Below are 1,153,433 nucleotides of genomic sequence, written 5' to 3'. Positions count from 1 at the left end.
GCGGCTCTACAACATCCACCTGAGGTGTTGTCGTGGGATCCCGGGATGTCAATCCCCCTGCTGCCAATCCCGCACTGGGCCAGGCCAGCATGCGCCGCCACATGCACTAGCCCCGGCACCAGCACCAGCCACGCACCAGCACCGGCACCGGCACCAGCCCCCGCACCAGCACCGGCACCAGCCCCCGCACCAGCACCAGCACTGGCACCGGCACCAGCACCAGCCCCCATGGACCCTGGAGTTGCACAGATAATGAGGATTCTCCAGGGCCACACTACCCTCCTACAGGACCTCCGCCATGAGTTCCTCTACTTGAACAGGCAGATCCCTGAGATCAGGGCTCACCTCAGACTGTCCTGAACACTGCCCCAGTTCTCACCTCCCCCCTCTTCTCCCTTCCCACACTGTCCCCCTTTTATTAGTATGTTGTGTGATGTCCTAGTTGTATGTGTTGTTTAGCATAGTTTTAGTGTAGGCTTAGTTAGGGTTAGTTTTAGACTGGTTTAACTCATTGAATGTTATAGGATTTGGGGATAGGTTTCATTTATCTTTGGGTGGGGGGGTGATGTATTTATTCTTTTTCTGTGTTTGTAAATAGTTAGTTAAGATAGTTTTAGGTAGAATTCATATTTGTACTTAGGTTAGGGCTAGAGTTAGGGACATAGATTAGTGTAGGTTATCATTTTATATATATATGTGTCTTTGTATAATAAATCTTGTTAACCATAGATTTTTGCTAGCACTTATATCATGGCTGATGCGGGGGAGTGGGTCTTGCACCATCGTGTGCAAATCATACCATCTTTGGAGTAATCATTGTATGTGTAACTATGGTCGTGACCTTTCACTCAGCAGGATGGATTGAACCCAGATACCTTAGATGTGAGCACAATGACCTTGTATGTCTGATAGATTAGCAATTATGGTTTACGGCCTACTCTGGTGACAGTTCATTGTGACCTCCAACATCTCACATGTTCCTGGCCATGGCCAATCGATCTCCATTCCATGCATGCTGTTGGTCATTTGTGGGTCCATTGTTAATGTCACATGGCACAACAGTGTCAGCGAGTCACATGAGTTATATGAGACTGAGTAATGAGTTTGGAATAGAGGTCACTCACAGGTGTATAGGAGTATTAACACTGTCCGGAATACAGACTTAACTTCGAGTTTCTTGCTTTTGTGACACACTTACTCATTACAGTAATGCCTTGGGACCTGATGATGTTGGCTTGCAGATACACAGTTGTGCTGCACACAAGTGGTGACATGCTGCATTGCTCCCTGTACCAACAGAGCCATAGCCACTCATCCCAGCTGTTACTATCGCATTGTCTCATAGTGATGACACCCTTGTAATCTTGCCACTGATCCAGAATATATGCTGAGTGCAGTTCAAATGACATCCGTGGGCACATTGCCAATATGTGTGCACTTCATGGCAGTGCTCAGAAGTAGCTTTTGCATAGGTTTTGCACAGGTAGGAGCTGAATGACGCAATGTACTTTGGAATCAGTAAGCATTGTGGACTCAACTTCAGTGTGGCTTAATTTGTAGTTCCATATATGTATGTTAGACCTGTGCCCTTGGGTCTCCTCAGCAATGTGAATCTGTTGTGAACACCTAGAGATGTGACATGCAATGTGCTACATCACAACAATCTTTGGCCAACACGTCCCGTGTTTGGCTATATGCCAGGAGATTATGCTTTGCTATCATTCTTTGCGGCACTACTTGTGTCCTGCAACAGACTTGTACATGTTGTCACAGATGCATATTGTTAGAAAGTGGCTAGGTATATACTGTTCCCAAATAGGTACGGTGTGCACAGAGTCCACAGTCACCAGAGTTTGTGCAGAGCTTAAAGTTAGATATAACCTTACTCTATGAAGTGTTAGCTTGGTCAAGCAGTAAGGCAGTATCAGAGGACAGTGTAAAGCCTTTGTTGTAAACACTCAGTCAGCAGGTGGTCTCACACACTCAATAACTGAACTCAAGGCCACAGTTTTTTTTATTTTGTAACCAACAATAGGTATCAGAAGATACTTACTCAGATTGTGAGGCTTTAGTTACATACTTTGGCAATGTGCCATTGACTTTGGTAGGTAATAGTTACAAGTTGTTGCAATAGGCAACACAATTTCAAACACAATAATACATTGAGCTCAATGTGAGTTTGAAGGGATTTGCTAATAATTACTTCTAGGATAACTGTTGTAAGGCATGGCCTGGATCCGATATTCAGTCCTGTGCAAGGTCTTGGAAACATGTGAGTATATCCGTTGTAGTTGCTGTTGTGATTTTCAGGAAATATGTTGCTATTACTAAACTTGACACTAAGAAGAAATTTTACAGAGTAACTGCCAATGATTTCCTATGGAAGAAAATAGTGTGATTGGTAAGTACGGTTGTGAGTGGTTTTCCGGGTCAGTGCTGGGCAACAAGATCCAGCACTGTGATCTCTCCTAAGAGCAGTTGAGTTGTTCCATTTCTGTTAGTTGGTTGTTTTTAAGCAAAACTTGTTACTTTTAGAATCTCAACACTTACAATGAATTTCTTATGAAACCAATCAATTTTACCCTGTGGAATACATTTGGGTTATCAGCTTTTTGGTAAGTACTCGACTGGCAGAGTTAAGGTTCTGGGCATAGACTCAAGGTTCCCCCAGGCTCAGGTTTGTACAGTTGTTACACCCTCTGTGGGACTGTGTCGGATAGGGGCAGAGTGAGTTTGGCACGATGTTATCCCATGGGAGGCACGGGGTCCTTGGTTGCTGGCTGCTGACTAGCAGGCCACACAGCCGTGGGAGCTGATCTCCTGGTCACTTGCTCAGGGCAAATGTGGGAAGTAGGTAGGAGTAGAAGTTACACTGCCAGGGCCACTCAGGCAGGTGGGTGCAGAGTGCCTTGGACCCTTTGTGCGCTCAATGGTTTGCAATGGGAAAGCTTCTGGGCAAACCAAGGCTGCAAGCTCGGGGTCACAGTTTCTTCATGTGCCCCCACCACTTTGTGAGTTAAATTGGGTATTTGGAGGGTGGGTATGTCCCCAGGAGTCGGGCATAGGGTGCCGCAGTGTGCCGGGTGCTGGGGTGACTTTTGTTCTTGGTAAATCTTACCCTCTGTTGATAGTGGCCGGGGGGGGTCCCTGGTTCAGAGGCTGCAGGCATTGTAATGAGTGTCGCGGTGAGACCTTGGTGGCCAGATTCGGGGTCACAGTTGCCGGGGGGGACGTCATCGGGGTCTTTGTCCACTCTGACACAGGCCAGGCTTGTCCAGTGCAGGGTGTGCAGGCCTTGCGGTTCCGTGATGATGTCAGGGGTTAGAAACTTGCTTTGAGGGGGCGTGGCTTGGACGCCGATCAAGATGGCCGCTTAGACCCGGAGCTCCGCCGCATCGGGATGGACCCGGAGTGATTATAACAGTCTTCTAGTGCTTTCGTCAACCCCACGGAGACGGTCCAGCTAGCGGAATGTGATGTGTATCTGGGGAGCCAAGGGTGATCCCTTTCGCGCCCGGAACACGCTATCTTCATCGCGCTGAATGCGCTCCTCAGAACGCCCGCCATTTTGTCGCCTCAGCGCTACTCGCCTGTAACCGGCGCGCGCACCTGGAACTGCAAGTCCTTCCCATGTTCTCAGACGCGCTCTGCTCTCCATGACAATGTGCAGTAATTCCTACTTGCCAACGGCCTATTCAAGGGACAGCTGCATGAAGGACTCATTACAACTTCCCTGGTAGGTGAATATCTCGGTGGTTTTGACCTGCACCCTGAGGATTACATATCTACTTTAACCCTCCAGAGAAATGATTTAATTTGTTTTCTACGCTATTGTGGCGCTTGGAGATGGATTTTACATCAGGGGCTCTTTCTCTGTGACTCATATACACTTTTAAGGATACCTCTGCCAAACCTTATGTGGTACTAAACCTGTTATTGGGCAACGTTATTTAACCGCTCACTATGTGTGGAAACGCCTCCTAATATCTCCTCACATCACTTTCAGACCCGGAGTTTTTCCATGACTTCTCCAAGTCTCTTCTACTATTTTTGATAACCACTGGGCTATTTGGATCTGGACCAGGCTTGCTGACATATTGACATTCCCTGCCTCTGAACCCAGACTGTTGTGTTGGCTTGCTTATTTGACCTTTGCTTACTATCACTGGCACGTTTCAAGCCTCTATGGGCAAGCTTCGCAATCCGAAGTTTGTCTTTGCGCCTTCGAAGGCTCCGCCTTCCTCTGCCTCCTCCTCACCATCAGGCCATTCTCCTCATTCTCCTTCCATAGAGCAAATGGCGACAGCAGGTCCCTCCCGCTCTTCTTCAGCACAATCTTCTTCCAGTAAGTCTTCTCCTCCTGCCTCCTTACCTAAGCGCATGAAGCCGGATGCCTCTCCTCCTCCTCCTGAATCATCTCCACCCCCTATCTCTATGGAGTTGATACTTGAGGAGATTCGCGCTTTGCGCCCATTCGTGGAGGAGACTAACGCTAAGATGCAGCTTTTTGAGGACAAATGGTCAACTATGGAGGCCCGAGTTTCTTCTGTTGAGCAGCAGATCCCAGAAATCCAGTCAAATTCCCATCGCATTTCCTCTTTGGAGAAGTCTCTTCTTACCCTTCAGCAGCATGCTGAGGACTTGGAAAACAGGAACAGGAGGAATAACCTGCGCGTTTATGGCCTGCCGGAATCCTTGGAGGGGGATGATCCTGTCACGTTCTTCTCTTCTTTCCTCCTGAAATTGTTGGACCTTCCTGCTACCACCTCTCTTAGTATCCAACGAGCCCATAGACTTGGTCCTCGTTCCTCCTCTTCCACCAAACCGCGGGGGGTCATTATCCTCTTTCTTAAATTTACGGACGTCCTCCTGATCCTCTCCACAGCTCGAGCGAAACGCCAAATATCTTGGATGGGTCAGAGAGTCTATATCTCTCAGGATGTCTCTGGTGCCACTGCTGCCAGAAGAAAAGAATTTCTGTCTCTTCGCGCTCCCCTACGTTCTATGCGAGCTAGATATGGCCTGTTTCACCCTTGTACCTTCAAGGTAACTCACCAGAACAATACTTGGACTTTTCAAGACCCGGCTGAGCTCAAGAAATTCATCCACACTCAGACTAACGCTGGCATGGACACATCCAATCCTCCTACTGGTTGATTATTTACTTGTTTGGTCTTTTCTCCTTACAGGTTTTTGCTGGACTTTTTTCCTCCTTAGTTGATTCTCCTTCTATCTGATGTGATTACATAGTGGTTGTCGTTTGGGCTTTCTGTTTCTTGCATACAATTGTTTGTTTGTGTACTGTTTACCTCCCCATGACCCCTGCATAACATGTTTCTTTTTCCTTCCCCTAGATCCTCTGTTTGACCAACCCTCTTGTAGTCCTCTTCATACCACTTGATCCGTCTTCCTCATAATCCGTCCTGTTGCGGTGGGTTGTTGCTCTCCGGCTCGGAGGGCTGTTCTTGTCGAATCCTCCCACACCCCATCGTCGTCATCTTGTCATCTCCCTTCCCCCTTCAGGTATGTTTTCTTCAGTCGTCCGTTTTGGATATGTACTGTCTCTTCTTCTTCTCCTCTTTTTCTCCCCTTTCTTTCCTTTCCTCTTTCCTTGCTCCTTTTTTTTTCACCATCTCCTTCGACTTTCTTTTGTCCTGCTCTTGTCTTTCCCCCGCTCGTTATTCCCCTTTGTGGCGTTTCTGGTCTCATCCCTTTTCTCTGTTCCTGGCACATTTTATTGTGATTTAATTTAAAGTTATTTCATGGAATGTGAAAGGCTTTGTCAGCCCTATTAAGCGGCAGAGAGTGCTTTCCCATCTAGCCTCTTACACCCCTGACTTAGTTCTTTTGCAAGAGACCCATCTCTCTGAGGCGGAGTCTCTTAAGTTAAAAAGAGGTTGGGTGGGAACGGTTTTATTTTCTCCTACCTCTAACAAAAAGAATGGTGTGGCCATTTTGTGTCACAAGAAGTTAAAATGTAAAGTTCTTTCTCAAGAAAATGACACTGAGGGTCGTTGGGTCTTAGCTAAGCTGTTAATCAATTCTGTTTCTTTGACTGTTTTTAATGTATATGGCCCCACTCACCCTGATTGTAACTTTTGGCCTCTAATAACTTCTAAGTGTTTCCAATACAGTGATTCTCTGTTCATTCTGGGAGGGGATTGTAATCAAATTGTTGACCCGTTTCTTGATCGCAAATCCTCTGCCCGTTTCACCCCCCACAAATCACATACACAATTCCTTGACACTATCTCCAAATCTCACCTTCTTGATTCATGGAGACTGTTCCATCCTGACTCTTTAGACTACTCGTTTTTCTCACCCCCTCATGCCTCCTTCTCCCGGATTGACTATATATTCCTCTCTCAGTCTCTCTCTCAAAATCTTCTTTCCTCATCTATAGAGCCGATAGTTATCTCAGACCATGCTCCTATTGTCACCATTTTTGATCTTCTTCCCCCTCACCCCAAATCCTCCCGTTGGCGCTTTAATAATTCTCTCCTTCTGGACCCACTCTTCTCTTCTTCCTTTCTTTCCTTTGCCACGGAATTTTTCCTACTCAATTCTGATCCTTCTCTACCCTCTCATGTTATTTGGGATTCTTTCAAGGCTACGGCTCGCGGCTTTGTGATTGACTTTGTCTCAAAGAAAAAGAAATCTTATCTTAAGAAACAAAGAGACCTTCTCTCTCATATCAAATCCCTAGAACATAAATTCTACACCTCTTCTACTCCAACTGTTGTACCAGACCTTATACGCGCCAAACTCGAGTTTAACAAAATTTCTACTGACAATGCATCCTCATTACTTCTCCGCAGCAGCGCCCGCTACTACGGAGGTCGTAACAAGTCAGGTAAGCTTTTGGCCAACTATCTTAAGTCCCGCAAGGAGCGTAACCTGATTGATTCAATATATTCCAACGATAACCGTCTCCTCCACAAGGAAGAGGATATACTCGCCCAATTCCAGCAGTTCTACCAATCTCTTTATACCCCTGAATCCCCCCCTTCGGCTACTCTCACTCAATCCTACTTGGACAAAATTCCCGCCCCCTCCACCTCTCATCTGAATTTCCTTGACCTTGAGCTTGACCTCTCTCTCACTGAGCTGAGTAGCGCCTTAACATCTCTAACCAAGGGTAAATCTCCGGGTCCAGATGGTTTTTCTGTGGAATTTTATCTACATTTTTCAGATCTTTTGCTTCCCAAACTTCTCTCCCTCTTTCAATCCTTCTTCACCTCCGGCACGGCTTCTGGTACCTTTCACGAGGCTACGATCTGTTTAATACCCAAAGAGGGTCGTGACCCACAATTCTGTAAGAACTATCGCCCAATATCCCTTGTTAATGTAGACTATAAATTGTTTGCCAAACTTCTTGCCCGACGCTTAGATTCTTTCCTCCCACACCTTATCGGTAAGGAACAATGCGGTTTCGTAAAGGGTAGACTTACCTCAGATAATTCCCGTCTTTTTCTTAATGTTCTCAATAAAGTACCCTCTCTTAACTCCTCTCTAGCTGCTATATCAGTGGATGCCGAGAAGGCTTTTGATAGAGTAGATTGGTCTTTTATGTTCGCCTCCCTTCGTTGGCACGGCTTTGGCCCTAATTTTATCTCTCTTGTTTCTTTACTTTATTCCTCTCCTAAAGCGTCTGTATTAGTTAATGGCCGAGCGTCCTCTTACTTTCCTTTGCAGCGTGGTGTCCGCCAGGGCTGTCCTCTCTCCCCTTTACTTTTTGTTCTGGCTTTAGAACCGTTTCTCTCGTCCATCAGAAACAACATTTCTATTTCTGGCTTTCCTTATGATAAAACTCACTTGAAACTCTCTGCGTATGCAGATGACATTCTTTTGTTTATTTCCGATCCTGACCAATCCATCCCGGCCTTATTACTTGAGTTCAACTCTTTTTCCCAAGTTTCTGGTTATAAGATCAACTCCGATAAAACTGAGATTCTCCCTCTTACTAAATTTTGTCTCCCTCACCAGTTCTCGGCCACCGGTTTTGCATGGAATCCCTCTAAAATTAAATACCTTGGAATCTGGTTCTCTAACTCCATTTCTTCATCTATTCGGCTAAACATGTCCACTGTACTATCCCGTATGGATAAGTTGCTCTCTTCTTGGAATCCCCTTTTTCTCTCCTGGTGGGGTCGGCTGGACTCGATCAAAATGATGATCTCTCCCATTCTCATATACATTCTTTCCATGCTCCCCGTTCATATCCCTGATGTCTATTTCAAGCGCATTGATTCCTGTCTTTCTAAATTCCTCTGGAATAATAAAAAATCGAGAATTGCGCTTGCCGCCCTTCGTAAGCCAAAGGCTAATGGCGGAGTCAACTTTCCGGATTTCCGTCTCTACCATAAATCTTTTTCTCTCCGTCAGGCTTCTAATTGGCTTGTCCTTACACCTTCTCCTCTAGCTCCTCTTTGGCTCTCTATTGAACGTTCACTCCTCTCTCCTTTTTCCCTTTCTGAAATTGTACATTTCACTGCTAAGAATTTAACCACTCCTCTACCCCTGTTTAAACATACTACCTCATTGCTACATGCTCTGGTCCGTTCGGACCCGATCTCCCGTGAATCTTTTTTGGCTTCCCCGATTTGGTACAATTCACTTATTCTCCTCCATAATCGCCCTATTTGCTGGACTGCGTGGAGATCTAAGGGGCTAATATGGGTTAACCAGCTTTTTGATGGTTTTCTCCCATGTTCTTTTCCTCGTTTCCGACTTTTGTTTCACTGTCCCCAGTCTTTCTTCCATAGATTCTCTGTCCTAATGGCCATTATACTTGAGGTCTACTACTCTCTCCCCTTGTCACCCTCTTCTGTTTCCCAATCCTCGCTTCTTCAGATCCTCTCTACTCTCCCCAAAGCCTCTCTTATTTATAAGTTTTTCTCCTCCCCCAATCCGACTCGCCCGAAATCCAAATTGGAACTTGCTTGGGAGCTTGATTTGAGCTGTGAATGGTCTATAGTTGTTTGGGACAAAGTCTGGGTCAGATCTTTAAAAATCTCCCGTTCTGCCTCACTAACTCAGTCTATGTTCTTTCTATATCATAGACTTTATCTCTCTCCCCTTTCTATTTCCCGCTTCTCTCCGGATAAGGACTCTACCTGTTGGACCTGCTCTGCCCCTAATGCTGATCTGTATCATTTACTTTTTCTGTGTCCTTCTGCTCTGGCACTTTGGGGTCAGGTGTGGTCTTATGTCTCTCGCCTATTCTCTATCTCTATTCCGTACTCTATCCCTCTTCTTTTCTTAGGTAGTGTCTCTGACGCTCTTGACATTCCTTCTAGCTCCTCAGGTCTATTAGATCTCATGTTGGCTCTAGCTTTCCAACACATTTCTTCCAACTGGAAGGATCTCTCTAAGCTCTCGATACAATGCTGGTGGAACTCCCTCTGTCACTATCACAGACTTGATGTTCGCTTCGCTGCTGCCTCCACTCCTACTCTCAACAGAGATCTATTCTGGTTGCCTCTCACAACTTATCTTGATTCCATGGCTCTGAAGTCGAAATCTGTTTCTCCTTTATCCTCTGAGAATTTCAAACCCCCATGAGAGACTTCGGCTCTACCTTTCCTCTTTCTTTCTTCCTCTCTATTCCTTTTATCTTATTCACATTTACATTCTCATTCCCTGCCTTTCAAATATTCCCTACTCTTGGCTTATTTGCTCTTTCTATTTTATCTATTTTCTGTCTGACCATAGCATTTACTCTTCTCTTAGACGCCTCATATCTCCCTTTCTCTTTCTCTTTCTTTTCCCTTCTTTCCTTTCTCCTCCCCTTTCTCTCTTCTCCCCCCTTTTTCCTTTCGGTTCCCTTTAAAATTCTATAAAATGCTTTTTGTATTTTTTCCTCAGGTTCCTAAGGTTTTTGAGCACATAATGACCCTGTACTATTTTTCTCTTCTTTTGATTTTGTATGACAATGCTCTTTATATGACCTGTATTTGTCGTTCGCTATGTTTCTCTTCAAATAAAGCATTTCAAACACAAAAAAAAGAAACTTGCTTTGAGCAGAGCTACTGCTCATGGGCCTCCCATATGATCAGAATCACAAGGTAGCCAGGTCCGCAGGGGTTTGTGAGGTTGCTGGCCGCAAGTGGGTCTGGGCTGTGGCAGGAACAGGTTCAAGGGTCGACAGGCCGGTAGGGTTGGGGCCAAAGCAGTTGGTGTCTTCCTCTTCTTAGCAGCTGCACGGTAGTTTCTTTCTTCTTGCTCTTCCTTGCTTTTTCGAAATCAGGCAAAGGAAGCTTCAGGGTGCCTCTAAATACAATGTTTATTTGCGTTACAGGTAGGTACAGGGCAGGGACCAATGGGTCCCTGCCCTGGGGTGGATACACACACTATCCTGCCACTCACCTGTGGGAGTGGGCCAGTAGCCTAGTCCTGATTTTGCAAGCCTTCACAGCTTCAAGATGGAGAGCGCACGGAGATGGGCTTCACCTCGCCTCCCACACCTGAGGGTTGGTGTGGGCAGGCTGGAACATACCCTGTCCTTATTGTGTGTTTTCGGCCAGTCTTCCCGCAAGAGTGGGTGTCAGAACAGGGTGTTGGGGGCAGTTTTCTGGGTACAGCCCGTGGCCTGTAGAAGCTCACAGAGTCTGCATGCCTTTGAAGGTTACCCCTGGCCATCCTGGGGGAGGAGACCTAGCACCCCGCCCAGCATGTGTATTATTGCAGGACCAGGGGAGGGGGGGCTGTACACCCTGGGGTCCAGCAACATGTCTGATGTGTGGCAACCTAGGCAGCCTCCCAACCAGACGTGGATTGTAGGTTAGTTGTCCATGGTTTGACAATTGTGAATGTTAGTGTTTAGGGAAGGAACATAGGCCCTGGGCACCTGATTGGCAGGAGTCCAGGGCACACTCAGTCAAAGTCCATTCAGCAGTTTCTCAACAAGTGGGTGAATACCATGCATGAAAGATTGTACTTTCTCACACATATGTCTTACATGTTGTGTGACCAGAATTGGGATATTGCTAGTTGTGCCATCGGATCAATGTTGTCAGTGCAATTTTGGACGTGTAATCTTGTGGGGCACCCTGTGGCCCTTCTTCACTATCTGACTCCGGTTGTCTCATCTTAGCCATCATTGCAAGTGTAATTTATTTTGCAACACTGTGCCCCCTTCTGATGGGTTTAGTTGTATTGCTCATTTACATTTCTTAGCCTGTATTTGGACACGTGTTTTTCAAAACGCCTCCGCTCTCCCTTCCCACCACAGTTGACCCTGCTGAGACGCACAGCAACATGCACTTTTGTAACACCCACATGCCAGGCTGATTCTCCCACCTCCCCTTCCACTTGCGTACATATACGCTGGGTCTGCGCAAGGTGCAGGAACATCCTGGGTCCGCGAACGCAACTACACACGTTGCCACTACGATGCTAGCACACTCAACGCCCTCAACATAGGACGATCACACACCTGCTTACTGCCCAGAACAGAACGCACACAAGGACACATCTCCAGCCGGAACTGCATTGTCACCAGCATTGAATCTGCAAATCCACCCACTGTGTTGTAAGCAAACTACCTCAGATGCATTGTCCCCAACACCTGCCACAGATGCCAACACACAAGTGAACTCTGCGACCTACTCAACTCAACCTCCCCAGACATGGTCTCCATGACAGTGACCTGATTGTACCCCTCCTCAGAACACTACCTCGCCATAGCCATCCTGTGCAGCTATGAGATCAACCACAGGGACCGCACCAACGGAGCAGGACTATGAATTGACATCATCAACAGGAACACTCGCAGAGTCTCAATCAACCACCACAACATCCTCATCAACGCCAGACACATGCACATCCAGATCCACAACAATCCAAGAACCACCCTCAGAGTAACCCGCGTCTACATAGCCTCCAGACACCGAACACAGTTCTGCATCTCCATCACCAACTTTGTTGGTACACACGCCCTCACATCCACAGACTACATCCTTCACGTAGAGCTGAACTTCCACCTCGTGTACATTGAGGGCACCGTATCCACCCCCCTGACCGCCACCCTGGCCACCCTCGGGCTCATACAATTTGTCACAACACCCACCCACCCACCACAAAATCCACACGCTTGACCACATATTATCCACAAGCTCCCACGTCTACTCCAACCACCCAGCCAACCTCCACTGGAACAACCATCAATGTAGCAAATTCGCATTCCATGAAGATACCACGCGCCACCACACCCAACAGATCCACTGGCACTGCTGAAGCACAGTCACAGAAGCACAGCTAACCAGCAACCTTGCCTGGAGCACAACCAACGACACTCACTCCAGCGCCCAGAACGTCAGACAAGGGATAGGCAACAACGCAAACCCACTCGCCCAGATTAAGACACACTCCAACAGACACACCAGCAAGTAAGCCAGCTGGTTCAATGCAGAACACCAGGCCTCAATGCCGCCCTGCCATGAGCTAGTGAAGAAAGACACCATCAACTCCACAGATACGCAATTGGGCCTCCTTTAAAGACCGCATTGCCAACAACGCACACACCAGCTAAGCGCTCTTCAACCTAGTGAAAGAACTCTCCAAAACCAGCTCCAACAACAACACCATCCCACCTTTGCAAGACCTGTGCAACTCCTTAGTTACTTTTGTCCATCGCAAGGGTGCAGCCATCCACGACAACTACGACGCCACGACTGCCATGACTAGCACTGAGACCTCCATCACCACGGATCCCATACACGCCAAGCCCTTGCTCTCCTGGACCAACGTAAACAACACAAACACAATGCACATCTGGTACTACATCCACTACGGATCAACGTCAGGCACATGCCCACACCACATCTGCTCCAAAGCCAGCCCCACCATTGCACCCCATTTCCAGATGAGCATCAACATCTCCCTCGTAAATTCAACATTGACGTAGAGCTGGAAGCATGCCGATATCAACCCCTTACTCCACAAACAAAAGACTGACCCCAAGGACTGCCTTTTGCTTATGTCCCATCTCCCTGCTACCATTCATGTGAGGTTTCATTGCGAAGACCATCAATAGACAACTGACCCACTAACTCTATGGGAACAGCATCCAGGATCCATCCCATTTGCGCTTCAGCGGCAACTCCTGCAGCAAACTGGACATATCTCCGCCACAGTCCATAGTAATCTTCTGCGGATTACCCCAGGGCTCATCCCTCACACAACATTGTTCTACATGTACATGTCACCACTTGCACACGTTACCCAACTGCCCAACCTCAACATCATCTCCTACGAGAACATCAGCCAGCTGATCTTCTCCCTCACCATGGCCAACCTCACTTACACAACCATACACCATGTAGGACTTTAAGACGTTGCTGAGTGGACGAAGGACTGCCAACAGGAGAGGAACATCAGACAAGATAGAAATGCTCATCCTCAAATCCACCCCCTACGCATGAGACACCTCCTGGTGTGCGGCTGGCCTGGGAACAAATCCAGCAACAACCACCCACGCATGCACCATGGGGTTCAACATCAACTTTACTCTCTCCATGCCAAAGCCGGAAAATGCCATCTCGTCCTCCTGCTTCATCACCCTCCAGATGCTTGTCAAGTTCAACAGGTGGATTACCACCAAGACATGGAGTGCAGTCACACAGGCACTCTGCATCAGCAAGTTGGAATATGGTAACATCCTCTATGCAGGAGCCTCGACCAAATTCTAATAACTATTTAGACGCATTAAACGCCTCTGCACACCTGGTCCTCAAAGTCCCTCGCTGACAGCACATCACACCCCACCTGTGAGACCTGCACTGGCTCACCGGCAACAAGTCTCTCACCTCCACGCACAAGACGCACGCACACAGGCCACTCCACAACACCAGACATGCATACCTCAACAGGCGACTCAGCTTCTGCACCCCAATCCAGCAGGTCCGCAACGCTGACATTGCAATTGCCACAGTCCCCCGCATCTGGGCAGCTAATTCCTGCATGAGATCATTATGCCACCTCAACGCCAAAAACTGGAACACTCTCCCCACCCTCCTGCAGCAGGCACAGCACATGCTGACATAAATGTGACTCCTCAAGAACGGGTTTTCCAAGCAGTGGCAGACTCCCACCCACCCCCGCTCCTTGAGACACTCAGGGGTTAGTGGTGCACTTTAAAGATGTTGTCATTGGAAAATTATCTAGATTGCTTTTGCACATACACGGCCATCTCACTGCCTATCCGTGTCAGGTGACACATGTACATTGATTGAATTAGCCTTGCTGGACCTTCTTGTGAATTCACAGCCCCTTACTTATTACCTAAGTTAAATACTTGATTGTTCATGGACGCACGCACCTATGTGATTAAAGTGCATTTATTTACAAAAAAAAGAGGTTGTGCATTGACCAGAACTTGACCATAGGACATGGGATTGGCAGTCCATTGCGAGCGACAGAGCCAGGGGAGGAGGCGGATTTAGCAGTGCCAGTGCCATTGTCAATGACCAAGAGGAGATTTGCTGTGTGTCAATGTGTGGGTCCACACTGGGTGTTGATGGACGTCGGCAGACAGTGGGAGAGGAAGGGCAGTGAAATGTTGTTGTGTACAAACCGTCAGGCCTTTGTACATCACTGCTAGCTGAAGTTGCGCATCACCATGGTGGCAGTTTCATCCTCAGATTCATCCGATGATGTGTCGTGTGTCTCACATGTGGGCGGTGGTATGGTGGGAGCAGCACTGTGAGGCACAGACACATCAGGGTGCGGAGCTGAGGATGTGGATGCGCAAGCAGCAGATGTCACAAGACCGTGAGGAGGTAAAGCTGTCATGTGGAGAAGCATGGCCTGCCATATCTGTTCCAGATTGTGCTGGTGTTGAGCCGTGGCAGCATCTGTTGGAGCTCCCTCCGCTCCATGGACTCCATTACCCCTGCCAGTCGGGATAATGCAGCAGAGACACTGCTGGAGCTATCCTGCCGGGACAGCGTGTCCACTCTCCAGATCAGGACCCCAGCAATGTCATCCAGGGAGCGTTGGATGTGATTGAGGGAGGTGTGGATGTCTGGCAGCCTCGCAAAGTTGTTTTCAAAGTGATTCAGACACCCCCTGAGCTCCTCAAAGTTGGCTGCCAGGCTCTCCAAGCCCGCCCGCACAAAGTCCTGTGTCTCCCGTTGGACCTCCAGCACCATGGTTTGAAAGGCTGCATAGGTGTTGGCTGGGTCCTGGGAGGCAGCTGTGGTTGGAGGTGCTTGCTGCTGGGTGGTTTGTGCAGGGGGTGGGCTGGGCACAATGCTGGTGGGTATCCCTGCTACTGGAGTAGGTGTTGCGAAGGAATCAAGGAGACGCTCAAACTCGTCCATATTGATAGTTGGTGTTTGGGACGAGTCATCGTGGTGGAGTGGGTCGTCCCGCTCTCCAGGAGGTGTTGTCGCTCCCTCTGAAATGTTCATGGGAGATACAGTTTAACAGTGGTATCCATGTATGGGCATGCATTATTTGACTTAACAATCAGACTGAGGGAGACTGTACATGATAGATATTTTGTACAATATGCATGCTAGTTGCTGGATGGTGATTATTCCAGAGACATCACCGATGTGTGTGTGTACTTGTACGTTGTAATATCACAAGTTCCCTAGCTCAGAAATGTGTCTAGACAGTGTCCACACACAAATGCTCCCTGTTGTGTCTTGGTTTGTGTTATGTGACTGATGCAGTCCGCAACACCTATTAGGCAATGTTGATGTACTCCGATTAGAATGTGTGTACACTGCATTGTGTGATGGTGACACCTGCTGCCTTTGTTTAGCTGCCCCTTGTCCCTTTCATGAAATGGGCCTTTGACTTCTGTGTATGGACAATGCAGACATGTGTAAATCTGTGTGGATGGTGTATCCTTGTCAGAGTAGTGACACTTGTGCATAGTAGGTCATCAAGGGGCATATTATCAAGCCAGCTTTAGCGCCAGAAAACTGCCGCTAAAACGGCAATAATGTGCTCGATAATATGTTCTATGGAATTCCAAATGAAGCACATGTTAGATGTCCTTCACATCTAACATGTGCTTCAATTGGAATTCCATAGAGCATATTATCAAGCCCATTATCGCAGTTTTAGCTGCAGTTTTCTGGCACTAAAGTGGCGATAAATTTATCGCCTGGCTTGATAATATGCCCCCAAGTGTCTTGGTCACATCAGGGGTTGTGTAACTTGTGTGTACATATGTTTGTGCCAGGGTGTGACATGCTCCCTTGAGGATGAGTTCTACACTCCCCAACATCAGTGAGGTCTCCTGCACCATGTGAATCTGTTTGTCCTGCAGGCATGCTATCCATCATGCCCTATCACATGCCTTATCAGTGTGGCTGAAGGAGTTGCAGCTTTGCAGGGGCTTGCACATGTGCATGTGTTTAGTGTGCTATTGGTGATGTGTGATGAGTGCCCACTTTTGGCACATTGGCAATGGGAGCCTACTTGGGGGCATGTTACCATGGATGTCCATGGTGTTATCTGTGCTTTAGCAGCAGGAGACTTCCGCTACGAGCGGCAAAGATGTCCTTGGAAATGTGCCACATAGAATTCCAGGAGGAGCACATGTTCTGGTGTGAACATGGGATTTGATTAGAATTCTCTGCTGCATTTTATCAGGCACATTATCACCCCTTTGGTGTCTGTTTCATGCCGCTGAAGTGGTGATATTTTTAAGAGCGTCCTTGATTATATATGCCGTGTTGTTCCTACAAAGCTGCACTGTGTAGGACACACGTGCCTCTAAGTTGCTTTGGCTCCTTGAAATTTGTGTTGTGTGCATTACATCTGTCATGTTTAATCTTGCTTCCTGCACTTCTTTTTGATTACCCTTTCAGAGTATGGTGCAGCATGTATGGCAAATGTTGTTGCTATCTGATCAGACAGTGTCCACACACATTACCCACAGATTTTGTCCCACATGTGGAGTGTGTGTGGCAGTGGTGGGCCGTATTGTGCATCATACCAGGCGCAAACATTCTAGACTCTGCATGAGCGGTTTGATTCTCAAAGGGGGGACTACATTCTCCAAGCAGCGATCACAGCGGATATTCGTGCGCATTGTAAAGGGGACCAAGCATGACCTGAGCTTTCTTTAGGGTGCCAATACATATTGACAGCAGATGTAAAGTTAAAGGCAGTCACATGCCTGTACATGCGCATGGGTCTCGTGGAGCTGCCCCCTTTCGACAAACTGAATTGAAATGGGAGGTAGATGTAGTTCGAGAGATCCATGAAAGGGCTTGTGCAGAGATTGTAGAGTAAGCATGGAGGTCCATCAGGCACACCCGCTTTCAAAGGCTTATTTTAAATGTTTTACATTGCCTTACCTCACACCGGCAGGAAGTCAATGCATGTTTCTACACTGACTCATAGGCATGCACAACGGTTCAGGGAGAGGGGGCAAACTTTCCTCACATGATTTGGGGGTGACCACTTTAGGCAACTTATTGGACCACAGTGATAACAGTATTGAAGGTTTTGACAGACAGGGAGGTTGCCTCCTTCCGCCGCTCTCAGGTACCGGCCTCCGCTCGCTGCCTGCTTGTTTTTCTTCTTTTTCGCCGTTTCCGCCGCCACTGCCCCGGTCACTCTTTCCCCTCCTCCCGCTTCCCTGTTCCGGTCCCCGCAGTCCCGCCTCCCCTCACTGCCCATTGGCTACCCAGCCTCCCGCCTCCCTGCTGACCCTCCCTCCGGGCTCCTACTTATGACGCCCCTTCCGCGACCGCGCAGCGGACGCGCGCAGCGGGAGCGCCGATTGAGCGCCGAAGGTGCGCCAAAGGTAAGCCCGTCTGCGCCCGTCCGCGCCTGGACCGCGCCCAGCGCCAGACTCCCTGGTCCCCGCGCCCGCCAGCCCCCCCGCAGGATCTACGACTTCGCTACGCTCATCGCACTCAAAACCGCCCGAGCCCCCGGATGCTACCGAGCGTCCCCGCGACGCACCCATGGACCCTTCACCTGCCGATCCTGCAACTTCTCTTGCCTCCAAACAAGCACCACGCCCACCAAGACGGACAACAGCAACCACCTCAAGTGCATCCTGCTCAACACCCGCTCCGTCCACAGACACGCCGTGGAACTCTGGAACCTCCTCGACACCGCATCTCCGGACGTCGCCTTCCTCACGGAAACCTGGATGAACGACTCTTCAGCCCCCGACATCGCCATAGCCATCCCGGACGGCTACAAGATCATCAGGAAGGATCGCGTCAACCAGACCGGAGGAGGCATCGCCATCGTACACAAGAGCACCATTCGCATCTCGACTGACTCCATCGACGTATTCAACGCCGCCGAATACCTGCACTTCCAGATCCACACCGACCCCAAGACTACCCTCAGAGGCACCCTCATCTACAGACCCCCGGGACCACGCGCACAGTTCTGCGAAGACATCGCCGACTTCATCAGCCCTCACGCCCTCCCCTCCGCCGACTACATCCTCCTCGGGGACCTCAACTTCCACCTGGAGAACAACAATGACCACAACACCACCGCCCTGCTGGATAACCTCGCCAACCTCGGACTTCAGCAACTGGTCAACACCCCCACCCACTTCGCCGGCCACACGCTCGACCCACTCTTCTCGTCCAGCAAGCACGTCACCTTTAGCCACTCCACCGGACTTCACTGGACCGACCACAGCTGCGTCCATTTCAGCTTCAGAAAGAACACGGTCCACAATCACCCGAAGCAGGCTCCCCACAGAAACTGGAGCAAGATCACCGCCGACCAGCTCGCCACCTCCCTCAGCCAGAGCCCACCTGCCAGGACCACGGACCCTAACACAGCTGCCCTCGACCTCACGCAGTGGCTGACCTCCTGTGCCGACGACCTCGCCCCACTGAAGAACCCCCCCTCCAGACCCAGAAGCAAGAAGGCCCCCTGGTTCACCGACGAACTCAAGGACTCCAAGAAGGCCTGCCGCACCCTCGAGAAGGCCTGGCTCCTCAACAAGACCGCCGACAACAGAACAGCACTCAAACTCGCCACTCGCAGACATCACCAGCTCATCCGCACCACCAAGAAGAAATCTCTGCGGGAACGACTGGACAAGAACGCCCATGACAGCAAGGAGCTCTTCAACATCGTCAAGGAGTTCTCCAACCCCAGCACCGGCAACAACGACATCACTCCCTCACAGGACCTCTGCGACTCCCTCGCCTCGTACTTCCACCGCAAGATCGCCGACATCCACAACAGCTTCGACATTTCACCCCCGCACCCATCGGTTGTACCTTCGCGCCCCGCCGCCACCCTCCAGACATGGACCGAGGTGACCCCCGAAGACACGTCACGCATGATGAACACCATCCACTCCGGATCTCCGACCGACCCGTGCCCCCATCATGTCTTCAACAAGGCAGCCTCTACCATCGCACCCCACCTCCGAGACATCATCAACACCTCCTTCAACACAGCAACCTTCCCGGAGAGCTGGAAGCACGCCGAACTCAGCGCTCTGCTGAAGAAACCAACAGCGGACCCGACCGACCTCAAGAACTACCGCCCCATCTCGCTCCTTCCTTTCCCGGCCAAAGTCATCGAGAAGGTCGTCAACAAGCAACTGGCAGCCTTCCTCGAGACGAACGGATCCCTCGACCCATCACAGTCCGGATTCAGAGCCAACCACAGCACCGAGACAGCCCTCATCGCAGCCACCGACGACATCCGAGCCCTGCTCGACAACGGCGAAACAGCGGCACTCATCCTCCTAGACCTCTCCGCAGCATTTGACACTGTCTGCCACCGCACACTAGTCCAACGCCTCAACGACACCGGCATCCAAGGGAAGGCTCTGGAATGGATCATCTCATACCTCTCCGGCAGAACACAGAGAGTACGCCTCCCTCCGTTCCGCTCCGAGGCCACCGAAGTCATCTGCGGCGTCCCGCAAGGATCGTCGCTCAGCCCTACTCTCTTCAACATCTACATGAAACCCCTCGCTGCCATCGCACGCCAACACAACCTCAACATCATTTCCTACGCCGATGACACCCAGCTGATTCTCTCCCTCTCCAGAGACCCCGACACCGCCAAAGCCAGCCTGCACGAAGGGATGACAGACGTCGCTGAATGGATGAACATCAGCCGCCTGAAACTGAACACGGACAAGACAGAAGTCCTCATTCTGGGACCATCACCCTCCGCATGGGACGACTCCTGGTGGCCCCCGGCACTAGGCACAGCACCTGAACCGACGGACCACGCACGCAACTTGGGCGTCATACTGGATTCCTCCCTATCGATGACCAGACAAGTCAACGCCGTCTCCTCAGCTTGCTTCCACAACCTCCGCTTGCTCCGAAAGATCTTCCGATGGATCCCGACCGAGACCAGGAAGACGGTCACCCACGCTCTCGTCACCAGCAGACTAGACTACGGAAACACCCTCTACGCCGGTACTACAGCCAAGCTTCAGAAAAGACTTCAGCGTATCCAGAACGCCTCCGCCCGACTCATCCTGGACGTCCCCCGACGCAGCCACATATCGTGCCACCTGAGAGACCTGCACTGGCTCCCTGTCAACAAGAGGATCACGTTCAGACTCCTCACCCACGCACACAAGTCCCTCCACGACCTAGGCCCAGGGTACCTCAACAGCCGCCTCACCTTCTACACGCCCACCCGCCGGCTACGTTCCGCTAACCTCGCCCTCGCCGTCGTCCCTCGCATCCAGAGAGCCACCGCTGGAGGAAGGTCATTCTCCTACCTGGCAGCTAAGACTTGGAACTCCCTACCCGTCCACCTGCGGATGACCCAGGACCACCTGGCCTTCAGGAAACAGCTCAAGACCTGGCTGTTCGAGCAGTAGCAGACCCCCTTCCCCAAGCGCCTTGAGACCCTTACGGGTGAGTAGTGCGCGATATAAGTTCCATGATTGATTGATTGATTGATCTGTCGTAGGGGGCTTGTATCCTACATTGCTTCCCACACACGGCTCAAAGTGAGCTTGCCGCAAGTTTATGGATAGGGTATTATTATTGGCCATGAGGGGATATTACGATGCACTGGAAGGCAAGTGGGGCCACGAGTTTAGATCAATGGGAGTGCAAGTTCACCAAATGGGCAGAGTGTGATGGAATAGTTCAGATACTACTGGTCAAGGGTACAGTGGGCAAGGGATCACTTGATGCAGCTAGGGCATGAGACCATTTCTTTGGACCATTTGTGGACAAAGACAGCGAGTGCAATGTCAACACTGAGCCAGGTGAGCTGGCACCAGGCTAGTGCCTTTATAGCACATAGATGTGACCATTCCACACCATTGTAGACATGCATGATGGGTGAATCTAAAGCGGCAGCCTGTATATTGTGTTTTTCGTGTTTAGCTTCTGGATAACACAGATTACCACAGATTACGTACTGGTAAGGCTATCAAGGAGTACAGAGCAACATGGGTAGTGACATGCCTTGAGGGATTGTGAAATAGACTTTCGTATGGATCAGTGCTGGTGATGTTGGTTTATATGGCCTGTGTTGTTAATTGTTTGGTATGCCCCTTTTTATATGGTTCTTAATATTCAAGGTAGTAGAGGAGACATGTCATAGTAACAAGCCAAGGATCCTATGCTCAGAAAAATGAACACCATAGTGAGTGGAGAGGGACTAGGGGCCATATTATCAGGATCCATGTTAAAATGATTGCGGCTTTAGCGGCAGGTAACTGCCACTATAGCGGCGGTGTTGGGCTTGATGATCGGCCCTTGTGAATTCCCATAGGAGTCCATGTTCTGGTGTGAACATGACCTTCTCTGGGAATTCCCTGGGGCATATTATCAAGCCCATTGCCCCCACTTTTGTGGCAGTTTCATGCCGCTAAGGCTGCAATGATTTTAACGCTGATCTTGGTAATATGTCCCTAGGTTTGCACAATTGTTAGATCTGAAGATCTAGGTTACGCAGACATGAGGATTTAAACATTTTGCTATTGAAAATAGTACATGCCATGCGTTGATGTGGGGCGGGAGAGGGTCGTGGGTATTATGGACAGGGATATGTGTGCATGCAGGTGAGTTGCCTTTGGATGACTGAATGGCTTTCATGGTGCGCCCCACATTGCATTTTGCAGTGGAGAGCACACAACTAAGGGCCAAATTATCAGGGACGGCATTACAGATAATCGGCACTTGAGCGGCAGAGAACTGCGGCTTAAGCGGCGATCATGGCCTTGATAATATGCCCTAGGGAATTCCAATAGAAGTCCATGGTCTGGTGTGACCATGGGCTTGTATTGGAATTCTCCAGGACATTTTTTAAGGGCCATTATCGCCGCTTTGGTGGCAGTTTTCTGCCACTCAAGCAGCTATTATTTTAACGCCGTCCTTGGTAATAAGCCCCATAATCCGTATTTTTGGTGTGACATTGCATGTGTTGTCGGTATGCAGAGTGACTCATTACTTTCTCATCTTGCTGTACACAGTGCTGCATAGCATGTAAAGGCAAGGGGGCATTTTTGTAGTACAGGCATGAGGTTGTCACAATGTCCCCCTTGCATCATCACCACACTTATCCAAATCTTCTTCAGAAGTCCGCAACACCCATGTGCCAAAATGAGTATGCATTGTGAATGTGACTGGTCACGTGCACGAGTAAGCATGCCAGCGACAGGCTCAGCACACCTGCAACATTGCACATGTGTCTGGCTCGTGTGCAAGGTTGTGTGTGGCCCTCCAAGTCCCACTTGTTGGCCACGCACATCCTTGCACTCAAGTCAGGCACATGTGCTATTTTGCAGGTGTGCTGTTCTTGCAGTTGGCATGCTTACACGTGCGCGTGATCAGTCACATTCACACTGCATACTCATTTTGGCACCTGTGAGTTGCGGCCTTGTGGAGATGATTTGGATATAGGTTGTGATGGTGCAAGGTGTGCATTTTGTGAGCATTGTGCGTCTCTACATGATGTGGTATTTTGGTATGTGATGTGGAACCTATTTTGTGGTCTGATGATGTAGCTAGACTGTGTTTTTCTGAGGTTTCAGTGCACATTTCGATGTCAGTGTGTCCATCAAAGTGTGTCTAGCAATGTTTATGTGTGTCCATGCCACCATGCACAGGGCTATCTGGGACCTGAACCACAGTAATTGTGGGCATGCAATGCTATTTATTATACATGTGTGCCATTGTGGCCATCCACCCCCGTCCACCCTCTCCATAGTTTGTACTCACCCTGTGGTTGTGTCTGTTGACCTGCAGCGGTGTCCCGACCCGGCACTCCAACCACCGTCTCCTCTGTGATGACTTGCGCCACCAGTTCCTCCTGCTCATCCAGCTCCAGCTGCGGCACGGGGCTACCACCTCCGGTGGCCATGGCTGCCCTCCGGTTGGTGGCCATCTTCTCCTTGGTGTTCTTCTTGCTGTCGTTCCAGCGTTTTTTCACCTCCTCCACGGTCCTCCTCTTCCTCTCTCCCACAGCGTTGACCTTAGCTGTGATCTCCTCCCAGATGTGTTTCTTTCTGGACAATGGCACTGTCTTCCTTATAAAAAGCTCCTGCTGGTGTTCAGCCACCAGGCTATACAGGACCTGATTCTCCTGGTGGCTGAACCTGGGGTTCCTCCTCCTCTTTTCCTTCCCCTGGCTCTCTCCCTGATCCTCCTGGCCGGCTGTGGGGTTCGCTGCGGTCTCTGCGCTTGGCCCTGCTTCCTCCATGTCTCTGGTATGGTCTGGTCTCTGATCGCTGGAATCAAATTTTTTTTTTTCCCCCTGCTTGGGGGCCTTTTATAGTGCATTTTCCCGCTTGCTGCATGCAAAATGCAGGCCTGTTGTCAATTGTCAGGCTGATTTTTTAGATAAATTGCTTATCTGTACTTTTCGCGGCTTAGCATGCGTTTTTTTATCGCCGCCGCGTAAATTTTATCACCATCCCTAAGCGCCGGAACTGATTGTTATCGCACTAACGGCGCTTAGCGATAATTATCGCTATTTCTTGTTGATATGCCTCTAAGTTAGACAATATCATTTGATTCCCTTTGTAGGCATATGAGGCTTTTGGGGCAGAGGTGGCTTTATAGCTCTAGGATACTGGTGATAATTTGATGCGGTTTCTTCCTCATTTTACACCCCCTGCATTTCTGCAAGACCAAGCCCCTTGTTACTGACGTTGTGCGGTAGTGTCTATCACTCTGCAACAGGTACAGGAACGGACACCACCTGCAGGACGCCCTCTCTGAAGAGAATCAAGCTACGTCAACCCTCACAGCGAATTTTACACCATAAACACGCCATCCGGACCTGCAAATCATATTTTTGGTTTTTAACAATTCACTGAAGATTGTTATTACTATTGGTTGCGAATATTTTCTAATTCATTAAACTGTGGGTTCATTGTATGCAACTTTTGCCAGCCAAATATGCGTAACTCACATACATTAATTCTCCATTGAGTTATGCTTCAATGACACCAAAGTAGTTTAAATGATCAGTTCTGCATCATTTTAGGTGATGAAGGGGCCTCGTCTGCAGCATTGCTTATCTAACCCTTGTAGAGTGGATATTGTTAAACACTGCATCGTTGTTGCCCACGTTCTGCTATTTAGTAGGTTACTATGCTAATTTTTAGGACATGCTCGCAAACAGAAACAGATATTAAGCATTGTTTAGACATGGACATACTGCAGTAATAACATGATAAATAAATCAAGCCAGTAAAACCGCGGTCTTGAACTATCCCGCAGAATAAACCAGTGTTAACAACACCACTATACCAGGTCTTGGAGAGAAATACATTTCTGTTATAAAAAATAATATCCCCACATTGCCTAATTTAAACTAATTGCCTGCATGGTTTATGCTCCAAAAGGGACACTAAAGCTTAAACAAGTGCTGACTTATTGAAAACATCTTTAATCATATTGTTTTACCCATAACAGCAAGTCTGTTTGTGCAGCACCATTCACTTAAAGGAGAGCTGTGCTGAAAAGCCAGCATGCCGGTGCTTTTCAAAGACCTTTTCAGCCTGGCTTGCTAATTAGCCTCATGGAAATAATTGGGCGGTGAAAAATATTACCCCCGACGTTTTTGTTTGAAGCTCATCCCAAAGCGCAAAATAATTACAAATGTTATTTTATAGCAAAAGGGTGGTTAGCAGGTCGGTGGCTTCTATATATTGCCAAGAGGATTAAAAAACGCTTTCAACCTTGGTCAGAAGGGATGATGCTTTGTAACATAACACGTTGGGTTGTGTTTCAGTAAAAAGCCATTAAGGCTACCATTGTAAACCTGTCTGACCATGGGTTAGAGGTTCTTTCCAAAACATAGTACTAAGTTTCAGTTAGAAAAAGTAGCCACTGAATGCTGTTTTAAAGTATCAAGACAGACCGAAAAGGTTCCTTATAAATGACAGATTACCACTTCATGAATAAACACATACGTGAATAAATTAAAGTATGCTTATTCAGTTGCCCATTTCCTGAATTTTTGCAGGTACTCAATTGTAGACCACGCCCCAAAAGGTGTCGGAGAACTTTACAGAGAGTGTCGGAGATTTGTGAGTGTAAACATAGCATTGTAAAAAAGATTTAGGAAAAACGTACAAGCACAGCACAAGACACTTAGCTACCGTTAGAAGGGAACGCTGAGAGTCGAGGGACATCATCACATATTGCCATCTAAATATCAGTCAAAATAATCTTAGGATATGAGTTACATAAGAATATCAGATCATAACAACACAATATAACATAAGAAAACATAACGTAGCATGGCAACATAACTTGGTATAACATAACTGTAAGAAATTGGAGTATTAGTTGAGGGGTATTGGCACCCTCTTCAAGTAATACTTACAATCTTTGTCAGGGTGAACCACTAAAGTCAGTAAATAAACCTAAGAACAGCCCGCTGTTTGCTAAGGCTTAGATGGGACAGGCTTAACTTAGAGGCAAGGTATAAAGTATTTGTGCAGTACTGAAAATGTAATGAAGTCAAATCACAACACAAGAAAAATCTCCAATCAATTTAGAAACATAGAGAATATTAATGACAGCAAAACACCACAAACCTAATAACTATAGATATGAAGTTTAAATTAATAATACCACCGAAAAGTGTTAAGCAGTCATCTGGTTGCGCTTGACTGGGACCTTGATGTGATTTAAGGCTAATCGTGATGGACCCAGGTCAGATATAGAAAGCAGCTTCAACCTGGTTGGTAGTTTTACCTTCGGATTTAGCCAACTAAATGAAAATCAAAAATACTCCTGGGGCATGGCAGCAGGCTGTGGCTGAGGTGGGCTCCATAGCTTTAGATAGCTGTTGGATGAGGGCCAGGTGAAGCTTTGACTTTTGGCAGGAATGATCCAAGCAGGAGAAATGTTTTATTTAGCACCCAGAAAAGGTCCTTTACCAGCCGAACTTTTGGCCCCTTCGTCCGGCAAAGATTTCTACATTGGACTTAGTCACTTTTTTGGAGCTTGGAATTCTCCAGCTGTGCAAGGCTGCAGGCTGTAGCTAAAGAGGGCTCCGCAGGGCCGAATACCTTTTCTGCATGGTGCTGCTGAACTGGATTTGTGGCTGAGAGAGGCTCCAGCTGGGGAAAACTTGAATCTTTAGCCCAGTGGCAACAAACCTTCCTTAGATTCACAAATCACGTTGTCCTGATCTTCCATCTGTTACAGGGATTACATTTAGTCTCCATTTTAGTTTCCCTTTTTAGCTTAGCATCTTTTCAAGATGGTGGTTTTAACATGCTTTTATCTAATACGAGAAAATGCTACGCAATACATTTATTTTGGCAGATGCTGTTCTGTGGTCAGCACTGTCAGATCCAGGCACAGTCACACTAGAACGCAATATCTTTGCCTTATCATGTGCTCGTAGGAGATGACTCTTTCTCCCCTGGCTAAGTAAAGATGTTATTCTGCATCTCTAGCAGAATGCAATAAGGCCAGTGTTTTATCATTTAAACAGTGTCTGTTTTGAATTCAGTGAGAGGCACTTTGTTACAATTAAATGAAAGATACGTAGTCCAGAGATGTATATTAGGATCACAGCTTTATTCTTCAGATAGGATCCAAGTTATGCCTCATTCTATGCTTCATACAATGCCCCACCAGGAGCAGCCTCCTTGCCGCTCAGCCCTTCCACACCAACTGATTCCTTCTTCCACTCAAACACTCTCAAAAGTCTGATGACATCACATAGACTGAGCAGCAAGGCAAAGGGCAACAACAGAGAGGATGCATTAATCACTTACTGGATTACAACACACTTCACACCAGAGTTATCATGCAAGCTGCTGAGAGCAGTGTCCGTGATGCAGCTCCGCAGTCCCCAACATTCATCCTAAAAAGGAAGATAGCTGCACAAGCAGAGATGTGTGCAGTCTTGTAAACTGAAACATTCGTTCCTACACTGAAGCTGGCTGCTGAGACATTACACAAAGGTATGGGGTCAGATCATTCCAACCGGGTCTGGCAGAAGGGTACTCCAATCATGCTCTTGTCAGATTAGAGGTATTAGTGATAGACAGGAGTAACATGAGGAACAATTAATGTGGTTTAATTGTTTGTGTTTTTTACAGTCTAATAATCACAGTTCATTCTGATGAGGATTAGATCTTTTCAGTAAACATTTGAAAATGTATTATTGTCTCTTCTTTTTGTAACACCTTGGGCATGCAAAAGTAACAGACAAAAGGGTTACATCTCATTCAATGAACTCCCTGGGAACAAAAGTGGGCATATTTGAGGTTGCTGCCAGCATCTGTAACTCTGGATATTTAGGTGCTTGGATGGGTTACTGTGAGTTAGCCAAACCCACATTTAGTGATGATATAAGAAGACTCAGTCTCTTAATTTACGAAGTTTTGTTGGTCTAATACACAGTTCTACTAAATTTGTAGGAATCGTATAACATGACGTTGCCAATGCTCTAGGTTTAGTACCTATTTAATGGGTCCCCTAAGTATCTCTTTACTGTGCCCAAGGCTCCTTTATTGCCTTTATACAGAGACGTCCATGGTGATAACGGTTTATCTTCCTCGCATTTAATAGGAAGCACCTATTTCTGTAGGTTGATCAAGCTTGATCAATTAAAAGAATAGTCCCCTATAATATTTATTTTCTTTGAATTCAATTTATCAATATGGCGCAAGCAGTGGTTCTTACCTGTTACTTGTAGCAGTAACTAATCATTCAACTAGGTACTATTTAAGCAATTTTCTGGCAGAATTTGACCACTGAATACAACACTCTTGGCTGAGATTGATTGGCCACCAAAGTTTATTAGAAAAGTTCCTTTTCCGTTCTTGTTCCGGTGGAGGTAAAAGCAGCATATGCTACAGAGTGGGATCTTAAGTTGGCCCCAGCATTATATCGTACTCAAGCTGGTCGGCATAAGGACTCACCTTATCATGTTATACCTATAAGATCCAGCCCACAGATTCAGGCACAATAACTTAAAAAAATAAGAGCCTAAATGCGCAGCGAGGGAGATTTTACCTCAATTACAAGATCAAGGTGTGCTTGAGTCTTGTGTCTCCCCTTTGAATAATTCAGTTTTTCCTGTGATTAAACCTGATCATTCTTATAGTATAGTCATAGACTATCACCCTTTAAACAGTCATACATAGACTTTTGCTGTATAAAATTATCATAGCTCAGGCTTAATACATAATATTGTTTGTTAAAAATATATAACCAAAGAGGATGATGGACGGAGTGTTGAACATTGCAAGCACTCACCCCCAGTCAACTGATCTGGGTTTAATCCATCATCATTCTTTAGCTCACTCCGCCACTCCAGTTCAGACATGGCCATATGCAAATCAGTCTGACCCTGTGCCTCATGGGAACAGTCCAGCCCGAACTGCCAAGCCATGTCTTCCCTGGACCGGAAACAAGCAACCTGGGACCGGTTTCTGGCTAATTAGCCGTCATCAGTAAGGCTAGCTTGACTCCAGTGGCAAAGTGAGCAAAGGACCCACGTCTGGGCATACCCTGCCAACTTAGGGCAAACAAAGCAAAACCAAAAGGGATGATGGACGGAGTGTTGAACATTGCAAGCACTCATCCCCAGTCAACTGATCTGGGTTTAATCCATCATCATTCTTTAGCTCACTCCGTCACCCCAGTTCAGACATGGCCATATGCAAATCAGTCTGACCCTGTGCCTCATGGGAACAGTCCAGCCCGAACTGCCAAGCCATGTCTTCCCTGGACTCACCCGCAGTCAACTGATCTGAATGAATTCTGTTGTTTTTGCATTTGTCACCCCGAGTGAGATGGGTATGCTCAGACGTGAGTTCCGTGCTCTCCATGCCACTGGAATCAAGCTATCCTGGCTGAAGAGGGGTGAAATCCCGAAACCGGTCCTAGGATGCATGTTTCCAGTCCAGGGAGGACCTGGCTTGGCAGTTTGGGCTGGACTGCTCCCATGATGCACAGGGTCAAGACTGATTTGCATTGCTGGGTCCAAACTGGAATGGCATGGTGAGCAAAAACATGATGGATTTAGGCCCATATCTCTGTACTGGGGTGAATGTATGACATTGTTCTGCATTCTGTCCATCAACTGTTGTTTTTGCATTTGTCACCCCGAGTGGGATGGGTATGCTCAGACGTGAGTGCTGTGCTCTCCATGCCACTGGAATCAAGCTATCCTGGCTGAAGAAGGGTGAAACCCGAAACAGGTCCTAGGATGCTTGTTTCCAGTCCAGGGAGGACCTGGCTTGGCAGTTTGGGCTGGACTGTTCCCATGAGGCACAGGGTCAAGACTGATTTGCATATGGCTGGGTCCAAACTGGAATGGCATGGTGAGCCAAAAAAGGATGGATTTAGGCCCAGATCTCTGTACTGGGGTGAATGTATGACATTGTTCTGCATTCTGTCCATCAACTGTTGTTTTTGTAAAAATATATCACTACAATAGACACTTCAGATGTTTTTATGTCAAAATATGGCACCTGAAAGCTGGAATTTGATTGCTTTCTCAGCATTAGGCACACAACAAAGTTTTCTGTATACTCCCACAGTGCTATAAGAACACTTCAGGTTGTTTTCCTGCCCGAGTGATGTCAGAGCGAATCATATTATTCTGGGATATGCTGACCATAACTATAAATGTAATTATTAACAATCTAAAAATTGCCTTTTTCAGTGTCCTCTTCTTAGGATATGAACTTCTGAATGAAAGCAAACATCTGGCACCACAGTTCTTAAAGAAATGTGCTTTATTACAACCACCAAATACCTTAAAAAAGCTTCAATCACTTTTAGGATTCATGAAATTTGGTAGAACATACATACCAGAGTATGCACAATGAGTTAGACTGTTGTAGTGTTTGGATATCTGTCTTTAATGAAGGAAAAAACATGTAGATTGTTTAAAAATTGCATTTATATTCCAATGCCAAAATGTGTTTTGCATCGACAGGAAAAATGTTAACTGCAGTTCAAATGGCTGTAATGAAAGAACTAACAGGCTATTACAAAGGCCAACATTCCTTACATGAGAGCCTTGCACCCTAGAAGGATCCAGTGGGCCACTTCTGTGACAGCTGCTGATGTTGATTATATTTTTTACCCTAATTTGAGAACACAGAATATCTCCAGTATTGATTTAACCGAGATCTAATAGTGACTGGGGGTGAGTGTCTCAAAAGTTTCAGCGCTCCGTCCATTATCTTGCTCGTCCTAAGTTGGAAGGGTATGCCCAGACGTGGGTCCCTTGTTCACTAGCTAGCCTGTCTGATGAGGGCTGTTACCCCAAAACCGGTCTAAGTAGGCTTGTTTCCAGTCCAGGGAGGTGCTGGCTTGGCAATTTGGGCTGGGATGTTCCCATGACGAACAGTATCAAAACTGATTTTAATATGGCTGGGTCTGAACTGGGGTGGAGGTGTGAGCAGAAGAAGGATGATGGGTTTAACCAAGATCTAATAGTGCCTGGGGTGTGGATCTGAAAAGTTTCAGCACCCCGTCCATCATCTGATTGTGTTTGCTTTGATCACCCTAAGTTGGCAGGGCATGCCCAGACGTGTGTCCCCTGCTCACTTTACCCCTGGATTCAAGCTAGCCTGGCTCATGAGGGGTGTTACCACAAAACCAGTCCCAGGATTCTTGTTTCTGGCCCAGGGAGGACCTGGCTTGGCAGTTCGGGCTGGACTGTTCCCATGAGGAACAGGGTCAAGACTGATTTTCATATGGCTACGTCTGAACTCGGGTGGCGAAGTGAGCAGAAGAACGATGATGCATTCAACCCAGATCTAATGGTGACTTGGGGTGAGTGTGTGAAAAGTTTCAGCACTCTGTCCATCATCTTATTGTGTTTGGGATATCTCCAGTATGAACAATACCTAATGTCTTGTGACATTTTTCCTTTAACTGAGTATGCTTTTATAATCTATACTGAAGGTTCAGCGGAGACGGTGATAGGCACAAATTACAAATACTCAGCCGTGTTCGCTGCAGTTAAAGGTGTCATGAAAGATGGTGTATTTCACATACACAATCTTTAGGTGGCAGTACCATTTAGCTGACTTAATTGAAGACTTTGGTTCTCGCTTTGTATAAAACGGATTCAGACATTGCTACTCTCATAATGTGGGATTCGTATTACTGCATCCAGGACTTTACTGATAATTTACCTGATTGGTGCTTGAATGGATTCAGAGATTTCAAAAGAATTGCAATTAAGCATATGCTTCTTTGGGGGAAGGCGGCACCTCTGAAAGATGCTTTGCCACAAGAACATGTGATTCACACATTGAGTCATCAGCAGATTGGTATTAGGCCTGGGCGAAAATTTTGTTCCGTTCGCGGAAATAGCGATAATTTGACATTTTCGCATTCCGCGGAGAGTGCGAAAATGTCAAAAATTCCGGTTTCTGCAGCTTGGCGATAATTTGTTTCTTGCTCGCACTGTAAAATAATACATTCTCGCGCGCGCGCGATCGCCTTACCTGAATCCCTGCGTTCGCCGACAAGTTTTCTTGATCCGGTCGCGTTCTCCATGAGATGTTGTATTGTTTTTAGCCATTTGCGCTGTCTCGCGACAGTTCGCGCCCGCAGTGACGTCATGCGTCGCGCGATCACGTCTTTCTTCTCGCGATCATGCACCGCGAGACAACTCAAAACAAGATGGCCGCGCCCGCAAGCAACCGCTTGGGTAAGTTGGCGACCCGCAACCATGCAGAAAATCTCGCGAACATGCCGGAAAAAAACATCCGCATCTTCGCGATATTTCCGCTTGTTTGCGATAATTTTAAACATTTTTGCGATAATTTGCGAAAGTTAAATTCGCAAATTCCGCCCACCCCTAGTAATATCCACAAGGGAAAAGTCTCTCCATTCCTGTGTGATGAAGAATGGGGAGTAAGCAACTCAGTTACCAGTTCTGGAGAAGTATCCTTGAGTGTACAGGGAGACAGTGTCTATTTAGCAGTAGAAAAATACAGCAACAAAACCAATCCAACGGAGGAGGAAAGATAATGAAAGAAAAATCCAGCAGTAGAAACAAGAAGGAATCCAAAACATCTACTTCAGCCAAAGGCATAGTCCACGCAAGGAGGTATGTGAAGAGTCTGAAGAAAAATATTTAATGGTGACAACATAACCAGCAGAAGTCTGAGACTTTGGCAGCTGTTGAATGGGCTGTTGATAACTGTTTTGGATTGCTTCATCACTTGGATCGTGCTTTTCAGGCCACTTTTGATGTGATGCCTGCCGATGCGGGTTTCCTCCTGGGCCATCACATTCTGGACTTGGATGTTGTGGATGATTTGGAGATGCCGTCCGCCTCTTCAGATGCCTCTTGGTCTCTTGGATTGGCGTTTTTGTAAATGTTTCCTTTTATATAGATTATGTGGTTTATAGTTGGCATTTCAGTTTAAATAACATTATTCGGTCAAATTAGACTATTAAAGAATAAAAAACAATCAAAACATATATAAAAAGCACATCAATATTCAGTATTCTATTAAATGTCCATATAAATTCATAAGACATCGCATAATAACATGGCCCTCTGCTTAATGGCGCGTTCAATGTATACAGCAGCAAAAATACAGATATTAATAGTATGAAAAGCTTGCAGTTTGCCATAACACCACCCTGGTGTACGCCCCTTGCGAGCCTAGAGGTTGGTGCCATCCCCCCCCAGCCATACCTTACACTGGCATTGACATCATTCTGTAATTCTGTAAGAAAATTAAGAATTTACAAGTCAACCTCAATATCAGTAATGATGCCCCACAATTTGGACCTATTGACAGAGTCGAAGGTAAAACTCAAATCTATAAAATCCAAATTGAACTTGCCACGCTTGGCAACAGTATATTTGGCAATTAGCAAATGCAGGTGCTCGACTGTGTCTAGGCCGGAGCAGACACAAAATTGGAGACCCAAAAGTATGTTATGCACCTCTGCTCATAGCTGCAAACCATCCAGCAACATTTGTCCCATGATCTTTACAGTAGAATTGAACAAATAGATAGGGCAATAGCAGTAGATATCATTTTCTGAGCCATTTTTAAAAATATAAACAATAATCACATGAGACTAGTTCTTGGGGGGTCAGTGGCTAGGGTAGCATTAAGGACGTTTGTCAGCAAGGGGTCCCACAATGGAGTGTTAGCTTTAAACATGTCAGAGGGAAGCCCATCTGTACCAGGGGCATGCCCAGCCAGACAGCTAGCCACTGCCTGCAAAACGTCACCTAATTCAATAGCTGGGCCAGCAGAAAATTTAGCAGAAGACTAGGACACAGTTGAAGGGTTGGTCTAGTGGCTGAGGTGAAACTAGGGGGGTATAATCAGGGGTATCTGAGTACCCTGAGCAAGGGGCAGCATAAAGCTTAGTAAAATGGGCGACCCAGATGTCATGAAGAATAACAGTATCAATTCCAGGATCATTTGTGGCCTCAAAATAACTACAATTCACTGTCACACAGAAAGCCTTGCAATACCATTGCCCCAGTGAGGAAAAGACTACCTCTCTAATAGTGTCCTTCCTGGTTCTAAGGGTGTCTCGATACAGAGTTCTACATCCCTGCACCACATACTGTGTTGTGGGGAATTTTTCAAAGCGCCAAGTAGCTGGTTATGTACAAAAGGAAGTTTCATCAACCTTAGAGCAGATCTTGATCGCAGGAGGATAGGCCACTACAGACATTCTGGAAAATAGTGAGCCAGGTAGAGTAAGAGAAGAAGTCTGTGGTCACTGAGGGAAGAATTAGCAAGAGTGTAATCCAGAAAACAATCTCATAGTGATTTGGAAAAATGAGTAAACTCAATGTGGGTATAGTATTTGGTTTTAGGCTTAGGGCGTCAAACGAAAAGATGAGATTTAATTAGCCAACAGTAAAATAGGTTTGCCACCAAGAGAACAATGTACAAAGTGGATAAGAGGAATCCCAGCCTCATCCTCCAGACATTTTCTTGAGAGAACTGACAGGGCTTTAGGTTAAAATCCTCCAGCAAAACCACTGCACAGCCACCTTGAATTTTCCTAATGCCTTTCTCAATATCGTTAAGCAGAGAGCACGCTAGATCAACCGTGGTATGGTTAAATAAATTTTTATATAGATTTATCAACAATAATCTTGTTGCAGAACACTGAAACAGGATCATCTGGTAGTATACTGAATCACAAATTGACCATAACACCTTCACCGGAAATGTAAGTGGAATGAATGTGGTAAGACCACCCTTGGCTCTACCCATGTTACTAGCCACCTCTGGAGTGTGGTAAATAGCATTTCCATCCACATAAATAGGGTCAATAAGCCAAGTCTCTTGGAAACATATAACAGCATGGCGTTCAATAAACCTAAGCCAATCATGTCTATCCCATTTTCTAGCTATACCAGCAATGTTCCAAGAGGCTATAGATAGTGATTGCTTTATATGGTTTTCTGTGTCCTCAGTGGGAATAGGCCTGTAGCTGGAAGGCACAGAGGGTGTAGATACAGTATCAATCCCCAATTATGGACACTCTGCTAGAACATCAATTAGACCCAATACAGTAACTGTGCCAGGGAGTCAGTCCCGTTTTTCCAGTTGTGAAAGAGGAGTAAACCTGTTAAAGGTTGTAAGAATTGTCCCGAATGGTAAAGGGGTGGGCAGACGACCCTGAGGTTTATGAAAAAAATCTGAGTGGGAGGGCCTCGATAGCAGTTGGAGCAAGACAAACAAAACTTTCCTTGGACAAGATGTCCCTAGCCGCTCCTCTGTCTTCAAAATGAATAACAGTACAGTCAGTGTTGTCTGGCTTTGTAGTATTACCCACCCAATGAACTCTGCTCACAAGATTAACCTGGTTATGACATAGCGCGAGTCGGGTGTTAGCCCAGTGGACAACCTTGTTGACCAATTGCTCGTGGTCCTCCCATGAACCCCTGCTTAATGAGGGTACATTTCTTAAAATCACAGCAAAGGGGTAGCCTGACGGGGCAAATAACTTGGCTCGGTCTTCCCCCGGGCCAAGAACAGGCTCAACCTGCGCACGTCCTACACTGCGGGACGCCTTCTGGTACTTTATGGCGCTCTGCCACCTAACAAGCGTTGCAGCCCCCCTCTTGTGGGTTGAGGCAGCTGGAGAATGGAGTCTCCTGAGGCAAAGCAGCAGGATACAACAGTGGAGTTGGCAGTTTTTATGTGCTTTGAGTTTGCTTATGCTATCAAAGTGTTCCTATGAATCGCAAGGATTTTTACACAAACTTAGCGAAACTGCTATTGTTTATATTGTAGTATTCTCCAACTACAGGAAGACTTTTACAGGGATTATATTTCATCTCCATTTTAGATTTCCTTTTTAACTTAACATCTTTTTAAAATGGTGGTTTTACTAATGCGAGAAAATGCCATGCATGCATTTATTTTTGATAGACGTTTTTCTGTAGTCTGCACTGTTAGTTCCAGGGACACACATCCTAGAATGCGATGGCCTTGCTTTATTATGCGCTCATAGGAGATTACTTGTTTTCCCCAGACTAAGTAAAGATGTTATTCTGTGTATCTAGCATAATGCAATAAGTATTGTACTATTTGAATAGCATCTGTTTTGAATTCAGTGAGAGGCAATTCACACTGGAGTTATCTTGGACGCTGCTGAAATCTGTCAATAAGATGCAGCTCAGCAGGATCCGACATTCATCTTCAGAAGGAAGATAGCTGCACAAGCAGAGATGTGTGCAGGCTTGCACACTGAGATGGAGTTAATTTGTTAATGCACTTAGGCCGGCTTGCTGAGACATTACACCAAGGCATGGGGTTATATCATTGGTCTGAAAGAAGTCTCCTATTTATTTATTTATTTATTTATTTCTTGTGACTTGTATAGCGCACTATAACCCAGGGGTCTCTAAGCGCTTTGTTAGGATCAGCTATACAATAAAAAGATGCATCAGATTAAAATTTAGCGGCCACCCCACGCTTGCTGGAAAAGCACAGTTTTTAATTGCTTGCGGAAGGGCATTAGTTTCTTTTCATTGCGGAGTTTCAGCGGTAGTTTATTCCACATAGCTGGCAAAGTATGTGAGAAAGCACGCCCACCCACAGTGGTCAGTCTACAGCGTGGCTGAACCAGACATATGGAATCAGCAGATCTAAGCACCCTCCCTGGTTTGTAAAGGGACAGGCGAGATTTCAGATAGGTGGGTGCTCTGCCATGAAGCGCTTTGTGTACAATGCAGAGCCCCTTGAACATTAGCCTCTGCCTAACTGGCAACCAATGGAGTTCCCACAGGAGGGGGGATGCCTGGGTACTCCTTGGTTTCTTGAAAATGAGCCTGGCAGCATCGTTCATGACCGTCTGCATTCTGTTTAAGAGGCCCTGTGGGAGTCCTATATACAATGAATTGCCATAGTCCAGCCTAGCCAAAATCATTGCAGAAACCGCGCTCCTTAGGGTGGAAAAAGAGAGCAGCGGGGAAACTTTCCTGAGTTGGCGAAGGAGGCCGACGCAGCAGCCCACCACAGCTGTGACTTGCTTTTTCATGGACAGCTTGCTGTCCACCTGGATGCCCAGGCTCTTAACCACCTCAGCCGGTTCTGGAGGCGTGCCCAACTCCCCAGGCCAGAAACGGTCACACCAAGGGTTTCCAGCGATGGTAATCGGCAACACCTCGGTTTTGTCCGGGTTGATTTTTAGGGAGTTGCCGGACATCCAGTTAGCTGTACTTCTCAAAATGTTTTGCAGTCTGGTAAAGGCATTCTGGCTATCCTCCAGCTGGATAATGATCTGGGTGTCGTCTGCGTAGTTATATACCTGACAGTCCATTTGATTAAGCATTCGAATCAAAGGCTGTAGGTATATGTTGAACAATAGGGGTGACAGAGCAGACCCTTGTGGGACTCCGCAAGTGATCGAGGTTGCGGTAGAGAGCATGTCACCTAATTGCACTTTCTGCGTCCTCCCTTGAAGGAAGGATGTGAACCATGCCAGTGCTATGCCCTGAATGCCGAAGTCCCTCATCCGCGACAGTAGTTGTTCATGACACACGGTATCAAATGCCGCGGAGAGGTCCAACAGCACCAGGGCCCCCGGGATTTTCTTGTCTGCTCTGTTCCTAAGTTCGTCTACGATTGACAACATAACCAGCTCCGTGCTGTGATTCGCACGGAAGCCTGCTTGATTCGGCTCTAGCAGCGTGTTGCTTTCCAGATGTTCTGAAAGGGTGATAAGGACATGCTGCTCCAGGACCTTCGCCAAGAATGGTAACTGGGAAATTGGTCTGAAGTTCTTCAGACATTTTGCGTCTGCCCCCGGTTTTTTTAGCAAGGGAATCAGACGGGCTTCCTTGAAGGCAGATGGCACTTGACCAGTTTGTAGAGAGAGGTTCAGGAGACTCAGCACGTCATCCTCAATGCCCGGGAGTGCGAGTTTGAAGACTTCAGGTGGGCATGGATCCGCCCTAGAGCCGGACTTGACCCGTCCCGTGAGGGAGACTAAACTCTCCTTTGTAATCAAGGGTAGATTAGAGAACGGGATTATAATTGGCAGTATGGCTGGGATATCCACCGGTGGACAGTCAATTTGCGAGGTTGCCGTAATTTCAGTGACCAAATCAATGACTTTGTTGGTGAAGAAATCCTGGAACTTCTGACAGTCCTCCTGACTAAAGTCCGGGGGCTGTTCCTTGTTCTTCCTGAGCTCCGTGAGGACTCGGAAGACTTCTTTCTGAGGGTTCGTGGCCGTAGAAATCCTCTCCTCGTAGAACTCGGACTTCCTGGCTATAATCACTTGCTTATAACCAGCGAGAGCCCGTAGATAGTTACTACGAGAGTCAGGACTGTAGTTTTTCCGCCAGGTTCTTTCCAGTTTGCGTAGCCCACGTTTCTGAGCTCTGAGTAAGTCATTATACCACGGGGCCCCTCGTTTCCTATCCGTACGGTTCACCCTACAGATTGGTGCAACTTTGTCTGTGGCATTCTGAAGTTTGTCCATGAGTGCCCCACAGAGGGCCTCTGGGTTGAGGGGGCAATTGTTGGCAGGGGGGTTGGTGCGAAGTAAATTTATCATTTTATCCCCATCAAACTTATTCCACTTCCTGACTGCCTTCCATCCTCCTTTGGTTGTTGTTTTCAGTCTGTCCGCCAAAACCTTGCCTCTCACCAAGTGGTGGTCAGACCATACGCATGGCAGAGCCGCAGCCATGTCCTGGACAGGAACTGTCGTCCACACCAAGTCTAGGGTGTGTCCCTTAGCATGTGTTGGGCCTCTAACTTGTTGAACCAGATCTAATGAGGTTAACGCCTCATCGATCTGTAACGCCTGACCATCTTTTGGGACCTTCTCCCAATGGTAGTTAAAATCCCCCATTATCATTACCTTGTCATATCTTGAGCGAATGTCCTGGGCCAGTCTTATGAACAAGTCAGGGAAATCAGGCGAGGTCCACGGAGGGCGATAGACTAACAAAATCAGCAGACAATCCGTCCCTGATTGCAACTTAACGCCCATCACTTCCGCGCCTGCCAAATTTTCCGTCAAGACCCTTTCAACCAATAGGCGTGAGTTGTACAGGAGGGCAACACCTCCCCCCCTCTTGGCTCCAGATCTATTGTAGAAAAGTGCCGAAAAGTCGGATGGTAGGGAGGCGACGAGATCCGGCATAGAGGAATCCTCTAACCATGTCTCGGTGAGTCCCAGGAGATCTAGTTCTCCTTCTTCAAGAAGGGTAAACACCTCTAAATTATGTCGTTGCAGGGAGCGTGTGTTAAGGAGGCCAAAGCGTAAGCCGCGGGCCTGACTCATAACCTTACGACCCGGCTGGGGAGTGGGGGCGGACAAGATTCTCTCACGCACAAGGATGTCAACACAGTCTGGGCTAATATCAAAATTGCAGGTGTTCAAAGACTCCAACTCACCTCTGGTGTATACCAAGCGAGAACCAGGGGTCGTGGCCCCGGGTCCCGTCTGGTCCCTGATGGGCACAGATGGGCTTGCCTCTGGCGAGCCTCCGGCGCGCCCACGCTGCGCGCATACGCTGCGCGCCTGCATGGTGGCAGGGTTAAGTAGCCTCGAGCGTGCAAGGTGGCCAGGCAGCAACTAGGCTGTCAACCACAATGGCGTCCCAAAGCGGCGCTTCCTCCCCCAAGATGGCTCCCGCCCCAAGAACCCAAGAAAGCAGCTAAAGACCCGCTCAACAGCGGTGCAATCTCCGATTAGAGTGTGGGTATATCCTAACTCAAACCCCACCAGAAAACGGGACCCTTCGAAAAAATTTAAAAGTGCAAATTAATTAATTATTTCCGCATTTAAAAAGCGCTATACTCGCGCTAGTAGCAGCATGTAAATTCTAACAGGAGCAGCCTCAGTATCGCGGCGCTTACCTAGCAAAACTCCTATCATGCTATCGATGGAGCAGGGGTATTAGTGATAGATAAGAATAACAATAGGAACAATTAACATTGTTGATTTGTTTGTGTTTTCTACCATTCTATTAATGCTTGTAACAATAATGTCTCATCTGTCAAATAATCACAGTTATTGTTTTATATACAAGGATTTTATTTTTTCAATAAACATTTGAAAATGTATTATTTTCTCTTCTTTTTGTAACACCTTGGACATGCAAAAGTGACAAACAAAAATGTTTGATATGTTTCCATGAATTTCTCGGAAACAAGAGTGGTCATGTTTGAGGTCACAAACAGCATCTGTAACTCAAGAGATTAAGGAGTTTAGATGCTGTACTATGAGCTAGCCAAACCAACATTTGGTGATGATATAAGAAGACTCAGTCTCTATACCATGAAGGTTTGTTGATCTAATACACCGTTCTTATAAATTTGTAAGAACCGTAGAACACAGCAGTCTTTGGGGCAAAATAATTTCAAAATCCCAGGATTTCGGGTGATGGATGTAGTACACTTTGACATGATGCAAGGGTCCAGGACCTTTGGGACAGTACTTTGGGGTCAATACTCAACCCAGCAGACACCAACAGCATGGTCCAGGCCAGGTCCAGTTGGAAAAGGCCTCTTGTAGCTCTCTGTTTCCCTGTAGCTTGAACAGCAGATCAGCCAACTGACCCTTTGAGTCACTTCTTGGTTCTGGGTACAAAAGAGAGTAGAGCCAGTCACTCGGGGCTCAGTCCTCTTCTGACTCTTTCATAGGTCCAGGTATTTTCTGAGGTAGCTAGTGGGGATGCCATATTTATGCCTTCTACCAGCTTGTGGGTGTGTGTGACTCCTAGCCCCTCCCTACCTAATAGGGTAAACATTCCCTGGGATAACCCTACCCAAATTTGTGGCACTTCCTGTGTGCCCTATAAAAAGCAATTACAGAGTGCCCCTCACTGTCTAAATCCATAATGGTGCGACCCTTCTCATCTTGTGCGGAGACTGTGTGCTCACACCAGAGGTGTGGCTAGGGATATGAGCAACCACCTCCCTGTTGTCACGTCACATTGAGGCTAGGGGAAGCTCCCTCCCTTCATTGTTTGTAGCCTGGTTGAGTGGGGAAAGAAATAAGTGGCTTGTGAAGATTAAATGAACATCTGCCTGTAAAGGCAAGGTCCCTTTAAAGCTAATTCAGTTCAGTGAAACTGCCCAAACGGGTATCCTGATAGAGGGACAGAAACACCTCTGCACACCCTGGCCTTTCTCTTTTGCTTTGGCATAAGTCTGCATACCTCATTCAGGGTTAGGCACTGAGAAGGAAATGTGAATTCACTAGTGAATTGGGCTTTTAGTAAATATTTCAGAGTCCACAAATGTTTCCTAGCTGCTGATAGCATTAATACATTTAATATGGAATCCCAGTGCTTTCCTATGGAATAACCAGCCTTGCTATATTAAAATTGCATTTGGGGCCTGTTCACTGTCAGAACATTTTTAACATTACATTTTGACATGTCCTACGTTTAGATATCATGCACCCTGTTTATGGGCAGTAAGGCTTTATTAATGGTGACTTATTCATATTCAAACAGAAGGCTTAGGCCCACCAAAAGGGTTTATTTTGAGAGGTTGATTTGCAATTTAAAAGCTGTTTTAGTTATGCTATACTGTCACTCTAGCAGACAGCACAATACATGCTGCAGTCCACCACTAGTGACTTTTAGCTTACAGGCCCTGGGTAACTTTGTACCATATACTAGGGACTTATAGATGAATTAAATATGCCTCTTAGGAGTGTATCAATGTCATCATCTTGAACGGAGGAGCACATGCACTTTATCCCTGTTTGTCAGGGGTAAAGTACACAGGTAGCAAAAACAGTTAAGGTAAAAATCTGATGACAGCATGCAAATGATGGACATTTCTGTCTGCCTCTCTGCTTGTGCCCATTTTTGTGCTGTCTGTGTCTGTTATTTCTGTGCCATGTTATTGTGCCATTTGATTTGTGTCTCTTTGCCTGTTATTGTACCATTTGATTTGTGCCTCTTTGCCTGTTATTGTGCCTTTTAAATTGTGCCTCTAAGCCTGTTTTTTACTTCCTGTCTTTCCTGTTGTGTCCTCTGTGCCTGACTTTTCCTACCATTGCTAGACAGTGACCCCTCCCCCCTACTGGTCTCCCGCCTCCCACCTGCGCTTCCCTCCCCCTTCCCTATTTAATGGTGGAAGCTGCAAAGGAAGAACGAGCAAGAACCCTGGCCAGGGACCTGCTCTATCCCCCAGCAGCTCGCTGTTGTGCTGCCGCCGCTGACCCAGCATCACCTCTGCCGGTAGGTTTGCGGCCTCAGTCTGCCCTTCTGCTTGTGCCTGTTTTTGTGCTGTCTGTGTCTGTTATTTAAAGTTTAAAGTAAAAACGAACACCTAAGAGATGAAGGTGCCGAACGTGGACATCTAGTCAGGTGAGCCCTGGTCAAGTTGTGAAATATGGCTGACCCCGATAGAGTGGATTGGGCCTGGTCATTGCCTACCTTCAGACTTAGAAGAAATTCTGAACAAAATATTCTGAGAAGGTAAAGTTCAGCGCCACAAGACTGCAGGTGGTGTTTGATGAGGAAGCGTCATCGTCAGAGAGCCACTGGATGAAGTTGCAGTGAATATTCTTACTTTTGGAAGCTGAAAATCTCAAGCAGGAAGAGGAAGGAGGGTGTATCCAACAAGGGTTCCATGAGGCCGGATACTCCTTTGGTGAGGGACCACTGAAATGTTTTTGCTGCTGCATAGAACAATGTAGCGGAGCTGCAGTGAAGTGAGGCCAACCAGCGATGCAACTTGGATGGATAGATGAGCATGTTGGTCCAAATTTTCCCTTGGTTCATAGAGCCGTTTTTAGCAAAAAACTTTCTATGTCCCAAGTTTGGGTTTTGGCTATTTGGGCACCTTTAGCACTATCACTAAGGGTTCAGGGCTGGAGGGGTATCACTTGGGTGGTTAGGACTTATTCAGGTCAGGTCTAGGTGCAAGTTAAAAAGGGTTGGCGCATATTGTGTCCCTGAGGCACTGATCAGGAGGCCAGCCAACTGGCCCTCAGAGTCACTCTGGCAGTCCTGGGTTCATCAAGTGATTAAACAGGCCTCAAATAGCAGGGGAGGCCTCTGAGGGTTCAAGGTAGTCTCCAAGCAGTAAAGCAATCCATTCATGTTCAGCAAAGCAGTCTTGTGGAGTGCACAGCAGGCAGCAGGCAGTCCTCTGAGAGTCCTTCTGTAGGTCCAAAAAGTGAACTGAACAGTGGGTCTGAGGGTTCAATTTTTATATCCAATGGTTTCTTTTAAGTCAGAGAAGTTTCTAGAAAATTCAATTTGAAATGCTTTAAATTTCGGGACTCCCTTGCCCTGGCTCCAACTTGACTGCATGAACAATGCAGGGCTTACAAGTCCTTTGTATGAAGGCAGAGCACAGCCTATTCAGTTGCAAGTGGGGCTGTACCGCGCTCTGCCCCCGCATACTGCTTGCTGATGGCCCAGCCAGGCACAACTAATCCCTCTATTGTGTGGCTGTCTGGGTGAAATACCCAAAGGCTAACTGCCAACTACACCTCGTCATGCGACACAGGAACAGACGACAGGCACCAAATAGTTATACAATTCATTGTTTCGAAAAGTGGCATTTTTGAGATTGTTGCTTAAAATCTGACCTTACCATTAAAGGCAATTTTTAATTGTGATTTCTTAGTCACCAAACATGAAATGCTTAACTGTTCTCAATCAAAAGTTAGCACTTATTACACTAAGGCACAACTACTCTGTGATACATTACCTCCTCCAAAAACTGCTTTTATGCTTTGTTTTTAATAGGTATTTGCACCAAGTAACACCATACTCCAGGATCCTGATCAAGTATGTGCTGGCTGGAGAGGTCCACTTTTGACTACATCATATAATTTTATCAACTTGTGTACAGCTTGGCTGTAGCTTTGAATAAAATGTACAATACATCTCATACACAATATAATATACTCTAATCCAGAAGAGTTGACGCTCTTTTGTTACTAATTGTAGCAGGAGAAACAGGAGGCACTAGAAATAATCCCTCCTTTATTGAGAGAAGAGAAGCTTAAGGCAGGTATGAAGCTATGAAAGGAGTTGGGCAGATGAGAGACATCTACGAAGAGAAAATGGAAATTTGCAGAAGTCAAAGCCCTCCTCAAGAAGCCCACATCCAACCAGAATCAACTGAGCAACTTTCGACTAATCTCCCTGCTCCCATATACAGCTGAAGTCATTAGGAAGGCCATCACCAAGCAACTTACAACTCACCTCGAACTTCACCATCTTCTAGACAACACTAAATCAGGATCCAGAAAGAACCACAGCATTTAAGAGGTTTTTTAATTATAATTTTTTAGTCACCAAACATGAAATGCTAACCTGTTCTCAATCAAACGTTAGCACTTATTAAATGTGGTAAGGTAACCTAATGTTATCAAATAGGAGAGGTAGGCTTACCGGTAGTGAAAATCAAATTTAGGACTTTTCCTTTAACAGGAAATGTAAAACCCTTTAATTACAAGGCAACATGCGCCATTGGCTACCTAGGGCCTACCGTAGGGGTGACTTACATGCAATAAAAGCAGAATTTAACGCTTATGAAAGGGAATATATTTCCAAGTCAATTTGCAGTTTAATACTACATTCAGGCAGCAAAGGCAGGACTAGGACATGAAGGGTCTATGTAAGTGGATGGCACAATACGTGCCGCAGGCCGCATAGTGGTATTTAATTTACAAGCCCTGGACTTATGGTATACCACACTACAAGGGACATATAAGTAATTTAAATATGCAAATAAGGTGTGAGACAATTTTTCCATGTTTAAGGGAGAGAACACAAGCACTTTATCACTGATTAGCAGTGATAAAGTACACAGAGTGCTAAAGCCAACAAAAATAATGTTTAGCTAAAAGTGTCGGGTAAAGATAAAAATGTTTGGGGGAAGACCACTATGAGGCTGACAGGCCTAACAATTTGCATTGTAAAACGTTCACTGGTTAACCAGTGATTTGGGTTCTAGATTCTAAATGGGATTCACCCAACTTGCTTGTGATTACATTATTTTACAGTTTGTGCATTGACTGTTCATTCATGGTTCTATTTTTGTGCGTTTCTGTCCCCCGGCTAATATTTTTAAACATGTGCTATAGATATTTAACTAATTACTACTTTGAAGACTTTCTTTCCCACCACAAACATTCTACATTATCTGAGTTTTTTAGATAGAATCCCTAACTACTTCACAGAGTAGCTCCTTCATGCAAAATTGTGTTAAATTTAAACACTAAGGCACAACTACACTTTGATACATTACCTCCTCCAAAAATAGCTTTCATACTATGTTTTTAAAAGGTATTTGCTTCAAGTAACAACATACTCCAGGATCCTGATAAAGGATGTGCTAGCTGGAGAGCTCTCCTTGTGTTTGCTTTGTTCACCCTAAGTTGACAGGGTATGCCCAGTCGTGGGTCCCTTGCTCACTTTGCCACTGGATTCAAGCTAGCCTGGCTGATGAAGGGTGTTACCCAGAAACCGGTCCCAGGATGCTTGTTTCTGGTTCAGGGAAGACCTGGCTTGGCAATTTGGGCTGGACTGTTCCCATGAGGCACAGGGTCAAAACTGATTTGCGTATAGCTGGGTCTGAACTGAGGTGGCGAAGTGAGCTAAGGAATGATGATGGATTCAACCCTGATCTGTGACTGGGGGTGAATTTCTGAAAAGTGTCAGTGCTCCGTCTATCGTCTCCTTTTGTTTTCTTTGTTCGCCCTAAGTTGGCAGGGTATGCCCAGACGTGGGTCCCTTGCTCACTTTGCGACTGAATTCAAGCTAGCCGGGCTGGTGAAGGGTGTTACCCAGAAACCAGTCCCAGGATGCTTGTATCTGGTTCAGGGAAGACCTGGCTTGGCAGTTCAGGCTGGACTGTTCCCATGAGGGACAGGTTCAAGGCTGATTTGCATATAGCTGGGTTTGAACTGAGGTGGCGAAGTGAGCTAAAGAATGATGATGGATTCAACCCAGATCTGTGACTGGGGGTGAGTGTCTGAAAAGTTTTAGCGCTCTGTCCATCATCTCCTTGTGTTGGCTTTGTTTGCCCTATGTTTGCAGGGTATGCCCAGACATGGGTCCCTTGCTCACTTTGCCACTGGATTCAAGCTAGCCTGGCTGATGAAGGGTGTTACCCAAAAACGGGTCCCAGGAAGCGTGTTTCCAGTTCAGGGAAGACCTGGCTTGGCAGTTTGGGCAGGACTGTTCCCATGAGGCACAGGGTCAGGACTGATTTGCATATAGCTGGGTTTGAACTGAGGTGGCCAAGTGAGTTAAAGAATGTTGATGGTTTCAACCCCCATCTGTGACTGGGGGTGTGTGTCTGAAAGGTTTCAGCGCTCTGTCCATCATCTCCTTGTGTTTGCCACTTTTGACTATGTCATATAATGTTATCAACTTTTGTACAGCTTGGCTGTAGCCTTGATTAAAATGTACAATACGTCTCATACATAATATAATATACTCTAATCCAGAAGAGTTGAAGCTCTATCATTACTAATTGTAGCGGGAGAAACAGGAGGCACTAGAAATGACCCCGGAGGCAGGTATGAAGCTACAAAAGGAGTTGAGCTGATGAGAGACAACTACAAAGAGTAAATGGAAACTTGCAGGAATCAAAACCCTCCTCAAGAAACCCACATCTGACCAGAATTAACTGAGCAACTTTCTACTGATCTCCCTGCTCCCATATACAGCTGAAGTCATTAAGAAGGCCATCATCAAGCAACTCACAACTCACCTCGAACTTCACCACCTTCTAGACAACACTAAATCGGGATTCAGAAAGAACCACAGCACTCAACGCGGCCATGAATGACATTTGAATCATCCTGGACTGAGGAGAAATAGCGGTTCTCATCCTGCTCAACCTCTCTGTGGCCTTCAACACTGTCTCCCATAACATCCTCATCAGAAGACTCCACATGATTGGCATACAAGCATCCGTTATCAAATGGATCTGCTCCATCTTCACAGGAAGATCCCAAAACATTGGGCAACCACCCTTAAAATCAGAGACCAAGAAACCAATATGGGGAGTCCCACAAGGATCATTCATTATCCCCACCCTTTTCAACATATATATGGCACCGTTCGCCAACATCATCTGATCGAAAGACATCACCGTAATTTCCTACAATGATGACACTCAATTCATCCATTCCTTGATGAACAACATAACCATTACCAGAACCAACTGCCTGACCCTGGTATTTGACTGGATAAGAACCAAATGCCTGAAGCTCAACCCAGACAAGACAGAAGTACTGGTCTTTGGCATAAAGACTTCCCCATGGGACTTCACCTGGTGGATGTCTGAGCTGCGACTAGCACACACATTCACAGACCACACAACAAATCTAGGGATCACCCTAGCTGACGAGCTCAATAAGTCAACACGGTGTGAACCTCTTGCTCAACCCTCTTAAGCATGCTGTTAAAGTTCTTCAAATGGTTGTCTTAGAACATCAGATGGACCATCACACAAGCATTCATCACCAGCAGGCACCAGCAGGCTGGAACACGGCAACATTCTCTACACTGGAATTTCCAAACAACTCCTACACAGACTCCAGACCATCTAGAACACCACTGCCAGGCTCAGACTCAACCTTTCATGCCACACCCACATCCTACCGCACCACAGGAAGCTTCACTGGCTCCCCATTCACAAACACAGTCAATTCAAACTTCTCTCACACACACACAACACCCTATACATCAAGGGATTGGAATACCTGAACATTCGCATACACATTTAACAACCCACCAAACACCTATGCTCTGCCTCACTCTCACACATACACTACATCTGCAAAAGCAAAACTGAAAGTATCTCATTCTACTACATTGCACCCAAGAAATGGAACACCCTCCCTCAATGCATCAAAGCCTCCTCCTCACTTCTTGAGTTCCGCAAGAAACTGAAGACCTAGCTATACATATAAGCGCCTTGGGGACCACACACCTACACATCTGCCCAAGTGCCTGGATGCCCTCTCAGGTGATTATTGCACTATGGAAATAAACATAACATAACAGTATTGGATGAATGATTAGATTTATGAATGAGTGACATGTGCCACTATGTGCAAATTTTTATATTTTTTATAGAAAACTTTTTATTGGTCTTTTAGCATTACAATATGCACAATACTCATTATAATCAATAACAACGGTACACTTGAGGTGCATATCTTGCAGACACTGTAAGTTGAGAAAGGCACATTTGTTATCTTTATCATAGAAAAGCTGGCTTATCATTCGCAGCACATCACAAAACAATAAAGTCGAATCTAGCATAGCTATATCTTATATCTATTCAGTCACTGACATCAGATAGTGAATCGTCCCGCGGGGGTTCACATATATTGCCTCGGAATTCATTCCGTTACCCCAGATCTTGGACCATTTCCTGGGGCAACCTCTGTGCATATAAACTGCTTGCTCCGCCACCATTGCACTGTCCATATCACCTCCCCATTGTCTATAAGTGAGAGTCCACCTTGTTCCCCAATCCTGGGCTATATTCCTCTTGGCAATCATCATTCCTAGGACCGCCCAGTCCTGCATCCTCAGGCTGAGGTCGGTGGGCTCCATTATATTGAGAAGACACATTTTTGGTTCTGGCGAGACAGTGGCTCCCCCCTCCCGCATGATCGTGCCCATGACTGATGCCCAATAAGATGAAATCCGTGGGCACTCCCAGATGGTATGATAAAATGTGCCCAGCAGACCACATTCCCATAAACAGAGAGGAGTGAGCAATCTACCCAGTTTGTGTAGTGTGGTACGCGTGTAGTAAATGCGGTGAAGAATTTTTAGCTACACCAATTTGAGTTTGGAAGAGATTGTAACTTCTCGTGGTGACACAAGTGCCTCCTGCCACTCCGAGTTATTGACCTCTCCAGACTTAGTTTGCCACCAGTCCCTCAATGTCAGTGTGGGGTCTGTTTGATTGTTAATTAACTTATGATACGTCTGAGAGATGGCCTTTTTACACATATGATCAGTAAGGAGCCTGTCCTGCAAAGGGGATGTGTCTGGTAGCTGTGTTCCTGGTGGGATAGCTCCCATGAGTGCGTGCCTGATTTGCAGGTATCGGAATGTTACGGTTGGTGCCATACCGTACGTGTCCCTTAGGTGAGCAAAAGCAACAGGACTCTTTTTTTAGATATACCTATGAGGTCCCACTGTTTGAATCCTTTAGTATGTCGCAGATTGCCTCGCCGTCGGGTGTCCCAGAGTGGTGTATTACACGTCAATATTCCCTCCCATCCCAACGCCAACTGCACACTGTGCCATAGTTGGACCGTGTGGGCCGTGGGACCCGTAAAACCGCATCCCAGAGGGGTGTTATAGAGTGCACTCATAACCTGATCAGTTGGGAGGACATATCTGTCCATACGGAAAGCTGGTTCGTCCTGCGAGGCGTGCAGCCACTGATTAATGACCATGAGCTGCGAGGCCCAATAATACAGTTTGATGTTGGGCAAGGCGATACCCCCGACGCACCAGCTCTTCATTAATTTGTGCATTTCTATGCGGTCAGGCTTTCCATCCCATAGAATGGTGGTGACCTCAGCGTCAATTGCTTTAAAATACATGGCGTGGACTGGGAGTGGGGTATTTTGTAGGGCGTAAAGAAATCTGGGCAAAGCCATCATTTTAAACAGGGCGGCCCTCCCGAGCAATGTCAATGGTAGCAATCTCCAATGTTTCACATCTCGAGGGAATCTCCTGAGTGGACCCATGAGATTCTCTGCAATAAAGTGTGTGGACTGAGGTGTTATGTATATGCCAAGATATCTAAAACCTTCGGTTGCTAATTGGAGGTCACAACCCAACGGTCGTGGTGGGGGGCCATGTATTAAGTACAGGAGTGATTTTGCCTAGTTTATAGTGTATCCCGAGACTTTCCCGTAAGATACACAGATATCTAAAAGGCTGATAATGGATCGCACCGGGGATGTCAAGTATAGCAGCACGTCGTCAGCGTAAAGTGAGATACGGACCTCCCATCCCACAGCCCACCTCATTCCTCGGATAACCAGGTCCTGCCTTATCCATGCCGCTAGCGGCTCCAATACAAATGCAAACAGGAGCGGCGATATAGGACAGCCCTGTCTGGTACCTCTCCCCAATGGAAATTCATCTGATGTACGGCCATTCACTACCACTTGTGCTAGGGGTTTATTATATAGTAGTTGGACCCATGCGCCAAATTTAGGGCCAAAACCCATACGCTGCAGGACTGCAAAAAGGAAGGGCCATACGACAAGTTCAAATGCCATACGGCCATCCAAAGAGAGAATGACAGCGTCCTCCTGAATAGTAGATATATGCGCCATGACTCCACATAAGCACCTCAAATTGAGCATCGTACTACAGACTGGCATGAACCCGGATAGGTCTGGGTGAATCAACGTCGTGAGATACGGCTGCATTCGCATCGCCAATGTTTTGGCCAGTATTTTTGCTTCCGCGTTGATCAGCGATACTGGCCTGTACGACGTACAGTCCTCCGGTGGTTTACCCGGTTTGTGAATTGTGACAATCGTCGCCAGTCGCTGCTCTTTAGGTAACTCCCCCCTATCTAAACTATCGCAGTACATATTTAGCAAGTGGGGCATGAGGAAGGTGCCCTCCTTTTTGTATAATTCTATTGGTATACCATTAGGCCCCATCGCCTTTCCTGTGTGCAATGCTCCCAGTGCTAGTGCCAACTCGTCTGGGGTCAGAGCGGCCTCCAGTTCTTGCGCAATCTCAGGCATCAACACTGGCAACTGAATGTCATGGAGGAAGGCTATATTATCCACAACCGTGGCTGTAGCCGCAGGGGTGTACACCTTTTCCTAGTATGCTGTGAGAGTGTTTGCAATCTTCTGTGGGTCCGTAATAACAGTACCGTTAGGTAGCTGCAGTTGTGAAACCCAGCAGCTCTCTCTCTCTCGTCTCTCCAACCATGCAAGGAGCCTACGCGTCTTCTCCCCCACCTCATAAATTGTATGTTGTGTTGCAGTGTGTTTTATCCTCGCCACCTCCCAAGCGTAAGCCCGAAATTCCTGCTGCGCCAGAGTCACGTCATGTCGCCAGTAGTGTTCGTAGCGTGCTCGTGCTCAGTGCGGGATACTTCCTGTTCTAGAGTGTCTAGGTGCTGTTGCTGTTCCAGTTTATGTCTGGTAATTAACGATATTGCTTGTCCCCTTATCACCATTTTGTATGCTTCCCAAAGAATAGTTGGGGAGGCAACCGAGTGTTCATTTTCCAGAAAGTATTGTCCCGTGGCCCTAGTCAGACCCCTGCGTGTCTTGGGGATATTAAGGTAGCCAGGGTAAAGTGGAAAGACTCGATGCCGTCCCTGAACTTGCAATATAAACTTGATCTGAACCGGTGAGTGGTCAGAAATACCCCGAGGCAAGTGCGCTATCCCCAGGACCCTCTCAAGCCCCGCAGCGAGTGTAAAAATGCAGTCTATCCTGGACAGGCTATTGTGGACTCCTGAGTGGAAGGTGTAGTGCCTATTTTGTGGGAATCTGGTGCGCCAGGCATCAACAAGTCCAAGCGCAACAGTGAATTCCTTCAAGTGGAGAGCGGTGCTACTGGAGTCCTTGGAGGGTTGCGGTCAAGTGCGGTATCTACCGTGGTATTGAAATCCCCACCTATAATCAATTCTCAATGTGGTAATGTCAACAGAAATCTACCTAAGGCCGGAAAGGGTGTCTGGTGAAGTGCGGGAGGGATGTAGACCGACACAAAATTATAGGATCTCCCCTCCCATTGACATAAGATTGCTGCAAAACGACCCTGGTCATACGTCCACGACCCAGTTATGATTAGGGGGAAACTTTTTTGGATCAGTATTCCTGTCCCGCGGGAGCCAGTGGTGAAGGCAGAATGTGTCACCATTTTAAAGCCCCACCTATCCAAAGCCCTGCAGGTCGAGCCCACCAAGTGCGTCTCTTGCAGCAAAACCACCGCTGGGGCCTTACGTTTAAGGTATTGTAGAATCAGACCCCTTTTGATCTTGTCGCCCAGTCCATTAACATTCCAAGATAGAACGGTAAGGGGGGGGCCCAGTGCAGGAGGTGTTGCGAGCTGTGTGTCAGTGTCGTCAATTTTAGGTGTCATTTGTTGCATAGGTATCATCGTCTGTAATCAAGTGCTGTGTGTTTCGTGCCAAAAGTGCCAGTCTAGAACAGTATACATCATGCCTCAACCTTTCGTGTACCTGAGAGAACCAACAAACTAATAACCTTAAACAGAAACCCACCCCCCACCCTGCCTCCCTGCCCGGCGTACCTAGAACTACCCGCCACCCCCATTGAGCAGAGTGCTTCTGTTCCATAACTTGTACTTGCGTGAGGGGGAGAGTCTCCTAGCCATCCCGGCCGGTCATTCCCTTGATAGACATGCTATTGCGGTCATAAACACATGTGGTGGCCCTTCATCCATGGCTGCAGGGGTGGTCTTCCCCGCCACTGCAATATGAACATCTTCAGTTATTTAGTGTGCATCCTAACAGCCTTCTGGACAGTCTCTCTTATAGGTTCCAGTGTTGCTACTAAAGTCGGTACTATCAGAGTCTGGAGTCTCGATCCCTCCTGTGTAGTCCCAGTCGTGCAGTGAGTGTGTCTTCAGTCTCCTGTTTCGCTGGGCTCTCTTGATGTGGCCTGCGATGTCAGCATTCCCTGGCGTTGCTGTTGATGTTCCGTACTCCTACGTCTTCCAGCTGGCAGCCAACCCTCCAGCCAGTCGTGGGCCTCTGGCGGCGTCGTGAAGAACCAGGTCTTTCCTTCCGCCTCAACCCGCAATTTTGCCGGAAAGATCATCGAATATTTGAGCTCTCTTTTCCTGAGCTCCTTCTTTTTTTTTTCTAGAAAGCTGCAGCATTGTTTAGTTACGGCGGCCGTGTAATCGGGGTAAAGGGTGATGGTGCTGTTTTTGAGACGGATGGAGAGTTATCCTTGCTGCCTGCAAGATCACATCTCGATCTTGGAAGTTAAATATACATGCCAGTGTGAGTCTGGGGGGGGGCCCGGCCGGGCCCTACCACCCGGGACTCGATGTGCCCGTTCCACAGAGAAGAAGTTAGAGAGTCCTCGCAGTTGTAGCCGGTTCTTGACTAAGTCCTCCACAAAAAGGGCTAAAGCTCGCTCCCCCCCGCGGATTCCGGCACACCAACGACGCATATATTGTTGTGTTGTGAATGATCTTCTTGTCATCCAGTTTAGCCAGGATTATCTTGTTGTCTGCTTCCAGTTTGTGTATCTGCTGTTGTAGGGCAGCTGTATCCATTGAAAGTGCTTCTGTGATGGTTTCGACTTCCGATATTCTCGCAGTCATTTTTGAGAAGTCCGCTCGGATCAGTGAGATATCTGTGGAAATCGACCCAATGGAGGTCTGAACATTTTGTAAGGCTGCATAGTATCTACCAGCGTGACCTCAGCATGTTGAGGGGATGCGGCGGCTTCTGTTGGTACAGTGGCCAAGGGCGGTTTATCTGGGGTGTCCTTAGTATAGGCATATTTCTCCAGCTTGCCAGTGTGTCGGCCACTCTGGCCCTGGCCTCCCATATTGTCGCTAATATGTGAGGGTCCACCAAGTACACAGGGGGCAGTAGTCACTGTTGCCTGCTGCGTGAGTTGCAGCCACGTGTGGCCTTTCGGTGTTCCTGCCCTCCTTCTCCCGCTTTTATTCAGGCAGTGTCTGGGCACAAAAAGCCGAGACGGTGTCTTTTGGACACCCCACGGGGCCACAGGTCTGGTGGTAGCAAGCCTCCACCGTGTCTGGACCTCAGGAGGCCCTGGATTGGGTCTCGGTGCAGTCGGTATGTGCAGGAAAGAGAGCACCAGGCTGTGCCTGCCTAGGTCTTTACAGATCCCTCCCGCTGGTCATAATAGGCCCTGTGTTGCCGTGCTGCCACCACAGTCATACAGTTATTGCTGATCGGGTCTCGCAGCGCCCCGGGGCTTTCCGCCGCTCACCTCCTCCGTGTTATTGAAGCCCCGTCTTCACTGCTGCTGCAGCGTCTTGATGCACCCGCAGGTGCGTCCCTCTTTCCGCCACCTTTGTTCTTGCCACAATTAATTCAGGCGCCTCTGCAGTACGTTCCGCTCAGTGTGCGAGAGACTCTACGGGTGCCATTCATCCCTCGATGGTCCCACCCGGCCACGCAGGTGATGGCGTTTCCGACCGCTGCTCATGCCGCCAGGACCTCAGCGGCGTCGGGTCCGGATAGTATGCCAGGCCCCGGCTTTTGCTCGCCCCACAGGCCTCCGCTTCGCACTGCCCGCCAATCGGCCGCCTTTGGTCTCTCAGGGCTCCGGAACGGTTCAGTAGACTCTGTGTGCGGTCCGCAGTCGACCGCAATCGGTTGTTGCTGCAGTGGGACAGGATAAATGTCCGGATTTATCAGGAATGCCTCCGTGATCACGCAGCTCTCTTAGGCTGCAGCCATCTTGTTCTGCTGCTAGCCACGCTCCCCCAAATTTTAATTTTAATGAATAAAATCAATATGATCTTTTGAATAGTATTAGAAATCCAATGGTTATGGAACTAGCTAGATTTCTTATAAAAATATTTTTGAAAAACATAGCCAGCTAACACAATCTAAGCAACAAGTCACCAACAGAGACACAGCAGATTCATTCATGCCCAAAACGTTCCTAGCTCGAAATACTTTATTGGCACTTACAATATACCTCAATATACTTTTCCCAGCATGTGTGATTGTCCAGAAGCCTTGGTACAATGCTTCATACTGGCAGGAAGCACCCCTTGATAGCCCTTCTACATTAGTGTACTAACATCTAAATTATTTTGCTTCTTGTAGTGTCTCACCATTGGGCCTTTCCACAAAGCTGCACTAGTCATTTATTTACATTAATCAAACAACATGATTCTTCACATGTATTGTATTTGGCTTCGTTTGATTTGTATTTTCTGTCACATGTGTATATAAAAAACACATTCAGCAGTCACATAAAGATCAGCCAACGTATGGGATGATCTGACATGGCAAGACCTAGAATAACTTTTTGGAAAGTAACACTCTAATAGCGATTTTAAAAGTTAGTATCTAAACTGCGTGGCATATTTCTTAGGGAATACTATGTACACACTTAGCCACAGCCATACTTTTTTCATGATTGCAAAAGAAGTATTATATTGCAAAAGCAGCACACATATTTGTGGGCCTATTTATGAGAGCTCTGTATCATTTTTGAACTACGTAAAGTGGTACATTCATGACACAAGGCTCTCATAAAGATTTATGAGGCCTCGCAAAGCCACTCTGGCGTATATGCCCCTATAGTGGCCTCCTTACATTAAGAGCTACTATAATTGAACTACTGTCCATAGGATAACATAGGCTGGCAACCAGGCACCCCCAAGGTTGGCAGCTCCAATATGGTAAAACTGAAATGTGTCATGTTTGGTATCAAACAACGAGCCTAGTCCCCCGGACATGATTCAAATGTCAGAGAGAATGTGGCATGCACCCAGGTGGCTCCCTTAGAGGTTGCCCACGTGGTTGCCCCAGCTTTTTCTTTGCCCTGGCTGACAGTCCACAGCTTCTGCCACCAAGACAGGAATCTAACCCCTTTCCAGGAGGTGTGACCTCTCTAAGGACCCTCTTATAACCCACTGCTCTTGGGAAGTGTCCAAGGCGGAGCCTCTAGCACACTCTGGTTACAAATCAGCCTTAGGCAAAAATGATCCTTCTGAGTTAAATTTGGCCTTGGCAGCCTCTAAGCCTAGACTGGTAGGAGAGCTTGAGGATCAGGTTGCGGGGTTTTCTAGCTGGGTCTTGATTGCAGTTGCTACGGTGGCCCCTCCACGATCCACCAGGCTGGCTAGAGAATCTCTGTCCAAACCCTGGTTCAACCCATCCCTTAAAGCCTTGAAGTACGACTGCAAAATCCTTGAGCGGCCTGGCGGAGGAGTGACAATGGCCCAGCCGAAAAGAGAAAGCTTAGAGATAAGCAGAAGACATATTATGCAGCGATCAAGTTGGCTAAAGGGCAATTCTACTCAGCCAGTATTGAATCCACCAACAATAACTCTAAGGAAATGTGTGCGATTGTCCAGAGTTCCATGTCTCCTGTGGCCCAAGCAAGTGTGTTGTCATCTTCACCTTCTTGGTGCAACATCCTCTCTCGCTTCTTTAGGGATAAGATCCTGGCTATTCAAGCAGCATTTACCCCCTGCAGCATCTATTCGGAGGCATCTCTGGAGTGTCAACTGCTTGATATAGGTCACTCACTGTCAGAATTTAGGCCAGTTGATCCTCTGGAATGTTTTAAAACCCTTAAAGGTCTAAAATCAGGCTTGCCTTTGGACCCATGTCCTGCTAGGATTCTGGCAGCGGTAGCTGAGGTCGCTAAGGCAGAAATCGGTGGTTCCTCTGGCTTGGAAGAAGGCCAAGATCTTGTCCTTCCTGAAAAAGCAGTCATTGGGCCCCCTTTGTCCGGGGAATTACTGGCCTATCTCCCTCCTCCCTGCATTGGCAAAGGTGTGTGAGAAGGTGGTAAACAATCAGCTCACCGACTTTGTGGAAAAGGAGGTGCTACTACACCCAGCTCAATCTGGGTTCGGGGCGTCACACATCACAGAAACGGTGCTGGTTGAGGTGGTGGAGGCTATTCTGGACTGTCTGGACGCAGGCGGGAGGGCTGCGCTGATCTTGCTCGACCTCACGGCTGCGTTTGACACGGTCCCGCAATCACTTCTTTTGTCACGTCTGGCCAAGATTGGTCTGTCAGGCACTGTGTGGGGCTGGTTTCGATCCTTCCTGGAAGGGCGATCCAAGCAGATCTGGATTCCACCATCCTCCTCTTCCCCTCAGCCGGTAACAATGGGTGTCCCGCAGGGATCCTCCCTTTGTCCCCTCCTATGTAATATCTATGTGACTCCTCTGATTTACCTGGCAGAGGAGCTGGGGGCCAAAGTGTTGGCATACGCGGATGACACCCAGCTGCTTTTTACCTGGGAAAAAGGTGCGGACTCTGTACTACTGGTCCAACATTGCCTTTCATCTATCTCCAAATGGCTGGCGGAGGCACAGCTCAAATGCAATGAAGGGAAATCAGAGATTCTGCTTTTTGGCACATTTCCCCTTAACTTCAGAGAGCAGCTCTGGCCTCCCGACTACACACTACCGACTCCAACTGGGAAGCCAGTAAAAAACCTGGGGGTTTGATTAGATGAAGGACTTTCCTTTGCAGTACACATCAAGAAGCTGGCCGGCGGTTGTTTAAGCCTGCTTAAATCTTTTAGAAGATTATTTCCCCTTCTGCCGCTTGCAGTGAGGGAAACAATCACTTGTGCATTGATCTTATCTCGACTGGATTATGCCAATGCCCTTTTTGCTGGTATCCCGAGCTACCTGTTGAAGAAGTTACAGGTGGTCCAAAATACTGCAGCCAGACTTTTATCGGGTTTGTCAGCTAGGTACAGTGTGTATCATCAGTTGCGCTTTCTTCACTGGCTGTCCATGGCAGCCAGAGTGAAATTTAAACTTTTAACCTTAGCCCACCGTGTGCTCTATGGGTGTGGCCCTCTTTACCTGCAGTGGCGTTTATCCTTCTATGTTCCTGCACGCTCCCTGCGCTCTTCGTCCCTATGCTTTGCCCAGGTCCCACGTTTTAAGCATCAGGGGATAGGGGCAGCTCTTTTTCAGTGAAAGCAGCGGTTGCATGGAATGCTCTTCCTCCAGTCCTGCGTACCACCAAGAATCCAGTTGAACTTAAGAAAAAACTGAAAACTCATTTATTTACCTGAAGCCCACTGCCGTACCTTACTGGTCTCGCACCGGGACACGAGTGGCCGTGCGTGTAATAAATTTATATAACATAACATATAACATAAGGAATCAGAAACAAAGGACTAGACTGGAAGGAGGTGACACCTCCCTCCCTGACAGGATGGCTAGTGAAGTATCACATGAAGGTGGTGATCTTCAAAGCATACACATCCTCTGATATGCAAACAGGCTGATTCCCAAAGGAGTAAACAGTCCCCCTTGCCCCAGGCACATTTTGACCCAGGAAGGAGGGACAATTATTTAGTCAGGAGCACCCCAGAAGGCTAGCCACACCTCTAGGGTGCATTACCTGGTCTGTACAGCCAAAGAGTAGCAAAATTAAAGGTTCTGGGTAGAAAGTTGATACATCCCCCCCCGGATGTGGTCACCTCAGGGAAGATTAGTCACTGGGTCTAGTAGCCCATTTGGCTACTTGCCACCACACCCCTAACATCCCTAAATCTATGTTTTAAGTGGCACCCGTGGGACCATAACCTCAGTTCTGATTTAAATTGCAACAGAGGACAAAAAAGTGACTTGAGTCTGTGGCTACATGATCTGCACAAAACAAAAGCACTATGCTCTGCAGTTGTGGCAACCACCCTGCACCAGCATGACTCGTCCCGGACCAAAGACCAGTTCCCCCAGTCAGAGGGAATTATTTGAGAGCCAAACGCAACTCCAGAATCCCTTGTGTCACTAGACCCTGCAGTCCACAGTTAAAAAACAAATATCTGACCTAAAGAATTACTGGCCATCGGTGTGTTGCAGGAAACATCGCCCTGACCTCCAGGAAGGTTAAAGTGACTACCATTTTCCCTGAACCTCCGGAAGTCGAAACAACTTCCATCTGCCAAGGCTTGCTGGTGGCCAGTCTTGCAACCGCTACCTTCACTCGATGCTCTAACCAGAGGGGACTGTGTAGCAACTTCAACCGACTACATCAATGGCCCCATTGTTGACCTTTTCCATCCTTTTCCGCACCAGCACCATGGATGCACTAAACAAGCTCCCCTACGGCTCCCGCTTTGGCATCAGGGACAGCCAGAGCAGCTCTGCAGCCTGGCCCTTCAAGCCAGGTAAAATTCAACTGACTGGCCTGACCTGGTCCTTGTACCCATATCACCTTATCCCCCAGTGGGTTCCTGTCGGAGGGATGGGCAGAAATAGAAACTAGGAGGCATTATGTGTTCCGCAATTTTGACTTTTATTCACTGATCAGAGGTAGTACAGGCTCTGTATTATGATTCCCTAGTAGGTAGCACAATAAAATAGAAGGTAGTACACACAAAAAAGCAGGCAGCACAATTAGCGGTAGGCAATTTCCCCCCCACACGGTGCCAGATATGGTCTTACAATGTCAAATATGAGAGGGCAAAGGAAAGAGAAAAAAAACACAACTCTGCTTATGCAATCCAGTCAGGCTCCCTAGGACTCTGCCCTCTGCTTCTGGGTTCTGCCTGAGTCCAACAGGAGAGACACCCTAAGTATATTTTACTGTGCTCAAATGTGCTCTTGTTTCAACTATGTGCATGTTTGTGTTCAGGTGGGTTATTTACCCTGGTTATTTTCAAGCATGTACAGCTGTGCTCAGTGCATAAGTCTGCCTGACTTCCTTTTCTCCCCCCAACTGTGTTTCCTCTCTCCCTTCCTTCCTGGTATTTAGTGTGAGGACTGTCCCGGTCACTCACCATCCATGCCGCAACTCTTGGGAGTTGCAGCGGCTGCTGCACTCCTCCTGGAGGGGAACCACCAGTACTCGCTCCAATTCTCGATCAGCTCCTCTCCGGTTTCAGGATCATCCTCCCGTTCAGCTTCTTCCTTCATTGGTGTCCCCTGAGGGCCTTCTCCTTAGGCATTCTCCGGTGCTCCCTGGTCCCACATCTCGACCTCGGGCTCCGACACAACCTGTCCTGGGGCGAGGTCTTCTTCTCCTCCTCGCAGGCTTGCGGATTGGTGCTCTCTCGACTCAGCCCCTCCTTGTTCCTGCATGGGAGAGGTTTAGAAGGTTTTAACTCTTTCATCCCCTCTCCAGGTTCAGGATGTTCTCTGGGCCATCGGCTGTGAATCTATTCCTCCAGGTATGCGGCGGACAGTATCGGTCTCTCCCTTACAGGTATACACAACTCAACTGAAAGTGTCCGATTGTCACTAGTGCTTTTTATAATTGACCACCATGGTAAACCTTTAGTTGTTGTTAAATGTTAAGTTTTTCAGTATTGATTTGTGTGATTTATTATTCATTCTAAAATCCATAACTCCAGTTATACTTATTTGATTGTCTTTGTTTTGGTGTTAATATAAATATCTACGTTATTTTTTAGAAATTGGTGTCGGTTTTCTATTGAGCTGTGTCAATTACTTATCATCCATGTTGGTACTCTGAATGCTTCACACATGTTCTTCTAGTAAAGCCTGACTGCTCTTTGCCACACTACCAGAACTGAGGTAAGGATTTATTATTGTGAATCCAAGGACTATCTTTGGGGGTATTATGAGAGTATTACACAGTAACCAGCATCACTCCATAACACTCCACTTTCCTACAAGTGGGTACTCTCATTCACTATCAGTCTAATTTTTGTAGGGTACGGTAGGGTATATGTGATGGGCAGTCTGTGTCATTAATTTGTGCATTTCTATGCGGTCAGGCTTTCCATCCCATAGAATGGTGGTGACCTCAGCGTCAATTGCTTTAAAATACATGGCGTGGACTGGGAGTAGGGTATTTTGTAGGGCGTAAAGAAATCTGGGCAAAGCCATCATTTTAAACAGGGCGGCCCTCCCGAGCAATGTCAATGGTAGCAATCTCCAATGTTTCACATCTCGAGGGAATCTCCTGAGTGGACCCATGAGATTCTCTGCAATAAAGTGTGTGGACTGAGGTGTTATGTATATGCCAAGATATCTAAAACCTTCGGTTGCTAATTGGAGGTCACAACCCAACGGTCGTGGTGGGGGGCCATGTATTAAGTACAGGAGTGATTTTGCCCAGTTTATAGTGTATCCCGAGACTTTCCCGTAAGATACACAGATATCTAAAAGGCTGATAATGGATCGCACCGGGGATGTCAAGTATAGCAGCACGTCGTCAGCGTAAAGTGAGATACGGACCTCCCATCCCACAGCCCACCTCATTCCTCGGATAACCAGGTCCTGCCTTATCCATGCCGCTAGCGGCTCCAATACAAATGCAAACAGGAGCGGCGATATAGGACAGCCCTGTCTGGTACCTCTCCCCAATGGAAATTCATCTGATGTACGGCCATTCACTACCACTTGTGCTAGGGGTTTATTATATAGTAGTTGGACCCATGCGCCAAATTTAGGGCCAAAACCCATACGCTGCAGGACTGCAAAAAGGAAGGGCCATACGACAAGTTCAAATGCCATACGGCCATCCAAAGAGAGAATGACAGCGTCCTCCTGAATAGTAGATATATGCGCCATGACTCCACATAAGCGCCTCAAATTGAGCATCGTACTACAGACTGGCATGAACCCGGATAGGTCTGGGTGAATCAACGTCGTGAGATACGGCTGCATTCGCATCGCCAATGTTTTGGCCAGTATTTTTGCTTCCGCGTTGATCAGCGATACTGGCCTGTACGACGTACAGTCCTCCGGTGGTTTACCCGGTTTGTGAATTGTGACAATCGTCGCCAGTCGCTGCTCTTTAGGTAACTCCCCCCTATCTAAACTATCGCAGTACATATTTAGCAAGTGGGGCATGAGGAAGGTGCTCTCCTTTTTGTATAATTCTATTGGTATACCATTAGGCCCCATCGCCTTTCCTGTGTGCAATGCTCCCAGTGCTAGTGCCAACTCGTCTGGGGTCAGAGCGGCCTCCAGTTCTTGCGCAATCTCAGGCATCAACACTGGCAACTGAATGTCATGGAGGAAGGCTATATTATCCACAACCGTGGCTGTAGCCGCAGGGGTGTACACCTTTTCCTAGTATGCTGTGAGGGTGTTTGCAATCTTCTGTGGGTCCGAAATAACAGTACCTTTAGGTAGCTGCAGTTGTGAAACCCAGCAGCTGTCTCTCTCTCGTCTCTCCAACCATGCAAGGAGCCTACGCGTCTTCTCCCCCACCTCATAAATTGTATGTTGTGTTGCAGTGTGTTTTATCCTCGCCACCTCCCAAGCGTAAGCCCGAAATTCCTGCTGCGCCAGAGTCACGTCATGTCGCCAGTAGTGTTCGTAGCGTGCTCGTGCTCAGTGCGGGATACTTCCTGTTCTAGAGTGTCTAGGTGCTGTTGCTGTTCCAGTTTATGTCTGGTAATTAACGATATTGCTTGTCCCCTTATCACCATTTTGTATGCTTCCCAAAGAATAGTTGGGGAGGCAACCGAGTGTTCATTTTCCAGAAAGTATTGTCCCGTGGCCCTAGTCAGACCCCTGCGTGTCTTGGGGATATTAAGGTAGCCAGGGTAAAGTGGAAAGACTCGATGCCGTCCCTGAACTTGCAATATAAACTTGATCTGAACCGGTGAGTGGTCAGAAATACCCCGAGGCAAGTGCGCTATCCCCAGGACCCTCTCAAGCCCCGCAGCGAGTGTAAAAATGCAGTCTATCCTGGACAGGCTATTGTGGACTCCTGAGTGGAAGGTGTAGTGCCTATTTTGTGGGAATCTGGTGCGCCAGGCATCAACAAGTCCAAGCGCAACAGTGAATTCCTTCAAGTGGAGAGCGGTGCTACTGGAGTCCTTGGAGGGTTGCGGTCAAGTGCGGTATCTACCGTGGTATTGAAATCCCCACCTATAATCAATTCTCAATGTGGTAATGTCAACAGAAATCTACCTAAGGCCGGAAAGGGTGTCTGGTGAAGTGCGGGAGGGATGTAGACCGACACAAAATTATAGGATCTCCCCTCCCATTGACATAAGATTGCTGCAAAACGACCCTGGTCATACGTCCACGACCCAGTTATGATTAGGGGGAAACTTTTTTGGATCAGTATTCCTGTCCCGCGGGAGCCAGTGGTGAAGGCAGAATGTGTCACCATTTTAAAGCCCCACCTATCCAAAGCCCTGCAGGTCGAGCCCACCAAGTGCGTCTCTTGCAGCAAAACCACCGCTGGGGCCTTACGTTTAAGGTATTGTAGAATCAGACCCCTTTTGATCTTGTCGCCCAGTCCATTAACATTCCAAGATAGAACGGTAAGGGGGGGGCCCAGTGCAGGAGGTGTTGCGAGCTGTGTGTCAGTGTCGTCAATTTTAGGTGTCATTTGTTGCATAGGTATCATCGTCTGTAATCAAGTGCTGTGTGTTTCGTGCCAAAAGTGCCAGTCTAGAACAGTATACATCATGCCTCAACCTTTCGTGTACCTGAGAGAACCAACAAACTAATAACCTTAAACAGAAACCCACCCCCCACCCTGCCTCCCTGCCCGGCGTACCTAGAACTACCCGCCACCCCCATTGAGCAGAGTGCTTCTGTTCCATAACTTGTACTTGCGTGAGGGGGAGAGTCTCCTAGCCATCCCGGCCGGTCATTCCCTTGATAGACATGCTATTGCGGTCATAAACACATGTGGTGGCCCTTCATCCATGGCTGCAGGGGTGGTCTTCCCCGCCACTGCAATATGAACATCTTCAGTTATTTAGTGTGCATCCTAACAGCCTTCTGGACAGTCTCTCTTATAGGTTCCAGTGTTGCTACTAAAGTCGGTACTATCAGAGTCTGGAGTCTCGATCCCTCCTGTGTAGTCCCAGTCGTGCAGTGAGTGTGTCTTCAGTCTCCTGTTTCGCTGGGCTCTCTTGATGTGGCCTGCGATGTCAGCATTCCCTGGCGTTGCTGTTGATGTTCCGTACTCCTACGTCTTCCAGCTGGCAGCCAACCCTCCAGCCAGTCGTGGGCCTCTGGCGGCGTCGTGAAGAACCAGGTCTTTCCTTCCGCCTCAACCCGCAATTTTGCCGGAAAGATCATCGAATATTTGAGCTCTCTTTTCCTGAGCTCCTTCTTTTTTTTTTCTAGAAAGCTGCAGCATTGTTTAGTTACGGCGGCCGTGTAATCGGGGTAAAGGGTGATGGTGCTGTTTTTGAGACGGATGGAGAGTTATCCTTGCTGCCTGCAAGATCACATCTCGATCTTGGAAGTTAAATATACATGCCAGTGTGAGTCTGGGGGGGGGCCCGGCCGGGCCCTACCACCCGGGACTCGATGTGCCCGTTCCACAGAGAAGAAGTTAGAGAGTCCTCGCAGTTGTAGCCGGTTCTTGACTAAGTCCTCCACAAAAAGGGCTAAAGCTCGCTCCCCCCCGCGGATTCCGGCACACCAACGACGCATATATTGTTGCGTTGTGAATGATCTTCTTGTCATCCAGTTTAGCCAGGATTATCTTGTTGTCTGCTTCCAGTTTGTGTATCTGCTGTTGTAGGGCAGCTGTATCCATTGAAAGTGCTTCTGTGATGGTTTCGACTTCCGATATTCTCGCAGTCATTTTTGAGAAGTCCGCTCGGATCAGTGAGATATCTGTGGAAATCGACCCAATGGAGGTCTGAACATTTTGTAAGGCTGCATAGTATCTACCAGCGTGACCTCAGCATGTTGAGGGGATGCGGCGGCTTCTGTTGGTACAGTGGCCAAGGGCGGTTTATCTGGGGTGTCCTTAGTATAGGCATATTTCTCCAGCTTGCCAGTGTGTCGGCCACTCTGGCCCTGGCCTCCCATATTGTCGCTAATATGTGAGGGTCCACCAAGTACACAGGGGGCAGTAGTCACTGTTGCCTGCTGCGTGAGTTGCAGCCACGTGTGGCCTTTCGGTGTTCCTGCCCTCCTTCTCCCGCTTTTATTCAGGCAGTGTCTGGGCACAAAAAGCCGAGACGGTGTCTTTTGGACACCCCACGGGGCCACAGGTCTGGTGGTAGCAAGCCTCCACCGTGTCTGGACCTCAGGAGGCCCTGGATTGGGTCTCGGTGCAGTCGGTATGTGCAGGAAAGAGAGCACCAGGCTGTGCCTGCCTAGGTCTTTACAGATCCCTCCCGCTGGTCATAATAGGCCCTGTGTTACCGTGCTGCCACCACAGTCATACAGTTATTGCTGATCGGGTCTCGCAGCGCCCCGGGGCTTTCCGCCGCTCACCTCCTCCGTGTTATTGAAGCCCCGTCTTCACTGCTGCTGCAGCGTCTTGATGCACCCGCAGGTGCGTCCCTCTTTCCGCCACCTTTGTTCTTGCCACAATTAATTCAGGCGCCTCTGCAGTACGTTCCGCTCAGTGTGCGAGAGACTCTACGGGTGCCATTCGTCCCTCGATGGTCCCACCCGGCCACGCAGGTGATGGCGTTTCCGACCGCTGCTCATGCCGCCAGGACCTCAGCGGCGTCGGGTCCGGATAGTATGCCAGGCCCCGGCTTTTGCTCGCCCCACAGGCCTCCGCTTCGCACTGCCCGCCAATCGGCCGCCTTTGGTCTCTCAGGGCTCCGGAACGGTTCAGTAGACTCTGTGTGCGGTCCGCAGTCGACCGCAATCGGTTGTTGCTGCAGTGGGACAGGATAAATGTCCGGATTTATCAGGAATGCCTCCGTGATCACGCAGCTCTCTTAGGCTGCAGCCATCTTGTTCTGCTGCTAGCCACGCTCCCCCAAATTTTAATTTTAATGAATAAAATCAATATGATCTTTTGAATAGTATTAGAAATCCAATGGTTATGGAACTAGCTAGATTTCTTATAAAAATATTTTTGAAAAACATAGCCAGCTAACACAATCTAAGCAACAAGTCACCAACAGAGACACAGCAGATTCATTCATGCCCAAAACGTTCCTAGCTCGAAATACTTTATTGGCACTTACAATATACCTCAATATACTTTTCCCAGCATGTGTGATTGTCCAGAAGCCTTGGTACAATGCTTCATACTGGCAGGAAGCACCCCTTGATAGCCCTTCTACATTAGTGTACTAACATCTAAATTATTTTGCTTCTTGTAGTGTCTCACCATTGGGCCTTTCCACAAAGCTGCACTAGTCATTTATTTACATTAATCAAACAACATGATTCTTCACATGTATGGTATTTGGCTTCGTTTGATTTGTATTTTCTGTCACATGTGTATATAAAAAACACATTCAGCAGTCACATAAAGATCAGCCAACGTATGGGATGATCTGACATGGCAAGACCTAGAATAACTTTTTGGAAAGTAACACTCTAATAGCGATTTTAAAAGTTAGTGTCTAAACTGCGTGGCATATTTCTTAGGGAATACTATGTACACACTTAGCCACAGCCATACTTTTTTCATGATTGCAAAAGAAGTATTATATTGCAAAAGCAGCACACATATTTGTGGGCCTATTTATGAGAGCTCTGTATCATTTTTGAACTACGTAAAGTGGTACATTCATGACACAAGGCTCTCATAAAGATTTATGAGGCCTCGCAAAGCCACTCTGGCGTATATGCCCCTATAGCGGCCTCCTTACATTAAGAGCTACTATAATTGAACTACTGTCCATAGGATAACATAGGCTGGCAACCAGGCACCCCCAAGGTTGGCAGCTCCAATATGGTAAAACTGAAATGTGTCATGTTTGGTATCAAACAACGAGCCTAGTCCCCCAGACATGATTCAAATGTCAGAGAGAATGTGGCATGCACCCAGGTGGCTCCCTTAGAGGTTGCCCATGTGGTTGCCCCAGCTTTTTCTTTGCCCTGGCTGACAGTCCACAGCTTCTGCCACCAAGACAGGAATCTAACCCCTTTCCAGGAGGTGTGACCTCTCTAAGGACCCTCTTATAACCCACTGCTCTTGGGAAGTGTCCAAGGCGGAGCCTCTAGCACACTCTGGTTACAAATCAGCCTTAGGCAAAAATGATCCTTCTGAGTTAAATTTGGCCTTGGCAGCCTCTAAGCCTAGACTGGTAGGAGAGCTTGAGGATCAGGTTGCGGGGTTTTCTAGCTGGGTCTTGATTGCAGTGGCTACGGTGGCCCCTCCACGATCCACCAGGCTGGCTAGAGAATCTCTGTCCAAACCCTGGTTCAACCCATCCCTTAAAGCCTTGAAGTACGACTGCAAAATCCTTGAGCGGCCTGGCGGAGGAGTGACAATGGCCCAGCCGAAAAGAGAAAGCTTAGAGATAAGCAGAAGACATATTATGCAGCGATCAAGTTGGCTAAAGGGCAATTCTACTCAGCCAGTATTGAATCCACCAACAATAACTCTAAGGAAATGTGTGCGATTGTCCAGAGTTCCATGTCTCCTGTGGCCCAAGCAAGTGTGTTGTCATCTTCACCTTCTTGGTGCAACATCCTCTCTCGCTTCTTTAGGGATAAGATCCTGGCTATTCAAGCAGCATTTACCCCCTGCAGCATCTATTCGGAGGCATCTCTGGAGTGTCAACTGCTTGATATAGGTCACTCACTGTCAGAATTTAGGCCAGTTGATCCTCTGGAATGTTTTAAAACCCTTAAAGGTCTAAAATCAGGCTTGCCTTTGGACCCATGTCCTGCTAGGATTCTGGCAGCGGTAGCTGAGGTCGCTAAGGCAGAAATCGGTGGTTCCTCTGGCTTGGAAGAAGGCCAAGATCTTGTCCTTCCTGAAAAAGCAGTCATTGGGCCCCCTTTGTCCGGGGAATTACTGGCCTATCTCCCTCCTCCCTGCATTGGCAAAGGTGTGTGAGAAGGTGGTAAACAATCAGCTCACCGACTTTGTGGAAAAGGAGGTGCTACTACACCCAGCTCAATCTGGGTTCGGGGCGTCACACATCACAGAAACGGTGCTGGTTGAGGTGGTGGAGGCTATTCTGGACTGTCTGGACGCAGGCGGGAGGGCTGCGCTGATCTTGCTCGACCTCACGGCTGCGTTTGACACGGTCCCGCAATCACTTCTTTTGTCACGTCTGGCCAAGATTGGTCTGTCAGGCACTGTGTGGGGCTGGTTTCGATCCTTCCTGGAAGGGCGATCCAAGCAGATCTGGATTCCACCATCCTCCTCTTCCCCTCAGCCGGTAACAATGGGTGTCCCGCAGGGATCCTCCCTTTGTCCCCTCCTATGTAATATCTATGTGACTCCTCTGATTTACCTGGCAGAGGAGCTGGGGGCCAAGGTGTTGGTATACGCGGATGACACCCAGCTGCTTTTTACCTGGGAAAAAGGTGCGGACTCTGTACTACTGGTCCAACATTGCCTTTCATCTATCTCCAAATGGCTGGCGGAGGCACAGCTCAAATGCAATGAAGGGAAATCAGAGATTCTGCTTTTTGGCACATTTCCCCTTAACTTCAGAAAGCAGCTCTGGCCTCCCGACTACACACTACCGACTCCAACTGGGAAGCCAGTAAAAAACCTGGGGGTTTGATTAGATGAAGGACTTTCCTTTTCAGTACACATCAAGAAGCTGGCCGGCGGTTGTTTAAGCCTGCTTAAATCTTTTAGAAGATTATTTCCCCTTCTGCCGCTTGCAGTGAGGGAAACAATCACTTGTGCATTGATCTTATCTCGACTGGATTATGCCAATGCCCTTTTTGCTGGTATCCCGAGCTACCTGTTGAAGAAGTTACAGGTGGTCCAAAATACTGCAGCCAGACTTTTATCGGGTTTGTCAGCTAGGGACAGTGTGTATCATCAGTTGCGCTTTCTTCACTGGCTGTCCATGGCAGCCAGAGTGAAATTTAAACTTTTAACCTTAGCCCACCGTGTGCTCTATGGGTGTGGCCCTCTTTACCTGCAGTGGCGTTTATCCTTCTATGTTCCTGCACGCTCCCTGCGCTCTTCGTCCCTATGCTTTGCCCAGGTCCCACGTTTTAAGCATCAGGGGATAGGGGCAGCTCTTTTTCAGTGAAAGCAGCGGTTGCATGGAATGCTCTTCCTCCAGTCCTGCGTACCACCAAGAATCCAGTTGAACTTAAGAAAAAACTGAAAACTCATTTATTTACCTGAAGCCCACTGCCGTACCTTACTGGTCTCGCACCGGGACACGAGTGGCCGTGCGTGTAATAAATTTATATAACATAACATATAACATAAGGAATCAGAAACAAAGGACTAGACTGGAAGGAGGTGACACCTCCCTCCCTGACAGGATGGCTAGTGAAGTATCACATGAAGGTGGTGATCTTCAAAGCATACACATCCTCTGATATGCAAACAGGCTGATTCCCAAAGGAGTAAACAGTCCCCCTTGCCCCAGGCACATTTTGACCCAGGCAGGAGGGACAATTATTTAGTCAGGAGCACCCCAGAAGGCTAGCCACACCTCTAGGGTGCATTACCTGGTCTGTACAGCCAAAGAGTAGCAAAATTAAAGGTTCTGGGTAGAAAGTTGATACATCCCCCCCCGGATGTGGTCACCTCAGGGAAGATTAGTCACTGGGTCTAGTAGCCCATTTGGCTACTTGCCACCACACCCCTAACATCCCTAAATCTATGTTTTAAGTGGCACCCGTGGGACCATAACCTCAGTTCTGATTTAAATTGCAACAGAGGACAAAAAAGTGACTTGAGTCTGTGGCTACATGATCTGCACAAAACAAAAGCACTATGCTCTGCAGTTGTGGCAACCACCCTGCACCAGCTTGACTCGTCCCGGACCAAAGACCAGTTCCCCCAGTCAGAGGGAATTATTTGAGAGCCAAACGCAACTCCAGAATCCCTTGTGTCACTAGACCCTGCAGTCCACAGTTAAAAAACAAATATCTGACCTAAAGAATTACTGGCCATCGGTGTGTTGCAGGAAACATCGCCCTGACCTCCAGGAAGGTTAAAGTGACTACCATTTTCCCTGAACCTCCGGAAGTCGAAACAACTTCCATCTGCCAAGGCTTGCTGGTGGCCAGTCTTGCAACCGCTACCTTCACTCGATGCTCTAACCAGAGGGGACTGTGTAGCAACTTCAACCGACTACATCAATGGCCCCATTGTTGACCTTTTCCATCCTTTTCCGCACCAGCACCATGGATGCACTAAACAAGCTCCCCTACGGCTCCCGCTTTGGCATCAGGGACAGCCAGAGCAGCTCTGCAGCCTGGCCCTTCAAGCCAGGTAAAATTCAACTGACTGGCCTGACCTGGTCCTTGTACCCATATCACCTTATCCCCCAGTGGGTTCCTGTCGGAGGGATGGGCAGAAATAGAAACTAGGAGGCATTATGTGTTCCGCAATTTTGACTTTTATTCACTGATCAGAGGTAGTACAGGCTCTGTATTATGATTCCCTAGTAGGTAGCACAATAAAATAGAAGGTAGTACACACAAAAAAGCAGGCAGCACAATTAGCGGTAGGCAATTTCCCCCCCACACGGTGCCAGATATGGTCTTACAATGTCAAATATGAGAGGGCAAAGGAAAGAGAAAAAAAACACAACTCTGCTTATGCAATCCAGTCAGGCTCCCTAGGACTCTGCCCTCTGCTTCTGGGTTCTGCCTGAGTCCAACAGGAGAGACACCCTAAGTATATTTTACTGTGCTCAAATGTGCTCTTGTTTCAACTATGTGCATGTTTGTGTTCAGGTGGGTTATTTACCCTGGTTATTTTCAAGCATGTACAGCTGTGCTCAGTGCATAAGTCTGCCTGACTTCCTTTTCTCCCCCCAACTGTGTTTCCTCTCTCCCTTCCTTCCTGGTATTTAGTGTGAGGACTGTCCCGGTCACTCACCATCCATGCCGCAACTCTTGGGAGTTGCAGCGGCTGCTGCACTCCTCCTGGAGGGGAACCACCAGTACTCGCTCCAATTCTCGATCAGCTCCTCTCCGGTTTCAGGATCATCCTCCCGTTCAGCTTCTTCCTTCATTGGTGTCCCCTGAGGGCCTTCTCCTTAGGCATTCTCCGGTGCTCCCTGGTCCCACATCTCGACCTCGGGCTCCGACACAACCTGTCCTGGGGCGAGGTCTTCTTCTCCTCCTCGCAGGCTTGCGGATTGGTGCTCTCTCGACTCAGCCCCTCCTTGTTCCTGCATGGGAGAGGTTTAGAAGGTTTTAACTCTTTCATCCCCTCTCCAGGTTCAGGATGTTCTCTGGGCCATCGGCTGTGAATCTATTCCTCCAGGTATGCGGCGGACAGTATCGGTCTCTCCCTTACAGATATACACAACTCAACTGAAAGTGTCCGATTGTCACTAGTGCTTTTTATAATTGACCACCATGGTAAACCTTTAGTTGTTGTTAAATGTTAAGTTTTTCAGTATTGATTTGTGTGATTTATTATTCATTCTAAAATCCATAACTCCAGTTATACTTATTTGATTGTCTTTGTTTTGGTGTTAATATAAATATCTACGTTATTTTTTAGAAATTGGTGTCGGTTTTCTATTGAGCTGTGTCAATTACTTATCATCCATGTTGGTACTCTGAATGCTTCACACATGTTCTTCTAGTAAAGCCTGACTGCTCTTTGCCACACTACCAGAACTGAGGTAAGGATTTATTATTGTGAATCCAAGGACTATCTTTGGGGGTATTATGAGAGTATTACACAGTAACCAGCATCACTCCATAACACTCCACTTTCCTACAAGTGGGTACTCTCATTCACTATCAGTCTAATTTTTGTAGGGTACGGTATGGTATATGTGATGGGCAGTCTGTGTAGGTGTTGTTTGACTCCACTGAAGGTTTTGCAGTACTTTTGGACCGTCGTGGTGTAGTCTGGGTAGATGTGTACCTCGCTCCCTTCTGCTCTCCAGGGGCCATATGTTCATGTCCTCTGCAGTACTCTGTACCTGTTTCGGAGTTTAGGAGCCTTGCCACCATCGTGGGTGTTGGTATCCCGGGTCATGGTGACCTACCTGGCACACTCTAAGACTGTGTGCACATGCCACCATGAGCCAACATGATGTTTTTCCCTCTTGGACCACAGACTCAAGCCATTCCTACAGAAAGAATGCTTTCCAACCTCTTTGGGTGCCTCACCAGCTGGACATTGTTCTGGAAGGAACATCCCTACCCGTTATCTATTATATTTCTAGGGTTAGTATGCACCAGTTTTGTCAAGTAGGGCTTGTTGTGTTTGTGCTATTCACTCTCCATTACCCTCTCTGCCAGTTTCTTTTGGTCCATCCGTAGTGATGCTACGTCCTGAACCACGTCTCAATTTTGAGTTCCAGGGCCATTTTGGTCTCTTCTATGGCTGCCATTAGGAGTGCTGTGTGTGTTCTGATGTCCTGTGTCTTGGATAGTCCAGTTAATAAAGTCTTGTATTCCTGCAGGTGGGGTGCCTCCAACCATTGAGGGTGTCTGGTCATTTTCGGTCTCTCCATAGTTGTCACTTGGTGACCCCCTACAATAACTGTATTACAATTACTGCATATTCGGCTGCGCCCCCAGATAGATCCAGTCCCACTTCAGTCTTTAGGGTCACTTCTGATGGGTGCAACAAGCCAAACCACAGGAAACCACCAGGGGGTATACAAGGCCAGGGTGACTTATCTCCCTTGACAAGTCAGCACTGCTACTGCAACTTAGGCAAGAGTACCCCTCACCTGCAGTTGCCGTTCACTGGCTTATCTCATTATCTCCAGGCTCCTGCTGTCACTTAGTGGGTGTGCGGTGCTCAATATTCATGGAGGGCACTCCTCCACCTCTGCCTAGCAACTAGGGGAGGGTGGGGTATTTGGCGGAGGTCACCCAAGGTTCTCTTCGTATTCCTATTCTGGGGCCCCTGTGCATCGGAGGTTGCACCTCCTCCTGCTTCGGGTTTTCCTTGTAGTTCTCCCTTTATTTAGGTCTGGGGGGGAGAAGGGCTGCCCCCTGCACTATAAGGATTTTTGCAGGCCCACTGGGGCTAGGTCTAGGTTCAGTTTTACACCCTCATTCCGCCACACACTCCACCTCTGGGCCCTACCTCCTCATGTGTGTTGCCTTCTCTGTTATCACCACCTCTCACAGGGGGTGGAACTGCGGGAGCTTCAGTTGTTCCTCTGGCGCTTTGCTCCTCGGATGGGAGACCCCAGAGTCTACCGTCTCTCCCCTCTCTGGTGTTAGTCAACAGTGCTGCACTGGGGGCGCCATCTTGTGTGTCACATGTGCCAGGCTCACTTACTCCCCTTGCCACCTAGAGTTGGGGCTCTGACTACATGATAGTCTCCTGCCTGGGCCCCTTGATCCTTAGGTAGTGCATAGCATCAGGGGCCCCTGTGTTCACAGGATGATTACAATTGAGGGCCTATGGCTCCAGAGCTCGACTCTCATGCTGTCAGCTCAGTGCACCTCAAGCCACCCCCTGAATATTTGAATTGTTCTTAGAAAGTAAATAACCCTTGGCGGTGAACGCAGCTCCTTTCACAGAGTTTTCCGCACCCCGCACTCCAGGGGGCAATTGGAGTTCCCCAAAACTCCTCACCGCTGAGTTTTTTTCCTTGCTCGTATTCGTCAACATCAAGTTGGCAAGTGCGAGCGGGGAAAATCCACCTCTCAGCAAGAATTTTCTTCACTTTCATTTCTCAACACAGGCGGTCAGGTTTCTCAATATGAGTGGTCGCTGCAGGTCGCGACCACTCACGTTGAGAAACCTTCCAATTGCGTTGAGAAAGCTGCCGCTCAAGTGGAAAATCTACTCAAGCAGCAGAAAGGAAGCGTTGCACATGGTGGCATTTGTGATGATTTTACAGTGCGGGACAAGCACTTGGCGATCAAAATCACTGCGAACGGCATGATGCTAATGCACTTCCCTGCTCACGAAACTCCATGTAACACGTCAGAGTTTTTCTGCTGTTTTGAAGAGTTCCACTAAGTGGAACTCCATGAACCACGCCCAGGCTTAAAAATTATAATGCATTATGGGCCAGATGTACGACCCTTTTTTGTGTCCGCATACAGGAAAACCTCCCGTTTGCGGCAGCAAAAAAGGGTAATAATATGTACAAATGCTATTTTGCGAGTCACTGACGCTCAAAATAGCATTTCCGACTCTTGCTGTTAGGAAGGTGCGTACCTTCCTAATAGCAAATCAACATGCTATGTGCGAGTGTTTTGCGACCGCATTTGCAGACGCAAAACACTCGCAGTTTACCACCTACTTCAAGTAGGTGGTAAACCACTCGCAAAGGGGAAGGAGTCCCCAGAGGATCCCTTTCCCTTTGTGAGTATGTTGGAAAATATTTTTTAAGAGCAGGCAGTGGTCCCAGAGACCACTGCCTGCACTTAAAAAAATGAAACTGAAAAGTTTCATTTTTTTTTTTTGAATGCATCCTGTTTTCCTTTGAGGAAAACGGGTGCATTTAAAAAAAAAAAAACTGCTTTAATAAAAAAGCAGTCCCAGGCATGGTCGTCTGCTGAGCCCAGCAGGCCACCATCCCTTGGAGGGCCTGTCATTCCCAATGGGCTCGCAAATTGCGAGAGGCTAATTAATATTCATGAGCCTCACAATTTGCGACCCCATTGGGAATCGCAAACAGTGTTAAACACACTGTTGTACATGCAAAATAGAGCCTCGCAAATTGCGATTCTCAAATGACTCGCAATTTGCAAAGCGCTATTTTGCAGGCCGTACATCTGGCCCTAAATGTACTACAGTTGACTAATCCCTACTGTTGGAAAGTGAGTTTCTGTTGCAGTAACGCCCTCTACATTTTACCAGGTTTCTGATGCACTTTAACTGAGTGTGCACTGCGTCCCTGCCAGTCAGGTTCCCAGTGCCTGTGTTCTTTTCCTGAACTGTACAATTTTTTCCACAATTGGTACATCTCTGGCCCACTTATAGGTCCCTTGTAAAAGGTACCAGTGGTACCAAGGGTCTTGTGACCAGATAGGGTCCCTTAGGGTTGCACCATGTACCCCACACCTAACACATACACACTGCCATAGCAAGCTATGTGGTGTGGTGTGGCTAAACTAAAACATCAACATGGCACAGATTCCTGAGTGCCATGCCTACACACCACTACCTGTGGCATAGGTAAGTCACCTCTCTGGCAGGCCTTGCAGCCCTAAGGCAGGGTGCACTATACCACAGATGAGGGCATAACTGCATGAGCAGTATGTACCTACAGTGTCTGTGTCCATTCTTGGACACTGTAAGTGCAGTGAAGCCATTTTTAGTACATGGGCTGAGAGTTTGTATCAAAATGCTTAGCATAGTAAACCCACACTGAAGCCAGTAATTAATTTATTTATATAATGCACTCAGAGGGCATCTTAGAGATGCCCCTTGAAAAACGACTAAATTCTAGTGTATTGATTGACTGGTCCCTGCCAGCCAGCCACCACCAGACAGGTTTCTGACCTCATGTGGGAAGAGCCTTTGTGCTCTCGGAGATCAGAAACAAAACTTTCTCTGGGTAGAGATGCATTTCCCCCTGCAGGAACATAAACACTTGGCAGTGAGCCTCAAAGGCTCTCACTTTGTGGTATTATGATTTGGGCAGCTCCAACTAGTGGAGTTGCCCGCTCCCTGTCTCAGCCCCACTTTTTGGTGGCAGGTCAGGTGGGAAAATTAGTAAGCAGAGTAGGAGTGACCTTGGCCTGGTACACTCCTAGGGTGGCCAGGAGATGAGGTGAACATCTCTCTCTTAGAAATTCTCCATCTTGAATTGCAGAATTAGGCACAAAAGGAACAGGGATGTTTCCCTCTCCCCAAAGGGAGGGGGCACCCAATGGATGTAGTCACTCTTGGGGACAGTAGCCTTTGGCTATTGCCCCCTAACCTCAGTAATGCCCCTCAATTCATCAATTCAGTATTTAAGGGGTCCCCAAACCTTGTTCCTCAGATTCAATGGCCTACGAAGAAGAAGGACCAAAGAGCTGTGCAGCAGTGGAAAAGAAGACAACCACTGACTTGGCCCCAGCCCTACCGGCCTGTCTCCTCCTCCAGTGACCTTGCTCCAAGCAACCTCAAGAACCCCAGAGGGCCTGTGCTGTCTTCAACAAAGACTCCTGTCTCCCATGGACACTGCATTTGTGGACACCAAGACTCTGGATACAGGTGGATCTGCGGTACCTGCACTACTCTGTACAAGATGCCCACGGTTCAAGTTGAGGTGGCCCACTGAACCAGTGCAGTCTCCTAGGCAATCCAGCATTGGACTACCTCTTCTGACCTCCCCTTCGACACCTTCTGCCTCAAACTGAGGGTCCTACTGACAGCTACCGGATCTGGTGAGAAAACCTGATGCCAAAAGACATCCCTGCACCCGCAGTCCTCTGACCTTAGTGTGCCTAACCAATCGTTTTCTAGCATCCCCCCACTATCCAACTTAAATCTCCAATCATGGGATTCCTTCAGCCAACCTCGGGACCGAGCCTGCTGCCATTTTCCTCAACCAAGGATCTCCATTGATTTCAACGGGCCACTGATGCCTCCTTTGCACTCTGCACCAGGCTGCCCCTGCGCCGCTGGTGGTGCAGCATCAGTACTCTTTGGTGACCCCTCCAGTGCTGTTCTTAACCCCCAGGGCCTGTGTCCCTGAACCACAGGTACTTACCTGTAACCAGTGCCTCTTTGAGGTTCCCCCAGCCTCAATAGGTTAAGATTGGACCCAGAGACCTCTGCATCTGCCCCCCCCAGTGTAGCTGGTGGTGCAGTACCTACCTTGGTCAGACCCTGGCCCAGTGTTGACCCAAGCCCCCAGAGACTGAACTTTAGAACTGCTTACTTACCTGTAAGTTATTCACCTGTCTTTTTCCCTTAGGATTGCATTGGTCTCTCACTGTATTGTATGAAGTGCGATCCTGCATACAAAGTATCTCTTTCTGTATTGAAAAGCATTTCATGCACATGCAAAGTACTATTGCATACTATGCATAACCTTTTTCCAGTAATTGAAAGTATTGCACAAAAGTCTACTTACCAGTAACTGTGTTTAAATTGGTTCCTAGAAATAAAAGTAACTAAAGTAATATTTTTCTTCAAACATTGGCCTGGAGTCAGTCATTGAGTGTGTGTTTCTGCCTTGTATGAGCATTCATACTACCCTCTGATACGCCTAACTGATCAGCCCAACTACCACCAAATTGGGAGTAACGTATTCTCTACTTTAACCTCTACAAGATCTTTGGGGACTCACTGTACTCTGTGCAAACTCTTTTTGATATAGTATATACAGAGCTAGCTTCCTACACTCACTGACACAGATGATGATTTCTGATGGAAAATACGTTTATAAAAAGTTGTGATATGCATTGGACCTTTCTTCATAACAAGAAATCTGAAGTAATATATTACACTTATACCAGGGGCTGAATAATGCGTGCCATAAAGGCAAATAAGCATGTTCTGGGCATATACAAATTGCAAGTTGGGGCACCCTTTCAGCAAATACATTTCTGCTGATTGCAGTGCATAGACTTTCTTACAAACTCCATTAGTAAGCACATGTGGTGTAGACAGGAGAGCATGAAAGCAATGAATGGTGCTGAAGTGCATACAATAACAGCGTTCGCGAGTGAATGAATGCGCTTCAGTCAGGGCAATATCAGTGTATAAAGAACCTAAAGTCCCTGTTTGCGACCATACACTGGTGCAGTAGGGGCTGTGTATCTTCATAATAGAGCCCCAGCACGTGTTCTTTAATTCATAACGCTAAAGTCAATATAGATTATTACGGAAATTAAATTGTCATTGCCCTAATGAAAAAAGCGTTGAAATTCTGCAGATTTTTAATATTATTTCAACGTAGTACTGTATTATATTTACTATACTCGCTAGATCCCCACAGACACATATGATGATTGCTAAAGGGGAATCATTACATTTTGTGAGACAAACTGGACCTCAATTTATAATATCAAAATGCTCAAATAAGTGGGAATAGTAATTGTAGCTACCATATGTGCAAATGTTCTCCATGATCACATTGCTTGCTGTATATTTAGCTATCACCTGTTATCCTTGTTTCCTAGATAGTTTACATGAAAATGTTTTGCAAAAATAGCTTCAAGGGACAAGACTCAAATTATGTGACTTGTTGAGGCGTAAATACACTCAACATTAAACAACTCCTACTGTAACACTAAATAAATGCATTATCTGCAGCCTGAGCATTTATTTATAGCGGACCCTCATCAATTACCTAATTTAAGTGTTAAACACATGCCAGTGGAGCATAATCTTTGCAATAAATGTCTTCTATATCCAGGTAGCAGTTCAGTTACTTTAAAATGATTGCTGTTTTAAATGCAAATTAAAAAGAAAGGGGTAATGTTTGGAATAACAATGATTTGCTTTAAGGACACATGCCGGGAAGGTATAAAGTATCTATTTATTTAATGTGCTGGTCTGCAAACAACTCAATCAGGGGCGACACACATTTCTAAACTGCCAAACACTGGACCACACAAGCGGCAGGCTACGGGAAGGAAGAGTAGATTATGTTTGGCATAAACATATTTAAATCAGACTATCAACATGACTATAACTAAAAACGAAACTTTTTCAAACGCATTGAAGTTTTAATAAAACACAAATGTAAATAGGGAGGTATGTCAGCCAAGGATCATTAATTTAAAGCCTTGTGCTCCATATTTTTACATTTTCGTTTAATTCGAGCACAGAAAATTCAGTAGCGCTCTCTGAAAGCGTCCACTGCGAGAAGCAATGATGTGGCACATTGTGCAGCAAATGCAATTGTATTGATCCAAAACTAAGCTGAAAAAGGGAAATATGAGATGGGACAAAGTCAGGGCAGAAGTGAAATGAATACACAGGCAAGAGTAGACAAATCTGTTCACCTATTGAAGGTAGGTCTGGGCGGTGGAGATCAGGTGCACCCTTCTCATGAAGCCAGGCACTACATCTTAGCCGGTGGCATAGTGAGATGAAGTTCACATTGTTTCAGCCCGCTATCTCATGATTCCTGTCCAATTAATGCAGGTGGTACTCACAAGAAATGTGGAGAAAACCCAGAATAAGATAAGTGCCAACTTGAAGGACTACTCTTCCAAGTCGTTAAACAACTTCTGGAGGACTTGTACTTCCTATACTGTAATTATAATCTCTGTGGTATGAACATCACAATATCAAGCCTTTATTATTTTCAGTTAGTTTAGTTCAATACACATTTTGAACTGTGTATATATATATTCACTGAAAAAACCATAGGTTTCAGGGGCGTTATAGTTAGCTGGACTTTTCACTCGTACAAAACCATTGACATTCCCCCGTTCTAGTTAGTTCAGCCAACAATAACTCGCGCGCCCGCAATGCACTGCTGATGACGTCACATATTATATCACTCATTACATGCTCAGTGACATCACTGATGACATCACTGATGACATCTCAAATGACATCACTGATGACATCACTGATGACATCATCCAGTGAATGTGTGTTTTTCTGAAAATTAAATATGTTTTATATATGTATATCTCAAGGTCGATGGAAGAATAAATGGGTATATAAGTGTCTAAATTGATGATTTGTTTTTGAAAAACTTGATTGTATAACTGACTGATTAAGTGTATCTTAGTGAATACATGGCTTAGTGAGTAATGTTTAAATATGTAAATATCTGTATCAGTTTCTCGCTTTGTGTATAAGTGGCTGCATGGGTTGGTGAGTAGCTACATGAGTGTCTATATAGGTTATTAGTTGGTTTTTGAGTATCAGTATGAGTGTCTGAGTGTCTGTTTGGTTCGGTGGGGGGAATTAAGTAGTGCATAGGTGCATGAATGAGTGACTCACTGTTTGTATGTGTTGAAGACAGCATGTGTGCAGGACTATATGGGTGGATGAGTGTGTGCATGGGTGTGTTAGTGAGTGAATGACTGTCTCAATAGTGTATTTATGAGTAACTACATATGTTTTAAACTAGTATATGTGACTATTGGTGTATATAAGTGAGTATATGTGAGAGTGAGAGATTGGAATAGTTCCTGTATGAATAAGTATGTGTTTCTATAAGTGATTGTTTAAAAGACTAAGTATGTGTAAGTTTCTGTAGAAGTAAGTGTGGTGGTGTGTGTATAACTGTATATGCAAGTAAATGGATGCTTGATTCTTTATTAGCATGAGTGACTATGTGTGTGAGTAACTCAATGGATGAGTGGTGTTGTGTAACAGGATGTATAGCTGTATGAGTACATATGATGAGTGAGTATATGTATGAGTGACTGTATAGGACTGTTGGTGAATGAGTGGATGTGTATGTGGATCTTAGAATTACTGAATAGGTTGTTGTAACTGGTATTGGTATGTCCATTGTTTTGAAAATGTTAGTTTCTATTTTTGAATGTGTGTATCAAAGGTTATATTAGGGTGAGAGGAGGTCTAACACTCTATCACAAGGATGATGTCATCAGTGCTGTCATCAGTGATGTCATTAGAGATGTCATCAGTGATGTTATGAGTGATGTCACTGACCATGTCATGAGTGATGTAATATGTGACGTCATCAGCAGTGCATTGCGGGCGCGCAAGTTATAGTTAGCTGAACTAACTATAACGGGGGAATGTCAATGGTTTTGTACGAGTTAAAAGTCCAGCTAATTATAAGGCCCCTGAAACCTATGGTTTTTTCAGTGAATTTCTAAGGTTTTTTAAATGCTAATTCCTAACTATAACATGCCTGAGACCTATACTTTTTTCAGTGAATTTCAAAGGTTTTTTAAAAGCTAATTTCTAACTATGCCTACAGAGATAGGACATGTGAAACAAGAAGAAAAAACGCACAGAACGAAAAAAAAGAAATGCAGAAAGAAGCAATAGAAGTCCTCAAAGACGAAGAAAAGTGCAGGAAGATGGATAACGTGCAGAAAGAACAAACAGAAGAGCAGAAAGAAGCCTTGTTGCAAAATCATCCTGTACCCTCAACTTTTTCAGATGGATACTGGTGGTAACTGAGTCTGACTAACCAGTCCTAGAACCAGTGCTATGTTAAAAGACACTCAGAATACAGTGAAAACACCTATATACACTAGGGAACACTATGCGTTGGGGTCCCCCTGTGAGCATGACCTACTCTGTAAGCCCCTAGTATATAATAGCGCAGGGGGATAAAAACTACCTCTTAAAACGCACCACAGGGCGTGTTTTCACACGTCACCTCAGGCCCCGCCCCCTCCCTTCCCCACTGTGTAAACACGCCCTGTGGCCGTTTTAAGTTGGGAGATTAAGTCCCCTTGAATCCTGAGGTTCCCGAGGGTCCAACTAGACCACTAGGTACCTCCAGTAAGCGCCACAGAGCTGCGTTGCAGAGAGATGTAAAAAGGGGCACGGCCTAGACCACCTCTCTGCAACGCAGCGCAGTGGCGCTTACTGGAAGCACCTGGTGTGCTATTTGGCCCCCAGGGTCCCTCAGGATTGAAGGTGAATTATTTCCCCAACTTAAAACGTGCCACAGGGCGTATTTGCACCTGTTAACTCAGGCCCCGTCCCCTCCCTTCACCACTGTGTAAACACGCCCTGTGGCCGTTTTTAGTTGGGAGATTAAGTTCATTTGACTCCTGAGGGTCCCTAGGGTCCAACTAGCCCACTAGGTACCTCTAGTAAGCGCCACAGAGCTACGTTGCAGAGAGGTGTAAAAAGTGTCACGGCCTGGACCACCTCTCTGCAACGCAGATCAGTGGCGCTTACTGAAAGCACCTGGTGGGCTACTTAGCCCCCAGGGGCCCTCAGGATTGAAGGGGAAATATTTCCCCAACTTAAAACGTGCCATAGGGTGTGTTTGCACACGTCACCTCAGGCCCCGTCCTCTCCCTTCCCCACTGTGTAAACACGCCCTGTGGCCGTTTTAAGTTGGGAGATTAAGTCCCCTCGAATCCTGAGGGTCTCTAGGGGCAAAATAGCCCACTAGGTACGTCCAGTAAGCGCCATTGCAGAGAGGTGTAAAAAGGGGCACGGCCTGCACCACCTCTCTGCAACGCAGAGCAGTGGCGCTTACTGGAAGCACCTGGTGGGCTAGTTGGCCCCCAGGGTACCGCAGGATTGAAAGGGAATTATTTCCCCAACTTAAAACGTGCCACAAGGCGTGTTTGCACACGTCACCTCAGGCCCCGTCCCCTCCCTTCACCACTGTGTAAACACGCCCTGTGGCCGTTCTAAGTTGAGAGATTAAGTCCCCTTGAATCCTAAGGGTCCATAGGGTCTAACTAGCCCATTAGGTACCTCCAGTAAGCGCCACAGAGCTGCGTTGCAGAGAGGTGTAAAAAGGGGCGTGGCCTCAGAACACCTGTCTGCAACGCAGCTCCCTGGCGCATACTGGAGATACCTGTTGGGCTAGTTGGCCCTCAGGGACCCTCAGCATTGAAGGGGAATTAATTCCCCAACTTACAACTGGCCAGGGGGCGCGTTTGCAGAGTGCTTCAAGGAGGGGGCGTGGCATCTGGCGCGATGCCGGTCTTTTATTTATTTTATTTTTTTAAGAAGGAGGGCTGTGTGGCCCCCTTCTTCTTCTAATTTATTGGCCCTGGGGACCGCATCCCCCAGGGCCTGCCCCCTAATTTCTTTTTGTGAAAAAATGTTTTTGGAAGGGGGCCGCGTGGCCCCCCTCCCAAGGCCTTAATAGGCCCCGGGGACCCCAACCCCACGGGCATGGCCTTTGTTTTAAAATTCTTTCGGAGGGGGGCTGCGTTGCCCCCTCCTCAGGCCACTTATGGCCCCGGGGACCCCATTTTTAATATATTTATAGAAACACCTAGGACATGCTGGACAAACCGTATGTACCTATCACCATGACAATTTGCATGATATTCATTAAAAGGCGACTATGCATACAATGAATCCACGTGGAATGTATTTACACCGCTAGTGAAGCTCTGACGTGTCTGACGCCCCACCGTGCCTAATCCCGGTGCCCCCGCCGGTGGGTACTCTCCAAGTAGACACCCTTGTCGTTTATTTATACAAACATGGGTAGCTATTGACGGGCACATTTAATACACAGGCACACCAAGCCATTCAAAGGGGATTCGACAAAAATTCGACCAAAACTATGCAAGAAACCCCCCTCACGGTTAATAAAACACACATCCACCGACGGATGTGTAATACTTTTTATTTTACTCTCTGGAAAGGAGACGAACCTCACTTGAGAGTCACAGCGTGCTCCTGGCTGAGCCCAATGCTGTAAAATTGATACTTGTAAATTGATACTTGTATAGCGCACTACTCACCCGCAAGGGTCTCAAGGCGCTTGTACGAATACCGCTGTGGAACCCATCCTGGCTTTCCCTGTGAGGCGTCCACTCCTGGGCACCCCCAAGGTGAAGCCAGGCATCCTTAGCGCTGTGGGGGCCGTTGTGGAGATTAAGCAAGCTATTGCCCAGAGCTGCAGAGTGGGACTCCATGATTGGAATAGGCACCGAGGCGAAAATTATCAGGTCCGTGGAATTTTTTGGGCCCAAGACCCGCCGAGGCGGGGAATTGAACCCTGGTCCCGGGCTAGACCTCTGCATCAGGGTCTGCCGCTCTAACCATTGAGCCACACCAGTGCCCACTGAGTGCCACACACCTCTGTGTTGTATTCTACCAGCTAGTGCGTATGCTATGACACTCTGTAGCCCATGTGCACCGTAACACCACCCCGTGAATATGTCATGCCACACTTGCCTTCGCACGGGTTATATTGTCCTATCTAACGTGCCTTCCTCGATGCCTATGTTATAACGCACAGCGCTATGCCATACATATTACAATCTGGAATCCATATCTTTGTCACAGTGCATATGCAACGTTACACTCCACAGCACATATTTTATATTACAACTTTAGAGACTAGTTAGGTTACACAACACTGCCCTGTACATATTACACTCCAAGGCGCATATCGCATAGCACGCGCTAGTGCCTGTGCTATCTCGCGCTCTCCAATGAATCTGTCATTGCGCACAATGGATTGCATATTATATTTCACGCCCGGTTCATCTTATATCACACTTTTTGGTGCATAGTTTATACCATACACTATATGTAGTTTTCATTTTCAATCGTGCTCTCAGGACTATATTCTATATAACACTGCGTTCACCTACCCTTTTCACGAGCATTACATTTTGCGATTGGGGGTGGAGGGCCAGGGGGTGTTTCTGCCAAGTGAGCCCGGAGTCACAGTCACAAACATCCCCTTCTTTCTGAATAAAAGTGAGATTATGCTGCATACTTGTTCATATTTTAAGTAGTTTGCACAGACACACATTTAAAAAACAATAAAGTTCCTAATACACACCTTCTCTGAACAGTTAGCTTGCTGCCCCATCCACCTCCTCCCTATCCTCTGTTGTCTGAATCCATGGACTAGCCTCCTCCCTCCTGCCATGCGTGGTCTGATGTGCTTCCACTGCCCTCCATTTAGCATGATGTACCAGTCCACTCCTGTCCATCCATTGCCCACTTCTATGCCCCATCATTGACCTCCTGCTTAGCCTCTGTGCTTAGCTTGCTGCCCCTATTCTCCTTCCCCCTGCCCTCTGATGTATTTGTGCATGCCCCTGCTCCATCCTTTTTGCCCACCATGTTCCATGGACCTGCCACTCCTATCTACTCTGAGTGTTCTGTTCATCTGCCACTCCCCACCCACCTGCATTGTCAGATGACTGTAACCTGTTCCTGCCACCTCCACCCTGCCTGTCCACATTCCATGCCCCTATCCCCTTCCTCCTGTCCTCCATGGTCCATTTTACTGCCACACCCTTCTGCCCTCCCTGGTCTGTTGTACTGCAACTGCTCCTCCTGCCTGCCCCGCGCGGTCTGTTGTGATGCCCCTTCCCCTGAACTCTCTTGTCTGTGCCCAGGTCCTGACCATCCCTTCTATCCTCCATGGTCCTTTGTGCATGCCCCTGCACCCTCCTTCTTGCCCATCAAAGCCATTGTGCTGCCACTAACCCTCCCGCTTGCCATGCATGGTCTTCTGTGCTGCCACGGCCCCTCCCACCTTCCCTGTGTGGTCAGCTAGCTGCCCCTGACCCCCTCCCACCTTCCCTCCGTGGTCTGTGTGTATGCCATCATAGTCTCACTGTTGCTCTCCATGGTGTGTCTTGTTTCTAGTGCCCATCCTGCCTGACCTCCATGGTCATCTTGCTGCTCCTGCCCTGCCCCCTTGCCCCCAGCCCTCTGTTTCCATGTGCAGACCCCTATTCCCTCCCTGCTGGCTTGTCTGTTCCATTGTAATGCCCCTGATCCATCCCTCCTGCCCTTTATGGTCTGTTATGCTGCAGCTTTCTCTCCGGTCTGTCCATTATGTTCAGCTAGCTACCATTGCCTCTTTCCCCTCTGTTCTCTGTTGTCCATGTGCATGGTCCTGTCCCCTCCCTATTGCTTTCTATAGATTGTTGGGCTGCACTCCCGTCCCGCATGCACTGTGTGGTGTATTGTGCTGCTGCAAACCCTGATGCCTGCCCTGTAGGGTCAGTTTGGTGCACGTCTCCATGTCTATGTTATCTGAGTCCATGTCCCTACCCCAATTCCTCCTACCTTCCATGATCCAATGTACCATACTTGCGAACATTTTGAACTTGGTAAGAGGGAGATTTTGAAAAAAATCTGGGGTATTGATTTTCCCCTTTGAGTTACATTGAAAAAGAGCAGATTGTAGACAGGAGACAGATCAAATAAAGCCCATTTTAACTTAAAAACATTGGACGTTTCTTGGCTGAATCGGGTCTGTTGGAATGTATGGTTGTACTACCACTGCCTCTTCCTTCTGCCCACAATGGTCTATTATATTGCTACAGCCTCTCTTGCCAGTCCTGTATTGTTGGTTTGTTGCCCCTGCCCCCTTTCCACTGCCCTCCATAGTCTGTTGTGCTGTCACTGCCCTTCCTGCCTGCCCAGTGTGGTTAAATTGTTGCCTCTGCACCTTCCTACCTACCTTCAATTTTCAGAGTCCGTGGCCCTGGCCTCTGCCTCTCAACAGTATCCTAATGAACAACTAGATTGCTAACATTCTATATTTATTACAAAAGTGTGGAACGCCTGATGTCATCTTGATGTAATCAAAACTGTAATACCTAGAGCATTTCCTTTAGAAATTACATATATGAGAGGGTCTTATTTGCATCAAAATTATGGTTTCTGAGTTTTCAAATAGCGACAAAGCACTTTTAAATTATTTGTTATCTTTATGTTTTTTTATTCAGTTGACCACTTGATTAAATGTTGCACATAGGGGAGAGGATGTGGTGTTACTTCCAGAGCTGCAGACTTTGCAACTGGGGAACCAGGTTGGAGTTTCTGCTTCAGCTCAACATTCTGTGATTCTGGTCAAATCACTTAATCTTCCCATGTCTACAACCAAAATGAATTTGATCTTGTGTGATGTAACCAATGCTCATGTAAAGCACTCCAATACCTGACAAGTCTGCACTATATAAAACTGCAAAAAACAAAAAATAAGTGTTTTGCACACTTCTGTCATTGGGCTACATCTGGGTGATATTTGTGCTGCATTTGGGCTCGTTTGTGTCTGCTGGCCATCTTGGGAGATTTATTTGTTATGAAGTTTCCTAATTTCCTCATTTACTGCAGTCTCCTCAGTAGGAAATGCTTTCAGTTTTTTAATTTGATTCCATCAAGAAGGTATTTAGATTAAGCCTGGGCAAAGCACTACGCTACGCTCGCATAGTTTGCGAAGTTTGCGCTACTTCGCACTATGCGAATTGCACGTAGCACAGTGCAAACACGCGTAGCGTAGTGTTGCGTAGTGCAGCGGTCAGTTTTTTGCTTGCTCGCGGTCCTCAAAGGTCAAGTTGGCGACCGCGAGCAAGCAAAATGACATCCCGGCGAGACTTTTTCCTTGTTCGCGATCAGCAACATTAAGTTGGCGATCTTGAGCGTGGAAAATAAACCTCCCGGCGAGATTCTCAACACGAGGAGGTCATGTTTCTCATTGCGAGTGGTCGCGTATGCTCGCGACCGCTCGCGATGAGAAACTACCAGTCTGCGTTGAGAAATCTGCTGCTCGAGTAAAAATCTACTCGAGCAGCAGAAAACTACACCTCGCACTGTGCAAGATGCTGTTTTCAATGATTGCACAGTGCCGGTTGCTTGTCCGCACTGTGCAATCATTGAAAACAACATCTTGCACAGTGTGAACAGGTTACTACGCAGTTCGCGAAGTGCTACGCGTAGCTCACGAAGTGCGAAGTGCACTTTGCGTCGTTTCGCGTAGTGATGCTTTGCGAACTTCGCCCAGGCTTAATTCAGATATGTCACACATTTGCCATAAATTCTGAATGTTAGCACTCTAGTTGCTCATTAGATCACTGTAGTAAAGCTACTGCTCACCACGGAAGTCTGCTGCTGGTATTAAAAGTGCATGTTTCAGTCTGCATGTCAGAATTTTTTAATGAAATAGAAGAGGATTTGAGAAGTCACTCAAAATGTGCCCTAATTTTTCTTTCTTCAGCACTAATCATACTTTCTATGGCAAAATGAACCCCCTCATTGTGTTCCTTGTTAAATTAAATGTTTTAAGTGTTACCAGTTTATTCCAATCAAGATGGCTTTAGGTGTGCCATACGTTTGTCATAAGTAAGACAGTAAGTGCTCTAGTTGTTCTTAAGAATACTCTGGGACAGTCTGTCATTGGGAAATACTTGGGCTACATCTGGGTGATATTTAGGCTACATTTGGGCTCTTTTGTCTCTGGTGGCCATCTTGGGAGACTTATTTGTTATGAAGTTTCCTAATTTCCTCATTTACTGCAGTCTCCTCAGTAGGAAATACTTTCAGTTTTTTACTTTGGTTCCATCAAGAAGGCATTCAGATGTGTCACACATTTGCCATAAATTCTGAATGTTAGCACTCTAGTTGCTCAGTAGATCACTGTAGTAAAGCTGCTGCTCACCAGGGAAGTCTGCTGCTGGTATTCAAAAGGCATGTTTCACTCTGCATGTCATAATTGTTTTATGAAATAGAAGAGGATTTGAGAAGTCAAAATGTGCCCTACTTTTTCTTTCTGCAGCACTAATCATAATTTCTATGGCAAAATGAACCCCCTCATTTTGTTCCTTTGCAAATTAAATATTTTAAGTGTTACCACTTTATTCCAATAAAGATGGCTTCAGGTGTGCCATACTTTTGTCATAAGTAAGACTGTTAGCGCTCTAGTTGTTCTTTAGAACACTCTGGGAAGCTGCAGTAGAACACAAAGGAATCAACTGACAGTTTTTGCCCTTGTTGCATGTACTTGTTTTACTGAGAATGTCAGACTTCATTCTCACATGACTGAGAAAGATAATATGAATTTACAGAAAATATGCTCTTAGTTTAGCTTATAGATCACCTTCCAAACCTCTGTGGGAAAAGCATGAGAAAATAGTTTTCTCTCAAACATGATTCATGATATCCCTGCAGAAGGCTTTTTCACATGGTAAAATCACCTTAGAACACACCACAATTCCTAAAATGAGTATGGTATCATCAACAAATGATTTATAATGTAACTAAAGTCTTAAAACCGTCTATTAACTTCAATGCTTTTTAATGAGGTGCTATCATGTATATTGGTCCCAAGATGGCTGCCAACACTTCTTGGATGAAGTGCTGACAGCCAATCAGATCTCACGATCAGATGTGTGGTTAGGCTCCGCCCAGATATATATGTGATTTTACTTTTGATTTTCTCAGGAACTACTGAACGGATTTACACCGTTTAAGCAAAAGGCACGACTCCGAACCAAGGTCTACCTTTCTGCCAAATTTGGTGTCATTCCATTCAGCAGTTCGGGCTTTAGCTGCGGCTAAAGGTCCTATGGGAAATTGCATGGGGAAAACACGTTTTGGGACCCCCCTTTTTTCTCAGCCCCCGCTACACGAATCATCCCGAGACTTTCAGGATAGGAGCGGACCAGAGCTGGCCAAAAGTTTTGAAAAGTTTGCGAAGATTCGTCAACGGGCGCCAAAGTTATTCCAAATAGAATGTTGTGGATTTCCTATGGAAAATAGGTCCTAACTATAACTACCTACTGGCGACCGCCAGTAGGTAATATATATGTATGTATGTATATATACATCTTTAAGACTAGATATTTGTGACTCAGAATCTACACATAGATAATCTAACTCCACAAGTTGTCTCCCCTCACTGCTCTCCACATGGTTTAAATATGAATATGAGAATCGATTGTCAAAATGTGTTGGAATGTAAACAAAAAAGAAACATATAAGAAATACTTTGGTATAATCATGGTTTTTTTCATTGTCTGTCGTGCTGCTTGGCATGTTGTGTAGCACTGGGTACATTTAGGAGCTTCTTAGGCACTCAGCCGTAATTCTGACACTTAATCAACATGGTGTGAACGTTTGCTCATTAGAGAACCCGTCATACACTTAGAGAAGCGATGACGCAACAAATTTCACTCGAAGTGTAAATCTTGAATCACTTCTAACCATTTACTAAGCACCACTCAGGTATAATTAGCCCTTTAAAAACCAGTGTTATGCGTGCACGTTTGGCAGCATCGCAGACATGAATTGAGAGCACATAATCGTGCTCGACTAACACCAAAGAAACTACCAGACCCAGAATACTTCATCTTGGGACAATTTGGAATCTAGGTATAAATTGGTGAAACAAACATAGGACTTATGTTACTTACCGTGATCAAGAACTTTGTAAGTTCGAAACGCGTAGGTGGGGAAGAGGAACAAGGTCATTAAACTTGAGCTGAGAAATCCAAGAAGAGTGCGGCATCCTTCTTTCATGCAATTTGATTAATTTGGGAGATTGTCCTTATCTCGCCGCCGGCACCAGCTTCGAAGAGCTCCTCCCGCAGGGACATCATTTTGCTGTATATATATATATATATATATATATATATATATATATATATATATATATATATATATATATATTACCTACTGGCGGTCGCCAGTAGGTAGTTATAGTTAGGACCCCTTTTCCATAGGAAAACCTCAACATTCTATTTTGAATAACTTTGGCACCGGTCGATGAATCCTCGCGAATTTCTCAAAATAGGTGGGGCGCTACGCTCCGCTCCTACCCTGAAAGTCTCGGGGGGATTCGTCAAGCGGGGGCTGAGATAAAAGGGGGGTCCCAAAACGCGTTTTTCCCATGCATTTTTCCATAGGACCTTTAGAACGAGCTACAGCCCGAACGGCTGAACAGAATTACTCGAAATTTGGCAGAGAGGTAGTCCCTAGGTCAAGGAAGTGCCTTTTGTAGGTTTGGTGTAAATCTGTTCAGTAGATTCTGAGAAAATAGCCTTTAAATCAATATATATATCTGAGCCCGCTTACGGTACGCTTACCGTACGCTTACCGTAAGCGTACGGTGGCGTGCGCGAGCGCGATTCTGATTGGCTCTTAGATCTTAGTAAACATTCGAATCGGCCGAAACCAGGAAGCGGCGGCCGCCATTTTGTGTATTTCACTCAGAAAAAAAAGAGTGAAAACAAGAAAAGGGGGCAATGAGGAGAGTTACAGACCCCCTTACATTTGTGAGGGGGTCAAAGAAGGACTGTAAAGTACAAAGAAAACATTTATTGATTTTAAAAAAAATCACGGGGTACGCGTACGGTAAGCTTACGGTAAGCGTACGGTAGAAAAAAAAAAAAAAAAAAATGAAAATCAGATTTAAGTGTTTAGATATTAGGGGGCTCTAAAAAGAGCCGTTGTGTTTATGAAATGATTTTTTAGTGGTACCTACAAGTAAGTACCGATGCAGAGTCTAAGGTTCAAGAGGAAGACTCTGTTCCCTTCATCATTGAAGTGCACACCATCTCCTCTATAAATGTCTTGCATGTCATAACGCAAGTTGTTGTGGTAAATGGCACCCATACCATAGTCACGGAGGAAAGCAGAAACAGATTTGTTGACGTGCTTTCTTGCTTTGTCATCGCACCGCGTGCCCACCGTGTGTGCACGGCACTAACTGCGTAAAGTGGGCGCGCGGTGCGCGAAGCGCACCGCGTGCTCACTGTGCGCGCACGGTGCGCGAAGCACACCGTGCGCGCACGGAACGAACTGCGTTAAGTGGGCGCGCACGCCACGAATGGCGTAAAGTAACTTAGCATTTAAAAAAACGTACAAATTCACTGAAAAAACCATAGGTTTCACACACGTTATAGTTAGGAATTAGCATTTAAAAAACCTTGCAAATTCACTGAAAAAACCATAGGTTTCACACATGTTATAGTTAGCGGAAATTTTACTGATAAAAAACCAATGAAATTCCCCCGTTATAGTTAGTGCAGGCAACTATAACTCACGCGACCGCAATCTTCTGAGATTGACATATGTGTCTTTATGAAAAAAAAAAATTTGTAATATATGTATAGCTAAAAATGTATGGAAGAAGACATGGGCAAATAAGTGTCTAAATACAGTATTAGCATCAGCAGAGGATTGCGGTCGCGTGAGTTATAGTTGCCTGCACTAACTATAACGGGGGAATTTCATTCGTTTTTTATCAGTAAAATTTCCGCTAACTATAACATGTGTGAAACCTATGGTTTTTTCAGTGAATATATATATATATATATATATATATATATATATATATATATATATATATATATATCGCAACTTCGCTATTTATCCCAAGAAGAAATTGGCACTCACAGGGATGATGAATTCATTGATTTTAATGAAAGGTTTGCAAGCAAGCACATTTCGGCTGTCGACTTCCTCAGTGTCAGCAGGCGTGGGTGTGTCAGCAAGCACAATTGGTTATGCCAAGCCTCTGGGGAAAGAGCGATGAGCTCTGAAACGCGTCAACACAGTATTTGGCACGCTGGCTTTGATCGATTGGAAAACTGTGCAGTTTTTACCTTATCAAATTCTTTGTAGCAAGTTTCCTTCAGAGTGCGTCTCTGCTTGAGGGCAACTTTGAAGCTTGGGATATTTTTGCGGGGTGCCCTGCCACGAGAGACGCACCACCTGATTATGATTGGGGGCCTCGTGCTTGGTATGCAAACAAGCGCACTTATTGGGAAGGCAACTCACCGGATTAATGACTGCGCTGCAAACCAAGGTCCATTGGAGGACTTTTAATTGGGTCCAAGCAAGATTACAGTGCATCCATTCAGGACTTAAAAACGGACACACACTACATTGTCCATCAGGCTGTGCGTTTCACTCATTTGAGCAGCCCACCAGAGGGCGTTTAAATATGTGGGTGTGTCAGCAAGCACAATTGGTTATGCCGAGCCTCTGAGGAAAGAGCGATGAGCTCTGAAACGCGTCAGGCTGTATTCGGCACCCTGGCTTTGATCGATTGGAATGCTATGCAGTTTTTACCTTATTAAATGCTTTGCAGAAAGTTTCCTTCAGAGTGCGTCTCTGCTTGAGGGCAACTTTGGAGCTTGGGATATATATATATATATGATTCATGTGATCAAGGCTGTGGGTTGGCCGAAATGCGTCACGGCGGACTAGCTTGGTGGCAATAAAGAATACTATTCACCGACTTGGGTCTACGCTCGTTTAATTCTTGGAAGGAAACAGCAAGCGAGAAAATGCAATATATATATGTGTATATATATATATATATATATTGCAGCTCCGTTATTTATCCCAAGAAGTAATCGGCACTCACCGGGATGAATTAATTGATTTTAATGAAAGGTGTGCAAGCAAACACGTTTCGGCTGTCGACTTCCTCAGTGTCAGCAGGCGACGTCGACATTTTAAGCGTCATACCTGCGCACATTTTGCTAGGTATCAACAACGGCATGGTTTACATGTTTGATTCTTCTCACCACCATATTGGGGTCTCTAGCATTTCATTATATGCAGCACATTTTATGTCAACAGAATATATATCTGTGTACAGACAGCATGAGCAAGGTCAAAAACGGTATTATGCCCTGTATGCGCCATTATACCTTAACTAAAAAAGAATCACAATATCTAGCACTGTATTGGCTCACATATATTCAATTACTTCATTGCTTTATATAGGTGGTTCCAAAACCAAGATTCTACTCAGATTACTAAGAACATTAAGACCAATATATTGTCCTATATAGATTTATACTTTCACTAAAACCATTGCATGAGTCATATCTCACTAGTAAAGTGAATTGCATGTTCGACATTAAAGTACAAAGTACAGTATCAGGCCCTGTATGGGCTGCATCCATTCACTTACTAGGGTTATGGTGATTCTAATTAGAAATAGTGATTTTGCCCTACATGGGTTAATGATTAAATCGCATCGCATCTCACCAGTGAAATAGGCAATATGTTCAGTATAATCCCTGTGATTCAAAAAATGCAAAGTGCATTATCTATCCCTGTATGGGCTCAAATATGTTCAATTAATTAGTCAAGATCCTATAGTAACAAAATGTCTGCCCTACATGGATTCCCAGACTGCTGCACAATTGAGCTATTCCATGCCCATAGACATTCACTTTTCAATAGTACGAAAATCAGTCTTAATGATGGTAACTTTTTCATTGATACTGGAGCACTTGCGGTAGTCATGTGTCCCTGTCACATCTGTAATTATCGATGTACCAATAGTTCCTCTCCACTATTCATTCCTTGCAGGGCCTTTGTTTGTAGATCTACAATATATCTCGATTCTAGCAGGGGTGGCTGGTGTTAATGGGCGTAGGGGGCATTGCCCTGCAACCCTGAGGGAGAGGCAAGATGAGCAAAAATGCCCAGCAGCTAAAAAAAATAAAAAAACGATGACTGGCTGCTCGGTAATAAACAAGTTGAATAGTCATTATGGACATGTCCTGCTGTGCATGTCATGTGCCAGAAGGGCGAGGTATTGCTCGACCTGCAGGCACAAGCTGCAGCAGTGAAATCATTTTAGAGGGAGTGGTGAATTACATTGCCATCTACAGGGATCCAGTTTGGGCGCACAACACAGTGGCCTTGAAGGAGTTAACAAACTCCATTCATTTCATTGGGAGATTAAGGGGGGAGGGGGGAGCACTAGACCACTTTATTGTGTGTGAAAAAGGCCGCTTTATTGAAACAGGTGCATATCACAATTTATTTCCTTGGCCACTGCCTTACAAAACTAAAACCTCACTATACAAGAATTTCCTGCCCCCTTATTCTTTCCCCCACCCCTACGATCCCCACATCAGTTCCCCCATCCCACAAAATACAACATAACATTACATAACCATCATATAACCCAATCCTACCCAATCTGGCCTTTCCAAATCCTAAACTCCCCTGACCGTACCCCCTACCTGCCTTTGTGCTACTGTAACTAACCAACCTCTACTCTGAACTTATCCAACCTAGTTACCCTTCCCCTGTTCCTGCTCACAAACTACCAAAACTATAACAACAAACTCCAGCCAATCCCGGCCAACTGTCAACCACCCCGCCTGCACCTGTTCCAAGCGACAATACAACAAACTGCCCCTATGTACCTGTTCCAACAAATGCTGCCTACTAAAACCCCAAATACAAAAACGTTCTGCCCGAAAAACAGCCCTACGACCACCAAACATTAGGGTGGGAGGGAGGGCCAAAAAACCTGCCCTACAATTGCGCTCCCAGCCACCAGGTCACCAAACCTAAAATGGTGGCTGGGTAGGCAGGAAATTACGATATATAGCCTTTGGGCTACCTTTTACCAAATTGGGCTACATTTGGGCTATCCCCAAATGTAGCCCAAATCCTTCAAAATGGCCGCTATGGCCACACCCCCCTCCCCCCTCCCAATCTGCCCAGGGGGCAGACCTCGCTGTGCTCGGCTGCCACCCAAGCTCCCATTGGGAGATTAAGGGGGGAGGGGGAGCAAGCCGACACTAGACCACTTTATTGTGTGTGAAAAAGGCCGCTTTATTGAAACAGGTGCATATCACAATTTATTTCCTTGGCCACTGCCTTACAAAACTAAAACCTCACTATACAAGAATTTGCTGCCCCCTTGTTCTTTCCCCCACCCCTACCATCCCCACATCAGTTCCCCCATCCCACAAAATAAAACATAACATTACATAACCATCATATAACCCAATACTACCCAATCTGGCCTTTCCAAATCCTAAACTCCCCTGACCGTACCCCCTACCTGCCTTTGTGCTACTGTAACTAACCAACCTCTACTCTGAACTTATCCAACCTAGTTACCCTTTCCCTGTTCCTGCTCACAAACTACCAAAACTATAACAACAAACTCCAGCCAATCCCGGCCAAATGTCAACCACCCCGCCACCCAGAAAAAGGGGGGGGTGTAGGCGGGTACGCCGCCTCCCCCCATTTTTCTGCCCCCCACTGAAAGAAACCCTTATTCCCTCTAACGCCGATACACCCCTAACAACCGCGCTAACACCTCCCTCAACTTCAACAGATACAGAGCCATCCCCATCCGGGACAAGTGTACTCCCTCGCCTCTGCACAGTTCCTGCGCGTCGTAACTAATGTCCCTATGCGCAATCCTACCAATCCCTAAATGACGACAGAACCTCACCATTTCAGTATTCAGCCTGCGTCTCGCCTTGTCCACTGCCCCAGGATTGACTGCCCCTCTCCACACCCTCCGTGGGACAAATTCCGTCCAGACCATGGAACACCCTGACCACCGCTCTTTGATCAACACCAGGTCCCCCTTCCTAGCCCGCATCAGCGCCAAACCCGTATCCCTGACCATATCATTTTCCCCCAAATACAAAACCAATACGTCCGGGCACCTACCAGCCCTTACAATCCCGTTCGACTCCGACACCAGCTCCTTCCAACGCATGCCGCCCCTACCCCTCCAGGCCCCAGAAAATAGATCTTTATGAAAACCCCGGCTGTCCCCAAAGTAACTCGAGCGAGCCTGGACCTCCTCCTACGTTACAAAAGAATGTCCCCCAATCCAAATGGATATCTCCCTGGCGAGGGGACCCATAACCGAACCTGAAAAGAGAAACGAGGATGAACACAAGGGAAAAAACACCGACCACCTGCTTTTTTTTTTTTTCACCTCCCCCTGCGTCGCCGCGCACCTAACGCTGCTAGCAGTCCGATGACCACCTACCCAACTTCCTAACGTCCCCTCGCCCCCAACCCCTAGCATGGGCCGCTGCCGCCGCCCCTGTCCGAAATTAATGCGTGCCAAACCCCTTCCCATCGATTCCCAGTCTACTCAGCGCTTCCCTCAGTACCGCTAACAGCCGAGAAGCCTTCACGCCCCGCCCTACTCTGACCACCCGACAGGCCAAATTGAGATATTTGAATATCCCTAACCGTCACTTTCTGTTTTGCCAAAACCTTTGCTAGCAGCCCCAACATTTGCTGCTTTATATATATGTATATATATATATATATATATATATATATATATTATTATTATTATTTTTTTTTTTATTTACCCGCCGGAAGACGTGCCTCCATCAAACCTGTCTCCAATTCCATGCCTAACAAAGCCAGTGCCGTGCTGGGCCCCTTTGTGTCCTTTGGGGCCAGCGGCATGCCCATTTCCCTCATGATCTCATTGAAACTGTCCAGAGCCTTCTGGCAGTCCGTGGAGTCTGAGGTGCCCATGAAAAAGAAGTCATCCAGGTAGTGCGTAACTCCTTGGCGACCCGTCCGTTCCGTAAACACCCATTGTAGGAACGTGCTGAAACATTCAAAAAGTGCGCAAGACATGGAGCAGCCCATCGGCAACGCTTTGTCCACGTACCATTGCCCGCCGCCTTGTATGCCCAACAGATCCCAGTCATCTGTATGAACTGGCAGCAGCCGGAAATCTGACTCCATGTCGCACTTTGCCATCTGTGCTGTTGCGCCCGCGGTCACCACCAGTGACATAGCCACGTCAACAGAAGAATAAGATACAGTGGCCGCACTTCCGTCAATAAAGTCATTGACCGACCCTCCTTCCAGCCATGACAAATGCTGTATGAGGCGAAACTGCCCCTGCTCCTTTTTGGGCACCACTCCAATGTGTGACACAATCAAATTAGGCCACGGCCCATCCTGAAAGGGACCCGCCATGCGGCCCTCCTGTACCTCGTTGTCCAGTTCAGCTTCCACTACCGGAGAGTGCTCCCGTGCTGATCTCAAATTGTCCGCCCATCGCCGCACCCGTGGGCCCTCCTACCCCAGTCTGAAAACCTCAAGAAACCCCAATCGTAACTGCTCTGCATCCTCCCTCACTGTATACCCGATGTGGGGGCCTCTGCCCCTCCCAAGCTTGCCCCCAGTCGCCTACAGAACGTCCGCCCTACTCTGACCAACCTACAGGCAGAATTGAGGTGTCCCAGCAATACCTGAATGTCCCTAACCATCCCTTTCCGTTTCACTAAAACATTTGCTAGCAGCCCCAACATTTGCTGCTTTTTCTCCACCAGAAGGCGTGCCTCCATCAAACCTGAATCCAATTCGATGCCTAAAAAGGCCTGTGCCGTGCTGGGCCCTTTTGTTTTCTCTGGGGCCAGCGGCACGCCCCTTTCCCTCATGATCTCATTGAAACTGTCCAGCGCCTTCTGGCAGTCCGTGGAGTCTGAGGTTCCAACAAAAGAAGTCATCCAGGTAGTGCGTAACCCCTTGGTGACCCGTCCGTTCCGTAAACAACCATTGTAGGAACGTGCTGAACATTCAAAAAGTGCGCAAGACATGGAGCAGCCCCTCGGCAACGCTTTGTCCACGTACCAGTGACCGCCGAATTGTATGCCCAACAGATCCCAGTCATCTGGATGACCCGGCAGCCGCCGGAAAGCTGACTTTATGTCGCACTTTGCCATCTGCGCTGTTGCGCCCGCGGCACCACCAGTGACATAGCCACGTCAACAGAGGAGTAAGATACAGTGGCCGCACTTTCCTCAATAAAGTCATTGACCGACCCTCCTTCCGGCCATGACAAATGCTGTATGAGGCTTAACTGTCCCTGCTCCTTTTTGGGCACCACTCCAATGGGTGACACAATCAAATTAGGCCACGGCCAATCCTGAAAGGGACCCGCCATGCGGCCCTCCTGTACCTCCTTGCCCAGTTTTGCTTGCACTACCTGCGAGTGCCCCTGCGCAGATCTCAAATTTTCCTCCCATCGCCGCACCCGTGGGCCCTCGTACCCCAGTCGAAAACTCCCAAGCAACCCCCACTGTAATCGCTCCGCCGCCGCCCTCTCCGGATACCCCTGCAAGGCCCCCCAATCAATTCTCCATGTTAACCAGAGTATGTGCCCTTTGGCCCAGGCCCCTTCGCCCCCCTCCCCCCTCCTGACTGCTGTTGCTGCTGCTGGCCCCCTGCTGTAAAAGCTCCCGACTGCCACTGCTGACCTCCCTGCGATTGACCCTGTGCCCCCCAACATCTGACCAGTGCATGTTTCTTTCCGCATCCGGAGCATTCATGCCGGAAACGGCAATACTCCCGTGTGCACATCCCCATATTGTAGTCCAAGCAGGTTCCCTTCTCACCAGCCTGCTCCCTGCCTGCCCCCCCACCCCTCCTCGGGTGGGGCCCCCTCGAAAAGGCCGATACAAGAGCGGTAGCCCGCTGGCCGTGAAGATGGTCTTCCCAGACCCCGCTAGCCCCATCTTATGCTGCCACAAATCTGTATCCAGCTCACCCCACTTCGCCTCTGTGTCCCAGGCCATGCGCGCCCGGAACTCCTCTTCATACTGAGCCCAGGCATATCCCCCCCCCGTATATTGCGCTTTCCGTATGACATCCATGTATTTAAACATGGCCACTGGCCTCTCTGGGAATTTCTCACAATACACACTGCGTAAATGAGGAAAGCCGCCGTCCAGTTTTCTATCGTCAATGGCACCTTAGGCCGCTTTGCCAGTTCAAATTCCTCCTCCTGAGAGCCCTCCTTCGCCCGCACTTCCCTGTGCAGCAGTTTAAGCATCTCTACATATTACCCTTTCCATAGCCGCTCTTTAGTTGCCAGCATCAAATGCGCTCCCAAGGGTTTTGTTACCCCCATATACGGTAAACGTTTTATCTTGGGCTCCTTACTTTCCAATTTTGTCTCCCTGTCCCCTGCTTTTGCGTCAACTGTCCCCTTCGTGTCCGTCAAAATCTCCCCGTCCTTGCTTTTACTCCCCTTATCTATGTCCTTTTTTTTTTTTTTTAAAGATGAGTTTGAAATTTTTGCCACCTTATGACACTTTGACAGCGTTTGCGGGACCCGAACCCTTCTGTGCCCACTGCCACATCCACAACCTACGCCCCCCCTGCGTAACCTCCCCTCAGCCCCCCGTCTCCCTCAGACCCCCCACCCCCACGGATACCAACACTGGGCGTCCGAGCAAATGCCTATTACCTGGCGCCAATGCCTCTGTCCGACGTTCCTCACTGTGTCCTGTCCGCGGGGCCGAGCTTGTCTCCCACCTCGATGTCCGACCCGTGGGCTTCGCCTGGCATCGTGACACCTGCAAAACACTAGCCACAACATTACTCGGCCCCCCTCCCTGTCTTCAACCACATCACGCAACTCTCCTTTCTCCATACTCTCCTCATCATAATCCAGCTCCTCCTGCCTCACACCCCCAGCGCTCCCCGCTGGTGGTGCCGTCTGACACCTGGGCAATAAACAAAAATCCTCCGCCATGTAGTTCCGCCGTCGGTGTCCCCCGGGGCGCTGCGACCCCGTGGGTGTTGGGGCCAGCGAGCCTGTACCGGGCCTACTTGTGCCAGCCGCGCCGGGATCCCTCACCGGTACAGGGCACGCCGCCTGAGGCTCCACCCTCCCTTCTCCTTGGTGCCGTTGAGCCGCTCCCAGCCCTACCAAGTCTGGCACCCCGCGACAGTCCGGTTGTCGGTCCCCTGCCTGCAACAAAAAGGAATGGTCTGGTGTGCTGGGCCCCCCCCTCTTCCGACTACCATCCCATCCCCGCTTATCCTCCCCTAGCGTACTTGCTACCCACGCCCGCCCCACTACACCCCGATCCACCACCCCCTCCTCTTCGTTCTCCCCCTCCCTCCACACCAACCCCCTTTCCCCAGCCCCCTCCCGAAAGCTTGACGCCACCGTCCCGGAGCCCCCCGCGAACCCACCCCTTGTCCCCCCAGCCAAACCGTATCCCCCTGCCCCCTCCCGCTCTACCCCCATCCCATTTGTTTGTTGTAACGCTTTTCGCCCTAAGTGGGATGGGTATGCCCAGACGTGGGTCCCGTGCTCACTACGCCACTGGAGTCAAGCTATCCTGGCTGATGACGGCTGATAGCCAGAAACCGGTCCTAGGATGCTTGATTCCGGTCCAGGGAAGACATGGCTTGGCAGTTCGGGCTGGACTGTTCCCATGAGGCACAGGGTCAAGACTGATTTGCATATGGCCATGTCGGAACTGGGGTGGCGTAGTGGGTAAAAGAACGATGGATTTAACCCAGATCTCTTGACTGGGGGAGAATGTCTGTATTGTCAGCATTCCGTCCATCATTTGTTTGTTGTAACGCTTTTCGCCCTAAGTGGGATGGGTATGCCCAGACGTGGGTCCCGTGCTCACTACGCCACTGGAGTCAAGCTATCCTGGCTGATGACGGCTGATAGCCAGAAACCGGTCCTAGGATGCTTGATTCCGGTCCAGGGAAGACATGGCTTGGCAGTTCGGGCTGGACTGTTCCCATGAGGCACAGGGTCAAGACTGATTTGCATATGGCCATGTCTGAACTGGGGTGGCGTAGTGGGCAAAAGAACAATGGATTTAACCCAGATCTCTTGACTGGGGGAGAATGTCTGCATTGTCAGCATTCCGTCCATCATTTGTTTGTTGTAACGCTTTTCGCCCTAAGTGGGATGGGTATGCCCAGACGTGGGTCCCGTGCTCACTACGCCACTGGTGTCAAGCTATCCTGGCTGATGACGGCTGATAGCCAGAAACCGGACCTAGGATGCTTGATTCCGGTCCAGGGAAGACATGGCTTGGCAGTTCGGGCTGGACTGTTCCCATGAGGCACAGGGTCAAGACTGATTTGCATATGGCCATGTCTGAACTGGGGTGGCGTAGTGGGCAAAAGAACGATGGATTTAACCCAGATCTCTTGACTGGGGGAGAATGTCTGCATTGTCAGCATTCCGTCCATCATTTGTTTGTTGTAAGGATTTTCGCCCTAAGTGGGATGGGTATGCCCAGACGTGGGTCCCGTGCTCACTACTCCACTGGAGTCAAGCTATCCTGGCTGATGACGGCTGATAGCCAGAAACCGGTCCTAGGATGCTTGATTCCGGTCCAGGGAAGACATGGCTTGGCAGTTCGGGCTGGACTGTTCCCATGAGGCACAGGGTCAAGACTGATTTGCATATGGCCATGTCTGAACTGGGGTGGCGTAGTGGGCAAAAGAACGATGGATTTAACCCAGATCTCTTGACTGGGGGAGAATGTCTGCATTGTCAGCATTCCGTCCATCATTTGTTTGTTGTAAGGATTTTCGCCCTAAGTGGGATGGGTATGCCCAGACGTGGGTCCCGTGCTCACTACTCCACTGGAGTCAAGCTATCCTGGCTGATGACGGCTGATAGCCAGAAACCGGTCCTAGGATGCTTGATTCCGGTCCAGGGAAGACATGGCTTGGCAGTTCGGGCTGGACTGTTCCCATGAGGCACAGTGTCAAGACTGATTTGCATATGGCCATGTCTGAACTGGGGTGGCGTAGTGGGCAAAAGAACGATGGATTTAACCCAGATCTCTTGACTGGGGGAGAATGTCTGCATTGTCAGCATTCCGTCCATCATTTGTTTGTTGTAACGCTTTTCGCCCTAAGTGGGATGGGTATGCCCAGACGTGGGTCCCGTGCTCACTACTCCACTGGAGTCAAGCTATCCTGGCTGATGACGGCTGATAGCCAGAAACCGGTCCTAGGATGCTTGATTCCGGTCCAGGGAAGACATGGCTTGGCAGTTTGGGCTGGACTGTTCCCATGAGGCACAGGGTCAAGACTGATTTGCATATGGCCATGTCTGAACTGGGGTGGCGTAGTGGGCAAAAGAATGATGGATTTAACCCAGATCTCTTGACTGGGGGAGAATGTCTGCATTGTCAGCATTCCGTCCATCATTTGTTTGTTGTAACGCTTTTCGCCCTAAGTGGGATGGGTATGCCCAGACGTGGGTCCCGTGCTCACTACGCCACTGGAGTCAAGCTATCCTGGCTGATGACGGCTGATAGCCAGAAACCGGTCCTAGGATGCTTGATTCCGGTCCAGGGAAGACATGGCTTGGCAGTTCGGGCTGGACTGTTCCCATGAGGCACAGGGTCAAGACTGATTTGCATATGGCCATGTCTGAACTGGGGTGGCGTAGTGGGCAAAAGAACGATGGATTTAACCCAGATCTCTTGACTGGGGGAGAATGTCTGCATTGTCAGCATTCCGTCCATCATTTGTTTGTTGTAACGCTTTTCGCCCTAAGTGGGATGGGTATGCCCAGACGTGGGTCCCGTGCTCACTACGCCACTGGAGTCAAGCTATCCTGGCTGATGACGGCTGATAGCCAGAAACCGGTCTTAGGATGCTTGATTCCGGTCCAGGGAAGACATGGCTTTGCAGTTCGGGCTGGACTGTTCCCATGAGGCACAGGGTCAAGACTGATTTGCATATGGCCATGTCTGAACTGGGGTGGCGTAGTGGGCAAAAGAACGATGGATTTAACCCAGATCTCTTGACTGGGGTAGAATGTCTGCATTGTCAGCATTCCGTCCATCATTTGTTTGTTGTAACGCTTTTCGCCCTAAGTGGGATGGGTATGCCCAGACGTGGGTCCTGTGCTCACTACGCCACTGGAGTCAAGCTATCCTGGCTGATGATGGCTGATAGCCAGAAACCGGTCCTAGGATGCTTGATTCCAGTCCAGGGAAGACATGGCTTGGCAGTTCGGGCTGGACTGTTCCCATGAGGCACAGGGTCAAGACTGATTTGCATATGGCCATGTCTGAACTGGGGTGGCGTAGTGGGCAAAAGAACGATGGATTTAACCCAGATCTCTTGACTGGGGGAGAATGTCTGCATTGTCAGCATTCCGTCCATCATTTGTTTGTTGTAACACTTTTCGCCCTAAGTGGGATGGGTATGCCCAGACGTGGGTCCCGTGCTCACTACGCCACTGGAGTCAAGCTATCCTGGCTGATGACGGCTGATAGCCAGAAACCGGTCCTAGGATGCTTGATTCCGGTCCAGGGAAGACATGGCTTGGCAGTTCGGGCTGGACTGTTCCCATGAGGCACAGGGTCAAGACTGATTTGCATATGGCCATGTCTGAACTGGGGTGGCGTAGTGGGCAAAAGAACGATGGATTTAACCCAGATCTCTTGACTGGGGGAGAATGTCTGCATTGTCAGCATTCCGTCCATCATTTGTTTGTTGTAACGCTTTTCGCCTTAAGTGGGATGGGTATGCCCAGACGTGGGTCCCATGCTCACTACGCCACTGGAGTCAAACTATCCTGGCTGATGACGGCTGATAGCCAGAAACCGGTCCTAGGATACTTGATTCCGGTCCAGGGAAGACATGGCTTGGCAGTTCGGGCTGGACTGTTCCCATGAGGCACAGGGTCAAGACTGATTTGCATATGGCCATGTCTGAACTGGGGTGGCGTAGTGGGCAAAAGAACGATGGATTTAACCCAGATCTCTTGACTGGGGGAGAATGTCTGCATTGTCAGCATTCCGTCCATCATTTGTTTGTTGTAACGCTTTTCGCCCTAAGTGGGATGGGTATGCCCAGACGTGGGTCCCGTGCTCACTACGCCACTGGAGTCAAGCTATCCTGGCTGATGACGGCTGATAGCCAGAAACCGGTCCTAGGATGCTTGATTCCGGTCCAGGGAAGACATGGCTTGGCAGTTTGGGCTGGACTGTTCCCATGAGGCACAGGGTCAAGACTGATTTGCATATGGCCATGTCTGAACTGGGGTGGCGTAGTGGGGAAAAGAACGATGGATTTAACCCAGATCTCTTGACTGGGGGAGAATGTCTGCATTGTCAGCATTCCGTCCATCATTTGTTTGTTGTAACGCTACCCCCATCCCAGGCACCCCAGACACCCCCTCTGACCAGGACTCACAGATGTCCAGGCCGGACCAATCCCGCTCGCTCCCTTCTGACTCAAGCAATAGAGGTGACATCCCCCCCACCCCCCCCTGCCCTGACGCAAACCCCCTATCCCCCCGGCCTATCCTGTCCCTTTCCTACTCTCTGCCTGCCTTTACCCCCTATTCTCCCCAAACTGTTGTGCCCTGTCCATACAGGCCTCAGGCATCATCCCCCCCACTACCCCCTCCACTTCCAACTCCACCTGCCCCCACTGCCGCCCAGACGCTTCCCGCCCTCCCCTGGGGGCCGCTCTCCTCGTATATGAGCGACCCCTCTCTGCCTGAGACCTCAGGGGGAGCCATGCACCGCGCTCCCCCTCCGGGCCCTCAGTCCCGCCGCCTTCTTCGCCTCCATATACTTTCTGCCTCCTCCCCACCTCTCCGCGGCACCTGAAGCGCCGCTCCGCCGCACTGCGCTACCGCTCTGCCCGCCTGCCCCCGAAGTAGCAGGGCCCGCTCCACAGTCCTCCCCAAGGCCCCCACCGGATAACAATTCCCTCACCACCGAGGCCGAAGCCGCTCCCGGAGCCTCCGAGCGGCCCCCAACGAATCGCCCGCTACGCGGGGAAACACCAGACTTGCCATGACGCTCACCGCTATCCCACCCCCCCACCCCTGCGCTCCCACGACCCACGCCCGCCCCCCCGCTACTACCAGGGGCCGCGCTACTGGCAGACGCGCGGCCCCCAGCACTCACCTTTTACATTCCGGCTTTCCGGGGGGGCGAGTAAGCCGCGACGGAGGCCGCCACCCCAGCTGACGCCCGCCTCACCGGGCGCGGGGCCCTCGCAGCCTCGGGGATCACCATATCCGAGCGCCCCGCCTCGCTGAACAGCCGCAGTGCTTCACGCACTCGATAATCCTCGCCAGCCCTCGTAAATATTCCCACAACACGCCTAGCTATATACCAAAAACTCCACTGCCTGCCCCAAAAAACCTGCCCTACAATTGCGCTCCCAGCCACCAGGTCACCAAACCTAAAATGGTGGCTGGGTAGGCACGAAATTACGATATATAGCCTTTGGGCTATCTTTTACCAAATTGGGCTACATTTGGGCTATCCCCAAATGTAGCCCAAATCCTTCAAAATGGCCGCTATGGCCACACCCCCCTCCCCCCTCCCAATCTGCCCGGGGGGCAGACCTCGCTGTGCTCGGCTGCCCCCCAAGCTCCCAATGGGAGGGGGAGGGCCAGGTAGCGGCCGAGGAGACAAAGAGGTAGTGGATTGGTCATCATGAGAGGGAGCAGGTTGTAAAAGGGGTGACTTTCTAAAGAATGATTTGCTGTAACACGTGCTTCAAATGGCATGGTTTCGCTTTTGTAAACGTTATGAAAGCAGCCTGAACCTGTCGCTTCTGAGGGGGTCTCATCTCGTTTCTTACAACAGAGGCCCAGAAGGAATCGATGTTTATTCTGCCTGCTACAGATACCAGCCTTCCAGCCCATAGCACGCATCAGGTCAGACACATCATCATACTTTTCTAACTTTTGTTTTATAGAGGGGGGAAATCATGCAACAAATATCAGGTTGGAATATGAAAAGGTCTCTTTGAAATTAAAAACTCCATATTTCTGAAGTGTTTCGACTTAATACATCAGATTTTGTGAACATTTAAAAGTGTACATTTACCACAGTGCTCTTATATCATCACAGTACCTTTGGCCTATCTTGAAAGTGTCCATGGGCAAGAGTGGGTTCGATCTGTAGGATCACACAGGGTAACTGAAAAGCTGCTGGGAATGACTGAGCACTTTACGCTGCCAGGAAAAGCACACCGAGTCTTGTCCTGACATGTTTTCTCCCCATGTAATGTGAGTCTGTATTCTCATGATGGTGTTTCCTTTAATTGTCCGGACTGAGTGACAGCTCGACTGCAGGACTTCTCTTGTTCAAGTTTAGAGATCAATCTACCCAGGCCCCAAAGTTATGCTTAGAAAACTCCAAAGAACGTACAGCGTGAGATCTTTCTTTACTCCGTGTACTTCTGATATTTATAATGTATAAGCAAAAATATACAACTGCTTAGCTCATAGATATTTGCCTGTTTTATCTATAAAACATATGCGTCTTTCCTCATAATTGTCCTATTCATTTGATCCACGTGTTCTAAGAATTCGTGGCCCAAGTTATAATTTGTTTGGTTCAAATCGAATGGTAATTTGCTCGAGGGGAAAGGACCATGGCACAACTGCTAAAGCAAGGAGATAAATTATACATTTCCTTTGAAAAGGTTATTGTGTGTGCTTGGAAGTTCCTACGTGTAGAGTAATGAAAAATATATTGCATCCCAGGAAATGCAAGGTCTATCGGTCAGGAGCCACCCTTCGATCTGTAGAGGATGAGAAGGGTGCATAGGATTAGCTTCTGTGTTGTGCCGGCGGACAGAACCACACAGCAGTACTACGGGGCATATTATCAAGGGCGGCGTTAAAATTATCGCCGCTTTAGCGGCAGGAAACTGCCGCTAAAAGCGGCGATAATGGGCTTGATAATATGTTGCAGAGAATTCCAATAGAAGCCCATGTTCTGGTGTGAACATGGGCTTCTATTGGAATTCTCTGTGGCATATTATCAAGCCCATTATCGCCGATTTAGCGGCAGTTTCCTGCCGCTAAAGCGGCGATAATTTAAACACCGTCCTTGATAATATGCCTCTACATTTTTAAACCTCAGCGCAGGGTGTATTGTCATACAGCACGGGCACTGACAATACTGTGCAGTGCAAGGAAAGTATTGTGCTTGCTGCCCTGGTAGTCTCTCTTTACAATGGTGTCTCCCAGAGACTCAGACTGTCCCTGGCTGGGCACAGGCAGCACAGCAGACAGTAAAGGGACTCTGGAGGGGTCTGAACCGCATGCTGTCACAGGACCCATTTATGGAAAGAGTGATCTTGCTAATGCATGCCTCCATTCATGCTCTGTTATGGCCCAAAAAAATCTGCCATAATGAAAAGGAAATGCTTTTGTCCAGCCTGGGCCTGACTCTGGGGTTGTTGTGTCGATGCAGTGTTTCTACCTCCAGGACCGATGGTACCTCCTTAAATCCATCAATCAAATAAAAGGGACACATGTTCTGATCAGGCATTACAGAAGACCGTATGTAACTGTACTCTGATCTGTGAAATCTGGAATAGTTTTATAAAACACATGTTGGAGCGTGTGAGTTCTTAAATACTTCTGGGCATTTTTAAATAAATATTTGCGATTTTGACACATTTTAAATTCTGCAGTTATTAAAAATGAAATGATGCATTCAAAATTCACTACACCTAAAATTAAAGTTTTTTTAAAGTCTTTACCTTTTCAAGAGAAAATCTTTAATGTCATGATTATGTGGATTTTCTAGAGTTGTAAATGTACTTGTAGTAAATACCAACGATTAAATTCTTGTTACTATTTTTTCCTCTGGGGGCTATCCGAGGATAATTCTTATTGGGTTTCTCACTTTCTGGTATGTTATTTCGTGCCTCCATTTCTTTGATTCCAACCTTGAGATCTAAAGCACCTAACAGTATAGGTTTATATGAACCACCCTAAAATAAATTAAATGTTGAAGGAAGAGATCAACATGTCTGTGGGCCTCTTCCTTTCTTAATGTATTCAATCCCTCAAAGTGTTAGCCTATTGAACCAGCTGAGAAAGGAGAGAGAGAGAACAGTGGTCAAAATGAGAGATGAAAGAAAGCAGGCCCAGAAGTGAAAGAGCTGAAAGGAATGTCAACAAGAGAAAAGAAATATGAAAGGGAACAGGGAATAAGTGAGAGAAGAGAGTTACCATAAAACAGCGGGGGAGAGAAGGCACACTAGGTGTGAAGGAGAGGGAAAGAGATAAGCTTGACAAACGGGAAATGAAAGCAGAAATAGAGAGGAGAGAAACAAAACAGCTGAGAAAGGGTAGAGAGATAAATGAGCAGAGTAGAGGTAAACTGGAGAGAGAGCTGATAACGGCTACCGTATAGACATTAAAGACCTGTGTTATAGGGTAGAGGAATCAGGACATCAAGAGAACGGTTTAACAGTGAATAGAATGAAGATGATGGACAAAACAAATGATGGGAGAAAGATGACAGACCATGGGAGCACAAAGGGAGGAGAGAAGGATTACATAAGAGTGAGGCTGGACAGTGGAGCATGGACAGGGTAGCGTTGTATGGGTGGCATCTGTGGCCATTAGGCCTCATCGCCTCCAGGAATAAATGAACACTGGTCACAACAGCAGGCAGTGCCCAGGTGGCTTCTGCAGACACTGAGAAGCTTGGCACCTGTATTGCCAAACTTCGATTGCATGGAGGATCTCTGGGGGAAATGGCTAGGATGAATGGTACAAAACATTGAGAGTGTAATACATAGGTATTGACAGCAGTAAGGGATCTCTCTTACTAGGGTGTGAGCTTAATATGAGGGGAGCTTGCTTGTATGAGTCTGGCCTCCAACCCTTTTGAGTAGCTAAAAGACTGAAACATACAATAGAACTGTAGAAAGTGACAGCTAGCAGAAAATATTCTACACTCATACAAGTTTTCTACTGAGATCTTAATTGTTCTTAAGTCAGTGCATAGTTGTGTTTGTGTGCAGTTATGGTTAGGTGAAAATAATGCGCACTGTGCTACTGCTATAGGAGTTACAATAAAATGCAAAGTTTTCCATGACTGGCTGTGTGCTGTATAATCCACAATTTGAATCTGTTTTGTTAAAAAAAAGAAATTGGGGGGAGAAGGGGCGAGAACTACCCCTGCATAACTCTTTTGCGTTTGGCTGGCTCGCAGCGCTCACACATTTTCATCCTGCCTACAGTTTTCCGCCTCACCATATATAAAATACACCAGCCACCACTGGATTCTAGCCTCCTACATTGCATTAGCCTGTCTCCCCCTCTCACATCAAGAACCACCATCAAATGCAAAGTCTCTCTCGTTTAGTCCAAAAGAATGCAAGAACTCTAGTGGTGTAGAAAGATTTATTCAGAATTTATTGAAGGTAGCTGCCCAAGTATTCTGACTCCATAAAGTCTTTCTAAAGGAAAGAGAGCAAACTTACCAACTTAAAACTGGAAACCTCTTTTATAAAATTCACATAGGCATAGCAACATACTGCAGTTGTGTGATGGAACTACGCATTCCATTACCATGTATGCCAGTTCAACGTGGTCTTAACCACGCAAGTCGTAACCACGCATATACCTTTACCACACATGCCTTTACAATGAAATATGCGTTTTGAAGGCATGTATGGCAAAGACATATGCATGGTTAAAACATGCCTTTATACCCCAACCCCTGCCTGAGCCCTAAAACACCCCCAGGGCAAACATCTACTCTGAACCCAAGCCCAAAAAAGTAACCTGATCCCTGGCCCCACCCTGAGCCCTAAAATGGCCCCCCACCAAAAAACTACCCATTCCTCCACGCCGTGAGACCTAAAACTACCCCCTCCTTCCTGAAACTTCCCCAACCCACCTAAATCCTAACAACTGCCCTGCCCCCAAGCCCTAAAAACTTCTCAGACCCCTGAGCTCTAAAACATTTCCCGACCCCTCTGAGCTCTCAAAACTTCCCCTGACACCCCAGCACTGATAATTACCCCCAACTCTTAAAACCTACTCCCCCAATACCTGGCCCAGCTCCACTTACCTCACTGCATCCTCTCCCAATCCTTCCTCTTCCTGGGCTCGCCCATTCCTGACAATTAGACAGCACATGTGTCTTAACCACACATATGCATGGTTAAGGCATATAAGTGGTTAAGGCAAGAGTGGTTGCTCATGCGTGGTCAGGGCACACGTGGCAGAGGCCACGCTGTTTTGACCTTTTCCCACATACTGCACATCATGTAGAGAAGAAAAGACTGCAGTCACATGATTTGTACATCATATTTGTGAGAAAGTGACCATTTTGGCATAATCACCACCATTTTGAAACAGATGCTGATGTTCAACTGTGTGACACTAACAGTCAAATGCAGATTAATGTGCCCTGGCCCGTACAATATGTATAAATCACCATATCTAGCTTTCCTATAAGGCCATACTATTGGTGCCGAAATACACCCATGACATTGAACTTTAAATGTCATCTTGAGACTGCTGCTACTATTGTACCATCCAGTATTATGGCGGAGAAAGCATGGCATCAGGCCTATCAGTGTAGCCTGACTGCTGCAGTTTAAACCTGCAGTCTGACTTGCCAAAATAACTCTGTTTGACATTGACCCCCACCCATTTAAATATTATTAAGTTACCCCTATGTAGGCCTGTTGTGTGTAGATTTAGATTCCGTTTATAGGTATCCAGATTTATGCCCTTATATAGGTACAATTCACATTCCCCTTATTTGGACATAGAAATCCTGCCCTTATTTAGACATTGTCCATACAAACCAAATACAGGCATGGCCACTGACATCCGTCCATCCACGTCACAACGATTTCTTGGAAAACCAGACCCTTAAACCTTAAGAAATTTCCCCCAGCTTGAATATTGATTTCTCCAAGAACTCATTAAGTATGCATGAACATCTATTACTTAGGGGTTCATTCATGACGTTCCTCTGCCTGACTTTTACATCAATACTGGCACTCCTAGACACCTTCAAGGTATAAATATACCAGCACTTGCCTTGGCAAATAGCGGTTCCCGGAGGATTCGATCCAACCTAGACTATGCGGTTCGCCACGGCAAGTTCGGAAGGAGATCGAGTTCCAGCCTGATGCACTGACCAGACGCTGTCATCCTCCTCACAGAGAATCCAGCTCCAGGGCTCCCTGACTTCCCTTGCGGGGGTTAGACTATCGAGTCCAGAAAAGAGATTCCAACCTCTCTCATTCTCAGGTATGGAGCTGACTAGAACTTAGAGAAACTTTTGGCAACTCTTGGCTAAACTAAAATATACCTTGCTATACTTTAGAAATAGCACGTACTTCAAACCTCGTACTACACTTATGTTAGGTACACTGTGGTAGAACAATTTAGAAGCATCAGATGAGTATCACATGTTAGCATATGTTATTTATGTATGTATTTTGATAAATATATGTCGTAGCTGCAAACCATGCTATTGCAGTATTATTTTATCTTACTGCTAACCTCGTACATATTGTACTTCGCAGTCTGTCTTACGATTGTAGCAATTTATATCTCTTGCACGAGAAATAAGACTGTTCAATAAACCCTTTTATTGAAAATGCCCGTCTTTCTATTTCTGTGCAACTCTGTAGAAACGAAGCATGCACGATTGACTGAGTGAAACTGTTATCTATTGTTTCCACGATTCTGAGACTGTTCCGATTCTAAAGGGAAACAAAGTTGTATGTTTATGCGGTTGTCAGAGACTAATCCCTTCTTGTAATTTCGAGAAGTTTCTAGGGACCTCTGAGTTAGCTGGCACACACAAGTAATTACGTTTAATATACTCGATAGAGACATACTGACCTTAGTCCTATGTCAAATCTATAGTGTATGTTATTCCAATGCGCAGAGCCTAACAGGGATATAGGAACTACACTACAGGCCTTGTAACCAAAATGTAGGATGCATGGTATTTAAAAATGGGACATGTAGACATTAAGGGCCTTATTATGATTACACCGGTCCTCAGGACTGCCGTGTTTCCGGTGGCGATCCGACCACCACCGCCTCTGTGGGTCCGCCCTCAGTATTCTGAGTGTAGTGGTCTGACAGCTAAAGGACAACTGAGTCTGCTCACGCTGGATTCACCTCAGAATCCAGAGGCATGGTGCAGGACGGGCTTTACAGTCCTTATTTCGGTGCAGTGGTTGCGGGACAAAAGGAGGACTGCCAAACTCGTAATTAGGCCCTAAATGTTACCATGTTCCGAAAGTGACAAGGTCCCCAAAGTAATTTTCAATGTGGAAGACTCTGACTGTCATTTAAGGAAAACTAGAGGCCAGATAAAAATATAAATTCTGCTATCTTGGGTTTAGGACTAGCTAAAAGATAGTTCAACCACTATTTAAATATTTATTAGTAGCCCAAATCAATGATTAAGTTAGGTTTTTATTAAATATTAGGAAACCTTAATGTTTTGTGAAAACTGCGCACAGAGCAGAAACACTGGAATGGGTATAGGGATGGTTCTTTCCTCCTTGGACAAAACCTAACATAACATTACATAACATAACATTACATAACATAACCATACAACATGCTGGTAGCCTCTGTTGGTGTGAGTTTTAACCCCCAAGTACTTCCCCAGAGGTCCTGGCACCCTTGGTTTTATCCAACTGGACTTCTGACGGTGGGCAGATGAGGGAGGATTTGGATGGACGATGACGAGGGTAAATTAAATAAATAAATAATTTTCCCTTGTCAACGTCTATCGAAAAAAAAGCCACCAGGCCCCACTGCTCTCACCTGCATGGGCCGAGGCTGCCTTCTAACCAAGCCAATCCACCCAAGGCACGACCTATTAGGGCTGAAGAAACATGTTTCTCCCACTTGGTGCTTCTCCTCAACAGCAATTCTATAATAATAATATTTATTTAAATAATGTTAACAAAACTATTGAACTCTAGGAAAAATAAATAAAATATCCCCACTCCAATCCATACAACAGTTGGGAAAGTTTTGGACTCAAGTGGTGAACAATTTATTATTCCCACTCTCGTCATTGCAACAGTAGGGAAAGCATTGGACTCAGGAGGGATACGATTTACTATTCCCACTTCAGTCTGTTCAACAGCATGGAAAGCATTGGACTGAGGTGGAGTACAATTTTAGTATTCCCACTGCAGTCAGTGCAACAGTAGGGATAGCGTTGGACTCAGGAGGTATAACATTTACAGCGTTGGACTCAGAAGGGATAACATTTACTATTGCCACTCCAGTCTGTGCAACGGTAGGGAAAGCGTTGAACTCAGGAGGAGTAATATTGACTATTCCCACTCCAGTATATGCAACAGTAGAGAAAGCAGTGGACACCGGATGGGTAAAATTTAATATTCCCAGTCCAGTCTATGCAACATTATGGCAAGCATTGGACTCCAGATGGGTACAATTTAGTATTCCCACTCCAGTCTGTGCAATAGTATAGAGAGTAGTTCACCCCAAACAAATAACATATTTTTTAGCAATGATATTCCTGCATCACAATATTTGTGTATCATGATATTAAAAACCCAATATTTCTGTGTCTCGATATTTTTAACTCCATATTTTGTCCGAATACCAGTTGGTGCTTAGTGCTTTATGGCACCGTTATTCCCTTAAATCTTCTAAAACTCATATCTCCAATTCACCTTATTGAATTATTCATTTGGGTGCCATTTTTGTTAATAACATTTAAACTGTTTTCATAAATTGGAGTGCAATTTTTAGCGTGTTGTGTTTTTGACTTTCTACTGTTATGGAACTTTTTTATACTTTTCAATGCTGTACACATTTAATATAAGTCTGGCTGCTCTGAGCTCAATTTTAAATTGCTGAAACTATTGAATGGACCTAATATTTCAGTGGCTATATTACTTGTGGTGGCTTCTATCCTCCCCAATGAATAATTCACCTTCTTACAATATTTGTTTCTTCTAAGGAACACCAATATTTTAAAACAGCTTTTGGATTGTTTTCCTGTGGGCTTTAAAGCTGCAGTGGCATCTTTCAGTACAGATAACTGAACTGCCCCAGTTATGATAATCAATTTTCTATGCTAAGCAATTTAAAGTGCACACAGCTATTCCCAGTAGTGTCCTAGCGCAAACGTAGAGAGGTCGGCTGGGTGTACATTAGACTTGCACAAAGAGCCAGGTTTTCAATTTCTTCTTGAACAGCAATGAGTTACTCACAGAGCGTAGCTCCAAAGGGAGCTTTTTCCGTGCTGAGGAACCCAGGAATGTTAGTGATCTACCTCCAGATCTTTGATGCTGGAACTTTGGGATCACAGATAGAGGTTTGTTGGTAGATCCTAAATGTCTAGACTGGTTATAGAAACTGAATTTAGCTCTAAGGTATTCTGGGCCCGTCTGATGCAATAGTCAGTCCTTCATCCAAAGAATATACTGGTCCTTCCTGATCTAGAAGGCAATCATGCCTGAACACTCTTCCCTTCTACTAGCAATTATGCTTATGTGTGTTTGTTTTTTATGCATATTTAAATATAAATACGTTTGTCATGGTGGATCATTGTCACTTAACAGTTGCAAACATGCTGTTGGAATGAATAACCCAAAGAGAGTTGTTCAGTCCTCAAAAAACTCTAGTCTCTCCTGCTCCTGCTCATCATTAACAACTTATGGAGAGGGTGCTCACACAACAGAGAAAGACTTTAGGTCTCCAACTGTGCAGCTGAGAAATGGCAGATGCCTAACATCTGTCTCCTCATACTTTGCATAATCAGAGATTATTAAAAAAACACAATTTTGAATTAAGCCTTTCTGTGTGCCACAAAATAGCAGAGATGCAAGTCTTAGAAATGAAAAGAAAGATTGCATGAAGTTAGGCTTCCCACACCACCAGTTCATAGTGACTGATTGCACGTGTAACCTCTGCCTGGTATACACTGGGCAGCTAATAGGAACACACGCTGGGACCACCACACGCACAAAGTCAACAATGATGATGAAAGAGACAACACACCTTCCACTGGAATAGCAGCGTTCGCTGCAGCCACACAACAGATTTTTAATCAGTTCATGAAAAATATAGTGCTGGTTCCATTTCAGGTTTAATAAACTGTCATTGAATTGTTCAGAGACATGCTCCCAGAGCTCACAGACTGGAATTGGTCATTGGAGGTTCAGCGGGCACATAGGGTGCCTTTTGTACAAAAGCAGCCAATAAGGACTGGGGCATGCCAAATGCCATTCTGGTATACCTTGGTAGCTTTCTGTTACGTTAAGCTATCTTGAAAAAGGCAAGACCTGAGGTAAAGAAAAGTAAAGCACAGCCCTTCAAGCATGACTCTTCAACTTGAATTTAGACTGCTTTGCCCACTACTGGTAGCTTAATACCCCTTGAAATACCTTGGATACATAGCTCACATTTGAAAGTTCACAAAGCAACAAAACACAGCAAGGTATTAGCTCTGTTTCCTAAAGAAAGGTGAAAAACCTTTTTTAAGACGTCTATCTCATGGCCTTTCAGACTCCACTGAAACAAATCCTGCACACTGCTGCATGTCTCAAGTATTTGAAAATGCACAATAACAGATCCAACAGAATAAGAACTATGCAGTCTCCCTATTCAGGCCTGTAACATCTTCAAGACCAGTTCTATGACCTTTAAGACCATCAGAAATGATCCTTCAACATACCTGCACAAGAAACTGACCACCTATAGCCAAAAATATTACTGAAGGTTATCTCCATACAGGACACAATGAAGTGCAAGACGTGAAAATGTTTGGAGGCTATGCTTTCCCTAGCTGAAAGATGCAAACAAATGATGGAAGGCTCCCAGGGCTACATATATAACATTAATGCGTGTGGGCCAGTGTCCTCCTTGCAGCCCTCAGACTATCACCTCCCCAGGGCATTTAAACATATGTGTTCACCCGTGCCATGGGGACTGGCACCTCCCTGGGGCTAAATATTTAACATTAATGCGGGGGTGAATGCCCCCTATAGCACTGTTGGCTGACACCTTCCCAGGATAGGAATAAATTAATGTAGGGGGTCCATCACAAACCCTGTGGACCACCATCTCCCTGGGGCTAACTTCTATGATGGAGGGGGCTACACAGCTCCCCTCATGCAGCCATTTATGGCCCTGGGGACCATCCCCCCAGAGCCGGCTCCTCCTACTTCCTGAGGTGCCCACCTTCGGAGGTAGTAATTTACTTTGGTGGGAGCCAACAGCTCTCCACCAAGCAAAAGCAAACATAACTCCGCTTTCTGCAAGCTGGAGCTGTGAAACAACTCCAGCTTGCGGAAAGTAGAGTTGTCATCTGTTTCCCTGCATGCAAATATGCATGCAGGGAAACAGATGAAATCAATGCTCTGGCAGACAATGAGCAGCCTTTCAACAGCCCACTGTCATTCAGAGTAATGTAGGCTCCCTCAAGGTCCCCACGGTCCCATGGCACACTGGTTGATGATATGGCCAGGGCCCTGGGGATGGGGTCACCGGGGCTGAAATCGACCCCAGTAGGTTGCCTTACATCGCTATAGTATAATGGACAGGCCCCGGTGCTTCTAACAAAAATTACAAAATAAAGTTCAGAAGGGAACAGAAAGAGGTACAAAAAAGGTCAGAAGTGAGCAGAAAGAAGAACAATAAAGGTCAGAATGGAGCAGAAATAGGCAGAATAGGGGTCAGCAATGAGCAGAAAGAGGCCACAGAAAGGTAAGAAACAAGCAGAAAGAGGAAAAATAGAGGTCAGAAACCAGCAGTAAGAGGCAAAAGAACAGTGAGAAACAAACAGAATGATACAAAATAGAGATCACGAACAAGCAGAAAGAGGCAAAATAAAGGCCAGAAAGGAGCAGAAAGAGGAAAAATAAAGGCCAGCAATGAGCTGAGGGAGGCAAATTTGAGAGCAGAAATTAGCATAGGAGGCAAAATAAAGGTCAAGAACAAGCAGAAAGAGGCAAAATAGAGGTCAAAATGAACAGAAAGAGGCAAAATAAAGATCAGAAATTAGCAAACAATGAGCAGAGAACATGCAGAACCCACTCAGGCAGTCATTCATCCACTCACAGAAGCAATAGGACACTGCCAGAGCCACTCATAGACCCATTCAGACACTCATGTACCCACTCACAGATAAAATGAGACATGTACACTCACTCACAGACCCAGTAAAACACTCATGCACCCACCTACAGAGTCACTCATACTCTCTATCATCTACTCACAGACCTACTCAGGGACTGATGCACCGAGTCACAGACCCACTCAGAGGCTCATGCACCCACTCACGTACCCACTCTGAGATTCATGTAACCACTCACAGACCCACTCATGCACTCACTTACAGACCCACTTAGACACACACGCATCCAATAATGGACACACTCAGATACTCACTCAATCACTCATGCACCCACTGAGACACTCATATACTCACTCACAGACCCAGTCAGACACACTCACACACCTACTAACACACACACAGTGAGACACATATGCAGATACACCCAGACCCATTGAGATACTCAAACACTCAGTCACACACCCACTAATACACTTGCACTCACTCACACACTCATTTTCAAAAGTTACAGGTAACAGTTAGAAAGTAGAATTTGAGAAACTTTAGAAATTCATTGAAAAAAACCAAAGGTTACACAGACGTTATAGTTAGAAAAGATGATTTATGAACCTTAGAAATTCACTGAGATAGCTAAACTTTACAGAAATGTTATAGTTAGGACAGAAAAAAAATCTTAGAAATCCACTGAAAAAAACAAAGGTTACAGAGATGGTATAGTTAGACTCACAAGTATAGTTGAATAAATGAGTGTGTGAGTAGATGTTTGGGTGAGTGTTTGGCTTTGCAAGTGGCTGTATGGCTAAGTAACTGGTTGTATGAGCAGCTTTATAGGTGAATGCATGGTTGTGTGGGTGCCTGTATGAGTGAGGGAGTAGGTATCTGAGTGGCTCTATGGATGTTAGCAGTTGTGTGAGTACCTGTATGTGTCTGTGAATGGGTATGTGAGTGGTTGTGTAGGTGTGTGAGTGGATGTATTAGAGGTTGTATGGGGTGTGAGTGATTTAGTGGCTGATGTCATCAGTGATGTCATTTGAGATGTCATAAGAAAATGGCCGACTGGTAGGAGCTCTCCGAAGGAGCTCCAAGCGCTTGGGATCCCTAACTTTTGTAATATCCCTGTTAGCGGCAGTCACCTTAACGGAACAGAACAGCCAAGAGTAACAGGATTTTTTCTTGCTTCATGAGGAGCTAATCGCACATGGCTCTGAGCACTATTACATCGTCTACCTTGATACGGACTCCGGAGTGGACGAACGTCTGGATGCCATTTGCAAGGCTGACTGTTTGTAGGCAAGCTGGAGAGATGACCGGGTCATAGCAAGCCTCGTTGACCCCAGGATGAGCCTGAAGCGGGACCAGCACGTTCTGTGATTCCTACAGAGCGAGGTTTCAGGGGTCAGATCAGGCTGATTGTTTATGCGGCAGTAGCAAGCCCCTGCGACCTCTGGACGAGGCTGCAGTGGGGCCATCACACGCTGGACTCCTACGGAGCGAGGTTTCAGGGGCCAGGCTGGGCCGATCCTCGATGCAGTTGTAGCAAGCTTCTGCGACCCCCAGACGAGGCTGCAGAGGGGCCAGCATGATTTGGGACTTCTACAGCACGAGCTTTCGGGGGCCAGGTCGGTCCGATCTTCGATGCGGCAACAGCAAGCCCCTGCGACCCCCAGATGCAGCTGCAGCGGGGCCATCACGCTCTGCGATTCCTACGGAGTGAGGTTTTCATGGGCCAGGTTGGGCTGATCAACTCTGTGCGAAACTATGCGAAAGAATCCGCTTCTCAGCCCTGCCCCCCTCCGGAGCAGCGCACCACAACGCCGATAGCGCGTTTGTTTGGGTTCCTATGTCGGAAGTTTTAGATTAAAGGAATATGCACACAGTGACCACGGCACCATCGCAACATAACCCTCAGTCACCAAAGGGTGGCCGTGAGGTAGCCTGTAATTCGAGCAGACAGTGACAAAAATGACTGCAGTGACGACATAGGGGCTGCTTTAACAGTACATGTGTTTACTTTTATTTTTATTTTTATTGTTGTCTTTTCCTTTATTTTTCTTGTAAGACTTCGCGCCTATTAGGAGGGCATTGGCTCTGGATAATATATCCTCAAAATGGCCAACAGCATAAATAACAAGAACAAGGGGGCCACCTCCAGTCATTGGTCACGCCTCAGAGTGATAAACAGCAACCTTCTTTGATCCAATGCATAACAACTGAAATAGGACTATAATCCTCAACAGTTTGATGGACAGTGAAACAGGACTACACAGGTTCTCCCACAGTCAATGGAAATACACAGAGGTCTGCATAGATTTCCAGGAGGAATCTTTCCTAAGGAGTCAGCCATTTTAGACTGACACCTCCACAGGGGTACAGCCCACAGTTCTACAGCTACCGACCTCTCCTCACACTAATTTCAGATCAGAATTTCATTGTATTCTTCCCTCATCTTAATTTTATCTATCCCCTTGTCTTCTCTTTTACCTATCCCACTCCTCCTCCTATCCGCACCTGGCACCCATGGCACATCCACTAGGATACTAGATCCAGCCCCGCCTCCCCTTCAGCCCAAATTCTAGCCACTGCCTCAGTTGCTACTTCCCCCTCCCTTACCCACCCACCCCCTTAGTCCATCACGCCACATAGCACGGACCCCTCACAAGCCCCTTACACACTTTGCGCCCCTTAACGTCTCACCAATTGTGCTGCTCATATCATGGCGCTCTCAGGCACACACACCTACCACATCATTTACCCTCCTAACCTTTCTAGGAAATCAGCCAAATGATTCAAGCACAATTTTATAAAACCTCACCCTGAAACACTCATCGCTGATCCATATTTCTCAATACACAATGGGAAGACAACCAATGATATCATTTTCCACACGAAACGTAGAGCGCAAAGGAGGAAAGCATTCCTAGCCTTATTTACGATCTTCTCCTCTAGGAAAACCGTGCATGGTCTAGTTATTTATATTTCCCCCTCCCAGCTCTTCCAAGTGACAGCAACAATCTCCTGGATAAGATCTTCCCCATTATTAAAGAACACGTGTCTAAACCCCAAACTGCCACCCAAGCTACTCCCACCACCAGTACACAAGATATCACATCGCCAATCCCCTCTGACAGCCACACCCCACTTCTACTCTGTCCATTACCTGCATCGGCATCATACGCTACTCCCACCCAGACTACCCCACCCAATAATACACATCACATCACCTCTCCAAACCCCACCTCCATCTACGCTCCACTTCTACACCGACCACTTTTCACATATGAGACACATGCCACTTCCACGCTGACTGATTCACACATTTTACTTCCACCCAGCACGACTGAGACAGCATACGCACCCCCAATAAATATTGAATCCCCTCCCTGCACGATCATAGTTCCCCCACCCATTAACATCATCCCTGCCTTAACCATATATCCCGTTGCCTCATCCTCGCTGCACAATGATACTCCTAGCACATTCACCCCCCCATTCCAGCACACCCACCCAGGTCAATCGTTGGTACATAATAGGACACCCCATTACCTATTAGAAAACACGCCGTCCTCAGATCACACTTCGCATCCTAGTACACTTCCCACACTCACACCCCAGCCAGCCTCACCCACTACTCAGCCATCTACATACACAATTCACCGTTCCACATCCATAACACTGCCTCCAACTCTACGCATACTTGCACTTGACCACAGACTTGACCATACCACAAAGCAGCCTTTCTCATTCATAATACAGCCACCAACCCCATCCACAACCTCTCCAGACCCCAGACTGGATGAAATCATGACCACACTTCACCAAATCAAAGAAGAACTCTGAGCTTTTAAAGAGATGATTTCGAGACAACCATGTTACACTAGATCTACAAGATCATCTAAATCAAGCGAACTCCAAAACCACCTAACATTCACCTCAAATCTTACTCTACCCAGCTGGAAATCAGTTCCCTCCCATAATACGAAGTACCAATCCGTTTTCGGAGAGCGATCTACTTTCTCTACTTCACTCTTATGAACCCTCTCATGCGAACCCCCTCACTCCCATTGCCATGTCGATCCAAACTATCCCCCCACACCCTCACAGGACCACCAAACACAACACTAGAGGAATCATAGACAACAACCTTAGAAGAGTCCCACTAATTCAGGAGCCTACTTCATCCCTCCTCACACCCCGTCTTAAATGCATACTCCTAAATTGTAGATCGGCTTCTAGACACGCAGCGGACATAGCTGACCTCATTATCACACAAGAACTAGACCTTATAATGTTAACCGAAACCTGGCTAATGGAATCCTCCACACCAATCATTGACATTCTAGTACCCCCAAACTTCGACATCATAAGACTGGACAGAATTGATAATACAGGGGGAGGTATCGCTTGTATACATCGTAGCAACATCTCTGTAAACAGAGCCATATCCCCGGTATTTCCTTCCTGCGAATACATGTGTCTCGACATTACCAGCAATGGCAAACCATTATGCTCTTCACACACCATCTATCATCCACCAGGTGACAACCTCATCTTTACCGAACATTTCATGGATATGGTCTCAACGAACTCTGGGCATCAAAATACCCAAATATTCCTTGGTGACTTCAATCTCCATTGGAACGACCACAACGATGCAGTGGTCAATAGCCTCAAAAATGTCCTCGATGATCTAAACCTCACACAAATCTGCAACAGCCCTACACACAATAAAGGTTCAATCCTGGATATAATAATCTCCAAAAGTGACTCCATTCAGCTCGAGTTGATCCAAACCTGTGACTGGTCAGACCATCATATTATCACCTTCCTTATCAAGGAAACAGTGAAACTGAACTCGGTTCAATCCACAAGACCAAAAAAATGGAAAAGAGATTTGAAAAAACTCAACCCCAACATATTACCATCTTCCAGCCACAACCTACTTTTGCCCCCTGCAGGTTCTACTGAAGTCCAGGATCTCAACAACCACTACCTCAATTCCATGACCTCCATAATAAAAGAGGTATCCCCCCTTCAACTAAAAGAGTCTCCTCAAAAGACTCTAAGCCCTGGTACAATGGTTTACTCAACGAGGATAGACGCTCTCTCAGAACTTCTGAACGTAATTGGAGATCAGTCCCATCCGCCAATCACCTCAAGATACTAAGGAAAAAGAGAAATGCTTATTACAGAAAGATCAAGCGCACTAAAGCAGACTTCTTCAGCCACCAACTAGACCAAGCAAGAAATCGTCCTAAAAAACTTTTTGAAATAATCAAAACACAATCTAAGGATGCACCTCAACGTCTACAAGACATAGCTTGCCTGCAACCCAACTGTGAAGAATTGTCTGCCTCTTCACTCAGAAGACTGACAACATCAAGAAGGACCTCCTCAATGATCTAATCTTACACTCGGGACCTCATACGAAAACCACCCCAGCACCTCCATTGGGGCCACACCAAATCCCATCAAATTTTGGCCTAAAAAATTACGCAACTTGGTCTTGCTTTGCTACTTACACTGAAGAAGCTATATGCAAGATTCTTAGTGCCCTAAAGTCAGCCAATCACTTCAACGATCCTCTCCCCGCAAACGCTGTTAAAGACTTAACTCCACTGCTTCTGCCTCTCTGGACCAAGATTATTAACAGTTCACTTCAACAAGGTTGCATCCCGGACTCCCTCAAAGTTGGACAGGTATCACTCATTCTAAAGAAACCCACGGCTGACCCTACGGACCTAAACAACTATTGCCCTATTTCCAATATTCCTACCTTGGCCAAACTATTGGAATAAATGTGTACACCTTCAACTGACAAGACATATTGATCACTTTGACCTTCTTAACAAACACCAATCAGGCTTCAGAGCAGGTCACAGCACCGAATCAGCCATGACACACATAATTGATGACGCGCTACAAATCCTTGATCAGAACGGATCATGTCTACTCATCCTGCTAGACCTCTCATCAGCCTTTGATACGGTCAAACATAAGAACTTGATGGATCTTCTGAAACATAGAATGGGTATATCAGGGTCAGTGCTAAATTGGTTTACCTCATTTCTCCAGAACCGGACACAAAAATTCAAGGTCAACAACTTTCTGTCCAAACCCGTCCCAGTAACGTTGGGAGTCCCTCAAGGGTCCTCACTATCCCCGACATTGTTTAATCTTTTCATGGAACCAATGCTACACGCATCTAACGTGCAATATCACATGTACGCTGACGATATACAACTATACCTTAAGATCCACACCCTAGAAGACATCAAACTGCTTAACAGAGCGCTTGGGAACACCCAGACATGGCTGGCAGAAAACCATCTCAAATTGAATGCTCTAAAAACTGAATTCCTCCCAATAGCTCCTCCGCCAAAGTCCCCATTATGCAAGACTGGATCAAACATCTTACGGCACTCAACGTTCAACCAACCATTGTGGATTCTGCAAAATCATTGGGTATAACTCTTGACAGTAACCTTGATATGCAAAAACACATTAGCAACGCAACAAAGGGAGCAAACTTCCAGATAAATACACTGAGGAAGCTGAAACCTTTCCTGCCAGTCAATGACTTCAAACAGGCAGTACAAGCTTTAGTTATCCCAAGAGTGGATTATGGTAGCGTCTCTCTGTGTGGCCTTCCTAAAGCTACAACGGCACCTCTAAGAGCTTCAATAAATGCTGCAGCGAGACTCATCACTGGTTCTAAAAGAAGTTCCCACATCTCCCAGACTCAAAATCCTTGAATTGGCTACCACTGGAAGCCAGAATTCACTTGAAAATAGCGCGTATGATGCATAAAGCCTTACACCACAATGCGCCCAGCTATCTGACACAGAAACTGATGATCTCTGGTGGGATAAGATCTTCAAGAAGTGCGGAAAACCTACTACAAAAACCGCAAAGATTCAAAAAGAAAAAAACATAGAAACGAACCTTCTCAGGAATGGCGCCCAGGATATGGAATGCCTTACCCCAGAAACCAGACTGAACTCTTCTATTGCATCTTTCAAAAAGGAAGTAAAATCGATTCTCATGGCAAAATTCACCTGACCATAGTCTAAAGAAATTTCGAGAACAAACGTACCCGCGTTACTAATCCTACTATGACAAGGGACCTTCTAGACAACCTTGACATTTTATCTACCCTTTACCTGACTCAACGGGATTGTTCTTTGTTGTCCCTTTCTGCTTTACTTGTACAAGATGTCATGTATACGTGTTTAACTTCCATTTATTTGATGTATAAAGAACCTCACTTACTGTAAAGCGCTCTGATATCCGCAAGGGTCTTGTTCGTGCTCTATAAAACTCTCAAAATAAATAAATAAATGAGTGATGTCACTGGCCATGTCAGGAGTTTTGTAATCTATGAGGTCATAAGCAGTGCATAATAGTTAGCTCAGGTAATTATAACTGCAGAATTTCACTAGGATTATACGAGTAAACTGCAAGCCTAACTATAATATCTCTGTAACTGTGTATACTACCTACTGGTGGTCGTCAGTAGGTAGTTTATAATTAGGACCTCGTTTCTATTCAAAAAGAGTTTTTTCTTTTGCCAATATCTTTCGTGCCGGTTGATGAATCTTTAATTTTCAAAACTTATGGGGCGCTCCGGTCAGCTCCTGTCTTGAACGTTTTGGGGTGATTCGTCAAGCGGGGGCTGAGAAAAAAGGGGTGTCCCAAAACACGTTTTCCCCATGTTAATTTCCATGGGAACTTTAGACAGAGCTACAGACCAAACTGCTGAACGGAATTACACCAAATTTGGCAAAAAGGTAGCCCTTGGTTCAGACACCTTTTGTTTAAATGGTGCAAATCCGTTCAGTAGTTCTTGAGAAAAAAGAAATATATCGATATCTGAGCACAGAGGAGGGTTCGCGAACCCTCCCGGGCATGAGCTTCACTCTGATTGGCTGCCAACCCTCCAAACCAGGAAGTGTTAGCAGCCATCTTGTGACAAGAAAAGAGTAAATAAAAAGGTAAAAAAACTAGAAAAGGGGGCAGGGTACAAACACCCTGACCCCTAGCCCTGCCCAGGGGGCCCCCCGAGGACCCTGAGAGCCAAAAAAAGCTTTAAAAAAACAAACTCAGCCAAATTTGCACGGGGTTGCAAATCCGACCGAGAAAATTAAAAAAAACAAAGCGCGAGCTCCCGTCATTCATTGTGAAAGCCCCCGGGTGGGCAAGGTCCCAGTGGCACTCACCAATTAATTTGTGGGGGCCCGTGGGGGCCTCCACAGCCCCGGGGACCGCCACCTCCCCGGGGCTTATTTAATTGTATGCGGGAGGCACAGCGCCCCCCGCAGCCCTGTAGACCGCCACCTCCCCAGGGCTTTAAGAAAAAAAAGCATGCAGGTCCCAATGAGTCCCACCCTGCCCCAGGGACCGCCACCTCCCCGGGGCTTTGATGATGAAACACGGGGGGCACGAGCCCCCGCTGCCCCTGTTCTTAAATTTAGAAGATGTTTGGGGGATGAACCCCCCCACATGCCCCAGGGACCACCACCCCACAGGGCCAGCTCCTGCAATGTTCCATGGGTGCCCACCCCTGGTACATTTCCATTTTCTATGGAAGGGTGGGCGCTGTGCAGCTCTTGCCCTGTCATGGCAAACTCTGCTTTGATTTATTGAAGCAAAGCAGATTGCTTTTGAGCAAGAGGAGCTGCATGTTAGCAGCTCCCCTAGCTCAAAAGCAATGCTGTCTCCCGCAGGAGGTGAGGAGCCAGCGGGACCGTGGGGGCATTGGGGCTTCCCCCATGGTCCCCAATGCAAAGGGCCAGCCCTGGGTGTCAGGAATCGGGTTTGTGCGCCTACAAGGACTACATCTCCCAGAAGGCCATAGGACTAGGGGAGGAGCCGCGAGCATAAGAAGACGATACGCGCACAGCATGCTGTGCGTAATTCCTGGTACGAGTCCGTCATCGATTCTGTTCGGAGCAGGAAGCATTCCGATCGGCGAAAGCCCGCAGCTGGAGGAAACCGCAAGCTGGTAACTGCTAGTGGACACTGCCTTTTATGTCCCAACCACCCTGAAGCAACCGGTGTTCAGCAACAAGAGCAGCCGACACAAGTGCCCGGGAGCCGTACTCGTCTGCGGTCAGATAAGTGCGCTGTGTCCTCTGTGTTGTTTTAACCGTATTTAGGGATAGGAGCGCTGCTGCTGCTGTCTCCCTCCAGAGTAACCCTAGTGCCTGCCAGTGAAGAGCTGGAGAGCAAGTGTTCAGTTTGGATTTTGTCCTGGTCCTGATAGCGGTGAAGTAACCGCTGGAACCGCGCCAGAACTCATATGTACTAGATTGGGGTACCTTTAGCCATAGAGCGGTGATGTAACCGCTGGAACCTCGCCAGAACTAAAAAATACTAGATTGGGGTACCTTTTGCCATAGAGCGGTGACGTAACCGCAGAGAGCAAATCAGAACCTACAGTTCGACTTTAGGGGGTGCCTCTCCAGTGGTGATTCTTACCACAGTACTCTGCCCTCTGTTGGTACATTGGGACATTGGGACAATACGGGTATCTGAAGGGTTCCTACTGGCCAGAATATACCACAAGTCCTTTTCACTGATTCAAGGGGATGAAGAGTTTTCTTTCCTTCACTCACATGAAGAGCGTGGTTGTATGATGTGTGTGTTGGTTCTAGCTTCTTGGGCAGCAAGGATATGATGTAATATGGTTGCACAAGAAACAGAGATTTAGAGTTTTGTTCCTAATAGCAGGCAGAACGGAGCATTGGTCCTAGCGAGAATTTATGAGTGTAGCCTTACCTGCATCTGTGTTTTTGTGTGCTTTTCTTTTACAGGTTCTACTCCCCGCTGTTCCCTTCCTTCCCTTCCCTCACTTGATCGCCCTAACCTTCCGTGCCATAAGTGCAGGAGTTCGGGATGTCAAGAGGTGGACACCCTATAGCATTGCACGAATCCTGAGGAGTGGTGGACCGGGGACGGAAACGTGACACTGGGAGATGGTGTCCTGGGACCAGGAGTGGCCAGGGAGGGGGGGCCACGCGGCCCCTCCTTGTTATTTTTTTTTAAATGGTTGGACTCCGGGGGATGGGGTCCCCAGAGCTGAAATCGGCCTGGGAAGGGGAGCCGCGCGCCGCCCCTCCTCAATTGGAAATTATTTTAATAATGGCCAAACCCCGAGGATGGGGTACCAGGGGCTAATAGTGGCCCAGGGAAGGGGGGCCACATGGCCCCCCTTCCCTCTAATGAGGTAATAAAAAAAGAGGCCATGCCCCAGGGGATGGGGTCCCCAGGACCAAAAGTGGCGCATGGAAGGGCGACCCCCTTCCCTATAAATATATGAAAAAGAAGGCCATGCCCCGGGGGATGGGGTCCACAGGGCCCCAAAAATAATAAAAAAAGGGAGGCCACATAGCACCATTGTAATTTTTTATTTTTCATTTGGCATCTCGCCAGAGGCCACACACCCTTTCTCCAACACTCTGTCCCCTGGCGCGATGTTCGTTGGGGAATTAATTCCCCTTGAATAGTGAGGGTCCCTGGGGGCCAACTAGCCCAGCAGGTACCTCCAATATGCACCACAGAGCTGCGTTGCAGAGAGGTGGTCCAAGGCCATGCCCCTTTATACACCACTCTGCAAACGCACCTCTTGGCGCACTGCAGTGTGCCAAGAGGCATGTTTGCAGAGTGGTGTAAAAAGGGGGCGTGGCCTCAGACCACCTGCAATCGAGTTGTGTGGCACTTACTGGAGGTACCTGGTGGACTAGTTGGCCCAGGGACCCTCAGTATTCAAGGGACTTACTCCCCCAACTTAGAATGTGCCAGGGGGCGTGCTTGCACAGTGGTGGAGAAAGGGGGCGTGGCCTTTGTCCACCTCTCAGCAATCCCACTGCCTGGCGCTTACTGGAGGTAGGAGGTAAGCTAGTTGGCCCCTAAAGGACCCCCAGCAGCGAAGTGGACTTCAAACCCTATGCAAGAGCGCACCAGGGAGCGCGTTTGTAGAGTGGTGGGCAAAGGGGGCATGAGGGAGTTTGAGGGCCAAGAAGCCTTCCTGGTACCTCCGGTAAGTCCTATGGAGGGGAATTCCTCAGCACTGGTCGGAGGCCCAGCACCTTTCTCCACTACCCTGCAAACGCAACTACTATATAAAGAAATAAAGAAGCATCTTTCTGCAGCCTTGACTTAGAGGTAGTTTTAAACCCCCTGCCCTATTATATATTAGGGCCTTACAGAGGAGGTCATGCCAATCATAGGGATACCCCAACCCATAGTGTACCCTAGTGTATGTAGGTGTATGTAGGTGTTTTCACTGTATTCTAAGTGTCTTTTATCATAGCACTGGCTCCGGGCCTGGTTAGTCAGTCAGTTACCACCAGTACCAGTCAGTAAAAAGTCGAGGGCACAGGAGGACTTTGCAACAAGGCCTCTTTATGCACCACTGTTGGTTCTTTCTGCATAGCTTTTGCTTCTTTTCGCACCTTACTTCGTCTTTCTGGAATTCTGTTGCCTCTTTCTGCATTTCTGCTGCTTCTTTCTGCGCCTTTCTTCCTCTCTCTGCACATGTCCTACCTCTGTAGGCATAATTCGAAATTAGCCTTTAAATAAACCTTTGAAATTTGCTGAAAAAACCATAGGTTTCAGGGACGTTATAGTTAGATATTAGCATTTAAAAAGCCTTTGAAATTCACTGACAAAACCATAGGTTTCAGGGAAGTTATAGTTAGAAATTAGCATTTAAAAAGCCTTTGAAATTCACAGAAAAAAACGTAGGTTTCAGGCACATTATAGTCAGAAATTAACATTTAAAAAAACCTTAGAAATTCACTGAAAAAACCACAGGTTTCAGGGACGTTATAGTTAGTTGGACATTTCACTCGTACAAAACCAGAGAAACTCCGCCATTATAGTTAGTTCAGCTAACTATAAGTCACGCCCCCTCAAATGCAAAAGCATTGAAACCCTTTCATGAAACTTTTGTATTTGACTCGTGTCGACTCTTGAGGGACATCTAGTAACGACGAGTGGAACTGCAGATTGATGTAACAATAATTTCAATGCTTTTGCATTTGACTCGTGAGGGACATCTAGTAACGACGAGTGGAACTGCAGCTTGATGTAACAATAATTTCAATGCTTTTGCATTTGACTCGTGAGGGACATCTAGTAACGACTAGTTGAACTGCAGCTCTGTGTAGAATTATTTTGATATTGGATACTATAATATTCACTGCCCACTGCTAATCTAGTCCCATAATGCTTTGCAGGGCCTTTGGTTGGGATTGTATTTTTGCCAATAACTGTGCTTGGGGTGGTCCTCACAGGATGGGACCACCGCCGAATCGTTCAAGAAAATGTGCTTTTTGTTTTCAAGGCATCTGCTTGGTTCTCTCCCTAGGTTAGGGAGGATCCCAAAATCATCACCTCTCTCACTGCTTACTAATGTATCATTTTCAATTATGTGAAATGACTATATGCGTTATAGCATATAAAGACAGAAATTCTAATTTTATCGTAACTTGCAGTGTGCAAGATGCTGTGTTATCAGCTCCGCATAGATCAAAGTAGCTGAACGTAGATAAAAGTGTACTCTGCGTAGCTACGTGTAGTGCTACTATGCAAACTACGCCCAGGGTTATAAAATAGTCCAACTACCTGCTTTAGGAAATACCAACACTGATGTGGGCCAAAACTTGCATAAAGATACTACCCGTCAACCTCTTTGTCCATACATCGCTATAATGACAGGAGTTCCAGAACTAATCTCTAACACCAAGGAGTGTTTGTTAGGAGGGTTGGGTGGGTAGGTTCTGCCACCAAACATTTAAGGGGAGATTGTATGGTGATTAATATTAAATACCCAGCATTAGCAAAACGATTGCTTCAAAATGTTAACATGCAGCTGTCATTGGAGGGGGTATAAGTATTGCACGATTAGGGTTTTTTATTGGTACTGGCAACCAGGTTTCAGGGCAAGACTCACTTTGTCTGTGGGAGCAGTAGAGAAATCCTTTTTCTCTATTTACAACAGGTATCTTCTCCTGACCAGTCTGGGTAATAAAGACTGACTTACTGATCTTCCCCACACTCCTACATGCAAGGAACAGCTCTCGCGGGTATACCCACCCATAGATAATGGGAATCCAAATCACTACCCTACATTACGATTTGGTAACTGTAACATAGTGGGTATCTGTTCCAAGATATCTGACCCGGAGTGGCTCAACTTTGTAATACAGTGTGACGTGATAATATTACAGGAAACTTGGGTATGGGACTCTATTTTTCCGGATGGGTTCAAATTTTTCAGCGACTCTGCTAAAGTCATTCCAGTACAGAGATCACAGGGTCAGTTAGCTATCATGATCTACATTGCGAAGCTATTCAGTGTCACTCCTGCACCTTTAAAACACAAGGGGATCTAGGTTTTGTGGATAGTGGAGTCCAGTGACTTAATTATTTTCTTGGTAAACGTTTATAATTATGTGTATTACCCTGGCTTCCAAATTGAGACTCTACTTAAGGTGTTTTCTGTTCTTGAGGATAGATCCCTCTCTAAACTAAAATTTTTAAATATGGTATTTGGAGGGGATTTCAACACCAAGATGGGCCAGACATCTAGTTAATCTTGACTCTTTTGTGTGAGGCAATACCTTTCTTTGTCCAGCAGTAGTGGATGAAAGAGGCAGGATGTTGATTAATGCTCTTGGCCTGACAGATCTCCTCAATGTTGGGTCTTGTGTGGGTCCACCATTTGACCTAAAACCAACATTTGTGGGCTGGGGAAAAAGGTCAGTTGGTGACTATGTCTTCATCTCAAGGTCTTTGGAAAAAAACGTATGAGCAGGGAATGTTTTGGACACCGGCAACAGTGACCATACTCCTATTGAAGTTGGGATGCTAATACCTACTGGAGGAAGCTATAAAAGTGACCACCGAAAATAAAGGCCTAAGAATTAAATGCTGTAATATTGCTGTCCCCATCCTCTCTTATTGGAACCAATCTGAGCTTGCTTATGAATTCATAGCTTTCAGCTTTCCCAGATGGTCTTTTGGAGTCCTTTCAAACTTTAAACCTCTCTGCTAAGCTGATCATGCATGGCCTCTCTGGTGCCAAAGGAACCAAAACAAACATTATTTCCTTAGCTAGAGCAACTTATAGGGCAGCCATTAGGGATAGGAAACAAACTATGAGAGAGGAAGCTTGGGATTAATTGATACATACCTGTAATTCTGGGATTGCAAAAGGAATTTGGGAGATAATTAAAGAAAAATTGTTGTCTCCAAGTTTGTCTGATGATCTAGGTAAAAACATAACCCTTTCACAATGGATGACACATTTAAAAAATATGTATTCAAAGGGAACAGTAAAACCTTTGGATTGTATAGAGGCAGTACCAAAGTCCCCATTAGGTATCACCTTTTAGCTGGAGGAGGTAAACTCTGCCATTCAGACAAGCCCTTCTAACAAGGCCCATGGGGTTCTTATGGACCTCTATGAGATGAACATTCCTTTTTGGGCCCCTCTATTAACAAACATTCTAAATATAGCCACCACTGAGGACATCCCTAGGACTTGGAAAGATGCTACTATTGTACCTCTCTTCAAGAAGAAAAACTGCAGGATCCATGCTGGTATCGACCCAACTCCCTATTATACTTGCAAATAAAATGGTGAGTAGAATAATCTTGAAAAGAATAGATGATTGGACAGAATCCAGTAACATTCTCAGTTCTGGCCAGTATGTGTTTAGAGAGGAGAGGAGAACACGTAAGCAGTGTTATGCTTATTATTATTATTATTATTATTATTATTATTATTATTATTATTATTATTATTAATATTATTATTATTATTATTATTATTATTATTAATCTTATAAGGCGCATAGCTACCAAAAAGGTTTCCCAGCGCCACCATGCAGGAGAAAAATACAAAAGGCCAAGCTCACCACAATCTATTGATTGAATAACCATGCCTTTAGGTGTCTACGAAAGTTGCTGAAAACAGTTTCCTTCCTAAGAAATAAGGGAAGGGAAGGGAATTCCAAAGGAGAGGACCTAAATAAGAAAAGGAACGACCACCCATACGGGATTGTTTGATTCTTGGCACTAAAAATTTAGCCTGGGTAGAAGAACGGAGAGACCGCGGAGGAAGATAACAGTGAACAATGGCCCAAAGATATAGAGGGGCACTGCCAGACTTCACTTTAAACATATAGCTCAGGGTCTTGAACTTTACACGGCACTCGACCCTGAGCCAATGAAGCTCATGAAGAGAGCTGGAATCAGGTCATTCGTGGGATCTGACAAAGCAGCCTAGCCGCCGCATTCTGCACCAATTGCAGTCTGCGTATCACATCCTTATTGGCTCCCAAATATAGGATGTTGCCATAGTCCAGTCTTGATGTAATGAGTGCTTGGACTACCGTTTTTTGAGTAGAGCTAGGCAACATACAAAGGATCTTCCTGAGCCATTTCAGGATTGTAAAGCAGGTAGAAGCCACTTTTACTGCTTGCTGCTTCATTGAAAGATGATTGTCGATAATCACACCCAGATTGTGAACTTGAGTGGTGGGTGTAGGGAAAATCCCCATTACAGGTGGCCAGTGCTGGGGGCCCCAGAGGTCTCCATTCTTTCCCAAAATAAGGACCTCAGTTTTATCCCCATTAAGCTTCAATGATTTGGCCTTCATCCATTCAGCGATTTTTCTAAGCCCAGTCTGGAGAGAAGATGACTCAAAAAACCTATTTGCCGACAAAGACAAGATTATTTGAGTATCGTCGGCATAGGAGAAAATAGACAGTCCTGCTTCTTCGGCAATAGTTGCCAGTGGCTTAACATAAATGTTAAATAATAAAGGGCTCAAAATGGAGCCTTGAGGAACACCGTAAGGAGATAAATGAGTTTTCGATGCTGCCTCAGACGAAAAAACCTGAAAAGTTCGATTGGTCAGAAAATCACTGAGCCAATTGAGGGCTGGGCCGACAATCCCCAAAGAGCGCAGAGCATTTAAACCTCAACCTGTTGATGGGGACATATATTGGGGCTAAGAAAAGATCTATATACTTAGGGGCAGATTTATGTTTCCTGGCGCATCCCTGCAAATCAGCAAGGATGCGCCAGGAATGATGCGTCACGCAAGTTTACCCTTGCGCCACACATGATGCGCCGCATTTACAATGCGGCGCATCATGGCGCAGGAATAAACAGATGCGTGACGCATCCGATGGCGTAACGTTGGCGCAGTGCTTCAGTTGCGTCGCAAGCGCGACGCAACTCCAGCACTGTTCCAACCTACCCTATCCCTAACATGGTGCGTCAAGCCTTACGCCTGCTTCAAGCAGGCGCAGGGTTTTGGCGCATCAGCGTTGGGAAAGTGACTCAGTCAAATCTTATAGATTTGACTGAGTCACTTTTCAGGGGCGTTCCTGCGACGGAACGCCCCCCCCTCTGTCGACACGCCCACGTGAAACCTGACGCAGGTTTTACGTGGCGCAGGGCTTTACATCGTGACGCATCTCCATAGATGCGTCACGATGTAAATATGGCGCAACGTGGCGCAGGGTTTACACCGCCGCTGCGTCACAAAAGTGATGCAACGGCGGCGTAAAAGTGGCGCAACGGCGGCGTAAAAGTGGCGCATCTCCAATATAGATCTGCCCCTTAGCATTCATGGACTTGATAGCGCATTTGAGTGGGTTGACAGGACAAAGTTGTGGAACTTACTGGTTGATTTAGGAATTCCTCAAGTACTAATCAATTTCCTATGGGCTCTTCACATAGATGTTGCTGTTTCTTTTAGGTGTGGTCTGTATGGGGAATATACAGACTCTTTTGCCTCCCCCAAGGTGTCAAAAGCAAAAGGTGTCAGGCAGGGGTATTTCCTGGTGCCTCTTTTATTTCTATTATATATAAATGGTTTGCCAATAAATGGGAAGGATATGCTTAAAATTAGATCATCTTTTGTTCCATCCCTGTTATACACAGATGATGTGGTATTGCTCTCTTGTACGTCAAACTGTCTAAGGAGGTTAGTGGACCTATTTGTCAAATCTATGGATGAGATAGATCTCAATACATATATTGCTAAAACTCATTATATGGTTTGTGGAAGGCAGCTTTCTAGAGACAGAATGATAACCATCAGAGGGAGGGTTGTTTCATGGGTGAGTTCTTTTTTCTTTCTGGGCATCACCTTTGATCAATAGAACAACTGGACACACTGTATGGCCAAGAGAAGTCAGCATTTTAATCAAGCATCTTGTACTCTATTTAGATTCTCCTCAAGGATAGGCAGCAAATCAATTGTTCCTTTGTTGCAAATTTTTAGAACAAAATGTTTACCTTTTCTCACATATGGTACTGTCATTTGGGGGTATAGAAATTGTTTGAGATTGCAACGTGAGGAGAATCAGTTTTGTAGGAAACTACGTGGAGTGGGCACTGCTAGCCCCAGTTTATTTGTTCAGGAAGGGATTCATTTGGGGTATGTCAAACCAGCCCCAGAACTTCTTTGGATAATGGTCTTGAGCAGGGAACACACAGCCTGTGACAGAGAAATGATCCAAGGCTGCTTGGACTGTGAATATGGGAATACAATTCCATGGCAGGCTTACGTAAAAAATCTTGCTATAATGTTGGGATGTTCAGAATTGTACCACACTCCTCAATTGATAAACAAAAGTGATGGAGTAAAGGTTAAAAAGCTTTTTCTTAAATGGGATGCTGAAGAGAAGGAGAATGCTGTTCTGGACAATCCAATTCTGAGATCTTGTATGATTGTCCAAACTAATGTCGGCTCCGAAGCTTATCTCTTTCTAGTTAAAAGCATGTGGGAGAGATCGTACCTTACTGAGTTTCAACTGGCTGTAATTAGGTATAGGTTATGTTTACCACCTGGCTAATATGAACCCAACTCTATTTTGACCTGCCCCTGTTTTGGAAGAATTGCCACAGACTTTGGAACATCTAATTTCATTCTGTAAGGCTTATGACTTTCCTTGGCACAGATATCTGTTGACTGTCCTCAGATCCAGGGGATTTTATCAGCATAGCCCAGCCTTTTAGTATTTAAGGATGCTTTCGGAACCTGCCTTTATAACTGCTGTTGGGTCTTTCTTAAAAATGCTTTACACTTCAACACAGTACTGATTCGAAAAAATTGCTTTTTAACACATTTGATCATTGTTGATATGAGCTGCATGATCTGGTTGTTTTTAGATGTTCTTCTTTGTCTTATATTTTTTTTATAATTTGTATCCTGTTTATGAATTTAATTTCATTTCTGTTTTATCTCAATACATGTATTTTAGATTTGATGATTTTATTCTGTACTATATACTTTTATGATTATTGAATAATAATCAATTAAAAAACACAAAATTAACAAACAGGATTCGTCTAATCAAAAATAGGAAGCTCATTCTTCATGCAAGGTCCAAAGTCCAAGTCCAAGATGATTTCGAAGGACATGCACAAACAAACGTTAATCTTCAAATGGCAATAGGAATCTACAAATTAGCACACAGGTAACTTTTAAGGGACAAAATAATTTAAGAACAACGATTCTTTAAATGAAATAATGGTATTAAAATATTCTACTTGTGTTCATGTGGGGCAAATGCTATTATCAAAACAATCATAAAATACAGTAACAATGCCCCTATATAAAACGCTTTCATTTTATGGAGTCACTGAAACAACCTGATTAAGGAAGACATGGTTTATTGGCTAAAGTACAGCTTCCCTTAAGCTGACAGTTCCATGGACTATAGGAATCATTAACATTTACAGAAAACTGAATATAACCTTTATAAGACATACCACTTTGGCCTCGCTAGCCACACACATAAACACAATTCTTAATGTTATATTTGCTAATGCATTTGCCTTTCGGATCTACTGAAAAAGTGTGTAAAGGGTTTAAAAAAGTAATACATATTACTTAAATTCCCATGCTTGTGTAAAAAGGAGAACATAATGGCCCGATCATTTTTCTAAGACTCTGATTATGTGTATAGGTGGAATTTATGGCATGGGGCACATTATCTATCAAGTGTGATAAATACCACACTTCTGGTAAGATGGTTAGAACTTCTGGAAGATGGTTAGAACTTCTGGAAGCCAGTAAACAAAAAAACATGCAAAAATTCTGGCAGCTTGTCAAGTGGGGAAGAGGGGGATCGGGTCATGCTCCCCAAAATCATGTTGCCCCAGATAAGTGGGTCTCCTTCTTTGAGGAAATGTTCGCTGTTGGGGTTAATGATGTTGGTGATGACTTGTTCCAACTCCCAAAGCCTGATTCAGTATTAATTTTTACGGAGAGTGAGGTGGAAATTGCTGTAAATGCTGGACCAAAGGGTAGGGTCCCTGGCCTTGATGGTATTCTGGTGGACCTGTTCGTTCATGACAAAGATCACTGGATACAGTATATCCATTTGCTCGTGAATGCGATTGCTAGAGGAGCAAATATACCTGACTCCTGGCGAGGAGCTGACATTTTACCAATCTATAAAAAGGGGGATCGCTCCAGCCCTAGTAATTATAGGCCCATCAGACTAATTGATTCTACACAAAAAATCATGGCCAGGCTATTGTTAAATAGAATTCAGTTATGGATAGAATAAAAAAAAACATATTATCACTCTTACAGGCAGGATTTAGGGCACACCTAAGCACCATTGACCAGGTCTTTCATTTTGTTTTAATTTACTGGTGTGTTGTAATCTTAGCTGGCGGTACTATTTATGCTGCCTTTGTTGGCACGGTACCCATAACAAGCTCTGGACAGTTCTGAAAGACTTAGGCATGCCCTTGGAACTTTTATCACTTACAGCCACATTGCACAAAGCTAATTTTGCACGAGTACGATGGGGTGCCCAGGGTAATACCACTCCCAGTTTTACTATTTTAAAAGGGGTACGTCAAGGGTGTGTCCCGGCCCCCACTTTATTTTCTCTGTTCATAAATGGGGTTGTTAATTATTTTTTAGCACATCCCACTGATGCTCCTTCATTAGCTGGCTCAAAGGTCCCAATACTTATGTATGCAGATGATACCCTAATAATATCAAAAGGGGTTGCAGCAAGCGCTATATCGCTTTGAGGAATTTTGCAGAGATCATGAGCTGAAGGTGAATGTGGATACAACCAAGTTCATGGTCCTGCACAAGCATAAAGTGGCCAGTCTCAAGGATGGCGTAAATATGATTAGTTGGGAGGCTATGAACAACCTGTCCAAAGGACAGCTATCAAGGTTTAAATACTACCAACTGAGCTCTTGGTGGGTGAAGACTGGGTGGAGGAAGAGGAGACTAAATTCAGCCAGGTGTTTAGAAATGACCAGTGGAAAAAATAAATGTTGTTTTGGTATTGGGCTTTTTTGGAAGCAGATACAGAACTTGAAAGTGAAATTACAAAATTATGGGGTCAGGAGTTTGGAGTGAGTGATGTGAAGCGAATGTGCTGTGAATCATACGGTATCCTATGATCAGCTGTTAAACCAGCATCACTTAAACGCAACCACCTATTTACCACCTATAGAGTGTATTGGTCACCTGCTAAGCTGTCTAGGATTACCAGCAAGATATATAATTGCCCAAGATGTAAATTGACAGCGGCAGATGATATGCATTTATTTATGCTTTGTCCAAAAATCTCATCATATTGGAACTCTGTTTGTGATTTCAGTTCAGTAAGTCCTCGCCTAATCTTTTTTGGGTTAAATTCGGAAGCAGAAGTGCAGCTCCTAGTCAGTAACATCAAGTTTGTGTTCTATGTATTCCTTTTGGCAAGACGCAAAATCTGTAGACAATGGAAATCGGAAAGTCCACCATGTTTTTTTGAGTGCCTTAGAAATGTTATATATGCTAGTGCGTCGGATATGGCATGTGACACTACAAGTGAAAAGAAAATCTGGGCTTCGTTGGTAAAGTGGAGAGAAAAGATAATGTGAGTCCTATGATTAAGCCAATCTTGCTGTTGGCTACAGTCTCCCCTTCCGGAGGTATCACAGTAGCAAGTAGCAAGGAAATGGAAGTGGACACAGCTATATCACTTGTGGGTCACTACGTCTGTCTGTCCCACGGGTTATCGGACAAGCCCCTCGGGTAAGACCTAGCGGGACCAGAGTACACCCTAACATGAGTGTTGGCAGAATGAGGACATAAAAAAAAAAGCATAAAGCGGCCAGGGGCAGGGTTTCTATGAATGAGTTCCCATTGGAACAAACATATGTATTCACTTACTTGGGGATCACTTTGGGCAGAAAGCTAGATTGGAAGCCCCAGATAGACTTGTTAGTACTTAAGCACTCACAACTGACAGGAGCATTACTCACTGAGCCTAGGCACTCCCACACAAACCGGCAGCACTTTCTTCGAACACAAGCCTGAGCCCATGTTTGAAAATTTGGGGGATTATATTACCAGGCCTGGTGATAGGAAACTACTTTATCAGTTTAGAGTAGGTATTTTTCCAATCAGATCTTTTACTGCTAAATGGAAAACTACCCCAGATAGATTTGTATTATGCCAGGACCAGGATGAAATGATACCACAAATATTACTTGTATGCTCTGCCTATAATGCGCCACGAAGTAAGTGATTAAAACCACTTTGTCTTAATATGGGCACTAGATCATGTGCAACTGCTCTTAGACTATTGAAGACCAGCGCCCAAAAGTCTATTGTAATAGCTTTAGCGACATTTTTTAGCTGGATGTGGAGAATACAGTCCAATTTCTTAAAAAGATCAACAGCTGCTAAAGACCAGCTTTAAGTTAATGTTGCTGCTATTGTTGTTGGGTTATTTTTGAGTATGATGCACAAATGATATGAACAAAGCTAAACTATTTCTAGTGCTAGTGCAATATAACACCAACAATTGACCTCCCTAATGAATTAAATGTGTATTGTTTTATGATTGTTTTTATCATGTTATTACACTCATGTGCTGCTATCTTCTCTGATGTATCATGTTTTATTGTCTTAGTGATCATGTTTTTACTCAAGATTTTCTTTTATTGTGTTGTAATTTTTATGTGTCTTTTATGATCAGAACGGTCGAAATAAAGACTAAATTGAAATTTAAAGATAAATACCACCTATTATGAATTGTTGGGGAATAAAATGCAAATTTTGCTGTTCAATGCCCCAAATTCCGCATGATACAATGAATATCATATGGTTTTCCTCTGTTAAAAGTCGGCAGATTGGAACAGTCAAAATGTATTAAGGTTGAGTTATTTAATTCAATGAATAAGTATTTCATGCGTTAAATCCCTCACAGCTCGTAATTTCAACCAGGGTGAGACTTACACACATGTCACAATTGACTACCCAACCCCTGAGCAGGAGCGACCTGTGTAGGTAAGAGTGGCGGGGTGGTGTGACTGGGTTGGGGGGATTTGACATACCACCACGAGGGAAAATGAAATAAATAATACATTTTTCCTCGTTGTCATCTGTCGAAATCCCACCCCACCCTCACTGCCCCACAGCTCTTACCTGCACCGGTCGCAGCTGCCCTAAGGGCCTGATTACAAGTATAGGTACTATTTATCACACTAGTTTTTTATTAATCGGTTCGATAAATAGCACCTATTATGAGTTTTGAGGAATAGCATGCAGATTTTATTTTTTAATGCAACAAAATCTGAATCATACAGTAAAAACCGTATGCTTTTCCCCATTAATCTTTGATAGGTATGACTTGTCGAAATGTAATGAAAGTTATGATATTTAATGCATCCGGTAATTATAGGATGCATTAAATCAAATCAAACTCGTAATTTTGACCCATGCATAAACAGGGTTCACGCATGGGTCGAAAGTTAATGAGTAACTCTTAATAAGGGCCTAAATGTATTACACATTGCTCGAAATAAGGGTAGCATATCTTATTACAGAGTTCTTTGGCTAAGGATTCAACCTGGTAAGTGTATTCAAAATATTTTAAAGGTGTGTTCTGAACTAAAAAAAAGGTTTATGGGACAGCTGACCAATATTGTTTTCTTTCAAGGAAATACTTGACACTGAACATTTTTCTATTCCTAGGAAGCATGGAATCAAATGAATGTTTTTGTTGTGCATTGTCCTGAGGCCGTTAAAGTTTGATTTGCATCAGTGTTGCAACCCAATATTTTCCACATTATACTGTTCATGTTTGTTTCTTATTGTTGTTTTACGTCCTCTCAGAATTTCATGAATTTGATGTATGCACTTCAGAAAAGTCAAAAGATTTTACTTGGACTCACTGATTTACACTATGGAACGAGTTCCGAAACCTTTTTTAGCTGAATCACTAATATTGTGGTAGTAATGCACTAAATTATGGGTCATAAACAAGCCACTGTAGGGATTTAAATTGCTGTACCAATGTCAAAGTAAACAAGCAGTGAGATGCTGAAAGCTGTTTGTTTGCTGGTGAGATGTCACAGAGACTGAGGATCAGGGCCTTAGATGAGAGTTGGAAATAGAGCCAAGCAGCACAATTCAGGAGGCTCTACGAGGAAGGTGCCATATTTGTATTCTTGGAGAGAGTTGCCATAGTTTAATTTGGAACATTTACAGACTGAGATGTAGTTTTTTTTTTTACTAGAAAGATGGTGTTTCTTATTTCAACATTCATTTGATGGAGAAGGTACATTACAAAATTATAGAGTTGATGTTAAAACATATTGCAAGGGTCTAAAATGATGTAAGGCTTTTCAGTGTTATGCCAAAAGAGTGGTGGTTGTTGAGTACCAATTGAGTAAATATGTTTTAGCAATGTTTGTGCCATGGAGGCTGTAATTCATTAAGAAATTAACATTTTAGTGTGAGGCGATTCGTTTTAGTTGCATAGATGCATTTCATAATGTACAGTTAAAGTTACAGTGTAAAGCTATACATGAAAGCCAGTTCTGGGGACTCTCAGGACAACACCAAGCCATTACATGCAGAACTGAAATAATGCTGGTGAGAGATTAGAACTCTGAAGGAGGGCCAATGGGATAGGAATAATGTGTTGTGAATCAGATTTACAAGGCCTGAGAGAAAAACTGTGACAACATGAGCAAAAGCAGATGAGGAACAGCTGTGACAAATTTTAAAGACAGTGCTGATGAATTTTCTAATTGCATGTATCAATCAAGGGTTATCAAAGAGAAGAATTAGGAGAAGGAGCAGCTGTTTGAGTTTAAAGGTGAGAGGCCACTATCCATCAATGTGGCAATGGGTGTTTCTTTGTCTTGGGAATAGTAGAATGCAAATTGCAAGGGGTTAAAACTGAGATATTACAGTAGGGTGGTGATAAACAGAGTGAGTTAGTTTTCATTAAACGGTGTGGGAATAGGATGAGTTGGCATGGAAGCTTAGAGATTTGCTTTTTAGATGGCATTTGAGAAATCAAGATTGGATTCTTCTTAGATGGAAGAACACAGCCATGGCAAAGCAGAATATTGTCAATCCACTTGAGCAGATGAGTTTACCTTTCTCAGTTTTAATGAATTAAAATTCTAGTTTCAGTGGACCATTCTCTTGATGTGGATAAAAGAAAGGAGATGAAAGGGATAGATTTGAAATTCAAGAAAACATTGAAGGCTTTTTCGGTTCATTTGCTATTACATTACTTGAGGAATCAATGTTATTCTTTTAGCCTGGTTGGTAGGAAAAATATAGCAAGTGCCTTTTTTGTTGAGATGGTTGGGTGGTAAATTAACATTGCTGTTCCCTTTTATAACATAAGGTAGGCTTGGGAGTACCTACTTCAGCTAATTGCTTCTCCATTGAAGATTCATTGACAGGGGCAATAATGTTTAAGGTTTCAGGTATTCCAGATTTGAGCACTTTCAAGAGTGATATGGTGTTATTGTGTAAGTGGCATACTCTGGGTTTTAAGCTTGGGGTTGATATTACAGGGGACTGAGTGACATAAAGGGTGGGATAACATGGTGAGCAGCGTTGGTTTCTCTATGGGGGCGCGGGGACGTCACCCCCTGTATTTATTGCCCCTCTGGCCCCCGTAATACACATGTTGAATAGAAATGTAAAGGGTTTCTTTCCCAACAGCGGGCCTTTTATTTCAGATGGGCCAGGCACACAACTTGCATGCAGTAGGCTTTGCTTTTAACCATGGGTGGGTGGGTGTGGAGCTTCACTGTTGAGAAGTGAAGTGTCAGTGTGCATGTCGGATTGGATTGGTGTCTTCCTATGACCAACCCGACGTGCACTTGAGGCCTTTCCTACCAGCACAACATTAGGGAGCCGGGGATCATAGCCACCCCTCCCCAGTCACCTAAGGAGGGCCAACATTTTCCTTTTCTGGCCAATCCTGACGCTTCTCTTATGCTATTTGCTGCAAGGGAGCAGCGCCAGGATTGGATAAGTAGGCCTAGTCAAGTCAGGCAGCATTGGGTGTGGGAGGTTCGGATTTACAGAAGAACATGGCCAATCACTGTATGGGTTTAATATGAAGCCATGCAGTGATCAGTATTGTGTTTTACCTTGCAGCCTTTTCTTGTACTCTTATCTGTTCCAGCTGCATCATACCCAGTGGGCAGAAAAGATGAGGGTGAGGCTGCTCCCTGGGAGTAATTTATCATAGCTCTCCACTCCAGCCATCCGGTCCTGGTCCCAAGAGACTCACAATGATGACTTTGTAAGTGTCTCTCTGTTACTTTTTTACATAAACATTCTCTATGCTGGAGTTCCCACAAGGTGTTTTGCTGTTAAAAAGTCAGGGAATTCAACCATTGGACTCTACTGGGATTGACAGCTGTGCCACAGATGGCCTGCATTCTCCTGGTGTGCAATGTTCTGCATCAGCCTCATTTCGACTCTAGGGCTCTGCTGCCTCTATTTTTTGTTGCAGTTTTTTATATCGCTTTAAATGGACCCAAAGTTATTAGAGCGCTTCACACGAGCACAGCACTAGTTACATTACACAAGGACACATTGCTTTTTGGAGGCATAAGGAGATTAAGTGACATGGCAGATTTTCCAAGAATCACAGGATGGTTAGCCGACACTGAGTTTCGAACTTGGTGGTTCCCCAGTTCCAAAGATGGTAACTCTAGCCACAGCCTCTCTTTTCCTAAAAGTTGCATTGTACCAGAGCCAGGACTTCTCAGTGCAACCAGGAGTGCCTGCAGAGGTGGGCGACTGGTAGGCTGGTTCTGGAGGGCCGTCTAGACTGTGGCCCTTGGCACACTGGTATATCCCATGAGCCCAACCAGTGAAGATTGTATCGGGGCCTCTCGGGCCGCACCCACTATAAGGGCAGCTGTGTATTATTTATCACAAAGGCATCATCAATGAGAGGCCTTCACTGCAACTGCCAATGTCAATGAGATGCCTAGCGAGGTCCTAACAAGATATATTAGCTGTGAAAGGCCCACTGAGGATTTCTTCCAGTCACAGACAGGCTAATTGGAGAATTTTGCATAGTTGTGCACGTTGTTTTGTCTGCATACTGGCAGAATAGAGCGGCAGAGAAGTGAAAATTAAATCCAGGTTGTTTTGCCCACTACACTGATTGTTGAACATATTGATTGCAGTAAGATATGGGATAGTTTTCATTGAGTTGAAATATTTTTAAGGCTACATATAAACATCCTGCTTTCTTAAATTCCCTTTAAAGTGCACCATTTGCGACTCCTTTTTTCCTATTTTTTGGGGGGAGAAACCTCTCAACCCCCCTTTTGGATTTCAGGCTTCGCACGCTTACAACATAATTCTCATTCACAACTTTTACGTCCTATCATTTTCAAACAGCACCAGCCGCAACTGATGGTTAGTGAACCAGATCATGATGGTGATGGTTATTAATGACATGAGGGAATGGAATACAGGAGCAGGTATGGAATGTGGCCAGAGTAGACCTTGAATTGATTCAGAATCCTACAACCTACATGCTCATTAAGGAAAGTGGAAGCCTTGAACTGCATATCAACCCATGAAGCAACACATCAAACAGTCCAAAGAGGAAACGTCCTTAAGATACCTTGTAGAAGGCAAAATTCAAATTTAGGGATTCTGATTGAAAGTCAAGTTATTTTTCCAGGAAGGTGATACATCATGCTAGTGATGTAAGAATGCAATATTTGAATGACCTATCTTTTGACTAGAACTTAAAAAAAATAAAGGTAGGTCATGTTGGAATGATGAGGTGGATCCCTAGAAAATACATTATCTCAAAGCTGTCCCTGAATTTGAAATGAAATGTAAGAACCACAGAGACCTTTTATGTCAGGTGTCTGATAAATGAATTATGTCAATGTTCTTTTCAGGGTTTTAGATTAATTACATGTGCTTTTGACTGATCAAGATCCTAAGGTGAACTCTAGCAAGGGATAAGTAAAGAGTAAGACTGAGAAGGTGAGAAGAGAGTTTATTGAAAGGGGCAACAGGTGGATATGTCTCTAAAGTAAGGCATCCAGTGTTATTGTTTGGTTAAAGGATAGTTGGGCTACCCATTTATGAGAGGTGTCATTTTGGGTAGTAGTAAATCTGTTGATTGAGTGTAAAAATGGAGCAGATAAATAGACAAGAACGGACAGGGTGAGAAGTGAGTCTAGACTGGTGATGAAAAGCTTTGTTTGGGAGATCCTTTCTTGAGCCTGGGTTGTAATGATGATAACAATAGAAGCTAGTGAAGCCAATAAATGAGTGAAGAATAGTTCTGGACTAGTAGATAGGAGTCTTCAATGGTGGTATTAGTCTTAGTTCTTTGAAAACGGTTAGCAGGTGTAAACAGTAATATATAGAGAAGTATTGCAGATGTCTGTTAAGAGAAATAAATTGCACCCAGATCAACCACTGTTTGGCCAGGCAATTCCTCACAGACCTAAGTGCTAAAATTATGTAGTGAAATTAACTGTAGATTCCATTCGCTCAGGGTGGTGGCCATACCTGGCACTGATGCATCGAGACCAATGTAGCAAGAGTTTCTGCTATCCCACAGGCCTCTCCTGATAGCTGCATACTCCTTCGCGCATTTGATATTCACTTGGTGTAATCAGTTGGTAATATTACAACTACCATCTTAATTATTGTAATGATGAGGTCATGTACAGTATGTACTTATTTTCCTCTATATCTGGGGTGATATGCGTGATGAGCTCTACTGCGGTGAAATACTGCATCTATATCTGTACTCAATAAAACAAATAAAGGAACTGTAAATAATGTGTTTTAAGGAGCGTGCCTACTGGTAGCCATGAGAGGCTGTTCTATTCAGTGTGGCAAGCACTCAGGGCCGTTTCTAGGTGTTTTGCCACCCTAGGCGAGAATTGAAAAATGCCGCCCCCTCTCTTTTACTACCATCACTCTCTCCCCCTGTCATCCAGGCTTTTCAATATAAAAGTAAATATTTAAACAGCATATTTTTGCTGTGAAAATGAATTGAAGCAGAGCTGAAGATGGCCTGGGAGCTCGGGACTGGAGCTGTGTGAGGGCTGAGGCTGCTAGGGGACGGGGGCTCTAAGAGGGCTGGGACTGCTAGAGAATGAGAGTTGAAGGTGCCGAGGCTGCTAGTGGATGGGAGGTCTGAGGGACCAGAAGCTCTGGGACATGAGCTAAGAATGTCCTGGGTTCCGGAGAAGGCCCGAGCTGCTAGGGGTAGGTAGTTCTGATACGACTGGAGCTGCTAGAGTGTGGGCCCTTTAACGGCCAGGACAGGATCTGTACAGACAAGAAGGGTTTCGAGAAGACCAGGACTTTTTGAGGACGGGAACTAAGAGGACGAGGCTACAAGGAGACATAGGCTCTGGGAGGACTGGGGGGTGCAGCAGCTAGAGGAAGGGGTCCGTGAGAGGGCTGGTGGTAGCTCCGAGAGACTGCCCCGTGGCACTGGGTGGTCGAAGGGGCAGGGGGCTGCTAGAGGCAGCGAGCTCCAAGAAGGCCAGAGCCACTAGGCGATGGAAGGTCTGAGAACAGAGGCTGGGTGTTAAAGAGAGTCTATGAATGTACCATGTCTCTGCCTCCCATGGGCTGAGATTTCAACTCTCAGTGCGGCCTAAGCCCTGTTACGGTTTTGAGAGTGCTTGTTCTCCAAGGAACCTGTCCCTATCTTCAAGGCCCTTCTGCCGAGATGATGGACAGAATGCAGAATAAATTAAAACATTCACCCCAGTCAAGAGATCTGGGTTAAATTTGACGTCCTTTTGCTCACCGTGCTACCCCAGTTTAGACCCACCCATATGCAAATCTGTCTTGCCCCTGTTGGGAACAGTCCAGCCTGAACTGCCAGGCCAGGTCCTCCCTGGACCAGAAATGTGAGCCCTGGGACCGGTTTCGGGGTTTCACCCCTCTTCAGCCAGGCTAGCTTGAATCCTGATCTGTAACTGGGGGTGAATGTTTGATTGGCTCAGCATTCCATCCATCATATGTTCTTTTGCAATTGTCACCCTAAGTGGGAAGGGTATGCCCAGACGTGGGTCGCATCATGCCCGCTACGCCACCAGATTCAAGCTAGCCTGGCAAATGAGGGGTGATGCCCCGAAACAGGTCCCAGGATGCTTGTTTCTGGTCCAGGGAGGACCTGGCCAGACAGTTCGGGCTGGACTGTTCCCATGAGGCATAGCATCAAGACTGATTTGCATATGGCTGGGTCTAAAGTGGAATGGCGTGGCATGCAAACAAAATGATGGATTTAACCCAGATATGTGACTTTTTGCAGGTGTCAGATAAGGTGGCAAAGAGTGTGTGTACCTACAACATCCGAAGCCACATCCCACTGGCGTGCTTTCACTTGCCCATCTCCCTCCCTCCTCCTTGGCCCACCGACTGGGCCCAGATCACACAGAGCGCACTCCACATGACGGGCGCTGTGCTGTTTGACAACCCTACCCTTTCTGAAACAACAACAGTAGGAAGCAAAACCTGCCTCTGTCTGAAACATACACGAGGCTCCTACATAAAAGGTTACAGTTAAAGTTAACTGACTTGAAAGGATTGGTGGTATTTCACAGATGATAAAGAATGTAATAGCATATTACAGAACTTCATGTATTAATGTTGGAGGTAACTCAGAATTTAATGTAGCATGAGACCTGTACAGAACTGGAATTCTATTACTATAGAGAGTTAAAGAACGAAGGGCACAATATTCCTTCTGGAAGAATGGGCAAAGGTTTCCTCGCGATCAAAGTAAGCATTTCTGCTTCATAATGTGACAAAGGTAAATATTCTTGTCTGGAGTGTTGATAAAACATGTCATTTTAAGCATGTTTTGTGCTATCTGATAACTAAGGATGTGTGCATGAGGGCTGGGAGTTATGCTGAGGGCACTGTGGGTGTCTGTGTGTGTGGAATAGGTGGGCACTAGGAAAACAAAAAGAAACAGGTAAAAAAGTAAGAGGCGAACTGTTGGGGTAACAGTCAGATACACTCAGGAAAGGTATGGGGTAGATATGAAACCCAGAGCACAGGCCAAGGAGGCAGGACATGGGGACAGATGGACGTGGTGGGCTGTGGTGAGGGGGCCGGAGGTGTGTGCGAGCACCCCTTCTGTATCAAACATTCATGGCAAATGCAACTAGAGGGTGACAAATGTTATTCAATGAGAGATAGGATCAGACTTTTAAAATCCGACCACTAACTTTGGGGGAAATAGGACGGCGAAAATAAAATAATGACCAGATTTGAATACTCCTTTTGCCAATGAATATCACCCTCCCCCCCCCCCCCTCCCCCCCCCCCCCCCCCCCACCGCCCAGGCTCCCTGCACAGGCCAGCTGTAAGAGAGGCCTGGGCAGCGCCCACTCTTCTGGGAACAGCTTGGTCCCTCTGTGCGCTGTGAAGAAGCATGCGGAGACAGGCTGCTCTGCCCCCCCCCCCTCCCCTGACCCAGGGCCCCCATTCATGCCCATCTCTTCCTCCAGGTGATAAATCACTGACTGTCTCATAGGAGCAGGGTGGGGGCGTCTCACCCGTGAACCTCATGCACTTGGGTCTGTTGCTGTGTCTCATTCCGGCATGAACATCACTGGCCCTCAATTAAGTCCCTCATTTGAGCCATTCAAAGAAGGCGCTGCTTTGTTTTAGGCTCTCTTGGGCAAAAATCACACAAGTAGTCACGTCGTAAGTCAGAAATGTCTCTGTGACCCCAGAGCCTCTGGAGTCTTGGGCCAAACTCATGTTTTTTGCCGCCCTCCCCCTTCTGACGCCCTAGGCGGCTGCCTAGGCTTCAGGGCCGTTTCTAGGTGTTTTGCCACCCTAGGCGAGAATTGAAAAATGCCGCCCCCTCTCTTTTACTACCATCACTCTCTCCCCCTGTCATCCAGGCTTTTCAATATAAAAGTAAATATTTAAACAGCATATTTTTGCTGTGAAAATGAATTGAAGCAGAGCTGAAGATGGCCTGGGAGCTCGGGACTGGAGCTGTGTGAGGGCTGAGGCTGCTAGGGGACGGGGGCTCTAAGAGGGCTGGGACTGCTAGAGAATGAGAGTTGAAGGTGCCGAGGCTGCTAGTGGATGGGAGGTCTGAGGGACCAGAAGCTCTGGGACATGAGCTAAGAATGTCCTGGGTTCCGGAGAAGGCCCGAGCTGCTAGGGGTAGGTAGTTCTGATACGACTGGAGCTGCTAGAGTGTGGGCCCTTTAACGGCCAGGACAGGATCTGTACAGACAAGAAGGGTTTCGAGAAGACCAGGACTTTTTGAGGACGGGAACTAAGAGGACGAGGCTACAAGGAGACATAGGCTCTGGGAGGACTGGGGGGTGCAGCAGCTAGAGGAAGGGGTCCGTGAGAGGGCTGGTGGTAGCTCCGAGAGACTGCCCCGTGGCACTGGGTGGTCGAAGGGGCAGGGGGCTGCTAGAGGCAGCGAGCTCCAAGAAGGCCAGAGCCACTAGGCGATGGAAGGTCTGAGAACAGAGGCTGGGTGTTAAAGAGAGTCTATGAATGTACCATGTCTCTGCCTCCCATGGGCTGAGATTTCAACTCTCAGTGCGGCCTAAGCCCTGTTACGGTTTTGAGAGTGCTTGTTCTCCAAGGAACCTGTCCCTATCTTCAAGGCCCTTCTGCCGAGATGATGGACAGAATGCAGAATAAATTAAAACATTCACCCCAGTCAAGAGATCTGGGTTAAATTTGACGTCCTTTTGCTCACCGTGCTACCCCAGTTTAGACCCACCCATATGCAAATCTGTCTTGCCCCTGTTGGGAACAGTCCAGCCTGAACTGCCAGGCCAGGTCCTCCCTGGACCAGAAATGTGAGCCCTGGGACCGGTTTCGGGGTTTCACCCCTCTTCAGCCAGGCTAGCTTGAATCCTGATCTGTAACTGGGGGTGAATGTTTGATTGGCTCAGCATTCCATCCATCATATGTTCTTTTGCAATTGTCACCCTAAGTGGGAAGGGTATGCCCAGACGTGGGTCGCATCATGCCCGCTACGCCACCAGATTCAAGCTAGCCTGGCAAATGAGGGGTGATGCCCCGAAACAGGTCCCAGGATGCTTGTTTCTGGTCCAGGGAGGACCTGGCCAGACAGTTCGGGCTGGACTGTTCCCATGAGGCATAGCATCAAGACTGATTTGCATATGGCTGGGTCTAAAGTGGAATGGCGTGGCATGCAAACAAAATGATGGATTTAACCCAGATATGTGACTTTTTGCAGGTGTCAGATAAGGTGGCAAAGAGTGTGTGTACCTACAACATCCGAAGCCACATCCCACTGGCGTGCTTTCACTTGCCCATCTCCCTCCCTCCTCCTTGGCCCACCGACTGGGCCCAGATCACACAGAGCGCACTCCACATGACGGGCGCTGTGCTGTTTGACAACCCTACCCTTTCTGAAACAACAACAGTAGGAAGCAAAACCTGCCTCTGTCTGAAACATACACGAGGCTCCTACATAAAAGGTTACAGTTAAAGTTAACTGACTTGAAAGGATTGGTGGTATTTCACAGATGATAAAGAATGTAATAGCATATTACAGAACTTCATGTATTAATGTTGGAGGTAACTCAGAATTTAATGTAGCATGAGACCTGTACAGAACTGGAATTCTATTACTATAGAGAGTTAAAGAACGAAGGGCACAATATTCCTTCTGGAAGAATGGGCAAAGGTTTCCTCGCGATCAAAGTAAGCATTTCTGCTTCATAATGTGACAAAGGTAAATATTCTTGTCTGGAGTGTTGATAAAACATGTCATTTTAAGCATGTTTTGTGCTATCTGATAACTAAGGATGTGTGCATGAGGGCTGGGAGTTATGCTGAGGGCACTGTGGGTGTCTGTGTGTGTGGAATAGGTGGGCACTAGGAAAACAAAAAGAAACAGGTAAAAAAGTAAGAGGCGAACTGTTGGGGTAACAGTCAGATACACTCAGGAAAGGTATGGGGTAGATATGAAACCCAGAGCACAGGCCAAGGAGGCAGGACATGGGGACAGATGGACGTGGTGGGCTGTGGTGAGGGGGCCGGAGGTGTGTGCGAGCACCCCTTCTGTATCATACATTCATGGCAAATGCAACTAGAGGGTGACAAATGTTATTCAATGAGAGATAGGATCAGACTTTTAAAATCCGACCACTAACTTTGGGGGAAATAGGACGGCGAAAATAAAATAATGACCAGATTTGAATACTCCTTTTGCCAATGAATATCACCCTCCCCCCCCCCCCCTCCCCCCCCCCCCCCCCCACCGCCCAGGCTCCCTGCACAGGCCAGCTGTAAGAGAGGCCTGGGCAGCGCCCACTCTTCTGGGAACAGCTTGGTCCCTCTGTGCGCTGTGAAGAAGCATGCGGAGACAGGCTGCTCTGCCCCCCCCCCCTCCCCTGACCCAGGGCCCCCATTCATGCCCATCTCTTCCTCCAGGTGATAAATCACTGACTGTCTCATAGGAGCAGGGTGGGGGCGTCTCACCCGTGAACCTCATGCACTTGGGTCTGTTGCTGTGTCTCATTCCGGCATGAACATCACTGGCCCTCAATTAAGTCCCTCATTTGAGCCATTCAAAGAAGGCGCTGCTTTGTTTTAGGCTCTCTTGGGCAAAAATCACACAAGTAGTCACGTCGTAAGTCAGAAATGTCTCTGTGACCCCAGAGCCTCTGGAGTCTTGGGCCAAACTCATGTTTTTTGCCGCCCTCCCCCTTCTGACGCCCTAGGCGGCTGCCTAGGCTTGCCTAATGGTAGAAACGGCCCTGCAAGCACTGGTTTCATTTGTAAAAGAGATCCATGGGCTAAATTGTTAGTCTTCATGGCCCCCTTCTCGGTGTGCTCTCTGCCCTCATGGAATTTACCCCAACAAAGGGTTCATGCATATACACTCTAACGTAGATTGCATAGCTGCATCATGTACAAGGGATATATTTTGTTTACATCCTATTTTTGTGCAGGGAAATTACTTTGCTTGTTGATTGCATAACACCCACAACATTAACAGCTGAACACATTGAACAAAATAAAAGATGCCACTGGAAGAATTGAAAAATATTACCTATAAACAGGTGGTAAGCTTTATGATTTCTAAACGAATGGCAAAGGTTTTGAAGCAACAATTGAAAATGCACATGTGAAGACAAATTCTCTGTCAAATTTTAAACCATACTAGTGAAAGACTCCAAGAAAACACTTGATACCTAATCCTAAAGAAATGTTCAATTGATGTTATAATACTTTCGAGAGAGAAATTAAAAAAAGAAGTTGGCACTCTGGGTATGGACATAGGCCAAATCAGGGTGAAACTTGAAACACAAATGGATAAAGTGTAATGGAAGTGGAAGTAAATAGAATGCTTGATTGAGCTGATTTTTTATTGATACAATACGACCTAGAAAGGGTCAAAGTACAAAAAAAACCAGAGTGCTATGCTATGATCAAAAGTTTATGTGGCAAAATACCACAGTACACACAGAAAGAAGCTGATGAGAATCGAAAAGCATAAAAAGAACCACACAAAATCAAGGCCCAGGAGGATGAGGATCGAAAGTGGCAGTAAGCCAAGAAAAAACCCAATGGATACTATAAATTCCCAGATGAAAATCAGTGTTTTTAATATGTGAACTAAAGAATTCACAAAATAATTCTCTAGGTAGGGATTATCCTTTGCTCCCATGTCTAATACTAATCTGTGCTTGATAAAGATGTAATTGTAAAACACCTTGGAATATTTTCTTTCATCAACTGGAGAGACATTGAGGGAATGACATTAGGGTCATAAAAGGGAATACCAATAAAAAGAAAAGCTGGAGTTTTATAATATACATTAACGTTCTGGACATTTTTGAAAGGGCAGTGTTCATAGATTTGAGAAACCATGAGTGGGACTCCACCTTAGATTATTGAGTGCAAGAATATTGGGTCAGATGAATATCATCATGGACAAAATATCGACGGCCAAAATTCGAGAGGTAGGTGCATATAGGGAAGAACAGATTTACTTCACATGTATGTACCTTGAAATTATATATACACACTCACACTGGGTCGTTATAGTGAGGATTTTTTTTCATAGGAACGTTTTTTTGGGGTTTGCTTTTAACTTTGGTGTTATTTGACGTATCCTCAGGAAATGTCCTTCTGCTCAGCTCCTTCTTAGAAAGTTTTGGGGTGATCCTTCATGGGGGAGCCAAGAAAAAGGGAGGGTTCTTAAATGAAAAATCCCCATTCAATTTCTAAAAAGATTTTTGAGCCACGCTACAGTCAGAATGGCTTGGGAACAGTTCAGCTCAAACTGTCAATCCATGTGGTCCCTGAACCGGAAACAAGCATCCTGGGACCAGTTTCGGTAAGTTGGCAGGGTATGCCCAGACGTGGGTCCCTTGCTCACTTTTCCACTGGATTCAAGCTAGCCTGGCTGATGCTTGTTTCCTGTCCAGGGAATACATGGCTTGGCAATTCGGGCTGGACTGTTCCCATGAGGCATAGGGTTAAAACTGATTATTTGCATATAGCTGTGTCTGAACTGGGGTGGCAAAGTGAGCTCGAGAACAATGATGATTCAACCCCGATCTGTGACTGGGGGTGAGTGTCTGAAAAGTTTCAGCGCTCCATCCATCATCTCCTTGTGTTAGCTTTGTTTGCACTAAGTTGACAGGGTATGCCCAGATGTGAGTCCCTTGCTCATTTTACCACTGGATTCAAGCTAGCCTGGCTGATGAGGGCTGTTAGCCTGAAACTGGTCCCAGGATGATTGTTTCTGGTACAGGGAAAACATGGCTTGGCAGTTCAGGCTGGATTGTTCCCATGAGGCACAGGGACAAGACTGATTTGCATATAGCTGTGTCTGAACTGGGGTGGCAATGTGAGCTAAAGAACGATGATGGATTCAACCTAGATGTGTGAGTAGGGGTGAGTATCTGAAAACTTTCAGCAATCCAGCCATCATCTCCTTGTGTTTGCTTTATATCTCCCATAGAATAACATTGGGATTACCTTACTACAAGTATAATTTCCAGATGGGAAGATATAACTTGATCATGTTTCTTGTCAGTGGGATCTTAATTGAAAATGCTAACTTATGGTGGAGTCAGATTTTAAAATACAGTTCTGAAAATGCCACTTTTAGAAAGATGGCATTTTCTTGCCTTAGCCATTTGGTGCCTTCAGACTTTGGTCACATGACTGGGTGTAGTTGGCATTTGGCTTTGTGTATTCCTCTTAGACAGACGCACTATGGAAGCTTAGGTGTGACTGAGTGGGCCATCACAGGCAGGCACGATGGGAGGGAGGAGTTAGTCTCATCCTCACTAACACTCAAATAGACTGAGTCCAGTCTCGCACAAAGGCCTGCAAACCCTGTTGTTAGCCTGGAGTCAGATCACGAAAGGCAGGGCATCTGTGTACCTAAAAGGCTTGTCTCTAGAAACGTCTCCCCACTTTAAAGGCATAACTGGGTATAAAAAAAGGACCTCAGACACCATCACTTCAGTACACTTCTGGACCTGTGTATATTTTGTCAGAAAGAAGGACTGTTGTGCTTCCGAAGGACTGCCAGTCTGCTAGACTAAAATCTGCTGTACTCCTGCTTTGCTGTGCTGACCTTCTGCCTGCTGCCCTCTTGCCTATGTGTGAAGCAACAGCTTTGGCTATAAATCAGTGATTCACACAGGTTGCTCCGGTAGATCAGGAACTGCTTAACATTTTTGCAGATACCTGCACATCAATAGGTAGCAATTATTTGGGAGTTAAGCCTAATAAACTACAAATTAAGGGTCATTTTCAAAAAGGATAAATCAAAGCATGCACCTGAGTTTTCTGAAAAACAGTGGGATAGTAAATAATACAAAGTGGATCTCCTCAAGAGGAGTTCACTAAGAAGCGCTATAATTTGCATAACCATGATTTAATTAAACAGCCTGATAGGTATCAGGATACTGAAACACATCATTTTTGTTCCTTTCAGGAATCATTCAAGAAATGATCGGCGAGCGGAGGATGATCAGAGCACAGATCAGAGGCGTATGTGAGAATGAAGAAAGACTCTTCTGACTTCATAATAAAAAAGGAAGACAAACCTACACTGTCAAAGCCTCAATTTAAAAAGAAGAAAGTAGCTGGAATTAAAGCCAAACATGTCACAGATATTGAGGACTCTGCTACTGAATGGGGAGTGGGCTCTGACCACACTGTGCAGTAGAACTCAAAATGGTTCACCTGAATCTTATGGAGTGTTTGGTGGCAGTAGCAATGAGGTAGAAACACCAGACCATAGACTGAGTGTTCCCAGTCAAGTATATGAATTGCAACTCCAGATGAAGAGGGATATACCACGTATTATAAATGCTCTCTTTTGGGAGAAATTGTCATTTGGCTAAGACAGTCTCTTGGCTCAAAAAGATTGGCCACCTGAGTTTGTTACGAGATGTCCTTTAAGTCACAAAAGTAAATCACTGGTAAGTTCTTGTTTTGGAATTATGCGTTCACAAAAGTCCTTGCAGTACCTCTCAGACACGGCAAGGAAAATGGTTCTCTAGGTACTGATAACCTTCAGATTTGACTGTGGTAATGCTCTCTACCATTGTCTTCCCGAATACGCGCTGTGCAGTCCACAGGTGATCAAGAAAACGGCAGCCCGCTTTCTTTTGAATCTTTCAGTTTGAACTCATATGTCCCCACACCCTTGTGTGCGCACGCTTTCTTTGAAGAGCATTGAAAACAAATGTGGGTTCATTGAAGAAAAGTACGGTGTGCATCCCACCCCCTTGTTGAATTCTGAAGAAAAATAGCTCTTTGTTGGTTTGCATTCAGCGATAAAGATGGAGAAACTGAACTTATCAACATCACCACGTGCATGGAGAGAAACATCTAGTTCTTTAAGCAAGTTTGAGTTAACATTTGATTGAACATTCATTAAGACATTCACAAGTTTGGGTTTTTAAACATGTTATGTTTAGTTACACATACGAGAATGTGTATATTCCGTAAACTCACTAAAAAATGTTGTGTTTGATTACTAAGATTCGAGTATTGTGATCACGAGAAATTAGTGCATCAGGGGAGTTGTATGCTTTGCAATTGAGGCTGTTGTTACGCAGTAGTGGATAGAACAGGTGATCATCATGAAGCATGATAAAGGAAGAAACATGGGTGGGAGCATGGGGTTTAAAAGTGGTTGATGTCGTGAATAAGGTAACACTTTTTCGAAAAGTGAAGTCGGAAGTGATTTTTGGCAGGTACGGTTGGATTGGCGGTGAGAGTATTTGCGGGTTGTTGAGGGTGTCTGGGAGTGCGTAAGTGATAGAGAAATGGGTAGTTGTAATGAGAGACAGCACCAGGGGTGATAGGGGTTGATGTGATGCGCGAGTATGAGAGGACGGGCAAGCGTGAAATTTAAAGCAGTGATAATGGGGGAGACTGAAGGAATACTGTTGAATGCAGCATGATTTAGAATGTATTATCGTAGACAGAATGTGAGTGTGGGAAGGATTTTGAATGATAGCGGTTGAGTGCAGAAAGTGTGAATGTTGTAAGCATTAGATGAAAATTGGGTGTGTAAGGAAGAGCAGAAGGTTCATGTTGGTGTGAGTTAAAATAGCGTTATGAAGGAACGGGTGGAGATAGGGTATATTCCACATCATGGGGAGAAATGGGTGAGATCAGAGTGTAAGTTAACAGCGGGTTGCAACTGGTGGGTGTAACTAAAAACAATGATGACATTAATGAAGAACAGCATTAAAAACCACATTGCACATTGTTTTATTTGCCACTTGGGTTAAAATTAGATTATATGGTGAGCACTGTTTATTGAATATGTAGTAGAGGTGTTAAACGATAACAGTGAATGTTTGATTGTTTAAATACAGTTACCCCTGAAGAAGGGCCTGGAAAGCCCAAAATACATTGGGTTTTAATAAAAAGAACACTGCTTTGAACTCACCATGCGTTTTCATCGTGTTCTCGAGCGAGGTCAGGAGGGACGCATCCAGAGCTTTTAAAGTCTGTGAAATAACATGGCACCATACACGTGGTTCGAACATAAGAATGATGAAGTAAATATGGTGAAAATATGGTTGATATAACAGGAGAATTTTCGGTAGTTTACCATTTTGCTGTGCCACTGGTTGGGGTGAAATGCCACCCCACACTGCATGTTGTATTTTGTCACGTGCCGACAGGGCAAGGCACGAAACCAGTGCGCACGCTTTCCTTGAGGAGCATTGAAAACAAAGGTGGATTAATTGAATAAAGTACAGTGTGCATCCCACCCCCTTGTTGAATTCCCACACCTACGTGCCTTCCACTGGCTCCCTATCAGGTAAATAATTATGTTGAAGTCACTAGTGCAGGTCCACGGGGCATGTATTGGTGTGTCAATAGTTTCGAAAATGGTAGTCTGTATTTACAGTGGGTGTATCAAAGGTTATATTAGAGTGTGAGGAGGTGGATCAGATTTTCACGTGGATGATGTCATCAGTGATCTCATCAGTGATGTCATCAGTGATGTCACTGACCATGTCATGAATGATGTAACATGTGACGTCATCAGCAGTGCATTGCGGGGGCGCGAGCTATTGTTAGGTGAACTAACTATAACGGGGGAATGTCTATGGTTTTGTACGAGAGAAATGTCCAACTAACAATAACGTCCCTGAAACCTATGTTTTTTTTCTGTGAATTTCTAAGGTTTTTTAAATGCTAATTTCTAACTATAACGTGCCTGAAACCTATGGTTTTTTCAGCGAATTTCAATGGTTTTTGTAAATGCTAATTTCGAATTATAATGTTCATTAAACCTATGTTTTTTTCAGTCATTTAGATTTTTTTTGGGTGATATTTTGTGACTTTAATATCCTAAATTTTTTTTTGTAATTTTGTTTGTTATTAACATAATATAATGTCTTCTGTTTCCTTAAATATTAATATATATATATATACATATTTTAGAAAAAAGTGGTGTCGCGCACCCATTGTATACCTATCTCGGTGTGTTTCAGGATTCAAACCGCCATATTGGTAAAGTCGCGAAGGATTCGTTTCAGCCAGCCCACTCCACTTACGCTTACAGGGGGAGAACTACAACGCTATATGTCCCAGGTCTTCCCTGTAGTGATCTGCTGATCACAGGTCTAGTTGTCAGCATGCCACAGCCACTCTCTCATGGCTGGTTTACACCCACACCACACCCATGCAGCACAGGCGTCACAGGATATGTGACACTGCCAATAAAAAGGGCCGGGCGCACATGCTCGACGCCATTTCCATTTCCACTCTCTATCTGGGTGTATCCGTGTGCTTATTATGTTGGTGGCTGCCGAGGTACTTTGGCCGACACGGGCCTCTCGCAACATGGCGATGATTTGAGGTACACAGATTGGTGGCAGCCAAAGCACTGTGCCAGACACTGGCCTCCTGCCACGTGGCGATGACTTGAGGTGCACAGAGTTGGTGGCAGCCAAGGTATTTTTGCCGACACGGGCCTCCCGCCACATGGCGATGACTTGAGCTGCACTGAGTTAGTGCCACCAGAGCTGAGCTGGTGTGCAGCCTGCGATGATGCGTAGACCTCCATACATCATCCTGGCAATCAAGACCCGATTAGAATAGTGAGCTCAGCTGGACCATGTGTACGCCAAAGGCAGCTGGCTGTACAGACATGACTCCTGGGCGCAGTGCAGCAGGATGCGCTGGGGGCCTGTGCCGCGGAATCCAGCGACGGCTGATGAGGTTGTTCTAGCAGGTGGTGGACCATCTTGGAGACACGCCAGTGGCGGCAGGTGAGCATTGAGGTCTGGGTGCGCAGGGTCGGGCAGTCATAGCTGGGCGGAGGTCTGGACTAGGGACCAGGGCTGGGATGCTTGCGAAAGATGTAGGAATCATGCACACTGCCTGAGAAGTTTGCGACGACATTGGTAAACAGGCCCCGGTGGTCCAGTTTTGCCTGCACATTGTTGTAATGCATGTGGTTTCTGTTGTGGTGATTGTGTGCAGTGTCGGCAGGGGGCACAAGTAGTACATGTGTGCAGTCAGTTGTCCCCAACACATGCAGGAAGCCTGCTATGGCGTGGTTCCCTTGCTTGGTCTCCAGCTGTTCCTGCGCAGTGTGGGTGAAGTGAACCAGCAGGTGTATCAAGCTGAAACAAACCGTGATGCTTACAGGTGTGATAAATCCTGCTTAATGAGACTGTAACAGAGGTTCGTGTGGTTGTCACATTCTTTTTCTTTCCTACTAAGGTTACGACCACACAAACTTCTGTTAAAGTCATTTTGTGCAAGATTGATCATACCTGTAAGCATTCCGGTTTGTCCAAGTGCAATCCATTGTATCATATTACATTTCTGAACATACTAACGCTTGACCATTGTCTTCATTTATCCAACAAGTTTCTGAATACAGAGTTTTGGGATTTCCAGGATGATCTACAGTTATTTTGATCCACAACGTGATGTTCCCCGTTGGCAATGTCACTCGTTGTTTGATGTTTTTGTGTTGTTAATTTATGTTTTTCTAATAAAGTACTGTTTTTCCACCACTGGACCTGGCGCACCCCCATTTCAGTGACTACAATCTTGGATCTGGAGCACAGAGGCGTCAAGCAACGTCTGGGGTTGGGGTTGGTTGCACAGAAATACTACGAATTGGGACGAGCGGGTGGTGCGGATACAGGGGACCGACATTGCTTTTGTAGACATGCATCCAAGACGTGTGAGGAAATTTAATAGGGCTGGCTGTGACACTCCTCTGACTCTCACAGTTGTTAGTTGGAAGGTACCAGAGGACAACAGGTGCAGCACAGCCAGCAGCTTTGTCTGCGTAAGGATGTTGATTGTATGCTGTGTTGGTACCATCAGCCTGTGGGCAATGTGGCAGTGTACCCCAACTTGAGAATGGGGCGATAATTCTTTCACCGCTTTTGCTGTGCAAAAGCGCAGATAACTCGGCGATAAGTCCCAACTGTTGGGTTATAGGGTGACACTCTCTTGTGTTTATTATGACTTTTTTGTAGCTACATGCAAATCACAAGAAAAAAGATGAAAAAACAAGAAAAAGTGGGCAGGGTACAAACACCCTGACCCCCTAGGCCGGCTCAGGGGATCCCGCAAAAAGCCCCAGGGCCCAAAAATTATTACTATTTTTTTTTTAAAGCGGCTGGGTGCACGACTCCAGACGAAAAAATACAAAAAAACGGTGGGACGTATTCTCAAGGACTTATCGCGAGAGGACCAAAAGAATTATCATCCCATTCTCAACCTGGTGAAAACTGCCAATATCGCCAGTTTTCCAGCGATAGCTTCCGCAAAAAACATTGCCACCAATGAGTGACAACTAACGCTAATGATATGCAGAAAAGACGTTCCCATGCAAAAAAAACAGGAAAAACACCACTTCCCTATATTTTGAACGACCAGCGAAATCAGCGATGCGATCCAAAAACAGGCGATAAGCCGTGTTAGAAGAAAGAATTTAACATCTGCCTTTTACTGATGTAAAGCAGGACGACTACCTACAGTATGAAAGGGAGCCCCGCCCAGAGCCACATCTGATGACCAACACATGTTATAGAGCTACTGATCATGCAGCTCTGAGACCCAAGAAGGCAACACCACCCACCACCACCATCCCAGGACCCCCCCCCAGACCACCCCCCCTACTATCACGAGGCAGCACAGAACAGAACAACAGACCTTCCTAAAACACCATGGCTCCTCACCCACAAAATAGCTGAATGTTGGGAGACATGGGAACCAAGTATGTGTGAAGGGGGCAAGTCACGCATCAATAACAATGCACACAATGCCAAGTGTAGCAGTGATATGCTGGGAAGACCTCACTATGCAGAGCACCGACCTCGCCATGTGTAAATATACTGCTGGTGCTTGTACTGTTGTGGACAGTGGGCACAACTATGTTACCTCAGGCAGTGGGGAAGATCTCAGTCATGTAGTTGTGTCGTCCCCTCCTGTAAGCGGAAGCAGAAGAGGAGTGGACTGGTCCAACGTACGTCACTCCAGCGTAGGAGTGTGAATAAATAGGCCGGGGCTCTCGGCGTGGTTCACTTCTGGGAAGGCCAACGCGTCTGCCAGAGCGGCGGCCCTCACCCTGCCATGAGCTGCCACTGTGACTGCTGGCCTCCTCGACACAGGCCCCCTGCGAACCCAGCGGCACAGCACTGCAGAGTTATGTCTGTACAGACTACTGCCTTAGATGTACACTGCGGACAGCAGGGCTCACAATTCAGACCGAGTCGCAATTGCAGATGACGCAGTCCAGTAGGCAAGAGACATTGCTCCCAGTGCTGCCCGCCCGGACCACGTATCATCGCAGGCTGCACACATGCTGAGTGCTTCAGTTGCCACTAACTCAGTGCACCACAAGTCATCGCCATGTAGCCTGATTAAGGCAGAATTCAGTAGGCAAAAGACATTGCTACCAGTGCGGCCCGTCCGGACCACACATCATGGCAGGCTGAGCACAAACTGAATGCTTCTGGTGCCACTAACTGTGCAGCTGAACTCAATGCCGCATGGTGTGGGCCCTTGCTGACCGCTGCCTCTAGCTTACACTGCGGACAGCAGGGCTCACAATTCACATCGAGTCGCGATTACAGATGACGCAGTCCAGTAGGCAACAAACATGGCTCCCAGTGCTGCCCTCCCGACCACGCATCATCGCTGGCTGTGCACACGCTGAAAGCTTCAGGCGCCACTAACTCAGTGCACCACAAGTCACTGCCACGTGGCCTTACTGACATAGAATTCATTAGGCAAAAGACATTGCTCCCAGTGCGGCCCACCCAGACCACGCATCATCGCTGGCTGCACACATGCTGAGTGCTTCAGGTGCCACTAACACTTTGCAGCTCAAGTGAACGCCACGTGGCTGTTGGCCCTTGCTGACCGCTACCTCCAGCCTACACTGCGGTTAGCAGGGCTGACAATTCAGATAGAGTCGTGATTGCAGATGACGCAGTCCAGTAGGCAACAGTCGTTGCTACCAGTGCGGCCTGCCCGGACCACGCATCATCGCTGGCTGCACACACGCTGAGTGCTTCAGGTACCACTAACTCTGTGTAGATCAATTCAACGCCATGTGGCTGTGTGCCCTTGCTGACTGCTGCCCCCGGCTCACAATTCACGATTAGTGCAGATGCAAATTGTGTAAGAGAGTATAATCGATTAAGAAGACCAAATGCTCCCAATCTGTGCAACTCAAGTCAACGCCACGTGGCTCTGGGCCCTTGCTGACCGCTTCTTCTGGCCTACACTGCGGTCAGCAGGGCTAAAAATTCAGATTCATTCTTGATTCATTAATTGCACAGTCCAGTAGACAACAGACATTGCATCCAGGGTGGCCCGCCTGGACCATGCATCATCGCTGGCCGTGCACACGCTGAGTGCTTCAGGTGCCACTAACTCTGTGCAGCTCAAGTCAATGCCACGTGCCTGTGGGAGCTTGCTGACTGCTGCCTACGGCCTACACTGTGGTCAGCAGGGCTCACAATTCAAATTCAGTCTTGATTCATTAATTTCAGAGTCCAGTAGGCAACTAACTATAATGTCCCTAAACCTACACATTTCGACAATGTATTCCATACATATTTAATCTTTTGTTCCACACGCCTACAATGCGGGCAGCAGGGATCACAATTTGAATTGAGTCTTGATTTATTAATTGCAGAGACAATTGTACTCTATGTCCTCTGATTTTGTCAAGAGTAAGTGACAAAAAGCATTCCTCAATGTCTGTGCTGGCTACTGCCTTCCATCTACACTGCGGACAGCAGAGCCCACAATTCAGATCAAGTCGCGATTGCAGATGACGCAGTCCAGTAGGCAACAGACATTGCTCCCAGTGCGGCCCGCCCGCACCAGGCATCATCGCTTGCTGCGCACACGCTGAATGCTTCTGATGCCACTAACTCAGTGCACTACAAGTCACCGCCACGTGGCCTTATTGACGCAGAATTCAGTAGGCACCTGAACCACGTATCATCCCTGGCTGTACACACGCTGAGTGCCACTGTTGCCACTAACTCTGTGCACCACAGCTCAACACCACATGGTTGTAGGCCCTTGCTGACCGCTGCCTCCGGCCTACACTGCGGTCAGTACCTCTCACGCATCTCCAATCCAATCCTGTCCAGCAAGGACATGCCATCATCGCTGGCTGCGCACACGCTGAGCTCTTCAGGTGCCACTAACTCTGTGCATCACAACTCATGGACCCTTTATGATTGAGGTTTGTGCTGTAGACAATGGACGCAACGATGTCACCTCAAGCAGCCGGAATATTCCGAAGGGACACTAACAATTTCTTTACTTCAGCACGCGCATCTCTGGTGCCCCTACCTCAGTGCACCACTAGTCATGGACCCTTTACGATATAATCTTTTGTGTGTGATTTAAGATCTGGTGCCCCTACCTTTGTGCACCACAAGTCATGGACCCTTTATGATTGAATCTCTATGTGTGATCCGATGATCACTGTTGTAGTTGTTACCAGCACCAACCATTCCCTGAGGGCTGGCTTACACTCATCGCACACGCATTCAGCACAGACGTCACTGTACTTGTGACCCTGTTAATAAAAAGGCAGCCAGTTTCACTATCTATCTAACTTTGTTTGTGTGTTCATTATATATGCATGATGGCCCTGGGCCCTACCACATTACATTGTGCTTTTGACTGCACATGCAACCATGTTACCTCTGGCAGTGCGGAAGACCTTGGCTATGTAACTATGTCTGGGTCATTTTATGAGTACATGGCTAGAGACTGGGTGATTAGAGTACTACAATGAGAGTGTATGGTGAATGTATAAGTGCTTGGGTATTAGCGAAGTAATTGGATAAGTACATATGTTGGCGGTGCCTAACCCCCGAGCACGAGCTTGGCTCAAATTGGCTGCCAACCAGTGGCAACCCCGGCGGAGCATCAGGATTGCAAACCAAGCCTCGGTAGAGCTGACGCTATGCACAGAGCATGAGTAGGCACCGCACCGGTTCCTGAGGCACCCGCCTTCTTTGCAACGAGATCCCCACAGCCACTGGCTAGTGGGAATACCACATGGATTCCTGGAAAACCGAGTCTAGGAGCTTGGAATTCTCATTGTGGTATACTGCATTCTCATTCATTGGATACCCTCCCAGGTTGTTGATCTCTAGATCAAGGATCCCCGGAATCCCTTCCACTGGATCCCCTAAAGCGAGCTGCTGGGTCCGTGGAGCACCGGTAATAAAAGGCCCAGAATCCTGTCTGCAAAATATTCCCAGCCCCACAGCTGGATCATTGACATAAGGCAGATAGAATCTACGGAATTCTGTAATCTTAAGCGGAGTCAGCGGAGCCGGCGTACACCAGTTATGGGCGCAACTAGAGCCAAATTTCGGGTGAGGCTGATAAAAATTTCGGGGGGTGGCTAATTCTTCCAGGCATAGGCAGAGTGGAGATGCAGGGGCTCTAAGAAGGGGTGAAAACACAACAAAGCCTCAGTAACAGGTAAATGGTCTTTTAAAGACCTGAGAAGTACACAGGTGCCGCGTTGAGAGCCATGCACCCAGCGCGTTCACACTAGGGGGCTGCGCTGAGAGCCGCGCACCCAGCACGTACACACTAGGGGTCGCACTGAGAGCCACGCACCCAGCGCATTCACACAAGAGGGCCGTGCTGAGCGCCACGTTAGGATCGCCACTCCATATTTTTCTAAAAAAAATGGTCCACTTCCAATAATTTATATTCGCCCCGAGTACCCCATTCCCCGGGGCATGTCCAATTCTTGAATGTTTTTATTAATCATTAGGAAGGGGGGCTGCGTGGTCCCCCTTCACTTGTCCACTTCTGGCCGCGGGAATCCCATCCCCCGGAGCCTGGCCTCTTCGTTGGGACCGTGGGGGAGCCCCAATGACCCCACAGTCCCGCTGGCTCCCTGCGGCCTGCGGAAACCAGTATTGCTTTTGGGCAAAGGGAGCTGCTAACATGCAGCTCACCTTGCACAAAAGCAATCCTGCTTTGCTTCATTGAAGTGAGAGCAGGATTTCCTGATCTTGCTTCAATGAAGCAAAGCAGTGTTTGCTATGACAGGGTGGGAGACGTGCTTCCACCCTTTCATAGCAAACAACAATGTCCCGGGGGTGGGCTCCCTGGGACATTGCAGGAGCCAACCCTGGGGAGTGGCGGTCCCCAGGGCCATCAAGGGCTCCAGGAGGGTGGCCATGCGGCCCCCCCCCTCTATTTTCAAAGCTCCAGAGAGGTGGTGGTCCCCGGGGCTTCAGGGGGCCCGCAAGGCCCCCCTGCATATTTAATTAAAGCCTCGGGGCTTGGGGGGTCCTCGGAGGCCCCCCAATAATTACAAAACAAGCCCCGGGAGGTGGTGGTCCCCGGGGCTGCAGAATGGCGATGTGCCCTCCCATACCTAATTTACACAGCCCCGTGGACATGGCGGTCCGCGGGGCCATGGAAGCACCGTAGGCCACAGCAATATAATTATAGGATTGCCCCCAAAACCTGGCCCACCCGGGGGCTCATTTAAATGAAGTGGGAGAGCTCCCGCTTCATTTTTAAAAAATGTTTTCATCCGGATTTGCGCACCCAGCGCGCATTCGGACGTTTAAAAAAATATTTGGGACCTGAGCAGGCCTAGGGGGTCAGGGTGTTTCTACCCTGCCCCCTTTTCTTCTTTTTTAATCTTTTTTCGACTGTTTTCTTGTGACTCGGGTCTACCGAGTCACAAGATGGCTGCCAACACTTCCTGGTTTGGAGTGTTGGCAGCCAATAACAGTGAAGCTTGTGGTCATGGCAGCCAATCACAGCGAAGCACCTGGTCGGGAGGGTGAGCGAACCCACTGCTGCCCCAGATATCGAAAATTTTATTTTTGGGAATTTCTCAAGTAACTACTGAACGGATTTACAACATTTAAAAAAAAAGTTGCTTTCTGAATCAAGCACTACCTTTTTGCCAAATTTGGTATAATTCCGTTCAGCAGTTCGGGCTGTAGCCTTGGCTAAAGTTTCCTATGCGAAATTGATTTTTTGACTTTTATTTTTTGAATTTCTCAACAACTACTGAACGGATTTACACCATTTAAAAAAAAGGTTGCTTTCTGAACCAAGCTCTGCCTTTTTGCTAAATTTGGTGTAATTCCATTCAGCAGGTCGGGCTGTAGCCTGTAATAAAATTTCCTATAGAATTTAACATGGAGAAAACACTTTTTGGGACCCCCTTTTTTTTCAGCCTCCGCTTGACGAATCACCCCCAAACTTTCAGGTTAGAAGCTGACCGGGATAGACTTTTTTGGGGAGAATTTCTCGAAGATTTGTCAAACGACGCCAAAGTTATTAGCATATCAAAAAATGCTTTTCCTATGGAAACTAAGTTCAAACTATAACTACCTACTGGCGACCCCCAGTAGGTAATATATATATATTCATAGAAAAAAAACAAAGGTTATAGGGACGTTATAGTCAGGCTGACATTTCACTTGCAAAAAAACTAAGAAATTCAGCTGTTATAGTTAGCTGACCAAACTATAACACGCACCCTCGCAATGCATTGCTGATTACATCACATATTACATCACTCATGACATGGTTAGTGACATCACTCATGACATCACTGATGAAACTGATTGCTTGCATAAATGTGTATGTGATGAATGTAAAAATAGTGCCTGGATGATTGAATGAGTCCATAGGTAGTACATTAGTGAATGCATGACTATAAGGAAACTGCCTGAGTGAATAGTTGAGTACAGTAGTACTGCCAGGGTGATTGCATGAGTGCATGGATAGTACTTGGATGAAGGAATGAGTGTATGGATACAGCCTTGGTGATTGGATTAGTGCACATGCAGTACCTGGGTGAATGAATGAGAGTATGAGTTGTACATGGGTGATTGGATGAGTGTTTGGGTAGTGCCAGGGTGATGAGTGCAATAGTAGTGTCTGAGTGAATGCATGAGTTCATGGGTAGGGCATAGGTGAACTGTTGAGTTGAAAGATAGTGTCTGAGTGGTTCAATTAGTGCATGGGTAATGTCCAAGTAATTGGATGAGTGCATGGGTAGTGCCTAAGTGACTGGATAAGAGGAAGAGTAGTGCCTCGCTCATTGGGTGAGTGTATTGGTACTGTTTGGGTGAGTGGATGAGTGCATAGGTACTGCCTGGGTGATTGGATAACTGTGTGAGTACTGTTTGAGTGAATGCCTGAGTGCATGGGTAGTTACTGAGGGAATGGATGAGTGCATGCATAATGCTCGGGTGATTGAATGAGTGAAAGAGCAATTCCTGGGTGAGTCCATGAGTGCATGTATAGTACCTGGATGAATGAATGAGAGTATGAGTAATGCCTAGATGATTGAATGAGCGCATAAGCACTGTCTGAATGAATACATGACTGCATTGGTACTGTGTAAGTTAATGGCTGAGTTGAAGGATTGTGTCTCAGTGATTTCATTAATGCATAAGTAGTGCTCGAGTGATTCGATGAGTGCCCGAGTATATTGATAAGTGGAAGGCTAGTGCCTGGCTCATTGGGTGAGTGTATTAGTAGTGTCTGTGTGATTGGATGAATGCATGGGTACTGCCTCAGTGATTGCATGACTGCATTGACAGTGCCTGAGTGGATGCATGAGTGCATGGGTAGCTTCTGGATGAATGGGTGAGTGCTAAAGCAGTGCCTGGGTGATTGCATCAGTGCATGGATAGTACCTGGGTGAATCAATAAGTGTATGGGTAGTGACTGAGTGAATGGATGAGTGCATGTATAGTAGCTGGGAAGTTGAATGACTGCAAGACCACTGACTGCATTGGTACTTGGATAGGGAGTTCAAAATACACCTGTCCTGTACAATGAGTAAATAATTTGCAATTAAAGCACTTTTATTGGTCTATGCACTGTTGTAAAAAGTAAGTAAGTATGATACTACTCCTCAGAAATATGATGATATTTTTCAAAATAGTGTAAAGGATAAACATTATTTATATTAGAAACAAATAACATATAATTAAATGTTAAACATTTGTCCAGGTTATCATGCATATTATATTATGTGTTCTTACCTTTCAGGTAATTAAGATACATTACTCAGTAGAACTATTTTAGAGTAGTGTTATCCTAAACAGCATTAAAACTGTTTTCAAACTTCAAAAGTAGCTACTATAAAGAAGAACAAGAAAAACTGTTATTTAATGATAATTTATTACAGAAATTATATTATATTTTACATTTTCATTTTCACTTTTTTGCTGTTCTCATATTCCACTTAACTTAACCATACACTGTGATTTCAATGTGGTATCATCATTGAACAGCGGAGAAAAAAAAACAATCAAATTGATTGTAGAAAAAAAAATCAGCATAGAGCATCATTTTTAATATGTGTAGCTATGCATTTTCCTATCTGCACTTTGTTAATTACTTCCTTCATCTACATAAACTCTATTATATATCTCAAATATATTTGCCAAAATGTAGACCATCATTTACATCTGGTACAATATAGACAACAAATATATAAACTTTTTGCTCTTAAACACAATTTTCCAAATGTTATATCAATTAGCGCTAATAATAATCCAAACACTAATTATAAATACTGATGGTTTGCAGGTTTGCAGTACTGTCTACTTTCTGTTTACATCTTCCCAATAGGCTGAATGATGTACTCAAAACTTTGGCTGCAGAAAAGGCAAATATCAATTTGGTAATTCATAAGTCAATCTAGGTTTGAATTCCAACTGGGTATCATTGCAAAGCGTTCACCCTATGTTACACAGTTTCCATTCATGAAAATAATAGCTGCTGTTGTCTAAGTTCTTCCTGCAATAGATATTTGACTTGCTTTAAAATTTGTGATTTTTGTTTCAAATTTTCTTTGATTTTCTCTACATGTAGTAACATTAAAATGAGATATTCTCCAAATATTTCTATATGCAATGTAGACAGCATCTCAGATCTACAATGTGAGCATCTGATATACTGATCTGCTGTTTTTATCAATTTGTTAAAAGGTACTAATTCGCAGTCTGGTATTGTCAAGTATAGTTATCGTTCTGCTTCTATTTCAGTGGTACAAGTAAATGAACACTCTTCACACTTATGGTTCCCCTTGTAACTTAGTCCAAATAAGTTTTCAATGTGTATTCCTTCATGTTCTAATACTGCAAGCATAAGCATTAGAAATTCTTGTGCATGTTGTTGTATGTTGAGAGTAAATATCAATGAACCTGTACATATATCTAAAAAATGCTGGATGCCGGAAGCAGTATACATTTTAGTTCTACCATTTATCAACTGTTGAAATACATGATGTAGTAAAGAACAAAGTCTTTTTAATGATTTTCAATGATTTCATGATGAAGATGTGGTAAATAAAATACAACATTGAGAATCACATTAGCATAACAGTTGATACTTGAACTGTTTTCTAACTGGTATCTAACAATATCATCAACACTTTTTCTTTTTTTTCGTTATACTTTCAACTTTTTCATCAGTTGATTTCCTTTTTTGAAAATCGTTTGCGTCTTTTACATATTTCCATTTTGGACACACTATGCCTTTCTCATTTATGGGATATTCACCTAAATCAGGAGCATAAAGTCTTCTTAAACAATTGTACTCTCTTACACAAGTTGCATCAGCACTAAGCTTTTTCTTATCAAAAATCTATCAAATACAAACCAGACAATGTTCTTACTTGAGACAATGCAAAGTATGCCATTACCTCTATGAACACCGCACTTCCAATATTTAAAAAAGTTCTGTCTATACTTAAACCTTGAGATTGAGGAATAGTTACGGCATATGGTAAAGACAGAGGAAACTATTGTCTGGGAACATACAAATGTTTTACAAGCAAAAAATGTACAGCACAAGGCCCAATCTGTCCTACCTCCTTAATCTGTTCAAATTGTATAATCAAAAATTCTATTCCATCTCTATTATGAAAATTAACACATGTTTAAACATACAGGTAAAGTCTTTTCTAAGCCTGCAGTTTAAAATGCAGACTTTTCCAAAGAATGCAATTTAGCCTGTAGTTTTCTGTAAGAAGAATAGTCACTCCCTGCCGTTCGATTTTATCAATAGCTTCAATTTCCACAGTTTGTTGTTTTTCAGGTTTCAGAAGTTGTCGTTTAAATATAGAACACTCTTGCAGTGTAGGCATTAGGCAAACTATAGACTTGTTTTCTCCAAGTATATTGTTCATTACTTCAGCTGCAGTGTTTCCAGTTGTGAACAAGTTCTTTAGTAGCTGACTTTTTAAAGCTTGTTTACCATGTTCCATCGAGACACCAATTCTTATGTTTTGTAGAATATTTCCATAATCTTCATCACTTGCTTGTGGCATATTCTTAACAAGTTCTCTATATTCAAAATGTAACCAAATGTTCACATTTCCAATACTTCCTAAAGATTTCCTTGTGTCTTCGTAGACAAGTGTTTTAAAAATAGGTTTTCTTTTTCCAGGAGTGGGTTGTAGTAGGTCTCCGAATACAATTAAATGTTTTCCTCCAAACAGAACATCATAATGTGTTCTTAAAATCTGTTGCATTCTTAAATGTTCACCTCATTAATGATTACAAGTTTCATTTTCTTCAGTACTCTTAAGACTTCATAACTAGATTTTCCAGACAGCTTCTGATATTCCAATTTATTATTCTGTTTAAAAGGTAGCATAAGTAAATGTAAAGTAATCCCTTTAATGTTGTGTGCTGCTAATTCAGTTAGAGCTGTTACAACACAAGATAAATGTGATTCTGTAGTTTTGTGTAGATAACTGGTCAAAACTTTAATTAAGAAACTTTTTTCCTGTTCCAGCTTGACCACTGATGTACGATAGAATAGGTGTAAATGATGAACATTGGTATTCTTTTTTTTCCGTGTACCAAACCATGTTGTATCTGTTGTTTGACTTGTAGATATATTTATTTTTGTCCACTATTTTGCTGTTATTCTAACTTTTTCAGCTGAATAAACTCCTGTTGTGCTTGTTGCATTGCAGTTTCTACCTCATTCATGGCTATTGCTGCTTAATTATCGATAATTGGTTGTCCCAGTGGATCTTGAGTCAGTGGACCAGAACTTTGACTGCCTTGTGAACTTTCTGTAGCTATTTCAGTTGCAATAGTACTTTCTTCTTCAATCTCATCATTTAACATTTGTTGATAAGTTGGGAAAATCTGTTACATCTCTAAGGTGAACCTATAGTCAATCATTATTATTGAGGCCTGAGAGAGTTCAAAGCAATTTGGGTGAGTGAACAACATTGGCTGTGACCGGGAAAGAGTTCGGACCCCTGTAGAGGGGAACCCTGTGCTCAAGTAAGTACCCCTATGAGGTGGTTAGAAAAAACCCAACGAATAGGCCCTTATGCAATCATTTTCTGCAGGTGTATCCTTGAGGTGCATCAGGAGGAAGCGTACGTACCAGGGGTCCCTTAAGATGAGAACCACACTTTCGCCCTCAACAAATTTAGCCATATGGCCCAGCCAACTCACCTGCCTAGCCATAATAATATTATCTAACAAATTTGCCTGTGAAGATATTTTACTACTATACCAGTGGGATGGTTTGTTAATAAGGCTTCAACAATTGTCTTGGCAGTCAATGGGAAGATGGGCAAATCCAGTAAGTACCAGTGTATAGGGGTGCAATCTGGTGGCAAGTTAAGTATGTCCTTAGCACCCCCCGCCAAGTGATGTGTTTACTACATATTTTAAATTTGAATTCAGATGATGGCGCTTGTTGGGAGATTTTGTCTAAAAGATTTCATGGCTACTTGCCGCCCCTTTTGACTGTTCCTAGACAGTACTATTTTCCTAAGGGGGACGATCTGGGGAATTTTGAGAAGTGATCTATGTGTCGATCCTCCATAGGGGCTTCTTCCATGGCAGTAATAGAAGTAATAGCTCTAAGAAACTTCTCATCATTGGTTGGGGTAACTGTTCTATTAGTTTTGTTAGTCTTATCCATTTGAGTAGCATGAGCTGGTACTCGAGTTCGCTCCTGCACCATAACGGAAAGCTGTTCTTCAATACGATATAGGCACTCCTGAATGGGGGCCAATGCCTCTGCTAATAGATCACTGACTTTACATAGGGTGATATCTACCCTCTCTTTTGTGGACCCTCTGCCCTTACCAATGCCCCTTTTAGTCTTGTTACCTATTACAGGATCCTGCCTTGTTCTTTCAGTCATGGGTGAGGCACCCTTTTGTTTCCGTGCTAAACCTCCCACCTCAATTCTCTTACTTTTCCCCCCTATTAATTGAGGGGGATTTGTTCTGCACCAAAATTATGTTAAAAACAGACACATTTTGGGCTTTTTTGGCCCGGGTTTCATCATTATTCCTGATTATCACAACGGGCGAGATCGGTACTCGAGACCTCTGTTCACTGTCAATACAATCAGAGTCCATATTAGCATCCACATGGGCTATTAAAGTTAGGGCAGCGATAACGGTAGGGTGCTAGCGAGAGTCTACGTTCTACTTGCTCAAGTTTTTTTGCAATTGCCTCCACAGCCTTTTGAAGAAAACTGTCCAGTGTGGTACTAGTACGTTTTGAAGCACACATAGTTTTCCGTTTGCCCATGATTCAGTCCGATCATATTTCTGAAGTAATGTTTTCAATGAAGGAGCGAGAAGAAAATACACTGATGGACTGTAGTCATTAATATACTTTATAGCTTCTGCTCTTTTTAAGTTGTATGCATTCTTCCGAGATTTCCGAGTTATTGTATGCCTTACTGCTGACAAGAAACTATTTACTCTTACTTCAGAAATTATAGGATGTGGGAATCCAAAATTATTTTTTGTATAAAGTTTCCCTTTACACTTGTATCTTCGTTGTCAGTATTTCCCACATAGATGACTTTGAAACCATAACATGTGTTGTCTCAAGCTCTTTTCTCCTCCATCTCTTGGAATGGCAAATGTAACATACTGTTCGATGAAAACAGTTTTATCAGTATCAGTTCCAAATTTTGGTGCAGTCTTCATCCATAATAGCATGTGTATGTGAGGAGCACCTCTGGTTTGGTACTCTTTTCGGCAAAAGAAATCAGTAACTTCTCCAAGGGGAGCAATATTTTTATTGGAAATAAATGACATCATACTTTGAAACCTATGGTTAAAATACCGCCAGAAATGTACAGGATCCAAGGAACAGAGTTCTCCAGGTGTCTTCAATTCAATGATTTTAACATTTGAATTTGCTTCTCGTAGACATTCAAGTAAATCTTCCCATGCATATTCAGCACAGCTAAGTGTTACAAACCATGTAGGTGTACCTAAGTTTCTTAACATATATTTAAGTTGACCATGACGACAAAACCAATATTCATTGGTACCACGGTGACACGCCATCAAATTAATTAACTGAGATTCAAAATGTTCATCTCTTTGTTGATCTTTGTGCATGCATTCTTTTGCAGGAACATGTTGAAAATGAACTCCTGTTTTTAATATGTGGTTCACTGCATATGAAAGTGCAGACAAATCAGTTTCAAACAGGAGATAAAATATATATGAAATGCACTGTCGAAATCTTGGATCTTCAAAGTACAATTTTGTTGAACCTTTTTCCCATACACTCATTGGTGTTCCCTTTTGCTTCCTTCATTTGAAATAATTCAATACTGTTTCCTATCATTTTGTTCAAATGCCGAGGATGTATAGTATAATGTTCGTAAATCTCTTCACAATTGGACTTGTCAATTTTTCTATTTGGCCACTTGAAATTTCTCTTTTATCTTCTAAGCATATTGCCAGTTCATCAACATTTACATTCTTATAATAAATATTATTCTGCACCAGATAAAATGTAGCCTTTTGAAGTTTATTTACATCTACAAACTCTTGCCAGATTTTCTGACTCTTTGTTGGTACACCGTTTACTAGAATAACTACTGGCTCATTTTCCTCCCTGTCTACACCAACAGTTGCAAGGTTTTTCTTAAAACCTAAAGCTAAGTACATAACTCTTCCTTTCAGACCTCTTTTTAAATTTGTTGGTGGCAGTCTTACCTGTTTTAGGCTCCATACGAACTATGGCCTGAAATGGGTGTACAGCTTGAATAAGAATAGACTCATATGCATTCAAATCTGCCAGTTCTTGCGGAATAGCTACCAACTCTAAGTTGTTATGTACTGCTCTACTGGTATTTTTTTCTCTTTTAATTTATTATAACAGTATTTACAAATAACTTGTTCAGTAGCCAACTCATACTGTCCTTCTACCAACAAATAAGCACCAAATCGCTGACACTTATCATTGTTTTCCTTTTCACTTTTTAAATATAAATCAACATTCCTAATTTGACTTCTATAGTGAATATGTCGACAACAAATACAAACATAGTTTGGTTTTTCAGACAAAACTGTCTTAAACTTTGTAATATCTTCTGCAAACTCATCAAAACTAATCTCTTTCCCATGTTCTTCAATACCTACACTTTCTCTACACTCCTCTTGTGAACCACAAAAACGAAACTATATATCATCACAAACGTTTTGTACATCTGATAATGAACCATGCAAAAGATATGTGTTATTATCACTTAAACATAATACAGGAGTTTTTACATAGTAGAGTCTCCTTACTAACTTCCGCATTTCAGAGTGGTGTACTGTTAACATTCTTCAATGATGAAAAGTACTTTGGCACACTTTTCTTGAAAGACAAGCCAGAAAATGACCCTGCAAGTTAGTATATTTTCTTATTTTACGTGGACCTAGTCCTTGTAACATCTTAATCTTCTGTAAAACACTTTTTTTGCATATTCTCATAAAAAAATTGTAATATACTGTTGAATACTGTAAATACTGCTATAATCCCACTTATATACAGGAGCCTGTGTACGCCTCCCTTGAACTTCTTCAGCTATTACTTCTTCCACATTCCTAACAACCATTTTTTCTTTTGGAATGGGACAACCATCTTTCATCTCATAGACCACTAGTATCAACTGCATGTATTAATGTGTTCTGTTGAAAATAGCTTTCTTCATTAAAGAAGGGCTCAGTACTAGAAGTGTGCTTCCAATCACCAGTAAAAGTTTTACAAAAGTTACTTCTATTAATAAGTCTTTTTCTTTTGCTTTTCTCTTTCATAAACACCATTGTTTTATCCAATATTCTCATTCCCTTTAATACTAATATAAATAATTTTCATTTCAATTCAAAAGCAGTATCTACAACACTTTCAATGTGTTGCTTCTTCTTATACACTGCTGATCTTTTCTTATAGGGTTTACAATCTTTTAATACATTTTCAATTACTCTACTTCTAAACATTCTTATACTTATCTCTTCAAACTGTTTTTGTTTTCTTATAACATGTGTTGTTTACCATAACAATTCTTCATTTCTTTCTGCTTTATTGTTAAAGGTTTCTTTTACCTTTCATTATTAATGACTTTTTTAATCTCGCTGCAAATGTTTTAAGAAACTGTTTTATGGTCTTACCAGAAAAGATTTTATCCTGAGTAACATTTTGCTCTTTTTCTAATGCACTCTTTTTTACTTTTCTTTAAGTGGTACTGTTTTCTTTGTTCTCTTCTCTTTTCATGTTTTCTTGCCATCGTCAATTTGTGATCCACTAACCACTAAGCAATTACTTACAATTACATTGCTATTCTCTTTAAGACAAATAAAAAAGCAAAAGTGCAGAAACAAGAAAGAGAAGTGCAGAAAGAGGAAGAAATGTGCTGAAGAGAAAGAAAGAGACAGAAAAAAAAAGACGGTTTAGAAACAGCGAAAAAAATGCACAAAGAAGTAACACAGCTACAGAAAAATGTGAGAAGTGCAGAAACAGGCAACAGAGGTGCAGAAAGATACAATAGAGGTATACAAAGAAGCAACTGAGGTGCAGAAAGAGGCAAGAGAAGTGAAAAAGAGATAAGACGGTGCAGAAAAAGGCAGGCGAGGTGCAGAAAAAAGCAAGACAAGTGTATAAAGAAGCAACTGAAGTTCAAAAACAAGCAAGAAGAAGTGCAGAAAGAGGCAAGAGGACTCCAAAAAAGGAAGAAGTGTGCAGAAAGAGCAAGAGAGATGCAGAAAAACATAAGAGAGGTGCAGAATGAGGCAAATGAAGTGCAAAATGAGGGAGGAAGGGAGAAGAAAGAGGCAAGAGGAGTGTAGAAAGAAGCAACAGATGTGCACAAAAAGGCAACAGAGGTGCAGAAAGAGGAAAAGAGGTACAGAAAAAGGCAAGAGAGGTTCATAAAGGGACAAGAGATATGCAGAAAAAAGAAAGAGACATGCAGAAATTGGCAAGAGCATTACAGAAACAAGTGAGTGAGGTTCAGAAAGAAGGAAGAGGGGTGTAGAAAAAGGCAAGAGAGGTGAAGAAACAGGCAACAAAGCTACAGAAACAAGGAATAATAAGGGTAGAAAAGAGGCAAGATGAGTGCACAATGAAGCAACAGAGATGCAAAAAGGGAACATACAGAAAGAAGCAAGAGAGGTACATAAAGGGCAGCAGAGATACAGAAAGAGGTAATGGAGGTGTAGAAGGATGCAAGAGAAGTACAGAAAGAAGCAAGTGAACTCCAGAAATAAGCAAGTGAGGTGTAGAAAGAACTAAAAGGGGTGCAGAAACAGTCAAAAGAAGTAGAGAAAGAGCAGGAGAAGTACAGAACGAAGCAAGAAAAGTACCGACACAATGCAACAGAAGTGCAGAAAGAGGCAAGACAACATCAGAAAGAGACAAGAGAGGTAGAGATATACAGAAGAGGGATGCAGAAAGAGGCAAGAGGGGTACACAAAGAACCAAGACAAGTGCAGAAAGAAGCAAAAAAGTACAGAAAGAGGTGCAAAAAGAACAATACAAGTACAGAAACGGGCAATAAAAGTGAACAAAGAGGCAAAAGTCATATAAAAAGAGAGAAGAGGAGTACAGAAAGAAGCAAGTGAGCTGCAGAAAGAAGAAACTTATGTGCAAGAACATCTATCAGCGGTACAGAAAGAGGCAAGAGAGGTACAAAAAGAAGCAAGAGATTTGTAGAAAGAGACAAGAAAAGTGCAGAAACAGGCAAAAGGAGTGCAGAAAGTGGGAAGAGAGGTGCAGAAAGAGGCAAGAGGGGGTTAAAAGAGCCAATAGAGGTGCATAAACATGCAACAGAGGAGCAGAAAAAAGCAAGAAGAGTGCAGACACAGGTAAGAGGAGTGCAGAAAGAAGCAACAGAGGTGCAGAAAAAATCAATAGAGGTGCAGAAAGAGTAAAAGAGCTGCAAAAAAAGGCAAGAGAAGTTTAGAATAAGACAAGACATACAAAAGGTACATAAATTGGCAATAGAGGTGCAGAAAGTGGTGAGGAAGTTGAAGAAAGAAGCAACAGAGGTACAAAAAGAGGGAAGAAGAGTATAGAAAGATGCAACAGAGGTGCAAAAAAGGCAAGATAGGTGTAAAAATAGACAAGAGACGTGCAGAAAGAAGCAAGAGACATACAGAAATTGGCAAGAGAGGTACAGAAAGAGGTAAGGAAGGTGCAAAAAGAGGCAAAAGATGTGTACAAAGAAGCAAGAGAACTACAGAAATATTCAAGTGAACTGCAGAAACAACTAAATGAGATGCAGAAAAAGCCAAGAGTGGTACAAAAAGGGGCAACAAAAAGAGGATAAAGAGGCAAGAGAAGTGCAGAAAGTGGCAACAGAGGTACAGAAAGAGGAAACAACGGTGCAGAAAGAGGCAAGAGGAGTGCAGAAAGAAGAAACAGAAATGCAGAAAGAGCCAACAGAACTGCACTAAAAAAGCAACGGAGGTGCACAAAGAACAAGACAAGTACGGAAAAAAACAAGAGAATGCCAGAAATTTAAAACAGCAATCCTTGCAATGTTACTGTTGTAAGTCTTACCATGTTCCTGAAAACATGCATGCATGTGTCTGTGCCTTTTACTAGTGGCATCATACAGAAAAGAAACATACGAATAGAGGTATACCTGTCTTTCACACATCTAGCATCTTCAGATGCGTAACATGTGTGAGAACACATGTACAAGTACAGACATATGTCAGTCATAAGACCCCACAGACTTTTAAATTTGACAGACTGCTTTTCCCATTTGAAGCAGACACCTAAATGTATATGGCGTACTTCAAGTATACCTTTCCAGAGACTCATACAAAGTACCCTAATCACTGATCCCTCTACCAACATGTCTTATACCTAACTTTTCTGCTGCATTTTCATTTTTCACCGACTGTTCAGAATGTTAGACCTACCAAATTTAAAACAGCAATGCTTCCCATGTTTCTGTTGTAACTCTCACCATGTTCCAGAAAACATTCATGCATGAGTCTGTGCCTTTTGCTAGTGGCATATCATACATAAAAGAAACATACAAATAGTTTTATACATATGTTTCACATGTCTAGCATCTTTAGATGCATAAAACATGTGATAATATATGTACAAGTAGAGACATAACTGAGTCACAAGACCATGAAGACCTTTAAACTTGACAGACTGCAATTCCCATTTCGGGCAGACACCTAAACTTATACGGCATATTTCAAGTGTACCTTTCTAGAGACTCATACAAAGTACCCTAATCACTAATCCCTCTACTAACAAGGCTTAAAGCTCACTTTTGTTTTGCAGCTTCAGTTTTCACCGACATCTCAGAATGTTGGGCCTGACAAAATTTAAAACAGCAATTCTTCCCATGTCACTGTTGTAAGGTTCACCATATTCCTGAAAGCATGCATGGATGTGTCTGTCCCTTTTGCTAGTTGTGTCATACATAAAAAGAAACATACAAATTGTGGTACACCTATGCATCAGATGTCTAGCATCTTTGGATGCCTAACACGTGTGAGAATACATGTACAAGTAGAGACATACCTAAGTCACAAGACCACACAGACCGTAAAATTGACAGACTGCTTTTTCTGTTTCAAGCAGACACCAAACTTCATATGGCATACTTCAAGTGTACCTTTACAGAGACTCATACAAAGTACCCTAATCATTAATCCCTCTGCCAACTCGTCTTAAACCTCAGTTTTCTGCTGCAGCTTCATTTTTCACAGACTGCTCACAATGTTAGACCTACTAAATTTAAATAAACAATGCTTCCCATGTCACTGTTATAAGCCAAACCATATTTCTGAACATATGTGTGGGTATATGTCTATGTCTTTCCCATGTCACTGTGATAAGTCTCACCAAATTCCTGAAAACATTCACACATGTCTCTGTGCCTTTTCCTAGTGGCGTCATACATAAGAAGAAAAATACAAATAGTTGTATACCTCTGTTTCAAACATCTACCATATTCAGATGCAGAACACATTTGAGAATACATGTACAAATAGACACATAACTTAATCATGAGAGCACACAGACCTTTAAACTTGTCCCAGTACAGTTCCCATATAACACAGAGATCTATATTTACACAGCCTATTTTAAGTATACATTTTATCACTAAAACCTCTGCCAACATGTTTTAAAGCTCACATTTCTGCTGTACCTTCATTTTTCACCAACTTATAACAGCAATCGTTCCCATGTTCATTTGTAAGTCTTACCATGTTCCTGAAAGCATGCAATGCGCCTGTGCCTTTTGCTACTAGCATCATACATAAACAAAACGTACAAATAGTTGGATACCTGTGTGTCCCACATCTACCGTCTTCAGATGCATAACATGTGTGAAAATACATGTACAAGTAGAGACATACCTCAGTCAAGTCAGAAATGTTTTTAAATGTTTATTCTAAATGGCACAACGTAACAGGATAGTGGGACATTATGCAGATTAGGTACAGACATCGTTGGGTGATGACAACAATTGTTATTCTATCTCTTCAGTATTACATCATATTATCTATTCAATTACTTGTGCAGTACCCTCTACACTGCTGTCTGTTTGAGACTTGAGAGTGTAGCGACTGGATGTTTTAATCTCAACAGGTACGGACATCTTTAGGTGATATAGAAAATTGTTATTCTATTGCTTCAGTATTACACTAATTCAATTATTTGTGCAGTACCCTCTACACCGCTGTCTGTTTGAGACTTGAGAGTGTAGCGACTGGATGTTTTAATCTCAACACTGTTGAGTTCTTCTATTGGCAGGATTTTGTGGACATTAAGTGGACTAACTCTGATTTAACTATGACATGATGCCGATATGGCGCGAAAGATCCGTCATGTACGTTGTTTGCCATCTACATCTTGCTAATGCAAAACTGCCTAGTGAAAGCCACTTTAGTTCAGAGATATTAGGATTTATTATATTTTTCCTTTAGACCAACACTGTTGAGTCTCTGTGTTGGCATTCTTTTTTTGTGTGTTTGGATATGTATTTTTATATTAGTGATATGATATTATGTTAATTAACTCCGATTTAAGAAAGACACCATTTCAATATGGCACGATAGGGCCGCCATGAACTCAGTTCGCCCCGCACTTCTCGTTAATGCAAAACTGCTTAGTGGAAGTTAATTTAGCTTTGAGATATTAGGATTTATCATATGTTCTTAAGTACGCTAGGGGTTAAATATTTGACTCTGCTGATATGACATCGAGCATTATTGCCAGTTTTTTGTGATCTTTTTGTGCTCTCAAGCCCTGATAGTCCTTTAAGACACCTTTCCAAGATTGCGTGATTGAAATGCTTTGACATAGTTTCAAATGGGCCGTTTGTAATCACAGGTGATCTCCTTTCTAATTAATGCATAGAGTATATATAGAGAGTTTGTTCGGTACTTGGTCCGGACCGTTATTTGAACCAGACCGTTTTTCGACACTTGGGCTATATTTGTCCCGTAAGTAAAATTATTTGTGATGGGTGGTTGTTTCGCTATAGGTGCGAGAGTCTTTTTAAACATGTGGTCTTTAACCTTTAGCTTCTTTTGGAAATGTTGTCCTAACTGAATATGGTAGGCGACAGGTAGATATAAAAAATGTCTGGCTTTACTGTATTGAATTTAAGGATGGGCAGGACTAACTAATGTAAAACGCCAAACTCAAGATGGCGCCAATATTGTGACAGTATTTTCAACTATGGCCTTAAAATGATCATATAGTGGTCACCGTCATACTGCAACTGTAGTTTGCAAACACCGTGTGACATCTCCTCTATGATTGTGTGTTATGACGACCATCTGATTCCTTGAGAATCGTTGTTCATTTTTGGTTGTCTTGGCTTCTCGTTATGATTTGGTGCGAATATGAAAGCGCAGGGAAAGTCGCTTTTGCTTTATTGACTGTATTTAAAGATTCATGGAGACTGTTGGTATCAGCCGTCACAATGTTCCCTCTGCGACAACTGAGGACTGGCATAAACAAGATGAATAAGAGGCGATTTTTTGTGCAGAAAAGTAGTCTTTTGGATGTGTAATAGACAGTTTTTTGTTTTTTAAAATCTTCACAGGATTTACCAGTGGTTTCGTACCTCACGTAGAAGCACGTGTCTTCCCGGATTAGGGGGAGTGGATTTGATGCACGTAATAGTGCAATTCATTTCTTGTAAGTTCAATGCCAAATTCTTGTCCCTTGAGGTCCATCTAATTAAATTGTTCAAAATAACCTTTGCTGCATTTTTTGAAAAAATAACTTTATCTGAAATGGCAAATGCCAAGAATAGTGACTATGTAATAACTACAACACTAGTGATGATAAGAAAAAATAGGTGCTGGACTTAAAGTGGTACCATAATAACAGAAGATAACATGAGTCATAATAGTTATGATAGTCAAAAGATAGCTGCTCGTTTTTAAGTTGAACCATAAGAACAGAGGATCTTTTTTGTAAGCCCAATATGAAACCGTTTTTCCTCTGTGTGCAATAAACGGTTAAAAATAGTAACTATATTCATCGTATAAATAGAAAGGATAGAAGGTTCTTTAATCTATACAGGTATACATTCCTTCAGATTGACGGGTTCCACTTTTTCATTTCATACACCGGTAGCATTTGTCAACTCGAGAACCTTCATACTACGACAAAGGTATGCGAATGTATAATAAATAGGTTTTGAACATGTGCATTGGGGGTTTGTGTTTTCTATCTTGAATCTGCATATTGGTTTGGGACATATGGTCTTAAATTCTCACATAATGCCTAAATATATTGTGATAAGGAGTTACTTTAAAAATGTGATTGTTTTTTTTTTTTTGGTTATTCCATAATTCAAATTATTTTTTGCTAGATCAAGTGCAATAAGACAGTAGTCATGTGCGCCTCCATGTTAAATTTGAAAAGCATGCTGTGAAGAATGAGCTACAAAATCTGTACTAAATTTAGAAAATGGTCTTATGTTTGAATTGAGTGTATTAATGGTTTTTGTTATATGTATGTTTGTATCTTTTTCTTCCCATTAACATCAACAAATTGTTTCTCTATTTGTACAGACCCATTAAAATGTGTTAAGTGTACTTTCAATGTATTTTAGTACATGCTTCGTCTGGTTCAATTGTAGTCTTGTCATAAGTGTATGCTGATTTGTTGTAAATAGTGTCTTTTGTTTGTATGAATATTTAGCCCGAATGAAGTCCGCAAAAGAATGAAACGTGTCGGCGATTTCATGATTTTAAGAACTTTTTGTATGAAAAAAGAATAAAGAATATATTTATCCTACAATCAAAAAAACCATCAGAAATGTCTTTTTTGGGATGATAATTATACATTGTATATATACTTCTTTGCTATTTCCCATGATTGTGGTACACATAATGACTGTTCTCACTATTCCCTAACTGTGGTTGAGTGCTGGGCCAATCTTGTCCAAAGTTAAAAATATCACTACAAAGACTGAAGCACTACTACACAATACATAATACACCTTACACATTTGTAACTCACCTCTAAAATAGTATTGCAGAATATCAAATATCAGAAACTCATAAAAGATTTTCTTTTTCACACAATAAATGTAAAGCACCTGCCTCAACAAGGTAAAACCAGTAATGGCAAACATTTCCTCTCTTTCTGCATACAAATAGATGTAAGTAACAAATTAGAATGCTTCCTTCATTGTTTCAAATTCTGAAACCCATTCCTTTTGGTTAGTCATATTAACCCTTTCTTAGTCTCTTCTAAAAGTGCCGAAACTGGTTCTGTAATTTATTGAAGTCACGACTCCTTCATGGTACCACAGTGTAGCGTCGCAATGGAGCCGCAAACCCTTACAGGAGTTTCAAAAACCCATTTCAAACAATATTAGTATTATTTTTTTTAAACACACTACTTCTAAACATACTACTGATGTGGGAAAACTTACTTTAGTAGCATATCACTCATATGTAAGTTAGCATTTCATATTTTAAAACCACAGTTAAGTTTCGACCCTTCCCCATTCTGTTTAATCCTAGTTTCCATAGTAACACTTTCTGCAACATTCGACTGTACCAGAGGGTCGCAAGTTCACCGTATTTTCAAATTCAGCACACCAGCTTTAAAATGCAAATAGCAGGTGTGGTTGACTTTTGCTAAATATTACCTTCTCCTAACTACTGTATCTTTCAAACATTTTTCAATAACCAATCAGAAACATGCTTCTTCTAGAAAGTAACATGCATCCTATTTTTTGAGTACACAATGTTTATGACCAACCAATCAGTTATCTGCTTTTTCTAAAACAGCACCATCTCCACCATTTTTAATACCTCTCATTCCACCAATTGACTTACTCAGCTACAGACATATTTTGATTCCTTCCACACATCCCTTCAAAATGCTTACAGTATGAATTGTAGGGCACTGCTAAGTTTTCTGGTGCAAAAGGCATGCTGAACGCAGTGGTATTGACAAAGGCCTAGGTTTGCAAAATGTGGATACTAAATGGTTTGTACAGAGAAGATTAAAGTGGCACCAATTGATCCCTTTGGTTAAAACCCCTTTTCTATCTCCAACCCCCTGACCTCATGCTTGTGCACTGTGGTGGCAATGAACTAGACACATTTACTGGGGTATGGCTGGAAATCCTAATGAAGGATACCTTTGCACAACTGATGTTGCTTTTCCCTCAAACTGTTGTTATATACAGATTGAGAAGGCTAGGAAGAATATCAATAAAGCTGTTTCTGCTTACCTTAGAGAATATAGGATGGGCTCCATCTATAACAACAATCTATGTTTTGATATGCATGACATCTACAGAAGTGATGGAGTTTTCCATAATTTGGCGGTGGAAACGGTGAATCTTCTGTCACATCATGACACTTTTTTTGTTCGAGGGACCTTCAAGACGTTGGCTACTGATGAACGCTAGGGTCTGTTGGGCATGTAGACACACAAAGCCTTCTTCAAGAACTCATGTCCAATATTGTGGATGGATTTGAATGCGATGCAAAGTGCTTTGAATTTAATTCGGCTTCTTATAGGTAGCCAGTGGAGTTTTCGAAATACCTTTGAAATTGGTTGATACTTAGGGGTGCCTGTTAGCATTGTAGCGGCCGAGTTCTGCACCATCTGTAGTTTATTGATGACCTTTTTCTGGGCATTGAGGAAGAGAACATTACAATAGTCAATTTTTTACATTACTAAGGTGCTAATAAGGGTTTTTCCGGCACTGGATGGAACGAATGGTAGGAGTTTTTTTTATCATCCTCAGGTTATAGAAAGATGAGGAGACAACTGCATTGGCATGAAATGAGAAAGATAGCTTGTCGTTGAACAAGACACTTACATTTCTAACTTTCGAGACAGGGGGCGGTGGTGGTCCCAAATTGGCTGGCCACCAAGTAGGGGACCATACAGGATAAAGATTACCAAAAATCAATACCTCCGTTTTAGGCAGTTGTTGGTCATCCAGGTGCTAATGGCCAACATTCCATCTTGGAACCTGGCTGCAATTGCTCCTCCATCGTTATGGATTGCGAGCACCAATTGTATGTCATCGGCATAAGATGTAACACCCATCCCGTGGGTTTTGATGACCCTAGCCAAGTCCGGCACGTGTATATATTAATAATGTCGGGCTCAAAGATGACCCTTGTGGCACACCACATGGGAGGGTAAATGGGGAGGACTTAAAGTCGCCGAGACTCGCTAGTTGTGTGCGGTTAGAGAGAGGAGGCCAGTAGATCTTTAGCTTTATGTTTGATGCCGATGGTTGAGACACAGTCGCTTAGTGTAGCCTGACCATGTCATTTATGTAAGGTGGATCCACGAATCCACCGCTACGTTACACTGGGGGCTGTGCTGAGTGCTGCGACAGGGTCATGACTCCTATGACGAGTGAAAAAAAATTATTATTGCCTCCCCAGTTCCATTACCCAATATCATCCCTGGGGATACCATCTCCCTAGGCCAGCCATTTAAAAAAAAAATGTAAAGGGAGAGGGGGTTGCTTGGCCCCCCTCCAGGGCCATTTTTGGTCCCGGGGATCCCATCCCCCAGGGCATGGCCAATCCTTAACTTTTTAAAAAAACTGGGTCGGTGGGCCTATGCGGCCACCTTACCTGACCCCGTCCCCTGGGGCCTGGCCTCTGGTTGGGGACCGCGGGGGAAGCCCCAATGCCCCGCGGTCCCTGCGAGCTCCCCACCTCCTGTGGGACGTGGCATTGCTTTTGGGCAAAGGGAGCTGCTGACATGCAGTTCCCTTTGCCCAGAAGCAATTCTGCTTCGCTTCATGACAGCAAGAGCAGTTTTCCTGCTCTCACTTCCATGAAGCAAAGCAGAGTTTGCTATGGCATGGTGAGAACAGTGCTCCTACCATGCCATAACAAACTGCAATATCCCGGGAATGGGCACCCCGGGACATTGCTGATGCCGGCCCTGGGGGGGTGGCGGTCCCTAGGGCCATGGACGGCTCCAGGAGGGGGGGTCCCCAGGGCTGTGTGGGGGGCTCGAGCCACCCACACTTAATTTTGAAAATAAGCCTGAGGAGGTGGCTGTCCCCAGGGCTGCTGCGTGCCCCTTGCATTTAAAGCATATAGCCCTAGGGAGGTGGTGGTCCCTGGGGCAGCATGGGGTGGGCAGGAGCCTCGCCACACATTTTTTTCTTTTTAAATCCCCGCGGAGGTGGTGGTCCCTGGGGCTGCAGGGGACCCATGTGCCCGCACATCATTAACATAGCCCCGGGGAGGTGGTGGTCCCCGGGGATGCAGGGGCCCCCTTGGGCCCCTGCATCATAATTAGCCTTGCCCCCGGGACCTGGCCCATCTGGGGACTTAAAGAAAATTCACGGGATTTCTGGACCCTAACCTTCAAGACTAGAGCTGACCTGAGCACTTCATTAGTTTTGAAAATGTTGCCAAAATTCCTAAAACTATTTTCCTATGGTAACTAGGTCTTAACTAAAACTACCAGTAGGTTTTATATATATATATCATGTGATCAAGGCCTCCGTGTAGAGGCCGAAACGCGTCATGGTGGTACGAGGTGCACGAATGAAATAAAAATTACACCCTGCACTTTATTTCATTGGGTCTGTGGTCGTCTCTCCTTGTGGATGGGAATTTGAAGACGAAGTTCTCTGCATATATATATATATATATATATATATATTATCTACTGACAATCGCCAGTAGATAGTTATAGTTAGGACCTATTTTCCATAGGAAATCCGCAGCATTCTATTCCCAATAAGTCTGGCGGCGATTGACGAATCTTCGCAAAATTTCCCAAACTTTTGGCCAGCTCCGCTCTGCTCCTACCCTGAAAGTCTTGGGGTGATTCGTCAAGCGGGGGCCAAGAAAAAAGGGGGGTCCCAAAACGCATTTTCCCCATGCAATTTCCCATAGGATCTGTTGTCGCAGCTACAGCCCGAACTGCTGAACGGAATTACACCAAATTTGGCAAAGAGGTAGTCCTCAGTTCAGACTCATGCCTTTTGCTTAAATGGTATAAATCCGTTCAGTAGCTCCTGAGAAAATTTGGGTAAAATAGTTAGTGATATCTATGGCCGGGGAGGATCCGCGCACCCTCCCTGCACCCAGAGCGCACCCTGCTGTGCTGCTGTATTAACCACTCCTGAGACGAGATAGCCGGGAGACGTAATTGATTTTAAAGATTACTTTTAAAAATGTTGTGTTTTGATAAAGGGTTGCACTGTTTTTAAAAGATAGCTATTAACCGAAAATCGCTTTTTAAAACTTTTGCACAATACCCCAGAACACTCCCCCACCTCACCTGTTGAGAACTTCCCGCGCTGCCGATCTCAGGGCTGCAGCGGGTCGGAGCTCTTGGCGCCAAAATCGGAGCGAGTACAAGCCACGCCCACCAATGCAGGCCACGCCCCCTTCGCTAGACCTTAAAAGCGAGAGGAACACACGCCGCTGTCAGAGATTAACCACTCCTGAGGCGAGATAGCCGGGAGACGTAATTGATTTTAAAGATTACTTTTAAAACTGTTGTGTTTTGATAAAGGGTTGCACTGTTTTTAAAAGATAGTTTTTAACTGAAAATCGCTTTTTAAAACTTTTGCACAATACCCTAGAACACTCCCCCACCTCACCTGTTGAGAACTCCCCGCGCTGCCGATCTCAGGGCTGCGGCGGGTCGGAGTTCTTGGCGCCAAAATCGGAGCGAGTACAAGCCACGCTCACCGACGCAGGCCACGCCCCCTTCGCTAGACCTTAAAAGCGAGAGGAACACACGCCGCTATCAGAGATTAACCACTCCTGAGGCGAGATAGCCGGGAGACGTAATTGATTTTAAAGATTACTTTTAAAATTGTTGTGTTTTGATAAAGGGTTGCACTGTTTTTAAAAGATAGCTTTTAACTGAAAATCGCTTTTTAAAACTTTTGCACAATACCCCAGAACACTCCCCCACCTCACCTGTTGAGAACTCCCCGCGCTGCCGATCTCAGGGCTGCGGCGGGTCGGAGTTCTTGGCGCCAAAATCGGAGCGAGTACAAGCCACGCCCACTGATGCAGGCCACGCCCCCTTCGCTAGACCTTAAAAGCGAGAGGAACACACGCCGCTGTCAGAGATTAACCACTGCTGAGGCGAGATAGCCGGGAGACGTAATTGATTTTAAAGATTACTTTTAAAATTGTTGTGTTTTGATAAAGGGTGCACTGTTTTTAAAAGATAGCTTTTAACTGAAAATCGCTTTTTAAAACTTTTGCACAATACCCCAGAACACTCCCCCACCTCACCTGTTGAGAACTCCCCGCGCTGCCGATCTCAGGGCTGCGGCGGGTCGGAGTTCTTGGCGCCAAAATCGGAGCGAGTACAAGCCACGCCCACCGACGCAGGCCACGCCCCCTTCGCTATACCTTAAAAGCGAGAAGAACACACGCCGCTGTCAGAGATTAACCACTCCTGAGGCGAGATAGCCGGGAGACGTAATTGATTTTAAAGAATACTTTTAAAATTGTTGTGTTTTGATAAAGGGTTGCACTGTTTTTAAAAGATAGCTTTTAACTGAAAATCGCTTTTTAAAACTTTTGCACAATACCCCAGAACACTCCCCCACCTCACCTGTTGAGAACTCCCCGTGCTGCCGATATCAGGGCTGCGGCGGGTCGGAGTTCTTGGCGCCAAAATCGGAGCGAGTACAAGCCACGCCCACCGACGCAGGCCACGCCCCCTTCGCTAGACCTTAAAAGCGAGAGGAACACACGCCGCTGTCAGAGATTAACCACTCCTGAGGCGAGATAGCCGGGAGACGTAATTGATTTTAAAGATTACTTTTAAAATTGTTGTGTTTTGATAAAGGGTTGCACTGTTTTTAAAAGATAGCTTTTAACTGAAAATCGCTTTTTAAAACTTTTGCACAATACCCCAGAACACTCCCCCACCTCACCTGTTGAGAACTCCCCGCGCTGCCGATCTCAGGGCTGCGGCGGGTCGGAGTTCTTGGTGCCAAAATCGGAGCGAGTACAAGCCACGCCCACCAACGCAGGCCACGCCCCCTCCCATCCCACTAGAAAATGTGCCCTCCACAAACGCGCAGCGGACGCGCGCAGCGGGCGCGACGATGGCGCGCCGAAGGCGCGCCAAAGGTAAGCCCGTCTGCGCCCGTCCGCGCCAAGACCGGGCCCAGGGCCATATCCCCTGTCCAAAATAACCCCGACAAAATACAGTGGAAATACTCCAGCCAGGAACTTCGAGGGCTGAGACCAAACATCACATGCGCTCAATTAGAGCCACACAAAGAAGGTCAGAAATGTCTGTCTTGCCCACTCACATTCGACTTTCTTCCCGTTAAAAATATGGATAAAACCGAGATTCCAAGATATAGAAACCATATTCTGAAAACAGGATTGATTAATGCTAGGTCATTGGTCAAACATAATATTCAGACAACCGAACTAATAGATGAACAAAACATTGATATATTATTCATTACCGAAACATGGGCAGATGAGGCTTCAGATGCTGATCTGGCCTTAGCGATCCCGGAGGGATACTCTTTCTACAGAGCTGACAGAAAAATAAAACGGGGAGGAGGTTTAGCAATCATAGCGAAGGAAGGTCTTAGAATTAAAACCTCACATAAAGGTAGCAACCCAGACTGCGAAACATTAACCTTCCAAATAAAATTACAAACAATTACACGTTTAATGGAATACTAATATATAGACCACCTAGTGCAAAAACTCCCTTAATAGACTTGTTAAGTCCATTTCTTGAATCTAGTGTGTCATGTCCAGACTATACCATCTTAGGTGATTTCAATCTGCATCTAGAGAAAAATTCAGACCCTAAGATAGCTGCATTCATTGATGCAATGGCAAACTTCGACTTGAAACAGAAAGTACTATTAGGTACCCACAATGCCGGACATACGATAGATGGTATCTTCACATCATGTCAGAGCTTAAACAAAATTGACACTCTCCCAATCCCATGGTCAGACCACAAACTAGTAAGATTCACACTGGAAATTAAAGAGGACACTGGAAGACCGGTGGAGCATATTAAACAAGCAACCTACCGTGACTGGTCTAAAATTGACAACCAAGCATTTATAGAAAAACTCCAAATATCCCAGCCTACATTAGACGATAACAGTAATATAGCCTGCAAACAATTTAATGAATGGATAGAGAAGGCAGTCGATCTGACAGTCCCACAAAAAAAGGCTACTCTTAAAAGAAAAATCCCCTCACAACCCTGGTTCTCAGAAGCTCTAAAAACACAAAAACAAACATGTAGAAGAGACGAGAAAAAATGGAGAACTAATTACGATACCCAACTCAGACAAGAATACAAAGATACCCTAAACAGCTACAAAAAACTAATAATAGCAGAAAAAAGTAAATACTTCGTTAAAAAGATCAACGAGTCAAAAAACTCCAGCAAAACCCTCTTTGATACTGTCAAAGTTCGAAAACAACAACCCAGAAGCACTGTCATCAGACTTCTGCAACATACTAGGAGAATACTTCGTGAATAAAGTCTCATCAGTGTAAGAATCCTTCAAAAATCAGAACACTGAGACAATAGAAGGGGACACATCACAGCCACCAATTCAACAAGATCAATCAGTTTTTAGATTTACACCACCTACAGCCGAACAGATTGAGAAAGAGATCCACACTACCAACTCAGGCAGCCCAACGGACCCTGTCCACCCAAAATAATGCAGGTTTGTTCCATACAACTAAGCCGAGTATTGGAAAAATTATTCTCCAAAATTATCAACACCAATATCTTCCCAGATGATTGGAAGATGATATCTATCAGGCCACTACTGAAAAAACCCAACCTAGATTGCGAAAATCCCAGCAATTATAGACCCATAGCCAGGATCCCTTTTGCCGCAAAAATCTTGGAGAAACTGCTAAATAAACAGCTATCCCAACATCTGACGGACGGAGATTGGCTGGATCACTCCCAGTTCGGTTTCCGGGTAGAACATGGGACGGAGACGGCCCTGATCACAGCAGTGGAGGAGCTTAGGCAAATAATGGACAATGGATCGAAGGCCTCCTTGATATTACTCGACTTATCGGCGGCCTTCGACACGGTCAGCCACGAAATCCTTATTACAAGGTTAAAAACAGCATACATACATGACACAGCATGCGCTCTCACAGCCTCCTACCTAGAGAATAGAACTTTCTCAGTAGAATTAGGAGAAGCGAAATCCAAGCTGTTCAATCTACCATGCGGAGTCCCGCAGGGCTCATCGATGAGCCCTACTCTTTTTAATTTATATGTAGCTCCACTTGCACAAATAATAAGGAATAACGGCTTCACTCCTATATCCTACGCCGACGACACCCAAATTGTGGTGTCAATAAGCAAGGAGGTACAGGACACAGCAGAAAAATTTCAAATCTGCATGACAAAAATCAGTCAATGGATGAAAATGAATTGCTTAAAGTTAAACGGGGACAAGAGTGAGGTCATGATACTAGGAAGAGACACAAACATATGGTCCCCCATATGATGGCCTAAAGATATGGGAAGATGCCCAGAGTCGTCAGAAAAGGTAAAGAACCTAGGGATCATGTTAGATACTAACCTTTCTTTCGACGCTCAAGCCAGCAAACTAGCTTCGTCACTCTGGTACATTCTAAAAATGATCAAAAAGATTCTACCGTACTTACCGTATGATTCATGCAAGACAGTGGTGACAGCACTAGCCTTGTCCAGACTGGATTACGGGAACGGCTTATACGCCGGAGCAAGGAAGAAAATCCTACTTAAACTACAACGCCTGCAGAATGCAGCAGCCAGGTTGATACTAGGAATACCAAAGTTCGAACAAGTAAGCCATAAACTAAAAAATCTGCACTGGCTACCAATTGTAAGTAGGATACATTTTAAATCATTATGCTTAGCATACAAGGCACTAAACGGAATTGGATCACAATTTCTAAAATCACATCTGCAACTATATGAGCCAAACAGATTACTCAGATCCAGCCAAACGAAATGCATCAGGGTCCCTAGATTTAGGAAAACTAACTGGGGCGGAAGAAGCTTCCTGGTACACGCAGCAAGAATATGGAACCAACTACCACTAGACATAAAAACTAGTCCATCCCTGAAATCCTTCAGAAAGGAAGTCAAAACATGGCTTTTCTCCACACATCTGTAGTCAACATCATCAGACCCAGTGGTTTATCTCAGCGTCAAGACGCCCTCGGGCAATCGCGCGCTATACAAATAGATAAATCAATCAATCAATCAATCAATCAATCAATCAATCTGCCAACACTCCAGATCAGGAAGTGTTGGCAGCCATCTTGTGCCTCAGTAGAATGGAGGAACAAGAAACCTAAAAAGCAAACGTGCAAAACGCGACAAGGGGGCAGGGTAGAAACTCCCTAACCCCCTAGGCCTGCTCAGGGGGTCCCACAATCACCCCCAGGACCAAAAAAAGAATTTATAAAAAAACAAGTTGGCGAGATTCGCGCACCCAGCGCGAATTTCGGCTGAAAATAAAAAAAAAATTGCCCCCGGGGACCAAATCCTGGGGGCTTAATTAAAAAAGTGTGGGGGGGTCCCCCCCACACTGCCCCGGGGACTGCCACCCCCCGGGGCTCCGAGATTGTATATGCGGGGTGCTCGCAGCCCCCCCAGACCCAGGGACCTCCACCCCCCGGGGCAACTTATACATGTTGGAGGGGGGCCATGCGGCCCCCCTCCTGGAGCCTTGTATTAGCACTGGGGCCCGCCACACCCTATGGCCGGCTCCTGCAGTTTCCCAATTTAAAAAAAAAAAACATTTAAATTGGGATCAGGCCCTGGGGGATGGGGTCCCCAGGGACGAAAAATAAAAAAAAGGGGGGCCCCCCTTCTAAAAAACAAGAAGTAACAAAAAGAAAACGGATCGGGCCGGAGGCCACACCCCCTCCTTACACCACTCTGCAAACGCGCCCCTGGCGCGTTTGCAGAGGGGGAACTAAATTCCCTTGAATACTGGGGATCCCTGGGGGCTAACTAGCCCGCCAGGAACCTCCAGTATGCGCCAGGGGGCTGCGTTGCAGAGAGGTGTAATGAGGCCACGCCCCTTTTTTCACCTCTCTGCAATGCAGCTCCGTGGCGCTTACTGGAGGTACCTGGTGGCCTAGTTGGCTGCTAGGGGACCTCAGGATTCAAGGGGACTTAATCCCCCAACTTAAAATGTGCCATGGGGCGCGTTTGCACAGTGGTGAAGATAGGGGGCGGGGCCTGAGGTGATACTGTGCAAACACGCCCTGTGGCGCGTTTTAAGTTGGGGAATTCATTCTTCTTCAATCGAGAGGTCCCGTAGAGGCCAACTAGCCCACCAGGTACCTCCAGTTAGCGCCACAGAGCTGCGTTGCAGAGTGTTGTAAAAAGGGGCGTGGCCTCTGAACACCTCTCTGCAACACAGCATCCCTGGTGCATACTGGAGGTACCTGGTGGGCAAGTTGGCCGCCAGGGGACCTCAGGATTCAAGGTGACTTATTCCCCTAACTTAAAACACGCCACGGGGCGCGTTTGCACAGTGGTGAAGGTAGGGGGCGGGGCCTGAGGTGATATGTGTGCAAACACGTCCTGTGGCTTGTTTTAAGTTGGGGAATTAATTCCTCTTCAATCCAGAGGTCTCCTAGGGGCCAACTAGCCCACCAGGTACCTCAGGGAAGTGCCACAGAGCTGCGTTGTAGAGTGCTGTAAAAAGGGGCGTGGCCTCTGAACACCTCTCTGCAACACAGCTCCCTGACACATACTGGAGGTACCTGGTGGGCTAGTTGGCTCCCAGGGGACAGCAGGATTGAAGAGGAATTAATTCTCCAACTTAAAACGCGCCACAGGGCGTGTTTGCACACGTCACCTCAGGCACCGCCCCCTTCCTTTACCATTGTACAAATATTCCTCTAAAATCAGCCGAACTACGAATTCAGATTTAGTCACCTGTTATCAGGAGAGAACCCAGGGATGCATTTTTAGACCAGCACTGACCCTGAAAAGTAATTATAAGCGTACTTACCAGTATCTTGTATTTCCTGCCATAGGAATCCAATGTGTGGTTTTCAGCAGAAAAGTTTCTAAGTGTCTATTTTCACAAACTAAAAATATTCCTCTAAAATCAGCCGAACTACGAATTCCGATTTACTCACCTGTTATCAGGAAAGAACCCAGGGCTGCATCATTTAGCCCAGCACTGACCCAGAAAAGTAATTCTAAGCGTACTTACCAGTAACTTGTATTTCCTTCCATAGGAATCCATTGTGTGGTTTTCACCAGAAAATGTTCTCAGTGTCCATTTTTGAAACGTACAAATATTCCTCTAAAATAAGCCGAACTACGAAATCCGATTTACTCACCTGTTATCAGGAGAGAACCCAGGGCTGCATCTTTTAGCCCCGCACTGACCCTGAAAAGTAATTCTCAGCGTACTTACCAGTAACTTGTATTTCATTCCATAGGAATCCATTGTGTTTTTTTCACCAGAAAAGTTTCTAAGTGTCTATTTTCACAAACTAAAAATATTCCTAAAAAATCGACTGTATGATTTAAACACATTCTTTCAACTGTTTACAGGAGGTTGGCCAGTGCTGGATCCAGGATCCATCACTGAGTTAGAAAATGTAACGATAACACTACTTACCTGCTAAGTGAATTTTCTGCCCTAGGATAACATTGGTGATTCTATGGGAAAAAGTTTCTAAGTGTCAACTTTTAAAATACAATAATATTCCTTAATAATTACTACTGTAACCAAAGCGCTTTTACTCAACTGTTTACAGGAGATGTCCAAGGACTGAATCTAGGATCCAGTCCTGTGGTTAGAAAAATGATACATAAAGTAACTAATTGCATTTAATTAGAAATTCACATTGAGCTCAATGTTGCTTTGTGTTTAAAATTGTGTTGCCCATTGCAACAACTGTAACTAATGTACTTAAAAGTCTGTTGCCTATTTGCCAAGTATTTAAACTAAAGTAATTCATTCTGAGAAAGTATATTTTGTATTGTAATGTATAATGTAATTATAATGTAATTATAAAAAATATATCTAAAATTAAATAGTTTTAAAAATGTAGTAAATCAGTATCATAAAAATCAGTATAACAATTAATACTTTAAAAATTGTCATTTACAAAACCTTTGAAATCCACTGAAAAAACCATAGGTTTCAGGCCTGATATAGTTAGGAATTAGCATTTAAAAAACCTTTGAAATTCACTGAAAAAAGCATAGGTTTCAGGGGCGTTATAGTTAGGAATTGGCATTTAAAAAAACCTTAGAAATTCACTGAAAAAACCATAGGTTTCAGGGGCGTTATAGTTAGCTGGACATTTCCCTCGTACAAAACCCTAGAAATTTCCCCGTTATAGTTAGTTCAGCTGACTATAACTCGCGCCCCCGCAATGCACTGCTGATGACGTCACATATTACATCACTCATGACATGGTCAGTGACATCACTGATGACATCACTGAAGATGTCATCCAGTGAGTCTGTGTTTCTGTACAGTTTTAATATGTTTAATATATATAGGGAAAGGCCTGTTGAAGAATGAGTGGGTGTACAAGTGTGTGAATGGATGATTTTCTAGGTGCGTAACTGACTCTATAAGTGAGTCATTAAATGTATCTTACTGCAGACTAGTGACTAAACTGTGTGAATGTCTGTATGTGTCTGTGTGTTGGTGTATAAGTGGCTGCATGGTTTTGTGAATAGCTATATGAGTGTTTATATGGGTTATTGATTGGTTGTTTGAGTATCTGTATGGGTGCCTGAGTGTTTGTGTGGGTAGGGTGTGTGTGAGACTCTGTGCATAGATGTGTGAGTGGGTGTTTCTATGGGTGCATGGTTTTAAGAGTGCAACTGTGATGGACTGTATGGTTGGGTGAGTGTTTGTATGGGTGTGTTAGTGATTGAATGTATATCTCAGTTATACATGTGTCAGTAACTACATATGTGAAATGCAGTGTATATGTGTGTAAGAGTATATAACTATCTATATGTGAGAGTGTGTGATTGTGGAAGTGGCTGTATGGATGAGTGTGTGCTTGTATCAGTAATTGTATAAGAGCGTCAGAATATGTTAGTATTTTTATGAGTAAGTGAACTTGAGTGTGTTTAACTGTATAGGTGACTAAATTGGACTGTGATTAATTATTTGCATTACTGACTAGGTGTGTCAGTACCTCAATGGATGATTGACGGTGTGTGAGTGTCTATATGGGTGTATAAATGCATATGATAGTCCTGTACGGAGTGACTGTAAGTTTGAGTGACTGTACAGGTGAGTGAGTGGAGATGTATATAGACCTAAGAGTCAATGAGTTGGTATGTAGTTATTGGTATTTGAGTATCTATGGTTTTCAAAATGGCCGTCTGAAATTTTGAGTCGGTGTATCAAAGGTTATATTAGGGTGTGAGAAGATGCACTAATTTATCACATGGATGACATGTCATGTCATTTGAGATGTCATCAGGGATGTCATCAGTGATGTCACTGACCATGTCATGAGTGATGTAATATGTGATGTCATCAGCAGTGCATTGCGGGGGCGCGAGTAATAGTTAGCTGAACTAACTATAACGGGGTAATTTCTAGGGTTTTGTACGAGGGAAATGTCCAGCTAACTATAACGCCCCTGAAACCTATGGTTTTTTCAGTGAATATATATATCTATATATGTTACCTACTGGCGGTCGCCAGTAGGTAGTTATAGTTAGGACCTATTTTCCATAGGAAATCTGCAACATTCTATTCCCAATTAGTCTGGCACTGGTTGACGAATCTTCGCAAAATGTTCCAAGCTTTTGGCCAGCTCCAGTCCGCTCCTATCCTGAAAGTCTCGGGGTGATTCGTAAAGCGGGGCAGAGAAAAAAGGGAGGTCCCAAAACACGTTTTCCCCATGCATTTTCCCATAGGACCTTTAGCCGCAGCTACAGCCCGAACTGCTGAACGGAATTACACCAAATTTGGCAAAGAGGTAGTCCTCAGCTCAGACTTGTGCCTTTTGCTTAAATGGTGTTAATCTGTTGAGTAGTTCCTGAGAAAATTACACTTAAATGTACATATATATCTATGGCCTCGGAGGATCCGCGTACCCTATGCACACCCTGAACGCATCCTCTGCGCACCGTGTGAGCACCCTCCCGATCATGCGCTGAATGCTAATTGGCTGTCAAGTGGTTGTCAACATTCGAAACCAGGAACTATTGGCAAGCATTTTGTGCCTCGGTAGAAGCGAGGCTGAAGAAGTAAGGGGAATAAGTGTGTAAAACATATAAAGGGGGCAGGGTAGAAATACTCTGATCCTCTAGACCTACTTAGGGGGTCCCTGAAGGACTCCCATGACCCCCTTTTTTTTTTAAACGGCAAAATGCACGCTGGGTGCGCGGATCCGGCCGTAAAAAAAAAAAACGAAGCACGTTCCTTAATAATTAGCCGCCGGGGGGACCACTACCCACGGGGCAAGAAAATAAATGGGTGGGGGGGCTGAACGGTCCCCCCAAGCCCCGGGGACCACCACCCCTGGGGCTTTATTTTTTGAGGGAGGGGGGCTGCGTGGCCCCACTCCTCGAGCTCTCGAGGGCCCTGGGGACCACCACCCCCAGGGCCGGCTAGTGCAGTGTCCTGGGGTGCCCACCCCCAGGACACTGTTGTTTGCTATGGGAGGGCGGGAGTCTCCCACCCTCCCATAGCAAACTTCATTTGGATTTTGAAAGAGAGAGCAGTGAAACCTGCTCTCTGTTTCAAAATCCAAACCATATTGCTTTTCCACACGGGGAGCTGCATGTCAGCAGCTCCCCATGTGGAAAAACAATGCTGGCTCCCGAAGGATGCGGGGAGCCGGCTGGGACCGTGGGGGCGTTGGGGCTCCCCCCACAGTCCCCAACGTTTTTTCTAAGCCCCGGGGGATGGAGTCCCCGGGGATATTGAAAATTAGTGATAGAGGATATTTTGTTTTTTAACGGTAAAATTAGGAGTTGCGCATCCTAACGAGTTGGGTGCACGCTTCCTCTCGCGAAGGGTGAGCGATTCCTAACGTGTTGGGTGCGCGACTCCAAGCAAAAAAAAAATGAAATTGTTTTGAGATAAACATCAAGCTTATGTGTTTTGTTCTTGAGTGGCTCTAAAAAGAGCCGTTGTGTTCATTGAAAGTTTTTGGTACTTATAAGTAAGTACCTATACAGAGTCTAAAGTTGTTGAGGAAGACTCTGTTTCCTTCATCAGTAAAATGTACACCATCTCTCCTATAGATGTCTTGCATGTGAAAATGCAGATTGTTATTGTAAATGGACCCCATTATATAGTCTCGGAGAAAAGCAGAAACAGATTTATTCACATGTTTCCTAGCTTTCTCAATCTGTGGACAAAAATGATTGGACCAGTTCCATTTCTGCCTTTGGCATATGTTAGAATAGACAAAGGCAGTTTGGGGAAAAAGTGAAATCAATTCTGCAAAGGTGTCCTTGATAAGCATTTCCGGACCTACCCCAGTCAAAGTGCCTAGGTCATTGCCAAAACAGTGCACAATTATGAGGTCAGGGTGTGGGAGATGTAAAAAGGATTTTACCAATGGCATCAATTGGTGCCAATTTAACCCTCTCTGTCCAATCCATTTAATGTCTACATTTGGCAAACCTAGGTCTTTGTGAATGCCTTTGTTTTCTCCATACCTTTGGCTCCAGAAAATATATCTGTGTCCCACAATCCACACTCTAAGCATCTTGAAGGGAGGTCTGGATGCACTCAGATGGTCTCTGTAAATGAAATGGCAGTTGGCAGTTGGCAAATGGCAGTTTGAAAAGTAAGATTTTTCTATAATGGTGGATAACATGCAGTTTTGAAAAAAGAAAAGAAATGATTGGTTGTTTGACAACCTTATACACTGAAAACTAGGGTGCATGTTTCTGTTTTTTAAACGCATGATTCTTATTGGTTAACGACAACTGATTGAAAGGAACATTATATATGATAAGCTGATATGTAGAAAAGTCACGCACACTTGCTGTTTTGATTAGCAGCATTATGTGCTGAACTTGTGACCTGTGTGCTCAGTTAAGTGTTCCATGAACTGTTTCTATGGAAACAGGCAGAAGGCAGATTGGGGGTAGGGTTCAAATTTATGTCATTTGGAAAGGGTTGAAATGTTTAACCAATAGAAATGTGTGTTAGCTTTTGAATTAATGTGGATATGAATGTGATTTGGTGTTTGCATGTATAAAATGAGAGGTAAATGTTGCCGTTCTTTGGTTTTGCTGACAGGTACACGGTGCAGAGATTCTGTATAAGAAAATCTGGTGTGTGACTGACATACTTCTTAATCTACAAAACAACTTGAAATGTGAGTTATTTAATTGTGAGGGGATGTATGTGGTCTATTTTGATTTTAATCAGACTAATGTGTTTCTCCTGCTAAAGTGCAGGGAGTACTTTTTTTGGTCTAGAATCTTGTTGTCAGTGTGTGTGCATTTAGAAACCATTCTGTGATAAGCATTGGTGTTTTTCATGTGTTTGCAGACAGATAACTGTGCTGTTTTCATGTTTTGGTAAAATTAGAAACCAGTCATTGTTTATGTATTTGCAAAATGAGTCACGTTTCTACACTAAAGTGCAGTACTCCTTCTAGATTATGAAATGTGTTTTGGTACAGTGCAAGGGATAGTGTTGTTTGTCTAGAATCACACAGTGAGTCTGTGTGTATTTAGGAATCATTTTGAGAGAAACATTTTGGTACTAATGTGTAGTCGAAACCTTTCTGTGATGTGTCCAATCACCTTACATCTTGTAGACTAGTAAATGTATTTTGTACAAGGGATAGTTGTTTGTCTGCAATCACACTGTGAGTCTGTGTGCATTTGGGCAACTATTGTGAGAAAAGCATTTGGTAATATCATGTATTTGCTGGCAGATAACTTCTTTAAAACCTGTGTTGTTGTCACGTTTTAGTAGCATTATAGGCCAGTCATTGCTTATGCAATTGCAAAATGAGTCAGGCTTTCACAGTAGTGTGCAGTACTGAAATATGTAGAATGTGTGCAGTCACCTTACCCCTTCTAGACTAGTGATTGTGTCTTGGTAAAGTACAAGGAAGAGTGTTGCTTGTCTAGAATCACACTGTGAGTCTGTGTGCATTTGGGAACCACTGTGAGAGAAGCATTTGGGTACTTCATATCTTTGCATACACATAACTGCTTAAAAACCTTTCCTGTTCTCAAGTTTTGGTAGAATTAGAAGCCAGTTATTGCTTATGTATTCGGAAAATGAGTCAAGCTTTGACACTAAAGTGCAGTACTGAAAAATGTAGAATGTGTGCAGTTACTTTACCTCTTCCAGAGCAGTGAATGTGTTTTGGTAAAGTACAGGGGATAGTGTTGCTTGTCTATAATCACACTGTGAGTCTGTCTGCATTTGGGTAAGCATTGTGAGAGAAGCATTTGGAAACATCGTGTATTTGCTCACAGATAACTGTTTTAAAACCTGTCATGTTGTCAAGTTTTAGTAGCATTAGAAGCCAGTCATTGCTTATGCCTTCATAAAATGAGTCAGACTTTGACACTAAAGTTTAGTAGTGAAATATGTAGATTGTGTGCAATCTCCTCACACCTTCCAGAGTAGTTAATGTGTTTTGGTAAAGTCCAAGGGATAGTGTTGCTTGTCTAGAATAACACTGTGAGTCTGTGTGCATTTAGGAACCATTTAGAGAGAAGGTTTTGGGTACTTTATGTCTTTGCATACATATAAGTGCTTAAAAAACTCTAATCATTTAGTCAGTAGCCAAGTACTCATACACTGAGCAGGGCATTAGCTCATGGACTGTTTCAAACGTCTATCCACTATGCATGCAGGCCTCTAACCATCTACACACTTGTCTTTCACACCTTCAATACCCCAGTCAGTATTCATACAGTTCCTGCAAACACCCTGTCACTCCCCTTACACTATTCCACTGATTTATTCAGCACCATGTAATAATCCATTTACTGTGCCAAAACCCAAACACTTATAAATTCACCCAGGCACTCTCCTTGCAGTACTCTAATCATTCAGTCAGTACCCAAGTACTTATGCAGTGAGCCAGGCCTTAGCTCATGGACTGTTTCAATCGTCTATCTACTATGCATGCAGTCCTCTAACCACCTACACACTTGTCTTTCACACCTTCAGTACCCCAGACAGTATTCATACAGTTCCTGCAAACACCCTGTCACTCCCCTTACACTATTGCACTGATTTATTCAGCACCATGTACTAATCAATTTACTGCACCAAAAAAACAAACACTTATAAATTCACCCAGGCACTCTCCTTGCAATACTCTAATCATTCAGTCAGTACCCAAGTACTAATGGACTGACGCAGGCCTTAGCACATGTATTAATTCAAACGCCTATCCACTATGCATGCAGTCCTCTAACCATCTACACAATTGTCTTTCACTCCTTCAATTGACTAGTCAGTATCTATATACTTCAATAAACACCCAGTCACTCACCTTGCACACCTCCAGTGACTCATCCAGTACCATGTACTAATGTATTCACTGCGCCAAAACCGAAAAACTTAAAAGTTTCACCCAGGCACTCTCCTAGCAGTACTATAATGATTCAGTCAGTACCCAGGTACTCATGCAGTGAACCATGCATTACCACATGGTCATTAACACCTTGAATATCCCAGTCAGTATCCACACACATTCAGCAAACACCCTGTCACCCCCCTTGCACTCCTCCAGTGATTTATTCAGCACCATGTACTAATCCATTTACTGTGCCAAAAAGAAATACTTATAAATTCACCCAGGCACACTCCTTGTAATACTCTAAACATTCAGTCAGTACCCAAGTACTAATGGAGTGAGGCAGGCCTTAGCACATGGATTGACTCAAACGCCTATCCACTATGCATGGAGGCCTCTAACCACCTACACACTTGTCTTTCACACCTTCAATACCCCAGTCAGTAGTCATACAATTCCTTCACACACCCTGTCACTCCTCTTACACTCCTCCAGTGACTCATTCAGCACCATGTAGTAATCCATTTACTGCGCCAAAACCCAAACACTTATAAATTCACCCAGGCACTCTTCTTGCAATACTGTAAACATTCAGTTAGTATCCAAGTACTAATGGAGTGAGGCAGGCCTTAGCACATGGATTGATTCAAACGCCTATCCACTCTGCATAGAGGCCTCTAACCACCTGCACAATTGTCTTTCAGACCCTCAATTGCCCAGTCAATATCTATAAACTCCAATAAACACCCTGTCACTCCACTTGCACACCTCCAGTGACTCATCCGACACTATGTACTAATCTATTCACTGCGCCAAAACACAAAAACTTAAAAAGATTCACCCAGGCACTCTCCTTGCAGTACTCTAATGATTCAGTCAGTAGCCATGTAGTCATGCAGTGACCCAGGCCTTAGCACATTGACTGTTTCAATCGTCTATCTACTATGCATGCAGGCCTCTAACCACCTACACACTTGTCTTTCACACCTTCAATATCCCAGACAGTATTCATACAGTTCCTGCAAACACCCTGTCACTCCCCTTACACTCCTTCAGTGACTCATTCAGCACCATGTAGTAATCCATTTACTGCGCCAAAACCCAAACACTTATAAATTTACCCAGGCACTCTCCTTGCAATACTCTAAACATTCAGTTACTATCCAAGTACTAATGGAGTGAGGCAGGCCTTAGCACATGGATTGATTCAAACGCCTATCCACTATGCATGCAGGCCTCTAACCACCTACACACTTGTCTTTCACACCTTTAATACCCCAGTTAGTATTGATACAGTTCCCGCAAACACCTTGTCACTCCCCTTACACTTCTCCAGTGACCCATTCAGCACTATGTACTAATCCATTCACTGCGCCAAAATACAACCAGTAATAAATTTACCCAAGCACTCTCTTTGAAGTACTCTTATGATTGAGTCAGTACTGAGGTACTTATGTAGTGAACCCATCTTTAGTACATTCACTGCATCAAACGTCTACACACTATGTATGCAGGCCTCTAGCCACCTACACAATTGTCTTTCAGACCTTCAATACCCCAGGCAGTATTCATACAGTTCCCGCAAACATCCTGTCAGTCCCATTACACTCCTCCAGTGACCCATTCAACATCATGTACTAATCCATTGAGTGCACCAAAACCCAACCACTTATAAATTCAGCGAGACACTCTCCTTGTAGTACTCTAATAATTCAGTCAGTACCCAGGTACTTATGTAGTGAACCTGGCCTTAGCACATGGAGTACTTCAAATTAGGCCTGGGCTAAAATTTCGTTCCGTTCGCGGAAATTGCGATAATTTGACATTTTCGCGTTCCGCGGAAAGCGCGAAAATGTCAAAATTTCCGCATTCCGCAGCTTTGCGATAATTTGGTTCTTGCTCGCGCTGTAAAATAATACATTCTCGCGCGCGCGCGATCGCCTTACCTGAATCCCTGCGTTCGCCGACAAGTTTTCTTGATCCGGTCATGTTCTCCATGAGATGTTGTATTGTTTTTAGCCATTTGCGCTGTCTCGCGACAGTTCGCGCCCGCAGTGACGTCATGCGTCGCGCAATCACGTCTTTCTTCTCGCGATCATGCACCGTGAGACAACTGAAAACAAGATGGCCGCGCCCGCGAGCAACCGCATGGGTAAGTTGGCGAGCCGCAACCATGCAGAAAATCTCGCGAACATGCGGGAAAAAAACTTCTGCATCTTCGCGATATTTCCGCGTGTTTGCGATAATTTTTAACATTTTCGCGATAATTTGCGAAAGTGGATTTCGCAAATTCCGCCCACCCCTACTTCAAATGTCTATTCACTATGCATGGAGGCCTCTAACCACCTACACAATTGTCTTTCATACCTTCAATTGATCAGTCAGTATCTATAAACTCCAATAAACACCCAAACACTCCCCTTGCACACATCCGGCACCATGTACTAATCTAGTCACTGCGCAAAAACCCAAACGCTTAAAAGATTAATTCAGGCACTCTCCTTGCATTACTCTAATGTTTCAGTCAGTACCCAGGTACTCATGCAGTGAAGCATGCCTTTTCACAAGGACTGCTTGAAATAACTATCCACTATGCATGTAGTGGTCTAACCAGTTTCACACTTGTGCTTCAGGCCTACATTTCCACAGTCACTATGCATACACTCCAAACACACTGTGACTGGTGTTGCAAACCCATAGTGAGTCTTTCAGTACCATGTAGTAATCTATTCAGTAAAGTAAAATTCAAACAACTGTGAATTCACCCAGTGTCTCTCCTTATAGTACTGTAATCATTCAGTCAGTAAGCATGTACTCTTTCAGTGAGGCAGGCTTTAGGGCATGAACTGCTTCAAAGTAGTATGCACTATGCATGTAGTGGCCTAACCACCGTCACACTTGTGCTTCAGGCCTATAATTTCTTAGTTAGTATTTATATAAAATGTGTTTGTATAGTAATAGTAAAGTATATTTTATAAAGATATTAATATACATTTATTTGTGATTAATTTTTACAGATACTGTTTATTACCATTAAAATAGAAAAATCATGCCGGACAAAGTAAGAAAAAGAAAAGAACAGAAAAAGGACAGTTACTTGTAGAAAAATCAACCACAAGTATTGAATGAACAACATAATGTGGCTAATAAGAAAAAATCTTCTGGGAAGATCACAAAGCAATTTATTAAAAATGTGTGTAGGACCAGACAGAATCTACAGAATGCTGAAACCTCTGAGAATGCTTCAACTAGAAAAAATATTCAAAATAATAGGAGAAGCAAAAAAGCAAATTGACAGTCAAAGGAGACGAAGTATGGTAAGAGAAGACAAAATCAGTATAAAGAAATACGCAAAAAAATATTTTACAAGAGAGTAGTCATAATTTGCTGAAAGTTGTGAAGAAATATAAAAAGAGAGCTCTATTTTATAAAAAGAAGAAGCATATCGAAACCATTGTTGAAAAGGCTTTTGAACTAAAAAGGAAACTATTCATTTTAGTATTAAACACAATTCGATCACTAGATAAACCAATCCATTTAGTGAAGGCCTTAGGTAGGATAAAAAGAGTAATTAACAGAACAAATTTTTGTGATTTTTTTGGGGTGAATGGAAACACAGTTCAAGTTCAGAGCCTTTCTTTAATGAAGAGAGTTATTTACAGAGCAATAATTTATTGCATGCAGTTGACACCAGTGGTCGAGGTTATGAGGTTAGAAATGGTTGTCCAATTGACAAAGAAAAAATGGTTGAAAGAAATGCAGAAGAAGTGATAGCTGATGAAGTTCTAGGGAGACGTCCTAAAGACCCTGTGTACACTTGGGATTGCAGTAGTATTTGTAGTGTACGACAAGAATCTATTGATAAATTTTGCATATAGTAAAAAAAGTGTTAAACAAAAGATTAAGGTGTTGCAAGGACTAGACCCTTGCAGAGTGAGAAAAAATACTGGTTTGCAAGGTCATTCTCTGGCTTGTCTTTCTAGGAAAGTTTGTCAAAGTGTTTTTCACCATTTCAGGATGTTGGCAGTACATCATACTCAAATGCGGAAGTTAGTGAGAAGATTTTATTATGCAAAAAGTCCAGCACTAAAGTTAAATGAGTTGAACAGTGCTCTTTTGCGTGGGTCAGTATCAGATGTGATGAAGGTTTGTGATGATATTAAGTTTTGTCACTTTGGTCCTCAGCAAGAGAGTGTAGAAACTGACACATTAATTGAACAAAATGTTGAAGACAATGTAGAACCCATGATTACCAAAAAATTTGAAGATCAAATCACAAAGTTTAAGGTAATTTCAGGTGAAAGACCAAATGTTTCCTGTATTTGTTGTCGGCGATCTCACAATAAAAATCACACTAGGAGTGTCAATCTGTATTTAAAAAGTGAAACAGAAAATAATGATAAGTGGAAGGAATTTGCAACTTATTTGTTGGTAGAGGATTGTTTTGATTTGGGATCTGAGCAGCGTATCTGCAAATATTGTTATAACAAATTTGATGAGAATAAAATGCCTGCTAGAGCTGTTCATAATAATCTAGAGTTGGTTGCTATTCCTCCAGAGCTGATAGATTTAAATACCTATGAGTCTATTCTCATTCAATGTGTGCACCCGTTTCAGGCTATTGTTCGTATGGAGCCTAAAACAGGTAAATTGCCTCCATCAGACTTGCAAAGAGGATTGAAAGGAAGAGTTGTGTATTTACCGTTAGATTTAAAGAAACACATTGAAACTATTGGTGTAGACCGTGCAGAAAATGAACCACTAGTCATTCTAGTTAATGGTGTTCCTACTAAGAATAAGACAATCTGGAAAGAGTTAGTGGATGTTAGAAAAGTGCAAAAGGCAACATTGTATCTGATAAAAAATAATGAGTACTATAGAAATGTGTTGGTAGGAGAAGAAGAAATAGATTTAGCAGAAGATACTGAAACATTAAGTGGACAAATTGAAAAAGTGGACATGTCCAGATGTGAAGAAATCTATGAACATTACAGTGTACATCCACTTCATTCCAAAGAAGTGATGGGGAATACGATTGAGTTGTTCCAAATGAAAAAACAAGAGGAAGTCCCATGAGTGTATGGGAAGAGAGCTTGGAAGCTTGTTGTTTCCCGCAGTTGTTTCCAACACGAAAAGGTGGACAATATGATGAACGTCCTGTGCAGATTCCTGCATCTGAATATCGGACAACAAGATTATATGCAGAAGATCCAAGATTTCGACAATGTATCCCTTATATGTTACATCTTCTGTTTGAAAGTGACTTGTCTGGACTTTCATATGCAGTAAATCACATTTTAAAAACTGGAATGCATCTACAAAAGGTAACTGCAAAGGATTTTATGGATAAAGTGCATCAGAGAGATGATCATTTAGAATCTCAGTTGATTAATCTGATGGCATGTCAGCGTGGGACTAATGAATATTGGTACCATCGTCATGGAGAACTGAAATGTATGCTAAGGAACTTAGGAACTCCTACATGGTTCCTTACACTAAGCTGTGCTGAGTACACTTGGGAAGATTTACTTGAATTTCTTCGAGAGGCAAATTCCAATATAAAAATATTGAATACAAGACACCTGGAGAATTGTGCTCTTTGGATCCTGTTAATGTATGCAGATATTTTAATCATAGATTTGAAGCTTTGATGTCTTTTATCTGCAATAAAAAGAATCCTCCTCTTGGAGAAGTTGTGGATTTATTTTGGAGAAAGGAGTTTCAAGCAAGAGGTGCTCCTCATATACATATGTTGTTATGGATCAAGGACGCCCCCAAATTTGGAACAGATTCAGATGATACTGTTTTGTCTTTATTGAAGAATATGCCACATGTGCTATACCCAATAGGAGAGAATATAAAAACTTAAAACAACATGTCTTACGATTCCAAAGCCATAGATGTGGAAAATACTGTCGACAAAAGTACAAGTCTAAGGATAAGTTCTATACCAAATGTCGTTTTGCATTTCCACGTCCTGTATTATCCAAAGGAAGAGTGAATTGTTTTATGTCAGCTATGCGACATACCATCACAAGAAAGTCTCCGAAAAATACCTACAACTTAAGAAGAAGCGAAGAGTCAAAATACATAAATGACTACAATCCAGTTATTTTATCCATGTGGAACGCTAACATGGATATTCAGTATGTTGCAGACAATTCCATTGCTGTTGCTCGATATGTAACGCCCTACATTACTAAATCAGAAAAGATGGAATTGAAAGAAATGTGGGAAGAGATTTCTCACGAGAAGACTCTAAGTAAGAAATTATACAGTTTCAGTTTGAATATGTTATCGTATCGAGAAATTGGAGCATATGAATGCTCAGATCGGTTATCATCTGCAAGTCTATACTTCAAAAGTAGAAGAATCATTTGGGTGAGTCTAGGTCTTGCAGCAATGCGAAATCGGATCCTGAAATGTGTTCAAGAAATTGAATATTTAACAGAAAAAGAACCAGAAAGTACAGATATTTTGAAAACGAATATGTTGGACACATATTACCCAAACAGAAGTCATCATCTTGAGAACATGTGTCTCTATGAAGTGCTGCAAAACTACACTTTTAAACTGAATACTACAGAGAACATCAATGATGGAAAATATGAAGTCATTGGTTCCGAAGGATGTTTGGTGAAACAAAGGAAAGGAAACTTGATTAATCACAGGAAGCTGAGTTGCAACACTGCTGATAAAAGGGAATTTAACTATTTAGCCCTTTTGCAAATGTTCAAACTGTGGCGTTCAGAACTACTTGGAGATTTTCAGAGCTATGAAGATTCATTTAATGCTTGTAAAGATAGCATACAATGCAGTGCTTTTGCAAATTATGTGAAAATGTTGAATGATGAAATTGATCAAGAAGCTACAATTGCAGCTGAGATTGCTAGAGACGGTTCTCAAGACAGTCAAAGTTCTGCTGCACTGAGTCAAGATCTACTAGGTCAACCAATTGTTGAAAATGAAGCAGCAATTGCCATGAATGAGGTGGAAACAGCAATGCATCAAGCTCAAGAAGATGTAATGCAGTTAGGAAACTTGGAAGAACAACTAAATGATGAACAGAAACAAATATATCAGCAAGTGAAAGAACAGATTGACCATGGATTACTTCATGAAAAGAAAGAGTGCTCATGTACTTCATTTCAACATATCCGAATGTATGTGAGTGGTCAAGCTGGAACAGGAAAAAGTTTCTTAATTAAAGTAATTACAAGTTATCTGCAGAAAACAACTGAGTCGCATTTGTCTTGTGTTGTCACTGCTCCAACTGGGTTGGCAGCACATAGCATTAAAGGAATTAATTTACATCGTTTACTAATGCTACCAGTAGAGCATGAGAACAAATTGGAATACCACAAGCTATCTGGAGAAGTTTGTTGGGAAGTTTCAAGAGTCCTGAAGAAATTGAAACTTCTCACTATTGATGAGGTAAGCATGATTTCAAACTTGATGCTAGCCTTTGTGCATTTGAGAATGCAGCAAATTCTTAAAACAGAGTATGACGTGTTATTTGGCGGAAAACACGTCATAGTTTTTGGAGATTTACTGCAACTGACTCCTGTAAAAGGACAACCAGTATTTAAAACACTTGCGCATGAAGATACCAGAAAGTCTCTGGGTAGTGTTGGAAACGTGAGGACATATTATGAATACAAAGAGCTGACGAACAATATGCGACAGGCAAATGATGCTGAATATGGAAGTATTCTTCAAGATATAAGAATTGGACTTCTGACAGAACATGGCAAACAAGCTTTGCAGAGTCGATTACTTTCCAATTTGTTTCCAAAAAAGAATGTAGTTCCCGAGAAAATATACATAAAAATTGCAGAAAATAAATCAGTGATCTGCTTAATGCCAACACCGCGCGAGTGCTCTATATTCAACAAAGAACTATTGAAAATGGAAAATGAAGAAATTATAAAAATGGAAGCCATCGATAAAATAGAGCATGAAGGAATCACTATTATTTTGGCTAGAAAATTTAAAACAAAACTGGATTCTTTAGAAAAAAAGATATCTAAAATGGCTGGTTTAGAAAAGACTCAATGGTGCCGATCACGATCCGGCAAAAACCGGGTACGAACCGTCGGACGGAGCACAATCTCCGCCCCACGCGTACCCGGTCGTCAATTTTTACAAACAAGGAATTACGATTCGCACGGGTACACCATTACCGTACGAATCGTAAAAAAGCCCGACCGAACAAAAAAACACCTACCAATGCGATCCGGGAAAGCGCCGACCTGACGTCGGGACGCTCGCAGCCAGCCATTCACGACCCAGGAATCACGATTCGCACCGACGTCACCCCGCACGGTGAATATTTTGCGGCAGCCAAAAACTGCCGGGAAATCAGGACGACGCGAACAAGGACCACCAGTACGCGACGGACAGACGACGACGCGAACAAGGAGGACCAGTACGTGACGGACACACAGGACGACGCCACCAAGGAGGACCTGTACGCGACAGGACGACGCGATCAAGGAGGACCCGTACGCGACAGGACGACGCGATCAAGGAGTACCAGTACGCGACGGACAGACATGGACCCGAACCTACGAGTCATCCCTGCCCTCATAGCAGTACACCTCCTCTACAGGTTACGACGCAGACGCCGCAGAAGGTCAGAATAACTAAGGGAGGGGGGAAAGTGGGGTGGGGTGGGGTGGGGGTGGCACGACCAGGGCAGGCCACAAAACAACCACATTAGTCACACACCACACATGGCCTGGACATACCTGACTCCCATGCCCTGGTCACCACGAGGGGGTGGGGGCGTGTCCTGATAAGCCAGCGACCGCCACAACGGAAGTCCGTCACCACGCGAACCGGCAACACAACCAGACAGGTACGTCCCGTACCCACGCCTGAAGAGCGTGGGTACGATTCATACCACGCCCACACACACGTCACCCCAACAATGGCGGGACGGATCGTACCCACGTGGCAAAGGCCTGGGTACGGGCCGCACAAGCATCACATAGCGTGGGGACGGATATGTATGGACCCTACCCCCACCCCGTATGCAAGGAGCGTACCCCCCACCCCAACAGTGAAAGTACGACCTGTACCCCCACCCGCGTATGCATGTAGCGTACCCCCACCCCAACAGTGTAAGTACGACCCGTACCCCCACCCGCGTATGCATGGAGCGTACCCCCCATGCCAACAGTGTAAGTACGACTCAAACCCTCACCCGCGGACGTACGGACCGTACCCCCACCCCCACCAGTGTAAATACGACTCCTACCCCCACCCGCGGACTCACGGACCGTACCCCCACCACACCAGTGTAAGTACGACTCGAACCCTCACCCGCGTATGCAAGGAGCGTACCCCCCACCCCAACAGTGTAAGTACGACCCGTACCCTCACCCGCGTATGCAAGGAGCGTACCCCCCACCCCAACAGTGTAAGTACGACCCGTACCCCCACCCGCGTATGCAAGGAGCGTACCCCCCACCCCAACAGTGTAAGTACGACCCATACCCCCAACCGCGTCTGCAAGGAGCGTACCCCCCACCCCAACAGTGTAAGTACGACCCGTACCCCCACCCGCGTATGCAAGGAGCGTACCCCCCACCCCAACAGTGTAAGTACGACCCGTACCCTCACCCGCGTATGCAAGGAGCGTACCCCCCACCCCAACAGTGTAAGTACGACCCGTACCCTCACCCGCGTATGCAAGGAGCGTACCCCCCACCCCAACAGTGTAAGTACGACCCGTACCCTCACCCGCGTATGCAAGGAGCGTACCCCCCACCCCAACAGTGTAAGTACGACCCGTACCCTCACCCGCGTATGCAAGGAGCGTACCCCCCACCCCAACAGTGTAAGTACGACCCGTACCCCCACCCGCGTATGCAAGGAGCGTACCCCCCACCCCAACAGTGTAAGTACGACCCGTACCCCCACCCGCGTATGCAAGGAGCGTACCCCCCACCCCAACAGTGTAAGTACGACCCGTACCCCCAACCGCGTATGCAAGGAGCGTACCCCCCACCCCAACAGTGTAAGTACGACCCGTACCCCCAACCGCGTATGCAAGGAGCGTACCCCCCACCCCAACAGTGTAAGTACGACCCGTACCCCCAACCGCGGACTCACGCACCGTACCCCCACCACACCAGTGTAACTAGACCCGTACCCTCACCTCGAATGCATGGAGCGCACCCACACCGTGTATGTTCCAAGCGTACATATCCAGAAATAGGAGGTGTGTGTGCAGAGTCCACCCAGCAGTGCCCAGAGACAGGAGGGGTGTGTGCAGAGTCCTCCCAGCAGTGCCCTGAGACAGGAGGGGTGGGTGTGGAGTCCTCCCAGCAGTGCCCTGAGACAGGAGGGGTGGGGCCCTATCACTCACAGCAGTGCCCTGAGACAGGAGGGGTGGGGGCCCATCACCAACAGCAGTGCCCAGAGACAGGAGGGGTGGGGCCCTATCACTCACAGCAGTGCCCTGAGACAGGAGGGGTGGGGGCCCATCACTAACAGCAGTGCCCAGAGACAGGAGGGGTGGGTGCGGAGTCCTCCCAGCAGTGCCCTGAGACAGGAGGGGTAGGGGCCCATCACTAACAGCAGTGCCCAGAGACAGGAGGGGTGGGTGCGGAGTCCTCCCAGCAGTGCCCTGAGACAGGAGGGGTGGGGCCCTATCACTCACAGCAGTGCCCTGAGACAGGAGGGGTGGGGGCCCATCACCAACAGCAGTGCCCAGAGACAGGAGGGGTGGGGCCCTATCACTCACAGCAGTGCCCTGAGACAGGAGGGGTGGGGGCCCATCACTAACAGCAGTGCCCAGAGACAGGAGGGGTGGGTGCGGAGTCCTCCCAGCAGTGCCCTGAGACAGGAGGGGTGGGGGCCCATCACTAACAGCAGTGCCCAGAGACAGGAGGGGTGGGTGCGGAGTCCTCCCAGCAGTGCCCTGAGACAGGAGGGGTGGGGCCCTATCACTCACAGCAGTGCCCTGAGACAGGAGGGGTGGGGGCCCATCACCAACAGCAGTGCCCAGAGACAGGAGGGGTGGGGCCCTATCACTCACAGCAGTGCCCTGAGACAAGAGGGGTGGGGGCCCATCACTAACAGCAGTGCCCAGAGACAGGAGGGGTGGGTGCGGAGTCCTCCCAGCAGTGCCCTGAGACAGGAGGGGTGGGTGTGGAGTCCTCCCAGCAGTGCCCTGAGACAGGAGGGGTGGGGCCCTATCACTCACAGCAGTGCCCTGAGACAGGAGGGGTGGGGGCCCATCACCAACAGCAGTGCCCAGAGACAGGAGGGGTGGGGCCCTATCACTCACAGCAGTGCCCAGAGACAGGAGGGGTGGGTGCGGAGTCCTCCCTGCAGTGCCCTGAGACAGGAGGGGTGGGGGCCCATCACTAACAGCAGTGCCCAGAGACAGGAGGGGTGGGGGCCTATCACTAACAGCAGTGCCCAGAGACAGGAGGGGTGGGTGTGGAGTCCTCCCAGCAGTGCCCTGAGACAGGAGGGGTGGGTGTGGAGTCCTCCCAGCAGTGCCCTGAGACAGGAGGGGTGGGGGCCCATCACTAACAGCAGTGCCCAGAGACAGGAGGGGTGGGGGCCCATCACCAACAGCAGTGCCCAGAGACAGGAGGGGTGGGTGCGGAGTCCTCCCAGCAGTGCCCTGAGACAGGAGGGGTGGGGGCCTATCACTAACAGCAGTGCCCAGAGACAGGAGGGGTGGGTGTGGAGTCCTCCCAGCAGTGCCCTGAGACAGGAGGGGTGGGGCCCTATCACTCACAGCAGTGCCCAGAGACAGGAGGGGTGGGGGCCCATCACTAACAGCAGTGCCCAGAGACAGGAGGGGTGGGTGCGGAGTCCTCCCAGCAGTGCCCTGAGACAGGAGGGGTGGGTGTGGAGTCCTCCCAGCAGTGCCCTGAGACAGGAGGGGTGGGGCCCTATCACTCACAGCAGTGCCCTGAGACAGGAGGGGTGGGGGCCCATCACCAACAGCAGTGCCCAGAGACAGGAGGGGTGGGGCCCTATCACTCACAGCAGTGCCCAGAGACAGGAGGGGTGGGTGCGGAGTCCTCCCAGCAGTGCCCTGAAACAGGAGGGGTGGGGGCCCATCACTAACAGCAGTGCCCAGAGACAGGAGGGGTGGGTGCTGAGTCCTCCCAGCAGTGCCCTGAGACAGGAGGGGTGGGGGCCTATCACTAACAGCAGTGCCCAGAGACAGGAGGGGTGGGTGTGGAGTCCTCCCAGCAGTGCCCTGAGACAGGAGGGGTGGGTGTGGAGTCCTCCCAGCAGTGCCCTGAGACAGGAGGGGTGGGTGCGGAGTCCTCCCTGCAGTGCCCTGAGACAGGAGGGGTGGTGGCCCATCACTAACAGCAGTGCCCAGAGACAGGAGGGGTGGGTGCGGAGTCCTCCCAGCAGTGCCCTGAGACAGGAGGGGTGGGGGCCCATCACTCACAGCAGTGCCCTGAGACAGGAGGGGTGGGGGCCCATCACCAACAGCAGTGCCCAGAGACAGGAGGGGTGGGGCCCTATCACTCACAGCAGTGCCCTGAGACAGGAGGGGTGGGGGCCCATCACTAACAGCAGTGCCCAGAGACAGGAGGGGTGGGTGCGGAGTCCTCCCAGCAGTGCCCTGAGACAGGAGGGGTGGGTGTGGAGTCCTCCCAGCAGTGCCCTGAGACAGGAGGGGTGGGGCCCTATCACTCACAGCAGTGCCCTGAGACAGGAGGGGTGGGGGCCCATCACCAACAGCAGTGCCCAGAGACAGGAGGGGTGGGGCCCTATCACTCACAGCAGTGCCCAGAGACAGGAGGGGTGGGTGCGGAGTCCTCCCAGCAGTGCCCTGAGACAGGAGGGGTGGGGGCCCATCACTAACAGCAGTGCCCAGAGACAGGAGGGGTGGGGGCCTATCACTAACAGCAGTGCCCAGAGACAGGAGGGGTGGGTGTGGAGTCCTCCCAGCAGTGCCCAGAGACAGGAGGGGTGTAACACATGTGTGTGAGGCCGGAATTACCCACATCCATACTGCCTACAAGGGAACATGTCCCCATGAACTCATGTCAACAGACTCCACACACAAGTACAGTGATCACCAAGGATGCCACGATTGTTGCAGGTGGAGACATGGCCATGCATGCATGGCCAAAGTAGAAGGGCTCCGTCACACACACAGCTCATGTAGACACAGCTCTGCGCCAAACATTGTGAACACCCTGCAGGGAAGAAATCTGGGTACACAGAGGAAGGAATACACCCTGGGACAATTGAACCATGCAGTAACTGCTGACATGACCTAAGGAAGTTAGCCAACACCTTGTGATGGCACACAGATCCCAGGGTCGCCCCAATGGGCAGAACACTACTACAAATCCCACACACCCAAAGCCTGAAACACCACCCAAAACAATGTAGCAGCCCCACCAACACCAATACCACCATAGCAGGAGTGTGATAATGAAAACAAAATTAAGCTTTATTCAGCATGAGCACAATGTCCGTGGATCACAGGCAGTTCAATTTTAACAAAGGCCATAGGGCAGTCAATGATTCCCAGCTGGATGGGGGACACAGTGGGATGTGTGTCCCCTACCTTGCCTGCACAGTCAAATGGCATCGTCTTCCATACTGGTGAGGGCATCAGGGGGGGGGAAGCAACAGGCACCGCAGGGACATCAGGGCAAAGGGGCGGCGTTGTGGGTGCAGGGATGGAGGACTCAACCACAGGGGGTGTGTCATGGCCAAAGGCGGAGGCCAGGATGGCACTACACACCTTAGCAAGGTCCTCCAGGGAGTCCCCTGCACCCGAAGTGACCTCAGGCCCCAAGGAGGGGGGGGGTCAGAGGGATGGGTTGCAGCGCCACCGGGGGAGGGTGGAGACAGGGGGGGAGACTCAACCACCCTGACCGAGGACTTCCTTGATCGCTTGCGTGGTGGTGGAACTGTGGGGCTCAGGGACAGAGCGGCCATGAAGGAGTCCTTGGGGGAGATGTGGCCAGGAGAGCTGAGGGGAGGGGATTTGGAGGGAGTGGATTGTGTGGAATGCGGACTCCCACTCTGGCTGCGTGTCACACGTTTGCCCCCCGACCCAGTGGGTGTGCCTATCTCACCCTGTGTGTGCGTGTCAGGAGGAGTGCGGTGGACCTTCCCTGCTGGTGTGGTGCCTGTGTCTGTTGTGGTGGGTGCATGCCGACGTCTGGGTGTACGTGGGATAGGCATGGAAGTGGGAAGTGTGGATGGGGCAGGGGTAGGTGGGGGGAGGTCGCGCTGCAGGAGACCCACTGCTGCAGTCAGTGTGGAGTCTATGGACCTCAGCAAGTTGCGTTGGTCAGCCTGCGAAGAATGAATGCCCTCCAAGAATGCCTCGATGTTGGTGAGGGTTTTCCCGTGGGCATGGAGGACATTAAGGATTTCAGCCTGACCAACATGCAGTTGCCGCTGGATGTCCACAGACTCAGCATTGGCGGCAGCAGTGGAGACAGGGGCAGGGGGTGCGGTGCCTGGCCGGAAGGAGACATGCGGTGACCGGGCACGCTGGGAAGGGACACAAGCAAGTGGTGGCGGCTGATGGGAACTGAGGGGGCGGTGCAAGGTGTTGTTCCGCTGTCAGCTGCTGGTGCAGCCACCGCCCACTCGGAGACATCCTCCTCGGACCTGTCAGCTTCGTATTCTGACGTGCCAGTCGACAGGTCCTCGGCAGCACTATCCTCCACCTCTGTCCCACTCGATGTACCAGCCCCGATGTCACGGCTGGCACTGGTGCTCGGTCCCTCCGCCTTGCCTGTGTCCATGTCTCCCTCTGTGTCCCCCGACGATGCTGTGGGCAGGGTGGAGAGACATAAATTAATCAGACAGCTGTACACATCAGTCACATGAGTCCAATCGACATAGGTAACATTGCATAGCCTGAAAAGGAAGATCCCTAACATCTTCAAAACAAGGTACCGATGTAGGGCATGAAACACACAGTTGGTTGAGCCACCATGCCACTGAAATACCATGGAGAGCATGAGTCAATAGCTAAAGACAGGAAACGGAGTCTGACATAGCACCCAGGCCCTGGGGACAATCCAGCACTGCATCTGCACCACACAGCATTGGCGAAAATACCGATGACCAGGGACCATATCCATGAACTTGAGACACATGCTGCATAGGTAATGCTGCAAACATGCCCAACATGACTCGGTCACTGCACCTTGCGTGTGTGTCCAGTAACATCACACACTGGCCAGACCCAGCAAGTAGAAATCCAGATTTGACACATAGGCATTGCCCGCCCCAACAAACCCCCACACGAGGCAAATTGTTGAGACACAGGTGGCACCAACATCTCATAGTCTGGGTGATAAACACAGGGGCAGGCAAAAAGCAAGATTGGACGCGAAACAGCCAAGGTGCGCCTGTACAAATAATGAGGTACCAGTGCCCATCCTCAGATGAGTATAACAAGACACACAGGCACTGGCAACTGTGAGTATGAAGAAGGACAATCAGGTCAGGCTGCACAGTGGACACCTGTACATAATAGCACGTCTATATACATGGTGACAGGGGACAATGGCACAGAGCACAACCTACGCTGTAGACAGTGAGAGTGTCCACGTTGATGATGACACATACAACACTGAGGATAAGGTGCCCCAGGGGACAGTAGTGGGCATGCAACTACATGCTACTGAATGGTAATGACTGCTACACACGTCACCATCCCTGCACTATGCGTATCGCACACTCATGCACATCATGTCACAGGCCACTACATAGGACATGCGCGCTGTGAGGCATGACACATGAGAGACCAACTCCCATGTCTGGAGTCAGCATCAGTGCCAACTGACATGGAACCCACATGCAGTGAACTTGACAGTGCACAGCCAAGGTCCCACAACCTGTTACACACCACCCCCAGACATGATGCTACAGTCATTGTTCTCCTGGACAAAGCGCCAGCCTACATTACCTTGTGAAGGAGTGACTACACACAGACCAGGGAACACATTGCAAGGAGGGGAAGGGTGGCAGGGGCGCAGCGCTATACTGGGGCAAACTGGATCTGCACAGCACCTTTAAACCCTGCCAGTGAATTCATGCCACTGTGCCCTTACAAATGCCGGTGACACACAACAAACGCACATGTACCTACCCCCTTCCGGCTGCTGCATCGCCTGTAAGCGCCTCTCCAGGTCTGGAAAGACCACCGGCAGCACACGCCTGTGGAGGTGGCTCAGACGGCGGTGGCCGCTGTTCTTGTGGCTCTCAGGTGAGTCCCCCAGCAGGAGCCGTGCAATCCTCCGCGTCCAGCACCGGATATCCTGCCAGCGTTTCCTCACCTAGGACAGGCTCTGCCTCCGACCATCCACACCCCTCACGGCACTGACGGCGGTCAGCCAGATCTGCTCCTTGGCAGTGGCGCCTACCTGTGAGGAAGAACAAGTGACACCACATCAATACACCAGCCACATGTCACAGAAAGACATATGAGAACAAATTAGCTGGTTACAACAAGGCATGTCATGCAGCCAACGCATTGCACCTTTGTCATAGGGACATCATCCTCTGGTGAGGGAAAAGGCAGTACGTGCAATAGTGGGTACACAGGTGGAATGATGGCAATGTCACAATCAATGATCAAGGCTCACACTGTGCATCACACCCACCCCTCCTGTCTCTGGGCACTGCTGTTAGTGATAGGCACACACCCCTCCTGTCTCAGGGCACTGCTGTGAGGACTCCACACCCACCCCTCCTGTCTCAGGGCACTGCTGGGAGGACTCCACACCCACCCCTCCTGTCTCAGGGCACTGCAGTGAGGACTCCACACCCACCCCTCCTGTCTCAGGGCACTGCTGGGAGGACTCCACACCCACCCCTCCTGTCTCAGGGCACTGCTGGGAGGACTCCACACCCACCCCTCCTGTCTCAGGGCACTGCTGGGAGGACTCCACACCCACCCCTCCTGTCTCAGGGCACTGCTGGGAGGACTCCACACCCACCCCTCCTGTCTCAGGGCACTGCTGGGAGGACTCCACACCCACCCCTCCTGGCTCAGGGCACTGCTGGGAGGACTCCACACCCACCCCTCCTGTCTCAGGGCACTGCTGGTAGTGATAGGCACACACCCCTCCTGTCTCAGGGCACTGCTGGTAGTGATAGGCACACACCCCTCCTGTCTCAGGGCACTGCTGGTAGTGATAGGCACACACCCCTCCTGTATCAGGGCACTGCTGGGAGACATCAGGCATCCCCCCCTGGGATCCCCCCTACAGTACATGGCATGTGTGTCACACCAGGACACAATGCCTGAAGTCACAGTCACAACATAGGGACAGTACTGTGGGAGGATCACATCCAGCAGAGCCATGTTCTCCTCCAGGGTGAATGGCTGTGTCCTCTCCACAGCCCTTGACATGGTTCCAGGGAATCAGTAGCAGCAGCTTGGTCGACAAATGCAAAGATGTGCAGGCAAATACTCCCTCATGGGACCTGGCTGCCTTATATGTGCCCTTCTGCCCAGTCTCATGCACAGGAGTACAGAGTGATTGGTCACTCACATTTGCATCCTATGTTTCCACCAATCCCTTCAAACCTAGCAGTCTGTGGGTTCTCTATCGGTTTCATTCTCCTGCATGATGTCAGCCCCACAAACACATTGCAACAAAGTAGAAGAATTCCAACTGACTTCTGCTGTGCACCTTCCAGAACAATTTCGAAATTTGAACTTGGTCTCCATGACAACCAGCATGCATGTAGGCCTTAATACTTGTCCCCTATGTAATTTGGAGAATCACACACAGGTACGGTGCGTTTCGGGGCCCTAGGGCACCCCAAATGCATGGCAACGGCCCGTACATGCATGCCTACGTTCACTATCACTATGGGTCTGCACGCGTATGAGTACCCGTAGTGGTACGGACCGTACACACGCATGTACGCTCACTATCACTATGGGTCTGCACGCGTATGCGTACCCGTAGTGGTACGGACCGTACACACGCATGTACGCTCACTATCACTATGGGTCTGCACGCTTATGCGTACACGTAGTGGTACGGACCGTACACTCGCATGTACGCTCACTATCACTACGAGTACGCATACGCGTGCAGACCCATAGTGATAGTGAGCGTACATGCGTGTGTACGGTCCGTACCACTACGGGTACGCATGCGCGTGCAGACCCATAGTGATAGTGAGCGTACATGCGTGTGTACGGTCCGTACCACTACGGGTACGCATACGCGTGCAGACCCATAGTGATAGTGAGCGTACATGCGTGTGTACGGTCCGTACCACTATGGGTACGCATACGCGTGCAGACCCATAGTGATAGTGAGCGTACATGCGTGTGTACGGTCCGTACCACTACGGGTACGCATACGCGTGCAGACCCATAGTGATAGTGAGCGTACATGCGTGTGTACGGCCCTATCACTATGGGTCTGCACACGTATGCGTACTCGTAGTGGTACGGACCGTACAAATGCCTGTACGCTCGCCATCACGATGGGTACACATACGGCAGCACTCCCACAGTGATTTGGGAACATACACAGCCCCTCTTAGCAGCAGTACGGCGGTTTTTACACATCACTGTGGTGATAGGCGACACACAGGTAGGAATAGGGCGGACATACTTGTCCATGGTTGGACATACTTGTCCAGGAATGGACATCAAGGCATCGTCTGTGCATTACTACATGTGTGGGGCACAGGTGTGACAGGCTGTGATGTGGAACATGCCTCCTGAGTGGAGAAGGCACCAGATGTATGATGAGATGTGTACAGGTGTACTGTGTGAGGGTGCAATGTGTGCCAGGCATGCCCTTGACTCCTTTGACATGTGTGCATGTCGGACTGCGCACTTGGGGTGAGCGTCACTGGCATGGCACGGACACCAACACACAGAAGTGTCCCATGATGCCCGGTACAGGGGTCATGACACATGACTTGTCACTACCCACAGTGCACAATGTGACTATGTCATTTATGTGTCCGGGATTTACATCAGGTTGATGTTGTAGCACCCTCAAAAGCTGCAGCCGTTGCAGCAACCAACATGTGTCTGTGTGTAGATTGTCATTGCACACTGTTCCGCACACCATGCCACATGTGTTATCGGATGTGAGGTGCACATGTATGCATGGGACACGGAGTACCGTGACAAGGCCATGTCAGCATCCTCACAAGGAATGTGTGGTGAGTCATGACATGTGCACCTTCATGGCAAGGTGTGTGGGCTGGACTAGTGTAATGTCATGTGACCTGTGGCTCCAGTGTTCCGCTACCAGTCTCTGCAATCGGCATCCCACTTCTGCTGATGTGTGGGTGGATGTCACTCCTGTCTTGCGTCGGGCTGTTCACTTGCACTGGGACACAGCTATTCCCATGGCGTGGCATGGGGAGGTTCTCAATCACCGTGTGTAGCTGGGTCTTGGAAGGAGTGTCACCTTGCATCCATACGTGTCCTGCCCATGTAGCACATACCTGACTCCATATGTAGCATATGTGTATTGACAGATTAACATGTGCTCAGTACATATGAATTGTTGTCGTAGTGCACTCACTCTTCCTTGTCACTTCCTCATTACTGCAGAGCACCGCCTCTTGCCCGGATAATTCCAGACTTGGCTGCCATGCAGGAGAATGACAGCATCCGGCTCTACCGCTTCACCCAACCGTTGATTCTGGAGTTGACGGCGAGACTGACACCACACCTGCAACCGCTGCACAGGTATCCCACGGCACTGACACCCCAGCTGAAGGTAATGGCTGCCCTACATTTCCTTGCCACGGGTACCTTTCAATATACCATAACTCATGTTGGTGGCATGTCCCAGAGCATGTTCAGCGGTGTGCTGCATGATTTCTTAGAGGCCATGTTGATTCACCTGGATGACTTCATCAAGTTCCCAACCCCTGAACAGATGACAGAGGTCAAGCGTGGATTCTATGCCCTGGGAGGGATGCCCCATGTCATTGGGTCCATAGATGGGACACATGTAGCTTTGGTACCACCACACGCACGGGAGGTGGCGTACCGAAATCGGAAGCACTACCACTCCATCAATGCCCTTGTGGTGTGTCTGTCCAACATGGTGATTTCACATGTCTGTGCTCGTTTCCCAGGATCAGCACACGATGCCTACATCATGAGGCGTAGCGGGATGCCTGATATGATGATGCAGCTGCGCAACGAACGGGCATGTGTTGTTGGTGGGTACAGTCTGTCTGTCCTGTATTCTGTTTGGCCGAGCAGCACGACCGCTTCGCCAGTTCTAACGATATCCATGTGCTTTCCATGTAGGGGACGCTGGCTATCCCAACATGCCTTGGCTGCTGACACCTCTCCGCAACCCCATCACGCCGGCCCAGCTCCGCTACAACACCGCCCATGGCCGGACAAGGCGAGGCGGGATTTACATCAGGTTGATGTTGTAGCACCCTCAAAAGCTGCAGCCGTTGCAGCAACCAACATGTGTCTGTGTGTAGATTGTCATTGCACACTGTTCCGCACACCATGCCACATGTGTTATCGGATGTGAGGTGCACATGTATGCATGGGACACGGAGTACCGTGACAAGGCCATGTCAGCATCCTCACAAGGAATGTGTGGTGAGTCATGACATGTGCACCTTCATGGCAAGGTGTGTGGGCTGGACTAGTGTAATGTCATGTGACCTGTGGCTCCAGTGTTCCGCTACCAGTCTCTGCAATCGGCATCCCACTTCTGCTGATGTGTGGGTGGATGTCACTCCTGTCTTGCGTCGGGCTGTTCACTTGCACTGGGACACAGCTATTCCCATGGCGTGGCATGGGGAGGTTCTCAATCACCGTGTGTAGCTGGGTCTTGGAAGGAGTGTCACCTTGCATCCATACGTGTCCTGCCCATGTAGCACATACCTGACTCCATATGTAGCATATGTGTATTGACAGATTAACATGTGCTCAGTACATATGAATTGTTGTCGTAGTGCACTCACTCTTCCTTGTCACTTCCTCATTACTGCAGAGCACCGCCTCTTGCCCGGATAATTCCAGACTTGGCTGCCATGCAGGAGAATGACAGCATCCGGCTCTACCGCTTCACCCAACCGTTGATTCTGGAGTTGACGGCGAGACTGACACCACACCTGCAACCGCTGCACAGGTATCCCACGGCACTGACACCCCAGCTGAAGGTAATGGCTGCCCTACATTTCCTTGCCACGGGTACCTTTCAATATACCATAGCTCATGTTGGTGGCATGTCCCAGAGCATGTTCAGCGGTGTGCTGCATGATTTCTTAGAGGCCATGTTGATTCACCTGGATGACTTCATCAAGTTCCCAACCCCTGAACAGATGACAGAGGTCAAGCGTGGATTCTATGCCCTGGGAGGGATGCCCCATGTCATTGGGTCCATAGATGGGACACATGTAGCTTTGGTACCACCACACGCACGGGAGGTGGCGTACCGAAATCGGAAGCACTACCACTCCATCAATGCCCTTGTGGTGTGTCTGTCCAACATGGTGATTTCACATGTCTGTGCTCGTTTCCCAGGATCAGCACACGATGCCTACATCATGAGGCGTAGCGGGATGCCTGATATGATGATGCAGCTGCGCAACGAACGGGCATGTGTTGTTGGTGGGTACAGTCTGTCTGTCCTGTATTCTGTTTGGCCGAGCAGCACGACCGCTTCGCCAGTTCTAACGATATCCATGTGCTTTCCATGTAGGGGACGCTGGCTATCCCAACATGCCTTGGCTGCTGACACCTCTCCGCAACCCCATCACGCCGGCCCAGCTCCGCTACAACACCGCCCATGGCCGGACAAGGCGAGTGATAGAGAGGACGTTTGGCATGCTGAAGAGCCGATTCCGGTGCCTCCACAAGACCGGCGGCGCACTCCCATATGCCCCGGCGAAGGTTTGCAAGATCTTCATGGTCTGCTGCATGCTGCACAACATGGCAGTTGAAAGAGCTGTGCCACTCATCCTGAATCAACATGACGAGGACCATCCACCCGTGGAGGACGAAGGGCTTGGCAATGGGGCTAGTGATGTGGAGGATGTGGAGCCGCAAGAGGACATCCGGACTCGGCTCATACGCGACTTCTTTGCTTAGTGGTGAGTACCAGTGTCTGAGTGTGCACGCCTCGGTCCCCGTGTGGCATGTGTTGTGATGTGTGTCTCCACCTGCATGTATGGCACGTGAGTCAGAGGTGTGTGTGGGTGTGTCACTGGAGTGATGGTGGCAGTGATGGTAGTATTTCCCCACTCATAATTGTGACCTAGCATGTTGTCATCCATACATGTGTCGAGTCAATGCACATGCAAGTGGCTGTGCTTTTTGTGGCTGACTTCTTGTGTGTCTCTCTTCCCCAGGTACCTGCGCATGCCATCTTCTGGTTGCATTGTTGTGGCACTGCTATTCCTCATGGACATGGCATCGTGGGCTGACTCAGCGTTACAGGCACGGACACGTTTGGAAGTCTCCATGGGGTAAGGGATGCATCTGGGGTGTATTGGGTGTGGCAGTTGTTCACGATGTGTGCACACTGCCCCGGTCGGGGTTTGGTTCCTCTGCAGACATGTGGCATCCCCATGGGACACGACATGCAGCTGGGTACACCTGGATAGATGGGCTGCCTGGTTGTCAGTCATCAGTGATGGGATAGTGGATTGTGATGATGGCATCAATGTGTGTGACACTGCCCTCGGACACATACGGTTAACATTGGCTTGACATGGCGTGGGACTTCCACATCAGCGGATCTATGGTGTATGGCAGGCTCTCCGTGTGCAGCTGTGGGTATTTAGCTGTTAGCCGACGCTTGTGTGCCAGTACCATGGCTATCACGCATTTGTGCTGCAGAAGGGGGGTGCCAGTGTTGGACCCACATGTTACTCCACATGATGTGTTCATGTGTACTTCAAGTTGCCTCTGCAATCCCAAAAACATGACTAATAAAGGTGTCCCTATGCCTCCAAGGTGCCTCTTCTCAGTCAATGCTGGTGTGTTGGCACGGTGCATCCTGCATGTCTGGCATGGTATTCCCTGATTGTGGCTATGTGTCAATGTGTCGAGTGGCAAGATGCAAGCTGTGTGTGTGTGCTGAGACTGTGTATTGGGCATGATGTCCATGACTGTGTGGGTATTGTGACATGTGCCATCCCCATGCATCCAACGTTGTCCATGACCCCATTCTCTGCATCCACCGGACTCAAGCTTGCAGGACATGGTTCTGCCACCTGTCTACACATACCTGGGTGCCCCCCAGGACACTGGCCAGGATCCCTGACCTCTGCGCATGACTGTTGCTGTACTCAATGTGTCTGTCAGCACGGTTGTTCGGCCACCCCCTCAGCTGGTTGTGCCCATCACGGGTGTGTATGGTGCTCCATGTCTGTCTTGCCTAATAAACTGTGACCCATGTGTCCTGTGTCAGACTCAGGCCCCAGGGTGTGGATGGTTGAAGAGAACAGATGACTCAGGCATGTTTAGACTGTACAAGACACATGTTAGGTAATAATGCTACCAGCAGGCATCTACTCTTAATAGTGTGATTTATTATTGGGGGGGGGGGGACAAAGTGAGGGGCTTTCCGGGATTAGGGAATCCAAAGTTCAGTAGGGGAGTTGGTGTCCTTGCCATTGGAAATCCTCAGAGTCCATGCCACAGTCTTTGTCAACATTGGTCAGCCAGTGACCAGCAGGGCCATGTGGCAGAGAATGTCTCTTGATGCTGTGATGCTGTTGCTCCAGTGGGCCAGGTGCCAGGCCAGGTGTCCTGGGAGATGGTGATGTAGCAGCCACCCTCACGGTCCTTTCCGTGGATGACCCGGCTTCCTGCGGGGAACCTCAGCAGCAGGCCGTGACGACGTCTGGGATGCTCCGTCGGATGTTTCCTCCTCCTCCTCCTGATCCCTCCCTGTGGGTGGTGATGTTCTCCGCCTTCTGGCACAGGGAGGGTCGGCCATGGTGTCGGCCATCCGACGGAGTGTAGCGTGAATCCCCTGGAACGCCGTCACTTGCTCAGCCTGTCTGTCCTCCATCCTCCGTTGGTGTACCAGTAGACAGGCTATTAGCTCCGCATGTTGCTGGGCCTGCTGGACCTTGATCCCCTCGAGGACGGACACAACCTGGGCCATGCCCGTGGTGTCCTGCCGGTATGAGTCCAGGATGTTACGGACATGGGAAAATACCGGATCCCCAGCCAACTGGTCAGGCTCGCGCCTCCGCCGTCCTCCACTCCCACCACCCCTGCCCACTTGCGCCTGGCCTGCACTTGTGGGCACATCGGGCCTCCGGGACCCCTGAGGGGTGGCATTGGCGTTGTCGCCTGCCTCCTCCTGGGTGCCCGGGACACCGTGTCCCTCCTGGCGAGCCTGGCTGCATTGTGGTGTTGGGGCAGGGATCCTGGGTGTCTCCTGGGATGTGGCAGGAGTGGGGGTGGTGGTTGGCACGGTTGTACCTGACGCAGGTGCTGCAGGTGGTTGGACACCAGAGGGGCCAGGTCGGTCGGGGTCGTCCGCAGAGTGGTGAGAGTGGTCGCTGCCGGTGGGATCGGTCTCCTGCAGATCCGGGTCCTGTGAGTGTTCCCCCCCAGTGTTGGGGGGTGCAGCACGACGTTGACCTGTGTGTGAGAGAGACAATGTTAATTTTGGTCCATGCAACATCCATGTTTCATCCGTTTCAAAGTTGGCACATTTCCTCTTGGAATTAGGATCTGTCTTGCATTCCACTCACAGTGCACTTGTGCATGGGTGTGTCCCTTGGGCACCAATTTGGCCCCTTTAACTATGTGTGGCACAGTCTTACTTGCTGCGTCAAGTGTGACTGCAGTCAGAAGTGGAGTGTGCAGGTGTGGTGAGCCATGCATTTGCGCCTTCCTTGTAGCACTGTACATGTGCACATGGAGTGGATCCACACACTTATATGATGCAGGTAGCTGTCCTTGTGCTCGTGTACAGGTTGTGACATGGCCCTGCGTTTTGCCATGATGAAGAGGGGGGTTCTGGCACTGGCCACCCTTGTCTACATGCACGCAGTCCACCTGCTGACGAGCAGACATTCCCACACACCAAAGGACTGATTTGCTCTCCCTGTGTCTTCCTCCTTCTCTGTCCCCCTCTCCCTCCCTCTCTGTCCCCCTCTCCCTCCCTCTCTGTCCCCCTCTCCCTCCCTCTGTGTGTCAGCCTCCTCACTCTGTCCGTCTTCCTGTGTCTCCCTCCCTCTCTGTCCCCCTCTCCCTCCCTCTCTGTCCCCCTCTCCCTCCCTCTGTGTGTCAGCCTCCTCCCTCTGTCCGTCTTCCTGTGTCTCCCTCCCTCTCTGTCCCCCTCTCCCTCCCTCTCTGTCCCCCTCTCCCTCCCTCTGTGTCCCCCTCTCCCTCCCTCCGTGTGTCAGCCTCCTCCCTCTGTCCGTCTCCCTCCCTCTCAGTCCCCCTCTCCCTCCCTCTGTGTCCCCCTCTCCCTCCCTCCGTGTGTCACCCTCTGTCACCTTGGCCCAGCTTCCTGGGCACACACTGTTAGCAGATCTTTGAGTGGCCCTTGGCCTGTTGATGTGAGTTTGTTTCTGATCTCCAGGCACCCATTTGGTGTGATGTGTGTCTGTGCGCTGCTGCTGTGGTGGTGTGTGCTGCCACTCTTTCACAATGTTGGCTGTTCATTAGCTGCTGTCATGTGCAAAACAGTGCCTTCACCCCCATGTGTTGATGCAAGGCGTCCGCCATTTGCTGGCAAGTCATTCCTGTGTTGGGACACACTGTTTGTCTGGCTGTGCCCTAGGCCATATGGGCAGAGGGCATTGTTGTCTGCTTTGGAGTCGCACTATGTGATTTTTGGTGCCCAGCCTCCCGCCATCCGGGTTACCGTGTCATGTGTTGTTGTCTTCTGTGGCCTGTGACTTGACATTGTCCAGCTGGGTGCATGGGGCATGGTGGCAGCAGTGGCATGTGCCTGCTCATGGAGTGTGGTTGAGTCATGCGATGGCTTGTGGTGGTTGCGTGCCTGTTAGTAATTTTGGTTGTGGTTGCAGTTCCCCCCATGTGAGGTGCGTTGTTTGTGTACTCACCCGGGTCTCGGAGTCCTTCTAATCCTTCAACTGCCTCCACCGGCAGTATGGCCATCACCCTCTCCTCCCAGGGATGGTACTGTACGGCTCTGCGGGAGGGCCCTCCTCCGGTGGCGTTGGCCTGGTCGTGTTCCTCCTGCCTCTTGGCTCTGACCCTCCTCCGCAGATCGTACCACCTGTTCTGGCAATCCTGCTTGGTCCTCCTGGTGTCCGCAACGGCATTCACAGCATCGACGATGGTCTGCCACATGGCTGTTTTGGCTGCCTGGCTGGTGCTTCTGACCAATGTTCCAAAGATCTGTGGCTCGACTCTGAGGATTTGATCAACAAGGACCTCCAACTCTCGGTGACTGAACTTTGGATTCTTGGTAGTGGGCATGGTGAGGGGTGTGGGTGGGGATGGTGTGGGTGTGGGGGGTGTGTGGATGTTGGGGGGGGTGTGGATGGTTGTGTGTGTGTGTGAATGTGATGAGAGGGTGTTTGTGAGGGTGGTCGTGTGAAGGTGTGCAAGTGTAAGGTGTGGTGTAGCTTGTAGTCTGGTTCTGTGGTGTCTGGCAGCAGTGAGTCTGTTGCAAAGGCTCATGGTTTGTGTGTGTGGGCCCTTTTTATTGGTCCATGGGTGGGTGTGGCAGTGTTTGAAGTTTGGGTGGGTGTGTTATAAGGAGTGGTGGTGTATTGGGCCTCTGTTTGTTTTTGGCAGTTGCAGGTCAGTGATTGTGTTATTTTAGTGGTTGTTGGCCATGTTTAGTGGCTTTGTGCCTTTCGAATGGTGTATTCTTGTGTTGTTTTGTTTTGTCCTGGTTGTGTACGTGCGTTTTGAGCGTGTGTACGGTGTGTACATGGGCCATTTGGTTGTACGATGATGTCCTTGTGTGTGGCTTTGTACGACTCGTACATGCGGTTGTGATGTTGGGGCATGGGGTGCGCTCCGTACTTAGGAGGTTGTGTTGGGGGTGCGCCAGGAACTACTGGGGTGTACATAGACGGTGGTACGACACGTACAGGGGTGGGGGGGTGTACATTGACGGTGTTACGACACGTACTGGGGTGGGGGTACGACTGGAACGTACTGGGGTGTAGGTACACGGGGCTATGACACGTACTGGGGTGGGGGTGGGGCTCGAACGTACTGGGGTGTACATAGACGGTGGTACGACACGTACAGGGGTGGGGGGGTGTACATTGACGGTGGTACGACACGTACTGGGGTGGGGGTACGACTGGAACGTACTGGGGTGTAGGTAGACGGGGCTATGACACGTACTGGGGTGGGGGTATGACTGGAACGTACTGGGGTGTAGGTAGACGGGGCTATGACACGTACTGGGGTGGGGGTACGACTGGAACGTACTGGGGTGTAGGTACACGGGGGGTATGACACGTACTGGGGTGGGGGTGGGGCTCGAACGTACTGGGGTGTACATTGACGGTGGTACGACACGTACAGGGGTGGGGGGGTGTACATTGACGGTGGTACGACACGTACTGGGGTGGGGGTACGACTGGAACGTACTGGGGTGTAGGTACACGGGGGGTACGACACGTACTGGGGTGGGGGTACGACTGGAACGTACTGGGGTGTAGGTACACGGGGGTATGACACGTACTGGGGTGGGGGTACGACTGGAACGTACTGGGGTGTAGGTAGACGGGGCTATGACACGTACTGGGGTGGGGGTACGACTGGAACGTACTGGGGTGTAGGTAGACGGGGCTATGACACGTACTGGGGTGGGGGTATGACTGGAACGTACTGGGGTGTAGGTACACGGGGGGTATGACACGTACTGGGGTGGGGGTACGACTGGAACGTACTGGGGTGTAGGTACACGGGGGGTATGACACGTACTGGGGTGGGGGTACGACTGGAACGTACTGGGGTGTAGGTACACGGGGGGTATGACACGTACTGGGGTGGGGGTGGGGCTCGAACGTACTGGGGTGTACATTGACGGTGGTACGACACATACAGGGGTGGGGGGTGTACATTGACGGTGGTACGACACGTACTGGGGTGGGGGTACGACTGGAACGTACTGGGGTGTAGGTTCACGGTGGTACGACACGTACTGGGGTGGTGGTACGACTCGAACGTACTGGGGTGTAGGTACACGGGGTGTATGACACGTACTGGGGTGGGGGTGGGGCTCGAACGTACTGGGGTGTAGGTTCACGGTGGTACGACACGTACTGGGGTGGGGGTACGACTGGAACGTACTGGGGTGTAGGTTCACGGTGGTACGACACGTACTGGGGTGGTGGTACGACTGGAACGTACTGGGGTGTAGGTACACGGGGTGTATGACACGTACTGGGGTGGGGGTGGGGCTCAAACGTACTGGGGTGTAGGTTCACGGTGGTACGACACGTACTGGGGTGGGGGTACGACTGGAACGTACTGGGGTGTAGGTTCACGGTGGTACGACACGTACTGGGGTGGAGGTACGACTGGAACGTACTGGGGTGTAGGTACACGGGGTGTATGACACGTACTGGGGTGGGGGTGGGGCTCGAACGTACTGGGGTGTAGGTTCACGGTGGTACGACACGTACTGGGGTGGGGGTATGACTGGAACGTACTGGGGTGTAGGTACACGGGGGTATGACACGTACTGGGGTGGGTGTGGGGCTCGAACGTACTGGGGTGTAGGTTCACAGTGGTACGACACGTACTGGGGTGGGGGTACGACTGGAACGTACTGGGGTGTAGCTTCACGGTGGTACGACACGTACTGGGGTGGGGGTACGTCTGGAACGTACTGGGGTGTACATGGACGGTGGTTTGACACGTACTGGGGTGGGGGTAGGACTGGAACGTACTGGGGTGTAGGTACACGGGGGGTATGACACGTACTGGGGTGGGGGTGGAGCTCGAACGTACTGGGGTGTACATAGACGGTGGTACGACACGTACTGGGGTGGGGGTACGACTTGAACGTACTGGGGTGTACCTAGACGGGTGGGGGTATACATACACGGGGGGTGCGTGTCGGACGTACGGGGGCTGGGGGGAGTGTTGGGTGCGTATGCGGGCACATGTCTCCATGGTTGCTATAGGAGTTCGGTGCGGACGGTGTTTTTTCCATACGGTTGTACGCTCGGACGCACGGGTTGGATCGTGATTCCTCGGTCGGACTTGGCTTTTCACGTTTGTAAGGTAAATCGTCCGAGGACGTGTCGGACACATTTTCCGACCCGAGGACGTGTGGGGAATGATTCCCAGTGCGGTTCGCATGGACTTTTTACCATGCGAATCGTGATTGCCAGTTCGTACGGCACTTGTACGATTCGTACGGTAAAAAGACCCGATACGAGTCGTACGGGGACATTTTTTACCGGATCGTGATCGGCACCTATATGCATGTATAAACTGTCGGGTAATTTTAAGGTGTAATTTGGATGTAGAAAAAGGTTTAGTTAACGGAGCAATGGGTAAAGTTGTGGATTTTGTTAATTATCAGAAAAAAGATGGAATTGAATTTTTTAAAATTAAATTTGATCAGATTGAAGAAGTTAAAGAAATTGGTCGTTATTCAGTTCGTTTTTTGCTTGTTAAAGTTATATGTCCGTAGGAAACAATTTCCATTTTCTCTGGCATACGCAGTGACCATTCATAAATCTCAAGGATTAAGTGTAGACAGTGCTTTGGTGAATATTGGATCTACTGTGTTTAAAGAGGGTATGGCATATGTTGCTTTGTCGCGAATCAGAACATTATCTGGTTTGTTTTTGATTGATTTTGATGACACAAAGGTTACTGCAGATGCAAACTGTGTAAAAGAGTATAATAGGTTAAGAAAAGCATATGCTCCCAATTTAGGTCAATATCCTGTATTTGAAAAGCGTGTGGTTGGTCGAAAAAGAAGGTATGAGAATATCTGTACTGAAGGTGTAGAGAGGGGAAAAGAACAAGATAATGTTTTTTTTTTATTTATTGTTATTTTTATTTTTATTGCAACCGGAGTTAAAACATGATATTATATTACAACACAGATAATTAATTAATAGATCACAAAATATTACAAATCCTCAGCCTGTTTAACAGTCTAAGACAAAAAGTTATCTTAAAGGCAACTTTAGTAAAATTCATAAAAAAGCTCAAGCCTCCCCTGACTCAATCACGTCTTAATAGCAATTTCGTATATCTCCCAAGGCTAATAATCAAAATCAAACTTGGTACCCCATCTTTTCTCGAATTTCTTAAGACCTCCAATGCGTGCGGCATAGATATATTCGCTCTTTTTGACCCTCCTCATCTTCTGAACCCATTTCATAGCTGAGGGTATGGAATCCGAACACCAATTTTGCAGCAGAAGCGACCTTGCGATCGCTATTGCTATGTAGAGTAACCTAGTCATGGATTCCGAGAGAAGAAGATCTGGGTCATAGCCACGTAATATTAGCCTGCTGTTAACCTCAAGCTTTATATTGCACTCTTGTTCTATTAAAAAAAATACCTCAGTCCAATAAATATTGATATTTGGGCAACTCAACATAATATGTGACCTATTGGCGTGTGTATAATTCATGCAGCGAAAGCATTGAGAGGACTGGTTAGTGAACATCCTGGCTAAAACAGAGGGAGTTTGATACAATAACCACTTACTAAAAAACAACATCCTTCGCCAATTAGCCCCTCTGAGAGTGCAAAAATTTAACTTATCAATTCTAGACCAAATCTGAGGAGAGACTACACAATTCTCATGATCAGCCCATTTCTTAATTGCTTTTGACTCGAGATCCGGTTGTTTGAGAGAAGCCAGGAATGTTTTCCAAACCCCTGGTTTCTTATTGACTGCTTTGGCTAACAAATCCTCTACTAGCTGATTTTGGGTCATAACAGAGGTGGGGTTTACTTCTACTAGATATTTATATAGACAGCCATAAGAGTTAACCAAAATAAAATCCGTAGCAATCCCTAGAGAAATTTCTGCTACTGTCATCCAATTGCCGTCCCTTAAGAAGTCTGATACTTTAAAGTAGCCGACTTCTGCCCATTTTGATGCCAAGTGGGTAGGTTGTTTAATTCCTATTGAGGGGAGGATTTCTTCTATTAAGGTGGCTGAATTAATTGCTGGGATAGAATATTTTTTAAAGAAGGCCTGACGTCTTTTAAAAATACATTGGAGACATTTATATCGTACCAGCTTTGGGTACCTAAACAATAACATGAGAGAATTAACCTGAGTTTCAGTACAAATTAAATTAATTAAAAAATTGCAATATCAATGTGTTTGTGGTAAAGGCTTGAACCTAGATAAATACTGTGCAAAGTAAGCGTCGTAGTAATATTTCAGATTCGGAAGTGCAAGCCCTCCCTGATCTACATCTTCATATAAAGTGCCAAGTGCTAAACGTGGGGTTTTTTTTGCCCATACAAAAGTTGAAAACATGGACTCAACCTGAGAGAAAAACGAGCTTGATAAAGTGCATGGTATCGAAGAAAACAGAAAATTAAACAATGGTAAAATAGACATCTTGATAAGAGCAACACGACCTAAAATGGTAGCATATTCCAACGAGTCAATAACCCTTGAACTTTCCTTAAAAGTGGCGTATAATTTAATTTAAATAAATCTTCGAACGACGCGGAATAGAAAATCCCCAGATATCTTTTTAGGTTGAGTTTTGCTGAGCCTTGGATATCTGGATTTAAATCGAAGGCAGCTCTCCCACATTGAATAACTTCCGTTTTGGCTCTATTTATTCGATACCCTCCTAGTGCTTCGAAGTCCTCAAATAGTTTGAAGACTTTGATTTGTACTTCTATTGTGGGCTTAATTAACAGCATAATATCGTCTGCATAGAGTTTTAACGACGGCATAGTCGGGATTGGAGGAAGGATATCTAGGGAGTTCCGTATTGCAATTGCCAGGGGTTTGATAAAAAAGCGTATAATACTGGAGATAGAGAGCATACTTGCCTTGTGCCACGCTTAATATTAATGGACCTTGCCACGGTCGAATTAATAATTACATTTGCCACTGCATTCTTATACAAATTCTGAATTAGGAGTATAAAAGACGTTGGAATATTAAAAGAATTCAAAATACAAAACAACGTCTTCCAAACCACCAAATCAAAAGCTTTTTCCACGTTGAGCAATACAACTAGCGCGGGGATGTTCTGAATTTCAAATTAATCCAAAGCTTCTGCGAGAAAATGGGTGTTGGTAGCTAACTGTCTGCCCGGCAAAAATCCATTTTGGTCGACGTGTATCAATTTTGCCGCATATTCATTGAACCGGAGAGATAGAAGTTTTGTGACAATTTTATAATCCGAGTTCAGCAATGTAATTGGGCGATAAGAGTTGGGATCCCTTTTGTTTTTGCCCTTCTTCGGAAAGCTAACAATATTTCCCTGTTTAAAAGATTCTGGAATACCCCCCCCATCTAGCATAGAATTTATCAAGGAGAGAAAGAATTCAGCGAAGGCCTTAAAGAAAAATTTATAAAATTCGGCGGGTAAGCCATCTGGGCCACATGCTTTGGCATTAGGTAAGCTCTCTATCACCTCTTCCAACTCTATTAATCAAAACGAGCGGGCCATAAGATTTTTATCTATATCCATCAACATGGGCGGTGGATTTTCAAGGAGAAACTTTTTCAACAACAGATCATCGACTGACTGAAGTTGGCCATAAATGGTCTGATAATGTGCAAGCATAATGCTATTAATCTCACCTGGATCCTCCGTAAAGCCTGCTAAAAATGGGCAATTCAAAGCTTTGATTTGATTCGTAGCTGCTTGTTCCTTGGCCTGCCATGCCAACAGCCTACCAGTAAAGTTGCTCTCCTCATAGATTTTCTGCTGAGATTGTTGGAAAAAGATCTCGCTTTGAGTGACATATATAGTGCAAAGCTCACGCTTGGCTTGTTCACGTTGAGCTTAGGTGGTGGAAAAGGGATTCTTTAAAAAAGCTTCATTACAAATATGGATCTTATCTTCAATTTTTAATTTCTTCACCTTAGCATTTTTGGCAGTAACTGCCTCTTTGCTTACTACTAATCCCCGAATAAAGGCTTTCAATGTGTCCCAAACTATATTGGGTTTTGCGGAATCAATGTTCTGGATTAAAAATTGTCTGATCTAAGTATCCATAAATTTTACCCACTCGGCATCATTCAGATGGAACTTATTAAATACCCAGCGTTTAGGTGTTTTTAAACCAGGGCCCACATGAATTTCCAGAGATAGCATTGCATGATCCGAAAATCCATTGAAAAAGAAATGTTGTTGAAAAAAATCTAAATTCTGAGAGATCAAAAAAAATCAATGCGTGAGGAAGAGCCAAACCGTCCTGATCCACGTGTAAATTTCTTTAAAGTCGGAAATGCTGTTCTCCAAGAATCTTGTAGATTTAGCATATCCGAATGATCTTTCAGTGTTTTAAGAGATCTAGGCTTTGTCTGCTTTTTCCCTTGGACTGTGGAATCCAGATGTGGATTCATCAAGCTATTAAAATCCCCACCCACAATCAAATCTCCTACAACCTGATTTAAAGAGAGAAAAAGATCGTCGTATGCTTTGGTGTCATCCTCAACGGGTGCATAGTAGCTTACAAAAGTCAGAGGGCATGGTTTGGATCTAAAAGAGCATGTCACCCAACACCACCTCCCAAATGGATCCTTACCCGAATTAATACACTCTACTTGTAAACCTTTTTTTATAAATATAGCAGTCCCTCTATGGGATGCAGAGGCAGATGAGAAACCCCTGCAGCTGGCCCAGGTTATAAACATTAAAAATTCAGAAATGTTTATAGTTGAGATATGAGTTTCTTGTAACAAAATAATTTCAGGATTTTCTGTTTTTAGCCATGCTTCAATAGCCCGCATTTTTTTCCGATTATTCAGGCCGTTAACATTAAACAAAATTATTTTTAACCTATTAGCCATTTAAATAGGAAACAAAGAAAAGAAAAATCTAAAGAACCAATCATTGTAACATTCCAAGAAAAAAAAGGCAAATGTAACATACGAAATAACCAACCAATCATTGAAACTACCGGTTGCATTTTCCCTACTTTATTTAGTCCCCCATCCCACCCCCAGAAAAGTAGACTATCCACCACTCCTTCCACTTTCCCCAGCCCCCACTCAATTTGGGAGTCATGTTATTACACCCCTTGAATCTACCCCTTACCCACACCTCAGCACTGTGATACGTGTTGCTTTTTTGCCCTCCAAAATTAAATTTTTCTGACGAACCTTGCAATTGTGATAAAGCCCTCTAAGGATATTTCCCAAACCAAAAAAGTAAAGAAAGAAGAAAGGGAAAAGAGAGAGAAAAGAGGGGAAAAATAAATTTTACATTTTCTCCTAACATAGCGAGCTTTATATCGAATTTACTCCTATTTCTATGTATCCTGCAAAAAGGGGCGAATATAGAACATTGACGATATCAACCTAACACTATTCTAATCCCTCGTAATCTTCTCCAGAAAACCCTGTGCCTCATCAACATCCGTAAACAAAAAAAACTTTCCCTTCACTAATACTCGCAATTTGCATTGTTGTGCAATTGAAGCTTGTGCCCCATTTGCCTTAAATACCTGAAACATTTTTACAAATTCCTTCCTGCGCAGCAGCGGCAGACATGTCCGAAAAGATTCTACATTTAGAAGTCTCGTTGATTGGGAACTGTCTCTGCTGACTAGCCTTTGTAAGAACTGCTTCCTTTATTCGAAAATCTGCAAAGTTGACCAGGATCGTGCGTGGAAGGGTTGAGTTAGGGAAAGGATGAGCTGGGACGCGATGGGCTCTCATAATTGTAAGGTCTCCCTGGAAGTCCGGAATAACTTTTTGTTTAAGGAAGGTGTTAACCCAGCCTAAAGATTGTGACCCTTCTATTCCTTCAGGTACGCCTACTAGGCGAAGGTTAGATTTACGTGAATGGTTTTCCAACTCCTCCAATTTGGATTCCAGCGCCTGTTTGCTTTTAGCTCCGACTTTAACCTCTTTTGTCATTTTATCTAACTGGTCCTCCAATACGGAGCTTCTCTCCTCTTCCTCCTGGAGCTTAACAGGGAGACTGCCCATAATATTTTCCATTTTCTCCAGACGTTGATTCAAGGAGTCCAGTTCCGCCTTCTGATTTTTTTTCATATCTCGGATTTCTTCTAGAATCAAATTTAACTTGTCCTTGACACTGATCTGAAAATCACCAGTCAAATCTACGGATCGATTAGGGTCCAGAACAGTATTAACGTTGGGAGTGGATAACATTACAGTTGTGGCCCCTGGGGAAGGTGGGGAAGATCTTGAACCCCCTTCCTGAACTTCTTCCTCCTGATGTACTTGGGCCACAGTTGGTATAGCTAAACCCGTTTTCTTGGTGGAGCTAGCCTGCTTATCGAATCTCTGCTCCAAGCTTAATCCCATCCTTAACTCCTGGGGGTCACCATTAAGATCTTGACTCTGAGAAATAGCTGTAAAGTCCGGACTCCCATCTAGAACACTAGATGGAGCGGAGTTAATTAACCCGGTTGATAGTATAGCGAAAGTAGGATCTAGAGAAATCGTGGGCTCATGAAGCGATTGAGGGGGTTGAGGACTGTCTATATCTTTGATGAGCTTTTTCTGAAAGAGTGGAAATTGCTTGGTCGCCCTATTATCACTTTTATCTATGGATTTTTTCTGTGGACTGCCTTCGCCTTCTGTTTGCAGATTTATCAAAGAGGCTACATATTTGTAATATCTGAATTTTTAACAGCACTCTGATCTGTCGAGGCTAGCTGTTGCCTATCAACTGCTGAGCTTTCTTCCTCTATTTCCCCCTCCGAGGTCTCAGCCGTAGAGTCTGTAAAATGAGAAGGCGGAGAGGGCGAGTCACCTTCTACACCGATTAAGCGGGCTGCCTTTTTAGCCTCTCTTGCTTCCCTAGCAAGAAGTCGATTGGTCTTCGCTTTCGCCAGGTGGGTATTCAGTAACTTACCCATCTCTAAAAGCTCAGACCCACAGACTTTATAATGGCCTAAAGTCCGCCTTCAGGAGCAGGGCTATCCTATCTAACTGGACTTCTCTATCCCGCCACACTCTTTTTCGCTGAGACGTCTGCACCGGTGTCGAATTTTGAACCCAGGAGCGCCCGTGATAAATGCTGTGTTGTATGTGAATGGGGAATATCGAAGGGGCTACCCCTCGAGAATAGATAGTGAGATTACTCAAACCTTTTAAGCCTTTAAACCTTCGACCCAGCCAGTGGCCACAACCCGCTTCATTAGCAGGGTAATCCCCTCTGCCGTGCAGCCTCAAGAACCAGCAGAGTGCCCTGAAAACTGCTGAAAGCAACCAGGATCAACCACAGCCAAAATCGCTGCAGCTGCCGTGAAGAGCTGTGTGCGGTGCAGTGCTCGTCCGGCGAAAGCCTTGCTAATTTCGATCCAGTCACCAAATTGTCACCATGCCAGAACAAAACGAGAAAGGACAGTCAGTTTTAGTTCTTTAAGTGTTTTAGTGTTCCTTCTTTTGCTGGTGCATCAGCGGAACGTCAAACTACCCGCATCTCAGTCAGTCTGCATTCTCCATTAGAGGGGGAGGGGTTGATGATCACCGGGAACTGGGATAAACTGTCACCACAGCTTGCTCCTTCAAATTAACTTACAGCTCCTCACCTCGCCTCCCGGCCCCCCTCACCTCACCTCGCCTCTCTTTTGCCGCTATCCATCATCCTCTTCTTTCTCCCACCAGGTATAAGCACAATATTGTTTGCTGGTCTTAGCCTCCTCCTCCTCTCGCACCACCGGCGGCCGAAAAGAAGGAGCAGAAATCTTGTTTTCAAATCTGCTCCAAATGCGCACCGCTGCTGGCCGTGGAACGCAGGAAACACTGCGTCGGATCGGTTCGACTCTTTCAGACTGTTTCAGCCGTTACTGTGGACGTCAGGGCTGCATCACTATCGCCATTGCCGTCGGGGGGCGTGGTCGCGTGCAGCTACACGGAGGCATGGTACTCCGTCATGCCATCACCTGCCGACCATAGGTAGGTCCAAGAACAAGATAATGTTGTCATTGCAAGCAAAAAGAAATAGGACACTATTGAAGAGATTGTTGGTTATCAGTTTGAAAATAGTTCAGGTGTCAACTGCTATGCTGATGTAGTGGTCAATATTGTTTTTTATCTTGGAGGTTTGCAACAACAAATTATGCAGAATCGGGTAAAAAGATTTTGTTCCTTGTTGCATTCTGTTTATGAAAAGAATTGAGAACAGATACAAGTAAAATACAAACTGTTTCAGATGTTCGTAATCTTTTGGATGTATGTTCTGGTTCTACACAATTTACGCAAAATATCCAACAAGATGCTCAAGAATTTTCAATGTATATGCTTACTGTTTTTGAAAATGAAGGTGTAGAAATAGAAAATATTTTTGGCCTTTGTTACAAATGGGAACATCATTGTGAAAATTGTATGTATACATCTAGCACTAATGTAGACACTGAAAGATTTCAATATTTAACATTACCGGACTGTAAATCAGTGTCTTTCAATAAATGAGTTAAAGCTGCAAATCAAAACATGGAGTGTAGCCAATGTAAATCAGAAATGTTATCCACATTAGTTAAAAAAAAATATGGACCATATATCATTTTAATGATGCAACATTGTACAGCTGATGGAAGAAAATTGGACACTTTAATAAAGCAATTTGTAGCAACACAACTATCAATACCAGGAAGGACTTTTGAAGCAATTGCAATAATTTTCCATGATGGTTCTTCCACAACATCTGGACATTACACTGCCTATCTAAAATGTGACAAAGGCTGGTAACTTTGTAATGATGCCCAGTTGGTTTTCAAACAACGTTTGCCTAGTGAATTACCAAATTCCTACCTAATATTTTTAAAGCCAAAGTTTTAGGAAGAAGTCTCTGAGGAATTTATTATTATAATTTATTAGGATTACCATTGGACAATTTACATAAAAAACAGTGCAAAAATACCATTTGGCCTCAAGGAAAGGTACATGTTTGAATTATGGACTTTTTCTTACTCATTGACTCGGTGAATATTTTAAAGCGACAACATTTACTGTTTTATTAAATTGAAGTTATAAAATTTTGTTAGCAGTAAGCATTTTATATATGTGTAAATTGTATTTTCTGGTATTTTACTGAGAATAGAAAGTTGTTTTTTTTTAAACAATTTTTTTGATTGTTTTTGTTGCCCGCTGTTATGTGATGAGTACGATTGAAATCACTATTTCTAGTGAAATTCAACATATTCTGAAAACAGCAAAAAAGGAAACCAAATTGCTTTGTTTAAATTATGCTGTGTTGTTAAAAATGTATTATTACATGTTATAACTATTTTTTCTTTTCTTTCACAGATCCTAAGTCTAAAATAAGCAATTTACCACAATTTACATTACAAAAAATAACTGAGAAAAATGTGTACCCTTTTTTATTTCTAATACTGTGAAGGTAAGTTTAAATAAGTATTAATATGCGCAATGAGCAGATCTGCAAGAAGCTACAAAGTTTTAATACGTTTTTCAGAACACCCTGTTTATACCTATTTAGTTTTGGAATGTCCCTATTATAGGATATCATATGACCTGCAAAAAAACAGATTTGAGTGGTTCATAATATTTCCCATTGTACCTATTGAAGGACCGCAATAATTTCAATCATTCTTCTTTGAGCATCTTTGCAGACAAAACTCTGTGCTTATCTCCTATCATTCACAAGCAATTTTCCAAACAGAAATATGTTACTTTTTGTAACATAGTTATAGGCAAGACACTCTTTTATATTTACAAATAGAGGAAAAGGCACTCTGTGTACCTTTTTTTGTCAATGTAAATACGACCTCATCATACACACCACTTTGCATTGAAATGGTGTTCTATAAGTGTTGCTGTGCGTGATTACACAGAATACTGATATAACAAGACACATCTCCAGATTTATCAAAAATAATAAATCTGGACATGTGTGTGAATGCTGCACCATTCTCCAATTGGTGTAGCAAAGCACAACAAGGAGAAATGTTTTCATTTCTCCTCATTTTTTAACCATCAACATATGCTAAAATGCTCAGCATACATTGAAGGAGATAAATGCCTTTACTGATTGTTTTTGTGCAGGAAGGTGTGTCTTCCTGCACAAAAACAAACACCACATGACACAGATATCCTTGCAAGGGTGCCTGTGTCACCACATGGCTGCAGTTTAAGCAGCCGTGCAGAGAGAAGAATACACTTGCAACATATTTATGTACATATGTTGCATCCCTGTACTTCGGAAGTACCACAGCACACTGCAGTTAAGGAGGTTACTGTGCGATGCTGCAGCACTTCTTCATAGTTCTGCACTTATACATTCACCATACACTACTAATGCATTAGTTCAGTCAATTACACACTACACATACATTCATCTAAACTTTCACACATTAACATACAAATATAGCTCTTTTTTTAAACCAGGAAAGTTTTTTTCTTCTTTTATATTATTTTTTGGGGGGTTTTCTGAACAATTTTTAATTTTTTTTGGTTTGTCTGAAAAAAAAGGAAAAAACAGAAAGTGGAGGACCAAACCTATGAACTTCAGGGAAAAAAATATATATATACTAGCAATGATGGTTTTCTTGCTTCCTGCAAATTAAGTCAATGGACTGCTCTCCGTAGCAAAGGACGGCATTGCATTTTAGGCAGAGGACTTTCAGTGTGGCAAACTGTGGACAGATGTCCAAGTGTTGGTCTGATGGATCCACGCGCGAAGTACTCGGCTGTGATGCCTGTGAAGAACCAAGAAGAACTCGCTTTCTTCGGCACTCTTCACGTGCCAGGTTGACTGGATGCATGGTTTTGAGGTGTTTTTCATGCTGGCTGCACCACATGAATACTTTTTAGTTGGATCGCCACGGGAGAGCACTCGTTGACATATCTTGCATGTCACTAAGGTGGCATTGGTTTTGGTTTGCCCCTCTGAAAAGTAAAAAATTTCCAGACCACAGATGAATACCTTTCTGGGTGTGGTGGTTCAACCAGAAATTCATCTTCAGATGAATGTGCAGATGCTCGAGATGCCTGCTGCCCTAAAGCCATTGTTATCCCAAAAAGTTTTAACTAAGTGTAAACTTAGCCAAAAAAAGTTCTTCTCAGCAGAGAGATGCTCCTCCAAAGAAGGTCTAAGAAGGATGATTGAAATGGGTGGGGTCTTTCAATAGTTAGAATAGGAAGTCTAATGAACCAATCAAATCTCTTTTTTTCAGGTCACATGGGATCCGTGCACCGTGCGCATAGGCAGCAGGCACCGAGCGTGAATTCACAAAATTGAATTTAAAAGCAATATGGGATGATTAAAAGTAAAAATATCAATTTTATGAGTAGCTTAGATGATGTCTTCCCTTAATATTTACATGAAATACATATTGATATGTTTTTGGACATTTAAAATATTTAGTGGAATTCGCGCACCCACCGCGTCAGCCACACACATGACGTTTCGCGGAAGCGCGCGAACGTCACGTAACTTATTTTGTACGTGTCGCGTATGCGCTTGGAGTTGCGTACCGGTCGCATAGCAATCGCGCATGAAAATATGTACCCAACTCACACCGTACGCAGATCCTACATTACAATCGTAAAATGGTGACTGTGTTCCGCGCAGGGATCAAGAAAGGTGCGCATTGGGTGTGCGAATCCAAAAAATAATTGAAAAAGAAAAATAATAATAAAGTATTAAAAATATAGATTAAAAAATATAAAAAATATATAAAAAATAGTTTTAAAAAATGTACAAATATATATTTTTTTTAATTCTTTCCCAAAAAATAATATTTATTAATTTTTTAAAGAAATAAGTAAAAAAAACTTTAACAAATGGTGAAAAACAATATAAAAATCATAAATAAAGGAATTGATACACTGAAAAATAAAGATTTAGAAATCCTATGAAAATCATTACAAATCATAGGTTAGAGGTAAGTTATAGATAGAAATTAGCATTTAAAAAACCTTTGAAATTCACTTAAAAAACCATAGGTTTCAGGTATGTTATAGTTAGGAATTAGCATTTAAAAAACCTTTGAAATTCACTGAAAAACCATAGGTTTCAGGCACGTTATAGTCAGGAATTAGCATTTAAAAAACCTTAGAAATTCACTGAAAAAACTATAGGTTTCAGGGGCGTTATAGTTAGTTGGACTTTTCCCTCATACAAAACCATTGAAATTCCCCCGTTATAGTTAGTTCAGCTAACTATACCTCGCGCCACCGCAATGCACTGCTGATGACGTCACATATTACATCACTCATGACATGGTCAGTGACATCACTCATGACATCACTGATGACATCTCAAATGACATCACTCATGACATCACTGATGACATCATCCATGTGATCATCTGATGCATCTTCTCACAACCTAATATAATCTTTGATACACCGACTATAAATTACATACTGCCATTCTCAAAACCATAGACACTCCAACACCAATAAGTACATACCCCATCACAGAGTCTTAGGTCGACACACCCATCCACTCACTCACCCGTACAGTCACTCATACTTATAGACACTCACACACCGCTACTCATCCATAGAGGTACTCACACATACTCAGTCATGCAAATAATTAATCACACTGCCATTTACTCACCTATACAGTTATACACACACTAGCTCAATTACTCATAAACATACTAGCACATTCTTCTGCTCTTATAGAATCAAAGATACAAGCACATACTCATCCATACAGCCACTCACACGATCACACACTCTCACTTATAGTCATTTCTATACTCCAACACACATATATACTGCCGTTCCCATATGTACTAAATCACACATGTACTAATGAAATATAGATTTACTCACTAACACAACCATACACACACTCACCCACCCATACAGTCCATCACAGACTTAGTCTTGAAACCATGCACCCAGTGAATCACCCACTCACATATCTATGCACAGAGTCACACACACCCCACCCACACAAACACTCAGGCACCCATACAGATACTCAGACAACCAATCTATAACCCATATAGACAATCATGTAGCTATTTGAAACCCATACAGCCACTTACACACCAGCAGACAGACGGATACAGACATTCACACAGTTTACACCCTAACCCATGCATTCAGTAAGATACGTTTAATCACTCACTTATAGAGTCAGTCACGCACCAACAAAATCATCCATTCACACACTTATACACCCACTCATTTCTCAATATGCCTTTCCCTATATATAATAAACATATTTAAACTTTCAATAAAGTACCAACCAATTATTATACTCAGATACACTTTGTTCTCCATACAATTTATGTCTAGTTCCCTGTGTGTGATTATGGAATGTGTTGTACGTGGGACAGCAAGATGCCTAGCCAGGAAGAGATTTTCCTGAGTTTATAACGTGGTATTTCCCCTTATCCCCCAAGAGGGTTGCTTCATAAGAAGCTACTGGAATACATTTGCTCTTATAGAGTTGGAGTATTTCACGGTTTATTACCGACTTTCCTGGCCAACCTGAACAGGGCCTCAATATATTTTACAAACTTTAATTTTGCTAATTCCAAATGAGGGTTCCACGAACAAGAGCTTGAAAAGAGTATTCCTAAATAGGAGAATGTATCAACTTCAAGTAGTTTATGACCCCAGACTGAATGTATTTTCTTTTTAGGCCTGTCTCTTCGGCCTACCATAGTGTAAGTCTTGGATAGTTTCAGTTTTAGGTCTTTCCACTCCATGGATGCGGCAAATCCATTGATCCGTTTTTGAAGACCGTTTGTTGTTCTATACATTAACACTGCATCGTCAGCATATAGGAGCACCGGAGTGACATGGGATCCAATTCTAGGTGTGTCTGCATCTAAAGCTTGAAGCTCTTTATCATACCTGTTTACATATAGAGAGAAAAGGGTTGGGGCCATCACATATCCCTGTCTTATCCCTCTTTTGACACTAAACCTGATGGTATATTCTCCCCTCCAGCCCAAATCTGATGTGTGAGGTTATTGATGAATACATTTGTAATAAGTTGACTACTATATCCATTGGAACGCCCATATCAATCAACATTTTTCATGAAGTTGAGTGGTTCACCAAATCAAAGGCACTAGAAAGATCATCAAAGCAGAGATAAGATCCCTGCTTTGCTAACGTATATTTGCTAACTATAAGGTGCAAATTTAGACATTGCTCTGTGGTTCCAAAGTCCTTCCTGAAGCTATATTGTGCATCAGTTAGACACAAGTCTCACTCATCCACTCATCATGTCTGTCCAGAATAACCCTCCCTAACATATTAGCCTAGGAGTCCAAGAGGGATATTGGGCAATAACACATAGGGTCCCCCTGTCTCTTTTTTTAAAAATAGGAACGGTAATAGGATCTGTTCAAGTTTAGGGAATGGACCCCCTGCCCACTGCATTAAATTACATTTGTAAGCACTGGTGCCATAATTCAATTAGGACCTTTAACACATCTGCTGGGTCCGCATCGGGGCCCGGGACTTTCAAGGCAGTAGATTTTCCAATGGCTACGATAATCTCGTCCACGGAGAGGGTTTGTAAGAGAGTTGCTATTGTGCCAGTCATGGTATTCTGAGATACTACTTGGTGTTTGGCACAGGAAAAAAGTCCTTCAAACTGTTCCACCCAATTAAGTGGGGTGACGAGGGCTTCTACTTTTGGATCAGCTCCATCTGATAAAAAGGGGGAATTTAGGATTGTCCAGACGAGTTTACTATCTTTGGTATGTGCTGTCTGTTCTAAGCCTGCGCATGTTTGTTCCCTCAAGTCATTTATGAGTCGAACTATAGCATTTTTATATTCTGCCCTTAATACCTGACTTTCTCTTTGTTTCTTGGATCTTTTTGCAGAGTATTTCTTAATTTTTGATTTTACTTGTTAGTGTTGATCAAACCACCTCCTACAATGCACTTGCTTGCTGGTATTTGCCCTCATCAAATTACGAGCCATTGCTGTGGTGATCCTACTGCAGGCTGAAACCAATTTATCTGGTTGGGGTTCAAATTCAGTGCAGACATTGAAATCGTCTGAATTACCTTTTATCAGCTTTTCCAGAACATCTGAAGCATTAACTCATGACCATTTCAGGCTGATACCATTCTATTTTGCAATCAAAACTGAGGTGGGCATCTGACACAATTCCTGTTGCTGGATTAGCAAATACATTGTAAGAATAAGTGGAAAATGATCACTATAGTAAACTGTATCGACGGTTATTATACTAAATATACTCTCCCTACAGCAAGACATGAGGACATTCTCGAGAATCCTCTGTTCCCGCAGAAAGTGGGTAGCGGTGGTCCCTCATTCTGGTTTATTATTTCCAGATTATATTTGTATAGCATCATATTTAAGCTGTCCCCATAATTATTATGGGGAAAGTGTCTCAAGTTATTGCTACTGGTATCTACATGCCCACAAATATTTGTAAGCGAGTGTACACAAAGATCAATATTAAATTCACCCACCCAAATAAGAATCCAATCTCCAGCAAAGTCTTCTATAAAGTTATCTAGTTCTTAATCAAGTGACATTACTACCTCACAACTCTTATATGTTGATTTTGATCTTGGTCGAAAGGGCTTCGAATTGGATTTGGCTTTATGTAAACCAATCAGGAGTCCTTGTTTCCAACTGACTCGTTCCCAATGCCGAACGACCAAGTACAATGCCTGGAAACCCTTAGCACTGACAGAATCAGTTCCGAAAGGCATTTGGAGAGATAGAGCCTTTCCTGAGCCGATTTGTATAGCTCTATCGACTCGGTTTCCGAGCGAGCAAGTACAATGGATGATTTGGCCAGCCTTTCCGATTCGGTTTGTCCGGATCGAAAAGGCTGCCGGAATCGTATTCAGGGGACCTCTTCACCCAGGGCCCTCCAAATCGGGCCCTTGGTGGTACCCATGAGCCCCACTTTTCAGACCATGCACAATGTGGCAGGCACCAAGGGGTGCCCGCCACAGGGTGCACGATTATCCCAAACCACCACTTTTGTCAATGCGAGCCAGTGTTCGTGTTCAGAACACAGGCTCCTGTTGAAGTCAATGGGACCCTGACCGAATCATGTCCGGATGCATTCAAATGCATCGTATTTGCTCGGTCGGACTCTACCAATCTGAGTCATCTGGAACGCATTCCATCCCAAGTCGTTCGGTATGCTTTCCGAACGAGATTGGAATTGGGCCCTTAGTGTTAAACACATTATTATAAAAATTCATTAATGGAGTATCTCAGTAAGACTAATTGGCAATAGTTAACAAAGGTATTTTTTTAACAGTTATCAATGCCGTGGTTGAGACCAAGACAGACACGTCCATGTGTTGATGGAATAGCTGGACTATTTATAGCAATAACTCCATTAATTGTATAGTCTCCCATGTGCCAAGTCTCTTGAGGGCATAATAAGTCTGATTAACATTTAAAATTACACCGATCGGTATTTTCTAATTTGGTTTTTACACACACTATATTCCAAGATTTGAGGGAAAAAGGCTTCTTGATAGTGTTTTCATGAGAATACGTCTTCCTGTATTTGCTATAGCATCACAGGGGGCGTTTCCAATGCCATTCTGTCTTTTTTCAAATAGCATAGTCGTCCTGTTATATTCATCTACCTCCAGGGGAGCAGGCCAATGTCACACTGGTACTTATTATGGCATAAGTTCTGAGCATCAAGAGACAACAGGGGGGCAAATCTATTTGGAGGTATTAACAGGTCAGTTGGTCTAGAGGTGTTTTTAGCAACTGCAGATTTCTGTACCTGTACTCTACATCATGGCTCTTTGGGCTCATAAAAGTAAGCAAGGGGGTCAGCTGTCGTCATTTCACCATGATGGTTTGTTACTTCTTTCATTGCTGCAGATGGAAAAGAAGCGACTGTTTCAGGTCACCCCTTTCTTGCTTCCAGTTATGGGCCACCCAATTATTTCTCCTTACCATAATGATCTTGGCATGTAATAAGTTTGCATTGAATTTTTGGGATGACATCCAATGCACCACTTTGTTTGTTAGGCTACCCCAGCGTTCTTCAGTTCTCGGCTCAAGCTTAGAGACATCTTTTAAAACTATAACATAGGGTGCTGCATCAGCAGGTTCATGAAGTGTGGCTTGATCGTCCTGATCAGTTTGTTGTTGTAAATCTTTTCCCTCTGCATGCTTACGTGTGTCAGTGGTTTCCCTACTAGGGCCCCTGCTAAGATCGAGTTTCAGTTGATGTATTAATTTGCTTAGTGGGATTAGATTCCAAAGGGGCAGATGTTTCAGATTTTTTGCTTTTGGGATGTAGAAAAGTATGACTTTGCCCTTGAGTTTTATGTGTTGGTACCAAGACATCCTTTCACCCCTTACAATTCATTTCAAGATCAGCTACTCGGTCTTTAATCTCCTTCAGGTCCTGCATAACTTTATGTTCAATGAGATCTAATTTTGAAAGTAGTGTTGTGGAGTAGTTCCTACAAATCTATATTGGATCAGTGTGTTTAGACAACGTAAACTAAGGGATTGGTATCCAGACTGATTCCAGACACCCCCAAAGGATATAATAGTTTGAGGACAAGCTAGCTCACAGTGCCACTATGAGCCCCTCTTATCAAGGAGCGAGTAGTTTCTGGCAACTATCAAACATGACAACCCTGACCCCTCAGGGATCGTGGAAACAGTACAGTACTTTTAGCTCAGTCACTCGTGCTCACTTGCTCTCAGAGAGAAATACAGAATAAACTATAGGGTCGTTTTCAATATGCATTTATTGAACCAGCGTCATTCTAGTATAAAATACGTGTGCTGCAACCACCATTAGACAGAAACAGATATATATGATTATAAGCACCAACAGACTAAATAAAAGGGAGAATTCTACCATAGTGCTAAAACAGTGAATATAGGCAGGCATTTAGATACATGACATTAATAAATGTGTACTCCTATAATGCAACCCTTACTAGATGTTCCTGAATGTACCTAGCTTGTATGTAGGTGTAGAGCCAAGAATCCCCCTAGGAAAGAGCCAACCCCATTACCTGAGATGAGAGAACGAAGGATCCATGGTCTCGAGATGGACACCCCATGATGGAGTTCAGACCACTGCATGCTGGAGTGTCTGTGTGCAGGGACCTCAGCGTCTTGTGTCAGTGTGTCAGCATGGAAGCTTCTCCTCTGGTTTGCCCAGTAAAGAGGTGATGTTTATATACCCATAAGGTACCCTCAGTGGCTTTCCATAGATGTGTCATTGTACTGTGAGCATGTCGGCCATGGATGACAATAGTGATGACCCTTATAAAGAGTCATTAAGCATATGATGGCAATCCTGCTGTCATACTAAGAATCGTCATGCATAACAAATGAGGCTAGATTTTTGGAGAAAACCACACTACATTTATTCGGCTCTTAACTAGGCGAAAGGTCAGAGCCAGAGCCGTTATGTAGAGCAAGGGAGGACAAATTTAGGTAAGAGGTCGTGCAACTACGTAGGCCTATACTGGGGTACATTGGGGCTCATAACAGTGTGTCCACTAATATTTTAAATGTTTGTAACTCTGAGCCATGAGTTTTTCCCAAAATATTGTTGTTATCTATAATTTGAGGCAGATGGTGTCTAGAAGACTTCAAATGTTTTTTGGGTAATTTTTCATTTGTAGGTAACTTTCCACTGGGTTTACTTCTTTTAAGTGGTCAAGAGGTAGATTCAGAAGTGTCAATAATTTCCACAATTTCTAGAGGTGCATTTGATATTTACGGATTATCATCATGGCGTCTCTGGTTTGCACTGGCATTTTCGACCGGTACGTTTAGTCTTTTTGGTGCATGCAATACAGCGCAGCCCAGGTCCATGTTTGCCGCTTGATTTGCTGCTGCTAGTTGCTCTTCCACGTTAATAATTTCATTTTCTATTAACCCCTCAGCCCCTGTTAAATAATTTGTAAAGGAGTTGATTGTCACTCCCATGCTGTGCTTCCTGCAAAGGTTGTTGTTAATTTTCTTTTCACCATGATTTATTGTGTTCATCTGCTGTGTGATTCAGAGCAGTAAATTAGAAAGGAAGCAGAATTTACTATCCTACCTTGACAATGTCGACAATAGTGACATCTCCTCTGGGCACGGAGTAGGGAATTTCCTGGCCCAGTCTTTGTCGGCTACTGACGGGCACACACAGGATCGCTCTTGGCCCAGTATTCACCAGGGCAGGTCACGCTCAGTGGGAGCATGACAGGCTATTCAATCAGCACCTCCGAGCATGAGAAAGGACGTCGGCGGCCTCCTGATGCAGGAATTCTGGGGTGAGTAATCCTGCCTCCACCAGCAACAGACTCTGTTTCCCGTGCAGCGGGAGCCTGGCAGCAGATTAAATCAGCACCTATCAACACAAGAAAGGACGTGGGTGGCCTCCTGCCGCAGGAATTCTAGGGTGAGTAGTCCTGCCCCCAACAGCAACAGATTCTGTCTCCTGCACAGCGGGAGCCTGGCAGCAGATTAAATCAGTGCAACTGGGCACGAGAAAGGACGTGGGCCTCCTCCTGCCGCAGGAATTCTGGGGAAAATAGTCCAGCCCCACCAGCAACAGACTTTGTCACCAGCGCTGCGGGAGCCCAGCAGCAGATTAAATCCTCACCTCCAGGCACGAAAAATGGTATGGGCGGTCTTGTGCTGCAGGAATTCTGGGGCGAGTAGTCCTGTCCCACCAGCTACGGACTCTGTCAGCTGTGCAGCAGGAGCCTGGCAGCAGATGAAATCAGCACCTCCAGGCACAAGAAAGGTAGTGGGTGACCTCCTGCCACAGGAATTCTGGGGTGAGTAGCCCTGTCGCACCAGCAACAGACTGTCTTATTTTTGTTAACCAATAAATTATTAACACCCTTGTACTTTTATTGTGCCTGATATTGAACTGTAACTTTTTGATAGAAAATGATAAAGGACTATGTGGAAGACCCACCAGAGATCTACCTAAATCAAGACCCATTTACCCACTGGTATTGAAGTGGGAATAGTGGCCACAACTCAGCAGGACGGCAATAAAATATGTGCCAGCGTCGGACCACATGTTGAATAAATATACTCTCGTATCACTTGAATCTCTGCAGCGAAATCCTCCACTTCCTCCTCCTTTATTTCTTCTGACGCCTCTGCTCAATCATCCTTTTGCACCTGTGTGCGGGTCTATACCAGACACACCTCTTCCCAGGCTCTGCAGCCTATCTTGTATTCCATCTTTTTGGCTCCTTTTGCCAGCATTAGCTCTTTCTCCTTGCACAGGTTCTTCAGCTTTGTCACATTAAGGTTCTCAATGTTGCTCTGGAACACTTTTATTCTAAAAAATCACAGGCGCAAAATAGAGGGTTTGAATGAGAATTAAGAAAATCCAAAAACTGACCTATTAAAAATCTGAGGGCAGTTTGAGAAATACAAGTTGATCATGATGTCAGATTATAGAGGGATTTTCGGTTCTAACTCAAATCACTGAGTGGTTCTGCAAAAAGTCCTGGATTCCACCACTGCCATCAATATACAAATATTAGGATATTAGTTGAGGGGGTTACAACGCACCTCAAATAATAGCCACAATCCTTGTCAGGGTAAACCACTAAATTAACCTGAGCCTAGCACTCAGGCTTAATGTAGGGGCAATGTGTAAAGTATTTATACAGTACTCAAACAGTGATAAAGTCATAACAATACACAAGAGAAGACCCAAACCAATTTTGGAAAACATATTACATTTTAGTAAAGAAGATGAAACCAACATAAAACATACAATACATAAACCTGGGGTTATTGATTTTTTTAAAGTTTAAGGTCGAAAATAGTGCGAAAAGGCATTAAGTAACAACCTCAGGCATCTGGTTGTGCTTGAATGGGTCATGGGTATGGTTTAAGCCTAACCTTAATACCTTCAGATTTAGGGTCTGATTACAAGTTTGGCGGACAGGGTTTCTCCATCACAAGCATGATGGATATCCTGTCCACCAAATTACAATTCCATTATATCCTATGGAAGTTGTAATATGGCGGACTGAATATCCGTCATGTTTGTGACGGAGTATCCCATCCGCCAAACTCGTAATCAGGCCCTTAGTTTCTGGAAATGAAGAAAAAAATCCTCATTGGGGCAAGACAGCAGACTCTGGCTGAAGAGGGTCCCACATTGTTGGATGTTCTATAGCTGTTGGACAAGGTCTTGCAGAAGCCATTGACTTTTGGCAGGAAAGCTCTGAGTGGGAGAAATTTGAATTCAGTGCCCAGAGATGGTCCATCCCTGGCCAGATACTTTTCGTGCCTTCTCCCAGTGAAGATGTCTACATTCATATGTAGTCACTTTTTTAGAGCTTGGATTCTTCAGTGGGGCTGTCTATAGCCAAAGAGGGCTCCACAAGGGTAGATACTTTTTCCGCAAAACCCCAAATTAGATTTTCTGCTGTGGAGAACAATGTAGCGAGAGCAACCTGGATCCGTGGCACAGTGGCAATGCACTTTCATTGGATCAGCATGGCAGGTTGGTCCCTGTCACCTGCCATTTCGCAACAAAAGGTTGGAAAAGTTTGTAAGTCCCAGGTTTCAGGATCTGGTACGAGGAGTAGAAGTTGAAACCAGTCAAGAGTCCAGGACCTTGAGGACAGATATTGGGGTGTCAAGACTCACTCCTGCAGAGGCCAACATCAGGTTTCAGGTAAGGTCCAGTTTTAGTTGGACAGCTGAGAATGCAGGAAAAATACCTTTTAAGTTTTTTGTGTTCCTGTAGCCCAAACAGTACGTCAGCCTTATGACCCTTTTAGTCAACTTCTTTGTCCTTGGAACAAGAAGGAGAGCAGGTCCTGCCTTTAAGACTCTTCCCTGGATACAGACAGCACATCCAATCCTCTTCTGTTCTTCCACAGGTTCAAAAATGACATTAGGAGGGTACTGGGTGTGTCACATTTATACCCGATAGCATACTGTGGGCGAGGGAGACTCCTAGGCACTCCCTAACCAAAGCAGTACATTTTCCCAGGGGTGACTCTACCAACTTGTGCAGCACTTTCTGTGTGTTTTACTGGAAACAATTCCACAGTGTCGCTCTTTGCCCAAAACCAACATGACAGAAACATTCTTCCCCTTTGTAGAGCTCATGTGCACAATCTAGAAATGTTGACAGGGAACTGAGCAACCCCTACTCTGTGATCACTTAAAACTGGATATGATGCAGCTCTTCTCCCACTGAGGTTGGTGCTTGAGTGTCTAAGGGACAAAGGCAGGGAGATAGACCAGGTGTTAGCTACATCTGCCTGTGACTGATTAGGCCCCTTTGTTATTAAGTTCCTGGGCACCGTCAGGCTGCCAGAGAAACAGAACTCCAGCCCACACCACCCCATGCCTTTGTCTCAGCCCTGGGTGCACGTTCACACCTCATTAAGGGAGCTATTCAACTCCTGGGTGACAGTTGGAATCTCATGCAAGAGGGCTTCTAGAGACTTTAGGCAAGAAGGAGTTTACTTTTCAAAAGTACCTGTTCTAACATATTTATTTCAAATCTGACTTTAGCAGTGAATTAGGGTTCAAATAAATATTTTACTAAGTCCAAAAATGAACTCTGTAGTTGTTTTGTAAGTGAAGATACTGATTATTAAATTGAATATTGTAACCCCCATGTCTCCCAATGAAACAGCTAATGGTGCTACAGTGAATATAGCTTTGAGGTTTTTTTCACTGCAAGGACATGTTTAACTTTGAACCTTTACATGTCCTACTTTTAAATACCATGCATCCTGCTTCATTGAAATTTAGGGCTAATGTAGTGGTGACATACATTTCTAAAAGGAGCATGTTGGCCTGCCAAAATGGGCTGTTTTGACTCGTCGAATTTACAGTTTAAACCTGTACAGCCAAGCTACTGGTGGTAGGCCTGGAGTCATGTTTACCTTGTCAGGAGAGGGCATGGCACAATGAGTGCTTCAGTCCATTTCTGACATTTAATTTATAAGACCTGGTTTCAATGTGGTACCATATATTGGAGACTTACAGGTATGATAAATATGCCGATCTGGGGAATGCCAAATTCATTATGCGAGGGAGAGCACTGACACTTTACCAGTGGTTAGCAAGGATAAGGTGCACAGAGTTCTATAGCCAGCAAAAGCAGTCAAGGCAAAAATCCCAGGTGATACAATGCAAAAAATGGCCATTTCAAACACCACTTATTCGCTATTTTTCTAGGGTAAAGGCATATGGATGTACAGCTGTAGAAAACTGTGGTGTCAAAATAGGATATGGTATGGACCCTGACTTTGCTGGACAGGGAGGTGCCTGTTTTTCCACTGATTATGAGAACATTCTAATTGCCAGGAAATGCAATGCAGAAAGTACCTTGTCATGGCAATTAAGAAATGGAAGCAGGAATGTGTGATGTGTGCTCTACCTCCCAATTCCCAACAATGCTTAGGACTAGATTATGAAGGTAAGTGATAGTTGTCCAACACATTTTCATATGCCAAGCCAGCCACAATGATACTTCTCTCGCATTTTATCTATCTCCTGGCCCTCCTATTCTTGATGCACAGTAGTATGCCAACAATACCACTACCTTACTATTTGGCAGAAACCTGTGTAGTGTGAAAGGAGTTCTTATGATATGCATTGGTGTGACTAAGGTCAATTGGATTATGGGCTTCAACGGTGGAATGTATATATAAGATGAATTTACATCACCACACAGTGGTATAAACATGTTTTCTGTATGCACATTGACGGTGAATTCACAATATTTCATTGATTTCAGTCTTGTTGCTGTAACCTTTCTCTACCTTTGTGACTCAAGCGCTGTTGGCAGTGCTTAATTTGAGCTGGTGGTTGCCAGTGCATCCCACCCGCACTCATTTGTAGGAAATGCACTTTTTCTTCATCAGATATTTCCCAAGAAAAAAACGACCCATCATAGACCTCAGGTGCGCTGACATGTCATAGGGATGGACACCGGCCCCTATTCCATTACAAATTAATCACGAGCTGTCGCCCTCATTTGTGATATGAGATTTTGTTCATATTCATAAGCATATTACAGCTAAATGAAGCAGACTGCCTTTCAAAACTAGCAGTCTTAACTTTGAGTCAAGAGAAAGAAACTAGCATGTTTTAAAACTTAAATGCAACTCTTTTCACATCATGCCAATTCTTAGGTATCTGATTTTATTTTCTAGATGCCCTAATTTGTAAATAATACACTGTTTCATGTTCATAAAAACCCATTGCACATCGAATGAAACAGTGTTTGAGGCGACTTGCTCTCATGCAAGCCTAGATCCAAGAATCCATCTAAAAATAGGGCAAAGTAACTCTTTTTATCATTACCTCTTTTATCTTTTATGCATTGGACACATAGCCCTTCTATATCCTATTTTATTGGTTCTAAGACAGGCATTCTTCTAACAACATTCTTTCCGTGACAGCTGTTTGTTTATGTAGAACCAACTTCAATGCATGTTTCATTCAGTTGGCAGAAATAAAGAAAACAATACATCAGCTTATATCTTTTCCGCTGTATTTCTGTCTCATTCCTGCTGGGAAACAGTTGTTTGAAGAATATGAAATGTCTTACTACAGCGCCACAGTCACCTAAAGTGACACAAAAAGTAAAACCAAAGTACTGGACACACAAATTCAGTCAAGTCTGTAACATACGCACTCCTGGATAGCACGAGGGCGAGAGATGGATAGTGGGGAAAAAATAATCAAAACTATGTTTAAAAAATAAGGGCAGTTATTTAGTAGAACCCTTAACTGCAAATATGCACGAGGGAAATTGGAAATGTGAGAAGTGCATATATCTTCTATTGGTAAAGTATGAAATCAGTGGTACTTCATGTAACCAGGACCACAGTCCCTGTTTAAGCCATGTGAACCCTCATGCGAACCCTCAATGGGTGAGCCTAGAGCAAAGCGGGGCCATGTATCTGCTTGCCATTGGAAGCTGGCCAAAGATCCATGTTACACAACAGGTTGCATTGCACGACTGTGTTACTCATTACTGTCATAGCTGAGAGGAATCCTGGGGCTCACATACCTGCCCGCAGAATTCTCAGGGAACATCATCTGTCCACCACTATTTAGGTGACCTACAGTTAACGAACTATGGGGCATATCAACAACAACCGGCGATAATTATCGCTGAGCGCACTTAGCGCCAGGATAATTATCGCCGGCTAGCGACGATTTTTATCACTGAGATAGCGTGCTATTAGCAACGCTCATCTCATCAGCGATAAAAATCCTAGCGCTAACTGGCTAACTTGAGATTGTCGCTGGAAACCCAGCGATAATCTCACGTTACCTAGTTGATAGGGGCTCACAAACTTAGCCATGATATCCACCTTCCATAGGATACCATGGCTAAGTCACAAAAATACCAGACGTAAAAAAGCAGCGCTAACCGCGGTTAGCGCTGCTTTTTTTGTCTCTAACAGCGTTAGCGATGTTCTTGATAGTAGGAAAAATGTCGCTTAGCGACATTTCTCCTATTATTTTACTCTGGAACGCCCCCTTTGCATCTCATTAGAGATGCAAGGGGAAGCTTAGAGTAAAAGGGTGCTAACATGCGAATTTGCGTGTTAGCACCCTGTTGTTGATAGGGCGCTAGTTTTATCTCTGCTTTTTTGGCTTTTAAAGCCAAAAAAGCAGAGATAAAGCCCTTTTTGATATGCCCCTATCTGAGGCTATATTTAGCCATGTATCTGCATCTGAAATATGTTTCAGGTGCATATTTCAAGGGCTTTCTCTAATGTGCATCATCCCATGCAAATGAACCCACAAGCAGTTCAGATTTCACAGGAACTATTTGTGTGCCTGCACGATTGGTAATTTTAAATGAGTCGCAGATTCACCTGCAGCCACAGTGCTCACAAGTCACTTTTATAATGATGCTTACGCTGTCTTGCATTGAGGCAGCTCAGTTGCTCAATAAATACTATGCTTTATGTATTTTATTTATTTTGCAGTTTTATGTAGTTCTAACAAGACCCCAAACTGTACTTGAGTGCGTTGCATGAGAACAAATACTACAGTACACAAGAACTTTGCAAAAGAAAACTTTTATAGATTTCATTCCATAAAAAAAACTTTATGGTTTAAATCTTTTTATTGAGTGTTGTTATCAGAATAGCCGCCACCTACATCCAGCGGCCTGTGGGGAAAGACATTATAGAAATATGGAAAAAAGAGAAAGAAAGGTATAGTTGTAGGTCGAAAGAAGGAAATGGAAGAGGAGATCTCAGGGAGCTAATGCTGGCCTAAAGTTCGGGGAGTAGAGCGGGTCCTTCCTGTGGGTAAATCTCCTGCTATGAGGTGCGTCTATTGGTCATGTGGGGAGTCCCGGGTGAGTTGGAGTACACGTAGATATCTGGGGCACGTAAGTTCAGTGAGCTCAGTTCACAGGAACTCTAAAGTGGATCCTCATGTTTTGTCAAAGCGGTGAAGCCTATGTGTTACGCTTGCTGTTATCTTTTCCATGCCAATCACCTCCCACAGCTTATGTAGCCATTCTAACCTGGTTGGGACTCCATCTGTTCCCCATTTAAAGGGTATCACCTGCTTGGCAGCACCCAGTGCCAATGTAATAGTTCTTCCCCGGCATGATCCTAGAGGGTAAATTAAGGCATTGGGAAGACCAAGAAGTATGTAGCTAGGGAATCTTGGTAAGTCCATATCTTAGGTGACATTTATGTTGGGTAGTATTAAGTCCCAAAATGGTTGTATCTTCGGGCATTGCCATAGCACATGTGTCAAACTGCCCACCTGGCCACAGTGGTGCCAGCAATGGGCTTCTCCCCTGGGCTTATAGCGTGCCACCCTGTCGGGGCTGTAATACCAGTAATGTGCTATCTTGAGAAACATCTTTTTCCTTCAGTGCCACAAGAGGAGGCTCTAGCTCTGTGTTTATGTCATGCAATTCTTTATGGCAGAACTCTCGTTCACATTCCGACTCCCATCTACGCTGCGTGGGGGTCTTAACTCGCTGTGTGGGTACAAGAAGAAATGAGTATATAGAGGAGAGCAGGAGTTTGTCCAATGTCGGGTTATAAAGCATTTTTCAAATTTTGTTCAGGGACGGCTAGCATGTGGGCAGAGGTGTGGCTGCCAAACCCAGTGCCGTAAGGCCAGGTATTGCCAGTAAGATGTTTTAGGTAAGCCATAGGTGGCAGATAATTGGGGAAAGTCCATTATCCTCTCTACATTGAAGAGTTTGCCCACCCTTTTAGAGCTGGCTTCTTGCCATTTGAGGTAATCCTGTCCTGTCTGGGTGGGAGGGAATTCCACATGACATGTAAAGGGGGATAGTTGGGACATAGGGGTAGATAGACAGCGGAGCACCTGAACCCTGTCCCATACATTCATCGTAGCTTGCAGGACCGGTGCAGTGTAGACCCTGGCAGGGCGGTGTCGTTTGGGGGGCAGGGGCACTTTCCACATGTGTATGCCCGCTATCGCATTATCAATAAAGCACCAGTGTTTTTCCAACGTGAGCTTATACCACTCGATCAAGTAGCGCAGCTGAGCCACTTGGTAATACCTTTCTAAGTGTGGAACCCTAGCCCTCCTTCTTCCTGTTTCAAGTACGTTTGGAGGCGTGCCATACGGGCCCTATTTCCGCACCAGACAGAGCCCCCCAACATGTGTTGCATTTTAGCCAGTGCTTGAGGGGGTGGTTGCAGCAGTAGAGTCTGCATTACGTACACGATACGGGGGAGTAATGTCATCTTGATAGCGGCCAGCCTGCCTAGCCAGGATAGTGTGAGCCTTTTCTAATTCTGAAGCTCTGACTGAATATTGGTCAGTAGGGCACCATAGTATTCGCGCACCATATAATCAATTGTAGGGAAAATCTGTAGGTCCAGATATGTAATGCCCGCTAGAGCGCACCCAAAGGGGAACTCCGCCTTTAAGCGCCCAACCTCAGTTTGGGGAATAGTTACGCTAAGAGCTTGCATTTTTTGGCTATTAATCTTAAAGCCAGATACTAGGCCAAATTCCTCAAGCACTTGCAGGATGGACAGCAGGGAAGTGAGCGGCTGAGTGAGAAAGAGCACAACATCCTCAGCATAGAGAGAGATTTTATGTTCTCTATCGACCATATGAATCCCAGTGATTGTGCCGTGTTGGCAGATATGCTCCGCAAAGGGCTCCATGTATAGAGCCTATCACAAGTGTGACAGGGGGCACCCCTGTCGGGTACCTCTATGAAACTTAACGGATCGGGAACAGACTCTGTTCACGTTGATTCCTGCTTCTGGTGTATTGTAGGCACTGCTTATCCTGTTTTAAAAAAACGTGCATCCAGGCCAAACCTAGCCAATGCCAATCGCAAATAGGACAGTGCACCCGATCAAAGGCCTTCTCAGCGTCCACTGATAAGAGTAAAGCTGGCCTCTGAGAGCACTGAGTCTTCTCAAGAAGATGGCACAGTCACCTGGTCCCGTCGCTACAACTACATTCTTGTATAAAGCTGGACTGGTCCGAATCCACCAGCCCCTGCATATAGGATGCCAAGCGAGCTGCCAAGATGCTAGTGAAATGTTTGAAGTCGACGTTTAGCAAAGAGATGGAGAGATAAGAGGCGTATTTTGTCTGATCCTTGCCTGGTTTAGGCAGGATCACAACTGTGGTCATGTGCATGGAGGGGGCAATGGATCCAGTGTTGCTGAGTGAGTTGTAAAGTTGTGTAAGCAGCGGAACCAGACTTGGCACAAAGGTTTTATAAAAGAAAGAGGAAAACCCATCCTCGCCGGGTGCATACCCTGACGCTAGTCCCTGAATCGTCCACAGGATTTCATCCGGGTGGATGTCGGCATTCATTTTATCTGCCTCTATAACTGGTAGTGAGGCTACTTGTGCCTGGGCCACATATGTTGCTGCTGCTTCCTCATCTAGAGGGTCAGCAGTATAGAACTTTTCAAATTCAAGAGCTATAAGGTCGTCCGTTTGTATTTTCTCTCCACAAGGGTTTTCGATCTCTGCAATACGGCGTTTATTATTTGGGTTCGGATATGATGCACCAAAGGTTTACCAGCCTTTTCCCCCTCATAATAACACTGTTTGGTGTGTAAAAGTGAGTAGTCAGGCTGGCCCAGGTCCAACGCTTTTAATTGTTTTTGGGCATTGGTGAGTTGGCTGCGTGTTTGGACCGCACCTGTGTGGCGATGTACCACTTCAAATTCTTTAACCTGGCCTTCCAATTGTTCTCGTTTATCCCACCTATCCCGGTTCAGCTTGGCCGCTATTGCAAGAAATTGACCTCGGATGACTGTCTTCAGAGTGTCCCACAGTAGGGGGGCAGGGGTAAGACTGTCATTGTTAGAGTCCAAGAAGGCTTGCACGGCCATTTGTACCTCTTTGATATTTGTATTATATGTGAGCAATTTGTGTTTAAGTCTCCACATCCTCTGCTTATTGTGGTCTCCTTCCAACTGCCAGGTGAGAGTGATAGGGGAGTGATCCGAAAGAAATGCCATCTAAATTGCAGTGTCTAGTATCTCCAATGTAACACGCGGGGATGTCAGAAAAAGATCCAAGCAGGAATAGGCCTGGTGCGCTGCTGAGAGTAAAGTGTAGTCCTGGGCAGTAGAGTTGCCCCATCACCAGACATCCACCAGCCCTACCTCGGTCAGCCATTGTTTTATATCGTCCGAGAATACCCCGAGTGTCCCACCCTCTGTGTAGATCTATCTAGTGTGGAGTCATGTACTATGTTGTTATCATCCTCCACTATAAGGTTCTCATCTAGGGTTTCCAGGATAGGGCTCGGGCTTCCCTGAGGAAGGTCTCTTGGCAATCGTTTGGGCCATATAAGGATGCTAGTGTAGAAGTGTGTCCCCCAACTGCCACTCTTAACGCCAGCCTCCTCCCAGGTATCTCTGCTTGAATGGTTAGTATCCTACCGTGGAAGTGTGTTTGCGAATAGGATGGCCACCCCTGCTCCCTTCACTGACATAGAGGAGAAACATTGGCGGTCGAACCATCTTGACTGGAGGTGTTTCCAATCAGTGCGTTCTAGGTGAGTTTCTTGTAAAAAACATATGTCAAAGCAGGAGTCCATAAGTTGAGGTAGGAGTGCACACTATTTAGCCGGTGAGTTAAGGCCTCGTGCACTGAGGCTCAATATCGAAACGCTGAGGGGAGCCATTGAGGTAACCTTGGAGGGGAGTGTGCTGTAGGATAGACCTTCTTCCCTTAAGAGCAGGAAGCTGTTCCCTTCTGTCCTACCCCAGACAATGGCAGGCATATGCCCCCAAGAGATGAGGGAAGATGAACGCCCAGTCCAGCCCAAGTGGTGTCCCCACCTGAGTATTGTGTGAAGAGGGGTAAGCCCCTCACATGTCAGCAACGATCCCATGCCTGTGACGGGCTCTGTATCTACCCAACCGTATCCCCTGATAACCGGTATATGCCCTGGGGCCGGACAACTGGGAACCACTCTTTTTCCTCCTGTGGTCATAGTGAAGCAGGTAGATCTCACATACCTTAAAGCTTCAAAAAGCTCCCGTAAACTCTCAATCTCTATCTGAGAACAAAGTGCATCAAAGAGGTGCAAGAAATAGAATAGGAGCAAGAAATCAAGAGCGTAAGTGGGTGATAGAAATTTCAACAACATGGAAACAGCCCTTATGTGGGCAACATTATCACCGTAGTGTATGGGTCCATATGGCAGGTGACAGTGTACGTATCTAATCAGGAACTGTTGGTACAGGGCTGGCTCTGCCTGTGGTGGCCGATCTCATGTTACATCCCGGAATATGCGGGTGTCCAATAAGCAGAGGCACACGCCCATTCTCATTCGAGGGTGTAGTCATTCTTTTGAGTGCTCTCCCCTGTCCTCATAGTCCTGCAGCTGTATAATGAGGGCATCTCGCTCCTTTTGGCTTTCCATTTCTGAGGGGCGCAAGCGTGAGTCCTTCCCGGTGAAGTGCCACCCTCTCGGCTTCGGTGTCCGCTGTCATTTCTTCTCCAGTTGGTCTATCTGCCTTCCCTCGGGCATCCAGGTCGATTCCCAGCACATCCTGTGCTTCTTTCAGGAATTGCACTGCATGCCTTTCTTTGTTCCATACAAATATTAACCTGAGGGGATGACCCCACCAGTATCGGACTTCCTGCTCTCGAAGATAGGTGGTGACTAGTCGTAGGGATCTATGTCTCTGGAGTGTGAGGGGAAGAGGTCTTGGTATATGCCCACTTGTAGGCGCTCAAATGAGATAACCGCCTTATGTCGGATAGCAGCCATGATGATTTCCTTTTGCCTATAGGAATGAAGGCACACAAGTATATCCTGCAGCTGGCCTGGGCTCGGTACCAGGCGGCCTGCTCGATGTGTGTGATAAAGGATGATCTCCCCATCACCCAATGCTGGGGCAACATGCCGAAGGAGTGGGCCACAAAGTCCTCCAGTTTCCCAGCATCTGCTCGAAGTGGAACCCCTTTGATGCAAATATTGTAGCACCAGGACCTGTTATTTAAATCTTCTAGTCGCAGGCATAAGTCTACATTGCGGTCCTGCAACTCCAACAGCTCTCGCGTATGTTCAATGAGCTCCTCCTCCCTGCTGTCTCTGGCCCTCTTCAGAGTATCTATGCAATCTCCCAGTTCTTTAATCTCGGCTCTGACCTGTTTTAATGTCAGCAGTGACCTCCTGTCACAGCCCTGCAAAGTCCTCTTGCAATATGTTGAACAGCTGCTCTAAAAATTGACGAGTAACTGGCTCCTTCTTCTGTTCGGGCAGGTCTGCTTCTCCATCTTGGGTGTGAGTGGATGGCAAGTCAGCGGTGTGTCCATCAGCTCTATTGCCCCCTGACTTCTGCAGGAGGTCTTTGATATTCGCATCCTTCTTTGAGCAGTTGGTTGCTATTATGTGGGGTTAAAAAGCAGCCGGGTGCAGTGGGTGAGCTCCAAGACTCCAACCGGCTGATTATTGTATACAGGGCTCTGGGAGGCACCCCCTTGCCAGTGTTCACTGTAGTTTGTATCCCACGGGTCTCAAGCCGTGTGCCCTGGGGTGTCTTCTGACTCCATTGCATGGCCTCCCCTCTCCCATCCACATCCTGGCCTCTCAGGCCTGCCGCCACCTGGACTGGGGTTGCAATGATCGTTTATGGCCTATATTGCAGTGTGGGCTTTCTTCCAGGCCCACCTGCAGGCCTAATTTGCAGTGTGGGCTTTCTTCTAGGCCCACGTGCAGCTTCCAGTGACATCCTCGGTCTTTCCCCTGGGCCCCGTCCACACCACCTCCGTGGGGCCTGAAGGGGGCATGCAAACAGTCTCTCTGGTGCCTGGGCAGCCCCGGTCGACTACTGAGGCTCCACCTCCAGTGCCGTTCCGCCACTCGTCCTAAGTCTGCTGCGGCTTGGGCAAACCACCAGCGCCTGCAGGTCGCCAGCGAGACCTCATCTTACTCCGCAGCTCCCCTGGGACCTCTGCTGCCACCCCATCAGTAATTCTGGTGTCTCGCAGTTGGAGCTCAGAGGCCGCTGCCTGGAAGGCCCTCTTGAGTCGTGCGGAACGACTTCTACTTGGCAAACTGCACTCGGATTATCAGGTGCCCCCCGCAGTCCGTGCCACTACCACCTTTTCCACAGATCCACAGCTCGCTGCTGGTACCACCTCTTCTCCACAGGATGGCTGCTACTTAGCCGCCATCTTGGCCACACCCCCATAAAAACAGTTTAGAGAGTAGCATTAGTTTAGAGATCTTGCAAAAGACATTTTCTACAGATAATGGCAGCTTACTTAAGAAAGGTTTAAAAGAGAGAATGACAAGGCTGAGTCTGTTGCTCAGATATGAATATACCTTGAAAAAATTAAAAGATAAGAGGCGTTTGGCAAAACAGGAACAAGTTGGTTTAATTAAATGCAATGGCCGGTAGAACATCAACAGAGTCGTGTCTGAAGACTGTCTGGATATACATAAGTTTTGGCCGGCATTATATACAGTTCTTAAAGTACAATAAACCGATTACACATTCTTGTAGAGCACATAAATCTGGGCCTAGCTATGAACCATAAATTCAGCCATCTGATAAGGGGGACACAGGTGCCTCCCGACTATGCGGAGATCTAATGTGGGACAGTGCGTATGTGTCCAAATGTCCAGATGTCCGGCATTGGGACAGTGTGATCACTACGTGTATTGTGTGTCTGCTGGGTTCTGATTGGCTGAGTGTGTCTAACTACATGTTGCACCTGTCTTTGTGGGTATTTTGGGAACACTCGCCGTTGGTCAAATGTATTTTATTGGGGCCAGATTCCTCGGACTTGTTGTGATATAGCTGCCTTTCTGTTCACATGTCTGTCTTTGGGCTAAGTGTACCCTGATTTGTGACCTATCAATCAATTTGGGTAGCAGGGCCTGCCTGACAACGTATTTCTGACTTGGGGTTGATGAGGAGGTCATCTTGGGTAGATTCAACAGTAATGATTAAGGGTAGATGGAGCTGGCATAGTACCTCTACGCGGAGCTCCACGGTGTTTGAAAAAATGACCATGTTGGAGGTGACCCATCCCCGGTATGCTGAATCTAGAGAAGATGGTGGGTGAATGAGTGGACGGTCAACTTTGGTCGCAGTGACAGACCTACCGACATGCTGGCCATCCACCCTACACTTGATATTCATATTTACATTTCCCAGGGAAGTTGCTCCTCTGCTGGTCCCTTTCAGGACCGAAATTCCTATGCCTTCTTTTAGGGGTATATTCTGTAGCTTTACTATCTGTGAAGTCTTTTAGTGGGGTACTGGAAGGAGGAGGCAGTACTTTGGGGAATAGTGAGGTTAGGTCACCTTAGGATTATTATGTGGGTACTTTGGATCCCCTACTTGTTGTGGTAGAAATGAGTACTTTGCTTTGCGAGCTACTTCCTTTAAATGTATATGTGTGTGTGTGTGTGTGTGTGTGTGTGGTTTTATTGGTGCGGGGTATCCTTTTGACCATTGCATGTGTCATGCAACGTGAAGGGAAATGGATGTGTAATGATTCTTGGCGACTTTAAGGTAATTGCGATGTTTCCGTTGTCACATGCATGTCCATCTGGTCCCTGCACATGACGTGCAATGAGGTTCTCTCTAATGGTGTTTGGTTATAAGCTTAATCCCTTTTTCTGGAAGGTTTGGGTTTTCTGTGCTCCTTTGGGCTTCTTTATGTGGGTTCAATTGGGCGTATACCTATGTTTCTGGGTGATACTGCTTCTGACATAGTATACAGGAGGTAGTTGGGGAGGTTTTTGTGGCCTCTCTCATTGAACTAATTGAGCGGAGTTTCTTTCCTCGCTCACGCTCATCAACATCAAGCTGGTGAACGCGAGTGAGGAAAATCCCTCTCCCGATGAGATTTTTCTTAGTTTGTGATTGTCAATGTCAAGTTGGCAAGCATGGGCATGAAAAATCATCCTCCTGGTGAGATTTCTCAATGCGAGCAGTCGGATTTCTGATTGCAAACTCAGACCAGGCTTAATTTTCACTACAGGGTGCCATGTGGTTCCTTGCTTCGGAGTTTTGAGGACTTCTTTGTCCTAGGTGTGTGAGAAACCTGGCTCCTGACACTGCAATGTCTGCTTCATTTGGGAACTGTAAGGGGGCCTCCATTTGGTGTAGACTCTTGGGCTGTTGAGACCTACATAGCTCGTCTAAGGCTGAATTTAGATGAATGGACCTGGATGCTGGTTTCTATGCACCAGGCCAGGGCCACCCTGCCCCCTCATCAGACCGTCTCCCCTCCAGGGGTATTGCCAGACAACCCCACCCCAGGGAATAACAGCAGAGAGAGGCCCAGGCCCCTACTGGCACCAGGATGGTAAACTCTAGTGCAGTTCCTGATAGATATAGTGCACTGTGGCCCTAAAGGTTGTTTGCAAACACAGGTAAGGATATGTATCTGGAAGGGATATGACGAGGATACATCATGTTGGGAGGTGGTTTTGGACTTACTGCATGTTTGCAGTCTGTGATTGTGCAAGGGCTTTTCCTCCCTAGACCGTCACCTCTCCCTACCATGGCTTTGGCCCCTGTCCTTGGTGGGCTGGGCTCCCTGTCTACCGCAGTGGTTTGACATGTGCTCGGCAAAGCACCCAGCCCATGCTGTGGTGAGGTGGCTGTTACCTGATTTCCTTAAGGCTGATTGTATGATGCATATGCATTGCACTGGGCTTGGTTTTGGGGATGATCTTTCTGTGGAGACTGTCCTGGGATTGTTTTTTTTGCTCGTGATATATTCGTAGGTGACAAAAGTCAGTCCTGTGGTTTCGTTGATAACAATAGTGACATTCTCTGGGATCTGGAGGCTGCCAGACTCTCTGCCCTCTGGTGCTAGCACTCTGCTCTACCCCTCTGAGATTCTGTGGCTGAATCTTCTTCAAGCCAGGCACCACTTGCACACTTGTGGCCACTGCTTCCCTCATGAGGGCAATCTCACCCTTTTCTTGGTCCTTCCAGAGAGGCCTCTGCGTGGGGGATATGGGTGGTGAACTGCTCACATTGGGCCCCAGGATTGGGTGCCCAAGGTGGGGGCTCCTCCTTAGGGTGTCGTTCCATTAGTTGGGCATGACAAATTTCCCATAGGGCTCACTCAACTGGGTACTGTATTTGGTAAAATGTAGAGGGCCTCCGTCAGGCGGAACTTACCACATAGTATGGGGCCACCTCATCTGTCTCTCCTTACTCATGGAGTTGCAAGGGTGGTGACAGAGGCTGACCTGGGTAACCCAGGGGTGCACTTGGTGGGGTTTCTACCCACATTGTCCCTATGCGCCTTGGGCCCACTCTCCAGCTAGTCTTGGGGGATTCAGTAGGCATGTGCAGTTTGTGGTCCTGCGTCGTATGCTCCTTGCACACTTTACATGCTATCCTTTGGGCAGTTTCTACCAAGAGGTGGTGTGCGCGACCTGCTACTGTTGAGCTAATTTGCATAGCTCTAAGAGGTTTCCTGTATATTCCAGGACTACCCCCTTGAAGAGGGCTCAATGGACTGGGATAACCCTGGCTGGTGTCAACGTGGCGTGCGGTTGGTTTGTGGCTGGTGCTCCAGGAGACGGGTTCCAAGAGAATGGCAGGCTATGGTTCTGTTCTCGGTGAACTGGATGGACATTCACAGCATGGACAGTAGGTCTCGTCCTTGTTTATTGGTGGAGGAGGAAGGATACTACAACATTTATTCCCTTGTCCTACTCTCCCGTATCTCCAACTTGAGAGGTTATGTGCGCAGGACCTCAGCCACTTGACCCGATATTCACTGTATCTTGCAGTGGTGGTCTTTGATATGAGGGCTGCTCCTTCTGGCAAGCATGAGCTTGCTACCCCTGTGTCTACCACAAAGTGGTATGGTTTCATGCTTATTAGTATCGTAACCACGGAGCCCTCATCCGGGCAGTCCGGAGCAGACAGTGAGGCGCATATGTCTTTGGGTATCTTGGTGGCCTTTGGCATGTGTTCCATGTTTTTCCACTAGGTTATTGGGACCTGCCCTGCAATCTCTCCCTCGCTGTTGGATCCTGAAGAGCTACAGCCTTCTTCCTTGACGTTATATCATATGATATCGAGAAATCAATACAAAAAGGAATTGTGTTATCTATCCCTTTCAGTAACTAGAATTTTCTCTAGGAGTCGAAACTGACAACATTGCCACCTCCGAATAGGTTATTAGAAACAGGGCTCCCCCAAATCTACGCATCTAGAATCCTTCTGAATATATGCAGGGCTTACTCTTTTTCTCTACCCCACAGACTGACCTGAGTGCATTACCACTGCAGACAGCAATGGCATGGAGCATGTATCCACCAGGCCACTTGGGATGCAAAGGTGGATCAATTGTGGGAAGGCATCTGACCCATGGCTGCATCCGCATCTACGGTTCTGACCTTGAGGGACAACCTGATTAGCACTCTGATCAAGAGAGATAGGCACCAGAGGCGCCCCGCCCGACCTGCCAATGGCGGCTGACTCTCCCACTGGCGGTTATTTCTTGACATCACACGCACCCTTTGAAGACTGGCGGTCCTTGTCTCTATCCTCATGCTTAACCACTGCTTAGCTTACATCCCCTGCCCTCTGGGTTATGGAGATTTTTGGGGACCATTGGAATTCGAACTTCAAGAACTCATCCCCCTTTGCCTGACCTCAAGATGGCCACCTCAGTGGGACCTTCCTTGATATTCTATCTTGCCTGGATTATAATAATTGGTCATCATCCTAATCCCGTTCAGCCATCACCCAAGCCTGTTCCTGCCCTCCCACCAGGACATTTACTCTGGGAACCCTCCCTCGACTGTTGAGACCTAGCTATTTTGACTGATGCCTGGTGGAGCTACCCCTATCGCTATAGGGGAGATGGGCTGTGGATTCCCTCCTTGGCAGTCTCCTACCCAGCCGGTCTTTGGTCGGACTCTCCTCCGTCTCTCCTGACCTTATCTCCCTCCTCCCCCCTCATACTACCCCCTACCCCTACCAACTCTACTACCTCCTTTCCAGTTCTTGATCTTTGCCCTCACCCACTTGGTTCTGAGTTCCCATCCTGTCTCACATCTGGACATTCTTCTGTGAATTCTCCCTCATCTATTGAGACCTAGCTATCTGACCAATGCCTGATGGAGCTACCTTGAGAGCCATAGGGGAGACTGGCTGTGGATTCCCTCCTCGGCCGTCACCTACCCAGTCGGTCATTGGGCAGACTTTCCCTTCACCTCTCATACTGTCTACCCCCTCTTCCTCTCCCTTCTCACTCCCCCTCTCCCCCTTTCTGCTCTATTTGTCTCTCCTTCACGCTCTTTAATGTGTTCCATATATTTGATGTAACGTGTAATTTTTATCATTGTTGTAACATTGTTGAACCTTATGTGAAGCTCTCTGATACCTACGGGTCTAGCCAGCGCTGTATAAAACTCATTAAATAAATAAATAAAACAAGCAACCAAAGAGCATTCAGCAGCATAGCTCACCCGATGGGTGTCAAAAAGTCCATGAAGCCTTTTAAACAAAACCCCACACTTTTGGAATGGCATGGTCATCATGGGCATCCAGATGCATTCTTTCCATGCCACCAGGGTATGGAGTTCGATGCTCTAGACATCTGGCCCAACCTGCCCCACCCACCACCCCAGTCCATGATGCTACATGTGAATGAAAGTTGTTTGGAAGGGCAGAGTTACATCCCGCAGCATTTAATACTCAATCCATGACAGGAGGAGCAGGCCAGCTAGGGAGTGCATTCTGCAGTGAGTGTGATATGAAGGACTATCTTTAGTGGTGGGAAAACAAGTTCCACCACCCATATGATACCCCCCACACCAGATTCCAATAAGAAGAGCTGCCATTGGTTGAGGTATCCTGTGCAAATTCAGAGGGTTCCCCCTGAGTAAATGAATGAATGAATTTGTAAAGTGCACAGCTGCTCCAAGGAGTGTCCCAGCATAATGAGTCCATACCAAGGTGCCCAAAAGCAGGATACTACCAGAATGCAAATAAACTGACCTTGAGGACTTTCCTGAATGCAAGTTCATCCATGATGGAACACATTCCAAAGGAGAAATGGTTCTATGAACATCTGCCCTGTCTAACATAATGAACCCACAGAGTCACAGCTAACAGAGACAATGCAGTCCTAATGTTCCAAGCTGGTAGATAATTGACTTCTCTGTCAGATTGATATTGTGAGCCACATTTGTAAAAAGCCTTAAAAGTGATACAGAGAGCTTTAAACGAGATCCTTTTCTTGACTGATACCGTATGAAGTTCATTCAGATGCATCAGTGCAGACTCACACTGAGGCATGTTCATTGTTGAGCAATGAAGCTAAATTTTGGATAATTTTAAGTCTGCTAAACAATTTACCTGGACAGCCCAGATAAACAATGCTGACTTAGTTTGATCTGGAAGTGACCAACACATGGACCACCATTTTGTGTTTGACTAAAGAAAGGAAATCAAGACATTTTTCTGAGGACAGTAGCAAATCAACACAGGATCCAACTACCAAAAAGATTTGAGGTTGAAAAGATAACTTGGAATTAAATTTGACACCTAGGTTCTTTGCCACTGCCACTGATGCAGGAGGAGGGGATAACTCTTCAGAACAACTATTTGTGAACCACTTTTCCATAGAGGGCCTGAAGGAGAATTTCTGTTTTTCCTGAATGACCTTTAAGGTGGTTCTCTGGCATCCAGATAAGAACTTCAATTAGAATGTTGTAAATTATGTTACATTTTTTGATGATAATGGAGTGATGGTAAGAATCATCAGCATAAGAGAGACATTAAAACTGTGAGATTCTATCAACAAAGCTAAGGGGCTCATATGGATACTAAAAAAAGAGGGGATTAAATACGAGCCCTGTGGTACCCCAGGCCGTAACTGTTTACTAGCTGAGGAGAAAGAGGTGAGCCAAAGCACCTGTTGTCTTCCTTCCAGAAATGATTTAACCCAGACCATGGTAAAGCTATTGTACCCTCATCCTTTGCAGCCACTGCAGAAGAATGGAATGACCGGTTGTGTTGAATTCTGCCAACAGATCCGGCAGGATCAAGGCAGCATTCATACCTTTCATCCAGTGTGATCTTAATAATCTCTGAAGTGTACAGTAGAACTGTTTCTGTACTGTGATAGGGGTGAAAGCTGGCCTGGGTAGAATTTAGCAAATTATTAACTTCAAGTTAAGCTGAAACTGGATTTAAATCGGTCTCTTTACATTTTAGAAGATGATGGCAAGCGATCTGTGGTACTTTTTTAATAGAGGAACCACCTTAGACATTTTCCAGTGTTGAATTATCAAAAAGCTGATTGAAAACAGGAATAATAGCCTCCGCAGAGCTATCTAAAATTGCAGGAGGACATAGGTCCCTCTGAGAATCTGGTTTGCATGTTTCAATGACTTGTCTAGTTTGTTCAAATGAAATAGGATCAAAATTAAATAGTTGAAAGGGGTGCATGGTGTACAACTACCTTGCATCGCAAACTTCTGGTTCTTGTCTAACCATAGGGAGAGTGAAGGCTGCCTGGATTCTTTTTTTTTTCTCTTGAAAGAACGAGGGGATCATATCACAAAGCTCTTCTGAGGCTGGGATATCTGGAGAGCAAGCTTTAGGATACAGAAAATACTTAGCAATCTTAAATATTTACATAATTTGTGTTTATTCAATCCTTTCTTTGTAATGAAAAGATTATGCAACTTTAATTGCTATATGATCATTCTTATGCTTCAGTTTGTAAACAAGCTCATCTTCCGGCATATAATACCACTGCCACTTCCGTTCGAGCTGTTTAGAGCTCTTTTTTAATTATCAGATAGCTCTGCAGAAAAAGCCCTCTCTGCCTGGTATTCCTAGGCTTGGTGGAAATAGCGGTGTCTATCGCAGTGCTTATCCAAGAGTTCACAAAAGGTAGATCAATATCCATGTCACCTAAGAAACTTGGTTCCGCTTGAAATAGCAACCCTGAGAATTCAATATGATCCACTTTGTTCCAGACACTAGCCGTTTTGGTAGTATTTCTTGCCATTTCTTTACTTAGCTTCCCTAAATACCAACGAAACATGATCTAATAATAATCAGATCAAGTTATCTCATCTAAGGTGTCAGTGGAAAGCACTAGGTGAGGACACATTAAGTCAAGCTTTTGTCCTGCCTGGTGAGCAGGAGCAGACACATATTGTTGCAGGGTAAAAGCCTTACAAGGTTCCAATACGTCCAAATTCTCTTTGACATTTGCCTTATTAATGTACAGATTAAAGTCTCCTAAAATTGTAAAATGTGATTAATACAAACAGAATGGGGCTCCGACACACCTCAGTTCCTGCTAGCTACTAGGACAATGCAGCTAAAAACTGAAGCAAATACAACATATCATAGTACAAGCTACCCACCGACTGACCGTTCCTGATGACCCTTGCTGTGGCCGCCTTATCCTGGAAGCCAGCAACAAGGGTTACTATTTAGGGTCAGATGGTGAGCTTGTACTTACAACTTGCATTGCCTCAATTTTTGGCTTTGCTAGGAATGGCAGAGATACCACCCACTCGCGAATCATAAAATACAATTAAAAAACATTGACAATCAGAGAATAAATCAAGGGCAGTAGGTTTGTCTGGAACCGACCCCAAAAAATCATTACATTCATAAAGCATGTCACAATTCCTATTTGGAAAAAAGTTAGGAATGAGGAAATTACAAGACTTAACTTGAATGTCATACAAAAATTCAAGACCCATATGATATGAACAAATGTATCAATAACTCCAAAATGATATAGTACCTACCTATAATGAATCAATATTATCCAAATGTGAGGGCACTCCCTCATAGGTATTGGCAAGCGTTTTTGCAGAAGAGCTGAGGCAAACTCCAGGGCACTGCTCCACTCTAGCTAATAACTACCCGTTGGCTAATATTAGTAACTTAAATTTGGCTCTTAAATTCTCCGGTGTAATTCACAAAATTATTTGTTACATTGTATTGATTTGTGGTGTTATTTAGGTGGCAGTTTACATCTATCATAACTGCTGCATTAAGTTTGTAAAAAATCAATGGGGTGTGTTGTTTCTAAGGGCCAACAAAACAGAGTATTAAAAGGTGATTGCAGAGTTTTGTCACAGTTTAAAGTATTCCTTGGTGGTATCACATAATTCTTAGAGACTTTGGTGAATTATGAGGTGGTACTACCATGTGAACAATAAGTCACACTTGAGAGAAAATAGTTTTCTCACATGCATATGTCCTGGAAAGGACACTTAGCAGTCCGAAAAGGTAACATGGGGGCATAATTTCCATAAATTCACAAATATATTTCCTATCCATAGAAATAAAAAACGATCTTGCTATGTGAAACACATTCTTCCAACAGAAGCATCAGTCTGTCAGTTGATTCCCTGGTGTACTTCCACCACAGAATTCTAAAGAAAGAGATACGTACAAACATACTATACTCATGATAAAGCGAGGGTCTCCCGAACGCCTTGTTGCTGAAGTTAGAAATGGTGAATTCAAAGCATTTTCTGGAACAGGTTTTCTCAAATTATCAAAAGGAAGAGTTTATTTGTGCTATTTATTGTTAAGGCGGAAATTAAACCAGCTTTGCAACATGTGAGGGTAAGAAAGGTATTTATGGAAAACATGCTTTAAAAGACCTAAATATAGATACTAAGAGAGATTCCCCTACTTCATGCCTTCTACAACGGTTTCCTCAAAGTAGCTAGGCTCTTTGTCACTCAATACCTCCCTAATTTTAAATATTAACGTTTTGGTATACAAACAAGGTTTCCTTCTCTTCCTCTTTAATACATTAGTGTAGATATGCTAGAGGAGGAAAGATCTATAGGCAAGTGCATCAGCTTCCAGCATATCTATTGTGCAAACAATATAAGGAAATAAAAAAAACACGCATGGTTTATATTATCTATGACATGTATCTGCATATTCACTTTATAAGAGACGGTATTCAAAATTAAAAAAATAATGCTAACATATTTAAAAATAAGTAATGATATTGCTCTAGCGGACTTGTTTAACTATGCAGTAAAACACTTTACAGAATGCCTGGATCATAGAACTCTAGATAACATTCAAAACTTAGAATCCAACTTCTACACGTGACTAACATAAGTTAATTGGTTTGTAAGCCAAAAGAACATGCCCCATCTGTTCTTTTGGTGTTTCTGTAGTTTCTTGTTTCTGTGCTCTCTGTAATAATTTGATTGATGTAATATTTAACATTTTATTTTAGCTCATTCTGTATTGTTGCTTTGTACTTCACAGTATGATGCTGACATGTAAAGTTGTCTAAAATAAACACTAAATATTGTCCCTTCTCTGGCTGTTAAATACTAAAAAAAAGCTTCTAGGTAGGAGACATTGCAAGTATAGGGTTATGTTTGCTTCCTACCACTTTTAAAATATTGGGGAAATGGTAATGCATGGCACAGTATAAAACAATTTTTACCGTTTAGGAAGACATATAATAAGACAAGCCCATAGAATAATAATCAATATATATGGGGACATCTTCTGACTAGAACTTGTGGCTGCAGAGAGGAAATCCGTTTTCATGTACATATTCTGCCTTTTGCACCACACGATGAAGGATTCCGAAGGTGTCTTGTGCAGCAGAATGCCTCTTATTACAGGCACATTCTATTTCTTGTTTACACTCTAATTTGTATTAGAGCTCTGAACTTCACAGGCTTCTGGAAGAGTGTCAAGGTCTAGCAATTTTTGGATTGTAAATGCAAAGAGGTTTGTCTCAACATCTGGCCAGGAATCACCTGAGCAGATTGCAATGGTTTGCAAAATATCAATTTTCACAAGCTACATGAGCATGCACTTCTACTTGTTTACTGATTGTAATATCATAATGTTCAGGAGGAATTCAGCCAATCTATCAATTTATTCTAGGGATAAATATATAAAGAGGTTGACAAAATCTACTTGGAAAATGTGAAATAAAAGTTGACTACTTATTTCAGTGTCTCTTATGTCTACTTTAATTTCACTAATTTTGAGTACAGCATTAAATAATGTAGACGAATTAAATAAAAAAAGTTATTTTTCACTTAAACATGCCAGGCATGTACTAGATTTGTGTAGTGTAGGGTTGTGTTTAGTCTTTAGGGTAGTGTCGGGGGGTTGAGCAGGGTAGTGTTAGAGTGTAGGGATCGGACTGGGGGTAATGGAGGGTCATGCTGGGGGTAGTGTTTTAGAGTTTAGGGTAGTGTTCTGGTGTTTGTGTAGTGTAGGGTTGTGTTTTAGGTTTTAGGGTAGTGTCGGGGGGTCGTGCAGGGTAGTGTTTGAGTGTAGGGAACAGACTGGGGGTATGGAGAGGGTCATGCTGGGGTAGTGTTTTAGGGTTTAGGGTAGTGTTGTGGTGTTTGTGTAGTTTAGAGTAGTGTTTTAGGGTTTAGGGTTGTGTCAGGGGGGCATGCAGGGTAGTGCTTCTGTATAGGGTCCGGACTGGGGGGCAGGGGAGGCTCGTGCTGGGGATAGTGTTTTCTGGTTTAGTGTAGTGTGGTGGTATTTGTGTAGTGTAGGGTTTTAGGGTTTAGGGCAGTGTCAGGGGGAGAGTTGGGCTGTGGGTAGTGTTTTAGGGTTTAGGGTAGTGTTGTGGTGTTTGTGCAGTGTAGGGTAGCATTTTTGGGTTTAGGGTAGTGTCAGGGGCCGTGCAGGGTAGTGTAGTGTTATTGTAGGGAGAGGCCTTGGGGTCGGGGGAGGGTTGTGCAGTGGTACTACATTAGGGTTTAGGGTAGGGTAGGGTGGAGTCACTTGCCTTCCAAACGCTTACCATGAGTATACCTTTTCCATGCATGCCTTTGAGTTGTAATGGCACGCGTGGTAAAGGTACAGTCATGGTAAAAGTTTGCGTTGTAATGGTACCTCGTAGTAATTGACATCGCGTAGTTATACCCGTGTTGTAATGGCACGCGTGGTATTGCTATGCGATGTAATGAGTCATATTCCAGCCAACATATGATATGAAAACACAGATATAAGGTATGTGTCTGCATGATTTTCAAATGTCCAATTCATGTGTAAGAATATGTGGCTTCTGTGACCATTAACTGTAAGAAACACGCCTTACCAATTCTCAACACAATGAAACATTGAAACAGAGTTGAGTTTCCATTTGTTACTACATTTGGACATCAATCACAATTGGGTACAGCCATTTCTCAGCCCACTGGCTAACAGTTCTGCGCCATCTGGCACAAGTCCACATCAACAAAAACTGATTGTATTGAGAACTAAATTAACACATGTACATGTATTCAAATGAGTTCCGGGGAATGTCAGTCTTCATAGAGGGCCTGATTTTCATTTTGGTGGAATCAGTACCGCCGTCTCTTTTCCATTGGATACCTCGTCCACCTAGTAGGCGGTCCATCCACTCTATTTATATGCTGGCATGTCAATGGATGAAAGGCTGTTGGAGTACCGCTGTCTCTGCCAGACTTTTTCACCCACATTGAGGATGCTGTAGACAAAACAGGCTATAAGAGGGAATATAGCCAGTTTGTCCGCTGGGCCAATCATGATGTGCCTTCCTACTGATGTAACTGTGGCGGTGAAACCTCCACACCTTAGTTGGTGGATTGGAACAGATATAAGGCCAACATTTACCTTCTTTCTGTTTCACACTTCCTTTTCCATCATGGAGCCTACAGTCCAAGTCCTGCCTTTGCTGCTGTTACTTGACCACAAAGCAAATCAACCCAGCTGTCATAGGAATCAAAGGTAAACTTCTGTTCTTACGTGTTACCTTTTGACTTGTCTGTTTACATTCGATGTTGCATATGTGTGTTTAATGTTGTCATTTGAGAAACTTAAAGCAACACACAACTGTATAATTTTATTGAAATATAAAATTAGGTGCAAGATGCCTTCGTGAAAATGGACACTTACACGAAAATGGACATCAATCACTGAGAATACAGGTGTGTTTACTTAATGTTCCTCAACTATACAATCATAAACATATGCATTACACATTATTGGGATAATTGAAATGTAATCTAATACATAAATTGCACTTGACCAGGTAAAACCATGGTTTTGAAGTAACTGTAAAATCAATGTTATTTCCAAACTTTAATCAATTAATATATTTATCTATTTAACTTTTCCCCTTTTCTAGTGCATTTCCTGTATTTTATTAAATGTTATTTGAGTAATTATTGTTTTAAGGTGCAATGCATATGTGGTTATTTTCATCACTTATCAAATACAAATAAACACTTTTGTATTAACTCTTAAAACAATATGACAAATCCATTTGTTGGTGTAAGTGTCGATCATCATGATGAATTCTTACACTAAATGTTAAATGTCCATTCCATACATTTTTTACTAGTGTATGGACTTTAAAAATGTGACATTATAAAAACCTTTTGCATTTTCTTTCGTCATTTTAAGTTTAAATATGTAAATCACATTTAAACCCCTAATGGTTCTAGGAATCAAAGAATTGTAATTGTGAAATAATATCAGGTAAACTTGGCGAAACTAAAATATTTTTTATTAAGAAATGAGATACTTCTCTCAAATCAACATAATATATTTCAAAGCATAAAACAGTAGAAAAACTGATTGTCACAAAGACATGATATTGGAGTGTTGCCTCAAACTTGCCTCCTAAACAGACTGCAAAAGGGGAAGCCCCTCAGGAAGGGGCATCTAATGGGTACAGAGAAGGCAACTCAAGTATCTTTATTAGGCGAGGTGGGCTGAGTTTGACAGGAGTTATGGCCAGTTAAGACATTGACACTCAGGAGGAGGGGTACAAGTGTGAGGGGTGGGAGACGATTGGGTTTGGGAGCTAAAGGGAGCTGAAGTATGTGATGTGTGTGTGTCTTTTGGTTTTGCAATTGCATGTGGGTCTGGTGTATGTTGAGTATGTTTGGGTGTTTGATTCCTGGCAGGTGTAAATTGTTAGGGTGAGTGTATACGTTTATGTTTGGAGGGTGTTGTTTGGTTCGAATGTGTCTGCTGTTGAGGTGGTTTTGGTGTATGTGGGTGTGGGTGTGTGCTTTGCAGTTGCATATGGGTCTGGTATATGTTTGGATGTGTGTGATTTCTCAGGTTTTTTGTAATGGGTGAGTGTTTCATTTGTATTTGGTTGGTATTGTTGTGTATAGGTGTGACCTTTCATGAGTGTGCTGTTGAGTTGGTTGGTGTGGTTGTGTTGATTGTGGTTGTGTTGGTGGTTGTGGTGGTTGTTTTGGGTGTGCTGGTGGTTGTAGGTATGCTGGTGGCTGTGGATATGCTGCTGGTTGTGGTGCATGTGGGTGTGGTGGTTGTGGGTGTAATGGTAATTGTGGGTGCGTTGGTGGTTGTGTTGCTTGTGGATGTGATAGTTGTGCTTATGGGTGTGGTGGTGGTTGTGGGTGTGGTTGTGGTAGTTGTGGGTGTGGTAGTGGTTATGGTGTCTGTGGATGTAGTATCATTAGTGTCTGTATGGTGATTGAGTGTTTGATTGTGTTTCTTTGTATGTTTGTGTTTATGTGTGTGTGTATAAGTGTGCAGCTTGTGTGTGCTGAAGTGGGCGCCTGCAAAGAAGTGAGTGTGCATATGTGGGATGGGACTTTGGAATTGGGATGAGGAAGGGACCAGAGTTTAGGCACAAGGCTGGGCTGGATGGAAGGCTGTGGATAGCAAGAAGGCTAGTCCTGCAAATGATTTCTAAAGGCCAGATATTGAACTATGAATGGCTTTCAGAAATGTTACCATTTGTTGCATTTGGCAAGTAAAGCCCAGGATGCCATTCAGGAGTGCTGTCTGGCCTACAGAGATGCTGAATAAGAGGTCATCAGGGGCAGGTGATGAGGTGGCTGTAGAGAAGGTGTCCCTAGCCCTTTTAGGGCATGGGTTTGGCCAACTGGGAATGAGCAAGAGTGAGAGGGGAGATAGGTCTCTAGGTGGTGGACAAGGATGCAAGTGGTACAGTTCCTATAGGATTCGCCACCACTAGGGACTGTCTGCTTTCGGAGGCCCCCAAGGATGTTGATGAGCTAGTGGACTCTGTTCCAGTCCCCTCATCCTCTGTGCCACTGTGTCAATTAGTGTCTGTGATCTAACCACCTAAAACAAAATGGCAAGCTTTTTCCCTGCTTCCATGGCCACTGTCCCTTTGCCTGCTCCTGAAGATGCAGAAAATACATATACCATTGTTTTATTGTATCTGTGTAAATAGAACTGATCTTGAACCTTTTCCTTAAAACATTTTCAAAATTCTAAGATTTCACCTGCTTCAAAGCTTTTAAAAATTGGTTCATGATTTTATTATCTAATGCATGAAGGGAACATCTTCAGAAACCATTTGGTCAGATTTCTGTAAATTCCCATCATTACTCCTATATTTTTAGGATTTTGTCTCTTAACCATTTTAAATTCACTCCAGGATCTTTTTTTAACTGTTTAAATGTTCTGATTTGTTGTTTAGAATAGTGAATGTATGTGACAGCAATGAAATAAAGGAAAAAGACCTTTGTACAGTGTGCGTACAAGGCAAAGAAATCTAAAATACATTTATTTATAAAAATTCAAATATGAATCAATGTGTGTTAACCATTACTGCAATGCTGTACCAATATTTGTAGAATCTGAAAGACTGTTGCCTTTGGTTGGGCATTTCACAATGTTGACACTTACTTCAAGAAAATTGGGTATTTTTAAAATGTTAAAAATATTAAATGGAATCAGTACTGAAGTTGCTTGTTAATGTAGCACACATTTTGTATTCACTTACGCTGTAGATGAAATGAAGTTATTGTCAGAACATTCCATCTGCAAAAGTCCATTTGAGAAACCTATTTTTGTTCATCATTGATTTATAATTTGGACATAACAAAGGACATTTTTTATAAATTATGGATATGTGTTTATCAAAAAATATACGCCTATCAAAATATTTTTTCAAAATACAATGTTGCTTGGATATGAATTTACCTTGAAAAAATTAGAAGAGGTGTTTGGCAAAACAGGAACAAGTCATTTTAATTAAACGCAGCATCCGGGAGAGCATCGACAGAGTCATGTCAGGAGACAGACTCAATGTTCAGAAGTTTTGGCTGCAAATGTACACAGGTCTTAAGAGTACAAAATATGATTTCACATTCTTTGAAACACATGGAGATCCGGGCCTGGTCATAAACCATAAATGCAATCATCCGACAAGAGGGACACAACTGGCTCTTGATCACAGTGAGAGCTGCAGCAGGCCAGTGTGTATGTGTCCAGATGTCTGGCATGGGGATTTTGTTATTACTTCGTATTGTGTGCATGCTGTATCCTGATTGGCCGAGTGCTCATGCTGTTTGTGGCATCTAACTTTGTGGTATTTTTAGAAAGGACGCCTTTGGCCAAACATACTTTATTGGGACCTATCTTCTCTGACCATTTTGTGGTGTAACTGCCTATCTGTGGGATCGATCAGGGATTTCCCTGTTTGCACGTTTGTCTTCAGGCTAAGCATAACCCCACCTATGACCTATCAACCAGTAGCCTTGGGTTTAGGTCTCAGGGACTGTCTGACCACATATCTCTGACTCAGGATTGATGGGGAGGTTATCTTGGGTGAATTCAACAGCAATGATATGAGTTTGTTATTATATGTACATATAACATGGCGGTCATTGATATAATTTTTAAGGACGTTCTCATTTTTATGTGTACATGTCGTAGCGTACATCAACATTTTTTATACTGGTATTGAGAATGTTTTGCATGCATAGATTATTAAGTACATCTACATTGTCTTTACTGGAACTGATGTTGTTATGTGTGCGTATATCATAGTGTACGTTGACATTGTATTTACCGATATTATCATCATGCAAATCTCTCACTTTTAACATAAATTAAAAAATAGTCTTTTTGATTCAAAATATATTTGTGAGATGTTACTAATAAAAAATGCACACATTGAATCTGATGTTTCTAGTAATTTTGGATCACATGCTTATTGTTATTTGTTTATATTATACCTACTCACCAATGTGACGTTTGAAACATCCACGGCAGCACAAGTGCATTTAATCCTATGTCACCTGTAATTGGACTAATATAACATCCTTCACAATTGTGATGGAGCATCACACCTTACACAATAATAACTTGTGGCCTGCTTGGTACAACTCTCCCTTATAACACCTAAGAAACTCATGCATTTTTGTTGTTTAGTCAGGAATGTGTCTGCTCAAAAAGTCCTTTAGTACTGAACAGAAATATAGTGGAATAATTTTTCACAAATTCTTATACAAATCATATCATCATACACCTTGTGCAAAACTTAGACCTTCAAGAACTCTTCTAGTGTTTTGGACATGTGTCAGTCTTTATGGCGATGCCATCAATTGTTGCTGTAACAAAACATAGTTACGTAACATGAAAAACTCCAAAAATAACTTACTTCCTTGATGCTGCTGCTGAGCTCTCTACTATCCATCAAGCTGGGGATAGGCCGCTGCAATCATGCGGGCCATTGGGGGGGTCAGTTTGTGGTGCACACTCTTTCCATCTTGGGAGGACTGGCCAAGCTGGACTTCAGCTGACTTTTTAATCCAGCGTTGTAGTCCTCCCACCTCTTCCTGCAATGGATGCTGAACTGCTTGTAGACCCCCAGGGTTTGCATCTTCTTGGCGATGGCCTTCCAGATAGATTTCTTTTGATGGGCTATTGTTTTGTGACTTTTGGTTTATTTGTATTGATATAAGACAATTTTAAGAAATCAACCACAAACATTAGTAAAACGTTTCAACTGCATTTCTGGTGCATGTATTAATATAACTAAACAAAATTATAGTAACCCGTTGAGTACCCTTATCCGTTGTGATGTCCTAATCTTGCTAATCCAGGCCAGTGACATCATCTAGGCCAGGGCGCTACAACATTTTTTGTAGTAAGAGCTACTTCTGATCAGTGAAACACATCGTGAACTACAGAAGGCTAAACAACTTGCGCATTGTTACCAGACACCCCCATGCCCAGCTTCATTTACTTTAAGGATAATGTTGAAAAGCCACATACTATTGTTTGAACAACATACTATGACTAATGGAACTATTAAAGGGCTGCCATGTGTGTCTGTGAGAGCGCAGTCTTTAAGGGATCTTTGAATATGTGAGCGAATGATTGGGACATATCTGTACGGGTGGCTGAGTGCCTGTGTCATATGTACTTACAGCACAGGATATACCTTTCGTCATATGTGGGACCTTTATATCAATAAATCAAATATACAATTTTATTTTTTTAAATGGGAAAAATGTAAAGATTAGATAAATATTCTGCCAAAAAGTTCATAATATGGAAAACATTTCTGTGCTTCAGATTTCTATTTTTTTTTTTAAATGGCTGCAGTTTTCCGTTATATTTATGGCATAGTGTGTGTCCACTGAGCACTGGGAGTAAGGGGCCTGCTGTTTGTAAATGTGACACTTTGTTATTGGAGGAAATTGAAATGAAGAATTACCTTACTCATTTAGGTAACTTTCCATTTATATTTTCTCCCATTTAAAAGCATACATTTAGAAATATAATTTTGTTCACCGCTCCAATAATGAGTTGACCAGGACATTTATTTCAGTTACACACCTCAATCCTTTAGTTGTTCACCCCAGTGATCCAGCCCCAGGTTGGGGCAGGAATCTTACTGTGCACTTCTCATTGTCAGGCCCTGCTGTCTGCAGCCTAATGATAATAATGTAAAATGAACACATCCTTCTCTTAATTTTCAAGGGAAATATGACCTTGCACTGCTTTAAAAATTACCTGAAGGCTCTAAGCTACTCTGGAGGTGTCTGGGAGCTACTGGTATCTCACAAAGAACTGGTTAGAGACACCTGATATAGGGCTAAGTGACTTGTCGGATAATGTAAATATTTGGTATTAAAAAGAATATATAGGTAAATTTGTATTGATATTGTAATGTGTTTTCTAAATTAACATGATGTTACGTTTTTAGAATTCATATGAATTTATAAAATCTACATCTATATACATAGCAATTCACATGAAATAAAACAAAGGGTGTCAAACACACAACACATACTAATGTTGTGGTGTATTGTAATTTAATGTGCTTAAAAATTCACACCATCATTGTTGTAGGTAATTTGAAAGGAACTTAAACTTCTCTTCAATCACTGCACTTTACTCAGGAACTAAAAGGGACATTCCAGTCTGTATTTATTTGATACATAAAGGTTAGTCAGAATTACATATTAATTTTCAACATGTACCTGTTCCTCTGGTGAGCCATACAGCTGGCCGTACAGGGACAGGACCTCTTTAGCCAGGAACTCCATCTCTTCTGGTGAGCACAATGGGGCCCTGTCACCTGCTTTCCCGAGCATCATAGCTTCCAGAGGTCAAAAACAGCAGCAAAAGTTGAGGAGGCAAATTGTTGGCTGGAGTGTTAGGAGGTAAGTAGCTTGTACACTAAGCACTACACATGTACACTATGGGGCAGATTTACAACGACTGGCGCATCCCTGCATATCAGCAGGGATGCACCAGTTATTTTGCGTCACAGCAGACACCTCTTGCGCCACCATGGATGCGCCACACCATGGGGCAAGAATAGACAGATGCGTGACGCATCTGCTGCCGTAAAGGTGACACATTGCTGGAGTTGCGTCGCAAGTGCGACGCAGCTCCAGCAAGGCTCGGGGTGCCCCTATGCTTACCATGCTGTGTCAATCCTTACGCCTGCTTCAAGCAGCGCAAGGTTTTGGCGCAGCATGGCCATAAAAGTGACTGATTGAAATCTTGTAGATTTCACTCAGCCACTTTTAGGAGTCGTTCCTGCGCCGGAACAACCCCCCTGCGTTGGAACGCCCACATGTTGCGCAGGGCTTTACAATGTGACCCATCTCCCTAGATGTGTCACGTTGTAAATACCCCGCAGCATGGCGCTGGCTTTGCGCCGCTGCTGCGTCACAAAAGTGACGCAATGGCAGCTCAAGTGTTGCATACGGGGCTTGTAAATCTGCCCCTATGTTTGCGATTGTCAACGGAGATGGACACATCCATTGGCTTTCATATATTGTTATCACAACATTTTAATCAAAAAATCAAAGGAGGGAGTGAAGAGGAAAAAGGTAGAATCGTCCTCCTCTTGATACTGTTATCCAACATAGGGATTCTACCATGTATTATGTGAATATATATGCACCCATGTGTGTGCTGCTATTTTTATTTTTATTTGAAGTGTTTAGTCATACATGAAAAATGGTGCAAAAGGATCAGAGCTCCTTCTCTCAATTTGTGGGAAGGGCAATGTTTCAAAAAATTGTAAAATACCCCTCACACACTGAAACCTGATTCAGTGTCATGCTTCATCATTGGGGTCTTCCCGCCCCTCTACGGGACGGGGCATGCTACGACTTACGTAGATGCAGGAGCACTTTATTCAGTGATTGGTGAGTATGTGTAATATTTTTGTTCCACTAGCCAGAGCAGTTTTAACCATCTCACATTTTCCTTTCACGATCCCATGCAAACTTCGTTAATGGAGCCAAGTTCACTGCCCAGGCCTACTGTTAGACCTATTATGTAAAAATACAAAATAAAACAGAAGAAAAATCTGGATTGATCATCTAAATATTTTGTAGCAAAAATATGATACAAGCTAAATGTAAAATGTAAAAGATTATAATGATTGTACTTTTCCTTTGTATCATAATATGTTATGCAAACAGATTAAATGACACACAATACTACTTCGAAAAAGCAAGTGAAAAGATGTGAAATGCAGTAAGATGACTAGAAAGTATACATAAAATATACTACAAATTTCACACAACACAGTAGAGAGGTGAAATGTGAATACAACCATTCCGTGGCCTAGCGGCTAATATTCTGACCTTTATGCATTTTAGAAGGAGATATAGCATTAGTCATCATATGAACAGTACATTTTCACAAAAATAACCACTTATATATAGCATAAAAAATTACATACCTTAAAGTTTTTTAGTAAATAAACTTTTATTTGTGAAACAAATAATATCAATTTTATCAAATAACAGGGATCGGGCAACATACAAAATTAAACACAAAAAAATGTCAAAGCAAAGCAGGATATAGAGATTGTGCCACACCTAACACTTTGACGTGTGAAAATGTGACAGGAAAGAGAGACTGAGCAAGATAAACATTGCAATATTATTGTCACAAAACAAAAGCAAGGCATCATGGTAGTTGTAGTAATTTCAATTAAACATTAACAACACTTTTTAGTTGTAAGTTAAAAATACCTAGTGAAAATATGCTAGTAAAATAACAGAAATTTACAATATAAAAAAAATTCATGCACTATATTATTTTTTGTAAACACACTTACAAGCAATATTACATCATGTTAAATGTTATGGAGATTTCAACCTGTAATCTTTTATTCAACAAAATACATTCGAACAATCAAACAAGACAACAAAAGAATTGAAAACAATGTTTGTGATTGTATGTTCCCAAAAGGTGCAAAACACATTAAAAACAGCCGTATAGTGACACATTTACTTTAGCAGTCTTGACTCCACCAGGTATTCCTGTTGAGCCTTCAGGATCTAGAATCTGCAAGATATTCTCCTCCCAAGAAAACATTTGTAAGGGGGGCTGGGAGAACCACCACCAGTCCTTTGGGATTCCAGGCAATGCTTCAAGGGCAGAGAACACACCCTCCCCCACAGGTCATTCCACCTCTTCCTAATTTCCTCTAGTGTGCGCAGGTTATTTGCTACAGCATTCACTCTGTCACCTATTCAGGTCTACGTTTGGCTTTTCTGAGATATGGTTGTATTTTATACTTGGGCTCCAAACAATTGTGGGTCTGCTCTAATAATTTCATTCTCTATGACAGACAATTCTCCCTCTGCAAAATGGGGATTTCTCCTCCCTGCCATTATCCAACAAACAAATATTAAATACATGTCATAACCCACAAGAAAATAAATGGGAGAAGAAATAAGGGACAAGAAACTGAGAAAACAAAACAAATAAGCCTGAATTAACTGGCAAAAGTTCTGCTTGAAAATCTTGTGGTGCAGTGGAATGGCAAAGGATCATGGTCTGAAATGGAGTGTGTTTTATAGTGTGGAATGTAGGTAAAATCAATTAGCCAAAGCACATCAGGTGTGTGATGCTAGCCTCGATCCTACAGCAACAGTATTAGTCCAATGTTTAACTCATCCCGCGAAGGAACCACTCAGTCATCAATCCACCGCTAGAACACATCCAGCACAACTATGAAATCTAAATAGGCTAGGCGCACTCCCTCCATCCAGATGGCCATGGAGTAATGTTAGCCAGCAGAGAAGTCCGCTGCATCAGAAAACACTAAGTTGACGCTGATGTTGATTCTGAGATTCCGTCAGCTTAGCAGAGAACTTTCAAACTTCCCCACAGATGGGCAATGGGTGTCCTGCTAAGGCCACAGCAGTAGAAGCTTTTGGGGATGAGCTGTCAGAATGTAAGGAAGACATTTTTTCCTGTTGTAGAAGAAGTAGAGTAGAAGATAGCTAAACGAGATACACTAACAAACAACATTTTAATGAAGACAATGTAAAGTATGATCCTCCCATTAGCACAATGCGGAAGCCTCTCTTTGGCACTTCTCATTCCGAATTCAGCCAACTCAACACAGAACAAACATATTTCATTACCATGGGAAGCAGACATAGGGAAATTTAACAAACGGGTTTCAGGTCTCTATATGGATGTGTATAAAGATAGAGAAAGAAGTTTAGGAGTGCTTCTAAACTGGCCAAAAGGCAATGTTTGTTGTTTGACGTTTGACAAGAATCTGCAATTATTTTTAAATTTTAAAAAGAAAACTGTTTTTGTTAGGTGTGTTGAGCCTGTCATGGCAATTTCACTGTTTTCCTACTACTTCTGATTCTTTCTCCTTCTTCTTCTTGTACTCTCACAACCCCGGTTTACCCGTTGGTAATTGCAATACAAATTTTCAGGACTGTTGTTTAGAAAGCAAAAATAAAATTAGCATTGTTGTGTACACTTTGAAGGGAAATTCAGTTTGATGCAAACCTTTAAAGGAAAATTAATCTGATTCCTGTTTTGTGATATTTCATGTTTGTAAGTGTGAAACATTTCAGTGTATTCCCTCTCCTCTTCTTATTCATCTGTGGGACATGATCCAACTTTACTTCCTCCCTTCTATGTTTCCTGTACGAAATTGGTGCATTGGTTTAGGAAGGTGGCAACCCCTCTCGGGAAATAAACACTATCCTTGTCAGGATGAACCACAAAAAGTCACTAAATTAACCTTTTCTTAACCCTTTGGTGGCTTGGCACAAACGTAGTCTGGTGGTATTCATGCAGCACACACACTGGAATAAAGTTGAAACATAACAAAAGAAAAATCCAAAACCAATTTAGAATAATATTCTAAAAAATGACACCAGAAGCAGCGCCCTAGCCTCTCGCACACAGAGTTGCTCCACCAGGAGTGTATCTCTGCCTTGTCTTACTGCAGCAGAGACAACTGACCTGGACCTCCTCATTACTCGAGAAGATATCAGCGACGTCATATCCCGCACCGCCTCAGGTAAAACTCCAGGAGTTCTATGCGGCCTATTGAGAACCGCTTGTTCCCCACCTTTTCGAAGTATACGCCGAGGGGTTGAGAATGGATAATTTTGGCCAACCCCTCTCAGTGCTATGCTCCGACTACCACCACATCTCTCTCATTAACATGGAAGATAAAATATTTGCGTTGGTTCTGGCCAATCGACTGAGGCCCTATCTCACCAAATTGGTCAACCCTGACAAATGTGGATTCATGCCATCTCAAAGCACTAGGTATTGACTCATACGCCTCCACTTAGTACTAGCATACCACCAGTCACTGACTCCTTACTTAGCACTTCTCCTTATTGACTTTGAGAAGGCTTTTGATTCTGTAGACTAGTGATACCTGGAGGAGGTACTGCTTGAGATGGGTCTGGGTCTGGGGCCACACTTCCGAGCTCTAATTAAGATATTAAACTCCAGACTGCAGGCACGTATTCTTGTTAGAGGGGCTTTGTCAGGGCCATTTCCCATTAGAAGGGGGACGATACAGGAATACCCCCTCTCACCGCTCCTATTCGCATTAGCGATAGAATCCTTCACATGTCTTATACTATCTGATGACCAAATTAGGGGATGGACGTCCTGCTTTTTCAGGTTGAACCAGCCCAGTTTGGACCCCGTTGCCTTCGGGTGCTGCTTCTCTTTGGATAGGCCTCCGGCCTCCATTTACACCACACCAAATTCATTCTGGTTCCTCTCCAACTCAGAGACTCCCTGCACCCTTCTCAGTTTTACAGATACCTACAGATACCTGAAGTTACGCCATGCCCTCCAAAACCACATAACAAATGGCACCCCACTGCCGGAATATAGTCCACCCGAGGCGCAGAACATGACAGGTAACTTGGGGAAGGGAGGGATCTCCCATATCTATCGCTCCCTAACAAATAATACCCAAAACACGTTGAGCCGACTGAGGGATCAATGGGAGGGATGGCTCAGGCCTCTGGAGGAAAAATGGAGAGACGCACTGATGGCACCCAAAACGGTCACCACTTCCGCTAGACTCCGTCTTGTCTAGCTATACTACTTACACACTGCATACCTAACACCAAAACGCTTCCACTGTGCAGGGCTAAGACACAATGCATCATGCTCATGATACAATCATGATCGAGCAGATTTCTTTCACATGGCATGGAGCTGCTCCATCATCACACAATACTGGGACTCCATAGAGAAGGAGCTCACAGAGGTTCTGGGCTGGGAGGTCCCACATAGGCCGTTAACTGACTGCGCTCCTGGGAATCACTGATGGGCTGGACGGGTCTAGAGCTGAAAAATTGTGTTGAAACTCAGCGATGATGGTGGCCAAGAGGGACATTGGGGCCAACTAGTTAAATCCTGCCTTACCAACTATAACAAAATGGTGTAGGGGTAGACTGGTGCGCTGGACAAGAGAGACCTATGTATGAGGCGAGAGGGTGTCCGGCGAAATATCACAAAGTCTGGGGCAAATGGTTGGGGCCATTAGAATGATAGTACTTTATTTGCGGGAGTGTGGGGTATGTGCAAGACTCAGTTTTATTCTTCTCTTTGTACCTGTGTACCTCAGGGGTCTTCTCTGTATGGGTACCATGTTGATGCCTTATAATTGCTACACAATGCGGTACTTGAGGTCTAATGGTCCCTGTTTCGAAAACCAATAAAATTATTTATCAAAAACAAAGTGTCACCAGAACAGCTAACATCTAACCACTAGAACTGGAGATATTCAGTTTTAAAATTTATAGTGAAAGTAGCACCTAAAAGCACACAGCGCCACTCAAGTTCATCTAGCCGCGCTAGACCAGTCTACACCTACAATTCAGGAACTGGATTGGAGTGGTTCCTTTTCAGAATCTGATCTTCCTTATAAATTGCAGACAATTCTATTTTAGCTTAGAACTCACACAGCAGGCATGATGATCCTGGCTATGAGCGAGAGTATCCATAATAGGAGCACAATTATTGCCAAACTCTGCACCTGGCTGTCTTACAAGAGTGAGCTTTGGGAAGTTCATTTACTCACCCACATGAGTGGGAAAAGCCTAACTGTCTGCCTTGTGGCAATGCCCATATTAGAGCTCCATGCTTATTACTTTACAGAAAAGTCTTGCTTACAATGACAAGCGCTGACATGTCAGGGCCACAAATCTTGTGAGAACAAAGTCTTACCTGCCATTATGAGCAGAAGGGCTTGTATAGGATCCAAGACATTACCGCACCACTTCCTATTGCAGCAGTTTGGCAAGCAGAAAGGCTGCATCGCCTGAGTGCCTACAGATGTGACCACCACAATGGAAGCCATCAACTCTATTTTGCCTGAAGTCTGCCCTCAGCAACTAGATCTGAGGGAACAGACTCCTTTTGAACCTGGAAACCAATTGGTGAAGTGTGACGTGGTTGAAAGAACAGGAAAAAAACATTTGGTACGTGAAAAGAAACTGAAAAGCAAAGAAAACTGGATACAAGAGAAATACCCGTCCAATCATTGTTTTTTCTATTCACGATTGTTTTCAGTTATTAGGTTAAGATTTTAAGAAAAGTTCGAAACATGACATACTTTTTGAAGAAATAACTGTTTGTTTTTTAGAAGATAAATGACAGACTTGATTAGGATACATTTGATTTTTTATTTAAGACAATCACAATTCTTTAAAGTGGAAGGAGTCATTTAATAAGTGTGAGTGACAATAACAAAAGCTATTTTAATTACAATTTTATTTTCCTAAAGAATCTCAGCAAGGAGATGAAAGGATACAATTCCACTCTTGTAGTGAAACTCAGAAAGAGAACCATTATTCAAAGGACAAAACGTACTTGTGTGAAATTCAGAGAAAATAAGTCTGAATACAATTATGAGAAACCAGTCAGTATTTGTTAAGTGTACTCACTGGATGCACAATATTTATGGTGTGAACTCAGACTTCGTGGTATTGGACTTGGTCATTTATAGATATTTGATCTCACATGCTTGCTGCTGGTAGGTGGGCATCTTGAGGGCAGTGCTCCTTATGAATCTGAATCTTGGCACTGTCATCAGCCTTCCTGGAAGGGCAACGCTGGAGAATACGAAAGGCCAAGGCCCCATAGGAGCTTCTCTTATGCTGCATCTGCTTTCCACTACCATTACCCAAATGGCAGTGCTTAGGAAGGGCTAGTTAGCAATCATTTGCTAAGTAGGTCACATTACATTTGTAATCACTTTCTCTGTTCATTCAAAGAAAGAAAAGTGGGAAAGAGTAATTTTTATTTCTTCCTTACAGGGTCAACACAATGAATATTTGTTATGCAAGGTAGCACAAGAAAGAAATGTTTACGACTATTCTGCTTGAGATTTAAATATTGTTTCTTCCTCCTTTTGTTTTATCTTGTTTTGTGTGCTTGGATTAAAGGTGATTGGTTTAGAAGCATGTTTTAGATCTGATCTGTTTAAATGCTGTAGAGAATCTGGGAGTGTTAAAATCATATTTGATCGTTTGAAAGTGTTAAATTCTATCACTGAATAATGAAATGGCTAGCTCATGAGAGTCGTGCCCAATATGTACTATCACAATTATCCCAAGGACACAGAATAGTTAATAGGCTTTGATATGTCTGCCCTCTTTTCTAATAACTCCTTTTTAAACAACAAGGGGGACCCAAATAAAGTCTGCCTGGGACCTTGGGAATCAGTTATTCTAAGCAACAATGGTCCCTAGGAAATGGTGAACTAAACTGATAAATACAGACCCAGTCAGTGCTGTATTAGTTAAACGTGTCCAGCCGGACGGAGGTTCAATGTTTAATTTTTCAGCAATTCTTGGAGATATGTACAAGACAATATACTGAGAGTGGGACACAAGCCTGTACAAGACAATATACTGAGAGTGGGACACAAGCCAGAACCTTAGAACCGTTGGGGCAATATGTTGACTTCTTTATAAGAGACTTTGTTCCACTCACTGAATGCTATATACGTAACAGCATGTCAATGATTAGCATGGTTGAAAATTATCATTTCGACCCCTCTACTGAAATCCTCCGTACATTGGACGTGGAGTCCTTATATACAAATATTCATCAGGTAGACTCTTTGCTCGTGATGGAAATTGTGCTGAATAAACGTCCACGACCCCACCCAGTTCCCACAAACTTTATACTTCAACTCTTGGAGATTTGCCTAACAAGGAACTTTTGCCAATTTGATGGACAATTCTTTCAACAAGTGAAAGGTACTTCAATGGGGGCTATTTTCGCTCCGAACCTGGCCATTTTGTACATGGACTCACTTGAGACCAATCACATTCTGTCCCCCACTAACCCCTTCAACAATGGCAGTAGACAATGGAAGAGATATATAGACGACATCTTCATGGTCTGGCAGGACACTGAACAAACCCTAGAGTCATTTCTTCACTGGCTCAATAATAATTGCGCACGCCTAAAATGTACCCTCACACATGATAGGGCATCAATCCCATTCCTTTACCTGAACATTATACACAGAGAGGGTATACCCATTACCAGTCTATTTCCCAAACCCACTGAACGCAACACCTTATTACGGTACGACAGTCATCACCCTCGAGCACTTCGAGACTCCCTTCCTTACTCCCAGTTCCTCCAAATCAGAAGAAACTGCTCCATGAAGGAAGACTACTTCCATGAGGCTAAGTTGTTAAGCAACAAACTGACCAATAGAGGCTACCCGGGTAGACTGGTACGCAATGCCATGAAGAGAGCTTGGTACTGCCCACGCAAAGTATACTGGAAGTCAAAACTAAACCATGCCAAAATCGTTTAGTTTGCGTTACCACTTTCTCCCCAGTTTCCAACACGGTACGCAAATCTATCCTAAAACACTGGAATGTTCTTAACGCAGGAACTCTCAACCTTGAATGCCCCATGTTTGCTTTCAAAAAAAGCAAAAACATTAAAGATCACCTTGTGTGTGTGGCACTGCCCACCAAAGACAATCTGTCACCTTAAACGATCAATGGGGATTACCGCCTATCACTGGTCACTCAAAATGTGGGAATTGCAGTATCTGTGATCTAACGATTGAAGGCAAGGTGTTTTGCTTTAATGAAATACGATTTGAACTTAAAACATTCACAAACCATAACACATGTAATGTTATATATGCTATTTTGTGCCCTTGCAACAAAATATATATTGGACAAACCACACAGAAAATACAAATGCGCATATGTCAACACCGCAGACGAATAAGATGCAAGACACCCAATGCTCCACTGGTCGAACACTACACACAGACTGGACACTCGGAAGATGAAATACGCTGGACTATCATATGTGTGATCAAACCCCCACAAAGGGGAGGCAACATTGCCAAACTGCTCAACAAAGAAGAACTAAAATGGATATTGAAAACCGACAGTGTGCATACTGGGTTAAACCGCCTTGAAGACTGGACTACCCTTATCTGATTACTATGTTCACACTCCTTTCTGCAAAACTATTCTTGATGAAATGCATTCCTTTTAATTCACCGTTCCGAAATGTCAATAAGCTATTGCCTCACAGTCTATTGTTTTTAACCCTTCTTTTTAGCCTTGTCACATGTGAATTGACTTTCTTCTAATAAACTCTATGAGTTCCTACCCCACTTTTCAATATGGCCCCGTTCTAATCATTCAGTCCTTCTTCTTTTCCCACTATTCCTCATGACCACCTGACAGCATTCAGTCCTTCTTCCATTCTCACTTTTCCTCATGACCACCTGACAACATCGTCCAATCCTGGCACTTCTCTCTGTTTATGAGACCTTGACATAGTCTTCTCACTTCCCCTGCATCTACGGACATTGATCCCCTGAGACATCACGCCGTAACCTACGGCTAAAGGTAAGCGCATCGCAACACTTCATGCACGCAGCAACTCACCCCCATCCTCGATACTTTCTGAACGCCCTCATTTCTTTCACAGGCCAGCGCACCCACAGAGCACACACCTGTGGCTCTTTTTCTGATTCAACAATTGATGGTGAGTCTCCGCTTCCTGCTACGCGCTTTTAGTCATGCGGGTCCCTTCACTTACTCAATTAAATTATTTCCCTTCCTTCCTGCCTCAGCATTACGCTAAATTCCTAACTTTACATCGCGACCTCTACCTCCGCCACTCCCATTGAGGACATTCAGGCTACCCTTACTCACCGACGTATAAATCCACTTTAAGCTCCCGCACATTCACGTTGCATGCACGCATGCAGCTGCAGGTTTCTTAATGCATTACCTATCACCTGACTTCGGCATGATTCATCGCTACTGCCGTATCTCTCTTGACCATGTCCCCTCTATTCTCATGCGTAACTCATGCGACAACGTACTTTGTTTTCCATTCCTGCTATTAAGTCACTCTTTCTCTCTCATAAATCTCTTAATTTGGGACCAGTAATTAGAAAAAAGCTACCGAGGTCTCATAATAGTGTTGAACCAATATTGTTTTCACTTAGCCACTGCGCCGTTTTTTGTAAATATGCACGTTGTCACAATACCTACATGTTAACACAGCACTTATTGAAAAGTCTTTTTTGCCACTTTCTTACGACATCCTTCAATGCTGAACTCCGTGTTATTTGGCCTAATCTTGCAGGTTGTTCCAATTGAATGTTAGTCTCTAGAGGTGCTATTTTTCCAGAATGACATACAAACTAAACTAGGTCACAATGTCAAGATATATCCTCCTAATTCCAATCTTCTTGTTTTTCTCCCCATAATCTCTTCTTTCTCCCAAACTGATTTGTTCATATAGTAATTTAAGGCACCTATAATTCAGGCATGCTTATTTAATATCCTGAAGATGATCCACACATTTGTCTCCTGGATCAAAACGACATTGACACCCTAAAACACCTCATACATACAGTATGATGTTACTATTTGTCATGTAGAGGTGTTCCTTGCGATTTGTTTACCTATAACTATGAATTTTTCTCCTGAGAACAAACCGTGAGCGTTGCCTGAGCCTTGCTTAAATGTTTCCCAGACTATATGTTTTGTATGTTTCTACGTTTCTGTAGTGGAATGCAGGCTTGGGTCCCACTCTCAGTATATTGTCTTGTACATATCTCCAAGAATTGCTGAAAAATTAAACATTGAACCTCTGTCCGGCTGGACACGTTTAACTAATACAGCACTGACACTCTTTTCTAATAAGTCACTAGCAGATCAACAGTCCGGGCTTTAAACAGTCAGTGCAGTGTGTAGGGACAGATACCTCTGAAAAGAGTGCAGTCACCATGCACATGGATAGGGGTGATAATATGGAACCAGTGGTTCCATATACCTACAAATTCATAGCTGAAGGGTGTCATATTTTATGGGGTTTTTTGGGGGGTAATGAGCGTTTGCTCCTCTTTGCATAGTATAGAAGTGTTAAGCAACAATTAAACTAATGTCTCTTTGAGTCAGTATTATCCGTAGAAGGCAATTGATCCTAGTAAATACGCTGTAAGTAGTTTTCCCGTGCCAAATGAAAATATGCTTCTGTTAATTCAAGACACTGTCCTATAATATTCTGAGAAACTGCCACACTAATCTCTTACTGCACACAATGTGATCATGTCTATTAGTCTTTTGCGATAACCACAATGCATATTTAGTGCCCATATCTCATTCTTTTGGCGATTTCTCCTACAACACTTGCCTGATTGCCTGATTGCTCCCATGTTTTTCCACTTCCCTCCCAGTACAGAAAACAACATTTACTTGCATTAATAATATGAAGAATTATATGCTGCATGATACAAGACCTGTTTTGAATTTAAGTACAACTATGAAAGGTATAAAATGAATGTACTATGTGACAGTGCTTGTTTTTATTCAACTTTGCTCTCTTAAAACAAATAATGCATCCTCACACTCTGTGGCTCACCCAGTACCGCATGCATGACTCTGACTCTGGACCAATATCCTAATATTTCCATTTGGAGTATACGCACTCACACTTGCAGACTTAAATGTTGCTTACTAACTCAAATGTTCCCAAGCCAGCACCATACTACTCAATAGAGTTCTGAAATATATACGTCACAACGGTATTTCACCGATATATAGAACATATTGTTCTTGAACCCTTTTAACTTCTACCTCACTTTGGATTATATCACCTACTCACTGTCCAAATTTAAATTTTTTAAGTTTTCATTAGGTGACCTTTTCTTTTTTTCACCTTTTTCCCAAATATTCAACCAGCACTATTTGGTGATTCATATAGGGGATCTGCGATCTCACCTTATTTACAATCACACATTAATTCTCTTACAGCCTTGAGAAAGCCCAGGTCATACTGACCAGAGGGCGAAACACGTGTCGGCTGTTGGACTGTCTCACCTCCAGAACACCAACAGAAATATTACATATGAAGATCACACTATGTAATCAATAAAGACTTTATTTAAAACAAATACTGGACAATTGCCTTCTTCGGATAATACTGACTCAAAGAAACATTAGTTTCATTGTTGCTTAAAAACATCTATACTATGCAAAGAGGAGCAAACGCTCATTACCCCAAAAAATGTTATGAAAACGAGGCTGGAAAGGTCCTGTGCCTTGAGCAAAAGCTCCTCCAAAGAAGCCCTTAATGAATAAAGGCAAAAATATCCAGTCCTAGACTCCCTGGACCTTTGCTCATTCCTCTTAACTCAAATTTTATGAGTGATGCCTCCAGATAATCCTGTCTTTTTACCCAACGGCACTTTACTATTGAGGCCATACATAAAAAGTTACCAGAAACATTTAACGTCCCAGAGAACAATGTGATCTCAGTAAAATATTCAGTATTGACTAAGTGAGACATTTAACAACAGCAGCACCTCCTTAATTCAGTAAGGCAAAGAGTGTTAAAAAGCAGTGGTGAGCATGCTTAAACATCAGGTTTCAGGTGCCAAAGAATGAAAGGCTACAAATTGATCTGGTGTCATTCAGAATTTAAAAGCTTTAGGTTTCACAGGGTACTATGTTGTTGGCAACATTGTTCACTCCTACAATATCATAATATTCAACAACAGATAGGTGATTGACCTCCAACTGTGTCCGGAAATGTGCTTACTAAAACATTTGAATATAAGTCAATAAGTAAGAAACTTGTAAAGTGCATGAATGCCAAGGCGTCTTGGCGCTGTATGTAGCTGGGGAGCAGGTATCGGACTAGTATAAGCGACTTCATTCCCTAGTAGGAAAAAGCCAAGTCTTTAGAATTTTCCTGAACTGTGGTCTGGAATTCTGGAACCTTATGCTGGATAGTAGCTCATTCCAGAGCTTCGAAGCTCGGTAAGAGAGACTTCTACCACCCCATCTGGCCTTTTAGATCCAGGGGAACTGAACTAATCCTTTATAAGCCGATCTAAGCTTCTGATTTGGTGAATAATAGCACTGAAAACTTTTATGTAGGTTCCCAGACCCTACCCGATACAGTGCTTTGTGCACCAGGCATGAAGCCCCTAACTCATATATATACTCAATATAGCACTTACTCTTTTAATCCAGAGTCCTGACAGAGTGTTTGCAAGATGTAATGAGGTGTGAAAGAGGATAATGAGATGTGAGTAAGAGTGAAAGACACAAACGTTCCATGCTTAAAGCAATCTAACATAAGTGTGTTGGCCAAAGTGCAAATAGGAATACACTTTGCATCTGCATTACTTCTCATTTAAATTAATTATGTGCCTAAAAACGGTATCACTTCAAAAAAACATAATTTTTTGTGAACATTGGAAGACATGTTTTTTTCTATTTTGGGGGTTAGGTACCTGAATAAAAACTGATAAGCACTGATTTAAAAAAGTTCGGTAAACACTGAGAATGTTAAGAAATCACCCACCTGTACTCCAGTGTGTTCCTTTCCTGATGTTGCCATTTCCCAACTCCACCTGGAACCAGCCTAAGCTGCAAGGTAGGAATCTCCTGCGGCGCTGTCTGATCCCCTGGGGGGAATGGGAGAGAGAGAGAGACAAAACACTGCAAGTCTGGAATTGCCTTGGGAACTGCTTAATCCGTGTCTCTCTCTGGAAGGACTGTTAGGGTCTCTGGAACCTCTTTGAATTCACTTCAACACTGTCCTATTGGGAATAGACATGCACATAACATCATTAAACTACATTTAAATATATATATATATTGTTCACTTCTTCGTACAGAGTACATGTATTTATTGAACGTACCGCAGAAAAGGAGAGCCCACGACTTGGCGCCCTTCCTGGATATAATAGTATGCCAACTAGTCTGTTAACCTTATTTGTCCTTTTCAAGAAAACAAACCAAGATTGCGCTAATTAGTTTTACATTTTCTGGATTTACAGATAAGTTTCTGTAATTGTTTTAAAACTTTTACATTCTCATACCTTAAGCTGTTTTCAGGCGATGAATCTAAAGGATTAAAAAAAAAAAGAAAAAAGAAACAACAAAGAAAATTCTGTTCTTGTGAACAAATATTCACTATCATTTTTAAAAGTTCGAGCCTTGTTGACTCTATTCAGCCAAAGAATCCAAAAACTGTCCAAATGAGTCTATCACAACATCCTCCGTATTTTTGTCTTTCATGAATACTGGAATGCATTTCTCAAATAGTCTTTTTTTGTGTCAAGCCAAAGCCGCTGTTAAGCGATTCAAATTAGTAGTAAATAAATAAACTCTTACCAAGCCTTCTGTTTCCTTCTAAATGAAAGTGACCGGAAAATGTTCTCAAGATGTTACCTGGCAACCACGTTGTTTTAATGTTTCACTTTTTCTTTGCAGGAAATCGAAGGGAATACCTCCAGCCAGCCAATGAGAAACCCAGCCGGAATCGGGGATCAGGAAACACGAGAAGACGCAGGAGTCCTGAAGAAAAGTGCCGGGCGAGCGAAGAGCCAGCCGGATGCCTTCTACAAGAGGATTCAGGGCGGTGTACCAGCGGGAAGATCGCGAATGGAGAACAGGTAGGTAACGCTTATTGAAGCGAAGCGCTCAGATCAGGCGGGTGGAGGTTTAAATAGTCTTTGGGGCAGGTGTGCGTTTCTCAGTCAGTTTGCACGTGCATCCTGAACTGCCATTGGAAAACGTGTTCTAAAGCGGCTCTCATTAGCATATTACATTAATTACTAACGTTGGCTTCTGAGAAGCACGCGTATGAATACTGTTGCACTGAAAATCTGTAACAACAAACATTGGCAAATACAACAAGCATTGGCAATCCAAATAACATCTCTCAAGTATAATAATACAACACAATACGTGAAAATGGCATTGCCGATCTTCACCACACAACACAGGTGGAACTTTTGGCTCGCACATTACTATGGTGAGGAATGTTTGGACACACACTTAACGTCTTTTGCAACAGTTCTCCCACCCAAAGGTCATCTATTTGGGCGAGGTTTTTCTGGATGTAAAGCGTGAAAAGACCTCACATGACGTGGAGCATGTACATGTGTTTCAGGTTCCCATGATCGTTCTGAGGCATCGTACCCCTTCCAGTCTATCAGATAATGCAAATGACCACGAATACGTTTAGCATCAAGTATTCGATTAACATCAAATTCAATGTGATCACCAACAACAATTGGTGGAGGTGGATTGTCTTGTCGCGTGGAAGGGTCATGTGGTTTTAATAAAGATGCATGGAATACTGGATGTATTGCAAAATCTTTAGGTAGGGTTAATCTGAAGGAAACTGGATTAAGAATCTTTTCTATTGGGCACGGACCTATAAATCTTGGTTTGAGTTTTTTCGGCCCTTCCATTTGGATATTTCTCGTGGACAACCACACTAAGTTTCCAATTTTATAGTCTGGTGTTGGATTTCTATGTTTATCAGTTGTCAGTTTCATTTTTAACTTCTTTTTGGCTAGACTCTGTGTGGCTTGTTCTTGTATTTTTGTAAGAAATGTAATCTCTCAGTTACTGCTGGCATGGAATTAAAAGTGTCCGGGAGAATGGTTGGGAGAGATCTCGGATGCATGCCAGTAATAAAAAAGAAAGGTGAACAGCCTAAAGCGGAATGATAGCTATTGTTGTAGGAGAATTCTGCTAAGGGTAACACTTCATCCCAATTAGTTGATACAGTGGATGGTAAACATCGTAAACTTTGTTCCAGATACTGATTCAACTTTTCGGTCTGACCGTCAGTTTGTGGATGAAAGGCAGAAGACAGGGCAATTTCAATATTTAAATTTTTACATAACTGATTCCAGAAATTTGAAACAAATTGAGGGCATCTGTCCGAAATAATTTTACTGGGCAGGCCGTGTAGTCTAACTATCTGTTTGATAAAAATTTCACTGAATTCTATTGCAATTGGTAATTTCTTCAAAGGAATAAAATGCCCCATTTTGGATAACTGATCTACAACCACTAAGATAGTAGTAAACTTGTGGGAATCAGGCAAATCTGTGACAAAATCTAAACTAATTGTATGCCACGGTGACGGTGGTATGGGTAAGGGCTGTAAAGGTCCAGCAGGAATTGTATGAGATGATTTTTGCCTAGTGCAAACCGGACAAGCCTTAACGTATTGTTGGACATCCTGGTAGATATTGTGCCACCAAAAGTATCATTGACATAATTCTAAAGTTTTATTGACCCCAGGATGACCTGCTGTACTTGAATCGTGATCCCATTTTAAGACTTGTTGTTGTAGTTCTTTTTGAGGAATGTACATTTGGTCTTTATGAAATAAATATTCTTCTCGAATTTAATTTTTCTTTTGTGAAAGCCATTTCTTTTTGTCCAGGTTTTTACAATGCGATTTTACTTGGGCTAAGAATGTGTCAGTTTGAGTAACAGCGATTATTTTTTCAGGTGATATTATGTTTGGCAACTCAGTTTTTTCTTCAGAACCTTTATTACACACTATTCTTGATAGGGTATCTGATAACAGTTGTTTTTGACCAGGTCGATATGTAATAATAAAGTCAAATTCACTAAAGAACTGTAACAAGCGCATTTGTCTAGGAGTCAAAGCCTTGACCGTAGCAAAGAACTGTAAGTTCTTGTGATCTGAGAATATGCACCTAATAGGTGATGTCTCCATTCAAGGAAGACAGCCTTTATTGCCAGTAATTCTCATTCTGCAATCGTATAATTTTGCTCTGCAGGTAATAACTTACGAGAATAAAAGGCAATAGGATGAAGATGCCCAGTTACAGAATGCTTCTGAAGTAAAACTCCACCCAAGGCTGTTTGAGAAGCGTCTGCTTCAACAAAGAATGGTTTGTCGGGGTCTGGGTGAATCAAGATGGGTGCAGAAGTAAAAGCCTCTTTCAATTTGTCAAATGCCTGATCAGCGTCTGAATTTCAGTAAAATTTCACCCCCTTTTTTAGCAGTCGGGTGATAGGTGTCACTAAGTCTGAAAAATTGGATATGAAACGCCGGTAGAAGTTGGCGAATCCTAATACCCGTTGAGTGTCTTTAACAGAAGATGGAACTGGCCACTTTAAAATGGCATCAATCTTTTTGGGGTCCATGGTTATCCCAGTTGGGGAGAGCCAGTACCCTAAAAACTCAACCTTTTGGGTATGAAAAACACACTTTTCCAGTTTTACGAATAAGTAATTCTCACTCAGTCTCTGTAGAACAGCACGAACATGTTTTACATGTTCTTCCAGATTCTTTGAGAAAATTAAGATGTCGTCAATATAAACTATGACGCAAACATGCAGCAAATCGTGCAATACCTCATTTCTGAAGTACTGAAATGCAGCTGGGGCATTGCAGAGGCCAAACGGCATTACAGTATATTCAAAGAGACCGTACTTAGTGTGAAAAGCGGTCTTTCACTCATCACCTTCTTTTACCCGCACTAAGTGGTATGCTCCGCGTAAATCCTGCTTGGTATAAATACTGGAGCCTTTAACTTGGTCTACTAAGACCGAGATAAGTGGTAAAGGATATCGGTTTTTTATTGTAGCCTTATTCACTGTGCGGTAGTCAATACACGCTCTCAAATCGCCAGAATTTTTAGATACACAAAAAAGGGGCGAAGAAACAGGTGATGTTGAATGTCTTATAAAACCTTTCTCAAGAAGGTCGTCCAGATAGCTTCTGAGATATTGGTTTTCCGGCTCAGTCAGGGCGTAGATTCTGCTACAGGGTAAAACTGCGCCAGGAATCAGATCTATCCTGCAGTCATAAATTCTATGTGGTGGTAATTTAGAGGCCTGCACGGGATCAAAGACTTCAGAAAATTCCTCATACTCCTTGGCAATTGGGGAACGTCTGGGAGCACGGCTAAACAATACAAAGGGGGTATTGGGTCCTGCATGTCTTGGTAACAATGATTTCTACAGTATTCTGAGCCCAAGGTAACTGTTCTTTTAACCCAGTCAATCTTGGGGTTGTGCTTTTCCAGCCAGGGAACCCCCAGGATTACACCAAAAGTGGGTGTATCAATGAGGTCAAAAATTATTTCCTCAGTATGTCCGTTCTCTCCTACTATTGTTAATGGTTTGGTATGAAACTTAATTAGTCCTGATGACAAAGGCGATCCGTCTACTGCTCTGACAACCTCTGGTTCTTCCTTAGGGACTCGAGTTATTCCCAATTTTTTTTGCTAATTTCAAATCCAAAAAATTACCGGTAGCCCCAGAGTCTATCATTACTGCTAAACTGAGTCTATGTTTTGCAGTGAAAATGAAGGTTAATCTGATTGTAAAATGTTTTGGTGTGTGAGTAACAATATTGGTAGCGTAGTGAGAGATCTTGACCGATTTTGGTCCCGAGGAAACAATCTCTTCTTTCCCTGGGAAATCTAGTTTCCCGAACTGTCATTCTTTGAATCAATGATTGCGACTGACTTTTTCTTATTGGGCTTAACTGGACAGTCCTTGGCAAAGTGTACTGCTTTTCCGCAGTACAAAGATTTCCCTTTCTCCTACGTTCTTTTTCTTCAACTATAAGGGGACCTTTCAGAATGCCTATCTGTATGGGCTCTTGCATAGCATTTTTCTCCTCTACCTCTTTCTTTTCTATCTTAAAATGAAGAGCTCTACAATCACTTCTGGGTTTTTCAGTCTTACGTTCTCCTAATCGGTGGTCTAGTTTTACAACTAAATCTAACAACTCAGTGTAATCGTCTGGTAGATTGACTATGTGGGCTAATGAATCTTTCAGGTCATATCGAAGACCCCGATAAAACAGAGAAATTATTTTATCCTCTGGCCAATGTGTTTCTGACAGCAATCTGTTAAAATTTGTAACATAGGTTATTAAATCTTTAGATCCCTGACGGAGATTTAGGAGTTCGTTATCGGGTGCATGAATGAAAACGTGTTTGGCAAACAAAACTGACATAGCTGCTTTAAAGGCATTGAGGTTATGCAACAAAGGATCATTGGCGTCTACTAAAGGCATAGCCCAGTTTGCTGCCACCCCGCCTAGATAAGAGATAATTAATGCCACCTTTTGAAGTATCGTTAGTGAATATCTGTGGTTTGCACATAAAATGCAATTGGCATTGAATCATAAAGGTTGAATATCAGTTATTGTCCCCTGTGAAGCGTTCAGGATTGGCTAAGGGTACTGGATGGGGGAGACTACTGTGACTTGAAGGTTTGAGTCTGCACTTGTGCCAGAAGCTGCTGGATTAAAACTTGGATTGAATTTAGCGGGAGAGATAATAGGCTTAAAAGAAGCTGAATCTGGTTCTCTCCAACTAGTGAATCCACTTCTGGGTTTTACAAGTTCTTATTTCAAGGTTTGATTCTCTTGTCTTAGTTCGTTCATTTCAACAGTAAGTTTACGAACCAGAGAAGTTAGTTGGGATGGGTCGAGGGTCTCTTCTCCAAAATCCATAATGCAAGATCATGAAAGGAACTGGAAAAAATGTTTTGTTTGTGGCTTCACTTTCTGTTACGAAGTCACCCACCTGTACTCCGGTGTGTTCATTTCCTGATGTTGCCTTTTCCAAACTCCACCTGGAACCAGCCAAAGCAGCAAGGTAGGAATCTCCTGCGGTGTTGTCTGATCCCCGGGGAGAAAGGGGGGAATGGGAGAGAGAGAGAGAGACAAAACACTGCAAGTCTGGAATGCCTTGGGAACTGCTTAATCCGTGTCTCTCTCTGGAAGGACTGTTAGGGTCTCTGGAACTTCTTTGAATTCACTTCAACACTGTCCTATTGGGAATAGACATGCAAATAACATCATTAAACTACATTTAAATATATATATATATATATATATATATATATATATATATATATATATATATATATATATATATATATATATTGTTCACTTCTTCGTACAGAGTACATGTATTTATTGAACGTACCGCAGAAAAGGAGAGCCCACGACTTGGCGCCCTTCCTGGATATAATAGTATGCCAACTAGTCTGTGAACCTTGTTTGTCCTTTTCAAGAAAACAAACCAAGATTGCGCTAATTAGTTTTACATTTTCTGGATTTACACATAAGTTTTCTTAATTGTTTTAAAACTTTTACATTCTCTTACCTTAAGCTGTTTTGAGGTGATGAATCTAAAGGATTCAACAAAAAAAGAAAAAAGAAACAACAAAGAAAATTCTGTTCTTGTGAACAAATATTCACTATCAGTTTTAAAAGTTCGAGCCTTGTTGACTCTATTCAGCCCAAGAATCCAAAAACTGTCCAAAGGAGTCTATCACAACATTCTCCGTATTTTTGTCCTTCGTGAATACTGGAATGCGTTTCTCAAATAGTGTTTTCTTGTGTCAAGCCAAAGCCGCTGTTAAGCGATTCAAATTAGTAAGAAATAAATAAACTCTTAGCAAGCCTTCTGTTTCCTTCTAAATGAAAGTGACCGGAAAATGTTCTCAAGAGGTTACCTGGCAACCACGTTGTTTTAATGTTTCTCTTTTTCTTTGCAGGAAATCGAAGGGAATACTTCCAGCCAGCCAATGAGAAACCCAGCCGGAATCGAGGATCAGGAAACACGAGAAGACGCATGAGTCCTGAAGAAAAGCCCCGGGCGAGCGAAGAGCCAGCCGGATGCCTTCTACAGGAGGATTCAGGGCGGTGTAGCAGAAGCGGGAAGATCGCGAGCGGAGAACAGGTAGGTAACGCTTAATGAAGCGAAGCGCTCAGATCAGGCGGGTGGAGGTTTAAATAGTGTTTGGGGCAGGTGTGCGTTTCTCAGTCAGTTTGCACGTGCGTCCTGAACTGCCGTTGGAAAACGTGTTCTAAAGCGGCTCTCATTAGCATATTACATTAATTTCTAATGTTGGCTTCTGAGAAGCACGCGTATGAATACTGTTGCACTGAAAATCGGTAACAACAAACATTGGCAAATACAACAAGCATTGGCAATCCAAAAAACATCTCTCAAGTATAATAATACAACACAATACGTGAAAATGGCATTACCGATCTTCACCACACAACACTGGTGGAACTTTTGGCTCGCACATTACTATGGTGAGGAATGTTTGGACACACACTTAACGTCTTTCGCAACAGAGAAAACACCACTGAAAACCACATAATAACCACTGAAAGCAGGACAGCTTTGTTATATGCCTGTCTGACCACAGGGGTGGAGAGAGATAGATGGCAATGGTCAAGACAGTTAAGGAGGAGTAATCAGTATGTGGGGGAGTGGTGGAAACGAGGGGTGACATGTTAAGCATATATCCACAATGATGTGTAAATGTCAAGCCAGATGATGTAGTGGTGCAGTTCAGAGATCGCTATGGGGTGCTCACAATGGTCAATGTAGAGGGTTCAGGAATCACCACAAATTGAGTGATAAGTCTCAAGGGTGTAGCACAGGCCCGTGCAGCCCCTGTGGTGTAAGGATGTCCAAAACCATTTAGGGAGCTCCCATTGAGCCCTCGGCCAATGAATATGCAAGATAATGCATACTTAGGTGCCCCTCATCACATACTGCAGGGGGTCATCATTTTGTGTTATGCCACTAATACATCCCTAAAGTAGGAAATGGAAGAGATGGAATGCTTGTAGGTGAATGTCCTGTGTGGGGACAGAGAGGGCGCCAAGGTTGATAGTAGAGTGCCATAGAGAGGCATGGAGGAGTTATATAGGAGAGTAAGTGAAATAATGTACATGTTTGAATGTCGATATGGGGGTGTGGGCTCAGACAATTTGGTCTTCTAAGGAGCATCTGAATCAAATGTTAGGAGTCTCTTCCAGAGGCAGTAGCCAATATCACGGCTAATGAGGGTCTTGTCAAGGATTCCAATCGGGTGGGAAGAGTATGTCATCCCCTCCTGCTTTGTATCACAACCTACTCTTGCGTCCTTTGCTTAGTGGTCTAAGGCACATGGCTCAGGTTTCTTTACCCCTATGGCACCCTATGCAGGCTATGATATCATAACTGATGTGCCCCCAGCTCCCTCATGACTGATGTTTCCACAGCATCCCTTGTTGCTAGTGATCCCCCAGCACCCTCATAACTGATGTTCCCCCAACTTCCTCATGACTGATGCTCCCCCAGCATCCTTAATAACTGATGTTCCCCCAGCTCCCTCATGACTGATGCGCTCCCAGCATCCCTCATGGCTGTGGTTCACCAAGCACCCTCATGATTGATGCACCCCTAGTATCCCTCATGACTGGAGTTCTCTCAGTGCCCTCATAACTGATGCTTTCCCAGCACCCTCATGACTGATGCTATCCCAGCACCTGTAATTTCCCTTACGCTTGAATCGCTACGAACATTTCCCAAATCCCGTGAACCAATGGATTACCTGCTCCTGCTGTTCCCAGGGCCTTGGTGTAGTTTTCCATTAAATCCCTGCAAGCTTCTGCCAGAATCCCATGAGCCAATGACAAGCCTTGCTCTCACCAGTACTGGGGCCTTGGTTTTGTTTTCCATTATGCACGTTCAACTGAAAATTATACATTTGTTTTCTGTTATTTGGTTCTGATCAGCAAGTTGCACCTGCCCATTCTGTAAGGTCAGAGTGTACTAACGCGTGTATCCCCAATGTTTGAGAACCTTCCAGACAGCCATGTGGCCCACTTGCTGCACATGATCTAGCTACATCTAATAAGCCTTCAAGAGCGTATATAAACCCCACCCAACCCGAATTGTGGCTTCGCTTCGCTCCCTGCAGCACAAGCATCTCCCTTCCCACTTACCTAAAGAATCCAACCAGAACCAAGAAGCTCTCCAGTCTCCTTAAAGTCCATCTGCACCAATGGATCCCATGGCCTCAGCTTCCTTGACATCTTCCACTGAGCTTCCTCCTGCATGGCTACTCTGGACCCCCCACGTCTCCCTGAGTCAAGGCTTTGAGATCTTCGAACATTAGGATTGAGTATCCCCTTCTTCAAAGATTATAGATTTTTCCTCTATTTCCTCTCTGTGATTTACTTTAGCGCTTATTGTGTGTTTATATTCCGTATCCACCCTACAACTTTGATGCTAGAACTATCACCGCTCAAGGATGGAAGACTTAAGTCCAGTGTTTCTCTGATGAACATTAGTGCCAAGAGAAAGCACTTCAGATTCTTTGCTATATGCATCAACCTTGTAGCCCACTCATCATTTGCAAGTCACTCTAACCTTTGCTCTGAACGTATCTTGGGGAGTGCAAATAACTTCAATCTGTATTTTAAGTTCATTCTTAGGAGTGCCACACTCCAATCAGTGATGTTGATATTTCTGCTCTTATGCCATGCTGCTGATGAAACTTGTTAGTTTTTGTCACTAAAGTTAATGACTTGTCAGTCTTGTCAGTGATGTGTCATTACAAAGCCAGAGGTTCTGGTACAGGGCACTTCTACCTTGCAAACGTAGACAGCCTCAGAAGTGATAAATCTTGTTACGCAGTTTCGCATAGACACTGAGCAGATCCAGTACTGCAAGCCTCTGTGTTTTATTTTAACCCAACCCCCTTACCTCCAGGAGGACGGTCTGACATCTAAGGTTTCAGTTCATTGACTTGAATTGTCCTCTGGTGGGATAGGAGGTCCAGCATTGGCTCCAATGTCATCTCCGCGGTCAGAACCAAGAGTTCATGACAACCTTCAGGCGGTGAGTACGGGGGCTGCAATTTTCTTTTGTACTGTAATTTGTTTGAGAATAATAAAAAGAATTTTACAACAAGATGATGTCATCCCCTATATAGAATGGTATGAGGGGATTAGTAATATTTAAAAATATTCAAGTTTGTACATTAGATCATCTGTATGTTTGATGTACCATAAAAATAAACTAAAGGACTATACCTACCAATAGTCCCAGTACTATTACCAAATAATCAGTCAGTTGGCAGTGAAGAAGGTTCAATCTTTTATTAAACAAAATACTCTATAGAGGAGCCTCTCCGAACCTCACCCATCAGGTGCTCCGAGAAGACTGTTTGCTCGTATTCAAACATGAGCTTATAAACTTTTCGGTTCAACACATACAATTGCGATAAAAGGAAAAATACCAGTTTGCCCTCGAGCTCCAGGGAAGGACCATATATGGCCCACATCAGACCAGTACAAAGGCTTGACTCTCTATTACTGATGAGGTCAGGAGGGGTGACTTCCTTTCGTCTTGGTGCCTGGGAGTGTAGACACGGCGCCTCCAGGAATGCGCTTATCGCCTCCAAAGCCAGATGTGACCTTGAGTCTTAGAACAGTCGAGTAGAACAGCCTACCTTCAGCTGCTACCAGTAACTCAGATGAACTGGGGCCTGACAACTGCACGTGATCAACACGTGATCACGGCCTGTGCTCAAGCATATGTTCAGAAGATGGCGTCTGTATGGTTCTCGGCCTACTCTTTTAGCAATAGATATACGGGGAGGAAATAAACGAGTTTCCTCCAAGCAAAAGCATATATATCAAACAGGGAGTATACGTATAGATGCATCATGCTAACATAATATAGGTCCGATACTCCTTATATACGGGAAATCTACTTTTTTATCCCTCATGTTTGCTACAGACCAGGGCTTATCGGGTGAGGTGAGGAAAATAATGGAGGGAAAGCAATATTACCAACAATGTGTGATAAATAGAAATATGACTGGCATTGTATATATAAGTATCATCAGTGAAATGAAGGAGGGTAATAAAGGATATCATTTCACTGATCATTAGAAAACAAGTGAAAGCAGGACAGATGAAGCTGGCAGGGAGAGAAAAACCCTGGCACCCATTTAGTCATTTGTCCTGGGAGCCGGTTGTTCTACATTGTTCAAATATCAGCTTGAGGGTGCAAATCAGTGTTGACGTTTGGGGAAGGTGCTAGAGCTGGCATTTCTTGGCGTGATTACCCCTGACTTTTTGCCTCTACCTCCTCTATTTTTGATGCTGTGATGGATTTCGTTTTGCCAACTTAGATGCTTTGGGCACGTTGCCACTGCTGATTAGTGTCAAAGTGCAAGTGCTCACTGTATAACGTGTAATGGTAATTGGTTGTCCATGATTGGTATGTTTGCCTTACTAGTAAAGTCCCTAGTAAAGTGCACTATGTGTGCCAGGGTTGGTAATGCAACTGCTACTAGTGGGTCTGCAGCACTAATTGTGCCACCCTCACAAGTAGCCTTAAAGAGGGAACTCAGGCCTGCCTCTGCAGTGCCTGAGTGCAGTTTTTTAAACTGCCATGTTGTTCTGGCAAATGCACCCACTTGCCAGACCTTTGCCTCCCCTTTCTATGCATATCAGAAACCCCTATGGTAGGTCCAAGGTACCCCCTGGGCAGGGTGCAGTGCATGTGAAAGGTAGGACATGTACTAAAGTGTGTACCATGTCCTGACAGTGAAATAATCTCAATTTCGTTTTTCACTGTGGACAGGCCATCTTGCCCATAGGATAGAATGGGGAGGCTGTGTAATATGTTTTCCAACCTATCTTCCCAAATGCTTAAGATGGAGAGGTGAAGTTTAGTGTGCCTGAACTCACAATGTAATTACACATCTTTTGATGAGGTGGTTTTTACATTGTGTGTTTAGAAGCCACTCTTTTAGAAGTGGTTGGGTTTTTGTGTTCTAACATTTTTGTGTCTCTCTGCCTAATTGTGGATTGACTGTCTGGATTTGAAAGTGATAGGATCTGGGGAATGTCTTGACCCAGGGGAGGAGGTGAGACAGCAACAGGCTGACCTGTATCTGTAGTGTAGGGGGAGGAGTAGCCCCTAGAGGTGAAGAGGCCTGGGTTGCTGCCCTAAAACAATGGTCCCATCTCCTGCTGAGTGATTGAGAATCCAGACCCCCACTTATCAAAGGAAGAAGGTGTCACTGGCAGGGAGGCACCCAGAACTGGTTTGAATAGGTGTCAGTGCCCCCCTGAACACAAAGACTTCAAAGAGATTTAGGGATATAACTACGAGAGCTGAAGCCCCTGAACTTTGGAGAAATAAATTGATCAAGTTTGAACAAGACTGAAGCTACTTCGTCATGAGGAACCTTTGCCAAGGAAGGAACAACTGAAGAGACTAAAGGAAAGGACTGACTCTTGCTGTGTATTCTGGTGCTGGCCGGCAGTTTGCTGTTTTAACCACGGAGAGGCTAAAGAGACTTAGCTGTGTGCTGTGTCCCCCTGCTTGAAAGGACTTTGTTGTGTGCTGTGTCCGGAAGTAACTCATCCCCAAGGGCCCAAGGTGAGCTGGATCCCTGTTGCGGAAACTCAGGAACACAAAAGATTCCAGGAGAGTCTCAATGACACTGTGTGTGTGTGCCTTTTGCAGCCTGAGACCCTCGTGAGGATTGTCATGTTATAGTGTGCACCGGAGTCCAAGTGAGTCTCAGCGACGCTGTGTGCTTTGTGCAGCATGAGACCTTTGTGAAGATTGCCTTGTTATCGTGCACACCCAGAGTCCAAGTGAGTCTCAGTGATGCTGTGTGCTTCATGCAGCCTGAGACCTTCGTGAGGAGTGCTCTGTGATCGTGCACCCGAAGCTCAAGTGAGTCTCAGCGTCGCTGTGTGTGTGTGCCCTGTTGCAGCCTGAGATCTTCGCAGCATCAGCTGCCCGGACGGACAGCCCCAGAGGAGCTGAGCCGCTGGCCCAAGCCTGCCGTTGCTAGAGCGGGACCTCGAACCAACCTCGCCGAGGGAATCCCTCTGCCCGAATTCACAACGATTGCATCGGAGGCTCAAGTAGCTGGAAGAGGAGAGTGAGGTCGCAACCCCCAGGTAACGTGTGTCGACGCCAGGGGCGGGGTGCGGGCTCGGAGGTAGATGCTCTCGGCCTCTCCCATTCCTGCAGCAGGAGCCTCTGCTTCAGCTCGTATCGCGACCCATACTTGCCAAAGCAGTGGCAGTACCGGGGCCGGAGTGCGGAGCTGCCCTTTTTGTTTACACCATACCCGTGTGGGGGCAACTGTTGACAGAGGCTGACTGCGAGTCAGCATGAGTGGAGGAGAGATCGCCTAAGGTACCGTGACCGCATTATTTTTGCATAACGAACTACCTGGTTGTCGTATTACATATTGCATTATTTCTGCATAACAAACTATCTGATTGTCGTATTACGCATTGCATTATTTCTGCAGAACAAACTACCTGATTGCCGTATTACGCATTGCATTGTTTCTGCATAACGAACTACCTGATTAGTGTCTTACGCATTGCATTGTTTCTGCATAACGAAGTACCTGATTGTTACGTTACGTATTGCATTATTTTTACATTGCAAAGTGCCTGATTCTAGCATTATGAACTGCATTATCTTTATATTGCAAAGTGCTTGATTCTAGCATTACAAACTGCATAGCATTGCATTAGGACTGCAGTGGAACATTTAGAAGTGCTCATTAATATCGCCATAACTTACAAGGGCTTGCTGGCCAGGAGGAATATTACAAATGCGCTTATGTTGGATTTATTTTGTGTGGTCTTATCGTATATCTTTTTTTTTAAATTTACACTTGTTGTTATGAAACTTGTGTGGAGTCCATTTGTGGTGTCATCATTGGGTTGCTGTGAGCATGGTTGCAAATACTTTACACATTTGCCTTGAAGATAAGGCTGGCTGCTCGTGCCAAGCTACTGAGGGCGTGAGCGGGGGCTATCTGAGAAAGTGTTGTTCCTTTCCCTGACGTGGAAACGAGGGCCCCTATTTGGACTACGGTACCTACTTCAGCCAACCAGGGATCCCAGGTCTAACAGAAGGTATTTGGTTTCAGTGGCAAAAGTGATTTGTCCCTGAGGTCAGCATGCGTTATTGCCTCAGGTCAGTCAGGTGGCCTTCCCTTTTGAGTCATAAAGTCCTCACCAATGGTCATCACAGTGTACTTCTCCTGAGGCAGTGCAGGTATCTTGTCCATATCCAATTTGGTCAGGGTATCCAAAACTTAGACAAACTCCGTTGTATCGTAGTAGTCTCTGGACTTTCCATCCATTGTAACCTGCATTATGGTGTTTTCTAAAAGCCGACATTTGATGTGCCATTTTTTCAGCTGTGGTTGAAGGGCCAAAAAGGCCATTCTGCTTTTTGGCATTTGTATTTGGTGTGAAATCTATGTTTATCTGGATCTGACTGCCATCAACCTCACAGAAAACATGTTTACATGCCTCTAGAGGATCTGGTGTGCACCCCTTGGAGTAGAAAGCAGGCTATGAGAGGGCAGCCTGTTAATGTGTTTATTAGGTGGAAGTCGGGCTTTTATTCTGCGTGCCCTTTAAATATTGAGTGAAGGATTAAATGACAGCACAGTGATGTGCGGCATGATTTCAAGTTCAAAGTCTCTTGCATCTTTTTTTTACATTTATTTTGGTATACCATAGAACCTGATGTTGTTGAATCATGATCGGTCCATCAAATCAATCAGTTTTTGTTTAATGTGGCAAAGCGCTGGACCTACTACCTTCATTCACATTGGCCTTTCCTTCATCATAAAAACTGCACTCTATAGCATCCACCTTCGCGTGCAATGACCCCATGTCTGCTTTCATGGTTTTCAGATCTTGACTAAGGTTTATTATCTTCATGTCCTTGGTGAGAACCTGGGCCCCTATTGTAGTTATTTCTTTGAGAATGGTGTCCAAAGGCACTTATGCAGGAGTGACAGTTGGCTTACTACATTCCCTACTTCTGTAAAGAGGCGTTTTCAAGAGGTTTTGCCTGAATCTGTCATTCATTGGTTGGTCAGTGGTAAGTAGAGTTGCAGAGGAGGTAAGGGTGACCGTTCGGGTTTCATTACTTAGATAATTATAGATAATTATATTTCAACAGCTTTCGCTTAGCCGCACATGTGCTCACTGTCAGAGCTCTGAAGGGGATAGTCATCCCAGGGCAAGTGCAGAGATTGTCAATTTTAGTTTTCCTCAAAACCAGAATGGGGGTGGGCACCATGTAGTGTGGAGAAGGAGGGTGCAAGCTAGAAGCCTTCAGTCATTCAATGGAAATGACAAATCACGTTTCATAGACCATGCCCATATGCAGCAGTTGTTGGGGGTGATGATGCACCCGATCTTCAGGAATTGGGTGACAGGAGGGAAACTTGCCAATCTTTTGTCAGCGGATCCTGTGCAGGTCTCCGGTAGCTAAAGCTCGCCTCCATGGACCAGCTGTGACATGGGTAGAAGTGCAGTATGAATTTGTTTGGTCCCCCAGCTAATCAATGAGGCCTATTAACCCCTTCTCTAAGGATGATATGTCATCCCTCTCTTTGCTTTCAGTCCTTGGTAGCAGCCCTGTTGGTTTTAAAGACATACTGGGTAATGGCAGAAAAAGAGAAAAGTGCGGTAGTTCACTCACTGAGATGAGGTAGGGCAGGTTAAAGTAGATTGGGGCCCCGAAAGTGCCGTGCCACTGATGCAGGTGTCCACCTGCATTTGGCAGTCTGGTGCCAGTCAGGCAACTCTGACTCCTCTTTCTTTTCATTAGATAAGGCCTTTGGCGTGTCATCTCTGGAGAAGTTAGCAGCAGCAAGGGAGGAGGGAGGTGGACTATGGAACTATTGCGCCTGGTGGGTAGATCCAGCAAGTACTAGCAGCAGAGTGGAATATTTTTTAGTACAACAGCTGTACTGTAGGCCCGCCTCAGATCAGCGAGGAGTGCATCAACTGTGTCTCCTAGCTATAAGAAAAGCTGGGGAGAGAGTGCACACTGGTGCAAGAGCCTGACACCGCTTTTCCTTCCGTAGCAGGGGGCGAAAGCTCTTGAATTTATTCTCTCAGTATTTTCTCACATATGGGAAGCAGACCCCTATCCACGGATCTGCAACCATGGAGATATGGGGTAATTCAGGCCATCTTCTTACATTGTCTGCCAAGAGCTTCAGCGAGAGATAGTCATCTTGTTCTGTGGTTTGACTCCGCCCCCCGCCATTCTCATGCTCTCCTCTGCCCCTACTCCATTTTAACATTGAGACAAGTGAATAGGTGCAAAAGTGCACTACGACATGAGAACAAATTCACAGGTGGGTTGGAATGATGTGTATGGACATGCACAAGATAGCAATAGAGCAAGGGCCAGTGCTCAGGCCATAAGAAATAGCAAAACATGCACTCTGAATCAGAAACCAACTACAGGGAAAGAACACTCAAAAATATAGCACATATTATATGGTTCTCTAACCTTTGAATCCAAATATAGTTAAGTCCCACTCATGTATAAAGCCTTAACGTTTATTTAGTGTAAGAGGGAAGTGAAGGCCATCTGATGATTTCAAATAAATCTTTAACTTAATAGATCATGCACCAAATATGGATTGCAAATCTGTTTAGAGAACATACTCTTAAGTGCACTATCTTAGTTGACGTAAAAGTTAAATTATTCTCCTATATATAACCTATTTGGCTACTAAACAGCCTTTGAGGGTTGCTAAACTAGCTATTCAACACATATGTCATAGTATTGGGGGATTTTAGTTTTGAACTGACTACCACAGTCTCTCTACTACCAAAGTGTACTTTCAAATATAGCTGTCTTCGAATGTGGCTGGTGAATTAATTCACTTCACACAAGAAAGGGTTCATGTTGGATGTGATTTTCTCGGACAAAAAATGTATTATAGTTGACCCACCTTCCATTCTAGAGTGTTCACTCCATTATCACATGCCATTTACATAATGAAAATTGATATCCAACACAAAATAAGCATTGTATAAGGGGTTTCCACTAAAATCACAGGTTTGATTAAAAAGTGATTTACAAATTAAACCCACTGAGTTATGTTTTCCTATGTGATGTAGATAGTGTGAACTAAGCTCTTGTGGACACTGCCAAAACCTGCACTCACACTGAAGGTGATGTCCACTACCAAGGGTGTAAGCAGAAAAAGAATCTACCAGCACACCTTGAACAAAGCTTTTAAAGCAGAGCGAGTGAAGCTATTACAACCAACCTTTCATAGAAAAGTTCCTTTGGCCATCATATCTATAATTCTATACAATCATTCTTTCACCCTTTTAATCTACCCATCCACTTATCCATCCTTTCACCTTTCCTTCCTTCTATCTTTTTAATCTCCATCCATCCACCTTTTATCACTCCATCTAGGCTTTCACCAGCTTCCATCGTTTGACCATTTACACAGCCATCAATCCATGCATTCTTCCTTTCGCTCATCTTTCACATGCCCATCCTCCCATTGTCCATCATTGTTAGAAATGGGGTTTCTGGTTGTCAGAGTATGAAGTATGAATGAACCACCACTGTGTATCTAGGGTAACCTAGATACACATTAGAAGGTAGCCCTTTCTCCCCCTCTCATATCTTAGCACACCACAGTCAGGCTTATCTATGGAGGCAATGCATAAATTATTTGTGTAACACAAACACACAAACACAATTAAAACACCACAAAAATACTCCACACAGGGTTAGAAGAATAGATTATAATACTAAGGGTAAAACAAGACCAAAATATCACTCTAAGTAGAACTGTTTTAAAGAATAAATCAAAAAGTAGTGCTTAGAAACATGATGCATAGGGGTTACTTGAGGTCGTGCTGGACCAGGGGAAATCCAAAGTTCAGGCTGACCGCAATGGAGGGCAGGCTGGCTATAGGACTCACGCAGGTCCCGCTGAAAATGTACCTTGGATGGAGCAAGTGTCAATGTCAAAGACTGAATGCACTGGTTCGGATCTGCGCAGGTGAAGAAGGCTTTGTCAATGAACCCCTTTACGATGCAGGTGAAGCAATGCCGTTGAGCAGCGCTGCCTGCCATGGTCAAGCCGTGCCGTCAGTCGAAGCAATGTCATCGATTGTCTCCTGCATCAGCACCGAAGATCAATGCGTTGGTTCCGATTGGCGCAAATATGTCACTGGTTCAGGTGTAAGTGTCAGCTGCCCCTCTCTCTTCCTGCCGAGGAAGAGCTATCAGAATGCAGTTGAATGCAGAAGAGTTCTCTGTCACACCCACCCTTCCTGTGTTTCTGGCTTTCTAGAGGGAATGCACAAAGTGTAGCTGTCACCCACCCAGGCGTATACTGAGACAGGCTGCGAGGCACACAGAGAAATGTCCACATTCTAAAAGTGGTATTACTAAAACATTAATGTTAAATCCAAGTTTACCAGTAAAGATTTATCATTACCATTCCAAATATATGATACATAATGAAGCCACTCCTTTCTAATCAGAAATTACAACCTAAAAGTGTATTAAGGAATTTCCAATGTTTGTCTATGAGGGGAGTACGCCTCACAGTAGTGAAAAACAAATGTGGGTTTTTGTCACTATCAGGGCATGCAAAAGTTAAAAGTGCATGTCCTACCTTTTAGCTACACAGCACCCTGCCTCTAGGGATACATAGGACTTACCTTAGCTTCTCCTGTCGACAAGCCATCATAGCTGCTATGAACCCAGAAAACACTATGCTCAACATCCGGTTCACCAAATTTGTCAAAAGAGCAGCCAAAAATCTAGGAAGATCAGGTCTGCAAGCACTCCTGTCTCAATCTGCACTCCCGTGAAGTCACTTGAGCCTCCAACGATCCTCTGAACACTTCTCCCCATTTTACTTCTTCTTGTATGTCAATGTCCGGCCGTTCTTTATGTACCTTCATTAACAAGGATTTTTTTCTAGCTATAGCCTATGCTAAACACGAGATAAACCATGAATTTGGACAATTATGAACACATAACCAACAGGGACATTTTGCTCTAATGAACTTTTCAGCAATATCGCCGTTCTTTCTTAAACCATTTTGTACCCACAATGTGCTTTTTTAACTCTTTGTAACATCACCACCACTTTTTAAATCATCTGTATTAGTGACCTGCTTTTGAACTCTTTTGTATGTAAGAAGTGCTCCTTTTAATTGTCATGATTTTAAGTAATCAAACAATAAAGTCAAATTGATTTGAATTGACCTACCCTAGGGGTGACTTATGTATAATGAAATGAGAGTTTAAGGCTTGCAAGTGATTTTAAATGCCAAGTTGAAGTGGCAGTAAAGTGCACACACATGCCTTGCAATAGCAGACATAAGACACATTTGAAAGGCTTCTTGGGTGGGTTGCACAATCATTGCTGCAGGCCCACTAGTAGAATTTAGGTTATAGGCCCTGGCTATATAGTGCACCACTTTACAAGGGACTTACAAGTAAACTAAATATGTCAATTGGGTATACACCAATTTACCATGTTTAGGGGAGAAGCACATGTATTTTAGCACCGGTAAGCTGTAGTAAAGTGCTCATAGTCCTAAGGCCAACAGAAAGACACAGTAAAAAGAGGAGGTAAGCTGCCAAAATATTTGAGGGAATACTACCCTAAAGATGACGACAGGTCTAACAATCCTTATATCATCCATCCATCTATGCTTTCACCATTCCATCTATTGACTATTCTGTTCACACATCCATCATCCCCCAGCCCATCCATCCTTTCACTCTTCCATTCATTTATTATTTCACCATTCCTTCCATCATCCTCTCACCTTTTTGATCTCTTTACCCTTCCATGAATCCATCCTTTCAACCTTTTGTCCAACCTTGATCCAGTCATCCATCCTTCCTCCAGTTGAACCTTTATGTCTTCTATGCATACACATCCTTCTTTTCACCCTTTCATTAATAGTTGCACAGTTCATTTCATTGTTCTTTTGACCCTTCCTTTCACCTTACCTTCCTTGTTTTCATGCTTACTTCCTTTCACCCTTTCTTCCTACCTTTTTTCACCTCTTCCTACGTTGCCATTTCTATATGTCCATCTTTCTTTTTATTGTCACCCTACATTTTGCCTTCTTACCATTCTCTCCCCTATTCACTCGATACTCTCAGTCATTTGTCTATGTTTGCAATATCTTTTCTCTGCTTCCCTCACAGAATCTGGCTTACTTAGTAGTCCTTGACCACTACCGATCATCTCACTCATATATTCCTTTTGAATGTTTGTACAAGCTTTTGTGAACAGGCCAAAGTTGCCACTATAAAACAAATAAAAAAAATATTTTGAGGAAACCATCTGAAAAAGCTTTGGGTCTGGTGAGAGCCCCCATTGCTTACCACACACACAAGATACAGTGTAATCGCATGCCTATACAGGATCTCATATGGTAAAAGAGTAACCCTGGAATCAACAAAATCATGAATTGTATGAACTGTTTCTGCATGGAGGCAACCATAAGGCCATCAACCTTTAAACACTACTTTGATGTAAAAGACCTCATGAGCTGAGGTATTGCAATGTCTATTATTAGGATCAGAGGCCTAATTCTTCTGACTGCTGCTGTCTCTCCTAGTGATGGGTGCATAGTCAAAACCTTTTATCTTCTACTCTCTGCAAGCAACAGAATTGTTACTCAATGGAAGTATGTCAAGTGATTACCTTCTACTTGCCCCTCCAAAAAATACTCCTAGTTGTATTGAACTAGCATCCGTTCAGCACTTACCATTTTTCCTTTTTCTCTACTTCTATCAGTGCACCAGGTTTGTCTATCTAGTCATTATTGAGACCCTGTTTCATTTATTTCAAACAGGTAAAATCAGAAACATGAGTATTTCATGCACCTTTTTTTCTGGCTGTCCAACCTAGGGTCCTTTTAAATAAAAGATTTTCCTTTTATCAGACTAGGGCAACTTAGAATCATTTATCTTCGTTTCCCAAGCTAAGCTTTGCCAGTGGTCCAATTGAAAGTAAGCATGCATCTGAAAGCCTCTCATAAATAAGGAGTGAGAACCAATGCAGTTTTTTACGTTCACAGTCGCCATGCAATGCATGGTAGTCATGACCATGAAAAAAACAGAAATATCCACTACAAGGTGAGAAAAAGCTTCTGGCACATCAGGGAAATGTACTTTCTGTTTTTTCAGACACAAACTATTCCATGGGCTGGTGTATTTCTGAACAAACAAACATATATCATGGCATCCCACAGGTGGCATTGTACTTTTAGCAAAAATTCCCTGTCAACACTGTGGGTAGTTCTTAATTTGGAAGAAGGGGCACTACCATGCTGAAAGAGGCAAGTCCCCCACTGTGTTTTATCAGCTCATGAAACACACTGTTGCTTGGTTATGAATTTACCTTAAAGAAATGAAAAGACAAGAGGTGTTTGGCAAAACATGAACAAGGTTTTAATTTAACGCAGCGACTGGAAGAGTATCGACAGAGTTACGCCAGAAGAAAGTCTCTCGCTGTACAGAGTTTCGGCCAACAATATTTACATCTCGTGAGATACAACAAACTAATTATGCATCATCGGAAAAGCATCTTAGTCATAAATAATAAGTATAGTCATCTAATAAGGGGAAACAGGTGGCTCTCGACCTTGGGGGGAGCTAGTGCGAGTCAGTGTGTATGTGTCCAGATGTCTGGTGTGGGGAGTACGTGAGCCCTACATTTCCTGATTAGCTGAGTGCTCCTAACTACATGTGAGATCTAACTTTGTGGTATTTTGGGAAATACACGCCTCTGTCCAAACGTGGTTTATTGGGCATATTTTCCTCAGACCTGTTTGTGGTGCAACTGTCTATCTGTGGGGTGGCTCAAGGTGCGCTTTTGTCTTTGGGCTAAGTGAGACCCCACCTGTGACCTTCCACTCAATAGGTGTGGGTTGAGTTGGGGTTGCATGTCCTGTCCGACAACGTGTCTCTGACTCGGGGTTGATGTGAAGGTCACATTGGGTGAATCCGACAGCAATAATACAAGTTTGGTAGAACTTCTAAAAATAGTGTGGCAGTCATAGATATCATTTTTAACAGCATCCTCAGTATTGTGCGTACAGTTGTCATAGCATAAATCAATATTTTCTTTACTGATATTGACATTGTAATATGTGCTTAGATCATGATGCACATTGGCATTGTTTCTACTGTTATCGACATTGTTATGCAAGCCAAGATTATGGCATACATTGACATTGTTTCTACTGGTATCGCCGCTGTTATAGAGGCATAGTTTATGGCATACATTGTCATTGCATTTATTGGTATTGACATTGTTATGCAGGCATCGTTTATGACATAAGTTGATATTTATTGGTATTGACATTGTCAGGCGTGCATATATCATGGTATACATTGACATTGTATTCACCCATACTAACAACACTTCCACAACAGCCATTTGGGGATCGTTTAGAGTTAGAAGTTAACTGAAAATCCAAGAATCCACAGTCTGAATTTCCTCCTCAATATTTACCTCATGATGATGGAAATTGAACATTTGGATTAGACTCCATACTTACAGTTTGTTCTACAAATTTGGAAACTTTCATTTACAACTACACCCATAATCAGGCCTTAAGACTAATTTTGACGAGTGTGCTGGCTTCTTAATTGGCGAATGGTGGAGGACAGGCCTTCACCAGTCCTGTGGAAAACCACCCATTTAAAGTTCCTCGTCCAGAAGGAGTGGGTGATTTTGGACACACATGCCTTAATGAGATGGGGGGAGCAGGTTCATCAATATGGCCAGCCAGTCTGTCATCTTGTAACAGTATAATGGAGTGGATAACATTTTTTTTAAATCACCATGCCACAAACAGAGGTTTTTTTTGAAAAATGGAAATCAGTTTCTAAAATGCACTGAGAGTATTTACTACTGCAGTGGTATTAGGTTCCTGCTCAGTATGACCAAATATGGAGGAAAAGGCTTGAACAGCTTGTGTTACTACTGTCAAGTTGTTGCTGATGAGGTGTTGCCATCAGAAACATTAGTTCTCCACCTCTAAATGAGGCAGTGTCATCCACATATATGACTAGGTAAGACATCCACTGACTTTTAGCAGATGTACCTTTACCTGCATCTGTAAGTGTAACCTTCAGAATGTGACTTAGATCACAATTGGCCCATCTACCTATCTGATAAAGGACCACCTTCCACATTTTCAAGATCCCCATCCATCACTGCTACTCATATATTGTGTGCAGAGCAGTATGGTGAGTGGGCAACATCCTTTTTAGGCCCCGTCATAGATCCCAAAAGTGTTGGTGAGCAGAAACCCTGCATTTCCTAGACCTATAAATAATCCCTAGATTAGTGGATGAGGCAGTCATTATATTTAGCAGATGCCCACCTCTGACAAACTCAAATTGGCCCCCTCAATGTTTTAAGAAGAACGGATTGAAAAGATTAGAAGAGAGGGTGAGAACTGAAACTGCTTATTTTGGAAGGTGCACAAGAAAATGATTTTATGTCCCACCTGTAGGAGAAAACTGTGGATCTAGTTTGCATTTCTCATAATAGAGCTTTCCATACTGATGTGAATCAACCTATAACGCTTTGTTTGAATGCTTACATTGTCAGTTTCCAATGTAAAGACACTGAGGAATTTTAGACATTTAGCTCCACAGTAAATAATTACATCTGTGAAATTAGTGTCTATCGGAATATGGTTTTCTTTATAGTAATAAAAGATATGTAAGTTTATTTTTTTTACACTAGGATTGCATCATAGCTCCTTGAGCACTGATGAAAATTGAATTTATTTTCAGGAGCCAAGTGTCAGGTATGCTTTTAATTGTAGATCTGTCTTTAGTTAATGATGAGTGGAGGTTGCAAAGCCTGTCCACACAGTGTAGAATGAGTCACTGTAGGAGATGTTAACGCAAAACCAAGAAAAGGAATGTATCTGTAAGTTATATGAGAGATGGGAACTGTGAGAAAATGTCCTTTAGCATGTTAACATTTTTTCTGAATATTATTACTGTTTTTGGCTACACACTGGGTTACTGCTATCCACTGTTCAGTGTATACGTTCCAATACCTAAATATGTAGGAATTGGCTAATCCTTAATTTGCATATTTAAATCCTATTTTCTAATTTCTATTAGGCCATAATATAGGTTATGTTATTTACCTATGGCATGAAAAGTGAAATGTGACCTATGGACTGCAGCTCTTATTGTGCCATTTACTATTGTGACAAAGGAAAACATGGCATGACGCCTACCATTGTAGACTGACTGCTGTAGTTTAAAACCTGCACCAGGCTGGCAAAATAATCATTTGACAGAAGAAGCCTTTATTTTAAATGTTAATAGTCACCACTATGAAGGCCGTGTAGCCCACTAGGCAGTATGCATGGTATTTAAAAGTTAGAAATTAGAAATTTAAAGTTAGCATGTCCTTACAATGACTAGCAACTAAAAGCTATTTTCACTGTAGCATAACTAACTGTCTCACACAAAAACAAAGGGAAGTCTGTTTAAATATTAACTCTGCTATTTCTAGATTGGGCCAGCTAGAAATATTTATTATATTCATTAAAACCCAACCAAATGGTTAAGTCATCTTTTTATTAAATATTAAGGAAATATTGAGGAACGTAAACTTTTAGAAAGTTACCTTTTCCCTGCTTGAATCTCCTAGAGGCTAATTTGCATTAGCTCTCTAACAGTAACCCAGTGAGTGTTAAGACCCATTGAGGTATGAAAACTGTTCTTAAAACATAGAAATTCACTTGGGTGTGTCTTCCCAGCAACTTAATGAACTTCAAAGAGTTCTTCCCTGTCGCAAGCAAATGTGAGGTGATGCCTGCAAATGCCCCAGCTTTTTACCTCTCCATCAGACAGGCACCAAACTCAGTAGGGGGAAAGCTACCCCTCAGAACTGGTTTGAAGGGACCAAAAAGGGGTTCACTGCTCATTACCCTGGAAACACTTCCAGATGGGCATAAAGGCTCTGCATAAGGAGAGAAGGTTGTGCATCATCTTTTACTTCTAGAGTAAGAGGTACTGTAAAATTATGTGCAGGAGGCCAAATAGGAACTCTTACAAAAGTGGGTGACGTTACCACTGAGAACTTTTATCTCATTGGTTAGGGAGGGATCGGGCGTCGCCCCACCAACTAGGTGGTGCCAGGCATAATTAAATATGGCTTCCATAGGCACCCTCTTCAGACACTTCCCGGATCTGCAAAATAACAGAACAGGACTGGGCCTGCTCTCTGTGATCGGTGAGTAGCCATTAAGGAATGGACCTGCTTCCTCTTGCACCTAAGAAGTAAACTCCAGAAGTCAGTTGGCTGTGCAGTTACAGGGCTACAAAAACTGCAAAAGGCATTCCCCTGAGGTTTCCTGCTGACCAGTAGCAACTGGGCCTGTCCTGGAGCCTCCTGGTGGCCTTTGCTGTAGTGAGTCTTGACACCCCATTGCTGTTCCCTTGAGTGTGTCTCCTACCCCCTGAAAACCTGGAACTTAAAATATTTTGGGGTTTCCAGACCTCCCTAAGACCAGGATCGACCACCACAGCCTAATTGCCCAAGGTGTGATCCGGCTGGGATATAAAACAGGTCTCTCCTGCTCAGTCCTTCTTCACAGCGGCAAATCCAGTTCAGCTGACCATTTGAGAGAAGGTTTCCAGCCTTGTGGAACTCAACGTCAGAAACTACCACTGGATTGCGCCACTGAAGGATTCCATACTCCAAAAAAGAGACTAGGTCCGAAGATAACAATCCAGCCTCAGCAATGGTCCAAAATTATCTGGCCGGCAAGAGGACTTCCCTGGGTGAAAATTTGGATTCCCCTCACTCTGAGCTTTTCCCACAAAAACCAATGACTTCAGCAGGACCTGGTCTAATGTCTATGTGACTTCATTGGATACAGTCTGTAGCCTTACCCAGTTGGAGGATTTTGACGTCTAAAAAAAAGAGTAAGTCCCAAGTTAAAACATCTGATCAGGTTGAACTCAGCTGTACAGAAGTGATCCTCATTATCTGGTTTAATTAGCATTTCCTACCCTTTTCGCTTCTTCACTCAGTCAATCTACACTCAGTCAAAGATCACTGTGGTCATCACAAACACACAAAAATTACTCTCTGCTGCTTAAAGGAACACTCCCTTCAACCAATTGCAAGTAAATATCACCACATTCCAAACCCACCCTAACCCATCACAGGACATTAATACCACCCCCTTAGTATTCACAGAGCTGAGGAAAAACAAGGCCGGGAACATATTAGGAAAATCTCAGTTAGGAAAAACCTCACTGCCGAATAAACTGATGCCAAACCATGCAAACTTGCCAGTGTCATTGCGATAACAGACTATTACTTTCATAACATATGTGGAACTAGCAACAACAAAACATTGTTTAAAACTGGAAAATTGTACTTTAATCATTCCCCCTGCCCATAATCCACACACATCTGTCATTATTGAATAAGATGAGCACATTATACCACCAAGTTCATAAACACACACTCAGTTAATATCACTAGCTGCCTGATAGATAATGCTCTAAAAATGCAGGATCAAGTATTAGCTCTCTGTGGAAAATGTTTTGACACGCTAAAATTGCTTAGGAGACTTATCATGTGGATTTCTCTGAACTGGAAGAAAACCGTTACCCAGGCCCTATTGACCAGAAACCTAGATTACAGGAATGCGCTTCATGTTGGCATGGCTGACTATCTTTTTTCCCGTTTACAGGTTGTTCGAAATGCTGCAGCCAAGATGGTTTGCAACAAAACCAAGAACAGTTCGGTCTCGGCCTGCCTGAAAGAACTACACTGGCTGCCCATCAGACATAGAGCCAAGTTTAAGCTCTTGTGCTATGCGCACAAAGCACTGCATAAACATGTCCTGAGAATACTGCAGGACAAATTGGAATGTTTTGTCCCCTCTAGCGATCTCAGATCAGGCAGTCACGCACTAGCCAAAACCCTTCACATCAAAAGAATTAGAGTGGGGGTCGCTCCCTTACCTATCTGGCAGCTAACCACTGAACAACCTCCCGCTAGAGCTTCATCTCACTGCGGTTCAAGCGAGTTTTCGAAAGAAGCTGAAGACATGTTTTTTTTCAGGACTTAAGTAGCAATACCCTAGGATCATGGCTCCAGACTCGCTGTCTTTATCATTTACCATCCCTCTCTCTAAACAGGTTGTTTTTTATACTAGTGCCGTGATGTCCCTTGGGATGAATGTTGGACATCACAAATTCAAATACAAATACCTAAAATATTCTGTCACTGTTCACCAACATACCTCTTAGCCCAAATGGCCTAACAAATATTCTCACCTCTGTAAAGGCCATCAGTTGGGAAGGCAACATCCTAAACAAAGAAGCTTTTACTGTCGTACTCAATATAATCCATGCCTAACTCACTTCAGTGACAATCCCCTCCGCACTGAAAATGGACAATTCTACTTACTACTCATAAACAAATGGAAATACTGCAGCAATTAAAGTGCAAAGAGTCATTCAATGTGACTCCATGTTGCATTCCGGCTAATTCAAGTTGTAACTTATTTTAAAGAAAATGTTATTGTTTTCATATAACAAAAACACAAAGGATATTAGCTACCAGGACTTAGCACTTTAGGTACAGTGTTGTGTTGTTCCTACCAATCGGTAGGATCTGTACATTTGTTGGACAACATACACTTTGCGTGAGGTGCCTAGACTGATTCCGAACACCCCCACAGGATATGTTGGCCTAGAGACCAGCTAGCACACAGTGCCACCATATGACCCCTCAACCTTACCAGGGAGCAAATGGCTTCTGGCAACCACTGAGCATGACAACCCTGACCCTCAGGAATTGTGATAACAGATCAAAAACTTTGGTTCAGCCACTCGTGCTTACTTGTGCTCAGAGAAATATACAGGGAATACAAAGTGGGACGTTTTCAATATATTTATTGAAACATTGTTATTCTTGTGTAGAATACATGTGCTGCAATATTCAGTAGACAGAAGCAGATGAAATTCATTACAAGCACCACAAGCGTAAATAGTAAATATAGTTCTACCATGGTGCTAAAACAGTGCATATATGCAGCCATATATACAAGGCAGTAATCAGGCATACTCCTACTATGCAAAACCCTACTCTGCATGTACCCAGATTGTGTGTAGGTGTGAAGCAAAAATCCCCCTAAGGGACAATCCAACCCCGCTACCTGGTGGGAGAGAATATAGGAGCCCGTCTTGGTCACGGACTGGACCCCCCTCATTGAGATGTCAGACCACTGCGTGGTGTTGTGTTAGCATGCAGGGACCCTTGGTGTCAGCTGAAGTGCCTCCTCTGCTAACCCTTTGGGATGCTCGCTATTTATAATAGAAAGCATCCTTGTGATGTGCGTATAGATTAGCAATAAATGGATATGTATATAGCCCTGACGCCTCCTGGATGAAGATAGAATGACATTTGTACACAGTGGGTCAGCGGGCATTATACATGGTGTTCGAAGCATCGTGATAATGTTATGCGACGATAGCTGTGTAAACAAAGTAGTTTCAGAGAAACTAATTCAACATTGTTGTGCACTCAAATATGTGCAAAAGGTCACAGCAGAAATGTTATTGTGCAAAATTAGGACAATGTAAAAAATTGTGTACCTCCATTACTTGGGCCCTACCTGGGCACATAGCAACAGACAATGATCTATGCACTTTGATAGTACAAAGCAACACACATTCCGGACAGAACATGTCATGAACAGACAGTGATCTATACATAGAGGTGCAGAATAGAACCGTTTTAAGATGTGCAAATCTTTCAAACTCGTACAACCCAAGTGCATAACATATTAAAACATGTCATTTAAACTATCCAGCTAGCAATTGACAAACAACACCCAGCACCCCCAACTTTAGTTAACCTTGACCAAGCTGTCACATATTTAGTTCCTCCTTTTCGAGCTGACATATAGAGTTCCATAACCCCTTGCCAACTTGTGCTCCCAACTGCAGTACTAAATCCCACTAAAATCTTCTTCCCTATAAGCAGTTACTTCCACCTTCTGAATCCTCCAGCAAGAGCTGGGAGCTGTCATATTTATCTGAGCCAATGTGGCTGTAGGTTATCTACGAAATGCTCCCGTTATCTATCCCTATCAATTTTTTCCTACCCTCTCTTCAATTCATAAAAACAATACAGCACTCTCAAGTCCTGCCCATTTAACCAGCTCACCATACCATTTAAGCAGTTGTGGTCCTTCAGCAGATTTCCAGTGCATTGTCATTTCTTGTTTTGCAAGTATCAGTATCAAGGAGACAGGCCAGGAGTGTACAAGGGATCTCCTTTATACGGATATACAATGACATATTCAGGATTACATGACAAGAGACTGGACCTTACATATACATTTGACAAAGATTAATCAAGACCACTTTCTCCTCTTGCAGAAGGGCATATCTCACCCCATTCTCAATTGATGTCAGTAAGAAAATGGGTTACTGATTGAGGGAGGTGAAACCCTACTCAAGCAGGAAGCACTGTCTTTGTCAGAGTGAAGTCAAAAGCAAACCCTAAATTACCTGTGCTCAATCCTCGGGTAACTTGGCACAGAGCAGTCAGGCTTAACTCAGAGGCAATGTGTAAAGTATTTAAGCAATAATTCAAACAGTAACACATTGAAAACACACCACAGAAAGATTCCACACCAGTTTAATAAAATAGAGTACATTTTAATCAATAAAATAAGACCATCATGACAAAGCTCCAATCAGTAGGACTGGAGATATGCAGGTTGAAAGGTTTCTATGAAAATAGCCCCAAAAGTGGACATCTGGTCTCAACGGACCAGAACAAAGTCACAAGTTCAGGCCAAACGCGATGGAGCTCACGCTGGCTATGGGGCCCCTGTTAGGCTCACTGAACAAAAGTACCTTCAATTCTGATTAAAGAGCGTTGTGAGGTTCCGATCTGAGGATGTAATGCACAGCTGAGGCAATACATAGGGTCCGAGGGGCTGCGGAGCTACAATACCAGGACCAGCACTGTCATAGAGGATCTTGTCAACCAGCGCTTGCAATGAGAAGTGCAGCGTTGAGGATGCATTGCGCAGTTGGGGTAATGTGTCAGTTCTGAGGAGCTGTGAGGCAGTGATGCAAGAACCTGTGTTATTGTCGAGGCTGCATCTGTATAACTTCACACAGGCAACAGCTCCAATGTGGGTTGCAAGGTCAAGGTGGAGTCGTTTGTGCTGGGAGAAACCTTGCAGCAGAGGCGAAATGTCAGTTCTGCACTGGGTTGTGTCACAGAGCAAGAGAGATGTGTTGTTCTGCTCGAGCCACAGATGGGCTGGCAGAGCGCTTTCAGGCCCACTTCCAAGGGTCGGGGACTGGGGTAGCACCACTTAGCAGGATAGGCCTCTAGGATGGCAGAGCTCAGGTGCCGTGCACATGATTGTTGGAGCCTTCTGTCACTAAGGCACTAGTCAGAAGGTCAACCAACTAGCCCCTAGGGTCACTTTGGGGTCCTGGGTTCAACAAATGCAGGTACAGTACTTCTCACTCCGGCAAGAGGGCAGCAAGTAGCAGGTCAGCATAGCAGGGCAGCCGTCTTTCAGAGCAGAAGTCCAGCAGAGTGGCAGTCCTTTCACCAGCACAGCAGTCTTCCTGGCAGAGTATCCACAGGTCCAGAAGTGTACTGAAGAGTTGGTGTCAGGTCCAATATTTATTCCTGGCCTTCATGTAAAGTGGGGAAAGCTTCTGGAGGTTCCCCCTTCAAGTGCACAGGTTTTCTGCCTCTACCTGTCCCTGCTCCAGATTAACTGCATTGGGTATATAGCCATTTGTGTGGAGGCAGGACTCAGCCTATTCAAGTGTAAGTAGGGCTATGCCCAGCTTCACCCTCCAATCCTGCCAGTGATGACACATCCAGGCACACCTATGCTCTCTATTGTGTGTGGCTGTCAAGGAGGAATACACAAAGTCCAACTGTCAGCTGCACCCAGTCTTGTGACCCAGAGGGAGGCTACAGGCACTAAATTCCTAAAGCAGGAAAATGCCAAATTTCTAAATGTGCCATTTTCAAAGTTGTGATTTAAAATTCGACTTTACTTTAAGAGAAAATTTGTCATTATAATTCCAAAGATACCAAATATGATCTAGTTACCTGTTCCTATTTAAAGTTACAGCTTACAAAATGTAGTATGGTATCTTCACTTCTCTGTGACATTGGTAAGCCTTGCAGTAGTGAAAAACAAATGTAAGAGTTTTTCTCTACCAGGAAATATAAAGTTTAAAGGTACATGTCCAACTTTTTAAATACTCTACACCCTGTCCTCTAGGCTGTGGAGGGCCTATGCCAGGGGTGACATATGTAATAAAAAGGAATGTTTGGGCCTACTACAAGGTTTATTTTGCCAGGTCAAAATGGCAGTTTAGACGTGCAAACACAGGCTGCAATGGCTGGCCTGAGACATGTATAAGGACGACTTAAGTTAGTGGCACAATAAGTGCTGTAGGTCCACCGGTAGCATTTGAGTTGCATGCCATGGGTACATGTAGTACCACTTTACTAAAGGCTACAAGTTAATTAAAGATGACAATTGGGTATAACCAGTCTTACCATGTTTAGAGGAGAAAGCACAAGCACTTTAGCACTGATTAGCAGTGGTAAAGTGTACAGCGTCCTAAGCTCAAAAAAACTAATTCAGAAAAAATAGGAGTCAAGGTAAAACATTTGGGGATGACACTGCAGAAAGGGTCAAGTCCAACAGTGTCTTTCTGGTATTTGAACAAAAGCAGTTCATTAACTGAATAACCTCCAGATTTGCTCATTTCCAGTTACTGTCTGAGCACGACAGCAATCCATCCAAACCTCCGTGCTATTTAGCCTCTTTTGAAACCGATGGGAGTTTGACAGGCGAAGTACAACACCATCAATACATGAGGACACTCGGCAGTATCTCAATGATCAACATTCATTGTTTACAACTGCTTTGCCTTATCAAACCATTAATATCCCCTGCATACCCAAACTCTTCCACCTTTTCTAACCAAGTCCATTACTGCCTTGTTTAGCGAAATTGACTCTAAACTATTATCTATGCTGGATCTAGGAAAAGGCACAAACAGCATGGTACGAACTCGTCAACCTCCAAATGTCTTCACTGCCATTCACACCGCGGGTCCCTTGCTAATAAAAAACACTAATAGTGCCTAATGTGAGCACGTGGGGGAAAATCAGCAAGGGCCGGCGATAATTATCGCTCAGCGCGAGGATAATTATCGCCGGCTAACGCTGAATTTTATTGCTGAGATAGCGTGCTATCAGCAACGCACAACGTTAGGCGATAGCTTGTTGATAGGGCAGGGCAGACTCAGCCATGATATCCACCTTCCATGGAAGTCAGATGAAAAGCAGGCATAAGGAAAGTAGCGATAACCGCAGTTAGCGCTACTTTTCTTATTGCTCTGCAGGTTAGCGTGAGGCTAAATAATAGGAGAAATGTCGGTTAGCGACATTTCTCACGTTCTTTTGGGAAGGAACACCCACTTTGCATCTCATTAGAGATGCAAAGCTGGGCATTAAGGGAAAGGGCGCTTAGGCAAGGATTCATGCGATAGCGTGACCTTGCTGATAAAGCGATTCAATTATCGCCGCTTTTCGGCCGAAAACAGACGCAAAAGCGGCGATAAGTTTATAGCGCCACCTTGATGATATGCCCCGTAGTTGGCAGTGCACAGTACTGGAGCTAATTTTAGTGCACTGGGACGTAGTAAACTGTTTGCATCTATAACTGTAACACCTGCGCATTGGGTGGTCAATTGTAAAATCTGAATGAAAGAGCCACTAATGTTGCAGTTGCGTTGCTAGTAACGAGCACCACACTTACTTATGTTTTCAAGAAAGGCCCTGATTCAAGAGCAAATGGGCAGCACGCCCTTGCGCATGCCCAGGCAGCAAGAGAACTGACTCCTTCAATTTCCATTTGGCTGCGCTTTAATTCCAGTGAACCATTCAGCGACACGTGATTGGCTGGCTGAGCTGGCATTGGCAAAGCCAGGTTTCAATTTACGTTTGCACTTGACAACCAGACAAAATAAATACTAGCACTAAAGTTATTTCATGGCAGGCACAAAAGTAACATATCTATAGACATAAGTACTTTGCGGTTGCAAAATTCACTAAATTACGGGGTTTATGACCATAAATGGACTTATTTCATGTGCAAAAGTCCTTTTATAAATTGAAAATCGGAATCACAAATAGAAGGGATTCAGAAAAGAAAGTATGAATGGTTTGTGATCACAATTAGGGATGCAAACCATTGATAAGTTACTGACCCCCAAGTTAGGGAGGCAATTAATTATGGTAATGTCAGACGCCAGTTTATTAAATGATTCTCTTTACTTGAAGCAAGTTTGTTCATTATAATGTGTCTTAGGAAAAGATATATGCTGCCTGGATGTAAATATTTTTTTTACAGTGGTTTGCTGCGACTTCCCAGTGTTACATAATTAAGAAACAACTATACTTCACCATTGCTTAGGCGCAGTGGCAGCTGGCATGGATAAAAATGGAGAGGGGCGGGGGGCAGTAAAATAAAAAATAAAAACATACCTTATTGATGCGTCTCTCGTCGTCCCTCCTTGATGTCCCTCTGCTCCATCAGGAAGCAGGAAGCAGCCAGACTCCCATAGCCAATCACAACGCTTTAGTGCAACGTTGTGATTGGTCTGAGTGCAGTGCTGTGGTTCGGCGCTCAGCCAGAGACTGAGGGCCTGAGCATGTTCTCTGGGTGGAGAACATGCAAAGTGTGCATGACTGTTTGGCCGGCCCTATACTGATAACAATGCATACCACTCCCCATGGGTGCCTGTTATCCCCCGGCTCTGCCCCAAGACACCGGGACACAAAATAAAATGATAATAAACCACGATTTATTATTGTTTTATGTTTCACTGCTGAAAGGGGGGCAACACTCTTCCGCCATAGCGGAATAGCCGCCTGCGCTTAGATGACAATTCCTCATGTATTAGAAAATATTTTGCTTATAACCTGTGTAATTTTGATTTAATTTGCGGATATTGTACCCAACAACCACTGGCATTCTCTCCACCCTCCTCTTCCGTCCCCAGCACTGTAAAAAATAAGCTCTTTTAGATTCAATACATATTAATAACATGTAAATAGGTCAGGGGACTGTATACAGAACAGTATGCGTCCGATTGAAAATAGCAGTGGTATTTGGAATCGTTTCACTCCCATCTCATTTAACAATCGTATGAGGAAAGAATGCATTAGGGTTCGTTTGAGTACCTCGATGGTAGCAATATGTAAAAATTATAATCTTTAGAACAACTTTAGTTTAATAAGTAAATCCGTCTTTCACAGAAATTCCTTCAAGGTAAAGTACTGATGGTTGCTCACATTTGTCAGTCATTCTAATGAGCTGTTTTGGGTTGTCAAGTGCGATTCAGCTGCAAAGTTCAAAGAGGCCATGTGTTGCCTGCATTATTCATTACTGGAACTATGAAGCCTCTCCAAACAGTTCCAAGTATAACCCCAACTTGTCGGTTATGAAAATCATGAATTATGTAATTTGTAAACCACAGCTTTTATAATATTCGCTCTGCGTGCATGATATCCTGTTATTTTTGACATCTTTACCTCAACCACCATAGGTTCCTCTGAATTTAGAGAAGGTATTTCAATGCTGAGATTATTAATGCTTTGCCAACTTTGCAAAATATTGTTTACTGTAGAATACAATTCTCTACGAGACCCTATTAACACAATAACAAAATATATTCAACAATCAACATTTATTTTAGATAGGAGGAGTAATATAAAGTTTTGCTGCTCGCTGGTGTAAACATTTAACATGAAACCGAAATTCCAAGAAAATTAAGTAACAAAAAGTGTACATTTCTCCATAGGACATTATTATAGTGCTTGTAACTTCATTTTTAATTGATATCAGATGAGCGATAAATAAACCAAATATACCAAAAGCGGAAATACCGTGGGAGACCGCTCTGCAACGACTGCACTTTGCACTTTATTGACTGCCCCAGCCTTTGGCCACCGGACAGCACAGCATGCCGCATTTTCACCCGGCCCCTTGAGGTGCATATATCAGCACAGAGCCAGTTCCGCAACGCGGGACGCGCGCGGGCTCAGCACAGGCGAAGACCAGGCCCGTCTTAGCCTGTCAGAGACCAGAGGAGGCTGGGTCCTCTCTCTTGGCTGTGGGCTTGGATACGCCTGAGTTTGCTATACCGGATTATTGTATGTTCATCGGGAGCTTTAGCGGCTTGAAACTCAAGTAAGGTCCTACTTGCAACTACGGCTGAGTATTGAGGGTACTGAGGTTTTGACTCTTGTAAAACACTATTAATTAATTCATCAATCTATTTGACCTGTAAAGTATTGAGTGTACACCTGTATTGTTGTATTGTTTCCTCATTGGCTATCTTTGCGTCGAGGGTGTGCCTTATCGAACTGTACTATCTGGCTGACCTTACGCGTTAAGGATGGGCAAAAGAAAGACTACTGCAAGCCATTTACCAAAACCTTCTAATAATTCTAAGGGATCGGGATTTACTCTGCTTAATTATCTCATCGAGCAGTAGGTGCTATCGAGAAGCAAATTTCCACGGTGGACGAAACACTGAATCTGGACTCTCCAGGGATATTAATTAAGTGAAAAGGGTATATTACGGAGGACAAGGGGGTGGGTGCAACCAGTATTACTGGATCTATGAAAGAGGGGCTACCTCAAAATGGAAGTGTTCAGCTTATTTCTGACGACATATCAACTGATTGGCATATCAACTAGTGATCTGGAGTCGGAAACACTGCCCCCTCCCAAAAGATCTTGTAACCCCGTCAAAGCAGGAAGCCCCAAGATCACTACAAGAGCAACTGAACCTAATCCTCAAGAATTTAAGGCTTCTAAAATTAATACCAAGAAACAGCAGCCTAGGAAAGCAAAAGCTTTGACCCGATCCATTACGGATCACACTCCCCGAACCAAAAAGAATTATCATGCCCCCCCTAGTGACATTGGGAATCTTACCATATTATTAACAGAGCTAACAAACTATGTAAACAGTCCCTAAGCAGTTTGACAGATAGGTTGAGCAAGATAGAGACCAGTCTAGAGAAAGTGTTGGTAGACCAGAGTTCGATAGTAAGGAGGGCTCTACATATAGCCATGAATCAATATCCGTCCCTGCTAAGCCCAATAGTATGAGACCTGATAGTGTTATTAATTCTATGACAACAAACAGTAATGGCATAAAGGGTCAGGGAATGGGGCCCTATTTAAAAACAACAGTTAGTCTTTCAAATTGTTCACAAAATAGAGGGGATTTAATCAGGAAAATGGGGTTAGAAAGTAAGAGATGTCATGGGGGAGGGACATCCCTTTGATTTACCCACTAAAACCCTACCGACCTCTCCTTTTTATGTAGAAACATTAAAGAGCTAATACAATTTAAATGTACCCCCTGCCGCCACCACATATATTGTAATCCTGGCTAATGTTCCACATTTGTCTCCAGGAGAAAATGAGAACTAGGCATCTCTACAGAATATGGCCTTACACTGGTTGTGGAGTAAGACGGGCTGGCTAATGCAATGTTTGATGAATTTAAGATGGCCAGGAGAATTGGGTGGGTTGGAAACAACCAGAAAACCTTTCAAGGAGACTGTGTTGCCCTTACTTTTAAAACTCCACAACTAGTGAGGGAAATTCTTTGTAGAGCCGGGGGCAAAAACATTTCTTATACCGGTATTAATGTTCTCCTGTTGGGCTTCTTTTACCAGCCTCCGCATTGCATGGGGCAAAATGGGAATTGTTTTGCCACGTTGGGTTTTGGTCAATCCAATTATAATCTAGATGTTCAAACAGATTTGAGACCCTTCAAACATTGGATGAGAATGACTAACTACCCAAATACATATTAGGGGGTCTATAGGAGGAATAGCTATTCAAATTGCCATAGATCATTACTTGACCAAGCAGGATACCATCCCAATCGAAGCACTGGGGGTATGCTCTAACAGCGGTTACCAGGACCTAGGGACAAAAAAAATGCCTAGTAGTTCATTTATACGGACTAGGGCAAGCAATCATGTTTGTAATATACTGGCAGTACAAGAAGACCCATGTGTATCCGAACCACCTCCAGGCACAGCACGACATAAGGATGACACTCTAGGTGTGCTCTTTTGGAACATTGAATAATCCTGTTTGGGTTGAGTTTATAGGGAAATTTAAAATCCTGTGTTTACAAGAAACATGGACAATAGGCGAAATCCACATTAATGGTTTCAAGACATACCACACTCCAGCAGTCCCCTCAGTACATGGGAGAGCTAAAGGAGGAATTTGTATTGACGTTTCTAATTTGATTAGGGCCTCCAAGATTACAATGTTGCTATCCAAAATTTAAAATCAAATAATATTGATATATCTAGATGATAATTGTACATTAGTTTGATAAACTACTATAACAACTCCCCAAAAGAGCAACTTGGAGCAATTTTGAAGAAGTAAAAAAGTGACATGGACAAACTGCAGGAAGACAGGGAGCACAATATGATTACCATCTGGGGGGAGGGGGGGGGGGGATTTTAACATTGGACTATGCCTGGGGTTGATAAATGTGGTTTATCTCTAGAAGATAATGATTTTTTGCCTCATTTGTTTGCATTTCGATTGTGGGGATCTATTAAATGAGATTTTATTTTCACACAACTTAGGGTTCGCTAACAGTCTGTGTTCTCCCCAAGTTGATTTTGAGCATACCTCTATTGGGAGAGGCCTAGAATCAACTATCGACTTTATTAACTTTCCTAGTCATTACGCTTCACACATTTTTAATTACAAAGTCCATAAAAATTTAATAAATGACCATCTTCCATTGAGAATTAGTCTAGCTCTTCCAACCAATATACAAAATCAATATAGTAGTCAAATAGCTTGGACTCAGAATTTATCACTAGGGAAGATAAATGGATATACTTTGCGATGGTCTAGTTGCGAACCTATTGAGTTTAACAAACAAATTGTGACCAAGTCCTACAACTCCATCTTAACATGTTTGGAGGAGTCTACTTCCCATGATAGGACACTAGAAGCTTATGCTCAAATTGTATTAGCAATACAAACTCTTCTTAGGGTGGAGTGTAAAGGTGCACATACCCATAGCCAGGGATGGTTTGACACAAACTGTACAAAAGCCTGCACCAAACAGAAGATGACTCTTCATAAACTTGAGAGGGACAGTGTGGAAATCCAGAAATGCAGGAGGGACTGTAGACAAGCACTAAAATCACGCAAAAAGGAGTTAAAAGAGAATGCTTGGGTCACCCTTTACCAAGCCTCATTGAATAAAGACAGTGCCTCCTTTTGACGGGCGGTGAATGCCCCGTTCTTTACCACCCTCAACAAACCGTCGGTGGAGGTTGGAATAGATGAGAAGCAATGGGTTGATTTTTTTCTCCAAGGTCTACAATCCTCGTGCAGATGAAGTAAGGGAAATGACTCAGTGTAGTCAGCAGGGAGAACATTTCCATGAATTTCCTCCCATAGATCTCGACTTTACACATGAGGAGGTCATCGGAGCAATACATGAAAGTAAGGGTAGAAAGGCCCCTGGTCCAGATGGTGTGCCCATTGATTTGTTTAAATCAAACCTCCCCCTCTGGACTCCTCTACTGACACGGATATTGCAAGCTTGCTGCTCGACGGGCTTTATTAAGACTTGGTTGGAGTCAATCATCGTACCATTTTCAAGAAGGGTGATCGGCAAACCCAGCCTGCTACCGCCCAATATCTTTACTGGACTCGTTGGTGAAGGTAGCAGGGTGGATTGTTTTAAATCATCTTCAAGCCTGGGCAGAGGAAAAAAATGTTTTAATAGACGTACAGTATGGGTTTAGGCAGGGGCTTGGTACTACGGAGCAAGTTCTTAACCTTAGTATTTTAATAGAGAAATAAACCCAGGCCAAACCAGGGAGACTATATTTAGCATTTGCTGATCTCACAGCCGCTTTTGTGTAATTTGCTTTATAACACAGCAAATTATGGGACATTTTAACGGACTTGAGAGTGGACCCCCCGTTGGTCTGGTTTTTGAGGCAGTTGTTCAGCAGGGCGACCGCTAAGGTACGACACAGAACCAAGGGGGAATGTATTGCGTCATTCAAAGTGGAAAGGGGGGTTAGACAGGGCTGCGTCCTAGCAACATTCTTGTTCACTCTTTATATGAACGCCTTGGAACAAGTGATGGTGGAAAAGACTAAGGACCCACCTTACATTAATAAACGCCCAATAGCCACCCTTCCCTATGCAGACGATGTAGAACTGATGGCCTGCACCCAGGTAGGCCTACAGAAAGCTCTTTCCACCTACACAACTTTTACGGATAATTTAGGTTTAAAACTGAATGTCAAGAAAACATACATCATGACATGTGGGAAGGGAAGACAGAAATGCAGGAGTCTATACACAGGGGGAAGTAGGGTAGAAGCCACTAAGGCATTATCATATTTAGGCACTCTATTTGACTGCACGGGTACTTGGCGCCAGGCTGTCAAAAGTAGGAGTCTTTTTTTTATGAAATTGACGGGCGCTGTGGCCAATCTTGCAAAAAAACTGGGTAGAAGGCCTCCAGTGCTGTTCCTCCAGATTTAGCGGGCAAAATGCTTGACTATTGCCACCTATGTCGCGAGCGTGTGGGGCTTTCAAGATTTGCAACCTATTCAGATAGTTGAAAATGCCTTTTTAAAGTTTCTTTTAGCGGTCCCAGGGAGTATTTCATATATTGCAGATATTATTAAAGCCCAGCTGGTATTACTATGGCATAGGAGTTGGACTTTTAGTAGTACAGGTCTGAATCAAGATATTATTAAAGATTCTATGAAACTGGACCAGGTTACTAAGATCTCCTGGTTGGAATACATCAAAAACTTCATGTATGACCTTGGGCACCATGATAATTTTAATTTTCCTGAATCTATGAATTCTCTCTCGTGGAAGGAGTTAAAAAGAATCTGCATGATCCACCCGAGGCAAATAGACTCACTCAGGAAGTAAACAAGCCGACAGGAGTACAGCATCAACTGATTTTAATAACCTGGGATATCCAGCCGTATTTACTGTGTAACCTAAGTAGATATGACAGATATGTTTTAACTCAATTTAGATTTGGGAATTTTCAACGTTTGATTAGTTTTCCTGAAATAGACAACTGGTCCAAAGAGTTATGTCGACACCTATGTGATGATCTGTCTCCACAATCAACTATACATGTGGTTTTATTTTGCAAATTTTATAAAAAACAGAGAACTTGGTGGATTCTGCCTATTTTAAGGCTAGGGGGATGGAGGCAAAGTCGGCCGGCATCCGTATATTTGCAATTTCTAGACAACAAATGTTTTACTGTAGGTATTGCCTGTTTTTTAAAAAGTATATTGAGAATCAGAAACTGTATTAGCGGTTAAATCTCGTGAGGATTTGGGCTTCTAACATTTTATGATAGATTTAATTGCATGAGACACACATTTTAAAATGGTAATCTTCCTATTGTACGATGCACATTTATATGTAGCCCCTTGTGAACTGTAGGATGAACTGTACGTTTATATGTAAGCTTTTTAAAAGATGAGTTCTTTTCTTTTTCTGCTATATTTGCTTTTGTGATTTTACTTGTATAAAATTGAATAAAGCTTTTTCTGGTTCTGATTCTGATTCTGATTCTATACCAAAAGCAGAAAGAGTAAAGCACCAATAATGGACAATATGTTGAAAAAATGTATTAGAAAAAATTGAAATAATTGTCGTTCTGATGGTTTGGTTGTAACATCTTATCGAATCAAAAGTACTGCTGTGTGCTACTACAAAATCTTCACACTGACAGATTTGGAAATATGTTTTGCAGGTGTGGATCACAAAGTTTAAAGAAAACTGTTCCCTCGGCCAGAATTTGCTTCACAAAATATGTGTATGAGGTTGCTGCCAAATTATAGTTTGGCTGCCATTCAAGTCTAGGTATATCCTACTATTGTGAATGGGCTTCCGTGTGGGACTCTCCGGGTACTCCAGAGTGCCTTCGAGACTCCTTATCTCAGCCACTAAAAGCAGTGGGCGTCGTGCGTTGGGGAGATATAATGGAAGGAAACAACTGTTTGCCCAGGGATACTTGGAGGAATTTAACCAACAGCTTGCTATCTAGATTCATATATTACCAAATGCCAATGTGGTATAAGAACCAACAGTGGCATTACCCTATCGACAATGCAATGGAGAAGGACCTTCAAGATCAAAACGAAAGAAAAAAAGAAAGTTGTACTTTGGTATAATTATCTCCTTATGGCAGCAGACAGGAAGTTGGATCCCTCTATTTGGTCCAGGAGAAGTGCTTGCCAGATGAGGAGCTGAAAAATGTATGGCAAGTATCTTTAGACATGCTTTACCCATTGATCAAATCTGCCGCACTAAGGAAAAAAAACCTTTTCACACTTCACAAGATATACTAGTCCCCACTCAAGTTGTCCAAAATAAGAGGTAACGGAGAAGCCAGAGGCACAAGGTGTGGATCCCGAGAGGCGGACGACATCCAGATGTTTGCTACCTGTCCACTGCTCAAAGAGTTCTGGGACAATGTGGGTGAAACCTTGTCAGACGCATTGGGCAAAGGAGTGGAGCTAAGCCTTCTTTAATCCTGTTTGGCAATGTGCAGCCGTCGGTAGTTATGGAGGGCTTTACGGGACTGCAGTGTAAACTTGTGTTCCACTTGATCCTCTTAGCCACAAGAGAAGTATGTAAGAATTGGTGCCAGGCGGCACCTCCTACTTGGAGGGGCTGGTGGAATTCTGTGAGATACTTCTGAGATTTAGATCAAAAGGTTAACTCCCATAGAAAAAGAAATGAGCTTGGGTTATTTTGGAAGTTATAAGACTCTGAATAGTAGGTTGTAGTTGGAATAGTATGTTCAATGATTATACCTCTTGGTCAGTGCATGATGAATAGCGCGGGCTGGGTCTTGCAAGAACATCAGCTGAGATCACACCCCAAGACATAAGCAATTGGGATAGTTAAGACCGAGAGGATGCTTATTCTAGGAAGGTTATATGAGGACTAAAACAAATAAATATATATGTGTATGTCAATTGTACCGGATCCAATATTTGTTGTGGATAATTTGTAATACTGATTTTGGTGCAGATTCCCATATCTCCCTAACTGGTACGTAAGATGAGAGCACAAGTGATGTTGCTGGTGAAACAGAAGACACTGATAAGGAGTGTCCTAGACTTTTTCAATTTTCCCCGTATTTTTCCAGTTTTGTACATCAAAGGATCACAGGTTCTCATATGCAGTAAAGCTAGCTAGTTTATCATAACTTTCTTGTGCGATGTTTTAATCAAATTATCATTAAGAAATAATCAAGAATAATCTATATATAACTGTTATGATATTTTAAAAATGATTTTATGTATTGATTCGAAAGTAATTAAGTATCAAAGAATTCTCATATTATTATTCACATTGATTGTTAAGATGCAGTTCCTTGAATAACTTTTATAAGGATTTTGTGATGTTGAACAGGAAGTGTGTTGATCTGTTTGAGGAAGACCTCACCAATGAAAAACAAGCATTTGCAATGCAATTGGTCTCACATTCACGCGAGTTTGAGCTATTGACATTGTAAAGGACAATGCCTTTTATTTTGGTTTTTGTTTTCAAAACATAAATAAAAGGCATTGTTGTTTACAATGCCAATAGCTTAACCCCTTCAATCCTCATGATGGAGCGGTTCCGTCATGAGCATCGGTTGGGCTGTGCTCATGACGGAACCGCTCCGTCATGAGCACAGCCCCTGGCGAAAGCGCTGGCGCTCCCCCCCTGGGGCTTCGATCGTGCCCCCACAGAGGGGGATGGCAGCGGAAGAGCTTCCGCTGCCACCCCCGAGCCCCCCCACGCTTCCTGATGACGTCAGCGCACACAGCGTGCGCCAACGTCATCCGGAAGCATTGGACGCGCTGGAATTCATTTCTACCAGCGCGTCCAACGGGGAGGGTAAGTGTTTTGCTGCGGTGTGGTGGCGGGGGCGGAATTCGCAGGCCTTGAGGCATCGGGGGAGAGGAAAGAGTATTTCCTCTCCCCTGATGTCTCAATGCTGGGCATTCCTGTCCCACGATCGCGCACAGCGTCGCGATCGTGGAGCAGGGATGCCCCACTAGACACCAGGGATGTCTATTTCGTCAGTTGGGAAGCGACCCCTTGGGCATGGGTTGCTTCCCAGGGGGAATCATTAGTGCTCAGACTTTTCTGCCCGGGGGATCGGTCCACTTTCGGTCCGTTTCTGCCCCCGGGGGGGGGCAGAAAAGCCCACTAGACACCAGGGATGTCGTTTTATTGATTTGGGAAGCGACCCCTTGGGCAAGGGTCGCTTCCCAGGGGGAATCATTAGTGCTCAGACTTTTCTGCCCCCCCTGCGGCAGATCAGTCCACTTTCGGTCCGTTTCTGCCCCCAGGGGGGGCAGAAAAGCCCACTAGACACCAGGGGTGTCGTTTTATTCATTTGGGAAGCGACCCCTTTGGCAAGGGTCGCTTCCCAGGGGGAATCATTTATGCTCAGACTTTTTTGCCCACCCTGGGGGCAGATCGGTCGACTTTTGGTCTGTTTCTGCCCCCAGGGGGGGCAGAAAAGCCCACTAGACACCAGGGATGTCTTGTCATTCATTTAGGGAGCGGCCCCTTGGGCAAGGGTCGCTTCCTTGGGGGCATAATTTTCTGGAAGACTTTTCTGCCCCCCCTGGGGGCAGATCGGTCGACTTTCGGTCCGTTTCTGGCCCCAGGGGGGTGGGAGAAAAGCCCACTAGACACCAGGGAATTAGTGTAAATAAAAATGGAAGTGACCCCTTTGGCAAGAGTCGCTTCCAGGGGGCACTTTTTATAATATGTATTTGGCCCACCCGCCCCGGGACAGAGTAGCCTTTTTTTTTCCTGCTGTTTTCTACCCCACTTGGCACAAAACCCGATTGACAATTTGGGTAGTAACATAGCATGTTATAATGTGTATTGTTATATTTTTTGTGAATTGCAATAGTAATGTTTTTTTTTTTACTTTTTTGTTCTAGGTGAAGGCTTTTGCTCTTTTCAGTTTGCCGTGTTGTTACTGGTGGTTCTGCTGTTTGTGTAGTTTGGTAAGAGACTTTTTTTTGTACAATGTAAATGTGTTTGATTTCTCTGCATGATTTTTTTTTGCAAATGGTGTAATAATAGCAGTATGTTTGTTTTTTGAGTGTCAAAAACTTTTTGCATTGGTGCTCGATGTGTATTTTGTTGTCTTGTGAGTAATTTGTTTTTTTTTCTTCTTTCTAGTTTGATATCGTTGGTTTTTGCTGTGTCACTGCAGAGTTGGTTTTTGGTGAGTGCAGCTGTCTCTTGTAATTGAATTGTATAGTTTTTGAGTACATTGATCTTTGTGATAAAGGTACACATTTCTTTACTTACTTGGTTTGCACATTGTTGGTTGTTGTTGACTTGTTTGTGCAGTCTTCTATCTTAGTAAGTATAATGGCTAGCCGCAGGATTACTGCTCAGCAGGTTGTTGGTTTGCTGTTTGAGTCTTCCTCTGACCATGGTTCAGAGACTGACTCTGCATCTGAGGGAGAGGAGGCAGGGGACGATTCTGGCAGTGAGTTTTCTCTCCGTATGGAGTCATCGGATGATGAAGATACTCTTAGTGCGGATGAAGTGCCTGTGTTAGAGGAGGAGACTGATGTACCGATAGTGCGGCAAGAGGCATCTGGGCTGCAGCCTGGGGCTGCAAGGCTTCCCGTTGGTGTAGTGTGGCAAGAGGCATCTGGGCTGCAGGCTGGGGCTGCAAGGCTTCCCTTTGAAAGTGATGACCTCTGGGTTGCCCCTGGCATGGTGCAGCCGGCATTGCCAGAGTTTACTGATGTTCCAGGGTCTAGAGTGAATACTGAAAACTTTTTGCCGGTAAATTTTTTTGAGTTGTTTATGGACGATGTGTTTTTGGCAGAGATTGTTGAGCAGACTAATTTGTCTGCCGAACAGTTTTTGAGGGACAACAGTGCCAGTCTTAAGCCATACTCTAGAGCTACCCAGTGGACACCCACAAATGTTGAAGAGATGAAGAAGTTCTTGGGTTTAACCTTTTTGATGGGCTTGCTAAGGAAGCCATCAATGTCTTCATATTGGTCTAGCAGTCCCTTGATGGCAACGTCTATTTTTCCGGCAGTCATGAGTCGTGACAGGTATTTGCTTCTGCTTCGGATTATGCATTTTGTTGATAATGGTTTAGCGTTGCCACGAGATCATCCTGAGTGCGACCGTCTTTTTAAGATTAGGCCTGTCCTTGATCACTTTGTTGATCGATTTTCTGAGATTTATGTCCCTGGGAAATAAATTGCAGTGGATGAGTCTTTGGTGTTGTTCAAGGGCCGCTTGGTTTTTAGGCAATACATTCCTAGTAAGAGGGCACGCTATAAAATAAAGCTGTATATGCTGTGTGACAGTAGGACTGGATATGTCTCTAATTTCAGGGTGTACACCGGTAAGGAATCTAGGATTAACCTCCCTGGTTGTCAGTCCACTTTTGGAGTGACTGAGAAAATTGTTTGGGAACTTGGTAGAGGATTTTTTAACAAAGGCCATGTAGATAACTTCTACACTGGTGTGCGGTTGTTTAGGGAATTGGCCAAAGTGGACACTGTTGCTTGTGGCACAATCCGCTCTAACCGTAAAGGTTTCCCGAAAGAACTTGTTTGTCAAAAGCTTGTGTGGGGACAGTGCAGTGCATTGCGTTGCCAGGAGCTCCTTACTGTGAAGTTTTCAGACAGGAGAGATGTCTACATGCTGACTACCATCCATGATGAAAGCACTGCACCTGTGACTGTTTGGGGTCAGGTCACTGAAGCGCGCAAACCTGTGTGCATTTTAGACTATAATAGGCACATGGGTGGTGTTGACAGAGTAGATCTGAGGTTGGAAGCTTACACTGCTCTTCGTAGACCTGGGGGAACGCTGGGTGGTGGTAAATTTGTGTGAGCCTGGTGATGCCACAACTTTCCCACCCCAAAATGTGTGAAAAAAGTGTTTTTTTCAGCTTAAATTGAGGTTTGCAGGGGATTCTGGGTAAGGAAACGTTGGGGGATCCACGCAAGCCATACCTCCGTGGAAGCCGCCGGGTGTCTAGTTTTCAGAAATGTGTGGGTTTGGTAGGTTTCCCTAGATGGCCGCCGAGCACCGGGCCAAAAACCCAAGTGACCCCCCCTTGCAAAACCAGGTGGTTTTGCGATAGGCCATTTTGATGTTGCCTCACTACGTTTTGGGCCCTTGCCTGCGGCGGGTACTTGGGCCTCCTACACAAGTGAGGCACCATTTTTACCGGGAGACCTGGGGGAACGCTGGGTGGTGGTATATTTGTGTGAGCCCGGTGATGCCACAACTTTCCCACCCCACAATGTGTGAAAAAAGTGATTTTTTTCAGCAAAAATTGAGCTTTGCAGGGGATTCTGGGTAAGGAAACGTTGGGGGATCCACGCAAGCCATACCTCCCTGGAAGCCGCCGGGTGTCTAGTTTTCAGAAATGCGTGGGTTTGGTAGGTTTCCCTGGGTGCCGGCAGAGCTAGGGTTAAAAAACTACAGCTCGTCACTTTGCCAAAAAAGGGTCATTTTTCACTGCAAAATATAGGTGCGACCACGTTGCGTTTTGCGCCGTTTCCTGTCGCGGGCACTATGCCGACCCGCACAAGTGAGGTACCAGTTTTCTCGTAGGACTTTGGGGAACACGGGGTGGGTGGAAATTTGTGGATCCACGCAGATTCCAGAACATTCCATCACAGAAATGTGGGGAAAATGTGTTTTTTTTGTCAATTTTTTACGTTTGCAAGGGATTCTGGGTAACAGACCATGGTGGGAGGCAGTCAAGTCACCCCATCCTGGATTCCCCTGGGTGTCTAGTTTTCAAAAATGTATAGGTTTGCTAGGTTTCCCTAGGTGCCGGCAGGGCTAGGGTTAAAAAACTACAGCTAGTCACTTTGCCAAAAAAGGGTCATTTTTCACTGCAAAATTGAGGTGTGACCACGTTGCGTTTTGCGCCGTTTCCTGTCGCGGGCACTATGCCGACCCGCACAAGCGAGGTACCATTTTTCTCGTAGGACTTTGGGGAACCCGGGGTGGGTGGAAATTAGTGGATCCACGCAGATTCCAGAACATTCCATCACAGAAATGTGGGGAAAATGTGTTTTTTTTGTCAATTTTTTACGTTTGCAAGGGATTCTGGGTAACTGACCATGGTGGGAGGCAGTCAAGTTACCCCATCCTGGATTCCCCTGGGTGTCTAGTTTTCAAAAATGTATAGGTTTGCTAGGTTTCCCTAGGTGCCGGCAGGGCTAGGGTTAAAAAACTACAGCTAGTCACTTTGCCAAAAAAGGGTCATTTTTCACTGCAAAATTGAGGTGTGACCACGTTGCGTTTTGCGCCGTTTCCTGTCGCGGGCACTATGCCGACCCGCACAAGCGAGGTACCATTTTTCTCGTAGGACTTTGGGGAACACGGGGTGGGTGGAAATTTGTGGATCCACGCAGATTCCAGAACATTCCATCACAGAAATGTGGGGAAAATGTGTTTTTTTTGTCAATTTTTTACGTTTGCAAGGGATTCTGGGTAACAGACCATGGTGGGAGGCAGTCAAGTCACCCCATCCTGGATTCCCCTGGGTGTCTAGTTTTCAAAAATGTATAGGTTTGCTAGGTTTCCCTAGGTGCCGGCAGGGCTAGGGTTAAAAAACTACAGCTAGTCACTTTGCCAAAAAAGGGTCATTTTTCACTGCAAAATTGAGGTGTGACCACGTTGCGTTTTGCGCTGTTTCCTGTCGCGGGCACTATGCCGACCCGCACAAGCGAGGTACCATTTTTCTCGTAGGACTTTGGGGAACGCGGGGTGGGTGGAAATTAGTGGATCCACGCAGATTCCAGAACATTCCATCACAGAAATGTGGGGAAAATGTGTTTTTTTTGTCAATTTTTTACGTTTGCAAGGGATTCTGGGTAACAGACCATGGTGGGAGGCAGTCAAGTCACCTCATCCTGGATTCCCCTGGGTGTCTAGTTTTCAAAAATGTATAGGTTTGCTAGGTTTCCCTATGTGCCGGCAGGGCTAGGGTTCAAAAACTACAGCTCGTCACTTTGCCAAAAAAGGGTCATTTTTCACTGCAAAATTGAGGTCTGACCATGTTGCGTTTTGCGCCGTTTCCTGTCGTGGGCACTAGGCCGACCCACACAAGTGAGGTACCATTTTTCTCGTAGGACGTTGGGGAACGCGGGGTGGGTGGAAATTTGTGGATCCACGCAGGTTCCAGAACTTTCCATCACAGAAATGTGGGGAAAATGTGTTTTTTTTGTCAATTTTTTACGTTTGCAAGGGATTCTGGGTAAGAGACCATGGTGGGAGGCAGTCAAGTCACCCCATCCTGGATTCCCCTGGGTGTCTAGTTTTCAAAAATGTATAGGTTTGCTAGGTTTCCCTAGGTGCCGGCAGGGCTAGGGTTCAAAAACATACAGCTCATCACTTTGTCAAAAAAGGGTCATTTTTCACTGCAAAATTGAGGTGTGACCACGTTGCGTTTTGCGCCGTTTCCTGTCGCAGGCACTTTGTCGACCCGCACAAGTGAGGTACCATTTTTCTCGTAGGACTTTGGGGAACGCGGGGTGGGTGGAAATTAGTGGATCCACGCAGATTCCAGAACATTCCATCACAGAAATGTGGGGAAAATGTGTTTTTTTTGTCAATTTTTAACGTTTGCAAGGGATTCTGGGTAACAGACCATGGTGGGAGGCAGTCAAATCACCCCATCCTGGATTCCCCTGGGTGTCTAGTTTTCAAAAATGTATAGGTTTGCTAGGTTTCCCTAGGTGCCGGCAGGGCTAGGGTTCAAAAACTACAGCTCGTCACTTTGCAAAAAAAGGGTCATTTTTCACTGCAAAATTGAGGTCTGACCACGTTGCGTTTTGCGCCGTTTCCTGTCGCGGGCACTTTGCCGACCCGCACAAGTGAGGTACCATTTTTCTCGTAGGACTTTGGGGAACGCGGGGTGGGTGGAAGTTAGTGGATCCACGCAGATTCCAGAACATTCCATCACAGAAATGTGGGGAAAATGTGTTTTTTTTGTCAATTTTTTACGTTTGCAAGGGATTCTGGGTAACAGACCATGGTGGGAGGCAGTCAAGTCACCCCATCCTGGATTCCCCTGGGTGTCTAGTTTTCAAAAATGTATAGGTTTGCTAGGTTTCCCTAGGTGCCGGCAGGTCTAGGGTTCAAAAACTACAGCTCGTCACTTTGCCAAAAAAGGGTCATTTTTCACTGCAAAATTGAGGTCTGACCACGTTGCGTTTTGCGCCGTTTCCTGTCGCGGGCACTAGGCCGAACCACACAAGTGAGGTACCATTTTTCTCGTAGGACTTTGGGGAACTCGGGGTGGGTGGAAATTTGTGGATCCACGCAGGTTCCATAACTTTCCATCACAGAAATGTGGGGAAAATGTGTTTTTTTTGTCAATTGTTTACGTTTGCAAGGGATTCTGGGTAAGAGACCATGGTGGGAGGCAGTCAAGTCACCCCATCCTGGATTCTTCTGGGTGTCTAGTTTTCAAAAATGTATAGGTTTGCTAGGTTTCCCTAGGTGCCGGCAGGGCTAGGGTTCAAAAACTACAGCTCGTCACTTTGTCAAAAAAGGGTCATTTTTCACTGCAAAATTGAGGTGTGACCACGTTGCGTTTTGCGCCGTTTCCTGTCGCGGGCACTTTGCCGACCCGCACAAGTGAGGTACCATTTTTCTTGTAGGACTTTGGGGAACGCGGGGTGGGTGGAAATTTGTGGATCCACGTAGATTCTAGAACTTTCCATCACAGAAATGTGGGGAAAATGTGTTTTTTTTGTCAATATTTTTACGTTTGCAAGGGATTCTGGGTAACAGACCATGGTGGGAGGCAGTCAAGTCACCCCATCCTGGATTTCCCTGGGTGTCTAGTTTTAAAAAATGTATAGGTTTGCTAGGTTTCCCTAGGTGCCAGCAGGGCTAGGGTTCAAAAACTACAGCTAGTCACTTTGCCAAAAAGGGGTCATTTTCCACTGCAAAATTGAGGTGTGACCACGTTGCATTTTGCGCCATTTCCTGTCGGGGGCACTATGCCGACCCGCACAAGCGAGGTACCATTTTTCTCGTAGGACTTTGGGGAACGCGGGGTGGGCGGAAATTTGTAGATCCACGCAGATTCCAGAACTTTCCATCACAGAAATGTGGGGAAAATGTGTTTTTTTTGTCAATTGTTTACGTTTGCAAGGGATTCTGGGTAACAGACCATGGTGGGATGCAGTCAAGTCACCCCATCCTGGATTCCCCTGGGTGTCTAGTTTTCAAAAATGTGTAGGTTTGCTAGGTTTCCCTTGTTGCCGGCAGGGCTAGGGTTCAAAAACTACAGCTAGTCACTTTGCCAAAAAAGGGTCATTTTTCACTGCAAAATTGATGTGTGACCACGTTACGTTTTGCGCCGTTTCCTGTCGCGGGCAATAGGCCGACCTGCACAAGTGAGGTACCATTTTCTCGTAGGACTTTAGGGAACGTGGGGTGGGTGGAAATTTGTGGATCCACGCAGATTCCAGAACTTTCCATCACAGAAATGTGGGGAAAATGTGGTTTTTTTCGTCAATGTTTTACGTTTGCAAGGGATTCTGGGTAACAGACCATGGTGGGAGGCAGTCAAGTCACCCCTTCCTGGATTCCCCTGGGTGTCTAGTTTTCAAAAATGTATAGGTTTGCTAGGTTTCCCTAGGTGCCAGCAGGGCTAGGGTTCAAAAACTACAGCTAGTCACTTTGCCAAAAAAGGGTCATTTTTCACTGCAAAATTGAGGTGTGACCACGTTGCGTTTTGCGCCGTTTCCTGTCGCGGCCACTATGCCGACCTGCACAAGTGAGGTACCATTTTTCTCGTAGGACTTTGGGGAACGCGGGGTGGGTGGAAATTTGTGGATCCACGCAGATTCCAGAACTTTCCATCACAGAAATGTGGGGAAAATGTGTTTTTTTTGTCAATTTTTTACGTTTGCAAGGGATTCTGGGTAACAGACCATGGTGGGTGGCAGTCAAGTCACCCCATCCTGGATTCCCCTGCGTGTCTAGTTTTTAAAACGGTATAGGTTTGCTAGGTTTCCCTAGGTGCCGGCAGGGCTAGGGTTCAAATACTACAGCTCGTCACTTTGTCAAAAAAGGGTCATTTTTCACAGCAAAATTGAGGTGTGACCACGTTGCGTTTTGCGCCGTTTCCTGTCGCGGGCACTAGGCCGACCCGCACAAGTGGGGTACCATTTTTCTCGTAGGACTTTGGGGAACGCGGGGTGGGTGAAAATTTGTGGATTCACGCAGTTTCCAGAACTTTCCATCACAGAAATGTGGGGAAAATTTGTTTTTTTTGTCAATTTTTTACGTTTGCAAGGCATTCTGGGTAACAGACCATGGTGGGAGGCAGTCAAGTTACCCCATCCTGGATTCCCCTGGGTGTCTAGTTTTCAAAAATGTATAGGTTTGCTAGGTTTCCCTAGGTGCCGGCAGGGCTAGGGTTAAAAAACTACAGCTAGTCACTTTGCCAAAAAGGGTTCATTTTCCACTGCAAAATTGAGGTGTGACCACGTTGCGTTTTGCGCCGTTTCCTGTCGCGGGCACTATGCCGACCCGCACAAGTGAGGTACCATTTTTCTCGTAGGACTTTGGGGAACGCGGGGTGGGTGGAAATTTGTGGATCCACGCAGATTCCAGAACTTTCCATCACAGAAATGTGGGGAAAATGTGTTTTTTTTGTCAATTTTTTACGTTTGCAAGGGATTCTGGGTAACAGTCCATGGTGGGAGGCAGTCAAGTCACCCCATCCTGGATTCCCCTGGGTGTCTAGTTTTCAAAAATGTATAGGTTTGCTAGGTTTCCCTAGGTGCCGGCAGGGCTAGGGTTCAAAAACTACAGCTAGTCACTTTGCCAAAAAAGGGTCATTTTTCTCTGCAAAATTGAGGTGTGACCACGTTGCGTTTTGCGCCGTTTCCTGTCGCGGGCACTAGGCCGACCCGCACAAGTGAGGTACCATTTTTCTCGGAGGACTTTGGGGAGCGTGGGGTGGGTGGAAATTTGTGGATCTACACAGATTCCAGAACTTTCCAACACAGAATTGTGGGGAAAATGTGGGTTTTTTTGTCAATTTTTTATGTTTGCAAGCGATTCTGGGTAACAGACCATGATGGGAGGCAGTCAAGTCACCCCATCCTGGATTTCCCTGGGTGCCTAGTTTTCAAAAATGTATAGGTTTGCTAGGTTTCCCTAGGTGCCGGCAGGGCTACGGTTCAAAAACTACAGCTAGTCACTTTGCCAAAAAGGGGTCATTTTTCACTGCAAAATTGAGGTGTGACCACGTTGCGTTTTGCGCCGTTTCCTGTCGCGGGCACTATGCCGACCTTCACAAGTGAGGTACCATTTTTCTCGTAGGACTTTGGGGAACGCGGGGTGGGTGGAAATTTGTGGATCCACGCAGATTCCAGAACTTTCCATCACAGAAATGTGGGGAAAATGTGTTTTTTTTGTCAATTTTTTACGTTTGCAAGGGATTCTGGGTAACAGACCATGGTGGGAGGCAGTCAAGTCACCCCATCCTGGATTGCCCTGGGTGTCTAGTTTTCAAAAATGTATAGGTTTGCTAGGTTTCCCTAGGTTCCGGCAGGGCTAGGGTTCAAAAACTACAGCTAGACTCTTTGCAAAAAAAGTGTAAATTTTAAGTGTGAAAATGTGGTCTGTTCACCTTAGGTTTTGAGCCACTTCCTGTCGTGAGCACTATGCCTACCCACACAAGTGAGGTATTATTTTTATCGGGAGACTTAGGGTAGTTCAGATTTGTAAAGCAACTGTTATTACCTATTGATTTTTGATGTATTTCTCCCTTCCAAATGAAAGACATTGTGTAAAAAAAAGTCATTTTGAAAAATGACCAATATTTGTCATGCAAGTATGAGTATTCCCAATTTCGAAAATGTCCAAATATGGACTGTTTCTAAACTCTGTAATTTGTTCCCATTTCAGAAATACATAGGTGTCTTTCATACCGATTTATCCATGTACACATTTTCCCACAATAATTGCTATATACCTGGAACAAAAAAAAAAAACATTACAAAATGCTGCTCAGTTTTTTTCTCTGGGTTCGTTGGGCTCTTGGTGAACCTACAAGTCCTATATATCCCCACAACCAGGAAGGTCCACCGGATGTAACGGTACATTGCTTTCAAAGAGATGTCATATTTCGAAGAAGTTACAGGTGAAAACGTTGACTCAAAAGGCTGCTTTTTGCAACAAATCTTTAATTTTTCATATATTTACCTGTTAGTTTCTATAAAGAAACCTTGATGGATCTACACAAATGACCCCTTGCTGAATTCAGAATTTTGTCTACTTTTCAAAAATGTATAGCTTTCCAGGATCCATTATTGCTTTTCTACCCATTTCTACCATTATCTGGAAGGAGGTTGAAAGCACAAAAAATAGCAAAAATAGGGTATTTCCCAGAAAAATGTCAAAACTGTGTAAAAAATGTTGGATTTGTGACAAAAATCTGTCATTCCCTAAAAGCTGGAGAAATTGTGATTTCAGCCCCACAAACCCTTTTTTGATATCATTTGCAGAGAAAAACCCAGACGCTTTCATTTACAGCCACTTTTCCCCATTTTTCACAAAAAAAACAAAATGTTGCTGTATTTTGACTAATTTCTGGGAACCCTCTAGGAGAATCCACAAACCCTGGGTACCTTTAGAATCCCCATGATGTTGGAAGAAAAGTACAAAAATTTGGCGTGGATACCTAATGTGGTCAAAAAGTTACTGGGGCCTAAGCGCGCACTACCCCAAATAGCCCAAAAAAGGCTTAGCACAGGAGGGGAAAAGGCCTAGCAGCGAAGGGGTTAAACTCGCTTAAATGCGAGACCTATTGCACTGCAAATGACTGTTCCCTTTGCCATTGTTTCCTTTTTCTGTTCCTCCTCTTTTCCTCCTTTTGTTTGGGCAGAACGGGCAGGGAGCATACTGTGTAGTGTGTGAACTAAGGGGATGTGAGATCAGAAGGGGTAAGTGTCAAAGGGCTAATGTGAGAGCTGAAGGTGCAGGAAGCAGAAGGACTATGTGTGAGTAGACGGGGCAGAGAGTGTGATGAAAAAGGGTAGTGGGAAGACAGTGGGCAGAGTGCAGTGATGCAGTGTGTAAACAGAGGGGGCAGTGCATGAGCAAAGGGGGCAGTGTACATGAAGATGGTACAAGGAGCAGATTTAACAGTGTGTGAGTATGAGCAGGGGGTACTGAGTGAGCAGGAGGGTCAAGGAGCAGAGTGGCAGCATGAGAGCAAAAGGGGCTGTGAGGGCGCAAAAGGGGCAGTGAGTGAGCAAAAAGGGCAGTGAATGAGCAGAATGTCAAGGGAGTAGATGGATCTGTATGTGAGAACAGGCAGGGAGCATATTGGGAAATTTGCCCGTACGGCCTCACCTGCTACTGCCTGCTGATTCCCTGCAATCTCTACTGCGCCTGGTGCCCAGCCATATTCCTGGTGGCTCCGCCAGGGGCTGGGACTGGGAATTGACAAAAAGCATCACCCACAAGAGTGCCACTTTACTAGCGAATAGCGGCCCCCTGCTCCTAAGCAGCGTAACTTTCTATTTGAACAATACAAGGCTGCACGGCGTCAGCACTCACTCTCTGATGCCAAGTAGGTCTGTGCTGCAAAAGTGAAAGTGGGCATGGCGTGTGTTGTGCCTAACCTAGGAGAAAGTCATTAAATGAAATAGAACCTGTATGGTGTGACAACCAAGTAAAGGGACCAGTAGCCATGGTAGGATGCAAATGACGACATGGCTGTACTAAAGAGGGACTAACAAGCCTCAAAATGAATCAGAAGACAGCATTTACAAAGGACAAACAGACAAGCCAATGAAAAATAAGGGCGAGGTAGTGGGCAAAGCTTTTCTCCGAACTGAACTACCACACCTCGTCGCAGACCAGCGCTTGCACGCTGGCTCACGCTCGACCTAAAAATATTGTATGCCATTGTACACAGAACTGCCTGCAACCCTCTCGGTTGTATAGCCAAGCTGTGACTCACCATAAGACATTTAGGGGCAAATTTAACAAGGCTCTGCATTGGCCTTACATCACGTAGTGTGGTGCAAGGGCAATGCAAACAATAAGTCATATTTAAGAAACTACGCAAGTGCCCAAATGCATGTTTTTTTAGAATTGTGTTGTGCAAAATCTGTGCTGAATCCAGCGACATCATGCAGTAATTAATATATGAAATATAGGCATTCCAGTGCAAGATCCAACTCAACTATCACACAGTGGTATTTAACAGTATACCACTGTCTTATGCATTATGGAGTAGGGAACGCAATGATAGAAATAGTTGGCATTGCTGCACATCGGCAATCAAGGCAAGGATACGATGCAGTGGATGTAGTAGAAAACCCTCACCATCACAGTGCACCCTGGCAAGCTCCATTACACCACGGTGGTCATTATACTGCAAATGGGAGCAGCCAGGAAACAACCATATAAGCAGTGAAGGAGGAAGGAGCGTAGTTTCTATCAGGGCAATTTCCTCATTCACCTCAGGGAGGATGAGGTTATACAGTTCTACAGATTGAAGAGGGAGTCCATTGTGGAATTGCTGAAGAAGATAGCAGCAAGTCTCCAGTCAGCAACTGCAAAGACCAATGCCATCACATAACATGTGCAATTGATGTCTGTACTACACCTGTTGGCCACAGGATCCTTCCAAATCACATCAGCTATTCTCCCATCTGTGTTGAATGCCATCATAAAACTCCAACCCCAGTACCTTCTCTTCCTCAAAACTACCCAACAACAAATGGATACCAAGCAAGGCTTCTACTCCATTGCTGGATTTCCTCATGTGCTTGATGCCATAGATTGCACCACATGCCCAATTCGTGCCCCCTGCAGCAACATCACACCTGTACAGAAGCCGCAAGCACAACTACTCAATAAAGTTCCAGGCAACAGTGGACCATCAGGGAATATTCATCAGTGTCCTTGCAAAATTTCCAGGAAGTTCACATGATGGATGCGTTTTCTGCCACCGTACTATCAGTACAAAAGGGGGTGGTGATGGACGGAGCATCAGAACCAATCAAACACTCACACCCAGTCAACAGATGTGGGTTTGATCCATCACCATTCTTTAGCCCACTCTGCCACCCCAGTTCAGACATGGCCATATGCAAATCAGTCTGACCCTGTGCCTCATGGGAACAGTCCAGCCCGAACTGCCAAGCCATGCCTTCCCTGGACCAGAAACAAGCTTCCTAGGACCGGTTTCTGGCATTTCAGCCGTCTTCAGCCAGGCTTGCTTGAATCCAGTGGCAAAGTGAGCAAGGGACTCACGTCTGAGCATACCCTGCCAACTTATGGCGAACAAAGCAGTACAATTCTGTCCATCAACTGTTGTTTTTGCATTTGTCACCCCGAGTGGGACGGGTATGCTCAGACGTGAGTCCCGTGCTCTCCATGCCACTGGAATCAAGCTATCCTGGCTGAAGAGGGGTGAAACCCCGAAACCGGTCCTAGGATGCTTGGTTCCAGTCCAGGGAGGACCTGGCTTGGCAGTTCGGGCTGGACTGTTCCCATGAGGCACAGGGTCAAGACTGATTTGCATATGGCTGGGTTCAAACTGGAATGACATGGTGAGCAAAAAAACGATGGATTTAGGCCCAGATCTCTGTACTGGGGTGAATGTATGACATTGTTCTGCATTCTGTCCATCAACTGTTGTTTTTGCAACCGTACTATCAGTGACTGGTTTCAGAATGGCAGATATGGGAATGGCCTACTCATTGGTATCGAAAGCACAAATATACATTATGCCAACAAAGAAGTTGTAAAGTATGACAAAACAACTGTCTCTGGGTTTGTGTCTGGATTGCATGTCATGTGCACATAGTGGGAGTATCTTACTCTAACATGTGGTCAAGGATATCCCATTGTGTGATTCCCTCATGGATCATGCAATGAAAGTAGGACAAATCACACAGTGGTAAGTATTGTATCATCACACACTATGTGAGTGGACAGAACCACCATTTCTGTAATGTAGAACATATCACGTGACCAATCATGTGGTCCGCAACTACATTCAATATGAGAAGAAAGGAAAACACTTAAGAAAGTTTGAGATGTGTGTATGTACAATGGTGTGGCATGTCTGGATCATTTGTAAATGTAGCAAACACAAAGCGCTCCGTCCATCATCTCCTTGTGTTTGCTTCATTTGTAAATGTCCCAGCAAAATAACAGTTGGTGAACAAATCTTGTCAAACTAAGCATTTGTGTCACACCTGGTAGTAAATCTGTAGGCTGGTCAAAGTATCAGGAGAACAAATAGGACAATAACATCAAAGTTTAACATACGTCATGCAATGAAAGTGCAGTATCAAATCATGCTTAGATTTGTACTCCAGTAACATATGTGATACCAAAATGTCAAAGTGCAGCTAATTCAGAAGCATTCCAACATTCAAGGTCCAAATATGTTATGTTCTTGGAAATGTATTAAGCGCATGCACACCGAAAGGTCTCTAGGCCCTGAGGTAGAACAAGGAAGAATCTGCTGAAGTTAGTCAAAGGCTTTCTCGAATAACCAAGTTTTCAGGTTTTTCCTAAATCCTTCATAGTTCACTAGGGATCTTATGTCAAGGGGGAAGGGGAATGTATTCCACGTGTAGGAATCAGACACCGAAAATCTGGCCCCACCTAACCTCTCACTTTTGCTTCTAGGAACAGACAGCAGGTTAAGGTGGGCTGATCTGAACTGACAGTTAATGGTTTATTGCTGGATTCTGGAGGATATGAAAGTTGGACTTTTGGCATGGAGGGATTTGAAAACTAAGCAGCCAGTTTTAAAAGTGGACCTGTGAGCTACCGGGGGCCAGTGTAGCAAGGGTTTGATGTGGCAATGTCTAGGTTTACAAAAAGTCAGCATGGCTGCTTGGTTTTGCACTATTTGCAGTTAATGAGTAAGACCAGCGGGTAGTCCAGTGTAAAAAGCATTGCATAATCTATACGGGGCATGTCTATTGCAATTATGGTTTGAATGAGTGCTTTGAAGGTGAAGAATCTTCTTATTTTCCTTATCTTCCGGAGTTGCTGGAAGCACAATGAGGTCACTACACCTTTCAGCATTTTCTTATATAATTCCTCATTGATAAGGATGCCTAGGCTTTTTACCGCTTTTTGTCCACATAGATGATGTCACATTGACATACTTCATTATTGTCATAAATGAATAAGTCAATGCCTTAAATTGGCTACATTTCCTGCATCTTAGTCCAGATTAAAACTGGAACTTCACAAACCCTCCCACAATAACTATCACACAACAACAAATGTGACTATCCATAGTTTCAGCCTACACCCAATAGTTAGGAATACAGGCTAATGAATGCCCTCTACCTTACCATCTAGTGCTGTGAACATCCACTAAGGTAAAAACAACAGTTGATGGACAGAATGCAAAGCAATGTCATACATTCACCCGAGTACAGAGATCTGGGCCTAAATCCATCGGTTTTTTTGCTCACCATGCCATTCCAGTTTGAACCCAGCCATATGCAAATCAGTCTTGACCCTGTGAATCATGGGAATAGTCGAGCCCGAACTGCCAAGCCAGGTCCTCCCTGGACTGAAAACAAGCATCCTAGGACCGGTTTCAGGGTTTCACCCATCTTCAGCCAGGATAGCTTGATTCCAGTGGCATGGAGAGCGTGGGACCCACGTCTGGGCATACCCTTCCCACTCGGGGTGACAAATGCAAAAACAATAGTTGATGGACATAATGCAGAACAATGTCATACATTCACCCCAGTACAGAGATCTGATTTGCATATGGCAAGGTCTAAACTGGGGTGGCATAGTGAGCAAAAGAATGATGGATTTAACCCAGATCTCTTGACTGGTGGTGAATGTTTTGATTTGTTCTGCATTCTGTCCATCAATTGTGTGTCTTTTGCTTTATCGCCCTAAGTGCGCCAGGTATGCCCAAATGTGGGTCCTGGGCTAACTGTGCTACTGGAATCAAGCTATGCTGGCTGAAGAGGGGTGAAACCCCGAAACCGGTCCTAGGATGCTTGGTTCCAGTCCAGGGAGGACCTGGCTTGGCAGTTCAGGCTAGACTGTTCCCGTGAGACACAGGGTCAAGACTGATTTGCATATGGCCAGGTCTAAACTGGGGTGGCATGGTGAGCAAAAGAATGATGGATTTAACCCAGATCTCTTGACTGGGGGTGAATGTTTTGATTTGTTCTGCATTCCGTCCATCAATTGTGTGACTTTTGCTTTCCCGCCCTAAGTGCGCCAGGTATGCCCAGATGTGGGTCCTGGGCTCACTGTACCAGTGGAATCAAGCTATCCTGGCTGAAGAGGGGTGAAACCCCTAAACCGGTCCCAGGATGCTTGTTTCTGGTCCAGGGAGGACCTGGCTTGGCAGTTCGGGCTGGACTGTTCCCAAAAGGCACAGGGTCAAGACTGATTTGTATATGGGCAGGACTAAACTGGGGTGGCATGGTGAGCAAAAGAATGATGGATTTAACTCAGATCTCTTGACTGGGGGTGAATGTTTTGATTTGTTCTGCATTGAGTCCATCAATTGTGTGTCTTTTGTGAACATCCACGAAGGGCATCCCAGAGTTCGGATAAATACTAGGTGGGTGCTGAAATGCCTAGCGGGCCCTATAGCCCCCAAAGTGTGAAGAGGGCACTTTTAGTGGAATATTATTTCACTTCTTTTCATTTGTTGTTATGTGTCCTTCAGTACAACATGGTTCACTGTGCCTTTCACAATCCCAGGTTGATTTTAATCATGTCCTTTCTGTTGTTCCTGCTGTCTCTTTTGAATACTCTAGCAATGTGCACGGCTATTGCCCCAAGGTGGTCTCAGTTTCCCTTGGGCTAACAATCAGGCATTTGCATCTCTGTCTTAGAATAGACATGGTTTGTTGTTGCTCATAGTGCTTATGGTGGGAAGTGTTGTAAGTCCCTAAGTTGTCAGGGTGCCATCTTGGGCTTGGAAACACTTGGTGATTTCACTTCTCTAACTGGCTTAGGTGACTCTTTGTTTTAGGTCTACTCAGGGCTGGCTCTAAGATGGTGCCAACAGTCCAGCCACGCCCGGTGCTGACCTTTGGTGGGCGGTATGTTTAGAAAAAACGAATGGGTTTGAAAGCACCCACTGCAGAGTTCCTTGTCTGTTGGACAGTTTTCAGGCATCAATAAAAATATTAATATAACTCTGGTGATTAATGTTCCTGGTGGAGAAACATTGAGGTTTAGTTTAGTGGCAGTGACTCAACGTAAAGTAGCACAGATGGTTAATATGCCTCTATCAAAGAACATGTACCATACAGATCACAGAACTGGAATGTATGTGAATAGCTGCGTGGGTTATTGCTTTTGTCATAGAGATTCTTTTGTTACTTGCAGTTCATAAGTTACAATCCTAATATTGCATAGTGAATTCTAAATTCTAAAAGAATAGTGGTCAGTCACAACATACTGTGCACCTCCATGGAATAGCGGAGGCTATCCAGGGCAAAATAATGACCTGGCAGTATGGTGGTGATTATTGTCATATAATGGGTTTCCTTTGCACGACAATGTCCACCCCTATCATAATGATCACCCTAATACAATGATGAAAATGTCTAGCATTTTGTGGGTATCAATGGCCGGTGATGGTTCTGGGACTACTTGGTAATTCATGTATTTTTGTAGGCACCCCTTTAACAATAGTGATACTGCTGAACATATTGTGGCATCCATAGCACCCACACCAACTGGAATTCTGGCCACAGCATTATGCTGGTAATTATCAGTATGTTGTGAGCATACACGTCATGACGGTGTCCATGAAAGCATTATGCTGGCCCCGGTTTCATAGTGTTATTTATTTCCTTATTGTGGGCAACCATAGTACAATGATGCAAAGCAGGAAGGTAAATTCTTTGAATACAATAACATTTAAGCAGGCTCAGAGAAGAGGGAAACAAGGGGAAGGGAACATAGGTAACGTACAAAGTTAGACAATACTCTCTTGAAATCCTGGCATATGTTTGCAATGCACTATTTATGGAGAGAGGGTTAGGCAGGATGATACTGCATTTATAAATGCTTGTTAATTTGGCACCGTTAAGTCAATATCTTTTGTTTCTTGAGCCATCTGCTCTTCTGTTACCAGAGCCAATGGAATTGGCAGTTCTCCCTATCTACTCAAGTGTGTAAATGAGGTTCTCAGAGTGTAAGCACAGTCTCTGCCATGAAAGGCTTTTTATTTTATCCATTTTGTTAAGAGTAATTATGCTATTAATAATGAGTCAGATTTACTAAAATATAGAACAATAGAGAGCAGTAAATAAAGTTGTTGATCCGGATTGTGCAAAGGGGAGAGAGTAGCAGAAAGTCATATTTACTAAATAATGGCCTGCTGCTGCTGCCATCCTCCGCTGGCGGGAAACCATGCTGCCTAGAGCCACATACACACCTTTGCACCATAGCATTCTCTGACTAGAAAATCTTAAAACAGTTCCCAGATTTGATGTGTATTGTATAGTGCAGCACACGTGCAACGTGAACTATTTGGAGAAATATATTTAATCAGGTTTGCACCTGCCTCAAAGCGGATTTATTTTTTGAGTTAAAACCTTTCCTTACAATTTAAATAGGTAGGGCTATGCATCCAAAAACATGGGTGCTTGGCCTCGAATGCCTAAATATCACCTTCCATGTAACACCACCTTGACACAAGGTGGAACAAAGTGGCAGATCAAAGCAACACAAAGCACCATTTATGTAAAAAAATGGGATCTGTTCCAGCTCAAACAAAATGTTTTGGACTCGTAAGTAAAATCCCTTTCAGGAGTTTGTGATGTTTTGCATCATTTTACTTGACTTTGATGTGGCGCAAAGTCCACATAAATGTGGTATTCTAGTTAGGGTGGTATGTAATAGGTCCGTGGCGCTCTCAAGCAGTTTGAATAAGTATTCAGCACAACGTGATCTGTGTGCGGTGCAAAGAGGTAGAGAGAACCACCCTTCCCCCTAATTTGAGGTCTGAGACCACATCCAAAGTACACAATAATCCCCTGCACATGCTAATAGTGTAAAGTTAAGTGACAGAAAGATAAACCAACAGTTGTCTTATCGATCCTTTGTTTTTAAAATTTTCTTTTTTGGTATATGAGGTTTCTTTACAATCCAATGGAACATTAACAACCTTAGCCGACACGTGTTTCATTGTGTTATCAGGAGGATATACCGAAACTTCTTCAGGGCTATGAAAACATACAAGTGGAATTTAGGCTGTAGTAAGCGTAACCATGTTTACACATGTGTAGACATCCCTTACTGACTTGGTGTCATGAATTTTGGGAAATTGTTGTGAACTAGTGGAAATCCAAGCTTAAGTAATTGCACCCAAAGTAAAGTAATATAGAAGCTTCAGAAAGTGTAGATTTCTTTATACTCAGTGACTTATGTGGCGTGCTTCGTAGAAATGAAAACAGTGGGTCAAATGCGGGTGGCAAACTATTCCTTAATATTGCCTGTTGGAAGGCATTTCCCGGGGAGGCTGCGGAATACGTTCCCGACCACCCGGAGGCCCACCTTTCCCAGAGTTTAGGCCTAGCAAGAGCGGGGAGGCCCTTCCTGGAAGGGTCTTGTACCTAGGATCGCACACGCTGCACTTACTCTCTTCGGATAGAGGGACACCACACAGGAATTCTGTGCAAGACAATAGACTTTATCGTTAGTTGTCAGGGATCTTTATGATCCGGAAGGCAGGAGCAGAATTAGTGCCACAAGCGGCAGCGATCTCGTGATGAGGGGTAAGGGGTAGCGGGACAGTCTTTGAATCAGTGCCTCTGCGGAGTATCCGGCGCACAGCTCTCAATCCTCGAGCTGAGGGGATGTTACTTCTTTCGGCAATCTCTTGGAGGAGCAGGCCGCGAGTCACTCAGCAGGCACCGGAGGTTTGTAGTTCGGGGAGCCGCGACGGCGTCAGCAGGGCTCAGATGGTTCAGAGTTCGGGGAGCCGCGACAGCGTCAGCAGGGCTCAGATGGTTCAGAGTTTGGGGAGCCGCGACAGCGTCAGCAGGGCTCAGATGGTTCAGAGTTCGGGGAGCCGCGACAGCGTCAGCAGGGCTCAGAGGGTTCAGAGTTCTTCGGTTCGGGGAGCGATCGAGCCGCGACCAGGTCAGCAGGCTCTCGTCAGTCCAGGTCTTCTCTGCCTCCCGTCCCTTCAGCAGCACCCCTTGTTATACTGCCCCTCCTCTTTGAAGTCCGGGGTCCTCGCCGAGAGGGGTCTTGATGCCTGGGGGGCGGTGTGTCGGGATTTCCTGTCGCTCGGCCCTTTGATCTGTTCAGGTGGGTCCGGGAGGGACTCCAGACACCCAGCAGGCGAGGCGGCCGCTCACCGGGGGCCTGGTGATCGATCGAAACCTCCCTTGGGGAAGAGACCAGAGGTGTGACAGGGTCGGCGCCTCTCGGTCTGGTTTGGGGGGTTTCGCTCTCCCTCGGCCGGGCATGCGTGTTGGGGATCTGGCCGGCCATCGGAATGTTGGGCCATGGGGGCCGGAAGTCTGTGACATCGAGGTTCGGCGTGGTTGCAGGGTAGCTTGCTGGTCGGGAGGGCCCACGCCACGAGGCCGGTCTCACACGTGCCCCCCCCAGCTGAAAGGCGGGGAGAACTACCCATCCACTTGGGGGTTCTCCTCGCTGAAGCGGAAGAATCGGGACAGGCCGTCCGCGTTGGCGTGGTCAGTCCCGGGGCGATGTTCCACCGTGAAATCCATCCCTTGGAGGGAGATGGACCAGCGTAGCAGCTTGGGGTTTTCCCCTCGCATCTGCATCAACCACCGCAGGGGTCGATGATCTGTTTGTACTCGGAAGTGTGTCCCGAACAGGTAGGGCCGTAGCTTTTTGAGGGCCCAGACTACTGCGAAGGTCTCTCTTTCAATTGTGCTTCACCGCTGTTCTCGGGGCAGCAACCTTTGGCTGATGAAGGCTATGGGCTGATCTATGCCTTTGCCGTCGTACTGTGAGAGGACTGCCCCGATGCCGTGTTCCGAGGCGTCCGTCTGGACCACAAACTCCTGGGCGTAGTCGGGGGCTTTAAGCACCGGAGCCGTACACATAGCGGATTTTAGGGCATCAAACGCTTTCTGGCATGGGGGAGTCCATTGTACTTTCTTGGGGTGTATTTTGGATGTTAGCTCTGTGAGGGGGCCTGCGATGCTGCCATAGTTCTTAATAAACCTCCGGTAGTAACCGGTGAGGCCCAGGAAGGCCCGGACTTCTGTTTGGGTCGTGGGGGGTTCCCAGGACAAGATGGCGTTGATCTTTGGCTGGAGGGGGGCGACCTGTCCGCTTCCCACCTGGTGCCCCAGATAGGTTACGGAGCCGTGCCCAATATGACATTTGCTGGCTTTGATGGTGAGGCCGGCCCGGCGCAGAGCCAGCAGGACTTGTCGGAGGTGCTGGAGGTGCTCGGTCCATTGGGAGCTGAAGACCGCTATATCATCGAGGTATGCTGCGCTGAACCCCTCTAGTCCGGACAGGACCCTGTTCATCAGCCGCTGAAAGGTGGACGGGGCATTCTTCATTCCAAACGTCATCACCCTAAAGCGGTAGTGCCCATCCGGGGTGGAGAAGGCGGAGCGCTCCTTGGCTCCCTCGGTGAGGGCAATCTGCCAGTATCCACAAGTTAGGTCGAAGGTGTTGAGGTAGCGAGCGGCCCCGAGGCGGTCAATGAGCGCGTCTGCGCGGGGGATAGGGTGAGCGTCCGCTCGGGTGACCGCATTGAGCCCTCGGTAGTCCACACAGAATCTCAGCTCGGGGGCGACACCAGGGGCAGCCGCTTTCGGGACCAGGACTACCGGGCTGGCCCAGGGGCTGTCGGAGGGTTCAATCACCCCGAGGGCTAGCATCTTCGCTACCTCGGTCTGGATGCAGGTTCGGACCCGATCAGGGACCCGGTAGGCCCGGTGTCGCACTGGCGGGCTGTCGCCGGTGTTCACGTCGTGGACACACCAGTTGGTGACCCCAGGGGTCAGGGAGAAGAGGTCCGCGAACTGCCTTAGTAGCTGGCGGCAGTCGTCGGACTGTTGGGCTGTGAGGGCGGTTGATAGTCTCACCCCCTCCACAGAACCATCGGTCTCTTTCGCCCCCAGGGGGTCTGGAAGGGGCTCGGTGTCTTCCTCGGCCCCATCGTCGGTGGCCAGGAGTAAACTCAACTCTGTCCTTACAAAGTGGGGTTTGAGGCGGTTCACGTGGAGAACCCAGAGGGGGTTCCGCGGGGACTGCACATCGACGAGATAGGTGACTTGGCTCTTCCGCTCGACCACCTTGAAGGGTCCAGTCCATTTATCTTGGAAAGTGCAGGGTTTCACCGGGGCCATGACCCAGACCTGTTGGCCCGGCTGAAACTCGACCAGCGTAGCATTCTGGTCATACCAGCGCTTCATCTCTTCCTGGCTAGCCTCGAGGTTCGCCTCTGCGAGTTCTCGGAATTTCCGGGTCTGGTTGCGGAGTGCCAAGATGTATCGGAACACATCTGGAGGGGTCCCCCGGGGAGTCTTTTCCCAACCCTCCTTGACCAGGCTCAGGGGTCCCCGGACGGGGTGTCCATATAGCAGTTCGAATGGGCTGAACCCCAGGGATTTTTGTGGAACCTCCCGGTAGGCGAACAGGAGGCAGGGGAGGAGGACGTCCCATCTCTGGCGTAGAGGTTCTTCGAGGCCCATGATCATTCCTTTCAGTGTCCTGTTAAAGCGCTCGACTAGGCCATTCCCTTGGGGGTGGTACGGGGTGGTGAACTTGTATGATACTCCGCACTGCTGCCAGAGGGACCTCATGTATCTGGAGATAAAGTTCGTACCCCGATCACTCACGACTTCGCGGGGGAACCCCACGCGGGAGAAGATCCCCATCAAGGCCCGGCCCACCACGGGGGCCGTCACAGTGCGGAGGGGGATGGCTTCGGGGTAGCGGGTGGCATGGTCCACCAGGACGAGGATGAACCGGTGGCCCTGGGCGGTCTTGGGGGTCCAGCGGTCCCACGATGTCGATGCCTACCCGCTCAAAAGGAGTACTGACGACGGGGAAGGGTTGTAGCGGAGCCTTGCGCTTCCCCCCACTCTTTCCGCTGGCCTGGCACTTGAGGCAGGACTTGCAGTGGGCCTCCACATTCGCTCGCATCTTGGGCCAATAGAAGTGGGTGACGAGTTGCTGGTAGGTCTTATCTTGGCCCAAGTGTCCGGCCAGGGGTACATCATGTGCCAGGCCCAGGAGGAGACTTCGGAAGCGCCGGGGTACCACCAGTACTCAGGCCGATCCCAACTCGGCCCACTTCTGTTCGCTGTACAGGAGGCCGTTTTCCCAGTATACCCAGTGGGTGCCGGTCCGGTCGCCTGCTGCTTGGGCCTCGGCCTGATGTTGGGGTCTAATGAGGGAAGGACAGGTGGATTGTTCTTGACAGAATTCTTCTCGGGAGGGGCCTCCTTCGCCGTGCCACTGGGCCATTTCCGGCAGGTCCCCGAGCTCGGTTAGGGGTTCGGGGTCGGAAGGCACGGACCCCTCGTCAGGAACGGTCGCTTCTTCCGGAAGGGGGTCGTTGGCCTCGGGTGTCGCATCCGGGACCTCGGGGATGGTGGCGGTGCTCCGTGGCATGGCCTCCCCCCCCTCGGAGGAAGGCACTCTGAGAGTCATTGAGCGCGTGGTGGCGCATACCCATTCGGGTAGGCCCATCATCTCGAGATGGGCTCTTCGTTCCACTTGTCCCCACGGGGAATTCTCAAGGTCGTTGGCCAGGAGGCAGTCCACGGGCTGGGAGGTTCGGACCGCCACTTTTAACTTGCCAGTGACTCCCCCCCCCACTCGAAGGGAACTAGGGCCATCCGGCAGAGGCTCTCGGAATGGTCTGATGATATGACGGGACAAAAGGCGCCGGGCAGGATTTGATCTTCGGAGACCAGGTGACAATGAACCGCCATGACACTCGCCCCCGTGTCCCGGAGGCCCTCGACGCGGTGACCGTTGACCGTCACCTGCTGTCGGTACTTCTTCGTGTTGGCGGTTAGGGACGTTCCGGGGACCATCTCCCGGTCCCTCAGGGAGACCAAGGCCATGGCGGCTGGTTCCCATTTTCGGAGTCTTCCATCTCTTCCCCCAGGGCTACGGAGGCCATTTGTCGAGCCGGCGGGGTGGTTGTGGCGGTTCGCTGGTACATGGGACATTGAGGGTCGCTGGCGTAGTGTCCGGTCTGTTGGCAGCGGAAACAGGTGATCCTCACTCGGGACCCCGGCCTCCCCGGTGGCCCGGTGCTGGCCGGAGGTGGAGCTGGAAAGGGCAGAGGTTGTCCTCTGGGGGGGCTGAGCGGGGATCCCCCCGGGAGTTCCCTTGGCCGGCCTTGATTCCCTCCGCCCCTCTGGCGGGGGGGTCCCTGACTGTGGCGACCATAGTCTCCCACGGGACCCCGGGAGGCCCGGGTGTTTACCCACCGGTCAGCCTCGATGGCCAGTTTTCGAGGGTCTGTGAGTTTGCTGTCCAGGAGGTGCTGGTGCAGTTCTACAAAGCAATTAGCGGACAAGTGTTCCCATGCGATTAGGTCTAACAGCTCCTCAAAGGTGGAGACCTTGCTGCCCTTGATCCACCCGTCCAAGGCCCGGCTGTAAAAGTTCACGTATTCTACCCAGGTGGTACCGGGTATCTTCTTGCAGTCTCTAAACCGTTGTCGGTACATTTCCGGGGTGAGCCCATATCTGGCTACTAGGGCCTCTTTCATGTGACTGTAGGAGTTCATCACCGGGGAGGGCAGGTCCAACAGGGTATCTCTCCCCTCGCTCAGGAACCTGCCCCACAGCCCAGCCCCCCAGTCTTTCTGCGGGACTCGGTGGGAGGTCATGGCGACTTCGTAGGCTTTGAACCATTGCTGGATGTCGTCGTTCTTATAGTATTCCTTCACCACATCTTTGGGGATGTGGACCTTTGGTTCCACGGTGGAGGAGAGGGGTTGGGTTTCCGAGGGTCTGGCCTCTGCATTCTTAGCCTTGAGCTCGATCTCTTTCAGGCTACGTTCGTGCTCTAGTTGGAGTTTTCTTTCTTCGTGTTCTCTTTGTCGTTTCTTTTCCTCAAGTTCTCCTTGCAGGCGTAACTGTTCTACCGCCAGCTTCTTTTCGGCCAGTTTTAGTTCTCCTTCGATTTTTAGTTTTGCTAGCTCTAGTTCGTGGTTGCGGCCCCTTTCTCGGTCCGCTAGCTCCTCTGGAGATAGGCCCCCCTCGGGGGCGCCGTTCCTCCCCGGGGTGCTTCGTGGTTCGTTAGGAGGCTCTCCTTCTGTTTGTGTCTGGGGAGTTCCCGCCTCGACCCAGGTTTTTAATGCTCCCTGGAAGTCCTCTTTTGTGCTTAGTCCGATAGTAGCGATTCAAGGTCTTTGCTAAATTGTTTCAGTTCTCGGTGCGTATAAGTATCCAACTGGTCCTCTCGGAATGTCGTGCTCGGGTTGGTGCCTGCGGCACCTAGGGAGGTTTCACCTTCCATTTCTTCTTGGTAGTGCGTTAGCCGTCCACTGCACGATCTCTAGGTGTTGGCTCGGATCCTGTCGCCTGCCACCAAATGTTGGAAGGCGTTCCCCGGGGAGGCTGCGGAATACGTTCTCGACCACCCGGAGGCCCACCTTTCCCAGAGTTTAGGCCGAGCAAGAGCGGGGAGGCCCTTCCTGGAAGGGTCTCGTACCTAATATCACACACGCTGCACTTACTCTCTTCGGATAGAGGGACACCACACAGGAATTCTTTGCAAGACAATAGACTTTATCGTTAGTTGTCAGGGATCTTTATGATCCGGAAGGCAGGAGCAGAATTAGTGCCACAAGCGGCAGCGATCTCGTGATGAGGGGTAAGGGGTAGCGGGACAGTCTTTGAATCAGTGCCTCTGCGGAGTATCCGGCGCACAGCTCTCAATCCTCGAGCTGAGGGGATGTTACTTCTTTCGGCAATCTCTGCCGATTCTCTTGGAGGAGCAGGCCGCGAGTCATTCAGCAGGCACCGGAGGTTCGTAGTTCGGGGAGCCGCGACGGCGTCAGCAGGGCTCAGATGGTTCAGAGTTCGGGGAGCCGCGACAGCGTCAGCAGGGCTCAGATGGTTCAGAGTTCGGGGAGCCGCGACAGCGTCAGCAGGGCTCAGATGGTTCAGAGTTCGGGGAGCCGCGACAGCGTCAGCAGGGCTCAGAGGGTTCAGAGTTCTTCGGTTCGGGGAGCGATGGAGCCGCGACCAGGTCAGCAGGCTCTCGTCAGTCCAGGTCTTCTCTGCCTCCCGTCCCTTCAGCACCCCTTGTTATACTCCCCCTCCTCTTTGAAGTCCGGAGTCCTCGCCGAGAGGGGTCTTGATGCCTGGAGGGCGGTGTGTCGGGATTTCCTGTCGCTCTGCCCTTTGATCTGTTCAGGTGGGTCCGGGAGGGACTCCAGACACCCAGCAGGCGAGGCGGCCGCTCACCGGGGCCCTGGTGGTCGATCAAAACCTCCCTTGGGGAAGAGACCAGAGGTGTGACAGGGTCGGCGCCTCTCGGTCTGGTTTGGGGGGTTTCGCTCTCCCTCGGCCGGGCATGCGTGTTGGGGATCTGGCCGGCCCTCGGAATGTTGGGCCATGGGGGCCGGAAGTCTGTGACATCGAGGTTCGCGTGGTTGCAGGGTAGCTTGCTGGTCGGGAGGGCCCACGCCACGAGGCCGGTCTCACATTGCCAAATTGTAAGTCTTAATAATACCAATTGAGTGTATCGAAATTACGTATGGAAAATACACGATAGCTAAAACTCTAGTGCTGGAGGTTCTGTAATTCGAAGAATATATGTCTCCGATCCGAAAGCCATCTAAAATGTATCATTGTATCCAGGAGTACATGTTATGATAATATCCTCATCTCTTTTTTTGCCTCCCTGAAAGTTCATTATTATTTAATTGTTTAATTCCTGTAATCAGAAATGGTAAGTGTCACTTTAAGGGCAAATAGGACTCTGAAAGTCCATGACAGGCGCTAAATATATATCTATAAAGGCGAGGCCTCAAAATACCTCTTTTTCGGTAATACTTCCGACCCGAAAATGCTATTGTTATCCTTAACTTCTTGTTGTGCATAATATGCAGTGTGCTTCTTCACCATGCCAAATCCTTTGAAGAGACAGGGCAGAAACGAGAGAATGAAATGATGTGATAAACAACCTGTTTAAGGTCATCTCTGCCCACCCCAGGTAAGTACTCTGGGCTAAGAGAGAAATGATCAGAAAGAAACACTTAAGAGCATCTGTTCGGTTATGAAGTGTTCCCACATTCAAAAGTGTACGCCGAGTGTGAACAGAGCCTAACCGGATATCCTATATTGAAAGGCGTCGGCCTGGCAAAATAGAGGGCGGACTACACAACAGAGTCCTGCCATTATCAATATCATTATCGACATCTTGAAACAACATTGTATTTTAGAAAAGTGAATAGTGATCTATGGGCACAGTTTCCAGGAACTGTCCTTGCTGCTAGCCCCATCTAGGAATGGGTGCTATTGTTGCGTTACATTGTAAGACTTTATGTTTGTGTTTGTTCTGGTTGTGAACTAAAATGTCTTCCTTGGCAGAATATTGCATCAATTATAATACGGCCAGTCAATGCCATCAGCCCGATTAGAGAACTGGCAATTTTAAGGGAGTATTCGTAAAGTCGAAAGCACAATAGAGTAAAAGGGCAAACTTATTTCCATGGTGTGACCTCGTTCCCCTTATCAGAGACACAAGGCAGCTCAGAAGTTGCAATTATCAGCACAGGTCATAAGAGATATGCATGTGTCATTAGTTCAACAAGCCAGTATACTATGTAGTTTTAAGGCAGGACCTATAGACACAGTCCTGAGTATAATGCTGAATACAATTAGACAATTCCAATACTATAAGATACGGATGTATCATTAGTTCAATAAGACAGTATCACTATGTTGTTTTAAGACAGGACCTACAGACACAGTCCTGAGTGTAATGCAGAAAACAATTAGACAATTCCGATACTACGAGAGTCTTAAAAACAGGTCCCCAGTGAGTGTTCACCAACGATATTTAACATTGCGTAAAACATTGCGTCAAGTTTAGAAGTTCAGGTCACAAGCTGCACATAACATTCAGCACACGATCTAGCGATGGGTTCCTAGTAAAGGGCATAGCTCGTGTGAGTATACTGTGAGAGTTATCGAATGCCCAAATGATTTTGAATGTGACATTTGAAAGTGCTTGCCCCAATGGAGTACATCTTTGTGCAACATAATACAGTAAATCCAGTGGCTAATGTCCTAAGCCATGCATCACAGTCAGTGGTGGGTAGGAGGACGAGATCCTAAAAACTGGCATAACTTATGCACTTAAATGCTCCACGCATATTACTGTGTTTCAGCAAAGAGTAAGTGCACACAGTCCCCTGGTAGCCAAGTGCCAAATGTACAGAACTTGTATCTGTATCGTGTGAATCATGTCGTTAAATCAGTCCACAAGAAAGTACTGCAACTTGTGATCGGTATTGGGACCCAACTTGACACTTCTGAGCCTCATTATCCAGAGTGCTTCTCTCCTCCTGAGTGTCAGCTTACTGTTACCCCCTCTGGAGTCTCTTGGTACATGGTTAAACTGGTAGAACTTGAAGGCTCTATGTGTGTCTTGTTGCGTACATTCGGCTATGTGCGTAACTATGGGATATCTGGAGTCCCTTTGCTTTACAGCCCTCATATGTTCACCAATTCAGTCCTTCAGTGCTCTGATCGTGCTGCCAATGTATCTCCATATGCACTTACATTCAATAGCATACATCACATACTTGCAGTTAATATTGGCATCAATCTAATAGATCTTGCCATTTGGCCCAATGAACAGTTTTTTCTTGTCCATTGCCCATCTGCACACAGCGGAGCAGCCACATTTAAAAAAGCCTAAGTTCTGTGGGGTGAGCCAATGTTTGCATCTACCCTTCCTTGGGTAAATGGGACTCAGGAGATTTCTCAAACTTCTACCCCTATGATATGTTATCTCTGGTCTACAGACTGTGAAGGTTTCCAGAGTCTTGTATTCAAGGAGGATATGCCAGTGCCTTTTTATGCTTTATGTGAGAGTCTTAGAAATTGTATTGTAGTCAGTAACGAGGTGGACAATTTCTATGCCGCCCTTCTTGTCCTTCAGGGTATTCTGCCTAATAACCTTGGAGACCCTGTGTAGGGCGTTATGAATAACGCCATGACTGTAGCCTATACGTTTAAATCCGGATTCCATCCCTTGAATGCAATCCCTAAAGTCTTGGTCAGTACTACAGTTGCGTCTAGCGCGTATGAATTCTCCATAGGGAACGACATTGATCTGATGCCTTGGGCGTGCACTTGCTGCGTGTAATATGGCATTACATGCAGTTGATTCGCCAAACATTTTGCTCTGAATTTTGTTATCTGATGTGAAAATTTCCACAACAAATATGTAATGTTCTGTTGACTGAATTGGAAGGTAAACTTAATGTTTGACTCATTACTGTTTAGATGTGTAAATAAATTCAATAATTTGGCTGTGGTCCCTGTCCAGATCATCAGGCAATCGTCGATATATCTGTATCTGCCCCAAAATAGAATTGAGTCATTCTAATTACATAAATCTGGGCAGTGTATTTTTTACAGTGAACTCTCTTGAAGACAAAAAATGTGAGAAAATGCAGTGGCAGCTTTAGGATTTTTGGGGGCTCCAGCAAGACATAGTTGGGGGCCCGAGCAAGACATATTTTGGGGCCCCTGTACATAATTTTACTGCCGATTTTCAACTGAAGCACACAAGGGGGCAGATTATAATGTCAGTTGGAAAACGACCATCCGCTAGTTGGAAGCTTTCCAACTGCAGTCGAAGGATTTACGATGTCGGCGGTGGGAGAGTAAACTGGCTGGTCATTCCAACTTGGTTCCGACCTGCTCTCGGAGTCTTCCAGCCGGTTGGAGCCACACCGTAGTACCCTACGGCCGACGGCTGCTTCCAAATATGAAGCCATTACAATAATAAGAATAAGAAAATTACATTATTTGATAAATAAAAATATCACAGCATAAACATTTATGTACACACATCAAGCTATGATAAATAATCCTGGGTTGAAACTAAAAATTACTTAAAAGCCATGTTAGTCATGAGGTCAGTAAAAATAAATATATAAAACACCATTATGAGTTTCAGTAGTCTGATTCAAAAATCTTAAAACAAAATCCTTTAGGCACTATCAGCAAAACACTGGTTTCTGAGGTCGGAGCTCCACTGGTGCAACAATGTCACCTTAGCAAACAAACACTGTCTGTATCAATCAATGGTTGGACTAGTCTGTCTATCTTTTTAAAGATCTCGGAATGGCAATTGATGAAAATGAACCTTAATTGGAAGTGAAAATCTTACTATTTTTAAATCTTCTCAAAATGAATGACAGGTAATACAATTGTGTTTACGATTTCCAATTTTCATATTAGTAGCAGACCTTTCTTCATATCAGTTGTATTTTTATATAGATAGTTATTTTCAGACAAAAAAAAATTACACACAAAAAAGTTTCATATGGATTCACAAAATGCACTACTAATTCTACTATGGCTTTAATAGAGACAAAACAGGCTCAAAAGCACTCCAGGAAAGGTGCTCTTGCTGGAGCGGGTAATACAACATTTTGTATACCCCCCATTTCTGCATGTTTATATTAATCCGAATAATCTATTCATTGTAATATTATTAATCTGTTTGAAGTGATAACTCACCAATTATATTAATGAAAGAATTACACGTGGGATTTTTATTTGCATGGCTAAACTAACTGTATACTAATATATGTAGGCAGACTAAAGGTAGAAAATGTGAATATTGCATGATAAATGTTGCTTTTGTGAAGTAATTGTGAGTTGCACCAGATGAAATCACTGGGTGAATATAAACGCTTTGAATGTTGCTATCATGCTAGATAATTACTTACACATAGGGGAGTTAGTGAGGGTTTAACATTTTATTAGCCATTTCAATGTTTTAATTACGTTTTGTGTTTGTTTTGCTTAAGTTGACCATTTGGGCCTAAGAAAAGTTGGCTGACTGAGACACACGACGCAACTACTACCGTTTCACGAGGTTTCGGGTGAAGTTCGCATGCGCCACCGCCAGCAACAGTGGCCTCGTCCTGACTCCAGGCAAGATGTACCCATCAAGGACGCACTGGGAAAAACGCCAGATTCACGAAACAAAGGACTGTCTTTAAAACCGGAACCAGCAAGTGTGATGACCTAACTCAACAGTATATGTGAGAACTTTACCGAATGACCCCAAACCAGCCAATCAGGACTGCCTAAAACTGATTTTTGTTACAATTTGACGTTAATTTCATTATAAAAAAGATGGTAGAATAGTGAGACACACACAACATTTTTTCCTTTTCCTGACGTTATGCTGACGGAGAAGACAGTGACACTGCTGGACAGCTGTTATCCTGAATCTTTGAAAGACTGAATTGCTGCCTGACTTTGATGAATTAAAGACTTTTCCACGATTTGATTGACTTAGAGGACGACTAATAGCCGGATTAGGTAAATATGATGTTCGGTGATTTGGTTTATGACTTATTGAAATTGATTAGATAAACAAAATTATTATTCTAACAAACAAATGTGTCGGGTGATTTATTTAGAGAAATTAAAATAAAATTAAATGTAGATTAAAGAATTGTCACCAAATATCCAAAATCAACTAATTGATTCATCGATTAAATGGAGGGAATATCTCAAGGTTCTGAGTTTAATAAAGGTACTTAAAGTAGGTTCAGGTAAATTAGGTTCCTTAGTTGAAAAGGTATTCCTTTCACGTCAGCGTTTGGACAATTTATCTCTCCCATGAGAACGGATCAATGAAGTGTGAGTGTTGGTGTTATGGGCCCCACCAATTAATGTATTGAGTGAATGTGCTAGTGTGATAATTGATCTGTGACGAAGGGAGGATTTAAAATTCCACGCTGCAACAGTTTTTCTGGTAGCAGTATCGTGGATGTTATTGTTTTAATATGGTGATTATAGCTTGTAAATTGCTTATTGATTATTGGTTATTGATTGATATTGGTTTATGTATTAACGCTCTATGTTGAGTCGCGTCGAGTTCTATGTTGTTGGCACAGCTTCTGGGATGTAGGAAGTCGGAAATTTGTAAAAGTTCCCTAGTAGAGCAGAGGTAAGCGCTGCTCTCGGGAAAGACGGAATTGTTGTTGCCCTGTAGGTACACAGGGAAAAGCGTGTAACGATTGAAGTTGCACGACGCATTGTACGGGTTCGATCCGGTGACATCGTTGCGTGTTGCCGTGAGAAATATCTCCTGTATGACAGAAGTGGATGGTAGCGAAGATCACCTGTGAAGTTTTGGTCTTAGGTACCAGGAGTCCAAATGGCATTCCGATAACGCTTATCACTAGAAAGGTAATAGGTGCTCCCTAAGCTTGTTAGAAGGGTAAAGTAGAGGGAAGTGCTACCTTATCAACGAATGTCATAATTCTGTAGTAGGACAGAGTGTTCGCTGTTCTCGGGAAAGCCAGGATTCTGTGTGAATGTACTACATTTTCTTGTGTGAAAGGGCGTGAATGTGAAGGCATTTGGGTTAATTGTGGAACTCTAGTTTTAGTTCTCAGGAGCATTGGGTCTCCAACTAAGTGTCTTAAATTGGGAGAAATGGTTAGCTAATGCTTGTTAGTAGGGTAAGGTAGAGGGATGTGCTACTTTATCAACGGAAGTAACGATTCTGTAGTAGGGCAGAGGTAAGCGCTGCTCTCGGGAAAAACGGAATTCTCGTGAGAAAGGTCTATTGCTATTCCTTGGTTAGCGAAGCGGACAATGGTGGTGTTTTTGTGTTGTTACTAACAGAATTGTAAATTTGAAACAAAACTTACCGAGTGAATTTTGTAAAGGAGGGGTAGACAGGAGCAGGAGCTGCGGCAGCTGACGTCAGAACGACCGCACTGGGATTGGCCAGTCAGTCGGAAACGTAGAACGCTCCTGATTGGTGTGTTAGTGTACGCCGCGCTAGGAGTGGAGAATCACAGGGTGACGTAGATGCTCAGGATTGGTGCGTTAGTGTAAGTCGCGCTGGGATTGGAGAATTACAGACTGACGTAGATGTTCCGGATTGGTGCGTTCGTTGCGCTACAATTGGACAGAAAAGCAGTACGGTCGAGAGGAGAAACTAGAGATACACAAAAAGGCAGAAAAGATGTATTACGACCCCCCAGAAAAGGAGAAGAAGTCCTGGTTCAGTAGAATTAAAAAGTGGTTTAAGAAGGACAAACCGATTGTAACTAGAGAAGGACAATTGCTGCCTCCATCGAAAACCCCTGCATCCTTTATGGTTGCGAAATATGGATATCACACCTGTATTTGGTTAGACAATTGGGTCAAGTATACTGAGAAAGATGGAGTTTTGGCTTTTCCAGAACATGGTTCATTTAATTTTGCAGTTTTGAGAAATTTAAGAGAGAAAATGATGAATTTAGAACCAAGACCTAGACCGACACAATTTGAAGCATTGACAGAATGGGAAGATGAGATGCATGACCGAGAAAGACAGAGAAGTGGCAGAAGGTATAGGTACATGTTTGGTAGGTCATATGGACATGAGAATCATGATGATCGAATGAGAAGGTGGCGGAATGCGAGTATGACTGAGGGTTTGTTTCCCGTAAAAACTGCAGGAGAAAATGAAGGAAGGAAATGCACAGAAAAGAGACATAATGTGGAAACGAGAGGGTATGGAGTGAATGAATCAGAGGACGATGTTCTTGATGACATGTTCTATAAAAATCCACCCCCATATCAGCCAGAACCAGAAATATTAACACCAAGTGCCCCAATGAAAGAAACTTTACGAATCATAAAATTGGAACCTGAGTTCCAGGATTTGGGAAACAACTATTCCATTAGAGAGGTAGAAAGGAAGTCCGGAAATAAAATAAATGGTGAAAATTCAGCGGAATAGACAACCATAGAATAAACAGAGAAAATAAGAGAATTAACTCAAAATCTGGAAGCTGTAACAGTTCCAGTAACGATAGGTCCGGTAATGCCTATTTCCGATAAACAAAAAGATGTCGAACATTGTTTAACGGTCCCTTATAAAAGCAATAAACAGGTTGAACAGCCAAAACTGATTCAAAATGACAATCCATGGAGACAGACAATAAGTATGATTGAACCGAATGTTTCAAATAATCCGTTTGTAGGCCAGAATTGTGCAGAAAGACGTATAACAACAGTAGAGTCAATATTAGAAACACAAAAGGATTCTGGACAGGGTAATGTAGAGAAGTCAGTAGGACCATCTACAGAGGAATTAAGTGAATGGTTGAGAAGCTTTCAAAAGAAAGACAAAGAATCTCAGTCAATAGGTGTTGCCAAACTACGAATGGTCCTGGAAGAGTTAATTGTAGGAACTATCCATACGGACAAGTTAAAAACCTACCAGGATGAGGAGTTGTTATTCCTGTGTAAAAGCATAACTTGGAGGGCAAAAAGTCTCCATGAAAGATTAGAAGAAGTAGCAAACGAAATGGGTATAGATATTGAAAATGTAAAAGCCCTACAGAAACCATATTGAATAGATTTCACTGAAAAGACATTGAAAATATGAATACCACAGGACGAATGAGTCAGATTAAGGAAATAATTATTTTATTGACAAAATGGGGAGATGTGGACAAATGGAAAAGTAGATGGTATAGAAAACGAGATGATGCTTCAGATAAAACCTTTTCAGCTTTCCCGGTTAGAGAAAAAGAGAAGGTAGTAACAGAATACCCTATGAGAGAAATTCCAGGAGGAGGATATCTACATGTCCCATGGAGTAGGCAAGATATTTTGTCATTCACAAATGACTTCCCTCGACTATGTGAAAAACACAAGAATATCCAAGAGATCCAAAAACAGGGGCTCCAGACCCCGAGGTAATGAAGAAATACGAACAGGTTATTGCCTTTCTGAAAAATAAGATTCCACCTAAAGAGACAGATTGGGTAAAAATTGACAGAACACATCAGGAAAGCAAAGAGTCAGTACATGCATATTATGAGAGGCTGATTTTGGCCTTTAAACAGTTCAGTGGAGATGAAAATCTGAGTGAAAAGGATCTAAGTCAGTTTTGTATACAGGTTTGTATATGGTCTTCGTCCAGAAATTAGTGAGATGATAAAACAGCATACTGTAGACTGGCAGAATAAGAAAATAGACGAAGTACTGAGACATGCTAAATATTTCAGTGACGAGATTGAAGCTAAACAGCGAAAATTGAAAGAAAAGGCTATGTGGGCACAAGTGAAGGTAGCAGAGAGACAGGAAGCACAATTAGCAGAACAAGCGAATAATACAGGATCAAGACAAAAATTTAGTCCTGGGAAAGGTAAAGGAAATATAGAGGAAGCTAAGAAGAAATTCCCGTGTCATAATTGCCGTAGAATAGGGCATTGGAAATCCGAGTGTAAATTTCCCCCAAGTACTAACGATGAAAATGCATCATTGAATCCACAGGTGCAGAATGAGGTGAGTGGTCAACCGCAGCGACAGCAGCAGGTTGTTACCCAACAGAATCAGGTGCCAAAACCGCCTTTTCCACAGAGCAAAAATTCCCAGAGGTATAGTAATGAAACAGGATTCTACAACGGAGAACAGGTAAATAAACCGCCGTGCGCTAGCACTGTTTCGCAGTATTGGCTGCAACGCTATGAGAGTGATTCAGAAGAAAGTTATTGGCGGTGCCGAAGGAAGGAAGAAGAGTGCGTACTTGGTGCAACTCTAGAAGTAGACCAGTCAGGCCCATTTGTAGATGGAAAGATTAATGATGAAAGCATTACTTTCCTAGTTGATACTGGTGCTACTCGATCAACAGTCAGATCAGCTGATGTTAAGAATCTTCCTATCTAGGATGAAACGATCCAAGTAGTTGGTGTATCCAACACGCAGATTAAAACTTACCTTACAGACCCAGTGAAAGTTAGCATAGGGAAATTTTCTGAAATGCACCGCTTTGTCGTGTGCGATACCAGTCCTGTGAATCTATTAGGTAGAGATTTGTTGTGCAAAATGAACTGCACTATCTTTTGTACCCAGGACGGGATAGCATTTGAAACCCCAGATGAAGATGTGCTGTATAAAATGACAATGACAAATAGGGTAAATAAGGTTATTGAAATCTATGCTGTATTTAACCCTGATGAATTGCCTAAAGAATTAAAACAATCTGTTAAGGCAGAAGTTTGGGATTTCACAGGAGAAGACGGGGGATTAATGAGAAATGTAGATCCAGTAAAAATAACAGTAAAAGAAGGAGTAAGTTATCCAAATGTTCCCCAATATCAATTGACACATGAAATAACTGAAGGAGTGACTCCTGTGATTGAAAAAATGATAAAACAAGGTATTTTGAGAGAAATAATGAGTAGTCCATGTAATTCACCAATAATGGGACTGAAAAAGCCTAGTGGAAAGTTCAGGATAGTACAAGATCTGAGAAAGATAAACAAAATTGTTGTGTCCTGTTGTCCCATTGTACCAAACCCATCTGTGATTTTATATCAGATTCCTCATGATGCAGGATGGTATACAGTAATTGATCTATGCCATGCTTTCTTTTCCATCCCATTGCACCACGACAGTCAGCAAATTTTTGCATTTAGTTTCGGCGAGTGTATTTTGGCTTGGTGCCGAATTCCATAGGGGTATACAGGAAGCCCCTCGAAATTTAATCAGCTATGGAAGAAGTCTTTGGAAAGTCTAGAAATGCCCGAAAATTCAGTATTAGTCCAGTACATCGACGACCTTCTTGTGGCGTCGAAAACCCGTGAGGCTTGTGAACTTGATACGATAGCCTTGCTGAATCATTTGGCGGATGGAGGACTTAAAGTGTCACTATCAAAATTACAATTTTGCAAGAAAGAAGTACAATATTTAGGACATCACATTGAAAAAGGACTGAGAAAAATAACAATAGATAGAATCAGGATCATAAAAAGAATGAGTCCACCCATGACCCAAAGAGAGGTGAGAATGTTTCTGGGAATGGTTGGATATTGTCGTCAATGGATTAGCAATTTTTCGTTGATTGCAAAACCTATGGTGCGACTGACAAGAAGTGATGTGAAAGATTCCATTGATTTGACCAAAGAAGAATTGGCAGGATTCAAAAGATTGAGAGATGGGTTGTGTGAAGCACCTGCATTAGGTATGCCTGACTATGAAAAGGAGTTTGAGTTGTATTGTAGTGAAAGAAATGGATGTGCGCTCTCTGTGCTAATACAGAAACATAGAACACTGAGGAGACCAATTGCATATTTTTCATCAATGTTGGACCCAGTAGCTGTAGCCTTACCTGGGTGTTTGAAAGCAGTAGCTGCTACATGCTGAAGTTTGGAACAGAGTGATGAAATTGTGATGGGATATCCTGTGAAAGTGTTTTTACCTCATGATGTGGCAATCCTTTAAACAAGGAGTCGCACTCAGTGTATGACACATAGTCGGCTGACTAAGTATGAGAAAGTTATACTAGGTGCCACGAATGTAAGTCTTGTGAGACATTTGAATGTGAATCCTTCAACATTACTGCCTGATGCTGAGAATGTGGAAGTCAGAGATGAAGCAGATCATGACTGTCTGGATGTACTTGATTATTGTACAAAACCTCGACCTGACATAAAGGATGTACCCTTACCAGAAAGTGATTTTGTTCTGTTTGTGGATGGGTCTTGTTTGAGAACAGATGATGGAGTGTTAAGTGCAGCCTATGCGGTATGTACGGTTGCAGCAGTAATGGAAGCATCATATCTGAAAGGAGTAAAATCGGCACAAGTAGCTGAACTTGTCGCTTTGACTAGAGCATGTAAGATTGGAAAGAGTGTGAGAGTGACTGTGATGACTGACAGCCAGTATGGATTCGGAGTCGTACATGACTTCGGTCAAATATGGCTGCAGAGAGGCTTTTTGACATCGAGTGGAACTCCCATTAAGAATGCTGAAGTGGTTGGAAAATTGTTTGAGGCGATACAGTTGCCTAGGCAATTGGCTGTTGTGAAGTGTGCCGCCCATAGTCAAAGTGGTGATTATATCGCCACTGGTAACAAATACGCGAATGACATGGCACAATATTGTGCACAAAATCAGAATTGAATTAATCGGGCTAAGGAAAGAGAGGTGATTTCTTGTTCTTTGATGCTTACTAACACTGTGGGAACATGGGAAGAAGTAAGACAATTGCAGGAAGAGGCAGGAGAAGAGGAAATGAAGCAGTGGGTAAAAGCAGGATGTACACCCAGAGAGAAAGATCATGTGTGGGTGTATCGAGATGGAAGACCAGTCATGCCTGATAGCACAATGTCTGCCATGGCACGGATGTATTATAGACAGGGACACATAGGGAGAGATGCTATGGTCAGGTCATTTAAACAAACCTGGTATAATGCAAAATTCAGACTTGTAGCAGAAAGTCTTTGTCAGAGGTGTCTAATATGTCAGCAATACAATCCAGGAAAAAAGACAGTAGTGAGCCTAGGAACAATAGGTCGAGAAGGCGGGCCTTTTACCAGAATGCAAGTGGATTTCATTGAGATGCCTCCCTGTAACAGACTGAGGTATGTTTTGGTTATGGTCTGTCTGTTTTCTAGAGGGGTAGAGGCATTCCCAAATGGAAGAAATGACGGGATGGCAGTGGCAAAATTACTTTTGAGGGAATTTATCCCTATATTTGGGTTCCCAGTGACAATTGAATCAGATCGAGGAGGACATTTTCATAATGAGATCATTAAACTGATTTGTGAAGCATTAAATGTACAACAAAAACTACATTGTGCCTACCGACTAGAGGCTTCTGGTGTGGTGGAACAGATGAATGGTACTATCAAAAACAGGATAGGGAAAATGTGTTTAGCCACAGGTATGAAATGGCCTGATGTCTTGCCTCTGGTACTCATGACTATTAGATCAATTCCAGATAGAACCACAGGGTTAAGCCCCCATAAAATCATCATGGGACGAGCCATGCGGCATGTGTTTATACCAGTCAACAAGCTGATGACTATAACTGATGAGATGGTGTTGGAATACTGTAAAAGCCTGGCTGACGCAGTTCATTCTGTGTTTCATCAGGTTGGAGCGGATGCCACCACCCTTGAAAAAAAGCCAGCCCATGATCTAAGCCCAGGGGACTGGGTGAGAATAAAAGTACACAGAAGAAGAAACTGTTTGGTCCCGAGGTGGGGAAAACCAAGACAAGTCATCTTGACCACAACAACAGCTGTAAAGTGTGCTGGATTGAAAAACTGGATCCATGCAAGCCATACATTGAGAATTCCAAATCCAGTGGACAGTACAGAAAAGGAGTATTTTGATGAATCAGAATCCAGTACTGAGTCAGATGAAGAAGAGCCAAAAACAAAAGAAAACCCTGAAAGGGGGGAGGGAGAACAAAGTGTAACACATGTTCCAAGAGGTATTTCCCTGAGAAGAAGGTTACAGATTTCTGATACCAGTTCAGACTCAGAGACTGAACAAGGAGCGAAGTGTTCAAAGGAAAAACGAGGGAAAACCAAAGAAAAAGACAGTGAAGAGATATTAAAAGAGATTCATGAGAAGGAAGTACCAGATGAGAGAAATTCCACCTGAAACAACACATTTAGATGGACAGGTGCCAGATACAGAGAGAGAGGGAAAGATTATTGCGGAAGAACCCCGAGGAGGTGTAGGGAACACCAACATCCAGTTAGAAACAGGGACACGTAGTCAGCAGGAAGATTGTGTGACAGAGATTCGAGGAGGGACAGAAGTAGGGAAAACTAAAGAAGTGGTGGAAAAAGAAACTGGCGAAAGTAAAAAGCAAGTTGAAACAGAGTCAGAAGAAAGCGAAGATGAAATACCAGAAGGTCGAGTTCTAAGAAAAAGAGCTTGGAGAACTGAAGAGAATGATAAAGGAAGTAGATTGAAAAGAGCAGCAAAAGATGATGTTTGGCCGAATAAAATAAAAAGGTTGAGATACCGACTGACACGAGTAAGTTCACCAAGAGCTGAACAGGTGAATGAAGTGACAAGTCAGGTGAAATTAAAAGACGAAGTAACCCCTGAAATTAAAGAGTGCAAAAGAACCAGAAAACCTAACCAGAAGTATAAATCACCAGAATGGACGTATGTGGCCCTGCCTGAAGTAAAAGAAGATGAGGATAGCCAAGAAAATCCTGAGGTGGTTATACCGAAAGTGGTTGAGGAAGACGAAGAATCGGAAATCCTGAGAGTTCTCTTGTCCGATATTGGAGAAGAAGCGGATGTTCAGGACATTCTGTATACTGATCACGAAGAAAAAGTGAAGAATGATGGAATGCCAAACTGAATGAGACAAGAAAACAACTGAAAGAAAGACAATAAAATACCGAACAAGACAAAAACTGGTAGAAACAAGTAGGTGCTTAGAGCCTTGGGTTAGAAAACTAGTTGTGAAGTAGAAGAGGCTAAGTCAAAAGACACAGTCCATTTTAGCAAAGATGGCAAACATAGATAGTAGAAAAGGTAGATGTAAATTTTTGAAGAGATGGTGTAAAATGTGTTGTTGTTGTACAGGATTATTAATGCTTCTATGGAGTGTACTTGCTCTCCTGATCTCATTTAAAGTTACTATAGATACATTAGAAGGACATAGTGAAAACAGAACTAATATAGGGAAGATTCAAAAAGTAGTTCCGACTAGGATAGATAAAAACTATTTACATAAAGATAGGTCTATAACTAATTTTTCTAATAATGTATTTTAGAAATTGTTGTATGAATATGTAAAAACAATGGATGTAAGGGACTGCTACGTCTGTATGCAGTTACCCGCTTCTGTATCGGAGGGTGTGACTTATCATCACCTTCCAGTGACTTATGGAATAACATGTAGTGTAATACCTAGTTTATTTAATCAGACAGGTAAATTAGAATATTATTTTTCAGATGTAGATACTATATTTTCACAAGTACCGTCTATTAACAAGTTAAATAAGGTAAAACCTGCCAAGGTGTTAGGTGAATTTTTCCTAGACACTAAAGAACTAACACTAGAATACATATTTAAGAACAATTTGACTTGCAGTTTAAAGAAAGAGGAAAATACATTTTTAGATATGGTTGAAGAAAGGAGACTGAAAATGCAAAGAAAGGCTTCAGAAGGAAAGGTGGAGAAAACAGTATGGGATGTAGAGATGGAAAAACACCTGAAAGGGGAAACGAGTCCAACTATGGCTTTAGATTGGCTTCAGAAAGGGAAATTGTGTATTAGAAGGAATCAAACTGCATATGATAATTATTTTGTAGGGAATAGCAAGTGCCATGATACATACCGAATCATGGGTGGATGGGGATTTAAAGGTGGAAAAGATCCCATTTTTCCTGGACTATATTTTATTTGTGGGAACAGGGCATATTATCGTTTGCCAGACCATTGGTATGGCATATGTTATGTAGGCCTGGTTTTTCCAAAGATTTTTCACATGGATAGAGGAGAAGATGGTGTACATAACTTAGGTAGTAATTTAGTACGTAGTAAGAGAGAATCTTGGGCAGAAATTGTAGGTGATATTTTTGGAGCATTGATACCGGCAGTGGGAATATCTCTGAATGCAAACAAAATTAGAAGACTTTCAACAGTAGTGGATCACTTGTCAACAAGCACCGCTGGAGGATTCTTATTGGTAAACACTGAAATGGTTGCTATGCATGCTATGGTAATGCAAAATCGACTTGCCCTTGATATATTATTGGCAAAAGAGGGTGGAGTCTGTGGAATGCTGAAAGTTCAACATTGTTGTACTTACATTCCTGACGAAAGTAAAGATTTGAAAATGTATATTAAAAATATTACAGAATTGCATGACGAAATTGCACCACTGGAGGGTGAAGGTGTATGGAAAAAGATTGGAAGGAAGATATCAGCTATTAAAAATTTCTTAGTAAAATTATGTAGTACCTTTTTAGGTAAGATATTATTTCCATTAACATGTGTGATTTTTACAGTATTAATGATAAGATTAGGGTGTATCTGTTGTAAAAAGAATAAAAACCAGAAATGGTAGAAAATTAGAATATTGCATGATAAATGTTGCTTTTGTGACGTAATTGGAAGTTGCACCAGATGACATCACTGGGTGAATATAAATGCTTTGAATGTTGCTATGATGCTATCATGCTAGATAATTACTTACACATAGGGGAGTTAGTGAGGTTTTAACATTTTATTAGCCATTTCAATGTTTTAATTACGTTTTGTGTTTGTTTTGCTTAAGTTGACCATTTGGGCCTAAGAAAAGATGGCTGACTGAGACGCACGACGCAACTACTACCGTTTCACGAGGTTTCGGGTGAAGTGCGCCTGCGCCACCGCCAGCAACAGTGGCCTCGTCCTGACCCCAGGCAAGATGTACCCATCAAGGACGCACTGGGAAAAACGCCAGATTCACGAAACAAAGGCCTTTCTTTAAAACCGGAACCAGCAAGTGTGATGACCTAACTCAACAGTATATGTGAGAACTTTACCGAATGACCCCAAACCAGCCAATCAGGACTGCCTAAAACTGATTTTTGTTACATTTTGACGTTAATTTCATTATAAAAAAGATGGTAGAGTAGTGAGACACACACAACATTTTTTACTTTTCCTGACGTTATGCTGACGAAGAGGACGGTGACACTGCTGGACAGCTGTTATCCTGAATCTTTGAAAGACTGAATTGCTGTCTGACTTTGATGAATTAAAGACTTTTCCACGATTTGATTGACTTAGAGGACGACTGATAGCCAGATTAGGTAAATATGATGTTCAGTGATTTGGTTTATGACTTATTGAAATTGATTAGATAAACGAAATTATTATTCTAACGAACAAATGTGTTGGGTGATTTATTTAGAGAAATTAAAATAAGATTAAATGTAGATTAAAGAATTGTGTCACCAAATATCCAAAATCAACTAACTGATTCATTGATTAAATGGAGGGAATATCTCGAGGTTCTGAGATTAATAAAGGTACTTAATGTAGGTTCAGGTAAATTAGGTTCTTTAGTTGAAAAGGTATTTTTTCATGTCAGCGTTTGGACAATTTATCTCTCCCGTGAGAACAGATCAATGAAGTGTGAGTGTGCTAGTGTGATATTTGATCTGTGACGAAGGGAGGATTTAAAATTCCACGCTGCAACACTCTTACCTGCACGGGCCACGGCTACAGGGAAGCCTTAACACATGGTAGCAAAGGCACAAGCACCTGGAGTTTCAACAGGAAATGTGTGAAAGGTATATAGAGTCCCAGCCCGCACTAACACAATAAAATTCACAAACCAATGTATGAAAACTATTTACCAGCAAAAGGACAACTAAAGGTAAAAATCAAATCAACAGAACAAAATCTTTATATGTTTGTGTCAAAAACATTCAAGAAAAACCACAATTAAAGCCAATATTCATTGAAGAATGGGAGCCAATCGTGATCTACAACTGCCTGCAATGCTGTGTGGTGGTGGTTTGTCTTAGCATTTGGTGGGAAGGGAGTACCAACATAAACTGTCAGTGCTCTCACTCCACCAAACTAATAATTCCCCCAATTCATTATGATTGTTTGAACCAAAAGTTTCCTAATTTGGAACCAAGAGGTTCCTCAGAACCTCAGTTGACTGTGCTACAGAAAACCTTCAAATGGTTATCCATCCAACACATCACTGGTGACCAACTCTGGTTTTATTTTAGTGAAACAAAAATGACTGCTGAGCTGGTGAAAACACAGAGCACCAGCCCAGCATTTACCAGTGTCTTAAGTGAATCCATCCACTGTACTGGAGGATGAACTGAATGCACAGTGGTTGCCGGCAGATAGGTGGGGATCTCTAAATATGGTGGGCTATCCTCCTTCTCTGTGTTCAGTTGTGGTAAAAAGAGCTGATTCGATGGTTCCAGTTTTTTTAATGCAGATGCAAACTAGCCTGTAATTTGTGATGAATCATGACTCAATAGCCATAGCATTCCTGTCCTTCAGCCATTCTATTTTTGTAGCATTTCCTGTTTACCTGCCTGAAATCGTTTCCAAACTTCTCAGAAGGCCTGCTTATGGAAATGAGGATTCCCCCCATCCTTCTGCTCTTACTTTTTTCGCAACTGAGAATGAGACGTGAGAAATTACGTTGTTTGTTGAGTGGGGTGTTAACCCTGTTCAAGCAAAATCCACAATCTCGGTCAGTGTGAATCATTAAAGTCACGTAATTAAGATGTGCTTAACATTCTGGTAGTTTGTCACAAAAGCAGTCGGGCTTAACTTCGAGGCAAAGTGTAAAATATTAATGCAGCACAGAAACAGCAAGAAAGTGAAAGCACAGCACAAGAAAAATCCCACATCAATTTTGAAAAATAAAGTACATTCTAAAACATTATTAGAAACCAAAATGACAAAAATCTAATCCTTAGAGTTATGATTTTTTCAAGTTTTTAGTAAAACTTGCACATAAAAGATCAAAGCGCCAACTGCAGACATCTAGTGGTGCAAGACAAGGTCAAAGTTGAAAAATATGGCCAACTGTGATGGAGGATGAGACAGATACACACAGTGAATGGGCCCTGTTGGCGCTTATCTACAGACTTAGAAGAAATTTCATCAAAAAATGTTCTGAGTTGGTAAACGTTAGACCTGGCCCTTTTGACATGTTTATCCCCACACGTTTTGACTTTTGCCTCCTATTTTCATGACCCTGTTTTAGTTGGCTATAGGATTCTGAGCACCTTACCACTGCTGATCGGTGCTAAAGTGCATTTGCTCTCTGTTTAAATTGAGATGATGATTGGCTCTCCATTATTGGCATATTTGATTTACTGGTAAGTCCCTAGTAAAGTGCACGGTGTGTGCCAGGGCATGTAAATCAAATGCTACTAGTGGGCTTGCAGCACTGGTTGTGCCACCCACATGAGTAGTCCTGTAAAAATATCTCAGGCCTATCACTGTAGTGTCTGCGCGCGTTAAACTGCCATGTAGTGCTGGCAAGTGCACCCACTTGCCAGACCAAACCTTCCCTTTCCTTACATGTCAGGCACTCCTAAGGTAGGCCCAAGGTACCCCCATGGGCAGGGTACAGTGTATGGGAAAGGTAGGACATGTACTGGTGTGTGTGACATGTGCTGATAGTGAAATATGTGTAATTTGTTTTTCACTGTTGAAAGGCTATTTGTCCCATAGGCTTATCATTAGAGTTGCACTGTAACATTTTTACATCTGTAACTTGCAATAGGGACAAGATTGGGAAGTTAAGTTTAGACTCTCTGAACTCAAAATATGTTAACGCACCTTTTGGTGAAGGTGTTTTTTAAATCCTGTGTTTGAAAATGCCACTTTTAGAAAGTGGGCATTTTCTTGCTTTACCAATCTGTGTACTTCTGGCTGTTTGTTTATTCAGTGTCTGATGTGTGAGTGACAGGAGCTGAGATGTGCATTCTCTCTAGACAGTCACTGGGGGGGGTTAAGGGGTGCCTTGCCTTGCCTGGGTGACTCATAGCAGGGCTGAATAGACCTGGTCTGCATTTAGAGTGGTGGGAGGAGTTGTATGTACACATGAATAGGCTGTCTCCTTTTGCAAAATGCTGTCTCCACCCCCTGTGGTCATGCTGCACCATTGAAGGCAGAACTGGTATGGACTGGGTTCAGAGACCCTTGCACAAAGAGAACAAAGACATTTTGGGGTATAAGTATTAGACCTAAAACCCCAGAACTTGGGATTGCTTCAAGAAACAAGAGGACCCTTCCAAGAAGAAGAGCAAAGGACTGTGTGAGGAGTTCTGCCTTTTCTGAGGGAGGGGTGGGTTGGCCTGCAGTTGATGCTTTTGTCTGTGGTGGAGGAAAAGGACTGACTTTTTTGCCCTGCTGTGGTATCTTGCTTGTGAAGAATCCCCAAGGGCTTGTGTGTGCTGGATCTCTTACTCCCCCTGAGGACCAGTTGGAGGAAACCTTGGGCTCTTCTGCACCCCCCAACTAATCCTCAAAGAATAACGGGCGCAGGGAGTCAGAAGTACTAGCTTCTGGAGGACTTTACCACTTTAGAGGTGAGGAAGGTTGCTGAAAATACCACTGGTGGAAAGAGCTGGTCACCAGGAATAAATCAAGCCCCAGATCCTCGAAATCGTCGTAACAGGAAGAAGTTATGTCCTTTTATTGTTTGGCAACCTTTGACCTTTCTCTGCTGCTGCTCAATCGGATTCCACCGGGGGAGAGCTGCTCTGGTAACGTGTTACGTTGGTGAAGGGGGCATGCATGTGTGTCTCCTCCCCGTGCCTCCATCTCACCTGGGGACTCCATCCCCAGGGCAGACTCATGGTAAAGGGGGCCAGGTCCCCATCCCCGGGCCCCGTGTACTTCCTGAGGTAGGGAAGGACAGGGTAGGGCCGCTGCCTCACCCTAGAGGTCTGCTCTCTATGCTCCCTGTGCCTGTGTCTGGGGGGAGGGGGAAGCGACTGCGGAGTCTGCCGAGTGGGTAGACCTCCAAACCTGCTGCCGGTTCCTGCGGCAGCATGTGTGGGTGCTACTAGGGCAGGGAGCTGACGAGGACAGCCGGGGGTGGGCTCCCCGAGCTGCCCTCCACCGAGGATCACTGTTGGGGTGCCCGGTAGGATGGGCACCTCCGTCAGACACACCTAACCCAGAGGAAACCATTCCTGAAGCCAAAGCAGCTCTCCCTGGCTCAGTTGGAGAGCTGATACTATGATATTCACTGGACTCTGGAATCTCAACCCATAATGCTTTGCGAGGCCTTTGGTTGGGAGTGCATTTTTGCCCGTAACTTTGCTTGGGGTGGTCCTAGGAGGATAGGACCACCACCGAATTGTTCCACATGATGTGCTCTTGGTGTTTAAGTCATCTGCTTGGTCCTCCCATAGGTAAGGGGGGACCCCAAAATCATCACCTCTCAGTGTTTAATACATTACTAAGCTCTCTGTTGTTGGGGCAACATGCCATACAGCATGTAATCAGAGAGTTGGTTTACCAAAAGTGTGGAAGGTTTATGAATATGTATTATACTGAGTTTTGATAATGTGTATTCTTTTCGGGGTAAAAGTCACATTATATTGATATGTCTAATTGATTTATGTGATGTCACAACCAGGACCTAGTGATCACGGTTTCATGTGAATAGGTTCTGATGAGTTACATGCCTAGTGGCAAAGTGAATATTGTTATGTCGTCTTAAAAGTGCTATATATGCTACTCGGTGATTAATGGTCAATATAACTTCCGGACCCTCAGTGACTAATAACCATACTTTCACCCCCACTGCTTGAAGCTTCCATCTCCTCCTCCCTTCTTTCCCCGTCTTTTAAACCAAACAATGACAATGAGTCAAAAATATGGTGAAAAAATTTGCAAATGCAATTCAAGAGGCTGTGCCAATGGCTAGGGGCAGAACGTTGTCCTAAAGTGTTGTTGTTTAGTTTCATACTTGCTGTTAGGACTGGGCACAACGCCAATGAGCACGCAATGTTTAATGTCTGTAGTTTAAAAATGAGAGAAACTTACTGTAAGCAGTGGTGTGCAACCCGCACAAATATGATGTTTATACTCTACTCTATAGACCATATGCATCACTGCAATGGGCCTGGTAGTAAAGGTGTCTGGACAGTCATGCACCAGCAGTTTACCCTTCAGCAGCTCCAAATGGTGTGCTGGGTGTAATGGTTCATCAAATCACATTCCATGTAGGATGCTCCTGGCCTACATGATGTGAGTGGGCTGGCTCAGTCGGTGTAGGTCTGGACCACGGTTGAGATTATTCATCAGATGACCAAAAAAGTGCATATCCATGCTTTAGTTGTGCTTAGCATGTGACATGGACACAGGTAATATGTTGACTTTTGAGAAATGCTTGTGCTAGATGACAACAAAATGTGTACCAAGCTGACAATTATCTTCAAACTTCCATTTACAATCTGTTTATACATCTATTGCATCCATACAAGTCAATGTCCATCAGAAGAAGGCCATTTGCAGATCCATCAGCTGGGTGTTGTGGACCCTGGGGGTCTTCAACCGGCATAGTGCTCACTGCAGAAAGAGGTGGGAGGACCTGCGGTGCTGGACCCGGAAGATCACTGAGGTCCAGCTGGGGAAGATCTCCCAGCGTGGAAGGGGCGCATGCCAGATTCTGACCCCCCTGATGGCTGACAAACTGACAGTGGCCTACCCGGAGCTTTATAGGCAGTTGAGAGCCCAACAGCAGCTATATGGGGGTGAGTTTTGGCGGGAGTCATACATGTTAAATTGCCAACTTTGAGTATTACAGACAGGCATTTCACCAACCATATTAGTGTTGGCCCATGTGCCACACACGTGATGAGTAATTGTTAGTGTAAGTGTGGTAGTAGGTGCATGATGCTATGCTGTGTCTATAGTCTTCTGACCTGGAACACAGCAGATGCCTGTCCACATCCACTTTTCTTCTCTTAAGCAGACATCTTGCTGAGTGAAGTAAGTAATCTTCTCATGTTCTCAGTAAATCTGTGTGACAATTGTATCACACAGGAAACTCGTATTTCTTGTGTGAGGAGTGATCTACCCTCACTACTGTCTCTTATGTGATGTTGAACCTATTGCTTGCGACATGACATAGAGTTCATATTACATGCAGTGACTGCACAAGAGTTCACATTGGTAAGTTTTTGTTAATCAGTGAAATGAGAGTGCCAACAAAACTGTACCCATCAGCATTACAACTTACATGTTGGCCAGTATGCATTTGCCGGTTAATGGTTCATCTGAATTAGTGTTTCAAAACACTAATTCACTGACTGGCGACATGCATGAGCGAGTGAGATGTAGAACTGTAGGAAACAGGTGTGAGTGTCTACACTTATCCTGACAAGGCAAACTGAATCTGCAATACCAAAGAGTGGTGTGATATGCCTGCCCACGTGGGACTCCTGTGATCCCACATCTCCATGTCATAGATGTTTAGGGATACCCAAAACCTTCAAAGGTGTATTGGCTTGTTCATATACAAACTATCTCTGGCATCATCACCTGTACCAAGCAGAATTATGAATGTTCACATGGCTGTATGGAGTCTTGTGTTGTGTGAATTCTGAGTATCAATCTCCTAAATGTTTTGACCTCAATGTTTTCAGGGAACTTTAACTGCTAACTGTGATAAATAGCTACGGGTTGCCCCAATTTAGCTTCTAACTCCTCTTTGTTTTTCTACATAGCTAAACTACATGTGTACAGATTTCATTTGCCTCTTCAGATAGCACACATATGATGTAATTTGGAGTCCAAAGTATCATTTGTGTGCAATGAGCATTTGCATGTGACATGATGTCTGCCACCGCATGAACTGATGGTACATTGGTGTTTAACTTGACCTTCATGACATCATGATGTGTTATGATTGATAGTTAGATTTGTTTTATTCTAGGCCTTGTGTGAGCATTGCACAAATCTCACACTTGGTTCCATCCTATTTGTGTATTTTTTTTTACAATGATATACTACAAGTTCCAAAGAATGCAAGGTTATCAACTAAATATGGGCATAAATATGGAGTGTAGATGATTTCGTCAATTAGTTTGGTTCTGTCTGGGGTTATGACATGAGTGGACCCAACTGTTTGCAGGTTATGTAGCATGCATGCACATAACCTGATCCATGAAGCCGGTGTGATATGTGGACTTCTTCAATGTTTTCTGTTGATTTGTGATGTTCAGGTATCGAAATGCAGTCAGAATAAATCCATGTTACATGTCAATTCAGATATCCAGGGCAAGTGGAGACACAACTGGTCACAGCAGTTCCAGACATTATATGGCAGACACAGAGGGAACTAGTGACCAGGAGGGTGTGGAGAGCTCAAGCGCTACAACTACTGAGTCATTCGCCAGTGGACACTCCCAAGTGGTGGCGGATGCCACAGGATCATTAGTAGATTCACCCTTGTCCACTACCCCAGTTCAATCGCCACTCTCCCTGTTGTCCCCCCAAGTTAGCCCTTCCCGATACCGTAAGAGTGGAATGATCTCCTTTGCGCCAGGCATCTCAGCCCCTGCCCCTGTTAGCCCAGCTGCCCTGAGTGAGAAGATGTTTGACCTCTTGAGGAGCATCTCTGTGGGCCAGGCTAAAGTTCTGAATGCCATTCAGGGGCTAGGCAACCAGCTGACCCAGATGGTGGCCTACCTGTAAGTCATTCACACTGTGATGTCTGCCCTACAGAGATGTTTTCAAGCTCTGAGCTCCTCCCTTATGGCAGTCCTCCTCCCATCCCAACTGATCACTCCACGCCTGCCCCTGCCCCTTCCCCATCCAAATTCCCTATTCCCATTTTTATCCCAAGCACAGGTACACCTAAGCATGCACACACATCATCATACACAGGACCCACACACAAACACAAAACATCCCAAAAACTCAAACATGCAAGCATGCAGCAGACACTCCCCCTCATTACCCCCACCACCCCAGCATATCCCCAGCAACACACCTAGAGCCTTCCACAATACTCCCATACCAGCAGATGACACAGCAACACATCCAGAGCCCTCCATAGATACACCAATACCAGCAGCAGATATGGCAACACCCACAGAGCCCTCCACAGATCCACCTATACTCATGGATGACACAGCAACAGACATAGACCCCTCTACAATACCGAGCATGTCCACAGCACACACAGGCACAAAACACAAACACTCATAGTCACCCCCACAACAGACCCCAACACAACACAAAGTGCAGATAGCAGACACAGCTCACTCTTCCACTTCCTCTTCCTCCCAACCAGAACTCCATCCTGAACACCTGACCCATTTTCCTTGTGAGGATGTCTTGTTTGCCCTTGCCTTTCCCCTATAATACCCACCCCTACCAAAGTGCCAAATACCTCTCCCAAACCCAGACTTTGTACTCCCCACTACACCCCAGAGAAACTACATCCCCACCCACTGAACCCAGCCCCATTAATAAAAAATAAAAAAATCCACCCAAGGAAAACTCACCCCTCCCTAGATCTCAGCCCCCACCACGCCCCATTTTCGAGGTGTCAGTGGTGGCAAATGAATGCCCCTTTGTGAGCAGGTTCCCTGGCAGCTTCGGTAAAGGCAAGAGTGGTGGCACAGCATTGTGCTGTGATGCTTGTTGTTACACTGGACTGGCCATTGGCCTTTTTTTTCCTTGTTGGTGTTTTCAATTTGTATTAAAACTTTTCAAAATGTGGAAGACATTGCTCCTGCCATTACTTATCTAACTATTTGATGGTCTTGTATTGTTAGTTGTGCTTGTTTGATCCCTGATTGCTGATCCATTTCTAATGGTTAGCATGATGTGATCTTGTGTCCAATGCTGAATTTACACAGTGTAAGGGGAAATGTTGGATGGATGTATACATGGGATGAACTCTGATTAATGCGTACAGTGCATTGAGTGTTATATGACATGTTAAGTATTTTGTGTTGTCCTGCCCACTGTCCACATCATTTAGGTTGCAGTTGCCCCTTTGATGTATGTTGAATATGTGTTAGGTATTTTGAAGTTAGATATTTGTTGAACCACACAAAGAGGGTGTTAACTTGTCATACCTTTGTGGAGTTCTGCATGGACGTTTGTCCATTTCCCTGTGTGTACCTTACAGCTACATTAGCTATATTTATTTTATTTATTTTGACGGTTTTGTATAGCGCAAACAAGACCCATGCGAGTATCAGAGCGCTTTACAGGGCAGATATAGGTGAATTACATATACATATAAATACAGTGAATTATGTGAATACAGTACTGGTAACTGTTAGAGATTAGCACATATGTACAAGAGTGTATAAGAAAAGTTCAAGTGAATTTGGACATGAGAATCGACTTCACTTCTCTTTTGAAAAAAGCAGCGGACAGATTAAATCTCGTTTCAGGGGGTAAGGTATTCCAAATCCTGGGAGCCATTCCTGAGAAGGTAGGATTGTATGTTTTCTTCTTGGAGAAACGTTGTGGTTTAAGTAGAAGATTATTAGAACTCCTGGTATATCTGTTACCACCCGATAGTACTAGTACTAGGCAATTTTTAACTGGATTCTGGCCTCGAAAGGTAACCAGTTGAGGACATGAAGGTCAGGGGAAATGTGGCAGTTTCTTTTGGTGCCTGTGATGAGTCTCGCTGCTGTATTGATTGAGGCTCTGAGCGGAGCGGTCGTTGATTTTCGAAGGCCACAGAGAGCGATACTCCCATAGTCAACTCTGGGAATTATTAGAATTTTAACTGCCTGTTTAAAGTCATTTATGGGTATGAAGGGTTTCAATTTTCTCAGGGTGTTTATCTGAAAATGTGCTCCTTTTGTTTCAGTGTTGATGTGCTTCTGCATATTTAGCTTATTATCCAGGGGTATTCCTAGAGATTTAGCGGAATCGATGAGGAGAGGTTTGCCGTTGAGTGCAGTTAGGTGCTTCATCCACTTGCGGATGATGGTTGTTTGGTTGGGGGGAGCGATTAAGAGGCAATCTGTCTTTAGTGTATTTAGTTTTAAATGGTTCTTAGCTAGACCTTAATGTAGAGTTGTGTGTCGTCGGCGTACATGTGATATTGGATATTTGCGGAGTTGAGAAGCTCAGTGAGTGGTTCCATAAACAGACTGAAGAGTGTTGGTGAGAGGGAAGATCCCTGGGGTACTCCCAAAGTGACTGGGGTGGGGTTAGATAAGGATTGGTTGATCTTGAATGTTTGTGTTCTATTTTGGAGGAAAGAAGTGAACCAGTTTAACACCGTTCCAGATAGCCAATTCTATGCTTCAAGAGGTCAAGCAGGTTGTCGTGTTTGACTGTATCGAAGGCTGAGGATAAGTCAAGTAGGATTAGCAAAACAAGCTTTGTTTTGATCCAGTATTTGTAATGCGTCATCTATTATATGGGTCAAGGCTGATTCTGTACTGTGCCCTGATCGAAAGCCTGATTGGAATTTGAATTGTGTGCCACATGCTGTTAGTGCTATGCTTGCTTTGATGAGTTGCACGTACACATTGCCTACACATGCATCGCACTTGCTTATGCTATTGGTTGTACCTGATATACTTCCATTCCCACCTTCAGTGCACACTGAGTTTGTCAGGCATGTGCAAAATGTACTCCGCCCCAGGGCCTCATCCTTTCAGGGTTCCCTTGATAGAGGCATAGCTATCCTGAAGAGAGTGTATCCATTTTGCCCTAAGAATAGTCCTCACACTAATTTTATGTAATCCCATTGACTGACATTGCCTTTTCAAACGGGTGATGTGTGAGAGTTCAATACAGAGTTGTTGCTTAGAAGGTGTGTTTCACTTTAATGACACATCCATGCAGATGTTTATTTGATATCAACACAGGACCTGGGATGTGCGCAATGTTAGTGTTTCACATTCACTATACCATCTTGGTTAGAGTTGCAGTGACAGGGCCTCATGGTAGTTGTAGTCACTTCAATCTCACTTTACCAACACTTGAGAAATGGTATCAGGGATTGCTGTTGGGTAGAGGAAAGGAAGGGATTGTACAGGGTGTTAGTGGTTGTAGTTTGTTTTTGTATTCACAGCATTTTCCTCATGCCATATATTATGCCCACAACTCCCAGAAGCCACTCAGTGACACAAATACCCTGAGAATGTGAATCACATGATGACTATCTGACCTAGAGTGCAATGTGTGTATAAACCTAAACCAACAACAAAACCCATTTGTCCTATAAAAATCCACCCTCAAGAACTTCCTTAAGACCTTGAGAGAGAACAGAAAGGTGATCCCTCCTTTCCTATTAATTATTTAGTTTGTTTCTTTGTTTCCTCACCTTCATTCTTGAGCACCACAGGGCATGGTGATAGCATTTCACTGTCCTCATCCTGTATATCTACTTACCGCTGTTTTCTTACTCCGAGATTCCGGGTTCCACACTACTCTGCAATGATCTGGAAAAGAGAAAGACCAGAACATTAACCAGTCATCACCTCCTGAAGACACTATATCCATACCATTAACACGCCAAAATTAAAATAAAGGACTCCATTGTTTAACAAACCCAGCCTCCTCTTTTAAACATCCGCCCTAGCCTTACAAGTGGTGTCAGAAGTGGGATCAAGAAGTATGGAGGCTGTGGTAAATAGGATGGCAGAAAGATAAGAGAAATTGGAGCGGGCAATGAAAAAATTCCTCAATGGAATGGAAAATAGGGAATCCATACATAAGGCCCTGACAACTCAATGAGCAACCTATGAGACAGCATTGGGAAGACTGGCCGATAACCTGGGTCAACACAGAGGACCTACATCGTTACCATCAGTGATCCTTCAAAAATCTGTCAGTAGAGAGGACCCGGATAGCTTTTTTAATAATTTTGAGAGAATGGACCAAGCTGCTGCATGGTCTGTCAATTGATGGGGCAAATATTAAGGTTCCTTGTTGACAGGAGACTTATAATACACCTGTCAGGCCCCTAACCCACAGGGGACCACTCCATATGTCGACATTAAGAGAAATTTCCTTGAAAGAACAGGGTTGGAAGGCGAGACCTATCGGATGAAACTTCTACATATTAAGGAAAGCCCTCAAGAAATTCCTATGATGCTACACTTTGTCTGAAGTATATGACTGACGATGGTTGAAACACCATACCACAACCAATGAAGAAATAATGCGGAAAATATATCTTGAGCAATATCTCACCTCCCTCCATCCCTCGGAACAGAAGTGGGTTCCACAACACACGTAAATGACTCTGGACGGAGCTGTGAAAATAGCCAGTGCATACAGTAGAGCCCAGGAGCTACAGAAAGGGAGAAAAGAAGCAAACTAGTAACGTCTACCTTCTGAAACAATCCATCATTCCCTACCCCCCCTCCCCAGAAGTACACTGAAATGATGACCTTACTCCCAGGTCTAATAATAAGACCAACTACTCTAGGGCTTCAATGCTTCCAGCCTGGCGGGGTTTGTCACATTGCCATGTTCTGTCCCCAAAGGGACAAGCGTATGGAAATTGGGATGACCCGTTCACTATATTGTACCTCTCCCAAGGACAAACCTCCCTATCATTGCGACATGTCTGTCAACGACGTACCTATTACCACATTGGTAGATGCTGGATGCTTATAAAGTGTGATGTGACCACAAGTACTTCCAAGCGGAATCCCTGACATTGAGGAAACCATAAACATACAAGGCCTTATTCACAAAGTTAAACTTAGACCAAAAGTCTAAGTTTAGACCCAAAGTCCAAGTTTAGACCTAAAGTATAACTTTACTACTACTAAAATTAAAGTTTTGGTCTATGTTTAGACCAAAAGTCCAACTTAGACCAAGACTCTAACTTTATTAGTAGTAAAGTGAGACTTTAGGAATAAACTTAGACTTCAGGTCTAAACTTAGACTTTTGGTCTAAGTTTACATCTGTAAATCAGGTCCACAGTGTGTCCTTGGAGACTACTGGAGCCTATGATCATGGGTAATGATTACCCCCACCTTAACTCACTTGTACAAGAGATTCGGAAAGATGGGGATGATTGGTGGAGTGTTGCCCCTTTTTCTAAAGCTGAAGATCATGAATGGTCTTCATACAAGAGTAAGAAAAGTAGAAGACAGCGACAAGAAGAAAAAAGACAAGTCGCTCAGAGGGTACTTCCCATAAAAACCAATGACTTTAATTGGGATACCAAACGTAACTTTAGGGCAGCTCAGAGGGAAGGAGCTACTTTTCGTGAAGCCTGGCGCATTGCATATGATCAATATGACCCAGCCATAGTAGGTCCAAAGTTCTACATACACGACTGTCAGTTATATCTGAATAGGAGTAATAAGGATACTTTGTAGTTGCTAGTACCCACCCCCTTGCAGGAAAAAATCCTATTACCTGCTCATAGCCATCTCCTGGAGCAGGGCACTTTAGTATGGAAAGAACAGAATGGGCCATATTGTGCATATTCTAATGGCCTGTCATTTTTCTGCAAGTAAAAAGGTATTGTAGGGAATGTTCGATTTGCTGGAAAAATACCAGGCACATACTGCCTAAAGTCCCAATTATACCCTTGCCTGTTATAGAGGTACCATTTCTGGGGTAGGGATGAATATCATAGGCCATCTTTTACCCTCAAAAAATGGTTGTAGGTACCTACTTGTACTTGCTAATTATGCCACACGTTTACCTGAGACTAATGCATTACGCCACCGCAATAACAGGAATGTAGCCAAGTCAATGATTGATGTGTTTGTGAGGGTAGGGTTCCTGAAGGAAATCCTAATAGATTAAGAAACACCTTTTGTCTCCAGCCTCATGAGAAATCTATGCTGCATGTTAGGAATAATACAAATTCACACAGTGGCCTCTCACCCAGTCGTGTCGATAGATACAATGCTACGCTGAAGAACACTTTAAAAATGCTATTCGATCTCGAGACAAGACAGTGAAAATATGTGTTACCCTTGGCGTTGTTTTCCATACAGAGCAAAATACAAAAGAGCACGGGATATTCTCCTTTTGAGCTCCTATATGGTCACCAACCTCGATCTCTGTTAGATATGAGCAAAGAGGAATGGGAAAGTGAGGGGGCTGGGACAAAACCCTTACTGGAATATGTAGCCAGGTTAAAAACACATTTGCGTTAGGAGTATTGTCAAGACAAACCTGGAGCAAGCCCAAATATTGTAGAAAGGGCAATATGATAAAAAGATCAAAGAAAGATCCTTTAATGTGGGAGATCATGTTTCAATAATGATGTCTTCATGAGACCATAAGATGCTAGGACAGTGGCAAGGCCCTTATATAGTGCTTGCAATATTAAGCCCCGTTACCTATCGCATTCAGGTGGACTCCAGTAGAAAAACCTCACAAATTACCATATTAACCTCCTGAAGAAGTGGGTAGGCCTTATAGCGGTGTTAACAGGAGTAGCCACAGAAGAAGGCCCTCTCTAATTTACAGAATAAAGACACAAACCTTCCCCCACCTTTTCGACAGGAATTGATACAATGGTTACATTCCTATCCTGGGGTATGTTACCTTTTATCAGGTAGAACTACAGCAGTCGAACACTCTATACATTCCCCTCCTGGGACAACGGTTAGATTGAAACCCTATCGCATACCAGAAGTCCGAATGGAGTTCATCGACAATAAAGTAAAACAAATGCTTGAAATGGATATCAACAAGTGAGTGGAATTCTCTTATTGTACTGGTGCCAAAACCAGACCAGTCTATCTGGTTTTGCACTGATTTTAAAAAGGTCAATAGATCTCCCAATTCGATGCCTACTCCCATTCTCAAATTGATGAGATGGTAGAGAGACTAGGGGAGGCACAGTGTATCAGCACCCTTGACCTCTGTGAAAGGTATTGGCAGGTGCCTCTCAGAACATAGGATAGAAAGAAAACTGCCTTTTCAATAGCAGGAGGATTGTATCATTACACGGTTTTACCTTTTGGGCTCCACGGTGCTCCAGCCACGTTTCAGCATCTAATTAATACAATACTCCGACCCCACACCCAGAACTCTGCTGCATATACAATATTGTCACATACAGCAACCCTTGGAGTCAACACCTGGAACACTTACAAGTGGTCCTACACACTGGACTCAGGTGGATTGCAGATAAACCTTGAAAAGAGCCTATTGGCTGCCAAAAAGTGAAGTATCTGGGATATAGTCTGGAAAGGGGCAGCATCTGATTTCAGGCAAGAAAGGTCACCGCCATTTAAAAAATACCTATACCCAGCACAAAACGGTTATTGTGAGCATTCCTAGGCCTTTTAGGCTATTACAGGTGTTTCATTCCCTGTTATTCGAAGATATTGTACCCTTTGATGGATTTGCCCAAAAAATCCTCCAAAACAGAAAAGGAGTTACAACATCCCTCCTCTAAAATGTATTCAATTCCCTCAAACAGACCCCTTTGTCCGAACCAGTCCGGATCAGTCCTGACTATATAAAACCTTTCAAAGTTCAAACTGATGCGTCAGATGTGGGTCTAGGGGCAGTGTTGTCACAACGGGATGAAAATGGTGAAGAATGCTAAATAACCTACATCAGTCGGAAATGTTTCCCTATAAATATGTAGTAATTGAGAAAGAGTCATTAGCCATTAAATAGACTATTAAGACCTTGTGCTATTACCTGGAGGGCCATGAGTTCACCCTCTTAAAGACCATGTCTCATGGATGGCACGCAATAAGGCAATAATGAATGCATCCTCTGCTGGTTTCTTGCCTTACAACCATTCCGCTTCCAAACCCTCCATCAAAAAGGAACCCAACAAACAAATGCGGACTATTTATCCCAAAATTATGTCAAGAAAGTAAGGGAAGAGTGATGTGAGAGATCAGGCCCCTGGACCCTCCACTTACCTGCAGTTTGTCTCATCGTCCTCCCGGTCGGCTTCATCGATCTCTGGAACCATGCAAATACAGTAAAGAAAGGGGTAAAACATGTATCTGGGCAGCCACAGGGGCATTAAAAGAAGGCTGTATCATTAAACAGGGATGCAGGACTACTGCACAGAGGGGCAAATCCACAGAACACATGCAGGACTAAAAGGAGGCCACAGACCTAGAAGAGGAGAGAGTGACTCTGAGAGACGTTCCACCCAGAAATGCTGGAACACAGGAAGGCCTCGGAGGAGCAAGACGCACCGAGAGGAGGCTGTCCTCTCGGAAAGGAAACTGACAAGAGAAGTGGACGCTGAACTGCCGGGGATGATGCAGAAGAGGAAGAGGGCCCCGAGACCAGGTACAAGGGCCAGTGGTTGGCCTCAGAGGATGCTGGAGAGAGATGCTGCTGCTTAGGAGAGTTGTGGCGTGGCAGGTGAGTCCTGCTGGGGCATCGGAAGCAGAGATTTGCACAAGATTTAGTGGTTGTTGTTTGTTTTTGTATTCATGGGGCCCGATTCACAGAACTAACTTAAGACAAAATCCTAAACTTACTACCATTTTGGTATTCACAGAAGGCACTTACTCATTTTGGTATTCACAGAAGACACTTACTCACTTCGGTATTCACAGAAGTTAGGAGTCCTAACTTTACTACTACTAAACTGAAAAAAAACCTAATTTTAAGGCTTTCGGTATTCACAGAAGGCATTTAGGAGTCCTAAAGTTAGGAATCCTAACTTTACTACTACTAAACTGAAAAAAAACTAATTTTAAGGCTTTCGGTATTCACAGAAGGCATGTAGGAGTCCTAAAGTTAGGACTCCTAACTTCTGTGAATAACGAAATGAGTAAGTGCCTTCTGTGAATACCAAAATGAGTAAGTGCCTTCTGTGAATACCAAAACGGTAGTAAGTTTAGGATTTTGTCTTAAGTTAGTTCTGTGAATCGGGCCCCACGGTGTTTTTCTCATGCCTTATATTGCCTGCAAACTACAACTCCCAGAAGCCACGTGTGACAGATCTTGAGAATGTGGATTCCACAATTCCTAACTGGCCTAGAGTGTGTTGTGCATATAAACCCAAACACACTAACAAAACCCATTTGTCCTCTAAAAATCCACCCTTGAGAATAGATACCATAAGAGAGGACGGAGATGTTATCCATTATTATTTTAGTTTGTTTCTCTGTTTCCTCACCTTCATTCCCCCATCTTGAGAACCACAAAGCATGGGGATAGTATTTCACTGTCCTCATCAAGTATATCTACTTACCGCATTTTTCTTACTCCGCGATTCCGGGATCCACACCAAGAAAAGAGAAAGCCCAGAACCCTAACCAGTCATCACCTGCTGGAGATACTATAGCCGTACCATTTGCTTTTTATACACCAACATTGAAATAAAAGACACCATTGCGAAACAAACCCAGCCTCCTCTCTTATACATCTTCTCTAACCCCTTACACACAGCTATTAATGTTTGTCACCGGAAGGACGGCAAGGTAGACTGCAGGTAAGGGGAGGGCCAATGAGGCCTGCTCTCTCACAGTGTGATAGTGATGAGAAGGTGGTGTTGCAGAACCTCAAAATTAGGCCTAGTGAGTTCGCAGAGTTCCGCAAGTGGTGGAGTGCATAACCTTGTGCCGTTTGCACTTATTTTTTGTGCTGGGTGTTTGTCCTGCACTGTAAAATCAGCTCGAACGGCATCACGTAGAGTATAAGAGGGTGCTGCTTCTTTCTGCCGCTCGAGTAGAAATTTCTTCTCGAGCAGCAGCTTCCTCCACGCAAAAAGGAAGGTTTCTCAATGCGAGGGATAGCGACCATCAGCGACTGTCCGCGTTGAGAAATCTCGCTGGGATGCAATCTAGCGTTGAAGTTTCCTCATTCGCACTGGCCAACTTACCGTTGGCAAGCGCGAGCGAGGAAAAAACTCTGCTCTGCTATGCTGAGTGGAATTTTTTGCAACTCCACAAGCTGTGCAGAGCATGTAGTGCAAAAAACTCTGCAAAATACGCGGAGTGGAACTTCACAGCCCAGGCCTACACAAAATAATGCACACATCATTATCACTGAATACAATTTTCAAGTACATGTCCATTTGTGTACAGTGTGCCTGCGCAGTACCAGCATTATGGCCTAGGAGGGCATCTCACAGAGGTATTTTTGATTATTTTATGAAACATTCCCAGACAGGGCTCCTTTAAATGGGTAAATTGCTTAGGGACCCCGACTCCCTTACCTGGTTCATTGTTTTGCTGAGGTTTCAATGGAAAATGGCAGTTGTATGACTTTACCGCTGATAACATCCATGACAGAGTGGGTTTTGAACATAGTCGAGCAGGTACAGCAGCGGCAGGACATGGGTAATGGGCTCCATCATGGCAGAAGAGACATGTAGAGGTGAGTAGAGGTGAGCTTCACCCTTGCTCATCTCCATTTCCGCGGTCACAGATGTGGTAGCTGGACCGCCACGATCACGCCGGTTGTAAAGCAACTTGTAATTGGGCCGGCAGTTTCACTGGAATTCTGAGCATCCCAAAGACTCATTGGCCCTTTCCGCGCTCACTGCGGTCCGAGTTGGCCAGTGCTGTAGGTGGTTCAGCCACGGTCTTTCCATCAGCAATCTACCCATCGCTTAATACGGCTGTCGGACCACCGAGGTCGCAGCACTCAGACCGCCACAGCAGATAAAGCAGTTTACAGACAGCCAAACTCGTGATAAGTCCTTAGTCTTATTTTTGGAAGTCGAAAATCTCCTGCGTGCAAAGCTGATGCTGTAGTTAATGAGAGTTCCACGAGGTAGGATACGCCTTTAGCGAGTGAACGCTGAATTGAATTTGTTTCAGCAGAGAAGAACATAGCGGAAGATGGTATAGTCATGCCGACTGGGAATAGACAGGCAGGTTGGTCCCGGTCTTCTCCTGTTCTCAGAACAGTTTTTAGCCAAAAACTTTTTAAGTCTCACGTTTTTAACTTTGGCTATCTGGGCACACTTAGCACCTCCACCAATGGTCTAGGACTGGAGGGCCACCACTTGGAAGGTTAAAACACACTTAGTCTGGGTCCGGGTGTGGGTAGAAGATGGTTGGAGCCCTTCCTGTCCCTGAGGCTATGATCAGGATGCCAGCCAACTAGCCCTTTGAGTCACTCAGGTATTCCGGGGTTCAGCAGTTGAACAGGATTCAAGCAGCAGGGCAGACGTATGAAAGTTCAAGGCAGGTTATAGGCAGCAAAGCAGAAATTACGGAGTGGGGCAAAGCAGTCTTCTGTATTGAACAGCAGGCTACAGCAGCAGGCAGTCCTCTGAGAGTCCTTCTGCTGATCCAGGCAGTGAACAGAAGAGTGTGTCTGAGGGTCGTAGTTTTTACGTGCTGCCTTCTTTGAAGAAGGATAATTTTCTAGAGTAGACCCTTTTAAGTGTGTGAAGTTTCCTTCTTCCTCTTTCCTGGCTCCCAGCTGTCTGCATGAACAATTAAGTGGTGACAAGTCCTTTGTGTGAAGGCACTTCACAGTCAATTCAGTTGCAACTAGGGCTGTCCCCAGCTCTATCCACATCCTGCTATTGATGGCCCATCCATGGCACAGCCAATACCTCTGTTGTGTGGCTGCCTGAGATGAATAAACAAAGTCCAACTGAAAATTACACCCAGTTATATGACCCAGGAACAGGCTGCATTCATCAAATAGGGCAGGAAAAGGGCAACTTTCTAAAAGTGTCATTTTGAAGCTGTGCAGAGCATGTAGTGCAAAAAACTCTGCAAAATACGCGGAGTGGAACTTCACAGCCCAGGCCTACACAAAATAATGCACACATCATTATCACTGAATACAATTTTCAAGTACATGTCCATTTGTGTACAGTGTGCCTGCGCAGTACCAGCATTATGGCCTAGGAGGGCATCTCACCGAGGTATTTTTGATTATTTTATGAAACATTCCCAGACAGGGCTCCTTTAAATGGGTAAATTGCTTAGGGACCCCGACTCCCTTACCTGGTTCATTGTTTTGCTGAGGTTTCAATGGAAAATGGCAGTTGTATGACTTTACCGCTGATAACATCCATGACAGAGTGGGTTTTGAACATAGTCGAGCAGGTACAGCAGCGGCAGGACATGGGTAATGGGCTCCATCATGGCAGAAGAGACATGTAGAGGTGAGTAGAGGTGAGCTTCACCCTTGCTCATCTCCATTTCCGCGGTCACAGATGTGGTAGCTGGACCGCCACGATCACGCCGGTTGTAAAGCAACTTGTAATTGGGCCGGCAGTTTCACTGGAATTCTGAGCATCCCAAAGACTCATTGGCCCTTACCGCGCTCACTGCGGTCCGAGTTGGCCAGTGCTGTAGGTGGCTCAGCCACGGTCTTTCCATCAGCAATCTACCCATCGCTTAATACGGCTGTCGGACCACCGAGGTCGCAGCACTCAGACCGCCACAGCAGATAAAGCAGTTTACAGACAGCCAAACTCGTGATAAGTCCTTAGTCTTATTTTTGGAAGTCGAAAATCTCCTGCGTGCAAAGCTGATGCTGTAGTTAATGAGAGTTCCACGAGGGAGGATACGCCTTTAGCGAGTGAACGCTGAATTGAATTTGTTTCAGCAGAGAAGAACATAGCGGAAGATGGTATAGTCATGCCGACTGGGAATAGACAGGCAGGTTGGGCCCGGTCTTCTCCTGTTCTCAGAACAGTTTTTAGCCAAAAACTTTTTAAGTCTCACGTTTTTAACTTTGGCTATCTGGGCACCCTTAGCACCTCCACCAATGGTCTAGGACTGGAGGGCCACCACTTGGAAGGTTAAAACACACTTAGTCTGGGTCCGGGTGTGGGTAGAAGATGGTTGGAGCCCTTCCTGTCCCTGAGGCTATGATCAGGATGCCAGCCAACTAGCCCTTAGAGTCACTCAGGTATTCCGGGGTTCAGCAGTTGAACAGGATTCAAGCAGCAGGGCAGACGTATGAAAGTTCAAGGCAGGTTATAGGCAGCAAAGCAGAAATTACGGAGTGGGGCAAAGCAGTCTTCTGTATTGAACAGCAGGCTACAGCAGCAGGCAGTCCTCTGAGAGTCCTTCTGCTGATCCAGGCAGTGAACAGAAGAGTGTGTCTGAGGGTCGTAGTTTTTACGTGCTGCCTTCTTTGAAGAAGGATAATTTTCTAGAGTAGACCCTTTTAAGTGTGTGAAGTTTCCTTCTTCCTCTTTCCTGGCTCCCAGCTGTCTGCATGAACAATTAAGTGGTGACAAGTCCTTTGTGTGGAGGCACTTCACAGTCAATTCAGTTGCAACTAGGGCTGTCCCCAGCTCTATCCACATCCTGCTATTGATGGCCCATCCATGGCACAGCCAATACCTCTGTTGTGTGGCTGCCTGAGATGAATAAACAAAGTCCAACTGAAAATTACACCCAGTTATATGACCCAGGAACAGGCTGCATTCATCAAATAGGGCAGGAAAAGGGCAACTTTCTAAAAGTGTCATTTTGAAATTGTAACTTAACTTAACCAATAGAGAGGTTTTTAAATTACAATTTCTCAGACACCAAACATGAAATGTTTGCCTGTTCCCAATCAAAGATTAGCACCAAATAAATTAAATAAGGCAATCCGAAGTTATCATATAGGAGAGGTAGGCTTCACAGTATTGAAAAACAAATGTAAGAGTTTTTCACTACTAGGATATATAAAACTTACAAGCACACTTTGAACTTTTATTATAATGCACGCTGACCTATAGGCTACCTATGGTCTATCTTAGGGGTGACTTATGAGCAATACCAGGGGAGTTTAAGACTTGTCAAGTGGGATTGTGACAAGTCGAAATGGCTGTTTAAAACTGTATCCAGTCTGCAATGGCAGGTCTCAGACATGTTTAAGTGCCTAACTAAGTGGGTGTCAAAATAAGTGCTTCAGGCAGACTACCCTCATTTAATTTACAGGGTGTGGGTATATGATATACCACTTTACTAGGGACTTATAAGTAAATAACAAATACCAATCAAGTTTAAGCCAATTTTACCATGTTTAAGGGAGTGAGCACAAGCATTTTAGCACAGGTTAGCACTTGTAAAGTGTGCAGAGGCCTAAAGCACCAAAAACAAAATTCACCAAAATAGGAGGATCAGGGTAAAAAGTTTGGGGGAAGACAACACTAAGCCTGACAGGTCTAACAAGGCTCAAAGACTCATATGTAAGAGGAATCGCCTGATCAAAGGCTGCTCCCATAATATCTATTTGTTTGGAGTCAATATGAGATTGGCCCCGACACACAGAGTTCTTGGTGATGTCATCTATGTTATTGTTGCCTGCCACATGTTGCAATCCAAGATATGTGTCCAGTGATTACTCCTCCATCTTCCCAGAATACTGAACTTTTCAAGCCTCATCGAGACGTAGACTCACCTTTAAAATTTGTTGGACCAGATGAGCTGCCATAAATTAGCAGTTCACCGGTTCTGACAAACTTGCAGTGTCCTAGCCCAATTATTGATGAGAGAACTGCAACATTTTTACCAGTGGAGTGTCAGCTGACTCTACCAATAGAAACTCCTTACTGGTTGGCATGTCCACCACTGGGCCAAAAGGTTATTGTGATTGTTGCCCATACCCATTTAAGGTGGGTGACTGTAAGAAATGGAGTTATTGGTTGAGGCGGTGAAACTCTGCTCAAGCAGGACCCACAATCTATGTCAGGGCTAAGTCACAAGCAGCCCAAAACTAACATATGTACAACTCATGGGTAGCTTGGCACAGAAAAGTCAGGCTTCACTCAAAAGTAATGTGTAAACTTCAAACAGTAAATGTAACGGTAAGCTTTATTGTTTAGTTAATTAAAATATTACAAATAGATTAAATCTAGAGAGAACAAACAATTATCAGAGAAAATGCTTAAAACTTCAGTGTATAAAACATGTGCAATATTCGATGATTGTAAACAGTTGATCAAATGTGGTACAGCCTGCATTAGCTGATATATGTCAAAGTTATCATTTTCAATAGGGCCACATCTGGCAGATAGGTCCCTAGCTTCACTGCTTAAAATATGTATGATAAAAATTTAACCAAGGCAATCCACAGTTCTTCCACCAGCACTCTGGAAATGAAGCGAAGTTGGCCTTTCTCATTTGCACTTGCTTTTTCTTACCAGCCGTGACTGAGCTCGCTGATAGACAGCCCCTGATTATGGGCAGAAATTGTGCACACCTTGCAAGGGCCCAGGGGACAGAATTTGAAAAGCAGATGCTCGAAGCTTCCTGGCATGTTCGAGCCCCATAGGCCAGGCATACCGGTTTAATTAATTGCCTTCTCTGGTGTTCCAGGAAGAGATAGCAACATAGCAGGTGTAATCATGATTAATTTTGAAAGGGACAAGGCATGCATGCTCTATTTGCACTGAAGCTGGCCCAGGAGGGGTTAAACATCTTTAATTGGCAGATCAAGTGACCTCATGTGGAAGATCTGTCTGTGAGTTTGCGCGTTTATAGCTTTGCATCGATATGGTCATGGAGTCTCAGCTAGGGAGGAGTCATTTAATGCCTGGGCTGCATGGAATGGGATGGTTCTCACCTAGTAGATTAGGCCTCTCATGTGGAACGAGCACCTTAGGTGGCTTTTTAATGATTTTATATTCGCCATCCCTACCCTGATATAGTACTTCAACATGGCCGCTTGACAGTGTAAAGTCTAGTATACTTGACTAATTTCCAAACTTAGCCTATCATGGCAAACAAAGCAAGATCTTGTGTATGCTCTACAGTGGACTCATTCAAGACTTCATTTAAAGTTCCTCAGAATGCAAAATGGCTGTTTTGAATGGGGGAAAGAAATGACGCTTATATTACCCTAAGGATTGGGGCTGCCGATGCACTCCTTAATCATTGATTTAGTTGGCGATCCTCATGTGCGCTTGCAGTACGCTTTTTTTTATTGCATTTATTTGTGCCACTGCTGTCCTACTTTCAGTGAACCATACACCGAGATAGTTATACTCTCTAGCTGTGGTGATGCTCTGGCTTCCAAGATGCCAGGAGAGGTTCCTCTTATTCCTGCAGTGACCAAATATCATGACCTTTGTTTTTTCCTGGTTAACTTTGAGCTGGTTAGCCTTGTTAAAAAGAGTTCAGGGTGTTCAGAGCCCAGTTTATACCTGTCTTTGTGCGATCCATGATCACTACAGTCAGCATATTGTATTATTTGGAGTTTAGTTGGGTGGGGTCAGGCCACTGGGCTCCAAACATTTCCCTTAGTCAGCTGTGTACAAAATAAAAAGTAAGGGAGCCAGGACGCACCCCTGCTTTAGGCCTCTATATGTCTTGAATTTTTGAGTGGCCGAGCCAGGACCAGTATTTCAGAGTATAAGGAAATGATGGCACTTAGAAGCTTTTCGGGGATGCCCCAGGCATCCAGCTTCCTCCATAGGATTCCCCTATTCACTCTGTCGAATGTGGCAAAATAATTGTTAAAGCAACAGAATAGGGGCAAGCTGCTTTGTGTGGTGGCTTGGTGCCATAGGAGAGATAGTGCTATAATATTGTCCACTGTTGATGCCCGGGTTCTGAAGCCTGATTGAAAGAGCAGAAGGCATTCCAGCAGGATGCATGCATACATTTTGGCTTCTAGGTCAAGCAGTGCAATTAAGTGGTAATTGGCAGGTATTGACCTATCCCACTTTTTAAATATGGAGAGGAGGATTGAGCCTCCCCACATGTCTGGGACCCAGCCTATCTGGCACCCACTATTAAAGAGTGGGTTCAAAGTCCTTGCCCAGATATCTGGCATAGCCTTGAACAGAGATGCTGGGATACCATTCTGACCTGGAGCCCCATCCTTCCTGATCTACTTTAGAAAAACGGTTGACCCTCCGAGGGGATATATGTTCAGGTCCTATTAGTATGGGTTTGTCAGATGGAGTGAAGAGCACGGGCCTTGTGGTTTCACATGCCTTCTCCCCCAACTAGTAGTTCCCCTGTGGATGCAGTTTGCTTGCCCGTCTTTTCTATCCACATGGTAACTTTAGTCGTGAGGCAGACTGTCAGTATATAGGCGTGTAATGTGGCTGACCCAAGCTGCTTCTGAAACTCCATTCTCCAATGTATCATTAAGAGACTTTAATTTGTCCATGTGTTCCCAAAAGTGTGAGTGGTTAGGGTCCTCCAGCAGTTGGAATAGGTTGGCCCATTCCTTTTGATCTCTTGCCTCCTTAACTTCCCAGGTTATTTTCTTGAGGATTTGTCTCTTGTGCTTAACATCTGCAACAGTGTGGATTGCAGGTTATTGCTAATTTAGCTTCTGTGCTCTACTGAGGGCCCTTGGTGCTGAGATGATGGATTTGTTATATTGAAGTGCCGGCCTCCTGGCATCGCCCGGATTTGTCCAGTGATTTCTATGAACATCACCTTTCAGAAAGGTTCTAAGACCCTCAACAATCTTCTTCTACCATTTGTGTATCAGATCCTGATCGCTCAGGCTTTTACCAGGGGCCTGATTGACTAAGCAGCTTGCGGGAACCGCACATCACCGTAAAACTGAGTCCCTCACGCTGCTAGGGGACTACAGCACCCAGACTGCTCCGGGCTTCTTCAGTGGGCTGACCCTGCGCCAGGAGGCGCCTTAAGGACTTCGCGGCACCCGCTTCGCGGGAACCGCACATCACCGTAAAACCACGTCCCTCACGGTGCCAGGGGACTACAGCACCCAGACTGCTCTGGGCTTCTTCAGTGGGCTGACCCTGCGCCAGGAGGCGCCTTAAGGACTTCGCGGCACCCGCTTCGCGGGACGTGCGCGGGCGCTTCCGGGCGATGCCCGGGCCAAGGGCGGGCCCGTCCTTGCCCGTCTGTGTCTGGAGGAGGCCGGGCAATTCCCCTAACATCTGCAATGGGTAATCGGAAACATCCTTGTAGCCAAGCACAGAGTGGGCTAAAAGCAAAAATTCCTAGAAAATCAGCTTCGATAATATCTTATTTAACCTCGGCGGTGGGGGCCCTGAACGAGGAAATCGCTAACGCTAACGCGGAAAAAGAGTTGGGTCTGGGCACGAGAGTTGACTTAGATGAACGGTCCATGAGTTCTGCCCCTGTGACTGACATCCCGACTCCACTGGATCCCCCGGCCTTGACTTCTACATCACTTGGAGTGCTGTGCTCCCCAATGGGGGCTGCCGCCCCGTCTGGGGCTCTGACCTCTGTTTCTAACGATCCTCTGTCGGTCCTGGTGGAGCCAATAAAAGGCTCGACTCGGGGTACCAGTGGGAAAAAGAGTTGTCGTAGAAAATCTTGTAAACAAGCAGGCAACTTAAACAAAAGGTACTCTACCCAAGTCAACGCTGCGAGCACATTGTTCAATCTGTACGGGATGTAGTTGAAAAGACGCTTACTTCCCGGTTGGAACTTGCCCTTACAAGCATTGCCAAAGACATTATTGATACCTTGAATACCTGTGTCGCAGGGATATTGCCAAAATGCGAATGTATTGATTCCTTTCTAACAGCACTTAAACCGTTATTGCCTACTCCAGGTGCAACTAACGCGCCTAAACCCATTTTAGAATCTAGGTTGGGCCCTGGTATAGTTTCTAGGGATGGCCAACCTTATCCCCCATCTCTAGGGGATGGGTTGGTCTCCGGCTCTTTGGGGAATTGTGTGCCCCATCATGGCAATTTTGAGAGGTTGGATCACCATGCTTGCACTACTGGGCGTCCTAGGGACCCTTTAGTGAAAATACAGCCTTTGGTCTCGAACGGGCTTCCACCTGCTCAGGGGGGGCCTGTTGGACCAAAAAATGGTGTTCTTAACCTCCCCCAGAAGCTGGCCCATTGGTCGCAGTTTTGGTTGGGGTCCCACCACTTGGGATTGATGTTAACAAATCTACCCTGGACCTGATGGGTAAAGCTAAAAAATGGTGCGATCAGTATTGCTCGGGAAAGTCAGAGATCTCATCTAGTATCATAATGGCCAGGAGGGTGGAGCGGGTGGGAAATCGCCCCAAGCAAGTGGCCGGTGACTGCATTGTCGTCAATTTCAGCAATAAACACGTAGCTGACAGATTGTTTTGGGATGCCTCGGCACTGGGGAATGGGGATATTAGAGCTCTGCCTCTGGGCTTTTTCTATCCCCTAGTTAGCCGATCATTCTTGTCCGCCAAAAATCATCTTGACCCTTATTTGAAGAGGCAATTCCAGGCCCCCCAAGGCCATACCGAATTTAAAACTCTGGAAGGCTGCTCAGATAACACTAGCTCTGCTGGAGTAGTAGACCCGCATTTATCGGCTGGGAATTCAGGCCATGATCGTGGGAGGATAATCACCTCAAATAGATTTTCCCCATTATCCCAGTTAGAGGAGAATGACTGACCATTACTACAATCTGATTGCTCTCTGAACTTGGGTCCTAGCTTAGTGCCCAATGTTCTGAACTCCCCCCATAACTGTAAGATCATTAGTTGGAACATTGCGGGTCTTAAATCTAAAAGGGATGACCCCAGATGGCTAGATCTTATAAAAAACTACGATCTTATTGCCCTCCAGGAAACGTGGGAGCATGAGGGTAATTTTTGGTTGGATGGGTTTAAAACATTTCATTCACCCGCTCGTCCTTCTACGGCGGGCAGAGCCAAGGGGGGCCTGATATTTTTACTTTCCCTAAAGTTCAAAGGTACAACAAAGCTGATTGAAGTAAGTTCCCATAACTGTCTGATAGTGGAACTAACCACACCCAACCTGCCCAAAATTTTATGAATTAATTTTTATAATTCTGGGGAATGTCTATCTAGGAATGAACATTTATACTTTTTAAAAACTTTTGTAGAAACTTATAGGGCGAAGCAATTCACTTTTTTTCAAATTATACTCATGGGCGATTTTAATATACATCCTTGTGCTGAGAACTGTGGTGTTGATGATGATATGGGCCCTGAATATTCGTTACCACCGCACTTTGAGCATTCACAACAGGGGGAGGCCCTGGAGGATTTTCTTGCGGGAACTGACCTTTTTGAACCTGGTTTTAATGATCCATCTGACCGGGTCATGACATTTAAGGCCAAGGGATGGGACACGATCACTGATTACATATTTTTTTCTCCCTCCATGTTACCCAGTGTAGTGTTTTACAATGCTATCTTGTCCGCTTTCAGCGATCATAACCCAGTAATCCTGGAGTTATATATAGACACAGGTTTTTTGACTTCCCCGGGTAAGACCCCAGAAGCTAACCGGTTGGTAACTTCAGATCAGGGGAGAAGGCTCAAATGGTCAAAGGTAATCCCAGATTCCTTTTTTTTTAATCTCTGCCTGAAGGCTGAAACTGATATTGCTATATGCACAGATTGTACTCTACCCAAAGCTGAGATTATTTCAGCATTCAAAGGTATTTGTGGGCAGGTCGCAATGGATTTGACCGTTCCTTCGAAACTAAAACCTAAACTTGGTGAAAGGTGGTTCGACGCAAACTGTTCCAGGGCCCACCAAACCTTAATGCTAGCCCTGAAAAAAACACCAAGAGATAGCAAGCAGATAGCCAGTCTCAGGAAGCATTATAAGTTAACATTACATACCCGTAAAAGTACAATTAAATCTGAGGCCTGGAACGCATTAATGTCGGTAGAAGTCCAGAAGGATAGTTTGAAATTTTGGGCCATTGTCAATACCCCCTTTTTTGTGGGTCTAGGAAACGATAGCCTAGACTCTAATATCCCAGAACAACAGTGGCTAGAGCACTTTGAGTCCATTTATGGTTCAAGCGTGATCCAAGACCCGTTGCCTCTTTTAGATAAAAATGGGGGACTCCCCACCTTGGTCTTTAATGTGAGCGATGTCGAAAAGGCAATATTGGAGACCCCCACCAATAAGGCCCCGGATCCTGACTGTGTTCCTGCTGACATGTACAAAGGTGAACCCAAATTCTGGGCTAAAATTTTAACAAATGTTTTTAATGCTTCAGTCGCCCAGGGGTTCCCAGAATCTTGGTCACGGTCAACCGTCATACTAGTTTTTAAAAAAGGCCAGAGAGGGGACCCACGTTGCTATAGGCCCATATCTCTGATTGATTCTGCCGTAAAGATTTTGGGTAAAGTGATCTTGGCCAAACTCACAGACTGGGTCAATGACAATGGGGTGTTACCCAACCTCCAATACGGTTTTAGGTCAGGAAGAGGTACCATGGACCAGTGCCTCAACTTACATCTACTGACTGGCAAATATACGATAGCTAAAAAAGGATCCCTGTTAATGGCCTTTATGGACCTCAGCTCGGCATTTGATCTGGTCAACAGATCGAAGCTGTGGTCCATTTTACTTGATATGGGCATTGATTCGTGCCTGGTTCATTTTTTAGCATATCTACATCAGGATCTCTCAGCGGTAGTTAGAGTTACCCGGGATGGCAAATGCTCCAGACCTTTTAAATCGGATAGAGGAGTCCGACAGGGGTGCATCATGGCACCGTTACTTTTCACTCTTTATATTAATGCCCTAGATAAATCCCTGGACAAGGCTAGTTTGGACGTTCCTCGTATGGGGAACAAGTCTGTCCCGGTCCTCCTCTATGCAGATGACGCTGTGCTATTATCACGGACCGTCATAGGGCTACAGAGACTTTTGGATGCATTTGGGGCCCATATGAAATCTTTGGACTTGGTGGTGAACATGTCCAAATCACACGTCATGATAATGGGTCAAAGACCCAGAAAAGCCAGAACCTTAATTTGTAACGGGGCAGAGGTCTCCAAAGTGTCCTCTTTTACGTATTTGGGGGTCTTGTTCGATGAAAGATGCTCCTGGGTCCCCCAATTTAAAGCCAAGAAAAACGCAGTAGTTAGGTCAACCTCAGCATTATTGGGGTTTTCAAAGCGGTTGGGAGCCAGACCCTTTGAAGCCATTCTCGCTATTTATCGCTCTAATTGTCTGTCCATTGCCACATATGGTGCTGCTATCTGGTGCTACAAACTTGCGATAGGGGTGCAGTCGGCGGAAAATAACTTTTTACGTACGCTTTTGTCTGTGCCTCAATCATCCCCTACATTCTCTATCCACCAGGAACTAGGGTTGGGGTAAGTGACTGACCAACTGAGATTGGCCCCATTAGTTTGTTGGATGAAAACCTGGCTAAACCCGGAGTTGACCTTAAATCACGAGATCTTGCGGGATTGTGTTGCTCTGGATAATGCTAGTAGTATCCCATGGCTGTCCTACGTTAAGTGCATGTTTGATAAACTAGGGCGTCCGGATATCTACAATACCCCAGCAGGGATCAAAAAAGAAGATGTAAACTGGGTGAAAACACATTTTTTAACCTCAGTAATGTTGGCCCGGGAGCAATTAGAGTTACAAAAACCCATGGTCAAGGCCCATTATCTAACAATTTCCTCTCCATTGATTGAGCCCTATTTAAGTATTGTGACCAAACCTTACCATCTCTGGCTCCTGACTAGATTTCGTTTTAACTTAATTCACCCCTTGTTGGGTAATTATTCTGGTTGGTGTAAATTGAGGAGATGGGCCCGTGCCAGTGCGACAACTTTTCATCACAGGACACCTTGCACTTTATCATGTTTTGCGACTCTTATAACGACCTACGGAGGAGGTTTTTAGTCCCTCTTCTGAAGGAAAAGGGCTTTATTCAGGTTAGACCAGCCCTATTACACCTTCAACTGCTGGATGATGTTAGGACCATTTTTTGTGTGGCTAGTTTTCTTGTTGCTGCTGTCCGCCGCAGAAAAAGAACATTGCCCTTGGTCAACTCTGATTGAACTCTAATTGGTTTTGTATTTTAACTAGGATTGCGACATCTTGCTGTAGACTGGATTATTTATGTTATTTTAACCTTCTATTTATGTATTGTACTTTTATGATTTTAATTAATCGAATAAAGTGGCTTTCTCTGTCTGTCCGTCTGACTAAGCAGCTTGCTAGTGGTGAGAATTCCAGCCTCCATGTTATTGTTTTAACTAGGTTAACTTTCTCACCTGTTGAGGTGCCCACTAGGCAAACACAAGGAGATGATGGACGTAGTGCTGAATCTTTTCAGACACTCACCCCCAGTCACAGATCTGGGTCGAATCCATCATTATTCTTTAGCTCACTTCGCCACCCCAATTCAGACATAGCCATATGCATGCCTCATGGGAACAGTCCAACCCGAACTGCCAAGCCATGTCTACCCTGGACAGGAAACAAGCATCCTGGGACCGGTTTCTGGCTAGTCAGCCGTCATCAGCCAGGCTAGCTTGAATGCAGTGGCAAAGTGAGCAAGGGACCCACGTCTGGTCATACCATGCCATCTTAGGGCGAACAAAGCAAACACAAGGAGATGATGGACAGAGTTCTGAAACTTTTCTGACACTCACCCCCTAGACACAGATCTGGGTGGAATCCATCATTATTCTTTAGCTCACTTCGCCACCCCAGTTTAGACATAGCCATATGCAAATCAGTCTTGACCCTGTGCCTCATGGGAACAGTCCTGCCCGAACTGCCAAGCCATGTCTTCCCTGGACCAGAAACAAGCATCCAGGGACCGGTTTCGGGATAACACCCCTCATCAGCCAGGCTAGCTTGAATCCAGTGGCAAAGTGAGCAAGGGACCCACGTCTGGGCATACCCTGCCAACTTAGGGCAAACAAAGCAAACACAAAGAGATGATGGACGGAGCGCTGAAACTTTTCAGACACTCACCCCCGTTTTGTACAAACTGAAACCTACTGTATGCCACAAACTGTCACCTTTTTTAAAGAATAGGTTCTAGTTTGCTTGGGACACTGAGCACATTTTCTGTTATACTTTACTACACAAAGTGCATGAAAAGTAAAAACCCTTAAAATTCCTGGTATGTATGATTCTCACTCTCCCTCTGACAATCCGTTCCCATGAATATATGCCATGGAGCTTTATAATTATCAAATATTATGCATATAGTCCACAGGAATCGTTGTTCCTTCTTGTTGATACCCTGGTTCCTTGTGAGTAGGGTGACCCTTGTTCCTTTTTAACGCAGGCCCACTTGTAGCATTTAATGTACAGGCCCTCTGTAAATTTAGTGCCGTTTTACTAGGGTCTTTTAGGTAAATTTAATATGCCAGCTGGGGATACGCCATTGTTACCATGTTTGAAGGAGTGAGTACATGCAATTTAGCATGGGTTAGCAATGCTAAAGTTCACAGAGTCCCAAGGCTAGCAAATATGAGATCAGTAAAAATGGAGGTGGAAGGCTAAAAGTTTGGGGGAATACCACAATAACGCTAACAGGTCTATCAGTGACCATCACTAGAGTTCTCTGCTCAGGACTGCAATGTGATTCATTGTGTTATGGACATGGAAGCCAAACAATTGCTTTGATGTGCAGGGAAAATCCTCTCAGCAAATCACAGCCATTGATTCCTTGTTGTTTTCATAGACAAACTACTACTATGGAAGCTAGTTTTTGGAAAAGAAACGGAAATGAAAACTAGGCCAAGACAATAGGTGTCTGTTTAGCATTTCACTAAACTTAGAGTGGAGCTGCTGGTGTGGCAGCTCCACTGTAGGCATAATGATCCATGCGAGCTAGTCATCTATCTTTAAAAAGGGTGGCTGGTTCTCTATCAGAGAAGAAAAATCCACAACCTACTGTAAATAACAACCATACTCTCTGTCAAGAAGGAGGCCTAGCAAAGATGAAGTAATTACTCCAAGGGTTTCCAGTGTTCACAACCTGTGATTACCCCCCAAATTTGCTTTTTTGATATACTTATTAAAAATCTACCTAGAATCTTGATAAATATTAAAAATAAACTTTGAATAAAACTTCTTATTTCCTGTAAAATTAAGTTTACCCAAATCAGGTGAAAATTACTTTGAATCCCCTACAGGCCTCTACGAATGTAAAAACTAGATTTGCCTAAAGGGTGAAAACAGAAGTTGTAGCATGTAATTGTGTAGACATGTTTTTCTTAATATTTAGCAAGACCCATTTTGATGCATTAAGTGCCCAGCCTTGAATGGTTACAAGCAGAACCTGGGGAGGCTTAGCAAACATATAAACGTCGTTCCTTTCCGAATACCAGAGTTTTTTCCTCCATCATATGTGACTGCAGATTTAAAAGCAGCAGCCAGCCAGGCCACAATAGTGAACCAGAAGCCATGTTTTATGAGTTACTTATGTTATTTTGATGTAGAGATACACTGCAGTCATATATCACATTTGACATATGTGTCTGTAGGAAAAAGGTAAATAAGCAAAATGGGTGTAATCAATTTTTACTTTTTGTACTGCCAGGGCCCAGTCAAATAGAAGCAAATTTATCCACAAAAGATGTGAGACCACAGTGAAAGCAAAATAATGCATTTAATAAAATGACTTAAATGCTCAAAGCTATAAATCAATTGAATACTTCATGATATTAAACTAACAGAAATGGATTTCAGTGCAGTGAGAATGAAAATGATTAATGTTGATTCAATAGAAAAGACCCCATATACATAGCTTCCAAGCTGACATCCACACATGCATCCAGTATGCCCCATTCAGATGTGATTTTGAGCTTAGCCCAATGAATAAAGAAAAAAAGAGTTATGTCTGAGCTAAGGACATAAATGAAGGATTAGATGCAACAACACTGTTAGAAATTGAATACAGGTTTTCTATCATATTTGCTCGACCATCAAATGTATTATTATGCTTTAGCTCATCCTGTCCTATTGATTGCCCCCCACCCTCTTGCTAGGCATACTGATTTGCAGCCATCATTGACATCCACAGCAAGTTTCCAATGTAGGAGCACCTAAATAACTTATTTATGGCAATGTATCCAGAATCCTGTACATGCAAGTGACTTTACTTTCAATAGGAGTGTGTTGCATAATAAATGTAATTTTCCAGGTGATATAATTTTTTCATAGGATTATTCTTTTATTTATTTTTTCAAAGAATCTCATGGTAAAAAACACATCCTGCCCAGCCAGCATGTTTTGTTCCTATGGGACTTCCTCAGGGCTGTATAATACGAATGACACATACTTCGAAAATCCATTGTTCTTTACAACATAATAATTGCCATTCTAACAAATATAGGTATAATTTGTGTATACCAAAACCCCATGATTTCAGCGTTGATGCTTGTACTGAAACATAGCCAATAATCAATCACATAGTATGATATTGAGCATTAAACCTCATTGGTGTTTGATTAACTAAGAATAGCAATTGCATTTTGAAAGTACAAGCTACCACCTAATTGTGGCAATTTGTCTTCAATGGAATTGACAGAAAAGCATTATAGAAAACAATGTTTTCATATTACTAGTAATGTTAATATGCAATAATTTACTCTTGCCGATACAGAAATCTACCACAACTTTCTTGCTTCAATAGACACATCTTAGTGGCATGGACCAACTGTTAATTCATTGTTGTTCAAAGAGAGGCTCAGCACATCCTATTATCCAATAAATAGCACATCTCATTTATTATTGAGAAAAAAATTAGAACTACAATTAAACAAAGCAGAGAAGGGGTTAAAAAATAAAGACATTGTATGATAACGAGATTTCCAACTATAATGTGCTCAAGCTCATACATTCAATAGCTAGTATGTGTGAACACATCTTTAATAAACTCTTCACAATATTTATAATCTAAGTTACTCATGCGTGCATTGAAATTTAGCACAAATCACTTCTTTATAAGCACGCCTTAGTGGTGTAGATCAACTTCGAATACATTTTTATTCAAATCAGGGTTCAGTGCATCTTGTCGTACAATGTATCTTACTTCTTGCTTGCATTATAAGAACTGAACAAGTACTTACAATAAGACAAACACATAGGATGGGAAAAGTAAGTCATAATTTTAGGGAGTAGCTTGTAGCTAAAATATTCTCAAACCAGCAATATTATTAGAGTTAGTAACACCACTGAATGGTATAATATTCAATGGATAATTATGTTGGGCATTCTCATATCAACATGACCATAAGGGTTAAAAAGACAGTTAATCAAAGAGGTAATATAAACACTTTATTGTTGGATTTGCTACCCCATTGCTAAATTACTTGTTTGCAATTGCTTGTCACTGCAGTATGAAGCAAGGTCAATAACACCAATCTTTTCACGAAGTACACCCAGATTTTTGCCTTCACTTTATTTGCTGACTTTATTACTCTGTGCACTTTACCATGCTAACCAGAGGTAAGGTGCCTGCACTCCCCCTTTCAACATGATGAAACTGGCATACCACTAACTGGCATATTCAACTTACTTATACGTTCCATGTATATGTTACAAAGAGTACCCAGGGACTGTAAGTTAAATGTCTCTACTGCAGCACACACTTTACTACCCACTACAGTCACAGTAAAAACATGACTGAAAGCCTACCATTTGTAGTCTACCTGTTACAGTTTAAAACTGCAAATTCAACCTGTCAAAATAGGTCCTTTTGACAGATCAAAACCTTCCTTTAAAACATTTATAAGTCACTCCTAAGTAGGCCGATAAGAAAGGATGCAAAGTATTTCAAAGTAAGACATGTAAAAGTTTAAATGTTAAACATCCTTAGAATGAAAGAGGTTGAAAAGCTATTTTCACTGAAGCAAGGCTGGCTGTTCCATTGAAAAACAATGGGTTGTAAACAGATAGAAAGACAATTCAAAGACTAGTTATTTCAAATCTTGAGTATCTCTTCTTACTTCACTGCCTCAAGGGAATTTTGAAACCTGTTGACCTTATTAGCCCCTGACATGCTCAGGATGGAACGGTTCTGTCCTGACCCACTGTGGTCGTGTGCGAAGGATGGAACCGTCCAGTCCTCTGCACTCAACCAGAAAATCCATCTGTTGTTTACAGCCTCTGGAGCTGGAGAAGCGCTTCCCTAGCTAGCATTTCTTTTTCCAATGTAATGACGAACTGCCCCCAGGGGGAACAGAAAGCCCACTAGGCACCAGAGATTATTCTTTTTTTATAAAAGAGGGGTAGGGGCTGCCCACAATGGGTATCCTAATGCCCCCACCCTGCAATACAAAAGAGGCAGTCTATCTTCCCCCCTGGGGAAAGATGGGGTTATTACCCCTGAACAGCCCTCAGACACCAGGGATTTTTTAAAAAAAAATAAAGATGGGTGGGGGCTGTCCAGAATGGGCATGCCTATGCCCCTACCCCACAAAAAAGTAGGCAAAGTCTTTCTGCCCCCCAGGGGCATATCTGGGTAATATCCTTCGATCTGCCCGCTAGGGAGGGCGGAAAGCTCACTGGGCACAAGGGACTATTTATTTCCTTGGTGTAGGGGTGGGGGCTACCCAATATGGGCATGTCAATGCCCCAATCTCCCCCATAAAAAATTGACACTTTTTACTGCCCCCCCCCAGTGTGGCAATAGCCCCTAATCAGCCTCTCCATGGTGCAGAAAGCCCACTAGGTACAAGGAGCTATTTGTTTTCCTTCTACTCTGAAGGGACATGCCAATGCCCCCAAGCCCCCCCAAATAGGCAGAGTCTTTCTGCCTCCCCTGGGGGGTGGATATGTGCAACAGCCTCCAATCTGCCCCCCTGAGGGGGGCAAAAAGCCCACTCGACACCAAGGACTATGTTTACTTTGTGTAGGGGTGGGGTTGCCCAGTATGGGCATGTCATTGCCCCCCTCAAAACAAATGGGTACAATCTATCTACCCCTCGGGTGGGGGGCAAAAGTCCACTATGCACCAAGGATTTGTTTATGGGCATGTTAGGGAGTGGCCCCATAGTCAAGAGTCACTCATATTTTTTGTGCACACATTTTAGCCGTTTCTGCCCCGTGTGTGGATTTGCACTTGGCTGGCGGTATGTGTTGACTAGCGCTTGGTGGCTGGGTGTGTAGACTGGTGCTTGCCTGGCAGTGTGTGTTGGATGGTGCTTGGCTAGCAGTATGCATTGGATGGTGCTTGGCTGGTGATGTGCGTGGACTGGCACTTGACTGGCAGTGTGTGTGAGCTGTTGCATGGCTGGCCGTGTGGCTTACGGTGATCTCCCAGTGTTTTTTTTAACTCAGACTTATCTGCAAACCTCAAATGTGGCTATAAAGTCACAGTTTCCTCACATGTCTGTGTGTGAAAGTTAAAGGATCATTGCTCCGGCACCCTGCGTTCCCCTCAATGTCCTGATAAAAATTATACCTCACTTGTGTGGGTGCCCAAAGCACAGTCAGACTAAAAACACATAAAAACCCGCCCTTATTGACAAACTTTGGTTTGCCCTCAATTATTTTTAATTTTATAATTTTTTAAGGCTGACTCTGCTTTGGGCACCCACACAAGTGAGGTATCTTTAACCACTGAGCTATGTAATTAGATCCTCAATTTGCCTAATTTTTTAACAAACAAGTTGAAGATCTTCGGGAATCTCACCAATTATGAAGCACAGACATTATATTGCTGATGGCTCACAACTTGACCTGAAGGTCACCACTCTAGAGGGAATCCCTCAGGTTGCATCCGATCTCAAGAATAGTCAGATATAGTTGACTGTTTACCATCTTCAATTTAGTGTCAATAAAGCAGAACTCCTTATTTCAGCACAGTTCAGTTCCTCGCTTCTGCAAGAATCAACTGCTTCCTTAGAAAAGAGTTCTAAAGTTCTGGGGTCAGGGCTCCAACACATCACTTTTACCTTTGAAGATTTAGGTAGAAAGTCTGTGAGCTCAGAAAAAAGTAGTTCTGTCCTCCATGATCCAGCTTCACTACAGAAAGTGGAGGCAGCATTGTGCAGAGCAGACATGTTCTATTCAGGTGCTAGTGAAAACCCCTCCCACCACTGTAAATGTAGAAAGGTCTTTTCAGCCTGGCTATGTTTCACCCAGGAAAGGCGGGACACACCTTAACCCCCTGGGTTACAAGGCAGGTCCCATGTTAATGGGACAGACAGACTGTTAATACAGGACATGTAAAACACAATACTACATGTCCTACCTTTCACATACACTGCACACTCCCCATGGGGTTACCTTGGGCCTAACTAAGCGGTGACTTACATGTAGGACAAGGGACGGTTCGGGCCTGGCAAGTGAGTGAACTTGCCAGGTCAACATGGCAGTAAAAACTGAGCGCAGACACTACAGTGGCAGGTCTGAGACACCTTTGAAAGGTTGCTTGTGTGGGTGACACAACCAGTGCTACAAGCCCACTGGTAGCATTTAATTTCCAGACCCTCGGCACACGCAGTGCACTGTACTAGGGACTTACTAGTAAATCAAATGTACTAATCATGGAAAACCAATCATAACACAATTTACAGTAGGAGCACTTGTACTTTGTCACTGAATAGCAGTGAAAAAAGTGTGCAGAGACACTAAACCAGCAGCAACGAAGTCCAGCCTACCATCAAAACAGGAGGTCAGAAAACAAGAAGACAGGGTAAACATGCCAAAAGATGACAGGTCTAACACCATCAATAACATCAAATAGCTGGGGTTTACTCTTGACTCTAAGCTAAATCTCCAAAAATACATAAAGACCACAGATAGTAGTGCTAATCATCAACCTTGATTGAATTGAGGAGTCAAACCTCTCCCCTGAGTACAAGACTTCAAAAGTGTGACACAAGTATGGGTATTATCGAGAATTGACTATGGCAACACTATCCTATCAAAAATACCTAACACTCTCATTGCTCTACATTAAGAATTTTTTTATGCTACAGCATGCTTCATCTCTGTGACTGGCCAGTGTGACCACTTCATCCCTGAACTGTGCTCACTATGCCTGGCTCCTGACTATGCTGGCCCCTCATCGATTAACATACAAAGTTGTGTGCTTACTACATAAACTTATAAACGGTGATAACTCTAATTATTTGACCCAATTAATTGAGACGTCTAAGAGCTCCCAGCAATTCTAAAGTGCAGGCACAATATTTTTGGAAAACCCTTTTTTTCAACAAAAACACACTCTGAATTACTCTTTCTCTGGATTTGCTAACAATGTATGAAATGTACTCCACCATCAATTTGCACCATTGCCTTTCTAGCCACCTCTAGAGGAGAGCAAACAAGTTCACATTGGTCAATATTCATCCACACCTTATATCTAATCAGCAGACTCTGCCACAATCCATCTACTAGATATCATTTGGAATTTTGGAGGCATATGGCATTTCTATGTGTGTTGTTTAGCACCTAAGTTTATGTTCCTCAGACAGAATAATTGTTAATACTCTCTGTCTGCAATCCACTTTATTCCTACAGGAATCCCTTTTGTTTCCCTCCACACCATCACCTAAGTATACTACTCATGCGCTCTTAAATTCTACTTGTATTGGTTTATTGAGATGCTACCCTTTTCCTCTTAACTAATATTGCCTTATATTATCATACAATGTACTCTCCATTTATTGGCGAGGATCTCGTATGATGAAGGACATTATAAGTGCCATGCAAACATTTTAGTAAATAAACCAATGGCTTGTTTATACCGATGCACGTTATAATTTTGTGGAAACGCTAAAGAAAGTTGATTTATGCCTGTTACTCTAACCCAAGGATTTTTATTCCAAGAGCCCTGTAATTTCCGTTTGCACCGGTATTCATGCCACTGCTCTCATCAGGAATTATTCATGTATGGAGTACCAGCAAGTCTCTCGGGTTTCCATAGATGTCTTAGTTGATGAAAGCAGCAGAAATACCAAGGGACTCACATATGGAATAACCAATTTCCGTAGTAAATCCTAATCATTAAAGCGATTCCTAATGTTGAATACAGAATCTCTATTAATTGAACTTGGGATTTTATTGGGATCCCTCGTAGTGTGACCCTTGGGCTCCATATCTGGGGGCCCTGTAATAAAGGTCTATGTCTATGTCATCTAGATTTACTGCTCATTGTGGAATTTCGCTTTTTTCGTATTATTTTTTCTCTTTCTTAAGACTCATTTTCCTTAAACATCTGTCCTTTGGACACTCAATCTGTAATGTTTTCAAAAACGTTTTTCGATCTTTCAGCAGCAATATTATCTCAAACTTGCAGTTTTAAATTAGGTGAAAAGTTAAATGAATGTAATATATTGGGACATATATATGAATGCTCACAAAATAAATACAGTGATTGGAATGGATTCCATGCACAGACCCCAACACTCAACTGGCAAAACATACTGGTATGATTCATGTGAAAAGTTAAGTTTGTATGTAGTTTACGCAGTGGTGTGTACACCGCTGCACATAACCACAGATGGTAAGCATTTCTACATTTGCCATGCTGTCTGTGTCAGATATAAACTGGGGGCTAGAATTAGTTTAAATCGCCCTTACGTCATGCAAGGTAACACACGGCAACGTTAAACCTAGAATGAGATTTACGAGGCTATGCAAGTCCACCTTGCACGGCCCTGGGTGCCATGGTAAATCTGGAGTAACGCAAGCCGGCGCAAGTTGCTGTCTTGCGTTACTCTACCCCAGGAAGGTGTTCCATGCATTGAGCGTGAGTGTTCCCACACATCCAACAATGGATTTTGGCAAATTCCCAGATTTAGCATGAGTGGTAGACCTGGGAATTTTTCTATGCCTTCCCACAGATGGCATATTGAGCAGAAATTTGTTTGTGTCACCTCGTTTTCCCCTCTTTCTACATGTGCCTCACTCTGCAGTGCGCATAGAAAGTGGAAAAAGCCTCAGAGGATTGTTTTTGTGCATAAAGGTGTCCATTCCTGCATTTAAACAATCCTGCCTGCAACGCAGGCACCCTTGCCCCATGGTGCAAGAGTTTCTGCATAGGCGCTAGGCAGGACATAGTGTGCCACCGCAAGGAGAGCACAGAAATGTGACATATAATGTTAAATATGGCCCATTCTGCCCTCTCCCTGTCATGCAATGCAGCCCTGCAAGATGTCTTGGTGCGTTTCATGGCATTTTGATAGATCGGCCCCTATGTTTGTAAAACTGACCTTAGACAAGTTGTGGGAAAGGTGGCAGAAAAAGAAAGCTGGAAAAAGTGTTACAAATAATCCTAAAAAACTCATGCTGAAGAGGTATTCAAATAATCACACATAAAGTCTTAATTTGTGCCTGTGCTTGCCGGTGCTTAGCACCGGCACTTATTTGACAGGGCCGGATCTACACTGCCAACTTGAACTCACATCAAAGCCAAAACTGCACTCGCTGCACGTGCAGTCATATTTCATAGTAAAATAATTGACTGATTTAATGCAGTGTTGTTCAAACTAGTACAGTCTCCCGAGTCCCCCTGGTGAAGAAAGGTGTTGATAATATGCTCATTATGAGACTAGAGCTAACAGGCGATAAAGCCTCCATAATATCCATGCAAATTTTTCCTCGGTTCAGTGTTTGCAGTAGGCAGGCCACTGATTGGGCTGTAGGGGTAGAGACTGCGGCAGCCTGCGTAACGTTTTTTTTCCCAAATTAAAATCTGACCACGGCCCGCTGAACCAGTTCAGAAATCGAGGCGGAGGCGGGCACTGTTACTTGAAGAAGCAACAGGCTGCAGGTCTCATAATATTGGCTGTGCGGTGCCACCAGTAAAGCAGACAGTAAGTAAAATCGAAACTATCCATTCAATGCCGCTTTTTCTCGGTGACTTGGTATGGTTATGATGAACCAAGTAGTCAGAGGCCGCCGCCCGAGCATTCATGCGACCAGCGCAGGGAGGGGCACAGGCACCGTGTGCAGCCTGAGTGAGCAGCAATGAGCACTAGTCAGGTCAGGAGGCTGGAAGGGCAGGGCCTCGCCCTGGCTTTAACCCCTGCTACAGTTGTAAAGACTCTGCCCACCACATGTCAGAATGTCTCATTTTACACCACATATTTCACACAGGTTTTTCTCCCACTTGTATTCACATAATTTGTAAAAAGTCCCATTGTTTACCCCCTCGCTGTCACGTTACACCCACTTTCTTAACACAGCCTTCCAGTCCGATTTTTGCTTTTCACTCCTCTATCTTTGTTTCTGTGCTGCCTGTGTTTTCGCCATTGCAGGGCTCCATTTGGTTGTAGGATTGTATCATTTAAGGGTATTGGAAATACATTTTTCCCTATGTACAGCTATTTACTGTGCTGCAGACTACAGAGCATGGAACACGTTGTGGGTAAACTAATTATTGTTTGCATGAAACAAAAGCCAGAGGAGGAGAGCAGTTATCTCACAGGGAAAGAAATCCAAGAAGTAAGTGGGTATGCAGTGCAAAGGTGGTGAAGGGACTGGAGGGTGAAAGGATGGAGCTAAAAGCAGGAAGAGGGGAAAATGTCAAATTTAACGGAAAAAGGCAGTGGATGGTGACTGATTAGTAGCAAAAGTTGAGATCGACTGCAGGTAGATCACGAGACAAAAACACTTGATAGCCAAGGGCTCACCAGAAAATAACGAGACACCTAGGGTTTGTTGGTGCAGTTTAAAATCAAGGATGCCACTACCATGTGAAATGTCTGTGGGCATACATGACGCACTGACTGTGCTGGGTTTCCGTAGCTTTCGTTCTTTGAAAATAAGCTTAATACAGGGCAGAATTCCGTTGCGCAGAATGTGTACTCTCAAGAAGGTGTTCTTCCATCACCAAATTACCTACATAGAAGTACTTGTATAATCCATACTCTTGACCTGAACATTCGCAGATGTCAGCAGAGAGCGTTAAACTCGTGGACTCCTTCTGACGGTATTTGTTAAACACCACTGTGTCCTATGTCATTTTAAAAAGAAAAGTTTCTCCCACACATTGCAAATCAGTTTTTGTGGCCAAATACACCCTGCATTGGTGACAGATTGGGAGGTAATCTTGCCTAAAACAGGATTAAAAACAAAGTACAACTTGAGCCGAATGCAATAGGTTAGTTCCGCTGCAGTTTGTGAAAGATAAACGTGCCACAAATCACAGGTGTAAAATGAGGTTTCTGTATTCCCATGTGTAAATTGCACATAATTATAATTTCAGGGAGGTGCAACTCGAAATTGGATGCAATTTACACATTTGCTAAATAACTACGTGCTAGTGGTGATTAGCAGGCGCAAAATTGTCAGCCTGCAATTTTCAGGTCATGTATATTTATTTATGCATTAATAATTTTCTTTCATTTTATTGTTGCTTGTTTCATTTTCGGTACTTTGAAAAAATGTAATGAAAGCTTGACAGGCATTTATAACTGCCCTATCATTTTGCCGCTTGATAACATCCCACCATGTAGCATTACGCCCTCATACGGCTCTCCTCATCCCAATTATAAAGTAGTGTGTGAGGGGGTAATGATTGAGAGTCAAAGGACGGACACATGCAAGGGAGAAGGATAGATCTAATGGTAATAGTAGGAAGAGATTAGAGTCGAGTTTACCAGGGACAAAAGCAAGGTCAAGGTAAGGACAGGGTATCTTTTGTTGACATGGAAGGCAGTGATAGTGAAGGCAAGAGGGAATGTGGTAGAGGGAAGTAGATAGAGATAAGAAAGGAGAGAACAGACTAACATACACAGATGTGATTAGTAAGTGGGAGGGGAGGGAGGGTGATAGGGAAAGGAGCGAAAGCTGGAAAGGAAAGGAAAGGAAAGGAAAGCAATGCGATAAGGATCAGGGTAGGGTGACATATAGAGATGGGGGCAAATATTATTGAAATACCCTTTTAAAACAGACTGAAAAACTGGAATGTACTAAAACACTTCAATCAGAAACTTTCGCAATATACCAAATAACTCAGCCTTCATGGAAAGCTCACAGGCTTCTTCTAATAACTTGTTTCAGGATGATTACCTCCAGGAGGGATACAGTATTGTATAGTTATTCTGATATTTAATACTAGTGATGTATCTAAAATGTGTGCACTGAACTGAAAAGGTGACTCAGATTGCCAGTATATATTCTCTGAAACGCAGTGGGTAAATAGGTTTCACTGCTCTTAAAAGGGTTATTTATCCCTGAAACAATCTAGTCTAAGTACAAAACGTCAGTGAATTCTAATGACGACTGACTGTCAAAGAATGCAAAATAGAGTGCTAGTTTAAAACATGGCACATAAAAATTCTCTTATATATCTGTTAATCAATCTATTTTATTTTGGTTTTTATATCTCGATCTCTTTGTCAGTCTTTCTGTTTATTCCTTAATCAACTGCCTGACGTACATCTGTGTACGTCTGTTACCTAGCTACTACAGTTTTAGTGTGTGGGCTGAGATGTTAGCAGTTGATTACCTCCTGTTTAAGGTAAATACCTGAAGAAATGCGAAATGATCGTTTTTAAGTCATTAGCATGCAGCACACTTTCACCGCTACCTGTTGGATTTTCTGACCTGTAGAAGGATGAATCGGGAAAGAGACATGTAGAAGCTGTATGGAGAAGGCACCTCACGGTAGTTATAGAAAAGCAAGAGACCGATTGTTCAGTCTTTATCTACAAAATGCCTTGCAGAATATTTAACCAACGAATTGTATGATTTATGGGGGTGGGATAGAGATTAGGCACAGGAGGCCTGATTCAGAGCGGTAAACGTACACTTCTGTGTAAGTTTACTTTTTTTGGGCATTCACAAACTAGGAGTTTATACTATGCTTGCGACTGAGGAGAATCCACAGTTGGGACGGAGAACTCTACACATAAAAAGATAGGACAGACTCCCAGTCTGGGAAACAGAGGGTACAAAACCCCACCAGACACCAAATAATAAAAAAAAGAGTAGGGTTGGGGGTGTCCCGCTCAGGTATCGGCTGAGCCTCCACCCCAGAATGGTGTAAACAGTCATTCTGCCCCTGAGATTTGATTGTGGGTTTTACCCAGGGCTGGGCCGGACTAGCTCAGCTCGGGCTCTTATGAAGAGTTTTTATGGACTAGTACCAATAAACATAAGCAAAATGAGTTGGTGATGAGGTCTGAGAAAGGTGTACCTATATTGTGCTTTACTCGCTTGAGTAGATGGTCTATATATGCCAACGCGCACATGGGCTGGTCTTCTCTCCTGTGGGCGTTAGTCAGTGGACTTGTCCTGCAACAAACATCTCGAAAACGGGGATGAAGCGAACGCAGGATCAAACACCCACCCAACCCCAACAGCAGATGCAATGGAAAAATAGGGGCAGGCAGTGATAATCAAATGCTCAGACTGTTGCACCCTCTCCACAGATTTACATTGACTATAAATTGAGCGTGAGCCAATCCCAGCTTCATCTGACCCCCCCCCCCTTCTGCATTTGATGATTGGTGTAAACTGAACTTGTCCCCACGCAGATACACCTGCATTGTTAAGCAGTCCTGCTTTGACAATAAAGTGAGCTTGATCACCTGGACCCTCGGCGTATTACATCTGACTTTCAGCAGGGCCAGTTGAGGATGTGGGTGGAGCCAATAGAGGAAGTGGGTGGAGCTAGTGGATGAAGTGGGTGGGGCCGGGGAAAGTGGGTGTGGCCTCCAACAAACTTTGAGCACCTGGACTTCATATTTTACAAATTAAGCCCTGCTCTTATTTATTATTTAATTAAAACAAAAAAAAATCTAGCACACTGTTGATCATGGTGCGTCTTTTTCCAATATCGCTTGTAAAATATTAGGATATCACTGAAGATGTTCTTTTGCAATTATAAAAACGAAATATTTGCAGGGAATAGCTTCGGAATTGTGTGTGCAGCAGGCGTTTAACGCCCTTCTTTTTTTCTTACTTTCTTCGCGCAGACGAGTTTGCATAATACTCCCAGGGAATTCGCAGGTTCATTCAGTGGTGTTTAAAGTTCTGCTGAACAACTCATTAAGTTACAGTTTTGAGAGTGATTATCCTTACGAGGCTTGTCAAACCTCCAAGCTAATTTGCAAGAAAGATGTGCTCTAGATGTCTGAGATTTGATTTGGCGTTTTTGGCATTGAAAGTCACTTTCCAATATATTCTCTTGAAGTAAAATACCCGACGCAGACCGTGACCTTAGTAAGAATTCTTTGTTTATGTTCCTCTTTTTGAGCTTTGTCTGCAAATACAATTTCACACCGTGTTGTCCAACAATTAAGTAACCTTGGGAAAATTAAATGTCAAACCCTGTAATCGCACTAATCCCTGCAGTCTATAAAGGTAAAAATCAACAAACACATGGCTTAATGCTTAATCTGTACACTGACAGACAGACTTGACAACTGCATTTTCAGCGAATATATATAAAATATAGACAGACAGACAGACAGACAGACAGACCGATAGATAGATAGATAGATAGATAGATAGATAGATAGATAGATAGATAGATAGATAGATAGATAGATAGATAGATAGATAGATAGATAGATAGATAGATAGATAGAAAAAAAACTGGACCATAGATGAATAATAGTTCTACATTTAATTCCATTATCCCGAAGTTTAATTCAGTTACCCCAACGCAAAAACGTCAAACGTGATTATCCTTTTTATCTTTGCAAATGTATCGAATGCAACATAATGCACATTTACACCTTTTGAATCTACGTGATGCTTCCAGTTTTAGCAGAACGTATGTACTCAATTTCTCTCAACTAAACCCATGTGTACCATAGTTATAAATATGCTAATAAATGAACAATGGACGCTGCTTTCAATTTTGTCCATTATTTTTCTTATGTTCTGTTTCATTGCACTTTGATTAAAGTTCCTAAAGTGTTTCACAGAAGTCCTATTGCACTGCTTCATTGCATTTTGATTAAAGTTTCTAAAATGTTTCGTTTCTGCACAATTGTCCAAATATTTTAAAGGCAAGTGGCACACCTGCATTCTGATTTTAGGATTAAATTGCATGGGTACATAATGTGAGTAGCTACATTAGTTAAACCTGTATGGATGACCATTGCGTGAATGTCTCTAAAGTATAAAACCGAAAGTATAAAACCGAGATGCTATGGGTCAGGCTAGTGGGTGATGCTATTTGTACAGTCATGTACTACCAGAAATACAAAATAATAAAGTGATATTCGCATGTAGTTAAATCTTACATCTAGACTAGGTAGTCACGTGTGATCTTCCAATACATTGCAGATTGAATATTTCATAGCTTTAGATAATTTTCACCTTTTCCTACTAGGCATCATACCCATCACCTTCTCATCTGACAAATATTCAATGTATATTTTCACAAGTTATTTAGTGATAGGCTTAGATTTTCTCCTGATTATCTATTCTGGTGAAAAACACAATGGCTAAGCCAAAAAAGGCCACTTGGCCAATTGCATTTTACCAACCAATGTTTCAATCATATTTCAACAAGCTAATTCAATCTACACTGCAATAGGTAAAGCTAAATGCAGCAACTTGCTCCTTTTGCACTTAAACTGGTTTTACTGTCTTATGTCAGTTCATTGAATAATTTGCTAAATAGCTATTTTCCCAGACCTTATTCATTCTCACCCCCTCCCCCCCCCTTCATTTCACTGTACTGTGGCTTTTTATTTTGGTAGCTGCTATTTACCTGGCCGTCGGGTAAATAGCTATTTCTTTCTGCTATTTTTTCAGCCACTGGCTAAATAGCAGTATTTATTTACTATTTGGCTGGCAGCCTTGAGAATAGCTGAGAGACTTCACTAAACCCGGCTGCTTGCTAAATAATAGAGGTTTTGTACTGTTTGGACGAAGGCCGTGCAAATAGATGAAACTCTTCGCTATTTATCGGGCCACTGGCTATGTAGGAGAGATTCTGCACTGTTCGTATGGCAGCCATGAAAATAGCAGAAAATCTACACTGTTTAACCCCCACTGGTTAAATATTAGAGATTCTTCACTGTTCGGTTGATGGTCATAAAAATAGCAGGAAAGCTTATCCTTCTGCTATATATATAGTATTGATGTTCTGCTGTGCGGCTGGCAGCTATGCAATTAGCAGAAAAACTTTACTATTTACCCTGCCACTGGCTAAATAGTAGAATTTGAATAGAATTTTATTACATTTGCATAGTTACTTAAAACCATTGCAATACGAATTTCAGATAAGACAATAAAATCATGAGTTAATAATTACACATATACAAAATTCATGTATCATTAAAAGCTTAAAACAGTTAAGTTACTGTCAAATAAAAAAATGCTTTGTTCTTAATACACATAGCTCTCAATATAAATTGTGCGTTCTGCACGGCTTCATTACTGTCTGGGCAGTGCTATTAACCAAGAGGGGATGTTATTGAGAGACCAGTCCAAGTGCATATATGGAGGCTTCCCAAGTCAACCTTATTGGAGGCTGTCTCATGTCGTAGTCAAAAGAGTGCACACAGTAGTCCATGCTACACTTAGCCTGGGTGGAATTTAGGTGTTGAATGGAATTTTTTTTCTCCACTGCATCTAGGAATCTCACTAGTCTACAGTTTAATTAAGGTGTTGCTGGGTCAAAGCATGCCAAAACTGCTTGTCTCCTGAGGGAATACTCCTTTGGTTTAGGGGGACTCTTAGCACCTGTCTCCTCTCCTGTATCAGCTCCTTGCAGGAGCATAATAAATGGGTAATGTCGCCCTGGCCATTTTTGCACAGTCTACAAGATGTTCGAGATGGCTCCCTCTTCCATGCTTTGGAGGTTCTGAGTGCATGGGATCAAGCCAAGGTGAAGTTTTAAGAATTTTAATTTCTGTGATTTCGGGTAGCCCAAATTGAAATATTTTTGAGGAGCTAGGACTTATTCACAGTCATCCAGGCGAGCGATCTTGCTGAAAAGGCTGCTTTGTCCTTCACCAGCGCCAATGTTTTCAAGGATTTCCACACTAAATTCTTAAAATCTGAATCGTGGGTCTGCGTTTTTCCAAAGGGCCACGAGTCCAGTGTATGCTAGAGCTTCCTGAAGATAACTACTTGCAGGAGAATCCTCCCTCTGCTGAAGATCTTGCCATAGAAGCTGATTTAGAGTTGTGTGGGCCGATAGTCTAATTTTGTTCCAGCAGTTGATGTATGCGCCGTATCTCGCACAGGATTGCTACAGTAGGCCGAATTCCACCCTAATTTGCACTGGGGAAGTATGGTTTGGAAGGTTAAATGTGGTTCTTTATGCTTTTACTAAAGTTGTGTCCAACAGTTTTGCATCTCTCCCTCTTAAGGCTTTACTACCGTAAGTAATTGTGGGTAGGATTTTGGCCTGTGCTACTTTCAGTAGGGGACTCAATGTTGGGCCCAGTAGTTTAGATGTTAAGCTTTTCATGGTTAATGCTAGCATCAACCCCTTTCTTTTAATATCCTCTAGGTGTCGAGCAAAAGTATCTTTTTGGTCAATATAAACACCTAGATACTTATAGACTCCCGCTGAGTCTATTTGTGTACCGCCCAGCTGCCAGCTTCTCACTGCCTTCCTTTTGTTGTTAATTGACATAGTTCTAGTTTTCTTTAAATTGATTGACAGCTTGTTTGCTTCAGCGTAATCCTGCATGCTGTTGAGAAGATGTTGCAGGCCAACTACTGTGTGGCTGAGCAAGATTACGTTGTCAGCGTAAAAGAGATTGGACAGAGTTGTGCCCCCCATCCTGGGTGTGTGAGAATTGCTGGTTTTGAGTAATTGCGGTAGGTCTGCATTGAATAAATTGAATAACATGGGTGCCAGCACGCAGCCCTGTTTGAGGCCCTTCGTTGTTTTTACTTTCCTTGTCAAATGCGTCCCTGTGCCTAGTTTAACCTGTATCCAGGTATCGGTATGAAGGAGCATTATCATTTTTAAAAGAGCATTTGGGATACCCCAGCGTGGCAGCTTCGCCCACAGTCTCGATCTGTCCACATTGTCAAAGGCGGCACTAAAATCGATAAAACAAAGGTGCAGTTACATTTTCTTCGAAATTGTAGAGTCTATAAGCAGGGTAATGTCATGATGTTCGTTATTGTACCTGTTTTCTTACAGAAGCCTGTCTGATTTAGTGGAATTATTTCATTCATGTCTGCCCAAGCTGTGAGCTCTTCCAACAACGTGCTCGCAAAGTATTTGGCCTCATTATCGATTAGTGCCACCAGCCGATAATTGCCTGGCAAAGTTTTGTCACCACTTTGCCGGATAGGAATGATCGTCCATGAATCAGGGATGACACCCCGTTGTCTCACTTCCAGGAATAATGGATGAAGTATTCTGGCCCACTTTAAACAGAGCGGGTGGTATTCCATTCGGGCCTGGCGTCCCTTTCTTAATTCCCTTTGTGATCTGCTGCTTAATTAGCAGATGTGCAGCTTCATCTGACGTTTCCTACAGAAGTTGATTTGCATGTAAGTATTTATATGAGACTCTATCATTTATTAGAATAGCCGCTTCGCAATCATTGTGAGCTGCCCCACTCTGGTCCAGATGAAGGAAGCCCACTGTAAAGTAGTTGAAGTGGGTGTACAGATAATTGGCCCAGGTTTCCTCTAATATGTTGCGGGTTAATGATTGTATTCACCATTTTCCAGAAACGGGCGCTGTCATTTTGTTTTATGTTTTGAAGAAGTTTGGCCCAGGTGTCATGTTCATGGTTTTTGTTAATGCCCCATTTCAACTTCTTTAGATTAGTTCTTTGTTGACGCAAAGAGGAGAGTAGCAAGAGGTTCCCAGGGTCATGATGCAAGGATCTTATTGAGCCGTATATAGTTCTTTTGAGGATTTTAATTTGCACGCCTTGTGCTGCAGTTAATCTTTTCACTTGCTCGAATGGCAGAGTGTGCTTCATTTTTATTTGTGACGTGTGTAGTTCTCTGAGCGTCTTGGTGAAGTGTTCCCAGATTTGAATGTAGTCCATGTTGGTTGGATATGAGAGTATGAGATTCAATGCCGATTCTAACATGGATTCGATGTTATTTGCTGTGAATTTGAGTCTCTTATAGTCTGACGTATAGATGGTGCCCTAGACTGGGACCGGCTATATACCAGAGGGAGCAGTTGCGCTAAAGTTATTTCTTGTGGGCGATGATCACTATCTCCCTTGTCCCCCATTCTAAAATTGATGATAAATGAAAACAGCGAGAGACTAGTAAAGCTATAGTCCAAAATCGAGGAAGTTGTTGCAGTATAGTAACTGGCTACAGGAGGAGTGTCGCCTGCGAATCTTCTGTTAAGGGCCCTGAGATTGGAGTGTTCCAGATCATCAAGAAGGCCTCTGTTTATCTTGTTGGTTTTCCCGTGGGTGAAGACAAGGCCTTGTGTTGGTCTATTGCAGTATGAAGTTTGAAATCTTGCTTCATATTCGTCTGATGATCCCAATAAGTATTGATTCAAGTCCCCCGACAGAATGATATTTGATGATTCAGTGCTGCCTACATAGGTAGTTATTTGGGCAAATAGCTTCTCTGAATCTGTTGCTAAACGCTTCGGGTGGATGTATGCATTGACAATTGTTACTTCTTTTTGTGTGCCCACCAGAGAGAGAATAAGTTTGGTTGCTAAGGCAACTGCAGTGTAGTTCCTATATCCCTGATAGGCTCTGTGCATTGGAATAACTATAGATTTGACATAGGACTAAGGTCAGTATGTCTCTATCGAGTATATTAAACTTAATTATTTGTGTGTCAGCTAACTCAGAGGTCACTAGAAACTTCTCGAATATACAAGAAGGGATTAGTCTCTGACAAGTGCATAAACATGACAACTTTGTTTCCCTTTAGAATTGGAACAGTCTCAGAATTGTGGAAACAATAGATAACAGTTTCACTCAGTCAATCGTGTATGCTTTGTTTCTACAGAGTTGCACAGAAATAGAGAGACGGGCGTTTTCAATAAAAAGGGTTCATTGAACAGTCTTATTTCTCGTGCAAGAGATATGAATTGCTGCAATCGTAAGACAGACCGCAATGTACAATATGTACGAGGTTATTAGTAAGATAAAATAATACTGCAATAGCATGGTTTGTAGCTATGACATATATTTATCAAAATACATGCATAAATAACATAATGCTAAAATGTGATACTCATCTGTTACTTCTAAATTGTTCTACCCCAGTGTATCTAACCTAAGTGCAGTACAAGGTTTGAAGTAGGTGCTATTTCTAAAGTATAGCTAGCTATATTTTTGTTTAGTCAAGAGTTGCCAAAGGTTTCTCTAAGTTCTAGTCAGCTCCATACCTGAGAATGAGAGAGGTTGGAATCTCTTTACTGGACTCGATAGTCTAACCCCCCGCAAGGGAAGTCTGAGAGCACTGGAGCTGGATTCTCTGCGAGGAGGATGACAGCGTCTGGTCAGTGTATCAGGCTGGAACTCGATCTCCTTCCGAACTTGCCGTGGCAAACCGCGTAGTCTAGGTTGGATCGAATCCTCCGGGAACCGCAATTTGCCAAGGCAAGTGCTGGTATATTTATACCTTAAAGGTGTCTAGGAATGCCACTATTGACGTAAAAGTCAGGCAGAGGAACGTCATGAATGAACCCCTAAGGAATAGATGTTCATGCATACTTAATGAGTTCTTGGAGAAATCAATATTCAAGCTGAGGGAAATTCCTAAAGGCTTAAGGGTCTGGTTTTCCAAGAAGTCGTTGTGACGTGGATGGACGGATGTAGGTGGCCATGCCTGTATGTGGTTTGTACGGACAATGTCTAAATAAGGGCCAGATTTCTATGTCCAAATAAGGGCAATGTGAATTGTACCTATATAAGGGCATAAATCGGGATACCTATAAACGTAATCTAAATCTACACACAACACAACCTCTTTTCCCGGGTCAGATGTTGCTGCTGTAGGTATGGTAGTTGTGTATATATAGGTTGCCAGCCTGCCTGAACAGTGACCGGTTTTTCCACCTTTTGTAGCTGGTATGGTAAAGCTTTGGAACCCGTGTATAGGTAATGGTTCAGTCAGCCATGTTTCCTGCAAACGTTTTGAAAGTATGGCACAAAGTCTGGGTCAGAAGCTTTTGAGGCTATACTATTGATGTTCCATTAGCAAAGGCAAAACCCACTTCCTTTTTGTTGATTGTTTCCTGTGTCCATTTGGCTATGATGTCATTGAATTGCTGGAAAGAGGGTTAGGGTTCTTGTGATTGGTTCAGCAAACCAAAGACCTTCTCCAGGTGCAGCTTCTTCAAAAAATTGCACACGGTTAGAACCCCGGAAGGGAGGCCTTGATTGAGGCGAGGAGCCCATTGCCCCTCTAAGGACGGAAATTGGGGGCTCTGGGCAGCCATTGAGGCCAGGCCTTGGACTGGGGTTTAAAAGAGGTGCTGGGTAAGCTGGATTTTGGTAAGAAAGTGTGGTGCTCGTTTAATACGCGTTGGGTGATAGCAGCTGTTTTCCACGACACCCTTGTTGCCTCAGGCATTACTGGATTTTCCGGTGTAAGAAACTCTATTGCAAGAAGATCAGTTGTATTCAGATCTGCTAGATTGGGAATGGCCAGTAGTTTCAAGACATTACCCCTGTTTAGTATATCCTGTTGCCCTTTTCATATGTACTCGGGTTTGAGCAATGTGAGGCTCGAGCTGATTGGCAAACCTTTTGAGGCCTGCACTTGATTTGTAGATTCTCCAGCGTACAATGAGCGTTCTTGCTGATTGTTAAGTTGTGCATCCTCCCTTAGTTCCGGTAGCTGCACCTCTTTGGGGGCGGCTATAATTGGTTTTGTTGTTTCTTGTCAGTGTTAGTTCACTCGGTGGCCTCGAATCCTGCGGATAAAATTAACCCTGAGGTAGCTGAACTGGGGCCTTCAATATTTGTTTTCCTTCACTTGGTAAGACAAGTTTTCGATGTTATGATTTAAGCTTTTGTTTATCTGATCTTTGTTGACGTATTGATTGATGGTCATTAGCCCGATTGCGTCCGTTCTGGATGCTCTATTTTCTACTGTTTCAGGATCGATGCTAATTAGAGATTCTCTTTGACCATCAGGCAAGTTTGGATTGTTTGATGGCTTTTGTGATGAAGATATAGGAATTACACTTGGGTTGGTGTTAGCGTTTCCTGTGTGGAGAGCCAACATTGCCTGTGGCGAGTTCCGGTTATTTGTAACAGCTAGAGACCTATCGGTGTTAGAAGGCCCGGGAGATACTACCGTGTTCTGAAGGATGCTTGTTTGAGCCAGAGCTATTTGCTGCATGCCCCCCTTTTTGGGCTCAGACTCTGATTTAGAGCACTGCTTGCCGAAGATTGAGTAGGTAGCTGCTTGATTAAGGGGAAGTGATTATTGATTCCGTCCCTTTCGTTTCTGCTGGCGGCGTTGTTTGGCATTTGCTTTGGTAATGGCTGAATCAGTTTGGATTGTCTTGAAACATTCCTTGGCAGTTCGTGGAGACCCCACTTTATGCTGGGGGCAAGAGGCGCTGCCTTTGAAGTTCTGATTAGTTGAACTGCCCACATCTCCTTCCTTTCTTTCAAGGGCTGGGGGTTCTGAAGACGCTGCGCCAGCTGGAGAGCAGATAGAGTTGGCTAGAGATGTGTTCTTCAGCTCGTTTAGCACCGTTGTGAGCATTGTTGGAACGGTCGTTAGTTTATTCACGATCTGACTACAGCCGCATTAGGCTGTTGAGGTCCCCCAGTTTCTCATCTATGCCTGCTGTGAACACTGCCAGGGTGTTTAGTAGGGTGAGCTATATGCCCATTTTGTCAGATTGATATTGGAGCGCGTCCATCGACAATTGCATGGTGTTTAGGATGGAGGCCCAAACACTTCCATCTTGTACTTTTGGCCCACCCATCTACTTTCTCTCCCCTATATCCCTTGGAGGCTGGCTGTCAGCTGAAGGATTTGAAAGCGGCTTCACTGGAGGTATGCCTATGTGACGGTCTGGTGAGTATGCTGCTAAAATGTCTTCCCATTCTTGAGTGCTCAGATAGGATAAGGCCGCCCTTCCTTCTTCCTGCTTGGACTCATTAATGATTGCTGTTAGAGTCAGCGTGCTGATACTAGTGTGGGTAAGATCCGAGATATCGATGTTGGTAGTGTCTGCAATCGTAGGTGGATGCAGGCTGCAAATGCCTTTCCCATGAGGTGCCAATGGAGATTTGCATCCCGCTTGTCTCATCCACTGAGGGGTTTGGGGGAGCTGTTTGGGGAGATGTCAGCAGTTGGTTATTCTGGTTTCTCCTTTCCGTGGGCATTGATTGACTTGTTCCTGTTAGAACCGTTGGTGTAAGCGCTTGCTGAACATCCCCTGCTGCTAGGGGCGGGGGTATTGCTGTTACTGTTGCTGGGTAGTCTAAACTATCTGAAGCCTGGTCTGCCGATAGTTGAAATGGCTGGGTACCTGAGTGACCTTCTGAAGGCTTTATTAAGTGTGCGGCCGTCCCCAGAAGTCTGATATTTTGGGCCAAATAATACGTGGCCGGCGTAGGCGCTGTTACTGTTGTGCTGGATAAGGTGGTGGCTGCTCCTGGTGGTCTTGAAGTTGGATTCCTGTTAGGGACTGGACTGGTGTGATCCGCTGATGGAGAAAAGCTTGGCTCACTGGCTTGAGTGTGTATTAAAGCTGTAGTTAGCTGTGGTGAGTAAAGAGTTTGTACCGGTTGAAGGGGGTACTGAAGCCCTTTAAGTGCCGCGTTGCTTGAATAGACAGCAGCGCCAATGTGTTTTAAGAAGTTGAACTTTGTGTACATTTTAGGCTGGGTTGAAGAGACCTTAAAATTGGAGGAGGTTCCCCTCCTTGATGGCGCGGTGTCCGTTAGGTCGAACTCTGTTGAATTGAGGGCGATCTGGTTGAAAGATTGGGCTGTGGGTGGACCAGATTTATACTTCTTTCTCTTATTCCCTGCTTGTCTGGGCTGGACGGCCCCCCAAACATGCCCTGATCTCATGTCTTAATTGTTTAATGTACTTAGGCTCTAACTTCTTCTCTGCTGCCTCTCCTTTCGCAACTGTTTTACGTTAGTATGGGGTTCGCCCCCTGTTTTTATTTGTGTGCTTATCTCTTTATCTCCTCCAGTGGCTGGTGGCTTGATGCCTTGTTCTCCTCTCTTTATGTTTTAATTGAGGTGAAGTTGGGGTGGGGGTGAGGTTGGGGGGTGCTTAGTTTGTATCTTCCTTGCACTCCAAATAGTTGTTGGTGATTTATTCAGGTCCACTTTTCCGTTATATTTAAGTGTGATGAGTTTGACTAAATTTGAAGACTTGCATACTTGTCAGTATTTTGTTTGTTTTTCGGTTGGTTTTGTTTATTTTTGTATCCTGTGTGGTTGTGTGTAATTTCCTAGGCCCCTCCCGTGTTCCGAATGCTCTTCACTTCACCGCTGGGGAGGGAGGGGCAATTGTCGTTGACGATTTTTGCTGTGCTTGTTCTGCTTTACTGCCTTACTCTGCCTTACTCTGAGCCTTCTCCAGGTGCCTTTTCCTTTACCTTGTGCCTTATGCTGTGCCTCTGGGCGTTGACTCGCTCCTTGGGGCTTTTTGTCCCCTTCTTCTTCTTCTCTGATCCCCTCTAATCACCACCAGCTTCCCCGCCCCCCTCCCTCACTGCTGCCACTCACTCACAGATGCTGCTGCTGTTGTTGGAGGTATTGAGGTTCAGAGTGGGCCTGATTGGGCTCAGTTGGGGAGGTCAGGGGGGTGCTGAGGATCTTCTGTGGGCAGCTGCCCTCCTTTTGATATCTGCCAGCGAAGGAATCCAAAATCAAAAAAGTGTCCGCAAGTCGAGGGCGTTAGAAACACAACCGCGGGGTGGCAGGGCTCTTATTTCATTTTATTTTAGGTCCCTTCCTCAATCACCCTGTCTCCTAATGATGCTTCAAGTGAGGCTCTGGCACAGGCACTTGCACTGGCGCTGTCATGGAATTACTGGGCGTTTTTCAGGCTACTGCTGCTGGAGGGGGCCGTGAGTGGTGGAGGAGGAGGGTGGGCAAGGAAGCGTGAAAATAGTGAGGGGAGGGTGAGGGCGGGGTGTGTAGGTAGGTAGTTGGAAGAACCTCACCTCACCTCCACGCCGGTCCTGACCACGGGTCACCTGCCCCTGCTCCCGTGGTCCGAAATGCACCTCTGCTCTGGGGCTCCAGCCCTTCTGTGCTCCGATGGCTTCTACAGCTCTCTCGCGCTTCTCCCACAGCTCCCTCGGCTCCCGCGTCTCTCATGCATCCACCCACAGCTCCCCCAGAGCTCCGGTGGCTTTAGTGGCTCCTGCAGCTCTCTCGCGGTTCACCCGCAGCTCTAATGGCTCAGCTGCCTAGCTTTTCTTTCCAGTCTCTCTCAGCAGGACAAAGCCCTTATCTCATGGCTCTCACTGCACTGCACTGAGCCTCTCTCGCCATTCTCAGCCCGGAACCGGAAACAACAGTAGAGATTCTGTACTGCTCTGTACTGTTCATCCAGCAGCTGGAATGCACTCAAATGGACATTGTAGCCTGTGAAAATTTAAAACTAGCAGTATTTCAGACATGTACCTGCTCCTTTGATGAGCCATAGAGCTGCCTATACTGGGACAGGAACTACTCAGCCAGCAAATTCAGTTCCTCGGGGGAGAAGACATGGGCCCTGTTACCTGTTTTGCTAGGCATCCTTGGTCCCAGAGGTCAGCAACAGCAGCCACAGTGAAGGTGGCCTTGATGGCAGCAGTGTCAAGAGTCAGGTGAGCATTTTTCCAACCACAGCGTACATGTATGTGACAAATGTGCTTTCACTTACGTTAAACAATGGCTGTGTCCGTCGTGGAGTTCACCACCAACTACACGCTTAACTTTTGCAGCTGAAGTTTGATTTCACATGTTGTGATGGAAAGGTCAGGCTCACACCATTTTTGAAAGTGTAAGCGTGTGTTTGTGAGTGTTAGGAGCGTCCCCAACTTTCGAAAGGGTGGCTAGTTTGTTTACATGTTCTAAGTACTAATAACACTCACTAGTTTGAAAGTAAACATTATTTTGTGGTGCGTGAGTTGGGTAGTGTTGCCATCACCTGCCTTGATGGTATTTTGCATGGAAAAAATAAAAAGAAGTTTAAAATTTTGTATATTAGAAGTGAAATGTATTATTTGCACAAATGTTTCTTCTATTATAATTGAAGGTGACAATTTTTAATTTGTGAAGCATAAAGAAAAGACCAAAAAGGGTCTCTGAAATGTGTAGTCAAACCTTATATTAAATTAGGACAACATGGCATGGGTGTCTTATTTCATATGTGAAAATCTTTAAAATGTTTAATAGGTTCAAATTGTTTCGCATTGCAGACATTTGAACTTTAGGAGTGTGAGGAGATGACAGCCTCCGGTGTACTAGCGTGTACTCTGATGATTTCATCACTATGACTGATAATACCCCCTCTGAAAAATGGGGTTTTGTCTGCCGTGGCATTTCTAACTTATATTGATTAAATGTAATGACTGGCTCAAAACTGGAAGAATATGGTAAAAGTAACAAGTAATGGGGAGAAAATAATACTTCAGGTTCCTGTGTCCTCTGGCCAGTCTGCAGGGTAGTGCTGCTGTGGAGTGGCAAAGGATCATGGTCTGATTATAGGGTGTGTTTTATTGGGTGGTATGCAGGTGAAGAGATTTAGTTAATAGACATCATATGTGTGAATTTTGCAAACATCCAATGGTCACAAGAATAGTACATTCAAAGCATGTCACGCGATGGCATCCCTCCATCGGGAGACAGCTGCCAGGACACTGCCAGTTCAACTGTGAGATCTTACTATGCTCTGCTCAATCCCACCGCCCTCACAGCGATGGGGTACTATTCACCAGCTGAGGAGTCTACCGTGTTGTGGGGCATTAGCCATGACCGTGGCAGATAACACTTCATCTACACAGACATTAAAACACGGTAAAAAAAATGGCCATAAAATGAAGCTATGAAAAGACTATCCCCCTCTAGAAATCAAAGAGAAAAATAGTAAAACATTTTAATAAATATACTAAAAAGGCAATACATTTAAAAAAAAAAATCACTTGTCAAAAAAGTTTGAAAAAAATCATATGAAGGTTGTAAAATCTAAATTAAAGTACAGTATTAAATGTATACACATATTTATTATATACTAATAAAAAATGTGAAAATAATTTGAAAAAACTTTGTAACTCATTTTTATAACTTGTCCAAGAATGCTGTACAAAATAATAACTAAATAATAAACTAAATAATAATAAACTAAATATTAGTATAAAATATATACAATTATTTAATAGATACAAATAAAAAGGTGTCAAAATAATGTGAACAAAGGTAATAAAAAACTTAGAAGATGTATGAAAATTGCAACCAATGATAATTAGACATTGTAAATGTACATTATCCAAATATATTAAATATTATCTACTGTTATTTCATACAGTAAAAAATGTTGAAAACATTTTTTTTTACTTCACTTTAAAAATATATTTGTAAACTGCAAAACTGTACAATAAATTGAAAATTATAAAAAATTAAAAATGTGTGTACTCATTTTAATATACTAAATAAAAAAATTCTTATACACTAAAGAGGTGACATTTAGTATTACCACTCCAATTTAAACCAACTTAGAGAAAGTGTTGCACACTAAAGGTGTGGCATGACTATTCCCACTCCAATCTAAACCAACTTGAGGAAAGAGTTGGACACTAAAAGAGTGACATTTATTATGCCAACTTCAATCTAAACCAATGTGCGTAAAGTGTTGGACCCTAAAGGGGATACATTTACTATTCCCACTCCAATCTACACCAACTTGGGGAAAATGTTGTACACAAAAGGAATGGCATTTACTATTCCTACTTCAATCTAAACAAACTCAAACAAAAGTGCTGGACACTGAAGGGGGGACATATACTATTCCTACCCCAATCTAAGGGCCTGATTATGATTTTGGCGATCTCACCGCTGCACCACGATGGCAGCAGTCCCAAGAAGCTTGCTGAGCCAGTGGTCTTTTGCCTGCCATATCACGATGCATTCAGCCTGAACTGCTGACCACTGTTAAGAGAGTGGTTCCCACCAGCGGCGTGGCAGACGGCAATGTTGGTGTTGCATACTCTGTCGCCTTCAGTGCTGCTCTTCCCGCTGAGCCGATTATGAAAATACAGTTGTACTGGCAGTCCCCTTGCAGCAGTTGCTCAATGGCGGAAGGTCGTCACAGTACGCTCTCAGCAAAGCACCAGAACAGTGTCCATTGGATGGATACAAAAACAACACTGCTGATATCCATTTGCCAACGAGACACACCTGTAAATCACACTATGAAACACACACCATTCCAGACCATGGTCCTTTGGCTCTCCACTGAAGTACAGCAAGCCAGACACCACACTTTTTTGCTCAGTTAAGGCAGCCCATTTTTCCCTATCCCATTTAACACTCTCTACACACTTTTGTTGCATTTTTTTTCCATATCCCTTGGTGGGTTTTTTCATTGTCACTTACTTTAATTTACACTTATGCCACGTCAAAATAATCCAAATTTTTCATGCTGAATGAAATCATAAGAGTAGAGCCACAATTGTTTTGAGCCCAATATACTCCTTTCGGTAGGAAAAGGGAAATGTGGGACAGCATAGTCAACAGAGTGAATGCTGCAGGTACCACCCTGTGCACGAAGGAGGACATTAGAAAGCAACACCTGTAGGCCCAGAGGACTCCCAGCACCCCTTTACAACTGTTTCCCTGGGAGGAAAAGGTCTTGGCCGTCCTGCATTGCGAGGACTTGACAGGAATAGCTGGGGGAGTGGAGTATGCTAAGTTACACTTCACTTACTGACATAACACTTCAATGTCCTGTTGTCATGGCCAATATGCCCGTGTGCACAACCGCTATCTGTATGCAGAACAGTGTCCGCAACTGAACGCTGTGTGACTGATTGTGCGCAAGCGCATACTGTAAGGATTGAAGTATGCAAAATGAACTTGGAATGCACTACAGACTGCTGCACATGCCATGCCTCCAGTTACAAATAAGATTGCTAGCCATGCCATGCCTCTGCTATATAACGCACCACCTTGCTCCCTGAGTGTATGTTTAGAACTGCTGTCACTTTGGAGCTAATGTTAATCATTCTTGCAAACATGTTCCTGTATTTGCATGTGCCAGCGAGACGTCCCTGGTGCCATTTTGGGTGTGACACTGCTATAAATATGGGCCACACCCGAAGCCAACCCCTCTTGATTAGCAACTACCGTCAGAGGCAGACAATTCCTGTAGTGGTCCCGTAACAAACGTGGTATCCTGTTCACAGAATTCTGTTCTCAGAACCCTGTTCACAGAATCAAGGTTAGGACTTCTGGTGCATGCTAATGTCGGCAAACCCAATTGGAAGTTAAAGGCGGCTAAAACATCAAAGATACATCGCTCAGTATGCTGCGTGTATTTAATGTAAAAAAAAAGATTACAGTATATTTACAGTATTGTTGGCCATAGGAAAGGCCTATACATTGATTGGCTATGTTGTGAAAGCTCTCGATCGTGCATCGCGAAAACTGCTTTCAATGTTGTTGGTCATAAAAGCGCTAAGCACACATTGTTGAAACAGAGTAGAATGCTCATGATTATAGCATTATAGATCTTGGGAAAGAACGTACCAGGTGATTAGCACACGTGAGAGTGCTCTCGAGGCTAGTCTGGCATTCTAGCAAAAGCACTTGGTTTGCTTATCGTACACTCTGCAAATAAGAGTGTTTGAACTACAGAGAATCTCTCTGAGCAAGGATAGTAGAACTTGGAACAAAGGATAATGCATTAAACCCACCAATATAACATTGGTTGAGCATAACTCATCAAAGAAGTTTGTGTTCAACACCTTGGAACACCACGTAGTCAAGCTCGTACGACTACAAATATCCAGTCAATCATAGGAACCAAGTTCCACCCTGTAATATATGATATGTGATACATTGCTGATGCCAATACATGTTCCAGCATGATTATCTCTAAAGTTGTTCCAGTTCTTGTTCCAGGTCTTCCTGCAGCACCCTCCCTAACTCCCTTCCCCTCATCTGGCCACTCCTAGCTTCTGGTGCCGTTTATCTTACAGAATTGGTGCTGCTGGAAAGTGGGCATTTTAAGGGTACTGCTCCAGAGGAACGGTTAGCTCTGACACCTGTATGCTCTCATCTCAGATGTTTGATTGTCAGTGTCAATGTGTATTGTTGAATATAAGATCACATTTATCAATTTCCATTACATGCCGCATGTTGGAATGGTGTTTTTAAGTGTCTTACTATTAAGTCATCGTCCCAGGACCCATGATATGTGTCAAACTGAAAATGTATGGTCCAGCCCAACTGCATTTTGACAACAGGTATCTCATACTAACCATTTTGCAAGTGTTGGGAACTAGAGATCGAAACGACTACAGCTACCATGAGTCCCAGTTTCTGTATCAGAAAACGAGATAAAATTGTTATTTTGCCCATTCTCACTCATCTGACATGTTACAATTGATGTTCACTTTTCATGGAGTTTACTATTTTTGTAAGTGTTGGGAAGTAGAAATTGAAATGACTACAACTACTATCAGGCCCTGTTTCTGTAACAGAAAATAAGATGCAATAGAGATTTTGCCAATTCTCATTTTTCTGACAAGTAACAACTGATGTCACTTCTTATGGACTAAGTAATCTACATACAATGCTCTACTAGGAGACTTTTCTGGCTACTTAGCTTGCTATTGGTGTGGTCTCCTCAACTAAAACTATTGATGGCATGAGTGACACCATACCAAGTGTGTAGCTAAAATATTTGTCAGGCATTAGGCTAAGTCAGCTGATTAAAAGTGGCAGGTGACCCGTTGACTTTGCACTGCTTACATGAAGGCTGATGCTAAATATAAAACCAAGTTGTATGATTGCCTGTATTGTACAAAACTAGGCCTTGGAATGGCAAAATACACATGTTACTTCTCCACCGTGTTGGCTTAAATGCTTGTGAGATATCATGTTCATTCCTTTATCCTAAATGCAGCATTTCAGTACATCTAATGAGCTGCTCATTTCTAGTACATGTATTGAATGTCTCCAAATGTCTTGTTAACAAGTTGAATACCACAGAAATATATCAGAATTGTAATCTCTATCTATTTTGATTTTAATAGGTCTCTACTTACTGTGATGTGAAATATTCGGATGTAGATACCATACCTCCACCAATAACAATGGGGCATATGCATCAACATTAGCATTTGCGATTCCTTATTAGCGAAAAATAAGGATTCGCTAATAAGGAATAGCAAAAGGCTATGCATGTAGGAATCGCTATTCAAATAGCGATTCCTTAACTTTCCTTAATTGCTACTAGCAAATAGCGAGTAGCAATTAAGGAATGCCGTCCCAATCATTCCTATGGGCCTCCAGGCCCATAGGAATGAATCGGAGATTGCATGAGCAAATAGCGAGTACCAGTAGGTTCTCGCTAATTGCTCATGCAATTTCAAGGGTGCAAGGGTGTCAAAATGACACCCTATAGCACCCCTGAAAATGATATGTGCACATATGTTGCACACACACATGCTCTAAGGGCATGTGTGTGCGCAACATGAAACTTTGAAAAATGCACAAAAGTGCATTTTTCAAAGTTTTTGCAAATTACCATGCAGTTCATCTTCATGGTAATTTGCTCCCCCTATAAGCGGAATCGCTAATTTTTTAACTTTGATGCATTGCATTTAAGGAATCTCACTTTGGGATTCCTTAAATGCAATCGCTATTTAAGGAATCGGTATTTAAGGAATCCCTATTGAAAGAATCGCTATTTAAGGATTCCTTAAATAGCGATTTCTGCTTTTGGGTTGATGCATTGGGATTGGGTATTTTTAACTTAATACCGGGAGCTATTAGCGAATCGGTATTTTACCGACTGGATTTTGGGTTGATGCATGAGGCTGAATGTTCTCTATTTCACAAGAGGTTGATCTGGCACAGCAGATTGTCAGGGATTGGCTACCAAACAGACTCCCACTCCACCCTAGGACGAAGCTCTCAGTGATAACAGCACTCCTGGACACGTGGACATGGATGACGGTCCTGGCACATCTGGTCAGCCTGGGCAGGTGACAACAGCGAGTCTCACTGTGTCCACGCCGGCATTTTCCACACCAGCTGCAAGACCTCAGCCAACCCCAATCCCCCCAACCTGTGTACCTAGCACAATCACTACCATCTTGTGTGACCCAGTCCTGGATTCTGATGTGACAATCATCAGCCCGTCACAGAGGAGCAAAGGACCAGTAGGAGAGTGCACCCAGAGTCAACTGCACAGGCCTGTGGGGGAAGGGTTCGTGGGATGGGTACTGTGGCCCCACTGAGTGAGCCACTGTGGCCACATACACCCAAGCCACCATTGGTCAAGTCTTGGAAGCCTATCGGGACTCCCAAGACATGATGGGCCAGGTATTGACGGAAATCTGGGAGATGAAGTAGCTGCAGAGGGACATACACCAGGGGCTGGCCACCCACAACACCAACACGGGCCAGTTACTGGGTGCTGCATGACATCAATACAACCCACCACCATACACCTCTTCCTGTGGTCCAACACATCTGCGGAAGCAACAGAAAGGGAGACCCTGTCAGAGGAAGACATGCCTGCAGATACCCCTGTCCCTGCAGTAGCAGATCCCCCCTGCAGTCGTGAGTTGGGACATTCAAAGAAAAATCCAGGTGGTGCTGAAGGCAGGACACTCACAACTGCCAGCAAGACACCTCAACCATCATTTCCTCCACTGTCTGTAACACAGTCACTCTGTGGACTTTTTCTTGACTCTTTTGCCTTTTTGATGTGAGTAGGATTATGGAATTTGGACTTCAGACAATTTGGCATCTATATCTATGGTTTCATTCACCATGAATGACTACTTCACTTTTTTTGTTATGTTTGTTTTTGCAAAATGTATCTCTTCACCTTTACCACATACACAAGTCACAAACTAATTGTCTGCTGTAGTAAATCTCACGTCAAGCAATGTATATATGTATTCCCATGGGAACTTTAAAATGCCAAAACAAGGTACTTGTATTACATTGATATGTTGCATGTACACATTGCTTAGCTCAGGATCACAACCATGTCACACTAACACATACATACGAGTGTATTGTTTTATACCATCGTTATTCCATTGTTCCAATCATAGGCTGACTTGATGTCAGAAACATAGCAAGTAAAACATGACTCAAATATTCTGTGTCAGTGATCACATTTTCAGGTGCAGACTTTAACAACATGGAAGTAGGAGATACATCAGACAATTTCTTATAGAATAGGCAAAATAAAATCAGTGCATGCCATCAGATGGGGCCATATGACCTACCTCACAAAAGGAATCCTGCATCATTTAAACCAATAAACAGACACATGGAAATACAACACCTTCTGATCACAGGGACATCCCAATCCAGTGTATCTGCATCCGGTGGAATGTCACAAAAAATATTTTTTGTGCCACAAGAACTTTGGCCTACAATGAGGAGACACATCAACAGCTACTACACTTTATACACAATAAGGGTTTAGCCAATGTGAAGGGACAATATCATGATTTGGACCCAGTACAACATTTTGTTGGAGCACATGATGGCACACATATTGCATTAGGACCCCCACACAACAAGGAACAAGTCGATTGTATTCCTCTTAACTTCCACCCTTTTGCTGTGCGAGCTGTCTTGGTACACGTTTTGTACACCCAAAGTCTGTGACAGACATTCCCAGGAGCAATCCATCTCCACTTTGTACATCCAAACATCATCCTTTACTCTGAAATGTTCAAATGAAGATGCCATGTTGAAGGTGCATAAAACAGACAAAAACAAAGAGATGAGCTATGAAGCCATGCATAAAACACAATCCACATAGTCACATGAGCATGTGTCAAAACCTTCCTCCATAAACACCTTTCAACAGATTTTGCCAGAACTTTAGTTTCCTAATATGTTCTCTAAATATACTCCTCACATCATCACAACAAGAATTGCTTTAATAGTCAAAGTCATGACATCTCACAACACACTTACACTCATGAGAAGTTGTCAATGAGATTTTGACACAAGTCAGCTCCTTTCACTTTACCACTATCTTCATCACTTGGCATTTCAGGATGCTCACCAGATTGCACTTTATGGTCTCTATCCTCTGCGATATATGGGATGTTCCGTCGCTGGGTGGTGTTTTGGCGCATGCAGCATGACAGGGTGGTTTGACACACCTTCCCAGATGAGTAGAGGAGGGCTCCTTCAGATTTCTCCAGATATCTGAATCTGGTCTTTAGGAACCTAAAAGCCCACGCCACTGACTGTCGTTTTCTTCTATGGGCCTTATTGACGTGGACTTCAACTGGTGTAGTTTGATTCCTCAACGGTGCTAACCACCATGGATGGTTGGGATACGCTGAGTCTCCTACATGGGAGACAGACATAGGTGCAACAATGAGTTACATACTTTCTCATCATTCTTCCTGACATACCCACACATAGTTAGGATAAATCAAACTAACCAAAAAGCCAGGCCCTCTCCGGTAGTAGGTGTGACATCAGCTGGGGTATGGTGCTGTTCTGCAGTACAAAGGAATCCTGGGCTGATCCCGGGAACTGGACACAGACATTTGAGATGTACAAATCTAGTAAGCAGACAACTTGTATGTTGATAGAATGGAAGTGCTTCCTGTTACAGTAAACGTGTTCCCTGGCTTGTGGCAGCACTAAGGCATTATGACTGCCATCAATGCATCCAACCACATATGGGATGTGACCAAATCCATAGAAGTTAACCTTCACATTGGCTAAATTCTCACATCTGGGGACCTGGATGTAGCTGGCATTGTGTCTCATCATTGATAAAAGCATGTCTTGTAGTACACCACTGAACATTAGTTGTGACATACCACCAGATATAGCCACAGTGTATTGGAACCTGGTGCCAGAAAATGCAACACTGCTATAAGTCTCACAATAGGTGGGATGCATATGGGATTAGTGCTTTGAGGAAGGAGATCTGGTTTCAACTGATGATATAAATCCTGTTTTGTTTGCCTATTCAAATAAAACTTCTTGATGGCATCTCTTTCTGGAAATTGGCGGCACGCTGAAGGCTGTCATCTCCTCCCTCTCCCGAGATACCTATGTGTGGAGTGAAACTATTTTGAACATTGGTCACAGTGTCCATGGTAACATATATGAAGATTAAGCCAAAAGTGGTGTGAAAAAATGTAACTGCTTCAGAAAACATTACATATAATAGTCTATAGTCCAACATCCACCTATATTCTCCATTGTGGTCTTCACATGTGTCTGTAACAGAAATGTGCTCATTATTTATCCAAAAATGTTTCATGAGGACCCTAATATTGTAAAGTTTGAATTGTTCTTACAATATATAATTACTGGCGGTTTACAGTGCACTGTGGTAATATAGCGTTTATGCACAGTAATGCAACCCACTGATGTTTGTGTAAAGGAAGTTACAGAGCAATGGAGTACTACATCTGTAAACATGTTACAACACATTTGTAGTGGTGGTGAAGCACTTAACAGTCACCAATACTATACTTCCAACCTCTAAAATGGCAGATGCCTAACCTCAGAAACTGCCTCCGCCGGGGAAATCAAAGGCACAGTGGGTGGTTTCATTAACGACGGGCTCAGCCATAGGCTAACTTTGGTGATTGTGGCGGTCACTGCCCAAATGCTGTGTCCGTCTATGCTGATGACAGTGTACGTGGAGTAAATGTACGCCGTAATTTGAAAAATAACTCAATTGTCTCCTGCCACTGCTTCTATCAACACCTCGTTCACTTTAGATGCTGTTTGCCACCTCGGGGAGCAATAATGCCAGGCCAGGTGAGAGAGCCCCTGCCATTTCTCCAGAGCAACTGGAGAAACTTGTCGAACTGGTCCTTTTCCTGTATGGCCAGGTCTATAGCTCACCACAGGAAAAGGTAACTATCTCACCTACATATCTTACTCTATTCAACCCCATTCTTTCCATTTACACAGGCTACAATGCACCTCTGAGTCCCAGAATGAATTTGAATTACTGTTATAACATTTTGTGGTCCCTACATAGGACAATCATGTAATGTGTGATGAGTGATAAGTTCTATATCCTAGTTGTGTTGCGTGCACATATCTATGCATGTATACATTTCATGGTACCTATGATATATTTGCTAATTAGATCATGGTAAAAGTGGAAAGAAATGTAAAGGCAGTTGTGGATGGTGTTAGCTATGTGCACAGTTCCACATATCACTCAGCCCACATCAGGGCTCACCAAACTGTTGTCTGGGAGCAGACTATACATCAGAGACCCCTTCAGAGTGCTACACAGCTTGAAGTCACTTATTGGGTGGCCACAATATGTACCTTTATGTGTTGAAGTTGTGGAAATGTGATGTTTATGTAGGATTAGTATGCTAAGCCTGCAGAGAGCAGGGCCTGACAATGAGTTGTGCTCAGTCGGGGGCCATGGTCTAGGCTGGGGCAGAGTTACTGTGGCAATACAACTGATGTACAGAGTAATCTGCTGACCTTGTAGTTCCCAAAAGAGTTTTCTGAACCAATATTGGCCCTGATTGTTTTACATGGACTACATTTGGAATGGTAACTGAGATAACCCCCGGACCTGACACTTTTTTCCATTGACGCACATTGTCAATGTGTGTCATTTACTCATGACAGGCCCCCTACTCATATAGGTCTGCTGTCACTTTCCATATGTAATTTTTGCACTGTACATGCATAATGCACATGTGACACATTAACAGTGCATATAGTTGGTTACTCTAGAAGGAATATGCTTCCTTATTACGCATGCCTTCACTCCACATGCAATTGCAACGCGGTCGTTACAACGACCATGCTGTAACAACGCATACCATTACCAGGGGGGCGCTGGATGTTGGAAAAGTATAATTTACTATTCCAACTCCCAGTCTGTGCGGACAGTAGGGAAGGTGTTGGATTTTAAATCCAACACCTTCTCCCCCCTCCACATGTCATTGTTACGACTTGCAGGGTAATGGTATGTGTTGTTACAACACGGTCGTTGTAACGACCGTGTTGTAATTGCATGTGGGGTGAAGGCTTCATTGTACGGGCTGTTTACTCTTTAGAAGAGATTTTGATATTTGAATCACCAGCTTTGTTACATTCAACCAATCAAACAAGACATACAATGTTGAATATCATGCATACCTGTAACACTGCCACATATGGCAAAAGTTGTGTCCTATAATGGCAGCACATATCACACAAACTCAATCAGATATAGTATGATATACCACAACAAACAGCTAGAGCAACAGAGACTTTTTCGTTTTGCAGCAAAATTAGGTCACAAGCCTATCAAAGAAATGACCACCCTCTATAAAGCTAAATGCCTCTCAATCGCTACTTATGGGGATGGAGTGTGGGGATTCAGCCATTGTAGAAAACTCCAAGTTGTGGAAAATAATTTTATTAGAAAGCTGTTGATGGTCCCTAAGCGTGCATCAATAGCTTTTTGCCATGAGTATATTGCGGATCGCATTGGACTTGCCCCTTTGTTATTATGGGTGAAAATGTGGAGTACACCGGAGCTGGATTTTTCAAGATCAATTAATATGGATTGTCTTTCCATGGCCAGCACTGAGAGGATCCCCTGGACCAGTTATCTGAAGTGTGCATTCAGTGCAATAGAATTCTTTAATGACCCCTGTAATATGCCTCATCACCAAATTCTCCAATAAAGTCCTTATATTGTTTAAGTGACACTGCGTTTGAAAAGTCTTATCGAGTTAACATTTTGCTTCTTAACATATTTGTTTTTATTTTTCATGGCTTTATAGGATTTAGTAACCTTTTAATGATCTTGGGTATTTTACCTAAATTATGTGTTTTTATTCCATTACATATTCTTATTGAATTTGCTGGCATGTATGTGCTTTTATGATTTGCTCGTCAAATTGAATAAAGTTTAAGATTGATTGATATCCCATTAAGTAGTCCACATGTCCACACATTGATTGATTGATATCCCATTAAGTAGTCCACATGCCCACACAACCTAGAGAGGAAGCTGTCAGTAACATACATGTCAGACCTTTCATTGTCACCTAAGTCTTAGGATGTTGTAAATACTATGGAACCAGCCTGTATGGACCGTATGCATCAAGTCAATGGGCCTGGCTGTAAAGGTGCCTGTACAGTCATGCACAAGTAGTTTACCCTTCAAAAGATCACAATGGTGTGTGTGTTTCATAAAAGCTCCCATCGCAGTACATGTAGGATGGCCCAGGGCTACAGATGTTAGTGGGCTGGCTTAGTCAGTATAAGTCATGATCAGGGTTGAGGATAGTCGTGAGGGGTCTACAAAGTGTGTATTCATGCCATTGTAGTGCTTAGCATGTGATAATTACACATGTAGTGTCCTTACTGATGATGAAAGTTTGTGCTAGGTATATACAACATGTGTGACAACCATACATACTTACATATGTCCAACATATGCTTGGCACTTTGTTATGCTATTGGTTGTCCCTTATCAGCAGCGGCCTGTGCAGGTAAGAGCGGTGGGACCAGGTGGGAGGATTTCAACAGACGACAACCAGGGGAAATTAATTATTCAATTAGTTTTCCTTCGTGGTCGTCTGTTGAATTCCCCCCACCCGGCCTCACCCATCTTACCTTCATGTGCCGCTCAAGTCCCGGATATACTTCAAACCACAGGTCCTGTGCACATAGAGGTTTTGAGGGACAGTGCAAAGTGGACAGTGGCTCTGAGCTCCAGCCTTTTAGGGATCCCCCTGGTAGAGGCATACCTAATCTGCAGAGAGTCTTTACATTGTGACCATTGAATGCTTCTCACACTGATTATTTGGAATCCTATTTACCTGACATTACCTTTTAATGAGGGTGATGTTTGAGAGTCAATTACAGAGATTTAGCAGAGAAGGTGTGTCTCAGTTTCATGACACATCATACAGATGTATCTTTGATATCACAGCAGGACTTGGCACGTGTGCAATGTGAGGGTGTCACAGAAATTAATAGATGTGATATTGATGAGGAGGTGCTGTTGTGTGACACAATTTATTGACCACATCACTATTCACTATCCCTGATTTTGTAGAGTGTGCCTGTGCAGTGTCAGTGACCTGGCCGAAGACAGCATCATAAAGCTGTAATTGGATCATACATTGAGGACAATTCCGAACAGGGACCCACAAAATATGTTTGACCCAGGAACCCCAAACCCCTTGATGGAAATGGGTCAGAGTGTGGCTTACCATCAGTTGCAGTCAAAATGGTGTGGGTTTTGGATGTCATCAATAAGGAATAGTAGCGGAAGGATGTGTATAATCAGCTCCATGGCTGCACAAGATATGTGAAGTTGAGTACAGGTGAGTTTCAGCCTTATATCCCTCCCTTTGGGCCAAATCAAATGTGGTGGTTAGACCGACAGAGTCACGTCATCAGCAAGTCACATCATAATTGGGCTGGCGATAACACTGGCGATCCGCCCTCTGACAGATGCATTGGCCTATCCCGCCGATGCCACGGTCAAAATTTCCTAGCAGCAGCTGCGGGACCGCTGCAGTCTTCGTCTATGAAACTGCATGCATTTTAATAAGGCAGTTGGACGGCCAACATTGCGGCGGTGATTCCAAAGCCATTTCGACAGCCGTACCATGACCGTCAAACTCGTGATCATATATATCTATAGAAATGTTGTGGAAACAGATGTCTTCAAATATTATAAATCCAATTCACGTTAATACTTATGTTTCTAAAATAGTCTAAATTAAAATTTGAAAATGTAAAATTACTATTACATATTCTAACATTTCAGTAAAATTAAAATAAAAATTCAAACACATTATTTTAAACAACTGCCATTTATATAAAAAAATTATAACTTAAAATTTTAATCTGTATATTATGAATTTGATGTAGTATAATAGTATGACATTAAGAGACTGTAGTACATAAGGACTATTGGAAATGTACGTGCGTCTTATGTCAAACCATCTTTAGAAAGATATTTTACTAATACCAAGCCTTGAGCATTATGTCTTAACAAAAACGCTTCAGGCTTACGGCTAATCGGCGTGCCTGCACACCGTAAGTAACCAAATGTATTTACGTGCTGAACATATTATTAAAATGTCGGTTACTACCAGCGATTGAGATTTAGGTTGTTGGTAATGCAAAGATGTAGCATTTGCTAACTGAGGCATGTTAAATGAAGTCAGTATATAGCATACGTCTGAATATGGCGATTAACTTACTACGCTGATTAAGTCGATCAAAGAAAGAATATGCTGAACAATTAATATCTTACTAAACCGACGGTATACATGTGAGCGGCTAGCGCTGCACCTAGTTACTTACTTGAAGTGAAAACCGAACAGCCGTACGTAGGGTGGTACTGTGTTAAGAATAAGACACACGGGCATTTATAGAGGCGGATATGCATCCAAACTTAACTTGTCTTGCAAGTTCAGAAAACGGGGTGACGTCATGCGCACGATAGTCATCATCCAACAATGGAGGTTGAAGACAGACTGTTTTATCGTCTAGAGCGTTAAAATGACAACGGCAATGAATGATTTGGAAAGCAAATGTACCACAATATAAAACAATGAGAAATGAAGACAGACTTTGTTGTCGTCTAGTACACAGAATGACTAGGGCAACAGTTGTCTTAAAAAGCAAATAAACCACGATATGCAACAGAAATGAAATTAAACAAAAGGTCCCAATTTCAGATAATATAACAGGATTGATCCTCATATCCGGTAGATGGTATAAAATGCACGATCACTAAATGTAGCTTTACAAGCTCAAATGTATCCTCTTAAAATTAAGAGTGTACGCCAAAATATAATCACTGGATATGTATCTAAGAAATTAAAATATGTAAAAGGAAATCTACATAGACCAAATAAACCAGGGACTTGTTAGAGGTTGCAAATATGATATAAACTATGTGATGTTATTAACAATTATAGCGGATCGCGTTTTCCCACGGTATTTCATTGTTTAGACCACATTCGTATGTGTCTAAAACAGAAATCCCAAAAACTTCACAAGTCCACGCTGCAAGAGGTGAAGAGCATGTCTATGTTCTGGATATAGATGCAAAACGGAATGGAAACCATATTTTTACTTCTGCAATTGTTTATTTTTGGAACCATGATTGATATTCTGAACTATTAAGGGCAAAGATATTAACAAATGGGGTGCACAGTGCTGATTTCTTATTCTGCCTACAGAGCAGCGGAATTTATTACAAATTCCGCATTACATTAGTAACAGGAAATTACTAAATTCCTCCAATTCTGCCAGCGGAATGAAAAATTCCACCCACCCCTATCTATTACAAGTATTGTAAGAAATAAGACACTGAATAAACAGTCATTTTGTTTCCTCCATTCTTGTGACCTACTGATCAATCATTTCACAGCTCCACTTTAATACTCATTTTCCAGGCAGGGGTTGTGGATTATCTACTGAGGTTTTAGAACTGATCTGGGGTGTTTTTCTTTCAGATATAATTTTCTGGCTATGGCTCAGACACAGCCTTTGTGCCAGGTGATGGCTCTCACAGCAGTAGCAATAGCGCTGGCTACAAGCAGAAATATTTGAAAACAAGAGCATAAAGAAGAATAAGATCTCAGCACCTGGCTGTCATTACCCTTTCTGAGTATTCACCAGGTACAGATAAAAGGACAGCTGTTCTTAGGACCTTTCACACGTTTAACAAGAGAAACCCATGACCTGCCACTTACTTCTACAATCTACTTTATGTTGTTGCTCAGTAAGAACTACTCAGCAGCTCTTTGCTAAAAGGCACCTCAAAGATTTTCATGGAGTAGCCTTTTATTCCATTCTCCCGCGCTTCAGTTCTGGGTCTCCACCCTCTATCCACAGCGATATAGTCAATGCACGCCCAGTGTGTAGGGAATGTAGCTATACAACATCACATTTGGCAAATACATCCCATTGTTCCATTCCATTTCATCAAACAAGGAGTCTTAGGCACTTAGAGGCATATTCAAGAGATTGCATTGGTCTTGCATCACAAGGTAACACAAGCTCTTAAATGAGACTTACAAAGTCATGTTGAGCCATTTTGAATGGTTTAGTGTGGCTTAGCAAATACAGAGTAATGCAAGGCAGTTCAGACCGCTGTTTTGCGTTACCCTTTGTGGACAAAGCACTCCGTGGGTGAAGCATGGGCATTCCCATGCATCCACCCATGGATTTTAATGCAATCCCATATTTACTAAAGTGAGTGAACCTGGGATTGTGTCAAAATGGAACACTTTCCCAAGTGAGGCACAACAAATATCTGTATTACTCCTTGTTACTTCCTCTTCCTATGTGTGCTGCATTCTGCAGCACACAGTGAAAGAGAAAAAATGCTCAAAGGATTGTTTTTGTGTAGGAAGGTGACCCTTCCTGCCCAAAAATGATACTACTCATAATGCAGGCCCCAATGCACCATGGAGCAGGAGTGCCTGTGTTGGCGCTAGGAGTACTCAGTCCACCAATACTGGGAGAGAGCAGAAGTGAGTCATATATTAGTAGATATGGCATATTTCTGCTCTCTCCCTTTCACACAATATGGGGTGAGTTGACTTGCTGCCTTGTATGACTTCCTACTAAATCTGCCCCTTTCTACCTAGCCAACTCACATTCACACAGAAGGAATGTCAGCACAAAGATTTGGGGGGTCACCCAGAAGTCCTCTCTGAGCCATCTGAGACAATCTATATGGAGCATCCACCACCCGCTCTTCAGCTTATCAGAGCCTTCCTATGATTTTGAGCTCAACTTTGCTGATTGCAATATCTCTTTGAACCATTTGTTAGCCATTAATCTTTGTTCATGACTTCAGCCATGAGATTTCTCAAACTCTTAACAGACCACACTCATTCTCACATATCTACCCTTGATACTCTCTGCCAAGAATCAGTCCCAAAGCCCTAAGATCCACCCTTAGACTCCTGTGCCAATAGCATACTGCATCTTCTACACGCAGAGGTCAGAGTGTAACAGTCCCCGCTTTTTCTTCACTTGTGATGTTCTAATTGTTCAGCAAACACTTACTAGTTCTATATGTGGGCTGAAGAGGTAGAGGTTTTTGTGGGGGGGGGGGGGTTGGCCTTATAAGAAGCATGAATAAGAACCATTTACAAAAAGGATATCCTAATACATTTGGCCTAGGCTCACATAGGTGTCCTACTGCTCCTAGTCTTCTAGGTCCCCCCAATCTGTCACGTGACTCATAGGGACATTGTCGTCTTCACTAAGGTGCATGAGCACGCTGCAGCCTGCCTGCTGCTTCACCCACATTACTACACATCTTTATTTTTTGCAATATTTTCTATGGCTGTTTTCACATGAGAGCTCATTGCTGTGTTCACTCTCTGCTTGTTCCTGGAATTTTGACTGAACAATATGTGCAAGGTCAAATAACAATGCCCCTTCCTATTTTGTTCTGGCCTGCCTTAGCCCTTAGACAAAATATACTGATGCAGCTGTTGTTCGGACAAACCTACTTTGGTTTTATTAGAATATATGAATAGGTAGCACACACTTGGAGAGGGACCTTTCCGGGGAGAAGAGCGAGACAGCACTTATGATGTAGATCTATCATCTGTAGGCTAAGGTATGGGGTCTGCTGACAAAGCCCAGAGATCTTCTAATGTAAAATAATACGTTTTCTAAGCAAGGAGAGGGAGGTTAGGCTCTATTGTCTTTTCACGATGACATCTCCCTTCAAGATATATGGACTAGCTGCTATGTTGACTGTATTTGTACTATGTATTTTCCTACTTGTTGTGGCACGTATACTGCATGTTAGGGCACGTTAGTTAAAACAAATATTTTATAGTGTTTTGTGACTCCGTCAGATCTTATTGTGGACAAGTACGAGAGTGTGAGTGAAAGGGTGTTTCTTGTTACCGCGATTCCTGAGACTTCTGGGAGTGTTGTGTTCAGGGGTGTCTAATCACTTGTTTCTCTGTGAGTAGGAGAGCAAGTGGAGTTACTATAGCTAGTCGGTCCTGGGCTCAGGGGTAATAAGGTGGTAGGATGACTCAGTCTCTATACACCAAGGTCCAATAATTCTGCGCATAGTTCTGTTCTTGGGCAGAATCCCTGCAACAGTTCCTCCTCCTGGCCCTGGTTGAACTAGTTCTGGTCACCCTGATATTGGTTTCCTAAATCTGGGGGTCTTGGTTGTATTCAGTCCTTCCTGACACTGGTCTTCCTGGCCCTGATCCTGACTCATCCTTGGATTATCCTGTCCTGGGCCTCCTGATCCTGGTACTTCTGATCCTCCTCCTGACCAAGGTCCTATAATCCTGCACATAGTTCTGTTTTTGTGCAGAATCCCTGCAACATGGTGCCACCAACGTTTGGTCTGGTACTTATTCCTGAGATGCCTGAGTAGCGTTTGTGTTTGTCCATGATACCCTCTCACTGGTTCCCGGAGACGTCCGTGGTGAAGGGGCTTCGCCTCCTATACTGTATATTTATAGGTTTTTCAAGCTTGAGATTTACAAGGTTTTAGTTTTGACCCTTTATTGCGCGACCGTTTTTCTTCTTCATGTGTTTCCATTTCTGATATGGTACAACCAGTCACTATTGCGGCACCGAACCGTGTGAAGGTTACAGCACACATGACTCAACACAGGGTCCCCAATGCGGGGGCTTCCTTTATTTTTGTGGTGGAGGCGGACCCATCTTTCCTCTTTGAGGTTTTCAATTCTTCGGTTACATTTACCGTGGTGGAGGGGAATGATAATTTGTTTCATGTATATAGTAGAGCAGCTGCTCCAGCGTCTTATCGTCTTTATGGGGTAATTGAGTTTCTGTTGACGTCCTGGGAGCACACTATTTGGTTTAATGGCGCCGTTCCTCACCCTCTTACTACTGTTCATATTGGCCCCTTGTCTATTGATGAGGCCACTTGGCCGGTTTTGGCTGGTTCTACACCGCATCCAAATTATTCGAATGTTACTGTCGCAGAGCTACATCTGTTATATACACCATTGCTTCATATTCACAGTGTCATACAATATATGTCAAGTAAAGTTCAAGCTGCTCTGGCTGGAGCTATTCCTCCACCACCGGGACATGGTGGCGGGCTTGTGATTAGTCCCATCATGATTTACTCAGTGATGGGCAAACGTCCTCAAAATCGTGATGACTTGCCATTTTAGATTGCACAGAAATTTGAGCAGCTCGAGGCTGTTTTTGCACCCACAACTCCTGTTGAAAAACACAGGATCCTTACAATGAGTTTGCTGAGTGGTCTGATTCCCTTTTTAGCTGACTGCACCACCTGGGGTGCCCGTGTTTGCTTCAGTGTATACACTGTGCTTTGGCACCCCCTCTATGAGTGCTCTGCTGAGCATTCTGAAGAAAGTACAGGATGAGCACAGGGCTGGTCCAGCCCTGGATTTGGGGATAAAATTAGTTGGAATGTTCCCTATTGTTTCCGATATGATTCTGGCTAACATGAAAGGTAAGGTGGTTAGGTTACAAGTGCGTCAACGCCTGGCGGTGGATGTGGATCGTCGTCGATTATTATAGCGGATGTGTATAGCTTGGGATTTCGACCATTTACTTATGCACAACATAAGCCCCCTCCTGAGAAGGAGGGTAATCCAGTCTTTCCTAAAAAGGCTTGGATCAAACAACAGCAGCAGCAACAACAGAAGCCTAGTTCTCATGCTGGTTATCCACCCCCTAACATTTCTGAACGTAGATATGATTTGCATGACCGCTCTAAAATTAAGACACCGGAGAGGTTTCACGTTCCTGATCCTCATTCTCCTCGGTCCTTTCAGGAATCGTCATATCAACAGTTTGGAGGAGGAGGCTGACAGGATCGCAGACAAGGCAAGTCTACGCAAGTAAGACGTGACCCTCACAGCCAGTTTGACGTGAAAGTCAAGCAGGAAGGACCACCTCCATACCGTGCCCCATTTCAGAAGAAAAAAGTTGCCGCTCCTCAACAGGAGTTGGGCGGTGACCCTCCTCAAAAGCGCGGCAGAGGTTACCATAGTGCAGCAGACATTCCACCAGCATCTGAATTTGAAAGCAACTGACACTTTTCTTACAGTAGAAACAGCAGACACTCGAGTTGCTCCTCCTGATAGTCTTTATGAAGTAATCCTCCAAATTGAAGGTGACATTGAACGCCGCATAAAAGCAGTTTTTGGGGAATATATCACATCTTATGATATTTTATTAGCGGAGGTTGATTGGCCTCCCCCTTTTGTCCTTGCTTCCCCAAAGGGAAGGGCGCTATTTTACCCAGTTATGGGCAATATGTCTCTGATGATGACAAACTTGCTTTCACTTCAGAGAGGACATTATCCCTGCCTCTTCAATAATTAATCCACTTTTTCTGATATTGAAACCGGATGGTTCTTATCGGATAGTTTTGGACTACCATTATTTGAACAGTCATGTCCGTTCCTTTGCAGTTCAGAACACTCACAGCTCTGCGTTAGTACACATTATTGTCCGAAAAAAGTACAAAACTACTTTGGACATTTCCAATGGCTTTTTCAATCACTCTTTGGCTCCTGAGAGCCTGGACTTGTCCACATTCACTGCCCTAGGCAATCAGAGAACATATATGCGTTTACCTATGGGATATAAGAATAGCCCTGGCATGTTTGGGGTACGCACTGTTTAGATTTTGCATGAGATTGACCCTGATGCCTTTTGTACGTCGATGACATTTATTTGACTGATGATGCGATAAATTCTCATCTCAGGCTCGTTGATCTCATTGTCACACATTTTGCGGAGTTAGGCTAGAAATATAGGGGCCCATTAGGATGGCGGGTGGATCGCCCCTGCTGGGCTGGCGGTAGCCACTGCTGACCTGGCGGGGGCGATACACCCGCCATCCATGCCTGAATGACCCCCCGCCATATCAGTATGGCTGAGGGGTCTGCGGCAGACGGAAAGACCTTCCGCTGCTTTTCCGCCAGTCGACTTGTCGACTGGGCGAAAAAAGGGGCATAATATGGTGGCGGTGTCTGCAAGACACCGCCTTCCATATTATGATTCAGGCGGAGATTCGCCTTTTGGAAAGGCTTGCAGTCCTTGCTGTTGGGGGCCCGTTGCAGGCCCCCAGGGTGTTGGGGGGGTGAGGGGTGCACATGGGGGTACCTATGGTACCCCCCTCATTGCAATGCACTATATGGCAGGCAAAATGTGGTGCCTGCCATGTAGTGCATGGCAATGCTTTGCACAGTTCCTTTACATTGCAAGCGGGTCTGCAGCCAGCAGATCCACCCGCAATGTAAAACAACCATGATGCACCCACCAGTGTTGCAGGTGCATCCTAATACACATGGCGGGACCGCAGCCACTTCGGCGTTTGGTCCCTGGCTCCATTGCCATGGCGGGCAGACATCGTAATGGACCCCTTAATTTTTCCAAGTCTCATATTGCATTTTTGGCAGTTCTTTTTCTTGCTTAGGGGCTCTATGATGAAAGTATGGGGTTGGCCCCCCACTTTCTGGAGAAACGTGCTCAGCTACAACCTCCTTCTACTCTTAAAAATCTTGTAATCTTTGCTGGGTTTTTTAAATTTTGGGAGGACATACATACCTGATTATGCCCAGCGTATCAAACCGCTTTACGCATTGATACAACCCTTTTTCTCGTTTTCCATTTGGCTTCCAGAACATAACGCAATTCTTTAGTCTTTGCAGTCTGATCTGCTTGTGACCCAGTTCTTGTTGATGCAAGACAATACCACAAATTTGGTTATAAGGATTGTATTAGGAGCATTAGGGTTTACTTACATAACTTTCAATGAAGGGGACACGGTCCCCATTGCTTATAAATTGGATTGGTATATTCTAGCTGAGCTGCGTTTTCCTTCTACCGAAAAAAGTTTGACCACTGTACTCCTCCTTTATCATTATTCCCTCTTGATCACTACAAATGTATTATTTACGCTGATGGGTCTGCACAGCCTGCCATTGGTCCTATAAATGCTTATTCAGCAGCCTACGTGAAAGTGGTGGGCAAAATAGTTGATGGTGATTTCAAATCTTCCTTGGTGCACATTCAATCCTCAGGGGACTGCACAGCACAATTGGCTGAGTTGCATGCATTGGTTTTGGCTCTTGAGTTTGATGATCCTGATGTTCCTACCCTGGTAGTTATGATTCCTTTTACTGTGTACAATCCTTCAATGATAATTTGCTTTTTTGGACACAGAATGATTATTGTGATTCTTTAGGTAGCACAAACAAGCATAAAACATTATGGGTCCGAGTGGCCGCTCTTAAGGAACGTTTGCCACTCACACAGATTATTCATAAGTTAGGACATTGTTAATTTGATGGCTGATGAGGCAGAAAAATCTGCAGTAGCCACTTGTTCAGTAGCGGCAGTCAACAGGTCTATGACTAAAATTGATGATGATATTTTGGCAGCTATTGCAGCTACTACGGAGGGAACAGAGTATCCCCAAGGTTTCCCTTCACGTTATACAAACCACTTGTCATCTGAGCAAGTTCCATTTGCAACTATTCCATCCGTTGGTGATCGGCTGATTCCCAACAAGGACTGCAGACTTTCTTTGATAGTAGACGTACATGAAGGCATTGCTTATGCACATGCTGGAATGACAGCGACTATTTCTCTTTTACAGCAATGTTTTTAGTGGCATGGTTTTTACCAACAGGCTCGTAAATATATGTTCTTTCCTGTGACATTTGTCAACAGATTAAGCCTCTCACTGTTTCATGTCCACTCCACACTCAACTGTATATTTCAAATCAACCTTTTTGTTGTATTTATCCTAATTACTGCAGTTCTTTAACCTCTGATAATGCTTTTAAGTATATCTTAGTTGCAGTGGATTCGTGCACTAGATTCTGGGTTTGGCTGCAACGCAGTGTTGACGCTCTAACTGTTCTAAATGATTTGCATGTCTTTAGTCAGGACATTTGCCTGTGGCACCTTCCATTCAGACCAAGGTCCAGCTTTTGCATCTAAAGCTAACAGTAATGCAATGAAGTCTCTGGGGGTGCAGGTGCAATTCTCATCTCCATATTGGCCTGAGGTCAATTCTGTTGTGGAGCGAATGAACTGTGACTTAAAGCAATCTTTAACAGCAGTAGTAATAGTTACCTGTCGAAGCTAGTTGACTCATCTATATGGAGTTTAACGTGCACTTAACACTCTCCCAAGAATAACTCTGGATGGGCGGACCCAATACGAAATGCTCTTTGCCATTAAAATGTTTGTGCCAGACCTTGATGGTCTAGACCTAGTGGCTGCTGCTGCAACCTTTGACATAGATAACCACTGAGCTATGTGACAGGATCTACAAAAGACTTGTGATTCTCAAGCCGAAGCCCATTTTCACTCTTCCGTGGATGCAGCAGTGCTGAGTCTGGTTTCTGACTGGCTTCCTAAAGTTGGAGATCTGGTCCGAGAAAAGGTGGAGAACCAAAAAGAATTTGGTCCATCAGACTGTGCACCGGTCAGAGTCTTTGGTTTAAAAGGCACCCATACTTTAATCCTGCCTCCACTACCTGGTTGTAAGGAGAATCATTACATTTCAATTGAGCATGTCTAGCTACACCATATGGCCGATACTGAATAGTATGTCTCCAGGCATTCCAAGCCGAGAGCTTTCATTGAATCCAATGGCTTCTGTTTCTTTGACTAGTGCTCAACTAATGGAGGGGGAGATGGAGTCTTCAATTGACTACATCAACAACAGCGGATACTTCAGTTGAAGTTATAATTGACATTCCTGAAAGTACAATTCATTCCCCTTCAAATGAAGAACAACCATTGTTATTTCAGCTGGGGGTCCAGTGGTTACTATATAGACCATAATAGTTTTTCTTCTGATTCATCATTGTTATCCTCATCTTTGGCTGAGACCCCTACAAGTACTAGTCTTTACGTTTCCTGATAATTAAATTATTTCCCACCCTAATCCCCTATTAACCCACAACCCGCTCCGAAAATAAATTAACATAATTAATAAAAAATAATTACCAATTAATAATTAACTAACAATAAATTAATTATCAATACCAATAAGTACACGTTAATAATGACTTTATAATAGTTAATTTACTTCCCACCCTATTCCCCTATAAACCCACAACCCGCTCCTAAAAAAAAATATTGTGTTTTTGAGAAATAATGTTAAATAACTTAATAAAACATATAATTAAAAGCAACATAGTTACAATTATTTTAATATGTTTAAAATTATAACTAATAAATTAAACATATATATATATAAAATATAATATACATACTTGCTTAATAATATTTATAAATAATTATTTTAATAACTTATAAATTGCTAAAAACATTTTAACAGTATACATATATACATATATGCAAAAAACCAATAATATAAATAAGAATATAAATAAATATATAACAAACTAAAAAATTACAATATTTTTAATCTTTTTAAAAAAAATTATACACTACGTTAACTAAAACAGTAGACAAAATATTGGATAGCGGAGGGGATGAAATTACTATTACCACTACAGAGAGTGCAACAGTAGGAAAAGTGTTGGATAGCGTAGGGGTAAAAATTACTATTCCCACTCCAGTGAGAGCAACAGTAGGGAAAGTGTTGGATAGCGTAGGGGTAAAATTTACTATTCCCTCTCCAGTGAGTGCAGCAGTAGGGAAAGTGTTGGATAGCGTAGGGATAAAAATTACTATTCAAACTCCAGACTGTGCAACAGTAGGAAAAGTTTTGGATAGCATATTACCACTACAGAGAGTGCAACAGTAGGAAAAGTGTTGGATAGCGTAGGGGTAAAAATTACTATTCCCACTCCAGTGAGAGCAACAGTAGGGAAAGTGTTGGATAGCGTAGGGGTAAAATTTACTATTCCCTCTCCAGTGAGTGCAGCAGTAGGGAAAGTGTTGGATAGCGTAGGGATAAAAATTACTATTCAAACTCCAGACTGTGCAACAGTAGGAAAAGTTTTGGATAGCATAGAGGTAAAAATTACTATTCCCACTCCAATGAGTGCAACAGTAGGGAATGTGTTGGATATCGTAGGGCTAAAAATTACTATTCCCACTCCAGAGAGTGCAACAGTAGGGGAAATGTTGAATAGCGTAGGGGTAAAAACTACTATTACCTCTCCACTGAGTGCAACAGTAGGGACAGTGTTGGATAACGTTGGGGTGACAATTAATATTCCCACTCCAGTGAGTGCAACAGTAGGGAAAGTGTTAAATAGCTTAGGGGTTAAAATTACTATTCCCACTCCAGAGAGTGCAACAGTAGGGAAAGTGTTGGATAACGTGGGGGTAAAAATTACTATTCCTACTCCCATAAGTGCAACAGTAGGGAATGTGTTGGATAGAGTAGGGGTAAAAATTACTATTCCCACTCCAGAGCGTGCAACAGTAGGGAAAGTGCTGGATAGTGAAGGGGTTAAAATTACTATTCCCACTCCAGAGACTGCAAGAGTAGGGAAAGAGTTGGATAGCGTAGGGTTAAAAATTACTATTCCAACTCCAGAGAGTGCAAGAGTAGGGAACATGTTGGATAGTGTAGGGGTAAAAATTACAATTCCCACTCCAATAAGTGCAACAGTAGGACAGTGTTGGATAGAGTAGGGGTTAAAATTACAATTTCCACTCCAGCGAGTGCAGGAGTAGGGAAAGTGTTGGATAGTGTACGGGTAAAAATTACTATTCCAACTCCAGAGAGTGCAACAGTAGGGAAAGTGTTGGATATCGCAGGTGTAATAATTACTATTCCAAATCCAGAGAGTGCAACAGTAGGGAAAGTGTTGGATAGTGTAGGGGAAAAATTACTATTCCCACTCCAGGGAGTACAACAATAGGGAAAGTGTTGGATAGCGTGGGAGTAAAAACTACTATTCCCACTCCAGAGAGTGTAACTGTAGGGAAAGTCTTGGATAGCAGAGGGTTAAAATTAACATGCTTACCAATTAAATATGTGTTTTAAATTAAATAACCAATTATTAATTAATTAACAATAAATGAATTATGAATACCAATAAATTAATAATTAATTTAATAAATTTACATTATTTCCCACCCTATTCCCCTATTAGCCCACAACCCACTCCTAAAATAACTTAACACAATTAATATGATAATAAATTAATAAAAAATATTTACCAATTAATAATTAACTAACAAATTAATTTTCAATACCAATAAATAAAAATTAATAATTAATGTATTATTATTAATTTACTTCCCACCCTATTCCCCTATAAACCCACAACCTGCTCCTAAAAAAAAACCACAATTAATATGTTTATCAATTAATGAATTAATAAAAATGCATTACCAATTAATAATTAATTTAAAATAAAATAATTATCCATACCAATATATAAAAAATATTAATTTCTGTATTATAATAAATTACTTCCCACCCTATTCCCCTATAAACACACAACCCGCTCCTAAAATATTTTAACATTATTAATATAATTATCAGTTAATCAATTAATACAAATTAATTACCAATTAATTATTAATTAGCAATAATGTAATTATCAATTCCAAATTATTATGTATGAGGATTCTTACTATCACACAGCAGGATTACGATCTTCTGTACAATAACTTGATTCAAAAGACACCACTACATCCTTGGACGATAGGCCCACAGTACCATTATACATCTAGGTAGAACCCGTGAGGGTACCGTTTGGGTATTTAAGCGCCACATCTTAGTTGGGCGAATTAGAGGAGAAGCTTCCATGCTGTCACGAGACGCTGGAGTCCCTACAGGCAAAAACTCCAGCATGCAGTAGTCTGACATCCATGGCGGGGTGTCCAACTCAAAATCAGGACAGGGTACTTTGTTCTTTCCCATCAGGTAATGGGGTGAATGAGCCCCTTCAAACTGAAAAAGATAAGGGCGGCTATTACTCAAATTTCCTGAAATAAAATCCTAGGTACAGATGGCCTCCCGATAGAATATTATGCCACCTTCAGTGCACAATTTCCCCAGAAAGTAGTGGAAGTTTTTAATAAAATAAATGGAGAAGGGTCAGCTCCTAGACTGTCTTCATGAGGCATTGATAGTGGTTCTACCCAAACTGGGAAGGGATCCACTGACATCCACTCATGTTGGCCCCTATACCTCTTCAACTTAAGCTATAAGATATTGGGCAGCATCCTGGTAAAACGGCTACTCCCCTTTGCTAACACTCTAGTGCATGTGGATCAATCTGTTTTTTTTACCTGAAAGCAATACCTTCCTCAACAGATGACGACTACTTTGTCTGATCAAGGCCTGATCAAGGCCTACTCGAGTGAGAAAGGAGAACAGGTGGCGGTGCAACTTGACATAGACAAGGCGTCTGACACGCTGGGGTGGGATTACCCACTGGCGACACTGAAGTAAATGGGTGTTGGACTTCCTTCATTGGGTATGTGCAGCAAGAGTCACAATGGGACAGTTTATATCTGACAGCTTTGACATATATAAGGACACCAGGCATGGAACCCTTGTCCTGCAGATTTTGGGACTCCTGGCACATGATGAACACCATAACATATCTTTATATGTAAATGATGCCTATATTTATCTATGTGTTGCCACTGCCACACTTCCAACCCTAATGAATACACTGGAGGAATTTGGAATCCTGGCAGGCTTTAGGGTAAATTGGTCCATGTTTCCCCTATCTGTTTCCCCTATCTCCGGTTCCTAAGCAAAACAGGTGGCACTCTCCATACTCCATGTGCCCACTTCTCGAGGATGGTCTTGGCACCCCCAATTATGAATTGTAATATGCAGCAGCTCAATTGCAATGGTCAATGTGCTGGCTGGGCATGGCCTCTTGCCCAGACAGAGTGACTATTTGCAGGCTCCTTGGGGAGCACAAACACTATATTGAGGGCTGTCAGACCCCAGGGCTCACCCACCACATTAAATACATAAGATGAAGTTAGCACATCATTACTGGCATACATAGTGCATGGTAAGGAGCCCCCTCCTCCATGCTCCCCAATGATCACGGTTGCTGGCACTCAGGAGGTCACCTAACGTCATAACATGATGCCTTGAGAGGGGCGGAGTTTGACCAAATGGGGGACCTTTTCTTTGAGGGCACACTAATATTCTTTCAGGAGATTATGGACACTCATTGCATCTCAACAGGACATGTTCTGCCATATCACACTGTGGAGCATGCGTTCACTACACTATGGGGACTGGGTGGTTTTGAGTGGCCCATTTCACCACCGCTACATGCAATCCTGTCCCACATAAGCACAAAGAAAATTAGCGGGCGTGTGTTCCTGGGTTTACCTCTTGATCATGTTGTTCCCCATGGCAGTTTTGACATGATACACCATGCGAAAACCCATGCTGGGGCAGGGGCCTTCTTCATTATGACATGCTGCCAAACCTCAGGTTGGGGATGTAACATGCCTAGGCGTATCATGATTACACTGTTTATGTTTGTTATTTTGTTTATGATGTGATATTGTTTGCAAGTGAAACATTGAAATTGTCAGTGTTATGGTTTCTTGTTTCTTCTTTTACTGTGCTAAAGCCAATGAAGACATTTAGGAAAAAAAGTAGGGTCAACCTTATTTGGGGACATGTGTTTTTCCCCTGGGGGGCAGGTATTATTTAGAAATTCACTGAAAAAACATAGGTTTCAGGGACGTTATAGATAGTTGGATATTTCACTTGTACAAAACCAGAAAAATTCGGCCGTTATAGTTAGCTGAGCTAACTATAACTCACACCCCGCAATGCACTGCTGATGACGTCACCTATTACATCATTCATGACATGGTCAGTGACATCACTGATGACATCACTGATGACATCACTGATTACATCATCCAAAGACTGTGTGTTTCTGTTGAAATATGTTTTATATATATATATATATATATATCTATATGTCAAGGTGTATTGAAGAAAGAGTGGGTGTATAAGTGTTTGAATGGATGATCTAGTAGGTGTATGACTGACTATATAAGTGAGTGATTAAACGTGTCTTACTGAATGCATGGGTTAGTGACTTAACTGTGTGAATGTCTGTATCAATCTGTCAGTTGGTGTGTAAGCGGCTGCATGGGTTAGTGAGTAGCTACATGAGTATCTATATGGGTTATTGATTGGTTGTCTGTGTATCTGTTGGGGTGCCTGAGTTTCTGTGTGGGTGGGTGGAAGGTGTGTGACTCTGTACATAGATATGTGAGTGGGTTATTCACTGGGTGTATGGATTCAAGAGTGTATCTGTGAAGGGTTGTATGAGTGGCTGAGTATGTGTATGGGTGTGTCGGTGAGTGAATTGATGTCTCAGTGGTACATGTGTGAGTAACACCATAGGTGAGTAAATGGGAGTGGGAATAATTCTTTGCATTATTGACTAGGTGTGTGAGTAACTCTATGGATGAGTGGTGATTTGTGAGTGTCTGTATAGGTGTATGAGTGCAAATGATAGTGCTGTATTGATAAGTGACTGCATGTATGAGTGACTGTATGGGTGAATGAGTAGACGCATGTGTAGACCTAGGAATCAGTGAGTGGGTATGTAGAAACTGGTATTGGTGTGTCTATGGTTTTGAAAATGGTCGTCTGTATTTTAGAGCAGGGGTATCAAAGGTTATATTAGGGTGTGAGGAGGTGCATCAGATTAAGGTTGTTTAAATGATAATTTCTAACTAAAACCTCCCTAAAACCTATTTTTTTTGGTGAATTTTAAAGGTTTTTTAAATGATAATTTCTAACTATATCGTCCCTGTAACCTATGGTTTTTTCAGTGAATTTCTAAGATTTTTTAAATGCTAATTTCTAACTAAACCTACAGAGGTAGGACATGTTAGGAAAGAGGAAGAAAGGCGCAGAAAGAAGCAAGAGCTATGCAGAAAGAACCAACAGAGGTTCAGAAAAAGGCCTTGTTGCAAAGTCATCCTGTGCCCCTAACTTTTTACTGACTGGTACTGGTGGTAACTGACTCTGACTAACCGGGCCCGGAGCCAGTGCTATGCTGAAAGACACTTAGAATACAGTGAAAACACCTACGTACACTAGGGTACACTATGGGTTGGGGTACCCATGTGATTGGCATGACCGTCCCTGTAAGGCCCTAGTACCTATTAATGCAGGGGGATTTAAACTACCTCTAAGTCAGAGGTGCAAAAAGAGGAAAGAGAAATACAGAAGGAAGCAACCGAGGTACAGAAAGAGGCAAGAGTGGTACAGAAAGAGGGAAGAGAGTTGTAGAAAGAGGCAAGAGAGTTGAACAAATAGGGAAGAGGAATGCAGAAAGAGGCAGGAGGGGTGCAGAAACAAGGAACAGAGGTACCACAAGAGGCAAGAGGTGCAGAAAGAAGCAAGAGAAGTGCAGAAAGAGGTAACAGAGGTGCAGAAAGGTGCAAGAGAGGTGCAGAAAGACGCAAGAGAGGTGCAGAAACAAGCAAGAGAAGTGCAGAAAGAGGCAAGTGAGGTGCAGGAAGATGCAAGAGCAGTGCAGAAAGAACCAACAGAGGTGCTGAAAGAGGCAACAGAGGTGCAGAAGGAGGCATGAGGGCTGCAGAAAGAAGGAAGAGAAGTACACAAAGAAGCAACAGAGGTGCTGGATGAGGCAAGGAGGGTGTAGAAAGAAGCAAGAGAAGTGCAGAAAGAAGCAAAAGAGGTACAGAAAGAGGCAAGAGTGGTGCAGAAAGAGGGAAGAGATGTGTAGAAAGAGGCAAGAGAGTTGCACAAATAGAGAAGAGGGGCGCAGAAAGAGGCAGGAGGGGTGCAGAAAGAATTAACAAAGGTGCCAAAAGAGGCAAGAGAGGTGCAGAAAGAAGCAAGTGAAGTGTAGAAAGAGGCAACAGGGTTGCAGAAAGATGCAAGAGAGGTGCAGAAACAAGCAATAGAAGTGCAGGAAGAGCTAAGAGAATTGCTGAAATATGCAACAGAGGTTTAGAAAGAAGCAAGAGAAGTGTAGAAAGAGGCAAGTGAGGTACAGAAAGAAACAAGAGCAGTGCAGAAAGAACCAACAGAGGTTCAAAAAAGGCAAGAGGGGTGCAGAAAGAGGTAGGAGAGGTGCACAAAGAGGCAAGAGAGGTACAGAAAGAGGCAGGAGGGGTTCTAAAAAAGGAAGAGAAGTGCAGAAAGAGGCAAGAGAATTGCTGAAAGAAGCAACAGAGGTGTAGAAAGAAGCAAGAGAAGTGCAGAAAGAGGCATGAGAATTGCTGAAAGAAGCAACAGAGGTTTATAAAGATTCAAGAAGGGTGCAGAAAGAGGTAGGAGAGGTGCACGAAGAGGCAAGAGAGGTAGAGAAAGAGGCAGGAGGGGTTCTAAAAAAGGAAGAGAAGTGCAGAGGTGCCAAAAGAGGCAAGAGAGGTGCAGAAAGAAGCAAGTGAAGTGCAGAAAGAGGCAACAGAGGTACAGAAAGATGCAAGAGGGGTGCAGAAAGAGGTAGGAGAGGTGCACAAAGAGGCAAGAGAGGTACAGAAAGAGGCATTAGGGGTTCTAAAAAAAAAGAAGAGAAGTGCAGAAAGAGGCAAGAGAATTGCAGAATGAGACAATTGAGGTGCAGAAAGAAGCAACAGAGGTGCCGAAAGAGGCAAGAGAGGTGCAGAAAGAGGCAAGAGAGGTGCAGAAAAAGCAAGAGAAGTACAGAAAGAGGCAAGGGAGGCGTGGAAAGAAGCAAGAGCAGTGCAGAAAGAACCGGCAGAGGTGCAAAAAGAGGCACGAGAGGTGCATAAAGAAGCAAGTGAAGTGAAGAAAGAGGCAACAGAGGTGCAGAAAGATGCAAGAGAGGTGCAGAAACAACCAAGAGAATGGCAGAAAGAGGCAAGAGAATTACTGAAAGAAGCAACAGAGGTTTAGAAAGAAGCAAGAGAAGTGCAGAAAGAGGCAAGTAAGGTACAGAAAGAAGCAAGAGCAGTAAAGATCGAACCAACAGAGGTACACAACGAGGCAAGAGGGGTGCAGAAAGAGGTAGGAGAGGTGCACAAAGAGGCAAGAGAGATACAGAAAGAGGCAGGGGGTGCAGAAAGAAGGACGGAAGGTGCACAAAGAGGCATGAGAATTGCTGAAAGAAGCAACAGAGGTGTAGAAAGAAGCAAGAGAAATGCAGAATGAGGCAAGTGAGGTGCAGAAAGAAGCAAGAGCCGTGCAGAAAGAACCAACAGAGGTGCCAAAAGAGTCAGGTGAGGTGCAAAAAGAAGCAGGAGAGGTGCAGAAAGAAGGAAGAGAAGTGCAGAATGAAGAACAGAGGTGCAGAAAGAGGCTAAAAGGTACAGAAAGATGTAAGAGGGGTACAGAAAAGGGCAAGAGAGGTGCAGAAAGAGGGAAGAAGGGTGCAGAAAGAGGCAGGATAGATATAGAAAGAAGCAAATGAGGTGCAGAAAGAGGCAACAGATGTGCAGAATGAGGGAAGAAAGGTGCAGAAAGTAGAAGAGATTTGCAGAAAGAGGCAAGAGAAGTACAGAAAAATAAAGAAATGTGCAGAAAGAAGCAACAGAAATACAGAAAGAGGCAAGAGAGGAGGTGAAGGACGCAAGAGTTGCTTGCACACCATTAGTACCACTTTAACACCCACATTTTGTAAAAAGTAACAGGTGACCATTCTAGGTTTGCAAAGGGCCTTCCACCACGCTGTAACATTTGTCTCTGCATTTTTGGTAACGTTTGAGCTAGAAACAAGGCTTTTTTTGTTCAAATCTGCAGATTATGGAGCAGATAATAAATTATGTGGCTAATGCAGAAAATGTATAATTGTGCAAAGGTCATGCAGCCAAACAGTCGCATAATTCCAGTGGCCCTGCTAATACCTCTGACTAGTACCACAGTCCCCAGTGATTCCTTCTTTTTTGTCTCACCGAGTTCATAGTTGAGCTTCTATGGAAACAAGAAAGACTAAACCTGAGGTTAGCACTCCACAACACAGACTACCATGCCACATATTTACTCTCCATAACACATAATCCCACTCTACATAATTCCTATACACTAAATACCACATACTTTCTATCCACATAATTTACTTTTATAACACCAATAGCTCTAACTCTTTCAACTGTGAAACCTATTACATTGTAAACACTTCTTTAACTAGTAGTCACATTTGCAGAGTGATGGAGAAAGGGTGCTGGGCCGCTGACCAGCGCTCAGGAATTCCGCTGCCTAGGATTTACAAGAAGTACCAGGAGGGCTTCTTGGCCCCCAAGGTCCCTGAGGAGTAAATTGGACTTAATCCCCCATCCTGTAGTCTGCCAGTAGGCGAGTCTGCAGAGTGGTGGAGAAAAGGGGCATGGCCTCCGAAGATGTTTTAGCAATCCCTCTGTGTGGGACTTACTAGAGGTACCAAGAGGGGTAGTTGGCCCCAAAGGACGTCCTTGGGGGCCAACTACCCCTCCTATTACCTCCAGTAAGTCCCACACAGCAGGATAGCTAAATTCTCATAACAGGCCATGCCCCCTTTGCCCACCAATCTGTAAATGCACTCCCTGACACACTCTTGGATGGGGATTGAAAGTTCCCTTCGCTGGGGGTCCTTTGGGGGCCAACTAGCCTACCTCTTACCTCCAGTAAGCCCCACCCAGTGCGATTTCTGAGAGGTGAACACAGGCTATGCCCCCTTTCTCCACCACTGTGCAAACGCACCTCCTGGTTTGCTTTTGGTTGGCGATGAAGTCCCCTCTTCTCCTGAGGGTGCCTGGGGGCCATCTGGCCCTTCTGTTTCCTTCATTAAGCTCCAGACAGCTGGATTGCTGAGAGTGCTCAAAAGGCCACACACCCTTCTTACACCACTCTGCCAGCGCAGCTCCTAGCTCACAGCTGCGTGGGGAATGAAGTCCACTTGTTTCCTGAGGTGCTCAGGACACAAGAGGACCTCATCGCCCCACCAGCAGTGCACCAAGAGGCGCATTTGCAAAGTGGTGTAAAAAGGGGCGTGGCCTTGGACCACCTCTCCGCAATCCAGCTGTGTGGTACTTACTGGAGGTACCTGGTGGGCACGTTGGCACCCAGGGACCCTCAGTATTCGAAGGGACTTAATTACCCAACTTAGAACGCACCCGATTTTTCAGAGTTCTGCAGGGAGGGGGCGGGGCAGAGCCTCTGGGCGAGTTGCTGGTTTCTTTTTTCTCTTTAAAATATTTCTTCTTTTATGGGGGAGGGGCCGCGTGGCCCCTCTCTTCAGGCCATTTATGGCCCCCGGGACCACATCACCCAGGGCCTGCCTTTCCATTAAAACATTTTTTTTTATTTAGAGGGCCTCCTCCCGGGCCACGGCTGGCCCCGGGGACCCTATCCCCCGGGGCCGACCCTTAGCGCTGTAGCCCATGGGGGAAAGCCCCAATGCCCCCATGGTCCCAGCTAGCTCCCCGCCTCATGCGGGGGCCCGCATTGCTTTTGCTCAAGGGGAGCTGCTGACATGCAGCTTCCCTTGTGCAAAAGCAATCTGTTTCGGGTTTTGGAAGCGAGAGCAGGTTTCCAAAAACCAAAGCAGGAGTTTGCCATTACAGGGCGGGAGGCTCCCACCCTGCGATAGCAAACAGCAAAGTCCTGGAGGTGGGCACCACGGGACATTGCAGGAGCCGGCCCTGGGGGGATGGCGGTCCCCAGGGCCATCAAGGGCTCCTGTGGGGGCTGCGAGGCCCCCCTCCCACCATTTGTAAAGCCCCAGGAAGGTGGTGGTCCCCGGGGCCGTGGCGCCGTAACAGACCCCCAAATTTAAATAAACAGTGCCCCAGAGAGGTGGTGGTCTCTGGGGCAGTGTGAGGGGGGCTCGAGCCCCCCACACACATTATTTATTTCAGCCTTGGGGGGTGGTGGTCCCCGGGGCTTGGGGGGCCCGCAAGGCCCACCCACTGTATTTGAATAATGCTGCGGGGAGGTGGCGTTCCCCAGGGCTGTGGGAGCCCCCCGTGGGCCCCCGCTACATAAAGGAGCATTGCCCCTGGGACCTGGCCCACCCGGGGGCTTAAGAATAACGAAGCATGGGAGTCTGCACTTTGGTTTTGTTTTGTTTTCCCAGCCTGATTCGAGCACCCAGCGTGAATTCGGACGATTAATTTTTTTTTTAATGCTTTTTTGGGGCTTTGGAGTCCGTGTGGGACCCCCTGAGCAGGCCTAGGGGGTCACGGTGTTTCTACCCTGCCCCCTTTTCTTATTTGTTTAACCTTTTTTCTACTCCTTTTGAAGTGTTGGCAGCCAATCAGAAGTCAGCTCGTGCTTGGGAGGAGTCGTGACTCCTCCTTGGTGCTCAGATATCGATATTTTTCTTTTTTTTTTATTTCTAAGGAACTACTGAACGGATTTACACCATTTAAAAAAAGATCTCTTTCTGAACCAAGAGCTATCTTTTTGCCAAATTTGGTGTAATTCCGTTCAGCAGTTTGGGCTGTAGCCTGTTCCAAACTTTCCTATGGAAATTAACATGGAGAAAACACGTTTTGAGTGATGGTTATCATCAGACCACCACATGAGGACTAATTTCTTTGTTTGACTTTCAGTTGGCCGTCATTGAAAGTCATACTGCTACAGAAGCAGCAGCTTCCAACTTTATAGTCTCTGGAGGATGTGGCAAGGCTGCAGGATCAATACTTTGCTTATCACATTCCTGAAACAGCTAAAAGGACTTGTACATGTAATTGTTGTAGAGTATGCTCTAAGCAGGGAAAGAGGCAGGAGGGTCTTGCTTACTGTCCCCAGTGCCCATCTCAGCCAGCCATGTGTTTACCTACTTGCATTATCCTGTGACATACACAAGTGAAGTATTGGTAAATTGACTATAGTGGAGCTTCTGTAAGGTAAACCTTTTAATGGCTGTGCAGAGATACCTACCTTGCTTGGGCCACTACTTCAGTAGGCAAGCAGCTATAGCATTTTTGTTCCTCTTCTTGAGGAAATCATGAACTTGCTTAGGGCCTGCTCAACACCTTTATCAGCCGTCAGATCTTGGTCAGATCATGGTAGGTGTTCTGTTCACCAAGTGACAAGTGCATTATAGTCCCCACCCAGCACATAATTGAGAACAGAACATAAGCCACATTGTTACGGAGTACCCTGTGTGACAAAAATGTAAAGTCTTGTCTAGATTTTGAAGTGCTTTTTATGGAACTTATGTAAACAACACAAGAACCACCCTGACTGCCCACGAGAACCAGAGTAAATTTAATAAGGCAAACAAATATCCCCTGGGACTCATTCACCAATACTTCTACTTGCTTTAAAAGTGTGCAAACTCAATGCATAACTGGTATCATAATCAATGTTATTGAAAAAGGATACAGTACACAGTTTCTTGCATGATGATGATTTTCACATTTTTAGTACCAACAGATGAACTGCTGTGTTCTGTACTGACTTTAGTAGCTGTGTCAGAAAGGAAGGTAATATCAGTGAGTATGGGACTGGATAAAAAGGTTTCAATTGGTATGGCTCTCTGACTCATTTGATGTGGAAAGTGGTATAAATGAGGGGCATGTGTAATTTTTGTGAAGCCAATATTGTGCAATGAAAAAGAAACATTAAACAAAGCATGGCAACATTGGTTTGCCACCAGTGACTAAACATAATACATTTGTAATACTTCGGCATATTATGCACATGATTTACATTTTTACTAGCCGCACAGCTGTTTTCTGTGCTTGCATATGTTGCATTGTCAAAATTGTGTCAACGAGAGCAGTGGTTTGCTGCATGTTTAAAACATTATGAAAATAGTATTCCCTTTTAACCATTTATTTAGTGATTGTATTAAAAAATAAAAGGAATTCCACTTAAATAATACTGCAAGAGTTATCAAATTTACAGAATGCTTTTATATTAAGATACAACACCATTAGTAAACTCTTGCAATCAGTAATGCAAAATTAGTTAGAAAAAAGTAACTTCTGATGATTTCTGATGAAACGTAATGTTCGCATTTGAAATACATTGATCCAATATACATGTATGTTATAACATATAAAAATATGCATTAGGTAAGACTCACTAACTGTATGTTCATGTACGTTGCTAAATTACACCTGTTGGTAATGTATGCTAACCCTTCCTTTCCAACTAGGCCTAACTTATGGCTGCCTTAAATCTCATTATAAAAGTCTGGAATTCATTAAATAAAGATTCCTACATTCGTTTTATAGGCATAACATGGCAGGTTCTATAAACTGAGATAGAGTCTAAACAATAGGTTGTAAAATTTTGGGGGTAGTAATTTGTACGTTTTTCTGTCATCTCAATGGTATAAACATAATAACACAGGAAAAAAATTACATATGCAAAATCAACACGTTTAATAAATACTAATTATAATATACCCTATTTACTTTGAAAAACTTTTCAAAATGATCATGTCTGCACACAAATTTCATTAGGTACATCAAACACTTAGAGCTGTTTGAAGAGTGATCAACAAGAACCAAAGAGCCTATATGTGTTTCGAAAGCTGTGTGTTCATTTCTCAGAATGTAAGTAACCCTCATATCAAAGGGCAAGGATCCCAAGCCCTTCTCACATCGTGAGCAAGCATGTGTTTAATTGTATTATGGCTATACACAACGCCTTCTTCAGGGCAGTCTATCTCATGTTGATTAATCGTCTGGCAAAGCCTGTACTATCCAGGTTAAAACTGCATAATTTGCACACAGTCTTAAAGTAATTATTACAGTCCCATATAACAAAATACTTCGGCAGTCTCCAAAAATAAATATGTATCCAACATTTTTGATGACAATAGCTCACATCAATTATCCACAATTAATGTTGAGAATTCTTCAAGTAAACTAAAAATTGATCTGACTCATTAGATATGAGTAGATGTTAGAGCATTTCAAAAGTTGTATGTTCATTTCTCAGAGTGGAAGTAACACACCGTCATACCAAAATGCAAACATCCCATGTTCTTCTCACAGCATGAGCAATGTTATAATAATATGGTAGGTTAGTATAAGGGAATTGCACACAATTTTATATTAACTTTAGAAATCTTTCTTTTGTCACTGAAATATACATTTACTAACATCCTTTCTTCCTGCAACATTCTCTAGTGTGCATGGTTGTGATTAGTGCACCTTCACACACTTTTTTTCAACAGTTACACCTGGACCTGCCATCTATAACTTATATGTGGGTGGATAGGTCCAGGAAAATTCTTTAAGCTGTTTGTGAATATGAAAAGAGGAGGACGTGAAGCGGCAAGTCTTATATAGCCTTATAGCCCACTGCTGAGAGATATACCAGTTGTTAAAGGCCCTAAACCCGAGTTATCGGGCCGAGTTGAAGGCAAGGGTCTATAACAAGGGTGAGGGTCTTTAACAGCAGGTATGGCCCAAGACAGAAAGGCTATGGGGCTATTAGAACATTCCACCCACTAAGGGTATAATGTTCCAAATTAAGAAGGGCGAAACAGAAAGGCAAACATTGGAATGTTGAAGCAGAATGCTTGGAAAGCTGGAGCCACTTCATTGTCTTTAATGGAGCTCTCAACCTTCCAATGTTCTAATGTTTGAGTTATACACTCTTCACTGAGTTGCAACATCTTTTTAATTTATTCAAAGATGTGTGACTCATACACAAGTATGTTCTCCTATTTATAGCTCTGTCATTTCTCAACAAGAACATTTTCCTTGTAATTGAGGCCCACATTGTATTGCGACTGGGTTGCTTACCCCTTTTTGGAGAAGAAAAGCAAAGTTACTTAATCTTTTCTTATTTTGAGGTAGCATATTTACTTGCTACTTATTTTATTTATTTTATTTTATAATTTTATATAGCGCTGAATCACCCCAGGGGGTATCTCTGCGCTTGTAACAACTAAACAACCAGGCAACTGGAGAATAGTCATATCGGTGCGAAGATATTGAGGAAGGCTATTCCAGAAACTCGGGGCAAGGTAGGAAAAAGCTTTGCCTCCGGTGCGCGATTTCTTGATTCTGGGAATAGAAAGTAATCTTTTAGATCGCGATCTAAGAGAGCATGCAGGAGTATAGATATTACATTTCCTGGCAAGATAGGAAGGACTGAGCTTATTTAAGGCCTTAAAGATCATACATCCTATCTTAAATTCCACTCTTTTTTTCACTGGAAGCCAGTGAAGCTTTAGTAGCAAAGGCAGAGAAGGAGTCCTAGGTGGTAAGCCCGTCACTAGACGGGCTGCCGTATTTTGTATAACCTGCAGTTTTCCTAAGGAGGCTACGTGCGTAGAAAGAAGCAGGATTTAGGTCCTGATTACAATGTCAGACAGATCGCAACCGACCGACAGTCTGTTGTGGTCTGCATGACATCTGCCACTGTGGTCCTCCCACCGCATTATGATGCGAAAGGCCGAAGCATTGGGCAAAAGGAACATTAGCTGTTGTTCGCATGGGATCAAGGAGCCAGTTGGATCATCTGAAAGACTCACAATCCCAGAATGACGGCAGGGCCTGCCTTGGGTCCGCCGTCAGGCTTATGATGTCACTTTCCTACATCCTTTCCCGGTTGGCCTTACTGACATGAATAGGCTGTTGGAAAGTGACATTGGGGGCCCCTAGCAGGGTTCCCATCCTTCCACGGCCTCCACTATGGGGCCTGGCTGGCTCCCTATACATCCCTGCACCATGTGGCCGGCTCTGCATGGTGCCTGCCACACAGTGTAGGGAAGTTTACACACATCCATTTTTCAAATGCAGCCTGTGCTGCAGGCCTTTTCCGCCTGCCAGACAAGCTGCCATTGAGATATGGATGATTCCGACCACCCATAAGGTGGTTGTATCCAAACTGTCAGGTCGGAACCACTGACCTATGGTGGGGTGGTTCCAATCCACAAAGGTGTCAGACAGACGCAAGCCCGCCCGCCATTGTAATCATGCCCTTAATCTCTGAAATGACATTTATATGGGCCAAATAGTGTCTGAAAGATAGATGCACTGTTTCGTTGAATTAGTCCCAGTGGCATTGTTGGACATCCACCAACTTTGTAGCTACTTAACATAGGCATGGGAATGAGTCACTACAAGAATTAAGCATTTAAATATTTGCACTGAAAGGAAATCGAATGATATTAAAACAGTAAATAATTCAGTGTCTTGCAGAAAGACGACTTTGCACAGGTCATGGGATGAGGAGAAAAAGATCTGTTAACTGCAGTCTCGAAGGAGTCAGAGAGAAGCTCTTCAAGATCTTTTGTTTTGAATAAAATACAATATTCAAAGGTCCATAAGCCTAATATCATCAGCCAGTGTAAATCTTGATGGTGTAGCGCACTTTTCGGGTTATTTTAACTGTAAACTTCAGGATTAAATGTACGTGCCCACTGAAAGTCTTTATGAAATGAATGGCTCTATCATATATGTATCTTTCCCTTCCTTAATTCATGGAAGAATTGAAGCATAGTCTCATTCCTCTTATTTGGATTGGTTTGTATGTTCTTAATAAAAACTAGAGTGACTTGGGGCGTATCATTTAAACACATTTTTGTTTGCAGTTTTTTAATGTGTTGGTGATAGATATCAAATAAACAGTATTGTGTCAGCTGTATTTAAAACTGACTATGAAAGAAGCTGTTGGAAATATTTGAATTTGTCAGCAGCACCTTGTGCTGGATTTGATGCCAGCACCATACTGCATCATACAGTGGGCCTCATTTATGAGGCCCCTTGCGCTGCCTGAACCTCACTTTTTGTGATGTTCTGTGGCGCAGGAGCGTCCTCCATATTTACGTGGCAGCACTAAGCCACTTTTTTTGGCCTAATGCTGCCTCGTAAATATGGATTCCTTTAACGCAGTTTTCTGTGTCAAAGGGTCATACAATGGGTGTTGCTGGGGTTCTTCTCAGCAACCTCCATGGCTTTTTGGCACAGCCCAGATTTATGAGAAATCGTAAACCTGAGGCAGTGTCAAAAACGTACGCCTCCCCAGGGGAGGCGTAAGGGAGGCACAACTAGGAGAAATATCTTTAATTCTCCTTGTTTTTCCTTTTTCTATGAGTGTGGAATGCAGAACACATAGAAAGAGGAAGAGGCCTCTTCTGATTGTTTCTGTGCAGGAAGGTTTTCGTTCCTGCACAGAAATAATCATCCCTGCAACACAGGCACCCTTGCACCTTGGTGCAAAGGTGCCTGCGTTGGCGCATGGCAGTCCATTGTGCACCAGCGCTGGGGAAAAGGACAGGAATGCTCTGTATCTGATAGATACGACTCATTCCTGGCCTTTACTTTTACCGTAGAGCATCACAGCATGAAGGCCTGCGGCACTGCCCCACGGTAAAACCTCATAAATGAGGCCCAGTGTATTTTCTTTGTTTTGCTTCCCATTGCGTTAAATTACGTCTTGTACAACAAAGATGAAGACATATAGATAGCTTTAAGTGTCCTCAAAATCAAATAGTACTGGTTAAAGAGTGGGAGACTTGAAGGGTGACTTATGTAGCTAGAAACTAATAACATTCGAGTGTGTAGATTTAAAAGTTTTACAATAATTCATAACATCTTTGAAGAAATACTATATTCATTGTATTCTGTGAGGGCAGCTAAATACTATTAATGGTCAGACCCGAAGTTATCCAAAACATTATAGTCAGACACAAAACTGTATTAGTCACTGCATCTCTAAAGACCATCTAATTGGTTAAAATATATAATTCGCTAGGCTCACTCAAACTGCATCAATGATCAAAGATACATTTCACATACAAATTTAACTTATGGTATGACAAAACATAACTGTTGGTACTACAAAACATAAAAACAACATTAACCATGGCTCCTATAATAAGTACCTTCCACACATTAAAATAGCTGAGTGTTGCTTATCAAAGTAGCTGGAGCGGCTAGCGGGTCATGACATGTTACTTTCTTTTTTTTTTTTTCAGTTTGAAATGCTTTATTGAAAGAATTATGAAATAAAGAGCAAAACAAAGAGACATCGACCAATGCAAAGTACATTAACAGCGCTGAGTTAAAGGTACAAAAGGCCAACACCATCTAGTAGAAAGACCAAGAAGCATTTGATAAAAAAAAAAAATTACAGGTAAGACGGGGGGGGGGGGGGGGGAGGAAGGAAGAGCGAGAAAAAGAAAAGGGAAAAAAGAGAACATAGGAAAGGAAGAAAAGAAGACATTATAAGAAATATAGGAAGCAAATATGGCAAGTATAGGAGACAGATAAGAGAATAGAGATAGACTAGCAGATAAGTGCGGGAAAAGATAAGCAATATGAAAGATATGAAAAATATGAAAAGGAGAACAGAGCAAAAGAAGTCATTCACGGAGGTTTGAAATTCTCAGAGGATAAGTGTGAAATGCGCGTCAAAGCAATGCGATCAAGGTATGTTGTGAGGGGCAACCAAAACAAATCTCTATTAAGAGAGGGAGTGGAGGAGGCAGCAAAGCACACATCAAGCCTATGGTGGTGACAAAGAGAATTCCACCAGCAGTTTATGGACAGGTTGTTGAGAGATTTCCAGTTAAAAGCTATGTGTTGAAATGCTAGAGCAAGCATAAGATCTAATAAACCAGAACAGTCTGAAGGGACATCTAAAGAATCAGAAAGGCTGCCTAAGAAAAGAAGAGAAGTAGAATAGGGAATAGAAATAGAGAATAGGCGGGAAACATAAGACCAGACCTCTCCCCATAGTTTAACAACAGAAGGGCAGAGAAAGAAAAGGTGTAGAAGATCAGCATCAGAGGATCCACATGTCCAACAGTTAGTGTCATGAGTAGGGGAAAAACGAGAGATAGAAACTGGGGAGAGATATAATCTGTGGTACAGAAAAAACAAAGATGGAGTAAGGGAGGCAGAGCGGGAAATCTTTAAAGATCTGGACCATATCTTATCCCAAAGAGCAACCGACCAGTCGCATCCTAGGTCTAACTCCCAAGCGCATTCCAATTTAGATTTAGAGCGGCTAGGAGAAGGGGACGAGAAAAATTTATAAATAAGAGAGGCTTTGGGAAGGGTGAGCAAAATTTGAAGGAGAGGAGGCTGGGAGAGAGGAGCTGACGACGAAGGTAAGGAATAGTAAACGTCGAGAATAAGAGCCATAAGAACAGTGAACTTATGCAAGAAAGAGTGAGGGCAGTGAAATAAGAGACGAAACTGAGGAAATGAGCATGGAAGAAGCCCATCAAAGAGCTGTTTAACCAATATGAGACCCTTTGTGTGCCAAGAAGACCAATAAATAGGTCTGTGGTTTAGGAGAATAAGCGAATTATACCAAATAGGGGATTCTAAAAAGGATTCACGATTAATAGGGGTAGAACTGACCAAAGAATTCAGAAGGGAGGAGGTATATCTGAATAAAGGAAAAGAAGTAGACGAACTCTTGGCTGAAAAGCGTGTGGTTTCAAGGAGAGAGAATGGGGAAAGTAGCGAGCGTTCAATAGAAAGCCAAAGAGGATCAAAAGGAGAGGCTTGTGAGACAAGCCATCTAGAAGCCTGACGTAAAGAGAAAGCTTTATGATATAGACGAAAATCTGGGAAGTTGACCCCACCATTCGATTTCGGTTTTCGAAGAGTGGATAAAGCAACCCTGGACTTTTTGTTCTTCCATAGAAATTTAGAAAGACAGGAGTAAATGCGCTTAAAGTGAATATCTGGAATGCGTATAGGAAGAATGGAGAAAATGTATATGAGGATAGGGGATATCATCATCTTGATCGAGTCAAGCCGACCCCACCACGAAAGGTAGAGCGGATTCCAAGAGGATAATAATTTATCAATACGGGAGAGAGCTGTAGACATGTTCAATTGAACGGATGAGGAGATAGAATTAGAAAACCATACACCGAGATATTTAATTTTAGAGGAATTCCATGCAAAGCCAGTAGAGGAAAACTGATGGGGGAAACAGAATTTTGTGAGAGGAAGAATCTCAGTTTTGTCAGAGTTAATCTTATATCCAGAGACCTGCGAGAAGGAATCAAACTCAATTAATAAAGCCGGAACAGATTGCTCAGGGGCAGAAATAAATAAAAGAATGTCATCGGCATATGCCGAGAGTTTCAAATGTGTCTTGTCATACAGGAAACCGGAAATAGATGCATTGGTTCGAAGCGACGTCAGAAATGGTTCAAGGGCGAGAACAAAAAGAAGCGGAGATAAAGGACAGCCCTGGCGGACACCACGCCGGAGAGGAAAATAAGGGGATACATGACCATTGATTAGAACAGATGCTTTGGGGGCTGAGTAAAGTAAAGAGATAAGGGAAATAAATTTAGAACCAAAGCCATGCCAGCGCAAAGCAGCAAACAGAAAGGACCAATCCACTCTATCAAACGCTTTCTCAGCATCAACAGAGATAGCAGCAAGAGGAATGGAAAGAGAAGTGGCTTTATTTAAGACATTGAGGAAAAGATGAGAATTATCCGAAGTGAGTCTACCCTTAACAAAACCGCATTGTTCCTTGCCAATAAGGTGGGGCATAAAAGGGTCCAAACGGAGAGCAAGGAGTTTAGAAAATAATTTATAATCCACATTGACTAAAGATATCGGGCGATAGTTTTTACATAATTGTGGATCACGACCTTCTTTGGGGATAAGGCAAATCGTAGCTTCATGAAAAGTGCCAGCCGCAGAGCCAGAAAGAAAGAAGGATTGAAAAAGAGATAGAAGTTTAGGGAGCAAGAGGTCAGAGAAATGCACGTAAAATTCTACAGAGAAGCCGTCAGGGCCCGGTGCTTTACCTTTAGTAAGAGTCCTGAGGGCGCTATCAAGTTCAGTAATAGAAAGGTCATGCTCAAGATCAGGAAAATTAAGTTGGGGGGTGGAGGGAGCAGGGAGATTTTCAAAATAGGACTGAAGAAGTGAAGCGGAAGGAGGAGATTTGGGAGTATAGAGGGACTGATAAAAAAGTTGGAATTGGGTAAGAATGTCCTGCTCCTTATGTAGAAGTAGGCCATCTGCAGAGTAAATGGAGTCTATAGAGGTGCGCTCCTTACGAGTTTTAAGATAGTTAGCTAAAAGCTTACCTGACTTATTGCGGCCCCCATAGTAACGAGCACTACTCCGGAGCAAAACGGAAGAGGCATTATCAGTAGTGGTTTTATTAAAATCAAGTTTAGCACCTATAAGATCTGGCAAAACAGAACTGTTAGAGGAGGTATAGAATTTATGCTCTAAAGATTTAATGTGAGCCAACAAGCCCTTCCGTTTATTAAGAAAGTGCTTCTTTTTTTTAGAAACAAAATCAATAACAAAACCACGTGCGGTTGCTTTAAAAGAGTCCCAAATAACATGAGGAGCCATAGAGGGATCAGAGTTAAGTAAGAAGAATTCCTTAGCAAAGGAAAGAAAAGACGAGGAGAAGAGAGGGTCCGTAAGAAGAGAATTGTTAAATCGCCAGCGAGAGGACTTAGGAGGTGCAGGAAGAAGATCCAGGGTCGTGACAACAGGGGCATGATCAGAAATAACTATAGGTTCGATAGAAGAGGATAAGAGGGTCTGAGAAAGGGGTTGAGAAAGAAAGATATAATCAAGGCGGGAGAAAGAGGCATGAGGAGGTGAGAAAAAGGAATAATCGAGAGTGTCAGGGTGTGAGAGTCTCCATGAGTCGATGAAGTGTGACTGTGAAATGGTGTCAAGAAATTGTTTGTGTGATTTGTGAGGAAGAAAACGGACAGAAGATTTGCGATCAAGAAACGGATCAACAATCTGATTGCAATCACCTCCTAAAATAAACATGGCATCTCTATGCTGAAAACATTTCGAGGTAATTAAAGGCCAAAAATTACAGTCAGGGTGAGTAGGACCATAAACATTAAGAACAGTTTAAGATACAGAATTGATTAATAATTTAACTAATACCCATCGACCTTCAGCGTCAGCCTCTTGGGAAACAACCTTACATTTTAGTTTTTTGTGACATAAAATAGCAACACCATTTTTTTTATTAGAAGAGGGAGAGAACAAAACCGTACCCACCCAGCCTCTCTTCAACTTAAGCGATTCAGCTTCAGAAAGATGAGTTTCCTGTAAAAGGACTAAGTCTGGATTATAAGAAGCTAGGTGGGAAAGGATTCTCTGTCTCTTAATCGGGTTAATAAAACCTTTTACATTCCATGAAATAACTTTGAAGGCAAAAACAGTACAATCATGAACATGGAAAACAAGCCATAACAACAAAAATTAAGAAGAAAGTGCCAATAAATACGTGAGAGGAAAGAACGAGGAAAAAGAAAAGCAAAAGATACGCTCAAAAGAAAAGAGAAAAAAAGATGCAGTGCTAGAACAAGTAGAGAGAAGACAGAAGTAGGCAACAAGGGAAACAAGAGAAAAAGGGAAAAAAGGGAGGGACAGGAAAAAAGGAGTACAAGAAAAGACAGTACATATCCAAAAAGGACGACTGAACGAAACATACCTGAGGGGAAGAGAAGGGAAATGATGGGGTTATGGAAGGATTCGACAAGAGTGACCAACCAAATCCAGGAGAGCCAGCCGCGCCAGGACGAAAAACGAACAAAACGAACCGTACAGGATGGAGGGTAGGACAACAGGAAGTCTAGGTAAGCAAGAAAACAATGCAAACAATTATATAAAAGCATCAATATAGAAGCGAAAGATACATATAAGAAAGGGTACGTTTCGGCAACTAATGGAGAACAGCATCAAAAAGGGGCAAAACGGAAGTCAATACAGGAACATTAACCAGAAGACTTGCAAGAAAGGAGGGAAGGTAAGTAATCAACCATTAGCAGAATTGGAGGTATCCATGCCAGCAGTAGTGTGGATATGAATAACATTTTTGAGTTCGGCAGGATCATGAAAAGTCCAGGTCTGATTTTGATGAGTCACCTTGAAGAGGCAGGGATGGAATAAACCATACCTAGCACCAAGGGAACGAAGAGGAGGCCGAAGATTCAGAAATTCTTTCCTTCTTGCAGCAGTGACATTAGAAACATCCTGAGAGAAGAACACCCTCTGGCCCATCCAGGAAACTTGGCGCTTGGAACGAGCTGCAGAAAGGACCAGAAGGAGGTCAGTGAACTTCAAAAATAGGATGATGACACCTCGTGGTTTGGTTGAAGATGAGGAGCGAGGGCCGAGCCTGTGGGCTCTTTGGATACTCAAAGAAGTAGTAGCGGGGATGTCCAAAAGTTTCAAAAGAAAAGAGGAGAAGAACGCAACAGGGTCATCTCCTTCCAAAGATTCCGGCAGACCATAAATACGTAGATTGTTCCTCCGATTCCTATTTTCCAATTCCTCGGTGTGATGTTGAAGGGCAAGGACAGACTTTTCCAGCGAGGAAATACGTTGAGAGTTAGTGTGAATATCCATAACCTGCTGTTCCATGGAAGATACTCGGCTATCCATAGTCGCCCATTTAGCCTCAAAAAGCTGCATCTTTGTATTAGTCTCCTCCACAAATGGACGTAGAGCGCGAATTTCCTCCAGCAGCAGCTCCATAGAGATAGGGGACGGCGGCTTATCAGGAGGAGGAGAGTCTTGTTTTAAGCGCTTAGACGAGGAAGTAGAGGGAGGCGGTTTATTTAAAGCTGATTGTGTTGGAGAGGAGCGAGTGGGAGCCGCGGCTGCCATTTGATCTGCGTGTGAAGATCGGTCTGCTGTTGGGGAAGAAGAGGATGAAGGCGGAGAGGAGGTCTTCGATGGTACAAAGACAAACTTTGGGTTACGCAATTTACCCATAGAGACCTGAGTGTGTAGAAAAAATGAAGCAGGACAAACCCTGGTGCACGCAGGCAGAATGGAGCACAAGGACCAGGTGGCGCTTCAATCGGCAGGTGAATTAGCTGAGTCCCTCTACACTGGTCCAACCGCACTGTGCCCCAATGACAGAGAGGTGCTTACTGGTCTCCAACCAGAACCATAAAAGCTTCCAGTGCGTCAGTGAAAAACAAGAGGCTCCAATAAAGGCATCATATGACGACCAATGACACGTTCCCCTGTCATATCACCAATAGCAACTCATTCTAGGGGGGTGTCAAAAACAACATTACCCAATAACAACAAGTGTGGCTCCGTTGGAAATCCACTTGACAGTGAGCTCTGTGGTGTGTCAGGGGAATTACAAATGCGCCATAGGAAAAGAGTCTATGTAGTGAAACTGCCCAATAGCAAGCATGGCTCCGTTGGAGGCGCGTTTGACAGGCAGAGTGAGCTTTATGATGTCCCAGGAGATGAACACAAGCGCCACAGCAAGAGAGTCCATAAAGCAGAAACAAGCGCTATGTGTCAGCAATGCTCAATAAAACAAATTATTTCGCTGTTCAGGAACATTAGTGCAGATGGATGGACTCAGGGAGAAAGCAGGGAGCAGCAGCAGAAGTGTGTCACCCAAGTGCGCTGGCATCGTGAGAGCGATTCGAGTGGAACAAAATGGCGGACGCGCTGAGGTGGTTAGAAAACACGCCGAAAATGGAATATTCGCCAAGAAATAAGCATGCTCCCAGACCTCACCAGATGCGCCTCATATTCCGACTTTGAATGCTGCCATGGAAATCAGGAACGGAGTAAAAGAAACCTCCGTAAAACTTGCAGCGGCCATCTTAGCCGGTGTCCAAGCCACACCCCCCGACATGTTACTTTCTGATTTAGAAAAAAACATAGTGACAAGTTTGAACTGAAACGACTGATTGAGGTTTAAGAAATGTCCCCAGTTCTTTGTAGATCATAGCGATTTTGGTACTGTACTAATTCATCTACTCATAGTAATAATAAATACGTTTAATATATGTATGGGTCAATTCAATACTATCTTCTGCATGCCTTTGTGATTTGGCCCCTCATATGTACAATGGGAATAAAATGGGAATATTCAGGGAACTTTTTTATACAATTAGCAAAAATATAAATAACTGTGTTCTATTTGTTCAATTTTGTATAATTGTTTTGGCATTCAACAAAGGACTTAAAAGACCTTTGCTGTCGTGGTGGGCCATTACTTTGTGCCCACCCTATCAGTTACCCAAGTACACATCTGTATGTATTATTGTTTCAAGTAATGCCATCATTTCCTCTTTATGATGTTGATATTTGAAGCAAAATGCTCTCCTCCTGCTCCTTCATTTCAGATCTCTAAGTAATCCCTACAATTATGTGCAGGCTGTTTGTTAAGAATCTGAAGTGACCTTTTAAAAAGATGTTCGTTTGAGCGAGTTTGTGTCTAAGATAGATGCTTACACAATTTGATGGAGTCCAAACTTTAACTATAACTATAGATGTAATTGAGAATGAAGGAATCAGAAAAGATATTTAGAAATTAATGAAATCTCTATTGGCTATTAAGAAAAGCAATCATGAAATTAATAATGATTTTACTCACAACAAGTCCAAACGTTTATTATGACATCACACAGTGTAAGAAATTAGGTTGTTAGTTGAGTGGGGTGGAAGCCCCATTCAAGCAACAACCACAATCCTTATTATGGTAAATCACGAAAGTCACTAAATTAACCTACACTTAATCTTCTTGTAGCATGGCACAACGTAGTCAGGCTTAACTTAGAGGCAATGTATAAAGAATTTATGCAGCACACAAACCGTCATCAAGTGAAAACACGCCACAATAAGTATCTGAAAACAATTTTGAAAGATAGAGTACATTTAGTAAATATGCTTACTACAAAATGAATACAATCCAGTTATTAGAAATGGAAATATTGACTTTTATTTTTTTGGGTGAAATTAGCACCAAGAAGCAGAAAGTGCCACTCGTGCTTATCTGGGTGCTCTAGACTGGGGAAAAGGCACAGGTGCAGATCAACCGCGATGGACCTTGGGTCAGATAGAGGTATCAGGTTAGTCCTGCTGAAAAGTTACCCTCTAAAGTCTGAACAGTAGTCATTGTAGCTTGAAGATCTGGTCATTGGTGAAGCATCATGGTGGTGGGTTGTGGGTTGCGGATGGCTGCCTTACCAGTTGTCACTGATGGTGACTATCAGTGCAAAGAGCAAGCCTCACTGGAACTTCACATTGGCAATCTTCGTGGGTGCAAAGTATTGGCATGAACAGTCCCATTCATGGTTACCAGGAGCCCAAACGTCAGTTGTTTTTAACCTATTTCTTGTGGAGGAGGATTCGCTGATGCCAGATAAGAGTTCAGTACCTGGTGGTCACTCCTAGGGGACCAGGACTCACTCCAGCAGAGGTTAGCAGCAGGGCTCAGGCAGATTCCAGCAGGTACAAGCAGGTCAAGTTGCAGTTGAATCTTGTTGTGTCCCTGTAGCTCAAAGAGGAGGTCAGCCAACTGACCCTTGGAACCACTCTGGGCAGCCATGTAGCAAGGGAAGCAGGTCCAATCTTCCATCTCAAGACAGTAAGGTAGTCCTTCAAACAGCAAGGCAGTCCTTGCAGCTGGGCAGACCATCTTCTGAATCTTCTACAGGTCGAGGAGGGTTCTGATGCGGGATCTGAAAGTGTCACCTTTTATCTCCAATGCCAGCCTTTATATGGGGTCAACCCCTAGCTCCCTCCCAAACTAGCCCTGACTGAATCCCCTGTCCTTCTGGGTTCGGCTCCCAACTGTCTAGAGTGAAAAAGCCAAGGGCAGGCCTGGTGTCAGTTTCCTTTGTGTGTGCTGTAGGCAAAACCCTTTGAAGTATAAGTGGGTTTGGGTACAGCCCCTCCTCTGCCATCCTGTCCGGATGGCCCATCCTATCCGAACCTAATCCCCCTTTGTCACATGTCTGGAGCAAATTAGTAGCCCACTGCAGAAGAGACCAACACAGTCATGTAACCCTGTGCACAAGCAGAAAGGAACAATGGTTTTGGGCACAAATGTGACATCTTCATAAAAGTGACCTTTCAGAATTGTGACTTTAGCATCAAAGAGGATTTTTAACTTCAATTAATTTGACTGCAAACATAATTTCTCTGTCTGCTCCCAATCTGAAGTTGGCACTTGTTAAAATATAACAAGTTAACCTAGTATTAGCCTATAGCAGAGAAACCTTAAAACTGTGAAAAATTACTTTAGGAGATTTTCACTGCCAGGACATGTAAACCTCAAACCCACATGTCCTATTCCTTAAATACCATGCACCTTGCCCTAGGAACTGTTAAGGGCTATTTTAAGGATGACTTAAAAGTACTAAAAAGGAAGTTTGGGCAAGACAAAAGGTTTATTTTGCTAGGTTGAAAGGGCAATTTACAACTGCACTGCAGGCTGCAGTAGCAGGCCTGAGACAAGATTCAAAATGCTATTTTAGTGGGTGGCACAATGAGTGCTGCAGACCACAAGTAGCATTTAATTTACAGGCACTGGATACATGTAATACCATTTACTAGGGGTTGTATAAGTTAATTAAATGTGCCAATTAGTTGTAGGCCAAATTTAACATGAAAAGCACTTTAGCACTGGTTGGCAGGGAGAACAGTAATAGTGTCCTAATGCCAACAAAAAAAGTTCAGCAAAAATTAGGGAGGTAAGGCGAAACGTTTGGGGGATGCAATGCCAAGGATGTCAGGTCTAACACACAGCAGTTATCCTTTTGATATTATTGCAAATATTTTATAAATTCTTGCATGCACATTACTATTCTAGTTAAAACAGGTCCTGTTCTCCTAAATTTGATTAAAAATAATTCCCAAAACTATGTAGCTTAAAGTGCATTGAGATCTTTGAAGAGTGAGAGATTGACAGTAATAAAATGGTCTGTGTTTGACCATACTAGAGAAATTGATTTAAAATTACATTTATGGATCTAATTATCTCTGAAGAGGCAGGGTGCCACATGGGTTTAAACAGTATCTTTTTACAGAGTTAAATCTGTTTTTTCTAATGATTTATGCTGATTATAATTTAGTAGCACAGCTTAGGTGTTTTTACATTATAGCTGAGAATATGATGGAACAGAAAGTTTCTAATTTTAAATCAGGACTATTTGGTCAACTCTGTCTTGGGTAACTATGTAATAAACTTCAGATGATGATTGCCTATTTCTAATTACTGTAACATTTCTAATCACTGTCAAAAAACGATTTTTGAAATGCTAATAGTTTTATATGTGTTTCATCCAGGACTTTATAACAAGTAATTAATATTCATTTGAATATACATGAGATTATATGACATAATGTAATTAAAAATACATGTAAAACTGAAACAGAATGTTCCAGTGTTATTTTTATTGCCTAACCATGGTAATCAATATACGAAGGTGCTACAACCAGTTACAATTAAAAATGATATTTTTAAATTTCATCACATCTCATATGCAAAGAATTTCCTTACTTTAGGCTTACTTTCCTCTCTTGAATCATACAACACTTTGCATAAAACAAACTGTTGCTCCATCTGCAGTTCCTGATTCATGCAAATGCAGAAATGTATTCTCTAAAACTAATTTGCATGCCACATAATCACGAAGCTTTAATTAAATAGTTATCAGCCTACTGTAATAACTACAATGACATATATTTTTCAGAGAAAACAAAAAAGTGATGGGTGGATTGCTTGAATTAATCTAAGCCACTGGTAATTACTTAGGACCCTTCTGGATGGTCCCTTGTCTAACAAGGCTAAAACTGGTTTGTGGTTGCTTGAGTTTCCTTCTTGAGAGGGGCACATATGATAGTTTGGGATGGACTGTTCCCACGATGAGTAGGCACAGTACTGATCTGCATAAGGCAGGCCTTTGTCTATAGTGGCACAGTGGGTGAATGGGTTGAAATGCTACCCTAAGCAATTGCCAGTGGTTAGACTATTTACGAGCATTCTTTCCATCACTTTTTGCGTGATTGATGTAATGCTCTAAGTGGCTGAGGGTATGCCCAGACTAGTGTCCCTTCCTCAACTTGTCATAGGATCCAACCTGTAACTCAGTGACAAAATGTTTCCTTCTGGGGGGGGGGGGGGGGGGTGCCTCACAGTACAGGATGAACTATTGCAATGAGAAGCAGTACTGATTTGCAAAACGTGGGCCTTTGTCTAGAGTGGCACAGTGGGCAAAGAACTGAGTTACACCTGTCTGAACTTTGGAATCCAGTCAATATAATTAGATGTGTACTACTTCATCACTGATAATGCATGGTAGTGGGTAAGGCAGGTATGTATAGGTCTTCTGTGGAAATGACAAATAGATATCAATTTTTAGGGGCATTGATAAAGATTTTCTGCATACATGAGCTGGATAGCTAGAGGTAAAATATGAGGTACTCATTGAAAATAGGACATTTTTGAATTGCAGGAGTTAATTGACAAGGTTAATATGCAAAGTTTTTTTCTTTCACTTTCTTGGCCCTTTAGTGAACCATGTTATCCAAGACTTTTTTTTGGCACAACTTTTGTATAATTCACTATTTTGCCAGTGAAACCCAGCTCTACTTCTGGGTAGGAGAACCTTCCAACAATTTTGTGACCATAAATACTAGCATCCTCAAATTTTTTGACCAAAACCCCAAAGCTTCAAAGACAGAAATAATGCTTCTAGTCAAATCACCGATGCATGTTTCAAATATCCTATCTCTAACTACCAAGTTTGTTAACAAGCAAGAATGAACTGCTGGCTGGGTTAAGCCAGCCCAGAAAGATACTATTTATTTTTCCTGAGGTTATTCTTAAAAACATCATTAAAGATCTTATTAGCCCCAAATTGGATTGAAATAATGCCTTGTATAGAGGACTTCCGGGTTTCCAAATACACCCAATACAGAAAATATAAAATGCAGCAGTGTGATGATTCATTCCATGATTCCACACAATGGACCAAGTGTCCAATTGTACGTGAGCAATCACTTGGATGCCTGTAAAAGGCTGTGCCAATTTCAATTTACCAGCTTTCCCTTATAAATTTGAGCAGGGAATATCCCTTTGATATTTGAATAAACATTTTACTGAAACCGTGCAATCCAGGCCATTGTGATCAGCTATCACTATGTTTTTCACAGTCGCACAAATAAAATGTAGATCTTATGGAGACAGATGGTTCTCCATCATCAGACCAGGACTCTGAAGCATCCTACAAGGTCAAATAAAAAAATGAGCAATCTTCATTAGTTTTTGGCAAGACTGTGATGGCATTTATTCAGCTGAGCTTTTATACTCATGGAATATGCTTAGATTCTTTTCTCTCTTTTCATACTATGTCTATTTGTAACATCAATATACAGTTTAATGTGTTATGTTTTTATGGATTAAATTATCATGGAATTATACAAATACAAAAAAATATATTTGTTATATCTTATTATTGATGCTTGGAGGAGATACTTTAAAAACTCTATTTTACATTATTTACAATGTGGTCGTTTTTTTATTTTGCTGGCTCATGTAGGTTAATTGAGGCTACACCTACTGGATACAGCCCTTTGGACTAAATAAATGTCCTGAAGCCTAATAACTCAGATGCAGTCTATTAAACAAATTGATAGTGGCATTAACTATCATTTGTTTAATGGAGAATAAAATATGAAACATTCATTTTTCCAGCTGAAGTGCATTTCTCTTTATCAGATTTGTACATTTCTGATATGATGAAAAGTGAAGGCTTTGAGATATTATTTAGACTGTGGAATCCAGTCCAAATCCTCATTGTTTCATTGAATGTTTTAGTTTTACAAATGAAAATAAAGATTTATGTTTAGATGTCCATTTATAGTTTTACATATTTTCTAGGTAGGTAATTGTACTCTACTCAGCTGAAAAGAACAAATAATTATTAGCAAGAGAGTCATCTTTAGTGTGTCTATTTTAGTCTACAAACGTAGTTTAATTGTAAGACAGTTTTCTAAACACTTCATCCTACTTTGGCAAATTTCTTTAAGTGAATTCTGTATGCACTTTTTTAACAGAATTGCTAGGTATGTAAGTTTGCTAGGTTCCAGTTTTAAATGGCTATTACCATCCTGTTTTCTATTAATCATTTCTGAAATTGGCTTTGCAGGTGGGTGACCCAGCAAACCAGGGAAAGGTGTAGGCCCCCCTCCCACTGGAGGGTGGCATAATAAGGGGTGTACCCACCCCAGGAAAGGGGCCCATTGCTCCCAAACTTTATACCTATCTGTAACGCCCCTAAATCTAGTATTTAGGGGCACCCCTGAACCTTGCTTCCTCAGACAAGAACCTGCAAGAAGAAAAGAAGAAGAAGGACCGAGCAGCCGTGCTGAAGCTAACAAGCGGAGGACGCCTACCTACTTGGCCTCAAACCTGCTCCAGCGAAATCCTGGTGTGTCCTGCAGCCAGCAACCTTGACACACCCGGAGGACCTGCCTACCTCCAATCCCAAAGTCTCAGTCTCCCGTGAACACCAGATTTGTTCAAACAACAGACTCCAGTTCCGCAAGGACAGCGGGTCTGCACCACTCCGCACCCAACACCATGGCCCGAGTTTGAGTGGCCCAACACCAAGAGGTGGTCCCCCCGGTGAATCCCTGACGTGCCTCAAGCCTCCAGCTGACGACTGCAGCCTCAAACAGGTAGGTCCCCCCAACCACGACCAGGAGCTGGTAAGAAGATCTGACTCTAAAAGGCACCCCTGCAGCCAACGCCCCATGGCCTTGGGTGGCCTAACCAAACCCCAAGCTCCCAACCTACCTCTTCAAGTGGTGGTTGCACCCAGAAGACCTTCGTCCCCGAGCCTGCAGTTCTTTTGGAAACCAGAGACTCCCATTGAAAGTACAGGGCTTCCGACGCAAAACAACACTTTGCACCCTGCCGCCCCAGCGCCGCTGAGGGTGCATCTTTTGTGATGGCCTAAACCCCCGTTTGCCCTGAACTTAAGTCCAGGAGCTTTTCTTCCACAACCCGGTGGCCTGCTCATCAGCAGCCACCAACTGGAGGCACCCTATTCCACATTGTATAGCATTAGGCCTTAGCACTCTGCACCCGGTCACCCTAGTGCCACTGAGGGTGTAACAGGAGTGCATCCTTGACCCTGGGGGACCACTGAGTCTAACACCAACTCCCACAACAAAGTACTTACCTTTAAACCGATAACACAATTTTACTACTTAGGTTAACATTGACTGTTTTTCTATGAAGTCTGGAGTTGGAAAACCTAAAGAAATTCTTTAAAATTGTACTAACAAAAACGCTTTTACTTACCTGTTTACAGGAAATGTCCCAGTGTAGTATCCAGGTATACTACACTGTGTAAGAAAAGTAATCTGAAAGTAATGTACTGGTCATTTTACTAAAAAGCCCATTCAAAGTATATGTACTGTATTTACAAAGCATTGCATTTCTCAGTAACAATACTTTAAGTCAAAACAAAGTGCATATACAATTACAATCCAAACTGTATCACAACTGTATATTTACTGCAATGTATATATCACCCTCCTGTGCCAGGCTTGCTTGGTTCTAGAAAATAAAATAACTAAAAGAATATTTTATACAAAAACAATTGGTCTGAAGTTCATTCTTTGAGTGTGTGAATTAATTTGCTGACTGAGTGTGTACAACAAATGCTTAACACTGTCCTCTGATAAAGCCCTACTGCTCGACCAAACTACCACAAATAGAGAGTGAGGTGCTATCTACTTTACCTCTGCCTACCTTTTGGATTCCACTGGAATCTGTGCACACTATACCTCACATTGGTATAGTATATACAGAGCCAGCTTCCTACAGAAACAGAGAGAGTGAAATAGGGTTTTGAAAAAAAGTGTGCATGAGCAACAGGGAGAAAGGGATGGTTAGAGAAGAATGGGACAGGGGAGAAGGAGTATGAGGGGGAGTGGGAAACAGGGGGTGGTTGGGAGTTTGTGAGGAAGAGAGCAGAATGGACAAATCAGAGAGCTTGCGAAGTTGATGCATAGAGGGAGAGGACAGAGTGAGGAATTGTTTGAGAGTAGTGAGCATTCTTGGCCACAGACTAAACTGAAATACCTCTGGGACAGACACTGAAGGTCACAGGCACACATGGCTAGAATCTGTAGTGCAAAAATAAATACACCAAAAAATTGTTAGAAATCTGTTTCACTTTAATTCGAGTCAGATTTAAAAATACACTGAAGTTCAGATTGTGTAGAAACATGAAGATTCTAGCTTTCCTATGATTACCTAAAGCGTGCAAAAAATTTGAAAAATAAAAATGTTATCATAAATTTCGCCATTCTGCTGATCACTGTTCATCTGGAAAAATAGAGCAGAAGAAGGAAAGCAGGGTTTTGCTGTTTAAACTGAGCTTCAAACATACTTGTGTTTTGCCTTTCAGCTGGCTTTGGCAACAGGAATTATGATGTAAGTACTCAGCTGTCACAAGTTATTGCAGTTGAGCAGTTAACTAGAGGTGGCTAGAGACATAACAAGATCCCTGTAACAAGGCTTTAATAGAGGGACTGTAGGCTCCATGTATTATAAGACAAAGTCCAAACTATTGTGCTTAGATCTAACAGTGGCCCTTTTAATGGCACAGAAGCTGCATTCTTTCTCTCTGGAGAACAGGCATCTGACTTTGCTGTGAGCGCCAACAATATGCCAAGGGCAATCAGTCAAAAACAACAGGCTTGCCTCAGAAAACATTTAATGACACATTCCAAGGTTTTTTAATGCACAAGCAGAAAGACAAGTGCCTCGATGCAAGTCAACAGCACTATAAAATTATGTGTGCAACATCTTTATGCTGTTTCCTATATAAATGTTAAAGAAATTGAGCATTTACCACTACCCCCCATTCTCTATGCTATTTTATGACAATGAGGTATCCTTTGTAATAAAGAAACATGTTTTCTGAAAATATGTGTTATACTCCTTGCAGTATCATAACTAAAGAAAAATCATGTTTAATTATGTGCTGTTGAATTTTGTGGCATGATGTGGAATTCTGTGTTGTGATTTGGATGTTTGGGGTGTGTTGTGTAATTCTGTTGTTGAATTGAATCTTGTGATGCATTATAGATACTCCTAATTTGTGTTTGATAGAAAGCCCTATAAATCACCTTAAATCCATTGTATTTTAAGCACATATGTGGCAGCTAGTGCGGGCAGAAGTGGGCTGTCTAAAAATGCACTAATGTTACAAATCCATATACTCTTTCAGGGCTGGTCTGATCGCTGGCACATAATAATTGTACAGTTTCTAAGAGTCAGCATCCCAGTCGGAATGTGGGGGATTGAAGGAGCGTGTGGGACCTTGTGAAAGTTAAGAAAATAAGTGTCTTTCCAATATACTTTCGGGAAGGCTGGACTGACTGGTCAGCGGCTTGAGTGATGTGAAAGGCTTGTCCTCATTAACCCAGGAGGCATTTTGCAATACAGCTTTCTTTTCTTGCCGAAGTCTGCAGCAACGCAAGTCTGTAGCATCTTGAATATGTTTTTTGCACTGTTAAGGCCATAAGACAGGTCCACCCAGTACTGCTTGGGACGGGGTCCGGAAGAGAGCTATTCTGGATAAAGCATATTTGCAACATGATGACTGGTGCCTGGGGTGGGTCCAAAGTGGGATGAATTGTTTATATGAATGTGACTTTAAATGCTATCATTTTGGCTGAGCACAAGCAGAAGAGTGGTTCTTGGGCAATCTGTCTTTAATTCAAAAAGCTTTGGAGACAGAGGCTATCCTGACGTATGGCTTATCTTTCACTATTGTTTTCCCAGCCAGGGAGCAGGCGAGGACCTGGTGTCAATATGTTGCTCGATGATTTGAGGTGCTTGAGTGCCACAAAGTGCTTTTCCTTTGCTGCTCAGATGCAGATTTATTATGCAATTACTCGTTATTTCAATGTCAGACCGACTGAGACAATTAGTCGTGTGAGCTTAAGAGCTGCTGCCTGCCTACGAAGAAAGAAAAAATTTACAAGTGTGTGTTCCCGAAGCGCGTTTTACAAATCTTTGCTTAGAGACAGTGCTGCGCTGGGGCTTGTTTCCGGTCCAGGGAAGACATGGCTTGGCAGTTCGGGCTGGACATTTCCCATGAGGCACAGGGTCAAGACTGATTTACATTTAGCTGTGTCTGAACTGGAGTGGCAAAGTGACCTAAAGAATAATGATGCATTCAACCCAGATCTGTGACTTGGGGTGAGTGTTTGAAAAGTTTCAGCACTCCGTCCATCACCTCCTTGTGTTTGCTTTGTTCCCCTTAAGTGGGCAGGGTATGCTCAGTCGTGGGTCCCTTGCTCACTTTGCCACTGGATTCAAGTTAGTCTGGCTGAAGAGGGCTGTTAGCCCAAAAGCGGTCCCGGGATGCTTGTTTCCAGTCCAGGGAAGAATTGGCAGCTCGGGCTGGACTGTTCCCATGAGGCACAGGGTCAAGACTGATTTGCATTTAGCTGTGTCTGAACTGGGGTGGCCAAGTGAGCCAAAGAATGATGATGGAGTCTACCCAGATCTGTGACTTGGGGTGAGTGTTTGAAAAGTTTCAGCACCCCGTCCATCATCTCCTTGTGTTTGCTTTGTTCACCCTTAGTGGTCAGGGTATGCCCTGAAGTGGGTCCCTTGCTCACTTTGCCACTGCATTCAAGCTAACCTGGCTTAAGAGGGCTGCCACGCCAAGAAGCAGTAACAAGCATTGGCAATTCACGCTTTGACAAGAGAGCAGCTTCATTAAAATAAAGTTATTGCGTCCCTTCAAAGTGAATTAACCCCCCTTCTCCCACTCTTTTCAGCTCCTCTGGTAAGATGCGTGGAAGCAATGTGGTTAGTAATGTGAAAGGAGCACCCCAGTCTTAGAATGTGTTGCTGACTACGATAGGCTTCAATGGTTCCCATACATCCTTGCTCGCAACAGTGTGTGTTGCCTACGCTGTCATTGGAGCCTCGAATCTTCCCCCACGCTACAGGAGTAGCTCAACCAACTGATCCCGTGCAGGAAGCGCATCGCGTGGCGCAAGAGGAGGGTGAGGCGCTGGCCCCGGGACTGCGAGGACCAGCATTCAACAGCTCCAGCTGGTCCTCTTCCCGCGAGAGCCGCGCCCCCTCACAGAACCACGCCCACAGCCAACTCCTTTAACTACTCGCGGCACCCGCTTCGCGGGTGCCACTCGCAACAGTGTGTGTTGCCTACGCTGTCATTGGAGCCTCGAATCTTCCCCCACGCTACAGGAGTAGCTCAACCAACTGATCCCGTGCAGGAAGCGCATCGCGTGGCGCAAGAGGAGGGTGAGGCGCTGGCCCCGGGACTGCGAGACCCAGCATTCAACAGCTCCAGCTGGTCCTCTTCCCGCGAGAGCCGCGCCCCCTCACAGAACCACGCCCACACAATCCACCATACTTTAAAGGCGCTCACCGTTCCGCGCACCGCGGGACGCGCGCGGGTCGCAGCCCGGGGCGAAGACCGGGCAAAGAGCGGGCCGTTTGAGGCCGTTCGAGAACGTGAGAGTCCGGTCCGGCCCACCCTCCCAAGCCCTACACCAAGGACATCTAAGCACAGGTATTTACCATTACTTTCGACCTGTCCTAACAACTAACAGCTGCCATACAAAATTCTCCCTGGAATCAATCGTAGGAAAATGAATACGAGATCTAGCAAGCACAAAAAACTCAAAAAAAATGGGATAGGCGAAAAATTGCTAGGCCCAATGGATGACTTTCTCGCAAAAGCTAACACTTTTATTGACCAAAGCCTAAGTCTAATCGAGGGGAGGGTTTCAACTGAACTTGCAATAGCACGCCGATCCTCAATGGGACTATTAGCAACCGCAAGATCTCCAGCCATACAGCCATTGCTACCTCAAAGGGACACAGCTGTAAACAGACCTAGCCTCCCAAACAACGTAGACCTCTCAGCCTCCCAACTTAGTGTAACCTCCACAGAAAGCGACCTAGAAAAAACCCCAATCATTTTTCCCGAGACAACCTCTGAAGAATTAAGGCAAAAGAGAGGGAGGCGGGAGGGGGCCATAAAGAAAAGGAATGTTAGGAAAACACGAAACCAAACTGAAAATATCAAATCAACTGAGAACACAGTTTTCGTTGGTGATGCAGACCTATTTGTATTGCCCCATCACTCTGTCCCCTCAAAAAACAACGTGATAGAATTACATCAGCCTTCATATGCTCTCCAAGATATCTCTACACCAGATACCTTAAGCCTTCAACAACTAGGCAAAGATAGCGAACTATCACAACTAACTAAAGAAATAGCTTCCCTCCTAAATTCTCATATTCGCCCTCTAGAAATTAGACTTACTAACATCGAGAGACAACTAACAAAAATCTCTGGGTCTATCAAACCTATATCCTCTCAAGCTCTCCCAAAACTAGCCCCAAACCCCACGAGAAGTCTTCCTACTTCTAAGCAACTTGCAACTTTACCGCTCTCATGCACTAAAAAACAATCCTCTTTAAAATCCTTGACAGTACCAAACACTCTCATTGCACAAAACCCAATTCCTAACCCCCAGATTATTCCCTCACAACCTAACCCCCAACTTATACCACTAGTAAATACCCCAATCACTGGCACATCAGCCCCTAAAAACCTAGCTACAATAAACACACATCCACCAAAAACAAAAGGACCCCTGAAAGGGACCACTGAGCAAAGACCTCCCCTAAACATGCCACCTGAGGCATGCCCATATGTGGCAGTCTTGACGGGGGTCCCGGAACTTACACCTGAGGGGACGGAACCAAACTGGTCACTGAAGAATAAAGTTCGGTATTGGCTGAACACAAACCGCCCGGTTCCGCCACCCTGTATAACCAGAATAGTATCAGTCAGCAGGACCCCGTGGGTGGGCCATAGGGAAAAAACTATTCGGGGAGATTGCGTCGTAATTACTTTTGAGGACCCCATAATCGCTGAGTATATCTGCTCCTGGGAACATAACAACACCACAGGGGGGATCGCTACTAGACCACTGTCATATTTTTACCCAAAAAGATTCAGTAACAATAACACCTTATACGACACTGATAACATTTGGCGGAAACCTATCCCACAGCCGTGGGAGTTAGAGGTGGTTGGTTCAAAACTACCGCTACGACACAGTGACCCCTATAACCCCTGGCGCCCTGTAAATCAGAACTACCAGCAAAGAGAACTTCCATGGCAGATTATGGGTCCACAAAATAGACCTAGAAATTGGGAGCAATGGGAGCGACCATCCTACCAACCATATGAAGTCAATCATAGAGATACCACCAAAGGGCTAAATTGGTCAGGCATACCGACTATGAATCGGTTCAGTGGTCTGGAAATGGTCGATTGACTAATAACTAAATCCCCGGAGCCCCCACAGACAAGCTTGGCTCCATCCATCCTCATTCCAGCCGCCGTACAAACAAAAACCACAGCTTTAGACCACACTTCCTTACATCTTTCCGTGATCTTTTGGAATGTGGCAGGTCTTCGAAACAAAATAGTGGATGGTTCTGTAGCCGACTTTTTGAAGGAGGCTCAAATCATCTGCCTACAAGAAACCTGGTCAACGACGCCCCTACACTTCGAGGGATATAGAACATTTACATCTCCTGCCCTCCCTAGTACTTCAGGTAGACCTAAAGGGGGATTGGCTATCTACCTAGCAAATACAATCTCCGACATGAAGATCATTAAGGTAGACCTCCTGCCCAATTTCCAAATTCTTACGCTCAAATTAGGGAAAAAACTCTTCATCACATTAATTCACATCTATAATAACCTAGCGGATGATACTTTTCTGAACGTTCTTTCCCTAATACAAGAAAAAATAAATGAACACGGGCTCCCTAAGCAAAAAATCGTAAACGCCAACATAATTTGGGGTGGAGATTTCAATCTTCATCCCTGCCTCAAAAATGACATCTGTGGAATGGTGGACGAATACGAGAATCCTTTAGTCCACTTTATCCATTCTAGCGTGGGCCCAGCCATGAACAAATTACTTGCCGACTTGGATCTGCAAATCGTAAACCCCATCCAAAAATCTAATAACAAACTAGAATTCACCTACAGAGGAAGGGGCCACAAGACCACCGTTGACTACATAATAATTACAGAAGGCCTTAAAGATAAAATTACCAACTTCAAAATTCTGGAAAACAACTTGAGCGATCATTCTGCTCTACAAATAAACTTCCAAACAGACCACCCAAGAACACACATGGCAACCATAGTAAAAACCTTAGCACAGAACAGGATAGAATTGGGGAAAAACAACGGATACACCATAAAATGGGAAAAACTGGACCCCAACATTCTTACTAAACAGCTAGTAGACTCTACCTATGATAACATCTTGATCTGTCTCGACCCTCATGCAGAGACGAATCAAATAGTGAAAAATTACAAGAAAATAATAGAGCAAGTCAGAAAACTTTTAACTAAAACACCAAAACAAAATAATCTAAGTTCCACAGGTTGGTTTAACCAAGATTGCACTAAGGCACATTCTAATTTGAAAAAAGCTCTCGGAAATCCAAACAGAGATAAAACAAATATCCAATCTCTTCGACGAGAGTATAACACCGCCAGAAACACAAGGAAAAAAGAACTGAAAGAATCTTTGTGGAAGGCCTTGCACAAAAGTGCACTCCAGAAAAACAGCCAGGCATTCTGGAAAATAGTCAAATCACCTCTGCTAACGGACCACACTGGCCCAAAAATAGATGTGGCCATCGATGAGGATTCGTGGGTGAATCACTTTTCAAAAATCTTTAAACTAACAGCTACGAGTGAAGAACATCATCTCAATATCAATCCAGTAGCTTACCCAATCTTATTGGAGATCGAGCTGCAGGATTTCAATACGGCGTTATCATTAAGCAAGAGTGGGAAAGCTCCAGGTCCTGACGGGGTCCCAGTCGACCTATTTAAACATCTTCCAGACCTATGGGTACCAATACTCACCAGAGTCTGCCTAGCAACAATGAAACTTGGGCTGTTAGAATCATGGTCATCCTCAATCATGGTCCCAATCTTCAAGAAGGGGGACCGACAAGACACCAAGTGTTACCGACCAATTTCGCTTCTCGACTCCCTGGGTAAACTAGTTGGTAGAGTCCTCCTCGAAAAGCTACAGCAATGGGTAGAAGACAAAAACATCCTATCAGATTTACAGTTCGGATTCAGGGAGGGCTTCGGAACTGTCGAACAGGCCCTAAATCTAAGTCTGTTAATATCAAAATATACCCATGCAAAACCTGGCTCCATTTACATGGTTTATGTAGATCTGTCCTCTGCATTCGACTGCGTTTCGCATGCAAGACTCTGGTCACTGCTGAGTGCAATGGGGGTAGATCCCCCTCTTTTGGACTTTCTGAGGGAGCTATACAGTGAAGCCACGGCGAGAGTGAGGTACGGGACAAAAGGAGAACTGACATCACCATTCAGGGTAGAGCGGGGAGTGAGGCAAGGTTGTGTCCTTGCCCCCTTCCTCTTCTCTTTGTACACCAACGGCCTAGAAAAGACTATGCTGAGAGGAGGGAGAGACCTTCCAAGAGCAAACGGTCGCTTGATCCCCGCTCTCCTCTATGCGGACGACGCAGTCATCTTAGCCCGCACCCCCATTGAACTGCAGAAATCTCTATCTAAATACGCAGACTTCATGGGCGCTCTGGACCTCCACATAAACATCAAAAAAACTTACGTTATGGTAGCCGGCGGATCAAGAAAAACATCTAAGTCCATTTTTCTGAAACAACAAAAAGTCGAAAAGACCTCACAGTATCCCTACCTAGGCATTATGATTGATGATGCCTTGAATTGGAAAGCGGCAGTCGAGGCTAGGAGACAGCTCTTCAAACGAGCTATTATGGCACTGATGAAATTCTCCAATAAACTCGGCAAAAGACCACCAGTAGAACTACTACAGATTTATGCCGCGAAATGCCAAGCCATCGCTTTATATGGTGCAGGGATCTGGGGTCACACACCTATCGGCTCCATTCAAAAAGAGGAGAATATCTTCACGAGGTTCCTTTTATCAACTCCAAGAGGCACTTCCATCTACGCCTCACATATAGAACTAGGAATCACATATATTGAAGATTTAATAAAAATCCAACCTCTTTTGCTTTGGAGGCGAGTATGGGTATCAGAAAAAAACACTTTGACTAAAACCATCCTACGCGACACCATGGATCTGGACCATGCCCACAAAATATCTTGGCTCTCTTATGTAAGACATTTCTTCTCTGACCTGGGTCTAGAAAAATATTACCACACGCCAGAAGAATTGAAGGAAATATCTAAAAAGGAACTGAAACTAGTTGCCTTGAGCCACCTGGAATCCCTTAGACTGGCATCACTGAGTGCGAAAAAATCGGTCATCCACGCAATTATGACACAGCAGTCCCTGAATATCCAGCCATATTTGACACTGGAGTTTACAACCTATGAAAAGATGCTCCTAACAAGGTTCAGAATGAACCTCTTTTTTAGACTAGTGTCATTTCCCGAAAAAAATAACTGGAATACTCAGATGGATCCGTGCCCATGTGATGATCGTTCACAACAGTCCAACATGCACACAGTATTGTTCTGTAAGTTCTTCCATACCCATCGAAAAGTCTGGCTAATCCCTTTATTAAAAAAATGGGGCCACAGACAATGTCGTCCAGCCATGCTGGCACTTCAAACTTTGGACTCCGAATGGACAGTGTATCATGTACTGAATTTTTTAAAGTGTATTATGAGGCACAGAAACAATTTGTAATATAGCGAATTAATTTCCGTATTACCTAAACTATGTACACTTTTTGTTTTTTAACTGTATATTTAATCACATTTTTAAGCAAATTTTATCATGAACATGTGTATGCTATGATATCTTTTATGGTTTTACATTGCTAAAAACCGAATAAAGATTATTATTATTATTATTATTATCCTTGCTCTGTGAACATGCGTGGTGGAATAAGCTACCATGGTGTTCCACTGTGCTGCAGTTCCAATGTAGACAGATAGCATAGGCATGGGATAGCATTATGGACAGTGAGGGGTGGATTTTCTTTCATTGAGCCCAGCCACTATTGAGCTATTCTCAGTAGCTGAAGTTCTAGAGCTGGGTCAGATGCAGGCCACAAGTCCTAAACGAGCCACATGGCCACGCTGTGCAGAACGAAAAAAAGCTCACAGCCGCAATACTTAAAGATGAAGCATGGCTGCCACTTGGAGAAAACAAGAAAGGCTTGCGGCAGCCATGGTTAAAGATGAACCACTGTGGCCGTCGTGCTTACTGTAATTAAATTGTATTATGCGGGCACTTGCAGAAAAAAAGAAAGGTTTGCGGCAGCCATTGTTAAAGATGAAGCAGGTGGCCATGAAGCAGGCGCCATGCTGATGAAGGGAAATGCAAGAATGTGTGTGAGGAGCTCTGAAGAGATGTTCTGATTTTTAAAACTTCCTGAGCAGAGGGACTAGCAGGAACCATTATCCAATTAGAAGCAACGTTTTTTAAAGGACACTGAAAAAACGAAATCAGAAGATGGAGGCGGGCTGTAAGTCTCCATGACTGAATACAGCATGTTGAGAGAGAGCCCAAGCCCTGTCTAGGCTCGACAAAAAAAGGAAGGTTTAGCCATAGCACAGGGTTTATTTTTCCAGGTTCAAATGGAAGCTTAAAACAGCACTATAGGATGCAGTGACAAGCACAAGATATATTTTAAAATGCTACTTTAGTGAATGGCACACTGAGTGCTGCAGCCCACTAGTAGCATTTAATGTACAGGCCCTTGGTACATCAGTACCATTTATAAGGGACTTACAAATAAATGAATGGTATCAATCATGTGTAGGCCATTTGTATCAAATGTTAGGGAGAGAGTACAAGCACTTAAGCACTGGCTAGCAGGAAAAAAATGCACAGAGTTCTAATGCCAGCATAAACGGGTTCAGCAACAGAAGGCAAAAACATGGGTGTGACCAAGGAAAAAGGGCCACACCCAACAATACGCGTACCTAACTTCTTTTCCCCTCTGAACACCTCACTCTGAGGATGCAACACACCAGCTCTAGAATCCAAGATGCATCCTACCCCACTAAAAAGCATTGTATGCGTTACATATAACCTGGGTAAAAATGTGTGCCTTATTGGATCATTTTTTAACTTGAATTTGTTTTTTTGTTTTTAAAAAGGAATATTTTTTGGGATTTTAAATGTTTTTTATATTTTCCTCCCACTTGCAATAATAAATTGAATCAGGCTTATTGAACAGACTTGAAGCTTGATTATCAGATATGTATTATATTCCTTGTGCAACTGAACACAATTAATAAACAATCTAATTAAATCAACAGTTAATAAAACAACACATTTTGTATTCACAAAAGATGTAATAATTAAATGTATTAAAAGATAATCTGAAATAATACACAATGCAGAGCATTAACCCCATGATGCAATCATAGCTAAAATTAACATTTAAAATAAGAAAAAATGTCAACAAATAATTTTATATCTGATATGTATTAAGCATAATTCATAAGCTAGAATTACATTTTTAAACAGTCCATTTCATAGTAGTTTCTTTTTGTTGTAAGTATTATTTTTATTCCCTGCCTTTTTTACATGGGTTTGTTACAGTACCTATGATTGGCCATGTGTGGCACCTGACTTACTCCAAGACTTGGCTTGAGTAGATTTTAGCTGCATTATTGAGGAATAGTACTGTATTAGATGTTGGTGTAACTTTAGTGCAATTATCTTTCTGATCGATGGGTGTTTTCTGCATTTGTATGTCCCTCCTTTAAACCCTTGTTTTGAATTTCCCTAAACCCTTCCCATTTTCTAGTAGGTATTCCTAATGTTTCCAAACACTTTATTTTGCTCCTTCCACATACTAAATGTAAGAAAGTGAATTATTAATTGAGGTGGCAGGTAGTCCACCACAAGTAATAGGTCACTATTGTGTTAGCTCCAGTCAAATATATCATCAATTTAAACCTAAGCTCAACACTTTGTTATTATGGCACAGTGCAGACAGGCTTAACTTAACCCCTTGGCTGCGGCAGGAGTTCCGACGCAGCGCTGGGGGTGGTTTGGGGGCAGCGCGGTGGCGCTGTGCTCATGACGGCGCCACTCCGTCATGAGCCACGGTTGAGCTGTGCTCATGACGGAGCGGTTCCGTCATGACTCCGCCCACTGAGCTAATCGCCCGCACAGGAGGGGAATCAGCGCAGCATGGGAGGAGCGGCGGCCAACGGCCGCAGCATGACGGAACCACTCCGTCATGAGCACACGGCACCCGTGGCTCATGACGGAGTGGTTCCGTCATGAGCGCTGAAGGGGTTAAAAAAAATGTGTAAAGAATTTAGGAGTATCAGCCCATTTAAAAAGACACAGGTACCACACAATAAAAATCCCATACCAATTAGTAAAAATAGACACAACTGTAATAAGCAAATTGATACAAAGACAACAGAAATTCAACATGGCAAACCGGAGATATGGATTTTTAAATGGGGTGGGCAGAATTTGCGTAGTCCCGCTGCGCAAAGCTCCGCAAAACGGTAAGAAATCTCCGCGAGCACACAGGAATTCCGGGAACACGCGAAATTGCTTGTTCGCGATGCTTTTTTCTTGTTCGCGAACGAGGTTTGCGTGCTCGGGGGAAATATCTCGCGAACACGCATTTTGAGAATGCAAACAAGCAAACAATTCTGCAAAGCCGCGGAACGCAGAATTTTGGGCAATTCCGCGTTCTCCGCGGAACGCAAAATTACCCAAATTCCGGGAGCTGAACGAAATTTACCGCCCAGGCCTAATGTTTATGTGAAAAAGAAACAAGAAAAAGTAAACCACCAGGGATAGTCTATTGTCATAATTGACCGCGACCTACACATAGTTTCAGTTCGAGCATGATAGAGTACGAGTAAGACACCCCAAGTAGGTTTGTCCCAGTTGCGGATTTTACCTTGGGACTTGATCTCTGAAATGCAAGTTGAAATTATCCAGAGGGCAAGGTTGATGGTTGCATCTGAGAAGAGATCCATGAGGCCAGCTAGTTGTTGGATGAGGTCCAGCAGAAAAGATTGGTTTGGGTGGCAAAAGTTCAGAGCAAGAAAAATCAAATTTCACACCAAGAGATGTCCTGTTAGTGGACAACTAGTTTTTGTGCCTTTGTCTGATCAAGGTTTCTTTGTTCTGAATTAATCACTTTTTCAAAGCTCAGAATCCTCCAGTGGGGCAAAATTGCAGGTGGTATCCAATGAGGCTTTCCACAAGGCCAGATATCTTCTAGCCAAAGGCCTGCTGAAACAGACGTGTGGTTGGAAAGACGCTACAAGTGAGAGAACACTATTTCAAAGTCATGCGCTGGGTGGATTGGCTTGAGGGTTGGTTTCGGTCGTCTGGCGATCTGGAAGTTCACATCTCTTCTTTGTCCTAAAGTTTCACAGATGTTAGGGAAGTTCAGTTAGACCAAGCCAAGGGTTCCAGGACATCAGGAAAAGTACTTGCGGTTCATGACTCACTCCAGTAGAGGCTACCGGCGGAGTTCAGTCCAGGTCCAGTTGTTTGCTTGACCCTTCAGAGAAGAGTCTTTTTGAAGCTTATTGTGTTTCTGTGGTCATGCAAGCAGTCTGCCAATTGACTCTTGGAGTTCACCTATTTGTCTTGGGTACATGTAGAGGAGGGTCAGCCCTTCAGGTCTTCTCACAGGCCTCAAATATCAGACGCAGTCCTTCTTTTGTTCTTCCACAGGTCTAGAACATGTTCTGAGGGTGATGCATTGTGGTTACACATTTATGTTTGAAACCAGATAGTGGGTGGGGTTGACTCCAGGATCCTCCCTGACCAACAAAGTAAAGGTTCTAAGAGGTATCCCTACCCACTTTTGCAACAGTACCTACTTGTTCTCCTGCAAGCAATTCCATAGTGCACCTTACTTCCAAACTTCAAAGTGGGAAATCCCTTCTCCCCTTTTGTAGCGCCTATTTATGCACTAAGAGGTGTGGCCAGAGTAATGAGCAGTCCCCTCTTCTGTGGTCACTCAAAACAGTTTAGTAGGTAGCTGTGCTCCCACTAGTTTTGGTACCAGCTTGATTGGGTGGGGGCCTGGGTTCCCCTGAGTGCATGTTAGATTTACTTGATACAGGACAGGGCATTTTAAAGTTCATTAAATTCCTAAGCCCACACCAACTGGTCATCCTGCCAGGTGACAAAAAACACCTCCCTACTTACAGACCAGTGTCCCTTGATCTAGGAGCAGTTTTCAAACCTCATTAAGGTCGATCGATTGGTGCCCAGCCCCTGGATTGCTAGTTTATAATAGCCTCCAGAAGCTGAAGGCAAGGATGAGGCAATTTTCTAAAAGGTAATTGTTTTTAAACCCATCTTCGCAATTGAATATGGTTTTTAATAAATATTAAAAAGAGTGGTTTATTTTTCTAGCAGATCCCAAAATTCCAAATAGCTGAATTAATATAGTAATCTGCACTGTTCTCATAGGTCAGCCAGGGTCGTCCCCAGTGAAAATATCTTTTGGGGGCAAATCAGTGCAGGGAAATGGTCACATAAAATATCTACATTCCCCATTTTTAAATGTTGCACCATATCTTGTGGGCTGAAAGGTTGTCCCCCTGTCAAAAGGGTTATTCTGAAAGGTTGTGGAGCAGGTTTAAACCACAGCAGACAGGCTACGATTGTAAACCTGAAGTCCTGCTTTTTTGACACATTAATGGATGGAACAATAAGTGCTACATTGTACAGCAGATTTGTAACTTTCAATGCCATGGCTGTAATCTCCATACAATATACTATGGCTCTAGATATGCCAATCAGGATTATCCAGTTACTACATGTTTATTGGGCAGAACACATACGCTGGACACTTGACCGTGATGCCTCAGTGCACAGTGTGTAAAAACCAGCAATACTGCAACTAATCTAACTAATCTGTAACATATCATACAGCCTCCATTCTAAGATACTTAGTGGCATGAAGGAAATTAGAAATGGACAAGAAGTGGTGCGGCACAGACCACCTGGTAGCCATCAACCCAATGTGGCAGTTCTCTTGGATGGTTGGCATGCATGGACATTGTTGTTTTTCCTCATATCCAGTAAGAATGCAACCCTAGAGGAGTGGGCGAGGATGGCCAAAGGGAGGGGTCTCACCTCTTTTATGTCCCCCGTTCACACCAATGTATTTCAACCCTGATTTCCACCCTACCATAGATAAATTGACCTACAGTGGAAGGTCACTAAGGGTTTTATGGTAGGTTCTCTCTTCAAGAAAGGGCAAATCTAATCATTTGATGATCTCAAATGCCAATATCAGCTTCCTGAAAGGAATCACTTCTCACATGAACAGGTCAGACATTGGGTTTTACAAGTAGAAACCAAAGGAGGAGCCTCTAGGTCCCTCTCTAGCTTTGAAAAATGCATCAAGGGCACTGACAGCAGTAAACATGTGATCCATATATATATATTTATCAAAAACTCAAGAGGGAGTGAGAGTAAAGACCTGAGTCCGTCCTCCAAAACAGATTTAACACAAAACAAGCACTCACCAATTCTGATTTTCACCCGGTGCGTCCTTACGCTGCTGTGGGAACTAGACCGCCTAAGAAACAACATGTGGTTGGGAAATGGAACAGTAAATGTGTTCCATTAAAGGACTGGTGCTTTGTTCTGTTTTTTGTATTTTTAATTGTCTAAATATTTTCCAATTTTGGAGACATTTCAAATGGAATTACACTAGATGTGCCACTGGTAACCACACAGTTTAAAATAGAGTCATGTTTTTTACATTCTGAAGGTGCTCACTACTGGAACCGGGTGAAAATACGAATTGGGAGCTCAAAAGCAGCCCAGATGCGTAAATGTTTAACTCCTTCCTTATTCATTTCCACAGAACTCAATAATGATTGTGACGCCGGTGGTATAAGTACATACACCTCTTATTAGACGGCATTAAAATGTATGTGTAGTATATGACATTAGGAGTTGAATCAGGCAGTTACAATAATAGTGATTTCCCTAGGTCCTGAAGAATAGCCAACAGGTTTATGGCTAGAAATATGTCAACCTTTTAGTAATTAGGAACATTACTCAATTTTTTCCTAAAAATGGGAACATTACTCACTTTTTTGCCTAAAAATCCCCCTTGCTTTTAACCATACAGACTAGAATCAGAATAAAAAGCAAACCAAATAGCCAGGCATTTTTAAAAAGTCTTCTCCAACCACACCCACTCCTCCCTCCAAGATTATCTTTTTTGTCATTGATCCCGCGTAACCGGTAGGTCGCAGCACGCCCCATTCCGCAGCAGAACGAGATGGACCGAATGATGAAGCATGCCAGCAAGAGGTAACCCTGGTGGGTGAGGGTTTTACAAAAATACTTTTATGTTTTTCCTTAAGAAGAGGTGAATCTCTTCAGAATTGGTGGGTGCTTGTTTTGTCTCTCCTATATATAGACAACTAATAGAAGGCCTACATAAAAATAAAACCCCAGCCCAGGGGAGATAGGAGGGTGTGCTGAAGAGATAGTTCACGGTTCAAGAATGGGATAAGATTCATGACAGGGCACGGTTCTCCGCCAAATCCAGCCAAATCTGGGAGAAACAATACAAATGACTTAATTCTGGTATCAAACGCCACATAAACTGGCGGAGTGGGACAAAATGAGAGAGGGATCATTCTGCTGAAGGTGTGGGGCATGACCAAGAGAAACTTTGGAAAGGAATTCCAGTCTGTGGGAGGGAACATGGGAAGAGGATTTCGAGGGATACCTATTTTTAATGGACATCAGTACTACAGTGTTGCTTGCAGGCCGCTAGTTGTAGTGTAAAAAAAAAATGAAAGATTTGATAATAAAGATTCTGATACCAAACAACTGCTGAAAGTGCACCAATGAAGAACTATGCACAGTGCTTTAAATGGGAAAAAATAAGTGCAGATACTCATTAAAATGAGCTAGAGGTGTAGTGAGGTGTGGGTCTAGGGGCGGGACTAAGGGCAAGACAAGATGGTACTTAATGACTTCTATATCAGTTGCAGCACATACCAAAACACATGAGAAATGTGTTTAAACAAAGCAAGTTAACTCATTACACAAAATGAAAGAGAAATGCTATAATATGTTACCATTTCCTTTTTGGAATAGTTGCACCTTCCTAATGCCTTACTGTTAATTGCTGTTTGACACAATACTATATAGTTTTCAGCACATGAGTAGGAAGAAACTGAAAATACCCCACTTTGAACCAAAGCTCTTATGGCACAAAGCAAATGAAGTAAATCATCGTGACCCTCCCCAGAAGATATCTCTTGACACTTCCATAGATCTATCCATTCACCCTTTCATCCTACCACTTACCTGCTGATAGTCACCATTTAACCTTTACATTCTGTTGTCTATTCAGTCTTTCATCCATCATTCAGTTTTTCACCATTCCTTCTGTCCCCCCTTCATAATCAAACCTATCCATCCATCCATCTCCAAAACTATCCATTCATCCTTCCACTCCTCCATCTCTTTATCCACCCTTTCGCTCATTCATCAATCCTTTCACTCTATCCATCAACCCTTTCACTCCTTTATTCCAGCCACCCTTTCATTCCATACACCCTCACACTCAATCCCTCCTTTCACTCATCTATCATCCAGCCTTTCATCCATCCTCCCCCTCTCTTTCATTCATCCATCCAATCTTTCACTTATCCACCCATCATCCGCCCTTTTATCCAATCATCCACCCTCTTTCATCCAGCCATCCATGCTTTCACTCATCTATCCATCTATTTATCCATCTATATATACATCCACCCTCCCTCACTCATCCATCCATTCACTTACCCACCCACCAACCCTCCCTACAGACATGTACACACTATGTGCCACCCATTTACTTTAAAACACCTCCTGGGAGTGTTTTGATTCTCTATCTCTTTCTCTCACTTTTTTCTTACAAAAAACAGGCATAGGAATGCAGGTAAACCAACAAACATAAGCAGGTACACAAAAGACTCTGGTATGATAAGAGCCATGTTATACTCTTCACCTACCATGGCTGTTTTAATTGCCACCAGGGCCGGACTGGCCGTAGCCTGATTGCCATTGCCAGGGGACTGCAATGATTCCTGGGTTTACACAAATGCACAGGATAGTGTGAATGTGATTAACAGCGCAGGGCCTGAACGGACCCTGCTCTGTCAAACACAGCATGATGGTGACCACCCGGACATTATTCAAATGGGCCCTGCTGAATAGATCAGCTGGGGCTCAGATCTGGGCTACAGGAGCCGCACCTTGGCTGCCAGAGACACACTCCACTCCTGCTCACCAGCACTCACACCCAATGAGCCTACCTTTTCATGAGTACTGGTACTCTCCTCAGCAGAAGAGAAGTGCTTTATTCAGAGTGATGTTTCTAGAAGTGCCGGTACTCAGTACCGTGAGTACCGGAACATTTAAAGCACTGAAAATACAATCCTCTCTGTTCTTTGTTTGCTGAAAAGAAGAGTGATATTCTGGTGAAATCGCTCCTGGATTGCGAACCAGTATCATGGTCTGGGTGTAACCTGCACCTAACCTCAATGTCAGAGAATGAAATTCGGACACAGCAGGCTTTCATCTTTGAATAGCTGATAGCTGGAGTACATCAGACTTGTTAACTATGTAGTGTGGTTCCAAACTACATTTTCTACAGTAAGAAGAACTATATGCAAATAGGCTATTAATATTAGAATTATCTGACTGAGGAGAGATTTTATTTGGCGATTGTAACATAAACACACAAATGTGTGGTTGCAAACAGCTGTGTACTATTTTGTACAAACGTCATTTTATATCTGCAAAGTATAATTGTGTGTTTAAAGGAGAACCAAGCTGAGTTCTCCGAAAAAGCATGCCTTCCGCAGAACATTAAAAACAAAGAACACAAAAAAAATTAGGGGCATATCAGCAACAACCGGCGATAATTATCGTTAAGCGTACTTAGCGCTAGGATAATTATCGCCGGCTAACGTGGATTTTTATCGCTGAGATAGCGTGCTGTTAGCAACGCTTATCTCAACAGCGATAAAAATCCTAGCGCTAACTGCCTAACGTGGGATTATCGCTGGAAACCCGGCTATAATCTCACGAAATGTGGCGTCAGCTTTTTGATAGGGCCCCACAAACTTAGCCATGATATCCACCTTCCATAGGATATCATGGCTAAGTCAGTCCTGAAGCAGGCGTAAGGAAAGTAGCGATAACAGGGGTTATCGCTACTTTTCTTGCCGCTATGCTTCATAGCGTGGTGCTTGATGATAGGAGAAATGTCGCTTAGCGACATTTCTCCTGTCATGTCAGGTCAGGAACGCCCACTTTGCAGTTCATTAGAGATGCAAAGCTGGACGTTAAGAATTCGTGCGCTAATGCAAGGTTTCACGCGTTAGCGTGACCTTGCTCATTAGGCAATAGAATTCTCGCCGCTTTTCGGCCGAAAACGGCCGTAAAAGCGGCGATAATTTTCTATCGCCGCCCGGTAAATATGCCCCTTAAATAGTAAAGCTGCATCATTGCAACGCATAAACCCTAATGTTCAGTGTAGTTAGTGAATAGTCTGAGGACATGATAGTTTGCATAATTAAATGTCAGTGTTTATGTTAAACTATCAACATAAAACATTAATAATATGTTCTATCGTTGTGCCGTTTTAAGGAAAATCTGGCTCTAACTTTTGGCCATTTTCAGTAAATTTTGGAAAGATTAAAATAACAGGATTGGAGCTTGAACTGACCGCCATATCTGAGTACTTTGCAGTCTATTTGTAAGAGAAATGTGTTTGTTTCTGTGTATCGTGGAGCGTTTCGTTTCTTAGAAGCACTTGTGCTGAAATTCCAATTACTACTTCTATCATAAAACAGGAATTTTGAAACAGCGGCTTCCTGGGTGAGGTGGTACGTAGCACCTGGAACCTATTCGCATAATAACAGTTGCCTTTAATGGGGTTAACGAATTTAAAAATAATTCTTGTAAGAACTGTGATTTACAGAACAAAGGGCAAGGAACAAAGGAAAAGCTGGAGGCAATGTTCTGTTGGGTTTCCGCAAGCGCGTTTTGCATCCGCAATAAGGTTCAGTTCGCATGAGGTCTTGTCCCATATAAATGAGAGCGTTGCCAGTTCTAATTGTGCAGTTGCAAAATGTGCATTATCGCAATGTGCATTTCAGAAGTGGGTATGCTTTAATACGTAAGGGCTGAAGTGGCGCTACAGAATTTAGCTGATCATGAACAATGTACTGCCTTGAAGTGGAGTTCCTGTATGCTACAATGTTAGTGTTTGAAATTGTAATTATTATTTTATTATGCCAGTTTGCAAGCATGAAGTCTAAGTAGCAAGACCACTGCACAATAGTTCTGATGTAGGCCTTGCACTGGGAAGTGTCACTGGTGGTTGATCTTACAGATTTAAATATAGAGTTCGACACATATATGAAGGGTCTGAATCAATCAGGCTTTTATAGACCAAGCGAAGAATGTTACATTTGATTTTATCGTACAAACGAAATTTGGGAGATGTCCAGTGGAATAGGAGAACAGGTGGGGAGTCGAATTTTGTAAAGATTGTTTTAAGCTGCTCAGCGCATTTTGGACATAATTGGTCTAATTGGTATTTTTAAAGTTGTCATGCTTTGGTTTATACATAAATAGTGAGTTGGCTACAGTGACAAAGGGCAGTGTACTGGAAAAACTATACTTTAATTTTTTCAACACCTCATTACGGGGCATATCAGCAACACCCGGCGATAATTATCGCTCAGCGGTCTTAGCGTGAGGATAATTATCGGCGGGTAACGTGGATTTTTATAGCTCAGATAGCATGCTATTAGCAACACTTATCTGCTCAGCGATAAAAATCCTCATGCTAACTGCCTAACGTGAGATTATCACTGGAAACCCAGCGATAATCTCACGTAGTGTGGCGTTAGCTTGCTGATAGGGACTCACAAACTTAGTTAACAAAAGTTGGGTGAAAAAAGAGTTTATGGGGCGCTCATAAGAGATTACACAATGATATATAGAATGACAATGTCCTGCTGTGCATTCAAGAATGGGGGGTAATCACCCAAACCCTCCCAAGATTCCCAAACAGAGTTGGGTACAAAGTTTAACAATTTCTGAAGCACACACAAATAGAATACATGTAATATTATAATCATATAAATGAACACAAATAGATTTCCATATTCTTGAACTTCTCCAATTCTTTAATCATTCAGAGTCCTTCCACTCCCTTACACCAACGCGTTTCGTCGCACGTGGGTAATACACCCTACGACTTCCTCAGGGCTGGAAGTAATACAAATAATTGTATTGAAAAAAGAGAAAATACAATCCATCAAACAATGCCACCAAAGTCCCCTATGTGTCTCAAAGGACTAAACAGAAGAATCCAAGCATTGTGCTTGCTTTGCATGCGAGCATCAGATACCATCCAAGTATTATTGATGCTTCTAACGGAACAACACTAAAAAAAATCTTCATTCTTAATATGTGATATTGAAGTGAAAATGAATCTGTCAAATGTCCCTGTGATGGCCAAGGTGCAATTTAATAATTGAAGCACCCTCTGTGAGCATACTATGTGCGTTTAACATTTAAGAGGGTTTGAGAATCACAATACCTTCAAAATAGTATCCCGCAGCTTATTAAAAATTAGAGAAACAAAGAAAAAAGAAGAAAAAAGAAAATGGATATCCTTAGAATTAAGATAACAGTGGCATGAGGCAACAAATTTTTAGCAATCTGCCATTAGGAACACCACAAACCTTATTTATATGTTGACGCTTACCTCCAATTTTATTCTTAAATTCCGAGAAAGTATGCCTTTTAAAATAATTATCCGCAATCAATATCCGCAAATCTCATTAGTATTTAGCATCGGAATTCATTCCAAACGATCACTCCAAATTATAGATATCTGACAGCCGACACATCAGCCTGTAACATAACGCAATAATATTTATAATACCAGTCAGCACTAATGTCACTAAATAGTAATAGCAGACAAAAATAAAAAGAGCCACGATTTCGCTCACCCAAATAGTCCACAGATTTAATCTTGTCTGATGTCGTAATCAGTGTAAATCAATCGCCGACATTCAACAAAAAGTACTACTTCTAATTCAACAGGATCCCTGCAGCACGGGGTATCTGCATATGGAAACAATAAAAGTATAAAATAACCGACTTCACCTAACGGCAGTAGATCATTCGGTCTTATCGCATTTCTCCCACAAAGCACGCTTACCTTAGTGAGTGTATCTCCTCACTCATTTCTACCGTATATGGTGGAACCCGTTTCCTTGTCTAAGTGGGTTTAAATAATTAGAAGTAAAAAGCGCGAAGGTGACTAAAAGCACCTAAAAAACGATCCCGCCATCTTGGAACAGTACTTTCAGCGCAATGCAATAACATGACGATCATATGAATCAACCATACTCCAACTAGTTTCACCTCATTTGATTGACAGTCAGCGCAGAATAAGAAAAAGGAAAACAGATATAACAAAAGTAACTGAATTAGACTAAAAAAGTTTCACGCCATATTTGCATGGCAGATTCTACACGGTCCCGTGACAATAAGCTATGATAACAAGGACCAGATTTTGATATTTTAAGGTATGCCACTGTGAATAATCAGTGGTAAATATCATCTAAACGCCAATTAAAATTTACCACACTTTGTCGTCTCTACCCTTAATGAACGTTGTCTATTGAAACCACATAAATATTAGGAATTGATCTTTCCTATCGGAATATGCATATTAACAAATGCCCAAAAGAATTATTTTGTGTAATTAATATCTAACAGCATAATGTATTATGCTACGATCGCATGTGTATATATTATGAATATATTAGGTGTGAAATAGGAGCAAAAAATACATACCACGAGCACTACAGCCAAAGATCTTTGAAACCATCAGAAGAGTAATGCTAGGATAAGGGATACCAGTAGAAATAAGAGTGAACGCAAGGGAATAGAAACCTTCAATCTCCAAGGAAATATTGCAATTCCTGGTCATAATTAAGTCCCACCTCCACCGCACGTAAGCGCATAATCCACCGTGCCTCATGCCGCCACAGTCTCAATTCCCCATTACCCCCACGTGGGTCTAGCCCAATATGCTCTATACCAAAGAATCTGAAAGTTTTGACAGAGTTCTGTGCACTACATCTTTGGACATGCTCTGCAATGGGATATCTATGATCATTATTTTTTATCGCTCGTATGTGCTCTGCTACTCATTCCTTTAAAACCCTAATAGTACTTCCCACATATATTTTTGCACATTTGCATTCAATAATGTATAGATCATATTTCGTACAACAATTAATATTTGACATAATGTTATACATCCTACCTGTACAGTCTTTAAATTGTTTGATCTTATTTTCAGCAAACCTACACATCCCACAATTACCACATTTAAAAAAACCTATGGACGCTTGTGTTGACCATGTTTTTTGTTCTGTTGCAATCGGATAGCTAGGGCTCAAGGGTTCTCCCCTTCCTAAACGTAATCTGTGGTTTATCTGTCACGAATTCTTGTAAGGTTTTATCTGCTTTTAGAATATGCCAATGCCTATTAAGGCTTTTACACAATGTAGCATTCACATTAGTAAAATCCGTGATTAATCTAATATGTGTCGAAGGTTTGTGATCAATAATTCTTTGTTTCAAAGCCGTAGTTCTCTTTACCTTAATAGCCCTTTCTTTTGCTCTCTTAACATCAAGAGGCAAATATCCTCTTTGGATAAAGCGTTTTTCCACATCTATTAGACAAGTCAAGAAGTGTGTGTCATCACTGCAATTCCGTCTAGCTCTCAATATCTCCCCATAGGGGATTGCCTTGATCTGACTTTGAGGGTGTGCACTTTTAGCATGTAGTAATGAATTGCAGGAAGTAGGTTTACGATACATTCTACTCTGGATTGACCCATCTCTAATAAATAATTCCACATCAAGAAATGTTACACTGTTTATGCTAGAATGGGTAGTGAACCTAATAGTCATATCATTAGCATTAAGATACTCAGTGAAGTCTCTCAATAATTGTTCTGTCCCAGTCCAAATCATGAGGCAGTCATCAATGAACCTCCCCAATAGAGAATATGTTCATTCCTGCGACTTGCTGATGTGCCCCAAATCATAACTTCTTCTAACCAGCCCATAAAGATATTTGCATAGGCCGGTGAGAATTTAGAACCCATAGCAACACCATGGGTTTGTCTATACCATTGGTCCTTAAAAAGGAAAAAGTTTTTAGTAAGTATCAGTTCTGCCATAGTTAAAATCATTTTTGAATGCTCCCAATGACAAGCCGTTTTTTTAGATAAAAAGTGGTATAACGCCTTGAGTCCCAAGTCGTTTCGAATGCTAGTATATAGCGACACCACGTCAAGAGTCACTAGAATCATGCCTGGGTCCCAGGTAATGTCCCCCAACAGATTTGGTATATGAGTAGTATCTTTTATATATGAGGGTAGATTCATTGCCATTGGTTGTAAAAATATATCAACAAATTGTGATATGCGTTCGGTAGGTCCTCCAATGCCTGACACAATGGGCCTGCCAGGTGGGAATGGGAGGTCCTTGTGAATTTTTGGCAAGGTGTATAGGCAATGAAATCTTGGGTGAATCACTTTAAGATATTGAAATTCATCATCATCAAGCAAACCACTTTCATGCCATTTAGAACGGTAACCATTAATACCATTAATATTATATGATTATAATATTACATGTATTCTATTGGCGTGTGCTTCAGAAATTGTTATACTTTGTACCCAACTCTGTTTGGGAATCTTGGGAGGGTTTGGGCGATTACCCCCCATTCTTGAACGCACAGCAGGACATTGTCATTCTATATATCATTGTGTAATCTCTTATGAGCACCCCATAAACTCTTTTTTCACCCAACTTTTGTAAACTGCATGATAAGAGGAGGCAGCTCTATTACCACATCATAACCAAAAAATACCAAGATGAGTGATAATTTGGATAAAGACAGAATAGCGGCAGAGCTATTCGAGAACTTAAGTAAAGGAAGTACTGTAACTGAAGCAGTGAAAAATGGTGACCATAAGCAAAATGAAGGTTTACGTGATAAATTTATGAGATTGGAAAGACTCAAACATGCAGAAATGTCAAAGTGGTGGGACGGTGCAACTCTCAAACAATATGTTAAACTTAATAGGATTCCCAGAGGTCTACGTTCACAGATCATGTTATGTTATGTTATGTTATGTTATGTTAGGAACTTTTATAGTGCGCACAGCTGCCCCAGCTAAGGGGCGTCCTGGCGCATGACCGGTAGAACACAACTAACAGTGAAATTGGAAACAGAAGAGGGGGCCTCAAAAGGAGGGAACGAAATTTAAAACAAGAGGGTTTTTATAGCTTTACGAAACAGAAGAAGGTCTTCCATCGCGCGAATCTCAAATGGAAGCGAGTTGCAGAGCACTGCTGCTTTTACCCGAAAAGAACGACCACCAACTCGACTGAGCTTAAACCTCGGAACTACAGCGAGCGCTTGGCCCATTGATCTTAAAAAACGGGTCGGAATGTAGCAGGTCAAAAGACTCGAAAGGATCTGGGGAGCTAATCCCCTCATAATCTTAAAAGCCAGGCATAAGACTTTAAAATGAATTCTAGACTTAACCGGCAGCCAGTGTAACGATCGGAGAGTACTTGAAACAGAGCAAGACCTAGGCAAGCCAACTATGGCTCTAGCTGCAGCATTTTGAACACGTTGAAGGCGGATGATTTCTGCCTGGTTTGTCCCTATCAGGAGCGAGCTGGCATAGTCCAGACGAGATATTACTGTTGCCTGAACCACCAGCTGCCTGGTAGGGGGGTCAAAAAACTTCAGGATAGGTCTTAGGCCCCGAAGGACCCCAAAACAACAAGCTGCGGTTTTCTTGGTGTGCCCAACAAAGCTCAGAGAGGAGTCCATCCACACTCCCAAATTTCTCAACTCCGTAACCGGAGTTGGAGACGGCCCAAGTTCCAGAGGCCACCATCTATCCCCCCAAAGTTCCTTACCCCTCCCGACCACCATAACCTCAGTCTTCTTAGCGTTGAGCTGGAGACAGTTGGCATTCATCCAGCTCGCCACCGCCCTCAGACCATTCTGGAACCTAGGGCCATCCAAGTCAGCATCCCCGCTGATAGTAACCGCCAGCTGTGTGTCGTCCGCATATGAGACCATATTCTTGCCCCACTGCTTGACGACATCAGCCAGCGGTCTCACGTAAAGGTTGAATAACGTGGGACTCAGCGAGGAACCCTGCGGCACCCCCAGGCCCAGAGGATGGAATTTGGACTGATACGGTGGTATAGCAACGCAGAAGGACCGGTCGTCAAGAAAGGAGCGGAACCACTGTAGGGCTAACCCACCAATGCCAATCTCCTCCAGGCGATGTAAAAGGATGCGGTGTGAAACAGTATCGAAGGCGGCGCTCAGATCTAATAATACTAGCGCCGCCGTCTGTCCCCCATCCAGCACCGAACGCAAATGTTCAACCATGGCGAGGAGGGCTGTCTCCGTGCTGTGCCCAGCCCGGAACCCGTTCTGGGTAGCATCCAGAATGTTAGCTCGGGTGAGATGGTCGGAGAGAGCCTGGTTGACGTGAGCCTCCACAATCATCCCAACGTACGATGATCTGGACGAAGACCTCCTCAATATTTGGGAGAAAGAATTAATATCCAGCTCAATGAAGCTGATGGATATCTTGATAGAGAATGCCGAAAGGAAAGTTGTGAAGCTTCAAAGTGAAATAGCACAACTAGAGTCTGAGATTGAGGCACTAAACATGCCTGAACCTACAGCCACAAATTATGACATTTTGAAAAAGATTTTATCTAACCACCAGAATGATGTAAAACAAAGAAAAGCCCGAAAATTAAAACGTGATGAGTTAGATTACAACAGCGGAAGTGTATTTACCTTTTCTAGTAAATATGATTACTTTGTTCAAACTGATAAAGATAAACAAGTGTCCAAACCGTCATCTGGTACCTCTAGTAGTACTTCGCTGAGTACAATACCGATGAGTGATAGTGATCTAGAAGGGGGATAAGTGACAACAATGAGACAACTAAACCCTTTAGGCAACTCTTCCTTCATGCAAGAGGTGAATCGTATAAAGAGGGGAAATCGAGATCAGCCCAAAAAAATGGACAATATAAGAAAACCAGGCGTGGGAAGAGGGGCGGGAGTAGAAGGAGACAACTCGAGAATGAAAACATGCTCATGGGACAAGAAACAATAATCCCCGAGGGAGAGAAAGAAGTGGGGGTGGTGAACTTGTTAGATTGTACACTTACGGATTCTATGATTTCTTTGCTTAAGAAAGGACTAGGTTTTTGTCCTGAAGCATTTGGTGATTTTTGTACCACGAAAATTGACTTGTTTAAATTTATTAGGCGTCTTAAACTTAAAAAGTATTTTGTCCTAAATCCTCAATGTAATAAATCTTCAACACTTGTGTCATCAGATACAACGTCTAATTCTTTGACTTTTGAGGCTATACAAGACACTGTGAACTTACTTTCAATCACTGAGTTAGAGGAAGATCCAGTTACCATTGGTAAAGTCTTACAAGATTTAGACATTAGACCAGACTTATCTATATCACGTGGCCTTAAGTTAAAATCTAGGTGGTCTCCTAATATGACCAGTGGTAACAATATTGACATTTTCCACAAACTAGTTATTGATGATTTGGATGAATATCATAGAAGGGGACTATCTAGAGGTCCTTATAGAGAGAATCTTTCTTCACAGGAAAGACAATCTTTGAAGATATTAATGGATGATCCTAAACTTACCATCAGAAAAGCAGACAAAGGGGGGAATATAGTGGTGATAAATACTACAGATTATGATAATGAAATTTACTCACAATTAAACAATACTGAGTGTTATGAAAAGGTAGCTCTATAACCCTATATTCCCCCTTATAGCTAGTATTAATGGTTACCTTTCTAAATGGCATAAAAGTGGTTTGCTTGATGATGATGAATTTCAATATCTTAAAGTGATTCACCCAAGATTTCCTTACCTATACACCTTGCCAAAAATTCACAAGAACCTCCCATTCCCACCTGGCAGGCCCATTGTGTCAGGCATTGGAGGACCTACCGAACGCATATCACAATTTGTTGATATATTTTTACAACCAATGGTAGTGACTCCACCCTCATATTTTAAAGATACTACTCGTATACTAAATCTGTTGGGGGACATTACCTGGGACCCAGGCATGATTCTAGTGACTATTGACGTGGTGTCGCTTTATACTAGCATTCGAAACGACTTGGGACTCAAGGCGTTATACCACTTTTTATCTAAAAAAACGGCTTGTCATTGGGAGCATTCAAAAATGATTTCAACTATGGCAGAGCTGATACTTACTAAAAACTTTTTCCTTTTTAAGGACCAATGGTATAGACAAACCCAAGGCGTCGCTATGGGTTCTAAATTCTCATGGCCTATGCAAATATCTTTATGGGCTGGTTAGCAGAAGTTATGATTTGGGGCACATCAGCAAGTCGTTGGAATGAACATATCCTCTATTGGGGGAGGTTCATTGATGACTGCCTCATGATTTGGACTGGGACAGAACAATTATTGAGAGACTTCACTCAGTATCTTAATGCTAATGATATGAATATTAGGTTCACTACCCATTCTAGCATAAACAGTGTAACATTTCTTGATGTGGAATTATTTATTAGAGATGGGTCAATCCAGAGTAGAATGTATCGTAAACCTACTTCCTGCAATTCATTACTACATGCTAAAAGTGCACACCCTCAAAGTCAGATCAAGGCAATCCCCTATGGGATTTGAGACTGTGGCGGCATGAGGCACGGTGGATTATGCGCTTACGTGCGTTGGAGGAGGGACTTAATTATGACCAGGAATAGCAATATTTCCTTGGAGATTGAAGGTTTCTAGTCCCTTGCGTTCACTCTTATTTCTACTGGTACCCCTTATCCTAGCGTTACTCTTCTGATGGTTTCAATGATCTTTGGCTGTAGTGCTCGTGGTATGTATTTTTTGCTTATATTTTTTGCTCCTATCTCACACCTAATACATTCATAATATATACACATGCGATTGGAGCTATTAGATATTAATAACACAAAAATAATTAATCTGGGCATTTGTTAATATGCATTTTCCGATAAGAAATATCAATTCCTAATATTTATGTGGTTTCAATAGACAACTTTCATTAAGGGTAGAGACGACAAAGTGTGGTAAATTTTAATTGGCGTTTAGATGATATTTACAACTGATTATTCACAGTGACATACCTTAAAATATCAAAATCTGGTCCTTGTTATCATAGCTTATTGTCACGGGACCATGTAGAATCTGCCGTGCAAATATGGCGTGATATTATTTTAGTCTAATTCAGTTACTTTTGTTATATCTGTTTCCCTTTTTCTTATTCTGCGCTGACTGACAATCAAATGAGGTGAAACTAGTTGGAGTATGGTTGATTCATATGATCGTCATGTTATAGTATTGCGCTGAAAGTACTGTTCCAAAGTGGCAGGAACGTTTTTTAGGTGCTTTTAGTCACCTTCGCGCTTTTTATTTCTAATTATGTAAACCCACTTAGACACGGAAATGGGTTCCACCGTATCCGGTAGAAATGAGTGAGGAGATACACTCACTAAGGTAAGCGTGCTTTGTGGGAGAAATGCGATAAGACCGAATGATCTACTGCCGTTAGGTGAAGTCGGTTATTTTATATTTTTCTTGTTTACATATACAGATACCCCGTACTGTAGGGATCCTGTTGAATTAGAAGTAGTATTTTTTGTTGAATGTCGGCGATTGATTTACACTGATTACGACATCAGACAAGATTCAATCTGTGGACTATTTGGGTGAGCGGAATCGTGGCTCTTTTTATTTTTGGCTGCTATTACTATTTAGTGACATTAGTACTGACTGGTATTATACATATTATTGCGTTATGTTACAGGCTGATGTGTCGGCTGTCAAATATCTATAATTTGGAGTGATCGTTTGGAATGAATTGCGATGCTAAATACTAATGAGATTTCCAGATATTGATTGCGGATAATTATTTTAAAAGGCATACTTTCTCGGAATTTAAGAATAAAATTGGAGGTAAGCGTCAACATATAAATAAGGTTTGGGGTGTTCCTCATGGCGGAATGCTAAAAAGCTGTTGCCTCATGCCACTGTTATCTTAATTCTAAGGATATCCATTTTCTTTTTTCTTTGTTTCTCTAATTTTTAATAGATAAACTGTGGGATACTATTTTGAAGGTGATTCTCAAACCCTCTTAAATGTTAAACGCATATAGTATACTCACAGAGGGTGCTTTAATTATTAAATTGCACCTTGGCCATCACGGGGACATTTGACAGATTTATTTTCACTTCACTATCACATATTAAGAATGAATATTTATTTTAGTGTTGTTCCGTTAGAAGCATCAATGATACTTGGATGGTATCTGATGCTTGCATGCAAAGCAAGCACAATACTTGGATTCTTCTGTTAAGTCCTTTGAGACACGGAGGGGACTTTGGTGGCATTGTTTGATGGATTCTATTTTCTCTTTTTTTCAATACAATTATTTGTATTACTTACAGCCCTGAGGAAGTCGTAGGGTGTTTTACCCACATGCGACGAAACGCGTTGGTGTAAGGGAGCGGAAGGACTCTGAACGATTAAAGGACTGGAGAAGTTCAAAAATATGGAAATCTATATGTGTTCATTTATATGATAATAATATTACATGTATTCTATTTGCGTGTGCTTCAGAAATTGTTAAACTCACAAACTTAGCCATGATATCCACCTTCCATAGGATATCATGGCTAATTCAGTCCTGAAGCAGGCTTAAGGAAAGTAGCGATAACAGGGGTTATCGCTACTTTTCCTGCCACTATGCTTCATAGCGTGGGGCTTGATGCTAGGAGAAATGTCGCTTAGCGACATTTCTCCTGTCATGTCAGGTCAAGAACGCCCACTTTGCATCTCATTAGAGATGCAAAGCTGGGCGTTAGGAATCCCCATGCTAAAGCAAGGTTTCACGCGTTAGCGTGGCCATGCTAATTAGGCTATAAAATTATCGCCGCTTTTCGGCTGAAAACGGCCGCAAAAGCAGCTATAATTTTTTTTATCGCCAGCTTGTAAATATGCCCCTACGAGAGGCCTGTAATCACCAAAACAGGATAAGAAATGATGGGGCATATTATCAAGACAGGCGATAAAATTATCCAATTGAAGCCCATGTTAGATGTGAAGGACATCTAACATGGGCTTCAATTGGAATTCCATAGAGCATATTATCAAGCCCATTATTGCTGTTTTAGCTGCAGTTTTCTGCCGCTAAAGCGGCGATTATTTTATCACCTGTCTTGATAATATGCCCCGACGTGCTGTTAACACTCCTGGAATTCCCTCTTACGATAACCCTATATTTTTGTAGGCCACCATGCGGTATTAATTGCACCATACCACTACTACTACTATTACCCATGCAGTACAAGTACCTCACAACACCGAACCACTCTAAATGACCTCATTGGTTGAAAGTAGATGGAATTATTGAAGCATTTATCTATTGGCTAATCACAGCAGGGCCATACAGTCTGAGTGCAAATTAAACACTGATTACTTAGTGTTAGTGTGGGGAAGTCCTTCTCTCTAGGGCTCATATAAAGGCCTTTTAGGTTCACCTACCAGCAGCACCAAATCTTAGACACAGAGGTTTGGGGTGGCTTAGTTGGGGAATGTGTTTGGGGAAAGAAACAACGAGGAGGTAGACCAAAAAAATAATGGGGATAGTTTAAGTCTCCATACTAATCTCCTTACTATCACTCCCTAACCAACACTTCCTTTAGTAGCAATATAATAGAAGCACCTGAGAAGAAAAAGGTGCTTTGTTTTGACACTTCAACCTCTTTGGATTGGGAAACAGCCTTAACCACGCAGCATAAACTACGCATGTCTAAACCATGGAGGCAGTACTATGCACGTCTAAACCTAGAATATGCCTTTACCACACATATGCATGGTTTAGGCATTAGTGGCTGTTAGCAGTCTAGACTCTGAGTGGAGGGAAGGAGGTGTTGCAGACTGGGCAGAGGGTCAGAAGTGACTTCCTTCCCGGATGAGGAACGGCTTGGTGAGTATGATTTTCTATTTTATTTTATTATATCTTATTTTATTTTATTTTACTTTATCTGGGGTTTTAGGGCTCAGGGTGGGTGGTCAGAGTAGTTTTTATGACTAGAAAGGCAGTTTTAGGGCTGAGAGTGAGGTGCTGGGGCGTTGTTTATGTCTGGGGTCATAGTTTTAAGGCTCAGGGCAGGGCGAATCAGGGTCAATTTAAATTATGGGGTGATGGTTTTAGGACTCAGGGCGGGGGAAAGGGATGTTTTTTAAATCTGGGGACAAGGTTTTACTGCTTAGTGCAGGGTGGTTTGAGGCGACTTTGAAGGCTGAGGGGCAGTTTTAGGGCTCAGGGTGGGGGGATGGGGTGTTTTCTTAGGTCTGGGGTCAAGGATTTAGGGCTCAGGGCAGGAGGATCTGAGTCGAATATTAAGATTTGGGGCAGGGTTTAGGGCTCAGGGCACAGGAGGTTGAGGTGTTTTTAGGGCTGGGGTGGGGTTTGTTTTTAGGTCCGGGGTCCACATTTAGGAGTCAGGGCAGGGGGCTGGGCTGTGTTTAGGCTGGGGTTGGGGTAGAACTCGGGGCAGGTAGCTGGATTTTAGGACTCAGGGTGGGGGCTGGCCAGGACCTTAATAATGCATATGTCTTTAAAAATTATGCCACACAATGTCATGTGAACTTGGATACAATCAATCAATCAATCAAGGCATTTATATAGCGCACTACTCACCCAGAGGGTCTCAAGGCGCTAGGGGAGGGGGGTCTGCTACTGCTCGAACAGCCAGGTCTTGAGTTGTTTCTTGAAGGCGAGGTGGTCCTGGGTCAGGCGGAGGTGGGTCGGGAGGGAGTTCCATGTCTTGGCGGCGAGGTTGGAGAAGGACTGTCCCCCTGTGGTGGCTCTTCGGATGCGGGGGACGGTGGCGAGGGCGTGGCCGGTCGATCGAAGCTGGCGTTTGGGAGCGTAGAAGTTGAGGCGGCTGTTGAGGTATCCTGGGCCTTGGTTGTGTAGGTCTTTGTGTGCGTGGGTGAGGAGACGGAAGGTGATTCTCTTGTTGACCGGGAGCCAGTGCAGGTCTCTCAGGTGTCCGGAGATGTGGCTGTGACGGGGGATGTCCAGGATGAGTCGTGCTGAGGCGTTCTGGATCCGCTGGAGTCTCTTATGGAGTTTGGCGGTGGTTCCGGCGTAAAGGGAGTTGCCGTAGTCCAGACGGCTGGTGACGAGGGCCTGGGTGACCGTCTTCCTGGTCTCGGTGGGGATCCACCGGAAGATCTTACGTAGCATGCGCAGGATGTTGAAGCACGACGAGGAGACGGCGTTGACTTGTCTGGTCATGGAGAGGGAGGAGTCCAGGATGAAGCCCAGGTTGCGTGCATGGTCTGTTGGTTGGGGTGCGCTGCCTAGGGCGGGGGGCCACCAGGAGTCGTCCCAGGCGGAGGGTGAGGATCCCAGGATGAGGACTTCCGTCTTGTCCGAGTTCAGTTTCAGGTGACTGTTCTTCATCCATTCGGCTACCTCTTTCATCCCTTCGTGAAGGTTGGCTCTGACGGTGGCGGGGTCGTTGGTGAGGGAGAGGATCAGCTGGGTATCGTCGGCGTAGGAGATGATGTTGAGGTTGTGCTGGCGTGCGATGTCTGCGAGGGGGCTCATGTAGACGTTGAAGAGGGTTGGACTGAGCGAGGACCCTTGAGGAACGCCGCAGATGACTTCGGTGGCTTCAGATCTGAACGGGGGGAGGCGGACTCTCTACAGGCTTCAGGCACAAAATTTTAGGACAAGAAAATGGCAACTTTCTTAAAGTGGCAATTTCAAAATTGTGACCTAAATCCTACTTTACCGTTAAAGAGGGTTTAAGCTTAACATTCTTTAGAGACCAAACATGACATTTCTACCTATTCCCAAATAAAGGTTATCACTTATTAAATGTAATATGGTAAGCCAATGTTATTCTATCGGAGTGGTAAGTCTTAGAGTAGTGAAAAACTAATTTAAGATGTTTTCACTACCAGGACATATAAAACTTAAAAGTATATGTCTAACATTTTAAATACAAGCACCCCGCACCAGTGGCGGCCGCCGCACAACGAAAGTGAGGTACACGGGAGGCAGAGGGGAGGACAAGGGGGGATACAAATTTAAAAAGTACCTCTCACTTCCCCGATACCTACGGCTGCCTCGGTGCTTCACTCCCAGAAGTCTCTGAGAAGGCACAGGCTACCCTGCCAATCCAGATGCTGCTCTCATGCTATGAGAGCAGCGCCAGGATTGGTCTGAGTGGCCTGGTCTGCCGCTCAGACACTGCATGGGAGCCTGTGGCTTTCCTCCAACATGGCTGTAAATACAGCTGGGTTGGAAAAATAGAAGTACGCATGTCTGTTTGACCGGCTTGAGACAGCCGGCCAAACTTACATGCGCACTTCTAGGTACCCACCACTCCTGCTTGTCATGGTCCGGCCCCACCCCGCATGCACACACCATCAGCCAGAGCCCCTCACAGAAAAAAAAATATTATTGTTTTAATATTATTTTATTTTTCTGTGACGGACTCTGATCAGTGGAGTGGCGCTCCTCTCCCAGTACAGATGAGCTGCCCCTGCCCAGCACTAAGGACTGTTTAGGGCCTTCCCTAGGGGTGACTTTTATGTATTAAAAAGGAAGGTTGAGACATGGTAATAGGCTTAGTATGCAAGGTCGAAATAGCAGTTTAAAACTGCACACTTGCTGTAATGCCAGGCATGAGACATGTTTTGAAGGGCTGCTTTAGTGGGTGGCACAATGAGTGCTGCAGTCCCACTAGTAGCACTTGATTTAAGTGCTCTGGTTATTGTCTACCACTTTACTAGAGATTTCTATTCTAAGAAAATTATCAAAATAAATAATTATGCCAATTAGGATTAAGCCAATTTTATCATGTTTTAGGGAGTTAGCACAAGCACTTTAACATTGGTTAGCAGTAGTAAAGTGCACAGAGACCTAAGGCAAACAAAATCAAAACAGGAGGAAGAAGGCAAAATGTGTATGGGAGGATCACCTTAAGGCTGACAAGTCTAACAGTTCCTTATCACCAGATTCCATACTGTTGCAACCCAAGATGGTGTTTCATTACAGGAGTGTGTTTCTGTGACGTCTTCAAGCTACAAACCAAATTGCCATGGTGAATGAGCAGATAGATAATGAATGTTCATGCTTGCATCAGAGCAATTTCAGATTGGGAAGGATGATATGTGATCACTGCCTGAGGTCCACGGATTGAGGACAGCTGTTTTCCAGTTTTTTCTCCTGGTCTTTCTAATATGCTGGTCTGTTTCTACAAAAGCCCCAAGCAAACACTAGTAGGCTGTCCTGTTGTAATGCTATTATTGAAAATGATCTGGCTGAGTGAGCATGGCATGAAGAGTCCTGCTATTTGCTCCACACTAAGGTTGCTGCAGAGTGACAGTTGTTGGGGGCAGTGTTAGTTTAGGTGGTGCCTGAAAGGCAAGGTAGGCCTAGCAGAGAAGATGTACTGCTAAATGCAGATCTAGAAACATGTTTTCGCTATTAGAGATGCAACTAAAGAGGAAGGTAAACAACTTCATTTAATGCAGCCGGTATGTCTGTTGTTAGATAGATATAGTGGTTCAAATATATTAGAATATGTTACTTATTACATTTTCCTACCACTTGTGAGGCCCTAAGCACGAAGTATGTAACTGGAAAATTATTTTTCTGCATGCAACTTAATCGGAAATACAACTATGTGACCTCAGAAATTTGTGGAATCTATTTTCAACCATTCTGTTAAATGTAGCAAGTTTGATATTATCGTACATCTTAATTGTAATTGTAAGGCAAGAAATAGAAAAACCATTTAAAACTATATAGTTTGTGATCATGTGTCATTAATCAGGAAGAGAAGCAATCAAAGTGCCAAATTCACTAAGACCCTGCTCCAGCCTAAAGTGATACAAAGTGACACAAAGTGATGCAAAGTGATGTAGGGTAGTTACTTTCCAGTGGAATAGGCATGTTGGGCTGGAATGGTGTGCTTTACTCACTGCAATACCTACTTTGAACTGCTTTGCATCTCTTTCGATCAAGGGGACAAAATGTGGGTGTTCCTGTGCCAGCTCCCCCCACACAGTCAAGTCGGTCTCTTGTCTCTGCGAGCTGAACGCTCCCCTTCTCTCCCCCTGCTCTCTGCACTGTAAGTTTCTGTGTGCCACATAGGCTCCTATCTCCCAGTGCCACTGTGGTCAGCCTCCATTTTGTGTATAGCCAGCATTTTATATAATTTTTATGCCTTTTTTTTTATTTGTAACTTTGTGCTTTTTGTAACTTTGTTTACTGTTTTTCTCGCATATTGTACACCATTTCCTGCCATTTCATTTTGCTCTTCTCCCACCATCCAGTGCCTTGCATCCCTCCACAGACCTACTCAATGGAGGCTGTAGTGCAGCTGCATTGTGGGCATGCTACTGGCAATCCTGTCTGCACCTATCAGCACCTGGACCACTACCAGTGACAGGAACCCTGCTTATCCAGTCACCTACTGTTACTCCTCCATAGAACTCCGAGCCCTGGACCTGAGCCCTGGACCCTGGAAGCCTCAACAGCTGCTGCCTTGCATCTCCTAGCTCTACAGCAGGACCAGTTAACTGCCACTGCTGTCTCTTCATCTGCAACTCTGTACCTCCAGCCCACATAGAAACCCACATCTCCCCCTCTCTGCCGACTGTGGCCGGCCCGGAAGCATGCTGATGCCTCCTGATCAATGCCCAGTCTCTCTGCAAACATGCCAACGAAGTCTGGGACACCATCTTCTCCCTCTACCCAGACATGATCTTCATCATGGAGACCCGGCTCTATCCCTCCACTGCTCCCGATACCACCACCGCAACGACCATCGGCTACAAGTTGACACACAGGAACCGCACCAACAAACACAGAGGAACCATTGCCATCATCCACAAAGAACAATCCGCTGCACCACCACTTAAGTACGCACCACACTGATCATGGAGCACCTCAATTTTCAACTCCATACCGATGACAAAATTACCATAAGAGGCACCCTCAATTTTCCCTCTTAGTTCCCTTCGCTGGCTTGCAGGCCCCCCATAGCTTTTTCATTACTGGTGAGCCTTTTATCTAGCTCTTCCATGTTAGACTCCAGAGTAGTAACCCTTTCCATTATTGTGTTTAACTTAGTCTCCAGCGTCTCACAAACCCCTTGAATTCTAAGCTGATTTTTTTCGGATACGGCAAAGCTCGATCTCATCTCCGTGATCAAAATTTCCATTCGATGGTCTGATGTTTTAACCCCTTCTTTTGATTTAGTGGCCATACCATTTTCTACTAAAACCCCCGGGGGAGTACATAAACCATTTTCCATTTCCTCTTCCTGATCTAAAATTGCCAGCTCTTTAAAACGATTGGGACTATGTGGGATACCTGCCGTTAGGCTCTTCTCAGCCATTGCAGTTTGGGGTAAGCTTTCCTTTGTGTAAATAATAGTGCCCTCCTCCTCCGGAGTCACCTCTTTGGGGAGAGTATGTTTTATTTTAAAGTATGTACGGAGGGAGGGAGTGATTTTAACCTTTTTTGTTGCGGCTTTAGGCCATATGGAAACAATATTAGACTCCAGGATTTGTGGTGGAGACACTACTTTAATATTTTCTTACATTTTTTTTTGTCCCTTTGTAATGTTTCAGTGTTCAGTGGATTTAGTGGATTTCCTAGAAAATTCCTGCTTCTTAGGCAATATCTTATCCCTCTCTTAAAGGGCTCGGTGACTGCAATATCAGTAGCTGTACTTCTAAGTGCCACAGATCTTTACTTAATGCCAACTCTTCAGCTTTTGCTGCAATACACACAGGTTTTACCTCCAGTCACTCACTTACTTGAATGTCCGAGTGATTCCTCCCTGCTCCTCTCAGGATACTATTCCGCCTTTTTATTGAGGAGGTGGTGGCCCTGCTGCCTTTCATTTGTTCTCCCGTGCCTGCCACTTCTCTCTCCCCAGTGCCCCCGTTGCTGCTGGGGCTGAGAGTAACCTTTATTCTGAAGGAAACTCTCGCTGCAACTTCCCTGCTTTGACGAAGTACCGCCCCCGCCTTTGCCCAGACCGAATCTACGGGCTTTGCAGACTTCACAGGCTTTACAGGGCTCGCGGGGCTCACCGTGGGACTCACAGTGGGGCCCTGCTCCAGCGGCGACATCCAGACCGCACTCGCAGGGGGTTGGAACATCAAAGGAGCCGGGGATGCTGGAAACACCGAAGATCCCTCACACACCCCGTGCCGAGCCTCGTGGAAAATCGCGAAGGGCGCTGACAAAGACGGCAGTTTAGACAATGAAGCAGCACGGGCATAACGGTTTCATCCAGCCCCAAATCAACAGCGGAACCCTCTGAGGTAATTTTCCAGAATTTACTTAGGCATTTTGTGGATTATGTTGAATGTCTGCCCATTTCTGCAGGGAGCTCCCGACCGGCGTTCCTATCTGACCGCCATGTTCTCCCCTGCAATTCTCCTCTCCCCTCCAATTCTCAGGCTAGGCGGAATAACCTGAGACTCTTGAATATCCCAGAAGGTCAAGAGACTGGGGACATAAAAGCATTTGTAATACATCTTTTGAAAGAATTTTTTCTTTGGATCGAAACCGACGACCTCTCGGATGACATACAAAGGGTCCATAGAGACCCTTCTGCGAAAAACAAAAATAGGGTGAACCCTAGGAAGATCTTGGTTAACTTTAAGACCTATGCATTAAAGGAGAGGATTCTAAAAGAGGTGATAAGTGCGGGCTCTCATAAAAAGGGAGATTGGTCATTCCGAATAAGATTGGATATATCTAAGACGACACAGGATCGCCAATGGCACCTAGGCCAATACATGCAGGAATTAAAATCTCTGAGAGGAAATGTGCAAATGAAATTTCCGGCACTCCTGAGAATTCTGTGGGATAATCACATGTATAATTTGAAGGAACCTCAGGAGGTAGAGGCATTGATAACTACGATTAAGGCACACAAAGTTTGAAATTGCCAATAGAGCAGGGACCTCAAATAGGCAGGACAGGCCTGCCAAATGAATAAAGGGAGGGTTCTCTGTGGGAGGGGTGAGAATTGGGAGGTGGGGGAACGGGTTTTTGTTCAAATATTCCACATATGGCGTGGGAGCATTATGGGGGGAAAAAACTAAAAAATTTGGTCCGAATCACGCAAGTTAAAAGAAAAAGTGAACTCACCATTTTAAATTATGGAAATTAAAGTCCTTACATGGAATGTGAATGGCTTGAGAGTTAGAGCAAGAAGGAAAAGGATTCTAGACTATCTTAAATGTAAGGATTGGGATATAATAATCCTTCAAGAAACTCACCTTTTAAAATCCGAATGGAAAGACATAATGAAAACCCAATGCTGGGTGGATTTTTATATCTGTACTGAGCAAACATGTTGTGTTAAGGGGGTAATTATAATCTTCAAAAAATCAGCAAAAGCTATTCTAGAATCCTACAAATCTGATATAAAGGGGAGATGGGTCATTGGAAAAATTAATTTAAGTGGTGGATCCCTAGTTGTAGCAGGGTATTATGGGCCTAATGTCGATGATCCCTCAGCTTTACAGGCTCTATATGTGTACCTTCTGGATGCGTCTGGACCCATCATCCTTGGTGGTGACTTTAATATACTATTGGACCCTGAACTAGACAGGAGCCCTCCCTAAAAATGATCTACTCTGTCAAAAATGAGGAGATGGCTTAAGCATTATCTAGAAGACCTAGGCTTAATAGATATATGGAGAGTTAAGGGTAATAAAAATCATTTGTTTACGTTTAAGAACAAAAAATTGGGGCACTCCTCCAGAATCGATTATTTTTTAATTGATAAATCACTAATAGGGGAAGTAAAAAAGGTCAGCCATCTACCTGAACATTTATCTGATCATTCTGCAGTCTTAATGGAGATTGAAACCCATAATCACTACAATCAATCAAGGTGGACTCTAGATAAGACATTACTTCTTGATGTTAAAGTACTAGAGGTTCTAAGAGAAGAAACTGCATCTTATTTCCACCTAAACTTGGGTCAGACCTCCAGCCAGATCAGATGGGAGGCCTACAAGGGGGTACTTAGGGGGAAGTTGATTAGCATAACAGCCCACAGAAATAAACGGAATAAGGAGGAATTGGAAAGTGTAGAGAGTGAAATTCATAGATTGGAAAAGAACACTAGAAGAGAAACATCGACTGCAAAGGTGGAAACTTTTAGGAGGGAACTTACCAAGGAAAAAAATAACTTCGTAAATATACCAGATACTCGAATTAAGAAGAAATGGGAGGTTAGTAAACTTGCTCACTATCAATATGGCGAGGGGTGTGGCAAGCTCTTGGCTTGGAAAACAAAAACTGACCTAAATAGGAAGAAGATCTCAAGCATCCAAGAGTCATCCTCTTATAGAGGAGGCAGATATTAAAAAGGCCTTTTACGATTTCTTTTCAGATCTATATAAAGAGGATACGAATAACTGTGAGGCCCTAATCCAAGAATATCCAAATCATTGGGTTAAGCAAACTTTGTTAGAAGAACAAAGGAAAGAAATAAATGCTGAATTTACTGAATTTGAAGTTAATGAGGCAATTAAAACTTTTAAAAAAGCCAAGGCTGCTGGGCCCGACGCCTTGCCCAATGAGATTTATAAGGTCCTGAGAGAAGAACTTGTCCCTGAACTTACCAATCTGTTTAATGATATATTTATAAGAGGACAACTACCTCCTAAATCATGGAGTGAAGCTACTATATGTATTATACTAAAAGCAGGGAAAGACCCTAAACACTGTGAATCCTACAGGCCTATCTCTATGCTAAATAGCGACTATAAAATCTTTATGCAATTATTGGCAAAGAGATTGGGAAAGTGGGCAGGACAATTAATTCATTTAGATCAGAAAGGCTTCATAAAGGGTAGACAGATCCAGGAACTTACTCATGAACTAATAGAAGCAATAGATCTGGCGAATGAGGAAAAACTCCCCCTATTGGTTATTACTTTTGATGCCGCTAAGGCGTTCAATAGGGTTAATTGGCATTTCTTACATAACACCCTGGAGGCTTATAAACTGGGTAGTAACTTTACGATAGCAGTACAAGCTTTATATTGCTCCCCAACCTCATGTGTGTTGATTAATGGGTACTTGACGGAGAACATCTACATAGAAAGAGGTACCAGACAGGGGTGTCCGTTATGTCCTATATTGTTTAATCTTTATATAGAGCCCCTGGCCTGTGCTTTAAGATCCAACCCATCTATACTCCCCTTTAGTTGTCGGAATTGGGAAAAGAAAGTCGCACCTTATGCTGACGACTTAATGATATTTACTAATGACCTGATAGGTTCCCTTCCTGAAATAACAGCAACACTGCAGCAGTTTGGTAGTCTATCAGGCTACCAAATCAATCAACAAAAGACCGAGATAATGTGCTGGAATACACAGAGTAAAGATCTCTTGGTAAAAGACCAAATACGATACTTAGGAATCCTAATTGTGGGTGAGGTTAAGAAGATCGCTCAAACAAACTTTTATAAAATTCAATCAGAATCCCAAAAATTGCTTAATGCGTGGAAATGCCTCACTCTATCATTCATAGGCCGCTCTAACTTGGTAAAGATGATGATCTTGCCCAAATTTACATACCTGTTTAACTCGATACCATTAGAGTTTAAAAAAGATTGGATCAGCAAAATGCAGGGTGAAATTAGCACTTTTATTTGGGCTTCAAAGGGAGCCAGAATCTCATGGAAGAAGCTAAGAAGGAAACAGGAACATGGAGGAATAGCCTGCCCGGACTTATTTCAGTATTACAGGGCATTCCATTTTAAGAACATTAGAGTACTTTTCAAAAAACACAGCTCCTTCCCAACTTTTATGCAAGCAATGATAGGTCAGGAGGGAGCCAATTTTTTATACAAATTTGGCCATATGAAATACTTTAAGAAAATTAAATTAAGAATCCTGGGAGCGGCTATTATATTGTGGGTCCAGATAAGGCGTCTGTGGAAGATCCCCTAGTATAGCCATTATGCCCCTATTTGGGATTCGCCTGGCAGCCTGAATGTCTAAAGGATGCATTATCGGACCCGTTGAGAGAAAGCAGAGTGCTGGAATGGGGTCAAATATTAACTGGATCTAATATTGTTGACTGGGACCGACTGGTAGGACTAACGAATGGGGGTTTATCCAAATTTAAGCACTATCAGCTAATGAGCTGGGCCAAAATGCTAAGAAAAGATGGGATGGGAAATATAGAGCTAGAGGCAAAGCTTCAAGGGAGATTCAAGAAGAAAGAAGTAGCCTACCGGTAATGGGCGCTTATTGATGAAGGACGAGAGGAATTCACATTACCTAATGAGATCTGGGGGAAGGCACTACCGTCGCTGGATGTATCAGCATTATGGCAAGTATCTGAGGCTTCATTTTGGGATGTTATCAAATCTGCACCATTGAAGAAAAACTTTCTCTTTACTCTGCACAGAGCATACTGGACGCCCAAGAGGTTGTCGAAAATGAATAAAGGGAGAGTCAGGAGCTGCCCCAAATGCGGTGAGGCGCAAGCTGATGACATCCATATGTTTTGGCAGTGTCCGCATCTTCAAACCTACTGGGAAGATGTAGGCAAGATTCCCTCAGATGTCCTCCATCAAGAAATACAGGTAAGCGCCAAATTGATACTGTTTGGGGTAAAGTTGGACGACAATGGGAGGTCCAGTCTTATTAAAAAACAGAGGAATTTGTTATTTTTATTGATTTTAGCTGCCAGACGCGAGATTTGCATAAAGTGGGTCAATCTCCTTCACCCTAGAGTAGAAGAGTGGCTGAATTGAGTCCTTAGAATAAACTTAATGGATAGAGCTGGATTACACAGTAAAAGATTGAATTTTTTGAATGATTGGGAACAGTACTGGGCAGGGAAATCGTAGTATCTTTAGAATTTGGCGACCATTTGAAGTCCAATGATTAATCTCAGTAATAGTTTTGAGTACTGGTTACAGAGAGTTTACCTATGGAAAGAGTGGGCAAGCCGCATAAGAGAGACTTAATGGGCTGTTAGGATACCCCTACGCAGGATATAGAATGATCCAAGCATCGTATAAGGGCCATGGAAGGTACAGTCCAATAGGAAAAGCTCTCTTTAAGTGGATACGTTTGTCATAAACACTCTATTTCTCAAAGCTTTGCATGATGAGGACAAAAGAAAAGAAAAAAAAATGCACCCTCACCTACAGACTCCCAGGCCCAAGCACCAGCATCTGTAACGCCATCACCAACTTCATCACAACACTAGCCATCATGCCCAAACACTACATCTTCCTCTAAGACCTCAACTTCCACCTGGACGATCCCACAGATGATAACTCTGGCAACCTCCTGGAATGCCTGGGCAATGTAGGCCTCTCCCAGCTGGCCCTAGACCCCACAAGCAGAGCCGGATACACACTGGACCCAATTTTCACAGCCAGCGACAGAGTCAAATGCATCTAAGCCACAGAACTCACCTGGACCGACCACTCCTTCGTCCACTTCAACATTGCAGGATCACTATGCAGCCCCACCAGCTCCCCCAGTGCCCCCTTCCACAGCTGGAACAAAGTGACACATACCCAGTGGATGAGCGCCCTCAACACCAACCAACCTGCAACTGTCAGGATCCGTATCGAGAGCGCCTGCCGAGACTACGGTTCCCAGAATCCCGCGTGTAGAGGGGGAGGAGCCACGGGCATAAAAACCCCGGGACGCACGAAAGCCGTTGTGCGTAATTAAAGTTTCCTGATGTAACGGGCGGTGACCCGTACAAGACCCGTACAACACTTTCCCGCGAGATTGGTGCGTGGGGGTGAGCTTCACCTAAAGGCCGAGAGCATCGGCATTTTCCGACGTCGTTGATCCCTGAGCCCGTCTCCGTGTCTGGAGTCCCGACGGAGCGGCTGGGGAATTTCTGCACCAGATTTGCCGAGCGAGTCGGCATTCTCCATTTTACGTCTACCCGGAGCCCTGCCTCAAAGTCCTAGGTTCCCGGTAGAGCGAAGAGGAGCTTCTTGGCCATCTCCAGGGCAGCGGCGCTTACTGCAACTATCGCCGGAGGGTTACTGGAGAACCGCTACACCGACGGAGTTTCCTTTAGACCGGCAAACAGCAAGTATCTGAAGTGTGGGTGTGTCGTTGACATACCGGAACAACAATTGTACCACTGAAAAGGATGCAGGGCTGGCTGGCCGTTGGCAGGTGTTTATTGGTCATACAACTCCCGTATTTGGTCTGGAGTAAGACCTATTTTCGTACTGTGTTTGCAACATAGTGATTGTCATAGAAGAAGCTTAGAGGATTAGCTGATTCTTAGAGAGGTGGGGTAATATTACTCGACTTCATTTCAGAGCTATTGCTGGAGAGAACATCCAGCCGACTTAAGGTTATAACACTTCAGAGACAAAAGAGATACCCATATCAAAGTATAACCTATCGAGATATCGTTTTTTGAAGTACTGCATTCTGTGTATTTGTACCGACATAGTGTCCTGTTAGTTTTCCGGAGAGCTCTTCGTTAAGGGTGTACCCAGCCTCTCTCAAACCCTGTGAGTTTTCTATTGCTTTGTTGTTGGACGAGAGTTGTGTATGGGTAATACCAGAGTGATGGTATGAGTGTTTCTAAGGACATAAGGAGGCTCTTCCTCATACAACTACACACCAGCGAGAAGTACTGAGAGTAGTCTTTTGTTGGCTTGCATTTGGTTATGTTTTGTTTTGTATGTTAACTTTCTTTACAGGTTCTACTGCCCGCTGTTCCCATCCTTCCCTTCCCTCGCTCGATTGCTCCAGTCTTCCGTGCCGTTAGTGCAGGAAGTTGGTGACGTCGAGAGGTGGACCCATATAGCGTCGCCCGAATCCTGAGGAGTGTTTGGACCTGGGACTGATTCTTGACAGAATTACGCACCCACGTATTGAAACTCCTCCCGGTTCGGGGGCTGGTTAGCGACGCGTTATGGAAGAAATTTTAGTTGCGCTTACCGCTGTACAGCGAGAGTTGGCAGCATCTAGGGCCGAAGCGGCGGATTTAATGGACAAGGTGGATAGGTTGGCTAGGAATCCTTTTGATGTAGGCTCAGGGATGCATCCGATACAGGTCACGGTACCCCCCCCTATTCCATTAGCCAATCCCGAGAGGTATGCAGGAGATCCCCATAAGATACAAGTATTCCTTACTCAGATCTTGATGCACTTCTCTTGTAGGCCTTCCTCGTTTCCTACCAATCATTCTAGAGTGGCGTTTGCTATCTCCTACTTGGCTGGTGATGCAGCCAATTGGGCGGTGCCCTTGGTAAGCCATAATGATCCTGTTTTATCGGATTGGGATGATTTCAGAACCGCTTTGGAGGGTGTTTTTGTCAGAAGAACTACCTCCTTTAGCGCTGATAAGGAGCTTCTGGAATTAAAACAAGGTAGGACGGAGCTGGTAACCTATTTGACCACGTTTAATCGTTTGGTAGCAGAAGCGGCATGGCGGAAGAGAAAAGAATGTCCCTGTTCTATCAGGGCCTCTGTAGTGAATTGAAGGATGTCATTGCTCGAATAGATCCCCAGCCCAAAACGTGTGAGGCTCTAATAAGTCTAGCCGTACGTTTGGACAGTCGGATCACGGACCGGGGGGGCGATAGATTCCGGGGAGACAAATTGAGTAAGGAAGCAGGGGGTAGTGGGGTGACGTCGGAGCCTATGGACATAGGAGCAATACGTGCCCCTTTGTCGAAAACTGAAAGGGAGAGCAGACGAACACAAGGCCTATGTATGTACTGCGGTAAGAAGGGCCACTACGTCCGCGAGTGCCCTGCCCATCCCAAAAGACCAGGGGGGAGTTATAGGAATATAAAGGCAATAGCAACAGTGGCCGGAGGAAACGTTTCCCCAAAGGGTGGAGAAGACTCCGAAGAGGCAGTGGTGCACAAGTGGACAATTCCGTCCCTGGCAACCACTCAACAGGGTGACGTCGAAAGACATTTCGAACTAATCATGTGGCTGGATACCAGCAGACAAACCTTTCAGATCAAGGCCATGTTGGATTCAGGGGCAACCGGTAATTTCATTCATAGCGGACTGGTGGACAGGTTAGCGATAGGAAGGATCGCTAGGAAAATACCAGAAGAAGTATTGGCGGTGGATGGCAAACCTCTCACCTCAGGTTTACTCATAGAACAGACAGAACAATTAAGACTAACTTGAAACGCAGGTGAGATGTGTCACATCAACATCTTGGCTTTTAATATTATAGACGCTCCACAGTACGAGATAATACTGGGGATGCCCTGGTTCAGCCTTCACAATCCCACAGTCGATTGGAGAGGGCGAACTCTTCTTGTCGGAGGAATGTCAAGAGCATATGTTGGTAGGAGGGAGTTCAGGGGCCACCGCTGTGGCACACAAGTGGGTAGCAGCCACGGCAGCCGAAAAGAACGTTAGTCTACCCGAAGAATACCGGAGATATGCAGACGTATTTAGCAAAGAACAGGCCGAGTCCCTTCCTCCACATAGGCCGTATGACTGCCAGATTGATTTGGTTGAAGGAGCAGTGATCCCTACGTGTAGGGTCTATGCGCTATCAGAACCGGAGACTAGACATCTACGAGAATATCTCGATCATTTTTTGGAAATAGGTTTCATTCGCCCGTCCCGCTCGCCAGCAGCCTCTCCTTTGTTCTTTATTGCGAAGGCAAATGGGGATTTGAGAGCCTGCTGCGACTATCGCATGCTCAACAAAAATACCGTTCGTAACCGGTATCCGCTACCCCTTATTCCGGTCCTATTGGATCAAGTAAGGGAGGCAAGGATCTACATGCGGTTGGATCTGCGCGGGGCGTACCATTTGGTACGCATTCGTAGCGGGGACGAGTGGAAGACCGCGTTTAAAACCCGCTATGGTCTGTTTGAATACCTGGTAATGCCGTTCGGGTTGTGTAACGCCCCGGCGGCATTCCAGTTCTTCTTGAATGACGTCCTTAAAAGACTTCGTCGATAGAACAGTCGTCGTCTATATTGACGACATATTGATTTATTCTGAGTCGGTCACTAAGCACCAGGAACATGTGTCACAGGTACTACAAGAGTTAAGAAAGCACAGGCTATTTTGCAAACTGAGCAAGTGCGAGTTTGGGGTGACGGAAGTGGAATTTTTGGGAGTGATACTCCGTCCGGATGGTATGAGTATGTCAGAGCGAAAGGTTCAGGCGGTCCAGGAGTGGCCGGTTCCCCATAATGTGAGGGATGTACAGTGCTTCCTGGGGTTTTCTAATTACTATCGGAGATTTATACAAGGGTTCTCACAACGGGCTATTCCTATTACACGGCTTCTCAGAAAAGGCGTGACATTCGCCTGGACCACCGAAGCCAACCAGGCCTTTGAATACCTGAAGGAGGCGTTTACCTCTGCACCGGTATTGCGACACCCTCAATTGGATGGGCCTTTCATAGTTGAGGCGGATGCGTCTAATGAAGCGATTGGGGCCATCCTTTCACAAAGAGACAAACACACAGGGCAGCTTCACCCTGTGGCCTATCTGTCACAGAAACTGTTACCGGCCGAGAGGAATTATAACATTGCGGAAAAGGAACTCCTCTCTATTAAAAAGGCGTTCCAGGAATGGCGCCCGTATCTATGGGGGGCCAGGTTCCCGGTAACGGTATCTTCCGATCATAGGAATTTACAGTATTTAAGAACCGCCAGGCGTCTGTCACCCAGACAGATGAGGTGGATGCTCTTCTTTGAGGAGTATAATTTCATCATTACCTTCCGCCCGGGGGTAGACAACCGAAAGGCCGATTCTCTATCTCGAGTAATGGCCGTGGAAGGCAAAGAGGAAGAACACAAAGAGGCTATCATACCGCCGTCCAAAGTGATTTGCGCATTGCGGGCAGAAGAGTATTTGGAAAGCATACGAACAAACAGGAGTCCGGAGGCGTGCAACAGTTGGGCAGACAAATGCCCGGCGCGCATGATCCAGGGAGGGCTACCGTTTCAGAACAAGACATTGTTCCTACCCACAAACGCCCTTAAACGAAGAGCTTTTGCATGGTGCCACGACTCTCCTTTGGCCGGGCACCCGGGCATACTAAAGACCACGCATTTGGTGCAAAGATATTTTTATTGGGAATCTCTAGTTCAGGACGTGAAAAATTGGGTGTCGAGGTGCGAGGATTGCGCGAGGGGGAAGACAGACACAACCACCAGCAGAGGCAAACTGGTTCACTTACCAACACCCCAGGCCCCTTGGCAAAATATCAGCCTGGATTTCATTACCGGCCTCCCGGAGGATCAAGGGCATTCGGCCATTCTGGTGGTCATAGACAGCCTAACCAAGATGGGCCACTTTATTCTGTGCAAGACACTGCCTACAGCGGGACAAACAGCTCAACTGTTGTTACAAAACATCGTAAAAACGCATGGAATTCCGCAGGTCATTGTGTCCGACAGAGGCCCTCAGTTTGTGGCACGGTTCTGGCAAGGGTGGTGTAAAGCCCTGCAGATCGACTCGGCGTTGTCCTCCAGTTTCCACCCTCAGACGGATGGACAAACCGAAAGGTTAAACCAAACAGTGAAGAAATATCTGAGGTGTTATGCTGAAAGCGCTCACGAATCCTGGGTGGCCCTGTTATGGATGGCGGAATTGGCATATAACAACGCCCATCACAGCTCCATCGGTGTCTCGCCATTTAGGGCCAACTTCGGGTATGACGCTAGAATACTGCCATTGGTCATGCCTGGCAGGGTCCTGAATCAACCGTCCCTACAAGAACACATGAGAAAGGTGCGTCAAGGACACTCCCGAGTGCAGACATACTTGGTGGCGGCCAAACTGCGGTATAAAAACTGGGCGGATAAACACCGGGCGGAGGGCCCACAGTATAAGAAGGGGGACAGGGTGTGGTTGTCCACGAAGAATTTCCATTTTAAGTTGCGGAGTGTTTTTCACCCACGTTACGTCGGCCCATATCGGGTGCTCAAGCAAGTGAATCCAGTGGCTTATAAACTTCAGCTTCCTGGATCATTGCGTATTCACCCAGTGTTCCACTGTAGCCTTCTGAAACCGGCCAAAGGAGGAGTGCGCAGGCCCCCCCCTGCGGTTTCCACGGACGTCGGTCTGGAATACGAGGTTCAGCGCGTAGTAGATTCCAAGTTCAGGGGTGGGAAATTGTGGTATCTGATCTCCTGGAAGGGGTACTCGGCTGAGGAGGATTCGTGGGTGCCTGGTAACCACGTACATGCTCCAGCAAAACTCAAGGCATTCTATGTGAAACACCCGGATAAACCGGGTTCTAGGAGGCGCCTGGCGGGGGACCTACTGTCAGGATCCGTATCGAGAGCGCCTGCCGAGACTACGGTTCCCAGAATCCCGCGTGTAGAGGGGGAGGAGCCACGGGCATAAAAGGCCCGGGATGCACGAAAGCCGTTGTGCGTAATTGAAGTTTCCTGATGTAACGGGCGGCGACCCGTACAAGACCCGTACAACACTTTCCCGCGAGATTGGTGCGTGGGGGTGAGCTTCACCTAAAGGCCGAGAGCATCCGCATTTTCCGACGTCGTTGATCCCTGAGCTCGTCTCCGTGTCTGGAGTCCCGACGGAGCGGCTGGGGAATTTCTGCACCAGATTTGCCGAGCGAGTCGGCATTCTCCATTTTACGTCTACCCGGAGCCCTGCCTCAAAGTCCTAGGTTCCCGGTAGAGCGAAGAGGAGCTTCTTGGCCATCTCCAGGGCAGCGACGCTTACTGCAACTATCGCCGGAGGGTTACTGGAGAACCGCTACACCAACGGAGTTTCCTTTAGACCGGCAAACAGCAAGTATCTGAAGTGTGGGTGTGTCATTGACATACCGGAACAACAATTGTACCACTGAAAAGGATGCAGGGCTGGCTGGCCGTTGGCAGGTGTTTATTGGTCATACAACTCCCGTATTTGGTCTGGAGTAAGACCTATTTTCGTACTGTGTTTGCAACATAGTGATTGTCATAGAAGAAGCTTAGAGGATTAGCTGATTCTTAGAGAGGTGGGGTAATATTACTCGACTTCATTTCAGAGCTATTGCTGGAGAGAACATCCAGCCGACTTACGGTTATAACACTTCAGAGACAAAAGAGATACCCATATCAAAGTATAACCTATCGAGATATCGTTTTTTGAAGTACTGCATTCTGTGTATTTGTACCGACATAGTGTCCTGTTAGTTTTCCGGAGAGCTCTTCGTTAAGGGTGTACCCAGCCTCTCTCAAACCCTGTGAGTTTTCTATTGCTTTGTTGTTGGACGAGAGTTGTGTATGGGTAATACCAGAGTGATGGTATGAGTGTTTCTAAGGACATAAGGAGGCTCTTCCTCATACAACTACACACCAGCGAGAAGTACTGAGAGTAGTCTTTTGTTGGCTTGCATTTGGTTATGTTTTGTTTTGTATGTTAACTTTCTTTACAGGTTCTACACCCCGCTGTTCCCATCCTTCCCTTCCCTCGCTCGATTGCTCCAGTCTTCCGTGCCGTTAGTGCAGGAAGTTGGTGACGTCGAGAGGTGGACCCATATAGCGTCGCCCGAATCCTGAGGAGTGTTTGGACCTGGGACTGATTCTTGACAGCAACAAGCTGTCCAGGACTTCACCACCTGGATCACCAATGCCACCAACTAGTCAGGCCCATCAAATAAGCCAGATGGTACACACCTGAACTCAGAGTAAGGAAACGGGAGTGCAAACACCAGCACAGACCATGCCATCTTCAAGTCAGCTCTTAGAAAATACCACCAATGACTCAAAGACTTGAAAAATGAAGCACTAGCGAACCTTATCAAAGCAAGCACCAACAACACCAAGGAACTCTTCAGCATTGTCAGAGAGTTCTCCTGCCCTACAGCCACGGAGAATGCCATCTCCCCTCACAGGAACTCTGTGTCGCTCTAGCTGACCACTTTCACAACAGGATATCCACCACCTACAAGAACTTTGAGCTCCAACCAACAGACCTCCACATCCTCTTTGCCCCAACTGGAAGCCACCCATGATCAGCTACTCAACGCATGGGAACAGCTCACCACTTGAACACCACAGGCATCATGAACTCCATCCACTTGGGAGCACCCACAGATCCTTGTTCCCACTACCTATTCAACCTTGGAGGCAAAAACATCAGCAGCCAACTCACCATCATCCTCAACACATCCATCACCACAGCCACCTTCCCTGAAGCTTGGAAACACACTGAAGTCAGACATCTCCTCAAGAGACCCTCATTAGGCCCCAACAAACTCCAGAATTATTGCCCAATCTTGCTGCTCCCTTTCCCGCCAAAGTCCTTGAGGAGGCCATCAACCAGCAGCTCACCAAACACCTGGAGAGAAAGAACCTGCTCAATGCCTGCCAATCCAGTTTCTGCACCACCCACAGCACCAAGACCACCCTGATCGCTACCACGGATGAAATCTGCATCCTCTTCGAAAGAGGAATGTTGGCTTCCCTGATCCTCCTTGACCTCTTCACTGCATTCAACACTGTATCCCATCACACACTTATCAAGAGACTGCACCACATTGGGATCCAGGGAGATGCACTCAAATGGATTGCATCATTCCTCACAGTATGGACACAGAAAATCCTCCTACCGCTCTTTGCCTTAGAACCTAAGAGCACTATCTGCAGCATCCCTCAAGGTTCATCCCTCGGCCCCACCCTCTTCAGCACCTACAAGACACCCCTTGCCGACATCATCAGAACCTATGACCTCAACCCCATATCCTTCGCCGACAACACACAGCTCATACTCTCTCTCTCAGCAGAATGTCACCAACTGGATGAAGACCAAATGTCTGAAGCTAAATACTGACAAGAAAAAAAGTGCTGATCTTTGGTAACAGCACCTCCCCTTGGAATGAAACCTGGTGGCCCGCCAATCTTGGCCCTTCGCCCAAACCAACAGACCAAGCCTGCTCTGCATCATCCTGGACAACAAGCTCACCATGAGTGACAGATCAACATCAACCTCAGCCTGCTTCCACACTCTCTGCATGCTCCAAAGTATCTTCAAATGGTTCCACATCAGCACAAGTAAAAAGATTGCTGAAGCCCTAGTCACCAGCCGGCATGTCTACGGCAACACACTTTACACAGTATTCGCCACCAAACTCATGAAGAGACTATAGACGCTACAGAACTTAGTGGCAAGACTCATCCTCGACCTGCCCAAATGGACCTACATCTTCCCACACCTTAGAAACATCCACTGCCTCACAATCCAGAAAAGATGCCAATTCAAGACCTTCACACACAATTTCAAAGCCATTCATGACCTAGGACCAGCATACATCAAGCACAGACTGGATTTCACCAACCTTCCAGTACCCTTCGATATGCCACCCTTGCACAGACACTGCATTTCCGCTGAAGCCAGAGCGGTGGCCGTTCCTTCTTTTACCTCACCGCCAAGTCCGGGAATGGCCTTCCCCTCCTCCTGTAGACATCACCATCACTGGCATACTTCAGGAAGAGACTCAAGACCTGGCTTTTCGACTGAGCCATACTAGCACCTGAATGCCCTCACGGGTGATTAGCTGCGCTATACAAATACTGATTTATTGGTACTTGTGCAGATCTGCGCAAACACTCATAGATTTCAATGCAATGTCTAATCTGCAAAGATAGCGAGACCAAACTTTATCTTAAAAACAAATAGACTCTTGAAAATGGCACTAACAAGAAGAAATATTTAATGTCTCAAATATCACACTCCTTTCATGTGTCCTGGAAGGCACTGTTTGTCTAGACATATGAATATATACTGGAAGGGTATAACTCCTGTGCAAAACTTATGCAAGACAGCTCACACTGACGCACGGCTGTGAGTAGTGCAAGGCAGCTTTTTAGAGTGTTAGAGCAAAAGATGACAGCAGCAGTGGGTCTATATTAATAAATATGGCTCTGTGCTGTTTTCCCCCCTGCACAACACAGCACAGCAAATTTGGTTGCCACAATGTGTTGTATAAAATATGATTAAATGCAGGCTTTATTGTTTATTATTTGATAATAATAGGCATATAGTCATGGAAACATGATATTATTCAACTAAAAATGAAAACTGCACTGGGGCAATGTCCTGGGTGTAAGTCATCGTCACTCATTTCCTATATTGAGTGTGTTACAGATTTCTTACATAATTAGAGAAAAGTGGACAAAGGCATAGGATGTACGTAATGTGTCGAAGATCAAACAATGTTATCAAGTAGATACTCGATTTGCAAAGCAAGATTGTTTGCTCCAATGCCTGTACATGTAATGATATGGAACATTCCAGTGAGTAAAGAATAAGACTAGGGGATATGTTCCCTCAGGTTAATGTGCATTGTTTGTTGAGTATCAGTCCAGTTTTCTGATAACATAATTACTGCAATGGTTTGGCTTTTTCTAAGTACTCCATTTCCTGTCGAGAAACAGAGGAATACTTCAAAAGAAATTACAAAGTACTTAATTTGGTGATGTGGAGGTCAGGATGACACAAAACTACAATTGGGGAGAGGAGAAGTGGTTCTGAATGTCATGCTCAAAGGCCACCATCACAAGGGAAAATCAAGGAAATATATGCCAGCCTATTTTCGGAACGTTTTGAGGACGGAATGAGATATAAAGACTCTTTGTTCCATGGCTAAAATGTAGTCGCTGGTCTTTATTTAATGGGCGGGGTGAGATGGGGTGGTGTCAAGGAAGCAGGAAAAGATAGTGAAGGTCTAAAAGGAAAATGGTGACATGAAGACTGAAGGAAGGGCCATGAGAGAAAAACTGAGGAAGAATAGGAAGAGGACAAGAAAAGTGGAAAGGTGAACAGAAGAGGACATTGGAGGAAACAAACAAAGAAGGAGAACAGGCAAAAGGAGGGATAATAGTGGAGGGAATTAAAGATGAAGAAGTAAGTGCATAGAATTGACTATGATGAGGAAGACTGAGTGGAAGAAATGGCTGATGAAGGTACGAGTGAATGAATATAAAATGGAAGGACTAGGAGGAGGAAAGGGAGGAGGGATGCGGCAGAGAAAGAACATGGAGGACCTGAGATGGGGGGAAAGAAGGGAGAAGAGGAAAGAACAGAAGAAGAATGGAGAGAAAACGAGCAACACAGGCTGAGTGGAAGTTAAAGAAGGAAGACAAAGAGAATGGAGGCAACACATAGAAGGGCTAAGAAGAAGGTGTTGAATGAGCAACTCGCTTCCTTCAGTGACACGAGCCCTCTCCTTGATGACACCCAGTTTGAAAGACGTCTTCTTTTACCAGTTATATCAGTGCAGTTTAACAAATAGCATGAACCAATCAATGGCTTGTGAAGGACTTGAGCCACAACTGTAAGCCACTTTTCTGCGTACTGGTCTATTTTTGGTCCAAGTTCGATTAAGTGCGTGAGGTACTTGTTGTGCGTTTATTTACTAGCCAGAAGATGGTTGTTTACAGCAAGTGCAATTGTGGAGCTGTTTTTGTGTGGAAATTCCTGATTCAATTGTGATTTTATGTCATGGTATTTCTCTGTTGTCGTTCACTTTCCTCTTGACATTCTTCATGGATTCGACTCTTGTCATCAGTGTTCGATAACAGAGGAATTGTTCATTTGCTGTTCCGCATTTCATTGCTTTGTTGCAAAGGTGCAGTGTCACACGTGTCACATGACACCTGAAATAGAGGAACACCCCTTTCGATGCTGCATTTGACATTTGCTACCCGTTTTAGTTATGTTTCATCATCTAAAACGGTCGAAACTCCGGCTAGCATGTGCTTCTCAGACTTGAATAGTGCAACCTTTATAAGAATTTGCTTCGTCGCACAAATCTTGAAAAAATAGAAGAAGCAATTAAAATTTATGCACAGTAAGACATGCCCTTGAGAAAGTTTTTATTCCAGTTGCCAGCCGTGATTCCCAAGACGAATGAAAAGGACGCGACTCTAGGCTTTACATCCCGACCAATTGTTTCATTTATGATTTCCAAAGCGCTTCATTTGAGTACACAAATCATTAAATTATAGAGGATTCAAGAGCAGCGCTCCTGCTGCTACTTTCAATATTGGATACGAGGTATCAAAGGCTCTGTCAAAGATATCAAAATGGCGCTCCATGCTCAGGTGCGACGCTCGCTCCTCAGGACTGCAGCTGCCTGCAGGTAGGTCAGGAATACCAGCTATGATCAATTATAAAGGTAGAATGTACAATGTGACAAGATAAGCAATGCCTTGCTTCTCGCGCATTCTAATTCAATTGTTCTGCCCCTTCAAACCCGGCAGTGCAGACAAAGGAGCGAATCCGGCCTGGGGATTGCAGCAGCGGGAGAGGCCTCCATTCCACTTTGTGTGTATTTCAATCACATCCCGAGGCTTGCGAGGCTAATACAAAAGACCCGCCTTTGATCACCATCGGTTCGGTATTCTGGAGGGACCTCGGGAAACCGCAGCTAAGCAACTGTTCTGAGCATAATACACTACCATTTAAAGTCTAAGCTTCATTAAAGTTTAGTGCTGCATTTAATATGAACACCCCTGCCTGTAAACACAATGCAGTAAAAAAAAACACACATAAAATATGTTTTGTAAGAAGCAGACAAAAGAAACGTGTACCTGAGGAAATAACAAAGCCGTGAGCTTTTAGAAATGTAATTCAGCAAGTGTGCTTTTAATTTCTGCTGCTCGCTCAGTCCACAAAAGTTTGTTCGGCCTTGTATCATAAAATAAATGGTAGAGGTATAACTTTTGTGCATCTTACTTTAAACTTTTGTTTGATATACATGAATTGTTGTTCTCGGAAAGCACAAATGACAGATCGTAATTTATAGTCTCGTGGTCTGCAATCATTTAAGACAGCAGTAGTATTTACTTCTGAAGAAATCTACCGATATTATGTGGAAACCTGAGTAAATGTGAAAAGTGATGACAATTATGGGCGCGCATCTATAATGTGTTTATGCCTTTTGTTTATCAGGAGTAAAGTGTTTGAAAAATGCAGTCGATGCATTCGGATGATAACAGAGATTTGTCCTTCCGGTGTTGTCAGTTCTTGTATAAGGTTTTTATGGTGAGGCCCCCTCTCAGACTTGAAAATAAGCTTGCAAAAGCATAGACATTCCTTGTCTTGGATGCGGGTTCACAGCTAAATGTGTATCGTGGGGACGGCTTGACAAGATTCGTTTTTCTCCTTCCTGTGTCTGAATGCAAGAGAATGACCCTGCACCAGCCCTTCTTCAGAGCCTCGAAACCTGGCCACGTAGGCAATGGGACATGTCAAAAGCATAAGGGGTGGCTGCGGAGGTTTGGGGTGTTTACTATAAACATTAGCACACAACTGGCAGCTATGTGTTAATTCTTGGCATTTATTTCTGTGAACGGCAATAGCACTGTTGAAAAACAAAAACTGCTTTTCTGCCATCAACACCCACAGTCAATGTGCTGGACGATGTCTCAAATCTACAATGTAATATGCGTGAGCTGCATAGAAATGACACTCATGGGACACAATGAGAACCAATGAGAGGTTCGGTTTATCTTTGGAGGCAAAGCTGAGGAATGTTCTGCATTCAAGGGGGTTGATGTTCCACATACATACATTATGCCTCTCTGCATTGTTATTACTCACGTTATTAAGACAAAGAGTAGGATAGAATAACAAATCTCTATTCAGAGGCAAAGGTGGAGAGCAAGCAAATGTTCTCACTAAACTGTGCTTTTTGGCAGGCTAGGGCCAATAAAAGGTCCGGTATGCCATTATTGGAATAATAAGTGTCGCAGCCAGCATCCAAATTTGCCGAAAAGTGAATTGTTAAACTAAAAATAATCAAAAATTGAAAAAATACGTTATACCAAAAAAACAAGACAATTGTGACACAGAAATAACGTGCTTGAAGTCTGTTGGTACAATCGCATGTTTAGCATTTACTACCAAAGCTATTAAAAATGTTAGAGGGTAAACTAGGCATTACATATAGTGCATTATACACAGAAAAAGTGTCTGGATAGTATTATCACTTCTTTAGGTCTTTTTAATTCTTAGCAAGTTCCTATTCTTGAAGGGAATGGACCAGGAGCAACTCAAATCCATTTACTATTACATTTCTGCCTTATATTTGGGCCTAACGATCCCAGTATTAGACAAGTATTTATAAATACCTGACACTCTAGGTCTGAATGACGAAAAATGAAGGAGATCAATAATCTTAGTTAAAAGATCAATGTCCCCATTCAGCTTCATGATGGTGTCAAAAACAATGATCACGGGGGTAATATATTTACATTTAGAGGAATAAAGACAATACAAATTCCAATAATAGCAGTGTGGGCCATAGATTGTTTGCACAGGTATAGTTTTCTCATCAATGTCTTGAATTCCCATGCTTAAAATTTTCTTGACCCCACTGCTTCGAAATCACAATAAATACAACTATTGATACACAAAGAGTGAAAAGGAGCATATGATTGTTTCATGTAGAATTAAATTGTAAATACAATAAATCTAATTAATTCATCACATCCATATATATTGATCAGGGAGTCTTTGTTAATTTATTTCAAAGTCCACTATATTGAGGTTTTGATAACATGTGTACATCAGCCCAGCCAACGCGTTTCGTCCAAAAGAACTTCATCAGGGTTGGATATGTTCCTCAAAAAAGCAAGCAAACTTTCCTTTAGTAGAGAGAATAAAAGGGTAAAAGGTGTCCCCAGGATGTCATCGTTCCAAGAATTCAAAGGTGTGGTACCTTATGACGTGATCTACAGTATCCGTTTCCTAATCTCAAATAGCAAACAGTCACGTCCTAAGGTACTACACCATTTAATTCTTGGACTGAGGACATCCTAGGGACACCTTTTACCCTTTTATTCTCACAACTAAAGGAAAATTTGCATGCTCTATTGAGGAACATACCAAACCCTGATGAAGTCCTGTTGGACGAAACGCGTTGGCTGGGCTGATGTACGCATATTGTCAAAACTTCAATAGCTTTTGAGGGAGCATGGAAGATAGCGGGAGAGTTACTGTCGGGCACACCTGTGACTTTAAATTCACCTAAGAAATGTATGGGCCTAACACTCAAAGTGAGAATAGTGTACAAACTAAAGTACTATCCTAATAGTCTCCTCATATGGCTTAGGAAATATCCATCTTCACATTGGTGATAAGCACAGGTAGGTTTATTTCAATTAACATTTTGCTGCATTGTTATGGGACCAACTCAACAATGAGAGGTTGGTCAAAATGTGGCCTTTCATGGAACATGTGCCTGTCATGTTTCCTGAGATTTATACGTCTTCAAATAATACTTCTGTTGATGAGTCCTTATTCCTGTACAGAGAGTGACCAAGCAAAATAATTTGTCACAGCCTGAAGATGCACATGTTGTGCAAGAGCCCTTCTCTTTATATGAACAGCAGGGAAATATATGGTATTTCCCTGCTGTTTATAGTTATACAAATGTCATGCCAAAAATACTGCAATGTCAAAAAAATTTAGGGACACAATATTAAGGGAATCATATTTTTCAGTCTTTATACCTTTTTGGACATAGTTATACATACTATAATTTTTTTATTATTTTGTTTAATTTGATTATTTTTTGTGTTAAAGTTGTTAGAACTTTAATGCAAAGTATGTTTATAATTGTTTTGTGTAGTTTTGATTTCCTTGATTTGGTGATATAATTCAAAGTTATAGTTATGGTTGTTAGTTGATTAAAAGTTTTTTTAATAAGTTTTAATTTTTAAATCTAAAATTTTGCATTTTTAACTTACTTCATAGATAGTTTAAAAAATATACTAATTAATGTGTCAATTGTTGATTAATGAGTTAGAAAATTGATTTAGGTAATTATTTGTTTTTAATAATTTGGACGTTAGCATAATTTTATTATTTTTGTAGTTTCTTATGTAGTATTTCAATTGAATTGTTTTGTAGTTTTGTTTTATGGTAATCAGGAAAAGTGTTTTAGTGTAATTCAACTAGCTATATACATTATATAATGTTAAAATATAATGTTTATATGTTTGTCAAAATATATTTTATATTTCTTTAATTTAAATGGCAGTTGTAGAATGGTAGATTTAACCCCACCAAAGTCCAATACTTTTAAGGCTGATGCACACATTGGAGTGGGAATAGTAAATCTACCCCCTTCAAAGTCTTACACTTCCTTTATTGTTGCTTATGTTGGAATGAGAATTTAAAATCTAAACCTATCAAAGTCCAACACTTTTCCTACTGTTGATTACATTGTAGTGGTAAATTAAAATGATCTGCAGTCAAAGCCAAAACTTTTCCCTACTCTTGCTTACTTTGCAATAGGGCAAGGAATTCTGATCCTTCCAAACTCTAACACATTCTCTACTGTTGCTTATGTTGGAATTTGAAAAATAAATCTGACCCCCACACATTTTCTCTACTGCTGCTCATGTGGAGCAGGAAAAGCAGACCTAACCACTTCAAAGTCCAAGTTTTCTACACTGTTGTCCAGGTTGGAGTTTGAATAGTAAATGTGACTCCTCTATTTCTATATTTTTCTTCATCTGATTTAAAACCAAAATGGATTAATTATTTTTCTGTTATTTAATTTAAAGCGTTTACTGTAAAAAAAATATCTTATTATTGTTGCAGTAATATTGTGATGACATTTTATTTTAATATTGTTATTGTACTTTATTTATTGTTCAGTAGCTAGTGTTTATGTATGCTTAAATAATATTTTTTTGAAATTTTTGTAATGGTTATTTTTAGGTATATATTTTGATTTTGTTTTTAAGGTATAGATTTTTTATATATTTTAAAGTTGATATATATTTTAAAGGTAATGTAATGTATATTGGTTAAAAATAGGTTAGTACTTACATTTGTATTCAATTCTATTCTGTTCTGATTTTTAGAGCACATGGTTACACAACGGGGTTTCCCAGCACTGATTGTGCAGCAGATGGTGATCGACAGGACTAAAATAGCTAGGTGTTGAGTAGTTTTCAGCACTTTTCACTATGGGAACACTTCTGTCATTCCTTGACTTTCAGTTGGCTGTTATTGACAGTCTTACTGTTACAGAAGTAGTAGTCTCTATTCATCTGTTGTTCTGTTGTGGAAGACATTGCAAGGCTGCAGGATTGTCACTTTGCAGATCGCGTTCTTGTAAAAGAACAATAGAGTCACTGATGCACTTTACTCTCAGGCAAGGAAGGAGGCAGGAGGGTAGATATTACTGTGCTCAGTGCCCATCTCAGCCTGTCCCTGGTTTTACAATTTGCTTCGATGTGTACTCTACAAATGTGAACACACATATTAAGAGTTTGTATCCAAATGGTTGTTCATGAATACATACCCTCCATGGCCCTTTACTTGAGTAGTTGTTTAGCTTTTTAAAAAATTCTGTTTAATTTGGAAAGTAAGTCTATAATCCAAAACTTTTTATTCCTAGATTAGATCTGAGGCAATGTGTCAGTTAATAGGTTTGAAAATCCCATTTCTACAATGCACTTGTTTCATGGTATATTAGCTATGCAGTAAGTGTGGCTAAATAGACACCATATGTATTCAACGTTATGCAACCCTCTGAGTTATCCTTGTAACGTGTAAGCTTTAGTTAGCGAGTGTGACCCCATTTTGTATTTCGCAATCCCTATTAGGCTGCTTAGGTTGTGGCTGAACTAGGCCTCAATATTCGTATTGCTTGCCTCAGCAGAACACTGTATTTCGTTTTAATTTTATTTTCTGTTCAAGGCTGCTTCCCAACTTAGTAATGAATAGGCCATTCTGCCTTCGCATACCTACCCAAGTGTGTAGTTCTGCTCCCACGATAGTAGAAGCTGAGACTCAGCATGGTAACCTTGAGTTACAGATAACATGTACCCATCTGTCAGGTGGTAGCCCATCCTTCTGTGCTCCCTTTGCTCATGTTCGGCCCAGGCCCTTAATTTTCCACAATGGGTGTGGTTGGAGGATTCTTGGGAGAAATGATTACTCATTGGAGACGGTTGGGGGGCAGTCCCTCGGCAGACATCTTAGGGTGCAGGTCAGATTGGGCTCATCTGCAGAGTATTGCTAATAAAGCTTGTTTGTATTCTCTACTGTCTGACCGACTCTTCATTCTTGGGAAGGCATAGAAGGTGGTTGTAGGTAACCCGGGTGGGCCAATAGGGCCCCTTCCTTCACAGTATTGACTCCAGTAAATAGGTACACATTGATCATGATGCTGGCTGCTCCCCACCTTCGTGCTGTGTCAAAATGTGGTAAATGTTCTCTCCGCAGTATTACAAGTGCATTACAGTTAATGGACTGCACATAATGGAAGATGGAACGTTTGCCACAATTTGATGGGGAGTTTTGTCTGCCATACCCTAAGGTCCTAATCTTCCTGAATATGCTCTTTTGGAAAGTTAGTAGACAATGCCGCAGCATCTCAACTCAAGTGTTCAAATATAGGTTTGCCCACACTCTCCAAAGAATGGGCTATGAGTGCATCCCTAGACACCCTCAGCCTATTTACACTCCATGGAAGCACTTTAATTTAGACCAGAGAGTGTGCAGAAGGTTTTTAAAAAGACATATATTCCTTTGCGTAACCAGGCTGCCATGAGGAGATGGTAGTAAAGGGTCATCTGGCATGTGCAATACTAGTCAGGACTCCCAGCTATACAGACAAATGAAGAAGTAGTCAAAGTTTAGGCTAGACTTACATTTAGAGGGATCCCATTTAGGTAGAAGGCAAATGGGCAATGTAGGAGTGACACACAGATGACCGCACCAACCAATGCTGTAAATGGCAGACAGTATTTGTTTGTTGAGGTGGTATGCATGGCTGTTGGCTGGTGGTATATGTGGCTGTGTTTTGTGTTGCATGTCTGGCTGTTGGCTGCAATGTGTGACTGTCTGGTTATGGCATATGTGTAATTGTTTGGCAGAGGTGTGTCTATAAGTTGGTGGGTGACTGGGTGAGTGGCAGTATAATTGGCCCAAACATCAAAACAATTACTGAACACTGAACGGAAAAAGCCTCGGCAGCTGAGGTGTTACAGGTAAAGTAATTTCTGTTGTTCATTGTACCTCTGCTGATAAGTTAACTCTCAGGAATGCTCATTTATCCAGGTTGATTTTAAATGCCTACAGTTCCCCATAATCTTTATGTAGCCTCAGTATTTCTGTAACTGATGTCTCAGGGATTGTTAGGATTAGGAGAATGTCATTAGCAAAGAGGTTTATACTATGATGTAGAGTACTGAATGGCAAGTGATTTGTTATTTTTCGTCATCCGCTTCAATGATTCCTCTAAAAGCACAAGCAGCAGTGGTGACATGGGACAACACTTTCCAGTGCCACTTCCTAGGAAGTCTCTCCACCATCAATGGGTCATGTAGCATAAAGCTACTGAGACAGAGCTTGGTTGAAGATACTCTCTCTCCGAAGGCAACAGAGAAGTGAACTTTCTTCCTACTGCCAACAACACATTATTTGTGGGAAATATTCCCAGAATCAAGTTCGAGTCATGCCATCTGCTCTGGGTAGGATCCTGAAGGTGCTTTTCCACAAGACAATGACTCGCTTCATTTTGTCCTTGGCTGCCAGGCCTTCTCCTGTATGGAGCACAATGACAGTCCTTTATCAACTCAAACTACATGATTGTAACTTATTTTCTCCTTGCCTGACTGCTAAAACAAAGACATTATTCTAGCTAACAAGAGCAGTTCTTTCACCTGCAACACAAAATTTGAGAAAAAACAAATTTAGCAGCACACATGAAATTCAAACAGTTAATTATAAAGTGAGAGTTTCCAGGGAACTGTATTTCAGGCCCACAAAATTCAGTTAACATAAAAAAACATCATATGAGCTTTACGAAATTGCATGGAAAATAAGACACTTCCAATTAATACATTTACTTACATGTAAAAATGGCGCAATTAATAAACACATTTAGGGGCAGATTTACAAGCCCCTTGTGCCGCCGGTGCATCATGTTGCGTGACGCACTGGTGGCGCAGCCTGCTGAGTGATATTTACAAGCACAGGTAAAGTCACCCTGCATGACTTAACCTGTGCTTGTAAATATCACCCCTGTTCATGCAATACTCTGCGTGCTAGGGGCGTGACATGGGTGTTGCGGTGGGTGTTCCCACGCAACACCCATATCCACTGATGCATTTCCAGATTTATGAGATAATGCTTCAGAATGCTACGCCACCCTAGGGGTGGCGTAGCGAGGTGCAACGAAGAGAAATGTTTTAATTTCTCCTCATTTATTCCTCTTTCAATGTGTGCTGAATTCTACAGCAGACTTTGGAAGAGGAAATCACCTCAATTTATTGTTTTTTTGCAGGAAGGTGCCCCTTCCTGCACAAAAACAATCTCCCCACGACGCAGGCATCCTTGCATCATGGTGCAAGGGTGCCTGCGCCGGTGCATGGCAGCAGTTTGTGCGCCAGCGCAGGGGGAAGTACAGAGATGCAACATATTGTTGTTAATATGTTCCATCCCTGTGCTTCGAAACTAATGCAGCGTGGTGCAGAAAAATGACTTGGCATGGCAAAGGGCGGCAGAGGTAACAAACCAACCATCAAGTACACGCAAGAGAGGTTGTGGCAGTATAGAAGACCATTGAGGGCAGAAGGAAACAGCAGTGGGAGTACTACCATAAATGTAAACAGACTTGATTCAGGCAGGAAACTCCCAATGTTTTTAAGCCCAAAAGGGTTTTAGTTTATCTGTCTTCTGCCTATCATCTCAACTTTTGCAAGTCAATGGGGAAAATCAATTCCCCAGTTTTATTTTCAAAATCTCCCTCTTACCAAGATCAAAATGTTGGCAAATAAGGTGCATTGTATTACTGAGGGCAGGAGAAATAGCGTAGGGGCTTGGACTCGAATGAAAGGTCAGGAAGGAGATGGGCGGGGGCACCAAGCTGATTTTACATGGAAGGCATTATATGAACCAGTTTCCTAACTGTGCAGCTACTTTTTGAAATTCTAAAAGTCATAAGAAGGAACTATGTGCTTTATTGCAAGTGCCATAGGACATAATGTACTTTCAATAAGGTGGACAGGGTATCACCATGCTTGCGATGAAGTAATCTGTCTGATAAACTCCAAACCAGGCCCTAAGTCTTCCTAAGTGATTCAAGACCACATGAATCTTTGTCTAATACTACTGGAGCCCAGTAACTATAAGTGACCCAGTGGCCTTATGACCTTAAATTCTCACAGTATTTATCATTGATCTATTGATACTGCTTGTCCAGGGTTGCAATTGAATGTTGTAAGTCATCCAGAGCTTCGGCCATGGTGGAGATATTGTCTTTTTTGTACTCATCCAGTCAGCCATTGAATGTTCGTATGTTCCATGTCAGTTTTCACTGCTTCAGTATGTTGTTCAAAGTCTTTACTAAGTTTTTCATATAAGTTTCAGACACACCATGGGTTAATTTTTCTTGGGCAACATCTTTGATGTTTGGAAATCAGAGAGTTCTGATAGGTTCCCTATTTTTCTTATGATTGTTTTGCTCTCAGCGTGAGTGATGGTCACACTAAGATCCGCCCACCTCCGCCCAATTCATGAGCAATGATACAACAACTGGTTGGGTATGATGATCAGACAACAGGTAGCAGCATCCCTTTGTCTCAAACTCTTGCATTAAACAAATACAGGGCAATGACACCACTATACTTAAAAGACAATGTCATGATAAACTGGTGTGTGTGTGTGTGTCTGTGTCTGAGTGTGTGTCTGGCAAATAGAGTGACACTTGTCAGTTACATTACTGCATTGAGATAATTGAGATAAGAGACATTGATATTTGTTGAACACCATGGGCAGACCTCATAGATGGCATCTCTCGATCACCAGTAGAAAAATGTGAACAAATAAATCAGACCCAGATGCTTATTCCCCATCGCATCTTTTGGCTCACCTCTTCCGAGCCACCCACTCTGTTCCCTGGAGTGCGCTTCTTCTTTGAGTGCAATAGGATGGCTGGAGTTGTGAAGCAGGGGAGACATGGTTCCCCTGAACCCTATTCTCTGAATTGTATGCAATATTCACTGTACATTTTAATGAGCATAGTGTGCCTTCCAGTCACCTAACATAGTGTCACACGGGTGCCATACGGAGGACTACAGTCAAAAACATGCTGGAGAAGGCAGTATGATTGGAGCACACTGCATAGAGCTCTCTCTGCATCACCCCCACTCTTGCCACGTTCCCCAATAAGTTTCGGCTTAAGTTAAGCTTGATGGTGGTGCTAACGTTCATTTTTCAATCAAAATTTTGATTTTTGTCCATATGTAGTTGAAAGAAGCCATACATTGAAAACTGGTAAGTATTCATTCTGCTCGAATGCTGTAATAAACATATAGTTCACCTTTCCAGTGACAACGGCAATTGACTGCCTCATTTATATAATTGTATCGTTACTTAACCAGATCACAAATAAAGGCACGCACATTTGAGGGAGAGAGATGCCATATCTGTCCAAAAAGTCCCTAAACTCTCAGATAAAGCAAAGCAAATTACATTTTCCAGAAGACCAAAATGTATGAGGTGAGGTTATCTTATGAATGTGCACCAATACCATACATAACATATTTATTAATACACTCACTGTGAGCAAACATGAAACTAATTAACTTCCCATATTCCTATTGAAATGTCAGTGAATAAGATATTGATAAATAGTGTGCTAACAAACAGAAAGATATTGGTGGCAAGAAATGTCATTCTGATGAGGAATGCCCTTATAATATAAATCTAAGCAGACAAGCAAACGTAATGGGTATGGGTGATATTCAAATGCATGACTGTTTTGGTGATTCATATGTGTGCTTTTTTCAAGATTCTTTAGGAAGCAAATCCAATAAACCTCCATCCCATCTCAACTGTAACACAGATAATAACGATGAAATATGCAGTGCTAAAATACCATTTCTTAAACTTTATATTGCAATCCCTGGGCGCTCACATTTTAAGTTGAGACAATCATGTGTGAAATCAATCAGTCAATAGTAATATATATTACGTGCCCTTCGGATTCTAAATGGTTCGCCATGCACTTGTAAGTGCTGGCCACATCCGGACAGTCAAACAATCGTGTTGCAATGGCTTCAGCTACGTACTGTGCATGGAGATATGCCTGAGTCTTGCTCCAGGATACCTCAATCTGAATAGTCGGCGTTCATGTGTAAATTGTACCCAGTATATATACGATACACAGCACATTAATATGACCATCAGAAAGGTGGGAACTAGGGCACAGATTTATCAAATACTTATACAACATAGCAAGTCACCTTGCTGCACTGCGTGAAAGGGAGAGAGCAGGAATTTGCCATATTTAACATTATACAGCGCATTTCTGCTCTCTGGCAGCACTGGCACACAAATTGCTGCCTAGTGCCAATGGTACCTGCATTGGTATACCTCCTGCACAAAAACAATCCTCTGAGGCTTTTTTTTGCTGCTTTCTTCGTGTGCTGCATTCTGCAGTACAGGTAGGTAGAAAGAAGAAGAAACAAGAAGAAATAAACTTTTATCTCCTTGTTACGCCTCCCCTGGGGAGGCATGCTCTTTTGATGCAATGCACCAGAATTCATGGGTGTATGCATGGAGAAACCCATGCTCCACTCATCGAATGCCTCCTTGGGGCAGAGTAACACAAGTCAACAACTTGCGCTGCCTTGCTTTACTCCATTTATCCAAGCACCACAGGGCCACTCAAGGTGGTCTTGCATGGCTGGGTAAATCTGACTTACATTAGTGCTTTGTTGCCCTTGTGTCATACAAGATAGCACAACACTATGATACATCTGGCCCAAGATATATACAGTCACACATCTTCAAGGCCAACCTTCAACCTGCTAACAAAGCCAGTAATGTTTGACTTCTATATAAGTTACGTTTTATGAACATTGGTGTACGCTTGTATACGCTGCTAGGCATTTTCGTTATAATCTCTAGTACCTTTAAACACAAGCTTGAAATCTAATCGTTATTTGTTTGACACCAGCTAAAATTAGCTACTTTGTAGAATGAAAATAGCAGTCAAATAAAAAGCAGCATTATTTTCGATTTAAAATTCAGTTCCATAATTTATTGTACCTAGAGAAGGGTATTTATACAGTTGTAAAAATATGGTTTAATGACTGGTAGATTTATTTCATCTACAGAAAGGTTCTTTGCTAGCCCATAAAATTTCATTACACTCTGACTATTCTACCTTACATAAACACAATGAAATATAGTTTTCAAGGTTCTGAAAGCTAATACTATATAACTTCTGTTCCTGATACTGTGAATTATTGGTCCATTGATGGTATTTTAAGGGTTATGGCGTATGTCTTACATCAGATAGTGGATGTTAAAAAGATTGATGGCATTTCTGCATTAACGTTGGTGGCCACATTACTCTGACTTTTGGATCTTCATCTTAAAGCTAACCAGAGCAAATATTAAAATGAATAGTACCCTGATGTAATGTAAAGTAAGCAAACTGTTAAAATTTATGATATAGTACCTCATGTAGAATTACATACTTAAACTATGATCCAGAACTCAAATTGGCAGTTTTTTTCTCTCAGCTCAGATGATGGAATGAAAAAGATATATTTTAAAAATCTACATGTTTTCCACCAACATAGAGTAAACTTATTTAATGGGTTTTTCTTATATACTATAAGGGGGAGAAATAACTATAACTACAGCAGGGGAGTTCCCAGCATCCCTACAGCTGTTATCTACTGCTAGCTTCCAGCACTACAATTGTGCAGCAAATATCAGACTTTCTACCTCTACTCTTGAAATTGAAATTAGTTACATTTACCTAAAAGCCAGTGGTTGATCCACACCTTCCGGCAGATTTTGTTTAGATTTATGTATATTCTACCTCTACTGTGGCCTGAGGTGTCATATATGGGTAACCAGCAGAATGTAAGTTCACCACAGTAGCACCAGCCACGAATTATATTTGAATTTGCCCAGGATATGTATAGTCACATGAGATGAAAACTATGTCACATTCAATCTCTATGCAGAGTTTAGCATTAATCACTTACAAAAATAAATAAGATCCACTCGGTTATGTGGGTCATGACCCAGGCTTTTCAAATAAAGGTGTAAAAGCTCTGGCGGATCACACTGATGCAAGAATAAAAGAAGCAAAGAAATCTTCACCATTGGGAAGAAGTTCATCTCATCAGTGACCACCTCCAACTCGATAACCCCCTCTCAATTCTTCAGAATCAAAATCACTGTGAAATTACAGAAAGGTCAACACTCTACAAGACCCAGCAGACTTGCCAAACACCTCTCTATTGTATGCATAGCAACAATACTAACCATATGGCTCATCCCAACCCCAGACAAAACCACCACCACCCTAAATTCCATCCACTTTGGGTCCCCATCAGACAATTGCCTTCACTGTCCTACTCCAGAGGACTGCAACCCATCAGCGCCTAGCTAACACGCATTCTCAGCTTGGAAACAAGCAACTGTTCTCCCATTGTTGAAGAAACCCTCTGTGGACTCTTCCCAGCTCCCCAAATACAGAATAATCTCCCTGTTACCATTTCCGGTCATGGGCTTTCAGAAAATTATAAACAGACCCCTCAATGAATACATCATTCACCACCAACTCCTTCACCAAACTCAGTCTGGTTTCAGACCCAATCAGAGCATGGAAACTACTCAAACCATCACGAAGGATGACATACACATAAATCTGGATGGAGGAGACACAGCGAACCTCATCCTCCTAGGCATCTCTGCAGCTTTTGATACAGTTTCCCACCCCATCCTCATGCAACTTCTATACGACATCCAAGGACACTAAATCCTAAGGATCTGATCCTTCCTGACTGTCAACCTGTCACCGTACATCTGGGATGAGCACAACATCATCTGCGGACTTCTACTAGAATTCTCACTAAACCAGTCCTGCTTACATGATCCCTCTAGCCAGTATGATCTCTTCTTACAACATCAATTTCCTCTCCTATGCCGATGACACGCAACTTATTGTGTCTCTCACAGGCAAGCACCCAGGACCCATTTTAGTACCCTGAAAACCAAGTGTCTGCAGCTGAACACTGAAAACACATCATGATGGAGCAGCAATTGAGCATGGGACTTCAACACTCTAGTCAATGTAAGCTAGATAAATACTAAAAGGTAACCTGTGTGCACCCTCTGGTAGCTTGGTGCAGAGCAATTAGGCTTATCTAAAGAGTCAATCTGTAAAGTATTAATGCAACACACTCACACAGTCACATAATGAATACACCACAAAAAGACTCCACAGAGGTTTAGAAATATAGAGAATATTTATCAGTAGAGGTTGAGATATGAATTCTGAAAGATTAAATGTAAAAGTAGTGCTTAAAAGTCACGAGCAGTCAAAAGGTTAATTGCGGTCACGAGGGACTGGTGGAAGTCCAAAGTTTATGTGATGGAGGAAAGGCCGGCTACAGGACTGTTGCCTGGCCTGCTGAGAAAGAATGTTGAATGGAGCAATGCGTCAATGCTGAGGGCTCGATGTGTCAATCTTTTCCCAGCAGTCGGGTGGCTGCATTGAAGGCAATGTGACGTTTATGGCCTAGTAGAGGGAATGCACAAAGTATAGCTGTCACTCAACCCAGACAGGTTTTGGTGACAAGCTGTCAGGCACCAAGAGCAGTAAGTACAGAGAAATATCCACTTTTTAAAAGTGGCCTTTCTAAAACAGTAATGTTAATTTCAACTTCACCAGTAAGGAGGATTTAGCATTACCATTTCATATCACCTATTAAAAAGCTACTCCTGTCTGATCAGGAATTGCAACTTAAACGTTTATTAAGGAATTCCCAATGCTTGGCTATGAGTGGGGCAGGCCTCACAGTGATGAAAAATGAAATAGGCTTTTTGTTACTACCAAGATATTCAAAACATACAAGTACATGTCCTACTTTTTACTTACATGGTATCCTTTGCTTAGGGTTACTTAGGGCCTACCTTTTGGGTGACCTGTAAGTAATACAAGGGGAGTTTAAGGCTTAGCAAGTAGTTTTAAATGCCAAGTCGAAGTGTCACCCCACTGCGCACACAGACACTGCTCAGGTTGGAAAGGCTACTTCTGTGTGAATCACAATCAGTGCTGCAGCCCACTAGTAGCATTTGAGGTACAGGCCCTAGGTATATGGTAAACCACTTTACAAGGGACTTACCAGTCCAACAAATATGGCAATCAGGTATACAGCAATTATGCCATGTTTTATGGAGAGAGCGCATGCACTTTAGCACTGGTCAGCAGTAGTAAAGTGCCCAGAGTCCTGAAGCCAACAACAAGAAGGACAGAAAAGAGGAGGAGGAAGGCAAAATCTTTGGGGTGACCCTTCACAGAGGGCAATTTGCCAACTCCTAACCTGTGGGCTACTGGGACACAACAAGCTTCAGAGGCATCCCAGCAACTGCCTAGCTGACTTGCTGCTCTGGACCTGCAACTGGATTTGCCTAAGCCACTCATTCTGGCCACTGCCCTGAATGAGTTCCGATCCCCAAGAGGTGCCCATCGGGCCTGCACCCAAAGCTGCTAACAGAATGTACTCCTCCCTGCCTAGCTGTAGGTTACAAGCAACCGGGCGCAGATTGACACAACCCAACACAGGACTCCCACATTGCAGCACAGCGCAAGCAGCTTCTGATTGATGGCTTCATCGTAATGAATGCAACTCATCATAGAATCTTGTATTGCAGCACTTCACAGCTCCCTATTGACGGCTTCATTGGAACCAATGCGGTGTGACTAGGGGTGGGCGGAATTTGCGAAATCCACTTTCGCAAATTATCACGAAAATGTTTAAAATTATCGCAAACAAGCGGAAATATCGCGAAGATGTGGAATTTTGTTTCCCGCATGTTCGTGAGATTTTCTGCATGGTTGAGGGTCTTGTTTTGAGTTGTCTCGCGGTGCATGTTTGCGAGAAGAAAGACGTGATCGCGCGACACATGACGTCACTGCGGGCGCGAACTGTCGCGAGAAAGCGCAAATGGCTAAAAACAATCCAACATCTCATGGAGAACGCGACCGGATCAAGAAAACTTGTCGGCGAACGCAGGGATTCAGGTAAGGCGATCGCGCGCGTGCCAGAATGTATTATTTTACAGCGCGAGCAAGAAACAAATTATCGCCAGGCTGCGGAAAGCGGAAATATTGACAATTTCGCGCTCTCCGCGGAACGCGAAAATGTCAAATTATCGCAATTTCCGCGAACGGAACGAAATTTTTGCCCAGGCCTAGGTGTGACACAACTTGACTTGGACCTCACAACACAGCCCTCAACTAAAAATGTCCTTGTATTCAGCCCGCACTCCATCGTGGTCCGTCTAAACTTGTGACTTTGTCCTGGTCCGGCGTGACCACATAACCACAGTAGGAGCTTTGTGGTATTGGAGCAGTTCTTACTAACAACGTTAAAAGTCAATATCTTTAGTTCTCCTGGTTGAAGCTTTGTAATTCTAGTATCATTGTATTTAATGAGCTATAAAAAAAGTACCAACCACCATGAACCCTGCACCTGAACTCTGCATTCTGTGAATCCTGCCCCCCACTGTGCCACCCCACTCCTGGACCTTTGTAAGTGGGCCTGAAGGTGCTCAGCTGGCCCAACTTTGGTCTTTGCAGATCCGACACAGAGCAACACATCTCTGATGCATGATCTTTCAGCTCCTTGGAACCACTGCTGCGCAATGCATCCTCAATGCAGGTCCCTGCATGGCTGCTCTGCAACTACTTGGAACCACCACTGCACGACGCATCCACGACCTAGGACTGCCCCACTCCACAACTAGGATTTAAGGTATTTTGTTCCACAGACCTAACTTGTACCCTGTATCCCTCTATCATGGTATGCCTGAACTTGTGACTTTGGCCAGGTCCAGCCATACAAAATAACCACAGTAGGCACTTGGTGCTTTTTAGCACTATTAAACCTTTAAAATTGCATTTATCCAGTTCTACTGAATAGATTTTTGTCAATTTGGTACCTAATAATTTATTGCATTTTCCTCTATTTCTTCTAAATTGGTGTAAAATTTTCTTGTGATGTGTTTTCACTTTACTGCAGTTTGTATGCTGCAAAAAATACTTTACACATTGCCTGTAACTTAAGCCTGACTACTTTTGTGCCAACGTACCAGAGGGTTAAGCACAGATTAAATTGGTGGTTGATTGTGATTCAGCCCAACAAGTGTTGTGGTTGCTGCTTGAGTAGGATTTAACCCCTTTAACCAGTAACTCAATTTCCTACTTATGTGTTTAGCAGTGGGATTCAGTATTTGTATTTGTTCAGTCCCATACAGGGATTTTGTGTAACACTACCATCACAGATAAATAATTTGATAGCACATTTTAAATGAACTTTAAAATCTAAGATGTGGAGATATTTCATGGCCTACAACACCTACCGCTGTGTGGATGTTCAACAGACATTTATAGATAATTATAATGGCAGTTATCAAAGAACCATCAAAACGTCTCTCGTAGGGTAACACCAAATATTTCCTTAGCTGTGTGGAGAATGGTATATGGGAGCAGTTTCGCTGACAAGGTAAAGAAGACTTTTTTTTAAAGAAGGTGGTCATTCTAGGGTGTCAAAAGGTGAGAGGAGTCTTTAGGAAGGGCTACCAGCATACTTTTAGCGATTAAATATTTATAGTAGAGAGTGTGGGGCTACAAGAATGTGTATATATTTACCGGTTAAAGGACTAAAATGGTTAATCTGTGTCTCATGTTACAAAAGATAACGGACAATCCACAAAGGGAGCACAGGGTTGAAAAGATCATGAAATGGAAAGGTAGCGGGCTAACATCAGGCCTTTTTGTCAAACAGAGGGGGTGGGCTGAGAAATGTAACGGTTGGGTACTGACCAGCTCCCTACAGGACGTGTGAGTATGGTGCGCTTTGAAGGAGACAATATGGAGACAATATCATTATATATCACATTACCATCAAGCGCTTCAAAGGACATGTTCCCCGACAGTCACATTTCTAATTATACAGTGAAACTTACTAAACCTATATACCTAAAAGGGGACTTGGAGGTAGCCTTAACCAAAATCCAATACCCGAGAACATGAAATACGCTTACTATGCTTGACGCCAAATTTACTACATAGCGTGATGAGGACCCCTTGATCCTCGGTGCAGGCTTTCCTCACAGCCATAACCCGAGTGTTGCAGTGGTGGTCGATGCCATCATCAAATCCATAGTAAGTATTGAAACGTATTTGAATATTCAACTAATATTGGATAATGTTAGAAGGAAGGTATCTCTTAAAACTCCAAGTCGCGATACAGCTCCTGATTCACAATGGGCCTCCACCCTCATGGGTGAAGCCCCGCAGTCATGGTACGGGCCCCTCACTCATGACAGGGACCTCCGAAATGGGAATCTTCTGTTCGGAGGTGCCGCAACGAAGGCAGGCCCCTGCCACAACTGCGTGGCCTCTGCAATGAGGGCAGATGACTTTTATTAATCTGGCCCTCAGTATTTAGCTGTAAGGATAAATTAAGAAGGGGTTTATGCACAGTAAAACATACAAAAAGACCAGGTAGAGCCGGACCCTACATGCCCCTATACACTCTACATGTATAGCAACATTGTAGAGCTGCAGAGGATCGAGGATCGTTATTCACCATTGTTAAAATGGGTACAGGTGAAACGGGGAGAATAACACTATGATTAATTTTCAATATATCAAACCAGACTCCGTACCAATTTCTAAAAAAAATTTGACACTATGTTGGTCGTGATCTTTGACAACCAGTCTAAGCCAGTGCCTTTAAATAAGGGAAAGTTATTGTTAAGCTATATTTAAGGCCGCAATGTGAAAATAAATATTAAGAAGTCATTATGGTGATCATGAAAACATACAGTGACCCCACTCTGTAAAGGGAATATTGCAGTCACTAAGCCGGATACAGAGGACTATATTTCCTCTAGGAACCCGTATTATGTATGGTGTGGGATGGGGAGGTCATTTCCATAGTTTATTTAGAAGGGCTATACTTTTCTTGAGAAAAACCTATGAAATTGCAAAACCTCACATTACTCAGGATGTGGTAGAATCTGTGATGTCTGCTGTCACCAAACGCATCAACAAGCAATCCTAAGAAGGAGCGGCACTTGTATACAGTCATAGCACAAGTATTAAATGGAAGCAAAGGTCTTCAAGGCATAGGGTCCACCGGCACCCTATAAAAAAAGGAGATGTTCTTCCAAAGACGCTCATAAATGATGATCAGTAAGGCATGAGAAGACCTCAAAGTACAAGAGAACGTTGCTATCATGAATATTTTTTTAAATACAACAACCTGAAACCATGGCCTTCATGCACTGCCCTTCTGGAGAATGTGCCAAATCAGTTAGGCTTGTTTTCTATAAAGCCAACTCAGACCAGCTAAAAAATCATTTATTTCATGAAAGTATTGTCTCTAGTGGCTTTGACACCATTGGCACTGATAGAGGTTTTTGTATCAGGGTCCATGGATATTTATCTGGATCTCAACAACAGCCTGCTGCATCTTGTCTGTAAAATTATAAAAGCAGATGGTACCAAGATAGCGGCTGCCGCTAAAGTGGTGACGATCCCTTACCCGATCGCAACCATGTTTAATCAGGTGGACATTGCTCTTGGCGACCCACTCATCATGCAAAGTAATAACATGTATGCCTACAGAGCCTACATCAAGACCATTTTAAATTACAGCAGCAACGCCCTGACTTGACAGCTTTCAGCAGGGCTCTTCCACAAGGATACTATTGTGCATTTTGAAAACAAGGAGCTGGACACCGAGAATATAGCTTTTATGAAAAGATCAAGCATTGCCACCAGCAGTAGAGAGTTTGACATCCTTGGTCATACATTAAGACCTTTTCTTCCAAGATAAACTGCTCATCAAGGGCATCAATCTTAAAATCAAACTTAACAACAACAAAGACTCATTGTGTCTCATCGGCAGGGATGCGGGACAGTATTAATAAAGTGAAATGTCAGGCTGGCTCATGCTGAAAATTTACAGCTATCGAACGGCAAGCACCCCATTGAGAGAGTTGCCCTGAAGATATTCAGCATCCCAGACAGCACCGGATTAACGCAAGCAGAAATAAATTTTTCGGGGCTAATTCCCAAAACTTATAATCCTAGGTTTTGTCGATAACACAGCAATTAGCGGTCTCTATACATTAAACCCATTCAATTTTAAACACTACAACTTCAACCATGCTGTGCTGTTCCAGGAGCGGGCTGTGATGCTCATTTCATATGGGAATATCTGGGCTTGGTTCCAGGAAGCACCTGCGTGACTCGGTAGCCGTCAGGTCAAGAGAAGGATATGGGGCAGGCTACACACTGTCAGGGCCGGACTGGGAACTGAAAGCAGCCCTGGCAAAATTTTCCAGACCAGCCCCCATCTGGCCCGTAGCGACCGAGCGCGCCCGACCGCTACTAGGGAGGTTTAGGGGGGTTGTCCCCTAAGAAAATTTTGGAAAAAGACAGACCACAATGGTACATTTTACAGCACATTTTTCATTACATATTCACTTGTATCAACTTTCAAAGCACAGTAAATAGTAGATGATGACCTTAAAGAACATCAGGTTACCCACCCAGTCATATGTACCCATAGACATTCTTTCAGAGAGCACCAAAAATAGACACAAGTAGTGAATCAAATAAAAGTGAGACCAGCTCCCACATGGTGTGTAGCGAGCAAGCGCCGTGAGCAACCACTACTAGGGGGAGTTTAGGGGGTTGTCCCACAAAGAAAATTGAGACAGAAAGGCCAAAACAAAGCATTTTTCAGCACATTTTTCATTACATATTAGATTGTATTAACTTTTAAAGCATAGTAAATGATTACCTTATGGAACACCAGGATACCCAGTCATAAATCACAGACATTCCTACAGAGAACACTAAAAAATGAAATGTCGAGCACGAAACATGAATTTAAATATAACCAATTTATTCTTCATATAAAATAGCATAAAATCATTTAAAAACGCACTTAACTTCAAACAATTGTGCAAAGGTTCATAGTAAAAGGTGTACAAGACAATGTGTACTTCAACCCTTGTGGTACCAACACTTTTGCAAAGAGCTGCTACTCTTTAGTGCGACCGGAAGTAACACCTCTAAAGATGACTGATTTTCTTTCTTGGTGCAGCACGTCACTGCCAGGGTGTAATAACAGTGATAGGTCAGTGACTGCACTTCTGAGGTGAATGCAGCAATATGGGACAGTGAGCACCCACTTTATTTATTTTAAATATTTGGTAACCTGTTTGCAGCAATGCTGTGTGTGGGCTGAGGCATTTTTGGTTTGCTTTTTATAAAGAATGACTGATATTTGTAGCGGTCTGGTGCAACTGCAAGATTTGGGTGCCCTTTGGGGTGAGTTGTTCTGCCATAAGGGTGCACTCACTGAATAGTTCTTGAAAAGGGAAGTGTCTGAATTTCTCAGTTCATTGAGGAAAAAAAGGCCCATAATAATAATAATTTTTTAAAAAAAGCAACATAAGACCAGTTAGGTTTCCCTTGAGTGAGGCAATGTACTTTTTGCCAATTAGTTTTGCTGTGTATGTATTCTCTAATGAGTTCTTGAAAAGGCCTGAGTGATGCTTTAGCCGAAATATAACGAAGGCTCTCAGTCTCCTCCTGCCCCCTGCTCACCACATGCCCTCGAGGTCCTCCAGGATTCCAGGTTGATGCATGTAGCATGTTTCGACCTCTGAGGGGTGGTGATGGCTCACGGCTGGCTAAGTTACATGGAAGATCGAGGTCCGGTATAGCCGCTCCCCGAGTCATTAAACAGAGCCTGCCTGGCCTAGAGCCTGAGGCCAGCCACCACCTCGCTCCGCCCCTGCTCACAACAAACAAAACCACTACGCTGCGGAACCGGGCCGGGGCCTAGCCCTGCTGCCCCTAGACCCTTTAGGAGCCTTTTGCTCCCTTTTGCTTTTAATTCATTTCTCTGGCCTGATCGCAACGCCCCCATACAGTGCCGCCCAGCGCCCACCACCCAGTGGTCGAAGTGGGGGAAAAAAAGTAGGGGAACTGTGGACAGAGAATCTGAGGGCGGGAATAACCCATGGATTGGGTCAGTAGGAGGAGTCAGAGGTGTGGCAGAAAGAGCAAAATATCCCAATTTTTAGTATTTGTTTCCCATTTCACTAACCGCTTACAGCTTATTACGTTATTTAATTTAACCAATGGATACAAATGTTTATTTAAGGTTTAATATTAGTTATTGACATTAAAATACATTTACAAAGCGGGATACGTTTCCAATCATAGAATGTCCCAAATATCCTTAAAAGTGGAATTGCAAGCCTTTTGTCTCCCAGCCATGGAGTTTCTGTCATCAGCACTTCTCCCTTTCCCACAAGAGCAGATCAAACATGAATGGCAAAATATCCTAGTTTGCAAATGTTTTCCACATAATTATGGCTCTGTCATATTTGCCACCTAATACATCATCTGCTGCATAATTGGACAATTTTAACAAATAAATTGTTTATACCTCAAACGTATCAGAAGTTACTAAGAAATGTGACTTGTGCTGCTGTGAAGTGGAGGGCCCCATGAAAAGATTGACTGGTCACCTTTCTCACTGCTGCAGTTGTATGTTCCGCTGGTACTAATAGGTAAAAATCTTTGCAGAGGCTGTTAACATGTGTAAAAATGTCAAAATAATAAAGTATCAGAAAATTTACAGTACCACTTATACCCATGTAGGTGTCAGAGCGCTTTACATCACACATATTACACAGAGACAATCAATCATACGTGTGTAAATCACTGTATAGGAAATGTTACATAAGAAAAAGGACTAAAAGGTGTAGGAGTCACATGACAACCATACTTGTAAACAGCATAGCTTAATAGTGATTGGTCTGGAGAAACACAAACTCAGAATTTAAAACGTAATACCATGGTTGGGGGTTCTCTTTAATAATCAGAATTGATTTCTACCCAAATGAACCATTTTTTCTAACATTAGGATAATCAAAGACTGGGGAAAAAACCATAACAATCGAATTTATACCTTGCAGTTTGCATGCAGCTCTTACATGACAGTTAATAGCTCACTGTTCTATGTTAGGATTTAAACTTATTAACTGCAAGTAACAATAGGGCCTCTCTGGCAAAAGCAGGAACCCACTGACCTATTTACATTATACAAAAACAACAATTGATGAACAGAATGCAGAACAATGTCATGCATTCACCCCAGTACAGAGATCTGGGCCTAAATCCATTGTTTTTTTGCTCACCATGCCATTCCAGTTTGAACCCAGCCATATGCAAATTAGTCTTGATCCTGTGCCCAATGGGAACAGTCCAGCCCGAACTGCCAGGCCAGGTCCTCCCTGAACTGGAAACAAGCATCCTAGGACCAGTTTCATTTGTTGCAGTTACACTATTTACATTATGTGCACTTTGTGATCTGTATAGTACATGTTCTTAGTAGCAGGCACATTAACCCTCTTTCCATGAGTCAAAACGTCCACTAGACCAAACACCTTCTGTCTCTAGTAAGAACATGAATCACTGGAGTTATCATGACATTTTTATTGTAGCCGAAAATTGTTGGAGGCCAGGAAGGAGGCAGCAAGTGCTTTTAAAAGTGCTTTTAAAACCATATTATACTTGCAAAACGCCCCCACCTGAAGTCAGCGCCAGCCGCGGTCTGTGCAGGTAAGAGCGGTGGGTGGTGGGGCCGGGTAAAGGGGGCTTTTGAGGGACAATGCAGAGGGCAAATTAATAATTTATTTAATTTTCCCTCTGCATCATCCCTCGAAATCCCCCCTTACCCGGCCCCTCTGCCCCACTGCTGTTACCTGCACGGACCGTGGCTGGTCAGCGCCTGGTGCGGTCGCACTGCCCTAGAGCCACCCTGCTCAAGGTTCCTGTGACCTCAGTGACAGAGTTACTGCCACTCTATGGTGTGCTACTTCATAGGCCTGCCTGCAAGACTGAAGGTGAACTTCAGAATAAATTGTGGCGGACAGGCCTTCTAGGCTAATCCACACTTGCCACTGCTAGGATCCCCCTGCTAGTGCTAAGACACCAGGGCTTCTAAGGTCTTGTGGGGCCTTTTAAGGCCTAGCATGGGAATGTACTCCCGCAGGAGAGTGGTCTGGTGGACTGGTCATGAAGGCTGAACCTGGTTCTCCAGTTCCAAATTCAGCAGCTCTGACCATAGTGCCCCCTTTCTCTCACCCACTGAACACCATATTGCCCCACTGAGAGAAACTTGCACTGCACTGACCCGCTATAAACACCTGGATGTGACTCAATTCAAATCATGCACTAGACAAGAGCAATATGCTGCCTAAAAAAAAGTTAACAACATCCTAGAAAAAGCAAACTCTCATAGGGAATGCAAGATTTAGTAAAGAATGTGAAATGTAACTAGGAACAACATGGTTACCTTTTTCTTTTTACACTCATTATTCAGAAATTAGTGAGTGATTTTGCCTGAAAAGTTAAGGCCAGACTACAGGGCCAGAAGGGACCCGTTTCAGTGCCCATGCTTATATCCTTAAAAAACATAAGCAGTATGATTTAAAAAGACCACGTTTGTGAACACAAAGCCGCTGTACATATTTTGTTTTCCAATTCACCGTTCAAGCAGGTATTTCGGTACCTCCAGAAATTGTGCACTTTCCCACCCAGGGTAAGCAATGTTGAGAGATGAGAAAACAAAAGTAGCGCTTCACTAGCAAACTCTGTAAAGTGGCGCTAATGGGTTTAGGTATGAATAAATCAATCTGGCCACCTTGCAACCACCCTGTCTTGCTTTAGTTTGTTAGTTAGTTATTTTTCATATTCTGAATGTTTTATTTCTCTCCACCCCGAGGCTGCACACTTAGAAATTGAAAAATATCAGAAAAAGAGACGTTTCCAGCAAACATGTTTTCATAGCTGCCAAGGTTTCAGATTGCTATGTGTGACATTTTCATAATTTCAGTGAAATTATGAGCGACATTTCAATGACTATGAGTGACACTGTTTCACGGCGGGCAAAATCAAGTAATGAAGATTAGGGAAACAGATAAATGTCAGAAATTACACCCATTTGAGCAACAAGAAACTCTAACAAGGTCTTAAAACTGCAGCAAAGCACCAGAAATGGAAGGGCACTAACCGGAGACAGACTGCATGACTGCAGTTCTCAGTGACAGAGACATTTTCCCCTGAAATAAAACCAAACACATACGTCCATGGAATAAGCTAAATATCAGAACTTACGCCCTTAAAAACAGTAATAAGCTTTGGAAAGACTTTCAAGCTGCTGCATAGACCCTGAATGGCAAACTTACTAACCTACTGCCCCTTTCTAAGATGAATGTTACAGGAAGGGGACCTGCTTGCAAAAGGCTTGTGTTTTAAAACTTCATGGGATATAAATTGCACACAAATGATCAATCATGGTAATTAAAAAATTATTTTTAGAACCATTAAATGTGAACTTTAACTAGTCCAAGAATGTTTTTATTTTTAAGGGACCATTTCTCCCTTTTCCGTCTTCATACTGCTTTTCAAAAAAGGTTTTTGTTTTGTCATTTATAAAAACAGAAGCGTTCAGGTCTTACAGGCAATATTCTGCTTAGGCCGCATGTGGAGAGCAGGGCACATGCACACTCCGGTACGGATGACAGCACTAGGTCAGGTGTAACATGAAAGCGAAGTACAGAACTCCCAAGATCGCTTTTAGGTGACCTCAAGATGCCACAATGTACTAAAGAAACAGCCCATGGAAAATAAAATGCAATCCTGAAGACAAAAACACAGTCATGTAGATAAGAACCGGAGTATGTGCAAAACAAAAGGGGTTCGGTTTAAAATACACTTGTGTCACTGCTAAACAATTCCCAAGCATGCCTCTGCAACAGGTTATGAAATAATTGCATAACATTATAAGGTGAATGCAGAGCCCGCACACTGCCCAGTGCCCAGATGAACAGAATGGCCCCTGCACACATTTGTTTTCAGAATTTGCTGTCACGGAGAGCTACTATATAGATACTGAACACGTGAGCTGTGCTGAATTAAGTTCGCTAGAAGAAACCAAGAGAACCCGTTTACTAAATAGATTAATTCAGTCTAAAAACAAAGCTACATTGGCACAACTTAGGTTAATAGCTTAGAGTAGACAATTGTGACAAATTAGGCCTCTGTCTTTAAAACAATGGAATAAGACACCTACACTGTATTCGCATGTCTTGTAAAAAAAAAACACCACTCTGCCACACACGCTAGTTACATGTTGATAGAGAGCGCACGACGGGAACGTCGTACCACACATAAATCAAGGACAATTTGCAATTAAATACATTTTTACTTTTTAAGGAATGCTACAAAATGAAGACATTTTGCATTCTTATTGAACGATGCCACAAACATAGCTGGGACTGCACAGCAGAGGGTTTCGCTGTGAATAAGCAGCACAAACTTTACTATTTAGTCCAAAAAACTCAGGTCACAAACTGGCGCTGAAATTATTAGAACTGGAACCACTGGCAGCGCGCTAGCACTATTAATAAAATGTAAAGTACACTGTGAAGAAAACTCATACCTCACTGAGGCGCAACTTACTATGTGAGTCGACTCGAGGAGCGGTAATTGTACGGGCCGGACCTCGCCGCAATGACTACCTCTGCAATAAACATCGGCATAATTGTGTGGCTCGAAGCAGCTGCACAGGAGGGGCTGGTGTGCTTCTAGGCTGCTGAGGAACAACTCCAGAGGCCGCCGCCGGTCAGGACCCTCAAGTGTTTGACGGAGATAATAAAATACCCACGGCACAGAACTCTGTCACGGCGCCGCTCCCATTACCACCCTGTAGCCTGCCACTAGTTTACTGAGATTGCAGTCAGACTGTTCACCACGTGTGCTGCAGCAGCATCCGGAACCAACAGCCATGATTAATCAAGCTGGTGCCCTCGTCGGGTAAATCTGTTACAGCGCCACGGCTGTGCCGGGGGAGCGCAAAAAGACATGCGATTTCGAAAGGTTTATTTGTTTTCAACTTGCAAGTGCGCATGCATGGTTAAATACGCATACGCCTGATGCATGATACTTACCAGGACTGTTTTTCCTTTTTTGGATCCATTTCACAGAGAAGCAAAAAAAAAAACGAACGGAGCAAAGAAAAGGTAATGCCTGGCTGTTCGTCTCTCTCTGACACGCGCAGGGGTCGGTTCCACATGGCCAAATCGGCCCCAGCAATAGAACCGACCCCCTGTCACAAAACCGGCCCCCACCCCCTCCAGCCTACCGGGGGATTGCCCGGTGCCCGGACATACCAGTCCGGGCCTGCACACTGTTAGCTTTCGATCTGACACCTGACATGGAAGACGGCGACCACTATAACTTGATCAAAAACAGAAATCTAAAAGTTGAACTACGTTTTAGACAACCCTTGGCTACGAATGTGAACAGGATTGTATTCTCTGTATTCAACAACATAATTCAGATAAATCAGGCTTGACAGATTTTGTTTGACTAACTTTAACAATTTTGTAAAATGTACTCTTTTCAGTTTCAGGATTTCTTATGCCTCTATAAATATGCCAAGAAAAACAGGTGTTTTACAAAGCAACATTATACCTCATGAAATAGGGTCCACAAGACCTTGAACTCTTAGAACAGATATGCACTACATAGAAGGAAATTACTGAGCGGCTGTGTAGATAAGACAAGGTTACAATGTTTGACAGCTCAGCAGTTTTATCCATTACATTGTATAGCTCTAAATGGTGTGAACAGTTGTGAAACACACTATGAAGATATTTATATTGTTAGAAGTTGTACAGTACTCTTCTGGGTATTTCCAAAACAGAGATGCTGTTTCGACATGGATAAACCCGCAGCTGGACACCTCATGAGACTCCCTAAAAAGATATTTAAATAGTTTGTCAGGAGTTTTGATGATGGCAATGTTTGAAATGTTTGTATTCTGTGAGAAGTTTCCCTGTAAGATATTGAAGCAGAGCATAGCTGTCATCTGGCAGGGTTGACTTTGTTGTACTCTAGTCTCAAGCGTCTACCCTTGTGAGCATAGTAATCATCAATATATTTTTGCTTTGAGGCCTAGTAAATACTTGGGATTGGCAGAATTTTTTATCATGCCAGTCGAATTGGAGGAACTTAGTAATTCCGCAGTACTCGTGTAAAGTGGAATACCTAATAAAATGATGCCAATATATTGGCAGAAATAACTACTCAGCTCTAATATTTGGTCTGCATCAGCCTCCATACAAAAAATGTTTCTATATATTCTGCAGTGCAAGTTGGGATAATTAATGGGTAACACTACATCGTGACCTCCACAAAGAACTACTGCTCTGTCATTTGTTCATTTTCTTTCCTGTCAATCACTGGGTTCTCAATTTGCATCTCCAAGCTGCAATCTTTTTTCTATTATGTCATACACAATATTTCCTTTCTTTCTGTGTGTCACATCTTTTAAATGCAACTGATCATTTTATTGCAATGGCGTGTGAAAATGCATGGTTCTTACTGAAATACCAAGGCTGCACACTGCCACTAGGATTGGCGGTGTCAGAAAAATGATTCTATGAATTTACAGCCTTGTGTACAGTAACAGAGCTATGGAATATTCAGCATGTGTTTAACCTCTACCCAACTGGCCAGGCTCAGTATTTGTCTGTCAATAAAGCCAGTGTTATTGAGGGCGAAGGACAAAAGGACCTGTTGTGCTGTATAGTGCTGCATAGCCAGTACGTGCACAATAAAAGGTATAGTGCTGCAAAGCAGTACACACATGTTAAAATCCTGCATCACTTATAATATAGGAAGGATTTTTTTTTAAGAAGCAGCTGAGTTAGTTTGCCCTTTAAATACCTCACATGTAATGCACAAGTTAGATACAACCTGGAAACAGATGCTTTCAAATGCAACTTTTTCATATCGCTTTTGTGTACACTGGGTGGAAAATATGTCAATTTTGATGGTAAAAGAAAGCGATTTTGTCTCAAGGGTCTCGTATCCGAACAGTGGCTCTCTGGTGCATGTGCATTCAACAAACCAGCACTCTAACAAAAAATAAGCTTTTTCTGAAAGAATATTCAGTCCTTTTGATACGCTTTGTTGCATCAACACATTACTGAAAGGAAAAGTGAGAGTAATACGGTTCTGATTATTTTTTACACTTATGAGAAAGAAATGCGTCTTCAAAGAGGAAAACATTCTCAATTCCCAAGGCTTCAGGTAATGGATGATTCATGCCCATTATGCCGCCTTTGCAGTCACTGCTGTTAAGAGAATTAGTGGTAAGCAGAACGCCGCAGAATCTGCAGACTTTTTATGTAATACTGTGGAACCCTTGGAGTAAAACTCTATCAGATCCACCCACCCCTAGTTAATACACCGTTCTGGCAAACCAGATGCCTCCTACTTATCTCTGAGAAATAAGTTCATATATCCAGAAAGAACTGGGTCATAGTCCGCTCAAAGTGCCACATTTTATGTATTTTGTTTGTAACCTTTCTCCAGGGCTGCATGCGCCTCAGTGCCACACCAAGTCCCGGTGATCACCCTTTGCATGTCAGAGTATCTGCACTCGCTATTCTCTTTACTTTCAGTGCATGTTTAACACAGGGAATATTAGCTTGCCATTGACTGTACAGCAGTACAGGGAACTAAAGCCTCCAGGGTGTGTAGACTTGATATTTACCTAGCCAAAAGTGTTAATTTGGGGCTTTAACCCCTTCGCCGTGGCGCAAATTCCACCGCAGCGCTGGGGGGGGTGCGGGGTGAGCACGGCGCTGCCATGCTTTTGACGGAACCACGCCGTCATGAGTCACGGGCGAGCTGTGCTCATGACGGCGTGGTTCCATCACGACTCCGCCCACTCGTTATTTCGCCCGCACAGGCGGGGAATCAGTGACGCGTGGGCGGAGCGGCCACAGCATGATGGAACCACGCCGTCATGAGCACACGCCGCCCGTGGCTCATGACGGCGTGGTTCCGTCATGCGCATGCAAGGGGTTAAAGTCACTCCATATGATATGGGGGTGCCCAAAAGGATATAACTTCATCTTGTTCATAAACAGACACAGGCTTTTGAAATCGTAGTAATGTATATTCTCACTCTTGCCCGTGGCCTTGAACAATTGTACAGCATTAGTTCCAGGGCTTCAAAGGTTTGGGTAGCTTATTGCTCTTAATGAAGGAGCAGAGTTCCGCACCTGAGGTTAGCATAGTGATTTACTTCGCAGTTTTTAACATATTGCGCCTTTAAAAGAGTACACCTGTGCAATTGTTCAAATTTGCTATCAAACAGTTTATTAAAGTTGTGGCGTTTGTAGCAGTGGGGCAACTGAGGTAAAGCAACCATTATATGCAATGGCTGTTCGCACGGCAATAATTGCTGCTGTTACTGTCTAGGAAATACGGGACCACCCTGCAAGGCGTGTCGGGTACAGATGTCTTCCTTTTCAGAGACGTACATGAGACATTGAATAAAGGGTGTAGATAACACTTCTGTTTACCGTTATAGAGGTTGGGCGGCACTAGAGCTATGCTTTCAGGCTGTAAAACATGTTTGTAGCTAGACATACACGTGGAAGCCAGTATGATGTTCTGAAAAGGGTAGAGGGATTTTATCATCTCAGGGATATTGGGGATCGGAACCTTTTCTTGTTTTGTCAACTCTACAATGACAGCTCTGACAAGATTGCAAGCTTTTATTAAGATGACTGCATCTGCCTGACAGCAAGCTTTCAACTCGGTATGAAAATGAAACGTCTTTTTGAGGTTTTCACCATATCACTGTTCAAAGCTCTTTTATTCCTCAGGCATCATATACTCAACCCTGTAGCTGTTGGACTGAGGCTTTGGACCCTCATAATTCTGATTCACCCAGGTGTTAAAACAGTGCAGGATATAACCTTTACAACCTGGAAAACCAAATGATTTTGGCAACTTACTCAATTTCATGGCAGAAAATTTGAAGTATCTATGAGCTTATATGTAAAGGAACAGCATTAGCAGCATCAGTTTGGAGCCCTGATTGATGAGTTCAACAGGCACCTTTTCACAAATCATGTCAAAATAAGGAACGACTCATACAGATTTTAGTTATGGGTCATCAAGGTATACCCTTTCAATTTTGTCCGCATGACTGTGTTCAGGAAATCATTCATGCAAGTAGGGCCTTAAAACTCTCCGTTTTCATCGGAAGTTAAGTGGTGTTTGAAAACATAATTAGGCTGGTTCACTTCAGTCTGCTGAGTGCACTGTTTTGGTCTGGGGCGGCCTTTAGTCATTTAACACGTATTCTGTCCCCGGCAGAAAAGCCTCCCTACATCGGGGGCATTTCATGCCTTCACAGTCATGATCAAACGATGTGTTGTGACCGCATCCTGAGCAGCCTGTTTTAGGGGTGCACTGTATAATCCTGGTGCTATCCACTTGCCTGTGTATGCTCAAGTAGTTTTGCAAGCCACAGACCAGATTGCATTTAGGACATCTCACCTTCTGATCATCATTTATGATGCACCCATCTATTTGACACACTTTACAATGCATTTCACACAGATGAGCTGTCTGTGTGTTGTAAATGTGATCACAATGGATGCTCACCTACTTGGCTCCTAGAAAACCCTTCAGGTGCAAGATACCATTTAAGTGATTTTCATAATGCAGAATGTAAACCGTCTTGCTTTTCACATGGTCTCCGGATGAGTAGGACTTCTACAATCCTCTGTAGTAAAAAACCTTTACCTTGATGGCAAAATAGTTTTCAAACAGTCCCAGTTCTCCAAAATCCATCAGCCTGTTGGTGTCAGGGCTCATCCAATTTCAGTACAATCTTCACAATGTCATCTCCTTGCAAGGCTTATAAACAAAAGATTGCCTAATTACCCGCTGGGTAAGCAACCTCGCTCCATTTTGTAGAAAATCTTGCTAGTGTTGTTTAAGCTGATTCATGATTCGCAGCACTAGAATTCAAAGATGGCGGCTGCTGATAATAGTCTTGACAGTTGCCGGTCTAGTGTTTTGCCATATCTCTACATTTGCTGGTACCTTTTAATGCTCTCTAAAAACACCATCTCTGAATCCTCAGATTGAAGGTCAGTGGAGAATGCTGAGTTCTCTGGCAAATCATTTTGGGTGGGCTGATTCTGATTCTGAGGCATCACATGTTTAAGCCTCCTTCTAGCAAAAATTCTGGCTTTCTTTAATTCACAGAGTAAAAGCCTTACCAACCACCCATTTTTAGACAGCGCCACAGAACCAGTTTGAACAGTCTCAAGAAGATTTGCTAGAGATGACCTCTCCAATTCCCCAGCTGGCACATTTACTTAGTGACCACCTTTGTGTTCAGGGTACTCAAGTCTCTCAGCCTTGCTCCATGAATGCTTGAAAAGCCTGGAAAGCCTGCAGCCTTATCCTAAATTTGTGTTTGGGGGTTTATCCCATGCCATTTTAGAATGCGCTGTCATGGTATTTTGAACTTTTAGACCCTGTCTGCAGGGTTCTCACTTCATGCTGGCCAAGAGGACTCAAATGAACTGGTGTTCTTTAGTAATGATGTTGTGTACCTTCTTGTTGTATTTGGGGCTATGGAGTGGATTATTAAAAAAGCTGGAACACCTATGCTTTATTGGAGTGCCACAGACCATGTCAAAATAAAAAAGCATCTATGTTCACAATGACTGATTTGCAATATTGTAGCACCTCTCTTGTACACCTTTTATACCCTCTCGATTATTTCCTTCTGTGCAGCCCTCAGTGGGCGGTTCTTGGATTCTGTCTTTCTTAGTTTCATGGCTTTAGAATTCAGATTGGATTTTAGCTTTGTACCACCCTTGTGCATCTCTTTAATATATGACCACAACTTTTTGGGTTAAAACCCATATTCTCGGGTGATATCTGTGAAAATAGGGGCAAGGTGCATATTACCCTGAATCCCCCTGAGCATCGCTGTCTGGTTATTCCCACTAACACTGTTCTGAAGGTTTGAAATAGCGGGATCAAAAAAGCTGTTCCCGTTACAAACACCCCCCCAGGGTTTTCGCCGGCTGTTCCTAAGGAAATATCGCTGCTATACTCTTTCTGATTATGACAATTGATCCATCCTGTACTGCTGTCAGGGTATGTTGAGGTGAGTGATGAAGGATTTACCCTTGCGGCAAGGATAGTGGTTTTATATTGGCCTGCAGGTATATTCTGTGACAGAAGAGGATGTGGGGGAATGCTGGTAATAATAGCTCTGTGCAGTAGAGGCGTAGGAAGCACAGGGTCAGGGAACTAGTGGCTGCTGCCTCTCAGGGTCTACATTAGAGGGCAAACTGAGAGCATCTGCTGCAAAGTCGAGTGGATCAGAACTTGATAGTACACCTGTCAGACCCCTGAGAAGTCCTGTACCTACCTAAGGTGTGTCTGGTTAGGGATGATCATTTTCAAGTCCTTCGTCAAACAGAGTACATGGGATTTTTCTAGGCAGTTGTTGTCCACCAGCTAGCCCCCTGAAAAGCCCTTTACCTTCAGAATAAATGTATGGGTCTGGGTGATTATTAGCAAGCCCTTCATTCTATATGGTATTTGAGATTTATATAGGCGGTTGTGGCACACTCGCTAGCCCCCTGACTAGCCCTGTACCTACAGAATGTGTATATGGGTCAGGATGACATTAGCAAGTCCTTCGCCCCAAAAGCTACGTGAGATATTTATAGTCAGTTGTGGCAATCCTCTGGAGAGCAATTCAACATTCAACCTCTCTGAAACATTTACCTGCATGAAGATTATGGTAGCCTGGCCGAACTGTAACTGTATTTTTCTAAGGATACAACTAAACGGTTAGTTTGTAGGGCAGGGACCAAGGGTTTCTTCTTATTTAAGGAAAGAAGGCTAGAGTTTTGTTTTTACGTGTGATCTACCTCCTGCTTTTTAAATGACTGGGAGGTTGTGTGTCTGAGGTTGGAATGGCGCATTCCTGTTGAGATCTACATCCTTAGTCAAAAGTGCCCTTCGAGTATGTATATTTGCTGTACTGGCTATGGGTTTTGCTGTTAAAGCAGGGTAGGGTTAGAGTACCTAGTGTCTCTAAGACCTTCATTTGCAGATACTGAGCATGGTTTGTTATGACGCACAGAGTGTCTCCGACCGGTTGCTGGCATTGGTTCCTTTTGTAGGGGCTGTGTTATGTCCTTTAGCGGCATTGATGAGCACTTAGCTTTTCAAGGTACTCCCGCGCAGGTCTTTTGTGTTGGACTAGGGTGATGGCACACCAGACATGATCCAACACGGTCATATGACTCTCTGGAAGTGACACCATTTCCGAGGAGGGCCCCCCAGGGGCAAGAAGTCCCTGTAATTGTACTGTTGCTTTCTTGGTTCATTTTAGGTAATACATTATTCTACGCCCAGGGCCTGTAAATTAAATGCTACTAGTGGGCCTGCAGCATGTATTATGACACCCACTTAAGTAGCTCTTTAAACATGTTCCAGCCCTGCAACTAATGCATGTGTGTACAGTTTTAACTGCCATTTTGACCTGGCATTTAAACCATTTGTCAGGACTATACCTTCTTTTTAATACATAAAACTCACCCCTATGGTAGGCCCTGAACAGCCCATGAGGCAGCATGCAACTTATTAAAAAAGTTGGACATGTTCTTTTAACTTTTATATGTCCTGGTAGTTAAAAACTGTCAAATTCAAATTCCAAGACCTGCTTCTCCCATGGGATAAGATTGGGTTACCTTATTACATTTAGCAAGTGATAACTTTATACTGGGAGCAAATAGGAACGTTGTTTGGTCTCTAAAGAAATGTAATTTGAAACACTGTTAAATGGATTTCAAGTCACAATTCTGAAAATGCCACTTTTAGAAAGTTGGCATTTGCTTGCCCCAACAATTTGCTGCCTGTATCCTGGCCCCCAGACAGTGAGACAAAGGGGGAATAGGTGTTGGCAGGATGGGCCATCACTGACTTGATGAGGGGGAAGAGCTGTCATCAATCACACTTGCACATCACAACGACTTTGCCTCAGCACACTCAAAAAGAGTTTCACACTGGTCTTTAATGCACCTAGGCAAAGTGGGGCCAGGGTAGGGAGGAAGAAAATTCCAAACACATTCCAGCACCTACAATTGTACTAGAAGGATGCTACTAATCATTGAATATCCCTGTTTTTGGTCGTTTTTTGTAAATATTTGAAACCTAATTGTATGTCACAATTGTCACCAATGTTTCTGTAGGTTCTATGTTCACTTTATATAAATGACTTACATTCAGCAGTGTCTTGTTGTATATGGTTGTTATGTCCCTCTCTGACATCTCTTTACCCATGTTTATTGCTATTGTGCTATGAATTACTATATATTATTGACATTGTCCACAGGAACCACTGTTCCTTGTTACATATTAGATACCCTGGTTCCATGTGAGTAGGGTGGCCCTTGTTTTATCATTGCATAAATATTTTACACATTGACTCGAAGTTAGGCCTGACTGCTTTTGTGCAAGCTACCAAAGTAATAAGCACAGGCTAGTTTGGGCTTTGCTTGTGTTTCACTCTAACAAGAATTGTGATTGCTACTTGAGCAGGGTTTCACTTCCCTCAACCAGCAACCTCATTTCTTACAAGAACTTGCAAGACAAATAATCAAACTATTTTTAGTAGCTATTAAAAACCCCACTCAATGGTGAGTTCTGATTTCTTTTGAATATTAACAAAAACTAGTTTATAGAAAGTTACCTTTTGCCTCCTTTTAGTTCCTGAAAGATAATTTGCATTGGCTCTCTAGCTTATCCCAGCTAGCATATAGCATTGAATATATGTAAATAGTAAAAGAAATTCCACCCACAAGCAAACAATAGATTCATCCGAATGGGCAGAGGTTCCTCTGAATATGCAGGTTGTTGGCATAGCTTTTAAAACTACATTGTTAAATCCTACTTGAGTGTTGATTCCTGCTTGACAGGTTGCCTCGGTTCATACATAACACTTGGAGTACACTTGAAAGGTAAGAGAACAGGATGCCATGACATTGTGGCTCCACTATCTGGTTGCTGTAGGACTCTATGTTTGACCAACCAGAATTCTGTCTCTGAGTTTATTTTGGGTACAGTGGCATCTCAAACTATATTTTAGTTTTAGATGTGGAAGGATACTAGGATTACCATAGTATACTCTGCCCCACACATCCCCAGCCCTCAAATCAAACATTTAGTGTTGCTGAACATATCTCCAGCCCTCAAATCCCACGTTTAGTGTTGCTGATGACCTTAGCCATCTTGAAAATGCTGAAAGTGGGTAAGGGTGGCTTAGGAACTTTATCTCATGTGTTAGGGCATTTCCAAGAATCATTAACATCCACTAGCTAATGCAAACCATAAATGTGACACCTCCAGGTAGCCACTAAAGTACACTTACAGGACCTGCTGAAGATAGATCAGATGATGACTGGACCTGCTGTCCATGGCCTGAGAGCAGACCTGAAGGACTGGGTCTGTACCCTCTTGTACACAGGACTAATCAGTGGACTCTTAAGTTCTTCAGGCTGACCTCCCATTCAATATACAGGGATAAGCTCGAAGATGCATTTTCCTGGAAGTATCCGCCTGACCATTGGCAACTGATCCTGGACTGGACCTTGCTGTTGGTCTCTACATGACATTCTGTGAGTCTCTAAGTATCGCTCTGAGATCCTGGTGGTACAATCTTTGACCAGGGTGATCTTGATAAACCTGCGTTCCATCACGTCTTCCTCAAAGTACACCCTAGTCCTAGTCAACTGCAACCATAGACCATCATTGGCACTTTCCATTTTTTGGGACTATTTTCCCTTAAAATATCAAACTACTCATATGCCTGGTTCTCCCTCTTTTGATTTTTGTCATTTTAGTGTCCTTTTATTTATTAAAATGTAGTCTATCGGACCACTCCACAATCAGACAGCCCTGCGCCATGCTGTCCAAGCAATGCGCCCATGTAACTAGCTATTTCTACATCTCGATGTTGCTTCTGTTTGATTTTAGTTTGTTTCTAGGAAAATGTCTCATTTAAAACTTGTATAAGAAAAAATGCAGTCTATTTTTTTTAGTTCCGTTTGGAATGTTTATTGTTGGTGTTTTGCCTTTATTGCATTTTTTGGTACTGTATACATTCTTTACACACTGCTTGAAGTTAAACCTGACTGCTCTGTACCAAAGCTAGTCAGGTTGAGTTCAGGTTAATATAGTAACTTTTGAGATTCACCTTGGCAGGATAGTGTTATTAATCCTTGAGTTGTTATTTCCTTGCTTCTTAGTCATTCTAAGCCTTTAAAACTATCCAGGCTGTTTGCTGTGACAACACATTCCAGTGATACATCTTGAGCATGATGTTACATTGATAACATATCACACAGTGCCACATGTCATCTCTACTGTTAATGAGGGTGAGCTTCTCTCACATGAACATTTTATTTGATGCAGTAGCTGACATGCATATTGCAGTGTGAATAGGTTATGTAGGAATGCAGATACATTCACATGCTGTCAAGATTTGATTGAAATAATACCACATTTCTAGGTGGCATTTTTCTAATCAGAAGTAAGAAGCTCTAAATTTGAATACTTGACATATTTTAGTCTGAATGTTTACACTTTGTTATGTGCATAGTAAAGCTTCAAGCACAGTAGACAATGTCAGGCATAATATATGCATTATGAGAAAAGTAGAGAAAGAAGAGATAACCAATTCAGTATGCTCTCATTGCCAAGACAGTCACTTAGGTTAGGACACAATACTTTAATACAAAGGTGTACCATCATTATGCTGTTTGTCAATAGGTGTACATGTCCATACATATTAGGTGATTTTATTGTCTATGAATGTATGTTCAACACAAAGATGATCTTACTTTGTGTTTACATACCACCACCAGCCTGTGACCTTTGCACAATGTATATGTAGAAGCAGTCTCTTGTATACATTTGCAAAATGGCCATGTAAAGAATAACAGTTATTGTTAGTTGTTTCTCAAGTCCTTCAGTATGTCAGCACTAATGTAGATGTCCATGTCATTACCCAAAACATCAATCAGATAATTTGACAGAGAATTGCACACTCACATCAGTTAAATGTAGTACATTATACATTAAACTGCAAGCACTGTTTACAACACCCAAATACAAGCTATAGCATTAAGTCTAACTCACACATACATGCTTGATCAGTACTTTGTGAAATCAATATGTAGGGCTTGGACTACCTTATACCGTCCACACAACATGCAACTAAGATCTCCATGTTGATTGTGCCTTATGATAGTTTTTACATCTGTGCTGATTAAATTACTATGGGCATTGTAAGGAATTGGGTTGAGGCTGGTGGGTGAAACTCTTCTCCACCAGCAACTGCAATTCTTCTCAGGGTGATGCACAAACAAACCCTAAATTAACCTGTGCTCAGCCCTCAGGCTTGGCAGAGTGCAGCCAGGCTTAACTCAGAGGCAATGTGTGAAGTATTTGTGCAAGACTCCAAACAGTAACATGGGGAAAACATGCCATAAAATGATGCCACACCCATTTAGAAAAATAGAGTACTTTTTAATAAATGAAACAAGACTAAAACAACAAAAATACAAGAAGCAGAACCTAAAATATTACATTTAAAAGATTTTAGTAAAATTAGCACCAAAAGGCGTGGATGTCTGGTTGTGCCAGACTATAAGTCCTAAGTTCAGGCCTACTATGATGGTGCCCTGGCTGACACCAGGGACTCAGTTAGGCCCGTTGAGCAGAGTACCTTAAATCCTGGTTATCGCACTGGTGCGAGGATCTTTGTCGAAGGTGCATCGTGCAGCCAAAGTGATGCACCAGTTCCAAGATAGGTGAGGCTGCGGTGCAAGGTCCCAATGGCATCATCGCCGGTCTCTTCAATTAGGGCTTGAAATGTAAAGTCCAGTGTTGAAGATGCGTTGCGCAGTAGGGGTGATGCATCAGTTCTGAAGAACTGTGAGGCTGTGGTACGGAGTTCGTCATTGTCATCCAAGTTGCCATCGATGAGAGATGCGAGGGCCTGCACGGAGGATAACGTACACAGCAGTGGTTCTGATGCAGTGACAGGCTGTGATATGGGTCTTTGCGGCAGTCCTGATCCACACATTAGCCGTAATGCCCAGGGTTGCACCGTGCAGCAGAGGAGATGCATTGGTTGCACTGAATCCACAAATGCTGGCAGAGCACTTTAGGCCCACTTCCAAGGGTCCAGGAATGGGTTGACACCAATTGACAGGGTAGACTCACAGATGGCAGAGTCCAGGAACAAGGTTGTTGTGCCATTTGTGTTCCTGAGGCTTCAGATCAGGGACCAAGTCAACTAGCCTTTGAAGCCCCTCTGGGGATCTGGGTTCAAAAAGATGCAGGCCCAGTCCTTTTCGCCCATGCAACAGAGCAGCAGGCAGCAGGTCGGCACATCAAGGCAGCAGTCCAACAGGGCAGCACTCCAACAGTGTGACAGTGCTTCAGCAGCACAGAAGTCCTTTTTCCTGGCTGTTAATTCCCAGATCCAGAAGTGTACTGCAATATTGATGTCCAAAGTAAACTATTCATACCCAGTTGTGCCTTTGAAGTGGGGGAGAAGCTTCTAGAGGTTTCTCTTTGAAGTCCCCAACCAACCTGCCTTCCAAATCCTGGCTTCAGACTAACTACATGGGGTATGCAGGACCTTTATGTGGAGAAAGGACGCAGCCTATTTAAGTGTAAGTGGAGCTGTGCCCAGCTCGTCCCTTCCATCCGGCCAGTGACGTCCCATCCCGGCACACCTATTGCGTGTGGCTGTCTAGGAGGAATGCACAAAGCTAAACTGTCAGCTGCATCCAATCTTGTTACCCAGATACAGGCTATAGGCACTAAATGGATAGGACAGAAAAATGCCAGCAAGTTTCTAAAAGTGGCATTTTCAATAATTGTGATTTAAAATCCGACTTTAACATGTTTTGATTTTCCATTAAATTCCGAAGTCAACAAACTTGAACTGATTATCTGGTCCCATTTGAAAATTACAGCTTATTAAATAAAGTAAGGTAGCTCCAAGTATATCCAATGCGAGAGATAGGTCTTGCAGTAGTGATTTATGAATTTAGGAGTTTTCACTACCAGGATACTGTAAAACTTAAAAATACATGCCCTTCTTTTTAAATACACTGCACCATTCTTTTGGCTGCCCAGGGCATACCCTAGGAGTGACCAATATTTATTTAAAAAGAAGATTTGGGTCTAGCAAAGGTTTATTTTTCCAGATGAAAATGGCAGTTAAAACCAAATTGAGACATGTTGAAAGTGCTACTTAAGTGGGCAGCACAATAAGTGCTGCAGGCCTTCTAGCAGCATCTAATTTAGAGGCCCTGGGCACACGTAGTGCCACTTTACAAGGGACATATAAGTAAATCAAATGTGCCAATTGAGGATAACCCAATGCCACCATATTGTAAGGAGTGAGCATTTCTAGAAAATAATAATTGCTTTCACCCTACTCAAACTGGATATAGAGCCCAACAGAGTACTGAGACTGCACTTGTGGTAGTGGTGGAAAATTTAAGGAAAATTCTGGATAGTGGGGGCTGCGCTGCACTAATCCTGCTTGATCTTAGCGCAGCCTTTGATACGGTTAACCACCAGCTACTTATTCAAAGGCTTAGGAAGGCTGGAATTACCGGATCTGCACTGAAATGGCTACAATCCTTCTTAGAAGACCGTTCTTTTGTAGTCTTTGAAGGGTTCGTCCCTGAGGTCCACTCTTTTCAATGTGCACATGAGCTTCCTGGCGGAATTAGTAACACCTTTAGGCATCCAGATTTTTACATATGCGGATGATACCCAGTTAGTGGTATCACTTAGTCAAGAGGATAACTCAGCTCCAAATCTGGCTCTATGTTAGCAAAAAGTCTCCGGATGGATGGACAATTCTTATCTGAAACTCAACGGAGACAAGACTGAACTAATGCTTCTAGGAAACTATTCTTCTCGCACAATAGCCCCTTCCTGGCCCAACTGTCTCGGCCCCGCTCTCTCCCAAAGCCGAAATTAAGAGTCTTGAAGTATGGGCGAATCATAACCTGGACTTCAAGAAGCAGGCAGGCAAGGTAGCTGCCTGCTGTTATGAAATACTAAGAATGCTCAGAAAGATCCTTCCCCTGCTCCCACTAACTGTTAGAAGAGTGCTGGTCCAGGCACTCATCCTCTCTCCCCTGGACTATGCTAATGCTCTCTATCTAGGAGCTCCCCTCTCTACTATCAAAAAGCTTCAGGTCGTTCAAAACTGTGCAGCATGTTTACTCACCAACTCTTCTAAGCGCACGTCAGCTAAACCTTCGCTCTCGGCGCTTCATAGGTTGCCGATTTATCAAAGAGTTCATTTTAAGGCATTGTGTATTACACATAAAGCCCTTTCTGAGAAAGGTCCTCCTATTATCAAATCCCTTATTCAGCCCTACCACCCTTCCAGGTCACTTAGATCTGACAATAAGCAGCTAGCTATAGTTCCGATAATAAAGAGAGCACGAAGCGGAGGACGTCGTTTCGTGTATAATGCTGCTAAACTGTGGAACAACTTGCCTTTGTCGATCCATTGTGAATCGAACTACCTTACCTTCCGTAAGCTCTTAAAGACCTTTTTGTTTCCTTAATCTTTTGCCTGCTCTAGGGGTCGCATTAGCGCTGGGATGCTTTCGGGTAGCTTTGCACTCTAGAACTGCCTTTCAATTTCAATTTCAATATGCACTTTAGCACTGGTTAGCAGTGGTAAAGTGCTTTAGATTCCTTTCGCAAGCAAAAACAGGATGAGCAAACATGAAGGAGGAATGCAAAAAGTCTGGGGGTAGACTACCCTAAGGCTTCAAGGTCTAACAGGTGTTTGACCCATGGGAAACCTAATCACAAATATGGCAGATGTTCCGTTCACTGTATTACCAGAGGAGTATGGCCTATTTCCCTTTTAATAAGGTGGACTGGATATCTGTTGCATTGTGACTATTTATCCTGCAAAATTATAAATAAGTCTCTGTCTTCTTAATTGTGCTTTCGTTTTCCATGTTCATTTTATATTGTCAGTTAATGTGGATGATGTGGTAATGTTATCCAGGGTACTGAGGCAGGCCATATATGAACACTTGCTATCAGTGGCTAAAGTGTTCAGAAGTATGGCACTCCAAAATTAGTTTGCGAAAGAGGAAAGAAGGGGAACACCTGCAGTGGCACCATACCACATACTTCTCCTACAAGGACAGACAAGGACTGACAAGAATCCATGCTAACAGATGACACTATGGCAAGATAGGGTTTACCCTTTAACTTGGACAAGGAACCAGGGTAGTAAAGATATTGTTTTCAAAATGTTTTTAAATAAACAAAATATTTTTATGTAAAACTGTCTCTGATTGAATTGTTGTAATTTAATGGTAAAATGATGGTGCCATCGCTGTACGCTAAGGACTGTACTATGAAAATCACAACAAAGACAATATGGCCTAAATGACATAATTCAGCTCTTGTGGCACATTTTAATAAACCTCTAGAGCACAAACAAGTCTAAACACATATTATCGTAAATATTGTTAGTTGTGTTGTAAGAAATTTATTTATGTTCATAAAGTTGGTGTTTGGGTTGTTTGGGGGATGAGGATATATGGTGTTTTATGAGAGGAACTTGTTGCATTAAGTTGTGTTATGTAGTATTTGTTCTTTTTTAGTTCTGCTTGTGATTATTAATGGGACATCTGGGTGGGTTGATTGCTGTTTTAATAGCTGCAGCCTGTGCAGGTAAGAGCATTGGGGTGGTGGGGCCTGGTGGGGGGATGCCGACAGACGATGGTGAGGAAAAATTAAATAAATAAATAATTTCCCTCATCATCGTGTGTCGTAATCCCCCCAGCAGGTCCTAGTGCCCCATCGCTCTTACCTGCACGGGCTGCGGCTGTACTTTAATTGTGCTGGGTGTTAAAAATAATCTATAACAAATTTAGCGGCATATTTACAAGGGAAGTGGCGGAGTGAGGCGTTAGATGTCCTGGCTTAACGCCCCACTCCCCTACTTCAGAAAAACAGGGATGCACCATATTTACAAGAATATGGTGCAGCCCAGAGATTCCCCCTGCACTGGCGCTAAACTTAGCAGCCTGGTGCCAGTGCAGGCACCCTTGCATCATAGTGCAAAGGTGTCTCAATTCAGTGGAAGATTGTTTATGTGCAGGAAGGTCTCCCTTCCTGCACAAAAACTATCTTCATATACGGTTTTGTAACTTCTATGTGTGCTGCTTAATGCAGAACACATAGAAGTTGCTAAGCAGCATTTTTTTAATGATTGTTTAAGTGCAGGAAGGGGGATTTTTCTGTACATAAACAATCATTGGCTTTTTACATTTTCCATGTGTGCTGCACAATGCAGCACACATGAAAACAACAAAAACCAGGCGAAATTAAACATTTTTCTTTGTTGTGACAGGGTTTTCCCTGGTCTTAATTTTGGCACTGCCTCCTATTTACGCCACACATGTAAGTAGGGGACAGCGCAAAAATCAATGGGTGTTGTGGTGGAACACCCACCACAACACCCATTGCCCACCCCTTTCACATTAAGCATAGTTTGAAAGGGGGCCTTATTTACAAAGCAGAGTTAAGCCACGTTTAGTGGCTTCACAATGCCTTGTAAATAAGGCGAAGCCCCTATCTCCATGGGAACGTCATAAAGAGTGACGTTCCCGTGGCGATAGGGGCTTGTAAACATGCCCCTTAAAGTTCAAATTTTGTTCGTTTTGTGGTTGTCAACATTATGCTTCTGAGTGTATAGCTTTTGTTACAGGTCTTTGTATCCATGTGAATGCTTTTGGGCTATAGCCTACAGTGTTTGGTATGTCAACTTGGACAATACATCCATCTGAACAAATGTAGCATTAAGTATTGTGTAGTTTTATTTAGCGTTTTTGATCATCAATAATATGTAAATGATCCATCCACACCTAACTACAAAATTGAAATACATCTAATGGTTTCTTAGAAAGAGATTGGCATGATTTCATATTTTCCAAAAGCTATATGTTTAGGAGAATATGTTAGCCAAACGCACAAAATGGCAATGTGTGCCACTAAAACACGAAGAGGACGTGACATCTATAAATCATATCTCTTGGTCATTACGTTAGGCCATGCTAATCAATGTACATTTTCCCTCAAGATACCACACGTGTCACACGACTGTAAGCAGTGCAAAGTAAGGAACATATTTTACAATGTATACTAGTAAAAATTGAAGGTGACATTAGGGTGTTCGTATCCCTTCTGGTCAGACAGGAAGGAACAAGAAGTGGCAATCAGTGTATAACTGATACATGTACTCGTTGCCACATATTTGATGTGTACTAACTTGGAAGTTAAAGTAAATATTTATTATACAGCTCATATAATTGGTAGAAAACATTGTGGTTTCTGCAAGTAGTCTTGCAGGTTGAATACCCAGTATCAGGCCCAGACAGTCATGGATACCCAGGTGTGGCATCATGTTTTCATATAGTATACACACCCCAGATTTCAAAACCTAAATATGATTTTATCTGTTGAATCTTTCAATGACGTGATGGCTTTCTCTTATAGAAAGTAAACTGACATGGTGATCTTTTGCTGTTATGAGGTTAATGGGTTGTCACTCAGTGGCTTGTGAAAAGTATCATTTACACAAGGAATACTGTTTAAGTGTAAGGTGCATGTCCTACACTATTATGTCCATGCTTGAATCCCCAGCATATCAAGAGAACCAGCCACTTCATTAAAGCAACTTTGATTTTGTGAAACTTGTTTACAATCTGCACCCAGAAGTTGCTGAATAATTGTGTAATAGCAGATTGTGTGCAAATGACAAGGAAATATGTGTGTGCCATTCCAGCAATCTTCATATTTGTGTTATTTGACCGTAAGCATGGTAAAAATAGACCTGCAAATAACATTTTTAAGCCTGTAAGGGGCAATTTTACAAGCCCCTATCACCACCACAACGCCACTTTCAGCGACATTGTGATGGCGATAGGGTTCTTGCCTTATTTACAAGGCAGCGTTAAGCCATTTAACATGGCTTACTGCTGCTTTGTAAATAAAACACCCTTTCATGCTGTATTTAATGTGAAAGAGGAGGGCAATTGGTGTTGCTGTGGCCATTCCACTGCCATACCCATTAATTTTGACGCTCCCCCCTATTTACAAGGGCAGCGTAAAGGAGGTGTTGGAAGGGCGTTCTCCGGGGGGCTTCAGAATACGTTCCTGACCACCCTTTGACCCACCTCTCCCAGAGTTAGGCCGAGCAATGGCGGGGAGGCCCTTCCTGGAAGGGTCTCGTTCCTAGGATCGTACACGCTGAACTTACAATCTCTGACAGAGGGACACCACACAGTAGTTCTTAGTAAGACACTATACTTTATCGAAAGGTCAGGGGATCTTTATGATTCGTGATACAGCTGTTGGATCAATGCCGCAAGCGGCGGCGGTTTCGGGATGGGGGTATTGGGGTAGCGGGACAGTCTTTAGTTCAGTGTCTCTGCGGATTATCCTTCGCACAGCTCTCAATCCTCGAGCTGGGGGATTTGGGTTCACTCGGCAATCTCCGCCGATCTTTCTGGATAGGAGCGCCGCGAGTCTCTCAGCAGGCACAGGTGGTTTCGGGTTCTCGGGAGCCGCAACGGCGTCAGTAGGGCTCAGATGGTTCAGAGTTCGGGGAGCCGCAACAGCATCAGCAGGGCTCAGATGGTTCAGAGTTCGGGGAGCTGCGACAGCGTCAGCAGGGCTCATATGGTTCAGAGTTCGGGGAGCCGCCACAGCATCAGCAGGGCTCAGATGGTTCAGAGTTCGGGGAGCCGCGCCAGCGTCAGCAGGGCTCAGGTGGTTCAGAGTTCGGGGAGCCGCGACAGCGTCAGCAGGGCTCTAGTGGTTCGGAGTTCGGGGAGCCGCGACAGCGTCAGCAGGGCTCAGGTGGTTCAGAGTTCGGGGAGCCGCGACAGTGTCAGCAGAGCTCTCGTAGGTCCAGGTCTTCTCTGCCTCCCGTCCCCTCAGCACCCCTTGTTATACTCCCCCTCCTCTTTGAAGTCCGGAGTCCTCGCGGAGAGGGGTCTTGGTGCCTGGTGGCGGTGTGTCAGGATTTCCTGCCAATCGGCCCTTTGATCTATTCAGGTTGGTCTGGGAGGGACTCCAGACGCCCCGCATGCGAGGCGCCCGCTCACCGGGGGCCTGGTGGCCGATCAAAACCCTTCTTGGGGAGGAGATCAGAGGTGTGACCGAGACGGCGTCTCCTGGTCTTGCTTGGGGGTTTCCCTCTCCCTCGGCCGGGCATGCGTGGTAGTGTCGTGGGTAAGGCTGGGGCCCCGGCCGGCCATCGGGTTTGTTGGGTCATGGTGGCCGGAAGTCTGTGACACCGGGGATCAGGTGCGGTTGCAGGGTTGCTTGCTGGTCGGGAGGGTCCACGCCACAAGGCCGGTCTCACACGTGCCCCCCCAGCTGAAAGACGGGGAGAACTACCCATCCACTTGGGGGTTCGCCTCGCTGAAGCGGAAGAATCGGGACAGGCCGTCAGCATTGGCGTGGTCAGTCCCGGGGCGATGCTCCACAGTGAACTCCATCCCCTGGAGGGAGATTAACCATCGTAGCAGCTTGGGGTTTTCTCCTCTCATTTGCATCAGCCACCGTAAGGGTCGATGATCCGTTTGAACTCGGAAGTGGGTTCCAAACAAGTAGGGCCGCAGCTTTTTGAGGGCCCAGACTACTCTCTCTTTCAATGTTGCTCCACCGTTGTCCCCGAGGTAGTAACCTTCGGTTGATGAAGGCTATGGGCTGATCTATGCCTTTGTTTTTAAACTGTGAGAGGACTGCCCCGATGCCGTGCTCCGAAGCGTCTGTTTGGACCACAAATTCCTGAGAGTAGTCGGGGGCTTTGAGTACCGGAGCAGTACATATAGCGGCTTTCAAGGCGTCGAACGCTTTTTGGCACGGGGGAGTCCACTGTATTTTCTTCGGGTGCTTTTTGGAGGTTAACTCTGTGAGGGGGCCTGCAATGCTGCAATAGTTTTTTATAAACCCCCGGTAGTAACCGGTGAGGCCCAGGAAGGCCCGGACATCCGTTTGGGTCGTGGGGGGTTCCCAGGACAAGATGGCGTCGATCTTCGGCTGGAGGGGGGCGACCTGCCCGCTCCCCACCTGGTGTCCCAGATAGATCACTGAGCCTTGTCCAATTTGACATTTGCTGGCTTTGATGGTTAGGCCGGCCTGGCGCAGGGCCATCAGTACGTGTCGGAGGTGCTGGAGGTGTTCGGTCCATTGAGAGCTGAATACTGCTATGTCGTCTAAGTACGCTGCGCTGAACCCCTCTGGCCCGGTCATGACCCTGTTCACCAGTCGCTGGAAGGTGGCCGGGGCATTTTTCATTCCAAAAGGCATAAGTCTGAAGCGGTAGTGCCCATCCGGGGTGGAGAAGGCGGAGCGCTCCTTGGCTCCCTCAGTGAGCGCAATTTGCCAGTATCCACAGGTCAGGTCGAAGGTGCTGAGGTAACGAGCGGCCCGAGGCAGTCAATGAGCTCGTCTGCGCGGGGGATAGGGTGAGCGTCCGCTCGGGTGACCGCATTGAGTCCCCGGTAGTCCACACAGAATCTCAGCTCGGGGGCGACACCAGGGGTGGCTGCTTTCGGGACCAGGACTACCGGGCTGGCCCATGGGCTGTCGGAGGGTTCAATCACCCCTAGGGCTAACATCTTGGCTACTTCGGTCTGGATGCAGGTCCGGACCCGGTCAGGGACTCGGTAGGCTCGGTGTCTTACCGGCAGGCTGTCGCCGGTGTCTAAGTCGTGGACACACCAGTCGGTGATACTAGGGGTGAGGGAGAAGAGGTCTGTTAATTGTCTCAATAGCTGGCGGCAGTCGTCAGACTGTTGGGGGGTGAGGGTGGATGACAGTCTCACCCCCTCTACGGAGCCATCTTTCTCTTTAGCACACAGGGGGTCCGGAAGGGGCTCTGTGTCTTCTTCCGTCCCATCGTCGGTGGCCAGAAGCAAACTCAACTCCGTCCTCACGAAGTGGGGTTTGAGGCGGTTCACGTGGAGGACCCGGAGGGGGTTCCGAGGAGACTGAACATCAACCAGATACGTGACTTGACTCTTCCGCTCGACCACTTTGAAGGGTCCAGTCCATCTGTCTTGGAGGGCGCAGGGTTTCACCGGGGTCATTACCCAGACTTGTTGGCCCGGCTGAAACTCGACCAGCGTGGCATTCTGGTCATATCAGCGCTTCATTTCTTCTTGGCTAGCCTCGAGGATTGCCTCGGCGAGCTCCCGGAAATTCCGGGTCTGGTTGTGGAGCGTCAGGATATAGCGGAATAAATCGGGAGGGGTTCCTCGGGAAGCCGTTTCCCAGCCCTCTTTGACCAGGCTCAGGGGTCCCCGGACGGGGTGTCCGTAGAGTAATTCGAATGGGCAGAACCCCAGAGATTTTTGTGGAACTTCCCGGTAGGCGAACAGGAGTCAAGGGAGGAGGACGTCCCATCTCCGGCGAAGGGATTCTTCGAGGCCCATGATCATCCCTTTCAGGGTCCGGTTAAATCGTTCGACTAGGCCATTGCCTTGGGGGTGGTAGGGGGAGGTGATTTTGTACGACACCCCGCATTGTTGCCATAGGGACCTCACGTACTTGGAGATAAAGTTCGTGCCACGATCACTCACGACTTCGCGAGGGAACCCCACGCGGGAGAAGATCCCCATCAAGGCCCAGCCCACCACAGGGGCCATCACGGTGCAGAGGGGAATGGCCTCTGGGTAGCGGGTGGCATGGTCCACCAGGACGAGGATGAACCGGTGGCCCTGGGTGGTCCTGGGATCCAGGGGTCCCACGATGTCAATCCCCACCCGCTCAAAAGGGGTACTAACAACGGGGAAGGGTTGTAGCGGAGCCTTGCACTTCCCACCACTTTTTCCGCTGGCCTGGAACGTGAGACATGACTTGCAGTGGGCCTCTACATTCGCCCGCATCTTGGGCCAATAGAAGTGGGTCACCAAGCGATGATAGGTTTTGTCTTGGCCTAAGTGTCCCGCCAGGGGTACATCATGGGCTAGGCCTAGGAGGAAACTCCGGAAGTGCAGGGGTACCACCAGTACCCGGGCCGATCCCAGCTCGGCCGACTTCTGTTCGCTGTACAGGAGGCCGTTGTCCCAATATACCCAGTGGGTTCCGGACTGGTCGCCTGCTGCATGGGCGTCGGCCTGCTGTCGGGGTCCAACGAGGGAAGGGCAGGTGGCTTGTTCCCTGCAGAACTTTTCTCGGGAGGGACCTTCCTCACAGTGCCAATGGGCCATCTCGGGTAGGTCCCCGAGCTCGGTCGGTTGTTTGGGGTCTGGATGCACTGACCTGTTATTGGGAACGGGTTCTTCTTCCGGAAGAGGGTCGTTGGGCTCGGGTAGCGCGTCCCGGTCCTCGGGGACGGCGACTGGGTTCAGGGGTAAGGCCTCAACTCCCTCGGGGGAAGGCAATCGGGCAGCCATGGAGCGCATGGTGGCGCATACCCACTCGGGTAGGCCCATCATCTCCAGATGGGCTCTTTGTTCCACTTGTCCCCACAGGTCGTTGCCCAGGAGGCAGTCTACTGGTTAGGATGTTCGGACTGCCACTCTTAATTTACCAGTGACTCCCCCCCCATTCGAAGGGTACCAGGGCCATTCGGCAGAGGCTCTCGGAGTTGTCCGAAGATATGACTGGACAGAAGGCGTCGGGCAGGATCTGGTCTTCGGATACCAGGTGACAGTGGACCGCTGTAACACTCGCCCCGGTGTCGCGGAGGGCCTCGACTCGGTGGCCGTTGACCATCACTTGTTGTCTGTATTTTTCCGTGTTGGCGGGTAGGGGTGTTCCGGGAACCATCTCTCGGTCTCCTAGGGAGACCAGGGCCATGGCTGCTGGTTCCCACTCTTCGGAGTCTTCATCTCTTCTCCTAGGGCTACGGAGGCCATTTGTCGGGCTGGAGGGGCTGTCGCTGCGGGTCGTTGGTACATGGGACACTGGGGGTCACTGGCATAGTGTCCGGTCTGTTGGCAGCGGAAACAGGTGATCTTGACTCTGGGTCCCTGCCTCCCCGGAGGCCCTGTGCTGGCCGGAGGTGGGGCTGGAAAGTTCGGGGGTTGGCCTCTGGGGGGACTATGCTGGGAGCCCACCTGGGATTCCCTCGGTCGGCCTTGGTTCCCTCCGCCCCTCTGGCGGGGGGGTCCCTGACTGTGGCGACCGTAGTCTCCCACGGGACCTCAGGAGGCCCGGGTGTTCACCCATCGGTCAGCTTCGACCGCCGGTTTCCGAGGGTCAGTGAGTTTGCTGTCCAGGAGGTGCTGGCGTAACTCCACAAAGCAATTTGCGGACAAGTGTTCCCATGCTATTAGGTCAAACAGTTCCTCAAAGGTGGAGACCTTGCTGCCCTTGATCCACCCGTCCAAGGCCCTGCTGTAAAAGTTCACGTATTCTACCCACGTAGTACCGAGTATCTTTTTGCAGTCTCGAAACCGTTGCCGGTACATCTCAGGGGTGAGTCCATATCTGGCTAGTAGGGCTTCTTTCATGTGGCTGTATGAATTCAGCACCGTGGAGGGCAGGTCCAGCAGGGTATCTCTCCCCTCGCTCAGGAACCGGCCCCACAAGCCAGCCCCCCAATCCTTCTGCGGAACTCAGTGGGAGGTCATGGCGACTTTGTAGGCCTTGAACCACTGCTGGATGTCGTCGTTCTTGTAGTATTCCTTCACCACATCCTTGGTGATGTGGACCTTTGGTTCCACGGCGGAGGAGGTCGGTTGGTTTCCCGTGGTTCTGGACTCCTCACTTTTGGCCTTGAGTTCGATCTCTTTTAGGCTGAGTTCGTGTTCTAGTTGAAGTTTTCTTTCTTCGTGTTCTCGCTGGCATTTCTTTTCCTCGAGTTCCCCTTGTAAGCATAATTGTTCTACAGCTAACTTCTTTTGGGCCAATTTTAGCTCTCCCTCCATTTTTAGTTTGGCTAGTTCTAGTTCGTGGATGCGGCCCTTCTCTCTGTCCGCTATCTCTTCCGGGGATAGGCCCCCCTCTGGGGCGTTGCTCCTTACCGGGATGCTTCGTGGTTCGTTTGGCGGCTCTCTTTCTTGGCCGTCCCCTTCGGTCTGGGGCAGGGAAGCTCCTGCCTCGACCCAGGTTTTCAATACTTCCTGGAAATCTTCTTTAGTGCTTAATCCGGTGGTGGCGATTCTAAGGTCTTTGCAGAACTGTTTTAGTTCTCGATGCGTATAATATTCCAACCGGTCCTCTCGGAACGTCGGGCTTGTGTTGGTTCCTGCGGTACTCATGGTGATTTCTCCTTCCATCTCCTTTCGGTAGTGCGACAGCCGTTTATTATACAATCTCTAGGTGTCGGCTCGGATCCCGTCGTCTGCCACCAAATGTTGGAAGGGCGTTCTCCGGGGGGCTTCGGAATACGTTCCTGACCACCCTTTGACCCACCTCTCCCAGAGTTAGGCTGAGCAATGGCGGGGAGGCCCTTCCTGGAAGGGTCTCGTTCTAGGATCGGACACGCTGAACTTACACTCTCTGACAGAGGGACACCACACAGTAGTTCTTAGTAAGACAGTATACTTTATCGAAAGGTCAGGAGATCTTTATGATCCGTGATACAGCTGTTGGATCAATGCCGCAAGCGGCGGCGGTTTCGGGATGGGTGTATTGGGGTAGCGGGACAGTCTTTAGTTCAGTGTCTCTGCGGAGTATCCTTCGCACAGCTCTCAATCCTCGAGCTGGGGGATTTGGGTTCACTCGGCAATCTCCGCCGATCTTTCTGGATAGGAGCGCCGCGAGTCTCTCAGCAGGCACAGGTGGTTTCGGGTTCTCGGGAGCCGCGATGGCATCAGCAGGGCTCAGATGGTTCAGAGTTCGGGGAGCCGCAACAGCGTCAGCAGGGCTCAGATGGTTCAGAGTTCGGGGAGCCGCGACAGCGTCAACAGGGCTCAGATGGTGCAGAGTTCGGGGAGCCGCCACAGCATCAGCAGGGCTCAGATGGTTCAGAGTTCGGGGAGCCGCGCCAGCATCAGCAGGGCTCAGGTGGTTCAGAGTTCGGGGAGCCGCGACAGCGTCAGCAGGGCTCTAGTGGTTCGGAGTTCGGGGAGCCGCGACAGCGTCAGCAGGGCTCAGGTGGTTCAGAGTTCGGGGAGCCGCGACAGTGTCAGCAGAGCTCTCGTAGGTCCAGGTCTTCTCTGCCTCCTGTCCCCTCAGCACCCCTTGTTATACTCCCCCTCCTCTTTGAAGTCTGGAGTCCTCGCGGAGAGGGGTCTTGGTGCCTGGGGGCGGTGTGTCGGGATTTTCTGCCGCTCGGCCCTTTGATCTATTCAGGTTGGTCTGGGAGGGACTCCAGACGCCCAGCATGCGAGGCGCCCGCTCACCGGGGGCCTGGTGGCCGATCGAAACCCTCCATGGGGAGGAGATCAGAGGTGTGACCGAGACGGCGTCTCCTGGTCTTGCTTGGGGGTTTCCCTCTCCCTCGGCCGGGCATGCGTGGTAGTGACGTGGGTTTGGCTGGGGCCCCGGCCGGCCATCGGGTTTGTTGGGTCATGGTGGCCGGAAGTCTGTGACACCGGGGATCAGGTGCGGTTGCAGGGTTGCTTGCTGGTCGGGAGGGTCCATGCCACAAGGCCGGTCTCACAGGAGGGAGCTCCAAAATTAAGATCAGGGAAAACCTGGCCTTAAAGAGGCGAAAAGAGGAGAAATGCTTTATTTCTCCTCATTTGTGCTGTTTCCATGAGTACTGCCTTGTGCAGCACACATAGAAGCAGCAAATTGCCTATGATTGTGTATGTGCAGGAAGGTCCCCCTAACTGCACATAAACAATATTTAAAAAAAATGCTGTTTTGCAACTACTTTGTGTGCTGCATTAGGCAGCACACATAGAAGTCACAAAACAGCATTTAAAGGTTGTTTATGTGCAGGACCTTCCTGCACATAAACATTTTTCCCCTCAACACAGGCAAACTTGCACTATGGTGCAAGGTTGCAAGGCTGCCTACGTTGAAGCTAGGCATCTAAAGTTAGCGCAAGTGGAGGGGGAAACCAAAGACTGCACCGTATTAAAATGAATAGGGTGCAGCCCCGTGTTTTTAAAGTGACGAAGCAAGCCTTCTTGGCTTAACGACACGCTTAGCCACTTTGTTGTGAATATGCCCCTGCTGCTTGTCTTACAAGTTAGTTGTATGGTGGAAACTAGTAAGATTTTAGTTTTTCAGGCGTGACTCTTCCTGTTTTCACATGCACATATTTAAATATCGGCAAGCAGGTAATTCATCTGCTTAAGGTTAACTGAGGGTATGCATCTGCACTACTTTGCTCCCCTTATTTACAAGAACAATAATTTTTTAATAGAGTATCTTTTTGCTGTACTCACAATGGAATTTGGATTCTGTTTCCTTTGCCTTTCTGTACAACATGTACATTTACCCAACCTTTTATTGGTGTGCTGTTACAACTAATTTCAAGGTGGGAGACTCCATGAAAATTGTGTGCAAATCCCACAAAGTTTTGAATTCCTAGTAGTTCTCATATTACTGAGGTTTACTATCTACCTCCACCCCCCTTTATGACCCATTTCTTGACGTTTTCCTCCTTTCCTTGCACTCACCCAGTCAGTCAGATATTCAGACTTTTTCACTAGAGTAAGAACATTGTGGCTGGAAGCCTGATTCTAGGGATTAGAACTCCCATTTAAAAAAAACAAAATGACATTTACATCTGTAGGTAACACCTATGGGCAAAACACTATACTGCATTTGGGAGCACACTGAGCAAACAAGAAGGCACATTAACCCCTTCGGTGCTCATGACGGAACGGTTCCGTCATGAGCCACGGTTGAGCTGTGCTCATGACGGAACCGTTCCGTCATGACCACGCCCGCGCAAGATTCCGTCAGCACAGCGGCGGAATTTGCGCAGCATGGAAGGGGTTAAAACCTTGGGGCAGATTTACAATCCCCTTGCAACACTTTTGCGCCACCATTGAGTGACTTTTGTGATGCAACCGCGGCGTAAGTAATGCGGCCAATTTACAACATGACCTATCTAGGGAGATGCATCACGTTGTAAAGCCCTGTGTCACATTATACCTGCGTCAGGTATACTGTATGCAGGGTGGCGTTCTTACGCAGGAAAGCCTCGTAAAAGGTTTCACTGTGCCACTGATAGGATGCCATTGCATCAAAACCTTATGCCTGCTTGAAGCAGGCGTAAGGAGTGATGTAGTACAATAAGTATAAGCCTAAACATGCATTGCTGGAGTTGCATCGTGCTTCTGACAGGACTACAGCAATGCGTGTCTTTTGGGCCAACAGATGCATCAGAATTTCTGATGCATCTTTCAACCCTTACGCCAAGGTGCGCCGTATTGTAAATACAGTGCATCCATGGTCGCGCAAGGGTATCGCAGACTGGCGCAGGGAAACTGGCGCATCTCTACAGAGGCGTCAGTTTCTTGTAAATCTGCCCCCTAGTTTAGTAAAACTTGCTATAAAAGGGTAGATATCTCAAAATTACACGAGTCACCTTACATCATTTTTCAATATTCACAAAAGTTTAAGCTAGAATAAACCTGCAGAATCTTGTGTAATGTTAGAATGCGTCAGACCGCAAACGTATTTCAATAACAAATTTATACAGCAAGACTAGTTCTCCATTTATATCATCATCTAACTAAGCCTTTCATTGGGTAAAAAGAGTCAAGGTCTGGAATCGTCCTTCAAGTATTCATATACAGGACTGGCACCCAAATGACTGAGGTGTTTGCAAAACTAGTCGCTGGATATTTCTTCTTTAAAAATACTGTGTTTGAAATCCTGATACCATGGAAGTCACCTGACTGTTCCTCTGAGAAAGCTTTTTCCCTGACAGCATACGTATTTGACCCAAAAAGTCATTGTGCGTGTTGTTTTGTCATCGGAAATGAGTAAAGGCAGATATCTTTCTGAAGAACATAGCACTTACTCTCCTCTGCAACTGATGAACAACCTCCTAAACTTGAGGGTGCCCTGGGGATTGTAGAAAAAGACAGGAATATCTGTTTCACTCTCTTTTTCTGTCCTTTCTGTCTGACCCCCTAACCACTAAGGACCTCTGAGTACAAAAACAAGTAGCATGGTAATGTATCCTGCAGAACTGAATCTGGTACGCTGATTAGTTTCTCTCTCAAGATTGCTGCAGTGGCTTAAAGATATTTTATCTTGAATGTAGATTGCTGCATGTTGGAGTAACACACGGCTATGTTACATTACTCTATTCGAAAAGCTGCTCTTAGCCAGAAATCGCCTTTCGCAATATTTACATCAACTAATTAAGACCAATTTCTGGTTCGTAAAGGCAGAATATTATAATAGAGCTAAAATTATTTATGAAAAATTGCCTAATCCATTTTAATAATATTTATTTCAATTAATTATTTTTCAATATCAAATGAATAAACAGTGTACCATTTTAAATACAGTTATAAAATGAGCTTAGAAGTGCAAGATGAGTGAACACCGTCATGATTTTCGGAGCTACTCAGAAAAATTCTTAAATAAGAAATCGTGACTCAGGTTCACTAATGGCAAAGTGACAGAAAGAGGCAGTAGGTTTTTACTTTCTTTCTAGTGTAACACATTTTTTGTGCTGTATAGGCGATTTTTTCGTAGAGCCAGACTTAGGGGTATATTTATCAAATTATCAAACACCGCAAAGCAGATATTCACCTTACTGCGCTGAACTGCGTGATAGGGAAAAGGCAGGAATGTGACATACAGCACATTTCTATCATTTCCCTTTGTTGGTGTATAAAGTGCTGCCTAGCGCCAATGCAGCACGGTAGGCACCCTTGCACCAAGGTGCAAGCTGCCTACGTTGTAAGCAGGAAGGGACACCATGCATTATTAGCAGGATTGTTTTGTGCAGGAAGGGACCCCTTCCTGCACAAAAACAATTCTAAGAGGCATTTTTATGTTTTCTGTGTGTGCTGCAGAATTCAGCACATATAGACAGAGGAAGCAACAAGGAGAAATAAAGATATTTCTCCTCGTTTTCCTCACCTGTGGAGGCATACTATTGTGACACATTCCCAGGTTTACCAGTGTTAGTAAATCTGGTAATATGCCAAAATCCATGGGTCGATGCATTGGAACTCCTACGCTCCTCCCATGAAATGCCTTCCCAGGAAAGAGTAACCCAATGCAACGATCTGTGCTGCGTTACTCTAGAGTTATCAAGCCATGCAGGGCCACACAAGATGGCCTTGTGTGGCTTGATAAACCTGACTTAGGTTTTGTGTCACGATTGTGCCCCTTGCGTGGTACAAGGGCAACACACAACCTAAATAAATATGCCCCTGACTTGGCACTTCTTTGTATCAAGAGTGTTTGGTTTCTCTCAGGGCAGATCCCTAATTTTCTCTCAGGGCAGATCACTAAAAACATCCATAAGTTTTGATAAAAGCTGATAAACCAGGATAGCCTGACCAGAGTTTGCATCAAATCTAATGACTTTTGGAAGGAGGCTTCAAGAAGATGGACTGGGTTAATTTCTCCCAGGAACCAATGATTTGCATGTGTGCTGTAGTGCACAGATAGGGCTCTTCCAACGCATCTCACCCTTTTGTTGTGGTCTATGGATTGGAATTTGTGCTGGAAGAAAATACTTCCAGTTCCGATTCTTTGCTGGGCAGCCCACAATTGTCTCTGTTGAAGTTGCAAGGTTGTGCATGACACAAGGCAGTCTGTTTTTCCACCAGCAGAGATGAGGACACCCCCAACAGGCCATTGTTAGTTCATACGTTTTCCCCTTGGTACAATGCATTGCAGCAAATTAGAATGCTTTGTTGCGTGAAAACTAAGTACATTTGGGTCCATAAAGCTAATGCTGAAACTCTCCTTAGTTAATGTATTTACATCCTGGTAGAGGAAATTATGATGTAGCGAGACCTATAAAATCGAGTATGTTTCCCTTGTCTAGATGAACAAGTTGAGAAGGAGCTAAAAATTTGAAACATATGCAGTTGTTGGTCTCCTAAGGTGGCACAACACCCAGTGACAATATCTAACCTTATTGCACATGCCTGAGAGAGAGTTTCAGTTGGCTTTTTTGGACCTTTAGGAAATGGACCACCTCTCATGGTAGCCATTGATGAATATTTGTGTTTCCTTTGGTGGAAGACCTATTTTTGGCAACCCATGAGAAGGTCATGGAATGTCCTGATATCTTTGCAACGTGGGGCATTCCCGAAATCCTCAATTGTGACAATGGCCCACCATTTAATAGCAAAGAGTTCAAAGAGTTTCTTGTTCGACCCAACGTCAAACACCAAAAGTGTACACATCTCTGGCACTAAGGCAATGGTGTAGTTGAACAATTCATTGGCACCCTCAAGAGAGTCATCCAATGAGCGTCCATGGAAGGAATTGATCTTAACCAATCAACTCCTCACTCCACAACTGGTGAGTTTTTAGCCACCTTGCTATTGCCATCAGCACAAAATTAGCTTAATGGACCTTGGATCGATAAGTAAATACTGACCAAGTTCGAAACACTGATGCGACATGAAAAAGGAAAATTAAACCATATGCCGATCAGGGTCGTCATGCCCAGGAGACAGTCTTTTACAAAGGAGGCTGGGTATAGGTTAAACAGAAATGAAGACAGAAAATGGACACTCCTTTTGCCGCTGACACTCTACAGGTTGTGGCGTGCAAGGCACATATGATAAAAGCACATTGTCCTGGACAATCTATCACTCAGGACTTGTCACATTTCAAACACCTTCTGTGACACTTGATGAGTCCTGAAACCATGCATGAAGCCCCCCCTGCCAGCAGGTCCGGCTCAAGAACCTGAGCCTACGTCACCATGTGCAATCAGTATGAACCTCAATCATCTTGGATAACCAGGTCTTGCCGACAAGTGTGATCACCTCACCTATTGATTAGAGAAATGTGATTTTCATAATGTTTACCACTTTTTATTTAAAAAAGGGGGAGATGTAGCACATTGATGTTGTGCGCACTAGGACCCTCATGGTTCTGGGGTGGCTTCTGGACAGGAACTACTTTACATGTAGGGATATGTTAGGGTGTGGTTAATGTTGAGTATGGGATAATGCGCAGTGTGTGAGTGTATGCTGATGAATGACTACATGTCTGACTACAGCTCCTATGTGGTATAATTCATCTGCATGCTCCAGGGCTGGGGAAGATTCTACAGAACATAAATGTTTGTTTCTGCTAAGTGCAGAGGCTGAGAGCTCTTCAAACCAGCAGGTCTATATGATAGCAGTAAATGTGATAGCAGAACCAATAAGTATACAGAAGATAACACCAAACCTCTTAATGTTACTTTATTCTGCATATGCAGCTTTGTCCCGTAAGGTGAAACCAGAGTTACAGCTTGTGGATTCTTGAGCAGTTTTAAATCTTATGATAAACTAAACTTTCGAAGTTAATAACACTGTTATTATCACTGTTGTTGTTTTAAGAGTATAGAGTGAATGTGTTATTCCATGAAGGATTAATACTCTTTTGAGCATACAAGACGAATTACGAACAGACTACATGACGGCTTCAGAATGCACTGTTGCTTTGAAAATAACTATGACAAAGATAGTATGCAGTTCCTAATGTGCAAGCAGGCGATATATATAAAGAGTGAGCTCTAGTGAATACTAGAGTGTAGGAGGGGAGAAGAAAATTCTCCTTGTTGGAAAAAGACCCTCACACACCCAGCCAGCTTGGTGTCATGCTTCATCATCGGGTCTGCTCCATATCGGGGCGGCGCTGCAATCCCCGATCGGCACCCAAGATGGGGCCTTCCTGGCGGAGATCTTTTTTCCAGAAGCCGATTGGTGAAGTGCATGTGAGGGCCCTAAAATAGTGTAGGTGATAGTGGTGTGTAGGGGAAAATCTAAAATAGGGGAGGTGGTCCACTCAGAAAATTTTTAATGAACGTGGCCCCAACCCTAATTAAAAATGATAAGACAAACCAACGCTATAACCAACTATGAGGATGCTGGTTAATTGCGTGTGTCAAGTGGTCAACATGTTTCTTGCCCTTGAGTCAATTTGACGGCAATTCGTCAGGACCAGAATAAACTACCTACACTTAAGTGGTGGTGGTCTAAGGTAAATTATACAAATGACCACCCTTACAGCACCCAAAGAAAGTGTGGTACCTGTAACTCAAAAAACATAACCTGCAAAGTAAAAACAGATTGACAATATTATAAATACAAGTCAATATATTATTCAATTGTACATGACAGGACATGAAACGTGAATTGATGCAAACCTCATGCTATTGAAGATAGCTCATGACATGCATGATGGCGTGTCTGTCATACTGTGAATTGAAAACAATTCAAATGAATGCAGCAAGAGAAGCACACAAAGGAAGTTAACTCACCCATTAGGGTCATGGCATTGGTGTTTCAGATCCGGCTAGTGGAGACACTAAGGTGTAGTGTCCTAATAATAACGGGAAATGAAATGAAGAGAGACATAACTGATACATGCGAAATGCACAAAGAGTCCGGGGCAAATCGCCTGGGGCTGCAGAAGACACACAGAGACACTGAGTGTCAAATCAGTAAACCAAAGGTTCAGAGTGAACCGTAATAGTGCCACGCCTCCAGTATAGGGCGCACAGAGTAAGGTAACAATGTACAGAAACACAGAGAGAGGTCGCGTGGTGCCTCGGCAGGTATGAATACCGCCCACTGCCCCACCTCGGTGAGGTCAGGAGTGAAAACACAGCCTGTCAGGGTCCCGCGCGATGATGTCAAACCGTGTCTGCAAATTAAAGAACACCGTATGGTTACGATGAAAGCAAACAAACAATGCGAGCTTAGACGAGCGCAGTCACCAATACCGCGGGGGACATAATTACGGGGCATTGCTGGTGTTAACCGCCGCGGAGTCAGTGCCGCGAAGCCGTGCAAACAGCGATCCTCTACAGTGTGGTGCCAAGTATGTGGGAGGTCGAGGCACGACTAATCATCGAAAGAAGGATAGGTAAAGGGATGGTAGTACTCACGGGTTCCAAAACGGAGGTGGCAGTAGACCTACCCCCACGTCGCCGGTCCGGGAATCACAAGAGAGTGCTGCCATTGCGCGTGTAATATACCGGTACAGGCGTACAATGGTAGAAGGACTTCCGGGTACCTCATCGGAACAACGAGACTAGAATGTCACATTAGAGTAGGCGCCATATTGGAAGGGGAAAACACTGTGTTTCCTCCACAACCGTACGAGCCCAAGCCCCGGACTCGCCGCACGCCCCCAAGAAACCAGTCAAGTCGCTACAACATATGCTCGGATAGGTGGGGGGAAGAGTCAAAGAGGCGGATTTAAGAATTATAAAATTTATAATTTTGAACTCGTGATGCCTGTGGTGTGCTGCTCGTAAGCACCCTGTGGAACAAGTGAATTATCAACACCGTGGATTCTGCTAAGGTAGTGTGATAAAATTACAGAGAAACATAACAAAGGTGTCAGAATGTATTGTACCCCCATCTGTTGATTGTAAAGGGCAAATGCGGAGTAGGGTTAAAAATCAACATAGAGCAAAAGGCGGCTCATGAAATAATTCCAACGTCAGCCTCAGCACGGACTAGGGCCCCAGTGGTCATAAAGAACAAACCGTGGTGATACATAAGTGGTTGCTCTTATGTACTATAGGTTATCAGAAGATGACATAAGACGCGGGTTAGGCCGTATGGTAGTCTTAAATGTCAAGTGGTCATTATTTGTTAACGTGGGAGGTTCATGTCAGATCAAAGCAACTTATGATAAGTTATCTAAATGATCGAATCAGGAATGATTTAGGTCAGAAGGCTCCAAGGTATATTCTCATTTAACCCAGTTTTGTCAGTGGCTAATCGTAGGACCCATCGTTGTTCAATGCGGAATAAAGTATGTTTTGTTATTCCAGGATGAGTTTCTAATACACCCCATTCAAAAGAGTCTGGTGAATGTTGTGTATCTTTGAAATGTGTGGTCATCTTGGTGTTATTCTTCAAGCATCTGAAATTGCTCCTATGCTCCATTATGCGTGTTTTTACCTGTCTTGTGGTCATGCCGATGTAGAGTAAGTTACATTTACATCGCAGCAAATAGATGCAATTGGAGGAGTTACAGTTGGTATGTGCATTGATGGTCCATGAAACCCCATTGGGAAAATCCAGATTTTTTGTCGCCTTGGTAAGGTGGCAGACGGAACATGAACCGTAGGGATAGTGACCTGTGACCGGGGGAAGGCCCCACAAAGTGCTTTGGCGAATGGTAGTTTGTTTTTTTGGCCTAGTGTGGATGAGAATATCTTTGATGTTGTTTGTTCGCTTGAAAGCAAAACGAGGAGTAGGTAAATTAAGTGTACCTATGTTCAGGATGTTCCAGTGTTTGCGAATAATTTTTCTTATTCGGTGTGAGTCAGGGGTAAATGTAGTGACACAAGTCATCGCTGGGTCTGGTACTTTAACCCTGTCTTCCAACAGGTTATCACGGTTGTTGTATAAAGCTCTTTTGCAAGCAGTATCTACAATCTTTTTAGGATATTCACGCATTAGAAGATCTTTCTTCAATGTGTGTGATTCATTTTTATAATCAGAAAGAATACTGCAGTTTCTTCGAATACGAAGAAACTGTCCGAAAGGTAAGTTCTGTCTCAGGGTCTTCGGATGGTGACTACTGAAAAGTAGGAGACTGTTGCTATCGGTTGGTTTGCGATAGAGGGTTGTAGAAATGTTATCACCCTCTAATCTAATTGTGAGGTCAAGAAAGGGGATTGCTGAGGAAGAGATGGTATTGGTAAATCTCAAATAAGGGTTCAAGGTGTTCATCCATGAACAAAATTCAACACATTTTGCTCTATCCCCTTTCCAGAGGATGAAGATATCATCAATGAACCTTTTCCACATGCCAATGTTTTGCAGGTATGGATTCTAGTGTGAAAAATCTCCCTGTCTTCAAACGTCGACATGTACATACATGCCAGGCTCGGCGCAAATGTGCTGCCCATTGATGTACCTTGTGTTTGGTGGTAGAGTTGGAAATGGAACTCAAATAAATTTTCTGTCAATGCTAGAGTAGCACACTCTAGTATAAAGGCTACTGGTGTCTGCGAACACCATTCGCTGTTGGACAAGGCATCTTCAATCACATGAAGAGTGGCTCTCTGTGGGATATTGGTATATAATGCCTCAACATCCAGTGTGACCAAAAGGTCAATCGATTCTGGATGTTGGGTACCCTCCAGTAGACGGAGCACATCCGTGGTGTCCCTGATAAAGGATGGTGTTGCCCTGACCAGTGGTTGTATAAAGTGGTCTACAAATTTAGACAGTGGTTCCAGAATGGAACCGATCTCTGAGACAATGGGGCGTCCCGGGACCGGGGTGGTGTTTTTGTGAATCTCTGGAAGGCAATAAAAGTAAGGAGTAATAGGTTCCTTAGTTATCAGGAAATCAGCTTCTTTTTTGGTAATCCACCCCTGAGTTTCTGCAGTGAAAACCATTGTGGAGATTATTCTGCTCAACCTAGGAGTGGGATCTTCTCCTATTGGAGTGTAGAACTTCCTATCATTTAATTGCCTATTACATTCTACATTGTAGTCAGAAGTAGACATAATGACTGTAGCCCCACCCTTATCAGCCTGTTTAATGGTGATTCTGGTGTCACTTGCCAAGGTCTTGATGGTGGTTTCTTCTTCACGAGTTAGATTGTGAAAAGGGGTGGAGATCGTCCTGTTGTTGATGTCTTGGAGTACTGCTTTCTCAAAAGTCAATACTTCGTTGGGAACCATGCTGTTATTGGGTGTAAACGTAGATGGTCTATGTAAACCTGAGTCATTGTTGGATACTGGTGTTTGGTTTTGGAAAAAGGCTTGTAAACGAATTTTACGGAAAAAGTCCTGTATCTCACATAGGTCTCGAAATGTGTCACTCTTTGGGGTCGGGACAAAACCTAGACCTTTTTGTAGGACCCTCTCTTCTGTTGTGGTTAAGGTTCTCGTTGAGAGGTTGATTATCAGTTTCTCTTCCCCCTTGTCTGGCTCCTGGTCTCCACCGATCGTGTCAGTTGGTCTTGCCATTGGACTCTTTTTTGTCCTCTTCTGCGCCCTCTTCCTCTGCCCCAACCTCTGCCTAAAAAAGGTGGTTGTTCGACCCCAGGTTGGAAGAAGGGCGGGGGACCTTGTTGGTATAAGGGGAATTGCCAGAAGGGAGGTCCCTGATATGGTGGTAAATTATAGGGTGCATATCCCTGATTTTGGAAGGGTCTGTGTTGTCCATTATTCCAAATCCCAATGCTGGAGTCACTGTTGGTAGAGGATCCCCTACGTGATGAGGTCGAGCCTTCATCTGAGGAATAACTAGTGACTGTAGCGATGTAATCTGCTTTTAAATATGGATAGACTTTCTCAGTTGAACATTTTTGAATATCCTTCTGGAGTTTAGACATTTTTTGTTTCATTAAATATTCACGATTGTCTGCTATTTCCGCATTTATTTCGGCTAGCTTGCTCTTGTATGCTGCCGTCTGGACAATGACTTTAATCGCCCCTTCTGCTGTTTGGATCCTGATCAAGAGGGCGTCCGCGATTCTCTTAGCTGTATTAATTATGAGAATCAGCCAGTCCCTAGTGCATTTCCATGCAACTAGGGACCATTCTTTTTTGAAAAGGGTGTCCTCAAGAAATAAGCGTGGGACATTATTGACAATCAGGCCGTTGGGGGCTATGTTGGCTCTAAGGTACTCTGTCATCATTGCCCCATGTAGAGTGATCTTGAGCCACTCATGCTTTAAGTTGGTTAATGAAGCCCAATCCTCTGAGTGGCTACTAGATGCTATGCTGCCATCTGGCCCTAGCAGGGATGGTGCTCTCAAAATCTCAGCTGCTGCTTCGTCGCCGAAGCTCAGTCCCTGGTAGTCCTCCATGTAATTGGTATGAGGAACTAATGGACTGACACAAAAAATTAGAAAAAGGAAGAAGAGGGTAAATCACACTCTATAAAAATGAAAAATGTGGTCCAAAGTAACATAAGATATGTTCTTGGTAGCCTAATCAAAAAATCCCACGGGCCAGCGCCCGTGCAAACATTACTTCAAAGAAGGGGAAAACGGACAATTATTTATCCAGGTCCAGCATACAAGTCCGTGGATAGAGCTATGACAAAGATAGTATGCAGTTCCTAATGTGCAAGCAGGCGATATATATAAAGAGTGAGCTCTAGTGAATACTAGAGTGTAGGAGGGGAGAAGAAACTTCTCCTTGTTGGAAAAAGAACCTCACACACCCAGCCAGCTAGGTGTCATGCTTCATCATCGGGTCTGCTCCTTATCGGGGCGGCGCTGCAATCCCCGAATCGGCACCCAAGATGGGGCCTTCCTGGCGGAGATCTTTTTTCCAGAAGCCGATTGGTGAAGTGCATGTGAGGGCCCTAAAATAGTGTAGGTGATAGTGGTGTGTAGGGGAAAATCTAAAATAGGGGAGGTGGTCCACTCAGAAATTTTTTAATGAACGTGGCCCCAACCCTAATTAAAAATGATAAGACAAACCAACGCTATAACCAACTATGAGGATGCTGGTTAATTGCGTCTGTCAAGTGGTCAACATGTTTCTTGCCCTTGAGTCAATTTGACGGCAATTCGTCAGGACCAGAATAAACTACCTACACTTAAGTGGTGGTGGTCTAAGGTAAATTATACAAATGACCACCTTTACAGCACCCAAAGAAAGTGTGGTACCTGTAACTCAAAAAACATAACCTGCAAAGTAAAAACAGATTGACAATATTATAAATACAAGTCAATATATTATTCAATTGTACATGACAGGACATGCAACGTGAATTGATGCAAACCTCATGCTATTGAAGATAAATCATGACATGCATGATGGCGTGTCTGTCATACAGTGAATTGAAAACAATTAAAATGAATGCAGCAAGAGAAGCACACAAAGGAAGTTAACTCACCCATTAGGGTCATGGCATTGGTGTTTCAGATCCGGCTAGTGGAGACACTAAGGTGTAGTGTCCTAATAATAACGGGAAATGAAATGAAGAGAGACATAACTGATACATGCGAAATGCACAAAGAGTCCGGGGCAAATCGCCCAGGGCTGCAGAAGACACACAGAGACACTGAGTGTCAAATCAGTAAACCAAAGGTTCAGAGTGAACCGTAATAGTGCCACGCCTCCAATATAGGGCGCACAGAGTAAGGTAACAATGTACAGAAACACAGAGAGACGTCGCGTGGTGCCTCGGCAGGTATGAATACCGCCCACCGCCCCACCGCGGTGAGGTCAGGAGTGAAAACAGAGCCTGTCAGGGTCCCGCGCGATGATGTCAAACCGTGTCTGCAAATTAAAGAACACCGTATGGTTACGATGAAAGCAAACAAACAATGCGAGCTTAGACGAGCGCAGTCACCAATACCGCGGGGGACATAATTACGGGGCATTGCTGGTGTTAACCGCCGCGGAGTCAGTGCCGCGAAGTCGTGCAAACAGCGATCCTCTACAGTGTGGTGCCACGTATGTGGGAGGTCGAGGCACGACTAATCATCGAAAGAAGGATAGGTAAAGGGATGGTAGTACTCACGGGTTCCAAAACGGAGGTGGCAGTAGACCTACCCCCACGTCGCCGGTCCGGGAATCACAAGTGAGTGCTGTCATTGCGCGTGTAATATACCGGTACAGGCGTACAATGGTAGAAGGACTTCCGGGTACCTCATCGGAACAACGAGACTAGAATGTCACATTAGAGTAGGCGCCATATTGGAAGGGGAAAGCACTGTGTTTCCTCCACAACCGTACGAGCCCAAGCCCCGGACTCGCCGCACGCCCCCAAGAAACCAGTCAAGTCGCTACAACATATGCTCGGATAGGTGGGGGGGGGGGAAGAGTCAAAGAGGCGGATTTAAAAATTATAAAATGTATAATTTTGAACTCGTGATGCCTGTGGTGTGCTGCTCGTAAGCACCCTGTGGAACAAGTGAATTATCAACACCGTGGATTCTGCTAAGGTAGTGTGATAAAATTACAGAGAAACATAACAAAGGTGTCAGAATGTATTGTACCCCTATCTGTTGATTGTAAAGGGCAAATGCGGAGTAGGGTTAAAAATCAACATAGAGCAAAAGGCGGCTCATGAAATAATTCCAACGTCAGCCTCAGCACGGACTAGGGCCCCAGTGGTCATAAAGAACAAACCGTGGTGATACATAAGTGGTTGCTCTTATGTACTATAGGTTATCAGAAGATGACATAAGACGCGGGTTAGGCCGTATGGTAGTCTTAAATGTCAAGTGGTCATTATTTGTTAACGTGGGAGGTTCATGTCAGATCAAAGCAACTTATAATAAGTTATCTAAATGATCGAATCAGGAATGATTTAGGTCAGAAGGCTCCAAGGTATATTCTCATTTAACCCAGTTTTGTCAGTGGCTAATCGTAGGACCCATCGTTGTTCAATGCGGAATAAAGCATGTTTTGTTATTCCAGGATGAGTTTCTAATACACCCCATTCAAAAGAGTCTGGTGAATGTGTGTATCTTTGAAATGTGTGGTCATCTTGGTGTTACTCTTCAAGCATCTGAAATTGCTCCTATGCTCCATTATGCGTGTTTTTACCTGTCTTGTGGTCATGCCGATGTAGAGTAAGTTACATTTACATCGCAGCAAATAGATGCAATTGGAGGAGTTACAGTTGGTATGTGCATTGATGGTCCATGAAACCCCATTGGGAAAATCCAGATTTGTTGTCGCCTTGGTAAGGTGGCAGACGGAACATGAACTGCAGGGATAGTGACCTGTGACCGGGGGAAGGCCCCACAAAGTGCTTTGGCGGATGGTAGTTTGTTTTTTTGGCCTAGTGTGGATGAGAATATCTTTGATGTTGTTTGTTCGCTTGAAAGCAAAACGAGGAGTAGGTAAATTAAGTGTACCTATGTTCAGGATGTTCCAGTGTTTGCGAATAATTTTTCTTATTCGGTGTGAGTCAGGGGTAAATGTAGTGACACAAGTCATCGCTGGGTCTGGTACTTTAACCCTGTCTTCCAACAGGTTATCACGGTTGTTGTATAAAGCTCTTTTGCAAGCAGTATCAACAATCTTTTTAGGATATTCACGCATTAGAAGATCTTTCTTCAATGTGTGTGATTCATTTTTATAATCAGAAAGATTACTGCAGTTTCTTCGAATACGAAGAAACTGTCCGAAAGGTAAGTTCTGTCTCAGGGTCTTCGGATGGTGACTACTGAAAAGTAGGAGACTGTTCCTATCGGTTGGTTTGCGATAGAGGGTTGTAGAAATGTTATCACCCTCTAATCTAATTGTGAGGTCAAGAAAGGGGATTGCTGAGGAAGAGATGGTATTGGTAAATCTCAAATGAGGGTTCAAGGTGTTGATCCATGATCAAAATTCAACACATTTTGCTCTATCCCCTTTCCAGAGGATGAAGATATCACCAATGAACCATGCCAAAAAGAATGATTTTGATGTATGAAATGATAGAGCTCTAAAGAATGAGAAGAAAAATAAGAGAATGTTAATTTTAAATATTAAATTGAAAGGTCAGTCCAAACAAACATTTGACTCATAATGTTACCAGGGAATAGAGGGCTAAATCGAAACTATTCTGTACTGAAAGGACTTGGTGATGTATTCTTCCTCCAGGGCATCTGTCTTTCTCCCTTAGTAGAACAAAATCTTTACCCAGGGGCTACTGAAGTTGCTTAAACCTTCACTAACTAGACTGGAAAAGGTCAAAACTGTTGTACCTGTTGGTACTCTGCAGGAAGTGTGGGATAGGAATCGTAAAGTTAGTAACATAGATTTGTCAGATATCAATAAAACAGCTGTACATAGGAGCTTTTCACTTATATACGGTCAAATAAAAAGAAACACTAAAATATGTATGCATACCTTCAAAGGAATCTGACCCAACATTGTCTAGTATGCCAAAATGTACAGTCGTAAAACATCCCTCACTCTGGTTCTATTATTAAAGCTAAAAGTATCAATATGAAAAACTTGTGTGACTAAGGAACAAATAAATGGGTTTGGTATGCCATTTTTCGAGACTGTTATATGAAAAGGACCTACATTCTCAACTACATTCATGATATAGATTAAACATAATTCTCTATTTTTTGCTTTCATTTGAATTCGTCAACATTTCTAAACCATACATTGAAATACCTTGTAATTTTATTGTTATTCGAATAGGTGAAGTGGAGAGATACTCGGGCCTTCAAAGAAAGCTGCATTGCCCTAGTGGAGCCCATTTGTAATACTGACTGCTCATACTTCTCCATAGCGGGTCATGATTTACACTCTAGTTATATGTATCAGGGGAGTCAGAACAGTTAAAAAGATTATTGGTAGTCAGCCCTTCTTTACCACATCCTTTAAAGTTACAAAAGCACTATTTTTCCTTAACCTATTCAGTCACACTGCACCAGATTATTTTCTCCGGATAGAACACATCCCATTACCCATTACTAGCATCTGAATTAATTAAGATATTGCAACACACATGCTTAGTGAATGTCAAATTTAATATTAAACGTGTCTACATTTTTATCATAGAGAAGTAATAGACATTTCTAAGAAAGTGTCCAAAATATAAGGTCCAGACAGATAGCACATTCTACACCATTATCTCTTTGAATATGTTTCCAGTGTCCTAATTAGGAATGCACTAACCACATGTCTTGTTCCAAGCAAAATTCTGAATGTGCATCCTAAATATTGGAAATATGTCTAAATGAAGAAAAAATTATTAAATTAGGCGCCAAATCAAAACATGTTCTCTTAGGTAATATTACATACCCTTAGTGAACACAACTTTTACCTCATATCAGGAAATCTGATTTGCTGTGGCAGAAATGTGTGAGAAGAATGTTTATCCATATTTAAGTGGATGAAAAACTGCAGTTGAGGCACAGTAAAACCATAAAACAACATGTTACAAAATCAGAACAGCAATAATGCACAACAATACATCAATGCAAAAATAAACCCACAACATAAGAAAAATAATACAAAACCGTAAATTTGCAATACACCAACAAAGTAAAATGCATACACATTAATATTCTAAAAAATGACAATGTAGCACACTTATTTAAGAGATCACACTAGCTCAACAAAAACACATTAATAGAAAAATATATATTTGCAAATATGTTTGTGTGTGATGTGTAGTTGTGCTATTTATTATGTGTTACTATTGTTTTATGTTGTTATGATTGTGTAGTGTTGTTTCTTGGTGCAATCTGCTGTTGCTGAATTATTGTTCTGTAAATGTAATCTTGAGCTGGTGTGTTCTTGTGTCGTGTTCTGTTATGCTATTATGTATTTGTGCTGCACCATTTATTGGCATGTTTGTGTTGAGTGTGCGGTTTTATGTGTTATTGCTATGTTGTGGTGGTGTGTTCTTGATTTATGTTCTTGAGTTTCTCAATTGAGTTGGTGGTTTGTAGTTCCATTGTGTGTCTTCTGCATTGGCTTTTTGGAGCCTGTTATTGATTTGTTGTTAGGATATGTAACTACTGTGTTGTAGTATGATCACAATGCTGTTGTGTCTTGATCGTTCTATATTTCGTTTTCAGAAGTTAATAAATAGTACTGTACTGTTCAGAGGCAAAAGAAACACATTTTATTAATGTTCTAGAGATAAACCACCATCACCATTGCCAAAACTTGGTATAATGCCACCCTGCCAGGTCGGCAAAAATTTAAGACACTTAAGAAATGTACATTAATTTAACACTTGCTGCACTCACTATATGTGCTCCAGTCAATAGTGGCCAACATTGTGATGTGTTCAATGAACATTTATCTTTGCACCTCAAATAGCTAATACTGTGTGTCACCGTAAATTCAGGATGTGGAATTTACGATTTGGACCCTGAGAAATTAGTTAGAAGGAATAACTGTATAACTGCACCCATCGTAGATGACTATTTTTCATTTTTCGAATCCATTTAGCACCCTGAACTTGCAGCTGTTTCCTGCAGCCAAAATATTGGTGTTTCTCGACAAACGATGTGTTTTCACATCATTTGTAATCCTGATGAGGCTGATAACACCGGTTGCATCAGAATTACAGGGACATTTGTAATTGGGCCTTAGGTCGACAAGAATCGTGTCACTACGTACTAAAGGAAGCAGAACATTTCCATCTCAAAGGTAAAGCTGGTAAGCAGAAAATTATGTAGACTTTACTCTACAAGGTATTTTGTTTAATACATTTTTGAATACTAACGAAGGTTTAAAAAATTACCAGTAAATCCTTCCTGTTTTTCAAGGAGTTAACTGCAACTAGGCCAAATTAGCTATGGATGAATGCATTTAGGGCCACATTTACGACTGTTTTTAGCTGTCGCAAACATGTTCTAGCCCTATTTTGTGAGTTGGTAACGCATTACCGACTTGCAAATTAGGGTTTGCGAGTTGGTATTTGGAAGAGGCATGCCAAGGGCTTCCCTTCCTAGTAGCGAGTCACAGGGGGATGTAGGATTCTTTTGCGACCAGAATGCTGTCGCAAAACAATCACAGTTTACCGCCTACTTCAGATAGGTGGTAAGCCAATCCCAAACAGGAACCGGTCTACAGGGTACGCCTTTCCCGCAGTGATAGGCAGCGCAGAGTTTATCAAGAGCAGGCAGTGGTCTGCCTACTCTTAGAAATGTTTCATTTTTCTTTTTAAAGTGCATCCCGTTTTCCTTTAAGAAAAACGTGCTTCATTTAAAAAAAAAAAAAAAAAAAATGTTGCTTTATTTAAAAGCAAAGGGAGACATGGTGGTCTGTTGTCCCCAGCAGGCCACCATCCCTGGTTTTAAGTGATTCCCTAATGGGTTGCAAATTGCGAATATTGATGAGGTAGGCTAATTGCAACCCCCATTGGGAATCGCAAAATGTGTCTGAAACACATTAGTACATTGCATGTTGCGACTTCCCAATTGCGAGTCGCAAACAGTCGCAATTAGGAAGTCGCAAAATGCTTCAGTCGGACATTCGGTCCCTAATCTTTTTCATGTCAGCAAATAAGATAGCAAGGTTTCTTTTCAGACAAACCAAACATTAAAAAACAAGCACGTACAGCGTAGTTCTTATGCTCAGAGGCTATATTAATCTTTCACTAGTTTGCAATACTACACAAAGTGTAAAAAAATAAAACATTTACTATAATTGTCATTAGTTTTTATACGGGATAACATGGGCAATGGGGAACTTCACTGAGACTTCAAACATTCTCTGTGATACATTCAGCAAAAAGACAGTGATGAAGGGAAGAGTTTCGCAACCACACATTAATCCATCTATCATTTTTCGTCCAGAAGAGACACTGGCATTAGCCTGACATGGCTCTCAAAGCAAAGGCAATGCATTCTATATAAACGATAAGCCTGCAGCGTGGCTAATTTATTCATTATCCATTTCACAAAAAATAATTAAGTCATGCTTTCTTTCCTGGCGCTTCATTACAGTTGATGCTTTTTTTCAGCAGCGGGCAGTTACTGAGCGCTTATTAAAATAAATTAGCTGCACAACTTTTAACTGGACTTAAAGAAAAAAAAAGAACTAATCCACTTTTCTACAGGAAACAACATTGATTAAATAAACCAAGTTTCACGCAGAGCAGAGTAATTCTTTTAGCAACACTTTCCAATATTAAATCATGCTGTATCTGTACTACAATACTTTGAGCAGGACATAATGAGCTGTGAGTTTGTAATTGGTATTAATGTCTTTAGCAGCAGTGCGTTCTATTCGCTGTGTTTTAAGGCGTAGCTTGTTTAAAGGCAGCTTGCTCAGTGTTAGAATTTAATTCTGGTTTGGCTGCTGCTGTGGACGCAGAGCGTCCTTCCCTTCAGCATGATAGACCATAAAGATAATGCAGGCACATTTTTAAGGTCTGGCATATAGGCAGCTATAGTTGTTCTAGGCTCTTTTAACGAATAAATATAAAAATGCTTAATATAATGCTAATTCATAAACATAGAGAGGCTTTAGAGTCTGTCTTTTCCGCAACTGTAGTGTGATTTTGTTTAACGTGCAGAGATTATCTGTCATCTCTAAATTTCGGGAACAGAAATATGTCAATGTGGCTGAGATAATGTCTACCACCACCCGACGGACTGTACTCCTGCTACCAAACCTTAAATTAGGTCCTTGAGCATTACCTGTGTGCTGAAATAATGGTGTACGCTATTGCAAGACTATAGGGCAAATGTACGAAATCGCGTGTTTGCGATTTCCTAATAGCAAATTTTTGCGATTCGCCATCAGGAAATCACAAACTGCAATGTACAACAGTGTGTTTGACACTGTTATTGATTTGCAGTGAGTAGCAAATAGACAAGCCTCATCATTAATGATGAGGCAGGTCACAATTTGCAATCCATTGTGAATGGCTACAATCACAGGGACGGCAAGGAAAAAGGGATGCATTTTATAAATAAAAATGAAAAGCTACCTTTTCATTTTTTAAGAATAGGCAGTGGTCCATGGGACCACTGCATGATCTTAATTTTTTTTGGCACCCACATCACAAAGGGGAGGGGTCCTTTGGGGACCCTCCCCGTTTATGAATGGGTTACCACCAACTTGAAGTTGTAATATTTTGCGTCCGCATTACTGGCCACAAAAAAAATCCTGCATAACAGTGCAACTCGCTATAAGCAAGGTGCGCCCTTTATATGCTCCTTCCTAATAGCGACTCGCAAACCCTTTAGTTACCGACTGACAAAATAGGGTTGGCATATATTAGTATTGGTATATTAGTGGAACTGTAAACTGCTTTGTACATCTGACCCTATGTTATGTGATTTTGCACATATCTTGGGCCTATATTGGAAGGGCACAGTGGCATCCTTGGAGTACCTGGCAACATTGTTTCCAGCAGGATTCTTTCTTGCTGATCCTCGCTCACGCCGAGCCTTCACTGTCGGCGCTAGCAGTTGCTGCTGGGAAGGGAGGAAGACTACATCACCCAGGCGCCCTCAGTTGTCTCCACCTGTGGCTAGGGCCGCCCACCCGACCCTCCCGCCCACTGCCTCTACAAGAAACCTCGCGGTACCCGCTGGCGCGGGTCCCGCATCGTCTTTGGCATCCTTGGAGTACCTGGCAACATTGTTTCCAGCAGGATTCTTTCTTGCTGATCCTCGCTCACGCCGAGCCTTCACTGTCGGCGCTAGCAGTTGCTGCTGGGAAGGGAGGAAGACTACATCACCCAGGCGCCCTCAGTTGTCTCCACCTGTGGCTAGGGCCGCCCACCCGACCTTCCCGCCCACTTGTTGTATATCTATCCATCATCGCTTCCGCAGCGCGGAACGCGCGCGGGAACGAGCCCGGGCGAAGCCCGGGACAAGGGCGGGACCGTTTGTGGCCGTTAGTGGCCGGAAGAGGCTGGGCTGGGCCATCCCTCTGAGTCCCACTCCCTTGAGCACTCACAGTGCGAAAGGTTTGTCTAACTACTCGTAAACTCTGGCCACTGGTGTAGTACCTATAATTTGTGTTATAGTAAACTGTGATAGGGGAGTGGCAAATATTATATTGTAGTTCATTAGTTGTGTATATGTATATGGTTGTTTAGCTGGTCCATCACCCTGTATAATACGCTTTAGGTTTGTACCCCCTAATAGAACTCGTAAAATGGGAAAGCGCAATACCCATAAAACCTCACTTGCTCACAACCAAAATGCTATTACACCACAGCTTCCTAGTTTAACAGCGATAGACCGTATGTTACAAAAGACGATTGGCGTGGTGGCAAACGCCATTGAAAGTACGGAACGTCGCCTATCATTGCCCATGGGCTGTCTCCCTCCCCTCCCCAATCCCGATCTGTCACTACTTACTACCAATTCTCAGGATTCCACTCTATTACCTTCCTTTGTATTGCTTCCAATGACTCGTCAGGTTCCTGACACCGTAGTTGTGTCTTCTATGGATAATAATGTGTCCCCTAACCTTCCCCCTTTGCCATCCCACTCAAGGCTATCCCAGTCGCCGATCATATCAGCATCCCCTCCAGGTGGTTCCCAATTAATTATCAATTGTTCGAGGCCACTTAATCTGTCTGGGATCTCAGAGGATGCCCAAAACATAAGCTCGCCTCATGTAATCACCCGAGGTCAGTCTGCTAGGCTTAGATCTGAGCTACCTCATAGGGTAAATCCCTTTGACCTAAGATCTAGTGGGGGTAGGGGAACTGCAAAAAATAAAAAGCACCAAAAATCCAAGAAGCGCAAGATAACCCTTGAAAACTCTGATATTAGTCATTTATCTGACACCTCTGTTATAATATCGGAAACTGGTGGTGTTATTCTTGGAGACTCACCTTCACATAGGCTTGAAGCATTGGCAGGAAGACTCCCGGTACAACCCAACAACGAAACTACTAATACTGGTCCCATATTACTCCAGAGTGACACTTCAAACCGGAAACATTCCTTAAGCCGTGCTCAAGAGGTTCCTTTAATTGACTGTATTGAACAAACTATGAAGTCTCTCTTACTTCCGGTCAATGAGAGGCTTAAAGCTTTATCAACTAGGCTGGATAGGCTTGAGCAAGATATCCTTGACAACTTCTTTTCCTTAAAATCTCTTATTAAATTGCACGCAAAAAATAGTTCTATTTCACAGGAACAGAAGTCACAAGATCCATTGCCAACGCATACTGTTGCTATCTTAGAAAATAATAATGTTACCCCTGGGAATGTGGGTAGTGACAACTCTTCTGCATTAAGCTCGAAAAAAGGAAATAAAACGAGCAAAAGTTTAGCAACAAAAACTAGTAAGGTGTTAAGAGCCGATCAAGCTTCCCAACCTAAGGCCACCCTTACCATCCCTAATAATGGAGCTATTGCGGGAAGTGAGAGAGTCGGTCCTGCCACATCTTCACAAAATTTTGGTGATAAATCCACTTCTAAGAATGCAATTGCAGTGGGGGCAAAATTGTCAAATGGTGTGGACAGGGGTGACAATGAACAGTCTAGTCCCCCCAATATTGACCTACCTTCAGCCAGCATGCCTTATGTGGTAGTATTGGTAGGAGTCCCTCAGCTGCCATCTGGTAAGATTGAAGCATACTCGGAATTGAAAAATAAAACCATCTATCACTTGAATAAAACCTGTCCTCTCCCTAGACAGCTAGATGGGAAGGTTCTGTTCGTTAGAAGGGTTGGCTGGGTAGGCAACAGACGCAAGGAGGTCCTTGGTGACTGTATTATAGTCAATTTTCGTGATGCACAGGCCGTGAAGTTCATTTGTAACCACCAGAATGAGTCCTCTAGCAGCACAATCAGAGTAGTTGGTTTAGATTTCTTTTATCCCTGTCAAGTTTCCCAAATACAATGGCCAGCTCAGGGCAATAGATTTTGGGGTAGGCATATGAATGAGTACCACCCTTGTGCTACTTCTACCTATGGCTACAAGGGGGAATTTTTTGACCACAATTTAGGGTTTTGACGTATCCATTATTCCCCCTTGTATTTACAAACTAACCCCATTGATCCCTTCTCTTTGGTGTCCCCTTCACTCTGGATCTGGAAACATCTTTCCATTATACTCCCACTCTCAATCAAACCAATGTAGTGGTTAATTCTCCTAGAGATCAATTTGATCCAACATTGAGTTGTATTAGTCCTACTCTGGAACCACTTAAAATTATTAGTTGGAACTTGGCTGGCATAAATAGGAAGTTGGGCCTGCCAGAATGGAATTCTCTGGTAGAAGATCATAAGATCTGTATTTTTCAGGAGACCTGGAGTTTGAAGCCCCTCCACAAAGTCGGGTATGCTACCTTCTTTCTGCCCGCAATACCCTCAAGTACAGGGAAGGGCCGCCCATCCGGGGGTCTCCTTATATGGGTAAGCATCACGCTTGGATGTAATATCACGCAAAAAAATAATAATTGCCCGGATATAATGAGAATTTTACTGAGAGGTCCTAATAGGGGGAGAGCCCTGGAAATAATTAATGTTTATGCCAGGGGTTCTAAAAATGGTTCCATTTCCCCTACAGTAACTTTACTCGAAAATGAGCTCAGAGCCTGCAGTGATGGGGCTCAGGTCTTGGCTGCGGGAGATTTTAATTGCTCATTTGAGCCCCTTGCGACCGAAGATATTTTGGACCTGGTGGAAGATGATTTAAAAAGAGGCATACCACCATTAACTATTAAACCAATTATAAAGTGGTCCCAAAGGGTGATACAACTAAATGCATTGACTATGGAGTTCGGACTGAGAGCTGTAAATGGCCGCACTGTTTCAGACTCGTTGGGTGCTGACACCTACAATAGGGTGAATTGCTCCTCACGGATCGACTATATCCTACTTGATTTTTCACTTTGGAACTCGGTTCAGGATATGACGGTCCTATCTACTATTGAGAGTGATCATAACCCGCTGTCTCTAACCCTTAATGATCTATGGCCTAGTAAGACAAATGGATTAAGTCATAAGCCTGCCCCTAAAGTTTTACTATCCAATTGTGGGCGGCGTCTAAAGTGGAATAAAATAGCTTTAGACGAAATCAAACTCAATCTTATAGACCAAACCCTATTAACCTCTCAAACAGAGTTTGATGCTATCTCTCAAAGTCCCCTTGCAACAGGTAGGGTAACCCTAATTTTTGAAGAAGCAATTAAAACTATAGGGGAAGTTTTCCTTGAACAAGTGCCCAGGGGTAAACCCATAACGAATTCACAGCCGAAGGGCACCCACGATTGGTTTACTCCTGCATGTAGGCAGGCAAAAACAGCATTAATTAAAGCAATTAAGGGTAAAACACAATCCCTAATACAGTCCAATAGGACGAATTACAAACGGGTGATAGCTAGTGCTAAAAAGGATTGGGAGGATGAGTATTGGTATACCCTGAAAAAGGCTAGCTCTGCTAAGGATGCTAGACTTTTTTGGGATACTATCAGAGCTAGGAATAGACCTGATAGTAACCATATCACATGCAGTATTACCGGTCAAGCATGGTTTACCCATTTCTCCCAACTGTATACTTGCCCACAGGGGTTTAGCATCGGAGCACCATTTGACTACTCTGTTTTAGAGGGTGATATGATCGAGCCCGATTTCACAACTAAAGAAGTTGAGTCTGCTATCAATACTATCTTGCCCCAAAAAGCGGCTGGGCGTGATGGTATTCCTGGCGACTTGCTCTGCTACGATATTCCAAAGTGGGGGAAGCTTATATATTCCCTGCTTGTTGCCATCCATAAAGGTGCGGCAGTCCCGGAATCATGGAAGGGAGCAGAGGTCGTCCCTATTTTTAAAAAGGGCTTAAGGGACGAGCCTTCTAACTACCGCCCTATAAGCTTATTGGATACAACCCAGAAGGTAGTTGGGAAGGTCTTATTGGGGAGGATCCAACAATGGATTGAAGATAATGATATCCTCTCCAATTACCAAGCGGGGTTCAGAACAGGTACGGGAACAATAGAGCAAGTATTTAGATTAATGCTGATCTATTGGAAGGTCGTGGTTATAGGCAAAGGCAGTCTTTATCTCGCTTTCATTGACTTAAAGACTGCCTTTGACCTTGTGCCTAGGGAGATCTTATGGGAAGTCCTTTATAAAATGGGCCTCCCACGCTATATTCTTTCAATGTTGATGAGGCTCCACGAAGGTAATTTTGCCCAAATTAGATGGGGTACACAGGGCGAGAAAACAAACAAAATCCCGGTGGATAGAGGGGTCCGTCAGGGATGTGTTCTTGCTCCCACCCTCTTTTCTCTATATGTCAACGGTGTGGTCGAGCATCTGTTAAAAGACCCCTCAGACGAACCATCCCTGGCGGGCGAGCGTGTCCCCACTCTCCTCTTTGCGGATGACACGCTCTTGTTATCCAAATCCCCAATGGGCCTTCAGAAGCTCCTTAACAACTTTCAGACCTTTTGCTTGGAGCGGGGATTGGTCATTAATACTGACAAAACCAAATACTTGGTGATGAATCCCCCAAAAAAACTCGCCCGACCCCCTGTCCTGAATTCAGTACCCTTAGGTAGGGAGAGGGTATTTGATTATTTAGGAATACGCATCTCACAAACAATGCAATGGACCCCCCATTTAACCAAAATGCTTCTAAATCATAAGAGGGTGACAGGGGCCCTACTAAAGGAACAGCGTCTCTGCACAATAAGACCGATAGCCCCGGTTGTAGACATTTATAAAGCAAGAGGAGTTAGTTCTGCTCTTTATGGAGCAGAACTATGGGGTACCCAAAATATAGATGAACTTTCCAAGTCGGAAAACAAATTTTGTAGATCATTGATGTTGCTCCCTCAGGGCACGCCAACTTTACCGTTGATGTTTGATTTAGGCTGTTGTTCTATAGCTGATCTTGCAAAACTCCGCCCATTGCTTTTATGGGCCCGGTTGTGGCGAGTCCCAGAACTCGCCAAATATGCTAAAGGGTTGTCCGAAATAATGGCATCACCGGGATGTCACAAAATAAAGTGGTTGAGAGATGTAAAAGCTTTACTTATCGCTCTTGGACTAAGTGAAGCATGGGATAATAGATCATCTCCACCAAAGGCAACTCTAAAGACTTTATACTGGAATTGGGTTATGTCCCGAACATATGTTGATCAGTCTTTGGGAAAACTAACGGAGGACTTCTTGAAGTTCAAGGACTTACCCATTCGGGAACTGTATCTGGACATTATTGAAAAACCGTTCGATAGAGCTCTCTATTTCAAGTTTAGAGTTGGGACTCTCCCACTAAGAGCGTTTACAGCACGGTGGAAAATTCCGGCACAGACAACTGCCTTTTGCCCTTTTTGTACAACTTGCACCGAGACCCTAGCGCATTTTTTGTTCCAATGCCCGGAATATGTAAAACCCAGGAAAAAGTGGCTCAAAGCACTGTGTCGGCTTTTAGGCACTAGGTCACACATTGAGGCCTTGCGTATCTTAACGTCAGATTCACGCCCACTTTATGTCTGTGGTTTATCTAAATTTTTATCATGGGCCTGGTATTTACGTAGCAAAAGGCTTAAAATTAATGTTTAATTCCTTTTTATTGTTAAATTGCTAATTGCTTTTAACTTGTGTAGAATGTATTTATTTCTTCGTTGAAAATTTATGGAATCTAGTGGTTCTTGTAAATGTCTTTTAAAATGGAAAAATTTATTTATATTCAGCTTTTATGATATGTTTTTATCGAAATAAAGCCTTTTTGACTAATAAAGTGAAATGAAACTGTTACATTGTTGATTTGCTTGTCATAGAGGACCAACTTGTGCCACAAATCAGCATTGCAGCACTCTGGAGTGCTTTGCATTTGCAGAAGTGCTTGAAAAAGCAACACAATCTGCACAGCATTACTCTTCAATACAAAGAAGCATGGAAGGACCCTCAGGGAGCTAGGAGGGCAACAAGCTCAACAAGACTTACCAAAAGAAAGAAGAAGTCCAACTTTAATGAGCAAGAGAACCATACATTGATAGGAGAGGAGACAAAAAATTAATATCTCCTGTTTGTCACCTCAGATTTGCCATTAGCGAGGAAGGATGCCATTTGGAAATCTATAGTGTACAAGATAAATTGCATTGCACAAACAAAAAGGACCATCCTGGAGTGCAAAAAGAGGTGGCAGTACTAAAAATGCAGGAACAAAGAAAAACTGGGCAGGAACAATAAGGGAGACATGAGGACCATAGAAGGACCTGATGTCCAGGAGGAGTTGGATCCATTGGAGGAGCAGATATCATCCCTCATTCAAACAGAGTTGTAAATTGGATTGGAAAATCAGGACAGTGCTGAAGTAGAAGACCAGCAAGAACTGAAGGGGTAGTGAAAACAGGAGACCATATTATCAAACTGTCATGCAGGGCAACCCAGCAAGACACTTTTCTGCTCTGTGCTGCATGAAAGTGAAAGGGCAGGAACATCCCATATGTAAACTCATCCTTCACATAACTGTCCTTTCCTTGAGCAGTACTAATTATTCCATCCCAGTCCAGCCCTGTCAAGTTTCCCAGGTCCATGTGTGATATGCTGCCTCAGTCCAGGTATTTTCTTTGAATACTGGGACTTGTAATGTCATCAATTCCTTCATAAAACAAAACTACAAGTCCATGAATACAAAGTTGAAACCCTGGAATGGAGTAGCACATCGTCATGGGCTTTGGAAACTTGGCATATATTGGTGGTTATGACATATGTTTACACGTCTGTAAACAACAGCATAGAAGGGTAGAGAGAGTTGGTAAACTGACTTGGCATGAGACAGAGGAGACGTTGAACAAGGGCTGTATCATTGCCCGTCTTGAAGGATATAACCTGAACTAGGATTGATAAAAAAACACCAAAGACCACAGTGATATATTCTATTTGCACTGGTAGATTTAGCCAGCCTCAACCTACTTTTGTGTTGACTATGCTTGATACTAATGAGCCACAAGTTTTAACTCCATTTATGAATAGGAAGAACACTCGATTATATTGAGGATTACGTTTTCAACAACATTCCATTTTGCCTCACATTAACAGATCAGCCTTGAAAAAGTCAAGTAGACGAAACACTTGGTGGATACCATTGGTCTTTTGTATATTTCACCGTCTCTGCATTGTAAGAATTGGAAGGATATCAAAAAGACTTCATTATTAAATAGACTTTGGATTACCACATCCAGAACGCATATTCGTGAACTCTAATTGTACTATTTGGAACACTTGACATTGTGTGCTTCGGTAATAAGTGTTGCAAAATAGGCAGAAATGCTAGTGACAATATAGGCCTACTTGCACCAATTGTGCCTATATGGGGGCTAGGCAACTAAAAGTGTACTGTAATGTAACTTCTGTTCATGTGGCTTTGTAGAGGGTCAATGTGTCATCCAAGAGTATCACTTGAAGAGTCAGGTGTACAGGTCATAGTACAAATCCATCCTTGAAGTAGCTGACCTGATGTGCTGGGGGAGGTTTTTCCAGGTGTAACCTGCCATGTAAGAGAACACCCTAACTCCTGCCTTGTTCAATTGGGTATGGGGTGTGTGGGTGAGTGCAAGCGATGCAGAGCAGAGATTCATGATTGTTTAGCAGAAGTGTATATGGTAGGTTAGCTAGATGGTTCCCTGGTAGTCTGGTGCCTTGTAGGTATGTGTGAGCATCTTGAACTGGCAGCATGTATGCATGGGGATCAGATCCCTATGTCTGACGTGAGGTGCGATGTTCGAGCCTCAATCTAGGTTTAATAAATGTCTAACAGTGGTATGTTGGATAGATTGCCCCTTGTGTAGCAGGCATGCAGAGATTTTGTAGTAGAGGGTATTGGTGTGATACAGTTTAAATGTGATGAGTTCCTGGATGATGGTCTTACAGGTGTCAGGAGATAGCCATATGAAGAAACTTCTAAAAATGCTAAAAATGTGAAAGCAGGTAGAGGTGATAGTGACAATTGGATGTCACATGCTGTGGTCGGTGTCCAGGACGATGGTCAGCTTTCTAGAGTGGTTGAAGGGTGAGGGCTTTGGGCTAGTTATGTGGGCAACTAGGGTGAGGTTCAGATTGAAGGATATTATCAATCTTTTCTTGTCAGTTTGAGTATGAGCTACTTATCTCACATAGAGGTGGCCATGTTGGCTAATGGCATAATGGATAACTTTTGATGATGTTGGTATCTCCTAATATTTAATGTATTATCTGGGTATCATCAGTGTAAGAGATGATGCAGAGTCAGTGGTTCCGAATCATTCTTGCTAGAGGAGTCATGTATAAATTGAAGGAAGTGGAAATGAGTGAAGAGATTTGTTGGACTTTGCAGATGAGCTTTTTGGGTTCTGAGGGAATGGAGCTAGCTTGAACTGTTGTATACTTCCAATTATGAAGAAGACTGTCCACTTCAGAGAAGGTCCTTAGTTACTTGTATTGTGGAGTCTGAACTCTGGAGAGAACTGTGTTTGTGTGTGCCAGGAAACTACAGGATTCCCCTGAACAATTGTATTCATGGCATATACATGAGCTTCTCCTTTCATGTAGTGCAGCAAGATGGATTGCTATGTAGTGCTGTGTGCATGTTTTGCAAAATATGACCCCAGACACAATAATGCACAGATTGCATGCAATAAACCTTTGACATAACAGCTAAGGACTTTGATTACCCCCAAGCTACTTTCCAATGGCTAGAAGTAGGAGTTAAGCAGCAAATGGCTGATGAAGTCTGCTCAGGGATGAAAACCATAGCAGGCACTCTCGAAGCAGCCTTTTCTTGATGGACACTGTTAGAAATGGGATTTCTGGTTGGCTAAGGCTTGCGCCAAAGCCAGGTAGAAACCACCACTCTAGTCAGGGTAAGGAAGTTACATGCCAAAGATAACCCCTGCTCACCCCCTTGTTAGCTTGGCACGAGCAGTCAGGCTTATCCCGGAGGCGATGTGTAAAGCGTTTGCGCACGCACACAGCAACAACACCCCAGGCACACCACAAAAGGAACTCCACACAAGGTTATATATAAAAATAGCCTTTGTATTATAATAAACACATTAGATCATAATCACATAATATACATTGTGCCAAATGGCACTAGGCAGTATCTACAGGGAACTATTTACACACGACAGGGCCAATGTGGCCACTGTCACAACCATCACAAATCACCAATTGTAAATGTAGAACAAATAGTAAAAGTAGCGCACAACCAGTAACTACTGGTGAAATACTGAACTAGGGCCTAGATCATGCAACGTAAATTACACTGTGCAATAATCCTCCCATTAGGCCTAAGACATATTCTGCATAAACCTCAGGGGCATAAATACATTATGCATAAACACCATAGCATCACATTAGGCATCACAAGCGTAAACACCCTAGACAACAGATTAGCCTAAAAAGAAACAGTGTGCCCCAATCAGGGGCACAACACACTGAACCAGGCCCCAGGCCAACTGGCCTCTCACAGGGGCTTAAATGCCCGATGTCCAGAATGTCCGGGCTGGCTGCGAACGCAGCAGAAGCAGCAAAGCAAAAGATCAGGCCTAAATGTGGCAGCTGCCCACTACTTGCTGGGCAGCTGTGCAAAGGAACCCTGGCACCAGCGTGCCTCCTGAGCCCCTCCTTGTCACCCAAGCAAATGCCCCACGTCCAGCGCAGTAGGAATTCAGCTGCCAATGCAGAGATCACCCAAGGGCGCAATGCGCTGGGGGGCCTCTCACCCCTTTCAGGCTAGAACCACTAATGCCCCCAAGTCCCACTTTGGGACTTCTAGAGAAGATCTGGCCCTCAAACATGAAAGGACACTGGCACCATGGTCCCCGCTGCAGCCCCACTCTGGGACTCTAAGTAACAAATTCTCCAACGTTGCAGCTGCCCTCTGTCTAGCGGGGCAGCTGTGAAGAACCCTCAGGGCCTGGCACCACCCGTGCCTTAGGAGCGACCTCAGGGGGCGGGCACTTATAATGTGCCCAGACATACACCCCCTACCGGACTCCTGGTTAGGGGCAAGAGTGCCCAAGAAGGTTGCAGCTGCCAACTGTTGCAGGGCAGCTGAGGATGCCCAAAATACACAAGCACTGGCCCCACGGGCCTCAGGTAGCACACCCCCGGACCAAGAATCAGCCCCACTCACCGGGCTGTTGCGGGGACTCCTCCGGTCTCCTCTGACGCTGCCCCTTTCACATGCAACCCTCGGTGGAGTCCTCCTCACCTGGATTCTCTGGCGGCGTGTCCGGTCTCCGAGCACAGCGTCGGACACCAGCTGGGAGCCCTCGAGGCTCCGGTCCTCTTCAGGCCCGGTCTTGCTCCTCTCTGTTTGTTGCTCTCACAGCCACCGGAGCCCGCGAGGCTCCAGACGGCTTCCCCAGCAGCAGACGGCACTTCCCCTCCTGCTTCCTGGGTATATGCGGCCGCCTCCAGTCAGGCAGTGTCCGTGACTTCCTGGCCGGCCGTTCTGCTTTCCCCGGGTCGCGGTGGTGATTGTTCCATCAGCAACAAGTGATTGCAGGGTGGGCTCCCATGGTTGAAGGCACGCCGGAAGCGGTGTGGGCACCCGCGATAATTAGCATAAAGCAGGGTGGGCTCCTGCTAGAAGTTACCGAAGGCGGCAATAACGCGGAGTGGGCTCACGCTTTTCTTAGCAAAATGCGGGGTGGGCTCCCACTTTTCTTACGCAAAAAGGTCCCTGGCGGGGTGGGCACCCACTAGGGGTATCAAAACAGCAGGCAATGCCAGAAACCGGTCCTAGGAAGCTTGTTTCCGGTCCAGGGAAGGCATGGCTTGGCAGTTTGGGCTGGACTGTTCCCATGAGGCACAGGGTCAGACTGATTTGCATATGGCCATGTCTGAACTGGGGTGGCAGAGTGGGCTAAAGAACGGTGATGGATCAAACCCAGATCTGTTGACTGGGTGTGAGTGTTTGATTGGTTCTGATGCTCCATCCATCACCACCTTCTTTTGTACTACTTTGTACGCCATAAGTTGGCAGGGTATGCTCAGACTTGAGTCCCTTGCTCACTTTGCCACTGGATTCAAGCAAGCCTGGCTGAAGTCGGCTGAAATGCCAGAAACCGGTCCTAGGAAGCTTGTTTGCGGTCCAGGGAAGGCATGGTTTGGCAGTTTGGGCTGGACTGTTTCCATGAGGCACAGGGTCAGACTGATTTGCATATGGCCATGTCTGAACTGGGGTGGCAGAGTGGGCTAAAGAACGGTGATGGATCAAACCCAGATCTGTTGACTGGGTGTGAGTGTTTGATTGGTTCTGATGCTCCGTCCATCACCACCCTCTTTTGTACCACTTTGTACGCCATAAGTTGGCAGGGTATGCTCAGACGTGAGTCCCTTGCTCACTTTGCACTGGATTCAAGCAAGCCTGACTGAAGACGGCTGAAATGCCAGAAACCGGTCCTAGGAAGCTTGTTTCCGGTCCAGGGAAGGCATGGCTTGGCAGTTTGGGCTGGACTGTTCCCATGAGGCACAGGGTCAGACTGATTTGCATATGGCCATGTCTGAACTGGGATGGCAGAGTGGGCTAAAGAGCGATGATGGATCAAACCCAGATCTGTTGACTGGGTGTGAGTGTTTGATTGGTTCTGATGCTCCGTCCATCACCACCCTCTTTTGTGCCACTGAAATTAGAAGCACTGCTCCTTGGGACAGTAAAGCGCTTTTCAGAATTAAAAATAAAAGCGCTTCTCAGGAAAACAATGCGCCTCTTCAGCAGTGGAAAGCCAAGCGCTCCTCAGGAAAAATAGAGCACTTCTTTTAGGAATGAAAATAAAGCGCTTCCCAGGCGCTTAAATGCAAAATCCAGAGAAAGTCTTTCAGAATGCAGGGGGGGCAAAGGCTGGGCCCAGGGGCCAGCTCACAGGGCCCTCTGACAGGGATGCAGTTCCCAGTGGTGGTACCTCCTGGCACCCAGCAGCAGCAGCAGGCCCCCCTCAAGTTAGGAACACAGAGAGAGAACCCCTTTCATGGGGTCACAGCCCCTTCTTATACACACATTTCCTTTGTCACAAACTGTAGGGCAAGGGGAGAACCAGTTACAACTGGTTCTGTAGCACTTTGTTTCACTCATCCCCTCTCCCTGTTCACAGGATAGGCTAGGGACATCAGACGCACCACAGGAGGTGAAGCCAGCATTGTGTAGGGAAGGCACAGCCCTTTTCAGGTCCAGGTGCAACTCCTCCCTTCCATCTGCATGCAGATCTCTCTATTCACCACTGGGCTGACTCACCCTGACTCCTGGACTTCCCCACACCCTCCAGCACCTGTCAATCACAAGCCAGACATGCACTCCACATCAGGCAGGCAGACACACTGCACACAGAAGTGCCAACTTCTAGAAGTGGCACTTCCCCTATAGTTATAATAAATCAGCGCACATCATTGCGCAGCATTTATTCTTAAGAGTTCGCACATACTAAACTTGACCATGCACTCCGTTCACACCAGGAACTACCATGGACACACATATCCCCCATGCATTCCTATGGGAGGGCAGGCCAGTCTCAGTAAATGTAACACAGAGCGCATACACTTTGCACTGGGACACAGTGCTAAAGTGCCTAGAGGCCTAAAACAACTAACATCAGGTCACATAAAAAGGCAAAATGTTTAGGGATGAACCTGCCAAAAGGGCCAAGTCCAACAGACACACAGTGAGATGATAGTGAAGTATACACATACTTACCACCTAGAAATGGGATGTGGGAAGTATGTGACCGCAAAACACTTTTCCAATGATCCAGCTAAGCGTTGCCAAGTAAATATGACTAAATAATTACCTAATGTGAATGCCTCACTGCTCACACAAAAGTTAATCAAAAATACATTACTCTGGAATCATCCTACCAATACTAGCCAGATGCTCATGTCCATATTCCTCATGGATTTGCATTGCACAAGGGTGCACAAACCCAGCCCAATACCTTGAATAACATTAACCAAGACAAGCAAGGGCACCTTGCCTGACCCTGTATATTCTGATAAATGTAGAGAAACAGAACACAGACCAAAATAGTTTTAAGGTTACTCTTCCCCAAAGAGGCATCATATGTGTTGAGTCTGAGTACATTCACACATCAACACATTAAATAATTTGCACATACAATTTGTCATAAGTGGCAGACCACGTAACCTGTAACAATGCGACACCTCCCTGGGGAGGCCAAATCAGGAGATATAGGGGCAAACATCTTCAATGGTACTCTTTTGAAGGGATCTGCATCATGTGGCATACTCTGCAAGAAGTACATGTTAATGTTAAAAATATCTTGTAAAGCGCACGTACACTGGGCGATTTCATGGTGCTGTAGGAGAGAAGGCAGCGATCGATACCCAGGACAACATCAGTTGTAGGCTTGCTCAAAAAGCCAGGTTTTGAGGGATCTTCTGAATTTCATCAGATCAACCCAGGCTCGGATCCCCAAGGGTAAGGAGTTCCAAAGTCTGGGGGCGAGAGTAGCAAATCTGCAACCTCCTAGGTGTTTCCGCCTAAATGAAGGGGTGTGGAGAAGAAAGAGGTGAGCTGAGCGCAAATTGCGGGAAGGGGTGTGCCTAGATATCAAGTTGTTGATAAATTTTGGACTTTTGCTGTGCAGAGATTTAAAGATCAGGCATCCAGTCTTGAAGGTGCAGCGTTGAGACATGGGGAACTAGTGTAGTTTGCTTAGCAGGGGAGTGACTGGTTGCCATCTGGGTTGACGTAGGATCAGTCTAGCCGCATGGTTCTTGACCAGCTGCAACCGTTTAGCAAGTAGAGAGGCATGCCCAGATAGACGGAATTGGCTTAATCCAGGTGTGATAAGATGGTAGCTATCACAACCTGGGTCAGGACTTCCTGCGTAAGGAGGCGGCGGATCTTCCTGATTTTTTGTAGTTGGAAGAAACATCTCCTGTAAGTATCAGCTCAGTCTTTCCAGGATTCAGCTTAAGGTGGTTTTGGTCCATCCATAGTTGAATGTGCCTCATGGTGGTCTGAAAGCCGGTGATTGATCTGTCAGAGCTATCAATCGTGAAGACCAGTTGAAGGTCATCTGCGTAATTGAAGACAGTCACCTTCCTGTCTCTGGGGGACTGAATCAGGGGGAGGATATAGAGATTGAACAAGTGGGGGGACAGGGAGGAGCCTTGTGGGACACCGCAGTTGATTCTCTGTTTGGGGGCCAACATCTTATTTAAACGGACGGCCTGAGACCTGTCCTCCAGGAAGGAGTTTATCCAGCTGGCCGCTGTTCCTTGAATGCCAGCTTGTCTGACACGGCAACCAGAATAGTGTGGTCGACCGTGTCAAACGTGGCGGAAAGATCCAGAAGTACCAGAGCCTGTGGGGAGCTACTATCTGCTCAGTCACGGAGGGTGTCCAATACAGCTAATATTACTGTTTTAGTCGAATGGGCAGACCGGAAACCCACCTGATGCGGCTCAAGATGATTGGATTCTTCCAAGAAGTTAGATAAGCATCTAGCCACGTATGCCTCTAAAACATTCGCTAAAAAGGGGAGCAGGGAAATGGGGCGGTAATTAAACATACAGGTGGGGTCGGCTCCAGGTTTTTTTAGAAGAGGGACCACGGTGGCCTCTTTAAAAGCTGTTGGGATGTGGCCAGATGAAAGAGAGATGTTGAGGAGGGTGAGGGCAGGATCTGGGAGAACAGAGAGGCAATTTCTTAGTATGTGAGGAGCACAGCTGTCAGTGGGGGCTCCTGACTTGACCTTGGCTAGGAGCTCCTGGAAGGTCTCCGTGCCAATGGTAGGAAAACTATTAATTGTACATTTGTTTTGATAGAGAGCGGGAGGAACTGTGTTGGAGTGTTTGGGGATACTAGCTTTAATGGTCGAGATTTTGTCAATGAAATAATCATTAAGTGAGTGGCACAAAGTTTGAGTGGTGGTAGCCTTGGGGAGGACTCTGGCTGTGTTAGTCAATTCGTTCATGATAGTGAAGATTTCTTTGGAGCTTTTGTTCGAATTGAGGATGCATGAGGAAAAGTGGGTAGCTTTGGCCAAAAGAAAGGCCTTCATGTATTCTTTCCGCGCTGTGAAATACTGGAGCCTCAATCCAGGGGCATAGTTACATCGCCACCGCCACTCTAGTTAGCGTAGGGTCAATTTGTGAGATTTAAGTTCTGTAGAGAACCATCTCTGGGCGTCTGCACTGCGGGCAAGTTTAACCTTCTTAAGGGGGGCATGCGTATTATTGGCTGCAAGCAGCCAGCTAGAGAGATTCGCTTCAGATATGTTGATGTCAGGGTGAGGTGACGGAGCTGTTTTAGTCAGTGTGTCAAGAAATTCCTTCCTATCTAAGGCATTCCATTTCCTGGCCAGTCCACCAGTGACCGTCGGAGCTTTCCTGATGGTAGTGAGAGCTAACGTAAATTTAATTAAGTAATGGTCAGACCATAAGCAGGGGAGCGTGATGGGGGCAGTTATAGTCAAGCTGTTAGTCCAGATTTGATCAAGGATGTGCCCTTTTTGATGGGTGGGTGAGGAGACCAGTTGAGTGAAGTTCAGGTTGGTGAGGTGGTCGGTCAGTTCAGTAGTGTGTGGACCTTCGTGAGGGTCATTGAACCAGTAATTGAAGTCTCCCATGAGAAGTACTTTGACGTGGTCAACGACAAGGTTGGCAATCTGTTCGCTCAAAGATAGGGGAAATGATGGCATATGGTGCAGGGGCCTATTGACTAAAGCACAGACAAAGGTGTCGCAGGAAGATTCCAATTTGATTACTAGGTTCTCCGACTCAGGGAGGTTAAGACAGGTCAGGGCATTGACTTTGAATTTGGCATGTATAATTGCTGTGACCCCCCTCCAGGTTTGCCGGGGAGGTGGTTGGCATGAATGATGTAATAGTCTGGGGGAAGCGCTGCCAGTATGTCAGGGGAGGAGTCGGGTGTCAACAAGGTTTCAGTCAGTAGTAGAATTTCAGGTTTATCCGTGACTAGAAGAAGAAAGATATCTAATTGGTGCTGAACAAGGGAGCGGGTATTGAAGTAAATGATAACTATGGGAGGGATGCTGGTTTGGACCAGGCTTAGTGGGGTTTGAGTGGTAGGGTTGAGTTGTCGTCATAGTTCTGGAAATGAGCTACGTTCAGTGTAGATTTCCAACTTAGTGGTAAGGCTACATATTTCGCGGGGGAGGCTGGGATGAGTTGAGTGCAGCTTTTTGAGGGAATCAGGGGAGTAAATGAGGGGACGGTCATGGTGGCTGGCCCCTGGTCCCAGAAGGACGCGGACAGGCGCAGATGGGCTTGGCGCGCCTTTGGCGCGCCCGCTGCGCGCGTCCACTGTGCTTCCGTGCTGCGTGATGCATAAATATCCTGTGCCCACCACAAGTTCCGCCCCTACTCAGCGTGATTGGCTGCAAGGAGGGGAGTGAGCGGGATCAGCTGGGGATCGTACAACAATTCACACACAATTTTTAAAAAAGACTTTAAAACAATGTTCCAGTGTTTGCAATGAGCGTGCCTGAGTAGCATTCTAGCGGTAGCGAGTAATGCCTACATGCCGATGACAATTGATTTTTCCAGACATATGTGACTTCCTGCACAAAAATAAACCAGCCAACAACACGGACCCTCTTGCACTATGGTGCGAGGCTGTCTTCGTTAGTAATCAGCAGCAGTTTGTATCCCAGCGCAGGCAGAGAGCAGTAATTGCTAGTATCATGTCAAATTCATACTTACCATCCTTTTCCCTTTCCCACAGGGCAGTACAGTGAGTAGACTAACTGTGTTGTGCAGTGTGTAAAATCAAATCTTGAGCCCCACTTACAGTGTCTAAAGTTTGGAAATGGGTCCATAGATGATTCTAATGTGAGGAAGACCCACAGTTGCCCAGAAGGCTCTGACAATACAACATATTCCGATAATGTACTTACCTAACACAATAGTACCAATGCAAAAAATAATAATATCCAACTGGAGAACAATGATGCATTCATTTAAAAGAAAAGCCTAAAATCTAAAAAGACTACATAACTAAGGGTGGGCGTAGTTCGCGAAGTAGCACTTCGCGAAGCTACGCAAAGTGAAGTTCGCACTACGCGAGCTACGCGTAGCACTTCGCGAACTGCGTAGTAACATGTTCGCACTGTGCAAGATGTTGTTTTCAATGATTGCACAGTGCGGACAAGCAACCGGCACTGTGCAATCATTGAAAATGGCATCTTGCACAGTGCGAGCTGTAGTTTTCTGCTGCTCGAGTATATTTTTACTCGAGCGGCAGCTTTCTCAACGCGAACTGGTAGTTTCTCATCGCGAGCGGTCGCGAGCGTACGCGACCCCTCGCAATGAGAAACCTGACCTCCTCACGTTGGGAATCTCGCCGGGAGGTTTATTTTCCATGCTCGCGATCGCGAACAAGGAAAAAGTCTCGCCGGGATGTCATTTTGCTTGCTCGCGGTCGCCAACTTGACGTTGAGGACCGCGAGAAAGCAAAAAATGACCGCAGCACTACGCAACACTACGCTACGCATGTTCGCACTGTGCTACGTGCAGTTCGCGTAGTGCGAAGTAGCGCGAACTTCGCATACTACGCGAGCGTAGCGTAGTGCTTCGCCCAGGTCTATTCATAACCCTAAGAAACCTACACTATCATTAACACTAACCTATAATACCCTATCTAAAATTTTACCTATCTTAACCACTATTGACACATGACACATGAGAAGTTAAACATCAAACCCTTCCCCACATAATATTCATAAGGCAGTGCAATACAAATATCCATTGCATCCTAAACATAGACTAACTACATATAGAAGCCTACACAAAGATTTATATAAAATGTCTGCAGGACCTGGCCCTCCCAGGATCTGATTACTACAAAAGCGTGGGAGCCCGCATTTCACTTTTTCAAAATATTTCATCAGGAGCCACGGATCCAATGCAGCTCCCACCAAAAATTAAACAAAAAAATGCTTTCTTGGCCTGGCGATGCTTATGCACTACTAAAAATGCTAAATTAAGCCTAGTGGCTCTTATAATAGGGATCATTTAGCCCTGATGAATGCCCCTGACAAGATAGGCTAACTTTTGAGGGCAGAAACATGTTGGCAACTAGCAGACAGGTTTGAGCTATTGCCCTCTACTCACCAGCCGAGCGAAGGGTTTTTAGTTATTCCCAAAGTCCTCACGAATAAAGGTGACAACCGAGGAACTTTGAGATATTTTGTAGATTTTCTGGATCTCGCCCTGTCCAGTAAGCTTTATGTAAGAACTCCCTCCTACCACCAGGTCTTCACATAGGTTGAGTCTGCCTTGGTAGTGCCTTCTTACCAGGGTGGGGAGAGGATGCCAATCATGAAGCATGACACTATTATATGTGTGAGACATCCTCTTCCATCAAGGATGGCATTCCCCATTTTTTAATTAGACCCCCACTGAATACAGTGATGATGAATGACCCCTCTGAAAGTGTGGTACGGAGTCATCCTTACATATCTGTGAATTGCCTGCACAGGCATCCTACTTATTGTGATATATGATATATGCAAGAGATGATTGTATGGGTGTATTGTCCTCCTCCTCTCTATTTTGTGATATCAGTATTTATCAAGTGCTACCTAGTTGGGTAAATGTATAGTGCCTCTCCTATACTACAAATATGTAAAAGACACATAGAAAATGTCTCCAGTGACCTTGTGTGTCTGTAACTTTGCCAATGTGATTTTTCCTTGAGTGTCTTCACCAGATATCTTTTTAATTATGGAACTGCAGAGAAAACACACTTGGATGATTTGTACTTTGCAAAAGTAAGTGTGCATTTATTTGGTGGAGATGCGATCATATTCCTAGGCATGAGAAACACATCTCCAAAAAAGGAAGGAAACGCCCTAGGTGGTTCTTTTAGTAAACTGTCCATCATCCTGGGAAAAGTGAAGAAAGACGCTGCATAACGCTAATGTATATAGGGTGGGGCTTGTAGGCAAGTTTACATACTTATAGCTTGTAAAAGTTTAGAACACGATCAATGGTCTCACCAGCAGATGTCAAGAAAGAACCCCCTCATCACAGACACTGTATGAGATTTTGAGCTCAGGAAAAGCAAGGATGCAAACACTTCCATCAAGGATTACAGATACATTTGCACAGTGGAAATACAGAGAGAATACACTTGCTTTGCCCTGGCCATGCCAATGAAGATAGGAGGATGATTAGTACTTTACAGGAGTAGGACTTCAACTTGGGCACCTGCTTTGTTAATATCTGTAGCTGCTTCCCGTTGAGGTTTAATTTTTGTTAAATTAGCAGTGTGCCAGAATGAATCCGGCCCTGCTTATTTGTGCAAGATGCCACTGTTTTGTGCAAGACTTGTACCTAACTGGGGAGGGGGCCCTCCTTTTTCTCGTTTCTGATCACTATTTTGCATCTTTCTGCTCATTGCTGGCCTCTAGTTTGCTTGTTTCTGCTAGTTGCTGACCTTTTTTCTGCCTCTTTCTGCTTGTTTCTCTCCTTAATCCTGCCTCATTCTGCTCATTGCTGACCTTTATTCTGCTTTTTTCTGCGTGTTTCTGTCCTTTATTTTGCCTCTTTCTGCTCCTTCCCCCATGACCACAGGGTAGCCTCAAGGCCCCCACAGTCCCAGCCAGCACCCCGCCTCCTCTGGGAGCCAGAATTTCTGTGACAGACAGGGGGCTGCTGAAAGGCAGCTCCCTGTCTGTTAGAGCAAATGTTTTAATCTCTTTCCGTGCACGCATATTTGCGTGCAGGGAAACAGATGAAAACTCTGCTTTGTGCAAGCCGGAGCTGTTTGACAGCTTCGGCTTGCTGAAAGCAGAGTTATGTTTGCTTTTGCTGAGTTCCCACCAAGCAAATGCAAACAACTACCTCCCGAGGGTGGGCACCCCGGGACATAGCAGGAGCCGGCCCTTGGGGTTTGTGGTCCCTAGTGCCATCCATGTTTCCAAGTAGGAGATTTTGTGGTCCCCTTACATCATATAATTTAGCCCCGTGGAAGTGGTGGTTGCCGGGGGTCTGTGAAAAACCTCCTATATTTATTTAATTCAGCCCGGAGAGGTGGTGGTCCCCTGGGATGTGAGCGTGCCATCCAGGCACCCCTGCACTATTTCAACATAATTTCCCCTGAAAAATTGGTGGTCCCCTTTGAGCAGGCAGGACCAGCAGGTCCACCCATATACATATTGTTAAGTGTCCCAGGGATAGGTGGTCCTCAGGGCCACAAGGCCCGCGCATTAGTTGCTAAGCAAGGAGGTGGCAGTCCCCAGGCACCCGTTAGATACATAAAAAACAATGCCCTGGGGAGGAGATAGTCCCCAGGGCTTCCATAAGGTCTAGGATGGAGGCCCGTGTGCCCCACTCCTATTTCAATAGCATGCCCCTGGGACAGGGCCCACAAATGGGTTCATTAAAAACAAGCACAGGAGTCCACCCTTGTTTTTTTAAAAAAATGTTCTGCAAATTTGTGAATTCAGCGATTTTGAGGTAATTTTTAAAATTTAAATACTTTTTGGGCCTTTCGGGCTCCTAGGACCTACTTAATGGGGTCAGGTTATTCCAACGGCGTCCTCGTTTCTTTAAAAAAATAAGAATTGGACTCAGGTGAAGCAAAGTCCCAAGGTAGCTGCCAACAATTCCTGACTGAAGTTTTGACAGTCAATCCGATCTCTGCATGTCCCTGCACAAGTTTGTTATCTTCCATGACGTCTACGCAGCCACAGATATCACTAACTGTATTTTCTTAACTTTCTCAACAACTACTGAATGATTCACACCAGATAACTGAAAGTGTGATCTGCAAAACAAAATCTTCCTTTCTGCCAAACTTGGTATACTTTTGTACCACTTCGGGCAGCAGCATCGACTAAAGGTTCTATGGGAATTAACACGGGAAATGCACCTTTTGTGACCCCCTTTTTGTCAGCCTCTGCTTGACCAATTGCATTCAAACTATCTATGCACAACAAGCCCTAACATGGCACGTTTTTAGTAAAATTTCGTGAAGATTCGACAACTTGCCCCAAAGTTATAGGAAATTCAAAATATCCTATTCCTATGGAAACATGGTCCTAACTATAACTACCTACTGCAGGCGCCAGTAGGTAATGCATATACATATATAAGTATATATTACCTACTATTGGTCCCAAGGTGGTAGTTATAGTTAGGACCTATTTTCCATAGAAAGAACATTTTTGCCAATAAATGTAATGGTGCTTTAAGAATCTTAACAAAATGTAAAAAACTTTTACTTTGAGCAGTTCAGTTGGTGTTTTGAAAGTTTTGGAATGATCTGTCAAGTTGGAATCAAGTAGAAGGAGGGTCCTAAAACATATTTTCGCCATGCATTTTCCCATAGGGATTTTGTACACAACTACAGCCTGAACCGCTAAACAGAATTACACACAATGTGGCAGAAAGCTGGATATTGGTCCAGAAAGAGTGCTTCTGTGATTTGGTGTAAATCCTTTCAATAGTTTTTGAGAAATGAAAGGGCAAAAAGTATACATATCTATGGATGCAGATCCTTTTAGTGGACTAACAGGTCCACAGTTACCGTGCTGACATCTGATCGCCTGCGAGCACTTCTACCAGGAAGTGTTGGCTCTCATCTTGAGACTCAGATTGAAGCTGAGTCCCCCAAAAAATATAACACAATTAAGAAAGAGGGGTAGGGTAGAAATACCCTCCCAATTGAAGTAGAATATAGATATTTCAATGCATTAAAATCAATGATCACTCGCTTTATATGGGGAGTGAAAAGGGCAAGATTATCCTATCACCAATTCTGACTTCCTAAAAATAAGGAGGGTCTGGCACTGACGGATATGAATCTATATTATAAAGCAGCCCAGCTCTGGGTGATTACTGAATGGTCATCTAGGGTGTCAGATAAACGCTGGCTGCATATGGATAGGGCAGTGACAGGGAGGAGCATCTGGGATTTTTTGTGGAAACCCAAAGCGGAAGCCCGCCTAACGTTTATATAAGTACACCTACTAAAACGACCCTTAAAGTGTGGGACAACATACACAGGCTGGCGGCCCTGACCACTTTTCTCTCACCATTTACCCCCATACACTATAACTCAGCATTTCCTTGAGCAGAGGCCCCCATGTCCTTTTGACGCGTGGAGGGAAGGGGGATGTCTCTTGATTTCTGACCTGTTCCATAGTGGGGACATACTCACATTCGAGCACTACCACAGGTAGTACAATCTTATTGCTAATGAACATTACCACTACACCCAGCTTTAACATTGGGTCCTAATGAGGGGTATCCGGGAGGCTGCGACCAGAGAGCTCACGCCAATCGAGAAACTGGCGAAATTAGAAAAAGGTACAATGCGTATGATTTCACACCTCTATAAAATACTGTAGTCAGCACTACACACTGAACAGCCCAGACACAGGCTCTTCTGGGAGCAGGTCTTGGGGGTGACCCCTCAGACAAACAGTGGGACAAGCTATATCTGGACATACACAAATTTAATCACTCGATGGGAACACGGGAGGCTCACTATAAAGTACCCAATGATTGATATCTATGTCCCACGAAACTCAAAAGGATTTACCCCAAGACATCTGACTTATGCTAGAGAGGCTGTGGCCTTCTAGGGGACTTCAGGCATATCTGGTGGGACTGTCCAACAATTAGGCCATTGTGGTTGGAGATTCTGGCACTTATCAAAGACATATCTGACTCTGCTGGGCCTTCGGGATGAGGCTCTCAACTGCCAGACAGTTAGTGATAGAGCCATTCTTTGGCTGGGTCTAGGGGCTGCCAAAATGACAGTAGATGCAGCATAGAAGCAGAGGGAGGCCCCCTCCCTGACCCAATGGCATGCCCACCTATGGCAGGGTCTCACGATGAAAAGAATGGCGAGTGTGTTAACAGGTACCTTTAAGTACTTTTGTGGAATACCTGCCACAGGACCTTCCCCTGTTTGAATGCCCTACACGTGTCCGGGCTCTACACCTCTTTAAATTTTAGCAAGTGGAGTGTTGGAAAGGGGCCTAGGGATGGGGATGGGGGATCGAGGTCTCAAGGGTCTCCCTGGCCACGCTGTGCAGGCATTACACTTAAGCAGGCATCAACAAACCCCAGTGTAACCTTTATGTTTGGGGGGAGGGGAAGGGTGGGAGTTGTGAGGGATTGGGTTTTTATTTGACTAATGTATGATGAACTTTAGCGGTGCTACTTTACTGTGTATGCCGTGATAGTCTATACACATCACCTTTGAAAGGAAGCAACTGTACCTCCTTATAGCGTCATGCTGTATGATGTAAGAGATGAGATTATAATGGCACTATGTGATGGTAAGCTTTTGAAAAATTTAAATAAAAACATTGTTGACAAAAAAGCACTGGGGGACCTTATGGTAAGCTACCCATCTTCCTGCATACTACTAAGGTGAACAGGCCAGGGCCAAACGGGAGGAGCTTCCAAGTGATTTGCACATTTACATACTCAAAGTAATTTAAAGGAAGTACCATGGACTCCGCTTTGACCAGGAGAGGACAAGAATGAACTCACTCATCACAGTAACTACAGATTGTGCTCCAATGAATAAATGATATATTCACCACCACAAAGGATTTCAGATCGTTTTTCAATAGGGAGTTGCCAAGAAAACACACTTGCTTTACTTTCGCCATACCCAGGAGCTCGAATAATTTGTCCTTTACAGAAGTAGAGGTTCAACTGGGGCACCTGCTACGTTTACATTTGTAAGTGTTTCCTGTTGAGGTTTAATTTCTGTGAAATGTGCATCAGGCCCAGAACCTGCCTGTTTATTAAACAAGAGTCCATACTTTTGCACAAAATGTATACCCAACTCGAGTACCTTCTACTTTTTAGTTAGTAAGTGGTACCTCGTTGGGTAAATGTCCAGTGTGTATTTTACATTATAGCTACAAAATGGACCACAACAAAATGTCGCCATAGACCTGGTGTATATGTGATTGTTCCTCGTGCCTCCTTCTGCAGAAATCAGTGATAACATGAATCCTCCTACAGAGAGGACAATGAGGCTACAGAGAGGTAAATCTTTATGAAACAAGGAAGCTTTCTCTTAGCTATATGCAGTAACTGCTTCTCTGTTTGCTGGTGATGTCCTCTTTTAAGAAAGTGCCTCTTTTGACATGATTAGCCCCCACTTTTTGCTTCATACTTGATGTGATCTCAAACTGTAGTGCACTGGGTCCCAGTTAACCAGGTTCCTCATGTCAGATCTCCTTCCCAAACAATGTACCACAATGGCACAACTTCAGTTACCCCTGCAAGTCCCTTGTAAGTGGTATCCCTGGTACTTAGGGCATGGGTACTGAAGAGGTTCCTGTGGGGCTGCAGCACTGGTTGTGCCACCCCAGGGACACCTCACCAAGATCATGCATACTGTCATTGCAGTCTTCGTATCTTCTTGGCATGGAGTTATCTTAAAAGTCAATAAACAACAGTAGAGGGACCCTGACTATTTCACATGTGTGAGGAAGGTACAGGGAGAAACCTATAAACTACAACAGAACTTCCTACACCTATCTATTTAGAAATTAGGCAATATGTCCATATAATAATATAGAACCCACAGTCAACAGTGTATTAAGAGCATATCAATTCATTTATTTGTTTGTTTTTTTCCTCTTTTTTTTATAGAAAACCTATACAAATATTTTTTTTATACATATATTGATACATATAGTGCATATTATTTTTCAATCATAAAAAACCATTTACAGCCTGTCTAGAACAGCCCACACCATACTTATATTGAACACACTGCCAATATGGCACAATTGACTACACATTTACAGTGAACAAAAATAAAATAAGAAAAAACAATGTACATAACAATAGAACAACAGTAATTACACAAGACCAGCGCCAACGCGCGTTTCGGAGATCCTATATATCCAATACAGGCTCCTTCTTCAGGGCGTGTTCGATAGGTCTTTCAAATAGCAACACATACAAAACATCGTTTCATATCCAACATCATGTGGTGAGGGCGCTTTGCGTATATTCAAATATTGACAACTATTGGTACTGTGGGTACAAAAAACCGCAATGAGTATAATCAAAATATACTAAAATTTAATTTAATTGAACAGTGGCTGAAGTTAAGAGCAAGAAGATAACACCCAAAAGGTCCACAATCACCAGAACGTGAAGTTGATAAACCGAGAATTAGTGTGAATCCATAGATATAGAAAAAGATTCTAGATTCCCAAGAGTTCTTTCTGAAGTCAAGCTTAGATTCGAGGCTTTTGACTAAAAACGCTGGTTCCTAGTATGTATTCGTTTGTATTCTTAATTATCTAGGTGATGGGAATCTAGAATCTTCAGCCACTGTTCAATTAAATTAAATTTTAGTATATTTTGATTATACTCATTGCGGTTTTTTGTACCCACAGTACCAATAGTTGTCAATATTTGAATATACGCAAAGCGCCCTCACCACATGATGTTGGATATGAAACGATGTTTTGTATGTGTTGCTATTTGAAAGACCTATCGAACACGGCCCTGAAGAAGGAGCCTGTATTGGATATATAGGATCTCCGAAACGCGCGTTGGCGCTGGTCTTGTGTAATTACTGTTGTTCTATTGTTATGTACATTGTTTTTTCTTATTTTATTTTTGTTCACTGTAAATGTGTAGTCAATTGTGCCATATTGGCAGTCTGTTCAATATAAGTATGGTGTGGGCTGTTCTAGACAGGCTGTAAATGGTTTTTTATGATTGAAAAATAATATGCACTATATGTATCAATATATGTATAAAAAAATATTTGTATAGGTTTTCTATAAAAAAAAGAGGAAAAAAACAAACAAATAAATGAATTGATATGCTCTTAATACACTGTTGACTGTGGGTTCTATATTATTATATGGACATATTGCCTAATTTCTAAATAGATAGGTGTAGGAAGTTCTGTTGTAGTTTATAGTTATCTTAAAAGTCGTCATGGTACACAGCCCTGTGTGCTATGCCCCTGATCACTGCATGAGGTATAGGTAAGTCACCCCTACTGCAGGCCTTTAGTCCTAAGACAGGATCACAATTTCCTATGTGTGGTCATATGAGCATGAGCAGATATGCACCTACAATATACATTCTATTCTGGGACATTGTAAGTACACAGAGAAGCCATGAAGAATACATGGGTTGGTTACTTGTCAAAACGAGTTTCATAGATCCATGATGGCTTCACTGATATTTAAGGTTTTTGGTACCAAACATCTTGTATTAAGAAATCCTCTCTGATTCCAGCGGTGGATTTATTAATAGATTCACAAAGGAGACCCTTGTGGAGGGTCCCTGAAAACCTACCAGGCACTGGTGTTGTCTTTTACTTGTTTTCACCAGTCTGCCACCACCAGACATGTTTCTGACCTAATGGGGTGAGAGCCAGCACTCTCAGGGGACTGAGACAAAGCATGCTCTGGGTGGATGAGCTTCACACCTCCACCAGGAAAGGATGGCCTTCCTGAGCTGGAAGCTTTCAAGGTGATGCCGCCCTTGAAATCCAACCCAGGAACCTCCAGATAGTGGAGGTGGCCAGGCCCTCTTTCCTGCTTCTCTTTTGACAGGAGGAAAGGCAGGAAAATGAGTTAGATTAGGAGGAGGGATCCCACTTAGCCTACATAACCCCTCTGGCAGGACATGCAATGTAAACCCCTCTCCTGAAATTCCACCATCTTGGGATGGTGGAGTAACAACCTCTCAGGGCTAGGGTAGTGCCCCTTCCCACAGGAAGTGGTCATTAAAGGGTGCAGACACCCTAAAGGTAGGTAGCACATAGGCTAATCCATGTCACTCCTTGTAACACCCCTAAGTTCAATATATTAGGTGACACCCCTAGACCTGAACAACAGATTCAATGGACAAAAGAGGACCAGGACAAAGAAGACCTGCTCTTTGAGAACTGAAGCCCTGCTATAGAAGATAAAGGAGCTGTAGTGGAGACGGAGTTCTGTCTTCACACATTGCTATGTTGGCATAAGCGTCTTAGATGTAAAACGCCATCTTGCCACTTTTGCTGCTTTTGCACACGACACTGCAGGTAGCTGTTATTATAAGAAAACCTGCTTGCTTGCTGTTTCTACGGATGAGAACGGTCTGTTGTTCACATCCCTAGATGTGCACCGCGACCTTGGTCTGAACACTGTGTGCAGAAGCCGTCAAGGTCAAATAACAATGTATGATTTTGAATTCATGTTGATCGGCCCACGCTCTAGCCATAACACGCACACAGCTGTAAATATTTTTAACTCGGGTGCCTTTAATATTGCATTTTGCATGTGATGCAGCGCAAAATCGGGAAATGGAGAACAACCTGTACCAATATCCTCCCTGTGTCACAGACCTGATGTCACACTAACTCATTCACACATGCAGTCACTGGTGAGGCCCATAACACCAACACTCACACATTTCCTCTTCACTGGTCTGCACACACAGGAGGGATGAGTGATTCAAGCGCTGGACATGTGAGGGGAACACCTTATAACCTATAAGGAGGAAAAAGTTATTTACAAAATATACATTAACGCCCTTCGCCTATAGCTCCTTAATACTAAAACATCAACGCACTCCTCTCCTCGGTCAATGGACCAATTAGTTGGATTGGTTGATGGTGATTTAGAACCAGCTAAAACACATTTTAAGACTTCAGAATCTTTTTCTAAATGAAAAACCCACAACTCATGATTTCTCGTTAATCAATAATTGTTTATCTAAAATTTTATAATGATTTATAATTTCATTTGTCTTGTTAAAGTTTATTAAATTTATATCAAAATTTGAGTAAATCGCGGAACATTTTATTTACCTAATCTGGCTATTTGGAGTCCTCTAATTCATTGGCTCTGCTTAATCAAATTTTGTCGTAAATCGTCCGAAAGCAGGCCAAAGCTCAAAGTTCTTTGCTCAGCACGTTACAGTCCCAAAGATCGGCAAAGGACCAGAGACGTGCAAGCATCTATCATTGCCCGTAGATTTAGGAAACTTCGCAGTCATCAGATGATCAGGCAGCATCCGGACCCTCTAGGATACAGGAGAACGCGCAACGCAAGTCATGCAACTCAACGTAACGCCACCACAACGTCCCTCTCTATGCTACTACTCTTTTTATAATACAATGAAGTAAAGAAGATACATTTTAAAGTTTTAGAATAGTCGTGATTGGCTGGTTGAGATCCTCCGATTCAATTTTAAGGTTCTCAGTACAGTTTGAGGGGTGAGGTCACTGGTTAGCCCAAGAGTCGGCTTGTTCCGGTTTATTGTAAGGTTGATTGTTCTCCTGTCTTGGCAGGCCTCCCGTTTTCTAGCCTTGTCCGGGTACATGGTAAACAAAGGTTGCGGCGAGGTTTTAGGAGATTTCTCGCGCATGCGTAGCTCACTCCGCGCCTCATTGGACAGTGGCCACTTCGTCGTGTGGTGATAGCGGCCATCTTTGATTTAGGCCCAAATGCCAACTTAAGCAAAACAAACATAAAATTAAATAGTTATTAATACATAGAAATAATGAACCTAATGTTAACCCCTTACTAATGCCTCTATGTGCTTGTATTTATCTAGCATATAGCAAGATTTAAAAGCCATTATATTCACCTTTTCGGTCCTCCTCGTGGGGCAACATCACAAAAGCAACATATATCATGCAGTATTCTATTACCACATATACTATTGTTAATATGCCTACAGATTTTAGTTATAAAGGTAATTTAGCCATGCAAAATGCAAATCCCACGTGTAATTCAAATATTAATAATGTTTGTTAATATACATGCAAACTCGTTTATTAATATTATAGTTAATAGATTATATAATTAGTAATTTCAGGCAGGTATACAAAATGTTGCACTACCTGCTCCATCACATGCATGATTCAGACACTTTGACACTTTGGAGAAGACCTTTTCCAGACACAGAGCAGAGCTGATCCTGTGATGTGATTCACCTAAGCTGATATTTACGGTATGGGGTTCCCCATTAAAACCTAGAGACGTTCTATTACTTTCATAATACTAGCTTTCTTGAGGGTGGTTGTTTTCCACTATCATTTGTAATATGGTTTCTCCCTTCATTTTCTATGGTATTGTGACAATGCTGATGGTTTTGTTTTTAATCATTTGCCTGCTTATGTTAGCCAAAGTACTGCATCTTAGAGCACATAGTTAAAAATAAACATTTTAAACTTTACTGTGTCTCTGATTACTCTTGTTGTGGACTGATATGAGAATAATAACGCAAAGGTGTTTCTGATTCCCACCATTCTTGAGAGTACTCTAAGTTGCTTGTTCTGGGTTGTCTAATCATTGGTAGCTTCGAAATGATACGGAGAACGAATGAGACACTGCTGCTAGTCGGATAGGGGTTCTGGGCACTGAGGTGAGTTTTTGGTACACCGCAATTGACTGAGGTCCTGGTTTCCTGCTCATAGTTCTGTGCATGAACAGAATCCATGCGACAGAGCCAAACAATGCCTGATCATCACCTCCTTTCTCCATGTGAAGCTGAAAAGACTCCAAGAACCCTGGAGTACCTCCAGCCTTTGCTAAATCACCAATAAACTCTCTTGGAGTGAAGGTATCACTCTTCTACAAACTGCAGGCACCAATCACATAAAGTCCTGCTTGTCGACTTGCTGTTCTTGACCTTGATGCAGCACAAATGAAAGAAAAAGCTCTGGAGCATCAGATCTGTCTCCCCACTAAGTTGGGAGACACCAGCACCTACCGAAGCCATGGCGTACCAATACCCGTGGTACCCGACCCCCAACAGTAAACACCAAGAAAAAGACTCCACACCGACCTCCCAAAGCACAAGCAGTAAGCACCCATCAAGGGACTTCGAGATACCAGAGACCCATTTCCTGAGTGGCCCATATGTTCCAAGAGCACCTCTCAAAGTTGCCTGCTCCTGACCCGCGTACCTCAAGAGGCATGGTGCCTGGTTGGCTGATTGATCTGCATTCTGCCCCATTGACCCTGGCACTGACTAACTGGCGGTGCTCCCATGGTCCCCAAGCCCTTGCAAACTCCTTACTCCAAGGAGGCCCACTGCACTTACCTGTACGTTCTTCTGTGCAGTGTACTTTCAAGTGGCCCACTTGGTCCCTGCGCACCAGCTTTCAAGACCCTTGGTACTGTGCACTTGGCCAGTCCGGTATGCTCCTGAACTTCTCCTGCTGGAACTTTGGGCCTGGTCCCAATATCAACCTAAAATGAGAAGGTGAACTTCTTGAAAGCATTGCCTGAATTCATATGTATTTATCTACTTTTTTTCCATTGTATCCTATGGTGCATAATTGCACACAAAAGAGATATATTGTCCCAACTTTAAAAAATCGTTACTCCAAAAGTACTTACCTTAGAACTCTGCTCTTGATCTTAAAAATTACATAAATATCAATCAAATGTTATTAATTTGTCTCAGATTTATTCTTGAGTGTGTGTCTTATTTATTGCCTCTGTGAGTACAACAAATGCTTAGCACTACCCTCTGATAAGCCTAACTGCTCACCCATGCTACCCAAAAAAAGCATTAGTACTATCTGCTTTTTGCCTCTTTAGACCAATTGGGGATTCAACAGACTCTCGACACAGTGTACCTCATTTTGTATAGTATAATATAGTTGGCTTCCTACTTCTCATATTTGTCGGCATCAGGAATGCATCATGAAAATTGGTGGGAAAAGCATTGAGGGGGCTTTTGGTAAGCTGCCCTTTATCGTGGCATGAGGTGGGAAGATGACTGCATGTGAGGTTTTACAGTAGTTGTGAGATGTTTGCAGTACTATATTGCTAAAATGTATATATTATATATATATATATTTTTTAATATGGGAGTCGCACACCAGTTTTGACCTATCGTGGTGGAGTTGTGACTCCGGCATGGTTTTGACAGAACCAAAACAGATACATAGACATTTCACATGTTAAGATTAAGGTAAGTGGTTTCCTAATATAGTGATAAAATTACTATAATTATAGTGGAAAAAGATTTCAAAGGTCGTGTTAATACTCTTTAGGGAGTTGAAATGCAGTTGTGGACTTTCAGGCACATATTTCAGGATATAATTTTTGCAGTACTAAAACATATATAGACTCCTTAAAAGTTTGGTTGAAAGTAAGAGGTTGAGTAATAGAGTAATAAAAGTATTATACTTATAGTGCAAATACATTTTTAAGGTCATTTTAATGCATTTTTCGGAGTCACAACGACTCCATGACGTAAGTGCGAAGGCATTGTGCATCCCATGTAAAACAGAAAGAAATGTATTTGATTAGTTAAACAGCTTTGCATGAATAATAGAGGAAGCCCCACCCATTTTCTCTATCATTGTGGGAGTATGTATGTGTTTTTCACACCTATCTTTTGTATTTCACAATTCTGTTGTTTTGGGTGTCTCTTTTTTTACAAAGATGGCATCAGCTGCACCCCCCTCTGGAGAGAATGATGGAAGGAGACTTGCCGGTCCGACCAGAAATATAAATACAGAACCACAAGCATGAAGAAACATCTGTGGCCCATCCATTCTACCTGGCTTTCAAGAGAGCTGATAGAGAGAGATGAGTAAACCCGCCATTTTGTGCTGAAGATGCTGAACCAGGCACCTCATCTGGTTCACCTCTTGCAACTACTCATCCAACCAGTTTCCCTGAATTTTCTGCAGTGGAACAATGTTGTTTCAAATGAAATACAATACTAACTATGGGAGAGCAGTCTATCCTAGTGCTTGTTTTTATCAATCAACAAATTTAACAAAAAAATAAATCCAGCATATACTATTGACACTGGAAGCTGCTGGTGCCACACATATAAGTCCTTCACAAGCAAAAAATGCATCGGCCAATCTGCTTCAATCTGATCACATTTTATGGCTAAGTGCTCAACCTCATCCCTATTTGAAAAATTAAGAAATCAATAACTTTGCCCACAGCACCCTTTACTAACTCGTCCTCCACATTTAATTTACACCACAAAATTACTTGTCACTTTTTTGTGCATGCGTAAACACTTTTCTAATCCTGCAGTCCTGGACACAGACTTCTCCAAAGAATGCAATTTTGCTTGTAGTTTCTCATTTAGTAATATTGCTACTCCCTGGTGTTCCATTTTATCGATAGCTGAAATTTCAGAATATATCATGTTTTTTCCAGCTTCAGTAATTGTTTGTAGAAGTTGGAGCACTCTTGAACTTTCAGCATTAAACAGACTGTGGATTTCCCTTGTTCAATCAAATTGTACATTAGTTGTGCTGCTGTGCTGTCTGATGAAAATAGTTTATTGGTAAGTTGGCTTTCTAAAGCACATTTTCACTCCTTTGTCAGAACTCCTACTCTAATGTCCTTCGGTTCATCTACATGTTCCACATGAGATGCTTGACACCTATTCTTCACTAGTTTCTTGTATTCGAAGTATAGCCAAATATTTACATTGCCAATACTTCCCAAATAATTTCTTGTACCATTATGGAGAAGTGTCTTGAAAACAGGCTGTAAGATGCTGTAGGTCACCAGAGATTTAAATGTTTTCCTAGAAACAGCACATGTTACTCAGTTTTGAAAATCTGCTGCATTCTTAAGTGTATGAAGGGAAGCATTAAGTGCGAAGCCATGCTCACCTAATCGATGATTAAAAGCTTCAGTTTCCTCGATACTGTTGACACCTTATGACAAGTTTCACCAGATAGCTTCTGGTATTCAAGGTTATTATAATGTTCAACAGGTAGCATAAGTAGTTGGTGCAAAATAATTCTTTAGCGTGCATCTAGTCCAGTTGGTGCTGTTACTACGCATGATACATTTGATTCTATAGTTCTTTGTGGATAAGCAGTGATAACTTTAATTGGAAAACCTTTCCCAGTGCCAGCTTCACCACTTGTATCCTGCTCAATGTCTGCTCACTCTGCAAACATGTCACCAAATTCTGGGACAACATCACCACCCTCTCCACAGAAGTCACCTTCATCACCAGAATGTGGCTCAACCACTCCTCGAATCCCTGACATTATCACTGCCACTCCTGAAGTCTACAAGATAATACGCTATGACCTGACCAACAAACAAGGTAGAGGCATTGCCATCATGTTCAGGGAAACCATCAGATGCATCAGCGTCAATGACGCCTCTCCTCATCTTCTGAAAACACCCCAACTTCCTACTACAAACTGAAGCAAAGATCAGGATACGAAGCATCCTTGCCTACGGATCCCCGGGCCCAGAGCAATATTCTGTGCCGACATCCCCAATCACATCACCCCCCCTAGCAATCAACTCTCACCACTATGTTCTACTGAGTGAACTCAAATTCCACATTGATTACCCCAACAATAACAACTCCACCACCCTCCTGGAGAACCTGAACAACATCGGTCTTACCCAACTAGTCCCAGAACACACTCACAAAGCTGGACACATACTCTACCGCATTGTCACCTCCAGCGATAGAATCGAATTAAGCCACAGCACTGTGCACTTCACCATCACTGATGCCCAGCACACCATCACCAGGTGTCATATCTCCTTCCAATGCAGCTGGAGCAAGGTCCCCAAAACTCAGTGGTCACAGGTCCTTATCACCTCCCAACCTGAGGCCTCAACATAACTCCCAATCAGGCCATCCAGAACTTTGCTGTCTGGATCACCGACAGCTCCAAGAGAGTCGCCCCACTAAAACTTACAAAACCCAACAAGCTGGTACACCCCAGAACCTAGGACTACAATGCGCAACTGATACCAACTGGAGAAACAATGGTGCACCACCAAGATCCCAGCTGTAAGAGCAGCACACAAAACAGCCCTCAGCAACTATCACCGGCACATCAAAAAAGTCAAGAAAGCAGCCATCATCACCCGCATTGACTCTGAAACCAACCACACAAAGGAACTCTTTAAAATAGTCATGGACTTCTCTAACCTGACAGCCATAAGGTTATCAATGCTAGAGGGGTACCACACGGAGCGTTGTGATGGGTCAGCAACTTCGACCTCATGAAAAAAATCCTGGTTTGGGCATTTTGATGTTCATAAGGGTTTCCTTAGCCACCGCTGCAATTCACCCATGAGGTTAGGGTACCTCTACCCTGACTCCTTCTATAGTTTCTAGACTTTATTTTGTTCCCCCGGGATGTGTCCTGGTTTACAAAATGGCAGCCACCACCTACTACACAGGTTGTGCCCAGCCAGTCATAGCACTGCCCGTGGTGTGTGGGTTGCACCATGCTTCACGTAGGCATTGTAAATCATCTGCACCTCTAGATATAAAAATGTTGATTTCTTCTAATAAATCTAAAACTGCCAAACAGATTTACACCAAATAACAGAAAACACGGTTTCTGGACCAAGTGCTAGCCTTCTGCAAATTTGATGTAATTCCATTAAGTAGTTCTGGCTGTAGTCATGTTCGACACCCCTATGAGAATTAACTTTCTAAACGCACTTGTGAAGATTCCTGAAACAACACCAAATATATAGGCAGCCAGTTGGTGATTATATAAATGCAGTTATAGCTATGATCAAAGTTTCCGAAGAAAAAGTGTTTGTTGTTTTGCCAATAACATTGGCACCACTAGATAAATCTACACAAAATTGTCACAAAATGTCCTTTTTTTGGTTCAGCTGCTGTGGTGAAAGTTTCTAGGGGCATATGTATCAAGCGAATTTTTAGTCGCAAACGCTGCGATTCGCAAAATACAGCGTTTGCGATTAAAAATTCGCAAAACGGGATGTATTAGGCAAATTCCCAACGCAAATTTAAGGAATCGCTAATTTAGCGATTTCTTAAATGAAATGTAACACTCACCAAAGGATTGTGATTAATCCTTAAGAAATCGCAAATTACCACCAACTACTAGTTGGTGTTAATTTGCGATTTCTTTTAAAAATGCACGTTTTGTAATTTTACAAAGTGCCACGTGACGCACATACATGCCCTTATGGCATGTATGTGCGCCATATGACCACACATGCTAATTTCAGGGGTGTATCAGGGTGTCATCTTGACACCTTTGCACCTTTGAAATTATTCTCAAATTGCGATTAGCAAATTGCGATTCGCAATTTGAGAATTACTTCCCATACATTCCTATGGGTCTCCTGGCCCATAGGAATGAATGGGCAGGTATTCCTTAATTGCGATTTCGCAATTTGCTAAGCGCAATTAAGGAATTTTAAGAAATCGCAAAAAGTTTGCAATTTTTTAAATACATCCCGTTTTGCAATTCTCAAATAGCGATTCCTTAAAAATCGCTATTTGAGAATCGCAAATGGTGATGTTGATACATATGCCCCATGATGATTTGTTAAGCGAGGGCTGAGACACAGGCATTTTCACCATGTTATATCTATGGGGATTTCTCATATTTGAACTCAACTACATCCCGAACCACTGAACTGAATTACACCTAATTTGGCCGAAAGCTAGATGTTGGTTTATAAAGCATTCTGTTTGTGATTTGGTGTAACTACGTTTAGTAGTTTTAGAGATCTTTAGATTTGAAAAATATAGATATCAGGGAGCCCAAAATCCTACTGAGATCCCACTGAAATTTGATTGGCTGCCAACACTTCAACCAGGAAGTGTTGGGAGCCATCCTGGGACCAATATACATGATAGCACCCTATTGAAATGCATTGTAGTGAATGGTAGATTTTGAGGGTCACAAAAATGAGAACGTATAATGGGTGATAACAGATTATAGTTACAATATAAATCATTTGTTAATGGTACCATACTATTTTTTTCAATTTTGGTGTTTTCTAAGGTGATTTTACCCTGTGGAAAAGCTTTCTGTAGGGATTTGAAGAATCATGTTAGAGACAAAACTGTTTGCTCAAGATTTCCAAATACAGCTTATGGAAGGTGCTCCAGAAGCTAAAATGAGTGCATATTTTCTGGAAATTCACACTATCTTTCTCAGCCATATGAAAATGAGGTCTGACACTTGATTCCCTTGTTTTCTACTGCAGCCTACCAGAGTGTTCTAAAGAACAACTAGAGTGCTAACGGTGTTACTTATGACAAGAGAATGGCACACCTAAAGCCATGTTGATTAAATCAAACTGGTAAAACTCAAAACATTTAATTAAGAAATTAATAAAATGAGTGGGTTTGGTTTTTCATAGAAAATATGGTTAGTGCTGTAAGAAGAAAAACGAGGACACATTTTAAGTGAGTTTGCAAATATCTTCCTCTTCTATTTCAGTAAAACATTCTGACATGCAGACTGAAAAATGCAGAGTGAAACATGTACTTTTAACACATGCAGACTGAAACATCACTTTCAACACCAGAAAAAGACAGCCAGTTAAATCCCTGGTGATCAGCTTTTTTACTACAGAGTCTATCTACAGTGTTCCAATGAGCAACTAAAGTGCTAACATTCTGAATTTATTCCAAAGGTGTGGCTTATCTGAACGCCATATTGATGGAATCAAAGTAAAAAACTGAAAGCATAGGATACTGCAGTAAATGATGGCATTTGGGAGCTTCATAACAAATAAGTCTCCCAAGATGGCCACCAGAGAAAAAAGAGACCAAATATCACCCAAATGAAGCCCAAGTGTGGCACAATGTCAGTAGTGTGCAAAAAATTATTTTGTTTTTTGGCGGTTTTATATAGTGCAGACTTGACGCACAGTTAAATGAGTACTTTACGTGAGCATCAATTACATTACACAAGTACACATTCATTTTGGCTTTAGGCATTGGGAGATTAAGTGATTTGCCCAGTATCACAAGATGCAGAGCTGATGCAAAAACTCGAACCTGGTTCCCCAGTTGTAAAAACTGCAGCTCTGGCTGTAACACCACATTCTCTCCCATAAGTGTAACATATAATCAAGTGGTCAATTTGATATTAAAAAAAATGATAGCAAATTATTTAAAAGTGCTTTGTTGCTATTTGAGAACTCAGAAAATATGTCTTCATTTTAGTTGTTTAGAGCACTAACCATAATTTCTAGTTGATCACACTGCCCACTCTCCTGCTGCTTCTGACCCTGTTTTGTTCGGTCATTTTCTGTTTTTGTGCCTGCCTCTGCTTTTGTGCCTGACTCTGTTTTTGTGCCGGTCTTGTTTTCATTACTGTCATTGTCATTGTGCCTGCTTCTGTTTTTCGTTTTTAGGACTGTTAGTACTGTTATTGTGCCAGCCAGTTGTTTAGCACACTAACCATGAATTCTATGGAAATAAGACCCTCTCAAGGAGGAGGGTGTAAAGACAACAAGTTGATCACACTGCCCGCTCTCCTGCTGTTTCTGATCCTGTTTTTTCCTGTCATTTTCTGTTATTGTGCCTGCATCTGTTTTTGTGCCTGCCTCTGTTTTTGTGCCTGTCTTGTTTTCATTATTGTCGTTGTCATTGTGCCTGCTTCTGTTTTACATTTTTAGTACTGTTATCACTGTTAGTACTGCTATTGTGCCTGTTTGTTGTTGCTCTGTGCCCGATCTCCTCCCCGCTGCCTGTGCGGAATATACCCCCATCTGGTTCCCACTCTTGCCTCCCAGCTGCACGGCCCTCCTCCCACCCCTATTTAATGGCTGCAGCTACATGGTCGCGCCAAAGGCAAGCCCGTCAGCACCCGTCCGTGACCCGACCATGACCAGCGTAAGGGAATCTGGCCCACAGACAACCCAACACTATGACTCAGCTGCCCTTCTGGCACTCAACCCAGGAAGGAGCAGCAACTGCCAGAGGTCCACGCTGCAAACACAAGGAGATGATGGACGGAGCACTGACACTTTTCAGACACTCACCCCCAGTCACAGATCTGGGTTGAATCCATCATCATTCTTAAGCTTACTTCACCACCTCAGTTCAGAGAACCACGCTGAGCACCACTCACGGCCAGTTCTCCTTCCGCAACTGCTTCCAGACCTTCACCTCCAACCCATCCCCTGCACACACCACTCCTGCAATGAACACCAGCACCTCCGGAACCCTAAACTGCATCCTCCTCAACGTGTGTTCCCTGCACAGACACGCTGTAGAGATCTTGGACCTCCTCAACACTCTCTCACCAGACATCACCTTCTTTACAGAAAACTGGACATCGCCATCACCATCCCCGATGGATACAAGATCCAGAAGAAGAATGGCCCTAACCACCCAGGAGGAGGACTCACCATCGCACACAAGAGCTCCCTCCATCCCTCCACTTCCACAATGAGCAACTCCTTCTCCACCACCAAACACCTTCACTTTCAGGTCCAGACCAGCACTAGAACCACTCTTCGTGGCACCCTCATGTACAGACCCTCCGGACCCCGTGCCTTATTCGTCACCACCGACCTCATCGCACCCCATTCCATCGCCTATGGACTACATACTCGTTGGAGACCTGAAACTCCACCTTGACAACCCCAACAGCCCCAACTACACCACCCTCCTGGACAACCTCACCAACATCAGACTGAAACAGCTCGCCACTACGCCTACCCACATGGCAGGACACACTCTCAACCCCATCTTCACAGGAAGTAGCAACATCCATTTCAGCCACACCATGCAACCCCCATGGACTGCGTACACTTCCACGTCGACAAACCGACGCTGCACCATGCACTCCACCAAGGAACTGGAGCAAAGTCAGTGAGGAGCAGCTCAACTCCACCCTCAACCACGATGGCCGCAACACCAAGACCGACGCCAATCTCACAGCCAAAGAACTCCACAGATGGATCTCCAACTGCGCGGACAAGCTTGCACCCCTGCGTAACCCCGACGGACAGAACCCCAGGAAGACCATCTGGTTCACCTTCAACCCCCAAGAATCCAGATGCACCTGCAGACACCTCGAGAAGAACTGGAGAAACAGCAAAACATCAGAAGACCGCCCCACCTACAAGAATGTCATGACAGAATACCACCAACGCATCAGATCCACCAAAAGGGCCTTCATTCATAACAAGATCCTCACCAACGACAGCAACTCCAAGGAAGTTTCAGCGTCATCCAGGAATTCACCAAACCCACAAGAGAAACCAAGGACATCACCCCCTCCCAGGACCTCTGCAACAAGCTCAGATCCCACTTCCACCTAAAAATCAAGACCCTCTACGACAAATTCAATGACCAGAAACCACTTCCCTCTCCAGCAACGCCAGCCACCCCACCATCTCTGCCTGGACCCCAGTCACCACCAAAGACACCACTTCTACCATGAAAGGCATTCACTAAGGGGCCCCTACGGACCCCTGCCCGCCACACATCTTCCACAGAGCTGTCACCCCCATTGCTCCTGAACTACGACACACCATCAATGCCACCTTCAAGACCAGCATCTTTCCTGATGACTGGAAACGTGCAGAAGTCAGACCCCTGCTCAAGAAGCCTTCAGTGGATCCCCCAAACCTCAAAAACTACCGTCCCAACTCCCTCCTCCCCTTCGTGGCCAAAGTCATTGAGAAGACCGTCAATGCACAACTAACAAAATTCATTGAAGAAAACTCCATCCTCGACCCATCCCAATCTGGATTCCGCAGCAACTACAGCATGAGACTGCCCTATTCGCCTCCACATATGACATCCGCACCCTCCTCGACCAAGGACACACCACCGCTCTGATCCTACTCAACCTCTCAGCAGATTTTGACACCGTCTCCTACTGCACACTCAACGCCAGACTCCACAAGACTAGCATACAATGAACCGCCCTCGAATGCATCCACTCGTTCCTCACTGACAGAACCAAAAGAATAAGACTACCACCCTTCCTCTGCCAACCCACGGAAATCAACTGCGGAGTACTCCAAGGATCGTCGCTCAGCCCCACACTCTTCAACACTCTTCAGGCCCCCCACTATGCCATCATCAGACAGCATGGGCTCAGCATAGTATCCTAAGCCGACGACACCCAGCTCATCCTCTCCCTCACCAAGGACCCCACCACCACCAGACATTGCACCCTGGATGAGCATCAACTGCCTGAAGCTCAACTCAGAGAAGACAGAGATCCTTTTCCTTGGAACCTCCCCCTCTGCAAGGGACAACACCTGGTGGCCCACTGCCCTCAGCAGCCCTCCCACTTCCACCAACCATGCCCAGAACCTTGGCATAGTACTCAACTCCTCCCTCTTCATGACCCGACAGGTCAATGCCGTCACCTACAGCTGCTTCAATAGTCTCCGCATTCTCTGAAAGACCTTCAAATGGATCTCCCCCGAAGCATGAAAGACCGTCACCCACACACTCGTAACCAGCAGATTAGACTAAGGTAATGCCCTCTATGCTGGGATCAACAAATCTCTGCTCTGCAAGCTCCAGACCACACAGAACACCGCAGCCAGACTTTTGCTCGGCATCCCCGACACGAACACATCTCCCAACATTTACAGACCCTCCACAGGCTCCCCGTCGAGAAGAGAGTTACTTTCAAGATACTCACCCACGCCTACAAATGCCTCCAAAACACAGGACCTCCTGGGGCAAAAAAAGCATTTTTATTTCTTTTTGGCAGGAGTTGCGTTGGATCCGTGTCTTTCACCGAAATGTTTTAAAAAAAGAAGCTCTGGCTCTGGCATTTCTCAACTATTTAGCCCCTGGGGGGGTCAGGTTCTGGAGCATGTGGGATTAACACAAAGAAAATGGGCACACGCGGTCCCACCCTGAGGTTTTTTAATGCCTTTGGAACCACCACTTCCCTGGGGCTTTTATAATATAACAGATGGGGACTGAACGGCCTCCCCTACTGGGCTCTTTTAAACCATGGGGACCACCACCTCCCCTGGCCTTGGTTTTCAATTTGGATAGGGATCATACGGACTCTCCTCCTGGGGCTTCAAGCCTCAGGACCCCCACCTCCCCAGGGCTACTTTAAAAACAATGGGGGGGCAAGCAGACCTCCCCAAAATCCAGGGACCACCACCGCCCCAGGCCAAAAATGTAATTAAAACTGGAAGGGGCGCCACGTGGCTCCCCTCCTGGGCCATATCAGGCCCCAGGGACCACTACCCTCCCGGCACAGTCCATGCTCACAGCAGGAGGGGGATGCATGTCCCCCCTCCTGGAGCCAATAATGGACCTGAGGACCACCACCCCTGGGCCGGCTCCTGCTATGTTCCAGGGTGCCCTCCACAGGAACATAGCTGTTTTTCTGTGACTTGATGGGAGCCTTGACAGAAAGAGGCAGAATAAAGGTCAAGAACAAGCAGACAGTGGCAGCGGTTTTCTGTTTTGACGGATTTTTACAGATAAATACAAACAGAAAACAATGTGTTTTCTTCATCTGTCTTCATCATCTGCCAGTCCTCGCCCTCTAAAACCTTTGTTTGATAGAGAGCGGGCATACACCTGATGACAGGGATGCACTTCTAAATTACTAAGTGGGGGCCCGTGATATTGTGAGTGAAATTAAAAATCATTATAGTTATCAGAAGTTCTGTTTTAATGTGACTAATAACTATATGATATTAAAAGTATTGAACGGTGAATGGGGTAGTTAGTGTCCCCTAGCCGTCTCGTGGGTTGTCAACATGTTTCTGCCGTGTTGGCCCAGATGGGTCCAAGGCATTCATCAGGACCTAAGTGTACAGGGGGCTCCGTTCTTACCAACTGGTGGCAAGAAACTACCACTGCGCGGGTATGGCAAAGGCCACTCTCCACTTCCTAAATGGCTTCCAAAGGTCAAGCCTAGAAAGAATATGGAAAAAATCTAAAATACTTGTAACATTTAAGCAAGGGTCAAAAGAACATGAAAAGGAATTCAACAAAAGAACAATGCATGCATTGGTTTCTATGGGTGAGTGATCGTTTCACGTGACTTTGTGACACTCTATATGTGTACACATAAGTGAAAAAAGTTTTTGGTAGTAGCGGAGGGCTCCTACTTGTCTTACCCTAATTGCAAGAACTACTTGCCCCATGGGGGGAGGGGAGGGGAAAATCCTGTTATCCGCTCTGTAAAGAAAAGCATAAAAACCACAGGTAGCATAAATAAATGTATTGGAGAAGGATCTCCAAGCATCAGGTCAACACACCCACACACACACCAGAACGAGTAAATGAATACTAGCGTATCTCTCAGCCCATGCATACTCTTACTGTCACAGGAAAGGTTTCCCTCTTGTGTCCTAGGCGGCTGCTCCTGGTCCTCCCGAATGTTGGAATGAAAGGGAGGTGCCGGGGGTTATATAGTGTGGCCTTATCGTTAATTGATGGTAATGGCGTGAGTTAGGAAAATAGAGTGCCTCCTGGTGTGTGCCTTCCGGTGTCCCGAGCGATGAAGAAAATTCAAGGCGGAGGACGCCTGATCTAAAGATGGCGATTCATGCGTGTCCAATGAAATCAAGTGCAGGGCCTGGTGTGCCCATACATGGAATAGCAGGAAGCATGGTTGGCTGGAGTGGAGAGCATAGGCTCGCGGCTGGACGTGACACGTCAGGGCGTGTAAGGTTGTCAGGGTGATGCTGCAAGCATCGGAATATGGGGCGCGGAGGGAGATATCATGGTGCGGCATGTAATATGCAATAAGCACGGTGAGAGCGTATGCCTATGTTAAAAAAGATAAGCAAGCGAAAGGCTTGATGTTGGTGCATTTATAATAGCGCAGTGTGAGCGAGCGAAAAGCTTGATGTTGGTGCATTTATAATAGCGCAGTGCAACCGCTAGTAACGCGTCAGTATGCGTGGGGTTGTCTAGGAGATGCACGTGATGGGATTTCCGAGTGAGCTGGTAAGCTAGCATCTGGGCATGGCACGTAAAGGCATGTAAGATTGTCATAGCGGTGTCGGTCACATCGGTGGACTGAATATTGGAAGTCGATGGACATGCCAAGGTGCGATAAAAATCTGGAGTTTGCATGGCGAAAACGCATGCCTATTTTAATAGAGATTAACAAGCAGGAAATGCTTGATGTTAGTGCATTATGAAAGCGGGGTGCAAGCGCTGGAGACGCGTCAATCTGCGTGGGGGTGCCTGGGAGGCGCCTAGTCATAATGAGTGTGGTTTGACTAGTGTAACACAGGGGGTGCAGAAAGAGCGATGAGAGAGAACATCGCCCTTGGAGATCTGATGGTGGGTTTACCCTGAGTGTGTGTGACCACGGTCGATCCTACTGCCTGACCCGCGGATATTCTTGGGCAGTGAGGTATGGGTCCGATGTGTGGCAGAATGGACCATAAAGGGGGGTTATCAGAATTCAGCAGATAAGTGCCCCTGGTTCATAGGATGTATTCCCGGGGTGTCAGCTAGACGTGGGGTAGAGTATGTAGATGGTGTCTACGGCCTGTTGTGATTGCTCTATATTTATAGAAAAAATATAATACTGTGAGAGTAGTAATAATGATGGGCTGGGTGAGATGCTGGACTAATATCACCGCCCCAGTTGGAGCCATGGAATGTCATCGTTGAGGCTCTTTTCGTGGGACCTTAGGCGATATACCTATTGTTGCTCCCTCACATGTAGGGCTTTAGTTAGGTTGAATTTGCTTTTTTTCATGACCTCAAGGATGGTCCATCTCAAATCCGTGTCATTGTGATTTTTTTCAACAAAATGACGTGTCAATTTAGTGTTTGGTTTTTTGCACCTGATGGTGCTTCGGTGTTCACTAATGCGGGTTTTAATTTTTCTTGTTGTCATGCCTACATATTTGAGGTCGCATGGACATGTTATCAGGTACACGACATTTTCGGGGTTACAGTTACTAAATGATCGGAGCTGCCATGGTTTCCGGTGCCTATGTTCACCTCTTTTGTATTCTTGGTGAGATTGCATGATATACACCCGCCACAAACGAAATGGCCCATTACTAGTGATTGGTCCCAGACTCCCTGTTGTTCTTCGCCCTCTGTAGTTGTCATTTGGGCGTGTACTAATTCATCACGCAAACTTTTGTTGTGTTTGAATGCGAACAATGGTGATTCCCACTGCTTTCCGGCGCTGTTCAATATATGCCATCTTTTCCTAATGATTTTTTGTACTGTGTTAGAGGCTGGGGTAAACGTAGTGATGCACACTGGTCTCCCTGTGTTTTCTTTCTCTGAGTTTTCCAAAAGTGCTTCTCTTGGGTTATTTCTTGCTCGTTTCTTTGCCTTTTTTACCATTTTTCTTGGGTAGTGGTGTTCGATGAGTATTCTTTTCAAGTTGTGCTGCCTGTTCTTCATAGGTATCATTGTTTGAGCAGTTCCTCCTGACCCGAAGGATCTGTCCGACCGGTAGGATTTGTTTTAAGGCCTTTGGGTGGTAGCTTTCATATAAGAGTAAACTATTCCTATCCGTGGGTTTGTTGTGTACCCTGGTTGCTATCCCTTCGTTGGTCAATGTGATATCCAAGTCCAAAAAGACTGCGTGGTTCTTGTTGATAGTATGTGTGAATCTGAGGTGTCTGTCTTTGGAATTGACCCATTGGACAAATGCTGTTGCATCCTCTTCTGTCCCATTGCATACTATCAGTACGTCATCTATGTACCGTTTCCAAACTTTTAAGTGTTTCAAGAACGGGTTAGTTGGGCTGTGGATAAAGTCATCCTCAAATTGCTGAACATACAGGCAGGCCATACTGGGGGCAAAGGTGCTGCCCATCGAAGTTCCTGTAATTTGATGGTAAATGACTTGCTCAAATTCAAAGAAGTTCTCTGTAAGGGCCAGCTCAGGGCATTCCATCACGAAGTGTTGTGGGGTGATGAAATCCCACTCCCTTTGTAGGATGATGTTTTCCACGACTTCCAAAGTCCGTTGTTGTGGTATGCTCGTGTAGAGAGCTTCTATGTCCATTGTTATGAACCAATCATTGGTTATGTCCACCTCCCGGTCTCTAAGGAGACATAGGACATCTTTTGTATCCCTGAGGTAAGACTGTGATTCTTTGACAATAGGCCGCAGGAACCAGTCACAGAATTGTGACAAAGGTTCCAGAGCTGACCCAATGCCCGACACGATTGGCCTACCTGGTGGGGGGGTACGGTTTTTATGAATCTTCGGGAGTATGTAGAATCTTGGCATCCTGGGTTCCTCGCTTACGAGGAATCCAGCCTCTTGTCTAGTGATCCAGTCATTGTTGAGTGCTTCGTCCACTATATTATTAATTCTGATCATAAGTGGGCCAGTGGGGTCGGTTCGATGTATAGCATAGCTAGTTAAGTCGGCAAGCAATCGTAGACATTCTTCTCGGTACATGTCATGATCCATGAGGACAATAGCACCCCCTTTGTCTGCAGGTTTTATGTTTCTATTTCTATTTAGGGAGTTTTGTAAAGCGCTTGGTGACGCACAGCGGCGTGTCCCCGCGCTAAGGAGCGGCTGCTAACTGGAACCTACAGAAGTGGAATACTTTACTGTTCGAATAGTGTAGTTTTGAGCTTTGCTCTAAAGATTTGTTCAGATGGTTCGAGACGCAATATTAAGGGTAATGTGTTCCATCTGACGGCTGCAAGGTACCTAAAGGATCTTCCCCCCATCCGTGCTCTGGACACCTTGGGGACAACAAGGCGTCCCGAGCCAGAGGATCTGAGGGAGCGGGACGATTCATAAGGCGTCAACAGTCCTTTCAAAGGGAGAGGAGACCTCCCGTTGATGATCCGATGGCACATGCAGAGTGCTTTGAAATCAACCCTACTTCTGATCGGGAGCCAGTGCAAGGACCGAAGGGCCACCGAGGATGCGGCTCTTCTGGGTAGTCTAAGTACTAGCCTGGCAGCGGCATTCTGTAGGACCTGTAAACGGCTCAGATTCTTCTTCGGAGTCCCTAGATAGAGGAGGTTGCCATAGTCCATCTTTGAGGTGACTAGTGCATGCACAAGGGTTTGACGGGCCTTTACAGGTAAAAACTTCAATGCCTTCCTGAGACTTTTGAGGGTCCCAAAGCATGATCCGACCACCCGGTTGATCTGAGGGCCGAAGGTCAGGTCGGAGTCGAACCAAATGCCCAAGTTCTTTGCTTTCAGGCATGGGATAGGTGTTGAGCCAAGGCATGAAGGCCACCATGCCGACGTCCACGCCGATCGGTCTCCCCCTACGACAAGCACCTCGGTCTTATTTCCGTTAAGCTTAAGGCAGTTTGCGGACATCCAGGCAGCTAGGTCTTGCATACAGGCTCTGAAGATGTCCGCCGAAAGATCGGGTGCGCGCGACAGGGAGATCACCAACTGCGTGTCGTCGGCATAAGAAACCATTCGGAGGCCGTAGCTCTCTACCAAGGAGGCAATCGGGGCTACGTAGAGATTAAAAAGTGTTGGGCTCAGGGACGAGCCCTGCGGCACCCCCTGGTCCAGAGCAATTCGCTCAGAGTAATAGTCACCCTGCCTCACTTGGAAGCCTCGGCCTGCGAGAAATGAATAAATCCATTTCAACGCTGCCCCTCTCACCCTACCTTTGCTCAGACACTGTAGCAAGATGGAATGTGCCACAGTGTCGAACGCCGCGCTAAGGTCTAAAAGGATGAGAGCCATGGTTTGACCCTCGTCAGCACCCTGCCTGAGCGTTTCGGAGGCCCTAAGAAGGGCAGACTCGGTGGAGTGGCGTGGCCGAAACCCGAATTGAGTCGGATGAAGAAGGTTACTGTCCTCCACATATTTCATTAGCTGCTTATTTACCACCTTCTCTGCTACCTTCGAAAAATAAGGCAGGAGAGAGATGGGGCGTAAGTTATCCAGCTTATCGAAGCCAATGTTAGGCTTCTTGCGGAGGGGAAGCACCACAGCCTGTTTCCAGTCCACGGGTAGAGAACTGGATCGAAAGGAGACATCTAGCAAATGCCTGATGTAAGGTTCCAGTGTCTCTATGCTGTCACTCAGCCTTTTTGGGGAAGCAGGATCGCGTGGGGAGCCAGATCTGACGGATCTGCAGATTTTAACGAGATCCTCCGATAGAGGAGTGGTGAAATGAAGTAGCAGATCTGAGTCAGCTTCAGCTCCTGCTAAATCTGCGGGTTCTTCCGCTAAGGGTGGCGTGTCGGGAAAAGCAGAGTAAATCTTGCGCACTTTGTCTCCGAAGTAGTTAGCAATGCGATTGCATGCTGTTACTGAGTGATCTTCATCTCGAGTAACGGTTATTGGGGTGGAAAGGGATTTATATATGCTAAACAATTCCCTAGCCGAGTTTTCAGCCACGTGAATTTTATCTGCATAGTAGGTGGCTTTTTCTATACGGATTTTATTATGATAGGATCGTCGTTTTGTGAGGTAAGCCTCTTTCATCCGATCATCATAAGCCATTCTCCATTGTCTTTCTGCTCGTTTGCAGTCCCTTTTGGCACAGCGCAGCACCTCGCTGAACCAGGGAGCAGTTCTTTGTCTGTGGACAGCTTTATTAGACCAACCCAATGGGGCTGTGTGGTCCAGAGCAGCCGTGATACGGTCATTCAGCAATTTATTTGCCGCTGTCACGTCATTTCCTCCTGGGGGCCCTTCCACGGTAAGAGCCTTATTAAACTCTCGCAGGGATAATCTTGCCCACCTACGTCGAGGGTAGTTAAGAGGGGTGGGAGCGCTAGCTATATGCTTAGACAAGTAAATCGTAAACGGAACGAGAAAATGATCTGTCCAGGGCAAGGGCACTGGGGGAGCGGCTAAAACACCCTCCCAATTGGCGAATATTGGGTCGAGCAGGTGCCCACGGTTGTGTGTTGGCAGCTGACCTTTTAGCTCTAGCTGTAGGGTGTGAAGTTCTTCCCGGAACTCCACTGCTCCTTTGTCTAGTGCGTCTTGCAGGTGTATATTTAACTCTCCCAACAGCAAAAACTTGTCCCTCCTGATCGCTGTTTCTGTGACCCACTCTAGGAGGTTTCTTTTAAAACTGGCCATAGGTCCCGGTGGGCGATAAATTATCAGGCCCTTTATAGTCATGCTCCCATCAATTGCTATGGTGAAAACACCCGCTTCGCATCCCGCCAGGTCAACTAGTTCTAGTTTGCATGGCCATTGTTGTTTAAAGGCGATCGCAATCCCGCCTCCTCTGCCTATCGGTCTGTCCAGTCGCACCAGCTGATAGTCATCAGGTAAAGCCTGAATGGTATCAGGATCAGAATTGGCGTCTAGCCACGTTTCGGTAATAAACAGCAGATCATAATGTTTATCAGTGAGGAGGTCATATACGTCATGTTTGTGATGGCTAAGCGACCTAACATTAACGAGGCCGCAGGACAGCGAGGGATTGCTTGCCCTGGTGTCTGGTAGGGCTGAGCTAAAGCGGAATTGACAATAGCTACACCCTTCATTCTCCCCTACCCTTACACTATGGTGGCCTCGGGTGCACACGATCGAGGATAAACTTACTAAGTCACTCCTACTCCAGGTCAGCTTACGATCAGGGCCAGGGGTTGGGGCCCTGGGCCGTGTCCGGTCGCGGACGGGCGCAGACGGGCTTGGCTTTGGCGCGGCTTCGGCGCGCATCCGGCGCGCCCGCTGCGCCAGCCCGCTGCGCCGTCTGGCAGGGATGCACATTATGGAGGGTGTGAGGAGGGTGGGAGGGCGGCGCGACTAGAGCGCACCCCCAGCCCTACCTAAGATGGCGCCCACCGCCTCCAACAGCAAATAACACAAGACGGCTGGGCGAGGCAGAGAGAGGAAGATCAGCTACGTTTGATGAGGTCATTATTGTTTTTTAGGGCTTGTAGGGCCGTTCGGTCTCTTCCGGTGAGGTTGTTAAACCCTTTCATATTTTGGAAATTGATTTCCTCTATATCCTTGAGTACCGCTTGTTCGAAAGCAAGTGTTTGGCCCAAGATATTTTGGTTGGGTGGTTGGAAGGTTGACTTCTTTCGTAGTCTGGTTGACTTTTTTCTCTCTTCCGTATCTTCTTTGGTGTCTCCAAAGTAATCACGAAGTTTAAGTTTGCGGAAGAACTGAGCCAGTTCTGTATTGAGAACAAAGGGGTCATTTCTGGGTGTGGGAACAAATCCCAAACCTTTTGAGATGATGGTTTCTTCATCGCATGTGAGTGTATGTCTGCTGATATTGACAATATTCGTTATTCCCTGCTTGTTGAGGGCATGTCCGTCCTCCCTCTGCTCCTGGTGGTCACTCCTTGGGGATGATGGTCCTCCCACTGCACCCTCGTGTTTCTTCTTTTTGTCTGCCTCTCCCTCTGCCTCTGCCCTGGAATAAAAAAGGCGGTGGGCCTGGTGGGAATCTGAAGCCTGGTGGAAAATAGGGTTGTTGCCAGTAGCCGAATAGGTGGGGGTTGTTATGGTTGTGGTGCTTGCATCAAGGGTTGGTGGTAGCCAGATTGTTTCCCATATTGGGGTCCTGAACCCTCGTCACTGGTAGAGTCACTCCTCTCCTCTCCCGAGCTGAATGTCCAGTTCTGGGGGGTGGGTCTGAACCTTTGTCTTCTCCCTGCCTGTTGTGGAGCTGGTTTGTCATAATGTTCACCAGTGACATATGGGTATACAGTCTCTTTACTGAACTTCTGTACGTCCTTTCTGAGCTTTGACAGCTTGGACTGTGTGAGGTATTCTTTGTACTCTGAATGGTCCTTATTGATTTCTTCCAGTTTTTTCTTGAAGACCGAAAGTTGTACTGTTGTCTTTAATTTACACTCGCTTTGCTGGATTTCCACAAGAAGGGCATCTGCTAGCTGTCTGGCAGTGTTAATGATAAGAATGAGCCAGTCTTTTGTGCACTTCCAGGCGATGCTGGACCAGTTGATTCTGAATTCCTTGTTATTGAGGAACAGTCTTGGCTCATTGGTAACAATGAGTCCTCTAGGGGCCATGTTTTTCCGTAGATATTCCTTCATAAAAGCCCCATGGAGGTCTGTGCAGATCTGTTCTTTTTTCTTAGTGGATAGTGCTTCCCATTCATCTGAGTTTTTGACTGTTTGTGTAACTATGGTTTCAGCTAATAGAGATGGTGTATTTAGAATCTCTGCCAAGATATCCTCCCCGAACGAGAGTTCTTTGTCCATATTGCAAGATAGGGTAACAGGGTTGTGATACTTGGTCAGACCTTAGATCTGCTTTTCTCGTTATAAAGGCAAGACTTGGTTATGTCTGTCCTTCTGTTCTGTTTACAAGAATCTGTATATCAGAACATGCCCCTTCAGTTGGGGAAGGTACCTCTTAGTTTGTTCCCACCGCCATCAGCTGTACGTAAATCTAATCACAAGGGGACTCCACATTGTGTGGAGAAGGGAACAAGAGGCATGGGGTTCTAGGAGCTAGCAGCCTCCACTAATTGAATATTTACCACAAAGAGCTGCTCCTAGTGTGATGACCCAAATGCGGTTACAAGAGCATTGTGAGTATAGGAATCTCACAAAAAGTGACGGACTGGTCTCACACACCACCTGGTGTCATGCTTCATCATCGGCCAGTCCTCGCCCTCTAAAACCTTCGTTTGATAGAGGGCGGGCATACACCTGACGACAGGGATGCACTTCTTAATTACTAAGTGGGGGCCCGTGATATTGTGAGTGAAATTAAAAATCATTATAGTTATCAGAAGTTCTGTTTTAATGTGACTAATAACTACATGAAATTAAAAGCATTGGACGGTGAATGGGGTAGTTAGTGCCCCCTAGCCATCTCGTGGGTGGTCAACATGTTTCTGCCGTGTCGGCCCAGATGGGTCCAAGGCATTCATCAGGACCTAAGTGTATAGGGGGCTCCGTTCTTACCAACTGGTGGCAAGAAACTACCACTGCGCGGGTATGGCAAAGGCCACTCTCCACTTCCTAAATGGCTTCCAAAGGTCAAGCCTAGAAAGAATATGGAAAAAATCAAAAATACTTGTAACATTTAAGCAAGGGTCAAAAGAACATGAAAAGGAATTCAACAAGAGAACAAGGCATGCATTGGTTTCTATGGGTGAGTGATTGTTTCACGTGACTTTGTGACACTCTATATGTGTACACATGAGTGAAAACAAGTTTTTTGTAGTAGCGGAGGGCTCCTACTTGTCTTACCCTAATTTGCAAGAACTATTTGCCCCATGGGGGGAGGGGAGCGGAAAATCCTGTTATCCGCTCAGTAAAGAAAAGCATAAAAACCACAGGTAGCATAAATAAATGTATTGGAGAAGGATCTCCAAGCATCAGGTCAACACACCCACACACACACCAGAACGAGTAAATGAATACTCGCGTATCTCTCAGCCCATGCATACTCTTACTGTCACAGGAAAGGTTTCCCTCTTGTGTCCTAGGCGGCTGCTCCCAGTCTTCCCGAATATTGGAATGAAAGGGAGGTGCCGGGGGTTATATAGTGTGGCCGTATCATTAATTGATGGTAATGGCATGAGTTAGGAAAATAGAGTGCCTCCCGGTGTGTGCCTTCTGGTGTCCCGAGCGATGAAGAAAATTCAAGGCGGAGGACGCCTGATCTAAAGATGGCGATTCATGCACATCCAACAAAATTACGTGCAGGGCCTGGTGTGCCCATACATGGAATAGCGGGAAGCATGGTTGGCTGTAGTGGAGAGCGTAGGCTCGTGGCTGGGCGTGACACGTCAGGGCATGTAAGGTTGTCAGGGTGATGCCGCAAGCATCGAAATGTGGAGCGCGAAGGGAGATATCATGGTGCGGCATGTAATATGCAATAATCACGGCGAGAGCGTATGCCTATGTTAAAAAAGATAAGCAAGCGAAAGGCTTATAACTGCTGATAACTATAATGATTTTTAATTTCACTCACAATATCACGGGCCCCCACTTCGTAATTTAGAAGTGCATCCCTGTCGTCAGGTGTATGCCCGCCCTCTATCAAACAAAGGTTTTAGAGGGCGAGGACTGGCCGAAGATGAAGCATGACACCAGGTGGTGTGTGAGACCAGTCCGTCACTTTTTGTGAGATGCCTATACTCACAATGCTCTTGTAACCGCATTTGGGTCATCACACTAGGAGAAGCTCTTTGTGGTAAATACTCATACAGCCACTCACACAACTACTAACTCACCAGTACAGCCACTCATACATCCACTTACTCAACAATATAGCCACTCACACATCAAGTCAAACAGACATATATAAACTAACATACCCACCCATATAGCCACTTACACACTGACTCAGTCAGCCATACAGCTACTCACACACCTACTCATTCACCCATACAGCCAGTCATACAGCCACTCACTCACCCATACAGTTACTCACACATCAACTCACTTACTCATACAGATAATACTTTTATTTGATTTTTTTAAATCATAAAAAGAGTGGGACTTACCACCATGATGAAAACAACATAATTTGGATACAGAATAAAAATTGCAATAAAACATTTTTAGTAGTCATGACCCTAACATGATATGGTACCAAGGTACAGCAGGTTATTGTAGCTGTGATGCAAACATGTCTGTGCTTTCTATTGTAGATAACGTGCTAATGCCAATGGAAAGTGTGGAGGGAGAAATGTGACAAACTGCTACGAATAACCTTCTTTCCAGTTTCTTAAGTGTAATGGTATGAGCGTGTTTTTGCCTCCTTTTTAAAGAGTAAGACTTGTCATAGAAAGGAGCTTTGAAAGAAAGGGAGTTCAAAAATGATCTAAAAAGACTTAGGCCGGCTGCTTTATGCCCTTCTTTCAAATTCCTGTTTTGTTGTTTCTTTCTTTCCAAGTTATTGTGCTGTTTCTTTCTTTTCCAGTTCTTGTGCTACTAGTGACAAGAATTTGACAGTCTTGCAAGACAGTTGGACTGAAGACCCACTGAGGTATTTTATGACGGCCGCTCTGCAAGTCTGAATTTGAGTTTCTCCTAAGATTGGCTTTAAGAGTGAGGTCCTTAAATTATGTAATACCGCGCAGATGCATAATAGATGTAATAGTGACTCTGCTCCATTGACGCAGAGGCGGCAGTCCAGGGATGGCCAAGTCGGTAGCCATTTTGGAGTAAGATCTTTATTCGAAAAAGAACCCAGTCTCAGTAAAGTCAATTTCCGCTTGTAGTAGTCTCTGAAGCATTCTTGCATGTAGGGTTGTGATTTAATTTGCTTGTAAGTTGGCATCGCAGACCATGCATGACTTTTACCGGCAAGTAAAGTTTTATCGGTTTGTAACGATAATTTTTTTGTAGATTTATTTGTGATTTTATTGAAAATGGTGTATGACATAGGTGTTTGCCAGACTTCCTCCAGGTTTAGCGCTTGTTTTAAAATTTTGCATATATAGTTTTTGTGCCTTGATTGTATTTCAACCTCCTCCCAGCAGTGGTGAGCTAGTGTGTTGTCTTCAGCTGCCCTCATTCGCCAGTAATATTTGACCAGGACTCCTTGTCTGGCCTGTATCTGGTTCGTTAGTCCATATTCCAGACGTATCTGCACCTGAGAGATATTCCGCGGGATTAAAAACAGTTTTTTAAATAATCTGGACTGGGCTAGATTTAGCGTTTGGCAGTCCTTGGTGTTCAGAATTTCCGAGCCGTATGTTATCGCTGGCAGAAACTTTGCAGGCACTACCTTTAGGAGATGGTTTGTTGAGCTGCCACTTAAGCTTTTCTGTAAAGATTTGAAAGCAAATAATAATTGTTTAATTTTTGTTTGAGCGTGTTCTAGGTGTTGTTTGAAACTTAAATGGCGATCTAAGAGAAACCCCAGGTATTGGTATACTACCACCTGTGATAAGATGTTTGAGTTTATCCTCCAGATCAATTTGGGGCATTTTTTATGAGTGCTGGAAAAACATAAGACGTTAGATTTTTTTAGATTAATTATCAAATGTTCTTTCTAAATGTATAGATAGTGCTAGTTGTGTGATCAGGCGCTGCAGACCAAGTGGAGTTTGGGAGAGTAACACAATATCGTCCGCATATTGCAAACTTGCAATTGATGTCTTTCCCAATTTGGGAGGTTCTCCATGAATGAGACTGAGATTGCTTTCTAAATCAGCAGTGTAGATGTTGAAAAGGCAGGGCGCCAGAACGCATCCTTGTTTTAGCCCGTTTTTTGTTGGAAATTTCTTGGTTAGACTCCGGCCATCCCATTTTTTTATCTGAACCCAAGTTTGTGTGTATAGGTTGATAATTGCTTCTAGTAATTTGGGGGGGATTCCCCATGCTTACATTTTGACCCATAGCTTGGCTCTTGGCACTTTGTCAAATGCTGCTTTGAGATCTACAAAGCATGTGTAGAGGATATTTGAATTGGCAATCGCTTTCTTTCCTAAGAGGGTGAGTGCTGAAATATTTCTTAAAGTACCCGTGCCGGCCCGGAACCCAGTCTGCATTTTCAGAATCAGACTTTTACTGCTTACCCATGTCTCCAAGTCTGCCAGTAGATTGGATGTGTAGATGTTTGCCTCTACGTCTATGAGGGCTATCATTCTATAATTGTTGGGGTCAGAACGTGTCCCTGATTTATAAATGGGTTGAAGAATGCTGCCCCTCCAAGAATCAGGAAAAATTCCGGTCTTTAAGCTATTTGAGACAGGGGGGTTAAATAGCAGGACCAAAACTCTAGATCATACTTGAACAGAGCATTCGGTAGACCATTTGGGCGGGTGCCCCATGAGATCTCAAATGTTTGATTGTTTGCAAGATCTGCTTTGGTGTTATCTGAACAAGTTCTTCTCTTTGCATGTACTTAATAAAAGCACTGCTTTCTTTTTGTGTTTCTCTATTTTCAATATGAAGTTTGGCTCAAGCTGACTTCTTTAAGTTGATAGCTAATGCATCCACTGATGTCCATTTTTCTGTACTCTGACTCCTGGCTTCTGATTTTATCTCCAGACTGGAGCACCTTTTGATCTCGTTTGTATTGTCACCAATGCTGACCGTAGTCTGTACAGTTGTGAAATTGTACGTTTCTTCAATATGAGTGCTCCAAGATTGTTCTGTTATGTCAGAGGTGAATTGACAATGTTTGCCATTTAGCAGGAAGTTGATTTTTGCCCAGAACGGTTTTGAGTTTCTCTGCTAGCTTGCGTGGGGCAAGTTGATCTCAAATGTTTCCTTGTATGTTTGCTTGGCCACCTTTATTTTGTGTTTTAGGTCCTTTTTAGTCTTTTCTATAATTGTGAGAGTCTGTTGTGAAGGTTGGGGACCCTTAGTTCGAATTAACCTTAGTTGTTTGTTCAGTCGCATTTTTATTGCCCGTATTTTTTACGTGTACCACGGCCCCCCTCTGTTTCTAGGAGTTTTATGATCTCTGTAAGTGGTTTGAAATTTTTTATTAATGTTGATTGTGAAAGACTCACAGACCTCCGTAATATCTCGAACATGGTCTGCGTCTGGAGGTGTTAACAATAACCATCATGTCTCCATTATTTTGTCGATGTTTTTTTCATCCCAGATTAGCCGTTTTAGGATGTAGAGTTGTGTTGTTAATGTGAGAGGTTTAGCCTGCTCTGACCCAGTTGGAGTGATGGTTAATGAGAAAGTTTGGGGGTAATGATCGCTATCGACTTAAAGCCGTGGCCCGTGGAGGGAGTTCCGTGGGGCAGTAAGGCGGGGCGGGGGCGGGGCAGGGTGGGGGGTTCTAAAACCCGGAATATGGATAATTGCAGGTAAGTAAACAATTAAATAAATATAACGAATTCAGTAGCGCGCGCTGCATCGCATTTTGCGGCTGGCTTGGTCTAATTCATACATCTCCCCGCTGTTTAGGACCCAATGTTTTTTGGGGGAGCGCCTCAAGATCCACTGCTTCTCTTTATGCAATTGTGATTGTGATTTGTCTAAGTGGATGACCCTCTTCCACCTTAGTCCAGGTCCGGTCCGTGCCTTTTGCGCCTTTTAAAAGACTCTGTTTCTGTATTTGTTATTGTAATGGACTAAGATACCGCAAGGGCTCCACCTTTTTTAATCCGATGCCCCAATTAGAGAACTCTTCCCTATGCTGCAGGATAAGTTCTGTGAGGCTATGGTTGGTCCTTGTTAGGATTGTAGAGTCAGGACCTGTTTGGTAAGAGTTTGACTCATAGATGGTAATTCTTCTAGTAATTTTATTATTGATCCCCTATTCAAGATGTCATGTGGCCCCCTTGAGCTATATTGCGGGACGAGCTCTACTTTTTTGCTTGTGGTTGGCCGTAATAAATCTGTGTGGTGTTTTTTTGCCCCGTTACTTGATTTGACGAATGCAGCCCGAATTTGAACTTGGTCTGTGGGGGCAGGACTTTGTTGGTTGTGGGAGCAGTATCTTGCATTGCCGCTAGGGTTCAAGGATGGGGCAGCCTTGATTCCACCAGTTGACTGCTCCCATTTCCCCCCTCCGTTGCACATGCTGCTCCCCACTATTTCCACTTGTGTGCTAATTGCTGTCTCTTCTGTGGTGGCGGCTCCACTCATACAGATGCTGATATATATATCCAATAACATATGCAGTCACTGACACAAGCACACACTCACCCATAAAGCCACTTTCACATTCAGTTACTCACCCATATAGGCTCTCACATACCCACACACTCACCCATACACCACTGTCATAGCCACTCACTCATGCAGCCACATAGTCATTTAAGTACCTCTGCAGCCACTCACACAGCTACTCACTCACCCATACAACAACTCACACACCTATAGAGCCACTCAGTCACCTACACAAAGTATATTAATTTAAATTGTGTAATATATCAGTATATCTGTTTAACACTGAGAAACCTTTAGAAAGCAATCGCACTCACTTATTTGAGATGTCATCTGTGATGTCACTGACCGTGCCATGAATGATGTAATATGTGAGGTCATAAGCAGTGAATTGTGGAGACATAAGTTATAGTTAGCTCAGGTAACTATAACTGCTGAATTTCTATTGTTTTGGATGAGTGAAATCTGAGCCTAACTATTCCGTCCCTATAATATTTATTTTTCCAGTGAATTTCTATAGTTTTCAAAATGTTATTTTCTAACTATAGCATTCCTGTAACCTATTATTTTCTCTGTGAATATTTATATTAAAACCCCACCAAATTAAAAACCTACCAACAAATGTACTAAAAACTACTACATACAAAACTCCTTACTTATCTAAATGCTAACCTAAACCATTCCTAAACCTAAACTAAGCACTAACTATGACTATTACCACTAGGAACAACAATAAATTATTTATAAAAAAAACAGGGAGGGTTAAGTCCAGAGGAAGAGTTTAAGTTTACATGGGAATGCACTCTAGTACCTCCTGGTACATCAGCAATATCTCCTAGAGGCTTGCCAGCTCCTTGTCTATCCTGGTCATGCTCCTGTCCATTTAACACAAATGTTTGACAAGCAAAGTATTGAAATTTGAGGGGCCTGCACTTCTGTCCATCTTTTGTGCCGTGCCTCCAGCTGCTCTCCACTTGAGGGTCCAGGAATGGGCTGTTATCTGACTTGCTGCAGAGTGACTTGTCCCATGTTTTAGAACCCCAAATACCAGCGGACTTAGCCTTCTCGTAAGTGCGGCCAATTTTATGGACTGCATGCGCTATCTAGCGGTTTCTGTCATAACATGCTCATCTCAGTGCAAAGGTATTTGTCCTTTCTGCTGACATGTTAGCTGGGGAGTAAATTGGACCTCATATTAGGACAAGCTTCATAATCACATCACGTTTGACAAATTTTGACTGACATTATTATGTATGAACTTGAAAGATTCCTTCATTGAAGATAGGCATTACTCAAATTGGGGATACTCCCATATATAGGATTCCCTCTAGCTGCCATTTTAAAAGTAACACTGGTGTCACCTCTTGAATAAGGCACATTGTGCACACTATCGCGGCACTCCCCTGGCATTTCTCTGATGGTGAAATCACCTGTTTTGGCGATCCGCACTGGCAGCCTATACCACAATAACATGGGCTTTATATATACTCTTATCTACTCTAGCACTCGTGTTCCTGGCCACATCTCTATGACCATTATTACATATCCTTAGGAATACCACGTTTTGCAGATTACAAACACTACTTATCCTCCCCTTGGTCTTCCGGGGGTCTTAATTTATTTAAAAACCTATTTTATTTCCTTTGATTAACTACATGGTCATACATTTATAACTTGGTACATTACAGTGCTTTCAATTCACATTATATACCCATTTCATCTCAATATAGAAACATACATATTTCTCATACCAGTGATCCCCACTCATTCAGATGTGTCTATGGTATGTAATACCCAAGGCCCAGATATGTACACTTTTACTGTGGTCTTGCATCATGTGGTGGGGGCAAATTCATGGCAAAACCTAAGTGAGATGTGTGAAGGTTAGCAAGGCCAGCTTGTGTGGCTCTGCATTTCTTAAGTAATCGGAGTTAGGTAAGGCAACACACATTGCTGACATGCCTTACTCTGCAGCAGATGGAGGGTCGGTGTCTCACCGCCTCAACACGTTTATTTTGATGACTTCACAGAATTAGCATTAGTGCTAGACCTGTAAATGTGTAATATTGCATTAGGCCCATAGGTGAACCAAATCCTGGAGAAAGATTCTAATTTCACATTTCTGTTAACTATTTCTTCCTGTGCTGTATTCTACCGCACACAAGGAAAGAACAAATATCCTCTCAGAAGTTTGTGTATGTAGGCAGGAGTCCTCACCGGGCCAAGAACTATGTTACCTATAATGCAGGGCCTTTTGCACAAAGGTGTAAGGGTGTCTCCACTGGAGCTAGGCAGGCAGATTGACCCTACCAATAGAAAAGGACAGCAATGTTCTGTATCGTGGAATTAGTGTGCATTCCTGCATTTTTCCTTTCACCCAGTGCAGCAAGGAGGCTTGTTGCGTTGCACTGCATGAAAGCTTGACGTAAATGCCACATAGGTAAGATACTGACAATGAGGCTGGCATTTATATGCCAATACATTGAACATCTATTGCGTATGACCTGCTGGCCACACTTAGGCCAATTACATTGTTTCCATGAAGTGAGGCCTACTGGAGCTGCATAGTTTTTAAAACAATGGGATTGCCAATCTGTGCTATACAGATACACATTAAGCCTAGGCGGAGTTCGCATAGCGAAGCTACAAGAAACTCCACTAAGCAGTAAAAATACTCTATGGTGCTACGCGGAGTTACGCGATCGGGCGGGTTTGCTTGTTCTGCCAGCTCGTGAGATGTTTCTGGTGTTTGGCAATGCAGATTGCATGTTCAGGGGGATATTTTGTGTGAACTTCACCACGCAATCGCGCATGGGAGCAGCCATCTTGATTTTCTTGTCTGTTATGGGTTTGAGCCTGTTTTTTTATCCTCCCTAAATCTTTTCAACCCTTTGTTCCTAAAACACTTTTTTCTGATCTTTTTTTTTAATATATAATCCTCTCTCTTCTTATGTGTATATTTTGTGTTTTTTCAACTTTTTGTGTGTTTTTAGTACATTTTTGTACTGTTTTTCTATTACTTGCTTTTAATATTTTTTTTACTTCCTTTCTTCTTCTCCTCACTTAATTTCTTACTTTCTAAAATTTCTTTTCCACCCCTCCCCCCCCAGAATCATGGCTAAGAAGACTCGAGTGCGAGTGTGACCTGGGAAAAGAGGAGCCGCCTTCCTTGTGGAAGGTGTTGCCCAGAAGGGGGGCAGCCCCAGGCCATGTTTTCTAAGGTGTAGGTGGCTGTGCTTGTTTTTTTCATGCATCGGCACCTCCCTTCCACCCTGGCAGCAGGCGGGAGGAATGGGTCCGGGTGTGGGCTCCGGGAGCGTCACCAGCAGCGGTGAGGGTGCGTCAGGCAGTGTATCGCTGCTCTGGGGTCCGGCGCAGCCAAAACCAGCGGACTTATTGTCAGTTGGTTTTGGCTCTACGGAAACGTGGCACCCACATCAGGTGTAGATTCGCAGAGCGTAGAGCACAGGAGGAGACATAATGGTGGTCAAGGTCTCTGAGAATCACTGGGCCGGAGCCTGTCAGAACTTTATGAGTAGCACTAAGTGCTTTAAACCTAATTCTTTGCTCATAAGGAGCCAGTGGAGTCGACGCAGCACCCCTGAGACCGAGCTATACTCAGCCAGTGCAAGCAGGGTATGACAGCTGCATTCATGGTGCATTGGAGCCTATTGGTCATGGATTTGTTAGCACTGAGCAAGAGGCTTTTACAGTAATCTAACCTCACCAGGATCATGGCTTGCACAACCAGCTGGCGCGTGTGAGGGTCAAACAGACCCAAAATGAATTTATGTCCACGCAAAATACCAAAGCAGGTCCCTGTCACTGACTTGGCATGCTCCTCAAACAAGAGTGCAGTATCCAACAGGATGCCGATATTTTTTACCATGGCTTTGGGTGTGGGAGGGCTATTCAATACCAACGGCCACCAGTTGTTGCCCCAGAGGTGTGAATCTCTGCCAAACAGGAGGATCTCAGTTTTAGTTGAATTTAACTGCAGACAGTTAGCCTCCATCTAACCCGCTATGGCTGCCAGATCCTCCTTAAATTTAATCTTCTCCTGGAAGGAGTCATTGGTACAGGAAAAGATCAGTTGCATATCGCCCGCATATAATACCAACTGTATGTTGTGAGTTTTGGCCAACAAGGCCAGCGGACGAGGGTAAATGTTGAATAGGGTTAGACTCAGTGCCATCCCCTGTGGGAATCCGCACCACAAAGGGTGTATCTGTGAGTGTAACAGAGGAGCGATGACCTGGAAGGACCTGTCACGCAGAAAGGAGGAGAACCAATCAAGGGCACTACCTGTGACACCGATCTAATGCAGCTGATAATTCAGGATGCTGTGTGAGACCGTGTCAAAGGCTGCACTGAGATCAAGCAGGATGAGCACTGTCAAGTTGCCTTCATCCAAGGAGGCTCTTAGTTACAGCTAGTAAAGCTGACTCCGTGCTGGTCTTGGGACGGAAGCCATTCTGGCACGGGTCTAGCATTGAGTGAGACTCCACGTATTGCATCAAGATGCCGTTCACATAAGATTCGGTAATTTTGGCTAGGAATGGTGGAAGCGAAATTGGGCGGTAGTTCTCCAGCCTTTGAGACATCAAGAGAAGGTTTCTTCAGGAGGGGGATAACTTTCACCTGCTTCCATGTTTTAGGGACTTCAGAGTTGGAAAGGCAAAGGGTAATAAGATTCAGGCATCTAGGCAGGAGACAATCCTGATGCTGGACAAAAAGATCAGGCTTGGGGGACATCGGGGGACCCTGATTTGATCTTAATAACAAAAGTCTTGAGGCCGTCTAGAGTAACAGAACGGAAGGTGTGCAGAGAGTTGGCCCCATTTCCTGCAGACTCATCCCACAGCATCACAGAGGCTTCACACTTCCCATGGAAGCTATAGTAATGTCCACTACTTTATTGATAAAGTGGGTGGCCAACACCTCACATTGGTCGTCAGAGGTGATGGAGCTCACCGGTGGCCCGAAATCCTGGACCAAGAGCAGGACCTGCTAGGTGTTGAGGTCGTGGGGATTGGTGAGTAGCAAATTATTACTATTGTGTTTTCTATATTATTGCGAATGTTTTATTTTTCCCAAATAGCAAAAATGCTGCTGCTTACATGCAGGTACGTTTCTTTTAAAAATCTTATATTATGTGATTGTTATTATTCTAGACAGGTGCTCGGTGCTACAAATCGTACTTGCTTGCAACTTTGTGCTCGCTTAGACTGATTATGTAAGAGAGGTTAGAGAACTTAAGTTTGGTAATACAGACTAGAGAGACTATTTTTGTTTTTCCTGTCACTAAGATAGTGGTAGTTAGTTAGTTACCTACTATTGGTTGGTAATTTAGAGGCCCACGTGACGTGTCTTCTCATGTTAGTTCAGTCCTTGACTCAATAGTCCTTAGTAGACCCTTTTGAAGTTTGTATGGTGAGTGAATAGCAACCAAACAATTTGGTGTATGCAATATGCATGTGTCCATCTATAAATTTAAGAAGACTAAATTCAGACTTAGTGAATTGGCCTGTCAAAAAGAGTTGAGATGATTGCAAATGAGATCAGAATTCGGAACTTAGAAGGAAATATCATTTTTTTGCAATTTATTCCAAAGTCTTTGGAATAGGTGGGCTAGGTTGGTTTAGGATTCAGGATTCTGAATAGAACTGTAGAATAACAAAGATAGGATGGTCTGCAACTGCAAAACTAGTCTACTACTAGTTGATCTGATTTAGGAAATGTTAATGTTATTGCAATTGCTGTTTCCTGTCAAAAAATCTTTTTGGAATGGTTATTTAATATTTATTTAACACCAAACAATTTTTGTCTCTTTATTTATGTCTAACATGATCAGCATCCAGGGGCAAGAAGAAGACAGAGAGCTGGAGGTGCCTACCAGCAGGAATAATGTTCCTCTGCAGATGGCTCTGCTGGCCCCAGTAAGTCCTCCTGTTGTTAATACAAATATATATTTCCCTAAGGTTTACAGCTCCTTATTTTGACCTATCATTTCCATTCCCTAATTTTATTTCTTCCCAAATCCTATTCGATCTACCTGTTTCTAAATTCGTGTTATCCCTGCATTACCTACCAACTTAGTTATTTATATTTCTAGTGTGTGTGCGTTTTTTTTTTACATCAAATCAAACTCTGACTCTGTATTAGTCTGTCTGTAGCATGCTTTCTTCTTGTCTTTCAGTCAGCTTTCCCTCTCCCCCTATATATTGTGAGGCTGCCTAGTGGTGGTACTGTAAGACCCAGAGAACCTATTGGTCCTTACTACTACTAGTAGTATTAGTACAACTACACTGATCTGCAGACTGCAGTTTGTTGAGATTAGAAGGTTTTTTTTTCTTTTATTTTCTCATGCTCAATCAGTAAATGATGGTGATGTTGAACACCCCAAAGTTATGTATTTTACTTTTTGTCGTCTAGGCCCAACACTATTTTTATTAGCAACAGTAGATGGGGAACAACTGATTACGGTGCACCATGGCTGGAAGAAAGTATGAGGAGGAGTAGGATGGCACCATTATATTTTCCAATCAAGAGATATTATGTCTGATTGTCCGCCCAGTTGGTCACTCTTTTTCTTTTTCAAAAACTCATATTCACCAAAAGCTCTAGCCACTGAGTCCAGTCCTTTGTGCTGTCCTATTCTTGATAGGCTTTTCAAACATTGCCACTAACAAAATGCCCAATCAGATATTTTATTATTTTTGATAGGACATACTGTCTACTCTACTTAGTACCCGAAGTGTGTGGTGTATGTATTGTATTTTCAATCTTGCTAGTGAAAAAAATAGGGGAAGGTGTATATGGCATCTAAAAAATGTTCAATGTTCTTTCTAGACGTACCGACCACCAGGGCCATCAGTGAAGGCAACGCCAGCCAGGAAGGAGCTGATGCGGCAGCTGAAGGGGGTGAGCCAGCAGCAGTGGCAGGTGGTGGTAAGTTATAGTCCTTACTTATTGACAATACACTCACTGTAAGGGTGTACACTGTACTGCTGTGACTAAGTTGTTGTGAACAGTTGAAGAACAGACCCTTTACTTAGCATTAGAATTAACGGGAGTTGAGTAACTTATGGCCTCTTCTATCTTTAACTCAGCAGAGAAAGTTTTATGAAGAAGAGTAGGAGTCAGACGACCTTGCTCAGGTGATGGAAAAGGGAAAGAAAGAAAAATGGAAGAAGGAGGGATGGGCGACATGTAATATATGACAAGCAGAGAAGGATGCGTGGGTGAAGTAAGGGGGCCCAGGATACATATAGGTGGCTGATAGGATGCATGGATGGTTGAAGGATAAGTGAAAGAAAGGATGCCTGCCTGAGTATGTCTGTCTAGGGTGCAAGCTGACTGAGATGGCATGCTTACAAGATTAATTTAGCTAAACATGAGAGAAGAAGAATACTTGTCTACTCCATAGTGCCTAATGCCTGAAACTCTCATCACATCCAAATCTTTGGGGCCGAGGAAGTGGGGATAGCACAAATGTTATGTACTACTAGTGCTACTGTGCCACTATAATTGTATGTGTATCATTTTGTGTTACTGTTTGGCATAAGAGTATTGGTAACAATTGTCAATTTTCTTTCTTGATATAGCTACTCCTTCCCAACCCAACAGGCAGGAGTTGGCAGCCAAGACCCTGCAACCGAATCTGGAGGCCATCAGAGATAAATATCGGCAGCTGGTGGCTCTGGCAGAGGAGGAGGCAGCAGCTGCAGCCTCCAATGCCCCAGGTCTCAGGCAGGCTCTCCCAGTGCCTCCGGTGGTACGGCGCCATGGTCTGGCAGTTGCCCACCATAAGTCTACAACTGCTGTCCACCCCTGTTATTCCTGTAAAAACTTTCAGTGCCACATGCTCCTCCAAATTGCGCGCCAACAGGAACAGCCCCTCCACCTCCACTTAGCTTAGAATTTGAGCCAGACAGCAGAGTGAGGACACACACACAGCAACATAGAATTTTCCAAATTAAGTAAAACATCAATGCACTGCTGTCAGTCACACCATACTCGCCACCACCACTACACAGACATGTAGGTCTGGTGTTGTTGTTTACCTTTAGGCAATTTCACACTCTGAGTGATTCCATCAATCATCTCTGATCCTCCTGACTCTGACTGCGAGTATGGTATGGTGGCCCACTCCGTACCAACAGTGTCCTGAGTGAGTCCAGACTCCTCCCGACTCAAAAATGCAATGGATCAGCCTACAATAGTGCAATTTGTTTATTGAACAAAAAGAAGGGAAAGATTGACTTGAGTCTCTTTTTCGTGTATAGAATAGTAGACATCATTCAAAACAAACAACAATCACTTGGTGTGCAATGCATGCCATCATTTATATGTTCTTCCAGGGCAGTCCCTCTATGCTACTAAAGCAGTGGTTCCCAAACGTTTTGGACCTGTGGCTCCCTTGACCTAATTGGCAGTTGGCCATGGCTCCCCATCATGTCACTTTTTTTTACCGGTGGGGGGATGTAAGCCCTACCTTGGGAGTACTTTCATTTTTCTCCCTGAAATTAATTGGGATGAATCTGATGAAGGTATTATAATTCTATTTGTAACAAAATTAAAATATAACAGTCGTTTAATAAAAACTATAATTGGTTAAGTGAGAAATGATAGAAAGCTCTTGCTTACTATGAGTTGAGATAATACTCATATTGTAAAAAAGACAAACGACAATTCCCAGAATGCACTGTCTTAAACGCTAAAAAGAGCCAAAGAGCAGCCGTAGGCGTGCCTGTTCTGTGCATTAAAGGAAGCTTGCATTGTTGCAACCCCTGCTGTATCTGTTTATGGTCAGTTAATGATACTTTGAGAAACTTTCAATTATGAAAAAGCTAAAGCGCCTTCTATTCCCTCATCCTTTTTGTTTCTCCACCTCTTGTTGTTGCCTTTCCTCTTCAGACATTCTTTCTCTCCAGTTTCTCTTCCTTTATGTCCTGCTTTCCTTCTCTTCCTCTTTGATTCTTTCACACTTTGTTCTACCCCGTGTATTCCTTCTTCCACCTCCTGCTTGCCCTTATTTTCTCAGACTGAAAGTCTTGGTGTCAGTTTTAGTTCCCTGTATTTCTCTCATCCCAGAAATAAAACACACATGGCCGGCCCAGTCTGGGGTGATTTAACAGCCTCTCCGATGCCCAGTTTGCTGCAGTTTGAGCTGCGATGTTGCATCCGAGGTAGTAAGCGCTTTATCCATGCAATTACAATACAATTCCAGAGACCTTATTAAAGGTTTTATAATACTTACTCATTTAATTTGAGAGGCCTTACTCTTCTTGTCACTATTATCGAGAAACATACGGAGGGAAGAATGAGTAACTTTCACAGAGGCTGAGAAGAATACAGGTTATTACAGTGACTGGGTTATTACATGCTTCCTGCTTAGCCTTGCTGAGGGTCAGACTGGGGCTGGGAAACTAATCCTGTTTGCAATACGGCCTATTTCCACAGCGAGTTTGCCGGATTTTACAAGTCAGAAATTTCAGTGGGCACAGTGTTTCCTCACACGAACAAAGTGCAGGAACCGCATCCAGCATATAAATACACGGGCTGCTTGGGGGTCACGAGTTTGACATGTTCCCCTTCTTTACATTAAAGTAACAAGTAACTTAAAGCAGGGAGTATTAGTGTGACACCAACCTACTTGTCTCTTGAGAAGAGGGTCCCCAGAGGCACGACTGAACACGCTCAACTTTCATTGCTGCGAATATAGGCAGAGGCTATGTGAAAGCACGTAGCTGCGCGTATGGCGGCTGTGCGCACTTGGGTCAAACCATGATTCATGATTATACAGGTGGCATTTGTAACACTCGTGTGTAATTTAAATAAGCTCTGCTTGCTGCCTTCAGGCTGACGGTAGGGTAGCTCGTCAAAAGACGCATCATTTTTTAATTTCTTACATTCTCACATGATTACAAGCTTCCTCGGCACAAGCTCTTTCCCACATTGTGCGCGGCGCCCAAGGCAACTCCTAGCGGCGCACCAGGGCGCCGCGGCGCACAGTTTGGGAACCCCTATACTAAAGGATAGATATATAGTCAGGGCCCAGGTTTGGAGACAGGCACACATTTCACATTTGTTGTATTCTTCATCCGATGTCTGGCTTGAGGGACATGACTTTAGGGTGAGTCAGGAGTGGACTAACTCCTTCACACAGTTGGAACTCCAATCCGGCAATAAAAGAGTAAGACGGAGGGGATGGGTTTGTGAACCAGAAAGACAGTAACACACAAAAATAAAAAAGTAAATAATGTTCCTTAGCTATATCTTTTCTTAGGGCTTTTTGGTTGGGCGTCAAAGGAAGAAAGGACGCAACTCGAATAATTGTCAGGCAAGAAACTCTGGTGGTTCACCCAGAAGTAGGTCACCTAACACATAACTTCCATGACCAGAGTCGCCATCATCATCTTACTGCTCTAGTACTTCAGGTATGGTATAATCGGATGGTATAAAGTGCTGATATATTTTGATCATGGTTTACCTCTCCACATTTTGGTGCAAGAGACTGGTCCTTCTCATTGTCAGAACGGCACCAGCAGCACGGGGCAGGCCAGATAGTTTATTGCTAGCCTGCTAAGCACTGGCCATTGGTGCCATATACCATACCAATACAACACTGTGTTTGATCAAAGTAGACCTCTGTTGGGTCATAGAGATAGAACTGGACCATCCGCTTAATTGTCATGGGTGCTCCGGGTTGCGCGGCCTCTTTTAGCTTTGCCTCAGCATTGGACTTAAACCCTGCCTGTAGAAACCATTACTGCTCCTATTTTGGGGTTGATGCTCCTGTTCTTGTTGTTGTTGATGTTGTTCTTGGTCTTGTTGGTTGTTTTGGCTGCTGTGAGTCAAGCACACTGCCCTCAGGCTCTGAAGTTGACCTTGAAAGTCTGCCCTGCAGTACTTTCTGTACCCTGGAGGAGCAGGCCTCTAATTCCCTGTTGTTCTTTTTCCAGCTGATTGGCTTGCACAGCTATCCAAGTTTTGCAATTGGCAACATCCCCATCTGAAAAAGGAATCAAAGTGTCCAGTAATGGTTGTACCGTGGATCAAGAATTGTGGCACAAATGTAATGGTTGGATGACACAATGCCTCTCTACACCATTGTATTTTCAGATAAGCAACAGATTAAGCTCTCCACCAACTCATATGCTTTTTTTCTTTCCCTCCACATCTGCGTACATTGCAGACAACTCCTTTAGCTGTTCCTGTAGCATGTGCAACAATGGGATAGCTTGGCCTATGGTGCAGTCCTCCTTGCTGACTGCACCTGTGATGACTTTGGTAGGAAGAAGCATCTCTGTCAGGCATTTAACTAGGCCCCATTTGTTAATCTCAATGATCATGCCTTTCACAGTAGCCTCTCCTCTTTGCATGACATATTCATTGATTGGTCTGTTCTGCTTAAACAGACGTTCCAGCATGTTATAAGTTGAGTTCCAATTTTTAGCACCTCCTGGATGAGTGCTTTAACTGGCATTCTATTATCACGTTGAAAGATCCTCAGCTGCTTCCAGGCTTTAAAAGAATGGCTGAAATGTGTTCAGCTTCTTTTGCAGGTGGTCAGTAAGTAGCTCACTCTGTCTTCTTTTGTCAGGAAGTTTGAACAATGATGGTATTGCAGTGCGCCAAACACAGTACCCTAAAATAGCCACCATCGACCATAGCCTTAACTATATTACTGCCTTTGTCAAGAAAACCAATGTTAAGCCCTCTTGGTCGCAGCCATTCTGAGACTTTAGTGGTGAAGTCTTCAAAATGTCAGCAGCGGTATTGTATTTCTTCATGGTGAACATGGCTACTGTATCATGCTTCTGAGCGCCATTAAAAATGTCAGCAGTGTCAACACCTGCAAATATCTTTTCTCTAACCCCCACAAAAGAGATCCAGTGTGCAGTGATGCACATGTAATTAGTGGCTTGACAACTGGTCCACATTTCTGTCATCAGGTGGATAGTGTGAACAGCACTCTGCTACAAAGCTTGTCCAAGCAATTCCAGCACGTTGTGATGTAGTTCTGGAACAGCAACTCTGGCGAAATAGGACCAGCTGGGAACCTTCCATTTACAGCAGATGGCTGCCACAAATTCAAAAAATGGAAAATTCAAGAAAACCCACCCCTTCCACAAAAGAAAAAGGGAAGAGGTCCAGCTATAACAATTTAGCCAGTTTTGCGTTGTACAAACCTGCCTTTGGCTATTTGCGTTCATACTGCTAAACATGATGAGAATGGTAGCCTGGATGTTTTTCTTTTCTGGTGCCACTGATTCAGGTGACTTCTTGAGACCAGATGTTGTTAGGCTTAGTGCCAGTTTTTTCTTTGGGGTACTCTCTTGCCTTGGACCCCTTGGTGTCCCGACCTGACTCTTGTGCCATTGCGATGTTGCTGATGATGATGTGGGGGGGTACCACTGCACTGCTGGGTACAGGGCTGCTTTGTGTACTGGGGAAAATGTCTCCCTCTTGTTCACCTAAAACCGTCATTGGATCTTCTTCATCCCCTCCACCAGCAACACTGGCAGTTTTTTGGCCACTAAGGTGTACCTCCCACTGGATCAAGTGGCGTTTTCTCAATAGGTTGTTTGGCCTCCAGTATCATAGTTTGTACCAAGCTTACCCTGACTAACACCTACCCCACAAACGGAGTATGTAGCAATGTTCAGATACTTCCTGCTAACCGAAAAGAAGTCCCAAACTAGGGAGGTCAACTTTCTGATGCTGCTACTGCCACTTGCAATGTCGGAGGAACTCATAGGTGGGCGTGACGGTTGACTCTCTGCAATACTGAGGTGGTTGTGGTGGATGTAGGTTGCTGCTGGGACTTTGTAAATATGGCAGCTGGAGGTGGTATTGGTGGTATCTATGTTGGTGGCATCCGTGCCACATGCCTAATAGTATTTGGGATAGGTTAATGGCAGTCTCCACTGCCGCAGGGTTAATGTCAATGATGACTGGCTTATCATCATCCTCCTTTTCTACATCTACCTCCATACCTCTAAGGCTTTCTGGAACCTTCCTATTCCCTAGCCTTGTCTTGTGGGCGTGACATGTCTCACTCTCAGATTGAGGTGAGATTCCCGTGGCGTCTAGATCATCAAAAGGGGACTTGCAGAAGAAGTTGATCGATTAACCCTGCTTTTCCTTGCTGGGGGCCTGGAATGCAATGGATCTTCTGAAAGAGTGGCTTGCTCTTCTTCTTCCTCACCAGGAATCTCGATCTCATTAACTTCCCCTTCTTCGGGAAGAACGACTACTATTGGGGGTGATTGCGGCTGTTGTTGCCCACTTAGCTGAGCTTCCTGCATTGATTTGGTACTACTTTGCCTTAATGATAAGCTAATTTCAACAACACTGCCCGCCTCTGCAACAGACATGGGCTTGGGCGTAGGTTGGTGGGGTGGGACTACTGATGCCAAGGTGCTGCTCCCAGCTTGCTCCCCGGACACCACTGCTGCAGGAGCAATTTTTGATTCTTTAAAAAGGTCTTAGACGACATACCTGTGGTGGTAAGTGGCAGTGCCTTCTTCTTCTTACTGGCAACTTTCTTGGTACTGGACCTGGTACCTTTCTTTGCGGCCATCTTGAATATGTCAGTTAGCCGCAGTGGCACAAGTTGAAGAGATGTCTGTGGTCACACGTCACATGACATCGTGCGTAGGCCTTCTGTCTGGCAGTACAGAGGGTGATGTTGTCTCCTCCTCTTTTGTGCAGGTAAAAGAGGAGAAGCAAGAAGAACTACAATGAAACGTTGCATTGTTGTGCTTCAATTACTAGTACAAACAAATATAATATAATTTAGTGTGTGGTCACAATTGTTAGTGTTATTAATAATATTATTATTAACTCAGTTACTAAAACAATTAACAATATAGTGTAGCCATTTGTGAATCCCTAACAACAACAAGGGCTTTCATGGTGTACTGTATAGTTCACTCAGGAAGGATTGAAGGGAAGAAGCACAGCAACAAAAATACAAATGTAACAGTTTTGCAGTGTGCATCATGTGGGATGCAGCATTCATGGAGCTGTGACAATGGATGGAAGCAATAAGCCATGGGGAACAAAGGGAAAACAGACACGCAGGCCTATGGCAAAAGCACACTTACTGCCTCAACAAAATGGCCACCAGCCACATAGTAACAACAACAACAAACAGGAGGCCTGGAAAACAATGAACTCATGCACCCTTGAGTAACTCAGGCCTATTGGTAGGAAAACGCATTGGCAAGATAGGCCACATAGTAAATCATTCCTTATCAATATTGCAAATTTATTAAAAACATGGAGAAAATGCAGTGAACTGTGCTACATTTCTGCTGAATAAAAGAATAAAACATTGCTGGCAAAACCACAACCAGCAAGAAGAGATGGCCACCACAAAGAAGGCATGCTGGCCTATGGCAGAAGCACACTGGCTGCCTTCGCAAAATATCCGCCAGCCACATAGCCAAGGCACAACAACAAGCAATAAGCCTACAAAGGGAAGACAATGCGGGTCTATGGCAAAAGCACACTGGCTGCCTTCACAAAATGTCCGCCAGCCACAAGGCCAGGCCAAAACAACAAGCAATAGGCCTACACAGGGAAGACAATGCAGGGCTATAGCAAAAGCACACTGGCTGCCTTCACAAAATGGCTGCCAGCCACATGGTGATAACAACAAGCAGGAGGCCTGGAAAAAAATGAACAGAAACAGGCCTTTGGACACAGACTTTACGAAATGGACCCTCGCCACATTGTGAGCCAAAGCAAATGCTGGGGCCTACTATTACAAACACACTCACACACTGGCCAGACAAGGGAGGCATGCTAAACAACATATATTTCATACAATGCCAAAAACAAAATTCTACAGGGCTTAAAAGTTTGCAAGTTACAACCAGACACATCCAACAAACGCATTAACACACATGAAAAAAATTGAAATATTATTAAAAAATACATTTTGTATTTCAATCCAATGCCATCCATGCCCTAAATTTTGTTTTAATTCAACAGACACCACAGAAACAGTTGTTTCATGCACCCATGATGAGTAGCTCTGGGCCAACAGACTGAGAAAGGCCTACTGGCAGACTACTGGGCACATAGTGAATTAAATAAATATCGCAAATTGATTTCAAAACATGGAGAAAATGTAGTGAACTGTCCAACACGTTTCCTTTATAAAAGAAGAAAAAATACTTTCAAAGAAACAACCAGGTCTCTACTGAAACCACAGGTCTCTCACCACAATACATTTTAAAAAATCGATGTAAAGTACAAATAAATCTAGGTGCATGGCCCCAATCAAGTAAACAACACCAAATTTCCAACTTACTTGTGAAATCTCAAATTCAAAGTCTTCAAATCTAATGATATATATATTAGGCCTGGGTAGTAAATTCTGTTCCGCTCGTGGAATTTGGGAAATTTCGCGTTCCTGGGAGAACGCAGAATTGTGAAACATTCCGCGATCCGTGGCTTTGCGGAGTTTTTTACTTGTTCGTGCTTCCAAAATGCGTGTTCGCCAGATATTTCCCCCCGAGCATGCAAACAGCATTCGCGAACAGGAAAAAAGCATCACGAATGGACGAAATAAGCAATTACGCGTGTTCGTGGAACTCTGCGTGCTCGCAGAGATTTGTTACCGTTTCGCGGAGCTATGTGTAGCGCGACTACGCAAATTCCGCCCACCCCTAATATATATCATGCAGCAAACACAAAGAGTAATCCTTCCAGCTCCAAATCCAAATGAAAAGTGACCAGGGGATGGACAGAGCACTGGGAGAAGCCTAATGGACAGGAGCAGGAAGTTGGAGACTCTGGGGCCCTTCCTTCCTCTTGAAAAAAAAGTATAGCCAAATATCAACTTGAGGAGTTTGTTTTTTTACTACCATCATTCTGATTAGGTGGTGTATCTGCTCGGGGAGGGAACCTATTCCAGATTGTAGTTGCAGTCAATCCTGCACGTTCAGGATCGTGATCTTAAAAAAAGTAAAACGACGGAACTCCGCTGGCGCGCTCGAATGATGTGTTCGCGATCGCAAACTCTCACAGGACCATGTGGCCGCCTAGCAAATCTCGTGGCACCCGCGAACGGCTCAGGAAATCTTGTCGGTGATTGCAGGCACCAGGTAAGTCACTACCGCATGCATGAAAATGCATTTCGGGTAAATGAACACAAAAAAAACTCTGCCCGTAGCAGAGTATTTCAGCAACTCTGCGTTCTACGTGGAGTTGCCAAAACTCCGCAAACTCTGCGAGCAGAGTTTTACTCCCAGGGTTAATACACATATGCCTAAGATATGCAGGCTACCATCCATGTTATAAGTGCTAGGCCACAGCACAAGCTCCCGGCCATATCGAAATCTACCCTCACAATGTGCATTGCACAGGCTGAGAGCTATTGCTTTGAGCCAAACCTTTGATCGATATATTAGTGGCCCTACATCCACGCAGCCTCCACAACATCAGTATAATGGGGCCACTTTAAATCCATTCTAAATAGATCATGGACACCTCTGATGGAAGCCCAGTTGCCCCAAGACAAGATTACAACAGCAATACCTCAGGTAAGTTTTCATACTGAGAGAAGGTCCAGATTGCAAATAAATTACTCACACGCCTGTGGGAACACATGTTGAGATGTCAATTGTATCTTTTTATGGTTTTTTTTTCAAATGTAACCACATTTTGGGAAGTAACTGACACATTTCCAGCATCTATCTGTTGAGCAATGAATGCAATGTGATGGCTTACCTGGTGACACTGTCATGAATGTCTATGCAGAGTGTCATTAGGTATGATACACAGGTACTGTTACAGCTATAACATCACCATATTTCAAATGGGGTACTGCGAGAATACTTAAACACATCTATATTGATACTACATTCACAGAAAAACACCTACTGGTTCTTGTTGTGTTTGCGCAATGAACACTGTTAAAACTATCATGAATAACACACAGTTGTCACAGAGCTTCAACAATGCACTCATGACACTTACTTTCCGCATTAGTATTCCTGAAGCTGTTGATCTGTACTTAAGTGAAAAAAAAAGAAAAGTGAATGGGCAATGTCCACCTGCAAAACATTAATGGAAAAATAATATTACAATTAAAGTGACTTGACCCAGTTCTAAATCTAAACTAAGTACTATGATGTGCCAGCATTATGGCACATTTTGACACCCTTACACACATATGTATACATTTTCAGATTATTTTCAGACCATGGAATGCAACTAGTCGCAATGCAGGGCTGATCTGGCTGGAGGTGAATGGTCAGAGATGTCCTACATCAAATGCAATAATCATGCCCCATGCATGTGATTTATGAACTGCTGGCCAGCTTCACCCCAGGCCCGGTTGCACCATGACACACTGTTGCAAGCATTCACCCAGGCAGCCAAAAGTGTTCCAGCACTAGGAAAGGACGGGAATGCACTGTGATATATTAAATATGACACCTTCCTGCCTGTTCATTTTTGTGCAGTGCACCAAGGTGACTTGCTACGCTGCTTGATTCCTTGATGAATATGTCCTATGAGTTCTATTTCATTGACAAGCTAATACTTCTTCAGTGCAGGATATTGCTAAAAAGTAACCCTCATTCGGGAAAGGGCTGCTTCAATTTACCTTGCACAAAGAGGGCTAGCTCCCTGTAAAACAATGCTGCATTTATGCCAGGTTGGTTGCTTTGTGTGAAAGTTTGATCCATCTGCCACCTGGTGTAACTCTCTCTTGCCTTGTGTGTCACAAAGCATCCACAAATTGCAGCTCAATTTTGATATTGATATGTACCTCAACTAATTTCACTACATTTTTACATGCTGTTAATACATCAATACATACCTACGGGGCATCTGACCCCCTAACCCAGCAGGTCAAGCACATCTGTCTCACAGGTTATAACATCCATCCAATGATGTTTCAACTGCGATACATTACTGTCTTCATTGGATACCTGGGCCATGTGCCACCGCACCCTCTCTCACCAATCCTTCTGATCCTTTGGGCAGTATCTTTGGCTGACCCTTCCTCCTTGAGCCGCCAGCATCTGTAGCAGATAGTACAGGACCACTCAGATCAATGTTCAGACCTCCCCCCTTGGAACGAATCCTCTTCTCTCTCCAATGGCACACGCCCTCACAATCTTTAACCTTCTAACAATAAAACACACATTAAACCCCTAATTATACCACTTAATTATTACAAAATTGGACAAACACCCAACAATACAAATACAAAGACAAAGGCAAAATACAGCACTTAGGCACTAAAACTACACAAAATATGATTCACAGGGACAAGCAATAAACACAGACTACACCACAAACAGCCAGACTCACCTCGAAACTTGCACAGCACTCCTCAAACCACCAGCACCAACCTACAGACACAAACAGAAAGCAAAAGTAACATTTACACTTAATGGTATGCAGGCACACTCATTGTGTCATTTTCCGGTTGGGGACGCACTGGGGGATATGTCGGTGCTGATCCACGGAACAGAGGCAATTGGCTGGTTCCGATCCAGGCAATATGGGCAATGCACCTTAGGCCCACTTCCTTGGCTCCAGGACTGGGGCGGCACCACTTGGCAGGGCAGACGCACAGATGGCAGAGTCCTGGTGCAGAAGCAATGTGGTTGGAAATCTTTTATGTTACAGACACCAGCTAGGCCTTGGAGTCCCGCTGGATTCAAGGGATGCATGTCTAGTCCTTCTCACCCAGGCAGGGGTACAGCAGGCAGCAGGGCAGCACAGCATGGCAGGACTACAAAGCTGATTAATCCCACAACAAGATTCATATGAGTTATCAGGGTACACACATGGATGTCAGACACAGTCATATGTGCACTCTTTTTCATTCCCTTTTCAGCCAAATCTCTTTCTTCCTGAGATGTGTCTGGGCCCCTTCCTTGTCATTGATCACTGAATCATAAAACACTTAGGAAAGCACAGAGACAGCCTGACTCTCCCATCCTCCAGTGTATGTCCCACCCAGGTTGCAGCCTTGCTGGACTATTAAACTCAGTCTACTTCTCATGTGTTCCCCCAGGTAGGCATGGCCTTACCCAAAAGGGAACCCAAGGTCCTCCATGTTATGTAGCAGTGCAGGTGCTTCTGCATTCTGTGTACAGTCACAGTACATAGAGTGCCCATACTGTAATTCACATGTATTATCCTACCACCAGAATACTCACACACAGCACACTCACTCAGTCTGCACAAACTGTTCAGTACTACAGTCCCTTTGTACTGTAATATAGCGTGACATTTTGATCACACACACATTTACCATGTGCACACTGTCCCACATTTCACACTATGTGTAGTGTAGTGTAGTGTAGTGTATGTCTTGCACGGGCACATACATTCAGCGTACATGTTTTTATCATGTACACACTTCCAGATCAATCAGATTTTGGGCAGGGGTGAGTTGAACACACAGCATCAGAACTTTAGAAGAAGTGAGTAAGCCTATATGCCTCATTCCCGTCACCCAGGGTAGAATGGTCATGTTTACTACTACTGTTCACTACACGGTATGTTGACACCACCACGTTTGGTCTGTTTTATTCCTGGCAAAGGCAGTAGAATTCCACAACTATGAAGATAGCTCTTTAGGGGCCCCTCCCGGTCCAACAAGACCCCAAAACATGACACAGGTAAGCCTGGGCAAAGCACTACGCTACACTCGCATAGTTTGCGAAGTTTGCGCTACTTCGCACTACGCGAATTGCAAGTAGCACAGTGCAAACACGCGTAGCGTAGAGTTGTGTAGTGCAGCGGTCATTTTTTGCTTGCTTGCGGTCCTCAACGTCAAGTTGGTGACCGCGAGCAAGCAAAATGACATCCCGGTGAGACTTTTTCCTTGTTTGTGATCAGCAACATCAAGTTGGCGATCGCGAGCGTGGAAAATAAACCTCCCGGCGAGATTCTCAACGCGAGGAGGTCATGTTTCTCATTGCGAGTGGTCGCGTATGCTCGCGACCGCCCGCGATGAGAAACTACCAGTCCGCGTTGAGAAAGCTGCTGCTCGAGTAAAAATCTACTCGAGCAGCAGAAAACTACAGCTCGCACTGTGCAAGATGCTGTTTTCAATGATTGCACAGTGCAGGTTGCTTGTCCGCACTGTGCAATCATTGAAAACGACATCTTGCACAGTGCGAACAGGGTACTACGCAGTTCGCGAAATGCTACGCGTAGCTCGCGTAGTGCGAAGTGCACTTTGCGTAGCTTCGCGTGATACTTCGCGAACTACGCCCAGGGTTAGACACAGGCTTATGTCATGGCATACATGCATATTCCTTGTTCCCCTATGGGAATATGTCTGTATTGGGGATCCAGACAATAATACATGTGGACGCTCAGAGCAGGGGCACAAAACTCTTATCATGGCAGGGGCCTTTTTGGAACCAACACCCCCATTGCACCAAATTTCAAAGATTTGTGTATGTTCACAACCATTTGTGTTTGCACTATGACATACATGCTTCACACATTATTCATCTCTGTTTTTCTGAAGAGATGTGATGCTTGACAATCATCTCTCTTGGCTTTTCAGATAAATGCTACACATTGCTGCTTCAGCGGTTTATTATTTTTCGGTACAGGCCTTTGAGCCTCCTTGCATTGCTCTGCAAAACATGGCAAATGTGTATTGAATCAAGTGTGGGCAAATGTAGACCTTATATCAATCAGACCTGGGTAGGTGTTACATGTGTGCTTTTTCTGGATCCCCATACATGCATTAAAGCTAATTTAGCAATGACATTTGGACATCTACACCTGAGGCTATGCATTTGGCCATGTCAGATATCTCCTGTGATCTGTGTTGGCATCTGTTGCAACATTTGTTGCAGCAACCCACTCTGCATGATAGTCCCTATCTGCAACACACATACATTTGATATGAAGATTGCCTCAGGGACTGGTTATTGGCAAAATTGTGATCCATCATACACTGAGGGACACATTTAACACAGTTTCATGCAGCCCAACACAGGATTACGCTTGTTGTATTGCACTGCACTATTTAAGAGAGTCAGGACAGCAATGCCCCATATCTGTCTAGAAATGGGGTAATCCATCCCTCTTACTTTCTTATCACATTGGCATGATGCCCTGGTTTGTTCTTAGTTTGATATATGCCCTCATGTTCAGCAACAGCTATCAAGTTGAGGTCTACAGCTAGTTGAGACAATGTAAGTGACAAAACATATACCTTGACATACACACAAACCACACAATGGATGGGTAAAAAAAAGAAATGTATTGGCTGATAGGTTTATATAATTTGTCATCATTACCATCATTTTCATTTACTTCTAAAGAAAAATGTGCAATTATTATTTTATTCTGTCTCACACAACCTGCTATTGTTTTCTTTTTATCTGCATCCGTCTTATCGTTCTCGCCTGGGTCAGGTGTGATTTCAGTCTCATTGTCCCATGGCACATTTATTTTGAGACAGATATTATGCAATATTGCACACACTAAGATTATCTTTCAGACCATAAGGGGTGAGTAATGGAGTTGTCTGCCTGATTTGTTCAGGCAGCGGTAACGGGACATAAAGACCCCAGTCATTCGTTCTACCACATCTCCTGTTTTGCTCAGAGTGGACTTTTACTTTTTTTGGCCCTCTGTATGGTGATTGTGGAATTGGGTCATGATCCAATGCTGCAAACAATATCCTTGGTCACCTAAAAAGTAGAAAATCCCAACAGTCAATGATTTGGTACATTGTCACTTAGACAGAACTAACAATGTGTATTATGTATGCAAGCAAACTCAAACTTCTTGGACTACTGGTGACAGGGGGGTAACTTAGCTCACAGAACGCTTCTCACTGACTTCGGGGCTTAACTGAGATTTACGTAAATTGTTATAATTGAATCTGAATTGTTTTAAATTGTGGGAAATCTATTTTTACCTTTCATTGGGCTATCTGCACTCGCACTTTTCAGCCAGTGTTGACACTTAGAGATGCCATCTTTGTTAGCACTCTAGTGTTCACAAGCTCATCCTCTACTAATGGGACCAGCAGGGAAAATGCATGGTTAGCGTTGCCTCAGACTACTGGTGACAGGGGGGTAACTCAGCTCACAGCACGCTTCTTGCTGACATTGGGGCTTTACTTGGAATTACGTGAATTGTTATAATTGAATCTGAATTGTTTTAAATTGTGGGAAATCTGTTTTTACCTTTCATTGCGCTATCTGCACTCGCACTTTTCAGCCAGTGGTGACACTTAGAGGTGCCATCTTTGTTAGCGCTAGATTGTTCACAAGCTCATCCTCTACTCTACTAATGGGACCAGCTGGCTGAACGCGCAGTTAGCGTCGCCTCAGACTACTGGTGACAGGGGGGTAACTCAGCTCACAGCACGCTTCTTATTGACATTGGGGCTTGACTGCGAATTACGTGACTTGTTATAATTGAATCTGAATTGTTTTAAATTGTGGGAAATCTGTTTTTACCTTTCATCAGGCTATCTGCACTCGCACTTTTCAGCCATTGGTGACACTTAGAGACGCCATCTTTGTTAGCGCTCTAGTGTTCACGAGCTCATCCTCTACTAATGGGACCAGCTGGGCGAAGAAGTGGTTAGCGTCGCCTCAGACTACTAGTGACAGGGGGGTAACTCAGCTCACAGCACGCTTCTCACTGACATTGGGGCTTTACTGAGAATTACGTGAATTGTTGTAATTGAATCTGAATTGCTTTAAAATGTGGAAAGTCTGTTTTTACCTTTTCATTGGGATATCTGCACTCACACTTTTCAGCCAGTGGTGACACATAGTGATGCCATCTTTGTTAGCGCTCTAGTGTTCACGAGCTCATCCTCTACTAATGGGACCAGCTGTGGAAACACGCAGCGGGCAAGCAGCGGGCGTGCCGCTGGTGCGCCGAAGGTGCATCTAAGGCAAGTCCGTCTGCGCCCGTCTGTGTCCAAACAGGGCCAGGGGTCACTTCCCCTGCCCATTCTTTTGTAAATACCCATACTTATTTCTCCGATCAACTTCTAAGTATGTGGGGATCAGCTAAGGAAAAATGGTAGGGGGGACTCTACATGTACCTGTTGCTCCTTCGAGCTATGCTCTGTCCCAAAAACCAGTCCTATCTCAAAGAGTGTACCTTACAAAATGTTCTTAGTAAATTGTAGATCCCTACCTAAACACTCCGCTGAACAATTCATTCTCCTAGAAGAGGAATGCCCCAATTCCCTGTTCTTAACTGAAAATGGCTTATTAAGGATTCTGAACCCAACTTTGTACAAACTCTGGAACCTGGCTATTACATCCAGAGGAAAGACCGCGAAAAAGGGAAGGGGGTGGGCATTGCCATCATACTTAAAAATAGTTCAAATGTTGGCTCGAACCCAACCTTTTACACGATTGCGAAAATTTCTCATTCACAATCACCTTCTCACCTACCCACACCTTCTCAGGTATTCTAACATACCGCTCGCCAGGAACCAATGGTCAACTTTTTAAACAGCTACCAGTAATTGCCGCTAACTTCTAGCTACCCCTCTAACTTCACTCTTTTAGGTGATTTTAATTTACATCTGGATGACCCTTCCAATTTAGTCACCTCTGCTCTAGTCCAAGACTTATTAGCCATCCAGTTTAAGCAGATAGTGCCTGGCCCCACCCACTCCAAAGGTCATTTTCTAGACCTAATTTTAACTAATAATACTGACCTCATAGTGGGAGATCCCATTCCCCTGCCATTGTCAGACCACTTTTTGATACCTCTATCCTGGGTTATTCTGAGACAATCTTTACTCACTGGGACTCTCAGTAGGCAGGATCGTCCTTGGTCTAAGCCTCCCCTAGGAACTTGGACTTCAGTTCTGAAAGACACTACACCCCTGTTTGATTCCAACCCTATGTCATACAACAAAAAATTAATCACTAGTTTGAGGCTTCTCTGGATCAAGTATTTCCGAAGAAAACCAGCCATAAAAAAGCTAGAGAAATCTCTTCCCCTTGGTATTCCCATCAGCTACAGGAATATAAAACAGCCTGCAAAATACTCGAAAGGAAATGGAGAAGGGATTATAATGCACTTAATAAGCAGAAGTACAAGGACTCCATTAAAGTCTATCAATCAGAAGTTATAAAAGCATAATCCCGTTGACACGAGGAAAAAATCAATCTAGCATCCAACTCCCCTCTGGAGATTTTCCGCATTGCTAAGAGTCTTCTCAAGCAGCCCTACCCAGACAGGTCTCAGAATATTTCCCCCGCTAAGTGTGATGAACTGACAGAGTTCTTCCATAAAAAAGTGCAGGATATATATAACACCTTTCCCCATTTTCCAGTATTCATCTCTTTAGGGACACAGACCCCTTTCCTTCTGAGCACTTGCTCGAAGAAATTCCCTTGATGAACATTGACACCCTAAAAACATTTCAGCACTTGTAAAAACTGGCTCCCCCTGTGATACAGCAGCCCCCCACGTTCTGAGCCAGGCTGTGGATGTAGTCTTTCCTGCTATTCTCCATTTGCTAAATTCTTCTATTTCCACTGGCTCAGTGCCACCACCCTGGAAATACGTTATGGTGAGAGCTCTGCTGAAGAAGCCTACTTTAGACCCTGATGTTTTGGAAAATTATCGTCCTATTTCCCTTCTTCCTGGGATTAGCAAGATCCTGGAGAAGCACAATAATTTGACCCTCTCCTCGTTCTTAAAGACCTCAACCTTTTGCACTCCTCCCATACCAGATGCCAACCTAAACGTGGAACAGAAACTGCCCCTCTATGTGTGGTCAAAGAATCCAAAAAAACAGTCAATCTAATTCACCTGCGCTGAATGCCCTACATTGGCTGCCAATCATTGAGAGAATAAAATTTAAATCTCTGTGCATGACCCACAACTCTTTGTGGGGTATTGGGTCCCCATTCAGTCGGAATAATATTTCCGCATACTGTTCTAATAGATGCCAACGATCAACTCACCTTGGCATTGCTTCAGTACCTAGAATCCAACCGGTGAGAGGAGGATGTCCTTCCTACTCCTATAGTTGCTAAACTTTGAAATGCTCTTCCCTCTCATCTCTGCTTCGAGGTGAATCATTTTGCTTTTCGGAAGAGCCTTAAAACCTGGCTTTTTCAAAACCCTTCCCACTAGCCATCACCTTGACAGTCTGTAGTCGCTGCCAGCATTTGGGGGCCTTCGGGTAACCATGCCCTATAGAAATCCGATTGACAATATTGTGTATCTCTGCTTTCCTTACCAATGAGTAGGCCCTTCCTACATCTGGCATTCTGAAACTGCTCATTTAAAAAAAATATATATTTGTTTATTTGCATTTTGATATAATGCATACAGACACCATGAAGAACAAACCATGAGAATGCCAACTTTACATTGGGATCATGACTAATACATTTTCCGTAGTGTCCAGTCGATTAATGAAAGCAAACAATATGTAAAACAATACCACAGGGGAGCAAAAAAACAATGCAGCATATGAAAATTATCAAACATGACCAGTTCTTACATCACTTCAGGGTTAGCACAAATGGTAACATAGGCAAACAGGGGACAAGTTTTCCATAGCATCTATGACCCAATCACGCTGTCCAGCCCGCTTGGCTCATCAACCACTCAATATCTAGCTCCAGCTGTGTTGACAGTGTTTACCCTTACAGTGCAGGTGGCGACGCACTTTCTGGCACCTGTGCTTGGAGTCATGTCAGAAAGGGACCCCAAATGTTTTGTGGCCTAGAAGCCTCCTGCATCAGCTCCTAGAATGTGCGTAGCTGCTCTTGACAAAATGAGACATCGACAATCCAAGTTTTGACCTTTGGGGCCCTTGGCCAACCTCTGAAACTGCTCATTGATGGTACTGTGGTGGAAGATGTATGCATCATGTGCACTTCCTGGAAATGTTGCAAGGACATTAATGAACATTCCATGATGGTCCACTGTCGCTTAAACATTTATAGAGTAGTTGTGCTTACAGTGTGTGTACAGGTGAAATGTAGCTGCCGGAGGCACAGATTGGATGTGTGCAATCTATGGCACAAAGCAAATGTGGAAATCCAGCAATGGTGTTGAAGCCCTTCTTGGTATCCATTTGTTTTTGGGTAGTTTTAGGGAAGAAATAGTACTGGGATGTAAGGTTTATGATGGCATCCAATACAGATGGGATAAAGGCAGAAAATACTCCCTGTGAAATGCCAGCCAATCTGACTGATGTGATTTGGAAGAATCCTGAAGCCAACATGTACAGTGTAGCCATCACTTTTACATGTGGTGGGATGGCATTGCTCCTTGCAGCTGCTTGCTGGAGACTTGGAGGTATCTTCTCCAGCAATTCCATGATAGACACCCTCTTCGGTCTCCAGAACTGTATGTCCTGCTCATCCCAGAGGTGAATAAGTGATATGCGCTGACGGAAAACCCGCTCCTTCCTTCTTTGATGCCTATGTGTTTGTCTCCTAGCTACTCCAAGTTGCAGTAGAACAACCTCCCGGGAGTAGTTGAGCATGCCAGAGTCTACTGTGATGGTGAGAAATTAGTATTGCAGCCACTGCATCATTTCCTACACCTGTTGCCGATGCACTTCAATTCTGGCACATATCTAGAATTTCGCAATTCAGCTGGACTCCACACAGCTGTGCCGCAAGCAATCCTTAAAAAATAACACATTTTGGCACATGCGCTGTTTTTTAAATATGACTTACTGCTTGCGACAGCCTTGTGTCACACAAATTGATGCAAGGTTGTCGCAACCCCTTGATAAATATTCCCCATATTTACCAGGTGTGCCACCACCATTTCAGCTAAATATAACAAAGTGATTCTGATCCCAAAACCTCCCAGCCTGCAGTTACCTAGATATTCAGAGTAGGTGCAGTGTGGGTATTAGCCCCTTCACTTGATATAGAATTCTCTCACAGGATGCAAAACTGAGATATACCAAAAACATCTTCTGTAAGTGCGTTTGGGATAATAGCCAGTCTTTGATTTTTATAGCTTTTGAAATGCAGCTTTGACATACACTATAAAAACAGTCTGTCTCAGTTTACAAAACTAGCTATTCATTTTTAAACTAGCAATTTAAATATTTGGCCTTATAAAATGAGAGCAAATCAAGCTGAAGAACGATTAAATAACTCTATTGAGGTGGCCCCTGATGATTTGAGTAGTTCAAAAGACTAGTGCCCTAAGCTCTGGGAATAACTGATCCTAACACTATGCCCTCTGCTAGCAAAAATCCAGGACTTTACACCAGGAGGTTTGCTAACACACTGTGGAGCACTTTGCTTTCGGAGATATTGTACTTTACAATGCTAGGTTGCTTTTAAGCCAGGTTGAGGTAGCTGATAACGGAACAACAGAACACTTCTTTATGCAGGAGTGCCCATCCAGATATTGTGCAGTAAATACAATGGCAATGTCTGTGATCTGTCATTGCAGAGGTCTTTCAGAGCACTGAGACTGACTTAGCACATTAATATCTATGCAGCACTTGTGCAACACCTGCATCTTGTATTCCGTTCTATCTCTTTTTCCTCTGCACCTACATCTCTTTTTTCACACCTGCATCACCTATTGCAATTTGCACTGCACCTTCATCTCTCATTCTGATGCAACTTTCATCATTTCCCCCCACCTCCCATTCTGCAAAACATCTTGGGCCAAATTCACAGATGGCCTCCTCATTCGCTGCAGAGGGCTCGCAGTCACGGCGGGGTTCCTGCACTCATGACGGGACCTCCGTACAGCAGTTTTCCATTGCGGCTCTCATTCTGCTGCACCAATCGTGCACTCACGCACACATCTATTTAGCCATGCACTCAAACTCATATTCACCCATTCACGTATCTGTATAAAACTCACATGCAAACACACTGACTAAGGAATAAGTATGTTTATTAAATGCCAATGTTTGTTTCGATGTGGAAGTACTTTAATTAAAAATAATACAGAGCACTAAGGGCCAGATGTGAAAACATTACGACTACCGATGTCCTAATTTCTAATGTTTGAAACTCATTGAGTTTCATTTAGGGATTCCTAATTGGGCAAATCGACCTACCTCATGAATATTAATGTGGTAAGTTGTAGTTTACACCCATTAGGAATCACAGCCATCACAGGGATGGTGGCCTGCTGATGTCATCAGACCACCTTGTCTGTGATTGTTTATTAATTAAGCATTTTTTTTTAATGTAAACATTGAAAATTGATTTTTTAAGAGGGACCACTGCCTGCTCTTAAATTATATTTTATTTACATTGGCAAAGGGGAAGGGATGCCTTGGAGACCCTTTCCCCTTTATGAATGAATAACCATCAGCTTTAAACTGGTAGTAGGTTATTACTGTTCTGCGGCCAGAATTGGTTTGCAAAACAGTAATACATACCATACTGATTCGGCATTTGGAAGGGATGCCCTAAACACGCCCCTTCCAAATACCGAATCACAAATGCAAAATGTGATTCTGTAACAGGTTACTGCATCACAATTGTAATTTTGTATATTTGAAAAGGCATTTTTCCATTAGCAAATGGCCCAAATCTGCATATCAGACAGTTTTCTATAAGAAAAATGCTTTGTACATTTGGCCCTAAATTCAAAATTCCTAATCAGGATTGCACTTGTAAACGCAAAATGTCCTCTCATATATTTTATTATAGATGGCTCAGTGCCTGCCCATTTAACACATTTTGTGACTGTCTTGGTGGGTAAGGCAGTTAACCCTGTGTGTAGGACTACGCTATGCTAGCGTAGTTTGCGCAACTATGCACTACGTGAATTGCACGTAGCACAGTGCAAAAACGCGTAGTGGGCATTTTTTGCTTGCTCGCGGCCCTCAACGTCATGTTGGCGACCGCGAGCGAGCAAAATAACATCCCGGTGAGACTTTTTCCTCGTTCGCGATCAGCAACATCAATGTGTCTCAATGCGGGGAGGTCAGTTTTCTCATTGCGAGTGGTCACGTATGCTTGAGACCGCTCGCAATGCGAAACTGCCAGTCCGTGTTGAGAAAGCTGCCGCTCGAGTACAAATCTACTCGAGCAGCAGAAAATGACCGCTTGCACTGTGCATGATGCTGTATGCAATGATTGCACAGTTCGCTTAGCTTGTGTAGCGCGAGGTGCACTTCGCGTAGCGCTACTATGTGAACTACGCCCAGGGTTAGGCAGTACATGTGTGTGCACATCCCCAATTAAGGAAAGGATGCTCCCTCAAATATTCACATTCTGCTCCTTCTATTTCCCCGCTCAAGTTCTGACCAAGTGCAGGTCGATAAGTCTGTGTAACCTATGACCATGACAGGCTATATAGGCCTGATTACGAGTTTTGGCGGTGCAGGAGCTTTGCCAAACCCATGTGCGTACAGACTGCCAGATTACAACTTTTTTGTCACTGGCAGGTTGTTTTTTGGCAATCCCAAGGTAGCGCCTATAAAATAGGCACGACAATGAGAACGTCAAAGACAGTGACTGCATGGCATGGCCTGGTGCAGTCCATTTGGGGTGTGGTTTATCGCACTCCTAGGTATGTATTGTATCTACGGTCAACTCCAAACATGAACCCATAGGCAAATTCATCGACAGGCACTTACAGACCATCGTCAAGAACATGTCAACGTACATCAAAGATACTATTCAATTTTTGAACATTTTGGAAGATCATAAAGAACTTTACACCAAAGAGATGATCATGAGTACGATCGACGTTAAGTCACTGTACATTTCAATCCCACTTAACAGCAGTGGAAAGTTTTTTGGTACAGACTGATAAAGAAGATGATCTAAAACTATTTTTGATTGAGTTACTCCATTTTACACTTTTTCACAGTTATTTTCGTACAATCATCAGGTACATCTATGGGAAATTGTGCCGCACCTTGCAATGCCAATATCTTCATGTATTGCTTTGAACTAGACCACATATTACAGCAACCGGAATGGAGCGAACATCTTATCCTATATAAAAGATATATTGATGATATATTTATTCTTTGGAAAGGTTCAGAGACCACACTAACTACAGCCATTCAAAACCTGAACAAAGTCAATGACAGGATTGAATTCACATCTACTATCAACAGGCATCAAATATCTTTTCTAGAAGTTTTGATCACAAATGACAATGGCACATTAAAAACAAGCGTATTTAATAAACCAACAGACAGAAACAATCTGCTACATTTCAAAAGTTTCCACCAACCATCATTAAAAAAACAGCTACCGTTCTCTCCGGATTAAAAGAATCGCTTCCACAGAGTAAATTTATAACAAGCATAAAATAATCACTTTGGGAAAATTTAAACAGAGAGGATATCCCGAATCCACATTAAACAACGCCATGGAAAGAGCACAAAAGTTGGAAAGGAACAGTCTATTAACTTCAAAATCCAAATGCGACGAACAAAGGTCCGTGTTTGTTTCCAAAAATTTGCGAGCAGAAGCTATAAAATTAAGAAATCTATTTTAAAACATTGGCCACTACTTGCACTTGAGGAAGATTTCAAAGGCATTTTTTCAACCAATCCAAGATTTGCATACTTGCACACCCGTAACCTGAAAGAATTGTTAAAAGAAAAAAACAGATACACAAGCCACATTATATCGAGGTACTCTTCCATGCCACAATTGTGGCAATTGTAATGCAATAATTAAGGGAAATGAAATATCTCACCCTACAAAAGGTACTTCTATCAAACTCAAAGTTACAGGAACTTGTGATAGCAGCAACGTAATCTACATGCTAAAATGTCCTTGCGGAACACTGTATGTTGGTAAAACACAAAGAAAAAGAAAAACACGTATAACTGAACATTGAGTAATATACAATTAAAAAACGTGAAATCTACAGTTGCTGTACATTTCAATGAACTCAATCACAACTCAAGTCAGCTTCGTTTCTGTATCTTAGAACAAGTGCCACTATTACCTGGAAGAGATAACTCACAACACTTATATAGGGGGATATTTCACACTTCTGAAATGCTGTTTAATTGGCGAATAATTATGTTATTAGGTTATTTCAGAAAACATTGTATCAGTACGTAGATATGGGCATTCATGTTTTATCGTCATTCTAAATGTTGTGTATTATGGGACATGCACCTAATCATTTCGGATTGCTTTCCGATTTAGAATCAGAATTAATTGTCACCTTCACATAACTTTATTGCACATCGTCCGCAGAGATCACATTAATCTGATTTTCGTCGTCTTTTTTTTCACTTCTTTTCACTCGTTTCGTAGAGCACAATCGACACTCAGAGTATGTCTTCACTATTCATTAATCACGTGATCGGAACCTTTTTTTGAATATGGTTCACTGTGTGACATGGAATTCTAACGCACAGAACACGGAGATTATTGGCACGTCTGAATAACAGTTGACAGTAAGCGATTACGCGGTCTTCCGCTCCTCGTTACTCTTCACAATTTTGATACCACGGTAATAACTGTGCTTTATTCACAGGTTACTTTGTCAACTTTGGACTGCAGTGTTTACCCGATGAAAGCTTTTTCATAATTAGAACAAACAAACTGTCCTTAAAGGTCAGTCGTTTACACGATTTTTTACCCTCACTCGAGCTCGTTTTAATTACTAACCATCCATCATAGGCACCACTTCACAGACTAACTCACCGTTAGAAAATAGCTACATGGGAAAATCTAGCATCTCACTAAAGTTCAGCATACCACCTGGGTTTTAACTAGGGGTGGGCGGAATTTGCGTAATCGCGTTACGCAAATCTCCGCGAAACGGTAAAAAATCTCCGCGAACATGCAGAAATTCCGTGAACACGCGGAATTGCTTGTTCGCGATACTTTTTTCCTGTTCGCGATCGCTGTTTGCGTGCTCGGGGTGAAATATCTCGCGAACACGCATATTGAGAACGCGAACAAGCCAAAAATTTCGCGAAGTCGCTGAACGCAGATTTTTGGTTAATTTCGCGTTCTCCGCGGAACGCAAAATTACCCAAATTCCGCAAATTCCGTGAGCGGAACGGATTTTACCGCCCAGGCCTAGTTTTAACATACCGGTGAATCGTACAATCACAGGAGACAGCTTTTTCAGTACACGTTTGCTCAGGAGTTTGACAGTCACGTAAAAACTCCCTCGATCAAACACACAATTTCGAGCATCATTAACAAAACAAAAATCACCAATAAACTGTAACTGCTACCATTTTGACAACACGGTCCGAGTTCGGTCGTTCATCCACTTGTTTTACTAACGCTTCGTGTGATGATATTTACACGTTGTTGTCCACATTTGGTTACAAAATGTACCATTGTTTATACTTTCAGAATCAAATTCAAAATCCCTGAAGAAGGGCTTAGCCCGAAATGCATTGGGCAGAACAAATGTGAAATGAAATACATGAGTTACCATGTACTATGAAAACAATAGCATGGAATTAAATAAAATGAAATTAAACAATTAAACAAAAGCAAGTTCAAGACTTTTCATGGAATTTTGTTGATATTTCAATGAAGGTGTGCCTACTTGGAGACATTACTCTTACGGGAGATAACGCTTGTTGTTATCTGGAGCAGTCCATGCCATGCAGGTGCTGGGGTGGATGCGAACACAGGGGGGGCACAACATTTGCCCCCCTTCATGCACCCCATGGCCCTGAGGCACAAAGGGGGGTCCGGCCAAGGGGGACTTTGTTTCCTCTCTGCCACGATATTCATGGAGTTGGAATTACCATGATAACCGTGGCAGAGAGGAAACTCATAATATGCTTGGTGGGCCCGCAGTGGTCCCACCAAGCATATTGTGGCCTCAAGACTGACACGCCACCACCAGGGATCTCTGATCCCTGGGGGTTGTGGCAGTGCAATGGCAGTCAATCCCCATTAGTTGTAATAGGTAACTCAGAATTTCGGTGCAACGGTGGCTGGACCACCACCGCCACGCCTCGGACCACTAGACTTGTAATCAGGCCCTTAGTGTTTTATGGCAGTAATGTCTCTAAGAGGAGCTATAAATTCTCCCTTTCAATACCTTAATTTGGGGTGGCAAATAAAAAGTGGATTTTCTTTAACAGAACTATGCTTACTATCCTCTTACATGTACTGACATCACTGCCATAGGATATGGGGCTGAGAATCTGCTTAGATCAGATTATCCTCTTTCACTCACATGAATATCATGAGCCAACCACAGCATAAGTGAAGAGAGGACGAGACTGAATGTCACTCTAGGTCTACGTTTGAGAGAAGAAGACATCCCCTACAGACCAATACTAAAGTGGAAGGAGTCAGTGACACTATTAATGTAAGTCAATGAGTAGGTGAAGGTGCCAACTTAAATAGTAAGTACAGTGGTGGTATAGGAATAATTTAGAAGAAATTGCAATGTATGCCTTTCAATCAAATAATATGTATATACCAACAATGATAAATAATGTCTTATTATTGATGGGTATCAGATGCAAGGACCTACTATGGCCCGTTGAACCAAATTACCGTTATCTGGGACGCATTGTTGTCAACAAAGATGTAAGGTGCAGCTGAAGTGATTATTCAGTGTCAAGTCATGCAGTGGATGAGAAGCGTTGATTTTCTCCAAGCATCTGGCAATGCATTGGTTCCGAGTGTGAGACACTGGTCCTGAATGCAATGCCCAGCTGATGCTCCCACATTAGGCGATATGTTGATTCGGATGGTAATGCACTGGCTCTGGAAGCGATGCACTGGGTCTGCTCCACACAACGCCGAGGATGCATTGGTTCTGACTCATGCAAAGGGAAAGATGTGCCGGTTTCGATGAGGATACATGGGTTCTAGTTAAAGCAGCTCTTTATACACACTTCCAAGGGTCCAGGACTGGGTTGACAGTACTTGACAGGGCATTACATGTAGCAACATAGGTAGAGGTGCTGTAGCAAGATGATTTAAAGTCTTTGTATGTCCCTAAGCCTTATAACAGGAGGCGAGCCAGCAAGTATTTAGAGTCACTCTAGGTTTAATTGATGCACGTCTAGTCCTTGTCATCCAGGGAGGAGAACAGCAGGCAGAAGGGCAGCTCAGAAAAGCATGAGACTGGCAAAACAGCAGTCCAGCAGACTGGCAGTCCTCTCAGAAGCACAACAGTTCTTCATCCTGCCAGATACTATACAGGTCCAGAAGTATACTAAACTCATGGTTTCAGAGGTACAGTACGCATACCCAGTTGTACCTTTAAAGTGGGGGAGACTTCAAAGAAAGCTTTGAAATGTAGAGAGGTCCTCTCTTCCTGCCCTGGCTCCAGACTCACTCCAGGGGTTATGCGGCCTTTTCTGTGTGGACAGATCACAGCCTAATCAGGTTTAAGTGTGAGGCTGTGCCCTGCTCTTTCCTCCCATTACCCAGGAGGGTCCATCAAGTCTGGCCTGTGTTCACTTTGTATGTGGTAGTTTAGAGAGAACACACAAAGCACAGCTGTCACCCACCCCAGACGTGTATTCAGAGATAGGCTGAAGGCACCAAATGGCTAAAGTAAGAAAATTACAACCTTCTAAAAATTTCATTTTCAGAATTACAATGTAAAATCTGACTTCCCCATAAGCTGTGATTTTGAATTGTGATTCCAGAGAAACCAAACCTGGGGGGGCCGATCTCTTCCCACTACACTTCTAAAATGTAATAATGTAACTCTTTGGGAGAGATAGGCCTTTGCAGTAGTGAAAAACATATTGAAGAAGGTTTCACTACCAGGACATGTAAAACTTAATGTACATGCTCTACTTTTTAAATACAGTACACCCTGGCCTTGTGCTGTCTGGGGCCTTCATCAGGGGTGACTTATATGTATTAAAAAGGAAGGTTTGGAAATGGTAAGATGGTTAACTTTCCAGGTCGACATGCCAGTTTCACTGAACACACACGCTCTGCAATGGCAGACCTGAGACATGATTTGAAGGGCTACTGAAGGGGGTGGTACAATCAGTGCTGCAGGCTCCCTAGTAGCATATAATTTATGGACCTGGCCACAGGTAATGCACTTTACTAGGGACTTATTAGTAAATAAAGAAGGGTAATTGTGTATACACCAATGTTACCTTGTTTAATGCAGAGAGTACTTGCACTTTCGCACTGGTTAGCAGTAGTAACGTGCTCAGAGTCCTAAAGCCAGCAAAAGCAAAGTCAGTAAAATAGGCAGTCTATAGGCAAAAAGTCTGGGGAAAACATACTACGGTCTCAATGAAGAAATTTTGGATGACTATATGCTCACTATATGGTCCTCATTTAGATGAATCTACAATATATGGTGCTTGTGTTAGCAATTTGGAATACTCCCATTAAACTCTGTGGATAATTCAACAGTCTCATGTCACCTATAACTTATTCGATGGACCCTAGAGAAGGATTAATCATGCAAAAAGTCTGAAGAGCGATCATTCAATTAAAAAAGATACATGGCTTTGTACATGTATGGCTGGAGTGAAAAAATAATTAACCTGGTTATACACATTACTCACACATAAATAAGCAAATCTTTGGAATAGACATGTTTTGCATATTAGCTGACTTGCTGGTACTTCCAAAACTGCAGGGTATGCAAAAAAGTATGTCTCATCATAAGCCAATAGACAAGACAATTATGCTGCAAGAAAATGTCCCTACTACTTATTTCAAATGCTGGACTTTTAACAGATGGTTATTTTTAGATACAGAGTACATTCAATATATGTATAGAGAGGTTATTTGTTTCATAGACTTAATGAAGGATCAGCCCTGTTCACATTGTATGGGATTTATTGAAGGCCTATATGCAAGGTTTAACTATTAAATATACTGCCTATCAGAGGAAAAGATAACAAATTGGAATACCTGATTTAGGATCAAATATTGAGGTTAGAAATCAGACATAGCCTTATAACAGAGTGATAGGTTTGCAGATGAACTTTTAAGTCAACTAACTATTCTGAAGTCTCACTTACTGCATACAGGGAAAAATGAGCAATCTGAAGATAAAATTAATTATTTCGATGTGTACTGCACAAATATGATTTACAAAAAGAAAACCATGAATTATGAAATAAAACAAAAATGATTTGATTACATATGTGCAAAATTGAAGATATTAATCTCATATGTGCATAACTGAAATTAATTAGAGTGATCCAACTTATTTAATTTTGATGGGCATTGCAATTTCTGACATTCTAGCTACCTTGAAGTATAAAAACAGTGTCATGCCTCATCTGACATTTGCTGTCTTGTTCAAGACAATTTATCTTACGTCGGCTTGCCAGTATTTAGTGAAAGAAGTGATCTTGAACCAAATGCAGAGTTAGTAAGTAAATAATGAAATATCCAATGAAAGGTAGGAAGAAACTCCGAGATGAGGATCCACTAGAAGAGCTAAAAAACATCCCTTGGGGGAGTGTGAGTACTAGACCATATAGCCCTTTGATTTAAACATAACAAATCCACATTTAGATCATCAGATGGCAAGTATAGAAGATCAACCAAGCTGACTGTTTTATTGCCATTTATAGAAATAAACAACATGCACTGTCCATCAAATATGCTACAAACCAGTTATAATGCCTGTGACATGAAATTATATATATATATATATATGTGTTCCTGTGCAACGAGGTGTGGAACTTTGATTTAATATAATCAGTGGGCACTTCTCCCAGTGTTCCATGAGACACTGCTGTTATGGCTGGGCATCCCGTTTGTTTGGATTGTGCATATATATATATATTCACTGAAAAAACCATAGGTTTCACACATGTTATAGTTAGCTGTACATTTTACTGATAAAAAACCAATGAAATTCCCCCGTTATAGTTACTGTAGGCAACTATAACTCACGCGACCGCAATCCTCTGCTGATGCTAATACTGTATTTAGACACTTATTTGCCCATGTCTTCTTCCATTAAATTTTAGCTATACATATATTACAAATATTTTTTTTTCATAAAGACACATATGTCATCAGCAGAGGATTACGGTCGCGTGTGTTATAGTTGCCTACAGTAACTATAACGGGGGAATTTCATTGGTTTTTTATCAGTAAAATGTACAGCTAACTATAACATGTGTGAAACCTATGGTTTTTTCAGTGAATTTGCAAGGTTTTTTAAATGCTAATTCCTAACTATAACGTTTGTGAAACCTATGGTTTTTTCAGTGAATTTGTATGGTTTTTTAAATGCTAACTTACTTTGCGCCATTCGTGGCGTGCGCGCCCACTTAACGCAGTTCGTTCCGTGCGCGCACGGTGCGCTTCGCACACCGTGCGCGCACAGTGAGCACGCGGTTCGCTTCGCGCACCGCTCGCCCACTTTACGCAGTTAGTGCCATGCACGCACGGTGGTCACGCGGTGCGCTGCGCGCACCGCGTGCCCACATTATGCGAGATGGGCCATGTACGCACGATGCGCTTCGCGCACCGTGCGCACATGGGGGACATATTATGCGCATCGTTGTGAAATGTTTTGTTTATTAATTTCAATTATTTCATAAGCCATGCACAAATGGTGCACTTCGGGCACCATTTACACATGGGGTGGGGAGAGTGTGGATACTTTTTTTTTTTTTTAATTTTTTTAATTTTTAAGCGTAATCGGCGATTTTTCGTAAAAAAAAATAAAACATTTTTTTTGGCCTTGTGGGTTGTTTGGGGGCCCGTATATCATTGCTGGGTGATTATTATTTCAATATACTGCCCCTTTACCCATTTTTGGGCTTCATTTATGCTGCCCTACTCAGAGTGCGAGAGAGAAAATGGCGGCCGCCGCTTCCTGGTTTCGGCCGATTCGAATGTTTACTAAGATCTAAGAGCCAATCAGAATCGCGCTCGCGCACGCCACCGTACGCGTACGGTAAGCGCACCGTAAGCGCACCGTAAGCTGGCTCAGATATATATATTGATTTAAAGGCTATTTTCTCAGAAACTACTGAACAGATTTACACCAAACCTACAAAAGGCACTTCCTTGACCTGAGGACTACCTCTCTGCCAAATTTCAAGTAATTCTGTTCAGCCGTTCGGGCTGTAGCTGTGTCTAAATGTCCTATGGAAAAATGCATGGGAAAAACACGTTTTGGGACCCCCCTTTTATCTCAGCCCCCGCTTGAAGAAACCCCCCGAGACTTTCAGGGTAGGAGCGGAGCGTAGCGCCCCACCTATTTTGAAAAATTCGCGAGGATTCGTCGACCGGCGCAAAAGTTATTCAAAATAGAATGTTGCGGATTTCCTATGGAAACGTGGTCCTAACTATAACTACCTACTGGCGACCGCCAGTAGGTAATATATATATATATATATTTATTTATATATATATATATATATATATATATATATATATATATATATATATATATATATATATATATATATATATATATATATATATATATATATATATATATATATATATATATATATATATATATATATATTACCTACTGGCAGTTGCCAGTAGGGAGTTATAGTTAGACCCTAGTTTCTGTAGGAAAAGCGTTTTTTGATTTGCCAATAACATGGGCGCCGGTTGACGAATCTTCGCAAAATTTTCAAAACTAGTGGGGCGCCCCAGTCAGATCCTGTCTTCAATGTTTTAGGGTGATTCGTCAAACAGGGGCCGACGAAAAAGGGAGGTGCCAAAACGCATTTTCCCCATGGTAATTTCCATGGGAAACTTTAGACATGGCTACAGCCCAAACTGCTGAACGGAATGACATCACATTTGGCAAAAAGGTAGCGCTTGGTGCAGAAAGTGACCTTTTTTTGAAATGGTGTAAATCCGTTCAGTAGTCCCTGAGAAATTAAAAAATAAGAAAACTTTCGATATCTGGGCGGAGCCTAACGACACATCTCATCGTGAGATCTGATTGGCTGTCAGCACTTCATCCTGGAATTGCTGGCAGCCATCTTGGGACCAATATACATATACACCCCATTGACATGCACTGTAGTGAATAGAAGAGGGTCACCAAAAAGAGAACTAGAAAGGGTAATAACAGACTTTAGTTACATTAGAATTCATTTGTTGATGGTACCATACTAATTTTAGGAATTGTGGTGTGTTCTAAGGTGATTTTACCCTGTGAAAAACCTTCTGCTGGGATATCATGAATCATGTTTGAGTGAAAACTCTTTTCTCATGCTTGTCCCATAGAGGTTTGGAAGGTGCTCCAGAAGCTAAAATGAGAGCATATTTTCTGTAAATTAACACTATCTTTCTCAGTCATGTAAGAATGAAGTCTGACATTCTCAGTAAAACATGTACACACAACAAGGGCAGAGACTGTCAGTTGATTCCTTTGTTTTCTACTGCAGCTTCCCAGAGTGTTCTAAAGAACAACTAGAGCACTAACAGCCTTACGTATGACAAAAGTATGGCACACCTGAAGCCATCTTGATTTCAATAAACGGGTAACACTTGAAACATTTAATTTAAAAAGGAACAAAATGAGGGGGTTCATTTTGTCATTGAAATTATTGTTAGTGCTGTAGAAAGAAAAATTAGGACAAGTTTTAAGTGAGATCTCAAATATCTTCCTGTTATATTTCAACAGGAGCAGCCTGTCAGTTGACTCCTTTGTGTTCTACTGCAGCTTCTCACAGTGTTCTAAAGAACAACTAGAGCGCTAACAGTCCTACTTATGACAAAATTATGGCACACCTGAAGCCATCTTGATTTGAATAAACTGGTAACACTTGAAACATTTAATTTAAAACGGAAGAAAATAAGGGGGTTCATTTTGGCAAAGAAATTATGTTTACTGCTGCAGAAAAAAAAATGTATGGCATGTTTTAAGTGAGATCTCAAATCCTCTTCTTTTTCTTTTTCAGAAAATTCTGACATGCAGACTGAAACAATCACTTTCAATACCAGCAGTAGACATCCAGTTAACTCCCTGGTGAGCAGTAACTTTACTACAGTGATCTAATGAGTAACTGGAGTGCTAACATTCTGAATTTATGGCAAATGTGTGACATATCTGAATGCCTTCTTGATGGAATCAAAGTAAAAAACTGAAAGCATTTTCTACTGAGGAGACTGCAGTAAATAAGGAAATTAGGAAACTTCATAATAAATAAGTCTCCCAAGATGGCCAAAAGAGAAAAAACAGCCCAAGTGTATCACAAATATCACCCAGATGTAGCCCACTTATAGCCCAATGACAGAAGTGTGTAAAACACTTTTTATATTTTGTTTATTTTGCAGTTTTATATAGTGCAGACTGGTCAGGTATTGGAGTGTTGCATCTTACTTGGACCCCTTATTGCGTATTTTGCACGAAGTACATGAGATTTATTTAGCAAAACATTGAACTTTACTATACTGTTAACCTGAAGTTGCTCTGAACCGGGCTTTGAAACACCTGTTTTTACCTACTGGTTTTAATTAATTCTCACTGTACTGTATTAAGAAAGAGGATTTACTGTTTGTATGTACACTTTTATGATCTATGTTTCTAAATCAGATTGAATAAAGTTTAATGAAGTCTCCCAAGATGACCACCAGAGAAAAAGAAGCCCAAATGTAGCACAAGTATCACCCAGATGTAGCCCACGTATAGCCCAAAGACAGAAGTGTGGAAAACACTTTTTATCCTTTGTTTTTTTGCAGTTTTATATAGTGCAGGCTGGTCAGATATTGGAGTGTTTTACATGAGCATTGGTTACTTCATACAAGCACAACTCATTGTGTTTGTAGGCATGGGGAGATTAAGTGATTTGACCAGAATCACAGAATGTCAAGCTGAAGCAGAAACTCCAAATTGGTTCCCCAGTTGCAAAGTCTGCAGCTCTGGAAGTAACACCACATTCTCTCCCCTAAGCGTAACATTGAATTAAGTGGTCAACTGGATAAAAAAACATAAAGATAACAAATAATTTTAAAGTGCTTTGTTGCTATTTGAGAAGTCAGAAAATATGTCCTCATTTTAGTTTTTTAGAGCACTAACCATAATTTCTATGCAAATAAGACCCTCAAATTGCTTAAGGTATTACAATTTTGATTACATCAAGATGACATCAGGCGTGCCACACTTTTGTAATAAACATAGAATGTTAGTAATCTAGTTGTATCTTGCCTCTTTCTGCATCTCTTTTGCCTCTTTCTGCACCTCTCTTGTCTCTTTCTGTACCACTCTTGCCTCTTTCTATAACTCTCTTACATCTTCCTGCACCTCTCTTGCATCTTTCTGCACCTCTCTTGCCTCTTTCTGCACCTCTCTTGCCTCTTTCTGTACCTCTCATGTCTCTTTCTGCACTTCTCTTGGTTCTTTCTGCAGCTCATTCTCTTATTTATATACCTCTCATGCCTCTTTCTGCACCTCTCGTGTCTCTTTCTGGACTTATCTTGCTTTTTTCTGCAGCTCACTCTCTTCTTTCTACACCTCTCTTGCCTCTTTCTGCACCCCTCGTGCCTCTTTCTGTAGCTCACTCTCTTCTTTCTTCACCTCTCTTGCCTCTTTCTGCACCTCTCTTCCCTCTTTCTGCAGCTTACTCTCTTCTTTCTGTACCTTTCTTGACTCTTTCTGCATCTCTCTTGACTATTTCTGTACCTCTATTGCCTCTTTCTGTACCTCTCTTGCATCTTTCTGAAGCTCACTCTCTTCTGCACCTCTCTTGCATCTTTCTGAACATTACTTTTTCTTTCTGTACCTCTCTTGCCTCTTGATGCACCTGTCTTGACTCTTTTTGATATTCTCTTGCCTATTTCTGCAGCTCACTTGCTTCTGTCTGTGCCTTTCTTCCTCTTTCTGTACCTCTCTTGACTCTTTCTACACCTCTTACCTCTTTCTGCACCTCTCTTGCCTCTTTCAGCACCTCTCTTCACTCTTTCTGCAGCTCACTCTCTTCTTTCTGCACCTTTCTTGCCTCTTTCTGTACCTCTCGTGCCTCTTTCTACATAACTCTTGCCTCTTTCTGCACTACTCCTGCCTCTTTCTATACCTTTCTTGCCTCTTTATGCACCTCTCTTCTTTCTGCACCTCTCTTGCCTCTGTATGGACTTCTCTTGCTTATTTCTGCAGCTCACTCTCTTCTTTCTGTACCTCTCTTGCCTCTTTCTGCACCTCTCTTGCCTATTTTTGTAGATCACTCTCTTCTTTCTGCACCTCTCTTGCCTCTGTCTGTACCTCTCTTCCCTCTTTCTGCAGCTCACTCTCTTTTTTCTGCACCTGTCTTGCATCTTTCTGTACCTCTCTTGCCTCTTTCTGTACCTCTCCTGCCTCTTTCTGCATCTCTCTTCTTTCTGCACCTCTCTTGCCTCTGTCAGCATCTCTCTTGCCTCTTTATGCATCTCTCTTCCTTCTGTCTGTACTTCTCTTGCTTATTTCTGCAGCTCACTCTCTTCTTTCTAGCCCCTCTTGCCTCTTTCTGCACTTATCTTTCCTCTTTCTATAGCTCGCTATCTTCTTTCTGTAGCTCATTCTCTTCTTTCTGCATCTCTCTTGCCACTTTCTGCACCTCTCTTCCCTCTTTCTGCAGCTCACTCTCTTCTTTCTGCATCTTTCTTGCCTTTTTCTGCACCTCTCTTGCCTCTTTCTGAACCTCTTGCCTCTTTCTGAACCTCTCTTGCCTCCTTCTGTACCTCTCTTGCCTCTTTCTGCACATCTCTTGCCCCTTTCTGTACCACTCTTGCCTCTTTCTACACCTCTCTTGTATCTTTCTGTACCTCTCTTGCCTCTTTCTGCACCTCTCTTGCCTCTTTCTGCATCTCTCTTCTTTCTGCACTTCTCTTGCCTCTGTCTGGACTTCTCTTGCCTTTTTCTGCAGCTCACATTCTTCTTTATACACCTCTCTTGCCTCTTTCTGCACCCCTCTTCTCTCTTTCTTTAGCTCACTCTCTTCTTTCTGTACCTTTTTTGCCTCTTTCTGCACCTCTCTTTACTCGTTCTGTACCTCTCTTGCCTCTTTCTGTAGCTCTCTTGCCTCTTTCTGCAGCTCACTCTCTTCTTTCTGTACCACTCCTGCCTCTTTCTGAACATTTCTTCTTCTTTCTGTACCTCTCTTGCCTCTTGATGCACCTCTCTTAAATCTTTTTGATCTTCTCTTGCCTCTTTCTGCAGCTCACTTGCTTCTGTCTGTGCCTTTCGTCCTCTTCCTGCACCTCTCTTGTCCTTTTTCTTCACCTCTCTTTACTCTTTCTGCAGCTCACCCTCTTCTTTCTGCCTCTTTCTTGTCTCTTTCTGCACCTCTCTTGCCTCTTTCTACACAACTCCTGTCTCTTTCTGCACCACTCTTGCCCCTTTCTGTACCACTCTTGCCTCTTTCTATACCTCTCTTGTATCTTTTTGCACCTCTCTTGCCTCTTTCTGCACCTCTCTTGCCTCTTTCTGCACCTCTCTTCTTGCTGCACTTCTCTTGCCTCTGTCTGGACTTCTCTTGCGTATTTCTGTAGATCACTCCCTTCTTTCTGACCCCCCTCTCTTGCCTCTTTCGGCACCTCTCTTCCCTCTTTCTGCAGCTCACTCTCTCTTTTCTGCACCTTTCTTGCCTCTTTCTGTACCTATCTTGGCTCTTTCTGCACCTCTCTTGCCTCTTTCTGCATATCTCTTGGCTCTTTCTGTACCACTCTTGCCTCTTTCTACACCTCTATTGCATCTTTCTGTACCTTTCTTGCCTCTTTCTGTACCTCTCCTGCCTCTTTCAGAACCTCTCTTCTTTCTGCACATCTCTTTCCTCTTTCTGCACCTCTCTTGCCTCTTTCTGTACCTCTCTTGCCTCTTTATGCATCTCTCTACCTTCTGTCTGGACATATCTTGCTTATTTCTGCAGCTCACTCTCTTCTTTCTACACCTCTCTTGCCTCTTTCTGCACCTCTCTTCCCTCTTTCTACAGCTCACTCTCTTCCTTCTGCACATTTGTTGCCTCTTTCTGCACCTCTCTTGCCTTTTTCTGTACCTCTCTAGCCTCTTTCTGCATTCCTCGTGCCTCCTTCTGTACCTCTCTTGCCTCTTTCTGCACCACTCTTGCCTCTATCTACACCTCTCTTGCATCTTTCTGCACCTTTCTTGTCTCTTTCTGCACTTCTCTTGCCTCTGTTTGGACTTCCCTTGCCTATTTCTGCAGCTTACTCTCTTCTTTCTGTACCTCTCTTGCCTCTTTCTGCACCTCTCTTGCCTCTTTCTATAGCTCACTCTCTTCTTTCTGTACCTCTCTTGCCTCTTTCTGCACATCTCGTCCCTCTTTCTGCAGCTGACTCTCTTCTTTCTGCACCTTTCTTGCCTCTTTCTGCACCTCTCTTGCCTCTTTATGCACTTTTCTTGCCTCTTTCTTTACCTCTTTTGTCTCTTTCTGCACATCACTTGCCTCTTTCTGTACCACTCTTGACTCTTTCGACACCTCTCCTGCATCTTTCTGCACCTCTCTTGCCTCTTTATGCACCTTTCTTCTTTATGCACCTCTCTTGCCTCTGTACGGACCTCTCTTGCTTATTTCTGCAGCTCACTCTCTTCTTTCTGCAACTCTCTTGCCTCTTTCTGCACCTTTCTTGCCTCTTTCTGTAGCTCACTCTCTTCTTTCTGTACCTTTCTTGCCTCTTTCTGTACCTCCCATGCCTCTTTCTGCACCTCTCTTGCTTCTTTGTGCACCTCTCACCTTTTTCTGCACCACTCTTCTTTTGGCACCTTTCTTGCCTCTTTCTGTACCTCTGTTACCTCTTTATGCACCTCTCTCGACCTCTGTCTGGACTTCTCTTGCTTATTTCTGCAGCTCACTCTCATCTTTCTACACCTCTCTTGCCTCTTTCTGTACTTCTCTTGGTTCTTTCTGCAGCTCACTCTCTTCTTTCTGTACCTAGCTTGCCTCTTGATGCACCTCTCTTGACTCTTTTTGCTCTTTTCTTGCCTCTTTCTGCAGCTCACTTGCTTCTTTCTGTGCCTTTCGTTCTCTATCTACCTCTCTTGACTCTTTCTGCACCTCTCTTGCTTCATTCTGTATTTTCCATGCTTCTTTCTGCACATGTCTTGCTTCTTTCTGCACCCCTGTTGTCTCTTTCTGCACCTCTTTTGCCTCTTTCTGCACTTTTCTTGCCTTTTTCTGCAGTTCTCTTCCCTCTTTCTGCATGTGTGTTGCCTCTTTCTGCATCTCATTTGCTTCTTTCCACACTCGTGTTTTCTCTTTCTGCACTTGTCTTCCCTCTTTCTGTACCTTTCTTGCCTGTTTTTGCTCCTCACTTACCTCTTTCTGCACTTTTCTTGCTTCTTTCTACACCTCTGTTGCTTATTTCAGCAATTCTATTTCCTCTTTGTGTACTTCCATTGCCTGTTTCTGCACTTCTCTTGCCTCTTTCTGCACCTATGATGCTTCATTCTGCACTTTCCATGCTTCTTTCTGCACATGTCTTGTTTCTTTATGCACCACTGTTTTCTCTTTATGTACCTCTTTTGCCTCTTTCTGCACTTTTCTTGCCTTTTTCTGCACCTTTCTTCCTTCTTTCTGCATGTCTGTTGCCTCATATGCTTCTTTCCTCACCCCTTTTCTCTCTTTCTGCACTCATCGTCCCTCTTTCTGTACCTGTCTTGCTGTTTTTGCATCTCACTTGCCTCTTTCTGCACTTTTCTTGCTTCTTTCTACACCCCTGTTGCTTCTTTCAGCAATTCTCTTGCCTCTTTGTGCACTTCTCTTGCCTGTTTCGGCACCTCTCTTGCCTCTTTTTGCACCTCTGTTGGCTCTTCCTGCACCTCAATGGGTCCTTTCCACAATTCTCTTGCCTCTTCCTGCACCCCTCTTTATTCATTCTGCACTTTCCATGCTTCTTTCTGCACCTCTCTTCCCTCTTTCTGCACTTCTGTTGCCCCTTTCTGCACCTCATTTGCTTCTTTCTGTACCCCTGTTGTCTCTTTCTGCACTCGTCTTCCCTCTTTCTGTACCTTTCCTACCTGTTTTTGTATCTCACTTGCTTCTTTCTGCACTTTTCTTGCTTCTTTCTACACCTCTATTGCTTCTTTCAACAATTCTCTTGCCTGTTTCTGCACCTCACGTGCACCTTTCTGGACCTGTCTTGCTTCATTCTGCACCCCTGTTGTCTCCTTATGTACCTCTTTTGCCGCTTTCTGCACATTTCTTGGCTTTGTCTGCACTTCTCCTGCCTTTTTCAATACCTCTCTTGCCTCTTTGTGCACCTATCCTACCTTTTTCTGCACCCCTTGTGCCTCTCTCCCCACCCTTCATCCCTCTTTCTGCCCCTCTGTTGATTCATTCTGCACCGCTCTTGCTCCTATCTGCACCTTACTAGCCTCTTTCTGAACTGCTCTTGCTTCTTTCCACACCTCTGTTGCTTCTTACAGCAATTCTCTTGCCTCTTTCTGCACTTCTCTTCCTTCTTTCTGCACCCCTCCTGCCTCTTTCGGTACTTCTCTTGCCTCTTTGTGCACCTCTCCTACCCCTTTCTGCATCCCTTTTGCCTCTTTTTACACCTCTGTTGGTTCTTTCTGCACTGCTCTTGCTTTTTTATGCACCTCTCTTGCCTCTTTCGGCACCTGTGTTGCCTCTTTCTGTACTCCTCTTGCCTCCTTCCGCACCTCTTAGTTAGAGGTAGTTTTTATCCCCCTGCCCTTTTATGTACTAGGGCAATACATGGGAGGTCATGCCAATCACAGGGGTACCCAACCCATAGTGTACCCTATTGTATGTAGGTGTTTTCGCTGCATTCTAAGCGTCTTTCAGCATAGTACTGGCTCTGGGCCTGGTTAGTCAGAGTCAGTTACCACCAGTACTCGTCAGCAAAAAGTTGGGGGAATAGTATGAATTTGTAACAAGGCCTCTTTCTGCTCCTCTGTTGGTTCTTTGTGCACATCTTTTGCTTCTTTCTGTACCTTTCCTCGACTTTATGGACTTCTGTTTCCTCTTTCTGGATTTCTCTTGCTTGTTTCTGCACATGTCCTACCTTTGTATGCATAGTTAGAAAACAGCATTTAAAAAACCTTTGAAATTTACTGAAAACACCACGTTTCAGGGAGGTTATAGTTAGAAATTAGCATTTAAAAAACCTTTGAAATTCACTGAAAAAACCATTTTTCAAGGACATTATAGATAGAAATTAGCATTTAAAAAACCTTAGAAAATCACTGGAAAAAAACACAGGTTTCAGGGACGTTATAGTTAGTTGGACATTTCACTCATACAAAACCAGAGAAATTTGGCTATTACAGTTAGCTCAGCTAACTATAACTCACGCCCCCGCAATGCACTGCTCATGGTGTCACATATTACATTACTCATGACATGGTCAATGACATAACTGATGATATCACTGATGACATCTCAAATGACATCACTGATGACATCATCCATGTGATAATCTGATGCACCACCTCATTCCCTAATATAACCTTTGATACACCCACTCTAAAATACAGACTACCATTTTCAAAACCATAGACACACCAATACCAGTTAGTACAAACCCACTCACTAATTCCTAGGTCTACACACATACCCACTCATTCACCCATACAGTCACTCATACATACAGTCAACCATCAATACAGCACTATCACATGCACTCACATATCTATACACTCACACCCCCCCACTCAACCATAGAGTACTCACATACCTAGTCTGTCATGCAAAGAATCAATCACACTCCCATTTACCCACCTATACAGTTATACACACACCACCTCACTTATTCAAACATATACTAACACATACTTATACTCTTATACAATAACTAATACAATCACACACTCATCCATACAGCTACTCTCACAATCACTCACTCTCACATATAGTCATTTATATACTCCAACACTCACATATACTGCCTTTCACATATACAGTTACTCACACATATACTACTGAGGCATCCATTCACTCAAAATCATACCCATACACACACTCACCCACCCACCCATACAGCCCTTCACAGATGCACTCATCTATGCACAGAGTCACACCCCCCACCCATCCACATAGACACTCAGGCAACCATACAGATACTCAGACAACCAATCAATAAACCATATAGACCCTCATTTAGCTACTCACCAACCCATGCAACCGCTTACACACCAACTGACAAACTAAACTGTGTGCATGTCTGTATCAGTCACTAACCCATACATTCAGTAAGACACATTTAATCACTCACTTATACAGTCAGTCACACACCTACTAAATCATCCATTCAGACACTTAAACACCCACTCATTCTTCAATACACCTTGGGATATATATATCTATATAAAACATGTTTAAACTTTACAGAAACACACAGTCACTGGATGATGTCATCAGTGATGTCATCAGTGATGTCATTTGAGATGTCATCAGTGATGTCACTGACCATGTCATGAATGATGTAATATGTGACGTCATCAGCAGTGCATTGCGGGGCGTGAGTTATAGTTAGCTGAACTAACTATAACAGCTAAAGTTCTCCGGTTTTGTACAAGTGAAATGTCCAACTAACTATAACGTCCCTGAAACCTGTGTTTTCTTCAGTGAATTTCTAAGGTTTTTTAAATGCTAATTTGTGAGAAGTTAGCCTGGTATATGCTGGTCACTAGTTAAAGTGGCCACCTTGCACCAATAAAATTCAACTCTTATGGTAGATAGGTTTAAGACAACCTTTTAAAGAAAGCAACCTAGTGGTAGCTGTGGAGAGCAGCCTTCATGCTAAGTCTCAGAGGAATGTAAAGCAGCTTGTTTTACCTTATAATCTCTAGAATCACTAAATTTAAGGACACCACACAGGTATATATATAAAATATATATGTATGTATTACTAGACACACTCTACTAATCGCTTTATGAGATTAGAAGTCAAGGACATATGCACAAATCAACATTTCACAACAAATTAAGCACTTATATGGCTGGGGCCCTAGGGGCCTACCAGACTATATACTAAAAAAGCGGTATAAGAAGAACGACTTGAGAAGGGAGAAGGCCTATGGTCTTCAGAAGCGCTGGGGCCTCACTAATCCACCCGAGGCAGGTAAGTAAAGGACCCACGGGAGACGCATGCAATGTGAGAACACAGCCACGGATCCAAATAGACTTCAATGTCGCGGTTGGAATTTTAAAGTTTTAGGATACAAGCAAGTCACTTACAGGGTAAGTAGTTCTAGAGCCAACACACACAGGAGCACCGTAGTACTCGAGTTACCTCACCCAGGGAAGCCGGGCGCATAGGTGTCTTTTGGGGTCGGGTCGCGGTGTCGTTTTCAATGGGAGCCAAAGAAGACTTGCTGCTTGTGAAGACAGGAGAAGTGTCTGGTGGAATCCAAGGATGGATTCTGAAGAAAGAAGACCTGAAAGCAGTGGAGACAGTGTTCAAAGTCACTTGCCAGTGACCTGGGGCCAGGAAGCTGGATACCCACAGAAGTCAGGTGATTTCAGGTGATCACGGGTGTCTTGACTCTTCAGCCATGAGGTCCAGGAGGCATCGATGATGACCAGGAGCTGGATTCAGAGTGTCCCACAAAGTTTGCAGCTTACTGAGGTGTCGGCAACCAGATTGGAGCCAAGAAGCCTTGGCAACAGCAAGTCTTGTGGAAATTGAAGAAAGTCAGCGGTGGAGACCAGCAAGCAAGGTCTGAGGGACTCAACCAGCAAGGGTAAGTCAGGGCAGGCCTGACGCAACCAGGGGAGCCCTTTGGTTCTGTAGAAAAGTCTTCAGGGGACCCACAAGCCAACCAGCAAGGGATCATGAAGATGACTCATGAGGATTCCCTTCACAGGAGCCCACAGTCACTTGGGACAAGGTAGGCCTCTGATTTTCAAGGGAAGTCTTGCTGGAGGCTTGGGCCACATGTGGTCCAAAGCACAAGTTCGTAAAACATTGTGAAGGGGTTGCACTTGACAATAGTGCACAGTACCCAGGTATTGCTATTCCTCATCACTCGTGGGGTCCACTTGCCTCAGCTCCACTGGAGACTCACAATGGCCGTTGAGAAGTCAGAAAATCTGCAGGGACTTTGGACTCCGGCAGGAGTGGGAAATTTTGCGACCGTTGATGCAAAGTTTTGGTGCCTGCCAAGCAGGGGAGTCACTCCTTGACTCCAAGGGAGATTCTTCTGTCTTCCAAAGGTAGTGGAACGTCAAAGGTCCAGGATTCTTCTTCAGAGCATCATCCAGGGATATCTAGTTTGCAATGGCAAGGGTTCCCTAACTTATACTACAAGGAAGGGAGGGACTAGCTCTATGACCACTCCTATGGGAGGGTCAGGGGAGTGGGTGGCTACACCCACTTCCCTTTGTCCAGTTTCATGCCAGAGCAGGGGCTAGTAGCCCCTGAACCGGTTTGAGCTGGCATATGCACAGTGGAGCCTACTGCTCCCCCAGTGCAGGACTTCAAAGCACTCTAGGAGTGCACCCACTCAGCCCCAATTCACTAAATACTGTCTGGAAGGGGGTTACACCTCTCTGTGACAGGATGCCTATTGTTGGGCCTCCTCCACTGCGAGTTTCGGTTAGCAGCAGGAGGGCAGCCCACTGTCTGTGCTGGTGGCATCCATTTTGTGATGCCAGGGCTCTTCAGGATTCTACTATGTTTCCACAGTGGGTACATGTCTATCCCTCTAGAAGTAACTGGTGTGGGGCTATGATTCCAAAGCGTTTGACACCAAACATGACATGTTTTGATGCAGCGATTCCAAAGTTAGCATTTACCGCTAGGTTATAATTCACTTAAGAGTATATGGTTTAACCGCATCCACAAACAGCCACAGAGAATGTACTCTGAGAGCGGCAGAGGGGCCCTGCTCTGGTAGAGGCACCCCCTCACATGGAAACCAAGCATCCTGCCCTCAGGATTGATAGGGCCTGCCTTAGGGGTGACTGATAGGTTTATATGTGTGTGTAAGGTGAGATATAGGGAACCTATACCTCAGTGAGGAGTGATAACACTACCTCACCCAGGATGCAGTAGCAGGCATGTGGTTTCAGATTTAGTCTGCTTCCCAGGGGTGGCATAATATATGCTTCAGCCCCTGGTAGGCCTGTTAAGTACCTATTCCCTTGGTACCTAAGGAACCATATACTAGGGGCTCATAAGGTACCACAATATCCAATCACTGGTGCATCTAAGATGCACACCAAGTTATTTCGAGAGAACAGAGAGGCTGGGGCCCTGATTAGCAGGGACCCAGCCAGACTATAGCCAGAAGCCAGTGTAAACATCAGAAAAAAAGTGGGGGCAACATAAGTGCAGATCCTACTCTCCTACATAATTTCGAACTATAACGCCCCTGAAACCTTGTTCTTTTCATATATATATATCAGTACTTTACGTATACATGAATTAGAATATACATATATTTCTTTTCACAAGAATTAACATTCATTATGATACTACATCTAGATACCATAGGAATTATTGTAAATACCTTGTATATATGTATATTACTCATTGTCAAAGTTGAAGTTAATATGAAATCGGAATCACACTCTTTTTCACCAATTATGTTCCCCCTTCCTTTTAATAAGGTACTTTACCTTGATTTTCTGTTATCTTATAGACCGTGAGCAAAATGCCATTATTCATTATTTTTCCAATCAACCAATTGCATTTGTGGATGAATTGTAGCAATCAAATTATTGTTTACTTCAAAAAAACGTATTGTCGACCATGCCCAGTATGTCTTCACTTTCTATTTGTTAATTTGTATCAACACCTTAAATTGACACTCTGGGCCTCGAGACTCTATGGTCCAGTCGAAGGCCGAGTGCCGAAACGCGTAGACCGTCTTTTGCGTATGCCCTGTTCCATTGACGAATAAATATTAACGGATTGAACTTTGTGGTGCTGTGATTCTTACCTACGACGCACCTTCTATATTTGGAGGAGAAGTGAGGAGAACTTCTTATCATATATATATATATATATATATATATATATATATATATATATATATATATATATATATATATATATATATATATATATATATATATATATATATATATATATATATATATATATATATATATATATATATATATATATATGAAAAGAACAAGCTCCCAAACTCCAGCAAGTAAGCGGAAATGGTTACAGACCACAGCACGCTGTAAAATATGGTTAGTGCAAGTTTTAATCCAAGTCGATCGGCATGGCGCGTTTCAGCCGCGTTACCACGGCCTTGATCACATGACACGTAAGGAACCAATCATGAAAGATATAGTGCAATGTAATAGCATCCCTCTCGTATACACCAATGGAATTGCGGCATACAGAAAAACAAACTTCAAGTTAAAGCAGGGTGAAAATAGAAGAGATACTATCACTCTAAATATTTCCAGATTAGAAATCCAATATTGAAACCAATAATACCGTAGTGGTAAAAAAATCAGTACACCCCGATTTATAATATGCACACATTTCCTTAAAACAACTAATTTGTGACCCAAAATATAACCAATCAAATTGGAAATAACTTCTTTAAAAACAGGAGGGCCATCCCAATAAAGACTGTTAATACACATAGAAAATTAAATACAGAGAGGTCATAGCGGAACAACATCTTCAAATATAGCCTTCAAAACATACAACCCAGTTGAAATGAATTCAATGTGAACAGTTAGCTACAACCCCCTCATTCAGTTTAAATCTCAAAGTTGCTCTTGGTTACACATTAATATAAATATACACATATATATACACATTTGCAATCATGATAATAAGACCAGTACAGTTGTACATAGGATAAAGTGCAAGTGCATCTGTGCAAATATATCATAGCAAATATGGCATTGGTCAAAATATTGCAAATGCAACTAATATGGAATTCTGACCTAGTTAGAGGAATATTCATAATCTAAAATATTCATAAAGCCATATCACGAATAACACCTGATAAAAACAACTGTACAAGAGATAAAGTGCAAGTGCATCTGTGCAAATGTAGCATAACATGTGCAAATAGCATAACACTCTAGCAGCAAAAATAATGAGGAAACAGAAGAGGGGTTATAACCAGGTGGAATTGATAACATACTGAGTTGAAACCTCACTATGACTAGGGTCACCTAGTAGAATACATATGGAAGGACTTATAAAATCATTCAAACAAACCAATAACGGGAAAACCATAGTAAAAACCCAAAAGGGTAGAGTTAGGTAAAAACCACAGTCCAAGTAAAGGTATAAGAATGATAAAATCAAATCCAACAGGAGGACTAGTACACAAAGTACAATAAATGATTGTTATGAAAAACTGAATTACCTGCTAGCACAGAGAAAAATTTACCTATGAACCATAATCATAGGAAATTGTGCATGTCTTCCCCTGTGTTAAGGCCGTTCGGCATCTTGGTGTCTAATAAAAGTATGTATTGGGTTTCTAATTGTCTAAGACGTTTTTCCCTGTTGCCCCCTCTTGGTAGTTTAGGTACTGCATCGATCACAAAGTATTTTAAATCTTTCAAATTGTTCTGGTGAACTAATTTAAAATGACGGGCAACAGGGTAGCTAGGGTCAGAATTGACAATAGCTCGTAAATGTTGTAAAATTCGTGCTGATACCTGTAATTTAGTGCTACCAATATACTTTAATTTGCAGGAGCATTCAAGTACGTATACTGCATGATCAGTTTTACACGTAAAAAAACCCTTGAAAATAATGGGAATCTGATCAAAAGCACTCATAAATTCACAAGTATTTATACCGAATTTACACGCTCGGCACGAACTACATTTAAAGAAACCCTTCCGATTAGATAACCAAGTATTAGTACTAGTGACCTCAGGACTAGTCCTCACCAGGGCATCCCTCATAGAGGGTGCTCTCCGGAAAGTAATCTGAGGTAAATCAGGTACTAACTGAGACATAGTAAGATCGGTTTTCACTATGGGCCAATTTTTGTATATCAGTTTTCTTAAATCCTTGTCCTGGTTACTAAAAGTAGTAATAAACCGAATAGAGTTCGGCTCACTACATTCACTATTAGTACTGGAAATAGATTTATGGGTAGTCGTCCTGGTAACTGACTCAAGATATTCATTGCGGTTTATATTAGCTTTGGCTAGTGCAGATTCCAGATCTTTTCTATTGTACCCACAAGCTAAAAATCTCTGAAACGATTGTTCCTGGCATGTACTACAATCAAAGTCTGTGCTACAAATTCGCTTGATGCGGAGGAACTCACCATAGGGAATGCTTTTAAGCAGATGATACGGATGGGAACTCTGAGCATGGAGTACAGCATTACCAGCTGTACTCTTGCGATGTACTTTAGTCTGTATGTTGTTATCATGGATATACAATTCAACATCAAGGAATTCAACATGATCTGCACTAATATGGGCAGTAAACTCAAGATTCAAATTATTCAAATTGACCAACTTTACGAATTCATTGGCTGATTCAATTGACCCATTCCTAATAATGCAGATATCGTCGATGAACCTCCACCAACGCACGACATGTGTCAAATATACTTCACCATGGGTGCATCTGAGGACATGTTCCTCCCACCAGCCCACGTGTAAACACACGTAACTGGGGGAGAAACATGCCCCCATGGCTACGCCCTGCAGTTGCTGGAATACATCTTGATTGAACAAAAAATAGTTATTACATAAACATAACTCAATCATACGCAATAACATAATGTTATGTTGATGGAAGATGATGTTTCTCTTCTCAAGATAAAATGTAACTGCCTGTAAACCATCGCAATGTCGTATGCTGGTGTAAAGAGAACAAATATCCATAACAATGAAAAGGTATCCATCTTGCCAAGGTGTTTTCAATACATTAGAGAGAAAATGCCCCGTGTCTTTAATGTATGACGGCCGTTCCTCCACAAATTCACGCAGAAAAAAATCAACATACTTGGATATGTTCTCACACAGACTGCGTTGTGGTGAAATAATAGGCCTCCCAGGAACAGACACTTCTTGTTTATGTACTTTAGGGATAATTACAGGACTGCGGTAGTGGGAAACTCAATTTTCAGAAAACTATGTTCGTTCTTATTCAATAAACCATCTCTTTTCCACTGTCCAAGTTCAGCATGGATAGAGTCTTTCAATTTTCTAATATCATGAAAGGTAGCCTTTCTTTAACATAGTTCATCATTCAAATGACGATAGGCTTCTTGAAGATAATCGCTCTTGGCCCACAGGACAACATTGCCTCGCTTGTCTGCTTTAGTTATTATAACTTCAGTATTGTTCTTCAATTTATTAATTAGGGTGGAATATTGTCGCTCCTGATAAGTTTGATGTTTATGCGTTTTAAGAGTCTTTCTATTCAATATTTTAAGATCTTGAATGACCCAATCACTGAATATATCCAATGCATCCTTTGGCATGAGTGGAATGAACGTGGAATTAGGACGAAATGGGCTCACAGCCGGTGAGTTACCACTAGTACCTAAGTTGTGGAGTTGTTCTTGAGTTGGGGGGGGTGGCCTAGTGTGAATATGACTAGGACTGCAATATGCACCGCTGTAAAGTTATTTCAAACATTTAATTCTTTTCACATCAATTGACAATGGTCATATACATTTTTTTGGATATGAATTTCAATGGTTGTAAGATATACATGATCATTCAATGTATATACATTTATACAAAATTGTTAAACAATAATAACAAATCAAATTACAATACATGCACCCAATGCATTTCGGGACATTCGTTGTCCCTTCGTCAGGGGTTAGCTGTAAGAAGGAAAGGAGAGGGTATCAAAATCTTGCACATTGCGTGAACAGTAGATAATGGTTTGAACTTAAAATAAGGTATACGATACCTTTTTTGGTGTTTGGTTGGGAATTCGCTAGTGCGCGTGTTCATTTTCTAAAAAAATAGCATGAAAGTGGAATTTGAGGAGAACTCATCTCTCTAATTATTGATTCGATTCAAAGCGCATTACAATGCCCAAATTCATACCTGGTCGGTTGTATGTGGTTCTGTGTTACATGATGCAGCACAATCTAAGGTCTGTGGAAATAATAACTGAATTTTAGCCATACTATGTAGAAAGTCACAGGTGGTAAACGCTAAAAAATGAAAATCAAGCAAACCTCACCTTGATTTAGAAAAATGTAAATGGCGCGGAAGCCGTTTGATTTAAGAAGAACCAAGCCCAGAAATAAATGTGGACCGTTGCTTGTCTGAAATGAAAAGGAAAAGCCGTGCGCGTCAGCTAAGGTCAAAGTTTAGACCCGTCTCAAAAAATAGAGGTGAACGGGGAGATTTGCTTACCGAGTCAGAGGAACAGAATAACGTTGTACGCTTTCACGAGCACTCTCAGCCGCGGTGTGCTGACTGATCAGTTTCCAGGAAGTTTAACGTCACGTCGTAGGCGTAAACATTGAAAAAAGACTCAAGGTTCGTCAACAGTGAGATACGAGTTCGTACTCAGTGTTATAAAGTTGATAATTTACGATGGTAAACTTTTTTAGAAAAAATATATGAAAGTGTGTGAATATTCCGAGTTAATGCTTGGAATTTAAAAAGGTGTTGAACATTACGAAATGATCCAGTGTGAATAAAAGCTTCTCAATAAAGTTGTATGCACGAAAAAAAGTCCTCATGAAGGGAAACTAAATGAAATGGGAGAATATTATTCAATGCTGTGGTGTCCGATAGATGAGTTCTGACCTGTTGTTAAAGGGTTTCTACGCATTATTTCAACATCTTTAAACGAAATACATGAGTGATTTGCATGTTGACATAATTCGAATATCTTTAACAAAGGCACTTAATTGATTTTCATGTAAACATATGAATACTAGATATACTAAAACAAATCCTATGGTATCTTTTCCATAATCATTAGATGTGGTAATGTATGGGATGAATGTGGGTTAAACGCGTTTTGAATGGGGGTAATTTCAAAAATGAGTTGGGGTCCCAAGGTGGGGTATGATTATCAGATGGTGGTGTTTGTCTAGAGAAAGCAAGCCATCTCAAATTTATCGTTGAGTCCATGCGGAGTTAGGGTTTTAAGTTTCTTGATCCAGAATGCTTCTCTTTGTAGTAGAAACTTCGAGTTGTCACGATCTGTGTGCTTTGGTACTTCTTCAATGATTTGGAAGTACCAAGCAACGGTCCACATTTATTTCTGGGCTTGGTTCTTCTTAAATCAAACGGCTTCCGCGCCATTTACATTTTTCTAAATCAAGGTGAGCTTTGCTTGATTTTCATTTTTTAGCGTTTACCACCTGTGACTTTCTACATAGTATGGCTAAAATTCAGTTATTATTTCCACAGACCTTAGATTGTGCTGCATCATGTAACACAGAACCACATACAACCGACCAGGTATGAATTTGGGCATTGTAATGCGCTTTGAATCGAATCAATAATTAGAGAGATGAGTTCTCCTCAAATTCCACTTTCATGCTATTTTTTTAGAAAATGAACACGCGCACTAGCGAATTCCCAACCAAACACCAAAAAAGGTATTGTATACCTTATTTTAAGTTCAAACCATTATCTACTGTTCACGCAATGTGCAAGATTTTGATACCCTCTCCTTTCCTTCTTACAGCTAACCCCTGACGAAGGGACAACGAATGTCCCGAAATGCATTGGGTGCATGTATTGTAATTTGATTTGTTATTATTGTTTAACAATTTTGTATAAATGTATATACATTGAATGATCATGTATATCTTACAACCATTGAAATTCATATCCAAAAAAATGTATATGACCATTGTCAATTGATGTGAAAAGAATTAAATGTTTGAAATAACTTTACAGCGGTGCATATTGCAGTCCTAGTCATATTCACACTAGGCCACCCCCCTCATTCATTTCACGTGCCACGCAAGCATATGGCAATTTTGCACGCTTACCGCTAAAAATTAGCTTCATAATTTCAAAACGAGTGCGCTCACCACCCATTTCTACGTTGTTCTTGAGTTGGACATACAGCATCATCTGAATTACTAATAAGAGCATGTATAGTTTTGAGATGTGTCACATGGCTAGCAGTTAGTCGTATTCCAGTATTATCAGAGATTGCGATTTTTGCAGCAGTCCTTGATGCCCTGTTTAATTTGAAGTGTTTTAGTAGTTTTAATTTTCTTATAAACTTGAAAACGTCAATTCGAGTTTGAACGTACCTAAAACGACTTTTAGGGCAAAATGACAATCCCATAGATAATAATTTAACCTCAGTCTTCGTAAGATTAATGTTAGTCAGATTGATAACAGTATTGTCCAATGTCAAATCATTTTTTAATTTCTCTTCTTCGTGTTTCTCCATCTTCCCCTGTTGTTTCCTCCTTTTGGCTTTGCATCTTTGTTTTCTACACTCATTTCTCCGTTTGGTCCTCTCTTGGATTGAGTAGTTTGCCGCAACGTATTGTGGCAATCTTCTACTAAAAAACAAAGTTCCTCAGATGGGGAAATATTGCTTGGGATTGACGTGAGTCCTGTACTGGGTCCACTATCATCTGAACAGACACTGCTAACAACCGAGCTAAGCTCTGACTCGGACTCGGTTTCTTCAAGATGACGCACATTGGAAGTTGATGTTGAAGTTACTTTAGATGTCAAAGCTTGCCTTTTAACATTATCGAATTTCCGGGCAAAAGTAAAAATTCTTCCAGACTCATAATCATTCTTATCGCTGGAAAATTTGAATATTTTACGCGCCTTAATAGATTCTTCATACTTCTGAAGGCGTAAATCAATTTCTCCCCTGCTCTTGGTGATGATATCCTGTTGTTCATGTGATGCCAATAATAAGTTAAGAGCGTCAATCTGTTTCAAAATCTCCTCTCTGTCTATAGCAGCATATTTTATCAGTATAGTTACCATGTTCATTGAAGCCTCAAGATTATTGGTAGCCCATTCCTTGAGCATCAGGGGGTTCGGATTTTCAAAAGAGGGGGCAATGAGCACTCTCAGCCCTCGCGGTACCCGTCCCACTTCCTTGTATTTCTCCAGTGAACTTTTCTCCCACCATTTATTAAGTTCTGTACACAAAAGTTTCTCTAGTTCTTTAAGGAGAGATTTGATGTCCGTAGTACTTGTAGGGTTAATAGTATATATATATAAGCGACCCACAACCCGGAAGCACAGAGCTTCACCATGGCGGTCCTTGACGGGCTCCGGCTGTTCCATCTATCATCAAAGTGCTTCCACGCTTCAAGTGAAAGGAATCCAGGCCTCACAAAGGTGCTGTTTTAAAGTTTATTTAAGGGAAAATAACGGCTCACCAATGCATTTCGCTTAAAGCTTGGTCACGGTGATGGCAAATACTTTATTCTGACTTCATTTTATTGACATGTTTCATTTAAATTTAAGAAACAGAAGTAGGACTATTTTAAAGCATGAAATTCATCATTACTAACAAGCGCCATTTAGAGTGGTTCCTTGTAAGTGAGTCAATACAAATCACAAACTAATTCACTTAACAATTCAGAAAAATATAAATTATTGCAAATATTATGATTAACAAAAATCAATTATGGCGGCCTGTTACATGATCCATTCTTTATATCAGGAGGATTCATCCCCTTTCCAAATTAGGAATATATCATCTATAAATCGTGCCCATGTAACAATCTTGTCACCTTGCATCTCCCAGTTTTGGGACACCTGCGCCTCCCACCAGCCCATGAATAGATCAGCATAGCTGGGGGCAAAGCAGGTGCCCATTGCTGTCCCTTGTATCTGTTTGAAGATGTTGTTATGAAAAAGAAAATAATTGTTGGTTAAACAGTATCTAATCATGTCTAACAACATTTCTGTGTGCATTAGTAATGAAATAGTTCTTGCTCTTAAAAAATGTCTCAGGCGGGCTATTGAGGCAAGATGGCGGTCGCCTGAGACCGTTGTGCACACTGAGCACTGAGAGCTATGGATTAAGGATTTTTGCGATGCTGCACCAGGCATGATGAATTCTGCAGTTTCTAACCACAACTTAGAGTCACATTCCCCCCTAAGCCAAGCCGGGAGTACCTCCGATTAGTAGGAGCAGTAATTGGACTGTCAGTTCTCCGGCACTTCTTAAGGACTATCGCTGGAAGTCTTAAAACTTGTCAGGTAGGCTCCTACCTGTCAGAGACATCCGGCACAGGATTCGGCTGCAGAGACTCATTTGGGGCTGACGGGCCCGTGGACATGGGTCCAAAGACCGTGGCGGGGGCCCTCAAGGGGGGAGCGATCAGAAGGGCACCTGGAGTGATGGCGGCGTCAGGAGAAGCCCCGGCCGCATCTCTGGGAGATTCATTCGCCCAAACGCCTGTGCAAACTCCACGGCGCGCGCGCCTTGGAACGGTGGCCGATTTGGTTCCCGAAAAGAAGGGAAGAGGCGGACAAATCCAGAAAGGGCGTCCTGCCGGCCCTACGGTGGCTGACTTGTGGAGAGGTCCTGCCAGAGGAGCAGTTCCTGGTTGCGAGGGGAAGCTTAGGAGCAAGACCCGCCCAATGCAGCGGTGCGGGCAGTACATGCCGGACGAGATCCTCCCCTGCAGGAGTCAGCTCTGCCAGAGCAGAGCGAACTGTCTGAGGCCGTGAAAGATCAGCATGAGCTGATAATCGACATGGAAGGTAGGCCCAGGGGTGCCTCAACTCCAAACACTGATTTTGAAAACATTGACAGATACCTTGAAATGGCAATTGGACGGGGGGCCCCCAACGGACTTAGAAATTACTGCCATGGCTAGGAGGGGAGATGGTATACAAGCAGATGAACATTTCACCCCTCCTATGCAACTTCAGGAGTCGTTACTCAAGGATAATACTAATCCTGAATGTGCAACTTATTCTAGTCAGGTTCTGGATAGTGGCGGCCAGACCGAGATGGATAAGGAACCCAGTGACTTTTTTTTCTGTATCAGATGGGGATGATGATGAATGGTCTGAGGATTCTTCAGCAGATAATACAGATATTACAGATCCGAGCTATAGCGATGCAGAAGAGGCATGTGGGGCTAAATGCAAAACCGTGCAGAGGAAAAAGAAAAAGAATCAGGGAGGGAAAGATCTGGCCTGGTATTATACTCCTACAACCCAACTCACTGACCCTTTGCCCATCTCCCAATCCATTTCAGATTCATTAGAGCTAGCCTCTCCGCCGCCACCAACATTGGAGGCTATCCTTCAGGCAATTACTATGCATCACGAGGAAACCCGACAAGACAGTCGCAAGGCCCAGCTTGCCATGCGCAAAATGCAAGGTGTTGTGCGGAAACTGTCTAAAACCTGTAGCACATTTGGCGAACGCTTAACTGACCTCGAGGCCAGGATAGTCACTACAGAATCTGATCTTGCTTTAAAACATGCCCTGGTGGATTCGCATGAGGCACAATTGGTTGGTGTCAGATGGAAGCTGGAGGAGTTTGAGAACCGCCAGCGGAGGAATAACCTATGCGTTCTTGGTGTACCGGAGAAGGTTGAGGGGGCTGACATACGCTCATTTGTTTTTGATTTATTGCGAGACTCCTTACCTGAATTAACTGGCTGGGACTGGGCACTGGAGATCCAGCGGGCCCATCGGGTCCCCTTTGTTCAGAAACAGCCTGCAAGGGCGGAGGCTTTCCCCCAAGCCATTCTGGTTTATTTTGGCAACTTTCTGCTCCGCCAAGCTGTCTTTGAAAAAGCAAGGCCTGAAGCAAAAAGGTCTAGGAACGAGATATCATATTTTGGTCGTCCAGACTTCTGCCATTCCACCGTTGAAAGGCGTTGGAGATTGCGGCAACTTATTAAACCTTTTCAGGATAAAAAGGCGCTGGCCTTCTTAAATAATCCTGCTCGCCTAAAAGTGATCTTTGAGGGTCAAACTAAGTTCTTTGTATCTGAAATTAAAGCTGAAGAATATCTGGACAGACTGTCCAGCTAGGTACAGACCAGTAATTAATTTACATTAGGTGGTATGTTGTCAGAGACTTTGTTGGGCGAAATTTATTTTTTTCTTTTCCTAGCAGTAAAAACAGATGAGATATTATCTAATCTGGGATCTTCTGTTAAGAATGCAGCATTTAGCAGGGTTTATAGAGATAGGGCTAGAGATAGGGCTCTCAGTCTCAGCGAGTGTTGCACACTCATTGCGATCAGACTCAGATTGAGTCTGCACGCCTCATGTGGGGAGGTGGGGGTTCTGGAGGGGTGGGTGGGCTGTGCAGTGGGCGGGAGGGGAGGGGAAAGGGTTGCGGAAGGGGAAGGGGGGGAGGAAATGCATAAGGAAAAATAACATATCTAGGAAATGTAAGTAAATAAGGAGACAACCAAAGGAGATAAATAGGTGGCAGAAAAAGAGACAAGAATATAATGGGGAATTGAGTTTGTGTTGGTTATATGAAGGAATCTGGGAAATTAAGGTCAATTTAAGATGGGGAAGATAACTATATGTTCATGGAACATTGCCGGCCTGAACGACAGGGCGAAGAGGGTCAGATTTGCCGAACTTATTAAGCTTAACCCCACAGATCTAATATGCTTACAGGAAACACATATTCCTTGGGGGAAGAGAGAACTATTGAAAATAGCAGGTTACAACTTACTGGCATGTACTATCCAGACATCTAATATACGCGAGGTGGCTATTTTAGCAAAGAATTATCTGGGTTTAGCCAAACGCAAACTAGTGGACACCCTGGGTCGATGGGCAATTGTAGAGCTCTCTGTGGGTGGCACTCTTTGTGCAATTTATGGATCTAACCAAGACGATCCTCAAATACTAGAGGTCTTGGAAGCCAAACTTGCTACGTGGCCCACCCCACTGATCCTCTGCGGGGATTTTAACATCTCTTTGGATTATAAACCTGGGAGTCACCCCAGCGGCTATGTGGGTAGAAAGCCACGAGTCTATAGGGCATTGAATTCTTTAAAAATTAGTCATGGTTTGATAGATATTTGGGCTACTAAGACTCCTGCTAACCCTGGGTACACATTTTTTTCCTTTCCACATAAAAAATATGTCAAGATTGACATTTTTGTCTGCACAAGGGATCTAGTAGGGCAAGCTGGGATTAAGAAACTCCCCAAAATAATTTCGGACCATAATCCCCTGATTTTTTAATTGGAAATTGCAAATTTTAAAAATTTACGGAGTAAATGGACCTTAGACAGGAAACTTCTTGTTAATCATGAATATATTGTGTATATGAATAGGTGGGCGCAATAATTTTTCGATATAAATAGGTTTAGCGCCAGCAGGGGGGTTGTATGGGAGTCTTTTAAGGCCGCTCTTCGCGGTGAAACTATTTATTTTGTCATTAGGGCTAGGAAGATGCAGGAAAAAAGAATCAACAACTGATGCAGGATCTAGCTAGGGCTGAAGAACAACATATTTTACTGATAGCACAGGGACTGCAGGGAGACCAAACTCAGCATCAGATAATCCTATTGAGAGCAGAGTTAACTGATTGGCTAATGCAGAAATCTGCTGAGGAGTATCAATCTCATCGAAACAGCATTTATGAAACTGGAGAACAAGTCGGTAGGAGGTTAGCACTCTCTACCAGGCAGAGGATATCGTCAAATGCTATACCTATGATTAAAATCGATGGACACGTTTACACCGATCCACAGGAGATAATTAGAGGATTTCAAAATTATTACCAGGTCCTGTATCAAGAAGACATCAACAAGCCGGGAGGAGATCTACTTGGGTATGGCAGGGCTGGTTGCTGACTCCAATGTTGGAGAGGGGTTGGATGAGCTCACTAGAGAGGAGCTAGAGGTAGAAATCACACTTGAAGAAGTTAAGCTGGCACCCTCAGGAATGGCTACTGGAAAAGCAGCCGGCCCAGCCCGGATACCCCTTGAAGTCTATAAAATCTTAGATTCAGTTATAACACCTCTGCTCCTAGATCTGTTTAGGGGTGTACAGTATAATGGAACCCCCCCGAGTCTTGGAAAGAGACTGCCATTATAATCTTCCCTAAAAAAGGGAAACCGGTGGATAATCCATCCTCCTATCGGCCGATCTCCCTGATTAATTCAGACACCAAAATGTATTCTAAAATTCTCGCTAATCGGCTGCAGAGGGTCATTGGGCATCTGGTTTCCCCATGGCAACATGGGTTTAACCCTGGTAAAGGCACAACAGACCATACCCGTAGAGCTATTTCTCTGTTTGATATTGTAATCAGGGAGGGGGACCAGATGGCTATGATCCTCCTCAATGCCAAAAAAGCCTTTGACCGAGTCTCCTGGGAGGTCTTATGGCTGATATTGGAATGCTATGGTATCGGCCCTCAGCTAATAAAGGCTATCATGGCAATGTATTGCCAGCCAAAAGCCCGACTACAATTAATGGGGGGGGAGTCTGGTAATATCAACATATCAATAGGGACCAGGCAGGGCTGTCCCTGCTCCCCTATTTTATTTGCGTTATACATCAATCCTCTTGTGGTTATGTCACTACAGAGCCAGAAAATTAAGCCAATAATAACCAGTGGCTTTGAGACTAAAGTATTGGCCTACGCGGATGATATCGTGGTTTTAACTTCAAACCCGGCTGAGACAATTAAAGAAATCAGTAGGATTGCAGAAGGCTTTGGTTTCATCTCTGGATATGCCTTGAATACAGGGAAAACCATAGTTTTATGTACGGACAATATCATTTTTAACGATCCTAAGAGAGCAACCTCAGCAGTATACCTTGGGGTCCGAATAAGCGCTAAAGTGGATGAAATTTGTAGAATTAATTTTGAACCTTTAATTAAAATTATAGGAATGAATTAAGGAGGGTCAATGGGCTCCATTTGTCAATTATTGGAAGGGGGAACTTCTTAAAAATGACTATGCTACCAAAAATATTATATCTGTTTCGGGCAATCCCCCTGACCGTTGAGGATAATTTACTGAGGGCGCTGGAATCTACCTTTTCTAATTTCATATGGCAATACGGGAAGGTCAGAAGAGCTTTGAAATATTTAGCAAGATCTGGGCACATATGGAGGAGTGGAGTAGAGGGGTGTGGGCAGAGTAATGGGGAAGGGGGGCCGTGATCCGTCCAGTTTGTGTATAGTAGAATCCTGTGTAAGCTTGAATGAAGATTCTGCTGCTCTGATTGATTTGATTCTTTCAATGTAATCTCCATTGGGTATGCCTCGCAAACTTGGGAATATGTATTTGTTTTTTGTTTTTTTCTCTCCTTTTTTTTCCCTTTGTCTCCTTTTCTTTGACTATGTATGAACTTGTATTTATATTTCCTGGATATGTTTAATAAAAAATATCAAAAAAATAAATAAAAAAAATGTCTCAGGCCATGAATCCTCAGTCAATCTATTTATAAAGGGGCTCAACACTAATGATAAGAATTTGACATTTACCTCACATATCAGTAGGACACAGATAGTGTTTTTGGATGTTGAGGTACAAGTTCAAAACAGAACATTAGTCACCAAATTACACAGAAAGAAAACTGCTGGTAACAGTCTCCTGAATGCACAAAGCGCACATCCATCTAGCTTAATACAGAGTATTCCGTATGGAGAGCTGTTAAGAGCAAAACGAAATTGCAGTACTCAAGAAGAAAATGAAAAAGAAAAAATAACAATGAGTGATCACTTTAGAGAAAGGGGTTCAGCCACAAAAATATTAAACAAGTGATATCTAAAGTGAATCCACTTGCAAGAGCAGATTTATTCAGATCCAAGCCAACAAGTGAGGAACAGATTGACAGTGTAAGGTGTATCACTACTTTTTCGAATAGTGCCTTTAAGATAAGGAAACTATTTGATCGCAATTGGCATATCCTTTATAGTGATTCTACTCTTCAAAAATATTTGAACGATACACCACAAATAACATTTCGTAGAGGTGTATCATTGAAAGATGAGCTATGCAACAATGCCATATCTTCCAGTGATAGAGGCGTGATCAAAAACTATACTGGGTTTAGGACATGTAAACATTGCAAAGCATGTGCTAATAGCAGTGACTGTAAAAGCTTAGCAGTGCCTAAAACTGGAAAAGAGTTTGTTATTAGGGGTAATTTTACATGTGAAACAGAATACTGTGTTTACTGTTTGATTTGTCCTTGTGAAAAATTCTATATAGGCAGCACAATCCATTGTACAAAAAAACGAGTCCTGGAACATTTATGTGCCATTAAGCACAACGATAAGCAATATCCAGTGGCACGTCACTTTTCTAAGGCGCTTAATGAAGATGAACAACTGTTATAGTGATATATGCTATCACACATCAGGAGAGGGGAGGTGACAGAGAGTGCCAATTGAGACCCATGGAGTCTAGATTTGTAATTTATTTTACTCCATGGTACCTGCACGACTTAATTCAAGCGAGGAGATGGCTGTGCACTTATAGAATAATTATTCTGTCTGATTTTTATCTGTCTTTCTCTTGAAGTTTCTGATATGATATGAATGAATTAGTGGAAAAGTTAGAGATCATTGTATAATAATGGATTTTATATTGAAGAACATATAGTATACAAGATGTTCTCTTGTTTTCTTTTTTACTTATCTCCGGCCTTATTGATTTTGCCTATTGAATTAGTCAAAGATAATTTCCAGGACTACGAATACAAGACGCCTAGAGGTTTTAAATGGTGGCATGTTCTTAAAATTATTTCAAATGTTTCTGTAAGATAGCTTTTGTGTTGCAAAACATAGGATTAAATATTATTTTTAGCCCAGTTGGGTGGGACCTTGTTGAATATCTAGCTACATTTCTCAAAACATATATATATTGTGTTGCTTCAGTGTGATGTAAATAGTAACAATTGAAATTCTCTTCTGATATAAAGAATGAAGTCAATTAAGATGTGCAGTGCATTGCCCACTTGGGCACTACGATCATAATTGATTTTTGTTAATCATAATATTTGCAATAATTTATATTTTTGTGAGTTGTTAAGTGAATTAGTTTGTGATTTGTATTGACTCACTTACAAGGAACCACTCTAAAATGGCGCTTGTTCGTAATGATGAATTTCATGCTTTTAAATAGTCCTACTTCTGTTTCTTAAATTCAAATGAAACATGTCAATAAAATAAGGTCGGAATAAAGTTTTCGCCATCACCGTGACCATGCTTTAAACGAAACGCGTTGGTGAGGCGTTATATTGCCTTAAATAAACTTTAAAACAGCACCTTTGTGAGTCCTGGATTCCTTTCACTTGAAGCGTGGAAGTACTTTGATGATATATATATATATTCACTGAATAAACCATAGGTTTCACACACGTCATAGTTAGGAATTAGCATTTAAAAAACCTTGCAAATTCACTGGAAAAACCATAGGTTTCACACATGTTATAGTTAGCTGGACATTTCACTCGTACAAAACCATTGAAATTCCCCCGTTATAGTTAGTTCAGCTAACTATAACTCGCACGACCGCAATCCACTGCTGATGACGTCACATATTACATCACTCATGACATGGTCAGTGACATCACTCTATGGGGAGCATTTTTGCTCTCAGCCTGGCCAACCTGTACGTTCATGTTTTTGAGGAGCAGCACATCTTTAGTATCAACAATCCATACAGAAACCAGATACGTATATGGAAAAGATACATAGATGATGTGTTCGTGTTATGGCACGGACCATTAACTTCACTGCTTGAATTTAAAAACTGGCTGAACGACTGCAATACATTTTTGAAATTTACCTGTGAGTACTCTAAGACCCAACTCCCCTTTTTGGACATCTTGATAACTCCTTTTGAAGGTGGTCTAAGTACTGAATTGTACAGAAAACCTATGGCCATGAATGCTCTTTTAAAATATGACAGCTTTCATCCACAAGCATTGCGCGACAACCTGCCTTTTGGTCAGTTTTTACGCCTGAAAAGGAATTGCTCCTCCAGTGAGAAATACCAGGAGCATGCACAAAATTTATCTAAACAACTTCAGGCTAGACAGTATCCCAAAAAATTGATCAGAAGAGCTTTGAAACGTGCCTCTAACAATAATCGGGAGACTCTGCTTGAACCCAAGTTTTCTAAAACCACTGAAAACAGGTTGACCTGTGTACACACCTTCTGTAAGTTTTCTAACCAAATCAAGAAAACTATTTTGACCAACTTGAAACTTCTGAATATAGGTGAAGTTAAGTTACCGAAACCTCTCTTTGCCTTCAAACGTAGCAGCAATATCAGAGACCAGTTGGTACATACCCGACCTCGGATTCACAAAACAGACACACAACACACCCTTTGGGGTTTGATGCCAGTGTTGGGACATTACCCTTGCGGCTCTTGTGCAGCTTGTGGACATACATCTGTGACTAAAGAGATCGACATAGGGTCCGTCAAACCTTGGACGCTTAAAAGTCACACCAACTGCAACAGTTCCAATTTGATATATCTAATAACCTGTCCGTGCCAGTTGCGGTATGTTGGAATGACCACCCGTCGGGTTAAAACCCGTATTTTGGAACACAAAAGCACAATTCGGTGTGGTCGTTCGTCAACCAATCTGACCAATCATTTTCTATCAGCTAATCATGCCCCGAATGACCTGCAATGGACAGTTCTTGAGAAACCTTTCATACCTCCCCATCTCACTGATTGCTCTTCTTTTCTGTTTAAACGTGAGCAATGGTGGGTTTATAAACTCAAGACGCACATTAGAGGGTTGAATGATGAAATACCGTGGCTGCTATTATGAATTCCCTAGAGACAAGGTTGTGTTCATACCCTATCGGACTTTGTCTGTACATTACCTTAACGTGTCTGCTATACCTGAGCGTCAGGATTATTATTCTCTATAAATAGTGGCATACCACTCTAGGTGTGGTTCTTAGTTCACTCACGTATCCCTATACCTGGACATTTTCCCATGTGCCTACATAATCATTAGTTATTTTCGTTGGGCACAGTTGTGTCATTAGGTGTTCATTTTTCCATGTAACCTGCCCATTACGCTTTCTATAATACACATTTTATTGTTATTCTCCTATGTGATGACTAAATACACATTTTATAAGGAGGTTTCTCTTGTAATGTTTTTTGTTCAAATAACGCATGCGCATCAACTTTTGGGCCGGCGCTTGCTTACATACTTAATTACTCCATCTGAATGTTTTGCGAGTAATTTACTAGTTTTGTTTTTGAGCTCCCATCTCCATCAAGCACACTGGTTTTATTTTTATTTTCATCACCGGCGTAAATTTTACTTTATCAATCCGAGCGACACATTACCCGTTGTCAATGGTAACAGTAGTCCGGGAAATAGAGCCACTCGGATTGGTCCATTCACTACGAGCCTTTTGATTGGCCGATCCTTCCAGTAATGGACGGCTTATATTTCACACGCCAACAGCTCCGCGGGACCTCCGGCTTCAGGCTCATACAAGCCTTGGTTCCCCGACGGAAAGGTAGGCATTGTGTTTTGGGCTGTGAACTGTTTGGTTCACTATTTAACTTTTTCAGTTTCCTTGTAGCTTGGGCAGTTACGTGTTGGGCGGTTTTATGCCGTTAACTCACTATCGTGGTGCTGTGAATCTAGTTTAGTACTGACTTAATCTAGAGGCAAGCATTTTTTCCACGTCCTATCGGCGAGGTATGTGGATCCCTAGCAGATCATATAGTGACTTGATTTTCCCACTGGGTTATGTCAATTATTGTACATGGACACACATTGGTGTGTCTCGTTGTAAGAGTCCATTCTAATTAAGTACTTTGGATTCTTTCTGTAGCATGTTGAGTTGTTAGTCTCCATTTGAGAGGGTTTTTATGTCTCACTGAAAGTTGATTATTTAATATCACTAGCATTAAACACACGTTCCTGATATGCAGGATCTATATTTTGAGTTTCTTGCATCGTATTTTTTCAGAGCGGTGTTCCCTTCCTGAGCGGCTGCCAGGCGGAGGTTATGGTCCCACCCAGTGTTTACGGGTGAGTGGCTCTATAGTTGTTACTTAACTAAACTGTGTGCTTCTGTAGTACGTTTCACAGTGCACCACTATTTTCTGATGTACTTACATTCAAATTTTGATTCTTTCTGTCTAGGTGAAGTTGAGACGCTATGCTGACGCACACCTATCAAGCATCTTGTGTGTGTTCGCTGTATCCTTTTTCTGTGTAGGAGTCACACAGTTTTTGTTTTGTGCAGTAGCTTTAGTGGTCCTGATGAAAGCCTTGTTAGGCACTGTGGCTGAAACATGTCGACCATCATTTTTTGTTTATTCACCATAGTCTACATTGTTGACTGTTGGTGTACACTATTTTAATCCTGGTCATGTACGGCTGTGGAATACTTCCAGCAATTTTCTTTATATTTCGTCTGCCGTCCGTGAACTAGTTTTAATAGACTTTCCTCACTGCATCATTTGTTTAACAGCACTGCACCCCTCACTCATACAAAATTAGCTCATCATATGTGGATTTAGTTCATCCTCTAGTGTATTACAAAAACATCCCTGAGCACCTCCCTCTCAGAGAGGGGGTTGTAGCCCCCAGAGAAACTAGGATTTTTCTCTGGGAGGAGAATCCCATATGATGAAGCATGTCACCTAGGGTGAGTGAGGGATTACGTCCTTAAAAGGGATTGCCCTTTGACTTACTCAACTGGGCCTAGTCCGTGTTTTATACTTCACCATATTAACTTTGTTTGTTTAGACCTCAGGGTTTCACATTGTTTTTTGTTTTCTGATACTATTACAAGCTCCCCTGTGTTGTGAGGGGATGGTCATGACGATGCCCATCGCTACGCAACAGTTGGTTGGACGTGTTCTGGTTACTGAATTCTACAGATAATGATATTTCATGCTGTGAACATGAGAGACAACACTTCAACAGTGCATGGCTATAATGGTATTGAAGGAAAATAAAAAGAGATATACAGGATCAAAGTGTGTCACCTGCAGTTAGTCACGTTACTGCCCCCTTCCCTTAAGGAACAGGCAGCCCTAGATTTGTGTATCCTTATTGGACGTAAGGATAAATTATAGATCTGTGACTCTTGTACATGGTGACCTAATTTCTATATTACATTAGTCAGTTTTATTCTGCTTACTAAGTAGTGTATGGCTTTGTTCCTTAATGGAAGCGGGGTATCATTTTTCCCTGATGAAGGAACTGGAACATTAGCTGAGATTACCGTATATGGTGTAGGGGCCAGCGGTAGAGTTAAAATTTGTGTACTATTTTGACTTTTTCTCCCCTGATTGATGTTGCATTGTGCCTAGTTATTGGGGATTTTAGCTATGTCCTAGTCCCATTTCTCTTTTTCGAATTCCTTTCACCAGTCAGCCCTTTTATTATTATTGGTGTATTGTTCAGGTTCACATTTCCAGACTGTAGTAATGTACCCCCATATTATGTATAAATTCCCTTTTTGTATGACCAGACTGGTTTTTAAGAATTTTCTTTAGGCCTACTTTGATGTTTTCCAGTCTGACTGTCAGGGTAGTGATGGACTGGTTAACTGACTCAATACTATAGTAAGACAAGTTTTCCACCTCAATAGGATATACCTTACATTTATTTTTTTGAACATGATATATTTCCAATGTAACTATCTACCCTTAGATGGCAGAGGATAATGAAGGGTACCCAAATTGAAGAGACTAGAAGTATTGCCTTTGAGAATGACAGTGTATTCTAGACCAGAGTTGTCCCATGGCGTATGGTCACTCCCTCGCAGATTGCAGGCCACCTGCTTGCAGTCCCATTGTTAAATACAATGAACTGTTTTTGTACTAAATTGAAGGAAACTAACAACTGTGTCACATTTCCTACGTCACTAGATTCTGCGGGTATGAAGTCATAATAACCTGCAGAACATTGATTTCAGCCTAATTCCCATCAGTGACAGCTACAGATGAAAGACGGACGTCTTGGCCCTACAAAGCTGGACAGCGATCGCCAGCGCGCCATCAATGGTATCGTACTTGCTCCATCAGACGGCGTTGGACATCACAAAACCAGAGTTTCAGTGTAAAAGAGCGAAAGAGAAGGATTCCAGTTGTTGATGACAGAGCTGGTTTGAGGCTTCAGTTTTCTACCTGTCATGTGCTGGTAACCTCTGACAGTGTGCAGTCCCTTGAGCCCCTTGGCCTGAGTTTTGGCCACACCCCCCCTTTTCTTTGCTCCAACGGAAGGGCAGTGCACCGGAGGATCTAAGGCACTACATGTGAAAGGAAAATTAAATGAAAGAGCAGCCCAAACATCCTCTGACACTGAATAGCGAGTGTTGGAGCCTGAAAGTGTTGCTCAGTGTGAAAGTCTGTTGCTCTTTCCCGATTAATAGTACTTCGGTCTGCATGAGATGATCTGTGCCTACGACCAATGAAGAGCACAATATCTCTAGTGTCTTCCGCAGAGGAGAGACACTGGTGCACTGCATTGAGACATTGAGACTTTCGAGTGAGCTGTGAGTGTTTGCCAGGAGGGCACTCCAACGGATACTGAGAAGCACTATTTTCATGGAAGGCCTGAATCAAGAGGCCCAATGCGACAATGGAAGCAGATTTGATGGACGATAGAAGCCTACCTGGGACAAGGAGCTGAACAGCTATTCTACTCCATTTTTACTTCAAAATGGCAGAACAGCAGTCTACTTCAGGGTGAGGTTCTTTAATTTTGACTCCATTTTACATTCGCTGCCATTTTATGTTGCCTTTACACAGGCTGCTCGATTCACGAAGTGTCTCTGCCCCTTGGACTGCAACGAGTCAAAAACCCCCTCCGTCCTTGTCTTGAAACCCATCTCAGACACCAGCCAGCCTAAACTAATCCTTGTCTGGACTACCTAATCTCTATATCAACTATATGTTAGCCTTTAGTATTCTTCTTGTGCCGTATCTTATCTTTTGGCCTTCGCTTTCTCTCCCTGTGTTTTCCTATTCCACAGCCTTTCCTTTGAAGCACACAAACACGTTCTGCCATTGCTGATTGACCTATGGGTGCTGTCATTGATTGACTTATGGTATTGGGCAAAAACACGACTCAAGGGGGACGTTCTGGTTACATGATGCCTTGTTTTGAATGTTTTCCTTTTAGCTAATATTTTGCAGATTTTGTATATCCATATTGGAATTTTGCAAGCTTGCATGAGCCAGGACTGCCCCTTTCTTTGCCCCTTTCTTTTATGCTGAGTTTGTAACCCTCACATATATAAGACCCCAGTGTACTGTACTCTTTGGACTGCCTCATTCAGTTGCTGCGGCTTCTGGGTGACGTAGTCACACTCATTTTGAGTTTAATAAAGATGTTCTTTTATATTTCAGTTTCTGTGCCAACTTCTTTTTTGTTAGTTTAATCCTGAGAAGGAGTTTTGAGTTTCTTCAAGGGAGTGAGGAGGAGACCTTTGTGGTACCACCAAGGCAGACCAAACAAAAAGACTCTTTCATCTGGAAATTCTTCACCTTTCCAGAGGGCCAAAAGAAGGTCAATGCCCCGAAGGTGACATGCATTTGTGGAACTGTGTTATCCAGAGGAGATCCCAACAAGAAATACTCGTTTAGTATTTATTCAATGTTGAGACACTTCAAGACAGTGCATCCTGTACCTTATGCTAGAGAGTCAACTAGAGCACTAAGAGACAACCTTCCACCTGCTCAGCCGAGCACATCATCTGTGGCCGCAGATTCTCCGTGTACCAGATCACTGGACATCCGCCCACTTTTCCAGAAGGTCCACATACATTGTAATGTGTGCAATGCTGTTCTTTGCTACGGTGAGAGCAGTATTAACTTGATCGAAAACAAAATACAGCAGCACACATGCTCCAGGCCATCATTTTTTTCATTTATTTTTTTTTCCTGTTGAACAGTTTTTCATTACCAGTTTTTTTTTGGTGCTCTAAAAAACTCAAAAAAAAAAATTGTTAAAAAACTAAAAAAAAATACAAAACAAAAAAGACAAAAAAAAACAGTTCTTTTCAGAACTCACTTCACTTCTCCTAGAAGAGCTATATTCCTAATATGCTGTGTTGTAATTGTATTGACTGAATGTGTAGTGTATACATGAATGATTGAAATGATTGAAATGACTAACTAGCACATGCATCAAAAATGCCATTTGCGATTCCTTATTAGCGAAGATAAGGATTCGCTAATAAGGAATCGCAAAAGCCTATGCATGTAGAAATCGCTTACAAAATAGCGATTCACAATTAAGGAATACCTCCCCATTCATTCCTATGGGCCTAGAGGCCCATAGGAATGAATGGGAGGAAGTTCTCAATTTGCGATTCTCAATTAGAGAATCGCAAATTGAGAATGCAATTTCAAGGGTGCAAGGGTGTCAAACTGACACCCTGTTGCACCCCTGAAATCGATCTGTGTACTACTACCACTTTCGTGCATTTTTCAAAGTTTTGCAAATTACCATGAAGTTCAACTTCATGGTAATTTGCGTCCCCTATCAGGGAAATCGCTAATTATTTTACTTTAATGCATTGCATTCAAGGAATCTCAATTTGCGATTCCTTAAATGCAATCGCAATTTGAGAACTCGCAATTAATTGCGAATTCTCAAATTACGAGTGCCTTGACCCTTCATGCATCGCACATGCTCTTTTTGCGGGCGCAAACGGACGATTTTTGCGAATCGCACCGTTTGCGCTCGCAAAAATGGGTGATGCATGTGCCCCTGAGTGAAGAGGAGGAAAGGACAGACAGAATGAGTGAGAAAAGGAAAGTATGATCAGTCATGAAAGGGAAGTGAAAGACTGACTGCAACAAAAGGACTAAGGGTAGAGGATACAGGTAAGAAGAGTGCATGAGTAAGGGAATGGCAGTGAGTAATGGAGAGTGATGGAGGGGGAGTGAGAAAAGGGGAGTAAGGGACAGAGATAGGAAAAGGGAGTAACAGATGAAGCGGATGAAGTACAGCAGGGTAAAGGGATTGAAAGTAAGAGAAGTGGAGTGATGGTGAGATAAGGGGTATGAGGATTAGAAAAGGGGGTAAGGGAAAGTGAGAGATGGGGAGTGAGGGGATGGAGGGATTTAGGAAACTGGAGTGAGAGAAAGGGAGTCAGGATTTCAATGAGCAAAGGAGAGTGAGGGAGAGTGAAGGAAAAAATGCGAAAAGGTGAAGGGGTGTGAGATACAGACAGGAGGAAGTGAAGTAGAAACACTCAATGAACACGACAGCTCTTTTTAGAGCCAACCAACATCTAAACACTTAAACTTGATTTTTAATTCTATTTTTCTTATGAATTTTTGTCGTCGTGCGCGCACCGTGTGCGCACCGTGCAATATTTATGCCAAAAAATTTGGGGGGGGACCTTGGTGGTCTTTCATGGTCCCCCTGAGAAGGCCTAGGGGGTCAGGGACTCTCTACCCTGCCCCCTTTTCACATTCTCCACTTGTGTTTTTAGCTCTCTTCTGCCTCTAAAACTCAAAATGGCGGCTGGGGGGTGTGCGCACCGTGCGCGCACCCCGCGATTTTTAAAAAAAAAAAAAATGTTTTTTTCACCCTTCGGGGTCCTTCAGGGACCCCCTGACAAAGGCTAGGAGGTCAGGAACTCTCTACCCTGCCCCCTTTTCACGTTCTCCACTTGTGTTTTTAGCTCTCTTCTGCCTCTAAAACTCAAAATGGCGGCTGGGGGATGCGCGCTCGGTGCGCGCACTACGCGATTTTTTGAAAAAAAAAAAAATGTTTTTTTCACCCTTCGGGGTCCTTCAGGGACCCCCTGACAAATGCTAGGGGGTGAGGAACTCTCTACCCTGCCCCCTTTTCACGTTCTCCACCTTTCTTTTTCACTGTCACACACAAAATGGCGTCCGACACTTCCTGATTTCGACCGTTTGGAATGTTGACTGACATCTAACCACCAATCAGAATTACGCTCGCGGACATTTGGTGCGCGCCCCATGCGAGCACCGTGCGCGCACCCCGCGATTTTTGGAAATTTTTTTTTAAAAACATTTCACCCTTCGGGGTCCTTCAGGGACCCCCTGACAAAGGCTAGGGGGTCAGGAACTCTCTACCCTGCCCCCTTTTCACGTTCTCCACCTTTCTTTTTCACTGTCACACACAAAATGGCGTCCGACACTTTCTGATTTCGACCGATTGGAATGTTGACTGACATCAAACCACCAATCAGAATTACGCTTGCGGACATTTGGTGCGCGCCCCGTGCGCGCATATAGATATTTATGTACTTTTAACTGCAAGTTTCTCAGGAACTACTGAACAGATTGACACCATATATGCAAAAGGCACATGCCTGACCTGAGTACTACCTCTTTGCCAAATTTCAAGTAATTCTGTTCAGCCGTTCGGGCTGTACCTTCGACTAAAGGTCCTATGGGAAAATGCATGGGGATAACGCGTTTTGGGACCCCCCTTTTTTCTCAGCCCCCACTTGACGAATCACCCCGAGACTTTCAGGGTAGGAGATGAGCGGAGCGCCCCGTTAGTTTTGAAAATTTCACGAAGATAAGTCAACCGGCGCCAGAGTTATTCAAAATAGAATTTTCAGATTTCCTATGGGAACTCGGTCCTAACTATAACTATCTACTGGCGACCGCCAGTAGATAATATATATATATATATATATATATATATATACATCTCTCTCCAGCCAGCTCACTTTCCCAATAGACGGCGCTCTTTGATGGTGCGATGTGAACACGGCCGAGCCATGCCGTAATTAATCACGGGTGACAAAGGTCTAGGAGAGACTGAAACGCGTAGGGTATTTGTCGGCTATTCTTTGCTGTCAAAATCAATAGAAGCAAACCATTTGGACACCCGTGAGTGCGTCTGAAATATTTCCGTAAAGGAAAAATGCTGCGAATATATATATACATATATATATGAATGCAGTCAGGATGGGTTTTCCTGGGACCGGTCCCGAGTCAGGTGATGCGTCTGCCGGCGAAGCCCTAAGCCGGAATTAAATATCCAAGTTTTCGTCAAAGTATCGGACGCACTCTCAGAGGTCAATTGTTTCACCATAAGTTTTTAATCTTGTTAACCGCTACGCGTTTCGACACCCCAATGTGTCTTGATCACACGATAATTCAGTTTCGCAAGACAGTGCATAAATAAACATTAAACATAGAAGAGGCATTCAAAAAATACATCAGTACATAATGTTACGGTGGCGGCCATCTTGGAAGAGGTCAAATTGCACTTCTATTACATATCTCTCTGTACTAAAGCAACATATTTGAAGTAAAACTTGTAATATAAATTTGAAAAGCAAGTGCATAATTAGGATTCTAGTTTACAATAGAAAGTTAGTTTTGTTCAATATCCTGCGGACTAGTGCCAAAGCAGTGCATCTACTTTAATCCCCCGAAGGGGTCAGAGTAACCCCAATTAATTTCTAGATGTGAACTGTTGTTACAGAGAAAATAGTCAATGCTCCATGAGTGCAACTGCCCGCAAATTACCATGAACTTATTTGGTATATGTAATCTCGGTACCCTGAAAAGTTAATGTTACCCTAATTCCACCCGAGTGGGAAATGAGCCAAAATCGGACCCAATGGTCCTACTATCTAATATGATAATTTAATCAATCCTTTAAGCATGGAATCTTCCCGCTTATACAGGTTTATATAAAATGAGCAGATATCATTACGTTTCTGCATGATATATTGTGCAACGGACTAGTGCCTATACAAAAAAACTCATGCCTATGGTAAATCAACAGAAAAAAAGGGGAAACTGATGCAAAAATTATTATCGATTGGCCTTAAGAATATTGCCTCCATATTCAATATCAAACATAGTGTTATACCACAAAAACTACCCAATATTAGCATACAATACTTTAGTGCAAAAAAATTATCTCTTATCTTACAAAATGTGCAGGAAAATCCTTATGAAGAAAAGGGTGGGGAACCCGTGCAATGTCCTGAAACGTGTTGGGTCCCTTCCTTCTCTCCTGTGAGAAACACGAGATAAGAGAATAGATTAAAATTAAATCATATATCAGATATACTTAATTGTAGATACAGTTTCAAGCAGTATATCAACACAGTTATAAAATCAAGCGAAAAACAAATGAAAAACATGTTAGTTATCATGTAAATGTGTGGCCAGTTCCTCATCCAGGTTATGTCCTCCCGGGACTCTAGTCTCGAGTTCCATAATCCATTTGGATTCTTTTTTCCTGAGCTCTAGTTCCCTATTGCCTCCACGTCTTCCTGGTTTAATCTGCTCAATTGCAAAAAATCTTAAGAGTAAATTGTCGGATTGGTGTTTTTCTTGAAAGTGTCGAGCAATGGGATAGTGTAGATCTACATTGGTGATTGCTCTTAAATGCTCCTGGATGCATTTCTTTACCATACAAATGGTACTCCCAATGTATTTGAGTTTACACGGGCATTCTAGGGCATATACTACATAGTTAGAGCTGCATGTGAGGAGCTGTGAGATGGTTCTTTTTGTACACCCGGGTACCTCAAATTCTTTGACCATGTGGCTAGATCTACATGCTCTACAATGCCCACAAGGATAAAATCCTTTTAAATTGTGTAGATGTTTGTTCCAATTGACTGTGATGTCACCCTTCACAAGGATATCCCTCAAATTTCTTCCTCTCCTGTACGTGACAAGAGGTCTGTCTCTTATGGTTTGACCTATGGTTTTATCTGATTTGAGAATCCTCCAATTATCCACTAGAACTTTGTGGATCCTATTGGAATCCTGTGTAAAGGGAGTTATTATTCTTGAACTAGCCTCATCTTTGTTCTCTTTCTCAGTATATTCTAGACTCTTGGACCTCGTGATTTCTTTAATCTTATCCAGAGCTTTAGTGAGCACCCATTCAGGATAACTCCGTTCTCTGAATCTGGTAAGTATCTTCCCCTGTTCCAGGTTATAGATTTCATCTGTACTACAGTTTCTTCGCGCCCTCAGTAATTCCCCATATGGAATACTCCATTTCAATGCTTCTGGATGAGCACTGAGGGCCTGCAGTTTCTTTTCGATGCAGGCTCGTTGTCAGGGTATTTCCATGTACAGTAATGAGAATATCAAGAAATTCTGTTTTAATCTTACTCATGTTGTAGGTCAGCCTGATATTGTACGGGTTATGTTAAGTTTACCAATAAAATCAATTGCTTCACTTTCCGTACCACTCCACACTAGCATCAAGTCGTCAATGTACCTCATCCAAACTTTTACATGCACAAGATCTAATTGTAACGATGCATCCCTTTGAATTTCCTCCTCCCATTTGCCCAGGAAGAGGTTCGCGAAGCTCGGCGCAAAGCACAAACCCATCGCGGTACCTCGTACCTGTTTGAAGAGGTCACCATTGAACATAAAGATGTTATTGGAAAGGCAAATCCTTACCATCTCCAACAGCATATGTGTATGTTCCAAAAAACTTTTGTCTCTCTCTTCAAGGAAGTGCAGACAAGCTGCAATCCCTTGTTCATGATCAATGATGGTATATAATGAGCTCACGTCTAGTGTAATCATGATAAAGCTGTTATCCCACTTGATCTTGTCAATCCTATTAAGGAAATCTTTTGTATCCTGAATATACGATGGTAAACGGATTACATATTCTCTGAGAAAGTGGTCAACGTATTTGGAAAGGTTCTCATTTACATTCCCTATAGATGACACAATGGGTCTACCCGGAGGTTTCTTTGGGTTTTTATGTACTTTGGGAAGCAAGTAAAGTATGGGCAATTTCGTATAGTCTCTTTTAATGAAACAGTATTCCGGCCACGTAATAAGCCCTGCCTCCTGCCAGGCAGATAGTTTTTCCCAAGTTGTAGTTATACTCTGGTTATACTCTATGGTATTGCTTATACAGTAGAACTTATCATCACTCAATTGTTTAGTAGCTTCCTCAATGTACAGTTCTCTACCCCACAAAACAATGTTACCACCTTTGTCTGAAGGCCGTATTATAATACTATCGTCCTCGGCTAATGACACAATGAATTGCCTTTGTTTTTTAGATAGATTAAACTGTACTTTACTATTCCTTGATGTTCTATGCTTTTATTTAGTCAACTCCTTGGTCACTACTTCATGAAAAGTGTCTATTGAATCATGAGGAAGGAGAGGATAGAAGATAGATTTGGGTTTAAATTGAGTACATTCTGCCCTATCCGTGGGGATATCAGCTTGATTCGCTCTAAATACAATACCTTCATCCTCTGATGCCACTCCCCCTAGTGTATACACAGTCTGTAATAGGTTGGCATCTCTCACAGTAAAAGCTGGTTGTGTTCCACATTCTGCGTTCTCATTTGTACTTTCTGGGGGTCTGTTGCTCATCAAAGTGTGCCATTTCTGTAATTTTAATTTACGTACAAACTTGAAGATATCAACACTTGTGTTGGCATAGTTGAATAATTCTGTGGGGCAAAATGTTAGTCCTAAACATAAGGTTATTTTTTCCGTTTCAGTTAATGATCTTGATGATAAGTTAATGATAGTTTTGTTTACCATTGGACTATCCATGATTACTTTGTGTTTCTGTAGCCACCTCGTCTGGTTCCCACAGGCTCCCTGCTTGTTCCTTCTTTGTTTGTATTTGAGTCGCCTTTGTTTGGAGCGTTCCTGCCTCTTCCTTTTCCTTGTCCACGTCTCTGGCCGTGACCTCTCTGAGGCGTTACTGATGCTGTCGATGATTTCTCTGGTTGTCGTCGTCTTCGAAGCACCCGAAACGCATCTAAAAAAGTGGCTGGTTTCGTTATTATTTCTACATCAGAGGAAGTACTGGCTATTTGAACCGAAATGTTGGTGTCCGAATCACTGGCTAATATAGTGTCTGGCAACTCGCTTGTGTTTACAACATCATCTGATCTGGTTCCTAGGACAGTTTGTTGGTTATACAGATGATCATATTTTGGACTATATGTAAGAATACGACCAGACTCATAGTCTATACAGTCCCTATGTAATTTTCTCTGTTTGCGAGATTTTATGTCACCCTCATACTTCTTGAGTCTTCCTTTCAATTCCTCTTTAAATTTCTTGATACTGTCCTGCTCCGTACTTTTTTTGAAATCATCCTCAAGCCCCTCTAATTCTTTAATTATTCTCTCTCTGTCCTCCCATGCATACTATATTAGTATGCATAGCATATTCTTGGAGCTGGATGCTGAGTTAGCCGCCCATTCATCAAGCATCTGTGGATTGGGGGATTCATGTGATGGAGTTACATAGATTCTTAGACCTCGCGGCACCATGTCTTTATCTACGTAATCCTGGAGGGAGATCGCCTCCCACCATTTGGATGATTCTTGTTTTTTTAAATTTTTCGTATCTTCTAAGTATGGTGTTCAGGACGTTGTCTCTGGGTTTCTCTGTGGTTGGTACTACAGCTGCGCCTTTTCCTTGTGCACAAGCAAAGAGAACCTGGGGCTTCTTTCCGTCTCTCACTTTCATCCTCCATGATGATAAAACTGTGTTATGGTAGTCCCTTGTAATGTGCGCTTACAAACATGCACTTTCCATTGAAACACGAGGAAAACAAAAATGCGGTAATGATATCTCCCGCTTCTCCTCTTCTGTACTTATGTGAACTCTTGACCTCCCCGCCTTGATGTAGGCAGTTCCTGATGCCACTGAATGTTCAATAATCCTTTTAGGAGTACATGCGGATACTATCGTCCCATAAGTAAGACTGAAGTTTATTTCAGCTTTGTTGCTTACGTATCCGTCACTCCGCTCATGCCCATGCACCGCAAAGTAAAACCCGACCCCCGGTATTCACTCCGAGAGGGAGCCTGCCCGAACACAACATGCACGTACGTCCCCCCCTCTCCCAAAGCGACACCCGGGGCCAAACTCACCTCCGTGTTTTGGGCTCACGTCCTCCAACAAAGGAAATACGTTGATCAGTTCTCCTCTGTTCCCATGTGGCCGGCATATAGTCCCTCCATAATGTCAATGCAGTCAGGATGGGTTTTCCTGGGACCGGTCCCGAGTCAGGTGATGCGTCTGCCGTCGAAGCCCTAACCCGGAATTAAATATCCAAGTTTTCGTCAAAGTATCGGACGCACTCTCAGAGGTCAATTGTTTCACCATAAGTTTTTAATCTTGTTAACCGCTACGCGTTTCGACACCCCAATGTGTCTTGATCACACGATAATTCAGTTTCGCAAGACAGTGTATAAATAAACATTAAACATAGAAGAGGCATTCAATAAATACATCAGTACATAATGTTACGGTGGCGGCCATCTTGGAAGAGGTCAAATTGCACTTCTATCTCTCTGTACTAAATAACCCTGGGCGTAGTTCGCGAAGTAGCACTTCGCGAAGCTATGCAAAGTGCAGTTCGCACTACGCGAGCTACGTGTAGCACTTCGCGAACTGCATAGTACCTTGTTCGTACTGTGCCAGATGTCGTTTTCAATGATTGTACAGTGCGGACAAGCAACCGGCACTGTGCAATCATTGAAAATGGCATCTTGCACAGTGCGAGCTGTAGTTTTCTGCTGCTCGAGTAGATTTTTACTTGAGCGGCAGCTTTCTCAACGCGAACTGGTAGTTTCTCATCGCAATGAGAAACCTGACCTCCTCGCGTTGGGAATCTCGCCGGGAGGTTTATTTTCCATGCTCGCGATCGCCAACTTGATGTTGCTGATAGCGAACAAGGAAAAAGTCTCGCTGGGATGTCATTTTGCTTGCTCGCGGTTGCCAACTTGACGTTGAGGACCGCGAGCAAGCAAAAAATGACCGCAGCGCTACGCAACACTACGCTACGCGTGTTCGCACTGTGCTACGTGCAGTTCGCGTAGTGCGAAGTAGCGCGAACTTCGCAAACTACGCGAGCGTAGCGTAGTGCTTTGCCCAGGCTTAGTACTAAAGCAACATATTTGAAGTAAAACTTGTATTATAAATTTGAAAAGCAAGTGCATAATTAGGATTCTAGTTTACAATAGAAAGTTAGTTTTGTTCAATATCCTGCAGACTAGTGCCAAAGCAGTGCATCTACTTTAATCCCCCGAAGGGGTCAGAGTAACCCCAATTAATTTCTAGATGTGAACTGTTGTTACAGAGAAAATAGTCAATGCTCCATGAGTGCAACTGCCCGCAAATTACCATGAACTTATTTGGTATATGTAACCTCGGTACCCTGAAAAGTTAATGTTACCCTAATTCCACCCGAGTGGGAAATGAGCCAAAATCAGACCCAATGGTCCTACTATCTAATATGATAATTTAATCAATCCTTTTAGCATGGAATCTTCCCGCTTATACAGGTTTATATAAAATGAGCAGATATCATTACGTTTCCTGCATGATATATTGTGCAACGGACTAGTGCCTATACAAAAAAACTCATGTCTATGGTAACTCAACAGAAAAAAAGGGGGAACTGATGCAAAAATTATTATCGATTGGCCTTAAGAAGATTGCCTCCATATTCAATATCAAACATAGTGTTATACCACAAAAACTACCCAATATTAGCATACAATACTTCAGTGCAATAAAATTATCTCCGGGGAGGATCCGCAGATCCTCCCCGCACCCTCCCCGAACCCTCCCGAGCACGAGCTGAAGGCTAATAGGCTGACAACACTCTGAATCAGGAAGTTCTACCGAGGCACAAGAAAGCACAAAAACAAAGACGCAAAACGCGACAAGGGGGCAGGGTAGAAACACCCTGACCCCCTAGGCCTGCTCAAGGGGTCCCACAAGGACGGGATGCGTGGGATGCGCGTAGGGTCCACGCATACCGCAAATGAAAAAAAAACAAAACGTGGACTCCCGCGCTTTGTTTTTATTTAGCCCCCGGGGGGGCCAAGTCTCGGGGGCAATGTGTTTAACATATTGGGGGGCCTAGAGGGGCCCCCCAGCCCTGGGGAGTGCTACCCCCGGGGCTTAACTGAATGTATGCAGGGGGGCTCATGGCCCCCCCGCAGCCCCCGGAACTGCCACCCCCCGGGGCTTGTTTTGAAGAAAAAAAAATATATACCATTGTGGGGGTGCTCGAGCCCCCCCACACGCCCCGTGGACCGCCACCTCCCTGGAGCACTAAATATTTAAATAGGGGGTCCATTACGGACCCCCAAGCCCCGGGGACCACCACCCCCGGGGCTTAAAATTCAGTGGGAGGGGGCCACGCGGCCCCCCTCCTGGAGCCTTTTCGTGGGCCTGGGAACTGCCACCCCCCAGGGCCAGCTCCTGCAGTGTCCCAGGGTGCCCACCCCCGGGACACTGCTGTTTGCTATGGCATGATGGTAGCCTGCCGTAGCAAACTGCTTTGGTATTTGGAAGAGAGAGCAGGAAACCTGCTCTCTCTTCCAAATACCAAAGACGATTGCTTTTCCTCATCCCCCTTCCCGGATTTTTTTTTTTTTTAAATAAAAAAAGCAAATTGGGGGCAGGCCCTGGGGGATGGGGTCCCCAGGGCCAAAAAATAAGAAAAAGAAGGGGGGCTACACAGCCCCCCTTCTTAAAAAAAATAAAACGACGTGATCGGGCCGGAGGCCATGCCCCCTCCTTTCATCACTCTGCAAACCTGACCCTGAAAAGTAATTCTAAGCATACTTACCAGTAACTTGTATTTCCTTCCATAGGAATCCATTGTGTGGTTTTCAGCCAAAAAATGTCTAAGTGTCCATTTTTGAAATGTACAAATATTCCTCTAAAATCAGCCGAACTACTGAAGAACCAGAACCTTTTGGGCCTGGCGGCGCAGGGTACGCCCTCTGTCCCCGGAATTCACCTGCTTCGCTACACAGAGACACGGGACACTCTGTCGGCGTTAGAAGATTGGATTTATTTAGCTGCAGCTAGTACAGTTATCCTAGAAGTACACAAAGTAGGTTCTCAGGAGACTGCCACTTCACTCTGTGGTGCATCAGATTAAATACTATACAATACATAATTATTAGCGAGATACACTCCCCAAGCATATAAGAAAAGAGCCAATAGGGTAAGTTGAAAAACAAAGCGGAACCAATAAGAAAGGTTTGAAAACAGAAATATCAGATGACTCGAAGAGACCTCTCCTCCAACTGTGTTTGTCACCCCACCCCCGAACTAATTCATTAACAGATTATAACTAACTTGCAGGTGGTGAGATACGCTTGTGTGTATTAGAGGACAGTCGTGCCACGAGAGAATGCTAGCAGGAGACAGTGAAGGCCAGTTGATAAGATATGATCAGGAAAGAATAGTGTGAGCCTACAGATAGTTGAAACAGGGATTAGGAAAGCCAGACAAGGATTAGTGTACTCGGCTAGTCCAAACACCAGCTTCGCAAATAAGGCCGAGGACGTATTTCGACACCGAGCTACAGGAAAAGCAGAATAGACTTCGTTCGCCGTGCTGCCTGAGTGATGGCAACACAAAATGGCGGCGGATCACAAAATGGCAGGTCGATTCGATCGTGATCGAAAATTGAAGTTCCTCAGACCCTCCTTTTGCCAGAACTCAGGCAAGATATACTCATGTTAATCTGAGTCCACGTCAATAGCCATGAGATCATCGAGCTGTTGCTGTAACATCATTCTTATGTTTTCCGTTACTTGTGGCTTGGGTTTTGGGATGCACAGAGTAGCACAAAGATCACAGATAGCGGGACCACAGTGCATACAAAGGCAACAAGAAAATACAATGGTCAAGATTATACCAAGGAATGTCAATGCCTTCCAACCCCATTTAGACAGTAGTCCCCAAAACCATTCCGTTAAAGACCAATCTCCTTCGTCCTGATGAATAGACTCGGAGATTATGTGCAACTTGGAGATAGCTTGGTATACTGTCGGAGCATCATTAGGAATGAAAATACAGCAGCTTGACCCGATCAATTTACATACTCCACCACGATCGGCAAGAATAAAGTCTAAGGCAACTCGATTTTGTAAGGTCATAAGACGATCCGCCTGTAGTTCTGCCGTGATATTTCTTAAGGCTCCTACAGTGATGTCTATTGTAGTCTCTACGACACGGACCAGTTGCCTTATATTTCTGCTGTTGGCCATTGGACCCCAGAAGGGAAGGAAACCTTTAAGGAAATCTCCCCCCTCTTGTCCCGCTGTGTCTTTTGAATCAATAATTCCTCGGCTGAAACGGGTTCGGTGATAATTGGCAGAAGCAGTGTAAGTAGGAGGAAGAAGGAAGGCTATGTAGCAAGTACCAGAGAAACCCGTTGGTAACCAAGTATAAGCTCTATCATAGCAAATGAAATAGGTGCCTTGAGATGGTACTAGAGGACGCGAGTTTTGAGAGGAATAAATGTACGTGTAGGAGCAGTTACTCTTTGTTGCAGTGTCAGAAGAGCGATCGTTTATTTTTAAACAGAAGTTACCTTGATGCGGTATAGTCCAGATTGGCGAGGATTTTCCCTTTCCTACTTTACTATTAAGACTCAACATATATTGGGTGACGTTCCAATTGGTGTATGCTTTCCTTTCGTCAATGGAAATTTTGCTGTTCTCCATGATTTTAGCCATAACTACCATACCCTTAATCAAGGAACTATGACTAAAATCCGGATAATTAATTTGTGAAGTAACAGACCGTCTGAATTTGCTTTGATAAGCATTGGAGAAAATGACGAAGAATGCCCAAGCAGAACCCACATAGGAAAAAAGAAGAACTAGATATGGCATTCCTTTCTCGGTGGTATGTGGCATAAGACCACATACCCAACAATCAGTTGTGTTAACCACTAATTGATGCTGGTGTAATAGTTGGATAAAGGAATTGTTGTAATACTCGGTTCTTCTGACAAGTTCATGTGAAGGAAAAGTATGAAAGAGGTGTGGAGAGATAGTAGAAGAAGGCAAAGAGGAAGAAGGGGAGGTATTTCTTGGCTGCAAAACATAAATTATCCAACCAATAATCGCCAAAGCAATACATAATTATATAAAACACATAAAGTTATACTATAACGACTGTACAATATTTCACAGGGTGCTTTCTTCACTCCATCTCTTCTCTCTTTATTATTTAGTGTAGATTCCATTTTACTAGTGGATGCTCACGGCAATCTTCCTCAATCACTGAAGTCACGATGCTCTACCGTCCTATGACACTGAGCATCCTGCAGACCTATTGTCACTACTCAGGTCGTGACCTAGACTCCTACCGTGACCCTGCAACCGAAACAGAACACTACACAAGGGAGCAGAAAGTCTCAATTGTTCTTTTGTCTGGGCCTAAGGTTATAACGTTCCTTCCCCGGAACACTCTGATTTCGAAACAATGTTCTTGGTTCAGTCGTATTCAAGCGACGATGCGATGGAATTGCTTCTTGTAAAATGTTGTTGTCCTCTTTCTCAGACAATGTCCCATTCAGGTGTGCATCGCTAAAGGGTACAAATCGTGGAACAGTTTCGCCTTCACAGTCACCAACCCCTCTGCGAACCCACTGATCAAAAGGCAAAGGCAAAGGTACTTTCTTGCAATGCACACCGTGAATCCAATTCTTTTTTCCTTCAACTTTGACGGCTGTTCTTGTGGTAAGTAACACCACTCGAGGCTCCCGCCACCTGAGCTGCAGATTATTCGACTTTTGAAAATTCTTCACACAGACCCAGTCACCTGGTCGGATGAAATGACCTGGGTCTGTGGAGGCCTCCGGCAGAGCACTCTGAACCTGTTGATGAAGAACACGCAATTTAGTTGTAAGGTCATGCAGATAGTCAATCAACATTGGATAGGGCAAGTCTGAGAATTTCTTAGGGCGAGGTATTCCCCATATGTTGGCCGGACGGCCAAATACCACTTCGTAAGGGCTAAGTCCCAAACGAGAGTGTACTGCAGTTCTGGTGGATAGCAGAGCTAACGGCAAAGCATCAGGCCAATTAAGTCCCGTACTTGCTTGAACCTTTGCTAATTTCAACTTCAGAGTTCCTTTGTAACATTCTACTAAACCCGCTGATTGTGGATGATTTGCTGCGTGTAACTTTTGCTTGATTCCAAGACCTGCACAAACTTTCTGCATGACTTGGCCAACAAATTCGCTCCCATTGTCACTCCAGACAATGCGCGGCAAACCAAACCTGGGAAAGAACTCTTTTCGTAGGATTTTAGCTGTGGATAAAGCCGTATTATCTTTCAATGGGTATGCTTCTATCCACCTTGAAAAGGCACATACCACCACCAGAACATATTTGAGGTTGTTTCATCGATCCATATGAATGTAATCGATTTGCAACACTTCAAATGGGTATGTCGGAGGAGCAAAGTGACCTGCTGGAGTTGGGGTTCCCTTTCCTGGATTATACATTAGACAAACAATACAATGCTTTACTACATTGTCTGCACATTTTGGGATATTTTCGTTTTGCCACACTGGAGCCAAAAGTTTACAAATGCCTTTTGCCGTGAGCCATAGTAACCACTGGGAGTACATAAGCATCCGGTAACAACCAACGTTGATGTTCGGATAATTCTATCCAACAACCCATCTCATCTAACATTCCTGTACTTTCTCTCCACTTGCTCAACTCTCTTTCTGAAGCCTCTTTCTGAATCGCTTTCACGCTTTCCACTGTATTCTCACACATTCCTCTCTCTCTGACCCAATTCGCAGGACCTGCCACATACATTCGACTCGTTGAATCTCTCGCTGTTTTCTTTGCTATTTCATCAGCAAATGCATTTCCTCGTCCAACATCATCCGTAATCTTCTTGTGTGCACTACACTTCACTATCGCTATTTGGATGGGTAAAGCAAGTGACTCAAGGAGATCAGTCACTAACTGACCATGTTGTATTTTGGTGCCATGTGAAGTTAGGAATCCCCTTTCCTTCCAGAGACGCCCAAAACTGAACGCTACACCAAAGGCATATTGGCTGTCAGTGTACACGTTCACTCTTTTCCCTTTCGATAATACACAAGCTCTCGTCAGTGCTATCAACTCTGCTGCTTGCGCTGAATTGTGTCTAATGCGTGCAGTTTCCACAATCGTATGTAAGGTGGTTACAGCATAGGCTGAAACCGTATCTCCATTAGGCATTTTGAAACAAGAACCATCTACCCATAGAATCCCATCCGGATTCTCTAGCGGTGTGTCTCTCAGGTCAATTCTTCCTTTTGTCTCTTCCTCAGTACGGAAGAAACAATCATGCTGATCCTCAACACTCTCCTCATTTGGAAGGGGCAACAAAGTAGCTGGATTTAGGGTATTACATCGTTTGATGTGTACGTGACTAGCCAAAAGCGTCAGCTCGTAACCAGTTAAATGTGCACTCGTAAGATGCTGTGTTTTCGCTCTGTTTAGCAAAGTATCCACTGCATGTGGCACCATGACAATGAGAGTGTTATCCAACACCATTCCAGCAGACTGTTGGATAGAAATTGCTGCTGCTGCTGTGGCTTTGAGACAACTGGGCAATGCTTTAGCTACGGGATCTAATGTAGCCGAAAAATAGGCACATGGCCGCTGTCTGTCTCCAAATTGCTGTGTCAAGACTGACAATGCACAACCTTCTCTCTCGTGAACATACAGCGTAAAAGGCTTAGTGTAATCTGGGGTGCCTAGTACAGGAGCAGAACAGAGAGCAGTGCGTAAATCAGTGAAACTCTTTTGGCACTCATCAGTCCAAGGAAGGGGCTGAGGCGTATCTTTTAAAGTGAGTGCTAACATAGGTTTGGCGATCAAAGAGAAGTTAGGGATCCACTGTCTACAATAAGAAGTGATACCCAGAAAGGCACGTACTTCCCTTTGTGTGGATGGTACAGACATTCGTGCAATTGCTTGAATACGTTCTGGTGTCAATCGTCGTCCCTCCTTTGATAGGAGATGACCCAACAAGGTAACCTCTTGACAAACAGGTGAAACCTTGTGATTCAGCTTAAACAAGTGGCGTAACAATGCAACAGTGAAATCTTTGCAGATATCTTTTGTATCGGCGGCGACTAACAAGTCGTCCATGTATTGAATAAATGCAGCACCAATCGGCAAGTGAAAAGTATCAAGATGATATTTCAAAGCTTGGCTATAAATGGAGGGACTTTCACAATAGCCTTGGGGTGCGCGCTTAAATCGGAAGCTTCGGCCTCCAACAGAAAAACCAAAAATGTCCCTACTCTCTTCTGCAATAGGAATACTGAAGAAGGCATTCTTTAGATCGATAACAGAAAACCAAGATGCTGTGGAAGGTATCATGGTCAACAAAGCAGTGATATCTGGAACAACAGGAAATTGTGGAATCACAATTTTGTTTACTTCTCGCAGATCAATCACAAACCGGTACACAGGAGGCTGAGAAGGATCAGTACGTTTGAGAACAGGAAGAATAGGACTATTGCCTGTGTTACCTCTCGTTTCTTCAACAACATCCTTCCGAATTAGGTCATGAATGATTTCCAAAAGCGCTTTTTCACCTTCAGCAGAAATTCTATATTGTGGGATACGTGGTAATTCAACATTGGGCTTGAGGGTAACAACATAAGGCGGTATCTCAAGACAACCCACATCGTTCGGACCCGTGGCCCAAAGTGCTCTTGGAAAAGAAAGCAACTCAGGAGGAAACTGATCTTTGGACAAATACATTGGGGAGATCAACTTCTGACCTAGAGTGAGATGTACGCCAGAAGGAGAACAATATATTGTAGCATGCATTCTTTTCAATAGGTCTAGACCCAACAGATTCTCACCGCAACCATTCGTCAACAGAAGTGGAGGGGAAACAACCTTTACAACGCAACTTTTACAACGCTATGCTATTACAACGCATTTTTTACAACGCAAAAGCTTTTACAACGCATGCATTTACAACGCATGCTATTATATGGTAAGTACTTTTACAACGCATATACCATTACAAAGCATTCTTTGCAAAAGCCTTTACAACGCATGCATTTACAACGCATGCATTTACAACGCATGATGTTATATGGTAAGTACTTTTACAACGCATATACTATTACAACGCATTTTTTTTAATATTGAGATTTGGAAAAAATTAAATATATATTGTATAATTTATAAATAATTACTATATATGTAAAATATGATAGTATAATTATTGATTCAAATTTTGTTTTTTATTTTTGAAAAAATTAAAAATGTGAGTAGTTTAACAAAAGATTAATACTTGAGTATTTTTCTAATATAAAAGAGTATTTTTTAAGTTAAATTAAATAAATATATGATTAATACTTGAGTATTTTTCTAATTTCAAAGAGTATATTTTAAGTTTAATTAAAAAAATTTAAGATTAATAAAAGAGTATTTTTCTAATATCAAAGAGTATTTTTTTAGTTTAATTAAATAAATATAATTTTAATATTAAATGATTTGTCTTTTGAAAAATTATTAATTGAGTATTTTTAATTTTATTATAATATGTTAATAATTTAAAAATAGATTAATTATTAATTATTTATACTAGAGCTTTCTTAAAAAATATATAAAAAAATTTATTTAAAAATTAGTCTTATGAAAGAATCATACTTGAGTATTTTTTAAAAATTAAAGAGTATATTTTAAGTTAATTTAAAAAAAAAATATTATTAATAAAAGAATTGTATTATGAAAAATTAATAATTGAGTAATTGTAATTTTACTAAAATATGTAATTAAAAGAAAAATTAGGATTATTATAAAATATTAATACTAGAGCAATTATTTAAAATTAATATCAAATAATAAAAAAATTAATATTAGTATTATGAAAGATTAAAACTTGAGTATTTTTAATCTTCTTATATAAAGTTAAATGTTTGTAAAAAAAATACCAAAAAAGTAAGAGTACTTTTGGAGTATTATAATATAAAATTAGAGAAATGTTAAAAAAAAAAGATACAAAACTAAAATTATTTTTAATATTGAGGGCCTCATGTAGGTAGCGAAATACCGGTCGGTAACGGCCGATTTTCGGTAAATATGCCGTTACCGACCGGTATTCAGACAAGTGAGATGTAGGAGTCCAAAAACCACTTTTCGGTAAATATGAGGCGGTAAATACCGATTCATAGTTACCGAATTCTAAAATACCGATTCATATTTACCGAATACACAATTAACGAATCGGTAAATATGAAGTGGTAAATATGAAGTGGTAAAAATCTAAAATGACATGTAGGAGCAGTCGGTAATTAAGAAATCCAGGAAAATCGGTAAATAAGAGTCGGTAATTAACACGGATGGAAAGCAGGTGGTAACCATCAACAATGCACATAAGCAATCCCAAAATGCAACAGCGTGGACAACATGGCCGCCATGTACGTCATTGCAAGGCGCCTACGTCTACAGGCAGCAGGACTGAGGGTGTGGCGACGGGAGGAACAAATCTACAGACAGCGCATCACACTATTCCAGCTGACTGATGCAGAGATACATGAGAGGTACAGGCTACACCCCGAAACCATCATGGACCTGATAAGGGACCTGCACCCACTCCTGGACCAGCCAACAAGAAGGGCGCACGCCATACCACCACATGTGCAGGTGCTCTGCAGCCTACATCTACTGGCATCCGGCAGTTATCAGGTGGTGACAGCTGCGGTGGGTGGTGTATCCCAGAGTTGCCTGTCCCGTTTCTTCAGGAAGTTCCTGGATGCCATGATGCAGAGAATGCACCACTACATAAGCTTCCCAAACACACAGGCTGCACTGCAGAAAACAAAAACAGACTTTTATCACATGGCACAGTTCCCCCATGTCATCGGCTGTATTGATGGTACACACATCCCAATCTGTCCACCAGCTGATACAGAGCACATCTACAGGAACAGGAAGTCCACCCACTCCATCAATGTGCAGGTGATCTGTGATGCAGGGAACATCATCACAGATATTGTTGCAAAGTTTCCTGGGAGCACCCACGACTCTTACATCTTCCAGAATAGTGGGATATACACACGACTGAGTGCCGGAGAATTCGGAGAGGGATACCTGCTGGGTAAGTAACAGTGACGCCCCTTGAATCCTGCAAATCAGAGTGTATAGAGGCATGTAACTGATGGTTCCCTTTTACTCATCCAGGCGACAGTGCATATGCATGCCGGTCATTCATCCTCACTCCCTACCTACACCCAGCAACCCAGAGTGAGAGACGATACAACGTGGCCCACAAATCTACACGCAATGTGGTGGAGCGCACGTTTGGACTACTGAAGAGCAGGTTCCGCTGCCTCCACAAGAGCGGAGGCGCACGCCAGTACAAACCCATCACCTGCTGCAAGATAATTGCCACTTGTGCAATGCTGCACAACCTTGCCACGAAAAAAGGTACAGATGTGGAACTAACATATGTTGAGGACAATGAGGATGAGTCAGGCCAGCCAGAGGGCAGCGCAGCTAGAGTGCCAACTGCAGTCGATGGGAGAGAGAGACGGGCAGAGATCACATGCAACTATTTCTGAGTAAGTGAGGGGACACAGCGAGTTGTGAGAAGTCATGACGTAGTTTAATGTGGCACCACGCCATGAACACATGAACAGGCCAATCTGGCAATATGCCATCTATACAATGAGTATGTCCAGGGTTACGTCACCCAATGGCAAGTGGATAAGCAGGGCCACATCAATGTTTGCGCATACGCGCTGCAGTGGTGGATTGCACGGCCTGTGCATCCTCACTAGAGCCAACCCCAAGCCGCCTGCTGCTCCTGCGTGCTTCGGGGACGGGGGGTGTGATGCTGCTGCTGGTGTCGATGCTCTCCGCAGCATCCCCTGCAGCAGTTGTCGACGCCTGACTACTCAATAGCACCCCTAGTGCACTTGTCACCTGCACCATCCCCCGAGACAGGTCGCTGCAGCACTGTGTTAGGCCCTCCTGCATCGTCACAGAGCGCCGGCAAAGTAGGGAAGTCGCAGTTGCCAGACGGTTGAGTGCCCTGCTGGTAGTGTCCCTTCGCTGGCGTTCCCGGCGCCGTGCTTCGATGTCAGCATCTAATTTGCTGCACAACTGCTGGATTGACTGGGACATGTCCCGAATGCCCGCAGCCATGCCGCCAATGTTTGTGTCCATGTTGACTAAGCTTGTCTTCATCACCCGCATGTGCCTCTGGACTGACATAACTGCCTTTGATTGCAGGCGCTGTTGCTTCAACATTTGGCCCTCGAGCCCCAAGAAGACACCATGGCCGTCAGTGGGTGCTGGTGGACTCTGGACACGCGACCTGCGGCGCCCTCTTGCTCCCGTCTGTGCTGCCTGTGAGGTGTGGGGCACAGTGGGATGGCTCCCTTCCTGGGGCCCGGTGCGGTCTTCTGGGCCCATGCTGTCGTCTGACGAGGTGTCTAAGGCTCGTAGCCTGGCTGCTGGACGCCTCCTCATTCTCACACCTGCAAGCGGAGATGTGGCCGGTGAATCGAACATGAGTGGCGATGCTGGCTCTGGTGGTGGTGATGCTGGCTCTCGGTGAGGTGATGCTGGCTCTGTGTGCGGCGAGGCTGGCTGCGTAGGTGGTGCGGCTGCAAGTGGGCCTGCTCCCTGGTCTGAACTCGTGCTGGCTAGAGGTGATTTTTGTGGCCGGTGTGCCGTCTCCCCTGCAGCATGCCCTGTACTGCATGATGTCACATCTGTGGACAGAAAAACAACATTGGCTCAGTGTCCCCGAAGGGCTGCATTGCAAGCGTCACAATAAATCATTTCACATTCCAATCTGTCCTCTGTCTCCTTGTGCCTCGAGTGCGTGACATGCCTTGTTGCCCTGTGACATTTACGTCATGGTTAGTGTTGCCCTGACTACATCTCCCGGAATGCATTGCCTGTCTGCACTGACACGTGTGGACTGCAGTGTGATTCTCGTTTCACAATGGGGGATGTGGGATAGGGGTAGGGGAGGCTACATTGCTGTGCTTTCGTCTTACCTTGGTGTGTTGCGGCTCTGGCAGAGCTGTCGGCGTCCCCAAGACCCACGACGCTCTCTTGCTCGAGTGTGGCCGCCACCAGCTCCTCCAGTTCGGTGAGGGCAGGTGCCCTGTTGGTTCCACCTCCGGTCTGGCTGGCCTCCTTCTGGATGTCACCCATCTTCCTCTTGGTCACAATCCTCAGGTCATACCAGCGCTTTTTGAGGACCTCAATGTCCCTGTGGGTCACTCCCACAGCATTGACCTGCGCCTGGATGGCCAGCCATATGTTGCGCTTTTCGGCCTCAGGCACTTGCAGGGATTGCCTCCCAAACAGCTTCTGGTGCTGCTTCACCACCTCCTCCACCAGCACCTGGAGTTCCTTGGGGCTGAATTTGAGCTTCCTCCTCCTTTCCCCTCCGTCTTTCTGTGTTCTCTGGCTGGACATGCTGTTCGTTTCCCGCTCGCACATGCAACTGCTCCCTGCCTCTCCTCTGCACTCCAGGCCTCTCCAGGGTCGGCTAATTATGTACACCTGCCTGGGTGTGGCCACTTCGGCTAATTGTGTACACCTGCCTGGGTGTGGGCAGTTCCTGGTTGGGTGGGCTGTCGTTGCACAGGATTAGCTGTTTCGTCAAGTCATGTGATGTTATTTACCGAATCCGTACGTACCGATTCGGTATTTTCCGAATCGGTAGATACCACCTCGGTATTTTCCGATTCGGTAGATACCACCTCGGTATTTTCCGAATTGGTAATTATCACCTCGGTATTTACCGAATCGGTGAATTCCGATTCGTATTTACCGAATGTTACCGAATCGGTAACTGTTACCGAATTTTTACCTACATATAACTTACCGATTCTAATTTACCGATTCGGTACGGCTCGGTATTTAAGAACCGGTAAAATTTATTTACCTACATGAGGCCCTAAAAGAGTAATTAGAAATGCATTTCAGAAATAATAATACCTAAAGAAAATAGAGCAAAGAAAATAGAACTTACTTTAAAAAAAAATTCCCACATTTTTGCATTGAAGTCTATGAGCTTATTTGTCCTTCATTTATTTTGGCAGCTTCAGAATATACAACCCGCGGAACAAGAAAAGAAGGATCAGAAAGAGAAGAATGCGCAAGTTTAGAAGGAAAAAGAATATAGAGTCGAGGTAAGGAAAAGAATTAGTAAATTTGCATTTAAAAAGTAACATTTTACATGATTAAATTACAATTTTTAAAAATAATAACAGTAAACAAATAATGTTTATAAAATATTTATTTATTGAAACAAACTTAAAAAATAAACCATATTTTTATTGATTTTTGCAAAATAAGGTACATTTTTTAGAAAACATATAAATATTTTAATTACATTTTTAAACATTTATTTACAGATTAGTTAAATAAAGTAGTCCGTAATAAATATTGAAGCACGCGATGACGTAATGACGTGTGCGTCGACGTAATGGGCCATTTTGAAGAGCATCGGAGGAGGAAGCAGCAGGAAGCTGATCTGCGTCCAGGTAGGAAACATTTTCACTTATAATTATAGATTAAACCTTTAATAGTGATACATATATAGTAAGGAAAGAATAAGGAGAGGTTGCGGAAAAACTAATTGATGTTTTAAATGTTTTTAAACATGTCCACATTTATGTCATTAATGTATGCCTATGTCGGGTCGCCCAAAGGTATTGGTTCATTTCAAAAATGTATGTAACTGTAAAAATATTTAAAGTTACTGTTCACAAAGTTTATTTCTTAACTTCGGAACTAAAAATAGTGATTTTGATCTTCATTTCTAAGAGAAAAATAATAGCGTATTCGTAAATTTTGGGAAATAATGAATGAATATAAATTGGTGTTTATGCAGCAATGTGCATTTTGGATAATGGCTTGAAATGTACAATTTAGATTGGTTTGTTTTTTGGTGAATTTTTAGGTCGGTAATTAAAAAGGAAGTTTTCTATAATTAAACTAATGGCGTTCGGTTGTTGAAAAATTGGTCCAATACTATGGAACAGCAGATTTGATGACATTGGTAGTTTTGCTAGAAATGAAGAATTGAAAAAAAAAAAAGGACCCGACTTGTTAGTTTGAAATTTTTTTTTGAAAAAACATAGTATGCCAATTGTAATTTAAAAATATTTAATTTTGAAGCAAAGCAAGAAAGTAAGTACAAAACTAATTTTAGAAAGAAAGAATGTTAGAAAGATTTTCCAGGTAGTCTATAGCCACACACAACGAAAATTGTTGTACAATAGCCAATAGTCTCTCAGACATTTCCCTTGTTTTGACAGTTACTCGTGGGTTTAGACTACCTGCAAGTGTTTGGGCTATTCTCATTTCTTGAAAACTTTGCTCCTTCTTCAAAGTTTCCAAAAAAGAGTAGAAGTTTGGATGAGGTTTGCCAATTGTGTGGTTGAAGGAGTTATGCCATCCCTCAATGGCATTGTTTGTTTTTGCTTCTCCCTCTAAACAACTCGTGTAGCAGTTCCACCACTCCACATGGAATCGTGGCTTCCTCCTGCGACCCGATCTGCTTAGGTGTCCAATCCATGTGTCCTCGAAATAATTTACAATGGGTGCCAATTTTTCTTTGTTACTTGTATAATAAACAGATTCTATAATTGCAGTGTAGTACTCGTCCACACTATCGGGAGCAACAAAACAAAGTGCTGTTAATTTTTGAAGTTCAAATTGTAGTTTGCTATCACGAGAATATTCTGCAACTAGGGATGTTTTTTGTAATTTACGCCAAAATGCCTGGGAAAAATGAAAAAAACATCCCTGAATTTGGGTATCCGTGTACGTTTTATTGATCACATTGATCATGCTCAATTCAAAATCTATAATAATTTTCCTAGGACTTTGAGATGTTTTACTTTTAATCACTGATAAAAGTTCAGTGTATGTTGCAGAAGTCTTATCAGGTAGCAAACTATATACTAAGGGGATTACACTATTGTTAATTTTGGCATGTATAGTGTAAATTTGAGTGAAAGGATGGGGTGTACTTTTAAACGTCCCATCCATCATCCAAATTTCACTACTTTCTAACTTTGCAAGGTTACGTGGGGTACTAAAAATTAGAATTCGTTTCTGAGGGTTTTCGTTGTCATGCAGAAGGAAAGGTTCATCAGAAAAAGAAATAGAAAGATCATGTGGAATTCTAATGTCAGAGAAAGAATGTGGTGTAGATAATTGAATGTTACTTGCCTGTTTTTGTCTTTGAATAATTCTTCTCAAATTAGGAATTATAGGCATGTTACTAGCAACATGACTGGGGACATGCTGTGCAACCTCTCTTAAAATTGATCCTGTAGAATCATTGGAGGTGCTTGCAATAGCTTTCATTTCGTTAACTGTTTCTCTAATTTCTACCTCCATTGCAGAGGCAGAGTGGTTATGTTCTGTGGTTTTCACAACTAAATTATCAAGAGTAACCGCTCTGCCACTGCAATGGGTAGTGTAGTATTGCACACACCTCCAATGATTTCTAGTTAAACTTATTCTTTCCTTACTATATATGTATCCTCCATGGTTTAATAAATTTTTTCCCTTCCTGGATTTAATGTACTTCGCAGCTTCAAGACTAGACATTATCTGAAAAGAGAAGAGAAGAAAAAGAAATTAGGCTGAAAAAGTAAATGCAATACCTAAAATGTAACACTTACACCATCCAACACTTTCCCTACTGCTGCACCTTCCTGGAGTTAGAATAGTAAATATTACCCCTACACCATCCAACACTTTCCCTACTGCTGCACCTTCCTGGAGTTGGAATAGTAAATTGCACCCCTACACCATCCCACACTTTTCCCTACTGTTGCACCTTCCTGGAGTTAGAATAGTAAATATTACCCCTACACCATCCAACACTTTCCCTACTGCTGCACCTTCCTGGAGTTGGATTAGTAAATTATACCCCTACACCATCCAACACTTTCCCTACTGCTGCACCTTCCTGGAGTTGGAATAGTAAAATGCACCCCTACACCATCCAACACTTTTCCTACTGCTGCACCTTCCAGGAGTAAGAAAAAAAAATTCTTCAATCTGAAAACTTTATGTTCTACATTTTGGGAATATTTTAAAAATAAAAAGTAAATTGTTTGTTAAACTAATTGATGGTTTAAATACAATGTTGTATAAAAATACCTTGTTTTTTTTGGAATTGGTTTCCTTGGTGAGGCTTTTGAAGTGGAATTGGCCTGCTGGCTGGAGTTGACACTTATGTGTTGGATGGAATCGTACAACACAAACAATTGTCTGGAAAAGTGATAAAAGGATAAAATGAGAAAACTGAACGTTGTTGAGAAATGCAAATTTAAAATAACTTTTTGCAAAAAAGATATTCAATATAACTAATAGTACATAACACTTTCCCTACTGCTGCACCTTCCTGGAGTTAGAATAGAAAATTGGACCCCTACACCATCCAACAATTTCCCTACTGTTGCACCTTCCTGGAGTAAGAATAGTCAATTGGACCCCTACACCATCCAACACTTTCCCTACTGTTGCACCTTCCTGGAGTAAGAATAGTAAATTGCACCCCTACACCATCCAACACTTTCCTAACTACTGCACCTTCCTGGAGTTAGAATAGAAAAATGTACCCCTACACCATCCAACACTTTCCCTACTGCTGCACCTTCCTGGAGTTGGAATAGTAAATTGCACCCCAACACCATCCAACACTTTCCCTACTGCTGCACCTTCCTGGAGTTGGAATAGTAAATTGCACCCCTACACCATCCAACACTTTCCCTACTGCTGCACCTTCCTGGAGTTGGAATAGTAAATTGCACCCCTACACCATCCAACACTTTCCCTACTGCTGCACCTTCCTGGAGTTGGAATAGTAAATTATACCCCTACACCATCCAACACTTTCCCTACCCCTGCACCAACCTGGAGTTAGGTAAAAAAAATTCTGCAAACTGCAACTCTTATTTTAATTATTTTGGGATTATATTAACATTAAAAATAAAATGGTTAGTCTAACATATTGATGGTTTAAATACAATGCTGTATAACAATACCTTGTTTTTTTGGAATTGCTTTCCTTGGTGAGGCTTCTGAAGTGGAATTGGCCTGTTGGCTGGAGTTGTCACTTATGTGATGGACTGAATCTTTCAGCAAAGAAACAAACAATTGTCTTGGAAAAAAAAAGAGAAAATAAAATAACTTAACGTTGTTGACAAACGCAAATTCTGAATAACTTTTTAAAATTATGACATAGAATATAACTAATAGTACATAACACTTTCCTAACTGCTGCACCTTCCTGGAGTTAGAATAGAAAAATGTACCCCTACACCATCCAACACTTTCCCTACTGTTGCACCTTCCTGGAGTTGGAATAGTTAATTGTACCCCTACACTATCCATCACTTACCCTACTTCTGCACTTTACTGGAGTAACAATAGCAAAAGGAATGACTATTACATTGTGGAAATTATAACTCTGAAAATATAAAATACCTTTTTCTGTTGTTGTTTGTTTTCGTGGAATTTTTGGTAATGCTGGCTGCAGGATTAAGTTATTTTTCAAATTTATTTAATCCACAAACTTGTAACCGATTTACTGTGGAAATGAAAAAAAAATTTCAAAAATTAATGTAAATAAGTCAACGTTGGTTAAAGCAAAAAAAACAATTTTTTGTAAATATGATATTTGACAAATGAGTATGAGTAACAATTGGTAAAGTAAAACATAATACACTTTGAATGCATTATTTAATAAGAGTAATAATGGATACACCTACACCATCACTCAATTACTCTACTGCTGAACATTCTGGGACTTAGAATAGTAATAGTTACCCTAGTAACATGAAACGCTTTTTCAAATGTAGTATCTAACTGAAGTCATATTAGTAATTGTTACCCCTGCACCATGGTATTATTTCGTTTATGATGTAGTGTGAATGAGTAAAATTTTAATATAATCACCTTAACCATACAACAGTTTTGCTAATGCTAAAAATATATTTTTAAAGTAAATAATTACAATTAAATAACATTTACCTTCACAATAGTAAAGGTGAGTCGATTACGTTGAGGTGATGCAAAGTTAGGTACACGAATTCTTGATTTTGAAAAAATAGCAAGTTTCTGTTATTGGAAAAGAAAGTAGTTGTTTTAAGTTGGTATATATTTTTAGTGATAACAAATTAGAAACAGTACATTTTAAAAGTTAATATAAAAATTTTTAAAACATATTTTGTATGGAAAGCAAACATATTTTATGCTAAAGCATGGTATTAAAATATTTTACTGACTTACTAGTAGTTGCAAACTAATAATGCTTTTCCAAACGAATTCAGTGCTCTCTCTGAGGAGGTTGCAGTGGAGGTGACAGAGGGTCAGGTTTTGACGTCTGGTCTCTCTGGTAGTTGATAATCAACTGATTGCAAAATGGTGTCTTCCTGGTATTTATAAGTTTTACTCAGTGTCACTATTATTTTTTTTAAAATGTGCGTTCGTTGTGTTTTTTTTATACTTTATTTTACTGTGGAAAATGATAATTTAAAAAAGCATTTAAAAATGTATTTTTTTCATTCATTTGCTCCGTTTTGGCATCCATTTTGGAACATGTCTTTTGCTATTGTTTTCATAGAAAGTGTTGTAGGACAAGTTTTACAAGTGAGATGGATAAAATGGCGCCTATGTGTATGTGTCTTCTGTTTTTCTCTGTTTACTTTCTTTCCGATGTAATCATGATAAAAATGTGTATGTATTGTTGTTAAATCTTTCGTTGTTTCTTTAAAACTTTGAAATGTGTGAATACGGAATTTTATGGGGGATTTTGAGTATTAATTTTAATACTCGAGTATTAATTTTAATACTCGAGTATTCATTTGGTAATGCATTTCAGTAGATTTACGTACAGTTTTGCTCCACATTTTAATACACTTCCCCACCCTAAAACCCCTAATTTCCCTGCATCCCGTGCCAGATTTTATTGTACTTTAAAAAAAAAAAAAAAAAAATTTGCGTTGTAATGGTATGCGTTGTAATAGATTTCGTTGTAACTGCACTTTTAAGTATTTAAATAGGTTTTGCGTTGTAAAAGTATTCGTTGTAAAGTAATGCGTTGTAGTAGTATTTGCGTTGTAAAAAATGCGTTGTAATGGTATGCGTTGTAATAGCATGCGTTGTAACGTCATACATCCGAAGTGGAGCTTCCAAATCATAAGGACCAACTGAAATAGGCAAAGGACAAGAAACCGGATTGCGAACAGGGGCGCCAGAGAATCCTACAGAAACATTCGTTAAGCCAGACAAAGGTGCCCCAGGGAGTTTAGAATGAATGATAGAACTTCTCATTGCTCCAGTATCTAGAAGAAATGGCTCTGATACACCCATTGTAGTGACATTAACATAAGGACCATTTTGATCTACTGGGATTGGCACAACTCCCCTACTTTGTCCATGGCTGTCCTAGTTGGCATGAAGACTCTCATTCTCGCCGTCAACATAATGGTCTTCATTATAATACTGAGTAGATCTCACATTCTGCTGATCAAAGTAGTTCATGGAATTGGGAGAAGGAAGGGCATGCTGTTCTTGAGTTAACACACCTCGACCTCTACCTCTGTTTGCTGACTGGAGACCAGCACGACCTCGTGGAGCAGATAACGCTCCATTGCGCTGCAATAAAACCGGACAACTACTCTTAAAATGACCTTCCTCTCTACAATAGGCACATTGATTAGGACCTAACAAAGGTCGCGGAATGTATGACTCAGGTTTCTGATACAACCTCTGAAACTGCGGTGGCTGCTGAGTCTGAGGCTGAACATAACGTGGCGGATAGGCTTGCTGCAAGAGAACCTTCGTTTTTAAATCTTTCTTCTTTTTCTCTTGCTTTTCTTTTTCTTCTTCATCCCTATTCTCATAATATTGTGCAGTAGCCAATATCTGAGCAGAAGAAGAAACAGCCCAAGAACTTTCTGAATCTTTTAATTTGTGTGACAGCTCGGGAAGCAAATTGAATACAAATTTATCCACGAATAATCGCTGTCCACCCTCGGTAGGCATGTCTTGACCACTGTGGTCGATAAATGTCTCCTCAAAATGAGTAAAGAAGTCAGAGACACTTTCATCTTTCTTTTGTTTGCATGCTGCTAGCTTATCCCAATTAACTCTCAGTGCAGGCATCATAGTTTTCATTAACGTAATGATTCTACCAGGAAGTTCCGAGATCAAAGCGTCAGGCTTTGCGCCACCCACTTAGTCTCTATCTGTATCAGCTATAACATCCCAAGTAGCACCTAGTTCCTGTGCGTGATCCTCTCTACGAATCTTAGCCCATATTGTCTGTGGGACTACATTAACCATTAGCATATCAATATCTGCCAGATTCATAATAAAAGCATCGATTGTCTGCGATAATTCTTTGTAATAACCTGCAGGGTTCTTACGAGGATCTGGTAGAGTCTGTTTAAGGGCCAAAACTTCAGATCTCTTCCAAGGGACATGTACCCATATACGTTGAAAATTAGCAGGAATAGCTGGATTAGCACCTACTCCCGCAACCTCTTCCTTCCATACTGGAGGAACCTCTCTCATAGGATCATTTTTCGACGTCAGTTTAACCGACGGATCGGAATCAAGAAAAATCTGAGAAAACAATAAGGATCTATAAGAGATAAGTGATTGATTGATTGATAGGCTTTATTTCGATACATAAAATATCTTAAAAGCATTTCAACAGTTTAAGGAAAACAACAAATAAAACACTTTCCCAGAAAAAAAGAAAGTAAAAAACAATAACTTAATAAATACAATTAATACAGTTAAAATCAGGATTAAATTGATACGGAAAGCCTTTTTGCACGAATCAACCAAGTCCACTTTAAAAATTTAGACACAACACAAACCACCAAAGTGGATGTGTCGGACAATAAAATGCGCAGGGCCACAGTGTGATAGCGAGTTCCCAACTGTCTACAAAGTGGTTTGAGCCAGCGCCTCCTGGGAAAGCAATAGTCAGGGCATTCAAAAAGAATATGTGCCACCGTCTCGACCCGCATGGAACAGAGGGCACAAAAGGGGGAGGACTGGGGGGACAATTTCCACCGGGATATCAGGTCACCTACAGGTAGAATCCCTACTCTAAATTTAAAATATAAAGCCCTATCAAATGGAATGGAAATCATGTCGAGATAGGGTTCGTAAGCTACCACGTCTTTAATCCTCAAAAAGGCTACAGTTGACTTACATAGGCGTGGATCGACAGTGAGTTTGGACGAAACCCAATCCCAATACAATTTCTTTAAAGTGGCTTTAGGAGTGGCAGATCGAGTAACCCAAGCTTCACCTAAGCCGAACTCCCCCAGAAGATGTTTAACGTCCCTCAACCATTTAATCCTATGCCAGCCCCCCATTGACATCACCTCGGACAGTCCCTCCGCATAGGAGGCTAATTCGGGCACCCTCCACAAGCAGGCCCACAGGAGCAGGGGACGAAGCCGAGCTTGGTTCGCAATTGATCTGCAGCCTAGATCCAGCAATACTGGAACTGTGGGTATGCTCAAAGGGAGAGCCATCAGATCTTTCAAGAATTTGCTCTCCGATTTTGCAAGTACATCAAGATTGCTTGTAACCCACAACTCCGCCCCATACAAGGCAGCACTGACCCCTCTAGCTTTATAAATCTCCACAGCTGGGGCAATAAATTGTTTTGTGGAAGAACGATGTTCCCTAAGCAACACACCACCCACCCTTTTGTGGTTAAGGAGCATCTTGTGAATGTGCGGAGTCCAACTCATAGAGTCGCTAAGGCGGATTCCCAGGTAGTCAAACTCTGATACCCTCTCCAGGTGAGCAGAGTTCAAGACCGGGAGGCGCCCCAGTTTCCTAGGAGGATTCATGATCAAATATTTGGTCTTGTCAACATTGATCACCAATCCCCTAAGGGAACAGAACTCCTGGAAGCGGTTAAGAAGTTTTTGGAGGCCCTGGGGGGTCTTTGCAATGAGGAGAGTATCATCTGCAAAGAGCAGTGTGGGGATCCGAGTGCCCGCCAAGGAGGGTGCATCAGCAGGTTCTTGTAGCAGATACTCAACCACACCATTCACATAGAGAGCGAATAGGGTGGGAGCTAACACACATCCCTGGAGGACACCCCTACTCACTGGAATTCTGTCAGTTTTCTCCCCATTCTTACCCCACCGCACCTGGGCATAATTGCCTGTGTGTAGTTTTATCAGGAGTGATAGGATATAAGAAGGCACCCCCAAACCCTGCAAGACCCTCCACAGTTCCTCCCTAGGTACCAGGTCAAAGGCAGTCTTGAGGTCGATAAAGGCCAGATAAAGACTGCCCTTGCCCAGCACCACCACCTTCCAATCCAGGAGCGCCAGTCTGAAGGCTTGCTCGTTGGTCCCGGTTCCAGAGCGAAAACCAGCCTTTAAATCTGACAGGATCTTGTTATCATCCACCCATTGGAGGATCCTCCCCAGAATCACCTTCCCTGCCACCTTTTGGGATGAATCAATAAGGCTTATGTGCCTATAGTTGGCGGGGTTGTCCCGACATCTCTTCTTGAATATCGGGACAACCTCCGCCCCTTTCCAGGATTCAGGTACAGATGCTCCCCCCATAATAGCATTCAGTAGAGTGGAAACCAACTTACCCCATTGCTTGGGATTGGCACGTAACATGTCACCGGGTATCCCGTCAGGCCCAGCAGCTTTTAGGGGGACCAGGGACTTGATTACGACCTCCACTTCTCTGTCAGTAAAGGCATCGGCCTCAGTGTCCCTTGCCTCGACCACCAGAGCAAAGGAGTCATTAAGGACCCCCTCGTCAGGGGTATAAAGGGACAAGAAGTGGCTAAACCAATTCTGAGCTGGGATATTACATGTCAGCAATGTGCCAACAGGCCTATCCCTGGTTCTTACCAAACTCCAAAATCCCCTAGCATTCCTGTCCAAGCTTGCAGTCAAGAGGTCCGCCCAGAACTTCTCCTCACCCTCTCTTTTTGCTACCTTTAAGGTCTGGGAGTAATCTTTCCTAGCGAGCCTAATTGCAACCTGGGATTTAGATTTGACAGCCCCTACCAGCGCTTTTTTCTTGACTCTGCATTTTTTTGTAAACCAACCCTGCGTTTTGGGCAGCAACTTCCTGTTGTTAGCACGAGGAGCCATGCTAGGGAGAATAAACAGGTTGCTCAGTGCCCTAGCTAAGTCGCAGAAGGTCAGCGTGACCTCCTCTGGCGATCGGGTCAGCGACTCCAATTTGTACTGTGCTGCAGCCAGGAGTGCCCCTATATCTGCCACTTTCTCCTCAGACATGATAAGCTTAGCCCACTTCAGCCGTCTACCACAATTGGATGGGAAAACTTTGTGGGGGTTTGGAGCTATATAAGATGATAATCCCCCTTATCAGTTAACCACTGGGGAAAGCTCCATAGACTTACGTCAAGAAGAATATAATCTATTCTAGACGTATGATTCGGCCTATTATAAGTATGAGCTCCCACTAAGTCAGACTTTGACCTCCCATTAACAGCCCTAAGGTCAAATTCCATGTTGAGGGAATTAATCTGTACCGCCACTTGGGTCCACCTCTTGATAGAAGGCAGCGCTAGGGCAGGAATCCCCCTCCTGGAGTCCTCCTCACCACTTCCCAATGTATGGTCCAAGCCCAAAGGCTCGAACGTACAATTCAGGTCTCCTGCCACCAAGATGCGAGATTTATTGGGGCGCTGCCTAAGCAGACCTTCTAATAAGGATATTGTGGCCGATTGTATACCACCCTTCGTGCCTCTGGCGTAGATGTTAAAAATTTCCAGGAGGAGGCCACCCCGTGCACCCTTTATAGTAATATTGAGGAGATCGGGAGAGTTGGTGGGGTGCTGAACCACCTGACAATCGAGAGCGACATCAACCCATATGAGGAGACCACCCGAAGGGCGTCCCTTCCCTAAAACAGGGGGGACAGCGGGAACAAAACATGTCGAATATCCTACCTTATGGCAGGGCTCCCTGCACCATGTTTCTTGAAAAATGCAAGAGATAAGTGTCCTTACAGCTTCCTCGACTTTGGAACCTACAATAAGTCCTTTTTCAAAATCAGCTTGAACATCTAACAGATCTTGTGAGATCGGACTCAAACTCACATCTGCCCATTCTTTAATGAGAATGTCGCACATTACATTAAAAACATATCTCTGCGTAGGCGCATTCCATTGCAAAAAGGTAGGCAAAATATCAAGCACACTATATTGTGGACCCTTCTTGATCCATCTTCGTGCAAGAGAGTCTAGCTTCTCTCGTTCCTCAAAATCTGGAAACTGACTACGAGATTGTCTTCGAGCAAAAGCCGGAGACACATTAAAAGCTCCAAAGAAAGGAGATAGAATACTAGTGACAGAATCTGTGAGACGTTTACGCACAGACGGTGAATTAGACATTAGAACTGGAGACAGAGTATTAGGAGAACTAACAGGAGAATAACTGGTGATTGCAGGAGGAGCAGAAGGCAAAGGAGAGCTAAGATCAGGAGATGAAGACAAAGAAGTTGAGACCAATGGTAAAACCGGCAAGGGCGGTAGTGCTGGAGGAGGCAAATGCTGAAGAGCCGGAACCGGCGGAGGTACCACCAGCAGCTGAGCAGGCTGTAACGGCTGAGGTACATTGGCATTTTGCGCATAGGGTGGAGGCAACCTTAATAAATTAGACATTAGGGGATCCTCTTCTATATCTTTCTTATTATCAGAAGGAGAAACAGGCAACACCGGATAGCATTTATCTATCGCCATACGATATTGTCTTTCTAAAATTTCAGTCGCATTGTCAATTTCATCATTTTTTAACTGTTGGGCAGCCTGTATAATTGTCATACCCTGTGCTTTCCTCTCTCGTTTTGCTTGTTTAATTTCTTTCTGTTTGGCTTCCTTACGCCAAAGGCGGAAAGAGTCAAACATTGCCGGCCGGGCTTTTCTTTTGAATAATACTGCTTCCAAATTGTCTAGCACATCAGGGTCTAAACTACCATTTTCTGGCCATTTGAGAACACCATCTTTCTTCGTGTATCGAGTCCATGTCTCGTTAAAGGCAATGGGGCCGATACCATGTTTCGAATAGAGCTCATATGTGGGAGTTCCAACCGAAGGAATCGGACAAGAGTCCTCAAGTCGGGAGTCCCTATTACAACCAAGACAACAAATTCTTCCAAACTTAGTCAGACCAGGCATCTCGAGATGTCTCCGGACTGTTCACAAACTTCAAGGGAGTAAAACTCAGTTTACGCAGCACAAATGCACTTACCCTCGGCTTTAGCCTTTGTAAATGCTAAATCTAAGAAACCTAAGGACATCAAACAAAGAACCAAATTGTGGGCGCGACCCACGAAAATACTTAACTAAGGACGTCTTCTTCCACCAACAGAGGCCCGCCTATCGTCTCGCCTTACCATACATCATCATAGGAATGGGCCAAAGCAGGACGGCAGTCAGGGCAGCAGTCGTCAGTAGCCGTCAGGAAGGAGTAACCGCGCTGCAAAAGACCTTCGGACCACTTTCGACATACAGGGGTCGCTTAGTGTGGCTCGCGAACCCTCCGGAATTTTTTTGCGGGGTTTCTCACGACCTTCGAGCAGAACCGGTACCACTGAAGCCGCCCCACGTTGGGCGCCAATTGAAGAACCAGAACCTTTTGGGCCTGGCAGCGCAGGGTACGCCCTCTGTCCCCGGAGTTCACCTGCTTCGCTACACAGAGACACGGGACACTCTGTCGGCGTTAGAAGATTGGATTTATTTAGCTGCAGCTAGTACAGTTATCCTAGAAGTACACAAAGTAGGTTCTCAGGAGACTGCCACTTCACTCTGTGGCGCATCAGATTAAATACTATACAATACATAATTATTAACGAGATACACTCCCCAAGCATATAAGAAAAGAGCCAATAGGGTAAGTTGAAAAACAAAGCGGAACCAATAAGAAAGGTTCGAAAACAGAAATATCAGATGACTCGAAGAGACCTCTCCTCCAACTGTGTTTGTCACCCCACCCCTGAACTAATTCATTAACAGATTATAACTAACTTGCAGGTGGTGAGATACGCTTGTGTGTATTAGAGGACAGTCGTGCCACGAGAGAATGCTAGCAGGAGACAGTGAAGGCCAGTTGATAAGATATGATCAGGAAAGAATAGTGTGAGCCTACAGATAGATGAAACAGGGATTAGGAAAGCCAGACAAGGATTAGTGTACTCGGCTAGTCCAAACACCAGCTTCGCAAATAAGGCAGAGGACGTATTTCGCCACCGAGCTACAGGAAAAGCAGAATAGACTTTGTTTGCCGTGCTGCCTGAGTGATGGCAACACAAAATGGCGGCGGATCACAAAATAGCGGGTCGATTCGATCGTGATCGAAAATCGAAGTTCCTCACTACGAATTCCGATTTACTCACCTGTTATCAGGAGAGAACCCAGGGCTGCATCTTTTAGCCCAGCAATGACCTTGAAAAGTAATTCTAATCGTACTTACCAGTAACTTGTATTTCCTTCCATAGGAATCCATTGTGTGGTTTACACCAGAAAATTTTCTAAGTGTCTATTTTCACAAACTATTCCTAAATATTCCTAAAAAATCGTCTGTATGACTTAAGCACATTCTTTCAACTGTTTACAGGAGGTTGGCCAGTGCTGAATCCAGGATCCACCCCTGAGTAAGAAAAAGTAACGATAACACTACTTACCTGCTAAGTGAATTTTCTGCCATAGGATAACATTGGTGATTCTATGGGAAAAAGTTTCTAAGTGTCAACTTTTAAAATACAATAATATTCCTTATAAACCACTACTGTAACCAAAGCGCTTTTACTCAACTGTTTACAGGAGATGTCCAAGGACTGAATCTAGGATCCAGTCTTGTGGTTAGAAAAGTAATCCATAAAGTAACTAATTGCATTTAACTAGAAATTCACATTGAGCTCAATGTTGCTTTGTGTTTGAAATTGTGTTGCCCATTTCAACAACTGTAACTACTGTACTTAAAGGTCTGTTGCCTATTTGCCAAGTATGTAAACTAAAGTAATTCATTCTGAGAACATATATTTTGTATTGTAATGTATAATGTAATTATAATGGAATTCACAAAAATATATCTAAAATTAAATAGTTTAAAAAATGTAGTAAATCAGTATAAAAAAAATCAGTATAACAATTAATACATTCAAAACTGTCATTTAGAAAACCTTTGAAATTCACTGAAAAAACCATAGGTTTCAGGCCTGATATAGTTAGGAATTAGCATTTAAAAAACCTTTGAAATTCACTGAAAAAACCAAAGGTTTCAGGCACGTTATAGTTAGGAATTGGCATTTAAAAAACCTTAGAAATTCACTGAAAAAACCATAGGTTTCAGGGGCATGATAGTTAGCTGGACATTTCCCTCATACAAAACCCTAGATATTCCCCTGTTATAGTTAGTTCAGCTAACTATATCTCGCGCCCCCGCAATGCACTGCTGATGACGTCACATATTACATCACTCATGACATGGTCAGTGACATCACTGATGACATCACTGATGACATCTCAAATGACATCACTGATAACATCACTCATGACGTTATCCAGTGAATGTGTGTTTTTCTGAAAAGTTTAAATATGTTTTATATATTTATAGTGAAAGGCCTATGGAAGAATGAGTGGGTGTATAAGTGTGTGAATGGGTGATTTTCTAGGTACGTAACTGACTCTATAAGTGAGTCATTAAATGTATCTTACTGCAGACTAGTGACTAAACTGTGTGAATGTCTGTATGTGTCAGTGTGTTGGTGTATAAGTGGCTGCATGGTTTTGTGAATAGCTATATGAGTGTCTATATGGGTTATTGATTGGTTGTCTGAGTATCTGTATGGGTGCCTGAGTGTTTGTGTGGGTATGGTGTGTGTGACTCTGTGCATAGATGTGTGAGTGGGTGATTCTATGGGTGCGTGGTTTTCAGAGTGCAACTGTGATGGACTGTATGGTTGGGTGAGTGTATGTATGAGTGTGTTAGTGATTGAATGTATATCTCAGTTGTACATGTGTCAGTAACTACAACGTAGTGTATATGTGTGCAAGAGTATATAACTATCTATATGTGAGAGTGTGTGATTGCGGGAGTGGCTGTATGGATGAGTGTGTGCTTGTATTAGTAATTGTATAAGAGTGTCAGAATTTGTTAGTATTTTTATGAGTGAGTGAACTTGAGTGTGTTTAACTGTATAGGTGAGTAAATTGGACTGTGTTTAATTATTTGCACAACTGACTAGGTGTGTCAGTACCTCAATGGATGATTGGCGGTGTGTGAGTGTCTATATAGGTGTATAAATGCATATGATAGTCTTGTACGGAGTGACTGTAAGTATGAGTGACTGTACAGGTGAGTGAGTGGAGGTGTATGTAGACCTAAGAGTCAATGAGTGGGTATGTAGCTATTGGTATTGGAGTATCTATGGTTTTCAAAATGGCCGTCTGAAATTTTGAGTCGGTGTATCAAAGGTTATATTAGGGTGTGAGAAGATGCACTAATTTATCACTTGGATTGGTTACATCACACAAGGACAAATTCATTTTGGTTGTAGACATGGGGAGATTACGTGATTTTACCAGAATCACAGAATGTCTAGCTGGAGCAGAAACTCCAACCTGGTTCCCCAGTTGCAAAGTCTTCCGCTCTGAATGTAACACCACATCCTCTCCCCTAAGTGCAACATTTAATCAAGTGGTCAACTGGATAAAAAAACATAAAGATAACAAATAATTTAAAAGTGCTTTGTCGCTATTTGAAAACTTAGAAAATATGTCCTCATTTTAGTTTTTTAGAGCACTAACCATACTTTTGATGCAAATAAGACCCTCCCATCTATGTAATTTCTAAAGGAAATTCTCTAGGTATTACAGTTACTTTTGTAATAAATATAGAATGTTAGCAATCTAGTTGTTCAATCTAGTTGTTCTTTAGGATACTGTTGAGAGGCAGAGGCCAGGGGCACGGATTCAGAAAATTGAAGGCAGGTAGGAGGGTGCAGAGGCAACAATTTGACCACACTGGGCAGGCAAGAAGGGCAGTGGCAGCACAACAGACTATGGAGGGCAGTAGAAAGGGGGGCTGGGGCAACAAACCAACAATACAGGACAGGCAAGAGAGGCTGTGGCAATATAATAGACCATTGTGGGCAGAAGGAAGAGGCAGTGGTAGTACAACCAAACATGCCAACAGACCAGATTCAGCCAGGAGACGCCCAATGTTTTTAAGCCCAAATGGGCTTTATTTGATCTGTCTCCTGTCTACAATCTCCTCTTTTTCAATGTAAGTCAATAGGGCAAATCAATACCCCAGTTTTTTTTATTCAAAATCTCCCTCTTACCAAGTTCAAAATGTTAGCAAGTATGGTACATTGGATCCTGGAAGGCAGGAGGAATTGGGGTAGGGACATGGACTCAGATAACAGAGGACAGGAGGGACATGGAGAGGTGAGCCAAACTGACTTTACAGGGCAGGCATCAGGGTTTGCAGCAGCACAATCCACCACACAGGGACTATGGGATGGAAGTGTAGCACAGCAATCCATAGAAAGCAATAGGGACGGGACAGGACCATGCCTATGGACAACAGAGAACAGAGGGGAAAGAGGCAATGGCAGCTAGCTGACCGCAATGGACAGACAGTAGGGAAAGCTGCAGCATAACGGACCATAAAGGACAGGAGGGACGGTTCAGAGGCATTACAATGGAACAGACAAGCCAGGAGGGAGGGAATAGGGGTTTGCACATGGAAAACAGAGGGCAGGGAGCAAGGGGGCAGGGCAGGAGCTGCAAGCTGACCATGAAGTTCAGGCAGGATAGGCACTAGAAGCAATACACACCATGGAGAGCAACAGTGAGACTATAATGGCATACACACAGACCATAGAGGGAAGGTGGAAGGGGGTCAGGGGAAGCTAGCTGACCACACAGGGAAGGTGGGATGGACCGTGGCAGCACAGAAGACCATGCATGGCAAGCAGGAGGGTTAGTGTCAGCACAATGGCCATGATGGGCAAGAAGGAGGGGGCAGGGGCATGCACAAAGGACCATGGAGGATAGAATGGAGGGGTAGGAGCTAGGCGCATACAAGAGAGTTCAGGGGAAGGGGCCTCACAACAGACCATGTGGGGCAAGCAGGAGGTGCAGTTGCAGCACAACAGACCAGGGATAGCAGAAGGGTGTGGCAGTAAAATGGACAATGACCACAGGAGGAAGGGGATAGGGGCATGGAACGTGGAAGGCAGCGTGGAGGTGGCAGGGACAGGTTACAGTCAATGCTAGGCAGGAGGGAGGGGAGTGGCAGCTCAACAGAACACTCAGAGTAGATAGGAGGGGCAGGTCCATGGAACATGGTGGGCAAAAAGGATGGAGCAGGGGCATGCACAAAGACATCGGAGGGCAGGGGGAAGGAGAATAGGGGCAGCAACCTAAGCACATAGGCTAAGCAGGAGGTCAATGATGGGGCATAGAATTGGGCAATGGAGGGCAGGAGGTGTGGACTGGGACATCATGCTAAATGGAGGGCAGTGGCAGCACATCAGACCATGCATGGCAGGAGGGAGGAGGCTAGTGCATGGATTCAGACAACAGAGGATAGGGAGGAAGTGGATGGGGCAGCAAGCTAACGGTTCAGAGAAGGCAGGAAGGCCAGTGGCAGAACAACGGCCACACAGGGCTGGAATAAGGGAGCAGGGACATGGTCTTGGACAATGGATGGCTAGGAGGAGGGGAGGCAGGAGCAGCAAGCTTAGGTGGGACAGCACAATGCCAGGCCAGGCCCTGTTTCAAACCCCCCACCATCCATTGTGATATGCATTGTAATAAACGTTTAAAAAAAAACTAGAAATTTGCTGAAAAAACAAACATTACAGGGACGTTATAGTTAGACTCAGATTTCACTCATACACAACCAGTGAAATTCAGTAGTTATAGTTACCTGAGCTAATGTTAACTTACACCCCCGCAATGTACTGCTAAAGACCTCAGACATTACATCACTCATGCCATCTCAAACGAGCTGTGAATGGAATGGAATTATAATCGCTAGAACTTTATATAGGGATAGTGTGTGTATATTAACACCCCTTTTTTTTCTTTTCTTTCATGTTAGAACCATTACAATACACAACATGCCCAGATCAATATGGGCGATAGCCTTTCACTTTTAAGTAATGTGTAGTCCATTGTTTATGTTAATGTTTGCAAACCTAAGTATGTTTATTATGAATAAGTCACGTTGACGAACATACAGGTATGGCGGTCACGGAGCAAGATATGCTGAAATGACATTGTGTGCATATTAACACTTGTCTTCTTTTCTTTATTGTATCAATTCCTGAATTTTCACATCGTGACCAGGCCAATATGGCTGCCAGTTTTTTGGATTAAAGTAAAATGTAGTCCTTTGTTAATGTTGGCAACTGGAGGCATTTGTACATTTAAATAAGGAAGCTACAATGACATATTGTATCATTATCAAGGTTCCGACAAGCTGAAACGTGTGGATCACGTCCTTTGCAGATTAAATACTTCCAAACTACAACCTGAGTGCTGATTCTTTCCTTGTAAGAGTAAGAGAAGATTAAATAAATATATATAAAATTCAATGAAAAAAACACAAGTTTCAGGGATGTTATAGTTAGAAATTAGCATTTAAAAAACCTTAGATGTTCACAGGAAACAAACACAGGTTTCAGGGACGTTATAGTTAGTCTGACATGTCACTCATACAAAACCAGAGAAATTCAGCAGTTATAGTTAGCAGAGCTAACTATAACTCACGCCCCCGTAATGCACTGCTGATGAAGTCACATATTACATCACTCATGAAAAGGTCAGTGACATCACTGATGACATCACTGATGACATCTCAAATGACATCACTGATGACATCATCCAGTGACTGTGAATGTTTAAAAAAAGTTTAAGAATGTGATATATATATGATGATTCAGTCAGTGTGTGACTGACTGTATAAGTGAGTGATTATACATGTCTGGGTGAACGAATGGGTGAGTGACTAAACTGTGTGAATGTCTGTATCAGTCTGTCAGTTGGTGCGTGAGTGGCTTCATGGGTTGGTGAATAGTTACATGAATGTCTCTATGGGTTATTTATTGATTGTCTGAGTACCTGTATGGGTGCCTTAGTGTATGTGTGTTGTGTGACTACCTGCATGGATGTGTGAGTGCATGATTCACTGGCTGTATGGGTTCATGAGTGTATCTGCAAAGGGCTGAGTGAATGTGCATTTAGCTATGTTGGTGAGTGAAGGGATGTCTCAGTGGTATATGTGTGAGTAACTGCATATGCGAATGGCAGTATATGGGAGTGTTGGAGTCTATAAGTGACTGTATGTGAAAGTGAGTGATTGTGAGAGTGGATGTATGGATGAGTGTGTGCTTGTGTCAGTAATTGTATTAGAGAGTAGGTATGTGTTAGTTTCTGTGAATAAGTGAGGTGGTGTGTGTATAACTGTGTAGGTGAGTTAATGGCATTCTCATTGACTGTTTGGGTGACTGACTAGGTGTGTGAGTAACTCTGTGGGTGAGTGGTGATGTGTGAGTGTCTGTGTGGGTGTATGAGTGCAAATAGTAGTGGCTGTATTTATGAGTGACTGCATGTATGAGTGACTGTATGGGTGAGTGAGTGGATGTGTGTGTAGACCTTTGAATCACTGAGTTGGTATGTACTAATTGGTATTGGTGTGTCTATGGTTTTGAGAATAGTAGTCTGTATTTTAGAGTGGGTGTATAAAAGGTTATATTAGGGTGTGAGTAGTTGCATCAGAGGTTTTACAGATGTTAGGAATTAGCATTTAAATAACATAGGTTTCAAGGACACTATAGTTAGTTGGACATTTGACTCATATAAAACCAGAGAAATTCGCCCGTTATAGTTAGTTGAGCTAACTATAACTCGCATGCCCACATTGCACTGGTGATGACGTCACATATTACATCACTGATGACATCACTGATGACATCTCAAATGACATCACTGATGACATCATCCATGTGATAATCGGATGCCCATACTGATGGCCTAATATAAACTTTGATACACGCATTCTAAATACAGACTACTATTTTTTAATTAATTTGAAAAAATATGTAATGTTGTATATCTTCAAAAAAATGTATCTATATCTTTTTTTTTTTTTAGAAAACTGAAGTCCTATACCGGTAGTGTACCAAGCTCCATCAGCACACAAATGCTATCCGCCATATTGCTAAACACGTAAAGGAGGCGCATTTCGTATCCGACGGGTCCTGGCACCGCTTCACTGCGTCCCGCATAGCATCATATGCGTATGCGACGAGTGCACGCTGCCAGGCCCTGTGTTACGTCATAGACGTATGGTGTCATGCCGGGAACACCATTCCCTCATTTTTTTTCTGTCTAAAAACAATATCTAAATAAGTTTAAAGTGTATATGAGAACAAGCGATAATCTAAAATATTTTAAACATTTATATATTTCTAACTGTAATAAACTTATATAATGGTATCTCAAAATCGCTTCGGGTGCGGCCTCCTTGCGCGCTCGGTGCGCGATTGCCATGTGACCTTAGAGAAAAGCATTTGATTGGTTCATAACATTACCCATTGTAACAGTTGGAGGACCCCACCCATTTTAGTCATTCTCTCTACAGCGTTTGATGAGAGACTCCTCTTCTGCTTAGAGAGCTTTTTTGAAAACGTTTTGCTATGTACACATATCTGACACCTTGCAAAACAAGGAGAGGGACTCAATAAAGTCCAAAGGGATAGAGCACCAGGAACTATGTAGTTAAGAAGATTTTTCTCTTTGGGCTAGTATATAGAATTACACATATAAAATCCACTCATTCCATTCAGCCAGTTGCACACTGTCACACTCAATTATAACCACTCCAGGTGAAATGTTGGAAAGTTATCAGTAGGGAGATTTGCATTAGTTAAAAAGCATCAATTTAAATTTTATTGGCATATTAAAAATCCCATTACGGTAATGGGTCAGACAGAACAATTATATAAAACAATTGTTACAAATCAATAGGCATAGACCAAACCTAAAACATAAAAACTAAATGAAAAAATATATATAATCCTTATCTCATACATGAATGACAGTTAGACATTTTGACATTTATACAATAGGAGGAACAATAACAGACACCAAAATTGTGTCTCAGCAGTGTACATTTTTAGCTTCGGTAGACAGAAATAAACTGGTGACAATTCACCCTAGTTTCTCAAGGTTCTGTTCCAAAACAAATTAAACCCAAGAGCATATGCGTTGACGCGTTTCGGTGGTATAGGATAATAGAGAACACCTTCCTCAGGACTGGCAATATTTGTCCTCCGTTAAATAGATTTAGTAATCATTCCTAAACATAAAACATAATGTAAACATTAAAAATGAAAATGCAAAGACAGTATATGTACACACTATGTCTTAACATTCCAATTAATTGAGGCATCACTATTTGAACAATGCAAAGCTAATATCAATATGACTCCTTGTGTTATAACCTAAAGTTTCCAACATCCCATTGGGAACACTCTAGTCAGAAAAAGATCATTCCTCAATCATCACACTATCATACTGGCACAATTAATCAGAGAGACTACTTATTTAGAAATATTTCTTATATAGCGAACTAATATAGTATTGTGTGATTTCTCTAGCACTAACCATAACTCAGTTATATAATCATATAGTGTAAATACCTTCAATCATGTCGCAATAAAAATCACTGACAGATGGCTCCTGGGATAGAGGGCAGCCAACGTTATAAAGGTGATATATCTCTATCTATCTTCATTTGAAAAAGAGAGAAAGAGTGTCTCAATGAATTCATTGTTGAACAAATCTACCACATTGTTACATCAACAGTGTATTCAAGAGGCTAGTATCTCTGTGGTCTCTCACCTTAAAATAATCAAGTGGAGCCTCACTCCATAAAAGGGATAGTATTAATCGATTGCTCTTCAAGAAAAACACGGTCTATATAAATAAACAATAAATCCAAATTGTATCACATTAAGAATGTAGATATTGAGTAATAGATGTGTTGAAACTTTGTCACGACCACTTACCCTCAATTTAAAAAAAAAGCTTTTTCATTAATTGGTTAGAGTGGCCGTACGTCATCTGAAAAGACGTCTTTATTGGGCAGGAGGGTGCTTTTCTATTCCACCCGGAATCCTGAATTAGGCTAAAAATAAAATAAAATAAAATTTAAATTAATCTAGTCAAATAGGACAGTTTAAAAGATCACCGCTATTCAAAATATTAGAGACGCCCTATTGGAATTAAAACGGCAAACCCCCTATTTTATAATAGTGCCAGCCAAACATTCGGCACTGTTAAAGGTAGTAAACGACTCCTTATTTAGGCAATCACCATTCTCGTAGTCGTAGCACTAAAATTATCATTAGGGTCAAACACAGTGCCGCACTGCCGGTGTATATTTAGAGGCAGGGAATATATCGATATTGGTTCTATTAGAAACAGCAAAGCAAATATCTTATATATATCAACCAGTGTTCTAATCTGATAATCCCCAGCGGTTATGGTCAGGGCTAACTAGTTCTTACCTCAATAGCTCTGTATCCGCGTTTATACAAACGTCGTATGATGCACGCCTCTCATCGAGAGACCGGCGTTTGAATACACCGTTAAAAACTCATGTCCGATCACGTGATTTCAGTCATGGAAAGTGAAAGGGGGAAAGAACTATACAAAGTAGTTTGAGAATGGTCTACTCACTAATATCAAAATGGACACCATCTTAAAGTGGTCAAAGGTACACCACGACCGCATCCCACTAATTATAAAAACAAAAATGAACATAAAAAATATATAAATATAAACGAACCACCGCGGTAAATGGACTATTGTGAGAGACCAAGGCCGTCATAATGGAGCAGTCACTAATTGTAATATAGACACACTCTATATACCCCTCGGACAGTATACATTCACAAGAGTCGTGACAGTCACCATCTGGAGACGGTCAAGAATTCACAGAGAAAACCGTGTCTTGCTAATTATAAAAGTAAAAATGAATATAATGATAAAGAAAGCATATCAGTAATTGGACTTTAAGGAAGACCCGAGGTCACCACGTTGGAATAATCGCATACTTTTACAAAGACGCAGTCTGTGTGACCTTTGAAAAATACACGTATCTAAACTTAAACTACACATGTTGTCAATCCCCTATTTAAAGTGGCACACATAAATATTAATCAAGTTAGTGAAATATCCTGACCAAACGGTCCTCCATAATCTTTACCGTATTTCTAGACACTGACTAAAAAGACATATCTGACACTACACACAACATGCAACCATCATCTTCATCAATATTCATGCTCTGTAAAGTAGCCTTGCACCTGTGATAGCCATGCATCTACAAGCTACATAACAGAAGTTTTCCCCACTGCCAGAGGTGACATGATTGCATACACTGCCCACAGCACAATGTAATGTGGTACGGCCCAGGGGCAGTATCATGCATAGATAATGAACACACGGACACAGATAGATAGTGGAAGTGGGTACGGGCACGTGAGCTTGACTCCTTTTTATTACCAGGGTCACATATCCACTGACGTCTGTGCTGAATGTGTATGGGGTGAGTGTAAACTAGCCCTCAGGGAATGGTTGCTGCTAGCATCAACTACAACAGAAATCATTGGATCACACACAGAGATTCAATAATAAAAGGGTCAATAGTTTGTGCTGCAGTAAGGTAGGGACACTAGATGTGAAATAATACCGAAAAGATTCTATCGTAAAAGAACCATAACTTGTGGAATACTGAGATACAGGCAGTAGATCTGAAATATTACACAAAATGATTGTATCATAAATGGTCCATCAGGTCTAGTGCACTCAGATAGCCACATCAAAAGCATTCAGCATGTGCACAGCCAGCGATGATGCGTGCTGCAGGCGGGCCGTACTAGGAACAATGTCTTTTGCCTACAGGACTGCGTCATCTAGAATAGCGACTCGAACTGAATTGTGAACACTGCTGTCTGCAGTGTAAATTGAAGGCAGCAGTGGGCACGGTCATCTATGAATACTTTTTCTCACTTCCTCTTCACGAAATACAACAAAATAAATTACAAAAAAACTCTGCAATAAATAAATCAAAACAATTCGAATTGCGATCTCTGCTGTCCACTGTGTAGACTGTTATTCAGTTTTCTTTACCACTACCAAGAAAATGTTGGTCATTGTAATAGACCTATATGTCATCTAAAAAAAGGTTCTTCAAGCAAGTATACTAAAAGGCTATTGTGTATATTTCAATAGACATTGTAGTTAGTTGCCTACTGGATTCTGTAATTAAACAATCACCACTCGATCTAAATTGTGAGCCCTGCTGACCGCAGCTATGGGAGCACAGAGTCTGATGCACCTCAACTGAGGGAGTTCTGTGAAAAACAAGCAGCAGGTAATATCATACATCGTCCATATTGGGATCAAGACACCCTTCCACTGTTGGGACCTAGAGTTGGTTGCACCTGGTCGAAGGGAGTACCTTCATCTCCACTCTCAGATGCAGTTCTAACATCGTACATTGTGGGATCAAGACCCCGTTTCACTTTTCGGACCTGCTGTACCGCGGTGTACTCCAGCAACTGCAGTCAGCCAAGCCCAATGATCATGTGCAGCAATTAGATACAGAAGCACAGAGTCTGATGCACCTCAACGGAGGGAGTTTTGTAAAAAACAACAAGCAGCAGGTAATATCGGACATCGTCCATTCTGCGATCAAGACACCGTTCCACTGCTGGGACCTAGAGTTGGTTACACCTGGTCGAAGGGAGTACCTTTATCTGCACTCTCAGATGTAATTCTAACATCGTCCATTGTGGGATCAAGACACCGTTCCACTGTTGGGACCTAGAGTTGCTTGCACCTGGTCAAAGGGAGTAACTTTATCTCCACTCTCAGATGATATTCTAACATCGTCCATTGTGGGATCAAGACACTGTTCCACTGTTGGTACCTGTTGGACTACTGTGTTAGTAGTATACAGAGCACTCCACGGTGCTGGGCCTCAGGCTGGGGGCTATCTGCCTGTGTCGCGGTAGCCAGCGTTGATCTCAGGAGCCTTCCCAGCTCGCAGACATCGACCCAAAAGCTTCCGCTGGCACGTGGTGGGCCGTCTTTCACAAACGGCGGTGTCGAAAGGTGAACTGTGGAGCATATGTGCATCGCAGCGGCCATGACGGTTTATGGGTACCAGCAGGCTGAGAGCATTATTCCCGCAGCCACCTTTGCTCACGGAGTCAACCTCGCGGCAGTGTAAGCTGCACAGACCTGACAGACATGAACCACACCCAGAGAAACAAACCTTTTTTTCATACCCCTACGCTACCCTTGCGTACGCCGAGCCAGTCCACTACGCTAACGATTTGGGGGGGACGGGGCACGTACTCGCTATGTTTTTGTAATCTTCCCTACTGCACTATCATGGTTGCGTCCACTGCCCACTTCACTCAATAGACCATCAGTGTATTTTGACATGTACATGTCTGTGCTCTGCATACTCAAGTCTGCCCGGCACATCCCCTCAACACTTTGCATTGTATACTTTTATATTCTGGAATCACTCACCACCTTCTCACATACTTTGTTTCCATCTCTCCCCGCATTCTGCATTGTGTGGCAGAGGGGCTATGTTTGGTTTGTGTACATGGCTAGCCACGGTTCCCACAGTACGTAGTGTTGTTGTGTCTGCTAAGTGTACATGTTGTTTGTTATGTTGTATGTGATTATATAAGGTAGCACGTCTATTTACGAGCAGTGGTTTCTCCCATTTACATATCGCTGTGTTAAAGAGGATACAGAACTTTCTCACAGATGAAAAGTGGGACCACAATGGCAGTCATTCATTACTATGCAAGAATGTCTAACTGCACAACGCTTCTAACCTTACAGCCCCCAATCTTTTGTGCTTTCTTAAAAGCACGGCAACTCCCACAATCAGACCAACATTCACACAGCTTTCTAACGGCAGTTATCTGCTTCTTAATAACATGGACTGCTACGCAATGTGAGCTGGCATACCGTATGTCCTTACTGTTTCAAACCGGATAACTTCCTCTGGCAATCTCTATTCCCACCCACACAAAGTAACTCCCAAAGTTCAACTTGGCCTTCAATACCTACTTTGGAAACAGATTTTATTAAATGGAGCAAACTGAAATCGCTTTTGTTTCAAACAGAAGTGCCCCTCACTTCTCCAAAAGTAATTTAGCGACTGCAGATAGCACAAACTTCAAGTAAAATATACTCCCTTTTAAATACAAACCTCCCATTACACTTTGTGAATTCAATTGTATTAAACAATCAACAGAGGAGTGTGTGAAAAATAGAAAAAAGGGGGGAAAAGGCAGAGCAAGAATGTAAATAGTCACAGTAAAAATCTACTGTGGAGAAAAACCCGCTAGGTTTTTAGAAAAGCCCTCATTCACCAACCTGGTTGGTGACATGCTTCATCATTGGGCCCCACCAGGAGTGGCCGAATGCCACCCTAGTGTGCTGCGACGCCAGTTTACTGCGGAGCTGGTAAGAGGAGTATAGTGAGGAGTGAGTAGTGAAATAAAAAATGTCCAAATTGTGTCAAAAAATACTTTATTATTTTGCCAATCAGACATGAATAAAATATAATGTGTGTGATAAAGAACTAGAATTAAAGGTTCTGTTTTATCCCTAGGGGTGCGGTCAACATGTTTCTGCCTTTATGAGTGTTAGTCAGGATTTCATCAGGACCAGGAATGTGCAAGTGAAACCCGGCGGCTTGGGCGCGCTAAGGCCCAATGAACAGATGGAGTCAGAGGCAGCGTCATAGTGACGCAGATAGAGAGGGCCAGTGGCGACTTTCAGTGCTTATCGAGACACACCTATCTGGTTGTCATGGGGAGGGCACCCAAACACAAATGAGCGAGTGCACTCGCCGAGTGAATTGTTACACATCTGACATTTAAGCTCTGGCACACTTTTTTAACACTGTCTCCTCCTTCCTTGTCACAGGTTTCAAACAGTTTTTGGTATAATACCTAACTTCATTCGATCATCTCTGGAATAACAGGAACAGTGCCCATAATTCTCACTGTGTTCGCAGCCATCCTACTACTATTTTAGCTTGTAAAAAATGGCTGTGCTACCTGTGGTAACAAGCATGTCCGACAGAATACGCCCCTACGCGAAGCGACATCAATACCGTGAAAAAATTGAACAACTTTTCCGCTGCCTGCCTCTATCTATTATCGGAGCCAGCTACAACATGACATTTATTTACACATATACAATCTGCGTGCAACCATCTTTTTATTGCAAAACTTGCCCAATCGACTGGCGAATGGAACTATACTTTGCCAACATCCCAGCAAACGCTACCAATATCCAGCAGGTAATGGAGTATCTTGAAAAACCATGAACTTGATTGTTCGGGCAGTGGAGCAATGGTGGATGCAACTCAAAAAGGTATCCTGGCGGAATGGGATTTCTGCGCAGCCGCAAAAGATCTCCTGTAAAGTGCGACCTTTGACAAAACCGCAGATTGCCTGCCAATTCAAATTGCCACTTCGACATTCGAGGAACATAACTGTCCCTTCGAGGATATGAATTGGATTGCTTCGCTTTTCTCACACGATGGCAACAATCGCCTCTTGGAACTTCCGGACTGCAATCTCCAAGACTTGTAAGAAATTCACTTTATTCTTGGATTGATTCTTTCCAACTTTTTTGACATTTTCCTATAATTTTTTTAATACACTTCAATTGAACTATTTTCATATAATAACTTTCTAAGTATGCTTAGGCATTTGAACTCATTTTTCATTATTGCCCCTTACGTCTCCAGACTAACCAGGGATGGGTGATGTATGGCTTATGCAAATACGCTATTTACTTGCCAAATTAGCCTAAACCCCACATCCATTTTGAAACCATGTCTATTCTTTGTACACACGTCTCTCTGCCTGCCTGTTATCCACAAAGCCCTTTCACACAAATTAGCTCATCCTCAGCCTCTGCTCACAAGCTGGCGATCAAGGTCAAAAAACAAGTCATTGTTTAGGAACTGGTTGGCACAGTGTGGTAATCGTATCCTACCTTAATTTTCATTCTACAATTTACAGTCATTCATGTCTAATAGGTATTGTTTATGTCACATGGAACTGTAACATGTAATGTGAAATTGACTGATGCAGGAGCTTAGGTTTGAATACAGCAGAAGCGGTTAGAGTTTGCCTTAGCTGGATGCCTTAGCTCTTGCACCAGTGGGTCCATTTATGGCACTTAAATAAAGACACTTTTTATATAACTTGCAGACTCCATCGCTTTATCCCACACAGGCACTTTCTTAAACACACCTGATTTCACCATTTGTCTTCTGTGGCATTGCAACATTCTGCATTATATTCTTCATGATTATATCTTTATTCCTGCTTGCTAAAACACTCCATTCGAGTCTTCAGACCAGTAGGGGTGAGTAGTTTGCTTCCCACTCCCGCTATAGTCAAAACCCATACTAACACCACTTGCACAGCTATGCTACCGCGGCTGGTATGTTACAGCGCCCAGAGCACATCAGTTTACAGCAATCAACTCACTGTTTCATCCCTGAGTGTACCGGCACCTCACCTCAGCACTATCTCACTCTGGGCAAAACAGCACTTTCACACAGGGGTGAATACATTGCTTCACACTCCCTGTATAGCACACCCTAACCACTCCACAGAGCTCACAGCGCTCCTACCCTCCTCTTTCCTACTCTTTTCACCCTTTTTTACCCTTACTCGCTTGAACAGAATCACAAAATTGCTGCCAACAATTCCTAGTTGCATATATATATATATACATATATTATCTACCGGTGGTCGCCAGTAGATAGTTATAGTTAGGACCGAGTTCCCATAGGAAATATGAAAATTCTATTTTGAATAACTTTGGCGCCGGTTGACTTATCTTCGTGAAATTTTCAAAACTAATGGGGTGCTCCGCTCAGCTCCTACCCTGAAAGTCTCGGGGTGATTCGTCAAGCACGGGCTGAGAAAAAAGGGGGGTCCCAAAACATGTTTTCCCATGCATTTTCCCATAGGACCTTTAGTCGAAGGTACAGCCCGAAGTGCTGAACGGAATTACACCAAATTTGGCAAAGAGGTAGTCCTCAGTTCAGACTCGTGCCTTTTGCTTAAATGGTGTAAATCCGTTCAGTAGTTCCTGAGAAAATCAAAAGTAAAATCACATATATATCTGGGCGAAGGCTAACCACACATCTCATCTTGAGATCTGTTGGCTGTCAGCACTTCATCCAAGAATTGTTGGCAGCCATCTTGGGACCAATATACATGATAGCACCTCATTAAAAAGCATTGTAGTTAATAGAAGGTTATAAGACTTTAGTTCCATTATAAATCATTTGTTGGTGGTACCATACTCATTTTAGGAATTGTGGTGTGCTCTAAGGTGATTTTACCATGTGAAAAAGCCTTCTGCTGTGATATCATGAATCATGTTTGAGAGAAAACTATTTTCTCATGCTTTTCCCACAGAGGTTTGGAAGGTGATCTATAAGCTAAACTGAGAGCATATTTTCTGTAAATTCACATTATCTTTCTCAGTCATGTGAGAATGAAGTCTGACATTCTCAGTAAAACATGTACATCCAACAAGGGCAGAGACTATCAGTTGATTCCTTTGTGTTCTACTGCAGCTTCCCAGAGTGTTCTAAAGAACAACTAGAGCGCTAACAGTCCTACTTATGACAAACGTATGGCACACCTGAAGCCATCTTGGTTGGAATAAAGTGGTAACTCTTAAAACATTTAATTTAAAAAGGAACAAAATGAGGGGGTTCATTTTGCCATAGAAAGTATGATCAGTGCTGCAGAAAGAAAAATTAGGGCACATGTTGAGTGACTTCTCAAGTCCTCTTCTATTTCATTAAAAGATTCTGACATGCAGACTGAAACATGCACTTTCAATACCAGCAACAGACTTCCCTGGTGAGCAGTAGCTTTACTACAGTGATCTAATAAGCAACTAGAGTGCTAACATTCTGAATTTATGGCAAATGTGTGACACATCTGAATGCCTTCTTGATGGAATGAAATTAAAAAACTGAAAGTATTTCCTACTGAGGAGACTGTAGTAAATGAGGAAATTAGGAAACATCATAACAAATAAGTCTCCCAAAATGGCCACCAGAGACAAAGGAGCCCAAATGTAGCAAAAATATCACCCATATGTAGCCCAAGTAAAGCCCAATGCCAGAATTTCCCAGAGTGTTCTAACGAACAACTAGAGCGCTAACAGTCTTACTTATGACAAAAGTATGGCACACCTGAAGCTATCTTGATTGGAATAAAGTGGTAACACTTAAAACATTTAATTTAAAAAGGAACAAAATGAGGGGGTTCATTTTGCCATAGAAATTATGATTAGTGCAGCAGAAAGAAAAATTAGGGCACATTTTGACTTCTCAAATCCTCTTCTATTTCATAAAAAAATTCTGACATGCAGACTGAAACATGCACTTTGAATACCAGCAGCAGACTTCCCTGGTGGGCAGTAGTTTTACTACAGTGATCTAATGAGCAACTAGAGTGCTAACATTCAGAATTTATGGCAAATGTGTGACACATCTGAATGCCTTCTTGATGGAACCAAAATAAAAAACTGAAAGTATTCCCACTGAGGAGACTGCAGTAAATGAGGAAATTAGGAAACTTCATAACAAATAAATCTCCCAAGATGGCCACCAGAGACAAAAGAGCCCAAATGTAGCCCAAATATCACCCAGATGTAGCCCAAGGACAGAAGTGTGCAAAACACTTATTTTTTGTGTATTTGCAGTTTTATATAGTGCAGACTAGTCAGGTATTGGAGTGCTTTACATGAGCATTGGTTACATCACACAAGATCAAATTCATTTTGGTTGAAGCCATGGGGAGATTAAGTGATTTGACCAGAATCACAGAATGTTGAGCTGAAGCAGAAACTCCAACCTGGTTCCCCAGTTGCAAAGTCTGCAGCTCTGGAAGTAACACCACATCCTCTCCCCTAGGTGCAACATTTAATCAAGTGGTCAACTGGATACAAAAACATAAAGATTACAAATAATTTAAAAATTCTTTGTCGCTATTTGGAAACTCAGAAAATATGTCCTCATTTTAGTTTTTTAGAGCACTAACCATAAATTTGATGCAAATAAGACCCTCTCATATATGTAATTTCTAAACGAAATATTCCAGGTATTACAGTTTTGATTACATCAAGATGACGTCAGGCGTTCCACACTTTTGTAATAAATATAGAATGTTAGCAATCTAGTTGTTCATTGGGATACTGTTGAGAGGCAGAGGCCAGGGGCACGGACTCTGAAAATTGAAGGCAGTTGGGAGAGTGCAGATGCAACAATTTGACCACACTGGGCAGGCGGGAAGGGTAGTGGCAACAAACTAACAATACAGGACTGGCAAGAGAGGCTGTGGCAATATAATAGTCCATTGTGGGCAGAAGGAAGAGGCAGTGGTAGTACAACCATACATGCCAACAGACCCGTTTCAGCCAGGGAAACGTCCAATGTTATTAGGCTCAAATGGGCTTTCTTTGATCTGTCTCCTGTCTACAATCTCCTCTTTTTCAATGTAACTCAAAGGGGAAAATCAATACCCCAGTTTTTTTTCAAAATCTCCCTCTTACCATGTTCAAAATGTTTGCAAGTATGGTGCATTGGATCATGGTAGGCAGGAGGAATTGGGGTAGGGACATGGACTGGGATAACAGAAGACAGGAGGGACATGGAGAGGTGCACCAAACTGACCCTACAGGGCAGGCATCAGGGTTTGCAGCAGCACAATACACCACACAGCGCATGCGGGATGGGAGTGCAGCACAACAATCCATAGAAAGCAATAGGGAAGGGACAGGACCATGCACATGGACAACAGAGAACAGAGGGGAAAGGGGCAATGGTAGCTAGCTGACCATAATGGACAGACAGGAGAGAAAGCTGCAGCATAACAGACCATAAAGGGCAGGAGGGACGGATCAGGGGCATTACAATGGAACAGAGAAGCCAGGAGGGAGGGAATAGGGGTCTGCACATGGAAACAGAGGGCTGGGGGCAAGGGGGCAGTGCAGGAGCAGCAAGATGACCATGGAGGTCAGGCAGGATGGGCACTAGAAACAAGACACACCATGGAGAGCAACAGTGAGACTATGATGGTATCACACAGACCATGGAGGGAAGGTGGGAGGGGGTCAGGAGCAGCTAGCTGACCACAAAGGGAAGGTGGGAGGGGCCATGGTAGCACAGAAGACCATGCATGGCAAGCGGGAGGGTTAGTGGCAGCACAATGGCTATGATGGGCAAGAAGGAGGGTGCAGGGGCATGCACAAAGGACCATGGAGGATAGAAGGGAGGGTCATGACCTGGGCACAGACAAGAGAGTTCAGGAGAAGGGGCCTCACAACAGACCGTGCAGGGTAGGCAGGAGGAGCAGTTGCAGCACAACAGACCAGGGAGGGCAGAAGGGTGTGGCAGTAAAATGGACCATGGAGGACAGGAGGAAGGGGATAGGGGCATGGCATGTGGACAGGCAGGGTGGAGGTTGCAGGGACAGGTTATAGTCATCTGACAATGATAGGCAGGTGGGAGGGGAGTGGAAGCTCAACAGAACACTCAGAGTAGATAGGAGTGGCAGGTCCATGGAACATGGTGGGCAAAAAGGATGGAGCAGGGGCATGCACAAAGACATCGGAGGGCAGGGGGAAGGAGAATAGGGGCAGCAATCTAAGCACAGAGGCTAAGCAGGAGGTCAATGATGGGCCATAGAATTGGGCAATGGAGGGCAGGAGGAGTGGACTGGTACATCATGCGAAATGGAGGGCAGTGGCAGCACATCAAACCATGCATGGCAGGAGGGAGGAGGCTAGTCCATGGATTCAGACAACAGAGGATAGGGAGGAGGTGGATGGGGCAGCAAGCTAACTGTTCAGAAAAGGTGCGTATTAGGAACTTTATTGTTTTTAAAATGTGTGTCTGTGCGAACTACTTAAAATATGAACAAGTATGCAGCATAATCTCACTTTTATTCAGGAAGAAGAGGACGTTTGTGACTGTGACTCCGGGCTCACTTGGCAGAAACACCCCCTGACCCTCCACCCCCCATCGCAAAATGTAATGCCCGTGAAAAGGGTAGGTGGATGCAGTGTTATATAAAACAGAGTCCTGAGAGCACGATTGAAAATGAAAATTAGATATGGTATATGGTATAAACTATGCACCAAAAAGTGTGATATAAGATTAACCGGGGCTTGAAATATAATATGCAATACATTGTGCGCAATGACAGATTCATTGGAGAGTGCGAGATAGCACAGGCACTAGCGCGTGCTATGCAATATGCGCCTTGGAGTGTAATATGCACAGGGCAGTGTTGTGTAACCTAACTAGTCTCTAAAGTTGTAATATAAAATATGTGCTGGGGAGTGTAACGTTGCATATGCACTGTGACAAAGATATGGATCCCAGATTGTAATATGTATGGCATAGCGCTGTGCATTATAACATAGGCATCGAGGAAGGCACGTTAGATGGGGCAATATAACCCGTGCGAAGGCAAGTGTGGCATGACATATTCACGGGGTGGTGTTACAGTGCACATGGGCTAGAGAGTGTCATAGCATACGCACTGGCTGGTGGAATACAACACAGAGGTGTGAGGCACTCGGCGGGCACTGGTGGGTGTATCACAGCATTGGGCTCAGCCAGGAGCACGCTATGACTCTCAAGTGAGGTTTGTCTCCTTTACAGAGAGTAAAATAAAAAGTATTACACATCCGGCGGTGGATGTGTGTTTTATTAACCGTGAGGGGTTGTTTCTTGCATAGTTTGGTCAAATTTTTGTCGAGCCCCCTTTGAATGGCTTGGTGTGCGTGTATATTAAATGTGCCCGCCAATAGCTACCCATGTTTGTATAAATAAATGACAAGGGTGTCTACTTGGAGAGTACCCACCGGCGGGGGCGCCGGGATTAGGCACGGTAGGGCGTCAGACACGTCAGAGCTTCAATAGCGATGTAAATACATTCCATGTGGATTCATTCTATGCATAGTCGCCTTTTAATGAATATCACACAAATCGTCATGGTGATAGGTACATATGGTTTGTCCAGCATGTCCTAGGTGTTTCTCTAAATATATATTTTTTTAAAATAATAAAAAGCAAAGGCCGGCCCCGGGGGATGGGGTCCCCAGGGCCATAAGTGGCCTGAGGAGGGGGGCAACGCAGCCCCCTCCTAAAGAATTAAAAAACAAAAAAAGGCCATGACCCGAGGGTTGGGATCCCTGGGGCCGATTAAGGCCTTGGGAGTGCCAATTTTATTTTTTTCGACGAAAAAAAATTTGGGTGCAGGCCCTGGGGGATAGGGTCCCCAGGGCCAGTAAATTAGAAAAAGAAGGGGGGTCACACAGGCCTCCTTCTTAAAAAAAAATAAATAAATAAAAGACCGGCATCGTGCCGGAGGCCATGCCCCCTCCTTGCAGCACTCTGCAAACACGCCCCCTGGCCAGTTGTAAGTTGGGGAATTAATTCCCCTTCAATACTGAGGGTCCCTGAGGGCCAACTAGCCCAACAGGTATCTCCAGTATACGCCAGGGAGCTGCGTTGCAGACAGGTGTTCTGAGGCCACACCCCTTTTTACACCTCTATGCAAACCCAGCTCTGTGGCGCTTACTGGAGGTACCTAGTGGGCTAGTTTGACCCTAGGGACCCTTAGGATTCACGGGGACTTAATCTCTCAACTTAGAACAGCCACAGGGCGCGTTTACACAGTGGTGAAGGGAAGGGACTGGGCCTGAGGTGACGTGTGCAAACACGCCCTGTGGCGCATTTTAAGTTGGGGAAATAATTCCCTTTCAATCCTGAGGGACCCTGGGGGCCGACTAGCCGACCAGGTGCTTCCAGTAAGTGCCACTGCTCTGCGTTGCAGAGAGGTGGTGCAGGCCGTGCCCCTTTTTACAACTCTCTGCAATGGCGCTTACTGGACGTACCTAGTGAGCTATTTTGCCCCTAGGGATCCTCAGGATTCAAGGGGACTTAATCTCCCAAATTAAAAAACGACCCCAGGCTGTGTTTACACAGTGGGGAAGGGAGGAGACGGGGCCTGAGGTGACGTGTGCAAACACGCCCTATGGCGCGTTTTAAGTTGGGGAAATAATTCCCCTTCAATCCTGAGGGCCCCTCGGTGCTAACTAGCCCACCAGGTGCTTCCAGTAAGCGCCACTGAGCTGTGTTGCAGAGAGGTGGTCCAGGCCGTGCCACTCTTTACACCTCTCTGCAACGCAGCTCTGTGGCGCTTACTGGAGGTACCTAGTGGGCTAGTTGGACCCTAGGGACCCTCAGGATTCAAATTAACTTAATCTCCCAACTAAAAACGGCCACAGGGCGTGTTTACACAGTGGTGAAGGGAGGGTACGGGGCCTGAGTTAACGTGTGGAAACAAGCCCAGTGGCGCGTTTTAAGTTGGGGAAATAATACCCCTTCAATCCTGAGGGACCCTGGGGGCCAACTAGCCCACCATGTGCTTCCAGTAAGCGCCACTGCGCTGCGTTGCAGAGAGGTGGTCTAGCCCGTGCCCCTTTTTACATCTCTCTGCAACACAGCTCTGTGGTGCTTACTGGAGGTACCTAGTGGTCTAGTTGGACCCTAGGGACCCTCAGGATTCAAGTGGACTTAATCTCCCAACTTAAAATGGCCACAGGTCGTATTTACACAGTGAGGAAGTGAGGGGACGGGGCCTGAGGTGACGTGTGCAAACACGTCTTGTGGCGCGTTTTGAGAGGTAGTTTTACTCCCCTGCCCTATTAAATACTAGGGGCTTGCAGAGGAGGTCATGCTGATCACAGGGGGACCCCAACGGCTAGTGTTCCATAGTGTATGTAGGGGTTTTCACTGTATTCTGAGTGTCTTTTAACATAGCACTGGCTCTAGGACTGGTTAGTCAGACTCAGTTACCACCAGTATCCGTCTGAAAAGTTGAGGGTACAGGACGATTTTCCAACAAGGCTTCTTTCTGCTCTTCTGTTTGTTCTTTCTGCACGTTATCCTTCTTCCTGCACTTTTCTTCATCTTTGAGGACTTCTGTTGCTTCTTTCTGCATTTCTTTTTTTTCTTTCTGTGCGTTTTTTCTTCTTTCTTCACATGTCCTATCTCTGTAGGCATAGTTAGAAATTAGCATTTAAAAAACCTTTGAAATTCACTGAAAAAACCATAGGTTTCAGGTACGTTATAGTTAGGAATTAGCATTTAAAAAAGCTTAGAAATTCACTGAAAAAACCATAGGTTTCACTCATGACATCTCAAATGACATCATTGATGACATCATCCTTGTGATAGCGTGGCAGACCTCTTCTCCCCCATATAACCTTTGATACACACATTACAGTTACAACAATCTATTCAGTAATTCTAAGATCCACATACACATCCACTCATTCACCAACAGCCCTATACAGTCACTCATACATGTACTCACTCATCATATGTAATCATACACCTATACATCCTGTTACACAACACCACTCATCCATAGAGTTACTCACACACATAGTCACTCATGCTAATAAAGAATCAAACATCCATTTACTTGCATATACAGTTATACACACACCACCACACTTACTTCTACAGAAACTTACACATACTTAGTCTTTTAAACAATCACTTATAGAAACACATACTTATTCATGCAGGAACTCTTTCAATCTCTCACTCTCACATATACTCACTTATATACACCAATATTCACATATACTGGTTTAAAACATATGTAGTTACTCATAAAGACACCATTGAGACAGTCATTCACTCACACCCATGCACACAATCATCCACCCATACAGTCTTCAACACATACAAACAGTGAGTCACTCATTCATGCACCTATGCACTACGTAATACCCCCCACCGAACCATACAGGCACTCAGACACTCATACTGATACTCAAAAAACCAACTAATAACCTATATAGACACTCATGTAGCTACTCACCAACCCATGAAGCCACTTATACACAAAGTGAGAGACTGATACAGATATTTACATATTTAAACATTATTCACTAAGCCATGTAGTCCCTAAGATACACTTAATCAGTCAGTTATACAATCAATTTTTCAAAAACAAATCATCCATTTAGACACTTATATACCCATTTATTCTCCCATCGACCTTGAGATATACATATATAAAACATATGTAATTTTCAGAAAAACAGACATTCACTGGATGATGTCATCAGTGATGTCATCAGTGATGTCATTTGAGATGTCATCAGTGATGTCAGGAGTGATGTCACTGACCATGTCATGAGTGATGTAATATGTGATGTCATCAGCTGTGCATTGCGGGCGCGCGAGTTATAGTTAGCTGAACTAACTATAACGGGGAATTTCAATGGTTTTGTACGAGTGAAAAGTCCAGCTAACTATAACGCCCCTGAAACCTATGGCTTTTTCAGTGAATTTCTAAGGTTTTTTAAATGCTAATTCCTAACTATAACGTACCTGAAACCTATGGTTTTTTCAGTGAATACATATATATATATACATATATATATTCACTGAAAAAACCAAAGGTTTCAGGGGCGTTATAGTTAGGAATTGGCATTTAAAAAACCTTAGAAATTTACTAAAAAAAACATAGGTTTCAGGGGCGTTATAGTTAGCTGGACATTTCCCTCGTACAAAACCCTAGAAATGTCCCCGTTATAGTTAGTTCAGCTAACTATAACTCGTGCCCCCGCAATGCACTGCTGATGGCATCACATATTACATCACTCATGACATGGTCAGTGACATCACTGATGGCATCACTGATGACATCTCAAATGACATCACTGATGACGTCATCCAGTGAGTCTGTGTTTCTGTAAAATTTTAATATGTTTAATATATATATTGAAAGGCCTGTTGAAGAATGAGTAGGTGTACAAGTGTGTGAATGGATGATTTTCTAGGTGCGTAACTGACTCTATAAGTGAGTCATTAAATGTATCTTACTGCAGACTAGTGACTAAACTGTGTGAATGTCTGTATGTGTCTGTGTGTTGGTGTGTAAGTGGCTGCATGGTTTTGTGAATACCTATATGAGTGTCTATATGGGTTATTGATTGGTTGTCTCAGTATCTGTATGGTTGCCTGAGTGTTTGTGTGGGTAGGGTGTGTGTAACTCTGTGCATAGATGTGTGAGTGGGTGATTCTATGGTGCATGGTTTTAAGAGTGCAACTGTGATGGACTGTATGGTTGGGTGAGTGTATGTTTGAGTGTGTTAGTGATTGAATGTATATCTCAGTTGTACATGTGTCAGTAACTACATATGTGAAACGCAGTGTATATGTGTGTAAGAGTATATAACTATCTATATGTGAGAGTGTGTGATTGAGGGAGTGCCTGTATGGATGAGTGTGTGCTTGTATTAGTAATTGTATAAGATTGGCAGAATTTGTTAGTATTTTTATGAGTAAGTGAACTTGAGTGTTTTTAACTGTATAGGTGAGTATATTGGACTGTGATTAATTATTTGCATGACTGACTAGGTGTGTCAGTACCTCAATGGATAATTGGCGGTGTGTGAGTGTCTATATAGGTGTATAAATGCACATGATAGTCCTGTACGGAGTGACTGTAAGTATGAGTGACTGTACAGGTGAGTGAGTGGAGATGTATGTAGACCTAAGAGTCAATGAGTGGGTATGTAGTTATTTGTATCGGAGTATCTATGGTTTTCAAAATGGCCGTCTGAAATTTTGAGTCGGTGTATCAAAGGTTATATTAGGGTGTGAGAAGATGCACTAATTTATCAGATGGATGACGCCATCAGTGATGGCATCAGTGATGTCATCAGTGATGTCATTTGAGATGTCATCAGTGATGTCATCAGTGATGTCACTGACCATGTCATGAGTGATGTAATATGTGACGTCATCAGCAGTGCATTGCGGGGGCGTGAGTTATAGTTAGCTGAACTAACTATAACAGGGGAATTTCTAGGGTTTTGTACGAGGGAAATGTCCAGCTAACTATAACGCCCCTGAAACCTATTTTTTTTTACTGAATTTCTAAGGTTTTTTAAATGCCAATTCCTAACTATAATGCCCCTGAAACCGTTGGTTTTTTCAGTGAATTTCAAAGGTTTTTTAAATGCCAATTCCTATCTACAACTTTTCTCTGAAGATATTATGTTTAATGATTTTGATTGGATTTCTATATTTTTCAAATTCAGTGTGTCAATTTCATTAATTATCTTTTTTTTAATACTCGTTTTTATCACCATTTTTTAAACTTATTTTTTCAATTAATTCTTTTAAAAATTTAAAAATGTTATTTGAACTTAATGGGTTTTTCAAACATATTTTTTATATTTTTCAAAATCTGTTTTTTAACTATATGTTCAAAACTGTATTGTATATATTTTTTTCAATGTTTTTGGATCTGCGCACCCTATGCGCACCGTTCTCGATCCCTACACGATAGCATCCGCGCATGGTACGAGTTGGGTATGTGTTTAGTGCGCGATCGCAATGCGACAGGTACGCGACTCCCAGCCTATACGCGACACGTGTTTACGCGCTTCCGGGATGCGTCATGTGTGTCTATGACGCGGTAGATGCGCGGATCCCGCGAAATAGTTAAAATTTAAAAAAACATATATATATATGTATTTCATGTGAATATTAATTGAAGACAAACTCTAAACTAGTCTTAAAAGTAATATATTTTTACATCTAATCCTATATTTCTTTTTAATTCAATTTTGCGGATGCGCGCTGGGTGTGTGCTGCGTACGCGCCTGGTGCGCGGATCCCATGTGACCTGCAAAAAAAGAGATTTGATTGGTTCATTACACTTCCTCTTCTAACTATTGAAAGACCCCACCCATTTCAATCATTCTTCTTTGACTTTCTTTAGAGCACCATCTCTTTGGAAAGAAGAAGATTTTTTAGACTAAGTTTACACTTAGCTCTAACTTTTTTCAACCAAAAATGGCTTCAGGGCAGCAGGCATCACCTGCATCACCTCATACTTCTGAGGATGAATTTTTGCCGGAGGCACCACCCAAAAAATGTTTTTCTTCGAGGGGCAGAATAAGACCAATGCCACCTTGGTCACGTCAAGTGCAAGATTTGCAAAAGAGTCCTATCGAGAGGGGATCCTAACAAGAAATACTCTTGTGGCACGGCACGTATGATGAAGCACATGAGGACCCTTCATCCGAACAATCTTGCACAAGAAGAGTGCCGATGGATGAGAAACACTCCTGCTCCTGCGCCATCCACCTCATCGCAGCCAAGCACATCAAGAGTGCATCCATTAGCCCAAACCTTGTACATTTGACCTCAATTTCAATTTTTAAAAGTGCTCTGCACCAAGTGCAATAAGACTTTGTGCTATGGTGAGCAGTCGATCGATCTGATCTGCCGCCGGCAAGAAAGTCACATTTGCTAGTTTTTCGTTTTTTTGTATTGTTCCCTAAAGTTCATTGTTTGGTTTCTCCTGTTTTGTTTTTTGGTTTTTTTTGCAGAAAAATCAAAAAAATTTGAAAAAATTGTTCAGAAAACCCCCCAAAAATTATAAAAGAAGATAAAAAAAAAAAGTTCTTGTAAGAACTAACTTTCCTGGTTTAAAAAAAGAGCTAAATTTCTTTGTTAGTGTTAGTTTAGATGAATGTATGTGTAGTATGTAATTGACTGAATGAATGCATTAGTAGCGTATGGTGAATGTATAAGTGCAGAACTATGAGGAAGTGCTGCAGCATCACACAGTAACCTCTTTAACTGCAGTGTGCTGTAGTACTTCCGAAGCACAGGGATACAACATATGTACATAAATATGTTGCAAATCTATGCTTCTCTCTGCACGGCTGCTTAAACTGCAGCCATGTGGTGACACAGGCACCCTTGCACCATAGTGCAAGGATATCTGTGTCATGTGCTGTTTGTTTTTCTGCAGGAAGACACACCTTCCTGCACAAAAACAATGAGAAAATGCATTTTTCTTCTTCAATGTATGCTGAACATTTCAGCATGTATTGAAGATATAAAAATGTGGAGAAATTAAAACAATTCTCCTTGTTGAGCTTTCCTACACCAATTTTAGAATGGTGCAGCATTCACACACATTTAGAGATTTATGATTTATGATAAATCTAGACATGTGTCTTGTTCTATGAGTATTAAGTGCAATCATGAACAACAACACTTATAGAACACCCTTTCAACACAAAGTGGTGCTCATGATGAGGTTATATTTACATGGAGTATAAAAAGTGCACAGAGTGCCTTTTCCTCTGTTTGTAAATATGAAAGAGTGTCTTGCACAATAACTATGTTACAAAAAGTGACATATTTCCGTTTTTAAATTTCCTTTTGAATGATAGAAGGTAAGCACAGAGTTTTGTCTGCAAAGGTGTTCAAAGAAGAATGATTGAAATTATTGCGGTCCTTCAACAGCTAAAATGGGAAATATTATGAACCCCTCAAATCTCTTTTTTTGCAGGTCACATGATATCTGATTATGGTCAGATTTCAAAACTACATAAACAGAGTGTTTTTAGAAATGTGTTTCAACTTTGTAGCTTCTTGCAGGCCTCTTCATTCTGCATATTGAGACTTAGTTAAACTTACCTTCACATTAATAGGAATAAAAAATGGTATACATTTTTTTCTGTTTTTCATTCAAATATAAATTCATATAAATTGCTTATTTTAAAATTTGGATCTGTGAAAGAAAAGGAAAAAAAAATTATAACATGTAATATTACATTTTTTACAATACAGCATAATTTCCAAAGTAATTTTTTTGCCTTTTTTGCTGTTCTCAGAATATATTAAATTTCACTAAAAATAGTGATTTCAATCATACTCATCACTTAACAGCGGGCAAAAAAAACACAATCTCAAAGATTGTTAAAAAAAAACAACATGCCATTCTCAAAGTACAAATCACAGAAATTAAAAATGCACAGAGCTAACACATTTTTTTTACTTTAACTTCTAAAAACTGTAAATGATGTCGCTATAAAATATTCACCAAATTTAAAGTTGAATTTTTGGAGGATGCACCACGCCCACAACGTTTTCCTTCGGTGATGTGGAAATTTTCTACTTTTCTCGAGGGGCAAACAAAGACCAATACCACCTTTCTCATGCACAAGATTTTCAAAAGAGTTCTGTTACGAGGGGATCCTAACAAAAAATACACGTGCGGCACAGCAAGTATGATGAAACACCTAAGGACCCTTCATCCAAACAATCTTGCATGAGAAGAGTGCAAACAGATGAGAAACACTCCTGTTCTGTATCTGTAAAAAAGAATCACAAATAAATGTATATTAATAACTTTCAAATGTATACTATTCCATTACTGTACAAACACATTTTATAAAAAACTGACTAAGAAACTATGGCCCTGAACCACAAGTGTGACGATGGTTAAAACACTACGGGCCTCATGTAGGTAGCGAAATACCGGTCGGTAACGGCCGATTTTCGGTAAATATGCCGTTACCGACCGGTATTCAGACAAGTGAGATGTAGGAGTCCAAAAACCACTTTTCGGTAAATATGAGGCGGTAAATACCGATTCATAGTTACCGAATACATAATTAACGAATCGGTAAACATGAAGTGGTAAATATGAAGTGGAAATAATTAAAATGACATGTAGGAGCACTCGGTAAATAAGAAATCCAGGAAAATCGGTAAATAAGAGTCGGTAATTAACACGGATTGAAAGCAGGTGGTAACCATCAGCAGTGCAGCTCAGCAATCCCAAAATGCAACAGCGTGGACAGCCTGGCAGCCATGCACGTCATTGCAATGCGCCTACGTCTACAGGCAGCAGGACTGAGGGTTTGGCGACGGAAGGAACGCATCCACAGACAGCGCATCACACTATTCCAGCTGACTGATGCAGAGATACATGAGAGGTACAGGCTACACCCCGAAACCATCATGGACTTAAGCAGGGACCTACACCCACTCCTGGACCAGCCAATAAGAAGGGCGCACGCCATACCCCCACATGTGCAGGTGCTCTGCAGGCCACATCTGCTGGCATCCGGCATTTCGCAGGTGGTGACAGCTGCGGTGGGTGGTGTATCCCAGAGTTGCCTGTCCCGTTCCTTCAGGAATTCATTCCCCCATTACATTGGCTGCATTGATGGGACACACATCCCACTCTGTCCACCAGCTGACACAGAGCACATCTACAGGATCAGGAAGTCCACCCACTCCATCAATGTGCATACCGAATGGAATGTTAATGTGAAAGGTCCCGTGGGTGGCAGAACCAAAAGGTGCGCGTATGCTATTTACAACGAGGCCTGCAAGTTGTCGCACAGTGAGGCGGCCTCCAGACTGAGAGCCATTGACCAAGCGAACATGGAGAAGGCCTAAGCCGTTATAGATATTAGCACTAGCACTCTCACTCCTAGGATTCATGCATGAGACAATGGGCACATGCAAGTACACGGCGCATGCAATGTACAAGCCCCGATTTCGGCGTGCGTCCTACGAGGTATCCCAGTGCCTGTGATTACACCTTCTTTCACTGTGCTTGCAAACGGTATTCATTTAAATATGATAAATGATGTTTGCTGCGGGATGTGAGTGGTAATCCCGTACATAACTGTCTCGCATGAAGTTGTCTGCTGCAATACTGTTCTTATTCCACCCCCGCATGGGCGGCGGGATGTTTCCATCTGACCTTCGATTCCAACCTTGAAAGCAGAGTCCAACTAGTTGAGCAGAATAGAGCGCCATTGTCCCACAAACAGGTGCCTCTGACTTCCCTCGTGAAATATTTGTCCTTCACGTTGCTACTACGCGCACTGAGGAACAGGCGCTTCTGAATACTGACCTCCCCCTGCATTTCGGCTCTTTGATCCAATGTATTATCAATGCCTCGTCCACGACCGGCCTGGCTCAATTTGTGTGAACATGTGGGGCTCGGGTCTCGTGACCTCCTTCCACACTATTATTTGTGTAATTTCGGCATTTTACATTCACTGTTCCCGAGCATCTTTGGAGGTGTTCCGCTGCATCTGGCGCTGGTGGAAGGTGTGCTGCTTTTACTTTTCATACTATGGAATGGCTGCTCCTTCTGTGCCACACGAGTGCCTGTCCCGTCTGCATCTTCTTCGTGATAGGATGCTTGACTTCTATGGTACTTTGCCATTGGCGACTTTGAGCCTGGCTTATGGATTATCCTTCAGGTATTCCTACTTCACCTGCGTACAACCTGTATTGCACTGCCTGGATTGTCCCTTTGAATGGCCTCTGGATTTGTGCTTGACCAACATGCTGTCTCCGGTGCCGGATTTCGATCGACTGATGCGGCCCTTAGTGTCTCACGAGTTGTCCTGTTATGGTGTCCGGATCATGGAGTGTGGAGCGGCGCTTGGTATCCTGGGTAATTGGGACATCTCAGCGGCAGCCTACGACTTCTTGTCCATGAGCTATTTGGAGGAACATTCCGGGTGCCCTCAGATTGTGCTAGAGGCTCCGTTGGTTGGAGCACACGTATGTTCCTTTTCTTTACTCAATTGGATGGCTGAGACTTTTAGTGGCCCTGAAAACGATTGGCTGTTGGAAGCCGTGGCCACATATGCTGCCTATACATTCATGGATTGACTGGATAGTCGTCCATTGCGCCTGTGCTACTGGACAGCACCCTGGCGCGACATTCATTTCTTTTATTTCTCGTTTTACTCTTCCTGATGGTCTGCTTGAGTTGTTTACTATATATGCATTGTGTTTTTTACAATTGTATGCTGCAATTAATTGGACTGTAGGACTTTGGCGCTGCATTGGTTATGCCCTGTCCTGCTCTGACCAAACTGAACTCTGCTTTCTCTCTTTTCTTGCCTATTACATATTGCTTCGCTCAAGGGGGCGTGTAGTGAGTTCTCCCTGCATACGAACATGCATTGTTCAGTTGGCATGACCGCGTTGAATGTTATGTAGCCATATTTGTGTCTTTGCACACGACACTGCGTTTACATGTTCTTTCTTGAATAAACTGATGACTCGAAAATTCCTTCAGACGCGTGCATTATGTTGTTCCCATCCCAAGCACTGCGCAGCGACCTTGGTCTGTACATGCTGTGACACACAGTCTGGAATTTTACACAATGCATGTTTTCCACTCTGGGTTGTTCGACCCACGATTTAGCCATGGCACACGCGCAGCTGCACATACCTGAAAGTTGGTGCTTTTAATATCACAGACATCATGTTTATTATTCAGACCGAAGGCGAGCCTTCCTGCGAGGAGACTCCTGATGCTCCTGTGATGTGATTTCACTGAGCTGATCTTTGAGGTATGGGGTCCCCTATTCAAGCCTGAGAGACCTTCTATGATGGCATGATTGTGATGTTGGCTACTTGGTTAAGGGTAGGTGGTAGTATCCTCGGTATTTTCCGAATCGCTAAATACCACCTCGGTATTTACCGAATCGGTGGATTCCACCTCGGTATTTACCGAATCGGTGGATTCCACCTCGGTATTTACCGATTCGGTGAATTCCGATTCGTATTTACCGAATGTTACCGAATCGGTAACTGTTACCGAATTTTTACCTACATATAACTTACCGATTCTAATTTACCGATTCGGTACGGCTCGGTATTTAAGAACCGGTAAAATTTATTTACCTACATGAGGCCCTACATGCATAGTGCATACTACTTTGAAGCAGTTCATACCCTAAAGCCTACCTCACTACAACTCTACATGCTATCTGACTAAATGATTACAATACTATAAGGAGACACACTGGGTGAGTGACAGTGTGTTTGCTAGAAGAGTATGAATACTAACTAGGGAACTGAAGGTGTGAAACACAACTGTGTAGGTGATTAGAGGACTGCATCCATACTGCATAGGCATGTAAAGCAGTCCATGTGCTAAGGCCTGGCTCACTGCATGACTACTTGGGTACTGACTGAATGATTAGAGTACAGCAAGGAGAGTGCCTAGGTGAATTTATAAGTGCTAGGCTTTCCGCACAGGGAATGGATTAATACTTGGTACTGAATGGGTCACTAGAGGAGTGCAAAGGCAGTGACAAGATGTTTGTTGGACTGTATGGATACTGACTAGGAAATTGAAAGTGTGAAAGACAAGTGTCTAGGTGGTTAGAAGACTGCATGCAAAGTGGATAGGGGTTTGAAGTAGTCCATGTGCTAAGGCCCGGCTCAGTGCATGAATACTTAGGCACTGACTGAATGATTAGAGTACTGCAAAGATAGTATCTTTATGAATTTATAAGTGTTTGAGTTTTCGCACAGTGAATGGATTAGTACATGATGCTGAATGGGTCACTAGAAGACTGCAAAGGGAGTGACAGAGTGTTTCCTGGAAGTGTATGGATACTGACTAGGGAATTGAAGGTGTGAAAGACAATTGTGTATGTGGTTAAAGGACTGCATGCATAGTGGATAGGGGTTTGAAGCAGTCCATATACTAAGGCCCGGGTCACTGGATGAGTACTTGGGTACTGACTGAATGATTAGAGTACTGCAAGGAGAGTGCCTGGGTGAATTTATTAGGGTTTGGCGCAGTGAATGGATTAGTACATGATGCTTAATAAGGTCACTAGAGGAGTGCAAGGGGAGTGACAGGGTGTTTGCTGGAAGTGTATGGATACTGACTGGGGAATTGATTGTGTGAAAGACAAGTGTGTAGGTTGTTAGAGGACTGCATGCATAGTGGATAGGGGTTTGAAGAAGTCCATGTGCTAAGGGCTGCTCAGTGCATGAATACTTAGGCTGTGACTGAATCATTAGAGTACTGGAAAGAGAGTGTCTCGGTGAATTTATAAGTGTTTGGGTTTTGGCTCAGTGAATGGATTAGTACATGGTGTTGAATGGGTCACTAGAGGACTGTAAAGGGAGTGACAGGGTGTTTCCTGGAAGTGTATGGATACTGACTAGGGAGTTGAAGGTGTAAAAGACAAGTGTATAGTATGTTAGAACACTACATGAATACTGCATAGACATTTGAAGCAGTCTATTTGGTACTTAGAAACTGACTAAATAATCAGACTACTTCTAGGACAGTGCTTAGGTAAAACATTAAAATGTTCAGTTCTGCCACAGTGAGGAGAATCAATGCATAAGCAACGACTAGCTTCTAATGCTACTAAAACTTGACAACATGACAGGTTTTAAAAGAGTTGTCTGCTAAAAAAATACACAATGTTACCAAATGCTTCTCTTACAGTGGTTGCCAAATGCACACAGACTCACAGGGTGATTCTAGACAACAACCACTATACCTAGGAGTTTACCAAAAATCATTCACTACTGTGGAAGTGGTAAGGGAACTGCACACAATCTTCATATTTCAGGACTGCACTTTTGTGTCAAAGCCTGACTCATTTAATCAAAGCATAAGCAAAGACTGGCTGCTAATGCTACTAAAACTTGACAACATGACCGGTTTTAAAACAGTTATCTGTCAGCAAATACACGATGTTACCAAATGCTTCTCTCACAATCCTTACCCAAATGCACACAGACTCACAGTGTGATTTTAGACAAGCAACACTATCCTAGGAGTTTACCAAAACTCATTCACTAGTCTAGAAGAGTTAATGGTACTGCACACAATCTACATACTTAAGCACAGCACATCAGTGTCAAAGCATGACTCATTTAGTCAACACAGAAGCAAAGACTGGATTCTAATGCTACTAAAACTTCACAACATGACAGGTTTTAAAAAAGTTATCTGTCAGCAAATACATGATGTCACCAAATGCTTCTCTCACAGTGATCCCAAATACACACTAACTCACAGTGTAATTCTAGACAAGCACCACTATCCCTAGGAGTTTACCAAAACTCATTCACTACAGTGCAAGTGGTAAGGGAACTGCACAAAATCTACATATTTCAGGACTGCACTTTTCTGTCAAAGCCTGACTCATTTAATCAAAGCATAAGCCATAACTGTCTTCTAATGCTACTAAAACTTCACAACATGACAGGTTAAAACAGTTATCTGTCAGCAAATACACGATGTTACCAAATGCTTCTCTCACAGTGGTTCCCAAATGCACACATACTCACTGTGTGATTCTAGACAAAAAAAAATTCCCTTGCACTATACCCAAACTAATTTCTTCATCTAGAAGTAGTACGACTACATTTTAGTATAGAAACATAACATATCTCATTTCACAAATTCATAAACAAAGACTGGTTTCTAATTCTACCAAAATATAAAAACAGCACAGTTATCTGTCTGCAAACACATGAAAAACACAAATGCTTATCACAGAATGGTTTCTACATGCACACACACTGTCAATAAGATTGTAGAGAAAAAAAGTACTCCCTACACTTTAGCAGGAGAAATACATTAGTCTGATTAAAATCAAAATAGTCTACATACATCCCCTCACAATTAAATAACTCATCTTTCAAGAAGTATATCAGTCACTCACCATATTTTCTTTTACAGAATCTCTGCACTGTGCACCTCTCAGCAAAAACAAAGAATGGAAACATTTCCCTTTCATTTTCCACACATATACATGTAAACATCAAATCACAATCCTTCACACATAAACTCAAAAGCAAAGACACATTTCTATTGGTTAAACATTTAAACTCTTTCCAACTGAAATTCATTTCAACCCTTCCCCCAATCTGCCTTCTGCCTGTTACCATAGAAACAGGTCATGGAACACTGCACTGAGCACACAGGTCAGAAGTTCAGCACACAATGTTCCTACACAAGAGAGGAAGTCTGCTTCACTTTTCAACATATCAGCTAATCATATATAATGTTCCTTACAATCTGTTTTTGTTAACCAATAAGAATCATACCTTTAAAAAACAGAAATATACACCCTACCTTTCAGTGTACAAAGTAGTCATACAACCAATGATTTCTTGTCTTTTTTAAAATAAATTCCCTGGATCCGCGCATTCCAACGCGATAGGATGCGCGCACCGTGCGCGCATTTCGCAGTTTTTTTTAAAAAAAAGGGGGCCCCAGGGGGTCCTTCTGTGACCCCCTAAGCACCTCTAGAGGGTCAGAGTATTTCCACTCTGCCCCCTTTATATGTTTTACACACTTATTCCCCTTGCTTCTTCAGCCTCGCTCCTACCGAGGCAGAAAATGGTTTCCAACAGTTCCTGGTTTCGAATGTAGAGCGACACTCGACAGCCAATTAGCATTCAGTGCGCGATTGGGAGGGTGCGCGCTCGGTTCGGGGAGGGTGCGCTCATGATGCGGGTAGGGTCTGCGGTACCTCTGCGGCCATTGATATTTATGTACTTTTAACTCTAATTTTCTCAGGAACTACTGAACAGATTCACACCATTTATGCAAAAGGCACGAGTCTGAACTGAGGACTACCTCTTTGCCAAATTTGGTGTCATTCCGTTCAGCGGTTCGGGCTGTAGCTGCGACAACAGGTCCTATGGTAAATTGCATGGGGAAAACGTGTTTTGGGACCCCCCTTTTTTCTCGGCCACCGCTTGACAAATCACCACAAAATTTTCAGGGTAGGAGCGGAGTGGAGCTTGCCAAAAGTTTGGAAAATTTTGCGAGGATTCGTCAACCGGCGCCAGACTTATTTGGAATTGAATGTTACGGATTTCCTATGGAAAATAGGTCCTAACTATAACTACCTACTGGCGACCGCCAGTAGGTAATATACACACATATTCCCTAAACGCGTCTGGCGTATGGATTGTGTTTGATGCGGGACTCTGTGAAACCATCTGCTTGCATGCTGCCATTAAACGTAGTGAAAGATATTTATCTTCCTGTGGCCTTATTTCGAATGGGAACCTGTTTTGTTGTATATATATATATATATATATATATATATATATATATATATATATATAAATTCACTGAAAAAACCATAGGTTTCACACATGTTATAGTTAGCTGTACACTTCACTCCTAAAAAACCAATGAAATTCCCCCGTTATAGTTAGTGCAGGCAACTATAACTCACACGACCGTAATCCTCTGCTGATGCTAATACTGTATTTAGACACTTATTTGCCCATGTCTTCTTCCATTAAATTTTAGCTATACATATATTACAAATATTTTTTTTTCATAAAGACACATATGTCATCAGCAGAAGATTGCGGTCGCGTGAGTTATAGTTGCCTGCACTAACTATAACGGGGGAATTTCATTGGTTTTTTACGAGTGAAATGTACAGCTAACTATAACATGTGTGAAACCTATGGTTTTTTCAGTGAATTTGCAAGGTTTTTTAAATGCTAATTCCTAACTATAACGTGTGTGAAACCTATGGTTTTTTCAGTGAATTTGTACGGTTTTTTAAATGCTAAGTTACTTTACGCCATTCGTGGCGTGCGCGCCCAGTTAACGCAGTTCATTCCGTGCGCGCACGGTGCGCTTCGCGCACCGCGCACCCACTTTACGCAGTTAGTGCCGTGCACGCACGGTGGTCACGCGGTGCGCTGCGCGCACCGCGTGCCCATGTTATGCGGGATGGGCCATGTACGCACGATGCGCTTCGCGCAACGTGCGCACATGGGGGACATATTATGCGCATCTTTGTTTATTTCTTACCGCTAATAAGCCATGCACAAATGGCGCCCTACGGGCACCATTTGCACATGGGGTGGGGAGGGTGTGGATAATTTTTTTGTAAAAATTTTTTTACCGTACGCGTACGGTAAGCGTAATCGGCGATTTTCCGAAAAAAAAAAAAAATTATTTGGGCTTGGGGGTTGTTTGGGGACCCCTATATCAATGCTGGGTGGTTAGGATCTCAAGAAACTGCCTCTTTAGTCATTTTTTGGCATCGTTTTTGCTGCCCAACTCAGAGAGCGAGAGAGAAAATGGCGGCCGCCGCTTCCTGGTTTCGACCGATTCGAATGTTTACTAAGATCTAACAGCCAATCAAAATCGCGCTCGCGCACGCCACCGTACGCGTACGGTAAGCGCACCGTAAGCGCACCGTACGCTGGCTCAGATATATATATATAGATTTAAAGGCTATTTTCTCAGAATCTACTGAACAGATTTACACCAAACCTACAAAAGGCACTTCCTTGACCTGAGGACTACCTCTCTGCCAAATTTCAAGTAATTCTGTTCAGCCGTTCGGGCTGTAGCTGTGTCTAAAGGTCCTATGGAAAAATGCATGGGAATAATGTGTTTTGGGACCCCCCTTTTATCTCAGCCCCCGCTTGACGAATCCCCCCGAGACTTTCAGGGTATGAGCGGAGCGCAGCGCCCCACCTATTTTGAAAAATTTGCGAGGATTCGTCGACCGGCGCCAAAGTTATTCAAAATAGAATGTTGCGGATTTCCTATGGAAACGTGGTCCTAACTATAACTACCTACTGGCGACCGCCAGTAGGTAATATATATATATATATATGGCGACCGCCAGTAGGTAATATATATATATATATATATATATATATATATATATATATATATATTACCTACTGGCGGTCGCCAGTAGGTAGTTATAGTTAGGACCTATTTTCCATAGAAAATCCGCAACATTCTATTCCCAATAAGTCTGGCGCCGGTTGACGAATCTTCACAATATTTTCGAAACTTTTGGCCAGCTCCGGTCCGCTCCTATCCTGAAAGTTTCATGGTGATTCGTCAAGCGGGGGCTGAGAAAAAAGGGGATCCCAAAACACTTTTTCTCCATGCAATTTCCCATAGGACCTATTGACACAGCTACAGCCCGAACTGCTGAACGTAATTACACCAAATTTGGCAGAAAGGTAGACCTTGGTTCAGAGTAGTGCCTTTTGCTTAAATGGTGTAAATCCGTTCAGTAGTTCCGGAGAAAATCAAAAGTAAAATGACATATATATCTGGGCGGAGCCTAACCACACATCTCATCGTGAGATCTGATTGGCTGTCAGCACTTCATCCAAGAAGTGTTGGCAGCCATCTTGGGACCAATATATATGATAGCACCTCATTAAAAAGCATTGCAGTTAATAGAAGGTTTTAAGACTTTATTTACATTATAAATCATTTGTTGATGGTACCATACTCATTTTAGGAATTGTGGTATGTTCTAAGGTGATTTTACCATGTGAAAAAGCCTTCAGCTGGGATATCATGAATCATGTTTGAGAGAAAACTATTTTCACATGCTTTTCCCACAGTGGTTTGGAAGGTATAAGCTAAACTGAGAACATATTTTCTGTAAATTCACATTATCTTTCTTAGTCATGTGAGAATGAAGTCTGACATTCTCATTAAAACATGTACATCCAACAAGGGCAGAGACTGTCAGTTGATTCCTTTGTGTTCTACTGCAGCTTCCCAGAGTGTTCCAAAGAACAACTAGAGCGCTAACACTCCTACTTATGATAAACGTATGGCACACCTGAAGCAATCTTGATTGGAATAAAGTGGTAACTCTTAAAACATTTAATTTAAAAAGGTACAAAATGAGGGGGCTCATTTTGCCATAGAATGTATGATTAGTGCTGCAGAAAGAAAAATTAGGGCACATTTTGAGAGACTTCTCAAATCCTCTTCTATTTCATTAAAGAATTCTGACATGCAGACTGAAACATGCACTTTCAATACCAGCAGCAGACGTCCCTGGTGAGCAGTAGCTTTACTCCAGTGATCTAATGAGCAACTAGAGTGCTAACATTCTGTATTTATGGCAAATGTGTGACACATCTGAATGCCTTCTTCATTGAATCAAAGTAAAAAACTGACAGTATGCGTACTGAGGAGACTGTAGTAAATGAGGAAATTAGGAAACTTCATAACAAGTTTTCCAAGATGGCCACCAGAGACAAAAGAGCCCAAATGTAGCACAAATATCACCGAGATGTAGCCCAAGTATAGCCCAATGACAGAAATCCCAGAGTGTTTTAAAGAACAACTAGAGCGCCAACAGTCTTACTTATGACAAAAGTATGGCACACCTGAAGCCATCTTGATTGGAATAAAGTGGTAACACTTAAAACATTTAATTTGCAAAGGAACAAAATGAGGGGGTTAATTTTGCCATAGAAATTATGATTAGTGCTGCAGAAAGAAAAATTAGGGCACATTTTGACTTCTCAAATCCTCTTCTATTTCATTAAAAAGTTCTGACATGCAGACTGAAACATGCACTTTGAATACCAGCAGCAGACTTCCCTGGTGAGCAGTAGCTTTACTACAGTGATATAATGAGGATCTAGAGTGCTACCATTCAGAATTTATGGCAAATGTGTCACATCTGAATGCCTTATTGATGGAACCAAAGTAAACAAGCATTGAAAATGCAATAGGTTTCGCCCTCGTTTAAGTTAAAGCAACTCTGTTTATAATTAGGTGGCTTTTTAGCTTTGCTTTTATTAGTGTTTTTCAAAATTTCATGTACATAACATGCATATATGTATATGTATGCATGCATTTATATTTGTATTTATATAGATATGCAGATTATATATATGTTTATATATGTATGTATATATATATACACATACATATTTATAAATGCATATGCATATATGTGCATATGTGTGCGTGTAGAGAGAGGTAGAGAGAGGTACAGAGGTAGAGGTGTAGAGGTAGAGATGTAGAGATGTAGAGATAGAGAGGTAGAGGTAGAGGGTAGAGAGTAGTAGAGAGAGAGGTAGAGAGTAGAGAGTAGAGGATGAGTAATAGAGAGAAGAGAGTAGAGAGAGAGTAGTAGAGAGTAGTAGAGAGAGTAGCAGAGAGTGAGTAGGAGAGAGTAGTAGAGAGTGAGAAGTAGAGAGTAGTAGAGAGTAGTAGAGAGTGAGTAGTAGAGAGTAGTAGAGAGTGAGTATTAGAGAAAGAGTAGTATAGAGTAGTAGAGAGTGAGTAGTGGAGACTGAGTAGCAGAGAGAGAGTAGTAGAGAGTGAGTAGTAGAGAGTAGTAGAGAGAGAGTAGTAGAGAGTGAGTAGTAGAGAGTAGTAGAGAGTGCATAGTAGCGAGTAGTAGAGAGTAGTAGAGAGAGTAGTAGAGAGTGAGTAGTAGAGAGTAGTAGAGAGTGAGTAGTAGAGAGTGAGTAGTAGAGGGTGAGTAGTAGAGAGTGAGTAGTAGAGAGTAGTAGAGAGTGAGTAGTAGAGAGTAGTACAGAGTGAGTAGTAGAGCGTGATTAGTAGAGAGTAGTGGAGTAGTAGAGAGTGAGTAGTAGAGAGTAGTAGAGAGTGAGTAGTAGAGTGAGTAGAAGGGAGTAGTAGAGAGTTAGTAGTAGAGTGAGTAGTAGAGTGAGTAGTAGAGAGCAAGTAGTAGAGAGTGTGTAGTAGAGAGAGAGTAGTAGAGAGTAGTAGAGAGTGAGAGTGAGTAGTAGAGAGTGAGTAGTAGAGAGAGGAGTAGAGAGTAGTAGAGTAGTAGAGAGTGAGTAGTAGAGAGTGAGTAGTAGACAGTAGTAGAGAGTGAGTAGCAGAGAGAGTAGTAGAGTAGTAGAGAGTGAGTAGTAGAGAGTGAGTAGTAGAGAGAGAGTAGTAGAGAGTACTAGAGTGAGTAGTAGAGAGTGAGTAGTAGAGAGAGAGTTGTAGAAAGTAGTAGAAAGTGAGTAGTAGAGAGTAGTAGAGAGTGAGTAGTAGAGTAGTAGAGAGTGAGTGGTAGAGAGTAGTAGAAAGTAGTAGAGTGAGTAGCAGAGAGTGAGTAGTAGAGAGTGAATAGTAGAGAGTAGTAGAGAGTGAGTAGTAGAGAGGGTAATAGTAGACAGTGAGTAGTAGAGAGTGAGTAGCAGAGAGTGAGTAGTAGAGAGTAGTAGCGAGTGAGTAGTAGAGAGTGAGTAGTAGAGTAGTAGAGAGTGAGTAGTTGAGAGTGAGCAGTAGAGAGTGAGTAGTAGAGAGTAGTAGAGTAGTAGAGAGTGCGTAGTAGAGAGTAGTAGAAAGTGAGTAGTAGAGAGTAGTAGAGAGTGAGTAGTAGAGTAGTAGAGAGTGAGTGGTAGAGAGTAGTAGAAAGTAGTAGAGTGAGTAGCAGAGAGTGAGTAGTAGAGAGTGAATAGTAGAGAGTAGTAGAGAGTGAGTAGTAGAGAGGGTAGTAGTAGATAGTGAGTAGTAGAGAGTGAGTAGTAGAGAGTGAGTAGTAGAGAGTAGTAGCGAGTGAGTAGTAGAGAGTGAGTAGTAGAGTAGTAGAGAGTGAGTAGTTGAGAGTGAGCAGTAGAGAGTGAGTAGTAGAGAGTAGTAGAGTAGTAGAGAGTGAGTAGTAGGGAGTAGTAGAGAGTGAGTAGTAGAGAGTGTGTAGTAGAGAAAGAGTAATAGATAGTAGTAGAGAGTCAGTAGTAGAGTAGTAGAGAGAAGTCAGTCAGTGTCAGACAGTGTCAGTCAGTCAGTGTCAGTCAGTCTGTCAGTGTCAGTCAGTCAGTGTCAGTCAGTGTCAGTCAATCAGTGTCAGTCAGTCAGTGTCAGTCAATCAGTGTCAGTCAGTGCCAATCATTGTCAGTCAGTGTCAGTCAGTCAGTCAGTGTCAGTCAGTCAGTGTCAGTCAATCAGTGTCAGTCAGTGTCAGTGTCAGACAATCTGTGTCAGTCAGTGTCAATCAGTCAGTGTCAGTCAGTCAGTGTCAGTCAGTCAGTGTCAGCTAGAGCAGCTCTGCTGACCTGGTTCTCTGGCTCTAAAGCAGCTCTGCTGACCTGGTTCTCTCTCTCTAAAGCAGCTCTGCTGACCTGGTTTCTCTGGCTCTACAGCAGGTCTTCTGACCTGGTTCTCTGGCTCTAGAGCAGCTCTGTTGACCTAGTTCTTATGCTACAGAGCAGCTCAGCTGATCTAGTTCTCTGGCTCTTCAACAGCTCTGCTGACCTGGTTCTCTGGCTCTAAAGCAGCTCCGCTGACCCAGTTCTATGGCTCTGAAGCAGTTCTGCTGACATGGTTCTCTGGCTCTAGAGCAGCTCTGCTGACCTGGTTCTCTCCCTCTAAAGCAGCTCTACCGACCTGGTTTCTCTGGCTCTGCAGCAGCTCTGCAGACCTGGTTCTCTGGCTCTAGAGCAGCTCTGTTGACCTGGTTCTTAGGCTCTAGAGCAGCTCTACTGACCTGGTTCTCTGGCTCTAAAGCAGCTCTGCTGACCTGGTTATATGGCTCTAAAGCAGCTCTGCTGATTTGGTTCTCTAGCTCTAGAGTAGCTCTGCTGACCTGGTTCTCTGGCTCTAAAGCAGCTCTGCTAACTTGGTTCTCTGGCTCTAAAGCAGCTCTGTTGGCCTGGTTCTCTGGCTCTAAAGCAGCTCTGCTGACCTGGTTTATCCCTCTAAAGCAGCTCCGCTGACCTGGTTTCTCTGGCTCTACAGCAGCTCTGCTGACCTGGTTCTCTGGCTCTAGAGCAGCTCTGCTGACCTAGATCTTAAGCTCTAGAGCAGCTCTGCTGACCTGGCTCTCTGGCTCTACAGCAGCTCTGCTGACCTGGTTTTCTGCACTCACGATGCACGCTCCCGACTGCGAAAATATATTTAAAAATAATATACGTTTATTATAAGTACAAATATATTATTTTGATGAATATCTTACATAATCTCTTGCCCTAATATGTATATTAAAGACACATACATATCATTTTGGAACATAATTTTTTTTTGCGGGAGTCGCGTACCCAGCGCGCCCCAGCACGTATATGATGTCACGCGGGACACGCAGCCGCGCAAACATCTCGTACCGTAATGCGCATGTGTCACAAATGCGCAGACTGGCCGCATACCAATCGCGCATATCACGTGATATTAAATGTATATGATGTAACTGAAAAACACGCAGCCGTCGCACACCATACGTGGAACCTTCATGACTTTTCTAAAATGGCGGCTAGAATGCACGCACCCACCGTGATGTGTACCCTTTGAGTGCGCAACTCCGAAAAACATTGGATTTTTTTTTTAAAGAAAATAATATAAATATATTAAAATAAAATATGAAAACAGGAAAATTAATCAAGTCAAGTCAAATATACTTTATTTGGGAGAATATCTCCATAAAAGATGCATAGAATTATATTATTATAAAAATATTTAAAAACATGCATAAAATTAGTTAAAAAGTGGTTTAAAATATTTAAAACATTTAAAAGACCAGGACATCTATATGGCCGCTTGTTACAACAGTCGTATACAGTTTAAACCAGTACAAATTGAATCAGGTGAGCGTTTTCAGGTACCGTCTCCTTGTATGCCAGAAAGCCCCCAGAAATTTGGCCACAGCAAACACAATATGGGCAGCCATTTCACTCTTGAGGATTCTAAAGGCTTCATGACACCTAGTGAAACCCAAGTTCCTGCAAATGGGGATGATCCATTTTCTCCGCGCCTCACTATAGCCCGGACAAAAGAATATTATATGCAGTTCAGTTTCATCACTTACTCTGCATGCCGGGCAAGTGCTAGGTGCGGACTCAATCCAGTGACTAGTGAGTGCATGGATTGGCAAGGACCCATGCCTCCATTGCAGATACAGCTTCCTTATTAGTACTGGGTGTATATTGTCCAGGGCTGGTTCCAGGCTATAAACATTTTTAATACAAATAAATTGCTCCGTGAGGGTCCCAGGGGTTGTGCAGGGGTGGAATGTGGGAGCCGTGGAGTCATAGTACATTTTAGTGAGGGCCTTTTTTGGAAGCCTGGGGCAAGCATCTAGAGGATCATTCCATAGGGTGTCAAGGCCTAGACCCACCAGACTACTCCTTACAAATTTGAGCCAACCAATGTTCCCCGAATTCGGAAGGCTAAGGACTTCCTGCAAGCCCTGCCTATAATGGATCAATTCGGGCACCGCCCACAATCTGTGCCAGTAAATCAGAGGGCGGAGCGCCAGATCTTCTTCCAGGGGTCTAATACCTAAGTCAAGTCTTAGTGGCACTAAAGGTGTGCTTGGAGGGAGGGCTACTAAGCACCTGAGAAACCTGTTCTCCTCCTTTGCCAAGCAAGACGAGACTTTGTGGCCCCATAATTCACTGCCATAAATAACGGCTCCTCTGGCTTGCGCCCTGTAAATGTGGAGCGGAGGGCCTATAGGTTTAAGAGTTGACCTATTCTTCCCCAACAGCCTTAATATCCCACCCACATGTTGTACTAGTTTTAGCTTTGCTTTCTCCTGATGCGGACCCCACCCCATTTTCTCATTGAGGGTTACACCAAGATATTCAAAGGTGTTAACCCGCTCTAACGTATTGTTCCCTATACGGGGAATGCAGTGGAACCTAGGCGGGGGATTGAAGGCCATAAATTTGGTCTTCGTAGTATTAATCTCCAGTCCGTGCTCTCTACAGAAGTCCACAAAGCCATCCAGAACACGCTGGATTCCCATCGGCGACTTGGAGAGGAGGAGGGTATCATCCGCAAACATAATTGCCGGAACCCTCCTTCCTGCCAGCTTTGGGACGTCAGAGTTAGGGACCCCGTTGAGGTGGTCAATGACCCCATTGACAAAGAGGCAGAACAGGGTCGGTGCAAGTACACACCCCTGTCTTACCCCTCTGCCAACGGGAAACATATTGGATAGGGCGCCCTGCTTACCACACCTCACTTGAGCATAGGTGTTGGTGTGAAGTCGAATAATCATCGACAATAGATCACTTGGTACCCCCACTCTAGCCAGCACTTCCCACAGCTTACCACGTGAAACCAGGTCAAAGGCCGCCCTCAGGTCCACAAATACAGTGTAGAGGCTGCCACCCTCCAATTGTATTGTTTTCCAGTATATGAGGGACAGCCTGAAGACCTGGTCTATGGTAGAGACCTTTTGTCGAAACCCAGCCTGGAGGGGGCTCAAGATTTCCCTATCTTCGATCCAGTCCGAAAGCCGATCAAACAGAAGCCTCGCGAAAAGCTTCTGGGGGACGTCTATCAGACTGATCGGTCTGTAATTGGCTGGAAGCAGAGGTGAACCCCTTTTAAATATAGGGACAATCTCTGCCCCCAGCCAAGTAGAGGGAACCGCCATGCCGTGGACAATAGCATAAAAAAGTACGAGGAAGTAGGGGGCCCAGATTCTAACCTCATGTTTTAAGAGGTCGCCTGGGAGCTTGTCAAGTCCTGGCGCTTTTCCCGAGGAAAGGCGAGCAATCGCCGTTTCCAAATCCTCCAAGTTAAAATCTTCCATCATGGAGGAATTACCAGTGGTTAGGGACACTATCTCTCCAGCCTCGGTTCCCAGGTGATCCAGCCCAGCTACACTATAGAGGGATGAAAAATGTTCCTCCCACGCTTCGGGCGCAATATTTGCCTCTATAGCCAGAGCAGGCTCAGCAGAGCCATGTTTCACTATTTGCCAGAACTTCCTGGGATCTCTGACTTTGAGAGCAGATGTCATTTCTGACCAGTTCTCCCAGTCCCAATCTATTTTGGCATTTTCAAGGAGGAGCTTATAAGCGGCCCGCTTTTCCCTAATAACCAGATGGTCCTCCCTGTTTTTGAGTGTCTGGAGAAGGTCTGCCTTGGCTTTCCTGCAGCTGGCATTGAACCAGGAGGCTCTTTCTCTCCTCGCTTTCCTCTCCCGAACCACCGGGTTCAATACCTCAGCAAGGTTATTACACAGGGTCAGATGGATATCCCCCAGAGAACGGCATCCATCAGGCGAAGGCAATTGTGGGAGAAGCCTTCCCACCTTTTCGAGGGCTGGGGCCACTAACTCATAAATCGCCCGGATACGATTTGGTTTTTCCAAGAGTTTTTCCCACCTTATTCTTCGCCTATTACTGGATATATAATTAAACTTGTCACCAATGCTCTGTTTTCTACCACAACAGCATTGAGGAATCCGTCGGCTGATAAGGAGAGGGACAGGCCATTATGATCACTATCCGGGCTGGGGACTATTTTAAATTCTTTGACTAGTTTCCAGTCCTGTAATCTAGTTAGTATATAATCTATCCGGGACTCATGGCCTAGTCTATTAAAAGTTGGTCGCGGTGGTATGTCCCCTTTAAACCTGCCGTGGCAAGCTCTAAGTGAGTTTGCAAGGGTCATAGTTGTTATTTGGGATACAAGTGGTGAGCATGCCCTTACCGGGGGACCCGCAATAGTTGGAATATACCAGAGATCATCCTCCTCACTACTGACCCCGTCTAGATAAGCCGGGAGTGGTTCGTACTGAATGTTAAAGTCGCCTCCGACAAAGAGTGTTACTGAGCTAGAGACAGAGTCGAGAAATGTAGCCAGGTCCTCCATTGTCCCTGAAATGCCCGCTACTCCAACCGGACTGGAATATACATTTACCAGTGTTAGACCCATCCCAGTGGGCCAACACAAGGCCACACACAAAATATCCAGAGAGTTGGTTTCTACAATCTCGGCCTTGCAGCCAAGATGGGAACCAACCCATATTGACAGACCACCGGACGGGCGTCCCTTCCCTCCCCATGTGGCTAAAACATTAAAAGTTGCAAACCCAGCATAGCAGTGACTCTCTCTGGCCCATGTCTCCTGGAACATGCATATATCGTATTTTTTAATGAAGTCCGCCCATTCACTACAGTCTAATTTATTGGGTAACCCCGCTATGTTCCAAGATAGGATTTCTAATGACCTCAGATCCTTATCTGTATTTATAGCAGTCTCGGCAGGAATACTTTGATCTGACCCCGGGAGGGCCCGATCCCCAGTGACAGAGCGTTCACTGCCTGGGATAGCCCGTGGCGAAGAGACCTTTCTTGGTGAGCACCCACCCACCCCAGTATTCCTCTCCCCCCCAAATGTTGGGCAGACAGTGTGCTCCCCTTTGGAATTATACCGTCAATCCACAGCATCAAGACAGTCAAATCTGTTACAGTGAGTAAATGGGACCTCATTCAGACCCAAGGCTGGCTGGTTCCATCTATTCATACCCCGGGGTTCCCCTTGGGGATAGACTCTTCTCCCCTGGTACAACTTTCTCGGGCCCACCCATGACCAACCCTCGACGCCTCCCCCCGCAAACCGCTCTAATTTGTCGGGGTAGAAGGCCGATAAGGGAAGTGTCTGTATGGTGGTATGTGGAGAGCCCCCAACCCAATTACAGATGTAGGCAACAGTTCTTGGGTCTCTGAAATTAACCAGGACGCAGTCCCCTGTGCCCCTTTTGATTGACTCTCCTACCCACGGAACCCGACTTGCCAAAATAACCTCATTATGCATGCCCGGGGGTAGGGGCCTAAATTTGTTGAGCCAATCTATGGTCTTATTTTTAATAGAAGTGGGAGTCTCATTGGAGCCCTCAGCAAGCTCAGGGACACCACTAAGCACTACCACATAAGGAGCGGCACCTGGAGGTAGATGGGCTGGTCTCCTGGCGGAATTGTAATCAGGAATCTTCATTGAAGGTTGCATGGCTTGCTCCCTAGGATATAGATTGGGTCCCTTTGGCAGATTTACCGGGAGATTAGGTCCCTGTATCTGGGTAACAGAGGTAGCTGTTACAGGGATTTTGTTGGTAATGTCCCCCCTGGGAGGTATAGATGGGGGGGGGGGGTGGGGAAGGGTTTGGGATGCCCCGTGGTGTGTCATTACTTGGGACTAGATTGTTGGTACCAGATGTAGTAGGTAGAGTAGTGGCTGAATAGAATGGATTCGTTGGATGGGTGGATGATGTTACGGGAGCTACATCTCCCCTTGCTGCGCACTTTGAACAGATACCACTGCTGTTTTGCGGTACCTTCAGTGTCCCTACACCCTTTACCAGATCTTTCATTAAATCCTCCATTCTAGTCAACCTGCCCTCTACCTTCCCTAGCCCCTGGGTAGATTCCATAAGGGTTTGCTGAGTAACGTTTAAACCCTCCTCAATACCACTTAGTCTAGCCTCTAACCGTGTTAATCTAGCTTCGAGGAAGTCTATCAGGCATTCTATAGTGGAGCTCAAGTCTCTATCCCCCAATTGCACTTCCCCGTCAGCGTTGGAAATTGCAGAGAAACTGCTTGACAGTGGGGGAGTAGCTTTTACCCTTGGGTTGGTGTTAAATACCTGGGGGTTCCTCCCTTGTCCCTTGCTCATTTTCCGTGAGGATTGGGGGTTATCATGTTTTGGGATTTTGGATTTTTTCCCCCCCAGACCCTCAGTGCACTGTTTCCTTTTCTTGATTGCACCTTCGCGTTGGCCTGCCTCTAGGGTCTTATTCCTAAATACAGGGCCCTGTGGGGGTTGGGTGGAGGGGACAAGGAGGGGGCTTTGGGAATCACCTTGTGTGTCAGGGATAACAATGTTGGTTGAGGGTTGAACATCACCAACTATCCCTAATAATGGAGGTGTTAAACTCAAATCCCTGGCATTCACCGGAAGACCCTGCTGAATAGGCGATAAAGCCCTAGCAATAGCCCCCAGAGAGGAGCGTTTCGAAGCGGCTAAGCCCTGTGAAAGTCTCCTCTCTAGCGTGGTGATTTCTTTGTCCAGTACAGAGTTGGCCCTTATGATGAAGTTGTCCATAGTCCACAAAGTAGAAAGTGTTTGGGCTCCAGACCTTGCAGCAGTGCTCCTAGTTTCCCTTGCAGCCATGGCCACCTATTCGTGTCAGAGATGATGTGCACAACTCAGACCTATCCCCTGGCGATTCCTTTACCTGGTGTGTGTTCGAAAAGGGGGTGGCCCAGCCCGGCCTCTTCTGGCCCCTGACGGCCACAGACGGTCCCGCCCTTGTCCCGGGCTTCGCCCGCGCGCGTCCCGCGCCGCGTTGTGCCTGCGTGATTTTTATCTAGGCTGGGCGCGGGCTGATGAGGTCACAGGCGAGCGTCCAGCGCTGAGGCTGCTGGGTGAGGTAGTTCTCAAGCCGTTTCCCTCACGGCGTTTTGGTGTTTGCTGGCAAGCTCGTGTGCACCCCCACAAAAGCCGTTCCCCTCTTGGCGGCAGCGTTTGGCAAGATAATAAAGATCCAGGTAGGGTCCTCTGGTCCTCTGATTGCGCGTCCCGCGCCGCGTTGTGCCTGCGTGATTTTTATCTAGGCTGGGCGCGGGCTGATGAGGTCACAGGCGAGCGTCCAGCGCCGAGGCTGCTGGGTGAGGTAGTTCTCAAGCCGTTTCCCTCACGGCGTTTTGGTGTTTGCTGGCAAGCTCGTGTGCACCCCCACAAAAGCCGTTCCCCTCTTGGTGGCAGCGTTTGGCAAGATAATAAAGATCCAGGTAGGGTCCTCTGGTCCTCTGATTGCGCGTCCCGCGCCGCGTTGTGCCTGCGTGATTTTTATCTAGGCTGGGCATGGGCTGATGAGGTCACAGGCGAGCGTCCAGCGCCGAGGCTGCTGGGTGAGGTAGTTCTCAAGCCGTTTCCCTCACGGCGTTTTGGTGTTTGCTGGCAAGCTCGTGTGCACCCCCACAAAAGCCGTTCCCCTCTTGGCGGCAGCGTTTGGCAAGATAATAAAGATCCAGGTAGGGTCCTCTGGTCCTCTGATTGCGCGTTAATCAATATTTCAGATTTATTTAAAAAAAAATTGTTTTTGCAATTTTCATAAACTTATATAAAATGTTATTTAATGAACAAAATATTTATAAATAAACAGTAAAAAACTATAGAAAATCAGTACAAAAAAATAGATATAACTACTATCACACTTAAAAGTTAGCATTTAAAAAACCTTTGAAATTCACTGAAAAAAACATAGGTTTCAGAGACGTTATAGTTAGAAATTAGAATTTAAAAAACCTGCCCATTTCACTCATACAAAACCATAGAAATTCCTCCGTTATAGTTAGTTATGCTAACTATAACTCACGCGCCTGCAATGCACTGCTGATGATGTCACATATTGCATCATTCATGACATGGTCAGTAAATAAATTGATACTTGTATAGCGCACTACTCACCCACAAGGGTCTCAAGGCGCTTGTACGAATACCACTGTGGAACCCATCCTGGCTTTCCCTGTGAGGTGTCCACTCCTGGGCACCCCTAAGGTGGAGGCCAGGTATCCTCAGCGTTCTGGGGGCCGTTGTGGAGATTAAGCAAGCTATTGCCCAGAGTTGCAGAGTGGGACTCCATGATTGGAATGGCACCGAGGCGAGAATTATCAGGTCCGTGGAATTTTTGAGCCCAAGACCCACCAAGGCGGGGAATTGAACCCTGGTCCTGGGCTAGACCTCTGCATCCGAGTCTGCTGCTCTAATCATTGAGCCACACTTCTCCACCACATCACTGATGACATCACTGATGACATCTCAAATTTCTATGGTTGTGTATGAGTGAAATGGGCAGCTAACTATAACACCCCTGAACCCTATGGTTTTTTCTGTGAATATATATATATATATTATCTACTGGCGGTCGCCAGTAGATAGTTATAGTTAGGACCGTGTTTCCATAGGAAATCCGCAACATTCTATTTTGAATAACTTTGGTGCCGGTTGACGAATCCTCGCAAAATTTTCAAAATAGGTGGGGCGCTCCGCTCCTACCCTAAAAGTCTCGGGGGGATTTGTCAAGCGGGGGCCGAGAAAAAAGGGGGATCCCAAAACGCGTTTTCCCCATGCATTTTTCCATAAGGACCTTTAGTCCAAGGTACAGCCCGAACGGCTGAACAGAATTATTTGAAATTTTGCAAAGAGAAAGTCCTCAGGTCAGGGATGTGCCTTTTGAATATCTGGAGTCAATCTGTTCAGTAGTTCTTGAGAAAATTGCAGTTTAAAGTACATACATATCTATAGCCGCGCACCGTACGCGTACCGTCCGTGCACGCTTCCATGCGCGAGCGTAATCTGATTGGTGGTTACATGACAGTAAACATTCCAGTCGGTCGAAATCAGGTGTCGGCCGCCATTTTGTGTGTCTAGCAAAGAAAAACAAAGGTGAAGAACGTGAAAAGAGGGCAAGGTAGAGAGTTGCAGACCCCCTAGCCTTTGTCAGGGGGTCCAAGAAGGACCCAGAAGTGTGAAAATACATTGTTTTTTTTTTTTTTATCACGGGGTACGCGTACTGTGCACGTACGGTACGCGTACGGCGGTAGAAAAATAAATAAAAAAAATAGATTTAAAAATCTAAATTAAATGTTTAGATGTTAGTTGGCTCTAAAAAGAGCCGTTGTGTTTATGAAGTGTTTTTTTGGTACCTACAAGTAAGTACCGATGCAGAGTCTAAAGTTCAAGAGGAAGACTCTGTTCCTTTCATCATTGAAATGTACACCGTCACCTCTATAAATGTCTTGCATGTTGTAACGCAAGTTGTTGTGGTATATAGAACCCATACCATAGTCTCTGAGGAAAGCAGAAACAGACTTATTTACGTGCTTTCTTGCTTTGTCAATCTGCGGACAAAATTGGTTGAACCTGTTCCACTTTTGCCTTTGGCATATATTAGAACATACAAAGGCAGTTTGTGGAAAAAGTGACATCAATTGCACAAAGGTGTACTTAACAAGCATTTCCAGACCTACCCCAGTTAAAGTGCCTAGGTCATTTCCACCACAGTGCACAATAATAAGGTTAGGCTGTGGGAGATGTAGAAAGGTTTTCACCAAAGGCATTAATTGGTGCCACTTTAACCCTCTCTGACCAATCCATTTAATGTCTACATTTGGCAAAGCAAGGTCTTTCACAATACCTCTTTTTTCTGCAAACTTTTCACTCCAGAAGACATAGCTATGACCTACAATCCACACTGTGAACATCTTTCAAGGAGATCTGGATGCACTCAGAAGGTGTCTTTCAGTAGAATGGCAATATGAAAAGAAAGATAGTTGTAAAATCGAGGCTAACATACTTTTTTTTAAAAAAAAGAACTGATTGGCTGATTCAAACCATTTTACAGTTAAAACTAGGCTGTATGTTTAGATTTTTACAAGCATGTTTTGTATTGGTTCAGAAAAATGTGTACCCAAAGAACATTACTTTGGATTTGCTGTTAGGTTTGAAAAGTCAAGCACTCTTGCTGTAAGGATTAGAAACATTGTGTGCTGAACTTATGACCTCTCTGCTCACACCAGTGTTCCATGACCTGTTGCTATGGTAGCAGGCAGAAGTCATTTTGGGGGAAGGGATCATTTGGAAAGGGTTGACATTTCCAACCAATAGAAATGTGTGTTTCCATTTGAAAAAAATGTGGGAATCACTGTGATTTGGAGTTAACATGTATATGTGTGAAAAAAGAGAGGGAAACATTGCCATTAACTGGTTCTGGTGAGAGGAGAGAGGTGTACAGCTCAGAGATTGTTGCTGTGATACTCTGCTGTTTGAGTGCCACATTTCTTTCTGAACTAACTACTTTTAAAGGTGAGTTATGAACTTGAGAGGGGATGTATGTGGTGCATTTTGATATATATAATAGAAATGTGATTCTTCTTTTAAAGTTGTGTTTCACATTTTGTGTTTTGGGAGATATTTAACTGTCTTGAACTTGTAAGATATTGTTGAGTATGTCTTCACCATAAGTTAAGGTGTACTGGTATCACCCAGGAATACTGTTTTCTGCCTAGAATCACACCATGAGACAGTGTGCACACAGGAATTGTTATCAGAGATTTAATTTGTGTTGCTCTTGCTCTGTTAGCCTTGCACTCGCAGGAAAGGGGCAGTTTGTTTTCTTGAACTGTGATGGTTAGCATCCAGCAGAAATCACTTTCTCACAAATGAGAGGCAAATGCTAACACATTTGAAATTAACATGGAACATTTTCCTTCCACTTTTAAAGTTGTGTTTTATATTTTATGATAAGGAAGATATTTCAGTGCCTTGAACTTGTAAGATATTATGGAGTATGTCTTCTCTAGAAGTTAAGGTGTACTGGTATCACCCAGGAATACTGTTTTCTGCCTAGAAACACACCATGAGTCTATGTGCACAAAGGAATTGTTGTCAGAGATTTAATTTGTGTTGGTCTGGTTCTGTAAGAATGGCATTCGTAGGAAAGGGGCAGCTTGTTTTTTAGAACTGTGATGGTTTGTATTCAGCATAAAAAAAGCTGTTTGGGCATGTGCTCTTTTCTATTTCTGAAAAATATAATGAAAATGTGTCAGACTGTTAGAGTAATTATCACTTGCTCTACCACAGTAGTAAGTGTGCTTTCAAATTCCAAATCAAATTTCGTTTTCTGCCTAGAATCACACCATGAGTCTGTGCGCACACAGGAATTGTTGTCAGAGATTCAATTCGTGTTACTCTGGTTCTTTTAGAATTGCATTCGTAGGAAAGGGGAAGCTTGTTTTCTTGAACTGTGATGGCTAGCATTCAGCCCAAATTAATATGTCACAAATGAGAGGGCAATTCTAACACATTTGAAATCAACATGGTAGATTTTCCTTTCACTCCTGCAATGGGTCATGTAGTTTGTACATGTTCAAAAGTCCTATTAACCCTTACCACACATGTAGTGTTACATACATGTCTCCAGTGTTTATGCAGTTGTGCAAGCGTCCATGCAGATCTCTCTTGCACCTGACAGTAGACAGTCTCAAGAAGCACACTCTTAGCAGAGAGCAAGTTGTTTCTCATGTGCAGTCATGCTTACTATTCAGCGCTGTGTGGTGTTTCAGATAGCAGTGAGTAACGCTAATACATTGAACATCACCAAGGCTTATTTCCTTTGCTAGAGTGTAGTACGTTATTCAGGTTGCACATGTTCATGGTCTCAAAAAGCTGTTTGGGCATGTGCTCTTTTCTATTTCTGAAAACTATAATGAAAATGTGTCAGACTGTTAGAGTAATTATCACTTGCTCTACCACAGTAGTAAGTGTGCTTTCAAATTGCAAATCAAATTTCGTTTTCTGCCTAGAATCACACCATGAGTCTGTGCGCACACAGGAATTGTTGTCAGAGATTAAATTCGTGTTACTCTGGTTATTTTAGAATTGCATTCGTAGGAAAGGGGAAGCTTGTTTTCTTGAACTGTGATGGCTAGCATTCAGCCCAAATGAATATGTCACAAATGAGAGGGCAATGCTAGCACATTTGAAATCAACATGGTAGATTTTCCTTCCATTCCTGGGTCATGTAGTTTGTATATGTTCAAAAGTCCTATTAACCCTTACCACACATGTAGTGTTACATACATGTCTCCATTGTTTATGCAGCTGTGCAAGCGTCCATGCAGATCTCTCTTGCACCTGACAGTAGACAGTCTCCAGAAGCACACTCTTAGCAGAGAGCAAGCTGTTTCTCATGTGCAGTCATGCTTACTATTCAGCGCTGTGTGGTGTTTCAGATAGCAGTGAGTAACGCTAATACATTGAACATCACCAAGGCTTATTTCCTTTGCTAGAGTGTAGTACGTCATTCAGGTTGCACATGTTCATGGTCTCAAAAAGCTGTTTGGGCATGTGCTCTTTTCTATTTCTGAAAACTATAATGAAAATGTGTCAGACTGTTAGAGTAATTATCACTTGCTCTACCACAGTAGTAAGTGTGCTTTCAAATTGCAAATCAAATTTCGTTTTCTGCCTAGAATCACACCATGAGTTTGTGCGCACACAGGAACTGTTGTCAGAGATTCAATTTGTGTTACTCTGGTTCTTTTAGAATTACATTCGTAGGAATGGGGAAGCTTTAATTCGTGTTGGTTGTATTGTGTTTTTCACTTGTAGGAAAGGGGTAGATAGTATTATAAGATTTGAAAAGCTCAAAAAAAAATATAGTAATAAATTTAAATTACATAAAGGTATTTTCTTTTTAGTTTCTTTCAGGTATTGCTGACCAACAGTGAAATAAATTAAAGATGCCTATAAAATCAAGAAAGAGAAAAGAACAGAAAAAACATTTATATTTGAAGACAACTGGAGGACCCAAATTAGTTGAAGATCCTCATGTTGGAAAAAAGAAAAAGTCTTCTGGTAAGCAAACTAAGGATTTTTAAAAAAATATCTTCAAAAAAAGAACAAATTTGAAAAATGTCCCCACTGTAAATAGTGTTTCAAGTAGAAAACAACAGGACAAAAGTGAGAAATTACAAAATGCTAATGTACAATTAGAAGCAATAAAGATTGACTTAAAAAGAAAAACAGCATTTAAAGATATTCGTAGAAAAAAGAGTGATGTCCAATTTGCTAAAGGATGTGAAAAAATATAAGAAGAAAGCGAAATTTTATAAGCAAAAAAAAGGTATTGAATCAATTGTAGCTAAGGCTTTAGATTTGAAAAGAAAACTATTCATTTTAATTTTGAACAGGATCCGTACATTAGATAAAATGGTCAATGTAATGAAGTGACAAAGCAAAACGAAAAGAGTAGTGAAAAGAAATAACTTTTGTAAAGTGTTTTTAGGAGAATGGATGCATAGTTCAAGTACTGAACCATTTTTTAATGAAGAGATTTATCTTCAAAGTAATAGTTTGCTGCATGCAGTTGACACCAGAGGTCGTGCTTATGAAGTGAAAGATGGTTGTGTAATGTAAAAGGAGAAAATGGTTCCAAGAAATGAGGAAGAAGTGATAGCTGATGAGGTTATGGGGAGACGTCCTAAAGCCCCAGTGTACACTTGGAATTGTAGTAGTATTTGTACTGTACGACAAGAATCTATTGATAAATTACTTGAGTTTCTAAGAGAATATAGTAAAAAAAGTGTTAAACAGAAGATTAAGGCGCTTCAAAGACTAGATCCATGTAGAGTGAGAGAGAATACTGGTTTGCAAGGACATTCTCTGGCTTGTCTTTCTAGGAAAGTTTGCCAAAGTATTTTTCACCATTTTAGGATGCTGGCAGTTCATCATACAGAAATGAGAAAGTTTGTGAGAAGATTGTATTTTGCTGAAAGTCCAGCACAAAAGTTAAATGAGTTGAATAGGGCTCTGTTCCGTGGATCTGTATCAGATGCAGAGAAGGTTACTGATGAAATTCAGTTTTGTTACTTTGGTCCGGAACAAGAAAGTGCAGGTAATGACACAGTTATTGAAGAATATGTGGAAGAGAATGTAGAACCCACTGTTAGTAAAAATTTTGAAGATCAAATGACAAAATGTACTATCATCTCTAATGAAAGACCAAATATTACTTGTATTTGTTGCCGGAGAAGCCATTACAAAATTCAAACAAGAAATGTTGATCTGTATAAAAAAAGTGAAAATGAAGATAATTATAAGTGGAAGGATTTTGCAACATATATATTTCTGGAAAATAGTTTTGATTTGGGTGAAGATCAGCGTATTTGTAAACACTGTTATAACAAGTTAGAAGAAAATAGAATGCCAGCCAGAGCTGTACATTATAATTTAGAATTGGTTGATATTCCTGCAGAACTTTCTGATTTAAATACGTATGAGTCTATACTCATTCAATGTGTCCATCCGTTTCAGACCATAGTGCGTATGGAGCCAAAAACAGGTGAATTACCTCCTTCGGATTTACAAAGAGCTTTAAAAGGAAGAGTTGTCTATTTGCCATTGGATTTGAAAAAAAAATATGGAAACAATTGATGCAGATAGATTGGAAACTGAACCATTAGTTCTTCTGGTTAATGGAGTACCAACAAAGAATAAGAAAATTTGGCAGGAGCTGGTAGATGTGCGAAAAGTACAAAGAGCAAATTTATATTTGAAAAGAAATAATAAATGGTATGAAACAATTTATATGGATGAAGATGAAGAAGTTTTACTACCAGACTCAGGAATACCAGCTGGGCAAATTGAAAAAGTGGATAAGTCAAAAGAAGAAGAAATTTATGAACATTTCAGCATACATCCTCTTCATTCAAAAGAAGTTATGGCAAACACTATTGATCTGTTTCAGATGAAAAAAGCAAAAGGAACTCCTGTGAGTGTATGGGAGGAGAGCTTGGAAGCTCGATGTTTTCCCCATCTGTTTCCTACAGGAAAAGGTGGACGATATGATGAACGCCCAGTACAGATTCCTGCTTCTGAGTATCGGACTACAAGATTATATGCAGAAGATCCAAGATTTCGTCAAAGTATTCCTTATTTGTTCCATCTTTTATTTGAAAGTGACTTGTCAGCACTATCTTATGCAGTAAATCACATTTTGAAAACTGGAGTACATCTACATAATGTGTCTGCAAAGGATTTTATGAACAAAGTGCAACAGCGAGATGATCATTTGGAATCTCAATTGATTAATCTAATGGCTTGTCAGCGTGGGACAAATGAATATTGGTACCGACGCCATGGAGTATTAAAATGTATGTTACGGAATTTAGGAACTCCTACATGGTTTCTCACCCTAAGCTCTGCTGAGTACGCTTGGGATGATCTTCTGGATTTTCTTTTTTTTTTTTTGCACTTTTTTTTTTTTTTAATTTATTTTGTTCGAGCAAAATTCATACAGCATAATACGTCAAACAGTACATAGAAATACAATAACAAATCTAAAATAAGGATTCAAATCAAAATTTAAACAAATATAAAGCCCAGCAGAGGGGATTAACATTTGATTACTTTTATAAGCCAAAAAAAGATAAAACTTAAGAAGCAGACAGCTTGTTTAGTTCAAAAGAGGTGGATCATTGGATCTATGTTTTAAATACCATTTAGAAATAGGAGCCCAGATCTGAGCCCCAAGAAGCCGGGCTTTTTTACCTCTAGAACTATAAATTAAAAGCTCCTGTTTATATGTTGCTAAAAATCGGCTAAGCCACATCTGAAAAGTAGGTGAATCAGTATCTTTCCACCGTGCAGCTAAAATAATACGAAAAATAGCAGTACCCAAAAAAAGTATCCTTTGTTCTTCCGTGTTATGACCGAGCGATTCATCATGTCCCAATAAATAAAGAGTTATTGAATCTTGAATATGATGACCAAATAGTCGGTTCCAAAAGCCCATGAACGAAGCTTTTAATAAATCTAATTTGGGACAGCTTGCAAACATATGTACTAAATTCGCTTGGGGTTGATTACATCTCGGACAACTATCATCAGCCCGAAGACCCCAAGAAAATAGCTTTGCGGGGGTAAAATAAAGGTTATAAAGAACTCTATAATATCTGGCTTTAAGATTCGAGGGAATAAAAAGCTCAGATGAAAGGACCAGGCAAAGATCAACATCAACATTTGGATTAACTAACCTTATGGCCCAGGCCTGTTCAACCCGTTCTAAATCATCTGGAGTACTTTGGTTCAGCAATTGATAAAAAGTGCCGATCTTAGTAGAATGTTTCCCACTGATAGAAAACAGCTTAATGTCGTCCAATTTAATACTGGGAATCCGGTCACGAATGCTTGTAAACACCTGCAGGTATTTCAGAAAGTCAGTAGATGGAATATTAAATTTCTGTTGTAACCGTCCAAATGACAGAGTAATATCCTTGCCAAAGAAATCATCCACTGTATTAATACCTAAAAGTTCCCACCTACGGGTGGTAGAATCATTAAGACTAATAGGTATAATAGCACTGCGCCGTAAGGGGGTGTATTTCGAGTATTTTGGAATCGATAAGTATTTAGATACAGATTTCCAAACCTTCCAAGCATCCGTGACTACCCTTAGTTTGATTTTTTTATAGTATAGTTGCTCAACCTGCCTTAAAAATAAACCTTGACATTTATTGCCAAGACTCAGCTCATAAATAGAAGGGATATAATGTTCCATACTAGGCGAGATGGTAGTTTTATAACTAAATAATGGAGCCATTTGTTGAAGAAATGTTGCCCATAAGTATAATTTTAAACTGGGAATACCGAGCCCTCCTCTCCTCTGGGGCAAAGTTAAAAACGATAGGGCTCTTCTGATCTTTCCAAAGCTCCAAATAAACTTAGACATGGAGGAATCAATAGTCTTAATAAAACTATCTCCGGGTAAAAGCGGGATTGCTCGAAACAGGTAGAGTATTCTTGGGAAAATATTCATTTTTAAATAATTGGCCCTGCCAATTATAGATAGATGTAAATCATCTATTCTCCTAAGGTCAACCTTAATTTTATTAATCAAGGGAGTATAGTTGAGATGATCAATTTCCCTTACATCAGAAGAGAGACATATACCTAAATAGGTGGCTTGTTTCACTCTTAGGGGACTATCAAAGACCGTATTATTTGTGCACAGAACCATTGTTTTATCCTTGTTGAGGGAATAACCTGAAAAGAGGCCAAAGGACTGAGTGATTGATTCGATTTCCTGAACGGCCTCAGCAGGATTTGTCGTTAAAATGGCCACATCGTCGGCATAGGCCAGGACTTTCGTCGATGACACACCAATATCAATAGGCCGGATAACGGGTGAGGAAAGCAATTTAACAATTAATGGGTTAATATAAAGAGAAAATAATATAGGAGAGCAGGGACATCCTTGCCTCGTGCCTCTCTGTATATCAACAAACTCCGACTCAGCACCGCAAATGGAGACTTTTGCTTTAGGATCGATATACAGAGATTTTATAGCTCTGATGAACTTGTTCCCAAAGTTGTTAAAATCCAGGATGTTCCAAAGAAAGCTCCATGATACGCGATCAAATGCCTTCTCGGCGTCGAGAAGGATCATCGACATCTCGCCCCCCGTGCTGCCCATGATATTAAAAAGGGTGATGGCTCTCCGCGTATGGTCCGTAGTACCCCTACCTGGGATAAAGCCATGTTGCCATGGGGAGACAAGATGTTCGATGATCCCACTCAACCGATTAGCTAGAATTTTAGCATATAGTTTTGAGTCAGAGTTTATCAAAGATATAGGTCTATAGGAGGATGGATTATGTGGGGGTTTGCCTTTTTTCAGGAAAATGGCTATGTTGGTATGTTTCCATGACTCAGGTGGAAGTGAGTGATACTGAACCCCCAGAAACAAGTCCAGTAAATAAGGTAGAATTTGTTTGCCTAGCACCTTATACAGATCAAGTGGAATTTTGTCCGGTCCGGCGGCCTTCCCATTTGCTAGATCATAAAGTGCAGTCTCCAGCTCCGACATTGAAATTTCTCTTTCGAGATCTTCTTTAACTAAATCGTCAACCACCGGATTGAGATCCTGATCCGTTATCCAATTTTTAAAAAAAAGTTTTTAAGGCATTATCAGAGTGTGAATTATCATTGTGATACAGTTTTTGGTAATATTTTCTAAATGCCTCTACAATCTCGCTTGAAGATTCATATTCCTGACCCTCATACTCAATCTTCTGGATCTTGTTTTGAGATAGTTTTTGACGTGTTCGGAGGGCTAGATATCTGCCTACATTCTCTCCGGATTCATATAATCTGTTTTTATTAGCTTCAAATGTTTCTACCGCTTTCCTAGTTAAGGTACCGTTAATTTCAGCTTTTAATACCAGTATTTTTTGAAGAGTATCGAGAGTTGGAGCTCCCTGTTGTATCTGGGTAGCGTGCTGTGTCTCGAGGTTTGACAATTCTCGCATTAAGCTCAGATTAATATTGTCTTCTATCTTTTTGCGTTTAGCAACGAACGCAATAGTCTCCCCCCTTAATGCAGTTTTAAAACAGTCCCATACGATCAGTCTCGAGGCACTAAACTGATTACAGTCGAAAAATTCCTGGGCCCAAGATGTAATATGGGCTATATATTGATAATTAACAAGTAGCTTTCTATCAAAGGACCATTGCGTTTTCGGCTTCGTATTGTTTGGGGAATCAAATATAAGGGTAAGTGCGTTATGATCTGAGATCGTTTTCGGGGATTTAATTATATCTACCAAAAGCTGGAGCTCTAATGATGACATAATATAATCAATTCGGACATACTTGTTGTGTGGATATGAAAAATAAGTAAATCCGTCATCATTTTTCTTCTTTAGCCCCCATATATCCTGTAAATTATGGCTATCCATCAATTGACGCAAGGCCCTATATACCCTAGGTTTACGTCCCTTGTAATTTGTAGAATTTTGATTATAAAAATGACTCCCTGTAGCAATGTTTAAATCCCCACATAAAATAAGGGGTCCAGACCAAGAGGCTAATTCCAACTCTAGATCTCTAAAGAGTAGGGGATCGTCCAGGTTTGAGCCATAGATTGCACAAATTACGAGACCAGATTTTAATTGAGCTATGGCCCACCTGCCGTGACTATCGGCCAGTGTTCGAATAGGATCACCGATTAAGGGCTTTACGAGAATAGCAACCCCGCGTGTTTTAGTTGTTTGTGATGTTGCTATAATAACATTATATCCTGGAATATTAAGCAGTTTTTTATCGGATTCTGAAATGTGCGTCTCTTGTAAACATAAAATATCGACAGGATCCTGCCGCAAGAGTTGGAATAATTGTGCCCTTTTATTTCTGTCATTTAAGCCCGCAATATTCCAACTACAGAGTTTTATTCTCCCCATCTATAGAAACAAGAAAAATTTCCAGATCTAAATACAAAAAAGAACAAAGGTTGTATAAAAAACAAAACATAAATCTTAATCTGGTCCCCTGTAATTACTTGGATATATTCCATGTACAAAAAACTGAAAATTACCTTATTTGCATGAATTTGCTCATTTTTGTGTTTTTTTCCCCTCTCCCCCCCTCCCCCTCCCCCTCTCCCTCTCCCAACCCCCCCCTCCCCAAACGACGGCCAACAGGGCATGAGACTCCAAAGGAGTCTGAGGCGATGGAGAGATATACCCTAACCAGCATATAAAGAATAACCATCAAGAGTGAAAAGTCAATAAGACCAAAAGGGTGCAATCGTAGTAAAAAGAGCAAAAAGGTAAAGAGAGAAAAATGAAGAAAAAGAAACCAAAAAAAAAAAAAAAGGGTAGAAAAGCTAAGCAGCCCAACCCATTTCCGCACTCAGTGCTACAAGTGCTACTAGTATATGTAATATGTAATATGCATGGTATAAACAAGATAGTTTAAAGTTTAAAGGTTTAGGTTCAGGGCAGGCTATCCAAAAACTCCTTAGCTTTAATTTCTGAGGAAAAAAATTTAGCCTGACCATTGTGAATAACTTTTAGCTTTGCAGGGTTGTTAAGATACACCTGCACTTTTTTTTCCTGAAAGGGTTTGATCAATTGGCGGAGACGCCATCTCCTTTCAACAGTAGTGTGACAAAAATCAGGCCTCACAAAATAGGAGATAGTGCCTCTGCTACGCCGAGCTTCAGGTCTTGCTTTCTCCGCGATAGCCTGTCGGAGTAAAAAATTACCGAAAAAAACCAGAATTGCACGGGGGTACCCCCCTTGTGGTGAGGACTTTAAAGCAATTGGGACTCTATGAGCACGTTGGATTTCTGAGTCCCAGTTCCAAGATGCCAGCTCGGGGAGTGTGTCTTTAAACAGTTGAATTATAAATGAACGTACATCATCCCCCTCAATTTTCTCTGGTATTCCAAGTACACGAAGGTTGTTGCGTCGAAGGCGATTTTCCATTTCCTCCATTTTCCACCTGACATCTTTCAAATCGTCTTCATGAGCCTCCACTTTTTTCTGAATTGTAGCGGTTTCAGTTTCGTTGGTAACTATACGATCTTCAATCTCCGTCAGTCTTGTGTTGAAAGTTGTAACTGTTTTAGAAAGCTTCCGGACCACACCTTGAACTTTATTAAGGGCTACTTGCGCCCTGCGGCCATCCCTGGAAGTCTGTTCCCGGTGGGAAGCGATAGCCTGGAGTACTGTATCCATAACAGCTGATAATGTAGCGCTTTGCGGCTCAATGGCAGGCAACTCAGGATGAGACACAGAGGCATGGTCCTGTGAGTTTGGTAGCACCGCTAGGGAATAATCCCGTGCTGACCCCGATGCTATATGAAGGCTCCTTCTCTTCCGCAGCACAGACCGCCTGCTCTCCCTAGACTCTCCATGATCTGAATCATAATCGCTTTCAGTTGGCGCGGTATCAAGACCAGTATTAATTTTGGAGTCTGAGTCTGAGTCCGAATCTGACTCTTGAGACCATCTAAGCTCTTCCAAACCTTCAGATATAGAATAAAAATCCGAGGGATCTTTATCGGTATCAAAAGAGTCAGAGGCATAAGCCTTCCCACTGGGAACCAGGGCGCGATGTACGAATTTTTTTTGGGCAGTTGCAGAGTAATCGACAGACACAGGAGGGACATTAGAAACCACTGCAGCTAGTGAAGGGGGACAAATAACTTTGGCAACCCTACCTTCAAAGTCTTCGACCATTTGCACTTGGACTTCAGAGGTTGGTGGTTGAATGCTCCCTTCTCCCCCCTCTCCTCCTTCTCCCTCTGGATTTCCCGATATACTGCTTACTGATCCAGCACCAGGTAAACTCTCCATAGTTTTCTCTTGTTCGAGAGTACCAGCTCCAGGCGGGTCATTCTGGATCAGCGAGACCAACTCGACAGGGGTGGACAGGGGAGCGGGGGAGGGAATCCCGGGCATTTTTTGAAGTAGCTCCATTACCGAAGGGCCAGGTCCCGGAGTAAGCGGCAGTTGCTTTGATGTCTTACTCGGTCTCACAGAGGCTACGTCCGGGCAGCTAGTTTTGTCCGAATCAAGAATCTCCCCGCGTCTCGTTGCCAGCTCGCGATCTCTGAGCGCCTGCTTCGCTGCTCGGGTTTTGGAGGCTGCCGAGGCTGCTGCGGCGTTCTTTGGAGCCATTGAAGTGCCTTGGTCCAAGCCTGCCGTGACCAGAACGCTAAAAGTATTTTGCGTACTTTTTAACTTTTGAACGGTCATTGTGTCGTCTCCCCGGTCAGTAGCAGCGGCAGCGGGGGCTTCAATGCAGGTTCCAATCAGCCGTGAACGTCCGACTGCCCGCAGCACTACGAAGCCGATCAGAGAAGCCAGGACCCGCAGGTGAGAGTGCTTAGAGAATGAAATCGCCGAGCCTTCCCCCGGCTCCATTAGGCTCGCAAAGCGCTTAAATCCCTTGAATCCTTTGAAATTAATCTCGAAGCTTCAGCATAGTTTAGAAAATAATAAGTTTGTATATTTCATTTTTCTTCCGATAATGAAAGGCACCCGTTTAGTCCATTATAGTCGGAGCCAGTGCCTGTCAGAGAGGATCTCACAGCGGTCTAAGACACCGCCGCCATCTTGCCTGATCTTCTGGATTTTCTTCGAGAGGCAAATTCAAATATTGAAAACATCCAATACAAGACAGCAGGAGAATTGTGCTCATTGGATCCGGTTAATGTTTGCAGATATTTCAATCATAGATTTGAGGTAATGATGTCCTTCATCTGCAATAAAAAAAAAATCCACCTCTTGGAGAAGTTGTGGATTTCTTTTGGAGAAAAGAGTACCAAGCAAGAGGTGCTCCTCATATTCATATGCTGTTGTGGATCAAGGATGCCCCAAAATTTGGAACAGATTCTGATGATGCAGTTTTAAGTTTCATCGAAGAATATGCAACATGTGCTATACCTAAAAGCACAGAAGAGAAAAACTTAAAAGAGCAAGTTTTACGTTTCCAAAGTCATCGATGTGGAAAATACTGTCGACGAAAGTATAAGAGTAAAGAAAAATTCTACACAAAATGTCGATTTGGATTTCCACGGCCTGTTCTTTCAAAAGGAAGAGTCAACAGTTTTATGTCAGCTGTGCGACATACTATTACAAGAAAATCTCCCAAAAAGACATACAACCTAAGAAGAAAAGAAGAGTCAAAATATATAAATGACTACAACCCAGTCATTTTATCCATGTGTAATGCTAACATGGATATACAGTATGTTGCTGACAATTCTATTGCTGTTGCTCGGTATGTCACATCTTATATCACTAAATCTGAGAAAACGGAATTGAAGGAAATGTGGGAAGAGATTTCTCACGAGAAGACTGTCAGTAAGAAGCTATACAGTTTCAGTTTAAAGATGTTATCGCATCTAGAAATTGGATCCTACGAATGCTCAGATAGGTTATCATCTGCAAGTCTGTACTCCAAATCCAGAAGAATAATTTGGGTAAGTTTAGGAGAAATTGAATATTTGGCAGAGAATGACCCGGAAAGGACAGATATTTTTAAATCAAACATGTTGGACACATATTACCCAAAAAGAAGTCGTCATCTTGAGAACATGTGTCTCTATGAAGTGCTGCAGAACTACAGTTTTACACGGAAAGCCACAGAAGACATCAACAATGGAAAATATAAAGTCATTGGTGAGGAAGGATGTTTGGTGAAGCAAACAAAAGGAAGTTTGATTAATCACAGGAAGCTGAGTTGCGACACTCCTGACAAAAAGGAATTTTACTACTTAGCACTTTTACAGCTGTTTAAACCATGGCGTTCAGAGGATGAATTACTAGGAGATTTTCACAGCTATGAAGATTCCTTTAATGCATGTAAAGATACGATTGAATGCAGTACTTTCACAAATTATGTACAAATGTTAAATGAAGAAATTGAACAGGAAGCTACAATTGCAGCTGAAGTAGCTAGAGACAGTTCTCAAGACAGCCAAAGTTCTGGAACGCTCAGTCAAGATCCCCTAGGACAACCCATCGTAGAAAATGAAGCTGCAATAGCAATGACTGAAGTGGAAACAGCTATGAATCAAGCTCAGGAAGATTTAATAGACTTACCAAATTTGGAACAGCAACTGAATGAAGAACAAAAACAAATTTATGAAGAAGTCACAAAAAAATTGGATCATAGATTACTACATGTAAAGAAAGAGTGCTCATGCACATTTTTTGAACCAATCAGGATGTATGTGAGTGGACAAGCTGGAACTGGAAAAAGTTTCTTAATTAAAGTCATCCGAAGCTACCTACAGCAAAAAACAGATTCAACTTTGTCTTGTGTTGTTACTGCTCCAACTGGGTTAGCAGCATATAACATAAAAGGAATTACCTTACATCGCTTGCTAATGTTACCAGTGGAGCATGAGAACAAAATAGAATATCACAAGCTAACAGGAGAAGCATGCTTCGAAGTTTCAAGAGTGTTGAAGAAGATGCAAGTTCTCATTATTGATGAGGTAAGCATGGTATCAAACTTAATGCTTGCCTTCTGTCTAAAGAGACACCATGACGTGCTATTTGGAGGAATACATGTTATAGTTTTTGGGGATCTTCTGCAGCTCACTCCAGTTTAAAGGACAACCAGTGTTTAATACTGTGACACATGAAGACACAAAGAAGTCATTAGGAAGTATTGGTAATGCGAATATTTGGTCATTCTTTGAGTACAAAGAACTCACTACCAATATGAGGCAAGCAAACAATGAAGATTATGCAAGTATTCTGAAAGATATCAGAATTGGACTACTCACAGAAGTTGGCAGAGAAGCATTACAGAGTCGGTTGCTACATAATTTATTTCCAAGTGAAGAAATAGTTGCAGAGAAAATATACCAGAACAATGCAGAAAAAAATACTGTAATCTGCTTAATGCCAACACTACGTGAATGCTCGATATTCAATGAGGAACTTTTGAAATTGGAAAAGGAAGAGATTAAGAAAATGGAAGCAGTGGACAAAATTCAGCATGAAGGAATTACTATTACATTAACAGGCACATTGAAAAATAAATTGGATTCTCTAGAGAAGAAGATTTCGAAAACAGCTGGATTAGAAAAAAATCTTTATGTGTGTATGAACTGTCGAGTATTTTTAAGAAGAAATTTGGATGTTGAAAATGGTTTAGTGAATGGAGCTATGGGTAAAGTTGTGGGTTTTGTGAAATACCAGAAAAAAGAGGGGATTGAATTTTTAAAAATAAAATTTGATCAGATTGAAGAGGTTAAAGACATTAGTCGTTGTTCAGTCTGTTTTTTGCTTGTAAAAGACTTATATGTACATAGGAAGCAGTTTCTGTTTTCTCTAGCATATGCTGTAACTATTCACAAATCTCAAGGATTAACTGTAGATAGTGCTTTTGTAAACATTGGTTCTACTGTGTTCAAAGAAGGTATGGCATATGTTGCTTTGTCACGAGTGAAAACATTATCTGGTTTATTCATGATAGACTTTGATGACTCAAAAGTTAGTGCTGATGCAAATTGTGTAAAGGAGTATAATAGATTAAGAAGACGCTATGCTCCTCATTTAGGTCAGTATCCTGTGTTTGAAAAACGTGTTGTTTCTCGGAAAAGGAGAATTGAGAATATCTGTAATGAGGATGTACAGAAGAGAAAACAAAAGGAGAGTGATGTGATTGCAAGCAAAAAGAGAAAAGGACAGTGTTCAAGAGGTTGTTGGTTTTCATTTTGAAAATAGCTCTGGTGTCAACTGCTATGCTAATGTAGTGCTGAATGTTGCATTTTATCTTGAAAGTTTGCAAGAGCAGATAATACTTAATCATGTAAAAAGATTTTGTTCTCTGCTGAGTTTTCTTTTTGAGAAGCTGAGTATTGATAAAACTAAAATAGAAAGTGCTTCTGATGTTAGAAAACTTTTAGATGTGTGTTCAGGATGTACACAGTTTACCCAAAATGTCCAGCAAGATGCACAGGAATTCTTGATGTATATCCTTATGGTACTGGAAGAAGAAGGGGTAGAAATAGAAAATATGTTTGGTCTCTCTTATTATTGGGAACATAGTTGTGAAAACTGTTTGAACACATGCAGCTCTAATGTTGATTCTGAAAGGTTCATATATTTAACATTACCAGAGAGTAAATCAGTGACTTTTAGTAAATTAGTTAAAGATGCCAATCACAACATGGAATGTTCTCAATGTAAATCAGACATGTTTTCAACGTTATTTTTAAAGAAATATGGACAGTATGAAATTTTAATGATGCAACGTTGTAGAGCTGATGGTTCAAAATTGGACACTTTAATAAAGAATTTTACAGGACATCAATTATCAATATCTGGAAAAACTTTTGTTGCAGTTGCAATAATTTTCCATGATGGACATTCCATAACTTCTGGTCATTACAGAGTTTATCATAAAGGTGAAAAAGGCTGGACACTGTGTAATGATTCTCAATTGATTTTCAAGCAACGTTTGCCTGCAGAATTACCAAATTCCTATTTAATTTTTCTGAATCCCAAATTTTTGATACAAATTGCAACATCTGAACAAATCATTCTTGCAACTTTATTGGATTACCATTGGATATTTCATCAAAAAAGAATTTAAAAATTACCATTTGGCCTCATGGAAAGGTAAAAATTTCTCTTGTGGACTTCTTTGACAGATGTTATTTTGGTGTATGTGCTTAAGCAACAAGATTTACAGACAATATTTATTGCACATATTTATTGTTTTTAGATGATGTTTTTATTAAATATGTTACATTTCTTTAAAGGTATGTTTTACTGAGAAGAGATTCAGGGCTTTTTTTAAACAATCTTTCAGATTGTTAATTTTTTTGCCCGCTGTTAAGTGATGAATGCAATTGGTTTCACGATTTACAGTGAAATTCAATATATTCTGAAAACAGCAAAAAAAGGGCAAAAAATTGTTTTTTTAAATAAGAAAATATGTGTACTGTATTCTAAAATGTATTGTTAAATATTAATACTTTTTTCTTTTTTTACAGATTGAGAAAGAAAATTTAGGAAAATTAATACCATTTTTTCTAGCAATTAAAAAAAAAAGATTTATTGATAATTAAGTTATTTTGTTGGTCAGGTAAGTTTGAAATATCTGTATTTATCATACTCCCTTTTTTCACTTCTCCTCACTCTGCTTTTCTCATTTCCCTTGTGGTCCCTCAAGTACATTGAAGGGTGAAATAAATATTTTATTTAAAAAAAAATGGGTGCGCGCACGGTAAAAATGTTTTTGAAAAAAGTGAATACAAAAATTTTAAAAAATTGTGAGATAGGGTGGCTCTTAAAAGAGCCGTTGTGTTAATACAGGGACAGAGGAAGGAAAGAATGGCAATATCATAAGGCACCGCACTTGTGCTGCTCAATCTTATTGTCAATTAGAGGAATACTATACTCCCTAAAAGCAATAGGAGAGTAACAAGCATTGCACCTTATATGTACTCTCTGAAACCGAGGGTAAATGTCCAGAGGAGCAGAAGAGGGTGACACTCCCACCGCAGAGGAAGTGCTCGGCTGAGCTGCCGAAGATATACTCGGCTGAGCAGCTGAGGATGTGCTCAGCTGAGCTGCTGAAGGGGTTGCTGCAGTAGCTCGAGCAAAAGTCTTGGGATGTACATCCCTAATGTGTCTAAACATAGTGAAAATTCCAAAAGAATACTTCTTCTTTCGATTTCCTCTAGACAAGACACGCCCACAAAGTCTGCAGGTGACTAATGGAGCATTGACTTTTTTCTGCCCCTCTGGAAATGTAAAATATTGCCAGACAAAAGAATCCTTCTGTTTCCTCTTTCTCTGTCTGATAATGGTGTCCTGCTCACTCCCAGAAGAGGACTGCTGCTCTGCCATTGTATCCCAAAGACACTTCAGCTCCTTCTCCTAGAGAATCACAAGCAGTAATGAGGGGAATGGGTGTGGTGTTGGAAGTTCCTGGAAATGAAAGTAGTTTAAACCAATGAAAAGTGTTGTTTCTGGATCACATGACCTACCGTGCGCACTCAGTACGCTTACCGTACATGCTCGGTAAAAGTACGCATGCGCGTACGTAAGACGCGTGGACGCGCGCATGCGCATTAGAGGCACGCGCGCATGTGCGTACGGCGGTTGCGCGTAAGGTGCACGCGCGCATGCACATAGGAAGCAAGCGTATAAGCGTCGCATACGAAGTACGGATGTGTACGTAAATCGCGTACGCATGTGCACACGAAGCATAGATATTACGTACGCGCACCGTACTTATAGCGTACCGTGCGCGTACCGTAAGCTTACCGTACACGCACGGTAAAAAATCCTAAAATAAGAAAAAAAAAAAGTATAAAGGTTTGTAGAAGATATTAACTATGTTGTTCAACTATATCTAAACATTTATTTAAAAAAGGTGAACCATTCCATATTGCAGGATACAGTAAATCAATGATTATATACATAGGTAGCATATTGTTTAAAAAAAGAATTCTCAAAAGAAAAAAAAAAAATGGATTTAAAAATCCTTGCAAATTCTTTAAAAAAAACATAGGTTTCACACACGTTATAGTTAGGAATTAGCATTTAAAAAACCTTGCAAATTCACTGAAAAAACCATATGTTTCCCACACGTTATAGTTAGGAATTAGCATTTAAAAAACCTTGCAAATTCACTGAAAAAACCATAGGTTTCACACACGTTATAGATAGGAATTAGCATTTAAAAAACCTTGCGAATTCACTGAAAAAAACAGAGGTTTCACACATGTTATAGTTAGCTGGACATTTCACTCGTACAAAACCATTGAAATTCCCCCGTTATAGTTAGTTCAGCTAACTATAATTTGCGTGCCCGCAATCCACTGCTGATGATGTCACATATTACATCACTCATGACATGGTCAGTGACATCACTCATGACATCACTTATGACACCTCAAATGACATCACTGATGACATCACTGATGACATCATCCATGTGATAAATTACCACATCTTCTCACACCCTAATATAACCTTTGATACACCGACTCAAGATTTCAGAGTTCCATTCTCAAAACAATACATACTCCAATACCAATACTTACAGTCACTCCATACAAGACTATCATATGCATTTATACACCTATATAGACACTCACACACCACCAATCATCCATAGAGGTACTCTCACACCTAGTCAGTCATGCAAATAATCACACTCCCATTTACTCACCTATGCAGTTATACACACTCAAGTTCACTTACTCATAAAAATAGTATCACATTCTTACACTCTTATAGAATCATTGATACAAGCACACACTCATCAATACAGTCACTCTCACAATCACACACTCTCACATCTACCCACTTATATACTCTTACACACATATATACTGCCTTTCACATATGTAGTTAGTCACAAATGTACCACTGAGAAATACATTCAATGCCTAACACACCCATACATACACTCACTCAACCATACAGTCCATCACAGTTGCACTCTTTAAACCATGCACCCATAGAATCACCTACTCACACATCTATGCATAGAGTCACACACACCCTACCCACACAAACACTCAGGAACTCATACAGATACTGAGACAAGCAATCAATAACTCATATAGCTATTCACAAAACCATGCCGCCACTTATACACCAACATACAGACACATACAAACATTTACACAGTTTAGTCACTAGTCTGCAGTAGGATACATTTAATAACTCACTTATAGAGTCAGTTACGCACCACAGAAAATAATCCATTTACACACTTGTACACCCACTCATTCTTCCACAGGCCTTTCACTCTAAATATTAAACATATTAAAATTGTTCAGAAACACATACTCAATGGATGATGTCATCAGTGATGTCATCAGTGATGTCATTTGAGATGTCCATTTGTAGTTGACTATCATCCATCAGCTCCTAACTACAGAAATATAATGCAAAAAACATTTCCCTTACTGTCCACTTATGAAAAATTGCAAAAGGTTTTTCCAAAACCACCAGTCATTGCTTACCGCAGAGCTCCAAATTTATGATCTCTTATTGTGAGAGCTGAACTCAAGCAAGCTGTAACAAATGCAGGGGTTCATTGCTGCGACTCTAAAAGGTGCATCACGTGTGAATATCTTTTACAAACATCATCTGTAACTAGTTCTGTTACGAGAAGGACCTATGCAATAAGGCAACATCTTACATGTCGCTCAACATGCATTATTTATGTGATTCAGTGCCAACGGCAAAGCTGTAAAAAGCAATATGTAGGCCAAACAGTGAATGACCTTCGTACACGATTCAGGAACCACAAATCTGCAATAATTAATAAGAAAATTGACCAGCCTGTAGCCAATCATTTTAACCTTGTGGATCATTCACTATCAGATTTGAAGATTTTCCCCGTGGAACATGTTTCAAAGGAAGAACTACTGGACTCCAGTGAAAACTTCTGGATGTACCGTTTAAAATCACTGCATCCAGATGGACTGAACATTACTGACAACACAACCTGATTACTGAATATCTTAAGAGCTCTCAGGACTGCATTGATTCCACATTCCAAATGGAATCGTCACTCATGATGCTTTTTGAAAATTCAGCTGTCATCTGTGCAGCCACAGAGCAAACCATCTTGTACTACCTGAGGAAGGCGGAAGCTGAAACGTTGTAGTGGAAATATATTTTTGTTCTTTGGTGAATCTATCTGTTTGAGTCACTTCTTTCTTGTATATATATATATATATATATATATATATATATATATATATATATATATATATATATATATATATATATATATATATATATATATATATATATATATATATATATATTATATATATATATACATAGTTATAGTTATAGTTAGGACCAAGTTTCCATAGGGAGTGCATTTTTTGTTTTGCTTGTAACTTTGGCGTTGTTTTCACTGAATCTTCCTGAAATTGTCCAAACTGATTATTTGTTTATTTCAGCTCCTATGTTGAAAGTTTGGGGGTGATTTGACAAAGGGGGGCTGAGAAAAAAGGGGTCCCAAAATGTGTTTTATCCATGTTAATTTCCATAGGAAACTTTAGACAAGGCTACAGATCGAACAGGTGAACGGAATTACCCCAAATTTTACAGGGAGGAGGGTCTTGGTCTAGAAAGCACGCTTTTGTTTATTTGGTGTAAATCCGTTCAGTAGTTTTGCGAAATATCAAAATTTAAAGATATCGATATTTGGGAATTCTGCCATCTGATTGGCTGAGGCCTTACGAGCACGAGCTTGCTCCTTATTGGCTGCGAGCGGTGCGAGCGGTTGCAACTAGGAAGTGTTGGCAGCCATTTTGTGATTCCATTGAAACGAGAAAGGGGGAAAAAGGGCAAAAAGAGTAGGAAACAGGAGGATAGGAGCACTGGAACCTCTGTGGGGGAGTACGAAGCGAAGTAGTCACTCCTACCGGACTGAAAGTGCGGTGTTGTTCAGAGTGACATGGTGCTGAGATGAGATGCTGCTACACTCGGGTATGAAATCGAGAGCCTAAACAGTGAGTTCATTGCTGTAAAGTGATGTTTTCTGGTGTTTGTAGCATACCTGTGGAAGTAGTGTTAGTAGGCATTTATACCATACAGGGAGTGGCAAGCGAACTACTGACCCCTACCGTGCGTTTATACTATACCGGAAGTGGGAAGCGAAGTACTCACGCCTACCGGTGAGAAGACTCGGGGATCAAATCGAGCTGATTGCTGTAAAGTGATGGGTTCTGGGCGCTGTAGCATACTGGCCGCTGTAGTATAACTGTGTAAGTAGTGTTAGTATGCTTTTATACTATACTGGGAGAGGGAAGCGAACTACTCACCCCTACGTGTCTGAAGACTCGGGGATTAAACCGTGAGCTCATTGCTGTAAATTGATGTGCTCTTGGCGCTGTAGCATACCTGTGGAAGCAGTGTTAGTTTGTATTTATACAATACAGGGAGTGGGAAGCGAACTACTCACCCCGACCGGTCTCAAGACTCGTGGATGAAACCATGAGCTCATTGCTTTAAAGTCATGTGCTCTGTGTAGTATTCCAATGTAAGTCATAGTAGAATGTTAGTATGTAATGCTACTATAATGTAAGTATGTAATGTTAGAATGTAGGGCTGTCATGAGGGGAATCTTGGGGAGTTTGTACACGGTGCTGGAGAAGACGGTTGCCTTGCTGTCTGGTCCTGTTGGTGGCAGTTTAAGCTGTCTTCTTTTCCTGCAATAAATCTACTTATCGGATCCACTGCTGTCTTCCTCTTCACTACAGAAATTTGGCGACGAGCGGGAGAAGGTAAAAAGAATGCAGCACTCACCAAGATTTTGAGTTTGCTTGCGTTCTGCTGAAGACCCGTTTTCTTGGTGAAGCTGTTGCTACTCATCCCAGGGTCATCGGCTGATCGAACTATGTGATACTACCTCTGGTAGGATTTATATTTTTAGATTTTGGGCTTCCTCTGCCTCTTCACTACACTCTGGTTGCTGTACTACACATGTGCAAGTAGTGTTAGTATGCATTTATACTAATTCTATAGTTATGCAGTAACCAATGCATCATGGCCCTATGGAGCGCCACCTTCCAGGCGCAGCTCATTCAATGTCTCGGGGTGTGTATCCACAGGACATTTATGTTTGCTATTACAGGGCGGGAGCATTGCTTCCACCCTGTGATAGTACATTTTTGTTTGCCTTGTTGAAGCGAGAGGAGGAAAACCTCATATCGCTTCAATAAAGCGGGTTTGGATGGTAAAAATGGAGAAAAAAATTAAGCGGAGTCGCACCCGTTCATTTAAATGAGGCCACTGGTGGGTAATGTTCTGCAGGGTCTCTGCAGCACTGGGGACTTTAATCTCACATGTAAATTAGCGGCGGAATGGCACAGAGACGTTTGGCAGACTAGGGGATCGACACCTCCCCGGGTATTGTTTGCGAATTGTTCAGGGGGCTTTGAGGCCAACTCAAGTCCGGGGATCAGCAACCTCGGGGGATTTACTTAAATATGCAGGGTGGGTCTCGCCAGTCCTTGAAACCTCGGTGGCCCTGGGCAGTGCCTTATTGGTTCTGAAATCACACGGGCAGTACTCATGGTTTTAAAGTGATACACTCATAGAACTCTTGCCATTGTAGAATTACCCAGGCTTCATTTATGTAATACTCTGTTGGTTTATATTTGATAGGTGCACCGCAAAATTAAACATTTTTCCCTCATAACTGCCGATTTTCACAATAAACTACAGACTAGTGTTGTCAGAAAAAGAAGACCCATACACTCACTTATTTATTGGTAAAAAAAATAACTTTCATTAAAACAACACAAATAAATGGAAACGTAACTTTATTCGAACAACAGTAAAACATGAAAGAAGTGGGTGGGACTCTTCCAGAAGCAGTGTATAAAACCTGCAAGAGAAAAAAGAAACATAAGTATGTGTGCCATGTCCAAGAGAACAAGCATTTGCAATGCAATAGGTCTCGCATTAACGCAAGTTTAAGCTATTGGCATTGTAAATGACAATGCCTTTTATTGATGTTTTAAAAACAAAAATAAAAGGCATTGTTATTTGCATTGTCAATAGCTCAAACTTGCGAAATGCTAGACCTATTGCATTGCAAATGCTTGTTAATTGCTGGCAGGTCTACGACCAGGAGGGGCCCGTCGCACTTAAAGTCCTGCGAACTGTACGTTTCAAGCAAGCGTCCTCTGCACAAGACTAAAGGCTCCTTGCCCTTTGACCCAAGGCACCCTGCCCAGTGACACTGGCTCCTGCTCACAGTATCACAGTTCCTATCCCTAAATCTCACCACCATTAGCTCACCGCATGAGACCAGAGGCAGCTTTAAGCCGCGCTCATGAGCTGGCATCAGAAAAGAGTCAATACCAGCACGAGCCCTGAAGTTCTTGTAAGGCGCCACTTAGGCACTCTAAAAACGTCAAAATAAATACAATGAAATAACAAGCCCGGGAGTTGTGTGTGCGCGCGCTAAAAGAAAATTTTAAAAAGCAAGCGAGTGGTGCTCAGAAGCGCTTGAGTGAGTGTGCTGGTGATGAGCGGGTGCGTGATCGCGCATCCTGCTCTTTTTCAAAGCACATACTCGTGCTTGTGGCATGTGGCTGCGCTCTCCCGTAAGCCGTATGCCGCCACAAGCACGAGTATGTGCTTTGTAAAAAGAGCTGCACAACGACTAAAGGTCTCCTATACAGTGCATGTGCACTGCGTAGGAGACACGTAAAAAGAAAGGCAGTCAGAATAAAAGGAAGAAAGTGAGAATGGGACAGAGAGCGAGTGGGTGGAAGGGAGAAGGGGAGGGAGAGTCAAAAGAACAGAGGGAGGAGGAGACAGAGCGTCGGCCTACTGCACCCAGCCCTCACTGTTCAACTCCCATCACCGATGTGTCTGGGACGTTGGGGTCTGCGAGAAAGAGTGCAATCCAGCAAATCTTTCAAATGAAACAGAGATATGAATGAGGCCAGAGATTATATTATTATCTATGGCAACATCGCTTGTCTGCAACTGTGCACCCAGGCTGCTGCAGCCCAGCCCCTTCCCCCGAACTATGCTCAATTGCAGCTCCTGCGCACCGAGGCTTCACTGCTCACCTGCCACAACCGGTGTGTCCAACGATGTGCCGGTGCGAGCTCCAACTCTGGGGTGCGGCTCTTATGGTGGCAGAGCAAGTCTCCAGTCGGGGACGGTATCTTGATACCACGATGGAAGGCGTCAGAATGCCCAGGGCCTCATCACGGGCTGGGCATCCGCTCCGCCGTTAAGGTGCCACTAATTCAGTGTCTGAAAAGGGAGAAATAATATAATGGTGGGAATGTCTTAAGGTAATTGAAGGTTTATTTCAAGCTTAAGAGAGAACACCAGTAGAGTGCATCCTTCCTTCTTGAAGTACGATCTTCCAACTGTTAGTGGTAATCATGGTTCAACGAGGAATTGGAGTGCACGAGACTACACAAGGGTAAATAATAATATATTATGCCAACATTCACATACAAAGGAACAGAGGGCATGCTAGAAGCATAATGTGCACGTGCAATGCAGTTGGGCAAGTCTGTGTGCATGTACACTTAGTAATCAGCTCACTACAGTGCCCCAAAAGCAAACACCACATGTCTGTAGGGCAGCGCTGCCCGCTGGCTCAGGCCTACAGTACGGTCCAGCAGGTCCTTAAAATGAGAGAGAGAAATGTGACAGAATGAGGTCAGAGATCGCATCATTACGCACAGCAACATTGCTTGTTTGCACCTGTGCACCCAGGCTGATGCACCCCATCCCTTTTTTTCATTGCGCATTGTGATATGCGAGGTGGATGCGGCCATATCACCTGAAGCTGTGTGGAAGAACTGGTACATGTGGCGTCACCATTATCCTATTTATAAATACGCAAAGTGGGCTGGGCTTGCGTACGCTAGGCCAGCATAGGGGTGTGAATAGAATGTTGTGAATTATTCCGGGGACCTGGGCGTTGTTCAGTTCTTGCCTGGTCAGGAAGTGTACTTATGTGTGTGTCCCTGTTGCAGTTTTGATGTCGCACAATCTGCAATTTACATTAATGTAGCATGTACCGGGAGGGCGGCAACTATTGCTAATGAGATGCTGTCCGAAAACATCGAATGGACAACATCACATGTCGTTGTCAAGCTTGTGGATATGCGCAGACACGCATGTCAATGGTGTGCGGCATTATTGAAAGTGTTGCTATCGCGAAGCGCACACATGTGAATGTGGTCGGATGGAGAGAGGATCAGCAGTGATGCTACGTCATACACAGTGATAACGCTCATTACAGTTAAGCAATGCATGTCAAATGTGAATCTGAAAGTCTCACATATGACACACTACTATACTGGTAAAGCCTGACAACAGAGCATACTGCAACACAAATCTACACATTACTCTTTCCTGTTTGTCACATGTGATCTAGGATGTGCACTCTGCTCGTGGCTGATGATACCCCTTTGAGCCACCTATACCCAGGCCGAAAGGCAGCACAATAATGCGCGCACACACACACCAGGGGCATCGTGTAACACACATTTGTTTTTTTTTGTAATGTTTCAGATGCATGGGTATCACACGTGGAAGTCTACTGTAAAGAGCAAGGATTATTATTGATCAAGATGATCGTTGCATATTGTGTGTACTATAAGATATGTGTACACAGCAAAAAGCAGAAGAGGTGTCTCTCATCAAAATGGTGTAGAGAGAATGAATAAAATGTTACAATGGGAAATGTTATGAACCAATCAAAATCTTTTTTTAAGGTCACATGGCAAGCGCGCACCGAGCGCGCAAGGAGGCCACACCCAACGCGATTTTGAGAAAATATATTTACCATAATATAAGTTTATTACTGTTAGAAATATATAAATGTGGAAAATATTTTAGATTATCGCTTTCTCTCATATACACTTTAAACTTATTTAGATATAGTTTTGAGACATAAAAAAATAAATGAGGGAGTGGCGTACCCGGCGCGATACCATACGTCTATGACGTAACACAGGGCCTGGAAGCGTGCACTCATCGCATACGGAATGCACATAATTAAAAAACCTTTGAAATTCCCTGAAAAAGCCATAGGTTTTACAGACGTTATAGTTAGGAATTAGCATTTAAAAAACCATAGAAATTCACTGAAAAAAACATGGGTTTCAGGGACGTTATAGACATTTGACTTTAGTTGAGCTAATTATAACTCATGCGCCTCCAATGCACTGGTGATTATGTCACATATTACATCACTCATGACATGGTCAGTGACATCACTGATGACATCACTGATGACATCTCAAATTGCATCACTGATGACATCACTGATGACATCAACCATGTGATAATCTGATGCACATACTGATGGCCTAATATAAACTTTGATACACACACTCTAAAATACAGACTTCTATTTTTGAAACCATACACACAACAATGCCAGATACTACATACCACCCACTATATCCTAGGTCTACACTCACATTCACTCACTTATACATGCAGTTACTCATCAATACAGTACTATAATATGCACTCATACACCTGTACATACAGTGACAGTCTGCCACTCATCCATAGAGTTACTTACACACCTAGTCAGTCTACAGTTATACACAACAACTGTGTTATTTATACACACACCACATCACGTATTTATGCAGATACTAACACATACTTACTGTCTTATACAATCATTGATAGAAGCAGTACGCTTTTATACACCCACTCTTCAAATAACTTACTCTCTCTTATAGTCATTTATATACTCCAACACTCACATATACTGCCTTAAAACATATGTAGTTACTCACACATATACCAGTGAGACATTTATTCACTCACCAACTCACCCATACACACTAACTCACCCATATAGCCCTTCCCAGATGCACTTTTTAATCCATACAACCAGTGAATCACCCACTCAGACATGTATGCACAGAGTCACACGTCCTCTGCACCCACCCAGACAGAAACTCAGGCACCCATACAGATAGTCTGACAACAAATCAATAACCCATATAGACACTTATGTAGCTTCTCACCAACCCAAGGAGCCGCTTATACACCAACTGAGACGCTAATACAGACTTTCACACAGTTTAGTCACTAACCCATACATTCAGTAACACATGTTCAATCACTCACTTATACAGTCAGTCACGCACCTACTAAATAATCCATTCAGGGACTTGTAAATTCACTCTTTCTTCAATACACCTTGGCATAGATATATATGAAAAGTATTTAAACTTTACAGAAACACACATTCACTGGATGATGTCATCAGTGATGTCATTTGAGATGTCATCAGTGATGTCATGAGTGATGTCTTTGACCATGTCATGTGTGATTTATTATGTGACATCATCACCAGTACATTGCGGGCGCACAAGTTATAGTTAGCTCAGCTAACTATAGCAGGCAAATTTCTCTGGTTTTATATATCAGTCAAATGTCCAACTAACTATAACATCCCTGAAACCCAGTGATTTCACTGACCATGTCAGGAGTGATGTAATATGTGAATATGTGACGTCATCAGCAGTGCATTGCGGGGGCGGGAGTTATGTATATTTAAATATATATATATATATATATATATATTCACTGAAAAAACCATAGGTTTCACACATGTTATAGTTAGGAATTAGCATTTAAAAAACCTTGCACATTCACTTAAAAAACCATAGGTTTCACACATGTTATAGTTAGCTGGACATTTCACTCGTGAAAAACCATTGAAATTCCCCTGTTATAGTTAGTGCAGGCAACTATAACTCACGCGACCGCAATCCTCTGCTGATGACGTCAGATATTACATCACTGTATTTAGACACTTATTTACCCACGTCTTCTTCCATTAATTTTTAGCTATACATATATTACAAATATTTTTTTTCAGAAAGACACATATGTCATCAGTGATGTAATATCTGACGTCATCAGCAGAGGATTGCGGTCGCGTGAGTTATAGTTGCCTGCACTAACTATAACGGGGGAATTTCAATGGTTTTCACGAGTGAAATGTCCAGCTAACTATAACATGTGTGAAACCTATGGTTTTTTAATTGAATTTGCAAGGTTTTTTAAATGCTAATTCCTAACTATAACGTGTGTGAAACCTATGGTTTTTCAGTGAATTTGTACGGTTTTTTAAATGCTAAGTTATGTATTTTTTTTTTTTAGGTTTTTTACCGTGCGCGTACCGTACGCGCATGGTGCGCTTTGAGAACCGTGCGCACGCTGTGGGCGCACGGTGCGCTTCGCGCACCGCGCGCCCTCGTTATGCAGTTTGCGGAATTTTTCCGTTTCTACCGTACAAGTACGCTACGAGTACTCCGCGATTTTTCGCAAAAAAATTAAAGGAAATTTTGGCCCTTGGGGGTCCTTCTGGGACCCCCTGACAAAGGCTAGGGGGTCAGGAACTGTCCACCCTGCCCCCTTTTCACGTTCTCCACCTTTGTTTTTCACCCCCTCAGACTGCGAGAGACAAAATGGCGGCCGACACTTCCTGGTTTAGACCGATTTGAATGTTTACTAAGATCTAACAACCAAACAGAATCGCGCTGCCGTGCGCGTACTGTAAGTTTTACTGTACGCGCACGGAGCGCGCTTATAGATATATATATGCTTTTAAATGCTATTTTCTCAGGAAATACTGAACAGATTTACACCAGACCTACAAAAGGCACATCCCTGACCTGAGGACTACCTCTCTACCAAATTTCAAGTAATTCTGTTCAGCCGTTCGGGCTGTAGCTTGGACTAAAGGTCCTATGAAAAAATGCATGGGGAAAACGTGTTTTGGGACCCCCCCTTTTTCTCAGCCCCCGCTTGACGACTCCCCCCGAGACTTTCAGGGAAGGAGCAGAGCGGAGCGCCCCACCTATTTTGAAAATTTCACGAGGATTCGTCAATCGGCGCCAAAGTTATTCCAAATAGAATGTTGCGGATTTCCTATGGAAACACGATCCTAACTATAACTATCTACTGGCGACCGCCAGTAGATAATATATATATATATATATATATATATATATATATATATATATATATATATAGATATATATAGATATATATAGATATATATAGATACACCTATATGTATATTACCTACTGGCGGTCGCTAGTAGGTAGTTATAGTTAGAACCTAGTTTCCATAGGAAAAGCATTTTTTGATTTGCTAATAACTTTGGGGTCGTTGGACGAATCTTCGCAAAATTCTCCAAAGAAAAATTCTATCCAGGTCAGCTCTTATCCTGAAAGCTTGGGGGTGATTCTTGCAGCGGGGGCTGAGAAAGAAGGGGGAGCCCAAAATGCGTTTTTGGTGTATTCATTTCCACAGGAAATTATGAGACAGGCTACAGCCCGAACTGCTGTACGGAAGTATCCCAAATTTGGCAGAAAGGTAGTTCTTGGTTCAGAAAGCGACCTTTTTTTAAATGGTGTAAATCCGTTCCGTAGTTGCTGAGAAATTCAATGAATAAAAGTTTTGATATCTATGGTCGTGGTGGATTCACAAACCCTCCCGACCGAGAGCTTTATTCTAATTTGCTGTCAACACTCCAAACCAGGAAGTGTTGGCAGCCATCTTGTGACTCGTTAGAACCGAGTCACAAGAAAACAGTGAAACAAATATTTAAAAACAAGAAAAGGGGGCAGGGTAGAAAAACCCTGATCCCCTAGGCCTTCTCAGGGGGTCCCACAAGGACCCCCAGGGCCCAAAAAAGCATTTGTTTTTAAAACATTTTGGTGTAATTCAAGCTGGGGTCGCGAATCCCGCAGAAATATTTTTTTTAAATGATGCGCGGGCTCCCGCCCTTCATTCAATTGAGGCCCCCGGGTGGGCCAGGTCCTGGGGGCATTGCAAAGAAATATATGCGGGGGCCCACGGGGGCCCCCACAGCCCCAGGGACTGCCATCCCCTGGGGCTTATTTAAAATGATTTGTGGATCGACACTCGGCCCTCCCGCAGCCCCGGGGACTGCCACCCCCAGGGCTTCCTTTTTAATGTGTGGGGAGCCTTCAAGGCCCCTAAACCCCAGGGACCACCACCCACCAGGGCTTTTATTAATTATTTGCGGGGGGCACATGGCCCTTCCACTGGCCAGGGACCGCCACCCCCGGGGCTTCAATTTTTATAAATTAAGAAACCTGTGTTGGAGGGCTCGAACCCCTCCACACACCCTGGGGACCACCCCTCCCCAGGGCTGTGCACTAGGTGTGAGGGGGCTGAGCGGCCCACCTCCTGGAGCCCTTCATGACCCTGGGAACTGCCACTCCCCATGGCCGGCTCCTGCAATGTCCCGGGGTGCCCACCCCCGGGACACTGCTGTTTGCTATTGCAGGTCGGGAGCCATGCGGCTCCCTCCCTGTCATAGCAAACACTGGTTTGGATTTTGTAAGCAAGAGCAGGTTTCCTGCTCTCGCTTACAAAATCCAAACCAGATTGCTTTTCCACAAGGGGAGCTGCATGTTAGCAGCTCCCCTTGTGGAAAAGCAATGCCGGCTCCCGCAAGAGGCAGGGAGCTGGCGGGACCATGAGGGAATTGGGGTCACCCCATGGTCCCCAACAGATAGGGCAGGCCCCGGGGGATGGGTCCCCGGGGTAAGAAGTGTCCTGGGCCAGGGGGCCACGTGGCCCCCTCTCCTAAAAAAAATGGCCGGCCCGGGGGATGGGGTCCCCGTGGTCATAATTGGCCTGAGGAGGGGGGCCACACGGCCCCCCTCTGAAAAATAAATAAAACAAAGGATGGCCAGGCCCCGGGGGATGGGGTCCATGGGGCCACATGGCTCCCTCCCCAAAAAATGTAATAAATGTGGACATGTCCCAGGGATGGGGTCCCCGGGGCCGGAATTGGCCACGGGAGGGGTGCCCACATGGCCCCCTTCCTGTTCAGATTTTTTTTTATTTAGCGGTCAGGCCCTGGGAGATGGGATGCCCAGGGCCCAAAAAAAGCAAAAAGAAGGGGGGCCACACAGCCCCCTTCTGAATAAAGAAATAAAAATAAAGACCGGTATTGTGCCGGAGGCCCCACCCCCTCCCAGCAAAACTCTGCAAATGCGTCCTGTGGTGCGTTTTAAGTTGGGAAATTAAGTCCCCTTCAATACTGGGGGTCCCTGGGTACCAACTAGCCCACCAAATACCTCCAGTGGGCTAGCTGGACCCCGGGGACCCTCAGGACTCAAGGGGATTTAATCCCTCAATTTACAATGCACAAGGGGGTGCATTTGCACAGTGGTACTTGGAGGGGGCATGGCCTGATTTTACAAGTGAGCAAACGCACCCTGTGGTGCGTTTTAAGTTGGAGGATTAAGTCCCCTTCAATCCTAAGGGTCCTTGGGGGCCAACTAGCCTACCAGGTACCTCCAGTAAGCGCCAGGGAGCTGCGTTGCAGAGTGGTGGTCCAAGGCCACGTCCCCTTTTTACACCACTCTGCAACGCAGCTCTGATGCGCTTACTGGAGGTAGCTGGTGGGCTAGTTGGCCCTCAGAGAACCCCAGGATTAAAGGAGACTTAATCACCCAACTTAAAACATGCAACAGGGTGCGTTTGCACACTTGTCACATCAGGCCCCGCCCCCTCCCTGCACCACATTTCAAGTTGGGGGATTAATTCCCCTTCAATCCTGAGGGTCCCTGGTGGCCAAGTAGTCCACCAGGTACCTCTTGTAAATGCCACAGGGGTGTGTTGCAGAGAGGTGGTCTGAGGCCACGCCCCTTTTTACACCATTCTGCAAACGCTGCTTCTGGTGCACTGCTGGTGGGGCCATGAGGTCCTCTTGTGTCCTGAGGAACTCAAGACACAAGTGGACTTCATCCTCTGAGCAGCAGTGTGCCAGAAACCACGTTTGCAGTGTGGTGTAAAAAGGGGCAGGGCCTCAGAACACGCAGGTTTGTGGCGCTTACTGAATATACCTGGTGGGCTACTTGGCCACCAGGGACCTTCAGAATTTAAGGGGACTTAATAGGGATGTCATAGTTAGAAATTAGCATTTCAAAAACCATTGAAATTCACTGAAAAAACCATAGGTTTCAGGTACGTTATAGTTAGAAATTAGCTTTTAAAAAAGCCTTAGAAATTCACTGAAAAAACCATAGGTTTCGGGGACGTTATAGTTAGCTAGACATTTCACTCTTACAAAACCATAGAAATTCCACCGTTATAGTTAGTTCAGCTAACTATAACTCGCGCCCCTGCAACACACTGCTGATGATGTCACATATTACATCATTCATGAGATGGTAAGTGACATCACTGATGACATCTCAAATGACATCACTGATGACATCACTGATAAAATCATCCATGTGATAATCTGAAGCTCCTCCTCACACGCTAATATAACCTTTCATACACCTACTCTACAATACAGACTACCATTTTCGAAACCATAGACACACAAATACCAGTTACTATATACCCGCTCACTGATTCCTAGGTCTTCACACACATCCACTCATTCACCCATACAATCACTCATACATGCAGTCACTCATTAAAAGAGCACTATCACATGCACTCATACACCTATACAGACACTCACACACCACCACTCATCCATAGCATTACTCACACACCTAGTCAGTCATGCAAAAGATCAATCACACTTCCATTCACACACTTATACAGTTATTCAAAAACAAGCTCACTTACAGACACAAACACATACTCTTATACAATCACTGATACAACCATAAACTCATCCATATAGCCACTCTCAAAATCACTCACTCTCACATATAGTTCATTTAAATACTCCGTCACTCACATATACTGCTTTTCAGAAATGTAGTTACTCACACATGTACCACTGAGACATCCATTCACTCACAAACACAACCATACACACACTCACCCATCCATACTGCTCTTCACAGATGTACTCTTCAACCCATACACCCACTGAATCACCCACTTATATATCCATGCACAGAGTCACCCACCCCCCACCCACATAGACACTCTGGCACCCATAATGATACTCAGACAACCAATCAATAACCCATATGGACAGTTATTTAGCTACTCATCAACCCATGCAACTGCTCACACACCAACTGACAGACTGATACAGACATTTACATAGTTTAGTGACTAACTCATTCATTTACTAAGACGTGTTTAATTACTCACTTATACAGACAGTCATGCACTTACTAAATCATCCATTCAAACACTTATACACCCACTCATTCTCATTCTTCAATACACCTTGGCATATATATAAATATAAAACATATTTTAAACTTTACATATTGAAACTTTACAGAAACACACAGTCACTGGATGATGTCATCAGTGATGTCATCAGTTATGTTATTTGAGATGTTATCAGTGATGTCACTGACCATGTCGTGAATTATGTAATATGGTATGTCATCAGCAGTGCATTGCGGGGGCGCAAGTTATAGTTAGCTGAACTAACTATAACGGTGGATATATATATATATATATATATATATATATATATATATATATATATATATATATATATATATATATATATATATATATTACCTACTGGCGGTCGCCAGTAGGTAGTTATAGTTACGACCGTGTTTCCATAGGAAATCTCAAAATTCTATTTTGAATAACTTTGGCGCCGGTGGACGAATCCTCGCAAAATTTTCAAAACTAATGGGGCGCTCTGCTCAGCTCCTACCCTGAAAGTTTCGGGGGGATTCGTCAAGCGGGGGCCGAGAAAAAGAGGGGGTCCCAAAACGCATTTTCCCCATGCATTTTTCCATAGGGACTTTAGTCGCAGCTACAGCCCGAACGGCTGAACAGAATTATGTGAAATTTGGCAGAGAGGTAGCCATAAGGTCCATGAAGTGCCTTTTGCAGGTTTGGTGTAAATCTGTTCAGTATTTCCTGAGAAATTAGCATTTTAATCAATATATATATCTGTACGCGCGTACCGTGCGCGCACTGAGCAAGTCCTGTGCGCGCACCTTGCGGTGCGCGAGCGCACTTCTGATTGGTTGTTAGATGTCAGTAAACATTCGAACCAGTGGAAATCAGGAAGCATAAAGAGGGGGTGATAAACAAAGGGGGAGAACTTGAAAAGGGGGCAGAGTGGGGAGATATTGACCCACTAGGCATTGTAAGGGGGTCACCGTAGGACCTTGCAGGGCAAAAAAAAAGATTTATATTTTGAAAAAAAAATATCGCCGAGTGCGCGCACCCAGCGCGCACCCGAAAAAAACTATTTAAAAAAAATAATAAAAAATCGCATTTAAGTGTTTAGATATAAGGTGGCTCTAAAAAGAGCCCTTGTGTTTATTGTTTGTTTTTTGGTACCTACAAGTAAGTACCGATGCAGAGTCTAAAGTTCAAGAGTAAGACTCTGTTGCCTTCATCAGTGAAGTGTACACCATCTCCTCTATAAATGTCTTGCATGTTGTAACGCAAGTTGTTGTGGTATATAGAACCCATACCATAGTCTCTGAGGAAAGCAGAAATAGATTTGTTGATGTGCTTCCTTGCTTTGTCAATCTGCGGACAAAATTGGTTAGACCAGTTCCACTTTTGCCTTTGGCATATGTTAGAATATACGAAGGCAGTTTGTGGAAAAAGCGACATCAATTGCACAAAGGTGTCCTTAATAAGCATTTCCAGACCTACCCCAGTTAAAGTGCCTAGGTCATTTCCACCACACTGCACAATAATAAGGTTAGGCTGTGGGAGATGTAGAAAGGTTTTCACCAAAGGCATTAATTGGTGCCACTTTAATCCTCTCTGACCAATCCATTTAATGTCTACATTTGGCAAAGCAAGGTCTCTCACCATACCTTTTTTTTCTGCAAATTTTTCACTCCAGAAGACATAGCTGTGACCTACAATCCACAGTGTGAACATCTTCAAAGGAGATCTGGATGCACTCAGGAGGTGTCTTTCAGTAGAAAGGCAAAAAGAAATGAAAGACAGTTGAAAAATGGGGGCACACATACTTTTTTTTATAAAAAGAACTCATTGGCTGTTTCAAACCATTCTACACTAAAAACTAGGCTGTATGTTTAAATTTTAAAAAGCATGTTTTGTATTGGTTCAGAAAATGTGTGAACAAAGAACATTAGTTTGGATTTGCTGTTAGGTTTGAAAAGTCAAGCACTCTTGCTCTTTGGAAATGAAACATTGTCTGCTGAACTTCTGACCTCTCTGCTCACACCTGTGTTCCATGACCTGTTGCTATGGTAGCAGGCAGAAGTCAAGTTGGGGGAAGGGTACATTTGGAAAGGGGTTGAAGTTTTCAACCAATAGAAATGTGTGATTTCATTTGAAAAAAAGTGGAAAGCACTGAGATTTGTAATTAACATGTATATGTGTGAAAAAAGAGAGGGAAACTGTGCCATTAACTGGTTCTGCTGAGAGGAGAGAGGTGTTCAGCTCAAAGATTCTGGTCTGATAAACTGCTGTGTGACTGCCACATTTCTTTCCCAAATAACTAATTTTAAAGGTGAGTTATGAGTTTGAGAGGGGGGTGTTTGTGGTTAATTTAGATATAAAAAAAAGAATTGTGATTATTTGTTTAAAGTTGTGATTTACATTTTCTGTTTTGGGAGATATTTAACTGTCTTGAATATGTAAAATATTATGGAGTATATTTTCACCATAAGTTAATGTGTACTGGTAACAATGAGGAATACTGTTTTGTGCCTACCATCAAACCATGAGTCTGTGTGCAGAGAAGAATTGTTGACAGAGATTTAATTTGTGTTGCTGTTGAAAAGTAAGACTTGCAGTTGAAAGAAAAGGACAGCTTCTTTTTAATTGTGATGGTTAGGATTTAGCAGAAATCACTTTGAAAGAAAAGAGAGGAAAATGGCAGCACATTTGAAAAAAGCATTAGTTCTGTAAGAATTGATGACCCAGGAAAGGGGCAGCCTGTGTTTTGTGCCTACCATCACAGCATGAGTCTGTGTGCATCTAGGAATTGTTGTCTGAGATTTAATTTGTGAAGTTGTTGTTCAGTAAGAAATGCAGTCCCAGGAAAGGGGCAGCCTGTGTTATGTGCTTAAAATGATGGCATGAGTCTGTGTGCGCACAGGAATTGTGGGCAGAGACTTAATTTGTGAAGATGTTGTTCAGTAAGAAATGCAGTCCCAGGAAAGGGGCAGCCTGTGTTATGTGCCTAAAATGATGGCATGACTCTGTGTGCACACAGGAATTGTGGGCAGAGATTTAATTTATGAAGTTGTTGTTCAGTAAGAAATGCAGTCCCAGGAAAGGGGCAGCCTGTGTTATGTGCGTAAAATGATGGCATGAGTCTGTGTGCGCACAGGAATTGTGGGCAGAGATTTAATTTGTGAAGATGTTGTTCAGTAAGAAATGCAGTCCCAGGAAAGGGGCAGCCTGTTGTGTTTACACAAATTATCCCTTAGCACACATGCACTGTTACATACATCCCTGCAGTCTTCATGCAGTTCTTGAAGTCTCTTTGCTCATCTGTCTTCCACCAGACAATACACAGTCTTCAGAAACACACTCTTGGGACACACGCAGGAGCTTCTCCAACACTCTCATGTGTAGTACTCAGCTCTGTGTGCTGTTTCAGATAGCAATGTGTAATGCAAACACATTCAACGTCACCAAGGCCTCATTTAAATTGATCTAGTCTAATCACTCACCCTGTAACACATGGTCATGGTCTTAAGGAGCTGTTAGGACATGTGCTGTTTTGTGCTTCTGTAAATGATAAGGGAAATGTGTCAGGCAGTAACAGTAATTTGGTACTATTCAGGGACACTGTTTTGTTCAAAAAAACAATGCATGAGTCTGTGTGCGCACAGGAATTGTGGGCAGAGATTTAGTTTGTGAAGATGTTGTTCATTAAGAAATGCAGTCCCAGGAAAGGGGCAGCCTGTGTTATGTGCCTAAAATGATGGCATGACTCTGTGTGCACACAGGAATTGTGGGCAGAGATTTAATTTATGAATTTGTTGTTCAGTAAGGAATGCAGTCCCAGGAAAGGGGCAGCCTGTGTTATGTGCGTAAAATGATGGCATGAGTCTGTGTGCGCACAGGAATTGTGGGCAGAGATTTAATTTGTGAAGATGTTGTTCAGTAAAAAATGCAGTCCCAGGAAAGGGGCAGCCTGTTGTGTTTACACAAATTATCCCTTAGCACATATGCACTGTTACATACATCCCTGCAGTCTTCATGCAGTTCTGGAAGTCTCTTTGCTCATCTGTCTTGCACCAGACAATACACAGTCTTCAGAAACACACTCTTGGCACACATGCAGCAGCTTCTCCAACACTCTCATGTGTAGTACTCAGCTCTGTGTGCTGTTTCAGATAGCAATGTGTAATGCAAACACATTCAACGTCACCAAGGCCTCATTTAAATTGATCTAGTCTAATCACTCACCCTGTAACACATGGTCATGGTCTTAAGGAGCTGTTAGGACATGTGCTGTTTTCTGCTTCTGTAAATGATAAGGGAAATGTGTCAGGCAGTAACAGTAATTTGGTACTATTCAGGGACACTGTTTTGTTCAAAAAAACATAGCATGAGTCTGTGTGCGCACAGGAATTGTGGGCAGAGATTTAGTTTGTGAAGTTGTTGTTCAGTAAGAAATGCAGTCCCAGGAAAGGGGCAGCCTGTGTTATGTGCCTAAAATGATGGCATGACTCTGTGTGCACACAGGAATTGTGGGCAGAGATTTAATTTGTGAAGATGTTGTTCAGTAAGAAATGCAGTCCCAGGAAAGGGGCAGCCTGTGTTATGTGCCTAAAATGATTGCATGACTCTGTGTGCACACAGGAATTGTGGGCAGAGATTTAATTTATGAATTTGTTGTTCAGTAAGAAATGCAGTCCCAGGAAAGGGGCAGCCTGTGTTATGTGCGTAAAATGATGGCATGAGTCTGTGTGCGCACCGGAATTGTGGGCAGAGATTTAATTTGTGAAGATGTTGTTCAGTAAGAAATGCAGTCCCAGGAAAGGGGCAGCCTGTGTTATGTGCTTAAAATGATGGCATGAGTCTGTGTGCGCACAGGAATTGTGGGCAGAGACTTAATTTGTGAAGATGTTGTTCAGTAAGAAATGCAGTCCCAGGAAAGGGGCAGCCTGTGTTATGTGCCTAAAATGATGGCATGACTCTGTGTGCACACAGGAATTGTGGGCAGAGATTTAATTTATGAAGTTGTTGTTCAGTAAGAAATGCAGTCCCAGGAAAGGGGCAGCCTGTGTTATGTGCGTAAAATGATGGCATGAGTCTGTGTGCGCACAGGAATTGTGGGCAGAGATTTAATTTGTGAAGATGTTGTTCAGTAAGAAATGCAGTCCCAGGAAAGGGGCAGCCTGTTGTGTTTACACAAATTATCCCTTAGCACACATGCACTGTTACATACATCCCTGCAGTCTTCATGCAGTTCTTGAAGTCTCTTTGCTCATCTGTCTTCCACCAGACAATACACAGTCTTCAGAAACACACTCTTGGGACACACGCAGCAGCTTCTCCAACACTCTCATGTGTAGTACTCAGCTCTGTGTGCTGTTTCAGATAGCAATGTGTAATGCAAACACATTCAACGTCACCAAGGCCTCATTTAAATTGATCTAGTCTAATCACTCACCCTGTAACACATGGTCATGATCTTAAGGAGCTGTTAGGACATGTGCTGTTTTCTGCTTCTGTAAATGATAAGGGAAATGTGTCAGGCAGTAACAGTAATTTGGTACTATTCAGGGACACTGTTTTGTTCAAAAAAACATAGCATGAGTCTGTGTGCGCACAGGAATTGTGGGCAGAGATTTAGTTTGTGAAGATGTTGTTCAGTAAGAAATGCAGTCCCAGGAAAGGGGCAGCCTGTGTTATGTGCCTAAAATGATGGCATGACTCTGTGTGCACACAGGAATTGTGGGCAGAGATTTAATTTATGAATTTGTTGTTCAGTAAGGAATGCAGTCCCAGGAAAGGGGCAGCCTGTGTTATGTGCGTAAAATGATGGCATGAGTCTGTGTGCGCACAGGAATTGTGGGCAGAGATTTAATTTGTGAAGATGTTGTTCAGTAAAAAATGCAGTCCCAGGAAAGGGGCAGCCTGTTGTGTTTACACAAATTATCCCTTAGCACATATGCACTGTTACATACATCCCTGTAGTCTTCATGCAGTTCTGGAAGTCTCTTTGCTCATCTGTCTTGCACCAGACAATACACAGTCTTCAGAAACACACTCTTGGCACACACGCAGCAGCTTCTCCAACACTCTCATGTGTAGTACTCAGCTCTGTGTGCTGTTTCAGATAGCAATGTGTAATGCAAACACATTCAACGTCACCAAGGCCTCATTTAAATTGATCTAGTCTAATCACTCACCCTGTAACACATGGTCATGGTCTTAAGGAGCTGTTAGGACATGTGCTGTTTTCTGCTTCTGTAAATGATAAGGGAAATGTGTCAGGCAGTAACAGTAATTTGGTACTATTCAGGGACACTGTTTTGTTCAAAAAAACATAGCATGAGTCTGTGTGCGCACAGGAATTGTGGGCAGAGATTTAGTTTGTGAAGTTGTTGTTCAGTAAAAAATGCAGTCCCAGGAAAGGGGCAGCCTGTGTTATGTGCCTAAAATGATGGCATGACTCTGTGTGCACACAGGAATTGTGGGCAGAGATTTAATTTGTGAAGATGTTGTTCAGCAAGAAATGCAGTCCCAGGAAAGGGGCAGCCTGTGTTATGTGCCTAAAATGATTGCATGACTCTGTGTGCACACAGGAATTGTGGGCAGAGATTTAATTTATGAATTTGTTGTTCAGTAAGAAATGCAGTCCCAGGAAAGGGGCAGCCTGTGTTATGTGCGTAAAATGATGGCATGAGTCTGTGTGCGCACCGGAATTGTGGGCAGAGATTTAATTTGTGAAGATGTTGTTCAGTAAGAAATGCAGTCCCAGGAAAGGGGCAGCCTGTGTTATGTGCTTAAAATGATGGCATGAGTCTGTGTGCGCACAGGAATTGTAGGCAGAGATTTAATTTGTGAAGATGTTGTTCAGTAAGAAATGCAGTCCCAGGAAAGGGGCAGCCTGTGTTATGTGCCTAAAATGATGGCATGACTCTGTGTGCACACAGGAATTGTGGGCAGAGATTTAATTTATGAAGTTGCTGTTCAGTAAGAAATGCAGTCCCAGGAAAGGGGCAGCCTGTGTTATGTGCGTAAAATGATGGCATGAGTCTGTGTGCGCACAGGAATTGTGGGCAGAGATTTAATTTGTGAAGATGTTGTTCAGTAAGAAATGCAGTCCCAGGAAAGGGGCAGCCTGTTGTGTTTACACAAATTATCCCTTAGCACACATGCACTGTTACATACATCCCTGCAGTCTTCATGCAGTTCTTGAAGTCTCTTTGCTCATCTGTCTTCCACCAGACAATACACAGTCTTCAGAAACACACTCTTGGGACACACGCAGCAGCTTCTCCAACACTCTAATGTGTAGTACTCAGCTCTGTGTGCTGTTTCAGATAGCAATGTGTAATGCAAACACATTCAACGTCACCAAGGCCTCATTGAAATTGATCTAGTCTAATCACTCACCCTGTAACACATGGTCATGGTCTTAAGGAGCTGTTAGGACATGTGCTGTTTTCTGCTTCTGTAAATGATAAGGGAAATGTGTCAGGCAGTAACAGTAATTTGGTACTATTCAGGGACACTGTTTTGTTCAAAAAAACATAGCATGAGTCTGTGTGCGCACAGGAATTGTGGGCAGAGATTTATTTTGTGAAGATGTTGTTCAGTAAGAAATGCAGTCCCAGGAAAGGGGCAGCCTGTGTTATGTGCCTAAAATGATGGCATGACTCTGTGTGCACACAGGAATTGTGGGCAGAGATTTAATTTATGAATTTGTTGTTCAGTAAGAAATGCAGTCCCAGGAAAGGGGCAGCCTGTGTTATGTGCGTAAAATGATGGCATGAGTCTGTGTGCGCACAGGAATTGTGGGCAGAGATTTAATTTGTGAAGATGTTGTTCAGTAAAAAATGCAGTCCCAGGAAAGGGGCAGCCTGTTGTGTTTACACAAATTATCCCTTAGCACATATGCACTGTTACATACATCCCTGCAGTCTTCATGCAGTTCTGGAAGTCTCTTTGCTCATCTGTCTTGCACCAGACAATACACAGTCTTCAGAAACACACTCTTGGCACACACGCAGCAGCTTCTCTAACACTCTCATGTGTAGTACTCAGCTCTGTGTGCTATTTCAGATAGCAATGTGTAATGCAAACACATTCAACGTCACCAAGGCCTCATTTAAATTGATCTAGTCTAATCACTCACCCTGTAACACATGGTCATGGTCTTAAGGAGCTGTTAGGACATGTGCTGTTTTCTGCTTCTGTAAATGATAAGGGAAATGTGTCAGGCAGTAACAGTAATTTGGTACTATTCAGGGACACTGTTTTGTTCAAAAAAACCAGCATGAGTCTGTGTGCGCACAGGAATTGTGGGCAGAGATTAAGTTTGTGTAGTTGTTGTTCAGTAAGAAATGCAGTCCCAGGAAAGGGGCAGCCTGTGTTATGTGCCTAAAATGATGGCATGACTCTGTGTGCACACAGGAATTGTGGGCAGAGATTTAATTTGTGAAGATGTTGTTCAGTAAGAAATGCAGTCCCAGGAAAGGGGCAGCCTGTGTTATGTGCCTAAAATGATTGCATGACTCTGTGTGCACACAGGAATTGTGGGCAGAGATTTAATTTATGAATTTGTTGTTCAGTAAGAAATGCAGTCCCAGGAAAGGGGCAGCCTGTGTTATGTGCGTAAAATGATGGCATGAGTCTGTGTGCGCACCGGAATTGTGGGCAGAGATTTAATTTGTGAAGATGTTGTTCAGTAAGAAATGCAGTCCCAGGAAAGGGGCAGCCTGTTGTGTTTACACAAATTATCCCTTAGCACACATGCACTGTTACATACATCCCTGCAGTCTTCATGCAGTTCTGGAAGTCTCTTTGCTCATCTGTCTTGCACCAGACAATACACAGTCTTCAGAAACACACTCTTGGCACACACGCAGCAGCTTCTCCAACACTCTCATGTGTAGTACTCAGCTCTGTGTGCTGTTTCAGATAGCAATGTGTAATGCAAACACAATCAACGTCACCAAGGCCTCATTTAAATTGATCTAGTCTAATCACTCACCCTGTAACACATGGTCATTGTCTTAAGGAGCTGTTAGGACATGTGCTGTTTTCTGCTTCTGTAAATGATAAGGGAAATGTGTCAGGCAGTAACAGTAATTTGGTACTATTCAGGGACACTGTTTTGTTAAAAAAAACATAGCATGAGTCTGTGTGCGCACAGGAATTGTGGGCAGAGATTTAGTTTGTGAAGTTGTTGTTCAGTAAGAATTGAAGTCCCAGGAAAGGGGCAGCCTGTTGTGTTTACACAAATTATCCCTTAGCACATATGTACTGTTACGTACATCCCTGCAGTCTTCATGCAGTTCTGGAAATCTCCTTGCTCATGTCTCTTGCAGCTGACAATACATAGTCTGCAGAAACACAGTCTTGGGACACACGCAGCAGCTTCTCCAACACTCCCATGCGTACTACTCAGGACTGTGTGTAATGCAAACAAATTCAACGTCACCAAGGCCTCATTTTCTTTGCTCTACTCTAAACACTCACCCAGGTTGCAGATACTTATGGTATGAAGTAGCTTTTAGGAAATGTGCTCTTTTCTGCCTCTGTGATCTACAAGGAAAATGTGTAAGGCTGTAACAGCAATTATCACTTGATCTACCAGAGTAGTAAATGTGCTTTGAATTTGCAAATCAAATTCTGTTTTCTGCTTAGAAGCACACCATGAGGCTGTGTGCGCACAGGAATTGTGGCCACAGATATAATTTGTGTTGCAGTTGTTCTGTAAAACATGCACTTGCAGGAAAGGGGCAGCTTGTTTTTTTTCAACTGTGGTGGTTAGCACTGTGCACAAATTAGTAAATCACAAATGAGAGACAAATGGAAAAACATTTGAAATTAATGAAAAGTAAAAAAAAATATTTTAATGAATTATAATTACAAAAAGGATTTTTTTTTAAGTTCCTTGCAGGTATTGCTGAGCAACAGTGAAAAAAAAAATGCCTTTAAGGACAAGAAAGAGGAAAGAAAAGCAACAACAAGTATATCTAGACAAAACTGGGAAAAAAAAATAGGAGGAGAAGCTGGTGATGGCAAAAAGAAAAAGACTACTGGTAAGCAGAGCAGAGATTTCTTAAAAAAGATTTTCAAAAAACAAAAAAATGGCAAAAATAACTGTAAAACAAACAGTATTTTATGTACAAAGCAACAACAGTCAACAGCAAAAAAAAAAGCTAATGTACAATCAGAAGTATGTCAAACTGATTTAACACGAAAATTAGATTTTAAAAACATTCGTCGAAAAATGTTTCATAGAAGAGTGATGTTAAATTTGCTAAAGGATGTGAAAAAATATAAGAAAAAAACAAAATTTATTAAGAATTTTTTTTATAGAAAATATTGTAAGTAAGGCTTTGGAAATAAAAAGAAAACTTTTTATTCTAATTTTGAATAGGATGCGTAGATTAGATAAATTAGTGAATGCAATGAAGTCACAAAGCAAAAGGAAAAGAGAAGTGAAAAAAAGTAACTTTTGTAAAGTGTTATTGGGAGATTGGAAACACAGTTCAAGTACTGAACCATTTTTTAATGAAGAGAGTTATCTTCAAAGTAATAGTTTGTTGCATGCAGTTGACACCAATGGTAGAGCATATGAAGTTAAGGATGGTTGTGTGATGGAAAAAGAGAAAATGGTCCCAAGAAATGAGGAAGAAGTAATGGCTGCTGAGGCTATGGGGAGACGTCCAAAAGCCCCAGTGTACACTTGGAACTGTAGTAGTATTTGTACTGTGTGTCAGGAATCTATTGATAAATTACGTGACTTTCTAAGAGAATATAGTAAAAAGAGTGTAAAACAGAAGATGAAGGTGCTTCAAACACTAGATCCATGCAGAGTGAGAGAAAATACTGGTTTGCAGGGACATTCTCTGGCTTGTCTATCTAGAAAAGTGTGTAAAAGTGTTTTTCATCATTTTAGGATGCTGGCTGTTCATCATACTGAAATGAGAAAGTTTGTGAGAACATTGTATTTTGCTAAAAGTCCAGCAGTAAAGTTGAATGAGTTGAATAATGCTCTGTTCCGTGGATCTGTATCAGATGTAGTGAAGGTTACTGATGAGATTCAGTTTTGTTACTTTGGTCCAGAACAAGAAAGTGCAGAAAAGGACACAGTAAATGAGGAAAATGAGGAACAGAATGTAGAGCTCATTATTACTAAAAATGTTGAGGATGAAATGACAAAATTTACTATCACCTCTAATGAAAGACCAAATATTACTTGTATTTGTTGCCGCAGAAGTCATTATAAAATTCAAACAAGGAATGTTGATCTGTATAAAAAAAGTGAAAATGAAGATAATTATAAGTGGAAGGATTTTGCAACATATATATTTCTTGAAAATTGTTTTGAATTGGGTGAAGATCAGCGTATTTGTAAATACTGTTATAACAAGTTAGAAGAAAATAGAATGCCGACCAGAGCTGTACATAATAATTTAGAATTGGATGCTATTCCTGCTGAACTTTCTGAATTAAATACATATGAGTCTATACTCATTCAATGTGTTCATCCGTTCCAGACCATAGTACGTATGGAGCTCAAAACTGGTAAATTACCTCCTTCTGATTTACTGAGAGGTTTAAAAGGAAGAGTGGTGTATTTGCCCTTGGATTTGAAAAAAAATATGGAAACTATTGATGCAGATACTTTGGAAACTGAACCATTAGTAATTCTGGTTAATGGTGTACCTACAAAGAATAAGAAGATTTGGCAGGAGCTGGTGGATGTACGAAAAGTACAAAGAGCAAATTTGTATTTGAAAAAAAATAATAAATGGTATGAATCAATTTATATAGATGAAGAAGAAGAAGATTTACAAGAAGACACAGAAACACCAACTGGTCAAATTGAAAAAGTGGACAAGTCAAAGGAAGAAGAAATTTATGAACATTTTAGCATACATCCTCTTCATTCAAAAGAAGTTATGGGAGATACTATTGATCTGTTTCAGATGAAGAAAGCAAAAGGAACTCCCGTGAGTGTATGGGAGAAGAGCTTGGAAGCTCGATGTTTTCCTCAGCTGTTTCCTACAGGAAAAGGTGGACGATACGATGAACGCCCAGAACAGATTCCTGCTTCTGAGTATCGGACTACAAGATTATATGCAGAAGATCCAAGATTTCGTCAAAGTATTCCTTATTTGTTCCATCTTTTATTTGAAAGCGACTTGTCTGCATTATCTTATGCAGTAAATCACATTTTAAAAAGTGGAGTACATTTACAAAATGTGTCTGCTAAGGATTTTATGGAGAAAGTGCAGCACCGAGATGATCATTTGGAAACACAACTGATCAATCTGATGGCTTGTCAGCGTGGGAAAAATGAATATTGGTACCGACGCCATGGTGAATTGAAATGCATGTTACGGAATTTAGGAACTCCTACATGGTTTCTAACCCTAAGCTGTGCCGAGTACGCTTGGGATGATTTACTGGATTTTCTACGAGAGGCAAATTCAAACATTAAAAACATTGAATACAAGACAGCAGGAGAACTGTGCTCATTGGATCCAGTTAATGTTTGCAGATATTTCAATCATAGATTTGAGGCTATGATGTCTTTCATCTGCAATAAAAAAAATCCACCTCTTGGAGAAGTAGTGGATTTCTTTTGGAGAAAAGAGTACCAGACAAGAGGTGCTCCTCATATTCATATGCTGTTGTGGATCAAGGATGCCCCAAAGTTTGGAACAGATACTGATGAAGCAGTGTTATCTTTCATTGAAGAATATGCAACATGTGCTATACCTAAAAGCACAGAAGAGAAAAAGTTAAAAGAACAAGTTTTACGTTTCCAAAGTCATTGGTGTGGAAAATACTGTCGATGGAAGTACAAGACCAAAGATAAATTCTACACAAAGTGTCGATTTGGATTTCCTAGACCTGTTCTTTCAAAAGGAAGAGTCAACAGTTTTATGTCAGCTGTGCGACATACTATAACCAGAAAATCTCCCAAAAATACATACAACCTAAGAAGAAAAGAAGAGTCAAAATTTATAAATGACTTCAACCCAGTCATTTTATCCATGTGGAATGCTAACATGGATATTCAGTATGTGGCAGACAATTCTATTGCTGTTGCTCGGTATGTGACATCTTACATCACTAAATCTGAGAAAACAGAATTGAAGGAAATGTGGGAAGAGATTTCTCATGAGAAGACTGTCAGTAAGAAGCTGTACAGTTTCAGTTTAAAGATGTTATCGCATCGAGAAATTGGATCCTACGAATGCTCAGATAGGTTATCATCTGCAAGTCTTTACTCGAAATCCAGAAGAATAATTTGGGTAAGCTTAGGCCTTGCAGGAATGAGAAATCGGGTACTGAAATCTGTTGGAGAAGTTGAATATTTGGCCGAGAATGACCCAGAAAGTACAGATATTTTGAAATCAAACATGTTGGACACATATTACCCAAAGAGAAGTCATCATCTTGAGAACATGTGTCTCTATGAAGTGCTGCAGAACTACATTTTTTCACGGAAAGCCACAGAAGACATCAACAAATGGAAAATATAAAGTCATTGGTGAGGAAGGATGTTTGGTGAAGCAAACAAAAGGAAGTTTGATAAATCACAGGAAGCTCAGTTGCGAAACTACTGACAAAAAGGAATTTTACTACTTGGCTCTTTTACAGCTGTTTAAACCATGGCGTTCAGAGGACGAACTACTGGGAGAATTTCAAAGCTTTGAAGATTCTTTTAATGCTAGCAAAGACAGCATAGAATGCAGTACTTTCACAACTTATGTCCAAATGTTAAATTAAGAAAATGAACAGGAAGCAAAAATTGCGGCTGAAGTAGCTAGAGACAGTTCTCAAGACAGCCAAAGTTCAGGAACACTTAGTCAAGATCCCCTAGGACAACCAATCATAGAAAATGAAGCTGCAGTAGCCATGACTGAAATGTAAATGTAAATGTAAAGGTACTTATAGAGCGCACTGTCACCAGACGGCCACCTTGCGGTGTCGCCTTTGCGGTTTCCTGGCGCTGATACTCATACCGCTGTGGAACCCCTCCTGGCTTTCCCTGTGAAGTGTCCACTCCTGGGCACCCCCAGGGTGAAGCCAGGCATCCTTAGCGCTGTTGGGGCCGGTGTGGAGGCTAAGCAAGCTATTGCCCAGAGTTGCAGCGTGGGGCCCATGATTAGAATAGGCACCGAGGCGAGAATAGACAGGTCCGAGGAAATTGAGTCCGAACCCCGCCGAGGCGGGAATTGAACCCTGGTCCCTGGCCAGAACTCTGCTTCAGGGTCTGCCACTCTAACCATTGAGCCACACTCCTCCACGAAGTAGAAACGGCTATGAATCAAGCACAGGAAGATTCAATCGACTTACTAAATCTGGAACAACAACTGAATGAAGAACAAAAAGAAATTTATGAAGAAGTCACCAAAAAAATTGATCATGGATTACTACATGAAAAGAAAGAGTGCTCATGCACATCATTTGAACCAATCAGAATGTATGTGAGTGGACAAGCTGGAACTGGTAAAAGTTTCTTAATAAAAGTCATCAGAAGCTACCTACAGCAAAAAACAGCTTCAAATTTGTCTTGTGTGGTAACTGCTCCAACTGGGTTAGCAGCCTATAACATAAAAGGAATTACCTTACATCGCTTGCTAATGTTACCAGTGGAGCATGAGAACAAAATAGAATACCACAAGCTAACTGGAGAAGCATGCCTCGAAGTTTCAAGAGTGTTGAAGAAGATGCAAGTTCTCATTATTGATGAGGTGAGCATGGTTTCAAATTTAATGCTTGCCTTTGTGCATTTAAGAATGCAACAAATTCTTAAGAGAGACTATGACGTGTTATTTGGAGGTAAACACGTCATAGTTTTTGGAGATCTTTTACAGCTCACTCCAGTTAAAGGACAACCAGTGTTTAATACTGTGACACATGAAGACACGAAGAAGTCATTAGGAAGCATTGGTAATGCGAATATTTGGTCATTCTTTGAGTACAAAGAACTCACTACCAATATGAGACAAGCAAACGACGAAGATTATGCAAATATTCTGAAAGATATAAGAATTGGACTACTCACAGAAGTTGGCAAAAAAGCATTACAGTCGGTTGCTACATAACTTATTTCCAAATGAAGAAATAGTTGCAGAGAAAATATACCAGAACATTGCAGAAAAAAATACTGTAATCTGCTTAATGCCAACACTACGTGAGTGCTCAATATTCAATGAGGAACTTTTGAAATTGGAAAAGGAAGAGATTAGGAAAATGGAAGCAGAGGACAAAATTCAGCATGAAAGAATTACTTTTACATTAACAGGCAAACTGAAAAATAAATTGGATTCACTAGAGAAGAACATTTCCAAAACAGCTGGATTAGAAAAAAATCTATATGTTTGCATGAATTGTCGAGTGATTTTAAGGAGAAATTTAGATGTAGAAAAAGGTTTAGTGAATGGAGCTATGGGAAGAGTTGTGGGTTTTATTAATTATCAGAAAAAAGAAGGAATTGAATGTTTAAAAATAAAATTTGATCAGATAGAAGAAGTTAAAGACATTTGTCGTTGTTCAGTTCGTTTCATGCTTGTGAAAGACTTATATGTGCGTAGGAAACAATTTCCGTTTTCTCTATCATATGCTGTAACTATTCACAAGTCTCAAGGATTGACTGTAGATAGTGCTTTTGTAAACATTGGTTCTACTGTGTTCAAAGAAGGTATGGCATATGTTGCTTTGTCACGAGTGAAAACATTATCTGGTTTATTTATGATAGACTTTGATGACTCAAAAGTTAGTGCTGGTACAAACTTTGTAAAGGAGTATAATAGATTAAGAAGAACCTATGCTCCTCATTTAGGTCAGTATCCTGTGATTGAAAAACATGTTGTTTGTTGGAAAAGGAGATTTGAGAATATCTGTAATGTGGATGAACAGAACAAAAAAAAAAAGGACAGTGATGTGATAGCAAGGAAAAAGAAAAAGGACAGTGTTGAAGAGGTTGTTGGTTGCCATTTTGAAAATAGCTCTGGTGTCAACTGCTATGCAAATGTAGTGCTGAATGTTGTATTTTATCTTGAAAAGTTGCTAGAACAGATAATAGTAAATCATGGAAAAAGATTGTGTTCTCTGCTGAGTCTCCTTTTTGAGAAGCTGAGTACTGATAAAACTGAAATAGAAAGTGCTTCTGATGTTAGAAATCTTTTAGATGTATGTTGTGGTTCTACACAGTTTAAAGAAAATGTCCAGCAAGATGCACAGGAATTCTTAATATATATTTTGAGTGTACTAGAAGATGAAGGAGTAGAAGTAGAAAACTTATTTGGTGTCTCTTACAAATGGGAACATTGCTGTGAAAACTGTATGAACACATGTAGTAGTAATGTTGATTCAGAAAGGTTCATATTTTTACCATTACCACAAAGTAAATCAGTGACTTTTAGTAAATTAGTTAAAGATGCCAATCACAACATGGAATGTTCTGAATGTAAATCAGACATGTTTTCCACATTATTTTTACAGAAATATGGTCAGTATGTAATTTTAATGATGCAACGTTGTAGAGCTGATGGTTCAAAATTGGAAACTTTAATTAAGAAGTTTACAGGACAGCAATTATCAATTTCTGGAAAAACTTTTGTTACAGTTGCAATAATTTTTCATGAAGGATCTACTGTAACTTCTGGGCATTACACAGTTTATCTTAAATGTGAAAAAGGCTGGACACTGTGTAATGATTCCCAATTGATTTTCAAGCAACGTTTGCCTTATGATTTACCCAATTCTTATTTAATTTTTCTGAAACCTAAATTTTGAAAACTAAAAACTGCATCTGAACAAAGCATTTTTTGTATTTTTAAAGGATTATAATTGAAGATATCACTCAAAAAGGATTTTAAAATTACTATTTGGCCTAAAGGAAAAGTAATAAAAACAATTGTGGACTCCTTTGACAGAAATTATTTTGGCATGTGTGCTTTTGCGACAAGGTTTAAAGACGGTTTGTCTAGAAAATTTGTATTCATCTAGAAAAGTACTTGTAATATATATGTAATATTTCTAACAAGGTATATTTTAGTGAGGAAAGTTTTAGGGCTTTTTTTAAGCAATCTTTCAGATTGTTTTTTTTTTGCCCGCTGTTAAATGATGAATACAATTGTTTTCACTATTTTAAGTGAAAAATAAAAAATTCTGAAAACAGCAAAAAAAGGGCAAAAAATTGCTTTGTAAAATATGTAAAAACATGTAATGCTTTTTGTAATGTATGATTGCATATTAATACTTTTTTTCTTTTTTTGCAGAACTGGAAAGAAAAAATAAAAAAAAAATTCTGTTCCCTTGCAAAATACTTTAAATATTTTTTTTTCTAAAATTTTTTTTTTTGTTTAAAAATAAGTGAAAAATATTAGTATTACTCAATCCTCCCTTTTCATGCTTCCATTTCTTCACCTCTTTTTGTATATTAATTTTTATTTTATTTTTTATTTTTATTTTTTAAAAAACCTTGGGTGCGCGCAGGGTGCGCGCACCCCCAAAAAAAATACAAAAATAAATCCCCCCAAAAAATTTTTGGGGTTTAGTTTATAAGTGGCTCTTAAAAGAGCCCTTGAGTTAATGGAGGGAAACAGGAAGAGAAAAACGAAAAAAATGAAAAAACATCTATGGTCTACTGCACTGATGCGCATCAAATTTTCTCTGAATGAGATCAAGACTGGTCTCACCCACAGAAATAAGTTGACCGCAATCAGTGCAGCGTGTGGACAACCTCGCAAAACAAGGTGGTCCAAAACGAGGTGTGGAAGAAGGGAAAGGCACCACTGCAGAAGAAGTGCTCGGCTGAGCTGCCGAAGATGTGCTCGGCTGAGCTGCTGCAGATGTCGTCAGTAGAGCAGGTGGAGGGTTTGCTCCAGAAGCTCGACGAAAAGTCACTGGATGCATTTTGTCAACATGCCTCAACATAGTGTGAATGCTAAAAGAATATTTCTTGTTAGGATTCCCACGTGACAAGACTTTTTGACAAAGTACACATGTAACTTTAGGTGCATTTACCTTTTTTTGTCCCTCTGGGAAAGTAAAAAACTGCCATATAAAGCTGTCTTTCTGCTTCCTGCTCCTCTGCCTCTCAAGAGTGTCCTGGTCACTGTCTGAAGATGGTTGCTGTTCAGCCATTGTCTCTCAACAACAGAATAGCTCCTTCTCCAAAGGAATCAGAACTAATAATGAGGGGAGTAGGTGTGGTTTGGGAAGAATCTGGAACTGAAAGTACTTCAAACCAATCAAAAGTGATGATTGTTGATCACATGACTTGCCATGAGGGGATTGGGTGTGGTGTTGAAACAATCAGAAACTGAAAGTAATGATAACCAATAAGAAGTGCTGTTTTATTATGCTTATATCCGAGGTGCGCGCACTGCGCAAGCTCCGAGCGCGCACCTCGTGATTACGTATGCGCGAACGCGTAGGAGCGCATGTGCATACGTCATATGCGCGTACGTAGCACGCATACGTTTAACACGCGTATACGCGACCGTTATTGCGCGTAATTTTAGCGTATGCGGAAGTAAACCGCGTGGAGCGCGTAGGACGCACGCACGCATGCGTACGTACGTACGCATACGTACTGGGTACGCGCTCCCAGCGCACACTGTAACGTATATATGCATACGTAAATAACGTACGACGGTATTCATAAAAAACTTACGAAATTGTACTAGGAGCGCGCTCAGAGCGCGCACCCCAAGAATGTATATATAAAAAAAAAAGTGGAGAAAAATTAATTGCAACAATTAAAAAAACTGTTCAACTTTATCCTAATTGAAATTTTATTAAAAAAGCAAAAACAAATAAAAAGGTACAGATAATATATAAATGAATACATAGGAATTTTATTTTTAATATAATTTTTTTTTTTTTTAAATAAATAATTCAAAAATTAGCATTTAAAAAACCGTACAAATTTACTGAAAAAACCAAAGGTTTCACACACATTATAGTTAGGAATTAGCATTTAAAAAACCTTGCAAATTCACTGAAAAAACCATAGGTTTCACACATGTTATAGTTAGCTGGACATTTCACTCGTGAAAAACCAATGAAATTCCCCCGTTATAGTTAGTTCAGCTAACTATAACTCGCGCCCCCGCAATGCACTGCTGATGATGTCACATATTACATCAATCATGACATGGTCAGTGACATCACTCATGACATCACTGATGACATCTCAAATGACATCACTGATGACATCATCCTTGTGACAGAGTGTCAGACCTCCTCTCACCCGAATATAACCTTTGATACAAACATTCAAAAATAGAGACTCTTGCTCTTGCTTCTTTCTGAATCTCTGCCCCAAATGTCTGCATCCCTCTTGCCTCTTTCTGCACCCCTCTTCCTGCTTTCTGCACCTCTCTTGCCTCAGTCTTCCCACCTGTTCCCTATTTCTGCACCCCTTTTCCTATTTCTGCAACTCTTTTGCCTCTTACTGCAGTTCTATTGCCTCCTTCTGCATCACACTTGCCTCTTTTTGCACCTCTGTTGGTTGTTTTGCACTGTTCTTGCTTCTTTCTGAACCTCTCTTGCAAATTTCTGGACCCGCTTTGCCCCTTTCTGTACCCCTCTTACCTCTTTCTGCACCTCTCTTGCCTGTTTCTGCAAGTCTCTTGCCTCTTTCTGCAGCTCTCTTGCCTCCTTCTGCACCTCTGTTGCTTCTTTCTGCACTTCTCCTGCCTCTTTCTGCACCACTGTTGCTTCAATCTGCACTTCTCATGCTTCTTTCTGCATCTGTCTTGCTCATTCTGCACCCCTGCTGTCTCTTTCCGCACTCATATTCCCTCTTGCTATACCTCTCTTTCTCTTTCTGCACCTCACTTGCCTCTTTCTGCACTTCTCTTGCTTCTTTCTATATCGTTGTTGCTTCTTTCATCAATTCCCTTGCCTCTTTCTGCACTTCTCTTGCCTGTTTTTGCACCTCTCTTGTCTTGTTCTGTACCTCTCCTACCTCTTCTGCACCTCACTTGCTTCTTTCTGCTCCGCTCGTGCCTTTTTCTGAACCCTCTTCCCTCTTTGTGCAATTCTCTTGCCTTTTTCTACACCTCCCTTCCCTCTTTCTGCACCACTCTTGTCTCTTTCTGTACCTCTGTTACTTCTTTCTGCACTTCTCTTCCTTCATTCTGCACCCCTCCTGCCTCTTTCGGTACCTCTCTTGCCTTTATGTGCACCTCTCCTACCCCTTTCTGCACCTCTATTGCCTCTTTTTGCACATCTGTAGGTTATTTCTGAACTGCTCCTGCTTCTTTCTGCATCTCTGTTCAAATTTCTGGATTTCTCTTGTCTCTATGTGCACCCCTCTGCCCTCTTACTGCACCTCTCTTGCCTCAGTCTGCCCACCTGTTCCCTGTTTCTGTACACCTTTTGCCTGTTTCTATAACTCTCTTCCCTCTTTCTGCAGTTTTCTTGTATCCTTCTGCACCTCTGTTGCTTCTTTCTGCACCTCTCTTGTAAATTTTGGCAACCCTCTTGCCTCTTTCTGCACCCCTCTTGCCTCCTTCTGCACCTCTATTGGTTCTTTCTGCACTGCTATTGTTTCTTTCTGCACCTCTTTTGCCTATTTCTGTACTTCTCTTGCCTCCTTCTGTACTCAAATGGGAAGTGCAAGCTGTCAAGTTTAAAGGTCTGCTTGCTCTTGTGACTGAGGTAAATGTCTACTTATGTATTCTTACATGTGTTATGCATCTGAAGATTGTAGCTTAAACAGCGGGTAACTTCTCCAAATTCTCCAATAGGTCATCAAATCTTCTCAGTTCTGCTCTGTCATTCGGTTGCACAGGCATTATATATATATGTATTTTAGAGCCCCTCAAATAAACTAATGAATACCCAAGTGCCCTGTATTGTGAGCAGAAAGAAATGCATACACTTTCTTTTACACAAATTTACAGAGTATACTGCTTGAAACGCAGGTTTTCAAGTGTTTGTATGTTTATTTTTATTTAACATGTCACTAGGTAAAAGCATAGACACGCAAGCATAGACTTACAACAGTAATACGCTTAGGATTGCTGTTTTATATTTGGTAGGCCTAACATTCTGAGCAGTCGATTAATAGTGACCCTTCAAGAGAAAAGTGAGGTTTAAAACATCTTCAGAGAAGGATTTGTGATAAGGGAACTTTGTATGAGTCTGTTGTAAGGTACAGTCAAAGTAGGCCTCTTTATGCACCTCTGTTGGTTCTTTCTGCGCCTTTCTTCATCTTTCTGCATGTCCTACCTATTTAGGCACATTCATAAATTTGCATTTAAAATGCCTAACAAATTCACTGAAAAAAACAGAGGTTTCATGGACGTTATAGTTAGGAATTAGCAATTAAAAAACCTTAGAAATTCACTTAAAAAACCAGAGGTTTCAGGGACGTTATAGTTAGTTGGACATTTCACTCGTACAAAACCAGAGAATTTTGGCTGTTGTACTAACTATAACTCGCACCCCCGCAATGCACTGCTGATGACATCACATATTACATCACTCATGACATGGTCAGTGACATCACTGATGACATCTCAAATTACATCACTGATGACATCATCCACATGATCATCTGATGCACCTCCTCACACCCTAGTATAACCTTTTAAACACCCCCTCTAAAATACAGACTACCATTCTCGAAACCATGGACACACCAATACCAGTTAGTACATACCCACTCACTGATTCATAGGTCTACACACACATCCACTCACCTATACAGTCACTCATAAATACAGTCACTCAATATAGCCACTGAAATATGCACTCATACACCTGTACAGATACTCACACATCGCCACTCACCCATATATTTACTCACACACCTAGTAAGTCTTGCAAAAAATCAATCACACTCCCATTTACTCACCTATACAGTTATTAGGCCTGGGCGGTAAATTCCGTTCCGTTCGCGGAATTTGCGGAATTTGGGTAATTTCGCGTTCCGCGGAGAACGCGAAATTGCACAAAAATCTGCGTTCCGCAACTTCGCGAAATTTTTTGCTTGTTCGCGTTCTCAATATGCGTGTTCACGAGATATTTCACCCCGAGCACGCAAACAGCGATCGCGAACAGGAAAAAAGTATCGCGAACAAGCAATTCCGCGTGTTCGCGGAATTTCTGCATGTTCGCGGAGATTTTTTACCGTTTCGCGGAGATTTGCGTAACGCGATTCCGCAAATTCCGCCCACCCCTAACAGTTATACACACACCACCTCACTTATTCATACAGATGCTAACACATACTTACTCTCTTATACAATCACTGACTCAAGCACACACTCATCCATACAGCCACTCTCACAATCACACACTCTCACATATAGTCATTTATATACTCCAACATTCCCATATACTGCCTTTCACATATGTAGTTACTCACACATGTACCACTGAGATATCCATTCACTCACCAACACACCTATACAAACACTCACCCACCCATACAGCCCTTCACAGATGCCCTCTTGAACTCATACACCCAGTGAATCACCCACTCACACATCTATGCACAGAGCCAAACACCACCCACCCACCCACACAGACACTCAGGCACCCATACAGATACTCAGGCAACCAAGCAATAACCCATATAGACACTCATTTAGCTACTCACCAACCCATGCAACCGCTTACACACCAACTGACAAACTAAACTGTGTGAATGTCTGTATCAGTCACTAACACATGCATTCAGTAAGACACTTTTAATCACTCACTTATACAGTCAGTCACACACCTACTAAATCATCCATTCAGATACTTATACACCCACTCATTCTTCAATAAACCTTGACATATATATATATATATAAAACATATTTAAACTTTACAGAAACACACAGTCACTGGATGATGTCATCAGTGATGTCATTAGTAATGTCATTTGAGATGTCATCAGTGATGTCACTGACCATGTCATGAATGATGTAATATGTGACATCATCAGCAGTGCATTGCGGGGGCGCGAGTTATATTTAGCTGAACTAACTAATTAACTCATCATTGCCTCAGTGGTTCGCCCATACAATTGAGATGCAGAGATGTATATAAATATATAATTTCATTTCATTATACTCTTATGTTTTCACTATGTTACTTAGTTCACATTTTAGATACTTGCCTACATACATACCACCTAGGTATCTGGATCATGCCCATCAGATGTCAATGATTAACATTTGATCATAATTCCATATTTGCTTGTGCGATTGTACTCTACTCATGTAGTAAGATTCCGTCTGGAATCGCTGATTGGCTGGAGCCAACTGATGAAATCGTCTTGGGTTCCCTATATTCATTACATTTTATGTTTTATGTATACTTCATTTCTTGATTATTGCCAACATTTCAGGTACGTAGTGCTCAGAAATTATTGATCTGTGACCTACAACATAATCATTAATATTTATTATTGCTTCTATGTGCCCGAATTTGCGTGAATTGTTAGAATCTTTTTACTATGTCTATTAGAAGGTAGAACGTGAAAAAGGCCGGCATTCATGGCAATTATTTTATTTTATGATCGCGCCTGCTTTTTTATACAATTTTCTATGAATTTCTGTTATAATATTTATAAGGTTCTCCATTCGAATCGACATATGTTTCCTGATGGTATTGTGATTATCGTTAACATTACGTACTGCAATATGTTTTCTACTTCCATAAAGACATATTTAAGGTCCCAGTGCTTTCTCATGACAGATTTGAGCTTTACACCTTTAAATTTAGTTGTGGCTAGAGACAAGATTTTGTCTGAATAGCCTCTTCCTTTAAACCTTTTTAACATAGAGTCACATTCTTTTCTATATCCACTATCAGTACTACAATTCCTGCGAGCCCGCAGTAGTTCACCATAGGGAATACTATTTAGGAGAGAAGTGGGGTGATGACTGCGTGCAAGTAAATTACTGTTTCCTGCAGTTTCTTTCCTAAATAGATGGGTTATCAGTTTGTTATTCTGTTCTGTAACACATTTGTCAAGAAACTCACATTGTGTTCGGCTGATTTAGTGTGTAAAACTGAGATTTAAATTGTTATATGACTATGGCTGAGGTATATCGATATCCTTTTTATTATTTGGGATAGTGATAAAGAACAAGCCCTGAGGTTCATCGAGTATCCTTCATATAACAATTTAAATCTCAGCTATGTTAAAAAGGTTTAAAGGAAGAGGCTATTCAGACAAAATCTTGTCTCAAGCCACAACTACATTGAATGGTGTAAAAAACAAAGATTTCCTGTTCAATAAAGACAAAACATCCTTAGATAAGTGTCTAACCAATGTACCTAGGATGATTACTACTTAGAGTGATCGATTAAATAAACTCAAATCTGTCATGAGAAAGCACTGGTTCCTCTTTCAGGCAGACCCCATCAAGGAAAATGTATTGTATTGTCAATTCTCCAACTATAACTTATAAAATACCTAGTTCGCTTCGGGAGAAATTGGTCAACAGTTACTACCAAACTGAATCTACCAATACCTGGTTACAATTGAGCAAAGTATTCCACAAATGTCATGCCTGTAAGGCATGTAGGAATAGTGAAAACTGTAAAACCTATAGAACGTTTATTGGTAAAGAAAAAACTATCTTTAAATTCATCACTTGTACCACCGATCATGTTGTCTATGCGTTGGAGTGTCCATGTGGAGCCTGCTAAATAAGGAGTACCAAATTGGCAGTAAAAAAAAAAGATACTCGAACACCAGAGGGCAATAACTAATCTGGATTTCAATTATCCTGTAGCCAGACATTTTTATAATGTCCATGACAGCAACAACAAATTGTTTAAATATGTAGGGCTGGACAGGTTTTTCAAACATATTAGAGGCGGTAATAGGGAAAAACAGCTGCATATTCTTGAGTCCCAGTATATCATCAACTTAAATACCAGAATGCCCTTTGGTCTGAACAGAGAGCAGGAACTGGCTACACATATAGGGGTGTAGTTCCCCTAAGTATCCTCATGCTTCCACTACTGGATTTTAACCTTTTCATTTAGATGTTTCTTTCGATCGTTATTGATAACCTTCATGAACTGCATAGGGTGCACTAGTTCTATTTTTATTTTATTTTATTTTATTTTAATTCATTTTATCTCATCGAGGTCAGACCCTTCTAGATTGTCCTTATCTCAATAGGTACATGGGTACTTGCCCTATATTTTCCTTTCAAACTGTTTGGTTCCCTAAGAAACTAATACCTTAAATAGGCAACCCCTATATGGATGTAGGAGATTCTCTATTTTAGTCTAATTATTGCCTCAGTGGTCCGCCCATACAATTGAGATGAAGTGATGATTATATACATATATAATTTCATTTCATTACACTCTTATGTTTTCACTATGTCACTTAGTTCACATTTTAGATACTTGCCTACATACATACCACCTAGGTGTCTGGATCATGCCCATCAGATGTCAATGATTAACATTTGATCATAATTCCATATTTGTACTATACTCATGTAGTAAGATTCCATCTGGAATCGATGATTGGCTGGAGCCAACTGATGAAATCGTATTGGGTTTCCTATATTCAGTACATTTTATGTTTTATGTATACTTCATTTTTTTGATTATTGCCAACATTTCATGTATGTAGTGCTCGCAAATTATTGATCTGTGACCTACAGTATAATCATTATTTTTTATTATTGCTTCTATGCGCCCAGATTTGCGTGAATTATTAGAATCGTTTTACTATGTCTATTAGAAGGTACAAGGTCACCATGACGCGAACAATGCCGCCATTCATGGCAATTATTTTATTTTATGGTCGTGCCTGCTTTTGTATACAATTATCTTTGAATTTCTGTAATAATATTTATAAGGTTCTCCATTCTAATCGACATATGTTTCCTGATGGTATTGTGATTATCACTAACATTACGTACTGCAGTATGTTTTCTACTTCCATTATGACGTATTTCAATGGCACTGCTGGCGGTTGCATAGTCATATATATACACACACATATAAAACAAATTTGTTTCCTCCTATTAATAATAATAAAAAATCACAAACTAAATATAAAAACACACATCAAATGGAAACATAATGAAATACTATCATTGAATGTGCCACATTAAGTCACATTATTTGCATTTTCTTGCAACATAATTTATTTAACCATGCCGCATAACTTTGGTCTTTCCTGCTGTATAATACTAGTAGCGCTGCTTTCTGGTCACAAACAAACATCTGCCTTGATTGAATGAAGTTTCATATTAAAATTGATTAGTTTAACATGCCTTTAAATTCCATTTAACGTGTGCACATTTTTTGCGCCCACAGTTACCTGAAGGTTAGGGAAATAGGAAACCTGAATCAGAATGTATTGCTCATTTTAGCCACAATCTTGACCCTGCCACCCCCTCTCACTGACCCCACACTTCAGCTTCTGTATGTGAATCAAGATTGCCTGGAAACGTGCCAAATGAATAAAGTCACGCTTCCATGCCCTCCTCATTAACAAGTACTTCAAGAGCCATTTGCCCCCCCCTAGAACGGAGTCACGGCCCCCCAAGGGGGTCCGTCCCACAGTTTGAAGAACTCTGCTCGGGACAATAAGGAGATGGCCTTTAAGGTGCTCTCTGACAATCCGTCTTTTTTATTATGGTCAGTAACCTCAAAAATAAGTACTTATACATGATGTAGATTTGAAAAGGTGAGAGGGATTTATTTCTCTGGTGTGGTAGCTTTCACAGAACACATTCTCTATAAGAGAGTCTTGATGCAAATACGAGGGGTGAGAAGCAGACCTCTTCACTATTTTAAAATGGTTGAGACTAGCCACTGCTTAAAATGATTTTGAGCAAGCAAGATTAAGAAGGGGATGTCTGTTTCACTGATGTAGGTCAAGGGTGTTCTTTAGATGAAAATGGATTCTCTCACAAATCTTTGATTTGTGATAAAATGTACCATTAGACGATTCAGGACATACTGTGGTTGACACCAACGTCTTAGTAGCATTAGCACACGGACTTGGATTATTTGATGATGAAAGCAACATACGAGGTGCAAAGGATTTCTGTGTATGTGCTCGCTGTTTGTAGCTAGAGTCATGGTCTTGGATTCGGTGTCAGAACATTTTCATAGAACATAATTAAGGTGACAAGAAAATAAATCAAAGAGGTAATGACTTGATATTATAAAATGTATTTTCATCACTCAGATCCTTTTATTAATTACACTTGTTGAAAATGTTTCCCATGTTGAAGTCAAAAATTGATTCATTACCGTCCATGTAATGTGTATAATTGGAATCATTAGGATCATCAAAGCAACTGTTATGATTTTGATGGCTGAGTTTATGCTGCAGATTAAAACATGACATCTAAGATGCATTCAAGTAGGCACACCATGCATGTATCAAGGCAATCTACTCAGCAGGGAACATCGACTTATGGAACTTCACAGTTGTGCCAAAATAGTTTTTGCTCTGTGCTGCCAAATATAATAAAACCTGCTTTGGTGACATGGGATCATCGGCCATTTTATAGTTGAAGGTTGTCGGCATTTGACAAGCTGTGTGGTTGCGAGTGAAACATCTCCAGTTTGAACTGATGTAATTGTAAGGAGAAGTGTATGATCACATAATGACATTTCAAAGTATGAATCCGCTCTGCGCCACTTCAGAACACAAACCAAAAAATCAGTTAATTTCGGTCAAAAGGTTTGAAAAGGAGAACTGAGCCCACTCATGAGTTGTTGGAAAATGTTTGTACAAAGCCTTAACAAATACTGTGCAATGAATATCCAGGGCAAAAAGAAAAAGACACCTGATCTCAATTCGACAGGAGCAAACAAGGGAGAAGAGTAACTATTTTATTGACTGGGAAAACCTCTAAGCAGGGAAATTATACACCAATTTAACCTGACTATTTTTTTTCAATAGAAAATGATTTTGAAACCGTGAGGTGGGGGTTACTGATCTGGCTCTGAAGTGGCTATGTTCCTATCTCTCAGACAGACGGCAGGCAGTAACTCTGCCTCCGTACCAATCAGATTTCCTGCCCAATAAACATGGTGTCCCTCAGGGTTCTTCAATCAGCCCGATTTTGTTTAACGTTTATATGCAACCACTAGTTAAACTTATCAATTCTAGCAACATCATGGCTGTCAACTATGCTGATGACATGCAGCTGATTGTTTCCCTGGATGGTGACCAGGTGGACTCTTTAACTTCCTTCCACAACTGCATGCGGGAAATGACCTCGTGGTTGAGAACTAATACCCTACAGTTCAATAGTGCCAAGACCGAGATTCTACATTGCTCGGTAGGTAAGGTGCCACAAGTCTTACCTTCTAATTTCTGGCCCCTCCCCTTGGACACACCCTTGGTCCCTGTGAAAATCGTGCGTAATCTGGGGGTCTGCTTCAATGAGAAGCTGAGTTTGGAGTCACACGTCAATAAGGTGGCCTCTAATTGCCACATGATTATGAGAGGCCTACGTAGACTCCTACCACTGCTCCCTCCCCATGTTAGAGGAACAGTGGTTCGATGTACAATTCTCAGCCGGCTGGATTATTGTAACGCCCTGATGCTCGAGTCCCCTGGATATCTGATCCAGCGACTCCAACGTATTCAGTCAGCTGCTGCAAAACTTGCCCTCCTGAGACCTCACATTTCTTCTAGCACTAGGGCACTATCTGATCTCCACTGGCTCCCGGTACAACAGAGAATTTTGTTTAAATCTCTGTGCATAGTTTTCACAGCCCTTCATGGCCTTGGCCCCGGGCTGCTGCAAAATCTCTTTAGTTGGTACACTCCCATGCGCAGCCTGCGCTCTTCGGCAGCCAGGCTGGCCCAAATTCCTAAGACAAAGAGATCTACCTTGGGGGGACGTGCCTTTAGTGCTGCGGCAGCTCGTCTCTGGAACAGTCTCCCTTTGGAGCTCAGACAGGTCCAGGAAGTGACATCATTCCGTAGGCAGCTCAAGACCTGGCTCTTTCCTAGAGCATAACCCCTCGTCCTCCTTCCCTTCACTTTGTCGCCAGCGCCAGGATGCCCGTAGGGTTGCAGTGCGCTCTATAAATATTTTATACATACATACATACATATTAAACATATGAATTTAAGTCATATCTCTCAACCTCCCACTATATATATATATACATATATATATTACCTACTGGCGGTCGCCAGTAGGTAGTTATAGTTAGGACCCCTTTTCCATAGGAAATCCGCAACATTCTATTTTGAATAACTTTGGCGCCGGTCGATGAATCCTCGCGAATTTCTCAAAATAGGTGGGGCGCTACGCTCCGCTCCTACCCTAAAAGTCTCGGGGGGATTCGTCAAGCGGGGGCTGAGATAAAAGGGGGGTCCCAAAACGCGTTTTTCCCATGCATTTTTCCATAGGACCTTTAGAACGAGCTACAGCCCGAACGGCTGAACAGAATTACTAGAAATTTGGCAGAGAGGTAGTCCCTATGTCAAGGAAGTGCCTTTTGTAGGTTTGGTGTAAATCTGTTCAGTAGATTCTGAGAAAATAGCCTTTAAATCAATATATATATCTGAGCCCGCTTACGGTACGCTTACCGTACGCTTACGGTAAGCTTACGGTACGCGTACGGTGGCGTGCGCGAGCGCGATTCTGATTGGCTGTTAGATCTTAGTAAACATTCGAATCGGCTGAAACCAGGAAGCGGCGGCCGCCATTTTGTGTGTTTCACTCAGAAAAAAAAGAGTGAAAACAAGAAAAGGGGGCAATGAGGAGAGTTACAGACCCCCTTACATTTGTGAGGGGGTCAAAGAAGGACTGAAAAGTACATAGAAAACATTTATTGATTTTTTAAAAAATCACGGGGTACGCATACGGTAAGCTTACGGTAAGCGTACGGTAGAAAAAAAAATAAAAAAATAAATGAAATTCAGATTTAAGTGTTTAGATATTAGGGGGCTCTAAAAAGAGCCGTTGTGTTTATGAAATGATTTTTTAGTGGTACCTACAAGTAAGTACCGATGCAGAGTCTAAGGTTCAAGAGGAAGACTCTGTTCCCTTCATCATTGAAGTGCACACCATCTCCTCTATAAATGTCTTGCATGTCATAACGCAAGTTGTTGTGGTAAATGGCACCCATACCATAGTCACGGAGAAAGCAGAAACAGATTTGTTGACGTGCTTTCTTGCTTTGTCAATCTGCGGACAGAAATGATTGGACCAGTTCCATTTTTGCCTTTGGCATATGTTGGAAAACACAAAGGCAGTTTTAGGGAAAAGTGAAAACAGTTGTGCAAAGGTGTCCTTCATAAGCATTTCCAGACCTACCCCAGTCAAAGTGCCTAGGTCAATGCCACCACAGTGCACTATTATGAGGTCAGGGTGTTGGATTTGCATGAAGGATTTCACCAATGGCATCAATTGGTGCCACTTTAACCCTCTCTGACCAATCCATTTAATGTCTACATTTGGCAAAGCAAGGTCTCTCACCATATCTGTTTTCTCTGCAAACTTTTCACTCCAGAAGACATAGCTGTGCCCTACAATCCACACTGTGAACATCTTCAAAGGAGAACTGGATGCACTCAGAAGGTGTCTTTCAGTAGAATGGCAATATGAAAAGAAAGACAGTTTGGAAATGGAGGCATACATATTTTTTTCAAAACAAAAAGAACTGATTGGCTGTTTCATACCATTCTAGAATAAAAACTAGGCTGTATGTGTAAACTAATAGAAGCATGTTTTGTATTGGTACAAAAAAATGTGTTACCAAAGAACAGTACTATGGATTTGCTGTTAGGTTTGAAAAGTCAAGCACTCTTGCTCTGTGGAATTGAAACATTGTGTGGCGAACTTCTGACCTAACTCCACACAGCAGTGTTCCATGAGCTGTTGCTATGGTAGCAGGCAGAAGTCAAGTTGGGGGAAGGGTACTAGGCAGAAGTCAAGTTGGGGGCAGGGTACTTTTGGAAAAGGGTTGGTTTTCAACCAATAGAAATGTGTGATTACATTTGAAAAAAAGGGGGAAGCACTGAGATTTGAAACTTACATGTATATGTGTGGAAAAATAGAGGGAAAGTTTGCCATTATCTGGTTCTGCTGAGAGGAGAGAGGTGAACAGAACAGAGATCCTGGCTCTGATAATCTGCTGTTTGAGTGCCACATTTCTTTCACAACTAACTAATTTTAAAGGTGAGGTTAGAGTTTGAGAGGAGATGTATATGGTAAATTAAGAAATGAATAATAGAAATGGAAATTCTTTTTGTTGAAGTTGCGTTTATCATTTTCTGTTTTGGGAGAAATTTAAATGTGAGGAACATGTAAAATAATATGGACTATGTTTTCACGATAAATTAAGGTGTACTGGAAAAAAAAAGAATAGTTTAAGGGTTTGAGGTTGGACTCAGTAATGCAAATACATTCAGCATCACTAAGGCTGGTTGCCCTTGCTGGAATGTAGGCAGCCACCCAGGTTACACATGGTGGTGGTCTGAAAAAGCAGTTTGGACATGTGCATTTAAAAAAATCAAAAAGTGGTTTCATAATGTGTCAGTCTGTAAAAGTGATTTTCACTTGCCAAAAAAAAAGAGCAGTAAGTGTGCTTTCAAATTGGCAAAGAAATTTCGTTTTGGGACTAATGTGAAAACATGACTCTGTGTGGAATTAGGAATTACAGGCAGAGATTTATTGCGTTTTTTTCTGGTGATTTCACAGTTGCATTAGTAGGAAAAAGGGGGAGCGATTTTTTGGGGGAAGAAGCAGACTCTTAGCACACACCCATCTGCTTGCCATGTATAATCATGCACAGTATTTACAAGCGAGTGGGGTTTTCAGGTTTCAGTCTGTAATGCAAATACATTCAGCATCACTAAGGCTGGTTGCCCTTGCTGGAATGTAGGCAGCCACCCAGGTTACACATGGTGGTGGTCTGAAAAAGCAGTTTGGACATGTGCATTTAAAAAAATCAAAAAAGTGGTTTCATAATGTGTCAGTCTGTAAAAGTGATTTTCACTTGCCAAAAAAAAAGAGCAGTAAGTGTGCTTTCAAATTGGCAAAGAAATTTCGTTTTGGGACTAATGTGAAAACATGACTCTGTGTGGAAATAGGAATTACAGGCAGAGATTTATTGCGTTTTTTTCTGGTGATTTCACAGTTGCATTAGTAGGAAAAAGGGGGAGCGATTTTTTGGGGGAAGAAGCAGACTCTTAGCACACACCCATCTGCTTGCCATGTATAATCATGCACAGTATTTACAAGCGAGTGGGGTTTTCAGGTTTCAGTCTGTTAATCCAAATACATTCAGCATCACTAAGGCTGGTTGCCCTTGCTGGAATGTAGGCAGCCACCCAGGTTACACATGGTGGTGGTCTGAAAAAGCAGTTTGGACATGTGCATTTAAAAAAATCAAAAAAGTGGTTTCATAATGTGTCAGGCTGTAAAAGTGATTTTCACTTGCCAAAAAAAAAGAGCAGTAAGTGTGCTTTCAAATTGGCAAAGAAATTTCGTTTTGGGACTAATGTGAAAACATGACTCTGTGTGGAAATAGGAATTACAGGCAGAGATTTATTGCGTTTTTTTCTGGTGATTTCACAGTTGCATTAGTAGGAAAAAGGGGGAGCGATTTTTTGGGGGAAGAAGCAGACTCTTAGCACACACCCATCTGCTTGCCATGAATAATCATGCACAGTATTTACAAGCGAGTGGGGTTTTCAGGTTTCAGTCTGTAATGCAAATACATTCAGCATCACTAAGGCTGGTTGCCCTTGCTGGAGTGTAGCAGTCTGGACATGGGCTTTTTAAAAAATCTGAAAAGTGGTTTCATAATGTGTCAGTCTGTAAAAGTGATTTTCACTTGCCAAAAAAAAAGAGCAGTAAGTGTGCATTCAAATTGGCATAGAAATTTCGTTTTGTGACTATTGTGAAAAGAAATGTAGTAATATATTTAAATAAAATAAAGGAATTTTTTTTTTAGTTTTTTTCAGGTATTGCTGAAAAGCAGTGAACAAAATTTAAGATGCCTACAAAATCCAGAGTTCAAAAAACGCTAAAAAAAAACCTATATTTGAAGACAACTAGAGGACCAAAGTTAGTAGAAGATGCTGATGTTGGGAAAAAGAAAAAATCTTCTGGTAAGCAAAAAAAACAATTTCTTAAAAATATATTCAAAAGAATGAAAAATGTACAAAATGTCTGTACTCGAAAGGATGTTTTTAAAAAAAAAGAAGAGGAAAAAATTGACAATTTAGTTAATGCAAATATACCTTCAGCAACTGAAAAGATTTATATAAATAGAAAAACAGCGTTTAAAGAGATACGTAGAAAAATGTTTCAGAGAAGAGTTATGTCTAATTTGATGAAGGATGTGAAGAAATATAAGAAAAAGACAAAGTTTTATAAAAGAAAAAAAGAAATAAAAGCCATTGCAGCAAAGGCATTAGAATTAAAAAGGAAACTATTCATATTAATTTTGAATAGGATGCGTACATTAGACAAAATGGTTAATGTACTGAAATCACATAGCAAAAGGAAAAGAGTAGTGAACAGAACAAACTTTTGTAAAGTGTTTTTAGGCAAGTGGATGCATAGTTCAAGTAGTGAACCTTTTTTTAATGAAGAAAGCTATTTTCAAAGTAATAGTTTGCTGCATGCAGTTGACACCAGAGGTCGTTCATACGAAGTAAAAAATGGTTGCATAATGGAGAAGGAGATAATGGTTCCAAGAGATGAGGTACAAGTGATGGCAGATGAGGCAATGGGGAGACGTCCTAAAGCCCCAGTGTACACTTGGAATTGTAGTAGTATTTGCACTGTGCGTCAGGAATCTAATGACAAATTTCGAGAGTTTCTAAGAGAATATAGTAAAAAAAGTATAAAACAGAAGATTAAGGTGCTTCAAAGTCAGAGTGAGAGAGAATACTGGTTTGCAGGGTCATTCTCTGGCTTGTCTATCTAGAAAAGTGTGCAATAGTGTTTTCCATCATTTTAGGATGCTGGCTGTTCATCATACTGAAATGAGAAAGTTTGTGAGACGGTTGTATTTTGCTAAAAGTCCAGCAATAAAGTTAGATGAATTGAATAGGGCTCTGTTCCGAGGAACGGTATCAGATGTAGAGAAGGTTGTTGATGAAATTCAGTTTTGTTACTTTGGTCCTGAACAAAACAGTGCAGAGAAGGACACACTAAATGAGGAAGAAGTGGAAGAGAATGTAGAACCATTTGTAAGTAAGACATTTAATGATCACATAACAAAATTTAAAAAAATCTCTAATGAAAGACCAAATATTACTTGTATTTGTTGCCGCAGAACTCATTATAGAAAACAAACCAGGTATGTTGATCTGTACAGAAAGAGTGAAAATGAAGATAATTATAAGTGGAAGGATTTTGCCACATATATATTTCTTGAAAATTGTTTTGAATTGGGTGAAGTTCAGCGTATTTGTAAATACTGTTACAACAAGTTAGAGGAAAATAGAATGCCGACCAGAGCTGTACATAATAATTTAGAATTGGATGCTATTCCTGCTGAACTTTCTGAATTAAATACTTATGAGTCTATACTCATTCAATGTGTTCATCCGTTCCAGACCATAGTACGTATGGAGCCCAAAACTGGTAAATTGCCTCCTTCTGATTTACTGAGAGGTTTAAAAGGTAGAGTGGTGTATTTGCCCTTGGATTTGAAAAAAAATATGGAAACTATTGATGCGGATACTTTGGAAACTGAACCATTAGTTATTCTGGTTAATGGTGTACCTACAAAGAATAAGAAGATTTGGCAGGAGCTGGTAGATGTGCGGAAAGTACAAAGAGCAAATTTGTATTTGAAAAGGAATAACAAATGGTATGAATCAATTTATATAGAAGAAGAAGAAGAAGAAGATTTACAAGAAGACACAGAAACACCAACTGGCCAAATTGAAAAAGTGGACAAGTCAAAGGAAGAAGAAATTTATGAACATTTTAGCATACATCCTCTTCATTCAAAAGAAGTTATGGGAGACAATATTGATCTCTTTCAGATGAAGAAAGCAAAAGGAACTCCCGTGAGTGTATGGGAGGAGAGCTTGGAAGCTCGATGTTTTCCCCAGCTGTTTCCTAAAGGAAAAGGAGGACGATACGATGAACGTCCGGAACAGATTCCAGCTTCTGAGTATCGGACTACAAGACTATATGCTGAAGATCCCAGATTTCGACAAAGTATTCCTTATTTGTTCCATCTTTTATTTGAAAGCGACTTGTCTGCACTGTCTTATGCAGTAAATCACATTTTAAAAAGTGGAGTACATTTACAAAATGTGTCTGCTAAGGATTTTATGGAGAAAGTGCAGCACCGAGATGATCATTTGGAAACACAACTGATCAATCTGATGGCTTGTCAGCGTGGGACAAATGAATATTGGTACCGACGCCATGGTGAATTAAAATGCATGTTACGGAATTTAGGAACACCAACTTGGTTCGTTACCCTAAGCTGTGCGGAGTACGCTTGGGATGATTTACTGGATTTTCTACGAGAGGCAAATTCAAACATTAAAAACATTGAATACAAGACAGCAGAAGAACTGTGCTCATTGGATCCGGTTAATGTTTGCAGATATTTCAATCATAGATTTGAGGCTATGATGTCCTTCATCTGCAATAAAAAAAATCCACCTCTTGGAGAAGTAGTGGATTTCTTTTGGAGAAAAGAGTACCAGGCAAGAGGTGCTCCTCATATTCATATGCTGTTGTGGATCAAGGATGCCCCAAAGTTTGGAACAGATACTGATGAAGCAGTGTTATCTTACATTGAAGAATATGCAACATGTGCTATACCAAAAAGAGAAAAAGTTAAAGGAGCAAGTTTTACGTTTCCAAAGTCATCGGTGTGGAAAATACTGTCGACGGAAATACAAGAGCAAAGAAAAATACTACACTAAATGTCGATTTGGATTTCCTAGACCTGTTCTTTCAAATGGAAGAGTTAACAGTTTTATGTCAGCTGTGAGACATACTATCACAAGAAAATCACCTAAGAATACCTACAACCTTAAAAGAAAAGAAGAATCAAAAAATATAAATGACTACAACCCAGTCATTTTATCCATGTGGAACGCTAACATGGATATACAGTATGTAGCTGACAATTCCATTGCTGTTGCTCGATATGTAACGTCTTACATTACGAAATCAGAAAAACAGAATTGAAGGAAATGTGGGAAGAGATTTCTCACGAGAAGACTGTCAGTAAGAAGCTGTACAGTTTCAGTTTGAAGATGTTATCGCATCGAGAAATTGGATCCTACGAATGTTCAGATAGGTTATCTTCTGCAAGTCTCTACTCGAAGTCAAGAAGAATAATTTGGGCAAGTTTAGGCCTTGCAGCAATGAGAAATCGGGTACTGAAATCTGTAGGAGAAATTGAATATTTGGCCGAGAATGACCCAGAAAGTACAGATATTTTGAAATCAAACATGTTGGACACTTATTATCCCAAGAGAAGTCATCATCTGGAGAACATGTGTCTCTATGAAGTGCTGCAGAACTACATTTATTCACGGAAAGCCGCAGAAGACATCAACAATGGAAAATATAAAGTCGTTGGTGAAGAAGGATGTTTGGTGAAGCAAACAAAAGGAAGTTTGATAAATCACCGGAAGCTGAGTTGTGACACTACTGACAAGAAGGAATTTTACTACTTGGCTCTTTTACAGTTGTTTAAACCATGGCGTACAGAGGATGAACTACTGGGAGAATTTCAAAGCTATGAAGATTCTTTTAATGCTTGCAAAGACAGCATACAATGCAGTACATTCTCAACTTATCTGCAAATGTTAAATGAAGAAATTGAACAGGAAACTACAATTGCAGCAGAAATAGCTAGAGACAGTTCTCAGGACAGCCAAAGTTCAGGAACACTCAGTCAAGATCCCCTAGGACAACCAATCGTTGAAAATGAAGCATCAATAGCCATGAATGAAGTGGAAACGGCTATGAATCAAGCTCAAGAAGAATTTATAGACTTAGAAAATTTGGAAAGACAACTGAATCAAGAGCAGCAACAAATTTATGAAGAGATCAAAAACAAAATTGATCACGGATTTCTACATGAAAAAAAAGAGTGCTCATGCACATCATTTCATCCAATCAGGATGTATGTAAGCGGACAAGCTGGAACTGGAAAAAGTTTCCTAATAAAAGTCATCAGAAGCTACCTACAGCAAAAAACGGATTCTACTTTGTCTTGTGTGGTTACTGCTCCAACTGGGTTAGCAGCATATAACATAAAAGGAATCACTTTACATCGTTTGCTAATGTTACCAGTGGAGCATGAGAACAAAATACAATACAACAAGCTAACTGGAGAAGCATCCTTGGAAGTTTCAAGAGTATTGAAGAAGATGCAAGTTCTCATTATTGATGAGGTGAGCATGGTATCAAACTTAATGCTTGCCTTTGTGCATTTAAGAATGCAGCAAATTTTGAAGACAGACTATGACATGTTATTTGGTGGAAAACACGTCATAGTTTTTGGAGATCTTTTGCAACTTACTCCAGTTAAAGGACAACCAGTGTTTAGTACTGTCACACATGAAGACACGAAAAAGTCATTGGGAAGCATCGGAAATACAAATATTTGGTCCTTCTTTGAGTACAAGGAACTTACTACTAATATGAGGCAAGCAAGCGATGAAGAATATGGAAGTATTCTGAAAGATATCAGAATTGGACTACTCACAGAAGTTGGCAAAAAAGCATTACACAGTCGGCTGCTACATAATTTATTTCCAAAGGAAGAAATAGTTGCAGAGAAAATATACAAGAATATTTCAGAAAACAAAAGTGTCATCTGCTTAATGCCAACTCTACGTGAATGCTCAATATTTAATGAGGAGCTTTTGAAATTGGAAAAGGAAGAGATCAGGAAATTGGAAGCAGTGGACAAAATTGAGGATGGAAGAATTACTGTCACAGTAACAGGCAAACTGAAAAATAAATTGGACTCACTAGAGAAGAACATCTCCAAAACAGCTGGATTAGAAAAAAATCTATATGTTTGCATGAACTGTAGAGTATTTTTAAGAAGAAATTTGGATGTTGAAAAAGGTTTAGTTAATGGAGCTATGGGAAGAGTTGTGGGTTTTATTAATTATCAGAAAAAAGAAGGAATTGAATGTTTAAAAATAAAATTTGATCAGATAGAAGAAGTTAAAGATATTTGTCGTTGTACAGTTCGTTTCATGCTTGTGAAAGACTTATATGTACGTAGGAAGCAGTTTCCGTTTTCTCTAGCATATGCTGTAACTATTCACAAGTCTCAAGGATTGACTGTAGATTGTGCTTTTGTGAACATTGGTTCAACTGTGTTCAAAGAAGGTATGGCATATGTTGCTTTGTCACGAGTGAAAACATTATCAGGTTTATTCATGATAGACTTTGATGATTCAAAAGTTAGTGCTGATACAAACTGTGTAAAGGAGTATAATAGATTAAGAAGAAGCTATGCTCCTCATTTAGGTCAGTATCCTGTGTTGGAGAAACGTGTAGTTTCTCGTAAAAGAAAAAATGAGAATATCTGTAATGAAGATGTAGAGAAGAGGAAAAAAAAGAGGAGTGATGTAATTGCAAGCAAAAAGAAAAAGGAAAATGAAGAACAGGTTGTAGGATGTCATTTTGAAAATAGCTCTGGTGTCAACTGCTACGCAAATGTAGTGCTGAATGTTGCATTTTATCTGGAAAGTTTGCAAGAGCAGATAATAGTAAATCAGGGGAAAATATTCTGTTCAGAGCTGAGTCTCCTTTTTCAAAAGCTGAGTAAAGATAAAACTCAAATAGAAAGTGCTACTGAAATTAGAAAACTTTTAGATATATGTTCAGGACGAACACAGTTTTCTCAAAATGAACAGCAAGATGCACACAAATTTTTGATGTATTTTCTTCAGGTAGTGGAAGAAGAAGGAGTTCCCATTGAAATTTTTTTTGGTCTCTCTTATAAATGGGAACATAGTTGTGAAAATTGTTATAATATATGTGGCTCTAATGTTGATAATGAAAGGTTTATTTATTTGACATTGCCAGAGAGTAAAACAGTCACTTTTGCAAAATTAGTTAAAGATGCTAATCATAGCATGAAATGTGGTGAGTGTAAATCTGACATGTTTTCAACGTTAATTTTAAAGGAATACGGACAGTATGTAATTTTAATGATGCAACGATGTAGAGCTGATGGTTCAAAATTGGATACTTTAATAAAGAAGTTTACAGGACAGCAATTATCAATTTCAGGAAAAACTTTTGTAACTGTTGCAATAATTTTCCATGATGGACCTACTGTTACTTCTGGACATTACACAGTTTATCTTAAATGTGAAAAAGGCTGGACACTGTGTAATGATTCCCAATTGATTTTCAAACAACGTTTGCCTTTTGATTTAGCAAATTCCTATCTAATCTTCCTGAAACCTACATTTTAGAGAGATTTGGCAAGATCTGGACAAAATAATTTTACCATTTTACTGGATTACCATTGCAATTTTGTAAAAAAAAGATTTTTTAAATTATCATTTGGCCTAATGGAAAGATAACCAATTGTAATGTGGACTTTTTTAATTTTTAATGAAACTTTCAAAAACCAATAATTTAGAGATAATCGGTAACATCTGCACAATTTAAATTTTGGAATGTTATTGGACTGCCATTGGAAATTTTTTCAAAAATGATTTAAAAAATTACTATTTGGCCATGTGGAAAAGTAACCAATTCTATTGTGGACTTAATACATTATTCAAAAAAATTTCGTGAACCAAAATGTTACAGAGAATCAGTGAGATCTGAACAAATTAAACTTTAGAATTTTATTGGATTACCGTTGGAAATTTATTCCCCAAAAAAATTTAAAATTACTATTTGGCCTAAAGGAAATGGAATCAGATGTATTGTGGAGTTATTTGAGATATAATATTGTGATTATACTTCTGAAACAAACATATCAGACGGTATTTTAAAGAAATAAGTATTGGTATTAGATGATATTTTTTTAGATAATTATGCATTTCTATAATGTTAAGTTTAAGTAAATAGAGATTCTGGGCTTTTTTAATACAATCTTTGTGATTGTTATTTTTTTTTGCCCGCTGTAAAATGATGAATGCAATTGCTTTCACAATTTATAGTGAAATGCAATATATTCTGAAAACAGCAAAAATAAGGCAAAAATATTTTTTGAAAAATATGTAAATATGTGTACTGTATTATAAAATGTTTTAAAAATATTAATACTTTTTTCTTTTTTTTCAGATTTAGAAAAATTTCGAAAACTAGAACCATTTTTAAAGCTATTTTTTTAAAAAACAAATGAATAAATATTTTTTTGAGTGGGTATGGTAAGTCAATAATAATAATTGTAGTCTCTCAAGGACCTTGTAATGTGAATATTGATTTTTAGTGTTTTTTAAAAAAAAAAAAAAAAAGTACGCGCACCGTAAAAAAGTTGTGATGTCATTTGAGATGTCATCAGTGATGTCATGAGTGATGTCACTGACCATGTCATGAGTGATGTAATATGTGACGTCATCAGCAGTGCATTGCGGGCGCGCGAGTTATAGTTAGCTGAACTAACTATAACGGGGGAATTTCATTGGTTTTTTACGAGTAAAATGTCCAGCTAACTATAACATGTGTGAAACCTATGGTTTTTTCACTGAATTTCTAAGGTTTTTTAAATGCTAATTCCTAACTATAACGTGTGTGAAACCTATGGTTTTTTCACTGAATATATATATATATATATTCACATATATATTCACTTAAAAAACTATAGGTTTCACACGTTATAGTTAGGTGGACATTTCACTCGTAAAAAACCAATGAAATTCCCCCGTTATAGTTAGTTCAGATAACTATAACTCACACGCCCGCAATCCACTGCTCATGATGTCACATATTACATCACTCATTACATGGTCAGTGGCATCACTCATGACATCACTGATGACATCATCCTTGTGATCGAGTCTGGCGGTCGCGCGAGTTATAGTTATCTGAACTAACTATAATGGGGGAATTTCATTGGTTTTTTACTAGTGAAATGTCCACCTAACTATAACATGTGTGAAACCTATGGTTTTTTAAGTGAATTTGCAAGGTTTTTTAAATGCTAATTCCTAACTATAATGTGTGTGAAACCTATGGTTTTTTAAGTGAATTTGTACGGTTTTTTAAATGCTAAGTTATGTATGTAATATTATATTTTTTTTTAAGGTTTTTCACCGTGCACGCACCGTGCGCGCACCCCGCGATTAAAAAATATATATATATATGTTTTTTTCACCCTTCAGGGTCCTTCAGGGACCCCCTGACAAAGGATAGGGGGTCAGGAACTCTCTAGCCTGCCCCCTTTTCACGTTCGCCACCTCTCTTTTTCACTGTCGCACCCAAAACAAACAAAATGGCGGCCGACACTTCCTGATTTTGACCGATTCGAACGTTGACTGACATGTAACCACCAATCAGAATTACGCTCGCGCACGTTAGGGTGCGCGCACCGTGCGCGCACCGTGCGCGCCTACAGATATTTATGTACTTTTAACTGCAATTTTCTCAGGAACTACTGAACAGATTGACTCCATATATGCAAAAGGCACATGCCTGACCTAAGGACTACCTCTCTGCCAAATTTCAAGTAATTCTGTTCAGCCGTTCGGGCTGTACCTTCGACTAAAGGTCCTATGGGAAAATGCATGGGGAAAACGCGTTTTGGGACCCCCCTTTTTTCTCAGCCCCCGCTTGACGAATCACCTCGAGATTTTTAGGGTAGGAGCTGAGCGGAGCCCCCTATATTAGTTTTGAAAATTTCGCGAGGATTCGGCAACCGTCGCCAAAGTTATTCAAAATAGAATTTTCAGATTTCCTATGGAAACACGTTCCTAACTATAACTATCTACATATATATATATATATAGTGCAAAACAGGGAAATAAATGAATATTCTCATCATAAAAACTGACTGAATGGCTCATAACCACAACTTTATATAAAGTTGAGGTTAGTTTAATATGGCTGGAAAAACCACATCGAAGAGACTTAGGATGGTTTCAATTTGGCTTAAAAGATAATTTGTCTTATTAGTTTATTTGACCCAAAGCTTCACTTCAGGCAACAAGCCGCATGAGCATCAATTTCTGAAATATGCAGTGTTCATCTCTACCAAAATGAAATTTATGCCGCTATATGCAGCCCTTAGGTGACAATTATTTCACAATTGCTTAATATATACAGGATTGAAAACGTATATAAACTAAAATATTTTTTCCCTTTAGCCTGAAGAAGGCCTCATGGCGGATATCAATATGTCACCTTCAATTTTTTGACTCAGTTCTTGGAGTGATTTGTGAACCATCTAATAATATGAGGTTGACATAAATAATTTCCTATTAAAGTGGTCAAACTCATGGTACTTAAAAAAGTTTCCACGGTTATCTGGAATATTATACCTTTGTTTTCAAAAAATTTATTTTGCATGGGCATCATATGAATTGGTCCTTAACATTCTTTTTCCAGCTATAGAGCCAAATGGATTAAATGTCTAAAGGGCTGTTCAGAACCTATTATATAAACGTTATGCTTTCGTTCATTATATTATTGCATTATGTCGGTATTCATAATGATGTTTGCTAAAAAGGAACAACAAAAGCAATTGTAATCTCATTGTTACCGTGTCAAGGACTGTCCTATATATACAACAGATTATTGTCAAATAGGGGCGTTCTGCAGCCTGTGAGCGCTAACACTGAAGTAATGGCATATGTCATTAAAGTTAAGCAGTTCGCACCAAGATTATTGGCAAGATGTTAACACTGCTGGGCATATGTACAAGCCCCTAGCAACACGGGAACATCACTTTTAACGGCATTCTTGCGGAGATAGGGGCTTTGCCTTATTTACAAAGCAGCATTAAGCCACTTGACGTGGCTTAACCCTGCCGTGTAAATAAGGCCTCCTTTCACGCTATGCTTTGTTTGAAAGGGGATGACAATGGATGTGGCGGTGGGCGTTCCACCGCAACACGGTGGGCATTCCATTGCAACACCCATTGATTCTGACACTGCCTTCTATTTACAAGGGAGGTGTAAATAGAAGGCAGCGCCATAATTAAGACCAGGGAAAACCTGATCTTGACCTGGCACACATGAAAACAGCAAAACGCCAATGATTGTTTATGTACAAGAAGGTCCCCCTCCCTGTACATAAAGATTCATTTTAAAAAAAATTGGTTTTGCAACCTCTGTGTGTGCTGCATTAAGCAGCACACATAGAAATTACAAAACAGCATTTAAAGATTGTTTATGTGCAGGAAGGGGGACCTTCCTGCACATAAACAATCTTCCCCTGTACGCAGACACCCTTGCACTATGGTGCAAGGGGGCCTGCGTTGGTGCTAGGCTGCTAAACTTAGTGCCAGCATAGGGGGGAACGCGGGGCTGCACCATATACTTGGAAATATGGTGCAGCCCTGTGTTTCAGAAGTGGCGGAGAGAGGCGTTAAGCCAAGGAAACTAATGACACGCACCGCCACTTCCCTTGTACATATGGCTTTGCGTGTACATGTTCAAAAGAAATGTCATTTGCTCATTTAGTTTAGACTCTTGTAACAGAGCATTCTGCTGGCTACCATCAGTTTTCCTTTGTTTTACGAATTTACGTGTAAGTGCGGCATGGAAGTCAACAATACATATGGATATGCAGGGTAGATAGAGCGCATGATACCAGGCACTGGAATACGCCTGGAAACCGATGCATAGGTTCACATATAGTGCCAAATACAATGAATATGCATGAATGCCATATCTACATTTATTGACAATACATACGAAGCAAATTCCTTTTTAGGATGAACAGAGATACATGACATGCATTTATATAACTATAAATTCACATATCAAAGTGCATTTGACTAACTATCAAGCCTTGAAATTGGTGTTAATTGTTCAGTCATCACACACAATTTATCTGCTAGCTTCGGTGAAATCGAAGGGTTTGCGTAAATTAGGTCAATTAAATGGATATTTCTAAACCGTGGAAGCTTCCACTGCTGTATTTAACGGCATAAAACCCGCTCAGATGAAGCAGACAAGGCCCCGCACGAGAACCTCACTGTGGAAAATAAACATTTCAAAGACATGCTGGGCCCAAGCTTGTTTTCTAACCGTTCAAAAAGAGAGCGTGCAAACAGGGAATATAATCCCATTACACTGGGATGGATAATTTTAAATCTGCTTTTTGTTTTGTTTTTGTGTGCATGGAAACGGAGTCATTTCCTCGCGCTCATTGAAGCTAGGCCGCCGTTTTACCGTCTTGGAATTTTCCATCGGCAATTAGTTTTAGCTGGCAGAACGCAGCAGATTACATTTCATTTACTGGTCTATTATTTAACAGTAAGTACACTAGAAAAGCTCTGGAATGGATGCGCGTGCTAAGTATGATTACCAGCGGAAGTGAGTAGCACTTTAAGGGAGCCGTGAATTTTTGCTAACTCCACCGCCGCACTCACTAGAATCATATTCACATAACACCTCACGAGCTGATCGTGATTAATGCCACTTCAATGAATGCCAAAGGAATTGGTAATTATACTCATTGTAATGCATGAATGATAATTAGCGTGATTACAGAACATTTTAGCAGCCATTAACATGCATTTCTCCAGTATTTAATATGTTCACTAATCACAATGATGTTATTTGCTTTTCAGGTTGTTATCCGGTGAGGATTTCTAATCAATACTCCTTTGCAATTCAGCTCAGGTGAAGTCTTATAATGATCTCCTTCTAACAAAGTGCTAATTGTTGTGAAAATGTTGATTAAGTTAATACGAATTAAAAAATCTGTTACTTTTAGTTGTTCCTAGCAAAAAAATAATAACGAAAACTACATTTCTGCCACTGAACCTAAATCATCTATCTATTGAGCAGGCTGTGAGCTCATGGAATGACATTTCACAGTCCACAGTCTGTGTGATGATGTTCTCGAATGTTATTCTTAACATTCTACATTCTCTTCTTCCTATTGCAATTGTTAATAATGAGTTTCAGTAATAAAAATCAACAATAATAATAATATTGATAATAATAATAGATTTTTGAGATTTGTGTTAATTTATTTTATTTCTTGGTCCCTTGTAAAACGCATTGAGAGGCAAGGGAAGAATGAGAAAGGCGTAAGACAGGGAACACTGACAATTGAAAAATGATAGCAAGAGGTGTTGTGTTAGCTGAGACTTTGGCGTAGCTCTACAAGGTGTGCTTTCCCACTCACAGCTGACAGGGGTGAATGAATTGGTTCAATGCACCAATGATTAATGTGTACAACACAGTTATTATAGCCGTATGCTATGCAATGTCTTATTGAAATAGAATAGTTGATTTTTTGTTACTATCAATTCCTATGAAGGGGTTAGGGACACTGTGATAACAGTAACAGACTTATTTTGTTACCTGACTTATCACATACCCACTGCACTAAGAAGAATGAACACTTTTCAGTAAAAAGTATTTTTTAATACAGGAACAAACTGTTTATCAGCACATCTAAAACAGCTACAAAGAATATTATAAATACAGCAAGAAAGCACGTTATAAACAAACAAGAATGACATTAGCATTTCTAATATGGATAACATGTAATCTAGAATCTAACACCCTAGCATCTACTTCTATGCACTACACTAAGAGAATATGGAAGGCAGAGCAACCTGTAGTCTAGAGGTTCTTACGGAGAGGAGACACACTACATGCCTTGTTGACAGGAGAGGCTATCTAGATCACTGACACAATATCGAGGAAAGCAATATCGATGTCAAAAATATTGTAAAATTTCAATTACCATATTATCGAAATCAGATACTTACAAGGGCAAATACAAAAATATCAAATAAATTATCGTTGACACTATTGCCATCCACAAAATGACTAAAATATAAATGTTTTAATATGAAGAGAGATTAAAGTAGTAAATGTTAAATATTTATATAATGTTATGATATTGCAAACTAAATATATTCCACTAATAATTAATACTATATATAACTATATATTTATATAAACACACATACATGTGTTTATATGTACAATAATGTATCTATCTAGCTATAAATATATGTGTGTGTAAATATATATATGTGTGTGTGTGTGTATATGTATATATATATATCCACAATCACTTTTTCACTACGCGTGCTCTCAGAAATCAGGGACCCAAAGTTGGAAAGTTTAAACTGCTGTTTAATCACACACAACGCGTTTCGCCAAAGGGCTTGATCACGTGCATATGCCGTCACTATGGCAACGCCACGTATATAGTGGGAAAAACATGAGCATAGAAAGAGGACCACAATAAACAAAATTCTTCGTTTTGTGAATAAGAAAATGAATTATACGCGGAAAAAACAGCTGTTAAATACAATCGGTATTATGCTACGAATATGCAAATAAATGTTTGTAATAATCGTATTTCTTATATTGCTCTTACAAATCGTGTAATGAACACAAATAACGGACATGTTGTCACCGATCTCTGAGCCCAAATACATGTTTGAAGTTATAAATAACATAGCTCTACAGTAATGTACATGTTTCATTGCCTTACCGCACATTATAAAAGCAGATCCACAAATTGATACCCAGTGGTTCTTTCTACTGCAACTGACATAAACTCCTCAAAATTGCGCTATTTAACCTAAGAAGGGCGCATACACACTATATAATATTTCGCACCTATCCGATATATATCTTTAAAAACAGCGTTAACTTAATCAGCTGTGGCAAGCATAATAGTAGGTTTGCATGAAAAAACCACGATACCTGTGTTTAGTGCACATTTCGAAGTTGACAAATAAAGTTGTGTCTACAAAATAAAAACACATATGCTGGAAAAAATACTAGCAGCACTCTACATTCCAAAATTGTTCAACAAATGCAATAATTAGCAATTCATCATCCCACAGTTGGGGAACCTCAATAATTGATGACAAGTATGCCACAATCCAGTTAACTACATGTGTTTCTGAAGTGTATCAATAAAGTTACATAAACTACAACCATCAAGGTATCACAGCTACTGGCAAGTGCCAAAGTTCAAACATGAGGAATTGAAGTTACCACCATAGCGTTAACATGTAAACGGCATAATATCTCTTATTTATATACAATAGAAAGAAAGATAGAAAAAAGGTAGAAAAAAAGGTGAACACAGAATGAAATATAGAATAATTGGGGAATTGAAGTGCAAAGGCGCATAGAAGGAAAAGAGCACAGATTGACTGCCCGTGCAGGTAGATTCAGATGAATGGGCCCATGTACTTCCTTCCTACAAAATAAAACAAAACAAATAATGCAGATTAAAAACCCTTAAAAAGTGTTGTAATTACACAAATTACCCACCAACAGGTGGTATTCTTTCTACAACATCTCAAGCACAGTCATGAACATTGAGGAAAACTAGATGATACGCTAATAGCAAAGTTAATCATTCTCTAAGATGTACAGATAATTCTTCTTCTTGGTTTAATCCTCCAGGGGTCTTAGTCTGGAAATCTATGATATATTTAGATTCACGTTGTCTTAATTTGAGAGTTCTATTGCCACCTCTAGGGTTTCTCTCAATTTGTTCTAAGAGGATGTAACGCAACTCATTGATGTTAGAAAAATGCTTGTCCCTGAAGTGCCGTGCCACAGGGTATTTCTGATCGAAATTAGTAATGGCCCTACAATGTTATAAAATCCGTTTCTTGGCCATACAGGTGGTACTTCCAATATACCATAATTTACAAGTGCACTCTATAGCATATATTACAAATACAGAGCTGCAAGTCAAAAATTGGGTGATGTTTTTGCTGATGCCATTGTACGATACTTTCTTTTGGGATGTGCTGTTTTTACAAGCCTAAGCTCAACATACACAACTTGAGTGACATCTTGGAGAAGTCAAATAAGGTAAAACATAGGGTAAAAACATCTTGGAATGTAAAACCTTCACTATATAATTGTATTATTGACCACACTGGATGCGTGTATACATACCTCAGATAAACATTATCTTACACAATTTTATTCAAGTTACTCAACTGCTGAACGCCAGAAATGTAAATATAAGTATATTGCGGCAAGATTTTCGTGAAAATACCTACTCAATAAGGTAAAATGCCAGACAACAGGCTATTCTTTCCCCAAGTGGGTAGGAATGGCATACATAATGGTTCACAGCATACAAATGATAGTAGAACAGCAAGGTGCACTGTGTTACCACTGAGCCCGTATATCGTGGCAAGTCCTCTATTATGCATATTTACGCCCCATAGTGGGTACATCGTGAAGTAACTTATGAACGTTCTGTAAAAGTTGAGTTCTAAACAAATAAAACAACACCAAAAATATAAATATATATAAATATGATACAAAAAAGGGTGACAATTAAATCCTTATCTGATAGACAGTGGGCATCCAAAGAACAAATCCACTGAAGAAAAACCCATGGAAGAAAAGGGTAGGGAGCCACGGAGGTCCCAAGTTTGATCCAAGGGCCCCTTCCTTTCCTCCTGCAAAAGGGCAAGACACAGCATGTTAGCATCAGTGATCTCAGTAGATACGTGACAGAAATATCACAGAAATATATACAACAGAATACAATTATATATACTTGAACTAGAAACACATGGATAGACTCACACTAGGATTCTGAAAAACTGTCAAAAGAGTCATGGATTGGGTAAAGAGCCTGCGACAATTACAGGGTGTGAATGTCTACTGCTATTTCCTCATCATTGTTGTGCCCTCCTGGGTGATGGGTTCCTAAGTCAATAACATATTTGGACTCACGCTGTCTGAGAATTAATTATCTGTTGCCCCCCCTGATGCCAATGTTAATTTGTTCGATCACAAAATATTTGAGTTTAGAACTGTCAGAGTAATGATGTTCGAAATGTCTGCCTATGGGGTAGTGGTGGTCCTTATTGTTGATAGCCCTTAGGTGTTCTAAGACTCTTTTCTTAGCTTGGTGTGTTGTACTGCCCACATACCACACCATTATAGAATATACATGACATAGGGAGTACTGCCTGTGAGGAACTGTTTTATATGTATGATTCTGTTGGTAACAGCATTGAGATATTCTTTTCTCATGATGTTCCCCCCGACATGCATTACGGTGTCCGCAGGGAAAGAACCCTTCTAGATTCATGGTGTTTCTACGTGGCACAGTTGTAATATCACTGTGCACCAATAGATATCTCAGATTACGTCCCCTTCTGCACGTGATTCTGGGTCTGTCTGTGAGAGATTTACCAATGATAGGATCTTTGGTAAGAATTTCCCAATTTTTTGCATGGATTTTCTGAATGTTTTTTGAGTCCCCACTGTAGATAAGTATGATTCTGGTGGTATCACTGTCCTCTTTGTCATCTTAATGATCTTTTCTTTCTTTGTCTCCTTCTTGAGAACCCAAGTAGGGTACCCTCTTTCACTGAATCTGGCAAGCATGATGTCTTGTTCCCTGCTGAAGTTTTCCTCCGAGCTACAATTAAGCTTTGCTCTGAGCAATTCCCCATAAGGAATGCTCCATTTAAGAAGATCAGGATGACTGCTCAGAGCGTGGAGCAGAGTGTTGCCGGCTGTGGACTTCCTAAATAATTTAGTATGGATTTCTTCATTGCAAATTTCAACTTTTATATCCATAAATTTCACAGAGACTTCACTAATATTGCTAGTCAATTTAAGGTTGATATTATTAAGGCTCAGTTTGCTGATAAAATCATTTGCTTCGGGCACAGTGCTGTCCCGGATGACAAACAGGTTGTCAATGTACCTTAACCATGTGACGACATAATCAATTCACAAGGTTAGTATTATTTATGATGTCCTCCTCCCATGCCACCAGACAAAGATTGACAAAACTGGGGGCAAAACAAGTCCCCATAGCAGTACCGAGGACTTGTCTGTAAATATTCTCAATGAAAAGAAAAAAGTTGTTGAGGAGGCAATACCGCATCATCTCAAGAATCATATTGGTATACTCCATGTAACGAATACGGCACCTGCTAAGATATTTAGCACAAGCTTTAATCCCCACCTCATGTTCAACAATGGTGTATAGTGAATTGGCGTCCATGGTTATCAGCAGAAACCTGTTTGCCAATTGATGTCTTGAATTTTGTTCAAGAAATCTTTTGTATCTTTTACATACGAAGGTAGGCTTACAACATACTCTCGAAGGAAATTGTCTACATACCTACACATGTTTTCAACTGCACTTCCACATGAAGACACTATAGGTCTACCTGGAGGGTTGGTTTTGTTTTTGAGGATTTTGGGAAGGAGAGAGAGGACAGGGAGTTTGGGAAAATCTTTTTTGAGAAAACAAAATTTTTCCCACTCCAAAAGTCCTCTATCCTTCCAATCTATGAGGATGTTCCAGATGTGGATAATGCTCCTAGTATGTTCCTCTTTCGTGGCTTTAGAATAGAACATTTTGTCCACTAGCTGGAGCATGGCTTCAGTAAGATACATCTCCCTGCTTAACAAGACAATATTGCCTCCCATGTCAACTGGTCTGATAACGATGGTATTGTCATCAGCTAAGGTTTTGATAGCTTCTCTCTGTTTCTTAGTGAGATTGTGTTGTACACCAGTGTTAGTAGTAAACCAATTTTTTTATCTAAAACGTCTTAACTGGCTAGATACTAGATCCTGGAAGGTATCGATATTGTTGTGTGGCATGAGAGGGAGAATGTAGATTTGAGTTTGAAAGTAGTGGGTGCTGCACAGTCATTTGTTGTCATCAGTGATGTCATTTGAGATATCATCAGTGATGTCATCAGTGATGTCACTGAGCATGTCATGAGTGATGTAATATGTGACATCATCAGCATTCCATTGTGGGGGTGTGAGTTATAGTTAGCTATACTAGCTATAACACCCCTATTTCTCTGGTTTTATATGAGTGAAATGTCCATCTAACTATAATATCCCTGAAACCTATGTTTTTTTCAGTGAATTTCCAAGGTTTTTTAAATGCTAATTTCTAACTGTAGCGTCTCTAAAACCTATGCTTTTTTCAGTGAATTTCAAAGGTGTTTCAAATGCTAATTTCTGACTATAAAGCCCAGAATCCTAAGGTTTTTTCAGTGAATTTCTAAGGTTTTTTAAACGCTAATTTCTAACTATAACATAGAAGTCAGGTTTGCAGAGTGGTAGAGAAAGGTTAGAGTGGCCTCCGAACACCTCTTAGCAATCCCACTGTGTGGGATTTACTGGAGGTAACAGGAGGGGTGGTTAACCCCCAACATCAACCTTGGGAGCCAACTACCCCTCCTATTACCTCCAGTAAGTAGTAAGTCCCACAAAGCAGGATTGCTAACTTCTAATACCAGGCCACACCCCCTTTCTCCACCACTCTGCAGATGCACCTCCTGGTGCGTTCCTGGTTGGGGAATTAATTCCCCTTCAATCCTGAGGGTCCCTGGGGGCCAACTAGCCCATCAGGTACCTCCAGTATGTGCCAGAGAGGTGGTCCAAGGCCACACCCCTTTTTACACCTCTCTGCAACGCAGCTCTGTGCTGCTTACTGGAGATACCTAGTGGGCTAGTTGGACCCCAGGGACCCTCAGGATTCAAGGGGACTTAGTCCCCCAACTTAAAACGCGCCACAGGCGTGTTTACACAGTGGTGAAGGCAGGGGGCGGGCCCTGATGTGACAAGTGTGAAAATGCACTCTGTGGCACATTTAAGTTAGGGGAGTAAGTTCCCTTGAATCCTGAGGGTCCCTGGGGGTGAACTAGCCCACCAGGTATCTCCAGTAAGCGCAACAAAGTTGCATTGCAGAGAGGTGTAAAAAGGGGCGTGGCCTCGGACGACCTTTCTGCAATGCAGCTCTGTGGCGCTTACTGGAGGTACCTGGTGGGCTTGTTGGCCCCCAGGGACCCTCAGGATTCCACGGGACTTAATCCCCAAACTTAAAAAGTGCCACAGGGTGCGTTTGCACACTTGTCACATCAGGCCCCAACCCCTCCCTTCATCACTGCGCAAACTGGCCCTCTGGTGCATTTTAAGTTGGGAGATTAAGTCCCCCTGAATCCTGAGGGTCCTTGGGGTGAACTAGCCCACCAGGTACCGCCAGTAAGCACCAAAGAGCTGCGTTGCAGACAGTTGTAAAAAGGGGCGTGGCCTTGGAGAACATCTCTGCAAAGCAGCTCTGTGCTGCTTTTTGGAGGTACCTAGTGGGCTAGTTGGCCCCCAGGGACCCTCAGGATTCAAGGGGACTTAATCCCCCAACTTACAACGTGCTAGGGGGCACATTTGCACAGTGGTGCAGGGAGGGGGCAGGGCTTGATATAAGAAGTTAGCAATCCTGCTGTGTGGGAATTACTGGTGGTAATAAAAGGGATAGTTGGCCCCCAGGGTTGATGTTGGGGGCTAACTACTCCTCCTGTTACCTCCAGTAAATCCCACACAGTGGGATTGCTAAGAGGTGTTTCGAAGGCCACACTCACCTTTCTCCACCATTCTGGAAACGCAACTGGTATGTTATAGTTAGAAATTAGCATTTAAAAAACCTTTGAAATTCACTGAAAAAAACATAGGCTACCAGCGACGTCATAGTTAGAAATTAGCATTTAAAAAACAATTGAAATTAACTGAAAAAACCACAGGTTTCAGGCATGTTATAGTTAGAAATTAGCATTTAAAAAACATTTGCAATTCACTGTAAAAACCATAGGTTTCAGGGACATTATAGTTAGTTGGACATTTCTCTCATACAAAACCAGAAAAATTCAGCTGTTATAGTTAGTTCAGCTAACTATTACTCGCGCCCCCACAATGCGCTGCTGATGACGTCACATATTACATCATTCATGACATGGTCTGTGACATCACTGATGACATCTCAAATGCCATCACTGATCACATCACTGATGACATCATCCACATGATAATCTGATGCACCTCCTCATATCTTAATATAACCTTTGATACACCCACTGTAAAATACAGACTACCATTTTTGAAACCATCAACACAGCAATACCAGTTGCTACATACACACTCACTGATACCTAGGTCTACACACACATCCACTCCTTCACCCATACAATCACTCATACATACAGTCACTCATCAATACAACGTGATGTGCTGGACAGACCTCACTACACAGATCATAAACCTCTCAATCTGTACATATACTGCTGGTGCTTGTAGTGTTGTGCACAATAGACACAACCATGTTACCTCAGGCAGTGGGGAAGATCTTGTACATGTAGCTGTGTTGTCCTCCCCTCGAAGCGGAAGCACAGTGGGCTGGTCCAACGTACGCCACTCCAGCGTATGAGTATGAATAAATAAGCCGGGGCTCTGGGCGTGGTTCACTTGTGAACTGTGAAGACCAACGAGCCTGCCAGAGCAGCAGGCCTCACTCTGCCACGTGGCTGCCGCCATGACTGCGGGTCTCCTCGACACAGGCCCCCTGCGAACCCAGTGGCACAGCACCGCAGACTTATGTCTGTACAGACTACTGCCTTTGATCTACACTGTGGACACCAGGCATCACAATTCAGATTGAGTAACGATTTCAGATGAAAAGTCCAGTACGCAAGATACATTACTCCCAGTGCGGCCCTCTAGGACCACGCATCATCACAGGGTGCGCACACGCTGAGTGCTTCAGGTGCCACTAACTCAGTGCACCACAAGTCATCGCCACGTGCCCTTATTAAGGCAGAATTCAAAAGACATTGGACCGAGTGCAGCCCCCCGGACCACGCATCATCGCAGGATACGTACACGCTGAGCACCAAAGGCACTACTAACTCAGTGCACCATAAGGCATCGCCACATGGCCGTATTGAGGCAGAATTCAATAGACAAAAGACATTGCTCTGAGTGCAGCCCCCCTGGACCAGGCATCATCGCAGGGTACATACACGCTGAGCGCAAAAGTTACTACTAACTCAGTGCACCATAAGTCATCGCCACGTGGCCTTCTTAAGGCAGAATTCATTAGACAGAAGACATTGGTCCGAGTGTGGCCCCCAGACCACGCATCATCGTAGGGTATGTACACACTCAGTGCCAAATGTACTACTAACTCAGTGCACCATAAGTCATCGCCACGTGGCCTTATTGAGGCAGAATTCAATTACCAAAAGACATTGCTCCGAGCGCAACACCCCGGACCATGCATCATCGCAGGGTACGTACACGCTGAGCGCCAAAGGTACTACTAACTCAGTGCACCGTAAGTCATCGCCACGTGGCCTTATTGAGGCAGCATTCAATAGACAAAAGACATTGGTCCGAGTGCGGCCCTCCCGGACCACGTATTATCGCAGGGTATGTACACGCTGAGCGCCAAATGTACTACTAACTCAGTGCACCATAAGTCATCGCAAGGAAGAGTGAACAGTTTTATGTCATCAGTGAGGCATACTATCACTCGAAAATCACCCAAAAATCCTTATAATATAAAAAGAACAGAAGAATCGAAGCACATTAATGATTACAATCCGGTGATATTGAAGATTTGGAATGCAAATATGGACATACAAAATGTTGCAGATAACTCAATTGCTGTTTCTCATTATGCCTCTATCTCAGTGCAGCACAACTCATGCACCCTTTCTGATACAATATTTTGTGTATAATTTCACATCTGCTGTCCTACCTCAGTGTATCACAAGTCATGAACCCTTTACAATAGAATCTTTTCTGAATGATTTCATATCTGGTACCCGTACCTTAGTGCAGCACAAATCATTGACCCTTTATGATTGAATCGCTGTGTCTCATCCAATGATTACTGTTGCACTTGTTACCAGCACCAACCTTTCTCGGAGGGTTGGCTTACAATCACCCCACACTCATCCACCACAGACATCACTGGACATTTGACCCTGGTAATAAAAAGGAGTCGAGCGCACGTGTCCGTACCCAGTTCCACTATATATCTGTGTGTTCATTATTCATGTAACATGCTGCCCCTACGCCCTACCATATTACATAGTGCTCTGGGCAGCATATGCAACCATCTTACCTTTGACAGTAGGGGAAAACTTTAGTTATGTAACTTTGTCTCGGTCATTGTACAAGTACGTACGTAGAGACTGCATCATTAGAGCACTGCAAGCAGAGTGTATAGTGAATTTATAAGTGCGTGAGGATCGTCGCAGTGATTGTATAAGTACACATGTTGGTGCAGCCTAACTCCGGCAGCGAGCTTGTCTCTAATTGGCTGCCCTCCATGTACCAAAAACGGAAACTTCAAATTCCATGGCCCTTTATTGCTACAGCTGCAACACTCCACTGAATTTGCAATAAACATTCATATCCACATAGATGTCTCCTGTCCACCATCTTTCTTGTGTGGAACTATGGATGAATAAAGGGTCAGTAATTCCCCGTACCTTCCCTGTTGGCCATATTGTTGGACTTGGCTCACAGAGTGACACTTTGGCTTTTGCAACCTGGGTGACGGTAGCTCTCCAACAAGGACACCCACTTCCAGTGTTGTCAGATTTTTTGAGCTTTCTATATCCCAAAGTCAACCAAAAAGTAGCCCAAAGTAGCCCAATATTGCTACTTTAGGGAAGGAGGGGCAGGGACATCGTCAAGCAGGAGGTGAATGCATTGGAATTGATGTTCCAGCAGGATGCCAAGTAAATATTTGTCTAATAAAGCGCTTTAACATACTACTTTGCTGGAGCGCTCTATATATATTTATAATCTGGCAACTAGCACAAACCAAAATTTTACCACACAACCGGCAAAATATAGCCCAATTGTGCATGATCTAGCCCAATCTGGCAACACTGATGCCACAGCCACTCCCTCACGGCTGGTATACACCCACACCACACCCATCCAGCACAGGCGTCACAGGACACGTGACCATACGAATAAAAAAGACCGGACGCACGTGCTCTACGCCATTTTAGAGTTGCTCGCAACGCATGCACTGTGGCAGGCCCAGTCACACCGCCACGGGGATGGCCCGTCCCGGTGGTCAGGACACTTGATGTTTTGTGTGCTCTGCTGCCCCGCAGTGTAGACCTGAGCCCAACAGCTCTCACTTCTCACTAAGTTAGTAGCACTGCAAGCACTGAGCAGCTGTACAACCTGCGATGATGATAGGTGCACTAGTATGTCCTCTGCCATGGCGATATCAAGACTCAGTACCAAATGTGAGACCTACTAGCTTGCAGAACAGAGCTGCATGATGTGGAGGGTGCAGTGACTGCGAAAAGGTGAGCAGTGAGGCCTTGGTGCACAGCGTCGGGCAGATACCTCTGGGTGTTGGGTGTGGATGGAGTACAGCAGCCTGAATGCAGAAAGATGGCAGAACAATGTAGGCGTACGCCCTCGTATATACTCTACCACAGCGTCGGATTGGTAACACGGGCACTGGTGAAATGCATGAGGAGCCGGTGCCCAGTTCCAACTGTGGGCTTCTTTTTGGAGCAGTCTGGGGGGCATATTTGGGCAGTGTCACTGTTGCTTGGATACAGCCAGCGGCCCAGTGGGTGTCTGAATGGCCTTTCTGGAGGCAGATGGGTGTCATTACCTCACATTTAGCAACAGGCAGAGGTGTCACTTTCTTTCTCTCCGCCCATTAATGTATGCATACCTAGCAGGGCAGGGGCCCTGAGCAGAATTTGCCTCACTTGTTTTTAAGTCACCAGTGTAAACGAATCCGTGCATTTTTTAGTATCTCCCCCACCCCCCCTTTTTTAAATAAAATTTCGCCTAAGCAGTGTTTTGAAGAAAGGCAATATGCAAAAGTTGGCCACTTTTTTTTTTAGCATGCCCGGGCCAATTTTGAATTCTAATCCAACCCTGCTCTGCCATTACTAATTCTGTACTATCTGTCAGATGTGGGAGCTTGAGAGTTCCACTAGGTCACAGCACGTGGTTGGAGACAGAGCAGCGGCATGAAGGTAAGCTGTGACGGTTTTGTACACAATGTGGGCACTCAGTGTCCCTACTCCTCTCTTCCTTTCTCTCCCTCAGACTCTTTCTATCTCCCTCTTCCTCTTACACTGTTTGTCTCTTTCTCTCTCTCTCTTTCTGTCTCTCTGTTTCTCTCTCTCTCACTCTTCCTCTGTTTCTCTGTTCCTCTTTCTCACACTTTCTCTCTCTCTTCTTCTCTCTCACTGTTTCTCTCTCTCTCTTCGTCTTTCTCACTCTTTCTCTCTATCTTCTCACTTTCTTTCTTTTTCTCTCTCTCTTTCTCTCACTCTCACTGTTTCTCTCTTTCTCTCTGTCTTCTGCTAACTCTTTCTTTCTTTCTCTCTCTCTTCCTCTCTCCTTTGATGGACGCATGACACACAATCTTATCTTGCTTTTTATCTCACAGGCTGTGAATCACAAATTGACGTTCACCCCCCAACACCACCAAAGCTGAATGCGCGAAATATCTGTGATGATGCGTGGCCATCCTGAACGCTTGACAAAGTTGCTTCGGCTCGTAGTGGACCCTCTTACACACACACCGGTGGCAAAAGGTGAGCAGAGAGACTTCTTTCCATAGCAGCGGGCAGTCATCTCTGGGTGGTGGGAGTGGATAGTGTGCAGCAGTCTGGCCGCATAAGAGCGCAAAAACACCTCTGAGCAGTGGGAGTGGATGGGGTACGCCAGCCTCATTGGGCAATAGCGAAACAGAGAATTACGCGTGTGCAGTTGTATGTACTCTGCAGTTACTAATTCTATACTATCTTTCAGATCAATAAACTTGAGGGCTGCACTATCACCTGGCTCGTGGTTGAAGACACACCGGTGGCACAAAGGTGAGCTGCGAAAATGTTCTCCAGTGTCAACACTCCCTCTTCATCTCTTCCATTTGAGGTTCTGGACTTTTAAGAGTCCAGAGGTGTCAGGGAAACAACACCCAACGACCCCTGAGTTCCTCCTGTCTCGGTGCACAAATAAACAGAGACACGGGCTTCTCGATGGTGGCGTCAAAGACCAAGGTTTATTTACTGCAGGGACACAGAAGTCATAGGAACCACACAGAGGCAGAATCTACGAGACTGTTCAAATTGCATTAAGTGGGTTGTTCTTTAAATACACGCAAAATGTCTTTAGGCTACATTACACAAATATTTCTCATGCCCAACCCGGTATCCCAAACAAACAGTAAATAGACATCAAACAATAATTAATCGTAGGATTTCGGTATTCGATCAGATTCCCTTGACAGTTTTCCATTCTTTGTCCGAACCTCCCCATCATAAAAATCGTAACCTCCCCATTGTAAAAGCCCAGAAGGAGAGGAGCAGAGCCAGGTGCAAAGGATTGAAAAGTAGGATAAGAGGTGTTTATGGATCATAAACGGGCATGGCTACCGTCTTCGGCCTTTCAGTCAGGACAACGGACACGAGAACCAGTATAGCAGGACTGGCCTCAGGCAGGGGAGGCAGCTTGATTCTGCCTAGTCATGTAGCGTCAGCCTTTCTCGGGGCTCGGGCTTACGTGTCCTTAACAAGGTGACTCTGCCGGGGTCACCGCCCGTTCATTGACTATGTGAGGGCAAGAAACAAAATGGATGCCGTAACTAAAATGGATGCCATGACTTTACAACAGAATGCCCTATTTCTCAGTGAATTCATGCTAGTTGCGTAGCGAAAACACTGTTATGCATATAATGGATCATTTGCGGTTCATTGGTACCAAAATCGTGTCAGTACTACGATACCGAATTCACGGGTTCGGATCGCTACAGAACCTCAGACCGTCCTTTTGCCCTTACATAGGCAATAACTCACTCTATGTCAGAATCCATTTCTATGTTCATCAGGTCACTGATATGTTGTTGAAGCATTACTCTATCCCGTGGCGTATCTCTAAAAACAGGTGGTCTTCTTACGCATGTTGAAATGCAGAGGTTACATAAGGCAGGACCACACTGAACAATGAGACAGCACGAAAATAAAAATACTAACGCAACACCAGTGACTATCAGAACCTTCCATCCCCACGCAGACAACAGGCTCCAGAACCATCCCATTAATGACCAGTCACCTTCCTCTACATGAATAGAGTCAGAGATCTTATGTAACTTAGAGATGGCCTTGTACACCATTGGCGCATTATCTGGGATAAAAACACAGCAACTCGATTGGATCATCTTACACACTCCACCTCGATCTGCAAGTAACACATCAAGAACCATACGGTTCTGTAACGTCATGAGGCGATCTGCTTGAAGCTCAGCTGTCAGGTTACTAAGGGCACCCGCAGTTTCGGTGGCAAACAAAATAGGTACCTTTAGCAGCTAAGAATGCAGGGGAAGACTGTGACGGGTTCGATACAGTCACTCTTCCCTAGTCGAGCTTTCGGATTCCTCCCATTTCCTTGCAAACAGACCTGACCTTGGTGGGGTACGACCCAGATCGGAGTCGAGCTTTTACGTTTGTTCTCACCCAGAGTAATGCCATATTCTGTAATATTCCAACCCATGTAAACTCGCAATTCATCCTTGGGAATGAACGGAGTGTTATTGACATCTCTAACCATGTCAGTGATTCCTTTTACCAAGGCTCTATTAGCAGAGTTATACCGAGTGGAACGCGGAGGTCGTGGAGGATAGGTCTCTAGGGCATAAGCGAACATGGTCTGAAATGCCCAGAATGATCCATCATAACTAAAGGGCAGAACCAGATAAGGGATGCCCTTGTCCATGGTATGTGGTATCAAGCCACACACCCAGCAGTTTGTTGTGTTAACCACTAGTTGATGTTGGTGCAAGAGCTGAATGAAAGTGTTATTTATAAACTCAGAGCGTCGAGCTTGCTCGTGGGCAGGAAAAGGATGGAAAGAATGAAGAGAAGCAACAGTCGGAGAAACAGGAACATGGGGAGATACTGTAGATGTAACAGGTGTAAAGATCAACTGAATACCAAAAATAATTCCGCCTACCAAAGTTATCAAAACAATTAGAAGTGTCAGAGTACATTGCATTAGAAAACATTTGCTATATAATATGTCATATAGCTTTGTCTTGTGCACATTTATGACATTAACCCGTCGCAGTTCAGGAAGCTCCATCTTCTATAACCGTTCGCAACGGATGGTTTGTACCTGTTAAAAACTTGCCTCTGTTTACCCTGGGAGTTCCCAAGATAGACAGAAGAAACCGACCTTGTGTCTGATTCCCTGCAAATTAAAACAAGGCACACGTTACGACCCTACGGTAACCCAGACGGCAAGGTGAGAGAAACAATAAAAACAAAAAGATAAAAATTTAGAGCAAACTTCCTGACTGAATGGAATCCAGTAAGATCAAAACAGTTTTCAAACAGAAAGGTAATTATGCAATGTCATTAGTTCATAACATGAGAACGTAGATTATATCTGTACTTTCCGGGTCTTGTCTGATCTTGAAATAGCTGGTCTACAGGTGCAGAAATGTTCGACTCCACAGGTGGCAAATGTTCACTTTGTACAATACTCGGTCCAGGATTCAAAGGAACGGTTCCTGCTGAGGTGTCAAAGTTCTGTGTTTCAGTTCGTGGGTGGTCCGCTATGTACTCTGCATCACTGAAAGGGATGTGCCTAGGAACAGGTTCTGTCTCGGATACACCAAATCCCTGTCTAACCCAATTGTCATAGGGGAGTGGGAGAGGGACACGCTTCGTATGGCTAGCGTGCACCCAATTTTTCCTTCCAGCTAGGCGTACAGCAGTTCTTGTTGTGAGGAGTACCTGGAACGGACCCACGAATCTTGGCTGGAGGTTCCGAGTTCGTTCGAAATTCCGAACTACAACTTGGTCGCCTGGTTTCAACATGTGGCCTGGACTCTCTGGCAGTTTAGGCAAGGATTCGAATACCTGTTGATGAATAAGGCTTAATTTAGCAGTCAGATCATAAAGATAATCAATCAACATTGGGTATTCAATCTGTTTGAATTCCTTTGGCCTAGGGACTCCCCAAACATTAGCAGGACGACCGAACACAATCTCATATGGGCTAAGCCCTACTCGAGAGTGTACAGTCGCTCTGGTGGACAGTAGAGCTAAAGGCAGTGCGTCTGGCCAAGAGAGACCAGTGGAAGCTTGAATTTTAGCAAGTTTCAGCTTCAGGGTGCCATTGTACCCTTCAACCAAACCCGCTGACTGTGGGTGATTCGCACTGTGGAATTTTTGGTTAATACCCAGACCCGCACACACACTCTTCATAACTTTCCCTACAAACTCACTTCCATTGTCCGACCAAACAATCCGTGGCATACCATACCTGGGGAAGTATTCTTTGAGGAGGATTTTGGCAGTGGACATAGCAGTGTTATCCTTCAACGGATATGCCTCAATCCATCTTGAAAAGGCACAGACTACCACTAGGACGTATTTAAGATTGTTACACCTATCCATGTGGATATAATCCAACTGAATCACTTCAAAGGGACAAGAAGGGGGAGCAAAATGACCAGTTGGGGTTGGGGTTCCCTTGCCAGGATTATGCATCAAATGCAAAAAAACACAAAAAAACAATTGATGGACAGAATGCAGAACAATGTCATACATTCACCCCAGTACAGAGATCTGGGCCTAAATCCATCGTTTTTTTGCTCACCATGCCATTCCAGTTTGAACCCAGCCATAGACGTGGGACCCGTGCTCACTACGCCACTGGAGTCAAGCTATCCTGGCTGATGACGGCTGATAGCCAGAAACCGGTCCTAGGATGCTTGATTCTGGTCCAGGGAAGACATGGCTTGGCAGTTCGGGCTGGACTGTTCCCATGAGGCACAGGGTCAAGACTGATTTGCATATGGCCATGTCTAAACTGGGGTGGCGTAGTGGGCAAAAGTACGATGGATTTAACCCAGATCTCTTGACTGGGGGAGAATGTCTGCATTGTCAGCATTCCGTCCATCATTTGTTTGTTGTAACGCTTTTCGCCCTAAGTGGGATGGGTGTTTCCAGACGTGGGACCCGTGCTCACTACGCCACTGGAGTCAAGCTATCCTGGCTGATGACGGCTGATAGCCAGAAACCGGTCCTAGGATGCTTGATTCTGGTCCAGGGAAGACATGGCTTGGCAGTTCGGGCTGGACTGTTCCCATGAGGCACAGGGTCAAGACTGATTTGCGGATGTATGACGTTACAACGCACACTTTTACAACGCATGCACTTACAACGCATTTTTTACAACGCATAATCCATTACAACGCATGACATTACAACGCATGACACTACAACGCATTTTTAAAAAATACCTTTACAACGCATTTCCATTACAACGCATACTACCTTTACAACGCATACCATTACAACGCATAATATTAAATTACATTTAAGGTAAGTATAAGATAGTATAGGGGTAAAAATTACTATTCTAACTCCAGGGGGTGCAACAGTAGGGTAAGTGTTGGATAGTATAGGGGTAAAAATTACTATTCTAACTCCAGGGGGTGCATCAGTAGGGTAAGTGTTGGATAGTATAGGGGTAAAAATTACTATTCTAACTCCAGGGGTGCAACAGTAGGGTAAGTGTTGGATAGTATAGGGGTAAAAATTACTATTCTAACTCCAGGGGGTGCAACAGTAGGGTAAGTGTTGGATAGTATAGGGGTCAAAATTACTATTCTAACTCCAGGGGGTGCATCAGTAGGGTAAATGTTGGATAGTATAGGGGTAAAAATTACTATTCTAACTCCAGGGGGTGCATCAGTAGGGTAAGTGTTGGATAGTATAGGGGTAAAAATTACTATTCTAACTCCAGGGGGTGCATCAGTAGGGTAAGTGTTGGATAGTATAGGGGTAAAAATTACTATTCTAACTCCAGGGGGTGCATCAGTAGGGTAAGTGTTGGATAGTATAGGGGTAAAAATTACTATTCTAACTCCAGGGGGTGCATCAGTAGGGTAAGTGTTGGATAGTATAGGGGTAAAAATTACTATTCTAACTCCAGGGGGTGCATCAGTAGGGTAAGTGTTGGATAGTATAGGGGTAAAAATTACTATTCTAACTCCAGGGGGTGCATCAGTAGGGTAAGTGTTGGATAGTATAGGGGTAAAAATTACTATTCTAACTCCAGGGGGTGCATCAGTAGGGTAAGTGTTGGATAGTATAGGGGTAAAAATTACTATTCTAACTCCAGGGGGTGCAACAGTAGGGTAAGTGTTGGATAGTGTAGTGTAATATTATGCATTGTAATGGTATGCGTTGTAATGGTAGTATGCGTTGTAATGGAATGCGTTGTAAAGGTAGTTTTTAAAAATGCGTTGTAGTGTCATGCGTTGTAATGTCATGCGTTGTAATGGATTATGCGTTGTAAAAAATGCGTTGTAAAGGTAGTGCGTTGTAAAAGTTGCGTTGTAAAGGTTGTTCCCCCTGATTTGCATATGGCCATGTCTAAACTGGGGTGGCGTAGTGGGCAAAAGTACGATGGATTTAACCCAGATCTCTTGACTGGGGGAGAATGTCTGCATTGTCAGCATTCCGTCCATCATTTGTTTGTTGTAACGCTTTTCGCCCTAAGTGGGATGGGTGTTTCCAGACGTGGGACCCGTGCTCACTACGCCACTGGAGTCAAGCTATCCTGGCTGATGACGGCTGATAGCCAGAAACCGGTCCTAGGATGCTTGATTCTGGTCCAGGGAAGACATGGCTTGGCAGTTCGGGCTGGACTGTTCCCATGAGGCACAGGGTCAAGACTGATTTGCATATGGCCATGTCTAAACTGGGGTGGCGTAGTGGGCAAAAGTATGATGGATTTAACCCAGATCTCTTGACTGGGGGAGAATGTCTGCATTGTCAGCATTCCGTCCATCATTTGTTTGTTGTAAGGATTATGCATCAGGCATATCATGCAGTTTTTCACCACTCTTTCCGCACACTTAGTAATTCCATCGTTCTTCCATACTGGAGCTAACATTTTACAGATCCCTTTCGAACTGATGTGCGCCGCTCCATGCGCCATCGTGACTACCGCAAGTACATACGCATCAGGTAACATCCAACGTTGCTGTACAGACAAATCAACCCAACATCCACTTGAATCCATTTTACCCGTTTTCTCCTTCCATTCATTCTTCTCATTTTTAGTTGCTTCATTCTGGATTGCCTTCACACTTTCAATCGTATTCTCACACATCCCTGATTCAGCAATCCATCTTGCAGACGTTGCAACATACATTCGGCTCGTCATGTTCTTGGCCGTCTCTTTGGCGACCTCATCAGCAAACGCATTTCCACGGCCAACATCATCCGTAATCTTTCGATGTGCACTGCACTTCACAATTGCAACTTCATTCGGTAGGGTCAGAGATTCCAATAGATCACTGACTAACTGTCCATGTTGGATCTTAGTCCCATGGGATGTGAGAAAACCTCTTTCTCTCCAGAGACGTCCAAAGTTATGTGATACGCCGATGGCGTATTGGCTGTCAGTAAACACATTCACTCTCTTTCCCTCAGCTAAAACACACGCTCTTGTTAGTGCAATTAATTCTGCAGCTTGGGCAGAATTCTGACTTACTCTTGCAGTCTCAACAATCGTACTCAAAGTCGTAACTGCATACGCGGCCGTCACATCACCATTCTGTAACTTAAAACAAGACCCATCGACATATAAAGTGCCGTCTGGATCTGGCAACGGAGTGTCTTTTAAATCAATCCGACCTTTTGTCTCTTCCTCAGTTCTGAAACAACAATCATGAGGCTCTGAATCACTCGACTCCTGAGTAGTCGGCAACAACGTTGCTGGATTCAGTATGTTGCATCGCTTGATCTGAATGTGACTTGCCAAAAGTGTCAGCTCGTAGCCTGATAGTCTAGCACTGGTGAGGTGCTGAGTTTTCGTTCGATTCATTAGTGTATCCACAGCATGTGGAACCATGACTATTAACATGTTGTTCATGACTAGTCCAGCAGACTGTCGAATAGACACTGCAGCTGCTGCTGTAGCTCTCAAACAACTCGGCAATGCTCTGGCTACCGGATCTAATGTGGATGAGAAATATGCACAAGGCCGCTGTTTGTCACCAAATTGTTGCGTTAAAACACTCAACGCACAACCTTCTCTTTCATGGACATATAGTGTAAACGGCTTACTGTAGTCAGGAGCACCCAACACAGGAGCTGAACACAACGCATCACGTAAGTCAGAGAAACTCTGCTGACATTCATCAGACCATGGCAAAGGGCTCGGAACACCTTTTCCAGTCAGGGCTACCAATGGTTTCGCCATGAGAGAAAAATTTGGGATCCATTGCCTACAGTATGACGTAATACCCAAAAACGCACGCACTTCTCTCTGTGTGCTTGGTACAGTCATCTGCGAGATTGCTTTGATTCTTTCTGGGGTCAAACTTCTTCCCTCCTTTGACAAAAGATGACCTAAGTAGGTCACTTCTTGGCAACAATATTGCAGTTTAGAAGGTGACACCTTGTGATGTAAGTCTGACAAATGACGTAATAGAGAAATTGTAGCTGCTTTGCAAGTTTCCTTGTCATCAGCAGCCAGTAAAAGATCGTCTACGTATTGGATTAGAGCAACACCAGGAGGAAGTACAAGAGTATCTAATTGACTCTTCAATGCTTGGCTGTAAATTGAAGGGCTCTCACAATAACCTTGTGGAGCGCGCTTGAATCTGAAACTGCGACCTCCTAAGGAGAAACCAAAAATGTCTCTACTTTCCTCGGCTATGGGAATGCTGAAAAATGCATTTTTCAAGTCGATAACTGTAAACCATGAGGCTGAGGCAGGAATCAACGTCAATAATGCAGTGATATCTGGGACCACAGGAAACTGTGGAATCACTATTTTGTTAACTTCTCTGAGGTCAATCACAAATCTGTAGATTGGAGGTTTGGATGGGTCAGTACGTTTCAAAATCGGCAAAACAGGACTATTGCAGACATTTCCTCTAGTTTCCTCAATCACATCTTTCTGTATTAAGTCTTTCACAATCAGTAAGAGTGCTCGTTCCCCTTCATTCGAAATCCGATACTGTGGGATTCGTGGGAATTTAACATTCGCTTTCAAACTTACCACATAAGGGGGAATTTCCAAGAGGCCTACATCGTTAGGACCAGTTGCCCAAAGAGTATCAGGGAGAGAACGCAGCTCCGGTGGGAGCTTATCCATCGACATATACATTGGAGAGATGACTCTCTTGCCTAATGTGAGCTGTACTCCCGAAGGAGAACAGTACAGTGTCGCATGTAGGCGTTTCAACAGATCTAAACCAAGTAGATTCTCATTACAACCGGTTGTTAGAATGAGGGGTGCTTCTAGTTCGCATGGCCCAACAGATATTGATAAAGGACTAGAAACAGGATTGTGAACAGGGGCGCCTGAGAAACCTACTGAAGTGTTCGTTAAGCCAGACAAAGGTGCGCCAGGGAGTTTCGCATGCATAATTGAACTTTTTGCCGCACCAGTATCCAACAGAAACGGTTCGACCACGCCTGAGGTAACTACTGCGACATAAGGTCCACTCTGATCGACTGGAACTGATACTACTCCCTCTCTTTGCCTGTGGCTGTCCTAGTACTCGCTTCTCTGAATCTCCTCATTATGATCATAATAATCTTCAACATGATACTGTGGAGATCTACCTGTTTGCGCAGATTGTGCATTTCGCTGATCGAAATAATTCGATTGGCGATCGGCCTGTGGTGTCATAGTACCACGTCCTCTACCTCTAGGAGTATGCGTAAACCCAACAGTACTTCTCTGAGCTGGGACACCACTAGTCTGTGCGTGCAGTACCGGACACTCATTCTTATAGTGACCCTCCTTTTTACAATAGGCACACTGATTCCATGCTAACTGTTGTCGGGAAAAACCATAATTAGATCTTTGGGACGTCCCTTGCTGGAATTGTGGCTGTTGCTGAAACTGGGGTCGCTGCTGTGAATCTGACTGATTCAAACGAGGCGGATACGCCTGTTGCAAAAGAACTTTAGTCTTTAAATCTTTTGTTTTCTTTTCTGACTTTTCCTTCTCTTCTTTCTCTCTATTCTCGTAATACTGAGCAGTTGCAAGTATCTGTGCTGTCGTCGACACTGCCCATGCACTTTCAGAATCCTTTAACTTGTTACTAAGTTCAGGTAGTAAATTAAACACGAACTTGTCGACAAACAATCTCTGGCCTCCTTCAGTACTCATATCTTGCCCACTGTGGTCTACGAAGGTCTCTTCAAATCTAGTGAAAAAGTCAGAGACGCTTTCGTCCTTCTTTTGTTTGCATGCCGATAGTTTATCCCAATTGACTCGTAACGCTGGCATCAGCGTTTTCATCAGATTAATTATTCTGCCAGGTAGGGCAGCAATCAGACGTTCAGGTTTAGCACCGCCAACTTGTTGCGCATCTGCTGCTACAATAACTGGCCAATCACCTCCTAAGGCGACTGGGTGGTTCTCTTGCCGAATCTTGGCCCATATAGGCTGTGGCACTACATTACCAAATAACATTTCAATGTCTGCCAAATTCATGATGCACGCTTGAACTGTCTGCGTTAACTCTTTGTAATAACCAGCAGGATTTTTACGTGGGTCTGGTAACGCTTGTTTTACTGCTAACACTTCGGCCCGTTTCCAAGGGATGTGTATCCACACTCTCTGGAAATGTGCCGGGGCAGCTACAATATTATTAGCCCCATCAGCTTAAACTGCATCACGCCATATCGGCGGAACTTCCCTCATCGGATATTGACCTCGTTTTTTCCTAGTAGTAATCGGTGAACCATCAGGGTCTCTTTTCGCTCGAAGAGGGGAATCATCCCTATGAGCTAAAATCAGTTCTATCGCTCCCCTTACTTCTGAACCTATCACCATTCCTGCGGCAAACTTCTGTTGAATATTTATCAAATCAGAGGGGACGGAATCTAAGTCATCATCTTCCCATTCTTCACGCACGAGAGAACACATCACGTCAAAAACATAACGTTGAGTAGGTTCATTCCATTGCATAAAAGTATCTAACACTCTTTGTGCATCATACTTCACAGCTTTCGACATCCACCTAAGAGCTGTCGAATCTAACATGTCTCGTTCCTGAGGACCAGGAAGCTGGCTACGTCTCTGTATAGAGTCAGAAACGGGTGTCCCAATTAAAGACCTGTAGAGAGGAGTTAAGATATTAGTTACAGAGTCGGTTATTTTCCGACGAACGGAAAGCGGAGTCAGAATGTTCACAGGGTTCGGGGATAGGGCAGCTGGAGCAGATGAAATAGTAAGGGTGGGAGTAGCAGGTAAAGCAGTTTGCGAAACGACAGGCAAAGGCGGAGCAGGCGACCCAGGAAGAGGGGGTGCCGAAGGAACATTAACCACGGGAAGGACAGGAGCTGGAATCAAAGGAAGTGGAGCAACTATTCAAGGCTGACCAGCAGCTGGCTGTACAACAGGTAGTAACTGTGGTACTGTAATACCCTGTGCATATGGTGGAGGTGAATTCAACAGGTAAGACAACAGAGGATCCTTCTCATGATCCTCCATCGGCTTAGTAGGACAAGATGGCAATACAGGGTAACATTTATCAATTGCCAAATTATATTTTCTATTCGCCATCTCCATTGCTTTCTCAGTCTCGTTGACATGCAGCTGCCTAGCAGACTCCATTAAAGTCAACCCTTTCTCTTTCTGTTCTTTCTTCGTCTTCCTAATTTCTCTCTTTTTGGCTTCTTTACGCCATACGCGAAAAGAATCAAACATTGCCGACCGGGCTTTTCTCTTAAACAACTTCTTTTCTAGATTGTCTAGAATTTCGGTTTCGAAGCTACCATGCGGTGGCCAACTAAGGACACCATCTTTTCTGGTATAACGGACCCATACTTAATTATACGTAATAGGACCAACACCATGTTTACAATAGAGCTCATATGTAGGAGTTCCAATCGGAGGAACCGAACACGAATCCTCTAACCGGGAATCCTCGTTGCAACGTAACCAGGACAAGAAACAATTACTACTGGTAGTCATGACAAACAAAGACAAATTCCAACCAAAATGCGCAAAGAACTTAGGCCTACCAAAATGAACTAATACCAAACAAAGATTATCTAAACAAGAGCAACCAATGATAATCTACGAATTAAACCAGAGCAACAAGGAACAACCAAACTGAGCGTAGCCCACTTAATACTTAACTGAAATGTGGAAGACGTCACCAAGGAGAACCCATCTACGTCTCGCCGTACTAAGGTCTGCACCTCGGGTCCAAGACAGGGCGACAGTCAGGGCAGCGGTCCTCTGTAGCCGTCTGGGAACAGGAACCCTCGTGGAAGAGATCGTCGGGCCACTTTTACGACATGCAGGGATCGATGAAGCGGGGTACCTCCCTCCGGAATCTTCACACGAAACTCCTCGAACTTTTCAGGCTTTGGACCGGTACCGGATGACGTCGCCCCACATTGGGCACCAATTTGAGGTTCTGGACTTTTAAGAGTCCAGAGGTGTCAGGGAAACAACACCCAGAGACCCCTGAGTTCCTCCTGTCTCGGTGCACAAATAAACAGAGACACGGGCTTCTCGATGGTGGCGTCAAAGACCAAGGTTTATTTACTGCAGGGACACAGAAGTCATAGGAACCACACAGAGGCAGAATCTACGAGACTGTTCAAATTGCATTAAGTGGGTTGTTCTTTAAATACACGCAAAATGTCTTTAGGCTACATTACACGAATATTTCTCATGCCCAACCCGGTATCCCAAACAAACAGTAAATAGACATCAAACAATAATTAATCGTAGGATTTCGGTATTCGATCTGATTCCCTTGACAGTTTTCCATTCTTTGTCCGAACCTCCCCATCATAAAAATCGTAACCTCCCCATTGTAAAAGCCCAGAAGGAGAGGAGCAGAGCCAGGTGCAAAGGATTGAAAAGTAGGATAAGAGGTGTTTATGGATCATAAACGGGCATGGCTACCGTCTTCGGCCTTTCAGTCAGGACAACGGACACGAGAACCAGTATAGCAGGACTGGCCTCAGGCAGGGGAGGCAGCTTGATTCTGCCTAGTCATGTAGCGTCAGCCTTTCTCGGGGCTCGGGCTTACGTGTCCTTAACAAGGTGACTCTGCCGGGGTCACCGCTCGTTCATTGACTATGTGAGGGCAAGAAACAAAATGGATGCCGTAACTAAAATGGATGCCATGACTTTACAACAGAATGCCCTATTTCTCAGTGAATTCATGCTAGTTGCGTAGCGAAAACACTGTTATGCATATAATGGATCATTTGCGGTTCATTGGTACCAAAATCGTGTCAGTACTACGATACCGAATTCACGGGTTCGGATCGCTACAGAACCTCAGACCGTCCTTTTGCCCTTACATAGGCAATAACTCACTCTATGTCAGAATCCATTTCTATGTTCATCAGGTCACTGATATGTTGTTGAAGCATTACTCTATCCCGTGGCGTATCTCTAAAAACAGGTGGTCTTCTTACGCATGTTGAAATGCAGAGGTTACATAAGGCAGGACCACACTGAACAATGAGACAGCACGAAAATAAAAATACTAACGCAACACCAGTGACTATCAGAACCTTCCATCCCCACGCAGACAACAGGCTCCAGAACCATCCCATTAATGACCAGTCACCTTCCTCTACATGAATAGAGTCAGAGATCTTATGTAACTTAGAGATGGCCTTGTACACCGTTGGCGCATTATCTGGGATAAAAACACAGCAACTCGATTGGATCATCTTACACACTCCACCTCGATCTGCAAGTAACACATCAAGAACCATACGGTTCTGTAACGTCATGAGGCGATCTGCTTGAAGCTCAGCTGTCAGGTTACTAAGGGCACCCGCAGTTTCGGTGGCAAACAAAATAGGTACCTTTAGCAGCTAAGAATGCAGGGGAAGACTGTGACGGGTTCGATACAGTCACTCTTCCCTAGTCGAGCTTTCGGATTCCTCCCATTTCCTTGCAAACAGACCTGACCTTGGTGGGGTACGACCCAGATCGGAGTCGAGCTTTTACGTTTGTTCTCACCCAGAGTAATGCCATATTCTGTAATATTCCAACCCATGTAAACTCGCAATTCATCCTTGGGAATGAACGGAGTGTTATTGACATCTCTAACCATGTCAGTGATTCCTTTTACCAAGGCTCTATTAGCAGAGTTATACCGAGTGGAACGCGGAGGTCGTGGAGGATAGGTCTCTAGGGCATAAGCGAACATGGTCTGAAATGCCCAGAATGATCCATCATAACTAAAGGGCAGAACCAGATAAGGGATGCCCTTGTCCATGGTATGTGGTATCAAGCCACACACCCAGCAGTTTGTTGTGTTAACCACTAGTTGATGTTGGTGCAAGAGCTGAATGAAAGAGTTATTTATAAACTCAGAGCGTCGAGCTTGCTCGTGGGCAGGAAAAGGATGGAAAGAATGAAGAGAAGCAACAGTCGGAGAAACAGGAACATGGGGAGATACTGTAGATGTAACAGGTGTAAAGATCAACTGAATACCAAAAATAATTCCGCCTACCAAAGTTATCAAAACAATTAGAAGTGTCAGAGTACATTGCATTAGAAAACATTTGCTATATAATATGTCATATAGCTTTGTCTTGTGCACATTTATGACATTAACCCGTCGCAGTTCAGGAAGCTCCATCTTCTATAACCGTTCGCAACGGATGGTTTGTACCTGTTAAAAACTTGCCTCTGTTTACCCTGGGAGTTCCCAAGATAGACAGAAGAAACCGACCTTGTGTCTGATTCCCTGCAAATTAAAACAAGGCACACGTTACGACCCTACGGTAACCCAGACGGCAAGGTGAGAGAAACAATAAAAACAAAAAGATAAAAATTTAGAGCAAACTTCCTGACTGAATGGAATCCAGTAAGATCAAAACAGTTTTCAAACAGAAAGGTAATTATGCAATGTCATTAGTTCATAACATGAGAACGTAGATTATATCTGTACTTTCCGGGTCTTGTCTGATCTTGAAATAGCTGGTCTACAGGTGCAGAAATGTTCGACTCCACAGGTGGCAAATGTTCACTTTGTACAATACTCGGTCCAGGATTCAAAGGAACAGTTCCTGCTGAGGTGTCAAAGTTCTGTGTTTCAGTTCGTGGGTGGTCCGCTATGTACTCTGCATCACTGAAAGGGATGTGCCTAGGAACAGGTTCTGTCTCGGATACACCAAATCCCTGTCTAACCCAATTGTCATAGGGGAGTGGGAGAGGGACACGCTTCGTATGGCTAGCGTGCACCCAATTTTTCCTTCCAGCTAGGCGTACAGCAGTTCTTGTTGTGAGGAGTACCTGGAACGGACCCACGAATCTTGGCTGGAGGTTCCGAGTTCGTTCGAAATTCCGAACTACAACTTGGTCGCCTGGTTTCAACATGTGGCCTGGACTCTCTGGCAGTTTAGGCAAGGATTCGAATACCTGTTGATGAATAAGGCTTAATTTAGCAGTCAGATCATAAAGATAATCAATCAACATTGGGTATTCAATCTGTTTGAATTCCTTTGGCCTAGGGACTCCCCAAACATTAGCAGGACGACCGAACACAATCTCATATGGGCTAAGCCCTACTCGAGAGTGTACAGTCGCTCTGGTGGACAGTAGAGCTAAAGGCAGTGCGTCTGGCCAAGAGAGACCAGTGGAAGCTTGAATTTTAGCAAGTTTCAGCTTCAGGGTGCCATTGTACCCTTCAACCAAACCCGCTGACTGTGGGTGATTCGCACTGTGGAATTTTTGGTTAATACCCAGACCCGCACACACACTCTTCATAACTTTCCCTACAAACTCACTTCCATTGTCCGACCAAACAATCCGTGGCATACCATACCTGGGGAAGTATTCTTTGAGGAGGATTTTGGCAGTGGACATAGCAGTGTTATCCTTCAACGGATATGCCTCAATCCATCTTGAAAAGGCACAGACTACCACTAGGACGTATTTAAGATTGTTACACCTATCCATGTGGATATAATCCAACTGAATCACTTCAAAGGGACAAGAAGGGGGAGCAAAATGACCAGTTGGGGTTGGGGTTCCCTTGCCAGGATTATGCATCAAATGCAAAAAAACACAAAAAAACAATTGATGGACAGAATGCAGAACAATGTCATACATTCACCCCAGTACAGAGATCTGGGCCTAAATCCATCGTTTTTTTGCTCACCATGCCATTCCAGTTTGAACCCAGCCATAGACGTGGGACCCGTGCTCACTACGCCACTGGAGTCAAGCTATCCTGGCTGATGACGGCTGATAGCCAGAAACCGGTCCTAGGATGCTTGATTCTGGTCCAGGGAAGACATGGCTTGGCAGTTCGGGCTGGACTGTTCCCATGAGGCACAGGGTCAAGACTGATTTGCATATGGCCATGTCTAAACTGGGGTGGCGTAGTGGGCAAAAGTACGATGGATTTAACCCAGATCTCTTGACTGGGGGAGAATGTCTGCATTGTCAGCATTCCGTCCATCATTTGTTTGTTGTAACGCTTTTCGCCCTAAGTGGGATGGGTGTTTCCAGACGTGGGACCCGTGCTCACTACGCCACTGGAGTCAAGCTATCCTGGCTGATGACGGCTGATAGCCAGAAACCGGTCCTAGGATGCTTGATTCTGGTCCAGGGAAGACATGGCTTGGCAGTTCGGGCTGGACTGTTCCCATGAGGCACAGGGTCAAGACTGATTTGCGGATGTATGACGTTACAACGCACACTTTTACAACGCATGCACTTACAACGCATTTTTTACAACGCATAATCCATTACAACGCATGACATTACAACGCATGACACTACAACGCATTTTTAAAAAATACCTTTACAACGCATTTCCATTACAACGCATACTACCTTTACAACGCATACCATTACAACGCATAATATTAAATTACATTTAAGGTAAGTATAAGATAGTATAGGGGTAAAAATTACTATTCTAACTCCAGGGGGTGCAACAGTAGGGTAAGTGTTGGATAGTATAGGGGTAAAAATTACTATTCTAACTCCAGGGGGTGCATCAGTAGGGTAAGTGTTGGATAGTATAGGGGTAAAAATTACTATTCTAACTCCAGGGGTGCAACAGTAGGGTAAGTGTTGGATAGTATAGGGGTAAAAATTACTATTCTAACTCCAGGGGGTGCAACAGTAGGGTAAGTGTTGGATAGTATAGGGGTCAAAATTACTATTCTAACTCCAGGGGGTGCATCAGTAGGGTAAATGTTGGATAGTATAGGGGTAAAAATTACTATTCTAACTCCAGGGGGTGCATCAGTAGGGTAAGTGTTGGATAGTATAGGGGTAAAAATTACTATTCTAACTCCAGGGGGTGCATCAGTAGGGTAAGTGTTGGATAGTATAGGGGTAAAAATTACTATTCTAACTCCAGGGGGTGCATCAGTAGGGTAAGTGTTGGATAGTATAGGGGTAAAAATTACTATTCTAACTCCAGGGGGTGCATCAGTAGGGTAAGTGTTGGATAGTATAGGGGTAAAAATTACTATTCTAACTCCAGGGGGTGCATCAGTAGGGTAAGTGTTGGATAGTATAGGGGTAAAAATTACTATTCTAACTCCAGGGGGTGCATCAGTAGGGTAAGTGTTGGATAGTATAGGGGTAAAAATTACTATTCTAACTCCAGGGGGTGCATCAGTAGGGTAAGTGTTGGATAGTATAGGGGTAAAAATTACTATTCTAACTCCAGGGGGTGCAACAGTAGGGTAAGTGTTGGATAGTGTAGTGTAATATTATGCATTGTAATGGTATGCGTTGTAATGGTAGTATGCGTTGTAATGGAATGCGTTGTAAAGGTAGTTTTTAAAAATGCGTTGTAGTGTCATGCGTTGTAATGTCATGCGTTGTAATGGATTATGCGTTGTAAAAAATGCGTTGTAAAGGTAGTGCGTTGTAAAAGTTGCGTTGTAAAGGTTGTTCCCCCTGATTTGCATATGGCCATGTCTAAACTGGGGTGGCGTAGTGGGCAAAAGTACGATGGATTTAACCCAGATCTCTTGACTGGGGGAGAATGTCTGCATTGTCAGCATTCCGTCCATCATTTGTTTGTTGTAACGCTTTTCGCCCTAAGTGGGATGGGTGTTTCCAGACGTGGGACCCGTGCTCACTACGCCACTGGAGTCAAGCTATCCTGGCTGATGACGGCTGATAGCCAGAAACCGGTCCTAGGATGCTTGATTCTGGTCCAGGGAAGACATGGCTTGGCAGTTCGGGCTGGACTGTTCCCATGAGGCACAGGGTCAAGACTGATTTGCATATGGCCATGTCTAAACTGGGGTGGCGTAGTGGGCAAAAGTATGATGGATTTAACCCAGATCTCTTGACTGGGGGAGAATGTCTGCATTGTCAGCATTCCGTCCATCATTTGTTTGTTGTAAGGATTATGCATCAGGCATATCATGCAGTTTTTCACCACTCTTTCCGCACACTTAGTAATTCCATCGTTCTTCCATACTGGAGCTAACATTTTACAGATCCCTTTCGAACTGATGTGCGCCGCTCCATGCGCCATCGTGACTACCGCAAGTACATACGCATCAGGTAACATCCAACGTTGCTGTACAGACAAATCAACCCAACATCCACTTGAATCCATTTTACCCGTTTTCTCCTTCCATTCATTCTTCTCATTTTTAGTTGCTTCATTCTGGATTGCCTTCACACTTTCAATCGTATTCTCACACATCCCTGATTCAGCAATCCATCTTGCAGACGTTGCAACATACATTCGGCTCGTCATGTTCTTGGCCGTCTCTTTGGCGACCTCATCAGCAAACGCATTTCCACGGCCAACATCATCCGTAATCTTTCGATGTGCACTGCACTTCACAATTGCAACTTCATTCGGTAGGGTCAGAGATTCCAATAGATCACTGACTAACTGTCCATGTTGGATCTTAGTCCCATGGGATGTGAGAAAACCTCTTTCTCTCCAGAGACGTCCAAAGTTATGTGATACGCCGATGGCGTATTGGCTGTCAGTAAACACATTCACTCTCTTTCCCTCAGCTAAAACACACGCTCTTGTTAGTGCAATTAATTCTGCAGCTTGGGCAGAATTCTGACTTACTCTTGCAGTCTCAACAATCGTACTCAAAGTCGTAACTGCATACGCGGCCGTCACATCACCATTCTGTAACTTAAAACAAGACCCATCGACATATAAAGTGCCGTCTGGATCTGGCAACGGAGTGTCTTTTAAATCAATCCGACCTTTTGTCTCTTCCTCAGTTCTGAAACAACAATCATGAGGCTCTGAATCACTCGACTCCTGAGTAGTCGGCAACAACGTTGCTGGATTCAGTATGTTGCATCGCTTGATCTGAATGTGACTTGCCAAAAGTGTCAGCTCGTAGCCTGATAGTCTAGCACTGGTGAGGTGCTGAGTTTTCGTTCGATTCATTAGTGTATCCACAGCATGTGGAACCATGACTATTAACATGTTGTTCATGACTAGTCCAGCAGACTGTCGAATAGACACTGCAGCTGCTGCTGTAGCTCTCAAACAACTCGGCAATGCTCTGGCTACCGGATCTAATGTGGATGAGAAATATGCACAAGGCCGCTGTTTGTCACCAAATTGTTGCGTTAAAACACTCAACGCACAACCTTCTCTTTCATGGACATATAGTGTAAACGGCTTACTGTAGTCAGGAGCACCCAACACAGGAGCTGAACACAACGCATCACGTAAGTCAGAGAAACTCTGCTGACATTCATCAGACCATGGCAAAGGGCTCGGAACACCTTTTCCAGTCAGGGCTACCAATGGTTTCGCCATGAGAGAAAAATTTGGGATCCATTGCCTACAGTATGACGTAATACCCAAAAACGCACGCACTTCTCTCTGTGTGCTTGGTACAGTCATCTGCGAGATTGCTTTGATTCTTTCTGGGGTCAAACTTCTTCCCTCCTTTGACAAAAGATGACCTAAGTAGGTCACTTCTTGGCAACAATATTGCAGTTTAGAAGGTGACACCTTGTGATGTAAGTCTGACAAATGACGTAATAGAGAAATTGTAGCTGCTTTGCAAGTTTCCTTGTCATCAGCAGCCAGTAAAAGATCGTCTACGTATTGGATTAGAGCAACACCAGGAGGAAGTACAAGAGTATCTAATTGACTCTTCAATGCTTGGCTGTAAATTGAAGGGCTCTCACAATAACCTTGTGGAGCGCGCTTGAATCTGAAACTGCGACCTCCTAAGGAGAAACCAAAAATGTCTCTACTTTCCTCGGCTATGGGAATGCTGAAAAATGCATTTTTCAAGTCGATAACTGTAAACCATGAGGCTGAGGCAGGAATCAACGTCAATAATGCAGTGATATCTGGGACCACAGGAAACTGTGGAATCACTATTTTGTTAACTTCTCTGAGGTCAATCACAAATCTGTAGATTGGAGGTTTGGATGGGTCAGTACGTTTCAAAATCGGCAAAACAGGACTATTGCAGACATTTCCTCTAGTTTCCTCAATCACATCTTTCTGTATTAAGTCTTTCACAATCAGTAAGAGTGCTCGTTCCCCTTCATTCGAAATCCGATACTGTGGGATTCGTGGGAATTTAACATTCGCTTTCAAACTTACCACATAAGGGGGAATTTCCAAGAGGCCTACATCGTTAGGACCAGTTGCCCAAAGAGTATCAGGGAGAGAACGCAGCTCCGGTGGGAGCTTATCCATCGACATATACATTGGAGAGATGACTCTCTTGCCTAATGTGAGCTGTACTCCCGAAGGAGAACAGTACAGTGTCGCATGTAGGCGTTTCAACAGATCTAAACCAAGTAGATTCTCATTACAACCGGTTGTTAGAATGAGGGGTGCTTCTAGTTCGCATGGCCCAACAGATATTGATAAAGGACTAGAAACAGGATTGTGAACAGGGGCGCCTGAGAAACCTACTGAAGTGTTCGTTAAGCCAGACAAAGGTGCGCCAGGGAGTTTCGCATGCATAATTGAACTTTTTGCCGCACCAGTATCCAACAGAAACGGTTCGACCACGCCTGAGGTAACTACTGCGACATAAGGTCCACTCTGATCGACTGGAACTGATACTACTCCCTCTCTTTGCCTGTGGCTGTCCTAGTACTCGCTTCTCTGAATCTCCTCATTATGATCATAATAATCTTCAACATGATACTGTGGAGATCTACCTGTTTGCGCAGATTGTGCATTTCGCTGATCGAAATAATTCGATTGGCGATCGGCCTGTGGTGTCATAGTACCACGTCCTCTACCTCTAGGAGTATGCGTAAACCCAACAGTACTTCTCTGAGCTGGGACACCACTAGTCTGTGCGTGCAGTACCGGACACTCATTCTTATAGTGACCCTCCTTTTTACAATAGGCACACTGATTCCATGCTAACTGTTGTCGGGAAAAACCATAATTAGATCTTTGGGACGTCCCTTGCTGGAATTGTGGCTGTTGCTGAAACTGGGGTCGCTGCTGTGAATCTGACTGATTCAAACGAGGCGGATACGCCTGTTGCAAAAGAACTTTAGTCTTTAAATCTTTTGTTTTCTTTTCTGACTTTTCCTTCTCTTCTTTCTCTCTATTCTCGTAATACTGAGCAGTTGCAAGTATCTGTGCTGTCGTCGACACTGCCCATGCACTTTCAGAATCCTTTAACTTGTTACTAAGTTCAGGTAGTAAATTAAACACGAACTTGTCGACAAACAATCTCTGGCCTCCTTCAGTACTCATATCTTGCCCACTGTGGTCTACGAAGGTCTCTTCAAATCTAGTGAAAAAGTCAGAGACGCTTTCGTCCTTCTTTTGTTTGCATGCCGATAGTTTATCCCAATTGACTCGTAACGCTGGCATCAGCGTTTTCATCAGATTAATTATTCTGCCAGGTAGGGCAGCAATCAGACGTTCAGGTTTAGCACCGCCAACTTGTTGCGCATCTGCTGCTACAATAACTGGCCAATCACCTCCTAAGGCGACTGGGTGGTTCTCTTGCCGAATCTTGGCCCATATAGGCTGTGGCACTACATTACCAAATAACATTTCAATGTCTGCCAAATTCATGATGCACGCTTGAACTGTCTGCGTTAACTCTTTGTAATAACCAGCAGGATTTTTACGTGGGTCTGGTAACGCTTGTTTTACTGCTAACACTTCGGCCCGTTTCCAAGGGATGTGTATCCACACTCTCTGGAAATGTGCCGGGGCAGCTACAATATTATTAGCCCCATCAGCTTAAACTGCATCACGCCATATCGGCGGAACTTCCCTCATCGGATATTGACCTCGTTTTTTCCTAGTAGTAATCGGTGAACCATCAGGGTCTCTTTTCGCTCGAAGAGGGGAATCATCCCTATGAGCTAAAATCAGTTCTATCGCTCCCCTTACTTCTGAACCTATCACCATTCCTGCGGCAAACTTCTGTTGAATATTTATCAAATCAGAGGGGACGGAATCTAAGTCATCATCTTCCCATTCTTCACGCACGAGAGAACACATCACGTCAAAAACATAACGTTGAGTAGGTTCATTCCATTGCATAAAAGTATCTAACACTCTTTGTGCATCATACTTCACAGCTTTCGACATCCACCTAAGAGCTGTCGAATCTAACATGTCTCGTTCCTGAGGACCAGGAAGCTGGCTACGTCTCTGTATAGAGTCAGAAACGGGTGTCCCAATTAAAGACCTGTAGAGAGGAGTTAAGATATTAGTTACAGAGTCGGTTATTTTCCGACGAACGGAAAGCGGAGTCAGAATGTTCACAGGGTTCGGGGATAGGGCAGCTGGAGCAGATGAAATAGTAAGGGTGGGAGTAGCAGGTAAAGCAGTTTGCGAAACGACAGGCAAAGGCGGAGCAGGCGACCCAGGAAGAGGGGGTGCCGAAGGAACATTAACCACGGGAAGGACAGGAGCTGGAATCAAAGGAAGTGGAGCAACTATTCAAGGCTGACCAGCAGCTGGCTGTACAACAGGTAGTAACTGTGGTACTGTAATACCCTGTGCATACGGTGGAGGTGAATTCAACAGGTAAGACAACAGAGGATCCTTCTCATGATCCTCCATCGGCTTAGTAGGACAAGATGGCAATACAGGGTAACATTTATCAATTGCCAAATTATATTTTCTATTCGCCATCTCCATTGCTTTCTCAGTCTCGTTGACATGCAGCTGCCTAGCAGACTCCATTAAAGTCAACCCTTTCTCTTTCTGTTCTTTCTTCGTCTTCCTAATTTCTCTCTTTTTGGCTTCTTTACGCCATACGCGAAAAGAATCAAACATTGCCGACCGGGCTTTTCTCTTAAACAACTTCTTTTCTAGATTGTCTAGAATTTCGGTTTCGAAGCTACCATGCGGTGGCCAACTAAGGACACCATCTTTTCTGGTATAACGGACCCATACTTCATTATACGTAATAGGACCAACACCATGTTTACAATAGAGCTCATATGTAGGAGTTCCAATCGGAGGAACCGAACACGAATCCTCTAACCGGGAATCCTCGTTGCAACGTAACCAGGACAAGAAACAATTACTACTGGTAGTCATGACAAACAAAGACAAATTCCAACCAAAATGCGCAAAGAACTTAGGCCTACCAAAATGAACTAATACCAAACAAAGATTATCTAAACAAGAGCAACCAATGATAATCTACGAATTAAACCAGAGCAACAAGGAACAACCAAACTGAGCGTAGCCCACTTAATACTTAACTGAAATGTGGAAGACGTCACCAAGGAGAACCCATCTACGTCTCGCCGTACTAAGGTCTGCACCTCGGGTCCAAGACAGGGCGACAGTCAGGGCAGCGGTCCTCTGTAGCCGTCTGGGAACAGGAACCCTCGTGGAAGAGATCGTCGGGCCACTTTTACGACATGCAGGGATCGATGAAGCGGGGTACCTCCCTCCGGAATCTTCACACGAAACTCCTCGAACTTTTCAGGCTTTGGACCGGTACCGGATGACGTCGCCCCACATTGGGCACCAATTTGAGGTTCTGGACTTTTAAGAGTCCAGAGGTGTCAGGGAAACAACACCCAGAGACCCCTGAGTTCCTCCTGTCTCGGTGCACAAATAAACAGAGACACGGGCTTCTCGATGGTGGCGTCAAAGACCAAGGTTTATTTACTGCAGGGACACAGAAGTCATAGGAACCACACAGAGGCAGAATCTACGAGACTGTTCAAATTGCATTAAGTGGGTTGTTCTTTAAATACACGCAAAATGTCTTTAGGCTACATTACACGAATATTTCTCATGCCCAACCCGGTATCCCAAACAAACAGTAAATAGACATCAAACAATAATTAATCGTAGGATTTCGGTATTCGATCTGATTCCCTTGACAGTTTTCCATTCTTTGTCCGAACCTCCCCATCATAAAAATCGTAACCTCCCCATTGTAAAAGCCCAGAAGGAGAGGAGCAGAGCCAGGTGCAAAGGATTGAAAAGTAGGATAAGAGGTGTTTATGGATCATAAACGGGCATGGCTACCGTCTTCGGCCTTTCAGTCAGGACAACGGACACGAGAACCAGTATAGCAGGACTGGCCTCAGGCAGGGGAGGCAGCTTGATTCTGCCTAGTCATGTAGCGTCAGCCTTTCTCGGGGCTCGGGCTTACGTGTCCTTAACAAGGTGACTCTGCCGGGGTCACCGCCCATTCATTGACTATGTGAGGGCAAGAAACAAAATGGATGCCGTAACTAAAATGGATGCCATGACTTTACAACAGAATGCCCTATTTCTCAGTGAATTCATGCTAGTTGCGTAGCGAAAACACTGTTATGCATATAATGGATCATTTGCGGTTCATTGGTACCAAAATCGTGTCAGTACTACGATACCGAATTCACGGGTTCGGATCGCTACAGAACCTCACTTTCTCTCTTTCACACTTTCTCTCTTTTTCTGTCTCTTACTCTCTCTCTCACTCTTTCTCTCTCTCTCTTCCTCACACTCTTTCTCTCACTCTCTTCCTCTCTCTCACACTGTTTCTCTCTTTCTCTCTTCCTTGAAACAGAGACTTACGCGTGTGCAGTTGTATGTACTCTAAATCTATACTATCTTTCAGATCACTAAACTTGATGGTGCACTATGTCCCGGCACGTGGTTGGAGACACACCAGCGGCACAAAGGTGAGCTGCGAAGATTTTCTCCAGTGTCAACACTACCTCTCCATCTCTTCCTTTCTCTCTCTCACACTTTCTCTCTTTCTCTCTCTTCTTCTCTCTCTCATTCTGTCTTTCTCTCTTCCTCTCTCTCACTCTTTCTCTCTCTCCCGCTCTCACTTTCTCTCTCTCTCTTCCTCTATCTCTCTTTATTTCTCTCTCTTCCTCTCTCTCACACTGTTTCTCTCTTTCTCTTTCTCTCTCTCTTCCTCTCTCTCACACTGTTTCTCTCGTTGTCTTCCTCTCTGTCTCACTCTTTCTCTCTTTGTCTGGCTTCCTCTCTCTCACTCTTTCCTCTTCCTCTCTCACTCTTTCTCTCTCTCTCTTCCTCTCTCTCACTCTTACTCTCTCTCTTCCTCTCTCTCACACTGTTTCTCTCTTCTTTGTAGTTCACTCTTTCTCTCTTCCTCTCTCTCACTCTTTCACTCTCTCTCTCTCTCTCTCTTTCTCTCTCTTTCTTGCTCTCTCTCACACTGTTTCTCTTTCTATCTTCCTTGTATCTTACTCTTTCTCTCTCTTACTCTATCTCTATTTCTCTGTCTTCCTCTCACTCATATTCTTTCTCTCTTTCTCTGTCTTCCTCTCTCTCTCACTCTTTCTCTCTTCCTCTCTCTCTCTCACTCTTTCTCTCTCTCTCTATCTCCTTTGCTGGACGCATGACGCACCATCTTATCTTTTTTTTTGTCTTGCAGGCTGTGAATCACAAACGGACCAGCGATGACATGCCACGGCTGTACATAGTTTTATTTGTTGTTGTTTTGTTTTAATAAAATGTTTTCTATGTAAGTCTATACATGACTAAGATTCTTATTTCTCCAACCTCACAAGCGTCTTTTTATTAATAGTTCATAGAGGGACACTTCCGGGCCCAAGAAGGTTGTTGGGGGCATGCTGGTGATGTGGGAAGAGCGTGTGTTACCTGCTTATGTGAAGGGGCATCTCTCACAGAAAGAGCTCCGGTATGTTTTCAGAAATGCCTCGGACAGATGCCAGCTGACGGACTGAATCACAAAATGGCTTTTCAATGCTCATATAGTGTGACTTATGAACAGTTCATACCCAGGCTCGCAGAGGGACAACTGTGACCGGTCCGCTTGACTCACAGAGGCAGAACTACGAGCCGTCCGCTCCCAAAGGAACAGCAGCATAGTAGTTCACAGAGGTAGAGGCACAGCAGCGGACTGGCTTCTAAAGGCATAGCTGCGAAGTGGTTAATGTTGGGCTCAGGGAGCGTGAAAGGGTTATCTTCATACTGGTGTCCTGGAGTGGAAGTCATGCTGCCCGGCGCTCACCTGTTTCTCCTTTATTGTTAATAAATCTTAAACCTTCACTGCATCCAAATCATCATTACACAGAGCTCCGCTATATTAAATTGCCCCGGAACATTTCTTTTATATTTTCACTCGATGCGAGGCACAAGATGGCTGCTAACAGTTCCTGGTTTGAAGTGTTAGCAGCCAATCAGAGGCAAGCTTGTGCTCAGGAGTTAGGCACCGACCAGATATATATATATTTATTTTCTTTAATATCTCAAAAACTTCTGAACGGATTTGCACCATTTCTACAAAACTGCACTTTCTGGACTAAGACCTTTCTTCCTGACAAATGTGGCGTAATTCTGTTCAGCAGTTTAACCTGTAGCCTTGTCTAACGTTTCCTATGAAAAATCTATTGAGAAAACACGTTTTGACACCCCCCTTTTTTCTCAGCCCACCACTTGACCAATCACCCCTAAACTTTCAAGACAGGAGCTGATCAAAAAAGAGAAATTTTTTTGAAAATTTCGTTAAGAATCGTCAAACGACGCCAAAGTTATAAGCAGATAGAGGGCTGCAGGAGGTGGGCCGCGCAACCCCCCTCCCAACATGAATGAAGCTCCGAGACTGCGGTGCCCCAGCTGGCCCCCGCAGCCCCAGCGAGCCCCCATTATTATTTTTTAAGAAATGCCCCCGGGGCCTAGCCCACCCCTGGGTCTCATTAAAATAAAACACAGGAACCCGCGACCCCAGCGCGAATCGCGTCAATTTTTTAAAATGTCTTTTTTGGCCCTGGGAGTCTTTCTGGGACTCCCTGAGCAGGCCTAGGGGGTCAGGGTGTTTCTACCCTGCCCCCTTCTCTTGTTTTCTACGTTTGTTTCTCTGTTTTCTAGCGACTCGCTTCTACCGATCCACAAGATGGCTGCCAACACTTCCTGGTTTGGAGTGTTGACAGCCAATCACAGTGAAGCTCGTGCTCTGCCCAGATATCAAAACTTTTATTTTTCTGATTTCTCAGCAACTACTGAACGGATTTACACCATTTAAAAAAAGGTCTCTTTCTGACCCACGCACTACCTTTGTGCCAAATATGGGGTAATTCCGTTCAGTAGTTTCTGCTGTAGCCTTGCACAAAGTTTCCTATGGGAAATTGATTTTTAGAGTCTTATTTTTTGAATTTCTCAAAAACTACTGAACGTATTTCTACCATTTAAAAAAAAGGTTGCTTTCTGAACCAAGATCTAACTGCCAAATTTGGGGTAATTCCGTTCAGCAGTTCGGGCTGTAGCTCATCGCAAAATTTCCTATTGAAATTAACATGGGGAAAATGTGTTTTGGGACTTCCCTATTTTCTCAGCCCCCCCTTGACGAATCACCCCCAAACTTTCAGGATAGGAGCTGACCTGGATAGACTTTTTTTTGGGAGAATTTCAAAGATTCGTCAAACAACGCCAAAGTTATTAGCAAATCAAAAAATGCTTTTCCTATGGAAACTAGGTTGTAACCATAACTACCTACTGGCGACCGTCAGTAGGTAAGATATATATATATATACACACATACATACATTACATATATATATATATATATATATATATATATATATATATATATATATATATATATATATATTATCTACTGGCGGTCGCCAGTAGATAGTTATAGTTAGGACCGTGTTTCCATAGGAAATCCGCAACATTCTATTTGAAATAACTTTGGCGCCGATTGACGAATCCTCGCGAAATTCTCAAAATAGGTAGGGCGCTCCGCTCCGCTCCTTCCCTGAAAGTCTCGGGGGGATTCGTCAAGCGGGGGCTGAGAAAAAGGGGGGGGCCCTATGCATTTTTCCATAGGACCTTTAGTCCGAGCTACAGCCCGAACGGCTGAACAGAATTACTTGAAATTTGGCAGAGAGGTAGCCCTCAGGTCAGGGATGTGCCTTTTGAAGGTCTCGTGTAAATCTGTTCAGTATTTCCTGAGAAAATAGCATTTAAATCAATATATATATCTATAGGCGCGCTCCGAGCGCGTACCGTAAGCTTACCGTACGCGTACGGTGCCGGCCGCGAGCTTAATTCTGATTGGTTGTTAGATCTTAGTAAACATTCGAATCGGTCGAAACCAGGAAGTGTCGGCCGCCATTTTGTCTCTCGCAGTCTGAGGGGGTGAAAAACAAAGGTGGAGAACGTGAAAAGGGGGCAAGGTGGACAGTTGCTGACCCCCTAGCCTTTGTCAGGGGGTTCCAGAAGGACCCCCAAGGGCAAAAATTCATTTTAATTTTTTTTCGAAAAATCGCGGAATGCGCGTAGCGTACGCGCACGGCGTAAACGGAAAAATTCTGCGAACTTCGCGTAACGATTCCGCGACTACGCGTACCGTACGCGCACAGCAAAAAAATGTTTTCAAATAGGAGAGATTAAAAAAAAAAAAAAAAATTGTGAGGTAAGGTTGGCTCTTAAAAGAGCCGTTGTGTTCATACAGGGATAGAGGAAAGAAAGAATGGGAATATTATGAGCGTCTACAAACGTGCTGGTCTATCTTATTGAAACACTGGGGAAACACTGGTCTCCCCAAAAACAATAAGACCACAACACGTTGTACACCTCATTGCAACCCACCCAAATCGAGGGTTAATGTCCAGAGGAGCTGAAGAAGATGACGCTCCCACCTCAGAGGAAGGGCTCAGCTGAGCTGCCGATGATGTACTCGGCTGAGCTTCTGAGGTTGGGCTCCGGTGAAAGGTCCTGGGATGTTTATCCCTAAGGTGTCTCATCATAGAGTGATTTCCAAAGGAATACTTCTTCCTTGGATTTCCTCTAGATAAAACACGGTCACAAAGTTTGCAAGTGACCAATGGAGCATTGACCTTTTTCTGCCACTCTGGAAAAGTAAAATACTCCCACACAAAAGAATCCTTTTGTTTCCTCCTTCTCTGTCTGATGATGGTGCTGCTAGGCTCACTCTCAGAAGAGGACTGCTGCTCTGCCATTGTATCTCAATGTCAATTCAGCTCCTTCTCCTAGGGGATCTCAAGCAGTTATGAGGGGAATGGGTGTGGTGTTGAAGTTTCTGGAACTGAAAGTAGTTTCAACCAATGAAAAGTGTTCTTTGTGGATCACATGACCAACCGTGCGCGCTCCGTAAGCTTACGCTACGTGCTTGTAAACAAGTACGCTTGCGCAAACGTGACGTTTACGGAGCGCTTACGGGGCGCGTACCTAGGACGCACTTGCGCATGCGCATTACACGCACTCGCGTAACCGCGATGTTGGTTCCGCGCAACATGCATGCGTGTACGCGTTCGTCACGTACGTATCACGTAAGCGCACCGTACTTATGACGTACGGAGCACGTAGCGTCAGCTTACCGTACGCGCACGGCAAAAAGTCCATAAAAAAAAAAAAGTTTCAAGGGTTGTAGAAGATAATAACTGTGATGTACAACTGTATGTAAACATTAATTTTTAAAAAATTAACCATTCCATAATGCAGGATATAGTACATATATTATTTTATACATAGGTTGGATATTATTTTTTAACAAAAATCTAAAAAAAAATTTGCATTTAAAAAACCTTTGAAATTCACTGAAAAAACCATAGGTTTCACACACGTTATAGTTAGGAATTAGCATTTAAAAAACCTTGCAAATTCACTGAAAAAACCATAGGTTTCACACATGTTATAGTTAGCAGGACATTTCACTCGTGAAAAACCAATGAAATTCCCCCGTTATAGTTAGTGCAGGCAACTATAACTCACGCGACCGCAATCCTCTGCTGATGACGTCAGATATTACATCACTGATGACATATGTGTTTTTCTGAAAAAAAAATATTTGTAATATATGTATAGCTAAATACAGTGATGTAATATAACTATAACGTGTGTGAAACCTATGGTTTTTACAGTGAATATATATATATATACACACATACATACATTACATATATATATATATAACTCGTATCAAAGTTCTCTGCCATCACAAAGTTTGCAGTGCACTCTTGAGTCAAATTGAGTTGCAATATTTTATTTTCTCACCAACAGTCTTTATCAATGTCACATATTACATACTGGGGTTTGTTAGTATCTAGTTATAATTAGGACCTAGTTTTCATAGGAAAATAGCTTTTTGTTTTGCCAATAACTTTGGGGCCACTTGACGAATCTTCACATAATTTTCAAAATTAGTACGACAGTCAGTTCAGCTGTTGTGTTGAAAGTTTCAGTGTGATTTGTGAAGCATAAGCTGTGAAAAAGGGGGTCCCAAAACACGTTTTCCCCATGCAACTTCCCATAGGGGTTTTAGACACAACTACAGGCCGAACTGTTGAATGGAATTATACCATATTTGGCAGAATGGTAGCTGTTGGTCCAGAAAGCGACCTTTTTATGAATTGCTGTAAATTCGTTCAGTAGTTTTTGAAACATTGAAAGAAATCCAAATTTGTATATCTAGAGATGTGAACACGCCACAAACCCTCCCGATCTCGTGCTGAGATCTGATTGGCTGCCAACAAGTGGGACTCAGATTTAGCCGAGTCCCTGAAAAAACATTAAAAAAAGAAAAGAGGCAAAGTAGGAATGCCCTGACCCTTTAGCTCTGGTGCTGGGGTCCCCCACAAGGGCAAAAAGCATTTTTTTTTAAAACAATTACCGAAAATCACATTGGATCTGCGGCTCCGGTAAAAAAAAAAGGCGGGCTCCTGCACTTGTCCCCCTCCTGAGGTTCTTGGAGATGCGGGACCACCACCTCCCTAAGGCTTTGTTTATAAAAAGGAGGGTTGGTGCATGGGGTCCCCATCCTGAGATTTTTGGAGTCCTGGCAACCACCACCTCCCCGGCCTTTATTCATAAAAAAGGATGGAGGCTGTGTAGACAGCCCTTCTAGGCTTTGGAGACCCGGGACCACCACCTCCCTGGGTTTTTATAGGTAAAAGGAGGTGAGCCATGCTGACCCCCCTCCAATGCTCCCCTTGGCTCTGGAGACAACCACCTCTCTGGGGCAATGTTTATAGTCATCGGAGGGGGACTAAGCAAAAGAAAAAAGATATGGTCTGGTGGTGGGCACTTCTGCTTATAACTCCCACCAAGCACAAATAAATACTCAGCTTCCAGCAAGCAGGAGCTGTTAAAATGCTCCCTCTTGCTTGAAGCAGAGGTTTCATATCTTTCCCTGCCCACATGCATGCGGGCATAGAAAAAAATGAAACTATTACCCTGTGTTCAATAGGAATGCCGTCTCCCGCAGGAGGCGGGAGCTGGGTGGGACCACAGGGGCGTTGAGGCTCCCCCCATGGCCCGATCCTGCACACTGGGTACTCTGACTGGGACCAGGGCACCCAGGGACACATCAGTTTCCCTGCCCACACTGACGTGGGCAGGGAAATTTCTGTTTTCTCCCGCCTGGCAGGAGCATTTTCAAAACTACCACCAAATAAGAGTGTTAAAAAGTGCCCTTTTTGTTATGGTCATCCCCCACTTTTTGCTCTAGATGCTGTGTTAATAGGAATGGAAGTGCACTTGGGTCTGCCAACCAGGCCCCAGTGCCAGTGTTTTTTCCTTTAAATTTGGTACACCTAATCACTTCTTGTAAGTCCTTAGTAAACGGTACCAGTGGTATACTGGCAAGCGTAATAAGAGGGGTCACCAGGGTTGCGGCACTAAATTGTGCCACCATGTGTGACCCAAGTAAAAGTACAGCTGCAGGACTGCCATTGCCGCCCTGCACAAGCAGCCTGCCTACTCAAGTGTGACTCTGCACACGCCATGTGCTGCAGAGCCACACCACTGCCTTAATGTAAGTTAGTCACTCTTTAGGTTGTCCCCCTAAGCCCAAGAGGTAGACTGCATTGAAGTGTAGATATATATGTTCATACAGATATGTCCCTACAGTAACCCTGTAAAGTAAGGCTTTACTGTAAGTGACCGGGCATCAATAGAGAAACATGGGTTGGTTACCAAGCAAACTCAAGATAGCCAGCACCATTATGGTACCACCAAACTGTATTGTGTTTGGCCTTAAACACCGTGCTTTGTACTCCTGACGTGATTCTCGTGTCAAGGGTGAACTGGCATTCATAGGGGTGCGACCCTGCGTGGGTGCCCCCTAGGATACAAAGCTCCAGTGCCTTGGTGGGCTTCCCTGAGCCGTCTGCCTTCCTGGTGGGATATGCTAGCGCTTCCTCAGGATGGAGACAAAGGCATGGGCAGGAAGAAGGTCACACCTCCTCCCTCCCAGGATGGCATGTGTTTACAGTCTTCAAGGCAGTGAGTCTCGGAGGATTTCACTGCCCTTGATGTGTAATTACCTTACTCCCCACTCACGCAGAAAGCACTTCAAGTGGCTGAAGCTCAGGCAGGCAACAGTTATTCAGGAGGCGTACACTTCCCAAAGCCTAACGTTGGGGTGGGTTAGGATGGCTGCACAGCCAAAGAAGGGTTCTGCCAATTTTGGAGACCCTGATATAGAGTATTCTGGGTAGCACAGTGACGTACACCTACAGGATGTACAACATCGCACAACATCGTCTGATTCTATGCAAATCACTTAATCTCTCCGGGTTACAATTTTTTATATAAATATTCTGCAATAGTAAAAGGCACAACTCTATGAAAATATAGTTCCCCTAAGCATATGTTAACAGTATTTTGGCTGCGGGAAACTGATAAGCGAAGCAGACAAGGAATAAGCATTAGTAAATGCAGGGAAATATGCTACAGCCAATAGAAATGGAGGAATGGTAAGTGGCACATACAGGAACCAAAGAGAAGCCAGGAAAGAGAGGAGGTGTGATGCAAGTTCCTTTTAAGTTTATATTTCTCAAGCACAGGGCAAGGACTGTGCAGACGAAACCTAAAAACGGCCCCCACCGCTGCTCAGCCCCCACCCTTCCAGTCTCCCAGCGAAATACCCGATGGCCACTACAGCAAGTACTGCCCTGCAGATACGTAATCAGTACTCATTTCCTTGAGGAGAAAATGGAAGTATGCACCTCCTTATCTTTGCACACTCCAAATTTACACAGTTGACAGTGTATTATTCTTCTTTCTAAGGTATTGTCCTCCAATCTGTATAAAAAATAGTTTATGTTCTGCACATATGCATATCTAGGCAATATGCCAAATTTGATAGTAGAAGCCCGAGTTAACTGCATTTGATGTTTTATTGTTTTTTTAATTCCCTTAGCACCATTAAAGCCTTTTTCTCAATTTTGGAAATTTCAGGAATATGCGAGTCAAGTAGAATGACCTTATTTTACTTCATGTTTATTCTGCAAAAGTACAGTAGTGTAGTGTATCTTCTTCTCTACCACTTTTGTTACAAATACAAGGAAATGTTATACACTATTTATGGATCAGAAATATTACTCTCAGTTTCAGTTATGAGTGTCAAGAGGAATTTTAATTTCCATAATTATAACTAATTCACAACTTTTGTGGCAACCCTTTTCCTATACACCATAAAATCGGTCTCTTGTCTCTCACTCTGTAACTCTCACATCCACTTTTTTTCTTATGCACGCATTCTTTTATAAACTATAACTTATATTTTTTAATCCTAATAGCTTGTGTTTTTCTCTGTCTTTACCCTAACCTCCCTCCCCTTCTACATTAGTTCACAGGCAGAATGTGTTACTTCCAATCGTAATATTATTCTAAAATAGATTTAACCTATTTTATATTTCACAACACAGTTTCTGAAGTACAACCGAGAGTGACTTACAAATCCTCAATCAACGTCCCTTGTGAAATTCTTTACATCTTCTTTTGAGCTGGAGAAATGAGGCATTGTTCTATTAATCAGTGTTCTCAGAAAAAAGATAGCTGTCCTATGAAAAACATACTAATTAGAAATGTATGCATTCACACAACTCTATAGAGATTAATGCACGCATCTTAATCAGTTAATCACTTCTCTTGCATAATTAGACAGCCTCATCCGAACAGGAAAACCTTTTCTTAAGAAAGTTAAAGAGACAGCTATAATGTATTTCTTGACTAGCACTATTTTCCTTCTGGACTTTATTTCCAGAAACACAGGAATATTTGAAATATAATTATACAATTAACTATTTACAAGTAACGAAAATATCAATAATTCATTTATATGTAGAGATTTTCATGCTGTGTGCTTTCTTTGACTGACAGCAACCACATAAAGATGATGACATCAATATGTGATCAAAATAAACCCCATTATTTCCCTCCATGTTATGTAAGCGATAGTAAGATCTATTCATATATTTTCATCTGGCTCTAATAAGACGGATTAAATGAGAAACATAATTATATATATTGGCAGCGTACTGCTTTTTTATATTACTTTTAATATAGATCGACGACATAACACAACATATTCTACCATTTACCTTTAGTATCTGATAACATGGCAGATAAAGAACAATTTTTTGTTATGTTTCACCCCCAATGTGCACCCCTCATTGCCATGTGTCTGGTGGGCTTCTCGCTCCATGTCCGATTTATGATTATAGGTGTTCATTGTTTCTGTAATTGCATTTACATAGCGCCCACTAGCCCTGATGGGGCACTCAAGTGCTTTACTGCGGATAGCACACTACTGCCGAACGCAAGCTTAGCTTTAATCTAGTGGCTATTGCTTATTATTAAGTATTGTGTATTGTTGTGTATAGGGATTAGCCCTAAAAGAGCCATTCGATGCTTTTGCTTCATTTTGTTTGTGGCAGATTTAATTAATAGGAGCTAGCTGTGATCATTAGTGTGCATTCATGCAAAGCAAATGGTTGGTGGGATGAATAGATAGGCTAGAAAAGACTGGTTTTGGTTAGGTTATAATGATATGGTTTCAAAGAAGGAGAGATGGTGGTCTGTATGGTAAGGTGTGGGCAATTTGCAAACATGCAATATTATAGAGTAAATCAGACAGACATGTGTCTTAGAGTTGGCTGCATGTAAGGCATGCAGAGGATGGGCGTTCACGAGAGAAACATTAGATGGAAAGCCAGGATCAGTTTTTTCATGCAGGGTTTAGGAACATAGTGGGAGTTTTCTGAGATAGTGTGCAATCTGAGGATGGACAACTTTAGAGAAAGTCAACATTAATTGTATGTAAATTAGCATATTGCACTGTTGCATCTATATAATACTTACTACGACCATGTCGGACACCCAAGCACCTACCCATGTGCAGAGCATGCTACACCAACATATGTAAAATTATGCAGACAAAGGTCTGCCCCATCACGAAAACACCAACGTAAACTTGCAAAATGCACTTACTGTATAGGTAAGGGGCATGAAAACACAGGATATTTCTGAATAAATAAGGTGTGGTGTTGGGCATTGTCTGCTCGATGCCAATAAGAAAGACACACACAAAATGTAGTTGACATTGGATACATTTTGCCACTTTAAAATAAAAGTAATATGGTGTGATATGGACCACAAAGTCAGGTCTCAGAGGATGTATACTTGTGTGCTTCTTGTCAAGTGCCACTCAGTCACTGCTAAGCACAGGCAATGGATATGCTCTCCATTATCAACTGTTCAGATAATGATTATTTGGTTCTTTATATGAACATCACAAGTTAAGTATGGTCTAGACGTATGGCCTGCCATAAGCAAATAACAGAAAGCATCCCCTATCTTGCAATACTTACTTGAGGCCAGTGTTTGACATTTAAACGCATTTCCAATTGAAGAGGTTGGCATTCCACTCGTATGCATGTTTGCTAAACTCTCTCTACTTTAATAGCACGACCTCTGGGAAGATATTTACCAGCCTAGTGTTATCTACACTGCTCGCTTCAGGAGAGCTTCCAAGGAGGCAGGGGCTGATTGGAGGAGGGGCTTACTTCCTTTAATGGATCATGTCTGCTTCCATCATCTTTAAAAGAAGGCTTGTCTAGGGGGCTTTGAAATGCCCTGACCAGGTTACTGACTAATAACGACTCATCACATTTAACTCAAGGAACCACTGAAGAGATATTTGTGACAAGCTTGGCCAGATAATTTGGGAGACTACATTCACAGGTGGACGAGCAATTGAAACTTAAAATGTTGGTCGTTAGATCCAATGATTGCTATTAGGTAGCTCCAATAATGCATAAACAGGTACATTATTGCAGGCTGAAGAGGTTGTCGTACTTCCGTTTAGAAATATTGGTTTGTGCCTGCAGTGCTGAGAATGGTGTGTAAGAGAAGGGATCAGGGAGGGGGCATTTGCTTCCACATGACAAAGAAAGTCTGCATTGACTTGACTGGACATTGTGTGTGCACAGGACGGTGCTGCCTAGGGCGTAGGTTTCAGATTTCCTTTCATGTGGAGCACATTTATGAGGGCCTGGAAGTTAGGCATTGTCCCCATGCCTTTCCAAAACACCACTGTTTAGTTCATTGCCGGCTCCTAGTTTTTCCCAAGGTACAAATTGGTTCTGGCTGCTAAGAACCTGGTTGGCATTATTCCTCAACCAAATGAGGGTGCAACTACATCCCTATCCACCTTGCCATGATTGGAATCTGAAACTCCCCTTTGGACACAAGTTGGCACCTAGAAACAACTCTAAAGCACCTTTAAATATGTTGAGCCTTATAAAAAGTATTCAAGTAAATAATATGCAACATTTTACATTACGCTTTAGAGAAATTGGTGGGAAAGATTTCCTGATATGAATTCTAATCATGAGTACAATATGTGTAATAGTGATGAAAAAGATATAGGTGTGTACTAGAAAGCAGTCACACCTCAGGAAACATGCAGAAATCATACGATGGTAATATAGCTGAGAAGGTTTATGTGTCAATTGCATACATCTGCTCAAACGACACATTCAAGTTCCAGTGATAACTGGACTATAACACAGAGGAGTTCTAAGGAGCCGAAAGTTAGGTGTACGATCTAGATCTCAGGTTCTAATCCAAATAATGTGATTAATGTCATTACTTTATATCACAAGTAATAATATTGTCTATTTTTAGCAAACACCTTTTCTGTGCTTAACATTAATAAACATCGACTGGACAATAATAAATGATGTTCATTCAGAACCACTTCCGGGTCAGGAGAGCAGTACTGCTGCTCATAAAGGACTGGTTCTGCTTACAAATGGAAGGTCTGTTGACTGTCCTCATGAATCTCCAAATCAAACACTGAGAAACATGTTAACATATTTAATAACTATATATTTTTTACATTCGATGTACTTGGAATTACTTTATGAGTGCTGATATACCCCTAATTAAATTTCCAGGTGGAGATGTCTGACACCATTTTTAATGGTGTTTGGGGTGATAATATAGAATAGACAGATATGGAGGGCATCTCACTTACGATAGGGATGAGCACAGAAAGGGTTTGCAATGTAAGGCAGTAACACCTCCTGGGTCTGGGCATTCCAGGTCAGTGTAAAGGGCATATACACTACAGGATAGGTGGGTTTTATATTTGGTTATTCCCTACTGTCTCTCACTCGCAGTTCCCATGTGATCACCGACAATGAGAGACACGAGTTGTCGGTCGAGATAATTGACAGAGACCTGTCTGGTTCTGCTCCTACGAGGTGATCGAATCTTTTCTTTTGAAACTTTTCTTTCTTCTATCCATTTTTCCCATGTTTCCCATGTTGCTATTTAACATTCAACAGTTTTGCAATAAGGACTATGAGATTTACATATATTGGCCTGGTTACAAATACCTTCTTGAATTACTCAGTGATAAAAATAGAGAAATAGAATATTGACTGCCAGTCTTATGTGGATTGTTTGGTTTTCCAGCATAAAAGGCCGCAGGCTATACAGGATCTCAATGGTTTTAAGCAACAAAGAGCTTCATCTTCGACTCCAGACCATATTCATCATCACAAGCATCCACGAACGTCAATGGCTCAAAGCACTAATGAGCTTCAATGGCCATATTCATTCATTAAAGGCACCAGGCAGTGACACAAATCAATTACTTCAGGCAGTACTGAGCCTCAATTCCCCAGGCAAATATTTGCCTTAATACCCCCAAGCATTATAGCTCATCGGTGGTAAAAGGGGTTATTTATAGTCAAGGATCCCAGGGAGTACTAAACATCAATGGCTGCAGATAGTAACATGGTCCCGAGCTCAAATGAGACATAAAGGCCACAGGCAAACCACTGCCGCAAGTAATATCATTTACCTATGGCAGCAATTAAAATCAGTGGCCCCCTCAGTTATGCAAATGTTACACATAAGCACACTGGAACAGGAACTGGTCCCGCCATCACACAAATCAATCCCCTCAAATTGTCAATGCAAAACTCTGAGCACCTGTGACCCATTGCTACATGCATGCAGTGGCCTGGTCACTCAGTCATCGTCACAGAGCTTGCACTGACTCCGCTGTGCCTGATCACACTGCCACTTGCACAGAGACTAAAACCTGCCACAAGTTAGCATTTTGAGATGCCACCCAAACACCTCTCAGCCCACCCAGGGCTGAACTGTGATAACCTGTGTTTCTCACTACTGTGCTATCCTGCATGTGCTTCCAGCAGGTAGCTGCAGTCTCGTCATGGACCTCCATTAATCACACTCACTGACTGCCTGCCTTTGGGTCAACAGTGTAATGGGCGTAGCAGCTGAGTTTCTCTGATAGGTTTAATTGAAAATGTTCACAGTGGTTGGACAAAGCTCCTCTTTTGGTGTTGTGAACCATGCTGGTGAGTGTTTTGTCCAGCATGCCATAATCAGGTCTGGCTTCTGATGGACAATGAGCATTCTTTCTTATGATACTCACACTCTGGGGCATATTTGCAACAGAATGGAGAAGAGTGGCATTAAGCAAATATTGCTAACGCCATGCTTCTCCATTCTAAAAACGCAGGGATGCGCTGTATCAACAAGAATGCAGAGCACCCCTGCATTTCCCCTAGCGCTAGTGCTGAGTTCAGCTGCCTAGCGCCAACACAGGCCCCCTTGCACCATAGAGCAAGGGTGTCTGCATTGGGGGAAATTCCTGCACATAAACAATCATTCATGGTGTTTTGAAACTTCGATGTGTGCTGCTTAACGCAGCACACATGGAAGTTGCAAAACACATTTTTTTTATGGTTTATGTACAGGAAGGGTCATCTTCCTGCACATACACAATCAATGGCAATTTTCTGTTTCTATGTGTGCTGCACTAACAGCAAAAACGAGGAGGAATAAAGCATTTCTCCTCGTTGTGCCAGGTTTTCCCTAGTCTAAATGTTGGTGCTGCCTCCTATTTATGCCTCCCGTGCAAATAGGGGGCAGCATCAAAATCAATGGGTGGTGTGGTGGAACACCCACTGCAACACCCATTAACCTTACCTTTCACGCTGAGTACAGCGTGAAAGGGTGCCTTATTTACAAGTATTAAGTGACTTAACGCTGCCTTGTAAATAAGCCAGAGCTCCTATCGCCATCACTACGTCACTGAAAGTGACGTTGTGGTTGCAATAGGGGCTTGTAAATTTGCCCCTCTTATATACGGACTCCTACATTTAAGAAGAAAAACTTCGTAAAGGTTGATGTACAGTTACGGTAACCAATGAATATGGCTGATCCACATTTATCTGAAAGGTGCTGACTTTTTATCCATTTTGCTCCGTATATTACATAATTTTGCCATGAAGGATGTAATCAGTTTTAAGTACAACATAAAGCTATATAGACAGTCAATGGTAACATTTGGAATGAGGTACTCATGAAAAGTCAAAATGATCTTTATGTGCTCTTCACCCTGAGGTTTCATGAAAGCATGCCATGCCACCACAGGTAAAATATTTGAGTTTTGACTGTTCTTCCTCGATCTCACCATCTCTCGTATCATTGTAAATTGCATAAAATGTGTTTTCATTTGCTTCAAATGATGAAAGTACTCACCCATTGATGTGAATCTAATATTGTTATCTACTACTGGTATTTCTGGGTAACTTGTAATTAGAGTAAGAGAATGTTAAAGACCTTCAGCCACATTCAAAGCTTATACAAGGCAATTAAAGCCTTTTCTTGTAATTTTACACAATTATCTTACAGCACTAAATTACACGAAAACACTTGAAAAGGTTTTTGAAGTAGTATGGGGATACTTCAAAAGCAAACATCTATATTAGTTAGAATGAATCAAAGATTTGCACTGTTCCTGACCACTCATTACCAATTTTTTTAACACAAATATGTAGAGATGCTGCTCAACTTCATCAACTTCTCTCCATCATGGCAATGCTTTCAATTAATAGCAAAGCCATTACCAATGCTCAGGTTAGTCCGAACAGCAGAATAATAGTGCTGAAATGCAGGATTCCTGTAACTGGTATTAGGAATACCTCGGATATTGGTAGTTTTACGGCCATACCACCCTGGAAGCACCTGATCTCGTCTGATTTCAGAAGCTAAGCAGGGTTGGGCCTGGATGGGATATTGGTAATTTTAGAATGCTCAGCAGGGGCATAGCTATCAATACTGCAAGAGGAGTAGTGGCACTAACTATTGGTGAAACATAATTTCCATAGCAGAAATTACATGAAATTCTCTAAAACTGATGTGAAATTAGGCATTAATACATGAAAGGCTGTTTGATGGCATATGTGGTACTATAAATAACTTAAAATCCCAAATATCTCAACTGACATGAGCAGCCATTGTGTGTGAGTGACACCTCTCTCTGACCTGCTCCTGCCTGCCCATCCCAGTTCAATTTTGTATCCATTTTCAACAACCTGATCCATTTATATTCTTTCAGTCATGTTTTATTTGTCATTGATTTTCCGTTGCAGGTGCTTTTTTTTTTTTTTTTTTTTTTAATGTTCACCCACCTTAGTCAATGCAGAGACAGGCAGAGTGTTCCATAGCTCCCATTCCCAAAAAGTATCTCACAGTGCACTTAATTATTGCCCATTATGCCAACTGGCATTTAGGGCAGCAAGAACTTCTGCCTTTCTTGGGCACGGTTCTATCTATTTCTGAAGCTGTGGCTCAGCATCTTCATTTCTGTTTCCACTGTCTGCTCCAGGTGTTCTTTGGCCTGCCTCTCTTCTTTTTGCCTTCTGGTGTCCAATGGAGAGCTGTTCTTGTGATGGAGCCTTGTTCTCTTATGAGGGTTTGTCCTGTCCAGCTCCATCTTTTTCTCATTATGATGATGCCAATGCTCTCTTGCTTGCATCTGGTAAGCAGTTCTTATTTGGAGATGGTTTACGGCCAGAAAATGCAAAAGATTCTTCTCAGGTTAACGATGTGGAAGGCTGACAGTTTGGTGATGCCATCATACAGCAGCATTCTGAGCCATGCAAAAGTGTGGACAGAATGCACATCTGGTAAAGCCTCAGCTTGGTGTTGGTGCTGTACCGAGATGACCTAAACACATTGATTAGAATTCTGATTGCAGTCCTGGTCTTGTTATGTCTAGTCTTGATGTCATTGCCTGCCCCACCATCAAGTCTGAAAGTAGTACCTAGGTTCAGGAACTCTTCAGTCATGGCTAGGTCCTCTCCATCCACCTTGATTGGTGAAGGGTTTGGGCTCTTGAGTGGCATGGCATTGGATTTCTCCATGTTTATCTTTAGGTATACTTGCTCTGCATAGATGTTGAGGTGAGGCACCTTCTTCAGCATATGCTGGTGTTTGTGAGAGCAAGGCTAGGTCATCCAAATAGTCAAGGTCCTCAAGTGTAGAGAATAAAAAGCATCTGATGCTCCTGGCTTGTTCTTCAGTTGTTCCTCTCATCAACCAGTTGATGACTAGATTGCAGAGCAATTCTGGCATCACGCATCCTGGTCTTATACCGGTCTATCTTGATTTCAAAGCTATACTCGTTTTCTCCCACCTTGCAGGTAAAATTATCACATGAGCTCTTGTTGAGGAGAACTATCTGCTGTTGTGAGCCTTAGGATCTCAATATACTTTAGAGTGTGTCACAGTAAATACTGTCAAAGGCTTTCTCAAAAACAATGAAGCACTGCTTTATGATGTTGTGTTGACAAAGGGCCTGGTCAACAGACTCTCAATCCTTGTGAAACCTAATGTTCTTTACTAAACTGCTTGTCCACAGCAACTGAAGTTCAAAATACAATGATTTTCACCAGGAATTTACTCGGGATTGACAAAAGGGTGATTCAACAACAGTTGTTACAGCTGGTTAATGCTCCCTTCTTTAAAATCCTGATAATGATTTCTTCCCCCCTAATCAATGTAAACAGTGGTTGGAGAAACTTGGTCTATTTTTCAGGACTGCTTTGAACATTTCTGCTTTCAGGTCTTGGCCAGGAACCTTTCCACACTTGAGAGATCAGATGATTTCTTCTTTCTTTGCTGGGGAGAAATGCACATCCAAGTCTGTCACTACTGCTTTGATGTCCATTTCGCTCGTTGATACTGATCAGTTCGAAACTTCTATGAAGTGCTCGGCTCAACGTACTTTCCTCTGTTTCCTTTTTTTGAGTAATCTGCCTTGCTGATCTGTGATAGAAGTGATGTATGTTAAACAAGATTTATAACCAAATATTGAAGAAATATCCCTCTTCTCCTCCACTGCAAGCCACCTCTGCTTGGCCGGCAAGCTTATCTATGTACACCCATTCATCTGCTCTTGTCATTCTTTTGACTGCTCTGTTTGCATCTGTGTATTGTTGTTTGTACTTTTCCTGAAGCCTCTCAGACTTAGCCTCCATGAGTTTCTTTTTTGCTTCACTCCTGTCTTTAATAGATTGTAGTGTGTCTTGTCTTAAACCACTCTTTCCTCAGAGGATCGGTGGTTGAGAGGCTTGGGTGTCTCGATGACCCGGAGAGGTATGTTGACAGTAGCTTAGTCTTGTGGCAGGGTCATTAAACCAAGACAGGTCATAGGGTTGAGACCAGATGAAGTGCAATCCACTGGTCCTTCAGGGTGGGGGTTGGGCAGAAGGCTAACAACCATGTCCCATAAAAAGCATTAGTTACCAAAACAGCAGCATGAACCACTAGATTTCCTGGGCACATCAGACTTTCAGAGTCTCTGCATGAGACATACATGATTGACAGTAATCAAAGCCGCAAGGAAACTACTGAAAGTATTACAGAGGTTTTGATTGTCAAGTGCAAGACCAGAATCTGAATCTGGAACATATGGTCAATGTATGACACAAGAAAGCTGTCTCAAGTAACATCTGAGTTGAGATGCTACAACCTACACATCATGGGGGGGTCGATGAAAGTAGGTGAACCAGATATAGCATATTAAAACCATCATAGCGTCAACAGTACTGTACTCTGAAAGGGACATGGGCCAACATTATGAAGAAAAAGACATCCTCCTAAGTAAGGGGGCAGAGAAATGCCTAATTGAGTGGAAGCCAATCAAGAGCAGACTCATGACAGACAGGCTAAACGGCAGACATATCAACCCCACCATTATCCACTGCAATGCTCAAACAATTGATGCAGAGGAAGCAGTCAAGGACATATTCCACCAACAGATCAAGCTGAAATTAAAGCCATGCCAAAAAACTACCTGAAGATTGCGATGGGAGACTTGAATGCTAAAGAGGGAAATGACAATAAAAACCATGACAGAGCCATTGGAAAGAAAGGCTAAGGAACAATGGATGACATTTGACAAAGACTGTGATATTCACAAACTAACATGGTGCTCCCCCAATGGCAGAGACAGAAACCAGACTGACCACCTGATGGTAAGTGGTACCTGGAGGTGCTCACTGCAAGATGTCAGAGTGAGGAGGGGAGTGGACATCGTCAGTGATCTCTATCTTGTGACTGCTTTTGTGAAGCCGAAGCTCAGAAACACAGAATGCAAAAAATCATAACAGCACTTTGATTTTGGCAAAATTACAGAATCCCAAGATCGAGAATGGATTCCTCTTACAATTCACAAATAGGTTCCAACTCCTGGCAAACACAAAAGATGAGTCTAAGCCAGCCGCAGATGAAGTCAACAAAAATGTTAAGAGCAGTGAAACATGTCTGGGGACCAAGATATGGCCTCACAGATGTGATCCTGTGCAATATTTTGGATGAGAAGGATGTGATAGGACTTATATTTAATGTGCTGCACCAACCTTCATGTTGGTGGAAGGTATTTCGCCTGGCAAGATATACAACCTAGAACAGTGAACATTCTGCTGAGGGTGAGTATGGTGCAGAATTTGGTGTGATTGCATGAAGGTATCGTGCTGCTAAAAATTACCTATGGAAATTGCATTTTGGGACTCCAGCTTAACAGAACACCCTGAAACTTTCAAGGGAGGAGTTGAGGTGGGTTAATGTATTTGGAAAGTTATGTCAAGATTCATCAAACAGCACAAAAGTTATTAGCAAAACAAAAACTGCCATCACTGATGCCATTTGAGATGTTAATAGTGATGTCATCAATAGTGTAATTGAACATGTCATGAGTGATGTAATTTATGTGGTCATAAGCAGTGTATGGTGGGGATGCAAGCTACAGTTAGCTCAGTTAACTATAACTGATGAATTTCAGTGTGTTATTTACTTTACAATATTATATTTTAAGTAACATTTTCACCTAACTTTAAAACCACTTTAACCTTAGGTTTTTTGCATGAAAATGTGAGACTATTTTTCAACATAATCTAAGATAATATTACAAGAACTAGCTATATGGTTACTTGCCGCCAGTAGGTAGTTAAAGTTAGGACCGAGTTTCCATAGACAAAGCATTTTATTGTGCTAATAACTTTGCCATCGTTTGATGAATCTTCATGAAATTTAGAAAAATAATGTACCACTCACTTCAGTGTGTCAAAAGGTTTGGGGTGATCCGTCAAGTGGGTGTTGCAAAAAAGGGGAGGTCCCATCACAAGTTTTCCCTATGCAATGTCCCGTAGGGATTTTTTAAACGACTACAGCCAGAACCGCTAGATGGAATTGCACCAAATTTGGCAGAAAGCTAGCTCTTGGTTCAGGAGAAGCCCTTTCTCTAATTTGGTGTAAATCCCTTCAGTAGTTTTGGATTTATTGAATAAAAAAGAAATATAGACATCTGGGGGTACAAATCCTCCATGGATCTGACAGATCTCATGCTGAGATCTGATTGGCTGCTAACACTCCAACCAGGAAGTGATGGCAGCCACCTTGGGACTCCAACTCGTCCGAGTTCCAAGAACAAAGCCACAAAAAAAACATACGGGGCATGGTAGGAATAGCCTGACCCCGAGGCTTGGTGGAGGGGTTCCACAGGGACCCTGTCGGGGGCCAAAAATTATTTTTATTTTCAATGTTGTTGTGGCATAATTGCGGTACTTCCACGCATCCATGGCAAAATAAAAAAAATTGAAGTCTCTCGCCCTTGTTATTTATATGCCCCCCAGGCGGGCCACGTCCCAGGGATTATTTTTTATTATAATGGTGGAGAAGGGCATGCTTGGCCCCCCTCCATAGTTGGATTTTAGACCCAGGGACCACCACCTCTACAGGGCCAGGGCAAATGGTAAAAGGGGGAGGTGGCCACACAACCCCTTCTCGGGCCTTTCTCGGCCTCGGGGACCACCTCCGCGAGACACAGCTGAATAAGGGCTGCTACAAGGAGATTAAGGGGCATATTATCAAGCACGGCGTTAAAATTATCGCCGCTTTAGCGGCAGAAAACTGACGCTAAAACGGCAATAATGAGCTTGATAATATGCTCTATGGAATTCCAATTGAAGCCCATGTTAGATGTGACGGACATCTAACCTGAGCTTCAATTGGAATTCCATAGAGCTTATTATCAAGCCCATTATCGCCGTTTTAGTGGCAGTTTTCTGCCACTAAAGTGGCGATAATTTTATCGCCTGTCTTGATAATATGCCCCTACGTGATTTACCTAAATTTACGGTGTGCTCCTGAAGAGTAACTGGTGCTGATGTAAAGTGCTCCAATACCTTTGGGTGGTGTTGGCACTCTATAGAACTGCACAAAAAGAAATGTGAAAAGCAGAGTTGGGGGAAGAAGGGATCTGTGCAGCGGAGTTCTGTGGGACAAGCATGCAGGAGGTGGGAGCGCAACCAACAGCATATGTGGGTCGCCACAGGGAGATTAAGGGCGTGATTTAGATATTGGCAGATCGGTTACTCCGTCACAAGGATGACAGATATCCCAACCTCCGAAATATAAATCCCATGGGATAGAATGGGACTTATATTTCCACAAACAGTTCTGTTGGGTGAAATAAATCTCCTCAAGCGGAATTGTAATTTAATGTTTTACATTAAACATTAAATACTCAAGTGATCCCCCCAACATGTGGGAAACGTCTCCTGACTTAAATAACATAAATCTTTTAAGAAACCTATTGGCCCTTCGAGTATTTAATGTTTAATGTATACAATATTTACAACTCTTCTTGTTGAGATTTTCTTCACAGAACTGTTTGTAGCTCATAACTGGATACCCAGGTTCTGAGGGACTCAGTGTAACCCCATTATATTTAATGGTATTCATATTTCTGCGGATGGGATATCTACCACCACTGTGATTGAGTAATCATTCTGCCAAGATGTAAATCAATCCCTAAGTGATTTTTTTTTTTTTTTATTTCAAAACTATTTTATTATTTTAAAGAAGCAAATACGGACATGAGATACAAGCAAAAGTGATACAATTGATATCAGACAAAGGCAATAAATATGTTAGAATAAAATTAAATAATAGGAAATCAAATCATTGTCATTCATTAATCCGCAGATATCAGATAAATAAATTAATTAAGGAGAGACGAAACAAATTGATATCCGGCAAAGATAATTATCAAAAGTATCACCATCAGATAGCAAAATAGGGATAAGAAGAAAGAAAAGAGAGGAAGAAAGAAAAGACGGAAAAGGTAGGAAAGAGACGAAGAAAGAAAAAGAGAGACAGGGAGGAAAAAAGGAAGAGGAGAGGATTTCCAAAGGATTCACCCGACACACAAGACAACACTAAAGAGACAAATCAAAGGGATATTGCTCCACCAACCCCTCGGAGGCCAACACCATGTACGAATCTAAGGCTTTCCAAACACCAGTAGATATAGAAGGAGAGAGATGAGCATGGTCAACTGACGTATGAGCACTTCGTAGAAAGGAAACCCAAGCCCACCAAGTATGGTAAGAGACGGATGAAAAGGATTTCCACTCCATGAGAATTACTTTGACTGCAATAGTCAATAAGAGATCCAGCAACTGTAACTCCATGGGATCTAAAGGCAGAGGGACTGGGGCCGCCAACGGACCTAAAAGGATTAATGGAAAAGAAAGTTGGAATTTAATATTAAAGATGAGCATGAGGTGTTTGTGAATTAAATCCCAAAAGGGTTGGAGAAGGGAGCAATCAAGGAACATATGTTGAAAATCGCCTGGTAAAAGCCCACAACTCCAGCACAGATTGTCTTCTTTGAGATTTAGCGAATACAAACGAATGGGAGTCCAGTGAAGAAGATTAATAGAGAAAAACTTAGACTGCATTAAAGAGGGGGCGATTTTGTTACGAAGAGAAAATTTACCAATATCTTGCCAGGTATCAGAAGAGATATGATCGGTAACTCTATGATCAAAATGATGTAGCCATTTTTGCTGTGCGACAGTTTGAGAAGGAAGTGAAGAGGACGATAAGAATTTGTAAATCCGAGACGCAACATGACCAGTCCTGATCCATAACTGAAAAAGCGTAATCATAGGGGAAGAAGGATGAAGGTGCTTTTTAGCAAGTGCTACCTTTATCTTAAGAAAGGTATAAAAGTCTAAATTAGATAAAGAGAATTGTTGAGCTAGGGATGAGAAAGGGGAAGGGTCATTGTTGGAATCATAGAGATGTTTAACAAGTGAGACACCTTTCCCAGCCCAGTAAGACATCAACTCTGGATCAATATTAATTTTAATTTTAGAATTCCGCCAAATAGACGACCATCTAGTTTTATGCAGTGGAATTGCTACTCTTTTATCAACCTTGCGAACCGCAGCAATAGTGTCTAAAATAATAGAACGAGAGAATGGAATAAAAAGGGTATTCGTGGTTAAAAAAGAGGCAGTCGGCAGTGGGGATGCCAGTTCCTGTTCTATTGTCAACCATGCTGGAACATGAAGAGATGGAGAAGAAAACCAAAGGGCACCCTGGGACGCCAGAAAAGCAGTTTGATATTTCCCCCAATCAGGAAAATTACAGCCTCCCATATCATAAGATTTCCGTAAAAATTTATAAGCAATCCTAGCCCTTCTGTCATTCCATAGAAATTTGGAGGTAAGTAAGTCAAGTTCATGAAAGAAGGAATCAGAAAGCCTTACTGGAAGCATAGAGGAAACAAAATTAATAATAGGTGTGATCATCATTTTAAGAGTCTGCAGTCGGCCCCACCAAGAAATATGCTTCGGAGACCAAGTTTCTAAAAGACGTCTCACCTTAAGAATAGTTTGGGATTCATTATAAGTAGCCGTAGCATATAGAGTGGAACAAAAATAGATACCCAGGTATTTTAGCTGTTTAGATTGCCACTTAAATCCCGCCGAACCCATATGAGAAGAGAAACAGTAAGCATTTAAGGGGAACATCTCTGTCTTATCTTTGTTCAGAGTGTATCCTGAAACTTTTGAAAAAAGAGAAATCGTGTCCGAAATAGCAGGGATGGCCAGTGCAATATCATCAGAAAAAATGAGAACATCATCTGCATACGCAGCTGTTTTAATCTGATGAGACCCAAAAGAGAACCCCTTAATACCTGGATGTGAGTCAATCATTCTAAGAAGAGGATCAATAGATAACAAAAATAAAAGAGGAGACAAGGGACATCCCTGCCTAGTACCTTGGCGAAGGTTAAAAAAGGACGACGTAGCTCCATTCACTCTTATGTTCGCTCTAGGTTGGGAGTAAAGAGACATAACCATACGGATAAAGGAGTCACCAAGATTGTGCGCACATAGAACAGCTCATAGAAAAGGCCAAGAGACCTTATCAAAGGCCTTTTCCGCATCAAGGGCCAAGGCCGCTGCCGGAAGCTTGGAGCGCTTGGCAGAACCGAGAATGTGACAAAAAGTGCGGATATTGTCACGTGCAAGACGACCCTTCACAAAACCTGTTTGGGAAGGATGAACCAATAGAGGAATAAAGGATTCTAGACGTTTAGCTAATATTTTAGCAAAAATCTTAGCTTCCATGTTAAGAAGAGAAATAGGACGAAAATTTTTGGGATCCGAATGATCTTTTCCTTCTTTGGGGATTACTACAATAGTAGCATCAGCAGCAGAGCCAGACACAGAGCCATCTTTAATAAAAGCATCAAAGACGGATTGAAGCTGCGGCACAATCTCAGGTATAAAGGTTTTATAAAACAAAATAGGATATCCATCAGGACCAGGAGCTTTACCAGAGCGAGTTGCTTTAATTGCAGAAATAATTTCGTCAGAGGTAATCGGGCCATTTAAAGAGATATTATCTGCCTCCGATATAGTTTTCACCGGAACTGTCTTTAAAAACTCTTGGCATTGTTCAAAAGAAGATTGAGTAGAAGGGGTATATAATTTATTATAAAAATCTCGAAAGACCTCAAGAATTTCAGTAGTCTGAAACTTTTTCTTACCAAGATGATCATTAATAGCAGAGATTTGTGAAGATTTATAAGAAGAGTCTTGGAACTTTAATGTAGCCGCAAGCATCTTGCCAGCCCGGTTTTTTAGCAGCAACTTCTTAGATTTCTGAGCCTGAAGACCTATATGAGCTCTCTTAGTGACTATAGTATTATATGTATATTTTAAATTCTTAATAGATTGAAGGCAAGATTTATCTTTAGATTGCCGAAAAAGAGATTCCTGAGTTTTAATTTCCGCTGCTAAGTCCGTAAGTTCCTTTCTGATGGCAGCGTTCCTCTTTGACATACATTTAATGACCTGACCACGGAAAGTGCATTTAAAAGAGTCCCAAAGCACAACAGGGGAATCAACTGAACCCACATTCTCACGGAAAAACAACTCAATAGCATGGGAAAACTCTCGAACCTCGGAAACATCATGTAATATTTCTGTGTTTAGTCTCCAAGATCGAGGACTCGCCCTAGGGGTGAAGGACAAACGTGTGAACGTCACCGCGGCATGGTCCGAAACCAAGATAGGGTGAATAAGCGGAGATGAGGAAGATTGAACAAGAGAGGAGTGAACCAAAAGAAAGTCAATACGTGAAAAGGACGAATGAGGAGGCGAAAAAAAGGAGAAATCACTGCCAGTGGGATTATGAAGACGCCAGACATCCTGAAGATGGATAAGAGAGCACATATTGAGCATTTGTTTATGTGATTTAGGGGGACGAAAATTAAATGCAGAATTCCTATCTAGGATAGGATCCATTGGTAAATTAAAGTCACCACCTACAATAAGATTACCAGAATGAGGTGTGTCATTTAGCTTTTTGGTGATTACTTTCCAAAAAGAGGGATCATCCTTGTTAGGGGCATAAATGTTCATGACAAAGAGATCAGCATTACCATCAGACAACTTAGATAATAACCAACGTCCCTCTGTATCCTGTTCAGAGGAAACAATAGACAAACCAGAATGTTTAGAAACTAAAGTAATTACCCCATTTCTTTTGCCACAAGCATCTGAACAAGCAACATCAGAAACCCATTCTTTCTTCAAAAATGACGCCTCCCTAGCAGAGACCTTCGTCTCTTGAAAAAGGACTAGATCCGAAGAAAGAGATTTGCAGTAATCTAATATCTTTGACCTTTTTACTGGATGATTTAAACCTTTCACATTAAGAGACAATATATTCAATCCAGACATAAAACCAATAATAGGGAAAAATGATATTCTATATTTGATAGAGGATGTACAACAACCAAAAAAACTTGAAACCAAACACTAGCCACCAACACAAAACAGGAAGAATCCAAGGAGGAAATCCGAAGAGAGAAGAGGAAAGAAGAGGAAAGAGAAAGCAGGAAAGTAGGCAGAAGAAGAAAGAGAAGAATCAACAAGGAAGGTCTGAAAAAGACCAAATTCATACCAGGGGGGACATGGGAAGATGAGCAAGGGGACCATCGCGAGGGATAAAACAATCAGCATAACCAGCCCCAAATAGTACATAACTGATTATACTTAACTTAGAAGGAAAAATATCTGATACATGAACTAGAACTAGAATTCATTAGAGAATTCTAAAAACTATTCATCATGTAAGTCTAGATCGGAACATGTATATACCAAATTAATAAATATGTAACCAATACATTGTAACATAAAAGAATGGAGAAAGCAGAAGAGGGAAAAATGTCCAATGTTACAAATGAGGAAATGGTGAAAAACAAGCTAATAACCATCTCAAATATGAGAAAGCATCAAAACCGATACATAACTTATGAAGAGCAGGAAAGAATAAAGAAAAAGAAACGATTTCCACAGAAGATTATAAGGTGTAGTATGAAGAGAGAAGATGAAGCATAAGAAAGTAAAGGATGAAATAACTGACCAATATAACAGTCAATAAAGCTCTATGAAAGATAAATAAGAAAGCAAGTACATAGTAAAAAATGTAACATCTAAAAAAAGTTATCTAGTAAACTATCCGCAAATACATAAACACTTGTTATACTTAATTTAAAGAGGCAAGAGTATCTTAAATATATAACTATATAAGTAAAATAGCAGTGGAATAAAATAGAAAAACTAACTATACAGACAATAAAGTTATCTCTATATATATCAATTAATAAGTGTCTACGAAGCAATTTATGCAGCTAAACCATAAAACAATACAGATAATAATCAATAACGTACTCCATAGAGACGAAAACACCAAAACAAAAGAAAAAATACAACACCGCAAGAGTCAGAAATTGAAACCAGGAAGAAAGGAAGAACAAGAATGAACCGGAACCTGACCCATATAAAAAAACAAGCAAAAAGGAAAAAGAATAGTATGCACGAAAAAAGCGAACAGGAGTGAGACCAACCTATCAAGAAACAATATCACGAAACAATAGAAAGTACATAAAGAAGAAATATCGAAGATATCGGTCCATTTCACCATAAAGATATGAGGTAGACCTGACAAAGAAACGGCGAAAAAACACAGGCCACACTGAGCTTACACCGTCACGCACGAGAAGAACAGCCACAGCACACCAACAACAGCGGACTATAAGACCACCATGCAGATCTAAAAAAGACAAACTTAATAGATCTGGATAAGAGAAAACTCATTGCAGTTATATGTAACCACGTCAGGTGCCAGAGGAACCAGGGTCCCGCGAGGCCTCCACTTGAAGTTCCATCTGCAGCTCCATCTGATTATCCAAAAATGAGGCTAAATCAGCAGGTTCATCAAAAATTCTGGAACGACCTTTGAAGGTAATGCGGAATTTTGAAGGGCCAGAAAAAGAAAAGGGAATATTCATCTCAGAGAGACGTTTCCGGAGATTAAGAAAGCCCTTCCTCCTTATTACTGTGTCCCTAGCGAAGTCCTGAGAAATTGAAATGCGATGGCCATTCCATGAGACAGTTTTAACCTTCCGCATATGAGCCAGAATTTGTTCCGTATGTTGATGGCGCAGGGGCTTAAAAATTATCGCTCTTGGTTGCGTGGCAGATTTAGAGCGAAAGGTGGGAACACGGTGTGCCCGTTCCAGCTCAAAGTCTTTTTGAAAAGAAATTTGTAGCGTAGAAGGAAGCCACTGACATAAGAACTCAATCATAGCAGGGGCATCCTTCTCAACACCCTCCGGAAGACCAAAAATGCGCAGATTGGATCTGCGGTTACGATCTTCTTGTTCAGTGAGATCTCTCCGCAATGCCGCCATTGAGCGTTCTAACTGGCAAAGAGTCCTAGATTGCTTCTGCATAGTATCCTCTGCACCACTAATGCGAGATTCTGTGGCTGATATACGAAGGGAGAGAGCCTTGAAATCATTCCTAATGGCTGCCACCTCCACTTGCAACAAATCTGTGTTAGTCTTGGTAGACTGCGCAATGTCGTGAACCTCATTAAGGCGCGTCAGAATAGTCTCAAGCGTGGAAGTGGTGTCTTTGTGAGGATTGTCCGGAGTAGGAGATATTTGCTTGGACCTCTTAAGAGAAGCTTTAGAGTCCTTTGCGTCTTTAGCAGTTGGTGACAAGCCCATATTTGCAGCCATAGAGCACACAGCCACCGTAGGCGCAAAATACAGCACCTCAGAGAAATGAAGGGAAGGAAAAAGCCAAAGGATACTAGTATATAATATATAAAAAAGAAATGAGCAAAAAGTGGAAAGCGCACTTTCAGCAGCCAACACAGGAAAGAACTAATGGCGGGCTTACATGGCAAATGAGAGGAGTCTCATGACAAAAATATAATGTTCTCCAGGTATCAAAAGAAACGCCTTCCGAACACAAAAAGACCAAGAAGCAGGGTGTCATAGAGCAGAAAAACACCAAATAAAGGCATCTGAGGCACTCTGAGGAGAAGTATAGTTAAAGAAAGTCCAAATATTCTCACCACAGGTAGTAATGCAGCGTGGGTAATGAACGAAGTCCAATATAAACCTCCAGAACTATAAAGATAATCACCAGCACCTGCTTTCCATCATTCCTGGCAAGTTCGGAGAAAAAGCGCCACCGTGTTGTGGAGAAAAAGCATCTCCGTCAGATAAGAAAAAACAAAATGGCGGCCGCTCGTAAAAGCACCGAGCACCACCACAAAACGGCAGAAAAACAGTTATGGCAGCTCCAGAGATCGAAAATCCCGCTCAGGCAACACACGGCAACATCAGGGATAAAAGGCCACCTTTCAGCATGTATGGGGCAATGTGAGGTAATAAATAAGCCTCCGACGGCCCTCGCTCGGCACGGAGCTCAAGCGCAACCCGCCATCTCGTAGCGGCGCGCAAGCCACGCCCCCCAATCCCTAAGTGATTTGGCCGTATTCACAAAATGTGGAACTGAGACTGAGGCTAAAGAGATGATGTGGCGTCCTCTTGGTAGAGGATGTGATGTAAGGGCCAGAGCTGCCGGCTATGGAGCTGGGAATTCGGGTTTGAGTTTCAGCGCCAGCTTAACTTTCTTGATTCTGGGCAAAAGACTTAATCAACCTGTGCCTAAAAAAATGAGTTTTTCCTTGTGTTAAGGAACTCGTGCTGATGTAAAGCACTCCAATACATTTGGGTGGTGTTGGTGCTATATAAAAATGCACAATAAAAGTAACTGGTGCTAATGTAGAGCACTGCACTACCTTCTGGTGGTGTTGGCATGATACAAAACTGCACACAAAAAAACGGAAAGAATCACAGTTGTGGGCTGGTTCACAGTAGTGAACATAAGGAAATACATAGCATGAGCAACCACAGTAAAAGTAGTACTTTTGCCATGGTCCCTGAAGGGCGGGCAGACCTTGATGACATCAAGACTCAGCCTGACTCTTCAAAGAGATTTCAAGTTAAGCAACAATGGCCACTGAGCACTTCCCTGGTAAATGCTGAAAAGTAAGAAAGTGTTAAGAGAGGAGAAATTTGAAGAAATAGAGGTCAACCCTATAAAATGAGAAGCAACAAGGTGAGACACGAACAGTTCAATAATTTTGCATAAGAGAAAGGTGGCTATGCAATTACAGTAGGAGACACATGTACTTTAGAAGCTCTGGCATGCTCTATGATAACACATACCTGATTCACTTGAGGTCTGATTTTCCAGCTATAAACACACCTGCCAAACGAACATATATGGTTTAAACATGCACACACACCTAGTACCCACATGAGATGAAAATAAACAAGGACTACACAAGTGCCAAGGAATAGCAGCAATGCACACATGCTCCAATCAGCACGTCAGCTATACACTAACAGGACATTAAAAGATAGAACACCACCAGTCACTAGAACGAAACAGGGGGGTTTAAATCAGTGATGGGGGAAGGGGTGATTTGTGGATGGGGCAAGCACCGGGAGGTGCGAGGGAGCCAGCAGAGACGAGAGGGAGGCAGTTGGGGAAATGGAAAGGAGCAACAAAGAGAATAGCTGTGATGGGGATGGGAAGGGGCGATCTGTGGATTGGGTATGAGGGCGGGTAGGAGGAGACGGAGCTGCTAAAAGCACGAACATTGTGTAGAGTGCTGAAAAAGAAACAAAAAAGTAGGTCCTAAAATGGTCTTAAAAATGGGAGCAGTGGATGTTTACAAGTACTTGGTCCATGAATAAATGAATGATGCAATTTATAAAGTGCTGGAATTGCCCGCCGAAGGAGTATCTCCGCGCTAAATGCACTAGGGGGAGGGCTAAACGTAAGAAGAGGCATGACAATGCAAGTCAGGAACAAATGGTGACAAAGAATATGAGTCAGATAATGGAGCGAGCAAATGAGAAACCCACAGATTAAACAACAAAATGTCTCTTCGAGTCAGTGCATGTGCTGTCAAGCTGACACCCATACCACATAATACCCTGTGTTACATCCCTGTTCATATTACTTTAAAAGTGACAAGTGTTTAGTAAGATAGGATAAAGGTTTAGAAATCTGTTTAGATATTTAATAAGTTTTCATAACTTCTAAAATGTAGTGCACAATGGAGAATATCCTGAGTATCGATAAGCCTATTCACTCCATCCTGAGGAGCAATGATCTAAGGGCATTGTGCAAGCATAGAGGCATTAGCTTTAGAGCAACCTCTAAGGGAGAGGACCTGGAACAGACCCTCAAAGACTACAAGGTAGTAAACCTAGATAGGGATATCAGCTCCTCTGTTGTTCAACCAGCAGAAAAAGGAGAGGATGTGGTCTCAGCACAAGTTAATGAGGGAGAAGACTATGATGTTTTTGATTCTCAAAACTTCCCCAGAACTCCTACACTAGTGGAAAGTGACAGAGGTCATTCTAAAATCCCCTCCTTAGGTACGGTGGTAGGAAACCACCATGACCTGCTTGATCAAATCTCCTTGGAGGAGAAACAACTGGAACTGGAAGATAGGAGACTAGCCCTAAAGTAAAAGAGAGTTAGATGGGGCCTAGTCCCCAAGAATGGTGGCAGTAAAAACGTAAAGAAGAGTTTTCTGACCCTAAGATCCCCAAAGGGATTGTCCCAAAGTTTAGTGATGGAGATAACATAACCAAGCAGTGTGCAGCTTTAGAGAGAGCGCTTGCAGAGAGCTTGCATCATGAGGAAGTTATGTCACCAACAGTGAAGGGCAGAGATAGACTTCCTACCCTTGATGAGAGTGTGACTGACTGCTATTCCCACATGAAGGATACCCAGAATAGAAAGACCAAACTTGGGTGTACTTTATGGACTCCTCAGTCAAAGAACTGGATGGCTGGATAGTAGGTAATACAGTGGACACTTATATAATGGGCTGTATAATTTGATTATGAAGGAGTGCATTTTGAGTAACTGTACCACAGAGTTATTGAAATAGCATCTGGTAGATTCTGATTTGACTTCCCCTACTGAGTTAGGAAAGAACAGAGATAAGTGGGTAAGATCAAGAGTACACATGAAGTTCCAGTGCTGCGACTCTAAGCAGGGGGGTTAGGCCCACAAAAGTCAAAGGAGGGAGGTGGTAAGCACACTAAAGACACATCTCTAACAAGTAAAGGCAGGGAATCCCATGGATTAATATGTTTCTGGATAACAGGTTTTGTTTTGACTGTCAGCAGTCAAGTCACTAAAGAGGTGACCCAGCCTTTTCCAAGAAGAAGGTGGTTGGCACTGGGCCATTCAGTGTAGCCATAGAGGAGGACTCCTCAGATGATCAGGGCCTCTTAGCATTTAGCTTAAAAACAGGACTAGATGGTAAACTGGTGATATACATATATACCTTCCAAGTATTTATATTTATTATTTTACTCCTAAATCAGCATCTCCAATGCACTACCCTATACCTCACCCTATACCTCTCTCAATATAGCCTACACCTTCACTGTGTGACTCATCCCAAATCCCATTCTACTGCTATGATCACCAAATTAACCCATTTTTCCCTCCTCTACCCCTCCATCATCAAAAACCTCGGGGCATATCTACAAGGCCCCTCGATAATTATCGCTAAGGGCGCTTAGCGCGATTAAAGTTTTCGCCGGCTATCGCTGGATATTATCGCTGAGATAACGTGTTATCATCAACGGCAATCTCCAAAGCAATAAAATATCCAGCGATAGCGATGAAATGCTGCATTATCGCTGGTAATCCAGCGATAAAATGTCAGCGATAGGGAATTCGTTGATGATAAGCCATGGTGGATTTAGCATGACAATCCACCCCCCATAGGGCAATATTGCTTAGTCAGAAATTAACCTGGTGTTAGAAACCAGCGTTTATTGGGTCCTTGCGCGACTTTCATAGTCACAACACGGGTATGGGGCATCCTTGTTAATAGCGCAAAGCCGCGATATCGACGTTTTGCCATGTAATGTATGTCAGCAATGCCTACCTTGCATCTCATTAGCGATGAGATGCAAGGCATTAGTGAAATGTGGGAAGACACAAGGTAACACACGCTAATGCCTGTTAGAGTGTCCTTGTTAATACCGCGTTAGGATTATCACCGCTTTACGGCTGAAAATGGCCACTAAAGCAGCAATAATTGTCTTGATGATATGCCCCATCTTTTGTGATTAGTATATTTCAAACAAGACTTTCTAAATCCTTTCCTCATGTATCCCTCCTATAATTATTCGATACCTCATCTCTCTCCCTAATTCACTTTTAGAGACTCGTCCATCCTCTTTTTATACTTTACTCATCCCAAACCTCCACCTACTGCTATGATCTCCAAATAAACACTTTAAATCCTTTCCTCTTCTATCCCTTCACTATCCTTTTCAATTCAACTAACAGACTCACAAGCCCACCACTCAAATTAATGTAATATTTCTCTATATGTAAATCACCACTAAAACTTTTTGGGTTCCAGTGCAGCGTGCTTCGATGCCTCGTTAGTGGTATTAAGTGCCATATAATTTTAATTACAATTATATATATATATATATATGCCTACAGTAAACCTGTAAAGCAAGTCCTTATTAAGGGACCTGTGGCCCATAAAGTAACATTGGGCTGGCTTCCGAATAAACTTGATATAGCCAGCTTCATTATGGTTCAACCAAATTATGTTGTGTTTGGTGTCAAACACTGTGCTTTTTCACCCAACAAGATTCTCGTGTTGAGGGTAAGCTGACATGCACAAAGTAATATATGAGGTCATAAGCAGTGCATTTCAGGGGCATAAGCTATAGGTAACTATAACTGCTGAATTTCACAAGGGAACCCGAACCTAAATATAATGTCCCTGTAACATGTATTTTTCAGTGAATACATATACATACACATATATATACATAAATTCCCACAACCACATATATGTATATATATAATATATATATATATATATATATATATATATATATATATATATATATATATATATATATATATATATATATATATCCATTCAAAGAGGTGCCTGTGAAGGAAGGAACCCACAGAACAGGTAAGTATCGGCCAAATTCTTTATTCGAAGCAACAGCGGTGAAAATGCATGGCGGCAACCAGTTCATCTTGCCTGACGCGTTTCGTGCATGGCGCACTTCCTCAAAGGCAACCGGACTTGAGAGGCAGCAGCATGTCAATTTCAAACACCAACGTTAAATATTGAAAGATCCCGCCCCAGTGGGCGTGGCCACCCTATGGCCTCATGGAACTTGTGGTGCTCGTATTCTTTCAGTGAGCTGACATGCCGATTACTTCACTTGCGTCCAAAATTAAAACCACAGTGGGTTTGCTCAGCCAGGCACTCTTTACTCGTTGTTGACAATAACCTTCGAACAAACAGCACTGTTCTCCACAATGAAGATGTTGTTGGGCGTCTCCAGTGGTGGGCTGCTCAACAGCCCCGGGGCTCCCTTCCGCGGCTCAGGCAGGCCGCATTACATCCATTCAAAGAGGTGCCTGTGAAGGAAGGAACCCACAGAACAGGTAAGTATCGGCCAAATTCTTTATTCGAAGCAACAGCGGTGAAAATGCATGGCGGCAACCAGTTCATCTTGCCTGATGCGTTTCGTGCATGGCGCACTTCCTCAAAGGCAACCGGACTTGAGAGGCAGCAGCATGTCAATTTCAAACACCAACTTTAAATATTAAAAGATTCCGCCCCAGTGGGCGTGGCCACCCTATGGCCTCATGGAACTTGTGGTGCTCGTATTCTTTCAGTGAGCTGACATGCCGATTACTTCACTTGCGTCTAAAATTAAAACCACAGTGGGTTTGCTCAGCCAGGCACTCTTTACTTGTTGTTGACAATAACCTTCGAACAAACAGCACTGTTCTCCACAATGAAGACGTTGTTGGGCGTCTCCAGTGGTGGGCTGCTCAACAGCCCCGGGGCTCCCTTCCGCGGCTCAGGCAGGCCGCATTACATCCATTCAAAGAGGTGCCTGTGAAGGAAGGAACCCACAGAACAGGTAAGTATCGGCCAAATTCTTTATTCGAAGCAACAGCGGTGAAAATGCACGGCGGCAACCAGTTCATCTTGCCTGACGCGTTTCGTGCATGGCGCACTTCCTCAAAGGCAACCGGACTTGAGAGGCAGCAGCATGTCAATTTCAAACACCAACGTTAAATATTGAAAGATTCCGCCCCAGTGGGCGTGGCCACCCTATGGCCTCATGGAACTTGTGGTGCTCGTATTCTTTCAGTGAGCTGACATGCCGATTACTTCACTTGCGTCCAAAATTAAAACCACAGTGGGTTTGCTCAGCCAGGCACTCTTTACTCGTTGTTGACAATAACCTTCGAACAAACAGCACTGTTCTCCACAATGCTGCCTCTCAAGTCCGGTTGCCTTTGAGGAAGTGTGCCATGCACGAAACGCGTCAGGCAAGATGAACTGGTTGCCGCCATGCATTTTCACCGCTGTTGCTTCGAATAAAGAATTTGGCTGATACTTACCTGTTCTGTGGGTTCCTTCCTTCACAGGCACCTCTTTGAATGGATGTAATGCGGCCTGCCTGAGACGCGGAAGGGAGCCCCGGGGCTGTTGAGCAGCCCACCACTGGAGACGCCCAACAACGTCTTCATTGTGGAGAACAGTGCTGTTTGTTCGAAGGTTATTGTCAACAACGAGTAAAGAGTGCCTGGCTGAGCAAACCCACTGTGGTTTTAAGTTTGGACGCAAGTGAAGTAATCGGCATGTCAGCTCACTGAAAGAATACGAGCACCACAAGTTCCATGAGGCCATAGGGTGGCCACGCCCACTGGGGCGGGATCTTTCAATATTTAACGTTGGTGTTTGAAATTGACATGCTGCTGCCTCTCAAGTCCGGTTGCCTTTGAGGAAGTGCGCCATGCACGAAACGCGTCAGGCAAGATGAACTGGTTGCCGCCATGCATTTTCACCGCTGTTGCTTCGAATAAAGAATTTGGCCGATACTTACCTGTTCTGTGGGTTCCTTCCTTCACAGGCACCTCTTTGAATGGATATATATATATATATATATATAAATATATTCCACAAACAGTTCAGATGTCGTGCGCTCTCAATACCAAAGAATCCACGGAAGAGCGGTGAAAGAGTGTTAAACACTCTTTCACCGCTCTTCCGTGGATTCTTTGGTATTGAGAGCGCACGACATCTGAACTGTTTGTGGAATTTGATTTCCGGCGTGCTCCGCCGGTGTGTGCGCCAACTCCCTTGGGTCCGAGCAAAACAGAAGGAGCAACTTGGATTTTGCATATATAAAAATATATATATATATATATATTCACTGAAAAAACCATAGGTTTCAGGGGTGTTATAGTTAGCTGGACTTTTCACTTGTACAAAATCATTGAAATTCCCCTGTTATAGTTAGTTCAGCTAACTATAACTCGCGCACCCGCAATGCACTGCTGATGACGTCACATATTACATCACTCATGACATGGTCAGTGACATCACTCATGACATCACTGATGACATCTCAAATGACATCACTGATGACATCACTGATGACATCATCCCTGTGATAGAGTGGCAGACCTTCTCTCACCCTAATATAACCTTTGATACACACATTCAAAAATAGAGACAAAAATTTTCAAAACAATGGACATACCAATACCAGTTACAACAACCTCTTCAGTAATTCTAAGATCCACATACACATCCACTCATTCACCAACAGTCCTATACAGTCACTCATACATGTACTCACTCATCATATGTACTATACATCCTGTTACACAATGCCACTCATCCATAGAGTTACTCACGCACATAGTTACTCATGCTAATAAAGAATCAAACATACATTTACTTGCATATACAGTTATACACACACCAGCACACTTACTTCTACGGAAACTTACACATACTTAGTCTTTTAAACAATCACTTATAGAAACACATACTTATTCATACAGAAACTCTTTCAATCTCTCACTCTCACATATACTCACTTATATACACCAATAGTATCATATACTAGTTTAAAACATATGTAGTTGCTCATAAAGACACTATTGAGACAGTCATTCACTCACTAACACACCCATACACACACTCATCCAGCCATACAGTCCTGCACACATGCTGTCTTCAACACATACAAACAGTGAGTCACTCATTCATGCACCTATGCACTACGTAATACCCCCCACCGAACCATGCAGACACTCAGACTGATACTCAAAAAACCAACTAATAACCTACATAGACACCCATGTAGCTACTCACCAACCCATGCAGCCACTTATTCACAAAGTGAGAGACTGATACAGATATTTACATATTTAAACATTACTCACTAAGCCATGTATTCACTATGATACACTTAATCAGTCAGTTACACAATCAATTTTTCAAAAACAAATCATCCATTTAGACACTTATATACCCATTTATTCTTCCATCGACCTTGAGATATACATATATAAAACATATTTAATTTTCAGAAAAACACACATTCACTGGATGATGTCATCAGTGATGTCATTTGAGATGTCATCAGTGATGTCATGAGTGATGTCACTGACCATGTCATGAGTGATGTAATATGTGACATCATCAACAGTGCATTGCGGGCGCGCGAGTTATAGTTAGCTGAACTAACTATAACGGGGGAATTTCACTGGTTTTGTACAAGTGAAAAGTCCAGCTAACTATAACACCCCTGAAACCTATGGTTTTTTCAGTGAATTTCTGAGGTTTTTTAAATGCTAATTCCTAACTATAACGTGCCTGAAACCTATGGTTTTTTCTGTGAATATATATATATATATTCACTGAAAAATACTGAACAGATTTACACGAGACCTTCAAAAGGCACATCCCTGACCTGAGGGCTACCTCTCTGCCAAATTTCAAGTAATTCTGTTCAGCCGTTCGGGCTGTAGCTGTGTCTAAAGGTCCTATGGAAAAATGCATGGGGAAAACGCGTTTTGGGACCCCCCTTTTTTTCTCAGCCCCTGCTTGACGAATCACCCCGAGACTTTCAGGGTAGGAGCTGAGCGGAGCGCCCCATTAGTTTTGAAAATTTCGCGAGGATTCGTCAACCGGCGCCAAAGTTATTCAAAATAGAATTTTCAGATTTCCTATGGAAACACGGTCCTAACTATAACTATCTACTGGCGACCACCAGTAGATAATATATATATATTTGTTTTTAGGAGAAATAACATTTGAATGCCTACATTTCCGGTGGTTCGTGGTTCTCTGTTCGCCGAAACGACAGTGCTGAAGTATGGAGAATCGTTGTGGTTTTTTATATATATATATATCGCCAGTAGACAGTTATAGTTAGGACCTATTTTCCATAGGAAATCCGCAACATTCTATTGGGAATATCTTTGGCGCCAATTGACGAATCTTCGCAAAACTTTCCTGAAAGTTTTGCGGTGATCCGTGAAGCGGAGGCCGAGAAAAAAGGGGGGTCCCAAAACGCGTTTTCCCCACACAATTTCCCATGGGATCTGTTGTCGCAGCTACAGCCCGAACTGCTGAACGGAATGACACCAAATTTGGCAAATAGGTAGTCCTCAGTTCTGACTCGTGCTTTTTGCATATTTGGTGTGAATCTGTTCAGTAGTTCCTGAGAAAATGAGGGTAAAAAAGTTAGTGATATCTATGGCCGCGGAGGATCTGCGGACCGTACCCACACCGTAAGCACACCCTCCCCGAACGGAGCGCGCACCCTACTGATCGCGTGCTGAATGCTAATTGGCTGTCGAGCGTCTCTCTACATTCGAAACCAGGAACTGTTGGCTGCCATTTTATGCCTCGGTAGAAGCGAGGCTGAAGATGGAAGGGGAATAAGTGTGTAAAATATATAAAGGGGTCAGAGTGGAAATACTCTGACCCTCTAGATCTGTTTAGGGGGTCCCAGAAGGACCACCTCTGGCCCCCCTTTTAAAAAACGGCGAAATGTGCGCACGGTGCGCGCATTCTATCGCGTTGTATGCACGGATTCTCTGGCGGTGGGTTCGCGGATCCAAGGAAAAAAAAAATGAAATTGTTGGGAGATAAAGATTAACTTAAGTGTTTTGTTCTTGAGTGGCTCTAAAAAGAGCCGTTGTGTTCATTGAGAGTTTTTGGTACTTATAAGTAAGTACCTATACAGAGTCTAAAGTTGTTGAGGAAGACTCTGTTTCCTTCATCAGTAAAGTGTACTCCATCTCTCCTATACATCTCTTGCATATGAAAGCGCAGATTGTTATTGTAAATGGACCCCATTCTGTAGTCTCGGAGAAAAGCAAAAACAGATTTATTCACATGTTTCCTAGCTTTTTCAATCTGTGTACAAAAATGATCGGACCAGTTCCATTTCTGCCTTTGGCATATGTTAGAATACACAAAGGCAGTTTTAGGGAAAAGTGAAATCAGTTGTGCAAAGGTGTTCTCCATAAGCATTTCCAGACCTACCCCAGTCAAAGTGCCTAGGTCATTGCCACCACAGTGCACTATTATGAGGTCAGGGTGTTGGATTTGCATGAAGGATTTCACCAATGGCATCAATTGGTGCCACTTTAACCCTTTCTGTCCAATCCATTTAATGTCTACATTTGGCAAACCTAGGTCTTTGTGAATGCCTTTGTTTTCTGCATACCTTTGGCTACAGAAAATGTAGCTGTGTCCCACAATCCACACTGTAAGCATCTTGTAAGGAGGTCTGGATGCACTCAGATGGTCTCTGTAAATGAAATGGCAGTTTGGAAAGTAATATGTTTCTAAAATGGTGGCTAAGATGCAATTTTGAAAAAAGACAAGAAATCATTGGTTGTTTGACAACCTTCTACACTGAAAGGTAGGGTGCATATTTCTGTTTTTTAAACACATGATTCTTATTGGTTAACAAAAAGTGCATGAAAGGAACATTATATATGATAAACTGACATGTTGAGAAGTCAAGCACACTTGCAGTTTTGATTAGCAACATTGTATGTGCTGAACTTGTGACCTGTGTGCTCAGTACAGTGTTCCATGACCTGTTTCTATGGTAAGGAGCAGAAGCAGATTGGGGGAAGGGTTGAAGTTTATGTCATTTGGAAAGGGTTTAAATGTTTAACCAATAGAAATGTGTGTTTGCTTTTGAATTTATGTGGGACGGAATGTGATTTGATGTTTACATGTATATGTGTGGAAAATGAGAGGGGAACTTTGCCATTCTTTGGTTCTGCTGACAGGAGCACAGTGCAGAGATTCTGTATAAGAAAATCTGCTGTGTGACTGATATCTGGTGTGTGACTGATATACTTCTTAATCTACAAAACATCTTGAAAGGTGAGTTATTTAATTGTGAGGGGATGTATGTAGACTATTTTTATTTTAATCAAACTAATGTATTTTTTCTGCTAAAGTGTAGGGAGTATTTTTTTTCTCTACAATCTTATTGACAGTGTGTGTGCATGTGGAAACCATTTTGTGATAAGGATTTGTGTTTTGTTATGTGTTTGTAGACAGATAACTATGCAGTTCTTATATTTTGGTAGATTTAGAAACCACTTATTGTTTATGAATTTGTGAAATGAGTTATGTTTCTGCAGTAAAATGTAGTACTCCTTGTAGATGAAGAAATGTGTTTTGGTATAGTGCAAGGGATAGTGTTGTTTGTCTAGAATCACACAGAGAGCCTGTGTGCATTTGGGAACCACTGTGGAGAAGCGTTTGGTAACATTGTGCATTTGCTGACAGAAAACTGTTTTGAAACCTGTCATGTTGTCAAGTTTTAGCAGTATTACAAGCCAGTCTTTGCTTATTTGTTGATTAAATGAGTCAGGCATTGACACTAAAGTGTAGTCGTGAAATATGTAGATTGTGTGCAGTTCCCTTATCACTTCCACTGTAATGAATGAGTTTTGGTAAACTCCTAGGGATAGTGGTGCTTATCTAGAATCACACTGTGAGTCTGTGTGCATTTGGGAACCACTGTCAGAGAAGCGTTTGGTAACATTGTGCATTTGCTGGCAGAAAACTGTTTTGAAACCTGTCATGTTGTCAAGTTTTAGTAGCATTAGAAGCCAGTCTTTGCTTATGTGTTGATTAAATGAGTCAGGCATTGACACTAAAGTGTAGTCGTGAAATATGTAGATTGTGTGCAGTTCCCTTATCACTTCCACTGTAGTGAATGAGTTTTGGTAAACTCCTAGGGATAGTGGTGCTTATCTAGAATCACACTGTGAGTCTGTGTGCATTTGGGAACCACTGTCAGAGAAGCGTTTGGTAACATTGTGCATTTGCTGACAGAAAACTGTTTTGAAACCTGTCATGTTGTCAAGTTTTAGTAGCATTAGAAGCCAGTCTTTGCTTATGCGTTGATAACATGAGTCATGCTTTGACACTAAAGTACAGTACCATGTAGTATTGTCTTTACTGCCCCAGAACTGAAAATTTAATATTTTTACCCAGGCACTGTCCTAGAAGTAGTCTGATGATTTAGTCAGTTTCTAAGTACTTATGTTGTGAACCATTCATTACCAAATAGACTGCTTCAAATGTCCATGCAGTATGCATGTAGTTCTCTAACCACCTACACAGTTGTTTTTCACACCTTCAATTCTCTAGACAGTTTCCATACACTTCCAGGAAACACCCTATCACTCTCTTTGTAGTCTTCTTGTGACCCATTCAGCACCATGTAGTAATTCATTCACTGTGCCAAAACCCAAACATTTATAAATTCACCAAGACACTCTCTTTCCAGTACTCTAATGATTCAGTTACTGTCTAAGTATTCATGCACTGAGCTAGGACTTAGCACATGGACTGCTTCAAACCCCTATGCACTATGCATGCAGTCTTTTAACCACCTAGAGATTTGTCTTTTATACTTTCAATTCCCTAGTCAATATTAAGGGTGGGTGTAGTTCGCGAAGTAGCACTTCGCGAAGCTACGCAAAGTGAAGTTCGCACTACGCGAGCTACGCGTAGCACTTCGCGAACTGCGAAGTAACATGTTCGCACTGTGCAAGATGTTGTTTTCAATGATTGCACAGTGCGGACAAGCAACCGGCACTGTGCAATCATTGAAAATGGCATCTTGCACAGTGCGAGCTGTAGTTTTCTGCTGCTCGAGTAGATTTTTACTCGAGCTGCAGCTTTCTCAACGCGAACTGGTAGTTTCTCATCGCGAGCGGTCGCGAGCATATGCGACCCCTCGCAATGAGAAACCTGACCTTCTCGCGTTGGGAATCTCGCCGGGAGGTTTATTTTCCATGCTCGCGATCGCGAATAAGGAAAATGTCTCGCCAGGATGTCATTTTGCTTGCTCGCGGTCGCCAACTTGACGTTGAGGACCGCGAGCAAGCAAAAAATGACCGCAGCACTACGCAACACTACGCTACGCATGTTCGCACTGTGCTACGTGCAGTTCGCGTAGTGCGAAGTAGCGCGAACTTCACAAACTACGCGAGCGTAGCGTAGTGCTTCGCCCAGGCCTAGTCAATATCCATATAGTCCAGCAAACATCTTGTAGTCTACCAGTTATAAATTCATCCAGGCAGTCTCCTTGCTGTAGTCTAATCATCCAGTCAGTACCCAAGTACTCATGCAGTGAGCCGGGCCTTAGCACATGGACTGCTTTAAATGCCTATCCAGTATGCATTCAGTTCTCTAGTGAGCTACACAGTTGTCTTTCGCAGCTTCAATTCCCCAGTTAGTATTCATACACTTCTAGCAAACACCCTGTTACTCACCCAGTGTGTCTCTTGTTAGTACTGTAATCATTCAGTTAGTTAGCATGAAGTCTGTTAGTGAGGTAGGCTTTAGGGCATGAACTGCTTCAAAGTAGTATGCATTATGTATGTAGTGTTTTAATCATCGTCACACTTGTGGTTCAGGGCTATAGTTTTTTAGTCTGTTTTTATATAAAATGTGTTTGTACAGTAATGGAATATTGTAAATTTGAAAGTTATTAATATACATTTATTTGTGACTCTTTTTTGCAGATACTGTTTTTCAATGTTAAGGAAAAAATCTTCTGGTAAGATCACGAAGCAATTTATTAAAAATGTTTGTAGGAGCAAACAGAATGTAGAGAATGCTGCAACTTCAAATAATTTTTTAAGTCAGAAAAAAATCAAAATAAGAGGAAAAGTAAAAAAGCAAATGTTCAGTCAAAGGAGATAAAGTATGGTAAAAGAAGACAAAATCAGTATAAGGAATTACGCACAAAAAATATTTTACAAGAGAGTAGTGCATAATTTGCTGAAAGATGTAAAGAAATATAAAAAGAGAGCTTTATTTTATAAAAAGAAGAAGCATATTGAAAGCATTGTGGAAAAGGCTTTTGAAGTAAAAAGGAAACTGTTTATTTTAGTGTTAAACAGAATTCGATCACTAGATAAATCAATATATGTAATGAAGGCCAAAAGTAGGAGGAAAAGAGTTATTAATAAAAAAAATATTTGTGATGTTTTTTTGGGACAATGGAAACACAGTTCTAGTTCAGAGCCTTTTTTGTAATGAAGAGAGTTATTCAATGAGTGAAAAATATTGTATGCAGTTGACACTAGTGGTAGAGGTTATGAGGTTAGTGATGGTTGTCCAATGGAGAAAGAGAAAATGGTTGAAAGAAATGCGGAAGAAGTGATAGCTGAAGAAGTTTTAGGGAGACGTGCAAAAAACCCTGTGTACACTTGGGATTGCAGTAGTGTTTGTAGTGTACGACAGGAATCTATTGAAAAATTATGTAGTTTTTTACGAGTCTATACTAAAAAAAGTGTAAAACAAAAGATTAAGCTGTTGCAAGGACTAGACCCTTGCAGAGTGAGAAAACATACTGGTTTGCAAGGTCATTCTCTGGCTTGTCTTTCTAGGAAAGTTTGTGAAAGTGTTTTTCACCATTTCAGAATGCTGGCAGTACATCATACTCAAATGTGGAAGTTAGTGAGAAGGTTGTATTATGCAAAAAGTCCAGCACTAAAGTTAAGTGAGTTGAACAGTGCTCTTTTGCGTGGGTCAGTTTCAGATGTGAAGCAGGTCTGTGAGGATATTGAGTTTTGTTACTTTGGGCCTCAGCAAGAGAGTGAAGAAACTGACACATAAGTAGAACAAAATGTTGAAGACAATGTAGAACCTGTAATTACAGAAAAATTTGAGGATGAAATGACAAAGTTTAAAGTAATTTCAGGTGAAAGACCAAATGTTTCTTGTATTTGTTGCCGGCGAAGTCACTATAAAAATCAGACTAGGGGTGTCAATCTGTATTTAGAAGTAAAATAGAAGATAATGATAAGTGGATGGAATTTGCAACTTATTTGTTGGTAGAGGATTGTTTTGATTTGGGATGTGAGCAGCGTATTTGCAAATATTGTTATAATATATTAGATGAGAATAAAATGCCTGCTAGTGCTGTTCATAATAATCTAGAGTTGGTTGCTATTCCTCCAGAGCTGATAGATTTAAATACACATGAGTCTATTCTGATACAATGTGTTCACCCATTTCAGGCTATTGTTGTTATGGAGCCCAAAACAAGTAAATTACCTCCATCAGAGTTGCAAAGAGGATTGAAAGGAAGAGTTGTCTATTTACCATTAGATTTAAGGAAAAATGTTGAAACTAACGGTGTAGATCATGCAGAAAATGAGCCACTAGTCATTCTAGTTAATGGTGTTTCTACTAAGAATAAGAAAATCTGGCAAGAGTTAGTGGATGTTAGAAAAGTGCAAAAGGCATCATTGTATCTGATAAAAAATAATGTGTACTATAGAAATGTGTTTGTTGGAGAAGAAGAAATAGATTTAGCAGAAGATAGTGAAATATTAACCCCTTCCTCGCTCATGACGGACCCACTCCGTCATGAGCCACGGTTGCGCTGTGCTCATGACGGAGTGGTTCCGTCATGCTGTGGCCGTTGGCCGCCGCTCCGCCCTCGCGGCGCTAATTCCCCGCCTGTGCGGGCGATTAGCACAGTGGGCAGAGACGTGACGGAACCACTCCGTCATGAGCACAGCTCAACCGTGGCTCGTGACGGAGCGGTTCTGTCACGAGCACAGCGCCACCGCGCTGCCCCCAAACCCCCCCCAGCGCCGCGGCGGAATTCCTGCCGCGGCGAAGGGGTTAAGTGGACAAATTGAAAAAGTGGACATGTCCAGATGTGAAGAGATCTATGAACATTACAGTGTACATCCACTTCATTACAAAGAGGTGATGGGGAATACAATTGAGTTGTTTCAAATGAAAAACGCAACAGGAAGTCCCATGAGTGTATGGGAAGAGAGTTTGGAAGCTCGTTGTTTCCCGCAGTTGTTTCTAACAGGCAAAGGTGGATGATATGATGAACGTCCTGTGCAGATTCCTGCATCTGAATATCGGACAACAAGATTATATGCAGAAGATCCAAGATTTCGACAATGTATCCCTTATATGTTTCATCTTCTGTTTGAAAGTGACTTGTCTGGACTTTCATATGCAGTAAATCACATTTTAAAAACTAGAATACATCCTCAAAATGTAACTGCAAAGGATTTTATGGATAAAGTGCATCAGAGAGATGATCATTTAGAATCTCAGTTGATTAATCTGATGGCATGTCAGAGTGGGACTAATGAATATTGGTACCGTCGACATGGAGAACTGAAATGCATGCTACGGAACTTGGGAACTCCTACATGGTTTGTTACACTAAGCTGTGCTGAGTATGCTTGGGTTGATTTACTTGAATTTCTTCGAGAGGCAAATTCCAATATAAATAATATTGAATACAAGACCCCTGGAGAATTGTGCTCTTTGGATCCTGTCAATGTATGCAGATATTTCAATAATAGATTTGAAGCTATGATGTCTTTCATCTGCAATAAAAAGAATCCTCCTCTTGGAGAAGTTGTGGATTTCTTTTGGAGAAAGGAGTATCAAGCAAGAGGTGCTCCTCACATACATATGTTGTTATGGGTCAAGGATGCCCCCAAATTTGTAACAGATTCAGATGAAAGTGTTTTGTCTTTCTTTGAAGATTATGCTACATGTGCTGTACCAAATATCAGAGACGACAAAAACTTAAAAGAACAAGTCTTACGATTTTAAAGCCATAGGTGTGGAAAATACTGTCGATGAAAGTACAAGTCAAAGGATAAGTTCTATACCAAATGTCGTTTTGGATTTTCACGTCCTGTATTAGCCAAAGGAAGAGTGAACAATTTCATGATAGCTGTACGACATACCATCACAAGAAAGTCTCCGAAAAACACCGACAACTTAAGAAGAAGCGAAGAATCAAAATATATAAATGACTACAACCCAGTTATTTTATCCATGTGGAACGCTAACATGGATATTCAGTATGTTGCGGACAATTCTATTGCTGTTGCTCGACATGTAACATCTTACATTACTAAATCAGAAAAGACTGAATTGAAAGATACGTGGGAAGAGATTTCTCACGAGAAGAGTCTAAGTAAGAAATTATACAGTTTCAGTTTGAAAATGTTATCACATCGTGAAATTGGAGCAAATGAATGTTCAGATCGGTTATCATCTGCAAGTCTATATTCCAAAAGTAGAAGAATCATTTGGGTGAGTCTAGGTCTTGCAGGACTTTTAGGTGGTCATTTATTCGGTGATTATTTTATTGTGGCAACATTTACAGTTTTTATAAGTTAAAGTTATAAAATGTTGTAATCTGTAAGCATTTCATATATGTATGATTTGTATTTTCTGGTATTTTACTGAGAATAGTATGTTGGTTTTTTTTAACAATCTTTCTGATTGGTTTTTTTTTGCTCGCTGTTAAGTGATGAGTACCATTGAAATCACTATTTCGAGTGAAATTCAATATATTCTGAGAACAGCAAAAAAGGCAAAAAAATTACTTTGTGGAAATTATGTTGTGTTGTAAAAAAATGTATTATTATATGTTATAATTTTAATTTTATTTTCTTTCACAGATCCAAATTTTAAAATGAGCAATTTTTAAGAATTTATATTCTAATGAAAAATAAGCAAAAATGAATAACATTTTTTATTCCTATTACTGTGAAGGTAAATTTAACTAAGTCTCAATATGCAGAATGAGGAGGCCTGCAAGAATCTACAAAGTTGAAACACGTTTCTTAAAACACTTTGTTTATGTAGTTTTGAAATCTGACCATAATCAGATATCAAGTGACCTGCAAAAAACGAGATTTGAGGGGTTCATAATATTTCCTCTTTTTAGCTGTTGAAGGGCCGCAATCATTTCAATCATTCTTCTTTGAACATCTTTGCAGTCAAAATTCTGTGCTTACCTTCTATCATTCGTAAGGAAATTTAAAAACGGAAATATGTCACTTTTTGTAACATAGTTATTGTGTAAGATAATCTTTCATATTTTCAAAGAGAGGAAAAGGCACTCTGTGCACTTTTTATACTCCATGAAAATAGAACCTCATCATGCAGACCACTTTCAGTTGAAAGGGTGTTCTATAAGTGTTGTTGTGCATGATTGCACTTAATACTCATAGAACAAGACACATGTCTAGATTTATTAGAAATTGTAAATCTTGATATGTGTGTGAATGGTGCACCATTCTACAATTGGTGTAGGAAAGCACAACAAAGAGAGTTGTTTTAATTTCTCCACATTTTTATATCTTCAATGCATGCTGAAATGTTCAGCATACATTGAAGGAGAAAAATGCATTTTCTCATTGTTTTTGTACAGGAAGGTGTGTCTTCTTGTAGAAAAACCAACAGCACATGACACAGATATCCTTGGACTATTGTGCAAGGGTGCCTCTGTCACCACATGGCTGCAGTTTAAGCAGCCCTGCAGAGAGAAGCATAGATTTGCAACATATTTATGTACATATGTTGCATCCCTGTGCTTCGGAAGTACTACAGCACACTACAATTAAAGAAGTTACTGTGTGATGCTGCAGCACTTCCTTATAGTTCTGCACTTATACATTCACCATACGCTACTAATGCATTCATTCAGTCAATTACGTACTACACATACATTCATCTAAACTTTCACACACTAACAAAGAAATTCAGCTCTTTTTTTAAACCAGGAAAGTTAGTTCTTACAAGAACTTTTTTTTTCTTCTTTCTTCTTTCATGTTTTTTTGGGGGTTTTCTGAGCAATTTTGTGATTTTTTTGGTTTTTGAAAACAAAAACAAAAAACAAAACAGGAGAAACCAAACAATGAACTTCAGGGAACAGTAAAAACCAAACAAAAAAAAACTAGCAAATATGACTTTCCTGCGGGCGGCAGATGAGGTCGATTGACTGCTCGCCATAGCACAAAGTCTTATTGCACTTAGTGCAGAGCACTTTTAAAAATTGAAATTGAGGACGGATGTCCAAGGTTTGGTCTGAGGGATGCACTCTTGACGTTCTCGGCTGCGATGAGGTGGATGGCGCAGGAGCAGGAGTGTCTCTCATCCGTTGGCACTCTTCACGTGCAAGATTGTTTGGATGAAGGCTCCTCATGTGCTTCATCATACTTGCCGTGCCGCAAGAGTATTTCTTGGTAGGATCCCCTCTCGATAAGACTCTTTTGCAAATCTTACATGTGACCAAGGTGGCATTGGTCTTATTCTGTCCTTCGAAAAAAAGTAAAAAATGTCCACACCACTGAAGCAAAACGTTTTTTGTGTGGTTCCACCGGCAAAAATTCATCCTCAGAGGTTTGAGGTGGTGCAGGTGATGCCTGCTACCCTGAAGCCATTTTTGGTTGCAAAAAGTTAGAACTAAGTGTATACTTAGTCTAAAAAAATCTTCTTCTCTCCAAAGAGATGGTTCTCCAAAGAAGCTCAAAGAAGAATGATTGAAATGGGTGGGGTCTTTCAATAGTTAGAAGAGGAAGTGTAATGAACCAATCAAATCTCTTTTTTTGCAGGTCACATGGGATCCGCGCACCGTGCGCTTATGCAGCACGCACCCAGCGCGCATCCGCGAAATTGAATTAAAAAGAAATGTAGGATTAGATGTCAAAATATATTCGTTTTAAGACTAGTTTACAGTTTGTCTTCAATTAATATTCACATGCAATACATAAATATGTTTTTTTAAATGTTCAATACTTCGCGGGATCCGCGGACCTACCGCTTCACGGACGCATATGACGCATCGCAGAAGCGCGTTGACGTCGTGTTACGTACATCAAACGTATCGCGTATAGGCTGGGAGTCGTGTACCAGTCGCATAGCGATCGCGCACTAAACACGTACCCAATGCATACCATGCGCGGATGCTATCGCGTACGGATCGTGAACGGTGCGCTTAGGGTGCACGGATCCAAAAACATTGAATAAAATATATATATAAAATAAAGTTTTGCACTTATAATTAAAAAAATATTTTGAAAAATATAACAAAATATGTTTGAAAAACCCATTAAGTTCAAATAATATTTTTTAATTTTTAAAAGAATTAATTGAAGAAATATGTTTAAAAAATGGTGATAAAAAAGTATTTAAAAAAAAAAATTAAATTGACACGCTCAATTTGAAAAATATAGAAATCCAATCAAAATCATTAAACATGATATCTTTAGAGATAAGTTATAGATAGGAATTAGCATTTAAAAAACCTTTGAAATTCACTGAAAAAACCATAGGTTTCATGCACGTTATAGTTAGGAATTGGCATTTAAAAAACCTTTGAAATTCACTGAAAAAACCATAGGTTTCAGGGGCGTTATAGGAATTGGCATTTAAAAAACCTTTGAAATTCACTGAAAAAACCATAGGTTACATGCATGTTATAGTTAGGAATTGGCATTTTAAAAACCTTAGAAATTCACTGAAAAAACCATAGGTTTCAGGGGCGTTATAGTTAGCTGGTCATTTCCCTCGTACAAAACCCTAGGAATTCCCCTGTTATAGTTAGTTCAGCTAACTATAACTCGCGCCCCCACAATGCACTGCTGATGACGTCACATATTACATCACTCATGGAGTGGAGAGGTGTGGCTCACTAGTTAGAGGCGGCAGACCCGTAAGCTGAGAATCGGCCAGGGACCAGGGTTCAATTCCCGACGCGGCAGGGTCGTGGACCAGGGTCAAAACGGACTCGATAATTCTCGCCTCGGTACCTACTCTAACCAGGAACACACTCGGCAACTCTGGGCATTAAGCTTGCCTCATCTCTACAACAGCCCACCACAGACGCCGGGGATGCCTGGTTTCACCTTGGAGATACCCAGAAACGGACCATCTCACAGGGATAGCCAGGACGGGTTCCCCAGCGGTCTACAGCGCCAGGACGCCCCGATGCTGGGGTAGCTGTGCGCTTTACAAGTCTATAACATTTAACATTTAACTCATGACATGGTCAGTGACATCACTGATGACATCACTGATGACATCTCAAATGACATCACTGATGACATCACTGATGACGTCATCTATGTGATAAATTAGTACACCTTCTCACACCCTAATATAACTTTTGATACACCAACTCAAAATTTCAGACGGCCATTTTGAAGACCATAGATACTCCAATACCAATAACTACATACCCACTCATTGACTCTTAGATCTACATGCACCTCCACTCACTCACCTGTACAGTCACTCATACTTACAGTCACTCTGTACAAGACTATCATATGTATTTATACACATATATAGACACTCACACACTGCCAATCATCCATTGAGGTACTGACACACCTAGTCAGTTGTGCAAATAATTAAACACAGTCCAATTGGCTCACCTATACAGTTAAACACACTCAAGTTCACTTACTCATAAAAATACTAAAACATTTTGACACTCGTATTCAATTACTAGTACAAGCACACACTCTCATATATAGATAGTTAGTTACTCTTATACACATATACACTGTGTTTCACATATGTAGTTACTGTCACATGTACAACTGAGATATACATTCAATCACTAACACACCCTTACATACACTCACCCAACCATACAGTCCATCACAGTTGCACTCTTAAAACCATGCACCCATAGAATCACCCACTCACACATCTATGCACAGAGTCACACACACCCCACCCACACATACACTCAGGCACCCATACAGATACTCAGACAACCAATCAATAACCCATAGAGACACTCATATTGCTATTCACAAAACCATGCAGCCGTTTATACACCAACAGATAGACAGATACAGACATTCACACAGTTTAGTCACTAGTCTGCAGTAAGATACATTTAATGACTCAATTATAGAGTCAGTTACGCACCTAGAAAATCACCCATTCACACACTTGTACACCCACTTATTCTTCAACAGGCATTTCCCTATATATATTAAACATATTATAACTGTTCAGAAACACATACTCAATGGATGACGTCATCAGTGATGTCATTTGAGATGTCATCAGTGATGTCACTGACCATGTCATGAGTGATGTAATATGTGACGTCATCAGCAGTGCATTGCGGGGGCGCGAGTTATAGTTAGCTGAACTAACTATAACAGGGGAATTTCTAGGGTTTTGTACGAGGGAGATGTCCAGCTAACTATAACGCCCCTGAAACCTATGTTTTTTTCAGTGAATTTCTAAGGTTTTTTAAATGCCAATTCCTAACTATAACATGCATGAAACCTATGGTTTTTTCAGTGAATTTCAAAGCTTTATTAAATGCCAATTCCTAACTATAACGCCCCGGAAACCTTTGGTTTTTTCAGTGAATATATATATCTATATAAATATATATATATCAAACACCGCAGCAGTAGCGAAAACGCTACTTTTAGCCTTCCCCCCACTCACTTGTGATGGTGGTCCGCGGCGAGGTGGCAAACCTCTAAGTATTCAACCGACGCTGTAATCCCTCCTTCCTCGAATCACCAGCAACCACGGACACCGATGAGCTTCAAAACAATCTTTAATCAGAGCCTAAGGCAAAACAACTTACTCTACGCGTTTCGGGATAACAATCCCTTGTTCACGAGTAAAGTGAAAGTCAACCAGGAAGTGTAATAAATAGTCATGTGATTTCCTTATGATAAACAAAAAAAACAGACTTAGAGGCTTCTCGTTACTTCACGATGCCACTTTTTTCTTCAATGCAACTTTAACATGATTTAAATTCACAACTAATGCATTGCGAAGAACTGAGCAAAAAAATAGTTTTAGACTGATACTATAGTGCATTGTACGAAAAGTAAATGGCAGTTATCATCCTTTTGGATTGTAAAGGTTAAACATACACCTTAAAACACCAGTTCCAATTGAACCGTGGTTTCACTTAAACATAGTTAACAACATTGACCATTAGAGCCCATGTGGGCATTGGTATCAAATGCCAATGATCTCAATTTTTTACATCATGATTTTGTCCTACTCGGCATGTTAACCAAAATGCCATAGTAAATCAATGCATCTTTAGTTAATACTTATTGCCCCAGTGGGCTTATAAAAGATACTCAAGATCTTCTGTGCGTCACCAGAATAGACCAAAGTTTTGCATCTACAAGAAAAAACAAATAAATCAATCAACCACTGATCGAAAGGAATCACTAAAAATACATGCCCTGAAACTTTACACATAACAAAATATTTAAAAACATTTTTGGCAATTACATTCATAAAATGAATAGCTGCTGACTCTCGTTAGACAATGCGGGATTGTGAAGATTAGACAAAAACACCTACGAATTCTTTCACCCTAAGTGCACCGCCAATTCTTCATCACAGTTATGACCAATGGGGGCCAGAGTTCCATACTGAATTATGAGTTTAGACTCCAACCGTCTAAGATCTTGAACCCTATTGCCTCCTCTTTCATTAATCTTTATTGAGTCAAGAACACAAAAACTAAGCAAATCACTGTTCTGACTGTGGTGACTCAAGAAGTGGCGTGCAACAGGGTATTGTTTGTCGCCATGTTTTATAGCGCGAAGATGTTCTAAAATCCTGATTTTAGCTTTATGTATGGTGCTCCCGATGTAAGCTTTCTTACAGGGACAAAACAGGGCTTAAACCGCAAAATCTGTGTTACATGATGTGTGCTTCAAAATTTTGTAGGGCTTGTTGTTTGGGGAAAGAATACATTCTTTGCAGTTTTTGCTATGTTTATATGCCTTACATTTTCTGCATGTGTAAAAACCTTGTACCCCTAAAATGTTAACATGTGTCGGTTCAATGGCTCTGCACAATGTGTCTTTTAGTGATTTCGCCTTTCTGTACGTGACCTGTGGAAACATTTCCACACTCTTTGAAAGGTCACTGTCAGTGTGTAACACTGGCCAAAAAGTGTTGAGGCTTTTGCGAAAATCTATGGCCTGATTATTGTAGGTGGTGATGAACCTAATTTTCTCTGTCTCTTCATCATTTTTTTCAACCTTATCGGTTAATAATGATCTTTTAGCCACTTCTGCCTTCGCTTTGTTGACAACAGATTTGGATTATCCTCTTTCTAAAAATCTTAAAATCATCACCTTTTCTTCCCTTTCATAATCTTCCAATGAGCTGCAGTTGCGCTGAGCTCGCAAAAGTTCTCCCAAAGGGATACTGTCTAACAGAGGTTTTGGGTGACAGCTACGTGCATGCAGAAGGCTATTTCGGGCTGTTTTTTTCCTAAATAGACAGCTTTTTAAGCTATCATTTTGGATGGTAAGGGAAAGATCCAAAAACTCAATGTTAGTTTGTGACCATTGACTCGTAAAATGAAGATTGAAAATATTATCATTGAGACTCTCCACAAACAAATTTGCTTCGGTCTCACTGCCATTCCAAAGGCAAAGGATGTCATCTATGTATCTTACCCACTTCACTACTTTTTCATTGAAAACCTCATGTTCTTTGACAACCTTTTCCTCCCAGTACCCCAAATAGAGACCTGCAAAGCAAGGAGCAAAGCAAGTCCCCATTGAAGTAACGAGGGATTGTCTATAGACTTTGCCGTCAAAAATAAAAAAGTTTAGTGTTAAACAAGAAGTCATCATTTCAACAAGCATCTCAGTGTGTCGTGGATATGAAATGGATCTTTCATTCAAATAGTATTTGCATGCTGCAAGTCCTAGCTCGTGTGGTATACACGTGTAGAGACTTGTAACATCTAAGGATAGGAGTTCAATTACTTTCAAAAAATGACCCGTGTCCTTAATGTGTGATGGAAGTTTTGTGACAAAAGGTTGCAAGAAAAAATCGACATATTTGGAAGTGTTTTCCATACAGCTGCCTCTAGAAGAGACAATCGGTCTTCCGGGAGGGTCTGTTGGATTTTTATGAATCTTAGGTAATAGGTATAGAGCTGGTAATCTTGGATGTTTACACATCAAAAAATCAAATTCATTTTTCTCTAATACCCCATCTTTTGTCCATTTCTCTAAGCTTGCCTGGAACAATCTTATAGAATGTTCATACTCCATCCTATTACTTCTTTGGTATTTTTCAGTGTCTGCGAGTTGTAGTAACGAGAAGCCTCTAAGTCTGTTTTCTTTGTTTATCATAAGGAAATCACATGACTATTTATTACACTTCCTGGTTGACTTTCACTTTACTCATGAACAAGGGATTGTTATCCCGAAACGCGTAGAGTAAGTTGTTTTGCCTTATGCTCTGATTAAAGACTGTTTTGAAGCTCATCGGTGTCCGTGGTTGCTGGTGATTCGAGGAAGGAGGGATTACAGCATCGTTTGAATATATATATATATACATATATATATATATATATATATATATATTCACTGAAAAAACCATAGGTTTCACACATGTTATAGTTAGCGGAAATTTTACTGATAAAAAACCAATGAAATTCCCCCGTTATAGTTAGTGCAGGCAACTATAACTCACGCGACCGCAATCCTCTGCTGATGCTAATACTGTATTTAGACACTTATTTGCCCATGTCTTCTTCCATACATTTTTAGCTATACATATATTACAAATATTTTTTTTTCATAAAGACACATATGTCATCAGCAGAAGATTGCGGTCGCGTGAGTTATAGTTGCCTGCACTAACTATAACGGGGGAATTTCATTGGTTTTTTATCAGTAAAATTTCCGCTAACTATAACATGTGTGAAACCTATGGTTTTTTCAGTGAATTTGCAAGGTTTTTTAAATGCTAATTCCTAACTATAACGTGTGTGAAACCTATGGTTTTTTCAGTGAATTTGTACGGTTTTTTAAATGCTAAGTTACTTTACGCCATTCGTGGCGTGCACGCCCACTTAACGCAGTTAGTGCCGTACACGCAAGGTGGGCACGCGTAGCGCACCGTGCGCACATGGAGGACATATTATGCGCTTCCTTGTGATAGGTAATCTGTTAAATTTAATTTGTAAGTGATGACAATAATACGCCATGCACAGAGAGTGGTTTTTTTTTTTTTATGAAAAATTTTAGCGTAAGCGCACCGTACGCGTACGGTAAGCGTAATCGGCGAAATTTTCAAAAAATAAAAATTTACCGTTTTTGGCCTTAGGGGATCTTTGAGGACTCAACTAACATGGCTATGTGCATGGGCGCTGTCTAAACAGCCCCTTTATATGTTTTTTGCCTTTGTTTACAGCCCCCCCCTCAGAGTGCGAGAGAGAAAATGGCGGCCACCGCTTCCTGGTTTCGACCGATTCGAATGTTTACTTAGATGTAACAGCCAATCAGAATCGCGCTCGCGCACGCCACCGTACGCGTACGGTAAGCTTACGGTAAGCGTACCGTAAGCTGGCTCAGATATATATATTGATTTAAAGGCTATTTTCTCAGAATCTACTGAACAGATTTACACCAAACCTACAAAAGGCACTTCCTTGACCTGAGGACTACCTCTCTGCCAAATTTCTAGTAATTCTGTTCAGCCGTTCGGGCTGTAGCCCTGTCTAAAGGTCCTATGGAAAAATGCATGGGAAAAACGCGTTTTGGGACCCCCCTTTTATCTCAGCCCCCGCTTGACGAATCCCCCCGAGACTTTCAGGGTAGGAGCGGAGCGTAGCGCCCCACCTATTTTGAGAAATTCGCGAGGATTCGTCGACCGGCGCCAAAGTTATTCAAAATAGAATGTTGCGGATTTCCTATGGAAACAGGGTCCTAACTATAACTACCTACTGGCGACCGCCAGTAGGTAATATTATATATATATATTATCTACTGGATGGTCACCAGTAGATAGTTATAGTTAGAACCACGTTTACATAGGAAAAGCATTTTTTGATTTGCTTATAACTTTGGCGTCGTTTGACAAATCTTTACAGAATTTTCCAAAAAGTTCCTCCCTTCAGGTCAGCTCCTATCCTGAAAGTGAAGGGGGCGATTCGTGAAGGGGGCTGAGAAAAAAGGTGGGGTCCCAAAACGTGTTATCTGCATGCAATTTCCATAGGAAACTTTAGACACGGCTACAGGTCAAACTGCTGAATGGAACTACGCCAAATTTGGCAGAGAGAAAGGTCTTGGTCCAGCAAGCACACTTTTGTTCAAATGGGGTAAGTCCATTTTTAAGTTTTAGAGAAATATCAATATTTACAGATATCGATATTTGTGAATTCTGACATCTGATTGGCTGAGGCGATACGAGCGTGCGGCTCATTGGCTGCGAACTGTGGAAACTAGGAAGTGTTGGCAGACATTTTGTGACCAAGTTGAAAGGCGTAGGGCAAAAAAAAGAAAATAATTGTATAAGAGGGTATAGTAGGAACACTGTGGTCTTAGTTTAAGCAGTCTGTAAGGTGCAGAGGCAGAGAGTTTGAATGATGCGTAGGCCGTGGAAATTATATCCGGAGAACAACGGTGCGCGATATTGTGGCAAGGTTGCGTAGACTCTGGAAATCCCATCGGGAAAACAATGCGCCGTATTGCAGCAGGGAGTTTGAATGTTGTGTAGGCTGTGGAAATTACGTCCGCAGGACAACTGTGCGCAGTATTGCGGCAAGGTTGCGTAGGCTCCGGAAATCCCATCGGGCAAACAATGCGCCGTATTGCGCAAGCAGTGTGTAGGGCGCACACACAGGTAGTGTGAATGTGCGGTGTTGCGGCAAAGTTCAGTAGGCTGTGTAAGGGTGCACACACAGTTAGTGTGAATGTGCAGAATTGCGCCAATGTTCAGTAGGCTGTGTAAATCATATCGAGAAAATAACAATGCGCCGTATTGCAGCCTTCCTTTAATAAAATGTGCAGTAATGTTTACTTTTAATGCGGTGTTCACTTTTATCATGGACAGTGTCACTTTCTTAGAAGAAATTTAATATTATGTGGGAGGGCGTGTTCTGTTCCTGTGCCCGGAACAAAATTAACGTTTAATTGGCTGAGGTATTCCAACAACTAGCTCATTGTTCATTGGCTGCGAGCCATTGAAAGTAGAAGTGTTACCAGCCAATTCCTCCCCGTCCGCGGAGTAGCAAGGACATCCGATTGGCTGACGTGTTCCAAGCAGGACCTTCCCAAGCTTAATGTTCATTGGCTGCAAACCATCGAAAGTAGAAGTGTTGCCAGTCCTTTCCTCCCCTTCTGCGGAGTAGCAGGGACATCTGATTGGCTGACGTGTTCCATGCAGGTCCTTCCCAAGCTTAATGTTCATTGGCTGCGAACCATTGAATGTAGAAGTGTTGCCAGCCATTTCTTCCCCGTCCACGGAATAGCTGGGACATCTGATTGGCTGACGTGTTCCAAGCCGGACCTTCCCAAGCTTAATGTTTATTGGCTGTAAACCATTGAAAGTAGAAGTGTTGCCAGCCATTCCCTCCCCCTCTGCGGAACACCATGGACATCTTATTGGCTATAGTGTTCCGAGTACAAGTTTGCTCATTATTGTCTTGGAACTGTTCGCTGTTGTGAATCATTTTGTGATGCACTTCAATGGAGTACGGGAAAACAAACTAGTAGCGTGGAGGGTAGGAACACTATTAACTCTGTACAGTGGTCACAAGGTGGTGGACAGGGATTGTGAAGGTAATGTTTTAAAAAATATATATATTTTAAGGGCCATTTATATAATTGGCGGGGGTGTACAAATCACGTCGGGAAAATGACAGAGTGTGTTGCGGTCTTCTATTTATTGAGTTTGCAGGTGGGATACTTTCCAGGAGCACTATTTACTTATAATGTGGTGTTTACTTTTCTGACGGGGAGCTGTGGTTGCGAAGCAAAAATTTCAGTCTAGGTTTGAAACAGCTTTTATTAAGCAATTACAAATATACTTTCTTCAGAAACTGAAGCTGTATGTATCAAAGGGGTGACAAATAAAAACTCAATTCATAAAATATCCCTTAAGCGTGGCCACACCCCCCTGTTTTATGTTATAGTTTGTAAAAGTGTTGCCCAATACTCTTGATAATATAAGAGGGCATGAGTAACTTTTAGATAAATTAGAAAAGAAGTGCTACAAGAAACACTCCCACACTACATCATCTCAGGTCACAAGAACAATAACAATTAAAAAACAATTAAACACAAATTACTTTATCTTACATAGAAATGTACGCTTTATCATTTTTTAAAATTTCTATTCTGTAGAAATCGGTAAAGTTCTGTCGTAGTGCTTAGAGGTCGCTCACTTCTCCACTAACAAATCACGTACTCCTTTAAGAACATATAGGGTAGTAGTATAATAATATACACTACTGGTCTTATATATTTTATAGGAAGAAGGTGAATAGGAACCACAACAGAGAAAAATAGAAATACCAAAAAAGGTATTCACTGAGAAATTATGCAAACTACCTTTTTTTTAACTGTAATTTCGAAAAATATTCTCACTGTAAAAATATTTGATCAAGTAAGTTATAAAGGCCAGTAAGCTGTATTTCAGATGGTTTACTCCTGGCGGCGACAAAGCTCCAATTCCTGTTCTGTGAATATATCACACTCTATTGCAATAAACTCATGAATACAAAACAAGATCAATAATACTTTCCAGCGATGAATATGTTCAGAGCTTCTTTTCTCTGGGACTTTGGAATCTTTCATCTTCATGCCGACGGGTCATAAACTCCTCTGAGATCACAATGACTGTTAATATTATAATATACATATTCACAGTATATGATCCCAAGGGGGAAACAGAGTTAGAACCAAATGTGCTGACGATACATATAAATCTTTAGTCTTCGCGCCGATGGGTCATAAACTCCTCTGATGTCAGTATAAATGTGAATATTACAATATACATACTCACACTATATGATCCCAAGGGGGAAACAAAGTTGGAACCAGAAGGTGCTGACGTTACATATAAATCTTTAATCTTCACGCCGACAGGTCATAAACTCCTCTGAGATCATAATGGGTGGTTATTATAATATACATAATCACACTCTGTGATCCCAAGGGGGAAACAGACTAAGACCAAGAGGCTGCTGACGCTACATATAAATCTTTAGTCTTTGTGCCGACGGGTCACCAACACTTCTGAGGTAAAGTAAAGAGTCAATATTATAATATACAAAGTCACACTATATAAGTTCAAAGGAGCCAGAAAAGGAACAATGGTTGCTGTATTCTGTCTGTTTCTGAAAACAAGCTGCTGACGTTACATATAAATGGCAAAAACAACCAATAACACTTTTTTCTAAATACAAGTGTTTAAATATTGACAATTATCTGCGTGTTATAATTTTTCTACTATGCCATAATCAAACAACTTACAACTCAGGATTATGTTTTGTGGCCGCAAAAGAAGAATCCCACTCTCCAAAAGAGCACCTGCATCACTGAATGGACACGCGTAAATAACTCACAAAAAATGAAACTAATCAATTAACGGGTGTGGTTTATATACTTTTTGGTTATTAAGTAGTCTATGGAAGAAAGATGCGGCTCCGCCCATTTAGATGTCACATTTTACAGTTGACATGTGCTCACGTTTTAACTGTTTAACGTGTGCACCTGTTGAGAAAAGTTACAAAATTTGAAGCGGTAAAGGTTTTGATTTTGATCCTAACACGTATAAGGTCCTTAATATGTACATACGTTGGAGAGCTTAAAAACTGTTAACTGGCAAACCGTGTCATTTCTATTCTCATGACTAAATACATCTATTAATTGCTGTAATTCTAAATAGAAGACATAAAAAAATATCTTTCAGAATAGAAGAAAAAAAAAGTGCTCATATTTTGTCATCACTATGGTTTTAAATTAAAAATATGTGAGCATTTGTAAAGCGTACAGCAAGCCCTGGAAAGGTGTGCCGACGCTCAGGTGCATCGGAAAGATGAAGCAAGGTGTTGCCCACAGTGACATAGTGGTGGGCTAACGTGCCGCTGGAGCTGGGAATTGAACTATGAACGCTGTTGTTCGAGTCAGGTATCAGAGCTGCTGCGTCACACTTTTTCCAGTCTTATATATTAATTACAGCTAATTAAGTTTTAAATATTGTTAAATTATAACTTGTAACAGACTACTGTTACAGTTAGTCTTTTTTTAAATTTACTTAAAAACAATATAGATTTCAGGGACATTGTAGTTAGAATTTAGCATTTATGAAACCTTTGAAATTCACTGAAAAAACCATAGGTATCAGGGTTGTTATAGTTAGCTGGACATTTCAATCGTACAAAACCACAGAAATTCCACCATTATAGTTACTTCAGCTAACTATAACTGGCGTCCCCGCAATGCACTGCTCATGACTTCACATATTACATCATTCATGGCATGGTCAGTGACATCACTGATAACATCACTGATGACATCTCAAATTACGTCACTGATGACATTACTGATGACATCATCCAGTGACTGTGTGTTTCTGTAAAGTTTAAATGTGTTTTTTTATATATATGCCAAGCTGTATTGAAGAATGAGTGGTTGTATAAGTGTCTGGATTGGGGATTTAGCAGGTGTCTGACTGCTTGTGTGAGTGATTAAACATGTCTTTGTGAATGCATATGTTATTGACTAAACTTTGTGAATGTCTGTATCAGTCTGTCTGTTGTTGTGTAAGCTGATACATGGGTTGGTCAGTAGCTACATGAGTGTCTATATGGGTTATTGATTGTTTGCATGAGTATTTGTATTGCAGACTGAGTGTGTGTGTGGGTGGGCTTGAGGTGCATAGATCACTGGGTATATGAGTTCAAGAGTGCACGTGGAAACAGCTGTATGGGTGGGTGAGTGTGTGTATGGGTGTGGTGGTGAGTGAATGGATGTCTCAGTGGTACATGTGTGAATAACTACATATGTAAAAAGCAGTATATGTGAGTGATGGTGTATATAAATAACTATATGTGAGAGTGAGTGATTGTGAGAGTGGCTGTATGGATGAGTGTATTCTTGTATCAGTGATTATATAAGAGAGTAAGTATGCGTTAGAATCTGTCTGAATTAGTGAGGTGGTGTGTGTATAACTGTAATGATGAATAAATGGGAGTGTGATTGATTGTTTGAATGACTGACTAGGTGTGTGAGTAACTCTATGGATGAGTGGCGGTGTGTGAGTGTCTGAATAGGTGTATGAGTACATATGCTCAGCAGCGGTCCGTGGAGGGAGTTCCGTGGGGTGGAAAGGCGGGGGAGGGGCAGGGTGGGGGGGTACTAAACACCGGAACATGGATAATTGGAGGTAAGTAAACAATTAAATAAATAAAACAAATTTCGTAGCGCGCCCTGAATCACAAAATGTGGTGCAGCGCACGCTACGAAATTCGTTTTATTTATTTAATTGTTTACTTACCTCCAATTATCCATATTCCGGTGTTTAGTACCCCTGCCCCGCCTTTCTGCCCCACGGAACTCCCTCCACGGAGCGCTACTGCATATGCTAGTGTTGTATTGATGAGTGACTGCATGTATAAGTGATTGTATGAGTGAATGAGTGGATGTGTGTGTATTGTATTGTATTGTATACGGTACTTGTAGAGCGCAGCTATCACCCAACAGGTATCTTGGCACTAGTACGTGAATCCTCGTCAGGCAGTGGGGGAAGAAACAAGCATAAACTGACAGGACGGCTCCAGAATTTATCAGACTCTGGGAAACAACCATGTTTTAATCTTTTTCCTAAACTGTAGCAGATCGTGTATCTGTCTAAATTCCAGAGGGATGCTGTTCCAGAGCTTGGCCGCAGCCGAGCTAAACGTTCTTCCTCCTGATCTAGCTCTTTGGGTTTTCGGGACTTTCACCAAACAGGCGGTGGCAGACTGAAGGCACCTTGATGGAGTATACCATGTGAAGATCCACTGAAGAGGTCTAGGTCCCAGGCTATGGAGGGCCTTAAAGACCAGACACAGAGACTTAAACTGAACCCGCTGCATTATGGGTAGCCAGTGAAGCTCTGCCAGTGCTAGTGAACCAGACGAACGTCGAGGTTTCATCAGTGCCAACTTGCCTGCCACACTTTGGACTCTTTGGAGGCGCTCAATCAGGAATTTTGGGGCCTCTAAAAATAGGGCATTACAGTAGTCAAGTCTACTGAGGATGATACTACCAACAACCAACGCCCTGGACGTCTCTGGCAACAGCGGAAGGATCTTCCTTAGTGCTTTAATCAGGGAAAAACTATTTTCCACCACCTTATTTACCTGCATTTCCATGGTCAGATTTGCAGCCAGCATCACTCCCAAATTAGGTACTGCTCCAACTGGCGCCTGAACAGACGTAGTTGGGGGGGGGGGGCAAAAGTTGTACGGAAAAAGGGGGGACCTTCCCACAGCACAGTATAAGACTTCCGTCTTATCTGAGTTAAATTGGAGTGAGTTAGTTCTTAACCAATGTGCAGTATCCTGCATGCAATCATGAAAGGATGCTAAGGAGATTGACTGATCTCCCTCCAAGGAAAAGAAAAGTTGGATGTTGTCGGCATCATTTACCACTCTCACACCATGCGCCTTGATAATTCCTATCACGGGTCTCATATAGATATTAAAGAGAATAGGGCTTATGGCCGATCCCTGAGGAACACCATGGTGGATATTGGAAAATTTAGACTGGTACGGAGGAAGGGAAACTGCTTGACTTCTGTCAGAAAGATAAGAGCGAAACCACTCCAAGACCATCCCTGACACCCCGACTTCTTCCAACCTGGTCAACAGAATACAGTGATCCACTGTGTCGAATGCGGCAGACAGGTCGAGCAGAATAAGAATGCCCGATTGTCCCCTGTCTGCCCGCAGTCGAAGGTCGTCTAACATGGTCACTAGGGCAGTCTCAGTTCCATGAACATCATCCAGCCTAGAATTAGATTCCAGGAACTGAGACAAAGAATTGCTGACCAGACGTTCAATGATTTTGATCGGGTAAGGTAAGAGAGAGATTGGTCTGTAGTTCCCAGCACATGCAGGATCCAAAGTCGATTTTTTTAAGAGCGGTGTAACCACTGCCCGTTTAAAAACAGGCTGGCACTGAACCAGAAGTTAAAGAGCGGTTACAAATCTGGCACAGAATAGGAAAAAGCTCAGGGCCCAGCTCCTTCCAAATCTTGTGAGGGAGAGGATCTAAAGGGGACCCTGAAGATACACTCATGGTAATTTCATTAAAAGCTTCCTCCGAGGGAAGCTAAAAAAAACTCAGGGAGGACATTCAAGCTGATTCTACCCTATTATCCTTCCCTAAGTCTCGTGTCTCATTATATTTAAGAGTGAATCCTTCTTTCTGAGAAGAGTTATTCTTATTCAGTCCATCAATGATGTTGCTTATTTTCTCCATAAAGAAAGTCGCTAGACTATCGCACAGAGCTTGGGTTGGCATGATTTTAGACTGTGTACACTCCGGGACAGTCATATCCTTCACTATTTTAAAAATTGCTCTTGAGTCATTCTTAGAGTTTAGGATGATATTAGCAAAATATTCAGATTTAGCCAAATCAATTCCCTTCTTGTATTCCGCCATAGCAGCCTTCCAAGAGACCCTATCCTCATCCAAATAAACCTTCCTCCATTTCCGCTCAGCCTTTCGGCAGGACAGTTTTAAAGTTTTCAGATAATCATTGTACCAGCAAGTCGACGGCCTATCGTTCTTTTTACAATTTTTTAGAGGAACAATCAAGTCAAGCCAACTTTGAATCTGGTCGCAAAAATCCATATAGATATCTTTCACTGTTCTATCATTGTCAAGATCCTGTCCTACGGAAAAAGTTAAAGAAAAATCGATCTTTTATTTTTAAAAGCCCTTCCAATCTCTGCTCATAAACATTCTGGTTACCTTTGTGGCAGGCCGACCCCCTCTAAGGTCATGTATCTGAAACTTGACCAGATAGTGGTCGGACCAGCCAACCGGGAGGATCTCTACTGCTTCCACGGCCTGTTCCTTAGAAAAGACAAGATCCAGTATGTTCCCCCCTTTATGGGTGGCTTCAGTAGTTCATTGGCACAGTCACAGGCTCTCACAGGCCTAAATAAGATTACTGTCCCCAGAATCTAAATTTCTATTGCACCACAGATTAAAGTTACCTATGAGAAACAAATTGGAGTGGGTAAGAGTCATATTACTAATAATATCAATCAATCCCTGCAAATTAGATGATTTTATCATTCCTGGGGGTCTGTAGCAAATAATGGCCACTAGTAGGCAGTCCCTAGAGTCTTTGAGAGAAAAGCCAAAGAGTTCAAAGCCGTCAATTTCGCCAATCTCTATTTGGGTGAGGTCCAGATTTTCCTTAAATATGATCCCTACCCCACCGCCTTGTCCTAAGGCTCTAGGTTTGTGTATAATTTTATAACCTGGAGGACAGGCCGCGCCTAATTCTACCTCCAATCCAAGGTGGGTCCAAGTTTCAGTCATAAAGAGAGCATCTAAGCAGTGAAAGTCAAGTAGCAGTTGGATCTCCACATGATGTTTAGGAAAGGACCTGACATTGAGCAGCCCTCCCATTATGGCATTCTTCCTTCCAAGGTCAGTCTTAATACCCGTTGTACCCTCCAAACAGGGTATAATAGCCCGGTCACTTACTGACCTAACTATCTGTCTTAGCTCCTCGCTGGAATAACAAATCCGTTCACTGATGGCGTCTCCTACATCAAAACGGGCAGCGTGGCTGGCGCTCAGCACGGCCCGTGCGCGGACGTGTTTGCCTTAAGTGCGCCTTCGGTGCGCCAGCGGCACGCCCGCTGCGCGCGTCTGCTGCGCGGCCACGCCAGCGGCAAGCTTTTGTAGTCTGGCAGGAAAAAGACTAGACTGCTAACCCAAGAATAGCGGATCCGCTCACTTAGACGGACACCGCGAGGCAGTCTAGGGTCAAGGTTCGAACACAGTATGATCGGTACAAAAATAAACAGTTCCCTCAATTCCCATCTTCCAAATTAAAAACCCAGAACGCTCCTTTTTTAAAAACAGATTGTGCAAAATACGCAAATTCACAGCCCCCGCCACACAGAGAGTAACGTAGCTTTTAGACCTAGGAATCAGTGAGTGCTTATGTAGTAACTGGTATTGGTGTCTCGATGGTTGCGAAAATAAAATGGTAGTCTGTATTTTACAGTGGGTGTTTCAAATGTTATATTAGACCGTGATGAGGTGCATCAGATTTTCATGTGGATGATGTCATCAGTGATGTCATCAGTAATGTAATTTGAGATGTCATCAGTGATGTCATCAGTGATGTCACTGACCATGCAATGAATGCTGTAATGATACAATATGTGACATCATGAGCAGTGCATTGCGGGGGCGCGAGTTACATATAGACATACAGCAAACTAATATTATACATATATATTTATAACGTTTATGGTATTTGCAATCATTCGTTTGTTTTATAAATAATTATTTTATTCTAGAAGACAGTTTTATTAATATGTATTTTATTGTTATATTGATTTAGTGGCTTTATCTTGTACTGGTTATTATAAATAATTTTTGATGGTATTAAAATATTTTTCTTTTTTTAAAGCAATATTTTAGTTTCCAATTTCTGCTTCCATTTAGTTGATGAGTTAACAATATTTTGTTTATCGATATTGTAGTTATCGAAATTCCTTATCTTACAAATTTTTAAGAGTGATATTTCTGTTTTTCTTGGTTATGTATGGGATGATGATATTTTCATTGTGTTGCCGATATTGTAATTTGATATTGTGTTTGTCAATATCATGTTATATATTTAAAAATAGCACCTCCTTGAGGCAGGTGTTCAAAATTGAGAAACGTTATTTCTCACACGTTTTTCAACATTGCATGTGTGCTGTACTGTACAGAACACATTTAATGAAAAGTTTTAAAATTAGTCTAAGCAGAAGATTTTGTGGAAATGTGCCCCTCTGGTACAAAACCAATGCTAGACATAATGCGTACAGCCTTTCAAAATGGTGTGTGAGTTGCGTAAGGCAGGCTCAAAGTGCACCAGTGAAGTGAAGAGGGAAGCAGAAGCATATCTCTGTAGATATGGCATTTTCCTGCTCTTCATGTCTCACGGAAAGCAGATATTCAACTTTGTAAATCTGGCCCTTGGTGTTTAGTATGAAAACGCTCTCACTGTAAAAATGTCTACATACATTTTTCTTGATGCATATCACATCTATCAATTATGCATCATATTATGTGTATGCTTTGAAAGTCCTGTAAGAGATTTTTTTTTTATAATGGACCATGTGCAAAGCTAAGTCACTGTTATCAAAGGCTTATAAGTCAATTTTAAAATATAGATGATACTATTTAAATTCACCAAAGGTAAATGATTAAAGAAAGTGTAGTTGATTGATGAGTTAGGTTACGCATTGGATTCCTCAGTAGCAACATTTCATTAATCCTCACTCAAGAGCACCGTTCCACAGGTCAGTCACCAAACGTTATGCTCGGTATAGAAGACAACAGCTAAATATGTTCTAATTACATACCTGGCTGGGTTTGCAGTGTATACATTTGTGGTGAATATTAAGATTGAACGGTGAAGAACTAAAGCATGTTATATCTGTTTCTACTCGTACCCGTCATCTTTGTGATTGCAACAGTAATAAGTGATATTTACAAAGCTATGATATGATAACAATGCTAATAAATGTTACTCAGTGACGGCGTGTTTTTGTTACTATATACATACTAAGATGAACCAATGAAAATATACCATTTGTAATTTACAGAGTGTTAAGCAGCAAGATGTTATGTTATGTTATGTTAACTGAAATTTGTAGAGCGCACTGACACCATGGGTTTCCTGGCGCTAAAAGGCAGAGGTGAGTGTGGGGTGTAAGGAGGCGGAGATTAGCCCGGGGGGGGGAAAAGGAAGGTTTTTAACAATTTTCTGACGTGAAGGAGGGAACTGCTGGATTTGATTGGCAGGGGGAGAGGGTTCCAAAGTTTGGGAGCTAGGTGGGCAAACCGGCGGCCGCCGAATTTGTTGGTTTTAGTTTTAGGGGCAACAAGCAGGTGTAGGTGGGCTGAGCGGAGATTGCGGGTGGGGTGGTATGGAGTGATAAGTGTTTTCAAGAACGCTGGGCTGGTGCCATGGAGGGATTTAAACGTAAGGCAGCCCAGCTTGAAAGCCGCCCTTTGTTCTATGGGTAGCCAGTGCAGTTTGTGTAGCAGGGGTTTGGCCGACTGCCATTTGGGAGTTTTGTAGATGAGACTGGCTGCCTGGTTCTGCATGACCTGTAGGCGGCACAACAGTGACTGTGGGAGTCCGTAGTACAGGGAGTTGGAGAAGTCCAGGCGGGAGAGTACCAGAGGGATAACAACCTGGACCAGGGCAGCTGGAGGTAAAAGATGACTGACTTTACGGATTTTACGAAGCTGGAACGTGCATGAGGAGATCACAGCGCCCACTTGCGATCTAAGGGAGAGTTCAGCATTGATAGTCACCCCAAGACTCTTTACTGATTTCGCAGGAACCGGGGGGAGGCCTAGTTCGTTAGGCCAGAACCGCGGGCCCCAGTAGGAAGGGCTGGAGCCGGGGAGGAGGAGCTCTGTTTTTCCCGGGTTCAGTTTTAGTTTGTTGTGATTCATCCACTGCTGGATGTGTAACATAGCGGACTGGAAGCTATTGACGGCATCCGGGGAATTGAGTGGGAAGATGATCTGCAGGTCATCAGCGTAATTGTATATTGTGATGTCCCAACTCAGAAGTGAGTGAATCAAGGGTTGGAGGTAGAGGTTGAAAAGTAGTGGCGACAGGGAAGAACCTTGATGGACTCAACAAGCCGTGGGGGTTTTGGCCGCTGTATAGGGGCCCAGGCGGACAGCTTGTGTTCTGCCGGTCAGGAAGGACTGGATCCATTTGAGGGCAGGTCCCTGGATACCTGCTCGCTCGACACGGTGAAGAAGGATGTTATGGTCCACCGTGTCGAATGCGGCCGACAGATCCAGAAGTACGAGGGCCTGGGGAATCCCTGTGTCATGCTATTCATGTAGTTGAGGTGTGTGGAAGCTTGAGATTATGTTTATCCATATGATTAACACTCGGGACAAGCAGCTAATGGTAACACTTTAAGGAATATTTACAAGCCCCTATCACTACAGCGGCATGACTTTTTGCAACGTTCCTTTGGTGGTAGGGTCTTCGCCTTATTTACAAAGTGGCTTTAAGCCACTTAATGTGGCCAAACACTGCCTTGGAAATAAGGCCCCCTTTCACACTAGACTTAGCTTGAAAGGGGTGGACAATGGGTGTTGCGGTGCGCATTCCGCTGCAACACCCATTGATTTTTACGCTACCCCCTATTTACAAGGATGGTGTAAATAGGAGGCAGCGCCAAAATTAAGATCAGAGAAAACCTGGTCTTACAATGGCGAAACAATAATTAAAACAAAATTATGATTTGCAACTTCTATGTCTGCTGCACAATGCAGCACACATAGGAGTTGCAAATCGCCATTCTGGATTGTTTATGTGAAGGAAGGGACACCTTCCTGCACATAAACAATCATTCCGTCAATGCAGGCACCCTTGCACTATTTTGCAAGGGTACCTGCGTTGGCGCTAGGCAGCTGAATTTAGCACCAGTGCAGAGAGAAATGTAGAGGTATGCCATATTATTGTAAATATTGCACATCTTTCCATTTCTAAAGTGACTAGCGTGGGGTTAGCAATTTTGGAGCTAACCCACACTCCGCCACTTTCTTGTAAATATCCCCCTTTTGTTTTCATAAAATGTAAGCCCAGCACATCCGTCATTTCTAAGCACTGTAAATGCAGATGCTTCTAACCCACTTCATATGGATGTAAGAAGAAATCTGGCTGGCTGAGGTTCAAGCTCATGACCTCTTCAATTGACATGTTGTTTTTGGTGGTCAGAAAGGCACATATACAACAGTACTGGAGAGGGATACATGAGGTCATGCGGGATGTACTAATGATGGATACACACCCGGAGGCTAAAAGGTGTCTCCTGAATGTTTGGGAACCAACTGATCTGAATAGTAAGGATAAAATTTGGGCTACCTTGTGCCTAATGGTGGCAAAACAAAACATTGCTCAACTGTGGGGAGCGGTGACATTGCAGACACTGAAGGCCTGGAAAGCAAATTTAGACTGGTGCATGTTCAGGGAAAAAAACTGTATAAATAGCAAGCAGATGTCCCAAAAAGTGGTCCTCTATATGGAGTAAATGGAATGATTACCGGGGAAATATATGTAGCTCCCCACATGTCCCGCAGACGACGAGTCTCTTTCTCCTTGAAATCCATACCCCTTGTTTGTCGCATGTCCAAGATATTGTTACTTCCGTGATGTACATGCCATTTTGAATCAATACCTCACAAGTGTAATCTGAATTGGCGATCTGTTCATGTTGAATAAAACGAAATGTTAAAAAAAAGAAAGGCAAATATGCGTGCGTGCACACCTAAACATCCACACGTAAAAACTTTCAGTGAAATTAAATGGGGCCCTATAAAGCATTCTAATTTGAGTAAGCGTGCTTACAAATACCCGTTCACACATTTATTACAAAAGTGCAATTTATTTTATCATGTATATCATCATGGTGGTTATCTTGGTTATTGCTACCACCTCAAATAACTCCTTGGCTTCACACAACCTTTGAGAATCACTGTACACTGATTATTCTTGTGTCGACTTTCACGTTCCTCTCAGCTTATCCCAGTCGATAAAAACAAGAAAATCCCAAGAGCATACCAAGCGCATACCGAAGAAGTCTTTCAAATTTGGGTTTAATCAAATGATAACTTTAAACTCCATTGAGAACATATAAAAAAAAATCCTTATCTATATTCTTATTGAATACACGTTATAGGCTATAGTAAAAAAAACTCAATAAAACACAACCAAAAACATTTTTTGTTTTAAATTTGCACTACACAAACTGGTAAAAAATTTAAATGATTTTTTCTTTTGTTGCCAGCATATTTTGCGAGTGTAGATAGGGTACCATTTGTTAGAAACTTGGTTTCTTTACACTCTGTTCGTGCCCTGGGAAACGCTAACCAGGCCCCAGTGGCAGTGCTGTTTCCCTTCAAAGTGATGTCAATTGGAACAACCAATTGTCCATGTAATTTACCCACTTATAAGTCGCTAATAGGTGGCATCAGGGGTACCCAAAGCAAGGGTGGTAAAGGGGTCAAAAGGGCTGCAGCACTGTATTGTGCCACCCTGTGTGACCCGAGTAAAAATGTGTCTTCAGGTCTACCATTGTAGCCCTGCAGAAGTGACTGGTCTCTCGAGAGTGACTCTGCACCAACCTTGTGCTGCAGAGCCACAGCACTGCCTTAATATAATTAAGCCACTCTTAATGTGTGGAGTGCATCATATTAAAGGTGTGTATATATGTGTTCCTACATATATATTCCTACAGTAACTCTGTAAAGCAAGGTTTTACTGTAAGTGACAGGTGGTCAATATGGACTGGCTACCGAGGAGACTCGAGATAGCCAGCTCCATTATAGAAGAACGGAATTGTGGTTGGAGGCAAAAGGCTGGGCAGGAAGGAGGTCACACCTCCACCCTCCCAGGAAGGCTAGTGTTAACAGCTATCAAGGCATTGAGCCTCAAATGCTTCACGAACCTTGATCTGCAAGAGTGCTTGTCCCTAACTCGAGAACAAAGCCCTCTGCACCCTGTCCAGCCCAACAGGTGGGAAACTTAGGCATGCAGGAGGCATACACCTCCAAAAGACTATCCACACTTTTAGGGTGGGCTAGGAGGTCTGTACAGCCAAGGAAGGGTTCTGATATTTTGGCAGACACTGAAATAGAGAACTCGCAGTCGAAAGGTAATATACACCCAGAGGATGTTGTCACCTCAGGGACGGGTTAGCCGCCGAGTCTAGTAGCCCATTGGCCACTGGTCCTCATGCCCTTATCACCCATTAAACTAGGATTTAAGGGGCTCCACTGGTACCAGAACTTCAGTTCTGACTTTGAATCCAAGGAAAGGCACAAAGAAGACTTCATCACCGATAACAGAGCCATGGACTCTGCCCTGAAGAGACAGAATAATGAAACTGAAAGTAGACTCCCTTGGATTGGCGGGAGCACTTCCCTGCAAGCTGCAGGAAAATTGAGGTACTGCTTGACAACCTTTGTGACCTGCTGGGCCTGTCAAGAGGGAGTCAGAAGATAAGTGGTGTCCTGCAAGACATAAGTGGTAGTCAAGCTTTCTCTAAATTTGAAGCCGCTGCTCCGCTCCTTTTGACCTCCGGCTGTTGAAGTGATCATGGACTACATTTGCCACAGCCAAGGCTTGGCTATCACAAGTCAGGTGTTCGACCCCTTGAGTGACATCTCCAGCCCGAGAGAAGCTCACAGCAACAATGACCGATGTCATCAATGAGACCGCTGCTGTGTTCCTGCATCCTGAAGTTGGAGTCGTCGAGTGTGTAGCAAAGCATCCTTGGCGCGACCTACTCCAAGTGATTGGCAGGTGCCAGCTTCCTCTGCATCCAGAGCTGCCAAGCAACATAGAAGAAACGCAGTTGTTTAACCCAGGTCTTAGGACCCCAAAGGCCTCTACTCTTCATGGATAGAGTGGAATTCCATTTGTCAAGTGCTGCATGTTGAATAGCTCCAGCAGATCCCATTCAGTACCAAGAAAAGCAAAGTCATCTACAATACCTCCACCTTGCAACACCATTCAACTATTTCTATTTCGTACAGTGGGAATTTCATGTTTGACTATCAGGCTATCTCTTAAATGTTTTTCAGGCTTACACACCAACGTATATTCTAAGGGCCAAATTTAAAAAAAGTTCAGGTAAAGCAGCAAGCCACCTTGCTATGGTGTGTGAAATAGAAAGGGCAGGAATGTGCCGTATTTACCATTATACGGAGCATTCCTGTTCTTTCCTAGTACTTGCACACTTTTGGCTGCCTAGCGCAAATGCAGGCACCCCAGTAATCATGTTGTAATGGGCCTGCGTTCTAGGCAGGAATTCTTTTGTGCAGGAAGGGACACCTTCCTGCACAAAAACAATCATCAGAGGCATTTCCAGCAGAATCCAGCACACTTAGAAAGAGGAAACAACTAGGAGAAATAAAGATATTTCTCCTTGTAATGCCTTTGGTCGTGAGGCGTACAATTCTGACACATTCCCAGGTCCACCAGCGATGTCATCAATTATATCATTTGAGATGTCATCAGTGATGTCATAAATGATGTCCTAGAACATGTCATGAGTGATGTAATATGCGAGGTTAGAAGCAGTGCATGGTGGGGCGCAAGATCTCCCTGTGCCTAACAAAAAATGAATGTGTGTCCTCATGTAACGTAACTGGTGCTATGTAAAGCGCTCTGATACCTGATTTGCGCTATATAAAACTCTGCAAAAAAAAATAAAAGATATAATTAGCTCTGCTAACTATAATTGGTGAAAACTTTAATGTTGTCACTGACATTTTTACCTAACTATAGCGTTACTTTAACCTTTTTTGTGAATTTCTCAGGTTATTTTTTAAACAGATAAAGATTTTTTAATATAGCTAACTATAACATTACTTTAACCTTTTTTTATTGAGTTTTTAGGGTTTTTTTGTGAGCAATATTTTGTTACCATATGTAAAGCCAACCTCTGCCACACACAGCTTTTGGCCTTGCACAATGGGGAGATGTCATCTGGGCCTGCAGCCAGGCCCTGTGGCAATCCCACCCAGAGGCAGCCAATCCCCTTGCAGATAGCCAACTCCATGCTGTGTACAGTCTTTCATCTCCGGGGTGTGGGTTTTGCCACAGGGCCTGCATCCAAATCCCTGCAGGCAACCACCCAGAGGCAGCCAACCCAATGCTGCACATGGCCTTTGGTCATGCGTGGGGTTAGTTTGCAGCCAGACCCTGCTGCCAACTCTCTACAGCAAAACACACAAGATGATGGACGGAATGTTGCACAATGGCAAAACATTCACCCCCAGTCACAGATCTGGGTTTAATCCATCGTTATTTTGCTCACCACACCACCCCAGTTCAGACATGGCCATATGCAAATCAGTCTTGACCCTGTGCCTCATGAGAACAGTCCAGCCCGAACTGCCAAGCCATGTCTTCCCTGGACCAGAATCAAGCATCCTAGGACCGGTTTCTGGCTATCAGCCGTCATCAGCCAGGATAGCTCGACTCCAGTGGCGTAGTGAGCACGGGACCCACGTCTGGGCATACCCTTCCCACATAGGGTGAACAGCAAAACACACAAGATGATGGACGGAATGTTGCACAATGGCAAAACATTCACCCCCAGTCACAGATCTGGGTTTAATCCATCGTTATTTTGCTCACCACACCACCCCAGTTCAGACATGGCCATATGCAAATCAGTCTTGACCCTGTGCCTCATGGGAACAGTCCAGCCCGAAATGCCAAGCCATGTCTTCCCTGGACCAGAAACAAGCATCCTAGGACCGGTTTCTGGCTATCAGCCGTCATCAGCCAGGATAGCTTGACTCCAGTGGCGTAGTGAGCATGGGACCCACGTCTGGGCATACCCTTCCCACATAGGGTGAACAGCAAAACACACAAGATGATGGACGGAATGTTGCACAATGGCAAAACATTCACCCCCAGTCACAGATCTGGGTTTAATCCATCGTTATTTTGCTCACCACACCACCCCAGTTCAGACATGGCCATATGCAAATCAGTCTTGACCCTGTGCCTCATGGGAACAGTCCAGCCCGAACTGCCAAGCCATGTCTTCCCTGGACCAGAATCAAGCATCCTAGGACCGGTTTCTGGCTATCAGCCATCATCAGCCAGGATAGCTTGACTCCAGTGGCGTAGTGAGCACGGGACCCACGTCTGGGCATACCCTTCCCACATAGGGTGAACAGCAAAACACACAAGATGATGGACGGAATGTTGCACAATGGCAAAACATTCACCCCCAGTCACAGATCTGGGTTTAATCCATCGTTATTTTGCTCACCACACCACCCCAGTTCAGACATGGCCATATGCAAATCAGTCTTGACCCTGTGCCTCATGGGAACAGTCCAGCCCGAACTGGGCAAAAGAACGATGGATTTAACCCAGATCTCTTGACTGGGGGAGAATGTATGCATTGTCAGCATTCCGTCCATCATTTGTTTCTTGTAACGCTTTTCGCCCTAAGTGGGATGGGTATTCCCAGACGTGGGACCCGTGCTCACTACGCCACTGGAGTCAAGCTATCCTGGCTGATGACGGCTGATAGACAGAAACCGGTCCTAGGATGCTTGATTCCGGTCCAGGGAAGACATGGCTTGGCAGTTCGGGCTGGACTGTTCCCATGAGGCACAGGGTCAAGACTGATTTGCATATGGCCATGTCTGAACTGGGGTGGTGTAGTGGGCAAAAGAACGATGGATTTAACCCAGATCTCTTGACTGGGGGAGAATGTATGCATTGTCAGCATTCCGTCCATCATTTGTTTCTTGTAACGTTTTTTGCCCTAAGTGGGATGGGTATTCCCAGACGTGGGACCCGTGCTCACTACGCCACTGGAGTCAAGCTATCGTGGCTGATGACGGCTGATAGCCAGAAACCGGTCCTAGGACGCTTGATTCCAGTCCAGGGAAGACATGGCTTGGCAGTTCGGGCTGGACTGTTCCCATGAGGCACATGGTCAAGACTGATTTGCATATGGCCATGTCTGAACTGGGGTGGTGTAGTGGGCAAAAGAACAATGGATTTAACCCAGATCTCTTGACTGGGGGAGAATGTATGCATTGTCAGCATTCCGTCCATCATTTGTTTCTTGTAACGCTTTTCGCCCTAAGTGGGATGGGTATTCCCAGACGTGGGACCCGTGCTCACTACGCCACTGGAGTCAAGCTATCCTGGCTGATGACGGCTGATAGCCAGAAACCGGTCCTAGGATGCTTGATTCCGGTCCAGGGAAGACATGGCTTGGCAGTTTGGGCTGGACTGTTCCCATGAGGCACAGGGTCAAGACTGATTTGCATATGGCCATGTCTGAACTGGGGTGGTGTAGTGGGCAAAAGAACGATGGATTTAACCCAGATCTCTTGACTGGGGGAGAATGTATGCATTGTCAGCATTACGTCCATCATTTGTTTCTTGTAACGCTTTTCGCCCTAAGTGGGATGGGTATTCCCAGACGTGGGACCCGTGCTCACTACGCCACTGGAGTCAAGCTATCCTGGCTGATGACGGCTGATAGCCAGAAACCGGTCCTAGGATGCTTGATTCCGGTCCAGGGAAGACATGGCTTGGCAGTTCGGGCTGGACTGTTCCCATGAGGCACAGGGTCAAGACTGATTTGCATATGGCCATGTCTGACCTGGGGTGGTGTAGTGGGCAAAAGAACGATTGATTTAACCCAGATCTCTTGACTGGTGGAGAATGTATGCATTGTCAGCATTCCGTCCATAATTTTTTTCTTGTAACGCTTTTCGCCCTAAGTGGGATGGGTATTCCCAGACGTGGGACCCGTGCTCACTACGCCACTGGAGTCAAGCTATCCTGGCTGATGACGGCTGATAGCCAGAAACCGGTCCTAGGATGCTTGATTCCGGTCCAGGGAAGACATGGCTTGCAGTTCGGGCTGGACTGTTCCCATGAGGCACAGGGTCAAGACTGATTTGCATATGGCCATGTCTGACCTGGGGTGGTGTAGTGGGCAAAAGAACGATGGATTTAACCCAGATCTCTTGACTGGTGGAGAATGTATGCATTGTCAGCATTCCGTCCATAATTTTTTTCTTGTAACGCTTTTCGCCCTAAGTGGGATGGGTATTCCCAGACGTGGGACCCGTGCTCACTACGCCACTGGAGTCAAGCTATCCTGGCTGATGACGGCTGATAGCCAGAAACCGGTCCTAGGATGCTTGATTCCGGTCCAGGGAAGAAATGGCTTGGCAGTTCGGGCTGGACTGTTCCCATGAGGCACAGGGTCAAGACTGATTTGCATATGGCCATGTCTGAACTGGGGTGGTGTAGTGGGCAAAAGAACGATGGATTTAACCCAGATCTCTTGACTGGGTGACAATGTATGCATTGTCAGCATTCCGTCCATCATTTGTTTCTTGTAACGCTTTTCGCCCTAAGTGGGATGGGTATTCCCAGACGTGGGACCCGTGCTCACTACGCCACTGGAGTCAAGCTATCCTGGCTGATGACGGCTGATAGCCAGAAACCGGTCCTAGGATGCTTGATTCCGGTCCAGGGAAGACATGGCTTGGCAGTTCGGGCTGGACTGTTCCCATGAGGCACAGGGTCAAGACTGATTTGCATATGGCCATGTCTGAACTGGGGTGGTGTAGTGGGCAAAAGAACGATGGATTTAACCCAGATCTCTTGACTGGGGGAGAATGTATGCATTGTCAGCATTCCGTCCATCATTTGTTTCTTGTAACGCTTTTCGCCCTAAGTGGGATGGGTATTCCCAGACGTGGGACCCGTGCTCACTACGCCACTGGAGTCAGGCTATCCTGGCTGATGACGGCTGATAGCCAGAAACCGGTCCTAGGATGCTTGATTCCGGTCCAGGGAAGACATGGCTTGGCAGTTCGGGCTGGACTGTTCCCATGAGGCACAGGGTCAAGACTGATTTGAATATGGCCATGTCTGAACTGGGGTGGTGTAGTGGGCAAAAGAACGATGGATTTAACCCAGATCTCTTGACTGGGGGAGAATGTATGCATTGTCAGCATTCCGTCCATCATTTGTTTCTTGTAACGCTTTTCGCCCTAAGTGGGATGGGTATTCCCAGACGTGGGACCCGTGCTCACTACGCCACTGGAGTCAAGCTATCCTGGCTGATGACGGCTGATAGACAGAAACCGGTCCTAGGATGCTTGATTCCGGTCCAGGGAAGACATGGCTTGGCAGTTCGGGCTGGACTGTTCCCATGAGGCACAGGGTCAAGACTGATTTGCATATGGCCATGTCTGAACTGGGGTGGTGTAGTGGGCAAAAGAACGATGGATTTAACCCAGATCTCTTGACTGGGGGAGAATGTATGCATTGTCAGCATTCCGTCCATCATTTGTTTCTTGTAACGTTTTTTGCCCTAAGTGGGATGGGTATTCCCAGACGTGGGACCCGTGCTCACTACGCCACTGGAGTCAAGCTATCCTGGCTGATGACGGCTGATAGCCAGAAACCGGTCCTAGGACGCTTGATTCCAGTCCAGGGAAGACATGGCTTGGCAGTTCGGGCTGGACTGTTCCCATGAGGCACATGGTCAAGACTGATTTGCATATGGCCATGTCTGAACTGGGGTGGTGTAGTGGGCAAAAGAACAATGGATTTAACCCAGATCTCTTGACTGGGGGAGAATGTATGCATTGTCAGCATTCCGTCCATCATTTGTTTCTTGTAACGCTTTTCGCCCTAAGTGGGATGGGTATTCCCAGACGTGGGACCCGTGCTCACTACGCCACTGGAGTCAAGCTATCCTGGCTGATGACGGCTGATAGCCAGAAACCGGTCCTAGGATGCTTGATTCCGGTCCAGGGAAGACATGGCTTGGCAGTTTGGGCTGGACTGTTCCCATGAGGCACAGGGTCAAGACTGATTTGCATATGGCCATGTCTGAACTGGGGTGGTGTAGTGGGCAAAAGAACGATGGATTTAACCCAGATCTCTTGACTGGGGGAGAATGTATGCATTGTCAGCATTACGTCCATCATTTGTTTCTTGTAACGCTTTTCGCCCTAAGTGGGATGGGTATTCCCAGACGTGGGACCCGTGCTCACTACGCCACTGGAGTCAAGCTATCCTGGCTGATGACGGCTGATAGCCAGAAACCGGTCCTAGGATGCTTGATTCCGGTCCAGGGAAGACATGGCTTGGCAGTTCGGGCTGGACTGTTCCCATGAGGCACAGGGTCAAGACTGATTTGCATATGGCCATGTCTGACCTGGGGTGGTGTAGTGGGCAAAAGAACGATTGATTTAACCCAGATCTCTTGACTGGTGGAGAATGTATGCATTGTCAGCATTCCGTCCATAATTTTTTTCTTGTAACGCTTTTCGCCCTAAGTGGGATGGGTATTCCCAGACGTGGGACCCGTGCTCACTACGCCACTGGAGTCAAGCTATCCTGGCTGATGACGGCTGATAGCCAGAAACCGGTCCTAGGATGCTTGATTCCGGTCCAGGGAAGACATGGCTTGCAGTTCGGGCTGGACTGTTCCCATGAGGCACAGGGTCAAGACTGATTTGCATATGGCCATGTCTGACCTGGGGTGGTGTAGTGGGCAAAAGAACGATGGATTTAACCCAGATCTCTTGACTGGTGGAGAATGTATGCATTGTCAGCATTCCGTCCATAATTTTTTTCTTGTAACGCTTTTCGCCCTAAGTGGGATGGGTATTCCCAGACGTGGGACCCGTGCTCACTACGCCACTGGAGTCAAGCTATCCTGGCTGATGACGGCTGATAGCCAGAAACCGGTCCTAGGATGCTTGATTCCGGTCCAGGGAAGAAATGGCTTGGCAGTTCGGGCTGGACTGTTCCCATGAGGCACAGGGTCAAGACTGATTTGCATATGGCCATGTCTGAACTGGGGTGGTGTAGTGGGCAAAAGAACGATGGATTTAACCCAGATCTCTTGACTGGGTGACAATGTATGCATTGTCAGCATTCCGTCCATCATTTGTTTCTTGTAACGCTTTTCGCCCTAAGTGGGATGGGTATTCCCAGACGTGGGACCCGTGCTCACTACGCCACTGGAGTCAAGCTATCCTGGCTGATGACGGCTGATAGCCAGAAACCGGTCCTAGGATGCTTGATTCCGGTCCAGGGAAGACATGGCTTGGCAGTTCGGGCTGGACTGTTCCCATGAGGCACAGGGTCAAGACTGATTTGCATATGGCCATGTCTGAACTGGGGTGGTGTAGTGGGCAAAAGAACGATGGATTTAACCCAGATCTCTTGACTGGGGGAGAATGTATGCATTGTCAGCATTCCGTCCATCATTTGTTTCTTGTAACGCTTTTCGCCCTAAGTGGGATGGGTATTCCCAGACGTGGGACCCGTGCTCACTACGCCACTGGAGTCAGGCTATCCTGGCTGATGACGGCTGATAGCCAGAAACCGGTCCTAGGATGCTTGATTCCGGTCCAGGGAAGACATGGCTTGGCAGTTCGGGCTGGACTGTTCCCATGAGGCACAGGGTCAAGACTGATTTGAATATGGCCATGTCTGAACTGGGGTGGTGTAGTGGGCAAAAGAACGATGGATTTAACCCAGATCTCTTGACTGGGGGAGAATGTATGCATTGTCAGCATTCCGTCCATCATTTGTTTCTTGTAACGCTTTTCGCCCTAAGTGGGATGGGTATTCCCAGACGTGGGACCCGTGCTCACTACGCCACTGGAGTCAAGCTATCCTGGCTGATGACGGCTGATAGCCAGAAACCGGTCCTAGGATGCTTGATTCCGGTCCAGGGAAGACATGGCTTGGCAGTTCGGGCTGGACTGTTCCCATGAGGCACAGGGTCAAGACTGATTTGCATATGGCCATGTCTGAACTGGGGTGGTGTAGTGGGCAAAAGAACGATGGATTTAACCCAGATATCTTGACTGGGAGAGAATGTATGCATTGTCAGCATTCCGTCCATCATTTGTTTCTTGTAACGCCAACTCTCTACAGGCAGCTGAACCAATGCTGCACACAGCTGTTGGTCGTGCACCACGAGGGTTGGCCACAGGGCTGGGCCTGCCACCAGACCCTTTGACCAAACCCCTGCAGGCTTCCAACCACACATAACTCACAGCCTTTGGCATGCACAGTGTAGGGTTGCCCTTCAGGCCCCAGAGCCCCCATCCCCTGGGGTCAAAACATATATATTAAGGGCAGGGGGCATGTGGCCCTCTCCTCAACCCTTTTTTGTCCCCAGGACCCCATTCCTTGGGCCAGTTCCAATAAAAAGGAGAGAGGCATGTTGTCCTACTCCTTTATCCCTATTAGGCCCTGGGAACCCCATCCTACAGTGCAAAAATGTAAATAAAAGGGAGCTGGAATGCAGCCCCCCTCACAGAGTCTTTTTGGGCTACTGGAACCCCATTCCCCAGCGCCAAATTCTAGAAAAAGGGGAGGTGTGAGGCCCCCCACATTGAGCCGTATTAGGCCCCAGTGACCCCATTCCATGGGGCCGAGTAATTAATAAAGGAAGGGGGGCATGCCCCCCACTCCCTGACCCTAATTAATCCCTGGGAACCCCCCCAATCCCGGTGCCAACATTTAAATAAAAGGGCTACTTTCTACTGGTTAATTAACGAGTGCTACCTCATTGGGGGAATATCTAGTGCATACTCAACACTAAAGCTGTGTAAAGTACCACATGTAATGTCTCCAGTGATCTTATGTACATGTCATTTTGGGGCACCTTCATTCAGAAATCAGTGACAAAACTAATCCTTGTATAGATAAAATGATGAGACTACAGAAAAGAGTTGAATCTCCACCAAACAAGGGTACTTCCTCTTAATTATAAGGAGTGAGTGTGTCTTTGTTTGGTGGAGATATACTCATATTCCTCTGGATCAAGAATGTGCCATCAAAATTGGCTTGAAACGCGCTCAGGTCACTTTGGAAAGTTTTGTTGTCCATCAGTCTGGAAAATGGTGGGAACACCGTTGCATACTAATAACGTGGAAGGGACGGGACCAAACGGAAGGAGCTTGTAGCTGATTTGGTGCCTATGCATACTCAGCAGCAATACCAAGGGAAAATCATGGACTCTGCTCTCAGACTCTGTTCTCAGACCAGGAGCTCTCAGAACAAGAACCCACTTGTCTTGGGCAGCCACTACAGAAGAGATTGAGCTCCAATAAATCAATGATACATTTACCTCCATCAAGGATTTCAGATTGTTTTTTAACGAGCAATTGTAGAGAAAACACACTTGCTTTGGCTTTTTTAAAAGGAAATGGGGGCAATGTGGCCCCTCTAAACATTATTAGCCCAGGGGACCCGTTTCCCCAGGGCTGCATTTTGTTTCAAGAGGAGGGGTGCCTCACGGCTCATCTCTCCCAAACTTTTTATAGCCATAGGACTGCAACCCTGGGGCCTGCGTTATTTAAGGTGGGTGCCCCAGTGCCCATCTAAGGCACCCACTATACCCATGTTGGGGGCCGTGGGCAAAACCCCAGTGCACAGGAGCTGGCATTGCTCCCACCCAGAGGGGGCAGCTATTTATGCTGCTAACTCTGGACAGGAGCAATATGTTGATCTGATTCCCTGCCCACATCAGTGTCAGCAGGAAAACAAATCTCAAGTCTGCTCCCTGCTGGCGGGCGCAGATTTTGTGTTTGCTCCCGTTTAGCAGGGGATTAAAAAATGCTCCTGTCAGATGAGAGCAAACACATGTTTCCCTGTCCGTGCCGGTGCAGGCAGCATAATCACTGTGTTGTAGGAGCGGGATCTCAGGGACACAGTATGTGAGCTGGCCCTGTGGGAGGGAATCCCCAAGGCCATTGAAGGTTCAGGGAGGGGAGGTCGCGCAGGTTTTTTTTAGCAGGAACCCCCCAGTATCACAGCAAAAATCTGCTGGTTTGTTCTGTATTTTGGCCCTGGGTGTACACTCTGGGTCCCCTCCCATGTGGCCTTGAGGGGCACGGTTTCCCTACCCTGCCCCCTTATGTCATTTTTTTGTTTTACTTCAGGACAGGAGACTATGTATCCCAGTCCTGTAATGGCTGTCAGCAACATGACTCAGACGTGGGTCCCTTGCTCACTTTGTCACTGGATTCAAGCTAGCCTTGCTGATGAACGGTGTTATCCAGAAACCGGTCCCAGGATGCTTGTTTCCGGTTCAGGGAAGACCTGACTTGGCAGTTTGGTCTGGACTGTTACCATGAGGCACAGGATCAAGACTGATTTGCATATAGCTGGGTCTGAACTGAGGTGGCGATGTGAGCTAAAGAATGATGATGGATTCAACCCAGATATGTGACTTGCGGTGAATTTCTGAAACGTTTCTGTGCTCTGTTCATCATCTCCTTGTGTTTTCAAGAAATTAATGCACCATAGAAACATCTTCTGCAGGATGACCATTTGGCAGTGCTTGTAATTTATCAGGGTCAGTTGTCATACCTCCATCAGCAAAGTTATGGGCAAAGAAATGTAGCTTTGTCTTGTGGAACTCATATTAACTGCATTCAAAGTCAAACCTGCATCAGACAGTAAATGACATACTTGTGTGAGAGCCTTATCATGCTCTTTTTGTGTAGCACCACAAACTAATGTCATCACTATAACTGAACTCATACATAACAGGCTGTAAAATACGTTGGATGAAAAGGTTCGGCAGCTGATGGCACACCAAAACTTAGTCTAAACAGACCAATATGTGTAGAAAAGGTTGTATTGTACCTGCAGTTTTCTTCAAGTTCCAACTGAAGATGGTCTTTATTCAAATCAAGATGAGAGAAGACCTTTGCATCATTCATTTGCATTATCATGTCAGCAATGTGGGCCTTGATGTTGTTCTTGTTCAATTGCCTTGTTTGCCTGACACATGTCAACCTGAATGCATACAACTCCTTCACTGTCCTTTTTAGGTACTATCACTAAGGGAGAAACCCATGGAGTGGGACCAGTAGTATGCTTCATGATATCATGTTTAAGTAATGAATCAAGTTCCTTTTCAAAAGCATCTTGTAAATGGAAAGTAATTTGTCTATGTCTTTGAGCAACAGGACAGATGTCCTCATTATTATGCAGCTTTGCTTTCATAGTCTTAAGCTTTCCTAAACCACGATATAATGAAGGGAATTAACTTACTATTTCGTGGTGAGCATTGGTGTTGTAGTTTATGGAAAACAGTCCCATATTAGTAGCTGTGCTGAAACTGAGCAGACAGGCACTTGACGCTGTACCTTGCAGCACATAAATGGGTGCATGCACCTTTGTTTTGTTGTGTTTCATCATCACCACAAATGAGCCTTGACTTTTTGGGGGCATCATGCAGCCCATGTGTACACTTTGGTTTTCAATGGTGTGAGTTGCAACATGTTTATTGAAGCACCACTGTCGATGATGAAGGGTATTGAACAACAATTTACTTTCAGTGTATTCTTTGGACAATGTTGAATGACTTTGGTGCATTGGCATGTTGACTTTTATTTGATGAACATTTTTCTTCACATGCTGTCAGTCCAACATGCACAAGCTTATCTGAGGTAAACACAGACATGGCACAATCATCTTCTTCACTTTCACTTGATACTCATATGGAATAACTGTTCGGTGATGATTTAGATGACAGTCAACTTTGTTCAGTGTTGATTTGTCTTAAATGGTGTCACTGCTTGGCCTTGTGGACGCGTGTCAAACATTCTTTCTGGAAGGTTCCAGCAGCCATTATTTCTTCCTGCTGTGATGCACTTGCTTTGTCCTTTGCTTTGAAAACCATCACAAAATAGTTTTCCTTCTCACAGCCTGTACATATTTGTGTAATGGTGGAACGTTTAACTTCCTGTGGAAATGATATTCCACATCTAAAACACAACTTATTTTTACGTAAAGACATCACCTTTTGTTGTTTGCTTTGGTTGAATTTTCACACTCATGACTGATTGATTTTGGGCACATCCAGCCTCCATGTCGGCAGCTTGTCTATCGGCGCACTCTTCAGCCGTGGCTGGCATTATTACTTGCTTTAGACTAAGAATTTCTCTCAGCCTTCTTCGTCTGAATGAATCTGACAAGCATCTATCTATAACTCTAAGACATATATCAACTAGGTCATTAAATTGATTAAACTTATAATGTGTGAGGACTGTGTTGAGTCTCTCCACAAATTCATCAATGGTTTCACCAACTTCCTGTCATTCTTGACTGAAAATGTATCTTTTGTAATTTATATATGGCACTGGATTAAATTTGAGTTTCAAAGTTTTTGTTTTTTGCAGCATCTTCCTTATGACTTTTTTTACACCTACAAGAATTCTGCTATGTGGTCATCCTTTTTGTTATCAGTCTCTTCATGTGCATCACTGAAATCTTCAAATGTCTCTATCTAAACAATCCATCTATCGCAAATATTTTGTTTTTAGGTATCATCGAACATTGGCAGTGGTTTCTGGAATGCAGCAGCATTGTAAAACAGTGCGAAACTTAATGACACTGATTGTGTATTTCTGTGACTAGGCTTATGCACCTCGGTGCCAATTACGATCCTGTAAAAAACATTCCACGTACGACTCGTATCCGGTCTTTTTACCGTACGAATCGTACAAGTGCCGTACAAACTGCCAACTATGATTCGCGTGGGAAAAAGACCATACGAATCGCATTGGGAATTATTCCCCACACGTCCTCGGGTCGGAAAATGTGTCCGACACTTCCTGGGACGATTTACCGTACAAATGTGAAAAGTGAAGTCTGACTGCGGAAGTACGATCCATCCCGTGTGTCCAATATTACAACCGTATGGAAAAAACACCGTCCCCACCGAACTCACATAGCAACCATGGAGACATGTGCCCGCATACGCGCCCAACACTCCCCCCAGCCCTCCTATGTACGAGTCGAATCCCCACCCGCGTACGTATGGAGCGCACCCCCACCCCAACCGTGTATGTACGGCCCATACCCCCACCCCAACCGTGTATGTACGACACGTACCCTCACCCGCGTATGCATGGAGCGTACCTCCACCCCAACCGTGTATGTACGGACCGTACCCCCACCCCAACCGTGTATGTACGACCCGTACCCTCACCCATGTACATATAGAGCGTACCCCCACCCCAACAGTGTATGTACGACCCGTACCCTCACCCGCGTACGTATGGAGCGCACCCCCACCCCAACCGTGTATGTACGGACCGTACCCCCACCCCAACCATGTATGTACGACCCGTACCCTCACCCGCGTATGCATGGAGCGTACCCCCACCCCAACAGTGTATGTACGGACCGTACCCCAACCCCAACTGTGTATGTACGACCCGTACCCTCACCCGCGTACGTATGGAGCGTACCCCCACCCCAACCGTGTATGTACGGACCGTACCCCCACCCCAAACGTGTATGTACGACCCGTACCCTCACCCGCGTACGTATGGAGCGTACCCCCACCCCAACAGTTTATGTACGACCCGTACCCTCACCCGCGTACGTATGGAGCGCACCCACACCCCAACAGTTTATGTACGGACCGTATCCCCACCCCAACTGTGTATGTACGACCCGTACCCTCACCCGTGTATGTATGGGGTGCACCCCCACCCCAACCGTGTATGTACGGACCGTACCCCCACCCCAACCATGTATGTACGACCCGTACCCTCACCCGCGTATGTATGGAGCGTACCCCCACCCCAATGGTGTATGTACGACCCGTACCCCCACCCCAACCGTGCATGTACGGACTGTACCCCCACCCCAACCGTGTATGTACGACACGTACCCTCACCCGCGTACGTATGGAGCATACCCCCACGCCAACAGTGTATGTACGACCCGTACCCTCACCCCCGTACGTATGGAGCGCACCCCCACCCCAACCGTGTATGTACGGACCGTACCCCCACCCCAACCGTGTATGTACGACCCGTACCCTCACCCGCGTATGCATGGAGCGTACCCCCACCCCAACCGTGTATGTACGGACCGTACCCCCACCCCAACCGTGTATGTACGACCCGTACCCTCACCCGCGTATGTATGGAGCGCACCCCCACCCCAACCGTGCATGTACGGACCGTACCCCCACCCCAACCGTGTATGTATGACACGTACCCTCACCCGTGAACATATGGAGCGTACCCCCACCCCAACATTCTAAGTACGGAGCGCACCCCAGGTCCCAACACCAGCACCTTCACACAACATCGTGCATGTACGAGTAGTACCAAGCCAGACACAAGGACAGCACTGTACAACAAAATTCCCGAAGTACACACCGTACACACGCTAAAAACGCACGTACACAACCAGGACAAAGCAAAACAACACAAGAATACACCATTCGAATGGCACAAAGCCACACAACATGTCCAACAAGCACAAAAACAACACATTCACTGACCTGCAACTGCCAAAATCCCAAACAGAGGCCCAAAACACAACCACTCCTTATAACACACCCACCCAAAGTTCAAACACAGCCACACCCACCAATGGACCAATAAAAAGGGCCCACACACACAAACCATGAGCCTTTGCAACAGACTCACTGCTGCAAGACCCCACAGACAATCTACAGCACCATACTTGAACCTTTACTACACCTTACACTTGCACACCTTCACACACACACCTTCACAAACACCCCCTCATCACATTCACACACACACCTGCACAACCACACCCACACACCCACAACCATCCACACACCCCCCCCACAACCATCCACACCCACACCCCTCACCATGTCCACTAACAAGAATCCAAAGTTCACTAGCCGAGAGTTGGAGGTCCTTGTCGACGAAATCCTCAGAGTCGAGCCACACCTCTTTGGATCATTGGTCAGACAGACCAGCATGTCCGAAAAAACAGCCATGTGGCAGAGGATTGTCGATGCTGTGAATGCTGTTGCGGCCACCAGAAGGACCAGGCATGAATGCCAAGCCAGGTGGTACAATCTGCGGAGGAGGGTCCGAGCCAAAATGACCGACGACCACAACCAGGCCAACGTCACTGGAGGAGGGCCGCCCCGCAGACCCGTACACTACCATCCCTGGGAGGAGAGGGTGATGGCCATACTGCCGGTGGTGTCAGTGGACGGATTAGAAGGACTCCGAGACCCGGGTGAGTACACAAACAACTCACCTCACATGGGGGAACGTCATCCACAACCAAACTCACAAACAGGCACACAACCACCCCAAGCTATCGCATGACTCAACCACACTCAATGAACACGCACATGCCACTGGCGCCACCATGCCCCATGCACCCAGCTGGACAATGCAAAGTCACAGGCCACAGAAAACACCAACACAAGACACGGTAACCCGGATGGCGGGAGTGTGGGCCCCAAAAATCACATAGTGCAACTCAGAAGCAGACAACAATGCCCCCTGCCCATATGGCCTAGGTCACAGCCAGACAAACAGTGTGTCCCCACACAGGAAAGACTTGCCAGCAAATGGCGGACGCCTTGCATTAACACATGGGGGTGACGGCACGTTTTTGCACATGACAGCAGCTAATGAACAGCCAACACTGTGAAAGAGTGGCAGCACACACCACCACAGCAGCAGCGCAGACACAGACACTACACCCAATGGGTGCCTGGAGATCAGAAACAAACTCACATCAACAAGCCAAGGGCCATTCAAAGATCTGCTAAAAGTGTGTGCCTAGGAATCTGGGCTGAGGTGACAGAGGGTGACACACAGAGGGAGGGAGAGGGGGAGAGAGAGGGAGGGAGACACAGGGAGACGGACAGAGGGAGGAGGCTGACACACAGAGGGAGGGAGAGGGGGACAGAGAGGGAGTGAGAAAGGGACACACAGGGAGTCCAATTCCGCCTTGGGGGTGTGGGAATGTCTGCTCGTCAGCAGGTGGACTGCGTGCATGTAGACAAGGGTGGCCAGTGCCTGAACCCCCCCTCTTCTCCATGGCAAAACACAGGGCCATGTCTCAACCTGTGTACAAGCACAACGCCAGCTACCTGCATCATAGAAGTGTGTGGAACAACTCCATGTGCCCACGTACAGTGCAACACGGAAGGCGCCAATGCATGGCTCGCCACACCTGCTCACTCCACTGCTGACTGCAGTCACAATTGACGCAGCAAGTAAGACTGTGCCACACATAGGTAAAGTCGCAAAAGCTGTGGCCAAGGGACATACCCATGCACAAGTGCACTGTGAGTGGAATGCAAGCCATATCCAAATTCCCAGAGGAAATGTGCCAACTTAGAAACGAATGAAACATGGATGTTGCATGGAACAACATTAACATTGTCTCTCTCACACACAGGTCAATGTCGTGGATCACCCCCCAACACTGGGGGGGAAGACTCACAGGACCCGGCTCAGCGGGATGACGGACCCACCGGCAGCGATGACTCTCACCACTCTGTGGATGAACCCGACCAACCTGGCCCCTCTGTTGTCCAACCACCTGCAGCACCTGCGTCAGGTACAACGGGGACAACCACCACCCCCACTCCTGCCACATCCCAGGAGACAACCAGGATCCCTGCCCCACCACCACAATGCCGCCAGACTGGCCAGGAGAGACACGGTGTACCGGGCACCCAGGAGGAGGCAGGCGACAACGCCAATGCCACCCCTCAGGGGTCCCGGAGACCCAATGTGCCCACAAGGGCAGGCCAGGTGCAAGTGGGCAGGGGAGGTGGGAGTGGAGGACGGCGGAGGCGCGAGCCTGACCGGTTGGCTGCGTGTTGGAGCCGGCCTCGTGGCGTGGTCCTGTTCCCCCTCGCTAAGCCGCACGAGGTCCCATGCCCCTCGGGGCTCCTCCATTTTGGATTATACGTCACTCCACGTGACCACCTACGTGACCCTGCTCTACCCGGCCTCGGTCCCAGCGAGGCCCGACATCGAGGCGCCAACCCCTGGCCCGGGGGATACCACGTGAACCCTTCCCACTCCCGGCAGAGGGCAGTATCGATGGGACCCCCAACCGTCCTTCCACACCTAGGTGCGATCACCCCACAGCTCTCTGGGGCCTGGCGCCTCTCCTGCTGGGCGTCTGGCCGCTCCCTACCCGGCCTCTCCGCCCCCCCAGGTGCAAGGGTCCGGACATCAAAGGGCTCCAGTCCTATATCTGGGGCGACCCGGCAACAAGACAACAGTTGTATCCCAGAGTCAAGAGCCCTGCTGATCGGATCGCGGCTGACCCTACGGGGAAAGATTCATCCTGAAACTACCCCCTGAGCCCTGGTGACGATGTCGCGGCTTCACCGTGCTTAAAGACCTTCACAAACTCTTGGGGCCCTGCTGACGCTGTCGCGGCCCGACCTTGTTGAACTTTCCACCAGAGCCCAGCTGACCTCGTCGCGGCTCGATCAAAGCGGACCTACCACCGGAGCCCTGCTGACTGTGTCGCGGCTCGACCCAAGCAGAACTACCACCCGAGCCCTGCAGACGCCGTCGCGGCTCTCCACGTCCGAGCTACTTTGAGGCCAGCACGCAAGGTCTGGCGCAGAGCCTCCCCGTACCAGGCTGGTACTAAGACTGTCCCTCTACCCAATCCCCCTAAAGACATTGAGACTCTTTGGATCACTCGATCCCACTGTAAATATTGAATGTGCTACCTTTGATAAAGAACCAAGATAAGTAACTAATACAGAATCCTGTGTGGTGGTGTTACTGGGCCTAGTACGATCTTAGGAGAAGGACCTCTCCTCGGAGGCTTCTCAGCGGCGCTCGGCTATAACTTTGCAGAAGGAAGGTGGCCGGAGTAGTCCCCCCGACTCCCCGGTGGGCCTCCCTCCAACATTTGGTGGCCAGCGACGGGATCCGAGCCAGACGCAAACGTACAAGCAAGTAACGCAACCACTACCTAACCAGACAGAAGAAGGGAACCATGAACGACCAAGAAGCAACCATCGCCGCAACCTTCCAACTGGAAAAGCTGGAAGAATACACCCACAAAGAACTGAAACAATTCTGCAAGGACAAAGGGATCCCAACCACAGGATTGGGCACCAAGGAAGAAATGCAGAAAGCCCTGAAAACCTGGGCAGAATCCGAGAACAATCCACCCCGAGCCGAAGGAACCTCGGCCCGGGGCGGAAACCTGCCACCGACCATAACCCCGACAGATGGGGAACGAAGCATCATGGAAGCCGGCCTGTCCCACGAGGAGATGCAAGAACAGGAGAGGCCCCGGACACACGAAATGGACCTCGCCCGACTCCGGCTGGACGGTGAACTCCTGCTGGCAGAGAAGAAACTAGCCTTGGAGCAACTACGGCTGCAGAAAGAAATCGAAGAAAAGAAACGGCAGCGAGAACTAGAAGAGAAACGGCTAACCCTCGAGCACGAGAGGGGCCTCAAGGCACTCGAACTGAAATCAAAAACGGGGGAGACCGGCACCCCCGGGGTCCGGGACACTCTGCCACTACCCGAGCCGAAGGTTCAAATCCCCAAGGATGTCGTCAAGGAATACTACAAAAACAACGACATCCAGCAGTGGTTCCGAGCCTACGAGGTAGCCATGACCTCCCATCGGGTACCCCAGAAGGATTGGGGTGCCGGCCTATGGGGGAGGTTCCTCAGCGAGGGCCGGGATACCCTGCTGCAACTCCCCGACGCGGTGATGACCTCATACGACCACATGAAAGAAGCCCTACTCACACGCTACGGACTATCCGCCGAGATGTACCGGCAGCGCTTCCGGGACTGTAAGAAGCTCCCCGGTACCACATGGGTCGTATACGTGGACTTCTTCAGCCGGGCCTTTGAAGGGTGGATAAAAGGGAGCAAGGTCACCTCGTACAACGAACTGTTCGACCTCATTGTCTGGGAGCACCTTGCCAAAAACTGCTTTGTGGAACTAAGGCAACACCTCCTGGACAGTAAGCTGACCGAGCCCTGGAAGCTCGCCGCCGAAGCCGACCGATGGGTCAACACCCGGGTCCCCCGGAACCCCGTGGGGGACTACCAATGGAGTACCACGGGACCTCCTCGCCAGCGGGGCGGAGGAGGGGGGTCCCACCGCAGTCGAGAATTCCCGACCGGGCCGCCCAGAAGCCCGCCACGAGGCCAAGCCGCCAACCACACGTCCCCGACCCTGGTCCGAAGGGGGACCCCCATCGCCAGGCCTGGACCCCGACCACCAGTGACCTGCTTCGGCTGCCAGCAGACCGGCCACTATGCGAGCGACCCAGCCTGCCCTGTGAACCGGCGGGGCAGAACCACTGGGCCCCCTCCCCGACAAATGGCCGCCGCAGCCCTGGGGGAAGGAGAGGAAGAGGAGGAAAACCGCAAGGACGGGTCCCCCGAGTGGGAACCAGCTGCCATGTCACTCGTATGCCAGGGCCCCCGAGAAATGGTGCCCCGGGCTGCCATCCCAAGCAACACCCAGAAGTACCAGCAGTGGGTCACCATCAATGGACAACGGGCCGAAGCCCTCCTGGACACTGGGGCTAGTGTGACCGCTGTCCGCTGCCACCTGGTGACCCCCGAACAAATCCTGCCGCATGTCCTATGCCCCTGTCCGGACCGCGGACAACACCGAAAGCATGTGCCGGATGGCCAGGATTCCCTTCGAGTGGGGAGGAGTATCAGGCACCCTCAAAGTAACTGTCCGCGACGACGCCCCGGTGGACTGCCTCCTGGGGAATGACCTAGAGAGCTCCCCCTGGGCCCAGGTGGAGCGCCGAGAGCATCTGGGGATGCTAGGGCTGCCCGAGTGGGCATGCGCCACCACCCGGTCCATGACCGCCCAACCTGCCGCTGCCGCGGCCCCCGACAAGCCTGCGGGCCCAGAACTACCACCCTCCTCCGGCAAGGAGGAACCTGACGATGAGGCCGGGCCATCCGAACTTCCTCCCGACGAGGCCGCCTCCCTCAGCGAGATCCCCGAGCTGGCCCAGTGGCGCCACGACGGGGGCCCCACCCGCGAACAATTCCAGCAAGAGCAAAAGGCCTGCCCGTCCCTCGAGGAGGCCCGACAGCAAGCGGTCGCCCAGGCCTCGGGGGACCCCACCGGAACCCACTGGATCTACTGGGACAATGACTTATTGTATAGCGAGCAGAAAGTCGCCGAACTGGGAGCCGGCCGGGTGTTGGTGGTTCCCCTCCGCTTCCGAGAGTTCCTCCTGAACTTGGCACATGACGTGCCCCTCGCCGGACACATCGGGCGAGACAAAACTTACAGCCGCCTAGTGACCCATTTTTATTGGCCCCGAATGCGGAGAGACGTGGACCATCACTGCCGGTCCTGCCAGACCTGCCAGGCTAGCGGAAAGACTGGGGGTCGAGTTAAGGCCCCCCTCCAACCATTTCCAGCCGTCCACACCCCGTTCGAACGAGTAGGGATCGACATCGTGGGGCCCCTCGACCCCCGGACCGCCCTGGGACACCGCTTCATCCTGGTACTGGTCGACCACGCCACCCGATACCCCGAGGCCATCCCCCTCCGCACTGTGACAGCTCCAGTGGTGGGCCGGGCCCTGATGGGCATCTTCTCAAGAGTGGGGTTCCCCCGAGAAGTGGTGAGCGACAGGGGTACGAACTTTATTTCAAAATACATGAAATCCCTCTGGCAACAATGTGGGGTCACCTACAAATTCACCACGCCTTACCACCCCCAGGGGAACGGACTGGTCGAGCGGTTCAACAGAACCCTGAAGGGAATGATCAAGGGTCTGAAAGAGCCCCTGAGGAGGAGATGGGACGTCCTGCTGCCCTGCCTCCTGTTCGCCTATAGAGAGGTACCACAGAAATCCCTGGGCTTCAGCCCCTTCGAACTATTGTATGGGCACCCCGTCCGAGGGCCCCTCAGCCTGGTCAAGGAGGGCTGGGAGGCGAACGTCCAGGATGCCCCCCCGATGTCTACCGGTACCTCCTGACCCTGCGGAACCAGACTCGGAAGTTCCGGGCCCTGGCCGAAGCCAACCTCGAAGCCAGCCAAGAAGACATGAAACGCTGGTATGACGAAAATGCCTCGACCATCGAGTTCGAGCCGGGCCAGCAGGTCTGGGTCATGTCGCCCGTGGACCCCTGCGCCCTGCAGGACAAGTGGACCGGGCCCTTCAAGGTGGTTGAGAAGAAGAGCCCTGTCACCTACCTGGTCGACATGGAGTCCCCGCGGAACCCCCTCCGGGTCCTACACGCCAACTGGCTCAAGCCCCACTTTGCCCGAACTGAACTAAGCCTGCTGCTGGCTACTGACGATGGGGGCGAAAGCGACTCCGAGCCCCTACCAGACCTCCTGGGGTCCTCGGGCCAAGACGGCTCCTTGGAGGGCATCCACCTCTCCGCCACCCTGACCCCAGAACAGCGTCATGACTGCCAGAAGCTCCTGCAACCCTTCGCTGCCCTCTTCTCTCTCACGCCCGGGGTGACCCCCTGGTGCGTCCACGAGTACCCGACCGAGTCCGAGCCTGCATACAGACCGAAGTCTCCAAGATGCTCGCCCTCGGAGTCATCGAGCCATCAGACAGCCCGTGGGCCAGCCCAGTGGTCTTGGTGCCAAAGGCCGCTGCCCCCGGCACCTCCCCGGAACTCAGATTTTGTGTAGACTACCGGGGCCTGAACGCAGTCACCAAGACCGATGCCCACCCCTTGCCAAGGGCAGATGAGCTGATCGATCGCTTAGGGGCCGCTCGCTATCTAAGCACCTTTGATCTCACCGCTGGGTACTGGCAGATCAAGCTCACTCCCGGCGCCCAGGAACGAACCGCCTTTTCCACCCCCGATGGGCACTACCACTTTTGGGTGATGCCCTTCGGTATGAAGAACGCCCCAGCGACCTTCCAGCGGCTGGTGAACAAGGTCCTGGCCGGGCTAGAAGCTTTCAACGCGGCCTACCTCGACGACATTGCCGTCTTCAGCAACCACTGGGCCGCGCACCTAGGACACCTCAGAGAAGTCCTGGCCGCCCTCCAAAGGGCCGGGCTCACCATTAAAGCCAGCAAATGCCAGATCGGGCAAGGATCTGTGACCTATCTGGGCCACCAGGTGGGGAGTGGCCAGGTGGCGCCCCTCCAGTTAAAGGTCGATGCCATCCAGGCGTGGGAGCCCCCCGCAACCCAAACCGCTGTCCGGGCCTTCTTAGGCCTCACAGGCTACTACCGGCGATTTATTAAAGATTATGGCAGCATTGTGGGGCCCCTTACGGAGCTCACTTCCAAGAAACAGCCCAAGGCGGTGCACTGGACGCCCCGCTGTCAGACCGTTTTTGAAGCCCTCAAGGCGGCCATGTGTGCTGCCCCTGTGCTACAGGCCCCTGACTACAGCAAGGAATTTGTGGTGCAGACCGACGCATCAGAGTACGGGGTCAGAGCGGTCCTCTCCCAGATGGACGCCGAAGGCCGCGACCGACCTGTGGCCTTTATCAGCCGCCGACTGCTGCCACAGGAACAGAGGTGGAGCACCATCGAGCGGGAAGCCTTCGCTGTGGTATGGGCTCTCAAGAAGCTCCGGCCCTACCTTTTCGGCACCCACTTCAGAGTCCAAACTGACCACCGGCCCTTGTGGTGGCTAATGCAAATGCGGGCCGAGAACCCTAAGCTGCTGCGATGATCCATCTCGCTGCAAGGGATGGACTTCACCGTGGAGCACCGGCCCGGCAACGACCACGCCAATGCTGACGGCCTGTCCAGATTCTTCCGCCTCGGCGAGGAGAACCCCCAAGGAGATGGGTGACTCTCCCTGCCTTCAGCTGGGGGGGACGCGTGGTGGAGCCGGCCTCGTGGCGTGGTCCTGTTCCCCCTCGCTAAGCCGCACGAGGTCCCATGCCCCTCGGGGCTCCTCCATTTTGGATTATACGTCACTCCACGTGACCACCTACGTGACCCTGCTCTACCCGGCCTCGGTCCCAGCGAGGCCCGACATCGAGGCGCCAACCCCTGGCCCGGGGGATACCACGTGAACCCTTCCCACTCCCGGCGGAGGGCAGTATCGATGGGACCCCCAACCGTCCTTCCACACCTAGGTGCGATCGCCCCACAGCTCTCTGGGGCCTGGCGCCTCTCCTGCTGGGCGTCTGGCCGCTCCCTACCCGGCCTCTCCGCCCCCCCAGGCGCAAGGGTCCGGACATCAAAGGGCTCCAGTCCTATATCTGGGGCGACCCGGCAACAAGACAACAGTTGTATCCCGGAGTCAAGAGCCCTGCTGATCGGATCGCGGCTGACCCTACGGAGAAAGACTCATCCTGAAACTACCCCCTGAGCCCTGCTGACGACGTCACGGCTCCACCGTGCTTAAAGACCTTCACGAACTCTTGGGACCCTGCTGACGCTGTCGCGGCCTAACCTTGTTGAACTTTCCACCAGAGCCCAGCTGACCTCGTCGCGGCTTGATCGAAGCGGACCTACCACCGGAGTCCTTCTGACTGTGTCGCGGCTTGACCCAAGCGGAACTACCACCCGAGCCCTGCAGACGCCGTCGCGGCTCTCCACGTCCGAGCTACTTTGAGGCCAGCACGCAAGGTCTGGCGCAGAGCCTCCCCGTACCAGGCTGGTACTAAGACTGTCCCGCTACCCTATCCCCCTAAAGACATTGAGACTCTTTGGATCACTCGATCCCACTGTAAATATTGAATGTGCTACCTTTGATAAAGAACCAAGATAAGTAACTAATACAGAATCCTGTGTGGTGGTGTTACTGGGCCTAGTACGATCTTAGGAGAAGGACCTCTCCTCGGAGGCTTCTCAGCGGCGCTCGGCTATAACTTTGCGGAAGGAAGGTGGCCAGAGTAGTCCCCCCGACTCCCCGGTGGTCCTCCCTCCAACACTGCGGAACCGGTATATTCCCATATCAGAAACATCCTGGACACATACCGGCAGGACACCACGGGCATGGCCCAGGTTGTGTCCATCCTCGAGGAGATCAATACCCAGCAGGCCCAGCAACATGCGGAGCAACATGCCTGTCTACTGCGACACCAAGGGCGGATGGAGGACAGGCAGGCTGAGCTCGTGACGGTGTTCACGGGAATTCACAGTACACTCCGTCGGATAGCCGACAACATGGGCAACCCTCCCTGTGCCAGCAGGCGTAGAACATCACCACCCACAGGGAGGGATGAGGAGGAGGAGGAGACATCCGACGGAGCATCCCAAACATCGTCACGGCCTGCTTCTGAGGGTCCCCGCAGGAGGGCGGGTCGTCCACGGAAAAGACCGTGAGGGTCAGCGCAACAGCACCATCTCCCAGGACACCTGGCCTGGCACCTGGCCCACTGGACCAACAGCAGCACAGCAGCAAAAGACATTCTCTGCCACATGGACTTGCTGGTCACTGTCTGACCAATGTTGACAAAGACAGTGGCATGGACTCTGAGGATTTCCAATGGCAAGGACACCAACTCCCCTAGTGAACTTTGGATTCCACACACCCCCCCCACGTACCCCAACCAAAATAAAAAGTTACACCATAAAGAGAAGATGCCCACATTTTGCATTATTACCTTACATGTGTCTTGTAAAGTCTAACCATGCCTGAGTTCTCATTTGACTTCAACCATCCACACCCTGGGGCCTGAGTCTGGCACAGGACACACATGGGTCACATTGTATTAGGCAAGACAGACATGGAGCACCATACACACCCGTGATGGGCCCAACCAGCTGAGGGGGTTGGCCGCACAACCGTGCCGACAGACATATTGAGTACAGCGACAGCCATGTGCAGAGGTTAGGGATCATGTGGAGTGTCCTGTGGGGCACCCAGGTATGTGTGGACAGGTTGCAGAACCATGTCCTGCAAGCTTGAGTCAGGTGGATGCAGAGAATGGTGGCCTGGCCAACGTTGGTTGCATGGGGATGGCACATGTCACAATACCCACACAGTCATGGACATCATGCACAATACACAGTCTAATCCCACACAAACAGCTAGCATCTTGCTACTCTACACATAGACACATAGCCACTATCAAGGAAAACCATGCCAGACATGCCGGATGCACCGTGGCAACACACCAGCATTGACTGAGAAGAGGCACCTTGGAGGCATAGGGACACCTTTATTATTCATGTATTCGGGAATGCAGAGGCAACTCGGAGTACACATGAACAGGTCATGTGGAATAACATGTGGGTCCAACACTGGAACCCCCCATCTGCAGCACAAATGCGTGATAGCCATGGAACTGGCACACAAGTGTCGGCTAACAGCTAAACACCCCCTGCTGCTCACGGAGAGGCTGCCATACACCATTGATCCTCTGATGTGGAAGTCCCACACCATGTCAAGCCAATGCAAACCGTATGTGTCCGAGGGTAGTGTAACACACATTGATGCCATCATCACAATCCACAATCCCATCACAGATGACTGTCAACAAGTCTGACCATCTATTCAGGTGTACCCAGCTGCATGTCATGTGTCCCATGGTGATGCGACATGTCTGCAGAGGAACCAAACATCAAAAGGGGCAGTGTGCACACATTGTAAACAACTGCTACACCCAATACACCCCTGATGCATCCCTTACCCTAAGGAGACTTCCAAATGTGTCCGTGCGTGTAACGCTGGGTCAGCACACGATGACGTGTCCATGAGGAATAGCAGTGCCACAACAATGCAACCAGCAGACGGCATGCGCAAGTACCTGGGGATGAGAGACACACAAGAAGTCAGCCACAAAAAGCACAGCCACTTGCATGTGCATGTACTCGACACATGTAAGGATGACAACATGCTAGGTCACAATTATGACTGGGGAAATACACTCATTACTGGCACCATCACTCCAGTGACACATCCACACACACCTCTGACTCACGTGCCATACATGCAGATGGACACACACATCGCAACACATGCCACACGGGGACCAATGCGTGCACACACAGACACTGGTACTCACCACTAAGCAAAGATGTCGCGTATGAGCCGACTCCGGATGTCCTCTTGCGGAACCACATCCTCCACATCACTAGCCCCATTGCCAAGCCCTTCATCCTCCACGGGTGGATGGTCCTGATCATCTTGATCCAGGATGAATGGCACAGCTTTCTCAACTGCCATGTTGTGCAGCATGCAGCAGACCATGAAGATTTTGCAGACCTTCGCCGGGGCATATGGGAGGGCGCCGCCGGTCTTGTGGAGGCATCTGAATCGGCTCTTCAGGAGGCCAAATGTCCTCTCTATCACTCGCCTTGTCCGGCCATGGGCGGTGTTGTAGCGGAGCTGGGCCGGCGTGATGGGGTTGCAGAGAGGTGTGATCAGCCATGGCATGTTGGGATAGCCAGCGTCCCCTACATGGAAACCACATGGACATAAGTAGGACAGGAGAAGCGGTCGTGCTGGAAGTCTACGCAAAATACAGGACAGAGAGTGTACCCACCAACAACACATGCTCCTTCGTTGTGCAGCTGCGTCATCATTTCAGGCACCCTGCTACGCCTCATGATGTAGGCATCGTGTGCTGATCCTGGAAAACGAGCACATGTGAAATCACCATGTTGGACAGACACACCACAAGGACATTGATGGAGTGGTAGTGCTTGCGATTCCTGTACGCTACCTCCTGTGCCTGTGGTGGTACCAAAGCCACATGTGTCCCATCTATGGACCCAATGACATGGGGCATCCCTCCCAGGGCATAAAATCCACGCTTGACCGCAGTCAACATTTCAGGAGTTGGGAAATGGATGAACTCATCCAGGTGAAGCAACATGGCCTCTAAGAAATCATGCAGCACACGGCTGAACATGCTCTGGGACATGCCACCAACATGAGCTATGGTATATTGAAAGGTACCCGTGGCAAGAAAATGTAGGGCTGCCATTACCTTCAGCTTGGGTGTCAGTGCCGTAGGATACCTGTGCAGCGGTTGCAGGTGTGGTGCCAGCCTCGCCGTCAACTCCTCAATCAACGGTTGGGGGAAGCGGTAGCACCGGATACAGTCATTCTCCCGCATGTCAGCCAAAGTCCGGAATTGGTTGGGGAAGAGGCGGCGCTCTGCAGTAATTTGGAAGTGACAAGGAAGAGTGAATGCACTACAACAACAATTTATTTGTACTGAGCACATGTTAATCTGTCAATACACATATGCGACATACGGAGTCAGGTATGTGCCACATGCCCTGGACACGTATGGCTGCCAGGTGACACTCCTACCAAGACCCAGCTACACACGGAGATTGTGGACCTCCACATGCCATGGCATGGGATTAGCTGTGTCCCAGTGTAAGTGAACAGCCAGACGCAACACAGGAGTGACATACATCAACACATCAGTAGAAGTAGGATGTCGATTTCAGAGACTGGTAGCGGAACACTAGAGCCACAGATCACATGACATGACACTAGGACAGCCCACACACCTTGCCAATAAGGTGTACATGTAATGACTCAACACACATTCATTTAGAGGATGCAGACATGTCCTTGTGACGCTACTCCGTGTCCCATGCATACATACGCACCTCACATCCGATACCACATGTGGCCTGGTGTGCGTAACAGTGTGCCATGTCCATCTACACACAGACACATGTTGGTTGCTGCAACAGCTGATGCTTTTGAGGGAGCACCAACATCAAGCTAATGGGAACACCCCACACATACATGACATAGACACATCGTGCACCGTGTGTAGTCACATGTCTGGTGTGGTAACCCCTGTAGCGGGCATCAGGGGACACTTGTGTGTGTTGTTGACTGTGCCATGCCAGTGACGCTCATCCCAAGTGTGCAGTACGACATGCACACATGTCAAAGGAGTTAAGGGCATGCCTGGCACACATTGCACCGTCACACATGACATCTGTACACATCTCATCATACATCTGGTGCCTTCTCGACTCAGGAGTAATGTGCCACATCACAGCCTTTCACACCTGTGCCCCACACATGTAGTACTGCCCAGACAATGCCTTGATGTCCATCCATGGACAAGTATGTCAGCCCTATTCCTTCCTGTGTGCTGCCTGTCACCACTGTGATGTATGAAAGGCACCGTACATTCGCTCAGAGGGCCTGTGTACGTTCCCAATCACTATGGGAGTGCTGCCGTATGTGTACCCATAGTGATAGTGAGCGTACGCACGCGTGTACGGTCCGTACCACTATGGGTGTGCTCGCATATGCGTACCCATAGTGATAGTGAGCGTACAGGCGTGTGTACGGTCCGTACCACTATGGGTACGCATACGCGAGAACACCCATAGTGATAGTGAGCGTACAGGCGTGTGTACGGTCTATACCACTATGGGTACGCATACGCGAGAACACCCATAGTGATAGTGAGCGTACAGGCGTGTGTACGGTCCGTACCACTATGGGTACGCATACGCGAGAACACCCATAGTGATAGTGAGCGTACAGGCGTGTGTACGGTCCGTACCACTATGGGTACGCATACGCGAGAACACCCATAGTGATACGGACCTTACACACACCTGTACGGGTCGTTGCTATGCTTTTGGGGTGCCCTAGGGCCCTGGTACGCACCGTACATGTGTGTGAAACTCCAAATTGCATAGGGGACACATCAGGGACAAGTATAAAGGCCTACATGCATGCTGGTTGTCATGGAGACCAAGTTTAAAGTTTGAATTTTTTTCAGCAGGTGCACAGCAGAAGTCAGTTTGAATAAATCTACTTTGTTGCAATGTGGTTCTGGAGTTGACATCATGCTCAAGAAAAAAACACAATCAGAACACACTGACTGTGCTAGGTTTGAAGGTATTGGAGGAAACATAGGATGCAAATGTGAGTGACCAATCACTCTGTACTCCTGTGCATGAAACAGGCCAGCAAGGCAGATATAAGGCAGCCAGGTCCCATGAGGGAGCACTTGCCTGCACATCTTTGGATTCTACGACTCAGCTGCTGCTACTGATTCCCTGGAACCATGTCAAGGTCTGTTGAGAGGTCACAGCCTTTCACCCTGGAGGAGAACCTGGCATTGCTGGATGTGATCCTCCCACAGTACCCCCTGCTGTATGGGCGACCAGGGTATCAGGTGAGTGCAGAGTCTACTAGCACAGACTGTGTCCCTTGTTTGTGACTGTGACTTCTGGCATTGTGTCCAGGTGTGACACACATGCTATGTACTGTAGGGGGGGTCCCAGGGGGGGGAATGCCTGATGTCTCCCAGCCAGAGCATGCTGTGGTGCATGTCTGCCGTCCTCACTTGCATTGTGTTTACTGTGACAATCACTGCATGGTGCATGCCACATTCTGCCTGTCTTGTCCTCTTGGGAATGTAGCCTCTACAGTCCTCATGTGATTATGTGGTCAGCCCAGTGTGACAGGTGACTGTACCCACAGATGTGTGTTAGTTCTGTGTACCTGTGCTGAGAGTGTCCACATGATGTGTTTGTACCCTGGACATCGGTGTGTGTGTAAGTCCCCTGTCATGTGGGCGGGTGCATATGTGGAGTGTGGCACCCGGGCTGCATGAGGGATGGATATACCCTGCCCATGTGATGTGAGCAGGGAGCAGTGCTGTGTGTCTGACGTGCAGAGCCAGCCCCACACCTGTGAGCCCCCCCCGTCTAGTGGCACATGTGCAGAGTGAGGTTTGTCGCTGCATTTGGCAATGGCAGGTGAATGTCCTGTGCCTGTGTGTGTCTGTGTACTCTGCTGAGGTAGCGTCAGTGGCCTGTGGCATGTGACTGCTTAGAGGTGCTGCACATTATCCTGGTGTAGCTTGTGATGCACAGTGTGAGCCTGGATCATTGATTGTGTCATTGCCCTCATTCCACCTGTGTACTTTCAATGGCACGTACTGCTTTTGCCCTTCCCCAGAGGATCATGTCCCTATGACAAAGGTGCAATGCGTTGGATGCATACTATGCCTTGTTGTAAACAGCAAATTGGTTCTAATATGTGTCTCTCTGACATGTGCCAGGTGTATTGATGTAGTGTTACTTGTTCATCCTCACAGGTAGGCGCCTCTGCCAAGAAGCAGATATGGATGAACGCCGTCAGTGCCGTGAGGAGGACGGACGGTCGCAAGCGGCGCCTGGCCCAGGTGAGGAAACGCTGGCAGGATATCCGGTGCTGGACGCGGAGGATCGCACGGGTCCTGCTGGGGGACTCACCTGAGACCCATAAGAACCGCGGGCGCCGCCATCTGACCCACATCCACAAGCGTGTGCTGGCGGTGGTATTTCCAGACTTGGACAGGCGCTTACAGGAGAAGCAGCAGCAGGAAGGGGGTAGGTACCTGTGTGTTTGTTGTGTGTCACCAGCATTTGTAAGTGCACAGTTGCATGGATACACTGCCAGGTTTTAAAGGTGCTGTGCAGATCCTGTTACCCACAGTATAGCGGTGCTCTCCTTCCTCCCTTCCCCTCCTTGCAATGTGTTCCCTGGTCTGTGTGTAGTCACTCCTTCACAAGGTTATGTAGGCTGGCACTTTCTCCACGTGAACTATGCCTGTAGCATCATGTGTGGGGGTGGTGTGTAACAGGTTTTGGGACCTTGCCTGTGCCCTGTCCAGTTCAGGACTTGTGGGTTCCATGTCAGTTGGCACTGATGCTGAGTCCAGACATGGGAGTTAGTCTCTCAAGTGTCATGCCTTACAGCACGCATGTCCTATGTTGTGGCCTGTGACATGATGCGATACGCATAGTGCTGGGATGGTGGCGTGTGTTGCAGTCATTCTCATTCAGGACCATGGAGTTGTGTGGCCACTACTGTCCCCTGGGGCATATTTTCATAGGTGTCATGTGTGTCATCACAAAATGTGGACACTCTCAGTGTCTACAGCATAGGTTGTGCTCTGTGCCATTGTCCCCTGGCACCATGTATATTGATGCAATATGTAGTACAAGTGTCCACTGTACAGCCTGACCTGATTTTCCTTGTTCATACTCACGGTGGCCAGTGCCTGTGTGTCTTGTTACAATCATCTGATGATGACCATTTGTACATGATTATTTGGACAGGCGCACCTTGGGTATTTGGTGTCCAATCTTGCATTTATGCAGCCCCTGTGTATTTCACCCAGACTAAGAGATGTAAGTGCTTCCTGTGTCTCAACAAATTGTCTCATGTAGGGGGTGGTTGGTGCGGGCAAAGCCTACATGTCAAAACCTGATGTCTCCTTGCTAGGTCTGGCCAGTGTGTGATGTTTGTCTGGACATACCCTCAAGGTGCAGTGAGCCAGTCATGGTGGGCATGTTTTCAGTATTACCTATGCAGCATGTGCCTCAAGTTCATGGATATGGCCCTTGCTCATCCCTATTTTCTGCAACGCTGTGTGGTGCAGATGCAGTGCTGGATTGTCCCCAGGGCCTGGCTCCTCTGTCAAACTCCATTTCATGTCATTTGCTATTGTGTCATGCTCACCATGGTTTTTCAGTGGCATGGTGGGTCAACCAACTGTGTGTTGCATGGCCTACATCTGTACCTCGCTTCGTAGATGTTACTGAGCTTTCTTTTTAGGCTATGCACTGTAACCTATGTAGATTGGACTCATGTGACATATGTATACAGGTGTATGATTAATTGCTGTCTCTTCACCTTGCCCACAGCATCGTCGGGGGACACGGAGGGAGACATGAGCACAGACGGAGCGGAGGGACCGAGCACCAGTGCCAGCGTTGACATCATGGCTGGCACATTGAGTGGAACTGAGGCGGAGGAGAGTGAGGCCGAGGACCTGTCCACTGGCACGACAGAATATGAAGCTGACGGGTCCGAGATTGATCTCTCCGAGTGGGCGGAGGCTGCACCAGCAGCTGACAGCGGCACAACATCTCACCCCGCCCCCTCCATTGCCATCAGCCGCCTCCCACTTGCTCGTGTCCCTTCCCAGTGTGCCCGGTCACCACATGTCTCCTTCCTGCCAGGCACCGCACCCCCTGCCCCTGTCTCCACTGCTGCCGCCAATGCCGAGTCTGTGGACATCCAGCGGCAGTTGCAGGTTGGTCAGGCTGCGATGCTTAATGTCCTCCATGGCCACAGCCAAGTGCTGAACAACATGGAGGCATACTTGGAGGGCATTTTCTCATCGCAGGCTGACCAACGCAACTTGCTGAGGTCCATTGACTCGACACTGACTGCAGCAGTGTGTCTCTTGCAGCGCTACGTCCAACCCCCCTACCCCTGACCCATCCACACTTCCCACTCCCATGCCTGTCCCACGTACACCCAGACATCAGCATGCACCCACCACAACAGACACAGGCACCACACCAGCAGGGAAGGTCATACGCACACCTCCTGGCACGCACACACAGGGTGCAGTAGGCACACCCACTGGGTGGGGGGGGCAAACGTAAGCCACGCAGCCAGAGTGGGAGTCCGCATTCCACCCAATCCACTCCCTCCAAATCCCCTCCCCTCAGCTCTCCTGGCCACATATCCGGCAAAAACTCCTTCATGGCCGCTCTGTCCCTGAGCCCCACTGTGACACCACCCCGCAAGCGGTCAAGGGAGTCCCCGGTCAGGGTGGTTGAGTCCCCCCCCTGTCCACACCCTCCCCCAGTGGCGCTGCGACCCATCCCTCCGCCCCCCCCCCCTCCTTGGGGCCTGTGGTTCCTTCGGGTGCAGGGGAGTCTCTGGAGGACCTTGCTAAGGTGTGCAGCGACATCCTGGCCTCCGCCTTTGGCCCTGCCCCACCCCCTGTGGTGGAGTCCTCCATCCCTGCACCCACGGCGCCTACCCTTCGCTCTCATGTCCCTGCGGTGCCTGGTCCTTCCCCCCCACATGATGCCCTCCCCGCTCTGGAAGACGAAGGAGTCTGACTGTGCAGGCAAGCTAGGGGACATGCGTCCCACTGTGTCCCCCACCTGGATTCGAACTTTGGATTGCCCTATGGGCATTGTACATTTTGAACTTTCAAGGGACAAACTGATTTTTGGATGCTGAATAAAGCAATTTATTTTTCCTTAGTACACTACTGTCTGTCTGGTACTGCTGTTGGTCGACCTGCCCCATTATTTTGGGTGGTGATAATGTGTTGGGTGTGTGGGAATTGTAGTCTTGTGCTGGTCATAGGGTGGATCCTGGTATCTGTGTGCCATCACAAGCTGTTGGCTACATAACTTTGTTCATGTAAGCAGTTACTGCATGGTGACATCGTCCCAAGGTGTGTTCCTTCCTCTGTGTAACCTGACATCTTCCCTGCAGGGTCTTTCCAATATGTGGTGCTGAGCTGTGTCTACATTGGCTGGGTGTGTGACGGACTCGTTAGACTTGGTCCATGCATGCTGAGCGATGTCTCCACCTGCATCATTTTTGGCGTCCTTGGTGGTCACTGTACTTGTGTATGTAGACTGTTGTCATTACTTCATGTGTACATGTTTTCTTTTTGGTGCTATGCATGTGTATACTCCCAGCCTCGCACACATGTGGTACATGTACTGCAGGATCTTTGTGCACCTGACTGACATTTGTGGGCATTGGATCTGTGGGTACTCCACCCTTTTCTTTGCAGGGGCACTGCTGGGAGTGTTGGGCACTGTTAGAGTCGGGGATCTCTGGTTGGCGCAAGGTTGCCCTTGTGTCAAGCAGGAACCCTCTCCTCCACGTCAGGGCGCAGGATAACCCCTCGCGAATGACCCTTGCTCACCCTCTAGGTGCGTGGCGTGAGCAGCCAAGGCGATTCCTCAGGCGTTGTTGGTTAAGCACTTACAATCATACACACAGTAAATACATCAATCCCCCCAGAAACGGACACCAGGCTTGGATATATATAAAAATACGCTTCTTTATGTAAAAATACGGTATATATATCTCAACAGACTTATCACAAGACCAATAACGTTTTCGCTAGGCCACCAGGTTATACAGCAGGCAAATGTTCTTGGTTCGTTGTTTCAAATGGATACTTTGTAGTCTCTTTACTTGTAGTTCCAGTACTCACAGAGATCGACTCCTGCGAACGGGGAAATAAGGCGTTGCGGGCCCCGAGCCCGATACTGGAACTTCTTTCGTGATGTGGAGAGTCGGCACAGGTCGGTGCGACTCTCAGCTTGGGAAGTGTTCTTGGGTCCTCAATCAGCAGGTGTGGGCAAGTAGGCAGGCGCGGCCCGCGACCCTTTAGCACGGCGGTGCAGGAGGGTCTCCACAGCGGGGGCGGCGCGGCCTGAGATGTCCGAAGATAGCGAAGCGGGGCCACAGGGCACAGTCAGTGCAGCTGGGTGACCCGGCGTAGATCACAGTCGTCGGACGGCTTCCGGCAGGAGGGGTGATAGCGCGGTCAGCGCGCTCCAGTAGCAGGCGGTGACAGGGATGCAGGCGGCCTGGCCCGGGGACAGAGAGCGGCTCGGGACGGAGCGGGGCTCTCACGGGTTGGAGGCAGGCGAGCTTCTGAGTGTCACGGCCCTAGGAGGGGCGATGAGGGGCGCAGTCTCTTTTCCAGCGGGATGCACACACGGCTCGAATTGGAGGACGAGCAAGAAGCACAGAGAACCCACTGTTCCTGGGGTTCAGTTCAGGGGGCAAGCTCAGATCAAGCCCTTGGAGAATGTTCAAGCACAAAGTAGCAAAGTCTTTTCAGTAAGTCTCTTCCTCTCCTCTCTCAGCAAGGCAAGCAGCAAGCCAGCTCCTCCGGCGTCTTCTTCTCCTTCTAGTCGGGCAGAGGTCCTTTGTGGTAAACAGGATTCTCATTTCTTAGGAGCCAGGCTCCTACTTTTATACACCAATTCTTTTGTTCTTTAGCGCCAGGGGGCCTAGGCCTGGCTCAGTCCAGTTCTGGAGCACTCGGTTATGGTGACTCTGCTCTTTCCTTTCAGCAGCAGGGCAGAGACATCAGCCGCCCCACAGGGGGTGGCGCCGGCTTTGTGGTGGCAGAGCACAGGTCTATTCAAGAGTCAAGGTGTACTCCTCCCACCCATCCAGGTGTAATCTCTCTACCCACCACCTGGCAGCCAACCTGTCTCTGGGGATCCCCCCACCCTGCTCCTTACTGTTGCCAGGCAGAACACATACACACAGCAGAGGCGGACTGAGATGGTCAGGTCAGTAAATACTAACTTTCTAAAAGTAGTATTTACAAACCCAGGATACTAAAATAAACTTGACTACAAGAAGTATTTTATTATTCTGAGTTCAGGCATACCAAACTTGACACACTACCATGCTCTCTGAGTCCACTGGGGTCACAGCGTTGGCGTGACCCCGGCAGCCCATTCTGGCCTATGGAGAGCAGGTAGCCTTCAATAGTGAAAAACGACAAGGCTGTAATTCACTACTAAGACATGCCACACACATCAGGGCATGTCCTACCTTATGCCTACAATGCACCCTGCCCTCGGGCCTACCAGAGGGGTGGCTAATATGTAGGTAAGGGAAGGTTTAGGGACTGGCAAGTGGGGGCACTTGCGCAGTCAGCACGACGGTCCCGGACCGCGCACAGGGTCTGCGGTGGCGGACCCTAGACACACTTTACAAGGCCGCTTCCGTGGGTGGCGCAACCAGCGCTGCAAGCCCACCAGCAGCATCGGCATTCACAAGCCCTGGCACCCCTGGTGCACTTTACTGGGGACTGACAGTGAATCCAATAAACCAATCATGGACATCAATTACAGGTACACTTTACTTAGGGAGCACTTGCACTGCGGCACGGATTAGCCGTGGCGCAGTGCCCTGAGCGGACAACACCAGCAAAACAGTCGAGGCACACCATCAAAAAGTGGAAGGGAAACTCACGCCAAGGTGCCAGGTCTAACACGTGTCCCCTCCAGCTGAAATGTGGGGAGAACTACCCTTGCCCAGGGGGTTCCTCGTCACTAAGGCGGAAATACCTGGACAGACCGTCAGCGTTGGCGTGATCTGTACCAGGACGGTGTTCCACCGTAAAGTCCATACCCTGTAGGGAGATGGACCACCTCAACAGCTTCGGGTTTTCGCCCCTCATTTGCATCAACCATCTGAGGGGCCTGTGGTCCGTCTGAACCCGGAAGTGAGACCCAAACAAGTAGGGTCTTAGCTTCTTCAGCGCCCAGACCACAGCAAATGCTTCTCGCTCAATTGCACTCCACCTACTTTCCCGTGGAAGTAACCTCCTACTGATGAAGGCTACGGGTTGGTCCCAGCCCTCCTCAGTCATCTGTGAGAGAACAGCCCCTACACCATGCTCTGAAGCGTCTGTCTGGACTAGGAATTCCTTGGAGAAGTCGGGGGCCAAGAGCACGGGCGCCGTGCACATGGCAGTCTTCAGGGTGTCGAAAGCTTTCTGACAGGTGTCAGTCCAAATCACGTTCCTGGGCTGCTTCTTCGAAGTCAGCTCTGTCAAGGGGGCAACGATCGTTCCATAGCCCTTGACAAACCTCCTGTAGTACCCAGTGAGCCCCAGGAAGGCCCTCACTGCGGTCTGCGTCTTGGGGGGTTCCCAAGCCAGGATGGTCTCGATTTTGGGTTGCAAGGGTGCCACCTTGCCACTCCCCACTTGGTGTCCCAAGTACACCACGGAACCCTGCCCGATCTGGCACTTGCTTGCCTTGATCGTGAGGCCTGCTCGGCGCAGCGCCATCAACACTTCCCAGAGGTGGCGCAGGTGTTCAGGCCAGGTGGCACTGAACACTGCGATGTCATCCAGGTAGGCGGCACTGAACGCATCCAGCCCAACCAGTACCTGGTTGACCAACCTCTGAAAGGTGGCAGGGGCATTCTTCATCCCAAATGGCATGACTCGGAACTGGAAGTGCCCATCTGGTGTAGAGAATGCTGACCTCTCTTTGGCCCCATCGGTCAAGGCGATCTGCCAGTACCCAGACGTTAAATCAAACGTGCTGAGGAACCGGGCAGCCCCCAGCCGATCAATGAGCTCATCAGCTCTGGGGATGGGGTGCGCGTCAGTCTTCGTGACTGAATTGAGTCCTCTGTAGTCCACACAGAACCGGAGTTCAGGTGTGGCTCCCGGCGCAGCAGCTTTGGGGACCAAGACCACGGGGCTGGACCAAGGACTGCTGGAGGACTCAACCACCCCTAGAGCAAGCATTTTGGAGACCTCCTCCTTAATGCAGGCTCTGACCCTGTCAGTTACCCTGTAAGCCTTGTGCTTTACAGGTAAGCTGTCTCCTGTGTCCACATCATGGACGCACCAATCTGTGACACCAGGAACCAGGGAGAATCGGTCGGAAAATTGTCCCAGCAAGTGGCGGCAATCTTCTTGTTGTTCGGGCGTCAGGGAGGGTGAGAGGTTAACTCCTTCCACTGACCCATCTTTCTCAGAGGCCACTAAGAGGTCGGGAAGAGGCTCGGTCTCCTCTTCCATTCCATCATCAGTGGCCAGCAGCATGCCCACTTCGGTCCTCTCTAAGTGGGGCTTAAGGCGGTTAACATGTAGGACCCTCAAAGGGTTCCTGGGAGTCTGCATGTCCACCAAGTAGGTGATAGGACTTTTGCGCTCCACAACCTCAAATGGACCTGTCCACTTATCCTGAAGTGCACACGGCTCCACTGGGGCCAAGACCCACACCTTTTGTCCAGGTTGAAGCTCTACCAGAGTGGCATTCCGGTCGTACCACCGCTTCATCTCCTCCTGGCTGGCTTCCAGATTTGCCTCAGCAAGTTGCCTGAAACGCCGAGTCTGGTTTCGGAAGGCCAGCATGTAACTATATACATTCTGGGGAGGTTTCCTGGGAGATTGCTCCCAGCCTTCCTTCACCAAACTCAGAGGTCCTCTTACCGGGTGACCATACAGAAGCTCAAAGGGGCTGAACCCTAGAGACTTCTGTGGCACCTCTCGGTAAGCGAAGAGCAGGCATGGCAAGAGGACGTCCCACTTACGCCTCATTGGACCGTCCAGGCCCATGATCATGCCTTTGAGGGTTCGGTTGAATCTCTCAACCAACCCATTTCCTTGGGGATGGTAAGGAGTGGTGAACTTGTAAGTTACCCCACACTCCTTCCACAGGGATTTCATATATGTGGATATGAAATTGGTCCCCCTGTCGCTCACCACCTCTAGAGGGAATCCCACTCAGGAGAAAATCCCCATCAGTGCCCGTCCCACCACGGGGGCCGTCACTGTCCTCAGAGGGATGGCTTCAGGGTACCGGGTGGCATGGTCCACCAAGACCAGGATGAACCTGTTGCCCAGGGCTGTCTTGGGGTCCAGAGGCCCCACAATGTCAATACCCACTCGTTGGAATGGCGTACCGACCACAGGGAAAGGTTGCAGAGGAGCCTTGTGCTTCCCTCCGCTCTTACCACTTGCCTGGCAAGTCTGACAGGTTCTGCAGTAGGAATCGGAATTCTTGTGCATTTGGGGCCAGTAAAAGTGGGTGACAAGCCTGTCATAGGTCTTGTCCATCCCCAAATGTCCTGCTAAAGGCACATCGTGAGCCAGCCCCAGTAGGAAGGTTCTGAACTTCTGGGGTACCACCAGCACACGGGCTGACCCAGGTTCAGCAGCCTTAGGCTCGGAATACAGGAGGTCACTCTCCCAGTACACGTAGTGTGTTTTGGCCTGAACACCATTGGCCTGGTCTGCAGCCTGTTGCCGCATACCTACGAGAGAAGGGCATTCTTTCTGCTCCCTGCAGAATTCCTCCCTGGAGGGACCTCCTTCTTGCTGCCAATGGGTCAGCTCAGGCAGATCTCCCAGCTCGGCAATCTGTTCCCCGGTAGGCTCCAGAGTATCCCCCTCAGGGTCTACTTCCTCCTGGGCCGTGGGAACTTCGGGGGCCAGTTTCCCGCGCCTCCTGCGCCTTCTCCCTAAGGCCGGTTCCTGGACCTCTCCCTCAGGTTCCAGGACCCTCTCAACACCCCTACTGGCTGCCATGGACCGGGTGGCCACGCACGCCCAGTCGGGTAGACCCACCATCCTCAGATGCGTGGTCTTCTCCACCTTTTCCCAAGGGGAACTTTCCAGGTCGTTCCCTAGCAGACAGTCTACAGGCATGTCAGTTCTCACAGCGACTTGTAGAGTACCAGAGACCTCCCCCCACTTAAAGGGAACTTGAGCCATTGGACAACGACTCTCTACGTTGTCAGCATTGACAACCCTACAGTAGGCATTGGGTACAATCTGCTCTTGAGACACCAGGTGTTGCCTCACCGAGGTCACGCTGGCTCCTGTATCTCTAAGAGCCTCAACCTTCTTTCCATTGATGGTCACCACCTGCCCATATTTCTTAGTGTTAGAGGGTAGGTAGGTTACAGGGACCATCTCACTGTCTCCTAGCGAGACTAGGGTCATCTGCCCGGGACCCCCACCCTCCTGGACTGCTACTTCCTCCCCAAAGTTAACACTAGCTACTTGCCGGGGTGGAGCACCAGTGGGTGCGGTCTTACCAAACAGGCGACACTTAGGATCAGAGGCAATGTGACCCGGATCACCACACTTATAACAATTGAAGGGCCCCTTTGGAACAGGTCTACCTGTCGGGGCCCCGTTCTGCTGCGGGGGTGGGGGAGGCTGAGAACCCTTCTGCTGGTTCCCTTGGGAATTACTTTGGGGGCCTTTTTGGAACCCCTTCTGTTTACCCTTGTCCCCCCCACTCTTCTGCTGGGGACCCTGCCCACCTTTGGCGGAGTCTCCCACTTGACCCTTGTGGACCCTGGTGCTGAGCCAGCGGTCCGCCTCCTCAGCAAGCTTCCTCGGGTTGGACAGCTTGCTATCTATCAGGTGCTGGCGTAGCTCAGGAAAACATTGACTGGACAAGTGCTCCCATGCAATTAAATCAAGCAGCCCTTGGTAATCATTCACTTTGCTACCCTTCACCCAACCATCCAGCGCTCTGCAGAAAAAGGTCACATATTCCACATACGTACTCTCAGGGATCTTCTTCGTCTCCCTGAACCGCTGTCTATATAGCTCCGGAGTTAACCCATACCTGGTCATTAAAGCTTCCTTCATATGGGGGTATGAGGTCTGGAGATCTAAGGGTAAATCTAACAGGGTGTCACGCCCTTCAGCAAGGAACCTTCCCCACAACCCCGCTCCCCAGTCTTTCTCAGGGACCCGGTGTGAGGACATGGCCACCTCGTAGGCCCTAAACCACTGCCCTATGTCATCCTTTCTGAAATACTCCTTTACTACATCTTTGGGGATGTACACCTTGGACTCTACCTGCGCTGGTGGAGTGCTGCCACCAGAAGGAGCGGTGTCCAAACTTTTTGCCTTCAGCTCCAACTCCTTCAATCTGATATCATGATCCATTTGGCGTTGTTGTGCCTCCAGGGCCAACTTCTGCTTTTCCATTTCCATCTGTCCTGCCAACTTTGCCATCTCCATTGCATGCGCCCTGTCTGCTGCCCTGTCTGCCAGCTCCTCTGGCGACCGGACTCTGCTGGGCTCCTCAAGGTTGTCGGGTGGAACGATGTCCCCCGCATTCCGTAGGTCTCGTGACTCCTTCCAGGCTCTCAACGCCTTGGTGTACTGGGGCTTCCTCTTGCATCCAGCATGGGGGACTCTGAATTGTACACTGTAGCCTTTCAATTGCTCCATCGTGTAGCCTTCCAGTCTCTCCCAATCCACCTCATCGATTCCAGAAATCACAGAGAGTGCTCTCCCAGCGGAGTGTGAGCCAGGCATGGTTGCAGTAATGGCAGATGTCTCAACAAAGTTCAACAATTACAAACCTGTGGCTGCGTTATTTGGTCTGCTCTCACTATCTGGTGATTAATAATTCACTGTATGCAAATTACAAGTGCAAATCCGAAATCCCAACCGCTGCCAACAATGTTAGAGTCGGGGATCTCTAGTTGGCGCAAGGTTGCCCTTGTGTCAAGCAGGAACCCTCTCCTCCACGTCAGGGCGCAGGATAACCCCTCGCGAATGACCCTTGCTCACCCTCTAGGTGCGTGGCGTGAGCAGCCAAAGCGATTCCTCAGGCGTTGTTGGTTAAGCACTTACAATCATACACACAGTAAATACATCAATCCCCCCAGAAACGGACACCAGGCTTGGATATATATAAAAATACGCTTCTTTATGTAAAAATACGGTATATATATCTCAACAGACTTATCACAAGACCAATAACGTTTTCGCTAGGCCACCAGGTTATACAGCAGGCAAATGTTCTTGGTTCGTTGTTTCAAATGGATACTTTGTAGTCTCTTTACTTGTAGTTCCAGTACTCACAGAGATCGACTCCTGCGAACGGGGAAATAAGGCGTTGCGGGCCCCGAGCCCGATACTGGAACTTCTTTCGTGATGTGGAGAGTCGGCACAGGTCGGTGCGACTCTCAGCTTGGGAAGTGTTCTTGGGTCCTCAATCAGCAGGTGTGGGCAAGTAGGCAGGCGCGGCCCGCGACCCTTTAGCACGGCGGTGCAGGAGGGTCTCCACAGCGGGGGCGGCGCGGCCTGAGATGTCTGAGGATAGCGAAGCGGGGCCACAGGGCACAGTCAGTGCAGCTGGGTGACCCGGCGTAGATCACAGTCGTCGGACGGCTTCCGGCAGGAGGGGTGATAGCGCGGTCAGCGCGCTCCAGTAGCAGGCGGTGACAGGGATGCAGGCGGCCTGGCCCGGGGACAGAGAGCGGCTCGGGACGGAGCGGGGCTCTCACGGGTTGGAGGCAGGCGAGCTTCTGAGTGTCACGGCCCTAGGAGGGGCGATGAGGGGCGCAGTCTCTTTTCCAGCGGGATGCACACACGGCTCGAATTGGAGGACGAGCAAGAAGCACAGAGAACCCACTGTTCCTGGGGTTCAGTTCAGGGGGCAAGCTCAGATCAAGCCCTTGGAGAATGTTCAAGCACAAAGTAGCAAAGTCTTTTCAGTAAGTCTCTTCCTCTCCTCTCTCAGCAAGGCAAGCAGCAGGCCAGCTCCTCCGGCGTCTTCTTCTCCTTCTAGTCGGGCAGAGGTCCTTTGTGGTAAACAGGATTCTCATTTCTTAGGAGCCAGGCTCCTACTTTTATACACCAATTCTTTTGTTCTTTAGCGCCAGGGGGCCTAGGCCTGGCTCAGTCCAGTTCTGGAGCACTCGGTTATGGTGACTCTGCTCTTTCCTTTCAGCAGCAGGGCAGAGACATCAGCCGCCCCACAGGGGGTGGCGCCGGCTTTGTGGTGGCAGAGCACAGGTCTATTCAAGAGTCAAGGTGTACTCCTCCCACCCATCCAGGTGTAATCTCTCTACCCACCACCTGGCAGCCAACCTGTCTCTGGGGATCCCCCCACCCTGCTCCTTACTGTTGCCAGGCAGAACACATACACACAGCAGAGGCGGACTGAGATGGTCAGGTCAGTAAATACTAACTTTCTAAAAGTAGTATTTACAAACCCAGGATACTAAAATAAACTTGACTACAAGAAGTATTTTATTATTCTGAGTTCAGGCATACCAAACTTGACACTCTACCATGCTCTCTGAGTCCACTGGGGTCACAGCGTTGGCGTGACCCCGGCAGCCCATTCTGGCCTATGGAGAGCAGGTAGCCTTCAATAGTGAAAAACGACAAGGCTGTAATTCACTACTAAGACATGCCACACACATCAGGGCATGTCCTACCTTATGCCTACAATGCACCCTGCCCTCGGGCCTACCAGAGGGGTGGCTAATATGTAGGTAAGGGAAGGTTTAGGGACTGGCAAGTGGGGGCACTTGCGCAGTCAGCGCGGCGGTCCCGGACCGCGCACAGGGTCTGCGGTGGCGGACCCTAGACACACTTTACAAGGCCGCTTCCGTGGGTGGCGCAACCAGCGCTGCAAGCCCACCAGCAGCATCGGCATTCACAAGCCCTGGCACCCCTGGTGCACTTTACTGGGGACTGACAGTGAATCCAATAAACCAATCATGGACATCAATTACAGGTACACTTTACTTAGGGAGCACTTGCACTGCGGCACGGATTAGCCGTGGCGCAGTGCCCTGAGCGGACAACACCAGCAAAACAGTCGAGGCACACCATCAAAAAGTGGAAGGGAAACTCACGCCAAGGTGCCAGGTCTAACAGGCACCCACCCCTCCTGTGTCTGGGCACTGCTGGGAGGACTCTGCACCCACCCCTCCTGTGTCTGGGCACTGCTGGGAGGACTCTGCACCCACCCCTCCTGTGTCTGGGCACTGCTGGGAGGACTCTGCACCCACCCCTCTTGTGCCTGGACACTGCTGGGAGGACTCTGCACCCACCCCTCCTGTGTCTGGGCACTGCTGGGAGGACTCTGCACCCACCCCTCCTGTGTCTGGGCACTGCTGGGAGGACTCTACACACACCCCTCCTGTGTCTGGGCACTGCTGGGAGGACTCTGCACACACCCCTCCTGTGTCTGGGCACTGGTGGGAGTGTTAGGCACCCACCCCTCCTGTGTCTGGGCACTGCTGGGAGGACTCTGCAAACACCCCTCCTGTGTCTGGGCACTGCTGGGAGGACTCTGCACCCACCCCTCCTGTGTCTGGGCACTGCTGGGAGGACTCTGCACCCACCCCTCTTGTGACTGGGCACTGCTGGGAGGACTCTTCACACACCCCTCCTGTGTCTGGGCACTGCTGGGAGGACTCTGCACACACCCCTCCTGTGTCTGGGCACTGCTGGGAGGACCCTCCTATTTCACGATATGTACGCTTAGAACATACACGGGTGTGGGTTCACTCCATGCATATGCGGGTGAGGGTACAGGTCGTACTTACACTGTTGGGGTGGGGGGTACGCTCCATACATACGCGGGTGAGGGTACAGGTCGTACATACACGGTTGGGGTGGGGGTACGCTCCATGCGTACGCGGGTGAGGGTACGAGTCGTACTTACACTGTTGGGGTGGGGGTACGCTCCATACGTACGCGGGTGAGGGTACGGGTCGTACTTACACTGTTGGGGTGGGGGGTACGCTCCATACGTACGCGGGTGAGGGTACGGGTCGTACTTACACTGTTGGGGTGGGGGTACGCTCCATACATACGCGGGTGAGGGTACGGGTCGTACATACACGGTTGGGGTGGGGGTACGCTCCATGCGTACGCGGGTGAGGGTACGAGTCGGACTTACACTGTTGGGGTTGGGGGTATGCTCCATGCATACGGGGGTGAGGGTACGAGTCGTACTTACACTGTTGGGGTGGGGGGTACGCTTCATACATACGCAGGTGAGGGTATGGGTCGTACTTACACTGTTGGGGTTGGGGGTACGCTCCATACGTACGCGGGTGAGGGTACGGGTCGTACTTACACTGTTGGGGTGGGGGTACGCTTCATACGTACGAGGGTGAGGGTACGGGTCATACTTACACTGTTGGGGTGGGGGGTACGCTCCATACATACGCGGGTGAGGGTACGGGTCGTACATACACGGTTGGGTTGGGGGTACGCTCCATGCATACGGGGGTGGGGGTATGGTCCGTACATATCCGTACCCACGCTATGGAATGCTTGTGCGGGCCGTACCCAGGCCTTTGCCACGTGGGTACAGCTGTCCCGCCATTGTTGGCGTGATGTAGGTGTGGGCGGGGTACGACTCATACCCACGCTCTTAAGGCGTGGGTACGAGACGTACCTGTATTGTTGTGTTGCCGGTTCGCGTCGTCAAGCACTTCCGTTGTGGCGGACGCTGGCTTTGCTGGACACGCCCCCACCCCCTCGTAGTGACCAGGGCCTGGGGGTCAGGTATGTCCAGGGCATGTGTGCTGTGTGACTTTGGTGGGGGTTTTGTGGCCTGCCCCTGGTCCTGCCCCCCCCTTTCACCCCTCCCTTTGTTGTTCTGACCTTCTGCGGCATCTGCGGCGTAACCTGTAAAGGAGGTCGACTGCTATGAGGGCCGGGATGACACGTAGGTTCGGGTCCATGTCTGTCCGTCGCGTGCAGGTACTCCTTGTTCGCGTCATCCTGATTTCCCGGCAGTTTTTGGCTGCCGGAAAATATTGTCCGTGCGGTATGACGTCGGTGCGAATCGTAATGCCTGGTTCGTGAATGGCAGGCTGCGTGCGTCCCGACGTCACTTCGGCGCTTTCCCGGATCACATTTGTATGTTTATTTTCGTCGGTCGGGGTTTTGTACGATTCGTACGGAAATGGTATTTCCATGCGAATCGTACTTCCATGTTTGTATACTTTGACGACCGGGTACGCGTCGGACGGAGAATATGCTCTGTCTGACGGTTCGTTCCAGGATCGTGATCGGCACCTATATCTGTGAGTCTTTGCAACATACTGGCCTCTGGATAATCTTTAATGATAGCTGGAAATGTGACTTTCTTCGCTGCTATCTGAAAATTTTCACTATACTGAGAGTCGCCCTCACCACTTTATTCTTCAAAGACCTGTGAATTTGTTCTGAGCCCCACTCAGCAGTTTTGGTGCTGGCAAATTCGAATATGGCTTGCTAAGCACAACCATGGGCATGTCTCTTGAGTCACTTCACCGAGTTCAGCAGTACAATGACTCTCTTTAATGGTTTTGGTAAGTTAATTGTTTCTTGTTTTCTAAAACATCAGTTTGCACTTTTGAGATCTGGTTTATCTTCTCCTTGTAGCACTTCTGTTTGCAGCGTTATTTGGTAATTTTCGATTATCAATAAATGCTCTTTGAAAATCTGGTTGAATCTGCCTTCCGCATTAACACTCCATATAACGGATAGCTTTATCTTGCATGGCAGTGCTGTATCTTTAAGTATGGTCTGACCAGCAGGTCCTCGACCAGTGATGTGTAAGTTCTCTGCAATTCCTTTGTTGCCTTCAATGGCTTCACAGTGACTGGAGCTATGCTTTGATTCACACATGCAAGAGCGTTGATTTCATATTTTAACAATGGCACATGTAGCATGCACAAGAAATGTGCTTGGACCATGGTAAACTGTCTGGGAGAGCACTGTTAATCATCAGGTAACTTATCCCCTATAATTGTAGCATCTTCCCCAGCCTGGGTATCCACCAATGACTAAGCCACACTCAGAGGTTAGTATTAAACATCTTTATTCTTCTGCATGTAACTGCAAACTCAACATTCTGAAACAGCATTCATTGCATTCCGCTCTAACACTTCCATCACATCTCTGTGGAATCCATGAGGAGCCAAAAGATTTCACTCACAAGACACTATAGTAAGTATTGTGTATATTGCCCGAGTGGGGCTTCTACCCCTCTAACCAAAAACCCAATTTTTTGACAATTCTCCTTTAGCTTCTCTCTCCCTTCTACCCTCCTCTTACGCTCTCTCACTTTCTACATTCTCTTCTCTTCCTCCTCTTCCTACTATTGCCTTCTTTCTTTTCTCACTTTCTATCTATATGCCTTCTCTCACTTCTCCTCTCTCTGTTTTATCCCATATGTCCACCTTTTCACTTTTTTCTCTTTCTTAAACATTCTGCTCATCTCTTGTTCCCCTCTTTGTCTCTCCTCCACATTTCCTTTCATCTACTTTCAACTCCCTTGCACTTTTTCTCCTCCTTTCTCTCCTATGTCCTTCCCTCTCACCTGCTTCTCCTCTTGACACTATTTTTTATCCTCTTCCACCCTTCAAATGTATTTTTGAATACTTCATTCCTCCTCTAATCTTTCCTCAGTGACTGTGCTGCACCTCGCAATATCACCCAACATTATAGCAGTATATTTCAGAAGTCTTTTCAGGACTTTTAATTTATCACCTATCACTAGATCATGCTATTTCCTCCTCATACTGGTTTCAAAGAGTGTTCTTACTGGGTTATGGCTGCCTCCTGACAGAGAGGAAGGGGTCTCAGTAGCAGATTCTGTTTGTCTCAAAAGGCCTATGTGCTCAATTGGCTTTTGTCCCTTACCATCTCCCAACCACATCTTTTCATTGGGTTCTAGGTATGGTCTGCTGCTGAGCTGTTTGTGTAACCTGTGTTGTATATTCACATATGTGGCAGTATTCTCATGTCTGTGTCCTATGTGACATCCTCCTGTGTTATGCAGTGAAAGAAGGCTGGTGTCAGTTTTTTACATCATTATAGTGTAAAGACTAGGACAAGGAAGAAGGACGAGGATGCAGTAGCCTGATCACTTGCCATAATCTTTATACGTCCAAATTGAAATCTTCCTAATCTCAATCATGCTGGCTGTAAAAGTCTTATAAGGTGTTTCACAATGTTGAAACACCATACACAATAATGCACAAGTTTGGTATACAGGTAGAAAGACAATCATTTAATGGCATTGTATTAGGAGTCATTTTCTCAAGTGTGTTAAATATGTAGGACCTATCTCAAGGTAAAATATCTGATAAGGGAAAGGATTGAACATGGAAGACCTGGCCATAAAGTAATGAAGAAAACCGGTATGGAGTCAGGCCATTTGCATATGAAAATTGAACTTACACTTGAATATTGAACTGTGCATTAGGATACTTTCCTGGATGACATCAGCACATTCAGATGGAGAAAAGGGGGACAGCTATGCCTTATGACAAGAGAGAAGGAACAGCTGTATTAAATAGGGGGAGGAGTGCCAATGATCTACTAGAATAATATCTGCCATGCCACTGATTCTTGCATGTGAATCTACCAATAGAAATAACTGTAGAGTAATCTGTTATCTATTAACAAGCGTTCACGTTTAAACGTGTCACTGTACATGTGTGCTGTTTCTTCTACAGAGGCAAAAAAGAATGATTGTGACTTGCTTCATAGAACTTATCATAACATTAAATCTACGTAAAGGGTTTGTAAGCCCACTCAAGCAAAATTAAACTTTATTTTTCTCAACACGATTGAAGACATATAGAGAAAAAGAAACACATTGAAATGCATTATTTTCTTCCTTTAAGAACTAAATAATTCTTTGTGTGCTCTCTTTCAATTATGCTTCTTCTGGGTAGAGACGGAATTATGCATTTTGCAAAACTCTACAAATTTCACATTGTTTATTGTTGCAGATTCTTTTTATTTTTTACAAGAGACTCATTTGTACAGAAACTATATTGCCAAGAGACCTATTTTTGCGCAAGCTAGTCTACTGCAGATACCTCTCAAGAAATTTTTACCCGAAACAATTAATGCGAGATACTATCAACTAACATTTTGCTTTGCAATCATGATCTTGTTACTTTTGGGGATTTTGCTAAATTTGCTGGAAAAAAGTAAGCAGTTTCACCCACCCATACAAAAAATAAACTATATACCTTAGTACAAACATAATTGCTCATGGTACTGGCCAAGATCTATATTAAGGGTTATCACCGGTACAGAATATAATCGCTATTGACTGACATAGGCCACAGTATTCAGTCAGTTGTATTGTCTCACAGGAGTTTTAGCAGCTGGGACAGGCTATTCAAACAAAACTTACACTTGCTTTGTTTTATGTTATAACATATTAGAGCATTTTATTAACTTGTCGGAACAGTGGCTCTTTTATTTCTCTTCTATTGTATACAGGATTTAATGTTTGGCCTGCAAGCTTTGAATGTCTAGCTGTATCACTGTATTGATAGAAAGGCATCTCTGGCCAGTCATCAGTTCCCTCATTCAGTATTTTTAGAGTATGTAAGCTGCTAGACCATTACTGGTATGGATCAACTTTAAAAAAAAAACAAACTTGTAATGCCACCTAAGTGGAGTTTGTAATGGCCAACAGATTTGTGCTATGTTCTTCGTTGTCCAATCAATAATTTGAATAGGAATGTTTGAAGGTGACTCAAGAGCATTAATTCTGACCTTGTGCCTATACACTCTTTTTAGGTCGAGCAATAGCGATGACCTGTTGTATCTCTCTGTGGGGCTTTGGCAAACTCATTAATGCCCATTGGCTGTTAGCTGCAGCATTCAGAAATGCTTGCTTCTTATTGGTCCATTTCTGACAAAGTCCCTCCTTTGTTTGTTTAGTTCTTTTTCCCACAATTTCACTTTGAGAACATTTTAGTTGGCCATCACACAGTACAGAGTGTGTTGGCCTCTCTTCCATCCTCCCATCTGGTTATGCGTTGCTTTTTTTTGTAATTTTAAATCGCGGGAACTCGACCCAAAGTCAGCAACTCCGGCTGTCTCACATCCACTTTTAAAAATGCTGTGGTACTTGTCACACGTCAAGTCCGATCCTTACTTATGTTTAATATGTACGCAATCATCTTTATTTAACCTATCAGTGTTGTTCCTTGGATTGAGCTTGTTTTGGCCCTTTTTTCCAGGGATCATATTTTTGGGTCATGTTTTCAAGGGACGTTGTGCTCATATTTCTCATATGCGGCCGAACAGTGAGCTAGGACAGAGCAGTTCGTACTACTATAATTATTGAGTGTGAAGTGTGGGATGGGCTGGGACTGGCCATTTCACCCCCTTTGCCCTGCTATAATAAGTGCTGAGTCCAGGTGGCAGACTTGGTTTTAAAAGTGAGATGACAACTCCGAGCAGAAGCTTCAAAAGACATGTGTTGGTAACTGGAGGAGCTGGCTTCATGTAAGTAGCGAAGGTTGATGGTGAATTGCCAAGGACTGCAAAACTCATTTGCTCTTTTGCAAGCTATAGTTTGCACTTGCCCTCCGCTTTGTGGATTACTTAACTGCAAGGTAGCTGATGCACAATAGACCACGATTGCTACTTTAGAGAGTCCTGTGCTATCTTGTTCCTCTGGGATAAGCCCTCCGAAGGGTGTCTCCACTACCAGTGAATATGGAGTTCCATTTTCTGTGGTCTTTTGATAAATGTTAACATATCTTTAAAGTGTCCGACTGACATTTGTATTAACACTCCTGTACTGGTGAGAGAGGACAAAGGCATCATATCTCCACTAGTGGCCGCAGTGCCTATCGCCCAGCAAGTCCATCCATTTTTTACCTGACATTTCCCACATCTCATTTGCACTCAACTTGTACAGTGGGCAGAAGGACGCTGGGCCCATGAAAGACATGTACTGCCACATGCATGAGTGTCTGGAGACCCCTTGAATGCACCACTGATCATAGTGGATTGGTGCTTGCTTTCTGATCTGCCCTAAGTCTTTTCATCACGATAGTCTGCTTTTCCATCTTGCAACATTCATGCCAAAAGCCTAAGCAAACTGTTTCACTTCTGCAACCTGTTATTCCCTCCTGCAGACACAACATGGTAGCCAAAAAAGGCAGTGCTTTGGAAATGGGCAAGAACACTGGCCTTTGCAACCCAACCCCCCCTTCTTGTTGCACTTTTGACATATGCATGGTCGAGCTGTTGTTCCACAAATTATATCGCACAGGGAACAGGGCTTTAACCCGTTCCGTCATGAGCCACGGTTGGCGTGTGCTCATGACGGAACGGTTCCGTCATGACACTCCCGTTGGCGGCCGCTCCGCCTGCGCGGCGCTGTTTCCCCGCCTGTGCGGGGGGACAACGCAAATGGGCGGAGTCATGACGGAACCGTTCCGTCATGAGCACAGCTCAACTGTGGCTCATGACGGAGCGGCTCCGTCATGAGCACAGGCCCACCGCGCTGCCCCCCTGCCCCCCCCAGCGCTGCAGCGGAATGTCCGCAGCAGCGAAGGGGTTAAAAGAGCACATATAGTGACATCATAAGAAGTGAAATTAAAGGGTCAAGGGCATATTTTAGAAAATCTATACATAATGAAAAAAGAATGTGTGAAGAACATTTATGGTTTTGCTTTTTATACAACACTTTTGTTTTTTCCCTCTATCAGTTTTTAACAAAGCACCAGAATGGCTTAATGTTAAAATATTTTGAACAGACACATGGAACTTGAAAATTACATTTTAAAATTTATTTTAGTAATTAATTAAAATGTGCTGTTAATTTGTTTTTGTTTCCTTCTGGTGGTCTTCATCGAGCCTCGCATTTGCAATTCATTAAGTTATAGAAGGCTTAATTTTGTCAAGTTCTCAGTTCCTCAGATGAGAGATTAAAAGATAATATCTCCCGAGATATTCCCACCAACAAAGTGGATTCTACCAGTGGGATATGGTTTGCAAACATTATGAGGTCAGTATCTTTCAAAAGATCTTGGGGGCATATCAGCAACAACCGGCGATAATTACCGCTAAGCCCACTTAGCACTAGGATAATTATCGCCGGCTAGCATGGATTTTTATCGCTGAAATAGCGTGCTATTAGCAATGCTTATCTCAAAAGCGATAAAAATCCTAGCGCTAACTGCCTAACATCAGATTATCGCTGGAAACCCAGCGATAATGTCACAAAATGTGGCGTTAGCTTGTCAATAGGTCCCCACAAACTTAGCCATGATATCCACCTTCCATAGGATATCATGGCTAAGTCAGTCCTGAAGCAGGCGTAAGGAAAGTAGCGATAACAGGGGTTATCACTACTTTTCTTGCCGCTATGCTTCATAGCGTGGGGCTTGATGATAGGAGAAATGTCGCTTAGCGACATTTCTCCTGTCATGTTAGGATTTCGTTCGCTAAAGCAACATTTCACGCGTTAGCGTGGCCTTGCTAATTAGACGATAAAATTCACGCCGCTTTTCGGCTGAAAATGGCCGCATTAAATGGCGATAATTTTGTATCGCCGGCTTGTTGATATGCCCCTTGGTTACTCTTCTCCAAACTTAGCTCACCAATACCACAATCAGCAGCTTTACACCTGTTACATTACTCCACTGCAAACAAAAAAATATTATTTATAATGCCAATAGCTCTAACTTTACCAAATGGAAGACCTATTGCATTTCAAATGCTTGTTTACATAGGCATTTTGTTAGCCAAAATAGTAGAAGGTCTAGAGTAAAGTAACCTTGCTATGGCTGGAAAACATACATGTTTTTACACTAAGTTGAACAGTGCATTTCAGGTGTGGTATCTCATTCACAGATTAGGTATTATTACAACAGCATGTCTAACAAACATGAGTCTAAACACGGTTCCGTTAGTCAAAAATGAGTGGTTTGTACCACAATAAGTTATTCACATTTCTATAATGATAATTCTGTATGATAGTTTCTTTTCTGAATACTGTAAATTGTAACCACTATGAATTAGTGTTGTGGACAGATTTAGAAAAATGGCAACAGGATGTATTCAACTGCTTAATTACTGAGATATTACTTTATCATTTAAATAAGTTCTCTTTACCATTGAGCCAAATCAGAGCTCTCCCATGAGGGTACTTTTACAGGCCAACTCTCGTCTCCAAAAGCACCATGGCTGCAAACAGGGCGACAGTTCCTACCTCTAGTTCTGGTCAGCACCTGAACAATATTCCCACCCAGAACTCTTTCAAAATCCTTTTCCATCTGGATGGTCAAGATTGACGGTGGATGAGTTCTGATTGGTATTGCCATCGGAAAAACATTGAACGCTGGAGCCCAACAGGTCAGGCCATGTGGGGCACTAGCTTATTATTCAATCCCAGACTCAATAGACATTGAATCTGCTGTTAAAAAATATTCGTCTCCAGTGTAGAATGTGGGCTACAGTTTGCCAGCAAAAGACCTGGAGGATATCCCTGGGGGGGTAATTGCAGGGCAAATCCATGGCTACTCTTGATATCTGATCATGGAACATTGTTGGTTTAAGATCTAAATTGGGAGCTCCAGATTGGCTAAAGTATATAGTCAAATTTGACATTTGCATGTTTCCAGAAACGTGGGCGACTGAGCCAATGTGCCAATCCAGTTATACCACCTTTTATATTAATGTAGTTTCCTCTGTAAGTGGAAGAGCTTTGGGAAATTTACTAACATGAGTAAAAATCGACTTAAACTTTCGTATTTTCATATTGAACAAGTGAAATTAATTTGCCAGAGGAAAAGTGCGTCTACTGCTTCAGTGCATACTTAAGACCTAGGTCTAGGAATGTAGAATCACAGACATTAGCCATCCTATGGGGCTTTGTCAGTAAAATTAAGCTAGGATGCATTTTTATTATTGGAGGAGATATAAACATCATGTTTGATCCTATATATGGTTTTGGCTTGGTTGCAGAGGGAGGGGCGAGAGTTGGGGCATTCCATCCCTTAACATCAACTCATGTGTCCCATACACAACAACTGCATCCCAGCTAGTCCACTTCGCTAGCTCCAACGGACTCAGAGCATGTAAAGGAAGATCCATTTCAGACAGAGCTGAGCAACCAACGTTTAGGAGAGGGACAAGCAGAACAACAATCAATTATATTTTGAGCTCAGTTCATATGTTGGAGAAATTGGTAGATTTTAGACTGGATGGTAGAGGGGACAGTGACCATTACCCACTTAATTTAAAACTTTCATGAACACTAATTAATAAACACTGTGCCCCTAAAGTACCATCGGTAATTGCCCCCTTAGGCAACAACTGGAGGTCAATTAAATGGGCATCATTACTTGGGAACATTAAAAACTTAACTGAGATTAATAATTTATTTGCTGCAGCTCTAAGTCTCCTAGTACACTCCCACTCTAATGAGATCGCAATTGTGGATATCCATAGCCAATTGGTTGACTCTCTTAACATGGTATTGTCAAAAGGCCCTGAGAGGAAACTCCCCTCAACTAAGAACCTTGACACCAACCTACATCCTATGTTCACTAAAGATTGCAGAAAAGCCAAGAAAGACCTTGTAATTCTTCCTAAATCTAAAGAACCAGTGGAGGTCTGGAAACCTGGAGCCCACTATAAAGCTACGTTAAGGCAAGTAAAGCAAAATTAGGATAATTCCAATTGGATTGACCTAGTAGTGGCAGCAAGTTCTGGAGATTCCAGATCCTCCTGGAAAATTATTGCCCATGGGAGTCTACAGTGTGAAGTACAGGTTGAAAGCTACTTGAGTCAAACAGTATGAGAGGACCACTTCACTAACCTTTATGGGAAGTGGCCTAATGACCTGGACAACCTCCTCTGCCTGATCAACCATCAGGAAACTTACAGTTCTCCTTAATGGAGACACAAGCAGGTATAGCTGTGTTAAAACAAGGTAAGGGAGCAGGGTTGGATGAAAAAAACTGGGCAAACTACTGTCTCATGCAATAACAATCTGTGTCCCTTATGTAAACTCTCTTTGTAATGTTACAACTGAGGGTGCTCCTATCCCAAATACCTTGAATGGAGTGGCAGAGAGAATCCCCTCATATAAAAAAGGGGATCTCACGGACCCATGTAACTACAGACCAAAATGTCTTATAGACATATTACAGAAGGTCTACATGAGACAAATTCTGAATGAACTCTTAGAGTGGATTGCCGCTACTAAAATCTAGAGCCCTACGAGGCAGGGTTCAGAGCAAAAACCAGCACAATAGATCAAGTCTTAAGGATCATCATACTTATCTGGAAATACACTAGTCTGAGAGATACACACTTTTATATAGCTTTTGTTGACCTTAGAGCTGCCTTTGACCTTGCTCCAAGGGGGCTCTTCTGGGCGTTGCTCAATCTTTACCATGGTATTAGGCAAATAATTTCTCTTTATTGATCAATGTTCAACTCTTGCTATACGACCACCATGAAAAAAAACCTGATTGTCCCAATTTATAAAAAGGGACTAGAGAAATGTTAACTAAACATGCATTGTAACACTTTTGGAAACTTAAAGGAAAATCTTTTCAGAAGTCACATTACAAAATATACTGGACGGAATAATTGAAACACAAGTATGCTACATCAAAGGGAGCTTTAGAATTCATTGAAGTACAGTACATTGGGGCATATTTATAATAACTGACGCATCCCTGCATATCAGCAGGGATGCGCCAGTTATTTTGCGCCCCAGCTCCGCCACCATGGATGCGCCGCATTTATAATGCGGTGCACCATGGGGCAAAAACGGTACAGATGCGTCACGCATCTGTGCCATAAAAGTGGCCCATTGCTGAAGTTGCGTCACAAGCGCGACGCAGCCCCAGCAATGTTCTGGGGGGCCCTAGCTTCACATTGCTGCGTCAATCCTTACGCCTGCTTCAAGCAGGCGCAGGGTTTTGACGCAGCATGGGCTCAAAAGTGACTGAGTGAAATCTTGTAGATTTCACTCAGCCACTTTTAGGAGGCGTTCCTGCGCCGGAACACCCCCACCTGCCCTGGAACGCCTACATGTGGCGCAGGGCTTTACAACGTGACGCATCTCCCAGATGCGTCACGTTGTAAATACCCCGCTCCATGGCGCAGGATTTGCGCCGCTGCTGCGTCACAAAAGTGACGCAATGGCGGCGTAAATGAGGCGCAAGTCAAACATAAATCTGCCCCATTGTGTTTAGCATCAAGCAGATATATTCGGCCTTTATTGTTCTGCCGAGTGCCTTTGATAAAAATGATCACTGAACATGTTAGCTAACCTCTAGCCTGGAAACTTCCATTTGATCTTTTGAAAGTAATTTGAATTTACATACTGATACTAGGATGAAAGTTTGGTAAGTTCAGAAAATTAATACTCTTCCAAAATGTTACTGACTCTTCCAAGGGTGGGTGCTTGTCATGCTACTACTTTCAATCTATCTCAAGATTTTCAAAAGTTACAGCTGAGATTGATGTCATTCTATGACAATTGGTGAAGCTGCAATACTGCAATCCTTTTCATTCTATATGTAGATAATATTGTGCTTATAGACCATACACCAAAAGGGTTTCAATAGCAATTTGCAGTGACACAGTTTCATGTAAGCAACCAAATTTGAAATACATTCTAAAATAAATAATGACATGTAGCAAAGGAAAAACTAAGGGGGATATTCTCAAGGACTCATCGCCGAGTTAGCGGCACTTTATCACAGCCAAAGTGGTGATAAATGTATCGCACCATTCACAAGCTGGTGCTGACAGTCGATAACACCAGTTTGCCTGCGATAGCCGCTGCAAAAATTATCGCCACGGATGATACCGGCAGCTAACGCTAATGATATGCAGAGTAGGCGTTCCCGTGCAAAAACCCACAAAAAAAACACTTCGCAACATTCTCAACAACCAGCCAGATAGGTGGATAAGAACACAAAACATGCGATAAGGCGCGTTAGCAGCAGGGATTTAACACCTGTTCCGACCTGGTGTTAAGTCAGACAACACCATGCACCATAAAGGGAGCCCAGCCCACAGCCACACCTGAAGAACAACAGATGCCATGGAGCCACTCATCATGCAGCTCGGAGCCCCAAGAGGGCCACAACACCGACAGCCACCACCCCCAGGCCCGTCACCCCCCAGACCTCCCCCGGACCACCACAGAGGCAGCACAGACAAAGAGAGCGGACCTTCAGAAAACGCACCAGCCTCAAAGACTTAACACCAGAGGATGTCATTGCCCACTACAGGCACAAAAGTACAACTGAATTTGTGTGCCGTCTCCGCTTCCCCGGTCCAACTCCGGCTTCCAGCCGTTTGATTGGAGGGAAGCGGAAACACCCTATTTTCGCCCGATCTGATCCTCGGCTTGGGGGAACTTCCAGAAGGGAGACTGGAACCTAGCCCCTCCCGTGCCCAGCCAGCTATTTTAGTTCATGCTGGGCCAGACGCGCTGTGGAATACGAAGTGGAGAGTAATCCTCACAAAGTATTGTGCTACAGCTCTATAAGAAATGTTCCTGACTCTCGCTTATTTTAATTGTGGGCTCACGACCAGCACTTTTAATCGCGATTAGCCAGCTTGTTTTAAGTCTGCCACTTTTTGTAAATCAATCATCGGGCTTTTACTGTGAAATGTATTGATATTGCACTTAGGTTTTAAAACTGTATGGTGTTTTAACTTTACTTACTTGCACTGAATTTGTGTGCCGTCTCCGCTTCCCCAGTCCATCGCCGGCTTCCAGCCGTTTGATTGGAGGGAAGCGGACACACCCTATTTTCGGCCGATCTGATCCTCGGCTTTGGGGAACTTCCGGTAGGGAGACCGGAACCTAGCCCCTCCCCGGCCCGGCCAGCTATTTTAGTTCATGCAGGGTCGGACGCGCCGCTGGCATGCCGAAGGCGCCCCAAAGCGGAGCCCGTCTGCGCCCGTCCGCGCCAAGGATGTGACAAGGGCTGGGAACGCTGCCCATCCTCAACCAGACTGGGTATATAGTTCTGAGGTGTTAAAACTCCTTCATTTTAAGGGACATTGTAAATGCCAAGTTGCACCTGAAAAAATATGGGGGGCCTGCTCCTGCTTTAAGTGCAGACTGGACTTTCTTTTGGGCACTACCATATTAATAAATAAGATGAGCTTACCTATTACAACGCACAAAGCCACAATTCAAGGAGGCCTAATTAATGTAAGATTACTTAGCAAACATTGTCAAGATGTTAGGGACTTAATCCGCGATCGGCAACTTGATTTTCTATTTATCACTGAATCATGGCTAAAAGATTGGTATAATCCGGATGTAGCAATAACACTCCCACGGAATTACAAAATTCAGGGGAAGGATAGATTACATGGCAGAGGTGGTGGCCTTGCCATTATTCTACTTGATTCATTGCTTTGTTCTAGCTTTGACCTTGATACTATTAAGGGTGCAGAAAGCTTAGGCTTTTGCATCTGCCTTAATGCCTCTATGTCCTTCTCAGGTGCCCTGATTTATTGGCCTCCAGGGCAAAGCTCAACCTTCACAGACTCGCTTGGAGACTCCCTAAGTCAGCTACTTCTTAGATATGCTAATTTTACGTTGCTTGGTGACTTCAATCTTCATTTGGAATCTAGGCTTGCACCAGGAGCGGATAATTTCCTTCAAAGTATAGATCTCCTTAAATTAAAACAATTGGTGGAGCTCCCAACTCATCAGGCGGGCCATATTCTAGATGGGGTCTGTTCCAATTCCGTGGCACTCACAGTAGATTCCCCTGTCCCGCTGATTTGGTCAGACCATTCTCTGATACCACTCACAATTGGGATACCACAGAAAGGTTGTTCGGATTTACCATCCTCTGACTCCTAACCCAGATGTAAATGGGCCCAATTAATTGATAATCCAAAGCTGATCACCTATGCACAGGCACTTATACCCCCTATGACAGGAAACCCAGGGAGGGATTTGCGCGGTCTCCATTACTGGCTTACAATCGTATGTAATGAGCTAGCACCACTAGAGAAACACAACAAGAATAGGAAACCAAAAACTCAGAAGGCTCCCTGGTTCACGATCGATTTAACATCAAAGCATTCCAATTGTAAGCAACAAGAGCGTAAATGGAGAAGGTCGTACAATAGTGCAGATAGAACAGCTTACAAAAAGAGCAGGAAACTTTATCATTATCATATTAAAATTGCAAAAAAAGAGTACTATTCAAAGAAAGTAATGGAGGCTAATTTAGATCAAAAGGCAATCTTCACGATCGTAAAATCTTTCACCAACCCCAAAGTGTTGCAGAAAGAACTACCCCTTCACAAACTTTGTGTAATGACATATCAAACTATTTTGAAGAAAAGATTCTCAATATTCAAAAGAATTTTCCAACCACTCCCAGCAATAATGATTCCTCAGATTCAGCTCCCTGCCACAGTGCCCACTGTATTACGACCTTCAAACCGGTACCACTAGAATCAACTTATGAGGCCATCATGACCTGCAAAACAGGATCTCCTTTAGATGCATGTCCTCCCATGATTCTCCATAAAATTATTGATATAGTCAACCCTGTCATAAATCAAATTGTCAATTCCTTACTAAGTTCGGGTACTGTACCAGATGAGTGGAAACTTGCCCTGGTAAAACCTCTTAAAAAGAAACAGAATATTGATCCTTCAGTGCTCTCTAACCTCCAGCCCATTTCACTGCTCCCTGTGTTGGGTAAAATAACAGAGTAATTTGTGCATAAGTAACTCTCAAGATTAATTGAATCAGCTAATATTCTCCATCCACAACAATCAGGTTTCCGACCAAAGCACTCAACTGAATCAGCCCTTTTGGAAGTCACGGAGGCGCTAAAAACTCTAGCAGATAAGGGCAGGAAAGCAGTCCTGATCCTACTCGATTTGTCAGCTGCGTTCGATACTATCTCGCATGATATCCTCCTAAAGAGACTCGAACAAGGTGGCATTTCAGGTACTGCTCTAGATTGGATTAAATCATTCCTAACCAGCCATAGACAAGCGGTGACCCTAGGCACCTTCCTCTCGACAGAGAAAATCATAACAACAGGAGTTCCGCAAGGCTCCTCATTGAGCCCTCTGTTGTTCAATATTTATATGGCCCCGCTCATCACTCTTATAAGCTCCTTCGGAATCAAAGTAACGTCTTATGCAGATGATACTCAAATGATCGTATCTCTCGACAATGATAACACAGATGCCGAAGCGAACTTTAAATGCTGTTTATCACAAGTTATACAGTGGATGAGGGATAACCATTTGAAATGTAATACCGATAAAACAGAAATTCTGCCTATTGGGAGAAATGTTACCTTCCTTCCGGATAGGAGGTGGCCAGTGGGAACTACCCCCCCCACCAGACATGGTTAAAGTAGCTAAAAATCTAGGGGTACAGTTTGATTCCGCATTGTCCTTTCTTCCTCACGCGTTAGCCACAGCAGGGACCTGCTTTAGCCTAATAAGATCATTAAGGACATTTTTTGATTTGATCCCGCTTCCGGCAAAGAAATCAGCAGTGGCCCTAATTCTTTCGCCCTTGGACTATTGCAATAGCCTCTTTGCAGGGGCAAATAAAACCACAATAAAAAAACTGCAGCGCGCCTTGTTCTGAGGCTTCCACGCAGAGCATCTGCACCAGCGGCGCTTAAAACTTTGCATTGGCTTCCTATTCATAAAAGAATCCTTTTTAAGATTCTTTTAATTACTTATAGAGCCATGCTTAAATTAGGACCTAAGTACCTCTCAGCACGATTCTCCCCATATACCACCACCAGGATTCTTAGGTCATCCACAGCCAACCTCCTGAGATCGCCCATTTTTAGACGGATAACAAAGGGAGGTAAAACTGTTGCTGTCCTGGGGTCTAAAGCATGGAATGCACTTCCAATCAACTTAAGACTACAGGAAACGGAGTCCCTTTTTAGGAAGGCACTGAAAACTTGGATATATAACATCTTCGATGTCTACTGCCTTGCGCTAATCTAAGCGGATCACCGGCGGATTTCTCATAGGACCCTCCCTTATCGTCTATTCCTCAGCGCCAGGATGCTCCTTGTGACAGCTTGTGCTTAATAAATGCCAATTTACATTACATTACAACCATCCTACGCATCCTGACCATCATTGCACACAGGCTGATGGTTCCAACACAGCGGACAACCAACATCCCTCCGCAGACAAAGCTGCTGGCTGTGCTGCGCATGTTGGCCTCTGATACCTTCTAACCAACAACTGCCAGAGTCGAAGGAGTCTCACAGCCAGCCCTATCTAAGTTCCTCACACCTGTCTCTGATGCCATCATCAGTTTGGTTCCCCAGTACCTTCACTTGCCACACACTGCGCAGGAACAGCTGGAAACTAAGCAAGGCTTTGGCGCCATAGCTGCCTTCCCCCACGTGTTAGAAGCAATCAACTGCACACATGTACTCCTCGTGCTCCCTGCCGCCACTGCACACAATTACCGCAACAGGAAGCACACGCATTCCATCAATGTGCAGGCAATAGTGGACAACGGTGTTGCCAACTACCCAGGCAGTGTGCATGATTCCTTCATCTTCTGACAGTCCATCATCAACTAGCGCTTTGAGGCTAGCACCTACGCAAATGCATTGCTCGTTGGAAAGTACCAAATGAACACACCACACACCTCAACTCCACAATCATGCAACTCACAACTCTGAGAATGCGCATGTTACAAACTCACACACAACATGCCAAACAACATGCCCACCTACCAGACACAACAGCACGACTTACTGTGGTGACCTGGGCAAGCAATGTACATAAATGTAAATGTAAATGTTGTAGACTTGTAAAGCGCACAGCTGCCCCAGCAACAGGGCGTCCCGGCGCTGTAGACCGCTGGGGAACCCGTCCTGGCTATCCCTGTGAGATGGTCCCTTTCTGGGTATCTCCAAGGTGAAACCAGGCATCCCCGGCGTCTGTGGGGGGCCGTTGTAGAGATGAGGCAAGCTTAATGCCCAGAGTTGCCGAGTGTGTTCCTGGTTAGAGTAGGTACCGAGGCGAGAATTATCGAGTCCGTTTTGACCCTGGTCCACGACCCTGCCGCGTCGGGAATTGAACCCTGGTCCCTGGCCGATTCTCTGCTTACGGGTCTGCCGCCTCTAACCAGTGAGCCACACCTCTCCACCAAGCCATCAACGGCATGGCATTTCAGCCACACAATAGCAGAATGTGTGGAGAGTTGGGAACCAGGCATGTGCGAAGGAGGCAAGTGAAACACAAATGAGAATGTACACAATGACAAGTGTGGCGTGGTTGTGCTGGACAGACTGCAGTATGCAGACCACAGACAAGCCCATGTCGACATATACTGCAACCCTGTTACCCCAGGCAGTGGGGGAGAGCTTGGAAAGTAGCTCATTACGTCCCCCCATGTAAGCGTGAGCGGAGTGGGCTGGCCCAGCGTACGCCAGGCCAGCATAGGGATGTGAATAAAAAGCCCGTAGCTCTGAGCATGGTTCTCTTCTGGAATGGCCAATGTGTCTGCCAGGGCGGCACCTCCCAGCACGTGACAACGCCGTGAGCAGCGGTACCTGCAACCATGTGCGCCTGCGGCATCCCAGGCCGCAGGTCCCCAGACCCGTCTTGGCTGCCCCTGCGCAACCAGGCCACACCACTCACCTTCCGACACTGGCGTGTGTCAAAGAGGGCCCACCACGTGCCTGTGCAAGCGCCGAGCCCGAGGCCTGCGACCTTGGCAGCCTACTCAGACCATCACTGTCTTCCCCGAAACAGGCCTGCAGCACTCCTTTCTCGTTGACGTACTTCACCGGCCTACACAGCGGACAAGTAGGTCACACATTTGGAACTGACTCTTGATAATACAATGGCCGAGTACTCATATCAATGCAGAGTTCAAATCACTATACTCCCTTCGATGTGGTGACACCAAGTCTGTGCATAGCATCCAAACGACACTTGTCTGTGGTCCCTTGCTGACTACTGCCCTCGGCCTACACTGTGGTTGAGTAGCTCACACATTTGGAACTGAGTCTTGATTTCTGTATGGCAGAGTTCATAACATTGTACGCAAGGAGAGGAGTAAGAGGAAGACGTGGTTCAGTCTTGAGGAAAAAAGGATCCTCATTTCGGAGGTGATCAAACACTAGCAACAACTGCTCTGGTGCCACTAACTCTGTGCATCGCAAGCCAACGACACGTGGATGCGGGCCCATGTGGAACGCTGCCTCAGGCCTACACTGTGGTCAAGTAGGTCAGACATTTGGATCTGAGCCTTGATTTATTCATGGCAGAGTCTACATCATTGCACAGGCCTCATTGCAGACTGCATCCCCTTTCAGCCCTGGTGCCACTGACTCCGTGCCCGAAAATCATGGACTATCTATGGTTGAACTTTGGTGGTGTCTGAGTATATGGCCTGGGGGTTGTCTTCATCATCATGTAGCTGATACTGACTTGGTGGTAAAAAGGAGTCTGTAGCATTCTACTCCTCCATTTGCCTGTTTCGGCTTGCTTCTGTCCTCTGCATCATGCCCACTGTCCCCCGTAACACTCCGCGACATTCACCTTCGACATCAATGAGGACCCGCTCAGCTCTTGTGGCCCAATCTCAGTGCACCGCAAGTCACCGTCCTGTAGCGGCGTGCTTGTGCCAGCCGTGGTGCATCCGGGGCCACTAATTTTGTGCAGCTCAGTCATGGACCCTTTCTTACTGACTATTGCATGGCCTCTGAGTCGATGGCCTGGCGTCATCAACGCCATGTGTTTGTAGCCCTGCAACGACCGCTGCCTCCGGCCTCAACTGCGGTCCACCAGGGCTCACACATCAAATCAAGTCCTGACCTGCCCGGACGAGGCATCACCGCAGGATGCACACGCCACCACCGCCAGGACCACCTCCAACCAACAACTGCCAGTTGAAAGAGTCTTACAGCCAGACTATCAGAGTTGATCACACATGTCTTGGATGTCATCATCAGGTTGGTACCCTGCTCAGCTCTTCTGATGCCACAAACTCAGTGCTCCACAACTCATTGGCCCTTTCCAATAGTTTTTTTTTGCTGTGGACAGCTCACGCAACAATGTCACCTCAGGCAGTGGGGAAGAGCTGGGACGATGATGTGGAAGGTGGGCGGAGGTGTGAAGGCACTGACAATGGGTGTCAAGTACCTGTACCAGAACTGTGTGTCTCCGCAGGAGCAGACAAAAGTTCCACAGTCCCCTACTCTGCTACTGAGAACTAATTCCCAACTAGCAAAGAGGGGGAAAGGGGATTTGGATGAGAAAGAGAAACTGCCATTGCTTCTCTTCAGAAGGACTGGTATTCTCGCTTGGTAACGAATGTCTCCTGAAACAAAGAAGGTCATGTAACATCAATTTTACCTACTACACCCACTCCTACACTGAAACCACAATAAATACCTGTCCTTTATCATTGGCTTGCCTCTCTCTTGTAAGGTTTGAATTAGGCTGGAATTCTACAAGTTCCTATTTAGAAATAGTCTTCTCTATTGAATTCTGTGGAAAGAGAAATACAATGTAACTCCCTGTGTATTGATTCCCTGAACTATTTCTTATTAACTCTGCTCTGTTACCAGAATTTGCCTCAGTAGAAATTCTAGATGTTAATTAACGTTTATCGTCTCTTGCAGGAAATAACTGTGCTGAGCTTCTGGAGATTGATGGTAAGTATACTTATATAATATATATTCACTGAAAAAACCATAGGTTTCACACAAGTTATAGTTAGCTGTACATTGCACTCGTAAAAAACCAATGAAATTCCCCCGTTATAGTTAGTGCAGGCAACTATAACTCACGCGACTGCAATCCTCTGCTGATGCTAATACTGTATTTAGACACTTATTTGCCCATGTCTTCTTCCATTAAATATTAGCTATACATATATTACAAATATTTTTTTTTCATAAAGACACATATGTCATCAGCAGAGGATTGCGGTCGCGTGAGTTATAGTTGCCTGCACTAACTATAACGGGGGAATTTCATTGGTTTTTTACGAGTGAAATGTACAGCTAACTATAACTTGTGTGAAACCTATGGTTTTTTGAGTGAATTTGCAAGGTTTTTTAAATGCTAATTCCTAACTATAACGTGTGTGAAACCTATGGTTTTTTCAGTGAATTTGTACGTTTTTTTAAATGCTAAGTTACTGTACGCCATTCGTGGCGTGCGCGCCCAGTTAACGCAGTTCGTTCCGTGCGCGCACGGTGCGCTTTGCGCACCGAGCGCCCACTTTACGCAGTTAGTGCCGTGCACGCACGGTGGTCACGCGGTGCGCTGCGCGCACCGCGTGCCCACGTTACGCGGGATGGGTCATGTACGCACATGGTGGACATATTATGCGCTTCGTTGTGAACGTTATTCATTTGTACTTTCCATTTAATTATATATGCAATGCACAAATGGTGCCCGACGGGCACCATTAGCACACGGGGTGGGGAAAGTGTGGATAATTTTTTTTGTTTATAAATTTTTTACCGTACGCGTACGGGAAGGTTAATCGGCGATTTTTCGAAAAAAAATAAATTTGTTTTTTTGGCCTTGGGGGTTGTTTGGGGACACATATATGGATGCTGGGTGTTTAAGAACTGAATATACTCCCCCTGTAGATGTTTTTTGTCTCGGTTTTTGCAGCCTCCCTCAGAGTGCGAGAGAGAAAATGGCGGCCGCCGCTTCCTGGTTTCGACCGATTCGAATGTTTACTTAGATCGAACAGCCAATACGAATTACGCTCGCGCACGTCACCGTACGCGTACGGTAAGCGCACCGTAAGCTGGCTCAGATATATATATTGATTTAAAGGCTATTTTCTCAGAATCTACTGAACAGATTTACACCAAACCTACAAAAGGCACTTCCTTGACCTGTAGACTACCTCTCTGCCAAATTTCAAGGAACTCTGTTCAGCCGTTCGGGCTGTGGCTGTGTCTAAAGGTCCTATGGAAAAATGCATGGGAATAACGCGTTTTGGGACCCCCCTTTTATCTCAGCCCCCACTTGACGAATCCCCCCGAGACTTTTAGGGTAGGAGCGGAGCGCAGCGCCCCACCTATTTTGAAAATTTGGCGAGGATTCGTCGACCGGCGCCAAAGTTATTCAAAATAGAATGTTGCGGTTTTCCTATGGAAACAGGGTCCTAACTATAACTACCTACTGGCGACCGCCAGTAGGTAATATATATATATATATATATATATATATATATATATATATCAAGACGCCAGGTTGTCCCCAAAGAAGCGCTTCACCCGAAGAGGTATAAACACAAACCACCACAGGCAGCAATGACTCCAGCAGGCAGCAGGTAGCAGGCTCCTCGATCAGCCATACGCGTTTCGAGCCGCTTGTGTGCTCTTGTTCACTGGCAATAACTGACGGTAGTCGGGGTAGTAAAGAACATTGCTTTTATTCCATGTGAGAGTCCCGCCCCCATGGGCGTCATGCAGCAAGGCTTTATGTTTAAGTTAGTTTTCAATCATGCTGCTCGGACTACGGCGTTCATCAACCCAGTGGACTCCGATACTGCAGTCAGTGTAAATATGCAAATCCCGGTTGGGTGAGTCACGTGCCACCATTGCTGACAGCCACACCAATATCTTCCTGTGGCTGAGGCCCCCTCCGTCCCAAGGAGTGTCCGTGATTCCAGGCACTCAGGGCCCGCCTGAGGCAGTGGAGCGCTTCGCGGCCGGACCAGCCGCTATAAATCAAGACGCCAGGTTGTCCCCAAAGAAGCGCTTCACCCGAAGAGGTATAAACACAAACCACCACAGGCAGCAATGACTCCAGCAGGCAGCAGGCTCCTCGATCAGCCATACGCGTTTCGAGTCGCTTGTGTGCTCTTGTTCACTGGCAATAACTGACGGTAGTCGGGGTAGTAAAGAACATTGCTTTTATTCCATGTGAGAGTCCCGCCCCCATGGGCGTCATGCAGCAAGGCTTTATGGTTAAGTTAGTTTTCAATCATGCTGCTCGGACTACGGCGTTCATCAACCCAGTGGACTCCGATACTGCAGTCAGTGTAAATATGCAAATCCCGGTTGGGTGAGTCACGTGCCACCATTGCTGACAGCCACACCAATATCTTCCTGTGGCTGAGGCCCCCTCCGTCCCAAGGAGTGTCCGTGATTCCAGGCACTCAGGGCCCGCCTGAGGCAGTGGAGCGCTTCGCGGCCGGACCAGCCGCTATAAATCAAGACGCCAGGTTGTCCCCAAAGAAGCGCTTCACCCGAAGAGGTATAAACACAAACCACCACAGGCAGCAATGACTCCAGCAGGCAGCAGGCTCCTCGATCAGCCATACGCGTTTCGAGCCGCTTGTGTGCTCTTGTTCACTGGCAATAACTGACGGTAGTCGGGGTAGTAAAGAACATTGCTTTTATTCCATGTGAGAGTCCCGCCCCCATGGGCGTCATGCAGCAAGGCTTTATGGTTAAGTTAGTTTTCAATCATGCTGCTCGGACTACGGCGTTCATCAACCCAGTGGACTCCGATACTGCAGTCAGTGTAAATATGCAAATCCCGGTTGGGTGAGTCACGTGCCACCATTGCTGACAGCCACACCAATATCTTCCTGTGGCTGAGGCCCCCTCCGTCCCAAGGAGTGTCCGTGATTCCAGGCACTCAGGGCCCGCCTGAGGCAGTGGAGCGCTTCGCGGCCGGACCAGCCGCTATAAATCAAGACGCCAGGTTGTCCCCAAAGAAGCGCTTCACCCGAAGAGGTATAAACTATTTGTGATGCCAGCATGATGAATAACTTTTAATATGAAGGCAGATGGAGTTTACACGATTCCCTGCAGTAAACACACAATAAAATGCATCATGGGATTTGAAGTGTGAAATAAACTGTCACGTGACTTTTAATTCAAAAAGCGCGCACTAATGCACTTTGCACATACAAACTCCAACCTCCAACCTGTGATCAAGGCGAAAGGTCGCCGAAACGCGTAAGGGGTGAGGAGATGACATTTTTCTGCGCTGCTGTACCTGCAAATAAAAGCTTCAACTACGGTATTGGGCCTCACTTTCCTCCGTGATAAAAGTCATTAAGATGGGCCTCTCCGGGACCATTGCTGTGAGGCCGCCCTGAAGGGTCTGGGGCTCCTGTGCCTGGAGGTTTTGTGTTGATGTCTAATCTGGAGCTCGACTCAGTCATCGCCAGGAACCTAACTAAGGCATAGTTATTCAGCAAATCCATGGCGATGTTGGAAGTGATTCGGAGCTGGGTGACCCCCGCCTCGATCGTGCCGGAGGACAGGCTTTGCTGCAGGTACTTCAAAAACAGAGCACTGAGCACGATTAAATCAGCATGGGACAGTTTTGAAAATTATACCCACTATTTGTGATGCTAGCATGATGAATAACTTTTAATATGAAGGCAGATGGAGTTTACACGATTCCCTGCGGTAAACACGCAATAAAATGCATCATGGGATTTGAAGTGTGAAATAAACTGTCACGTGACTTTTAATTCAAAAAGCACGCACTAATGCACTTTGCAAATACAGACTCCAACCTGTGATCAAGGCGAAAGGTCGCCGAAACGCGTAAGGGGAGAGGAGATGAAATTTTTCTGCGCTGCTGTACCTGCAAATAAAAGCTTCAACTATGGTATTGGGCCTCACTTTCCTCCGTGATAAAAGTCATTAAGATGGGCCTCTCCGGGACCATTGCTGTGAGGCCGCCCTGAAGGGTCTGGGGCTCCTGTGCCTGGAGGTTTTGTGTGTATATATATAACCATATCTACTGAGGGTTTCTCACTGGAACTGTCTCCATGCAGATAATAACTTCTAAAGTCTTTTCCTTACTCTGTATTCTCATGCTGAACAAGGTTGATACATAAAGTCTTTTCTCAACTCTCGACTTCCATTAGTCCAAAGCAAAATGTTTTCAAAAATAAATGTACCCCTCCAGATACAGTGAACAAGAACTCACCATGGAAGAATGTGGAGGTTTCAAAGTCTAAAATGTCATAGGCTAATTGGTATTCTAGTTCTTATGCCAAAATTCTGCAAAGTTGCAACCTTACTTCTCCGGTTGACTGAAAGCTTCTAACCTCCAGAAAACGAAGGAATCTTACCGCGGGAGAATACCGCGACAAGTCTCACCTTCCATCACAGTGTACCTACTGTGACACTTAGAAACAGGTTATCAAGAAGTTGCCTTTGAAGTCTTCTTCTGAAGGATGGAAACAGTAGTGAAGTGGAAACGCGACCGTTTTCCCTTAAAAATCTCAGTGAGAGTGCGCGAGCACAGCTGAGCTGGAACCACAGTCAAACAACTAGACCGGCAGCTTGTAGAATCCTTGCTGGCATTGCCGGCGGACATCTTGAATTTCCACCGAAGGGAATTAAGCAAACTACGAAGCCAACAGGACACCTCTCGCAAAGACATTACCCTGCGAGGTTTAACAAGGCAGTTCCTAACAGGCCTAACTTAGGGGCGCTACAGAAATTATCCTGACCAGCCCTGACAATGGGAGGGCAGGAGGCAACAAGGAAAAGGCAGCAATGCAGACTGGCAGTTGTAGTCCAGCTGCACACCAGGAGCTATGATTGAGGTATGTGCTGTGGACTGTGTACGCAACTATGTCACCTCAGGTAGTGGGGAAGACCTGGGACAATGATGGGGAAGACGTGGCAGGTGTAACACACCCTACTGCAGCTGCAGCAGTATTATCCCCAAGGGACACAATCTTGGACAATTTCTTCACATGAGCACGATCAGCTCTGATGCCGACCCTTCAGATTGAATATTGCGTGACCTCTGTACTTGCTCCAGCTACGAACATGATGCTTCGCAGTTGTTTGTGTTATGTTGGTGTTTCCTGTTTCCGCTTTAATAGTGATCGCTGTTTAAGTTGTTGCCAGCACCAACCACTCCCTAAGGGCTGGTTCACACTCACACCACACTCATCTAGCAAAGGCGTCACTGTTCAGGTGACCCTGGTAATAAAGAGTGGCCCGGCGCACATGCCCGTAGCCAGTTCAACTGACTATCAAAGTGTGTCTGTGTGCTCATTACGTATGCATGATAGCAACCATGTCACCCCAGGCAGTGGGTAAGACCCTGTACATGTAACTGTGTCATCTCCCCTTCATACGTAAGAGGAGTGGGCTGGCCCAGCATACACAAGTCCAGAGTAGGGGTGTAAATGATTGTCCCGGAGCTCTGGGCGTTGTTCAGTATTGGAAATGTGCAAAAGCGTGTGTCTCTGTGGCAGTGTGTGTGTCCGTTGCTTAGTGTAAGTGGTCTCTGATGGGAATTAGACAACCACGTATGTAATAGAGTTTGGCTGCCATGATTGCGAATACCACCCGCACCTGTTCAGCCACCTCCTTCTGGCAGTCTGACACCTGGCCGTGGAATGCGATGTGTGCTTTGGTGAGGTGCTGGGAGCCAGCCGGGGTGGAGGGTGCTTCCTGCTGTGTGGTCTGTGCAGGGGGTAGGGTCTCCTGGATGCAGCTGGGCTGCCCTGTTCCTGGAGGTGGGTTGCCTAAGATGTCCATGAGCTGTTGTAGTGCATCGGTGTCGAAGGTGTGGAGGTCCTCTTCATCATCACTGATGAGTTGTCTGCTCTGCTCTGCATGAGGTGTTGATTGTCCCTCTGCTATGTGATGGGGAGATACATTTTAACATTGTGTTGACATGTATGTTGACGCAGTGTTCATGTTTGCATCGGGACTGCATGACAATGTACATTGTGACTGCTTGAGAGGGGATGACTGTTTGGTGAGGGACAGTGGACATTTGTACAACATGACGAATGTGAGGTTGTACATGTACATTTTCATCTCACAGTTTCCTGCTATGCCAGATGTGATTAGCCCGTTTCCATGCACAGGCGGAACCAGTTGTGTCCTCTGTTCTGTAGTGAAAGTGTTGCACTTTGTACCACATTGTCGTCAATGTTAATGTGCTTTTATTACTATGCGTGTGTGCTGCATTGTGGGTGAGTCGCGTCTGCTGCTCTGATTTGGCCCTTCAGGTGGTGTGCCTTTGACTTCTGTGCTTTGACAGTGCTGGGATGTTGCGGACTTGGGTATATTGGGCTCTTGGTCGAGTTGTGGCACTTGGGCATGGTTTGTCCACAGATGTGTTGTTGACGTCAGGGGCTGTTTGTGCACGTGGAGGTGTCAGAGTGTGGCCTGCTCCTTTGCGGATGTGGTCCACACTCAGCCACCTCAGTGTTGTTGCTTGCACAATGTCATGATGATTGAATTGCAGCCATGCTTATCGTCTTGTGGTGTCACTTGCTTTGTCGGTGTGGCTCACATATATGAATCTTTGCTGGGTTTCACACGTGTACATGTGTTGGTTGTGATATTGGTGATGTGTGGGGTGAGACCCCTTTGGGCACATGGTGGATGGGGGCCTACTTGGTATGTGTGCTGCAGTGTGCCTCTGGCGTCAGGGACATGAACCAGAGTCATTGTCGGTGTGCAGTGTGCTCTGTTTAATTGTGCATGTGTGCCATTGTGCCCATCTACCCCGTCCCCCCAGGCCCTGGTCAGTACTTTCCCTGTTGATGTTGTGTCAGGTCATGTTGAGCAGTGTCCGGTGCCACAACTCCTGGCACCGTATCCCGACTGATGAATGTGGCCACCATTTTCCCCATGTCAGCCAGCTCCTGGTGTGCTGCTGGACCCCCACCTCCAATCTGCGTTGCTGCTTTCATGTTGGCATCGAGTTTCTTCTTGGTTTTGGCCTTCACATCATTCCAGCGCCTCTTGAGCTGTTCCATTGTCCTCCTCAACGCTGCATCTGCATTCACAGGCTCCAAGATAGTCTGCCATATTTGCGTCTTAGTTGCCATTGACACGTTGGAGGTGACAAATAGTTGTTGGTAGTGTTCTGTCACCTCCGTAATGGTGATCCTGTTTTCCTGCAGACTGAACTGCGTCTTACTCTTGTCCTTACTCGACCCCGATGTTCCTTGCTGGTCGTCTGTGGGGTTTGTGGGGTTCGTGTTGTCCTCTGCACTCGGTCCGGGTATATCCATGGTACTACGCAGTTTTTTTTCTTTTTTTCTTTATTTTTTCAGCTTTTATGGTGCATTTTCCCACATGATGCATGGGAATTGCAGGCCTGTCGCTGCTTATCACTGATTTTTGTATTGCGGTTGGCCACATTGCCACTTTTTTTGCGTTGGTGTTTTGCATTTTTTCAGCATCGCGTTGATTTTAATGCAGTCATTTGGCGCATTATCTTGGGACTATCGCATGGTGCCACCGGGTTGAGAATACAATGTTAACACAGTGTTATTTTCCCGCAATAGACTGTGATGTGCAAAGTTGTGTTAAGCTAATTTTGCGTTAATTAACACACGTTCTTGAGAATACCCCCCTAACTCTCATATGGAGTGAAAAATTGCAGATCGCGAAATTGAAGTAGTTTAGCAATACTCCTCCTTTGGTATTATATTCCAGATTCAACTAAACAATGATCCACATATTGAAAAAAAGATGGCCAAGGCACACTCTCGGCGTATGAGCTTGTCACATTTTTCTTCAGTAAGGAATATAGTATGGATATTCGTGCTACCTCATCTAATATGGATAAAATGCACAGCCCTAAACCAAACACCTTGAATATTCTGAAAAGGCTGAAGGTCAACTGCGGAGAGTATTCTTGATAATAAGGAAAAGAATGTCCGACAAAATAAATCAAATAAAATTAGGAATGGTCGGTGTAAGTTCAGAGGTTGGGCACACATTTTATGATATTCATATACCCTCCAACACACCTCCTTAATTCTATGTAGCCTGATCACTGAGAAGATTTGATTTGAATTACATAGTTTTACACTTGTCCCATATCGGATAATATGTCTGCATTCATTTTTGATGTGCCTTAAGTGATGTTATATCAAGAGATCTAATTTTAATTTATAAGCATTTCATAGATTTCACTGCGTCACTTCTACGAGGCTTACTTGCGTCAGAACGCCCACCCTGCATACATTATACCCGGTGCAGGTATAATGAGGCACAGGGGTTTACAAAGTGACGCATCTGCCTTGATGCGTCACTTTGTAAATATGACGCAACATGGTGCATCTTATACGCTGCTGGTGCGTCACAAAAGTGACGCAAGAGCTCATAAATAAGCTCCTCGATGTTTACCCCTCTATAAGGCACGTTAAATTTTGGCCATACACATTTTGTTCTAGCAGCAAATTCAGTGATTAATGTATGACGGTTTTATGCCAACTGTAGATCGACAGACTTCCTGATAAGAGAATATATCTCACATACGGAAAGATGTGATAAATCATGTGCATTATGTGGTGAACCATTACAAGACATGATTTATGTGTTACTTACATTTTAAGGGCCGGTGTTTTCCAGAAAGCAACTCCTGCATCCGATGCTTAAGAGGAGAAACATCCCTGCAGTCACCAATGCAATACATTTATTATATACATCTGATCTTGTAAATACGTGCTACAGACTACATACATTTTGTACATCTGTTCTTGATGTTCATATTTTTATGATTTTAGGATGCGGTGTAGAACTCGTATATAGATATTTATTGTACTCTATAATGTTATTCACTTCTATTAAGGTTCGTGTGTAAATAAATTAATGTTGTACCTGTCACGGTTTGTAATATACATGTTGCAACTATTTTAAAACGCGAAGCCTACTAAACTAAACCACAAACCCAAAAGTGCACTCACATAAAATGGGCATTCACTTTACTGTTCATAACTGACAGTTGTTTTGTGCCGTTATATGTTCTTTTTTACAAGAAGAAGGGGCATATTATCAAGCCCCTATCGCCACCACAACGTCACTTTTTGTGACGTTGTGGTGGCGACAGGGTCAGCTCCCTATTATCAAGGAAGAGTTAAGCCACTTAGGGGCATATTATCAAGAATGGCGTTAAAATTATCGCCGATAATGGGCTTGATAATATGCTCTTGAGAATTCCAATAGAAGCCCAGGTTCACACCAGAACATGGGCTCCTATTGGAATTCTCAAGGGCATATTATCAAGCTCATTATCGCCGCTTTAGTTGCAGTTTCCTGCCGTTAAAGCGGCGATAGTTTTAACCCCATTCTTGATAATATGCCCCTTAAAGTGGCTTAAAGCCACGTTAAGTGGCTTAACACTGCCTTGATAATAGTGCCCCTTTCACGCTAAATTTAGCGTAAAAGGGGCGTGCAGTGGATGTTGCGGTGGGCGTTCCCCGCAAAACCCATTAAATTTGACGCTGCCACCTATTATCAAGGGTGACGATAATAGGTGGCAGCCCCGAACTTAAGACCAGGAAAATCCTGGTCTTAAGATGGTGAAAAGAGGAGAAATGCTTTATTTCTCTTCTTTTTTGCTTTTTCCATGTGTGCTGCCTTGTGCAGCACACATGGATGGAGCAAAATGCCATGGTTTGTTTATGTACAGGAAGGTGTCCCTTCCTGTACATAAACAAATCTTTTTTTTAAATGCCATTCTGTAACTTACATGTGTGCTGCATGAAGCAGCACACACGTAAGTTACAAACTGGCATTTTAAGTTTGCTTATGTGCAGGAAGGGACACCTTCCTGTACATAAACAGGAAACAACAGGGAACAAACAAACCTCCCTGATCGCAGACACTCTGGTGCAAGGGTGCCTGCGTTGGCGCTAAGTTGTCAAACTTAGCGCCAGTAGGGAATCCTCGAGGGGGTGCTGCGGTGCGGTGGGGCGGGGGAGGGGCAGGGTGGTGGGTGGTGGGTAGTAAACTACGGCATATGGCCGCACGGAGATAAGTAACAAGTGTAAATAGGTAAAATTAATTACATTGCGCGCGCTGCAATGCCATCGGCGATGCAGCACGCGCAATGTAATTCGTTTTATTTATTTATTTGGTTACTTATCTCCGTGTGGCCGTATGCTGTAGTTTACTACCCCCAACCCTGCCTCGCCCTGCACCATTCGCTCGAGGAGCCGCTACTGCTTAGCGCCATCGCAGGGCGAAAAGGGAAGCTGCAACATATCCTTGATAATATGGTGGAGCCTCGCGTTTACGAAGTGGCGGAGAGAGGCGTTAAGCCAAGAAGGCTAACGCCTCTCTCCGCCACTTCCTTGCTAACATGCCCCGCAGTTTTTAATTGTGCACGTATTTAGAAAGATTTAGCTTTATGTATGGCCCGCCTTGAGTAGCATATACTGTTCAAAGCAGAAGTAGAATGTGTTTTCGTTGGAATGAAATTCATTGATTGATTGGACAAATAATTAGCTGTGTTCTAGACATTTTCGGAATAATTTAGTTGGTACTTTACCTGTTCTTTTCACATTTATGGTGTTATTAGAACTCGTGACAAACTTAAAATCTAACAATATGTTATGCATGGCTGGGTAAAATATCATACTGAGTCCGCCATAAATAATCTCCTGAAAGGCTAAATGTGTTCAGATTTCCTGCTGGTACTGCACTTGCTTCATAATTACAACTATAGTGTCAAATTATTTCACTTATCACAATAAACTGAATTATTATAAACCCACACCCTTAACCCACCAGAAATGCATTTATACTTCACATTAAGTCAAACTAAACTCCTGGGTTTAGATGATTTAATTTACATTTTTTGCGTAATTAGCTCTTATCAACTGATTAAGCATAATCTGATTATAGTATTGATTTTCTCTTCCTAATACCGTTTCATCATAATTAATATAAATGTGAAATAAACATAACTTAACCCTAATGCCATTCTTATACTTTACGATTTATTAATTTATGCTCAGTTACATTTAGGATAATACAGACCCTTATTTTTATAGCTTCATTTAAATTGAAGGAAGTACACTTCTAACCATAAATCTTTATTAATTTTAGTTTATTTACTTTTAAATGGTTTTTAAATGGTTTTCGTTATTAACTCTTATTTCCAGAACACAAAACATTTCATAATAAATAATATGATAATACAGAACAGTACCCTTGACCTAAGCCTAATCTCAACCTTAAACATAACCCTAAAATATATACGTTTTTAAATACCTAACATTAGGAAAAATATATTTTCCAGAAAGAAATGCTAACCCTTATTTAATCTAAATTATGTTCATATTTAATTAAATACATAGTCATGACCCTAAACTTAATCCTATTAAAAGTGGTGAAAAAGTTATATTTTATAAATAATTAACCCTAATTATGGAATTTAATTCATTTTTAGTTAATTAAGTAGCAATAATATAATTGCGCATTATAATTATATGAAATGAAATTATATAGTTTTGTCTCAAATCTGTTTTTTAAGTGTAATGTTAGTAAATTAAGTAAAAGATGTAACCCTATTCCTAAACTTGTTAATTGTGATTTAATTATATTTTCCTCAATTTTCAATAAATGTTAATTAATTAACCTTAACCAAAATGTATTATTTAATGAGCTTAAATTAAAAAAGATCACTAACTCGTAGGAGCGTCTTAATTAGGTGAATTGATTTACTTTGAAAAAGTATATCCCTGGCCATTTTCTGCTAATTAAATGGAAGTAACTGACATGTTTTTTCCTTACCTTGAGCAATGTATTGGCAGTTGAGAAAGTGATCACATCAAGATAGTGCCATCAATGTTGTGATTGTGTGCTGTGGCAGTAAGGAAGGCCACATTCATCAAAAATCATAAATCAACATATACTCCTATGCTTTGGTGCATATATTTAAGATTTTGGAATTCCCAAAGAATGGCAGGACTACTTCAGAGAAGTGGAAAAGCTTACAGCTTTCTAGGAGTGCTCTCAATTGTTAGTAGTTGAACATATTGTGCCGTTGCATGGTGAAATAGAACATATGGGAAGTAAGGGTATTTCGAATGTGGCTGCTATGCAGGCACTCACAGTTCATTACTGATAGCAGCCCATGCCATAATTTCATGTTTTATGGCATGGACGAATGTGGGACACATAGGGTATTTTTAAATATACAGGGGCAGATTTATGAGCCCCTTGCGCCACTTTTGCGTCACTTTTAACATGGGAAAAGTGACGCAAAAGTAGCGCAAGGGGCTCATAAATCTGCCCCACAGTGATTACAAAGATTATCCCAATGAAAAATCATGTCCTATGTAGATGGCATTCTACCTCTGATGTCTCCCTCTGTCCCCTTCCGTCCATTGCATCCCTACAGTGGCTTGACCCTTTTACACCACTGTGCTGCTAGTCAGCTAAGTTTTCTCTTTATAAATTTCAAAACAGAGATACAAACAAACAATTTCGGGAAGGTAGTATGTTTAAAAGGGTAGTACTTTCACTGACAATGTTCCCTTGACATTGGTCATCTGAATGTTTCAGGTGCAATGTAAACAGCACATTCAATCACATTCATAAAAGTGGATGCTTTTGAAGGCTATCATTCATAATCATGTTAAGTCTGATCTTTAGATGGGGAAAGAGTGTGAAGAAGTCCAATCAAATGAAATAGATGTCTTTGACAATGTGACTGATGTTTAACAATAAGGACAATCAAAAGAAGCAACCTAGTTATATTTCACCAATATCTTTAACCCAATCCTGAGTCAAAATGCTAGGTCTGGATGAACATTAAATCACACTGACGTAATTCATGAAAATTATGAGAATTTTGTGTTAGGCTTGTGACACAAAATTCCAGAAAATCCCAAAATTCACTTATTGCAATTACACCCCAGGCTTAGTAATTGTTTACTTTAAATGGGGCAATGTATGGTAAGATTTTACCGCAAATGCATGGGAACAACAGAACATGAGCAGCTGCTGTTCTGGGTGCTTTATTTTTTTAACTTTGTTTTAGTACAACATATGTCCTTGTTGCAAAATTTGACACAAGGACATATGTTCGGCTAAGAAATATCATGAAACAATGGATTGGTATTTCACATAAGATTGGTCAACGGACAACTGTCTCAGTTTCTCGAGGCAAACAACATCCTACGGCAATCCCAAACTGGGTTCCGCCCGGGACACGGCACAGATACCGCCCTTCTTGCCGTCATCGAGGAGGCAAGGCGCATTCTAGATTCAGGAGGGTCAGTGGCAGTGATCCTCCTGGATCTTAGCGCAGCCTTCGACACAGTCAACCATCGTGTCCTTCTCCGTCGGTTGGCGACAGCAGGGCTTACCGGGACGGCACTCAGCTGGATAGAGTCCTTCCTTACCGGACGCACGTTCCAGGTATGGGACGGCAACTACCACTCGTCCACCCTCCCCCTCACGAGCGGGGTCCCTCAGGGATCCTCCCTGAGCCCTACGCTTTTTAATGCATATATGGCCCCCCTTGAAGACGTAGTGACACCATTCGGTATAAAAATAGTGAGCTACGCCGATGACACACAACTGGTCGTCTCCCTATCCCAACTAGATGACCACCCAGACAACCTGGCAAACTGCCTCACTGAAATCCACGGTTGGATGTGTGAATCATCATTAAAACTAAACGGATCAAAAACCGAAGTGATGCTCATGGGTAAACAATGGGTGACCATCCCCCCAGCTGTCTGGCCAGACATGTTCGGGGAAATCCCCATCCCGAAACACGAAATTAAGACCCTCGGAGTCTGGCTAGAACCCGACCTCTCAATGAAGACGCAAGCGGCCAAAACTGCAGATACTTGTTTTGGGCTTATGCGCACTACCCGCAGGATTCTTCCCCTACTTCCACCCGCGTCCAGGAAATTATTAGTCCAAGGGCTCATACTGTCACGGTTGGACTATAGTAATACGGTCTATTTGGGAGCGCCTGAGGCTACCCTGGCGAGACTGCAACGAACACAGAATGCAGCAGCCCGTCTACTCATGAACCTTCCCTCCAGAGTGTCAGCCAAACCTGCCATCAAGGCCCTGCACTGGCTCCCTGTGCACCAAAGGGTGGAATTCAAAGCCATATGCACGGCATACAAACTGATCAACGGATCGGGACCTGCGATTCTCAGCGGCCTGGTTACTCCATACAAAGCACCCAGAGCTCTACGGTCCGAAAACGAGCACCTAGCCAACATCCCCAAATTCAAAAGGACACGTACCGGAGGCCGACGCTTCTCTGTAAAAGCGTCCACTGGATGGAACTCCCTCCCACGTTCCCTCAGACTGGAACCCAGTTATCTGATTTTCAGAAAAAAACTTAAAACCCTTCTATTTCCTAAATAAAGCCCTCTCTCCTTTTCCTTCTCATCTGGATAACAAATTTTCATAGTGCGGGGATGCCCTCGGGTCAACAGGCGCTTTACAAGTCGCTAAATAATAATAAATAATGTAGTTTCACATCATTTTACCATATTTTCATGTTATAACGTGTGCACAAATCATGCAAATATTGCAAACCCCTACAAAATTCTCATTAACAGGTCAACTCATCCGTGGTGTGGCCTGGGATTAGCTCATCTGTGGGGTGGTCTGCTATCGATTGGTGGGAGAAAGTGCCCACCATTTGTGCCTACCTAGTAGGAGGGTCGGAGCTTTTTGTCTGGTTGGATTGCCCAACCCCGGGCCTCCACATGTCCATTCTCCGCGCAACTCTCTCGGAGGTGCTTTGCCCGATCACCAGCTATACAAGTACTTTGGGGTATTCTGTCCACTCCCATCTGGGGGGAGCCGTTCGCCATCCTGCCAACGAGGCTTACTGGGATGGAGAAGAGCACAGCAGTGCTCAAAGTCAGTCCTCTTGGCTCACCCTCCCGAAAAGGCTCACAGGTCGGTGCATAGGGGCTGTGCCCAAAAGAACGAGTGCTTGGCTCGCATTCTATTCTGCATTGCTGCATCAAACTATTTTGGAATCCCTCCTCTACTATGCCTGGTCTCTCTCAATATCAGGCTCTCACTCCTACCTCGGGGGAGCATTGTTGCAGGTTCCATAAAAGGCAGGGAGATCCAGCTACATTCTCTCTACATTTATGCCCCCGGTACTGAGAAGCAGCTTACGGTAAGGTCATAAAAACAAACAGACGATTACAACATTGCAACCCAGTGGTCATCTTTAGAAAGTCTATCTAGTGAATATGGATTTTGAGAGGGAACGATATCCACTATGGCAGCCATCTTTGAGTGGAGTATTTCCTTTGGCAACAAATGGCATAGTGCTGTGTTATTGACCTAATTACCCTTAGTGCACAAACCTTGGTGCTGTTTTTGCATCAATGACTGCATCACACCTCACCCTGAGCCCATTATACTGCCAAGGGCCCCTCCTTCTTCTGCATGAATATAAATAGGTTGGATGACCTACATTACCAACCTAAAACTATAAACTTGTGGTGGAATCCAAGTGAAACCCTAAGAAGATCATTCCCATTTTTGGGATTTGTTGCCTCCCCTTTGATATCCTCCCCTGAGAGCTATTTTCCATCTCTTTTTACAACCTCTCCCAAAACAGTAAACTATCCTAGCCCAGAAATCTTCACAGACGGAAACTAAAAGAGGACTTCGATCCTTCTTTAATCTTGGAGCTCCACCTAGTGGCCTAAACATGTTCAACAACCTACATTAATATTAGGGCTCCTGGGTTTTTTCGTAGTTAGTTCCTTGACAGTTCTGTCTGTATTTAGCCATATTTATTCTTTTATCCTTGTTTGGCCTGGATTTTTTAGAATGATTGGATTTTCAAGATGCTATATTTCCTATCTTTTTAACTCTTAGATGAGTGGCACATTAGCTTTATCTACTTCTGAAGCGCTCCCGCTCTTCAAATCAGCTAAACCTATTGTGCACTGTGAGGCAACTCTTCTTCATAGCGCCCTTAACAGCCCTCAAATCTTGGCACATCCTTACCTCTTCTAGATTTGCTGGAAGACCAGACTTTTAATTTTCTCTAACTATGCTCTTTCTCAAATGCCTCGACACTACACTAGAGAGATCTGGCCACAACTCATGGAGCATCAGCTGTCTTAAAAATCTCTCTAATAATGTAAAAAAGAAGTTAAAACACAGCCTACTTAAACAACTTCTGGAAAAACTATCATCTGATACTTGCTACAGCGTGAGCAATGGAAACAAGAAAACCGACTTCGACCTCTACTCAAAATGACTGGCAAAGTGGAGAAACATCTTCCTTTTCCACCTACAAATTACCAAATCAATCCAAATCCCCTATAAAACTAAACTTACTACATTCCCCTCCCTCACCATTATAGGGCAAATCTCCATTTCTATTTTCAGGACAGGGAACATACCTATACAAGCTACAGGCCACAACCTCACCATCTTTGACCCACACTTCCCATCCCTTCTTGCTACAGTAACACACAAAGGCCTTGTGCCCCAATCTTCCCGTTACCCACTATCTCCTACCGCCAAACCTGAACCTTTGTGTCGCATTGACTCCACTGACTTGAAACACAGGTTTGTTGCACCCTCTGCCATACTCAGCAACTGTGCTGCCCACATTGACACACACATTCGCCAAATAATAACTAGAATTACTTCAATGGCACCCACCCTAAAAATGAACAAACATTAGCAAAACTTACTGACGTATATCTAGAGCCTGATGGCGCCAGTCCTAACTTAAGATCACTCGCCACTGAGTTGCATACGAACTCACACCTCTCTTCCAATGTATACCTGTCTCAGCTTACACAAAATGTGCGCCTCTCCAACCTCAATGACATGGGCCCTCCCTATATTGAAGCTCACTCACCCTCCTTAACCACAAGCCTTGTCTCGTATATACCCGCTTTTAGAGCTGGAAACCTCACTGACAGACATTACTAGCTCTTGAATCGAATAGAACAAAAACTTGATTCACTAGCTAAAGACATCTCACATGTAAAAAAGGACCTTCTTATTCAGGCCAAGTTAACCCACTACAACACTCCTGGTAGGGAGAAGTTGCCTCCAATTATAGGGTCTCCATCCCCCTGCCAACTTCCCTATTGGAACACTATTCCCTTGAGACATGCGTCCCACAGACCCTACCGAGCTTTCAGCCTTGTATTGGATCTGAAAGCTGAATCACTTGCAAAATCTTACATCACTATGACCCACAATCCGGTCCACAAACCTTTTTCCACTATCCCAGTAATCATGGGTACAAAAAGAATCCCTCGAATGTTCACCTCTCCTAGATCACCTGCTCAATGCACTACTATTCGGATACTACATAACACAAACAATAGTTCTAGCCCCCTAGCATGCATGCTCCTAAACTGCAGATCAGCAGATAAACATGTTACAGATATCATGGAAGACATACTGGATAAAAAAATAGATATTGCATTTGTCACTGAAAATTAGCATTCTAGACAAGCTCACTCCTCCCGGCTGTACCATCATTCGACAGGACAGATCAAGGAGATTAGGTGGCAGACTGGGAATCATAAACAAAGAAGGAAACCATCTTTCTACCTTAAAGACCTCAAATTATTCGACTTTTGAATACCTTGGAGTTGAACTTGCAGCCAAAGGTGCCTTTCCTATCAAACTTCACAACATCTATCACCCACCTGGTGATCACAACCTCTTTTCAGCAGAACCAACTGACCTAGTAACACGGTTCTCCCTAACTGACTCGAATGACCTTTTCTTGCACAACTTCAATGTTCAATGGAATAACTCAGAAGATACCACTGTCCATTTCCTTACTAACCTTCCTGAAATAAAGAACCTCAAACAACTTTGCAATGAACCAACCCATTTTAAAGGCTGTACTCTAGATGCTATAATCAGTAAAAATGAGCTGGTCTCACTTTCATCCATCACACCTATCGACTGGTCAAACCACCATCTCATACTGTTTAATATCAAGACTGACCTCAGATCTCACACAGCCCCATCCAACAAACCTATGCACTGGGATAGGAACGTCAAACCAATCCCAATAACAGAAATGGAATCTAGGGTCCAACTGAAGAATGATGCTAATTGGTCTGACTTCAAACCCATCACCGAAAGGGAAGTCTTCAATATAATTGCAAACTTGAAGCCCTCATCCCACATCAATGACCCCCTCCCATTTACATTAGTACAAAACCTCAACCATATCATCGCCCCATTCTGGACAAAAATCATCAACACACATCTCTCCTCAGGACATATACCTGACTCCCTCCATCTAGGCCAAATCACACCCATACTCAAAAAACCAGGGGCTGACCCTAATGACCTCAATAACCTCAGACCTATCACTGACCTCCCATTCCTAGCCAAATCAATGGAGAAAAGCGTCCTTCTAGAACTCAACCAACATATAGACAAATTCCACCTCCAAGACACCTTCCAGTCAGGATTCAGGAAAGGCTGTAGCACGGAAACTGCTATGCTAATATCTTGTTTGACATTCGCAGATCCTTGGATAAAGGTAATGCTTGCCTCCTAATTCTACTTGACTTATCGGCCGCTTTTGATACTGTAAATCACCCAGTATTATTTGAGACACTCAATAACAGCACTGGTATCAATGGTACAGTCCTTAGAATGTTCACATTGTACTTGAAACATTGCTTGCAACAAATAAAAATGAACAACTGACTCTCAAAACCAATATTAGTTCCTCATGGTGTACCCCAAGGCTCAATTCTCTCCACATCCCTCTTCAATTTCTTCGTGGAACCCCTTACTCTTATCCTGAACCACGCAAGGGTCAAATATCACATATATGCCGATGTCACCCAATTATACTACAATATTAAATCACCTAATGACATCATACATCTGACCGAAACACTAATCAAGACACAAACTTGGCTTAACACTAACAGTCTAATTTGAACTTCTACAATACTGAACTTGCTACTTTTATCCCTGAAAAACAACCCTCTACCAATCCAAAATTGGCTCTCTAACTTGGACACCCTAAATTGTTCTCTTACACTATCCAATTCTGTCCCCACGGGCCCCAACCTGAGGCCTCCGGGTGAAGGGGGCCTGTTACAGGCCCCAAAAGTCAGACTCCAACAGCCGTTTTGTGTTGGACAGACCAATTCGGGAGAGCTCTCCTAATCGGTCAACGTAATCGCTCATTCAGAAACCATGTCCATAGAGCCGTACGATTCGGCTCCGAATGACTCGGGCTGTCTGAATCCTGTTCGGAACCGATTCAAACAGCCCGAATGGTTTCCTTTCATCGTAACCTGTCATTTCAGAAATGAGCCCGAATCAATCAGAAACATAGGTTCCGAATCGGATTTGCCAAATCCGAGTCCCATTCGGAGCCTTTCTGGACTGCATCGTAATCCCCTAGTGGCGAAAGGATGTGGCATAACAGCGAGAGCTGTGGAACTGAGGAGCCAGTCTTGAGCTAACACCCTGCGATTCTGGGCAAATCACTTAGGTCCAGCTGTACAAAGCATTTTACTGCTCGCAAACTGCCCATTGGGCCATTTGCGAGCACTAAAATGCTTTTTGGCATGTACCAACCCTATTTTCCGAGTCGGTTACCTATTACCGACTCACAAAACTCACTATTAGGAAGGAGCGTGTTAAGGGTGTCCCTTCCTAATATTGAGTTGTACTGGTATGTAGGAATGTTTTGCAACCAGGAATGCAGTCAAAAATCATTCAGTTACCACCCTCAAGTTGGTGCTAATCCATTTGCAAATGGAAGGGGTCCTCAAGGGACCCCTTCCGCTTTTTCGAATAAGGGTGCCAACATTTAGTAAGAGCAGGCAGTGATCCCACGGGCCACTGCCTATGCTTAAAAAGTGAAAAAGCAGCTTTTCATTTTTATTTTTTAAATGCATCCCATTTTTCTTTAAGGAAAATAGGCTGCACTAAAAAAAAGTGCTTTATTTAAAAAGCAACAACAGACATGGTGGTCTGCTGACCCCAGCAGGTCAACATACCTGTGAGTACAGGCCAATCCAAATTTGTCACAAAGCGAGACCTACCTCATGAATAATAATGAGATAGGTCTATTTATGAGCCACTGGAAGTTGCAAAATGTTTCTAAGAGACATTTGTACATGGGTGTTTGTGATTTCATACTTACGAATGGCAAAAATTCGCAATTAGGAAACCGCATACTGACTTTTTTGTACATTGGCCCTGGATCTCCTCGCGCCTAACCAAAAATGGGTTCTTGTGTAATGTGACTGGTGCTCATGGAAAGCATTCCCATTCTTTCAGGTTGAGTTTGCTCTTTATAGAAACTGCAGAAAAAAATAGACATGAGATAAAAATATTGATAGAGTTCCTAGATCAATTCTGCCCTCTCAGAACTGGTGATACAAGCATACAGTGTATTGTTGTTTCTCTAAAAAGGATTTGCATCACACCTGATAGATTTTCAAAAAAGGAAACTGCTACTTTTTTTGAGAGAAGGAACACTCAACCCTTCCAAACTGTCAGAGTATCGTTTACCCATAGATGATATTGTACAGCCCTGTCCTGAACCCTGAAATGAAAACAGACACACAAGTAGTAGCATTTTATATGATATTGCTATTTATTATACACTATTCTCCTACATATGATATGTGAAAGAATGATCGTAAAGATTATAAACAGCTCAGAAAATAATAAATATAAAAGGGTAAATGCTGGATATGCCAACAATTTCTATTTCATTACGTAGCTCTGATTACTCTGAGAATTCCTACCTAAATTTAAAAGACCTGATTAACAGTCTATTCGTATTAGTTCATCTTATGCCAAGACATATAAAGCTCCTTCGAAGACTTTTCAGGTCAGAGCTCGTTTTTTAGCATTTGTTTAGAAACATGTCGATCTGTGTGACTCTGCCCCTGCCTTTCTGGTGTATGTTGCTTTATGGAGAGTGGATAGATTAAATTGTGCTCAATTTCTATTTTGCTACACAAGACAGTTAAAAATACGTCTGATAGAATTATGGAAAATAAACATATGCCTCCTGCTGTGGCATCTCTCTTCTTCCTTCAAGATGTAACTTACGATCTAATTTCTTCTCCTAGCTACAATTCAACCACCATATTTACTTAAAAAGCTCCTGAGAATGGAAGAATTTCTGCCTCCAACTGGTTATCTTGAGCCATAGTAAAACATTAAACTCAGGCACACGCATGTTAACTTGCATAAAGTGAATAGTTCTTATTTGAATTGAGCGGGCCTGCATTCCTAGGTCCTATTCTTTCATTACACATGCCAATGGATTCATTTTATGGAGATTGACCATGTAAATGTAAAGCAATGCCTATGTTGCTTTCAATCTTTATAACTACACACAAAAAGCCATGCTACACAGAAAGATACTACATGCAACGTATGGGAAATCTACCCGGCTTAATGATGCCAAACTCCGCTAAATCACCTGCGTCACTTCAATGATTATCTGGCAGCAATCATAATAAGCAGGCTAAAGAATATGGTTGTTGGTTTAGCCAATCAATTAACAAATGTATTTCTTTACTATATTGATTTATACATGAAATTCAGATAGCACTTCATGTAATCTTTCATTTATTTTCCGAATCCTTGAGTAGATCATTGTACAGTTAGATGAGGTGATGAGGAAGTAAGAATACAATGAAATTGAGTAAATGCTGGTAATAGATACTATTTCATCATGACTTTGGATTTCTATAAACTCATTTATGAAGCATATAGATTGTCGTAGCTTTGCGAAGCACTTGTATTTGAGTGTAGACCTCCTTGTGAGGTTGAGTGTGTTCCAGAGTTTGGAGCCTTGTACTCCCTTGGATCTGCCTCCATGTTCATCCTCTTGATTGATCATTGATGGATGAAGCAGGTGGACACAGTCTTAAAGTTTCTTTCTGGCAAGTTTCTGCAAGTAAGTCTTGCATGTATCCCAGTAGGCATCGCAGGTGAATTTGAGCAAGTGGAGAGCAGTCAAGGCAGCCTTGAAATGCTCACATCTCCAAATGTTAAGACCAGTTTAGATATGTGGGAAGGTGCCTCTTTTTCCCTGGTCACTCCCATTTTTCATTGACTAATGCAGCTGTTTTTATAACTCTACTTGGCTCTCCTCTGACTCCTTGAAACATGGTGACATTGGCTAATCCCCAATTTGCATATTTGACTTTCCAGTAAGGCCAACATATATAAAGTAACAAAATCCATCAATGGTATGGAAAATTAAATGTCACCTCTGAAGTGCATTACCTATGTTGGCATTCACTAGGCTGACAAGGAAAATATTGTTCAGAGCGAACATTTTTAGCCTGACTCCTGCAGCTTTTAAACTTGCAGGCAAGCCTGTCAACATATACCTTTTGATAGGAGAGAAAAAGTTATGCTTGCCTGGCTCGGGTAACTGATGCTGGGTCTAAGTTGGAGGAGGGCACAGAACTAACCTCCACAGAAGACTGGGACTGGCTGTTCCATTATAGCCATTGTGGACAGTGACAAACTTTGATGTGCAGGCAGTGTTCATGTTGTACACTTACCGTTACATTGGGCATGCCTGATTGTTACTCGCCCTTTAAAGTATGAACTATTTCTTGTGAAGGAGGAAGTCTCGCAAGAACAGGTGCCCATGTTGGGTGAGGACAGATTCAGCCACTATTTAAGTGGCATGCGTTGAGTGGGGAGCATTTATCCTTCTGGTTTACTGACCTGCTTTTGGGCATTTGTGGAAATCTGTGTTGCTGGTGTTCTGTTTCGTGGTCCTGAATGCCATTCTAATGAGCTGTCTCCTTTCCTCATCCCTGCTCCTGATCGATTCAACAAGCTGGCAAACAAAGGAAGAAACGAACTGAGTGCTTCTGTAAAAGGCGGTAACGCGGTACACTCGCATATCCATTACTTTTCTTTAAAAGGGGGCCGTGTGTTGAATGCAGTTGACAAGATATCTTCTCAACTCCCTCATTACTAGAAGGAGCTGCAAAGGAAATAATGACATGTAGTACTTGTGAGGAAAGGTTTCACCTGCAAGATTTATAGACTTACTTGATAACGCCTGGACTAAAGACTCCTGACAGATAATGTGGTGAGAATAACCATTGTTGCTTGTTTGTTTTCTGTCACAGGCATTATTGCCTTTTTCTTTAACAAGCTGCCTACTAGTACTGAGTTACCTGTATGATTTTGCCATTATGTGTTTGTTATGTACTAGCCCAGCAATATGTAAATAGTTTCTTGATTGAGCAGATGTTTGTTGCACAATTTTTTTTTTCAGAAAAATTATTTGTCTTGATATAAGTCACACTCTAAACAAAGTTACATTGCCTTGAACTTGCCAGTCTTTAGTTTCCCAAACAGGTTTTAAATCAATATTGTCCTTTCAAAAGTTATATCCTTGTATTGACAACTGGGAAATAAAGGGGGGCAGAATAAATGTATCTTGTATTGGTCAGCGTATAATTCTGTTGGCGAGCATATTCAAACTTCTGGGCAAATGTTTCAGAACTACACAAAGTGTTATGTAGGGCAATGTTCCTATTGTGTGTATTAAAATATTGCACGTGGATCACTAGCTCTGTTTAAGTAATGGCGCCCATAGTGGTGAAAACAAAACATTTCTTCATAATTAGATGTTTCACAATACATAGCTTCACTTTCAAGCACAGTACAATGTTCTAGCTCATCAAGCATAGATTTAACTGTGTTAATGTCCCATTCATCAGAGATGCTGCCAGGAGTACTAATGTCATTCAGGGATGTTTTAAATACACACAGTATCTGTAAAGTTTCTGTTCATCCAGAAATATCATATGGTATGTTTCCCCAAACAATACCATCAATTCCTGGAAGTGCTAAAATGTTCACAAGGGACAGGCCTCTTTGCACTTTGTGTGATGAAGAATAAGGCTTCAATACCTCAGTTGACAGTTCAATAGCTGATATAGTTTCCACTTGGAAGCAAAAAGAATACTGCCACAAAACCATCCCAAGGAAAAAGGAAATTAACAAAATGGAAATACAAATGTAAATACATGGTGGAATAACACATGTCTTTTTGAGCAATGCACAAATTCCATGCGTTGGTGGATCTGACGACTCTGAGGAAAAGTCATCAATGTTGGCAAAATAACCAGAGGGGTTGTGTAGATCTGGTACTTAACTCCAACTGTTGATCATAAAAAACTACTTTATTGCTGGAATGTGGTGTTGAAACCTGAGAATTTGCATATGGCAAGTGCATGGTATTGGAAGATGTAACTGAAAGTAGCAAGACTTTAGCGTCAGAGTTCCCCAACCAGGGGGCAGAAACTTCAGTGTTGTTTAAAGCTTGTGATAGCACTTCCTGAATGATAGTAAGAGGAGGCAGGTAACTACCCAGGAGCTCTCATGGCCTACTGTGTGGGACTGGCCATATGGTGAGGTTTGATTAGGTCAATCAACACAAATCTTTTATATGTACAACCAGCAAGTGGTGGAAAAAGTACAGTTCTGATACCTTCAACAACCTTGACTAGCACAGGCACTCTGTAAGATGGGTTAGATTCTTTCTTTTCCACAATCTTCTCTCAAACCAGATCCCTCATCTTTGGAATCCAGCCAGGAGTTGGTGGTTGTCCCTTCACTTTGCTAGTGGCAGAAATTGTGTACCTCGTTGCTTTGCTCGTCCTGAAAGTCTTTCAGTTCCTGGAAGACAGCCAAACGTTTACTGGCATGAAAATGCATTAACGCGACCATTTTAGAAGGCATGGTAAGGTCTAAAACCCATCTATTAACCTCATAAGTAGTCTGACCACCCATTGATCTTCTTGGCAAATTGTTTAAGGTTTTCTGTACCCCATGAACATGGTGGACCCAACTCCGACCCAAACCTAATAATTTAGATGTTAAAGACTGTTTTAAGTCACAGATTTTCCACATCACTGTCAACAGGAGCAGAAGTAATGCACAGCCACGACCAATGATCTCATTGTATCCTGATAAGCATCAGAGGCAAACACTGTGCCCCGTCCGAATAGTATGCAGCTACTGCATATATGTCAATGAAAACGTGCACATTTTTTATACCAGTTTGAGCGTCAGCCACTGTAGCCATCCCCATAGAAACTGAGAACAGGAATCCACTGCTAACTAATGTCTTTAAAAGAGCCATCAGTCTGTAGCGACTCTTAGTGATCAAGGTAAATGCAGGCCATAGGCTTGTTATGACATTAAGAAAGATATCTGTGGTGGATATTTTGTGGTGGAGAGATTTATTTGTTGACAAATGTCACATTTAAGGACAAGGGGCCTCATGTAGGTAGCTAAATACCGGTCGGTAACGACCGAAATTCGGTAAATATCCCGTTACCGACCGGTATTTAGCTATTTGAGATGTAGGAGGCATAATTTTAGGATTCGGTAAATTACCGAATCGGTAAAATACCGATTCGGTAAATACCGAATCCTGAAATCATATGTAGGGAGCACTCTAAAGAGTGAAAATTAGTATTAAGAATTCGTTATTTACCACCAAATACAGGTTGGTGATAAATAACGAATACCTTGCAAAAAGCAATATTTTGCAGATTTAAGAGTGCCATGTGGCAGACATACATGCCCTTAGGGCATGTATGTGCGCCACATGTGCACACATGCAAGATTCAGGGGTGCAACAGGGTGTCAATCTGCCACCCTGCCACCCTTGAATATGCTCCCCCCATTACCGAATCGGTATTTACTGAATCGGTAATGAGGCATACCTTCCCATTGATTCCTATGGGCCTCCCATAGGAATCAATGGGAAGGTATGCCTCATTACCGAATCGGTAAATACCGATTCATAATTACCGAATTTTTCCGATTCGGTAAAATTTACCGAATTATTACCTACATCACATTTACCGATTCATAAATACCGAATCGGTAAAATTTGGTATATATGAATCGGTAAATGTGATGCTACCTACATATAGCCCATAGTCTTTTGCCTGTTTATATAGATCTGGCCACCAGTAGCATTGCTGCAACAGTGATACTGTAGCCAGCAGCCATACATAAGCAGATGCCAGACCCTCATGTGTTGCCATAATACGTTCTGGCCTGCATTTTAAATTTGGAATTACTCTACCCGCCACTCTGGGAAGATGAGCAAATGGAATGTTTTGTGCAATTAGCTGGTAGGAGCATTTTGCTGGAAATTCTTGGGGTAAGGGGATGCCACAGTGCGAAGCTGTGACAGCCTTCATTATGTCTCCATTCATCCTCATGTTTGCACGAGTCACTGTAGCTACAACAGAAGTCTGCGTTGCTGCCTTTGTGGCTTCATCAGTCATTGAAGTCACTGCAAATTGTATTCCTACATGTTGATTGCTCAGTGTGTGGATAGCATGAACAAGTGACAAACTTGCTTTAAGATTAGCCACTTTTCTCCAAAGCAACTTGTGCTTGATTGTATACCCTTTTGAGTCTCTGAATCCATTCTGGCTCCAATAGTGTAAATACTCATTGTTAGAGTGGACACGATAACATGAATCACGCGCTTTAAGTGTTGGGAACTCTGGATCTGTATTCTCAAATGCCAGAATTAGAACTTTCAGTTCTGCCAGATGTGAAAAAGGTTTTTAGAGGTTGGAATACTCCGTCCCGCGTTCTACCTCTTACAGCTGCCCCAGCAGTGGAGCATTGAAGTTTTGTTCCAATTGCTGGCGGGCAAAACCATCAGTGTAACTCTAAAGTCATACTGGTCTAGAGGCATTTTTGTCACTGGGCACTGGGTATTCTTGATCATATTGTGGGGATGCTAGTGCTTGTAAGATAGAGTCAAAGATATAACCTACGTCTGTTGCTGTAAGTGAATGTTTCACACTGTAGCCATCTGAGGTGCAATGCTTTCGCGTTCGGACACTGGCCTTTGTGACAGCCTCTGTGGCTGGAATGGGAGTCACAACAATTATGAGTATTCCCTAAGCCAATGATCTTTCTTTCACTACAGCTACCGTCAGTATTTTTTCTGTTGGTGCAAAACACATTTCTGCATTAGAATGTAATTGTGTGTCACCCTCGTTAAAAGTGACATATGTGTAGCCTGTGGTCCCCACAAGAATGCAAATCACCAGGTGTTTGGTCTTACATGTGTGTGTAAGTGTTCTAAAAGTTGGCATGTCAGCTTCTACTTAACATAAGATCTGTATATGTTCTGGTGCCCAATATGTGCTTGAAAAGTCTGGACAAATTAATTCTTAAAATAGGTTTCCCATTGTGCGTAATCTGGTATGTATGTTCTACCAAAATCTGGATAGCGCAAAAGTGATTGTAACTTTTTTATTGTGTTTGCTGATTGTAAAAAGTGCACATTTTTCTAGAAAAGGTGGCACTAAGATCTTGCCTTCAATTGATAACTCATATCTCAAGAAGACGACACTGAGAAAGGCAATCTTTGATTTCTTGAAGCTGAATTTATAGCCTATTTGAGCCGATTCTATTGTAATTCGATCTACTCTTAAGCCGGGACTGGTGTGTTAGTGGACTAATGCGTGCACTACATGTGTTCAACCTCATTGTCACAGACTCAAATTGCAGTGGGTCCACTCATCCTGTCATCCTTCTGAGGACAATAAAATGAGTACCATTGAGTTGGGTAACAAGAAACATTTGTTATTCAGCGCCAAGATACCCTTGGGTTAACGTACACTGTACAATTACACGTTACTAATAAACATTGTCTAGGCCTGGGCCAAAATTCCGTTCCGTTTGCGGAAATTGCGATATTTTGACATTTTCGCGTTCCGCGGAAAGCGCGAAAATGTCAAAATTTCCGCATTCCGCAGCTTAGCGATAATTTTTTTCTTGCTCGCTCTGTAAAACAATACATTCTCGCGCGCGCGAGATCGCCTTACCTGAATCCCTGCGTACTCCGACAAGTTTTCTTGACCCGGTCGCGTTCTCCACGAGATGTTGGATTTTGGTAGCCATTTTGCGCTGTCTCGCGAGAGTTCGCGGCCGCATTCAAGTCATTTTTCACGCGATCACGTCATTTGTCGCGCGATCACGTCTTTCTTCTCGCGATCATGCACCGCGCGAGTATGAGAAGATTGAGATCTCGAACATGTCATTCTACATCGCAAGCCAGAGAATGAGGACGCGGGCACATGAAATCGAACGCGAACAGGAGAAAGAGACCGCGAACACGTCATATCCAACGCGACAGGGACAAAGAAGAGAACGCGATCATATCGTTTTCGACACGCCGGCGGAAGTAATGTGAAGCTCGAGAACTCAACAACGTAAAATTTACAATTTGGAGAGGAATATCGGCTCTAGCAGCATGAAACCATCTGCAAATACTGATTTTGGATGAAAAGAACTCCTTACATTCACATTTGGCTTTCCTTTTTTGTGCAAGGAGTCATTTTTTTACAAGGTGGAGAGAGGGAGGAAGTGACACAGATTCTCCAACTTCCTGTTCCTGTCCAGCAGGCTCCTCCCGGTGCTTTGTCCATCTCCTGCTCATTCTGCCTTTGGATTTGGAGCTGGAAAGATCACTCTTTTTGTCTGCTGCATCATTGCAATTGGATTTCAGGATTTTTGGAATAGGATATTTTACAAGTAAGTGGTTGTTGTGGGCATTGCAGTTGTTGTGTAACTACAATTTATTTTTGATAATTAATTATCATCATTCCTTTTTTTTTTTTTAATTTTTTTTTAATTTTGTGGGTTGTATTAGTAGGCCCGAGCTAGCCATGGGCATGGCCTCATGGGTGTGTGTGTGCATGATGAAGCAACTGTTCCTTTTGTTTTTTGAATATATTTCATTTTCAATCACATTTAGGGCATGGATGGCATTGGATTGAGTTGGGGAAGTGTGTTTTTTGGGGTGGCCTTGCTGATGTTGTTGGGCCTGGCCATGTGGCTGGTGGCCATTTTGAGGCCTAGGCCTGCAAGCTTGCCTGGCCTTGTCTGCCAACAGGCCTGCTTTCATCCACTGCTACCAGAGCAGGTAGCCACAGCTTTAGTAATCTACTGTTTTCTGTTTGCTCTGTTGAATTTAGACATCATTTAGGGCATGGATGGCATTGGATTGAGTTGGGGAAGTGTGTTTTTTGGGGTGGCCTTGCTGATGTTGTTGGGCCTGGCCATGTGGCTGGTGGCCATTTTGAGGCCTAGGCCTGCAAGCTTGCCTGGCCTTGTCTGCCAACAGGCCTGCTTTCATCCACTGCTACCAGAGCAGGTAGCCACAGCTTTAGTAATCTACTGTTTTCTGTTTGCTCTGGTGAATTTAGACATCATTTAGGGCATGGATGGCATTGGATTGAGTTGGGGAAGTGTGTTTTTTGGGCTGGCCTTGCTGATGTTGTTGGGCCTGGCCATGTGGCTGGTGGCCATTTTGAGGCCTAGGCCTGCAAGCTTGCCTGGCCTTGTCTGCCAACAGGCCTGCTTTCATCCACTGCTACCAGAGCAGGTAGCCACAGCTTTAGTAATCTACTGTTTTCTGTTTGCTCTGGTGAATTTAGACATCATTTAGGGCATGGATGGCATTGGATTGAGTTGGGGAAGTGTGTTTTTTGGGCTGGCCTTGCTGATGTTGTTGGGCCTGGCCATGTGGCTGGTGGCCATTTTGAGGCCTAGGCCTGCAAGCTTGCCTGGCCTTGTCTGCCAACAGGCCTGCTTTCATCCACTGCTACCAGAGCAGGTAGCCACAGCTTTAGTAATCTACTGTTTTCTGTTTGCTCTGGTGAATTTAGACATCATTTAGGGCATGGATGGCATTGGATTGAGTTGGGGAAGTGTGTTTTTTGGGGTGGCCTTGCTGATGTTGTTGGGCCTGGCCATGTGGTTGGTGGCCATTTTGAGGCCTAGGCCTGCAAGCTTGCCTGGCCTTGTCTGCCAACAGGCCTGCTTTCATCCACTGCTACCAGAGCAGGTAGCCACAGCTTTAGTAATCTACTGTTTTCTGTTTGCTCTGGTGAATTTAGACATCATTTAGGGCATGGATGGCATTGGATTGAGTTGGGGAAGTGTGTTTTTTGGGGTGGCCTTGCTGATGTTGTTGGGCCTGGCCATGTGGCTGGTGGCCATTTTGAGGCCTAGGCCTGCAAGCTTGCCTGGCCTTGTCTGCCAACAGGCCTGCTTTCATCCACTGCTACCAGAGCAGGTAGCCACAGCTTTAGTAATCTACTGTTTTCTGTTTGCTCTGTTGAATTTAGACATCATTTAGGGCATGGATGGCATTGGATTGAGTTGGGGAAGTGTGTTTTTTGGGGTGGCCTTGCTGATGTTGTTGGGCCTGGCCATGTGGCTGGTGGCCATTTTGAGGCCTAGGCCTGCAAGCTTGCCTGGCCTTGTCTGCCAACAGGCCTGCTTTCATCCACTGCTACCAGAGCAGGTAGCCACAGCTTTAGTAATCTACTGTTTTCTGTTTGCTCTGTTGAATTTAGACATCATTTAGGGCATGGATGGCATTGGATTGAGTTGGGGAAGTGTGTTTTTTGGGGTGGCCTTGCTGATGTTGTTGGGCCTGGCCATGTGGCTGGTGGCCATTTTGAGGCCTAGGCCTGCAAGCTTGCCTGGCCTTGTCTGCCAACAGGCCTGCTTTTTCATCCACTAGGATCAGAGCAGGCAGCCACAGCTTTATTGATCAAGTGTTTTCTATGTGATCTGTTGAATTTTTAGACATCACCTTCCTGAGAGTGTAGTGTGTGGCTGTACACAGTACTAGTAGTATAACATAGCTCTAGTTATAAAAAAGTCATAAATGGCTAGACTATCTTTTGTTTGCACTAGTACAGTACTAAGTAACTGAACCACAAAAACAAATGCAACATTTCACTGATGTTCTTCTCCTGTCTTCTTTGCTTTTAGGTGCACAAAAGACAGAGTAGGAGGTGTCATCGGCATCACCTGGCTACCCGTTGTACTGCCAGCCAGCCAGAAGTCCTGCTGCGCATCACGCCCACGTGTGACCAGAACTTGTTGTGCATCTGCCTCCTGCCTGACATCGGAATAAGATGGCCCCAAAGAAAGGTACCAGGTCCAGTACCAAGAAAGTTGCTGGTGAGAAGAAGGAACAGAAAAAGGAAGTGCCATTAACCACGACTGGTGGTGTGCCGGCCAAGGTTTTTTTTGGCACCAAAGCGTTGTCCGGGAACCAAGCTGGGAGCAGCACAGCGGTCCAGCAACCCCACCAACCTAGGCCCAAGGGCTTTACTGTCGCAGAGGTAGCCAGTCTACTAACGGGCAGCGATGTTGAAGAAATGTCATTACCGCAAAGTAGTACACAATCAAGTTCAACGCAGGCGCAAACTCAGCAGATCAGTGTGCAGCCGCAACAAGAACAGCTGCAGCAACAAGAACAGCAGCAGCAGCCGCCGCAACAAGAACAGCAGCAGCAGCCGCCGCAACAAGAACAGCAGCAGCAGCCGCCGCAACAAGAACAGCAGCAGCAGCCGCCGCAACAAGAACAGCAGCAGCAGCCGCCGCAACAAGAACAGCAGCAGCAGCCACCGCAACAAGAACAGCAGCAGCAGCCACCGCAACAAGAACAGCAGCAGCCGCCGCAACAGCCAACCATAGTAGTTGTTGCTCCTGACGTAGGGGCATTTCAGGAAATCGAGCTTCCTGCAGACAAAGTGGAGCGAAGTCAAACCACTGTTTCAGAAGATCAATTGTCTTCCAGACCACCAGCAAGGAAAAGGAGGCTTAGTCCATCATCTTCTTCTTCAAGCCCCGCTTCTGATGATCGTGATGACACTTGGGTCCCACCAGCTCGGTCTGAGAGTGAAGTACGCCACAAGACATTGCTTCTGAAAAGGAAGGTCCCAGAAAAACTTAGAGTTATGGAGGTAGATGTAGAAGAGGGGGGTGATGATGTTGATGAAGACGAGCCAGTCATCACGCACATTACTCCCGCCCCAAAGGGATTGGAGACCGACATTCTCACCCTATCCAGAAAGGCTGCTACTGAGCGGGATGTAGCACGGATCTCACCAACACAGGTTACACCACCACTACCTCCAGCTGCCATATTTTCCAAGGCCCGGCAGGGACCTACATCCAGCTCAACCATCTCAGTAGGAAGTGGTAGTAAAAGTCACAGTGTAGGTGGACAGGGTCACATATTTTCAAGCACCCCCTCAAGTTCATCTGGTGTTGAAAGTGGCACATCCAGCAGTGCCAGAAAGTTCTCCTCCCCAGTTTGGGACTTCTTTTCTGTTAGCGCCAAGGAGGAGAACGTTGCTATATGCGCAATTTGTCGGCAAGGTGTTCGGCGTGGTAAGCTTGGTACAAACTATGGTACCGGAGGACAAGCAAGTCATCTCAGAATACACCACACTATTGTGTGGGAGGATCACCTACGTAATTTAAAAGAAAGTAGGAAAACTAAACCCTTTGAAGTTGGTCAGGAATCAGGGAGCGATATTATTGTGGTGGCAGGTGAAGAACAGGGAGGCATTTCTAGCCCTGTCTCCAGTAGTGCAGTCACTGCAGTGGTAACGCCCACATCCTCCTCAGTAACATCAGAGTGGCACCGCAGTAAGAGCCATACTCAGAGTGTGGGTGAGACACCAAGGCGACCGGCGAGTACCTCAATGAGACAATCTGTGTCGTTGAGCCTTAGTGGGTTAATGGCACCACTAAGGAAAGTAAGCCAGCCTACCATTGACAGCATGTTTAGGTTGGAGGGGCAGTTCCAACGCAACCACCCAACGGCACGATTGTACAATGCGAAGCTGGCTAAAATGTTAGCGCTGGACCTTCTTCCTTTTTCATTTGTGGAAGGGGTGGGTTTCCTTGAATTTGTGTCTGCCATCTGCCCGAAATGGAAAGTTCCCAGCCGGTCCTATTTCGCAAGAATTGCTGTTCCGGCACTACATCATGATGTGCTGGAATTGGTTGGTCACGGTTTGCAGCAGAGTGCTGTGCACAATATCCACCTGACAACAGACATGTGGACCAGTTGCCAAGCCACAGATTACATGTGCATCACTGCACACTGGATCTCTTTTGTGGGGGTTAAAGATCAACTATCTGCACGAGGTGTTGTTGACACAGCTGCGATTTTTGAAGGTACTCGGAAACATGCAACTGTAGCCATGTTCGCCATGGAGAAATCTCATACGGCTGAAAACATTTTAGAAGAGTTTCGCACCAAGGTTTTGGAATGGCTGCGGCCCAGAGGGCTTGGTATTGGTTTTGTTGCCACAGACAATGGCAGTAATGTACTTAAGGCCATGGAACTTGGTTCCTATTTCAGGGTTCCGTGTTTGGCACACTGCATAAACATTATAGTGCAAGACTTTCTGAAAAAAGAACCCATAGTAAGCAATTTACTGTCCATCTGCCGAAGAATATGCACTCATTTCAGCCATTCTTTTAAAGCTCGGAAGCAGCTGAGGATCCTCCAACGTGAGCGTAGGATGCCAGTCAAGGCACTCATCCAGGAGGTGGCAACACGTTGGAACTCAACGTATTACATTACATGCTTGATCGTCTGTACGAACAGCAGAGGTCACTCAATGAATATGTCTGGTACAGAAGCAGTGATGCTAGTGTTAAAGGCATGACCCTTCAGATGGAGCAATGGACCCTAATTCAATGCCTGACTGAGATGCTGTCTCCTTTTGAGGTCTTCACACGTGAAGTCAGCAAGGAGGACTGCACAATGGGCCAAGCTATCCCATTGTTGCAAATGCTAGAGCATGAGCTGAATAATGTGTCTGAATCCTAGAAAGGTGTAGAGGACAGAAGGCAAGCCCATGACTTGGTGGAGAGCTTATCCAGGCGCTTATCAGAAAATGTAAGGATACAAAATAAAATTTTGTCACAAGAACATTACATTTGTGCCACAATTCTGGATCCACGTGCAAAATTAGGACTATTCCTTTCTTTTTCCGACACTGATGTTGCCCGCTACAAAAGTTGTATAGCTGAAGCAGCCATCAAGTTTGAAAACGAAGGGCTGCTAATTAAAAGCCCGCCACATCAACCCACAACAAGTACTGATACTGAAGCAGGCCATGCAGAATCAAGTGCAACTTCGTCGGCTGAGGGCAGTGCGGTTGGCTCACAATCGCAACACTCACCATCACCATCGACTACAAAAACAATAACTGGATCATTCGGCCGAGTACAATCATTATCAGATTGGTATGTAAAGATGGGCCGTAAGCACAGTGCTGATGCACAGAAAAAACAGCACAAAAGCTTACCAGCAGCAACCCTGAACATTGAGCGGATGGTCCAGGCCTATCTGGACGACCCAACAGAGGTGTACGTTGATCAAAACCCAGTGCAGTATTGGTATAGGAAAAGGTCTGAATGGCCACAGCTCAGCAGGCTGGCGATAAGCTATCTGGCTTGCCCTGTCGCAAGTGTCTCTTCCGAACGTGTTTTCAGTGCTGCTGGTTCCATTGTAACCTTGAGAAGGACCAGTCTATCTCCCAAAAACGTGGAGAGGTTAACAATGATCAAAATGAATCAGCACTTCATACCACCGAATTACACAATGCATGAATCAACAGAGGGAGATGAGGACAGCGGCTCAGGTGACGGAAGTATTGTGTCAGATGATTACCTACTACTGGAAGATCCCCCAGAGTTTGAGGACGAGCTATACTTCCCTGACAACTAGGCTCGCACTTACTGTCTTCCTCCCTTTTTTCCCCCTTTGTTTGTGTCTGTTGTTCCGGTTATAAACTTGTGAATCGCAACCAATGCATTATCACCGTCTTCTAATCTTCTAATTTAAGATACAAGTTTCAGGTGTCTGCCATTTGACACTACAGTCCTCAGAATCCAGCTCCTCCGCTCGATCATACTGCATCTCCTGGTCAATTCCATTTCCCTCATGAATGATGATTGGATGATGGTAACAACAAATTCAAACTTTCCTCGTCCTTCCAAAACAAGTGGACCATGAATCTGATGACTTCTATAGCTATCCTCCTTCAGAGCCGAGAGAGACTGGCCATTAACTGAAAATAAGATGCAACAGGTAATGATTGATGCCATGCATTGGCCGCAGAATAGCAGACTGAATGATGTAGATTTTGTTGTGTGTGTTGCGCATGAATGAATTGATGTAATTGTGCACTGCCACTAATCAACATTCTACAGAACACACTAATTTTCCCCTTCTGGCAAACAAGAAATGTGTACTTCTCCTGCATCTTGGTGATACATTGCTTTTAATTCAATACAGGAAGGGGACTCACTCAATCTGCGCAATGCAAATGACTGTGACTTAACAGCACCGTCCATCATGATGATGGCGAAAGAGACGGCCTGCAGCGTTAACGAGATGAGATGCAACAGGTAATGATTGATGCCATGCATTGGCCGCAGAATGGCAGACTGAATGATGTAGATTTTGTGGTGTGTGTTGCGCATGAATTGATGTAATTGTGCACTGCCACTAATCAACTTTCTACAGAACACACTAGTAATTACTAATTTTCCCCTTCTGGCAAACAAGAAATGTGTACTTCTCCTGCATCTTGGTGATACATTGCTTTTAATTCAATACAGGAAGGGGACTCACTCAATCTGCGCAATGCAAATGACTGTGACTTAACAGCACCGTCCATCATGATGATGGCGAAAGAGACGGCCTGCAGCGTTAACGAGATGAGATGCAACAGGTAATGATTGATGCCATGCATTGGCCGCAGAATGGCAGACTGAATGATGTAGATTTTGTGGTGTGTGTTGCGCATGAATTGATGTAATTGTGCACTGCCACTAATCAACTTTCTACAGAACACACTAGTAATTACTAATTTTCCCCTTCTGGCAAACAAGAAATGTGTACTTCTCCTGCATCTTGGTGATACATTGCTTTTAATTCAATACAGGAAGGGGACTCACTCAATCTGCGCAATGCAAATGACTGTGACTTAACAGCACCGTCCATCATGATGATGGCGAAAGAGACGGCCCGTTAACTTAAGATGAGAAGGAACAGGTAATAAATGATGATAATTAATGGCATGCATTGGACACCTGACTCTGAGCTATTGGTCTTTGTGTTTGCGTTGTTTGTTGTGCACAAAGTGATGTCAAAGTGTACTAGTGGTAATCTATCTTTCTGTACACAATAAAGAATGACTCAAGTCAGTAATATTTATATTTCTACTCTTGTTGTGTTATAAAAATTACACTTGTACTGCAGGCCGATCTTCAGTCAGTAGAAGTATCAGAGCTGATGATGAAGTCAGGAGGATGTTTCATGAGTGGCATAAAACGGAAAAGCCTAAAGGTAAACACGTGAACAACAACCACAGCACACCCAAATGTCTGAGTAGAAGTTGAATAGAGTGTAGCGGTGGGATGACTGCAGTGCATTGATTTTACTAACTTTAACTGTAAAATGCTATGTCTGGAATGGATAATGTGCTTTGCGTTTGTCCAACTCTTTGAGAGAAAAAAAAAGGACTCTAAAGTGTTAACGTAGGATGTGCTAATGGTAAGCACTGTGGGCCTGATCTCTCCTGTTACTGTTGAAGGTCTATGCTGGAAACAGACTACAGTAGAGATGATGCATATGCATACATGCCACCTCGGAAAGTGTTCTTGTTGCACTACACCATCACTTGTGCATTTGTTTTCACTTTCTTTCTGAATATCCCCTTTGGTTTTCAATCTAAAATTACAGGCCGGGCCTTGTCCAAAACTTTGTAAAACATTACAATGCATATTAATTACCTTACCAATCAATCACCTTTTTATTCCAGCCGGGCAGTGGCGAGTGGTGAGGCGACACACCCAAGATTGATGGACGAGAGGAGCAAGAGGAATGCCGAGATGCAAAAAACCAGTCCACATTTTTGACCAGGATAAGACAGTAACAGTATCCACTTTTCACTTCTTTTAAATAATTTGATTAATATCTTGTATACATTCTTTACAACAGTGTGTTCTTGGAGTTGTTATTATCAATCATCATTACGTTTGCTCTGTGTTTACGATTCTTCACTACCAATATTTAAAATTTCTATTTGCTATCTGTTAAAGTATTAAGGCCGGAACAGAACAAGAAATAGAAGTGTATGTAATCCGGGTCTCATCATGCATGCATTTCCTTTTTCTACCTTAACATATGGAATGGATATGGTATGGTAGTCTTCAATGATTGTCGTTTGTTTGTCTATGTATGCATACTGTTTTTCTATGTCAAACCTTTCCCAAAATCCCCCTTCCCATCCAATCAACGGACCCTAACCCTCTTCCCCCGGGCTGTGTGACTTATTGTTGAGGTGTAACTAAATTAAATGTACACCAATTCTTAATCACACACTTGCTGGGGCGGATGTGGTGAAAGCAACACTACTTCAATTTCAATGCAGAGCGATGATCTTCTTCTGCTTGCCCACCCATGAGTAGGATATTTCAGAGGTTATTTTATTTAACAAAGGAACATATACCTCAGCATGAATTGCCGGCATTGATTGGATTTGTTTGTTGTCATTCCTCATATACAGCACTAACTGTTAGACTGTAGGCATAGTCAAGTCGACAAAACTATAGTTTGTAACTCTGTCTAGTAGGCTATCCTCATAATAACCAGCATTCAGTTTTTTTGTCAAATATTTGAGCATATAATTGTTGCTCGGTAAATTCTGTGATGTACTTCATTCAGCTACTCCTCTAACAGTCTCTCAAAGGCGATTGACTATCTCCTTTTCTTTTTTTGGAAATGCTGCCACCCTGCCAGTGTATACTACTACTACTATACTACCACCACCACCCCAATCATGGCATGTATGAAAAAGGAAACCATCTTCACCATGCAGCCAGTGCTGTGCCACAGTTGGACATAAACATCAAGCACCGGTAAGAGAGAAGTTTGGGGGAGGCAGAATCAATAATGGACATGTCAATGATTTCAGTTTCAAACACCACTCCAAAGAATGCATAGTAGGACCAGTCAATGAGTGAGGTGTGTCGCATCTATCTGTTTGTGTCTTATACAGTCAGCAAATTATTGAAATCAAACACACGCTATGGGCGGCCATGCACCAGCAAAGAAACAGTGTGATCTAAAACAGTTACCCCACCTACAAAACATTAACAACATTGCATGTAACATAGAAAAATATATTTAATTGACCCTAACAAATAAACTAAACCCACAAAAGCTGACCCACCTACCTCCCTAACCCCAACGACTGTCCATAGAAGTAGAGAACGCCCAAACGAGTGAAGAACGAACAGGAATTAAAAAAGGGGCAGTGACAGGGACTAACTGGTGGGGCGGGACTGGAGGAGGACACGCATCTGGTCCTCTAAATGGGCGACGCGGCGTCTAAGGCCGCGGCAGTTGCAGCCACAGTGGGGGGGGGCACCGGAGATGACACGGTGGTGGCGGGCAGCCGTCCGGCGGTGGCGCCGTACCGCTGGAGGGCGGTGGCTGGGGCCCGGGGCACTGGAGGAGCCTTCAATAGCTGCAGCAGCCTCCTCCTCCTCCTCGGCTAGGACCACCAGCCGCCGGTATTCCTGCTGGATTGCCTCCAGCTTCCGGCGCCGTGCCTTGGCGGCCAACTCCTTACGGTTGAGTTTCAGAGTTGCTGTGTATCAAAAAGAAAAAAACAAGACAATTGTAAAATATAGTCTTAATAAAACAGTAGGACAAGGTAATTATTTATACACATAGTGGCATGGTAGAGTAGCACTATAAAATAAAGCACAGTAGTACATAACATTTTAAATGTCGCCCGTCCTTCTTCCTTCCACCTGTCTTACACTTTTTAGTTGAACAGTGCACCAGGTGCTCTTCTCCATAAAACTTTCAAAGCAGAGTTGAAATCAGATAGATGAGGACATTGGTTACTCAATACTCCGGCTCCTAGTCCTATACCAATTAAAGGGAATTCTAGTCTTCTAGTTCACTCTTCAAACGTCCCCAAGAACTCATACTTACTTACGACATCGGATAGCGGGCGGACTTTGTCCGCCCGCCATCCGACTGCTAAAAAGGGTGGGGGTCCCGTGGGGACAATTAATTAGGATGATGCGCCCGGCACAGTGGCGGGCGCACCCTGTTTTTTTAAATTTAAATTCTGGTTGGCTTTGCTGAAAGCAATGCTAAAATGTTGTGCTGCTTTTCCAAGCACAACATGACGGGCCTCGCACGGAGCCTGTCACGTTTTGCTTTGAAAGTCGGGGGGGTACCATAGCATCGGTAGGTACCCTCCATGGGGGCCCCCAAGCATACTCTGCAATGTGTGCATGCCTTTCCGTGGCGGACGGCAATGCCGCCACGCAAAGGCATTCCAAAATGCAGATTATATGGCTGCCGGTGTGGTGAGAGAGACACCACCGCCATATTGAACCCTTTTCCGCCTGGACATGTCTGAATATTTTCTACAGGGATGGCGGGAGGTTTGCCCCTGCGGTGACGGCAGTGAATTCCAGCCAGCCCGGCGGGGGCAATACGCCCACCATCCTAATGGGGCCCTAATTCACAACTGTACAGTATACATATACATACAGTACACCTTTGCAGTGAGTGTCCTGTCAAGTTCAACAATAGTTAAAGATTATGAATCTAACTTACCACCACCTGCCACTGGTGCTGCCACTCCCCCTCCGTTGCTATCTGCAACTGCCGCATCCTCGCCCTCGGCGTCGCCTTCGCTGGCCCCAGCAATGGTGGTCGGTAGTGCGCCTAGAAAACATTACACATTTATTAGGCGACATATACACCTCCCCCCTATTGATCAGTAGCAAGGTTGAAAAATTAGTTAATACTAACATACATCACTAGTACAAATCAGGTAGTAGTAGAGTAGACACTAAGTTATATGATCATTGTAGCATTTGCTTGATTGGCCCTAGCCATGCACATGTGACGTTACCTTTACCTTGCAGCTTCTTAAGACACCTTTGAGCCCACATGACCTGCCTCACACTGCTACTGTCTAGTCTACGCGCTGCGTACAAGCGGTCAACAAACATTAACAAGCCACTTTTTTAGGAAGAACTGGTGTACTACTGTTACTGTTAGTCCATATTGCTTATCCATAGATGCTACACTTTTTGGCACGGCTGAGAAATGCTTGCAAGTTGCAATATACTAACGCACACCATTTCTTTTTTCGCATTACAGACGCAAGATTCCCTTCTACGAACCAGAGCTTCTGAACGATGCACCAACTACCAGTACTAGGTTCTTCTGAGGTGAGGGGTCCCTTCACTCACATCTTCATTTATAAATGTATATAAACTAAATTGCTATGGGATGGTGGTGCTGCCTTCCACCACTTCAGTTATCATGATTTAATTCCCAACTGTATAAGTGTAACAATGTATATTGTTTTAATGTTATTGATTTGCCGGTTGGTGCTGCTAAGAAAACAGTGTACAGACCTTCTCAAATTGAAATAAACATTTTAAACTTACATAGACTTCGTGGTATTTGGTGTGGAGTGGACTAACTTACACGAGTGAGCAAATTAAAGTAAGGGTGTGCATGTGAATTGCTTCCACGACAGAGGTTGGGTGTGTTATGTTCTGGGTTGTCTACTTGTTGGTTATCTTGGGGGGAGGGTTCCGAGACCTAATAGGTATGACAAGACAGTACTATAGTCAAGCAGTGGAATTGTGGTGGGTGCGGAATTTCTGATTGAGGTGTGCAAGGAAGGTCCAACCTACCATCACCAACATCCTATTTTCTGGTGCAAATGTATGTGCAAGATCCCTACAACAGTGGTATGTCCTATAGGGTATCATATCAAAATATTAAGAAATCTGGTAGGGCTGTTGTTGCTGTGAATTTTCAAAGCCTCAACATCAATAAGAGTAAAAAGTAGTACAAGACAACGACCCAACGGATTGTACGAGCTACTGGTGAATATGAGTTTTATATTACAACCTTTCACAAAGAGTGGCACTGGCCAACTGGGCAAGACTAGCTACTACAGTACAGACAGACAGACTGATAGTATGTAGTAGTACTCAGTCATCATAGCGGAGGCAGGGATAAGCTTTTTGAAACCGTACAGATCGAAGGATAATTGGTGGTAAAAAAATAGGATTTGGAAACACACTATAGTTCGGGAGAAATGGGGCAGTCAAAGTTATGGAATAAGAAATATTATTAAAAACAAGAAGACTTACTGGGGCCAGCAGAGGAGCCCTCAGCGGTGTCCTCCTGGTGGTGTTCCTGTCCCGCCGACTGCCCAGTCCCTGCCCGTCTGCCCCTGGGTGCTGATGAACAGGAAAGATATAAGAAAGAGACAAACATTGATGGATGGTGTCAAACACATACAATATTTTTCAACAACGGTCAAAAAACACTTATGTAAACAATTGCAATAACTACATTGACCGATCTCATCTGGTCAACATGTAATATCGGGGGATTCGCAGTTCGACTACTTAAGTTACTATTTATCAACAGTAATCCATTCTTCCATTCTGATTCCAGAAAACTAAGTTACAAGTAAGCCTAAGTATTAGTACAACGTACCACCCAACCTAGCCCACCTATTCCAGGCATGCCAATTGTACATTAAGTATGCATTTCCACTGTATTCCTCAACAATGTGTATGATCCAATCATGGAGGACACATGAACATGACTACATTTTTTGTATACACCAAATTTTGGTTTGATTGATGCTGATCTGCTGCTGCTAAGTAACTGCAAAGCCTACCTCCACTCATTGAACAAACTAGAAAGGTTCTAAAGACTGCCGTACTAGCAGCACGTCGCGTAACTGAGTGAGGGGGGGCATCACGCATACCACTAACCAATTAGAAGCTCATACAAAGTACCTAAACCTATGTATCAATCCGCCCCTATCTATTAGTGACAGGACAAAGTAAGGAGTGGACGTGAGTCACTGTAGCATTACGTAACTTAATTTCTCTAAAATAAACTCGTAAAGAATCACGCTAAGCAAGCGCAAACGCAAAGCTGCAAACAAGTAAGATTAGTAGTAGCGCAGAAGAGCACCTGTGTCATAATCACAGAAGACTTTTAAACGTTATTAACCTGGAATGTATTGCAAGCAGCAACATTCTAGCTGGTTGGAAGGAAAAAAAGATATTCGCAATATATAACATAGAGCAGAAGAACAGACACAAAGTTGTAATAATTAAATAGGTACTCACCAAGCCCCGGGACCTCCACTCCTAGCAGGTCCAGCAGGTCCTGCTCACGGTCCAGGATGTCGGACCACTGGTGCGTCAGCTGTGCCTGGGTGCGCCGGATCCCAGAGATGCGCGACACTGCCCGGCGCACCTTCCCCCACCGCTGCTGACGCTCCCGGAGGCCGTACCCGGACCCAGGCCTGCCACCTGCTGCCAGGGTTGAGGGGAGGTGGCGCTGCACAAAGAAAATTAGTGCAGCCAACTCCGCCTCCCCAAATAAGGCCCGTGCATGCACCCCTTGTGGGCGCCGCCTTCCGCAAGGAAGGCGGTCGCGGCTCTGGCTGCGCCGTCGAACAGCCCTGCCCTTGGACATGGTTCTGGGGACGGGGCGGGAAAGAAAAGGTCAAATAAATAAAGGAGTAAAGGAAATAAATAGCGGGCAATACAAAGAGAAAAAGTAGCTAAAAAACAAAAAAAAAGTAGACAAAAACAAAAAATATAGAGGCAGGAAAATAGTTAGAGAAATAATAAGTAATAAAGATCCAAAAAAAGTGGCTATAAACAAAGGATTGAAAAGATTTAGGGAGGATTGAAAATCAGGCCCCAGAACCATGCAATAGAGTGGAAAACAAGATGGCCGCGCCCATTGCGACCACGTGCGCAAGTTCGCGCGATATTTTCTCCCTGAGCAAGCAAAAAGCAACGCGATCAAGTAAAAGCGATCGCGAACAGGAAATATCGACCGCGAACATGCATTGCGCGACCCGGAACAGGAAGTAAACAACGCCAGAGGGCGGGACAAGTGAAAACAAGATGGCCGCGCCCGTGAGCAACCGCATGGGTAAGTTGGCGACCCGCGAACACGCAAAAAATACCGCGAACAGGCGGCAAAAAAACTTCCGCGTCTTCGCGATGTTTCCGGCGTGTTTGCGGAGATTTTCTGCATTCTCGCGATAATTTGCGGAAGTTAATTCCGCAAATTCCGCCCACCCCTAACATTGTCCCTCATATATTTGTGCCATAATGTACTAAACATAATAGGGCCAAGACAATGCTTGACGTACATCTCAAAGTTGGGAGTGCCTTCTGGAGGAGCAGTCTGACTTTCTTCCAAATGAGAATCGGTGGAACGAAAAACCCACAGAAGACAGCTTGCTAAAACAGTTCATTTTCCACAAGGAAACTAGTTCACCATGTATGCCAAGCAGATATTTGCAAATATCTTGCCACAGTTGGTCCTCAGACCTCACCAAATACAAACCAAACTGGTACCAAGTTCACAAAGAACCCAAACAAATTCAAGCGCTTGTCCAAAAACAGTCATCAGACCACACTAAATACAAACCAAGATGGTGCCGTAGCCACCACAAACCAAAACATATTCACCTGGTGCACACAGGTTGAGCCAATGTATTCTCCACTGCCGACTCTTAGGACCAAATGGTCAAATCGAAGGGTTTCACCATTCAGGACCCCAGCTGGGATGACCACTGGCCGAGGCACAGCCCGGTCAGACAGATGGGGCAGCAGCGAGTACCAGACTCCTCGTGCAGGGATCCCCAGTCCGCCTGTCCGACCCAACACGGCCCGACCCCTCTACCCATCTGTGGGCATGAAAGGGTCACTCACCCGATGGGGTCCCTGTTCGGGTGTCAGCTGAAAGAAGTGAACCGATTAGGGCCACCCGGGTCACTTGCGACCACCTCTCATCCTTCCATACAAATGAAGAGTCGGTCAGACAGTAGAGAATACAAACCAAAGTTATGTATTAGTATGCGCTCGAGTGGAGTCCGGTCTGACCAGCCTCCTTAGATTGCTGCAGAGGCATTGACTCCCGGCAAGATGGTAACACATATTATACATTTCCAGTACCCCCAAGGACACGCTGAGACTGGAATTTTCCAGTTAGTAGCGAAAGAACAAAGGAGACATAGAGGGATGAGCTACAATCCTGAGACCGGGTACATGCTATCTCAGTTTCAAGGTTACTCTGCCTGCCCACAACACTCTGAGCTGTGGGATCGAGCGTATCTAGACAAAAAGGTATGTGGCAATATAAACAGTTTATTTGTTAGCACAGCAAAGTTCAACCTTGAAGGAACAGGGGAAAATAACATCGAGACTGCTTTCCGTGGAGGCAAATAGAATGAGACAGAAACTGGGTTTCGATCAGGATACGAAATGGCGGCTGAATGCAAAATGGTGCAGCAAATGCTAACTTTAATTGCACAATGCTAGAAGGAGTCGACCAAAGCTTTTTCAGCCAAACAAGGGCCTGCAAACTAATCCCACGAAGGTTCCCAAAGAGAAGTAGCCGGTCGAAGAATGACTGACCAAGTATATGTGGGAATAGTAAAATAAGAGCAAGATCTTCAATTAATCAATCAATCAATATAAACTTTATTTGGGTTTAGAAATATAAAACCATAAAAGTTGACAATACATAAAAATAATTAAAAGTTCAGAATAGCAGCATAGCATAGTTTATTTTCAGCAGTCCCTTTTTGGACTGTAACATAATGTCCTTAAGACAGGGTGATACAACCATTGGATATTATAAAATTATAAGTGAACAGCACCATTAATCAAAGTGAAACATCGTAATACCGTGTATCCCATTCAGTAAGAATACAATTCATAAGTCGATACATTTCTCTTTATAATAGATGCCCTTAATAGAGGAGTCCTTTTTTATAAGAACAAGTAAAAGCTTAAAGATGGTAAACATGAGTCCAAAAACACTCAACATTTGTACTCAAAACAAACAAGCCCTGGACTTCACTACATATTTCTGATAATTAACAACGAAAAAAATACAATCGTCCTTGAGCAGTTGGAGACACAAAAGAGCTGGGCGCGCCCGTGCAAAATTCAGCTTCTTTAAAATGGGGACAACAAAGACTTCCTCGGAACCTCATAAAACTTACAGAAAAACATAAAATGTAGCAAGTCCTGTGGAGACTCACCGTCGCAGCCACAGGAGGCAAGCTGCTGGCCTCTACTACACCCCCTGGGGAAGGCAAGCAGGAGGTGAAAGAGGTCCAAGCGAAACCTTGTCAATAAAAAGCGTTCATAAATAGATAAAAACTCCCAGGAGATACAGCTCGACTAAAGGTGTCGTCTTTAACATCAAAAATGTATGGATGCCAGGTTTCCGCAGCTCCAGCTCTTCCCTTTCCACTTTTCTTGAACAGATAAAGGATTCCCTTATTATCCTCACATCTTTATTGGTTATTAAATCAGGTTTAGTATAAATCTCAGCTCGTCCCAATTTTTCAAAACTACTCGTAATGTATCTAAACCAAGGTATATTAAGCGCATGATCCACGGACATGCAGTCCTTTAGGATCAAATGGGAGAGTGATAGGCCCTCTTTTAACTAGGTTTTTAGCCAAAAAGTCAAAGGTCTAAGCGCCAGAGAATCGCTTAGATAGGGTACCCCCAGTTCCTCATGTACCACCAAATTGGGCATGCCCTGGGGCACACCTAACATGCGCTTTAAAAAGAGATTCTCAGCTACCTGAAAAACATCTGTGGCAATGTACCCCCATAATTCACTCCTGAATGAGGCTGTGGCTATGCTCCTAGCTTGGTAGATCTTCAACAGGTCTATTGCCCAATTTAGAGGCAAAGTTGAAGATAGCCGTGTTCACCCGCGCCAGATCACCCTTTTTCCTTTGTTTGAGCGGGCCCCATTTAAGCTTATTGTCCAGAATAATCCAGAGATAAGAAAAAACATTTGTTCGGGGTACCTTAACCGTGTCTACCCTGAATTGGAAGCTCTTCCACAGTAAAAGATTTTGAATTGTTAATGGTAAGATCACGTTCCGACATAAAATTAGAAAAGGCAATGATCTGAGATCGGTGCCCACTAGCAGTCCTAGAAATGAGGACTGCATCATCCACATAGAGTAAAACAGGGAGGCCACGACGACCTGCGCTTGGATAATCTACCCCGGTTGATAAAATCAACTGGGGCTTTATCCAAGTCATTAATATAAAGGTTAAATAAAAAAGGCACCAAAATACACCCCTGGCATACACCTCTTTTAATATCAAAGTTCCTGGACACCCTAAGCCCATCTGAAAATCTAACGTTAGCCTTGGTTGCCCGGTGAAGGTCAGCCAAGAAGTGGACGACCGAGGCATCAACCCCAATATCCTTTATGGACTGCCGCAATTTTGCCCTGTTCACACGATCAAACGCGGAGGATAAGTCCATGAAGGCTCGGTAGATTGTGCCAGATCGCACCACCGTGTACTTATTAAGTATCATGTTTAGGTTGAGACATTGGGAAATAGTTGAACGGCCTGGACGGAACCCATACTGTACCTCTGAGTGTATCTCATGTTCCTCTGTCCAGGTAGTCAGCCTATCAAGTAGCTCATGACCCAGCACCTTATCTACTGAGTCTAGCAGCAAGATGGGCCTCGATCAGTGTGTACTACCCCGGTCACCCTTTTTAAAAACTGGCACAATTTTGGAGATAGCCCAGGACTCTGGGCATCCTTTCTTAATAGCTGCGTTAATAACTGCTGTAAGCACCGGGGCCCAAAAGGGTACGTCAGATTTAAAAAGGTCCGGGGGGATAACGTCTGGCCCCGGGGCTTTGTTACTTGTCAGGCCGGTAATGCCCTCCACGATCTCCCCAATTCAATTGTTAACATCGGTACATCTGCCCCTTGACCATGCTGACATGGTTGCTCTAGCGGACTATCAAACATAGTTTGAAAGTGGAGCACCCATGCGTCCTCGGTAATATGTGCACCTAAGCCCCCACCCTCATCATGCACTAGGAATGGTCTATTAATAATAGTCCAGAACCTGGAGCTATTCTTCAGGGTACTAGCTTCTGACAGCTCCCTCCATGCTTCATCCTTCAAAACAGATTTATGTTTGGCTAACTACAATTTATAATCTTAGCGGCACGCTCTAACCAAGACCTGGTTCCTAGGACTCTCGTCAAGGGCCTCCTGCAATTTTCTTGAAGCCAATGAACAGGATGAATCAAACCATTTTGGGATTATAATAGCTATGCTATGTATCGGGGCACTTAAAAATGCTCCTACTCTAAGGGAGATAGTGTTAAAAGCATGTATTACTTCTTCTGAGGGGGTAACCAACGAGGTGCACAATATAAGTTCACTAGCACATGAATCTTTAACTGATTTATAAAGATTCTCAGGGGAGATCTGTGTCCAACGTAACCTTCTCTTACCATCGTTCGGTATTATGACCCCCTTTGGTTCAACTCTTGATTGGGTGGTCAATAAGGGACCTCCTAGTTTGACACAAAGGGTATTATGGTCACTAAAAGCACATGCTCTCTATTACAAAACCTTGAAATAAAAATTGTAAAGAAGAAGAAATTAAAAAAAAATCAATAAAGGTGCTTCCTTTGAAAGAGGGAACAGAAGCCGTGCTCAACAGATCACCAAGGACATTAGAGACATCAAATCAAATTTGTGCAGGAGGTCGTTCAGAGCATCCCCCTGAACAGAATGTTTAAAATGAACCCCCCTTACCCTTGGGCAACCCAAGTCAGCTAAACGAGTGATTCCAGGGTCCCCACACGGGTGTATATTAAAGCCCCCATGACCATGAGGTTATGTAGATCTGCAGTACAATGTTGTCTTATAAAAGTTCCAAACAATGTTATATTACGCCCATCGTTACTGCCTGATATCTCATTATAAAGTTTACTAAAACCATTTTATTTGCCCCTATGCTTAGAACCATGGACTGTAAACAAGGGCTTGTCGAGGGCAAGACTTGGATCTGGCAGTCCAATGCTATTGAGATGTATGTTACAAGACCACCCTTTGGTCTACCAGCCAGAGAGGGCGAAGCTGAGACGAACAAGGCCATATAGTCCTCCAAAAATAAGCTGTGGTCCACTGACCACGTTTCTTGGAAACATAAAACTCTAAATTGTTTAACATAGGCCACCCACAAAGGATCAGAAACCGTATTCGCCAGACCAGCAATATTCCAGGATATTACATTATTGACATTCCCCCCTTAGTCCCCCTTACTTAGCACTGCAGAATCCTGCTGGGGAAGCAGCCTACGGGGAGCCGTTGAAGCAGGACTAATGACTCCGTCGTATGCCTTCAGCGTAGCCAATGGAGTAAACCTATTAGATAGTACCACTGGAGGGACCTTTACTCAACCATCGTGAGCACTGCTGCCTTAAAGGGACTGTCCACGGGGCAGGTACTGATAACCAAGCCTTGCAGGCGGGATTAACTGTGACAAACTATTGTATGTCGCCACATCATTGTCAAACATGTTACTACTCCCCGGCGGAACCGGTTTATACAAGTAGCCATGTGGTAAGGCCACAATGGTCGACTTAGGTGTGGTTCTGTAAGCAGCATCCTTTCTGCTATGTGCGGTCTTTTGAAATGAACGATGACACAATCTTCCAGGCCTAATTTGCGTGAGCTACCTATCCAGCTGACTCTACGTACCATATTGATGGTTTTCTCCAGCCTAGTCCCCAGTGAGGTATTAATAGAAAACCAGTGTAGGACTTTATTTTAAAACTGACAAAAATCCTCCCTGGAGCCCTGAGGGAGAGGTGGCATGTTCCCTAATACCACTACATAGGTAGTAGATGCTGGTGGTAAGTGAATGATCGGTAACTGCTGAGAAAGGAGATCCCTATCCCCCTGGGGCTGACTGCCTGATGGCTGTCTAGTTAGTTCTCTTGGGGGAACCAACACTGACTGAAACTGATTTGGCAAATTAACCCTGATGTGGTTATGGTTTTCCCCTAAAGTCGCTGATGCCCTATCGGAACTTTGGCTATCCCCTTGCGTGTCTGCTACATAGCTTGCAGTTACTTGCCCCCCGGGGGTATGACTGTGAGTGAAACTGAGGCAGTGACTGACCCCTACTGATTTTAGGTGGACTAATCATAGTGGTTATCTGCACACTACATTGGCTTTCTTGAACCCCGGTCCATCCCAATAGTGAGGATGAGTCACTACATTTGGGGGCCTTTAAACATGTTTCAATAGCGGCTAAGTGACTGATTATCGGGCCCAACTTTGAGTCCAACAGATTCGTCATCAACGCTTGGAAAGAGTCCAGAGCACCCGCCATTTCAGCGACGGGCATTGAGTGAGAGGGTTCTGGGGTTTTGTGCAGCAAGTTAGGTCTAGATCTCTCGACTTTCCCACATCACTTGAGATTTCCTTTTAGTACCCCCTCCCGTTCTTGATGCTCCCCACCTCGGCCAAGGATAGGTTTCCTACCCCCGTTGTTGACAAAGATCCCAAATACTTGTGGGCTGGTACTGTAGATACTCTGATCACCTGATTTAATGACGCCTCCATGCCCGACTTGTTACTTCTTATGACTGCCGGGGAAAGAGGCTAAGGCAAAGAGGGAACAGTTAAATGGCTGGGGGGACTAACACTATACTTATCTACCACATCAAGCCCATTAATATTACACTGGCTCAGGTGGTCATTTATAACGTTAGTCAGGGACACAAGTATATCAGAATGCAAAGGGTGTGGTGCAGCAGTGGGTGACCTAGATAAAAATCTACTAACAAGTTCAATTTCTTTGTCAATCACAGCTGCCGCCCACTGCAAAAATTAGTCCATAGTAGTCACTGCAGAGGTACCCATCGCAGGTTTTCCAATTGCTGCTGCTAGTGCTGTTTTACGCCTACCCATAGTTGTAGGCGATCAATGTGGAGTGCTCAAAAGAAGGATCAAAAGATCTGAGTTTTAAATGTTTTCGAATGTCAGTGACACTTGTCAAATGGACAAAAGAGCAACACCACAAATCTACAGGAACTCCCAAAGAGTGTAAATACGTGTTCCTGGTCCCAACAAGCACTTCAAAGAGCAAGCCCCAGCACGATCCACAGGAAAAATGTCATGCAGATATGATCTAAAACAATCGGGCGACCCCCTACCTACGCAATCATGCATCCGCTGTTACCACTGGAACGGGCAAGAATAGAATCACACCAGAAAGAATCCAGACAGTTCCAAATTGATGTCTCCGCTAGAAGGATCAAGAGTTTAGGCCCAGCCCGGCCTCCTCCAGTCACAGAAGGGCAAAGACGGGCCCGCCCTTGGCCCGGGCTTTGCCAGGGCGCGACCCGCGCATGACCCGCGCTGCGGGAACCCGCTCCTGATTTTGAAGCACCTCCTGGCGGGGTGATTGGCTGCAGGTTGTGGACTATGGGCTGTCGGCTCTGGCCGCAAAAGGAACAAGGCAAGCAGGCAGCTAAACAGTGGGACCCGTGCTGCGGGAACCCGCTCCCGATCTTCAAGCGCCTCCTGGTGCAGTGATTGGCTGCAGGTTGTTGACTGTGGGCTGACGGCTCCAGCCGCAAAAGGAACAAGGCAAGCAGGCAGCTAAACAGTGGGACCCGCGCTGCGGGAACCCACTCACGATCTTGAAGCGCCTCCTGGTGCAGTGATTGGCTGCAGGTTGTGGATTGTGGGCTGGCGGCTCCAGCCGCAAAAGGAACAAGGCAAGCAGGCAGCTAAACACTGGCCGAGGCACAGCCCGGTCAGACAGATGGGGCAGCAGCGAGTACCAGACTCCTCGTGCAGGGATCCCCAGTCCGCCTGTCCGACCCAACACGGCCCGACCCCTCTACCCATCTGTGGGCATGAAAGGGTCACTCACCCGATGGGGTCCCTGTTCGGGTGTCAGCTGAAAGAAGTGAACCGATTAGGGCCACCCGGGTCACTTGCGACCACCTCTCATCCTTCCATACAAATGAAGAGTCGGTCAGACAGTAGAGAATACAAACCAAAGTTATGTATTAGTATGCGCTCGAGTGGAGTCCGGTCTGACCAGCCTCCTTAGATTGCTGCAGAGGCATTGACTCCCGGCAAGATGGTAACACATATTATACATTTCCAGTACCCCCAAGGATACGCTGAGACTGGAATTTTCCAGTTAGTAGCGAAAGAACAAAGGAGACATAGAGGGATGAGCTACAATCCTGAGACCGGGTACATGCTATCTCAGTTTCAAGGTTACTCTGCCTGCCCACAACACTCTGAGCTGTGGGATCGAGCGTATCTAGACAAAAGGGTATGTGGCAATATAAACAGTTTATTTGTTAGCACAGCAAAGTTCAACCTTGAAGGAACAGGGGAAAATAACATCGAGACTGCTTTCCGTGGAGGCAAATAGAATGAGACAGAAACTGGGTTTTGATCAGGATACGAAATGGCGGCTGAATGCAAAATGGTGCAGCAAATGCTAACTTTAATTGCACAATGCTAGAAGGAGTCGACCAAAGCTTTTTCAGCCAAACAAGGGCCTGCAAACTAATCCCACGAAGGTTCCCAAAGAGAAGTAGCCGGTCGAAGAATGACTGACCAAGTATATGTGGGAATAGTAAAATAAGAGCAAGATCTTCAATCAATCAATCAATCAATATAAACTTTATTTGGGTTTAGAAATATAAAACCATAAAAGTTGACAATACATAAAAATAATTAAAAGTTCAGAAGAGCAGCATAGCATAGTTTATTTTCAGCAGTCCCTTTTTGGACTGTAACATAATGTCCTTAAGACAGGGTGATACAACCATTGGATATTATAAAATTATAAGTGAACAGCACCATTAATCAAAGTAAAACATCGTAATACCGTGTATCCCATTCAGTAAGAATACAATTCATAAGTCGATACATTTCTCTTTATAATAGATGCCCTTAATAGAGGAGTCCTTTTTTATAAGAACAAGTAAAAGCTTAAAGATGGTAAACATGAGTCCAAAAACACTCAACATTTGTACTCAAAACAAACAAGCCCTGGACTTCACTACATATTTCTGATAATTAACAACGAAAAAAATACAATCGTCCTTGAGCAGTTGGAGACACAAAAGAGCTGGGCGCGCCCGTGCAAAATTCAGCTTCTTTAAAATGGGGACAAAAAAGACTTCCTCGGAACCTCATAAAACTTACAGAAAAACATAAAATGTAGCAAGTCCTGTGGAGACTCACCGTCGCAGCCACAGGAGGCAAGCTGCTGGCCTCTACTACACCCCCTGGGGAAGGCAAGCAGGAGGTGAAAGAGGTCCAAGCGAAACCTTGTCAATAAAAAGCGTTCATAAATAGATAAAAACTCCCAGGAGATACAGCTCGACTAAAGGTGTCGTCTTTAACATCAAAAATGTATGGATGCCAGGTTTCCGCAGCTCCAGCTCTTCCCTTTCCACTTTTCTTGAACAGATAAAGGATTCCCTTATTATCCTCACATCTTTATTGGTTATTGAATCAGGTTTAGTATAAATCTCAGCTCGTCCCAATTTTTCAAAACTACTCGTAATGTATCTAAACCAAGGTATATTAAGCGCATGATCCACGGACATGCAGTCCTTTAGGATCAAATGGGAGAGTGATAGGCCCTCTTTTAACTAGGTTTTTAGCCAAAAAGTCAAAGGTCTAAGCGCCAGAGAATCGCTTAGATAGGGTACCCCCAGTTCCTCATGTACCACCAAATTGGGCATGCCCTGGGGCACACCTAACATGCGCTCTAAAAAGAGATTCTCAGCTACCTGAAAAACATCTGTGGCAATGTACCCCCATAATTCACTCCTGAATGAGGCTGTGGCTACGCTCCTAGCTTGGTAGATCTTCAACAGGTCTATTGCCCAATTTAGAGGCAAAGTTGAAGATAGCCGTGTTCACCCGCGCCAGATCACCCTTTTTCCTTTGTTTGAGCGGGCCCCATTTAAGCTTATTGTCCAGAATAATCCAGAGATAAGAAAAAACATTTGTTCGGGGTACCTTAACCGTGTCTACCCTGAATTGGAAGCTCTTCCACAGTAAAAGATTTTGAATTGTTAATGGTAAGATCACGTTCCGACATAAAATTAGAAAAGGCAATGATCTGAGATCGGTGCCCACTAGCAGTCCTAGAAATGAGGACTGCATCATCCACATAGAGTAAAACAGGGAGGCCACGACGACCTGCGCTTGGATAATCTACCCCGGTTGATAAAATCAACTGGGGCTTTATCCAAGTCATTAATATAAAGGTTAAATAAAAAAGGCACCAAAATACACCCCTGGCATACACCTCTTTTAATATCAAAGTTCCTGGACACCCTAAGCCCATCTGAAAATCTAACGTTAGCCTTGGTTGCCCGGTGAAGGTCAGCCAAGAAGTGGACGACCGAGGCATCAACCCCAATATCCTTTATGGACTGCCGCAATTTTGCCCTGTTCACACGATCAAACGCGGAGGATAAGTCCATGAAGGCTCGGTAGATTGTGCCAGATCGCACCACCGTGTACTTATTAAGTATCATGTTTAGGTTGAGACATTGGGAAATAGTTGAACGGCCTGGACGGAACCCATACTGTACCTCTGAGTGTATCTCATGTTCCTCTGTCCAGGTAGTCAGCCTATCAAGTAGCTCATGACCCAGCACCTTATCTACTGAGTCTAGCAACAAGATGGGCCTCGATCAGTGTGTACTACCCCGGTCACCCTTTTTAAAAACTGGCACAATTTTGGAGATAGCCCAGGACTCTGGGCATCCTTTCTTAATAGCTGCGTTAATAACTGCTGTAAGCACCGGGGCCCAAAAGGGTACGTCAGATTTAAAAAGGTCCGGGGGGATAACGTCTGGCCCCGGGGCTTTGTTACTTGTCAGGCCGGTAATGCCCTCCACGATCTCCCCAATTCAATTGTTAACATCGGTACATCTGCCCCTTGACCATGCTGACATGGTTGCTCTAGCGGACTATCAAACATAGTTTGAAAGTGGAGCACCAATGCGTCCTCGGTAATATGTGCACCTAAGCCCCCACCCTCATCATGCACTAGGAATGGTCTATTAATAATAGTCCAGAACCTGGAGCTATTCTTCAGGGTACTAGCTTCTGACAGCTCCCTCCATGCTTCATCCTTCAAAACAGATTTATGTTTGGCTAACTACAATTTATAATCTTAGCGGCACGCTCTAACCAAGACCTGGTTCCTAGGACTCTCGTCAAGGGCCTCCTGCAATTTTCTTGAAGCCAATGAACAGGATGAATCAAACCATTTTGGGATTATAATAGCTATGCTATGTATCGGGGCACTTAAAAATGCTCCTACTCTAAGGGAGATAGTGTTAAAAGCATGTATTACTTCTTCTGAGGGGGTAACCAACGAGGTGCACAATATAAGTTCACTAGCACATGAATCTTTAACTGATTTATAAAGATTCTCAGGGGAGATCTGTGTCCAACGTAACCTTCTCTTACCTTCGTTCGGTATTATGACCCCCTTTGGTTCAACTCTTGATTGGGTGGTCAATAAGGGACCTCCTAGTTTGACACAAAGGGTATTATGGTCACTAAAAGCACATGCTCTCTATTACAAAACCTTGAAATAAAAATTGTAAAGAAGAAGAAATTAAAAAAAAATCAATAAAGGTGCTTCCTTTGAAAGAGGGAACAGAAGCCGTGCTCAACAGATCACCAAGGACATTAGAGACATCAAATCAAATTTGTGCAGGAGGTCGTTCAGAGCATCCCCCTGAACAGAATGTTTAAAATGAACCCCCCTTACCCTTGGGCAACCCAAGTCAGCTAAACGAGTGATTCCAGGGTCCCCACACGGGTGTATATTAAAGCCCCCATGACCATGAGGTTATGTAGATCTGCAGTACAATGTTGTCTTATAAAAGTTCCAAACAATGTTATATTACGCCCATCGTTACTGCCTGATATCTCATTATAAAGTTTACTAAAACCATTTTATTTGCCCCTATGCTTAGAACCATGGACTGTAAACAAGGGCTTGTCGAGGGCAAGACTTGGATCTGGCAGTCCAATGCTATTGAGATGTATGTTACAAGACCACCCTTTGGTCTACCAGCCAGAGAGGGCGAAGCTGAGACGAACAAGGCCATATAGTCCTCCAAAAATAAGCTGTGGTCCACTGACCACGTTTCTTGGAAACATAAAACTCTAAATTGTTTAACATAGGCCACCCACAAAGGATCAGAAACCGTATTCGCCAGACCAGCAATATTCCAGGATATTACATTATTGACATTCCCCCCTTAGTCCCCCTTACTTAGCACTGCAGAATCCTGCTGGGGAAGCAGCCTACGGGGAGCCGTTGAGGCAGGACTAATGACTCCGTCGTATGCCTTCAGCGTAGCCAATGGAGTAAACCTATTAGATAGTACCACTGGAGGGACCTTTACTCAACCATCGTGAGCACTGCTGCCTTAAAGGGACTGTCCACGGGGCAGGTACTGATAACCAAGCCTTGCAGGCGGGATTAACTGTGACAAACTATTGTATGTCGCCACATCATTGTCAAACATGTTACTACTCCCCGGCGGAACCGGTTTATACAAGTAGCCATGTGGTAAGGCCACAATGGTCGACTTAGGTGTGGTTCTGTAAGCAGCATCCTTTCTGCTATGTGCGGTCTTTTGAAATGAACGATGACACAATCTTCCAGGCCTAATTTGCGTGAGCTACCTATCCAGCTGACTCTACGTACCATATTGATGGTTTTCTCCAGCCTAGTCCCCAGTGAGGTATTAATAGAAAACCAGTGTAGGACTTTATTTTAAAACTGACAAAAATCCTCCCTGGAGCCCTGAGGGAGAGGTGGCATGTTCCCTAATACCACTACATAGGTAGTAGATGCTGGTGGTAAGTGAATGATCGGTAACTGCTGAGAAAGGAGATCCCTATCCCCCTGGGGCTGACTGCCTGATGGCTGTCTAGTTAGTTCTCTTGGGGGAACCAACACTGACTGAAACTGATTTGGCAAATTAACCCTGATGTGGTTATGGTTTTCCCCTAAAGTCGCTGATGCCCTATCGGAACTTTGGCTATCCCCTTGCGTGTCTGCTACATAGCTTGCAGTTACTTGCCCCCCGGGGGTATGACTGTGAGTGAAACTGAGGCAGTGACTGACCCCTACTGATTTTAGGTGGACTAATCATAGTGGTTATCTGCACACTACATTGGCTTTGTTGAACCCCGGTCCATCCCAATAGTGAGGATGAGTCACTACATTTGGGGGCCTTTAAACATTTTTCAATAGCGGCTAAGTGACTGATTATCGGGCCCGACTTTGAGTCCAACAGATTCGTCATCAACGCTTGGAAAGAGTCCAGAGCACCCGCCATTTCAGCGACGGGCATTGAGTGAGAGGGTTCTGGGGTTTTGTGCAGCAAGTTAGGTCTAGATCTCTCGACTTTCCCACATCACTTGAGATTTCCTTTTAGTACCCCCTCCCGTTCTTGATGCTCCCCACCTCGGCCAAGGATAGGTTTCCTACCCCCGTTGTTGACAAAGATCCCAAATACTTGTGGGCTGGTACTGTAGATACTCTGATCACCTGATTTAATGACGCCTCCATGCCCGACTTGTTACTTCTTATGACTGCCGGGGAAAGAGGCTAAGGCAAAGAGGGAACAGTTAAATGGCTGGGGGGACTAACACTATACTTATCTACCACATCAAGCCCATTAATATTACACTGGCTCAGGTGGTCATTTATAACGTTAGTCAGGGACACAAGTATATCAGAATGCAAAGGGTGTGGTGCAGCAGTGGGTGACCTAGATAAAAATCTACTAACAAGTTCAATTTCTTTGTCAATCACAGCTGCCGCCCACTGCAAAAATTAGTCCATAGTAGTCACTGCAGAGGTACCCATCGCAGGTTTTCCAATTGCTGCTGCTAGTGCTGTTTTACGCCTACCCATAGTTGTAGGCGATCAATGTGGAGTGCTCAAAAGAAGGATCAAAAGATCTGAGTTTTAAATGTTTTCGAATGTCAGTGACACTTGTCAAATGGACAAAAGAGCAACACCACAAATCTACAGGAACTCCCAAAGAGTGTAAATACATGTTCCTGGTCCCAACAAGCACTTCAAAGAGCAAGCCCCAGCACGATCCACAGGAAAAATGTCATGCAGATATGATCTAAAACAATCGGGCGACCCCCTACCTACGCAATCATGCATCCGCTGTTACCACTGGAACGGGCAAGAATAGAATCACACCAGAAAGAATCCAGACAGTTCCAAATTGATGTCTCCGCTAGAAGGATCAAGAGTTTAGGCCCAGCCCGGCCTCCTCCAGTCACAGAAGGGCAAAGACGGGCCCGCCCTTGGCCCGGGCTTTGCCAGGGCGCGACCCGCGCATGACCCGCGCTGCGGGAACCCGCTCCTGATTTTGAAGCACCTCCTGGCGGGGTGATTGGCTGCAGGTTGTGGACTATGAGCTGTCGGCTCTGGCCGCAAAAGGAACAAGGCAAGCAGGCAGCTAAACAGTGGGACCCGTGCTGCGGGAACCCGCTCCCGATCTTCAAGCGCCTCCTGGTGCAGTGATTGGCTGCAGGTTGTTGACTGTGGGCTGACGGCTCCAGCCGCAAAAGGAACAAGGCAAGCAGGCAGCTAAACAGTGGGACCCGCGCTGCGGGAACCCACTCACGATCTTGAAGCGCCTCCTGGTGCAGTGATTGGCTGCAGGTTGTGGATTGTGGGCTGGCGGCTCCAGCCGCAAAAGGAACAAGGCAAGCAGGCAGCTAAACAGCGGGACTCGCGCTGCGGGAAACCGCTCTCAATCTTGAAGCTCATCCTGGCGCAGTGATTGTCTGCAGGTCGTGGCCTGTGGGCTGGCGGCTCCAGCCACAAAAGGAACAAGGCAAGCAGGCAACTAAACAGCGGGCGCAAGAACCTAATAGAAACTATGACCTCTGTCATAGAGCCTTATAAATAAAAGCAACCTTATAGGTCTGAGAAAAATCTGTCTTTACAGGAAAAGAGGTAAAAACCTTTAAGAATTTCCCATCAAAACACATACATGAACCCTTAACCCTTTAAAAAGGGTTAATAGAGGCATACCGAAACTTGAGGGGGCCCCCCTGCAAAGTACAAGCAGGGCCCCCCTTCCGGCACCACTCAGTAGCTCTCAGGCCAGCATTCTTGTCGAGGGGGCCCCCAGGAGCTTGGGGCCCCTCGTACTGCTGGGGCTGCAGGGGCCTTTGTTACGCCCCTGTAAGAAGACTGGATGACCAAAGGGATCAAATGCATGACAGAAGTCATATAATTGGTATTGCTGGCAATAAAGATTCATAAAAGGAGCCGTCCTGCCAAATTCCTAATAGGACCCATTGCCCCAAGGGAAAGATGAACAACACCCCTGTGTCATGATTAATTTAGTGTGGACACCAGTAGCATTCACAATCATTAAATGCTACAAAAGATGTATATATAGACAACAATATATATATTTATACTTGTGTGAAGAAAAACAACTTGCAAACATCCAGTGTCCACGCTAAATGGCAGGAGTATGCAATCTTGTGCACCACGGCCCACCTACCTCGAACATATACATAAATGTATCACCCAATACTCCTATTGGCCCTTCATTCATATAATTCTGCTGACCAATGAATACTGCCAAAACGCAGGGATATATAAAACTTGTCCACTTTCAGTATAAAAGTTCAGGAGATGGGACGGAACTTTGAGTACAAATAAGCTCAAAATACTAGGGCAGGCAAGAAAGAAACTTCTCGCCTAGTTTTTTTCATAATAATAAATAAATAAATATGTGAGACATAAAAGATGTAGAAAAAGGTGGGGGGTGCACATAAAAGTGCAGTTGAAGTTATAAGTACAGCCCTGCCAACAACAGGTGCATATGACACCTGTGATACAGGACAAATAATAAGCACAGCAGCACATATTAACAAGGCATGAAAATGATATCCCCAGATGCTCATGTCAAAGGCTTTCTCCAAGTCAACGCAGACCAATGCAAATTCAAGCAAAGCCTCAGACACCCCATCAAGTATATGGAACGGTTTCTTGATGTCTGAGTAGACACTCCTACCAGGAACAAATCTGCTGTGGCCTGATGCACCAGACCTGGCAGCGCTGACAGCTGGTATGTGGCAAAGACAATCAAAAGTAGAGGTCTTCAAACTTTTTTCCTTTGTGCCCCCTCCAAGTTAAATATTTTCAAGTCGGGTCCCCTCCAAAACGTTATGGCAAGGATTGGAAGGAGGGAGGGCTGAGGTTAGGGGGCTGGATTTGTGAGATCATTTCAGGGGTATTCTTTCTGTAGCTCATAATCCACGCTAAACATGAGACTTATAAAACAGGAAATCCATCAAACAAAAACAGAAATAGATCAACAACTGCTTTTCCTCATACTTGGAGGTGATGTGATCCCATCACAATCCTGGGCCCCATTGCAACAGCACCTGCTGCTCAATAATAGTTACAGCCTGAGTAGCAGGCTGTCTCTTTTGCCTCTTTCTCCGTTTCCCTACCATGCCAGCCCATTACTCCAATCTCGAAACAGGCTCTCTGTCCCATTAATAAAAAAATAGCTCCCATATTTTGCCTCCCTTTGCAGCAAGTGTGTCCTCAGCTCTAATGCTAGCAAAGAATATGAGCTCCAATTCACCTTTGGTAAAGTAAGACAGTCCTAGTTGTGATGCGTTTTGCACCCTCAAACTACTGGACCCCGGTGCCACTGCACCTACTTCACAAATGATAGCAACTAGCTACTTCCTTGCAAGTGGGCTGTCTTATCAGTCCTTTGTTCAAGACATGGGCCCCTGTCTTGGCCCATCCCCTCCCTGCTATATCTTTGAGGCCCAAGCTACTGCTTCTCCTCTGTATCAATATCCCTCCAACTTGGGTCTTTGCTTCAATACTCACAGCAACAGTGGCACTGCAAGGGTGCACTGGACCCCAATGCAAGCAAGGAACAAAATAAAATAAAAATCATTTTGATTTTAGTTGTCCTTTCACACCCCTGAGCCCTCATGCTACTTCACCAGCAGCAGCAATGATCAATGGTGGCCAGTAAATTTAGCAGGGAGAGGGTGGGGGACCACACATACCCACTCACTCACACCCATAAATTCACACACACACCCATTCACAACACTCACTCACTCACTCAAATACACATGCAAACTGTTAGAAATGGGAGTCTCTAGTTGGCAGAGGTAAGTACCTTTGTCCAAGTAGGGACCCTTCCTTCTAGTCAGGATAAGGGAGTTACACTCCTAAAATAGCCCCTGACCACCCCCTTGGTAGCTTAGCATGATCCGTCAGGCTTATCTTAGAGGCAGTGTGTAAAGCATTTGCACATGACCAACAGTAATACGGTGTAAGCACTATAAAAGGACACCACACCAGTTTAGAAAAATATCCTATATTTTTATATACTGAAGACAAGACCAAAAACGATAAAAATCCACAATACAGTACTTAGAAATCTTCAGTTATCAATATAACCTTGAAAACAGTTTCTTAAAGTCGATAGCTCCCTCTGGGGCTATCACAGAGTCGTGAACAAACAAATCCAAACAGTTCTGGCAGAAGCAGCCACTGCAGGCCAACACAGCAAAGCACTCAGCAATGTGGTAGTTCCTCCTCACAGCTTCTCCAGCTCTTCTTCTTGGCAGTCTTCTTGGTCCAAAAGAGTTCTAATATTCAGGGGTTTGGGCTCCACTTTTCATAGCCCAAAATCTTTTGTCCTCTCAGGCAGAGAGTGTCTGGGCCCAGCCAGAACCAATTATGCCTTCCCTGGTGTGGCTTCCTGGCAGGAGGTGGAAACGGCATTGTCAGAGGCAGACCAGGCCCATTCAGATGCAAGGAAATCTCCTTCCCCTACTCTAAATGCTGCCCAGGTCTATTCAGCACTGTCCTGACCCACCTAGACTATCCGGAGCAACTGCTGCTCCCTAGCCCCTGTCATCCAAAACCCAGACAGTCAATCCACAAACCCAGCAGAGGCCTGCTGGATGGCTGAGCAAGAAAATACCTACTTTCCAAAGTTGTATTTTCAAACCCAGAGTGTAAAAATCACCTTCGCTAAAAGATATATCTTTATATTCCCAGGGCCAGTTATGTTTTTAAGATGTTATAAAAAAACTACCCATTCTGTCCTATGGGGAACAGGTAGTCTTTCAATAGTGAAAAACAAAATTGGCAGTAATTCACTATCAGGACACAACACACACACCAGGGCATGTCCTACCTTTTACATACACTGCATCCTACCCACAGGGGTACCTTGGGCCTACCTTAGGGGTGACTGTCATGTAAGAAAAGGGAAGGTTAGGGCATGGCAAGTGGGTGCACTTGCCCTGTTGACATGGCAGTACTAGACTACACACAGGCTCTGCAATGGCAGGCCAGAGTGACATTTACGAGGCTGTTTGTGTGGGTGGCACAATACAGTGTTGCAGCCCGCTAACAACATTTGATTTTCAGTCTCTGGCACACTCAGTGCACTTTACTAGGGACTGACACATACATCAAAAAGGCCAATCATGGAAACACCCACCCATAGCACATTTTACCACAGGAGCACTTGCACTTTACCACTGATTAGTAGTGAGAAAAGTGTGCAGAAACACTAAGCCAGCACAAACAGAGTCAAAACCGGGAAGTCAGAAAGCAAAAGCTCAGGGGAAATATGCCAAAAGATGCCAAGTCTGAACACAAACATACATTCATACATGCATGCACACACCAAACATCAAAACAAAACTGACCTTCACTGCAGCTCTCCAGTAGGAAAGCCTTGGAGGTTCCAGGTGGGTTGGGACTGTCCTCTTCCCTCATTGGCTGACCTAAGCAAAGGTAGCAGTCCCCTACTCATCACAGAGTGGGGTGAAAGTCAGTGAGACAACTGGCCCCACCGCACTCTATGACGTGTGTCACTGATTGATTCTAGGACTCGGGCACTTCAGGGTTTAAAACTGAAGCGCCCTGGTCCAAGGCAATCAGTGACTCTTCCCCTGGTCACGAGGTGGAGGGCCTCAAAGCACTTTTGTCAGGATGAGGAGGTCTTTTGTATCTTGTGTATTGGAATACATTCTTCCCTAGTGCTCAGTTCCTTGCTGCTCAGCCAGGGTGGGTGTGATGTCACAGAATGTTGATATGTCCCTGGTTGAGTGAGTTTCAGTTGTTGAGAGTGGCTGAGCAATAGGGAGGCTGTTCCTGGTGTGGCTTTCTTTCCATCTTACCAGGTACTTGGAACCAACTGTATCTGTGACTTAATAAACCTTTCTCATAACCTACTCTGCATCCTACTGGATTATCCATTATCCATTGCAACACTGGCGATGATCTAGGGAAAGAAATTATGCATGCAGGACGTTTATGGAGAGTTGAGAAGAAACAGAAGAAGAAACCAATAGTTAAACAGCTTACAGATAAAGCAAGTGTAAAGATATTAAATAAACTAAGAAGCCTGAAGGAATGGTATATACAGATAAAAAAAGACCAAGAGAAATTGAAGTCAGTGAGATTTATTATGTCCTGGACACAGCCCCACCAGTGTTTGTTACATCAAACAGCATGCAATCCAGGGTATATGAACAGGTGTGCCTCTGAATGGCATCAAATTATGAGTACTGGCAACGTGTACCAGCAGCCTGTATTTCACGGGAACCAGCAACATTCAAGTAGACCTGCTGCATTGAGTTTAGTGGAAATGGCACTGTTTACTTTAAAGGAACCAGCAGTGTTTTTTTTAGGAACTGGAAACATTCAAGAAATCCTGCCACATTGTATTAATATGGAAATTAGCAATGCTTACTTTAAAAAAAACAGAAGTATTTAACTGACACGAACTAACAGCAGTGTATAGTTTTGAAACACGTACTAGTAAGGAATATAGGCCCACAAGCATTAAAGCAAAAGCCAGTCGCAAACGGGCAGAATCTGCCCCTTTGCGACTGGGATTTTTGCATTTGGGATGCATCATCCCAAATGCAAAAATCGCAATTTAAGGAATCTCTAAATTGTGATTCCTTAAATTGCTATTGCATTTAAGGAATCCCAAATTGAGATTCCTTAAATGCAATGCATGAAAGTTTAAAAATTAGCGATTTCGCTAATAGGGGGAGCAAATTACCATGAAGTTGAACTTCATGGTAATTTGCAAAAACTTTGAAAAATGCACTAAAGTGCATTTTTCAAAGTTCCATTTTACACACACACACATGCCCTTGGGGCATGTGTGTGTGCAAGATGTATTCATATGCAGATTTCAGGGGTGCAACAGGGTGTCTTTTTGACGCCCTGGCACCCTTGAAATAGCATGAGCAATTTGCGATTCTCTAATTGAGATTAGCAAATTGAGAAAGTCTTCCCATTCATTCCTATGGGCCTCTAGGCCCATAGGAATCAATGGGGAGGTATTCCTTAATTGCGACTCGCAATTCGCGAGTAGCAATTAAGGAATGTTTTGAAATCGCTATTTTGTAAGCGATTTCTACATGCATAGCCTTTTGCTATTCCTTATTAGCGAATCCTTATTTTTCGCTATTAAGGAATCGCAAATGGCATTGTTGATGCATGTGCCAGTTAGTTGTTTATTAGTGCTGTTCTGTCTTGCACTTTGTACTGCAAATGTGCAAGTGTGACTATTTAATTGTCTATAGTCTACTAGTAGGAGATATGAATGATCTGGGTTTGCTATCAGGAACAAATGATTGTCCATTGGTGAGCCGCAAGTTTCAA

The 1,153,433-nt window shown here is 43.9% G+C and overlaps 1 long non-coding RNA gene across 1 annotated transcript; it reads right to left on the bottom strand.

Annotated features, from left to right (window-relative positions):
* Positions 1–776,645: 776,645 nt before the first annotated feature.
* On the bottom strand, positions 776,646–778,678 carry LOC146834558 (uncharacterized). Its single transcript, XR_014960310.1, has 4 exons — positions 778,626–778,678; positions 778,184–778,299; positions 777,297–777,407; positions 776,646–776,741 (listed from the first exon to the last, which is right to left on the bottom strand). It is a non-coding gene; the product is annotated as an uncharacterized LOC146834558 (long non-coding RNA).
* Positions 778,679–1,153,433: the final 374,755 nt, after the last annotated feature.

The sequence above is a fragment of the Triturus cristatus genome, chromosome 4_2 (assembly GCF_964204655.1).
Source record: "Triturus cristatus chromosome 4_2, aTriCri1.1, whole genome shotgun sequence".
Taxonomy (NCBI): domain Eukaryota; kingdom Metazoa; phylum Chordata; class Amphibia; order Caudata; family Salamandridae; genus Triturus; species Triturus cristatus.
The sequence above is the reverse complement of the archived record's forward strand: the minus strand, read 5'-3'. Positions and strand labels throughout refer to the sequence as shown.